The sequence below is a fragment of the Thermobia domestica genome, chromosome 13, assembly GCF_964235325.1.
Source record: "Thermobia domestica chromosome 13, izTheDome1.hap1.1, whole genome shotgun sequence".
NCBI classification, from domain to species: domain Eukaryota; kingdom Metazoa; phylum Arthropoda; class Insecta; order Zygentoma; family Lepismatidae; genus Thermobia; species Thermobia domestica.
In genome coordinates this window covers 152,749,827-153,903,259 of record NC_137466.1, presented here as the reverse complement: position 1 = coordinate 153,903,259, position 1,153,433 = coordinate 152,749,827, and the positions used below count along the sequence as shown (strand labels likewise).

General features: G+C 35.5%; 6 protein-coding genes across 19 annotated transcripts; 3 read left to right on the top strand and 3 right to left on the bottom strand.

The window, feature by feature from the left end:
* Window positions 1–42,167: 42,167 nt before the first annotated feature.
* Hacl (2-hydroxyacyl-CoA lyase) lies at window positions 42,168–86,468 on the bottom strand. 2 transcript variants are annotated; one of them, XM_081736701.1, is made up of 13 exons: window positions 86,314–86,468; window positions 82,201–82,274; window positions 80,568–80,794; window positions 77,108–77,289; window positions 76,405–76,581; window positions 72,349–72,590; window positions 66,546–66,731; window positions 63,335–63,410; window positions 59,198–59,287; window positions 57,316–57,463; window positions 52,836–52,943; window positions 45,006–45,129; window positions 42,168–42,533 (listed from the first exon to the last, which is right to left on the bottom strand). In XM_081736701.1, the coding sequence occupies exons 2-13, from the start codon at window positions 82,255–82,257 to the stop codon at window positions 42,438–42,440; spliced, it is 1,713 nt and encodes a 570-aa protein (XP_081592827.1). In that variant the 5' UTR covers window positions 82,258–82,274; window positions 86,314–86,468; the 3' UTR covers window positions 42,168–42,437. The 2 variants fall into 2 exon arrangements, with proteins under 2 accessions (XP_081592827.1, XP_081592826.1); XM_081736700.1 differs by lacking the exon at window positions 86,314–86,468 and adding an exon at window positions 86,071–86,307.
* Window positions 86,469–86,504: 36 nt separating this feature from the next.
* On the top strand, window positions 86,505–152,170 carry LOC145668645 (uncharacterized). 5 transcript variants are annotated; one of them, XM_081736699.1, is made up of 14 exons: window positions 86,505–86,523; window positions 103,191–103,322; window positions 107,512–107,638; window positions 115,383–115,527; window positions 118,818–118,959; window positions 121,548–121,644; window positions 128,996–129,090; window positions 130,104–130,183; window positions 134,609–134,713; window positions 137,484–137,817; window positions 141,366–141,535; window positions 145,920–146,220; window positions 147,440–147,592; window positions 150,959–152,170. In XM_081736699.1, the coding sequence occupies exons 2-14, from the start codon at window positions 103,220–103,222 to the stop codon at window positions 151,153–151,155; spliced, it is 2,049 nt and encodes a 682-aa protein (XP_081592825.1). In that variant the 5' UTR covers window positions 86,505–86,523; window positions 103,191–103,219; the 3' UTR covers window positions 151,156–152,170. The 5 variants fall into 5 exon arrangements, with proteins under 5 accessions (XP_081592825.1, XP_081592822.1, XP_081592824.1 ...); XM_081736696.1 differs by lacking the exon at window positions 86,505–86,523 and adding an exon at window positions 86,682–86,790; XM_081736698.1 differs by lacking the exon at window positions 86,505–86,523 and adding an exon at window positions 86,736–86,804.
* Window positions 152,171–156,172: 4,002 nt separating this feature from the next.
* CROT (Carnitine O-octanoyltransferase) lies at window positions 156,173–228,308 on the bottom strand. Its single transcript, XM_081736693.1, has 12 exons — window positions 227,795–228,308; window positions 198,260–198,520; window positions 195,938–196,066; window positions 192,007–192,190; window positions 186,486–186,691; window positions 183,551–183,766; window positions 177,793–177,984; window positions 174,942–175,072; window positions 167,475–167,598; window positions 164,596–164,768; window positions 162,416–162,535; window positions 156,173–159,460 (listed from the first exon to the last, which is right to left on the bottom strand). Exons 2-12 carry the CDS (start codon window positions 198,518–198,520, stop codon window positions 159,331–159,333), a joined length of 1,866 nt encoding a protein of 621 aa, XP_081592819.1. The 5' UTR covers window positions 227,795–228,308; the 3' UTR covers window positions 156,173–159,330.
* Window positions 228,309–283,408: 55,100 nt separating this feature from the next.
* Window positions 283,409–327,602, top strand: LOC145668641 (uncharacterized). 5 transcript variants are annotated; one of them, XM_081736690.1, is made up of 9 exons: window positions 283,413–283,523; window positions 284,264–284,357; window positions 302,695–302,805; window positions 303,504–306,095; window positions 308,054–308,170; window positions 310,441–310,657; window positions 315,166–315,307; window positions 322,215–322,391; window positions 327,212–327,602. In XM_081736690.1, exons 4-9 carry the CDS (start codon window positions 303,539–303,541, stop codon window positions 327,356–327,358), a joined length of 3,357 nt encoding a protein of 1,118 aa, XP_081592816.1. In that variant the 5' UTR covers window positions 283,413–283,523; window positions 284,264–284,357; window positions 302,695–302,805; window positions 303,504–303,538; the 3' UTR covers window positions 327,359–327,602. The 5 variants fall into 5 exon arrangements, with proteins under 5 accessions (XP_081592815.1, XP_081592816.1, XP_081592814.1 ...); XM_081736688.1 differs by lacking the exon at window positions 302,695–302,805; XM_081736691.1 differs by lacking the exon at window positions 284,264–284,357 and having other exon boundaries at window positions 283,419–283,523.
* A 5,220-nt stretch (window positions 327,603–332,822) lies between these two features.
* LOC145668640 (uncharacterized) lies at window positions 332,823–1,078,178 on the bottom strand. Of its 5 annotated transcripts, XM_081736683.1 has the most exons (19): window positions 1,077,668–1,078,178; window positions 989,686–989,721; window positions 821,521–821,577; window positions 486,111–486,284; window positions 480,253–480,374; window positions 433,642–433,760; window positions 408,701–408,827; window positions 390,004–390,191; window positions 368,202–368,411; window positions 366,565–366,755; window positions 361,638–362,257; window positions 358,163–359,308; window positions 355,042–355,193; window positions 352,468–352,608; window positions 350,407–351,490; window positions 345,452–345,597; window positions 343,147–343,268; window positions 338,278–339,844; window positions 332,823–333,894 (listed from the first exon to the last, which is right to left on the bottom strand). In XM_081736683.1, the coding sequence occupies exons 1-19, from the start codon at window positions 1,077,886–1,077,888 to the stop codon at window positions 333,874–333,876; spliced, it is 6,444 nt and encodes a 2,147-aa protein (XP_081592809.1). In that variant the 5' UTR covers window positions 1,077,889–1,078,178; the 3' UTR covers window positions 332,823–333,873. The 5 variants fall into 5 exon arrangements, with proteins under 5 accessions (XP_081592809.1, XP_081592810.1, XP_081592813.1 ...); XM_081736684.1 differs by lacking the exon at window positions 989,686–989,721; XM_081736687.1 differs by lacking the exon at window positions 358,163–359,308 and having other exon boundaries at window positions 1,077,668–1,078,171.
* A 37,908-nt stretch (window positions 1,078,179–1,116,086) lies between these two features.
* Window positions 1,116,087–1,122,430, top strand: LOC145668644 (uncharacterized). The gene is made up of 3 exons (XM_081736694.1): window positions 1,116,087–1,116,653; window positions 1,119,888–1,119,998; window positions 1,121,876–1,122,430. The coding sequence occupies exons 1-3, from the start codon at window positions 1,116,244–1,116,246 to the stop codon at window positions 1,122,294–1,122,296; spliced, it is 942 nt and encodes a 313-aa protein (XP_081592820.1). The 5' UTR covers window positions 1,116,087–1,116,243; the 3' UTR covers window positions 1,122,297–1,122,430.
* Window positions 1,122,431–1,153,433: the final 31,003 nt, after the last annotated feature.

Here is a 1,153,433-nt window from a genome sequence, read left to right as displayed (position 1 = left end):
AAGAATTTTTAGTCTTCTTTCTCTAAATGGCTTAATACTGGTGATGGATGTTTAGGTCATAGGAGATGTTAAGTTTACTTGTTTACTTGACTTATTTATTTTTCATGAATAATTAACTTGTTCGTTAATTCATTTTACATTAGGCCTATATTTTGGGAAATAGAAGTAAAGTTTATTTTTTTTAAAAAAAAAAAGTTAATTCTAATAGCTTTCTCATTTTCCTTTAGTTTAGATCAGTTATTCTCAACATAATTTCTATCACGATCCCCCATTTCATCACATCCTTTTGACAGCGACCCCCGTTATAATTTCTGGTTTGTAATAAGCTTGTGTGGGATTTTTAATATACCTATTGCGGAAATCTCACGATATCCATCTATTTCTATAATAGTAGAATCAATTTTTTGTATAGAGTGGATACAGTAACTTACCTAAAAGCGAATGGATTAAAACCAAATTTGGTCAGTTCATTCATATTACAAATATCGAATCCGATCCGTCACACTGTTTCAAAATGGAGGCCGTATGAAAATTTTAAAACTTCGTAACTCCCTTAATTTTGGGTCATATGATAAAAGAATAAAGTGATTTCTAATTTTGGTCAAAAAAACTTAGATAGTTGTTAAAAAAGTTATTGAACATTTTAAATGACTTGATAATGTGCATCACGAAGATTGAACAGATATTGCCGCACTAGTGAAATCACACCATGCTTAGGTATCTCATTAGGTTTCAATTTTAATTGTATTTCAATATGCAGGTTTTGTTACATTTGTATTTTCGTGGTATTTCAATATGCAGTTCTCATTAGTTTCGTATCGTACCTTTTTCATTTAAATTGATTTTTAAGCAACTCTGCACTTGTTGAAAATGTTTAGTAGACTTTTTTTGTTGCTCTTAAGAGTATGTATAAAAATAAAAATATCTCTTCCACTTATCTTCACGACCCCCGGTTTGAGAAACCCTGGTACAGATTATAAAAATTGAATTTTCCACAAAATCAAAAAATATTTACTAGGGTTCTTTTTGTTTAAAATGGTAAGCACAAATCTTATCATTCATCTTTCATAATTATATGAGATAATTGAGTAGGAAAATTATGGATTAGGCTAAACGATGCAAGGTTCTTAACAAATATCTCAGCCCCTTTTTCCATTCTACTTTCACTAGACTGCAGAAGGATAGCAGTATTAATGACAAAAAACAGACCACAGCACAGCACTTAGTCTTGTTCCAATCAGAGACGGATCTAGAAGGAGAAAACTGGGAGGCCAGTCAGAGCCCAGAGTATGATAGGTATATCATGTTTACATTAAACTTTCAAAGATATATAAATAATAGCTTAAAATATTTTTGTCACTCAGAAAACTAGAGGCCTAGGCCCTCCCTTCCCGGACTAGATCTGTCACTGGTTCCAATTCACTAATATCTTCCAATCAAGAAACATCCAAGTAAACGATTGTCATAAGTACGGAAAGAACTACTACTTTACTAGCTTCGAAAAATTTACTTCAAAATAAGGCATTTTTTTAAAACAAAAATTAATTAAAAAGGGAAATGTTTGTATTGTTGGTGAGAGATTTATTCAAGAAAATCTACGAACACTGTTGTTACTTCCTTTTTAATGGAGCTTTGTAAGTGCATGCACATAACACGCACTCCTTTGTCGGGGAGAGGATAGATAGGACAGGTAAATAAATAATTATTGATATCCTTGACGAATAAGCACCAAATATATTTCCTTATCAAAGATGACAAATAAGAAATGAGAAAGACAAAACAAATAAGAAAATTATATCATGGAAAGACATAAAACTGACATTTTAGTTAATAACTATTCTACTTGGTCAACGTAACCACTTCATTCGTTCCTCACAAATTCTTATCAGTCAAACAACAAAGAACTGATATTAATCAAAGAATACTAACGAGCTTCTAAAGCAAATATTATTTCTTCAGCTTTGCCTTTCGGTACTACTTGTAGTTACGATTTCAGCACAAGTTCAGCTGTGTTCGCTCGCTTGTTGTTCTCCATATTTATACTACATAATGTTACATTTCTACAAGACATTTTCGATCAGTAAACAACTCGAACAGTTAACTTTGCATCGCAAAATAACTGTACCAGTTGTTAAAGCTTCAAATTCAAAGGGTAGTTCTGTCAGAAGAATTTTGAAAGAATATCTAACAAACAGCACACTACATGGATTTAAATATATTGGTGAAGACGGACGGTCTTGGGTTGAAAGGTATGGAATGTTCCTCTATTCTTGCGAAAGTTTGAAATAGCATGCTTAATAAGAACCTAAGAACGTAACTCATGTTTATTTATTTGAGTTGAAAAGGTCGTTGTTCGATTTTCAAAATCGATGTAAGATTTCCTAGTAGGACACAGTTCTACTCTTTAGTAAAGCGGGACCATTTAATAAGTAGAGGGAGGTTTCAAGTATATTCGAGAAGTATACTGAAATTTTAGAAAGGCTATGAAGATTCGACTCAAATTCCTAGCATTCAATAGCGCCGAAACTAAACAAATCTTCCAAAATTGGACTTCGCTTATCAAAAAGTTTCTAAATCTGCCTTACTGCCCCCAAAATCTGAAATTCAGAGTGGGAATGGGCGCGGCTGCCCTCCTGCCCCCACTGACGCCCCTGTCTAGCGGCTGTCATATGAAACTAGCACACGCCCTTTCACGTAGTTTTAGTTTCATTTATTTCGTACTCTGAACTGCGAAGATATTACGTTTTAAAATAGAATTCATTTGCTGAGCATAACGGAACATTATTGAAAATGTACTTGGATCCATTGTGCTCTGAATATCCCAAATATTGTTTTTTCTTCAATACAATTATTGAGTTAAACAACAACCAATACACAGGCTTGCAGAAAATATTCTAAAGTTAGCACATCATGAAATGTGCTTGAAACATCACTTTTGGAAAATGTATTATTTTAAAATAATTTTATTAGCATCAGTATTCCGAAATAGCAATTAAATTTTTGCAACTAAAATTTCACCCACCTCCAGGTGATCAATTGAGTAAAAATTATGTACATGTGTGTACAATTCCAATAATATTACAATTATTTGAGCTAAATACCATAAAAATGTCATATTAAATCCCATAGTCATTCGAAGTCATTTTGCAAACCACTGGTGTTACACAAATTAAATTAGGTAAAAAAAGAAGAGAAAAGAAAAAAGAAAAAAGGCGCGTTATCAGTGATACTCAAAAGTCATTTCCAAAACCGTTGGTGCTACAAAAACGAAATTTGATATATTAAGGTGCATTATCACCAGTGTACTACGAAAATATTCAATCTTTTTTTCGAAAATCACCTTGAACAACAAGTGGTTAATAAAAATTCATTTAAAAATATATAAAAGTCATTTTTAGTCAAACGATTTTATTTCTGTTATCAATGTTGTACTAATCAGTATATACAGGATGAAGCTGTAATACTGGTTGCAAGTAAAGAGTAAAAAGTCTTAACAAATAAGTTATTACACAATTTTGAAATATGTTTTAAACTGTTCAAAATGTTTAAAACATGTTTTTTGTCATTCGTGTTTTAAAACATGTTTAAAACATTTTGAACATCTTTTTCATGTTTTAAACACATGTTTTGTTCCTTTTCAAAAAAAAAACTGTATTTTTTCCAACCCTGCCAGAAACACGCAAATTTGTATTGTAAGACTTAGTGATTTCCATGTTCACTAGTACGTATCAATGGGAACAATTTTACTCACTTATGAAAAGGAACAGGTTCCCTATGAAAATAGCTTTTTTTTTTTGTTTGTTTTTGTTTTCGCGTCCAGCATTATTGTACTCTGGTGAATATTTGGTCCATTCAGATACAGAGTTCGACGTATCTGATATATAGCAATTCGAAGAAAGAAGGACATAGAAACGTTATAAATTCATACTTTCCGCTTAGCCTCTTAACTACCAATGACAACTCGTCATGAGAATTTCGCTCGTATTTGCAGTCTGACGACTATGTTCAGCATAATAAGATTCGTATTGGGCGTGACGAATTAATACGTATTTTACGTGGAACGTAAAACTCAAAGATTTCGTTTCATTTCATAATACGTATATTTAACAAATTTATTCCCCATTCAGATGCAACTTTCTGATTCGGAAACTTCCCAATTAACAGGGTGCACTTAAAAATTTCATGAAGAATGTTCTGGAATACAGAAGTGTTTACCACTTCAGTAATGATATAAGCTGGATATAGTACATACAAACAATTAGTTAGGCTCTCTCCCCATTTTTTTGACTCAACGCAGTCCCTAGCCATTACTCTACTTTTGTCAGACTAGTGCCGTCGCCATCAAATACCAACTCTTTTATGTAGTTAGCACTAACAGGAAGGACCATCATTTAGACTTGTGTTATAAAACTGTATACTTATAATACAACAAATGTATTTTTATTATTTGCGTTTTTCGACTTTAAATTGAAAGAAGTTTGTTCTTGTGTAAGATGTGAATCAGATGAATCCACACACTTTCGACACAAGCGGTCAGTAGTAAATCTCAAGTTCTCGTAAAATCTTCTCTGCTATGGAAACTTCAGTACAAAACGAAATAGGCACTACCAATTCTATTTATTTTCGGAACAGTAAGTCTAAATCTGCTTTGTATTAACGATAATATCTATTTGGAAGAGGTAACGTAATATGACGGAATTCTCTGATCATTTTTACCGTATTCAGCTTTACAAAACTGATAGAAAACGATACAAACATTTTATATATTAGATACTATTTTGGTTAGAGACCTGTGTAATAATCCGCTGGAACGTACTAGAGTTCCTGGTTTATATTTTATGACTTGTAAAGAAAATAATACGTGTAAATGTTATAATTTTTATTAAACGAGAATCTCAACTAAGATCATTTTCATCAAGCTGCAGCCTCTTTCACATTTCTGGTTTGCTGCACAATTATTCAATCATATGATAAGGTACGAAGCCGGATAATTCGACAATGAATCTTCTATCTCCCTTTTCCCCTCGCTCGAGTTCAGTAAAACTTTTACACCGTGAACAGTACTTATATAGTAGTCACCTCTAATGATCTTGTGTCACTTGCTGTGCATTTATGATCACTACGAAGAAACTTTCTAATACGAGCAATCTGTAATGCTATTATACAATTTGATTAATTGTATATATACAGAGATTCACTTTAATATTCGGCCACCACATTGCATTGGCGTTTAATCTTATTTTATGAACTACAATAATGTAGAGTGATAACATTGTTTATCTTATGTAAAACCTCTACATTTTCCACATTTCTTTTACAAAAACTAAACCATAAATATTTAATACAAACGTAGAAAAATCAGAGCTCTTCTTCACAAATACAAAAATTATACTCAATTTAATTTCGGCCACCACATGATGCTGAAACTTTCCTGTCACGTTGTCGATGCAAGAAAAAGATCCTAATACCTAGTGTTCCGATACTACTTCACTGTCGGGATAGAAATGAGAGGCACCTAAGAGGTGCGGGATAACAATACCAAATTTATAGCAATAAAGCACATACTAAATGGGGGCGATTCCACCACTAGTCTTAGGCGACTAGAACCATGAGCAAAATTAGACAAGAGAATGAATGTGAATTTAGTGTTAAAATAATTTGAAAATAACCAATGCATTTTCATTGAAAATTGGTAGCAATAAGGGCGTTAAGGAATAGATGGTAGAGCAAGGGAATAGCAACTAATTTTGAACAGTCTCACCCTAATTCGAAGTAGTTCCAATCTTCTCCCTCTTACTCATAGGTGATGTTTAGGCGCTGTCCTCGAAGTTCCAGTGGCTTGCAGGTTGGGTTGTCCTGATGAAGTCCATGTTGAATACTTGTCCGACAATCAACCATGGCATTGAATGCCGGACCCCAAAGGCAGGGAGACTCCGATGTGTCTCGCGTCATGGTTGAGATCCAAAGACCAAGATCGTGCTCTCTCAATTGCTTTTGACCTGACTGTCCCTCTGACGTCAGAATAAGATGATGGTGACACCACAGAGTTTCCTGAGCGTAGTCGATTACCCAAAACTGACATTGACCAAGTCCATGTTTCTACATGTCGTCGACTCAACACAAAGTTCTCAAACTTGCTTCTGAGACTGCTAACGTTGACAGGTAAACGAACCTAAAAGAGACTCACCCTGTAACATCGTGTCGTGGGTAAACGAACGAAACGGACAATGTCTTGTAGTAACCTGACTATGAGGAGCCAATGAGGTCGAACCAATTGAGAGAAGCAATTGATCTAACAAAGCAAATTAAAAGCGTCGCGTGTGAGACTGTTTGGTAGACAAAAGGTAATAGGAAGTTGCTACCAGTGTTTATTACAAATTACAAGTACAAAGACTTCCTCAATAACAGCAAAGTAATAGTTCATTAATCTTTCAATGTAAAGTCAGATTGCGAAGTACAACAGAATATTGGTGTTAATAACATCAGGCAGTGAACTCTTGAAGGTTGCTTGGCTTCCATTGATGGCTGGTTGAATTTCCACATGAAATAAAGATGTCCTAGCTTGTCCTTACTTCATATCCCGTAACACTAGTTAGATATCCTGTAATACATATTGCCTCCTTCAAGCGATTTTGTATATTTCTAGTTATTCTTGCGGTATATTCAGGTGTAATACTGGCCCATTCTTCTGTTAACCTACTCTTCAGTTCCTCCTTTGATATAACCGACACTCTCCGCAATGTAGAGTTAAGTTCATCCCACAAATTTTCAATGGGATTGAGATCCAGTCTTTGTGACGGGGGTTTCGATAACTTTGAGGCAGTTGTACAGGAGCCACTTATTCGTAACACACGCCTTATGTTTGGAATCGTTATCTTGATAAAATTTGAAAGTCTCGCGGATTCCAAGTTTGTCGGCATTCTTATGTAAAGTGTCTTTTAGAATGCTCAATTAATGTTCTTTTGTCATTGTATCATTCGTAAAATTGAGTTCGTCCACACCGCCTGCAGATATGCATCCCCAAACCATTATGTTACCTCCACCAAGTTTCACTGTTTCTTATAAATTCACTTTCCTTAGTTCTTCATTTGTCTTGCGACCTACTAGAACACTGTCACTTGGCTTTAAAACGTTGAATTTGATCTTGTCAGCAAAAATAACGCCTTTCCACCATTCTGCTTTCTTTTGCACATAGATTTTATGCGAACTGAAGTCGTTTCTTTTTATTCACTTTGTTGACAAATGGTTTTTCTCTAGGTACCCTTCCTTTCTCAGTACCCGAACAGTCTTCTGAGTATACATTCTTTCCATACTTTTGCAGCATTCTGCTGCAATCTTTGATGAATTTAATTTTGGTTTTTCTTCACTTTTCTCACAATCACTCGTCAGTCTCGTTCATTTAGGTTGCTAGGCCGACCTCTCTGCTTCACTGATTCCATCCTATCTTCGTTCTTGTAACGTCACACGATGTCATCAACTGTACTTTGTTGTATATCCAAGAGACGGGCAATATACCTATTGGAATTCACTTTTTTCATAACGAAAGATGACTAGCTGGCGCTGGTCAAACGTTGTGTTACAACTTTTTCGCCCCCATTGGAAGTGCTACACTGCAAAGCCTATGCTCATTCACACTCTTTAATACAAAGACGAGAAATGAACTGTATATACAATGTTCTTTCCCCCAACCCTATTGTACCCTAAACAGGAGATACAGAAATAAGTCCGTCATATCACTTCTGTGGGCGAATATTAAAGTGACATGATATGAAGGTAATTTGTAGAAAAATACAGCAGTTAGTTAGGCATGTACAACTTTTACGCATTATGGAATTTTACACTAGACACAATAGTTGTTTTATGTCCTTGCTTACTGTTCTCTATGTATTTGCATTAATGTATCCTTCGACACATATAACAAAAATATGGGGTGGCCGAATATTAAAGTGAGTGTCTGTGCAGAGGCGGATCCAGGGGGGCGATCGGGGCGATCGCCCCCCCAGAACAGGAAACTTTCTTATTTTATATATATAAATACAATCCATCCCAAGCTTTGGAGCCCTTAAAAGTAGCAGTATGATAACCCACCGCCCCCCCCCCAGAAGTCGGTCCTGGATCCGCCCCTGGTGTCTGTGTATATATAAGAATCCGAGTTCAAAGCAGTTCTATAGAACTGAATAAATCATATATATATATATATATATATATATATATATATATATATATATATATATATATATATATATATATATATATGTGTGTGTGTGTGTGTGTGTGTGTGTGTGTGTGTGTTTTATTCGGATCTATAGAACTGTTTTGAACTCGGATTCTTTAAATTTTCTGTAATATACTTTTATTCAAGCTTGATATCGCTTCAGAACTTCACTTTCACTTGCAGACTTTCTATCCCAGTGTAGAAATAACTAAGGTCTGTTCTACTTTTTAACAAAGTTTGGTGAGCTAATTAATTTATTACGTTATACTAAATAAGTAGTAAAACGTTACATTTCATTAAAATGTGTACTAATTACATCATGAAATAGATCTACTATTGTATTTACTCCATTTTATTTCTTTCATTCTGCAGATTTATATGGATTGTAGCCTGTTTAGGTAACCTTAGTGGTATAGTATACATCATTTATTCAATATGGATAAAATATTACACGGATCCAACCATCACCGTTGTAGAAACATTAAGTTATCCCAGTCAGAAAGTTGATTTTCCATCTATTACAATTTGTGATGTAAACAATTATGACGTAGACCAACTGGATAATGTTGTTCACAGGTACTGTATTCATGCTATAATAAGATTGGTAGAGGAAGTTCGGGTATTATGGAATAGTCGGATAATATGGAATATCTCATTATCTCGCCTGTGATGTGTTGCTTACAAGCTGTGAGGAAAGAAACTACTACCTCACGTTCCCATGATGCTCTACAGTCAGTCTACTTGTGATTGTGACATTCGTTGTGTTGATAGGCATGAAAATCTGATTTCTTATTCGTGAATACTTTTTCAGGTAAGTGTTTTACAACGTGAATTTTCCTATTGAAATATAATAGAACAACAATTCTTTGTTTCCTATGACGTTGTATATAAAGAGTGATAGTTTGATATGCGCCATTATCCTATACGCCTTCGAATGCGTTTAACAGCTCTTTCGTTTCCAAGATGCGTGGAGGGCAATATGGAATACCCGCAAGAAAAGCATGGTATTCCGTATTCCGTATGGTATTCCGATTACAAAAATATCTATCGGTATTGGGCAATTAAACATACATTTATGATGACAACAGTGCTAAGCGTATTTTTTTATTACAGCAAATTTTCTGATGATACAAGGGGTGAGCTTGGGTCCAGCGTTCATCATGTTTAATATGAGCACACAATGACTGTGTCGATCCTGAAGCAGACTATTATATTTGTGACTTTTGCAAGTAATCACATTCAGTTATGGCTTGGAATTCAGAATTTTCATATACTGTCACTGTATTCATTGTATGTTCAACAGAAAACTAATTTCTTTTCTATATAGCATTTGTATTCCATATTACCCGACTATTTCATATTACCCTCCAATGTAGTTTCTATACAAATTATAAGTTTTGCCCACCCCTGTACCGAAACCTCTTAATCAAGATAAGCATAAATAAAGCCAAATATGTAAGGCTTATACTTGTGTTCCTTTTTGTTTCAATATGCAATTATTAGCTGAGTTACAAACGAAACAAGAATGGTATTCCATAATACCCGAACTTCCTCTATATTAGATTATAATTATAGTAAATTGGTCTTTCACATTGGAAGTAAATTTAACAGCCTTGCTTTATTCATTATTTCATCTCTTCCAAAACTATACCCGTATCCAGGACAAAGTTAGAGTTCCTTGCAAAGTACTCACATAAATGATATTGCAATTTTGAAGGGTAAAAGAAGGCAAAATTCAGATTCATTACCAATTTTTGTCCGAATATTTTGAAGACCTTAGGAAAAATAAGTGTCATTAATATATGACAGAGTTGCAGCTATCAAAATAGCACTTCTAGTAACGAAACAATTTCTGTACCATAGTGCACAGTTATTATTTTCAAAACTTTCATTCACAGGAACACGTGCACATATCCTGGAGATTCAAGATTTACATACCTTGTTAACCACAAACAATAGAAATAATTTAAGATTCAAGGACATCACAAACAGTTTTTTTTCTTTTTTCAGAAATAGTGTCCTGGGGTGGCACACTTAGTATTCCAGGGGGCACTGTTGGCACTATTATATTTATTATTATATTACAGACGTATTATTTTGGTCTCCTCTGGGGGGCAGGACCCCCCAAAAAACATGTCTGGAAGAAACACTGATCACAAACGTAGGTATAGAGCACAACTTGTGGAACCAGTATTTTGCAATCCCTTCAACTGTATTTCAACTGTATTAGCCCCTGATACACTGCAACCCCTTTGCTACAACCCTTCCTATTTTAGTACTATTGCAATTTATTCTTAAAATGTTTTCTTTCTACACTATTAGGGCTCCCAGATATTTAGATTTTAAAAACCCTATTAACATTTACAGTATATTCATAGTTATATATTCGCGTTTTGCTGAAATACAAGAATTACCTATTAAAATATAAGTCAACAGTAACCAAACATGAGTGGCAGTGACTGGATTACTCCTATCATTTGAGTACGGACGACTAATGAAGGCAACTTTAAAATTAATATCGCACGAATGATTAACTTGTGTTTTGGACAAAAATAGAGGCAGTATTTTGAACCTTTGTAGTTTTGAACCTTTTTTTTAAATTATTTATTTATTTATTTATTTATTTATTTATTATTTTATTTTTTATTTATTTTTTATTTTTATTTATTTATTTATTTATTTATTTTTGATTGGGGGGTTCAGGAAAATGATGTAAATTCGTGCCTGTCTCGGATAAACCGAGACAACTGGATAACCTATTCGTAAGTTTGTCAAAAACTGTAACTGTACTATCGTTGTAGATATGCCGAAAACAAAGCAGAAAATATCCAAAAGTCATTCAAAAACTTACTGAAAATCCTAACGTATCTACCATATGGAAGTTATTCTGAGTATATAAACGAGTTTCAAACAGTCCAAGGAGTAAGAGAAATAGCCAATGCAAGTGTTCACGAGATCATTTTCAAGGTAAGATATTATGTATTATAAATCTGATGAGTTACTGCATTTGTTTTCTAGCGCCGCTGCTTGTGTTTAGATGTTATTTTGGGTAGAGTTGTTGGGAGAAAACACATGAGTCAGTAAATATAGAACTTTTTTTATTTGGTTTTGTTAGTACTGTATACGAATATTGAAGTACCATTATTATTTAAGCATCTGTTTTTTTTATACAACGACAAAACGTTTTTCTGGGTCATTTGCGGTACTGTTCAAAACTTTCTCAGAAGTCATTAGCAATACATAGCAAGGCGTTTATTGTTTTCTTGAAAATTTTATGCATATGCAAGCTGACGTTACTTGTAAACAACGAAACTAGATCGCAACTATTGCCATCTGCACAAATATTAAAGACGCGTAATGCATACGTACCTGGAAGTACAGGCATGTACAAATTGTTAAACTAAGAGTCATTTTCGTAGGACTTTTCATGAATTTCTTTTGTTTTATCCATTTATATTGTTTACAGCTTGTTTCTTTTTCCACTGTTCAATATTGTAAATCTTGGTACATTGACAGAAAGTAATGCATTTTGTTATTACCTTTTGGCAACAGTAGTAAACAACTCTCTCTTCCTGTATAACTGCTTATTCGTTTGTTAGCACTCGACCTTGAGTTGCCTCTCTACATACACCTAGTACATCGTCTTAGTTTGTCTTGTGTATTATTGTGTTGTTTAGCTTGCGAATAATATTTTCATTTGTATTTAGTACACAACAAATAGATTTTTGCCGTTTCAAATACTATTTTTAGTTGAAAGTTTTCGCAAAGGGAATACTAAAATTTATTTTATGTACTCGCAGTTTTAGTGTAAGTGGCAATTATAAGAAAACCGAAAGACTTATCACCACCTAAAATTGCCTTAATTGAGTGTCTTGGGAAAGAAAAACATTACACACAGGAGGAAATAATTAGAAAACTATTTCTTTAAAAAAAATCAGTCGAATAAGCCGAGCCTTGAAGCTTAGTGAGTCATACACACATAATCGATCAGGTTAAGGTGACTGCAAAAAACAAGCAGCTCTGGTGTTCAAAGGAAACCAGTACAGATAGCTAAATACAATAAAAAAGCTACCAGCAAAGATGTGTCAAATTAGTTGAAGGCGTACGAAACTGACATACACTATGTGATCAAAAGTATCCGGACACCTAGCTGAAAATGACTTACAAGTTCGTGGTGCCCTCCATCGGTACTGCTGGAATTCAATACGGTGTTGGGCCACCCTTAACCTTGATGACAGCTTCCACTCTAGCAGGCATACTTTCAATCAGGTGCTGGAAGGTTTCTTGGGGAATGGCAACCCTTTCTTCACGGAGTGCTGAACTGAGGAGAGGTATCGATGTAGGTCGGTGAGGCCTGGCACGAGGTCGGCGTTCCAAAACATCCCAAAGGTATTCTATAGGATTCAAGTCAGGACTCTGTGCAGGCCAGTCCATTATAGGGATGTTATGGTCGTGTAACCACTCCGCCACAAGCCGTGCAGTATGAACAGGTGCTCGATCGTGTTGAAAGATGCAATCGCCATCCCCGAATTGCTCTTCAATAGTGGGAAGCAAGAAAGTGCTTAAAACCTCAATGTAGGCCTGCGCTGTGAGAGTGCCACGCAAAACTACAAGGGGTGCAAGCCTCCTCCAAGAAAAACACGACCATACCATAACACCACTACCTCCGAATTTTACTGTTGGCATTAAACACGCTGACAGATGACGTTCACCGGGTATTCGCCATACCCACACCCTGCCATCGGATCGCTGCATTATGTACCGTGATTCGTCACTCCACACAACGTTTTCCCACTGATCAATCGTCCAATATTTACGCTCCTTACTCCAAGCGAGGCGTCATTTGGCATTTACCTGCGTGATGTGTGGCTTATGAGCAGCCGCTTGACCATGAAATCCAAGTTTTCTCACCTCACGCCTCACTGTCATAGTACTTGGAGTGGATCCTGATGCAGTTTGGAATTCCTGTGTGATGGTGTGGATAGATGTCTGCCTATTACACTTTACTACCCTCTTCAACTGTCGGCAGTCTCTGTCAGTCAACAGACGAGGTCGGCCTGTACGCTTTTGTGCTGTACGTGTCCCTTCACGTTTCCACTTCACTATCACATCAGACACAGTGGACCTAGGGATGTTTAAGAGTGTGGAAATCTCGCGTACAGACTTCTGACACAAGTGACACCCAATCACCTGACCACGTTCGAAGTCCGAAGTCCGTGAGTTCCGCGGAGCGCCCCATTTTGTTTTCTCGCGATGTCTAATGACTACTGAGGTCGCTGATAATGAGTACTTGGTAGTAGGTGGCAGCACAATGCACCTAATATGAAAAACGTATGTTTTGGGGATGTCCGGATACTTTTGATCACATAGTGTATCTCTGTCTACAATAAAAAGAAGATTATGTGAAGCGGGCTTGTCAGCACGAAGATCCGTAAAAAAGTGAGATTAACTCGACAATGACAAAGAGTTCGGAATGGGCAAATGAAATGAGAAATAGATTCAAGGATGACTGAAGCAACATAAGGCACAGATATTTCCTATTTATTCTACGAATTTTGTCAATTAGGACATACATAAAGTATGGTGTTGCGATTGAATCAGTATTGTACTGTACTGTACAACAAATTACAGAAGCAGCACCTTTATGTATAAGATATTGCGTCTAAAGTTGAAGCACTGAGTCACATTATATTATTTGGAATGTTTCTCAGATGAATCAATATTTTTCCGTAGAACCTAAGTGGAGAAAGCAGCCAGCATGTTGCAGAATGTCAGATGAAAGATTCTCTCCAAACTGTGTTTCCCAAACAGTGAAGTATCAAATGTCAGTGATGGACTGGAGCTGTATATCTGTATATGATCCTGGTAAATTGAGTCTCGTGAAAGGGATGATGAATGAAAAACAATATCAAATGTTAGAAACTAGACATCCTACAAATGAAAGAATGATTTCCTAATGAGAAATTCGTTTTTATACATCATGGGGCCTCATGAGATTAAGAAATAATTGCAACAAACTTTCTGAGAGAAAATGTGTTTCAGATATTGCCATGGAGAGGAAATAGACAGTAATTGAAACCTATAGACAATTTGTGGGCTATTTTTAGAAAGAAAGTGAAAACAGGAAGAATAACCATAAGAATGATCTCACTGCATCGCTCATACGAATATGACTGTCATGAGGAGGTGAAGAGAATTGTGTGAAGTTAATGAAATGCATGCCCAAGCGTGTAGAAATGGTAATAAAATGCAAAGGGATACATAGTACGAAATACTAACTCGTTGTAATATGTTGAAATACATGATTTGTTGATGTAACATGAAATACATGATATAAATGAAATACACGATTGATGAAAGCTGCACTTTGTGGTCATTGTCCAGGTTGTTAGGAATGCGTTTTTAACTCAGATATCCAATTGACAACGACTGAAAAACACGCAGCTGAGAACTCGAGGAAAATTTTATTATCCCCACCTGTCACGCGGTAGACCTGGGTTCGATTCCCGTCGGGGAGTCATCTTTCGTAACTTTATAATTTGAGAGTATGTTATGTTTTGTGAATTTACATTTGTCATATTTAGAAACATAAATTAATACCAAAATAATTAAAGTCGTGAAGACAGATAATTGTCATTAATTTAAATAGCTTCGATCTTTCGGTAGTAATAAAAGAAAAAAGTGAGATGCATTTTCTTTTTACTTTTTACAGACTTAAAAGAAATATTAGTAAAAATTTCATATTGATTATGGATAAATAACCTGCATGGGGGGAGACCTCCTAGCATATGAACTCCTTGTCTAATTGTTTCCTTTTCTATAACAAAGGTTTTAACTTAAGGAACAAATTCACAAGGTAAAGCAGCCTTTTCCATCATCGTTCTTGAATAGTGATATTACTATGATTATGAGTACTGAGAAACAATCCAATCTGAACAAACCTCTATCAGTTATTCCTCTTGTTTATCTACCTACCCTGTAGTATTTATTCGTTTGTTCGATCTTTCACCTGTAGTATTTATTCTTCAATTTGTTTTTGTTTTTCACTTTCAATAATCTTTGCTTCCTGGAAAGTGAAAATTTCTTATTTTTCAGGAAGTATTACTTATACTTATTTTTATAATAGTATACTAATTTTTTTCATACACACCCACTAGTCCAAAATCATATCTTAATATCATTGTATATATATCTGTTGTTTACAAACCTTTCTTTATTAAATATTTAATAACTGTTCGATATTCAAAATTTACCATTAGAAAAAACAAAAACAAATAAACACGTGCACTGCAATTGATTCAGAAGTGGTGCAAAATTTTCACAATGGAACATGGCTCTCAATAGTAATAATATACTCGATTTGGAACCAAGTGTGCCATCTATGGGTCATTTCGAAAACCTTATATACAGTCCTCGATTTTTCATTTCTTTAACAATTCAAACATATTTGTTCTTTTCTTTAAAAGATCTTAAGGAAGTGTGAAAACATCATATTTAAATGCACATGGAATGGTGATGACATACCTAATTGCTGCAATGAGTTCCAAAGAATGTCAACTGAGTTTGGAACATGTTTTTCATTCAATTCCCTAACTGCAGATAGCTTTGCATTAAGGTAAGTCTTCTATCATTGACATGTTTATGTCTATATATACGAGAAATGCTGGAAAAGTTTCTGCTACTAATGTTCCGATATTATAACATTCTGGAGAATAAACCTTTCTATAGCAGTTTCAAAAATTACCTCAGAGACTCTTGTTTGGAATGCATCAACAAGTTCAGACGACACGAATCGAATGTGGGAAAGTCATTAGGTGCCAAATGAGGTAAGCATGGACAATGAGTCATCAATTCGGCATTTTTACTGTAAAGCAACCAAGAGTTTGGTGTGCTTACATGAAACTAGTATTGTGGTGGTGAAGAATGATGCGAAAATTTGGGTTTGTTTTGCGCAATTCATTGATGACCTTTGGGAAACAAATTGTTGTCTATCACTCAATATTTACAGTCTTTTGATCTTGTAAAGTTATGGTTGTCAGATGTCCAGTATAACTGAAGATACAAGCAATCATTTGCTTCGCAACTCTCGTGCAACAAATAACTTAATTGGTTTCTGCTCACTTTGAAACACCCAGCTGTTTAGTTTCGTATTCGTATAAATAAATTCAAGTTTCGTTCCCTATAACGATGGTAGTGCAATAAATTTGACTTATCTCGGTTGATTTTTTTTATAATTTCTTTACATCAATTAACACCAACCTGTTCGGTCAAGTTGTGTGGGATCCAACAGCTTGAAAGTTTCATTCAGAAACCATGCAAAATTGTATGTTTAGCTTTTTTGTCAATGTGCAAGCATGCTTGAATATCACAGTATGTGACATGCCGATTTATTTTAATCATTTCACGCACAGCATCTACATTACTGGGCAACAACATTGTGGACAAATTACCTACACGAAATTCATCAACGAAGAATGTATAACTACGCTGGAACTCGAAAAACCAATTGTGCATAGTCCCATTGGAATAATGAAGTCGCTTAATGCATGTTTCTGTGTTAAATTACATATGATTGTTTTTGATCATTGCCCAAAAGTGTTTTCGAGAAATTTTGATTTCTGATACAAAACTGTCTTGAAATTACTGTTTAAAAAAACGAATCCTCATAAACAAACAAAGGTAATTTAAATAGAAATGTCTATTCTTCCGAATTTTATAATAGCGAAACGTTAGCGCCACTGTAAATAGTAGTTTTGGAGAAACTTTTCCAGCAGTTCTCGTACAATAAATGAAATGTAAAAATGTTTAGTGATTAACTTTTTCTTCACCGCTGGACCGATTTTGATGAGTTTTATTACGTGAGTGAACCTAGCATAACTAAGGTTTTTATGACATTAATTTTACTGAAAGGTTTATCCTAAGGAGAGATAGAGGGGTTAAAAATTATGCCAAAAATATAGTATCTTATGACTCCGTTAAGTTAGAAAGATGAAACTTGGTATATAAACTCCTCATTAAAAACAAACGCAAATATGTCCCAGTGTTTTTGAAAATTTCCGTTTTAAGGGACCTAGCGGGGCATTTTCTACATAAATAAAAATGAATGTAACGATGTTTGCCGGCCAACTCCTTTTAGACTGTTGCACCGAATTTGATTATTTTTGTTTTCATTATTGGATGATAGCCTAACTTAGGCTTTTATATTATTGGCATAGCGGGTAAGGAGTAAGAGGTGAGGTAGGAATAAGTGACATGTAAAAACAATCGAAAACGACCGATATTAATGTCTAATCCACAGTTTTCCGAGTAATTGTGATGAATAGTGGCACTCTCGATGTCGCTTAAGTCCAAATTATATCATATTACCTATAAAGCCCCAATTTTAATAGGCGTACAGGACGTCATTTATAGAATATAAGTTCCAGTTACGAGAGAAGAGCGAAATTTGAAAGCAAATAGATGAGTACTCACATCAATATTAATTACGATTTTTAGAAAACAGAATATGTACAAACATATAAACTTCGATATTTATTTCAACATACAGGGTGTGATTGAAAAGTACCGGAACTTTTCCCGCCGCGCGGCTCCCTGGCGTTCGAAAAATGTGAGGGGTGGGGGGAAATGTGCGCGGGACCTTCCTCTTTCAAGCGGAACTTGGCCCAGTGCGCTGCGAGCAGCGGTTGGGAAAGCATCGCTGTCCGCGTGAACGTCGTTTTGGTCGTCGGTCACGTTTTTTGAGCTCCGAAAATGGAGTCAAAGATTGGATAAAAAATGGATAAAAAAGACGTTCACCGAGACCCAGGACCTGCTCAAGGAAGCCTTTGGGGAAGATGTGATGTCCCGTACTCAGATCTTTGAGTGACACAAGGCCTTCAGGGAAGGCTGGGAGGACGCCGATGACGAACCACGCTCTGGGAGGCCATCGACGTCGAAAACCGATGAAAACGTCGACCGAGTTCGCGAATACCTGAACCTGGACCGTCGGACATCAGCGAAGAACTTAATTTGACATACTATGCAGTGCAAAAATTCCGCTTTCATTCCGCGGGACATCACATCTTCCCCAAAGGCTTCCTTGAGCAGGTCCTGGGTCTCGGTGAACGTCTTTTTTATCCATTTTTTATCCAATCTTTGACTCCATTTTCGGCGCTCAAAAAACATGACCGACGACCAAAACGACGTTCACGCGGACAGCGATGCTTTCTCAACCGCTGCTCGCAGCGCACTGGGCCAAGTTTCGCTTGAAAGAGGAAGGTCCCGCGCACATTTTCCCCCACTCCTCACATTTTTCGAACGCCAGGGAGCCGCGCGGCGGGAAAAGTTCCGGTACTTTTCAATCACACCCTGTATTCCCACAAATATGAAAAGTAAAACATAATAGTGAGTCTCGTCACTCAATATAAACTATTAAACTTGTTTATCTTTATAATACACAGTACATTTATGGACACATAAAGCTGTATCTATGTTATGGGATAATGGGAATAATGGGGTATAAAATTTATAATACTATCAAGTATTAATTTGGATTAAAATTACCTTAATTCTCATTATGTTTTAAACTGCACGGAGATATCTATATCCGGCTTGCGTTGTATCAATTCGTTATGCTTTTTGTTAAGTCTTATGAAAGATGAGTTTTGATGCAAAATAGTGCGTGATTTACCATAATAAAAGAGCAACCTAATGCGCAAAGAATCTTTTCTAACATTAAAGAAAAGTGGACCTAAAATGTCAGTATTACCTATAACAACATTAACAGCTTTATAGAGAAATGCATGTGCTATTTCTCTTCTAGTATATAATAAACTATCCCCAAAGTCATAAAGTAAAGACTCACGGGAAACCCTTTCCCGGTAAAAAGAAATATTATACTTCTTATAGTAAAGATAACGGAAAAAAATATTTTGTACTCGTTCAATCTTATCAACTTATTATCTTACTATTTGAAAACCGTATGAAGGTAGCATATTCTAACTTGCTTCTAATAAGACTGTTGAAGGATTAACAAAAGCTTATGTGTATTTGTATTTGAATATCCCTTGTATTTCTGAATGAAAATCCAAGTAATTTGAAAACCTCGTTATACATTTTGTCTATACTGTATTGAAAAGTTATATTACTGACCAACATCACTCTGAGATCTTTTGCAATTTCACATCTTTTTAAACTATGTCCGCTTAATTGCTAATTATAACAAAGTGCATTATTTTTTCTTGAAAAATGTACATTGCATAGTAAATTATTGTTTAAACTCCATTAGTATACCCTTGATAGATCCGAATTTAACCGTTACAGTCAGTAATAATTGTTTTTATCTCCTTACATAGTTTAGTGTCATCTGCAAACATTAAACACAAATGTTTCATAACAGCTGGCAAATCGTTAATGAATAATAAAAAACATAGGCCCAAGATTGGAACCTTGTGGTACCCCTGAATTTACTCTACACAAATATAAATTTAAATATCTGTATATTACAAACTGTTGTCAATTACTCTAATTCATCCCCTGTCGGCATGAGGGTAGAGTGGGAAGGGATGTTATGTCAAAATTATTGAAAACGACCGATATTAGTGTCCAATCCATAGTTTCCGGCGTTGCTGAGATGAATACTAACACTTTCGATGACGTCTAAGTCCAAGTTCGACAATAGACATGGGGTGAGAAGAGGTGAGGGATGGAGGTGGTAATGGGTGACATTCTGGATTTTTATCATTGCCCTTTCATTAAAACGCGTATTCTGGAAAATGGGAATCAAATACCTTCAATAAACCTATTTCCCCGTTTGACGAATGGGTATGACAGTTTTACATGATCTGCCAGATCTCCTGACCAAATCCTATAGAGCACATTTGAGGCGCGATGGGACGACGCCTGATTGCCAGTCAAACATGGCAACGACCATGTCCAAATATGTATGCTAAAAATTTACAGCGAGCATGGTATACGATATTCCGGATATTCAACTTCTGCAATAGGTTACCTGTTCCAACATCTGCTTGTATGTGTGATCGGGATCTCATGGTATGGGACCTCATGATATTAAAGTGAGAATTGTGTTTCTGAACATCCTGTGTAACATGTACAGGATATCCGATGTACCCCATGTTGGATTACCTTTGGTGTACTAACTTTGGGCCAGGTTCGTGTATTCGTTTCCACCAATATAATTTTACATACGTACTACCTATATTCTTCTGTTTGTCTATCATATGCATATTTCTTCCCTTAGGGGTACAGGAAAGAAATTTTCCAGCAAGAAAATCAGAAAAGCTATGAAGACTGGTCTCTCTGTGATAGCTACTCCACAAAAGCGAGAACCTGTTAGAACTCCTGGTGTCAAGGTGAGTACTATTTCTCTTAACCATTTTACAAAAGTACTTAAATATTTGTTCTGATCTCTCAACTACAAGAACAAAAGGGGAAATGTAAACGGAGAATGTCTCATCCATCATCATTTCGCTGATGACATTGTTCTCTTTTCATAAATAATAACACAGAATCAAATTTGTACAACATATAATTAGAAGTGTAAGAAAGTTGAGTTGCAAATGAATAGAAGAAAGACGAAAGTGATGTTCAAAACTTCTTTGAAAAGAAATCAAGAATTGAAGTTTAAAATGTGGAATTAGAAGAAGTAAAATCCTACTTCTACCTGGAGCTGAATATGTCATGGAAAGCAATGTTGAAGAAGAAATAACGAAGTGTTTAATCTACGTATTCTGAATGCATTCAAAAGGAACATATTCATATTGAAAAGTAACGTTCTCATGTGTCTAAAAGCGTAAGAACTTCAATGAATGCATTCTAACTAATTGTACATATGTATCTCTGATAATTAAAATGTGTTTCTGATAAGAGTTACATTTTTCTTTCATTATAGTTTTTTATTCATGATAATGACGATTTTCCCGAAGAAAACGGAGGTATTCTTATTGAAGTTGGTATGTCCACCGCAATTCCCATCTCCGCCACTCAAATCTTTGGGGATGAAAACCTCCAGCAACTGCCCGTTACACAAAGAAGATGTCTGTTTCCTGACGAAGGAAGTTTAAAAGTCAGCAGCCTCTACAGCTATGAAGCCTGCATGATGCAGTGTAAAATGGATAATATCATTCAGCTTTGCAACTGTACACCTTACTTCTACCCACAACAAAGTAAGTACAACAAACAACATACGTATTCAACTTAATACTTAAAATCGAATATTGCCTTTGTTTCGCTATTTCAGAAGATGCACCAGAAGATTGTTTTTGGGCCAAAGCTATGAAATAACAAGCAAATGTATCATTTATGAACTTCTTACCCCAGAGCTTGAAACAATAAAAGAACAGAAAATCCAAACACATCAAATGGTTGTACAAATCGTGTGCAGTTCTTTGGTGTATTCTCAATAGGTGGATAATTGCATGATTTTTTAAAAATTGAAATATTTCATTGAAATTTCAGAAAAATATTCTTTTCGTTTTTATGATTTTTAATACAGATATGACAGTGTTTTTTTGTGGAAATAGAGATCGCAGCTATTACAGTGCATACTGTCTCCTTTTTTTTTTTTTTTTTTTTAACTATTATTAAAGTAGACTAAGTTACCAAGCAAGAAGTATAATGTAAGACATGTAAGACTTTTTTATATGCGAGTATACGACAGTTCCCATGTTTAGCCAACTTTAATGTGTTACTGTACCAGAAACATCAGAATGAGCACTCTCACTGTTCTCAGAGATATGAGATTCACCAGTTCTCTGCATATGGCACATCGACATCAGTGTCACCATAATCAGATTCTGTAGATACAGAAGTGTCTATTTCCTCTTCACATATTGGGTTCATAGTCCTTGAATTTGCTTGTTCTTTTTCTTCGCTGAATAGACACTTGTTCCTGCTGTAGGCTCATTTTGGTTACGACTCGGACTCGGTTCGACTCCTCTTAGAAAGGGAAGATAGCTTTTAATCTCCAACAGATCTCTCTTTAAATACTGATGTGTACTTCAGGTCATGTTTTACAAAAGTCAGTTTAGCAGCACGTTTATTTGTTAAAAGGTTGCGTTTCTTCGTATGGATGTTTCCATATGTGCTAAAGATACTTTCACAAGGAGCAGATGTGGCAGGAAGGCCAAGGGGTTTACTTGCAACTTTTGTGAGCTCACAAGAAGGGCATAGTTCATTCCAACAAATTAGAGGAGACACCTTTGACGCAGTAGACCATAGATATTCTTTGGACCAGACATTTTCTTTCATTCTGCATTGTGCAAATTGGGCCAGAACTTCCGTCTCATCAACATCTGAATAAAGCCTTGAAATCTGACTCAGATATTCTAGAACGCCCGATTGCTCTTCGGTGGTCAAGTTCTTGCCTCTGTAACTTGGATCTAGAACATTTGTTAACAAATGTACAGGACGCAGAAAGGTTTGTTTACGGTCCTCGAAGAACTGCATTATGTTTTGCTCTTCCCTTTTAAGAACAGAAGCGTTTAAAACTGTGTTCTGGATTTTCTCCATCAGGTCGGAAAATATTTCATTTATTTTGCTTATCTGAGGTTTGTCACTTTCGATTTTAGTGATCCAGTCTGCTATTGGAACAGTTAAACTATGAAAATTATTTATTTTGGCCCAGAAGACATCTTGGAGAATGACGACCTTGGTTGCTTTCGATAGTAGTTTTTTTTTTTTTCCTGCCTTTTCATCAATACACAGACTTCTTAGTGCTGATTTATTTTGCAGCAGACTACCCAAAGAAATTTCCCGTTTGTTTCTCTCTAAACATTGCATTCACTACTGCACTACCGTTGATTTCGTTTATCAGACTTTTTGTTTGGCCAGTAAGGTGATTCAGGCTGTCTATTTTCACTATGTCTTGGACAAGCAAGTTCAGACCATGTGCCATACAACTATAAGTTGTGACATGTGGATACTTTTCTTCCACTTTTCTTCATGCTGCTTTCATATTTGCTGCGTTATCAGCTACTATGCTAATGAACTTTCCTGACTCGATTTGTTCCATCATATCAGTTATGGTTTTAGCAACGTATGGAGTATCATGTTTCGCAGTCTTAGTTGGAAGGGACTTATAAAAAAAATGGCTCGGGTGTGGTTATAACGAAGTTAATGATACCTCTTCTTCTGTTTATCCACCCATCACACATTAATCAAGGTGATGAAGCACTTACTATCTTGGAATCACACTGTGACTTTATTCAATTATGCTCTATGTCTAGGAATGAATTTGACTGAACATTTTCCATGTTGGTCGCAATTTTTGAAATATTTCATTTTGAAATATTTCAAAGCCCTGAAATACTTCATTTGAAATATTTGAAATTGAAATATTTTAATTGAAATGCTCACAACTCTAATTCTCAATCATTACGTCTTTTCCATCTGTCATCCAACTTGCAATGGACAATTTGTCTTGAATGGACCTCAGTGATCAAGCAGTAGCAAGTTCAAACCATCAGGCTTCGCCATGGGAGAGAATACTTCGAAAAGTTCTCAACCGTACAGGAATTTTATTAACTTGTTGTAATCAGAATGAATTGGTCTTTCAAATGGCATGCTTAATTTCTCTGCGGCTAGTGCTTTCTCCCGAACTTCCTTGTTAGTAATGAAACATCACAAGTGATCGTGTTGTGCGATTGGAGACAGCTTTAAATGTGTGTTGACCAGCAAGCAATGGAATACAAAAAGAAGTACTCTGTTATATCATTTTTAAAAACACTTTGCAACTTGAATCAGATAGTTGTTTGGTTGCCAGTTTCTCGCTAGCCTCCAGAACGAGAACTCTTTACTTTTCTTTTTATTTCGGCTACATAATTTCTACAAAATCGATCTAGATATAACAATAAATTATTGTGTTTTCATTTTCTATATGAGTTTTTAGAAACTTCAAAAATGTACTTTGATAAGTTCTTGTTCTCTTCAGTAAACATAATTTTTGAAACGTCAAAAAATGTATGTAGAAATAATAATGTGCTCGTCTTTTTTCAATATTGTTAGATCTCCAAATTGTTGAATTGAAAATACACTTTCAATTCATTCAATGGAATAAGATGCTTTAACCAGGGGCGGATCCAGGACGAACTTCTGAAGGGGCGGTGGGTTGTAATACTGCTACTTAGAGCTACTTTTAAGAACTCCGCACTCGGGATGGGTTTTATTTATATAAAAAATAAGAAAGTTCCCTCTTCTGAAGGGGGTGATCGCTCCGATCGCCCCCCCCCTTCTGGATCCCTCCTGGCTTTAACTATTTTCTATCTTCATGATTTAGATTTAAATTGTCTGAATTTCTCATTGTTTCATATCTTCCTAGCCCCTGTCATATTTTGAAGTTTCTGTTATATTTTAGGCAATATTCGAAGCTGCACCTTTAGTGACATGCTGTGTGTTGGAAACATCGAAAGTAAGTTCCATGTTTCCTATTTTTGACATAATTGTGTAGGCTATATTTAATCAATATATTTGTATATGTATATTAAATTGAGTACCATAAACAAAGTTTGGTGGCTTTCATTGTTCACAGCAAACTGTTGTTAGGTAAGAGTCACCACCAATCAATATTAGCCAAAAGACAACTGAATGGTAATAGTTCTCGATTTGTTGGGGATGAGGTGGGACGAAAGAAATTAGTTCTGCATAGAAGAACTACAAGTAATACAAGATCGGTCAAAAGGTAACGTACCACCCATTGTGGCTTGGGTAATTGAGACAGTAATTGAGAAATGAAATTTTGTAGGTAGATTCTTTATCAACTAACCTATAATTACCTACTTTTTATTTCCTATTGCTGCAAGCAAATCACTGTAGTTGATCAACGTGACACCTACTACTCCAACGTGCAGTGATCAAATTCCTCTACAAATCTGGAGATGATTCAGTAACATCGATTCACAGTAAAATGTTGCCAATCTACGGGGACAAAATAGTGAATCAAAGTAATGTATGTCGATGGCTTCAGAGGTTTCGCAGCGTCCAGGACTAGCCAGGGTCAGGTAGACCGTCAACTATCACAACCCATGAAACCACATGTAATTATAAGGAACTCATAAAAGAAGGCAGATACATAACCAGAAGATAGGCCTAAATAATGGAGCACACAGGTATGGCAAAAGAATCTGTGTTAATGCTAATTCAAGGATGGGATACAGAAAATTTCGTGCTCACTGGTCCCCACGATTCTCGACGAGGAGGGAGGAAGAAGAACCATGCCCGTGATGATTCTGCAAAGATTCTCTGGGGATTATCCAGAATGTCTTCATGGCATCATCTCGTGTGATGAAACCTGACTGTTTCATACCTCGACACTTAAAGGCAGTCGATGGAATAAAGACATTCAGGATATCCGAGTCGAAAGAAACCGTAACTTGGCAGGTCACACAACAAACTGATGGTGGCATTCTTCTGGGAGCACAGAGTTGGATTTTCATTGACTTTCTTTAATATGGAACAACCATTACCAAGGAACGATATTGTTTGTTCTTAGACAAGCTGCAGCGTATCTCACGAACAAAGAAGACAGAGTTATCTGCAAGAAACATCAAGTTGTATAACGATTAAGCAAGGTTACATGCTGCGCACATGACAGTTCAGAAGATTTGCTAACTGGAATAGACAGTAGTCTCACAACTACGACACAGTCCCGACCTAGTGCAATCGGATTTCTATCTTTTTGGGAGGCGGAAGACTCCAGCTCATTGAGTGTTTGGAAAGTGGTGTAAAGGTCAACCTCAAAAGTTTTATGAACCTAAGTTTGTGTCATAGAAACAAAGATAGCTGCAATGCAGTGAAACAAATGAATCATATATTGCGTGATATTTCAAAGGAACAATGCTTCTACCTACAAATGTTAACTTCTCAAGTGCTTATAGACGGAGTTACAACGAATTGTGTTACTTTTTGACCGATCTTTGCACAATATTAGAGAAGCAACTCTTATCGGTGTTGCAAAGTCAAGAGCATTAATTTTACTCAAATATATTTTTTTCTTTCATCAAAAGCACTTCATATTCTTACTCAATATAAACTATAATGGACACTGAACATTTAAACCAAACCTACAAAACTGCAACCAGTGTACATTTATCCACGCGGTTACTGGATTTCGTTCCTAGTAAGTTGGGAATAATCTTGATTATAATGCAAATATCAGGTAGTTTAAAATATATTGAGGCATTTGCGCACAAGATGGCGTTAGTATACCAAATCTCAGGGTATATGAGTCACAGAAGGTCAGGTCTAACCATCAGACATTCAACAGCTGACAGTTGAAGATACTCGGTATGTAAAACGTATTCGAATTCTCAGAATCAGGCGTAAGGTATTGAACCATGAATATGAGTGAACTTTTCGCAAAACTGTACTACATTTCACAATTTTATTTCGATAAAAGTGCAAATGCTCCGCAGGTCCGTGAAGAAGTTTGTGTTTTTTATAGACAATATATTGTACGCAGTGTTGAATTCAGACATTTTCACCCGGGGGAGAATGTCAACTCCTCGGGGGGAGCGTTGTTTTTCTGTATTTTTGCAAGAAAGCAGCATATTTAAAAATTCCATTCACATACACATCTTACCTAATATTGAGACAAATTGCTGATAAATATTTAATGTGAGATTATATATTTTTTTTTTAAAAAAATAATCGTTTAATTTTATCAAGGATCTTATAAAATAGAGGATCTGCCCTTACAACAAAATCTTGAACCCATACGTCACAGTTTCGTCACCCCTACTCTACCCACTCCGCCCAATAAGCTCGCAATGTTTTTGAGCCAACAATCATGGCGGAAACGAAAGTAGCCAATCAGACGATGGCAAAAACGAGAGTAGCCAATCAGACGTGCCGATGCTCGGTTGTTTTTTGGCTTCATCGATTTAATAGGATGAAGATACTATTTATAACATCCTTGAATTTTATCTAAAACATTACTGGCAAAAATATTTTAGACTAAACTTTAACTGCTATTTACAGTAGCTATTTTTGTTATTATTTCCTATATTCAGTAGTTACTGTTTGTTACTAATGTACAAGTTCTTAAAAAGATTTAAATTAACTCAAATATTTTTTGTCCTAAAACAAACATACATAGCAATATCTTAACAAAAAGTTATCATTCTTTCTCACACTTCTGATTCTAAATCAAGAAATACAAGTTTTATTGACTATTTGGTATTCTATCTTAGATGTTACATGTTTAATATTTATATAGATTGGGTCTGCGTCATTTATATGTATATTGAGGGATCGGATTTCGTCTGCACGTGCACGAAAAAAAGCAAATAATTGGGTGAAGTAATTTCTAAATCATTTTGTGTCTGAAATTTTGAGAGTTTCTCCGGGAGGGGGGGGGATGAATTTTCTTCGGGGGGATATTCCCCCAGGCTACCCCCTAAATTCATCAATGATTGTACGTTATCAAAAGCAACAGACAAAAGACAATTCAGTCCCTTTGTTCCAGAAATTTCGATTTTCAAGATGCTTCTCTTAGTGCGTGACCATTCACAGCAAAAGTGGGTGATGTTCTGGTAAAAGTTGAGCAAGAATATAATTTACCTCAAATATAATTTTACTCAAAATATCAAAAAAATCGAAAAATATTTTATAAATATTTTAAAAATATTTAAAAATAAATGCCCGTCATAATCTGACTACTAACCTCCACGTGGTGATGAATGGTAACGGAAAATAAGAATTCCAAAAATAGTAGCTGTGTGTTCTTAAATTGCTTTCGAAAGCTGATCTCGATGAATTTCACTTGCTCCGGGCTCCAGTTAGGCTTACGCCGTCTCTGTGTAAATGTATGATTTAGACAAGATTGATTGTACCTATAGCCCAGTCAATGAAGGTCAAAAAACATCAAAGTTCGGAAAAAATTTGGGTAAAGCTGATTTTCTCTCAAGTGATAGACCACTATGAGAGGAACATTTTCCCAAAAGTCCCCGCCCCTCCCCCTGGAGCTTTCCCCACCACGCCCCCTCAAAGTTAAAAAATGGGCGTTTTAGAAAAAAGGCCATATCTTCAAGACTAATGGACATATTGACATGCATCTTTCTTTCTCGTAATCTGTGAAATGTGCTCTACAATTTTGTATTCCTTAACGTTTTTCATAAACCTAATGGTTTCTTGGCAATTTTAACCTAAAGAGTAAAAAATGAAAAAAATTCCCCGCGCCATTTTGTTTTTCCTCTTATATTTCCTTAGTGAGTTGTGATATGGAAAAATGTTTCAAATAAATCTTAAAGAGCATAAAATTATCTTTCCAACGGTGTATATATTGTGAGGATTACTCTTAAAATTAGCCATGTAGCGAGGTAAGTTTGAAGACGAGCGGCTCAAATTTTCGCCTCAAATATCATGGAGGGATAAAATGCATAACACTAATTAAATGTGTTAAAACAGAAGTGGAGGTGAAGCGAACTCCGTTGGGAACATTTAATCCTGAAACTATTCGTATTCTTTCGTATGCCAAAAAAAGTCACCATAGTGGGCTCTCCAATATTTTTGTGGAAGATTTTAATGACTTGAAAGTTACCAGAGGAATTGAATGTCGAACGGTACACCCCATATTTCCAATGAATGTTTTGTGGATTGCAGGCGCAGATATGCAGCCTGGGTGGAATGGATTCATGACCTCCGTAATGAGTAGAAGAGAAGATTGTGAGGATACATATATATTAGGAATTTCCTTTATAAACATGGATCCTAGCAATCCATCAACAATTTTCTCTGCTCTCAGTTATGCTGGAGAACAATGTCAGAAGCAACACCGTGGCCGTATTGTTACGTTCGATCAACCATTGTTTTTAAAGGCGGCTGAAATTGTAGCGTCAGCAAATCCCAACAGTGAAGTGTCAAAAATTATTCTGAGGCTAGGAGGATTCCATCTATTAATGTCTTTTATGGGTGTTATTGGAAAGATAATGGAGGGGAGTGGTTTGGAAGACCTATGGGCTACAGTTTACGGTAAACTGACTGTGAACCACATTTGAATGGTCACGCATACGCAAGAGCTGTCCGTGCATATAGCCTTTCTGCTTGTGCGATTGTTAAAGTGATGAAGAGCAGTTTTCCTGAAATAAATGGCTATCTTGCATATTTGGAAAATATTTCTAAAGATCTTCTTGAAAAGAGTTTTAATGAAGATGTTCTAGAAGAACCAGCTGTTAAAGAAGCTTTGAGCAAATTTAACGATTTCTTGCAGGAGATTAGAACTTCAAGCAGAACAATTAAGCTGTGGGTTAATCTCCTTAGGTGAATTGAGCTTATAATGCTGTTTATCTTTGCAGAAAGATCAGAAACTGGGATTTACATATGAATACAACAATTCAAATTCTCCCATATTTTCATGCTGCCGGATATCTCCCCTATGCTAAATCCGCCCACTTGTATGCACAAGAGATGTGCAAACTTGAATCAAAACTCACAAATCAAGAACTAGTCCTTTTTAAGGAGAAAGGATTCTTCACTATTAGGCGGAAAGGCAAGTACTGGTCAGGAACGTGGTCTGATATGTGCATAGAACAAGATTTGATGCGACCCATGAAATCTGTTGGAGGACTGACACATGGCCGTGGCATTACTGACAATACTCTTTCAAAATGGGTAATTGGAACACCATTCTTTCTCAAAGTCCATGAGGCTGTAGAAGATTTTTTCGGAACAGCAATGCAGTTTAGCGAACAGCACGTGTAACTACGAGAATCCAGAAAGAAGAAAGACTTGTCAGACTTACAGAAGTTTACAGCTTTGTTACAAGAACACAATCCTTTTACAAAGTTGTCTGGTGAACTGGTCTCTTTGGCCACTGGGTTTGTTTGTGATGATTCAATAAACTGTGATCAAGCATACGATGTCGGTTTGTCTACCATGAACAAAATTAAATGTAAAAATTTCCAAGAACTCAAACTGCACAGAAAAGGTGAAGACACAGGCAGCACAGAAGTCAGCAAGAGTAAGATCAAAAGAAGTCAATATCAATTCTCAACAGCTTTTTAATCGGATATTGTGTGCCTGTGCGCCAGCAAATTAAAGACATATTTCGAATATGAATTGGCAGTACGCCCACCAGCTCTGTTTGACGAAGTTTCTCTTCGAAAAGATACAAAATCATCCTTGATGAAAGTTTTTGAAGAAGGAATCATCGAAGAACTAGATGTAAAGGATGCAACATATATTGTAGACGGAGGGTTCCTTCTTCACCATCTGCCATGGCCAAAAATTGAACCTCTGGAGCTGTCTTAGAGAACTATTGTACACATGTTCTTAATAAATGTGGTCAAAAATCTATCGTTGTTTTTGATGGTTTCCCTAGTGAGCCTACCACAAAAAATGAAGAACAAAACAGGAGAGCGGCGAAAAAATCTTCACAAGACATAATTTTTTGTCAAAACACAGTCTGTGCCACGGGAAAAGACGAGTTCTTAGGTAATAGAAACAATAAGAAGAGATTATCTTGGCTCTGGGGTCTGAACTCGTGAAACGGGGATTGACTGTAATTACAGCAGAGGAAGACGCAGATGTTGACATTGTAATGACGGCCATTCAACAGTTGAAAGCTGCTTCAAAAGTTATTGTTGTAGGATCTGATAGTGACCTGGTAGTCTTACTTACTGCTTTGTCTCCTGAGAAAGAAAGTGCTTCTGTTTACTTCTGTAAAGAGAAAGGTGGTGTGACTCCGAACACACGGTACTTCATGATCGAAACATTGATTGAAAAGTTTGGAGATTGCCGGCAACTACTTTTGTTCTGTGATGCGTTTACAGGATGTGACACGACATCGTGTTTTTATGGTATGGGCAAATTAAAAGTAATAGATATGCTCAAATCACCGGAATTTCAAAACTGGGCCAGAGTGTTTTTGGATATTTCAAAATCTAAAGGGGAAATATTATCTACAGGTGAAAAATTAGTTTTGGCTTTGTGTGATTTGGGAAAATACTCAAATTTGAATGAAGCCCGATACCACAGAATGTTGTCTTCCACAAAGAAAAGTTCACTAAGATCTAACTTTGACCTGGCCAAATTACCTCCAACTTCTGAAGTGTGTAATGAACATTCCCTCAGAGTATTTTTGCAAGTACAGAAATGGTTAGGAAATAAACTTCCTGACACAGAATGGGGTTGGAGGATAGAATTAATTAAAGAAAACGGACGCTCCAAAAAGACATTGAAACCTATTCCCACATCCAAGCCATTTGCACCAGACGAGCTTCTGTACATAATATCATGTTCGTGTAAGCAAGGATGTAGGCAATACTGTAAATGAAAAAAAAAAACTAAAATAGATTGCTCTGCAATGTGTGAGCACAGTATGGGCTGTCTTGCCTAAACTCACATTTCTATTCCGAGGAAGAACTTGTAGAATCATCATCCGAAAATTAAATAGTATACTGTATAGCTACGGAAGATTAAGTTGAAAATACTGCAGTAAGCATAGCGGACACGTTCAAAATTAAGATGTAAACATAATAAAAAATGTTATAATTTCATACGCTAATTGACTGAGGAGATCCAAGGCAAAAAATAGGGAAAGGAAGAGCAAACAAAAATATTTCAAATTTTTATAGTTTATTTGTTTATCTAGAAATTTTTAGATTTATAAAAAATAGAAAATAAAATAAAATAATTTTATCACTTTTTAAGAATAAAACAGAATCTGAAAATTATCACTGTGTTGAATAGTTTGGAGATAATACCTTTTGTCAGAAACGCTTATTTTTAAATTTGGAATGGTAATGGGGATAGAGTAAGGGTTAAAGCTTCACAGGGGAGGCAGGACTAAACAAAAATTCTTTTCTAACATGCAGTGGTTTATTATTTGAAAAAAAAGCTTTGTTATTTTTTTTCTTTCGAAATGAAACATAGTGACTGATATTTGAGGCGAAAATTTGAGCCCACTCGTCTTCAAACTTACCTCGCTACATGGCTAATTTTAAGAGTAACCCTCACAATATATACACCGTTGGAAAGATAATTTTATGCTCTTTAAGATTTATTTGAAACATTTTTCCATATCACAACTCACTAAGGAAATATAAGAGGAAAAACAAAATGGCGCGGGGAATTTTTTTCATTTTTTACTCTTTAGGTTAAAATTGCCAAGAAACCATTAGGTTTATGAAAAACTTTAAGGAATACAAAATTGTAGAGCACATTTCACAGATTACGAGAAAGAAAGATGCATGTCAATATGTCCATTAGTCTTGAAGATATGGCCTTTTTTCTAAAACGCCCATTTTTTAACTTTGAGGGGGCGTGGTGGGGAAAGCTCCAGGGGGAGGGGCGGGGACTTTTGGGAAAATGTTCCCCTCATAGTGGTCTATCACTTGGGAGAAAATCAGCTTTACCCAAATTTTTTCCTTGCAAAAACCTTTATTTACTGGGCTACTAGGTAAAATCAGGTTGAAAAGTGCAAACTTTTAGAAAGTTATTTTCTCAATAACTTCTGATTGAATCGATTGATTCAAGTTTCTGTTGCAGTAAATTAAATATATGGTAACTAATTTTGTTTTAAAATTGAAAAAAAGCTATAGTTCGATTGACCGATTAATTCAGAAGTTACGAAGGAAATACATTTCACGACAGGAAAAAGACTTACATACCATAAGGTCAACAGAACGCAACAAAACGCATTATACATGTACTGAATTCTAGATAGATATAATTGATATAATTTTCCTGATATAGCCTACGTATTTTCAGTGACACTGATTCAACTGAAGCCTCCAGATGGTCATCCACATTTCAATGCGGAAGAAACAGGCCTTGCCTGTAAATGTTTACCGAGTTGTACACAAACATTGTACCAAAGTATGGATACCGAAATTAAGCTTAAAGAGTAAGTACTTTTTTTTCAATACCATAAGAAACAGCAACGAAGTATTTTTAATGTAAGAAATAATAATAATAATAACAATAATAATAACCTTATTAACATTTAACGGATTTTTTTTTCATAGATAAGACATATACCAGTCGGTAGATGTGATTGGTCTGAACAAAATGATGTATAAGAGGTAAAAATTCATGCGTAGTTTTCGAGAAAAATGGAGAAAAAAATTGTAAACGTAAAAATTAATGCTGTGCAAGGATCACGCTACTTGTTAAGGTATTATTGATACTGAAATATACCCCCTTCCTTAAGTTCTTCATTATGATACTAGCAAGACGACAGTACATAATATGGCTAATGAGATATAACCTTAAAAGTATATTTGATTCTTTAAAAAAAAATAACTTCTGTTTAACTAAAATATTATCCAAATATACTGAAAGTCACATATCAGTTGATAGATCACATCGAATTGATCGATAACATACGTGAGGGAAAATTTTCATGTGTGGTTTTCGAGAAAATAATTTTTGTTGCTCTTGAAAGTATATGTCATTCGTTGCTAATAATAATTGACAATTTTTATTTTGCTGGAAGAAATTGCTGTGTACTGTGTAGATGTGTAGCAAACTTTTTACACAATTGCTACTTGTAACTTATACGTTTGCCGAAAACGACAAGCCTTGTTGTTAATATGACACAATGTATGATCTGTTCTGGAAAAGTCAATGGTAAGTCTCCTATTCTTTCGAGAAAACTGGAAAGAAAGTTCAACATTCCCATGCAGTACAATGTAATGACACATATCAAACAAGCTTCCCCCGCCATTTACAGATGCATTTCCGAACTTAAACTACCTACACACTTTTCTGTGGTTCGATCCCAACCCATTCCATCTAATAACTCAATTCCACCGGAAGTGACGCTTACCATGGTCTTCCCTAGAGCCTCTCATACCCTCACTGCTTGCCAAGCACACACCACCATCTGACTAGTAACAAGCAGCAATTGACAAAGGTGTATTTCTCACTGCTCTTCTCTGATTAGTCCCTCACTTTTTTTTTTTTTTTTTTTATTTCCTCGTTGCTTTCTACTACTTCTGTTACCCCAATTTGTATTCCCTGTGATCAAAGCCAGTGATGCTAGGTCCTCAAGTTAAAATTTTTCTCAGGAGTGCTGAAAAATTCCCTTTTAAAAATAAAATTTCCTTAATTTTCGTTTACTACATATTGGTAGTTTAAATTCATCTCAAAATATTACGGTAAATATGACAATTAATCTGGGCATTATAACACCAAATATTGACTTGCTTATATCTTTCCTAACCTAGATCTCCAAATCTATATCCAGACCGCACTCAAATGGATTTACAGTTCAGGACGCCATCTATCGTCAGATATAAGAGAGAGATTGTATTCACCTTAGTGGATCTCCTTGGTAAGTAGTAATAATACTAATAATAAGTTCGCATTTTATGAAAGCAGAATTCTACGAGTATTTTGATCCCCACTATCCGTACAAACCCAAGAGCAGCCGAAATCAAATAAGCTGTACAGCATTATTTCAGGATTTTATAAGTAATTGATGATGACCACTATCTGTACAAGCGCAGCCGAAATCATATAAGCTCTACAACTAGTGCCGTGCCGTGGAAAATCAGCGCCCGAGGCAAGAGTATACGACTGCGTCCCCATACATACATTCCAAGTAATTATTCCTCTTTTTTTTCTCTCCCGAATTTTGGGTCCCCTTACTTTGGCGCCCAGAGCCGTTGCCTCGCTCGCCAACCCCCACACGGCACGGTACTCTCTACAACATTATTGCAGAATTTTATAACTGATTAATGAAGCCGGTTTCCATATAGACCGAGGAACATTAGATGGAAGTGATCTACTGTTACATTTCATCCGCCACTTGAGACGAGCTGCGGCCGTTTTGCCTAGGACCGGCCCCGCTAGATGCATACGCGCCATAGTTCCTCAATGTGAACGATTAGTCCTCGTGCCACGCAGTGCACCGTTAAGGTGTGTCCCTCGACCTTAATTCGCAATTGCAATGTAACCCTTATTTTCTAAGGGAGTGCCATACGCCCACTGCGCGGCCAGACCGAAGTCCTGAGTGCCTACCAGTTAACCTACCTACCTAGCGAGTTAAGGCCTTCCATGCTCTACAGGTATGGTGCCAGAGCGTTGCAAGGCAAGCTCACCTTCTGCCCATGCTCGCCGTTTCCCAGAGTCCTGGGATATGCTTACATAGGCTACCGAATCCCACACTGCTCAGCAGAGTCCAACCCAATTCCTAGAGCCCCAGACATGCCAGAGGGGGCTTGTTCATTCCAGGCCCTGCCTATCTCTATCGTTCAATAGCCACTGCTTTCCGCTTAGAGGTACCGCGAATAGCAGAGACACTCCCATATCTCATCCCGGATCCAATGACACGTGTTAAGTCACCATTTGGAGTTTGATACCAACCCCTTATCCTGTAGAGCTTCCTTCCTTTTACTGGAATCGGAAACCTTTACCCAGATATCTGAGATCGGTACCTTTCCCCATTCACCATTCGGTCCCCGTCCAGGCAGTAAACCGGCATTCCCCTCCCGGTAGAATCGTCCAAGCAATACGGGACTTACTCTAATTACGATAAAGGTACACCGTACATTACCGGAGCTAATGACTGATGTAGACTGTCTATCTTTCAAGACCTGACCAATTGGGATGGATACTTCTCCTGGTAAGCTCATCCAAGCAATACGAAACTACTTCTGTTTTACATGTTGAAGTACCACGAACAAGTTGAGATACTCTGTATCTCCTCCCGGATTCAAAATACATATAAGTCACCACTTGGAAGAAGGACCATGGCCAACGCTCTTCCCCGGTAGGGCCGTCAGGTTGGACTCCCTCTCTTTCTACCATGTTGAGGTACTACGTACACTACCAGACCTAATGGCAAAGTTATTCGCCCATTTGGGAATTGTTTCCCTCATCCCGTTGAAGAGTTTTGGGGTTGAAGTCAATTGATAATGCCTTCCCCACTCTGCAGAGTGCAAGCACTTCCTGTGAGTAGAAGTTCGTCCAGTTTTAGCTCTATTTGACCAGTCATCGGCTCGATAGGACTTGGATCCATCCGGGTTGGAGTTCCTTTAATATACGCTATTTACTCATATGTACAAGTGTTTTCACTCTTACCGCAGACGTCGTCAATTCTTAGTATACCTCGTCTTTGCGGCAATAATTCGCAGTATCTCCCTTTATAAAAGTTCGACACTGCATCAACAAGCTTTCCCATGTCACTGATAGTGCTTCGGCTCACAGAACTTCCCTCGGCGATTCATACAATACTCTTGCTCGTTCAGCAAGGTATACCTGTTGCACAAGCGAGACTAGCACTCGAGGGCCAGCCGAAATCATATAAGCTGTACAGTATTATTGCACAATTTTATAAGTGATTAATGATGCCTACTGTCCGAATAGATCGAGGAGCAGCCAAAATCATATAACAGAGAAGAAAATAGAAAAAAGGAGAAAATCAGGCTGATTAGAATTAGTTAGCAGATTCGAGACTTTTCCTGTGTATGACGAAGTGTAGTAGTTGAACTTTATGATCCGTTCTACCAGTGGTAATTTGCCAGATCTGCTAAAGTAATAAAACAGATTTCGGAGGGCGGAATTGCTTCCTTTCGTGTGTAGATTAAAACTATATATTGAAAATTCCAGATTATTAGCATTTTACGGGGTGTTCAAATGTGAAACATACATCAATCGATAACTTCATCGAGCTAAACAAAATGATGGTTGAATGTAAAAGCTCATCCGTGGTTTTCGAGAGACGATTTTTTTTTTTTTTTTTTTTTTTTTTGTAATACTCAAAATTGATGCTGCAGGGCAATACTCCATTTACAGCATAAAGATTAAACTTATAGTAAAATGTACATGTACTACTATCGAACTCTTCAATATGTAACTAAGATGACAGTGAATATCATGGTTAATGAAATAGATCCAAATTGCGAATGATCATAAAGCTTTTAATTTTTGTTTAACTTCTACATTGTCTAAATATAACACAGAGACGCGTTCGGAAAGTAATCTCCGATTGGCCACTATGCGTGAAATAATGGGGACATCGCTACCATCTCTGCATAAGACTTGCGAGGTAGATCAGTTTGCATCCAGCCGTGGCAGACTGAAGGTTGTCTGATCATTAGTTCCACTTCTGCAGCGTCTCAAAATGTGTCTGCAATAGAAAACCCCGCCAAGTCCAAACTGTTCTACGTTTTCTTACGGCAAAACAATATTTCGCAGCGGTTATTCATCGGGAACTTTGTGCCGTGTATGAACCAATTGTAATGAGTGAAGGAGTTGTTTGTGAATGTGTTCGTTCATTTAAAAGTGGACGAACGAACATTCATGACCTCACCCTGCTCAGGTAACCAAGGGTCTTCTGGGCCAGTTCAAATAGGACGTTTTCAATCATCCGCCTTACAGCCCAGATTTGGCACCCAGCGATTATTATATCTTCATACATATGAAGTACTGGATTGGTCTCAGCACTTTGGTGATGATGAGGAGCTGAAAGATGCGGTCACAGGCTGACTCAAGGCACAGGCGGGAGATTTTTATGCTGATGGAATTTCCAAGCTAGTGCAGAGATGTGATAATTGCTTGAATGTTTACGGAAACTGCTGAAAAATAGAGCAAAGAAGTAGTTTTCAGATGTATATAATAAATTCTTTTTATTAACTCGGGTTTTTTTTTTTTTTAACCAATCGGAGGTTACTTTCCGAATGGCCCTCGTATATCAATTGATAAACCATATCAAGCTAAAAAAAAATGCCATACTTGAGGGTAAATTCACATGCGTCATTTTTGAGGAAATCAAGAGAAACAAATTCTTATGGCACTAAAAAAATGTCCTTCGTTATCAATAAATAATTGACAGTTTTTATTCTGTTAGAGCAAATTATATATACTGTTGTTTGCATTCTAATGATGTCCTAATGACGTGATATACGACTCTTAAAATTTCTCGTTAATTTTCTTCCTTCTAATGATATATTTAAAAAAAATACTTTTTTACAATTTCCATGCTTGGATCTTGATCTTTAGGAATAAATGAAAAGCATGGTTTATCATGGATTCTAAAAGTGAATCTATTTTCTGAAGATGCGTTCCTTCTATGTTGCATTTCGGTTCCGATCACGTGGGCTTGTTTTCACTGGAATTACTCTTATAACGATCACAGTATAGATGAATATGTTTATTTCTCTAGGATATTTCATGTTAATACGTTTCTAGCATATTTATTTACTTTGATCGTTATGGTTCTGTTTGAGAATATATTTTTTTTCTTGAAACAGTTTCTGCACTGAGGTGTATTTACACAACACTCAGTAAGCAAAGTAACTATTTTAACTTCAGCAAAAGGTTAAATCTAAGGTAACTTTTAAAAGAAAGCTTGTGTAAAAGCCACGTGATTAAAGGATTTTTTTTTTTCTTTCCAGTATCCTTCGGAGGAATTGCTGGCTTATTTCTGGGATGCAGTGTCCTGAGTGGTGCTGAGATTTTATATTTTTTGGTATTTCGTTCCTGTTACACTCCAAAAGAAAATCCCACACCAGTGCAGGAGGAACAGATGAAGAAAAAACCTTACCGCAGAAAAGTGAAGGTTCACCCATACAGAGAGTGTGATTCATTCGAAATGTACCACTGACTTCCAAAAGAAGCTTCATCTTCTGTTTGTCACATTCGGTACTTTTTGAGATAATGCCTACTCTAAAGGTACCAGACTCTTCGTTCTCTTGGAAAAGTCGTCTTCTTATTCTATTTTTGTTACCACAAAAGCTTTTTCACGTCCCGCCCCCAAATCTTTCTATATATCAAAAACTTTATGTGACGTACAATTTGACGAATTTTTTCGAGTTTTTATAAAAACTTTATCCAATTGTTGAACACTACTAATGCACCATTTTATTTAAGATGTTCAACCTTCGACGGTAAGAAAATTCTACAATATTGTTAGTGTTTAACGTAAATAAATAAATAAGAAAAAATCTGAAGATGAGATACATACACGGTGACCCAATATGAGCTCACACATTTTAAAGGCAAATAAAACAAAAGACAGAAATGTATTTATTCAAAAATATAAAAGGGTATTGAAAACAGTTCGTAATCGCTTTGTTCTGATTTGAAATGAAACAACTGACCATACAATTTGAAGATGATTTCTGATGGCTACAGTTGGTAATTGCTCAATATTCTCCGACATACGAGCACTTTTAGGTCAGCTAGATTCTTTTTTTCAACGCTGAACCCGTTGTTCGGAAATTCTCGATCCAGTGCAAGTTAGCCTTACGTGGAATAGCCTTTGCACAGTAATCACAGAACAGCTGCTTTTGAAACAATTAAGACTGAACACGCGCGATGAGCTCCAGACCCAAACCATACTGACGACAGAGAACAACAGGAAAGTGGTGAGTGGAAGGGATGACCACTCTTCTCGCTTTTCAACTGACAGCGCTACAGCAGATAAAGAAGTTGGGTGGGGAGGTTATTGGGTATTATTAACAATAACTGTAGTGTCAATTGATGTGTCATTTCAATACATATGATAACAGAGTAATTCAAATGAGAACAAATTACAAACTGTTATCAATATCATTTTATATTTTCGAATAAATAAGTTTCTACCTGCAATACTTTTTGTTCTATTAGCCATTAAAATGTGGGAGGTTTTATTGAATCACCCTGTACAATCGTTAAACTTCATTCAGTACGACAAAATTATATGAGTCAGCGTAAAAGCTGATCTTTTTTTTTTTTTTTTTTTTTTTTAAAGAAAAAGCTATTCTGTAAACATAAAAATTTATCTGAACGAGAACCACGATACCTATTAACGCAAGACTGATACCCTTACGAAGCTCTTCTCTATGACACTGTCAAAAGGACAATCCGTAATTTTTTTGTTTTGTTTATCTATAATATTGTTATTGTTCAAACATAAGCCATATATCAAATGCTGGATCGAGTTTCCGAGAAAATCGACAAAAATAAACTTCTTTAGCGAAAAAAAAAAAAAGTCCGTTACCGAAAATAAGTAAAAGTTCTGCTGGAACCAATTGTTTATATACAGGGTGTTACAAAAATGTATCAATATTTTGGCAACAGATTCCTCACATCAAAATAAGAAAAAAAGTTCATATGGACCTGTGGTCAAAAGTGGATAGTTTTAGAGTTATAGGGTGTCGAAAACCCGAAACAAGTGAACTTTAAAAAGTTCTAGCTTCAATACTATGGGACCTACCGTAGTTGGGTCAAGACATCACTGAGGAACTGGTATGTGAACTATCCAAATATCCATGTTCAAGAATGCTCCAGTACTTGCATACCAATTTTTAGAGAGGCACGTGGAGAGTGATCAAATACTCCTAAACAGCCTCTCTAAAAATGATTGTGCAAGTATCGAAGGTTCTGAAAGATGAATATTTGGATAGTTCACATACTAGTTTCTCAGTGATGTCTTGACTCGACTACGATCGGTCCTATAGTAGTGAAACTATGGACTTTTAAAGTTCATTTTTTTCACATTTTCACCATCTTATAACTACGAAACGATGCACTTCCGACCACAGATCCACATGAACTTTCTTCTTATTTTGATGAGAGGAATCTATTCCCAAAATATTGTGGCAAATTTTTTGTAACTCCCTGTATTTATGTACTGTATATGAAAAAAAAAAAAAAAAATAGGCTATTATCTTTCAGATCATGTCTTCTAGCAATGACGCACATAAATTTATCGCACATAATGTCTTCTAGCACTAACAGTTACGAACATAAATTATATAAATGAAATGAAATCTTTGAGTTTTACGTCCCACGGTTATGCCGGTTAGGCTAAATGAGACTGTGATGATGAGTAATGAATGAAATGGTGGAATGAAGAAAGTGGGAGGAAACGGGAGAACCCCGAGAAAACCCACGCACACGGTGTTTGTCCACCACAAAGTTCACTTGGCGGGGGCTGGGATCGAAAGCATCAGAAGTGAACGCTCTACCACTGAGCTACCGCGGCCCCGAACATAAATTAGTACTTGTACAATGACGCATTAGTGTTTGAAAATACTGTTAGGATTGCATTTAGACAACTAATTTTTACAAAATTTTCCCCTCTTTTGTAAAACGAACTAAACGCATTAAGTGCAATCTTTCGCTAAGTAGTCTGAAATAGCTTTCGCTGAAGTATTTGCTTTTCGCTTTCGTGAAGCGTCCGGAAATGACTGTTACGTTAGATTGGTTCTCAAACGAAATGCACCAGATTTGCTTGAGTTATTGTTATTTCTTGCTATCTGATAAATGTTTTCAACTAGCCTGGTACTTACAACCAAGATGATTTCATGAATATTACCTTAATTTTACGATATTAGAAATCAAAGCAAACGTTTTGAACAAGTGAAGTGTGATTTGGTTCGACCACGCATAAGAAATGAAAGCAAAATTATAAATTTATCGGAAAATATCCCAGAATTTGTTTAACGATGTTTACCATATACCTCATGAGACAAACCTATTAATAAGTATTTATGTACAACATAGTTTAAAAGCAGGAGAAGTTTTTAATTATTGATATTAAAAAGTAATTATTGATATTAGTTACAAATTAATAATTCGTATTAGCAAGTGACAATTTCAGGAAATTAAATGTAAAGTAGAACTATATCGAGCACAAAAATTTTAACATTATCCATGTAAGTAATGAAATCGGCTTCATATGTCAAAAATGTTACGAAATGCATGTTGAGTAGTAATTCACAATAAAAAAAAAAAAAGTCCCATTAAATAAATTAATGTACTTTAATAAAGGTGTTTCCAGTAATAGACATATGCAACTGATAATTTTAAACCATTAAGTTAAATATAGTAATACTAAGAGAATTGTATCGGCACACCAGCAATTCATCTATATTTCAATTTTCCTTTCTCGCTATTTGACAAATTTTGTTGTTAAATAACATTTTCCATGTCCTATTCAGTTTACTCCTTTTAGAAACAAACGATAATTATGAGTCAAACCTTATCTTCATTAAGAACCATGTAAAAACTGAATAAAACAATGTAGTTGTATCAAGGAACCAGTTTGATTTATTTCTATATTCATCCTTTATTAGTATGTACAAAATTTGTAAAATCATATAAAAACTTTGCTTTCAACATTCTATTTACACTTCAATATAATTGCATCTAATGGCACGCTGTATGATTCAATTGACAATTAACAAGTAATAGTATCAACAAGTTACAAAAATACCAACGTGTAAAAATATATAATGAATACAAAAATATATATTCTTCTCCCAATATCAACAATAAAGTCCTTTAGAAAAGTATCTTACAGTTTTGATTCAGTCAGCCACGCGAAATCTTGAGGCTTCCTATCTGCTGTTGGACTAATCATAACATTTATTACAACAGGATGATCTGTAACCTGAAAGAGAGATCAAATTACATATCAGTATGCTTTATACTATCTTCTGAATACAACTGGACTTCTAAATAAAACTGGAACATTTAATATTCGTACCAATTGCTGCTCTTAGGTGAGATGGTAAAAACAAATTTAGCAACTTCTGTGAAGATTAATATAGGCTTAGAAAGCTTTCTTTATTAGTTACAAACAGGGGCAGCGATTAGGGGAGCAAGAGGGGGTAGTTGCTCTCCCACGTTTTTGAAGTGACCCCTCAATGTATATAGTTTCATTTGTAAATGTAAAGTTTTGTATATGTATTACTAGTTCATAGAGAAAAATGGTGTCATATAATGTTTGTTGTTGCGTGAGTGCGTATTGGTAATTTGTCTTCCGTGGAGTTAAGAAATCTACATGAATTGCGTTTTAATTGCAATTCAAAGCAATTGATATTGCAATTGCGTATTTCTTTAAATGTAGCATATGCTTGTATTATTTACTGTCTTCCATTTTCTAAGAGTAATAACATACATTTAACGGCATGTGTGGAATTAAAAATATAAATAGTTCATTAATCCCCAGTTTCAATATAACTTCTACAAAACAAGCCTCATTATTCATTATTATGATTAATATTATTCTTTCTATTTATTTGTTTTGCAAATTTGTTATTAAATAATCTGATCACATAATATTCCAGGCATAATTTTAAGATGTCCATGAGCAAGGAATCAAATCTCTTCTTACACTTTCGTTGTTTAAGAGTACAAAAGAGCTAGTATCTACTTGCGTTGCTCTTGTCAATTTACTTAATAAAATATGAAATACGATATACAGTATTTTAACTGAAAGGGATATACAAACTTTCGTCAAACAAAGTGTTAGAAACAACCACCAAAAGTAACACTCATATACAAATATTCAGATCATGTCTTGCTTCCCCCCTTTTAAAGTCCAATCGCCGCCATTGGTTACAAATAACTGTCATGGAATGGAAGAAGAGAAAAATCTTAATTACGATTTTGGAGAATGTGAGGGATGTTTTTTCTCTTTCTCAGGGAGAAATATGGGAAGTTTCAAAACCATTTTTTTTTTTTTTTTTTTAGTTTGTTTTGTCCTATTAGTCGATAGACTCAAATTTAGATGTTGATTCTTTTAACCATAGCAGTATAAAGTTTCGTAAAAGTGATTATGTTCTGTTTTATATCCTTGTTACACCTAGGCAAAGTACAATCCGAAATACTTCTCGAATTTGTATCTCATACATTGTACTCAGAGCAGAGTAGAATACGTGAACGTAGAAGCAACACTGGCCAGAAGTATACAAAAGGAATCTTGCAAATATTCTGACTCTGGCTAACTCGTAATAACACTTAGAAGCATTTTAATACTACGTGCCAAGATGACTATGTACGGTATACACAACAATTATATTTTCTAAACAGTGGCCAATGAGGAAACTGACGCCAGGCACGTAGCCAGGATTTCGCAATAGGGGGGGTCCGTGACGAAATACTGTGGTTATCACATCAGGGGCTCAATCGTTCTAAACTATTTTAATGGCAACATATATTCGTTCGTTTAGCCAGGATTTAGTAATGCGGGGGGGGGGGGGGCGTGACATGAAATCCTGTGGTCACACACCAGGGGATCACTCAATCTTAACTATTTTACTGGCAACATTCCCATATTGGTTTGTTAGGACAATAAAATGAGGATATGTGTGTAAGTATTTTAATAATAATAATAATAATAAAAAACAGTATGAAGAAATCTTGAGTAAAAGGATATAAAAAAAATGAAAAGAATATAGTCTTCCAGGGTCATTCGAACTCGGTAATGGTTGTCTTCTTTCTTCTTCTTTTTCTTATCTTCGTTTAATGCCGTCATAGATAGCAACGAGATCTCTTTCGGGAGTAAACACATTCTATAAAATGGAATAGTGTTGCCGCGAAATTCAAAATGGCTCATATTATTGGTGATTCTGGGCATTTCTTAAGTTCTACCTGAGAGTCTATCTGATCGAACCGGTTTATCTATCGTCATTTGTAGTCCATAGGATTAGCATGAAGCTAGATGGAATTTGGAATGCTTCGTTACAATAATAGCCATTTTCAACTCCCCTCCCCGTTTCCTCCACACAAAACTCCTCATAAGAAACGTTTGCTGTAGCTTTACATTTTTGACGCTGATTCATCTTTTCCTCGTTTCTTTTGTTTCATCTTTCCTTAATATTTTTCATTTCTGGATCCGAAGGGGGGGGGGGGGTCCGGACCCACCCCTTGGCTACGTGCCTGCTGACGCTATAGTGAAATTGATTTTTTTTAACTGATCAGAACATAGACTTAAACTGTAAAAGAAGGTGTTTCAAAAAGAAAGAAAATTTTTTAAAAAGATGGAAAAGACTGAATTGAAGTTCACGTCTTTCTTCTAAAACTACGATTTAATCTCCTTCAGTTATACGAAAATTAATAAAAGATATCTTGCTCGTACCTTTAGAGCTTCACGTAAAGCATTCTGCAGCTCTGGAATAGTAGTACAGAAATAGCCTGTCTTGTTACCAAGTCCCATTATGTTTTCATAATGCACATTTACAGTTAATGATGTTGGTGGGTTTCTGTAACAGAAACAAATATGAATAAAGAAACAAATTATACAACAAGTATAATATGTGTTAAATATATAATATGCAACAGAAATCGACCCATTAATATGAAGTTTTAGAGATTTATGTAAACACATGGTACGAACTACTACACAGATAGCCTCAACAGGTTCAGAAAATGATATTGAAGGGCAATATCTTCGACTATTACTGCTTTCAAGATTTGAATGTATTATTAATTTTTACATTTGCTAACTAAAACATAGATCAAATTATTTACCTAGTGTAAGGACAGCTATACGGATATACATTATTGTACATATACGCAAAAACTAAAAAAAAAAAAGAAATATCGAAGAGACATTACCAATTAATAAAGTAAAAAAGAAAAAAAATCAATTATCTTTGTGAAATATAGAAATAAAAAGAAACAGAATATATATAAAGATTCGTAACGGCTCTAGGGTTGTTAATTATACTAAAAATTTTCTTCAACAAACACAGCCTTCTTTTATACCACTTATTCTTTTTTCTTTATATATATATATTTGTATATCTGTGCCACACTGTACATTATTTATATTGCTTTAAGTCCTATCCTTAATATTTGGAAAATATCTACCCAAGTTAGACGAATTGGCATGAAAGAAACAAGCTTTCAGAACACATGCTTCCTATTTTGTTACCTGATACTCCCCTTTGTAAACTCAGCAATATTCTATCCCTAATGCTGATCTCATTCACCTAGTACCAATTGCATTAAATCATTACTGTGCTACTTATCCGTGTCTCCATTGCTGACTTTTCTTGAACTCCCTCCCCACTCACTCCCCTTCAAAAGGTACTCAAAGCTAAAATCACTTTTTAAAAGAATAGTAATGTAACATCATTTGATATTTGTATTACAGCCTGCGCTATCATAATATAATTTACAAATCAACTTAAAAGTAAAAATTCTCTAATTGTAATAGTGAACGATTTCTCTTACATATGCAACTTTTATATTATTTTAATTAATGACGTATACGGATGGCTCATGCCACATAATTTGATATTTGGTTGAGAAGAAAAAATAAGACAGAGCTACTTCAGTTCTGAGATGTTGCACATGTAAACAAACCTTTCAGACAAAAATTAAGGTTAATAAAACTACCTGCAGAAATGTATTAGGGCAACTCAACACTCTGTCCAGTTATACTTTCTGATTTATAGATACTATACAGTTCCAGAGTCAATACCGTTTGCTTCTGCAGTACGTTCAACCGACACTTGTAACGTGGTACTGTAATCAGTTTGTCTTAGAGGCAAAATAGTGTAATGCCCGAATGACCAGCTCTATGCAAAATATTGTGCGATATCTATGAACTCGTATGCAGCACTGGATTTAAATATTGACGCGATTGGGAACCTACACAAATAGTAGGTCCTGATCCTCCGTATTGCATATAAATGCAAAGCAGAAACCAATCATGACATCACACTTTAGCTGTACAATATTTATAAATCATGAAAACGCATTATTTTTCATTACTAATTAAAAGTGCCCATTCATATCGGATAACAGCACACACTTAAATTGGCGACCACGTTGTTAGTATATGTCTGTCTGCCATCGTGATTTGTACTCGAATAACCTCGGGCACGCCGGTCTGCTGCTACTTTTTCTTCGGTACTTTGAGCATGCGTCATTCCACTTCCGCTGAAGCTACTTCTGTTGTTCAACCAGCAGCGGGTGTTGTGGTTTCTTATGGCTATTGTTTGTTTCAGCTGGTGTACCATCTTCTAGTTCAAAACAATTGACGAAATTTACTTTCGGAACGTCCCTCGTAGATATCTACCTATTTCAATTTTGATAATGAGTTAAGGATGGAGACGAAATATATTCGTGGGACGCTTACTGGAATACAAAAACCGCTTCTTGCTACAAATGACCGTTTATACTCTATAGTGATCAATGTTAAAACCGGAAATAGTTCATTTCTACCACTTTTGGTTTGAATATCACCTCTACCAATGTACTAGATTTCGAACTTTGGACCCACTACATTCTAATCAAAACTGATAGTGATAAATGAAGTTGTTATTGAGAGTGAGTTTTTCTCTCTTGGACGGACACACGGACAAACAGGGTAAATATATAAAGGCAGGTTTGGTTCGTACATGAAACTCCTTAAAAAGAAATACGAACTGTAAATTTGTTCGTAAAAATATAATTTTCTTGAAATTCCTATAAATGTATGGATCAAATAACTAGTCACTTCTAAATGTTTGTAAGTACTTACCACTGTACTGTATTTATTAGTATTATTATTATTTCCTGTAGTATTTTCAACATACATTAGGCCAACCTTTTTACTAAACAAAAGCGATTTTATAGAATTTTTTGATCTCACAAAGTAATTTTTTTAAACAACTGCCCCAATTATCCAGATTACGTCCAGAACTAGGTCCAGATAACTAGAGTTCACTGTAACTCAAAATCAGGGTGGAAAAAAATCATGATTTTTTTCAAAAAAATCATTTTTGTTGATTTTTTGATTTAAATCGATTTTTTTGATTTAAATCAATCTTTTTCTTCATATAATACAAGTCGCGAACTGAAGAAAAAACAATAGGAATTAGTATTAAATGTTAATTATGTCATTTAAGTGAAAGTATTGGGTTTTAATTTTGAATTAATTCCCAATCGTTAACCTATTTTAATCCCAAACAATGTTTCTTAAACATTAAGGAAAAAGTACAGCAATGTATATCAACATGACACTTTTCTTTTCACGAAAGTTACTGATATTTGGCAGGGGCAAATTTTTAAACAATTGGAACTAGCTAGCGGCACGAAATACATACAAAGTACGTAAATTTCGCCAAAAATTAACTAACTTACTCTATGACTTATGGAACTTGGAGGTTCAATGCCATGTTCACAAAAGCTCTCCACTAATTTCTATCCTTAGTCAACTGGATCCAGTTTTTACTTTGTATTCCTATTTGTGCGAGATGCAACTTAATATTGTCCTCATATATGCGCTTAGGCCTTCCTAACGGTCGTTTTCCGATTGGACTTCCCGTTAAAACTTTGAAAGCGTTCATACTTTCTTCCATTCTCGCTACATGTCCTGCCCACCTGAGCCTCCAAGATTTGATGACCCTAACAATATTTGATGAATGGTATAAATTATGCAGTTCCTCATCATGAAGTTTTCGCCATTCCTCATTTCTGTTACTTTTGGTTCCGAATATTCGTTTCAGGATTTTATTCTCAATTACTTTCAGTCTGCGTACTTCCCTCAGCGTAAGCGACCATGTTTCACAACTATACAGCACAACAGGCGTAATTATCGTTTTATATATTTTAACGCTTCAAATTCCTCGACACAATTCGCGACGATAAGAGATTTTGAACTGAATAATAACACGAATTCCCTGCAGCAATTCCAAAATAAAAAAAATCAAGATGATCAGTTCCAGAAGAAGAAACACTTGTGATTGTTAAAAATATGCTTTATGTGATGTGAAAAACAGTTCAAATGCGAGTTGTCCGTGCATTTAAGACATCTATACATAGCAGGCACGTTTTTATACTTTTCTGTTGGCTATTTTATTTCCTCTGAAAATTTTTCCTGCACAGGCGCGGCAAATTTTCTGCGATCACATCGCAGATCGCAGCATGTTCTGCAATGGGGTCAAGTATCCACTTTATCAAAAGTATTATTCGATATTTTAACGCATCCAAAATTTGTCGTATTACGATCCCGAGGAACTTCTATGTATTTAGTACTTAAATTTCGCCCAAAATTTTAAAATCTTTTTTTTTTTGTTTTTTTTGTTTTTTTTTTTTTGTTTTGTTTTGTTTCGCAGAGAGGATCGGACCCCTCTAAATACGCTGCTATTATCTGGAAACAAACAATAGACGTGGACACAAAAGAGTTTTCATCTTAAATGTCCATGGTGATTTCCCCGTTGGAATAGAAATTTTAAAACCCTGTGTTACAAAGACAAGAAAGCAGGGTTCACCCGTTACCCGTTCAAACGAAATTTTCCCTGATCATTCAATACATGATACTCGTTTTCATACTGTGCTTACATACATTTGAGTCTCATTGTATTATGATTATTATCTTCCATGATCGAAATGACAGAAGAGAAACGGGATTTTACTTACTTTCACTTTAAATGAATTCATTTCGGAATTTGATTTAAATCAACGATTTTTATTTAAAAAATCAAGTGATTTAAATCTTGATTAAAATCGTGATTTAAATCAGACTGATTTAAATCAATCCACCCTGCTCAAAATCTTCCATTAATCCACGTGAGTTCCGTTCAGATCGATTCAGGCATATACGAGGACAGAAATCTGTCTACTGTAGATACAGAACCTCTCAAGAAGAAGCTATTTCTTTTGTCGTCTTTTAAACAAATGTGACTACTGAAGAGCATGAAACTCGTCGACTATACTCGTTAATTCGAAATTTTTCGAAAAGAGTTACCATAAACTGCGAGTTTTCATGACTGAAATAAGTAATGAAACAATAAAATACAAGGATAAGACATAAGTCTTGCAATATTTCCACAATCCAAACAACAAGTGCGTGCACCCCGTGATCGACCATAAGCATGGCCTAAGAGGTACTCTGGCAAGCGGACTATTTAACACCGAGGCTCACTCCATCAGTATCTCCAGTCAAGTTTTTGGTGGCAGTGACAACGAATGCTCAACAACGTCTGATACGTGAACTGTTGCTGTATGAGTTCGAACTCTGCAAACTTCGGCATAACGCTGCGGTAGCAATACGAACATCTGGCATGCGAAAGGGAAAGGTGCAGTGAACTACAGCACCGAAAGTCGTTGGTTTCAGAAAATCCATATAGGTGGTAAAAATGCCGATGAACAGCCAACGTTCAACCGCCCCAGGATAACAGATTCTGAGGTCATACGACACACCATTGAGGAAAATTCATGCATAACCATACGACGACTGTCAAAGCAACTCGGCACGTCCCGGTTCACTACATTGCGCCATCTTCACGAATTCAAGAAAAACATTAGGGCTGCCACAATTGGACTACATAAGTTGTCATCCGCTCAGGTCAAGAGGAGAGTGGATGTATGCCGACAACTTCTGCAAAATTCGCTTGATTGAGTTTCCTGAAAGGGATTGTCACATGTGACTAAAAGTGGGTGTTCTTCCAAAATCCAAATATGTACAAAAAGAGTTGAGCAACGATCAACTTCCCGAAAAGGGCCGTTTCGAACATAAAATCATGTTCTGCGTATGGTGAAACTATGAGGGAGTAACTTACTTCAAATTCGTTCCTAACGGTCGTATCATCAATGTTGCCCTTCATTTCGAGCAGCTGGAAGCACTACGCCAAAAATATGCTACATAGTGAACCGAAAACGCACTCCGCTGTAACAGTATAACGCAGACCCACACTCGTCTCGAAAAAAAAAAAAAAAAAAAAAAAAAAAAAAAACGACAAAAATGCACGAACTTGATGATATGAAACTAACTGGTGCCACACCTGATAAATAGTCTTGACGTTGCCCTTTCGGATTACTACCTGTTTCCGCCCATAGCACATTTCCTGAAATCACGATGTTCCATCAACTTGCAGGAGATGGAATCAGTGACTAAGTTCTTTGCCTCTAAGGACAAGACGCGTTATCAACGTGAAATTGAGAAATTGGCAGAGAGATGGCTGTAGACAATCCAATACGAGAGGCTATACTATAAATGTTAACCTGCTTTCATTGTTCTGGAAAAAATAAAGGTATGTTTTGTACCAGAATACTGCAAGACATTACTCACCCTTTCTAAAACTATATCAAAAATACAATAATAAAGCAAAATACAGTAGCCGTTGTTTCAATCTGAACGGACCTTGCTTGGAAAATTATCTCAATGAATAGAGGAAGCACGTGGTTCTTTGCCATTGCGCATTTTGTCAGTCCACAAAATTATGCGGCGGCAATAATGCATATTCATATCCAAGACATGAGTTCGCTACATAACGCAACAATTATTTATTAATTGTTATATGCTTGCGTGCACGAAATCCATATATATCCCAGAGATTTTTAACCATCTCCTCATACGATAAGCGGCATTATATAATGAAATTAATTCGTTTTCAAGATCACGGCTCGATACTTCGCACCTGCCACCTCTTGTTTCAACACATACAAATTCTGCAATCATTGACTGTTAAAATCATTTTAAAGGCAGAATATATAAAGTGGAATTTATAAAGTTTATAATATATAAGCAATTTCATTTAATATTATTTATTTATTATCATGCTTCCCGCAACGCACAGATCACACGATAATTGAGGAGTTCTTTGTAATAAGGGTCCATAACGGGAAACCATGTTTTGAGAAAATTGCGTGTAAATATTTCTAACATAGATATATTTTTTATTTAGCGTTTGTACATGTGCACCCTAAAAGAGAAACATGGATTTATTCTTTTTATTCTACAAAATACAAAGAAACTAACAGTTAGTTTGACTATAACATAAATATGAATGTTTTTAAAAAGGTTTGTTTACATTGGCCCTTATTAGAGAGAACGATTTTGCAGGGTTCTCGCGTGTATGTATCGCAGCAGTTGTGTGATACGCTTTGTAAAAATGAATTAATAAACGTAATTGCAAAGTAAGGAATACAGATAAAGTAACCAAAACAATATATGTGCAACAATAATACATTAAAGTAGTCCATGTATTATGTAGAAAATGGGCATGTAACAGTCTTAGGCACTGGAAACAGTCTATGCATTATGTAGGGCTGGTAAAACATACTCATGAAAATCATCTTCTACATTCCCGCTGTGTGGTTCTTAGTTTACTGTTTGGGCTTGACGGAACACTTCCTCGTACCCAGCAACAGCATCTGGGTCCAGAAAACGGAACAAACTCCGTACGTCTCGTTCTTTGGCTGAGTACGTCTGCTCTGTAGTAGGCCTAACAGCAGGGCATCTTCTTGTTCCTTTGAGCCGCTTCCGTAAAATGGAGCAAACAACTCTTGTTGTTCCTCAGCATTCAAGTGCTTTTACAGCATCTGTCCACAAATGCAAATTACTTTTTGGGAATATCTTTGCCACTGCTTGTTATTTAGCTCTAACCTGAGTTCCTTTGCTTTTTCTTTGCATTACGATCCCTTTTCGACTGTCTGTTCTGCTTCTTTGGACTATATCCAAACTCGTGCTGGCACTTTGCGACGTATTCAACGCTGTTCAAGAAACTACCGCACCAACATAACTGCAGTAGATACTCGCTTTTGCCTCACAACGACCTCCATTCCTTCATTGAAGCAGCATCGAGACTTGTGATGTCGCAATGAAATTTTGAAGGTTTATAGAATTAACACCAAAGAATTTGAAAATGCAATCTCCCTAAAAAGGGCCTATGCTGGTATGAACCCCTATTACATAGAACTCTTCAATTATAACTAAATTATTAATAAAGATACATCAGTATATTATAAACCATGCTCTTATGAAGATACTTTTTTACAAACTGTAAGTAAATTAGTGTGGGAATTCGGTAGCATGTTTTTAAAAGCAAGTCCATAACGGACAACTTGTATTTTGTTATTACGGGTCATCAAGGCTGTGCCTCACGAATAATTCAGTTATCCATAAAAAATAAAGAAACTAATGAGGAATAGAAAAAAGGAATAAATGTTTTATTAATTTATAGCCGTTACTTACATAAGTGCTACATCATCAGTCTCCTGTATATATTTCCACGATTCCTCTGTCAAACCAGTGTAAATACCATTGTTATTTACCACTATAATAATAACGGGTAATTTGAATCTGAAATATTAAAACAATATATTCATAAATATTATATCAATGAAGTAGTTTTTTTAAAAAAATAAAAACAATTAAAAGAGAAAGAAGAAAGAGTGCATTAATACGTGAAAACTCGATTTATGAAGAACGATTTGTGAAATTACAAATAACTTAGAGAGAAAGTCACAGTGGATCATTTGTCATTTTTTAGTTTACAAAATAGTGGAGAACCAAAGAATACAACCTCTATAATGGTATAGTAATGTTAACGATCTATGAAACATGGTAGTCACTGTATTTGAGATATGATTTACAGCTGCATCATTGCACACCTACCCGATCAAATTGCGCAGCCATAAATAATGCTTCAAAGCAGTGGCGGCTCTTGATGGAAGTCACATCAGTAAAAATTACTACTTTCTTGTATATGTATTACAAATTACAAATTGTATGCAAGAATTTCTGCATTACATAAGATTTTTTCCCTTAGCTTATGCCGACAGAATTGTAATTTCTACTTATATGGCTTCCCTCAAGAGCCGCAACTGCTTCAAAGGCACGAATCACTTTGATTCATACTTTCTAAATACTACATCGCTTTTAAAAAAAGTAATAGATATCTCAGGAAGTTTGTTAAAAATTAATTTTTTTTTACCGTATTAACTTCGAAGGAATTGAAGAATTTTAATTGATACGTGCAAACTTTTATCTGCATAATAAAGCTATTATGACTCACTTCTTGTACATGTCACCTATATCCTAATCCTAATATTCAATCCTTCTACTCCAGTTCAATAATAATAAGTTTTCTACATGCTCTTATGAATGAGAGCGAAATTAACTGGCTACCTTACGCCTGCTGTACTGGCTTTGTGGCCCCACTACCTACATTAGGCAACTGTACCTTCGAGAGATTACTCACAAAAGGTATTCCCTTTCTAAAGTTTAGTCCATCACTTATATACTTTTTGAAGTACCACCAAAAGAAAATTAAAAATAGTAGGGTCACAAAATAAAATACAAGACAAGAAAAAGCTCATCTAACTTGCTTGTCGAATACTGAGTTAAGAGTCCAATCTCCAAGTCAACGTGAAACAAGAAGCAAGTAAACCATAAAAGCAGGTTTCTGTTTTTAGTTTCCGAAATGTCAGATCGTTTTGTTATGCTTGTACTCATTAACTGCGTTACGAAACTGTATATCAATGTATGCCATATTTGCTCCAAAATGTTCTGGTTAAAATTAAATTTTGGATTTTTAACTTTAATAAAACACATTTTTTAAAAAAAATCCAATACACTTCTTTCTATTTTCATTTTTGATCTATGAAAAACATTGTTATTAGTATTGTATTTGCATAATCTGGATGATGGTTCGTGCTTTAAAATTAAATGTTCATAAAAGATAAGAATTGTATACATACAAACAAGTACAAATTGTTTAGCCATATATATGTACAACTAGTAATATTCGCATATGATCTCGGGGCCGCGGTGGCTCAGTGGTAGAGCGTTCACCTCTGGTGCTTGGGGTCCCGGGTTCGATCCCAGCCCCCGCCAAGTGAACTTTGTGGTGGACAAACACCGTGTGCGTGGGTTTTCTCGGGGTTCTCCCGTTTCCTCCCACTGTCTTCATTCCACCATTTCATTCATTACTCATCATCACCGTCTCCTTTAGCCTAACCGGCATACCCGTGGGACGTAAAACTCAAAGATTTCATTTCATTTTTTTTCGCATATGATCTCATAACATCCGAAAAGGTCGAGTTGAGTTGATTTTGAATTTAACGTCCCGTTCAGCAGCGAGGCTATATGAGATGTGGACCTGCTGATTAACGTGGAATCTAAACCACATGAGCTCCCACCGGGAATCGAACCCGGGTCTCCCATGCCAAAGAACATCGGAAGATGTGTTAGTACAAATCTTAATATCCAGTTAGCACTTTTCCTACGTTTCTCGAAGAACTCTTTTTTGATCTAGTGGCTGCGTGTGTACCTTTGTTGGGCGTGCTCCCGGGTTCGATTCCCAGTGGAGAGCACAAAAAAAATTAATTTTACAATCATTCATTTTCATCATTCAACCTCACATTCATTTAACCTCGATATTATTCATCTCCTTTAGCCTAAAGGTTATAAACTGGAACGTTAAACTAAATATATATATATTATTTCAAAGGAGTCTCAGCTAGCTTTAATGGAACATTTAGACAATTTTATTTATTTATTTGTTTTAACATTTCGCCTTGACGGTACAGAAAGAATTTTGAAGCATCACAAGGGTGTAGTTACAAGGAAATCTCGAAAAGAATACAGAAAACAAATAAGAACGTAGACAAATACACTATCACAAAATACAAATGAAAGAAAAATGCGTTGTGAATCTTTTCGTTGGTGTTTCATCAGAGGGAAACAAAGTACAAACAGGACAGAAAACAAAAGAACATAACCAAACAAGTGAGTTTCGTTTCACATTGTGGAATTACGGTAGACTTCCCAAACTATGTGAACACAATATTCAAACTTAAAGTAATACATCTCTACCTACTGGTTGCAATAGAGAAATAAGATCAAAGATACTGTTCCTCGGACGCTGAATCCATATCAAAAAGCCATTACTCGCTATCTATTACTGGTTATATGAAGATTAACATTAAAACCGGAGGTGATAACTGCTGTCAATCACTTCTGGTTGCAATAAAAATAATAAAATTAGATTAAACATATTCTTGGTACTGAGTCTACATAAAGAAGTCAGCCTGTCGTTATTTTCGTTCTATCTATTATGTGATCAGTGTTGTAATCGAATAACGTAATTATCACCACTTCCAGTTTTAACAAATAATAGAAGTCACGACAAAACTCATTCTTTGGGTACTGAATCTATCAGTTTTCTCATATCCCTTTGTTTTATCGAAATAAATATTGAAGGCGGAAGTACTTGTAAATTTCAATCACTTCCGGGTTTGATAATGTTGCAGATGGTGTTGGTATATTCTCTTGAGACGCTGATCCGATTGAAAGAAACGCTTGTCCCTATTTATTACCGTTTCTGTTCTATAGCGATGAACGTTGAAGCTCGGAAATGGTTGATTTCTACCATTTCCGGTTTGAATAGAGGGTCAAGGAGGGGATGGAACCTATTCTTGGGACGCTGAATCGATTGCAAGAAACAATTTCTCGATATCATTTACCGATTTTGGTCTATGGAGATCAGTATCGAAACTAGAAATATTAGTAAATTGCAACATTTCTGATTTTAGTGGAATGATGCAGGTTGCGACGATACGTTCTCTTGAGGTACTGGACCAATTAAAAAAAAGAAAAAAACTGCTTGTCGCTATGTGTTACCGTTTTCATTCTATCGCAATAAACACTGAAACCGAAAATGAAGGGTAAGGGAAAAAAAAAGAAGCAATGTCACAAAACTGAATTTTCGAGACAACGGCGTTTTAATATTGAAACCGCATACAAAAAGAATAGCGTTAGTCAAATCTTTTGCTCCTTTTTACATGGACATTTCTACATCTACGCATGCATGTCTTATACAGTCCAACAGTACCAAGAGTCACCAAGAGATAGGACAAAGCACCCGTTAAAGCACACACATGGACACTCCTTGTTTTTTCCCCTTACCCTTCAAATGATTGATTTCTACCACTTCCGATTTAAATAGAGGGTTAGCCTAGAATATAGAATATATTCCTGAGACGCTGAATTAATTGCAAAAAACAGCTTCTCAATATATTTTACCGTTTATGTTCTATGGAAATCAGTATTCGAACCGAAAGTAGTAGTAAATTCACCCACTTCCGCTTTTGGTATAGTGTTGCTGATGGTGACTATACGTTTCCTTAAGGTGCTGAACAAACTGGGAAAACATCTTGTCACTATATATTACCGCTTTAGTTCAGCGGAGAGAAACGTTAAAACCAGAAATGAATAATTTCAACCACTTCAGGTTTGAATAACAGGTTAACGGGAGAGATGGAACCTATTCTTGAGACTGAATCGATTGCAGGAAACCGCTTTTTGATATCTTTTACCGATTTTGTTCTGATAACCTGTTGACACAAATAAACGAACATAGTTGTTCTATGTCTTTCGACACTTACACATAGCAGCATACTTTGGAAGTTTAGAAAGTCAGATGTTTGCCGCATTTTTTTAAGGATATAAAAGGTTAAATATATGCAATTTTAGATACCATCCCCACATGTTGTGAAATTATGAGTAAGTTTAGTGTTTGTTTTGTTAACCCACTATTATGCCCTGAAGGTAAATGGAAACTGATGATCTATTGGAAATTGAAACCAGAGTTCAACGCAAACCAAAGTTGTCTTAAAAATAAATTTAAAAAACAATAAATAACCCCCCCCCCCAAAAAAAAAAAACGTACCTGAACATTGTTTCGATTTCCATTCCAGAAAATCCAAATGCAGAATCACCCTCAACGCATATTACTCTCTTTGCCGGTGCATGTTCTTTGCACCAAAATGCTGCTGCTATTGCAAATCCTAAGCCAACCCCCATGGTGCCGAAGGTACCTGGAATAAAGATTCTATATAAGTTTACATATTAAAACTATTCAAGACTAAATAACTGAAAATATACAATTGAAAACTTGTACACATTATGCTGGCGCTTACTTTAAATTCTAAGTCTTGAATAATCTTTGCATGTTTAAGCTTTTGGTTGTCTCTTGGGGCTTTCTTCACAAGAGGATAAAAATAGAATAAATAAATAGTAATAAAAACACCAAGAAGATATAATTAAATGGACTAACTGAGGAAAACAGTGGAGATACAGCTTATCTAATCTAATGTTGTGATTACTCGTCAATACTCGTCAAGTGGCAGTATTGTTAGCGGCTCTCTCTTTAAAAACAAAGAAATACAAAATTTGATCTCGCCATTTCAAAGTAAGCCGCACCGCTACTTACGAATTATCACAGCACCAGATTGAATAAGTGTTATATTTACTACTCTTTCCCGTTTCCTCTTATGATGTTTCTATTTCTTTTGCTATTTTTATCCTCTGCAACAAAGATTCATGGAAAAAACCCGAAAGTTTGAAAGTGCAAGAGTAACTTGTTTAAAATAAAATCTATACTACATACTAATGAGTTCACTGTAAACTTTGTGTGTTATTCTTATAATGTTTTGTATTTTGAAGTAAAAAATTGCACTCCTTCATTCGAGAAATAGAAATATGATAACACCACTGATTTATACTTGATAAACGATATTAAAATTAATAGGCCCAACATCTGCACATGCTTGCTCTGTTATATTTTATTTCTTCAATATCCTTGTAATAAAAGAATATGATAAGGATATAATATTCCAAATAGGTGTAACATTACATGTCTATAGCCACATATACATAATAAGCATATGGCACATCTCGATATTATTAATATATCCATTTCAGAGTATCTTGTTTGGAAAGCTAGTTATATTATATAGTTTAAATGATACTGGAAGTGATAGTACAATTAATTCAATTTTTTTCTTTTGTAAACCGAAGACAGATTTATGCAAAAAATCCCATACTTTGCCATACTTGACATACTTTGTTAATAGCTATGTCTGTATCACCTAGATATATGTTGGCAGAGATACCTACTAGAGATATAACCAAATACATTACGACGTTGCAAGTATCGTGTATCTGTCTCGAAGTACAAAAAACAAAATACCTTACTCAACACTTCACAGGATGTACAAAATTGTACGAAATATACCTGAAATATATAGACAACGCTCTGACTTTGGAATACTCATTCGCATGTGTTCTAATTATAAGAATTTTCTATCATGTCCTCTCCTTCGAAATCACCCCTAAATGATTCTTCTGGAAGCCTACATATATTGCTTTTCCGCATCAAAAATGGTAAATTCATTCCATTTCATCAAATAATTTAGCAAACTGTTAAGAAAACTGTCAGACATTCCCTTAACTTACCCCTTCATAACTTTTTCCAAAGTCGACACCTTTTATCAAATAGTCAGTTCACTGAAATCTAAGAGTGATATTAGATAGCTTATAATTGCCCTGAGTTTACAATGAAAATCGTCAAAGATTTCATTGAAATCAATCCATTAGTCTTTGGGTCATTTGATTCAAATCAGTCTAATAGTCTTTGATTTGTTTTACTGAATTCAATCCAATAGTCCTTGAGTTGTTTGACTGAAATCAGTCCAACTGTCTCTGAGTTGGCCCAACTTGTTACATAAAAGAAAACTACATTAATACCAAAGCACTTCCACAAACCTCACCAGCATCTAGTCGATGTCGAGGCAGGCTATTTAAAAGCATCGTGCGTCCAATATCCATTGTATTTGCACCTTCGCTGACAATGATACTGTCTGCAAAAGAATGAACAATTTAACAATTTTACCACTATACTTGCATTAGTAATTAAAGAAAATACAATTTAAAAAGAAAAAAGAAAATTAATAACGAACTTTACCAAGTAATACAATGAGCAAGTGTCTGCATTCTATATACCAATTACTAAATTGATAACTAAAGGAAAGAAAATTATAAAATTTAACATTTTGAGTCTGGTCTGATCTCTAACATGTGTAGTAGATAACATTCTATCTGTGGGTTTTCCCTAAAATTACGTACTACTACCTTTACCAGTGATAAATCTGGGGTGCAGCCCGTGGAAAATCTTACACACTCGGAAATTCAAAATTTACCTATGAAGATTATATAGCCTTCTTATATTCCACAGATCTAATTGTTATTACATTACACTAAGATAAGTAAAAAAAAAAAATTCGATTTTCTGTGTGACTACAGAGGTTGTTCAGCCTACGTTTGGCCGATTTCGTTCCTTCCCCCTCCCGGGCAGAATGGACTCACCCGATCTGGCTCGTGCCGTCCTGCAGTACCCAACCTGGCTCGTGCCGTCCTGCAGTACCCGACCTGGCTCGTGCCGTCCTGCAGTGTTGTGCAGTGGCTTCCTGGGAACGGAGTTGTTTTTCCGCGCGGACGACAATAACGCACAAAACAGGATCATTGTTGAGAGTGTTGTATTAAATTTGTTTCCAAGTGTGTGGGTTTCCGCCCCGTGACCAAAATGCCGCCCAAACTAAGCCGGTTTTGGGAAGGTTATGTTGAGGCTCTTTATGACGCCCACTTTAGGATTTCTGTCATTAGAAAACAGTGCAAGAAGAATGGTTGCAACATCAGTTTAAGTGGAATAAAAAATATTAAAAAATACAAGGGCAACGAAGCTCCACCATTTGGATCACCAACGAAGTTGCCTAGGAAGAGGGAATGCACCAAGACCACCTCCATCGTGCAGAGGAAACTTCACAAAATGGCAATGCAAGAAAATCCGCCAACACAAAGGTGTATGGCTAATCGTCTTGACGTGTCTTTGGGAACTGTGAGCCGGACGTTACACCATCAACTCAAGCTGGAAAAAGTCATGAAAACTCGCGGCCACCTTCTCACGGATGCCCACCAAAAGCAACGAAAGTGTATCGCCCGGAAGCTGTACGAACGGCATCTGGCAAAACAAAGGTGGATGTACGTCGTAACGCTCGATGAAACATGAATTTACCTTTCCGACTGCGGCAAACCGAGAACCATCATATACCGAAAGGCGCCAAGAACTTCAGAAGGTGGGTCCGTGTCTGTAAAGAATCCGTCCCAAAAGCGTTCATGGTAGTTACTGGCTACTGTTACCGAGGTAAACTGAAGATTCGTAGGGTGGCGAAGAACTGCAAAATAAATTCGCAGTATTTTCAGGAGCAGATCACGAGCATGAGATTCCAACGATGTAGGAAATGACGCCAATCTGGTGCGCATTCACATAGACAAGGCCTCATCACATACCTCACGATCGTCCCTCGCATTCTACAGAGATATGGAGGAGGCAAGTGGTATACAGGTGATACCTTTCAATGAGGCACCTGTTAAATCTCCAGATGTAAGTCCTATGGACTATTGTGGATTTGGATTGCTGAAGCGGGCTTTGGGAAAACGGCGTATGACAACTGTAGAAGGACTTGGGAAAGCTGTGCAAAGGGAATGGGACAAGATTTCCCTCCCAGTTCTTCAGAGAAGCCTATTACAGTGGAAATTATTACGCTGTCGGGCTATTGTTAGGAACCAAGGGAAACACATCGAGCACTTACGGACCTGGCGCCATGGATTCTTCTAAATTTTTAGGTAAGTCGAAATTGGCCAAATGTAGACTGAACAACCTCTGTATTTACTAAGAGTCTATAATGAAAAAAAATATAAGAATCAAGCGTGGATCCTCTCTCGATGTCTTGGGATCTCGTTCTTATGAAACTACTACGACTTCATTCAATACAGTTATATAGGGGAAGGAAGAGCGAGCTTTGAGAGTGCACACCTGAAACTTTTTAACAATAGCTACTGAAAGGGGATTGTTTATTATCAAATTATTTACGGAAAAATGCTTTTGAAATCTAATAAACGTAAAGCGTAGTATTTCAAAGATTCAGGAAATACATTGTACAATACAGAAAGGAAATGCTCAGCAAGTCTGAATGATACCTTTATAATTAAATTTGTATAATTACTTATTTAGGAAAGAAGACGACAAAATATTAGATTGATTAAATAAGCTTGCAGAAAATCCTGCGACTTCCTATTATCTCCCAACACCAGTATATGTTGGGAGTCCCGTCAAATTTTAGAAATACTTTGGGACCGGGACATAAAACGAAAATGAGGGTGGTCCCGGTAAAATCAACTCGTCTGGGAACCTCCTAATGGCATTAGAACTTGAATTTCCCTTTTGTGTTTGCGTATTCTTACTTTTCTGTACTATAATTTTTATTGTATTTTTTAATGAGTTCGTGTAAGTTTTGTGACTTTTTCTAATGGGTGACCCCTAGGCGCATGACTTCGAGGCGGATTTTAATAGAGTTGATTAGAATTACAATTCACATGTAACATGTGTGCTTCATAATATACTGTATAGTACAAAAAGATGTTGAATTTAATTGTTTCCCTAAGCAAATCCATTTTTTAAAAAAATATTTAAATAAATAAACGAACACAATACGTATAATTTCTTGTTTACTAAGAATGAAAAATTTCCATGTATCACATAGGCATTTTTTCTTTCTTTTTCAATTAAATACCATTTTAAATCTCTTTATAAGAAACTTTATTCACTTTATTAATACTTTTTTCAATAAAAATACTTTTTTATGGTCTCTACAAGGAACTTTATTCGCTTCTTAATGCAAAGGACTTAAACAGAGGGCAGAAAACCTATAATTCATAATTACGTTATGAGAAGTAATTCCTTTGAGAATTAAGGTTTATTTTCTTCAAAAAAGATTTCTGGTAACTCCGTTCCCTGCTCCTTTTTTCCAAGTGAAAATATCTGAATTCAACACCGATTTTAATTCTTCCACCAGAATTACTTGCATTTGGCATCTGTTTCTCTTAGCCTAAAAGGCATAGCCATGGGTTCTCTTTCTGAAACTTTATTTCATTTTAGTCTAATCAACTTTACGTCTAATAAGTCAACATGAGTTATCTCCTTAAAAACAAACAAACAAACAAAAAAAAAAAAAAACAAAAAAAAACTGATTCTAGCTGTATATTATATCAACGAATCAGCTTTGAATAACGTATCATATTATATGAATGATAATAAGGAAGTGGAAAGAAGCGGATTGGATAAAGAAGGTAGGAAGAGAGAAACTGATGAACTGGACAGGGGCTTACCAATTAATGAATTATGGCAAGGAAGTTTGAATAGCATAGAGAAAAAGAAAATTAAAAAAAAAAAGGCCCTTATAAGAACCAAAAATGAAGGAACGTGATTAATTGGAAAGTGAACACGAAGACTTATAGGATTGATTGAAGGCCTCAGTAAATAAGAAAAAAAAAAGAAATAAAAATAAAAAAGTACAACAATGACTATATATATATATGTCTGTTAAAAGAATTTAAACTTTTTTATAACAATGACTATATATATGACGGTTAAAGAATGTAAACTTTGTTATAACAACATTTATATATATGTCTGTATTTTCATTAATTTCGATAGTGTCTGAAGAAGGATATGCTAGATATCCAAAACAGTTACAAATTATAATTTAAAATAAAGTAAAGGGTTTTAAGCTTTGGTCAGTGTCTCTTCTGTTAGTACAGTTAACTGGAAAAACCTATTATAGACTAATCATAGGAAAAAGAAAAGAATACGATTACAGACGGAATAAAATTGACGAAGAACATGAATCTACTCGAAATACTTCAATTTAAAAAACACTGAAAACAGTGCTAAGCCTATTTGAAATAGTTTTAATTCTATCATCTTGCATCTTTATAGACTGAAAATGGATACGTATACATTAGCAATGTCCATACAATTCGTTTCAACTAAAATAAAGAATCAACAATACCTTTGGGAATTATTTCCTGGATATGATGGAACACTGCATAATAATTCAATGGTGGTGTAGTATTTGCAGCCATTTTCTGAAAATACAAAACTTAATGGTTAATAAAGAAAACAAAACGAAAGAGTAATTAAAGGTTAAAGGTTAATTAACAATGATTACAAAGTGAATCAACATCATATACAGTTGAAACAGGGGACTAATTTTGAGTATTCATAATAAACAAAATTAGATCGTAAGAAAAATGTGTTTTCTCTATATAACAAGCTATCTAATAAAACTACAAAAAACTTACCAAGTAGGGAGAAAGCGAAAGCGAAAGAGAAAGAGAGAGAGAGAGAAACTATGTATGGACTTTTCTAGAAAAAAAATCAACATTAATCTTTTCCGTTTCTCACGATTAAATTGAAGGTAGACTATTCTTTATATACCGGGCAGGGATTTGAACGAAATTGTACACTCTCACGTTGGGGATACTGGTGAACCCCCCCCCCCCTCCCAATTATCCCGTGGTAATGACTGATATCTCGCTGGAAAGCTTATGGAACACTGATTCCAACGAGATAACACTTGTGCAATTTCCACCCTATTCGTAGAAAAAAAAAACTTTAAAAATATGAAAAAGGGAATTTGGAGTACCCTAGCAACCCTTACAGTCAGTATACGTCATATCATTCTCCTTATCTCTTTCGTCCATGATTATGATCTAAAAGAAATAACGCGTCAACCATCGAAACAAGGTCATAAACTACCCATTTGTGCTTCTCTAAAAATAGTTAAATTAGTGATGTAAAACAACCATGAATTTCTGTTTCTCCTGACAGATATTATCTCAGATCTGTCATTTTACTAATGCATACTTTCAATTTCTTGTTTTGTGAGTGGGAATGCTATCAGGACTGCGCATTTTAGACATACAACCTAAATTATTATAAGATCACAAGTAACCTCATAAATAAATATTTATGTAGACACAAACACATATGTTATATTTTTGAATTACTCCTAACTCCGTGAGTGCTGCCATCTGTGGAGTATATTTTAACTTATAAAGAATTGTTACATAGCAACAAGTTTCAAACATTACGAAATCAAACCTCAATCAGTGATGATTTCTGGGGGACGGTAATTCCTGCGGGAATCATATTTCTGATTGTGTGCAGTATGGATTACCATATTTTTGCAGCACTACTTTTCATCTTTTGTGTATTGAACGTTTCCCCTCCCTGAGAGAAATCTCAAATCACCACTGCCGACAAATCACTCAAAAGAAATGAAATGAAATGAAATCTGCAAGTTTTACGTCCCACGGTTATGCCGGTTAGGCTAAAGGAGACTGTGATGATGAGATATGAATGAAATGGTGGAATGAAGAAAGTGGGAGGAAACGGGAGAACCCCGATAAAACCCACGAGCACGGTGTTTGTCCACCACAAAGTCCACACGGTGCGAGCTGGGATCGAACCAGAGACCCCAAGCACCGGAGGTAAACGCTCTACCACGAGCCACCGCGCGTCCATCACTCAAAAGATAAATATTTATTGATGTTATTTTGAAGGTGAAGAATATGTAGATTTCTTGTTTCTTTTTTAACAATAGAGTAGCAGACAAAAATACATTGCTACTGAAAATTAAACTTCTGGCCTCTATATTAATAATTTATCTGCTAATTTGAGAATTAAATAATTCTCACAGATAATGTAAGCTACGCTTCAATATGTCATAACTAATTGTAACTCATTTGGTAAGTTTTTATTATGGTTTTAGGGGACCAGAAAATTATTATTCCATACGAGCATATTGTATAGTTATAGTCACGCCATTAACGTGGACCTACGATTAACGTGGCTCGGAACCATAAGCTCCTACCGGGTCCATGAGCTCCATGAAATCGAACCGGGTTTCCAGTATCGAAGGAGCCGCACGCTAACTATCCATACTCACGAGCGAACTCAGACGTATTTAAACTAAGACGGAGACTTCCTTCAGTTCACAAAGAACTGGGCCGGCAGTGGACGCATGGTCAGCGCATCGATTCCCAACATCTTTATTCTTGGTTTCTGATCAACAATGTACTACTTCATAAGTTAGGTATATCAGGAATGCCTCATGATGTTGACTGATCGCCGAGAATTATGTTGTTCAATTGGGAATCGAAGGCACCAAACTTTATCTCATTCTTTCAAACCTTATCATGCTGATCTAACTCTCAGGCGATTATTAAAATTTAGAACTGCCGTAGATTTAAAAGAGTAACATTAATATCAAACTGCAATCATAACATTAAGTACGGAATTCATTAACATTTGTAGAATTGTATGACGTTCTCTCTCAAATCACAGAATATTGTACAAGAAATATTCTTACGGTAAGTTATAAACAGATTGATTAATTCACTGCGTCGAAAGTGAAACCGGTTTACCACAGATCTTAAAGAATGAAGTGTCGAACTGAAATAATAAAATAAGACACAGAATTCCTTAAAATATGTAACATTCTGTTTCAAATCTCATGAAACTGTAAACGTGGAACACTTTTACTGTATACTAATAGTTGTATCTGATGTATTAACAAAGCTACTAGGGTTACAGAATACACTAAATCTTGCACTGATCACATTAAAAAAAAAAAAAAGTCACAAAAACGCATATCAACTACACTCCAAATACCAATCACAAACCAGTATAAATGTACCAATAACACTACCAAAACAAGATTAATATATTGTTCAACTAGTATCGATTATTCATTTTTAAATAAAAAGTTAGAAAAAATGTGACTGGAGAAAGGTATTTCAATGTATTTGTGTAAATATTAGAACTAAAAATGATATTCATAATATTTTAAATTCTGTATAAAGGTACACTGAAAATCCCAGATTTGAGTCAAAATCCAGTGATGCACGTGTTCACTCTTTGTGTATTATTTTCGTATTATTATACTAATATTTTATAATTTAGTTACGCTCTCTAAATTTCTACACACACACACTCCTGTAGGCCTGGAATTTTCAATGTATTACTGCAATTTGTACCATGTTTATTCTAATTTTTTTCTTTTTTTTTCTTTTCCTTCTTATTTTCTTTAATAAACTTTCAAACTTTTATGAAAGGTTGAAGAAAGAAAGTTTTATTTCTCCCCAACTAATTGTAGAAAGATAAAATAAATTAAAAAAAAAAAAAAAAAACTTTTTCAGTTTTACTCATCAACTTACAGAAACTACATTCTTATTGGCTTCAGATTTTTGCCGAACTGCTGACCACCATGGACCGTCGGAAGGTAGCTGCCAATTATTCTTAGAAAATTTACCTGCTAGCTGTTCAGCAGTAATTCTGATATCTCCTTGAATAGCAACCGCTGAAGGTACGCTATTGTGCAGTTCTTCCTGCATAATATCCACCTGTCAAGAGAATACACAAATAATCATCATACAGCATTATCCTGTAAAAACATACATACATATATATCGATCCTATTTCACAAAATGCTATACGTTGAAGGAAAATTTCAATATTTTGTAATTCTGAGCAAAGGATACAATATTACATTATTTTATTTACCTTTTCATTTCTATGTTCCAACTTTCTTGGAGACCTCATTTCCGCTATACTGCATTAGTTTCTTCTGAATCTACAGCTGGATGAATAGTTTTCGTTTGTTTATTGATGTTTAGCGATTTTTCTTCACCGAGGCTATACGAGACGTGGACCTAAAGTTTAAGATTAAATCCGAACCACTATGATGAGTTCAAATTTCAAGTCTCTCCCACCGGGAATCAAATACGGGACAATGTCTACCAAAGGCGCGTGTCCTTGGCACTAGCTAGATGGGAGGGCTAAACTTAGCTACGATGGGCTAATTGCTAGTGAGTCCGTCCATGTCAAGTGTACCAGATAAAAAATATTTGGTTTCTTGACCATTTTATAATGAAATGATTTTTTCCTTGTAGATTCCTACATGATTGCAGAGTCCAAAAATAATAATTTAATTGTTGTTTTCTCAATTTTGATGGCAGCCATTTTTATTTGACAAGTGTGGATTCTCGCATTTGTATAGGGTTTTGCGCTAACTTTATATTATTAAGACGTGGTGAACCCTAAATTGATGAGGAAAACCATTTTATTCTGGGAAAAAAGAAAAGGTTACCTTACGTCAAGTACATATTTAATAAAATTTTGTAAAGTAGTCCAAATCCACCTAAACAGCTCGATTTGATATCGAAATTGACTAATTTTCAACGTTCTAAGGCATGTCACCCCCAAGAAGGAATACAATCTCAAGCATAATCGTTTGGAAGTATAGTAGCTACCTAAATGCATTATATGAAAAACACAAAATAATCACTGAGAGTTGCTCCCTTTATAAGTTATAATGTTTTAAAAACGGATTTTTTAAAATAGAAATTTGGATACCTTGTATCTTTGAGAGAACAAAGTTTAAAAATCTAAAAAAAAAAAAATTTACAGATAAACCCACTACTGTATATTATACTTTTGTACAAATATCATGTTTGAGATCATTTATCCACATACTACGTTACAGACTTTAAAAATTACACACAAAAGCATATTGTTAGCTGAGGGCAGCTCGATGGAAGATGGATATGCAAGTGCCAGAGTTAGACTGGGTTCATAATTTAATTATCGATTGCTGTTTCTAAGTTTAAAATGAGTTCGTTGTTGAAAATATATACGATAATGCCCAATGTTTCAACTATGATAGTATTTTTAATGTTGCGACCAATATAAATAGAATAATAATGTCTTGTTTATTTCTAAGCGCCTATTAAGAGTAGCTGAATTAGTTTCAGCCGTATTAAGTGATATCTTTCATTACTCAACAGGGATCACCAGCTGTTAGGATTTGCCTATTAATTATGCCATACAACATTGGCTAGATTGATCTACAAAGATACAACTCTAGAATAGAATATCGAACCCATAATGAGCATCTAATATCCGTATTTAAAAGCACTAACAATGCGAGGTCAGTCAATTGACAACATTGTAGTACACTCTATAAGAATGTCTGATTCCTTCCCTTGTCTTAAAAGCCACATTGTTTTGAAACAATAAATAATAATCAATTTCCTAACACACGTAATAAAATTTAAAAGGAATCGTTTTCACTTATATAAAACATCAAGAAATAATTCACCATCAAACAGCAAAGTCCTTGACTGATTTGCAAGCTGTGTGACAATTACTAGCACAAGGAGTTTTTATTGTTTTGTCTCTGTGTCAGAGAGGAACCTTAAATGCTTCATTATTTAGCAAAGTCAAGAATACAAAATTCAGTCCACTATAAAACCTGTACAAATTACACTTCACAGAAGAGATTTAATCGCATGTGTATATAATGATCAGTGGTGGCTGGCAGAAGTGAATGACATTAGTGACGGACGTAAAGATGTGCATGTAACATTTTAACCATCTCGCAGGACTAAAGACTCCTTTTACGAAAAATGAGAAAGACCAGACTTGGATGCCCATGAACAATGTTCTAAAGAAATTTTATGCCTTAGAACTTACAACAGCCACTGGCAGGACATGTAACATTACTCCGAAATTAAGCGAAGAAATATCAAAATTTCTTAATGAATACAAATCAAAGAAGAACCTCGAACAGGATCCATGAGTGACAAATAAGTTGTAAACCATACAGTGTCAATTTCGTCTGAACCAAAGTGCGTTATTATTAATTGTATTCTTTATAAAAAGTGTACTATAAAATAGTGATTACATAGACTTGATTTGTTTATATAGTAGAACTACTTTTAATTCGAACCTAAGGATCATGAACAATCTTGTAATTATCCACACTTTCCAGTTATTCCCGTTCCTTTAACATTTATATCATTCCGCTACTTCATCTACGAGGAGATATCAAAAAGTTTGTGCAATCACCTAGAAGGCGACGAACTACGAACCCCCTTGGACATGCATTTTATAGTTAGGTTCTTGTATGTTAACCATGCAAATTCGGAACTCGTTATTTTTTTAGGGGGGGGGGGGGATGATTGACAAACTTGAGGCACGTAGTATATTAAGTTCCTCCGTCTTTAAAGGAAATCAGCAAACTAGAATCACGAAGAGACGAAAGAAGTCTATGGAGATGAAAGCCCATTCTATGAGATATTATCCAAGTGGAAACGGCAATTTCCAACTAGACCTATGACCACCGCGGACGCCTCTACATCTGGAAGACCATCTTTCACTGATGATGCCGCTTTGAGGAACAAAGTTGAGAATATTATAATGGAAGAGAGAAGAATAACTATTGAAAGTGTTATGTGTGCAATAGGTATGAGTTATAGACCTCCTTGGAATATCATTCACAATCAGCTGCATCTTCAGAAAGTCTCAGCACGACGAGTGCCACGACTACTCACACTTTTCCAGAAGAGAAAGCGCGAGGATGCTGCAAAAGAAATGTTGCATCGCTGTGAGGTGGATGAAGAGGACTTTTTTTGGCAGACTAGTGACAATGGATGAAATTTGGGTTTGTCTTTATAATCCAGAAACAAAGGAAAATGAGCGAACAATGGAAACACTCTCCTCTCCACCTAAAATGGCATGAGTGCAAAAATCTGCCGCTAAAGTGATGCTTTCCGTTTTCTGGACTTTGAGGGGGTCATCATTTCATATTACCTACCACAGGGGAAAGCTATCATTCATACCTATTATTCCCATCTCCTGACTAAATTACAAGAAGAACTGAAGAAGAAACGTCGTGGATTGATCGAAAAAGGGATGCTGTTTATTGGCAGACAATGCACCGCCCACGCATCCATGATGAAGGCAGTGGAATTGGAATATGAAATACTGCTCCACCCCCACACTCACCGCACCAAGTGACTTGTTTCTCTTCCCAAAAATGAAGAGTCTCAGAGGACGCCATTTTGACAGTAGGAGTGATGTCATTTCCAAGCTTGAACTGTGGTTTCACAGACAAACTGCAGACTTTTACAAAACAAGTTTAAGGAAAGTGAAGAATCGCTGTCAAAAATGTGTAGCTAGGCACAGTGACTACGTAGAGAAGGACTAGTACCATCATGGTGTCAGAGTTCTCCAGAGTGGATTTCTTCTAAGTGATTGCACGAACCTTTTGATCTCCTTGTAACACAGGTACGTTTAAATGTATTTATAGTACGACATATTAGCTGAGATATTATTATTTATTGTTGAGTGGTTAAATCTCAAATATGATATCGATGCAACTCTCAGTCATTTCCTTTCTGGTTTTCATGTAACATTATATCGAAACACTACAATAGTTGTGTAACGTTTTTCATAAAACATACATATAGGTAGCTACACATCTCGAAACACTACAATAGTTGTGTAACGTTTTTCATAAAACATACATATAGGTAGCTACACATCTCGAAACACTACAATAGTTGTGTAACGTTTTTCATAAAACATACATATAGGTAGCTACACATCTCGAAACACTACAATAGTTGTGTAACGTTTTTCATAAAACATACATATAGGTAGCTACACATCTCGAAACACTACAATAGTTGTGTAACGTTTTTCATAAAACATACATATAGGTAGCTACACATCTCGAAACACTACAATAGTTGTATAACGTTTTTCATAAAACATACATATAGGTAGCTACACATCTCGAAACACTACAATAGTTGTGTAACGTTTTTCATAAAACATACATATAGGTAGCTACACATCTCGAAACACTACAATAGTTGTGTAACGTTTTTCATAAAACATACATATAGGTAGCTACACATCTCGAAACACTACAATAGTTGTGTAACGTTTTTCATAAAACATTCATATAGGTAGCTACACATTTCCAAACAACTTAAGCCTGATATTAAATTCCAACTTTGAGTGATATGCATTTTGAACATTGAAAATTTGTAAATTCCGATATAAATTGTTTAAGTGGATTTAAATTATTTTGCAAACAAATTTTATTAAATATGTACTGGACATAAGTTACGCTATTCTTTTCTGAATAAAATGGTTTTTCTTGCATCAACCTAGAGTTCACAAGGTCTAGTAATGTAAGTTAACGTAAACCCTTACAAACGCAAGAATTCGCGCTTGTCAACGTCGGAGTTGAGAAAACGATAAAAATAAATAAATAAATAAATAAAATAAATAAATAAAATAATTATTTTTGAATTTTGCAATCAAATAGTAATTCAGAATCAAAAATCATTTGATTATCAAGCAACCCTCACTGACTCACTTCATATGGACTGTCTCTCTCTTATCATGAGAAAAGACTCACCAGCTAAGCCACACCTTAAGAAATATGGCTGAATATGAACTACTTAATTTCCAAAAAACAAATATCCACACAAAATAAAATTTCAAAATATTTATACTTCAACATTACTTTGTTCTTAAAACCTTAACCTGTTTTTATCTAAAAGACATAAAAAAAAAAAAAAAAAAAAAAAAACGCTTAAGAAAGAACCCTAACTTCTAATTACCATTCTGATAATTATACCGATATATTTCTGAAAATCCTCAATACTACTTCAACCCACTAATTATCACATTGCTTAAATCTCCATATAAGCAATCAATTACTTCTCAGTATACAAGGCGTTGTTTGTTGAACTTTAGTGTCCCCTTTCAAGCTTCGAGACTATATGGGACGTGGAGCTACAGTTTATGGTGAAATTCGAACCATTGTAAAGTGTCCAATGCTCTCCCACCAAGAACAGAACCCGAACTACGTTCGATTCCCGGTGGGGAGCATTAAAAACTTTGAGTGCATTACAATTGTTTAAATTTCACTTAAAATTGTAGATCCACGTCTTATATAGTATCATTGCTGAAAAGTCACGGTACACTTCAACGAATAACCCTCCCCCAACTAGTCTAGTGGCTAGCGTATGTGCCTTTGATGCACGTGGTCCTGGATTTGATTCCCAGAGGAAGAGCACAATCATTTTCATCAATCATCCGTCTCTTTTAGCCCAAGGGCATACACGTGAGACGTATGTACCAATCAATACTTTAGCTTACCTGTATTACTTGTACATTTGGATTATACCGTGGGGGACGACCAAAATGAAGAATCCAATTTAACCTTGCTCCCAACAATAGAATAACATCAGCTTCTTGCAATACTTTAGTGCGAGCTGGAGCAACAGAATGTTGGTCATCATCTGGAACGACGCCTTTCCCCATAGGAGTTGCTAACACAGGAAGATTGGTTATATTTACCAAACGTCTTATGGCTTCTTCAGCTTTCGCATAGGCCGCACCTGGATAAAGTATGAGAAAATATATTTTGGAATACTTGGACGCTAAATTCAATAAACAGCACAAAAATCAAACAATAGGAATATGTTTTTTTATGTATATCCAATAAAGATTACTAATAAGGGCGAAAAAACTTTTGAGGAGCGTTAAAAATAAATAGTCGGTCGCGGGTCCTTCTAAACATTTAGAAACTTTCCCCACAGAGATCATGGACGTAAAAGTTTCACATGCAAGAGTCATAAGTTTGGCAATATTCGCATACATATGCCGTTGCGGTGTGTCATGTGACCGAAGCAGTTCAATTCGTAGCGTTCTGAGTTTCATATATAATTTGAGAGCCGCGAAGATGAAGATGCAATAAGACTAAGTTTACTAGTTCCAACTGGGCCATAACGCCGGGAAAGCAATTCGAAACATTTGTTGTGCGGAAGGTGAACGGGTAGTTGATCACAGAATAATAACCAGGATGGTTCCAGAAATTTCAGTCCCTATCAGTCAAAGTCAGGTAGGTCCAAAATCGTGGACTCCGAAATCAAGAGCCACGCCACAGAGACAAATCCTAAGGCTAGCATTCGGAGATTATTGGCTGAGCTCGGTATCTCTCGGTCCAGTTTAGTTCGTCATGTTTAAGACTTTCGCAAAAACATCCGGAGCTGTCAAATTGTGCCTCATGAATTGATCTAAGCTCAAGTGCAGACGCGAGTAGATGTTTGCAAGAAATTTCTGCAAACTCCACGTGATCTAAGTTTCCTGAAGAGAATAATAACATTTGACGAAAAAGGTTATTATAAAGGTAACCAAGAAAGTTCTATCGCTTTTTCACTCACCACCTTCGAACATCTATGTCACCTAAGACGTACCTGGAAAATAAAAAACAGTCCCCCTCAAGATCGACGACCTTCTGCCAACGTTCTGGAAGGCCTAGGATTCCATCGCGGTAGAACTTGGTGGGCCGTGAAGCGAAGAAGGTATCAAGTGAATTTTGCACCTCTACTATGGATAGTTCACGGAATGGAACATGCGATAATCGGATGGCGCAATGTCCGGGGAGTATGGTGGATGCAATAGTGTTTCCCATCCAAGGCGTGGAATGGTGCCCCGGCTCATCCTAGCCACATGGAGCTTAGCGTTGTTCTATAACAGGAGGATCCCTTTGCGATTCAGAAGTGATGGCTCTAGAGTTTTGAGTTTTTCTTGAACACGGCTCAACTGCTGACAGTACACAGTTGCATTGACGCTCTGACCAACTGGTAGCAGCTCCCAATGCACGATTCCGCGAGCAGTCCACCAAACACAAAGGATGATCTTCCCCTGGTGAAGTGCTGGTTTCGGCTGTTTTGGAACCGGTTCATGCTAACCAAGGATGGCGCCGTGGAACTTCGTACAGGACCCACTTCTCACCACATGTCAACAACCTGTCCAGAAATGGCTCCTTCCTCAGACGAGACACGTCGATGCTAGTGGTCTACTAATCCACCCTTAATTGCATGCATGGAGAACATGCCCGCGACCGTTCGGTCTATTTGATGGACAGGTACCGCCAAACAAGGCACCCCGCTAGTAGTTGCTCAAGATTGGACTTAGGTTCTCGTGCACGATGTGCACCGCCAAGATTTGTCCCTTAATCTTGACACCTAAGTGTGTAACCCCCCACTGAGGGAGTGGGATACGCCCACTGCGCGGCCAGACCGAAGTCTTAAGTGCCTACCAGGTACCTACTGGTGGTGGCAGTCCTGCTAGCGAGTCAGGCCCTACCATACTCTGCAGGCATGGTGCCCGAGCCTTATAAGGCAAGCTTACCTCCCGCACATGTTCACCGTTACCCAGGTTCCTGGGATTAGTTCCCATATGCTACCGAATCCCACGGCATGACCACAACCCGGCAGAATCCAACCCAATCCGGGAACCCCAGGCATTGCCCGAGGGGGCTTGCGTCCCGGCCCTGCCTCCCGGAGTCAAATCATGTGGGACCCATCGACCCAACTTGTAGTGCTTCCCAAGTTGATGGAGGTGCTGCCGAGTAGCTTCTCTACTCACACAAAATTGTAGTCCCAGTTACTCACATGTTTGGCCACTGTTTGCCTTAATTGCTGCCTGAAGATCTTCATTTTTGTACATGTGTTGGTCTTCCGGCTCGTGGTGCGTCTTCGAGTGTTTCATCATCGTCCTTAAACATGTTAAACCACCGCTGCTCTGTCCGCGTAGTCATGACACTCCTACCAAAAACCTGGCATATCTTCCATCCCACTGCAGCGGCGTTTGATAACAGTTTGAACTCGTACAGCATATACGCCCTTATTACGCTCCGTGGAGGTCCCATGTCCTTACGCAAGTTCACGGTGTAACTGAACTGCCACAACCAGGTATTATGTTGGATATATCCACACCAACAACTAACCTTCGTCTTATCTTCATTCGCATTCAACTCACGGTGTAAGGACTTATTGAACACAGACCTCCACAAAAAGTGTCAGAACTTTCTTGGTTACCTTTATATTTCGAAATCCTACAACGTGCACACGCGGTCGTCATAAAAGAGCCAGGTGTCGGTACCTCTCGCTCAACATGGGCGTATCGAACACAAGGTGATGATCTGTGTCTTACAATGAGGTGATAATTCATTACAAAATTCATTCCAGACGGTCGAATCATTATACCAACCTGTACCCTAACAGCTGGAGCGAAAGTATGATACCGTATGTCTGTTACAAAATACCCTGCATTGATGAACAGTAAGCCAGCCCTTCTGCAGCAAGCAAACGTAAAATCTCATGACTCTTGCACGACCCCAAATAAACTTCAGAGAATTAAATTGTCACATTCAGCACATAGTTCGGAGCTAGCATCCTACAATCATCACATGCTCCGATCCATTGTCCAGTTCCTGCCCTCGAGATGTTTCAAATGCCAAACGATGGTGGCACCAGCTGTGTAATACTTCTTCGCCACGAAGGACAAGAACTAGCCGAAAGGTGGACAAGAGACAGCACATTGGCCTCTACTTTGAGTGCTAAGCAGCTTTTGTTGCAACTTGGCTTACAAAGTAAGTGAATGCACAACTTTTTATTCATGTTTATAATTTAGAAATATGAATAAAGGAAGCGCATATATTATTGTAGAAACCTTAAGCCACATTCTAATTTGGATGCCGGACGGACGGAAGATGGGAGCAAGTTATTTCTCGACAAGAAATCACAAAATTTACGAACTGACATTGATGATAAAAACAACTGTCACTTTATCACACTTTTACTTCTCTGCACAGCAAATACTAGGAAGGGCCATATGTTCGTAAGTTGATACCTTCCTGTAATACAATTCTTTGTTTCTTTCTCCTTCTTTTTTTTTTATTATTTTATTTTATTTTATTTAGTTTTATCTCAACCCTTTCTTTCCCATTGCTAAGAGTTGTGCATCATCTCGATGTAAGGAAAATCTAAAATTTAATATAGAACAGTGAGCACTTAAAAAAGTTCCAGTGCAAAAATGTTACTACACAGTAGGTAGTTATACAAACTAAACTAACAAAATTAGTTTATTTAAATATTCATTATTATAAGTGAGCAGGATTTTCTTTTAAATATTGCTACCAGATGATTCTACATTATAATTAAAATTCTCAAAATTGTAATAATGAAGTAATAATATCTAATTAGTCTGCTGTTATGGAAATATGTTATTAAAAATACACAATAAAATTGTGCATTTACATACCATCGCACTCTTCCGTATTATCTAATCCTTTAAATATTTCCCAAAACTCCTCTTCTGGATTTCTTGTAGTGTAAACAGAGAAAGAAAACGATTGATTCTTACCTTTGCCAACGATGACTAACGGTTTCTTGGCATTTCTTAATAATTGTACAGCTCTATCGACTAAAGCTGGATCTGGCCATGATAACGGAGGGTCCGGACATTTGTCGTACTGGAATACTTTACTTGCGTCTACTTTTTGTTGTAATATATTCGCTGGGAAATCCAAATACGATACACCTGCAAAAAAAAACAAAACAAACAATTTTAAGTGTTAACCAAGTTATATCTCTAAACAAATATATAGCAGCAAAGATCAAAAAAAGCGCACTCAATTAGTCTCGAAAAACCGTCGATAATAAAGTTAAAATTTGTGACACAGTTATTTCAACGCATGCAGTCAAATAAACTAAAATTAAACTTCCTAGTGTTTCAGTAGACGTGAAGGCTGTTACATGGCCAGTCAGATATCTATTAGTTCGATGATGTGTGTTTAGCATATCATATTATGTCATCGTTATCTCTAGTCTGAGACTAAAGTTTGGTACATCTCAATATATAGTGCTCTCCAATTGCCTCATGATTGTTAGGTAAAACATGTTCTCCCCAAAAATCAATCATGGGACATGTGAGCAATGAAAGCCACTTATTTTCTAATCATTAACTATGAACTTTCTACGCATTTGTGATTTATGCAGAAAATTTTAAAGACACAATCAAGTTTAGGACTAAGATACTGAGCTGATCGATCTGCCGTAGAACTTACCAGGTCTTCCGTACTTTGCAAGTCGTACTGCCTTTTCAACATGCTGAGGTATAAGCAAAGCATTGGCTGGGCGAGCAGTGTATTTGCTGTATAATCTACAGGCTTCTACTTGAGGAAATTCTTGAAAACCACCGATACCTTCATGATCTTCTGCACATGAACCTCCTATTACAAGCAGTGGCCTAAAACAGAAAATTCGTTACATTTTCTTTAAATGTATTTATTAATATATAGTTAAAATAATACCTCAGGTCACACACACACACACACATACACACAGAAATGTTGCTGCTTGGATCTCGTAACTTCCTTCCAAACTATACCAAATTTCTACTGATATCTATTGATAGAAGCTACAGAACACATTCATAAGAAAAGTTACTTATCTTGTGCCTCCGTGCTAGTTATTTTAATTGTATAGCGAGGAAAGAAATATTTAATTAAAGTAGCAAACATGATGACACAAAGCAAGCCACTTTTCTTAAGACCAAATTTCTTGAGATGCTCATTTGGCAACAAGTGCTAACATGGTATGTCAATTCACAGTTATTTTGGATACACCCGATTATCAATCTACGGAGTGAAATTTAGAATAAAATTCAACAACTTGCTTGATTTCCGTTCATTTGGATAGACGAAGTTTCTTCTTACAAAACGTCATAAACGCAGTAAAAACTTATACGAAATTTATAAGAATATTAGTTCTACGTGAAACCACACTTGCAGTTCGTATGAGTTCAACATTCCATGACGACAGGGTTGGATTTTTACTGGTCTTTTGTAAAATGAACTTTTATTAATTATTCTGGGACACGGTAAAGTGTACACATCACGAATAAATTTGACGAACATTGCGGTGCTAAACAAATAATGGACTAAGTATGGTAAATACAAACTCGCAAACATAGCACAACACTATTAAAACAAGTCTTTACTGCTGGCCTAGTGGCTAGCACGCGCGCCTTTGATGCACGGGATCTCGGGTTCGATTCCCGCTGGGAGAGTCTCGAAAAATTTGACGCTAAACTCCAACATATCCAAGTTTTAAAAAATACATTAATACAAATTGTCAGTTATTTAATGTTGCCTGAATCATTAAATTTTCTTTTTCTCAGTCGTGACTAAACCTATAGACTGAGAACTATAGACTATCGACTGGAGCATTTTTTAAAATTGTTCTGTAAATCTTTTATATTTTTCTATTGTTTTTGCTGCAGAAATTTAATGACTGATAATATAAAGAAGAAATAATATACGCTAATTGTTTAGAATGAAATTTGCAAGAATAAAAATCCATTCCTTGTCCAAGTATCCTTTTCCTGTATTTAATGACTGATTCATACACAGTTTTCTTCTTCTTCTTCTTTTTTTTTTTCCTATCTGGGACAAGGTCTTGTGTAAAATTGTGTAAAATTAAATGTCTCACCTACTCCTGGTAGGAATATATATGTATTATATGTACCAACAGTTACACATGTATTAGTACACCCTGGAGAAGTAATTGTATATTGTTCGCAGTTATTGGAAGATATAGTTATTATTCACGTTAATTGGGCAATAAATACTATAAAGTCATGTGAATTGCAATTTCTAAAGAAGCTTGGAGGTAAATATTTGTCAAGTAAGTCCAACATTTAGGTCTTATATGCGTGAGCTCGTCAAAATGTCAGAGGAAACAATCCCAAGTATGAAGGATTGGCTACTGGCGTCTCCCAACAAATCACTGCCGCCTTTCACACGAATTCGTCTGTCGAGATACTTAATTCTTAAAATCCTTGTGTTTGGGCGAAGATAAATCCCAACGCTAACAATGAACACCTTCATTTTGAGAAGATTATTGTTGTTTGGTGTAGAATGTTTCAATGGCGTATAATTTGTCTGATCTTCTTTGACACAACTATCATAAAAGCAAGACATAACGATATCTTCAATATCTTTGTAAATGAACTGGACAAGAGAACTCTCCTTTCGATATAGTAGGAGAATGGAGCAACAACACACACCAACATGTCTGCAATTCCGTTTTTTCTTTCGGTTTTTTTTTTTTTTTCTGCGAGAGCGTCATTGCAAATGGACTTTGGCCAGAGCACTAGTCCGATCTGACACTTTATTCATGTATTTATTATTATTATTATTATTTATGGGGATACCTAAAAGACAGAGTTTACACAAACACCACAAACTCTGGATCCCTTGAAATCAAACATCAGTAAAGCAATTCTGGTACTGAACTGACATAGTGGCAAGGACATTTCAAAATACAGGGTGAGGCAAAAAGATGTTAACATTAAATAGGTGTTCTTTTTGTTTTTGTTTTGCAGATTAAACTATGGAGTACCGATATTCCACTGAGGAACGAAGGAAAATAATTCAATTGGATGGAAGTTTTTCAGTCCCCAAGCACCGTACAAGAAAAATTCACGGCCTGGACCGCACGTGATGCACCTTTGCGCCTGACAGTTGGTAGGACCTACGAGAAGTTTGTACAGACGGGGTCCGTTCAAGACGATTGCAAGGGAAACAGTAGTAGGAAGAGATCTGTACGAACTGAAGAGAATATCATCCTCATCCAGCCAACTAAACTAAATCCTCATGCAGATTTTCTTTAAAGACTAACACTTCTTTTAGCAAGACAGCGCCCCTGCCCATTAGTCAGATGGTTCAGGAGTACCTGAACGACACGTTCAGTAAAAGTTAGATTGGTAAAGGTGGTCCTCTCCTATAGCCAGCACGTTCCTTTGATCTGATGCCATGTGATTTTTGGTAGTGGGACATGGTCAAGGATCGTGTGTATGCCACCAATCCTGCCAACTTGGACGACCTGAAGCACCGCATCACTCAGATCATCGCTGTTATCTCTGCCCAAATGGCTCAGAGAGCCATACAATCAACAATGAACACACTTTACAAGTGCATTGAGAGGGATGGGTATCAAATTGAAACCTTGTAACCGAATCCTTGTCTTGTAATTTCACGTATACTTACTTTCATATCATAACAAGTATTACAAAATAAGATTAGCTCGCTTCAAATTTCGTTCCAACATTAATATAATTATTATTTAAAGAGTGCCAGATCTAGTAAGAAATGTGACACCCAATTGTTCACAATTACAAATTTTCGGATAACCTTGAAGTCAAACAGCGTCACTAAGTACTTGAAGAACATATTTATCGAGAATAATTATTTAATTACTTTTATTTACGTAGTAAGTTATTTACATTCTTTGTTCAGATGTCATTTTAATCAATTCTGCTTAACAATAAATTTGATATTAGATGTTAACTCGTCTTCACGGTTACAATTACTCTTACCTCACTAGTGGTGAATCTTGAGGGAAGATACATCACTAAAATATAAAAGTTTTACCGTTACAAATTAAGGGAAGAAACCTTATCCAATGCTCTCTAATTCTTGTATAATATATTGTAATGTAGACGATAATCCGGTAAATACTTACCAGCAATTAACTTGAGCATTAGCCATTCCGCCAATAACATGTAACAATCCAGGTCCAGAAACTACCAAACACACAGCCGGCTGCTGGGTCAGATATCCCATTGCTTGGGCCGCATAACAGGCTGCTTGTTCATTTCGCATTCCTATGTAATTGATTCCCAATTGCTGCATCACCATGCTTAATTCTATCACAGGAATCCCCACGATTCCAAACACATACTTAACCCCCTGAGAATTACAGAAAGAAAGAATATATGTAGAAAGAAATATAAAAGCAGGAATTGTATTTGTATAATGAAATAAAATATATTGGGGGGCGCGTGGCTCAGTGGTAGAGCGTTCACCTCTGGTGCTTGGGGTCCCGGGTTCGATCCCAGCCCCCGCCAAGTGAACTTTGTGGTGGACAAACACCGTGCTCGTGTGTTTTCTCGGTGTTCTCCCGTTTCCTCCCATTTTCTTCATTCCACCATTTCACTCATCTCTCATCATCACCGTCTCCTTTAGTCTAACCGGCATAACCGTAGGACGTAAAACTCAAAGATTTCATTTCATTTTTTAAAAACATCATATTAAATAATATGAAATGAAACTGTTGTACTTCACGAACACAGTAGGAATTAAAGCTGTTCTTTCAAGCACTAGGAACGGATTTGAGTAACGAGGATGGATTTCTAACGAGAAAGCAATACGATGGTTCTGTTTGAGGCAATATACGATACAACAGGAAGAAAATATTGGAGGAAAGTTAAATAAACAGTTCTATTTTAAAGAATCTCATTTACTGTTTTCTTTTTTTTTTTTCTTTTTTTTTTTTCAGAAAGACTGTTGTAAGATCTTTAATTCTCAGCACTAATGATAAAAATGGCACACTGTTTCTAAAAGAGATAGGAAACACTGAGAAATATTTAATGTATATATATATATATATATATCAAGGTACGACAAATGTAAATACTATTACTATTAATAACTAATAATGTATCTAGCTTATTATTTAATTCTGAGTGATTTATATTAAATCATTTTCAAAGAGCACTTTAGTTATTGGCACTTCAAATATTATCACAACATCAGTGCATGTAATGTCAAAAAGTAATATTTTGGAATCTCTTACTGTCATATGTTCCTTTTCTCTGATAATGTTAAGCTCTCCTTTAAAAATCACAATTTGTTTATATAATATAGCGTTTGATTGCAATATAATCAATATAAGTAAAGCCTACACCAAACACAAAGTGAGACGAGCAGTTGCTCATTGGTAGAGCGCTCACCTCTGATGCAGGGGTGCCAGATTCGATTCCAGGCCATGTGAGTTTATGGTGGACTACATCATGTCTGTGGGTGTTTTGGAGATTCTCTTGTTTCCTTACATTTCATCCAACAAATGATTTTATAATCATTCTCTTTCTTTATTATCTGTCTCCTCTAATCTCTAGTCCATAATCGTTACGGAAAATCACAAAAATCAATGTTATATTTCATTCAACTGAAAATTACCCTTAATTTCAAAAATAATGACTTGTTATTACGTAAAAGCTATTCTTCCATTTATCAGTAGAAAATTAGATAATTCAGTCATACATACTATTAACTACATTATAATACCTTTGTAGTGCAAGCTAAAATATACTAACTTGAGCTTTAAGCGCTTCTGCTAGAATTCTGTTACCATCTATCTCTTCTGACGCCATTGTTGTTAGTCTTCTTCCTGCAAATAATAATAATAATAATATCATAATAATAGTGATATTTCACTTATTTTCATTAGAATCACACACTACTTTATTCTATCATCTCATAGTAACTTTCTTTGAATACTGAACTGAGAATAGCATCGAAGAAAAATTGAGAAGTAGTGAAGGCATAGGTATCTCTATGAACGGTTCAATGGAGCAAGGACTGGAAAATATATGTCGCATTAATGATCTCGAAAAATCTTTTAGATTTAGATTTTTCAGTTTAGTATTCCTTTCAGCAGCGAGGCTATAGGAGATGTGAACCTGCACCTTAACATGAGGTCCGAACAACATGCGCTCCCGCCGGTAATCAAACTAGTGTCTCCCACGCCAAAGGTACTTACCCTATCTATATAGTAACGAGGAGCTCTCGAAAAACCTTTGGAGCAAGTAAATTGAGAAATGATGATGAGTGTGCTAAAGGGAGTTGAAATTAAATGGAAGATTCGGCTCTGTTTATTTATTTATACATTATTTCTACGCGCTACCGGCATCTATGACTTTAAAACCATTATGTATGAATAATGACGTCCCTCAGCAATTACACTATCCGGGAAAAAAATGAGAACGCGGCCTAGGACTTGTATGTTAGGCGCCATGCTGGCATTTGTCTGGTATAAATGAGGAAAACCAAGTAAAAGCCTCACCAAGGAAAAACTGAAAAATGTGTTATGAAAACAACGTAAGACATTGTATGTGCTGCGTCCTTGGGAACGAGTGTCTCACTCGAAACACTGGAGGAATGATTGACGAGAAATGTTACTAGGTGAGTAATCTGTTCGTGTGTAATTATGGGTTTATAAATATAGAAGTAACATTTTCGTAGGAAACTGTACAACTGCTGTGCATACAGAAGGATTAATATAATAATTTGGGTGTAGACAGAGAATATGGAAATTTAATGTGTAAAACTGAAATATTAAAAAAAAAAAAAAAAAATCGTAAGCACTTAAGACGGTAATTTTTACTAGAATATTAGTAGATCATACACACAAAAATGTATATAAAAATTAAAAAAAGAACACTTAACCGTATTATGAATATTACGAAAGGGGAATTAGCGGGAGGTCGTTGGTTCCATGGTACTCGCCAAGTAGACTTTACCATGGACACAAACATCGTGTGCATGGGTTCTCTCATGTCTTCATTCCATCATTCCTTTCATTACCATCACTGTTACCTTGAACCTCGAAGTAAAAATGCGTGACGTTAAACTAAAGAAAGAAAAAAAGAAAGGGGAATTAGAATCTAAACCGTCATAACCGAACAATGCATACATAGCCCGTAATTTTTGCCAAAAATACTATAAATGCTAGTGACTGCAAACAGAACCCGGTCCTGCACTTTTGGCGACCCAACTCGCTGCAATATTCGCCTGCCTCTCAAGTTCTCTAATGGACATACGGTTTGGTGCTCGGATCCTACGTTACTACTGCAGATCCACGTCTAATATAGCCTGGATCATAAAAAGGGATTAAACTCCAAACCAAACAACCAATCTTTCGTTATAAATACTTTAGGATCCCTCACTGCATCAGATTTTTTTTTTTTTTTTCGAGTTGACCTAGTAAAAGTATAATGTGCCAAAAGAATGTATGTTCTTAAGCAGTGAATTAAGAAGTTAATTATGTTCTTAAGCAGTGAATTAGGAAGTTAATTTTGGAAAGATAATAATAATAATAATGTCAACTAGGTTCTCCGTGCCTATATGTACCGTAAACGACGAGAAATGTGTAAAGATGTTCAAAGGATATAAGTTTGAAAAACCAAACGCCGATTTGGATTAACTTCACAATGCCCGCTTCAGTTGGTATTCTTACGCAGACGCGAGAAATTACTACCGATCAATTTTAACAAAATGGGTCCAAACCAGGGTTGGTTTAAATGATTTGCTCTATGTATTTATATTACATATGGACAGAAATAAATTTGTTTTGCCTTGGTGTTACTATGTAACAACGTGTTTATGCTGGAAGGAGTCACATAAGCTTAAAGTGGTATCCAAACTGCTTCTCGGCTTACATTCGAGAGAAATTGTCATCCATTTGGACTCGACACCGGGACTAATTGGCCACAAAAACGATGAGTCTGCCGACTTACTCACGAAGCACTCCTGATAAAAAAATACGTTGTACTTATCTTTTCATACTTGTAATATAATCATCAAGAGTCATTTCAGAAGGACAAAAAGATAAACAGTTGCACAAGTGAAACCATTATATATAAATTGGGAAGTTCCCGCCTTAGCCATTGGGAAAATCCCATTATTGCTTGGTTTGTAAAATTTTAAGGTAAACATATCATAAACAGTACGTTAAAACTGAGGGATTAAATTACAAATTTTGAATGTAGGTATCATTCAATAAAATTAAAACTCAAAGTCCAATCCAAGCTAATGTTGGAAGCTATGTAGGCAGTCGATAAATTTTGACAATTTCTATTAATATAGCTATTTAAGCAATCTTGGTTTCTTTATAAAACAGGCATACAGGCAAGCAGAAATATCAAATTAGGTGTCGCTTGTCGTTTCGTCTGTTTAGGCTTAACATCCTTATGTAATGCAGAGGTTATCAAGGAGAAGACTTTCGCTTAAGGTAACACCCGAGCGGCTAGTTGGTTAACAGTTTAAAGGAAGGTTGTGGTTCGACCGAGAATTGAAAATGGAACGCCTTGATTAAAAGGTGAAAAGAAGATAAAACTAATGCAGATGATCTGATATGTGGAAACGTCACCATGAAGTTCACAGGATTTAAAACATTTTTCGTCTTTTTATTATTATTATTATTATTTTAACTGGTTAAACCAGCCAACCCTGGTTCAAACTTCCCTACACCTAAGCTAACCCGACTCACCCTATACTACTATAAAAGGTGCAGATTAAGAATAGTATGTCAAATTAAAAAAATACGTTTCCTATAACTTTTCTAGCTTTAAATGATTCTCTAAGGCGCTCTAGACTATTATTATCCTGGCAGATACCCAAGTAATTATGTATTGACTAATAATAGAGTAAAATATAGCTGAGCTAGCAAAGGAGGTTAGAAGCCCCGCAGAGCTCGTTGTTTTTTTCCCTTATCATAATTTAGACAGCTGTATTAATTTCTATTTGATTCTGCCGCCTGCAGAAATTTTTCTGCACAAGTTTACTGTTGGCGCACCACTAAAAAGAGCTGCTGGTAATAAATCTTTCATTAATTCTTTTCATAGTCCCCTAAAAAGGTTTGCACTGGGCGACATGAAAATATCTCACTTGGCGTACATAAAATTCAAGGAAGCCACCACAAGTAATTGTTGCAAAATTACAATTATTTTACGATTTGCGTATACCTAGCACAGTTTTCGAGTTTGTAGCATAAAACTACAGTGCAAAAACACAAACCAACATGTGCTAGGTGACCTCTAAGCAGCATGAATTATATCAAACCGAGGCAGGGCAGGGCTCAGCTGGTGGGCACGCGGGCAATCGAGGGTAGTGGAAAGAGGTGGGTTTTGGCAATGATTTGTCGTAAAGAACTTGTAATGATTTTAGAATAGAAATCCTACCGTTGTAAACTTAGAACACAGCTGTGTTACTTTGCATTTAATTTCGTAGCCTGCAGACATTTGGTCCTTACAAACATGTCTTTCATGTAAAGTATTGAATTTTACCTGTAAATCCTCCAAAATGTGGTGCGCCAAAACTTGATCAACACCAAAAAAACTGTATTTCTAGCCGTAATATGTTGGCCTAAATATTTTCAATCTATTCTTATGTATTGTACCCCTTACCTATCAAATAAGAATTTCCATTACTCCTTACCGGGAGAATCCCGGAATATAATCCATGATCCTGAATGTGTTTCACTTTAAGTGCTTTTAAAATGTTATGTAAACCTCTGGAATAACGCAAAGACAACATGGCACGATCACAAAAATGTTTGGATAAATTTTCTTGGTTTGAAATGACACGTATAATTAACAAGGTACCTTACTTCCACAATTGTACATCAGAAATAGCACATTCATCCTTACCTTCAGAACTGAAGACTCATACAGCAATACACATTTTATCTCCTCTTATCTAGTGAAGGTCATATGTCTTATGTGACAAATTTTTGCGCTCTCATCACTAGCAGACGACTAAAGTAATCAAAACATATGATTTTAACTACTTGCACTCACTTAGTGTTGCCAGAATGTTATTAGTTTAGCAGTGAATCATTCAACTTCGTTACAACATCGGTAATTCGCTTACAATCTCAACAGAAACCCTTCCCATATAGTTTCTGAACCTTTCAGGATCATTTGTTTTCAACTTTTTTTGTTGTTTTACAAAATTTACATTTTTATCGTTAAGTTATATTTGACTTCTAGTAACATAATAAAATCATAAATAGTTGTATCTACCACACATATTTTGAACCTTTTCTCTGACAGTACCTGGTAACAATAGTACAAGATAAAATATCGCGGATCGCTGTGTTGAAAACTGCTGCACGTATTATAAATGTAATGGATGAAATGTATAGTAATTAAATAATTAGTTTCCAGTTACATAGTCTTGTCATCTTATGTAATGATATTTTAACGTTGCTATTTAGAAAGTTGAAAAATAGAAGTAATTAAAATTATGTTTTATATTATATAATTATTGTATATTATATAAATCATATATGTATTGATATGTGTATGAACTTATTGTCACAGCTGATTAACTTTTAATATAGGCTTGTATTTTTAAAAAAAATCAGGTGATACTGTAACTCATTAAGTTCTCGTTATAATCTGTCTTACATTTTAAGGTGTGATTACTTTTAAGAATTAACTCTAGTTTAAGATTATCTGGTTAAAGTTAATTGCTATTGAAACCAAAACTCCATTTTCAAAGAACATATTGTTATTGTTAAAATTACTATTTTATTATTCGAGCGAATGTGGATGTAATTACATTTTCAAATTAGAATTTTCTCAATTGTATACAGGGTGGATTCAGGGGAGTGATGGTCTCCCCAGAAAAGGAAACTTTCTTATATATAAATAAAACTCATCGAAGAGTTTGGAGCTCTTAAAAGTAGCTCTAAGTACGGTAGTACTATTACAACCCACCGGTCCCCGGAAGTTCGTCCTGGATCCGCCCCTGATTGTATATGAATTGTCACCGTCCGATTTATGAAATAGGCGATGCTTTATTCAACAAAATTCGATGGGTCTCATAAATGGACAAATGGGACACGTACAGGGGTGCATCTTGTCTACAAGAAAAAAAAAAAAATAGATAAAACGAGGGGAAAACATTAATCTAGAAAGAATCGGGTTAAACATAATAAATAATAAAGGTTCGAGACTCGTGAATTGTTTTTATTATTATTATTATTGAAATTTCTAGTTGAACATTTCACTATTATGCCGTTTAAGGTAAAGAAGATGGATGGTTAAGGAAACTAATTGATTGTGAAATAATTGGTGAAACATTCTTGGGCAAGAATTCATATGATCTGGGATCTAATCAGTGATTGCACCAGCTTTAATCCTTTAATTGACAAGCATTCAGATATTCCTGTAAAAATATGTTAGTTTGCTATGGTTGAAACACGTCTTCCTGACCATGATTTCGTATTTTTAAAGTATTCTTTTGTATTTTGAATACAAAATACGGGATGTTGGTTTCCAAGCAACATTGCCCGAAAATAAGCCCTAGTTAATCATATGTTGCTAGTTAGCAACATTGCCCTGATGTAGTCAATTATAAATAAAACTATTTCTCAGAAGGGGTAATAGCAATAGTTCCAGTGACCTATCTTCCTACATACCAAGAAAACACAAATAAACTTTGACGAAACTTGGGAAACAAAACTTCTGAAGTACTGAATTTGACTGTACTCTGTTGATAAAGATTACAACTATCTAAACATGTGATCCGCAAATCACGTATATGAATATTGCATGAAAGCAATAATGCCGATTAAATTATCACTGAAGTTATTATTCGTACGTATAATGCAATAGAAAAACATGATGAGTGTAACAGGGCTAAACAAAGGGTTAATTTCTTGGGGGAAGGGGGGAAAGAGAGCCCGCTACTTTCTTTGTACACCGAAAAGGATTGTTTTATATTACAATACAACTGTCTGGGAGGCAGAAATAGCCTGTTGGGAGCGCTCATCCTCTTTCTTTTCTCTGGAATCGAATCAGGGACTCCTCACATCAGAAGTGATAGCCGTAACACTGAGTCTCCGTGTTCTGCCCTCTCCTTTCGGTAGTAATCTCTTACACAAACAATTAAAGAATTCCTTACCTGTGGTATTTTATCAGCAGCGAGAGTGATGGTTTGTGGTCTTGGATCTGTGCGTAGTCAGGGTGCGGTCAGTTTGAACGAATGATGAATATATGATGCATACTGTAATTGTAAGATACGCTAAGCTTGCTGCTCGCCTCCGCTGCCCTTCCTATAACCACATATTGCTCTGGTGCGGAAGACTCAGGTTCGATTCCCCTGGAAGCTCATGTGATTTGAATACCATGTTAAACTGTAAGTTCACGTCTCATATAGTATTAGTGCTGAAAAGAGGCGCTAAACTCCAAATTAATCAGTTAATGTTACTTCCTGGGAGGGAAGTGATATCTTGGAAGGTTAAACGTGTAGCCCTATATTCTCGCGAGTACTACGTGATTTTTTTTTTTTTTTTCTTAACGGTTGTCTGTTGCCAATTCGGGACACGGATGGTCCATATGTGATTGATAGCGTAAAACCATTCCGAAACAGGATTATGGGGCAAACTCCCTCCAAGCCATAGTTGGCATGATTGTTGTTATTCACTGAATTGTAAGCAAATATAGCATTCGTTGGCTATGATCTACATCAGTTCAAAAATCTCAAAAGTTTTATTTATAATGAATGTTCATGTCAGACGTATATGCAGCCTCATGACTAAATGTGTTTTGTAGTCAAATTCAAGCTCTCCATAAGTAAATAGTGTTGCCCACGAGCGGAGATTTAAGCCTGATTCGTTTCGAAAAGTATCATGAAAGCTCGACCTCATCTTTTAGAGTACATCTGCTTTTAAAGAGCTGTTTCGTCTCGTCGGCAACATTAAAAGTGAGATGAATTCGTTAACCGGTTCCTTCAGCCACTCTGCCTCTTAATGGTTATCAATCTTTGCTTAATTGGGCTTAACTTTCCTTCTTTAAACCAACCTACGTGCTTAATAAGAATTCGAACCATATTAAGTCCCACAAAAAGGAACTCTGGTCCACTGCACAAAACAAGTGAAGGTTAATCATTTATCCACGCTTGAACCAAAATCAGTCGTAATAATACCTATTATTTTCAGTCATGTTTCTCAAGTATTTAAAGTTGTTTCACTTGTCTTGATATTAGCAATAATGCAAAATTAAGGATCGCGGTACAAAGTGCTAAATTACTCTTTACTGACCATTGAGCATTTAGTCCGTTTGCTCCTAGGAATTTAATCGTTAACAAAAAACTGAATCCATAAGTTTCCGACTTTCCTGAATTAATCGGAAAGGGCTTCATGAAAAAGACCTCATCTTCCTTGCGAAGATTTCTTGGTTCGATCCCAGACTATGTATGTTTGTCCAGATCATTATGTTTGTAGTTTGCTTCGGGATCTTTCATTTCTTTCTATATTCTTCATTCCACCAAATATTTCATGATCATTTATTTTCATCTAAGAGAAGCGTATCACATTGAATCACACTCTAGTTTTTAACACACAAAATATGAGTTACAAATCCCCAGATACGCTCTCACTCTCAACACGTAGTTAGCATTTTAGTAGAATTACCTTTGAGCTATTGATATAGCAGTTTATGCAGATCCTCTTCAACGAATAGTTTGGAGTGTGAAGTACCTACTCTTGGAGAATGCTTTTAAATCTTTAAAGACCGCGAAATGACGGCTGCGTAGGAGTCTTTTCAAGGTTTTGCATGTGTAAAAATCTGACGGGGGTAAGTCGGAAAATTTGATGGATGTGGAAGCACCTGAAACTACTCTTGACAATGAAGACCTTTGCTTATCAACTGGTATGGAGATGCGTGTTGTCGTGTTGTAAAACTAGTGTCTACTTTTCTGGACACTTCTTGGCCTAATGCAATCTAACAAGAACCATAAAATATGATGGATGCACTGGTAATGGAGGTTTCTGGTTCAAGCTAGTTGATTAGGGTGATGCTCCATTTTTCCAAAAGAGAGTTGTCATGTGCTAAGGATGTTGGTCCTGGATTTTCTTTTTTCGGCATTGGACAACCGAAGTGCTTTCGTCGTATGGAATCATTCCATCTCTGGCCCATGGCAATGAAGCCATTTCTTGTTGCCAGTCACAAGTCTTGGTATAAAGCCTATGGGATCCTAATCATGGAGTTGCAGGAGATCGCTGATAACATCCACATGCTGTTGTGTTCGTGGTGCGTTAGACATCTAAAAACCTAACTTCAAAGTTACATTCTTCAGCTTCAGGTGCTCGTAGACGATGCCCTGAGGGTTTTTCCGGATGAGTTCCATTGTCGTCTTCATTTCTGTGAACGCGATAAACCTGTATACCTGTATCAACCTCATTACTCAGATTACGTTGGCTGCAGTTGCCATCACTTTCTTTCCAAACCTAGATTTCCTTTCTCTTTATCCATCCTTCAGGTGAGTTGTACACAATTTTCCGTGCCAATGAATGCTCTCTACACACTACCACTAACCGTCTGTGAATTTCTGCAATAGTGAGACCCGCAATCCAAAGGAACCAACTCATCCAGCGCTGATCTTGATGTATGCTTTTCGTGTTATCTCGTGACATTGACAGCGACATAGAAAATGCGCTGTAGAGAGCGTGGATCAGACCACTTTTTCCACTGCTACCATAACACGAGAGATCAAGTTACTAATTATTGATAAGTAATCAATGATGCATCGTGGTGTGTGGGACATGAAACTGCGTAAATCAATAGGATACTCCCCTCGTATCATCCTTATTACAGGGCTTATTACAGGGCTTATTAGTGCCCGAGAAGTCCCTAACCATTTCTGGGAAGAAGCACTTGAATTCCGATGAAGTGTTTATAGTATCAAAGAAATCACAATTCGACATGACCGGCCTCCATATTTAAGCAGAGTTGTCGTGTCTTAGCGGTGCATGCTGCAACAATGTTGGGGTAATTGCACACACTGATGTCGAAATCCGTTCACGCAGGTGTTCCAAATCCCTAATCTTCACCTGGTACACCGGACTCTATGTGACCTGATACAAAGAAGTCCAAGAGCATTAGATCATGCGAGCGTGCTGCCAGAACCGTGGTGAGCCTCGTCCAATCCAGTATCCTAGGAACGTCTCGTTAAGGTAATCACGCATAATGTGCGCAAAGTACAGTGGGGTGCTATCTTGTTAAAACACTACCGAATTCACAATGTTATCAGCAAACAATTGGGGCTACAGGAATTGCTGAAGCATGTCCAGGTATGATGTTGTCGTGATTGTTGTTTCAGCAAAAAAGAATGGACCGTAAATGCGCTGTTGGGTGATGCCTAACCAGACGTTCACCTTGGTAGTGTTACGTTCGAATTCCATGACCATGTTTGATTGTTCTTCAGCCCATACCCTGATGTGGCAATTGATGAGGTCACAGGTGTGTGAAATATAGTCTCATCACGGAACAGAACGTGTGGTAACAAATTTTCATTCTTGACTGCCTCAATTAAGTCGTTACACATAGCCATGCGTGCCGCATAGTCCTCAGATTCTTGATGATAGTGCATCTGGATGTAATAAGCCTTTGCCTTCAGTATGAAACGTAAGTTATGCCACACAGTTCTTTGCGATGGAGTGTTCCCGACTGAGACGACGTGTCGACGCTTTTGAACCCTGTTCGATTGCCTGTCATGTTGTCTCTACTGTTCGCTGTGGCGTCGATGGCCACTCAGAACGTTTCTCGTCATGAACTTGTTAACCAAACCTCTAATGATTGTTCGTATTGGAACTTCTCTATGGTAACGTCGATGAAACCGTTCTTGGACCTCAGCAAAGGACAGTCCATTGAGTCTCCACCTTACGACGTATATTCGTTGTTGTTGAGTCCACGCTGTTCTCTGATTAATCTTAGATTACCTGTAATAAAAGATAAAATAAAATAAAAATTAGCATATTCCCAGAAATGGTTGGAGACTTCTCTGGCACCCTGTATATGAACTTACCAAAGTTCTGTTCTGTTTTCAGTTCTTGAGGTTCCGTCAGCTTCATCAGAGTACTTCTGTAATATTTAAAGATGCTATAAGATACATAACGGATGATGAAAAGAATATCTCATTTGCATCGACTTAAGATTTATATCATTTCCAGAATTCACACTGACCTGAAAAATCAGAGAAAGTCAGAGAATCTAAGATTAATCAGAGAACAGCTTCAAAAAAAAGTCAGGGAATTTTGAAGAAGACAAAAAGACACTTTTTATACTTTCTGCAATAAGTAATAATGAAATGGACTAATACATTATTACTACCATTATTTTTTGCAGTCGTACTTTTATTCTATATTCACAGTTTTGATACAAATAAGTTATTCAATTCACTTCTAGTTAATTACTGCCAAGAGACTGGTTACTCTGGAGTCAGGTCCTCTTATTGCTTGTTGGCTTTAAAAAAATAGTTTAATTAAATTTTATTGTTATTGACGTCAACATTTAAAAAAATAGTTTAATTATATTTTATTGTTATTGACGTCAACATTTTTTATTGTAATTTTATTATTTTAAATCTGGCGAATTCTAATTCTACAGTGTAATTAATATTATGTGTTTAATTCTGTTGTTTTGGTTCCAGCGTTGATTATACATTAAAAGTAGTATTTTAAAAAATAAAGTTCAGTGATCAATGGTTGGGCTCCAAACTGAACCCTCAATTCGGTGGCTGGATAAGTAAAAAATAACTGACAATTCAAAAAGTTATTGCAAAATATAAAAAGGAAAAAACTAATATGGATCGTCGAACTTGATATAGGGACTTTCTGAATACTTTCGTGAACTCTGATTGCATTTTTCACTGTTATCTGAACAGCTAGGCTATGTTCATGTAAATTTTCTACATGTAAGCTTTTATTTATAGAAAAACCACTCTTCACTGCAGCGTTTTCATGCGAAAGTATCAAGTTTCATTTAATAATCTGCCACAATTCAAAATGTTATCGTGCACCCTCAACTACCGCTCGTGTGTAGGACATCATTCTACACGATATTTCAGTTCTCTTTGGAATCATTATTAAGCACAGGTGTGACGTATGTTGGAATTTATTTATGATTAAGTCGCGTGTGGTAACCATATAGCGAAGAGGGATATAAGACATGAAAAGGATACTAAATAAACCCATAAAGGGTTTCAACACCCCCTTGAAAAGAGATTATGAAAAGTAAATCATTTACATATTAAGATAAGTATACAAAAATCCTGAAACAACACGATTATAACTTTAACCCTCCTTTGATGAAATTCTACATGCGCTACTGCGGTGATAACGTCTGATGAAAAAACAGTAATGATCTCAAATTGCTGTAAACCTTTAAATTTTATATTCTAGTAACTACCTTATGCAAAATGTCTTCAGAGATTAACAATTACAGTATTTTGAATTTCAGTCTATGAAATATAACCATTATCCAAGTACGATAAGAAGGAAATGCAATTTTTAATCTAATGTCCGACGGTTATACTCTTTCGGCTAAAGGGGCGGGTGCTTATTGAAAGTGAATGATTATGAAACAGCTGGGAGGGGAGGGAATGTGGGAAAAAATGGGAAAACACTGAGAAAATCTGTTGCGCACAAACACACATGACCTGAAATTGAACCAGGTATCTCTCGCACCAATGGTGTGCGCTAACTTATAAATATCTCTTCTATTCTAATTGTTACACAAGAACAAAATATAGTATTATGCTTATTTAAATTTTGCATAAGACACGTAAGGTTCCACCAACTTGAATTGATATAGAACAATAGCTCTGAATTTCAAGTTTTATATTTGCTTTAGGACAATGGTTGTTATTTCGATTAAATCATTTTGAACATTCAGAGGTGTTCCTTTATATTCAGAGAAAGGAGTTTTCCTAAATAAGTGAGAGATTCACATGTAAAAAAAAATGTTTCGATTATTCATGCTTTAGAGCTTCCTTTCAAAAATTAACCAAATCAAAATCACTAGTCTAATTCCTTTGCCTCAAGCATAACACAGATGAAACTGAACATTTTATTTCTTACAGAGCACTCAGAAATAAAAAAAAAAAAAAAGTGTATCATACCAAGAAGACTTAAATGTTTGTGAATGATTGAATGATTACTAGTTATTGTTTTTACGGAAAGCATCGGGTTCGTTTCTCTTTCAGAGTATAGCAATGCTCGTAAGTCAATCGAGTATGAGAGTTGTTAATAATAATTTCGTCAATTTGTGTGTAACACTATTTGCGCTGTCATCGTCTTTTTCGAAGCTTTTTTTCCTGTTAGCTATGGTCGCCTTTTCGGATCGCTGTCATTTTACCTAGCGATCTTGTGTCTATCTACTGAGACACCACACTGCCCTATGTCGTTCTTAAAACAATCTCCCCACTTCATTGGTTGACCTCGCGCTTGTTTCTCATTCAGTTCTGTAGCATCCATTCGGTGAATTACATATTCCAAAGGTCTTCTTACATACCCAAACCATCTCAGTCTACTTTCTTGCACTTTTTCTACCATTGGTCTCACATTTACTATTGGTTCACCGGATTACTTCATTCTTAATTATATTTTCCCGCACTCCACATATCCACTGCAGCATCTTTATTTCCACAACATAAAACTTCTGTTCCTCTTTCGTTTCCATTGTCCGACATTCCGCTTCGTATAACATGGCAGGTCCCACCATTGTTTTGTAATCTTTCCCTTTAAAGCGCATCGGTCACACAATAGTCCTGTCCCCTTCTCTCCATTTTGTCCAACCACTGCTAATTCTGTTGCTTACATATTCTATTCCTCCATTTTCTTGCCGTATTGATCCCAAGTACTTGAATTTCTTTTGTCATTACCATCTCTTCTTCGTCCAGTCATATTCTTGTACTCTCGATCATATTTTTTTCCTGAAAGAACAATGTAAATATTCTGTTTTGGTTTTATTAATTCTAAGCCCTTCGTCCTCTAATGCTCCTCTCCAAGTATCTAATTTCTCTTCCTGTGCTGCCTTAGTCTCACTCACTAGCACGATGTCGTTTGTAAATAGCATATTCCAAGGTTCTAACTCCTGGAAATCCTTTGTTAAGTTCATCCATCACAATTACAAAAAAAGATGAACTAATACTAGATTCCTGATGAAGTCCCACGTTAGTTGTGAACTTTTCTGTTGTTCCACGCGCGTTCTTCAGTTCTGTTTTACATTCATCGTATATATTTTGAATTATAGAGATGTATGTGTTCGGAACATACTTCTTCTTTAGTGTCTACCAAACAAGGTCCCGCCGCACTCTATCATACGCTTTCTCTAGATCTAGGTTTTTCTGGTATTCCCTATATTTTTCCATTAGCATCCTAAGTGCAAATATCGTATCCGTTATCCACCGTCCTGGTATGAAACCAAGTTGATTCTCTGTTATTTCGTCTCTTTCCTCAGTCGGACTTCTATCACTCTCTCCCAGAACTTCATTGCATGGTTCTAAGTTTAATTTCCTATTTCTGTTTGCATGAATTTTCGGTACGTTTTATTTAGTGTAGTTCATTTACAGAAAGAAGCGATAGTATTGTATGTTTAAGTTGAATTATATGGATGTTATTTTAACAAAAGAGACACTGACCAAAGCTTAAAACCCACTTTATTTTAAATTATAATTTGTTATATAAACAAATTATAATTTAAAATAAAATGGGTTTTAAGCTTTGGTCAGTGTCTCTTTTGTTAAAATAATCAATCCAAAGCCATGAATAGTCTTACTATGGATGTTATATCATACGAAACTATAAAGGAGTTATTTACAAGTTTTATTATAGGAAGAGGAACTATTTTTTAAATTGTAAATGTCATAGAACGATCAGGTTTTGTGTATTTGTTATTCTCATTATTTGCTTATGCGGGTGAGGATAAGATATTGCGAATGTGGAACGGATGCGGATACACTTTTTATATCCGCGAAGACCTTTAGTTAAGAGGATGGTGAAGGCCGATAAAAAAACGGATTTTTTAGTCTAACCATAAACGTTAGTTTCGCAACTCAGGGAAAATTTACTTCCTCAGTCTGGAAAATCATGGAAGTTCAGAATTTGAGTGTGAACCATGAATTCAATACTCGTTGAATAGTAATCCGTACCTCGTTATATCCAGACTCCCAAAATTATCAATTATCCTCTGTGTCCTGAAGGAGTTAAGGAGACGTGAATCATCAAAAAACAAATGTACAAAGTGAACAGAAAATACTATGAACAATTTCTGCACTTAAGACACTTATTGAAAATAGTCTGTACTTGGCCTCATTCACGCAGAAGAATGTGGAGGGTTTTTTTAATATATAACGAATAAACTAAAGGTTTTCTGTACTTGACCACTTTTTATAGAAAATTGTGTTAACAAGGACGTCACAAATGTATAAGACTTGTAAAATATCCCTTTGTGATGATAATGTAGTTGGAAATTAATTATCTGTGAAAACTAGACTATTCAATTACCTTTTGTAGTTGGAAAATTTTCATCAAAATTGTATTCACCAGATTGAAAAATTTCAATTAAAATTTTACCCTGTTAGCAACACCATCTCGTTGTTTTATTGCAATATTTTGTACAGTGTTGTAAAACAGTTGACAAACAAGTGCTGCTTAAAAAGTTAGTCTTTATGTCGTTATTGTAATTGAATGAAATCGGGGAAAATTTAATTTAATTTTAAAACTGTATAAAAAATATATCAAAATATATAAAAAAATTGTTGTAAAGCTTATTTATGCCAATAAAGAGAAAAAAAATATTTTTTGCTGGTTTGTTGATTCTATAATTACAAATAATGTCATTCCATCTGTGATGCAAATTTCCCAGGAAAAATTATTCAGTCCTAATGAAAAAAACATGCAAATATATTTCTTTCTATGTCGGAAGAACAAGCATGAAGTAGTTTTATGTGAACTATCTAATCCCGACACTTGTAAATGCTTGAAGAGGTGCGACATGGAAAGAGAAGTGGGGAGAGGGTCATCGTCTTTAAGATCCTTCATATATTATTTTATCTGAAAGAAATGTCCCTACATAAGAATGAACAGGAGCAAAAAATGATAAACTTCTGAAGAAGTAAAATGAATCTTCTTACCACTTTGGAATGGAATTTCCAAAACTTCATAGCATAGGAATTAGATTTCGTGATGATTTTGTTGTAAAATCAGGTACCAGCTGTGAAAATCCATGGTCTAACATCAAAAATCATTATAAGGACATAGAGGATCCTTTTGGGAGTTGAGTTGAGTTGATTTTAGTTTAGCGTCCCTTTCAGCAGCGAGGCTATATGAGATGTGGACCTACTGATTAACGTGGAATCCGAACCACATGAGCTCCCGCCGGGAATCGAACCCGGGTCTCCCACGCCAAAGGCGCGTACGCTAACCGCTTAGCCACGAGGGAGCTCCAGGATCCTTTTGGGAGTCTAGTATGTAACGAAGTATGGTAAGTGAAGACGACACCTTCGAGTGTTGAAATTATATATCTTAAGTGGATATAAAGATAAGATATTCTTTTCATTACTGCTCTAATGCCTCAAATTTCCTAACCCATTCTTCTAAATGCTCTGACAATGACGACAAAGTTAAAAACGAAAATAGTTACTGTCGAAATTGTTCGAAAATTGAAAACAGAACATAACTTTGGTAATGTCTTCATTTAGATGATTTGTTCTTTTTGTATATAACTTCTTAGACACTAAGACGTTAAACCAAAGATTTTATTTTGTACTTTATCATTCCAATAACTATTTAAACAATCAGATATTGTTGTCTTCAATATTTTTTTCTTAAATAATATATTATTGAAGATGTTTGGAGTTCGATAGATGAAAATGTGCTGTCGTTTTAAATAGCAAAATGCTTTTGTATTGAGGATTATTAAGTTGTTTCCTTTTACTACACTGCGTTTTTCTCAGCTGGAAGCCGAGAGCGCGGCGTAATGAGTATCGACAAATGATGTAGTATTTGGCGGATAGAACAACGCGCTAGGGGCGGTAACATTGACATCTGCAAATAGCACTCTGAAATCTATCTTCTTGGGATTACAATGGCCGAGACAATTCTCCAGTCAACATCGGTAGGCGCTAATTTATGACACCATAGGCCTATTGCATAAACGCACAAAACAATGAAACATCAAATGAATCACATCTAATCATTGTGATTAGTAATAGCATTCACACAATTAATTGTTATTTCAGTATGAGTACTAATCTTTGTTTTAGGAGTTGTTCAAAATAATGACCATCAACATTCATACATTCATGACATCATCTTAGAAAATTTCCATTAACACGCAAAAGTTCTGAGATTTCCTGAAACTTCAGACCTAATGTTATCTTTAAGTTCGTCTGTGATGTGAGAATCATTCTCATATACAATTTCTTAAGGATTTTCCACAAATAAAAATCGCATAGTTAAATCTAGAGAACATGCTGGCCTTTAAAAATGATCCTGTCATTGAAAATATTTCTAATGGCATTCAAAAAATTCATGGCAGTGTGTACTGTGGCAGGATCTTGTTGCAAATATCCATATTGTCTCTCGTTCTCAATAACAACTGGAAATAATTAGTATTTTCGTATGCTATCTCTCCGAATTTCTTTTGTCTTCGAAAAATATGGTCTCTATTATTCATCTTGCTGTTACAGCACACCACATATCAACTTCTTTATCGTATAAAGGAACCCTGTGTATTATTCGATGATTTCCAGTACTCCAAAATCTATAGCTTTGTGAATTAACATGGCCACGTACATAAAACCATATTTCATCTGAGAAAAAAATATTAATTGATCGGCAATACCATCAACAATATTTTGTAAAATCCAGTTACAGAAATTCGCTTGACTTAAATTATCCCTGTGGCCGTAATCAGGGAGTAATCTATACCCCTCAACCCCCCTCCCCCAATTTCTTTACACACACCCCTGGATGGAAAAGGAATACTCCCCCAAATCCAATTGTATCAATCATATCATATAGGTTATTTATTACATCAAGTTAAAAAAAGTTTAGCGTTTAGGAAAGAAGGCAATATTCTTATTTATTTATTTCACTTCAAAATACGAAGCGACCTCGTTCTCATGTACGGATTCGAGAAAGACATGACATGAGATTGTTTCGGGCAATGTTTCGATCAAAACAATTGACAAAACAGACCCGCTCATACCTACCCTCCTGGGCTCCGCGGTCGTTTCCGAGAAAAGAGATTGATGGATAGAAGCAGATGACTGAAATTGGCAACATCTTGAGCGGTCATTGACCTACCTCCTCCTCAATAAGGAAAAATGTGACCATATAGTAATAAGCCTATACCAGATTCAGTTGGTAAGTGCTACTCCGCAAGTGATGTACCAACGGACGGAAGTTAGAAGGGTGTAGATCGAGGTAGGAATTATAAATATTTTAGACTGTCTAGTGTTATGCAGAAACGCATTTGTCGCTAGCTTAATTTTTGAAAAGTATATTTTTATTCACGTAAATTGAACGGATTATTAAAATTACATTTAAAAAGACAAAACAGAAAAATACAAAATATTTGTAAATTTAAAAACTGAATTTTTGTGAAACAATAAAAACAATGAATAATTTTCTTATGAGAGATATTCAGAGCCAATGACATAGCCAGGAAGAGGTAAGAGCGGAGATTAAGAGATCAAATAATATTACAACAATTAACTTCAACAACAGGGTTAGAATATTAAAATAATGAAATTGCAACTATTTACAGTATTCATTACTAAACGAATGTGGTTTCAGCATGGGACAAGGGAATACTTTCCTAATAAATATTTTGGAAAAAAATCACCCACTGAAACTTGCTGGGGGTGAATAAATTGAAATAATGGCAGAATTTTCCAAAATAATTACAATAATTCGTATGTAATCAATTCATATGTAATTACTGGATAAAATAGTGGTTGGTTAATTCCTAATACAGTGAACGGGCATCTCTCAGTAGTGGATACCTTCATAAGAGGATAAATTTTCTTATTCTTCCATGCCATAAATATGTATGGTGTGGTGTTATGAGAGAGAACCCTTTCTTTTACGGACACCTCTTATTTACGGACAAATAATGGTGTTCCACCGATGTCCGTTTTGAGAGGTTTCACTGTATTACTTAGTTTAATAATAATAATAAATGCTCAAATGTGTGAACTTCCTATATTGAACCTACCACTGCGAAGAGCTGATATTATTATTATTATTATTATTATTATTATTATTATTATTATTATTATTATTATTATTATTATTATTATTATTTGCTCTTCTTTCTCCCCCCACTTCCTTGTCATTATTTCGCACCCTAGAAGCACTTTCTCACAAAGTATTTTGAATTACAGTATTATTTAGTATTTTAATTCCGAATCAATTCTTTACTAACGCCATTCTCCTCAGAATAATATACAGCACAACTTATAATAATTATATTTAGTTGGTACATACTATTCAGGCTGTACAATAAGGTCTATTGATAAAACTTTTTTTTTCGAAATCACGGATTTGAACTTGGTTTTCTCTTTGTATTAATATGAACTCTTTGAACCTAGTTTCCTATTCGTGTTAATATAAAATTTGATTTTAATGATCCAATGTACAGAAATTAATCTATTACAAAGTTTTTTTTTTTTTTTTTTTTTTTTTTTTTTTTTTTTTTTTTTTTTTTTAGCAGTTTGAGCTCTATAAATGAAAGCTGCGAGGGATGGGGGAACATGGAACCAGTTACTCTTGCTAATAGTTGCGTAACAAAATATACTGTTTTTTTTTTTTTTTTTTTTTTTTTTTTTTTTTTTTTTTTTAGTTTGTTTAGAAATGTATATCACTATTCTGTGAGCAACCCCCTTTTATTTTAAACATCCCCTCAAGTAAAAATTTCTGGCGTACTTACTGGCCGTAATTCTTGAACTACAATTACCCTGTAAGGTTTTAAGTTTCGAAAGTTTAGTAGTTTTGTAAGCTGAAAATTTTGAAATGTCTGCTTCTTGAGAAACGCGACGCAGAGATTTCGTTGAAGAACATTTATAAGATGCGACAATCGCATCCGTTTATGTTTCCTACAAAACTCTTCCCTTTTGGATACGAATTTTAGCTTTCAATGATCCTGTTTTTTGTAATCTAAGAACGAGTCTTGTAACTGTATCTCTACCTGGAACTGTAGAGTCCAGATTTTTTTCTAAAATTTACCTACATACTTTTCGGCACGAATTTATTTTCACATATGTGTCGTATATGAAAATTCTTTGTTCTAGTGTGAGCTTTTCAAGTGGCATGTCAATGATACAATAATCAGTTTTAATACTGATTTAATTTATTGTAACACATATACATACAAACATAAATTGAACGCTCTGAAATAACTAACAATAACGACACAGTCCATATACACACTGTACAATGTTCGCACTGGAAGTGGATTCGAAGTTAAAACATCATATAACGCAATTGTGTTCCGAAGAACATCTGCGCTCAAACAATTCAGGAGCACACCTCATACTGTGTACTTTGATCAGAAGGGTGCCTACGTCGTGATAGTTGAAATTAACTCGCACTGATCAACAGCGAAAAAAGAGAAAAAAACTAAATGTTAATTTTTATTGTTAAAAATTTCTATTATTATTATTATTATTATTATTATTATTATTATTATTATTATTATTATTATTATTATTATTATTATTATTATTATTATTCATTCCGATTCCAGAGCTCCCTCTTGGCTTTGTGGTTAGCATGAGTGTCTTTAGCGCAGGAGACCCGAGTTCGATTTCCGGCGGGACCTCATGGGTTCGGATCCCACATTAAACTATAGGTCCACGTCTCATGTAGCGTCGCTGCCGAACGTGTCGCTAAACCCCAAACCAACACCACTGCTTTCCAGTTCCAAGGAGGAATATCGTTTAAAAATATTATTAGATTAAGGAAAACTGGACTGTCCAATCCAATACTGAGGTTATATTCGAAACCAGCGACAGCGACAACTTGAGAAGGGGAGGAGGAGGGGGATGTTCAAGTGAAGTATATGTGTTTCGTTGTCAGATACCTGTGGCCAAGATAATTTTGAGGGTTTGGGGCTTCCTTGAACCCCAGGATCGGCGTTTGTGCGCACATTGCAACTGCATTCGGAAGAACACCAACGATATTAAGTTACTGAGAAACGTGTGTTACATTGCACTCCCACACGTTACGTGGAGGAGTTATTCATATTAGCTGGGTGGCTCTCTCAGCTAAGAACGGAAGAAAGTAAGAATTTTATTTTTAATTAAATATTAATTATCAATAATTTAAATTACCTATCATATTTATTACTAGAGTTATTTATGTATTCTAGTTCCAAAAAGAGAGATTATTTAATAACCGTTCATAGATTAAATTAAATAGGATCGCTAATCGCTGTTTACCTTCAGCTGTGCTACTTACGGACCCTAGCTGGGCTGATATTCGGTCAACTGCTGTATCATTTGCCGACGCTTACTCACCTCACTCTCGGCCTTGAGCGGAAAGAAATGCGTAATATATAAACATACATTCATTAATGTTGGTAAAATATTAACAGAACACTGCTTTTGGGATTAGCCTTTATCTTAAGTTATGAAAATTAATAGAGAAATATCCATTATAAACTCCTTTTTGTAGCGATTTTTTATTCATTATGTTTGCTAATTTTTATTTTATTTATTTATTTTTTAGTATCAACAGCACTCTTGGTTGAATAAAGTATGGCGGCGTCATTTGGAGAAGGATTTGATGCTTTAGATGCATTAACACGTGAAGCTGTACGTGCGCAACGATTAATTGAAAGCGAGAAACTGCTCATTGAAAGTAAGTGCTTATTTGTTGTATTTCAAGTTCTCAATTGACCCTGAAAATTGATATTATTTCTTTGAATATTCATATAATTCCTGTATCAGGTTAAATTAAAATGTGAATATCAAAAATAAAATGTGAATACCAAAAATATAAAATCAAATTATATTCAGCCTTTTTGTGAAGGGAGGTAAACAAGGTAATTACAACATGGAGACAATGTGCTTCCGTCTTTGTTTCTTTGTATGGTCTCTAAACATTTCGGTTTTATTTCTCAAAAAATACAATTTTTAGTACATCGTTTTTGATAATTAGTCTCTAGTTTCTAATTTATTCACTTCAAAATCTCTTGTCGTAGCGAATTCTGTCGAGGTATTTGAAGCTTAAAATATATAAAACGATAATCATGCCTGTTGCTCTGTATGGTTGTGAAACACAGTCGCTTACTCTGAGGAAAGAACATAAACTGAAAGTATTTGAGAACAAGATCCTGAGACGAATATTCGTACCCAAGAAGAACGGGAATGTTGAATGGCGGAAACCTCATAACGAGTAACTACATAATTTATACCGTTTACCGAATATTGTTAGGGTCATCAAATCTAGGAGGCTTAGGTAGGTAGGCCATGCAGCCAGAATGGAAGAAAATAGGAACGTTTCCAAAGTTTTAACTGGAAGACCAATTGGAAAACGACCATTAGGAATACCTAGGCGCAGATGGGAGTACACTATTAAGACGGATCTCGTAGAAATAGGAATACAAAGTAGAAACTGGATCTAGTTGGCTAAGGATAGAAGTCAATGGAGAGCTCTTGTGAACGCGGCATTGAACCTCCAGTTTCCATAGGCTATAGAGTTAGTTAGTCTCTTCTTCATTGTCCTATTTGATGATTTCCTCGATGAATACTATTTTCTTGACATGATTGCAAAACAAATAATTCACATTAATTTTGGCGTGGTTCATCAGTTCATACTAGAATGTCAAATCAATTTTATCCGTTTTCCTAAAAATTTGGCTCAAATTGTGGATCTAAGGGAACTTATACAACCTCTATATTTTGTTTCATCTCTTTCTGTGAGGCATTTATGTGATGATGGTAAAGTTCCCCCAAGAACATGTACTTGCTTCTGAATAAACTTGTTCTATTTCATTATGAATCCATTTTAGATTATGTTATTTGGTCTAGGAATTAATTCGTGCGGGTGGACAAGAGATGGCGCAACGAACGGAGCGTCCCACAGTTCCGTGTATCCACACATGTGTTGCAAACCCCTGTCATCGCGTATCGTTCGTAGTATAGGGCAGTGGATTAAAGCGTCAACAACACCAATTTGTAGTTAAGTGAACATGGCGCAATTTTTGCCTGATAAAGTGTTTTTGCGGGGTGTCCTGCTGCATTATTTTAACATGCAGAAAAGTGCGACTGAAAGTCATCGTATTTTGGTGGAAGTGTATGGTGACCATGCTCTAGCTGAGCGAACGTGTCAGAAGTGGTTTGCACGGTTTAGAAGTGGTGATTTCGGCTTGGCAGACCAAGAGCGAGCTGGACAGCCAAAAAAATTTCAAGACGAAGAATTGACAGCATTGCTCGAGCAGGATTCGTGTCAAACGCAGGAACAACTTGCAGCAGCATTAGGCGTTGATCAAACAACAGTCTCCAAACGCTTGAAAGCCATGGGAATGATTCAAAAGATGTCACATTGGGTTCCACATGAATTGAAAGACAGAGACGTTGAAAGACGAAAAACCATTTGCGAATTGCTGCTTCAACGACAGAGCAGAAAGGGGTTTCTGCATCGAATTATTACGGGTGATGAGAAGTGGATCCATTACGAGAACCCTAAACGAAAAAAGGCCTGGGTGAAACCAGGTGAACCAGGTCCATCACAACCAAAACGAGATATTCACTGTGCAAAGGTTATGCTGTGCATATGGTGGGATATGAAAGGTGTGGTGTACTATGAGCTGCTGCAACCGGGTGAAACTATGAATGGAGAACGTTATCGACGACAATTAATGCGTTTGAAGCAAGCTCTGGCCAGAACACGACCAGAATGGGAGAACAGACATGATAAACTTATTGTTCAACATGATAACGCTCGCCCACATGTCGCAAAACCGGTCAAAACCTATTTAGAAAATGTCGGATGGGAAGTTTTACCCCACCCGCCGTATTCACCAGACGTTGCTCCTTCGGACTACTACTTGTTCGATTGCATGAACAACGATTTGATTGGACAGCGGTTTACTTCTTCAGAAGATATCGAAACATGGGTCTCTGACTGGATCGCTTCCAAGGATGAGGACTTCTTTCGCCACGGAATCCGTACATTGCCTGACAGATGGGCGAAAGTGGTGGCTAGCGATGGACAATATTTTTCTTAAGGTATTTATGTATTTTGTGTTTGTACTACAGCTTCAATGTGTGCGTACCAACCGCACGAATTAATTCCTAGACCAAATACTTTCTCAATCATTTTAGAACCTAGCACGGTCTATTGATAGGATTTTTTTTTTTACATTTATACCACTTTTACAACAGTTACAGATGAAAATGTAGGTACATTTTAAATGTCGTATACCAATGTACAATATTTTGTTGTAAACACAATACTTGTGATCTCCAGACACAATATTCTATTCATCAAATCAGTATTAATATAATAATAATAATGTCATCATTATATTTTGTCTTTGAGTGAATTGCTAAGGCGAGTATTTCATTTGTAAAAATGTGTTCTGTGAGGTCTATGTCAAATAACAATTTGATTTTATCTATTGTCATTAAAATAATCCTTATAGTACCATCTATATACTACTCTTCGAACTGTATCAAAAGCATTTATTGCATTTAAAAAAAAGGCGGAATGCCAAGTCATTTTTTTACATACAAAAATTTTCTTATTATTGTCAATTTATTGAATTATCCAATTTTGCAATTTCCGTTCGTGTGTGTCTCAGGAAACAAATACTGTACCTGTTGAATATATTCTGGACTTAAAAGAAATTTATAGTTTATTTACAATTGTCTTTTTCAATATTTTTCCAAATGTGCAACTAGATTTATAACTTTATAGTAAGATTACAACTATATAACTCTTTACGAACGTACATATACGTATCTTGTACATATATATATTATATTATATTCCAATATAAATGTACTAGGTATTGCAAAGGTAAACAGGAACTAATTTACGCACAGACCTAGTTCTCATGATTTTTAAAAAACTGGAACCTCTCGTTTTCAGATAAAAATGTTATGGTCATCCTAATTAAAGGACGTATCCTTAGGAGTTAGAGGGGGTTCAAAATTTATGCCAAATACAGTATTTTAAGAGCCCATCTCCTCCTAGACCTTCTATAAATACTTTCCATAAACCTAACCTGTCCGTGCGAGGATCGACATTTCAGCTAGTTTTTTAATATATATATATATATATATATATATATATATATATATATATATATATATATATATATATATATATATAAACAGGTGTCCGACTTAGAGCTTTAATATTACAGAACAATATAACTTCAGTTGCAATCAAGCCATGTGTCGGTGCGCGGGAAGTACGCGAAGCGGAAGGTGTCAGTGAAAATGGTTGAAGTGATTCGTACTATCTTCATAAGAAGTCCAAGAAAATCAATTAAACGTGCAAGTTTAGAGCTCAACATTCCTCAGTCTATTGTCTGTAACGTTGTACACAAGAAGTTGCGTGTATGGGCATACGAGATTCAGCTACGTCAACAAATATATTCTGATAATAAACCTAAAAGACACACCTTTATTTTGACTTGTAGAATAGTGCTTTGTAGTATGTAGGAGACATTTTTTCAGAACACCCACTATATAAGGACATTTCCATGGTATTTGATCCGTTTTATAACCTTGAACTGTCACCTTGCAGTGTCTTTCTGTATTCGACAACCTGGAGGATCTTAAAAGTCACAATGGAATCCAAACAGTGAAAGATTTAGAAGCGATTCAGAAACTTATTAAAAGATAGCAATGGCGATAGAACAAGTTCATCATGTCGGCTGGAAATTATTTTGAACAGGGATCGAGTTTGAAATTACTGACAATAGTAGTGCCTGCCGTATACTCAAACTATTGAGATATTAGTCTAGAGTATGTTATAGTTTCTAACGTTCTTAGGAGATCGATCATAAAATTAATAAGCTATCAATATTTCCTAGCTTTACAGGAACGTATAAAAAAGTTGCAGGATGATTCCACTAAAAAGGACCAAGAAATAAATGAATTAAAGAACAGATTACAGGAGTTGCAACGAAAACATGAATCACTGCATACCACTTTGAAGAGGTAGGTAGCTGCTCTTAAATGCTTCTCTACATCACTAAATTTTTCTAATAATACGGAAAGTACTTGGTAAAAAGATACACAGGTAGCATCATAATGCTCAGTAACTTGAACTAATATACGAATGTCACAGCTTGTTCTCTAACTGCAGATGAAATAAATTCCTGCGAAATGAAAAATAGTGGAAGCGATTTATAAAAGATGCTATTCCTATTCTGTGAAGTAACAATATTCTTATTATAAACGTTTTGAAATACTAAGCATAGGTCATATTGTAATCAAAAATTAAAGTTCTATGTCATTTTTTTTGACTTGTAAATGTTTTCGAAGCCAGTTGGTTGGGAAAAGAGACCAAGTAAATTTATTGATAATTAACTGAATAAAATTGTTCTATACTACTATGCTTGTACAAACGAAGTTGTGCTTAATTTGAATGAATTGCGTGTGTGGAATTAAAACCTTCAAACACCATACTCATGAACATTTTGTTACATCGAAGTTTTCTTCACAAAATGAAGAACTCTTTCTTTATCAGTTCATTATAATTTTGATTGATCAGATGTTAGTTTATAATTACTGTAATATTCAATTAGTTTTTATAATAATTTACATATACTTCTTCTTATGTAAGATATGATCTGTAATAATAATAATAATAATAATAATAATAATAATAATAATAATAATAATAATAATAATAATAATAATAATAATAATAATAATAATAATAATAATAATAAAACTACGATCAAATACACTTTAATTCCACTAAAATGTTTCAGCAATCTTTGATGTCTTTGTCAGTAACTTTGGGAAACACTTATGAATGCTTTCTACACTTCTCAGAATTACATTTTGCAGTTTTTACGTGTTCTAGTTGAAACATTGATCAGGGTTAAACTCTTGTTAATGTGCCCGAACAGATCTTCGGAACGATTTGCTATTGCTATTACTTTTTCACTAGAACTTCGTTAGTAACGGCTGTGTAATGTGAACTAGTTTTGTAGAATTACGTTCACTACTGAAAAGCGTTTGTAAAGCTACTGTCGTGATTAAAAATGTGTATCGTTACATGCTTTTCCAGCTTAGCAGAATTACTTAAAATTTCCTATTAAATAATAGCTACGTACAGAAATATTTTCTTAGTATTTTTTTTTTTTTTTTTTTTTAATTTCAAACTGTGAATCTTCAATAACTCTTATCTGCACCAGCAATAACCAATGTAGAAACCTAAAATCACCTGCTTTCTTCTTCTTCTTCTTCTTCTTCTTCTTCTTCTTATTATTATTATTATTATTATTATTATTATTATTATTATTATTATTATTATTTCAAATTATATTTCTTCTATTACAGCGTGTATAACAGAGTTGTTCATCCGGAATACTTCTGGAAACGTTTGTTAATTCTAATGCGTATTAATAGCTTTTATGCTCTTTAATCAGCTTCATGTGCGATGGAACTTTATTGTTATTATTTTTAGCCACTTTTGCTCATAGTCACTTCTTAAGTAAAATAGTTGCCCAATTGGGCCAGGTGCTAAATCATAGTCTGTCTTCGCCGAGAATCCAACCTATGACTACGCACTCCGCCTATTCTGCTGCATAGAAGTTGAGTTTTAAGAAAGAATCTAATAATCCACACTAAATTCGTAGATAAAATTCGTATTTCGTATAAAATTCGTATAATCCACACTAAATTCGTATTTTTTGTATTATTTTAATATATAAAGTAACTGGCTTTTCGGTAGCCAAATTCCATGGAACAATGTGAAACTGGGTGTCCCTGCAGCTCATGGCAAGCGAAGTTGGACACATTCAACTAGATGATATATGGTCTACACGTCCACTTCCATAGCTATAGATTTTTTTTCACTCACAATCTGTTAACCTTTCAAGCCAGGAGTCCGAGTACGCACTCACCATTTAAATGCCCCCTATGAACGAAGGTCCTGAACGCACACTCGCGAAAAGCAAAGTAATAAAAAATTCAGCATTCCTCTGCCATCGATGGAGATCTCTTTGTGCTTTAAATTTAAGCTAAAGTCTTATTAGCAGGGCATTATTTAAATATCGCCAGTAGAGTAGGGAAATAGAGATGTTAATGCCGGCCTGAGGGGTTAATTTATTTGTTGAAGTAGCCGCCTATTTGTACACGTAATTATGCTTGCTAATTGTCAAATCTAATATCATGTATATGAGCCAAGGAGGCAGTAAATTGAATTGAATTGAATTGGGTTCAAGGCTACTCAAACAACAGCTTAAAATATCGCATTATTAAATCAACGCTGAAAAATCTTGAGTAGTCACCGGAAATCTAACCATGGATGTTATTACAAATTAAATATCAAATATTAAAGGTTCTTCAATGTTGGAAACAAACTTGAAGTTCTCCTAACGCATTTGGTTGAGTTTCCTATCTAGTATAGGACAATGATGTTTACTTATTATTTCAATGAATAATCAAGATATTTGACCAATTAAGGAGAGTTTTTTTTTTTTTTTTCTATTCTAATCTATTGTTATGTGTAATATTTTTCACGTTTTTTGATTCTTCATAATATATTAGAGAACAAAAGAGTCGTAAACCTTATTGAAATACAAAAAGCATACATTTAAGACAATATTATCTCAGCTTTATTGTGTTCTACATCAATATTTTGTTGTTATAATTTCGGTGATTAATTTTTCCACCTTCCTAGCACATTTAGAACTTTTAGGTATTATGGAAGGTAAATTCTATATAAAATTTTGAGTGTTAGGTAAATTCATATGAAAGGAAAAATGTTCCTATATAGTAAGTTCATAATCTTTTGTTATATAGAAGACGGAAATCACGTTGTACTTATATATGAATTATTTGCCTCAGAATTGCGTTAATCCTAGCAGATATTTCGTCCGCTTAATATTCTGCGGACATCGTCGGAGCTTACAGCTTCTTATACCACATAAATACGACTTTCCTACGTCTTGTATTTTGTTCCTTTTTTTAAAGTTAACATTTACAAAAAAAAAAAAAAATGTTAATAAACAATTTAATTGTTTGTTCATCTCCACTACTAGAATGTGTCTACTGTCCGTTACAGTTTACTGTTGCCAGGTATCGACTTGCAATAATGTGTAAGCTTATTGACATATTCACTAAACTTTTGTATAGTAATAGACTTCAAAATATCGGTTTTAAAATAACTCGTATTATATTAAACGCAATTCTGAGGCAAATAGTTTTGTTTCGTTCACTACTAGTATAAATTGAGTAAAATATAAGAATAAAAATAAATATATAAAACCAGTAATATTTTTAAAATGTGTCAAATTATATCCCATTCTTTATTTAAATTTCTTTTGTCTCTATTAAGATCTATTGTCATGGTTCAAATAAAGATTTAATATACTGTACGATAATTCTTGTTTCTTTTCATTTCTTTAATAATAATAATAATAATAATAATAATAATAATAATAATTATTATTATTATTATTATTATTATTATTATTATTATTATTATTATTATTATTATTATTATTATTATTATTATTAATAATAATAATAATAATAATAATAATAATAATAATAATATTAATATTAATATTAGGCTTCCTGCGTGCTTCTTTCCCTTTCCGTATGGTTTACTAAGAAAAGGAGCGGCTAACTGTGACATCGCAGAGCATTTAATTGGAAATGACTAGTTCACAAGTGCCAGGTCAATTGGTTTCAGCCATATAACATGCCCCATACCATGAGCGTGGCGCCGTTAGTCTATACTGTTGACACCATTCATCTAATCTCATGGGGTTTCTGTCAAACACGCACATCCATATCACAGAATGGATTTTAAAATCGTGACTCATCTGGCCATCAAGTCTTCTACCGTCCAGTTCGTATGTTAGTTGCCTTACTGAACCCAGGTTGAGAGCAAATAACGCTCGAAGCATGTCCCGGAATAGTCCATACATGCGAGCGTGTACTAGCGTGGAGCGTTTTGCACTTTTGTTGGAAATTCGATGACGGCTAGTGCGGAAAAGGTGCCATTAGTGGCACCGACCTTACTGATTTTTTTTAAATTTCTTTGGACAATCCGTTACCCTGCCCCAACGGACTTAAAGTTTTTTAAGTGTCTGGTTAGGCAACACGCACAATACCAATGACAGAAAAGCTACTTGTTAGAGTTACCTGATGGCTATAATACAATTATTTTATTAAAAAAAAAAAAATGTAGCAATGCCAGTGAATAATTTTAAAAAAATTATGAGTCAAAGTACACCCATATTAATTCAGTTGTTGGAATTAATGTCCAGATTTTGTTTGGAATGCATAGTCCTTGATATAACACGATTTTCTTTGTGCAACTCTTCGCGTATTTTGCTCTGTACGCAAAATAACCCAGAACTCACCACGGGGAGGTGGTTGCACATCGAGTTCCGCCCACCCACCCACCCAATAGGCATACGTTGACATTTCACCTTAGGTCACGTAGTTCTTCTTGGTCTCGAAGCGGGGTATTCTTGTTCTAGACTTAAGTTTAGCTCTAATGTAGATATCTCTTGCGTTCTGGCCCATTTTTTCGACGCTGCCTCGGACACCAGTTTCACTGTGTGTTCCACAGCTTGACTATGGCAAGGAAATGGTGTTGTTAGAGTAGCTGAAGTTCGGATGTTTTCTTCAAGCTGCTGATCCCTTATGTTTCATGTGATTGGCGGCTCTGTTAGACATTTAGGCCAATTAGTCATGTCATAGTAATTTTCAGCTGTAAAGTTTAATTTCGGAACAATGAAGTCACGTGGGCGGCTTGATCTCGGAGTCTTCTGGCTGCGGCACTTTTTTATCCTTCTCCAGCCTAACGTTCAAATATGCGGATTTTCATCTGCTGTCATCGCTATCAGCAGGTTTTCATGATGAGCGTAGTATCCGTTTGTTTGTAGAACAGAATGAACTATGTGTTGTAGATTTTCTGGCAGAAAACGTGATAGCTTAACTATGCTAAACAGATGCATGGCGCCCATCTCGCACGAAGGATTTCGCCGTATTGAAAACCAGACGGGAGCGTATACTTTAACAATGTACTGGCAAAGTAGACACAAACTTGAACTAGGTTTATCAGTACTGATGTAGTGGCGAAGCATCCTACAGGCCAATGTAAGCCATCGTGAATGAGATAATGGTCCTGGTTTTCTGTTTGCTAGATCGGTAGTACACATTCCTGTAGGAATAGCATTACAAATTTCAAAGAGATTATTCTGGTTGCTGCTTAAACCGTCTGGTTTTTCCATTTCAGACACCAATTCAACGGGAATGGGTGTAAAGGGGACGATCGGTGAACGTTCACAATCCTTTAATTTCTTTCCGATGGGGCCGGAAAAAGCGTTGGGTCCGGTCGTCCCACCATCCAATTTGGTAACCAGGTGTCGAAATGGCAACTCGTTGGTATGAAGAAGGCAAATGAGACGCTGCAGTTCCTTTCCTAGGGATCTTTGTATCTGACTTATCATGCCGTTATCCCATCCTGTGTTCGTGGCTTCACCATTGCTACCGACTGCATCAAGACTTGACATGTCGTACTGGTTCTTCTCTAAAAGCTCCAATATAGAGTAGGCAATATCCTTGCCAGTGCCTGACTTAGGTGTGGCATGACCCAAGTATTCTGAACCGGGCTCCGATAGAACTGTGATATGCTTTTCTGTAACCTCTCGTCTTCGTAGTTTGCCGTGAATTTTTTCTTGCACAAGAATTGCATCATTTTTTTTCCGTCGAAGTAGATACTTGTAATCGCTAGGCCTAGGTGAGCCTTTTCTTTCTGGATCTTCTCACCCAGTTTATCCTTGTCTCTTCGTACCTTAGATCTGTCAACAACAAGATTTTTGTCCTCTGGCGTTATGAGTCTCGCGTCCTGAAGTACGGCAGAAGCGACCAAAGCAACCTGTCTGTCTGAAGCTCCAGTTCAAAACGCTGCTTCCGTTGTATTTTGAAGACAGATGCGCTTTAGGCTGTTTCCTTCTTGGTCGCGCTTCGAAGTCAGATCCCGACGTGCTTCCCGATTAAACAGCTTCGCTGGATTCCCCTGACGATGCCAGTATCTTTGACCTGTGCCTATGCCTAATCTCACTAGTTGATGGACTTGCTCCAACACTTCCAGCATCTTTCTTGGTTGTCTGTCCCTTAAATCTGCTCATTTTACTGGAAAACATCTTTGACAGAGATTTGCTTGTTCGGACTCAATGTTACCAATGCTCATTTTCCGTGATGTTCTCTGGTCCAAAAGAAACTTGAATTCCCGTTTTGGAATCTTGCGTGTCCTCTCATAGTTGCAATCTTCGGCGGTTTTACATTTGCAAGACGCAATATCAAAAAGAGACTTTTCCGCGTGTGCAACAAAACCACGAAGTGTTGCTTCTTGTCCTTGTCGACTGAAATGTTTTTCCTTGGTGCGACACTTATTATAAAATATTTTCAGCATGTCAAAAACTCTCTACTGAAACCACAGGAATGCTTGCTTTACGCCAAATATGTACAACTCTTTGTCCAGCTAGTTTACAAATGTCAGTCACTGGTAATTTAGTTACACTTTCGACACCACTTAAACCACTTCGAAACAAATGATAATGTCGCATAACGTCAGCGTACGTGGCTAACTGCACTTCACTCATTTCACTTGGAGTGCTAAATAAGCCTCGTTTCACACTTTCCTGCGTTGGTCTGCTATGAGGCTTTTTCTTCATCTTGCTTTACATTGCTTCCGAACTTGGAAACCAAAGTATACAAAATGTCTCTGAATCGTATCTCACTAAGAAGACTGTAACTTTAGGTACAATGTACAAACTCTCTGTCTTAACAGAAACAGTAACGAACTAAAACCGTTAAAGCTTAAGCTGCAATAAACTGGCCTGTTGGATTGGTTGGCCGAAGTACGCAATATTTATACCATCGCCGAACTTCGAGCGAGAATATTCTAGAAACGTCGGTGTAGGTTCTGAAGCCAACGAGGCGAGCGGGAGGTGCACGAATATTCTGGACGGAGCCCTACGTTGCGACGACGCTCGAAGAGCGTGGCCAAAGTAAGCAACCACGAAGTTGTGTAGCCTGCCGATAGACGGCACTTGCTGTCTGTGTACATAACAAGCGAAGAGTTGCCAAAAACAAATCGTGTTATAATCATCGTTAACGTGGCATTCCAAACAAAATCTGGACATTAATTCCAACAACTGAGCTAATATGGCTGTACTTTGACTCCATATTATAATAACTTTTTAAAATTATTTACTGGCATTGCTACAAGTTTCTTTTAATAAAATAATTGTATTATAACCATCAGGTAACTCTAAAAACGACGACAAGTAGCTTTTCTGTCATTGGTGTTGTGCGTGTTCCCTAACCAAACACTTAAAAATGTTAAGTCCACTAAAAAAGGGAGAAGTCTTCGTTGCGGTAGACCCGTAGGGTTCGTAGGAACGGAAGACCGGGGGTCGACTCCTGGTAGGAGCTCATGAGTTTTGGATCCCACATTAAACTGTAGGTCCACGTCATAGTCTCGGTGCTGAACAGGACCTAAACTCGAAATTAACTAACCATCTATTCTGAGGGGTAGTCATAATTCAGCCGTTGGGGATTGATGGGGATTGATGTATGTAATTTATATTGGGTTTATGCTGAAATAAATGCTTAGTTAAGCCTGAGATGGTTGATCCCATCTTATTAGAATCATTATGTTTCTTAACATTGAAAGATATGTAACATTATATTTTTATTTCAGTGCAAAGAGTTCTACAAAAATGGCAGAACAGTTAAAAATGGAAGTACAGAAGAAGTTAGAAGCTGAGAAAATGAAAACAGCTGAGCGTTTAGAATACTACACGTCCACTGTATTGAAATATGAAAAAATATGGGAAAATTATAAGGTAAATATACTAGACATAACGATACTCAGAGGCGGATCTAGAAGGTAATAACTGGGGAAGCCAGCTGGAACCCAGACTGTGATATGTGTGCCACAAGTTTACTATAAACTTTGAAAAATATTTACAATACCTTAAATTACATTAATTACTCAAAAACGAGGGGGGAGGCTAGGCCCCCCGGCCCCGGACTAGATCCGCCACTGATGACACTGTTTCAGGTGGTTGATTAAATTATAGTATCAAGCTCAGTTCTGTTTGTCTGTAAAATAACCTCATTCTCTTTATGTTACAAGAATTTAATTTTCTTTCAATTACGGTAAACTACAATGAATATACCAATCATTACTAAAATCATTCACAGGACAAATTATACTGGAATATGTGCACTATTTAAATCTTGTATGTATGCAGATTATTTATTTATGACAAGAATTTGACATTTCTCCAACCATTTGAACTTTAAGCAATATTGAAATTAATTATAAATATTGTGAGTTTAATCTAGTGATCTCATTTAGTTGTTTTATAGTAGAATATTTTTCACCTAGAAAAAAATGTTCGATCCATTTTTCACTTAAAAATGTTGTTTTGTTTATTTATACATGTTAAGAATCAAATTAATATTACAGTAAGAGCACATGAACATATAGAATCCATTTAGAATTTTAAAATTTGAAATTAATAGGGAACATTTTCAGAATTTGAATTTCAGATTTAAACTTTCGACTAACCATTATTTTTTCTGTAATCTAAATAGTTCTTTTAATATTTTTTTTTCATGTCTTTGTGTTTACTACGTTGTTTTGAAGATTCAAAAATGTAAATTAGACTCAACCAAAGGGCAATACAAACAAGTTGGACGTTCACTACATTGTTAAAATACTGATATTAATGCTAATCTTTGATTTATTGTATGCACGTACATAGAAAGAAAGGAGAGAAAATCTATATATATAAAAGAGAACGTACAATTTTTTGTCCGCTCATCACGCTAATACGGCTGAACCAATTTCTTTCATTTTTGGGGGGTTATTAGGATTTGGACCCTAGATGGTTTTTATCATATCACTTTAATTTTTAATTACCAGTGTCTTGAGATAATTGACCATTCAGGTGTCCATAACGTACAAATCCTTTGTTATTAGTTCATCATAGGTAAAAATAAACGTATTTATATGCAACCCGCATGACCGTGTCACTCGGCGGGTTAACATAAATGACAGGCGATATACAGCGGAAAATAGCTTGAATCTTCTGTTTAAAATTTTTTAATTGATTTGCTTATTTTTACAGACACTTTTACAATATGCCAGCACCGGGATGACCGCAGAGAAGCGGGGCGGGTTAACATAAATGACAGGCGATATAATGTTAAGATTTACTGCAATCTTCTATGGTTTTTATCATATCACTTGAAAGCGAAAAAGTAAAAATTATCTAAGTAACAAAGTTTATTGCGTTCCGGGGTGACCGCAGCGAAGCGGGGTGAACGCTGCTAGTGGATAAATAAATAACAAAATATGTATTTTGTCATTTGGGTTAGAAATTCATACATTGTGTGAAATCATATATAGTTATACCATAGCAAATGATTATCTTTTATTTCTCAAATATGGACATTTCTTAAAGAAAATTTGCAGCGTGATAAATTTTATTTTCAACATGAGTCTGAACTATTTCAATTCAAAACGAGTGATTAAATAATGGGGAAATATTTAAGCAATATGAGAACCCTTTTATTTTAAAACTCATTTTTACAATACAATATTTTATGAAAATTTAGGGAGTTTTCATACATTTTTTTTTAACAAAAGAGATACTGACCAAAGCTTAAAACCCACTTTATTTTAAATTATAATTTGTAACTGTTCGGATATCTAGCATATCTTTCTTCAGACACTATCGAAAATAAATAATTTTCATTTATTTTCATCATTTCATTCATTCATTTATTTTTCATTTCTGTATTTTCATTTATTTTCAATAGTGTCTGAAGAGGGATATGCTAGATATCCGAACAGTTACAAATTATAATTTAAAATAAAGTGGGTTTTAAGCTTTGGTCAGTGTCTCTTTTGTTAAAATAATCAATCCAAAGCCATGAATAGTCTTACTATTTTTTTAAGTGAGAAAATACAATAAAATCTAAGTTAGGACCAAGTAAGCAACGATAACGTTTATGCATATTTAGTTTTAGGGCAACCAGGATAATAGTCCGGTACCTTATGATGACAAATGTTGTGGTCAGACTTGTTTAAATTTGTTTTCTTTATGCTGTTAAAGATATAATAAGTGAGGAAGCCATAGTTGATGGAAGTGTATTTTTAATTTCTGCGAAATGAATGATAAGTATTAAGGAAATACAAAGTTTAAAAGCAACAAAAATAGTTTAATTTATGCAAATAATTATCGTAGTAAGTTTTGGTGGTTATTAAAGTAGGTTTAATCGAACTGGGAGCGCAATATTTAATTGTGTGTTGCAAGTAATATTCATTAAACAAACTAATTTTGCCATGCTGTACAAATATAGCATAATTTTAAGACTTCCTAAGGATATTCTTTCTTTGAATTTTTATTATGAATTAAACATAGTTGAGCTTGAGTTACAGTAAAATTTATTTATTTATTTATAATAGGTTTCAGATACAGCACTAGGCCATTTTACACTGAAACATTTTATCATTTTGAAAACATAATAATTGAATAACAATTTGAGCTCAAGATAGTACAGCACAACAGAAACATTACAAAAGTAGCTTATTTATAGATGACCTGAAAGTATACTTATTTGAGAAAACGTCTACAGTTTCTGGTAACTGATTGTAAGTACTGACAATTCGGTTTAGAAGGGACCTTTGGACAATATTTCCTCTCGCCGCTCGAGTGTAAAAGAGATAACTAGACCGTGTTGTTCTAGCGGGTACGCGAAAATTGATCTGACTTAATAACAGTTCACAAGATATATGGCCACTTACATTTTTTTTTTTTTTAATTTTAGGTCAGAAATTTTGTTTCTCACTAGGGGGGGGGGGTTGATGTTGAGGGAAGGATCGTATACAAGGAGGGAAGGACAAAAATATACGTTTTGTCGATAATGTCCGTTTTTGTGTCTTCTAACAAAGTCAGTTTTAGTGTAGTATTTATAAGGCGTAGATATTAGATATTAGATATTTTGCTCAAACGCATGTAGTTACTTCTGTAGAATACGAAAGAGAATTATATAGTTGGCATTCGTATATAAATGTTATTGATAGTAATTTACTAATCTATGTTCCCTCTGTCATTTACAGGAAATTTATCTTCGTTTCCCTCTTGCAATAGAGCGTCGTGACTTGCGAGCTGAAGTTGAAAAAATCAAACAAAATCATGATGACAAATTACAGCTAATTGAAAATCTGCGCCGAACTTATGAGAGAAAGTTACGTGAGCGAGGTAGAACTTTCTTTTTTCATTAAAAGTATTAAGGTTTCAATGAATTTTAGGTAAAGAGAACTGTTTAAATGTATACTTGGTAACTTACATATGTTATTTTGATGACTCTATAGGTGATAAAGTTCGGCAAATGATTTGCTACATTAAATACTAGCATTTGATACTACAATCAACGACCACGTAATTTACTACTGGCAGTGACTTGCACCCTGTTAATTTTTTGCCAATAGGATCGCTGAACCCTCCAGAACCAGATGTTAGTCCATCTGAGTACTTCATTAAATAGGGAAGTGCCAATTCGCTTCCATGAAGTTGAGATATTAACCGTTGTAATGGTTTATTGAGGAAAGTTTCAAGACGCAAAATTACACTATTGATTTACTGAAGTACCGTCCCATCCGATAGCGTATAGCTCACTTGTATGGATTGTATGTGTGACAAAGAATTCAAGTATGCCGTTTGCAATTCCTTCCGAGTTCGATCGTTTTGGCGAAATATGTCCAAAATATGTATTATCAGATAGCATAAACAGTGAAATGTGCTCTTCAGTTATTATTTTCTGATGATAACCATCAGTCATCGATTGTTCCAGGAACAATGGGCTATCTTTCCGTCCACCAAAATAGAGGACGGAATAGCTTCATATCTCGTATAGCTTCATATTTTGGGTCATGGTGTTGCTGAATTTCCAGATGCTCTCTAGTTTTGTAGCGTTACTTCGTTTGGATCAACGATATTTGATATTGTTCCAGAGAAAATGAAGCCGACATCTTACAATACTGCTTATGCTAAGGCCGCCGTTGCTCTGTTTGACACACCGTAGCGATCACACATCTTTGAAAAGTTAATTAGACTGCCCTTGTTTGCGAAGTGCTTGGTTTAATCTGATACAACTAAATTCTGGATCAGTTTCGCCAGTATCTTCCGTTAAATTTCGTTATCGCTGTTTCCTCACTACCTTCTTTATCGGCATTAATTTTGACTTTCCTCTTCGCCCTTAATTCTTCCTTTTCTTTTCGTTCTTCCTTCCGTTTTAGCTTCCTCGTGGTTTCAACATTAACATTTCCAATAAACCTTTTTCTCTCTCCACGATGAAAGGAAAAGTTGCTCTTCTTCAGGGACTTTGTGAGATTGGTCACAATTACATATACTTAAATCGCATTACCAGTGATATTGAAAAATTGTTCACGAGCTTTGGCTAAAAATAACTGTAGCTTGTTATTAAAAGTATCGGATTTAGCACCTTGCTTGTTAATCGTTCTCTTCAGGTTTTTATATTTGTCATGATAACTTCGAATCAGTTGAAGAATTCGTTTGTGAGAAACTCTAGGAATGAAGGATGGATGCATATCTCTTCCAACTTCATGGCTACATCATCTGAAATATGAGGGACGGTGGGCTGTTTGCAAGTATCAAACGTTTTTTTTTTTTTTTTTTTTTTATGCAAAAGAAACAGATAATATTTGAACACTTCTTCGTAAGTTGGTAACACCGAATCAGATAAATTTTGGGGTGCGTTTCCCTTGTTTTTACTTTCAATCCAATATAGGAATTATCCTTCTTCATAGTCCTGTTGCTCATAATGTCAGAAACACTGCTTTGGTCACCTGTATTGATCTAACTAAAACTTTGATAAACTAAAAACATTCGACGTTACACAAATGCGTCGCACCACGCTTCCTCAAAGTTCAAGATTGTCTGAAATATCTACACGATCCGTGGAGCGCAGCGTTATATTGATGACGAAGGCATCACATGGACGAGAAGCAAGAGATGGTTCGCACGCAAGACACTACCCTCCTTTGAAACCAAAAAGGACTACAAACCATCTGTATTAAAGCTACAACTGTAATATTTTAAATTTATATAATGTTTAAATTCTATGCATGTACATTTGTAAGTATAATATCAGAATTTTTAAATTAATTTTTGTGTAATTTCATTTATTTTATGTAAAATGTTAGCAGTTTCACATTTTTATGTTAGATTTATTCATGTTAAGCGTTCACTTGAAATAAAACCGTTTTGAATTTCATAGTTTTTTTTTCAAAAAGATGCAGTACCCCCTCAAAATGCTAACGTATATTGCGCAAATTTTGGCTGGAAATATTTAATATATTTTTAATACATAAATGTCTCTTACCCGTAAAATACAAGGAATAGAATTAATTGAAAACACTGTTTACAAAACATAACTATACAATTAAGATGAAAAATAATAAGAAAACATTACGACAGCAGCGCCCCCTCACGATATTAGTGTCAAATTTTGCACATTAACTATTACCAAAGGTAATTTTTGGTAGATATTACAAGTCGATGTAAAATATTTTTACCCCCCCCCCCCTCATCCACCCTAGTGTGAGTAGCAAACATCCTCCTTGATCTCTCCTAGATTTAAGTGTATTGTTTCTACGTATATATGAAAAAAGGACTGAATATAATTAACTTTACCTTAGATATAAGTAAAAAGTGTTTTGAGTTTAAAACATTTTTAAAATTGTATGGTTTAAGGCAAATTTTTTTTGTTCGTTTTTTGTTCAATATATAAATGTTTCATGGTTCTTTCCTTTTCTTTTTATTTTCAGAAAGAAACCGTCAAGTATTTATTGTTAATTTTGCTACTGTTATGAATCACATGAAAAGACTGGAAATAGCAAAGTCTCAAGATGATAAGAATATAAAGTAAGTTTTCTTTGCTGTGATAATTTTTCGTGTAATGTATTGTAGTAAATAAAAATTATTTAAGAAGTATTTAACAGTGGTATCTCGAACAATAAGAATTGTATTGGCAAGAAAAAATCTTTACCAAATATGTAACTGGATATGGGGGAAGTTACCATATATTCCATATATGGTTACCATATATGGGGGGTATATATCTATAATTTCTTACGCTTAAAAGTACATGGTTGAACATATAGTACCTTTGTTTTGTACTGTTTTACAGTACATTGTTTCCATATCATGATGAATTTGAGCTGCTTATTTTCGTTTAATGATTTTCAGAAACGATAAAAAAAAATGGATCTTAATATACTATCTTAATCTTAATAAGACTTAAATATTCGCAAAACTTTTAATTCAATAATTCATATTAATCTGGAATACTCGGATCTCTGTAAGAAGTATGACTTTATTATTATTATAATTTCTTGAATTGGTAAATTGAGTAAAAGACGTAATATGTTGTTTTGTAGGTATAAAGACCAGATCTACAAGGTTAAATTAATTAAAAGTTGTTGCATGGGTTTTTGATGCTGTATGAGTTCGATGTATTGTATTATTTTTCCTTAAATAATGTTACAGAAATAAATTTATATCAGTTTAAAATTCAGTTTTTATTTTTTCTTTATGATGTTTGAGGAAAATAATACATAAATTCAGCTTACACTTACTAATAGTGAGACAATCGTACCAATATATCATTTGCTTAGATTGGTTTATCTTCTGTTATTTGTCTATCGCTTCGGTAGAATATTATTTTTTGACTACAATTTGAATATGAGTATTCTTTTTCAAACTTTATGTTGTTGATAAATCTTATACAGCTCTAGAGAGACATATTTAAAAATTGGAAATAGGACACACTCTTTGACATTCATAACAACAAAATTAAGGAATACTACTAATATTTTCTAGAAACGTAAAGTTATTTACAACAAATTATTTTATTATCATGTTTATAATCTGAAAAATTGATAAAGTAAGATCGAACATAATTATTTATCAAAATTATGTAGGCGCATAAGAGAATGATTCAAATTAACAAGAAATTGGTTACTTACCAATATATTCCCCATGGGAAGACTAAGTAGTCTCCAAATTTCTTTATACAAATATCTTACGTTATATTTATTTGGTGGTATGTATTCCTTTTCCCATATCATATGTCTCTTATCCATTTTTATCCTTGTTACCTTACCACTGAAGATGAAACTAGCTTGTCCGGATACGTTTGGAGAATATTTAGTTTTCCAACGGGAGGATATATCGATAAGTAACCAATTTTTTGTAAATAATTATTTAACATTTATTATAGAAATACCTATTTTACAATGCAACCAATTCCAATTCGTATTCATTGTACAGATAAGGTGCTTAAAATATAATGAAAAAAAATATATACTTAATGTAAGCTCATTTTTTATGAATCTTAACTCAATTTTCTGTGTTAGCTACGACTTTCAATATTTTTAATTTTATAGAAAGACTGAAAAAATGGATGTTTGCCTCTGTATAAGAAATGATAGAAAACTGATCTTAGAAAACTAATCTTTTCAAATGTGGAAACTTCTATATTCGCTATCGGATTCGTACGTTCTGCACCATCACCTTAATTGATGTCAGTGTTGTTAGATCAAAAACTGAACTTGCATTTTTTTTAAATTTTTAAAAATTATATTATTATTATTATTATTATTATTATTATTATTATTATTATTATTATTATTATTATTATTATTATTATTATTATTATTATTATTATTGTACTATATCTTGCTTAAGTTACTTGTATCCAAATTTAATGTTGGTACTTCAGTTAACAAAATGTTCGTAACCGAACAAACACCCTTTGGTACACGCAACGCTTTTAGTACTAAGTAGTGTTTGATTGGTAATTTATTTATTTTTAAATCGGGTATGTGAGAAGATGAGACAACAAATGTATACGTCTTCTCAAATTAAATTTTAAAAAGAGGCATCTATGATGGGATATCTATATTGTACATATATATATATATATATATATATATATATATATATATATATATATATATATATATATACATCAGTGCCGTGCCGAGGGGGATGAGCAAGGCGACGGCCCCTTGCGCCGAAGTAAGGGGGTGCCAAACTTCGTGTGCAAAAAGAAAAGATATGTATAAAATGGAAGGGAAAAGTAATAAAAAGTGCTCAAAATCAAGGAAAAGATGGTTTATTTTTGAAAATTTTATTACGTTTCGCGCCAACCATGGTGACGCTTCGCGGCTGGTCTATACTCATATGTACTGGGACGCAGTCATAATCTCGCCCCGAGTGCTCATCTTCCATGGTAACCTTTTCCTAGTTACATGTTCCGAGAACAGTAGCAACAGGATATGTTTGTCAAGTATATATATATTTTTAATTTCTTATCGAATTAAATCAAATTACTCCAGTTATAATTGAAAATCATGATGTAAGTTCAAAAGTTATTTAACGGACTAAGAAATGGCTGGATTGGTTCATGCGAATGCCTGGAATGCCTGCAGATGTCATAAAAAATTTTTGGGAGTGAATAAAAAGAACGTGTGTGTATATACGATAAGAATAAGCGAACAAAATATTTTTTGTGTAAATGAATGTAGTGCTATAAGGAGAAACTAGTCTTGTTTATATATTTAGACTAGCTAAAATGCAGGTTCTTCTCACGGGGAGAAGGATTTATGGAAAATATTTAAACCCCATTCGTTCCTTAATATATACATTTCAATAAAAGTATAATGATAAAAACCCATAAGTTATTCAATATTTGTCATGAATGTTGAACCCCTATCACCTTAGGTTACGCCCTTTAATCAAATGAACTTTTTATCTTCTTCATTCTAATTAACAACTTCATAGGATTTCTTAATATATGTACTAGTTCTAGACAATTAACATTTACTCTCATCCTAGCTGTTCCACTTTGATTAAGATTCATAATCTATGGATGGATGAACAATACCCAATACATGTTTATTGCTAACAAGAACCTAGAAGCTACCTGAAATATACTTTATATTAAACATTATGAGAGATAATTATACTTTGACATACCATCTCGCCAAACATATGGCTTTTTATCTTTTGTAGACGTATTTTCTTCAGTCAATATTGTATTTGTAGTAATATTGTATGATTTAATATAATCAGTCAATATTTTTTTTTTTTTTTTTTTTTTTTTTTTTATTTTTGAATATTTTATGAATTAATTACATAATTAGTTAAGTCGAAGAATAACAGAACATTGAAACTTTAAAAATCGAACTTATGTACACAAAAATTTGACACATAATTATTTTGTTTTCTCGGATTAAAATACTGCATATTATAACACTTAAATTCCATACAATTGACGAGTTTTTATATGCTGCACCTATAGTAATAATATTGTTATTTAGACTACAGACAGATAGGTAAATTAACCATACAGTAAAAGAATGGTTGTCCGTAATTTCTTATATAATATGCAACATAATCAGCAGAAATTCCGTGAGTTTGGTGTGAGAAGGGTGGTTACAGAAGGAAGATTTCTTCCAGTGCCTTTCCCGGTGGAAGCGTTCCTAGCATCGCTGCTACGTTCCCTCTTTGCACAGCCATACTTAATCTCTGTATAAGAAAGACTGAAGCTCGAGTGTCGCCTGTGTTGAGAGTTATTCGGCGTCCAACTTCTTTAATAAAGTTTAGTCCTTCATGACCCCAGGACCCACAAGTTTCGATGGCGATGGTGACGAAGTGGTATTTGTCCAAGAGGTTCTTATATTTTCGTCTCTTTTCAGATTCTCTACGAGTTGCGACCATCCCAGCTTTTGTGGAAGAAGTAGGAAGATTAGAGGGGGCTAGAGTATCGGCACAAGTGAAATCCCATATTAAAGCCTTCCCTCGTTTCCATGGCACCAATGACATTCCATCAGGTCTCTTGCCGTCAGAACGACTACACCCCATTGGCTCTCTCACGGAAGGCGTTCCAGAAGAGATGAGGGCTCTCATGATGAGGTCATTAACATCGGAGTGGCGAGAGTATCTGCCAGCACTGTGGAGACATGATAGGCCATGTATACCTTTCTTATCCACTAAACTTCCGCAAGCAAGGCACCGGTGTTGTTCGCAGACATCTGCTCCCAAACGTAACGCACAAGCGATTCTAAAACTTTCGTCGGGAAGATGCAGCCCTAGGGATGGAGATGGAATAGCCTGTACCCAGGCCCCTGCTTCAGGGGATGAAGTAGCTAGAAGACGTGCCTTATCCTCAGGATTGGTGGAGGACTGAAGAAGAGAAGAAAATCTGGAGTTTATAAGAGAAGCGTCCCATGAAGATTGTAAACTTCTCTTATCAAGCTCAGGTAGAGCAAGTCCGCCGCACGATGTCCACTGGGAGATACAATCAATAATCTCAGCTTCAGAATCTTGATGAATATCCTGGCGAAGAAGAGAAGAGATCAATGGCATAGAGCTATGAATGGAAGAAAGGAAAGCTGGAGTGGCCAAATCAAGGGCTCGACGAATACCTAAACCTCCGTGATCCACTGGGAGAGATGCCTGTAGCCATGACCTATCCGTAAGAGAGCAGTTGAGAAGAGATTCTAGGCCAAGTTGGATGGTATTATCGTATTCATTTAGAAGATCTGTCTCGCGCCAGGATGGAGAACTACGAAGGAAATATAACAGTCTAGGTATTGCTAATGAGGCCCGCAAGAGATAGACAGCTGAGTGTGCAGAAATCTTAGATAGGCGAGTGAAAAAGAAATCTAATTTGGATATTTTGTCCAGTAACATGATGCGTCGAGTGTCAGTGTTTAGTGCTGCACCTAAAAGGAAGGCTCTGTCTGGTGATATAAGTTGAATTCCAGGTGCGACTTCGTTGAGGAGGGTATGCAGGGCGTTAGCCTGTTCGTTTGAGACTCCCAGGAAACCAACTTCACACTTACTGAAATTGAGATTTAATCCAATCTCGCGAGATTGATTATGAACCTTTGTCAAAGCTTCCAGGACATCTTCCTTGTCTCCAGCTATAGTTCCATCGTCGAGATACCAAATGTTTAACTCAGTATTGATGTTGCTGACAATAGATTGAAGTGTCAACGCAAATAAAGCAGGTCCTAGGGGGTCGCCTTGTTGAACACCTCGCTGGGAGAGGATAATGTCTTCACCAAAAAATAGGTAACTAGGCTTTGAATAGCACTGATGGATGAAAGCGTATATATAAGGGAAGTGCGTTTTTACGGCAGTAAGCATAGAGTCTCTGTTGATTTCGTTGAATGCATTCCGGAAATCAAGTTTCAAGAAAATTTTTTCTTGGTTGTGGGGATGAGAATAATATAGTCGGGCTACATGGGCTGCAACTTCTGAGCCATGTGGAATGCACACTCCCAACTGATGTGGTGACAAAAAGCTAGATAACGGTTCCCTAATTCTTTGACATATTATTTTAGCTGATAACCGTCTCCAAACGTTACCGACAGCGATGGGGCGTATATCGCCACATTTCTTCCTCAATGCTATAAGCGACGCTCCGAAAAAAATTGGCCTGATTTCTTTAGGTACGTTTCCGGTGAGGATTATTTGAAGAAAATCACTGATAGTGTTCAACAGACGGTCTCTAGAGTCAATGTTCTGGTATAGTAGAAGATCCTTGAGGATGGAAGGCCGTAAACTGTCTATACCTCCTGCGGAGCCGGAAGGAAAGGATCGAAGAGCTCTCTGGACTTCCATGACAGAAACACTAGGGAGAGCTGGAGCGTTTTCGATGAGTGCAGGAGGTGTGAAGGTGTGACTGTGTGTAGGATGTTTATTCCGTAAAGCTTCTAGCACTGTAGCATTTGGAAGCGCCAAAGTGTCATCAGATATGAGGAGTCTGACTGCTCCATGGACATCGCCGTCGGAAAGTTTGTTCTCTATACTCTTCGTATTGAAGGTTATTGCATCTGTTGATAGGCGAGGTTTGGAGGGTCGTTGGTGGCGATAAAGAAGAGCATCGCAGCGAGAATTAGTCCAACTAGTGATTCTTTGTTTCACCCATGTAGTGATATTGGACACTTTGTTAGTTCTTGTTGGTGAACAAAGAGTTACGTAGGGGAAGAAGAAGAGCTCCTTCCACGATTGCAGGCTATTAGAAGATACAATATTTTGTAGAACTTGACAGAGGGATTCAGCCATTGCTGGTCTAGCTCCTCGAGGTACTCTACGTAGAATAGGAGTAATGGCTTTGAGTTTTCCGAGGAGCGTGTTGCATTCTTCGATTGACATCTCGTTGGGACTATCAATGCAGTTGCGCAAGACAGAACTATGTGAAGAAGATGAGGAAATGGAAGTGAGAGTGGACGATGTAGGTTTGTCTTTAGTACTAGTTCGATGGCACTTACTGTTGTGGATTGCTAGACCTCTTGCATTAAGTAACTGTTTGTTGCAATGGGAACACACGGAATCATGATAAATAGATGCATCGGCAGTATTTAAAATGTTAATGCTCGGGTCATCACTATCGTTCAGCAACACAGAGTGGTCCACATTTGTGGACGTTGCACTAGTATCGTGTCCGGTCGACATATTTAGCAAATAAGTTGGTAAAGTCAATATTGTATGATTTAATTTGACATATACAACATAGTGAAGGTATATTTTAAATATATGTTTGCAGTTTTCTTTCAGTATCAAATTGATACTTAATAAAGAAAACTGCAATCACTATGTTATCTCACAATTTACTAATATTTCGGAAACATCACGTAGACAATGATCTAAATAGTGTAGGTGATCAGGTAATTATAAAACAAGCAATAAAACAACTCTTTTATAAAACTAAACATGTCTTATATAAACAAGTTGCAAATGCAAATACACCGCTATTGCTTCTTATGATAAACTTTAACCATAAACTTTCTCATTATTATGTTAACTCTGTTAAAGAAACTGAATACTATTTTTTACACCATTTTTTTTTACACCATTACTTTTATTCAGAAATAGACTACACATATACTTAATTATTTCTGTATCTATTGTAATTTAACGTATGGAAACAGACTCAAGAAGTCCCTTGTCGAGCATAGTAACTTTGGAAATGCATTAAATTGTAAAATTTGTTAGTAGTAAGTACTGCTATTTACTGTTCTGTGGTGTTCAAATGTAAAGTATCCGCACGTTATGTGCTGCTTTTAGTGTATCATATGCGAAAAAATGAAAAATTAATAATATAAAGATCATATTATAATATAGATCACTTCGAGTGATGATACATACTGGAGAAACGAATGCTACTTATTGCGTAACTTAATAGACAATTTTCTTTCAGAAATTTAAAAATGAAGATAGAAAATCTCCAAAACAGAAAGAACCGTCTCCTTAATGAGAAGCAGTTGAAAGAAAGGGAGCAATCTCTATCTCAAGGTAAAGAATGAATAAAATAGTGTACGCATCTTAGTTACTAATTTCTAGTTTAGCAAATAGCACATCCAAGCACAAGGAGATATTTATGTTGAACGAAAGATTAATAATAATGCAATTGCTACTGTTTGTCACATTAAAATTACTCTTTTTACAGGTATGCACTTGAATACATGTTAAGAAATTTCTGATTTTAGTGCAGTAATATTTAGATATGTTTACTGATAACTTTTTATTGATAACACATAACTAAGTGACTCATCACATTGTAGTTAACTGATGTTAGTATGACAGTCAGTTGCATAGAAACAGTTTATCGACATAAGTCGAAGCAAATAAGTAACAGAATGGCGAAAACGGGCTGTTTTATTTGGGTATGCCCATGGTCACACAGTAAATGAAGTTATCCGATTAGTTGGTATATCAGAGTAGACAGTCCAATGCATCTACAAGGAATACCATGTGAACGCGAAACGGCGTCAGAACTGTGATCTCGGAAAGATCTTAACTTAAAGGGACCGCCAACAACTTTAACCCCTGATCAAGGAAAACCTTTTCCAAACCCGCCAAGAATTACTGCAGTCTTTAACTGAATCGTTGAGTTCAAAAACCGGCCATCTCCATTGAAGCCGACCAGCTTCCATGTTCATAGGGTTCAACGAGTTTGTATATGGTCTGAGTAACATTCAAGCACCCTGTCGCATTTGATCTGGCCTCCAGATGAAAATCCGTGGTGTTATTTGAAGTAGCAGATGAAACACAGAAATAGCAATCCCCATACTTTCTTGGAACTACAATTTGTACTAATGAACGAGTAGATTCACATCAATGGGATATGTCTGTAACACTCATGGACTCATTTACAAAGAGAATTCAAACGTTTATTCAGGCAAGAGGCATAAGGTAATTCTACGAGAGGCTGACTAATTTTTTGTCAATGTGCTTATCATCATACGTAGCTAATTTACTTTGATAATTTTCTTCAATCTAAAATTAATTAAATACAATTTTCACAGGTTCTTCTATTACTTCAGAAGATTACTTGGAAGACTACCAATTAAGAACTGTGACACCAAATCCTGATCAAATGGTGCCGGTAAGAAATCAGTAATAGGATTTTACTTCTTAACGTGCTTTTATGTTTATGCTTTTAAGTTTTATTATTATAAAATCCCTTGCAAATAGAATTGTAAGTGTAAACTTTTTCCTTTACAAACTTTTGTAATAATGTTATCAATGTTATTATCCGAAACAATTTATCTAGTAAACTAAAAAGAATAATTTAGAAATTATACTAAGAACTTCGGCAACCAAAGTTTCAAAACTAAAGGTACATTCAATCAAATCTAAATATTTTGAATTCCAAAAATATAGTGAAACTTCTCTGAATGATCACTTCTTTAATCTATCACTCTTCATCACGACCAGTTTTCAATGGTATGAAATTATAGTTCCATAACAGCAATGTATCAAACTCACGTGTTTTCGCAGGCCATCTGGTAAAGATAGTTGAAATATTGTTTTATTATTGCATATTTCAATTATTTGCTTACGATTCTTGAGAGACGACTTGAACCAACTATATACCTTCTTGAGTAATATACTTGCTACATCGAGAACTAACATAGAAGAGCGGCTCTTTACGCTTTTTGTTCTTTCAAAGAATTAATTGTAGTTCGGAATCCTAGGTAACACGACGTGATGACTTCAGGGCGTGGTAGCTAGCGCCTACGCTGAGCCCAGGTAGGGTTGAGTGAGACATGATTACGTTCAGTATCGAACTATGAGATGGGTGATGGAAAGGATCGGCGAATCTATGTTAAATTTTATTTTGAACTTGGAAAAACGGCTGCAAAGAGAATGTTGCAACTGCAAGGAGCATTCGGTGATGCTGCAGTGAGTCGCAAAATAACCTTTCATTTGTTTGCACATTTTCAAGCTAGAAAAATAGTGAAGGATGATCACCATCAGTGGGTCGAAATGAAGAGAAAGTTGTCCAGGTCAATACATTATGAGATCCGATCGTTGACTTACTGTCCGTGAAATTGCAGAAGAGTTAAACATTTTCATCGGCTCACATTGTCAAATCTTACACGATGACGTAGGAATGCGGCATGTGAAATCCATCTGAATCCATGTGAAACCCTCCCTACACTGAAATCCATCTTGAAAGAGAAATCATTTGACACATCCAGGACATCCAGGGTAACACGACAAGGAAATTCAGACGTAATTTACAATAGGCGTTCCAGGATTGCTTCCAGCAATGGCGACAACGTTGGAATCAGTGTCAAAATGCAGCAGAAAAGTATTTTGAAGGACACAAGCACGAATAAATGTTGTCCCTATGACTTTTTACAGACTCATTCTGAAAATAGGCACTCCTTGTGTCTAGACTTATAAATCGTTCTTCTTTTTTGAAAAAAAAAAAAAACTAAATTATATTATTTTCATTAAAGCTAGACATTGCTTTCTTTTTTATAATTTTAGATCTTTTTAGAACCTATGATGAATTTCTTGAAGTTTCTGAAAAGGGAAAAGCTCTAGTATACATTAATGTTCCAATTCCAAATAGAAGCAATATTGCCTGTAACTACTAACACAATTGTAATTTCTATTTTTACGTACACACATTCATTTTTAACATATTGAAAAACACGCTTATTAGGGCTAATTTCATCACAAAGAATTCACTGTAAAATTATAAGTTATTTGTTTTTCGAGGATTTTATTTAATTTAAAATTTTAATTTTTATTATATGCTTATTTTAATTTTAAATGTTTAATTTGATTTTTCATTCTTAATTCAAGAATTTAGCTTTTTAACATTCCCTAATGTGTAATTTCTTGTTAGTAGGTACCCAAAAAGTCTTATCGGATTTTGACTCTACAATAAGAAAGGCGATAACATGAAGTAAGAGTACAATCCTGTTCAAAAAATCCTGGCTACTACCGTTCTTTGGAAATTCGTGCACTCTTATGTACAACCGAAATTAAATCAAATAAATGTGAACGTCCTACAACCAATTGAGATCTTTATTAGGGCCAAAGTATTAGAATTCTCTATGTATGGTTGCCAGAATATCGCCTTCTAAAGCAAGGTGGATGGCCGAGAATTTTTGGACAAGATTGTAACTGGAAAATCATAGATATCTCCATCAGCATATACCTGTCCCTAACTCTCAACCAGACTTTGAATCCCACGGTGGTAGAACTCAAAGAAACGTAAGCCAAAGAAGACATTCGATGCATAGGTTACCTTCGAAATCGTTGTCTCTACAGATGGTCGTCAAACGAATGGAACAAATGGTAATCCGATGATGAAATATCCGGGAAATATGGAAATATATTAGCATTTCCCAACCAAGTTGGTTTATTTGTCGCGAAAAGCCTTAGCAGCAAGTAACTTCATGTTATCCTGGCACCACGGTTCCCAACTTTCCATACACGCGTTCCAATTGTTGCTAGTATGCAGTTCCATTGTTCACTTGTCGAGGTGGCAGCAGTTCGCGACGCACAATGCTCCCTCAAGCAGTCAATCAAACACAGAGCATAACATTGATACAATAGTGGTTATGGGTGTTTGACTGTAGGTTGATGTGATAACGGCATCGTGAAGTATTGTAAAAAAATATATTTTTCATCTTACGAGAATAGAACTTGGTTTGATATGAAAGAAAATAATTTGAGTTTTTTTTAACGTACTTTATTTTTCGACATAAACCCCTCACAATTCAAGGCACTTGCCCCACTTTTTTTTTCAAAAGTTTCAAAAATCTCGTCCACTGTCTGTATAACACATTCATTTGACTCAAATTTTCGTTCTCTAAGAAAGTTTTGAGTTTCAGGAATAAATTGTGGTCTGATGGAGCTAAATATAATGAATAGGAAGGATAGGAAAGCAATTCAAATCATGGCTCAGCCAAATATTTGCTCAACGACACGGGTTTCTTTCTGTTCTGGAGTGAGTAAACGCACACCCATCTTGCACAGTTTTTTTTATGGGATTTCAGTATGCAAAATGAAGTAAACCCGCTCAGTTGAGGTGTTTGTGTCTTCCGCATTTCTACTCGTATGTCGGGTAAAACCAATCATGGACTTTATCGTTGATTTTGGGTTCCCAGGACATGGTGTATCTTCAATACTTGTTTTGCCACGCTTAAATTAATTTGCCCAAAGCTGAACATTTTCATAGGAAGGACATGAGTCACCCAATATATATTGTCAGAATGACTTCAGACTACAAATTTATTTATTCATAGAAAGAAGTATTTATTTATTCATTTATTCGTGTATTTATATTCATTTATTTCAGACTACATATACAGATGACAACACAGCCTATTATTATGCGAACCAAATGACTTATTAAACTGACCTCATATGTCATGTTCGGATCTTAACGCATGAAATCTCTTTTGGTTGAATTAGTTAAAAATAACTGGTTAGATGACAGTAGAGCAGACGGAGTTCTGAGGCAGTTCAAAGAGTTTTGTTCAAATTCAAATTATAAAACAATAATGAGTCAGGATTTCGAACTGGTCAGTGTTTGGATGACTCTTGACTAAATAATTTGGAAATTTCATAATGAAATGATTTAAAGATACTGTTAAAAAAAGATTCCATTTTCTCTTATGAGAATTCAAATCTAGAAAGAATACTTTTAACCAATCCGAAATGTGTAGCAGAGAATTTAAAAGAGCAAACTTTAGTAACACTTAGATTTGTATACGATTCAGTAGCTTCTTCGGTTCACCCTGAGAAATTATTCATAAGAAAATTCATTATGCATGAAATGCTCGTACTTGTATTGCAGAAGTAACAAATCAACGACGTGAGAAAGAGGAAAAGAAACATATAGAAGGTGAAGACAGAAAAATAAAGATCATTCTAAACGAAGTTCAAGCTAAGGAGATTAAAACAATGAAAAATAAGCGTAATATTGATGAGCAAATAAAGCATTTGGAAAAGTGAAATTAATTACATAATATATTAATTTTTTCCAAAGATATGTTGTCAATATTCTACAGTTAGTTTTTATGTATAAACATCCACCTTTTTTCGGTGAGTGTTTCACTGCGACTTTCCGTTTCTTATGTGACGAAACTTTCATCATATGACTAAAGTTACAGATTCAAATTTCAGGAAAGATGTACAGGGATTTCTTGTTTTGTACAGGAATTTTTATTAGTCAACTGTTTTGTAATTTCATAATAAAATGGGTTTCTTGCTTTTATATTATTCATTTTACTAGTTGATTAGGGAAAAATATATTACTCATGTATCATCGGTCTTTTTTTTTTTTAATTCTTGTTTTTCCATCAACATGAGAAAGTCTGTATGAGCAATTAAATATCAGAAAAAAAATTTTAGAAAATGTTCTTGAAAACCAGAAGAAGTCAGTGAATTCTTTTCCGTAATTTTTGTCGCCACCTTGTAAACAAAACTCGCGAAATATTTGTTAAATGATTCTGTTCTTTTGATATCATTTCAGCAATTCATGGATTAATTTTTCTTACAGGTAACACCTACTCGACCAGAAAGAGTAACTGTTCACATTCCGACTCCATATGCGAAATTTCACTCAGTACTCCGTAGGAGCGTCATTTCAGTTCCTGAGCTAAACGTAAGAACAGGATTATAGATAATATAATTCAAGTTGGAATATTTAAAGGAAACTAGGTTTCATTAAATCTTTTCCATTTTTTTCTTTGAGTATACTCAAATAGTTAATAATTTAGTCTACAGGGACTGTAAAAAGAAATTTTAAGTGCACCTAATGCAAAATCAAAGAAAACAGTGACACATTTAGAAAGATAGTTATTTATATATGTAAACTCAATGTAATATACATGCAATTTTTTGCTTGAGTGGATATGTAAGAATGGTATATGGTTTCTGTTCGTGTAAAACGAACAATTATCAAGAAAGATAATTTTTCCTGTTTCGTCACTTTTAATTTATACCTAGCTGAAAGAGATATTGAACACGAACTGAAAAAAATATATTAATAGTGCAAGCATTACTTACATGATGTTAAATTGAATATATATATAATCATAATGATATCTTTATGTGAGTCTTATGTTTATTTGCTCAAGTTTGACATGTTCTACACAATTTGTATATCCTTATATACTATATACAATGTAATGTAACCCTATTCATCACGACTCTGGAACTCAGTAAAGGAATAATTAACTTTCTGACCAGAGTATATACACTTATTTATAAAAACTAAAATATAGTGTAACGCTTTCGACAACTTAACGTTTTCTTCATCAGACACTAACTCAGTTTCTGATGAAGATAACATTAAGTTGTCGAAACCGTTACATTGTGTATATACTCTGGTCAGAAGTTTTAATTATTCCTACAATGTAATGGTTTTATAAACTAAATAAATCTATCTGTCTACCTATTTTCCCTATTATACTTATAGTTTAACTCGGAAAGATGTGTGTTTTTATGAATAGAAAAGAACCTTACAGGTGCGTTACACAGAGTGTATGAAAAGTCCGGGAAACTCCGGTATGAGTAAAAATAGGAATATGTAAAAAGCGACAAAAGTTGTTGCAAATAGATAGTTTTCAATGTAAAATGTGAACCTTTTCCAATCGCACTAGCATTTGAGCACACTGGTAAGGAGTTGTTAAATGAAAAAAGCAACGTTGCTAGCTCGTAGGCTCTTCGTTTCGACCATCACCATACCAACAAATAACTTTGTTAGGAAAATGAAATGAAATCTTTGAATTCTACATCCCACGGTTATGCCGCCTAGGCTAAAGGAGATGGTGATAATGAGAAATGAATGAAATGGTGGAATGAAGGAAGTGGAAGGAAACGGAAGAACGCAGAGAAAACCAACGCACACGGTGCGTGTCCACTACAAAGTCCATTTGGCTTGAACGGGGATCGAACCAGGGACCCCACGCATCAGAAGTGAACACTCTACCATTGAGCCACCGCGGCTCCTGTTGGAAAAAGAATTTTAGGTATTCTAGATTTCCTCACATAATGTGCACGTTCCTTGTGTGATTTTTGCATGCCCTTACGTCCCGTTCGAACAGTATGCTGTATTTGAAACGTTGCTGTTTCATTTAAAATAAGACATCTTACCAGTAGGATGGTACTACTGATAAAATTTCCCCATTTTAGACTAAAAAAAAATACCTATTTCCAACAACCTGTCCTCTCTTCCTATTTTGTCATATTTTTACCCGTAACGGAGTTGATTTATGGGCCCGGACTTCTAATATACCCCTATTTCAGTTTAATAATACTTAATAATATTTCAATTTTAAGTGTACTCGTCAGTCCCATCGAGCTCATTCGTGGCTAAACGGTTAGCGTACGTCGTAGGAGCCCCGAGTTCGATTCCCGGCGGGAGCTCAAGTGGTTCGGATTTCACGTTAATAAATAGGTCCCGTCTCACATAACCTCGTTGCTGAAAGGAACGTTAAACTCAAAATCAACTCAATTCGTCAGTCCCGTCTTTACTTTTTCACATTTTCCAACTACTGCGAAACTCAACATATAATATTAAATGTTCCTTATTACGTAATTATTTAGCACTTAAAAACTATTACTTACTAAAATAGTTTCTGTCGTCGATATATTTCATAATCTGAATTACTTGAGTAAATTATGACGTCATATCATACGCTTAAACGACGATCGGCAAAAATAGAAGCCCACTTCAAAAATTATTTACTTTACTAAGTAATATTTTGTATTTTTTGTATAAAAGTTATTATATATATTGATGTCTCCAATATTAAAAAAAAAAAGAGAGAGAAATTAGGAATGAGTGTGATGAGCACCTCTAACTTTTGTACGCAATTAGGACGGAAATGTAAGAATTTTGTCAAATAAAATACTTGCTTTCTAGGTCAGACAAGAAAGGGATTTGGTAAAATCACAACTCCCCTAAATTTTCTCTGCTCTTATTCATGATAAATTAAAAAAAGCTATGTACCACTTTATGTTGTCTTCCTCCTAAAATTTACTCCCGTAGATCATGTTGCCACTTTTAGCTGTAATTAATGCTGTTTTGCCGCCAGAGCAGACTGTACAAATTTTGGGCCCTCAACAAATAAACCTTAAAAGCCTTTACAACTTATTTAAAAAGAAAGATAGCTATATTAATTAGACATGCCACTAAAGCTAATATTTCCATGGAGCTGCTGATTGTCCAGTCTTCGACATTTGGTGTCTCGAAGTAATCATTCGCTGGTATATTTACGTAGAAAAATAATTTTCATCATCTAACGGTTTATACTTATGATTTATTTATGATATTCGTGATTGATTGATTTTATGTGAACTAAATTGATTACAAAGATAAATCAAGCATTTTATTACTATATTATTCATATTTTCTGGTTTCATTTTAGTTACCTTTAATGGATTATTCGCCTCCCGCGCTGTTGGACGAAGTTGATTCTCAACAGTCTACAAAGACACGGCCTTCATATTTGCGTGAAGAAACCAGGAAAACTATTAGTTCACGTGAAATGGAACCAAGAGAAAATATGTTAATAAGCAAAACGAAATCACAAATTCCTGTACCTTCTGCCCCACCACCAACACCAGAGCCTGAACGTATATCTAATACTAACAGTCAATTACAAGACGAAAGTGAGATTAATGAATTAGTTGAACTGGAAGCTGAAAATGAAGCATCAGATAAGGCAGAAGAAGACAGTGGTATTGAGACCCAGCAATTCGGTACGTTATTATTATTATTATTATTATTATTATTATTATTATTATTATTATTATTATTATATTATTATTCAGTTATTTACATATGATTACATTATTTTGGATAATGAAGCCACGGACTCATGTAGTAAAGCGCTCACTTGAGGTGCATGGGGTCCCTTGTTCGATCCTAGCTGTCGCCAAGTAGCTTTTGTGATGATTCTATGCATGGGAATTCTCAGAATTCTCCCACTTTCTTCATTCCACATTTTGTTCATTACCATCATCATCATCTCCCGTAGCTCTGGAGCATAATCGTGGGACGTTAAACTAAAAAAAAAAGAAAAAAGAGAAAGAGAGAGAATAAATAAAAATAATCTAGATGTATTTATACGTACAGTTTTGGTCATGCAAATATTCTAGTTTATTTTAATCATTTCTGAAAACAAATTTATATGGCGGCTGGTGGGAATTAATATTAATTTCTTTATAATTGTATGAATTTGTTCCAAAATTAGTATTGATTTCTTTATAACGTTCTTTGACTTTACGCCTTCACTATTCGTGAAGAAGTGAACAAACGAAAGGTTGAATGATTCTTTTTCTTACAGGAACGTACTAATTAAAATTGAATATATTGTTTAGACAGCAATTATGAATTTAGGTTATATCTTGTTTAATATCCTAAATGGAATTTGTAAAACAAGAAAAGTCAAGTGCATCTGAATTTAAAATGCACGTACATAGCGATGTGAATGATTTCGACGTGAACAAAGAAATTGTAGACCAGGTACTGGACTAGGTTTAGAGACCTTTTGCAGAGAGAAAGGAGAGACTAATCATTGTTGCCATAAAATATGTCCTTGTCCTTTCTATTAATCGTTAGCTACACAACATTAGTAGTTAATATCAGCTCATCCCATAAGTAATGTCGTTTTCTCGATGATCGCTGCAATGACGCCATCTAACGAGCGAATAGTGAAGTAGATGGCGTGAGATGTGAGATAGCTGTGTCATATAAAGTACTTCATTGTGGCAGTATGTAGAAGGAGAACAGTCTACTCCACGTTTTTAATTGTGGCTTGTGTTTGATCACAGCGGTATCGGAGAACCACATATGGCATATCATGCGTATGACTTCAGCAGAGACATTCAGCTAGCGCAGCGACATGAAAATCAAGACTGTATATGGTCAGGGTGCTGTGGAAGTGTGGAAGTTCCGGAACCCAATGCAAACTATCGAAGAACTGTTAAAAGAACTCCATGTCACCCATTTGATCATTCATCTTCATCTACAGGACCTTGGTCACGTGTCGAAACTCGGTAAATGGGTACCCCATGCGTTAACGTCTCAACAGAAACAGCAACGAGTGAACATCTGAAGTTCCCTGCTCACCCGTCACAGGCGTGAGCGATTTATGGACACAGTGTTCACAAGGGATAAAAAGTGGGTCCTTCTCTATTATAAATATTACACAAAGATGTTAGTGGGCACCTAAAGAGGGAACGCAGGAACTGTCAAAACAGGACTTCCATCCCTGCAAAGTAATGTTGAGTGTTTGGTAGGATATCCGTGCAATGGTCCATTTTGAGCTTTTGCTACGGAACTAGACAATCAAAATGCAAATGTATACTATCAATAGCTTGAACACCTACGGACAACATTGTTCAAGAAATGTCCTGCTCTGGTTCATCGCAAGCGTGTATGCTCATAACCCACGCCCACATTCATCAAGAAACTCTGTAATAAGATTAAGGAATATGGCTGGGAGAAAATTCCCTACCCGGCATTTTCATCAGATCTTGCAACAACTAACTGCTGTCTCTTTTGCATCCTGCAAAACCACCTATTCGGGAAAACAATGCAAGATGATGTCATGCGATGAATAGTGATCTTGTTCTTCACCTCCAAAACCGGTGACTTATTTCAGCAATTGACTCATTAACTGGTTGACAAATTGCATTAACTGGTTATAGTCTGGTGGAAACTATTTTCCTGATAACGGTAGTGTTCGAGGTAAATTATCGTTCTTTTCCTCACGGTGCAAAAATATGACTATATGGGATAATCTTGTAAATGGAAAAAAAAATTAAAACACCAAATGTCAATTTCTCGTGCATTGTTCTGACCTAGAATTTTCAGACACGGAATTCTTTTATTTAAGATGGAAGAGTTTTACAGTTAGTTATTTGTATATCATCTCCATCAACCCTTTTCACTACTATTTTAACTAAGAGCTGTGGTGGCACAGCCGGTAAGGCATTTGACTTCAACTGGCGTGGGTTCAATCCTCGGTAGGGGTAGAAATGTTCTTTCATTCCACCATCGATTCAATGCGATTCAGTGGAATGGAAACCTCGGATTTAAAAACGACCTGAGTGTGATGCTGATTACATCACTTCCGTGTGTCGGAGTCTAGAAAGTGTAAAGCCAAGGTTCTTGGGCTTCATTTGGTTTGTCTTGAATGGCGAACATTTTTTATTTACTTATTTAGTATTTTAACTATAATTGAAGAATTTGATGGATGAAAAGTTGTTTAGTAGATTAAATTCTAAATGAAGTATCATTTTTTTCTGCATAGCTTCCACCATGTATATAATTCATTGTGTGTTGTGAAATCAAATGAAATTGCGTATCATTTGACAGAGAGACACTTGTATTCACTGTAAAAGATTAATTGCGTATCATTTGACAGAGAGACACTTGTATTCACTGTAAAAGATTAATTTTCGAAAAAAAGTTACTTAGGTCCTTCATCCACCAAATCCGATTTCATATGGACTAAATACTAGGTGATATAGAATAAACATTGGATAACAGAAAAACCTGGCCGCTAAACTGGCAAGGACTCAAATCTCGATTCTGCGTTTGCCAGTCTATTGAATTGGTGGAAGTTCAAATAGTCGCTAGTACAGCGACCAAATTTTTCTGATATTCCATCTTTATTTTAGCTTTAGATTTTTTTCGGTTAACCCGTCGGCACTGCCGCGTGTTAATGTGACTTGAACACTGGCGCATAGTCTCACAGACTCATTAGTTAAATTTTAAATCTTTATGTAATATTTTTTGTTTAAAATATTTTGTTGATAATTTTATTTTGTATTACGCATATTAAACAGGTATATTGCAAATTTCAATACAAATGTTACATTTTTTTTTAATTGAAGAGTTATGAAAAATATAGTAGAATTACAATTATTATTTAGTAAAAAGTTCAAAAGTTTCAATATGTTATCACAATGTAATAAATCATGTTCAGAAGTGTCCATTGAAAAATAAAATTTTCAATTTGAACCCCAATCAGAACCAATGGGCAGCTACTACTAACAGGCTACAAAAACAGGTAGCATGGGCCTGTGAGACTTGGCGCCAATGTTGCCGGGTTAAATTTGGAACAAAGGGCTAAACTAATACTACTATAAATTACATTAAAATTCACTCATATACTGTATAACTATAGCAAACTTTCAAAATACAAAAAGTACTGAAGCAAAATAAATGTTTCTTTATAGAATATCTGCTGAATTGTTCCCTTTATTAGATAAATGTAAATAATTTTACTTTACTATAGGTGAAAATGGCGATCAAAGTGATCCACAGTTATTGCCAACTACACCTAATTTACGGAGAGCACATGACGATTCTTCTTCCGAAGATGAAAAATGTCTTCCACAGAAACCTCCTTTTGTGTCTCCTGATTTTCAGTATACTGCTAGACAAAATATTAAACGGAAGCGTACAGTAAGTACAAGAAATTTCACATTATGTGATTGTTCTTTATAAATTCATTTGTGATAAATAGTTTAGTATACCTCATGCTCGGAAATGTTTTGAGTAACTTCGAATCTTTCTGAATTCATTTAAAAGATACATGCATCACAGTGTTTGGAAGTAAAAAGTCGCTTTCAGTAGTACGCAAATTAATGTAAACAGATTTGGAAAAATAAAACTTCGTTGTTATACTGTAACTAACTTACAAAACTCAGTCTAGTACGGAATGTGACCACTTTCTACTGCATTAAGAGTTTTTAATCTGTTTTTCATGTAATGCACTAATTTTGTACAAATATATTCTACTAGAGTGTTTGAACTAGAGTTGTACCAAATAAAAAAAAAAAATGCTTTCTTTTGAACTACGGTCCTATTTCATCCTTCCTTTCAGTATTAACCACAGGTTCTCACTCAGATGTTTGCCTTATAAATTATCTGACCAATTTAAGCACTGTACTTAATGCTTGTTCAATACCACAGTAACTTACTTATTTATTGTGAAAGATGCTAGGTTTTGTTGAAAAATTCTACTTTTAGGACAAATACATTAAAGAGTTGGTACTATTTTCTATGTGTGATATCTGTATGTTAATTGGAGTTTATTATCCTATCATAAGCACAAGAGGCCATGATCTGCAGATCGAGAAGCAATCCTAACACATTTTCGTTCGTGAGTGTTTCACGCACTGTTCAACATGATTTCATAAAATCTTTTTGTTTATTGATTTACGAGCATACCGGTATATTTGACTTTGCATTACAATATGAGTTTCTCATACAAGAGAAGCTCTTTCGACTGTTCCTTGGCCCAATTATATTTCTTTCCCCAAATAAACCTTTCCTTCTTCATTTTAGCAGTTAGAAGAAATATTTTACAATATCTGCGTTCCTTTCTCTGTTGAATCAAATGTTGACAGAACTTTCTTTCCATATAAATTTTTGTTTTTATTATTCCGTCAACTACTGTCTGTTCCAATGACAGATTGAAAGAGCAGTAGAAAATTTGTTTGTGAAATAACATGTTTGATACTGCAAGGATGCGATGACGAAAATTTATGATCAAAAATGTCCACGTTGTTACACAACGGTACTATACTTTCGGAAGCTTGAAATCTCTCTTGAAATCCCCCTGATTAGTAGCAGAAATTCTGAGAATTCCGTAATTCTGAGTACATTATTGAGTATGTACTTTTTATAATAGTTGGGGTCATAATGAAAGGAAAATTGTTATCTATATATATAAAAGAGAACGTACAATTTTTTGTCCGCTCATCACGCTAATACGGCTGAACCAATTTCTTTCATTTTTGGGGGGTTATTAGGATTTGGACCCTAGATGGTTTTTATCATATCACTTTAATTTTTAATTACCAGTGTCTTGAGATAATTGACCATTCAGGTGTCCATAACGTACAAATCCTTTGTTATTAGTTCATCATAGGTAAAAATAAACGTATTTATATGCAACCCGCATGACCGTGTCACTCGGCGGGTTAACATAAATGACAGGCGATATACAGCGGAAAATAGCTTGAATCTTCTGTTTAAAATTTTTTAATTGATTTGCTTATTTTTACAGACACTTTTACAATATGCCAGCACCGGGATGACCGCAGCGAAGCGGGGCGGGTTAACATAAATGACAGGCGATATAATGTTAAGATTTACTGCAATCTTCTATGGTTTTTATCATATCACTTGAAAGCGAAAAAGTAAAAATTATCTAAGTAACAAAGTTTATTGCGTTCCGGGGTGACCGCAGCGAAGCGGGGTGAACGCTGCTAGTATTTGAATAAGAGAGGAAGGATGTAAATATTGTCAGCACGTTTATTATTATTATTATTATTATTATTATTATTATTATTATTATTATTATTATTATTATTATTTTACTCGAGATTTCTCATATTTTGTTATTAAAATACTTACCAACATATCCTAATTTTATTGTCCTAACAAACTAATATATGTTGATAGTAAAGTAGTTTAGATTGATCGAGCTCCTTTGCATTCAGAAATTCATACCACGCTTCCCCCCCCCCCCTTCCCCATTACGAAATCCTGGCTGAACGAACGAATATATGTTCCAGTAAAATAGTTTAGAATGATCGAGCCCCTGTTGTGATGACCACAGTATTTCATGTCACGGACCCCTCCGCTTCACGAAATCCTGGCTACGTGTCTGCCTTTATCCATGTAGACTTGCTTATATTCACAGTAAATAATTTAACATTAGCAAGCACATTAATTTGTCTTTGTGTCATAGAAATGATCCTATTGAATGTTATGATTCTTATTCTCTCCCTAAGTGAAATTCATTTGCATCCAAGCACACAGCAGACTTTACACACAAAAATATGATTTTACAAATACGTCAGCAAACTTACGTATATAATCTTCTAAATGACGTAATTAACACAGGACCAATACAAAGCACATTATTCCTCCTGCCACTAATGGAAAAATATATATGCGACAAGCATAAAACATATATAAATGATTGGGTAGAAAAATAAATATAATTCAAACTGTTCTTATCTTACAGAAGTAAAAATACTGGGAATGTAAAATGTGTTCATATTAATTTGCACTCTACTGTATGTTATTTATATACACATAAGTTAGACATTCTTTGTGCCTATCCCTATCTGATTTATTATGTACACATTAACTTTTTCGACTCTTACCTGCTGTCTTCATCCGTAATTTTGAGAGACTAAAGATTTTACTTTAAAAAGTGGCTACTATCTAAGGAAACTTTACAAGAAAATAAATATAGGAAAAGGAAATGAAAGTCATTTACAAAACAAATATAACGATGTTTTAGAACGTGCTCCAAAATCTTGATTATACTCAAACAATGTATTGACTCTTGTGAGGAATTGAGTCTTATTGATTTACGTAGAATATTCAGGAGAAAGGCTCAATGACTGCTATTCAGCTTTTATTCTAGTTATATTTAATTCCTATTTAAGTCCTAGTTATATTTAATTATCCTAATCAATATTTAATTTATTCTCGTCATATCAACATTATATCAACAACTCATTAATCTTATCATATCAACATGACTATATTCCACATAAATCAACAATAACAAATCTTGTAATTATCACAGACTTTATAGCAAATTCATTAGATGTTGGATGTCAGGTGGATGTAATATATAATATATATATTATATAATCCCTTACATATATATATCCCTTGTAATATATATATCCCTTGATAAAATTCCTCTCACTATATTTAAGCAATCGTAAACAAAATGTTATTTGTAAAGAATTTAAATCAACTGAATATATTGCATACTCTGGAATTCCACAGGACTCCAACCTAGGTTCATTATTGTTCCTATTGTTCATTAATGATCTCCCTAACCACATATCTTTAAGTGGCAAATTGCTCTTTGCGGATAACCTCAAAATATATGCTAGGATATGCCTTAATTTACAATTTAGAAAATATTACTAACTGGTGTTCTCTTAATAAACTTACTATAACTTAAATAAATGTAGCATTTTATCTTGCTAGAAGCAAAAACCAAATAGAGTTTAATTATTTAATAAACTAGATCTTATTAAATGGATTAAATTCAGTCAAAAATTTTGGAGTTACATTTGATACGAAACTAACACGAAAACTATCTTACATCAATAGACAACTTCTGTATCCACACACATGAATAAAAGCGAAATGTGATACATCTGATTTTTCTCCATAAAATTATGAAAAAAGAGTTGAACTGTATGGATCTCGCCAATCGACACTAAATTTTCGTGTCCAAACACTTAGAACTCGTGTTGACAACTGCAGCCTGTTCTATTGTAAAAAAAAAAAAAAAAAAAAAAAAAAAAAAAAAAAAAAAAAAAAAAAAAAAAAAAAGAGCAAGGATCAATGTATTATTGAAGTCACTAATCTGGAGAATATGCTCTTCTTAAACAAAATATGTAGCAAACACAAAGAAATTGACATCTGTAATATGAACTGCAATATGTTTAAGAAAACTATTGTAAATTTATTTTGTAATACATCAACACTGTAATTGGGCTTATGACTGCTGTGTTGTTCACAAATAAATAAATAAATAAATAAATAAAAGTTTCAAACAGCCTATTTCTTTTAAAAAGATGGATTATATCTATCTATCTATCCATATAAAAGGTGGATCTGAAAACGTTTGCGTGATTCGTAAGTTTACACATGTATTACAAAAACTTCATACTCTGTGTATATATAGTCTTCATGTGTTTCTTAAATACAGAAATAATTACTATGATCATTCTATAATATATGTAATACGTGGTAATGTTTGTGTAGTACTTTTATAATAAAGAATTTTTAATAATTTTAGGAAGATGAAACTAAGAATTATCAACCACCAAATTCGCCATATTTCTTGACTTCATATTTAAAAGTTTTAGACACATCCAAAACTACCAACAATTCTGCAGAGGACGCTGGTGACGAGAACGTAGCAACTAGGAGTGAAGTGTCACCTGCAGCTACAGATACCGAAGAGGACATATCAGTTGTTGAAGCAGGTCCCATGGTATTAAATGATAGTTACGGCTTCGAAGCTCAAAGTGGGAATTTTGCTGACGAACAATTTGAGAAGCAAATGGAAGATCAAGTAGAATATAACCAACCAGACAGTAAGTTATTTTAATGTGGTTTTTGTACTAGAGATTGTAGAATATATTCAGATCTGTATACTGCCTATAAATTATTAAAATAATCTATAGTAACAAAATATTTACATCTGCCCCAAGCGAAAGTTCGAAATTCAAATATCTACAAGTCCAGCTCTATAATTTTTACATATTTTTCCAACATATTTAAGATCTTAAAAGGGTAAGTGAAAACATCTATTCCATTATTTGCGTCTGTAAGTTTTCCTGAAAGTTTTCGGCCACTTATGCTGTAGCCTTGTTCACCACGTTAAATCACTCAGATGAAGATCGAATCGCTTTATAAACACAATTTGCACTTTTGGTGCAAAGGTTCAAAGTTGGAATGAGACCTCTTATTGACTGGTTGTTTATGTACATTTCTTTTTTCAGTGATTTCTCTAGTTACTTAACCTGGTTAACAAGGCCACCGCATAAGGGGCAGTTAAGAAAAACTCTTACAGACACAGTCAACATAGCTAGTGTTTTCACATATCTTTTTAGTAACTCGATTAAAAATGCGTATTTTCTGTCTTTACGGAAATATTTAAGTCCTATTGTTAACTAAATGTATTCCACTGTTTAAAAAAAGAAACCTTCATGTCCCACAGTTATGCCATGTAGGCTGAAGGAGACGGTGATGAGCGAGTGAATGAAATGGTAGAATGAAGATGGTGGGAAGAAACGGGAGAACCTCGAGAAACCCACGCTCACAGTATTTGTCCACCACACAGCCCACTTGGCGCAAGCTGGGATCCATTATCATCTGAAAGCAACCAAGGATTCCACACACCTGTATCATTGAGCCACCGCTGCCCCCTATTTCAAGGTTAATAATTGTGAATAGATGCCATAGGATACAGAATTCAGATATAAACAGTCTAGATAAGTCTTCATATTTGTGTCCCAGGGTTGTGTAAAACTGCTGTGTACGTCTTCTCAGATGCAGATGTGTTTGCAACGCGTGCATTGCAAGGCAGCCTATTTTGAAAAGTAGTTATTCAGACACATAAGAAAACAGAAGAAGAAAAAAAATGCTTCTAACCTAAATTTGAATTTGGTCGCACCAAACTTACCAGAGTCTGTGTTAAACATAAACAGAAATAACTTAACTGAATATTAAATCCGTCTGTTCGTACACATTTAACAGCACTTTGTATAGCGCAATAATTAAACTCACATCTACTTTTATTTCTTCCTTTAGATTATCAATATAACTACGGTGACATGGAATATTCAAACGTTGGTGCTTATGGGAGAGAAACATCTGAGCCTTCGGAACAAGGAGCAAATTTTCTTGAGCCAGAAACTCCTGCAGAGCCACCCTTTCAGGGTTCTCGACCAGAGAGTAATACAGGTATGTCTGTAATAAACCCAAATTTTGCTGTAAAAGCTTTAACAAATTTAATCACTGATGGTGTGATATGTCTTCTGAATATTGTGAGACATGCTAAGCATGGTTTGAAACATGTGAATGTTGTGTTAGGGACTTCATTTATGAAATATAGTTTTCCAAGTAACATGCGACCAGGGATGGCTCTGTGATGTAGTTACAGTCACACGCCTTCCCAATTAATACAAAAAAATAAAAAAAATAATCACGGATATTTATTCCTGTCTAGGAATGAGGTGTGACCGAAAAATCTTTTAGTTATTTTAGTGTGGAGTTTCCAACCCTGATTCAAGGTTGATAATATAAAGACCATGACTACGATGTGTTCTAACTTGGCTCTTTCTTGCGTTAGCCTGCCTCAGAGGATTGCCCTTTAAATGTCTGCCCTTACGCGCAAGCTTAATCACACTTTTAACATGAAGGAAAAAAAGAAAAAAAGGCTATGTATGTATTTCCGTGTGGCCAGCGGCCGGAGAGAGGAGGAAGAGGTGGTTGGAAGGATTCTGCCCGTGAGCTCTGCACTGGTTTTGCGCATTCCACAATTCACATAATGAAGTTGGGCGTAGGAGAAAAGAAAGACCTTGTAGTCGCAGGAGAAAGAATGACTCATATAGTTTCAAGGAAGACAGTTTTTCAGTAGGTTTTCGACAAAGGATTGTTTGTTTACGACGCTCATATGAATTATTATGAAAAAAAAAAATACTTTCTTAATGCACTTTAGGATTTCAGAATTTAATAGCACGTGTGATGTATATTAACATTTTTTATGCACTTAGAGAACGAATGAATAATCGTGAATTACATTTTAAATTGATTTACCTCTGAAATCATATCTGAAACCAAGTATGCGAAGTCAATATCAAATCATGTGGGATAAGTTTAACCCTTTAGGTGATAGCGGTTATATTTCTAACCACCCACTCTCGCTGCATATCTGAATGGATACTGGTTACTTAAATAACCACCCGATTTTTTCTACAGCGTACATAATACTTATTACCCAGGCAAAGTAGCACGTTATAAAATCATGGTATGACACTAAGAAACTAAATACAACGAGATATTTGTGTTGGAACTTACAAGGAATTTTGCCACTTAAAGGTTAAGGTGGAGAACACTGAAGTCAGTCCTGCTAGACTTGAAGAATTTAACGCATATTTTGGAGCTTTCTCGTGGATAAAGAGTTACCAAGTACATCTTGTGCTTGGGATAGGATTTGATTCTCGGCAGGAGCACGTGTGATTCTGATTCGACGTTAAACAGTAGGTCAGGCCTACAAGTTGATGTTGAATATAAATGATCAAATGGATACTTGAATTTCAATGCATCATTAAACTATTATCATGTCCCTATTTTACAAAGTAATAAATATTATAAATATACTGTAAATAAAACTAGTTAACTTTCATCATTACTTAGTTTCTTTTATTAATTTCAAAGTGCATTTTTAATAATTATGTATGTTAATGGTTATGTAACCAATTTATATTTGCAGAATCAATTGCAATCAACTGGAGCCGCTACTGCATGCGTCAGATGTTGCTGTTTTGTATTTACAAAATCTTATAGGGATTTTAATATTAGTGTATAATTCTACGTTAAATATTATGAAAGATAATATTTGCATCATAAATAAGGCCACATTTTTTAAATACTATGTAGGGATATAGCAGTCTTTCCACTCTTTCGCAAATACGTTTTACTGGCTTTCAGTGGATTTGAGTTGTGACACAGTAGGCGTGTTGGTTTTGCTTTGAAACTACCGTGTAGCTTGCTTGGCATAATGGACAACTGCTAAATCAGACCAGAGAATAGTGCTCTCTTTATGGTTTGATATGAAGAGAGGGGGGGTATTTTTACACACGTCTATATAGAAGTGTTGATAGTATCTTCAGTGTAAAACGCTTATGCCATCATTTCTGATGTAGTGTTCGGCGCGCCTGGTTTGATGCATGATGTTTCGGGTTCGATTCTCGCTGGGAACGCACTACGGTGGTTCGGATCCCACTTTAACTATAAGTCTCCTGCTATATAGCCTCGCACAGTGTGTGAATTAAGTTATTGATATTGAGGAAGGGGAGGTAAAATGAGATCCAACACGATACAGCAGTCTGAAGCTGCAATAATTCAAAATGATAGTTATTCCGTACCCCTATCCTACCGCCCCAACACATACACACACAAATATTAATATTTGGCAACAGTAAGAGACAAGAAATTTATTAAATTTATCCACTTAATATCAATTACATTAACTATGTATATATGTATTGCTTTAGAAACCCGCACCTAACCTTTTCGAATGTGTTTGAGCATAAAATTGAAAGTATTTTACATTGTATATGCCGTACTGGTCGTCTCTTCTTGTTCCGAAGCGAACTAATGCTGAGTTCACAAATACAAGTAAGCCCAAACATGAGTGGAGTTGCCACATATTTAATATTTTGCGCTTCATCGTACCTTAAGAAATTAAGCCAGGACCGCTACTGTAGTCTTATGATTCAACTGTCTTGAAGGCGAGATAGTGTGGTGGGAAACGGCCTATACTCCGAGGGTTGATCTTCCATGATGACCACCAATTGCACCGGATATATGGAACCCACGTTAATAGGTCCTGACCTTTATAAGCTCGGTGTTGCATAAGGATATAAAACACAGAAGGTCAATTTTCTGATAAAGTCACGAATCTTTTCTGATTGCTTCTTCTTTAACTATGCGTACTGGGGTCTGTTTCTCAAAGCAACAAACCTTGTCTACAGGTCATAAAATACATCGTATCTTGAAGTAGAAATAGTAGAATACAGTAAAGTCCTAAAACTCGGCACTCCTGATAACTCGACGACACCCTGGCAGGGCGAAAAAACCCCGCGCGCAGACCCGTTCAAGTATTTTCTGAGGTCTGTCGTATCAGGTAAATTACTGTACAGTGCGTATTCATTAATTTTCATTTTCATGTATAGTAAAGCCGCCTCTATGCTTTCATAAAGTACGTACTTTTCCTTTGTTTGAGTGTAATTCGGCAGTTTATTTTCTGTTGTATTCTCAAGCAGTCAATACATACAAGTATAGTACTGTATTTTCTGAAGAAATACTCGTACTTTTTCTTTTTTAACCCCATTCCTGATAACCTGGCATTTTTACAAACTCGGCCACCCTTCGGTCTACATTAGGCCGAGTTTTCGGAACTATACTGTAATAGTAAAAGTTATTTTTAAATATTAATGCTGTAGAAAATCATGTTCTGCTGATTGTGGTTTATTCAAGTTCAAACAAGACGTAGGGATTGTTGCAACAGCGTCCATTTTAAAGCTTAATGCAATGTATTTTTAGGTTTCGCAGACAACTTTAGTTTCTCAGGATTTCCACAATCCTTCAGCGGAGGCTCAAATCAATTATGCATGAGCTCATTTTTCGGTGATGAAGATTCTGCAAGTCCAAATAACAACAATGACAGGAATAATGACGATGGCTTTGCTTTCCAATTTGGTTCCTCTACTGGTGGTGGTGGAGTTTTCAAGTTTTTTTGAGTATTTGTCAAGTACTACATCATAATTCTTTTTTGTATATTATTAATTGTTACATTACTTTCGATTTAAGAAGTTATACTGTTACTGCTTATGAGAAATGCAGTTCTTAACTGTTTTGAATACAATTAAACACTCGGAGCAAGACTTTTACCAGTGTCTGTTTCGTCAGTTAGTTAAGGAAATACATTTTGTTTAAACACTCAAAGCAAGACTTTTACCAGTGTCTGTTTCGTCAGTTAGTTAAGGAAATACATTTTGTTTAAACACTCAAGAGCAAGACTTTTACCAGTATCTGTCTCGTTTGTTAGTTAAGGAAATACATTTTGTTTAAACACTCAGAGCAAGACTTTTACCAGTGTCTGTCTCATTTGTTAATTAAAGAAATACATTTTATTAATATTGTATAAAGTAAACCTGTTTTTAAGGTCTTAAATGTTGTAACTCTTATTTAAAGAGATGTTTGAATTCCTCTTCGCACTTCGTCTATTTTTAGCTTTTCAAGAAATTAATTTAATTTTATTATATCGAAATATATTATTATTTCTAATTAGACTTAATACATTTTTTTATTTCTACCATTACCCTGTAATTGGGAAAATAATTAAATGTAAGTTTCTGTTATTCTACATAGATACCTGTTACAATTAATAATTTTTAATTTTATTAAAACAAAGATACACTCTTTTTAACAATTGTTAATTCTAGCAAGGTCAATTCTAATTTTCCTTATCGAGCTGCTAAGTTCAATTTCCTTGCTTATAACACTCAACTTACAGAAGAACATTTTCTCTGTGTTATAATTTTGTGTCATCAGTTTCGTATAAACATTATTACAAATCGTACTTTTTTATTTATGTATTTATTTTATGCGTATGTGTTGGAAATTTGAGAATTATTCATGTATATCAGCTTAAATCTAAGTTAAGTTGTATTCCGGCTGTGAATGTATGAACATTATTAAAAATACTTATTTTTAAATGTAGTAGTAAGAGTAATAAATTTAAAATTAAATCCAGTAAGTGTTTTTCATTTATTCATTTTTTTATTTGTGTAATATTGTTAAGATAGAACTGTCTTACAACGGATCTGATTTGCTTTGTATGTATACAGAGGTTGATTCATTGAAATTGAGAAACTCTATTGCGCATACGTAACCCATCGTCGTGAGATCGATACAAGGCAAGCAACAGTGTCTCGTTAGTTACGCAGTGGAGCACTGTAGTCAAGCGTAGTTTAATGACACTGAATTGAACAAATTCTGGAAGAGGTTCATTCTGGCCCTTTCCGATGCTAAATTTACGGCGATGCGCATCGTAGGTGACAACCAATCGCACCATTCACAGAGATTTACGCCTCACGGTTGTTCGCAAGAGCAGTGTGTACGCCGTGAAGCCATGTCATGTGGCTGAGCGAAAAGGAACTGCAGGAGGCTATACGAACATCATCTCGGGTGATCGGTGGAAGTTTCTTGTTACCCTTCATGAGATGTTGATTTACCTCGCAGAGTGTAGTAAAAAAAATCTAAATCTTAAGTTTTACGTCCCACAGTTATGCCGGCTAGGCTAAAGGAAATGGTGGTGATGAGAAATGAATGAAATAGTTGAATGAAGAAAGTGGGAAGAAACGAGAGAACCCCAATAAAACCCCCATACACGGTGTTTGTTCACCACAAAGCTTACTTGGCGCGATCTGGGATCGAACCAAGAACCCCATGCACCAAACGTGAATGCTCTACCACTGAGCCACCGCAGCTACAGACTGTAGTAAAGTTCGTGCCGTTACATAGAGACTTGTTGACGCCAAAAGCCGAAGCCCGTTCTTCCACCAGTCGTAGAGAGTTTCCCAAAAAAGTTCATGATTGTGGCCAATTTCTCGTGCAGGGGATAACTGCGTCTCCGAAAGGTGGGGCGAAACGTCAGAATCAATGCTACGTACTTCCAGAGTCATATCCTGATTGAAATTGTATAGCATGAAATCTCAGTAACAAGACGTGAACCAGGTTGAACTGAAACAAGACAAAGCATTCAGCCACACGGCAAAGACATCGCTTGAATTCTATCGCAGTAAGAAACAGAAAACTGGAATTAAGAAAATTCCCTTCTCTGACATCCTGTCAAGTCCAGATGCCAATTCCGATGTACCATTGTGCTTTCGGAGTTTTCAAACGGCTCCTGTTTCATCGTCGAATACGCAGTCTCCAACCTGTGGAAATCCTGTAAAGAGGAGTGGGATGCAATATTCATAGTCCAGCTGCAGCGCAGTCTCCTGCAATGGAAACTCCGATGCCGAGCAAAAGTCAGTAGACGTGGTCTGTAGATTGAACATAACCGGTGGTGGAAACACAGCATTTTCTAGGTAAGTGGCACATTCAAATTTGGCTCAATAGAAATGAATCAACCTTTGCATTATTATTAGACTTATGCATAAGTGTCAGAGGTCTTATAGAACGACTTTTTCCGTTCGTCTGTCTGTTGAAGTATCAGAACAAAATCAGTAAGAGATATCGAAAAACGTTTCTTTTACGAATGAATGAATTGAGCGTCCAAAGAATGGGTTTCATCGTTTCTGTCAACCCTTTATTGGAATTGGAAGTGGTTCAAATTAGCCATTTTCGATTTCAACAATTATCGCCAAAGAACGAAAATGGGAATAGATAGCGTTAAAAAAAAAAAAAAAAAAAAAAAAAAAAAAAAAAAAAATCAGCGTCTCAAAAGATACCATGACTATCCACAACACTTTACCAAAACTGAAAGTGATTCAAATGTCTACTACTTCGGGTTTCAATACTGATTTCCGTAGACCAAAAACTGTAATAGATATCAAAGGCAGATTCTTGCAACCGTTTCAGCGTCCCAAGAATAGGTTCTGTCTCCTCCATTGAAGCTCAATTCAAACTGTAAGTGGTTCAAATTATCCATTTCTGATTTCAACGTTTATCGCTATAGAACAAAACTGTAACTGGTGGTGAGAAGCTATTTTTTTGCCGACGATTAAGCGTCTCAAGATAACGTATCATATTATCCACAACACTATACTAAAATCGGAAGTGATTCAAACTTACTATTACTTCCGGTTATAATACTGATTTCCGTAGAGCAAATACAATAAATGCTATCAAGATGCTTTTTTGCATTCGATTCAGGGTACCAAGAATAGGTTTTATTTCCTTCGTTGAAGCCAGAAGTGGATCAAATTAGCAAAATCCGGTTTCAGCGTTTATTTCGACATAACAAAAATAGTAATAGATAGGAGAAGCAGTTTTGTTGCAAACGATTATAAGTCACAAGATTTTATTTCCTCCGTTGAAGCTCTATTCAAATCGGAAGTGGTTAAAATTAGTAATTTCCGATTTCAACGTTTATCACCACAGAAAAAAAAAAAAAATGTAACAGACAGCGAGAAGCGGTTTTGTTGCAAACGATTCGTCTTAAGACAACATATCATGACTATACACCCCACTCGACCAAAACCGGAAGCGGTCAAAATTTACTATTACTTCCAGTTTCAATACTGATCTCCGTAGATCTTTCTTCCTTTTCTCAATAATATCTAAAACTGTTGTTTTCTCCCTCGCCATTTCTAAGATCTTCTCATTCTTATTTCGCACGACCCAATTAATTCTTCTCCACAGCCACGCTTCAAAAGCTTCCAATCGTTTTTCATCATTTTTGCGCAACGTCCATGCTGCCCTATACAGCACAATATTCCACACGAAGCATTTTATGAGTTTTTTTTTTTTTTCAACTCTTTATCCAAGGTCCACAAAACAGGCTTTTCTTCCTCCTACAGGCTTCTTTCGCTATTTCTATCCTTGATTTTATTTCACATTCGTACTTCATATCATCTCTAATAATGCCACCCAGGTGTCAAAAACTAGTTACCTATTTTATTTTCTCCCTCCTATTTCTATATTTGACACCGACCTCTTCGTTTCAATCACCATAGTTTTCGTCTTTCTAACATTTATTCTTATTCCATATTCTTCACAGCCCTTCCTCAAGTTTCCTAACATCTTGTTGAATTTATTTTCAGATTCTGCCACAAGTGCCATATCATCTCCAAACCGTATACATCTAATCATTCTTCCTCCTACCGAAATGCCGTCCTGATTATGTCCGAAACGCTCCTTTTCACTATCTTTTCTATTGATAGATTAAATGATGTTGGCGAGAGACACCATCTCTTCAAACTCCTCTTCCATTTGCAATCTTTGTTTAAGCGTGCAATCTCAAAATCAAAATCAAATCTGAACCAGCCAAGTGGCCCCGCGTAGTTTAATCACTAACTCTCTTGCCGTTGGGGAGAACGGTCTCGGGTTCGATTCCCGGTGGACACACTCGGTCGAAGAAAGTAGAAGCTTTTTTCAGGCCAGCTATCCTACGTAAGCTTTTTCCTGGGTTTTCCACATTCCCACCAGGCAGATGCTGGGATAATACCTAACGTAATGGTCCCAGGCCGCTTCCCTAATTCGCCGAATAGTCTGATTTCCCCATGCCTGACGGGCTAAAATGACAGTAGATGCCGAAAACTCAGAAATATAATACTTAATCCTAATCTAGACCAACCACACATTCCCAGTCTTACGTCGAGGATCCTTTCTTAGGTTAACTACTAACTACAGACGCGCTTAATAAAAAAAAAATATTTATTTGCCCTCGTGGAGTCCGTCGGGAGAAGCAATTTGTTGGGTCTGTCTGTGTTTGCATAGTTCTGTCATCTAGCGCAATTTATTTTTCTCTTTGTTCAAAGCGGCAGAGGTACGCCCCATAAAAGGAGTTAACCTACTTCCCTCTAACAAAAGTAACGGTAACTATCCAAGATATGGATTAAAACTGAGTTTCCCTTTAATTTGTAGAAACAATGTATTGAAACCGACACAACTACGTAAATTATCAGAAAACAAGAGAAAGAAAATACATTTTTGAGTGATTATACATACAAACTTCCCATTAACTTATTTCACGACTGGAAGACCTTTGGGTGAAAAACTTAAAAACAGAAAAGAATAATAGCTTCATACGATGTTATTGGACAATGTATTATAGTACAAATATATACAAACACCAAGAACTACAAATATTCAAATTACATAAACAATGAAGTTGTAAGAAATAACATTTAACAAGAATAATAATACCATAATGATTTATCACATAGTAGCTAGATTTGAATTGATTAAGTATTAGATGTATGTTTAGGCCATTTTCGATTATATAAATACAAGTTATATTTACTATGTTCATTTGTTACCGCAACTGTGTCTTGTGCCATATTAATTACATAAACTACATCAAATATATACAGCGATGAGCCTTTGGGTTTCGAAAGTCATGCAATGAATAAGTTAAGTATATGAATACAATCACTATCAATATTATTGCTTCTTTAACATGCAGGATGTTTAAAACGGAAAAGCACAATATGGCAGCCGTAATAAGCATCCTATTTTATGTAGTCTTATAACAACAGAGTCCATAATTGAATCGCTCATTGTTAATAAGTGTATGCTACATTGATTTAAATGACACATATCCCCTTTCAATAATAACCGATTCAATTAGTATATAGTATCTATATTACGAACAAAAATGGCGAAGAATGAACATTATTTAGTGAATTACAACGAAACTTAATATGAGCTATGATTTTGCCTTTGTAATATAAAATGGCTACAATATGCTCAATAGAATTTAATGAAAAGATGCGTTGCGAAGCACTTACAGCACTCGTAAGTGGAATGATAATACATAAGATATTGATAGATACATAGAGAATATTAAAATGTACTGAATATTAAAATGTTACGCCAAAGTTTAATTTGCTAAAATACTTTACAATCTACTCTAGATTTTCAAGAGTGGTCCTTTACTTACGTGTTACTTTACTTATATATAATTGTACTTCTACAAAGAAGTGACGAATGTAGTTATATTAATTTTATTAACTCGTCGACGGACGCAGTGGTTGTCCGAAAATTAAGTGAAGCAAATTACCAACAACGAACTTATGTAAATACATAAAATCTCAGTATTTTAGTCCACCTAACTTCATTATTTCATTACTGCTATATTGAAAAGACACGCAAACCAGAGATGTAAAAACTACATAATTTATTTAACTTGAACGGTCAGCTAACGATTACGTTCTTAAGCTCGTGGAGACAAGCAAGTAAAATCTAAGCTGATCTATCTGCACAGCACCTCAGTGAAAATTGATGGCATCACATTGAAGAATAAGCTTAAGTTAACAGTAGAAGAGCTTAAAATAAAATATATAACTTGAAACATTAAGAAACAACACAGATTTACAAGAAAAAAATATGAACGTATCCTTTTGTTCACAGTGTCCTCCTTGGAAAGAAAAAGTTTAATAAATATAGCGTTCCTTGCGCTATTTACATAAAAAAAAAAAAAAACTTTATAAAAAGTGCTTCTTCAAGGTAAACCGTATTTTTTTTAAATGTATCTGTCCATACAAAACCAAAATATGCACTACTCGTTTTTATCTACTTACACAAATAAGCTAAAAGATTCAGCAATCCAATCATTAACTACTATGTACTTCACTTCGACAGAAATTATTACATAAATATTTTTAGTTTTGCAGTATATTTGAGAAGCAACGTAACAAAAAAAGAATTAGACATACGTAACTATTCCGAATCAAAACAATGCTTACCTACAAAAATTCGAGTCATAGTTTGTGAGAGAGCTACGACTATCTTATTACCTAAAGCCATTTTTTTTTAATATGCTAAAAACGAGGACCATTAATGTCAATGTAGTTCTAAAAATAAACAATATATATAATTCAACAAAAATAAACCTCTATAATACTATACAATAACGAAATTATAACATGTAAATAAAGCATATTTTGTTTAGAAGTACTACCTTCTTTGTCAACAGAAGAATAGTATATGGCTACAAAAACTATGTCAACAGGATTGTAATTTCTTTGGCTAATAAAACACAAACTACTGGAAATACAAGTGTCAAAAACTATATATTTTATTACCCTTTACATGATGTGCTTTCACTCATTTCATATTATTTAAAAAAAAAATTGAACACTGATTCTCGACGTTCACAGCTTCACGGTCTCTAAGGGCAGATACTTCGTTAATTATCATTTACAATATATTTCATAGACAAACCCATCTTCTGGCAGCGAAGAATTGCGAATTTTGCATGTTCCTATTAATTCTTACATTTTTGATACTCTGAAAAATCTTTTAAAAGTGTGTTTCGTCTGTTCAACGTCAAATCTTCAAGATGATGGTACTTCATGCAATTACCGTGCAATGAACGCTTTCATTTTATTTTACTTTATGAATGCAGCCTGTATGGAGAAGTCGGTTGTTAACCAAAGAAAGTGTGTAATCTTAATGTTTACATCTGATAATACCTGTTCAACATTAAATCTTAATACGTAACTTATATTCGTTTCCCTTCACAAATATCAAATTCAGGAACAAAATATATTCCAGAAATCGTCGGCTCTATGCTATAACCACGAATCTAGAGAATAGTAACCACGTTTCAAGTTTCACAACTCACTGAAAAAATAGCCAATTAGTCCTGTGCATTCACCGTTTGTTTAAGAGGCCTTACACAGACTATGTAAAAATTTACAATCCCAGTTGTCCAGACTAAGGATATTAAAACGTCTTTAAAATATGTGCAAATTTAGACTACTGTTAAATAAACTTTACCATGTTGTCACCAGATATTATGTTTATAGAGATACTTATGCTATAAAGAGTAAGTTACCATCATTGATTTTGGACAATATTCCGATAAACCTTTAACAATATTAATGTTCCTTTAATTCTACTTAATATCACTCATATTATAAAAAAATATACATATTACTTGGGATGGATTAAAATTCATGTTAAACCACTATAATTATCATACTAAACTTCTGAGGCATATAACCAATAATGTGAAACTAAGTTCTAATATTGAAAAGTTCCTTAAGCAATTTTTGACAAATACACAGATTTAGAATGATAAAATCACGATCCATGTATAGAAAAACCAAGATGTGTGTATACTCAGCCTGATGTGATGCATACACTGTATATGAAATACCTACAAACTCGACAAAGCATTCACATTAACACACATGGCATATGTGATGATTGAGTAGTATTAACTAAGCTATTTTATGTTACAACTTCGACTTATTTGCCTCCTCTAGCACTTCCTGCATCTCTAGAAATGATTGTTCCAACGCATTAAAAAACTTAGCTGCACTCGTCTCCACACTCTGCCTCCATACGAAAATGTAGAACTGAATTCTGTAACATAGAAGATATATTGATAAGCTACCAATTCACAGAAGAGATGAAAATAACTGATTCGTTAATGACACTTGCATATTCTCCAAGTATGATTGTATAGCTTTCATATCAATCAATTCGTTCAACCATTTTATTTTCTTTATTGTCAAACAAGATTATCCATTCCATTTGAATTACACGACTGTTTACATGTATAAATACAGATTTAGTGTCTTTAGAATGTGTTAATGTGTGAAAGTTTTTATTTACTGTTAATGTATAACTGCATTTTATCTCAGCTTTTATTTTATTACACAAATAGAAAAAAAATTAAATCCATAAACGCAGACTGAGATCAGTCGTGATAGCGATAACGGGGGAATTCTGATAACAGACTCTTTACAGTGGTATCAAATGGATGTGTTAAGCAGCATGATAACGAATTTTGGAACACATTTCACTGAAGCAAAAATGGCAAGCAATTATAAATATTGTTTAAAACCTGTCTCAAGATTTAGTGCTGGTTTTCTTGAATTGGTAAAAACATTTACGTTTTGTTATAGTTTTCTTTTAATATTTCAACAATTTTCATTTAGTGTAAGTCAGCGGTATTTTTACTTTTAGTACTTCTATCCTGTTTCTTTATCCATATGCCTGTATTTCTTTTGGTCATTCAATATACGATAAATTACGATCACACAGGCCACATAGATTTAGAATTGATATATTTGTGTAAACATGCTCACAACAATAAATTACTGCATTATAGAGATAATAAAAGTAAAAATGTCATTATTTTAGATTTATCAGAACATCTTACAGATGTATACCTACCTTACAGACAACTGACTTTACGATAATCTTCATTACATTTCAAAATACAATAATTAACTAAACATATTTTCTGCTTCTGTAGTAATTTCAGAAGATGAATGTTACGAAATCTTATGAACATACAATGTTTTTAAGTACCAAGTTGGAAGCTGGTAAGAAACTAGTTGAAAGTTCACTTGGACAATAGCTGGATCATGCCACAAAAATATCTCGTGATTTTGAGGTGCACTCGTGTCGTCTATGTGTCGGTGTCGTCTATGAGGTACACTCATGTCCAAAATGATTGTCGCATATCTATAACTGTCTTCTTGTAGGAATATAATTTGATAATGATTTTGCAGGGTACTTTTGATACTGGTATTATGTGTATAATCGTGAAATGTATATTTGTGGTAAATTTCACAGAAAAAGAATTATACATATGGATATTAGAATGAGTAAAACAAAATGTTGCTAAATGGACAAAAAAAAGTTTTATTTACTGCTTTACAAAAAGTTTTATTGTTCTTATTTACTGCTCTTTTGACATGAAATTTGCCACATACATGTCTTCGCCGATTATACACATATTAACATTATAAGAAATACCGGGCGAATTCGTTATCAAATTATATTCCTACAACAAAAATTTATAGACATGCGACAATAATTTTGGACATGAGTGTACACTCAGATTTTTATTGGCTAAGCCGAAAACTCCATACTAAAACTCAGAAACAACAGAAATGTTTGAACCACATCGCCAGGTGGAAAAAGTTCTTTGAAGGTCGAGTAAACATAATGATTTGCCTCTTTCCAGTCGACCTATAAGCACTGAAAGATCAACCACTACTAGAAACCTAGAAAGCGATTTGAAATGACCGACGGAGCCGATCCATCTGAAAACAATAGCACACAAGCCAAGCAATTCATACCACACAGCACATTTCGATAAATAAATGTAATGAGTGCTCTAGAAGCAGACGATCAGAAGGGCTAGGGAATGCTGTTACGCACACTAAGGACATGGCTTTCTGGAGTATATGATAGAAGATGAGTCCTACGTATTCCTATACACTTCTGAAACGAAGAAGTCCAATATGGCAAGTTCACTGCATTGTTATAAAAATGCGTTTTTCCCTTCGTGAAAAACCTCTGACAAACATGTTTCACATATTCAACTGCTTCACAAGAAACACTCACCTCCTTATTACGCAATACATTTGTCCCGAAATTGTTCAATTTGTCTGGGCAGTGCACAGCATCGCCCAGACTCCTGGTGGTTGGATTCTTCAGATTTATAACTCTTTGTTCTCCTGAAACGATTCATGAGCGGTAACCATTTGATTCTTCTGAAGCAGCTCAGTACATCGTCTGAAGGTGGTTACCGTCATAAAACGGTTTTTATAGACAAAGTGCAGTAAAACTAGAACCACACTGAACGAAATGTCTCGAGAATGTCAGTTCTTACTTTGAAAACTAAATAAGACATATAGTTACATTGTATGCGTGTGTTGGTTTTATTATTTTTAAAATTTATGGCAAGAAAAAATTGCGTTTCTTTCCGACTTCTATACGAGTTCTTTTGATTCTCAGCTTAGCGATAGTAAACTATCTATTTTAGAGTTTACACGAGATCAAGAATGTTATAGTGCATAGTATTTAGGAAAACTAATAAAACAAATACTGTTTTCGAAACTTTTCTTACCAAAATAAGAAAATCAGTATTAAATCCTGATACAGACCTTTTAGACAATGTTGTTGCTTGACAATTTTATAAGGGTGTTTAGTGTTGGTTCCAAAAAATGATATCTGTACAAGCACACTGATTTGATATATTACTATTAACAGCCGATTAGCGATATGTAAAACTATTACAATTCTATCACAGTTTAACTTTCTTTTCAGAGGTTAGTGTAGAATTTTTCTTCATTTTACTACACGTTTTAACCTAAAATCAATAGCCATCCTTCAATACAGTTATTGAAAAATAGTAGACTATCATAACTAACAAGCCGAGATAGAAATATTGGAACATTTACGAATACTTTTCATAGTTTATGGTATAATTTTCCTATCTTATTGTCAAGTATTAACTTAATACTAAAAATGACTATATTCTACACAAGCGAAACTGGTAGCGATAAATAAATAACTTACGCGTCTTCAATGATGTTGTAGAATACTCCATATCCGTTCAGACACATTGGAGCAACACCACCACCTCGTTTAGTATACCCGCTTAAACTTGTAGACAGAATGAAATTACCATTCCCACCACTGAAAAATTAAATAAATACACCACTTAACACACACATTATATTTTCACCAAATACAACACACAATTTGGATTTGCTGTCGAATTTCTTTATGCAAATAATTTCACTTTCGTTTTTTCTTAAGTAAGAAATTCTTCAATATTCGTTCGATTGCATCTACCAAACATACTATTTGTTACAATGGACTGTATGTAGGGATCTTTAGAAAAAGTGCTGCTTCAACGTTTTTAGGTTACAGAATTCAACTTGAAAATATGCAAAAATTCGTTACAAAATATCACACTCATGTTATATTGGCAAAATATATTAAATAAACGTGTATACATTGTATCTGAAACTGTTAATTTCTGGAAACCCAGGGTTCAGATTTTTAAGTTTTATTTCTAGCGAAAATTAAACGTTCAGTAATTATAATTAATTAAACAGTTAGTGAAGCACTTGTAACAAATGAAACGAAATGCAATCACATCAGTCCAAACTCGATGATCTTTCCATAAAATTATTTCAATCATTGACAAAAGACTGAAAAAGTGCGACTGGGTATGAATTGAACCCGGGTTTTCGGATTTAGGATATTCATTAGTCCCCCGCTCCTTCCTCAAAATGTTGCAGAAATTAAAATAATTTCTCTGTATAATTACTTAGTATAGTAAAATTACAAATTAAACCAACTAGTAGTAAAACTGCTTCAAGGACATAAGCCACCACTTACAAATTGTTAATAAGTCAAATGTCATAGTTATAAAATGTTTAGCCACCCACTTGTCACTGTCTTCAAGAGATATAAGATCACCGACCAGCCCTTTTCTTGTGTAATGTCATCCGTAGGTTTTAATTATTGAGGCAAATATTTTGTTTTGTCTGTGTGTGAACTATATTTAGAAAATATTCCTTAGTAAAATTATTTGAGTTTTTGATATGCTCCTCATTGTTAAAGAATATGCCTTCAAACCACGAACTTTGTCAAGGGTGAAGGCCATCTCAGAAACATGAATTAGTTTTGTATTTAGTAGAAAATTATATAGAGAAATATTTAATTTTGTTCTTTGATTTCTGTAATATGTAGAAAAAAGGGTTTGTGTGTGTGTGTCGGGGGGGGGGGGGGTTGATAACCAATTGTAATATGCCGCTACCTAACCACTACATACACAGTCCGTTCGCAAGCCCAAACATACGTATTTTCACTGTTGCGGTGGATCTTACGCTGTTCTGACTACATGTACTGAGCCACGAGTTTGAGTAATCACACTGTATGCATTGCAGGAAACAACAATCGAGTTTATCTAACACTACTACATTCTCCAGCTCGAAGATATTGAATACGAAAAAATCAGTTGTTTTCTTGATTTCTAATCACTGTTTCAATCAGAAGCGAAGTTTCAGGTAAAGTTGAAACGCGGAATTTCAGAGAAAAGCCGACAAGATCTCATATTTCAAGGTGTCATGCCAGTATTCGCCTCGCAAAACAGAAAAAAAGAAAAAGAAGCCAGGTACGCTGTCACGGCATTCGACTTCTTCGTATCGCTTAATTATAGGGCAAAACTGCCAATTTTACAGAGAACAAGGTGGTTCAGTGGTAATCACCTCAGGTGCGAGAGATCGCTGGTTAGATCCCAAACCATGCGAGTTTGTAGTGAGCAACATAGTATTTGTGGGTTTTCTCTCAGCTATCCCGTTTCCTTCCACATGCTCATTACAATTATTCACCACCATTCTTATAATCATTCATATTCATCTGTCTCCTTTAGCCTAAATGACATAGTCCTGGAATGTTAAAAAGATTGCATTTCATTTCAATTTTGTAAATGTTACAACGTTCGCTCATTATAAATGAAGTTGAAATGAATATAAGTTGCAGTTCACTGCTTAATACGGAAAATTTCCAACCCACTTTTTTTTTCTTTTTTTTTTTTTCATAGACATTGGAGATCATGTTTTAAAAATGAAGTAGTACTCGTATTACATAAATCAATTCTTTTAGACGTTTCCGCATTTTTAAATATAAATTTGGAAAAAGATTGACTAAAACTCATTATCGCGAATAATTAGGAAAAAAAATACCTCTTCTCCCACGCTGCATCTGTATACAATTCAGGCAACTGAAGACCGCTTTCCATGGCTAGACACTGCAGTCCAAATAAATGTCGATCACAGCCTGCATTCTTTTTCGATTCTTTCATTAGTGTGTTGTGTTTCTCAATTGCTGCAACTAGCAGTTCTTTTCGTTTGGATTTCTGTTACAAAAAGAAGAATAAATTAATAGAAATACAGCAGCTAATATAATGAAAATTGTATAATATAAATAAATGCAAAATAATAGCACAAATAGCGGTATTTTATTTATAATTTAACTCTCGGCAATCTGCACAGTTTATTTTAAGGTTTGTGGCTTACATCACTTAGCAATTCTGTGAAATTTGATGCAGAGAAAAGCGCAAGGATACAGTAACTTGGTATATTAAAATAAGGTAGCAGCAGCTCATATGATTAGCAGGTTTGCGTTACCGCCATTGAAAATAATGTTTATTTTCTTATGATTTGCTTCTAAGTGTCATTTTTATTTCTCTAAATATAATTCATAATTCAAATTTGCTTTTTTTTAAATTCATTCACTTTCGAAAAAGAGGACAGGAAATTAAAAGTATTTTCTGCTTGGGTTGCTTGAACAAAACACGAAGTATGGGTTTTAATAACGAGAGAGGAAGTTAGCAGATAGGGTGATTTTTTTTTTTTTAAAGTTCAGTAACGTTGTCAATATGAGAAAAAATCTAATGCTATGTAACTGTCACTTGTTTCTAAAACTATATAATTGTAAAAAGTTATCTTTATCTTCAGTGCGTTTATATTTCCCTCCTCCTCGATTAACTTCGACTTCTAAAATTCCTGAATTCATCTTCGACTTGCTGGTTTAAAAGAAGTTAGAAACTCTTATCTTGAAGTTAGCATACCTTGAATTGCCTTCTATGTCTTCGATATAACCCTTAATGTTTAAAACAGAAACTGATAAAACCTACTTATTTTTTCTTGAAGTGTTCTTAATATTAATTTGATTTTAGCAGTGAGGCTATAGACCTACACGTCCGATCCACATGACCACCATGGAATCCGAACCACACGACCACCCGCCAAGAATCGAAACCGGGTCTCCCACGCCAAAGATGCGTACGCTAACCGCATAGCCACGAGGGAGCTCTGGAATGATACATGATTAAAGCTTTAAACACATAGAAGGTAAAAACATCTTCTTACTATTATATACATCTAGATATAAATGCATTAAGCCCATGAAAACTTTAAATTTTTATGTCACATGTTTCTCCTCCCCTGCAATGAGTGTTGATAGTTCCAACTTTAGAGCCAAAAATTTCTAGTATGTTGTATTCTTGTTTCCTATTTAATATGCTACATTTCTGCAGCAGTTTCTTTCCTTTTAATTCCTGACTGGTTGGTTAGGTTACGTAGTTAATCGAAACTTGAATATAGCTTTTAGGGTGCGATCTTGTTCGTTTTGTATCTGTAATGTTGGCAGCACTCACTGGTTGTTTTACCGCTATGGCAAAATGCAGTACAGTAGTTACTCTGGAATAGTACATATAACTTTAGTGCACGTGTAGATTACTCGTTCGTTAATTTTTATTTGTTCTGATGTTAATTTTATTGGAATTATATTAGCGTTAAATGTAATATTAACATAAGAATGCTTCAAATAAGCACTATTAATTTTCAACCCACGGGCTCTCATAAATAAGGTCAATCTTCCGGCTACATTTACTACCAAATTTGTTCATCGTTAGGAAATACACTCCATTCAGTTCCAAGCGTTCTCGGGATCATTTAAGATGTGGAATTTCGAATAATTCTCTCTTTTTTTTTTTTTTTTTTTTTTCATTGACAGATTTTGACAGACAGAAGAAAATGCTTTGCCAGAAAGTTAATCCTTGGGAGAACTCAGAAAGTGAATTATAGCGTCTGTAGGCAATCAAGGAAGAAGAAAAAAGTGACAGTTATTCGAAATTCCACTCTAAGACTAGAAATCTGATAAACATCATGGAGCGCTCTCTCTCTCTCTCTCTCTCTCTCTCTCTCTCTCTATATATATATATATATATATATATATATATATATATATATAGAGAGAGAGAGAGAGAGAGAGAGAGAGAGAGAGCGCTTTCAGTAGGTTTTCCATGATGTTTATATATACAATAACAAAATCGTACGATTTCAACGAACACTATTCTTTGTATAACACGTCCTCGTTAATAGTTCTGGAACAGTGTAACTGTTAATATTTATTAATTTGACGGCACCGTTCATTTTTGCACATAGATTAATTATTTCATTGTTTTTATGTAACAAATAAAAACGAAACATTACCAGTTTCAGTATAAAAGTAGCATTTGAAGGGAGAAAATCCTCAAACACTACTGGCAACTGATCAACTGAATCAATGTATACCGTTATTATTTTCCTCCCACATCCGCGTGTTGTAATTATTAAAATAACGAAAATTATACAAAAAAAAAAAAAAAAAAACTTTCTAGCGCCCAATTTCTGTTAGGAGATTAAAACATTTAACTCATTAAATATATTTAACACAATACTAGATATTTAACTTTAAAGACTAACTTTCCTTCTAAGGAAATATTTTACTATTAAGAGCTAAATTCCATTGACAGATTTTATCTACCACCTTTTCTGTTAATCAGAACATACTTTTATGAATCATTCAAATTATGAAATTAACATTTTATAAAGTCCTTAACTATACATTATGAAATTATCAATCGAAAAAGACAAAAACATTCTTCATTTTAATATCTTTATCAACGATAACTATTAGGCAAAAAAAAAATAAAAAATAAAAAAAAAATAAAAACTCTCAGCAATCATTTAAAATACACGAAAACACTGTAATAGTAGTAGCCCAATGTAAAACGTACACTGCTGCTTCCATCCAGCATAGCGTGAACCCATTCCATGGCTTCCAGAGTACAAGATCTCACTGTTTCTGTCCTTCCGTTGTAAAATTCCCGAGTTGTTGCAGTTTCGTAAGTTGGCGCTGGTCTGAAAAATCATTGAAAGACTTCAGAAAAACTTACACTTTTTGGTACTATTCTGCTTCTTATGTCAAAACTACAGCTCAACTACTTCCCTGGTTTTACAATCCACGAACTGCAATAGTTGGTCAGGTAGCTTTTTCTTTTTTTCTTCGTTATGTTAAGCCAACATATTCGCTCCTATCCTTGTTACTTCTAGTTTTCTATAATCTCAATTAGCCAATTGAAGTAATTCCCAATTGAGTGAAGATGCTGGTTTTGAACCTCTGGGAAGGCACCAAAAATTAACCTTGGAACCATGCGCGATATTTAATTTCGCGGGAGGTCTTTTATATCAAAATTATTAATGTTATTAAATGAATTTCTTAATAAGCGATTTCCCGAAATTAATTCAACAACGGTTTGTTCATTGTAATGTACAACGCTTGGAAAGCAATCTTATCAGTAACACCAAAAGACACTTCTTTTGTTCCTTCAAATTATTATAGATTGTTTTAAAAATTATATTAACATTTAATTTTCATACACTCTATCCCTACTAAATATTATGCCTTAAGTCTTGACAATGCTAACAGCAAAAATTCAGTGCTCAATATAGTTTTTTTACAACAATCTACAATATTTCAGAGGAGCAAAAGAGGGAGTACCTTTTGAATTTATTGAATAGTGTGTTCCTTTGATTTATTTTCATTATATTCAATTCAGACACTTTTCATTATATTCAATTCAGACACTTTTCATTATATTCAATTCAGACACTTTTAACTTCACAAGAAAAAGTTTCGGTACGTCATAACAAGAATATTAGCAATGGCCTGATCTATCACATATATTTGTGCAGAAAGAAACCAAGATTATTAACACGAAATGAGAGAAATTCACTAGAATTTCAAATACAATGGAAATTTTTTGTAACGCAAAGACGAACTGGATTTTATTTGGTCTGTGATGTTATAAATGTCAGAGGAAAGAAAGAAAAAACTGTAACACGTGAATTTCACAGTATAAAACTACGGTAGACTTCCAAACTATGGGAATTCAGCCCTGAAACTTGAAATAATACATCTATAACTTCTGTTTGCAATAGATTAATAAAATTGAAGATAGAACTTGTTCCTTGGACGCTGAATCCATATCGAAAAAAACATTATTCGCTACGCCTTACTGTTTTCGTATGGCTATAAAGGTTGAAACCGGAAATCCTTAATCTGAGCCAATTCCGGATTGAATATATAGTTAAGGGAGAACCTACTCTTGGGAAGCTGAATCGATTACAAAAAACTGCATCTCAATTTCTGCTTCCGTTTTTGCTCTACGGAAATCAGTATTGAAGCCGGTAATAGTAGTAAATTTTAACCACCTTCACTTTTAGTAGAATATTGCAGGTTGTGATGGTATGTTCTATTGACATCCTGAATCGACTGTAGAAAACTGCTTGTCGCTATATATTACGATTTCTGTTCTATGCCGATCAAAGTTCAAACCGGAAATCGTTAATTCGAAACACTTGGGGTTTGAATAGAAGATTAATGGAAAAGGCGGAACCTATTCTTGGAACAACGAAAAAACCGCATCTCGATTTGTCTTACTGTTTTGCTCTGTGAAAATCAGTATTAAACGGGAAGTAATATTAAATTTGAACCATTTCCGGTTCTGGTAGTATGTTCGGGATGGTAGTATGTTATAGTCCGTTTCCTTGACACGCTAAATCGTTTGCAAAAAGCGCTTCTAGCTATTTGTTACGCTTTTCGTTCTATGGTGATGAACGTTGGAACCGGAAATCGTTAATGTGAACAACTTCCGGTTTGATTATAGGATTAATGGATAAGCGGAATCTATTCTTGGGACACTGAATCGATTCCAAAAAACTGCATCTCGATATCTCTTACCGTTTTTGTTTTGATACCTGTCAAAAGAGGACAAACCCGTTCTATAAGCCCTCCGACACTTATGCATAGCATAGTTTGGAAGTCTAAAAGAAGGTTCAAATTAGAGTATATAAAACTATACTGTGCAGAGGTTTATTTAAACAATTTTCTCTGTAAATAATCTAGTTTCTTGACATTACAAGGACGAAGAACCATATATCAGAAAAACCTTAGTCAATGCCTTAAAGAAAACCTCAGGAACTATAAATTACTCAATATTCCTTATCCAAATTTTCTATCTGTTATTCCTTTACTCAGTTTGTATCTGGATTTTCTATATATTCTTTTGAACCACAAAGGAAAACTGGCCATCTCTTCCTGCTTTACTGATACAGTAGCTGCGCTTATTTAAGTTGGATAAATAAAACAGAATCTCCCATCCTACCATAAACTAACAAAAAAGCTAATCCTTTGGTAAATAAATACCACTGCTACTAATTCTTCAACATTATTAGCATTTAACGGGAAAAAATGTTTAAAGACGAAACGTATGTCAATGGATGGATCTCATTACGTTGTAATAAAAATATGGGTGATTGGAAATCCTCATGAGTAGCTTTTCATACAAATACCATGCCGCCTATTAAGACAGAACTTATACTGATGTATACACAGTGTTCGAAGTGGAAAGAAAGAAAAGCAAAGGCAGTATGTTTTATTACGATTTTCACTCGATGTTTAAAGAGGCTATCCAGCGATCTTCAACTATTACGATTTTCCAGCTATCTAAATGTTGAAATATAGTGAGGGTAAGTTGACTAAAAAATTGCATTTCTATTTACATAATGATTAAAACCTAACCTTGCTTAAAACCATGGGAGAGCTTCTCCCTAGTTACGGGGGGAGGGACATGGGGAAGTTCCCTCCGTCCCAACGTTCTCAGAAAAAAAAAATGTCCTCTTATGTTATATTATAGAGAATTATACACGAAAATGTTCAAAAACCGAGTTTTTTACTAACAGTTTTTAAACAATTTCTCGACGGAAACCTACTCGTCTGAGAAGTATTCTAGACCCAAGAAGATCCACCTCACTCCATAGGAGATAACCTCTAAATCTGCCCATACTCAAATTTTCAGATTTGAATGTCCTCAAAATTCCCTTCGCACTTTACACAGAACATCCAAATTCACGAGAATTGTATGTGACAAAAATACAACAATAGGAATAGGAAAATATAACACTATAGCAATAACATAATACATACGAAAAAATATAACAAAAATGAAGATGTTGGCGACTTAGAAATTATTATAAAATCCTTGACGTACAAAGCTATTCGACAATTACTGTGTATAAAAATAAATTTATTAACGATATATTAGCATTCACTTTCCAGTAGCAGTATATCTCGATCACTAAAAACCAGAGGCGGTATGGCACCACCGCATACCGTCTCACTTCGACTACTGTGTATACAGTAATCAAACTTCTCATTATGACAATAGAAAGATGACAATCCACAGTAAAATTATTGAGAATAGCCCAAAATTATGATTAACTATTATTCCGTCCAAGGACCAGTCAATAGATCATATCAAGCTGAACAAAATGAAATATATGAAGATAAATTCTTACGCATAGTTGTTTGAAAATTGATAGTTTTTGTTCTCTTTGAACATATTGTTTACTTTTTTTAGTACTGACAAAACACACTGTTATAACAGACTGAATCTATTATTCTTTGTCTTCTTCTTGTAACACACTTACTTACTAACAGTGATACACACAATTTTAACAGTGATGGACATACTATTGTCAATAAAAATAAACTCTGGCAGACAATAAAAAGGATCATGCACTAGAATTTTCAATTTCGTCCAGCAGATGTCAACTGATCGAGGACTGTTTTGCCTCTAACGGCGAGACATGCAACTTCCACTATCTTTGCAAAAAAAAATCCACTATCTTTACAAAAAAAAAAAAAAAAAAAAAAATCGCTTTCGTCCAATAGTTATGCTGTGAAGTAACGGACGTACATAGCATACCATTACCCGATAAGATGTTAGCGGATTGATTTCGTTAACGAACCTGACTCAGATAATTGATCTATCTGTTGGAAAAAAAAAAATTACCTAAGTCGCCGTGACTAACTCCATTAGCGAACTAGACAGAGATACTTGCTCTAGTTTTCTATTACCAAGGAAGAATTTACCAGTTGAGAATGCTCCAAGGGCATTGTCAGAACGAACTTACAAAAAGAATTAATTTTTCTTATTAACTTCTACAGGCTTTATACCAATTATTCTATATACTTCCTCGAGTACTATATTTTTTCCACATGTTTTATTTAAGATTTCTGTTAAAACGTTCTACGATATGTTGTTTTACGAAGACACATGCTCAAAGTGGAGAGCTCACAATTGAAAAAATTGCAAAATATCACCTCTCTATGACTTACGGTTCCCTAGATATAACTCTTTAAATCTCCCGAAATCGGAATTTTTTGGCCAATATCTCGGGAACGGTAAGATTGATGCGAAAAATTCCATCACCTCTTTCAAACAGTGTTTGATGTTCTATCGAATGGAGGCCTCAAAACTGACAAATTAGCAAATAACAGGCGCACACACACACACACACACACACACACACACACAGACAGAATTCAGTAACGAAATTTTAAGTCCGTTGAAAATTCGCATTCGTTCAAGTGTTTCGTGAGAAGAAAGGTATGTATACACGGACCTATGCGTGGTCCTAATAAAGAATACTTGAGTTTTATGACTGTTTTCAGTTTTAACTAATTTCCAAACAGTCTGTACCGTCACCCTTGCAACGATTTAGATTAACTTCAATATTCTTAAATAGTACTTTCTAAACGAAAATGGAGTGAGTATCTAGTTTAGGAAAGCTAGTTAGTGTTAGAAACAATACATTTAAAAGATAAATGAGTTTACCAAAACCGTACTAAACATAAAATAGAATTTAAGACATTCTGAAGTATATAGGCATTCATATGAGACATTTCTGGATGATCTCAACATCGGGCATTCTTTTATTCTTTAGTTTATTTATTTATTTATTTACACAAAGTGATATATGGTAGCAAATCACAATCAATATATTAATATGAGAAAGACGAGCGAACTTCACACAATTTACCTACGTACAAGAGTGATTGTAGCCACATATTGTTACGTTGGGTAAATAATAATAAAAAAAAAGATCTGATGATAAGTTTTCATTTCCTACCTGGAACGCTTCACATCTATATGTAGCACAAAAGTGGAAGTGTGAAAAACAAAGAAAAAGATAAAATACGAAGCAACGAACAACGCGTGCTGCGATGTATTGTTTCACTCCTATACGTGTACAAATTGCGAAAGGTACCTGAAACAATAAATCACGCACCAGCATACATTATTCCGAACACGAAGAACTATGAAGCTGGCAGTCCTTAATACTTCTGACTTTCCGCCGATGCATTACTTGTTCGTTGATGTCAACGTTACCTTTTGTTTACTTGGACCCACCTTTAAGTCACACACTATATCTGAGAATTATGTTAGGAGCATATCTGGGAAACCATGCACTTTTGGATGGCGTATTGTGGCTTCTTTCACGCTGATATGAACCGCCACTTCACCATTTGTCGTTTTCAAAATGTGTGTTGCTATATAGTATTTTCACTCTTTTAGACGACCCTAGCTCTGAAACTATGCACTTTTCGCCACAGGCTCATACGATTACTTTTTCTTATTTTAATGTAAGGAAGCACTTCTTACAGTTTGTCGGTATAGTTCACGACCATCCTATCTATCTACAGGGTGGGCACAAAGTTTCGTCGCCCTTCTTAAGTACTTATTTAGTACTTCAAAGGAGGGAGAGTGACGAGGCTTTGTACCTACCCTGTATATACCAGGTTGTCTACAAAGTCTTGAGCCTTTGGAGACACATTAAAATTGAAAAATATATTTACTGTAGTTTGTGATAACATTATGAAAGTACATATATACTATTTTGTTCGATAACGTTTTGCCATTTTTCCGGCAAGACCATAATCCCACCGCTGAAAATTTCCGTAGTTTCTAGTCAATAAATTGTGATAGGTGATTTTCATAGGTCTCTTTTGAAACTAACTTAACACCATTCAAAGAGCTGCACAGAGACCGAAACCAACTGTACTTTGAAGGTACCAAGTCCGGGGTATACGTTAGATGCATTACAGCCTCCCAGCCAAGTTCTCTCAATTTTTGACGAGCTGTAAAGATGTACATGCAGTCTGGAGTTGTCAGCCAGTATACAACATCCTTTGTGTTTCGGCCGTTCCTTTAGAACTGCTAGTTGCACTAGCGCTAATTTTCGATGTACAGGTCCAAGTCTATCGTTCTGCCCGGCAGCAGCAGCTCGTGATGTATGGTGCCTTTCCAAACACACAGCATAATTTGACTGGGCATCAGTGTGGGCTTTGCCACAGATCGTGGAGATTCGTCTCGCTTCGACCACGATCCTTTTCGCACATCGTTGTTATAGGTATCCACTTTCAATTGAACGGTGTTATGCATCAATTGACCAAGCGCCAAAACATGGTTCTGAGATATTGAAGGAAACACAAACATGTTACCATTAAGATCCAGTTCTTGGCGCTTGGTCGAATAGCTTTCCCTGAACGTTTAAGCAATAATAGGGTTTCAAACATTTTTCTTTTACATTATTTACATTGTCTCCTACTCACTGATGTAAAAATCTCGAAAATCGCAAAATGGCGCTTGGTCAATTGATACATAACACCGTCCAATTACTCGTGATCAACTGCTTCAGAAATGGCTCGAGTTCATTACGCTTTAGCACAGATTCGCAGATAGAAATTCGTTCGACTAAATGTTTTAGTTAGATCATGTGACATCCAAACATCGAGCTTCTCTAAGTTATGAGCTTTTTCTAAATGTTTTATAACACTCTTTGATGATGGACGTTTAGGACATTGGCAATGACATGACTACTTACATGTTGGTTTTGCTGGACTTTTATGAGAAGCATCTTGGACAGCAAAATTTCCAGAACGAAAGCGACTGTACTTTATTTTGTCTGATTCTTTTCATAACGTATTGTCTATAAACAGCACAATTTTCTTCATGGCCTTGGGCAGCATTTGCGCCTTTATCGAAATGAAATTGTAAACTGTAGAACAGTTTTGCGGAAAGTTCACTCATATTCATGACGTAACATCTTACATTTGATTGTAAGAATTCTAACCATTTTCATATCTACTAGTGTCAGCTATCAAATGACGTTAGGCCCAACCTGCTGTAGCTCATATTGTAATACTAACGCCACTTTGTGCACAAAAGGATCAATACGTTTTAGACTACCTGATATGTATATGTATCTTTACATTAAACTTCGTAAAAGAAGTACTCGTACACAAAGAACATACAAAAACCTCCAAAAGTAATTGCTCTTAATATTGTCAATCTTACCTTTTATGAAGTCTATAATACGCTAACTGCAAAGCCATTTGTACATAGGAATCTGGATGGAGTTTGTGTTTCCGAATAAAAGTTTTTCCATATTTACTAAACAATTCCCTGATTAGAACTAAATTAGGTTTCTGAAAAAAAAAAAAAAAAAAAAAACAGTATCATAGTATTAAATTACATTATATCATAATTATTAGAAAAGAAGAAAATTACAATAATTGATTCACGAATAGCAATTTTATAAAAAAAAACTATTCTTATATGAAAATTGAGTGATTCTTTTGTGAAAGGATAAACTGCCTCATAGTAAAAAAAAACTTTCCAGCAATGACACAAAGACTAAGCAATCCATATAATAAACAGGAACTTAAAAACAAAATAAGAAACAACTTATCAATCCTGATATCAGGGATCTGTAACACTAAAATGGGTGATAACAGTTTCTTTCTTTCAATATGTAATTTTTACAGTGCATGTTACTTCGTACACTCCACTGTTCTGTGTAGCAGCTGTAAAGTATTTTTTCTGCAACCTGTTAAAGAAAACAGCTCCTCGATATACTTTGGGCTAGAAGCTTAACTAATGCAATGCATGGTAAATCTTTTCTTCTTCTTCTTCTTTTCATTATTCACTCATTCATTCACCATGTTGTGATGCAAAAAGGAAATATTTACCTTAAAAAAGGTTAGTTCTAGATAGTCGTTTAACAAATTCAGATGGACAGCTTCTTAATTTTAACCCTTGTTCTGCTTTACTTTCAATTCAACAATTTACCGGTTTTGTCCTTTTGAAAAAGAACCGCTTCTAGGTCCAAAGTATCACGAAAACTTTTATGCAACTTCTGAAGCAGTGAGAAACGTTTCAAATACCTGAAAATTTATTTACCAAAACAATCTTAGAAATAATCTTGATAACATGACACTGACAATATGTATTTCAATTATTCTAAATGGTCCTGTAATGCTACCATACTCCAGACTCCAGTAAATTACTCTAAGTAATCTACTTTTATTATTATTATTATTATTATTATTATTATTATTATTATTATTATTGTTGTTGTTGTAAAGTGTCTGTGTTTTAAAATCTGCAAGCGCAACGAAATTTGTTTCCTCAAATACGAAGGCCACTGTTTATATTTTGAGCCTTGGCAACACTGAATGTAGTTAGGCGCTGTTTTGTTTGCATAGAAACGTTTGACACTGTTGACCAGAACACACTTCCAATGTTTTGTCAATAGCTTTATTTGTGTTGTTTACATTGACTGGAAGATTGCGTGACAACAGAAAAATGGAATTAAATCGTGAAAATTTTCGTGCAAAGATTTATTACGATTTTAGACGTGGATTATCAAGACAAGAGAGCATTGATCAACTTACTTCCACATTTGGCGATGAAGCCCCATCCTTTGCCACTGTGAAACGCTGGTATAACGATTTTACTCGTGGCCGTCATTCGCTCACTGACGAAATTCACGAAGGTCGTCCAAAATCAGTTGTTATTCACGAAAACATTGATGCTGTGCAAAACTTAATACTGCAAGATCATCATGTGACATACTGTGAGATTGAGGCAACCCTAGGCATTAGTTCCACCAGCATATATAAAATATTACATGATAATTTAGCTGTGAGAAAGGTTTGTTCTCGTTGAATCCTACACAATTTGACAAGAACTCAAAAAGAAGCTCGCGTCGATTGGTGCACACAAATGCTCAATAAATACAATGGCGGTGCTTCAAAAGACGTATATAAGATTGAAACAGGTGAGGAATCATGGATATATGCATATGAGCCGGAATGTAAACAGCAGTCGACATTATGGGTGTTTCAAAATGAACCAAATCCAACAAAAGTTGTTCGCGCTAGAAGCATATCGAAACAAATGGTCGCCTGTTTTTTCGGGAAAACTGGTCATGTGGCAGCTGTGCCTTTAGAGGAACGTAGGACGGTCAACTCTGAATGGTATATAACAATTTGTTTGCCAGAGGTCTTCAGTCAAATACGGAAAACAAACAAGCGCCGTCGGATCATTTTTCATCAAGACAATGAGAGCTCTCACACATCTCGTCTAACAACCGACTATTTGAACACTCAAAATATCGAATTGATGGGTCATAAACCGTACAGTTCTGATTTGGCACCCAATGACTTCATCTTGTTCCCGAATGTCAAGAATCAATTGCGTGGACAACGATTTTCGTCGGCGGAAGAAGCCGTTGATGCGTTCAAAAACCATTTTATGGAGGTGTCTTAAGAAGATTAGAAAAAATGCTTTGACAGGGGGGTTGGAACGAATGCAAAAGTGTGTTAATCATAAATGAGAATATTTCAAAAAACAACAATTCAATTTTCAATGACAAATTACTGTTTTTTCATTGTTAGGCTCAAAATATAAATAGTGGCCCTCGTAAGTGCTTCTGAATCACTATTTTAATAAAAAAATATTGACATTTCTGATTAATAATGAACAACTACTTGAGCATATAGAATAGGACAACTTCTTTGTAAGGGCAAAGCGAAAAGACGCACCAGTATAGTTAACCTGAAAGTAAATATTGTACAATAGGATATACATATATTCTATGACAACATATTGAAGACACAGCTGACAGAAAGTATTATTTTGATAGCCTCTACAGTGTTCGCATTGAAGATGACAACTTGTTTTCTTTACTCATAGTATCAATCTTTTAAATAAGTATAAATATAAAAATCGGTAGCTCTCCTCCTACAAGTTTTCTTTTCCTGGGCGAAGCATATTTCTAGACAGAACTGAGTAAGGTAATTTAAGTATGACGTTAGCGACAACGTCCATTAAAAACAACGAAATGAGTAAGAACACAACTTACATTCTTTTCAGCTTCATCACTAACACGAACTATTTCCTTCCAGAGGGTAGGATCCAAATCAAAGTTTAATAGCTTCGGTGGAGGTAGCTCTCTTATGTACTTCGTTCCAACCCATCGGTCTCTCGTTTCTTCCAATGCCATCTCCACATAATGTGTCGCGGATACACTTACAATTCCATCGAACGCAGCATGCTGAAAAGGGAATGGAAACAAATCAATCTACCTACCTAACTAAAGACATAAATAAATAAATAAATAAATAAACAAATAACGAAGAATTTTATCACTGCAACTCAATAATATCTGATGATCGAAAATGCCTATATATGACAAAACTGTAGTCACAAGTTATATTATCCGTATGAGGTAGAATGTGGAACTATGACAGTGAATCCACAAATACATTTCGTGGTGATCGGAAAGTTTTAAGACAGTTGGCAACACTGCTCAGGAAGAGTAGATATAATCGCCCGTTAGCATGGAAGCGGCGGCTTCGTGTGTCCTTGAGATATGTTGAAACATGCACCGAGATATCTTTGTTCAGTGCAGCGTAGCAACCAGTTGAATGCGGGCGTGTGTGTGTGTGTCTTGGTGGATTTTTAAGTGCGCAAAATGGATAAAAAATTGGAATAATGCGTTTGTGTGAAATTTTGTTTTAAAACTGGGAAATCTGCTTCGGAGACTTACGAACTCTTAAAAACAGCTTTTGGAGACAAAGGTCTGAGCCGGTCAAACGTGTTTATCTGGTTTCACAGATTCAAAGATGACCGCGAGTCAGTAGAGGATGGCTCCCGGTCTGGCCGGCCTTCAACATCGAAAACTAACGAAAACATTGCGAAAGTTGGCGATTTAGTGCGCTCGAACCGTAGACTTACAATTAGGGAGATGGCTGAAGACCTGAATTTAAGTTTCCATGCGGTTCAGTCAATTTTACTGATGATTTGAACATGTGTCGAGTGTCCGCGAAATTCATTCCAAAAGTATTGTCACACGAGCAGAAACAACACAGACTTGAAGTGTCCCAAGAATTGTTTAATCGAGCCGAAATGGACTCAGATTTCTTGAATAGGGTAATAACAGATGATGAATCATGGGTTTATGGGTATGGCCCAGAAACAAAGGCCCAATCTTCTCAGTGGAAGAGCCCAGATTCACCAAGACCAAAGAAAGCGCGACAAAGTCGGTCGAATGTGAAGACAATGTTGGTGAGGGCAGTCAACCAGGAATACAACAAAGGTGTCCTTCAGCATCTGCGCGAAAATGTGCGGCGGAAAAGGCCTGCCCTCTGAAAAAAAAAAAAAATAATAATAATAATAATAATTGGATTCTCCATCACGACAATGCACCAGCGCATTGTGCGTTCTAGATCCAGGAATTTTTGGCCAAATTCAACATTCCTGTGCTTTGGCAACCCCCGTATTCCCCAAATTTTGCCCGGCCGACTTCTATCTCTTTCCTAAATTAAAACTGTCATTGAAAGGGAAGAGATTTGACTCAATCACATTCACGCAAATACGGAGAGAGTGCTTCACACCATCACGGAAAATAATTTTCAGGAATGCTTCCAGAAGTGGAAACACCGTTGGAATCGGTGTGTTCATTCAGAGGGGACTACTTTGTAGGAGATCCATCACAATAGCCTGTAAGTACTGCCATTTTTAAATTACAAGCCCAGTCTTAAAACTTTCCAATCACACCTCGTACAGTTTAATTAATAAATTTGTTTCATACATAGAAGTTACAAAGAAAGCATCATCTTTTTGTCAATTTCCTTTGACTCAATCGTCAACGCTCTTTTATTCAATACGTGAAGTGGATTAGAATTTCGATAGACGTATTCATTGTTTCGATAGACGATAGACGGAGTTCCACGTTGAACTGTTATGTTCGTGTTTCATATAGCCTCACTGACTGTGACCAAAAAAATAAAAAATAAAATAAAAACCCTCCGAACAACGACAAAAAAAGTCATGATGAAAATAATTTGCTTTAGAAAGAACAAATTACTGTAGTGTATTGCGACAAACGTTGAATTTCATCAAGGTAAATGTCTCCTTGTAAGTGACTGAAGAATATATCTCAGACAACTGCACTTTTCGTCACGCAGTATCAGACCCTGCCATTCGAATCAACTTCCAACTATGTGAGGTGTTTTTCAGAACCCAGTATGAAGCATTGAGGCAGTTAATAATGCTTTTACATACATCTACACTTTCACTGTGAATCACTGACAAACTGTGTAAATTAAAAACTACTGCATGTGCTCTATCACCATGTTGTTTACTGTCAGCAGCCCCTCAACTCCACAGGAAAGAATATGAAAATAATGGGATGAAATCTAGTGGTCAAAGCGTAATTCCACAAACAGTCTTCGCCAAAGCGAAACTATTATCTCAACAAACAAGGAAATGTTCTAAAAGTAAGCACTCCCTTTAAATGAAATGAAATCTTTCAGTTTAACGTTCCACGATTATGGCTATTAGCTAAGAGATGACGATGATTAATAGGTGGATGATGCTGGAAGAATTGGTGGAATAAGAAAGTGGGAGGAAACGTACCCATAGACACGATGTTGTCCACTACGAAATTACTTGGCCGGGGATCGAACCAGGGACCCCACGCACTAAAGGTAAGCGCTCTTCCACTGGGCCATATCGTGCCCCCTCCCTTTAAAGTTAACCTGAATGCTACTCTGATAGGTAAACCGGAAACAATAGTTTATATCGTAGGTGATAACTCACAATGCATCCCATGCCAATTTTTATGCTGTATAAAACCCTGAATATGCTACAAAAGAAAATTTTTTATCATAGTTTCCTTTATTTTTACTCGTCTCCGTCCGTTCAGCGGCTTTGCACGCGCCTCTGAAGGACTGGTACCAGTAATTAACTTTACCTTAGGCCCCCCTTTACAACTTCCATTTATGAATACAAGAATCTTATAACAACTGGTTGATATTGAGATATTTACTAACAATCTAATTTTACTTGAATTAATACAAAATCAGCATTCTGAGAAGTACACGATAGAAGGAAAAAATATATACATATACTGAGCAGCAAAAATATGCTTTTTCTCTTACAATTAACCCTTTTAAATTATGATGGCATAACACCTGTACCATGGCGTCGACCTTCGGACTTTGCTCTATAAGTCTCTAGGAAAGCTTTTTAGACCGGTTTTTTTTGCATTCATTCAAATATGGAAGCATCATAGAACATATTTTATGGGCATTTTGCAGCCTCACGTGCTCTGTCTGGGGGTTGTGACGTCACAAACATGGACGATGGATTTTAAAAAAGGGTATATTTGAGAAGTTTTTTTCAAAAATCACTCATACATTACTATTTACCCTAGAATCATGGTTTGTACCTCGTTGGTTTCGTTATGAGACAGGCTTTTGAAATGTATCACTCAAATTTCCCTATCGTGTACCAGAAGCGGGAAAATCTCGTCCAAAATTGAAAAAAGGGGATTTTTAAAGGGAAAATCCCCTTTTCCTCATTTTTCTCTTTACATGTACACGATAGCGAAATTTGAGTGGTACCATTTGAAAGGCTGCCTTACGCTGAAGAAAATGAGGTATGACTCATGTTGCTAGAGTCAACACACGTGTGTCAAAAACTTCGATTTCTTTATTTTTTCATTTTTACACATTTTTAGTCAATTACTTTAGTAAAGTATTTACAGTATTATCACTTTTTATTCTAAAGTCATGATACGTACCTCATTTTCTTTGGCATGAACCAGTCTTTCGAACGGAACCACTTGCATGTCTCTAGCATGTACCATAGTGGAGGGGCCCAAAATCGGGGGAAAAGGAATTTTTTTGACAAAAAATTTCCTTTTTCGCGAATTTTCTCCCCTATGGCACATGCTAGAGACATTCGAGTGGTACCGTTTGAAAGACTGGTTTTGGCCAAACAAAACGGTGTACAATGATGTCTCTACGATAATTAGGGATGAGTCAGGAAATTTTTATATAAAAATGGGTTATCCATTGCTCACGTAAGGGAAAGCTGATACTGTTTGCACATGGGGCAATATTTTTTTCCTCTCTTATTTTTCAAGATATAACATTGAAACTTCGTACAGTTATTACACGTAGTATGTAGTATTTTTGGGGCTCTGTGGGTTGACACAGGGGCCGGCCAGAGGGGCCCAAAATCGGGGAAAAAGGGATTTTTTGACAAAATTTACCTTTTTCGCAAATTTTCTCCACTATGGTACATGCTAGAGACATGCAAGTGGTACCGTTTGAAAGACTGGTTCATGGCAAAGAAAACGAGTACAATTCATGTTCCCACAATGAACAGTCTTGATGATGATAGTATAGAAATTCACTAAAAAGGTATTATCAAAGGAAAATATGTAAATCGGCTGTAGCATAAAAACTATTCATCCCAGAGCCACTCTTTGTATCTCATTCTCTTCACCATAAAGCAAAGTTTTTTATCCTATACCAAAGCGGAGATATTCGCGATAAAAAAGGGAATTCCTTTTTCCCACTTTGAGCGGAAATTTTCCGTATTTGGTACACTTTAGGAAAATTTTATGGACGCAGTTGAAAACACTGCTTTACTAAAAACAAAACGGGGTATGAACCATGTTCCTACGAGAAATAGTCTTGACGCAATAGATGATTGAGTGAAAGTCTACAAAATACCTCAAAAAAGCCATAATTTGAAAGGGTTAAGATTGAAAATCGATTAGGGACATTAAATGCTCTTGGAGACTTGCTTCTAAGAAAACTGAAACGACAATATGCCCAGCAAATCATTCAGTGTGAATCTTGATAATCACTTATTTATCTAGAGATCTTCTATAGAAATACACTTCTGCATAGATTTTTTACGTGGAAGTTAGGTTTGAATAATGGTGCATGATGGCATAGATTCAATTTTTAACCAAGCAATATCGATATTCAATATCATGGAATTTTCAAATGATATATTATATTTTGAAAATCGATTAGGGACATTAAATGCTCTTGGAGACTTGCTTCTAAGAAAACTGAAACGACAATATGCCCAGCAAATCATTCAGTGTGAATCTTGATAATCACTTATTTATCTAGAGATCTTCTATAGAAATACACTTCTGCATAGATTTTTTACGTGGAAGTTAGGTTTGAATAATGGTGCATGATGGCATAAATTCAATTTTTAACCAAGCAATATCGATATTCAATATCATGGAATTTTCAAATGATATATTATATTTTATAACTGGTAAAACATACATATACAGTGAAATAGTTGATTCTTGATGCCTGATGGATTATTTGATGTTAGAATCCAAATGTAATTATGTAGTTATTTGAACTGCCTTAAATTATTATGTAGCCGCCTTAAATTGTTTTCAACATGGCCACAGACAGGGCCGAAACATAGTGAAAAGTGAAATTCTAAGTGGTGACATCGGTTCGGGTACAAGGTGAGATTTTAATTTTAATGAAGTAGCAGTTTGTGGATACTTATTACAAGGCAAAAATAGTAGAATATCTCGTTACTCATAAGGAGATTTTCATTGCTTATAGTCTCGTTGAGGAAACCACGTACATCGTAGTTTCCATTGAAAAATCGGTAATTATTAAATGTTAGACGCATACCAAGGTTAGTCCAAGTTAACATTTGCAACAACTCATCGAGTTAGTTCCTTAATAGTCCAATTTAATTTAACCTTTACTTAAACCTAAATGCAACTGACAATGCAACTATAGTACTCTAACTAATTAACTTAAAACAAATTAACTTACATCCGCTATGATTGCGGAAACTCCATTCTTGAAGAAAACGATTCCTATACTTTTATCCGCCCATCTATTCCAATAGTTTCCACATGAAGTCTTCAACAACGCCTCTGTATGACTGTAAGCACATTCATCTTCGAGCGTTACAGCAAGCACTGCGGAATCAATTGTTCTGAGATTCTCTTGATTTTGTGCCGAAAGTTTGCTCAGCCACTCCCTATTCTGTAAGAAAGTGCTATTTAAAAACTGCTAAATCCAAAGTAAAGTCAATATACTGCAATGAATGAAAAAAAGTATATTTATGCGATGATTGTAACACAAGAGAATCAATGACTTGCATAAATTTATACACAACCAAAAGTACCTGTGGATTATTAATTGTGTGTTTATAGACGTCAGGACGAGATTATTATGTGAGTACCAAATTCAAGATTAAAGGAATAAATGGGCAGCAAAGGGAGAAAAGGATAGAAAAAGCTGTTTAAGTACAAACACACTAAATGCATTAAATAACAATTTGGTGGTTTATTATTCAATATATTTAAAACATTCAAAATGGCTGGAAGTAATACGACCAAACCTCTCTCTAAAGTATTCCTTTTTCTTTCCTCCATATTTCGTCAAAGAGTCTTTCGTGGTTTGGAAGCTAAAAATGTCTAATTAGCACCCTCAATGTCTTTGTCTTGTCATCAGAGAAGAAAAGAACGTAAAAAGTTTGAGTAGTTCGTTTTATCTGCTCTATTGACACAAGAATGACTACTCAAAAGAGGTAACCCAAATTTCTCTGATCGTTTGTTTGTCATGTCATTAAATATGGCGAACCAGATTAAGAGACTATTTAACTTTATTTGATTTTCTACACTTTTTTTTTTTTTTTAATGATTGTGATACGTTATATTTGACCGTGATATATTTTACATGTGCAAACAATAGTTTATCAATAACAGAATGTAAGTTGAAATGCTATTCTTCGCACAGTAACAATAGGTTTAAGGAAAAATTAGGACGGTATATTTGAAACGTTTCTCCACTTTAGCCATTCTGTGAATACAAAATGAGAACTTAATATATTTCAGAAACTGCCCCTCTGATCCTCTTTATAGAAGTGGAATTTCCGAGAACGCTGGAACTGTGATGCTTACTCCATAGGATAGTAATCCAAGTAGAGCAAACATTACAATGAATAGTCATTAATTCAATTTTTCTCCCGAGCGTTAACGACTTAACAAAGAAATAGCTTCTTTCACTGCTAACTACACACAGGCGAAAATTCAAGTAACACTAACCTTACAACTATGATAAAACTTCAGCATCATTTAACATGAAAATTAAATAAACACTCCAAAATTCAATTATATCAATATATTGCACCATGCATGACAAGGCGAAGAACATGAGCCAGCACTTCTCGAACACAAATAACATAAACGATACACACAAAACGGAGTTTATCTTTAATAAAAATACTATATTTACATATTCTTAGAATAGAAAGGCAATATTATAGCAATAACAGGTATCGATGTTCTACACATACGTATACATAAACGGATGCAGTGATTTTTATGTTTCTTGTTACATTTTTGTTGCAGCGATATTATAAAGGTTCCTAGCGGGTTATCGTTTTGGCGCCGAATGGAAGCTACCTCACGTAGTTTCTCTCTTATTCTCGCGGCTTGCGCGAGTTCCACCCACCAAGATGACGTAATCACAGGTAAGGCTGTGATTGGCTACCGTTGGTTGCCGAGGCTACGGGCTGCTTCGTCTGCTGGATGTTGCTATCCGTACGAGAATGCGCAAGCTTAGCTATACTGTTTGTTTAAATATAGCAGCCTTTTAGAATAAAAGGAAATTAAGTTGTCTGAACTGGATACACCAAAAATAATGCACAAATAAGTTTATTACAGGACTCATGTCAATTCATAATTAATACGAGTTTATATACCCAGTTTCATGTTCCTAACATGAGATGCTCGTTAAATACTCTATTTTTGGCATATATTTTAAATTCTTCTACCCTTAGGATGGGTATTTTTAATGAAAGTAACATGATGAAAACCCAGTCCAACCCTATTGCTTAACTGTGTTCAAAGATTCATTTCAAGTGGTTTAGATGTTTTCCCATGATGACGAGACAGGCTACATCGAAGTCATTTTCATATATTGAGAAAAAATACAGGATTAGTTCCTCTTCTTCTCCTCCTTTGAAGTGAAACTTCCAAAAATGCTGGGGTAATTTAAATAGGGGTAATTAGAAATTTAAATATCAAGTTTCATCTCCCTAACAATAAAATCTTTCAGTTTAATACAGTCTAACGATTGTGTCCTTCAGACTAAGGGAGACGGATGTTAAAGACAAGTGAATGACGATAGAAGAACTGGTGGAATGAGAATATAGGAGGAAAATTAGTACCCCTAGAAAACACACTGACACGATGTCTACCACAACATCTCCCTAAATTCTATACACTCTATTTTTAGCGTATATTTTAAACCCCTTTCCGCCTTAGGATACATATTTTAAATGGGACATGATAAAATTCGCCCGAAGACAGTACTGTTCAAAAACTCATTTCAAACAGTTCAGCCGTTTTCCCATGATGATGGGACAGACAACATAGATTTATCTGGAGGAAAACCAAAGAACTTGACTCCCTTTAAACGGAGTTTTCGAAAAGGTTAGAATACGTATCCGGTTCTTTTTAATAAGTAGTTTATATACCAATACTCATCTCCCTAACATGAAATATTCTATTTTGGCACCAATTTAGGACACGCATTTTATTCAAAGTATCTTGATACAAACCTAGTTCGAGGTAGATATTAATCATGTTCTAAAATTTATGTCATGCGATTCAGCCATTTCTCCGTGACGATAAGACAGAGAACGTTGACTTAATTTTTATAATATAGATATAGATAATCAAAATTCTTCACCTACTGTTGCCCACGAAGTCCTATTATCACATGTTAGACACCCAACGCCTGGTCCTACTGGCATTTCATTAGCTATTGTTTGAATGTGGCGAAACTGACTTTCCAACTCAAGAGGAGTGATTAGCATTCCATTCTCATCTAGCGTTTGGAGTTCAAAAATGTGGCCGTTGTACTGAATAATAATATGAGACGGGCAATCACCTTGATCATCTGCAATGCATATCGTTAAAGCAGCTAATTAATAACACGTAATACTTATATATACATATACGCATTAGAATTTGTTAACTGTTTCTATAATTCGGCTATATAATTCAAAAATTATAAAATATGAAGACCATAGGGAAGAAAGGCGACAGGTCAACTTTTCTTCATTCTGAGAAAATTTAATTTTAAACACTAAAACCATAGCGTAGCGTACTAAGTACCTGTATAACAGGAACAAAAAAACTATTGACTGTAAATAACGTATGCACTATTTGTCTATATTAGGATCGGAGATCCTACTTCTCACGTTGCATACGCTGACATCTGTAACTTACATTCGACCACAAAGTGACTTTTCGTTTTCTTCCCTGTGGTCTTTATATCAAAATTTTGTAACTATATATAAAACTACATGAACTGACATAAAATAAATGAGTACTTCCGGTTGACGTGGAAAGTTCAAATTTGGCATGAGTGTAGCTTTCCGGGACTAACCCACAGAAAAATTGCCAAAAGTTAATACAGTGAGTCCATAAAGTATTCGTACACCTCGTAATTTTGTAAAGATCGCGCCAGTGAAGCGCTATTTCATATGAAACGCCAGCAGAAAATAACACTGTTGCTGCAGTATGGCCCAGACAATTTATTCCATACAAAAAATCCATAACAAAAATAAAATTTCTGGTAGAAAAAATTACAAAACAAAAATAAGTAATTTTTAAGATCACAAACAAGTATTCGTACAGTCAGGTTTTTTTCCACATATCATCACTATCACAGCCGTTTTCACTATTCTAATATTTGGTGGGATAACCGTTGGCCTTGATAATTGCTTGCAGCCTCTTGGGGACGTTTTTAACACACTTAGCAGTCACTGAGGATGGAATTTTATCCCATCCTCTGCCAAAGCATTTTTCAGGTCACACGCATTAGAAATCACTCTTTTTCTAATCTGCTTCTCAAGATAACTCCACAAATGTTCAATTGGGTTCATGTCAGGAGATTGGGGAGGTGTATGTAGTTGTTTAGGGCAATTGTACAGAAGCCACAGCTTAGTAGTTTGAGCTGTGTGCTTGGGATCATTGTCCTGTTGAAATACATAATTTTTGCCTAGTCCTAGTTTTGCAACACTAGCATCCAAATTTTGTTTCAATATGTCTATATACATTTTGTGGTCCATGATTCCATCAATGAAGTGTAGGTTTCCAACCCCAGCGGCACTCATGCACCCCCACACAAGCACACTACCACCACCATACTTCACTGTTGGCAACAGATTGCGAGGTTCAACTTCTGCATTTTTTTGCCGCCACACTTTCTGGCTACCGTCTGATCCAAAAATGTTAAATTTACTTTCATCCGAGAAGATAACGCGCTCCCACTGCTTTGGGGTGTCTGCCAAGTGTTCCTTCGCGAAAGCGAGGCGTTTCTTCCGGTTCTTCTCGTTCACCCAAAACTTCCTACGGGGAGTCCGTCCATTGTACCCCGCGGCCCGTAGCTGTTTGCGGACTGTTTCGTTGCACACCTTGGTACCGAGTCGCTCTAGCTCTGCAGCAACTTTAGGGGCACTAGTTCGGGGGTTTTCCTTGATCGTGCGGACTATGACACGCTTGTCTTGCTCGCTGAGAGATGGGGTCGTCCAGTCCTCCTCCTATTGCGCACAGATTTTGTCACACAGAAACGGTCTATCACACTTTGTACTGTTGACCGTGGCCTATCGACTAGCTCCGATATCTCCCGCAGCGATTTGCACTTGTTGTGGAGGCGTAGAATTAGTCTCCGCTCCTCCAGTGACGTTTCCTTTCCTTTGCGGCCCATGTTGACAGGGTTGACTGTAGTACTCGCTCAGCAGTTCAGTGAGTGCACCAAGACCGTTGTGGCCGAAGTGACGAGACATCTATCGTCATTCACATCTACCCTTTCCTTCCCCGCGTAGCCAGCGAACCGAGATTCGTCCAAAAACAAGCACACTTCCAAGGAAATGCTGGGTGTACGAATACTTGTTTGTGATCTTAAAAATTATTTATTTTTGTTTTGTAATTTTTTCTACCAGAAATTTTATTTTTGTTGTGGATTTTTTGTATGGAATAAATTGTCTGGGCCATACTGTAGCAACAGTGTTATTTTCTGCAGGCATTTCATATGAAATAGCGCTTCACTGGCGCGATTTTTACAAAATTACGAGGTGTACGAATACTTTATGGACTCACTGTATTTATAACTTTTAGGGGGTCTAAAGAGGGGATGAAGAAATTCCCCACGTTATTTAAACGCTCTTTTTTTTCCCTATAATCTTATATTTTACGTACTTGGAATTGGAATTAAAACTTGAAATTCGGTGTGCTTGATCGTTTTCGTTAGCGTTACCTAAGTTAAAAATTTCCAACTGTAGTGTGTTTTTATAGGGAACTGAAAAATCTTTCCCATGTTATTTATATGGAATATCTACACCCCAAAATGTTTAGGCACTTCCGGCAGGATTAGAATGATGGCATTTGGCATGATTATAGCCTTCCAGGACTAATCCACAGGAAAATTACCAAAAGTGAATCTTTTAGTTTTTACGGGGTCTAAAAGAGGGATGAAGAAATTTCCATTTTATTTAAATGGCATTTTAGGATACAAAATCTTATTTTTTAGATAGTTGAAATGTGGGTTTAAGAGGTGCGAGGCCTTAGGCCGAGTAAACGCGGAGGTCAGGAGATGAAGCCCCCAGCTGGGCCAAATTAAGGAAATGTTAAGAAAAAATGCACGAAATTTACTCTTGATGAGAAGGCTGATATATACGAGACGCGAGACCGCAGGCCGAATAAACGCGGAGGTCTGGGGGCGGAGTCTGTGTGCGAAGTAAGTTCTTTTATTTTAGCACAAATATTTTCATCAGTTTAACTGTGGCGTCAGAAGAGAAATTATTTAATGTGAAACTAGTAATGAGTTCCCCGAATATATATAAATCGTGTTTTCATTAATTTTATCAGTTTTTTATTATAATTACACACTTCATGTTCTTAACGTTTAACCTCAAACTAACATTCAACAGGTTAATTCCGTTAGATCAAACCTCAATTTTAATGGCCAAGGTCAAACCTCAATTTTCTCGGGAGTCAAAGATCTGCAGAAGAAAATACTTCATATGCATACTAAGAAATCAACGTCTACTTCAGGACTGCATGAGTTCGATAGATCCCATACGCTATAGACTGTTCTAGCGTTTTGCTTATACAATAAATAAATAAGTGAATAAATAAAAACATGAAGGACGAAAAGATGAATATAATAGGAGCAATATAAAAAGGTCAATAGAAATTAACAAATAAAAATAAGTAAATAACAAAGTAAATTTCGATTCACACTGTGAAACTAGGGCAGACTTCCAAACTATGCGGAAGCAATTTTCAAACTTCAAGTAGTACATCACTACTTATTGGCTACAATAAAGTAATAAGATCTAAGACAGAACCTGATCCTCGGATGATGAATTCGTATCAAAAAGCCATTACTCATTATCCCTTACTGTTTTTGCTCTATGTTGATAAACGTTGAAACAAAAAATCGTTAATTTCAGCCACTTCTGGTTTGAATAGACGGTTAACCGAAAAAGATGGAACCTATTCTCAGAAAACTGAATGGATTGCAACAAACTGCACTTCGTTAGCTTTGACCATTTTCCTTCAATAGAAATCAGTACTGAAACCGAAATAGGAAATTCGAGCCACTTCCGGTTTTGGTAGTGTGTTGTGGATACACATGTTATGTTGTCTTGTAGGAATCTCATTTGTAGGAGTCTCTTGTTGGAATCTCTTCTATAAATTGACAAGTTTCTAATAAGTCAGATTTGAGCTGCGAATGAATAATACATATAAAGTTGTGAATAACCAATTAATGAAAAGATGAATAATTAAAATGAGTAATGAAAACATATTTTACGCATGTATTAATTTAATTAGAAATTTAACGTTAGGCAAATAGTATTTTATTTTATTCAACCCAATATCCTCATTTTCTATAATTAATTCTATATATGTACTAGTTATCCAATAGGATGTAAGATTAATGATTGTTGATCAGGCCATGCCTGTCAACCATTCTAGGATGTCATGCTTATTTGTATAGATGATGTCTTTGCCAGTTGTTTGTTTATATATATATGATTTTGAGAAATATTCAGTTATAAAATAAAATGGATACAAGGTATTGTTTTACTGCTACATTTTAATTTCTAGCACTACAAAAAATTGCCATAGACAATTTTCAGCTATTTGGAATCTGCTAATGTAAAATGGACCATTTCTGTTAGTTTAGAGAAGCGACTTTGATCTGCCATCAGCTATGCAAAAGATACAAGCGGTTCACTGACGACTTTGTCAGTTGCTTCATTGATTACACGCAAGTCTCGAGTGACGATCTCTACTATTAAGTCTACCTTCACATTTTACGATATGCTTGGTTATATCCGACCGTGTTACAGCAATGAGATTATGTACTGAAATAACTGATATCTCTATTGTAATGGAATTTTATGGAAATACAATAATCTTTGACAACGAATTCCGGCATTTATTAGATTGTTCTATTTTCACTGTAATTACCCTCACTTTAGAATTATAGCTTTTTATTACTAAAGTCAGAAAAGTATAATGTAACAGAGACACCGGAAAAAATAACATTAAGTGCATGGATTTTGTGGTAACTGCGAATAATTATAGGAAAGAATGGATTTTGTGGTAACTGAAAATTATTATAGTAAAGAATTTATTATTAAAAGCCACAGTTCGTTTACCTGTTGTGTGTGTTGTGGCGTGTGAAACAGCGAAGATATTTCGTTGAATTTATTCCTGTCAACACTGTCGGACACGTTATTATTCTGAGATTATTTCTTGAACTGCTACCTATTCCATATTCGTTTTTCTTCTGTTGTGTAAAAACAAATGTTCATTCCATAATATTTATCTGAGAATAACCGACGTCGAAGTTAAAACTACTGTAGTGATAATAATGAAATAAAAAACTCTCTTAGACAAACTAATACTGGAGAAAAAAATCAGTAACAGAAAAATCTTCAATAAACATCAGTCTCTAACAAAATTAATGCTAAGTATATCATACTAAAAATACTCAGAGGCGATTAAAATATACAGACCACAAGAGATAAGAAATAAAAGTTACAAGATAAATAGTTTGGCTGAGAATAAGTAAGATTGGAAAGATGCGCCAAACCAATCAAGAAATAACTAGAACAAGCTTCATCAATTAGTGTACTATAATTATGTTCATATTACTAAAAGCGTGATTCCATTTTAATCGAGGAAATACGCTACCTGTTTTGAAGTATGAATGAATAGAATCGCATGTCGTTCCTGGAATCCTCGTTGTGTTGAACAAACGTCGATACTGTGACATACTAAAACGAGTTTTATTATCTACAGCTTTCACAGGTGCTATTTTTTCCTTCCTTAAGAGAATCCAAAATTCAAGGAGGTAGTAAATGTATAATGCAGCTTCCTATAAGAAGACAAAAGTCAAACTTACCGATTATGATTCCATGTAAATGTTTCTACAGTTCAGTTAATTTTAACGCTTTATTTTTTCAATTATCCTTCTTGCACAAAAAAAAAAAGTATTTAGTATAACATTTTGCGCTTAGGTCCTTGTAATTTAAAGGAAGTCATAATATATGAAAATTATGATAATTGTTTAGGGGGAAGATACAGTGATATGAAAAAGAAAAAGGACAATTCGGGACTCGGAACTTCAAATGCGGCCGTTCTACTAGAGCCACAGTGACCTTATCTTTGAAAATGCTGAATTTGTTTAAAAGTAAACAATGGATATATCATGTACTTCTATTAGTTGTCTTTGAAAGGTCATCGTAGGCTAAAGGTTAGAAGTTTTGCTTTGCAACTGCGAAAATCTGTGGCCAACCATTCTGGTTGTGGTCTATCCAGGGTTCTTCAGGCGAATATCGAGACGGAATCTTCAAACACAGGTAAGTCCAGGACCAAGTTTTTCACTAGGATCATACAGAGAGCAGATATGATAGCTTGTCAGTAATGTTTCCCTGCTTATACAGCGTGTCTACTAAAATTCCAAAATGATATTTCGTGACTTTTTCGTGACCTTCTCTTCACCAAATCATAAAATTTCCTAACATTTTCAAGAGCAAATTTGGGTGCGAATTAGGCCGAATTTTCATCCATGCGATAGAAACGTACTTTGCTTGCGATTTGGTAACGTATAAAGCCGACCACAGACATTTTTGGTGGTGAATTTTGACGTTTTATAGAACGAAATTTTCCAATCTGTACTTACATTTGTACAGTTAAAAAAAAAATCGTGACCTAAAAGCTAAATTTAGTGACTTTCTCGTGACTTTCATTACCGTTTTCTGATTTCGTGACTTTTTCGTGACATTCGTGACTTTTGTGACCGATAGACACCCTGTTATAGTAAAGTCTGCATGCAACAAAAACCTTTCGATATAATTTGTTCTCGCAAATGAAAATGGACGTTTTCATTTTTGGTACAGCCATAGTAACTTCAGAATATACAGAACATTTTATTTATTCATTTATTTATTACATCTATTAACTTCGTTATATGTGTCAAGTCAAATCTTGGAATCAATTCTTTTACTCTTTTCCCATTGTTAAATCAACGTCGATGGGACGCCTTCAAATCCATTGTAGGAGGACCAAGGATTTTGAATAACGTGAATTATTGTACTCGGGTGCCCAATATAGTTACCGAACAGCTCCAACATTGACAGGGTTTACAACGTTTCACAAAATCCAAGGGCGTACTATAAAATATAGTACTGCCCTAGGAACGAACTATATATATAGGGTGAACCTTTTACCTTGATACGCCTTTGCAACTTTTAATAATAAACAAAATATGCTGAAATTTTGTACCATGCAAATATCGGCAGGGGACATCGTTTGGTACATTCTGTGATATTACAAGGTTAACTGTGTTGCCAACCCAACATAAAGTTGTATTACTTTTTTTAAATAGCACGTGCGGTTATTAAATATTTCAAATTTTCATGTAAAAGAAAAACATACAATACTCTTGTTACGCAGTGTTGCAAACTAAGGACGCTACAGTATCATAAATATATAAATTTTGGTGGTCTCTATAGCAGTAATAACGCAAATGAGACAGACACACACTGGTTGATAAAGTTATAAACTTCGTTAACCCGTTCCAAAGGTTTTGAAATGTAAAGAGTACCCTCAGGACAAAGCACATATAAACAAGTGTTCAGTGAAAATACAGAGGATGCGCTACAGGATGATGGAGGTTACAAGAGCGTATCAAGATAAATGGTCTACTTTGTATATTGGAAGAGGGTGGAACATAAGAACATACCTCTGTTATCAGAATAGTATCTCTAGATGGTCTATAAATTTAACAATTATAGTGTTCGAAGCAGGTAGGAAAGAAGTTATGCAACAACAAAGATTATCAAGAAGTGCAGTAAGACCAGTAACAGATGTATTATAATATATATTAGTTTACTATGATTCTGTTGCGTGTAGCATCATGTGGTATAAAATAAACAAATAATAAAACTACTGATATAAAACTTATTATCATAAATCAAGAAGATTTTAAAGACTAAAAAGTATTAAATAATAATTTAAAATAAAATCTTTTAAACCTCAGACTTTTACATCATATGCACTAAAAACTACAAAATAACTTTTCTTTCGAATAAAAATAAAACTATGAGTCAATTACAGAAAATGATGTTCAAGTTAATATTATGTAGTAATGAATGAATAATTGATTTGCGTTTTAAGTTATTATGCATCGGATATTATAAAAGGTGTAGTTTGTTATCTTATTACGCCGCGACTTGAATGTGGAGCGGCTGGAGGATGTACAGACTATTGCGCAAGATAATTTCGCATGGAACAGATTCTTTACCACATTTTCTCTTTCCAAAGAAAGCGGATTATAAGATCATAGCATCAGTTCCATCTGGTTATTACGTAATAAGACAAGTAAACTGATTGTGTTATTCGTACTATCGTATTTTACGGACCATAAGACGCACTGTTTTCTTCGAAAAATTGCCTCCAAAATTGAGGTGCGTCTTATGCTTGAAATTAGTATAAAAATGTACAGTGTTTGATTTAAAATTTAAAATTTGATGGTCATATATAAACACCATCTTATATATGAAGAGGAAGAAGAAGGAAGTTCAGATGACGATTTTCAGGGATTTTAAAGGTCAGTTCGGTTTTATAAACTAATATATATATATATATATTTAGTCTGGCTTTGCAATCCAATAATAACAATGGTAAAAATGTTACGGTATTTATTTTCTTTAAATAAAAATTAAACGAAACTCTCTTGCACAAAGCCGCCGGCTTAACCCTCTCAGTTCGCTTTTCTTTAAATTGTATAATTCTTAAAAGTAATAAATAGTAAAAAAGAAATATATTTTTTAAAAATTTTGAGCACATTTTAGAAGTTTTTTTTCAACTATAAACTTTTTTTATTTATGTTCACGTGAATGTTTACAAATTTCTTTCTACATTGTGTTATCTCTTAACTTAAATCAATACTACTACAAAGTCAGTCAACATTGAGTTGAGTTGAGTTGATTTTGAGTTTAACGTCCCTTTCAGCAGCGAGGCTATTTGAGACGGGACCTACTGATTAACGTGGAATCCCAACCACATGAGCTCCCGTCGGGAATCGAACCCGGGTCTCTCACGCCAAGTCGCGTACGCTAACCGCTTAGCCACGAAGGAGCTCGAGTCAACCTTGAAATCGCAGATCACTCGCAATGAATGAAACGCGCAGTAGTTAAAATTCGCAAGCCTAAAAAAGCTCTGTTAGTATATATATATATATATCACTAAAAAAGAGGATGTCTACCTATATAATCACACTAGATGCTCAAATGTTGTCTTAATTTCCAAATTATTTAGAAAAGGAATTGTACAGATAAGTATATAACTTTGGCTTGCGACGGAACAACGATTTTAAATGGTAAATAAGTGTACGTGTCTTTATTCATTTTTGAGAATTTTTCTTTCTTCATACATTGTGCAACATCTAAACCAGATATAGTTGTTCGGGCCGTACAAGAAAGGTTATTTGGTCAAAAAGAAACTATCCTATTTAATGTAAAATAAACTTAGTCCCACAACAAGTACGGTAAGATCCCATACTAAAATGTCCAAAGTTAACAGTTCTTCAAAAATTACCACTGAAGATTACGATACTTACTCCGAGGCCACGACGTTCATTCAACGATCGTATATCTTCCTTAGGACTTCTTGCTCCAACCATACTGACATATGGGAGCAAAGGGACACGACTCCTGAAATATGCATATTCTTCCCACCATTTCTCTATCTGAAAATTAGGAACAACCATTCAAGAAAAGGTTCAAATTTAATACATAATGTATGTCTCAGATAATGCTCTTACTATCTCCTGGTAAATATTTTTTACTGTATATAAACACTTAAACATGTTGGGGGAGATAGAGACGAAAACCTAAGTGAAATGAAATTTATCGTTCCACGCTTATGCCCTTTACGTTAAAGGAGATGGATAATTATGAAATAATTGGTGGGTTGATAATACAGGGTTCCTACTGATCTGGAGAAATCTATTTCCCTGACTTTCTCACGAAATTCCTTGATTTTCATTATAGGTGTTGGATGACGTTGACATACAAATAAGGAATAAATAGTTGTGAATATTTATATATGAGAACATTTAATCTATAGAGACAAGTAGTAATCAATTGCTAATACGTACATTCCACTTATCTCCCATAAAAATGTGAGCAACATCCTATACTGTGATTATTAATATCTACCCACAAACGTCTGACAATCAATTACTCTGAAGATACGATACTTCTTATACATTCATTTAGCTGAAATTGGCGTACAATTAATGCTAGAAAGAATATATTTTATAATTTCCGTGACTTTCCCTGAATTTTTCCTGACTTCCCTGACCAAGAAAAGCCCTGTAATATGGGAGGAAACCAAGTGAATGCTGAGAAAATCCACACGGACATGATGTTATCCGCCACAACCTCAAATAGTCCGCAATCGAACAAGAGATCCCCATCACCAGAGGTGAATGCTCTATCACTGAGCCACCGTGTTCCCCTTCCCCTTAAGGAAACGTGAAGAACAGTGAAAGTAAACGTGAACACTTCAGTTGACAGCCATATCGTAATACGTTATTGTTGTCACGTTAAAAGCAAAGATTGTTCAATAAAAGAAAATAAAACTCACATGACTAGAAAAAAGAACTCTGAAGGTCAACATGCAAAAAAATAATTACAAAGAAAAAACAAAACACACAAACATTGCTTTATCAGATAGGAAAAGAAAGAAGTAGGAAAGATGTTAAATTACAAAAAGTTCCTTCATCTTAACCATAATTTGCACGGTCAACTGACTTTTAAACAATAAAATAGGCTTTACAAGATAAATTTAGAAACTAAGCATGTGAATAGGTTTTTATACAATATGATTAAAGCCTGTATTTCAACCCGATGACGGATACTCGACTAATATATCCGGAATATAGATATTGAAAAAGACATTGTTTACACAGGAACATTGAGAAGGTTAGTAATTTTAAATATATTGCTATGTGTTCCTTATATTCTATTGGTAATCTTAGAAATATTTTAAAATATATTAGGATATTATGTATCAAGATGTCTTTAAAGTTACACAGCAAAAAATGAAGTTAAAAACACAAAATGACTACTACATAAGGGTGTTATTTGTGTGTTAATTTTAACACCAAGGACATCGCCTTCCGAGCATATCAAAAATAACAAGTAATTGTCAGTGAAAATTTGCATTGGATTTTATTGTGTCCTATAAGCAAACCTTTACGCAATATATTTGGCATTTATGTCAAGTAGCGGGTAACATACTATGTTTTCGGTAATCAATGACGTAAATAGTTTTGTAAGCCTATGAACTGTCTGAAAGCAGTTACATGAGTAGCAGTTCTGCCATCTGTTGTTCTTATATCCTAGCATATAAAAAAAGCGGGTAAGAACAACAGACGGCAGAGTTGTTACTCATGTAACTGTTGTCAGACAATTCATAAGCACGTGTTGTTTTAACACCTCAATTTTTGCTGTGTATATTGAGCTTTTTAAAAAAAAGAGTGTAGTCTGGAGCAATTTTAACTATAGAGAATGTTGATAACTGTACTGACGATTTATATACTTGCGCCGAAATTCCTATGAACATGTGAATTCCAGTTACCATAATCTGACGACCTTCTAAGGTGATCTCTCTCTGATTTGCACACTGAACCATATCATCATTACTTTGCTTTTCCAATTTAGAATTTGCTGCTTGTTTCCTTTTAATTTTGATATAGCACAATAACATCGACAAGCACTAACATTATACCCTTCAGACTACACATATTGAAGTGAAATATACAAAACCCCGACTATTTCATTAAAACAATAAAAAAAAAGTACGTATCGTTAATAATACTGTATCATTTATAATTGTTGATCTATTATTTACTATTTAGAATAATATATCTTACCCAATTTCTTTCAGTCTTTGCCTTCTGGACAAGTTTCGCGTGGAGATCCTTCCCCACGCCTTTCTCGAACTTCATGGCAATTTCTTTGGTTCTAGCATACTCCTGATCAGTTAAATGTGGTTTCACCGATTGCAGGTATTTCTCGATGGTCTTCTCTAAAGCTGGCAAGGGCAAACTGGGAAGGCTATCGTCATATTGAAATGTCTTTTCAGTCTGTGATACAAATGTATCAAATCTATTGGGCTTCGCTGATGACGTCATCTGAAAGACAGACAGACACATTGTTACAGTTAAATCTGACTACTATCCATTTCATAAAGATAGGCCCCTGACTTGGCGGTGCTGCCGTGACGTCCAGTCAAAACTTATATTACATTGTCGTACCTCGTTGGAATTGTTGGAATGTTGTCTTTTCAATACTTAAGACATACAAATTTTCTTTGTACTGTGTAGTGAGAAAAAAATAGAAATTAATGAAAAAGTGCGTATTTTTTCGTACTTTTTTGGTAAATCAATGTTTATAGGACTATATCTCGGAAAGGAGATAACATGAAATAATTTCCTGTGCACCATATGTAGATGCATATGTTACCTGTAAGTTCTGAAAATTTCATCACTCAACACGTAGTAATTTTCTTGTTATTCAGTAAAAAGTGAGACATCATTATCTCTGAATTGCTGCGGTGTATTAACAATCTTAAAAAACTTTTAGAAAGATCTTAAAGTAGCTTTTTCAACCAAACTGTTTTGACTTGTTTTAAAAGATAAATAATCACAAATATGACATTATAATTTTCTCAGCTTTGCGCCCTTCGCTATCGCAGTTTATACGGAGTGCTACGTTGCCACATTTTCCTGGCGCGTATACACTCTCAGACGGACGGGTATTTAAACTTGTCACGCACACTGTCCGGCACTTTTTAGAGATATTTTTAAAATTTTATCTCCACAGATTTTAAACCAATTTCTTAGAAATTAACAGGATATACAGAAAATGTGCCAAATGTTCAAAATTAGAAAAGCGAACTCTTATTTTGTTTGGATTTGCATGTGATGGTCTTCGAAAATTTGTTGCTTTTTATCAGTTTTTCACTTACTGCACGCAGTACAAAATACACTTGCACAGAAACAAATACAAGCATAAACTTTATTATATGATACAACCTTAGTTGATATGTAATGTTGAGTTTACACTTCACAGAAAATCTGTTCCACCACTTGACAGACATACTAATAGCTCTTGCGTAGTTGATTTGTAAAACCGCGTAAAGCTGGCTTCCGTACAAGGCTTATGTGAATAATTAGTGTAAAAATTTCCTTGTTTTTAATTAAAGTAACACGCTTTCATTTAGAAAACAAAGATTTTTGTTTTAGTATTTTTTTCTTTTTCTCAATCTGCTGTTTTGCGTATTGATTCATAACTTTTACTACTATTCCTGGGAGAAGCTCATGTAGTTTGGATTCCACGTTAATCAGTAGGTCGACGTCTCATATAGCCTTACTGCTGAACAAGACGTTCAACTCAAAATCAATTCAACTTTTTTTTTTTACTATAAAACTTCATCGGTAAAAACAGCTGAAACACTTTATATGCGGAATACTCTGTAGATAGCCCAGCATTTTGATCAATTTCCGGGATACCACTAAACAGGGGTATGCATTTACTTGAATTTTATCGCTCCAAGCTACATCAGAATCTGTCTTTGAATAGGAACGACACTTTTTTTCTCTCTTTCCCGGCGCAGCCTCAGGTTAACTTGAAACAGAGTTACTATCTTGTTCACTCCCGAATACGCCACTGAGCACAGAATAATCAATGTCATTACTATTCATTACTAACTCATAACCGTCTGAGTCGGAGTCATTCATCAGTTCTGCAATTTCATTATCCCTAAAAATTTTGTCTCTTTTTTTTTTGTAATACCACCGCTCGTAAAGGAATATCCATATATATATATATATATATATATATATATATATATATATATATATATATATATATATATATAATCAAAAGCCACGACATATACTAAGGAAAATATAAATGCCCATTCGTCCGTCTCATTGCAATGAACCCATATGGTGTGAGTGCATGTCTAAGTTTTTGACGCCTACGAACCGAAGGGAAGTGTTGAAGACGTAATCAGTGCAACGTGATTAGACCCAAATACAGCCCTCGTCACCTACTCATTGCTTTGTTTTTTTTTTTTTTTTTTTTTCGTTGAAAGAAAACAAAGGACCCATTCTGTGTTATTGTACATTCGGCAGGGGAATTGATCGCAGAACTTAGGTGAACACGTGATTGCCAAGGATACATTTCTTTTTAACCTTTAACATGTTCGTAACCTGGAAAGTGTGTATACTGATACAGGATCTTGAGGTAGAAATGGAGCCATTGTTAATAAGTATACAGGAAGATAACAGGAGCAGCGATGAGTCAACAAACCCATTACGAAAGTGAATGAAGTAAATAGATGAGTTTTCGGATGTTTTACTTCAACGTTTTATTTCGATTAAATTGAGATGTGTAATGCATTATTATTATTTTTATGATGTTGTGAAAGGTTATAATAAATACTTTTTCCTATTACATTCTTATGAAGTAAGCTTCGCGCTACAAACTTCCTGAACGCGACAACACTGCACGACAGCGTTGCCGCACTTCCACTTACTGTATGCTGTTTCTTCATATAAGCGCGGGGAATTTAAAGATTGGGCTGCAACATGGCTCACCGCTTAACGCAGAGAACATGTTGAAGTAAAAAAATTTTTTTAAAAAGTAAATACTCTACCAACTAAACCTTTTTATGTTAATAGTTTCAAATATTTGGAACACTAGACTTCCAAATTTTCGAACAGTGTTTTGTACGTTTCTCTAACTACCATGGTAAAGGAGATCAGAGCGTCGTACATTTGTTTTAATTACACAAAAAGTATCAAGTGATGAAAATTGAACTTTTCTCAACTTACAGTTAATGGATGCATCTACATATTGTGCACAGGAAATTATTTCACGTGATCTCTTTTCTGAGATATAGTCCTCTAAACATTGATCTACCAAAAAAGTATGAAAAAATACGCACTTTTTCATTAATTTTTATTTTTTTCTCACTACATAGTACAGAGAAAATTTTTATGTCTTAAGTATTGAAAAGACAACATTTCAGCAATTCCAACGAGGTACGACAATGCAATATAAGTTTTGACTGAACGTCACGGCAGCACCACGAAGTCAGGGGCCTATCTTTATGAAATGGATAGTAAGTTACCCATCGTTGAAAACTGTAAGCCAAGATGCGAACTGAACAACTTACAGAATATAGGTGTTCCTTACAACAAAAACTAATGTATGATTATAATTATACACTGTGTTATAATGTAGTAAGTAAGAGCTACTTATTATCACCAAATGACCCAAACGCACTAAAGTAATTACAGAGAAACAACGTATGACATGTCTTTCATTTTAAAGGTGACAATGCAGAATCTTTATTTTGTTCTTTGAATTAGGTCGATTCATTTTAAATTCATTAATGATGTATTTTGAATTACGAATCCAACTTTTGGGTACTGGATATTCCAATGTATCCAAGTTATACGATTGGGAGAGGGGACGGTTGCTCAGTGGTGCAGCGCTCATCTCTAACGCGAGAGGTCCCTGATTCGATCCCAGGTAATGTGAGTTTGTGGTAGATAATATCGTGTCCGTGGGTAAACTCAAGAGTTTTTCAGTTTCCTCTTGTATTCTCATTTCAGCCATTTTCATTAATCACCCGTCTCCTTCAGCCTACAGCACATAATTATAGGACATATTTTGTATCACATCCTACATTTATGACCCAAGGCTACGAGAAACAGTAATAATGAGATGGAAGATAATGTTGCAATGAAGAAAATAGGAAGAAACGGAAGAACCCCGAGAAAACCCATGCATACGATGCTTGTTCACCACAAAGATCTGGGATCGAACCAGCGATACCACGCACAGAGCTGTGCGTTCTACTTCCGAGCCACCGCGGTCCATTCGTGGAACGAAAATCAAGAATTTTTTTTTTTTTAATTATATGATTGAGTAAATAGTAGCAATCAATATATTTGTTTTATCTGCGTTTGTTTTCTATTTTTTTTTTATTTCTTCCTACTTTCGATTCTTTCGTGCTTGCTTAATTTCTTTACTTCTCACTTCGTTAACTAAAATTTTATACACCTAAATTTCATAGACTCCAGATTAATCAAAGCGCTATTCAAAAAGGAAGTGTATGTACGTCATATCTCAATTATCCTTCAGTTAATATCTACAAGAAATAAAACTACTTAAGATAACAAAATGAACTTTGTAACATCGTGATTAAAGCTTACGTGTTTGCAGAATAATTTCAAAAATATACAGAATTTGTAACGGAATTTTACTAACTTATATCTGAAGTGACAACATAAAATAAATAAGTACATATTCATTAGCTATAATCTGAAATCATTACCTGCAGAACGATGAAAGGCTAGATAGACGGCTAATATATCGCTATATACATAATGTATTAGTAACTGTATTTGCAATGTAGGCAGAAGATTTGCAAAAATTTATGTGATGCTGAATTCAATTCTCTTCGTACAACGTAACACTATCTCACGGTACTAGATTGCGAGACACGTACTGCATGACATTTCATGGAATAATGTAGACACAAATCACTGTTTTCAATTATTCACTCTCATTACTGGATATTTGTGGAATGTATATGCGTTGGCCGTGGTAGAAAAATCAAACAAAGAATGCATATCGTACACCAATTAGCGCGTTGAGTTATAAAAAGACCATGATATAGCAAGAATACAGCAAGAATGACAAAGATATGTAGATAACGATATTATCATTTAATTTTAAAAGATATTTTTTTAAATACACAATTTTCCCTTACTTGTCATTTTCTATTATATGTCATTAAGATTGTATTATCTTACAACATTCTATCAGTCTTTATTATGACATCATACAGTAGAATAATTGAACATCAGAATGATAGCAAAGAAGATTATTACCTTCGAACTGGTCTATTATTAACAATAATAAATTAAAAATATCCCTTAATTAATACTATTTTAACCTATACTAAATCACAGCTTAACAACCAGTTTCATCAATCAGGAAAATAACGGCATGGTGGTATAGCTGTAATCTCTGTTGAGAGAAGTGTCTGGCTCGATTCAATTTATATATTTATTTATATACAGGGTGTTTCAAAACAACACCGACAACGTTTGGGAGGTGATTCCAGACATCAAAATAAGACAAAAAATAAAGATCAACCTGGATGCATAAATGCTTCCTTTCGGAGTCATAGGCTGTCGAAAACATGAAAAAATGAACTTTAAAGGTCCAAAGCTTCAAAACTATGGGACCTACCGTAATCAGATCAAGATTTTACTTAGGAACTAATGAGTGCGCTATCTAAAAATACAGGTTTCAGAATCCTACGGTACTTCCGTAACAATTTTTATAGAGGCAGTTTGGCTACGGGCATATACGGGCATCAACTACCTCAATAAAAATTGTGAAAGTACCACAGGATTCTGAAACAAGGATATTTGGATAGGGCACATACTAGTTCCAAAGTGAAGTCTTGACCCGCCTAAGGTAGGTCCCATAGTATTGGAGCTATGAACCTTTATTTTTTTTCTTTTTCATGTTTTCGGCAGCCTATAACTCCGAAAGGAAGCTTTTGTGCACCCAGGTTGGTCTATACTTTTTGTCTTATCTTGGTGTCAGGAATCACCTCCCAAACGTTGTCGGTGTTGTTTTAAAATACCCTGTATTTTTGGTATTATTGATATCTTGGGTCTTAGGCCATCACGTAAGGGGGGTGATATCCTTCGACAAGCCCACTATCTGGGAAATGGGGAAGGACGAAAGGACGTGGCCTAGGACCTGTATGTTAGATGCCATTTCACCATTTGCCTGGTATTAATGAGAAAAACACAGGAAAAACTTCATTCAGAACGGCTGGTTTGTAAAGGTTGTTACACCTATTCGACCAAGTGTCCTCACCGGGAATCGAACGCGGGACCGCTAGGACCAAAGATGAGAGCGTTAGCGACTACGCTACGAGATGCCACTGATTTGATTCAAGCCATATGAATTTGCAGTGAAGAACATTATGTCCCTGGGCTTTATTATCTCTTCCTCCTCTTTTTACTTCAACAATTATTCTTTTTTTTTCTTATTTTTTTCATTCATTTAGAGACCCACGACTATGCAGCGAGGCTAAAGAAAATGGTGATGAGATGGATAAGAATGGCTCAATGACGAAAGTGGGAGGAAACAAGAGAACCTCGAGGAAACTCACATATACACGGTGTATGTCTGCTTGGCGGGAGCTAGGATTGAACCAGGAACACTACACGCCACACGTGAGTGCTCTACCACTGAGCTATCGTGGCCCCTAACAATTTTTCTTACATCATTCACTTGCGCATTTCGTCCTTCCGTAGCCTACTTCCCACAGCTGAGGGAGTTTACAAAAAAAAAAAAAAAAAAATCTATTGTAACGATATAAAACGCACATTGATATGGCTACGCTACTATAATTTAATTAACATCCGTTACAAAAGAATCTTAACTCAATATACGGCTCAACATGACATGGACTCGTTGTTAGTTTAATTGGAGTGTAAATTTTCTTATCAGCACTGAGTCAGTGTACGGTAAAAACTGCAGTTTAAAGTGAACCCGAATATTTGCAATAGTATTTTATATGGAAATGCATAAATTAATAAGACTTATTTTTCTCAAAATAGAACACTATTACGTCTTTATTTTGATATATATTTTTATATAATTTTCAAAGCATGTTATGTATAAAGATAGGAAGTCTTACAGAATGATTCGTCAACATCCGCCCATCCGTCAACAATACCAGTGCAAAACTGTGTAAGAGAATAAAGAATGCATTTTGATACGGATTTAGCGACTCAAGAATAGGTCGCACCCAAGGAGTATTTAGGAAAAATAAAAGTCGATCTTGTGGGGTCCTTGAACAAAGAATTAAGAAAAAGAATTATAAAATGTTTTGTGTGGTGTATTGTATTCTACGGAACAGAAACATGAACTTTACTCAAGAACGATGAAAAAAAAAAAACTGCTGGCTTTCGAAATATGGGTGTAGAGAAGAATGGAGGGAATTAGCTGGGCCTTTATAAGAAACTCACATATGAACCAACAAGGGGAAGAAATGAACAGCGGAGAGTGCAACTGAAAAGGAAATTCGGCAGGAATGTTACTTCTCGCCAATTATTAATATATATAAATAGTGAAGAAGGGCCTGCATAATGAAGATAATATTTTGGTAGCAGGAAGAATGATTAAGTGCATACGGTTTGCAGATGATATGGTGCTTCTTGCGTAATCTGAAAATAAAATTAGGAAGATGTTTTAGACAACTTGAGGAAAACATGCGAATATGAGATGAAACTAAACGTTAGACAAAAGTAATAATGACTGGAACGAAGCGGTCTTTATTAAATATAGAAGCAAGAGGGGAGAAAGTAGAATAGGTGACAAGTTTTCGACACCTGGGTAGTATTATTAGTGATATTAAGTGCCAACGTAAAATAAACGCAAGAATAGATATGGCGAAAAACCATTTAGAAAAAAAATTTAGATTGTGGGCCCTTGAATACAGAGTTAAGATAGACTCAAAATATTTTGTGTAAAATATTGTACTTTGCAGAAACATGTAAGATTATGTCAGAAAGATGAAAAATGGCTTTTCAAATGTGGATGTGAAGAAGAATGAAAGAAATTAGCTTGGCCGCACGAAACGAATGAGGGAGAGTTAAAAATAGAAGAAAAATAACAATTTTAGATGTAATTAAAAAGAAGAAAAGAAACTGATTGGAATATTGGCTGAAAACGAGCTGTCCATAAGGGGAGTGCTAGAAGGTTATGTGGCAGGAAAAAGAGGAAGGGGAAAAAGAAGCTACAATTGATAGATGGCATTAAAACAGAATTCCTATAAGAAGGCGAAGAGGTTAGCAGAAGACAGTGATGCATGGGAGTTTTCAGTTTGCAGTAAGTGACCTGTCAATAATGACAGAATACCTATGGTCATAATGATAATTCCTCTGTTGAGACTCAAAGAACTAAATTTACCACTTCTTGTTTCAATATTGAATCTCCATAGCTTGGAAGTTAATCGTAGGTCACGATGTGAAACAAATATGTTTTGTTTATTTTACGTTATATACGCTCGACAATATACAGATCTCTGATATCTCAGGATTCTCAATTATGGTAAATGTAACTCAGATCTACTTTATAAATTATAGAGCTATCTTACAATGGATCCGGCACTGCAAAGAAACCCTAAACTTTAAATGACTATGCGAACAATGCATAGTCATATAAGCCATACGTTTAATTAAGACTCAATACGAAAATAATAATAGCCTCTGTAAAGAATATATTTTTTTTTTTAACACTATACGAGTCAAGAATGCGTTATATTCGAATACTGTTAATTGATGTGTGACATTAAATATCTGTGTAATGAAGTAATAATTAATCAGTTCGTTCCTATCTCTAACTCTTAATCTATCTTTTCATTTTAGCTATTCGATTTCTAGTTTCCCATACATCCTTATGAAGCATATAAGAAAAGAACTGGAAAACTTAACACTGATCTATTGTTTCAGAGGATCCACTTAGCTACGTTAGGAAACTGAGTTAGACATGATGTTCTAGAGTAGTGATAAACAAGAGCAATACAGTGGACGGTTCGTACTTTTAGGTTTTGAAGTAATCTCCATCAGCATTCAACACTTTTTCCCAACATGTTCCTGCAGCCGCACAATACCTTGGTGATAAAAAACGGCAGTCGTGGATGCAAACAAGTCCGTGAGTGCATTCCGCAAAGGATCCCCCACGGAGGTGGTTGTCGAGGGAACAAAGAGGTGGTAATACGTTAGTGCAAGGTCTGGTGAATATGGTGCATGACAGTGTCTCCCAGCCAAGTTGCTGAAAGGTCTCCCGGTCTCTTTGCCACATGTGGCTTAGAATTGTCATGCAGGAACAGCACACCCTTGAGATTCACCAATGCCAGTTCCTTCTGTCGCAACGCACGGGTACCCTCTGCAACTGCTAAAAGTAGATATCAACAATGATAATCTGACAAGGTGGAAAGAGCTCGTAATGCACCACTTGACGAGGGAGTATAACCTTTCGTGGGTGCAGAGGTAGTCTTGAGGTGTGAGGAACAGGATACGTGGCGACAACCAATATATAGTGCGCTTGGGAGTGTCACAGAGAAGGTGTGTTGGGTGCCAAGTGAGCAGGAACAAACAGGATGTCACTCACTGTTCTTTGTTGGCTACCGACAATATATGGGGTACCCACTTGTTTAACTTGACGACTTCCCTATCCCGTGCGGTCTGACTGTTTCAGCGGAAACATGGACCCTTTCTGCAAGATCATCACACATTAGACCACTGTCCTCCTCTATGGCTGCTTTCAAGGTCTCGACATCCAACACATTTGATCGTCCACTGCGAGGTTCATCCGAAAAGCTCGCATCTCCAGAACGGAATTTCTGGAACCAACAACGTCTGGGGACGCGTTCGTTCACGGCATTCTCCCCAAATGTCTGGCATATGCGGTGACTTGATGCAGCAGCAGGCAGGCCCACTTTAAAGTAAGTATAAAGAACACAGGTGAACATGCTATTTCAATATCTACATGTCTCTTCGTCACTCGGTGCTGTATGTGAGCAGTGTGCCTGTATTACTGAAGGTCGACTAATTCCCAATCACTTGGCAGGCACGTACGCCATTTCATTTCTTCTCTAGGAGCGCATGAATAATAGAATGTCAAAAACGGCAAGAACTTTTTTTCTCTTGGTTACCTTGTACTTTGAAGCAAAATATTCGCACAGACAGTTTTAAAAGTTTCCCTGGCTCTACAATCAACGAAAGGTCATGGCTGACTAACGGTTTTAGTTGGTGATACTCCCATCGCCATTACTTCTGGCTCTCTAGATCGAAATTTGCTACCTCATAATTCAAGTAGCTTTACAATTGCCTTACGGTATTGGGTCAACATCAAAAAATCTACGTCCCACCAGAAAGTGAACCTGGGACAAGGCAGACGAATCAAAAAAATTAAATGAAATCTTTCAGTTTTACGTCCGTTATGCAGGCCAGGCTAAAGGAGACGGCAATGATAAGAAATGAATGAAATGGTGGAATGGATAAAGTGGGATGAAACAGGAAAACCCCGTGAAACCCCACGCACACGGTGTTTATCTACTAGAAAGTCCAATTGGCGCGAGCTAGGATCGAACCAAGGACACCACTACGAGGTGAACGCTCTACCACTGGACCATCGCGGCCCCGGCAGTCTAATCATTATGTTACTCGAGAGCAATTCTATATATACCACATTGCCCCCCCCCCCTTCACAGGCACATATAAATTTTCGGAAAGCTATACACTAAGGGTTAAAATCGCCCTTAAATGAAAGTCGTAACTGTTTAGGATTAAGTTGTTTTTTTTTTTTTTTTTTTTTTTTTTTAGTTTGCCCACCAACAAACTCAAGAGTACACAAATATTAATGCTTCAATTTAATTATGGTTATGGCCCTTGGGCCTCATTCCGTATCAGCCTTCGCTAAAATTGCAAAACCTGCCCAAATAACTATTACATCTGCTACGCGATGAAAAACTAATACGCACATTTTGCGTTGCGTTGACGCGAACTGTTACAAAATGAAGCCTCTTCTCCTAATAATAAAATGCAAAGCACGTTCATGTTCAGCATTATCATTCTTCATTTTCAAAGACTAATTGGACGATTGATTACGAATATACACTAAATTAATCCTTACACGTGTATAAGTAATACTACACTCCTTATCCATGGGAAAGTCCTCTTAATACTGTTATTTTCTTAGCACCAGAGGAAAATAACTTAGTGAGAGAACGACCAAATAATGTCGTGCATCTTAATTAGTAACTATTTGCTGTTAAGGCAACCATGTCATTTTACCTTACTAAGGTCACTCTCTTATTAGGAAAGGGTTAACATTATTTTCGTCAACGTGAAATGTGCTTGACAACAATAACGTGCAAAGATACACGAAATTCTTAATTTAAAACAACACAAAATGGATGTTGTTCTTATATTCAACTCACCCTAATTCTCGGAAATTAGTTCAAGTTCTTAGAACGAAACTGAACTTACACTATTGTCGATTTCCTTTTTATAGCAAACAGCGTTATGCTAGAAGACCATGAGAGTAATGAAGTGAGGAATAAAAACCAAAAGCCTCTAATCTATTGAACACACTAAGATCACACAGTGAAATCAGGCGGTCTATTATATTTACCTTTCACCACATTTCAACAAACCTGAGAATAGAACGATTATGCCTTTTGTTCAAAATACAAACTAAACAATTGAATATCACAATGACACTCCGGAAATCTTCGCACGCATATACTACTAACCATTCTGTAGTGTCATTGCCTACTGTTATTCATTCCATTCAATTCAAATGAGAGCAAGATATCTTATCTATAAACTTGTTCCAACCCATAAACCTCAAAGGAAATGAGAATTACATGAATGTGTACGACAGGTCTCTGAAGATCCTTTAATTATTTTTGTCTTCAGACTTAAGTTACATGATTATTCTATTTTTAATACCATATAATTCATTGAAACGTTTCAAAATGTAGTGTAGCAAGCAGTGGCGGATAGTGCTTTGAATTTTAGGTGGTGCACAATAGATGACCTCTCCTTTTCCATTATTATTATTATTATAAATAGTATAATAATAGTATAATAATAATAATAATAATAATAATAATAATAATAATAATAATAATAATAGCAGTGGCGTATTCACGATTTTGTTTCGGAGGGGCTTTGCTAATTCTTGGGGGGCTTTGCCTGAAAATGTAAAAATTCTGCAAGATATTTCATATACTTTACTATAGCAAGTAAGATTTCGGGTTAAGCCCCCCTAAATACGCCACTGATAGTTATAAATGATAGCGATTTCTTTATGGCATGCTTCGAGCATGCAATGAAGAAGCTCATTTTGTATGATTTTTGATGTACTCTTGAAAATTATTGCGCTTTGTGAATGACTGTCAAGTTCTGCACTGAAATTAATTAATCTACGAAAAACGCCTCGATTTGAAGACGAGTCTGTTTTTCATCATGTCCTCTTAAAGTCAATTCAAAGGTGCCACGAAACCAAAAGCAATTCATGATTATATTGAGCACGTACCTGTTTTGCGTCACCTTTTGATTGTGATTCTCAATGGACCGCCTATAATCAGCATTTAGTTGCGCAGCAATATTCACGTTTCGCAATACAGTGAGATTAGAACGTGTCTTATATGTCCTGATGATTTTTTTTTTTTTTTTTTTTGTCGTGCAGATGCTGGATATGCGCACTTTTTTTTTTTTTTTTTTTTTTTTTTTTTACTCCATGCATCTTCCTCCGCCCCGAACAACAAACAAGGAAAACAAAACAAAGCATTTTTAATTTCACATTCACATAACCACTTATGCTATTCGTACAAGTTGAGATTAAACTTCCTTGTAAATGTTCGTTTCTGACTCTTACTTGCGTTGTATTGAGAGTCAGAATCGGTCTTCCGATGTCTTTCACAAGTAGGTTTGCTTCTGAAGTTCTTTTCGAAAACGGCTAATTCAACAGAGAAGTTGCAGAATTCACTGCTACTGCATTGCTAGTTCACGTATATCAGGGACAGACACGTAATTATGCAATTACAGCAACAATATTCCAATGAACAACAAAGGCCGGCGCGCACACACACACACACAACAAAGTTCGCTACCCGCTTTAAAATCTCACCCCTTCTCCAGTTAACGCCCTTTTTCTAAAAACTGCCCTCCAATTTTCTCATTCACCCATGCACACATGAAAAGGAAAACATTGTATCTATGCTCCCAAATTTCTACTTATTCAGATACGAGTCTATTAAATATCGACACCCTCAATTTGTCTTCACTCTTCACGGGGTCGCATTTACTGTCTTCATAGCTGCCTTGACGTTACTTGGTTGACAGAACCAATAGTTATGACCACTTGGCAATCTCGCTTTTAGGCAAGGCGCAAGTTTCTCTCTCTCTCTCTCTCTGTAGCAACTTGGTTACGGTACGCAACATTGTCACAAAGGAACAGACTATTCCCCTTCAGGCGAGAACCGTGTCAACCAATACTGCAGGGGGAGGGATGGTGGTGAAATTCCAGTTCCAAAGCGTTATGGTTTGGAATGGCTATTTTTGTTTGGTAGATTTGTTTGCAAAAGATGTGCAAGCATAAGGATCCTTATGAGGCAGTGCATGGCGTGATAACCTCCTCTTACTGCGCAACCCCCGCAATCGCCCAGAAGCTGTTAAAGCTGGGGAGTTTGGCAAACTATCAAGCAGAAAGCAACTAGCCAGCCCCGTTTCAAACGCACTTGTTTAAGAAAAGATGATGTTGACAATAAAATGAAAAGTGATTTAGCACAAATAAAAAATGAAAATATTGGAAGGAGGTACATGCAAACATTAAGAGAAACCGCCACTGGTAGCAAGTGAGTGAGTAAAAGTACCTAGGTATATCATAGGCCCTCTCCGCCGATCTACTGAATTGCGAGCATGCCTTTGATGCACGGGGTTCCGGGTTCGATTTCCAGTAGGAGAGACTTAAAATCTGAAAGCATCATCGTGGTTTTGTCTCCACCTTAAACTGTAGGACTACGTCTTATATACCCACGATGCTGAAAAGGAGACACTTAACTTCTAATAAACAAACAAAATCCATCATAGGCTTGACGTCAGGAGTCTCTGTGTCGGTTAGAAATCAAACTACATCGGAGGGCAGGTGGCTCAGTGGTAGAGTGCTTGTGCGTGAGGTCTCTGGTTCGATTCCCTGCCGAGTAAGTTTGTGAAGAAACAACATCGTGCTCGTGGGTTTCCTCGCGGTATTCCCGTTTCCCTCCACTTTATCATTCCACCAATTCTTCCATTATCATTCACTTGCTTTAATCATCATCTCCCTTCGCCTCACAAGCATAATCATGGAAGGTTAAACTCAAAGATTTCATTTCATTTTCATTTTCTCACACTACATCGTTCCAAGTCAAAACAGGGTTCCTACTGATCTGGAGAAATCTGTTTTCCTGACCTTTGGCAGGAAATTCCCTGGCTTTCATGACAGGTGTCAGATGATGTTGACATATAAATAAGTTGAGCTAGAAAAACAAATGACTGAATAAAGTAACGTTTATTTTAAAATAATACTCGTGTGACAGTTTCGCCAACTAACTGAACATACTGGCTTCATCAGATACTGTCACACAGTTATTATTTTAAAATAAACGTTGCTTTGTTTTTCTAGTTTAAGTTATCTTGATAGCAAAGCTAAAATTAACCAGTTAGTTATATTAATAACGAATATATAACAGTGAATGTTTATATATGAGAATATTTACTTTACAGAGACAAATAATAATCAATTGCTCATACGTACATTTCATAAAAATCTGAACGTCCCATACTACGTTGGCTAAGCTGCAATTGGTATACAAGTAATGTTAGAAAAAATATATATTTTTATAAAATTTCCCTGACTTTCCCTGATTTCCAGCCTTTCTTCCTGAGCTTCCCTGACCTGCGCCATTTTCCCTAAGGAACGATAGAAACTCTCAGAAGCGACATTTTAAGCTTAAGATTATGAACTGCTCCTCATTAAAATTACACAAACCAGAATGGCTTGCCTACTACGTAAGAAGAACTAGGGGCTTGAGGGAAGATAATGATAATCGACATTTTTCAACTGTTAAGTAAATTGGAAAAGAAAACCCGATCCATTGTTGCCACATACCAAGCAAGCTTCTCCCGTCATATGGAGGTACATTTTTGAACAATCTACATACTGTTCTGTGATCCGATCCCAACCCATTCCACTTAATAATTCGATTTCGATGGAGGTAGGGCTTACCAGTACTACTTATCCGAGCCGCTCAATTAATTAAAGCCTTAAGGTTGGTTTAAAGGGACAAGTTTTGCCGATAGATGGTACTACAGTCTTCGTATCTCTCCCATGTATTTTTTACCTTTCAGGAAAATTGACTATCTCTCATACAAATTTCAACCTACAGACTTCAAATGTTTAGAAAAGGAACTTCATAATCTATCGAAGGCAATAATCCGTGCCGATTTTTTATTTAGAATTTTCTTCATTGTTGAAATAATTTGATTGTTGAAAAAGATATCCAAACTTTTAACAGTGGAACTATTTCAACAATGAAGAAAATTCTAAATAAAAAATCGACACGGATTGTTCCCTTTAATAGGTTATGAAGTTCCTTCTCTAAAAAAAAATTAAGTCTCTAGGTTGAAATTTATGAGAGAAATTGTAAATCTTCGTGAATGCTAAAATATACATGGGAGAGATACGAAGACCGTAGTGACATCTATCGGAAAAACTTGTTCCTTTACACTAACCTTAAGTTACAAGTAGTACATCTATCACTAGCATCTCAGTCAGAAGATTAAAAAAAGAAAAAAAGAAAAAAATACAACCGTTCCAGAAAAATAAAGAAACTACCAATTGTTACTGACAACGAACTACATAATCTTAGTGCCACAAAAATTACTTTCTAGCAGGGTGGAAAAAAATCATGATTTTTTTTTAAAAAAAATCATTTTTGTTGATTTTTTTATTTAAATCGATTTTTTTGATTTAAATCAAATCTTTCTCCTCGTATAGTACAAGTCGCGAACTGAAGAAAAAGCATTAGGAATTAGTATTAAATGCTAATTATGCCATTTAAGTGAAAATATTGGGGTTCAATTTTGAATTATCGCCAATCGTTAACCTACATCAATCCCAAGCAATATTTCTTAACCCTTTTAAATTATGGATCTTTTTAAAGGTAAATTATAGACTTTCAGTCAAGCAGCTACAGCATCATCCCTATTTATCCTAGGATCATGGTACATACATCATTCTCTTGAGAATAGAACAGCTTTTGAAGCGGTAACATTCACATTTCCCTATCATGTCCCTGAAGCGGGAAATTTTAAGAGTAATCGGCATTTCTTTTACTTTTTGAATTCTGATCCCCTCCGGATTCCCCTGTGTTGACGCACAGATCTCAAAATCAACTGGGAAATACTAAGGGGGTGTACTAAATGTGTGTACAAAATTTCAAGCTTCTATCTGGAGTAATAAGGGAGAGAAAATTATTTAACAGTAAGCTAAGAACATTCCCACAATGCCCCAGATGACCCGGATGTAATATAAAAATTTTCTCAGACATCCTTATTTATCCTAGGATCATGATTTGTACATTATTCTCTTCAGAATAAAACAAATTTTCAACGGTACCCTTCAAATGTTTCCATCACGTATTTGGGGCGGGTAAATCACGAAAAAAGGAATTTTCTGTTAAAAATATCTTTTTTATTTTATTTATTTATTTATTATTATTTTGTTACCTCTGTGGACTCCTTCGTCTGTTTTAAGGCAGAGATCTGAAACAAATCTGAAAAATACTGACGGGTACACTGAGTAAATGTGCAAAATTTCAATTTTGTAGGTGCAAAAGTATTCTAAGCCCGTGAAAAATAATATTCCCCAAATACCCCAGATTCCTGTATAAAACAGAATCTCAGGTAACAGTTTCCCGAGACATCCCTATTTATCCTAGGAGCATAGTACGTACATCATTTTCTTCAGAATAGAACAGCCTTCGGTACAGAACCGGTACCATTCAAATGTCTCCATCTGAGGCGGGAAAATCACGAAAAAAGCTATTTTTGTTAAAAACATCCTTTTTAAAAACATGTTTGCCCCTCTGGACCCCGCTGTTTCCACGCAGAGATCTGAAAACATCTTAAAATTATTAAGGAATGCACTGAACGAGTGTGCAAAATTTCAGTCTTCTGAATGCAAAATGTAACCTGCCAAAAAATAATAATAATATGCATAACAAATTTATGACATCATCACACACTATGCCTCCACGTAGAAAGGCGTGAAAGCATATGTAACGTGTTCTAAAATGCTTCTAGTCTTGAAGAAAACGAAGTAAAAAACCTTATTGGTACTTTTTTAATCGAATAATGAAGATTCTACCTTATCACCTAAAAATTAGGGATGGCCACAAAGTTCCGGTTCCGGACCTGGATCCGAAAACCCGGTTCCAGAACCGGATCTTAGGAACCGGTTCCAGATCTGGATCTGAAAACCCGGTTCCAGAACCGGATCTTAGGAACCGGTTCCAGATCTGGATCTGAAAACTCGGTTCCAGAACCGGATCTTAAGAACCGGTTCCAGACCTGGATCCGAAAGCCCCCAAAGATCCGTAAATGAGGCATAAAGATCACCTTCAAAAATAATGCAAAGAGGACCATGCGCTTGTGCCTTCCTCGCCCAGACACGCTTGTGCCCCCAGAAAAAAAAAAATTGGTCCACCAGTGGGTGTTTAGCCAAATGAGTTGGCCAGTTTGCCTGTTTAACCAATGAGTTTGCCAGTTACCCAGTTTATTTAGCCAAATGAGACAAGCTGCCGCCGCCTGGGCGCCTGCCTGTCGCTTCTACCATTTCATCTAGCATACTGTTCACAGCTTGCCAGCAGCTCGGGTTTAGCGTAGGGATGGTCACAAAGTTTCGGTTCCAGCGGAACCGGTTCTATTTCAGAACCGGTTCTAGACCTGGATCCGAAGAACCGGTTCTAGACCTGGATCCGAAAAACCGGATCTTCTAGAACCGGATCCGTTCAGACCCGAAAACCGGTTCCACTAGGAACCGGTTCTGGCCATCCCTACTAAAAATAGGTGATATCATTTAAAAGGCTAAGCATTAAGGAAAAAGTACAGCAACGTTTATCAAAATGACACTTTTTTTTCTCAAAAGTTACTGATATTTGGCAGGGGCCTATTTTTGAAAACTCAGAACTAGCTTGCGGCATGAAATACAATAATTTCGCCTAAAATAATAAAATTAACATTTTTTTGTTTTGAGAGGGGTGGGACCCTTCTAAATACACCCTATTATCTGGGAACAAACAAACAGACACGCACAAAAAAGAATTTTCGTCTTAAGTGTCGATGGTGATTTCCCCGTTGAAATAGTTAACGATTTTAAAACCCAAACCCAATGTTTCGAAAAGAAGAAAGCAGGATTGCTCCCTTACCTGTTCCAAACGGGATTTCCCCTAATCATCCTTTGCATGACACTTGTTTTCATACTATACTGTACATTTGAGTCTCAATGTATTATGATTATTAACTTCCATAATCGAAATAACAGAACAGAAACGGGATTTTACTTATTTTCACTTTAAATTAATTTATCTCGGAATTTGATTTAAATCAACGATTTTTCTTTAAAAAAAAAAATCAAGTGATTAAATCAATCCACCCTGCTTTCTAGAAAACTACGTATGAAAATTTGTTCATCTGGATGCGATCTATGGACTAATGCATGTCCTACCTTTGGACAATGTACTGGTTAACAGAAATTGAATTGTTTATTTATTCATTCATTTATTTAACAATCACCAGACACAGCTCAGAGGCCATTTTATACTGGATATCTAACAACAATAACAATTGAAAGGATTTGGGAAAGTAATTAAGAGGTAATTACAATTTTGGGCTACATCTCGTTAAGTTATTATGTATATTTGTCTTGCTGATGTTATGATAAAAAGCTTGATGATACTTCAGTATCAGGTTCCCCTGGCATATTTACCGTACAACATTAATTTTTAGGTTTACAAATAAATAAAATATCTCAATTTTCCCTAAACTACTCAGCCATATCATTCTGTTAAGCTCAATGAGGTCCATGAACTGGTATATGTTTCTTCTCCGAACATTTTACTTAAATGCTAATAGCACTGTAGAATTTTTGTGGATGGTATATACAGAAAACTTTTCAAATAGTATTTATATAAAACATTCATTTCACATGGTCGTATCAGAGTATCAATTGAAATAACTCACATCTCACTGCGAGTACTTCTTTTTCGCTATTTGTCACAAATAGTTAAGTTTAAAATTTTCGCAGTAAGGTTTCCGGATCTATATTGTGCACAATTCATTATCTTAGATCTTCGCCTCATTCCTGAAATTTCTCAAAATAGTCTAGAAACACTTTGTACAAATTGGTTGGTTGATTAAGAGTTTAGTATATCAAACGGAGTAATGTAAAAGTACAACTTTTAGTAATGTAAAAGTTGTCTTTAGATATGTGCTCCATACACTTACACTTGTTACATTAGCTGCAAACGGAAGGTATTTTTCTGTAAAATATAGCTTTCGTTCTATCGACTAACGAAAGGAAGTTCATTCTAATAATTTCGACAACAGTACATGACCGTCATTACCAAAGGTATGAGTACAGTTAATCTAGTTAAAAGTAGCAAGTTGGAATTTCACGAAAATTCATGAAGAAGCGGACCCATATTCATCAAATCTGATGTGGCTATCCGTAATTATTACACAACGCTCCTCTAAGAATGAAGTTTTGTTCCTACCAAAGAATACATTGGTGGGTGGATATTAGAAGTCTACGTTTATACTTGCTAACAATAATCCCGCTAAGTTCTAGCAATGTCATATCAAAACAAACTGATTTATTTGCAAGAGCAATCTATGAAAAGAACATTACGAAGTAATTTATGCTAAGAGCCACATAAACCTACATGCGTCATCTTCATGCTCTTTTCATAACGTTTTCAAATTTTTGCCGCCCTATTCCTGCAAACGTGGATCACTTACCTTGAACTGCTCTTCTAACTTTTAAAGGTAAAAATTGTTGAAATTCTATACGATGCAAATTTCAACAGGAGGAAAAATCGTCCAACATATTCTGCAGTCTGCAATACCACTAATTAATAGTATATCAAGCCCACAAAAAGCTGTCTTTTTTTTTTCAACTAGCACTACGGCCGGAAGGTTATTACATATTTCAATTGCATGTTAACGAGAGCTTACAATACCTATTTATTGCTCAGTGTTACAAGCTCAGAATGCTACAGTATCGCAAAATACCAAACTTTAGAGGCCCCTACAACAGTAGTAACGCAAATGAGATGGACAATGCAATGCACACTTCCCCTATACATAATTGCGTGCGTGAATTTTTCTTAATTCTTAAAATTGTCAGTTTGGCAAGAACACATTCGAAGCAGGAGGGGAAGTAGTAGGAGAATAAAATAACGAGAATTCCGAACACAGGTCATAGTTCACTATTTGAAATACTCAGCTCTTCTTTTGTTACTTAATGTAATCATACTTTTAGAACAAAAGAGTACCTTGGCAAATGCAGAAAACTTTATTGTAGTTAAAGGAATGCTTCTCGACCAAAAATGTCATCAAAGAAACAAGGATGGTTGTTTCGATAGCCATGCATGTCAAGTTGTTTCTTTCTGTGAGGATTCAAAACTTTTGAACATGGTTCGAATCACAATGGATGATATATTATTTTAATTTTTTTTTTAACTTTCTGCTAATTTTGCCGTAGTTTTTTTTTTCTTTCTTTTTCGCACGAGGATGAGTGACATCTTTATAACCTAACCAAAAATAGAAGTAGCACAGGCGTTTAAGTTTTTCTATATTTCCCAATGAAGTACATCTTTAGTGCAAGTTACTTCTTACATCGGTTCATAAGATTTTCGAATACCTGAAAAAAATATCCTGAGCCCTTGCGTTCAGGAAATAACTATCAACCATAATAACTCCATCACTACTAGAACGTGGTCATTATTATTATTATTTAGCTAGGGAACATAAAGCTTTGAGAATACTAGATTTGCTAAAACGACATTTTATTTCTTCGCAGTTACATCTATAAACTTTATGTCGTCTTGGTGCTATAGAACGATTTCAGATTTTTTTTCTGCGACCTCACTTTTTTTTCACTTAAACATCTTAATAGTTCAAAATAGTATACTCCAGTCACCATATCACTGTTTGGTAGTAAGTCCATCATAAAAGTGCATTCAGAGTTTCATGAAACACCGGCCATCACCTTACACCGAGAGGTCTCACGTGAAATACTTTCGGAGTGGCGACGAAGTGTGTTTTCCCTGCTTTCGGAATTGTCTTGTATCAAGTTCAAAGTGGTGGATGTAATTATGCCCTGAATTACGAATCTTCACGAAATCTGCTTGTATCCTCTTTATAAAGATAAATTATGTATTAAGCGAACACTTGCTCACGTTTTCTTCCAAAACGGTTTATAAATCAAAATGAGTTGGGGCTGCATTGGGATACCACTTGATATATCTTAGCTCCACCGGAGGATAATGGTTCAACTTCGAGGGTGTGGCAGAGAGAAGTATACCTGGAAAGAACACTGAACTTGCCGTCGACTGTGTTCAGCATTCAGATCTTGGGAATGTTTTTATACAAAAACTGGAAGCTGTTTCTAGAACTTTCGTTTTCCATGTTGATTCTCTTAGATTAAAAACTACAATACATAGAGAGAATGCTTTCATTATGGATTCAGCGTCTGAAAAACAGATTCCATCTTCGACCTTATCGTCTATTGCAACCGGAAGTCATGGATCTACTACTTTCAGTTTTAATATTAAAAACTCATGGTTTCGAAATTTACCCTTGTTTCACAATACGCCACGCATCTAATTTGTTCAATGAAAGAAAGAAAAAATAAAGTTGAACTGAACTATTTTTCAATAATTTAATTTTTCAATTAATAGCAATGATTCAACTAAAAAGTATATAAGTCTACATGTATAACGGATTTCTAAGAAACCAGTTAACTATTACCATTACCCCTCTTACTGTTTTATAATCGTCCCGTACTGTTTATTTGACCCAGAGGGCTTAGCCTCAAAAAATGGAAACTTTTCGTCGTGGTCGTTGTCATCATCTCTTTAAATAAATTCATCTTTATAAAGTGCTTAGTTACTTCACTTTGAATAGAGATCAGTCAGTCCATTCAAGAGTTTTTGCTTTATTAATGTATTTAGGTATTATTATTATTGGCTCTGAAAACTATACTATTTCCAGCCTTAGAAAAAAGTAAATATAAACAAACCAGTGATTGGTTGTTGGTCTCACTGCACTAGTATCCTACCGCAATATAATCCCTACTAAAATAATAATTTCAAATAGAGATATCTGAATTTATCTTGCATATTGTGATAATAAATGCAATATATATAATATTTAACAACAGATGTAGCTTTATTTCAAGCTCACCTCTATTTGGACATATAGTACTTACTGCGAATGAGTATACGTTTCCGTACCTACCCCACTCATTTAAAATTATTGTAGAATGCATGGCGACGATGTGTGACAATAAGATATTTTCGTCTCGTGTTATAAACACAAAAGAGGACAACAGCAACAGAGACAATCTCGTTTATATAAGGATTTAAGAAAATACATATTTCCAACCTAGCAGTAGTCAGTGTCAGTGCGTTAATTATTTACCAACCAACTGTAGCCTTACACTTTCGAAATTATGCGACGACAGTAAGTAAGCAGACGATCTTGCTGTACACGTCACTCGCTGTCGTAGCACGTGTGAGCCACGGAGTAATACATTTCACTTTGTTTACGTCTACTTTGTTCTAAGGCTGGAAAGACTTTACTTTACAGATGTAGGTGTTCTAAAAACAGGGAGGAGAATACGATAGGCTCCTGTTAAATGGTATTACGATAAGAGTCATGTAAGGTCAGTAACCAGCTCAGTAGCATTCGGATCGATCAGACCGATCGCTCCAATCTTAAGTTATCGACAAATTCACTTACGAAAACTCTCTGATGCGCAGTGTTCTACTTTATTGAATATAAAACAGCAGCTTTAGAGCTTAATAATCTACAAGTTTTTGTCTTGTCCGAATGAATTTTTTAAGCCTACAGTTTACAGTTATGTTTAACGTAGATAATGTTAACATTATGAATACATTTCGCGACATTAGTACAATACAGTTGTAAAAATGGTTTACAAAATTATAGTTCATCATCTCTAAATATTGTAATATTTGACAGTATTGCAATATTTTTATTTCCAAGAATGACTCACAAAGAGTTACTTTTCTTAAACAGCCTATCTCTTCCTATAGTTCGGATCCATATAACTGTTTACTGATGCCGAAAAGAAAACAAAATCTTTAACAGTAACGTTAATTATGAAAAATAGCCTTTTTTGCTGTTTTTCTCAAAAGAAGCAAAATGTTGATACTTCCTTTAACCTTTGGACGGTCGCATGAGATCTGAGGGTAATTACCCCACTTGTTCTACCCACGGGACAGCTCTGCCTATTCGAATAACAATCCTTCAGGACCTTTAAAACACTATCCTTAGATGCAATTAATTCAAATGATCCGTCAAGGACCGCTTTTTTTTTTTTTTTTTTTTTTTTTTTTTTTTTTTTTTTTTTATGGTGACTTAGAAATCAAGTAGGTTCGTTGTTAGTATATTAGATCATTCTGTGGAGATCCTAGTCAGTGCATGACGAATACAGGCGTTCTTGGCAAACGCACTAATATTTTGCCACTGTGTGAATGTCAGAGCATACGTCTACCTAGTGTGCGGTATGGGTTGGTTTCGATTAAATTTTAAAAATGAACTCTACTTAATTAGAATTCACAAATACTTTGTGTCAAAATTATAAGCTTGTAATTACATCATTAAACAATGTGTGGTGTCTACTAAACTTCTCAAGCAGCACCAGAGAATAGCGACACGAAGTTCACAATCTACTAAAATGAACTATGGAAGCAGCAATGACTGTGAGACTTAAACGCGGAAAATGGACAAGAGAAAGATGAAGCACTCACTGAAAGTTCAACAGTTTGACACAACTACTTAGAAAAAAGGAAGCGCCACTGTGCTAATTGAACATTTTTCCCACGAGGTATGAATTCACCCATATACGTATCCAGCCAACAACCTCCACTTTCGGTTGTCGTAGAAAGATTAGAGAGAAGACGGAATATATTCTAAGGACGCTTAATTATTATTATTAAAAAAAAATCCTGGGAAGTATTACTGGTTTTACTCTATAGCGATTACCGTTAACACTGGTACTGGCTGATTTTCTACCACAGGAAACTACTTTTCTCTATTACTTTTTTTTTTTTTAATGGAGATTAACGTTAAACTTTGAAGTGATTTATATTTGAAATTATCAGTTTGAATAAGGGTTTAAGAGAAAAGATGGTACCTATTCTTAGAATGCTAAACCGATTAAAAAAAAAAAAAAAAACTTTCGCTACCTCTTATCATAGAGTTAAGGATAAAGATGAAATTTATTCTTGGAACGTTTCATCGATTGCAGAAAGCCACTTTTCGATACTACAGTTTTGGCCCTATAGTGATCAACGTAAAACCGATAACTTTATTTCTATCATTTTCGGTTTGAATATCACCTCCATATGAGAACTCGATTCCTTTTGACCTTCCATATCTTCACCAAATTTGGTGGTGATCCATCAAGTAGTCCTTGAGACTTTTCTGTCTCGTGGCCGAGAACGGACACACTGACAGCTTAAATAATGGTAAACTAGTATTCTTTTTTTAAAAAATGCTCCTAATTGTACTACTTATATCAACAAAAAAGTGGGGGAACAAGATGAAAGTTTTCTTCTTCAAGAGAGCATTAATTTTTGAGGGGGAGGAAATCCCTGGCACCCCTCCGTCAATTCGCACACTGGGAAGAATAAGCGCTTTAACCCATTTTAGTAACAAATTAGTAACATGTATCATTTAAAAAAAAAAATGGAAAATGTTCACATTATTAGTTTCCTTGGTATTTGACAATCAGTTGGATACAAACGGTGAGCATCTAGCGACTTTCTAAACCGTGCCTTCTCCTGAAGAAAAATAAATAAATCATAAAATCAGAAACTGTAAACCAAATAAAAGAAACCACTGGCATTCAAACCAGGTTCAAGGTTTAAGAATTTAACACGCACGGTTAGCGGAACAAATGTAGCAACTCCTTGAAATCTTTCTTGATTTTGATTTTTTTATTTTTTCGAGCGTGTGTGTGTTTCTTTTTAACTACAACAAAATTTTCGGCATTTACCTAGGTATCTTGATCTTGTTCTGAAACTAACATTGTATAAACTAGGAGCTGAATATTTCAAACAGCAAGCAACAAAATGCGTTGGGAATCCTTCACTAACTACTCCAAGTTTTTCCCCTTCGAGTATGTTGTTGCCAGATTGAAAATTTTAAGGAGCTTAGAAAAATTATACTCTAGAGTAGTGTAGTGTCAAATATTATTCTCGCTCTTTATTGTCTCCGTCTTTTTCCATGTTTATATGGATCGGTGTTCTCGTTTTTTCCTTTTTCCCACTCTCTTCCATCTCCTTTACCTCAAAACTTTATCTTATCTTGAGTCTTACTCTTTTGCTTCTTTTTGTTTCTTTCATCTTTCCAATTCTCTTTCCCATATTGTCGTAGTTTCTTCGTTCTGTGTCTTCTAGCCATCTCCACTCCCATTCTTGAATCTTTTTACTCAAGGTACTCATCTTAACAGTGCCCACTGTATAATTGTTTCTTATCCTATCCTTAAAAAGCTCATCTCCACCATTTTCATTTTTAGATGGGTTTGCAGCACTGTTAACCATGTGTATTGTAGGGTATGCCAAATAATGTTCCGCTGCCGATATCTGCATGGTACTTTTTTTTTTTTTTTTTTTTTTTTTAATACCCCAAACTCTCAAAATCATATGCAGCAAAAGATGTTTTATACAATCACCACGAAATATAACACTCTTTATTTTCTTTCTTTTTATTACCAACAACATCTAAAGTTACAGAAAGATTCGAAGAATATGCCCTTCAGGATCTTGACAAAATTTCCCAAGGATTTTCAATGATCTCGGAAAACTTAAGACCAACACATTACACAATAACATGTATGCTTGTTTGTGTCATATCATTTACATTCTTATTCAAACCTATATCACTAAACTTATTCTTTGGCATAATACGAACAACACGTGGTATGAAATTTAGATGGGTTTCGATCATTAGTCTGCTCCTACAATAAAAACATAAGCTTAAGTAATAGGATATGCCATATATTTCGCTCTGGTCTATCGTTATTCCGGTTCATAAACATACGGTCACATTGCTGAACACATACTAGTTAGTTGGGCTAATAGATTTTGTTTGACTAGCTGTTTCGTTTAGTAGTAAAGCATGGAATAAATGTGGAATGCACTACTTTGCATAATTAAAAAAGGTATTTAGCAGGTAAGTGCAATTTTCGCTAAGACTTTACTTCAGGCAATTCATTCTATATTGGTCGTTTCATTCCATATAGGCAATTCATTCTATTACTTTGTATATTGGCCGTTTTGAATATTTTATATGGTACAGCTCACAGATGACGAGAACCCTAGCAGAAGTAGTGTGACGTAGGTATGGGCTCGCCTACTTTTCGCACGGGGGTTACAAACGACACCACGGAATAGCACACAGATAACTACCCGGAGTAGCAGACGACATCTAAGTATAGACCACACCTCAAAAACCGAAAATGGACTTGACCGTGTCGTTGACCTTTCCCCGCTTCCCCTGTTTTAGAGTTCTTCTCGTCATCTGTGACCTGTACACGTGCAGAATAATCCATCATAAAATGGTAATTGTACGATTAAAAAGAAAGAGTATATGAAAGAGAATTCGTCACCGACATTAATTTTTGCTGTCGGGGCATTTCTGCACAATGTAGGAAATCTATATTTTATGTTTACAAATGGAATGTTATCATTACATAGGCTATACTAGGGTTAAAATAAGTGAATGCATATCAAAGACGACTATATAACATACTAATCTCCACCGGGAGAGTGTTTCTACACGATGCAGGAAACCTGTATATTATGTTTACAAGTACCGGTATAGACTTATTAGTGTGTAACAATTACAAGTGCTCTAACGTATGTAACTTTATGAGTTATTAAGTGATTCTTGCGCTGCGATAGATTATATGCACATATCCCTCTCTGATGTGCCTACTTCCTTTGGACGTACCCCTGCGTGGGTCCCTTTGCTGCGCTACTGCTCTGATTCGGTTAGATAGCATTTCGCTTTTAGTAGCCGCCTAGTACAAGCTGATTTGTGTGTCTTGCTCTATCTTCGTTAATACAAATATGCTTTGTCACTGGTGTGCCTGCTCCCTATGAACGTAACTTGGATTGCCCTCTTGTGGCGCTCCTACTAAGACTCGGTCACATAGCATTGTTGCTTTTAGTGTTAACAAGTGAGCGATCCTAGTGTCAAACATTTACAAGTGCTACAGGAACTCGTATCACTGCGTGAGGGCATTGTGGCTCAGTGGTAAAGCGCTTACCTATAGTGTGTGAGGTCCCTGGTTCGACGCTCGGGCAAGTAAGTCTTTGGTGGACATCATGTCCGTGGGTTTTCTCAGGGTATTCCTGTTTTCTTCCACTTTCTCTTTCAACCATTCTTCCATCATCACTCACTTGCTTTAATCATCGTCTCCTTTAGCCTAGAGGACATAACCATGGGAAGTTAAACTCAAAAATTTCATCTCATTTCATATCACTACGAAAATCCACGTGTAGTCACAACTTTTGTTTTCTAGAATAACAACCATCGTTAGCGCGCCTGATAACTTCGGACGCACCCCCTCGTTACCATACAGGTCCACCAGCTTCGCTCTGAGCTAAATTAGTTAGATAGCATTAGTACTTTCATGCCCACCTAACACAAGTTGGTTAGTGCTTCTACTGTTGTATACATGGCGTACGTCAAGACGCATATTTATCCCCGTAACGAGAAACACATCAGTCTGTATTCATACTACCAGTCTGCACGCAATGCTTTGGCCCTACGCTAGGGAAATAACAGTCTAGAACGTCTTAGGAATCACTCGAAACACGACAAACTATTAGGTGTTGTCTAAGTTTAGGCACACATTTTGTAAACTTTACAGGTAAAATTCAACATTCTCAATGGAAAAATATGTTTATACGAAATAAAATTCTGCAGAAAGCAGAGTCAAACAGTACGTACTGTAGCTGTATCTTGTTTACAAGTGTAAGGTTACTAGTAAAAAAAATAATTTCAAATGCTTTACGACTGTTAAAATAAGCGCAATTGAAAAATAACAATTTTAGATAATAATTTATTCAGATAGAGTGTAACTGCACAATATGCAAAAGCTGTATTTTAAAAAATGAAATGAAATCTTTGAGTTTTCCGTCCCACGGTTATGCCGGTCAGGCTAAAGGAGACGGTGATGATGAGTGATGAATGAAATGGTGGAATGAAGAAAGTGGGAGGAAACGGGAGAACCCCGAGAAAACCCACGCACACGGTGTTTGTCCACCACAAAGTTCACTTGGCGGGGGCAAAGCTGTATTTTATCTTTACAAGTATAGCGTTAACGGTGTGAAACAATTACAAGCGCTATAGGAACTCGTATCTTACAAAAATTCACGTCTTTTTACTACTTTTGAATACGCATATACATTTATCGCTCATGTGCCTGCCTTCCCCGCGCGGCTCCTAGTTTCGCTGTATTTATTAGCAAAGACCCGCAATTACTTTTTTCTAGCCCAGTCAAACTTCATCTACGCTAAGCAGGGCATTATCATGTCACACAGAGTAAACCTACTGGAAGACAATAAAAAGGAAATCTGTGAAAGAATTATAATTTTTTAGCAATTATTTTCATACTATTCAGCAGACGGTTCTACCGAATTTTTACGGTGTTCTTACATTTTTAGGTTAGGTTAGAGCTTCTGAAATACTGGTAATAATTCTTACGTTTAAAATGGTTTTATTGCTTTCCCGGGTACAAACGGCCTACTGCGAGGAGAAATTCGTGGACACTTTCACTCCGATTCAAAGTTCATTTCAATATGCTGTGCACTGACAGAAGTAACTTCTATTCATACTTATCCTTTCACGAAAAATGTTTCACATAGTATTTTACCTGTAAACTTTCTATTTGGTAGAACAGTCTGCTCAAGTGAACCAATTATTTTGAGTGGTGTGCCTAAACTTGACCTGCACGAACTATAATATAGCATTCTACTGAAAAGTGTCTGTAGAATTTGCTACTTTTGGTATGATCATACTTTGCTCGTAAAATTAACATTCCTACAAAGCTATACCTTTAGAGGATTATTAAAATCCTTCCGGTATAATTTCAAACTTTCACTAAATACAGTACTTGAAAGCTGAAACGAATGCAAAAGATTCGCCCTAAATTTTTACTTTCTATGCAAAATTCGCATAGAAGCTATTCACTGAATCTATTTTTATACATATTAGGAAAGTTTATATACTAACTAAAAATCTGTTAATTAATTGACGCTTTCTCATTTTGTTTGGTAGCAGATAATTCATTTTATTAAAGAAACTTTAATAATCAGTGTTACAATAAGCACGTTTCTTTCATTATTTTTTAAATTCATATGACAAAAGTGAATACATAACTACTATTTTCGAATGCTATATACTACAAATAAAGTAATTACTTACATCACAAGTATCAACGGACACTAATCACTAATAGTCAGCAGAAACCATTTTAAGATTGCCGGTGATTCTGCAAATTTGAAAACATTTACACCGGAAGGAGATAACTACATTTTTGTTGACAAACTTTTAATTCTGTCCAGTCCAAAGTCACGCTCTCAAGAGCGAAAGCTGTAAGCTGAAACAGATTGTTTTTATGACAAATGTACGTGCACGTACTGTTAAAGTAAACCACTTGAAATGTCTAACATAGTACGAGAAAAAAGATAAGTAGCCTTGAAAAGAAGTTTTTCTTTTAATTTTTAATCTTGATTTATAATCAAGCAATTAAACAATAGTATCAATTAGTATGACATGTATTAGTACGTATACAGATAAAGACTGAAGGATGTTTGTAGACCTGAAGAACAACCTTATTATAAAATGTAAAATGTAATTCCATAATAACTCATAATAGATTAAATTTCGGTAATAGTATACATGAGAACGTCGTGATCTGCGTTTCTTCTGTGTTCTATTACCACTTCTATATGAAATACCATAAATTTTCTACGTAGTGCAATAGTTAGAAGTATCCATGTGCACAAGACATGCGATATGCGTTAAATCCCCCCCCCCTTTAAACACACATAGTCATAGATAAAGTACAAGGGCACTACACATGCAGATATGAAGTACAGGTACGTTCTGTTTTATTTTCGTATCAGTCGATAAGTAAATCAAAGTAGCTTTGTTACCCCCTTGGTAAGTTCGTAGATACTCAATGAATAATCCCTGAAACTATGAGCGTCCAGCTCCTTCGGAAAGTGACGCGGCTTTACATATACTATATCCTAAATTTCATATAATCGTTCCATAAATACGCTTCCGAAATGCAGGTTAAGTTTAGACATACTGGCCTTATGCAGAGTCATTCTGCGCGTGATTACTGCCATACTAAAGAGTTTGACTAACGTTTGTTTCCTGCAGTAGACAGGCCTTTAGTATGACGCTAATAATTCGTCAAAACAATTCTGCATAAGGCCCACTATCTGCAAAATTATTTAAAAAGTAGATTATTTTCACCAATTCGAGCTAATCCATTTTATAGGGGCGTTCCAGCCAGAATAGGAGTTTGGGAAGGCCAATAGGGCAACCACCCAAGGCACCGCGCTTAGGGGACCCCTTCATCTGAGCAGGGCCGACCTTAAGCAGATTGGAGCGATTTCTCCCGATCGGGCCCCGTGCTAGTGCCGTCATCTCTACTGTCCAGTCTAATCTACTCCCCAGTGCTATTTTAACAGCATATTAGGCCCCAGAGTAAACAAGTCTGTTGTGGTGCCTATGAATAAATTTTGTTTCTAAGCAGGCCCGTATCCACAAGGGTCTAAGGGGCCGCCTCCCCTAAATTTTTGCTGCTCTCCTTAAAATGTTTACGGTAGGTTTGCAAATAAACTATAATATGGTGATGAACTATAATATGATTGGATTGGCCCACCCCTAACTTCAGCCGGGTCCTCCCTATATCTATTTTAGTGTTCATAAATGTCGACAGAAGTTCCCTTATGAATTTGGATAAAGGTAAAGTTATCAGTGAAATTGCACTGACAAGTGAAGTGAAATGAAATGAAAGTTTTACGTCCCATGGTTATGACGCTAAAGGAGACGATGAAGAGGAATGAATGAAATGGTCGAATGAAGAAAGTAGGAGGAAACGGGAGAACTCCGAGAAAACCCACGCACATTGTGTTTTTTCCACCACAAAGTTCACTTCGCGCGGGCTGGGATTGAACCAAGGACCCCATGCACCAAAGATGAACGCTCTACCAGTGAGCCACCGCGCTGACAAGTGAAGTGTTGAAACAAAAGTTAATGTGTTGATATGTTCCTGACTTTGTGTCTGCGTCATCTTATATTTTACAATTATATGTTTTATGATACTGTCATCATTTGTTAGTAATAATTGATAATTTATTTGTATTAATATAAATCTAAAATAGGCATCACTTTGCTAATTATATCATTATTTTCGTTTTATTACAGTTATGTGGTTAGATAAATTTTGTAATACACTGTAAATATTAGTCATTAGTGCTCATAATGCAAAATACATTGCATACAACAGAATAGGTTTCGCCTAATTTTAACATTGTACTATGTGGCGATGTGATGAAGTTATGCAAAACATTTCTCTTTATTTCACTCATGCCTTTATCGCATCTTAGAGAACAGTGCTGAATTGACTTACGCCGAAACTTATCTTATGGTTTATATCTATGTTATATTGTGCAAATACTTCTTATCTTGCTATTTAAAATAATTCATGAAGATTATCGGGGGACCCAGAATCAACTGTATCCAAAGGCCAGTCATGGCGCCAGGCCCAGGCTCGGATAATATATATATATATATATATATATATATATATATATATATATATATATATATATATATATATATATATATATATATATATATATATATATATATATATATATATATATATAGTGTTTTGTTTCTGGCGGTACGCAACGGTACGACATATTTGCACCTTTTTAATGAGAGTGGAATATTTCCTCTTCTGTCTTAAAAAAGGGGTTGATCAGAAACTTCGAAAATACCTAATTAATAGTTAATATATAGTTCTGTTGAAAATCAGAATTTTTATTCTTTTCCTTTTCCTTTTTCTTTTTCCGGAGAAAGAGTAGCGAATCATTCTTGAAGTCAGTTAATTGTATTCAAAGACTACAAATATTTGTGCCCTTCTGTTTTTCGCTCGCTGGCACGTCGTCGTACTTCGCACGATATTATGAACCATAAAGTCTCTGAACCCACCAGACTTTTTTTCCTGAAAACATTTACCTCCCAAAACGAAATAATCCCAACAAATTTGTCTGTCGCTGAAGTTCGACTAAACTGAAAGCCAGTACAAAAATTCTGTTGGGACTCTTTCTATTTTAGTGTATCCAATTTTTATTCATTATTAGGAAGAGAATTAAGTGAAAAAACCCTTAGATTTTTTTTCGAAAAGTTTAACCATTAATTTAGTAGAGATTTGTAAAGCATTTTGGTAGCATGATTAATATTCTGAAGAGCATTATGTGAACAATGTACTGTATGTGTGTTGTAATTGAAATTTCGTATTTGTCGAACTCTTGATGCCTTTTGAAAACAAACAAACAGCAGCTTACTTTCGCCCGTTCACAGAACAGAACAAGCAGGAAACAAATCACTAAGAAATATTGATTATCATTACGTATATTGTATTATAGAATAATATGTAATTATCATTACGTATATTGGTTATCATTACGTATATTGTATATACTGGCGCAAATCCCGGGGGGATGAGGGGGACATGTCCCCCCAATAATCTGACTTAGAAAGTGCTTTTTATGATAAGTGTGACGATTTGTGTCTGACTGCCACAAAGAAATGTGAGATGAAATTGATTCTATTAAAAAAAAAAGAATCGTATTCTGTAGTATTTCAAACTGAACTTCGTGCTAGAGTGCGTTTAGTAGTCTCATCAATATGTATTAATTCCACTTCCGCTACTTGGGCACAAATTGAAATAAATGCCAGAGGAGGATATGACCCTCTCCTCATGCTGGAAAGTTGTCTCAGCTGTAGGTACGGGCACAAATTCCGGGGAAATGGGGAGACATGTCCCCCCCCCCAACATTGGAACTGGAAGCTCTCCCAATAATCCTATTTGAAAAGTGCTTTTTGCAGATAAGTGTGATGATTTGTGTCCTACTGCCACAAAGGAAAGTGAGATGAAATTGGTCTTTCTTGGCTTTTCCATTTTTAATGAAAATGAAGGCGTGCAACTGTGCGTGACATAACCTGATGTGAAATCTTATCTCCTCCTCTCCCCTAGGGCCTGGCACACGAAGAGTATATAAACTATCCAATGTCAGTAGAACCCATCTTTTCAGTAAATGCGCATTTCATCTATTTGTAGTATCAGCCTAGGCATCTACTCATGATCGTAAGCTAACTAACTCTTTAGCATATGGAACCCTGAGGTTCAATGCCGCGTCCTTAGCCAACTGGATCCAGTTTCTACTTTATATTCTTATTTTTGCAAGATCCATCTTAACATTGTCGTCTCATCTGCGCCTAGGTCTTCCTAAGGGTCATTTTCCGATTGGTCTTACCGCTAACACTTTGAAAGCGTTCCTAATTTCTTCCATCCTGGCTATATGTCCTGCCCACCTAAGCCTCCTAGACTTGATGACCCTAACAATGTTTGGTAAGCCGTATAATTTATGTAGTTCCTCGTTATGAAGTTTCCGCCATTCCCCATTCCCGTTCCTCTTGGGTCCGAATATTCGTCTTAAGATCTTGTTCTCAAATACTTTCAGTTTATGTTCTTCCCTCAGAATAAGCGACCATGTTTCGAAACTATACAGAACAACGGGCATGATTATCGTTTTATATATCTTAAGCTTCAAATTCGACAGAATTCGCGACGACAAGAGATTTTGAACTGAATAATAACACGAATTCCTTGTTTTTAGTCGACATTTAATTTCTTCGTGAATATGATTTTCGTCTGTTAATATTGATCTTAAATATTTGAAAGTATCCACTTTATCAAAAGTATTATATAATATTTTAGTATAATTTGCCGTATTACGGTCCCGACACACTTCCACGCATTTAGTTTTCTCTGCATTTACTTCTAAACTCTTGTCCCTGCAAGCGTTTAATAAGACCTCTGCATTTCTTTCTATTGTTCTCCTATTATCCCCTATAAAATTTACATCATCAGCGTATGCATAACCTGGTGAACACCGTTCAACTCTAGGCCCTGATTGCTATCTTTGTTTTTCCTTATAGCGTATTCCAGGACAAAGTTGAATAATAATAATGGCGACAACGCACCTCCTTGTTTCAGGCCATTCTCAACGTGAAAGTTCGTGACCAAAAATTTTCCTAACCGGACTTTATTTTGGGATTCATTTAAACATGCCTTAATTAATCTAATTAGCTTTTTCGGTATTCCAAATTCTGTAACAACGTTGTACAATGTTTCTCTCCTAACCGAGTCGTAAGCGTTTCCAAAATCAATAAGTATTTGATGTACCGAGCTACTGTATTCCCACTTCTTTTCGAGTAGTTGGCGAATGGTAAATATTTGGTCGATAGTTGATAGATTTCGTCTAAATCCGCACTGATAATCGCCAATAATTTCATCTGCGTATGGGGTCAATCTTGCTAATATAATATTTGAAAAGGATTTTATAGGATGTTCACAGAAGAGAGATGCCTTAATAATTATTACAGTCAGTTTTGTCGCCTCTCTTGTGGATTGGAACAATGATTGATTCTTTCCACTCTTGTGGCAATTCTTCCTTGTTGTAGATAAGGAGAATGAGTTTGTGTATCTTGTTCCACAATTTTTCACCTCCAGCTAAAATTAAGTCAGCCGGAATTTCGTTTACACCCGGATATTTGTGTTTCTTTAATTTCTTTATAGCGATTTCTACTTCTATTCGGTTGTGTTCTGGAATATACGGTTCTGTGGTGTGTATCTCCCTTTCTTCACGCACATTAGTTTTTGGCTGCGCGTTAAGGAAATCGTCAAAAAATCTTTCCATCTATTTAAAATGCTATCTGTATCAGGGAGAACTGTTTCGTCAGCTTTCTTTAATATAAGCACGAGATTGATAGCCTTTCTTAAATTCGTTGATCCCCTTATACATGTCCCGAATGTTTTCATTTTTACTATTATTTTCAAGTTCCTTAATTTTAGCTTTCAAAAGATCGTGTTTCTTTGTTCTAAAAGTTTTGGAAGTTTCCTGTCTGCTGTCTACGAAATTTTGTGTAGTTATTTCATTCGGATTTTGTAGCCAACGTAATTTTGCCTGTTTTCTTTTCTCTCCTGGTTCGAACCATGGTTTGTTCCTACGTATTTTCGCGTGTTCCTATTTTTCTTTTGAGAAAGAATGCTTCGTAAGCAAAGAAAAGAATTCAATTCCTGGAATATTTTTCTCCATAATCTTAAGGTTACATCTGTTAACTAAAGAGTATATGACATGCGCCAGATTTCTGTAACGATTCCTGTAATGTTATTGTGATTATCATCATTTTGCTCAAAGAGTATTGTTGCGTCATACATAATTGATATTCTTTCTTCATAGTTTTGGGGAAGTCATTATTTATGTTATTATATTATTATAAAACAATTTTCACGTTGATCTTTTTGGATGCTTAATTAGAAACATACCAATTATAAATATGCATGTATTCAGATTTCAGAATGTGTTCACGACAGTGATTTGTAATACTGATATGTACTACTACTTCATCTACATCGCCTAATATATAATATACTCTACAACAGGTTCACCTTAGAAATCAGATTTATCTACCGTAAGATGAGTTTCATCTCTCTTCTCTAGAATAAGACTCAAATCTGCCCACCTCGAAATGTTGAAGACAACCAATGGCGTATTTAGGATTTTGTTTAGAGGGGCTATGCTCAACACAAGGAAGGAAGTGGGCAGTTGTCCACCTGAGTTTGAGAATTAAATATATTTTAATTTATGCATAAATTGAAGTTATAATGGCAAGAATTGCAGACCGATAAATCCTATATGACATACAAAAATTTAGGGGTGAATCTAACCCTTTATTCTATTCATGCAAGAAAAAGGAAGCATCATCTTGGCCTTCCTAATTTCCCGGTCTAATTATTCCCCCGTTTTGATTTTCTTTAATTCAAACATTTCCTTCTTTTAAAAATAACTAAACGATATAAATTTTCCTTTGTTATAATAACTAGTCCTGTCATGTTGATATCCGCGCAATTGGTGAGAAACACAGTTTCGCTTATCAACTCCTCTTGGTTTTGGTGTTACTGATGACGGCCGATTTGAATCACAACTGACAATGGTCGATAAAGTATTTCTATAAAAGGCGAAATGAAAGAAGGTAGCATCAAGAAAAAGAAACAGAGAAGTAGAAAGGACGATAGAAAGAACAAAAGGACGCAGTTCTTACATGGAATGAAATTTAACAAATACAGTATTATTTCTGAACAAAGAGCATAAGAAAATGGAAAGTCAATGACATTCTTAGAAATGGTAAGAAGGATTATTGTTGTGCGTGGAATGAAATAAACTAACAAATATATTTCGGGGGGAGCTTGAGCCCGATAGCCCCATAGATAGACCACTGAAGACAATTCTGCTCCCCTGATCCTTCACAGCATTGTTTTTCAACTTGATAAATATTTTGAACATCGCTTATATATATATACACTGGCGGATCCAAAGGAGGGGCTATAGGGCCTATAGCCCCCTTGACGCTCAGAGCTATACACTGGATAAAATGTGCTTCAATCCTGCTTTACACTTGATAATACGGCAAAATATGGTTTAGCCCCTCCCTTGATCATATCCTGGATCCCCCCCTATATATATATATATATATATATATATATATATATATATATATATATATATATATATATATATATATATATATATATATATATATATGTGTGTGTGTGTGTGTGTGTATAATATGCGAACGGTCTTACCCGTCCCCCCTCCAATGTTGAAGACAAATTTGCGCCGATGATTGTATTATAGAATAATGTGTAAGAATCAAACATTTTTACAGCATATTTATATATATGTACGTAAGAATTTTTAGTTACAAGATTGCAGTGATATACTACTGGTATTAATAATAATAATAATAATAATAATAATAATAATAATAATAATAATAATAATAATAATAATACCCTGAAAGATGTGCAACATTTTAACCATTATGAACCTACAGTATAGCGTACCGGCACCTTTATTTTTGAAAAAAAAAAACACTAGTTCTGTTTGTGGCCCTTTGTGGCCTAGTAAGAATATATTTCAAGTATATGAACAATGGGACCTTCCGAGTGAAGCTCCTGCCAAGGCCCTATAGCCCCCAATCTGAGACTGGGCAAACCGACACTGGTTTTATCATACCAACTAACTATTCGTTAAAAATTACAACTATATGTTGTGTAGGCCTAGTACAAACCTCACTGTACACTGTGTTGCTGGTTCCATATGCTGCTGATGGCCCCTTTGTATATTCACAACATTGCGAAGTTTAAAAAAATAAATGTATAAATTACATTATTATAACCATGAGTCATAACAGAGGTTCTAAGACTGTGAGATACGGACTCGTTGGTATCCGCAAAGTATTATGTGATACCATTATATATTTTACATTAAGACTTTTTAATATATTTTTTTGTATTTTTGAAATAGCATTTTAATTGTTGATTTTTAATTTAAACCCACCTAACCGTATTAGGTATACACTATAACTATTACGGCCGTGGTGGCTCAGTGGTAGAGGCCAGAGATAGAGTGGGTCAGTGGGTCGTGGGTCAACAGCATGTGACCCACTGTGACCCACCACCCACCATGACCCACTGCGACCCACTACCCACCGTGACCCACTGCGAACCACCTGTAACCCACAGTGACCCACCACCCACCGTGACCCACTGCGACCCACCGACTCAGTCTGACCTACCGACTCACTCTGCTTACTGCGTTGTAGACTGTATCTTCTGAAGACTGGTAAATTTGTCTTAGTTTTACTTTCAAGACCTTCATTTCACTTCCTTTTCCATTTGTTTCCGTCTACTTACCTGAAGTGAGTAGGCTATATCTAAGTGAGAAAAGAACTTCAGGCACTTTTGGATTTGATATTTGTAATTGTAATAATAGCAATAGGACTTATACTATTACTTGGTTTTCGAGGACTGTCAGTTTTTAGAGAAGCTAATACATACTGGAAAAATACATTTTTGAATCACAGTAATGTATAAATTATTATTTAAAAAATTGAATGTAACTATGTGTGCCTGATCATAACGGCCAAATTACAAAATCAAATGAAATGACTTTTGGTATATAGTTAGGCCTTAATCCAAACTGGGATGTTGTATTGCTTTCATTATAATACATATCCCAAAGAGGTAGCGAGGATCCGAATATTTGCGGGAAAAAAATGAGTATCTCACAACCGTTAAACTTACGAAGCTGAAGTTCAGTGTATTAACTCTTTATTAAAAAAATAAACAGAATCTGTCGTAGCATTTTTTTAAATTCTCCTTTATGGGGGGGGGACACTTTCTATATTTGGAAAATTGGAAGTGAGTTGGTTTGTAAAAATAATCAAAAACGATCGATATTAGTTAAGAAAAAATTCAGAAACAAAAAATACAGTGCTTCGCTTCATATACCCATTGCTTTCTACTATAATAATTACTGAAGCTTATGTTTATTATATGGAACGCTTATAGCACAGAACAATCAATCCATAAAGTTGTGAGAAAAATAGACATACAATTTGTAGTGTAAGCTTAAATACATGGAAATTGTAGTTTGGATTGTATGCATAATTATATTATAAAAAGAAATTTTACACTTTTTTTCTTTACGTTGGTCTACTTACCTTGATTTGGAACTTTCAAATTTCATCCCTTTTTCCACTCAAAAGTATCTATAACTCAACAACGAAATAATTATACTATGATAATTTAATTGAAATGCATCGTAATTTGGTCCATAACAAACAGCAGTGTGGTAATTGAAGGGAAGAAGGGGGAAATTCCCAGACACCTCTGAACACTTCTTTCAAACCTCGTTTCCTTTTGCCTTCTAGGGGAGAGGGAACTTGGTAATGACATCAAACTTTCATGTGTAATTACAAAAACTAAATTTATAAACGAATAAGATATCATCAGTTTATCAGGTTTTAATTGATAATTTATGCACAAGATTTCCTATCGAAGATGTGGTAGATGAAGTTTCTGTTCTCCATGAGTCGACATTGCCAACTGACATGGTCGATATGGAAAAGATGTTGTATGGTGATAGGTGATACTTCTTGCGGAGTATTTCAAAACTGACCGAGAAAAATCGTTTTCAGATTTAAGTCTAACAAGCAGATTGTCGAGTATTACCAATTTCCACGGCTGAGTGCGGACGGGGATTTCCCCTTATGAATTATTTACAGATGACTGACATTAGAAATAGACTAAGTGCTCAATCATTGTCTAACTTGTTGTTCATCAATGTTAATGGCCCACCGCTAGACAAGTTCAAAGTAGACGAGCTAGTTATTTCCTGGCTGAAGGATAGACATCATTCCACTGCGGATGATTTACCACGAAAAAGTCCTGGAAGCCAACAGGAAATGAACCCGATTTCAGATTTGTTTTAAGCTGGCAAATTACGAGTTATGGAAAATGTATACTTGTATTACTAATGGCTTATTTGTGTTTTTTAGGGATGGACACGAGTCGAGATAAAACACGACTCGTGCCCATCCCTACTCGAGTACGAATTCGAGCCGAGTTACGAGTCGAGTCAAAGGTAATTTTCTCGAGTCGAGTTCCGAGTCGAGTCACTGTTTTCAGGTCGAGTTTCGAGTCGAGTCGAGTTTGATACATGGCTCGCTTGTTCAGCTCGTTTTAGCTCGTTTTGAAATCATGACCTGACTAGACTGGAAAGCGAAAGCTATGAGAAATATAAGTAGTAAAGTGGATTACTTTTAATGTTGCTCACGAGAGGGGGTATTGTTCAGGTCTCGTCTCGTCTCGATAACGAGACAATAGATTTTTATAACGAGATAGTTTCAAATGTTGTGAGCACCAATAAAGTATGTATACTGTGTAGATCTTACTATTAAGGCTGAGAATTGTACGTCGAATTTTTGAGCCCAAGCAAAAGCCCAACCCAGGCAGTGATGTCAACAGGCTCAGCTCGGTTCAACTGTGAGAACAGCTCGATCCGGCTCGGTTGGGATGATCCATCGGCACGGCTCAATTGAACCGATACACAGTGGTCCGAAACGCCGCAAAACCTGCGCAAAAATCCAAAATGTCAACTACTGGAGTATGGAGTATGAGTAGCATACACGTTTAGTCCATACAATAGTGCATTCAAAAACAGCATTAAGTATTTTTTTTTTTAAATACGAATAGAACGAACATGTAGAGAAGTAAAGTTTGTGTAATGTGTAATTGGAAGTTTGCTGTACAGGAACTGGAAGCAATACTACAGCACCACTCAGCGTCTCCGTTTGATTACACAAGTGAACGAAAAGGAAAACCCCATGAAACAGAAACTGTAGGGAAGTAGGAATGAGAGGAAGTATATAACTGCTCTCCAGAAACGAACCTGGAGGAATAATGTCATATAAAATCTTAGCATATAAGTAGTAGGAGAAATGCACTGTAGTGGTGAAAAATCATTGAGTTATAAAAAAACTACCAAGAGGTACCAGTAAAATTCCTGCATGGGTGTGAAGGACAACATGTATAGGTAACGTACATAACAAAAATTGTTGCACATGTTTGCACATTTTCAGACTAGTCACCTGTTAACATGGGTCAGTACATATAACAATGCATAATTTGACCCATACTATATCCGCATTACGTACTGTCTTGACACGTTTCGCTTTTCATTTGGTCTTTATCAGAAGGAATATAGGTGAATTACTAAACCGCACGTCGTTCGATTTCTTTCGAGGGAGAATGGTTTGAGAACAGGATGTATATGACGTGCAACAGTGGAAATCGCAATCTAACGTAATTTTCTTTTCAGGATTAATTGCTTTGATATTGTATATATTAGTGTTTGTGATTATACCCAATGTGCTTGTTAAATTCAGAAAGTGATGTTTATTATCTGTTTTTTTTTTTTTTTCAGGAATAATGACGTTTAGGCCTACCAGAAGAGACCTTTTTAACGTAATGCGGAAAAAGGCTGGAAAACATCATTCTGAACAAAAAGGACACTTGGAAGAGTACATTATAGGAAAGCTGCGAATTCAAGATAATGAAGAAAAGTGCAAGGAGATAAAGACAGCTATCAAATTGTTCTGCACCAAGATTTTCCAGCGACTAGATAGTTGTTCCAGAATGGTTGATAGGTTTCTTGAACGATATTCTGATTGGCTTAATGCACCTGCAAAGTTACCATTTCTGGAGCTGGCAACTGAAACTGAAGAAAGTGCAACTACGTCTGACAGGGGGAGACCTGTTAAATGTTTTCAAGAAAGTAGTGAATGTGTTAAGAGGAGGAAAACCGTTGAACTTCGTGAGTCATATGGTTCTGACGTTCTGTCTTATGCAACACAAATGAAACTCCGTAAAGAAGGAAAGGTCACAGCATCAAACCTGGTGAAAGAAATAACACTATCATCGCCAACAAGACCGAAGAAAATAAAAGAGGCTTGGAAGACTGCTACGGTTGATCAGCGAATGGTATCGTATACCCCAGATGAAGCCTTGTCACTAATAGTAGAAGCAAAGCTCACCAAACACCAATACAATTTACTTCGGACACAAGCTAAGGCGAAAGCTGCTGACCTGTATCCATCCTATCACCAAGTTCTCGAAGCAAAAAAAGAATGCTATCCTCCGTCTGTCTCTGCAACTGACACTGCAATTGAAGTCAGTCTACAAGATCTTTTGGATCACACAGCTAATCGACTTTTGCAAGTTCAGATGGCTGTTATCACTCAGATGGAAGAGAGTGAAGTAAGAAATCTCACTCTTTTCTGTAAATGGGGCTTCGATGGTAGTAGTGGACAGTCTGCGTACAAGCAGAAAGGTGTTGAAGGGACTATAATTGACAGTGATATATTTGTTACATCTCTTGTTCCGTTGCAGTTATATGCTACGTCATCAAACGCAAAGCAGAAAACAATCATTTGGCAAAATCCCAGTCCATCATCTGTACGCTTCTGCAGACCTCTGCGGCTTCAGTTTCTTAAAGAAACTCCTCAAATATGCAACAAAGAAAAGGAGTACATCGAATAGCAAATTTCATCCCTCAAATCAACGAATGTGACGTGTGCAGATAGACATATTTCTGTCACTCATCATTTGGTATTAACAATGGTTGATGGCAAGGTATGTAACGCTTTAACGGACACATCATCATCTCTGAGATGTTACATTTGTGGTGCTCTCCCGAAGGAGATAAATGACATGACTAAGGTACGGAAGAGACATGCTAATCCATTGCACTTCCAATTTGGGCTATCAACACTTCATGCATGGATTCGGTTCTTTGAATGTCTTCTTCATGTCAGTTATCGTCTTGACATAAAGAAATGGCAGATCCGTGGTCAGGAAAATATCAACAAGGTTGCACAAAGAAAGAAGGACATCCAAGAGCGGTTTAAACAACAAACAGGCTTATTGGTAGATATACCTAAACCTGGCGGAAGTGGGACCACTAACGACGGAAACACAGCACGTAGATTCTTTGCTGATCCAAAACTGTCTGCAGAAATAACAGGCATAGATGAAGTTCTAATTCATCGCTTTTCTTCCATCCTGCTCGCCATGTCTAGTGGTTTTGACATAAACGTGTCATCATTTCAGAAATATGCACAAGAAACTGCAGAAAGATTTGTCAATCTTTATCCATGGTACTATATGCCAATATCTGTTCACAAGATTCTTATCCATGGCCCCGATATTATTACATCTGCTCTACTGCCAATTGGGCAGTTATCAGAGGACGCTCAGGAAGCGCGACACAAAGATGTCAAAAGCTTCAGAGAACACCATACCAGAAAGACATCAAGAACTGAAGGAAATGCGGACCTCTTTCATCGGTTGCTTTTAACATCAGATCCTGTTATTTCCACTCTTCGGAAGCTACCCCATAAGAAGCTTGCTACACTTTCTTCTGATGTTCTTCAGCTACTAATTTCACCTACACAGCAGAAAAGTGCAGATGCATGTAGTTCCAGTTCTGTGGACGTAATGGATACACACCTCTCTGCAGACAGTTCTCACAGTAGTGAGAGTGATTAAGGTAAAGTAAGTAGGTCCAAACTTCTTAGATACATATATATCTATTTCTGTTTATTTCTATTCATTTCGCCTATATGGGGCCACGTGCCCCGTACCTTCCCCATGGCTACGGACCTCGTTCTCGGACATAATTTACGATTTTTTTGTTGGGTTTATGTTATAGTACCATGTTTTCCACATAGGAACAACATACACCATGATTTGAATTTCGATCACACAATCATGCCTTTCGGACCACTGTGCGATAGCTTAAGCCGGTTTGGTAGGGATAAGCCATCGACTCGGCTCAATTGAGCGAAGGCTCGAGCCGACTTGGTTGGGGTGAGCCACCAACTTGGCTCAAGTGAGCCGATGGCTCGAGCCGGCTCGGTTGGGATGAGCCATAAGCTCGAGCCGGCTCGCTTGAGGTAAGCCATCGGCTCAGTAGACATGACATGCAAACGATTTTCTCAGATCAGCTCTGTGGTGAACGAGTCGTGAGCCGACCCATTTCAAAAAATTGCACCATTAGAGTCGGCACAGATGATTCAACATGATCAAATGGATCGAGTTTGTTTGTTCACTAAAAGTCAGATATCGCCTTTATTGAAGTGACTGTATATCTGGATCAATGGATCTTGTATCTGGGTTCTAGTTTAAAGAAATTCTTGGTTCGGATATGAGGAAGACTATGGCAAAACTAAGTTCTTGTACAATCAGGTGTAAATTTCCAACTCGATAAATTTATTGTGAACTACACTAAGAAAAAAATGTAGGAAGCGCACTTAAACAGGTAGGTTACATGCGTAATTCCTGTAGTTTTTGAACTTAACTTACACCAGACTTATAACTGAAAACGGATGTTTTATAATACTTTCCGTATAAGTGTTCCATCTATACGTACTTTTCGCATGAAACAATATAGGCGGTTAGGATCTCACATACAAATGGATGTATATAACATATAGCTGAGGAATGTAACATAAATATATGCATGTGATATACGGAAAAACTGTTAGATGTCAAACATCCTGCAACGGCATGATGTAACATCTAAGGACAGTGCGTATGTAGCATATGGATAACGTATGCTCCATACTGATTTCTGTAGTAAGCAAGAGAATTCCGTGTATTTGTACAATATACCGCTGTCCGGATAACGGATTTGTCTCAGTGTATCTTGAAGAATTAATGGATAGAAGCAGTGATCAGTAGTTTTCGTTGGTTTAAGTTAGTGAGGCCATGGCAGAGGCGGATCTAGGAGGTGAAAACCAAGATTATGATAAGTATACCTTGCTTATTATAAACTTTCGAAGATATATAAATAACAGTTTAAATTATTTTTGTCACTCAAAAAACTGGGGGCTTAGGCGCCCCTGACCCCTGCCTAGATCAGCAACTGGGCCATGGGTCCCTAGCCCTCCCTTTCTGTATGACTCTGGTATTTTAAATCGTCTCCTTAAATTTGAGAGCTTTTTGTTCATACAGAATATCAACCGGAAAAGAATAATAAACTTGCTTCTACCGCCTGTTCAAACCGAAGCAAGCAAACTGTTGAGAATAGAGCCGGGACCGCACACATAGAGGGCAAGCATATACGCCATTTAGCAGGAAAGAGGTAGCAAAAATGACCACTGTTCCCAGTTAAAGTTTCCTTAACGTAACAATTAATTTTCACTTTAGACCTATATACAATACTCAATAATAGATACAAACGCATACATAGGTAGCAAATGCATTCATCAAGAAATTACGTGAATGCAATAATAATAGAGAAACCTATAGGACTAAACTCGATATATATCTTAGGTTTAGCTATTTATCACCCATCTGCTAACAACAATGCTTCGTGCAGCAATGTGATAGTATTAGAATAGCGGCAAGTTTAACAGTTGATATCTACATAAGGTGAAACAAAGGTCGAGTTTGTTTGTTCTATGGTCATTATTTTCTATTGATGACAGACCTCTTGTAGGATAGAGGAAACCTAAAACGGAAGGGGGAAAAGGAAGGTGAAGACAGCGAAAATTATTTTGACAATTATCAGTCCTCGCATTTTCTCCCTAGTAAGATACCTTCAAGGAGTAAAATATAGGCTTTGCATAGTTCATTGACCTCATTAAAAAATACTATGTGCCACACAATACTTTTGAGTATATTCTCCTACACTACAGAAAATCTACAGACCACACTTTTAAAAAAATGTGGTTTTCCGTATTGCGGCGAAAAACCCCTAGATCTAAAAATAAATGTGTAGATCTGGCAATCTGTTATATCCGCATCTGCAAATAGGGGTTATACTTTATCTGTGTTCCTGAGTCTTTTACAGTTGGGAGGGAAAAAATACTTTTTCTCTGGAGACCGACTGGTTATGATTTACAACATGCTGTTTGGAACAATGTATTTACTCATATGTTTCGTATTTTGTGAATATACCGTTGGCAAATCGGACAAAATGTTCTTTCTTTTTTGTGTCCTGTACGTTTGTTTGAAGCGGTAAAACCTCCAAACTTCTAGATAGTGAGAGGATTGGGCCACAAGAAGTCAACAGAAAGATGCGGAAAGAAAATACTTATAAGCTTGACTAAGTAGCGGCCTAGCTGATTTGAAAGAAAATGAAATTAAATATTATGTTTTACGTTCCTCGATAATGTCAACTAGGCTAAAGAAGACGGTGTTGATGAGAAGTGAAAGAAACCGTGTAATGAAGAAAGCGAGAGGAAACGGGAGAACACCGAAAAAACTCATGCACACATTGTTTGTCCACCACAAAGTTCACTTAGCACAAGCTGGGATCGATCCAAGGACCCCATGCTTCAGAGGTGAACGCTCTACCACTGAGTCACTGCGGTCCACCTACGTGATTTGTCCAAAGGACATCCCTATAATATTTTTGTGGTAATAATACGTAGCGTTTGTCTCGAACATGAAAAAATATTGAATATTTCAATAGATCCTGGGGAATGAGTGAGCTAATCTTTTTCAGGACTAAGGATGTAAGAATATCTAGAATAATATTGGAAATAATTATTGTTTATGACAGAAAAGGACACTAGAAATATATTTCATTTAAGTTTCCCAAATTTTACCCCGAAATAATGGTTGCCCTGAGTGACTCTTCGCATCCCCAGTTTTTTCGAGGGAGATACCATTGAAGTTATAAATTAAGTGAAGATCAAAAGCATCACAAATTATAGTTCTGAAATTAGAAGGTAACTTCCACTTGTCTTACGCAAATAAATCTCGTCTAATAGATTTGTCATGATCTATACCTATCAGCCTTTTGAATGCTTCTAGATGAAATTTCAATCAGTGCGTGTTGTGGAAATAAGGAGGGGAGCGCAGAACAACAGTCCACATGACATTAGGTCTCTTTAAACAATAAAACGTTCTTTTTATTTTAAGTGTGTTCTGCTATCTAAGCTATTAGGATAAGGGAGAGTGAACAGTTAGGAACAGAAAAGGTGCTATAATTTTCATTGTGGATGGATATTAAATTTCTGGGCTTTCGCCATCTATGGCCATTTAGACCGTCACGTTTGAGGGATGACATACCTTGGCGAGCAAAGTCTCCGGCTAAATTGAAGGAAAAAAGGATTGGGGAAGGAAGGAAGCGGCCTGGGATCTATATATTAGGTACCACACCGGCATTGGGCTGGTGTAAATGAGAAAAACCTAATTCAGAATGATTGGCCTAAAAAAAGCTTTTTACACATTTTCGACCGAGTGCCCCCAGCGGGAAGTAAACCCGGAACCACTAGCACGAAAAAGAATTTTCATTGTGTAATACTATACTGTTTTCAATCATTAGGCAGGAAATTAAGCTGATCCGAGGTCTTCCAGCTTCTGGTAGAGAAGGGAAGGAATGCACTTTCCCCGGGAATGTAGGGCCTACTTGATGTCTTAGAGCAATTAATTTGCTGAGTCCTATAAACGTATGACCCCATGAATATCATCACCCTCCTCCGAAATATAAACCCGGAACCTTGTGAACGAAGTACTTGCCTCTTAGACTTCACGACTACCGAGATTGGCAGTCAACTAGTTTTTAGTATAATAATAATAATGCATTGTAGTAGTATCATTGATAATAATTATATTGTCTATGTAGGATACTTGAAGAGAGTATTTAGAACTACACACAGGATTTGGATCGTTTTGGCTCGACTCGACTCGAAACAAATTCGAGTTGAGTTGGAGGAAAGTTTTCGATTCGACTTCTTGAGTCGAGCTGAAAGATGTACGTTTCGAGTCGAGTCGAGTTTCAAAGAAAACCCATCGCCCATCCCTAGTGTTTTTTCAACTTTGTACCTAATTTTTAATAAGTCTTTTCTTTCCTTTTCATAAACTAGAAGGTAAACTACTTTGAATAAATATTCATAATAATTGCAATTTATGCATACTTGCAACTTAAATTTAACGTGGTGTTTTAGTGATTACACAAATTACAATTATGAGCATACTTTATGGAGATGCTCTTACAGACAGTACCCGAGCACCTTTATACGCTATGGAAAACTGATTTTTCAAGTCTTTTGGAGAAAAATACTGTGAACTGAGAAATTATAGCCTTTTCCATATTGTACAGGGGTATTTTCCTGCGAATAGAAGTTTCTTTTGGAATGCGTTGAGAAATTAACACTCGCAAGAATACTCTCTTAGTACAAGTATATTTTAGGCACACACTAATTTCCCCCCACCTCGAAGTGCTTCAATTTCCTCACTGACAAACATTTCACCATATTATATCGTAAAGGTCAGATCCACCTTTATTGTAATAGAGTGGTGCTTGAGCGATTGACCGCAGAAATTCAAACTCCGATTAGTGACAATTTCACAGTCTTCTTTTATTACAAGAGTAAACTCTTTAGTCAGTAGAAGAGGCCGTGGATCATGTGTAAGAGTTGATGACGAGATTTTGGTGAGTCAGAGTAGGTCACAGTGGATGAGAGTGGTTGATGGTGGGTGGTGGGTCATGGTGGGTCACAGTGGGTCAGAGTGGGCCACAGTGGGTGGTGGGTCAGAGTGGGTCATGGTGGGTGGTGTGTCAGAGTGGGTAACGGTGGGTGGTGGGTCATGGTGGGTCGTGGGTTAGAGTGGGTCATGGTAGGTGGTGGGTCAGTGGGTCGTGGGTCACGATGGCTGGTGGGTCAGTGGGTCGTGGGTCAAGTTTTCATTGACCCACGCCAACTCTGGTAGAGGCATTCTCTTCTGTGCATGAGGTCTCTGGTTCAATCCCAGTTCACTCCAATTTAAATCTGTTCTGGATAAACACCGCGTGTATGAGTTCTCCCGTTTTCCACCAGTTTCCTCAGTCAACCATTATCATTCATCTGATAATCACCGTGTCTTTTAGCCTCGGTGCATAATCATGGGACGTTAAACAAACAAACAAAAAATGCTGTAACTGTTAGATTGGATAATATTTTTAGTGTTATAATTTTGATTTAATTTTGAGTTTAGCATTCCTTTCGGCAGCTAGGCTATACAGAGGTTGTTCAGTCTACATTTGGCCAATTTCGACTTACCTAAAAATTTAGAAGAATCCATGACGCCAGATCCGTAAGTGCTCGATGTGTTTCTCTTGGTTCCTAACAATAGCCCGACAGCGTAATTTCCACTGTAATAGGCTTCTCTGAAGAACTGGGAGGGGAATCTTGTCACATTCCCTTTGCACAGCTTTCCAAAGTCCTTCCACAGTTGTCACACGCCGTTTTCCCAAAGCCCGCTTCAGCAATCCAAATCCACAATGGTCCATAGGACTTACATCTGGAGATTTAACAGGTACCTCATTGAAAGGTATCACCTGTATACCACTTGCCTCCTCCATCTCCCTGTAGAATGCAAGGGACGATCGTGAGGTATGTGATGAGGCCTTGTCCATGTGAATGCGCACCAGATTGGCGTCATTTCCGTACATTGTTGGAATCTCATCCTTGTAGATCGGCTGCATGATCTGCTCCTGAAAATACTGCGAATTTATTTTGCAGTTCTTCGCCACCCTACGAATCTTTAGTTTACCTCGGTAACAGTAGCCAGTAACGACCATGAACCCTTTTGATAAGGATTATTTACAGACACGGACCCACCTTCTGAAGTTCTTGGCGCTTTTCTCTCTGTACATAATGGCTCTCGGTTTGCCGCAGTCGGAAAGCTAAACCCATGCTTCATCGAGCGTTACGACGTACATCCACCTTTGTTTTGCCAGATGCCGTTCGTACAACTTCCGGGTTACACTTTCGTTCCTTTTGGTGGGCATCCATGAGAAGATGGCCGCGAGCTTTTACAGCTTGAGTTGATGGTGTAACGTCCGGCTCACAGTCCCCAAAGACACGTCAAGACGATTAGCCACACACCTTTGTGTTGGCGGATTTTCTTGCATTGCCATTTTGCGAAGTTTCCTCTGCATGTTGGAGATGGCTTGGGTGCATTCCCGCTTCCTAGGCAACTTCGTTGGTGATCCAAATGGTGGAGCTTCGTTGCCCTTGTACTTTTTAATAACATTTTTTATTCCACTTAAACTGATGTTGCAACCATTCTTCTTGTACTGTTTTCTAATGACAGAAACACTAAAGTGGGCGTCATAAAGAGCCGCAACATAGCCTTCCCAAAACCGGCTTAGTTTGGGCGGCATTTTGGTCACAGAGCGGAAACCCACACATTTGGAAACAAATTTAACACAACACTCACTACAATGGTCCTATTTTGTGCGTTATTGTCGTCCGCGCAGAAAAACAACTGCATTCCCAGGAAGCCACTGCACAACACTGCAGGACGCCACTTGCTAGGTCGGGTGAGTCCATTCTGCCCGGGAGGGGAAAGGAATGAAATCGGCCAAACGTAGGCTAAACAACCTCTGTATGAGACATGGGGATCCAATCCAAACTAGCTCCTTCCGGAAATCGAACCCCAAACCAAACGAGCTCCTTGGTTAGTGGCTACTTTCAGATAAGATTGTGATAGTTTTCTCCAATCTCGTCGATTAAATGTCAAGATAGATTTTTACTTAAGACCACAACCAAATCCTTTACATTTCTTTGACTTACTTAAAGGGAACTAGATTATCCAAGCTCCATCTCCTTTGTTTCATAACGTATTTTTTTTTAAAAAAAGAAAAAACTTAATCCAATAGTGACTAATACATATAAGACACTATGGTTGTTGTAAATATTATTTAACATTTGTTGACGGTTGTTTTAAATATTGTGAGACTAATACATGTAATTGATTTCCGCTCTTGTCAAGTGGTGCTTTAAACCATCAATATAATTATTGATTGATGAACCAACTCAATTTTGTACATATTTGTTCGTTTGTTTGTTGAAGTTTGGCGTCCCTTTTCAGGGCCGAAGCTATATGAGATGTGAGCCTACAGTTTAAGGTGGAATTCGAACAAAGTTTTAATGCTTTCCCGCAAAGAATCGAACTCAGGACCAAGTGCACCAAAGCTAGTCATTAGACCAACGTGCAGAGTGGGCATTTCTAAAATTTAACGCCTCTAGATTGTGCATCAAGACTAAGGGAGATGTTGAAAATGAGATGCATAATAATGGTGGAATTACGAAAGTGAAAGGAAACGGGAGAACCCCGAGAAAACCAAGGCATACCACACATTGAGCCACCGCAGCTCTTACATTTATTTTTGTTCACTGAATTATGAACGTATATCAATATTTGTTATACAGCACTCAGTTCGATAGTCTCGAGTAGTTACGCTTGAAGTGAAAAATCCCTGACGCTAATGTTCACTGTTGGTGGTAGAAATATCCCTTAAGCGCTACCACTAATATTCACTTTGTTACTGGCGTGCGTGGAGCAGAAATTGATGCCCTACAATATTACGTAATTTGGGAAGTTGTTGGAATTTGGTCTGTTGGAGTGGATTCTTTAAGGCACGTCAAGGAATTCCAGGAAGAAAACTTCGAGAAGAGAATAGCACGGAACATGGGAGCTTTTCAATTTTTATTAACCTGCGGAACAGTAGCTCTGAAGAAGAGAGAAAATCTGAAGGAGTGTTCGATCAACCTGATGTTGTAAATACAACAAAGAAACACTAGCATACAGTATGTATGTATATTTATATAGAGTGTCCACAAATTTACTGTGCCCTATAAATTCATGGTCCTATCAGGATGTAGCCACGGGGTTAAATGGGGACTTGCCCCCAAATGACTTCCTGGTCACCCCAAATAAGGTTTGCCAATTATGGAGTGGAGTGGATTTTAGTTTAGCGTCCCTTTCAGCAGCGAGGCTATATGAGACGTGGATCTACTGATTAACGTGGAATCCGAACCACATGAGCTCCCGCCGGGTCCTCCCACGCCGGGAACCCGGGTCTCCCATACGTCAAAGGCGCGTACGCTAACCGCTTAGCCACGAGGGAGCTCTGCCAATTACGGATTTGTTAAGCCTGCTTTTAATAGATAAAAAAATCTGTTCCACTGAAAGTCAAGAATCCCGCCTAAATAACATGCTGGCTACATCACTGGCATATGTAAATGTATGTATGTAAACCAAATTAGATCTTTATATACTTTAAGAAAAATTTTCGCTATACTAACGTGCAGAAGTGTATGCAGACACGTGTCTATTTCCGAAGAAATTCAGTTTTACATTTATTTTTAGTTTATTAGTCTATTTTTAGTTTTTTTTTTTCTATTTTTAGTTTATCCCAAAGTTATGCCCTGTAGGCTAATTGAGACAAATAATAGACGCAAAGTAACAGCGATGAAAGAGTTAGCGGAAGAAAATAATAGGAGGAAACGGAAAACTAAAAAAAAATCCCATGAACACTTTTCCACCACAAACTCATAGGGATTGGGCTCGAATCAGGAACCCTTAGCACTAGAGCAGAGCGCTCTACCAATGACTCATCGAATCCTCAGTATTTATATTTCGTGAATTGGTTCCATAACACGTAACGATTTCTAGAGCATTGGCGTTTGGTTTGAAGAGTCTTAAGTTCGATTCTGTAAGGAATCGGAAAGGGTTCAAAATGACACACACGAACCAACCTACCATACCTCTATATTGGTTCTCTTGTCATGTGAACATTCGAATCAAACGAAATATAGGCCTATTATTCATATCACGTTTATTACAACACTGATGTTATTTGTATAACGCATTCTTGTATTTTATGAAGATCTATATCTTTATTACATTGTTACGATAGTATTTGAAAGTTAAAGAACATATTAATGTCGATTCATGGTCGGAAACAAGAAATATTAAATCAGAAATAATTATGTAATTATAACGTCAAAAGAAAAACTATTGTCCAGGAACTGTTATATATAAAACAATTCTTCTCAGAGTATAAACACCGCATCCAGTTCCTTGCCAGGTGGTAAAGTGCCAAGGACCGACGAGACGTTACTACGTTGGATAGAAACGAATATGCGCTGTATTAGATAAGGTGTAGAGCGAACTTCGCCGGAAACACAAGCAATGCGTCTTCCTACCTCCCTAATGAATTCATGACTTCTTGCACCCCAAGCACCACTGGTTTCAATAGCGATTGGAAAAATGAAATGAAATCTCTGAGTTTTACGTCCCACAGTTATGCCGGTTATGCTAAAGGAGACGATGATGATGAGAGATGAGTGAAATGGTGGAATGAAGAAAGTGGGAGGAAACGGGAGAACCCCGAGAAAACCCACGAGCACGGTGTTTGTCCACCACAAAGTTCACTTGGCGGGGGCTGGGATCGAACCCAGGACCCCAAGCACCAGAGGTGAACGCTCTACCACTGAGGCACCGCGCCCCCCAATAGCGATTGGAGTGAAAACAAACTTTTCGAGAAGGTTGTTGTATTTTCTTTGCTTTTCAGCTTCTCTGCGATTGGCAACAGCTCCAGCGTTCATTACTGACAGAGGGAGACTTGAATGAGCGTATGTATCAGCGCATGTGAAGTCCCACAATAAACATTTACCTCTCATCCATGGAACCAGTGTCATCCCATCCGGTCGCTTTCCATCCGAACGACAGCAACCAGAAGGTTCCCGTATTGAAGGAAATCCAGCTGTGTTGAGGGCTCGTAGAATTATATCATTTACAGAGGAATGTCGGACGAATCTACCAGCGCTCTTCATGCATGAAAGGCCATACAGGTCACGTTGGTTAACCTCATCCCTACAAGCTGGACAGCGATGAGGCTCACAAACTGCTAAGCCTAAACGTAAGGCTGCAGCAATTCGAAAGCTTTCATTTGACAAATGAAGACCTAAGGGCGGAGAAGGTATCGCCATCAACCATGCACCCGCTTCGGGAGACGAGGCAGCAAGAAGCATGGCTTTATCTTCCGGAACAACAACAGATTGTAACAAATGATTAGGCCTATGTAATTGACATGCAATTGGTGTATACCAAGATGACTGATAACACTTTTTGTTAATCTCCGGAAGGCTTGTATCTGCTAAGTTCGCCCACTTATTAGAGCCTTCTTAAACTGAACCATCTGGGTCCAAACAATAACCCTGTGGAAGAAGAGCTTCGATTAAACGCAGAGATCCGTGGTATGACGCTAAGAATGTAGGAATCGCCATATCCACAGCTCGTCGAATACCAAGACCGCCCAAAACAACAGGTAAACATGCTTGTGTCCAAGAGTCGTCATTTAAGGAGCAGTTCAGAATTGATTCAAGGCCAGTTTTCAGGAGAGTATCATATTTTTCCAGCAAAGAACTCTCATGCCAAGATAAAAAGCATCGTAAAAAATAGGTTAAGCGAGGGATTGATAAAGATGCTCGTAGAGGAAAAAGGCTTAATGGGCTGAAATTGAGGGAAGTCGAGACAAGGACAATTCTAAAGTAGATATTTTATTCGATAGTGAGTGCTTCCGACGTGAGAGCAGCACCTAGAAGACAAGCATTCTGAATTGTTAGAGGGTGTATGCCTGGTGCAGCCTCATTAAATCTTCTAAAGATTTCGTCGAATGCGGTTTCATCCGTTCCAAGACAACCCACCTCGCATTTAGAAAAGTTAAGACACAAGCCAAGAAGTGATGCCTTCTTATTTATTTCTATTAAAGATGAAAGAACTATCTCGGGTTCACCACCAATTGTTCCATCGTCTAAGTACCAAATCTTTAATTCGGTATCCAGTGATTTAACTAAAGAGTGAATGGTTATAGCGAAAAGTGCTGGGCCCAGGGGATCACCTTGTTGTACACCTCTCTGAGAAGAAATAGTGTTTCCGTTGAAAAACAGATCACTTGATTGAGCATAACATTGATAAACATATGGATAAATTGAAGGAAAATTATTCATCACTGCGGCAAGCATAGTATCCCGGCGAAGCTCATTAAATGCGTTACGAAAATCCAATTTTACAATCGCCTTAGTAGCACTGTGAGTAGAAGAGAAATAAACTCGGGCTGCGTGAACAGCTGCCTCGGCACCATTAGGAACACAAATACCAAGCTCATGGGGGGATAAAAAGTTCTTAACTGGCTCACGTATTCTAAAGCATACATTTTTGTCGATATTCTGCGCCAAACATTCCCAACCGCTATGGGCCGAATACTACCATCCTTTTTTCTTAGCGCTGTAAGTTTGGCACCGAAGAACAGTGGGCGAACATCCGTTGGTACTTTTCCAGAAATGATTAAATGAAATAGATCACATAAGGATTTTAGGAGTTTTTCCTTCGATTCCAGTATTTGGCAAGAAAGAAGGTCTTTAAGAATTGAAGGACGAAGCCCATCTAGACCTCCCGCGCTGCCTGACAGAAAGGAGTTAATTGCTTTTCGAACCTCCATAGTCGAAACTCCTTGAAAAGTGTGTTGACCATCAGGAAGGTCCGACGCAATGAAATTGCCTGGGTGGGCAGGATGTTTTTCCAACAGGGTCTCCAATACAGAGGTATCCGGAGCCGCAACCGTATCATAAGAAATTAAAAGACGTGCTGCTCCACGGATGTCACCATCGGCAAGTTTATTCTCTACAACCTTCAATTTAGAAAATTTGTGGTTTAATCGAGATTTGTTCATCTTCGTTGAAGGCCAGGTTAAGGCGTCATGGCCAATATTACACAGGCGAACTCACTGCTTCACCCAAGTAGTTAGATTCTTAACTTTATCTGATTGTTTGGGAGCACTTAAAGCAACAAATGGAAATAGGCAAAGGTTGATCCAGTCTTTTGCATCATTTGAAATTTATATGGCACCTCTACGAGTGCGTCAGCCACCGTTGAACGAGCACCTCTTGGAACACGTCTTAATATATGTGTCGAGCACCTTAGTGACAGTAATATCTTGCCCAGGTTAGAAATCGTCAAATCTTTCGTGTTGTTACTGCTGTTAGTGTCGGTAGCATTTGTAGTTTTACTCTGAAGGCAGGCATTAAAGGTGACATCAGAGCAAACATCATCATCACACGCAACCCGATGTTTCTTACCAATATGTATAGCTAAACCTCTGGCACTCACATAATGCTTTCCGCAATGAGGACAAGGCAATACATTAGCACTTTTAGAAGCATCAAAGAAACGGCTACCATTGCTAGCACTTGACACTGAATCACTGTTTGTAAAAGCTGGCATCTTTCCAGCTTGCGAAGCACATCCGTCACTTGATGATTCCATTAATTTAGTTTGTTACATAAATTTGTTTCAATTATATACGTTTTAATTAACTTATGATGGCAATGTTTCAAAAAATCAACCGTTAATTTAGTATTCATTGTTGAACGCTGTATATGTTTGCTTCTGTTCTTAAAACCAAATCAGTTTTTTTGGTAATTTTAGCACTATTTCCGAACCGATTGAAAACGGATTTCACCGCTTTCTTCTCCCAAGCTTCACGTTCACATTGCACACAGATATCTTTCACAAGTTTATCTATTGCTCCACACCGTAAAATCCTCAGAGCTCGTCAACGGCTTAATGAACGATTTCAACAATCAACAATAGAATTCTTGTATTATTTAAAATATCGTACAATATTGTGAGACGAGCACCTTGTTAATACACAATATTTGCTCGCTTAAAAGCTTATTTTTTTCACCAAATGTTCAGAAATAATGTGCTGTACTCTTATTGGTTCAGGACAATCAATTTGGCTCCTATGTAGTATAATATGTATTTCAATATCTTGGTCACTTGAAATTTGTCGTAACTAGGGTATCAAAACGTTCAGAATACTTTTTTTTCATACACTTTTCGTATACTTTCAATATGGTTTTCTCTTGAATTTTCTTTTAGTTGCACAACAGTCATCACTTGGATAATTCTGTCAGTGGTTGTGAACGTGAAAGTGAAAATTCAACCTTACTTTCATCCGAAAGCAATACTGATAAAATTTGTGTCGCGTACAGAGGAATTTTAATTTTATTATTTTTATCTTTTATTTTACTTTATTTTTATTTTTTAGTTGTAGAAACAGTTTAAAGATAAATGGAAAAGAAGATTAAAACAGATGTTTAGGAGCCCAAAATTATATACAACTCAGTAGTAGAACATGTTCAGTCTTTTGTTTGATGACAGGAATCTTTCATACAATGCATGATGGAAAATATGATCATGTATAAACAGCTTAAGAGGAGTTATTGCATTCTGTTCAAGTTCGCTATTGCCATTTAAATCCATGGTAATCTATTTTCGCTCTAATTCTCTTATCATGTGAGATATCGTTGTGTTCTTTTTTTTGTTAGATAGATTAAATTGTATGTAAGAGTTGTCTGTAGTTATTTCCTCCAATAAGCATGGTAAAATAACTTTAATTAATAAAAGTATTAATAAAATATCGAATTGACAGGTTGTCTATCAATTACTCTTCAACAGAGAAACAAATTGTTGCGTAAAAGAAAAAGTAAAAACAGGGATTTGTAGATTGTACCTTTTGCTAAACATTCCTGAAATCAAAATCTATTTTGAATGCATATTAGCAAAACTATTACGTAAAAAAGAAAATGGTACGTTAAAAAAAAATCTAGCCAGCATAGGCGGCGTTTGCTGCAAGCATAGACCCACCCACTTTCTGACGTCAGCGCGGAGTGATACTATTCCTTGCAGTCTGCCTCACTCAACTTCTTGGAGGCGCGAAATACGAGTTCAGTTCGTTCGAAATCGGCTGCTTATGTCACGTTCGGGAATCCTTTCCTCTGTTGGTAGGTTTGTAATCCCCGAATTCCAGGGCGAACGCATAGTGTGTTTTTGTTTTGCTTCCGCAGTGTGTTTGTGCAGCTTTGAAGAAAGTAATCGTTAGGAAAATGCCATCTCAGAAAAGGAAGAAGAGCGGCCTTTATCTTTTTGCAAGAAGGAAGAAAAATCGAGGCGAAAATTTAGCTGCCTGGAGGGAACGGACAAAGTTAAATATCATTTGTAAATTTTGAAACTATTGACAAAATTTTCTTCTTAATTTTTCATTCATTACTTGGGTAGATTTTTAATTAAATTTTTAGATAAGTTGTTAGTTTAAGATTTTGATTTGTAATTTAGTGCACCGAATACCCTAAATGTTGATGGCTTTTCTATCAACTGGACGTCTTCAGCATAAAAATTCTGTCTTTCTTTTATCAAGTATATCACTGTTATGTTTATCACTCATCAGTAAAGACTATAAGTATTTTGATAATTTGCCTATGCGAAAGAAGAAGTAAAGAGCTTGAAAGCAAATTGTAAAGTAGGCGGGGGTGGTCGCATAATTTACAATCAGTAGCGTACGGTACGTAGGAATTTATTTCGGGGGGGTCCAAACTCAAAATGAGGGTATTTTATATCAAAATTCCTAAAATTGCCCATAAACTTAGGCTAAATTTATACAAAAGTCGAAATTTCGGGGGGATCCGGACCCCCAGGACCCACCCCCTGCGTACGTCCCTGTTCATAATTCTTATCAGAAGGGCATTCTTGTTTTATAAATATTCTCGGTTCTGTGGCAAAGTAGCGACCGAAATCACTGAGGGAAAATCAAAGGAAAAACACTTTACTGACTAGAAAATCAGGTGGTCTAAAAAGGTTACGAGAAATTCAGAAAGCTGGAGTCATTATCCTTTGTAGGACCTCACAAATAGGCTATAATTTTGAGTACATTTTGTTGGTGTGCTGCAAATACATTCTTGGTATTGTCTCACCTATTACTGCTATTTGACTTCGGTTTCTCTTCCCGAACATTTCAGAAACCGGGCTAGTATTTAGTCTACGGACACTGCTAATATTAAATGATAAGTTACGGTACCATGCCAGTGATAATAGAGTTACCCTGGCAACAAATACTAAAAACTTTTTTTTTTCGAATACCACGCATCTAACATTACACGTGCCTGCAGCTATTTCTTTCTTTTCTCTTCTTTCTTTCTTTCTTTTCTTTCTTTTTTTTTTTTTTTTGTTTGTTTTTGGTGAATGTCTCACTTGTACGTATCGTAAGGTGAGGTTACTAGCGCAAAAAAAAAAAAAAAAAAGCCTTGCACTTGAAGTGATGTAGAAATAAAACGGAACTTAAAAAATGAAGACAACTAACGATGTACAGTACATTATATGATGATGAGTGTTCTGCCCGAAAGTAGGTCTTTAACCCGAATATCTCTTGGCAAGGTAAGCCCATGGTGGTTTGCCATTATCTTCTATGGGATTATGATGACGTCCAAAGGACAGGATCTATAGTTTAACGTGAGACACGAGCCACTTGTGTCCCACAGGGAATTGAATCCAAGCACTGATTAGAATGCGACGAGCGTAACCACTCATTCCACCAGGCTCACTGTATAGTATGTAATTGACTTGTATTTTGCATATTTTTAGTGTTATATATTTTACTATGAAACATGCTAATAAAAGGCAGAGGTAATATTATCAATGATTATAATTCTGCTAGAGTAAAGCAGAAATATCAGGGCAGCAACAGTCCCTATTGGCAAAACTTTCCATTTCTCTCTGAAAAACCATATTTGCCCATCTCCTGTTAATGATGATAAGTAATCATATTCCATATAATACAATTTTCACAAATGAGAATGAAAGTTCAATTAGCTTCAAATCATAATAGGCCAAAATTGTGATAATGGGTATAATGATAAATAACAACGTATGGAGATTAGAAGTTTGCCCCAGAAACTCCCTGATTTGACATCCGTTTCACCGTTCCAGGTTTCTAGGGGTGGCCACTGATTTATCAATGAAGACTGTAATACTTAGAGATGGGCACGAGCGAGTTTTCTTTGAAACTCGACTCAACTTGAAACATATATCTTTGAGCTCAACTCGAAAACTCGGCTCGAAAAATTTCTTCCAACTCGACTCGAATTTGGATCAAGTTTCGAGTCGAGTCGAGCCAAAACGAGCCAATTTGAGCTAAACCCTGTGTAGTTCCAAGTACTCTCTTCAAATATCCTACATAGACAGTATAATTATCAATGATGATGATGATGATTATACTACTACTACTACTACTACTAATTATTATTATTATTATTATTATTATTATTATTATTATTATTATTATTATTATTATTATTATTATTATTATTATTATTATTATTATTATTATTATTATTATAACACTGTATAACCATGAAAGGTCGGCGGTTTGGATTGAAATACTTAAAACTAGTTGACTGTCGATCTCGGTCTTCGAGGAGTCTTCAGAAGACAAGGACATCGGTCACGAGGTTCTGGGTTTGAGTTCCGGAGGAACAAGTATTCGGGCTTGAGCCAAAAATTGTTAAAACTCATAGAGCGTCAGCCAAACATGTTCATAGCTGCTCGGCCCGAGTTTAGGGTTGTCAACTGCTCGATGATTAGCATTAGATTTTTTGAAAAAGAAATCATGCAATTTGGGTGGACTTTAGCCTGAAAGTCTCAAACTCCGTAAATTTTCCACTAAGTACGGTTGGGATGATATTCTTGGGTATAAGGAATGACCCAGGCAAATCAGTTCACGGGGATTTTTTTCTGTTTCTGAGTTGGCATTTATGTGGGACATATGCTGAACTATTAGAATGTAGTCCCTGTGCCGGTACCAGAAAATACATAATTTTCTTCACAAATATTGGTAATTCATACTTAGTATCGATACCAGTACCCTCGTTCTAATATCAATATTTGTAAACTGTATGCACTTTTGTGTAGAAAGTAAAATGTATAAATTCTGAAGGGAAAACATTGCACAGAAACATTCGTATGTTAACATACTTTTTTGTATGTTGTCAGGGGCGTCATTTAGGGGAGGCAGGAGGGGGCAATTGCCCCCCCCAAGAGTTTGAAGAATATATATACTTATTTCGATTGTCTACTAATACTAGTACAAAACGTAAAAGTCATATGTCGATGGTACTCTTGCCCCCCCTCAAGCGAAGGCTGAAATGACGCCCCTGTATGTTGTGCAAAGTGACCCCAACTATGGGGTTACTTTTCACCAAAGTTTATACTTCAGTAACTATGGTCATACTGAATGTTTACTAATGAACTTATACGAATATTTTCCTTACATATCTAGCTATAATATGTTCAAAATACAGTGTTCTAAATCATTACGTTTCTAAGTTACATGCGATTTTCTTTAAAATTCCTTAAATCGTGTGCAAAGTAACCGTGTCTTGCGGTACCTGCAAAAGAGAGAGAGGGGATGGGAAAAGAAACAGAATCGAATCGTAAGTTATTCAGTGTATGGATAATACGTAAATATAACCAATTTGAGCATGTGTCTTTTTTTTTTTTTTTTTTCATCTTATTGTTTACTAAATATAGTTACAAGGTTCCTTCATCTCAAAATTGGCAATAGTTTTCCCTGCCATCTAGGAGACACCTATACGTATTAACTCTGGCTTAATATCATATACTGGCAGTTATATGGAATTGAGTAACCCCAGGGCCGGCGCGAGGGGGGGTCGAGCCGTGCCACCGCCCAGGGCGGCAAGTCTAATGGGCGGCAAAATTTGAAAAAGGAAAGAATACTATCAAAATGTAATGCTTTGTAATAGGCCCACATGGAAAAATAAAATTGTGTTCACCTGAGAATGTAATTGAACTTGCTTCATTTACATTCAGGAAAATACTCATTCGGGAAATTCAGAGTATCCCCCCCTCTATTTTTAATTATCAAACTACTAGTCACATGTATCTCGTTCAATGTTTCCCTTGCAGTGGTGTAGATACAATTTTCAGCTAGGGTGGGTAAGATTATTAAGGTGTCTTTTGTATTTTTTCTCTTCATTCCAGAGACAATTTAAGCCGTCAATTCACAGGTAACTCTTACAAGTACACATTATATAATGGTGAAACTGTGTTCAGAAAGTGGTTAGTTTATTTCGAAAGTATGAATACAGTTTTCTGTTTTTGTTACAAATTATTTTCCACAAGTATAATATCTTTCACAGTTGATGGCTGTAACAATTGGCGCCACACCTCTGAAGCTTTGGCTAGTCATGATAGGTATCCTATTCACTTTGAGTTGCAAAGAAGGTGGATGGAGTTTTCGATAAGACTGAAGAGGGTCTTTCAATTGACGGAAAACACTAGAAAATGTTAACTGCCGAAACACAACATTGGAAGAACGTAATAGAACGACTAGTTGCAATAATACAGTTTTTAGGTGAACAATGTCTATTGTTACGCAGAACATCAGATAAACTTTACACAAGTAATAATGGTAATTTTCTAAATTGGTAGAATTCTCTGCAAAGTTTGATAGTGTCAACACATTAAAAGAACCAATGCAGGACAAAATAAATACCAAATTTACTTAGGAAAAATGTCCAAAATGAAATTATTCAAATTCTTAGTGAACAAATGAGAAGTCTTGTTTTTCTTGAGAGCTGCAAAATATTATAATATAATACTACACTGTACGCCAGATATTTCTGGTACAGAACAAATGGCAATAACAGTTCGTTTTGTACAAATTACAAACAGTAATAGAGAATGCCTTGTAAAATTTGCGAACATTTCCTTGATTTCGTACCGGTAACAGACACCACTGGTCTAGGACTGACAAATAATAATTAAACAGCTAAAGGAAATGAACATTCCTATCAAAGACATGAGGAATTTAGGATATGACAATGGTACCAATATGAAACGCAAACATTCCGGTATTCAGAAGAGAATTATAGAAATGTTCTCTTCTTAGCCTTCTATGTTTCTTGCAGTAGTCATTCACTAAACCTTGTTGTTAACGATGCAGCCGCATCATCTCAGTACGCCATTTTTTTTTTTTTTTTTTGTATACTTAAAAAGTTTATGACTTTTTCTGCGTCAGTTCAACGTTGGGCTATACTAAAGAAACAAATTAGCAGTCTCACTTTAAGCACCACAATGTGGGAGAGCCGAATTGATGCTCTGACTCCACTTAGATATCAAGTAGGAGAGATTTATGATGCCTTACTTCAAATAAGTAACGATAACAGAATACCTAGGTAGATAGAATGGTTACCCATGATGTTATATGTATAGCAAACCAGCTGCGTGACTTTACTTTCCTTTGCTCGACTCCTTATTTGGTATGATTTTTTACTCCACATAAACATAGTGAGCAAAAGTCTCCAAAGCATTGATTCTCATGTGTTGGATGCAGTGGGGTTTCTTGAAAATGTATTTGAGTTTTTAGAGAGGAGCAGAAATGATGCAAACTTTCAATATTACTTAGTTGATGCAATGGAATTGACATCAGGACTAGATACAGATAATCCACGGATAGGTAATACAGTGCAAGCTCGAAGTCGAATGAAGAAGAGAAAGTTTCAGTACGAGGCAGAGGATGAAACTATTGAAGATCCACAAATAAGATACAAGATCGATTTATATTATCAAGTTCTAGACGTGATTGTGTTAGCTTTAAGAGAAAGGTTTAAGCAACTTATACATCACAGCTAGTATTTCGATTTTCTTTACGATATAAGTAGTCTTCAAGATATACCACTTGAACTTCTGTCTGAAAAGTGTACTAAACTTGCCATCATTTTAACAAACGAAGAATGGAAAGATGAAAACATGATTTGATTTGAAAGACTAACTGAAAGTTTATCCGCTATAATTAAGCCTAAAAGTTCACCAAAACGGGCTTTAAAATATTAATAAACATATTAATTAAGAAACATAATTAATTAAGAAACATAACTTTGCTCCCAATGTCAGTGTTGCACTAAGGATTTTGTTAATCTTATCGGTAACAGTAGCAAGTGGAGAAAGAAGTTTTTCGATACTTAAGCTTATTAAAAAACATCTATGTTCTTCCATGCCTGAAACACACTTGAGTGGTCTAGCCATGGCTAAATCATTGGACTACGCGAATGTGATAAAGGAATTTGCTCACATCAAGGCAAGAAAAGTTTCTTCCAATTATCTTCTGTTATGTTAAATTTATGTATCTCCATTGTGTTTTGATATAAAATAAGCTTAAAAATTAAAATTCTTAGTCTTGACTAAATAATTTTCTTTTTAAATTTTATTTTCTGTATGCGCTGCTGCACATCACAGATATACAACGAAATTGTGCATACTGAATATTGTGTCATATACGGATGGAGTCGTTTAAATATTACGTAAGCATTCGAGTGAGGTAGTTCAATTTTTTGTTTACTTTTCCATTTCATACATCTTTTTAAATCTGGTATTTTACTTTTTCGTGAAACTTGAACGTCTTCTGTCAAAATAAGGTTTGCGGATTAAAGGGGCGGCATGTGAAAGTACCGCCCAGGGCGGCAAAACTGCTAGCGCCGGCCCTGAGTAACCCATTGCATAATGAATGTATTGAATCAGTAAGACTTAGTTTGACAGACTAAACGCGTTTAAATGCATAATCTGAGAAAAGTAAGGTACTCACATTAATGCCACTCCACACTTTAAGAATTATAGTTCCACACTCCTTTGCTACAGTTCCACAAAGTGTGGAGTACTCCACTCAATTTTAGGCCCTGATTCAAGCATCGCGGAAGTATTGCAGTAAACTGTCCCAGAAGTATAGGATTCATCGTTTATGCTGAGATTAGTGTCTGTAGGAATGTCAGGAAGGTTCACTATGATGTTTTCAAGCAGTGAAAAGTTTTAAAGAAAACTTATAACCGTAAAGAAAACTTATAACCGAAATTTACACGTTTTATTGGTGAGAACTATTTTGGGCGGAATTTCAAGGTTACCATATCTGTTATGAAAGAATTGTCTAAAGGAAAAAAATAATTCGACAAGAATGTTAACGTTCTGTACGAAATCTGCAAGAAGAACAGTAAGAAATTTGTAGTATCTTTTGTGTGAATACGTCACCTATGAGAATGTGGTAGAATTTTCCTAACAAATGACAAAACAAGAGGAAAATGTGTAAGTACCGATAACGATATTTAATGCAAAGTGGAAACACTACAGGACGAGTTCGACTGACAGACGAATGGCCACACCTACACTACCCTTCTCCCCGCTCCCAGAACACTGAAATCTGACATGCTCGAGAAGTAGTGAGGGCTCTTAAAGGCATTGTAAAATGAAATGAATTGAAATGTTTCAGTTTAACGTCCCACGGTTATGACCTTGATTGATGATAGAAGAATTGGTGGAATAAGAATGTGGGAGGAATCGGAAGTACTCCAAGAAAATCCGCAAATCCCGGAGGGGTTGAGAGCATGGTCGGAGATAGGAATTGTCTGCTGGGGGACAGACCTTTTGTCTGTTGTCGGGCACGGTAAACAAATGAGAATTGAAGGATCTTATAAGTGGCATTTTTATTTTTTGTCAAAAAGTTGGGGGGCAATACCCCCCATGGTTGAGAGGGACATGCACCTTCCAATCTTGGAACTGGGGGAACAGTCCCCCCCATAATCTGATTGGAAATGTGTTTTTGGGGAGAAATGTAATGATTTGTGTCCGATTGCCACAAAGGAAAGTGGGATGAAATTGATGTCACTCCAGAATAACCCTCAAATCTGCCCGCCTCCCAATGTTGAAAACAACTCTGCACCCTTGATCCTCCACTGCATTGTTTTCCAACTTTATAAATATTTTGAACATCGCTTAAAAAGGGGGGGGGGAAGATTATGGGAACGGTCTTACCCTTCCCCTCAATGTTGAAGACATATTTGCGCCGCTGACCACGGATACGATGTTATTCACCATAAACTTAGTCTACTTGTGCGGGAATCGAATCAGGGATCAATGTATCAAAGGTAAGCGCTCTACTACTGAGTCACCGTGCCCCAATTACGGGCATTGTAACTAAATTGTTAAATGTAAAATTAGCTCGACAGATGATAGGTTAAGCACCAAGTCTCCAGAGTAAACGGATGTTCTACCTATTTACTCTGCAAGTCCCTAACATTCCATAACGAAGAAAACACCAGGATTGAAAACGAAAACTTTTTTTTTATTTAAAAAAAACAAAAAGAACGTTTTTGTATTTAAAACATGTTTTTTTGTTTTAAACGTTTAAAACACAGTACTTTGTTTTAAACAAAAAAAACATGTTTAAAATGTTTATTTTGTTTAAAACAATAATCTAAATACGCATATATATTACATTTTTACACTCTTAGGTATTGCTTGCCCTCTATATTCAACCGCTAGATCAAATTTCGGGAACTTCCCTAATCTCGATCCGCCCAAATGTTCAATTCCGGAGAAAGAAATCGGGATTTTCCCGATCTCCGTTCACGGATTTGTAGTTTAGTTTCTTTGTGTTACGTTCTACTGGTCGTCTGCATTCTTAATCTTTAAACGCCCATTGACGCAACTGCTGTGTCAGGGCTTTAAACCTCAATGGCTCAGTCTTAAACTTCAAATTAAGGCTGGAAGATGGTTTTGGTACCAATTTATTCCTGAAAGATGCAGCTTTGCGGCACTGGCGGATCCAAGGGGGGGGGGCGAAGGGGGCGACCGTCCCCCCCCCCAAAGGTCTGGTTTTTATTCCAGCATTTATCGTTATAAAATACAAATATGGTCTTTTCCCGACAGATTCAATCTGTGTGACAAGCCTAGCAGAGTCTAATCAAAATGTGTGGTATTTGAAGTGTGAATAATTCTGTCCCTAGTTCTTTGAGGTGGTCACTATAAGCCCCAAAGGAGCGAGAATATGATTCATTCATTGGACGAACAGCTTTAGGAAAGACGGTGACGGCTCACTCTTTGAACTAAATAGCTATATTTTAAAATTGTGTCCTAGAAAAAGGATATGTAAGTGGAATTCGGACCCTGAAACTTCAAGTATCTTTACCTTGAATAAAGAGAAATATAGAATCTTCAGCGCTCCTTACCGAAAAGCTCTCTGAATCTGAGACTTTTCGGTTGGTTGATTTATTGATATGTATTTACGTTGTTTGTCAAATGCGATGCTTTACAGAACGAGAACTAGAGTTTAAAGTTGGATCTTAACCACTGTAGTACGTTCGATGCTTACTCACCGGGAATCAAACCACACAACCTCATGCATCAAAGATACGTTCGCTAGCTACTAGATCAACAAAGAGAGCCGTGACTTTTGAGGTTCAACACGAAAACATTCGGAAGGAACCAGGGATTCATTGTGACTTTTAATGGCATTTCTTCTTTCCTTGGGAAATAACACAAACTGTTATATAAAAGACGAAGTCCTGAATGAATAACTGATCGCACAAGCCAAACCGCTCAAGCTAGAAACTTGGAATTCGGACAGTAGATAAGATTTGTGATGTAGAGTATTACTAAAGAAGGATTTCTTGGAAATTCGAAGAAAGGAAGGGAGTGGCCATTTCTCCGAATCCCTTAAGGATGGAGACTTGAAATTTGGTGTTTGGATTTCATAATTTAAATAATTCGACACCCGTTTCAACGTTTTTTTAATACTTTAGTAAAATTGGAGAAAAAGTGGGGAAAAGAAAAGGTTACGGGGATTGCAATTATTATAATAATATATCAATATCTAAGAATCTTTAAAAGCTAGAAACATGAAATTAGGTGTATAGACTTCTCACTCAAAATAATCCAATACGTATTTCAGCGTTTTTGATATTTTACCTAGAAGGAAAGAAAAGGGATGAAAATTATTATTATTATTATTATTATTATTATTATTATTATTATTATTATTATTATTATTATTATTATTATTATTATTATTATTATTATTATTATTATTATTATTATTATTAAATGCCCATATCTCGTGATCCCTTACAGTTAGAGACATGAAAGTAGGTAGTTTAATTTTTCATTTAAAATAATTAAACATGTACTGTATTTGAGCATTTTTGCCACTTAACGCAGAAAGGAAGAAAAAGAGGTGCGGGTAATTCACTAAAATGCCTTTCGAGGTGTTTGGATTTCGTAATAGAGTTTTAGCTCAATCCAATTCTACATTATTGAAATGATAGCTGAATTCTATATTCTATATGATAGTTCAATTCTATATTTTAAATGAGACGAAAGGAACAACGCAATATTGTCACAATAGCACGCAGGGGCATTTGCTATACATATCGTGCGAGGCCGTATGTAGAGCAAATTATCTGTGAGCGAAGCTCTACCTAGGCGAAGGTTAGTATAATATAATTTTATTGTTGTTGTAAGCATAGATTATATTATACTATGTTTCTAAGAACTGCATTTAAGAAATTACCGAATAGAGCAAATTTCCTAGTCCTAGCCTGGTCTAATGCTTTTTTTCTTTACATACTCAATTATACTACTGCAATAGTGGTGTATTCGGACAAAATACCGTATACAGAGCATCATCCGAAAGAACATTTTCAACACTAAAAAGGCTAAAGACATGGCTACGATCCCGGATGGATGCAGATCGACTTAGCGGCCTGGCACTACTACATATATACGCACCGAGACAAACGTAGATTACGTTCGTGTCATCGACAGATTTGCCAGGAACAAGAAAGGACGTAGATTTGAGTTTGTGTTGTAACTTTCACAGAGATGGACTGCAAGGTGACTAAGGCCGTGGTTTTGGCCCGTAATTATTTTCAATTCGTGGGTATTCCCCAAAAATCATGAGTATGAATCTATAACGTCGAACTCCTTCTATGTATCTGAATCGCAAACAAAAGCAAGAAAGATGAACGAACTCGAAAAAGTTTTTGAAATTGTATTTTTTAAAATATTTAACTGAAACAAAAGGGCACAACAACAATCGTAAAAAATGTGTACCAGTATATAGACTATATTATATTTTTAATAAACAATACATATGATATTTGTTTGTTTAACGTCCCACGGTTGTGCCAGGACGGCTAAAGGAGACGTGGACCTACTGATTATAGTGGAATCCGAACCACTTTTTTCGTTCAACTGTAAACTCACCGGGAATCGAACCCGGGATCACTCGCACCAAAGGCAAGCAAGTTAGCCATTAGATTAAAGAAAAACGACAAGTTTGTTTTTGTACTTTATTCTCCATTAATGATTTCGTTTAAAGGTGAGAATTTTTCAAAATTAAATTTGAATTTGAATTTTTTCAAATATCTGATATTGTCAAATAATATCGCCAGTCGGAATGTTAAAGGAAATATAGTTTGTGTGCAGTAATGAAAGAAAACATCACTTTGGTTTTACATTTCAGATCTTGTTTCGTTCATTTTGTTGTTTACTATTTATCATTATAATGGCTTATATTGTGATTCTATATAATTGTAATTCATATTTTAATTCATGTAAAATTTATACACATTTCGTGCTAGATGATCTGACAAAATTTCTGTTGAGTTTTGGGTAAGAGAAAGTTTAGTATTAATATTTTAGTTATTACATTATTTGCAATATTTTATTGAATAAATTGTGCATTTGCCATCGTAGTGATTTATATGGTTAAGGAGTACATGCAATATATTATATTTATATAGGATTATATCCAAAATTCATTTCTTTATATGTTACTGCTGTAGTTTAACTTCAAACCGTCGCTCTGGGTTACTGTTAGTAGTACAGTACAAGGTTTAAATGCATTGAGGATTAGTATTATGTATTAGGAAGTGTATCCATTTCATTTTCCTGTATTCGATTTGTGCCCTTAAGTATGCAGGCTAGTTCTTTTAAGGCAAAACCCATAACATTCTTATTTCCGGAGAAAGCCACGAAATTCAGGTTTCGGCAATCACTACCATGGGTAATAATCACGGAACCACTAAGCATCCTTGGAGTTCAGTTTGATTTTTTTTTTTTCAATTTTTAATTTGCTGAATTATATCTGACATAAACATAAATGAAAGTAATATGTAAAGATTGCTCCCCTATATTTTGGCCCAGTTGGAACGATGTGTGCCATATACTTTTAAACATCACTTTATAATTAATTATTGTAGTATTTTATACCAAGAAATTTACATAGAAATATCATCATGTCTTTTGTTATTTGTTGACATTTTGTATTACTCTTTATTCATGTATATTTTTGTTATCTATATTTGCGCAGACCGAGTCTGTTTTTTTTTTTTTTTTTTTTTTTTTTTCATCTGTTGTCCCACAATTGTTATTCAAAATATAAATGATTAGAGCAAATTGTACACTCTTTCGTTAAAATGAATGCCATCGTCAATACAGTATTTTCTTTTGTGCAAGTACTGTGCAAGACAGCGCATTGATACAGTTCGGTGACTAGTGAATCATGACACCGCCATGCCTCCGAAACGAAAGTGCGTATTTAATTTAAATCTAGAGACAGAATATACTTTCATTTAAGAAAACTTACAAATTCGGGTACCAAAATGGAAACTGGGAATCAGGTTTGCACCTCACCCCTCCAGTCCCGCATTCATAAGCATCCGATTCTTGCAAAAGAAAAATTCTGATCACCATGAGGATACGATCATCTTTCAGGAAGCAAACCGCCCCCACCAAACGATCCTTCTGGATCCGCTAGTACTTTGCGGTGTGCATTTTATGTAGACCTATATGGGAGGAGGGTAAATATCGTGTTTTTTGTTGTTTTTTTTCAACAGTTTTTTTTGGGGGACCATTCCCCCTCTTGGGGGATAGATTCATAAAAATTGTTACGTGAAGCAATGAAGTAGGCCACTACATGGTAATATCGTGTATTTGTACTTCTTGCTTATATGGGGGAGAAGGGAGGGGGCAAAGTTAGCCATTTTTTGGACTTCAGTTTTTTGACGTAAATTACATTTATTTTTACAACAAACATCAATAGTTCGGCCTCTAATTAAGCTAGAAAGATGATTTGGTACCAAAGTATTTTTGAGGGATGAAGCTTTCCGTCAGTTGCATTTTATGTATATAGGGGTACGTATGTACGGCCGAGAAAGGGAGGATGAAGTTCGTTTTTTAATTTTTCATCATTTTTTTTCATCAGGTTTTGGCGGGAATTCCTCCCCCCTTTGTGGTACATCCATAAAAATTGGTATGTGAAACAATGAGGTAGTCCCCTACATGATAGTAACCTGTATGTGTACTTGTTGTTTATAGAGGAAGAGAGGGTCAAATTTGGTTAATTTACATTTATTTTCGGGACGGTCCCATATAACACAAGATATATTTCACTGAAGTGGTCTAGAAGCATAATTCTTGTTCGTATACATGATGTGTGCTGCAAAAATGATTTGCATATGGACGTGGTACTAGTGGGGGAGGGGAGAGAATGTCTAATTCAATGAATGTTTTCTGCGCATATTTTTTTTTTCTTTTTTTGAAAATATTTCCTACATGAAACGAATTCATTACGCAATGGCAGCAATGGCTACCATTTCTTACATTATTGTCACAAGTATGTGGCCTACACATTCATCATTTTGTCAGCGTAGGGTGCTGCAAGTGTTGCCAGGGCCCCGCAAAGTCAATATTTTCATATTTTTAATTATTTTTTATGTCTGTTCTTTTTCTACGAATATGGCGGGAATTTCACGAATGTTACCTCATTGGAATTTGTGGTCTATAAGCTTTCCAATGGTGTATAACTCATAACTCTGTGATAATTAGAGAGGTCACCAGAGCCCTGAACGTGAGAGTCTACCATTTTGTTAAAATCCCTGGTGGGCGTCTAGAGTTAATTGTGTTGTTATGCCGTAGACATTAATCATTATTAGCTACCCATGTTGCAGATAGAGATGTATCTTGAAAACTGTTTAGTTAAAATATGTCATTTGCTCCTTGTAGGCTAGTCACTGCTCTTTTCTATGAGTTGTATTGTATTTGTCAGAGCATTTCTTCTAGCTTATGATATGAGAACTGTTCATTATTATGGAAATGATAGTGATCAAAAAATACCCAAGTTTTGAATTTGTGAATTTGGATCTTAGAATAGTGTATAGTGTGTTTAACCTCCGTTATTTTTGGAAATTAAGAAATGTTGAAATACTTCATTTGAATTTCTGTTGGTTTAGTTATACGCACATTGATGTGCAGAATTTCGCTCAGTAATTGCTGTTATAATAAGAATATAACTCTGCTTGTAATTTACTCCATGCACAAATCCTGCGGAGGATGGGTTGTTTGTTAGAAAATTAAATTAACTTGCTCAATCTGATATTTTAGTTGTTTTAAACATGTTCAACCACCATCGAAAAAAAAAAAAAAAAAAAACACGTTTAAAACATTTTGTTTAAAACGTTTAAAACAAACTGAATAAAACAACAGCCCTCGTTTTAAACATGTTTTAAACACTTGTTTTAAACATTCTGTTTTAAACATATCAACCCTGGAAAGCACAAAAATGTCTCCAAATTGAATTCTCCTACTTTGAGGGTAACAACAGAATTGCCAACTAACATGCTAGTAATTATGACATTATGGCTACTAATTTCTTAATAATAATAATAATAATAATAATAATAATAATAATAATAATAATAATAATAATAATAATAATAATAATAATAATAATAATAAAGGAAAGTTACCAATACCGGCCCTCTATCTCTAATCCGACACCTCTGTCTCTAGCATGTCTATGAAGCGTAAATAGCCAAGTTTTGAGCTGGCTGCATTGCTTACTAGGTTTAAGAGGGGGCGCTGACATTTGAATGTAACCTTTTACAGTGTAGGGGGTAGAGACCTGCACGGGCCGAATTTTTCGGCCCGAGCCCAATCCAGCCCGAACGTGCCTAGGCCCGGCCCAGCCCGGGCCCGAACAGTTTTGGAGATTTTCGGCCCGAGCCCGGCCCGGCCCGATAAGTTTTTCAAAATTCTTGGCCCAAGCCCGGCCCGGGCCCGATACATTTTAAAAGTTTTTGGCCCGACCCCGGCCCGATAAATTAACAAAAAAATTAGCTCGAGGCCGAATCTTTCTCAAAATTTAGTACTAAATTTGACCTAACCCTCAGAAACATTTTCTAAACTCTGGTTCACAACCTGACGCTTGCCTCCCGAATGGTACCATTGCCTCCTAGAACTTTGCCTGTCATCGAGAGAACAAAAACTCCATTCCCTGTAACAAAAATCTAACTTAATTGATTTATAGCATAAAGTGAAGATGGCAATATTGTTTAGAGCAGCCATGGCTGAACCTCGCCCGCTTCAATAAAGACATTTTCATTCATTCATTCAAAACATTCCCGCCCCTTCTTTTTACATTTTGAGTTCAGTGAAGGTCAAGGTCAGAGCTCAATTTACCACATAATGCCTGCAATCCTCTATAGTGAAAGTGGAGCCGCTAAGCGACACAAACTGTAAATAGCTATTGCATTCTTTGTAACATTTTTCACGGACACACTTCTTCAACGTTTGGCTTTATTCCAATTATCATTTAACGAAAGTCAATAATTATTAAAGAATTGCAATTGATCGGCCCCAGTCTTGCCCGACCTGAAGAGAAATCAGTGTCGGCCAGCCCAAGCCCGGCCCGGCCCAAAGAAATTACAGTGTCGGCCCACCCAAGCCCGGCCCGCGGGCCGGGCCGGGCTTCGGGCCTTGGGCCGGCCCGGCCCCGTGCAGGTCTCTAGTAGGGGGAGAATCAGTAGTCATTGTGACTTGAGTGACTTGACAGTTTTGTTAGTATCACAAATTTGAAGTTTAACGATAAAGGAGTATCATAGGTAAAATTTTCATTATAGTAGCTAATTAAGGATCTACAAAGTAAGTAATTACGTGTTTAGTAATGCATTGTAAGCTTTAATTGCGAAACTGTTATGTACGTTTCCGCTCAGGCCCGTATCCAGAGTGGGTCTAGGGGACCCGGGCCCAACCTAAATTTTTGCTGTCCGTCCTAAAATTTTCACGATAGGCTTGCAAATGAACTATAATATGGTGATGGACTATAATAAGGTTGGATCGGCCCCCCCTAACTTCAGCCGAGCCTCCCTACATTTTTGGGCTGGCTACGGGCCTGTTTCCGCTATGTGCTGAAATCCTAATCCGGCACCCCCTTCGGAGTCCTAAACCGACATCCTCTTTTAATGGCATATATGTCATTATTAGATCTTATAGTTTCTAATTTTAATAGGATATAATCTTACATAAAATGAAATAGAGTTGCTCGAGTTCTGGTGAGAGGTTTTCATTGTTGCAGTGCCGAAAAGAAGCCACCTTAAGGAAGGAGAAGGAAAGAAAAATTAAATCTTTGAGTTTTACGTCCCGCGGTTATGCCGGCTAGGCTAAAGGAGACGGTGATGATGAGAAATGAATGAAATGGTGGAATGAAGAAAGAGGGAGGAAACGGGAGAAGAGAAGGAAAGAAAACCACACACTGTAGTCGGAATTGGTCAAAAGAGAATACGGCTGAAGGTATGACTGCTGAGATATCTAAAATGGAAATGGCATGGAAGAAAGCGTGTAATATGTATAATGTACAGGAGCCTACTCTTAGGTCATGTAAAGAAAAGTATGGTGATCCAATGATAGAGGCTGAGACGTAAAAGGGCCGTCCTGAAGTTTTAATGAAGTGCTTGAGAAGGAACTGGTGCGATACTCTTTAATAATGGAAGCTAGTTTTGAAGGTTAACTAGAGCATATTTAAGAAGAATTGCCTCCCAGTTAGCTAGGAGAAACAATCTAGAATATCCTTTCCTTAAAGAAATGGCGGGGGAAAGTGGCTTAAGTTGTTTCTTAAACAACATGGACCAACAGGCCCATTATTTGTAAAGGCGGTAGGTTTTACACGTGAAAATGTTGCCAAATTCTTCAATATTTTGGAAGAGAAATTTCGGAAGCATAATTACCCGCCTAATCGAGTTAATACCGTCGATGAGAGTAGGTTGACCATCGTCCAATGTAAAATCCCTCATGTAAGCGGAAGATTGCAACATTGACATCCGCTGAGCGTGGTCCATTAATTGCCATAGTTGTTTGCATGAATGCTGCTGCTGGATTCGTTCCGCCTATGGTAATTTTTCCACGTAGTAACAAATCTGCCCAATTACAGCGTGGTACTCTGCTTGGAACAATTGAAGTTCATCCTTCGGGTTGGATACCAATGAACCTCTTCACGAAATAGTTCTAACATTTCATCAATGTCATGTATATCCTGACCAGCGAACGAGTGCGGGCGGCCGGTTTTGGAACTAAAATGCAAACAACAGTGTTTCTAACCGGATTACTTGTAATTAATCTATCACAGTTGTTTTTGCCCTGTTCATAATAAACCACTTCACGCATATCTTCAAGTTAAGACAAACACAATTTCAAAAGATATGTAAGTTATTTTCAGAACATTTTAAGGGACTGCAAAAAAAAAAAAAAAAAAAAAATTACATACACCCTCCATATTAATTTGGCAATAACTTGCGAATAAACAACCTCAGTGATGTGCAAAGGAACACTGAGAACTTCGTAGCATTAGAGTGTAAGGAATTCCTACTTCATTTGTTAACAAAACCTCGAAGTTCATCTTTGTGAATCATAGTTATACTTTGGCAACTGCGCTTTCATTGTTTAAAGCAAGTTTTATTGTGTAGTTTTGAGATAAGGCGTCTTCGAAATTGCTACCAATTTGGACCATGTGATCGATCGATTGACAGTACCTTCGGTAACAAATTTGCATTGAGATCATTTTCGGATGTGCTGCAAAAGACTGGTGACAGAGAAACTGATAATCTAACCGCCTCCGAAGGAGATTTGGATCCGCCCCTAATTAAGATGGTAGATAAAGATAACTTCCTCTGATATCTAACCTGTCATTATTTAGCATGGTTTGGTAATTTAAAAATCCAGTATTTCTACCATATTTTGAAAAATTTATTTAAAAGAAATAAACCCAATGTTACATTGGGGGTGGTAGGGGAGCGATTAAAATTTAAAATGGGGAGCCTGACAATTGATTTCTTATAGCTCCAGTGAAATTCAGAAAAAATGAATTTCATATTTAACAAAAATACAAAATACATTTTCATGGTAACTCTTACATTCATTATGTTATTATAAAGTTAATGGTACTTTTGAAATTGATTACGGTGAATAGATATATATTTAAGTAACAAAACCACTTGCGTAAGTTTTTCAAAATATCAAGTTAGAAGAACGAACATTGTCTTCCACTGCCATCTCATTGCTCAAATATACCGGCGATGAAACAATTGGCCGGAAATCGTGCGGCCGCTTCTTACATCAAATCATGAAGAAGAAGATGAGTGCCAATGTTAGGTACGTAAGTTCAGTTTCTTTTTTTTCTTTTTTCTTTTTTTTTTAAGGATCCCTCTTGGAACTATACGTAGCACATTTTAGTACTTACACTTGAAATAAAAATACAGCTGTTTAAAGACGATTGATTGCCTTTGTCTTTGAATTTATATGTGCACACAGGATTTGTTAAACAAGACCGCACATCTGATATGTTTGAACTATATGCAACTTACGCTCACGGGCTAAACTCAGTCTTCTAAAGTCAATCGACAAATGATTATGTATTATAGACACAAAGACAACACTAGGCTCCCAAGTTTCAAAATTATATTGTGTATGAAAACAGATAGTAGAATTAATTCTTTGTCACAAGAGACCTAGGGTCTGAAAGAAATTCCGAGGGAATTCAAAGGGAATTTCTATACGCATAAATAAAAGTTGTGAATTTATTGTGTATTGAACCAATGATATTTATGTTTACATTACCCATACACTGATGTTTTATCGATATTTTTATTGCACATTTACCAAAAGGCTGGATTACGATAATAATCCTAAAAGAAAGATGCATTGTAATCAGATTTTACAAGGCAATTCCGAAAGACAAGCTATCCAATCCCGTAACCCTTTAAAAAATTAAGGAAAATTTCTTCTTCACTTCCTTTTACCCCAAACGGTTCACATTCATCGAAAAAATGAAATGAAATTTCTTTAGTTTAACGCCCGATGATTATGCTCTTTATGCTAGAGGAGAAAGATGACTAATGAAAGTGGAAGATTGTAAAATTAATTGTTGGGCTCTCACAGAACCACGTACAACAAAGACATATGCGCTAGTCAGTAGACCAACGAAGAGAACTTCCACAGTTCTCGAGTGGAAACGTATCGGAATTCTTTCTTGGCTACAACTCAAGAAAATAATTTTGTTGTCAATCAATAGACCTACATTAAAACAAATACAAGCATCGCGAGCCTTAACTTGATTTAAACTTACAGTTACAAGATATTGCGCAAGTATCTAAGCTACCAACCCATAATTAATCTTTTAGTCATTAACATCTTATTACTGACTTTTACAGGTTTCTACTGTTTTATAATGAAATCAAATAAAACGTAATCATTTTTTATATATAATCTGCTTAATACACGGTAGAAATTCACTTGTGTGCTATCTTGTTCTTAAATAGTTAATTTCCATGCATATGCCATTATCCAAAATACATCTGCATTACTGCAGGAATAACCATTACTGCATTCAATAACAACTATATAATTTATGGAGTTCTTTATTAAGCGAAACAGATTAGGCTACTTATAACATGTAAACTGCAACTTTTGAAAATCGTTGGATACACTGCAGAGTGACGCTCTCCGTTCCCCTGTCCCACCGCGCTTACCTAGAAACTGATGTAAACACAACACTAGCGCCCTCCACAAAAACCGCACTAATATCCTGGTCAGGTAATAGCACACAGAAGAGTCTCCAATGTTATTCAAGGAACGTTCAGTACCTTATGTAAACAAATACACGTGGTGATTGTTTCATCGTATTGGTTAAAGAGCCTTGGAACATCCATGCGGCAGTAGAAAATAGTCCATTATGAAATAAACTGTTTGTCAATGTTTTTGTTGCTTAAAAGGCTCATTACCAAAAATACAATTTTCTTACAAACTAAATAACACAAACAACACTGTACCTAAGAACTAAATTGAATTAATGCAGTAAAAGAGAATACGCATGCGTAGAAAGTGGCTTTGACCCACTTTACGCGCGAATCACAGTTTACAATATGGCCGCGGGCGGGGATTATGTAAAACACGGAACAGGGTACAAGCACGTGCTTCTCGAAAGAAGCGCTAACCGATAGCCAATCATCCAATGACTGGCGGAGCAATATCATTCTACAATGTGTACATCGGGATTAGAAGGTTCGTTGAATTACAAGAAATATAGACGGTATCAGTTTGGCTAGAGAAAATCATGTTACAATCGTCTCTCTTCCTACGTATTCCACACAAGATTCAGTCTTTGGATAGAAGTTTCATGTCACGGTTAAAAGCTTATTAGAACGAAGAAGTGTGAAAGTGGTAGCCGACTAATGACCCTCTCAGCGCGTATTATGTTATGGAGCTTTTCGACAGAGCATATAAAGTGTCAGACGGCAGAAATTGCAATATAACGGATTTCATGCGACTGGACTTTACCCTATGAATAGAAACGTATTTGATGAGTCGGTTTTCATTCTTGCAGCAAGAAAGGAAAGGTCTCCAATCTACGACTCCGATGAGGATGAAATTTGTATGACACCGCCAAAAGAAGGAAACAAGCCAATGAAAACTGGAGAACAAAGTTCTACAGGAACAACAACAGCTAGAACTTCTTGCCTTTGAGAGTACAGTAGAGCGTCGATTATCCGAAGTAATTGGGGGACATGAGTGTTCGGAAAACTGGTTTGTTCGGATAATCGAACTGTACATGTTTATTTGCCAAAAAGAAGTACTGTACAGTAAATTTATTCATAAAAACAGGCATTTCTTTAAGTATTACAAAGTAACGTACAAAGGCAACTTTAGTAGGAATATATAGTATGTGGTACAGTTTATTAAACAAAAATATGTACATATTACATACGCATTTTGCACGAACAATACACACAGTACACAAAATTAACGTTTAAAAAATCCTTTAAGCGAGCGAGTACACAGTTCGGTTAAGCGGTCGTTCGGTTGACCGACGTTCGGATAATCGACGCTCTACTGTATCAGCAACCAGATAGATCTCCTTTGTCGAACTGTGATCCATCTACTTCACATACTACATCTTCTCTCGTAAGTTGTCAACCATCTACCTCTGAAAATGGTTCTACAGCTCCTGCAACTTCTACACTTTTCTAGACAAGTTCTTTTTCTATTTTCCTGTGCCTCAACGAAGAAACCCATATCTCTAAGAGGTCGCAAACCGAGCTGTACTAGTGTCATTACTTCGTCCCCATACAACTTCAGGATTCAATCGACAAAATAATAACTCCACATGTACGTGGAAGAGATCGTGGTAAAAGGCAGTCTCACCAAACACAATCGCGTAAAGGCTTACAGAAACAAATTAGATCAAAACGTTCAATTAGGTTTGAGGAATCCAGTGGTTCTGAAATATTTAGGATGTCAGAATTCATCTCTCTCTTTTCCAGGGTTACCAATCCCCCCGAAAAGATGTTATGCCAATCCCCCTCAAATTAGGAAAATATCCACCTCATATTTAATTTTATACCTCTTCCTATCACAACACATTAGATCATTGGTTGAAAAAAAGATTCAAGACTCGCATTGCAATCTCACAAACTTCTAATCTAAAATTTAAATTATAGTTTATTTCATCGTAAAATTGATAATTAATCTTTGTATACTTTAGGATGTTTCATTTTGTAAGGCAAAAAATAAAGTGTGAAATTTTTGCAGACTTTACTTGTGCCCAGTCTCCAAATTTTAAGAAAACTGAATAATATTTAGAGGTTGCATATTTTGATCAGTTTTGTAAAAGTGGTCAAAAATACGATTTTTCAATGTTAATTACCTTTATTTTTAAAACTAGACAACACAAACTTAAAATAATACTAAAACTAGACACTAAGAATAATAGGTAGTATGATAGGCAAAACATGTTCTCCATTAATTAACTTTGAGTTATGCAATCCCTTCTTTAGTTCGCTTGATGATGACTTTACTGTGATGCTCGACTATCCTCAACAAGAATTTTCGTTGTTCGTCCTTGACTTTAAACTTTTATTTATTTATTTTTATCAGAGCAATTCCTCTTTCTCCGGTACACTTAATTAAAAAAATATTTTTATTTAACTTTCTAACTGACCTAAAATTCCCTATACACTTCGATATTCACTTATAATTAGTATTTTACTAATTTATTTTTTACACATATGTTTATGTTAAAATTAGCCTATATTTAGGCATATTGTATTATTTATTTTGACAATCATTAACCAAAAGCAAGGCTACATGATAAAAAAAAAAGCAAGACATATTTTCTTAAAGATGCAGAAAAATATGCTTAATTCCAGAAATTGTAAGGTATAAAAATTGCATCGTCACGCTAGTAAAAGTGAATACCAAAAATATTGAACTTAATAGGCATCATGCAGAATCGTTCTTACGTATGATTAGTAACATACTAAAGAGTTCGACTATGTTTCCTTCAGTAGCGAGGCTTTTAGTATGACGCTAATCATACGCCAAAACGATTCTGCGTAAGGCTCAATGAAAGTAACGTTTTAACAACCACCTTTGTCTTTGTTTACTGGTTAAGGAAAATTGATTAATAATGTCCTCATAAGATAATTCGTTTAAAATGTCCGTCTCGCTACTTACAATTACTAACTTATTTAACCAAGTGTCCGCAGTGACGAAGGGTGCTAGTTTCAAGAGGATAGGCCCAATGTTATAATAATAATAATAATAATAATAATAATAATAATAATAATAATAATAATAATAATAATAATAATAATAATAATAATAATAATAATAATAATAATATTTGGTCTAGGAATTAATTCGTGCGGGTGGACAAGAGATGGCGCAACGAACGGAGCGTCCCACAGTTCCGTGTATCAACACATGTGTTGCAAACCCCTGTCATCGCGTATCGTTCGTAGTATAGGGCAGTGGATTAAAGCGTCAACAACACCAGTTTGTAGTTAAGTGAACATGTCGCAATTTGTGCCTGATAAAGTGTTTTTGCGGGGTGTCCTGCTGCATTACTTTAACATGCAGAAAAGTGCGACTGAAAGTCATCGTATTTTGATGGAAGTGTATGGTGACCATGCTCTAGCCGAGCGAACGTGTCAGAAGTGGTTTGCACGGTTAAGAAGTGGTGATTTCGGCTTGGCAGACCAAGAGCGAGCGGACAGCCAAAAAAATTTCAAGACGAAGAATTGACAGCATTGCTCGAGCAGGATTCGTGTCAAACGCAGGAACAACTTGCAGCAGCATTAGGCGTTGATCAAACAACAGTCTCCAAACGCTTGAAAGCCATGGGAATGATTCAAAAGATGTCACATTGGGTTCCACATGAATTGAAAGACAGAGACGTTGAAAGACGAAAAACCATTTGCGAATTGCTGCTTCAACGACAGAGCAGAAAGGGGTTTCTGCATCGAATTATTACGGGTGATGAGAAGTGGATCTATTACGAGAACCCTAAACGAAAAAAGACCTGGGTGAAACCAGGTGAACCAGGTCCATCACAACCAAAACGAGATATTCACTGTGCAAAGGTTATGCTGTGCATATGGTGGGATATAAAAGGTGTGGTGTACTATGAGCTGCTGCAACCGGGTGAAACTATGAATGGAGAACGTTATCGACGACAATTAATGCGTTTGAAGCAAGCTCTGGCCAGAACACGACCAGAATGGGAGAACAGACATGATAAACTTATTGTTCAACATGATAACGCTCGCCCACATGTCGCAAAACCGGTCAAAACCTATTTAGAAAATGTCGGATGGGAAGTTTTACCCCACCCGCCGTATTCACCAGACGTTGCTCCTTCGGACTACTACTTGTTCGATTGCATGAACAACGATTTGATTGGACAGCGGTTTACTTCTTCAGAAGATATCGAAACATGGGTCTCTGACTGGATCGCTTCCAAGGATGAGGACTTCTTTCGCCACGGAATCCGTACATTGCCTGACAGATGGGCGAAAGTGGTGGCTAGCGATGGACAATATTTTTCTTAAGGTATTTATGTATTTTGTGTTTCTACTACAGCTTCAATGTGTGCGTACCAACCGCACGAATTAATTCCTAGACCAAATAATAATAATAATAATAATAATAATAAATGCATTGCCTATATCATCTTGTATATCATTCAGATCTTCCCGTTTTTCTTTTCATCAAATATGTCTATTACTTTCTTCTTGCCTAATATCCCTCAGAGTTCATTTCTGTAGTGATTGAAGCGCACGCACTAAGTCTGTACTTACTGATTATACTCCTCCGGAATTTTTAATTTTTCTTCAGGGCATCCATATTCTTGTTTCACATGTTGTTGTAGTAACTGAAATACTTAATATCACATGTGACAAGCGAAGACATTCTAGGTACACATCTTGCAGACCATTTCATAAGATGGGGGGTGCGGTGGCTCAGTGGTAGAGCGTTCACCTCTAGTGCCCGGGTTCGATCCTAGCCCCCGCCAAGTGAACTTTGTGGTGGACAAACACCGTGTGCGTGAGTTTTCTCGGGGTTCTCCCGTTTCCTCCCACTTTCTTCATTCCACCATTTTATTCATTACTCATCATCACTGTCTCCTATAGCCTAACCGTGGGACGTAAAACTCAAAGATTTAATTTCATTTCATAAGATGTGTTGAAGTAAATTAATAAGTCTAAGATATTGATTTTCGTCGGAAAAGATGATTGTCAGTTCATTCCGCAGCTGATTACCGTCGAAAGTGGGATACAGTTTAAGAAGATTCTCCAATTTCTTCCTAAGAAAATCACTATTGTAATATTGAAACTGTTCACAGTCAAGTAGTTCTACCGATTCTAAAGGGAATAAATCATGAAAATTTGTTTCCATCAGAACTTCAAGTATATCCAAAATTTCGTAGGAGTGGGGCTTTTAAGCTTTGTTTTTCCTTACCATCCAACTGTAACGAACTAATATTTGCAAATCATGCACAGTTTTTTCTGAATGCAGTCAATGTTAGCATGACTCCTTTGTAGCTAAGCGTGACATATCGGAAGTATATATTCTTTTACAAAATATGAAACAGTTTATCGATAGATATTAAGGGGATTATGCAGAGTCGTTCTGACGCGTGATTAGTGCCATACTAAAGAGTTCGACTAACATGTGTTTCCCGCAGTAGTCAGGCCTTTAGTATGACGCTCATCATATCAAAACGACTCGGCATAAGGCCTAAATATTTTACTACAGAAACACAAGATGACAAATTCACATGAATTTAACGTGATTGTAGACCATCGACAGCACTTATTCGATCCAGATCTCAGTTTTATAATGAAATTCACGAATGTGACTCATAGCTGATCTTAATGCACTGTAATGCAATTTAATTGTTTCAATTGAGTGTGATCGGGTGGGGAAGATGGACTCACATTATCTGCGCTTCGCAAGAAACATATGCTGTTTCGTCTATTTACTGAAACAAACTCTGCTTGTAAAATTTCGTTTTTAATTATATTATTCAAAACACATGACAGGCTTTCATTTGTCATTTTGTATGTCACTTCTAATATTCCATGTTCCAAATCTCATGTCCATTTTCTTTTGCTGAGGTCGTGCCAAGTTATCAGTCCTTGTCCGAGGCTTTTGTGAATATTTCTGAACAAGTGCTTTTTTTTATTTATTTTTTTATTTTTTTTTACAGGATGAGGTTGTTAGCCTTACCAAAACCCCCAAGCTGGAGGACCACTCCTAGTCGGCTGTCCGCGACTGCTTATTCAGTATATTCGCAGCTAACCTCTATATCTAGAGGCCTTCTTCTCGAACCGTAACCTGAGGACGCGCCATGCCGTGGTGACAGGAACCCACGTTAAAATTGTAACATCTCTTTCAACAACTTTTAAATATGATTTGGATGGCGCTGTAAACACTAAGTATTGAGGAGCTTTGCTCTAATTTTTTATTCAATTTTTACTATTTACAATTCATTACTTTGGACAATTTTATTATTTGTTACAATCTTCATATGCTATTTTTCATTTTCAATATGTTCATACGCCACTTATCCTTTTTTTTATTACATTAATAGTGTAATAAACAATTATATTTAAAACAGGCAAATTCGGCCATCTTGGCTCATGCCATTTTAGTACATATTCTTATTTCAAACAATTTATAATTAAAACAAATATAGTGACGTAGTCCACAAGACTCTAAGGCCGGGACTTCCTTTATAAATCTCCCATAAGGGAGGTAACTGAAAACTGAAAAATATAATTTCTTTCATAATCTCGAAGTTTTACATCTTTAGATGCAGATCTGGGTCCCAGTCACTCACATCATTGAAATTTGTTATTATTTATTTATAGTAAAGTAAGCTTAAAAGTTGATGAAAATGTATGGTAATTATGCAAGATGGTGAATGTCCACGCAATCTCCTCAATGTGCAAAAAAAAAAAAAGTCAAGAAAAAGGAAATGACACTACTCATTTTAAAAAAAATAGCGAGTGATGGACTTCACATGCACATCCAGGCTAATAAAAAGTCATATTAGTGTGCATGAAAATTATTCTTAGGTTTTCAGCGCATAATTACATTAATTTCGAAATATGTATACGCACTAATGTAATCTGTATATATGCTAGGCTTCGACAGCATTGTTCTATCAGGTTGAAATTAAAAAGAGGGAAAGAAGAAAGAGGGGTACAGCCATATTTAATCTTCACCATCATTTTAATGATAATTTAATAACATTTTACATTGATTCTACTATTATATAACAAACATTAATTATATTACTTGGTGGTTTATAGGTGTATGTAGCCTAGGTCTGCATCTAAAAATAAAAATCTCTATTGAGGTTATGAATGAAGCTGAGGACCTCTTTTCCAATCATGATTTCAAGTACTGGCAACACTGGGTCCTTCTATTTGACAATAATACCAGTATGGTTATCCAACCAGTGATGCCAATCCGTGGGGAAAATCCCATATTGTGGGATTTTTGACAAGAATTTCTCGAAATGGGATAAAGGGAATTTTCGTAAAAATTGGCAGGATTTATGGGATTGTCCATATATCTATTCCATTGACACCAAGAAAATTGTCCATGAGCGAGGAGTAGACAAATGAGTCTTCAAAAACTTAAAATTAATGATAATTGTCAGATTTTGTTACTATAAAATGGCATGTTAATGTTAAAGTGATTTATTCAGCGTCTTGTGAATAAAAGAAAAAAAGTGCCAAGGATAGTTAATTGTACTCTGCTATTTTAAAAAAGAGAGAAATGAAAGAAAGAACAGAATTAACGGAAGAAAGAAAACGAGAAACTTTCATATCATACCATATGAAATAACTGAAGAATGAAGATTATCTAATTTTATTACGTTCAGTAGAAGATTATGACACAAAAGTGTGATGGAAATACTAAACTTAGAGCAAAATGTACTTATTTTCATCAGCATTTTCAACTGTCTCTTTCAATTGAAAAATCCTTGTTTATAAATTGTTTGATAGTCGTAGACGATCGGAATTTTCGAATAATTCACTTATATGTGGAATAAAATGACTGATATACACTAATTTCACTGTTCGTGTTTTCTAAGTTTAAAAAATTTTATTAGTATAGCGTGGGAAATTCAAGTGCAAAATGGGAATTTCTGCCTCTCAAGATGGGATTTTATAACGTTCCAGGCTGGCATCACTGTACCCAACTTAATCAATTCATCTTGTTTGCAACTTACCATAAGCTTTATTAAGGAAACAAGTCTGCAAATTACAATAATACTTACAGGTAAATTTGCTTTTTGGTAGCTTCTCTTTTTGTACATAAAATATTGAAACAATTTCAGTATATAAGGGAATTGTTCCACATTGTAATAATAAGGGGTTTTGTAATACACAAAACACATAATAATTCAATACAAATATCTATAGACTCTTAGTATTAGTTACTGATCCTTCTTAATTCACGATTGTAGGAAAGGTAGTACTAAGTATAAGATCAAGTAATTATCTTTTCAGCCATATGCAGTGATTATTATAGTAATGGTGATAGCGTTCTAACTAGAAGATGCATTTAACAAAAACATGGTATTAGAGATCGAATTAGAGATAAGTTTCTATCGGAATGCTCGTATACATGAGGATATCTTAGGTGTACACTCCATTGTAGTAGAGCTTTTGTAAATTTTCACTGCTGGTATGATTTTTGGCATTTTATTTACTACTGGTGTCACACCATATCAATTCGATCAAGCTAAATTAGTAATTTAGGAAAATAGGAAAACCTGATTAAAATAATGCCAACTTACTGAAAACGACGACTATTCCAAAAATGCCAACTTCAGCGAAAACGACTTTTCCAGTTATTTCATGAAATTTTTATCTATCTAATTCTTTGTTATCGGAGTAGGTGCATTAACTATTTTCTAATGAATAAGAATATTTTAACAAAACCGAAAATATCGGTAAAGAACGAATGGAAATAGATTAAGACAGCTTAACTAAAGATTGTGTTGTATGTTGGGATAGGCTGATGTCATAGAAGGGGAGAGGAAGATCATCAAATATTACCTTGACACAAGAGGCAATCTTAATTCGTGCATATGGACATGGAGAAACAGAAGTAAGTAACCAACTAAAAGGCGCACAACCGTATCGTGCAGTTGTTTTACTATAGTTGGGAAAATAATAAAAGTAGGTTTAGATAATTATACCTAAATTAACTTCAGATTTTAAGGCTTAACTGCTAAATTTCAAGTTTCTATGTTCGTTTTTAATACATTCACATGTGAGAAAAGCATTTTTAATGCTGACCTGGAATGACGAATTCTATCCTACAAAGTCCCTAATAAAGATTTCACATCATATGAAAAGGTGTCGATAATTATCGCCGGTTGAAGGAAGTTTGTGGGGCGAGACACTGCCCTTACTGACTATATTGTGTGGAAGTGGGCGGGAGGGGGGCGGGAGCTCAAGTAAAAAGATCCTGGCAAAGATTCGGGTGCTTGAAATGTGCATCTAGGTACACTTATGTCCAAAATTATTGTCGCATGTCAATAAATATTTTATTGTAGAAATATAATTTGATAACGAATTCGCCCGTTATTTCTCATAATGTTAGTACATGTATAATCGGCAAAGACATATATGTGGCAAATTTCAGGTCAAAAGAGCAGTAAATAAGAACGATGAAAAGAAAAGAAAACTTTCTTGTCCATTTAGCAACATTTAGTTTTACTCACTCTAATTTTTGTATTTATAATTCTTTTCCTATGAAATTTACAACAAATATACATTTTCCGATTATACACATAGTATCAGTATTATAAGTACCCTGTAAGATCACTATCAACTTATATTCTTACAAGAAGACAGTTATAGATATGCGACAATCATTTTGGACATGAGTGTACCTGAGAAAATATTGTTCTTGTTGAGACTGGACGTTGGGGACAGGAGCCTAACCGTTGAAGATATTTGTAATCTTACAGAATTCTCTCATTGCATCATAGTTGGATGAAGGGAAGATCTACCGAGTAAGAAAAAGCTTTTTATAGGATAAGACCATCTAAGTGATCCCTTATCCATTCTATCCATCCCTATCTCCTAGCGACCTCTATCCGTTTTCTAAACTGAAAGAATCATTGCAAGGCAGATGTTTTCAATCCAGAAGTGCCCTAGGAAGTGACATTATCCAGCGTCTAAAACATACCCCACAAAAACTTCTCAAACGGTTTTGATATTGAGATACAAAGATTGCAATGGGGTATTGAGATGGGCTGAGATTAGTTGAAAATTGACGCAAAGATGTCACCCAAATATTGAACATGATTGAAATTTAACGTAAACGGCACTACTTTTGATGTTCACCTCGTAAATATTTGAGACTGAGGCGTTTAGTTTCAACTAAACAATTTGGTAAGGGGTGCACACTGTTCACATCGTTCCAGTTTGCAACATTGGGATGATTGAAAGTTTCTAGCATGTGCACATTTCTCCACATTTATTGTTTCACGAAGGATATACAGACCAGGAAGAGTATAATCATGAATAGGCTATATTATATTTTCCTGGACCCACAACATAAGTGAATGAAGTTACTGTTCGAAATGGGGGCTGGCCATCGACATGTTAGCGTAAAAGACAGTAACTTTATACACTCATGTTGGCAACGTTCAGGTCCAGGTCCAAGTAAATGGCAACGTAGCATTTTCATTTAACACCTAGCGCATAAAGAGTGTACATGTACAGCCTAAACGGCTCATCCGATTTAAAAAAAAAATCCTTCACTTTAGATTGAAAACATCATATTTGGAGACGGTTTCTTCTCTTATATTTTGTTGAACTGATAATAATAGGGTTACCCTATGTCAGGGGACTTTTGAGACACCGGGTGAAGGAGATGCTCATATTCTTTTTCGACTCAAAGACATTATCCACAAAGGACAGACAGTGAACGTTAGATGAAGTTATCTACTCCCAAACTTCCCACGCCTCGTGACACGTGCTGTGGCCGTTCGACCTAAGTTTTGGACCGACTCCGGTGGATGCATCCGGCCCGTAGTTCCTTCTTGTGTACGATGTGCATCTTCAAGATGTGTCCCTTTACCTTGATTTGCAATTTGCAATGGAACCTTTATTCTCTAAGGGAGTAGGATACGCCCATTGCGCGGCAAGACCGAAGTCGTGAGTGCCTTCCAGTTAACATATTGGTCGAGGTGGTTGTGCTAGCGATTCAGGTCCTCTCATACTCTCCGAGCGTTAAGGCAAGTTCACATCCGCCCATGGTCACCGTTAGCCATATTCGTGGGATAAACTCACATGAGCTGCCGAATCCCACGGTATGACCACAGCCCGGCAGAGTCCAACTCAATCCGGGAGCCTCAGATATGTTCGAGGGGGCTTGTTTAATCCAGAGCCTGCCTACCTCTATCGTTATCCTGCTACTACCGTTCGCGTATAGGTAGCACGCACATGTCGAGATACCCCTGTATCTCATCCCGAATCCAATGTTCGTCTTGAGTGACCATTTAAGTTTGATGCCAGCCTCTTACCCTGCAGTCTTCCTCCGTTCTACTGGGATCAGAAACCGTTACACAGATACCTGGGATAGGCCAGTTACCACTAGTTACCGTTCACTTCCCTGCCGTTCATCATTCAGTCCCCCTGCAGGCAGTAAGCTGACATTTCCCTCGCATTAGGACCGTCCAAGCAATACGAGACCCTCTAATTATGGTAAAGATACACCGTACATTACAAGAGCCAATGACTGATGTAGACCGTCTGCTGCCAGAACGCGGAAGTCCTCAAAAGCCTGCAGAAAAAAGGCAACGCGTCAGGAAAGAGGCTGCACCACAGCAACGCGCCCTCCCACATCCTTCCTAGTGACCGAGTACCTGGCTAATCACAAGATGTTAACACTGCCTCAGCTACCCTATAGCCCCGATTTGATATCGCCGGACTCCTTTTTTGTTTCCAAGAATAAAAAGAAGCTTGAAAGGCAACCAGTTTGGAACGCTGGATAATGTAGAAGAGGTCGTGACGAGGTGCCTGAACGAGATTCCCGTCGATGCCTTTCATTAAGCGTACGGTGACTGGTAGAGGTGCTGGCAACGGTGTATCGATGCACAAAGGAGTTGTTTTGAAGATTTTTAGTAATTTGTACTTTGATCTGCAATAAATTTTTCCCGGATTTGTTGCACTTATTTTTAGGACACCCTATATTTAGCATAATAATAGTATAGAGTAGGGATGGCCGGAACAGGTTCCTGGTGGAACCGGTTTTCGGTACCGAACAGATCCTGTTCCGGAACCGGGTTTTCGGATCCAGGCCTGGAACCGGTTCCTGAGATCATGTATAATGCTGTCTTGTAAGGAGTAACATGTGAAAGTAATCGAATAGGATTTTTTTTTGTGTGTGTGTAAGCTACAACTGATTTTATTTTTCGCAAACGAGTTCCGAAACAAATGGTGTAATACAAAATCACTACTGAACATAAATAGCTCGGATTCATTCCAGCATTCAAGTAACTTTTACTTTTTCTGTGCATATTTAAGTATTTCCAATGAAAATTTACCACAGTAATGTATCTGACAATTCCCTGCAAATTCTAAATACATTGCAATGCAGAGGTAAAATTACAGCTACAGACAGGACCGTCGCGTGGGTTGTAAGCGTCCGGGGCGAGAATTCCCAGGCTGCTTCTTCCCACAGTGTGTTATGAAAAACAACCAGAGTTTATTTTGTACTCCTAGATTTAAATATGGAATGTAAGATCATAATGTAAGACAAAAGAAGTTGGTATTATATTAGTTTTTTTTTTTAATTGAATGGCTTTTGTAGTTAAAACATAAAAGTTAATAAAAACATGGTTTTTGAATTATTGAAATGGAGTGCTATTCTTGCTTATTTTGAACTTGATACACATCAACATAGTACTAGTGTAGACCAGTGCATTTTTTAAGAAATCGCTACTGGGTATCCAGGTACAAAAGGGGGCTTTGACACACACATAGCAAAATTCAAACACACAGAGATGTTTTAAAGTGTATTTTTGGATAATGTACACTTTTGAAATAATGACATACAAAATGAGGTATTCGTCACACTTCTGCTAAACCGTTTCATTTCCGATTCAACACATCGCCACCAATACAGGAGCGAGCATATGTTTTTTTACATTTTGGCTCAGATCCTCCTTCAGGCCGGTACTTAAACATAAAACCATAATTGGATATTTTCCTTTATTTATTTATTTTAGAGATGCAAAAAAGCCGGCTTTTTTGAATCGATGGTTTTTTTCACATAAAAAGCCGGCTTTTTTTGGGAAAAAAACGAGAATTTTGGAAATTTTGGCTTTTTTCAACTTCATGATTTTTCTATCTAAATAGCTTTCTTATAGTATATTCTATAGTTAGATAAGAATTCCATGACCTGAATGTGATATTTCGCTCTGAAATTCACCATCAAGATGGATGGAGCACATGTTTTACGAATTAAAGCTAACATGAAGAATGTAGTATTTGAGGGTAATTTTAGAGGCTATTTAACTTTATTTTAACTTTTGAGTTATCGACATCTTTTTTCTTCTCTAGTTTGTCATCCGTGTTTCATTTCTAAGAGCTTTTAGTACTCTAGCTTCTAGCGCAAAAGTTAAACTTGCCCGTTTTTCAATATATCCGTCAAACCGTACTTCCACATTTATGTTATACTGTAGCTGTGAAGTGATTTAGCAATAATTTTCCGGACACAACCTTGAATACCACTTTATACAAATAATCAGTAGCGGATTTCGAAAAGCTAGCAAATAATCAGTAGCGGTAGCTTTAGGAGGGGTTTTTCTGATTGTTTCGTTTCCTAAAAAGTCATAATTTTATTTGGGAGGTGCTTGAAGTTTATGAGTACAGGCATAACTAATATTTCGTTTCGTTTATATGTTTAGCAATAATCTTCCGGATACAACTTTAAAAATCATTTTATACTGAGAATCAGTGGCGGATTTAGAAAAGTATTTTGGGAAGGGTTTTTCTTACTAATGTTTAGTTTTTTTAAACATTCGTAATTTTTATTTGACGGGAGCTTAAAGTTTATGAGTAAAGGCATAAATAATAGATATTTCGTTTGTTGCAGACATTCCGTAACTTTGGGGAACGGGCTTCAGTCCGAAAGACCGTCTTCTAACCTTCGCAAAACCGTCACTGCTGGTAATTAGTAATACCGGTAATCAGTGGCGGCGATTGGACGTTAAAAGTGGGGGGGCAAGACATGATCTGAATATTTGTATATCAATGTTAATATACAAATTTCAATGGTTGAGACTATATACATTAATAGGCCATTTCAGAAAAGTGGGGGGGCAACTGCCCCACTTTGCCCCCCTAATCGCCGCCCATGCCGGTAATAACGATTTAAAAACAATAAGAAAGGAAGTCGCCCAACTCACAGTATACGCACTATTTCTACATTCACAGACGGAATGAAGAAAAGCTTTGTCAGAATGGTCGAATGCTGGTTGAATCCCGGACTTCCCGATAGAAGCGCAAAAGCTAATCACTCAGTCATGTTCGTTGTGCAGTTGTATTTAGCTTAACTTAAATATATTCCGTAGTCCTTTTTTTGGGGGAGGGGGAGTTCCGTAATGATATGTTGAATCCCTCTTGTTAAAAATTCAGAAAACTTGAGGATTGAGTAAACTGTGATGGTGGTTCTATAAAACTTAACTGTAGAATTTCAAGAATATACAGAACCAAAAGCTCTAGATGTGCAGCCTTTAAGTGTATCATATAAATCTAAGTATTTCTCTTATGTTTTATTTTAATTTTATTTTGTTTCAAAAAGAGGGCATGGAATATTTTGAAGTAAAAATACTACATACTATTTTGCTAGTTATTTGTGTATTCTTTTAAAAGAAGTGTTTACCCTTAGGGTTGGCTGGTTTACACCAACTTTTTTTTAATAACTGGTTTAAACCACAAAAATAAAAAGAATGAAAAATGCGATTCGTGTGAACTTCATGGTGACGTTTCCAAATATCAAACCACCTGCAATAGTTTTATTTCCCTTTCACCTTTTAATCAAGGTGTCCCATGTTCAATTCTCGGTCGAACCACAAACCTTCTTTCATGCGTAACCCAAGTAGCTGTTCGGATGTCAGTTTAAGCGAAAGTCTTCTCCTGGATAACCTCGGTGTTTCGTAAGGATGTTAAGCCTAAATATGCGAAACAAACCAAATTGTATATTTCTGCATGCCTAAATGCGTGTTGTTTTATAAAGAAGACAAGATTGCTTAAATATATTGATAGAAATTGGCAAAATTTATCGATTGCCTATGTAGCTTCCAACATTAGCTTGGATTGGACTTTCAATGATATCTACGTACTAAATTTGTAATTTAATACCTTAGTTTTAGCGTACTGATTATGGTACGTTGACCTTTAAATTTTACATGCAAAGCAATAACAGGATTTTCCCGTTATTGTCTTACATTCCAAGTAATGACGGGATTTTCCCAATGGCTAGGGCGGGAGATTCTCAATTTAAGAAATTTACTGACCAGACTTCTTTAAGCTTATGGGAGTTCTTCCGGCATAACCCCGCTGTTGCATAATAACACCAAGGCGAAACAAACTTATTTCTGTGAATATGTAATATAAATACATAAAGCAAAAAATCTAAATCAAAAAAGCCTGGTTTAAACCAAAAAAGCCTGGTTTAAACATCCCCCAAAAAACGGGTTTTTGGCATTTTCAAAAACAACCACGGTTCTTGCCAACTCTGCTTACTTTTGTATATAGGAGGTTAAAAAATTCTTATTATATACATTGGTTAATCCTGTGGAATTTATAATGTAAATATGTTGAAGAAAAATTGTTTGAAATATCTTTTCGAAATTCATAGTTTATTTTCGATGTTTTATATTATTATCAGCATCAACCACTAATTAAATGATTTTTTGTGTTATAGAGAAGCGATACAGTCTGTTTTATCAATTTAAAGCAGTATTTTGAAAAAAGCCCAAAATTTCCCAAGCAAAAAAGCGAAGCAGAAAAAACCGAGTTTTTTTCCAAAAAAGCCGGTTTTTTTCCGAGCCCTTGCATCTCTAATTTATTTATTTATTTATTTTTATAATCATATCTTTAAATTCGACATAGACAGGACAATGCCGAAGAAACGCGACTGATAACAGATGGAGAGGATACAAAGCACACAATACGAGACACAAACTGCTTAACAAGGAAATAATACGTAAACTTGACTAAACATTTCCCTAACGAAATCATTTTATGTATATATGCATGTATTCAATACTAAATATTATTACTAATTTATTTTTTAAAGAAACAATGTAATAAAAAATTTATCTTTATAGATTAAATATTATCAATGGTTTAAATCATAGTATGTAAGCCTTTTTGTTAGTGGTTCCACTTCTGCTATTACTTTTACACTTTAAATATCAATCTGTTTCACATTGTTTGGTTTTTCGCCTGTTTTAAAGCGTGTTATTCCACTTGTAACTGGTTAATTTCTAGAATTATTTTCACACTTCAAATTTTAAAATGTCCCATATTATTTGGTTTCTTATCTGTATTAAAGCATTTTAGGCTAATGATTATACTTTTGTATTGTTAATGATTATACTTTTGCTATTATTTTCACACTTTAAAGCTGAAGTTGTTTCACATTGTTTGGTTCCACAAGTACTTTAAAGCCGTGTTATCCCAATTGTTATTAGTTATACTCCTGCTATTATTTTTACACGCTGCATCTGAATGTGTTCTGCATTATTTGTTTTCTTATATGTTTAGAATATAATTGAGTAAGTTTCTCATCTAGTTACCATAGGTTTGATGGAGCCGTTAATATCACTAGCAGTCTTAACACCTGTGTTACTGTCACAGCAATTGATACCTGATCTACTATCATCGAATAAAGGGCAATGACTGATAACACATTGCATAGGTCTATGTGATATAAATATGTTGATTTTGAATGTAACAGATTATTCAACTCTGAAAAACATTTTCACAAAGTCCCTCCTTTTATAGATACCACTATCAGGCCTGCTCTCCCGTCTGTCCTTTTTGCTTCAAGAACTCCGCTACAGCCAGCCTTGGGTTATAGTTTGCAGTACCCGTTCAATTTAGCGCATGTCTTGTTTTCTCGTCGACAAATGATGAATACTCCGAGGTTGGTTATAGTGTGAAACAATTCGTTCAACTGGCATGCTGTGAGGCGACATTGCGAGTAAGGCAGCAAGAAGTTTCTGCAGCATTCCAGAGGAGACTGGTAATAGTCTTCTCAGTCTCACAGAATATTTCATTTCTGCATCAGCATTATCCACCAGTAATGGTACTTCTTTAATTCCTGGCCAGCTGTCGCATACATTTGAGGCAAAAGTCTGTACTTCTTTTCCAAAAATTTCTTGTACTAATGGACGAGCAGCATTTATAATCGACTGTGCTGTAGATGCGGACTACGTAGTCTGAATGGAGTTGAGAATGCCGTCATCTTCTATGTTCAGTCGAACAGCTTCCCAGTTTCTGTTCCGACGAGTCGCATGCACATTATGATTTGTACGACACTGTAGCCTCTGTTCATCGTCCCTCACGTTGTCGCTAGCTACGCAGTCCTCCTTTCCACCGGAAAAGGGATTCTCCAACATTAAGGTCAGTTTCCTTAATGCTACATCTCTCCTATAAGAACATCAATCAGTAGAAAACCAGACCGTTAAAGAATATTCTGCATCTTCTGGAAGATACTGGTGATGTCATGCATGAGAACTGTTAGCTTAAACTGTATGGAATTTTCGGCCTACGCGTCTAACATTCCGTTGGCAGCAGCTCGATCCTTCTTCTCCCCTTCCATGACAATTACCTCCCAAACCATCTTGCATCGAGGAAAGTTGTGGAGTACGGCGACAATGAATGTATGCAAGTGTTCACCAAACCGTAACCTTGAAGTAGGCAAGAAAAGTATGGAAATTAGCCATTGTTTTGTGCAGCATTTTTGCTTTTAGTTTCGATGTTCTGAAATACATTGTAACATTTTTCAAACTTGACAGTCAATATGTCATTTCAGGAACAAAGTCCAACATGTCCTCCATTCCAAGATCAGATCTGTGGTAAACACACCAAACAGTAAGGATGTCGGCATCGATACTCTGAATCAGCAGCTCCTTGCTCTAAATCTTGCCGTTTTCTACCTAAACTTGCTAGGTCAGAACTGGCTATCGTCGCAACGCAAGGTGTTCCCCTAAAGTGTAAAAGTCCTTTTTACAATTTTTTATCAGAAATAATGAGTTTTAATTGTAACGAACCAAAACAGTGTTGTAAGCTAAAAATAAGTAAAAAAATTCACTTCATAAAAATTAAATATCCAAATAGCAAGTTGTTTTCTGTTATTTTTCTCAGACTATTCAAAAGATATAAAGCCAAACGTCATTTGGACTGTTATATGTGAGAGTTTTGCTTCAACCTTTCTATCTATTTAGTCGGTCTATTAATTTTCTCTGTATTAGAGTAGAATGAAAGTGTTAGCATCTCGAATAGATAAATGAGTACACGAAATGAAGGAAAGAGGATTTGAAATTTCAAGAATGAAGCTCTCCAATTTTATACCTACCCACAGAATACATATAGACACAAAACCAAAGTATATTGAAGTGATTTTAAACTTATAGTAATTCAAGTAATTTATTGTTCAAGTGCTCTTCCAGTAATTTAAAGATGTATTAAGTGCACTGGGTATCCAAACTGCTGGGCCTGGGTATCCAAGTGCTGGGCCTGGGTATCCATTTGGATACAAAAAGGTAGCTTAAAAAATGCCCTGGTGTAGACTATACAAATAACGATAAAAATATTAAATTTCAAGATTTAAAAGAAAACCTTCTCAACTGGAGAGAAAACCTTCAGGGCTGGAGAGAGTTCCAATTCAATAATCCTAGACGATGTTTTACTTTACCGGTAATTTTCATGTCAATGCTCCATCGGGAGTTCCTCAAGGATGTGATCTAGGTCCCCCGTTCTTTCTTCTTATAATTAATGATTAGAGCCCGGAAGTTTAGGCATTTATTTTGTGTAAAATAGGCAGGCGAATGGCATTTAAAATTTGACAAATAGGCACTAAAAGGCAAAAACAAAAGTTGTTACTTTCTAATACTCAAACATTACATTATATTTTTCTTTTTATATGAATATGTGTACAAAATGTTACTTACAGTGTATGCTGGTTGCACATGACTACAAGATGCTTCTTTAAGTTATCAACAGTCATACTTAATCGCCTGTCAGAAAGAACGGTTTTTACAATATAAAATGATCTTTCCAGTTCAACTCGGGCGTACATAAATGAAGCTATTGTAGATGGACTCATTTCAAGATCACACTTTTCACCGTTAAAAACATCACGAATTTTCAACATTTTTTGAAAGTCCTCGTTAGCTGCCACAACACGTTTGCACTTTTTATAAACAGCCAGTCCCTTTTCCTCCGGCACTTTTCCTAGCTGATCAACTGTTTCCTGAAAGATCTGTAAGGATGTTGGAAGGGTTTCACCTCTTTTCTTAGTTTCGTAATAGTCTCTGGCAACTTACCATAATGCACTGAAATGAATGCAAGATCACTGCTGAGATCTAAACAGCACAAAAGTTTTTTTACTTCGGAAATTGATGCAGCATCCTCTTCTGATAATTGTTCCATCACAGTACGGATCGTTTCCAGGTTGTTTGCATAGTACACTGCAGCTGAAATCCAGGTCCCCCGTCTCGTGATAATCGGCTGTGGAGGAAGAGGAAGCTCGGGCTCTATTTCCTTAAAAATCCGACATCGGGAAGGAGATTTCAGAAATATTTTTTGGGTGTTTGAAATTAGTTGTCTACTTTAGGGTACAACATTCTTATCTCTTCAGCGATTCTATGTATGCTGTGAACTAAACATGTGATATGAATCATGTTGGGGAACAGCACTTTCAATGCCTGCGCAGCTTTCTTCATGTACGGAGCAGCATCTGTAATGAAAAGAAGGACATCATTGTGTTGTGTTCCTTCTGGCCAGATCAGAACAAGCGAATTTGTGAATAACAGCTATTGATGAGCCATAAGCCTTTTCGAGCTCTTCTACAGTCAGAAGAAATGACAAGGATGAGGATGTTCCCATGGGTCCAATGATGACGTTGGCTAGGAATCTTCCTGTAGCCTCTGTCGTCTCATCTATCGAAATCCAAATCTTTTTCCCACAAACTTCGTCACGAATCTTTTGCAGAGTCTGTTCATAGCAAGCATTTAAATATGTTTTCCTTAGAGTAGATTCTGACGGTACAACTTCCTTCGTGTATTTTTCCAGGAAATTCTTTAGTGTCTTGTTTTCCAGCTTCCAGAAAGGTATTCCCAGTGCCATGAAAGCTTTGCATAGGTCAAAAGAAAATTGTGATTGTCTATTGTATGAACAAACAGCTGTTGTAATCAAGGACAATTTCTTCTGTCCCGTCATTTTCAAAGCAGCATCTTTATATTTAGCAGTATTCAGATGCTGATATACAAAGTATTTCTTGTCGTGATTAATTGCTTTGCCACATACTTTGCATAACAAAACTGCGCCATCGGTAGTAAACGTATCTGCATCAAATTCACGGACGTATCCTTGTAACTTACTGCTCAACGGTATGCTAAATTTTGGCATGATGCGGCCTTTTGTGCGTTCAAATCTGGAGTAAAGAATATTGCTCCGAATGCTTCGTTGATTGAACTTAGATATATAGACATAAAAAATAAACTATAAAATACAACAATATATAAAACTCTGTATAAGTATAAATATATACAATATTAAACTATATATAATATTAAATATATGAATATAAATTACATATAAATATGTTCACTCTTGTTCTTTTACTTCAATTTGTTCCAATAATTTATCCCATAGCTCATGTATTAACAGTCCACTTGTCCAGCTCATTAATTTGTCACTTTTTTCTTTTTTATCCTTTGTGTTTCCTTCCATTTCCTTATCATTGGTCTATCCTCCTATTCTAGCCCCTGTACACCTTCCCAATTTATATCATGCTCCGTTTCTTTAACATGTCTATATATGGCATTATTTTTTCTCTTAAGTCTCACATCATCCCTATGTTGTTTAATTCTCTCCTTAAGTTTTTCCCTATGTATATCATATCACAATCCTTACAAGTCACTTTATACACTACACCTTCATCTTTCTAACATATTTCCTTCGTTCTGTTTTTCACTTTCTTAATCACTTTCAGAATTCTTCTTCCTCCTTTTCTGTAGTTTTTACACCATCTCTTATAAGTAAGTTCTTTAGTACTTTGTCTTCTCCCCAATGCTCTCTATCCCGTGCCATTTGTTATCTTTCTCTTCCTTTCTCTCCCTTCTCCTTCCTTTCCTTCTTTCCTCTTCAAATCTATTCTTCCTTAACTTCTCTTTGTTGTACCGTTCTGCTCTAGTAGGTTGTGGAACTTCTCTATGTCCTCCTTCTTTTTCTCTTCTTCAGTATCTATTTCTTGTATTCTTCTCTCCATATTCCTTATGAAGTTTCTTTTGGTGCTGTAATCTTCATCACTCCTTTCGTGACAGTGAACTCCTGCCGCACATTCTTTCCTATACCACCTTGTTGTAAATCATCCATCTCTTCTCTCTATAGTCATGTCCAGGAAGTTTATAATGTTGTTCTTCTCCAATTCCATTTCCAGTCTTATTCCTTTCTCTTCATCTTCAATCTCTTTACGAATTTTTCATGTTGTCTCTTTGTTCCTCTCCATACTCCCAAACAGTCATCCACGTATCTGTAAAACAATATTAGGTTGTTTCCACCTTTTTCTATCACTTTCTGCTCCCATCTGTTCATCGCTATATGTTTAGTATTGACGTTAAGGCAATGTTTCCGAGTATAAAGAGGGATTACGTAGTGAAAGTCATAGAAGAAGAGTTAAAAGGGAAAGAAACAAAAGACTGGAAGAAAGAGAAAATAGTGAAAGCCTTGAGAGTAATATGGGAAGTATAGCTTTTGTACAATAGGAAACCAAGTATAAACACCAGTTTTGACAACACTGGACTTAATCTTGAACCTATATTTAATAGCGTGGAGTGCTTTGCACTTTTGTTCGAAATTCGATGACGGCTAGTGCGGAAAAGGTGCCATTGGTGCTATTTACTAATTTTTTAAATTATTATTATTGTTTTGGACAACCCCTTACCCGCCCCAACGGACTTAAAGTTTTAAAGTGTTTGGTTAGGCAACACGCACAACACCAATGGCAGAAAAGCTACTTGTGGTCGTTTTTACAGTTACCTAATGGCTATAATACAATTATTTTATTAAAAGAAACTTTTAGCAATGCCAGTAAATAATTTTAAAATGTTTATGAGTCAAGGTACAGTCATATTAGCTCAGTTGTTGGAATTAATGTCCAGATTTTGTTTGGAATGCCACCTTAACGATGATTATAGGCATAGCTCTTGATATAACACGATTTGTTTTTGGCAACCCTTCGCTTGTTATGTACACCGACAGCAAATGCCATCTAGCGGCAGGCTACACAACTTCGTGGTTGCTTACTTTGGCCACACTCTTCGAGCGTAGTCGCAACGTCCGGCTCTGTCCAGAAGATTCGCGCGCCTCCAGCTCGCCTCGTTGGCTCCAGAACCTACGCCGATGTTTCTAGAATATTCTCGCTCGAAGTTCGGCGGTGGTATAAATATTGCATACTTTGGCCAACCAATCCAACAGGCCAGTTTATTGCAGCTTAAGCTTTAACGGTTTTAGTTCGCTACTGTTTCTGCGAAGACAGAGAGTTTGTGCATTGTACCTAAAGTTATAGTCTTCTTAGTACGATACGATTCAGAGACATTTTGTATACTTTGGTTTCCAAGTTACGAAGCAATGGAAAGCAAGATGAAGAAAAAGCCTCATAGCAGTCCAATGGGAAAGTGTGAAACGAGGCTTATTTGGCACTCCAAGTGAAATATGTGAAGTGCAGTTACCCACGCACGCAGACGTTATGCGACATTATCATTGGTTTCGAGGTGGTGTAAGTGGTGACGAAAGTGTAACTAAATTACCAGTGACTGACATCTGTAAACTAGTTGGATAGAGAGTTGTACATATTTGGCGTAAAGCAAGCATTCCTGTGGTTTCAGAAAAGAGAGTTTTTGACATACTGAAAACATTTTATAATAAGTGTCGCACCAAGGAAAAACATTTCAGTCGACAACGACAAGAAGCAACACTTCGTGGTTTTGTTGCACACGCGGAAAAGTCTCTTTTTGATATTGCGTCTTGCAAATGTAAAACCGCCGAAGATTGCAACTGTGAGAGGACACGCAAGATTCCAAAACGAAAATTCAAGTTTCTTTTGGACCAGAGATCACGGAAAATGAGCATTGGTAACATTGATGTCCGAACAAGCAAATCTCTGCTAAAGAGGTTTTCCCGTAAAGTGAGCAGATTTAAAGAGCATACAACCAAGAAAGACGCTGGAAGTGTTGAAGCAAGTCCATCAGCTAGTGGGATTAGGCATAGGCACAGGTCAAAGATACTGGCGTCGTCAGGGGAATCCAGCGAAGCTGTTGAATCGGGAAGCACGTCGGGATCTGACTTCGAGCCGCGACCAAGAAGGAAACATAGCCTAAAGCGCATCTGTCTTCCAAATACAGCGGAGGCAGCGTTTAGAACTGGAGCTTCAGACAGACAGGTTGCTTTGATCGCTTCTGCCGTACTTCAGGACGCGAGACTCATAACGCCAGGGGACAAAAATCTTGTTGTTGACAGATCTAAGGTACGAAGAGGAAAAGATAAACTGGGTAAGAAGATCCAAAAAGGAAAGGCTCACCTAGGCCGGGCGATTACAAGTATCTACTTCGACGGAAAAAATTATGCAACTCTTGTGCTAGAAAAAATTAACGGCAAACTACGAAGACGAGAGGTTACAGAAAAGCATATCATAGTTCTATCGGAGCCCGTTTCAGAATACTTGGGTCATGCCACACCTAAGTCAGGCACTGGCAAGGATATTGCCGACTCAATATTGGAGCTTTTAGAGAAGAACCAGTACGACGTGTCAAGTCTTGAGGCAGTCGGCAGCGATGGTGAAGCCACGAACACAGGATGGGATAACGGCGTGATAAGTCACATACAAAGATCCCTAGGAAAGGAACTGCAGCATCTCATTTGCCTTCTTCATACCAACGAGTTGCCAATTCGACCCCTGCTTACCGAATTGGATGGTGGGACGACCGGACCTATTCTTTTTCCGGCCCCATCGGAAAGAAATTAAAGGATTGTGAACGTTCACCGATTGTCTCCTTTACATCCATTCTCGTTGAATGGGTGTCTGAAATAGAAACATCAGATGGTTTAAGCAGCGACCAGAATTATCTCTTTGAAATTTGTAAGGTTGTTGCTACAGGAATGTGTACTACCAATCTAGCAAACAGAAAACCAGAACCATTTTCATATTCACGATGGCTTACATTGGCCAGTAGATGCTTTGCCACTACATCAGTACTGATAAACCTAGTTCAAGTTTGTGTCTGCTTTGCCAGTACATTGTTAAAGTATATGCTCCCGTCTGGTTTTCAATACGGCGAAATCCTTCGTGCGAAATGGGCACCATGCATCTGTTTAGCATAGTTAAGGTATCACGTTTTCTGCCAGAAAATCTACAACACATAGTTCATTCTGTTCTACAATCAAACGGATACTACGCTCATCATGAAAACCTGCTGATAGCGATGACAGCAGATGAAAATCCGCATATTCGAACTAGGCTGGAGAATGATAAAAAAAAGTGCCGCAGCCAGAAGACTCTGAGATCAAGCTACCCACGTGACTTCATTATTCCGAAATTAAACTTTACAGCTGAAAATTACTACGACATGATTAATTGGCCTAAATGTCTAACAGAGCCGCCAATCACACGAAACATAACGGATCAGCAGCTTGAAGAAAACATCCGAACTTCAGCTACTCTAACAACAACATTCTCTTCCTATAGTCAAGCTGTGGAACGGACAGTGAAGCTGGTGTTCGAGGCAGCGTCGAAAAAGTGCGGCCAGAACGGAAGAGATATCTACGTTAGAGCCAAACTGAAGTCTAGAACAAGAATGCCCCGCTTCGAGACCAAGAAGAACTAAGTGACCTAAGGTCAAATGTCAACGTATGCCTACTGGGTGGTTGGGTGGGCAGAACTCGATGTGCAACCACCTCCCCGTGGTGAGTTCTGGGTTATTTTGCGGACAGAGCAAAATAAGCGAAGAGTTGCACAAAGAAAATCGTGTTATATCAAGGGCTATGCATATAATCGTCGTTAAGGTGGCATTCCAAACAAAATCTGAACATTAATTCCAAAACTGAGCTAATATAGCTGTACTTTGACTCATAAACATTTAAAAATTATTTACTGGCATTGCTGCAAGTTTCTTTTAATAGAATAATTGTATTATAACCATCAGGTAACGCTAAAAACGACCACAAGTAGCTTTTCTGTCATTGGTGTTGTGCGTGTTGCCAAACACTTAAAACACTATCCAAACACTTAAAACTTTAAGTCCGTTATAGTTTTTACACATTCAACGAACTCTTCAATCGAATAGAATGGATTTGCTATTAACCAATCATATAAGTTTCTTTTATAAACCTTGAACGGCAGCTGCTGTATAGAGACTGTTAGAGGTTGGGGCAGGGTAAGGGGCTGTCCAAAAAAATAAATAAAAAAAAAAATCAGTAAGGTCGATGCCACTAATGGCACCTTTTCCGCACTAGCCGTAATCGAATTTCCAACAAAAGTGCAAAACACTCCACCCTAATAGAATAGAATAGAATAGAATATTGTCATTGAGCTTTACAAGCAACAGACAACGTCCAAATGAGATATACATATAGGTATACAGGTCTGTATAAAAAAAGAGAAGAAAAAATAATCATAACATACGAATAATCAGTTGCTTGTTACTAGTATAATAAATAGCCTAATAATATTTGTAAATAGAATGACTCTGTAAATAACGATACAGTTTTTACACATTCAATGAACACTTCAATCGAATAGAATGGATTTGCTATTAACCAATCATATAACTTTCTTTTATAAACCTTGAACGGCAGCTGCTGTATAGAGGCTGTTAGCTTATTAAACAGCTTTGGTCTAAAACTAAGTAGCTATTTCTGATCTTCGATAATCTAGTAAAGACATCAATTTTCTTACCCCATCTAGTATTATATGTATGTACTTCGTCCCTCAGTGTCATACTAGCAAGGTTTTGCTTAGTGTAAAGTAGCACTTGATAAATATATAGATTAACTACCATCATTATCTTAAGCCTGATAAATAATGGTTTACAGTGTTCTTTATCATGCGTTCCAACAATAATCCTGATAGCTTTCTTTTGCAAAACTAGGACATCATGTGCTTGACTACCGTTACCCTATAGCAAAATACCATATCCAGTTATATTATGAAAAAATGCAAAATATGAATTTCTTAAATACTCATGGGGAATTGTATCTTTTAGTTTACTTAACAGAAAGAGCACTCGGGAGAGCTTGATACATACATATTTTACATGCTTTCCCCAGGTTAGTTGGCTGTCTATACATATACCAAGAAATTTAACCTCAGTTTCATCGTAGTTTTCTTTATCATTGCAGTGATTGAGACTAAAGGTTACTTTTTTTGTTTTGTCTCGATTAAGGACAAACCATTACTTTTAAACCATGTCGCTGCTTTTGATGGTGTGCCTTGAGCTTCCATATATACTTCTTCAAACCTTGTATTTATATTAAGTAGGGTAGTATCATCCGCGTATAGAATTGGTGTGGTATTAGTATTTAAAGGTAAATCATTTATCATTATTAAAAATAGTACCGGACCCAAAACTGAACCCTGCGGTACCCCGTATTTAACTTCTAATATGTTTGAATGCACATTGTTAACACTAACTATCTGTTTACGTTCATTTAAATAGGATACTTAGTCCTTCCTTAATTTTGACTAGTTTGTTCCCTATTGTACAAAACATATACTTGTATAAAGCAAACAGCCGTAATAAAGGGGAGACTGAATGAAAATTTTGAAATAAAGGATGAATTATCCTTATGGATTTTGTGGGACCCCACAGGTCTGACATTTTGAAACGGTTGTACCGAGAAAAATATTTGAAGTGCAAGTTGTTGGAATATTGTTAAGTGCTACTGACGTTTGTCAGTTTTCATTTGATTCTCCTTTCCATTTGAAATTTCTGAGTCCTCCACCCCTCTTTTCGAAAGATGGAGATCCTGCAAAAATTTAAACATTGTCAATATCTTTTCCCATGGCTATTTGTTATGTTCAATTATTCGTAAGGCTGCATGAATGGATTTTCCAGTCGGCTATTTCAGATGTAATGTAATGTAAACATTTTCTTGCAACGCCCTGTATTACAAATTTGTCGTTATTTTCTCAGGTGCAACGGTTAAACCCGAGCTGCTGACAGGCTGTGAACAGTGTGCTAGATGAAGTGATGGAAGCGACAGACAGGCGGCAGCCGTTTGTCTAATTTGGCTAAACAAACTAGGTAACTGGCAAACTCATTGGCACAACAGGCAAACTGGCAAACTCATTTAGCTAAACACCCACTGGTGGACCAAAAATTTTTTTTCTTGGGGCACAAGCGAGTCCAGGCGGGGAGGGCACAAGCGCGTGGTCCTCTTTGCACTGTTTTGAAGTTTAACTTTGTGCCTCCTTTACGAGTCTTTCGGGAGGGGTGTTCGGATCCAGGTCTGGAACCGGTTCCTAAGATCGGTTTCCGGATCCAGATCTGAAACCGGTTTCGGAACCAGGTTTCCGGATCCAGGTCTAGAACCGGTTCTGAAAACTGGTTCTCCCAGAACCGGTTCCGCCGGAACCGGAACTTTGTGGCCGTTCTTAGTGTAGAGAAGTTGGTTACAAATAATTTTGTTTAATGCAAATAAGGAGTTCAGGATTGAATTTAGATTGAGGTTAGCTGGACGAGAGCTGGACCAAAATTCTAGATGTTTTCAGTATGTAGGAGGTATCCTACCAACTCTGAATCTTAAACACTAGAAGCAGATGACATGTCGATACTATGACATTTAGACGAAGCAGATATTCCTTTTAATTTAAATTTCTTTTTCTCTCTGATTCCTTCAAAAACCTAAAGACAAAACCCGTCGTTGCTGTTTGCAGAGATAGACGATTTTATACTATATTATTTATAACAAGATAAATTAATTTCTTTATTTTAACTTGCAGGTTGCTACTAAAGGTGAATTGTTAGAATAAACACAATGCATACACATGGATTGCATAGGAATCATACACATACAGTGCATAAACATGTGTCAAATGATCAGGTTGATCAAATTCAGAACAACAAAGAATTACTGTCAAGCAACCAAAAGGAAGAATATTCAGATGGTGTATCTAAAATTGACTGTGTAACTGAGAAATCAAATCATGTCGCACAAAAGCATGTATCTGCATGTTTATTCGAGGAAAAAGTCATGCTAAATCAACCTTCCAAGACACCATCAACCACAAACGAGAAAAGATCTGTAGATTCTGAAGTCAAAAAGTTAGCTAAAACGCTTACCGTTTGCAATCGATCATCTGAAATTAACCCAGAACAATTAAATTCTGATAGACAAGTTGAAATAATAGAGAATTTAACCTCTAAATGGAAAGACACAGAAAGAGAAATAGAGATCTTTAAATCTCAACTAGAGAGCTTGAGTGAGATCGAACAATATAAAGAGCAATGTGAATTTAAGATTCAGAATATAAAAGGTAAATGTAAAGAACCAAATGTCAATCAGAAACATCCGGAAAGTGAGCTGGGGTTAACAGAAAAGAAAATTAAAGAAAGAGCAATTGACACTCACAAATGCGTACAAAATTCGAAAGATGAATTTCAAATTCAGTGTGAAATGTACACCGACCAGCACAGTATAAACGAACTGTGGGAAAAGTACTTTCGGGATATAGGGAGGAAACAGATGGAAGAAAGTGTTAAAATTCGGGATGAAACAGCTCAACTTCAAACAAAGGAAATACAAGAGAAAAAGGAGATTGATAAGTTAAAAACAGAATTAGCAGCCAGATGTGGGAAACAGATGTACGACAAGTACAGTTACGACGAACAGTGGAAAAAATATTTTCAGGCTATACAGAAGAAACAGATGGAAGAAAGTGTTAAGATTCGGGATGAAACAGCTCAACTTCAAACAAAGGAAATACAAGAGAAAGAGGAGAGTGATAAGTTAAAAACAGAATTAGCAGCCAGATGTGGGAAACAGATGTACGACAAGTACAGTTACGACGAACAGTGGGAAAAGTACTTTCAGGCTATACGGAAGAAACAGACGGAAGAAAGTGTTAAGATTCGGGATGAAACAACTCAACTTCAAACAAAAGAAATACAAGAGAAAGAAGAGAGTAATAAGTTAAAAACAGAATTAGCAACCAGATGTGGGAAACAGGAACTAAAAAAGGATAGAATGAGAAAAGAAATAAATAAGTTATTAGGGAAAAGAGCATTAGAAATGAATGACTCACAAAATAAGTTCCCAAAACATTTTAGAACAGTGTCTCTAAGACAGGAAGAGAAACACTTCCTTTTATCACAAGGAATGAACATCGATGCCCAAACGAAACAAAAGAAAAAGAATTCTCATAATTCAGGTGCAAAAGTGATGTTAGCAACTCCAGAGGAAGAGGTATTAAGAACTAAAATAATGAAACAATTATACAAAATATTTGAAAATTTTCAAGCCCAAACAGGAGCAATAGGAACTAAATTGCCTCAGTTACTACGAAACAAACTGAAAGAAAAACTAGATGAGTACGAAGCTCAATTTGATCTCAACCGAGCAGAAATGTTAAAAGTGTTAATAGAGAAATTACAATGCCCTTCTTTTCATTCACTCGAGTTTATGAAACTTGATTCACCAGAACAAACGGAAAAAGACGATAAATCAAACATAGAACGGACATCAGAACCTGTACAGGATGAAACACGAACCGTGCAACAAATACAAATATTAAATAAAATATTATTCATCATAGGAGAGGAAGGAAGCCAAGTTGAAAATGAAATATATATGTTACTAAATACCAAGAAAGATAGTACGGCTAGAAAAAAATTAGAAAAGAAACTTAAAAAATTAGGTAAAAAGCGACTGAAGCAGGTTCTTACATTTGTCAATGAATTGCAAACTAAACTTATCTTTTTATTCCAAGAAATTAAAATTGACTTGGCAAAACAGGATCGAGGTGAAGGGGGTTTTCAATCAATACTAGAAACATTAGAAAAGTCATCATTAAGAAGAGATGAATCTAACAACTTGTCTGTGTTACCAGATTCATTGGAGAATGGAAGAAAAACATTGAAAAATAAATCAGGAAAAAGTCGTAAAAGCGAATCTGGATTTCCAAATATGTCAGCAGAAAATTTGGAACACGAGTTTTCCCTTTTAACTCTAGAAAATCAAGTAGTAGTTAACAGCTTAGAAGCAGCATCGGAACAGCACCAACGAGCAGAAGAGGATATTATGGCACTAGATGCAGCACAAAACAATCCTACAAAAACTCTAGTTCCAAACACCAACCACCTTGAAGATTTAAAAGTGTTGGCGTTAAAACAAAAGGATTTAGATAAAAGTTTCCAATTTTCATCGTCATTACAAAGAGATACTTGTGATCTAAAGTATAAAATGATGATACTAACCAACTTATATCATATGGCCAAAGAAAAAAATGCGATTTTGGAAGCTGAAGTGAAGAGGTTGAAGCGTGAAAATGACACATATAAGAAGAGGTTGCACAATAAAGATGTGGAACTAGCAGGTATGAATTTAATCACCCATAGCAGGCATGTACAATAAAATAGCAATATCAAAATTAAAACGTTATTAATAACTTATTATATTTTACATAGTTTGCGTTTTCAGTCTGTAGGAAATTAAAAATAATGCGATATGTAAGTGAATGATGTTGATGTTGTTCTTTATATTTAAAAAAATAATAAGGAAGTCCTAGAAAAAAAAAGTTAAATATATTTGGCGTTGTTCACCTCTATCAAACTCTCATTGGCGTTGTTCACCTCTATCAAACTCTCATTGGCGTTGTTCACCTCTATCAAACTCTCATAGAACGATCCGAGATCGAACTCAAAACCATTTGGAGATGATTGCTGAGTGCATCTATCTACATATACACGTTGATTACTTTTAAAGATGTGTATATTACGTAGCAGCAAATAGATTTTTAATAACCAATGGTTGCATTCGTTACAAATACTTACTTACTTAGTTATTCTTTGGTGCTAGAGCCCGATGTGGACCCTGGCCTCAATGATTTCATCTAGTCTTTTCTATTACTATTTTTCTCGCTCCATCCTCTCACTTTCATGATCTTCAAGTCCTCCATCACATCGTCAAGTCATCTCAGTTTACGTCTTCCTTTTTCCCTTTATATATTCTTTTTGGCATCGACGTGTCCTTTATGCCTTGATATATCTTACAATATTATTTCTTCCTATTAATATGTCTAACTCCTCATTGTATCTTATGCGCCAGTTTTCATGTTGCTTACTGGTCCATAGATTTTCCTTAGCGCCTTTCTCTCGAATGTTTTCAAGCTCACTTAGTCTTTCCTCGTCAAAACCCATACATCTCCACAGGCCTCACGAGTGTTTTGTACATCAGTATTTTGACCGTTCTGCAAATTAATTTACTTCGTAAGAGATTGAGATTCGCTTGACAAGCTTTGTTTCTGAGTTGTATCCTATCCTGTGTGCAAATCTCAAATCTATTGTTTTTATCTTTTTTTAATCTATAATCTTTTCCAAGTGGCGAAAGCATTATACCCCTTCAAATCTTTACATTCGTGACAAATAGTAAGCGGAAAACGCAATAAAGATCTTTAATACATGCAAAAAGATAAAAGTAGAGAAAAATAATCAGTATAGACATTAGACATTATAGACCAAACACGGCGACATTTTTCTTATGGGAGAACGAGAAGGGGCGATAAGTTATTTGAAAACAACTAGGACAAGCAAATACTAATATTAAAAGGTAAACTAGCTTAGTTATTTGAGATGGTACGAAAGAATTAGGAACATAATTACTTCATTATTAATATAGAATTCTAGCTGATATTTCCTATATGGTGAAAGATTCTATTGTTCAGTTAATATTAATTCCGGGAAAACAAGCCGAGGGTCTGAGAAAGTAATTTTAAAGGAAAGAACTCCAACCTTGCTATTACTTATTTTACTGTTAATTATTTAAATATATTTACAACAGTAAATAAGGGTCTCCTAATTAATAATGTATTATATATGTAAATGTATCGTTTTTGGATAGCGTTTTTCTATCCCTTTCAATATGGCGACAGTCATGGTTTCGTTGAGAACACTACTTTTCTTTCTTGTACGCGCCAAAAAATGGCCTATCACAAACCAAAACAACTGCAAATCGTTGAACGAAACTTACATAATCACTGCACGCCGTTTCGAAGCATAAAATTAATAGGGGGCACTTCTACATCGATTTTGATCAACCCGCACAATTGTGTTTCCCCGTGTTAAAAGGGTTATAGTATTCAATCAATTGCAACTTTTTTTTTTTTTTTTAAATGAAAAATGAAAACAAAATCTTAGTTCTTCACAACAGGTTTAAGAAATGAAATGAAATCTTTGAATTTTAACGTCCAACAGGTTTAAGAGTTTAATTATAAAATTAACCTTTCAAAAATTGCCAAAACTCAAGAACTAATAATATATTATTAATTTGATACAGGTAATCAAAAATGCACTCAAAATAGTATCAATTATTTAGAGAAGCAAGATCTGAGGGACAAAACTAGTGAACTGGAAGAAGAATTCTCTAAAAAGAAATTAGGCGTAGAAAAGTTGGGTAAGAATATCTCAGAAGTGATATATGTTCTGTCTTGATTATATTTTGTTATGCGTTTTTTTATTGCTGACACATAATAGGATATTCCAGAAAAATGATTTCAAATGCAGTATGTTGAAAATCGAATTTATAAGCTTTAGGAAATCAAATTTATAAGTTTTGTTTATAGAATCAAACATCTTTTTTCAATTAACTAATTTCAGAAGTACTATTAATAATTTGGCATCAGTATTATGCAGACACAAGGTGCACCCACATATAGAGCAGTGTCGGCAATTCAGAAAGATAAGACCTTCACTGCACATTGTACAAATTTAGGAACATACACAGTCGTTTTAACTTAAATGGGTAAAATTTGCTACGATCATTTATATGTTAAATAATACTTTACTATGCGTTTAAGCTGTTGCCAATCCTTACATATCTCGCTGAAATATCTGCTGTAAATGTTAAAGATATGCTCCTTCTACTTCAGTTAACACTCACTTCTTGATGAACAACAGGTGTAATTGGGGAGCAACATTACATTTTTTTTTTTTTTTTAAGTGGAAATCTTCCCCTTGTAATTACCACCACGTGTTTATAATTAGTCGCTGCCTTTGCAATAAATGCATGACTTTGACTATCTTCTCTAAAAATTTTACGATGTGTTTATCGAGCAAAAAATGCGTAATAAAATGATACGAGCTGTTAAAGAGATGTAGAAGAGAAGAACAAATATCAGAACAATAGATAGTTTAAAATTATGTACTGTTATTAAAAATTGTATGGTATAAAACGTTATGAACAATTGAGGTAATGTTTGTTTAGAAAGTGATTAGTAATAATAACTGTCTTGGTGTAATACAGGGTATCCACAAAATCCTGGAAACGTTAGAATGAAACATAGCTGGTAAACTGTAGCAGATAAAGACATGCGGTTTTTGGCAACGTATTCTACAACTCTCCAAGTTTTATTCATAATTACAACACTTCTACTCGCGCCCCGTAAGTTGCCCTCAGGACGTCGAGACGATATTCAATCTCCACCCATACACGCTGCAGCGTATCAGCATCAATCTGTTGGATGACGTTGATAAGTCGAGTATAAGTGCTGCAGAGTTTTTAGAGACAGGTAGCATAATGGACTTGCTGCGGAGTGGACAACCAGTGTGGCTCAAGAAGTGATAGACAACGTGCAAGCGGTATTTCAGCGCAGCCCTCAGAAATCGGTCCGTCGTGCTTCACGCGAATTGTATGTCCCGAGATCAACAATTCATAAGGTCCTCTACAAGAGGTTACAGCTGCATTCCTACAAAGTGCAAATTACGCAAGCTTTAGAGCCAATTGACCTTCCTCAGAGGGCTGACTTTGCTGCTCGCATTTTCGTATGGGGAACTAACAGGATGCAAGTGGAAGTGTTGTAATTGTGAATAAAACTTGGAGAGTTGTAGAACACGTTGCGAAAAAACGTATGTCTTTATCTGCTATAGTTTACGAGCTATGTTCCATTCTAACGGTTCCAGGACTTTGTAGACACCATGTATGATCTTTTTATATAAAATATAATAGACTTCATTTTACTCAAATTATACTATACAAATGAAAATAGTTAATATTAATTTGATTTATATTGCCTTTATAGCTAGAAGAAGTGACAAATAATCTCCAGTGTTCTTGAACTCTTATATAGTCTATCGTCTTTAATTTCGTATAGAACATACTAATAGAATTAGTGAACTAAAAGACAAGCCATAGAAAGGGAAAGAAGGATATGAAATAGTTCGGTAAAGATTGAAGGCAAAATAAAATTACATTGTATTACGCAACTGTATTTTTATACAAGATTTCTGAGTTTCCAAGTACTTATTACCTCATTTTAACTCGTTTCTCTTTGTAGAACCGAAATTCATCAATTAAGGAGGAGGGGGGGACACCTAATATCAGACAATACATTCATTACTTATCAATTCTTCGAAGTGAATGAACAGTATGAGATTTTTGAACATATCTAACTAAGAAAATATTCATATATATATATATATATATATATCAATCGTTGTGAGTATAGGAATATGTTTACAATATTTATCATATTTCAAATGTTTCTTTTAATTGAAACTAAATCAAGTTCTTTATTAATAAAACATAAGAAATATTTTATACTCTATACAATAATATGAAATCTTTTGTAAATGTTAGTGTATTGTTTTGCCATTTAATTACGAATTTGTTATTTCCTAAATGAAATCAAACATTATTTTGTGAAGTAAACTTTTGTTATTTTCTAGTTGATCTTATACAGCGTGTGGTGAAGCAAGACAAATCAATGTTAGATAAGTTAAAAGGCATATTTAACTTGGAGCAGAAACGCGATCTGGAGCAAAAGAATCGATCAAATCAAAATATAATGCAAGGTGTACAAGATGCAAACCTTGACAATACACAACTTCATCTATATGCAACAGAAAATATTAGTACTCCAATTCAAGAACAATCAAATTTTCTGTAAGTATTATTTATTTTCATTCTTTTAAAGTACAGTATTCTGTACAGTGTGTTCATTTATTCGATTTAGAACCAAAACTGTTAAAAAAAACTGAGAGACAAAGTTATCCCATACTAATATACGCGTAGATTGTGAGCACTGATAATAGTCATAATAGCAAATAAATGATAACGCTTCATAATACTCATAAATGATAAATCATAAACAGTAGCACTTTCGACGGACACAACTCTCACTGGAGTTTGAAAAAAGGTTGAAAAGGTAAAAACATAATTTCGCCGTTTGTAGACATGAAGTGGTTTGTTTACTTCCAATAACAATTTTCATCCTTTCACTTTTCCACAGGTTTTTGTCTTTTTAACCTTTTTCTCAAACTGAAGTCAGCCAAAGATGAGAGCTGTATCCCTCGAAAGTGCTGCTGTTCTGTGATTTATAGCGGAGAGTATGAAGCGTTATCTTTTACTTGCTCTGGTTTTTTATTGCTGTATTCGTCGTAAGAGAATCATTCTGTTTATTAATTTAAACTATTGTAATTAAATAACAACCTGGAACCTGCGATGTTCTTTTGAACAATTTATTGCTTCATTACCGAAGATCCACACTGGTTTGTTATGAAGATGGATATCACAACAACTGAACGAATATACTTTTTTTTCTTCTTTTTTTTTAAAAAAAAAAAAAAAACTTTTGAATGATCTTTAAATGTTTTGGAAAATTGCAAGCCTAAAGTTTCAATAATCCACTGTCATTATCCTCGGTGTGGTATGAAAAAAGCTACGCTGTTTTAACTAATTACATTATTAAGTAGCTTCTGACTACAAAGGGGATAACTATGCAATGTTTCTATATTTAGAAGAACGCTTAAACATGAATTTTTTTTGTTATCTAATATGCATTTAATATTATCATTAAACAATTTTACTGACTCAATATTTTTACTTGGTAACCGTCTCTTTTTCTATAATGACATTATATTGAAATTTTTTCTTCTTTTTTTCATCGACTAGTGCACAATTTAAATCACTTGTGCCAACTAAACTTATATGTATCGTTATATAAACTGGTCAGGAATATATGGGAATTGACAGATGGTAAATAATAATAATAATAATAATAATAATAATAATAATAATAATAATAATAATAATAATAATAATTTGTAAGGAATCCTGCACTGTACTTGAAATATATTATACATTATACATGTTCTGATATCTTGATAAAACTCTTGCATATCCTAACTAATGACACTTAGCTGCAAAAAAATAACAAATGCATTTATATATAATGTTTGCCCTGATGACATTCAAAGAATTCTTTGTAATAAATATTTCTAATATAATTGTTTACATTAAAACGGTTCTTATAAATTACTGAGCCATTAAAAAGCCAACTCCGTTGAATAAATCCGTTTATTTATATCTATCTGTTGTCCTGACAACGACATTCCAAAATCCTATTATTTAAAAACATATAAAACATATGAAAATCTTTTTATATCGATATTATAATTAATATATTTCTTTTTCTTTTTCTTCTTCGAATCACATAATCAGCCTAGTACATATTTTAAAATATCTTACGCCCTAATAAAATAAGATATAACGTACTGTTGTAACATATACTTTATCTTTTTATTCAATATATATTAACTCAGGCAATCATGGAATCTTAAAATTTCATATATTCATTTTAAATCAGTTTTTTTTTTTCTCAAAAAGAAAAATATTGGCTTAGTTACACGCATACATTGTATAAATTTTACTTATATATCGGGTGTTCTAAAAATGGCGCCCACGAACCACAGAGCACTATTCTACAGGCCAAACTAAGGCGAAAATATTATATGATGGTATGTCCTTTGGCCCCCTTTACTAGGTATGGAGAATCAAAATTTCAATGTGGCAACGTCGCAGATTAACTTCGAGCCACTAGCATTAGTGTACGAATACAAAAAATCAATCAATATCGACTTTAGCTGCCATCTGGAAAGAATCAATATAACTATTTGATAGATTGGTAGATCTAATCTATGGTTCTTTATTTGCGACATTGCCACATAGTGCAATTTGTGTCTCCAGACGAGGACTCGAATGGTATACAAATATATATATAATGTGATCAAAAGTATCCAGACACCTGGCTGAAAATGACTTACAAGTTCGTGGCGCCTCCATCGGTACTGCTGGAATTCAATATGGTGTTGGCCCATCCTTAGTCTTGATGACAGCTTCCACTCTCGCAGGCATACTTTCAATCAGGTGTTGGAAGGTTTTTTTTGGGGAATGGCAACCCATTCTTCACGGAGTGCTGAACTGAGGAGAGGTATCGATGTAGGTGGGTGAGGCCTGGCACGAAGTCGGCGATCCAAAACATCCCAAAGGTGCCCTATAGGATTCAAGTCAGGACTCTATGCAGGCCAGTCCATTACAGGGGTGTTATGGTCGTGTAACCACTCCGCCATAGGCCGTGCAGTATGAACAGGTGCTCGATCGTGTTGACAGATAAAATCACCATCCCCGCATTGCTCTTCAACAGTGGGAATCAAGAAGGTGCTTAAAACATCAATGTAGGCCTATGCTGTAAGAGTGTCACGCAAAACAAGGGGTGCATGCCCCCTCCAAGAAAAACACGACCACACCATAACACCTCCGAATTTTACTGTTGGCACTACACACGCTGACAGATGAGGTTCACCGGGCATTCGTCATACCCACACCCTGCCATCGGATCGCCACATTGTGTACCGTGATTCGTCACTCCGCACAACATTTTTCCCTGTTCAATCGTTCACTGTTTACGCTCCTTATACCAAGCGAGACATCGTCTGGCATTTACCTGCGTGATGTGTGGCTTATGACCAGCCGCTCAACCATGAAATCCAAGTTTTCTCACCTCACGCCTAACTATCATATTTGGAGTGGATCCTGATGCAATTTGGAATTCCTGTGTGGTGGTCTGGATAGATGTCTGCCTATTACACTTTACGACCCTCTTCAACTGTCGGCGGTCTCTTTCAGTCAATAGACGAGGTTGGCCTGTACGCTTTTGTGCTGTACGTGTCTCTTCACTATCACATCAGACACAGTGGACCTAGGGATGTTTAGGAGTGTGGAAATCTCGGTACAGACTTCTGACACAAGTGACCTGACCACGTTTGAAGTCAACGAGTTCCGCGGAGCGCCCCATTCTGCTTTCTCACGATGTCTAATGACTACTGAGGTCTCTGATAATGGGTATCTGGCATTAGGTGGCAGCACAATGCACCTTTTATGAAAAATGTATGTTTTGGGGGGTATCCGGATACTTCTGATCACATAGTATATATATATAGTGGCGGATCCAAGGAGGGCTATAGGGGCTATAGCCCCCCCTTGACGCTCAGGTATACACAGGATAAAATGGACTTCAATCCTGCTTTACACTGGATAAAACGGCAAAATATGGTTTAGCCCCTCCTTTGATCATATCCTGGATCCGCTCCTATATATATATATATATATATATATATATATATATATATATATATATACAAATAAATGTTGGAAATCAGTAATTGTCAAAAAGTACACAAAGTAACCTAAAGAATACAAATAAAATACAAAATTTACTATAAATAGTTGACGTTAACACAACCAGTAACTACTCAATCAAGGTACGGTAGATTAAGTTCATAGTTCGGGTAATTTCAAAAGATGTGCATTGAGTTGTACATTGTCAGGTAAAATCTACGGTTAGATTAGGCCCATTACTTATTCGAGACCTATCATTACATCGGAGGTCATCTTGTGAGAACATTCGGTCATGATTTTTTCGACGATGCTACCTGTTTGTTCTATTATTTCTATGGCGGATGAAGTTGGCATGATTAATGTTTGAGTTACAAATTGTTCAGTGTATTGTTTCTAAAATCATTGTCATAAGTGTCCCTACTTTATTCTACATTACTTGTAGATGAAAAATTAATGTTATTATTGTTATCTTGAAATTATTCCTAAACCTGAAAATACTTCCCACATTGTTTCTAAATTTAAAATTATTCCTAGCATTAGAGCATAAAGGTTCGATAATCCATCGCCGACAATGGGCGCTCTGGACGGAGACATAGCGTGTTAGCAAAAACATCAAACCATTGATAGCATTACTAACAGTACTCAATTATTGGTGACTATCTGCTAACACATTTTAACTGAAGGTCTTAATGTGCAGCGAGTATGTGAGGACATTGTCCCTCGATACTAAAGCTATGAACAAACGAGGAATGGATAAGGACGTTTGGCAATCTACTCAAGCAAGTTTTCTTCTTTTTCTTTTTTAAGAGGTTATAAGCAAAATGATAAAACTTGTGTTACTTGTTTGGCATTCGTCAACATGGACTTCAGCGAAATCCGACAGGATCACAGTAAAAGGAAAATCATTAGTTTTGTTTGATTCTCAAGGAGTTGTTCTTTTCATAACGTTGAATTCAAGCTAACTTGTTATTATACTCTTTGTTTCAATATTCCAGAAATGACTTAGAAAGTGAGAAGAATCAACTGGTTAAAATTCAACAAGAACTCCGGACTTTGAGATCAAACTTTGAAGATCTTAAGAAAGCTGTTGATATAGAAAGAGGAAAGTTTCAAGAAATGGTGACCAGTAAAATGGAGGTACGTTGAGTTTTGTTCTAAATCAAATTAAGTTGGTTCAAAACAATTAAAGAAATAGAGTAACCTAGTGCATTAAAACTATGTTTATAGCAACAAAACACGTTTATTAAGGCGCATTTAAAGAAAATAGGGCTAAATACGTATACTACTATACAGTAAAATAAATTTAAAACAGTATAGTGCGTACATACATTATACCCCTATATATTCCGATGGACCTGGTACAACGACTCACCAAAGGTAGTCGTTAACCCTGGTTCAGTTATATCTTCAGTGGCAATAATCGTTTTCACTTTAAAATATCTTCTGAAGTTATATTCACTAATACGCTCACCTTTTCTACTGAAATTACAAGTCTATGATGTATGTTAAATAATTTATTCTTTGACTCCTTTTTAATGTATATTCACACAAACCGACTTGCAATCCAACATGTTAACTGAGTATCTATAAACAACGACGTAGCAACCAACCAGACAATAATGTATATTTCTTATATATTAAAACATTCTTCTTTTATTATTTTTGATTAACATTATAACAGGTATAGTGCTGGTGTAAAAGCACTTTCTGCCCGAGATATATGTAATTATGAGCCGATACAAAGTATCTCGTTATATAAAATGTCGCCCGATAAAGGGACTACATATAAAAGTTACAATGGAGCTTGACTTTTATATTTAAGAACCACTGGTCCGTTTATAATAATGACATAAGAATAGTGCTATTCTTTACATTTTGATCGCCCTTCATATATAACTTCATTAAGTTTCCTTCATATAAATACATTTATAATAAAACTTTTATTCCATTATTATTATTTTTTTTTATCATAAAAAAATGTCGTCGCTTACTAATACAATCAACGAAGGATGCGAAATCAAAAGTGTAAGAGATAATTATATTTTAAAACACAAATTACAATGATCAACGATTTCATTCATCATTAAAAACGGTCATGGGAAAAAAGATGTTTGCTCTTTCCAGGGCGCATTATATAACAATTACGTAAGATGGTATTTTAAGGTATACATCATCTCAACAAGGCGTCATGATACAAAAGAATCTTATCCAAATATCATATAAGGTTACACATGAGTACAGTCGTCGGATAATTAGCTTAACAGAATGAACCTTCTACTGAATATAATCTTTGACAATAAAGTTTCAACATAAATCAATATAATATAAATAACCTTTGTTTTTAATCAATAACAACATTAACATCTTCCCGTATGGTAGATATAATAATCTATGTTCAAGTGAACGAAAAGAAGAAATTAAATTTATTTTCACACATAAATATTCATAAGAATCAATAGCTGATATGGGTTTAACCCCTACCACATCAACTGCAATCAGTTTAGATTCGTACTTGTATATGATTCTAATAAAGTACATTGTACCGCACAATCATGATTATGTCTCACATCATTATTCTGTACAGGAATTGTGTCATTGTTTTGATTTTGATACGAAGTGCCATCTCTTGAACTACGGTTACGTCTATCAATGTAGTTTTCAGTATTTCTAGAATTTCGCCATGTATTTCGTCTATTTTTGAATCTACTTTGGTTAAATGGTCTGACATAATTATAGTCACGATTAGTTAGGTTAGGTGTGTTCCCATCATATCTTTGCCTACTCTGATTGTTCTGATTGTTTAAATTTACTCGATTTAGGTTATGTTCCGTATCGTCTACATTACGGATATTTAGATTCCGGACTGGTACTGATCTAAAGTTATCTGAATTGTTTTTAATTTTGCCTACTCCCGCTTGATGATTCTGTGCCTGGTATTGAGTTTCATAACATTGAACAAGCATCAATAGATGATTAAAAGTCATGCATTGCGTAGAAAACAGGATTTGTTGTAATTTAAACGGTAGTAGATTTCGAATAGATGCGATCACTCTAGATTCAGATTGTAGCGGATTTACGGTTTTTAATTCATTATACGTATTCACAACAAAATCAACAACAGATTTATGCAAGCGAGGATTAAAAGGTTGATTTCTAATCGTAGCGTCTCTGTTTGCAAGTAGAAAGTCATTCTCATAATTTGCAATCAGCGCTGCCTTGAATTCCTCATATGTGTTGACGTGTTCACGTACTGCCTTAAACCATAAAGAACACGGTGGAAGTAATAAATGAGGGATTAATTTCATATATTGAGATTTATCTATACACATTATACTGCATTCGTCCTGAAATTTTTCTAGAAAAGAAGTAGCATTTTCATTACATCTACCACTAAATTTACTCATAGCACGTATTTCGCTCATTTTTACACTTAACTTTACATTTCTTTCACCGTTTCGTGTTCGTGTTGAGTGAAAATTTCTACCTACTGCGTTATGTGTGGTTCCACCATCTCTTTTCCGCCCATCTGTATTTCTTGGTTGAATTCTTTCCAAAATAATATCCTCATCGGATGAATTACTTGAAGAAGAGATAGCGCAAGGTCCTTGTCGATATGCTTCGGGTGAATGCGAGGTCATCTCTTGTGAATGAGAGAACCCCAAACGATCATTAACCATGTTGTTGTCATATGCATTATCTTTAATCTGTAACGTCCTAATTTCTTCCTGTAAGGTAGATATCAATTGTGCATTTGCACGTATTTGGTTAGAATTATCTGTCACCTGAATCTTTTGTTGACGAACAGAAGATTCTATTACTTCAAGATCTTTTTTTACAATATTAACTTCTTGGATTACATGATTGTAATTATCCTTGCAATCTTCAGATAATCTTTTTAACTTCTCGTCGAATTGTAACGTAATATCTGTCACAGCTTGTATTATAGATTGTTTCGCTTCTTCGGACTTTTATCTATTTGTTCTAACTGCCTACCCAATTCCTCATACTGTGTTTCTAATCGTCCATTCAACTCTTCGGATTTTTGCTGTACCAATTGTTTTAACTCTTTGGACATCTGAGTTAAATTTTGTTCTAGTCGTTGTTCCTGTCGCTGTAATGCTAGTAGAATTCGGTCTTCTAATGTCAACATTCCGGGTGCAATAGGAGCTATATTCTGCCCGTTGTTAGCATCATCAACAGTTTCATTCTCTACTGTCTCACCAATCATGATTTTTCTTGTAATTACTCTACCACTTCTAAGAATAGTTGAGTTCGTATTCATGAACCTTCTTACTAAGGTAAATTCACCCTTACTTATACTTCGGGATATGAATTTACAAGAATCCCGGGTGAGGTAAACCAAAAATTTTACAACGACTCACCAAAGGTAGTCGTTAACCCTGGTTCAGTTATATCTTCAGTGGCAATAATCGTTTTCACTTTAAAATATCTTCTGAAGCTATATTCACTAATATGCTCACCTTTTCTACTGAAATTACAAGTCTATGATGAATGTTAAATAATTTATTCTTTGACTCCTTTTTAATGTATATTCACACAAACCGACTTGCAATCCAACATGTTAACTGAGTATCTATAAACAACGACGTAGCAACCAACCAGACAATAATGTATATTTCTTATATATTAAAACATTCTTCTTTTATTATTTTTGATTAACATTATAACAGGTATAGTGCTGGTGTAAAAGCACTTTCTGCCCGAGATATATGTAATTATGAGCCGATACAAAGTATCTCGTTATACTGGATCTGCATCACTTGAAATTCTTTCTACAGAAGTTGGTTTGAATTACATGTCTGTTGGAACAGTTTGAAATGTAGTATCCACAACAATGGGCAAATACAGTATAATATTCTTAACCGTAACGAATGCATTTATTGACTTCTAGCTACATACAAAACCTTAATTTGTTTTTGCAGTCCGGATTAAGCGAAGCCTGGCTTATTGGGGTCCAATTAACGAGGTTTTACCGTACTGTGTAATTTGTTTGTTACTGATAAACAAACACGTAAGAAACCAGTCGCAGTGTTCTACTTTTAAAAAATCTATTTTGTTAGCCCTTATAAGAAACACTGCACTGGTGTCTTAACATTGTGGTTCCCAACCTTTTTGACTGACGACACACTTTTCTGAACTGCCGCGACACATTTGTTTAATTTTTAAAATTAATAATAATATAAGTTTCTGTAAAGTAATGACTGTATGTAGTATTGAGCATTGTTATTACTGCTGGAATCGTTGACTGATTCACTCTATATCTTGTAATTGATTTTAACTTTATTGAATGCTTCATGGTTTTTAAATTCTAAACTTTCGCAACACACTTTATAGGGCTGTGCGACATACCAGTTGGGAACCACTTACTTAACAGATGTTCTGATTGGGCTTTCTCACAGGAATTTTCAAAATTATGTGTATGTAAGACTGTTAGGGTCATAGCCAAAACTAATCCGGACTCATTCCCACTTCCTTTTTATACATAAATAAAAGTATAGCCTGTACACATATTTCCTTGCGTGATATTTCCCACAATGAAGTTCAAACCATATGTTAATTTCAAAGTAGTATGAACAAATAAGAACTGAGAAAAGCATTTTATAGAAAATACTTGAAAAAAGTTACAAATCGGCCACTAAATTCATTAATGATTACAAGACACCACCGTATGCGAATCGGAAGAGGATAAATCATATATACGAGGGTCATCTAGAAAATAAATTTAATTATGCAAAATGAAAAAAAAAACAATATTTATTTAAAAAAAAAACAATTCTGTTACATACTTGAAGCTTCCTCTTCTCCACATAATATCACTTTGATTTAATCATTTGTTGTATCTGTTTACGAGCTTCAGAATTCCCATGTTATACTCTTCTTCCGCCAGTTTTTTAAGCCAGATGGACACTGCATTCAAGCATTGATATTCTTGACACGATATCACACAGATGGAGACGCCTTTCTTGATCGGATTGTGACAGGATGAGACCTGGATGTCTCACACCACCCCAGAGAGCAAGTGCCAATCACTTGAGTGGCATCATTCCTCATCACCCAGAAAATCGAGAAAGTTCAAATGGACTCTCTCAACACGAAAGGTCATGGCAACCGTCTTTTGGGATCGTAAAAATGTTCTATTGTTGGATTTTTTCCTAGTAATTTCCACCTTTTCCCTAAACTGAAACAGTTCCTGGGCGGTAAACGTTTTGGAAGTGATAAAGACTTGGAGCGTGCAGCGACCAACTGGCGGCAGAAGAGTACAACATGGGAATTCTGAAACTTGTGATCAGATACGACAAATATTTAAATGTAGGAGTGATCATGTAGAGAAGTGAAAGAAGCTTCAGGTATGTAACAGAATTGTTTTTTCCGATAATATTGTTTTTCATTTTGTATAACTAAACGGTCTTTGTTTTCTGGATGACCCTCGTACATAACTTGCAATATACGAAGATGATGTTAATTATTATGTAATTGTAGCAATATTATATATTTATACAAGGTTGCAAAACTGATCATGTGTGTAGTACATATTCTTGTGCTCACAGGATGAAAAAGGAAATACAAATATAAATACAGATGCGTGCAAATCTTAAATATTAATTAACTACAAATACAGGCAGGAATCATTACTTGTCACAACAAAGAACTTGCCCTTCCAAAATGTATAGATGATAAGACGAAAAGAAATTCTCCCCAATTCAATATTCAGTATTGGATGAATATTCTGGTAGGTATTTATATTGAAACAAAACAATCAACGCGATAAAAATTTCAAAATATTCAGTAGAAATCATTCACAACATTGTATTTGGAAAGAAACGTTAGTACTAAATTATGATACGCAACACCACACTACACCAGTTCTGTCAAAGAAATGCTTACGACATATTTTGTTTCAAGATATTCGCTTGACTTGGGTGATGCTACATTCTTCATTAGGAGTCTGCAAGAAACACTGATTCTGACTAGAATGTATAAATGAAATAATTAAATTCTCACGTACTCATACAACGAATAACATATTATATTTTAAAACACTAAGAAATCGTACCTCTGAAGTATGGTTGAATGTGTCGACTTAATTTTCGACAGTTGAGACTGCTATTTTCATCTTAGCTACATGCTAGTATCGGTATAGATTTCAAATGCTGAAAAAGTTAGAATCAGAAAGAAAAATTGTTTAGTTTTTTACCTGGACATAAAATTTTGAAAATGTACAAACTTATAACGAACTTCTTGGTTCTAGATATGCACTAGCAGCAAGTCGGTACAGATGTAAATTTTTATATCTAGGCAAAAACTAAGCGAGGTTTCTTTCTGTAAGTATTTTAGCCCTTTCATTATTTAAGTTTCATACCCGATTTCAGCATATAGCTTGGATGAGGATGGCAGACGCAACTTCCGAAAATTAGACGGTAGCTGACTGTCTAAGCAAGAAGATCTTTGATACGACGTCTTAGTACTTTACTTTTGCTTAACCTAAAAGAGATAAGAAGAAATACAAATTAAGAAATGGTAAGATTTCAAACAAGAAACACAAGCGCCACAAGAAAACATTCGCAAATGAGATCGTCCTTCGCAAAATATGTTGTCTGACCAGGTCTTTTTTCATGTATTTCAACTAAACTTCCTGGCACTACAACCTATTAAGGACTATGTCCAGCCGCTATGCACATTCAAGTGGATGAAACGTGGTACTTCTAAATATTTCTAATTTTCAAGACAGAAATTCGCTTCCCATTTGCCTTACAAAGCTAAGTCAATACCAAAAGGAATTGAACACAACACCATGCGTGCCACCGTTCTGTTATACGTGAGCTTTTCTCATGCATTACTCCAATAGAAAATATATAATAATTTTTAATAAAATATTATACAACTATTAATAGGTTTATGTAGATTTAAACTTGAAAGTACTGAGAGACTGTGCACAATCAAATGAATAAATCTCTGAGTTATTCTTCTGTTTCTTTTAACCAGTATTATATGTAACTATACTACTGAAAATTTTACATTTCAGAATTTTCTAGAGAGATTGGGACAAAACTTGGGCAAAGAAGCTGGATTGACAAAGCCTGACCAACCAATGGAATCCCAAGGTGAACTCTCAGTTCAGCTGGGCAAGGATATTGAAGAAAACAGAATTCAAGATTCTTATGAAGAGTGTAGTAATAAATCTTCACTTGTACTTAAGTTGGTAAGTTTAGTCAGAATCTTTTACAACAAAGAAAATTCTTGTATTGATATAATGTATGTCACCCAGTATTCTGATTTAACTCTTTACACCATGTTTTAATAAATACCATGTATAAGTGTAATTTAGCACAACAACAATTGGTCAAAGGTACTCTTAAATGTACTTCCAAAATCTTCAATTCATATTCTTCAAAATAATGAGAATAATCACTAGTAAAACAGCATTACATCACAATGCGTGCCCCTTTATATATATATATGCTTAGCAAACTCTCAAGACTTTTCCTTATTCTAGTAAGCTTTATCGAACACTAAAGAAAATGATTTCGAATATAATGAAATAAAAAGGAAAGCTTTTATTATTTCCAATTTGAGAAACCTTGGAGAAAAGCAAACAAATTTGTCTCATCTACATTCCTATTGTATCCTCAATATCAACCACTGGTTCCAAGCATTCTTTTAATGTGAATATTTGCAATACAAATTTGGCCTGAAGGACACCATTTCATGGAAGTACTGAGTATTTTGTCTATAAATAAATGAAAAATTCAACGAGTATCTATAGAGTATGTTCCATTATACATCAAATAGTCAATAAAGCTGTGCGCGAAAACATTCTTACAGAACAAAGCCATCGAAAGCTGTCATTTCTATAGAATACAATCGATTTCAAAAACAGAGAGTAAACTCCCATGCGTGCCTGCAGAGTTCATGAACTTCCATGTGTGCCTGCAGAGAGTTATGAAGTATCTATATTTCGAGATCTGGGCTGATCCATTTTTCGTGATGATAAAGTAGAAAGAAAGAAGAAGAAAAAAAGAATGTCATATTCAAACCGTTTACACCACCACCAGAATATACATCTTAGAAAGAAATACAATAAACCTGTCTTTCACTACAGTACGAAATTCGGTCTGCCGAGATAAATTATGATGTCAAGTCTACTATGAACTTATCTAAAATCATTTAAATACAAAACCTCAAAACTAGAGCGTACAGTAATACAAACGATCATTTCAAATTTTTGGTAACGAATTTGGCAAGTTTATCAGATTAAAAAAATACCACGACTCCACACAGATGATTGTGCTCGTTGTACCAACCCTGTCTGTTAGCTATCTCTCTGCACCTCACTTTCTGCTGAAAGAGACTGCATTGGAGCATAGGTTGATTAAATCTGTTCCATTCCTCTTGAGAAACTTACCAAAGACTGTCGAGTGTGCGTGGCTGTCGATAACCCAACCCTCGTTTCGACAACGGAAATCTACAAAAATTCATGAGGGATTCGATTAAGCCTATTCACTGAGCAAAACCATACGTTTATTGTAAAAATTAATAACGTGTAACAGTTTCGTCAACTATCCACTTGGCTTCATCAGTTAGTGTCTGATGAAACCAAGTAGATAGTTGGCGAAACTGTTACACGTTATTAATTTTTACAATAAACGTATGGTTTTGCTCAGCTAGTAGTTTTAATTGGATTTAAGTGTACTAAAGCAAAGCTTGCACATGGAAAATATTCATGAGGGATATATTAAAATATTTCACAGGAATATCTGTAAAAGAGATTGCTTGCATTCTCGTTTCACATACTATTCGTTCCATGTACGTCACCGTTTACTTCACCGTATGACTGGACGTTTTGTCCTGGTGAATGACGATGCGAGATATGTCACAGAGACGCTAGAAGATGGCTCTCTTTTTGCCAAATTCCGACAGATACAGCCATACTTCGTCCAAAGTCACTGTAAACTACCTGTCTCCTGAAAGATGGCATTCGTACAGCTTTCGACTGGATGTTATGTGAGGGACGGAGTAGATGAACTTGCTTCTTTATCAAATGTAAATCTTGGGCAATGTACAGCAGCGGAGGAATGTTGTACAGTCCTTGCTATTGTTCTTTGAGACGGAATATTCTCACGAACACCAAGAAAAACACTTTTTGCACCACATCGGAGATCCACCCGAGCTTTCGATATCTACGATGCTCAGTATTGGAGGGTCCAGAAACAGCAGGGGTGCCAGTGTTGTTATGATTCACTACAGCGTTGATCCCTTGCTTTGAGATACGGAAACCTTTTGTCATACACTGTTTACTTATATAGCCATAATTGTAACCAATGGCGGAAAGGATACAAATGCAGCCCTCCCAAAATGCCGTATTTTTTGGAGCTAAATGACCACTCATACATACAACAGATATGCTCAACACACAGCATTTTCGAACTGTTCGTAATAACTTCTTGGACGTGATCTGCTTCCTAGCTATCGAATTCATTACCATAAACCTCAAAAGTTATTTTGTAGAGTTCTTAAATTAAAACTTATAAAACCTGATAATACATTGTATAAATATTTTTAAAAATGCTGTGTCGTCAGAATCATGTTTAACAGAACCTAACCGTAACTTTTTTTTTATAATTTCGCAAGTGCAGATAACAGGTTTAAGAAATCGACCAATTTACTCAACAGAATTATGGAGATATTTAATGTATTCTTGAATTATTAATATTACGCAAAACATCCAATAAAGTATTTAAATTTTGTAACCTTTGTTTAAAATATAATTCTTCTGTTTCAACTTTACATTAACTCCAAACCCCAAGTATAATATAAAGGAACAGTTCCACTTGAGATATTCAACATTTTCTCCCGTTTCCCAACTTTTTCATGAGACTCTGTAAGATATCTATTTCTTCTTTACCCAGGCTTCTCCAAACCTCTACGGAGATTTGATCAGTATCCATTGCGTATCCATTGCTTTCCCTCTTTTCATTTTCCTCATTGCGTTTTCCACTTTTATCCTACTTATCTCTTCCACTTTTTTTCTGTTACCACTTCACCCTCATATACAGTATTTCTTTCTGGTTCTCCTCGTTTGGTAGTTTCGTAAAATAGCCTCTTCACGTGATTTCTGATAGTCATATAATATATGCTGTTGTTTAATTGATATTTGTACGATTCCACGTTTATAAGAAGGGCAGTCATTATGGCGTTGGAGTAATTCCCAGCAAATGTCTCAAAGAGAAAGCAGTGAAAGTAGAATTTGTTGATGTTAGGGTTACGATAGGGTTAAAGACTTAACGGAAGTGAGGATGATTACAGATGCAGATTTACAAGAGAACAAATTACAAAGTTTTAAATTAAGTTTAAAATATTTTCAATTCATTAGTGGGCATTGCTATTTTTTTTTAATTAAGTTATTACCATCTGCTTTCAGCATATAGATCTCAGTGTGACTAACTTCCGGGGCGAAAAATAAATAAATAAAAAAACGTTATATTTTGCCATCCTTGTATAGATTTAATTCATAAGGTTGAAATTTGCTTCCCTGTAAAAGTGGTTGCGAAGAATCTGAGTGAACGCCTGCATACGTCGCTCCATTACGTTATTAGAACAGTCTAAGTTTAGAAACAATTCATTGGATGGCGGATTGTTTATCCAACTTCATAGTGAAAACGATGAATTTTTCATCCGCTTGCTGCTTCACACAGAAGTTCCTTGGGTCTCAAAAAATAATTATCTGAATCGATTTTACAGTCTCTTTGACTTATTACTAGAATTTTTAGAAAACAGAGACGACGGATTGTATAAAATATTTAGTGAAGTCAATCTACAATTGCAAAGTGATGAGTTGAATTTCATTAAAACAAAAAAATGTCATTGCCGTCTGTGGGGAAACTTCTTTTGTTCAAGTGGAATCAAGCCAGAGGTGAATTTGCCATTTCCCAAATTTATCAGCAGTGTGTGTCAAAAAGGAAAAGTTACATACTGCCAACATTTGGAGGTTCTTCATATCTATTTCAGTGAGTGATTCAAGGATATTTTAAACATGACTATCCCTAATTGTATTTTAGATCCCTTATCGCATTTAAATATTGAGGATCATTTTTGGAAGGGAAATAAATGGAATTCACAAGTGAACTCAAAACAAAAAGTGAATACCAAAAGTGCTGCCCTCACAAAGAATCCTCTACCCTGGATTATGGAAAACAGTGCAGAAATTTCTAGTTGCATTTCCATCTTCCCATTTAGTTGAGTGTGAGTTGAATGGTTTCGCGAATTTGCTTTCAAAGAAAAAAGTACCGATTGCATATAATAGCGCGGCGATTAAAATTTGAACCCGAGATTAACAAAGCAACAAAAATGTTCCAGGTTCATCCTTCACATTTATTTACCATTTTTATTTTGTATTTTTATTTTGTAAATTCTATAGTGTTTTATTACAGTAAGATCATTATTAAGATAATAAATCTCTTAATAAGTAATGCCAATTTTCATACGTATACAATCGTACATTGCTATATGAAATTGAATGAAACAGTGCATAATGTTATTCGAGCATACACTTGAAAATCTTTTCATCAAAGTTAGTATAGTAATACCAGTTTCTAAGATGAAGCATATTGGTCACTACATTTTTAGTAATTTAATGTCATAAGCAGTAATGCATTATTAGTTACTATTTATGTCGAAAACATCAAACGGTAAGAAAGAAGAAAAATGTTATAATGGGGGACGTTAAAAAAAAAATTGTTTTGCAAAGTGGACAGTGGTCCCAAGAGGTTTTTAAGATACAAACATATAATGTTCTAATGCGCAGGTTTTCTTAAGCTGTTGTTACCTCATCGTTTAAAGAGGATTACCGGTGCAGAAATTCGGATAATTGCAAAGAATCGACACCGTTATGTTTTTTTGTTTTTTTTTTTTCTTCGTTCTGTTATATATTACAATTGAGCTCTAGTTATTTCAGTACTTTCTCAGAAGCAAATTACAATGAAATTAATTCATATTGTATTAATTGTTATGTTTCCTTTACAGACACTTCATTTTAAATCAGAAAATAGTTCAGATAGTGAATCCGAATTGATGATACTTGACCAGGATCGAAGGATCAAGAATCAGTTGAAAGTTCAGCTTAAAGGGTTAAAGAGAAAATTATCATACAGAAATATACACAAGAATTAGTGCGCAGTCTGAGTAAATTTGTTTTGTACAACAAAACAGCGATCCATACATTTGAATTAGCTACAAATATATATATATATTTTTTTTTTTCACTATATTCCTGATATTTTGTATGATTGGACTTGAACTAACACTAAAAAGAGGGAACAAAATTTGTTACATTGTACTTCTAGAATTTTGAAGTAGAGTATTGCATTTTGTTAATATAATTGAATTAAATATTTCTTTTCTTTAGATGAAATAATGTTTATTATGTAGTTAGAACGAAGGAATCTCAATGCGTATTGAAAAGCCGGACAAGTACTATTGTGTACGATCAGACAGTTTGTCATTCATCCCTACTATTCTTCTACCTTCTCTACACTCGAATGAGAGTCATTTGAGACTGAAAAGATCGCAACTTCTATTTAGTGCTTTCAACATGTGTTATAAATAATCATTTAAGTATTATATGTAATCCAAATATACAGGGTGCGAATTATCTGAGAGGATTTTGCTCCTCAATCACATTTTAGTTTCTGTCAAAAAGTCAACTGAAGCATCCTCCTAGCCCCCGTGTTTAGTGGTAAAGAGATTCGAATATATTTTAAAATTCCAGTCATTTATATCACTTTAGTCTGCTGGCTGAATGCAGAAATGAAAGATTCAAAATACTCAATTTTGGCCTCTTCCTATTTTACGATCACAGCTACCACAATGTACGCATTCTTTTTCGGTTTCCACTATCGTCCAGTGTGCCTATAGTAGTCACTTGCAATCATATCCTAATACCCCTCAATTTGTTTTCGGAGATGTACTAACTACTATAACGAAGTTTATCTATGGATTGACAAATGTTTTTAACTGTTAAAAGTGGGTGTAAACAAGTGGTGTGTACCTTGACAAGTGAGAAGATAAAGAAGTGATAGAAGAAGTATTTCCAGAAACTCCTCAATGAAGAAAACTTAAGTGAAACTGCAAAACTTTATTCATGAATCAAAGACTTATTCGGCCTGTGACTATGCAGGTGGAAAATGCCATGAAAAAAAGATGAAAACTGGTGAAACCCCAGAATCGGATAATATCCGTATTGAAGCATGGAAAAGTTTAGGTAAAGAAGGATTGCAGTGGTTTACTCGACTTTTTAATAGAATATTAGGAACAGAAATATACCAAAAGAATGAGGAAGCAGGTACGTTGTGCCAGTTTATAAAAACAAATGAGATATACAACAATGTGGCAACTACAGGGGAATTAAACTTACAAGGAACAGACATGAACATGTCAACTGGAAAGTCATGGTTTATAGTTCATTCTCTTCAGCATGAAACAAGCTTTCCAGAGGTGCTATGTATTGGGATCCATAACATACTTGAACAGGGAAAATTGGGAAAATGTCGGGAAATTTCCCCCCAGAAATTCCTCCCATCAACTTTGGACCCCTCTGGAGTGGCCTCGGGTAAAAACACACAATGCAAATGTATCTCGAAAAATACTATAAGAGATAAGAAATGTGTATACCAAGTTTTGTGTTGATAGTAGGGATGGGCAAAACCGGTTTTTATAAAAACCGAAACCCGAAAAACCGACATTTCAGTTTTCTCCAAAACCGGTTCGGTTTTCACCGAAACTGGTTTCGGTGAAAACTTTTCGAAAACACATAAGACTATTTCTGTGGAAATGGATTCGGTTTCCGGAGAACAACGAAACACCATTCTGGTCAGAAGTAGAACAAATTTTGAAAAAAAAAAAAAAAAAAAACGGAATCGGTTTTGAAGAAAACCGAAACCGAATGAGGAAAAACCGAACCGGTTTTGGAGAAAACCGATAACCGGTTTCGGAGAAAACCGAACCGGTTTTGAAGAAAACCGAAACCGGATGAGGTGAAAAACCGAACCGGTTTTGAAGAAAACCGAAACCGGATGAGGTGAAAAACCGAACCGGTTCTGAAGAAAACCGAAAAACCGGTTTTTGTGCCCACCACTAGTTGATAGAGAATAGGCATGAGGGAAAAGCTTGTATACCAATACAGACTTTCCCCTCACATCTATTCTGTCTATCAAAACAAAACTTGGTATACACATTTCTTATCCTTTATAGTATTTTTCGAGATACATTTGGATTGTGTGCTTTCATCCGGGGCCACTCCAGAGGGGTCCAAAATTGATGGGAGGTATTTCTGAAGGGAACTTTCCCAACATTCTTCCAATTTTCCCTGTTCAAGTACGTTATGGGTCCAATACATAGCACCCCTGGAAAGCTTGTTTCATGCTGAAGAGGATGAACTATAAACCATGACTTTCCAATGAACAGTGTTGATGCAATAGCTATTTCACTGCGAATCTACGATTTTCTTTATACTAACGCGGTTAAATGGACCTCTGAGACTTACTCCGTTGTCCATGGCACCTATTTTTTTGTGTATGAACATATCTTTGTAATGTTTATCGAATGGACTAGGTTTGATTCGGATGTCTGGTTGATACGTTCATGTCCGTTCCTTGTTAGAACCATGCAATGAAGTTTGGGAGAGAGTGGTAGAGAGGGAAGAGACTGAAATGACAAAACTAATTTGGTTTTATACCACGACAATCGACAACGGATGCAGTATTTGTACTTTTCCATTAGCACCCTAAGTGCAGAGAATACCAGAGTTTTATCAAACGATATATAGCAAAATATTACAGCTTTTGTAGAATGTAAACATGATTTGAACGGATAGCTGTAGCTTGGGTGGATTCCTCTGTATCTTAATGTGCTTTTGTATAGGAAAACTGTAGTATACAAGTAGCTTTCAGAGCAAAATTTTGTACTCTTCCTGTACCTATATTGGATATTTCCGCCAACGTTACGTTTTACAAATCTCTCTCTACTTTGCAATAAACTGAATATGCTGACAAGCAGTATGACACATGTTAAGTCTACTTGTAATGAGAATTAATATTGATTTGTTCATAAATACTGCACAATTTATGATTGCTATAGTATATTTCAAATTTCAAACTTGTTAGTCAAATTTAAAGTAGTAATACAATGTCTAATTCAGCTGCTGAAAAGAGATAGACCCGATAAGCATTGTCCAGAAAGCTAAATATATCAGATTGGTGCAAATGAAATGTCAACTTTGAAGTCTGGTGGAAACTCACCTCAGCAACACAACACAGGGATGATATAAGGTCGCGCGTCTAATGTGGCAATCTGTACACATACCGCAGCCAGGCTGGGGTATCCAGTCAGAAGGCAGCGTCTGTTGAACAGTATCGTATGGAAGTGCACCATAGAGAAAACACAATTGCGAATTATTTTTCTTTACGAACATTGCACAGAAAGCCGAAAAAAGTTAACAGTACATTTGGGACAGGAAGGGCTAATGAACACACCATTCGCCGACGGTTTGTTTTGGTGACAGTGTTGCAAAATAAGCTCCATAGGCACCGACCAACATCAAGTTTGGGTAAACTAATCAGAACACCGTGGAAGCAGATCCTAGGAAAATGTTCGTGCCATTGAAGACGAGTTAGTTATACACCATATGATTGTCGTTTCGCACCTCCGTGCACCTGTAAGGTGAAAAAGTAACTCACGACGGCTACATGAACTAACACCAGCCAATAAGAATCGACACCTCGAGATGTGTAATTCCCAGAATGTTAAGCAACAACTGGGAAAGTTTCCTGCATCTGATTGTCATGCTATGACAATTCAAAACGGTCAGGATAACGGTTGGATCGTGATCAACTCCAGGATAATTTCCTAAACCACTACTTCACCCCAAAAAAATGTGTTGTTGCTAGTGTGGTGGTCCATGGTGGAGTAATCCATCATATCATTTTCAGGCGAGATCAGACCGTTACAATCTTGAATTTGACATGCATCAAGTTGTCCGCAAGCATCCAGCAATGATCAGTTGACATGGTTCTCATATTACATGATATTGCTTGCCCACATGTCGCGCAAAGCACAGTGAGACGATCTATGAAAAGTGTGAAACTCTTCCTCATCTAGCGTATTCCCCTGATTCTCTGACTACCACTTCCTCCGGAATCTCTTATCAGTTCTTGGCAGGGAAGACCATGATGATCGGGCGGTGCAACATGCGGTTGAGTACTACTTCGCATCGGAGATTCCAGACTTCCTTCGTCACAGAGTCGAATAGTTAACTAAAGTATGTGATTGCAGACGGTGGCTACTATTTTGATTAATTAGGCATTGCACTTTTCACCTTTTTGGCCTTTGGAAACGACTCGCCAAGGTCAGACATTTCATTAGCACCAACTTAATATTTTAAGGTATTTTATTTTAAAATTTGATTTTCATGTATATTTTAATTTCAAGTAACGTTAGACAGATTCTTTCGCATTCTCCACGCCAATGCCATCAACTAGAATAGCAGGGTTGGTTATCCCAAAATTTGTAGATGTTATTTATTTATGTATTTATTAAGTATACCAAATGCATGGATAAAATAATTAATTATTCAACTTAAAATAGAAGGACTATCTTTTTTGTGTTTAGCGACAAATAGTTTAGATTCTTTTTCTCCTGCGTTCATCTCTGCAAATTATAGGCTTTCAATAACACACTTTCACCTCAGTGTTATGACCTAAAAATGGAAGATAAGTATAAGTATCCTCAAAATTTAGACTAAAAGTGCAGAAACTTTAATACTATTTTCAAGTATTTGGAAAGCGAAGGAGCATGTTACACCTCTGATGATTGGAGACAGTTTTATTCAATTTCACGTTAGTTGAACACTACAGAAATCTTTCGAACTGTTGGACTACGATATCACAAATTACATTATATGAGATTTTGAGTTTAATGACCTGGCTTTTCCGTTCGTTCTTTTTCAGTCAATAACTTGCCTTATAGTAGCAGATGTTTGAACGTTTAATTACCTAATTACAGAGAAAAGTAGTATAAACGTTTGTTGAGCAGTAAATGTTAAGGTGGTGATACTAGCCGGACGTTATTAGTTTATAACAATTTTGGGTAGAAGACCAAACAAGATATACTAAAATTATTACCCCGTGTTTTAAAATCTGTCACTATTTCAATTTACACAATATTTTCTTTTATAAATACAGCAAGACATTTGTTATATAGTGTATTTTTGTAGGAGTATGAACTAAGAATTAAAGTGATCTCAACTACAGCTTTAGAACTGCAGGGAAAATCCATTGTCACGGAAAGGGAAATAAATTCTACAATTTCAATACACATTTTCTTCAGTTTCACTTACATTGATACTGTAAATTGTACAAATCAATGAAAAATACATACCACGAAAATACTGGAATATTACGTCTATGCTTACGCAAAGTTATCAGAAAATTGTCCGAGGTATGTAGTAGGAGGTCTACAGAACGATGCAACAACCTGAGCTAAGCAACAAATAATTCCACTAGAATAGTGTTTATCTTCAAAACAGCTTACATGATTCAATGAGTTTAGGTTACAAGTAACAGAAAATTAACAAACAAGATGATTTTGTAAAGAAACAATTTATTGCAGTATTTATATAAAGTATGATACATTTCTTTACTATACATTACAACTTTACCGGACTTAATACAACACAAGGGATCTAAAAATTTCAACAAAAATTCAATCTGATTTTTTTTTTTTTTTTTCTAAATGGTAATTTCACAAATAAATGTTAACTAAATTACGAACTACTCAATACTTTACCCTTGCCTTGTGTTTTCAATTGGGACCATACATACAATTTTTAAGTAACATGAGTAGCTATACTACCACAGTTGTATGAGCATTCATATATAGGATAACCCTTCATTCTAAGGGTGATTGCACTGTATAATACGATATTACACGATTATTACACGGTTACATACAGAAATACTACAAACATAGTTTACATATGTGGCTATTAAGTTTCAGCAAGTAGCTGTCTATGAAAAATATAGAGAGTAATTTATATTATATAAAAATATTCCACTGAAAATTTCAATGGTTGGAATGACAGGAAAGATTTGTCAGAAGATAATACACAAAATCCAATAAAATTTTCCTTCTTTCATATACATATATAACCTAAACATTGCTTCGTAGTTAGTATGATTTATAACAATTATAAAAGAAAAAATTTAGTTGTATAGTTCAAATCTCAAAAATTATAGTTTAGTTTTTTTTATACATATGTGTAAATATATGCATGTAGGAATACATGTACTTTATACTTCAACTTTAATATTTATATGAATATATATATTTCCTTTGTAATATATTAGAATCCTCAATATTATTAGATAAGCTTTTACACATTTGAATACAATGTCATTCGGTTTCGCACATTTAAACATTCATTCAAATGCATGCAATTCTCTCTCTCTCTCTCTCTCTCTCTCTCTCTCTCTCTTTCGCTCGCTCGCTCATACGAACACCTTTTACTCAAGTTTATACAAGTCGTTGTCCATTTGACAATAGTACAGCACCAATCCTTTTTCCCCACTTAGCCTTTTGAAAGAACCTCTAAGGCTAATATGTAGTTTATAAGTAAACCCTAACATTCCCCTTCACTTGAAAGTTAAACCAGTCTGTAAAAAAGAAAGAAAAAATATATTAAAAGGAAATAATTACTTCAATACTAGGACATATTAGTAATATCTTATTTCATTTAAAAATCGATAAATAACCAGCACAAAAAAAATAAAACACAGAAATAAGCAAGGAAATTTTCAACGGAAAAACAAGTCATTACTTCAAATGGCTGTTTAGTTTGCAAATATTTAATTTTTTAAAAATAAATTCGTAATAAAAAACCAGTTAGTGTAATATTTTATAATATTACACTAACTGGTTTCTTATTACGAATTTATTTTTAAAAAATTACATATTTGAAAACTAAACAACAACAATAAAAAAAACAAACTAAAGTGTAGTATTTCACAATACAATAGGGTTACATTTAACCTTAAGAATGACCTTATTTTGGACGGTAATAATTATGCACATGGAACGTGCCGGCAAGGACATGGGTTGTTTGAATGGGCGTGACCTAGTTTCAGAAAACTGCCGTTAGATGTCAATCAATGCGTCTTCTCAGTTTGCAGTCAGAAGTAAGATGGCGTCCGCTCAACAGAAGGAGTTTTGTATGTTGTAGTTTGCAAAGACTGAGTCAGTGATTTCGGTCCAGCGTACTTTTCGTCGGCGTTTTGGCATTGATCTGCCTGCACCCTAAAACTTTCGTCGTTGGTATCGCCAATTTGAAGAGACAGGAAGCTCGTGCAAAGGTTCCGATGAAATGGTGGGAACAATTCGCCAAACGTTTGAGCGGAGTGCTGCTGCTGATTGATGCATAGAGCATTTGTAATAGCATAGCTAAAACTTGAAAATTTTATGGGTATTTTACAATTTATATCATTTTTGTAGTATGTTTTTATCAGTACATATGGACTTTTAAAAATCAGGTCATTCTTTCTGAAACACACTGTATTTACTTTTATATTATTATTACGATATTTACTACATCTTCTCGGGTTCGGTTTTCGTTTACTCCAAGTAACTTTTCTTACACTGATTTGACAAGTTCTCCCAGACAGATGATTTGAGTTGCTTCGAGCATTAAATGGAAATAGTGTCTAGAATTTTTTTTTATTTCTCTCTTGTATGGTAAAAATTAAGAACTAGGAAAGTCCTACGAGAACAGAAGTTTTTAACAATCATTTTGAATCATATGACGAAACGAAAGTTAGCAGATAACTGAGTAAAAATATTTCGAGTGAAAAGAAACAAAACTGACAGGGGAAAAAAGAAAATAGAATAAATTTCTAATAAGCTTTCTGTAGAATTATAAAATATAAATAATAATAATAATAAACTGCATATGCATTATGCATATAATTAAAGAAACAAACTAACCAACCACAAGGTCCAATTTGAATGTAATAATAGGAATCAGTGTATAGAATTTTTATCAAAAATTTGGAAATGATATTCAGTTATATCTTTACATTTTTTTTACATTTTTTTAAAGAAAATGCCATACAGATGATGATGAACATAGATATCTTTTGGAAGTCAAGTTAGGGGGAAAGAGATACTTTTATCATTATTATTATTATTATTATTATTATTATTATTATTATTATTATTATTACATAATTTCCTTGCCTTCTTTCATACCACACACTTTCCAGGTTCCGAACTTATTTCTAAATTTTCCCCTAATTCTTTAAGTCACTAAGAACAAATTACTACGATAACTCACCCCAACTTTTGCTCTTTCCGCTAAATAGTGTGCAGCATACACTTTAGAGTATTCCATGCTTTGTGGATACACGAATACAAACGACAATTTCTAGTTATATGACTCAACTAACATACAGTGAACTATAGATTATCCACAATCTTCCTTCCCTTTCTTGTTTCTTTTGTTTGATAAAACGTAATAATAATAATAATACATAAATAAATAAATTAAATAAATAAATAAATAAATAAAATAAAAACTTCAATCACAAAGAAAAGTGTTTTAACTTGAAACAGCAAAAGCAGTTTATGATCTTTATTTATTGTTTTTAAAGAAACCAACGAACTTGTTAAATCATGGTTGTATATGTAGGTCCCCCTACTGAAAAAAACATTTTCGTATTGGCGTGTCCTTTTACGGAAATTTTGCGGAATATCCGCCTAATCTGCTTCACTGTTGTCACGCTACGCAACTGTATTACATAATTCACAAACCATATTCACTAAGAAATTACCGCCAGATACTAAAAAACTTTGAAAAGACTATTAGTTTCATGAAAGGTTCTAATGACTCAGTAGTATAGTTGACAGAAGAAGGAACAGTAGCAGGAAAAAAGCAGAGATTTCACAACACTAGTCGTGTTCCTATACCTATAATAGTTTTGTCTTACAAGCAAGGATAGAGAAAAGTGGCTACCCTCAATTTCACTCTGAAATTACATCAGATCTTCTGGTTTGCTTCATTTTCCATATTTCCTCCAAACTATCAGTGTAATATGAGACGCCATCGACAGAAAAATAAGTAAACAATAAAATCTTTGAATTAACGTCCCACGATTATGCCCGTTAGGCTAAGGAAGATCATGATTAAAGCAAGAAAATGATAATGGAAGAATTGGTGGAATGACAAAGTGGAAAGAAAAGGGAGTACCCGAGAAAACCTACGAGCATGATGATATCCACCACAAACTTACTTGGCCGGGGATCGAACCAGGGACCCCATGTATGAGAGGCAAGCGCTCTACCACTGAGCCAACGTGCCCCCGAGACGCCATGGAAGTAAGCTGTGTAAGTTGCTTTGTTTAACTTTAAATAGTGAAATTTGAAAGTGAAAGCTCAACGTGAAGGAAGTTCTTAATTTGGTCACCGAGCTTGTAAAAGATTTCATCCATTAGAATAGAATCAAAGCAAACGAAAGGATGACTGCGAGCCAAGATTCGCACGAAACATTATCGATATACTAATCAAAGACTGCATAATAGGTGATGTAACTGTACAGTGAGCTTAATGTAGAAAGCTTACAGTCGTCAAGGAAAAGCTCTGCAGAATCGGATTACAACCAATTGGAAGACAAGCCCAGGTTTAGAAGAACAAACGATTCCTCAAAGATTTCCGAAAAGAATAGGAAAGAAAGCCACCGTCTGGTCCCGTAACATTGACATTGATGAAAAACAAGCAAATCATGAAGTAATTTACTTGGTCACCCTTAAAGAACATGTTAAAGATATTATTTTATACTTTGAGCTGTGTAAACAAACTTATTTCAAACTGCTCTTGTTTGCCTAGTACACAATAACCAATTGCGCTTTCCTTGCGACACATTATCGAATAAATAGCGTTGCAAAATACGAGGGGGGACCCAAAAAAAACGGGAATTGTGTTGCAGTGGGGAGGGAGAGTGGGGGAACCCATTGTTGTACCGATTGTTCGTTACGATCGCGTCACCTGCGTCAGTGTGCGAAGTTGTGTCGCTGTGAGTGCATCGGTTCGCTCTTGAGAGTTTGTTTAGTAAACCAACTTTTTCCAGTTCGGCGAAAACGTGATGGCAGATTATCGAGGCGGCTGTGAAATTTGGTTTCCTGTTGGGGAAATCGGCAGCGGAAACTACTGTAATGCTGAAGACTGCTTATGGGGATGCTGCCCTAAGTAAAACCAGAGTATACGAGTGGTTTGCACGTTTTAAAAATGGAGAACTGTCAATAGAAGACCAACCCCGTTCAGAACGCCTCTCAACGGCAAGAACTGACGAAAACGTCGAAAAAATCAATGCCCTCGCTCGCGAAGACCGTCGCCGAACCATTAATCAACTCTGTGAGATGTCTGAAATATCGTGGAGTTCAATTCAGAGGATTTTATCAGAAGATTTGCACATGAGAAGGGTTGCAGCCAAATTTGTCCCTCGCCTTCTCACAGACGAGCAAAAGGAGCGTCGACTTGAGGCATGTGTTGAACTTCAAAATCAGCTCAAAGAGGACCCTGACTTTTTTGCCAAGGTGATTACTAATGATGAATCGTGGTGCTATGGCTATGACCCCGAATCAAAGCAGCAATCAAGCCAGTGGAGGAGGTTTTGCCACTATGGAGGAGGTAAAACAAAAATCGCTGGAGGTCATAAAGAAGATCCCGATAAGTGATTTTCAAAACTGTTTTGAACAATGAAAGGATCGTTTGCAGAAATGCGTTGAGGTCCATGGACAATACTTTGAAGGTGATGAAAATTTGGTGTAAAAATATTGAGAAATAAAGAAGTTACGACGAAATTCCCGTTTTTTTTGGGTCCCCCCTCGTACTTGGTTTGGAAGATACATGGAAAATAAGGCAAATCATAAAATACTATATAGCGAATGGAACAGGGTGAAATGGAAAGCAGTTCTGAGTAGGTCATAAAGAGCCATCCACAGTCCGTTATAAGTCAACTTTTAGTAAAAGTATAATAGCAAACATCTTACCTTTCTTAGGTTCCCTCGGCCTCCAAAACTCCTGATAGCAGACATTAGCTGATCTCTTGGGTTCGCTGCTAGCGCTGGCGCTGACTGAACCGGTGATGGCTTTTTTAACGTGACTTGGCGAACAGTTGGTAGAGTTGATGATGATGATGATGACTGTGGCACCACTGTTAACGTTGGTGCAACAGGTGCTGGCGGCGGAGGCGGAATTGGAGCAGTCATAGACATATTCGTTTTATTTGCAGCTGCAGGTGGTGGTGGTGGAGGAGGAGGTGGTAAGGTTGAATTAGTTTCGACAGGCCTAACAGATGTCGTCGTTGATGTTTCGTTTGAAGAAGCTTTGAATCCTTTAACAACAGGGACTACAGGAATTTCCTTCCTCACCTCCTTCGAAGGCTGCGGTTGTTTTTCAACGTATCCGTTGATTCTCACGGTAGTGGAACCAGGACGATTTTTATTCTCCTGAGACTCGGAAGACCCGTTTAAGCCAATCACTGATGTATAACGTTTCGGCTGCTGCTGTTGTGATTGATGCGAAAATCTGTTTGGCACGCTTTCGTAACTACTTAATGTGAAATAAGCACCAGTTGATTTACTACCACTAAAGTTACTATTACTACTAACAATATCGCTAACAGGCCGTGTTTTAGGAGCAGTCTTTGGTCGCAGCTTAACTTGGTCGGTTGTCTCTGTTGGGACACTAGGTTTGTTTTCAATATGTACATCTTTATTCGTAAATATATAGGTTTTAGAGTTATTACTTTGAGCCTGAGAACTAATCGTTATACTGGGCTGACGCTCGACTGTTTTACGTCCGTCACTTGCCTTTTCCATAAACTTCTTCGCTAGTGTTCCTACGCCAACTATATTGTCCTTCGATACATTTCCGTTCACTAACGTTGAAGATATATTCGATTGTTTAGAAGCAACGATTGCAATGTCTGTTTCATCAGTCGCTGACGGTCTCCTAGCATTGGCTACAAGTTCTTCCCGCGTAATACGTACATTGTCCTTTTTAGCACTCTCACTCTTTTCTTTATTCACTATTTGTACCGCATTATTGAGTTCACTATGCAGGTCAGGCGGAAATCTTGGTCTGTTGCGCGACAGAGTAGAAGTAGCAGCAGCAGCAGTAGTGGTGGTAGTGGTTGTGTTGCTGCTCTGAGGTTGTATAGCAGCCTTTCGTGCTTCAACTACTACTTTATTAACTGATGGTCCTGTTCTAGGTATTGTCTCCGTTTGAACAGAAGAACCTGATGATGATTGCACTGTTTGAGCATTAGTACTAACCCTAGCACCCAACGGAACATGACCAACTGGCCCCCTCACATTCATTCCTTGGCCTACTCCTATCCTATAATCGTTGTCTAGCTTAATACTGACTTCGCTTTTTGGTCTTTCATTCCATGTGCCAAAGTTGATGGACGGAGGTCCGCTATATGTGTATCGAGGGCTCGATGTATATCTATCCAGTGTAGCTGATACGTTCGTTGGGCGTGTCTGAGGTTCTGGGTCGATTCTTATATCATCAGTTGAGGACAAATGTTGGCATCTTGGTAATGTACTCGACCTGAAAATAGACAAATATTAACTAAATATAGAGCAAATATTCACACAACGTCAAACTATACTAATTTCAGTGTATATTTCATTGGATAAAATACCACATATTATATAACTACTTTGAATATTAAAAGAGCTAGGTTTCCTTAAAGTGATGCTTACAAGTTATGTAAGCATCACTGTATGTCCAAGTTATGTTTCGCAGCTTAAATTCAAATAAATTACATAATTTGTAAAATGACCAAGTGGAGAAAATGTGAGTACTTCGAAAAAAATTGCGGACATTCATCAGAGTCCACACAACCTAGACAAAACTACGCACCATTCTTTACATCTGCTTCTGTGAGTATACGTGTTTTATTATTGAAAAAAGAAAGGAAGGAAGGAAATACGAACATTTATCAACAGCTAATTTTAACTTGTTACTTATCAAAGTTAAGTGCGTATGTATCAAGTGCCAATTTTGACATGACTGACAAAGGATAATATCCAAATTTATTGATGAAAAGTTGTTAATTGGGAAATAAATGAATGATTGTTTTAGAAATTTATTCGAGGTTCGAAGCTTCCAAGACTGCGTAAAGAGTTGTGTAGATTTTTAGTGTAGCGCGAATCTTAGTTGTTGTACATTGTTTTTTGATTATTTATTCATCTGATTCTTTATAATTTATCATATAGATAATCACATCTCTAACATAAAAATCATCATCATATATAATCACAACTCATAATATTATAATCAAACCTAACCCTATAAAACAAGGAAGAAAAAAATCTACAGGAACTGGAAATTGTTTGCAAATAGTGGTTAGATTCTACTATAATCTTATGCATTTAAAACATTTCTCAAACAACAATTAATCACATTTTACTAATAACATAATGATAATCGGTGAACGGTGTGTTTATTAAGAACACATCTATTGCCATAAGAAGATAACAAATATCGTAATTTGTCACTTTTATAGTTGGAATGGATTATATATGCTATTTTAATATAACATCCTATAGGTATTAAATGAAATTAAACTGATTCGTATACTGGATTTAGAACACAGATAATTGTTGAACAGAAATATTGGTCAAGAGAATCGGAAAATGAAATCTTAGTTGTAACTCACTTGCAGACAAGTTCGTTGTAGTGAAGATAACGAAAAATTAAGGGAATAAAATGGTATATGAAAATTTGATTTATGAATTATACAAGCAAGTTACCTGTACTCATTGTTATAAGTAGGTGCAATAATGTGAAAAGCTTAAATTGTGATCTCGATCATTCTATAAGGTATGAAAGCAAGATAAAGCTATGCAATTTGTCACAGGCGGTGTTGTTTTAGATTTTGACGGATTAAAGCTTCACGATCCTCTACAAATATCCCTGTATCGGCAAATATGACCTGAATCCCTGGATAAGGACACCTTTCTTTCAAACTTTTTAAATTAAACTAATTTACCTATATGTTCCTGATAGTCATGAATTTCAGTTTCTGAATGTATCAAAAAATTTAACGGTTTCCGGTTTCCTTTATTCATTAAAGCAAGGCTTCTACGTTATCTTGTATTTTTTTAAAAACATATTTAAAGAAGTATTTAACATCTAAATGGAATCAATGTCGTCAGAGACAATCGGTTACATGAAGTATTTTATTATCGCTAAATAATGCGTTTCTTGAAAAATAATCTTTCGTAGTAATTAATATAAACTTTTCATAGTAATATAAATTAGCTAGTATGTATTATCAGAATTCTTTACTCATGAACAATTTAGGTCTTGCAGGCTTTTTTTTTTTTTTTTTTTTTTAATCAACTGTTTAAACAACAATTTTGTTTAAATGAAATACAAACACTTCCATTTAAACCCCAAGTTAAGCGATATTTCTTATTTATGTACGACTCAATGTTATAACCTCCATTTGTTGATGTTAATGTTCAGGTGAAATTATTTTTGGAGATTTTTTTTTTTGTGGCATAAAAATTTGAAAATTCAATAAATTTTTGTCAAAAAGAAAATAAATTTTATTGAAACCCAAAAACTACCAAAACACATTTTAGGAATAATAATAATAATATTATTATTATTATTATTATTATTATTATTATTAATAATAATAATAATAATAATAATAATAATAAATTAATCAAAAGTTTGCGATCTTAGCCAAGAATTTTAGGAGTGATAAAAAAAATGAAATTTCGGCCAATAATTAGTTTCTGATCAGGGACCACAAGATTTTTGAGCGGCCCCTAAATCGAGTTTACGTATTTTCTACGGAATAAGCATATCATACTGAGTTAATTGATAGGTTGAGTTTGGCTACCTATATGTAGTTCTCCAGATACAAGGCCTACAAAGAAAATTTTTGATTGAAATATGTTGGATCTTTTGATCCAGGATCCACCAGAAATGTAAAAACAAATGTGAGGTTGCAACATTGAACCATATATAAACAGGAAATATGGCTTAACTTGTATTTTAAGTATCCCTCCCCGCTGGTCTAGTGGCTAGGGCGTGTGCATTTTGTACATGTGGTCCCGGGATCGATTTCCGTTGAAAGAACATAAAAAAGTTTCACAATCATTCAAATTTCATTAATTATCCATCTTTTAGCCTTAAGGGCATAATCGTGGGACGTTAGAGTAAAATTTCATTTTTTGAATTTTAAGTGGAAGTGTTCGTATTTCATTCAAATAAAACACAGTTGTTTCAACACTTAAAAATACTAAATAAGGTTACTTGAATGGCCTAAAAATAAATTTGATTTGATTTGGGGTTTAGCGTCGCTTTCAGCAGCAAGGCTATATGAGATATAGACCTACAGTTTAACGTGGAATTGAATCACAGGAGCTCCCGCCGGGAACCAAACCCGGGTTTCCCACGCCAAAGGCGCGTATGCTAACCGTTTAGTCACAAGGGAGTTCCCTAAAAGTAAATTGTTCGAGAGTACATAGAAATACACAGGTGTACCTATGTAATAGAAAAAGTTTTGATAATATAAACTAGCTAGTTACATTACTAAATGATTATTTCCTAAAAGAATCCATGATATAGGAATCATAAAATATTTCATTTAACAAATTCTCTCGGACTACATTTATTTCACAAGATGTTACACGCATCTTGAAAGATGTAAAATATTTCAAACACAAGATAAAGTAGAAATATTATTCTGTTGAATAAAGGGAACTGTTTAGTTTTCCGCAATATTCAGAAACAAATCCGAACTACTGGATTATCAGAAACACGTAAGTTAGTTGAATTTAAATAAACGTTCTTTACGTTGTTTAAGTAATTATCAACATACTACATACCTGAAGGATGGTGTCTGGTCTATGTTGCGTTTTGATGTGACTGTTGATGTGTTTTCATTTGAGGCTGGTGCAGAGGTTCCAAGTGACTGGTTTATCATTTGTGGAAGAATATCTTTTAGTACCTGCAAAAGAAAGAAAAATAATAATTTATTTTTTGAATTGCGAGCGTTTCAGGTTCATAAAAATAAGTACAAGACTTTCCAACATGGCGCCCATCTAGTCGCTTGATATAATATAGGAAGAAAATAAACAATCTATGTTCATTAATTTTTCTTTTTTCCTTCTTTCTCTCCCTATATTGTAAAGCGGTTTTAGTGAATGGGCTTATAATTTCTCTTTTAGCGTATATGATTATTTTCTGGTAAGAAATTTTATATTATACATCCGTGTAGTAAACTGCTTAATATTAAAATTAAATCTGCTAAGACCTAAAATCCAATATACAAATCAAAAAAAACTCTTAATGTGTTTTAAAGTTAGTAATTAATAAAACTGTTTAAAGAATGACATAAACAAATCTTTTTGTCATCATTGCATTGACATACTAAGCAAGTTCTCACCCTATTTTACCATCGTACGGAAAATTGCTTCGATTCATCACCAATCAACGAAAATAATAAAAATAATACAGGGTGTCTGAGTTTCATTTTCAAATTTCCAGTATATTCAGTATAACTATCAGCGAAATTTCTGTACTTAATACAATGATTTTTTAAAGTTCTTTAGGAATAACTACTCTCTTGATTATTTCACGTTTGTAATTGCTTTACCATCAAAAGAATATTTTATTTAATAAATTTAGTTAGCCTTGACTTTTTTTTTTTTTTTTTTTTAAATAAAAATTTACAATCTCAATGGATACAAAATTGTTTCTAACACTATCAAAACAAAAAAGTATTTTAACAAAAGAAACACTGACCAAAGCTTAAAACACACTTTGTTTCAAATTATAATAACGGTTTCGGATATCTAACATATCCTTCTTCAGACAATATCGAAAATAAATCGGATTTATTTTCGATATTGTGTGAAGAAGGATATGTTAGATATCCGAAACCGTTATTATAATTTGAAACAAAGTGTGTTTTAAGTTTTGGTCAGTGTTTCTTTTGTTAAAATAATCAATAGTCTTATTAAAAAAATATTATTGACAAATTATCAGTTTCATGATATTTCCAGTATGTGGATCAAAATTCCAGTATTTCCAGTATCAAAATTTAATTCCAGTATAATTCAAGTATTTCCAGTATCAGTAGACACCCTGTAATAGCTTTCTGTCCTAAGGTACTATCAATTATAGTACGATGTTTTCATTAATGCAACTCAACAACATTTATTCATTTATTTATGGTCTGAATTAAAGATTCTGAAAAGGGGATGGAAAGGAAAAATACGATTGAAGATTTCAGGATATTCCAGAATTCCTACGCATAAGGATACATCAGAGAAACAACTATCAGTGAAGCCAGACACAGGGCAGTACCAGAATACCAATATAACTTTTCTAAAGCCTGATTTTGCGTTTAACTTATTTGTTACTGCAGCCCAGTAGTTCCCAATCTTTTTTTGACGACTACACACTTTACAGAACGTCCAGGGTATTGCATCACACTTTTTAATTTTTTTTTTCACTAACAATAATATAAATTATTATATCGTGAGTCTATAAGTTTCTGTAAATTAGTAACAATGTAGTACTGAGTATTGTTGTTATCGCTTTGTCTCTCAAAATTAATTTTATTTTGAAATTCTAAAATTTCGCGACACCAGTTGTAAACGACTGTTGTAGCCTATACTTATTACAGTTCATATACTGAATGACAATATTGTTCTTTTACATTAATATAATTTGCACGTAATAATCATATCTTTTTTTTTTTTTTTTTTTTTTTTTTTTGAGTTTTCTGTGCATGTCAAGTAATTGTAGATTTATAGAAAATTAACGTTTTATGTTAATTTTATTTATTTTTTTTTAAATCACAAACTTACTACTTTTCTGTTAATAAATAAAGGAACAAAACTATAAATTTAATCTCACGAAGTACATAAGTATAAATACCACTAAGTTTCAAGTGTGAAAATTGGTTACATCAGGAATCGAACCATGATTTGCATATAGTGTCGCTCCACTAATCATTATACTAACTAATCCCTCACCAGAACTGATTTTCAACAAATTCAAACAAACTTACAATGTGACTGTACCATATATTACCTAGGTTTAGACAACCCAGTGACTATTACGAAAACACCTCTATATATCACATCTAAATCTACAGTCAGTATTATAGATTTTATTGTTCACCTGTAACGACTCAAGGTTGACTCCAACTTGACCCTGGAGAACGCTTTGGTTTTGAAGCAACTGTTCGTGCCATTGCAATAGTTGTTTCTGCAACTTCACATATTCCTCTTGTAGTCTAGCCTGTTCATCACTTGTGCTATCATTTCCTGAATGCAAAAAGAAACATAGTTAAGACAAATACACTTCAGCAACGTGCTGTCGTAAGTAGGTAACTAGTATTAAGTGTTCCTTAATACACATGCATGCAGGGTGCCTGGGGAAGAAACGTCAATGCTAAAACAGATATTATTATTATTATTATTATTATTATCATCATCATCGGTGGTGGTGGTGGTGTAGTAAAACACTAGAATTCAATTGGCAAAAGGCGACGTCCGAGATTTTTTAAACTCTGTACTATTAAAGAAATAAACAGAACGTGATTTTGAAAAAAACGTTAGACAAACAATGGAGTATCTTTCCAAATGATTTCGTTTATCTCAGCGACTTTTTTTTTTTTTTTTTTTTTTTTTTTTTTTTTTTTTTTTTTTTTAAACACGAGAACTAAACAAGGTTAAAAAGGGGAAGTTTTGGGGACAAATTTTTAGAATCCCCCTTTCCCTCTAATTTACTGCATACTCACAGAATGCCCATTTCGTCACCATTGTAATAAAACTTTTTTCACTACCAAACACAGGGTATTCTAAAAGAAGATAAACAGGCAAAATGTCCTCTCCCTCATCTCCAAGCTCGATACTATTAGGTATAGACAATGTGGACTTTCTACTACCTGTAGTGTTGACATTTTCTCGCCGGATACGTTGATATTCCTATAAACACATGTTTTATTAGATACGTATTCACAATTGGTCTAGAAACACTTCAAACCTAATCTTTGTGATTCTTCCCTTCAAGTAGCCATATCAGAACATGCATTAACAAAAAATCCTCTAACTAACTAGGAGAATTATGTGGACAGTAGAAATCTCGTTTATAGAGTGCTTACTCTCTGGTAAACATTTTGAGACCTGGTGCAGAAACAAAATGTTGCTAAATGGGCAAGAAAGTTTTATTTTCGTTTTATTGTTCTTATTTACTGCTCTTTTGACATGAAATTTGCCACATAAATATGTCTTTGCCGATTATACAGATACTAACATTATAAGAAATACCGGACGAATTCGTTATCAAATTATATTCCTACAACAACATATTTATAGACATGCGACAATAATTTTGGACATGAGTGTACATGAAAGTATATACGTCAAAGTACTTTTTTTGCCTATTTTCTATATGTAACAAAATAAATAAAACCATTTTAGGGGACAAAAATTATTTAGTTTTCCGGATTCATTAATCCATTAGTTTAAGTTTAGTCAAACACACCGAGATGAACTTTCTTGCAAAAGAAGAAAAAAAAAAGAGAAAAATTAGCATTTGATATAGTTAGTTACACGAACCAGATAGTTATCTAGGGTAACCATATGAATGTAAGATTCACGGGCTAACTACGTTTAGTGACTGAAATTAATTTAATTTATGAAAAAATAAGTAAGGATAAGGCACAAAAACCGAGATCCTGAAATTTTAATTCTCTCACTGATAGAATTCTTCATTGATATGAAAATTTTAAGGGCTCATTCTTATTTCGAATCAAAATTCTAACAAGCAACGTACAGAACAAGGCAGGATCAGATCCAACTCAAACTTCGCCCAGGGAACACATAATAGAAAAGAATTAAAAATGCCAAATTAGAGCTGCCCCCATCCAGAAACACCGGAGATATACTCCGCAACATAACGCACCACGCGACAATATGATATAAGGTAAACATCGTTAGATACCCATTTATGTCGAAAACAGAAAGGATGGGCAGCACCAGGATGATATCAAGATATTTGATATGCTATAACACTGACTTGGTGGCCATCTTGAAAGCCGCGATCTTGAATTTAGCGTAAGATATTGAAATGAGAAGCGGGGTGTATGATATATCAATGTAAGGTAAGATGCAAAAGGAAAACCAATGATGTAACCGCGAAAAACATGTGTGTAATGGTGTGGACGGGACGAAGTGTGAAAGACTCGGGCAAAACAAACGTGTATTCGAAGGACAGGATAATACTGCAAGATCCTACGACAATGGTACGCGACAAGTAATTGCAACAGTGTCTGTGCATGAAAGTGCATCCGCCTTGACAGATTAGGTCTTTCGAAGATATTAGAATTCCGCCTGGAATCCGTTTTCATCACAGTTGCAACCCACGATATGAGCGCTCGTTTGGAGACTACAAAAACTACAAAGGACTATCTCTAATGGAACAGCAATTCGGCAGGTCGCTCCGGAGTGTAGAAGATATTATCTTGGATTGGTGATCAAAAGTACAACCTAACTGGGATTGAAGACCACTCCTGGACAACGTTTTGTACTTTTCTTGTTCAAGTTTCTTGCGGTTTCGTGTTCTTAATAAATTTAAAAAAAAAAAAAAAAAAAAAAAAAAAAAAAAAAAAAAAAAAAAAAAAAGTTTGTTTAAACAATACTATCTGAAACAGTGTGTACGGATGAGGAAGCCCAGCCTTGTTCTAGCTTACATTTCTTTACGAATGTTTCTTTTACTTTGCGCGGTTTGCTACACTGTGTTGTGACGGTCTCAAACAGTCACAATATCAGGGAAAGGCAGTATTCTGCATTGACTCGTTGAATTGCATGAGTTGTTGCAGTCTCTCACTAGAAGGCTCGTTTACCACACAATGAGACGACTCGAATTGTGTTTACTGGTTTCACTGGCATATACGGAACAAAGTGAAAGTGACAACAGGGGCTGGCCAGTGAGAAATGATAGTGTGTTTATGGCATACGCAAGCCAAAACGCGCAATATTCTGTGTAGTGAATGTGTCTGCAGTATCGTTTATCTACAAACACCAATCTAGAGCTGCCTGCATTGACTCTATGAATTCCATGGCGAACCCTTTCAATGTGGTGTTACTGGTGCAAAGTGTACTTCCAAAACAAGTGTACGTCCAATCGACAGAACTGACAGTGGACGAACGACAAGCAACTGAACACATGCTGGAAATTTTGAACAACCATGATGTTTCAAAATTGAAAGTGGATGAGACTCTCGAAACCAGTAAACAATTCGAGTCGTCTCATTGTGTGGTAAACGAGCCTTCTAGTGGGAAACTGCAACAACTCATGGAATTCATCGAGTCAATGCAGAACGCTGCCTTTCCCTGATATCGTGACTGGGACCGTCGTGAAACAGTGTAGCAAACCGCGCAAAGAAAAAGAAACATTCGTAAAGAAATGTACGCTAGAACATGGCTAGCTTTCTCATCCGTACACACTTTGTTTCAGATAGTGTTGTTTAAACAAACGGGGGCCAAAATGTCCCTTGTTCACACGAAACAGCAAGAAACTTGAACAAGAAATGTACAAAACGTTGTCCAGAAGTGGGCTTCAATCCCAGTTAGGTTGTGCTTTTGATCACCAATCCAAGATAACATCTTCTACACTCCGGAGCGACCTGCCGAATTGCTGTTCCATTAGAGATAGTCCTTTATAGTTTGTGTAGTCTCCAAATGAGCGCTCATACCGCGGGTTGCAACCGTGGTGAAAACGGATTCCAAGCGGAATCCTAATATCCTCGAAAGACCTAATCTGTCAAGGCGGATGCACTTTCATGCACAGACACTGTTGCAATTACTTGTCGCGTACCATAGTCGTGGGATCTTGCAGTATTATTCTTTCTGTCTTTCGAATACACGTTTGTTTTGCCCGAGTCTTCACACTTCGTCCCGTCCACACCATTACACATATGTTTTTCGCGGTTACATCATTGGTTTTTCTTTTACATTTTGTCTTACATTGATATATCATACACCCCGCTTCTCATTTCAATACCTTACGCTACATTCAAATTCGCGGCTTTCAAGATGGCAGCCAAGTCAGTGTTATAGCATATCAAATATCTTGATATCATCCTGGTGCTGCCCATCCTTTCCGTTTTCGACATAAATGGGTATCTAGCGATGTTTACCTTATATCATATTGTCGCGTGGTGCATTATGTTGCGGAGCATATCTCTGGTGTTTCTCGATGGAAGCAGCTCCAATTTGGTATTTTTTCTTCTTTTCCATTATTTGTCCTGTGGGCGAAGTTTGAGTTGGATCTGATCCTGTCTTGTTCTGTACGTTGCTTGTAAGTTGTTAGGGCCCTTCGCTAAATAATTCTCCACTTTTTTGAATAACTTATACACATTGATAACGAAGAACATTAAAAAGGTAGAAAGTGAGGCAGATATATATGCTTCGGTATCTTTAAGGTACTCACTAAAATTCAAAAACATGAGAGGGAGTAAGAGTAACGAAGAGCATTAATGTAAATATTAATTCTTCAGAGCATACATACACATACACGCACACACACACACACAAAATTCCCTACTACTCTTCTGTGTTCGTAATACAGGGTTCCTACTCAATAATCGAACTTACGCTCGGAAAGTTTGTAAAAGTAATCTTCACTGATCGCACAACAACAATAAAAAAACACCCGGCAGTCGGTATGTTGCAGTGGAATGACTAAATTTGCCCTTGTTCAATCTTAAAATGTCAATTGTATATACAAGAAACGGGAAAACACATAAATCAATAAATAAATAAATAAATAAACATATAAACAAAATTTCTTTCGACTTTTTCTTGTAATTGATTTGAAACTTTTCTAGGTTTTTAAGATTTGATAACGAAATTCACGGCTTAATTCAGATTTTGCTATGATATACAAAATCCACGACTTATTCACGATGGAGCGGGCACCATGTAATATTGTAAGTGCAACATCAATATCTAAACCTCTATAATACATTTGATTTATGCACACAATTTCGACATTCTGTCTATAATATAGTATCTATATTTTACAGATAGTTAATAATAATTACTATTCGTACGGTTCTATATACTTACCTACATTGATATTAGCTTCACTATTAGTTTTCCTAAGTCTTTCGGAGTGTCCGTTGACCCTGTTGTAACTACGTTCGTCTCTCCTATCTTCACAAATCTGATTTTCATGGCTGTGTCCTGACAAATTATGCAATGACACCGTTCTTGTACCACTGAAATGTCCCTTCTGTTTCGGAAGTGAATGGACATTCGCCATACTGGAATCATCTTGACTATTTGTCCTAGTCAGGGAGGAAACGGACGCTGTTCTTTTCACAATCCATGGCCTTTCGCTAAAAGAGCTTACACGACCTAACGTAGACGAACCTCGCTTCACTATAGTTGCTGGTCCCCGGTCAGCAGGTTTCTTGAACTCTACACTAGAAGAATCTTCTTCCGTCATTCTAGGCTGATGTATGGCATTTTGATGGCTAAAAGATTCAGATTTCGACAGTCTTCGCTCAACAGTGTCGCTTTTAGTATAAGTAGTTAATGTGAAATTTTGAAGCTGAGTTTCGTTGTTTTTAATTACAGTGAATGTTGTGACAGGTTGTGAATGAACCGGCGTTGGCGGCTCCTTGTCTTCAATGGAAAGCCTAGCTTCCGTTCGGAATGTCTCTCTCTTCTCAGAGCCTTTCGTACTTCCAGTATCCGTTGCAGCTGAAGACATTGACGACAATGATGATGGAGGACGGATAGTTTGCTGGGTTTCAATATCGTTTTGGTATGATGGGGAAGCGCTTACTGACGACCGTGTCGAAGAGACTTTCTCATTGCTTGATTCGTGTTCAGAACCTGTGTACGAAAGTCTTCTACTAACAGGTTCTTTGAATCCTGGAGGAGCTTCTATTTGTTTCAGATCGTCATCATCAACCGGTTCTTCATTGCTAGCATCCGATTCATTCGGAGGTTGGTAGTCTTGGAAAGGTGTTGGAGGCGCTGGTAATTGATATTCCCATTCGATGTCGGCGTCGCCGTCTACTAATCCCTCTCCAGCTTCCAAGGATGGCGGTGGGGATGGGAGTGAAGGAGGCGGAGGAACTATCTCACTCTCAAGTTCTTGAAAAGTGCTCTGGATCGTTGCTTCAATTTCTCGTTTAGCAGCCTGTTAAAAGAAATAAACGAAGATTGTAAGAAAATATTTTTTTTTTTAAAAATGTGCTGAGAATATTAAATCTACGAATTTAAAAAGTAAATAAGTGTCAAATAATTAGATTTAGTAGTCTTGTCTTTTGTCAATAACCAGCATTGCAATTTCTCCCCGATAATCGAGTAGTAAGTTTGCTTAATTTCTCTGCCTATAATTGCGCACTGGGTAAATGTGATTCTTATACCGTAATAAATTTTAGATCTTGTCTCGTCTACACTCAGAGCTGAAAGATGGTTAACCTTCAAACAAGCTATCCCTGAACATTTAGCAGAATTCTAATCATGATATAATCGTCAACTTCAACGAGGTCTATTATTCAAGATGCATCTACCATTCAATCGACATGCATTTGTGAGACACTCCACTTTCAAAAGATTTTGATGAAATTAGTCTATTTTCTTTTAAACTTTCCAATAAGTCTGGTTAAGCTGACGAAATTCAAATGGATAAATTTAATACTCCAATTTGTAAGTGCGAATATATATATTCTTAAGATTAAAAAAATAAACTTCAGACAGAGATGTTCAAGTCTAGAATTACGGAGTAAATTTAACGCCACTCCTTCCTTTCATCTTTTTCTCCGGTAACTTAAAAAAGTGGTATTTAGGGGTGAAAATTGATCCGTATAATTTGGAGCTGAATTCAATTCAGGATGTGGAGGTGCATTCATTCTGCAACGTACAAAACCTCAGTTTCTCTCTATTATGTATTACATTATTAATTGATTAAAAATTTGGAATTAAGGTCAAAACAGGAAATTCAAAAATTCATTTTGACATACAGGAACTAAAGTGAGTTTGCATATTTAAATTATTTTCGTATTACAAAATCTTACGTTCATTGTAGTTCAGCCTTAGTTCATGTTTGCCTTACGGAAAAAAATAAATAAATAAAAATTTACCAACAGCTAAACATAAACTTTGTCAACTTACCTCTTGATTCATCTTCGCCTTCAAAACTACTTCCTCTGATTTCTTAATTCGTGGCGGAAGTTGCTCACTACCCTCAGTTTCTGATGAGGTTTCCTCAGTTGCTAACTTCTGCTTCGAGTTCATACTGTAATCAATTGGTTCCTGTTCAAAGCAAGTAGAACGTTAATATGAAACCGTATGTCAGTGTGTCGTAAACTACAAAACGCAATAGGAGTACAAAACTGAAGACTCGCTGTAGAAAACAATATAAGTGCCAAACCCAGTAGTTACTGTAATAGTAGAGACAAAAGATAGTAAATTGTGCCCGATCGATAAATAAAAAAAAATAAAATAAAATAAAAAATAAAATAAAATAAAATAAAAAAATAAAAAAAATAAATAAAAAATAAAATAATAAAATAAAAAATAAAATAAAAAAATTAAAAAAATAAAATAAAAAAATAAAAAATAAAATAAAATAAATAAAATAAAATAAAAAAATAAAATAAAATAAAATAAAATAAAATAAAATAAAATAAAAAAATAAACATAGCCAACCAAGTATGTAAATCTAACTAAGGCATAAACGTATTAAAAAAATAAAGTACGTACGTATTAAAAAAATAAAGTAAGTGAAACATTTCAAGGTGGCACTTACATTGTTTTCTGCAGCAAGTCTTAAATTATTTATGTTTCACTTACATTATACAGAGATTCATTATAAATTAAATATTTTGCAGACGTAATACACACGCTTCAGTTCAAGATTTACTTACAAGTTTTTACAATTCAACCTGTATTTCTAATTTGTACCTTACGCGGACACTGTACAAGTAAACATCAGACTCATAGGAACTTTTGATGAAAGCATTACAGAAAAACAACTATCTTGCAGACCGTATCTTAAGATTCCGATTGATAGAACATAATAAAATACAAAAGACATTTACCAGGAAAGAAAAAGTTTCTACAGTTATTAGTGTTTTATACAAAGATTACTAGAAGTCCTCATTTCCCGGGAACAGTTCCTCGATTTACAGATCCTAGGATAAAGTCAAACTTTCTATTGAACTACCATTTCGATTGAGTTGAGAAAATCTGGTAATCTTATTATATATTGCATTGAAAAGTGGAATACACATTAGGAGGATATTTTTCACAATGAAATTTATATCATATTTAAAAAACTTAACGTTTCTAAAGTTTCCAACTTCTTTTGATTTTGATGGTATCACAAAAGTACAAATCCCATCATTCAAAACAAACCTGGAAGTTTTTAAATAATAACCTATCCATGAATTTTAAACTGAATTCCTTCATAAATCTAGTTTTCATGATATATATAATAATAATAAAAAAAAAAAAAAAACCGTTAAACTGGGGTGAATTTGTAATAGAAGTAATAGTCTTTCTTAAGTTTACGTCCCACGATTATGCCTTATAGGGTAAAGGAGACTGTGATGAGAAATAAACGAAATGATGGAATGAAGGAAGAGGGAGGAAACGGGAGAACCACGAAGGAACTTACGCATACGGCGTTTGCCCACCACAATCCGCATTTGGCGAAAACCTAATGGATTTTGATGACGAAATCATTATTAAAATCTCCTACGAAATTCGGTGAAATAATCGTGTGTTTATGCTCACACACCAATATTAAGTGCTTCATACTTACGTATTTCCTTCTGTGTAAAGGAACATACCACCCACGAAAATAGTTCTTTTGATTCTACGTAACTGTCAATACAGTAATCTTCATCATCATTAACATGATATAATTTTAGGTTTATTTTTTATGAATGACAATTTATATTAATTTATACCCTTAGGGAACTAAGTTAATTTGCATATAAGTAGGTTTCAGTTTAGATCAAGGGACATGCTTTACGTCTAAACCTTAAGAAATTGTTTTCAAGTATTGATCCTAGAAAGGATTAACAGATTGAATTAGGTTTACCATTTACTTGGAAATACAGAAATACTTCTGCTGTTGGTGTGTACAGTATGCCCCGTGTTCGCAAAAATTCCTCTTAGTTCGTTTTATTATATATAATAAAACAACTTTAAAACAAACAAACAAACAAAAAAAAAAAAAAAAGTTAAAGATTAGATATGTTGCACTTGCACTGTTGTCTTGCAAGTAAATCATATATGTAGTAACGTTTGTATTAAAATCTGTGAGTGAGAACCATTTACGACAATCCCGAACACAGGTTCTGTGGTTCATTAAAAAACAACAATCATAATATCGTTTATACTACAAAACACATCGATCAATTTGCTCTTCAAGCCGTAATTCAAAACTTTTCACTGTAATAACTTAACAAGCAATATATTATTTATTTCGGGCAAGAAATAAAAGAATTCGACACTGAATATCTTGCCAAAACACTATCCAGCATGACTCATAAAAGGAATTACAACTAACGTAGCATTAAATGATCCGATTAATTAATATTAGAGTTACAAGCAGAGCACGTTAATACTTTTTTTTTTTTTTATCTGATGAATTTTATATCAAATATCGCTTTATAGTAAAACACAGATGTTCTAAAATACCATAATTGATAAAAACATTAAAAAAAGTTTTCTTACCTCATTTTGCAATTTTACTTCTGTATCCTGTATAATTTCCTCATCATCCAGAGCAGCGTCGAGTTCGGCTGTTGCACACTGAAACGCTCGCTCAATTTCATCAGCGTCAGCGCCATATTGAAACAACGGGTTTTCCTTCACACTACCCTCTTCTGCAATAGGTAGTACAAATTAATAAGCGTTTGAAAACACTTAAACCCAATGTAATACTGTTTGAAAATAAATAAATATGGGTGCATACTCTTTTTGAAGCTCCGTATCAACTTTGTGCTAGAATCGTTACTTTTTTTATCTGTGAATCCATATTACTAACCTGAAAATAGTCTAACTGTAGCTAATTATTCTTGTACTGAGTTCTGATGTAATATTTTGTTTACGTTGAAAACTAATGTAAAATCACTACTCGAATCACGAAGTAACTTCCTTAGTAAATGTGGAAAAACTACTTGATATAAAGCTCAAACTAAACATTACTATCGATTTTAGAAGTATAGATTGAGGTTAATTTTCAAAATGAAATGTAACATCCACTAATGGGTGTAATTCATTCTTATAATCTTGAAACAATTACAAACTATAGTTGTGTTGTGGAACGAAACATTTTAGTAACACAAATGAATGAGTTACACATATTATTAAAATAAACAGAAAGTAATTATACAATTGAATGTTCCACTATTAAAACTTTTCAAGCTAAAGAAGAAGGATGACAAATGAAAATAAGTGATGACTACTGATAAAGCAAAAGAAATCTAAACGTTTCAAAGAAAGAATAGATTTACACTGTTCACTTAAAGCTGTTTCTCTACCTAAAGTAAGACGGCGTAACAAGAGAACTTGCGCTCAAGGCTTTCCAACTTTACCACTAACCTTCGTAACCTAGCAGTACTACGAGCACAATTCCCTATTTTAGTCTCAATGGAAAATATATTGACAAACTTTAAGCGTGCATCAAGTTTTAAATCTTGACAGAAACTTAATTTTTACCTAAATAATTTGAAAACAACAAATATTTTGCATCTAATAGTAATTACTATCCAAACCGTTTCCTGTATGCATCAATATTTCGTAAATATGAAGAAAAATTGAAAAGGACAACTGATCTGTGTATAATATATGCAACATATAAGAACTATTTAATGAAGTAATGTGGAGTTTCAAAAGCATATGTTACATCGTATATACACGTCAACTGACTAAATTTATTAATCAAAAAGTGCTTTTCACTTGGGTTTTCCTGAGAAAGTTGAATATACAGTAAGTAACATTAAAATAACGTTACAAAGATTATACTAATTCAATAACGATATGAAATTTAAAAATGCAACAAAACCTCTACTCTGTTCCTGATTCTTTATGTCTATTTAAGACGAAAACGCCTGACCGCATATAAAAATGGGAAAAAAAGTGAAGACAAAGACCACTATTATTTATAGATTAAACTCACAAGCTAAAGGAACTATACTTTAAGTTTTCATTGCCAAGTTTCAAAGGTAAACCCTTTCTGTCTTAAGGTACTTTTGAGAATATGGAATGCATTTCTACAATATACAATTTCTTTAGTCTTTGAACACACTTGTCCACATAAATTCAGAAGCGAATACTACTCGTTCCAATTGGGAATAGACATCCAGTAAACACGAACTGTAGTTTATTTGTGAACGTGTTTCCTGTACACTAACACACCATAAGTATTAAGACTCTTTACAAACATCTTAGACATTCCTTTTTTGGAGGAGGAAGAGTGGGATTAAGTAAGCTACATGAATTTGTAGACAACTAACTTTGAAATGCACTTGCATAATTAAATTTTTGAAGTTCTAATAATTCTTAATTTTGAGTTCTAATGAACGTGTTCAAAGTACTTTTTCATAAATCCAGAGACAGAATACGTTACAAACTTGAAAAACAAATAGTGATTCAGAATACAGTACGGACCTAATACCATCAATTATTTAAGTTCACTTCCAAAGTATTCTAATAACGCAGACAGTCTTGAAAATGCTATCTCAATAGTTAATTTTCAAAGCAGTTATGATTCATGACTTTGCACATGTACTTTATTTGAACATACAGTACATACCTGTATTATTTTAATCATACATTCACTACCCTGTTGCGTCAAGAAGTTTCATATCGCGAAATTGTACGAAAACTGAAATTTTACAAAATTCTGTTAATAAACCCTGCTTCGTAGTAAATAAGCAAAAAAGCCAAGAAGACCTGTCACATGCAGGCAGCTAATCCTATCATGCGAAAGATTAGGATTTTCAAATACCAGAAATGTCAGTTAAAAGAAAGAAAGAAAGAAAGAAAGAAAGAAAGAAGACAAACGGTAGGTATACTGTAATATTTAAATGATTCTATAGAAAGACAATAAATGAAGTATTGTGTGTGTACGATATTGTTTTTTAAGTTAGCAGAAACCTCTCCTATCCATTAATATAAATACTGAATTTGTTCCTGATATATTTAATCTTTCAAGCTGATTTATAGTGTGCATAAAGAATGTTGAAATAAATGTTGTCGAGAGGTAGTTTGTGCATAGAAGTACCTGAGAGACGCTGATAGCTTTGTACCTGCAAGGTTAGTTTGAAGCAGAGTTCGATTCTGTTTTTACTCGAAAATCTGTACTCCTCAAAAAAGGGGAGAATCCTCTTGATTTTCTTTTCTTAAAAATCTTCTTGCACAATCTAAGAACAAAACTATTCTCATTTGTACCATAATTTTATGTAGAAAAAAGGACTCCCTATTAAGATTACAGATTCCCAAGTAATTAAATACTTAAGGATCTTATGTAGAAAAAAGGACCGTCCCTATTAAGATTACAGATTCCCAAGTAATTAAATACTTAAGGAACTATCTTCATTATGCATAAAAATTATCTTTGATGACAACTTTCGAGGATTAAAACATACGAAGACATGCTAGAACTAAGTACACTATCTCTACCATATTCATATCCTACAAGCACACACGAGCCTTGTGTGCAATTCATTTTTTTTTTTTTTTTTTTTTTTAAATCACATGCAAAGAAACATAGCTTTAAGAAAAAGTATCAGAAAAATAGAGAAATATATTTAATAAAAGACATAGTAAATAAAAAGGAAAACGCATGCACCTGAGCTTGAATAAAGACCCCACTGTGGTTTAGCTCCAGTCGGTTCATCATCCTCCACAACCAAAGATTCCATATTCTGCCATCGGTTCATGTTAGAACCACCAAGAAAGGACAAATCAGCATTTCGGAGGCTGCTTGTACTGGGTTTCTTGGATAGGGACCCTAAATTAGGATGATCAAAACTTCCACGCACTCTCGAGCGTCGAAATGGTTCTCCTTGCGCAGTAGATGGCGGTAGTCTTGGTGTACTGTTCCCACTAACAGAACTAAAATCAGTTTCCGAGTCGTAGTACGAAACAACGTCCGAATAGGTATCAATATCTGATTGTTCAGAATTCAGCTCAATATTTGTTGTCGCGTTTGACTTTCTCGACATGTTCCAATTAACATCCGCAAGATGAGGTCTTGATCGGCGACCAATACCGCTATTATCAGGTACAGGAGGAGCTTTCCGTTTTTTGTTAGTAGACGAATTTTTCGTTTGTATTGTGTTCTCAGGTAAGACAAACACATCATCACTTGCAGGACTAATATGGTTGCTTTCGAACATCGCTAAATTTTCTTCCACATCCAAATCACTATCATCAAGATCCGGCCCACTGTAATTACTTGTTTTGCTGCTAGCTGTTTCAAATGGATTTATTTGTTTCTGTTGTGGTTGCACTGAGAGTATCGAGATCCCTGCATTGAACAAACCTTTTACACTGCCTATGCTAGATTTGCTGCTTCCCGTAGACGATCCTAACGATGACATTGAACTTCCTCGAGATTTATGAAACTGCTTTTGACTAGGAACGCTATCAGTACTTGGGTGCTTCTCTTTATACAGGGTAGAATTTGCTATTTTTTCATCATTTCCGTTACTAACATCACGAGATGATTTACTACTCCTTCTACTGCTAGGAGAATTCATTTCATAGGCACTGTCACCAGGTACGTTTGACTTTCTGGGTTTTGGAACAGGAATTTGTTTCTGCGGTAGTGGAGATTTTGAAGGTTTGTTATGGGTACTATTGTTACTACTGTTACTACTACTACAGTCCCTACTAGCCACACCAATACCAACACCAGGTGATAGAGGTTCTGCAACTACTGAAGATAGGTTAGTGCGTATTCTCGGAGCAGGCTTTGGTTTGTTGGAAGTATCTGTACACAAGAAAAACAACATTATTTCAGGAGAAATACCAAGATGCATGCACGAAAAAATTAATGTTATTAGTGTTAAAATAGATTTTGATAAGTTTCAAAATAAGATATTGTCGTAAATATGTTTCGAAATAAAAATATATCAGTATAATACTATATTTTTTTAATGTAAATATTTGAATTTATTAGGTATATGATACAAACGGCAGAGATAAATCCACAGGCTCCTAACGCTAGCGCTAGGATAGGAAAGCGGTAGGAAAGCGCTAAGATATTAAGGTATCAAATAGGAAAGTTTGAGGATATAGTAGGATTGTGAAAAATTAGGAACTATGAAGGACACAAGAATACCAAACTCCGCCACTGTTTGATATCTTTGGGAGAAATTTATCGAAATGTCGAGAGTAAATCATTAGATTTTACTATAAAAATTGTATGAGAAAAAGTGAGAGAGAGCATTTATATTTACAGAATAGTGAACTACTAGGAAGCTGTAACATTTTCTTTTATTGCGTAACTTCTACTTTACATTTAGTTATTATTATTATTTAATATGATATAATTATATATAAAACTTTGCATTTAAGATTTATTTCAACATAAATTATAAGCTAAATTTATTTTTTTCAGTATTCACACGTGTTAGAACTAATCAACTTTTTTAGTAGTCATAGTGATTCCTTCAAACAAGCTACTTTCCTTCAAACAAATTATTTTCTATATTAGGAAGAGGAGCAAAAATAACAAATTTGAGAACATAAATGAAAATGAAAATGTGCTCTTTCTTACGGGTTTTAAAGCTTTTTTTTTTTTTTTTTTTTTTTTGTTGTTTTTGTTTATGTCAAAAAAGTTGACAAAGTATGCTAGAAAATTTAAAACTCCCAGGACGCTACTACCAAATATATTTAATTAGTTTTTTTTTTTTTTTTTTAATTGTAAGACAAAAAAGAAAAGTGCGTGATAACTATTGAATTATATCTAGAGTATGATTAGAACGAAACAGACAATATACAGATATGTGTAAGTGTATGTAGAACTTACGTTTAGTATGGATAGTGTGTTAATATTTACGGCTCTTATATAGCGAACTGAGTGTGTAAAATTTAAACTTGTACAAAGCACACACACACACACTTTTACTTTTACATGTGAAATTACTCGTATTAACTTTCATTAATTAGCGGTTGGTTCACAAAAAGGAAATTGGTCACAAAATAATTTTGAAGATTAAGTGTACAGTACTAAAGAGGAAATATCGAATAAGATTAGAAGCGCACTTCTTTTAAACATTACTTAATTTCTAAGGACGGTTACGCATAAGTATTCAGATTAAATCAAAATGGCAACACTGGGAATCGAATTCAGCAATTATCTAGGTTATATTTGTTACTTTTTGCAAGAATCTTATTTGCCTCACTCAGTAAAATTCTTCTATGAACCAATGTATATATTAGTTCATAGCTTTTCCAAGTACACGTGATAGGCAAACTATGGGATTTAGAATTGCGAATGTTTTTGCATATGAATACCGAAGATTGCTTCAATTTCACAAGTACTTTCTACAAAATATCAACTACGAAAACAGCACATTAAAGCAATGATGCTACAAGAAGTACGGTAAAATAACGTAGAAAGAAGTGTCACTTGGAATAGAAAAAAAAAAAAAAATGAAAAGAAAGAAAGAAAGAAAGAAAGAAAGAAAGAAAGAAGAAAAGAGAGCGTAAACTGGGTATCGATAACTCCACTATCCAACTAGTAATGTGCATATTAGAAATTATGGTTCTTCTAGCGTAAATAGGTGCAGTGTATTCACCACCGTATAAAGAAAATATATAAATGCAATATGAAATATTTCCCCAAACTGTTTATATTGATTCACTGGTTTCTTACTAGTGTACTTTGAAACAAACTTTCTTTGATCAAAAAATAAAAAGTAAAAATTAAAAAAAAAAAAAAAAAATAATAATAATTCACAAGTTACAATACAAAAAGAAACTAAATTTTCGGAGTATATTTTCCTTATATCACAGTGGAGAGTTTTATATATATACACACACATTAACACAAATTATTACATACACAATAAAATACTTTTATACATGAATAGATGTAGATTACTTTGTGTAAGGGTAAATTTACTAATATACACATTGCATTTAAAATTTTTTAAAAAATGTATAGAAACCTAGGTGAAAGAATATGATGAGCATACTTCAAATACCAAAAAGTTAATGAGGTCTGCTCTCTAATACTTGACCCAACTCTTTAAGAAAATTATTCCACTTTTCAGTAGATCCAGCAAAGGATGGAGGGATACAGCGATTCTTACCTGTGATCAGGGACTGGCCTACACAATTACTACTGTGATTGGGAATGTTGTTAACGTTAGGAATTTCAGGAGAAGTACTACTAGAACTACTGAGCTCAATCGATTTTAGGTCAGGAGATGGGGACGACTTGTCTGCACCAAGTTCAACGTCTTCCAACTGTTCTTCAAGTTCTTCGTGAATATCGAGTTTCTTTGAGATGGCGATGTCTTCCTCGGGGTCGCCTCCTGAAGAAGTCACAGTGCTCGATGAATCGTCGCCGCCATTTTTGACAACTTCTGGTGAATTACCCACATGAGTTATGGTTTCGATTGGTGGACTCTTTGGCTTTTGTTCAACATGTGTTACAGCGATAGTTTTGTTGGTAACATCGATTGAAATCTCTTCTTGGGACTTGGAAACCTCCTGAATCTTTGGCACCGGTGGTGGGGGAGCCTTCTTTTTCTTCTGGACAGAAGAGAGTGACGTTGTGGATATACTATGAACACTGGTCAAATTACTGTTACCATTTACAGCGCCATTCCCTACGTTAGTAAGGTTGGAAAGTGACCTCGAGAAGTGATGAGGTTCTTTCTTGTTGTTGTTGGTTGACCTTTTACTTCGTGGCAATGTATCGGGCGGGCTGAAAATAAAGTAAAGAATTGTAGTTTCCGTAATGGATTATTAAAATGCACAAAAATATACACAGTAAACTTCGGCACAAATACAATTTGCCACACTTTGTTAAGATTTAAAACCACTAACCTAGAAATCCTTAATGGGATGATTATTTTCCTGGCATGATTTTAGTAATGAAGACAACAAGATTGGCAGGCCGAAATCATACCAAAAAAAATAATAATAATTCGATTTCCAAGGCATGTAAAAGGTTAATAGTTACGTTACAATTTTAATAATAATAATAATAATAATAATAATAATAATAATAATAATAATAATAATAATAATAATAATAATAATAATAATAATAATAATAATAATAATATTTGGTCTAGGAATTAATTCGTGCGGTTGGACAAGAGATGGCGCAACGAACGGAGCGTCCCACAGTTCCGTGTATCCACACATGTGTTGCAAACCCCTGTCATCGCGTATCGTTCGTAGTATAGGGCAGTGGATTAAAGCGTCAACAACACCAGTTTGTAGTTAAGTGAACATGGCGCAATTTGTGCCTGATAAAGTGTTTTTGCGGGGTGTCCTGCTGCATTACTTTAACATGCAGAAAAGTGCGACTGAAAGTCATCGTATTTTGGTGGAAGTGTATGGTGACCATGCTCTAGCTGAGCGAACGTGTCAGAAGTGGTTTGCACGGTTTAGAAGTGGTGATTTCGGCTTGGCAGACCAAGAGCGAGCTGGACAGACAAAAAAATTTCAAGACGAAGAATTGACAGCATTGCTCGAGCAGGATTCGTGTCAAACGCAGGAACAACTTGCAGCAGAATTAGGCGTTGATCAAACAACAGTCTCCAAACGCTTGAAAGTCATGGGAATGATTCAAAAGATGTCACATTGGGTTCCACATGAATTGAAAGACAGAGACGTTGAAAGACGAAAAACCATTTGCGAATTGCTGCTTCAACGACAGAGCAGAAAGGGGTTTCTGCATCGAATTATTACGGGTGATGAGAAGTGGATCCATTACGAGAACCCTAAACGAAAAAAGGCCTAGGTGAAACCAGGTGAACCAGGTCCATCACAACCAAAACGAGATATTCACTGTGCAAAGGTTATGCTGTGCATATGGTGGGATATGAAAGGTGTGGTGTACTATGAGCTGCTGCAACCGGGTGAAACTATGAATGGAGAACGTTATCGACGACAATTAATGCGTTTGAAGCAAGCTCTGGCCAGAACACGACCAGAATGGGAGAACAGACATGATAAACTTATTGTTCAACATGATAACGCTCGCCCACATGTCGCAAAACCGGTCAAAACCTATTTAGAAAATGTCGGATGGGAAGTTTTACCCCACCCGCCGTATTCACCAGACGTTGCTCCTTCGGACTACTACTTGTTCGATTGCATGAACAACGATTTGATTGGACAGCGGTTTACTTCTTCAGAAGATATCGAAACATGGGTCTCTGACTGGATCGCTTCCAAGGATGAGGACTTCTTTCGCCACGGAATCCGTACATTACCTGACAGATGGGCGAAAGTGGTGGCTAGCGATGGACAATATTTTTCTTAAGGTATTTATGTATTTTGTGTTTGTACTACAGCTTCAATGTGTGCGTACCAACCGCACGAATTAATTCCTAGACCAAATAATAATAATAATAATAATAATAATAATAACACTACTCGGAAAATGTTAATCTCGCTCGGAAAGTAGTTCAGTAGGATAACAGAAATAGAATTACACTATACGTACAAGGTACTATGTACACCGTATATATTTATAGTTTTAGCTACAACTGTCTTGTGCTCATTACATTTTCCTCTCTAAAAATTTTTCTATAAATGAAAAGTTAACTCCATATTTTTCGAGGGAACGAGTCGAGACGAAACATTTTTATTGCGCAAATGAATAACGTCTAATATTTTTATAGAAAATTTCTGCCGGATGGAGGATCCAAACTTCTACGGGGCGGTTCAATGTCTCCAGAGTTACCAGATGCCATAAAAGGTCTTAAAGAAACCACGATTTCACCCTATATTATTTGATACTGAAGTAAGTATAAAAGTACTACAAGACAAAATAAGTGTACCGAGTGTTCACGACACATCTATAAAGAATTACAATTCACTACATTTTCTAAAGAGATTTTATAATTACCCTTAAGTACATTAAACGACAACAGGAAGTCGGAAATTATATACTCATTCGCACACATGAAAACTGAATGAAGTCAAGGGAAAGACATAGTTGAGTGAAAAATTTTGAACAATACACTGGTCTATCGTTTATTATTGTTTTTTATCTTAATGCCATTGCTCATATTGGATACAGCTATCAAGAATTTTTTTTTATTACTACCCTTATATTACTCATTGGAGAATATTTGAAATTATTTAATAAGTAATTCATCATTATATAGATAGAAAAAAAAAAAAAAAAAAAAACACCCTGCTTCCCCGGCTATTGTATCTGTTAAAACCTCACACTATTTTTCGATATATCGGCCTGCGCTAGGGCCATGGACCGAATACTCTTACCGCAACCTGGAAGAAATTACTGAAACATTATGTAGTTTTTGATCTTATGATAAGGACACATCCCCTAATCCAGTTTTGTTTGTTTCCATACGTGCAAAATTTGTTTATAGGTATTAAAATGATATTCGTGTATTACCGTTAAAAGTGACAAAACACTGGCTTTTATTTCTAAAAGAAAAAGTGTATATAGTTAAAGATGTTAGTGACAGGTGAAAATTCAACTTCTACGGTCCAGTTAAAAAAGTAAGACAGAGGAAGAAAAGAAAAATGCCTAAGAAAAGTTATTTTTACATCTTAGAAGTGATTAGAAATAGCTCAAACTATCAAGTGCTAAAATATTTTTAGTGTTTTTATTATACGTAGTGTTTCCTTATTACAGGACCTAAAGCTACATAATGTCTCAATAATTTCTTCTAGTATGAGGGAGAAGTATTCGTGTCCATAGCTCCAGCGCAAGTCGAGATATTGAAGAATAATATGAACTTCTAACCGAAATATAAAAAGTACTGGAAGCAAGGCGAGTCTTTTCAAATGTTAAATATGAATCCTAGAGAAACTACATACATAATATTAATTTATTATTACATATGATTTTATTTTTTTTTTGTTTATTTTAAGGTTTAATGTCATACAAAAACTACAAATTTCAAACTATCATCGTTAACTCCTTCCACTACGATTTATTTTCTGATTTCTGATAATTAAAGTATAAGTTATAAAAGTATATTATAGATGGTTTATCATTATATAACTTTCAAAAACATCAATATAGTAACCCTACGTAATGCTACAGTAATTTAAATTTTATGACGGATGCAGCTCGTCATTGTGCGATTTGCCACCGGGAAGGCATGACGAGCTAGACTCGTCATTTCAGTGCAAGGAGTTAACTGGAAAATTATCCTAAAAGACAATCTGTATTATATTTAAGAGTCAACCATGACACCTAAGAACAAGTGAACTTGAAAACTTTATTAAGCGACAAATACATTTTGTTTCATAAATTATTCTAATACGAACAAAATTCATCCGAAACAAAAGATCATTTAATGAACGTTGTTACGGATTATTCATTTATCGAAAAACTGTTCAATTTATACAATGAAGCGAATTTACGAAGAAAAAAAAAAAAAAAAAAAAAAAAGCTGACAATATACAGAGTGACCCGAAGTCAGTTTCCTCGGTGGGAGAATAAAATTATGATACTTATAGTAAGGAAATTGCTGAAGGAAGAAAGAGAACCACGATTTATTGTACATGCTCAGTATGTTCCCTATCATATGAAATACATTCTAAGCAGCGACAATACATATACTTTTGATAAACCTTTATTTGCATTTAGATCATCAAAAGTATTTTCAATGTCTTGTAAATCATTCCCAATTTTGTGGTTTTTGCAGCGTACACGGCATTCTTAATTATACCCCATAAGGTAAAATGACAAGGTGTCCATGTTGTGTGGTGAGGCACCGTTTTGTTTCCAGATAATGGGCAGGAAGTTGTGATACATAGGATTGTTTCTGACATTATACTATCCTGTAGTATTTCATAGGATTGTTTCTGACATTACACTATCCTGTAGTATTTCAAGATAATTACTCTTCTGTTACAGTTCCTAAAATTTAAAGTCTTCCAATTACAAATGCATTTTTTTCTTAGGAAACTTTTGGGCCATCCTGTTTGTACATAGTTCCACAACCATGAGACTGAACTTGACAGTGAATACTTATTACGTTTCATTCTATAAATCTATATTCTATTACTGACCTTTCAAGAGAAGAGACTCCGTTGCTCTCTGGACTTTCGCTTAGTACAGAAGCTTCATGGTAACCGCTGCTGTCAGAGCTATTCCTCGAGTGAGAAATCAATGTGTGTCTTTCGTTGTTGGGGACAGTCAGTTCGGTCTGAGTGGTCTGCGGAGAAGTTGGTTTGTCTTCTGATGAACCAGCAGAAACAACCTACAACAACAACGAAATATTACAATACATCTAGCAAGAGAGGAAAATCATGAAGTAGAAACTGATACTTCATTATGTTATAACGTCATCAGTAACATCTTATTTCAACTTGAAAAAGCCGCACATATCTGTATTTTCCTATGTTCAAAGTTTACGCAACTTATATACATTCGCATTCCTTGCTAATCAAATAAAAACAGGATGTATATTACAACCATTTTTGTTTTAATATATTGATCTATTTTAAGAATTTACCAAGCCCTAAAATGTAATGCATAGATAATTTACAGAGTTTGCATTAGACAAGTTCAAATACATTTATTCAACGCTAGTTTCATTCTATCTTACTCTCCAGACTTCTTATTACAAGACACCAGGTGATATGGTGCTGCAAAGTAGGATAATACATACAAGAAAAACATACACACAGTACAATCTTTGTAAAATGAAACAATTTGTGATTTATTAACAGGATATGTGCAAAATACACATTAAGTTCTGTACAGTCTGTATTTCGAGAAGATGAAAATAAATTACAAAATACAATTGGTACCAAATTTCAGTATTTGATTACAAACGGGTTTCTTTTATTATTATTTTTTTTAATCCTCATTATTTACTAGTTAATAACATTTTACCACAATTTAACACAAAATCTTATCTTTCCAATTCGGTTCGTAAATGCAACTATAAAACATCAGCCAGCAAGACGTTACAAAACAGCTTTACATGTAAACAAACAGAACAAGAGGAACTGCCTCGGCATTAATGTAATGCATTTTTGGATGTCGTCAGTGTTCATAATGTAGTTGCATATGTATAGTTTTCCTCCGAAGTGAAAAATTCCTGAGCGCGATATTTTTGCAATGGTAAAATTTTCTTGATGGAATAAAGCATACCGAAATCTAGCACTTTTTGATCTGAACTCTTGTTTGACTAGAGACTTAACAACGTTAACTAGTCATATTTCTTTGTTCGCATTACTATGGTAAAATTCTGACACTGGAATCAAAAGCAAAATTGTTAAATTTATGCAAAAATTAAGGAACATTTTTCTTAAATAAATAAGTAAGTAAATTACTTATTACCACCATTACTTATCACCATTACTTTCTTTCTGAAGACCCTGTTATCTTTAAAAAGGGACGTAAATATATTTTAATATGTATTTTTCTGCAAATGAATTCCAGAAATATTGTATTTCCAGGAGGAATTTAATTCTTTTTTCTCGCTCAGCACATGCTGAACATCAGCTTCCAATAGATTCGTAGAACACAGGAACGAAAATTCCTTGATTTCCTTTATTGGTATCATTTGCCATGTTTCTATACAGTAGCCCCCCCCCCCCCTCACCTTTCCGCCCGAAAAAGAAAAGTTAACTCCATGTTTCTCTTCTTGGGTCTAAATTATAGACCAATAAAAATGTAGTTAGGATTGAATACTTACAATCTCCTGGCCGTTCAATGGAGGAGGTTTAGGAGCTCTTCTCTTTCTATGTCTGGGAGGCGGTTGTTGTTGTTGCATGACAACAGGGGTAGGCGCTGGCAGAGGCGGTGACACAGATCGTCCTAGACTCTCATCGGAGCGAGCGGGTGAGATGCCTCTGCTGCTGCGACCGCCTAAGCTATCACTACTGATGCTACCCTCACCCATGCTCTGTGGAAGAACAAGAGACATTGTGCCAGAATGTACAAAGAAATTTGCGATTGGAACATGCTCACCTAACATCAAGACATGTTTAAATCCACTAAAACAGGGAGAATAAGAAAGAAGAATAAATAGCAATTCACCAGTAAGTAGTGCTAAGTATTGTATTATGTACAATGAAATTCAATGGTGTTACACTTGTCTCCAAATTTTCCCCAAGTTTTGAAAGTGCATGAGTTAGTGTGTTTATTAATTTGCACCTCATTCATAATGAAATCTTTATATATATTAGTCATTGTTAAAATCAAGTGAACATTTTCTTAACTTACAAAAGTGATCAAGTTACCGAAAATAATACGAAGTGCTCTCTTTGACAGCAAATTTCAGTAATACAAAAATTAAAATGCAGAACTTTAATTCTCACAGGTACAGAAACTTATACCCTAAAATATTCTAAAGTATTCCTGATTATGTAAGAAACAATGCTATAGGTGAAATTCAGTGCATTGTTTCTATCGGAAAACAATCTCGTAGAGTACCTAGTAGCCAAGATAGATCCATCTTGAGTAAAAGTTCACTAAAATTCTCTTGTCTATGTATATGTATTTGATAATCTTGGTCAAATTTCTTTCGCTAATATCCTCTAAGCGAGTTAGAGCAATGAATAAATACTAGAAAACAACTCTTATCACTCTCAAAATATTTCAAACTTAAATTCGAGGGAGAAAACAAAAAATAACCGAAATCAATATTTTATTATATATATGTATATATTAGAAAAAAGTAGACATGAAACAATGGAAAACAGATTCCACTCTTATCAACACGTTATCCTAATAGTTTGTGCATCTAATTAATAATAAAAAGGCACGCTAGCCTACCTGCGATAACGTTTGCTACGCAACACAATGCTATGTATGACAGTGTCTTTGAATAATTGCGTATGGTAGTGAGACTTCGATATCTCGAAGCTGAAGGAAATATATAAAAATTCGAGTTATCAAATTTTTCGAGTTATCAAAGTGTCTTCAACAAAAATTCGAGATACTGGGGTTTCGCGTTCCTCATTAAAAGTGACTATATAATCTCTATAAAACGAAGTTTTATTCATTTAACTTCTATAATTCGAGGTTGTGAAAGTTCCAAAGAAGAAGGATTATTGACCTAGAAACAGGTTAAGGGCTTTTATGTCTAAACATGAGTAAAACAATTACAGTACCCATTAGTAACAATGACAATTACGTTACGATATAATAGTTATAGCTTCGAGTTATCGAGGTTACATCAAGAGATATTCGATTTATGGAGGTAAACTTCGACTTATAGAGGTTCGCAGATACGAAAGTTTTTAAGTATGATTATGGAACCCTTAAAATTCGACTTATCGACTTTGTAATTTTTAAAACATTCGATTTACATAGATTATTTTAGCGTTATGGAGAGTTCAAGGAAATGTGAAAAAAGTTAACTTATCAAGGAATTCGAGTTATCGAGTTCCAACTGTATTAGAGTTTTTAAATAGTACGATTTTAACCTACTCGTATAGTGTAGAGTGGGACGAAAAGTCTTGAACAACTAGTCATTTATAAAACACCATCTTTCATCTAGAGCCATTAGAATCATTAGGTATAGAGACAGATTAACCTACAGAATTAAACAGCCCTTACATGTAATAATTATATGAATTCCTTTGTGTTAAGGTTTATAAATATAATGAAAACATGTTAACAAGTGTTTGCACAGCATTTATATCGACTCGCATAAGTCTTTTACTTAGTGAAATTAAGAAAGACACGATATTATTATATTTTCGTAACTTGCTAAATTTACCATATGATGTTAGCGTTTTCATAATATTGTCACCTTACGCTCTCTCTCTTTTTTTTTTTTTTTTTTTTCTAGTGTAAGATCCAACTATAAGCATTGTGTACGTAAATCATGGTTTTCATCTATATTCTAGACACGTAGGGCAACTTGATCAGGTGGAAGATTACTGAAGAGTAAAGAAAAGTGTCCCAATACTATTGGTCAGAGGGTTTGAAGTAAATCTTATTGATAGTTATCTGCAAGCTTGTTGACTTGATAACTGGAGCCAAAGCAACACTAAGATGATGTCTCAGTTTAAAATATGGAAGACAACTGTACAGTATATTAACCTATAGAGTCAATCTAGAAAAAAAATAACATATTTCAAGCAAAATTAGGTTAATAGCAAAAAGAGCCAAAATATAACTTAATCCACTGCAAATAAAAATATTTAAGTAATAATTAAAATTATAAATTAAACGTAAAGGTTCATAAACCTAGATTTTATTTTTGAAAAGAAAAATACACATTTTTGAATTGAATTTATATAATCAATGAACTTTTTTTTTTCAAAGTAAAATCAATCTATCTTCTTATCTACTAACACTAATCTATATAAATAAAAATGAAAGGGATTATATGTTTGTGGCTTAATAACTCTTGAACTACCCGATCAAATGTTCAATATAGATGAGGTTCGGGCCTGGGATGGTTTTTCTCATTTTACTTTGACGGTGCAACTTAGCGGAGGAGGGAGGAGATATATAAAAATGATCGAAAATGACTGATATTAGTGTCGAATTCATAGTTTTCAGTGTCGCTGAGATGAACAGTGACACTTTCAATGCCGTTCAAAACCAAATTCAGCCCACAATAGTAATATTTAATCTCAATTTTTATTTATACACATTACTTATTATTTTCTGATTTTTTTTATTACATTTTCTTTGTTTCTATAGGTTTAAATTCTTCTTTTAACGCAGCGAAGCGGGTAATTGACGTTAGTCTTTTATAACTCCGAGAAATCTCAATTTGCATTAATCGAGCCCTGTGTTTAAAAGACTGGCCTTTTTCTGTTGTAACTAGTCGAACAGTACTATCAATAAAAAAAATGAATGAGTTATCGCTAACTCTTCAAAAACATGCAGACATTGTTCAAGGACCATAACATGTTCATTTGAAGCAGGCATGCGAACGACGAAACGGAAACATTTAAAGAAAGGAAAAAGTATATATATATATTTCTGGTTAAACAAGAAACTACAGAGTAACGAAAATTAAGATATAGATCGACCGTATACAAATTCAGTAATGGCAAGATGACCTGATTCTTCTTTGTATGACCTGTCCATTATAAAAAAAAGCAGGACATCATTCACTAATTTGGAATGTCCAGTGCTTAACGGGACAGTAAATTATGATTACACACATTTCGCTTTTCATACGTTATTATTATTATGGTTTCCTTCCAGCACTGCACCGACCAAGTTTACTGGAGTCGGCCGTTAAAATTTTATATACATATATGGATCAGTATAATTGTTAAATGGTAATTTACGAACAAGGAAGTTCCGCAAAGAGAAAGTAAACCGCCGGAACGGAATAGTTACTCCTTCCACATCTAGCGGTGCTTCCAGGAATATATTGCCTTTCCTCCATATTTCTCAGGTCTTCCGTGAATTAGGTAAAGAAATAATGAACACTAACAAATAGTTTTATTTCTTAAAGAAGCTAACATATATTTTACAGCTACAACACTACATAATTAAGCTTTCTAATGCGAAATCTTGTTTTCCTCTACCATCAGAATGGTAGCAACTCTCTCAGTGTGTTTCTTTTTCTGAAGTTTCGCGTAGCGCAGTCGCTAACACTCGCGGCTTTAGTGCAAGTGGTCCCGGTTTCGATTCCCGGTACGGACATTCGGTCGAAAAGCTGTAAGAACTTTTTCTGATCAATTATCCAGAGTGAGTTTTTCCTGAGTTTTCCTCATTTACACCAGTCAAATCCCGGTCCCAGGCCCTTCCATGCTTTCCCATTCTCTGGATAGTGTGCTCGCCAAGGAATACCATCCCTCATACGTGACTGTAATACCCAGAACTCTGTATAAATAAACAAATAAATCTTTTACTGAAGTTTCGATAAACCTCTACGAAAATCTTATAAAAATTTCTTCTGCATACAAAGCTATTAACAGTGGCGGATCTAGCCCGGGACTGGGGGACCTAAGCCCCCTCCCCAGTTTTTTGGATGACAAATAATTTAAGCTATATATATTTGGAAGTTTACTATATACTTATGATATACCTATCATAGTCTGGGTTCTAGCTGCCCTCCCCAGTTTTTACCTTCAAGATCCACCTCTGGCTATTAAGTTTTAATTTGAAACTAGTTGACGTATCCGTTCTTCGAGTGGTTACAAAGATAAAGGAGAAACATGTTCAAGATATTCTAATATCTAGTATCTCAAAATCCTATTAAATGAACAAATAAGTAATTTCAAATCTTCTCTTATAGCTGAGAAATGCCTATGATGTCATAATTATGGATACAATAACAAGTGCGAACAAGATGTAAGAGCCAGGATAGCTCAGGCGAAGAAAGTATTTTAAGAAAAACAGAATCTTCTAACCCGAAGCACTGACATAGAACTCTAACTGCTGGCCAAGAAAACGCTGATGAAAGCATGTGTGTGTGGTGTGTGTGGCATTGTATGGATGTGAGACGAAGACTAGACGACGATGGAAAACTGAGAATGGAAGCCTTTGAAATGTGGTGCTATAGAGGGATGATGAAAATTAGGTAGGCGGACAAGGTATGAAATGAGAGAGAATTGGAAACTGTAGGAGAAGAAAGACGTATATTGAAGAATATTTGAAAAGAAGAGATAGGATAATTGGGCATATGAGGAATCTCGTCAGTAGCTATGAAGGGAATTGCAAAAGGGAAAATACTTGGAGGAAGACCGCTATTGAAATATACAACCAAATAATACAAGATGTAGGGCTACAAAGAAATGTCTGGCTCAAGATAGGGGAAGGGTATACGATATATTCATTTTAAGCGTCTCTCCAACTATGTGCCCGGAGCACGTGTCCAGCTTGTTCCCTCTATTTGGGTCCTGAGTTTAATGTGGGAACCGAAACACTATAGCGCTTAAATTTAACGGAAATCGAACCCCAGGACCTCGTGCACCAAAGCTATGCGCCCTAGCCACTAGACCGGAGAAAAGAGTTAAAACTTTTAATATTATTATTATTATTATTATTATTATTATTATTATTATTATTATTATTATTATTATTATTATTATTATTATTATTATTATTTGTAAGTTCACGTATTAAAACATACAATTGTAAGTAAAGATCATTTATCATTCAGATATCCAAGGTGTTAATTATTATTTAATTTTCTATTTGTATTTGCATTTGATAACCTAGGTATTATTTCAGATAACCTGTGATACTATGATTCGGTATACTTAATATTTTCTTATGTTAATATACATATTCAAGGTGTTGCAAAAATTTGTCAATACTTTGGGAATATATAGATCCCTCACATCAAAATAAGAAAAAAAAAATGTTTATGTGGACTTGTGGTTGGAAGTGCTCAGTTTCGTAAAGAGTGCCGAAAACGTAAAAAGAATTAACTTTAAAAAATGTCCATAGTTCACTGCTATAGGACCAATCGTAGTCGGGTCAAGATATCACTGAGGAACTAGTATGTGAACTATCCAAATAGTCATCTTTCAGAACTCCCGGTACTTGCACTATCATTTTTAGACGCTGTTTGGGAGTACTTGATTACTCTCCACCTACCTCTCTAAAACTTGATGTGCAAGTACTGGAGCATCCTAAAACATGGATATCTGGATAGTTCACATATCAGTTCCTCAGTGATGTCTTGAGCTATGATAGGTCGCATAGTTGTGGAGCTATGAACTTTTAAAGTTGGCTTATTTCACGTTTGCGACACCATGTAAATCTGACACTATCCACTTTGTTATTTCGATGTGAGAAATCTGTTCAAGATAGTAAAATGAAATCTTTGAGTTTTACGTCCCACGGTTATGCCTGTTAGGCTAAAGGAGACGGTGATGATGAGTAATGAATGAAAATGGTGGAATGAAGAAAGTGGGAGGAAACGGGAGAACCCCGAGAAAACCCACGCACACGGTGTTTGTCCACCACAAAGTTCACTTGGCGGGGGCTGGGATCGAACCCGGGACCCCTAGCACCAGAGGTGAACACACTACCACTGAGCCACCGCGGCCCCCTGTTCAAGATAGTGTGACACACTTTTGTAACACCCAGTATATAGAGTTAACTCCGTCAAACTTACAGCGTCATTTTATCAACAAAAGTTTGAAGTCTTTATATTATTATATTTTACCCACTTCGCAGTACTTAATACAGCTGTCATGCTAACACTAATACTGTTCGTAGTCCTACTTCTAAAAATGTTAGTACTAATAGTGATGAGTATAGAACAAAGAAGTGGCGTGCGAAATTCCGTGAAATTAAAATTGGCCCGATTAGCAACGCACAATTAAATCCACAAATGCGGTTTTAATTACTTACGTGACAACACAAAATTCTCCACATCTTTAACTGACACGGGCGAAGAACTTAAAAAGTGAAAAATGTGAGAGAAAATCTTGAAGTTCAAACAATTCGATGACTTCGCAAGGCCATTACTAAAAGGGAAGGAATGCTGCGTTGAGCTACAGCGACTTCTTTTTTCCCTTAAAGTAATATCGCTGGCTAAGCAACATTTACACTGTACTATAAAACAAGATAAATTACGACCATCTAACATTCTGCAAACACTGCGTCAAAGCTTATTTCTACAGTTAATAAATAGTGCGCAGCATCTCCCTTTAACTAAATTACGATATTTGTATCAAGGAGTTAACTATTGAAGTTGGCATAAAACTACTGTTTGCAGAGCAAACTTGGTTTACTGAGTATCGTAACAGAAGAGGAGTTTTACTTTTAATTATTAACGAGTTCTGTTAAAACGTTCTACGATATATTGTTTTACGAAGAAACATGCTCAAAATGGAGGGACCAAAATTGAAAAAAAAATCGCAAAATAATATATTTCTATGACTTACGGCTTCCGAGATATGGCTCTTTAAATCTCACGAAATCCGAACTTTTTGGACCTATATCTGGGGAACGGTCGCCAGTTGGCCGTGGCCACCGGTTACTATTGGTACCAAAATGTTTACCACCCTCTTAGGTATTGATCAACACCAATATGATCTCTCTATGACTTATCGTTCCGAGTAGCCAAAAAAAGTTCCGATTTCGGGAGATTCAAGGAACCATATCTCGGGAATCGTAAGTCAGAAAAATTAAATTTTGCGAATTTTTCGATTTTCAGAAACAACATATTGTAGAACGTTTAAACAGAACTCTTAAACGAAAAATGTGGAAAAAATTTAGTACTCAAGAAAATTATAAATGGATAGATATATCACAAGAATTTTTCATTGAGTATAACAATAAAGTACATAGAACAATTGGTATAAAGCCTGTACAAGCTAATAAGAAAAATTAATTCTTTTAAAGTTCGTTCTGGCAATGCTCTTAGGCATTCTCAGCTCATTTTCTTCTGTTTCCTGTATATTCGACGAGCTTCGAAATACAAAGTAGTATTTTCGGTTATATCTAGTCTACAAAGCCATTTTGATAATTTATTTATTTATTTATTTTCGAAATTGAGATATTTCTTGTCTCGCCTCGTGGGAATACAAGTACGATTCCCATTTCAAAATGGAAAAATACTTTACAAGAATATCTATTCAGATCAAGAAATAACCTAAGCTATGCTATGCTCCTCAGCACACCATGACTCATGTTTCTAGTCATGAAAAGATATTCACAGTCATTAAGAAAAGATGTCGGGTCTGCAATACACTTTATGTGGAAGAGTTGTTCCAGATAATAATTCCACTGGTTATATGCACTTAAAAGAAACCTTGCATTACAGTTTGGTGTTCATAATAACTGCGCATAAAGCATTTAAGAATAGCGTGTTCTTATATACAGTATACTCGTTTCCTTACAGATCTTCAAGTATTTAAGATAGGTGACATCTACAACATTGAACATGCTTTTGATCCAGTAACATGTTACTCGTTATGCAGACACGCACACATATACGAAATCAAAATAACTGACAAACGAAACCTAGCTCAAACTGAAGTGAGAAACACTAAACTCCAAATCAATCAGTCAACCAAAGAAGACCTTTATTTCCAGAGTTATTGGTTTTGATCATCATCCATCCATCAAAGTTAGGTTTTGGAATGACTAAAATTTTCACAAAAATTTTTTTTTTACTAATTGCTATTTAGAACAAGAATTAAGGGGAAAACCCTCTTAACCAGTGTAATGCCGTGATTCTGGGTTCGATTACGGGTGAGATAGAGGGCATATCAAATTTCTCATTAATTCACTTTCACTAATCATCCGTCTATTTTAGCATGAATTGCAATAACGGTGGAACGTTAAAAATAAATCCGTTAGGGACAAAAATACATGAAGCCCTCTCACATTTTGACCTACCTCCCTTCTGGGCAAAATTTTTCGGAAAAGGAACTGCATGGTACGAATCTGTTGAAGTAAATAATGTATTTATATAAATAAAAATGAAAGCGACTATGTTTGAGACTTAACTCTTAAACCACCTGACCGATCTCGATCAAATTTTCAACATAGATGAAAGTTCGGCCTGGAAAGTATTTTATCATTTCACTTTGACGGTGCAACTCAGAGGAGAGGATATTATATAGAAGGGGGAGATATATAAAAATGACCGAAAATGGCCGATATTAATGTCGAATCCGTAGTTTTCGGGGTTGCTGAGATGAACAGTGACACTTCCGATGCCGTTTAAATGGAAGATATTACTATTATTTTCTTATTTAACCCAGTGGAGCAGGTAATTGACGCTAGTCAATAATAGAGATTTGTTAAAATTAAGGAAGAATTCATTGCTAAAATAATTGAAGAAAAATCGATGATGAAGGAATTTATCTGCTTGTCATTAAAAATGTCTATCTTACAGATTGACAGTTGTTCTTTCTTGTTATAATCGAAGTGATTCTATCAGTCACAGAAATTCTTCATGGCCTGTACGCACTACATATTAGTTAGTACATTGGGTTTCTGTGTATCAACTGCATTTATTTTTAACTGACTAGTGAGTGTCCCTCACTAACTAACTACTCTTTAGAAGTAATATGTTAGAAGTACGTTCATGCCACAGTAAGAAGACAACAGACACGATCTGCTAATTAACAGTTCGTTGTTTTTACATATACAGTGCGAAAGTAAGTAATCTGTTCCAGCAGAAACCATCAATTATATTATAATCTTGCAACAAACTACATACGTTTTATCGCCATAAAATTAACTTTACTGATTTTCTCGAAAATTATGCATGGCAACTTATAGTCAAACATGTCATTTTGTTCACCTCAAAATGAGAGCTATTGAATGGTGTGTGTGTCATCCACACACATTATCTGGGACGTCATTCCTCCCCGCTCCTCCCGTTACATTAATAATATAGGGAGGGGGGGAATTTTAAGATTTAGATTTCTGGGCTTTTAGCATCTATGGTCATGTTAACCCGTCATGTTTTGAGGGATGACATCCCTCGGCGAGCACACTAGCCGGGGAAAGGGAAGAAAGAAGGAATTGGGGAAGGAAGCGGTCTGGGACCTATAGGTTACGTACCAACCCGGCATTTGCCTGGTGTGAATGAGAAAAACCCACGAAAACTGCATTCAGGATGGCTGGCCTGAAAAAAGCTCTTTATACTTTTTCTACCGAGTGCCCCCACCGGGAATCGAACCCGGGACCGCTCACTTAATAACAAATAATATCTGTAAATCTAGTACAAACGCAACGCCCAAAAGGCTATAAATAGTTTCCGGTCAGGTGATAACACTTTTCTTACAAAACAAGGAAATACTTTTAGATCATCATCTACTCTAGTCCTTTAACTAAGAATAGGCATTAGTAATACAATTTACGATCCAGAATGGCGTAAATGATTGTATGTATTGCCAAGTGAAGATAAAAAGCTTTGCCTTTCTAGATAATATTTTAAGTATGGCAGAAATATTGATCAATGTATAAATACTAATCACGTAAAGAATACGAATAATCCTTCATAGGGTTTGCTTTATGATATATTGTAAATGCATTTATTGCATGTACTTGCAAATTATTAAAATCTATACAATCTAATAAGTGAAATCAACGAGGGAAGTAATAAATATAATACTCCATACTCATCCAACTCTTTTGTTTACATTCACGTACAATATCCGGTATAAAAGCTGAATATGCAGAAGAAAATGTTGGAATTTCTTTCTGGTTGGCCTTTTACTTCCCTAAAGATTTGAAGAATGTGCGAGTTGTGATCTAATTTGAATATTTCTAGTAATGCGTATAACAACTCTCTCACTTAATTGACTCAAGAAGGTTACGGCCAAGCAGAATGCTTTACATACATTGTTAGCACATAAAGCTCCCTTTGTAGCTATTTCTGACTTTCTAATTCGAAATTTGATAAATCTTAATTTAAGAAATATTTAACTGATTCATTAAGGCCCCACAAAAGAAAAGGCAAACCCCGGACTACGTGTGCTAATTATTCGGCTACATAAGAGCTTAGTTTTTTTTTTCTATTACAAGCTACAGTAGTATTTTATGTAACTAACTAACTAACTCTATGGCCTATGGAACGCGGAGGGTCAATGCCGCATTCACAAAAGCTCTCCACTGACTTCTACCCTTAGCCAACTGGATCCAGTTTCTACTTCGTATTCCTATCTCTGCGAGATCCATCTTAATATTGTCCTCCCATCTGCGCCTAGGTCTTCCTAATGGTCGTTTTCCGATTAGTCTTCCAGTCAAGATTTTGAAAGAGTTTCTACTTTCCTTCATCCTACCTACATGACCCGCCCATCTAAGCCTCCTAGACTTGAAGACCCTAACAATGTTTGGTAAACCGTATGTAGTTCCTCGTTACGAAGTTTCCGCCATTCCCCATTCTCGTTCCTCTTGGGTTCGAATATTCGTCTTAGGATCTTGTTTTCAAATACTTTCAGTCTATGTTTTTCCCTCAGCGTAAGCGACCATGTTTCGCAACCATACAGAACAACAGGCATGGTTATCGTTTTATATATTTTAAGCTTTAAATTCCTCGACAGAATTCGCGACGACAAGGGATTTTGAACTGAATAATAACACGAATTCCCTGCTTTTAGTCGATATTTAATTTCTTCGTGAATATGATTTTAGTCTGTTAATATTGATCCTAGATATTTGAAAGTATCCACTTTATCAAAAGTATTATTTAATATTTTAACGCATCCATAATTTATTTATGTATACGTAATTATACTATTATATACACAGTGTAAAAAAAGTCAAAGTGAGGGTAAAATCCTAAGTGGAAGTCCGGGGAGAAATAGAGATAGATAAATAAATAAAACCTCTTCGCACTGGAATGTTTCAACAAAGAGATTATTCATTTGAACAATCATAAATTCTTAAACTATATAAGATTAGGAACATCGTTAACCACTAATTCACTTATTAATTACATGTTAATTACCGAGCGAAGTAACTCAAGTGGTAAAGCGTTGACTTCGCATTCGAGAGGTTGTAGGCTCGATTCTCGATGCCGACCATCCTGACTGGAGTTTTTCCAGGGTTTTTCTCAGTTCTACCAGGCAATAACGGGATGGTACCTACTAAACAGGCCCTGGTCGATACCTCTGAGCTGTATTTGGTGATTGTTAAATAAATAAATAAATAAATAAAATAAAGAATATGAATTACTGCAATTACTTTCAAACTTCTAATAATAGTGTCATTTTATTCACCACCAGTATGATTTTAGTGGAGGAGAACTTCCTTTAATTTCCTCCCATCCTTCCACGATTTCGCACTTGGTGAATCAGAGAATACTACTTTTGCCAGAAAGCAAGGAATAAGAAAGGATTTTTTTTAAATGCTTTCCTGAGGGGAGTAAAAAGCTTCAAGAATAGAGTATCTTATGAATTCCTGAAGTTAGGAAAATAGATCGTAATTTCATCACCAAAAATAAGTGAACACTTTCTTCAGGTTTTTAAAAATTTCCCCTCCTAATTGGGAAAAGGGAATAACATCTGTAACACTCAAAGTTTCGATTCTTTATTTAAAAAAAAGCCCAATGTGGACGATTTATTGAAGTTGGAGATGTGAAATTCGGTATATAAAGACTTCATTACAAATCAGCAGACACGTATTGTCGAATTTTCTACAATTCCATAACTAAAGGAGCAAAGGGGACAATTTATACAGTATTCAAGTCTTCGGTTTTATATTCACTAAAACGTATTCTTCCCGTACGAAGTACGAGCACATCAACTAGTCTATTATAAACCTTGAGATTATTACTATTATTTTAAGACTTTTTTCACGTATCATGGAAGCAACTTCTGACATCCGACGCGACATGCATTTTTATGTGCATCTGCTAGTTTGCCCGTTTACTTTTGTACATCTACTACTGGTTGTACTTGAAATCGGTTAAATGAGGTAAAGAGAAATGGAAATGAGATAAAGGGATAAATTCTAAATTTAAACATTCCTCGCTCGCTTCGATTAAGCATAGTACCATTAGTTATATAGGTAATCTATATATATAAAAGAGAACGTACAATTCTTTGTCCGCTCATCACGCTAATACGGCTGAACCAATTTCTTTCATTTTTGGGGGGTTATTAGGATTTGGACCCTAGATGGTTTTTATCATATCACTTTAATTTTTAATTACCAGTGTCTTGAGATAATTGACCATTCAAGTGTCCATAACGTACAAATCCTTTGTTATTAGTTCATCATAGGTAAAAATAAACGTATTTATATGCAACCCGCATGACCGTGTCACTCGGCGGGTTAACATAAATGACAGGCGATATACAGCGGAAAATAGCTTGAATCTTCTGTTTAAAATTTTTTAATTGATTTGCTTATTTTTACAGACACTTTTACAATATGCCAGCACCGGGATGACCGCAGCGAAGCGGGGCGGGTTAACATAAATGACAGGCGATATAATGTTAAGATTTACTGCAATCTTCTATGGTTTTTATCATATCACTTGAAAGCGAAAAAGTAAAAATTATCTAAGTAACAAAGTTTATTGCGTTCCGGGGTGACCGCAGCGAAGCGGGGTGAACGCTGTCATATCACTTGAAAGCGAAAAAGTAAAAATTATCTAAGTAACAAAGTTTATTGCGTTCCGGGGTGACCGCAGCGAAGCGGGGTGAACGCTGCTAGTTTAATAATATGACAGCATAATTACGGAAAATTTTTGCACTACAACGACCAGAGTGTGTTATTTTCCCAGCCTTTTTTCTTTCAAATAGTTATTCAAATAGAGTAGTTATTCCTAACTTTCCTCAACTTTGATTCCTTGAGATGAATATCAGGAGATTAACAACAATGATCTTATTTCACCCAAAACATTACTGAAATTGAATCTATACGGTGATAGCATTCGCTATCAAGAAGCAGTCAAGAAAAGTATTCTCTCTGGCTTGATTCTTACTGTAGCGATCACGAACTACATTTAAAAAATAAATACTACTTTGACACACAGTTTATACTTAGAAAATTTTCTTTAATATCATGCTTGTAAATGATAATACAACAACATGCTAAGAATTTTACCAAGTGCTATGAATATTGTTCACCTAAAAGTTACTAGATAAATTACAATGCTTTGTAACAGATCATAAAAATGCCTTTGGCTATGCGTCACGCCGTTTATTGCCATTGTGAAAAAACTTACGTACGTTCCACGCTTATTTGCCATGTATACAAAAGGAAAGACTGTTTTCATGTTCTTTTGTTATCAGATAGCTGGAAATGTTTGCACAAATTGATTAGTATTCTTTACTCATAACTTGAAAAAAAAAAAACTCTTTATACTAATCAATTCAGTTTTGTGATAAATCACTTTAAAAATAATTTTGAATAGCGTAAAAAGGTTCAAAATAGTTTTCCCAACTATCAAAAAATCATAATTCACTGAGTTCACATTTCTACAGTATACACAGAGATAACAATTATCTATTTCATTACAAGAGATCAGGTCGAAGTAATTTATTTATTTATTTATTTATTACAGTAGTTACTTCTTTTCAAGTACAAAGTGTCGGCAATTGCAAAATATCAAACTGAGATATCGATTTAGTTGTTCTAATATTTTTCTTGTTTTCGTACCAGTAACGACGCTGGAGGGGGCAAAGGGCCTGGAGCACCCGGTAGCTTTACTTGTCCTCAAGACTTAATGTAGGTCGATTAACATAAAACTATTTTCTGTACAAAAGAAATAGTAGCCCCCCCTCCCAATTTCTCTGCCCTCCGCTTACTATCCTTAAATTGAAACTGGCGTCACTGATCTGATAATAAGTAAAGGTCACCCTTTTCTCCATTCCGGACATGCCAAAGATATCCCATGGGCTGGGGATGGAGGTAAAGCTTCACATTTCCGAAACTTCAATACCACGCCAGATTGCCCCACTAGAATGAGAATAGAACGAGAAAAGTTTCTGACCACACTAGAAATCAAAACAGTCTCTCCAAGTTGGTACTAAAATTCCAAAACAAAATTTCATGAGTTTTTCTTGACCTTTTCTTTACCCAAACATAAAATTTAGTAAAATTCAAGAGTGAATTTGGATACGAATTAGGCCGAATTTTCATGGATGCGATAGAAGCCTGCTTGCGGCTTGGTAGCCTATAAAGCCGACCATACACATTTTTGGTAGTGAATTTTGACGTTTTATAGAATAAAAGTTTCCAGTTTGTACTTGTATTTGTACAGATTAAAAACAAAAAACCTTGACCCAAAAGTTAAAATTCGTTTCTTTTTCTTGACTTTCATGACCGTTTTCTGATTTCGTGACCGATAGTCAGCCCGTAGTAGGATTGCCCACGAGATAAGATACGATACGATACGATACGAGGCAACCCTTCCAATGGAGAAACATTCACTTTACGACACCTTTTTCCACACGAGACAGCTTCAACTAGACAATCGTTGGTACGTAGACGCTTTACCATTTTTTTCTTTTTTCCTTTCTTTGAAACTTCCCACTAAGGCTTATTGTTTAGGATTGAAATTATCAAAGACAAGGTAGAGATTTTTTAAAACTTCGCTTGCATCTGCGAGGAATTCATGGAAATTAACCCTTTGTGTTCCAAGTGTCATTTTCGTATGTGCGTACTGTAATACTAGTTTCATTTACTGTTAAAATACAGTCTAGATCGTTATATAGGGCATAATTTTTGTGCGCGCGTGAGGAGAGCATTCATACTACTGATAAAAACAACTATTAGGATTGTGGAACATTTGGACTGAAAAAGGGAAATTCTGAAGTGATTTTATGCTACTTCAGATTGGCAACACTAACCGGAAATCAAAGGCAAAGTTTTTCCTTTTCCGATCTCGAAATAAATCTCGACGTTACTAATCGTTTATCGTCAAAACAAACATGCGTGTAGTAATTGAATGCTCCTTTGGGTTTGCCATCCATTGAGAACACATTTCTTTTTGTCTTTTGTTAGTAAGGTGCTGTCACCTAAGGAGAAATAGTAGAACTAAATCTTCCCTTACATCCACTAACAAATTTCATCTCCTCCAGGATTCACACGGTCCTTAATAAGGGATACGTTTTCATGACATCCACATGGATGTCATTGGTACGCAAGGAGTTAATATACTAAACGATAAAGTGGGAGAGAAGGACACTGCTTACAGAAACCCCACGAAAATCAACCATAGCATTAATCTGCAATGAATTCTCTCGATGCACATTTAACGGAGTGATGTGTAGTCTGAATATCCTGTGTACTTTCAACGCACTGTTTCTAGCTTTCACGATGCTACGTCGATCGAACAATTTCTTTCCACAAAATCAAAGCCGGGAAAATGCGTAGCAAAAGACATATTTCATAATTTATTCTCTTCGAAATAAAGCAATCTTTCACATATGCCCATATCATACACCAGAAACAGGAGATTAGGGAAAATCCGGGAAATTTTCCGAATTTTTTTCTTTTTTTTTAATTTTTGGGCCCCCGAGCTAAATATATAACAGTTAGAGGTGTACACAATGCGTATGGAAAATTTCAACATATCTTGAAAGCTGTTTTTTTTTTTTTTTAATTTGACTCAAGAAAAAAAACTGTGATGTCACGGCCCACGTACACTAATTATTCGGCCACACGTGAGTCACTATTGTAAACATTACTATCAATAATGTTTACAATATAAAAGAAATATTTTTCTCAGGCTTCTAAAAGCTTTAAAACAGTACAATTAAATTATCTGAAGCAATGTTAATTTTTATTGCACTTAATTACTGCGTCATTGGTTTGTCACAATAGAGAAAGCATGAACAATTTCAAGACTCAACGAAGCAGGAATGTTGATGGCCTCCACAGCAGCGCGAAAAGCAATACAAACAATCGCTTTTCCATGTGATGTCACTCCTTCATTTTCTGTTAATTTTTTTGCAGAACATTATATGAATCACCTACGCATTGTGCTGTATGAAGAAGACGGAATGGGCCAGAAATATTTTTTAAATCATGTTTGAATTAATAAATCGATTTGACTTTGTGTGCGTTTTTATACCATTCCAATAGCTCTCATATGATCCTCGCTTTTTGAGGTAAATTGTATACTTTCAGTCAAGCAGGTTGAAATGGTGCTCATTGCTGTTTACCGTAGGATCACTGTTCAAATTATTGCTTTTTTTTTTTCCACAACAGAGAAACCTTTCCAACGGTACCACTCGCTTGTCCGTATCATACACCTGAAACGAGAAAATCGGGGAAAACAGTTTTTTTTTTTTTGAAATAACTTTTTCAAAAATTCTGTCCGGGTTGACGTAGACTTTTTCAAAAAATTCTGCCCCTTTGGCCCGGGTTGACGTAGAGATCTCAAAATCACTGAAAAAAAAATACATAGTTACGTACACAATGCATGTGCAAAATTTCAATGTGATATCTTGAAAAGTAAGGGCGGAATGTTTTTTTCTTTAAATCTCAAGCTGACCTATCTTTTAATATTATACACGACGTGATGTAAAAATATCCTAAAACAAGACTGTTTGTCCCTGGATCATGGTTCATACTTTTATTCTCTTCAGAATACAACAATCTTTCTATTGGTACCACTCACATACCCATATCATACACCAGAAACAGGAGATAAGGGAAAATCCGGGAAATTTTCCGAATTTTTTTTTTTTTTTTACTTTTGGAGCCCCGGTCCAAAAAAAAAATAATAATAAATACTTAAGAGGTGTACATAATGCGTATGTAAAATTTCAACATGATATCTTGAAAGCTACGGGTGGGATTATTTATTTTATTATTTTGAAAATTGCCTCAAGGAAAAAAAAAAAAATGTGATGTCACGTCCTACGCCCCCACCAAATTGACCATTTGGTTCCAAAGCGCATCTGGGGTGTTCTTTAGTCCATGTCTGACTTGACCAATAATAATAATAATAATAATAATAATAATAATAATAATAATAATAATAATAATAAGCCTTAAATGCCTGTTATAGGACCTGAATAAGCAGCACGTTTCGTACCTAAATAACAACTATGGTACGAAAACGTAGCATGGATTGTAAAAGGGATATTCTTTGAATTCAATCTTATTCACGATAAAACAAAAATAGGAAGAAATGAAGCTTCAAACGCTTCCATTTTCTTCGAGAATATAGCCCGGAAGGTCGACTGTTAATGGCGGTTATGCCCTTTGAATTGAAGGAGACGGATGACTAATGAAAGTGAAAGATTATAAAAGAATTGTTAGTACGAAAAATTGGGAGAATCCTGCGTGGAAACCTATCGGACACACACAGCTTGAGATCGAACCAGACTCTTCGCACAAATCAAGGTATGACAGATCTCTTGATTCAACCGAATACGTGTTTGATTTGTAGAAAACATATGAAAGCTTGACAGAACAAGGAATACGGAATAGTCATTAATGGGTTTCGAAATTCAAGATTAGCAAGAGAAAATTATAACTTCGCAACTCGCATTGCTTATAAAAAATTAAATAAATAAATAAATAAATAAATAGACAGACACATTACGATAGTTAATTTACCATCAGCGAGTTTTCATCTCCCGCAAATGTACGAGAAGGTGACAATTAGCCCATAAATGGAATCAAGAACAGAAGCAGAATGCTTCACTGTTCCACAACTATTATTCCGAAAATATGAAGAGAATTCTTGGAACAAATCGTAACCCATCCCAAAAATTGGTAACATTCAAGAATCCTAAAGTAAAAAGTTGTGAGTTGGCCTGTACAAACCTGGACAGCACATCTACAACCACCGAGAAGGATAATTGGTTCCCCTATATATTTTTAAAGGAGTCGAAATTGTCCAATAATCACCCCCTACTATCTTTTATAATAGATATGGACTAAGCCTACACTGAACCTTACAAGATACTTTAGTAGCACAATTGACTAGCAGAAAAATTAGGCTGGACCACATTCAAGAAAATTTCAATAAGACCCTTGATCTCATTTTGCTTATATCTCATCCTGTGTTTGAATAATACTTTGCCAAAGTTTGACAATATACGATAATTTCTTTCGCTGTATTATTCCAAGCCTCCGAGTCTTCCAAAGCTGCCGATGTTTGATAATCTTGCTGCTCGAAGACAACCTGTTAATGATTAGTATAGAAATTACCTTTTTTTTTTAAGGTAAGAAATATGTTTTCTTATTATTATTTTAGTAGTGGTGCTGTTCATTGTTGAAGCGAGCGATCCTCCCTCTCACTAGGTTCTCACCCCCAATCTATAGGAGTAAAACACACCATCTTCTATAAAGTTCAAAAATTGTTTAGTAAATATTCAGTAAAATATATCAAATTGGGGAGACCGTGTTCCTTTATTATTGGCCCATTTCAACTCCAAGCAATTGAGACAGTGGCGTAGGGAAGGGGGGGGGGGCGGAGGGGCCGCCCCCCCCAAAGAGGTCCGACAATGTACTTTGGTACATTGATGTTTGTAACTTTTTATATATTTTTATGTTTATATATTTTCTTGTTTGTAATTTTTCTATATATACCTATAACAGCACTTGGGCCCCCCCAAACACACATCCTGGCTACGCTACTGAATTGAGACAACTGGAAATCCTCAGGGGAGGGGGGGAAATCAGACCATAGACGATAAGATCATATTTATTTTACGAAATTTATAGAATTTTTATTTAAATCTTAAAATCCTGATTACGAAGGGAGATTAAATGAATCTTTATATTTGATTGGCAAACTACAAGAGTAGAAATTATGTGAAAATTTCAATTTAAGTGTACATCATGAATCAAATTAAGATTTACGAAAGATATCAAATAACTCACTTTTTTTTTTTTTTTTTAAATCTGAGGATGAGGACGTTCATTCTCGTTTTCCATTGATTTTAAAATCAAGTAGTGAAAATGATTGTCTCCCAAAAAGTATACGCCATATTCCATGAAAATGTAATATTTTTTACGAAATATACTTTACCGTTGGATTTGTCTTTGAACGAGGATGCCACACGACCATATTGATATTTAAAATAAACAAGTTGATTCCAATATGGCGGCTACCAAGATGGTGGACGACAATCTTAACTAGGGATGGGCAAAACCGGGTTTTATGAAAACCGGTTTCTAAAAACCGAAATCCGAAGAACCGACATTTCGGTTTTCTCCAAAAACCGGTTCGGTTTTCTCACCGAAACTGGTTTCGGTAAAAACTTTTGGAAAAAAAAAAACTATTTCTGTGGAAACGGAATCGGTTTTTGGAGAACAACGAAACACTCTTCTGGTCAGAAATAAAACCAATTTTGAAAACCCGGAACCGGTTTTGAAGAAAATTGAAAACCAGTTTCAGTGAAATCCATTTTTAAAACTTCTCAAAAACCGGTTTAGGTTTTCCTAGAAACCGAAAAACCGTTTTTTCTACCCACCACTAATCTTAACCACGTCAATGTTTTCCCCCCCTCTCAATTGACTTCGGATCGACTGCTTTTATAGTTTCTTAAATATTTAACCCGGTCCAGACTTTTGGCCACACCTGCATATTAATCGGAGTGGAGGTGACTAATTCATACTCTCCTCGGAGGGGAGGAGCGGGCTAAACTGACCGCTAGATCTTGACTGACTTACTTCTGAGTACAAAAGACTACGGAAAAAAAAAGAGTCAAAGAAAATATATACTATTGCATCGAAACAGAATGAGTTGTATATAAGTTATCGTGAAACTCTAAAAATCGACAGTGGAGGTTGATAACCATTATTCTATTCTTTATTGATTTCAGTTTCATGCAGAGCGAATGATTGTTAAGCCTTAAAGAAAATGTACGACATATTACCACAATCGAACGGTTGTAACGAAAATTATCGTCAAACATATTCATTTATGTTGAGGATGGGAAGCGGGGTGGATTCACACGAATGGATTCACTGAATTCACTGCTCACTTATTTTCATCCCAAGCATTGAGAGTTTACGGAAACGAGTCAAAGAAAATGCACATTAAATTGTATCAAAATCGAATGAATTTTAGAAAATTTATTATGGAACTCTGACAAAGAAATCGGGTGTGGGAGACGAGGAGGGTAAATCCACTACTTGATTCTTTACCGATTTTAACTACCTGCAGAGGATGACTGGGAAGCCTCAAAGAAAGTGTATTACGCCATATTACGCCAAAACCAAAGATTTTTTTAAAAAAGAAAATTATTGTGAAACATTTGAAGTTGAGGAGGGGAGGGTGAATTCATACTTTCATTCTTGCCAGATTTTAGCCCTAAGCTGTGGTGATATTCCCAATGCCATAAAGAAAATATACATTGTCATAATTGAAAAATTTTCACGCAGTTTATACTGGAAAATTGTCTTGCACATACATGTGTAAACTTGCTACATGGGGGTAGATTATATCTCCTTTTAACCTTCCCCTTTGGATTGCAACCCCACACAATAAGGTTATTTCCGTAAGTGGGGGGAAGGCACATACCAAGTTTCATCAAAATCGGACAAGTTTTACGAGAGTTATCGTGGTACAGACGGACGGACAGACACAGCAATATCAATCGAGTTGATTTTGAGTTTAACGTCCCGTTCAGCAGCGAGGCTATATGAGACGTGGACCTACTGATTAACGTGGAATCCGAACCACATGAGCTCCCGCCGGGAATCAGCAATATCAATCGAGTCGAACAACAGCTTCGCTAACGCTCGCTTCAATAAAATACTATACAAATATACATTTTCAACTTTTAAGTATTTTGATAACTTGAAACCAAATATATACATTGCAAGAATAGACAATAGACTTTCGATTTAAAAAGAAGTTCCCTATTGTCTGTTCCATCTTTAATGCATTACTTGGAGCATGGCTACTGGGCATGTGCCTTGTCTATCCCCTCTCCTTAATTGTAGTCTGAAGATGCCTTTTCCACAATGTTTGTTTTCACTTTTCCCTCTCAATTATTACAACCAATCAAGGCTAAATACTTCAAAACACCTCTGTGCGAGCAGGTATCGTTTAACTCTAAATTATATTAATAACTCAAAGCACTAAAGATAGTCTACGTACTAACGTGCGACAAACACAGATAACAAAATATTTTTCTCGCTAAAATGTTGGGAAGTATGCAGTACAAAACACTTACCGAACGACTTCTCTTGAGGAATCCAAACACGCCTCGCCGTCGCTTTTCTTCTTCCTTTTGCAATGCCATGATATCCGACGAAGACAGTCCAGTGGACAGAGGTCGCCCGTTCTTCGGTACCACTGTCACTTCCTGTAACTTGTAGTCTGCCAAGCAGCACGCTAGCCGCAAACACTCGTCGAGGTTCACTGAAAAACAACAAAAAAACATACACATCAAGTTAGAAGCGAAACAACACACATTGAATAACAACTAGGAGAATCCTAATGTATGGTTAAGTTCACCATATACAGGAAAAAAAGGGAAGGAAAAAAAGCAGAACTGGTTTATAGCTTGAAAAAAAAAAAAAAAAAAAAAAACCCTCAGGAATGAGCTGAAGATTACATAAGTGATGCAAGATATCGCTCCAGTGGCGCAGCGTCATTATTTCAGATGGATATTATAACATGTGAGGTCAAACTTTACTGTTCATATTCGAATAAATCTCTCTCTATCGAAACTTGGGTGAATAATATTGACTGTGATTCAGGGAAAGAAAGTCTTATCAGCACAAACGTTGACTTGTCTTTGATTAAATCTTAGAACTTAGTTATGAAACCATTTGCGTTTTAGCTGTCTAGCATTATATAATAATGTTTAGCAAAATATTACCCGTCTGCTATCAGTTTAAGAACCCCAATGTTTAAACGTTAAAATGCACTTAATTACTTTAGGATATTTGAAAAAGTACAACTACTTTAACAAATTCTCAATTTATTCGCTTGTTTTTAAGCATAGTCTAGCTTACATAACATGTCGTGCTCTTGCACCGGGAATCAACCCCGGGATCACGTGCTCCTTCGGCGCACGCGTTAACCACTACACCAACGAAAAGGGCCTGTTTTTTCATGATCGATCTTTATAGTAATGGAAAGGTAATTAACTTTCAATTGTCAATTTGAGTATTATATACCAGTGTTTGCGTCAAACTTCTAGTATGGATTAATGCTGTTAAAATTCGAATAACTTATTATTGGAATTATCATTCTGATAATGAATAATTGTTCGAACAACCATTCGGATAATGAATAATTGTTTGAACAACCATTCGGATAATTAACAATTGTTCGAACAACTATTCGGATGATGAATAATTGTTTGAACAACCATTCGGATAATGAATAATTATTCGAACAACCATTCGGATAATGAATAATTATTCGAACAACCATTCGGATAATGAATAATTATTCGAACAACCATTCGGATAATGAATAATTATTCGAACAACCATTCGGATAATGAATAATTATTCGAACAACCATTCGGATAATGAATAATTATTCGAACAACCATTCGGATAATGAATAATTATTCGAACAACCATTCGGATAATGAATAATTATTCGAACAACCATTCGGATAATGAATAATTATTCGAACAACCATTCGGATAATGAATAATTGTTCGAACCATTCGGATAATGAATAATTATTCGAATAACCATTCGGATGAATAATTATTCGAACAACCATTCGGATAATGAATAATTATTCGAACAACCATTCGGATAATGAATAATTATTCGAACAACCATTCGGATAATGAATAATTATTCGAATATTGGAAACTAATATTCCAACACTTTTAACAGCGCTACTATAGATTACACTTCGGGAAATATAGTGCTCTGGAATCTCTGGACACCCTGAGCCCTAAATCAGCGACTATTTCGTAAGATTTGCTCCTGGAAGAACTTTGGTGTTTTATCTACAAGTCTGACATGTTTTATACAAGGTGTCCTCAACCTTTTCTACTAGCGTACCACAAAAGCATATAATTATTAATAGCACAATAAGTAGTCTTGCAGCACCAAAAAGGCTCGCGTTCCACAGGTTGAGAAACGCTGTTCTATACCATTCGTATATTTCTACAAGGTCTGTATGATAAGTAATGAGACTCGCCGCGCCGCGGCGCGCGTGTCGCTGGAGCGGGTTTGTCGGTGATGGAGGATGTAGGGGGGGGTCCGAGCAAAGCAACGCACCGCGCGTCAGTTGGCTCCGAGCCTTAGTGGAGCGCGGACAAGCCTTGGACAAAGCCCTTGTGAACATTCTTGTCACGGCGGAAAATCAACAAACATGGAGGGTTCCATCGAACAGCGTTATGCGATCAAATTTTGCGTTCGCCTGGGGAAAACGGCTACTCAGACGCTTTCTCTCATCACGGAGGCCTACAAAGAGGAAGCCCTATCCAAAGCCCAGGTGTTTCGTTGGCACAGTGCGTTCCGGAACGGCCGGGAAAGCGTTGAGGATCTGGAGAGGGCTGGACGCCCGACAACAGTGACTACGGACGAAACTGTGGCAAAAGTGAGGGATCTCCTGAACTCAGACCGTCGATTATCGTTGAGATTGATTGCTGATGAACTCGATATGAACCACACAACAGTGCACAAGATTGTGACGGAACAATTGGGAATGAGAAAAATCTGTGCGAAACTGGTGCCGCGAGTGTTGACTGACGAACAAAAGCAACGACGTGTTGATTGTTGTCAGGAACTGTTGAACCTCATGAACAGTGACCCTAACTTTGAAGATGACGTCATAACAGGTGACGAGTCGTGGGTGTTCCAGTACGACCCTGAAACGAAACGTCAAAGCGCGGAGTGGCACACTCCTGCGTCCCCGCGCCCCAAGAAGGCCAGAATGTCGAAGTCAAAGGTGAAAACAATGTTGATTGTTTTTTTTGACAATGTGGGGGTGGTCCACAAGGAGTTTGTACCCCAAGGACAAGCCGTCAACGCCGCCTTCTACAAACAAGTCCTTGAGAGACTGCACAGGAGCGTCAAGCGGAAAAGACCGGCGATCGCTAGCCGGTGGAAGTTGCATCACGACAATGCCCCTGCCCACACCGCCTTCTTAGTGACCTCCTTTTTGACCCGGATTGGGGTGGAAGTCCTTCCACAACCACCCTACAGCCCAGATGTGAGCCCGGCCGACTTCTTCCTCTTCCCGAAGCTGAAGCCACGCTTGAAAGGAACCCGTTTTGCAGACGTCACAGCCATCCAAGCAGCCGTGACCACATTTCTAAAGGACATGCCGGCTGCTGACTTCCAGGGGGCGTTTGCAGCGTGGAAACATCGATTGCAGAAGTGCATCGACGCAAGAGGAGAGTACTTCGAAAGCTTTTAAGTCCCTGTACAGATCAGATCAATAAAACAATGTTTCCAGACCTGGTCTCATTACTTATCATACAAACCCTGTATATACGATGTAATGGTTCTATGAATGGATCACTGAGTAGGACTCCCAGACGTCTAGAGTTCACGTCATCTGTTCTCCCGAAAATTGTTCCAAACTCCGAATGCCTCGGTTTTTCTCCAAAATATAAGTAAATATCATTCGTGTGGTACCGCTTTCATTTCGTTATCGATACTCAATTAATAGCAATGATATACTCTATCGCTCTCTCTTAGCAAGTGATGACCTATTTATTGATATTTCAGCAAAAAGCAAGTGTCTTGACTGCAGTATATACGACTAGTATTTTCATAGGATGTTCCGAGTTTTAGCTTGTAAATCTGGAAGCCCTACTCATAAGGAGCGCTTGAAATGTAAACTATTATTTCTATGGCGTACACTAGGCTGATACCAGATTAACGCCCTCCTGCAGTTTTTAAATATATATATATATATATATATATATATATATATATATATATATATATATATATATATATATATATATATATATATATTTTAATCATTAAGGTATGAATCTAAAAATTGGGTATGTTCTGGAGTACGAATATTCTGGAAGTCTTCAGTACTGAAAATAACGTATGGGAGCACTATGTTTTTAAAAGAAATAAGATGTTATATGTTTGCATGTTAATTATGTTAAAATGATAAAGAACGGATATATATTAGTTAAAAACTGAAATCGCAGCGCAGGCCCGTATCCAGGGGGAGTCTAGGGGGCCGGGCCCCCCTAAATTTTTGCTGCCCCCCTAAAAGTTTTACAGTAGGCTTGCAAAAGAACTATAATATGGTGATGAACTATCATATGGTTGGATCGCGCCCCCCCTTAATTTTTTGGGCTGGCTACCGACCTGTCGCAGCGTACCTACTTGCTTTTAGAAAAGAAAAAAAAAGCTGTCGACATCCCTCAAAGGAGCATAAAAATACACATTTCAATCATCATTATTTCAAAATATAGGTAACATGGACTTGAGTGCTTCAACACCACCACCCCTTGATGAAGTTTTGTGTACGCTACTGATTTAAATCACAATCGTTATTTTACAGTACGTAATAATGGACGACACCGCCTTCAATGAAAATTTGAAGCACCAAGAAAAATATTTAGCTCCTCAAAGGCGTTACTTGACAAAGCAGTAATTGCTTTAGTTACGAAACTGTGCTCTTAGGTGCAAAATTTAAAACTCAAAATCTTACCTTGGACCCTTGATTTCCGTTCGTGTTTAAGTCCAAGGATGTTATAAATAGAGGATCTGCCCATATGTATCTTCATCCTATTAAACCGATGAAGCCAAAAAAAACAACCGAGCATCGGCACGTCTGATTGGCTACTTTCGTTTCCGCCATGATTGTTGGCTCAAAACATTACGATCCTATTGGGCGGAGTAGGCAGAGTAGGGGTGGCGAAACTGTGACGTATGGCTTCAAGATTTTGTTGTAAGGGCAGATCCTTGTTTAAGTCATTATCCTCACAATATTTCGATCCTCTCTGATATTATTCTCAAGCGAACAATGCGCTTGACGAATATTCCAGAGAGGATCGAAATACTGTGTGGATAATTTAACCACCAATGGAAGTTAGGGGTACAAGGTAAGATTTTGAGTAATGATTTCTTCAGTGTTACGTACCTGATACATACATACATACAAAAGCCTAGTTATAAAACAAAAATGGATCAAAAGCTTGCGATCGTGGCCTATAATTAGTTTTTGGATCAAAGGCCACAAAATTTTTGAATGGCCTCTGAGTTTTCGTATTTTCTACGGAATAAGCACATTATGCTGAGTTAACAGATAGTTTGGATTCGCCTACGCTATATATAATTCTTCAAATATAAGGTCTACAAGAAAATTTTGTGATTGAAATATATTGGAACTTTTGATCCAAAAAACAAAACATAAAATGAAGAGCCTACATTCTATTATGTAGACTAAAGAAGATAGATGATAATTAATGCAAATGAATAATGAAAGCTGACAAAATGAAAATGGAAAAAGAACAATTCTGAGAAAGCACATATTCACAATGTCCTAAAGTACGTTACATAACTGATATCGAATCGATTCTTTACACCAGAGGCGAAAGCTATACAATGCTCCTGTAGGGACTAAGAGGAAGGTGAGTCACGACCTACATTTTATTTTTCATTCAACATCTAATTGTTAAAACTACTTCATATGTAAGTAAATAAAGACAATTACCTAGCAACTGAGTCTAAATAAGTATTTTTTACGACTGATGTTTCACGGTCAGGGTTTCATTGCAGAAATGATAACCTACTAGTTTTAATAAAAGGTTAATGAGCGAAGGTTTTCTTTTTTCAAATGTTATTTTAAGAGAAGTGTTATAAAAAGATATCTGTAGTATATATACTTTAAGAAATTAGTAACCTTCCAATTTATTCTAGTTTCTACAGGGTGACCCAATAAAACCTCTCACATTTTAAAGCCTAATGAAACAAGATGTATTGCAGATACAAAGTTGTTGATTCAAAAATTATGGTATTGAAAACCTGTAATTACGTAAAATTCTTCTCGAACTTTCCTTAGGAAGGCCAACAGCTGCAGCTGGGGACTGGTAGACTCTCAGCCTCGATATTTTCAGCACTTTTGAGTCTGCCAGATTGTTTTCTTTCCTTTTTCTTCCGATGCTGAATCTGTTGTTCGGAAATTTTCGGTTCACTGCAAGATAGTCTTCTGACCGAAAACACTTTCATTACGTTGAAGAGCAAACTTGAAGCGAAAATCTCTTTGCACTGCAATCATAGAACTGCTGGTTTTGACAAAACATTTCGACGACTGCGTACGCGTGATGAGGTCGTAACCAAACCATAATCACGACTAAAAATGGGAAGAGAAATGAAATTTTCCAGCCAGTGGTCGAAGTGGGACGGTATGCCATACCGCATCTGGTTTTTCAATGATGAAGGTATAACGTCTCTGGTTTAGCAATGATTAAAACATACCGTCACCGGAAAGTAGATGCTAAATACCTTTAACAAATTCATTTCTATATACACTAATTGACAAATAACTTTGCACGTAAAAATATTTTATTTATGTAGAAATAATTTCTAAGTTGACAATACCGTCATTTTTATTATTTTTTCCCTACCATTTGTTTTTAAAATGAGTTGTCCTCAAATACGTTCACCTAGTTTATATTTTGATGTGACATATTGAATTGCTTCTTTGTTATGTATGTGCGTCTTCTTGCCTTAATGTATGTAAATGCAGTGTTTTGAGCATGGGCGGATTTAGGGATTGTCTGCTGTGGGGACGGACCTTCCGGGGGTTTGGAACGCCATACACAATAGAATCGGGGGAACCTGGAGTTTTCCCGCAGGAAACTTAATATTCTCATTCGGTTTTTGAGCATTTTCGTGTATAATTCTCTATAATACAACATAAGGAGATATTTTATTTTTTCAGAGAGTTGTTGGCGGGGTCAAGTCTCTCCAATTCCCCCCGTTACTACAGAGAAGCTCTTCAATGGTTTTCAGTCATTACGTAAACAGAAATGCAACCTTTTAGGCAACATACCCTCACTGCATTTTATAATTTAGATGCCAGTATGTCAAATCAAAATCGTAACATACCACCTCTGCTTTTTTTTTCTACTTCGAACACTGCTCCCACGATTAAGCCCTTTAGGCTAAAGGAGACGGATGTTAAAGCAAGTGAATGACGGAAGAATTGGTGGAATGAGAAAGTGGGATGAAACAGGAGTACCCCCAAAATCTTCGGACACGATGTTGTCCACCACAAATTATTTGGTCGGGGATCGAACCAGGGTCCCCTGCACCAGAAGCAAGCACTATCACCGTGTCCCCCAAAATGCCAGGGAAGTGGTGAGCGGAGGCAATGACCTCTACTCCTTTCGCCCCTCCGCTGATAGCGCTACAGCCGATCAAAAAGTACAAGGTTTTATCGGATTTAATAATAATTTGTATTATCACTTGTTGTGTAATTTTCAACATACAACAGAACAAAGTAATTACAAATTGTTTTTGATACCATTTTGTATCTAGATTGTATTTTCTGAGAATAGATAATATGGAAGACTTCTAGTAAAACTACAGTGAATAGATGTTACTTCCGACTATTTGTATTAAGCAAACTACAATTTCAAAACTGTAATATTCATATTAAAACTCAGAGTACAGCAAAAGAATGTAAAAAGACAATATTACAGGTTTCGCATTGTAGCGATTCAGCAGTTACAAAACTGGGGCAGTCAGAAAGTTCCCGGAATTTTTTCGTGGCTCTCTTGCCACAACATAAGCACACATTTACTAAATCGCCTTCAAAGTAGGCATTATCGGAACAAACAAACAAACAAACACACACACACACACACACACTTGCTCCACTACTCCGTTGCCTGAAACACCGACGAAATGCTTCTTTTTGGTATCTTCCGAAAATCACCCGTCGCGTTAGTGAGGATCTCTTTCACGTTGCCGAAACGGAAAAGGCCCATTTTTAGCTTTGGAAAGAGCTAAACACCCGATGGTGCTAAACTGTTTTTAAGCCTATCAAACTCTCTAAATCAGATTTTCCCCAATTTGCACATGAATCTGATGTTTGCGCGTTGCTCGATCTGTGAAATAGCGCCAACTGATCACTACACACTCCTATGTTCAGCTACACTATTCGTACATTGCCTGTTAAGATGTGTTGACACTTGTCAAATTCATCATTAGGCAACATAAGGACTGTATTGCCTAAGGTTTACTGTGGTTGCATCACAAATGCCGAAACTACAACATTCCGGGAACTTTCTGACTGCTCCTCGAATGAATATCGTGTGAATTTTTATAACGCTAATGCTGTAAATAACTAACTAACTCACTCTATGGCCTATGGAACCCGGAGGTTCAATGCCGCGTTCACAAAAGCTCTCCACTGACTCCTATCCTTAGCTAACTGCATCCAGTTTCTAATTTGTATTCCAATCTCTGCGAGATCCATCTTAATATTGTCCTCCCATCTGCGCCTAGGTATTCCTGATGGTCGTTTTCCAATTGGTCTTCCTGTCAAGACTTTGAAAGCGTTTCTACTTTCTTCCATTCTACCTACATGACCCGCCCACCTAAGCCTCCTAGACTTCACGACCCTAACCATGTTGGGTAAACCATACAAATTATGTAGTTACAATGCTGTAAATAACGAGGCCCTAATCACCACGAGTTTATGCATTTTCTGAACCACTACAAATAATAATGATTAGTGTGAAATTTTCATAATTTAAAATGGCTAGTATTGTCAAGCAGATCTTTATTGTTGAGTAATATGTCCACTGTAGCCTCATACGGCTTGGTGGGGATTTGGTGATAAGTTCAATAACCTACCCTGGCCTTTTATCCTTCCCATTTGAGTTTCTTCTCGAAAACAATAGATATTTAAATAACAATATTTTGTAATCGCCTAATTCAAGTTCTTCTTCTTCTTATTATTATTATTATTATTTTGCAATACACGTAATTCAACTAACAGCTTTACACCTACGGTGTTAAACTCCAGCTTTTATCCTATGCCCACGCACTACTCTAAAAGTGAACGCATTAGAGACTATAACAGGCATAGATTCACGGGCGGCAGAAAAATTGGGCACTCCAGAGCGCTGCTATGAATAACATACAGCTCACGAAAAATTAAAATAATCCGAACAAAAAGTACCAAACAATATTAGTTTCAGATTTGACTACACACATAATCCATAAACTAATGTCAATATGCATTTAAAATTATTATCTTCCCGCCATTTCCCTGTTACTACAATGTGTGAACTCCAAGAAATAACGGAGTTTTATTTATTTTTGAGTTTTGTATCTTACGTGTTTGCCTTCTATGCTAAAGAAGATAATAAGGTAATGTTTTAATATGCCAGCCTAATGTTTTCGACTGCTCAAGCACGCCAACCGAAAAAATGAAGAAAAGTTCTCTACAAATATACTCCCAAATTCCTATCTGGATTCTCAACATTGAAGTTTTTGTTATTATTATTATTATTATTATTATTATTATTATTATTATTATTATTATTATTATTATTATTATTATTAATAATATATTTATTTAATTTATTTTACTTAAAATTGTAAATAGTATTAAGAACTGCATCTATTAATATTAACTGGTTTGCTTCAAAGTACTGACTAAATAATATTAGATCTTAAAAAGCCAAACCTTTTTGGATGAAGGGAAAATATGAAATTAGGTTAGTAACTTAGACCTACATTTTTTCTAAAGCCATCCGGACAAATATATATTTATAAAAAAAAAGGTAAAACTAATATTTGATTTTCAATTTCATTCCAAGTATTTATTTCAGTATGTGGCACAGTGTTTATTTACGGACTACGATCCAATCTTCTTTCTCTGCTTAATTTTGGCTAACGTAAATTCAGACTTGACATTTTAATGCTATTTTACATTACTCTCATTGAAACAAAAGTTCATTTTTTGAAAGTTAGCGAATAATCGAAATGAAGTTCATGTCCAGTAAGAAAGCACGTCTGCAGTAAGTAAGTCTGCTCTTAATTTTTCTTGATAGACTTAACGTTAGAAATCCTCTCTGTATATGGCTTTGCTAAGCGTAAAATTCAAGTCATGCTTGGAGTCCAAATAGTTTGGACGTATAAACTATCTGTGTATGCTTAGACCAGATGTACGAATGAAGGCTGCGCAAGAATGCTTATGTGTTAGACTTTGCCTGAGAGGTTTTTTCTGTGTATGGATTTTCCAAGTGTAAATTTTAAGTCGCACTTTACAGGTGTCAATTCAAAGGAATTTTAAAGTTTGCCTTATATTTTATGTATTGTTGTTAAGTCTGAAACAAGCGTGCAATTGGGGAACTGGCAAGTTTGCTATAGCCCTGGTTAGGTCTCCAGCCAATGTAAATGCAAACTTATGCAAGCTTGTGTAAATGCAGACTTCGTCTTGAAGGTTTGAGTAAGACTATTGAAAGTCTAGAATGTTATTAGAGATGGGACATGGTATTCAGATTATCTTAAGTGAACATTTGCTTCGAGCTTTTCCCAAGATTTCCTATAGAATATAAAGCTGTTTTGTTTCGGAGGAAAATAAAATTACGTGCACCGTTTTACCGAGATTTTCGAGGCAATGAATTGAAACTGATTTGATGAAAAATATTTCAAAGATTTATTTGAACACTTTCCTCTCCCCCTTAATATGCATATTTAAAAGGAAATGACATTATAAAACCTCAGTTTGACCCAGTGCTAACTATTCAAGAAATCATTGTAAACGGTGCACTCGTTTTTCCTTGCGAAAACTTTATTCCTGTCTTGAGCTTAGGATACGAATTAGGTCATTAAGTGGTTACTATATTTAAAAATTCACTTCAAACGGTTGTCGTTTTTCCCTGATGCAATCACAAATAGATCACTTGCGTTTTTATTTATATGCAAAAGATTTCTTGCTACTAGTTTACCAATGGAAGAGGAAATTGCACCTTATAATGACGAACAGCCAGATCCTTGTCGTATATGGTCCTATGTAAGTATTGGACTTTCTTGTAACATTTTCCATGAAGTAAGTAAACAAAAAGTCTGGTTTCATGGAGAAAATCCACCCATATAATCACAATTTCAGAAACATTTTTTTTTTATAGACACCCATTTTTCTCTGTCTGTTAATGTTCTTTTTTAATGTTTCTACAATTAATTATATATCATCATAAAAATCATAAAAATCCATATTCATTCAATACAAAAGGGAAAAAAAAAGGAGAAATGAATTTGCGTTGAAAATTTTAGTGATCTATTTGTGTATGATACACAAACACCATATCCATGAGAATCGCACTTCGGCACACTTAAAAAAAAAAAAAAAAAAAAAAAAAAAAAAAAAAAAAAAAAACGAGTCGTATTAGCCATTGAAATTCTTTCTTCTCATATGCCATAGGCAATATTGAATCCCAATCTTACTTTTAAATATAAATTTAAACGAAATTAAATTACTATGATAAATTTATTACTTACAAACACCTCGCTATTATAGAAAAAAAAAGCGTACTCCTTTGTAACGGCGAAAAAATTTCACAAGCAACCATGCACAAAATAATATCACAGCCTACAGACCATTATCACACTGTTATCAAAGTTCTGAGACCACACTACGTGTGCCAGATAGTAGCTCCCATTGTTTGCATGTTCATTTCTACATTCCATCTGAGAGATAAGTTTGTATGAACTTTTTTTATTATTATTATGATTATTCTTCAAATCAACGATAACATCTAAAGTTTCACAGTTTGCGATGATGAAACTTCTGATAAGAACCATATTAACAAATCCATAGGAAACTGTTCAGCATATTTGCTTTCTTTGTAACAATGGCTACTGTATGTAATATCCAATGTCATCAATGGTCAAAGTTGTATTGACAGAGAAAATATTGCGTCTCGGTACAACAAACAAACAAAAAATCTTCCTGAACTATCATATCAATATTATTCTGAAATTATGTATACGGTTGTAACATATGGAGTTGACAAAACATTGTGTGCTTAAGAGAAAAAGTTATGTTTACGTGAGTGCTGATGTCGCAGAGTATTTCAATATACGTTGTCTATGATACATCGTTAGTGGTAGAATGTCGAATGGATGTGGGTGAATCATTAATGTGAACTTCTTGCCTGGTTATCCTTAGTGTTACCACACTCCTGAGTTCTTGATGAACTTATTTCTTATTTTAGCACTCAATAGAACTGCAAGGTGTCAAACTCTATCTATGATTATTTTTTCATTCTCTGAATAGCGGCTCATAAGGGAAGTCACACCAGTAAAAGTTATGTCGCTTTACAATAAAGGAAGAAAAGTTACATATATACTTAACATAAGTACGTTACGTAAGTTTCGTTAATTAGTTTGATGCGATAAACTGAGCCGCATTTTACTAATATGACTTGCACTATGAGCTGCCTCTCTAAGTATTATCGGATTTGATACCGAACTTTTCCATAACTTCATATCACACTTTTAGCGTGTTGTTATTCTAGATTTAGTGTTGTTTAGTGAATTTGATTATTTACTTATTTTAAAACAAGCCTTCGTTATAGAATTCATAAGTTTTGGTAATATCTTCCAAATATATAAAACAGACATAGGTAAGCCACGTGAAATAATTTGCAGCTTCAAATCATGTCGCGAAATCCAATTGTGGAATTGTACCAGACTTTTCAAGAAGTTTAGAGGGAGAAGTCGCCCGTCAACAAATGTATATAGAAAAATTCTCCTACCTATTGCAGGAAAACCCTATCAAATTCCATAACTAAATTGCTATGGAATAATTATTATCTGGGCGTACGAGATGCTATCCACACTCGGATTTAGTAGAATCAAATTCGGTGTTGATGGTGTATACACACATACTCTGAGGGGGCACACACTTAAGAGAATTTGGATTCATATTGAACGTCAAGTCTTAAACGAAACAATAATTTATCAATTAGCATATAGTGAATTTGCAAACCTGAAGTTTTTAAATACAAAGTGGTACTTTCTTATTGGATCAGAAGATCCAATATATTTCAATCAAAAATTTCCTGTAGGCCTTATATCTGGAGAACTAAATATAGTGTAGCCAAACCCAAACTACCAGTCAACTCAGTATGATGTGTGCTTATTCCGTAGAAAATACGAAAACTGATTTAGGGGTCGTTCAAAAATTTTGTGGCCCCTGATCCAAAAACTAATTATTGGTTAAGATCGTAATCTTTTGATGCATTTTTGGAACATTTTTTTTTTTTAAATATCACATACGAAAGGACCGCGAGAAAAGAAAGAAATTTGTGTTTCAAATATGTTATTTCCTGTGCCCGTAAAATTACAGTGAAAGAGAATGCTTCATTTAAAGGCTCTTTCTGTCATATTTTCAACGTCATTTCAAGGCAAAGTGAGTAATAGCAGAGAGGGAGAGAGGTGCAAACCATAAGTTTCTTATTTTCTTACGTAATTTCCGAATCTGAATTTCATACTACCAATACGATTTAGAAAATAAAAAAACTTTAGAACTATTTCCTGCCGTCAATGAAAGAAAAGAAAAAGGCTCAATGTCTGGAAAATACTGTTTTCAGTATTAAAAAAAAAAAAAGTGAAAGGAATTTCAGGCACTTTACAAGTAGAAAAATAAAATTTATAGTTGACATAGCTTCTCTGTTCATAGTTCATACAGTTAACTACATTATGAAACAAAGAAAAAACAGAAGTATGTATATTCGTAATTTTAAGAGAAGATTGGTTCCGTTGGTGCCACAGTCTTCACTGCATGACTGAATTAATCCAAAGATTTCATGCGAATCTTATGTGTTGACGGTGGCATGAGCCTTACGAAGCATGAATATCCAAAAACACTAGTCCTTAATACATTAATAGCATAGTGTAGTACCCAATCGCAAGAACAAACTTTTAGAGATACAGTCTTTTATTCATTATTAAGAAAACTAAAGATGAAATTTTCTAACTGATATTAATTTACTATATCAGAAAAAAAAAATACGTAAATGTCAGCTACTAATTAATTCTCACGTCAATTGCTCACAATTCTTGCATTCTCAATTGGGACAATGGTTCTTACATTCCATTTCTACGCTATGTAAAGTAAAATACAACCAGCGTCTTGAAGCGCTTCAAGAACAATAATGACAAGTTTTTCATGGTTTATCTTTCACTTTTTCTAGATTATGATCTAATTACTTTTACACGCATACTGGACCTTTGCTATGCACTTTCTCTGTCAAATTTACAATGAACGAACTTGTAAATTATGTAATTACCTGTATCAAGTATCTGTATCAAATGTCTATTATATCTTGTGAATTCTACTGAGTTTTCGGTAACTTTGGTTGTCATTTTCGTCCGAGCTATTTAGCTGAGAGTGGATAAAGTTGTAGGTTAGTAGTAAAAAAAAAAAAAAAAAAAAAAAGATGGAACTCGAAAATATATAAATGCTTGAATTAGACGATAAATTTCCAAATTCATTACCTTCTACACTTCTGAATCTTTAAGAATTGTTTGGTGTGACAAAAATCAATCTTCTTGGATTAAAAGATCCAATATATTTCAATCAAATATTTTCTTGTAAGTCTTTTATATCTGGAGAACTTTATAGTGTCGCCAAACCCAAACTACCACTTAACTCAGTATGATGTGCTTATTCCGTAGAAAATACGAAAACTCGATTTAGGGGCCGTTCAAAACTTTTGTGGCCCCTGATCCAAAAACTAATTATTGGCCAAGATCCATTTTTTTGATCATTGCTAAAATTCTTGGCCAAGATCGCAATCTTTTGATCCATTTTTTTTAATCATTCCTAAAATTCTTGTTGTAAATTGATTTTAATCGCATAGAACAAAAATTAATTGTAAATAATTTCCAATTATCTAAACTCTCAGTACTTTTAAGAGAGGGTGAAATCCACTTCTTAAAGTACAGACATATTTTTTTCGGAAATACTCTTATCAGGCCACATGACCACGATTCCAATCTACGTCCGAGGAATTTCCAGTTTTGGTCGTTGCAGTTGAGCGCACAATTTGATTATATTATTTTCCTGAGTTCTGTGGAAGGCTCAAGTAATTTTACCTGAAGGCTATACTACGGTACTTCCCGCCGTCGTTTTTTTTTTCTTCCTCATTTCATACGCGGTTGACAGCTAAGGAAATAACTCCAGACTCATTGACCCCATGAAGTATGTGCCGTAAAAAAAGCACAAAGACAGGAAGCATGGAAGTCGCTCATAACTATCTAAACAAACACTATGTCTATTGCAAAGCCACTAATTTTTGTGTGGACAAGTCAGAATTATACTCTGCTTCCTATTATATGGAGCTGGTAATATATGACATTATAACTAACTAATCAAACATAATCTGGGATTCACTATGTGAAAAACTAAATCAAAATATATATATGGTCATTTTCACAGATTGCAAGAGGGAAGGTCTATTTAGGTGCTCTTACGGAACTTTTCATGTAAGAATAAAATAATTACATTCGTACTCTGCCATTACTGGCAGGTCACTTCCACAAACTGAGAAACTCCATGCAGCACGGTCTTTAAGCACGTGTGCACCTCTGTCTTTACGTACGAATTTTCTGTTTTGATATAATCCATTAACTATAGCATTCCCCCTTCCCTTCTTTTCCTGCTACTACCGTACATTCTCGTACTTCCCTCATAATACAATTGTTTCTCAGTCACCACCCCAAGTACTTTGTAAATACAGCAGCTCAATTATCATTTAAAGAATGTTTAAAGAATTCGGAATCTCAATATTTCAGAGTTCAACTCAGTCTAATCAATAATAATATCTCAGAATTATGAAATATAATAATAATAATAATAATAATAATAATAATAATAATAATAATTTTTTATTATTAATAATTATTATTATTATTTCGAAACATGTTACTAAATCATTAATACTCTTGGCAAGGAATGTTCAAAAGTTCAGAAATTAATCATCTTAGTAGGTTTCTAGCGGGAGATGATTACCGACAATATTGAAACTCCATTTTTTAACTATGATTGTTAACCAACTGTGCTAGGTAACTGCCAATGAGAATTTGATGGATGATACAATATATATATCATCTCACCAACAGCATGTAAAACAAAAAGTATGTAGAAAATACTGAAGTACTGTGTATAATGATAAATCTTTATTGTCGAAGACTTTGAAACTGAAAATCCATGAAAGGATATTATGGGATATTAATTGAAAATTCTATAGGAAAACTGCCATTGGGTAGACTAAGATGTATAAGAGAATATTAAAGCAAGCATCGCCAACTAAGAATTATTCTGTTTCGGACAACACTGGTGATCTCGCAGCAAGTAGGTGTCACTTACTTCACATCACAATACATGACAGTTAAGAACTAGAGGGAATGAACACTCACAGCACCTCTTAAACATTTTGTGTATCACCAAAAAGCATGGTATGAAGTGTACAATGGTGCTGCAGAATGGCACTCACTTTTGCAATGAATGAAAAGAGAATTTGTTTCTCTGAATACAAAGGCAACCCCATCAAAAACAATTAATTGAGAACATTTCATTATTATGTAGTTCTCAATTGAATTTTGGCTTTGTTTTTCTATTCGTAAATTATACGTATCACTACGTCCATTATTTGCAACTGTTTAAAATAAAATTCGATTATATGTATAGATGACGAAGTACAGGTTATATCTGTCCCTATCTCCATTCTTGGTAGCCTAGCACACTGTCGAACTGGTTATCTTCCTCGCAGGCTTACTCGGTGCGAGTTTTCGAATTGCGAGCTATAATGTGTTTGCTTTCAGAGTCCTGAGTCTGACATCTCAAATATGGCAAACAGTCAGAAAGGTACGTAGTATCAGTACTTAATGGGCTAGACTGGCACAGAATAGGATCGAAAGGTGGAATTTTTGTTTCTGTGGCGTTGAGCTTGCGCATGTCTCAAGCATAAAAGTACGTAAACTAATAAGTTCAGTTATCCCAATATTTACAAAATACAATAAAATGAAACAAGTGTTTCGGAAATATCTGATAAATGCCTCGATTAATCAGGACTTCATGGAAGGAATAAGAAATGGACGCCAATGATTTTACTAGCAAAACTTTCAAAGAATACGAAAAATCAATACAAGATCGCTTACGAAAGCTAATTTAAAACCTACGGAAATTATACAAGAATAGAAATATTTGAGATTATCTTAACAAAAATAAGAATTAGAGTGTACTTTGAAAGAGTCTCAATTATCTAAACGTAATAAATTTAGAAAACCGAATTTGGAAAAGCACGGTTGCAGCGAGAAGCTGGCGAACTGAACGATCGCCACAGGCATAAATATGTTGAGTGTTACAGATCTACATCAGCGTCGTCTCTATTTCTACGAAGGTGACTCACTAGTCTTTAAATCAAGTTATTCTACAGTTTACGGCGATGAATATATATTTATCTTTTTATTATGTTGTACCTCGATGAGAAAAGAAGTAGGTAATCGTTGTGCTTTGAAAGTAAGTAGATACTGAGATGTAGAGATAGTTTGTTTCCCCCTTGCTATGGTTCTGCCGAAAAGAATCCGTTAGAATGGAATGTTCTTATCTCTACCACACTGACACGTTATATTACGTTAGCTATCATCCTATAATCATATGAAACCTAAATGAATTTAGAAGAGATTGACGTAAGCATTTTAAGATACTAATATAGACATTAATTTTACACGTACAATTGCAAAAGCTAAAACGGATTAAGAAAAGAATTCAATAGATCCTGTTATGAAAAGCCACAATGGAATATTAATTCTAAAGTAAAGTCCTTTGGAATTATCATCATCTGATACTAAATGACCTTTACTCATTATTACAAATAAAAGAAAACCGTCAGATTTACAAGTGAAGAACAAAAGATATTGATATAAAAGGTTATGATTTTGATTACGCACTGATTTCAGGAATCCGTCACACAACTCCCACTTATATAGTAAAGTTTACACTGCACGGCACACGTGTATCTAATATATGCTTTTCTCATTCCTTCACATTTTGATGTTCTATCCTAGAATGGCAACTTTAGGAGTTATCTAGAGATCTACAGTGCATCGAAACGTATTAAAAGAATGCTGTTCGTAAAAATATAGAGGGTGTAACAAAAAAGTACGGCAAAATTTCAGGGGTGGATTCTTTATGGGTAGATAAGTAAAAAAAAAAAAAAAAAAGTCCGGAAATGGATCGTTACAGAGTTGCGACTATTGAGCCGCCTGACGGTATGAAATAGTCATAAACTCGACGCCCCTCAATGTGACCCAATTTAAACCTCAGTAGCTCAGCTCCTAATTAAGCTTGGAAGATAATTTCAGGCGGCTTAATGGCCGTAACTATGTAAAAATCCATTTCCCAACATATGGTCATATGAACTTTTCTACTTATCTACCCCTGAAATTTTGTCGTACCTTTTCCTTACATCCTGTAAGTATATTCTTGGTGCTAGTTCAATTGGAGGGGAAAAGTCCCGCAAGCGAGAAATCGGGTTGAATTCTCCACTAGTCCATCAGCGATAAAAAAAAAAAAAAGTAATACCATCGTAACCTAATGATGATTATAGATGTTTACACAGAAATTTTATCTATACTTAATCAAGAAAATCTTGACACTATTTACCCTACATTCGACAATTAAAAGTATTAAAATTTAGCAGCAGAAACTAGTGAAATATTTTGAAAGCAAATGAGTCATATTTTCATCAAAACACGCCAAGCTGTTTCGGGAGGTGGAACATTCACTCTACAAATCATCATCACTGAATTAATAATCTGCTGCAAGGAATGAAGTACGTATTTCAAAAGAAAAACAAATGAGCTGCTTACGTAATTTGAAATAAAATCTTTCAAATGGAAATTAAAAAGGAAAGAAAATTAAAAAAAAAAAAAAAACTTACTTGGATGGCGTAGTTCGTACTTGGATGGATCCAGATTCTTTTCGGTACACACTTGATTTAGGATATCGGCCAACGGTGTCCTAGGGCTCACCCGCGTTACGAACAGCTGGTTTCGCGGTAGGTGAACCTGAAAGAGAAATGAACAAGAAAAAAATTAACTATTATAGTGTAAATAACGAATCATCTGCTCGTTCTCAGAATTAAAGCATGAAGTTAGTTTTCTGTCATTCGGAGAGGAGAGAAGAGAAGAGATGAGGTTATACAACAACTGGAAATCAAGATATGAAAAAAAAAAAAAAAAAAAAGGTACGTGCACGAGTTTGAATTATTGACTGAAATATATTTACAAATAATAAGCAAAAACACGAGAGTATAGAAGAGCGCACTGCTTCACATATGCAAGCAATGTTAATGCATATCACCTACGAATATGAAAATTTTAATGATCTGTACAATAATTTCCTTTGTAACATTGCACAGTAAACTTGGAATGTTAAGAATTCATCGCATGTTCATCATTCACAGCATGTATACTTAGTAGATAAACTATTTTTAGTAATTTTGTACAATTGTTACAGAAATAATTACGGATTTTTTTAAAATTATGGTTGTCAGAAAAAATCTTTAAATTTCTTTTTAAAACAAAATTGTAATAAAAATATTGAAGACCAGCTGAAATGTTCGTTCTTCCCACGGGAAAAATAGGTTTATGGAGAAATAATCTCTCCTTACAATACGCATTTCAAAAATCAATAAGATACCTTGTTCTTCGCTAACCCCCTACGATACGTTCTCTAATTAATGTGACACACTTGAGGTAGGCATTAACTATGTTAAAGAAGAAAAAAATCGAACGGGTAAGCCGCTTCCGTGGTGCAACCACGAACAACAGACAACTTCGATTCCAACCCTGGCGGGAAAATAATAGAAATTGCCCTTTGCCTTCGTTAATACAGTAATTTTGGAAAATGCTGGGTCACGCATCCGATTCTTTGTAATGAGGACTATATACGAAGTTTCATTTTATTAACTTGAGATTTCAAGTAAGTTTGTGATGGACATCGTGTCCATGGGATTTTCTCGGGTCCTCTCGTTTCCTCCCACTTCATCATTCCACAGATTCTTGCGTTATCATTTGCTTTAATCATAGTCTCCCTCAGCCTAAACGACATAAACGTGGGACGTTAAACTGAAATATTTCATTTTATTTTCATTACATTGATATTTGAGCCCTCTACTCCCTCCCCTTAGGATTACCATTAATCCAAGTAACGACTGGAACCTAGCTACTATATGTATTATGTTCGAAAATACATTATAAAGTTGGCAACAGTTTTCCCATGGTACGATCACAACAGACGTACCTTTCAATGTGGAGAAGGAAAAAAAAAAAAAGAGGAAGATATAGAAAATTCCCCTTTCCCATTGAAACAAATTTTTAAAAAATTCTGCTTATTTTTAATGAAAAGTTTAGATGTCGAGTTTTATGCCTAACTTAGGAATTCATGTGGCATTCTATTCTGGGCAAAACATTTGAATCCCTTTGACCTCTTTCAACATACTTAAAAAAAAAAAATCCTTTCCCATTCATTACTCTCGTAACGAAAGTAGTTATCTGTTCAAATTTCACGTTCTTAGATGAGTTAGCGTGGTCTGGGTGACCCATTATCCCTATCAGAAACGGAATTTTCGCAAACTCTGAATACCTGTCCCCTTTACTTTAATTATATAACGAATTTTACACATCAACTTGAGTGAATTCGTACATTACGCACTTTCTGAACAAGTAGTAGGAAATATTAAAGAAATTGCACTCATTTTCCTTTTAAAAAGTGGAGGTTTTGCAACGCTGAAATATCCGTTTCTTTAAGAAATGGATATGGATATTTTCTTAATAAAGAGTAAATAATGGCATAATTTGGTATTACAGAAATTACCTCTTTCCCCACAGAAGCAATGTTCGAAAACGCTGAAACACGCTGTCCATTGTTTTTATTTAAGAATTTATATACCGAATTTCGCATCTTCAACTTAACCGAATACCCACACTCGACACTGTGTGTAAATGAAGGGAAATTTCAAAACTATTACAACTGCTCGTTCTCGTTCTCTCTCTCTCTCTCTTTTCCCTAAGGAACGAAATTTTCAAAAATGCTAAAATACGAATTACATTATTTTTAAAGTCTACATGCTGAATTTCAGATCTCCAAGTAAGCAAATCCTCACATTCGGCACTTTCTGATTAAACGAAAGCAAATTAAGTATTTTAGAAAATGTTCCCCCTTTGTCCCATCCCCCTCCTTAGGAGCAGATTTTTCTAAAACTCTTAAACACGTGTTTTGTTTAATATTTTTAATGAAGAGTTTATATGCCTAGTTACATCTTTCTAACTTGTGATTCGTGAAATACACTATTCTTAGCAAAAATTTGAATCTCATTACCCCCTCCCTTAGCATACATATTTGCAGAATTCTTCCTTATCTTTTGCTTTCGTCACAGAGTATCCTGTTGAAATTTTACGTTTCTATTTGTACTAGTGTGCCCTGGGCTATGATCAATCAGTCACTTTTACTCTGTTATATAATAGTATAGACTAAAGTCAAATATTTTGGAGAAAACTCGGACAGTCGCATTCTACCAATTCTTTCATTCAAAATCATTCACTTTCATTAATCATCTGTCTTATTTAGTCTAAAGAGCATAATCATGGGACGTTAAATAAAATTTCATTACTTCGGGAATTTACTAATTGGTTAGTGTACGCGCCTTTGGCGTGGGAGACCTGGGTTCGATTCCCGGCGGGAGCTTATGTGGTTCGGATTCCACGTTAATCAGTAGGTCCACGTCTCATATAGCCTCTCTGCTGAACGGGACGTTAAACTCAAAATCAACTCAACAACTCGGAATTTCATTATAAACTTAAATACTTCGGAAAGAAATGAAATCGAAAAGTGTCCGTCTTTAACATGCAGTTCAACGTTTTAATTTATAGCAATGAAACAATGGTTATTTTGCACAAAATATTCCATTAAAGATATGAAAAGTGAATCATCAAAAGATGGCAGCATATGCCTCCTATGAAGGAGTCACATGTAAACCAAAATTTAAGGAAAATTAGTATAATTAATTATAATTGTTAAGTGGACTGGATTGGCGCAGAATAGGCGTCAATGGTGGTTTAACTATTAATCTCACAGATGGCATTGCCAATTGCATGCTCTGTGACATCAAAGTCTACTGCTCCCTTTCTCATGAAGTACACAGACAGAACAAGGAACATGCAGGAAATCTGTTGAGAAAGAGCAATGGTGGAAGGGAAACAGGAACATCGATAGTTTTGCAGACATACTACCATGACCACATGTACAATTCACACTTTTTTTTTTTTTTTGTGGTATTATACCATTCTTGTGGCATTATACCTCGATCCTTCTCCTACTTTGCAATAGTGTATCTCTGTCATTCCACTAACTAAAATCGTGATACTACTTCATACAGCAGAAAGCTGATAATTACAATCTTAAGGTAAGTTTATCAAATAGATGGCAGCACTTCTAAATCTTTCCAATGTATTTTGTGAGAAGCGACAATATCAACAAATAATTCAGTCAATATTAACTGATGGATTTCGAAACTTCGCCCCTCCCCCTAAAAACAATCAACTAAGCACTTTTTTTAAAAAATAAAAAAAGTTTTGTTCTTTCATTGTTGAGAGCATGTTTCATAAAGTAAAATTAAGGATTTTCAACAGTAAGTAAAATAAAATAATCACAAAGTACACGAATCATCCTCTAATACAACTTGGCTCTAGACAAAGTTTGAACATCCATCTCTTGAATTTGAATTAACTATTGTTAATACTGTCGTTCTTTATATATATATATATATATATATATATATATATATATATATATATATATATATATATATATATATATATAAAGGAAGAACAAACATGCTGCAATCTATTGGCGATAATCCGAGTTTTTATACTCACCTTAAGCCATGAAAGTCCGTGAATTAGTTCGATAATTTCGAACAGAAAAAAAAAGCATTAATGAAACCAATGGCTTCACACGATCTCCAAATCACGAGTATTCAAGATAGTAACATTGCAAGGCACAATATTCTTTGGTACGCGCAGTCAAGCTTTGGACACGCGCAAAAAATAATAGTACTTTAAATCACTATCTTGCTATGAGATTAAATTCCTTGAGAAAAAACTGTACCACGGCTATAAAATTTTAAGAACCACATCTATAACAGCAGTTAATTTGTAATCAAATTGTCGAATTCTCCGCAAAGCTAAGATGATCAAAATTTTAATGCCAAGTATTTTAATTTTTCTAACACGCAGGATCTTGATCAGTTGAATAAGTGAGGTACAGCACCAGTTGCGGATAACAATACAATACTTAAATTTGTTTCTAGAAATAACTGTCGTTGCATTAATATTGATGTCAGAACTTTTATTTCCGATACGTTTTACACTATCAAGGAAATAAAAACGGTTTGGCTGATGGAAAAGTGTGACTTACGGGATTTTTTTTTTTTTTCTATACAAGTAACTAATATGGAATTTTCTCTTTTTACGATTCTTCATTCATTCTATCCAACAAAACATGTGCTCACGTTCAGTAAAATTCTGATACTGAGTACGAAACGAAATGTCGAACATGATTGCTTTTTCCAGTAAGTTATCGAGATCAAGTCTACCCCTTTCCCCCCTCCCTTTTGCACTACTTCAAACATACAAACGCACTTACAAGTAGTGACCAAAGCATGTAAAGGATTGTTCTTGTAAAGCTTTTTTTTTTTTTTTTTTAACTTCCATTTTACTCAAGAGTACAAATTTCAATTAGTAGGGAAACGGGAGGAGCATAAACTTGTTTAAACACGTGGTTCGATTTGCGAATTACACAACACTGACAGCTGTCTTGATAATGGACTGACAACATAAACGAAAGTTGCATCTTCAAGTGCATGTGGAATTTCTCTCGACACAGATACCGAACACCGAATTAGGTCACACATCTATCACACATATATACAAACACACACATGCTTGACAGTATGTGATTCACGTTAAGTTGATTTTTTTAAAAACTGCTTGGATGTAAAATTCTATCTGATTGACTATCCCGTGTGCGAATTACTTTTTCGTATACAGACAAGTATGGCAATATCAAATTCATACAATAGCTTAACAACTACAACAGTTACTTCATGCGACTTAAAATAAGCTTAGAAAAAAAAAAAAAAAAACACCAGATGGAATTAATATACCCAGACTTTTAATACAAAATTGATGTCGTTCACTCTCAGAAGATGCCAGTACTATATCATTATATAAAATTTTCTATTCATTTATGTATAAACATTTGTTTTTCGTAAAATCAGAAAAAAAAAATAGTATTACTGAAAATTTACATTGTATTTTCTTAACTTATATCTAAAGAATTACATTTATTTGTTAAAATTTGAATTGAACAAGTTAGTAGTTTTCTTTTGGTATCTCCACCAGCGGTGCACTACAGTCTTGTATTGTGTCAATCCAGCCCGTGAACTTTTGTTTCTCAAAGACTAGACCGGTTTAAGGAGAGGGGGAGGGAATATGATGTACTTAAAATGCTTGTAGAATTTGATTGATATTTCTTAAGGCCAAAAGACTAGAATCAACAAACGTTTCAAAATAACAGGCCAAAATAACAGGCAAAAAAAAAAAAAAAAAAAAACTATCATCGTTGGACAATTGTTTCATTACTATAAGAGCGCAAGCCATATCATAAGTAGTGAGTGATCAATGTTATCTTAGTCATTATATTATATATGCTTATTACGAATTCACGGCTATTATATACAGGGTCTTTATGAGCTATACCAAAATAAGAGAAAAAAGTTCATATGGACCTATGGCGGAAAGTGCATAGTTTCAGAGCTAGGGCTGTCCAAAGTCGCGAAAATGCCAAATTTCAACAGGCCCTATTTCGAATTTGAGAGACTGGATGGTGGTCCTTCTCAGCGTAAAGAAATTCACGCATACGCAATCCAAAAATGCATATTTCATTAATGTTCAATGGGTGTACGGATTATTCCTTGCAGGGTGAAATTCCTAGACATGCCATCAACCGAATTTTGAGATATGCTCTGACTATGATTCGTCCAAAATAGGCAAACGATAAGCTTTGACAGCAATGAACACGGAATCCTTTAGCACGATGTCGGAAGTATTAAGGATCTTCAGCAGCACGGTCTCTCGTACTCGGGAGAATGCATGGTGCGATGTTTTCTTTCACGCTTATAGTGAAGAAAACGTGAAATATACAGTGACGAAATACATATCATCACATGTTATTGCGAACACAAAGAAACAAGGAACTGCCGGTTCCTAGCACTTCCACCTTCCTTCCGAAGCATTGGATGTCCATTGTTGTCAATTTTTACCTCCTGCCTACTTTTGACCCTTCTTGAAATCAGGGTATATCTGAAAACTCTATTGAAAACATATCTGATAATTATTACACCCTGTAGTTAATGATCTTTTCACCTATTGACAATTGATGAAATATGCACTTTTCGATTGTGTATGCCTGGCTTCCTTTACGCTGATAAGGACCACCATCCACAGTCTCTCGAATTCGAAACAGGGCCTGTTGAAATTGGGCTTTTTCGCGATTTTGGACAACCCTAGCTCTGAAACTATGCACTTTTAGCCATAGGTCCATATGAACTTTTTCTCTTATTTTGATGTGAGGAATCACCTCTTAAAGTTTGTCGGTATAGTTCATTAACACCATATTATATATATATATCCAAGATTTAAAACATTCTATTACACAGATCAGCTATAAAATGATTGCAGAATACAGAAGTTCTAAGTAAAGCTGTATTTATTTACATCTTTGACAGCAGCCTGAACTTTCCTTTACAGAATCTATAAATTGTCTCTATGTTTAGTCCAAGTTTCCTAATGATCTGCAGTTCAGGTTGTGTTAAATCTTAATTACACCGGTTCCTGCCGTCCCATCATTTGTTACTTATGTAAGAAAAAATACCTTCTGGGTATAAAGAAAAGAAAAGAAAGACGTAAGCTCTAGGATTAAATCAAATCGGGAAACAGAAAAAAAAAAAAGTTCAAAAAAATTGTCCCAAATACGGGAGAGTTTTCAGCAAAGTGAATTTATTAGTCTCTGAATTTACCAGAAGAAAGTATCAATATGCAAGTTTTATCAGTAAATGGATCCAATATCAATAGTCTAATAAAGAATCATTATAAGGGAGTTCTCAACTGTAATGTTACAATAGATAATATTTTGCTGCTTTTCTAATGTAAAACTAGTAACTTAGGGGCTACTGACATTAAGTTAATATACTTAATTATGTATTATTTTAAGTTAAAAATAAAGATTATTTCTTATTCACTAACGAAGAAACAAGACTGAAGTACCGTAACTGATAATTTGTTATTAACACCCGATCAAAGGTTTGAACTACAAACCTTTATCAGTGAACTATTTACTAATAGTTAAATTGTGAAATAGTACGTGAAGTTTATTTCTGTGCATATAACGACTTCAACTTGTTATTTGTCGAGAACAAATTCGTTTATATTTAACATAATACGTAATATTGTTGCATCAAGTTGCACGTGTAAATTAAAATTGCAAATAAGTCTTTAAAAGCACGTACGTACGTAATAAAATTATTCAATAATCTTGAGTTACTTTATTTACATACCAAATGTACTCACGAACTGGATATTAACACAATTACATATAAATTAGTGTGTTTTATATACCAAATGTGTTTTAACAATATTTACATGAAAAACTGGGTTCTGATAAACATTCTCGGCTACTGAAATATATTATTTCAGTGTAATGTTTTATAATATATAACTTCACAGCTCTTAGAATTTACCATACTTTATATAATAATAATAATAATAATAATAATAATAATAATAAGTCGCACTAAGAGAAGTACGCTGTAATCTAATGAATTAAACTATTACTAAAGATTTCATTCATAGGAAATAGTTTTCCTCGATAGAAGAAACTTTTCAAGTCGTCTCGAAAGAACACTTGTATCTAATTCTAAAAGAAATTTGATTCCATCCTTGGCCATATGCATTTGCGTTAGACATGTCTGCGCGTCTTCATTTGGATTTTCGGTTTTATCTGTCGTCTCCCCTCCTACTCAATGCCGCCAATTTTCCCACCATTCAGTTGTACTTATGATCCAATCGTTATATGCTAACATAAAGGTTTTATTTAACTCTTAGACTTCCATGTAATGACAATCGTAACTTATATATACACATTCCCACCATATTATACTATAAATTTGTCAATGATTTTTAAACGAATTAATAAATTTCAATGTTCAATTTTTCAGAAACTTTCAGATTTACGAGTTCTCTAATTTCAATCAGTATACTACCAATTCGTCCTTAAGTCTCTGCACTTTATGGCACGAATATCCCAAAACTTTATTCTCAATTTATGCTTACAGTAAAGCTGTGCGATGCATCTCTCCATATTTAAAAATATAGATTCAAAAAACATTACTAATCGGTATTTCGGAATGAGATATTCAAAATTTGTTGATATTTTTCAATATTTTGATATACTCAATATTTCGACATATCGATCAAGTTTTGATATTCAATTCGGATATCGCAAAGCCCTACCTTACACTCCAGCTCCCTAATTTCCAATTTTCCATATACATCTTGTGTATTGAGAAAAAAAAATCGCTAAGCGTGGTCAACTTAGTGGCCCTACTAATTACGATAAAAAAAATGGGCTCCAATTCACTTTGCCGTAGAGTACTTATATAAGTACATGCAATATTAATAGAGGCGAGTACTTCTGGTGATAATAAATAAATAAATAAATCTGAAGTACTGAAAGAAATGCGTACTGGAGCTCTTAAGTGTAGAAAGTCTTGAAGTAAATTTTTCAGTATTTTCAAACAAATATCAAAATATCCAATTGCATTGAAATCCGTTATTGGAAGTTTAACATAGATACCACCTGGGATATTATGTTAAGAGTAACACACTTTGTGTGAAAAAGACTAAGTTGGATAAAATATAAATAATAATAATAATAATAATAATAATAATAATAATAATAATAATAATAATAATAATAATAATAAAGAAGAAGAAGTTAGTCCAAAGCTCTTCATTACTGTCTAGCCGTCGAAGACAAGATTGGTTGTCGAAATTATACTAGGGACATAAAAATAAGGATTCTCAGGGTACATTATAGTACAAGTTAATCTATAATGGAAGATTGTGCCTCCGTGAACAAACTAATGCCTCTTATATTAGCAACATGGAACATATTCTTTCTTTAGATAGCAATGCAATGTCACAATTAATTGTCGATTTTTACTTTATGATCAGACGGTAGTCTTTTTTCTTTTTTTAAAATCCTCTCTCAGGACTAAGTCCTCTAGATCAATTTTAGTTTATCTATAGCTTTTACAGCACCAGAGTATGTGAGTTCCTTTACATACGTACCCACACTGGAACTGAATCGGCACTACAGCAATATTCGCAGAAACTGTGTGTGTTGCCCACATAACAGTCCATTTCAAAAAACCACTGCACAATGATTTTTTTCAATCTTTTTACACTTAGAACCGTCTTAGCTGAAGCCCTTCCATAGATGAATTCTTGGAGACAAAAGTCGACAATGAATACCCGGATTAGGAACCTTAGAAGATACAAACAAGTCCCTAGCATGCGTATAACTTTGGTTGCCTACACTAGCATGTATTCAGCATTGTAGCTACTAGCTATGTTTTTATTATTATTATTATTATTATTATTATTATTATTATTATTATTATTATTATTAAGATATAAATAGCCATAGACGGAAAGTTAATTGAAAAATTTAACGGTTTAAAATTAAGGCAAAATAATTGATTAAAATATAAAGTAATATCAGAAAAAATAATTTTCATTATTATGAAATTAGAATAGTCTTGAGTTGTGAAAGTTTGTTGTGTTGTTGTTGTGTGTGGAATTTAATGGATAAAATTTCGGGCATGGGAAAATACAATGGATTATTATAGAGTTACTGTTTCCAAACAAAACTGATAAATAATAAATCACGAAACCGACGAAAAATCAATGAAATTGTGTATTTTTTTTTTAAACCTAACTTTTGTGTATGTTAGTTTTATGAGAAACAATTTTTAGATATTCAAAATCACGTCAAATGCAGGTACATACAGTATAATAATCTTCAATAATTATGATTTTATCGTTACATGGTCCAGACTTCAAGGCAAGTTGGGGTCAATTTGGGAAAAAGGGCCTGCATTAATCCACTTCTCCAGTGAAACTGGCCATAAAGTATTTGAAATAAGCCGAAAATAAAAAAATAAAAAAATAAATAAATAAATAAAAAATAATAATAAATCTTGCAGAATATGGTTCACATGGTTTTCGATTTTTTTAAATTGAATGATTGCAAAAATTATTAATTAAAAATTGAATCCCGTAAAATTTAATTGACGAAATTTATAATTAATAAAATCCTTTAACTATTTAATTTAATCATTAGTTTTTTAACGGTGTAACTACAAGTCTTTAAATAGCAATACCCATTAACATTGCTGTATACAGCAGAGATGGTTCATTCGGTCCATTACAACTTTTTCATATTTTTCCAAGTATTACGAAAGTAAAAAACACTATGATTGGTTAAAAAAAAAACATTTAACTAACAAATATTGTATAAGACTCACTAATTACAAATCCACTTTTTCTAATACTCTTGCGTTTTTTGGTACCATTTGCCGAGTTACCTAATGAAACACATTTACACAACACGCAAAATTTACCTTTTGATGCTCACTATGTGACATCAGTTCCGATTTGCGACTACGAAGTTTATGACGTACACAAATTTTTGTTTAAAGTTTTAAAAAATACTTTTAAATCACCATTTGATAAATGAAAAAAATCAGTAAGTTACAGTTTAACACCAGATTCGAACTAAATATGCCAACAACAGGAATCGACCACGTACAACACGCACTGGAAACATCTCGTTATACGACTACGTAAAATCTCTCGTCACGTAAACTGATCATAAGAAAGACTAACTTACTAACAGTAGCTACTATCCTAAGAACAGTAAGAGATTTAACGGTACTAAATTCAGTTCACTGCAAGGTACATTGTTGATTATTTAGAAATCAATCATGTAAACATTTTCAGTTTTTAAAGTGCTTTAATAATTGAAAACAGTCCACACAAACTGGTGAAACTTTTTTTTTTCTTGTACAGTTGAGTTAAAAAAAAAAGATTTACGTTTCATTGCATTTACGTGTGATGCTTTAACAAATGGAAGGTGGTTATGTTTACACTTTACTCACCAGTCTCTAGCCGCTATTTCGGTTTCAGTTTCAAGCAAGTGAAGATGCTAACACTAGTAGTAGACATGCTTACTGTGGCATGGACAACCAGCAAAAGCGCTGAAGAAGACATTGCGCGGAAACACGACAGCTAGTCGCTTCAGCGGAACCAGAGTGGAAATTTAAAAAGAGAGAGGGAACGAGCGCAAAATAACTGCACCTAACAGCACTACCACCTACTACTGCTGCTACACTTTCTCGCTCGCGCAACTCTAACAAAAGGAACGTCTTCCAGTATGAGAGAAAAAGGTAAATTAAAAAAAAAAAAAAAAAAAAAAAAAACTCAGCTGGAAAATATTTAAGAAGACTGTTTTTCAAATACCAGAATTTAAAATTCTTCCGGGTACTGGTATTCTCACAGGTAACCGAGGGATTTACTAGTGGATAAAAAACTTTCATTATTATAAATTTTTTGCTTGACAAGGACGTGGCTTCTTAGCTATGAGTTTTACATCGGAAGAAGAATTAACTGATGCATACAAGTGAATATGTAAGTGATGAAGTCAATAATTACTTCTTTACGTGATACTCTTAATCTCTGTCTTCACAGAAGCTCTCCAACTTCCAGTTTACAAGATACAGTTTTGGTTCACAAGGAAAAGAACTGCTATAAAAGGAAACAGTTCTCTACATCTGTTTTACTGGCTTAGTGTTCTTGCTATATGTTAGAAACATGTACTAGTCCAGGGACGGGTTCTTTTGTTTTAAAGGCCGCATCGCCAATGGCTATCTTCCACCAAGAATGGCCGCATATGATACTTTTCAATAGATTTAGTTTTTTGTGGATATTTTACATTTATTTTACAGTTACATTAACAATGTACACTTATGTCCAAAATGATTGTCGCATATCTATAACTGTCTTCTTGTAAGAATATAATTTGATAATGATTTTGCAGGGTACTTTTAATATTGATACTATGTGTATAATCAGGAAATGTATAATTGTGGTAAATTTCAAAGTAAAAGTATTATAAATACGAAAATTAGAATGAGTAAAACAAAATGTCGCTAAATAGACAAGAAAGTTTTATTTTCGTTTTATTGTTCTTATTTACTGCTTTTTTGACATGAAATTTTCCACATACATGTCTTTGCCACTTATACACATATTAACATTATAAGAAATACCGGGAGAATTAGTTATCAAATTATATTCCTACAACAACATATTTATAGACATGCGACAATAATTTTGGACATGAGTGTACATGAAAAATATACAAAGCTCAGTGGCGTGCCGTGACTTTTCTCACAGGGGACTAGGTTCGAAGAGAATGTGTGCTGTAGAGTGGAGGTCCTGAGTAGTATTGTTGACACCAAATAACACAATTTATATGTTTCTGTAAACGCTTCTTCAACCAAGCCTCTTTCTTTCAAGAAGTGGATAATTTCAGTCACAGTTTTATTTGAAAAATCTAAGAGTCTGTAAACCTATATTAATTCACTCCGCAAATTGTTAAAATTAAAAAAAAAAAAAAAAAACTCCCGTAAATTGATTTAAGGGTCAAAAACAAGCAATCAGGAAATCGAGATTTCAAGCACTGAAAATTTTTAAATCTAACAGCTCAAGAAATTGTAAATCACTGAGATCTTGAAATCACAGTATCAATAATGTCATTGAAGAGACGCACGTATTTAATTTCTGAATCTGTTAAGTCATCTACTTTACGTCTTTTATTAGAAGGTTTCCGTTGTCATCCAATTCTACTTTTCTATAAGTCTTCAAAATCGTTTCTTGTATTTCTAAGTTGAGATATCATCTTTTGTACTTTTTGGATGCAATATTTCACATCCAAGGTTTTACTTTAAAGAATGTTGAATAGTATATCCGTGCGCGAAAAGAAAAAAATGACTGAAAACTTTTAGTAGAAATGCAAAATTGAAATCCTTCAATGATAACACACATTTTTTCTTTTTTGTAGTCATGAAAGCTTCGGTGTCGCAATTATCTGGATCTTCTACAATGTTCTCAGAACACCGTAAGAGTTCTATTTGATTTTCATTTACTGCATTCACAATTTTGGAATTGTAATTCCATCTTATAGTGGCAACCGTTGGAAATCGCTTAGTTACTTCTGATTCAGCAAGCGCGTTACAGCGTTTCGATGAATATGAAAAGAAATTTGGAATGCCACTTATTCTAAAAAAAATATTTTACATTTCTTGATGTGATTAACAGACTGTGGAACAACGAGATTGAGTCTGTGATGATAGCAGTGTATGGTGAGTGCACTCAAACACCTCTTCACAAAAGATCGTAAACCGTTCAAATGTCCAGAAAATGTGGAAGCTCCATCCATAGCCTAGTGCTACAAGCTTTTGCTTACAATTAAAATGAGAGAGAATTTGGAAAGCATGCTCACTTAAAGCAGTCGCAGTGCAATCACTAGTAACATCTGCAAAACAAATAAATATTTCATGAATTGCCGTCTTTCACGTATCGATTGAATGTTGAGAGATCTTTGGGATGTCCGTAGTTTTGTCCAACATTATTGCTGTAAGAAGTGTATTGTTTATTTCTGACTTAATTTTATCCAGAATTACTCACCAACACATTTAATAATATAATTCTGAATTCTGTTTGATGTTCCTTTAAACACTCCCATGCTGTGAATATGACAAGTCAACATGGGCGCCCGAATGAGAGGGCAGGGTGGGGCCCGGACCTTCCTCTGGCTCACGAAAATGTATACGTAATATAGCAAACCACGTATATTAAATACCAGAAATACCAGACGCAACATAGCAACCATGGAGATGGGCCCCTCCCTAGAAAATTTTCTTCAGGCGCCCCTGCAAGTCTGTTTAATGTCATACTTAGAAAGTAACTGAATTACTTCAATATAATTTCCCTAATTGACAGAATCTTCCTGGTTGTTATGACTTCTAAATGATAGCTCTTGTTAGCCATAAAACAAGAGGAATAAATCAATCGGTTCATTAGTTCTCGGTTTGAATCAACTTCTGCATTGCTTGCTCAATTGAAAATCAATTCTGGTTTCCCGAAAGTTTTCAATTTAGTTATTGTGGACAGGTGTGAATAACATTTTTCTTGGGAGCAACTTGGGTTTGTGAAAATTGTTTATGTCACAAAAGCCATCATTATTCCACACGTCCTTTTCTATGTGGAACAGAATACAAGGCCAGCAATACAGTTTGTTTCTCGTCTTACATGCAGTTAACTATTTCGAAAAAGCAAAATAACCCGTTTTGATATTATGTATATAATCTTTCATTTTTGTCTAAATGAAAATGCTTGGAGTTGTTCTACCACTGGTTATTATTTGTTGCTTTTCTTGAAAATTAAGGAATCCAAATGATACCATGAATAATTGGTCCAGAATACAACACTGAAACGGCCGATCCCCACCCCTACTGTCTCCTGTACCAATTGAAGTAATATCACTGCTTGCGCCATCGCTTTGCTGCAAGGGACTCGGTTTCTCAAACGAGTCCCCTTCCATACTTTATTCTTTGAGTCATTTTCAAAATATATTGACAATCTAAAAAGTTCACACTTCACTAGATCTCTTAAAGTGTCAAGATTAATACTGTAAATTTAATAGCGTTAAAACTATTAACTGTAAAAAGCAAACGAGCATTAAATTCGCTTACGACAGAACGCCCGTGCTTAGAGCTTAGACAACATAATATGAGGACTAGCTGGCTGAACCCTCTTCCCTTCCCCGAGAAAAGCCGATTAAAACCCGAACGTTTCCGATCTCCACTTTGTCGCACCCAGCACACGAGCGCTGACTAAAGTTGTGTCAGAACAATTGAAATAGTGTTATTTTACGAAAATAGAGAAATACAAACAATGTTTTCGTTTTCTTTGGTATATATTTATCACAAAATACTTTAATTAAAATGCCAGGGGACTAGTCTAGTCCCCTAGTCCCCTTGACGGCACGCCGCTGACAAAGCTATATTATCTGATATATGCAATTTAGTATTTTTCACAACAGGCACACAAGATTGCACTTTATCACTGAAGGCCGCAAATTCCAATCCCTGAACTATTCTCTTGGACGTAAACTACAATAGCATTACACAAAAATGTCAAACACTGATCTGCCACTCTAATAGCGAATGAAATATTTTATTTTAAAACTTCGATTGTGGTAAAATTTCGTATGATAATCCTACTTATAAATAGTATTATATCGACATTTTTAATTTTCTGTATTATTTCATCTTCAGTCTACCTTGCTTCAAGATTCTGGATATATATAGGCATTACAATTTATCAAGAAGTACTTTCCACCAATTCTATCATGGTTAGAGTGCGAGCCTTTGCTACGCGGAGTCCCGAGTGTGATTTCAGGTGGCAAAGCCCTGAAATTTGAATACAGGATTCCACCTTAAGTTGTGGGTCCACGTCTCATACAGCCTAAATGCTGAAAGGGACGCTTAACTACAATCCAACCATCACTGTGTCTTGATCGCCAATGTTGAACTACTTACCTCTCGTTCTTCGCTTCTTCAAATTCTTTGAAACTAGTTCCCACCCTAAGGTAAATATATAATTAAGCGTCAATCAGCATCCAAGCTTTCGACGAACCCAGAAATTGTTTAATTTTTTATTTGTAGCTATTACCCGAGTTCAGTGCATTGCAAAAGAATTAGTGGCTCGACTAAATTATTATTATTATTATTATTTTAGCTAGGACACGTAGTGGAAATAGAACAAGAAACAAAAAGTAAGAACAATTCAATATTTCCATGGATTTATGCTTTTCAGTACCCCTAAGGACAGAAAGTGAATTGGATGGAATTTTAAGAGGAAGAAAAAAAATGGGGTTGAGTTGATTTTGAGTTTAACGTCCCGTTCAGCAGCGAGGCTATATGAGGCGTGGGCCTACTGATTAACGTGGAATCCGAACCACATGAGCTCCCGCATAATTATTTTGAATTTTAAATGTAATTTCATTTAAACCTGATAAATGTTTTTAAAATGTTGGTTGTAAAAGCTAATATGAAAAGAGGGAAAATACACGACTGGTAAAATAGTTGAGTTTATTTTAACGTCCCGTTCAGCAGCGAGACTATGAGACGTGGACCTACTGATTAACGTAGATAACGAACCACATGAGCTCCCGCCGGGACGACTGGTAAAAAAAAAAAAGTAAACCGAGAAATTAGTACAATCAGAAACAAAAAGTATAGGTTGGAGCTATCATTTCTTATACCTCCAATCTATACTTAATATTGTTTCTGACTACCAATCTCAAAGAGAGAAAAATGTAGAAGATGTTCAAAAGAATTAATGCACCAGCACACAAAAATTTAAGATTTATGAAACAATGATAAGGCCTGTAATAACAAATGAGAACATGCTCCGAATATTTGAAAGAAAAATCGTAAGAAAAATCTACGGACCTGAGAAACATGGTGAATGAAGAAGAATAGATTGTATACTGGGGATTAAGATGGTTCGGCCATGTCGAGAGTGACGGATGACAAACTGCAGAAGAAAGTCTTGTACGAAACAATATATGGAGGTAGAGGAAGACCCAAGTTGCGATAGATAAACGATGTAGGGAGAGATCTGGAGTAGATAAAGATAAAAGGATAGGCTAACAAATTTAAGAACCGAGACGAATGGAGGGTAATTATTGAGGAGGCTAAAACCCATATAGAGCAGTAGGGCCGTGTGGTAACGTAAGATAACACACTAACACGCTAAGTCGAAGACCAGTTATCAATTCCCGTCCAGTCGTATATTTCCAATCTTTGAAGTTCAAGAATGAATGGAAGTTAATTTTTTTGAGAATAAATAAAATGAAAAAAAAAAAAAATCTATGACAATAAAATCAGCATACTCATCGTATGTATGGTTTCATTGGCCATTTTTAAATAAACTTTCTTAAGCATTAAACAGTTGCACAAACCTGTTTGTGCGTGTGGTTGATTATTGATAACTATCATCGTATCGTTAAGGATCACAATGTGTTCGTATTCGAAATAAATCCTACGGTTTAGATTTATTAAAGATAAAATGACGTGACTCAAAGTCTTAAGAATTATTATACTTTTCTTGGAAGTCATTCAATTTATACAAAACAGAACATTAAAATTAACCAGTGCGAGGTAAATTGCTTTTCTTTCTCTTCTGCGCTTTATTTTTAAATATTTAAAGAATACAGTATCATCATCTTCCCATTGTGAGTACTTGCATTCTTAAAAGATTTCTCCCTTTTCACGCAGATCTACACATAGTATAGGTATACTGTTAAAAACAGACTGATTTAGCAGTTTTGAAATGAAATGAAATCTGAGTTTTACGTCCCACGGTTATGCCGGTTAGACTAAAGGAGACGGTGATTATGATTAATGAATGAAATGGTGGAATGAAGAAAGTGGGAGGAAACGGGAAAACCCACGTGCACGGTGTTTGTCCACCACAAAGTTCACTTGGTGGGGGCTAGGATCGAACCCGGGACCCCAAGCACCAGAGGTGAACGCTCTACCACTGAGCCACCGCGGCCCCTTTAGCAGTTTTGACATATACAAAATTTTGACACCTATCTTTCACGTAAAAGTGATTGAAAAGAAAACTTAAAAATGTCACTTGACCTCACAATCACAACTCTGATCTGAAGTAGCGAATTCGCTAAAAATGTATTCTTTTAGACTTGGTATCGCACAAAATAATTTTTAATTTAGGCGATAAAGAGATTAAGCCCAAGATCCTAATCAGAATAGCCACTCCTGTTCCAGGAAATACTATCTATGTACACAACCAATCAGAGAAACATTAGTTTTAAACTTACAAATGCTTTAATTAGATGTTGCTATGCCTGTAGCGAGCAATTTTTTTTTCTTTTCTTTTAAGGGAGTCACATTGCGTCTCTCGTACAAGAGTGGCATATCATTCGCTAGGAGTGATCGCTCAAGATTCACTTCGAAAATACTACAGAAGTCAATACTATCGATTTTGAATAATAAATAAAACTATATCACTTTATTCTTTGCATATGAGTAAACGTGCAACATTACGCCTGAAAGTCGCCAGTCAACCTTATCATGAAAGTAGGTGAGGTTATTTTAATCCGTCTTGGCATAAGAGCATTATACTCAAACTCAATATAAATGTACTTATTAATTAGGATTTGTCTTTACTTTAATGCTTTAGAAATCGAATTTGAACTTCCCTTAAGAAACAAGTAAATTAAATCGCTAAGAGAAATTTCATTCCTATGATGGTTCATTAAAAATATAACTTTTAGGTGCAGTTTCTTGGAAGCAATCGACACAGACGAGCTGAAAAAACAAGTAATTCGTAAATTACGATATTTAAGTCTTGTGTATTACGATTATGCTTCCAGGCTAAAGAAGACTGTTATAATGATGGAATGAAGAAAGTGGAAGTCGTCCATGAAAATCCAGGCACACGATGTCTGTCCACCACAACAATACAATAGTAAAGTAAAAGTACTTGCGTGAAGTTTGAGCCTGCTCCTCCATCATCTATTAATAATAATAATAATAATAATAATAATAATAATAATAATAATAATAATAATAATAATAATAATAATAAATAAGTAAATAATGTAGAAAGGGTGTTCTGCAGGATTACGAAAATATGTCAAAATTGAGATTTACCAGCAAAAGCATTAAGGACAAATTAGTAGAAATAAAACAGTCACAGTGTACACCACGCAAAGGAGTTTGGTATCACAGTGTACATAACGTAAAAAAATAATTGAAGCATTCTCCCTCCCCCTCAGTCTCCATTCCGTACTCGAAAATTTAGTAAGTTAAATAATTTTTCTGTTTTCAAATAATCATTCAACTGTTTCGAGTTGTCAAGTAGAAAATAATTTAGCTAGGTACGGTAGTTTCATTCAAGCATTGAGTTCCACGGACAGATTAGTACTTTTCTATCCTGAGCGTACATACTAACACGCTAATCTCATCAGCAAGGCGGGTTAGTCCATCACGCAGAATAAATATACATAAAATAAAAAGAATAAAAGTCAGAACCATTAAGGTGTTTAATCGTATTTACCAATTTTTGTGATTCGAACTGTGGGCTATAAATGTAACAAGCTGAAATATAAAATATAACGTTACAGATGACACCATCAAAAGAAATGAAATGTTTGTCATCTTAGGTCATCAAAATATTCCCTCTTTCAGAGCTATAACAAGCTGCACAAAAACGAGCGTTTGTGGGATATCCTTCTTCCGTTCTGTAGATGGAACACAAAAGGGTTCGCGAACAAATATTTACATAAAACTACAACTAATTTGTCTGTAACTTCTCGAAATACCTAGATTTTGGTCTTATAATTTAAATCTGGGTGCTGCACAGGCGGTAAATTTTTGTTGGAGGGTCCAACACTACAAGCAACTACATCTATGTAGTATTGAACGGGTATTATTCTGCATCCGAAAAGACTGTAAGTAATTGTAAAATATTTCCACCTATATTTTCAGGGGCGGGGGAATGATAGAACTAGATTTTTTTTTTTTTTTTAATACGAAAGACAGTACAATTAAAGTGTAATATCAAATTTTCACGCTACATCAACCATTTCTCTGTTAAATAACTAGTTTTATTGAGAAAGTGTATAAATGTATATTGAGTTTGGAAGTTCGGGAGGTCCGGACCCGGTAGACCCTCGTGGATGTGCCTACGGGCGTCTCTGACAGGAGGGGAACACGTCCCCCCAATATTTTGAAGTAGTTATATTCTAACTTAATTTATTTACTAACAACAGAATAACATATAAATAATAATTACATTTATTTGGAATATAATATTCAGGCTGTGAAACAATTATAACAGGCTAGGTAGTACCATTTAAATCACTTTCTTTGATGTCCCTTCCCCCCCCCCCCCAAAGTTTACATGCCAGAGACGCCAGTGGATGTGCCTTGGAGCTGCAAAACTGATTTTTGAAAGCTTCGAGAGCTTATAGATTAACGTTTCTTAGGGAAGAAAAAAAAAACTAAAAAAACATTTCAATTGGTGTCATGAATCACCTCTGCAGTTGTATAAACAATGATATAAACAGTTTTAAGAAAATACAAACCGACATGATCACAACCAACACTTTTATTTATTTCAAGAAAATAATATTGCAAAATTTATTGCAGGATTGTGGTTGAATGCAATATCTAAACCTATGATAATGGTTTGCATAGTACGTAACTTTGTATTGAGGGTATATTATTTGATTACGTCATGGTATAACAAACAAATAAAAAGTTAAAATTTTGAAGTATTAATTTTACCATTCAGCAAACATTGTATCATAGTGTATGCTTTTTTTTTTTTTTTTTTAATCGTTTCAGTACAAAATATCTACACACGCAATTATCTTGTGCGCAGTCCTACAATGACAACCACATGACATCATGTAAAGGACAACTCTATAGAATAGGATAGGTGTGTAAATTTTTGCTGCCATTGAAAGACAAACTGAAATCATTTTTCCTTTCGTAATGCCCTCCCACTCTCAAACCACTAATTCAAGACAACAAAATGACATGAAACGCATACTAATATTTAAAGGGACAAAAGAATATGTCACCTTGAACTCACAAAATTAGGTTGGCATATAAAAGAATGCAAGAATTTTTAAAGAAAAGAAAATGCATTTGCATTTCTGTAGATTAATTTGGCATGGCAAATTTAATTACGATGCACCAGTAAATTCAATTACCTTCAGATGGTCCAACAGGCTTATATTATATATATACACAAAAACTTTCGCGCTTTTTGTGCTCTTGGCAAAGTTATTATATGAAAATCTACAATGTATTATGACAGCTGTCGATAAATACATAAACTGCTGCAAGAAACCTGTCACTAACAGGAAATTTCAAAATACTGAAAAGCATATTGAGGTTCGCGTAATGGTTCAGAAAAGGATTTGTTAAAAGTTTCCCGACAAAGAATATAAATTTGGCTCTGTTGTTGCTGAATGGATAGTTCGCGTGCCTTTGATGTACATTGATTAGAGTTCGATTCCCGGCGAAGTACAGAGTATTCAGTATTGACCCTCCCCCGCCAAGTGAACTTTGTGGTGGACAAACACCGTGTGCGTGGGTTTTCTCGGGGTTCTCCCGTTTCCTCCCACTTTCTTCATTCCACCATTTCATTCATTACTCTTCATCACCGTCTCCTTTAGCCTACCCGGCATAACCGTGGGACGTAAAACTCACAGATTTCATTTCATTTCAGTATTGACCCAACACAGAGACAAGGAATGCGCTATTTCAATTTACGTAGGATTAGAACGTCATGAAGAAAGTCAGATGTAATGATGGTTTGTAATGTCAATAAGACTACTACGTCACCGTCGAAGCAATCTGTATTGCAACCTGAAGGACAATTGATAACGAGTGAAGGTTTATGTGAGTAATCAGATAAGAAGAGAGATTTTAACAAGTCTTTTTAGTAGTGTTTCCTTTATCAATGAGGAGGCATACTATCGAAAAGAATCATAACAGTTTCCGTAGTTCTTTGGAAAACAAACTCACATAAGGATGAGCTTCTAAAAGAAAGAAGTGAAGAATGATATGACTTCCTTCAATGTTGGGAAGTTTTATATTATTATTATTATTATTATTATTATTATTATTATTATTATTATTATTATTATTATTATTATTATTCATGGATTAAACAACTGAAGTATTGTTCGTAGTTAGTAATACTTAGTAACGTTATATTATGGCCTACAATAAACTAAAATGGCTAGATCTGTTTTAACCAATTTCGAGTTATTCCCAAATAGCGAAACTAAACTTTTGAAACTGATTTTACAAGATTTTTTAAAAATACATTTGTATACTTATTCATCAAATTATTAGATACAAGGAATCGTCAGACTGCTCATAACGATATTAGCAAACCAAAAACTGGCCACTTCGTTATACACTATCGACTAAGGCAGTGGTGCCCACCCACCCCTTATGTCTATGACGCACCCCCCCCCCCCAATTGTCTATCCGTAGGTGTTCTTCCATGAAAAAAATCTTCTTTTCGATTAATGTTACTCCCCCTTAACCAAACATATTTATATAGATTTTAACCCCCCAAATATTTCAATGACGCAGTTTGCGTCATAGCCCCCCCTTGTGGGCACCCCTGACTAAGGGACCGTGTATACATGGAAAACAATTTATGTTCTGCTCTATATTCCAACTTGTTACTTTTTCTTGTCTGAAATATTGAGGTCTTAAATAACATTTGTTACATAATTTGCTGTTGTAAAGGTTAGAATTGTAATTGTTTACAATAATAATAATAATAATTAATAATAATAATAATAATAATAATAATAATAATAATAATAATAATAATAATAATAATAATAATAATAATAAATAGTGTAAAAAGCTTCATACACAAAGAGTTGCTCTGAAAAGAAAGTAATGCACGATGAAAACACAAACGCAAGGAAAATTCTTACAAAGTGTTATTAAAAAAAAAAAAAAAAAAAACAAGTAATTATGATTATGAACTCTGTATGAAGTACGATTTTACAGGTGGTTTCCTGATGCATTTACAACATAAAACAGATCTGACAATGTGTATTTTTTCTGATGAACCGTGGTTTGATCTGTCTGGGTGAACAGCCAGACCTGTAGAATATGGGCAACTGAAACCTACATATTTTGCATGAAAGTCAGTGGAAGTACGTGTACGTCACCAACGTTGTTAAGGCGGCGCAATATTAGACTTTTTTTTTTCTTCCATGAAATTGTGACCAGTATTGTTGCCATAAACAATGAATAGACACGAACTCAATTTTTTGTTTTGAGATTAGAAACGAAATGAAATGAAATCTTTCAGTTTAACGGCCCGTTAGATTACGGGAGACGAATGATTAAGAGGCCTCATCCCGGCGAAATTAATATACCGCTAATTTTACAATAATTATGTGATATCTTCAAATAGATAACAGATAATTGAAATGTGGAACAAGAGCGCCCTATTTTGCGTGAGGTACAGTTATCACAAGTCACCTAGTGGCTTTCCGTTTTCAGTCGTTTAAAAACGCGGAAATAAATGCCTATTTTCAAAATGGCTCGAAATCGAAAGCAGATAAGTGAGTTGTGATAACGGTATCTTATGTAAAATGATATTGTCTAGAGCGCTCCTGTTCCACATTTCGATTATCTTTTATCTATTTGAAGATATCACATAATTACTGTAAAATTAGCGGTATTTTAATTTCGCCGAGATGAGGCCTCTTAATGTAAATAATGATTGAAGAATTGGTGGAATGAAAATATGAAAGGAAACTGGAGTACTTCGAGAAAAAACACAGATACGATGTTATCCACCACTAATTTACTTTGGTTGAAATCGAAAGATTGGAGGTAGTCCAGACCGAGTGGACCCTGTAAATGCGCCCCTGGTATGTTACGAAATTCCGTGGGTGTCCCTCATTATGTAGACCTTCCTTTTCATGTTGGAGGATGGCGAATAGGATTCATTTATTTGTTTGGTGGAGTTCACGTTCCTTTTCAGCACCGGGGCTATATGAGAAATGGACCTACTGTTTAAGGTGGAATCCGAACCACTGTAAGGCTTTCAATGCTCTCTTATTAGGAATCGAACCCGGCACCCCGTACACTAAGGCGTGTAAGTTATCCACTAGACCAGCGGGGAATGCAAAAGGGTTATTGTATCAACATAATACACCACAACCAGTGTTTCTTCCAGACGTTTTTTTGGGGTGGGCACTGCTCCCCGGAGCTCTAAGAGTGCCCTCCGGACGAAACAATACGTCTATAATATAATAAAATAAATAAAATAGTACCAGCAGTGTCCCTTCCCCGAAAATATTTTCTGAAAGAACGACTGCACAAATCATCACACGGAACATGTGTGTAGTGTTAGAGTGTAACGTAGGTAATTCAGAGTATCTGGTGAAAACACATGCTAACAACGTTAAAGTGTAACTAGGTTTTACCAATTTCCCGAAAATAAAAATGTATTCTACGATTTTGCTATAATGTATACACATGCATCACATATCGTCTGGTGCTGTTTGGTGCTCACAGAATTGCTAGCAGTCAAGAAATTTTCAGATAACTAGATTAGCTGGCATTATAAAATGATATTCAATTTCTACATTGTAATCACATCACGTCGATTTGTTTCGATATTTTAGCACGTGTCATGTCTAAAACTACAGAAGTTCTTGTAGTATTGGATTTTGGAAGCACGTCAATCTTCAATACATTTTCGGCAAAGAAATATTTTTCATCATTTTTACTTTTACTTGTAACGCCATTCTTATCTTTTTCAGGTGTGACCTTACATATGTAGCGTATTTCACTTCGCCAGAATAATATGGCAAAGAAACAAACTTTTTTTCTTGTGCAATCTGCATTAATGTCAAACTTTTAATTTCCGAGCTATGGTAGCTCAAAGTTCACGGGACAAGACTATAGTAAGAAAACTTCGTCACTACTTACTTTTAAAATTTCAATAATACCAACACCACTGGCTGTAATAAACTTACCTGTAATCGGAACGTCTGTTCAAAAGGTTGATTCGCTGGCTTGAGAGGAGCTTTCTTGGTAACCGCATTATTAAGTTTACTCTTGGGAACCACCTGGATCGTCCACGTATCCAGTGCCCCTAGAATGAAAAGATATTAAAAATTAATAGTTGAAGGATAAATACAATAAAATGAAACAGTACTTTCAGATAGTCTATGAGTATGTATGAATTTTCATATCAGCATTGCACTTCCGAAGCTAAAGTTGTAAAACTATTTTTTCTCAGATATTGAAGAGAATCAAGGATTTTGATTTTAAAATATAAAGTTCTAGAACAAATCTTTACGTAGATAAACTGTCGAAGTTTTTGCATCCCCCCTTTCCTTCAGTTAAACTGACCAATGTAGGGTAAATGCTTTCACCAAAGAAAAAAAAATCATGATTATTTATTTCCTTTTTGTTTAATTCAATAAAATCTAATCAAGCGACTAAGTAAAATTATCTGAAAGCTTAGGCAGATATAACGTGAACACCAGGATAAATGTTTACTTTAGAATCACAACTACATTTTCATGATGCAGGTATTTTTGCAAGTAATAAAAATACGAAAATGCAGTTGCTATGTCAAGAATGTATTTTTGTTTGGCTTCGACCTGCTTTTCATCGCTAGAAGTTTCACTACTTACGGAAAGATGGCAGCACCATATAGTTGAGTAATGTTCTGTTCTCAACAGTAGCCTTATTCGTGTAATAGTTTTCTTTTAATGGTGTAATATCATGCATTGTATACAATATAAATAGATATTTGAGAGAATTCTAATTTGATATGTTGTTTATTTTTCTGGAAGTTGGAATCATCAGCGTGACAAATGTAGTTTCTTCCTAATATGATATTTATAGTAAAAGCACCAAATCAGCGTACATAGTGCACACATCGCATACACATTTTAAGAGAGAGAGAGAGAGAGAGAGAGAGAGCGTACATAAGTGATAGCAAATATGAGTTCTGTGGAGGTAATTATTCTCTTAAGCGACTCTCCCATTAATAGCTTTGAATATAATAATTATGAAGGGCCTATGTTTAGCAGAAGGGGTCCAGTTCTTTTCTCTAAAAAATGTTACAATTTTGGTAATTTCTGTTCACATTCGGTTAGTTTAGGGTAGGGTTGGTTAGTTTAAGTTAGGTTATGCTAGTTTAGTTACGTTAGGTTAGTTTAGTTTATGTTATATTAGTGTAGGAGTTCCGCATAATTTTCCAAAAAAATGATAGAATTTCGCTTATTTCTACTAATATTACGTTAGTTTAGGTTAGTTCAGGTTAGCTTACGTTAGTTTATGTTAGGTTAGGTTAGATTTGGTTACGTTATGTTATGTCTAAATACTTGCATCACTCATTTCTCCTGTAAATTTTGTGTTTTTTACGTGATTCTGGACCCCTTGTACTAAACATACCCCTTATGAAGTTATTTGAGGTACTTTCCAATCGCAGTACATCTTTAATTTCAATAATGGATAATATGATTAAGTATAGACATAGGCGCCGGAAGCTGAAGGTTCAGATCACTTGAGCCCCTCAATAATGTCGCTGAGGGGGTTGAGGGGCCATACAAAGTTATTTAGATAGTGTTAAGCCCAGTGGCGTAGCACACTTTAGCGGGCCCCCCGGCAAAGTATAGAGAAGGGGTCCTAGTTGTAAAGCCGATAGAAGTAAGATTGAAGTTCTACTTCTTTAAATCTTTATTCATCCCAAGACTTCCGGGCCCCATATACGTCGCCCCCCCCCCGCACTGCGGGGGTTGCGGGGGCAGCTGCTACGCCACTGCTTAAGCCACATTGTTACGTTAAATGAATCTTGTAGCTGTCATAAAAAAAAAAAAACTATCAACCCGATCTTTCTATTTACTCTTTACATGTCACAACTTCTTGAAGGCAAGAAAGGTTTCTCCACACATGCAGCACTGCACTCTAGTGGACAAACAGTGAGCCTCCTCATTAAAAACGTGTCTTTTGGCGCACTTCCCCTCCCTGTCCAAAAGAATCCGTTGTTTCGGAAGCGGCGAAACTGGTTTTTCTTTTATGTCAGCGGGAGGGCGATAGCAGGTAGCAAGCAAGACGTCCCAGAAAGTTGCGCATCGTTCAACTCCTTGCAAGATGGAAAAAGTGTTTTATGACTCTTGCAAGACTATGTGTACACGGCGAAATATGGTAGGGTTTCAAGATATTTTATTTTATATTATATTATATTTTATATTATATTATATTTTATATTATATTTTATATTATATAATGACAGCTGTAAGTTCTAACATGACAATGTGGTTTTAGTGACACAAAACAACTCTTTCCTTTGTCAGAAAGACAGATAGATACTCCTTCTTTTTCCGTGCTCCCAGTTTACTGGTGAGAATTTTTGTAGATTTATTAATCCCTAGAGGTCAATCCATACGAAGTGGTCCAGAGATGGTTGCTCGAACATCTTCGAAAATTATAAAAATTTGAGTGTGACGAACCTTGTGTATGTGAAGGTCAATAATATCATTCACGTTATTGTATGTAAGAGTGTTTCTGAATGGCGGTCATCTTTGTTGTCGGTGGAGTGTCAATTTTTGTATTTGCAAGCGTTTACGAAAACTACAGTTGCTCAGGATGTACGAATCAAACAAACACCAAACAAAAACGAATGTTTACAGGAGAGACTGAGGTACATAGAGAAAAACTTTTGCGTCTAAATAAATATGCAGGGTTGCAAACAATATATGAAATCACCAGAAAAACTAGCGAAAATAATACTTTTAAACGGGCTGTATTTTGGAATGGCATAAAGTGGGGGGTTCATAAGTTTTGTGCTGAATGCTATTGCATGTAAAGATTCTGTAGAAATATCCACAGCTATGATATTACTGACACCGTAGATTTATGGGCGGTCCGGAAGTTGAAGTTCGTGATTTTGATGCCATTTTTGGGGCCTAATATCTCAGGAGGGCAAAGTACTAAAAATTGCTGCTTATGCTACAAAGTAATTCTGTATGTGAATAAACTATAGTAACTTTATAATTTTCGGAGATGGTCGAGCAACCATTTTCAGAATTTCTGGACCACTTCAGATGGATTGACCCCTAGGTTATACGACTTGCTTGTTTCTCGCTCCGAAAAACTAGTCGCTCCGGCGTTTTGGTTATCAACAGAATTCAAAAAGGAATATTGTTGTGATAATTTGTTAATGTTTCCATTTTCTGAAAGAAAGTTGTAAATTTTAAGAATTTTATTTTTAATTATTTAAGGGTGACCAGTGGTATACACCGTAAACTTGAAAATCATTTGTAGTAATAACTAATCTTTTTAGTCACTTTTTAGTCTACTGAACGAATCTTTCAGTTACTTAACTGCATTGTGAGGAGCTGTCAATCGTTTATTGTTAAACGCACAAGAACAGGGAACGGAAATATTTGATAAGCTGGGAGAACGAGTGTGAGAGCAATTAGGGAATGGAAGCAGGGTATTATTGTTTCCAGGAGGGAAGCTCATGCTATGAATTGCACAAGGCCGCAATATTTCCGCCGCTTCCCGCTGATCAATATAAATTGGTTTTCAATCAACCAATCTGGCATGGAACAATTCACTTATTTCGATATATAGGAACAGGGCTTCCTAAGGTTGTCCATTGTTATTTGTGAGGAACGGGTTTATGCTAGTTACGAATTGATTCACTTTACTTAACTCTAATCAGAGGTAATCTTATAAGAACTCAATAACGTATCACTTATGGAATCCTCTTTGCTCTAAATCTTTATACACAACTTCAATTTTTTAAAATCAACAAACGTAAACAGGTAACTCTTAGTTATAACTGCATGGTGCAATTAAAATAATAATAATAATAATAATAATAATAATAATAATAATAATAATAATAATAATAATAATAATAATAATTCCATCTGCATTCTCCACGGTCTATGTCAAAATTAAGAAAAGTCATTTCTTTGTTTACTCCCAAACGAACTTCGGCATTTTGTAGTGATCCATAAGTATAATAAGTAATAATAGTCAAGCCTGTAGGCAAAACATTAACACAGGGGAAGGCGATATCATTTTTGAAGAAGCTAACTTGAATTCACTTCAGTCTCATGGGCTGAATGTGGTCGTAGGGTGTGTGTGTATCAACTGGTTCATTCCTTCATCTCTTTATTGCTTCTGTTAGTTTCTACCTTCTTCCACATTTCTTAGTTTCTGTTCTTGTCTTCTGAGTTTCCCGCTTCCGATTTCGTCTGTCTTCTTTCAACTTCAGCTCTCCTCTTACTCACGTTCTTTTCTCTTCTACTTTTGGTTGACTGTCTTTTTATCCTCTGTTGCGGCCTGTTCTTCATCAGCTGTATAGAAACCATCAACAGTCGAAACTACATTGTAACTCTTCCTATGAAGATACCGTTTTCCATTGTTGCTCAAAATTTTCAAACAGCACTAATTACAGCAACTGGATCGCGCAATTACAAAAACACTTTGGTAGATTATTTTACTCCCTCAACACCTACTAGACAAGAGTTGAGGCTATCTCGTCTCGAAAATGTTTCATGAAAGTAGCTTATTATCTCAGAATGTGGATCTGCTTCTACTAGAAGAGTTTTGTCTCATCTCGTTTCTTAGGCAGCCCTGATCCCCCCCCCCTATTTTTTTCTTCGTGTCGACACCACGTGTATGAATAATGGAGGATAAGGGATATTTCGATAATGCATCATTGTTAAGCTAAAATAGGCCTAGATAATTACAATTATAAGAGCACGTCGTAACTGAGTTTTTAATTTTGATGTGTCTTAATTGTTCTAGTTTAACTATGAATGACTTTAATGGAAGACAGCAGCGCATTTGATTTTCCAGTCACTTCAACAGGACTAAGATGATGATGAAGATTATACGGAAGCCGGAGGTTCAATGCAGCGTTCAAAAAATCTTTCCATTGACTTCTGTTCTTAGTCAACTAGATTTCGTTTCTACTTTGCATTCCTGTTTCTGCGAGATCCATCTTAATATTGTCCTCCTATCTGCGCCTAGATCGTCCTAATGGTCGTTTTCCGGTTGGTCTTCCAGTTAAAACTTTGAAACAGTTCCTACTTTCTTCCATTCTGGCTACATGACTTGCCCACCAGAGCCTCCTAGATTTGACGACCTTAACAATGTTTGGTAAACTTTATAAATTATGTAGTTCTTCGTTACGAAGTTTCCGCCATTCCCCATTCCAGTTTCTCTTGGGTTCGAATATTCGTCTTAGAATCTTATTCTCAAATATTTTCAGTATGTTCTTCCCTCAAAGTAAGCGACCATATTTAGCAACCATACAGGACAAGAGAGGCATGATTATCGTTTTACAGATTTTAAGTTTAAAATTCCTCAATAGAATTCAAGACAAAAGACAGAATAATAACACGAATAAATATATGTTATTCTAAAGCATCATTACCTTTGAATTATACTGTTAATTTGCTCTTATTTTTTCCTATCTTCTTAATGAAGCATGTTTTATGAAGTCCTTATCTTATAAGGCTATGTTTAGCATAACAAGATCATGTACAGCATAGCCAGTAAGTAAAATTGCATATATTTTACATAGACATTTTTTTCTATTAAAACAAGAAAATAAATTTAATATATAACATTAGTCCTAATTCTACTTTAATAACATCAACTTATGCCTTACCTATACATACATATTTCATTATATAAGTGATTCTCATCTCGTGTGCCACAAGATTCGGTGTGTGAGCCGTAAAACTTTCGAGGTAATATGACCATGAAGACATAAAAACAATATAATTCAATGTTTAAAAAAAGTTGTTTTGAAGGCCTAAAATATTTATATTCCAGAAATGTTAAAGTAATTAATCAGAATCTGTCACAGTGTTGTCAACATGTACACCTTGTCTCAAAAAGGTTGAGCGCATTCTTTATTGGTGTTTTGAGGCAAAAATTTTCAAAGTCCAACTTCGGGTATCTTCGGGAAATAGTAAACCAGGTTCGAACCTCCAAGCCAGCCTTTGTAATCGGGAAAAAGTTTGCAGATGTGTTTTTCTTCTTTTAAATATAATAAGACTTGTTATCAAGTGTTGAAAAAAGCAACATTGATTGAAATACTTAATGACACAATATTTCGAAACTTTGTATTAATGTCACCACATGCTTGTTTGTCATTTAGCTCTCCTCTCCATACGTAATGGAACATTTAGATATGCGGAACAGCGTTTTTAGTGGGTTTTACCAGAAGTCCTTGTTAGCTCACTGGTAAGTTGTCGGACCTTAAATCATAAGGTTATGAGTTCGAATCTTCTCTGGGTCAATGCCTTTTTTTAAAATTATATTTTCCGCAATGCATGAAAAATTATATAAAATAATTACATTAAAATATATCAGTTGTATATATATAACATAATCATTGCAGAATGTAGTAATTATTATGTTTAAAATATAAAATCTGAGATAATTTTCACAGTAGGTCGGTATTATATATGAGAATGTTAAATGCAAGTTAGGAAAACCGTTTAATAGCAATAAATAAGTTATGTAGTGTATTTATTTGCAGCTATTTGTCATACAGATGTAACTTCTCAATATTCTCAATACAGCATGTCATTTACATTCGTGAAATACAGTATATTCCTACGAATATAGAAAGTGTGTAAACAGAGTATCCAAAGTCGGATCCTGCTTCAAGACACATAACTTTTCCCGATCCCCTTAACGTCACGGGAAGAAACACAAATTCTCTTTAGAACGGAATATCGTTACTTAGAGTCTCATTCGAATACGTTGAATATGCTTTTGTATATTCATTTTTTTCTCTCTCTCTCTCTCTCTCTCTCTCGCTTTGTTTATGTGTTGCGGAATATCCCAAGTTGAATACAACATTTGCAAAGTATATGACCATCAGTGTAATGGAATACCGGAAATTGAAAGTCGTGTTTCTTCAGGTTGGATTTGCGTGTTCATGTTAGCTCACTCTACGTACGGGCTTGTTAATGAGGTCGTCTTGAGTTCAAAGCCTGCAGAGAATTATTATTTTTTTTTTTTTTTTTTTTTTTTTTTTTTTTTTTTTTTGTTAGTAGAATTGCACAGAAATCGGATTCAAGGAGTGGTTTACTTCTAGAAATATTTTCAGAAGCGTTTAGGTAGCCCTGAAAAGGACTGTTTTCGGGAGTTAAGGCGGGGACATTGTGTCCAATACTTATTTTATTTATTTAAATCCGCTGACTCCAACAAGAGAATCCCAATTACAGGAGTCTTACATAAAATATTACATCTATGTTATCAATTTAAAACAAACACTAGAATAAAAAAAAATTCACCTTTCTGAATTTATTACACGCCCTATTCTTCTGGGCATGGAATCTATTAAATGGAGGACAAATTTATCTCCTTCCCCTACCTCCAGCTATGCTTCGGAGAAAAGATGCCACAGGTCATCTTGGGTTCTGGTGGATCTGCCTCAGGCCAACTACCCCTTAGAGTACTCTTCACTTCTGCCCACATATTTTCCATGAGATTGAGGTCTGCTCCACGAGGCGGCCAGTCAATTAAATCAATCTCAGGCTGCCCTGCGAACCATTCCTAAACCACACGGGAAGTATGTATTGGCGACTGGTCTTGCTGGAACTGAATTACACCATCAGGCTGAAATACTCGTACAGATGGCACCATGATATTACTCATAATATCTAAGTACTGAGCACTGTCCAGGTGTCCTTCAATTCTGTGAAGCTGTTCTGCTCCGCGCCTGAAAATCCAACCCCAACATGAAATAGATACATGGCCACTGCGATTTCAAGCAGCAACACATCCAGGGTCATATCGGGTGCCTCTCGGGCGATACACAAAACGGCGTCCCTCATTTAATGTTGTGAATATGGATTCATCTGAGAAAACCACGTTTTCCCAATTGCGACCCACATTCGCCTGTGCAAACGCGAGACGGCAAATTTTGTGGTCGTCTGAGAGTTTTTCCTTCACGGCAGCAACACAGCCACGTAACCCGGCATGACGAATCCTTCGCAGAGCTGTATGCTTACTACCAGGAAAAAGAGAAGCTTCCCTTAGCTGTCTAGACGTCCTTAGTGGGTCTAGCCGGGCTTCGTTTACTAATCTCGCATCTTCGGCTTCGGTGACCATATTTCCGAATCCATCGCTTTCCTGTAGAGGCCGGGACACCTACTCGCCTGCTAGCTGCAGTTGCAGAATAGCCTTCCAACTCCCATAAAGTAATTACTGCTGTACGTCTATCCATAGTTACCAATATTCTGAGCTGTGAGCAGGAAGCAATAGGTAAAAGCTAGTACCTGATGCGTGGTTGGTTAATTGCACGACACGCCTATTGTGGGGAACGACTTGGTCAACGACTCGCGAAAGAAATCTGAAAATGGTGCGCCGTAATAATAATATTAAAAACAGTTTTTATAAAGGAATATTAATACATACGAAAAGCTGTTTAAAGAATGAATTGTTATACTGACTTTACACGTATAAAAACACATACCATATACCATACCATATACCAGCGAATTTGATCGCTGGACCATTAATTTTCGTCAAATTAATAGCATAATTTACAGCAAAACCGGCATAAATTGTTGCTGAATCCAACATTGTTTTCCAGCTTAGAGGTCTCCAGCAATATTTGCCTCTTCTAAAATATCGTCGCCACTTTCAACATTTACACGTTTTGGTCGTTTCCTTGAAGGGTGATTTTCCAGTATAAAGATATTTTTATACCACCAAAAGCGCTTGTACACAACAGAAGAACTCCTCACAACACAATACGACCCAATTCTTTTGGTTCGTTCGGGCTTGTAACAATGTTGGATTATCGCATTTTATCAACTTTCGCTTTCAACTTATACTGCCAGATCTAGAAAATAAAATTACTGACAGATATAGGGCCATTCCTACCATCTCCCACGAAACCTATAGGGACATCCTGCCAAACCAGTATTTGAATTAAACTTCCGAACTAGAGGGGGATGTTTTTGATAAATAAATAGAAAGAAAATACTTATTCCATGTAAAAAATATCATGTTATTTCTGCGAGCCGGGCCGGGGATAAACTTTGACGAGAGGGGATTTCCCCGCCATTCCCCAACATTAATCGCTAGTAGTAATGTGAAAAAGACAGAAACAACAGAAATATCATATTTCGCAGCAATAGGGAGTCTTATTCGCTTTTCAGACCAAAAATAGAAGTTCATGTATTCGTGCGCGCCCGCGTGTGTGTGTTTGTGTCGCAAAATAAAGTCCTAAATCGATGCTGTAATAAATTTCCAATCTACAAAGCTTTTCTTTTTTTAATGATGTTTAGAAACTAAACAAGGCTTTAATTCTGAAAATTAACCTTGATTAATAATAAATCTCATAAAATGTCTATTGCCCCAATCACGTTTTTGTTCCTGGAGGCATTAACGCTCAACTTAGAAAACTCAATAAATGTAAAATTACTAAATATACAATTAAATGTAATTCATAACTGTTGCGAGACTGCGAGAAGTCTCGCGAGACTTCTCGTGCGAGACTTAACCGAGTCTCGTCTAGCGTCTCGTCTCGCGTCTCGATTAAAATTTTCACTCTCGTCTCGTGTCTCGTATCGCAAATGCGAGACGAGACGAGACTTCTCGCGTCTCGCGTGCATCCCTATAGGAAAGTGCATGTGCACATGTATAGAATAGAAGGAAAAACGTAATAAAATGTGCTCAAAATCTAGAAAAGGCAGAGTTTACTTTTGAAAATTTTATTGAGCTTCGTGCCAACCATGGTGGCGCTTCGCAGCTAGTCTGTCGACCTCACTCATATGTACGGAGACATCGTCGTATACTCTCGCCCCGAGCGCTGATTTTCCATGCCACGGCACTGTTCACTATAAACAAGAAATGGATTCTATAAATACTATTATAGAAATAGGTATGTTAAAAATCCCACACAAGCTTATTATAAAACACAAATTATAAAAGGGTCGCTGGCAAGAGGATGTGATAAAAGGGGATCGTGATAGGAATTAGATTGAGAACCACTGGCCTAGAGTAATTTTAACCAAATTTCTTATAGTCTGAAAAAGAGTGCTGTCGGGTTACCTATGGTGAATGGGAGGGGGATACATATAAAAGATTGCTAGAAAATGATCGGTATTAGTGTCGAATTCATAGTTTTCGGGGTCGCTTAGATAAATAGTGTGACTTTCGATTTCGCTTAACTCCGATTAAGCTCTCATTAGTAGGGATGGGCACGAGCGACTTTTCTTTGAAACTCGACTCGACTCGAAACAGACATCTTTGAGGTCTACTCTAGGACTCGGCGCGAAAAATATCCTCCAACTCGACTCGGATTAGAGTCGAGTCAAACTAAAACGAGCCAAATCCTGTGTGTAGTCCTACCTAGACAATACATAGACAATATAATTATTCTATTATCAATTATACTACTATTACTACAAATAATAATAATAATTATTAGTAGTAGTAGTAGTAGTAGTAGTAGTAGTAGTAGTAGTAGTAGTAGTAGTAGTAGTAGTAGTAGTAGTAGTAGTAGTAGTAGTAGTAGTAGTAGTAGTAGTAGTAGTAGTAGTAGTAGTAGTAGTAGTAGTAGTAGTAGTAGTAGTAGTAGTAGTAGTAGTAGTAGTAGTAGTAGTAGTAGTAGTAGTAGTAGTAGTAGTAGTAGTAGTAGTAGTAGTAGTAGTAGTAGTAGTAGTAGTAGTAGTAGTACAACACCGTGTATAAACATGAACGATAGATGGTTAGTAAAGGAATACTAAAAGCTAGTTGACTGCCGACGTCGGTAGTCATGACGTCTACAAGGCAAAGACATCGTTCATTACCCTAAGCTGTTAGCGTCGGTGGACTACAGATGGTCAACTATTGACCTCTCGCCAAAAATTGGTGGCCCCGCAGCGACAATCCGCGGTGGCCCCAGTTCCATTTTGAAAACTTTACTACCAGCGGCAGAGACGCGATGAAACGACAACGAACCACAAAATTACTCTCCCAAAATATGTTAAAATGCCTATATGTGTGATTTGTTTATATTTAGGTGAAACAAAAAAACACAAAACAAATACCCCGGGGTGGACGCGAACTATCAATATTACTATTACTAGGCACGTGTTCTTCTGATTTCCCTACGGAAACGATCATAAAAAGCTTGCTTGTTGATGGATAAATCATTGACGTCTTAATTTAGCCAATCAGACAAACCCCTACATCTCGAGTTCTAGGAGGTGATACCGTGAACCGTTTCAGATTTATTGCTTTCTGGTGGGGTACTATCTATGTGCAAACTTTGAGCATAATAGCCGACATGCATCTTCGGTGCCTCTTATCTTTAGTACAATTTTAACCAGAGATGGTGTGGGTCAATGAAAATTTGATTCACGACCCACCATGATCCAGTATCACCCACCACCCAAATGACCCATTGGCCCACTCTGACCCATCATCCATCGTGATCTACTCTGACCCACCACCAACTATGAACCACTCTGAACCATTGCGACCAACTCCGACCCATCGACATCAACTCTGACCCATGATCCACGTCCTCTTCTCCGTTGACTAAAGAGGCTACACTTGTAATAAAACAAGACTGTGAAATTATCACTTACCGGAGTTTGAATTTCTACCGTCAATGGCTCAAGCACCTCTCTGTTACTATGCTGGTGGATCTGACCTTTACGATATATAATGGCAAAGTGTTTCTCAACTTCCGAATTAAAATGAATTTAAATTTATCATATATAATCATTTCTTTGTTGCCTTACAGACACATTTCAGTAGAAAATAGGATGAAATTTGAAAGTCTCAAATCAAGGAAAAGTAGACCAACGTAAAAAAAAAAAAAAAAAGAGAAAAAGAAAAAGAAAAACTAATTTTCTATATCATTAAGCACCTGGAGTGCCACTCTTTATCTAATCCACCTCGAAAATTATGGATTCGACTCTAATGTCGGTCTTTGATGTCAGCCCCTTTCATTTCTCCTAGGAGAGCAAACGGATACTGCCACCGTTAGGACTAAATTTGGTCTTAAATGACATTAAAATTTCTACCAATTAATTTAGCGACCAGTGTTGCATTTAAAAGCTCGGCGCCTCTACGCACTTTTGCTCTCGGCGCCCCAATAACTACATATTTCTCCGCCCCTTCATCCCTAACTTAAAAATAAAACTTAATTCGAATATGCTTAATTAGTGAATTTATTACATTTAAATACCACTCACTACATGCTACAGCTAGAACTACGTAACAAAAAATAACAAATGTGAAACGTGTTCTGAATTATTTTTAGATTTCTTACGCTATTATTATACATATTAGAACAGTAAAAGAGGATTGTTCATGAAATAGTATATTTGCTCTTGATTTTTAACTTTTTCATACGGAAAAAATTAAAATATTATTCAAGTTTTAAACTTTGCACTCTGCAAATATATTGCCTTCTAGGCAATGGGACTAATGTGAAATGTGGACTAATGGGAAATGCGGCAGTTAGCGGCGCTGAAAATTTACGATTCGATTCTAATATCGGTTGATTTCGATATTTTTATGTCGCTACGTAACCACCCTGGGCGCTAATGGGAACTTAATTGGACTTGAATTGAAAGTAGAACTATTCACCTCAGCGACCACGAAGCTATGGATTCGATACTAATATCGACCAGTTTCTAGCATTTTTGATATGTATCCCGACAATACTCTTTTCCAGACTGTAAGAAATATAGTTATAATTGCGCTAGATATATCAGAATTATGTTGAAACACACACATCCATCCACTTTTATATTCTGTATAAATAGAGAGTGAGCGAGCGAGCGAGAGAGAGCGACTAAAGGCATCACCACTTCCACATTGCAAAAGCATATATCAGGATTTGAATTGAAACTCTATGTAAAGACTTTCTGCTGTGGCGTGCTTCATAAGGACAATTCCAGTCTGCTCACGTGACCTTTGGGGTTCATGAATTTCTTGCGAGCGTTGCGACTTTGGATTCTCTGTTTAAACCTTCGGTTTATGCATCGAATAAGTTTTCAAGAACATAAATGACATGCTGTATTATGAATGTTGAGAATTACCCTCTATATGACAAATAGCTGCAAATAAATACACTACATGATTTATTTACTGCTAGTGAACGAGCTTCTTAACTTGTATTTAACATTCTCATATATATAATACAGACCTACTGTGGACACCTCCTATTTCAGATGTATATAACATAATAATTACTACATTCTGCAATGATTATGTTATATATATACAACTGATGTATTTAATGTAATTATTTTATATAATTTTTCATGCATTGCGGAAAATATAATTTTTCAAAAAGGCATTGACCCAGAGAAGATTCGAACTCACAACCTTATGATTTGAAATCCAACAGCTTACCAGTGAGCTAACACAAGGACGGTTCTCAAGAAAATTATGACATTCATACCCACTAGAAACGCTGTTTTTGTTCTACTTTGACTATTATTTTAGTACTTAGGCGATAATTATGTTCTATGTCTTAACTTTGAGCATTCTTTTACATATGGAAAGATTCGTTTACATATCTAAATGTTCCATTACGTATGGAGAGCTAAATGACAAACAAGCATGTGGTGACATTAATACAAAGTTTCGAAATATTGTGTCATTAAGTATTTCAATCAATGTTGCTTTTTTTTCAACACTTGATAACAAGTCTTATTATATTTAAAAGAAGAAAAACACATCTGCAAACTTTTTCCCGATTACAAAGGCTGGCTTGGAGGTTCGAACCTGGTTTACTATTTCCCGAAGATACCCGAAGTTGGACTTTGAAAATTTTTGCCTCAAAACACCAATAAAGAATGCGCTCAACCTTTTTGAGACAAGGTGTACGTTAATGTCCCGCGGGTTCACAACAAAGAAGGCTGTGTCAAGTCGAGGGAAGAAAATCGAAAACTACTGGTACTAAAATAAGGAAGTAAATTAATCCATTTTGTTTCGAAACCGGGAGATAACACACTTAAATCTCATCCTGACCGGTCTTGTCTTATTTTCAGTCTCATCAGGTAAAATAAGGGGATAAAGAAAAATGAAATCTTAAGTTTTACATCCCAGGGTTATGTCGGCTAAGCTAAAGGAGACGGTGATGAGAAATGAATGAAATAATGGAATGAAGAAAGTCGGAGGAAATGTGAGAATACCTCGCATACGGGATGGTCCACCACAAAGCTCACTAGGCGTGAGCTGGGACCGAACCAAGGATCCCATGTACCGCATGTGAACACTACCACTGAGAAATAAGGGGGTAGTATCTTTAAATGTGTATGCTGTAGCCGATCTTTCTCTATATTCCATTAATAATGTTGTGTAAAATGGTATCATCTACTATATTTATTAATATATCATAAATATTCGTATTTGTAAAAAAAAAATAAAAAAAAGTACTTGTACTTTTCGGCAAGTAATTGGTGTTAGTTTCATGGAAATGGTAAACTGTAATATCAGGAAGAATTTTGTTTTATCAACATCAAATAATTACAACTCCTAATTTTAGTTTTAAAATACTACATAGTTACGTTACATATGAGGGGGCAATGAAACACACTTATTCAGAATCATTCAAACGTTCTGCCCTGTTACGCTAAATGGGGCACGCAATTGTAAATGGCATGCACGGATAAAGTCACACACGCAAGAAGAATTGGTCGACTTTCTCTACGGTAAGCCATATATAGTGTTATTTAGATGTCTTAATGCGATACAGAATTCCACTTTCACGATTAAAACAATATTGCATTTTTAGAAAGAAGAAAAAAGTATATAATGTCATTATTTAATAAATTTTTACAACTGGTGGAATTGAGCAAGTTTTGCCCCGGAATATATGTAACTCATTATGTAATTACTGCAAGAAAATGCTCAAGGGATATTCAAGTTATTTCCGAAGTCAAATTAGCCCTGTAAAACAATAAAATACAAGAACAAGAATCTTTTTACCTGCAACATTCATAATACATAGTACTGTGTGTAACACAGTGAAATTTATATATCGCTTCAAAATGTTGCTAGTTGTTCATTAATCGTACGACAGTTGGAAAAATTATATTGCATTAGCTCTATATTATATATATACAGGTATATATATCGGGTGTTCGAAAAAAAAATAGCGCCCACAGACAAGAGCACTATTTTTTTAGATCCAAATAAAGTGACAATTCTATATGATGGTATACCCTCCGGGGCCGCCTCCAGTTGCTATAGAGAATCAAAATTTCACTATGTGGCAACATAGCAGATTAACTTGGAACCAATAGCGATGCTCTGCGAATCCATTAAGCAGTTAAATCGATTGTAACGTTAACAAGTGGTGATAGTGTCAACGTCTATCGACTTTAAGTGCTATCTGAAAAGAATCAATGAAACTATTTGATGGATTGGCATATCTTCTGTGTGGTTCTTTATCTGCGACGTTGTCACATAGTGCGATTCGCGTCTCCAGACGAGGACTCGTAAGTTATACAATTATATATTTTTCGCTTTATTTTGACTTGTTGAATAATTCTCTGTAGTTCGTGGGCGCTATTTTTTTTTTTAGAACATCCGATTTAATGGGAGGATGTCACAGAGATTATTTGTCCCCATCACGATGTCGTCGCTGGCCAACACATGCAGCAAAAATTCAGAATAAAACTCCTAAAAAAAGATACACTCCAAGCGAGGCTCGACAAAATGAAACTTTTAAAAATAGCATACAAAAGTTAACAGAGATATCACGAAAAAAAGTCAAAATATAAAATAAATGACAAGAAAATAAGTTAAGAAAAAGCAATAACAACAACAATAACAGAAAAGGTTTCAACGGAAAAATCTCGTTAACTATTCCAATCTCGAGAATAAAAGAATACACATATGGTCGTCCAAGACTGCCTTATTCTCCAAAAACTATGATTTTTAGGCAGTTCTAAAGTGTCTGAGTTTTCTGGACATTCTACAAGTCATCATAATATGGAAGCATACTCCCATACACATTATATTATGAACTAAGGAGTTCTTAGTTATTCGTTCTAAAATGTGTGTCTAAGTAAGTGAATGTATAATCCTATGTGGTTTTGGTTTCAAAGCCTGTCTCAGGCTTTTATTTGTTAAGCCAATGTTCACTGGGAACGGTATTTTATCATACTTTGATTTAATAAAAGGAAAGAATTGATAATGAGAACAAATAAGAGTTCTTACGACTAATTTCAATATTGCCACAGGATTTAGCGATATAAATAAAAATTTGTCTTCACGATTCACCATCAGCACATAGCTTACACGTTCATTCATCTCTCAATGTCACGCCTCCTAATTTCACTTTATGGAGTCACGCCACTGACTGTGTCATACGCATGACGTTCTTTTCAGTATCGAGACTACATATAGTTGACCTACGCATCACATTCTTTATTGAAAACATAAAAGAAACTGTAAAATTTATTTGGACCGCTTGGATATCAAATGTCCTTACTTCAAAGCTCCAGGAGTGAAATTTCAAGTTCAATATCTCTCATGAACAATTCATATTTTTGTTATGTTGGCTAGAGAACCCACAACTTTGCAATTTACACGCATAATTTTATAATTTACGGTTTACAAAAGTCTTTTAAGAAAAAAGGTATCCATCTATAGACGTGAATATTTTTTTTAATTTATATTTTTTTACTTTATTTTATTTTGGGTTAGGCCACTTGGCATCCAGATGGTCCACTTGAATTGTTTACACTGTAAATAATTACGGTCACATTTACTGACCGATTGCCGCTGCAATTGATTACTCAAGTTTACGGTTTTACTGTAAAATTTATGGTTATAGGCCATAAAAGGGCTGTATTTATGCCCTATTATCATTAACTTTAATACCGTAAATATTAAGGTAATAGGTTGACAACCAGAATTTTAGGGAAATCATTCAGTAAATGTGATCGTAATTGTTTATAATGTAGTTAGTTGAAGTTTCGCCAGCTATCCATATGGTTCAGTTGGTTAGTTAATTTCGAGTTTAAACCTTCCTTTTCAATATCACTTCTACACGAAATTTGGATCTAGAGCTTAACGTGGGATTCGAATCACACGAGCTTTCACTGGAAATTGAAACAGTCTCCTGCGCCAATGCGCGTACACTATATCGTCATGGAGAGATTCATCTTCCATCTGAGAGCAAATTTTATGGTCGATTTCCAGTAAAAATTACAGATTATGATTAAATAAAATTCTCCAATTTATGAAGGATGATGACAAACTTCTCTCCTCTAAAATCTGATTTCCAGCAGTTATCTGATTATCTACTTAAGCCAAATATACCTCAGTATGAGATGAACATTTCAGTTAGACGTGAGATTCAAGCACATGCTTCAAATCAAGCAATGAACGCGAAACCACGTGCTTATTAATCGTTCAGCTCCTTTAGAAACCTAAGTATCATCACAGAACCCCACCTTCAAGGAAACAGCTTCGATGATTTTATGGGTTAATCTAATTATATATATTATACATACAGTAGAACCCCTCTAATCCGTCACTTTTGGGACTGGGATTTGGTTAGAACGCAAAAAAAAGGTCCAATTATGAGAAAAAAGAAAAATACGGATTTACAGTAAACTAAACAATTTTCGAACTCAAAAATGACTGTTGTTCTCTACAGTAACAAGAATTTTAGGAATAATAATAATAATCATAAAATGGATCCAAAGATTGAGATCTTAGTAAAGAATTTTAGGAATATATAAAAAGCATCAAAAGATGGCGATCTTGGCCAATAATTACTTTTTGGATCAAAAGCTACACAATTTTTGAACGGCCCCTAAATCGAGTTTTCGTTTTTTTTTTTTTTTACGGAATAAGCACATCATACTGAGTTAACTGATAGTTTAAGTTTGGCTACACTATATGCAGTTCTTCAGATATAAGGCCTACAAGAAAATTGATTGAAATCTTTTGATCGACACTAAAACAAACGAACAGTAAGCACTAAAAAGTACAGTACAGTGCAGAAAACCCGCACAACGAAAGAAACGATACACTAGATAACGGAGCACTAAAGCAGATATGCGGTAACAGCAATAAACAACAATGCTGCGACGGCAGTAAACGACAATGGGCCTCGTTAGTCACCGACGAGTCGGGACAAGTTCGATTCGAGGACGGTCGGATCAACCGGAGTGGTGGCCTAGCCGAGGGCGGACGAGAGGGGTTTTACTGTATATCCAACTTATTACAGTTATCATTACAATAAGAAAGACATACTAAATTAGATACTACTAAAGGATATAGTTTGCTAATCCTCATTTGGTGCATTAGATGTTCACATTTCTAATTTTTGCACCTCGTACAGTCTGTTAGACGCAAAAATAGCAGCCATTTTTGGAAGAGGGGTGGAGATTGTACGAATAAGAAGATGCTTTTAAAAACTGAGAACTGATTTTGGAAGTTTTTATGATTTTCTTAAGTACTTTTTTTTTTTTTTTTTAATACCCTGTACTGGATTTCATAAATAAGAAATTGCGTTTACAACATTCAAAACTTGTGAGTCCTATGTTGAGTCTGGGACTATCTCGATTGTTTTTCAAACTGACATTACAAGATGTAACCCACCAGATCACAGGTGTAGTTTGGGTTCCCTGACCATCTTATTCACTGGTGCCTATGGGGTGCCTGGAAGATGTTTCATTCGTATTTCACTGGTTGCCTATATTCAAATTGGCAGTCAAGGAAAAAGTACCATAAACTAAATACAAAATCTATTTTGTTTTGGTATGTAAATACGCACACATTTCTAGTTTTCCGTTTGGAAAACACTGTATTCTGAGTTTCGGATGTTCTATTAGAACTTACGAGTAGGCCTAGTTCAGTTTACAATTTAAAGCCATACACTGCTACCAGTATTTTGGATATGTCAGTTTAACTTCATTATTCTCAGAATTCCTTCTTTACCATTATATAAATGATAAAATGTTAGAAATAAGAGACTCGTAGATAACGTTAACTTTCTTCCTCTCGAATTTTAACAGTAATAAAACTAAATTACAACTAACTGAACCTGCGCTGTCTACTAAACGCATCGTTCTGTTATGACAATGAATCTCCTCTCACTGTGCATGCATGTCTCCTTACTCACACATGTAAAGGATAGGAGATTCACAAAGGAAGTGAATTGCTATGTATAGATGTTGGAGTGAGTTTGTAGCAAATTTGTAGAAGTAACACAATATCACGTGGAAATATCTTTTTCTAATAAATCCATATCTATCCGAGTACGCCTCATTGTGTCTCTTCAGGCCTTCGAAGTTGCCAGCATTCAATAAGTTTTGCCATTCAGATTTAAGCACAGCGCCTGCAATGTCCAACCTGCCATTTGTAACTTCTCTACTGGTTGCCTAACACCGTAGTTTCGGCCTGCAACAATGTTAGTCTTATGCACTCAAAACGGGCCCTAAATTGTTGAATAGAACAATAAAAAATGAAAAAAATGAATGAAAACTGGACAATCTACACAAAATTTGGAATCGACGAGTGGAAACGGCACGTTTGTAGCACTTGCGGCTTCCGAGATTTCATTGTCGAAAGGATTGGGGACAAACATTATAAACTTAGCATTTTAATGTACAGAGTGGCCCAAAAGTAGATATACAGTCCCGCACTGATCGGTCATGACATTTTATACCATTTACTTATTGTTATCCATACAGATATTGACTTGTTTCTTCCTTATCTGTTCTTAATTTATTTTCACTTATACCCTAAGCTCGGAACAAACCAAAGCAAATAAGTTCATTATCTTAATAAATTAAAATGTCATACTTGATAGATGCTGGTCTGTATACCTACTTTTCGGCCACTCTGTATAGGTGTTCTCCCACGAAATTCACATTATTCGTGGCATTTTCAGAACAGTTATAGCTAATAATGTTAAACATTTTACTAAAACAACTTTGTTGTTGAACATGACTCTAATACAAACAATTTGTTGGAAGGAGGAAACTCACTGCATTCACCGATTTCCCTTTTAACTTTCCTACCGAATAAGATTTTTAATGCTTTTAATGATTTTAATAATTTCGTGTTGGAACGTACGGTTCTCTCTCAACGAAAATTTGATTTTAGGAAAGCCCAAAATATATCAAGCCAAGAAAGCACTGAAAAAATGAAACTTCGTTTTACTTGGACTTTTCTTTCTTTCTTCGTCTCCTAGCATCTCTAATCCAATTTAAGTATTACAATTTAATTGCCCCAAACTATTTAAAAGTACGTAGTAGATTTCCGTAATGGAACCAAAATCCTGAAGGCATTTTATGTTAAGTTATAACAAACGTGAGCGTGAAAACGGTCGTAAAGCCAGAACGCATTTATTTCTTGACCCTGAAAGTATACATATGTTCGCGTTGTCAATGTCCTCATATTTTAAAGACAATACATCCAATTCAACCGTGAATTATAAGTGCATATACTTTGTTTATCATGAAAAAATGTAACATTTCCAATGCAAATTCTGTACAATGCTTGATAAAAGTTAAAAACTCCTTTCTCGGTGAAATCCGTGCAATTCACTATTTTAATCAGTTGTTATAATGCCATGCACTAAGAATTAGTTTGCTACGTCACTATTCAATATTTTTATTGCACTTCGTAACCTTGTTTTTATATAATACCTTCTGCATGACAAAGTCATTTGCAAATGATCTCAAAATTAGCATCCATAGTTAGTGAAATGAACACAAGACGCCCTTCACTTTGTATTTACATGATAACTGGAATAAATTAATTTTTATCTGTTAAAAGGTTCATAAATTAGATACAAGTAATTATTTTAAAATACTGTGTGAAAATACATATTTTTAAGATTGTGTACTTTATATGCTGTGTTCAGTCGAAAAAAAATACCTATTAGTAGGCAACATTCAAAATTATACAGATTCGAAGATTTAGAAAAAATATAACATGCGTTTTATGCAATATTTATAATGATCTCAAAATACATATTTGGTAGGAAAAATAGCATGCAGGAATTGTTGAAAGAGGCAGTGACGTAACTACGGAAAAAACGGGGTTTGTGCCCCAGGCGTCGGATTGGGAGGGCGCAAAATTGGGCAAATATTTGGGGGAGCGTTTTGATTTGGTTGGTCAGAGGGTCACTAAGGCGAGTTCTTGCTCCGGGACGCTGGGAAGAACAAGCTACTGTATATTCAAGATTTACCAATAAAAAGCAATGAAAGATTGTACGTTAAGGATTCCATGTTTCACGCTGTTTTACATTTAATTAAATAAAGATTTCATCTTGTGAAGGTTATTTGGTTTCCTTCCTTTCCAATACTTGTCCAAGGTCTCAGTAGAAAACAAGAGCGAAATACTGGGGTAAAAGAGGAAAGAATGCGTACAATAGCAGATTAGTTTGATAGAAATTTTAACATTCCTTTTTCCACCTACACACTAAAACTTCTTGAGAAATGCTACGAACCTACACTGAGAAAAAAAGGACTAGGATTTCCGTGTGGCTACATCGTATTTACGCGGGTGCGCTCCGTAAGTAATGTAATTTCATGTATAAGAGTACAGCAGGTGGGAACACCATACCAAGTCTAGAGTTCGGCGTCGAACTATACTCGTTGTGACTAGATAATTTTATTCACATGATTGATTTCGTGTTAAAAACTATTACTCTCGCAAGGTAGGGAGTCACAGATTTAGAAAGAACCAAGAGGGGATACTCGTAGGAAGGTAGTAACATTATATACCTAAGTTACCACCGTCGGAATGGGTATGGCGTTAATTCTAGATTTGAAATGGTGGTCCCACAATACAAAATTTTCGCTGGGCGGTGTGTAGATCGTACTACTAATGAAACAACATTACTTAATGTGGTGACGCGCGTAACCTGGTAAAAACAGCATTTACATGCCGACTGGATTTTGCATTTTTCTCCGTGTACAATATAAGGTAGGAACTAAACTATTGTATGTTCCCACTATGGAATTTACGACGTAAGATTCACATCCGATTCAAAAGATAATAGTATAATGGTATTTCGAGTGAAATTTAATTTTTACAACACATTTTTTTCCTTCAAAATCTTAAATTCTTATGCACTTGTCCGAATTACCAGTTTTAATGGTTTTGTATGTAACCATATGCACAATTAAAACATGAAATTATCTTTGTTAAAAAGTATTGAACACACAAAATGTGTATTGTGTTTCTTCGAGTTCTCTCTTTTTCCTATTTATTTCTTTACACATGTCATTAATGTGCCTTAATGTTAGTCTAACGAGTAAAATCCCAGAACTTGGAAACAAAAGAACTTTAAATTTATCAAACATAAAATATATGTGTATTACGCTCAAAAAAAAAATTAACTTACGGTGCTAGAATAACATTACAAAACAACAACAATAATAATTGGTTCAAATTTTTAACTGAATCCTACGTTACATCACATTAGTAAAACCTTAGCCATCTCTTCATTAGGCAGATCGCTACGAATCTCAGCTATAGACTTGTAAGTAATTAACAATTTATATATGGAGTACTTCTTACAATAAACAAGAATTTAATACGGAACTGAAGTTAGTTTTCTACGTAGAATACAATAATCATTATATAAAATTAACATTAAAAAAATAATCTATACCTCTACAATCACACGGTTTTTAATACATGTTATAGTTTGATATCAGTTACATTCGATCATTATTTTAGGAGTAATGACAATGCTATAGAAAATATATTTGGCGTAAACTGATAGACAGTCACATTTCTGAATTAATTTATTGCGTTTAATTTAAAAGAAATTAAACTTAAATCATTGATTTAAAAAAAAATACTTTTAATAATTTTATTTAAAGCACACATTTCTACGAAAATCGAATTCTCATTTAAACAATGGAAAACAGAATTTTCAGCATTAGAAATAGGGCGAAGCCCTTCTTGTTTTGCTCTGTGAACACAATTTTTCAAAGCTATTATGCTTTTCGCTGATATGCCAAATTCAACTATTTACTAGGGATGGCCAGAACCGGTTCCTGGTGGAACCGGTTTTCGGGTCTGAACGGATCCGGTTCTTGAAGATCCGGTTCCAGAACAGTTTTTTCGGATCCAGGTCTGGAGCCGGTTCCCAAGATCCGGTTCTGGAAACGGGTTTTCGGATCAAGGTCTAGAACCGGAACTTTGTGTCAATCCCTACTATTTACGAATACATGTCGTGTTCGTTCACGAAAACAATTGATGCACTAAATCAATCGCTTCGCTCCAAATTTGCAATTAATGCATACCTAGGGTTTTAGATTTAGTACCAGTTTCTGATTCACTTCCAAGTGCAAATGCCAAAGACCAAGTAAAATCCAGTCCGGTCTAATTTAGTAAAGAATACCTTTAACACAACTTTCTTTTTAAAGATTTGATTCAAAATAATTGTTTATAAGCTCACAGAACTCTGGTAGAGTAAGTGGTTACAATCAAGAGAAAGTATATAAATAACAGCATAAAATTGCCACTTCAAAAAGCAATATTCAAATAAACCCACCCACTATAGGTTATAGTAGTTCAAATGGAACACCCAGGAAAATATATTATGTATTGTCCACTATGATTAGCATCACGTACGACTCTCTTTAGAAAGTTATAAATGTACCGTTATTTGGACAAGCACGTAGCTTCTGTGATGAGAAGGTGAATTACGTTTTCAAAATTATGACATTTTTAATCTCTGTATAAATCTCATCGTTAATAAACAATTACTAGCTGGCTACTTAACGAGTGAATCGTAATTTATTTTTAAAGCACAGATTGTTAACGAGCAAAAAAAGAAAAACTGCAGACGCCAATTAAAGTTATCATGACGTATGTGGTTTAGCGGAAGAAATCAAAAACTTTCTATTGCGTATTTAACTGTTTATAATCCTTTTGGTTATATCAGCCAATGTCAAGAACGACCGGAAGTTTATGTAACGCATGTCATGCAAACTAACTGACCACTGAATACGTTTAAATTTGGATTTATATATAATGTAATAAAACGAACTGTATCATCACCTTGTACTATCACTCTGTTATACAATATAAAAGAAGTATCATAAATGAACTCACTCGCCATGTATTACACATAAAACGCACTATAAACAGGGATAATATTACAAAACGGTATTTAGAAAAAAAGTTTATTTTTTCACGCATTCAGAAGATAATGGCTTCCCAACCTGGGTTAGGCGCTTATCGTTCAGGGGGTACTTGGAAAATAACTGACGGAGAGGATATCTTACAATGTAAACAATACATAATCACTGTAACTAGTAAATCGATTAAACAGCAAATAAGTTTGATGAAACTAAAATGGAAGCAACTGCAAGTGGTATTAGAGCTCCTTCGTGTCTAAGCAGTTAGTGTACGCGCCTTTGGCGTGGGAGACCCGGGTTCGATCCCCGGCGGGAGCTCATGTGGTTCGGACTTCACGTTAATCAGTAGGTCCTGTCTCATATAGCCTCGCTGCTGAAACGGATGTTAAAATCAACTCCAACTGGTATTAGCTCCACGCCCATCAACCATCATACACCAACTGTGTCCAATGTTTTTACATTATTTAAGTGAAATTGTAAGTAACAAATAGTATCTTTAGTATTTGGGGGCGCGGTGGCTCAGTGGTAGAGCGTTCACCTCTGGTGCTTGGGGTCCCGGGTTCGATCCCAGCCCCCGCCAAGTGAACTTTGTGGTGGACAAACACCGTGCTCGTGGGTTTTCTCGGGGTACTCCCGTTTCCTCCCACTTTCTTCATTCCACCATTTCACTCATCTCTCATTATCACCGTCTCCTTTAGCCTAACCGGCATAACCGTGGGACGTAAAACTCAAAGATTTCATTTCATTTCATCTTTAGTATTTGTGAAGAAGTTTAGTAAGTATTACGAAAGACAGAAATAAGTTTAGGAACCGCTGGCCTAGACAACATTTTAAGAAAAATTTTACAGGCAACAAGAAAAGCCGATCATTGTTAACCCGTAACGGCACACACATTTTTTTTTTTGTTACACTAAAGGAATAAATGGGTCCCTGGGTCCTAGTTTAAACCGAGCGAAGTAGCTCAAGTGGTAGAGCGTTGGCTTCGCATTCGGGAGGTCGTGGATTCGAATCCCGCTACCGACGACCCTGACTGAGGTTTTCCAGGGTTTCCCTCAGTCCCACCAGGCAAATGCCGGGATGGTACCTACTAAACAGGCCCTGGCCGATACCTTCCCAAATCCTTTCCATTGTTATTGTTGTTGTTGGATATCCAGTGTAAAATGGCTTCTGAGCTGTATCTGGTGATTGTTAAATAAATAAATAAATAAATATTTATGTTTAACATAATACATATACATTCAAAAATGATTATAATACTTGTGCATGCACATGTAACTTTTTTGAAGATATTGACACTCTTGTTTTCTGGGTTTTTAATGAAATAGAAAATTTACAGATAAAGGCTCTGTAACTTATTTATTAGTACTCGAAGTGAGATTCTGGCACCATAATATTACATTAGGATTTATAAAATTATTATTATTTTGAATTCGACAGTCCATTATCTCATCTTACTGCAACAATTGAGTTCTTAATACAAAAAAAAAAAAAAAAAACTGCAATGCGTTCTGTAAGCAAATTAAAATGTAGCATTTGTAAAAGGATGATATTCTGATTTTGATATTTGCAGTCCTTTTCCTATTAGGCCAGGTAAATAGCATTTCATTATATTATTTTGTGGTGTTCTACTGCGGATTGAAGACTTATTTGTCGATTCTTTCCATTAAAAAAAAAAAAAAAAAATGCGAGTCAGTAACCACTTGACCGTCACTTTCGTCTGCACTTGTTTCAGACTCAGTTTAATGTTTACTGCACCCAAACTCAGTCTGAGATCCACTAACGTCTTCATCGCCACTTGACACTTCACAAAGTACACGTTCTATTTCTTCGTCTACAATAATCTTAGCACAAGCCATTCCTCTGAACTTCTGAAGCACTTGAAAAAAAAAAAATGTTACACAAAAGGAACATTTGGGTCCCCAGGACCCGAACAAGGCCAGTTCACAGAAACTGTAGACACAAATGCCTATCTTATACTGTCTGGACGAGAAATGCGATAATCATTGCAGTGCTCCCAATTCAAGCGGAAAGACAGGCTAGATAAAATTTGCTTGAGTCCCCAGGACCCATATATTCCGGTTACGGGTTAAACAAAAAGCACTTACTACCACCTTCAACTTGTCTGTTACTATAAATATTATCAAAAATAAATAATAAAATTAATAGAATAGCACAACTTTATGTAGTTTTTTTTTTTTTGACAAGTATTTTCACGACTATGAAAAAGATTTATGAATGAATAAGTTAGCTTTGAATGTAAATTACTCAAAGACCAACAAATTTCACATTTGGCACGGGGAACTGTTTCTAGTTCTCATTTTAGTAGGCTTCTGTGACTCATTTAACTTTGTAATAATTCAAATAATATTTAATATAAATTATATGTATTTCAAAATATATCCAGCCAGCGGAAGATCAAATCACGTATGCTTCTGCTCCTGCTGCACAAATCATGATCTACAAAACACATGACAGATTTTTTTTTCTTTTGTAATATTTACTCCTTTTAGATAAGTGTGGACAGAGTAAACACTCCATTTCATTACAACAGAAGTGTGGCTCAATCTCCTCGAAGTAAGATACTTCCGATGTTTGGCAAGGCTTGTTCTCTCGTCAGAAGGAGTTTAGTTTACATTCTCTGAAATCGAACCAGACACACTTCAGGATAGAGGACAGCAATTTACCAACGGATCACCGTATTAGTCTTAATATAATCACGATTATGCATATTTAATGTAATCATTTTTAAAAAGTATTATAATTATTACCTATCATTACAACACAACAAAAGTTAGTGGGTAGGTAACTACTGATATGTTTATTTCTTATTTACTGAGATTATGATATAAGAGCTCTATTGAGTCTAGTAGTCTGTAAATCTTTATCTGATGAAAATGTTCATGATTCGTTGGTTACCTCCCTAATTCCCTTATATAGCATTTCCATCAATCTGAATTGGGCACTTAATATTGGTTAGTTTTTAATAGTTTCAAATCACTTCCCCTACAGCAGATAATTTGTGCTATACAATCTTGTAAGGTTCATTATCTCACTCTGCAAGTAGTGGTTCACTATTTCGACTTCTTTTTACATTTAGTCTTTCGTGTACAGAACGACATTTCAGGAGTTAACAGAAATTCTAAAAAGATATACAGAAATGGAACTGAGGTGCGTAAGTGTGTTTGCTTCTTTCAAGCCTTGATTATGAAATGAAATGAGATTAAATCTAAGTTTTACGTCCCATGTTTATGCTGGCTAGGCTAAAGGAGACTGTGATTAAGAGAAATGAATGAAATAGTGAAGAAAGTGGGAGGAAACGGGAGAACTCCGAGAAAACCCACGCACACGGTGTTTGTCCACCACAAAGCAAGCCTTGATTATAAACCAAATCCTTAGAATATCCTACCTTCGTTTATTTATATCGAATGTTATATATGGCCCTGATATGAAACAATATGATCAATTTTCATGTTTATCTAAAGATGACAAGTTGATTTATTTACTAAAAGTTTTTTATGCAATTGTAATTGTCATGTAATCTACGTAAATCTATTAATTAAAGTTGAAATGCACATCATCATATACGAGAAAATCAGTAAACAAGCGCAATGAAAACCGTTACATTGATTATTACAAATGTCGTACTTTATATATACTATATTACTATACATTATATTATCGAAAACTTAAATACAATTGAATATTATAGATGAGAAAGTACTTCAACGCCAGCTCAGTGTGAAACTATGTAATTGTTTCTTTATACAATAAATAAATTATATGTGGGTCAAGTTTTTTTATATATAAATATTAATCATAAGAAAAAGACAGGTTATGTGAACTATTTTTAAGTAGTTAGTTTTGCATATTCAAAGTAAAATGCACTTTCTCTTATACTAGGATTTTTTTTTAAAAAAAGTATATTTTATGCAGAAATTATCTACACTAGAACTAAACTTGTGCGATCTTATGGTTAACAACAACAGCTATTAAGTCTAACAATGAAAAGATCATATGATTAAAAAATTATCATAAAATGTCCATTTATTACTCCCAATGGAATGAAATTACGCCTTCGCCTTGAGACTATTTTGTTCAGTATAGTTACCGTAAATTTGTTTGTATAGCTTAAGAAATTCAAACTACGAACTTGAATGGCTCAAAATTTCTTGATACGTTTCGATGTACAGCTCACAGACGACGAGAAGAACCCTAAAACAGGGGAAGCGGGGAAAGGTCAACGACACGGTCAAGTCCATTTTTGGTTTTTGAGGTGTGGTCTATACTTAGATGTCGTCTGCTACTCCGAATAGTTATCTGTGTGCTACTCCGTGGTGTCATTTGAAACCCCCGTGCGAAAAGTGGGCGAGCCCATACCTACGTCACACTACTTTTGCTAGGGTTCTTCTCGTCATTTGAGAGCTGTACTGACTTCTCTTTTTCTAATGATTCTTCTTGCTCATCATCGATTGACGAAATTATTCTTTGTTCTCTCGTTTTGTAGCTTGTTCTTTGCAGTGTGTTATCCAATTGTTAGAACAGTAATATTTAGAATATACTTGACGCTTTGTCCCACTCATTTATCCGTTCTGCTAATACTTAAAAAAAAAAAAAATTCCTATATTTAGCAATGTCTTCACAAGTAAGTGTTATTTTTTAAAAAAAATATTGTTCGTTAAAGCATATATTAGTATTACTTCGAAATTTTACATTATCATCATTTTGTAAGTAGTTAGTACTTCATAGCTATTCAAATATGAAATCCGATCAATTCCAGTGAAGGGTAAAAGTAGGAGAGCTTTGGTTACACTGTGTGTCAAGTGTTTATTTGTAATTTGAAATTTGAATTCTCGTGTATTTTAAGTAGTTGGTGAGCAGAGAACAAAAACTGATGGTTCCTTAACGAATCTACGTAGGAAACATGTCACCACTGCTTTTATAACCATCGAAGTGTCTACTGTGCACTGTTCGTAGATTTCAGACAATTTTTCTCTACCGACGACATGAACATTTCCCTTTTTTACGTTAAATTTTCCCTAGTTTGTAAATAGTAGTCTTTCTGGTTTTACGACAATAGCTTACGCTCACAAGTGAGCAAGAAAACAACGACTTATGTCTCCTTTTTAAGCGAAAAGGATTCAGAAAGGAGCCACGGGGACAGGAGTCGCTTGCCGAAATAAATAAATAAATAAATACAATCGAAGGGAACAACAGACTTATTGATTCTTCTCAAGAAAGCAGAAGAAAAATTTGACCATAAAATTCCCTTTCTCTCTACGTATTTGCTCAAGTTCGGTACCAAACTTCCCTACACAAAGGAAATTTCCTTCAATCTACGAGAACTGCATATCTAGTGAGTTAAAGGCGCACCCAATTGCCAATGGAGGGCAGATTTTTGTCTATTTTTGAAAGTAAAAAGTTCAAATGTGCACAATAATTTAGTCTAAGAAGTTACGTAGAACTTGGTTCAAAGAAAAATTAAATTAATAATCAAAATTTATTAGATCAATGGACTTCAATATTTTGCTTCTTTCAGTACAGAGAGAGTATAATTATTGAAAGCATGTTTCAATTATGTAAAATAAACCACATTTAACAATGAATGGGGGGGGGGGGAAATCGAAAAGTGCACTGATTATTCTTGTGCAAAATTTTACAGATAGTACGCAGCCTAGTGATTAGTGTTCTTGTTTCTGTAAAAGAAGGGTTTTGATTCGAATCCTGATTGACTTTCCTCAAGAACTGGTTCTCAGTTTCAGCAGATAAATGTTGGGATGGTATCCTTGACTATAGGACCTGACCGCCATCCTCCATTCTTTTTCCCCACTGTTTGTTGCTGTTAATTATTCTAGTATAATTGATCTCGAAGGCTGTATTTGAAGGTTTCTTTAATGAATAGACACACTCAATTATTGCTGTATGTATTAATTATGAACTTGAGTATGATCACGTTTACAAAACTATGAAATTACGGAGTCAAAACAAACTCGAAAAAAAAAAAAATCTTCCACATTTCTGTTAAATCTGTAACAATCATGTTACAAAAAAATACTTTAATACAACGCTGAATGGTCAAACAATCTAGTCAAAAAATAATCTTGTTCATGTTGGTCCGCTGGATCAAAAAATGACAGAATACGCTTGGAAGACAATGTTAAATTTATAATTCTTTAATTATTAAGTATGTCATCATTTTTATCTATTGAATAGATTAATTTATTCTTTTTAACGTTAGGACATCACTGCAGTAAAGTTAGTTTTTTAACGAATAAAAGTACCAACTACAATATTATATACAGGGTACTTCAAAACAACACCGACGTTTGGGAGATGATTCCTGACATCAAGATAAAACAAAAAGTATAGACCAACCTGGGTGCACAAACGCTTCCTTTCGGAGTTATAGGCTGCCGAAATCATTAAAAAATAAACTTTAAAGGTACATAGCTCCAAAACTATGGGACCTATCGTAGTCGGATCAGGACTTCACTTAACAACTAACGTGCGCTGTCCAAAATTCCATGTTTCAAAATCCTGCGGTATCCACACAATTTTTATAGAGGGAGTTTGGCTACGAATTTGAAGTACTCTCCAACTACCTCTATACAAATATTTGTGGAAGTACCACAGGATTCTGAAACTTGGATATTTGCATAGGACACATAGTAGTTCCTAGGTGTAGTCTTGACCCAACTATGGTAGGTCTCATAGTATTGGAGCTATGGACCCTTAAAGTTCTTTTTTTTTTTTTTTCATGATTTCTGGCAGCTTATACCTCCGAAAGGAAGCATTTCTGCACCCAGGTTGATTTATACTTTTTGTCTTATCTTGGTGTCAGGAATCACCTCCCAAACGTTGTCGGTGTTGTTTTGAAACACCCTGTATATTGTAATATATATTATGCATATATTGCATGTATTATATCTTGATAAAGAATTCATTTCATAAGGAAACTGATAGTTTATGACAGCTTATGCGAGATACTTCTCCTATTATGATGTTTATAAAATATTGTATTTACAGATACAAATCGTGTGAATCCTTAATTTTTTTTTACTCCACTTCTTTTTTTTAAAAATTTATTTCAGCAGTTACTTTCTTTCGAATGTATAGTTTTCAAATTCTAAACTGTTACTTTTTCTCTTCCATCAACTTATTAATTTTCCGAATATGTAAATGTATTGGCCAAATATGCTCTCTTGTTAACGACTTTACATACATACTTAGTTGCGAACAATTTTACATTCTTCATGCGCAACAAATTCAGTACTTGAGTTTGTTATATTCAAACCAATAAAAATGCATGATTGAATAATAATAATAATAATAATAATAATAAAGTAACAAAATTTCACAATTAGTTAACACTAAAATACTATTTCCGGCACTTGAAGATAGCTTTCTTCCTTCGCATGAGCTTTGAAGTCTTACAATCATCGAAATTTTGTTGTGTGTTATGTTCATGACTCGTGTCGCTGTTGCTTCCTTCGATTGATCGCCCAGGTAGGACATAACGCGAAGGAATGTGGAAAAGTCATGTGTTTTTCATTTTTTATTATATATATATATATATATATATATATATATATATATATATATATATATATATATATATATATAAACCTCGCATAAACTGTCATAAAATATCAATTTCCTTATTAAAGGAATTCTTTATCAAGATATAATACATGCAATATATGTAAGGAAACTTGCATAATCAAATTTTCCAATTGTTTTAATAGATCTTGAAGTTAATTCGGAGTTACGAAAGCTAAAAGGTTAAATTACAGAGAAAGCTATTCCAGTATTTAAAAAACACGGTTTACTTCCGCTAAGGTATTGGATCATAAAATTTGTTCATGTTATTAATTTAATAAAGAAAGAAAAACCGTAAGAGAGATAATAAAAATTCTGATTTAAGATATTACTCATTTATTTAATATAATTGTCAATATAGTTTTATATTTTCAACTTCCACTATTTGGTAGATATTTATTTACATTCTAGCCACGATATTTAATAATAAATGTTTGTTCGCATCGAAGTGTTAGAAATAAAACCTTGAATTCAACTTCCCTACTGCATAATACTCTCTTTTTTTCTTTATCTCACAATATTTGTGTTTGCACTTAAACACGTACTCCTAACATTCATTGATAAATTAATAAATTAATATTGTATATTATTAATATTGCGTAAATACAGTATATTCATCACTATGAAACCAAGTATTAGGCACACTATAGCAGGGCCAAAATAACCTGGTATGTGAAGTTTCTTGCACATATGCGAAGGGAAAATGAAGCTCCTACTTTGATGCTACTGTTATCGGCCACGGTCACTGTCTTACACCATTAATTAAATTGCCACTATAGATGCACCGAAAAAAAAAAAAGCCTTGACAGTGGGTTGTAGCAACGCCGCTGCGAGCTATCAGAGATGATCTCTTGCTGGCTCCTCTATAGTCCAGATCTCTTGCAATTTTGGATTTATTTTCGGTTACTATGTTCAGGAAATAAAGTAACCATATTAATAGTTCTCTGCGATAGAGTATCACGGCAATTATTTTTATGCTTTACCGCAATGTTTATCATCATCTGTAAATCTTCAACTGAGATTGATGGAATAAACGATGGAACAATATCTATTAGAGAATTAGTATTTAAAGTTTATGCTTAAATCTGTGCTCATATGTATATTGGATAAAAAAAAAAACATCCTATACACCTAAGTAAGTCCGCATCCTTATTGCGATTTACATCCGCAATTAATTTTATAATTTTATGTAGTGTAACTTTTCAATTAAGTTTTTTTTTTAATGCGTAAATTATCAAACTAGAGCAAGTTAGTACGACGTTAAATAACTTTTTTAAATAAATATTATATATATATATATATATATATATATATATATATATATATATATATATATATATATATATATATATATATAGAGAGAGAGAGAGAGAGAGAGAGAGAGAGAGAGAGAGAGAGAGAGAATAAAATTAGTCCCGAAGTAGTTCCTTTAAGTTAACTTATTCCTATAAATAATAATTTTCCTTCCAAACTTTTTCTTTTTTCAGAAATGCTAACTAAAATGTTATTAGCAAACTATTACCGATTTCTAGACTATTATTAAAGATTCCACGTACATTAAACAGATTTCAGGGTGAAACTGCATCCTGTTGAGACTAGCATTATGTGTCAATTCTTTTTCAATATATTCAATTTGATTACTTCAGGTTATGAACATATTTGATCGATATAACAACGTAAGAATTTTGTTTCGTATCACACTTTAGTTCTTAATACTATTATTATTATTATTATTATTATTATTATTATTATTATTATAGTGAAATTACAAACCATTCTTCTAATTACTCTAAAATAGTGAAAACTTTTGATGTAACAAATCCGAAATAATAACCGAACTAATTGTAAACAACAATCATGTTTTAACGCATTAACATTTAAAGATTTTTATGAATAAGAAATGTGTCAATCGGAGATTCTTTTTTAAAAAAAATAAAAGAAAAGAAAATTTGCTCTATGAAATTTTTTCCAACTTACCACATTCTGGCTCACATTCCGGACTAGGTTGTTGCCTCCTACCACAATAAAACAAGCAATACACCATACTCGGTGGCGAACACTGTAAAGAACATGTCACACAGTATGTTGCAGCATTCTCACACACTCCACTGCAAATCCCACCACGTGCAGAGGAAGACGAAGATGATGCCGACGGTTCTTTGTCTTCCAGCGGGTCCTGATCCGGATACTCTCGCATGCACTCATTAACATCAACAGTACTGTTAGTATCACTACTAACAGGTGATGTTGTTTCACGAGAACGACGAACATTATTAAAATCCAAAACATATTGTTTCGTAAATAATTTAGTAGTCCTCGAAATGGTGGGGCTGTGGACCGGAGTCAACATTGATGCTAACTAAATGTTTTCCAGGCAACAGCCGATAGGCACACACGCACGGTAGAAAGATGTGTGTGTGTGTTCGTTATTGGAACGTGCGCTCAAAAATGATACTGAAAGAACTTTCTCCACCGCGTACCGAAGTCGAAGGAGAGTGTTTGTGACGGCTATGGTCCGCAAAGTGCACGTTTCTTAAGTGTAACGACCCTACACTACTAGCTAGCGTGTCGAAGAAGCTGCTTCAACCAGTTATCATACTGATCTAACAAACCATATAATACCGTTGTGCAGTTCCTACAGTAATGAGCCTGCTTCACACCTTCTGGTTCATTTTCTCCCTCCAAGAACCAAACGTATGGAGGTTCACATGCAGGGGAAAAAGCTTATAACACTGCGGCTACGATCTACACCCATGTGTCGAAATCCACGGAAGACACGAAACTGCTCCTATACGGTAGTTGTGCATACGGTTCTGTTGAGTGGGAAAAATATTCGCGCCATTGTTGTGGATTAAGTCATATTATTACATATCGACACGCGTTTGGAGAATTCCAACACTTCCGTGTTAATTGAAGAGAAATCAATACACAATATATGTAACACAGAATGGTACAATGTTCCTTTATCTTTATATACTGCATATTTTCTACATATTCGTACTAATTAAAAGAATGTGAATGAATTATTGCTGTTCGTATCAAGATAGTAATGAGATAAAGAACATGTCTGGACTACCTCCATTTTGTGCATCTTCACCCTTTGTTTATTTCATGTACTTCGAGTAGACATTAACATAATGTTAAGACTAATAATGAGTTCATTGTGAAACAGTCATTTATTGATTTTAACAAAAAATATATACACTGTGCATTTACTTAACATTTAAACAGGTTTAATCTACGCACCCTTAATTCTTGTTCTAAACAGCAATTCTTTTTTCCGTTTTCTTCCAAACTTTAACTAAGACCAAACTCTAATTTCATGGTCAATAACTCGCGAGCCAAAGGTCTGCCTAGGAAAATATTTCACAAGCACACCAAAACAAGTTAAAGTCTACCCTCATGCCAAGTTCCGTCGCGATTGAATCGGTTCTGTAGATCGTGTACGATATACATTGTTTTGTGATTGATTTTTGTTTTTAGAAAAAATCAAATGGAGAAAAAAAAACAAGTACAGAGTACCAAATGTAATTCTGCAATATTAAAACGAATTATAAACGTACTTCGCATCGTATTACGAATCAAATAAAATTTGTCTGTTTCGGTTATGACATATTTCCAAGTCGAAGACATCCTGAAATTAGCACCTTGTCTATTGGACTTCAATTTGGTATCTTGCATATGCAATCAGGAAAGCCAATATTGTATTGAGAATCCTCTACCAGCCTGAAACCTTTCCAAATACGACATACAGACTAGGTTATCAACCGCATTTTAGGATGTGAAGAGATTTCACCCAAATGGAGTTTGAGGAGAGTTTGGTAAGTGTGATTTTTCACGATATGCACTGTAATCGGAAGCTTATTTATTGAAAATGATTTAATTCAACTTCGAAATTAAACTCTGCGAAGTTTTTGTTTGTTGTACTGTTGACAGTATTCTAAACGGGAAAATTGAGTGTTTATTAGATATTTGAAATGGGAGAGAGGAAGTGAATTTGTGTACCCATAAAGCATTATTTTTTACGAGGTAGAACTATTAAGGAGATTACTTCAGGAGAAAAATGTTTCAGTGAGCTTTAGGTTCAGGTAGTGTTTAAGGGGACCCAATTTTTAAAGAGAATATTTTTCCTCTCTCAATCCAGTTGATCCTCACACATTCTAAAGATTATGGGCTTATTTACCAATGAGACCAGTTACTTAACCATCCATTGTTTTTTTTTTCTTCCCAATATTCCAATTTATTTTGTTATAACTCAGGTTTATTACAAATCTAGTTCTTAAAACTAGATCTGGAAAAATAGTTTTAAAATTTGAAATGGCATCTACGGCGAGATTTTCTTTCCGATTTGGACTCACTGCTGGTAAGTTTCCATTCAAAAAGTGCGAAGCGTACAAGTGCTCCGTCTGGTTGTACTCATAGTACAGCTTCAACAGGAGGTCTTACGAATACATCAGTCAAGTATCCAATAATTCTAAACAAGATATGACGTTCAAGACACAAAAGGCGAAGTTGTGTTAATGCAGCATTGACTTGAGCATTTTACTATGATCAAAGTTCTCACATACCTTGCACAAATTTTATTTACTGTTTAGAAACATAAAAGCTGCTTCTTACTCGCTAAACTATTCCCCATTCCCATCAGAGAGGCATGTTGAACTGTGTGTATGTGTGTTCCTAACAATGTTGCAAAATTTAGACACTTTTATCTTCTACACAAGCATCAGTAAGAGTCCAGCTTCAACAAGAGAACACATGGAGATTAGTTAGATCTTGAGTTTAGAGTCCTGTTCAGCAGCGAGGCTGTATAAGACGTGGATAGCTCCACGTGGAACCAGAAACACACGAGCTCCAACCAGGAAAAGAATACACGCAGATACGCTTTTCTTTCGTAAGGCTACAACTACAGATTTACAGAACTAGCAGGCCTTTCTTTATATCTAGAACTCTCGGACAGATTTCTCGAACTTTATTTCAAGAGGGGATAACTTTTACAAACCAGCCGTGTCTTGCTCCTCTTCGGTGAGAATTTCAACTTAAGTGGAACATATTTATCGTTTTGAACATACATTAACATTTTTTTTTTCAAATGTGGACAGATTTTTGATCATAAATGAGTTATCTATGGAGCCAATTAATTTTGTACACAGATTTTCAGATCTAATCCTGTACAAAGTTCTATTTTCGAATTTCAGCTTGGTGTGGAAGAAGGAGCGCGAAAACTTGTGAGTTTCTTGCAGTTTCTAAGAAACACCTTGCCTATATGCAACCTGCACTGACATGGTTATGCGGGCTTACATAACCTCATAAGATAAATACTAAGGAATGGAATCAGGACATAGTTTTCCTCTCGTTTAATCTTAGTTCTGAATTAAGACCGGACAACGACAGGTCCTTCTTACAGCTAGTAGTAATCATAATTACCTTATTTTCATTTTGATATTAATAGAATAAAATAATTTATTAGTAGTAATTGAAAGCTTAAAGGGAAAGGAAAAAAAAAAGCTTGCATATATGATTTCCAAACTTTGAAATTCTCAACTGTAATATGTGATTCGCAATTCACTTGCATTTCATTTTTCTGCCTCTTTTGGAATAATGTTCAATCTAAGAGGACCACAATGGCAGACCCCAGTCTAAGCTGCTGCTAAAGGAAATACAGCAATGGTGTTTCTCGATGACAGTCGCATGAAACTACGGTACTGTGAATTTAAGAAAAGTACTCGTAAGCAAGAAAAAGTAATTAATAATGTCAAGTTTAGAAATTAGATAATAAAAAGCAGTTGGTTTTATTGTTAACAATACTTTTTTCCATTTTACGTATTCAAAAATCCTGTTCGCGTATAAAAGATTCCTTTATAAGAGCATGCTCCAATGTTCAATTTCCGGTGAGATCACAGCATTTTCGGTTTTAGTCATGCATCGTGAGACAAGTGCTGAGATACTCTGAAATAAGAAGTAACGAATTTCAGTTCAGAGCATGGGCACCAGAATCTGGGAACTCAGACTTCTTGATCCCCTTCCCTTCCCTCAATGTTTCAGTGTCATTTTCATGTTCTTATTTTTACATAACAATCTTCTCCGCTATTTTTTAAAACTACTTCTCGGATGCATTTCTATTTTGGGAACAGTATTTTCTTCTCTTTAATTAGGTATTGTATGTTATTTAAATAGTATTAATGTCCAGGGCGCGAAATCACAGCAGGCGAAGTGAGAGGCAGACAGGAATATAAAACAATACCGTCTTCACACTAGAATATTTCGAGATAGAGAGTCGCACATATTTGAACATTCACAATTGTTGAACTATATAATTTTAGGGATACTATACTATGATTAATTTGCAAACTTCTAACAAGTTTCATTTTGCTCATCTCCCAGTAAGTTACTGGTGAAGAGAATTTTCTTCCAATAATATTCCCCAAACTTTTACTTCCTGTTTGTGTCTCCAAAGGGGGGAGGGGCATCTTCCAGAATTTTTGTTGACAGATTTTGCAGCTCTTATTGCCTGTTCTCTGTTTCAATTGTCTACTGGTAAGCATTGTTGTCGATTTATTAATCCCTAAACAATAAGGACTCCTCCTTTCTTCTTCCACAAAACTATATTCAAAATTTCTTCTAGTTCTGGCGTTTTTAGTTCTCAGTTATCATCATCATCATAAACATTCTGCCATTACTGGCAGGTTACTTGCCGCAACTGAGAAACTCTCATGTTCCAAGGTCTTCCGCAAACCTCTTCATCTTCACGTACGATTTTTCTGTTTTGATATCATCCATTAATTGTAGTCTAGTTTTCTTTCTTCTTTTATTTCCTGTCACTATACATTCTAAAACGTTCCTCATCCTACAGTTTCATCTTAGCTAATGTCCCAACCAATTTCCTCTTCCTCTAATTAATAATATTAATATTGTTCTTTTTTCCCTCCCAATATTTCTAACATCCCCTCATTAGTTTTTCGATCGACCCAGTTAATTATCTTCATTCTTCTCCACACCCACATTAATCTTGATAAAATAACTGCTCTAATATTATATCATTTTAACAATTCCTTTAGTTCGATTTACGGGTAAATGAGCCGTCTAGGATTGCCTACAAGATGAGAATTGAGGCCGTCTCGTCTCGAAAGCTGTCGAGAAAGTGATGTCTCGTCTCGGAAGATATATCCGTTTCTATTGCAATTGCAAGAGCTCTTTCTCATCTTGTAGTCGTAAAAAAATTTTTCATCTCTTCTAAAGGGCAACTCTCGAGTCCCACTCCCCTGCTTCTTACTGCCTGTGCTTTTGGTCCAGAAAGCTAGAAATAACAGATAAAAATGCACTTTTCAGTCATCGCTTCATTAAACGTACACTATGTAGCTGTGCGTAAGCAGTGCAGTTTGTCGCAGTGTAATTCGTCGGTCGCAGTGCCAGTTTAGGACCAACGGCTCAAGGCTGAGCCAGCAGTTTAAACCTCCGTAGCTCGGGTACTAATTAACCTAGAGAGATTATTTAGGTGTATCTCTTGGGAAAAGATAAAAGTTTCCAACAGTGTGAATTTCATTCACATCGAGGGCTCGCGGCGGAAGGGTAGGGGAAAGTTGCCCCCCCCCCCCCAGCATTTTGGGGAAAACTCTCCCCCAAAGGATCTACAAGCGGGCCACAAAAGTTACCTTGGTGAAAATTGTGTCCCATAAACTATCCAAAGAGGTATGGCTTACATTTCTCTGACAATTAGGAGCGTCGTTAGGTCAGACAACGTCAGGGTAGACAAATTATATTATTTATTTATATATATATATATATATATATATATATATATATATATTTCCCCACTTCGTATTATTATTATTATTATTAATAATAATAATATTATTATTATTATTTACACGATTGCACCCGATATCTGGCGTACACGTGAAAATATTTTTTTTCCAGCGTGCCACCCTCTCACTATTTTTTTTTTTTTTTTAAATCATCTTCAACAGGTTTGGCACGGGAATACAAAACGTCGATCCAATGCCAAAACCGCAAATGTGCTAAATTTGACTGAGTTATAAGCATTTTAATATTAAACTTACGAACATGTTTTACGAATTGACGATAACTTCTAACATACTCATATTTCACAAATTGGTCCGGACCCCCCCCCCCTTCCCTTCGAGACCAGAAATGAAAAAAATTAAGGAAGGATGAAACAAAATGAAATGAGAAAAAGAAGGATCAGCGTTAAAAATTAAAAAAAAAAAACTACAGGAAGCTTTTGGTTACTCTTTCTTATGAGGAGATTTGTATTACTCCTGGCGAGGTGATACATGGTGGCGAGGTGAGCGAGATATCCTGGAAGAGTTAGAGAATTTAAAATTTCTAGAAAAGTACAGAATTATCAGAATTTCTACTACTATTCAGGGAGATTTCAAGCTTCCGAAAGCATAGTGCCGTTGAGTAACAGCGTGAACATTTTTTATCATAATATTTCGTCATCGCATCCTTGCAGAATCAAACATGTTATTTCAAAAATAATTTTCTACTGCTCCTTTAACCTGTCATTTGGAACAGACAGAGTAGTTGACGGAATAATAAAAACAAAAATTTATATGGAAAAGAATTAGCATTTGATTCAACAGAAAAAGGAACGCAGATATTGTAAAATGTTTTACAATACATTATTGAGTATGTACTTTTTATAATAGTGAATATGTACTTTTCATAATAGTTGAGATCATGATGAAAGGAAAATTATTATATGAATAAAGAAAGGAACGTAAATACTGTAAAATCTTTTTCAATACTTTTTTATTCTTTTATCGCTCGAGATTTCTTCATAGTTTATTAAAATACTTACCAACATATCCTAACAAACCAATATATGTTGATAGTAAAGTAGTTTACATTGATCAAGCTCCTGAGCCTTCAGAATTTCATAACTCGCCCCCCCCCCTGGTGTGATGATCACAGTATTTCATGCCACGGACTCTCCCCCCTTCACGAAATCCTGGCTACGTACCTGGTGTGTCCCAAGTAACATGAAACTGCACTTAGGTGAAAATAACAAAATTTGCACATTTAAAGTTAGTTCTTTGGAATCTGTGTTCCGTAAGCTTTACAACCAGGTATCATTCATGTCCCTATGACAATTAGAAGGGCTACTAGGGTCAACTTAAAGGTCTACGATTTTCTTGAAATCCCTGTCGGTCCTGAAAAGGTTGAGAAGTTCCAAGAGTTACAATTGGATCTGGAGAATTACATTAATATTTATTTATTTCTCTCTGTGCACTAGTTCCCTCTAACACATCTCTTTTCCTTTGATTATATCTAACAAGTTAATTACAAAACTTAATAAGTAGATACAGTCTCTATACCTTTGCGGACTGCTATGGACTATCAAAGAAAGAAAAAAAAAAAACTATAATATAAGTAACAAGACTAGCGCATATGCTAATTTTAACGTAGATACTAAGTTATCAAGAACGTGAAGCCAGAAACTACTAACCTTTCATTTAAAAGTGCCATCATGTTTACGAGAGTTTTACGAGAAGATAAAAATTATGCACATTTGTCTTAGGAGCATGAATAATACAGTCGTGACCTGTATTTGAAGAAAATGACACTTCTATTAGAAACGTTTGATTACCCTCATTTACTAATCAAATTTATATTATTACTGCGGGTATACAAAAGAGTTCTCAATTTCTTTAATATTAATGATGTAAGTGACATGAATAAATTGTAGGGTAAGGGAGGAAACTTCGAATGTATCTTTAACGTGTGTTCGCAAGTTTTTCTCTTTAACTTATAAAACTGAATGAAATCTTAAAAATATCAAACTTTCTGTTCGATAAAATAGTTTATATAATTATCAGTCATGCGATATAATAATAATAATAATAATAATAATAATAATAATAATAATAATAATAATAATAATAATAATAATAATAACAGAAAACATATCTTCCTTTAAAAAATCTTTGAACTAGAAATTACAACTTGGACTCTTTATAGAATACGAGTATTTCCGTGTTCTGATTTTCACTAATACACGGTGTATCTCATATTATTGCAGGCTGATTTAAATGCATTTTGTTTGGAATACATAAACTTCTTTGTTATAACTTCAATGGAAGAGGAATAACCAAAATATTTCACCAACAAGCAAAAAAAAAAAAAAAAAAAAAGGTTTTAAGATTCATGAACTCGAAATTGGTTTATTTCAGATACCTGAAATACTAGGGAAAACTAAATGGCAAAATAAGACACAATAGCACTATTACACAAAGCAGTATGGCCATATCTACTGTACTTTGCGAGACATAACCAAATCTAATCAACATTCAAAATGTTAGAGCACAGTACTGTTTAACGCACAGCGTAACAGCGTTAATGAGTCAGACTTGTCAGAATTCTGCCAAATGAAAGCCAAGTTTTTTACTATACTTATATAGCATACATATGGCAATCTGTGACTGCAACTGTGTGTATATGGCAACCAAATGTGGCAACTTAGTTCCCACCACACAGCAATGGCTTAATTTTATTCATTCGGCTGTCCACTGATGTTAGTTGAAATAATGCAGTCTTCTTTGATAGATCTCTCAAGTTTCGTGCAAAGTATTCCTGGTTCAATTCCAGCTATGAGTTTGTGGTGGAGAACATTGCATATCAACATGATTTCTTCACCCACTTGAGTTTACAATGCGTCTCACTTGGTCTAACGAGTACAACTGCAAAACTTTAATAAAGATTTCACTTCATTTTTTAAAATGTTGTTATCTGTCAAGCAATTACCTAGTAAGTCAAAGTATAAAGGGTATGCATGCTTCATATTCTAATCTATATAGTTTATGCTGACAAATCAATATAATTTAGGGCGTCTAGAAGAAAGAAATCTGCATTTCACTAAGGCAAAAAAGATTGTGAACAAGAACAATATTTATTAAAACTGATGAAAACAAAAGTTATGGATGTAAATGATTCGATAATTGCCAGCACAGTCTTTTCTTTATGTACTATTGAAACTAACAAGAGTCACTGTTATGAATTATTCTTTATTCATTGAACCGTATCATTAAGGAAATAAGAAACAACTTTCATTCATCAACCATTCAATGGAAAGTCGTGAAACCACAGAGGGAAAGAACGATCCAATTGATCTCTTGTCTTCACTTTCGTTCCGTTAACAGTAAAGATCACTGTGGCCAGATATAGAAAAAATACAGTTATAAAAAGTTTTATCGTTTATCTTATGGTCTTTATTGTTAAGATAATCACAAATACGAATTTTTCCTCTTGTTATCAATGATACAAAAGCGCATAAAGTGCAAGTGAAAAATTGGACAAGTAATGAGTTTATCAATGAAGACTGAATAAATGGATGACCACAAACAGTTATGTAAGACTCGCTGCAAATTATTATTATTTTCTTAATATTCTTTAATGTTACAGTTTGTGCGCACGGTTAGCTAAACGACGCTGGGAAACGATCAGGATCACAAAGCAGAATTCAAAAACCTTTTCAACGTAACTTTAGTCTAAACTGCAATTCAAACCAATTCCATTAACACTATTTTAACAACATCCGTAGTGTGTTCAATGTACTGACAATGGACGCCTAGTAACTGTCATTTATTGTTTCAGGATAAAACCAGTTGGTATACTAACTTATTCGATGAAATTATGCGACTAGCTAATACGTTCGCAGTGCGCTGTTACTAAACCTTCAGGAAGGAATCTAATCATTCACAATTGTCCACAAATACGAACAAAATCAATTATGAATGATTAGATTCCTCCCTGAAGTTTTAGTAAAAGAGCACTGCGAGCTTTCCCCATGGGTGGGCCCCTGCTACATACGAAGTAAGAACTACTTTCAAATTTATCATCATGCCTCCGAATATTAATCGGATCTTAGTCTAGTGTAATAGACTGACACACGTTAAAAACATTCTAGTTCCTATTTGTAATATATCTAGTCTCATATTGTGTTGATTATAAAATTTTGCACGAGTTTCTAGTTTCTAAAAATCTTTTGCAATGCTAAAAGTTAAGCAGCACATATATTCGTCAACTGAAATATCAAAATTCCAAGCTGTATGCGTAGTAGCTTTTTTTTTTTTTTTTTTAATGGAATTAACGAACATCCAGTCACGATTTTATTTTCATTACTGAGAGACAGTGATTTAACAACCTTTTGTCATGCGACAACAAACTAGGAAGAGAAACTTTCATTTGAGGCCATGCTCAATGGCAATTTTTGACTAAAATCATGAATGTTCCATTCATTTCCTTTTTATGCTGCTGCACTGGATATTAAACGTGATCATTTAGTTTTGAAGACTGTTCATTTATTATTAATAGTTTCAAGTCATTCGAGTATCAATCAAAGCCACAAACTTCCGTTGTAGTGGATTTATTATTATTATTATTATTATTATTATTATTATTATTATTATTATTATTATTATTATTATTATTAAAGGGGTACATGTAATTCGTGGAAGTAGACATAACTTATCGCATGATTGCATATGTGCATGTTTTATTACATCAACTCGTGGCCTACCAGGATATGAATCTTTACCAGGAAAATAATATGAAATGAAATCTAAGTTTTACGTTCCACCGGTTTTTATGCCGGCTACGCTAAAGGGGACGGTTATGGTGAGAAATGAAGGAAATGGGAGAACACCGAGAAAACCCACGCACACGATGTTTGTCCACCACAAAGCTTACTTGGCGCGAGCTGGGATCGAATCAAAGACCTCAAGCACCAGAGATGAACATCTACCACTTAACCACCGCGGCCCCAGAATTCTTAACAGGAAACACCATTATCTGCAATGCAATATTAACAACAACTACTTACGGATTGTAGCTATTATATTTGAAGATTTCTTCCAATTTCTAAACTTGCTTCAATCTAACTGTGAACTTAATTGTCTATAGGGTTAGCAATAAAATTATCTTCACTTCATGAATATTTGTTTGGATTTAACGTCTCTTCTCAAAACAAAACTGCGTACTTTGTGTTTATTTGTATGTGGTCTTTAATGTCAGTATTCTTCATCATCAGGGTTATTTGAGACGTGGACTAACAGTTGGATGTGATTAAGGGTGCTGGTATTTTACCGGCTGACCCGTTTTGTCACGCTCAACTACAAGTTGGCGTAGATAAAAATAGCCCGTGTAAGAATAAAGGAAATACAGTGAAATTACAGAAACTAAGAGCTGAAATGGACTTCCCATTAATTTACAATGAAAAATAGAGATAAAAATACAGTGAAAAATATATTTATAAAAGATGTTGAAAGTGACTCCCTGCGACATCAATGCACAGCTCCGCACGTGTAAGCATATTCAGATATACCCGGCGTAAAGTTCGGATATCGATGGCGGCAACTTCATGGCTAATATCTTTCAGTTAATGTATTGTGTGTGGGTTAGTTTTGTAGACCTTGCTCTTCACGTGTCCCCATAGCAAGAAATCATATGTTGTTAGATCCGGCGAACGTAGTGGCCACAAACCTTTGCTGACAGTTCGTTTCTCAGAGAAAACATCATGGATTCGTTCCAGGGATACCTTAGAAGTGTGATATGTTGCCCCATCTTGCTGGAAGAAGCAATATTGTCTTTCATATTCGGAGAGTTGATCACAAAATGCATAAAAAATTTTCATGCAAAAACTAATTATTGGCCAAGATCTCAGTCTTTTGTTCCATTTTTCCCTTAATTTTTTTGTTTTAACATTATTTAAATAGTTTTTTTTTAAATGAAAATATGTATCAGCCATTGGCCTTTTCGTGACCTCGTCGCTGACGTAACTATTACATCGCATAATCATCCAATCAATTTATAACCTTACAAAAAAGAAAAAAAAAGGATATATATATATATATATATATATATATATATATATATATATATATATATATATATATATATATATTCAGCCAATCATTCAACCTGACGAATCATAACAAATGTTGGAAATGCGCCCCAGATACAACTTCACCGATATGTGCATGTGTTAAGTTATATTGCAAATCAGCTCAAACGTACAGTATCTCTGCGAAATCGTTTTTTCATACTAAGTTAAATTTTTCCTATAGTTCCGCTAATATGTGAGAATTAGTTAACAGATGTCTCCAGTAAAGATCAGGGGAGAGAGAGAGAGAGAGAGAGAGGACGTTATAGGACATTCGAGGATATTATAGAATTCAATATGAAGGCCATATGACGGCAGTGTAAGGCGCTAATCGTTCACTTGCTTGAGCATGAGTTGCCTGATTTCCTGATCATTCTGTAGTAATGCAGTCAACCTCTGAAGTTATTCGTGGACATAGTTTACTTACACCACGGACTTCGGGGTGTGAGTATTGTGTGAGTTGTGTAATTCGAATCAGTATACTACGAATCCTTCCTGTATCATACATAATATCTAATATGCATAATTTACGAGACCATTTAACACTGGAGAAGTAGAATGAACCTTTGGCAAGGAAATGATTAAAACATTTAATTGTTCCATTTCTAAATTCACAAGAAACGGTGATCAATACATGGAAAATCCCAATCGCTTCAGAATAGCTTGCAGCAGGATCAGAGCTTGAATCTCTTGTTACGAAACGATAACATTCACAGTTCATCACGAAGGGTTAAAAAAAATGACTAACGGATTTTTGGAACGAGATACCAGCGATTTTTAGCTTTTTATCATCCTAAAACCTGTATTTTATTAAAATTAAAAACAATGATTTTTAAAAGGTCACTAAGGTAAGTTATGCAAATTACGAACGCTCATAATTTTGTTACTTCATAATGCACGAAAAAAAAAAAAAAAAAAAAAGGTCTATAAAATATGGGAATCCAAATAGCACTTTTTCCCAATTTTAAATTGTTAGTTCATAGTATGTAGAAAAATACACTTACCTATAGGTGTGCTTGGTTTATATGGCAACACTCCTCTTTCGCCGACCGCTTGAATGATATGACCTCCAGGAGGAATTTTGTTTGCTGTTGTTACATGAACCAGTAAGTCCATCATTGGAGTACTGAAAAAAAGAGAAAAATTCACTTAAAAATAATTCAGTAGATTCGAACAAAAAATTTTCATTATACTATAGTAAGAATACCTGTCAGATGTGCTATGGCTAACCTTCTAATACACCAATTAATATAATTGGAGGCATCGGTGGTAGTGTGTTTACCCCTGATGCACGGAGTTCCTGGTTCGACCCCCGAACAAGTTAAGTTTGTGGTGGACATCATGCCCGTGGGATTGCTAGGGGGACTAGCTTTTCCTCCCAGATTCTCATTTCACCAATTCTTCCATAATCATTCACTTGTAAAAATGAAATCTTTGAGTTTTACGTCCAACGATTATGCCGGTTAGGCTAAAGGAGACGGTGATGATGAGAGATGAATGAAATGGTGGAATGAAGAAAGTGGGAGGAAACGGGAGAACCCGAGAAAACCCACGCACACGGTGTTTGTCCACCACAAAGTTCACTTGGCGGGAGCAGGGTTTGAACCCAGGACCCCAAGCACTAGAGGTGAACGCTCTACCACTGAACCACCGCGGCCCCAATCATTCACTTGCTTTAATTATCATCTCCCTTAGCCAAATGGGCATACTCGTGGTACGTTAAACTGAAAAAAAAAATCACTTCATTTTACCAATAATATAATTCAGAGGAAGCAGTGGCTCAGTGGTAGAGCGTTCACTTCTAATGTGTGGAGTCCCTGGCTTGTTCACCAAGTGGGTTTTCTACTGAACAAACACAGTGTATTTGGGTTTTGGGGGGTTATTTCGTTTCCTTCCATCCTCTTCATCCTATGATTTCATTCATTCTCATCACAGTCTCCATTAGCCTACACGCTATGGCTGTGGGACACGAAACTGAAAGATTTCATTTAAATTTTCAATTATTAATATACCGTTATCAGAAATATTTCTTCAGTTTTGTTTCGATTAAGAAAAATAAGAACTTATTTCACATTTAGAACAGTACTCGTAAATATGAAATTCATATAATTTTGAGTATCATTTGAGTAATATTATATATATATATATATATATATATATATATATATATATATATATATATATATATATATATATATATATATATATATATATATATATATATATATATATATATATATATACTGTATATATAACCATTTTTTTAAATAATTTTTTAAAAAAACATTACTATTGGAGACTAATATTTGCTCATACTTTAGTTCAATTTAGTCAGAATTTGGATTTCATTTAAGAAAATGTCTAATTTCTTATTAGGTCTCGAACTTAACATCCGCTTTACGCTCTTCTCATGGGAAATTATTTTATTAACTCTGCTCATTTTGAATTTAAGCAAATTTTAAACATATCAAATCCAATATTTGTGTAATATATGGGCTACTGTGAAGTACGTCAATTTATTTCCAATTAAAGAAATATATTATTTTACTTCTGAGGTTGAAGTATATTTTCCTGTTCTACATAACCTTTTAAGATAAATACACAGTACATTTGAAAATTTAAAGAATTTTTTAATATTTATAATATAATTCTATTACCTGTCCCGATATAAGTCCATTGCCTATACTCTAGTTTATACTATGAGTAACACATTGTCAACGGTGAATGAATGTTTATATTTTTGTTAATGAATCTACCAGAAAACTGTATGTTAGAGTGAACGTCTCGTTTTAAATGGGATTGCCTCTTTCTTCAGAACATCGTCTGGTATTTAAAAAAAAGGCAAACGGGTTATAGCATTAGAGAGTTATTTATAGTACACATCACGAATATGTAAGAGCAGTGACTACGCTAGATTTACTTTTGGGGGGCACGCGGGGGGAAGGGCTATTTTTGTGTGTACCGAAAAGGATAGGATAGTACTTGACTTGTAATTAACACGTAATTTCTGGAGGGAGGTTAGTCTCTGTGGGGGGTTGCCCTATTGACCCATTCTGGTGTCGTCCAGAGTTGGCGTGAGTCAATGAAAACTTGACCCACGACCCACTGACCCACTGACCCACCACCCACCGTGACCCACTGACCCACCATGACCCACCACCCACGGTGACCCACTGTGACCCACCATGACCCACCATGAACCACTCTAATCCACTTTGACCTACTCAGACTCACCAAAATCCATCGTCATTAACTCTGAACACGATCCTCGGCCTCTTCTGTACTGACTAAAGAGTTTACGCTTGTAATAAAACAATACTGTGAAATTGTCACTAATCGGAGTTTGAATTTCTAGTCAATCGCTCAATAACGGTGGATCTGACCTTTACGATATAAAATGGTAAAGTGTTTGTCAGTGAGGAAATTGAAACAGTTCGAGGTGGGGGGAAATTAGTGTGTGCCTAAAATATACTTGTACTAAGAGAGTATTCTTGCAAGTGTTAATTTCTGAACGCATTCCACAAGAAACTTCTATTCGTAGGGAAATACCCCTGTACAATACGGAAAAGGTTATGGTTTCTCAGTTCATAGTATTTTTCTCACAAAGACCTGAAAAACCAGTTGTTCATAGGGTATAAAGGTGGTCGGGTACCCTATGTGAGAGCATTTCCATAAAGTATGCTCATAATTGTAATTTGTGTAATCACTAAAACACCAAGTTAAATTTAAGATACAAATATGCATAATTGCAATTATTATGAACATTTATTCAAAGTAGTTTACCTAAAGCAAAGAAGAGACTTACTAAAAATTAGGTACAAAGTTGAATAACACAAATAAGCCATTAGTAATACAAGTATACATTTTCCGTAACTCGTAATTTTTCACCTTAAAACAAATCTGAAATCGGATTTATTTCCTGTTGGTAACTTTTTGGTGGTAAATCATCCGCAGTGAAATGATGTCCATCCTTCAGCCAAGAAATAACTAGCTCGTCTACTTTGAGCATGTCTAGCGGTGGGCCATTAACAATGATGAGCAACAAGTTAGACAATGTTTGAGCACTTAGTCTATTTCTAATATCAGTCATCTGTAAAGTCATAAGGGGAAATCCCCGTTCGCACTCTGTCGTGGAAATTGATAATACTTCTACCCGATTTCTGCAACTTCTCATCGACAATCTAGTTGTTAGACTTAAGTCTGATAACGATTTTTCTCGGTCAGTTTTGAAATACTCAGCAAGAAGTATCATCTCTCTATCACCATACAAAATCTTTTCCATATCGACCATGTCAGTTGGCAATGTCAACTCATGGAGAACAGAAACTTCATCTACCACACCTTCGATAGGGAATCTTGTGCATAAATGATCAATTATAGCTTGATGATTTATTATTTGTTTATAAATTTAATTTTTGTAATTACACATGAAGGTTTGTTGCCATTACTAAGTTTCCTCTCCTTTCTAGAAAGCGAAAGGGAACGAGGGTCCTGAAAAGTGTTCAGAGGTGAATGGGAATTTCCCTCCTTCTTCCCCTTCAATTACCACACTGCTGTTTGCCATGGGCCAAATTACGATGAATTTCAATTAAATTTTCATAATATAATTATTTCTTTGTTGAATTATCAATACTTTTCAGTGGAAAAAAGGATGAAATTTCAAAGTTCCAAATCAAAGTAAGTAGACCAACGTAAAGGGGAAAAAGTGTAAAATTTTTCATACAATTATGCGTACAATCCAAACCTCAAATTTCCGTGTAATTAAGCTTACAGTACAAATTTTATGCCTATTTTTCTCACAACTTTATGGGTTGATTGCCCTGTGCTGTAAGTGCTCCATATAATAAAAATAAGCTTCAGCAATTATTATAGCAGAAAACAATGGATATATGAAGCCAAGCACTGTATTTTTTGTTTCTGATTTTTTTCTTAAATAACATCGATCGTTGTCGATCATTTTTACAAACCAACTCACTACAAATTTTCCATATATAGAAAGTCCCCCCCCCTCATATAAAGGAGAATTTTTAAAAAATGCTAGAACACATTCTGTTTATTTTCAATAAAGAATTAATACACTGAATTTCAGCTCCATAAGTTTAACGGTTTGCGAGATACTAATTTTTTTTTTCGCAAAAATTCGGATCCTCACTACCTCCTTAGGATATTATGCATTATAATAAAAGCAATATAAAATATCCCAATTTGGATTAAGGCCTAACTATATACCAAAAGTAATTTCATTTGACTTTGCAATTTGACCGTGATGATCCGGCACACGTAGTTACATTCAATCTTTTATATAATAATTTATATATTACAGTGATTCAAAAATGTATTTTTTTCAGTAGTTAGCTCTAAAAACTCACAGGTCTCGAAAGCTAAGTTGTAGTGTAAGTCCTATTGCTATTATTACTATTAAAAATATCAATATCCAAAAGTGCCCGAAGTTCTTTTTTCACTTGGTTAGATATACTCACCTCAGGTAAGCAAACAGAAACAAGTGGAAAAGGAAGGGAAATTAAGGTCTTGAAAGTAAAACGGAGACAAATTTACCAGTCTTCAGAAGATACTGTCTACAATGCAGTGAGCAGAGAGGGTCGGTAGATCATACCGAGTCGGTGGGTCGCAGTGGGTCACGGTGGGTGGTGGGTCACCGTGGGTGGTGGGTCACAGTGGATCACATGCTGTTGACCCACGACCCACTGACCCACTCAGAAAACTTGACCCACTGACCCACCGACCCACTCCATCTCTGGTGTCGTCATTGTGTGAGAATATTCCAGAAACAAAAGAAATAGATACAAGAACCTTAAAATTAAAAAAAAAAAAAAAAAATGAAAAAAAGTCATCTCCGTCTATCAAATAAGTTTGGAATGTTTTCTTGGTATGAAGTGAGTAACTGTGTGGAATATATCATTTCTAATGTTTAAACCTGGACAAATTCCATCTGACCATCGGTCATGCTATTATCATGATCCTAGGAAATAAAACAGATTTCGATAATACCTATCATCATTCAGTACTTTCAACAGACAAAATCAGGGAAGAGATCGGAAAGATCATCGATGTAGTCACTCGGATTTGATCATAAATCTTGACAGATGACAAAAAAGCTTTCTAATGTTGATAATGGTCGAATCGATTACACAAATATTACCTTTTATAATAAATAATAACAATCAGATATAGTGTATGTAGTTACGAAATAATTTCAGCTCCGTAGTGTATGTAGTTACGAAATAAAGTGTTTGTAGTACAGTTACCCACAAAATATTCCGAAAAATTCAAACTGTAGATGCTCGCAGCTTCAATTACTATTTTTGCTTCACTATACAGTTAGTCGTCGATTTGCGAATGACTTCAGTCCCGACTGTCCAGTCGTATGTTGATTTGGTCTAAGTCGGCCAGGTGGAGCCTACCATATAGACTACAGTATAAAATATGATTTTGATCAATGGCCTGGCGACGATTTAAGGTCATGATTATACTATATCAAATTTACTGTTTTCATATGCAAAATAGTTTCACTAGATTTTCTATATTAGTGACACCAGGTCGTTGAAGATAACTACTTAATCTACCTAATTTGTACAACCGGTCGTAAGTACGTGATCATAAGTCGAAAACTTAATTGTATTAAGACGTCTTTGGTGTGTGTGATCTTGCATTCGATTTCCCGAAAGAGCACAACAATTTTGGTGTGAATCAACATAAATTGGCAACTAGTGGATTAAGAAGTACCAAGTGCCCGTATAAATAATTAGGAAACAAAAGCAATGTTTAAGCACTGAGCAGTCATCGCCCAGTTGAATGTGGGCACTTTAAAAAGAAAAAAAAAGTGCAGGTTTCAGTGTCTTACCTTCTTTCTACACTCATTTTCACTGTTCTGTTGTTGGGTAGAATGACGTTAAGGTCCATGGAACCTGCCAACATATCCACTGGCGTGTCTTCCGTGACTTCACGCAGAGGGAGGCCTCCATTCGATATGGCCCTCTGCACTGTGGGCGGCGGCGGTGCCATTTTTGCATCAGAACTGCAAGAAAGGAAAAAAAAAAAATGCATCAATTAGAATTTTCAAATGTAACGTTTAACAATTTATATATGCTTCGTAGGAAGAATAACACTATTGTCTGTTAATAATATTTGAAAGATGAAGCTGGCCAAACACACAGCAGAAAAAGCTTTAAAGAAAAACACGATAAGGTTCACTGAAAGTTCTTTAGTTTTTGAAAACAAGAAATATTAAGAGAAATATCGCACATTTATTTATTTATTGTTGTTTGAATGCATCTATAGTATGTCACATGTGGCATTATTACAACGATTGTCATTTCTTTATTGGGCAAAAGTAATAGAGTTTCATTTAAAAAAAAAAAAAAAATGGTCATGCTACTTCGAGTGCAAAATTGCCAATCATCTTTTGAAGCACTCTTCAGCATAGTTATTTTGGGATCAACGAGGGACCCTGAGAGAGTATTTTCAATTTTTGTACTGCTGAGAATAATTCGAGAAGACGCTTTTGTAACTTCCTAATAATTGACTAAACAAAAGATCTACCGTTTAGCGACGTTGTACAGACCAACCTTTTGAAATCTACATACATTAGCAGTAATTCAAATGTTATTACAGTCCGCGGGAAAGTATCCAACTTCCGTCTGGAGGAATTATAAACATGAACTGGTATGTTGGACTGTTAATGTCACTTTTCGGTTGTTTTTTTCAATATATTTTTTTTTTTCGAAAAACAGTCTTTATGACAGCTTTTTTTAATATCTGTAGCTCTTAGTCTCATAGTTTGATTTAAGGAGGACTACAAATCACTGCTAATAATATATATGCGAGACATTAAAAAAATATCTACGTTTAGTGAGAAACTTTCGTAACTGTAAAACCTAGGAAGTGACAATAGGACTTACAAGTTACTGATTTATATTTATTACCTTATTTATTTAGATCCGATCCAGAGTTGGGATGCTATTGCAATTAAGCTGGTGACCAGGCCAGCAACCAACCACAGAGGGTTGGAGGGGGGGGGGCATGAATTAGAGGGGCCACGTTATTAAACATTCTCTTACAAATGGCTAAATTGTGTTTTTGTATTAATAATAGCATTTTCTGTTAAGGTCTGGAGGGGCCACGAATGGTTGTAGGCCTGCTGGTGACCAAGCACAAGATACATACAGTCTTGTTATATTATTATGATGTGCGTATGTATATATGTAAAAAAAACTGGCGTTCTTTTGCAGGACTTGCATTCTTACATATAGGATGATAAATGCGAATCCTCTTTGGGTGTTTGATATCTTTATTTTCAACAAAAATACTATCGTAATATGTCATTTATAGTTGTAGGGTGTGGATGGCCGTGTTTTCTTTAACAAGACCGTACATGTAGTATGGAATGAAAGCTCCACAGTAGGATATTTGTTTTGTGAATTTGGAGATTAACGGTAAAACGGGGAACTACAATGTGAGATCCGAAACACATGAACTCTCACGAGGAATTTAACCTGGGACTCCAGCGTCAAAGTCATGTGTACTAACCTCAGTAACACAGGCATAATTTCATCAAGGACGGGGGTGATCAAACTCCCAAGTTCATATAGTTTCTGTATACGTATTTTTTTTTTTTCATAATATCTTGTTCAAGGGGGATATAAAACCAAAGAACCCTCCTTTGTGTATACCACTTAACCATATAGCCATAGTTTGTTCATAACCACCCGAGGTATATTATGTAACTACTTGTTATGGGTATTTCTACTTTCTTCTACTTTGTTTTGCTAATTATCGAATCAGCGTTCACTTCCAATCTACTGTGTTTGTACAGAACATTAACAAGACGGAAGGCACGGTGGCTTAACAATAGAGCACTCATTTTGGGTGTGAATGAATCTCTTGTTCGGTCCTAGACCTCATGAGATTCATTTTAAAGCTTTTAATGTGTTTTTACCTACATCTTAAGCTAGGAAGAGCTCAAACAAAGAAACCCATAAACTAGAATGTTATCTTTGATCAATGCAGGGGTGTATACCTACTTTTGGGCCACCCTATATTATATAGGTAAATAGAAAATAAAAGAATGGCAATAACATCTTGAAATGATCAATTTTTTCGACATAGTTATTCTACATGGAAAGATATTGTGTACCGACTGCAATATACACAAATATTGTTAGAAATAGTTATCTTCTATTCTAATATTGTGTAACAATTCAATTTCCTATGTTTTAATTGCTGCTATCCGCATAAATAGAAATACAAAAATCATGGTGATTGGAACAAAGCTGTTGATGTCAAATATAGAGGTAGAGTGAAAGAAAGAAGAACAGGTGACTAGTTTCGATATCAATGATTATTATGGTGATTCGCATAAATGATACAAGCAACAGTGACATTTACAATGAAAATTATAATTAATAATGACAAATATAAGTAATTGAAATAATGCCGTTGACAATCTGACGAAGTATTAAATTTGAGTAATATTAATAGCTGAGAAAACTTTTCAAGGTTCGTGAAATACAAAACGAAACAAGTGAGCATTGAAAAAGACACGTCAAATAAAAGAATTGGATAGGTGAATATTATTGCTCCTTGACACTATGGGAAGTCAGAGTGTTTTATAGTGGAGGAACCTTTTTTTTTTTTTTTTTTTTAACTGACGTGGAAGAGCGATTTTCTGTGTACGGTGGCACATTACCAAATAGGCCCGCTAGACACAGCCTAGGGACAGTTGGCGAAACCCCTTTTGCGGAATATCATAAATGACAGCCAGAAATTGGGTCTTTTTTCTAAAACTTTAATGTGAAGGAATAGTGTTGTTGGAAATTTTCATAGTTTAAACCTATTTTATTATTATTATTATTATTATTATTATTATTATTATTGTAAAAGACAGTTGTCTAAAGATCTCCAAACCTTGCTTACTAAACTTTTCAGAAGGGACTTCCTGTTTTGAAAGAATGAAGCAGAATCAATTTTACGAAAGACAAACTCCAAGAATGTCATTTGAAAATTTTTACAATGTGTTGTTGATATTGAATTCTCGTGTGGTTGTTAAAATGTCAAACTTAAAAAATTAAGACAGAACTAAAGAAAATACTAATACAAAGTATGACAAAGAAGTGCAGCTTTTGGTACTCGTTGTGCACCACTGAACAGGTTTAACGATTATTTCAGTATTCTTGTGTTCCTATTCATATCTGAAAGCGCGTTTGTTAGAGTTCTGTCCTAACCCAACAAGAAGGCACAGAATTAAGTGGGGCGGCTTGTAGTCTTGCAAAAGAAAAGCTAGAAAGAGTAACAACTTACAGAAAGCTTGGCATAATGGATACTTTTAAAACAAAAAGAACAAGAAAGTAACAGACTACATTGAGTGAGCTATGTGATACGCAAAATGCTCAGTGTTCTCATTTTGGTGAAGGAAGATAGTGGTCCTGCCTGAGGTAATGCTTCCCCAGTTTCTTGGAATCCTTGCTTGCGATAGTAGTGGTGTCAATTTTGTTAGTATTGATCCCGCAGACTGGTGTATGAATAAGTACTCTACAGGTGACATTCTCGTACGATGCTGCATTACTCGATACGCAGAAAATAATTTTTCTAAACTACAAAGACTCAAAGTAGGCAAAACTAAAATTTTAAAATATCAAATTAGAAAATCAAGTTAGAAATATGTTAGGGGTTTGGATAATATTTTCAAATGGCTCGATCAATGTAAGAATTTCCTTTATGCGTTCAGGAAAAGATTATTGTCTGCACAATGAGCAATTTGATTTTTTTTTTTTTTTCGGTGTACTGAATGATATGGAAATCCAGGGAAGGCTCATACGAGAATTCTACAATTTGTGATGAAGGTATTAAAAAGGTGCTGATAGAGAAAAATAAAAGGCGCTCATTAAGTTTGTGCTTAGAGACGCCGAGGAAGCTTAATCCGCCACTAATTGTGTAGTGGATCCATAATACGAAAGTGCTTGCATACATTGTATCCCTAAGTCCAAATCTATTCCTATAATTCAGCTCTTGATTAATTTTGCATATTCCTTTTTGAATCACTCTGGAAAAGAACTTTTCTCCCTATTCCTGCCTAACTGGCTTAGTGGTCCTACCTAGCTACGTTGGGGTAACTGGGCTAGAACCTGTCTTTTGAACAGAATACTCCGACAATACGATATCTAAGGCGCTGATATTTATATCCTAAAGTAGAAGATAGACAATGCTGGATACCTAAAGTTATATAGAAATTTCTGGTTAATGTTCATCGAAATTTAAAATATTTAGCTCAGCATATGAGGTTATAGTGTATATATAGGTTGGAGTGAAAGGAAATGAATAAATGAACTCTGCTAAAGACAATGAAGAGGTTCGGGCGATGAAATATACATTTATGAATGAATAAGTTTCCACTTATAATCAGGATTAAGAATAGGTAAATAGTTTTGCCCACATATTTATGCAACCTGCAACTCTTACATGTTTTGCTGTTTGTATGTTAGCGATACGCGCAACTGTTTTAAATTCGTAGTAAGATGGCTGAGGGTATCGTGTCACGTGGTGTTCGCGTGACACGGTTGAGTATGAAGATAAATGCATAGTTATGCTTGCATAACTCTTTCCTTGTCAACCTTACACATTCGAAGCTTATCTCGAAAAGGAAACAGAGAGAGTAAGTTTACAGAGGTTATCCTTCTCGAGAACTGAACATAGAATTTTAGTTGATTTTTTTAAATGATAGTTTTCTTGTTTTGAAGTTCGGATGTGTAAGGATTTGCATGAATTATTTTTTGAAGCATTTGAATAAGAAGAAAATTCTTGTGTTATTTTGACAATATCATTTACTTTGGTACCATATCCTCTGGCAATCCCTAAACTATGTTTAACTGTTGGGTTGGTGACATAATACTATTATGTTACTTGTAAGAATAGTGAGTACTAATTGTTCCAATCCAATACTTTTAAATTTTTTAGCTACAACAGGAGTTAATAAGGCTGTGTGTGGAATTGTCTAACATGTTTAATATAATGGAAAAATTAAATATCACAAGTATAGCATTACTCACTTGCAAAGTAGTGCTTTCAAAGTAATATGATCAATACCTCGGAGATGATAAAGCATCATTAGTATGTAATGAGTCTACCAATGTACTTAATACCAAAATTGGAAGCGATATTAGGACGCTCTCTGAAGTTCATCGATCGTTCATACTTACGTAATGTACATTGTTACCTGAAATCGAATTCGTGCCTTACTGACAACATGAAATCCAGTAAGTCTTACAGTTTTACTGCCACTATGGATGGGGTTCATCAACTAAATTTTTACCAAGCTTCTCCGATCAATGAACTGCCACTGACAGCGAGTAAAATTAGTAACTTCAAGCTTTGATGCCTAATTTTTATCTACATTTGAAAAATAGCACCACTTTATCAAATGAAACATCAAAACACAAATCATAAGAAGGTACACTTGCATCTCCAAAAAACACAAAATTCACTTCACCACAGAGTAAACAGGAGGAACCAACCTATGTTTGTGGACCATTAGTTTTGAACCGATCCTCACTAATCAACAGATATATTGCAACTGAAACGGGCAAGGTCATTCCAGTAGTGAAGATGCATCATGTTTACATCAATTACCTGAAAGAAAAGTGCCTCTTTTTTCTTTTTTCACAGTGAGCCATCTTCTCCCATGGTTAATTACGAAATCTACCTCATTCCAAGTGCTGAGAACAATAAAATCCTGGGAAGGGTCGAAAAGTTCAGGGTCTAAAGGAATGTCCCAACGTACTTACACACATACTTAAAGCATCACCGAACATACATGTAACTTTTCTTCATGTCAACTATATGGTACTTCGAACACGACATTACTTCAACAATTGTAGTTTTGAAACGAAAATCTCTCTTGTAAGTTGTCGACCACAATAGGTCTACTTCTATATTGCAGATCACAATCATGATATTTACTTACAACACATCCTGGAAGTTATTTTTAGACTAGCTACTTTAACCTTTCCGTGTTTGCTTTAACGAATAGCCGAAGCTATTATTCCAGAATATTACGTAGCACAGTTTTAATTTCAGCTTTTAAAAATAACTTACTAGATTACACGTAACGTGTTAAGTTCAATATTTCACATTTAGCGCTCTACTACTTAGCACGGTAGAGCGCTCACCTCTGATACAAAGGGCCTGTGGTTCGATCCCAGGCCACGTGAGTTTGTGGTGGACAACGTCATATCCGTTGAGTTTTCTCTCGGAGTTATTAGATTCCTTTCCACTTTCTCACTTCATTAATTCTTTCATAACCCTCCACTGTCTTCAGTCTAAAGGGTATAACAGTGAGACATACATACATACATACATATTATATTATCCTAACCAACAAGGAAAGTTTAAGAAAATTATATACAATCTAGAGTACGAAAAGTTGAGTTGATTGTGAGTATAACGTCCTTTTCAGTAGTGAGGCTATATGAGACGGGACCTGCTGATTAACGTGGAATTCGAACCACATGAGCTCCTGTTGGGAATCATACGTGGGTCTCCCACGTCGAAGGGGCGTACGATAACCGCTTAGCCACGAAGGAGCTCAGAAAAACGAAAGGTATTACATTACATAAAAGAAAAGGGATCAGGTACTACATAAAATCTGTTAAGGTAGCTAGTTAACTTACAGCCGCATATCCTTATCTTCCTATAAATGTATGCTTAGTTATTGGGTTCAATGGCGGAACTACAAACTATAAACTGGGGGGACAGTCAGACCCCAGACTATAATGAGTTTACTATAAACTTTCAAAAATATATAAATAACAGCTTCAATTATTTTTGTCACTCAAAAAAAAAAAAAAACTGGGGAGCCTAGGCCCGCCCCGGACCAGAACCGCCACTGGTTGAGTCTTATATGGAGGAAGTGGAGGAACAGACAGTAAAAGTAGTAGTTATGTTCTAGCCAAGGGGTAAAAATGACCGGGAACGCCGTTACTCCACTCCCAAAAATATGTGGCATTCCCTCCACTTCCTAAAAAATTACAATGAGCAAAGATAGACACGGGAGACGGCGTAACGTCATGCGTCTCCCTACCTTTTCAGATACACTTTTACTCCTGGTTCTAGCACAGATAACCTAGACACAAAATTCTTTGGACAATGGTGTATAGTATATTCAAGTACTGTGCTTAATAATAAGAATTACACGACAGATAGCACTAAATAAGAAAGAACCTCTGAAATGGTATTATTCTAGAAGGTGTTATAACAAATTTTATTCTGCAATTATTTATGGGGGGAAAAAAGTCAAAACAAGGAGAGAGAGAGAGAGAGAGAGAATTATGGACATGAACAGAACTTCATGCGTAGTTCCCAAGCGAATAACAATAATAATATTTCCACGTAACCCTAAAAATTCATGCAATATGAAAACCATGCCATTTATAAAAGTGAAACAGATCCTAACGTCTACCCTCACTAAACTGTTTATTATGACAACAACATGACATCAGTACGTACGTAGTATGGTTAATGAGAAACGAATTTCAAGCTTTTATTCCAAGTACCTAAAATATCAGATTATAATTTTTTTTAAGGACCATTTAAATAACATGAGGAATTTCGTCATTCCCCCTTTAGTCTCTAAATATTAAAAATATTCACTTCTGGCCTAAAGGTCTTGTCCCGAAAAGCTATAATCAAGCAAATTTGAACTTTCCACGTCAACTGGAAGTGCCAGTGCCCGTTATTTTACGTCAGTGAGTGAGTTCATGTAGTATAGTTAGGATTAGGATAATGTTCACGCATAACTTCAATATAGGTTCACCGCTTTTATTTATTTATTTTAGTTTGTTTGAAAGAGTATATTTTCGCGGTAGTCCCATATAAATTTCTTTAGAATCTCAGTAATCTTTGGAGCTAGACCAGCACCTCAACGGATGCTATGTTGAATTTTAGTAAAACTTTTGTTGGAAAATTTTCTGTAATTATCGAATCCTCTTCCATCTTGTCGTATAACCGTAATTATTTAATTATAAAGAAACATTCTGTCAGAGAAAAAAGAAGATACCCTTTCTGCAGAAAGTTGTAAATACTTCGTTAACAAGATAAGTAGTTATTTTAGACCGTCTGCACATGAAACTGACAGCTATTTATTTTAACATAGTATTTATTTTCGTATTACTAACACAACTACTTTCATAACATCTCAAAACGTAACAACACATATACTGTATGTGTATGTGGGTATACTTTCTCATTTACCAAGGCAAGCAGGTAGATAACTGAAGTAGTCTAATTATAACCATAGCTCTTAACGTGTATAAACTGCAGCATAAATTCACAGAGTGGCAATGCTTATATTTTCACTTTCTGAAACACTTTTACTGCTTCTAGCTAATGAATACAATAGCATGTCATTTTCTTCGGTCTTAAGAGTAAAACCGACTTTTGCTCTTTTCGTTTTACAACATTTACTAATCTTAATTTGTTTTAACACATTACAGTGTATATTATTTTAAATCTCTTTTCTGTAGTATTTTATTTCTTCAAATTAAAATAAAAGTCTTGAGTGCTTTGTTTAGCCGAATAGTTTCATATGCATGGTTTTGGGTTAGAGTTAGATGCACAAGATGCCTGATGCATAATTAGCATAACGATCAATTTCTTGAATTAAGAAGTAGCAAACTTAGATATATATATATATATGTGTGATGCGATTGATTAAAAAGGAAAAAGGCAGTAGAACCGGATATCACACATCATTTAATTAGAAACTGTCTTGCTATTACAACTCTCAGTGATCTAATAACGTCATGGTTTTTAATTTTAAAGAAAACAACTATCACTTTAACCGAAACATGAGTTTCAGAAACGTTATGACAAAAACAATCTCAGAGACCTATAAGTAAATTTCGGGATTATATTTACTTTGAAATATATTTAAGTTTTTTACATTTACATGACATATGAAAGTATAAAATAAAAGAGCCAAATAAACTTGACGTTTCGCTAACAACCAAGGGTGCTACCGTTGTGTTTTAGAATTTACCACTGAGTCTCAGAGACCTATGTTTCGGTTAAAGTGATATAGAAGCAATGTAGTCTAATTGTGTGAAATAACGTATATTATCTTAGGTAACATTTATTAGTGAAAATCTGAAAGTGCCAACGGAAAATAAAAGGAAGTATATCAATGACAAACGTTTAGCGAGAATACAAACGTATTTTGTGGGTATTAAGGTGAAGAGACGGAAAAGAAAGATTCAAGCATTTCGTGAAGAGTGTTGTAGTGTACAAGGTAGAAAAGTAGAGATTACGAGGGGAATATTGTAGTGTACAATGTAGAAACGTAGGCATTACCAGAAAAGTGCCAGAGTCCAGAGAAGTCATTCCTATGTGAATATGAAGAAGAATTTAAAAAATAAGCTGGGTAAGAAAATATACCAATGACGAAAAAAGATAGCAAAACTTGGGAGGAAGAAAAGCAATACTGGATATAGTTCTAAACAAAAGAAAGGAACATAGGAAACTAACTAGGTGTTACTTAAAAGAAAAAAAATATTACTAGGAATGTGTTCAAAAATGTGACAGAAGAAAACAGAAGAAGACTATACTGCTGTATGATATGCAGATAGTGTTGATCAGGAGACGAGACGATGAGATATCAGGATTTCTTGCCTCATCTCGTAAATTTTGTAGAAAATCTCGTCTCGATTTAAAATTTTTTATCGTCTAGTTTTTTTTTTTCTGAATTTTGTCTAGAAATTATCAGAATCTTTTCGTGTTGCGAAAGGCTCACGAAGGGGGGTGATATTAACATTTGAACTATATTTATTATTGGAGTATATTTGCGTAATGACTTGCGTATCTTCAAAGCTGACAAATGGTCTTCATTGTATTCGTAAAATCACTATCAACGTATAGTTTTTTAAATACCATGTGTCTGTAACATTAAAACATTGTTTCAGATCTGCGACTTGGGTCAACCTAGTGTTGCCCCTGAAACACGAGAAATTTCTCGTCTCGTTTCAATATGTCTCGAAAACGAGATAGAGAATTGTCACATTTCTTTTGTCGTCTAGAATATAAAAATACCTCTCGTCTCATCGACAATGCTAACCACAAGGAAAAATTCTTAACGTGGCACGGAAAATAAAGATAAGAGAAGGATGGCTCCAAACATGTCACAGGTGACCTGTCATATAATATCCATCATGATTCCGTGCAGTAAAACCATAATTACTCAGCACTCCCTTCACTTGTCTTATTAATTTACAATTTTTGTATACGTATTTTCAGAACTACAAAGAAAAGGAACCAAGGACTACACAGATGAGCCGGCTCCATAAAAAGGGAGCTGCTTGGTATAGATATTGGGAGGGTATATTTCAAGTGGACGGAGAGAGTAGGGGTATTGTGCCATTTATAGATATTTGATGCTATAGACATGTCATATTAAGTCTATAAGAAAATATGATTTTAATTTCTGTACTTCAAACAAAGTGCCGCGTAATTTGATGTTTGATTTTAATAATAAACACCCCCGCCAATTTATCTACAACTTGACGTTAACGAACCTTACAAGAGATTTGAAGTTATCAACAAAGATTCGCAAGATACGCGAATTATTCTGTATATCATTCCAGAAAAAAAAAAAAGAAACGTAGCTGACCCGTCACTGTCACTATACACTTCATCATTCTAATAGGAGTACGAACCTCCCTAATAGGAGTACGAACCTCCTTCCTATTTCCTCTCATGTAAATCCATATCCGAGTACACCTCATTACAGTTCTACAGGCATTTTAAGTTGCTACCATGCAATAGGTTTTGCCATTCAAATTATGGCAGAACGCCTGCAATGTCCGTCAACCTGCTACACGTAGTTCTTCTACTGGTTGCATAATACAAGGCTATCAACCTTAGCAACACTCTACAACAAAATCTTATGGGCTCGAAACGAATCTTAAAGGTTGAACATAACGAAACTTAAAAAAGAATGAATGAATGAGAACTGGCACCTAACAACGAGTACTAGAACAGGATAGGAACAACGGACAGACTATAGCGAGACATTGGGAATAATTATTTAAGGTTTGGTATATGGAACATTAGGACACTGCTAGAAGCTGGAAAAAAAAAATATATGGAAATAGCTGATGAAAATACTTGGGTGATATTATGCTAATCATCGGAGTTTTAGTGTTAAAAGAAATTAGATGGAAGTGGATAGTAAAGATAGACAAAAAAAAAGTTACACTGGTCTATAGCGGAGAAGACAGCATGGAACAGAGGAACAGGATTCATAAGTACGCCACACAGGAAATCAATGATTGACTTCACACCTATTAAAAATAGCTATGTAAAGTCCGACTGAAAGGTAAATTTCAATGTATTACCGTAACATCAGCAAATATCTCGACGAAAGAAGCAGATGATAACGAAAAAGACAGCTTTCATGATAACCTAGGAAGAATAATAGAGGAAATCAGCAAGCTTGATGTAATTATATTAAGATATTTCAATGCAAAAGTGGACAAAGAAGAGGTGATAAGAATCTCTGAAAATAGCTTTCTATACACAGAAAGAAGGGCAACTGGCTGGAGGCTACTAGACGTATGCACACAAACATACACGAGTATATACGAAGCACTTCCCTCGAAAAGACATCCACAAGAATACATGGAAAATACTTGGGATAACATAGACAACAAAATCGAGCATGTTGCAATCGAATATCCTCATGTGTCAAGTATCAACGTTAAAACATACAAAGAGATGGCTATCATTTTATGGTTAGAGTTACTGTACAACGAAGAATTACAAAGGCTAGACAATCGGAAGGACAAAGAGGAATAAGGTGGAACGTAGAGAAACTTCAGGATAAAGATGCTAACTAACAATATGAGCAAGCAATAAGCAAGCAAGATCAAGCAGGCACAGGATCTGACGGTATAAATCAAGCGTGGAACAACCTTCAGAAGATCAATAAAGTTGCTGAAATAATAGGCAAAAGAGAATGAAGTACGAAAGTAGGAGGCGTATCAGCAGAAAGAACTTAGATGATACAGCATGAAACCAGAGAATACTACTTGGACTATATGGAAAAATAAAAAGAAGACAAATATGCAAGAGGAAGAAAAAGAATGGATGGAAATAATCTAGCACATCGAACAATAAAACGTTACAGGAAATGCTAAAGCCAATACAATGAGGATCACTAAAGAATAGACGCATGCAGAGATAAAAATGAGAGGATTATTACAGACGAAAGCAAATGTCTCGAAAAGACGGGCCGAGAAATTTAAAAAAATTACTTAACAACGATTAAGCGGAGACAGTGGTGCCCTAGATATCGACATAAACATAGATGAATCAATGCTAGAAGAAAAAAAGCAATCCAAATGCTCCAGATCGAAAGCTAGAACAACACTCCAAGCTCTTGTAATTAACGGACATTAGAGTTACAGATTTTACATATCTAACTATGGTCTATGGAACCCGGAAGTTCAATGCCACATTCAGATTGCATTGTGGCATTGGGATAGAAGGATAGAAGTTGTGCACTGACTTCTATCCTTATCCGATTGGATCCAGTTTCTACTTTGTATTCCTATTTCGGCGAGATCCATCTTAATATTATTCTCTCATCTACGCCTAGGTCTTCTTAATGCTCATTTCCCGGTAAAACTTTGAAAGCGTTCCTATTTACATATCTATGTATAAATATTAAAAATAGGTCAGACACAAAACAAACCAATAAAACACGATTCTAGCAGGGAACAGGTGTTTCTACACAAATAGAAAACTATTCAAATTGAAACTAATAACGTGTCAAACGAAAGTAAAGCTCTACAAAACTCGAATAAGGCCACTTGTGATACATGGCGGCAAAACGCGGAGACTAATTAAGGATTACCAGGAAAGTCTTCCTAGAGAAAAACAACATTTCGGAAAATATATGACCTACTTAGACATTTAGAACTAATCGGTAATGAGAAAATTATCGGGTTTATCAAATCACAGCGAATAAGATGGTTAGGACATATAAAGAGAATAGACCGAGCAAGAAAATCTAAAGCAACACTAACACAGAATATGATAGGGAAGAAAGCTCGAGGAAGACTGGAAAGAAGACGGCTCCAAGCAGTGGAAGAAAATTTGCAAAAGATGAGGGTTATGGGATGGAGACGACATGTCCAAAACAGACAGGAATGGAGAAAGATATTGTCAAACAGACAGGAATGGAGAAGAGATTGATGTTGTCAAAGAGGACAGGGCTCATGACGGGCTGTAGTGGCAAAGAAGAGAAAGAAGAATGAGAACTAGTAAACCTACACAAAATTTGGAATCGGCCAGAGAAAATGGCATGGATCTCATTTTTAATAGGAATTGGCTACAAACTAACGTAACGTTTTAATATAGATATTTCGGGAAATGTTTTCATTTTACTTTTATTATAAACAATATTTCGGGGAATGAGATGCCATATAAGAGAGAGTGCACTAGGTATTTCTCCTGCTGCCTGGCAGGTCAATACACCCCTGACTCGACCCTTGCTCAAACTTAGTAAATGCCTAACCTAGTGGACTTCAGAATGTCTCCAGGAAGAATACTCAGAAAAGACATTTATTTAACATCTTTTGTCAACATGAAATATTTAACCAAGAGAGAAAAGAGGGTGTGCGTATATGTATACACACTTTCTCCTACAATTAATACAACTTTATTACGCCAACACTCACTTAATTACACTTTTATTTTCTTTATCATATTCTTGAGATGTCGCCCAAGGCCAATTTACATGTCCTTATAATTGAACTAGTTTCTTTTGAAATCTCTGCGTGGATTTTAATTATTAATTCGGACGTTAATGTGCATAATTATAATTAATCATAATACAATTTAGGAACTTCTTATGACAAAGGGAATAAACAAAGTTCAAGGAATTAAAACTTATACACAGTACGTAAATAGGTTGCAGAAATTACTACATTCTATTAGAAGCGGGATTACTTACATATTTTAATTCATTCCTTTTTAAATGTGTAGAAAGGAAAAGGTTGCAAGTTTTACAGCGAATCATTACATAAAAATTTCATCCATCCAAACCCTACCTCCCATTCATTTGATTTAGTAAATTTTCATAACCTAAGACGGCATAGCTATGTGCTAGGGCGCTTATCTTTATAGTGAAATATTATTGGTTCGATCTTAAACAACGTCCTCTCCCTTAGTCTAATAGCTAAAGAACTTGCTTTAGTTACATGGGGTCCCGAGTTCGATTCCCGATGGGAGCTCATGTGGCTGGTATCTCATATTAAACTGTGTCCCCTATAGCCCCGGTACTGAAATTAATGTTAAACTCCAAGTTAACCAACTAAAGACGTCTAAATGTACGATGCGTGTACATTTCTTTAAAATAGCCACGCATTTTAACATTTGTATTTTGCCAAGTAATATCACTTATTTGTATATCACGAGTATATACATAACACAAAAGAAGATGATATACATGGAAATCACCAACAGACGGTGGAAGATACCAAATAGACTATGTTATGATTCAGGACATACCGGAATAGCTTAAAGAACGCGAAGACCCTTCCCGGGGCAGATATTTTCTCTGATCATAAGCTTGTGCTAGCCGAAGTAGATATTCAACTGAAAAATGCAAACAGAAGAAAAACAGGTAACAAAGTGTTGAATACTGAAAAGTTTATAAACGAGGAAATATTTTCGTTGAAAAATTCGAAGAAAAACATTCAAACGAGGAAAGAATAGGTGCAGTTAGTAAGGCACGGTGGGAACACGTTAAACTTTGCTTACAGCAGGCTGCAGAGGAAGTAGTAGGTTACCGCGAACACAAAACGGCTAAGAAACTATGGGTTACAGAGCAGATGTTGCAGAAAATGAGGGAGAGGAAGGCGTGGAAACAGGCTGATACAGAAGAGGACAGAAAGATTTACAGAAAGTTAATGAGTTACGAAGAGAAACAAACAGAGCGAGGGAAGAGTTTTACAAAAGAAAATGCGAGGACATAGAAGAATTAGAAAGAGTTGGGAAATATGAGGAAATTCATAAGAAGGTGAAATCTATGGAATTTCGGAGGAAACAAGGGGACATTACGATGGCAGTAGAAAATAAGAATGGGAAGGTAGTGAGCGAGAGAAATGAGGTCATAGGAAGATGGAAAGAATACGTTGAAGACTTATGCGGTTGCCAGTTGAACGATAGAGGTAGGCAGGGCCGGGATTGAACAAGCCCCATCGGACATTGCCTGGGGCCCCGGATTTGGATTGGGCTCTGCCGGGCTGTGGTCATACGGTGGGATTCGGTAGCTTCTGGGAACCAATCCCAGGAATCTGGGTAACGGTGAACACGGGCGGGAGGTGAGCTTGCCTTATAACGCTCGGGTGCCATGCCTGCAGAGCATGGTAGGACTGATTCGCTAGCAGTCTGCCTCAACCACTAAGTCAACTGGTAGGCACTCAGGACTTCGATCTGGCCGCGCAGTGGGCGTATCCCACTCACTCAGAGAATAAGGGTTACATCGCTTAGGCGAGTCAGAATTAAGGGACAAATTCTGACGGTGCACCATGTGCACGAGCACATACAATAGCGTATAGAGGAACTTCGGGCGGGGTGCGTTACATTCTCGCGGAATCCGTCCATCAAATAGACCGAACGGTTGGGGCATGCTCCCCATGCATGCGACTAAGCGTAGACCAGTAGACCACTAGCATCAAAGCAGGGATAGACCGTGTAGCCTAAATGTTGAAGAAGAAAATGAAGTAGGCGAGGATGATAAAGGATTTAGTATTCTTAGGGATGAGTTTGAAAAGGCTATATTCGAGATTAGGAATGGAAAGGCAACCGGGAGAGATAATATACCAATCGAATTCATTAAAAATATAGGAGACAACGGAAAGAAAGAATTGTTCCGACTATGCAATGAAATACATGAAACAGAGGAGTGGCCAAAAGACTTCCTGAAGACGAGCATAATACCGATGGCTAAGAAATCAAACTCAAAGACATGTGAGGATTATAGAACTATTAGTCTTATATCTCATGAAGCCAAAATTTTGCTCCGAATACTGAACAGAAGGTTATATGGAAGAACAAATGAAGAAGTTGAGGAGAAGCAGTTCGGGTTCAGAAGAGGTAAGGGCACAAGAGATGCTATTGGATTATTAAGGGCGATCGGTGAAATATTTATAGAAAAAGGGAAAGAGGTGTATGCTGTATTTATTGATCTAGAAAAGGCTTTTGGCCGCGTGAATTGGGAATTGTTGCTGGGAGTTCTAAAGAAGATAGGGTTGGAATGGAAAGATCGAGGACTCATAAGAAACTTATACATGAACCAACAAGTAAGTGTTAGGATAGGGGAAGAACTGACGGAAGAGAGTGCAATTAGAAGAGGAGTTCGACAAGGATGCTGCCTCTCACCAACACTGTTTAATGTCTATCTAGAAGAGATAGTGAAAAAGAATTTACATGATGACGACGGCATTTCGGTAGGAGATAGAATGATTAGATACATAAGATTTGCAGACGATATGCCGCTTGTTGCAGAATCTGAAAAGGAAATCAATAAAATGTTAGAAAACCTTAGGATGGGCTTTGAAGAGTATGGGATGAAAATAATTGTTAGAAAGACAAAAGCCATGGTGATTGGAACGAAGAGGTCTGTGTCAAATATAAAAGTGGGAGGGGAGCAAATAGAACAAGTGAATAGTTTTCTATATCTGGGTAGTATTCTTAGTAATGACATGAAGTGTGGACGTAAAATAAAAGCAAGGATAGGAATGACGAAAGAAGTCTTCAGGAGGAAGAAAAGTCTGTTTTGTGGGACCTTGAATAGAGAGTTGAGAAAAAGACGCATAAAATGCTTCGTATGGAGTGTTGTACTGAATGGGACGGAAACGTGGACATTACGTAAAACGACTGAAAGCGTTCGAAATGTGGGTGTGAAGAAGAATGGAAAGAATTAGTTGGGTCGAGAGGAAAACGAATGAGAGGGTGTTAGAAATAGTGGGGGAGAAAAGAATACTTTTAGATATTGTTAAGAGAAAGAGAAATTGGTTGGGACATTGCCTAAGAAGAAATTGTATAATGAGGGACGTCCTAGAGGGTATGTTGGCGGGAAAGAGAGGGAGGGGCGAAGGAGACTACAATTAATGGATGATATAAAAACAAGATCATACGTGAAGACGAAGAGGTTAGCGGAGGACCGTGGAGCATGGAAGCTTCTTAGCTGCTGCAAGTGACCTGCCACTAAGGGTAGAATACTTATGATGATAATATGGGTATATACATATACTGTATTTCACTTTTTCATTGATTTTGAGGTGAAGACTAACTGAAACGGCCGTTCTTCGCACGGCAAAATTGGTTTATGAAAAATATTTGAGCTCCCATCAGATGAGTATTCGAATCGAAATTAAAATAAAAAGTTAGTTGGATTTAAATGCTGGCTGTTTTTTTTTTTTTTTTTTTTTAATCATTTTAAATAGTTCGACCGATTCTTTACTTTAACGATTTTATGAATACAAAATGGGAAACTAGAAGAATATAGAGATTACCTCTCTCCCTTTAGAAGCAACATTTTCGGAAGGGATTCGTGAGACACTTTACTTTTTGCCCATGCTTCCATTTTAGTACGTCACTGCTTACGAATAAATTTACATTTTTACTTCAATTAGAAACAACAGTCAAAGCTTGTAAAAAAAATGGCGGGTGTTTAATTCTATGATCATTACCTGCACAGACCTGATCAAGAAAAGACTCACTCTCTTTAAACAGAAGTTTCCTATTTACAATTGTAGTCAATATTTTATTAATGACATATACAACAGTTTGTGAAGGTAAGAAATAAAGGAAATAACCTTATGTTGCAATCCTTTTCTGTGAACGTGAGTTGAATGAACATTTTTTAAAAATATTTTATTCATTTATTTATTTATTTTTAGATAAGATTGTACAGTCATTTAAGAAACTAAGATTTTTTTTTTATTATTGTTAATGATATTCAGCACCCGTCGGTTGTATTTGAATCTACACACTTCTAGTTTAGTTTTCTAAGCAACTAAGCCGCTGCTTGTTGCAATCTTGTTCGCTTAGAGATGAGGACGTAGAACTTGTGCAATATATTTTTTTAACGTGACTATCCATATTACAAATGTAAGCATCGTTTCTCATTCAACAGAACCAAGTTCACATTTGAAACCACTTCAGAAAAAAAAAAAAAGTCCATCTAACACCAATGGAACAAGATAGAGTTGCTTAATCATGCTCAGCTCTTCAGTGACCATGACATTACATAATAATGATTACAAACACAAAAAGAAAACTTCCAAGGTTTCGAATTCTGCTTGCTGTTTCTATCTCCAGTGATGTAACCACGGTTAACACAAGAACAATGAGCCATATTGGTTACCGAATGAATCGAATTCGCTATAGTAGACAAGGAAGAACAGGATTATTTTTCTAACGCAAACAGAATAAAATAACTCTCTAATGTTCCAGGATATTGTTTGTGGTTTTTTATACAACATACACCAACCGTGAAATTCTGTGAAGAATTTTAATACGTAGTAATATTCTCTTTTAGCCAAAACAACTTCAACACTTGTACTGATACATTTTAATCACATTACAGTCATCTTTACACATAGAGTAACAAACTCTGCTGATTAATAACAAAAAAAAAAAAAAAAAAAATATTAATCCACTAAACATTATACAACCATGTTCGAAAGTGTTTGTTGTAGTTTTACCTCATAACCACTTACAAATTACCTTTGCAAATTCGTATTTCTAAAAAAACTGTTGTTGGTATTTTATAAATCAGCTGACAGGTTAAACAAGAATGCCTACTCATATCAAGAACGGATAGTTTATGTCAACGCCCCTAAAAATGTGATATGCATATCAAGTTAACAAGCATGTAGTATATTTTAAGAGAACTGTAGCAAGAAAAACGCTAACTTCCAAAGTGAAGCTGAACTTTATTTACGTAGGTGTTTATTTATTATTGATGATTAAAAAAAAAGAACATTAGTACAAAACGTTATATTAGGAGACATTTATAAACAAAGTAAGTTTTTTTTTTTAAAAAAAAAAAAGCGAAACTATGGTTTCTTTATATAGGTCACTTTGTGAACATTAATAGACAAAGATTTGCTGATTCGAAACATTGATGCTTGGATAATTTCTCCGCACTCGCATGGAACTTCTATTAGATACCAACGTATAATACTGTGTTCGGCCAACTGTACCCACGTGAAACATGTCTAGGTGATACCACTTTCTGATTATATCACCTTCGAGAAAAAGTATATACACCATATACTTCTGTATATGAATAGAAGACATCCGTGGTAGATTCTCCCCTATATATTCTTCGAAGCCTTCATTCCTACGTTGATCTTGTCTTCACGTTGATTTGGCGCCTTTTTTCTTCATTTTCCACTAAACTCTATGGAAGAAGAAACTTTTCGATATTTGATCGGTCCCTATCAGCGTGTAAAATTTGATCAAGACTGATTAAGCAGTTTGAATCCTATGGGAGAAATGAGTATTCCTGTCGGGTGAATGCGATTCAATTCAGAGTTGTTAGCGGTAACTGAACCGACATACGTAAATTGGTTCTATAAATTTCTTTTTATATTCCGGAACTGGAACGGATTTACCCGAAAAAATAATCCGGGTCCCGAGCTGAAAGAGATTTTATGCTTTTAAAAAAAAGGAAATTGTTACGGACTGTGTCAAAACAAACTTTCCAAGAAAATCTGTTCCGAGCGGAACCAAATTTAATTTTCTAAGAAAATCTGTTTTGGTCCTAGAGAGTGAAATTACAGAGAAAAGAGGAATAGGTTTTGTTAGGAACACACTGATGTATGACTTGCAACGAATTTACGCTAACAGTGTTCGCAAATATCAAAGTATACAATTTAGATTCTCTTCTCGAAGCACACTCAGTTAAAACGTTTACATAGGTTCCGGGACCGTAACCCAAAACATTTTGTATTCCGCTACGATCAACAACCATGTATATTAAAAATTCACTCCATCTCTTAACAAAAGGTTATCTACGAATTTAAAAGAAGCCGTATAAATGATGATCTACAGTATATAAGGAACATCTTGACGTGTAGAAGACAATTTAGCAAAATGATTTGAGTTGAACGACACTTAAACTGCTGTTAGTATGAAGTACATTCATTGCATTGCATGCCTTTCACTCAAAACGTATAATGTTTAATTTGCAGTTGGCGATAAGCTTGCTGGTACAGTACATAAAAGTATCCCAGAAACGTCCTTGAGTGCGTGCAAACATCAGCACAAGAGTTTTGCATGTTTGACCTTCAAAGCCCTTGGGAGGTAAGTTTCTTGGCTTAGACGTTTACGTAACTCTCACGAAAAAGAAAATAAATAATAAAAATTAAAAGATCATCACAAATAATTGTAAATCTCAAAGATACTTTGCTTTAACAACGAACACAATAAAATAGAGAAAATAAATTTACTTCCGTTGTAATGTGATTACAGATAAAAATGATAGCTCTTCTTTCTTGTTTTTGGAAACTACTTTTTTTTTCGTCATTAAATAGCTTCCTGTAAATACTACTCAAGTAACAAGGAAAGCAGTAGCTGAATTATGGGTAGAAATTAGATTTACCAACTTCAGTTTAGACAGACGAGTTTACCATTACAATAGTTTTTATACTGTAGTACTCATGTAATACTAAAACAGTGTTTGAGACGCATGATTTGGGTGAACTAGTATCGTCTTTGTCCACAAGACTCATGAAATTTCTCTAGTATCGTCTTTGTCCACAAGACTCATGAAATTTCTCTAGTATCGTCTTTGTCCACAAGATTCATGAAATTTCTCTAGTATCGTCTTTGTCCACGAGACTCATGAAATTTCTCTAGTATCGTCTTTGTCCACGAGACTCATGAAATTTCTCTAGTATCGTCTTTGTCCACAAGACTCAAGAAATTTCTCAAAAACGAGACGAAAATTATCCACGTTCCTCGTCTCGAATTTAGAAAAGATACTTCTAGTCTCGTAGGGAATGCTATCTACATCCATCATAATACTGTTTCTTCTTAAGGTCTTACCCAGTTTATTCTCCTCTTTTCCAAAAAACTTGTTTATAATTTTAGTAAATAATTTTTAAAAACAGTGAAAAGTAGCAGAAATTTCGAAAGTAACTCACATAGATTGTTAAATAGTGTTTAACAAATTATATCGGTTTCAAAACATTTTCTCTTAGGTCAGAAATCTTGAGTACACAGTTAATGGTGTCTTAGTTGTAGGGTACTCAGATTTCTGTACTATGCAAGAAGTCTTGAAAACAACTGTTAGCTCATTTTAATAGTACTTTTGCACACACTATTCGGTTCATTTTCTAAAATTTTGATGTTTACAGTAAGTTTAAACCAACTTCGACTAACTTTATAATTTTGTTACAAACTATTTTCGTGGATAAAAATATTTTTTAAAAGCGTTGAAGAATTTCTGAAACAACACTGTATATAGAATATGAATCAGATTTGAGACCAAGATGATCTCAGAAGAGTGAAACAAAACTCCACCCTATGTTACATCTCCAAGTTGTAGTAATTATTACCATCAATATCAGAAATCCATGTTTTCATTCTCTTGCAACCTATATCATCCAATAGCTATTGTCACTGAATTTGATGTAAGGCCTCTTGGTCAACTTGGATGATGGTCAACTTCATGACTTCTTCCCATCTCTGGCTAAAATTGGACTTGGATTTTACAATATCAACAATAACAGAACTGAGAAACAATTACGTGAAATGCGTTGATTTGCTAAGTCTATCATATGGTTGATTTACTCTTGTATATGCGGCCGATCAACTTTCGAACTTAATGTGTCTTTTGAGAACCGAGGGTAAACTAAAAAAGGCATGACTTAAAGTAGGATAGGTGGATCGTAGTGGCACAGCACTCGCCTCTGGTGAGGAATTTCTGGTTCGATCCCAGGCCAAGTAAATTTGTGGTTAGCAACATCCGTGTTTTTTTTTTTCTTTCTTCAAGTTCTCCCTTATCCCCATCATAATTCCAAAAATTATTTTAAAACCATTTACTTTCATCAATCATCCGTCTACTTTACCCCAAAAAGACAATCGTGGGACGTAAAACAAGAAATTTCATTCTATTTAAAGTAGGATCCTAACAATTAAAATTTTTTATCCGAGAGTTTGCCTCTTCACCAGGGATTAAAACCAGAACCACGCGCCTAGATTAAAACACGGATGGTAAATACTTGGTTACTAAGACACACGATTTTCTTTTCTCAAAATAAAGAACTTTACAAACAGTAACAGATTCTTCGTCATGTATTCAAGAAAAATAATGCAAAAAAGAGTTGTCACGCTACGCCACTGGTTATACATATAATGTTTATATTTCGAAGGCATAGTTTGGTAGAAAACCGAGACCATATTAAATATAACACTTCGGATGTCGCACATTTTTCAGTTTGAAGTTAACAAATCTTCATAAATTTCAACAATGCATAACTGAGAATCACTACTGCTGTAAGAAATGACTTAACAAAGGCAAAAGTAGACAAAACATATTAATTAATCTTGTCTTTCTTCTCTAGCCTGATGTCCCAACAACATTAAAAAGGCTTTAAAATAAGAAAAAAAAAATATCGAATTCAAAAGGGGGAAAAGAAATTAAGTAACGGAAGACGGAAGTTTATTGTGAATGCGATTCAGGCAGCCGTAGTCGTGAAATGGTGCTCTTCCAAAAAAAACATGTATATGTACGTCATTGCTTGGCAGTTTGTTACCATCATTTTATTTTTTCAAGAAAGACAAGAACTCTTTTAGTGAAAGTAAACAAACGTAACTTTCTCCATGTTGTAACCCTTTGAAAAAACAAACGAACAATAGGATATTTTGTTTTTGCTTCCGTGCAACATTTATAAGAAGCTACAAATATTTTCGTGCTCTTTCTTGAATTCCAATGATTTCATTGATAGAAAAAAAAAAAAAAGCATACACTGATCACGACCTTAGGATTACATCAACCTTAACGTTACGTGTACAGTAGTGTGTTTTCAAAACTTTTTACACTATAGTCTTAACGAAAGTAAAAAAGGTCCACTTTAATAGGAAAAATTATAGATGAGCTCTTACTTGTTAGTTCCTGAAGTTGTATGGTTAAACGCATGTGGTTCCAGGTTCAATTTCCGGTCTTTACCCCTCATTGTGAGATAAATGGAATAATATTTGAATTTAGCCGAAATTAATTACGATCTAGAGTATCGAATACCTTTGTTTTTATAGTACAATGATTTATATTGTTTTCTCACTGAAATGTACAGGGATTTGAACAGCAGTGTCATTTCGGATTTTGCTTCGGAGGAGGGGGGAAACCTTTAGATATCAGTAAATTTTCAAGTTTTTTCATTGGTATTTTATCATCTTATGGATTAAAATGTATACAAATGTCAAACTCAGGGGGTAGGAGCAATTGACTCCCTGCAGGACCGGATTAACCCATCTGGAGGGCCGGAGCTAGGAAAAATATGTGGCCCCTACTGACTTCGCCTAAAGTACAGTAGGAAAGTTAAGGGAATATGCTTCGTATTTTATTTTATGATGATTGTATCTTTATGACTTTTTAGATAGCCAGTTGAGATTTTGATCAGAATCGAGAGGTCCCTATTCACTTCGAGGCCCGGGGCTACAGCCTCTCAAATGACCCCCTTTAATCCGGCCCTGAATCCCTGAAGCCCCAAATGACGGTCTTGGATTTCAATATTTTTATTTAACTGGTGTGGTAGCTCAGTGGTACAGAGTTTACCTCTGACGCAAGGGATCCCTGGTTCGATCCCACCTCGCGCCAAGTGGATTTTGTGGTGGTGGACAAACACAGTGTGCGTAGGTTTTCTCGGAGTTCTCCCATTTCCTCCCACTTTATTCATTCCAGTATTGCATTCATTTCTCATCATTACCGTCTCCTTTAGCTTAGCCAGGATAATCGTGGAACGTAAAACAAAGATTTCATTTTACTGCTTTCTTAAATGTCCCAAGGTGTGTTAAATGTGAAAATTAAATTCAGTAATAAATAATTTTAATATTTTTAAAATCAAATAAAATGCAATTAATTCTATTTATAATATAAAAACAATGTCAGTTTGTGAATTACGCTAATTCCCTAATAATACACATTCAAGCTAATATAAGTGTTGCTGATTGCCTGACTTCAATAGATGGAGATTTAAAACCTATCGCCATGATTTAATTATAACTTAAATAAACCACTGTTTCGATTGAATTACTTCAAAATAGTACAAGGAAGATTTAGATTTGAGCATGAATTCTTTGCGCGAAGAGTGTTACAATTTTCCATCGTTTTGCACTCTGTCCGGTGTCGGCTGACTTGTTTATATATAATGCAAACGCATTTTGACAAGGAAACACGCATTTAACTAGAGTTGAAGAAGAACTCAGTAAGAATCAAACCTTGATTCCCTATTCATTTCAAAGAAACGATAGAACGAATATTTTCCATAGAAATCAATGGGCTAAGAAAAGATATGGCTCCGACACCAAATATCTTCCAACAGGATTTGGCAAAGAACAATTTGTTAAAATGCTGAATAACAAATTAGGTAATATACAGATATTATAAATATACTTTGGATCAATGTATTGGGTAAAGCAAGTTGATCAATTTTTCTAAGTTATTTTTTGATGCATTAATGGTAATTTAATATCAGTATTAAATGTGGAAATACTTGGCAGGAACTTCGTTAACCCTTTATATTCCTATGGGGTCGTTTTCGACCCACCTCTACATATCTTCCCACTGGGTCAAAAACGACACAGAGTATTAACCACGATATTCCCAGGGGACGATTTCGACCCACCCCCACACAGATGCACTCATTAGAAATATCAAACTATTTTCAACATTTTAGCAATTATTGACACTAACTAATTAATATTTATAACTATCATCGAAATCCGTGACGAAAAATAATTCGGGAATATGTGGGTTTTAATATTTAGTGGAGTAGTAATTAAATAATTGGTTGGTGTTAGACCTGACATTTATAACGAGCATTGATAGATAGGCCAACGAATGCGTATTGAGCAATTAAGAAAAAAACGAATGAAAGAAAACGAACGAACGAGAAAGAAAAAGTAGACCCACAGTTTACGAACTCATAGTTTTGCGAAAAAGTTTTGTGAACAATTTTCCCCCTCGGCTTACAGACAATATTTCGAGTTACGAACGCACTCACGCGCTTGTACTGAGAATTCGACGCTCATAGTACTGCTTTTGCCCGTATACCGAGAACATTATCTCTCGAAGTTTTGTGCTCAGAAACTACATTGTACTTTTGTTTGTTTAGCTCTGATATTCATTTGCTTAATTTAGTGCTATCTGTGTGTCTTTAAAAAAGATAATGTTACTAACATTCTATATTCTTCAACATAGAAAAAAAAATACATATAGTATCATATTTCTATGGCTAGAACGGATAATTTTATTTATGCTAATTTTAATTGGAAAAATAATTTAAATTTACGAATTGCGGGTCGAAAGTAAGTTCGAAACTTGTGGATCCATTCTATTGGTTTGGATTTTAATGCGAAAAATAATACTTCGCAAATTTCAAGTTACCATGAAATCACGCAGAAAAAAAAAATCTCGTTTGGATTGGGAATAAAGTGTGTAGCAAACGGTCATATTTAGTTAGTGTCGTTTATACTTTAAGTACGTTTCATGAAAGCGACCTTAGCATTCCACTCCTTACGAGTCTTCATCCCGGCGAAATTAAAATATCGCTAATTTTACAGTATTTATGTGATATCTTCAAATAGATAAAAGATAATTGAAATGTGAAACAAGAGCGCCCTAGACAATATTATTTTCCGTGAGGTACCGTTATCACAAGTCACCTAGTGGCTTTATGTTTTCAGCTGTTTAGAAACGCGAAAATAAATGCCGATATTCAAAATGGCTCGAAATCGAAAGCAGATAAGTGAGTCGTGATAACGGTACCTCATGCAAAATAATATTGTCTAGGGCGCTCTTGTTCCACATTTCGATTATCTTTTATCTATTTGAAGATATCACATAATTAATGTAAAATTAGCGATATTTTAATTTCGCCGGGATGAAGACTCTTAAGAAATTTCACACATCATATTGTTTAAAATTTAAGAAATGTAGCTTTATATTTTAAAAGTTTTTTTTTCTTTCATTAAGAAAATCGCTTTTCTTCTCCGCGATATACCCTTTGTATCCAGTTTTTGCTGAAACAATTTTCAATTTCCATAAATATGTAAAGTGCTATAAAAGCTTACATCACGCCACTCAAACCACAGTTGCCAGTATGTTCAACGATGTGTGTACGGTGTATTCTTTGCACCGAACTCCAACCAGCACAATCTTCGTATTGATCTGTATTGTTACAAACTGTCAATATAAATGAAAGTAATATCGTTGTTCTGCACATATCTATGTAACATGCAATACGGGTAAATAAAACGTCAGATACTGCAAAATTATTTGCTAATACCGGTGAAAACGTATGAATACGAAGAAATTACATAATACGCATCTACTTCCGATTTGATTCTTCCTGTTACTTTTTTTAATGCTCATGTACGAACATTGAAACTGGCTACAGGATGGTGCTTGTGAAGATTGCTTCTTACAAGAATTTGTACTTTAAAAAGTCGAAGTCCTAAATCAGATTATAGAGTCACCAATGAAAGTGCATCCTAGAAATTACCAAAATTGTTTGGATTCGCATCCAGAAGGTATACAGATATCGAAATTCGAGTCTACAAAAAGGTAGGATCTGGATCGAAAAAAGCTAATCTGGAATAAAATCTAGAACTTCTAGAATAACGTGAGACTCTCATCCGAATCTAGAATTAATTTTGGGATTTATAGTTTATCATGGGGTCCGAAGCAGTCTTGCATTTTAGCATATTTCGTAGGAAGAAGAATTACCGACTGGATGTTACAGGCAATGTTGACAGTTCGGTCACTGGCATGGTCCTGAATCCAGTTTTTCTGGACGGCCTGCACTGTGAGGGTCTAATCATCCGTGAAGGTTTGTAAACTTACCAACTGCACCAAATTCAACCCCTAGTCGTAGTTGGTATCTGGGCCGGCTCTACCATATGCGCAACATGTATTTGCACGGGACGGCAAAAACTGTCATAACAATATTATTTAAAATAAATATTTCTCTCGGAAACTGACTTCATGATGATGGTAGTTAAATTTACTAAGCTGACTTTCTATTTGAATACTACTACATTCATAAATTATGTAGATCGCATTAGTTTAAGGTAACATGGGCAGTGCTAAAGCAAATGGTCAAACAAATCTCAGCATGAATTGCTTGATTGTTATTAAATACTCGATTCTCGAACAATAGCGAACACCTGTTTCATTTAGTTAGTTATCACAGTTTTGATATGGAAACCCGTCTTGTCTTTGTTACAAACCAGTTCCTTATCACTGAAGGTGGAAACAAGTTTTTTTTTTTTTTTTTTTAGAGGAAAATCAAAAAATAAAGATAAAAGAGCTAATTGCACTGGAATTGCAAACTGATATATTGGGATTGAAGCTCGATTGAATTCTATAAAAAGTATTACCATCCTTCCTTTGTAGGTGTGTGTGCTTTATCTAACATAACAGATTATTACTTAAAGAAAAAAAGACAATGAGATCGTATTTGTATTGTTAAGGCCTTTCTGAGTGCAAGTGCACTTTCCTTCCCTTTATTGTTCATGATGTGGTAGCATACTTAAAATCGTGGCTTTTTAAGATGTGTTCTTTCTGGAGAAACGGGGCGGCAAATTATGCCATTGCACGGAGCTGGAAATTGCCTAGGGCCGGCCCTGATTGGGAGCAAATTTTAGCAGTTAGTCCATCCTTCATAACCCCAGCATTCAATAAGGACGCAGAACACTCAAAAACATGCCGCATATCTACAAAATTATTAGGCTAACCAAACAAAATGAAGACGACACGGTGAATCAGTGATAAGAGCGCTCAATGCTTTTATTTTTAGATGCACAAAAATTGGCAGATTACTTGGTTGATTTGGAATTTAGCACCCCATTCAGTATCAAGGCTATATGAGACGCAGATCTACAGCACAGGAATCAAATCCGGTATCTTGCCCTCAAGGTATTTAGTTAATAATATAGATACGAGTACAAAAAAAAAGTTATTCAGTACTTCATTAAACTAGTGGATATACATAGAGTGTGGATTACACAAGTCTTTAGATTTCTCGTTAGTCATGAATTATTGTCATAAAAATGAACAATCAATCAATCCTGAGAAAAATCGGGAGGATTGGTGTCCCGAATCCAAACCCTTCTGAGGTTTGAAATGTCATCTCCAAATTCTCAAACCATTAGTTGATGAAAATTCAACAACTAAAAACGTGTGTTCTAATGGACGCACACAATGTCATTTTACAGAAATTGGTATTCAAGTCTATACATTCAAATTTCCAAATTTCGAACAACAAATTTTTTAAATTGATCATAGTCACAACAGAAGATTTCGAAGTAATAAAAGTGAACAAGGACTGGAGTATGAAGTTTTCCGAGAAAACTAAAACAAGTTACATGTTTGATTTCTTTTATCCGTAAGAGAAAGGAAAGCTCCACAGGTTCGCAAATCTCGATTTAAAATTATTGCATGTTAGTATTGACATCGGTAATCCATAGCTGCTTGTGTGAACTGTCTCACGAATATGCATATTCATTGAAAATACGTATCATTGCAATAGTAATAAAAAATGAATCAAACTGGTATTGGTTTAAAACAAAAAAAGCAAAATAAAAATGTTCAAATACTATGAAGAAACACACACATGACTGATATTCCGTGACCGTGAAAATAAAACTTACCATACGTCTTCGTAGTTCCCACTCGTGCCACAAGAGGGCAGCAACACGCAATGCGAAAAGAACTACTGACATCTGTCGTGCATTTCTCTACTTACAAGAAATTTATATTTGATACAGTACAGGAATCTAATCTAATAAATGTGCAACCTTTGATTTTTATTTTCCAACTCCTGAGAGCTGATGATGATTCACATACTATGATTTGCAGACGAGGGAGGTTGGGGGGGGTCACCAATAGAATCTTATGGATCGAATTATGAATGATTATAATGTACTAAATTAGAATATCTATATTAAAACCGTACTGATAATTGGAGCTTGTATGACGACTTGGGTATCTTTAACCCTTTTAAATTCTCGCCTTTTTAGGATTTTTTCTTGAGTCTCAGATAATCAGCAACAGCGTTATCCCTATTTATCCTAGGATCATGGTTTATACCTTGTTTTTCTCAGAATGGAACAGCCTTTCAAACGGTATCACTTAGTTGTCCCTATAATATGCCAGAAGAGAATTATTTGAGGGAAAATCGGGATTTTTTTTTACCAAAAAAAAAACTTCTTCAAAGTTTGAGGCCCCCTGAGGCTCTACCGGGTCTGCGCACAAACCTCCAAAAATTTGGGAAAATACTAGGTAGTGTACTAATTACTTGTGACAAATTCGAATTTCCTGTCTTGAATAGTAAGAGCGGGAAAATTTTTTACCCATGTTGAGAGAGCATCAAAAAAACGCCCAAAATTTCCCTAACATGCACACTACCAATTTTTAAAAATTTCTGACACGCCCCTAATAATCGTAAAATTATGGTTCATACGTCGTTTTGTTCAGAATGGAGTAGCCTTTCAGATGGTATCACCCGCATGTCCCTCGGATATCCCTGAGGGAAAAATTTAGGAAAATAGGGATTATTGCTGAAAAAATCCCTTTTTTTCCGGTTTGGAACCCTCTGACGCGGCCCTGGGCAAACATGGAGATCCAGAAATCACTTTCAAAACTACTACGTAGTGTACTAATTGCTTGTGCCAAATACCAATCTCGTATCTTCAACACTAAGGACGGAAAAAATATTTTCCTCTTCTGGGAATATTCCCAGAATGTCCCAGAAGACCCTATATAAATTTCAAAAATTTCCTGACACGTCCCTAATTATCGTAGGATGGTGATTCATACGTCGTTCTCTTCAGAATCGAGTAGGCTTTCAGAAAGTATTACTGAAATGTCCCTATCATGTAGCCGAGCGGAGCAAGAATCACGAAAGTGGGATTTTTGGTTAAAAAAATATCCCCTTTTTTTTACCCTTTTGTCCCTCTGAATCCCCCTTCTATGTTGACGAAGAGATCTGAAAAAATTTTCATAAAAACTAATTGGTCCACTGATTGTTTAGGGAAAATGTTAGGATTCTAGGATTAAAGAGAAGCTCACCAAAAAATGTTGAAGTTAGACGTCAGTAAAAAAAAGGGAATTTGTAAAATGATGACGTCATACCCCCTATGTTCTGACGCTCGGAAGCGTATAGACCCTTCCAAAACTTTCTTGAATGCCTCCCCTCTTGGAAAAAAGAAGGAACTAAATAGCATTCTTAGTTCTCTTTTAATCGAATCTTTAAGACACTACAATATCGGTCGAAAACGACCGAAAAAACTTAAAAGGGTTAAACGCTGAAAAATATTTTTGTTGTATTTACCAATTTGTAGTTTTCATACACTAAAACAGAGTATGAGATTTAAGACTTGCGATGAACTAGTGTTGCCTACGAAACGCACGAGATTTCTAGTCATTCCGAAAGCGAGACGAAAACTTTTGTTCCTAGTTTCGTTTCGCATTTAAAAAATGTCCTTTTCGTCTAGTTTTCGAGACCAGACAAGCAATTTCTCGTCTCGGGGACAAGATTATTTTCACACAATTCCATTACGTGGAAATGAAATAGTTATTTTAAGCCAACGTTTATGCTAAAAATGAGAATGAATGAAATGGTGAAATGAAGAAAGTAGAAGGAAACGGGTAAACTCCGGGAAAACGAACGCACACGATGTCCACTACAAATCAAACTTGGTAAGAGCTAAGTTCTCTCGAATTATACAGGGTGTCTCAAAAGTCCCCTGACATAGGGTAACTATTATCAGAGCTACTACAAAATGTAAGAGGGAAAAAACCTTCTCTAAATACGTTGTTTTCAATCTAAAGTGAAGGAATATTTTAAATCGGATGAGCGTTTGGGCTGTATACTCTTGATGCGCCCAATATTAAATGAAAATGCAACATCGCTCTCCCAGCCCCTTTATTAATGGCAATGTTGCATTTTCATTTGACATTGGGCGCATAGAGTGTACAGGCCAAACGACTCATCCGATTAATATTATATTATATATATATATATATATATATATATATATATATATATATATATATATATATATATATATATATTACATCAGCTAATGCTTCTGGCAACAAATACTATTCGAAGCTTTCTTGCACCCACTGGAAAACGTGAAGTATATTAATATTTATTTGCATATATTGTTATTGTAGACTGTTCCCATAATGCCCACCGACTTCGATTTTACAAAATTTGAGAAATAAATTTCACTTTTTATTTAGTGGTCAATTTGAAGGCATTTTGTTATACTACCATTAAGAAACCCATATACATCATATTACGAATCAATCATTATGGAACAATCTCATGTGTGACACGCAGCAGTGCTACCAATCTTTGAAAGTTTCATTTACAACTTTTTTCTTTTTTCTTTTTTAACTGATTTTGTGAGTAATTGTGCATTCAGTATAAAGGTACAACAAGATATTCTCTTTCTCTCTCTCTCTCACTGTGTGTGTGTGTGTGTTTGTTTGTTTCTAGTTACCGGCGTAAGCATGTGGATACTACTAGGTATACTTTCGTGTGTACAAATGCTAGTGTGTGTGTGTGTGGCGCGGGTATATGCACTATTAATTGGGATCGCGTAGTGGAACTTATCAATATTAGTACGTACATACAAACGGCTGTTACTTCACACGATAACTTTGGACGAATGCGAATTTTTAAATTCTGCTTTTTGCAATAAATAAGTAGAGTGATTCCTCTCGAGGGAGTTCCCCTAAATGGTAGCCCCTACCATGTCCAATTAAATCACAAATTGCCGCAATCGTTTGTACATTGTTTGTACAGAAATGTACAGGCCAAATTTTCGTTTGTACACTATTAGGGGCGCCGCCAGAACGAAAACAAATTGGGGCTGTTTAACTGGTACCCCCCCCACCAACATGTCCTATTCAATCACAGATTATAGCAATCATTTGTACTTCGTTTGTATAGAAATGTGCAGGCGAAATTTTCGTTTGTACACAATTAGGGGCGCCGCCAGAACAGAAAAAAATGGTGGCTGTCTAAGTGGTAGCCCCCCACCATGTCCAATTGAATCACAAATTACCGCAATTGTTTGTACTTCGTTTGTACAGAAATGTGCAGGCGAAATGTATGTTCGCACGCAATTAGGGGCGCCGCCAGAACGAAAAAAATTGGGGGCTGTCTAAGTGGTAGCCCCCGACCATGTCCTATTCAATCACAAATTGTCGCAATCGTTTGTACTTCTTTTGTACAGAAATGTGCACCCGAAATTTTCGTTTGAACATAATTAAGGGCGCCACCAGAACAGAAAAAAATGGGGGCTGTCTATGTTGTAGCCCCCCCCCCCACCATGTCCAATTCAATCACAAGTTGTCGCATTCGTTTGTGCATCGTTTGTACAGAAATGTGCAGGCGAAATGTTTGTTTGAACAAACTTAGGGGCGCCGCCAGAACGAAAACAAAGTGGGGAGCTGTCTGAGTGGTAGCTCCCCCCACGATGTCCAATTGAATCACAAAGTATCGCAATCGTTTGTACATTGTTTGTACAGAAATGTGCATGCCAAATTTTCGTTTGTACACTATTAAGGGCGACGCCAGAACGAAAACAAATTGGGGGCTGTCTAGCTGGTAGCCCCCCCCCCACCATGTCCAATTGAATCACAAATTGTCGCAATTGTTTGTACTTCATTTGTACAGAAATGTGCAGGCGAAATGTATGTTCGCACGCAATTAGGGGCGCCGCCAGAACGAAAAAAATTGGGGGCTGTCTAAGTGGTAGCCCCCGACCATGTCCTATTCAATCACAAATTGTCGCAATCGTTTGTACTTCGTTTGTACAGAAATGTGCACGCGAAATTTTCGTTTGTACATAATTAAGGGCGCCGCCAGAACAGAAAGAAATGGAGGCTCTCTAAGTGGTAGCCCCCCCACCATGTCCAATTCAATCACAAGTTGTCGCATTCGTTTGTGCATCGTTTGTACAGAAATGTGCAGGCGAAATGTTTGTTTGAACAAACTTAGGGGCGCCGCCAGAACGAAAACAAAGTGGGGGGCTGTCTAACTGGTAGCCCCCCACCAACAAGTTCTATTCTATCACAAATTATCGCAATCGTTTCTACTTCGTGTGTACAGAAATGTGCAGGCAAAAGTTTCGTTTGTACACAATTAGGGGCGCCGCCAGAACAGAAAAAAGGGGGCTGTCTAAGTGGTACGCCCCCACCATGTCCAATTCAATCACAAATTATCGCAATCGTTTGTACAGAAACGGGCAGGCGAAATGTTTGTTTGTACACAATTAGGGACGCCGCCAGAACGAAAACAAAGTAGGGTGCTTTCTAAGTAATACCTCCCCACCATGTCCAATTGAATCAAAAATTGTCGCAATCGTTTGTACTTCGTTTGTACAGAAACGAGCAGGCGAAATGTTTGTTTGTACACAATTAGGGGCGCCGCCAGAACGAAAACTAAGTGGGGCTGTCTAAGTGGTAGCCCCCGACCATGTCCAATTCAATCACAAATTGTCGCAATCGTTTGTACGTCGTTTTTACAGAAATGTTCAGGCAAAATTTTCGTTTGTACACAATTAGGGACGCCGCCAGAACGAAAACAAACTGGGGGCTCTCTAAGTGGTAGCTTCCCACCAACATGTCCAATTGAATCACAAATTTTTGTAATCGTTTGTACATCGTTTGTACAGAAATATGCATGCGTAATTTTAGTTTGTACACAATTAATGGCGCCGCCAGAACGAAAACAAAGTGGGGCTGTCTAAATGGTAGCCCCCACCATATCCAATTCAATCACAAATTATATCAATCGCTTGTACATCATTTGCACAGAAATGTGCAGGTGAAATTTTCGTTTGTACTCTATTAGGGGCGCCGCCAGAACGAAAACAATGTGAGGGATTGTATAAATGGTAGAAGCATTAAAAAAATGTGTCACATTTATGGAGTATTTTTCTAACAGGACTTTGTTCACACTATTGTGTGGTTTGGTTTGTTCACACTATCGTGTGATTCACTATATTGATCTTATCCTAACGATGATGGAATTAAATGTTTTTTTTTGTTTTTTTATATTTATATTTATACTTACAATCATTATTGCTGAGTTAGTTTTTCACTCCTCGGCTCTTATTATTAAACTTATTCATTATTTCTTACGTGAACTGAATCCTTATGAGAAAAATGTATTTTTTTCTTTCTATCTTGCGCAGAAACCGTTATTCTCATCTCGTACAGGAAATTGATAAGTGGAAGATATAACAAATTCACAAAGTAGACTGTTAAAGGGAAAATTATAACACAGTATTTTGTTTTATTTGATCATCTTCATTAAACTCATTTTGCAGAAACTATAGAATGCATGGTGAAGTATTTTGGTGCATTCAGCATTCTGATTTATGAGTAGAGTTGCTAACTGGCCGGTATTTGCTGTAATTTTGATTAAGGCCGGTGACCGGTACAAACTTCTTATTAGACCCCTTATGACCGGTATTTTGGAATCTGCAATCCAGAATATAACATTGAACATCGAAATTTTTCAACAGTGCCTTTACAAACACAAATTTCCGTTGTATTATACATTATCGATATTTTTTTAACGTATGGCAGTTTTTTTTATTTATTTAACGTAACAAATTTGATAACACTTATATTTTATTGTAAAAGAATTTTATTCATTTATTGAGAGTAGAAAATGACTTTTTAAAGCAATTTCCTTTGTTTGAAGTGAAGTTTATGGAATAAATTTCATTTTACGAATCAACTATTGTTACATAAAGATTAATATCCAGTATTATTCATCTGTTTCGATAATTTTAAACAAGTGACAATTGCTGGTAAATACAATAACGATCAATACAGTCTTCAGTTTCTCATTTGTACAGAGAATTTTGAGGGTGTGCCGGTAATTTTGTTTTCCTGAGTTGGCAACCTATTTACGAGGTTTTGTTTCAACTCTGCTACGTAGTGGCTCCGTACTGACACTCCGCATGCAAATAAGTATGTAAGGCTACCATACGCCCCGGTTTCTTAAAATTTGTCCCGGTGTGCAGAAATTTTCCTTCTTGTCCTGTTTTTTTTTCTTTATTATTATTATTAATTACATATCAAAATTTCTGAAAAGATAATAAAATCGACTTATTCCTTTTGCTTTCAATTCCGACAATACTATAGGAACAATTTCATTCTAATCTTTATTATTATTGCAATCGCTGCTTTCCCGGATATAACATGCAATGTTTAAATCCTCCTAAGTATAACTCTTATCACTAAAAGTAAGAATGTATACCCCGAGGTGGCAACAAATTCATGTGACGTTGCAGACCAGCCCCGAAAACACATTTTTTTTCTGCTTCAGAAAAACAATTATGCAAATTGCTTTCTTTTAGTTCGCATTTTAGGTTAACAAAAATAAATCAGCCTATTGAAATTTTGAAACAACTTCATAAATCTGGATATTTTTCTTTATAGACATGTAGAGCATGTAAAGGTGGTATGCGTAATAATATTGAAAATATAATTTTTGCCTAAATATTGTATGTTCACTGATTGCGTTTATATTGTATAACAGCTTCTAGCTTCTATAATAATTTTTAGCACTGTTGATTAAGTATGGACAGTGGCGTATTTACGATTTTGTTTCGGGAGGGACTTTGCTAACTTCCGGGGGTGCTTTGCCTGAAAATATGAAAATTCTGCAAGATATTTCATATACTTTACTATAGTAAGTAAGATTTCGGTGGGGGGCTTAAGCCCGGAAGCCCTCCCCCTAAATACGCCACTGAGTATGGACTATATTAATACATTATTTTAAGTTGTATAACTAGTGCGATACTGTAGTAAAATTCGAAAGATAAAATTAATACAAAATGCAATATTTACTACTAATTTGTAAGATGTCCCGTTTTTTCTGTTTTCAAAAAGTATGGTAGCCTTAAAGTATTCTAAACCATACAAAATAAATTGTACTGTAAATAGTACCCCTCTGATAGTGCTCTCAAACGGGTCGGGTTACGGGTCGGGTTGTCGGGTCGGGTCAGTCGGGTTAGCTCGTGTCGGGTCACTCGGGTCGGGTCGTCACATTCTTCACTTATTTTCTATACGGAATACTATAAAGAGCTTTGTTGTGGAATTCAATTCGAAGTTGGTGAATGAATGATAAATGTGACTAATTGAAGGTGAAATAGTAATAAAATTTTAATTTTACCCTATATTAACTAATTGGTATTGTAATTGTAATTAATATTACTACTGACTTTTTTCCTTTCTGCGTTTCTATGTCAAGTTAAATGTCACATTAAGTGAAATTGAAAGGAAATATCTAGTTAACGTCCCACGTTATGCACCAACGCTAAGAGAGACAGTGATGATGAGAAATAATTGAAGTGGTTGAATGAAGAAAGTGGGAGGAAATGGGAGAACACCGAGAAAACCCATGCACATAGGGTTTGTCCACCAGAAAACTTACTTGGTACGAGCTGGAATCAATACCCATGGACCTTCGGGTCAAACATCTGCCTTTGGGCAGGACACATTATTATTATTATTATTATTATTATTATTATTATTATTATTATTATTATTATTATTATTATTATTATTATTATTATTATTATTATTATTATAACTTTAAGAGTGCCCAAGAAAGTTCCGCCGCCTTTTCACCAACACCTTCGAACATTGGTATGTAACCTAAGACGTACCTGGAATATCAAAAATCGTCTCCATCAGCCTCGACGACCTTCTGAAAACGTTCTGGAAGGCCATGGATTCCATCGCAGTCGAACTTGGTGGGACGTGAAGTGAAGAAGGTATCAAGTGCATATTGAACCTCTTCTAGCTGTTTGAATTGGCGTTCTCTAAGGTGATTGTCCAAGGAATGGAACAGGTGATAATCGGACGGTACAATGTCCGTGGAGTATGGCGGATCCAATAGTGTTTTCCATCCAAGGCGTAGAATGATGTACTGGGTCATTTTAGCCACGTGGGGATTAGCGTTGCCTTGTAACAAGAGGACCCCTTTGCGATTCAGAACTGCTGGATCCAGACAGTACACAGTGACAGTACACAGTTGCATTGATGATCTGACCAGCTGGTAGTAGTTCCCGATGGACGATGCCTCGAGCAGTCCACAAAATGCACAGGAGAACCTTATTCTGGCGTAGTGCTGGCTTGGGCTGTTTTTGAACCGGTTCATGGGATGCTAACCAACAATGACGGCGCCGTGGAGCTTCGTACAGGACCCACTTCCCATCACATGTCAACACCCTGTCCAGAAATTGCTCCTTCCTCAGACGAGACACAAAAGAAACACAGGTGTCTGCTCGCGTTGCTTTCTGGCTCCAAGTCAAATCATGTAGGACCTATCAACCCAACTTGCAGTGCTTCCCAAGTTGATGGTGGTGGTGCCGAATGGTTTCTCCACTTACACTGAAAGGTAGTACCAGTTCCTCACATGTCTGTCTTCGCCTCAATTGCTGCCTGAAGATCTTTATTTTGAACATCTGTTTGTCTTCCGGCACGTGGTGCGTCTTCGAGTGTTTCGTCACCGTCCTTAAACCGTCATACCACTGCACTCTCCGCGTAGTCACGACACCCTCACCAAAGGCCTGTCATATCTTCCGCCCCGCGGTGCAGCAATTTGAACTCGTACAGCAAACAAGCCCTTATGACGCTCTGTGAAGGCCCCATGTTCACTCAGTCCTTACGCACGTTCACGGTGTATCTGAACAGCCACAACCAAGTAGTATGTTGGATATACTTACTAGTGTTGCTCACGAGACCTGGTTTGGGGCATTCTCGTTTCGAAAATGTGTCGTGAAGGTAGTCTCGTCTGGAAAAGTGCATATGTTTCTATTGAAAGAGCTCTGTCTCATCTCGTACCCTTTCATGAAAATTCTGTCTCGTCTCGTCTCGTCCAACAACTGACCTTCACCTTATATCCATTCGCATTCAACTCACGGTGTGAGGGCCAATTGAACACAGACCTCCACAAAGAGACAGAACTTTCTTGGTCACCTTCAGATTATTATTATTATTATTATTATTATTATTATTATTATTATTATTATTATTATTATTATTATTATTATTGCGGTAGTGATTTGACTTTCTCCGCAATAAAATACTTGCTAATTTTATATAACGTTGCAAATATCTTCTAGATAATTTAATCAAGAAAAAATAAAAGGTAATTCCCTACAGAATGATATTTCAGTGCAATTAGTTCCTTATGATTCTATCAGACAGCAACGCTGTTTTTAAATAGAAAAATCGGAATGTTAACGTGATGAAATTGTTGTTTGTTACACAGCAAAAAATATTAAAAGAAGTTGTATATACATTCCTTACTAGAAAATAATGTTGTCTTCAGAACTTTTATTATTTTAGCCTTCAGAACTTGTCTTCAGAACTCAGTCAAATTTTATTTTGACTTTCGAACTTGATTGCCTAAATTTTAACCTTGGAAATTTGGATGTGGAGTAAAATAAAGAAGGTTAGCAGGGTAGAGAGGAAAACGAATTAGGAAATGCTGAAAAAATGCAAGAGACGAGAGCAATATTAGACGATATAAGGAAGCGAAAAATGGACGGATCACAAGTTTTGATCTTGCTAAGGGATTGCATTCTGAGGGATGTAGTAAAGGGGGTGATATCAGGAGAGCGAGAGTGTGTAAGAAGGTTGGAATTGATAGATTGCAATAAGGTGGGTGGTACTTTATGTTGGGTTGCGAGGCAGATATTAGCGGGAAATCGCAAAAATGGAAGCTTCTTACCTAGTTCACGGAAACTGGCCTGTTTATTAATGGGAGAACACTGAGGAGGAGGAGGAGGATAATTATACTACAAGTAAAAAAAGCCGAAACAATGGTTTATGCATAAGAATTGGTCAGCATTTTTTTTTCTGGTGGCAGTTTTGTAAAGTTCTAGCTCTCTCAAACTGGTTAGATTGTAAGGTCAAGTCACTCGGATCGGTTGTCGGGTTAAGTCACCTCGGGTTGGTTCACTCGGGTCACTTTGGGTCGGGCCAATCGGGTCAGCTCGGGTCGGGTTGTCGGGTCGGGTCAGTCAATTTGGGTCACGGGTGGGGTCGGGTCGGTCTTCAACACATATAATTTCCACGAAAATTACAATATACCACGGTTTATACCTCATTGGACTTCCAATAAAACGTTTTCAATGATGTGTACACCATGTCACCATTTTTGTATGAGGGAATGTCTAGAGGGATTTTGTGGGAATTTGATGGAGTATAGATTCCTGTGTGTGTGTGTGTGTGTGTGTGTGTGTGTGTGTGTGTGTGTGTGTGTGTGTGTGTGTGTGTGTGTGTGTGTATGTGTGTGATACCTTACAGGATACAAGATGTCGAGGAAGTGTGTAAATAAACCGGACAATTTCTGTTATGTATGTGGGGAGCTGATATTTAAATCACAACGTCGATGTTTTACTCCACTTGTGAGGAAGTGTTATCAGTTATATTTTGGTTGCTGTGTAGGAGACCAGGATAAGAACTGGGTTCCTCACTACATTTGTTGTACTTGCGTGAAACGTCTGACTGGGTGGGCAAATGGTGGACGAAACATGAACTTCGCAGTACCGATGATCTGGAGGGAACCAAAAGATCATTCTTCAGACTGCTACTTTTGCATGACACAGATAAAAGAAATAAGCAGTAAATCTAACCACACAGTACAGTACCCTAATTTGCATCAGCAATTAGGCCAGTTCCACACAGTGCAGAATTACCTGTACCGGTACCTCCTTCTCATCTTACGGTAAATGAGGATTACGTACTTAAAGCAACTATTGAAGTTCCAAATGAAAATGATGATCCTACTTATGTAGGAAGCATATCTACATTGGATTCCCATCTGATAACTCCGGGTGAACTAAATGACCTCATACGGGATTTAAAACTCTCCAATACACACACAGAACTTCTTGATTCTAAACTTAAGGCTGGAATCTGCTCCATCGTGACACTAAAGTGTGTATTTTTCGAAACCTTCATACAGAGTTTCAGAACTACTATTCTCAAGAAAATGATTTAGTGTATTGTAATAATGTCTGTGCTGTGATGGATAGACTTGGACATGCACATATAAGTACAGAGTGGAGATTGCTTATTGACTTTTTGAAAACTAGTTTTAAGGCTGTCCTTTTGCACAATAGCAACAAATTTCCTTCAGTGCCTTTGGCTTATGCAACTAATATGAAAGAAACCTATGAAAACATCGAAATAGTGTTAGAAAAAATTCAGTATGAGAAATACAAGTGGACCGTTTGCTGTGATTTACAAGTCATTTCTTTGTTAATGGGTTTGCAGCTTGGTTATACGAAATATTGTTGTTTCCTCTGCGAATGGGACAGCAGGAACAAAGCGGAACATTACATCAAGAAGGAATGGCCAACGCATGTATTAACTCCTGGACAGAAGAATGCTGTTTATTCCTCACTGGTGAGCCCTGATTAGATAATTCTACCTCCTCTTCACATAAAGTTGGGGCTCTTCAAAAACTTTGTTAGGACAATGGACAAAAGTAATGCAGGATCTTGTTACCTCAAGGAAAAAATTCCTCGGGTTAGTGACGCTAGGGATTTTTGTAGACCCCCAAATAAGATGTTTGATTCGTGACCAAAAATTTGAGGATCTCTTAACTCTGGTTGAGAAAGCAGCTTGGTGTCCATTTAAATGTTTAACAGAGAAATTTTTAGGAAACAAGAAAGCCCCAAATTACCGTGAAATTGTGAGTGATTTCCGGCAATCATTCAATGAAATGGGTTGCAACATGTCCCTTAAAGTTCACTTTCTAGACTCCCACCTGCATTTCTATCCTGAAAAGCTTGGTGCTGTTAGTGATGAGTATGGGGAACATTTTCATCAGGACATTTCCTCCATGGAGAAGAGGTACCAGTGACAGTGTAGTTCAAAAATGCTAGCTGATTACTGTTGGACACTTAAAAGAGATGTTCCAGAAACCAAACACAGAAGAAAGTCGACAACTAAAACATATTAGTTGAGGTAAGTAAGTGCACATTTATTAAGAAGATACCACTCACTTCTTTTGTATTATTTATTAAGTACATATAAAATGGTGACACGGTGTATACATCATTGAAAATATGTTTTATTTCAAATCCAATAAGATATAAACCGTGCTTATATTGTAATTTTCGTGGAAGTTATATGTGATTTTATCTGCACTAATGAATATTGTAAAATGAACATTACACATAGCATATTTTTTATATAAATATGTTTATTTCTCTAGATAGAATAATGCTATTCTTATGAAACTTAGAGGGCTTACTAAGTATAAATCAGGCTAATATACAATATAATTTGTGCGTTTGTATACCTAAGGTACCCAAGCTACAAGTATGAAAATGGTTTAAAAAAAAGAAAAAAAGAAAAAGAACAGAAATTTGAGGGGAAATTTTCCGAAAACGCCTCTGTCACGGGAAAACTGAGGGTGATGGAGAAAAACTGATTGCAGATTCGAATTCTACGTGAAAAGTTCTATTAGAATCAGGCATTTTCTTCCGTGTGCCCTGGCGGCGCCCCTAATTATGCACAAACAAAAATTTTGCATGCACATTTCTGTACAAACGATGTACAAACGATTGCGACAATTTGTGATTGAATTGGACATGGTGGGGGGCTATCACTTAAACAGCCCCCCACTTTGTTTTCGTTCTGGCGGCGCCCTTAATTATGTACAAACAATAATTTAGCCTGCACATTTCTGTACAAACGATATAGAAACGATTGTGACAATTTGTGATTGAATTGGAAATGGGAGGGGCTACCATTGAGACAGTCCTCACATTTTTTTTCGTTCTGGCGGCGCCCCTAATAGTGTACAAAGGAAAATTTGGCCTGCACATTTCTGTACAAACAATGTACAAACGATTGCATTACTTTGTGATTCAATTGGACATCGTGGGGGGAGCTACCACTCAGACAGCTCCCCACTTTGTTTTCGTTCTGGCGGCGCCCCTAAGTTTGTTCAAACAAACATTTCGCCTGCACATTTCTGTACAAACGATGCACAAACGAATGCGACAACTTGTGATTGAATTGGACATGGTGGGGGGGCTACAACTTAGACAGCCCCCATTTTTTTCTGTTCTGGCGGCGCCCTTAATTATGTACAAACGAAAATTTCGCGTGCACATTTCTGTACAAACGAAGTACAAACGATTGCGACAATTTGTGATTGCATAGGACATGGTCGGGGGCTACCACTTAGACAGCCCCCAATTTTTTTCGTTCTGGCGGCGCCCCTAATTGCGTGCGAACATACATTTCGCCTGCACATTTCTGCACAAACGAAGTACAAACAATTGCAACAATTTGATTCAATTGGACATGGTAGGGGGCTACCACTTAGACAGCCCCCATTTTTTCTGTTCTGGCGGCGCCCCTAATTGTGTAGAACAAAAATTTCGCCTGCACATTTCTGTACAAACGATGTACAAAACGATTGCGACAATTTGTGATTGAAGTGGACATGGTGGGGGGGGCTACCATTTGGACAGCCCCCACTTTGGTTTCGTTCTGACGGCGCCCCTAATTGTGTACAAACGAAAATTTCGCCTTCACATTTCTGTAGAAACGATGTACAAATGATTGCGACAATTTGTGCTTGAATAGGACTTGTTGGTGGGGGGCTACCATTTAGACAGCCCCCACTTTGTTTTCGTTCTGACGGCGCCCCTAATTGTGTACAAACGAAAATTTCGCCTTCACATTTCTGTAGAAACGATGTACAAATGATTGCGACAATTTGTGCTTGAATAGGACATGTTGTTGGGGGGCTACCATTTAGACAGCCCCCACTTTGTTTTCGTTCTGACGGCGCCCCTAATTGTGTACAAACGAAAATTTCGCCTGAACATTTGTGTACAAACGATTGAGACCATTTCCGATTGAGTCTGATAATGGGGGGGGGGGCTGTCTAAATGGACGTCTCCTTTTCACCTCTACTGTAATTAAATTCTTCCTCGAGAAAATCTGTAATCAACACTGTCAGTAGCTACGTCCTCGACTAATATACCTTAACAAGTACAGCTTTATTTTCGTATATTTTTCAACAGTTAACCAATTTAAAACTATCGCAAACAAGAATATGTAGTCAACTTCTTAAATACTTCGCTCCCCGAAACACGTTCAGCGCGTGCAACAAGCAAAAACAACATGTTTGACGTCTCACAAATGGAAAAGGGGGAAAAAAGAGAAGGAAAAGCAGCACAGCAGTGCCTTATCGCAGTCAGAGCTGACAACATAGTTTCGGTCGTCACTAACGCGAATAGACCTACTAGCGGTGTACAAGAGTTATACAGTTACAATATACGTCGTGCCACAGTAGCGCTACAGGCGGAATGTGCACGAACTACAAATGAATATGTTCCCTTACAAGCAACAGTCACTGTTGCACCCTCTTTACATTCTACACATACTTTTTTCTCCCACTTTTTGACCTTGACAAGCAGAAGTACCAGGCTTTCCGAGTTCACAACCATAAACTGTTTGTGTACAGAGTACGTTTTCAGTTCTTCGAATGACTGTGCGCGCGAAGAACAAGGGTGATGATCGGGCTACCGTATACGGAAGTCAGTAACACCCGGTTGCAATAATAAATGTAAAATACAAATATAGAGCCTTGACAATGCCGTGAGGATGAATATATATATATATATATATATATATATATATATATATATATATATAAAATTTCAGTTTAGATTGAAAACATCACATTTGGAGACAGTTTCCCCTTTTACATTTTATTGTAACTCGGATAATGAGTTACCGTATGTTAGGGGACTTTTGAAACACCCTGTATACGCGTATAACATTTTCACTGAATATTTATTTAAAAACAGATTTTTTATAGAAAATTGTGAGTGTTTTGTTGGAGATTATCAAATTACTCCCATAGTTCGGGATTGAAATTAGCGAGAAGAAGGATTGCTCGTTTCAACAACATACGGCATCACTAAGTTTGCTTTTGACCTAAACTGTACAATGGGCCGAAAGCTTGCGGGGAGAAGAGGGGAACCACTAGGACTCAACGCTGAAAATTTAAAAACACCTCTAAGACCATTATAAAGTTTGTAAATAAAAAGTCAGATGTTCTTCTATGGGAATTGGACATTTTGTTGTTTTTAAAGCTGTATGTTTAACTTTTGCAGGCAAAATATTTAAAGATCTTCAACAAGAAATTGGACACCAGATCAAAATTATGAATAGATTAGTAATCCACTGATTAAATGTCCGAATACTTTTGATTCACCACAAGAATGTTACATAGAAAGAAATAATTTTAATGCTAGAAGGATAAATGAGATGGCAAATAGCGACTTTTTTTCTTTTCTTTTTTTTTTTTTTTTTTATTTTACACAAGGAAAGGTTAACTCGAATGCATATGCCTACATCAACAACTTCTTTCAATGACAGAATCTAATAACGTGACCTTGAATCAAGTCATGGGAAATCATGTTCGCCTACTACATATTATAACGCAGGATTGCCAGTTTGTAAACTACACTTTATCTCTAAACCATTAACAAATGTTAAGTCACATTTGTGTGGTGTCTTCTGATATATGTGACTTGAGTTACGAACTATGTTCGATGAATATATAACGTATGTTCACAATTTGTTGACACATTTATTAGCGAAGAATACATCTTAATATTAGTGATCTGCACGAAACGCGTAAAATCTACTGCAAGATAAAACGCAAGTGGTTTTCCCTTTTCTTTCTTTAACTTTCCGACATAGCATTCGGAAATTAGGAGAAAATCAACAAAATCAGTTAATAATTTGACGTAACACAAAATGTAACTCATAAAGTCTGTTAAACTCCATGCACTTAAGAGAGTGTCACTGTAAAATTGTCCTTTTTGGATCAAAGGATCCAACATCTTTCAATCAAAAATTTCCTTGTAATGGAGAACTACATATAATGTAGCCAAACCCAAACTATCACTTAACTCAGTATGATGTGCTTATTCCGTAGAAAATACGAAAACTCGATTTAGGGGTCGTTCAAAAATCTTATGGTCCCTGACCCGGAAACTAATTATTGGCAAAGATAGCAATCTTTTGATGTATTTTTTTGATCACTTCTAAAATTCTTGTTTTCACGTTTTGACTACCAAAATATGTTCCCATATGAAATCGTTGTGTTTTACAGCTAAGTTTCTTTCCTTGGCATTCTGGGAGGAGACCATATTCTTGTAGAATGAAAGATATGAACACCATCTAAACACACACACACACAAACAAAAAAAAAAAAAAAAAAAAAAAAACGGAAGGTGGTAAAAGCTTGAGATTTCCCAATGGTGGAAGCCACAGCTGAGACAGATCAATCTGAGAACTTCCGATATACTTCGTGGAACGCAACCAGCGGAAAATAGGTGGCTTCTGAGTTTCTTTTGTTCGCTTTGCTTTCTTTTGTAAGTGCAGAGACCACGACAAGCTTCCAAACATCCGTGATTCCTCAAGAACGTGCTGCAGACAATAGTCTTTCTAACCAGTGTGACCACCGCTAGTACTTTCGTACTAGATCTAGTACCTTTTATAATATTTTAGTGTTCTAGTACGTTCACCAACAAATCTAGTACTTTTTTCCTCCTCTTTTTTTCTTATAAATATATTTGGGAGAGAAAAAGGAATCTCATCAAAATTTGACAATGTACGAAAAGTTCACTGTTCCTGGTAACTTTTTTCTGTCCTTTTTTTTTTTCAATAATAGTATTTACAAGAGCGAAAGTGGGACATAGGAGCCGTCCGGTCCCCTCCTCCAACGAGAAGGAATTCTGGCAGTGGTTAGTTGTTCTTCGCTTGAGGGCTCGGGAAACGGGAACCTACTGCTTCATTATGAATTGCGGCAAATGCTTTTGGGGCAAGCGTTAGGGTGGGGGGAACAAAATGAACCATGTAGCACTATTTACAATCTTAAAAGGCGAGATGTCGCCGGCAACAACAATACGAAGAAACGGCACAGCAGATACCATCTGTAGATGGTCCTTGAGCCGGAAAGAGAAGGGAAAGTACCATATAGTTATAAAACTCTATGGGTAGTACGGAAATATCTGAAAATAAGATGTCTTATTTGTTTTCCTCCCTCGCACAACTTCTCTGTCATCAAATAGGCCTATGTGCCAACAACTTTAAGGTTAGGAAAAAAATAGTCGTACATAGACTTGTTCGTGAACTCTGAATGTCATGTTGTATAATTTGGGAAATGATGCGATATTTGTAGATTATACAAGAGCTATTTCAAACAAAATTAATCAACACATTTGTCGTTTGTTTTTCGCCCCCGTTCTCACTTAATTCAATGATTTCGGAGAAAGAGGAAATTTATCTTCCTGACGTGAAAGTATTAGCTGCATTTAAAATTTCGAAAATGTTGTGATCTTTTTAAACATAATTATCTACCAACATTTGATAATTCTGATAGCCTGAATATTTTGTTTCACCGTCCAGTTTCATCAGTTTTTTAGAGTACTCGTTTATTGTTACTCTTCGAAGAAGGGATATTTTTCACATCTTGGGTGGTATATATACAGTGGTATATATATATATATATATATATATATATATATATATATATATATATATATATATATATATTACATCAGCTAATGCTTCTGGCAACAAATACTATTCGAAGCTTTCTTGCACCCACTGGAAAACGTGAAGTATATTAATATTTATTTGCATATATTGTTATTGTAGACTGTTCCCATAATGCCCACCGACTTCGATTTTACAAAATTTGAGAAATAAATTTCACTTTTTATTTAGTGGTCAATTTGAAGGCATTTTGTTATACTACCATTAAGAAACCCATATACATCATATTACGAATCAATCATTATGGAACAATCTCATTTGTGACACGCTGCAGTGGTACCAATCTTTGAAAGTTTCATTTACAACTTTTTTCTTTTTTCTTTTTTAACTGATTTTGTGAGTAATGGTGCATTCAGTATAAAGGTACAACAAGATATTCTCTTTCTCTCTCTCTGTCCCTGTGCGTGTGTGTGTGTGTGTTTGTTTCTTTCTAGTTTCCGGCGTAAGCGTGTGGATACTACCAGGTATACTTTCGTGTGTACAAATGCTAGTTTGTGTGTGTGTGGCGCGTATATATGAACTATTAATTGGGATCGCGTAGTGGAATTTATCAATATTAGTACGTACATACAAACGGCTGTTACTTCACACGATAACTTTGGACGAATGCGAATTTTTAAATTCTGCTTTTTGCAATAAATAAGTAGAGTGATTCCTCTCGAGGGAGTTCCCCTAAATGGTAGCCCCTACCATGTCCAATTAAATCACAAATTGCCGCAATCGTTTGTACATTCTTTGTACAGAAATGTACAGGCCAAACTTTCGTTTGTACACTATTAGGGGCGCCGCCAGAACGAAAACAAATTGGGGCTGTTTAACTGATACCCCCCCCCACCAACATGTTCTATTCAATCACTAATTATCGCAATCGTTTGTACTTCGTTTGTACAGAAATGTGCAGGCGAAATTTTCGTTTGTACACAATTAGGGGCGCCGCCAGAACAGAAAAAAATGGGGGCTGTCTAAGTGGTAGCCCCCCACCATGTCCAATTGAATCACAAATTGCCGCAATTGTTTGTACTTCGTTTGTACAGAAATGTGCAGGCGAAATGTATGTTCGCACGCAATTAGGGGCGCCGCCAGAACGAAAAAAATTGGGGGCTGTCTAAGTGGTAGCCCCCGACCATGTCCTATTCAATCACAAATTGTCGCAATCGTTTGTACTTCGCTTGTACAGAAATGTGCACCCGAAATTTTCGTTTGTACATAATTAAGGGCGCCGCCAGAACAGAAAAAATGGGGGCTGTGTAAGTTGTAGCCCCCCCCCAAAAAAAAACAATTCAATCACAAGTTGTCGCATTCGTTTGTGCATCGTTTGTACAGAAATGTGCAGGCGAAATGTTTGTTTGAACAAACTTAGGGGCGCCGCCAGAACGAAAACAAAGTGGGGAGCTGTCTGAGTGGTAGCTCCCCCCACGATGTCCAATTGAATCACAAAGTATCGCAATCGTTTGTACATTGTTTGTACAGAAATGTGCAGGCCAAATTTTCGTTTGTACACTGTTAGGGGCGACGCCAGAACGAAAACAAATTGGGGGCTGTCTAGCTGGTAGCCTCCCACCAACATGTCCTATTCAATCACAAATTATAGCAATCGTTTGTACTTCGTTTGTACAGAAACGTGCAGGCGAAATTTTTGTTTGTACACAATTAGGGGCGCCGCCAGAACAGAAAAAAATGGGGGCTGTCTAAGTGGTAGCCCCCCCACCATGTCCAATTGAATCACAAATTGTCACAATCGTTTGTACTTCGTTTGTACAGAAATGTGCAGGCAAAATGTATGTTCGTACAAAATTAGGGGCGCCGCTGGAACGAAAACAAAGTGGGGGACTGTCTAACTGGTAGCCCCGCACCAACATGTTCTATTCTATCACAAATTATCGCAATCGTTTCTACTTCGTGTGTACTGAAATGTGCAGGCAAAAGTTTCGTTTGTACACAATTAGGGGCGCCGCCAGAACGGAAGAAAGGGGGCTGTCTAAGTGGTAGCCACCCCACCATGTCCAATTCAATCACAAATTATCGCAATCGTTTGTACTTCGTTTGTACAGAAACGGGCAGGCGAAATGTTTGTTTGTTCACAATTAGGGGCGCCGCCAGAACGAAAACAAAGTGGTGGCTGTCTAAGTGGTAGCCCCCGACCATGTCCAATTCAATCAGAAATAGTCGCATTCGTTTGTACATCGTTTGTACATAAATGTGCAGGCGAAATGTTTGTTTGTACACAATTAGGGACGCCGCCAGAACGAAAACAAAGTAGGGTGCTTTCTAAGTAATACCTCCGCACCATGTCCAATTGAATCACAAATTGTCGGAATCGTTTGTACTTCGTTTGTACAGAAACGAGCAGCCGAAATGTTTGTTTGTACACAATTAGGGGCGCCGCCAGAACGAAAACTAAGTGGGGCTGTCTAAGTGGTAGCCCCCGACCATGTCCAATTCAATCACAAATTGTCGCAATCGTTTGTACGTCGTTTTTACAGAAATGTTCAGGCAAAATTTTCGTTTGTACACAATTAGGGGCGCCGCCAGAACGAAAACAAACTGGGGGCTCTCTAAGTGGTAGCTTCCCACCAACATGTCCAATTGAATCACAAATTTTCGTAATCGTTTGTACATCGTTTGTACAGAAATATGCATGCGTAATTTTCGTTTGTACACAATTAATGGCGCCGCCAGAACGAAAACAAAGTGGGGCTGTCTAATTGGTAGCCCCCACCATATCCAATTTAATAACAAAATATATCAATCGCTTGTACATCATTTGCACAGAAATGTGCAGGCGAAATTTTTGTTTGTACTCTATTAGGGGCGCCGCCAGAACGAAAACAATGTGAGGGTTTGTATAAATGGTAGAAGCATTAAAAAAATGTGTCACATTTATGGAGTATTTTTCTAACAGGACTTAGTTCACACTATTGTGTGGTTTGGTTTGTTCACACTATCGTGTGATTCACTATATTGATCTTATCCTAACGATGATGGAATTAATTTTTTTTTTGTTTTTTTATATTTATATTTATACTTACAATGATTATTGCTGAGTTAGTTTTTCACTCCTCGGCTCTTATTATTAAACTTATTCATTATTTCTTACGTGAACTGAATCCTTATGAGAAAAATGTATTTTTTTCTCTCTATCTTGCGCAGAAACCGTTATTCTCATCTCGTACAGGAAATTGATAAGTGGAAGATATAACAAATTCACAAAGTAGACTGTTAAAGGGAAAATTAGAACACAGTATTTTGTTTTATTTGATCATCTTCATTAAACTCATTTTGCAGAAACTATAGAATGCATGGTGAAGTATTTTGGTGCATTCAGCATTCTGATTTACGAGTAGAGTTGCTAACTGGCTGGTATTTGCTGTAATTTTGATTAAGGCCGGTGACCGGTACAAACTTCTTATTAGCCCCCTTCTGACGGGCATTTTGCAATCTGCAATCCAGAATATAACATTGAACATCGAAATTTTTCAACAGTGCCTTTACAAACACAAATTTCCGTTGTATTATACATTATCGATATTTTTTTAACGTAAGGCAGTTTTTTTATTTATTTAACATAACAAATTTGATAACACTTATATTTTATTGTAAAAGAATTTTATTCATTTATTGAGAGTAGAAAATGACTTTTTAAAGCAATTTCCTTTGTTTGAAGTGAAGTTTATAGAATAAATTTCATTTTATGAATCAACTATTGTTACATAAAGATAAATATCCAGTATTATTCATCTGTTTCGATAATTTTAAACAAGTGGCAATTGCTGGTAAATACAATAACGATCAATACAGTCTTCAGTTTCTCATTTGTACAGAGAATTTTGAGGGTGTGCCGGTAATTTTGTTTTCCTGAGTTGGCAACCTATTTACGAGGTTTTGTTTCAACTCTGCTACGTAGTGGCTCCGTACTGACACTCCGCATGCAAATAAGTATGTAAGGCTACCATACGCCCCGGTTTCTTAAAATTTGTCCCGGTGTGCAGAAATTTTCCTTCTTGTCCTGTTTTTTCTTTATTATTATTATTATTAATTACATATCAAAATTTCTGAAAAGATAATAAAATCGACTTATTCCTTTTGCTTTCAATTCCGACAATACTATAGCAACAATTGCATTCTAATCTTTATTATTATTGCAATCGTTGCTTCCCCGGATATAACATGCAATGTTTAAATCCTCCTAAGTAGCACTCTTATCACTAAAAGTAAGAATGTATACCCCGAGGTGGCAACAAATTCTTGTGACGTTGCAGACCAGCCCCGAAAACACATTTTTTTTTCTGCTTCAGAAAAACAATTATGCAAATTGCTTTCTTTTAGTTCGCATTTTAGGTTAACAAAAATAAATCAGCCTATTGAAATTTTGAAACAACTTCATAAATCTGGATATTTTTCTTTATAGACATGTAGAGCATGTAAAGGTGGTATGCGTAATAATATTGAAAATGTAATTTTTGCCTAAATATTGTATGTTCACTGATTGCGTTTATATTGTATAACAGCTTCTAGCTTCTATAATAATTTTTAGCACTGTTGATTAAGTATGGACAGTGGCGTATTTACGATTTTGTTTCGGGAGGGGCTTTGCTAACTTCCGGGGGTGCTTTGCCTGAAAATATGAAAATTCTGCAAGATACTTCATATACTTTACTATAGTAAGTAAGATTTCGGTGGGGGGCTTGAGCCCGGAAGCCCTCCCCCTAAATACGCCACTGAGTATGGACTATATTAATACATTATTTTAAGTTGTATAACTAGTGCGATACTGTAGTAAAATTCGAAAGATAAAATTAATACAAAATGCAATATTTACTACTAATTTGTAAGATGTCCCGTTTTTTCTGTTTTCAAAAAGTATGGTAGCCTTAAAGTACGCTAAACCATACAAAATAAATTGTACTGTAAATAGTACCCCTCTGATAGTGCTCTCAAACGGGTCGGGTTACGGGTCGGGTTGTCGGGTCGGGTCAGTCGGGTTAGCTCGTGTCGGGTCACTCGGGTCGGGTCGTCACATTCTTCACTTATTTTCTATACGGAATACTATAAAGAGCTTTGTTGTGGAATTCAATTCGAAGTTGGTGAATGAATGATAAATGTGACTAATTGAAGGTGAAATAGTAATAAAATTTTAATTTTACCCTATATTAACTAATTGGTATTGTAATTGTAATTAATATTACTACTGACTTTTTTCCTTTCTGCGTTTCTATGTCAAGTTAAATGTCACATTAAGTGAAATTGAAAGGAAATATCTAGTTAACGTCCCACGTTATGCACCAACGCTAAGAGAGACAGTGATGATGAGAAATAATTGAAGTGGTTGAATGAAGAAAGTGGGAGGAAATGGGAGAACACCGAGAAAACCCATGCACATGGGGTTTGTCCACCAGAAAACTTACTTGGTACGAGCTGGAATCAATACCCATGGACCTTCGGGTCAAACATCTGCCTTTGGGCAGGACACATTATTATTATTATTATTATTATTATTATTATTATTATTATTATTATTATTATTATTATTATTATTATTATTATTATTATTATTATAACTTTAAGAGTGCCCAAGAAAGTTCCGCTGCCTTTTCACCAACACCTTCGAACATTGGTATGTAACCTAAGACGTACCTGGAATATCAAAAATCGTCTCCATCAGCCTCGACGACCTTCTGAAAACGTTCTGGAAGGCCATGGATTCCATCGCAGTCCAACTTGGTGGGACGTGAAGTGAAGAAGGTATCAAGTGCATATTGAACCTCTACTAGCTGTTTGAATTGGCGTTCTCTAAGGTGATTGTCCAAGGAATGGAACAGGTGATAATCGGACGGTACAACGTGGAGTATGGCGGATCCAATAGTGTTTTCCATCCAAGGCGTAGAATGATGTACTGGGTCATTTTAGCCACGTGGGGCTTAGCGTTGCCTTGTAACAAGAGGACCCCTTTGCGATTCAGAACTGCTGGATCCAGACAGTACACAGTTGCATTGATGATCTGACCAGCTGGTAGCAGTTCCCGATGGACGATACCTCGAACAGTCCACAAAATGCACAGGAGAACCTTATTCTGGCGTAGTGCTGGCTTGGGCTGTTTTTGAACCGATTCATGGGATGCTAACCAACAATGACGGCGCCGTGGAGCTTCGTACAGGACCCACTTCCCATCACATGTCAACACCCTGTTCAGAAATTGCTCCTTCCTCAGAAGAGACACCAAAGAAACACAGGTGTCTGCTCGCGTTGCTTTCTGGCTCCAAGTCAAATCATGTAGGACCTATCAACCCAGCTTGCAGTGCTTCCCAAGTTGATGGTGGTGGTGCCGAATGGTTTCTCCACTTACACTGAAAGGTAGTACCAGTTCCTCACATGTCTGTCTTCGCCTCAATTGCTGCCCGAAGATCTTTATCTTGAACATCTGTTTGTCTTCCGGCACGTGGTGCGTCTTCGAGTGTTTCGTCACCGTCCTTAAACCGTCATACCACTGCACTCTCCGCGTAGTCACGACACCCTCACCAAAGGCCTGTCATATCTTCCGCTCCGCGGAGCAGCAATTTGAACTCGTACAGCAAACAAGCCCTTATGACGCTCTGTGAAGGCCCCATGTTCACTCAGTCCTTACGCACGTTCACGGTGTATCTGAACAGCCACAACCAAGTAGTATGTTGGATATACTTACTAGTGTTGCTCACGAGACCTGGTTTGGGGCATTCTCGTTTCGAAAATGTGTCGTGAAGGTAGTCTCGTCTGGAAAACTGCATATGTTTCTATTGAAAGAGCTCTGTATCATCTCGTACCCTTTCATGAAAATTCTGTCTCGTCTCGTCTCGTCCAACAACTGACCTTCACCTTATATCCATTCGCATTCAACTCACGGTGTGAGGGCCAATTGAACACAGACCTCTACAAAGAGACAGACCTTTCTTGGTCACTTTCAGATTATTATTATTATTATTATTATTATTATTATTATTATTATTATTATTATTATTATTATTATTATTATTATTATTGCTGGGGTAGTGATTTGACTTTCTCTGCAATAAAATACTTGCTAATTTTATATAACGTTGCAAATATCTCCTAGATAAATTAATCAAGAAAAAATAAAAGGTAATTCCCTACAGAATGATATTTCAGTGCAATTAGTTCCTTATGATTCTATCAGACAGCAACGCTGTTTTTAAATAGAAAAATCGGAATGTTAACGTGATGAAATTGTTGTTTGTTACACAGCAAACAATATTAAAAGAAGTTCTATATACATTCCTTACTAGAAAATAATGTTGTCTTCAGAACTTTTATTCTTTTAGCCTTCAGAACTTGTCTTCAGAACTCAGTCAAATTTTATTTTGATTTTCGAAGTTGAATGCCTAAATTTTAACATTGGAAATTTGGGTGTGGAGTAAAATAAAGAAGGTTAGCAGGGTAGAGAGGAAAACGAATTAGGAAATGCTGAAAAAATGCAAGAGACGAGAGCAATATTAGACGATATAAGGAAGCGAAAAAATGGACGGATCACAAGTTTCGATCTTGCTAAGGGATTGCATTCTGAGAGATGTAGTAAAGGGGGTGATATCAGGAGAGCGAGAGTGTGTAAGAAGGTAGCAATTGATAGATTGTAATAAGGAGGGTGGTACTTTATGTTGGGTTGCGAGGCAGATATTAGCGGGAAATCGCAAAAATGGAAGCTTCTTACCTAGTTCACAGAAACTGGCCTGTCATTAATGGCAGAACACTGAGGAGGAGGAGGAGGATAATTATACTACAAATAAAAAAGCCGAAACAATGGTTTATGCATAAGAATTGGTCAGCATTTTTTTTTCTGGTGGCAGTTTTGTAAGGTTCTAGCTCTCTCAAACTGATTAGATTGTAAGGTCAGGTCACTCGGGTCGGTTGTCGGGTTAGGTCACTTCGGGTTGGTTCACTCGGGTCACTTTGGGTCGGGCCAATCGGGTCAGCTCTGGTCGGGTTGTCGGTCGGGTCAGTCAATTCGGGTCACGGGTGGGGTCGGGTCGATCTTCAACACATATAATTTCCACGAAAATTACAATATACCACGGTTTATACCTCACTGGACTTCCAATAAAACATTTTCAATGATGTGTTCACCATGTCACCATTTTTGTATGAGGAAATTTCTAGAGGGATTTTGTGGGAATTTGATGGAGTGTAGATTCCTGTGTGTGTGTGTGTGTGTGTGTGTGTGTGTGTGTGTGTGTGTGTGTGTGATACGTTACAGGATACAAGATGTCGAGGAAGTGTGTAATAAACCGGACAATTTCTGTTATGTATGTGGGGAGCTGATATTTAAATCACAACGTCGATGTTTTACTCCACTTGTGAGGAAGTGTTATCAGTTATATTTTGGTTGCTGTGTAGGAGACCAAGATAAGAACTGGGTTCCTCACTGCATTTGTTGTACTTGCGTGAAACGTCTGACTGGGTGGGCAAATGGTGGACGAAACATGAACTTCGCAGTAGCGATGATCTGGAGGGAACGAAAAGATCATTCTTCAGACTGCTACTTTTGTATGACACAGATAAAAGAAATAAGCAGTAAATCTAACCACACAGTACAGTACCCTAATTTGCCATAAGCAATTAGGCCAGTTCCACACAGTGCAGAATTACCTGTACCAGTACCTCTTCCTCATCTTACGGTAAATGAGGATTACGTACTTGAGGCAACTATTGAAGTTCCAAATGAAGATGATGATCCTACTTATGTAGGAAGCACATCTACATTGGATCCCCATCTGATAACTCCGGGTGAACTAAATGACCTCGTACGGGATTTAAAACTCTCCAAGACACAGACAGAACTTCTTGATACTAAACTTAAGGCTGGAATCTGCTCCATCGTGACACTAAAGTATGTATTTTTCGAAACCTTCATACAGAGTTTCAAAACTATTATTCTCAAGAAAATGATTTAGTGTATTGTAATAATGTCTGTGCTGTGATGGATACACTTGGACATGCACACAAGTACAGAGTGGAGATTGCTTATTGACTCTTCGAAAACTAGTTTTAAGGCTGTCCTTTTGCACAATGGCAACAAATTTCCTTCAGTGCCTTTGGCTTATGCAACTAATATGAAGGAAACCTATGAAAACATCGAAATAGTGTTAGAAAACATTCAGTATGAGAAATACAAGTGGACCGTTTGCTGTGATTTACGCCATTTCTTTGTTAATGGGTTTGCAGCTTGGTTATAGGAAATGTTGTTTCCTCTGCGAATGGGACAGCAGGAACAAAGCGGAACATTACATCAAGAAGGAATGGCCAACGCATGTATTAACTCCTGGACAGAAGAATGCTGTTTATTCCTCACTGGTGAGCCCTGATTAGATAATTCTACCTCCTCTTCACATAAAGTTGGGGCTCTTCAAAAACTTTGTTAGGGCAATGGACAAAAGTAATGCAGGATCTTGTTACCTCAAGGAAAAAATTCCTCGGGTTAGTGAAGCTAGGGAGTTTTGCAGACACCCAAATAAGTTGTTTGATTCGTGACCAAAAATTTGAGGATCTCTTAACTCTGGTTGAGAAAGTAGCTTGGTGTCCATTTAAATGTTTAACAGAGATTTTTTAGGAAACAAGAAAGCCCCAAATTACCGTGAAATTGTGAGTGATTTCCGGCAATCATTCAATGAAATGGGTTGCAACATGTCACTTAAAGTTCACTTTCTAGACTCCCACCTGCATTTCTTTCCTGAAAACTTTGGTGCTGTTAGTGATGAGTATGGGGAACATTTTCATCAGGACAATTCCTCCATGGAGAAGAGATACCAGTGACGGTGAAGTTCAAAAATGCTAGCTGATTACTGTTGGACACTTAAAAGAGATGTTCTAGAAACCAAACACAGAAGAAAGTAAACAACTAAAACATATTAGTTGAGGTAAGTAAGTGTCCATTTATTAAGAAGATACCACTCACTTCTATTGTATTATTTATTAAGTAGATATAAAATGCTGACACGGTGTATACATCATTGAAAATATGTTTTATTTCAAATCCAATAAGATATAAACCGTGCTTATATTGTAATGGAAGTTATATGTAATTTTATCTGCAATAATGAATATTGTAAAATGAACAGTACACATGGGTAGCATATTTTTATATAAATATGTTTATTTCTCTAGATAGAATAATGCTACTTAGAGGGCTTACTAAGTACAAATCAAGCTAACATACAATATAATTTGTGTGTTTATATACCTAACGTACCCAAGGTACAAGTGTGAAAATGGTTTTTAAAAAAAGAAAAAAGAAAAAGAAAAGAAATTTGAGGGGAAATTTTCCTAAAACACCTCTGTCACGGAAAAACTGAGGGTGATAGAGAAAAACTGATTGCAGATTCGAATTCTACGTGAAAAGGTCTATTAGAATCAGGTATTTTCTTCCGTGTGCCAGAGAAAAAGATTTTCTTTCGACTAGTGTAATAGGTACCATTTTCAAACTCAGCAACCGTTATTCAAACCGGTTAACGTTGATCGCAGATATTAAAAATACTCACATCCGTATATTATTTAATACAAACGAAAATTTTACTTGCACATTTCTGCACAAACGATGTATAAACGATCGCGACAATTTGTGGTTCAATCGAACATGGTGGGGCTAGCACTTAGACAACTCCCCTTTTTTTCGTTCTGTCCACGCACCTGATAGCGTAGAAAAAAAAACTTTCGCCTGCGTATTACTGCTCAAACGATGTACAAACAATTAAGATAATTTTCTTTTGAATCGGAGTAGGGAGGTGCTACCAATTAGGCAGCCTATACTTTGTTATCGTTTTGGCGCGCTCGCAATTGTGTACAAACGAAAATTTCGCCTGCAAATTTCTGTACAAAACCGTAATAAACAAGAGCGACAGTTTGTGGTTGAATTCGACATGGTGGGAGGGCTATCAATTAGAGAGCCCATAGTTTGTTATCGTTTTCGCGGGGCCACATTTATGTGCAAATGAAAATTTCAGCTGCACATTTATGTACAAAGGCGTACAAACAAGTGCGACAGTTTGTGGTTGAATTGAACATGGTGGGAGGGCTACCATTTAGACAGCCCCACTTTGTTTTCGTTCTGGCGGTGCCTCTAATTGTGTACAAACCAGGGCCGGAGCGCGGGGGGGTCGAGCCGTGCCACCACCCGGGGCGGCAAGTCTGATGGGCGGCAAAATTTGAAAAAGAAAAGAATACAGGGGCGGCAAAATTTGAGAAAGAAAACAATAAAAGGGCGGCATGTGAAAGAACCACCCAGGGCGGCAAAACTTCTAGCGCCGGCCCTGGTACAAACGAAAATCTCGCCTGCACATTTCTCTATAACTATATTCAAACGATTGCGACAATTTGTGGTTCAATTGCACATGGTGGGGGGCTACCATTTAGACAGCCCCCCACTTTGTTTTCGTTCTGCCGTCGCCCCCTAATTACGTACAAATGAAAATTTCGCCTGCATATTTCTGTACAAACGATGCACAAACGATTGCGACAATTTGTGATTGAATTGAACATGGTGATTGGGCTATCACTTAGAAAGTCCCCCACTTTGTTTTCGCCCTGGCGGCGCCCCTAATTATGTACAAACGAAAATTTAGCCTTCACATTTCTGTAGAAACGATGTGGAAACGATTGCGACAATTTGTGATTGAATTGGACATTTGGGGGGGGGGGCTATCACTTAGACAGTCCCCAATTTGTTTCAGTTTTTACGGCGCTCCCATTTATGTACAAGCAAAAATTTCGCCTGCACATTCTTGTACAAATGATGTAGAAACGATTGCGACAATTTTTGCTTGAATTTGACATGGTGAAGTGCTACCACTTAAACAGCCCCCACTTTGTTTTCGTTCTGGCGGCGCCCCTAATTGTGTACAAACGAAAATTTGGCCTGCACATTTCTGTACAAACGATGTAGAAACGAATGCGACAAATTGTGATTGAATTGGATATGGTGGGGTGCTACCACTTAGACAGCCCCCACATTTTTTTCGTTCTGGCGACGCCATTAATTTTGTACAAACGAAAATCTAGCCTGCACAGTTCTGTACAAACCATGTAGGAATGCTTGCGACAATTTGTAATTAAATTGGACATGGTGGAAGAGAATACCATTTAGATAGACCCCACTTTGATTTCGTTCTGGCGGCGCCCCTAATTGTGTACAAACAAAAATTTCGCCTGCACATTTCTGTACAAACGATGTAGGAACGATTGCGACAATTTGTGATTGAATTGGACATGGTGGGGGGGGGCTACCATTTAGACAGCCCGCACTTTGTTTTCGTTCTGGCGGCGCCCCTAATTGTGTACAAACAAAACTTTTGCCTGCACATTTCTGTACAAAAGGTGTAGAAACGATTGCGATAATTTGTGATTGAATTGGACATTTTGGGGGGGCTAACATTTAGACAGTCCCCCACTTTTTTCGTTCTGGCGACGCCCCTAATTGTCTAAAAACGAAAATTTTGCTTGCAGATTTCTGTACGAACGATGTACAAACGATTGCGACAATTTCTGATTCAATTGTACATAGTGGGGGACTACCATTTAGACAGCCCCCACTTTGTTTTCGTTCTGACGGCGCCCCTAAGTGTGTACAAACGAAAAATTCGCCTGCACATTGAGACCATTTCCGATTGAGTCTGATAAGGGGGGGGCTGTCTAAATGGACGTCTCCTTTTCACCTCTACTGTAATTAAATTCTTCCTCGAGAAAATCTGTAATCAACACTGTCAGTAGCTACGTCGTCGACTAATATACCTTAACAAGTACAGCTTTATTTTCGTATATTTTACAACAGTTAACCAATTTAAAACTATCGCAAACAAGAATATGTAGTCAACTTCTTAAATACTTCGCTCGCAGGAACCCGTTCAGCGCGTGCAACAAGCAAAAACAACATGTTTGGCGTCTCACAAATGAAAAAGGGGAAAAAAGAAAAGCAAAAGCAGCACGACAGTGCCTTATCGCAGTCAGAGCTGACAACATAGTTTCGGTCGTTACTAACGCGAATAGACCTACTAGCGATGTACAAGAGTTATACAGTTACAATATACGTTGTGCCACAGTAGCGCTACAGGCGGAATGTGCACGAACTACAAATGAATATGTTCCCTTACAAGCATCAGACACTGTTGCACCCTCTTTACATTCTACACATCATTTTTTCTCCCACTTTTTGACCTTGACAAGCAGAAGTACCAGGCTTTCCGAGATCACAACCATAAACTCTTTGTGTACAGAGTACGTTTTCAGTTCTTCCAATGACTCTGCGCGCGAAGAACAGGGGTGATGATCAGGCTACCGAATACGGAAGTCAGAGACACCCGGTTGCAACTTTAAATGTAAAATACAAATATAGAGCCTTGACAATGCCGTGAGGATGAATATATATATATATATATATATATATATATATATATATATATATATATATGTGTGTGTGTGTGTGTGTGTGTGTGTATGTATGTATGTATGTATGTATGTATATATAGGTGCGGATCCAAGGGGGGAGCTATAGGTTCCCCCTCGATGCTCAGGTATACAATGGATAAAATGGGCTTCAATCCTTCTTTACACTAAATAAAGTGGCAAATTATGGTTTAGCCCCCCCCCCTTGATCATATCCTGGATCCGCCAAAAATATATTCACAACAACGCAAGCCAACTCTGGTTAGTGATTTGAATTTTTTTTATTGCCTTTGGACATAAATAAATATAGGGAAGGATGTGAAAAGACATTCGGTCAAAACCTAGTTTGAAGATATCATACTGACATTAGCCTAGTTGTTTGACTGAGGAAAAACTAGGGGGAAAGGCTCAGTATTCCTGAAAATGATGTTAGTCCATTCAAAATCGCATTTCAAACGACTCAAAATTATGTACCTATACAGTATGAAGGTGGTACGATCAAATGAGCCGATTGAAATCAAAACTCTGTTGTGTAATAAAACTAATAAAACATTAATTTAAACGTTTCTCTCTTTCGCGATGTTCAAATCGTTATTTTCAGAACTACTTTAAATTAAAAAAAAAATCGTTGGGAAAGTAAATAGCATTGATCTTAGCTCTTGTCGATATGAGAGGAAATTATTTTTAAAACTGCTCATATTCAGTTGTGCAAACTGAGCAAATGTTCTAGTGTGGTAACTAGACTCTTCTTCTAATAGATAATTTGCACGATGATGTATTTTCTTGCGGAGAAATATATTCTTTACGTCCACTGAAAAATTTACCTCACTGTACATATTTCTTTTGAAAAGAAGCTCCTCATTAGTTGTTTCCTGAATCCTTTCTTTCCCAAGTATAAAGAAAGAGGCATCTTTAATTACTGCAAAACTGTATGGTGCTTTGTCCATTATCTTTTTATGAAGTCGATACCTTACGGAAAATAAGACATCACTTTACAAGATATTAAAACAGCTGCAGGAAAGCTGTTGGGTGGAACGTGGAATTAAATAAACGTAAATGAAACGAAAAGGGTGGCAAATGGATCAAAACCAGCTTTAAGTATTTGGGAAGTATTATAGCAGATGATATAAAATGCGAAAAAGACATAAAGGCGAGAGTAACAATGGCGAGACAAATCTCATTTCCGGGTCGTTGAACAAAGAGTTCAGAGGGATATGAATTAAATGCTTTGTTCTTGAATTTGAATGTTATTTGTGACCTTTTTGCATATAAGGTTTAGGTCGATATAGGTCTGGGGAAAGAAAATGGAAAGCTGTCGGTCAGGTCTTAAGTTGAAGGTAGCATCCTAACATTTACCTGTTGTAACTGAGGAAAACTCCTGGATCATCGACCGCTAGAATTGAACCCATAACCTCCCGAATCCTAAGCCAACGCTCGACCACTGAGCCACGGCTGCTTGGTTTAAATGCTTTGCATGAGGTATTGTATAGAGCGGAAATATGAACTCTACGAATGAGAATCGAAAGAAAATTTAAAGACTGAAATATGGATTTGGAGACGAATGGACAAGATCATCTGGATACAGACGAATTATACTGGGAACAATAAAGAAGTAAACAAACTAGTGCGAATATTGGCTACGTACAGATTTATGTTGAACGATGCAATTGGAGGTATTATTGAGAGAAAGAGGAAGAAGACGAATCCTAGTCCTTTACAGTACTAACGAAGATTTCAAAAAAAAAAAAAGTTAAGGTAAAAGGCAGAGCGTAGAATCGCAATAAATGAAGTGTGTTTAGCTTATCTTGAAGGACCTGCGACTTTCATTCCATTAATTATTCTCTAATCATTCATTAGATCTGTTACAAGTTGCATAAATGCTTTAAACAAAATTCGAACTTAAGACTGGTGATGATAATATGGAAGTAGAGAAAAAACGTTGATTCTCATTTTTAGGCCTACGAAGAATTTTCTTCACATTTGATCATAGATTGATTGGATTCATTTCTAAATAGGATGCCAGTAAGACAATTCAAATTTCTGATTAACCTGCTGCTTATAATGCATATCTGGAAATACCTTGGAAATTAACTCCCGAAAACGCCAAATGTTTTTGGTAAGAAGAAAGAGTGTGGCTAAGCGGTTAGCGTACGCTCCTTTGGCGTGGGAGACCGGGTTCGATTCCCGGCGGGAGGTCATGTGATTCGGATTCCACATTAATCGGTAGGTCCACGTCTCATATAGCCTCGCTGCTGAAGGGGACGTTAAACTCAAATTCGACTCAAAAGTTACTGTATCCTTATTTTAGATATCCATCATTACCATGATGTGAATTGAAAGGAAGGTCCAGATAGGCTTCTCCGGGTTTGGAACACATATAGTTAATTTATCTTTAAACGAAATTTTAATTCTGTGTTACTCCAAATAAATACGTGTAATTGTTTGGTTGCTTGGGAAGGAGAAATTGATGTCGCAGTACTGCTATACAACAATCACAATACACGACATTTTTGTCTACCGAATGATACATTTTTATTTTTATTTTTATCAACTTTAAAACAAACATAAGGAACAGTCGCAGAAGAGAGGGAAAAACTACAAGAAAACGTGTTTTTATCCTCCAAAAGAAACCACTTGTCGGCTATAAGACTTTTCAACCTTACAAAATTCGCAGGGTCGAGTGAAAACCATAAAACTTTATTTTTGTCATAGTGTGGAGTTACAGAGGGACACAGGGTTCTCTTGTTTTAGTCGAGCCATTCTTCACTTGTGTGATTGACTCTGCGTAATGCTGTGGCAAGAAAAATCTGTCGATGCTTTCAGTTGTTTGTAATTGGAATATCAAAAACATTCTTCTTTCGTGAATGTACCGTATATTTTATACAATTTTTACGGTCACTTTCGAAAAGTTACTTTGTGTGTGTGTGTGAGTGTGTGTATGTTTCTGTGCGAAACGAACAGCAAACTTCGTAAAGAAAGAATAATTAGTGGTTGTGTCATATGTGGAGACAAGTACGTGTTTGTGTGTATGCATCCCCATCGTGGTTTTGAAGATATTTGATTTTATTTTGTTCAGTTCTTCATAGAAAATATTAAGTTTATATTATAAACATGAACAAGTGGCAAGAAAAACTTTCTAAATTTAAATTTGATCCTAAATCACAACGTAAAAACTGTAGTGTATCAGTTCATCCAGTCCATAAAAGAGCCATTGAAAGTGAAGATCCCAGCCCTTCCCACTCACAGCAAGGCACTTCTGATACAGGTAAGCCAGAAAAACGACAAAGTGATGCAAGTTATGATTCAGATTCAGGGTTGCAATGTTCTTTTAAAAGACCGAAAAAGTCATATAAGCAGAAATTTAAAGAAGAATGGTTGGAGGATCCCATTCTTAAGTCCTGGATTAGTTCAGGTAGAAATAAAGGATTCACTGCTTATTGTAAATTTTGCGAAATAAGCATTAATGGTAGTAAGAGCCTAATGATCCGTCATGCAAGCACCCCGAAACACAAGCAGAACGTTGAATGTAAAACAAGCACACCAGCTATAATATCATTATTTAAATCAAGTACTAAGGATCATTCTGAAAAGCAAATAAAGGAGGCAGAATTAAGATTGTGTGCATATGTTGCAGAACATAATCTGCCTTTAAGGCTTATGGATACACTTCCAAGTCTATTGAAGGTAATTGCCCCAGATAGTGAAATTGTGAAGAAAATACAGTGTGGACGCACGAAGTGCAATTATCTCATAAAAAATGTTTTGGCCACAGACTCACTAAACAAAATCTCAGAAAAACTTCGAAATACTTATTTTTCTTTAATAATTGACGAGTCAACTGACATAACAGCAAATAAATCACTGGCAGTTGTCGTTCGTTACTACGATGATTCTACAAAATCAGTAGAAGATTCGTTTTTAAGCATCATTGATGTTAGTGACGGAACAAGTTCAGCTTTGTTTGAAGCTCTTACAAGCTTGTTATGCAAGCTGAAAGTGCCTCTTACTAACTTATTAGGCTTTGCTGCTGATAATGCTTCAGTTATGATGGGGCAACATTCTGGCATTCAAGCTCGTCTTAAATCAGTGAATGAACATTTATATGTCGCTAGATGCATATGTCACAGCTTTAACTTATGTGCAGCTGAGGCATGTAAGAAACTGCCGAATTCATTAGAAGAACTATGCGCCGATATTTACAATTTTATACAGAAGAAACCGAAAAGATTAGTAGAATTTAAACAAATTCAAGAACTCTTAAACTTAAAACCACACAATTTGCTTAGGTTGGGTAAAACTCGTTGGCTTTCAATGCATGATGTTGTGAAAAGAATAGTAGAACTATGGAGTGCTTTAGTTTCATATTTCAGTTTGAGTGCAGTAGAAGATTGTATTGAACAAGCTAAATCAATTTTAACAGCACTACAAAATCCCTTAATTAAGGCGTATTTTTTGTTTTTAGCATTCATTCTACCAACAGTAGTTAATCTAAATTTAGATTATCAAGGCACTGACTATCGTCTCCATATTCTAACTGCATCAGTAGGAGATAAAATGAAAATGATCATGAAATATTTTATGAAAGCACATTACATTACAAGTACCCCAATTGAAAACATAAATCCTGCTAACAACGAACACTATTTAGATGTAGAAAATGTATACCTAGGTGCAAGAGTTGAAGCCCTTCTAATTAGTTTAAATGGAAGTGGAGTGTCAGAAAGAGAAATAAGACAGTTTAAGGTGAAATGTTTATCCTTTTATGTTGAATTTTGTTGTCAAGTTTTCAAGCGCATAAATTTCCAAGATCCCGTATTAAAAGGTTTGGCGCTGTTGAATCCGGAAGTATGCAAATCAGACTCAGTTTACAGTATCATGCCACTCGCTGTTAACTTTCCTTGTGTTGTTGAAGAAAATAATTATGAAGATCTTGATCGAGAATGGCAACTATTGAAGAATGTACAAGCACTGAAAGCTGACCAGGAATTCATGTGTTTTTGGAATAAAGTTTTTGACATGAAAAATGCCATAGGAGAACCAATGTTCCCTTATTTAGGAACATTAGTTAAAGCTGTATTGTGCCTCCCCCATTCATCAGCTGCAACTGAAAGGATATTTTCGGCGGTGTCAATGAATAAGAACAAATTGAGAAATCAATTGCAAACTCCGTTAATGAATGGGCTCCTACTGACAAAGGAAAAGTTGAAACATTCTTCAGCCACAGATTTTGCTATTTCTGATCGGTTAATCGATTTAGCGAAATCTGCTAAACATGCATAAAAATTTCCAGTGCTTTTTTGTGAGTGGGACCCCCCTGTAAATATGTGAATAGCATATTAAATAACTAAAAACTGAATGCTATATTATTTTAAACACTGAAGTGAGATACTAAGTTAAGTGATAAATTAACACAAATCTTAAATAATTCTGGGATTTACGTGAAAAACTTGGACTTCTGTTATACTGGTGGATAACTACAGTTGTGGGATTCGTAGAAGACTACATACAGTGAGGTGAGTTTTGACTTTTTGATTTTCATATTAAGGATGTCGAGAGAAAACAAATCCATTTCTATCGATTTTGTGCTGTAACTTATAGTTCATTCTATTGGGGAAAATAGGAAGTACAAAAGTGTCAAGGAACGAAATTTTGAAAGTAATAAATGACCACGGTAAACAATATTACATATTTGGTGATCCGTTTAAACAGTAGGCTATTAAGGAATTAAAACTCGATTTTCTCAATAAGCTCATTTTATGATATTTCTTGCTTTCTCCCGACATCCTCTATATTTGTCATACTTGTGTTATTGTAGTAGTTTTACAGTGGGTTCTGATACGACAATTAAGCAGGGATTCTGCCAGGATTTTTAGTTGAGATCAGGAGCGTCATTTTAGACTTCGCTTGGGGGAGGCAAGAGCACCACCGACATAACATTTTCACGTTTTGTACTAGTATATTAGTAGACAATCTATTAAAGTATATGCATTCCTCACACTGTTGGGGGAGGGAGGAATTGCCCCTCCTGCCCCCTAAATGACGCCGCTGGTTTATATGTAAAGTCAAAATTGGGAGGGTGTAAGGGGTTTGCACGGTTTTTATCGAAATTTGACTGTAAAAAAATTAAAGTTGAGATTTTTAAAAAATGTGGGGTAAGCCCCCACCCACAGGGGAGGGGGAGCTGTCGGAAACCTTCTCATAAGATATTAATATCGTTAAATGTCATAAATAGGGTGAAACAGGAGCAGATAAAATTCTAGTACTTTTTCCCCAGATCTAGTACTTTTTTTCTGCATAAGTTAGTACGAAATATTTTTGCTGGGTGGTCACACTGTTTCTAACAACACTGGTTACAATATTTCGATAGTGTATATAACTACTACGAAAAACAGACACCAGTTTAAAAAACTGCCACGAATAATTTTGTTTGTTCCTAACTATACACATTATAAAGTGACAAAGAGTTGTACCTTATTTCACTTGATAAATATTAAATAACTGATACAGCAAGTTATATCTATAATTTCTGGAATGTTCTGGTCCATCTCCAGTAAATCCATAAACTAAATATCATTTCACTCTGTGCTTCATAGGTTGCTTACACCATTATGCTATACAGTATGCATTTTACTTGTTCTTTATAGGCTAGTGTAATGAATAAGGAAAACACCATATAAGCACAGAAACCCAATTGATCATAGATTAACCCTTTGGGGATCCTATGGTACAATTTGTACCATATGCACTTTTCATGGTACATTGCGTTATTTCTCTTCTATTTGAGCTTTTTCGTCCGGTTTTTTTTTTTTTTTTTTGTTTTCCAAGTCCAGAGGCCTTGTAGAAGACATTACGTATGGTTCCAGACCGTCCTGCGTCCAGACATAGGAGGTGACGACGTCATAAGTCAAAGTTTATTTTCTCATTTTCTAAGCCTATGTTCAATATTTTTTGGCGGGCTTATTTTTCTACGTAGAAGATTGAAATTTTGCACAAACATTCAGTCCACCGAGTAGTATATACCAGATTTTTGTTCCGATGTCAGTGCCAAAACAAGGGGGGAACCAGAGGGGAAAAGGGGTAAAAATAGGGATTTTTTAACCCCCAAAATCCCGTTTCTCGTCATTTTCCCGCCTCACATACAAGATAGGACCACGTGAGTCATACCGTCTGAAAGGCCGTTCTATTCTGAAGAGAATGACGGTCGAATTATTATTGTAGGGTAATTAGGGACGTCTCAGGGATTTTTTTGAAAAATTTACTTCTATATAGGGAAATATAGGGCACTGTCGGTATATATATTTTTTGGCGGGCTTATTTTTGAACGTAGAAGACTGAAATTTTGCACAAACATTCAGTCCACCGAGTACTATTTACCAGATTTTTTGTTCCGATGTCAGTACTAAAACAGGGGGGAACCAGAGGGGCAAAGTGGTAAAAATAGGGATTTTTTACCCCAAAAATCCCGTTTTTCGTCATTTTCCCGCCAAAAAAACATGATAGGACCACGTGAGTCATACCGTCTGAAAGGCCGTTCCATTCTGAAGAGAACGACGGTCGAATTATTATTCTAGGGTAATTAGGGCCGTCTCAGTGAATTTTTATCCAAATATACTTCTGTATAGGGTAAAAGTAGGGCAAAGTAGGGAAATTTTCTCTGGCAGGCCTATTTTTTCACGTAGAAGATTGAAATTTTGCACAAACATTCAGTCCACCGAGTAGTATTTACCAGAAGTTTTTTTCCGATTTCTGCGTAAAAACAGGAGGGTCCAGAGGGGCAAAAGTTGAAAAAAGGGAAATTTTGCCCCCAAAAATCCCTTTTGTCAGGAATTTCCCGCCTTAAATACATGATGGAGACATATGAATGGTACCGCCTGAAAGACAGTTCTATTCTGAAGAGAATAATTGGCGGATTATAGTCCTAGGGTAATTAGGGATGTCTCAGGAATTTTTTTCCCTGAGATCATAGTGTTTTATGGTACTTTGGGGCACTGTGGGAATTTTTGATAAAAATTCTCCCGCCCTTACTATTCAAGATAGAAACTTGAAATTTGGCCCACATATTCAGTATACTAAGTACTATTTCTCAGATTTTTTTTAGATGGCTACGATCACACAGGGGGGTCCAGGGGGGGCCAAAGTTCGAGAAAAAAATTTTTCCCTCCGAAATTTTCACTTTGACATTTTCTTTCCCGCTTCTGGTATATGGTATGAGCACGCAAGTGATATCATTTGAAAGCCAGCTCTATTCTGAAGAGAATGAGGTATGAACGATGATCCTAGGATAAATAGTGACGATACAGTAGCTGCTTGACTGAAAGTCTAAAAAATAGCCCAAAAAGCCAGGATCCCCAAAGGGTTAAACAATATTTTCCTCCTTTCTGTTTATCACAGACTGTTACGCAGTTTATTCGATACTGAAAATCCTATTTACAGACTTCAAGTACTTTATAGAAGTGTCACTGAGATGTCACTACTGTAGAAGCAAATCAACACCGGTTTGAATTGTGGTATTGAAGCGATAGATCCTGATTTTTTTTGTTCTAGAAAGCTTAATTGCTGCTATATTTTTAAAAGCAACTTTTCAAAATGTCAAGTTATAACAGCCCAGTCTTTCACCTAGTAAAGTTCCGTCTTCCATATACATACTTTCAGTAAGGAACTTTTCACAACTACAGGTTGATATCTAGAAATTCAGTCATTGATAATTCGGTTCTCTCCTATTTCCGGCAGGGATTTCGGAGCGTATTTTCAAATTTATCGCGTTGTCGCTCCATTATTATCTAGAGGCGTATTTTGTGTTTTGATTGTGCTGTAGTTCTGAAGAACTATTTTATTCAGTTGAACTAAAATTTTGGAGAACCGTTTTATTTAGTTGATGAAAAATAAAATTTCATTTTGCTTTTCATTCTTTAAAAGGATTCTACAGGTGTTCATTTTCTGGTAAATATATACAGAAAATACATCTGACGCCTCAGATGCAGAGTGTACAGAATATACAGTATAACCAAGCAAAATTTTATATTTTCGAAAATCTGACACGCTTCAGATCCAGAGATTGTCGGAATTTTGAATGTCAACCTATAGTGATCAATTTGCTTTTTAAAAGCTCCTTCAATTCCACTAGCAGGAAAAAAGAGAGAGAGAGAGAGAGAGAGACTTCTCACGCGTAACACAACATGCAGTATTCGTTCAATGCTGCTTTCAATTATTTAAACAGAAATTTTAACTCTGGTTTGTCCACTGCTATTTAGACGCTTTATTAAAAGTTAACAACTGTTTTTAGCAAGACTGTTGAATGCTTCCGTAATGCATTACGTCATCCAAGATTTTGTCATGTACCAGTCCTTCACAAAAGCGAAAAAACTTGTACTTTTGGGTGCGCATTCCGATGACTTCATTCTCAAACATAGATCTCTCAGGAAATTTTGTCTTCATACACACACGCATCCTGCATATGCAGTCACTAAGAGTAAAGGTATTGATGATGTAATTCCTTATAGGCAATCATTTTAAAAAGATGACACTGGACTGCAAGTAAAAAATAATAATCCTTTGAACTAAGGTAGCAATTATCTTCATGGTTCACTTGAGTATATATTATATTATAGGCCTATATACCAAGTTTTGCACGGTATTAAGAGGTCACCAAAAGTAAGATTCTTACGACCAGAATTTATGGATGAACTGCAACGTTAAGTATATGGACAAGTTTTTTGGCCGCTGTTCCTCAACATTGGAATGACGTCTTGTAATTTATGACATTGCACCTATCAACTCTACATACTTTGTAATCAGGGACGTACGCAGCGGGGGTGGGTCCTGGGAGTCAATGAAATCATTCCGATTCTGTAAATTTAGTCTGGGTAATCTATACATTGAACACAGACGAAACTGACAATCATGCTTAGTGCACGCGGTAAATCTTTCAGGTAAACTTCCGGAGAGTTTTTGTTCCCTCCCCCGGAACTAAAATAAAATTAATTGCAATTATAGGCAATCTTGTGCTGAGTACATTCTTTAGCAAATACTGTTCTAGTAAATAAATAAATAAATAAATAAAAATCCTCTGTTATTTTAGTATCACGTCTCTCTCCACCCAGACAAAATTTGCTGCAAGAAAGCCTGAGTCAGGGGCGGATCCAGGGGGGCAATAGCCCCCCTTCCCAGAAGAGGAATCTTTCTTATTTTATATATAAACAAGCCCATCCATAAAATGTTTGGAGCTCTTAAAAGTAGCTCTAAGTAGCAGTATTACTACCGACCGCCTCCCCCTCCCCAGAAGTCCGTCCTGGATCCGCCCCTGGCCTGAGTGCAAGACATAAAATGCTGAAAACTCAGTCCAATACCACACCGTGTGAGCTTGGTACATCATCATGACCTCAAGTCATCTAAGTGCCCATGTACCTTCCACCTCCTTTCCACACGATCTTTAACATATCAATTCATCATAAGCATTCATCGCTTTAAAAAAAAAAAAAAATACTAATTAGTCTCCGTTTATAAAGACATAATCACGAGACTTCGAAAATTTCGTATTCATTGACTTTAAAAGTTAATATTATAGAAAAGACAATGAACAAAACTAGATTTGTGTTCTACCTTTTAGAAAAGTATGAATCAGCAGTCGAAGTGAGATGGTATGCGGTGGTATGTCATACCGCCTCTGGTTTTTCTGTGATGAAAGCATACCGTCTCTTGCTTTTCAGTGATCAAGACATACCGTCACTGGAGAGTAGATGCTAAAATCTTTAATAAATCCATTTATATATATAGTAATTATTAAAAATCTTTTTATGTCCAAAGCTATTTTATTTCTTATGTAGAAATAATTCTAAAGTTGACAACATTGACATTTTCGTTATTTTCCTATCTTTTGTTTTTAAAAGGTGTCTAAAAACACACGGGTTCATCTAGTTTATATTTTGATGTGCCATATTGAATTGTTTCTTATGTATGGGTGTGTCTTCTTGCCTTAAAGCATATACATGTTCTGTTTTAAGCATGGGCGAATTTAGGGTTATTTGCTGTGAGGCGCGGATCTTCCGGGGGTTTGTAATACCTCTCAATCGAGTGGGGGGACCGGAGTTCTCCCGCAGCAAATTGTTAATACAAAAACTTGGTTTTTGAGAATTTTCATTTATAATTCTCTATAATACAATACAAAGGGGTATTTTACATTTTTTAAAAGAAAGTTCTTGGAGGGGATCAAAGTCCCTCCATGTCCCCTCCGGTAACTGCAAAAAAACTCCCCAATGGTTTTCAGTTATTATGTAAATAGAAATGCAATCTTTTAGGCAACATATCATCATTGTATTTCAACATTTAGATAGCCGGTATGTCGAGTCAAATTCGTAATAAAACATACCGCCTCTGCTTTTTTTTTTTTTTTTTTTTTTTTTTCCTACTTCGAATATTGTCCATAACTAAACAACTGGCTTCCAAGAAGTGCAGATGCTGAATCTAAGAAAGAAAATATTCAGTTCAAGAAAGAAAACATCACAAAAGTTATTCGGTTCGCACACCATTATACTATAGTTCAAATATCTGTATACTTTTCTTTCTATAGTGTGAAATTTCCTTCAAAAATTTACACTATAGAAACTTCCCCTATGACAAAATTTGTATTAATTCCCCTTTCTTGAATCTGGGAGCAAGAAAACATGTCAGTCAAGGAATAGTATGTGAAGACAACAGAAAGAAATCCAAGGACGTAGATACAAGTTGCTAAATAGCTTGTATTCTCTCTTGTACGAACCTAGAAACATAGGAAAATTACGAAGAAAAAAAAAAACTTTCTAAAACAAAGAGAAAAAGGTAAAAACAATGTCCTTGAACTATGCTCAAATGTTCAGCACGATATTTGTTGTTTGAAGAAACAAAAAAAAATCTATGAAGAATACAAAGGGGCTTAGATGAACATTCTTGACACCATCTTCAGCATAAAAAACACATCTATTAATTTATAAAGTTGTATGTAACGCTACGAGGAAAATACTTCAAACATATGTGTGTGTGTTCATCTTCGACTATGTTGCGAAGCGTATGTGCGTGTACTTGACTTTATACCTGTTACGTAATCTTTTTTATTCTTTCGCTACAAGACCAATTTATGGCGCAAGTTAAGAAGAAGGTTCAAAAGTAAACAGCGTAGTAATCATACACAAATTTACTTTTTTTTTTTGTTAACGTCAGTATCATTAAACACATCTTCGCAACTGTGAAATGTCCTTGTTGACCTCTAACACATAGGTACACTGTATACAAGGTATATTCCACGCAAGAAAAACTTTGCTTTTAAAACGAAATAATAATAATAATAATAATAATAATAATCTTTAACCATAGAATAGTTAGCCATTGACAAAATTTAATTTCACTGGTTTAATCTATTTATACATTATCAGTAGATAACTAACTTCCATATAGCATTCAAATATGCGAAATGAATAAATTACGAATTTACCTAAAGAGATCTTCCTGATTGCTACAAGCGCCTGCAGGTTCTCCCCCACCTCCTCAAGGGAAGAATAACTAGTCATTAAACCCCTGCAATTACAGTAATAATTTCTATGTCCTGATTCAAAATAATAATTGCATATTTCTTAAAAGGCAGTTCAGGCGAAGAGCACGTCTACGTATTCCCCCCTCTTGCTACTTTCCTGGTCCTCCTGCTCTTTGAGAAGTTGTATTATTATATTATTATTATTATTATTATTATTATTATTATTAAGGAGACACGAGCTCAGTGGTAGAGAGCTTACCTCTGATGTGTGGGGACCCTGACTCGATCCCCGGCTAAGTAAGTTTGTAGTAGACAACATCGTGCCTGTGGGTTTTCTTTCTCATCCCACTAATTCTTCCATTATCATTCACTTACTTTAATCATTGCCGCCCTTAGCCTAAAGGGCATAAACGTGGGACGTTAAACTGAAAGATTTCATTATTATTATTATTATTATTATTATTATTATTATTATTATTGTAGATCTTAACAGTTTGAGAACGTTATACATACGTTATTTAAGACTTAGAAAAGTAAATCAATGATATTAGATCCAAAATTGTTATATCCTAATTTCTGAAATATTTCAAATCATTCAATAAATAGTTACAAAGGAAAAAATCGTCAAATATTTCGTGTTTACTTCTGTAGTGTACGAAGCAGAAATGAAAACATTACAAGAAAGAGATGCGAGAGAAACGACTGGCAGCATTTGAAATGTAAATATGAATTTTAAAAAAAAATCTAAAAATGGATCAAAAGATTGCGATCTTGGCCAATATTTTTTTTTTTGGATCAGGGGCCACAAAATTTTTGAACAGCCCATAAACAGAGTTTTCGTATATTCTACAGAATAAGCACATCATACTGATTTAACTGATAGTTTGGGTTTGGTTACACTGTATGTAGTTCTCAGATATAAGTCGTACAAGGAAATTTTTGATTGAAATATATTGGATCCTTTGAAGACAGAAGTGCACTGAAACTTCTAAATTTGTGGTAAGCTGCCAATAACTTCGAAGTACTTACAGCAGATGATGATGATGATGATGATGATGATGATGATGATGGTGGTGGTAGATTAATATATTTTGTAGAAATATATCAGAAATTTGTTTGTACGTTGCAGACTTGAGTAGAAGAAAGATTTATAGAAAGTGTTTAGTTCAAAATTAATTCGAAACAGGTTCTTTCTGCCCAGATGACCAACTGGTTTTACCGTAAGTTTTTATTTTATTTATTTATTTTTAATGTCAATAAGACAACTAAGAAACGCAAGTACCGTACTCAGCGGTCAGTGTTGACTTGGGTAAGTGAAGTGAATTCTAAATAATGTTTTCAGTTTTATCCAACAGAAAGAGAAGCGCAAAAGAAAAAAAAAAACTATATAGGTCGATACACTAAATTTAGTAGAGTAAACTTGTTTCCGTACCCTTGGCCTCCAAAATAATTTCGATTCAACAGATAATGATGACCGGAAAGAAGTGAAAACGCAACATTGTTTCCGGTTCTACAACTTTTTCTTTTTTTAGATTAGTTCTTTTTGCAAACATGGAAGCGTTGCGCATCTCCGAGTTTTCTGCAAAAAACTATTTTAGTTTTTATAAAAGCAAAAACTTGTTAATTAAGCATAAACATACTAGTGCGCATTATAAAATGTTAAGAAATTAGTGACATGTAACAAAGACGTGCGTGCTCTGTTTTGGATAACTTTTAAACGAAAAAGATTTAATTCGTATAGACCTACATATATACATAAACATATATAGATTGAACATACAAATATACATAAATTTTATGTTCCATGAAAATTATAATAAGTGTCCGAAAACTAGAGTAATAACAACTTTATTATATTATTATTTTTATTATTATTATTATTATTATTATTATTATTATTATTATTATTATTATTATTATTATTATTATTATTATTATCAACAACAACAACAACAACAATAATAATAATAATAATAATAATAATAATAATATAGTGCCGCGGAAAACCTGTAAACAAGAATATAACACACAACATCGTATTGATATGCAAGATATACAGTAGCTTCAATAAAAACAAGACAGTAAGGATGAAGGTGAAGTAAAAAAAAAAAAAAGTCTGAAACATTAAATTTCTAGTCAGAAAAAATATATCCAAATTGGACTTCTGTTTTTACAAAAAATAATAATAATAATAATAATAATAATAATACAATTAAAAATGGTTGCTTAAAGTATCACTGAATTCACTGGAAATAAAGTTATTTCTTAAACGAATAATTTGTATTTTATAAATTTTTAAATTTTCATTACATAGTGGATCCAAAGCTGTTGAACACTGTCCAGTTAGCTATGAACATACTTAAATGGCCAATGCCGGTGGAACATAGAGACCAATTAATTCACTATACAGATTAATAGTTACCGTAAGTTTCATAATGTAAGTTAACTTTGTGAACAATTTGTATTGCCTCTCTACAGGAGTGCTTATCCTTCACAGGGGCTTGAGCAGGACCCCCTCCCCAATTTTAAATCTCCCCATCATTCTTCCTCATTTATCATTATGCTCCTCAAGTTGATCATTCTGTAGTTTGTACCATTTTTAATTAAAATTGTTCCTCCATATATTATCATGGACGCAAACTGCACTTAAAACTCGCTTGGAGCACTCCTTGCTTCTTTAAAACGAACTACGATGATTGAGATTATTGATTTTTTTTTTTTTTTTTTTAATCAGCACACAACCGTAACTTCACTCTGTAAAAGTGCGTATAGCTACTTAAGTACGTAAATAAGTCAATCTGTGTTATGAAGTGGTTAAGAATCATTTTTTAAAAAATAAATTATACCTACATGTAAACTTTCAGAGTTCTCCAAATGCAAAAGCAATGGTGTCACGAAGTTCAGTGGTAGAGCGCTCACGTTTGGTGCGAAGGTTCCCTGGTTCAATCCCTGGCCATGTGGATAATATGCCAGTGTGTTTTGATGAGTTGTCCCGTTCCCTCCCACATTGCCATTCCAGTTTTATTATTATTATTATTATTATTAACCATCTGTATTAAACCTACAAGCAAGGGCACCGATCCTGGGGGAGCGGGCCCTTAATGCTCATGTGGGCCCCATGTATTTTTATGAATATTAATTTTTCTACGTGTTTTTTGAGTGGGCCCCCCTAAAGTTAGAGAAATCGGCGCCCTTGCCTAGTATCAATCAATCAATCAATAATAAAGTATCAATCAGAATATGCAATTTTCATCATAGTTTTAAAATAGGAGGAAGAAGACACTTTCAGCCTCGAAGACCTTCCGCTATTTATAATCACGTATGGGATTGGGCATGCGACATGTAGAAACTTCCCCAAAATAGTATTGCTGTACGTAAAAACATGAGAATCAATTCCTCCTTCCTCCGTACTTTCCGTCTTCGTTCTCCGGGTCGCTTGCCTACATGAAAAGAAGATTGAAAGTAGCTAGCCACACCCCTCTTAACAAGCTAAACAAGATGTCTATTTAGCATTTGAGGAATTGAAAGAAAGTCCGAACCAGCAACAACTCACACGTGGACAAGTTGGACTTCTGCAACGAAGTACACCGGATACGACGACGACTGCCACAGCAAATAAACAACTTTTAATGTGAAAATTGTACTTCAAGCAGTAAACACTTTGGTTCGCTTTCACCGTTCCGGAATATTTACATGCACACTAGTTGAACTACAAGAACATAGAAAAAAAAAAAAAAACAGCTGAACGTCGTACACACAGCCGTTAGGTATGCAACACTTTCAGGGGAAAAAAAGTTCAACATTCTGTTCTGTTTTTTCCAAATTGAAAATAACAGTGACAGGCACGAGACTAGTGTATTAATGACTTTTTTTCTGCTGTAAATGTAAATCTTCAACAGTACTTGAAGTTACTTTCAAGTAATGCATCCCAATTAGACCACCACAACACAGAAATGTTATTTTCAATTGTTTGTAGTACGGAAGGCCCTAAAGCTTTTTCATCGTTCTAATACTAAAACAAAATTTTGAAAGTTTATTTTTTTTTTTTATTTATTTTTTGGTAAGCATTCTTCAGTTAGATATGCCTTTAGATGCCTGGCATATCATGGCCTGAATGAAAACTAATCTCGAAAAGCAAAGTACCTGTTAGTAAGCTAGTAATTAACGGGCGTACGTTCTGTTTGCTTGGTTCTGAGTTTGATCCCTACGGAGATACAAGATCCAGATACAAATCAAATAGTGCTTCTGATCCCACCACAAGCAATATGGCTCCTTTTTATATTAGCTCTATTGCTTAAAATAACATTCAACATTAATAAAATAAATTAAATGAAATAGCTATTAAAAAATTGAAATGGGACTACATAATAAAAATCTGCATTGTATATAGTGCATGTTTCGTCATAGTCCCTTTACAACACTTAGTTTAAACAAGATGATAGGGTCAAAGCAGTTTTAAACTAATGCTGAACATGGGCACTAACGTGAGCAGCAATAACACTTGAACGACATTAATAATTCGAATAAATTAACGATTTTTAAAAACGCAACAAACCTAACGCCAGAAAATTTTTTCTGTCTAAACCGGCATATCTCGTAGTTTGGAAGACTCTGTATAAACTAAATATACGAGGTTTGATTTTTTAAAAAATGCTGAATTACTGTAAAGAAAAATGTATTATCACAGATACAATTTATTCAAGTTTGTCGCCTTCAAAGTAGTTTTTGACTAGCAACTCACCGAACCCAATATTTGTTCCAGTCCTGGAATGCTTCATTAGGAATGGCGCGCACTTCTCAAATGTGTCGAAACTACGTCCGAGGAAAGGTAAAGGTTTCTTGAAAACTAATCAGAGGATGGGGTGACAACCTGTTTTAGTTGATTCCCAGAAATCTGCGCACAAGGAGAAATAAATGAGCTGGTGCATCGTCGTGAGGCAACACCCAACTTTGGTTCAACCACAGGTTAGGCCTATTCCGGTTCACGGATTCCCGTAAACGTTTCATAACTTCTACGTAATAATGCTGGTTCATCGTTTAGCTACGTGAAGCGAGCTTATAATGGAATATATTTCTGACAGTTCGCTTTAAACCTGATCGGTTCATGTGCGATATCTTCGGCTAAGAAAAACCTTTTCCCATCCACCTGTGATGACTGAGCCTTAGTTTTAACGCAGTAATCATGAACCCAGGTCTCATCTCATGCTACAACTGTTTAAGAAGTTTAAAATTATCATCATTCTGAAGCAGTTAGTTCCTCACTGATTTCCACGCTGTACTTTTAGTGCTCTTCAAATAACTCACGTGGACCAAACTTCACTGCAATGCGCCCCCCCTTTTTTTCCCCTGTCAAAATTACTTGGCACGATCCAAAGCTGATGCCAACATCTTACGCAATTTTTCTAATAGTCAAACTATAATTTTCACCAACAGCATTCATCAACATAATCCACTGTGTCTAAATGTAAGACCGTCCGTTTCGGAGATTTTCGTCAGTTGACTTCTTCCCGTCTGGAACAGACTATCATTCAACACACTGAGAATGACTCATGATGAAACCTTGAATGTTACCCACTGAACAGTGTCACACAGAAGATGTAACAGGGTGTCTACTAAAATTCCAAAATGAAATTTCGTGACCTTTTCTTTCCCAAACCACAAAATTTAGTAACATTCTCAGGAGCGATTTGGGTGCGAATTGGGCCAAATTTTCATGCATGCGATAGAAGCGTGCTTTGCTTGTGATTTGGTACCGTCTAAAGCAGACCATAGACATTTTTGGTGATAAATTTTGACCTTTTATAGAACAATATTTTCCAGTCTATACTTATATTTGTACAGATAAAAAAAAATTGTGACCCAAAAGCTAAATTTCTTGACTTTCATGACCGTTTTCTGATTTCATGACCGATAGACACCCTGTGTAACTAATATAAAAGTTATACAAAAAGGGAATTTAATATATTCTGAGGGGGAAACTATGAATCGGCGGGACACACTCCTGGATCATCATATTGCCCTTATTTTTTAGATTAGAGTTCAATACCTCTTATCTCAGATAGTTTCCCAGTTTTTCATTGCCAACCCATGACTATGGCTTGTACACTAAAGGAAAGATGGATGATTAATGAATGCTTATGAAAGTATCAGTGGAATGAGAATGCGAAAGGAAACTGGAGAATCGTGAGAAATTCCACGGACAAAATGTTATCCTCCACAAATTAACACAGCCTTGGATTGAACCAGGGCCCCTCTGCCACTGAGCCGTCGGGTCCCCTATGTATCCACATGAAATCAAAAGAGATAACCATCGCCAATAATTACGTTAAATTTTGTAAAAGATAATTCGAAAATGTTAAAAGCTGCTCTTCTTATATTCGCAAAAATTATTATCACAGCTTCAACTTAACTCTCTTACATGGGTCAATACTTCTTTTTTTTTTTTTTTTTTCTTCATATTTTTAAACCAACGACTGTTCACTTACTAGACATACATAAAGAAAATTTAATACTACTTACTATTTATATTTCCAAATTCCAGACATTACTTCATAGATTGCACTTAAGGAATAGTTTCAATTATGTATAAAGTATTACATAGTTCATTACACTTTTTTTTAAAAAAAAATCAAGCACTTCTCTAAAGAATTTTACTAGAAACCGGCGCCCTTGTGTTTTGCCGATGTTCCACGTTCTGCATCCAACACTTGAAAAAGCAATACATCTAGACGAAACGCCGTCGTCACTGATAACTAACTCCTACAAGGCTGTTCCCAAGTCAGGTTACGTCATTGGGATACACAAGGCTGTGCTACTACCGCTATGGTCCTACATGCAAAGCCCAAAGGAAAAGAAGACATCATTTTGTGAATATATTAAAAAACAGGAGCTTACGAAAGTATTAACCATTTAATAATGTCCACGCATCGGATACCATTTGGAATACAATATTAGAGAATTAATTGTGTAATATTTAGCGTTTCCTTTCTTCCTTCTTTTTCGTTTACGTATGTGCAATTCCCAGTTGTTAGCACACGTTTTGATTCGATAGAATACGAACGAACGTGTATAAAGTTTAAGAAGCACGACTGTACCTCGTGAGAAATATTTTAAGGATAATCACATAGGAAAATACTTAATAATTTGAAGGTAAATAATCAACTTTCAACTGTTAGGTAACAGAGGGGTTAAGTGTTGCCAAGTAAATAAAAAAAATCGTGACTGATTACTTGGAGTTTAACGTCTCTTAAGTACCAAGATTATATGAGGCATGGACTTCATCTTAATGTGATATGTAAAGCTCCTAACGTGAACCGAGCTTGGATGTATGGTTTGTTTCCCCTTCCGCTTCTCCCCTCACCTCCGCTGGAGTTAGCTGGAAAGGAGAGAGAGATTTCGTGAACATAAATTAAGATTTCGTCACTTTTGTGTAGAGCATTTTTTTTTTTTTACCAGTGACTCAGAGGCGGATCTAAAAGGTGGAAACTGGGGGGAGGGGGATGCCAGAATCCAGACTATGGCAGGTATATCATGAGACTACTATAAGCTTAATATATATATATATATAATAGCTTAAATTACTTGTTCACTAAAAAAATTGGGGGGTAGTCCCCCAGGCCCCGGGCTTGATCCGCCACTGCAGTGGCTCAACGCAGCTCTTTCACACTTTGTCGCCCCATCCCTACCTCCACTTCTACCCACAACAAAATTTTCTAGAAGAAAGTCTCAATATCTCCCACGAAGAAGTATATATTTAACTAACTGTATGACCTATGGAACCTGGAGGTTCAATGCCGTGTTCATAAATACTCTTCAATGACTTCTATCCTTACCCAACTGGATCCAGTTTCTGGATTTAGGATTTAGATTTCTGGGCTTTAAACATCTAAGCCCATTTAGCCCATCACGTATGAGGGATGACGTCCCTCGGCGAGCAAACTATCCGGGGAAGGGAAGGAAGAAAGGATTGGGAAGGGAAGGAAGCGGCCTGGGACCTGTAAGTTAGGTACCACCCCGGCATTTGCCTGGTATGAATGAGGAAAACCTCATTCAGAATGTTGGCCAGAAAAGTTTTTTACACTTTTTCCACCGAGTGCCCCTACCGGAAATTGAACCCGGGACTGCTCGCATCGAAGGCGAGAGTTAAGCGATTTTATTCAATTTAGGCCTCTAGTGGCCGTTACGTATGCCAATAGTGCTGATGCTGTAAATAGGACCTGTCTATTAATCCCGAGTTCCAACACATGTTCTATCATAATAGTTTATAGTTATTTAGCGTTAGTCTTATTACTTTCCCCTATGTTTGCTCGAATATCAGATTCTTTTCTTTTCTTTTTTTTAAACGTTTTTGGCACAAGTTTTGACCGCTTATAGCTTTTTGGTATGTGATATATTTTGGATTAAGTTCATAGGACAATATATTATGCTATAAACAATAACCAGAAGGCTTGGAAAGGCATTCAAATATCTTTCAAATTTTGAAATAAATTACTCCTTATTTTGCGTAAACAAAGGTATATTTTTTCTAGACCACGTAAAACTATTAGTTTTTAAGTGTAATACAAGTTATTTACACCAAATGAAAGCTTGAGTTTTCTTCATTTATACCCAGTCACTCCCACGGGTTTATGTGCACAGGCAGTGGCTTTAAACATTCTGCACCCAATTGGGTAATTGGATGGAAATCAGACCATAAAGATAAAAATGTTGCAGCATCAAAAGTAAAAATGCCGAAAGCTTATCACTACCACAGTAGGTGCAGAAGAACTACGACATACGACCTATAACCTGTGAGGAAAAATATGTTGACAAAAATACCTCCCAATTCTCCCCTTCTATCCTACCTAAAAACATATAATTTCAGCAGTATTTACCTTCCGTGGAGTTAGAGACCACGAAAGGCTATGGCGGTCCAGATGGTGCACTTCATGCCATGTATAGAGATTGGAGTCAATGTTCTGATCACCAGTTAATACAGATAGTTCGCTCCTCCATTTTATAGACATCTTTAAATGAAATCTGAATGCATGTGGTAAAAATATTATATTTCTGTATTTTCTTTCTTTCTTTCCGAAATAAGAATAACTAGATTTGTAAAGATAATTTGCATGAAATCAACACCTACCAATAAAGGATTGCTTTCAAGCAGTAACACGAAAACAAGAAAAAAAAAAAAAAAAAAAAGTGGAAAGGCAATGAAGGCGTATAAGATGGAAGGGAAAAAGAAAAGTATTAAGTAGCGGTATTATCCAGAGTTTCTTGTCCAGTCCACGACTGGCTATTTAAACCACTGTTGCCATATTTAACGGCGGTTCCATATGATAATGTTTCAAACTAAGTGCGTATTTAAAAAAAAATCTGAATCTCATGAATGTTATGAGAGTTAGTACTGAATCAAAGTATGTTCACTTATAAAACTAAACTCCTTGGCAATATATCCCATGAAGAGTAATGACTGATAAAACATTTCTTAATTGATCTGAAATCAACAAATGAGCTCACACTAGTTACTTTTTGACTTTTTAGATCCGACTTCGCCATATTCTACTTAAAAGTTAATTTCTCAGTTGCCATTCGATTCTTGAGATTAACACAGCATATTACCTATTTGAGGTAGTACACGTCTGGGAGACTAAGATGAGCCAGAATTTTCGGTCAGAAGATTAAAACCCACTGTTAAAATTATATGGATATTTGAAAAGCTACCCTATTTAATCTATCGAATAAATTCGGGTCGTAATTTGTACAATTAATGTGCTTCAATATGCGAAGAGGAATATATTGTTTCGACATTTTAATACTTAAGCTATATCAAATTTAACATCAGTAATACAAGTTTCTATTAGTGATGGGCACAAAAACCGGTTTCGGTTTTCTCCAAAACCGGTTATCGGTTTTTCACTTGATCCAGTTTCGGTTTTCTTCAGAACCGATTTCGGTTTTTTTTTTCCAAAATCTGTTCTATTTCTGACCAGAATGGTGTTTCGTTGTTCTCCGGAAATCGAATCCATTTCCACAGAAATAGTTGTGTGTGTTTTCGAAAAGTTTTCACCGAAACCAGTTTCGGTGAAAACCGAACCGGTTTTGGAGAAAACCGAAATGTCGGTTTTTCGGGTTTCGGTTTTTATAGAAACCGGTTTTCGGTTTTTATAAAAACCGGTTTTGCCCATCCCTAGTTTCTATACGGAGATGTTAGTTCCCGAATTTGTCTTTCTTTCTTGTTTTTCATCACAATACACTTCTTTAAAATGATTGCTGGTAGAGGTATTGTGTCACAGTCTTCTGTTTTAAGATAAATCAAAACAAAAGATAAAATACGCTATTTAATAGTGCATGCATGGTACATATAAATAAATAAATTATTCTAGCACAGTGAATTGTATCAAAGTGGGAACGAACGTCATAGTTTATAACATCACTCAAAAACAGCTTTCTAAATTTCCTCGAAAAGTACGCATGATAATTTACCTTCAAACATGTGTTTTTGTTCAGCTCTATGTGATGGATCAGTATGTCTTATCTTTGGACAATAATTATAGTTAGGCAAAAAGTATTGCTTAAAATCATAATGTTGGGGTTGTATATTATAGACCAGGCCGTATAGTAGTCTTGCTTATAACGAGATGTTTGATTAGCCTACACTTCAAACTGTCGTAACATGCGATCTGATCAGTTTCTAAGCACTGCTTGTAATAATAATATTTTTTTTTTAAGTGTACTTAATCCCTCAGCAAGTTTATGTCTTTTGTTCACCCTGTTTTATTTATACTATACTGCAAGGCCTTCAACTTGATACCTATTATGTTTCAGTGTTAACTAATGACAATAACGATATTGCATAATCCTGTCAATATTTTCCGATTCACAGAACCACAGGAAAAGCCAAAGTACACACAAGCGACTCAGTATCAACATAATGCGACACTGAACATACCACAAAAGATGAGCCTACAGTAACTGTCAACAATGACTACATGGAATCTATTGTCTTATTTAGATGATTCATTAGAATCGTTTTGCGTTGTTCAATCAATCACATGTACATTTTGTTCTCAACTTAAATACACAACAAAAACAGTAAATAAACATAGTTTATGATTGACTCCACCAATATTATAGAAATCCTAAAACAGAGTTTTACTGATGTCGAAGAATTAATTGCATGAGTTCACGAGTTCCTCAAGATTTTTCAAGTAGGGACCACTTATGTTCTGCAGACTACCCTCCCTACTCCCCCTGTCTCCTTCGAGAACAAATTTGTGTTTTAAGCATACATATGTTAATACTAGTATACTTATATATTTTTTTAAAACAGTACTAGTAAAATTTACTTTATTTTATATCATCATCATCATCATAATCATAGGTATTTTGTCATTATTGGCAGGTCACTTGCTGCAGCTGAGAAGCTTGGTTTTGATCAAGAAAATACATTAATACTTCATAGAATTTGATAATTTTATTTGTTCTGACTTATGCAGTAATGTTCAGTCTAAAAGGGGCGATAAAGAGTAAACATCGAGGACCACTTTAGATCTGCGGACCATAATTTGAGAAACGCTAAATTAAGGCATTTGAAGGCCTATCACCGTAGAAACAGTAGTTAGCCAGTGTATTACATGAGTTAAACCAATTTAATTACATCATTAATATTCACTTCTCTAAAAATCCACGTTCATATTACCTTCCCATATTTCTCTCTTCAATATCACCCCCATGGGTATACAACTTAGGTTAGAATCCACGTGGAGATAAAACTTTTTGATTCAGCGTCGTAGGACAAATGACTAGCTACTTGAATTAAGAAATATCAAATTTTGGTATATAAAACCAAAAAATGAGTGATATGAGTAGCTTATTTGTTAACTACTCTTACCCCCCACCCCACCCCACGAGAGGGCATTAACACTTTGTAAGGCATATTTCCAATGAATGAGTTACATAATACAATTACATTAAGCATAATTATTTTTTATTCATACTGCTATTGGATGTAATTGATGAAATCCTGTTATTGGAAACATGGCAACATTGGATGCACTTAACTTTCCGCTGCCTCCTTTCCTCTCTTTTTAAACTCTGGTATAGTGTAGGCGGAAAACATGACCGACGTGGTCCAACCGAGATGACTATCAGAGAGGAATGTTACACGGGAAATTCAAGCTTTAGAGAACTTTTAAAACAGAAAACAAGTCGCTTATTTGGGAGAGAAGCTACTAAGTCAAATTTATTAAGATGGTAAGTGACTGTTTTTTTAGTAATAGATGACGATGTGCCTTTTCAACAAGTTTCGTTGTTCGCTTCTAAAAATGGTTCAGTCACTTCTGGAGCGGTGTCACCTTCACAAGGCCGCTCAGACAGGTGGAGTACAAAGAAACTTTTTTTTTGTCTTTCTTTCTTTCTTTTTTTTAACGTCATTTCCATAAGCCCTTCACCATAAACTTCTCATCTTTGGGAGGGTTAGCTCGTGTAATTCACCAGAATATGTCACTGCCGAAGTTGTCGGTATCACATATAGGAGGGACAAAAAACAGGTGACTAAACTTTGAAAACCTGGGTATTGCTATTCGTGAAGACAGGAAGAAGCGCGTACGGGATATAGGAATGGCGCAAGAAGCATCTAGAAGAAAGGAAAATATATTTTGCAGGTCCTGGAATCAAGAGTTATGAAACACACTCATAAAATGTTTCGTGTTGAATATTCTTTTTTGAGGCATATTCATGGACATATACAAAAGCGATGTGAAAACACAGGAGACTTTCGTGATGTGGGTGTGGAGAAGAATGGAATGAATAAGCTGGGTCCAACAAAGCCCTTGGCTTTGATTGCAGTTGCCTTGATTGAACCAGTTGCTTACATCTAGAAGGCGTAATCAGTTCCCTTCTCTCAGAGTAACGTTTCTACGATAATCTTTACACGTTACATGCACTTTGGGGACTTTTTTTTTTTTTATATGTTTCCAGAAGTTCTCAATAGGATTAAGATCTGAGGACTGAGGAGGCGTTTTCAGTTGTTGAGAAAACATTCAAACTGTTGTTGAGAAATGGCCAGTTTTCGTTAACGTACGTCATACGCTTACTATCGTTGTCCTGTTGAAAGAATTAGCTGATATCCGTATCTTTTCAGCACTTCGATTCACATTACATTTCAAAATTTTGCTATAACCCCATTCATCCATAATACAATCTTTGACATGCATATTCCCAATTTCTCTAACACACATACACCTGTGTTATGAGACATCTCACCATATTTTGACAGTTAAAAAGTTGATCGGACCATCGTTTCTATTTTTTTTTCCTCCACACTTATGTGATGCCATCTGAGCCATATAAATTTATTGTCTCATACGACCAGGTGACATGATTTCAAAATTCTTGACTATTATCTAGATGCCCCTTAGCAAACAAACACAAGTCTACCAGCACGATTTTTCTTGCTGATATATGACCTTTTCCTTAATCATATACAACGTTATTCATTTTTCCACAAATTTATACGGATTTTCTGGCTGGACATTACTTTCCCCACTTATTTCTCCTGCTGGATAGGGTTTAGTTACATTTTTTTTTTTCATGTTATTCGCAATTCTTCGTTCATCTCTCATTTGGTTTGTGTCCCGCGTGCTAAATTCCTGGTTGAGCTGTTGTATTTAATTTATTAATTATGTTCTGAATAGCTAAAGATTTGTTTACGATTTTTCCTGTCTCTTAAGTGATCTAGCTTTCATACACAATCACTTTCTTTTCAAATCACTAAACTCCTTTCGACGTCCCATTTTGTTCAAAGCAGAATAAACTACTACATGTGCTATCACCTTCTGTAATGCACCATATGCCTGTAGGGGCCAAGCAAGTAAGCTCAGAACATGAAAAAAAAAAAAAAAAATGCTCTTCTCGTTCTGGAAGTTTAGTTGATGTACGAACAAGTATGTTGCAAGAAAGTAATATACTTTTGTTGAAATAACTATTGTTAATGCCTTTGGCTCGTAATTTTGATATATTTTTGTTGGCGATATTACCAAACTAAAATAAAAGCTCACGAATTAATTTCACTTTCTGGCCTTTACACAGCATTTTCTCTAATAAATTCAAACTGTACGTAGTTTGTTACATACTGTACAGTCCGCAGCAGAAAATCTGCAACATGAGCATGTAAGTTTATTGTGAAACTACGAAATCTTTTGCTCCAAAATACATGTGCAAGGAAGGACGCCAAGGTTTCTCCTGGCGTGATTTGTGCCACTTGAGACATTATGTTGATTCCCTGTGCTGTTAGGCGTAGTTTTACAATAAACTTACATGCTCACAGGGGCAGATCCAAGGGGAGGCGATCGGGTCGATGGTCCCCCCCCCCAGAAGAGGAAACTTTCTTATTTTATATATATAAATAAAACCAATCCCAAAGTTTGGAGCCCTTAAAAGTAGTAGTATGACAACCCACCACCCTCCTCCAGAAGTCTGTCCTGGATCCGCCCCTGCATGCTCATGTTGCAGGTTTTCTGCTGCAGACTGTACAAGGAAAGAAAAGAATAATTTTACACGTAATTAGAAAGAAAATCTAGTTGGAACATTGGCTGAGAACTCTATCATGATACGTGCTCGAAGTAGTGTTGCCCGTACGAGATGATTCGGGGAAATAAGTTTCTTCGTCTCGTTTTTAATTTTTTCAAATTCTTGAATCTTTTCGATTCTCGGAAAACTTTACTCGTCTGGTTTTGTAAATTTATGTAGAAAATTTACGCCCTAATTTTCTTCTTAATTTTATCTAGAAGTTATCAGAATTCCTCCGGGTAGCAAGAGATTAACGAAGGGTGTGATATAACATATTTATTATTGGAGTACATTGTGTAATGATTTGCTTACCTTTAATCATTGATAGATTTTTTTTTCATATTCGCACAATCATTTATCAATTTATAGTTTTTATACTATGAAAAACTATTACAGTACGAGATTAAGTCTTGAGTGAACTAGTTTTGCCCACGAGTCTCGAGAAATCGAATTTGAAAATACACTTCTAATCTCGTTTTTAAGGCGAATGTGGGCAACATTAGCTAGAAGGTACGGTGGAAGGTTGGTTTGAGTTTTAACGTCCCACGATTATGTCTGGGCGGCTAAGGGATACGTGGACCTACTGATTATAGTGGAATTTGAACCATGTTTTTCGTTCAACTGTACCTCCACGGGGAATTGAACCCGGGACCACGTACACGAAAGGCAAGCGTGCTAGCCACTAGGGGTACGGTGGAAGGATAAAAGGAAGGCAAAAAGAAGCTGCAGTTAATAGTTTTAACACGAAATTCCTATATGAAGACTAGAAAATAAGCTGAAGACTGTGGCGCATGGAACCTTCTCAATTATCTCTCAATAAGGGCAGAATAGTTAAGAATTATGCCATCCTAATAGGTTACTCCACAAACAAATTTTCGTATAGGGCCTACTACGATTTTTTTCTATCTCTTAATTTTGGCGTAAAAATTATCCTTACTAGTATCATCACTTAACTACAAATCATAATCATTGTCATCTTTGCTCTTTACTTTGCATCTAGTATTACAGGGATGCAAATAACCACTTGCGCGGGACGAATGGTACATCGGTGCGGGCGAGTATTTAATATCATATCGAAGGTAAGTAAATGATTTCTATTGTGGGATGTGGGCTAATAGCTTTTTCCATGGGCTTGTAAAATTTTGTTGCTTATTTGCATCCCTGTACTATTACATCCTCGATAAGGTATTTCCCGATGTCCCTCCTAACCAGAGAAGAAATTTCATTTTGCAATCGAAGTCCAGACTTATTAACGTCAATGAGGCTCATGTTATCTCAGGCACGCATTTCTCGAGATTGATTCGATCTTGTGCTCACTACCTTCATTGGGCTCACTCAGAATGAGCTAAGGGCTCGGGCTCGCACTTGGTCATGATTCTGGACACTTCTAATCATAACTAGTATATGTTTTTATCTTCTTTTTTTTTTTTAATATTACTACTTCTATTTAATTTTCTCTATTCTTCTCCATATCTACGTTTAGAAAGATTTAGTTTTTCATTGTTTCTCCATAATATGCATGTATCTGCTCCGTATACTATACAAGAATCACTTGGTAAGTTCTTTATTTCACTCTTCATTCTGAGATTTACAAAATACAGTACTTTTTCTTATTAAAGACAACTTTTTTAAGCAAGTATTAATATACAGAGTTCGTACTTCCAATTTCGATCAAGACTATTTAACATTACAATAGAAATGTAAATGTATACTTATATCAAATTAATGATTTAGACAGACTGATATCTCATGCCAAAAACATAATTCTGGTTGTTTGTTCTGGATGTATCTTTTAGTGTAGAACGTTTACCTCTAGTACAAATGGTTCCTGGTTCCGGCCAAGGCCACGTGAGTTTGTGGTGAACGACATGAAATGTCTGTGGGGTTTCTCAAAGTTCACAATTTATCCTTCACTCGTATTCCACCAGTCTACAAAATCATTCAGTTTCATTAATCATCCATCTCTTAGCCTAAAGACCATAACCATGGATAAGAACGTATAACTATAAATTTCGTATCATGCAAATTAAAAAAAAAAAAAAAAATCCGCTGTATGTCTACTTTTTAAGGTGTAAACTCTTGATTTAAATTTTGATAATTTATTGACACGATGAAAAGTACAATTTCCAAAATAATTATATACGTATATTTATCAATACATTCTACAACAACATCAAAACCCAAAACCTGAAAAAAAAAAAAATCCTCTGGAACTTTGGTCAATGAGAGTTTCGGCGATATATGGTACCGAATGTGTGGAGAAATGAACTTTCAGAGGACTGTAATTCAAAAACAACGAAACGTAGAGAGTGCAGTTTAAAACGTTGCGCTATTTTTGAATTACAGTCCTCTGAAGTTCATTTTCACACGCTTTCGGCACCTTATATCGCCGGAACTATCCCTCACCGACCAAAGTTACAGATTTTTTTTTTTTTTTCTGGTTTTAGTGTTGGGAATCAGATCCCGAAGTTTGTTCAAATAGTTTCTTACCATCCTGTATATATTTTAAAGATGCCAATCCCAATTTACTCGCGTGACTGAGTCCTAGAAAATATCAGTGAGGATAGATGGCAGCGTGATTCGAACCGTACACCTCCCTTCCACCTGTATAACGAAGGTTACACGGGTAAAAGTGGACCTGAAAAGGTAGGGGGACGAATGACGTCATGCCGTCACCCAGGGTTGGCAAAAACCATGGTTTTTATTTAAAAAACCAAAAAAAAGTTTTTTTTGTTTAAACCAGGTTTTTTTGGTTTAAACCAGGTTTATTTGGTTTAAATAATTTGCTCGATATATTCATATCATATATGGACAAAAATAAGTTTGTTTCGCCTTGATGTTATTATGCAACAGCCGGGTTATGCTGGAAGGGGTCATATAAGCTTAAAGCGGAATAAAAACTGCTTCTCGAGTTACATCCGAGAGAAATTGTCCTCCATTTGAACTCGGAACCAGGACTAATTGGCCACAAATGCGATACGTCTGCCGACTCACTCACGAAGGAATCCTGATAAAAATACGTTGTACTGATCTTTACATGCTTCTTAATATAACTGTCAAGAGTCATTTCAATAGGACAAAAAGATAAACAGTTGCACAAGTGAAACAATTACAGAATTACATATGGACAATTTCAAAGTACTACGGAGTACAGAAGAACTAATTTAGTTCAAGTTAGTTAACAACGACTTTTATTGGTCCAAATTAAAGAAATACAACGACTTAATTTGCATATCAGCAAGAAAAATGAATAAAGATACGAATTATTTGAGTCCACTTTGGCTCAGACTCATTTATACATAAATAGATACCAAAGATACTTCTCATTTCACTAAATGCCTCTCATGGGGTCTGTATGACCCCCCCCACCACACACAAAAAGTACGGCATTTCGATGTATTTTATCAATAGTAAACATTGAAATGAAACAATATTTAGAATTTTTCTTGATTGTAATTACATAACAATAATAACAACTACAAAAATATCACAAAACAAACATTTATAAACTTATATATATATAAAAAAAGTTGCTTTTGTAGTATAATCTTTTTGAGTAATGAATGGGGAATTTAGGTCTGAATATAATACGAATAATATACGGGAGTGAAACGTGATAATCCATAAATGTGTGTTCATCAAGATTTTACGAACACTTACACTTTTACGAACATTTTTCGTTTTTTTGGTTTAAACCAGTTTTTTTTTTTTTTTTTTTTTTTTTTTTTTTTTTTTTTTTGAAAAACCAGCTGGTTTAAACCATGGTTTAAACCAGCCAACCCTGCCGTCACCTGTGCCCAATGTATTTTTTTAGGAAGTTGAGGGGCGCCATAGATATTTTTGGAAGTGGGGGAATGGCGTCCTCCCGCATTCCCCCTTTCTTTTACCCCCTACATCTGAATAAAAATAAAATCTGAGCAAAGTACACACACACTATTACTAATCTGTGTTACATTTTCGGCAACAGATCACTTCCTTCATCAGACACGTTATATATTATTCTTTGTGTGTGTATGTATATTCATACTTTGCAGTACAACTTCTTCAGAGTACAAAAAATAATAATAAACAACATTCCATTCTGTGCAGTATAAAGCTCCTTTCAAAGAGTCAATGTACTGTATATGAGCCCTGCTAAAACGAGGATTCTTCTCAGCAACGTAACCTCAATTCAATTCATAAAGCTCTTTTGGCACGAGGACCTCGCCCAGTTAAACATCCGACTGAAGGAGTTGAATGAGCCGTTGACACTGTCATGCTTTAAGGTCTCAGGAATACCCTTCCCCTCCCCTATTGTCGTCTTCCATCCTCTGCAGTGACATAACGGTTGCTAGAGTTCCCTTTTACATAAAACAAAAAGAATTAAAGAAAGAAAAACACGAAGAGGTTATGATCTTCCTCTAGAAAAATGTCACTGAGATGATGTCTTGATTCGTAAGAAAGACGTCATTTATTATGTATAAAATAGTTTTGCAGACAATAAATATCATTTCAAGAAGTATTACGTGTCTTTACTACAAAAAAATGTTATCATCAGAGAGAATCATCCTGAAGAATCCTACAGTTCACAGTAAATTTACTGTACTGTGGGAGAACCACAATTTAATGTAACAGCCAGTAGTATATGAGGAAATGTTCAGTGAACCCACATTCGATGAATGCTGACATGTTTTGCACATTAAGTACAGTCATCTTTACAAATTTTTGAATTTCTTTTTCCAAAAATTCTCATTTCCAAGGATAAAAGTGGATCTAAAAAGGTAGGGGGACGGATGACGTCATGCCGTCACCCGTGACCATTGTAAGTTTTTTTACAAAGTGGAGGGACGCCACAGATATTTTCTGGAAGTGTGGGAACTGCGTTCTCCCGCGTTGCCCCTTAATTTGACCCCTGCTTATTTCCACATGAAAAGTTTTTTCAGAGAACAAAGAATGTGTGCTTCTATGGTTGCTGCAGTCTTATTTAGTAATAAGAATTCACAATTTCAGGAAGATAAATTATTGTTCAAATGTAAATGGTGTTCAACTGTAGAAATGTTCAAATGTTATCTGACAAGTATTACGTAAATGGTGCGATAATTCTTTGAATGGATAAGAAATTCTGTTATTTCAGTCAAAGTTAGATCTTTAAGAATTTGAAACTTTCCATGTTAATAGTAAAACTTTCGTTCTTATCAGCAACTTTATTGAGCTGAGTTAATGTTTTGGACTCTCGAAAACCGAAAAACTAATAAAGTCTATTTTTCACAGTGATACTGCACATCGAAAATGTTTATGAGGAAATGCATATTAGAATAACTTCAGTGAGAAATACCGACCCACACGCTTCTTTTTGTATTGCAATCTATTGGAATTTCCATTACTATGTGTATAGGCAACCCCATAATACATGAATGCATGTTGGGTTGCCAAACTTATCCATTTGTTCAAATCGGGATGGAATTTCCAAAACTTCAGATCGTAACAAATTGATCCAAATTATGATTCTATTATCGATTCAAAAATAGCTTTTGCATAATTACCAAGCTTTTTTTAAATTTAAAAATGTTATAGACTAAAAAAAAAAGCATATACCTATGAATGCTGTACGACTTCCAACTATTAGCAGAAGCACATTGACATTTACGAATTTTTAATGTTAACAGAATCCAGATAAAGCTAAGCACATACTATGTCTAGTTTCGAAAAAGATTGCACGTACATCCTATTATGCCTAAGGATCTGTGATTTATTCTCAAGGTTTGTTAATGGTAACGGAACCGACAGATCTTCCATTACAAATGGTTTCGGACCCTGTCTCGAAACCAATTTTCCAACAAAATCAGATATGGTTTCGGAATCGTAACTCAACATCATTTGTAACTTGTAATGATCTTGAGCTGATGACGTTTGTAAATTAAGGACAAAAAAAAAAGTATTTTTTTTTTCTCAAAACGCCGAATTATGGTTTTTGATTTTGTAAATAGAACTGATCTGTTGAAATGGTTCGGTTCAGTTCTCTTTCCTAAACACGCCCGATTTAAAAATTTAGGCTCCGGAATTGGAATCCAAAAAATTCAGTTCCGTTACTATTAACCCTGATTACTTATGTAAAGTTTCACGAAAATCGTGCATACTTCGCGTAATATACATACCATTCAGACAATATATTTAAAAGCCATTTGTTTTGTTACAACCTTGGGATAGGATCACATTCAAGTGAAAAATCCTGCTTTATTGATCTTTATAAATAGAAACAGAGGTCTCTGTAAAAAATTCTTTACTTTACAAGTAACCGAAATGACTGTTAGGTAATCTCATTGGACGAAACAGAACTAAAATTGTCACAGTATGTAATTCACTGTCACTGAAATTCTTTCGTTGGTGGCCTTTCGAATGCTGAGTAACGCACAACAATGATGCGGGACATCCACAACGAAGTGATTTGAAACGCGCGATTAGTTCGTAATGCTATTGATAAAACATAATTAGAGCTCATTCACGCCTGTTACTTCGTTTGTCCTTGCTAACATTTAAATTTGGCCTTTTGTTTTCATTATCAAACACTAAAAGCACTTGCGGCAAAGATTTCTGGTAAATACACCGTAAATAGTGAGCAAGCTTATATATATATATATATATATATATATATATATATATATATATATATATATATATATATATATATATATATATATATATATATATATATATATATATATATATCATGGTAGCAAAGATATTTACATCCATTGTCTACAACTAAGGACATGAAGTAGAGATTTCAGCTTGCTTCATAAAAGTATTTGCAATTTTCTTTTTAATACATTGCAACCTTGTGTGTTCAAAAATATTTCGGACACACTTGGAAATATTTTAGGACACTGCAACACTCATGAAACATAACATTCTTAATATTTCTTGCAAGTTGCAACCTTTAGAAAAAGAAATGTACTGAACATGAAGCATAGAGAGTATCTCGGATATATATTTTGGAATTTGTACGTGAAGACACGGTCAGCAAATTTTGGATTCTTGGTAGTAACTTTATATCAAGTGAACCGAAATACAGCGTTGAACAGGAAAGGTTTTGCTATAGTTGATTATAGTAAAAGTTTTTATTTTTGTAATGTCGATCTCATGAATGTTTTATCAACTGTTAGTCATGCAGGACTTTAGAACTTCGACTGAATTACATTACTGAATGGCGAAAAACCATGGAAACACACACACTCCAATTACGCTATTGGAATATCATATATTTCAAGGATTTCCAACTGGGTGCTCTCTAGGGGCCCGCAATGGCTCAGTGGTAGAGCGTTCACCTCTGGTGCATGGGGTCTTTGGTTCGATCCCAGCTCGTGCCAAGTGAACTGGGATCGAATAAACACCGTGTCTGGGTTTTCTACGGGTTCTCCCATTTTCTTCATTTCTCATCATCACTGTTTCTTTTATCCTAGCTGGCATAACATGGGACATAAAACTTAAAGATTTAGTATGGATACTGTGTAACATTTTTCTCGGTAAATGACACAAAGAAAACAAGCAGGAAGGAAAGCCTAGCGTTGATTAAAGACAGTCGTGACTGGTGAATACGAACATCGATGCTGTAGTCAATAGCTTTGCACATGTACACTCATGTCCAAAATGATTGTGTTTTCTTGTAAGAATATAATTTAATAATGATTTTGCAGGGTACTTTTAATACTATGTGTATAATCGGGAAATGTATATTTGTGGTAAATTTCATGGAAAAAGAATTATAAACACGAAAATTAGAATGAGTAAAACGAAGTGTTGCTAAATGGATAAGAAAGTTTTGTTTTCGTTTTGTTACTGCTCTTTTGACATGAAATTTTCCACATGCATGTCTTTGCCGATTACACATATACTAACATTATAAGAAACACCGGGCAAATTCGTTATCAAATTATATTCCCACAAAAACATATTTATAGATATGCGACAATAATTTTGGACATGAGTGTACCTCTCGTGGAACATGATTATTAATATACCACAAACACTTATTTCATTTCCTTATCTCAATCACTACTTCCTTTGGTCCCTCTATTTCACGAAATCCTTAGTCCGACACACATCGGTCAGCCCTAAAACTAGAGTGTCAATATCATGCGGAACACACACTATCTGGAACTACCGATGCTACTTAAGACGTGACTTTTAAGTATTATCTGCAATGGATGAGCCCTGCCGGTAATAGAATCTGGTTCTTCTCCAGAGGCAAATGAGAACGCTCGCTATCTAGCATCCTCCCCACTGGTTTAGTGGATAGCGCGCGCACACATTTGGTGCACGAGGTCTTGAGTTGAATTCCCGATGGAAGAGCCTTAACATTTGGACGCTTTAGGGTGATTTAGATTAAACTATGCGCCCACGTCTCATATAGTCCCAGTGCTGGACGAACACATGGGCAGACAGTAAATGTATAAAGTTCCTAGTAAGTTACATTCTTTAAAAAAAAAAAAAAGGAAAGAAAGAAAGAAAAGAAAGAAAAAGTTAGAATTGAATGGTTTAGTGAGGAAGGTCTTCCGAAGACCAAGCAGTTGACAAGAACACGTTGTTGCAATGATTACAGCATTTCCGTCATGACGCCATAAGGGCCAAGGACAGCTGTGTTCACAACATTCCACAACTTTATTTTTACTATATTATGCAACACAAGACACCTCGTCCCCTTTTGCATTTACCTACAAAAACATGAATATTGGCACGTAATTTTTGTTTCCTTTCTTCTCAGATAAGTAATTTCCTATTTCTTAAGTATGGTGTTCGAATGACAAAATGTAGCAAAAACATACAAGAGTGTCAAAGGATACAGTGGCGGATCCAGGATAACACCAAGGGAGGGGCTAAACCATAGTTTGCCGCTTTATCCAGTGTAAAGCAAGATTGAAGACAATTTTATCCAGTGTATACCTGAGCGTCAACGGGGGGTTATAGCCCGTATATCCCCCCTTGGATCCGCGCCTGTAATAGAGTCAATCCATTCTAAGTGATCAAGCATGTGCCGCTCGACCATCTCCAAAAAATCTGACGTCATTACTTAATACTTTGACCCCATTCTGCTCAGAAACACAAAACGTGCTTTGTTGTGTGTTATGGTATACTAAAGGACTAGCTATTCCCAAAATTTCAGATTTTTTAAATTCAGGCCCATTGGATATACTGGACAGTGAAATATGCCAAATTGGCATAATTCCCACAATTTTTCCCCAGGCCTTTGGGAGCAGCTACAGGTCTGTAAATCTTTGTGTATTAACTTATAACCCCGGACTACATGCACAAATAAATTCAGACCTCTACGCCAGTTGTTTTCTCTTCCCAAACATGTCTTCAATGTCCAAAAATGTTGCTACTGTATGCCCTGATTTCACCCTCTTCAAGTGGTTTTAGGCAAAAATGTTAAGAGATCAAAGTTTTAGATCTGCATGAGTTGGAGACGTCCAGCAATTTTCAATTTGGTAGGACAAATACGTGCTGAGATATTCAAAACAACATAAACGCCTAAAATCGAAAAAGTGCAAAATGGCGGTAGCCGCTGCGTCGCCATGGGATGTTATAAAAAAAATAATTGTGGTTTTGAAGTACCCTGGTATAGGATAAACATTCATGAAAATATATATTTGAAAACGTCGAGCGGTTTTTCTTTTTTCTCTATCATTTAGCATGGATTGACCATATTTATTTATATATTAAAATGCTACAATAGCAACTAAAAGCGCCTGAGCTCCAACCTATAACTTTAGCTTTCAAATCTTTCATTTACGGTTATGTGTGATTTCACGTTTAACAGAGACAAACATTTTAAGTATTTGTACTTTAAATAGTCTAAATTAGTTAACTATATCTTTTTCACAAAGTTTATGATATAAAATTATTGTTCAAAGCCTTTGTATTTTAATAAGCCTTCTCTAAAATAAATGCATGTGAATTGTGCTTCCATCGTCCGAGTTGTTATGTTTATATGTTTGTGGCCTTTCGACAATGAGATCTCGGAAACTACAGGCTCTAGAAAGATGACGTTTTCACTGATCGATTGGAAATTTTGCATAGATTGTCCAGTTCTAATTGAATATTTAAAAAAAACATAGCCATTATTTCTTTATTACATATTTTTAGGGTACACTGGAAGCGTTGAAAAAAAAACTAAAACATCATATCCTATGCGTTATACATTCCAACAGCACATTGTTGTATATTGGGGTTGTATGTGTCTCAGGCGTTTGTTACATGGCCAAATAATGAAAAAGGAAGGATAACCATTCCTCGAGTCTAAGATAAATCTTTATTTTTTGTGTTTTGCCCAATGGTACTGACATTATAATTAATTGTATATGTTATGTATTTGCTTATTACATACTGCATTCAAGAAGAAAGAAAACACTGGTTATACATGAATTAGAAACTCCAACCGGAAGTAGACTCAAATCTTGCAAACGGTGCGAGATATTGAGAAAAAAATAATCAAAAAATCTCCCCTTTATGATACCCCTTGCCGATTTTTTTTTTTTTTTTTTTTTTATCAAGACGTCTTTCACTTGTCTGTAAAGGGACATGTACGTATGTTGTGAGGAATGAGAAGGAGATTTATGCTCATATGCGAATGATGCGCTGTGTAGAGAGCGCAGGTTCAGCTAGTGTATATATATACCAACAACAGCAAGAAGGCTTCAATAGAATTACAATTGATAGGTTCAGATGAGTTGATTTTGAGTTTAACGTTCCCTTCAGCAGCGAAGCTACACGAGATTTAAACCTACGTGGAGTCCGAACCATATGAGCTCCCACCGGGAATCAAACCCGAGTCTTCCGCGCCAAAGGCGCGTACGCTAACCACTTAGCCACGAGGAGCTCAATTTGATAGGTTGAAAAATACATGTATGAGTATTAACGATTGACTTTTTTTGATGTTCAAAGTGTCTCAGTAGTTCTTGCCCTCTGCACACTGGGCATTTGTAATAATTGAACTTCGGCTGGTATCGAACATATTTTTAACTCCGTAAACGTAAGACCAGAAGTATACATTTTTTAAAATTCAGAGTAGGAATGTTAGGACGAAAAGAAACTCATTCACTGACACACACACATACACACACACACGCACGCACACACACACACACACACACACACACACACACACACACACACACACATACACACATACACACACACACACACACACACACACACACACACTCACTCTCTCTCTCTCTCTCTCTCTCTCTCTCTCTCTCTCTCTCTCAAGTGAGCTATTTCAAAGTGAAATGCCGTCTGAAGCTTGGTCAAAATAGCTTCCTTCCTGTTTGTTTGTTTGTTTCCTTCCTCACGATCACGATTATGCTGCGAGACTAAGGAGACTGTGATCAGTAATGATTCCTGATGTCGTCTAGGGGTGGAATTTTCTGTATACAAGGGAGAATTTTCAATACACATAATGATGAAAGAAAAGGTGGGATGAAGAACGTGGGGAAAAAACTGAAAAACCGAGAAAACTGATTACATTTGTTTGTACACCACAAAATCGACTTGGTGCGAGCTGGTATCTAAGCAGAGACCCCATGTACCAAAGACGAGCGTTCTAAAACATCTACTAAAATTTTCCCATTCATTTTAAAACTACGTACAGAAAACTTAAGAAAATTCTGTTCGCATACGTATACTCCAAAATTGGAACAGAAATTATCAAATTATTATTATTATTATTTGAAAATTATCAAATTATTATTATGTGGAAATAACCCACCTGTTGCAGATGAAAATTTCACCATATATTACAACTTTCAGAATTCAGTTATACGACGTAGTTAATATTTGTTAAAAAATTCCCTTTCGTCTATTTGACAGCTCGAAATTATTGATATTAAATAACATTTGCGTCGCTAAGAGAAAATAACTAATTACACAGTCAATTAGCCTTTTGTTTTAAAAAAATGTTTACGGAAGTAGGAAGTCATATAAACAACCTTGCTCTATGTGATTATGAAGGAACACCATACAGCAAGTAATCTACTTCTGGAAAGATAAAATAATAAGGTCTTTCCACATTAACATAGTAGTTCTGAAGAAAGAAAAAAAAACACAAAAGCTTCCTCATTGAAGCATTGTCATTCCTCCAGTTTTATGTAATATCTTCACGTGAAGGACTTGGTCGTATAAACGCAAAATGTGGGAGAGTTGGGTGATGACAATTAGCAATTCTATAGAGTTCAGCATTATACTATGTTGCAGAATGAGTACACATGCTACAATTTTCCGTAGGTACATACGCATTATACTCGTAGCCAGTGGCGGCTCTAAAGGGAAATCACAAGGTAGAAATTAATATTTTAGTGGTACAAACTAAAGAAAAAACAAACTATGTACTAATTCTTGTATACAGCTGTAGCGATGTGTAGGAATTCCTTTATGTAGGGGGGTGCGGTGGCTCATGGTACAGCATTCACCTCCGGTGCTGGAGGTCCCTGGTTCGATTCCAGCTAGCGCCGTGTGGACTTTGTGGTGGACAAACACCGTGCTCGTGGGTTTTCTCGGGGTTCTCCCGTTTCCTCCCACTTTCTTCATTCCGCCATTTCATTCATTCCTCATCTTCACCGTCTCCTTTAGCCTAACAGGCATAATCGTGGACGTAAAACTTAGATTTCATTTCATTTTTTCCTTTATGTAGGGATAAAATGTTAATTTTCAGCGATTTAATTTCCCTCAGGAGGCGCCATTACTTGTAGCTACGCTATTAACGTAAGCATATTCGTCTACTAGGGAAAGGTAAACTTATATTTCTGGCTTCGCAATCAGGAGATCCCGGACTCAAGTTTCCAATCATTAAAAGAAATATCTAGGGGGAAAAAAATGTTTAGCTCTTGAACTGGCGTTTGTCTTTAGTCCTTATATTCAATTTGCAATTGGAGAAAAATCCACTTTGGGAAAGTTTGAGCTTTCTATTCTGACCAGGTTTTCGCTGTTAGATAGGTCATTTTCACACATGTAGTGAATGGAAATCTTGAAACAAAAATATATACAATAAAGAAAAAGTTAATTTGTATCACAAAATCATAGATAACAAAACACATACACGACTATTTTATTTTTTGACCAACCAAAAATATTCGTTATTATTTATAGCGCTTATTCTCTAGCTAATATGTTGTTTCTATTGTGAATCAGAAAGCCTTCATCCAGTAAAAATAACAATAAATTAGACTGAAGCAATTGGCCCTGGCGTTTTATTAGATACAAAAAGATAAGCTTTCACGAATGAAATCAAATTGCTTCTCACATTTACAGTACATGCCAGTATATACGGTATAACAATAGTGGCCAAACAACTGCAATAGTTTAAGCATTTGGAGTACTCTGTCAGCGAATCACTTTAAATCTTACTTAATCTAAAGAGTTCAATTAGGTTAACCTTGAGTATGGTTTGCACTCTTTATTGCAGAGTCAACGATGCAATCAACATTAGCAACATAAAAAAACAAGTACAAACAAATTCTTTTGTTGTTAGCAACATTTAATGTTTTACAACTATTATATGCTTTAAACAAAATTGGGGTTAAGTGCTTGAACATCTTTACGGGCAGAAATTAAGTAAAGTTCCAATTCTCTACATGACGTGTTAAAATATATGAGAAGGATTGCTGAATGATGGATGCGGGGGGAAAGAACAAGTTGTTAAATAGACAGATTCGTCGGCCGGCAAGATGAATGAATGAATGAAATTATATATAAGTTGCATTAACATCCACTTGGGAGAATTTCTCTTCAAAAGCTCTTTAATAGTAATCTAATCAGATATTAACAGACTGAGATACTACTTTCCTACCATACAATCAGGGAGACCAAGTTGGAAAAAAAAAATCTAAAAGTAAACGTAATTCAAAATTACACAGTAAGACTTTGAATGAATTAAATACAATATTACTAGCTCCAAAAATAAAAAAAAAATAAAAAAGTTACTTATCACTTAGCTTTCTTGTGATGCTGTTTTTTCAAGATGATAACCATGAACAATCTCTAAACTAATCAACATTCCAAACTCAATATTACTACTTCTATTTCTTCCTGAAGAAAGAACGAACATGTGTTAAGTGCTTTCACTTAATCACTTCAAAAAAGAAATAAACTAATATTCCAACAAGCCATTAAATGATTCTTGCTTTCTGTGGTAGGAAAGAAAGTACGTTGTGCTGTAATTCTCCTCATGAGTCGTAGTTTCAGGGAAGAAATACTGAACTATTTATTTAAATTAAGAAAATACTGTCCCTTATATGTAAAAATCCGGGTCATACCTCCAAAATGCTACTCAATAAACTAGTGTATATTACAAAACAACGCAGCTAAGAACGTCATAATTCTTGACTGAAATTTATACACTATACAGAAGTCTTTAAAAACAATTATTAGTTCATATACGAGGAAGATTCAGAAAGTGATGCCTCCAAGCCCACTATTTGGCCAATAATACTGCAAACATTCTGAACTGTTTACCATCAATGCACTGATGTCTAAGCTATAGAATATCATTTGTTACACCTTCCTATCTCTTTTCGTTCCAAAGTAATGGAGCAATCCATGGCATCCAGTGGTGACGTCCGGTTGAAACAGCGGGCTACCATAGAATTTCTGACTGCGGTAGCTTGTGCGCCCAGGAATATTCATCGCCGGCGACGAGTCGTGGATACACTATTACGACCCAGAAACGAACTGTTAGTCGATGGAGTACCGCCACACGTCCACTCCTCCGCCAAAATAATTCAAAGTTGTCCCATCTGCTTCATCCTGCCTATAGTTCAAATCTTGCGCCTTGTCACTTTTAGCTCTACTCCAAACCTAAGGATCACCTTAAGGTTAGTGTAAAGGGACAAGTTTTGCCGATAGATGTCACTACAGTCTTCGTATCTCTCCCATGTATTTTTTTCCTTTCATGAAAATTTACAATTTCTTTTACAAATTTCAACGTAGAGACTTCAAATTTTTAGAGAAGAAACTTCATAACGTATTAAAGGGAACAATCCGTGCCGATTTTTTATTTAGAATTTTCTTCATTGTTGAAACATTTCCATTGTTAAAGGTTTGGATATCCATTTCAACAATCAAGCCATTTCAACAATGAAGAAAATTCTAAATGAAATATCGGCACGGATTGTTCCCTTTAATACGTTATGAAGTTCATTTTCTAAAAATTTGAAGTCTAAGTCGAAATTTGTAAAAGAAATTGAAAAATTTTCGTGAAAGGAAAAAATACATGGGAGAGATGCGAAGACTGTAGTGACATCTATCGGCAAAACTTGTCCCTTTAAACCAACCTTAAGGGCCAACGCTACACTTGTCACGCGGAGGTGGAAGCAGTTCAGCAATGTCGTCACCAGCAGTCAGCACATTTCTTCAGCGACGGCATTAAAAACAATGTTTTGCGTTAGCGCAAGTGTGTTGCCCGTAACGGAAACTATATTGAAAAATGATGCCACCATTTGTAGCTGACATTGTAAGCTTTCCACTGATATCTGTATCGGTGCTATTTGTCAAACCTAAATAAAGGTATCACCTTGGTGGCATTACTTTATGAATCACCTTCATAGTAGCATTGTGCAGTAAGTTATGCACTAAAAATTCGGGAAAAAAGGAAGAAAAAGTGGGGGGATCAGCTTCATGAAAAGCCGCGTCTAGATTCCTCTTGATGTGTTTCACTAAATTTTCTAAATCTGAAATAATATGTTATCAAAATTAGTTTCTAGCATTGAAGATGAACACGGACAGATAAACTCCATTGATCTGTAGGTGACACAGATCTCCAACATTGGTGTGCTGCTTTGGAATTTAACCCGTAAATACACCTTTTAAGAGCACAAGATTGAAAGAAGAGAAACTGTTATTTTTTTAATGAACTTATTAAAAAAAATATAGATAGATTTGGTAACACAGTGAAACCTGTCTATGTTGGCCACCATCCATTTCATTGAAAAGTGGCCAATTTAGACAGGTTTCACTGTATTTCCAAATTTAGGGTAAACAAATACATACAACCATTTCCTGAATTCCTGTACGTGCTTTTTCTTATTCGCATCTTCCTTCAACACCCCTTTGTCAGGGCAGTATTCTGGCCATTGACCTCCAAGAACAAATCGTGGGAATCTATGCTTCCCTGTCTCCAGTAACAAATACAGAACATTTGGCTCTCATACGGGAATACGAAAGAGGTTTTTTTTTTTTTTTAACGTATTCGCGTGGCCAAGATACGCAGGTAAATTTATCATTATCAACATAGGATAAATATTGCTTTAATGCGGCCAACTTCCAAGACAGACAGGTGACCAACTTACAGAGTAATAAGTAACGAATGTCTTATGGGAAAATGCAGGTTCAAGACAAACCAGGCCAAGATAAGCAGGTGGCCAACTTAGAGAGGTGGCCAAGTTGGCAGGTTTTACTGTATTATTATTGGAAATCTTCTTTCACATTGAAAAAGGAAAATGCGCTCGCAGCTAATATCGTTTCACGAACCATCACCGCGTACGAATGTAATCGGCTGTACTTTTAATGCCAACCACAGATTTAAAATTCAGAAGTACAGTATATGAAATTCAAGTTAGTTAATTCCGCATCCAAAAGAAGTCTTAGAAAAGCATCAAGAACGTAAAAATTCACTTTGTCTATTGACAAATTACGGAGAAAGCTTTGCCAAGACCTTTCCATTAACCTATGTATGTCATAGAGAGAGTGATTTATTTGTCAGTTTATTTTTTAAGTTAAGCAAATAGGATTTGCACACAGTGCCTTTGTATATTCGATGTGTATGTATGTGTTCTCAGTGGGGTCTATATTAGCATATACGAGTAATTCCCTTTACTTCTAAATGACAGGAACATACACAGAAAGTGGTAAGACTTAACTAGGTATTTCGGTAACTTTCAACTAAACATCATCACACTACAAACTGAATACAAATTACACACCAAGAAGTTTTGTCACTTTTATTTTTGTTTTGTTTGCAAACAAACTTACTGTAAATGAAATACGCTTTCTATTTTCAGCGTCTCCGTAGCGAAAAGACAACTTTTACTTGTCTTTATCAGTTGATTTGAAGTTGAGAGCCCCTTTCAAATATGAGGCTATATGAGACGTGGTCCTACAGCTTAACGTGGGATTCGAACCACACGAGTTCCCATCGGGAATCGAACCTGGGTCTCCAATGCCGAAGAATCGTACAATAAACATAACCACAAGGGGTTATCTGACCCTTATAACCTTCTATAAATTGAGAATGGAGAACTAAGATAAACCAAATTGACACTAGATAGGAATCAAATGATGTATTCGATGTCAGTAGTAGTCTGTCAGTGGATTTTTCTTTGTTTTCCAGAGGAAAATCTACGACTAGTAGCGATCTAGCTAAATAAATGCCGAAACATTATATACTCTTTACACGGATGCTGTTCAACATTCTTCCATGATGCGTGACACTTGGTTGATATGGCAGTTCAAGACCACAATAATAGCAACTACAATTATTATTATTATTATTATTATTATTATTATTATTATTATTATTATTATTATTATTATTATTAATAATAATAATAATAATAATAATAATAATAATAATAATAATAATAATAATAATGTAATCAACTTATTCGCTCAACTTCTGATATTATCTTTATAAAGGAAAAAAGTGAGAATCTGCGTATACATAAATCAGTATTTCATTAGTTTTCATATAAAACAAAAATTAATGAGGGCCTAAGATTTTTATTTTACTATACAAAAACATATTGATTGACCAGCTGCTTTAAGAGATGTAAAAATATCGGTAAAATTTGACCTAAGGAATGACTGCAAAAACAATTTTGCTTAGATATTCAAAAATATGTTTGTGCTGAAATATGAACAATGTAAGTTAAATTTGATTTCGAAGGCTGCCAGGAGACAAATGACACGGGCTTCGCGTTGGACAGTACGGACGTCAAAAGCGAAGGTTCCAAGTTTACCTACCAACTTCTATTTTAAGTACTAATACGAAAAATGGATTATCAATTTCATAATACTATTTTCAGTTTTCTCATTCTTTATACCAAGCACTCAGTCCCGTAATATCCCAGTCCTTGCTGTCAGAACCTACAACACTCCATGACGTTTAAATTATATAGGCCTATATACTGTATACATTACCACCGAATTGGTCATATGATTAATTTTCTGAGTTATCTACTGTGCTTCTCGGATCAATCTGACGCATTTGTCGGCCAGTGTACTTATCAACGAGACAAGGGCGTCCATGTTGTGGTTTCCAAGGGCGGGGGGGAGGGGCAAGTATAAGCGACATTTCAAATGTAGTCTGAAATTTTGCTGTAATTATTCTAAAAAATCTATTAGGTTTTCGAGCTTCCGAAGTACAATTTCCTCTAGAGTGGGGGCGAGCGCCCTTGCAACGAGATGTGTAGGATACAGAGGAAGATGGGTAGGAGAATCGTAGGGCTATCTGAGTGAGTATCCCCTAAATAGTTCTTCCCTGGATCTTGTAAAAGTTAATACGGTGTTGAGCCCATTGTAATTTTCTCCGTCTTGGTCTGAGATTTTCCAATTTTTAATTTTTAAAATTTGAAGATCGAAATGTGCCTCTGTGCCTCTAGCTCCCTTGCTGCTGCGTGCTCCCTGATGCGCCCAAATGAAAGTATGCATTCACAGCTTACAAATATGTCTGTCGTTACTGCTCACAAATATGTATCAAATTTAATTGTTCTCGTTCTACCACATGTTCTATTCATTTACGATATCCTATCACTCAAATTCTACGAATACCCAGTAATAACGTTATATTTAATTTTATTCGTATGTATCGATTTAGAAAATCAATACAACTGCAAACTGAACTGATTTACGACCAACTGCGCAAAAACAAAACGTGTGTAAGCTTAACTACTTCTATCTCTTACGTTAAACAGACAGACGGTTCAATTCACACAGCAAGATTATATTTGCAATAATTTCTTATCCATATCCCGATAATTGACATAGCAACGAGTCAACAGATCTGAACACACATTGTTTGAAATATTCATTGTTTATTTAGAAACCAAACTTCCATATTCATACGAAATCAAGAAGATACCACTAAAAATGGATTACAAAGTTTTCAGTCAGGTTACAACGATTAACTGGCAAACAAATATACATGACTGACAAATTATAGTAAAGGGCAGTGTAGAAATTGAATCACTTTCAGGTAGGAGGGAGGGAATTTAGTGTATGTCTAAAATATACTTGTACTAGGAGAGTACTCTTGTAAACTGAGTGTTATTTTCTCAACGCATTCCAAAAGAAACTTTTACTGTCAGGAAAATACCCTGTACAATATGGCAAATATTATTTTTCAGTTCACAGTATTTTTCTCACAAAAGACTTGAAAAATCAGTTTTTCTAATGTGCATAGTGTATAAAGGTGCTTGGGTACCCTCTGTGAGAGTAGCTCCAAAAAATATGAAGTTTTGATGTCATTACCAAGTTTCCCCCTACAAAGCACAAACGATGTTCCAGGGGAATGTTCAGAGGTGCCTGGGAATTTTCCCCTTTCCCACCCTTCAATTACAACACTGGTAAACGGTAACATAAAAATACAGAATTTTTCATTATTATTATTATTATTATTATTATTATTATTATTATTTAAAGTAATTCTTTACAAAGGAAAGAGCACAAGCTGAGAAAACAGTCGCCAACTATGACTAAAAGAAAACACGAACAGGAATCCTATACAATCAGACACTGTCAAAAAGGTTGTGATAATATCACTGTTAAATGACAGTGTGACATAAGGAATACGGTTGACGTTATGGTAAAATAACTATCGAGCCATTCTTTTCGTTTTTGTTTAACATCCCACGATTATGCACCGAGGCTAAGAGATATGTGATTATGATAATGAATGAAAGAGTAGAATGAAGAATGTGCAACCAAACGAAGAGTCCCGAAACCCCTCTCCTTTATTTACAGTATATTAGGGCGCCCAAATGTGAGCGCCCTACCATTGAGCCATCGCAGCTTCCTTATTCAATTTATCATCACTCGTATTCGGGTCAATCCAAATTAAATCGACCAATGATGGTTGCTGACAAAATTTAGTATTTTATTATTTTTTTTACCTAAGTTTGTACATTTAGGGAGTTGAAAACAGGTATTCATTTATTTTTTAGTCCTGAAGGTTTTGTCGTAGCGGTCATTTTGTATAGACGCCTGAGCGTTTTTTTGAACTTTTCAGTGCATTCCGTTAAACGCTGTAACTTCTTAGGTATTAAAGATAATGAGTTCAAACCAAAACCATATGAAAGATAATGAAATGGGCAATATTCTAGGTTCTGTGCACATTGGGACGTGCTTCAGAACGTCGAGAAAAAGCTCTGAACATTGAGGTTGGAAACCTAGAAATGGCCATTTCGGAATGTACATTTTGATACGAAATAAATAAGACTCACCTTCAATTCTTTGTCTACATAGAGACTAGATAATAGATGAAGTCCTAAACAAGTTTCAGATCTGAGAGCTATATACTTGATTTTTTGGAAATTTTTAAACATTGCGAATTTTCGAAAATCGTGTATTTTCATCATTAAATATCTCAGGAAGGGCAGATGTAAAAAAATCCCAAATTTGCACAAAATAGACGATAGTTGTGCAGTAGCAAGTGGGTAAAATTGCAACACCGAGACTCTACTAGTTTCTGAGTTACATGTTTTTTTCTTTACTGGGACTTAATATCAGACCTGAAACTTGTTTCAGACGTTGTGTACTATGTGTGTGTTCTACGTGCATTCGTGTACTATGTGTTGACAAAGTATTGAAGGTAAGTCATTTATTTCGTTTCAAAATGTGCATTCGAAAATGGCCATTTCTAGATTTCCATCCTCAATGTTCAGAGGTTTTTTTTTTTTTTTCCCTACATTCTAAAGTACGTCTCAATGTGCACAGGACACATAATACTGTCCATTCCATTATCTTTCATATGGTTTTCGTTTGAACTCATTATCTTTAAAACCTAAAAAGGTACAGCGTTTAACGGAATCCTCTGAAAAGTGCAGAATACGCTCAGGTGCCTATACAAAATGGCCGCCACAAACAAACCTGTGCGTCTAAAAAACAAATGAATACCCGTTTTCAACTCCCTGAATGTGGTACAATCTTAGATAAAAAAAATTCAAAAATAAATAAATGTCAGAAACCTTTGACCTGGCAATTGATCGATTTCATTTGTATTGCCCCATTCCTAATGTTTCATAGCAATTAATTCAAGAACGGTGTTATAGAAGCATGTTTGCTAGCAGAGATGAACTGCCATCAAGATAAGGCGTGCGGTACAGTTATTGGGAAGACGACATACCAATTAGTCGGAAAGGGAGGGCATTATGTCTAACCACACATGATTTTTAGCTATAGCATAATTTTGAAATAAAAACACTTTAAAAAAGTGCTGCCTTACTTCGGTTCGATACCAGGAGATAACCGCGACTACCGGGGAATATCACTGTAATTTCAGGTTAGTCAACCTTACATAGATACTAGGTATGCGAATTATCAAGTGTATTATTCCAAAATAATAATAATAACGTATAATAATGTAAATGTCTCACGAAAATTTATTCATTTTATTTTCGTTATTAAATATATTTTGGAGAAGAGACACCATAAAGGGCAAACCGAGCATTTGACCGGTTGACGACAGGTTAAATTCACCCTTGTTTACTACTGATTCGTTATAATCTTTAAAAAGAAACTTACTACCCAGCCATTTGCTATTGTACTATACACAATCTAAAGAGAAACATTACATTCCAACATAGGGTCAGGGCCACGGTGGCTCAGTGATAGAGCGTTCACCTCTTGTGCATGAGGTCCTTGGTTCGATCTCAACTCATGCCAATTGAGCTTTGTGATGGACAAACATCGTGTGTACATGTTTTCTCGGAGTTTTTCAGTTTCCTCCCACTTTCTTCATTCTCCCATTTCATTCCTCATCATCACCATCTCTTTCGCCTAGCCGGCATAACCTTGGGACGAAAATTTAAAAGATTTCATTTTTTTTTTTGAACATAGGCTCAATGGCAATATTGTTAAAATAATAGTTATACAGTGGTGGTAATGCAGGCAAGATACGGAAGTTTGAAATTAGAATTAAATTATAACCAACTACTATATATACACAATTTTAATTGGGAATTTCCACAGCCTCTGCCTTTATATCAATTTACGAAGGGCCTGTAATAGTAGTAGTTTCTTTAAAAGTGTAAGTTAATATATCACATTACGAAAGAGACCAATAACTGAAATGTGAACACAACACGCAAAAACCTGTTTCTTTAGGATTGTTATAACAACGAATTATTACGGTGGCCAAACAGTGTTATGAAACTGTCCTGGTTAACACTTATTTGAATTTTAAAATACCCAGAAATACGCATTTTTTTTAAAAAATTATTACTGAAAACTCTAGTGTAATAAGAAGTCTTTAAATGAAAAGACGTCGTTGTCGATTTCACTTAATTTAATAAAATCAGTGAAAGTTCAATAATAAATCCTATTTCAACATAACAGCCAGCTGGAAATTAGCCTCCTTAAAGAGTTGATCAAGGTGAAACATTTAAGACAAAGGAACAGGTTATACAACTTGTTAACTGAATATTAAAAAAAATAAAAATAAAAAAAAAACACGATTATAAGATCGATCTTAAGAGGATATGAATAGTGTCGATTGATTGCATTCAAGTCTGTCCTTATCTCAGGCAATGTTCATATTAAGAATGGCACTCTACAAATATCTATTTATTTTAGTTTTGTAAAAATCTGACAACTTGCTTATTTACAGTATCTCTCAACAAACCATTAATTGCGATTAAGTGATAGCTGACGAAGTAAAGAATTTATTGTTATTAGATTCTAAACTTCCTTGCTTTTGCTATTATCGATTATATATATATATATTACTTGTGTTCACATGTTTTTGGTATTTTCGATTACCATAAATTTGATCAACTTACGGACTGGATGACTTCACGAAACTTACCTGGAAGAGAAAAGAAAAAAGAATGAAAATACAAACAGAAAATTACAAAATTCGCTGGTAACACACTATTCTTAAAATATGCTACAAAGAAAATAACTCGTACAGAACATTATAAATCTTATAATTCTACGAAACATGGCTATCAGGAGAAATACAGGAAAGGAAACTGAAATATTAGAGTGGCCATTAAAAAAAAAAAAGAAAAAAAAAAGAAAAAAAACTTCAAACTAGCTAATCTTACTACATTATTGGTTTTTAATAAATTTGTAAGCTCTATAAATTTAACAGAACTGATTGGCACAAGGTGTACCTAACAGGAAGTTCGGTATCCTGAGCATCATATAAAGAAATGATAAAAATGTATTTCCGTTCACACGTATAGTCAACTTAGTTTTTGTCTGTCTGGGAGTTTAATGTACCTTTTGAGCAATGAGATTCCATGAAAGGACTTTCTTTTATTTTGTTTTAATTTATCGTTCTTTTTCAACATTAAGTTTATATGAAACGTGGTTCACCAATTTAATGTACTATCCTAATCAGACACACATGAGCTCTCCTTCGGTAATCGAACTCCCGCGACGAAGACTACATCCGTTTGAATCCCCACTACCATCACCTCTTTCGAATTTCACCAAAATAATCCGAAACGTTTGTGTAGAACCAAAAGTGTGAGATATGGTGTACCTACCTAGTTTAGGCGCCAGCCCCCACCCAACGCAGATCGGCGCCAAAATGGTTTCAATCGTTAGTGTATCGTTTGTGCATGTTTCAGCACGTAAAATGTTAGTTTGTGTACAATCGGAAGTGTGAGATATTGGCGTATCTGATTTGAACCCAAGTACCCCACTAACGTCGATTGGTGTTAAGATGATGTCAATCCTTAGTATATAGTCTGTGCACGTTTGTACGCTCAAACTGTTCCTTTGTGTCAGAAAGGAAGTGTGAATTTTTGGCGTATCTCTACTTGGGCACCAGTTTCCCCCAATCCTACAGATTGAAATCAAAATACTTTCGGTTAGGTTTCCGGCTTTTGGGTCTAGCCTACAAGAAGTGACTGGAATAATTAGAGCCAAACTTGTAGTATCTATAGCTTATCTATTTACATATACAAGGGGGAAATAATCCATAAAATTTATTCGAACAATCATGGCACTACATGAGGCGTTCCCCGTGCTTCCGCCAAATAAAAGAAAAATACACTAGTCGTATAAATTATCTACATTGGATTTCCAATGTATGTAGCATTATTAAATATTAACAAATCAAAAATTTAAAAATACATGCGAATATAGAGAAATAATATACTGTACAAGATCAAAATTTAAAATTATAAATTTTAATTGTTAAGCATAAATTCTAAAATTACTTCTGCAAATTCTGTCCCATTTGGACAAATGTTATGGGGTATGCCCATCTGTATCTTTATATATGTAAAAAGATAAATGTGTTATTATTGTTTAAAGTTTAGCCGAGGAGCTATTGATCTTACAACTTTGATTTGAAACTTCCAAATTCTGCTATGCTTGAACAAAAAGCCGAATCATGACATTAATTACATGGAGGAATATCTTTGCTTTGCTCTTGCCAAGTAGGAAAACAAAAATTGAAAAAATATGTTCTTTTTAGAGCTTCATGGATTTTCTGAGACACGAAATCATTTTAACAAGTACGTTTAATCTGTTGTGAATTCAGTTATTCACAACAAAACATGTTGGTACTTGTTAAAAATGATTTAGTTTCCCAGAAAAAGCATGTTTGAAATTATAATATCCTCTCATAGCATCACGGCGGCTATATGAGACAAGATCGAAACCGCATTTACTCCCACCAGGAATTGAACACTCGTAAGTATTGCTCTCGAGCAATGAAAGAATATGTAACTTCAACAGTGAAGTGTGACAATCACTCTCCCAATAATTCATTGAGTTTTGACGACATGAATTACCCATCCAAAGCCAATATTTTGAGCGTACTGGGGACCACGGTGGCTCAGTGCTAGAATGATCACCTCTGGTGCCTGGGGTCCCTGGTTCGCACCCCGTCCAAATTAATTTTGGTGGACAGCATCGTGTCCGTGGGTTTTTCGGGGTACTCTCGTTTCCTCCCACACACTCATTCCATCATTCACTTGCCTTAATCATCCATCTCCCTTAGCCTGAAGGGCAGAATCGTGGAACATTAAACTGAAAGATTATTTCATTTTTTGAGCGTTTAGCTATTGTAATCAGTGGCGTTACTGGACATTTGACAATACCTCCTCCCTTATTTTAAGATATATATACATTTTAAATCAATAATATAGTAACGTAAAATTTGAGAAATCTTAAATGACGCTATTGATTGTAATGAAGAAACCAGAGTCCAACATTTTCCCCAACGATTAAAAGCAAAATTTACCGAAGGAGAGTTTTTGCCTATAAGACTTCTGGTTTTTACGAAGGCGAAACAGAAGAAAAAGTAATTGCACACACGGAAGTAACAACTTGAACTTTGTAATCGATTATCTTGCGTCTTCCGTAATTTACAAACACAAATCGTATTACAACGTCCTCTTATTGGGATAAATTACCACTACTAAGTAACTGATACTTTGCAATAACAACCTTGAGATGTTTTTTCCAAGTCATAGATTGGCATCAACAACAAGGGCAACGACCTTTTCTATAGCTTCAACCTGAAATCATGCCACTTCAGCATGATTCACCATATTCAACAATAATGATTATTGATATTTCATCACGTACTGATACTCTTTCAAATGAAAGTTTCATTTCTTGCACAGAACAAATACATGAACTTGAAAAAAAAAGTCATCCAAATTATTCAAGTTTGATTTCAATTCCATCTAAAAAGAGCCATAGCTTCCATTCACATCAGAAACGTACGTAAGGGGTGGGTCCTGGGGAGATTCGGATCCCTCCCTGTGAAATCCTGACTTTTCTGTAAAATTTAGTCGAAGTTCATGGATAATTTTACAAACTGAATTTGGACCACCACCTAAAATACTTCGGATCCCTCCCGATGTAAATTCTATACTATTTTGTATTCAAAAGTGGGTCTGAGCTCGTTCGATTTCCGGTAAGAGTTTGGAAGATTCGGATTTCACGTTAATCAACAGATCCACGTTTCATATAGTCTCGCTGCTGAAATGGACGCTAAACTAAAAATCAACAACTCATTCACTTTCCAACACTGAAAAAAATAATTAAGCGGTGTTAAATTAAACCTAGATCATACAAAACGGTTCAAACGAAACACTATTTGGCCTCAGCGACATCTCATACCTACACAATATTCTATGTAAGACTTATAAACTAGTTCGATTTAATTCAAGTTTCTTCACAAGATGATGATTATATGATTTGTAATTCTCACATGTTTGTACTTCGACACAACTTTCAGTTAGCTTTCCGTGAAATGACTGACACACACATGCATATAACAAGAGAAAGAAAATTATAAATTTAGTGGGAAGAGAAAGGAAAAGAAAGAAAAAAGAAAAGAAAAGAAAGAGAAAGAAAGAAAGGTAGACAATAGTTTCTAGAATTGAAGCCTCATACATACTCTCCAGTGTATATGACTTTCGTCGTCTCGGGGCCATACTGGGTCACAAGTCATGAAATTCGAATGACCACTGGGATCTAGAGCTGAACGTAGGATCCGAACTACAAGATCCTACCGAGAATCGAACTCTGGTATTGTGCACAAAGGATGTGCACGCTAACCATATTACCAAGACGAAACTTTTAAAATTGTTTTATCTGTGCGTACATTGAGTATCCAGCAACAAAAGAAGATTAAGCAATAATATATAATTTTAAAAGACAATTATGTTTAATTTTAAAGTGCTTTTACCATTACAACAGAATTAAGATGAATCCGTAACAGAAACAAGGAAAATTGCGGTAAATCTTGGTTTTCATTAATTTTCTGGTCCACTTATATTTCAGGCTTTCGAAATGATGAAATTTTCCAGCATTTTGTGTCTTACGAAGACAAAAAAGACTTGCCTATTTTGTCATCATCATTCTAATGGCCCAAAAAAGTACTTTGAAAAAAAAAAAAAAAAGAGAGAGAGAGAGAAGTCGTCAGGAATACAATATACGAATTGCATATCCAGGTCAAGATCGAAACCTGTATGCAAAAAGCTATTATTAGCAGAGATTTAATTCTATATAGCGATATCGTCTCACAGTGAGAAAGTTATTCCATAAATCACAGCAAGAAAAAGTCATTAGCTTTGCAATTACTATGTAGTGGAAATAATTGCTCATGTCTGGCGGCGTACTAAGATTAATTGCACCATAAAATTATCAAAATTGTCTAAATTGTTCATTGAATGTTCTTTGACCCTTCTTAATAGCTAGAAAGCGAATTATCAATTTTATTTAACCTGGAATACGAATATTATCTACTGGAGAAAAGTTGCATTTTTAAGCCTTACAAATCCTAGATTTAAAAATTCTTTTACCATTCATGCCAATGATGAATTATAGTCATTAATAAAAGTAAATATCATGGTTTACACAAAAATTACATCCAAATATGCTATTAAATTTTGTCGTCAGCAAAAGTGGGTATTTACCATCGGAGTAATATTTAACGTTTTTGCCGCGCTAGGCTATTAACAAAATGTCACCTCGTCGATATCAATCAATACTGGTGTAGGAAATTTGAAACAGTTTAAGTGAATAATATTAAGTGAACAATATGTTCTCATTTTATGTATTTTATATTATATATATATATATATATATATATATATATATATATATATATATATATATATACATAAAATATAATACATAAAATGAGAACATCCCGCGTCTTGTCCATATGCGGAGGCAAAATTTTTTCCAAGTTCACAGTATCGGAGTATGAAAAGAAGAAAAGTATGAAAATTTGCCAGCCCGGGCTACGCCCATGTTGACCCCGAGCGCAAATGCGGTCCTGCTTACCATTAGGTGCTGAACCTCGCAAGCTTCAATAAAGACATTTTTATTTCATTTTAATAATACACCGTATTTCGTATAAATTTGACAGCAGTTTCTGATCATTTCCAAAGTTTTTCTCCATCAAAGAAAATACCCAATTCGCATTAGCACAGAACAGGGTATAGAATTAATATAATTTAAAATAGCAACGCAAACTGCTATGCTTCTATTTAGAGCAGTATTTTAAACTTCGTAAGCTATTCCCTAATAGGTTATAAGAGCCAGCAAAACGAGATTGCAGAATATTATGTAATTATTGGCTAAGATTCTAATTTGTTCCATTATCTTAGTTTCATAAAATTTTCACTCACTGACATCCATAGGGACATGGTGGCTCAGTGATCGAAAGCTCACCTCTGGTGTGAAGGGTTCCTAGTTGGATCCCAGGCCATGTAAGATTATGGTGGACACCGATCGTTCCTTTATAATCACTTATTTTCATTAAACATCCGTCTACTTTAGCCCAAAGGCCACTGATCTAAATTGGGTACATTTATGTGCTTGTAATTCATAATATTTCAACCAAAATTAGTTATCTTAAAACATTTAATGTAACCCAACTTTTATTATTAGTATGCTATATAGAATATATACTGTAAATGTATGTATATGATCATACATGTATAGTAGTTCATTTTTTTTTTTTTTATGGTTGACAGTAAGAAGGATCTCACATTATAAAAGTTTCAACTTTGTCCGGTAGATGTCAATCCTTGGAGAATACTTGCTGCCATCTGACGGAGAGATGACCAACTTATACTACCTTCTTTTCAAGGAATGGGATATGGATAGCCACCATTAATGTCCCCCTATTACCCATGAAGATGTTAATGGATTAACTCCATTAACGAACTCAAGCGAGATAAACGCTCTAGTTATCTATTGAGTTAAAAAAAAACTCAAAAAATCGCTTTCGTTCAGGAGTTCCCGTGCGGATTATAGTGAGGAGCACAAAAGTCACATGGTCTTGCGTACCGGAAAACTCGCGCAAGACCAATCCCAACCTGTAATCACAAGTACTACTTAAATATTTTTGTTGAAGGAATGATCTTTTGTTATGTCTATTTCTTGTCATTAATGGTTTGCATTTAACTCGCTTCAGAAAATCCATAAGAAATACAAATTTAAAATTTACATACTATATCAATTGATTCCTTTCTGTTGTGCCTAATGACCCTACAACATTTTGTAGCCCATTTTGGTCTTATTAGGCAGAACAGAAAATCTTTTCAAATTTACATTCTCGACAATTGTAGTTCCTTTCAAGTGCCCTTTGATTTTCGTATATCAGACAACTTTTAATTGCATTTTAAATTGAAAGTCATAGAAATTTCACTTTTTTCCATGCGCTCCTTTAAACTCATCTTAAAACCATTAGCCTCAAATATTAAATCTCCTCAGTTGTGTGCTTTAGCTTGTTTTACGTTTATTTATTTATTTATTTATTTATAAACAGGCAATAAGAACGAAAGCAAGAAACCTGTTAGTACCTACCGCAAAACAACAAAAGCAAAAACACCGGTACATACAGATGACCGTGACAATTGTACTGGAACGTGTCCACGTTTTTTTCTTCTTCTGAGATCAGCTTTAATAAAAATACTTCTAGTTCTACAGGGACATTATTTACAAGATTCACCGTTTCTCAACCAGGGCTTACTGTGCGTCTCAGAATTATAAAAATTAAAATCACGTGTACGCAGTTGGTTTTATAGTCTAATTTAGTTTACGAAAAAAAAAAAAAAAAAAAAAAACTTCTTGCATGACTTAACCAAAGTAATGGATATTAATAGTTAAAAAAAAAAAAAAAAAGAATTTTACAACTTCCTAGCAGTAATGTTCACCGAAAAAATCTTACATTACCATTACTAAAGCAATTCTTTAGAAACTGGTTTAATCGTTGTTTCCAAAGTAATTTATACATATGGTTGTTGCATAGCGAAGGAATCCGGAACTCTTTAAGAAGGAGTGAGGTTCCACTTCATCTACGACAAACCCTTTTATCATCCGTCCGCCAACCTCTACGGCCACGTCTTTTGTACATGACGTCAGGTCACGATTCATTTTTTAGAAGATGAAATGATAAGCGATGGATATATAGGTTTATAATTTAATAAAAAGGTTCATTTCCTTATGAACATTTCTGAATTTTCTCCATTAGCAAGGTCAAAAAGGAAGATATTTATTTTTATTTCTTATTTATTTATTTATTTATTTATTTATTTATTGGATATGGAACTTCCTGGTTTAGTGTTTGGCAAAATTATTGTGTGGCTGACCAGATACCACACGTTCAACTTGGTGATGTACTGTACAGTCGGCGTATCAGCTCTAAGCCAATCTTTCGGAATTTCCTAATTATTTTCGGTGCGTACTTTAAAATTTACTGTTTAACATTTCTCCTCAACACCAAGGGTGATTGATATATATATATATATATATATATATATATATATATATATATATATATATATATATATATATATATATATATATATATATATATATATATATATATATATATATATATATATATATATATATATACCTACAATTTAACGTAAATTCCTAACCACATGTGCCCCCAATGGAAATCGAACCAATTTCCCGCCCTAGATGAAGGTAACTTACCCAACGAAGAACAGCATATCAACGCAACTTTCTTCAGAACTATACGCAATGATGTGTATGGGAACTTACAAACTCCTCTCCTTTCGAGTTTTGCAAGTTAAAAAAAAAAATCTTAATTGTGAAATTAAACTCGCTTGAAAACTGCTTGCTTTACATATAGGAAAAAAATAGTTACTGCTTCCCATTCCTCTCCCCAGCTACCCCTGTATATATCGCTATTGTCAATTCCTTGTTGCTCCCATTTTTTAAAAATGGGAACTTTACCAAATAAAATCTTCTCTTGGGTTGTAAAAGAGTTAATTCTTTTTTTTTCTACCTAAGTAGAACACCTTTTGCTTGAAATTTTCTGCACACTAATGAATATTGGGTTCAGACTCTTTCTGCAAAAATATTTTCATTAAGCAATAAATGAAACATGATTATGAGAACTATGATTCTTCTTTTTTCTTTTCTTTTCTCTCTCTCTCTCTCTTTCTCTCCAAAACTTTTCTGTACTCCTGATCCAAGTTCAGTTCTTTTCGAGGAGTTGCAATTCTATTTCTGTCGACAGAATAAACTATTGTCATTGAGGTTAAGAGAAATAAAGTACATGTAAGATGGATAGTGTTAAAAGTGATTCTACTGTTTTTATATACAACAAAAGAAAAAATAAATCCGGTAAAGAGAAATGAAAAATTACGTCAGTTTAAGCGAGTGACAACGGATTCAAAGCAAGCTGGTATATTTGCTCAAGCAGGGCTAGCAATATATGAAAATTATTGTAAGGCGAAACGGGAATTCCCGTTTTACCTTACGATAACAAATCATAAAGAACCAATTTTTGATGGACGTTTCCTGAGATAAGGATCGTAAGGCAAAACGGGAAAAGGCGAACAGTGAGGACACGTCCTGCTACAGTTTCAAAAAGAAAGAAAAATGTTCGAAGACTCGCCCTCACCAGGAAACCACCCCTTTTCAGTTTTTTTTTTTTCAAAGAGAAAGTACTCACATTATAGTTACGCGGTTATCAAGAGGAGTTAGTATTTTCTTATCAATAGTGTTGCTCATGAGAGAAGAAATTTGGCTAGATTCTCTTCTCTTCGTTTTCGAGACGAGACGAACTATTTCTTTCGTCTCGAGGACAACACTAATTCGTCCAAGTCTTAGCTCTCAAACATTGATTAATTTTACATTATTCATAGTAAAGAAAAAACTATAGATTGAGATGATTGTATGAACATAATAAGTCATTAACATTTACAGATACGCAAGTCATTACACAATATACTTCAATAATAGTTATGCTCTTTTTTAAAAAAGTTTTATGTGCTAATTTAACTCAGAGTTGCCCATGAGACGAAATGGGACAGGATTTTCTTGAGATACAAGACGAGAAAGAAAAACTTTGAGTTTTACGTCCCACGCTTATGCCGGTTAGGCTAAAGGAGACGGTGATGATGAGTAATGAATTAAATGGTGGAATGAAGAAAGTGGGAGGAAACGGAAGAACCCCGAGAAAAACCCACGCACATGGCGTTTGTCCACCACAAAGTTCACTTGGCGGGGGCTGAGATCGAACCCGGGACCCCTAGCACCAGAGGTGAACGCTCTACCACTGAGCCACCGCGGCCCCAAGACGAAAAAGAGGTCTTCCAATAGAGAAAGATATAGGTTTCGAGACGAGAAAGTACTTTAATGACAATTTGTCGAGAAGAGATTGCTCCAACACTAGTGTGAGTGTTGAGTAATTCATTCCTACGTATAACGTACGTCATCGTAATCATTATAGAATAACTCTTTCCTGTTATAATTCACATTGATACATTACAAGTAATACTTCTGTAAGATATATATATATATAAGTATATATATGTAATGGGGTTGTGTGTGACGTGTCATCAAAATCCTTTATATTGTATCGAATCTTTTAAAGTAAGCACACTAATCATTTACACGAAAATTTAACCACACTAACAGTTAAAAGGTACATCACAACAGAACAATCAAACGATCTCATTAAATCCTTTCACGGAGAGGTACAAACAGACGGCGTGTCATTTAAATGTTTGCATACTAACTACACGAAACATTATTCCACTATCACGCTTTGTGTATCAAGCACGTTCTAATATTATCGGATTTATAAATTCAATGACACGGATAGCTAGACACGCACGCAAAATATATAGATAATGTAACATGTCCAATGGTGTGTAAATCCTTTTAAATAGCTTGTTGCGTGTACTGGAAATTACGAGTATAATATTATCCGTGTGTTCTTAAGTAGATCTTGTGCAAGTACGTATACGTCAAAATAAATTAATGTAAATACTTCATTATGTTGTATTGTGTAACAATGAAGGGTTTACATGAATGTGAAGTTTTAGCCGGTTATAAAGCTTTGGTTTAGTGACCTAATATATGAAAATATCCCTTGTTTATATGAATAAAGTCTTCAAACAATGACAAACTGTTCAAACACTCTCTCCAAAACGAACAATAATTTGAAGGTTTTATTCAAACAATTGTTTGAACATTTGTTATTTAAATCACAGACACTTGTAAAACAATAGCCTATATTCGATTTACAAAAGAGTTGTCAACACAATTTATTCGATTCGCAAATAAGTGGTTAACACTATTTATTCGGTACACGAATAGATGCTCAACTCAATTTATTCGTACACTTTATGTAGTTCTCCAGATATAAGGCCTACAAGAAAATTTTAGCCTGAAATATAATAGATCTTTTGATCCAATAATAATAATAATAATAATAATAATAATAATAATAATAATAATAATAATAATAATAATAATAAGACTACCAACATCTTTAAATCACCGAGATCCTGTAAAAAAATAGTTGTAAAATGCATTAGATACTCAAATTTATACGGTCCATCTGAAAGAAACGTAATATGGTACTAATTCAAAGTACCAAATTTTGTATCATACGTAAAAATACGAAAAATTTCGGAAAATTCCTTTGAAATCTAGATTAATTCTTAGTTTTTCAAACCAGTAAATACAATATTCAATCGAAGGGTCCAGTGAAGGATTGACTTTACATCTAATTAGCACTTCCATGCCATTTTGTTGGTCTCTATCGATTTAACTAGGGAGGGGGAGGGGAATAGAAATTACCATGATCGCATCAATGTAAATATCTCCGTCAATGTGATCCAGCCGTAAGATCCAGTGCTACTTCCCATAGACATAAGTCACAAAAAGCTTATGTATACGACAGATAAAATGGATATTACATCATTTTAAAGTCTCTAACAAGTTTCTTCCTACTTTGTTTTACAGCAAAAGACTTGATATGTAAAATACTAAGACAATCTTCCTGGGACTTTCAGAGGACTACTATCATTACTACTACTATGAATAATAATAATAATAATAATAATAATAATAATAATAATAATAATAATAATAATAATAATAATAAATCATGGAAAACTAAAATAAAGAAACCAGAGGAAGAGGCTAAGAACTTAGTTTGCGTCCTCTACCGTCAGTTTCTTGCTTACTTCTTAAATTGGATTGAGTTGTTAAGCTTTTATCATTAAAAAAAGTATTACCAAACCAATACGAACAAGATCCAGAAAAAGTGGTAATAGTCTCCGATGCAGTAGCTCTGAAAACCCCACTGAGGCATGTCTCCTATTTTACCCGAAATTGTTTCACAAATCTCTGCGTGGAGAATAAAGATATTTCCGGCAAACTTAATTAAACGTGAAATTGTATTTTGAAATTCTTCTTCTCTTGTCCTCCTCACCTAACAAATCTGACGAAAAAAAAAAAAAAAGTTTTTATGCAATTCTCCGAAAAAGATATTTTACGTTTCAACAGCTATTGAGGTCATTTCTTGTATATGCAGATTTTTTTATGAGCACCAAAAAGGAAGTAGACTCCCACAGTATGATATTTTAACTGTGCTTCCAACTGAAATTTTTATGCTTATTTCAAGGAAGAATTCCTTTTAGTTTCACCTCAACGATTGACGAAGAATTATTCGACATTTGCGACCTTTCTTTATATCTTAGATTACGTAACCAGCAGCGTGAAACGTAAACGACTGTGGTGTGTGTGTATATGTGGGAGTGATTTTTTTTTTTTTTTTAAATCGAAGGTCACTACTTCGTGAGAGGCAATTAAAACGATATCCGCGACAACTTCCACAGCACTACGTACAAAGAAGGAACGTAATTGGCAAAAGAAGAAAATCCAAGTGTGGTACAGCTCAATAAAAGCTAATTTAAATGAGGTAAATAAATTAAGAATGTTTTTTTCATTCCTATATTACCTATGTGGCTAATGCTACTATTGGTAGGGAAATTATACAGACTCCCCAGAACTATATCAGAATTGCTATTCTGTCATAGGAAACTAAAGGTTCCAAAATTCTACAATAGTTTTATTATTATTATTATTATTATTATTATTATTAGCGTTTAACAGGGGGAAAAGTGTGCCGATAGATCTTAATAAGCTGATCAATATGACATATATGAGAGAGTAAAACTTCATGCGTAGTTTTCGAGTTTGCAGATCTAAAAATTAATACTGCAAGAGAACCATGCCATTTACTGAGGTGAAAGAAATATACTACCATTAAGCTCCTCATTGTGATATTAGCAAGATCAGTGGTTCTCGACTTTTTTTTTTTTTAACTGATGACACTTAATCATACGCCTACGATATTGCGACACACTTCTTTGATTTTTTAATTAAAATCGTACATAGTCAGTGGCATAAGCAGAGTTTCATAAATGGGGGGTTCAAGCATTATCTCATATCCTGTCAAAACGTGCATGATTTTTGTATATTCTCTCTATTATATATATATATATATATATATATATATATATATATATATATATATATATATATATATATATATATATATATATATATATATATATATAATCTTAACGTATGTTGCTCAAGAGGGTTAAAACCTCCAACCCCCTCTACTTACTCCACTTATAATAGTGTTAAGATTACAGATTTCTATAAAATGGTGACTCTAGGTAATACTTGGCATTGTTGCTGCCGTTGGAGGCGTTGACTGGAACAGTCTACCTCAAAATTGATTCAGCTTATGAGATTACGCGATACACCAGTATGTCGTGACACATCGGTTGAGAACCACTGAGGAAACTGACAGTACATAACGTGGGTTAATAAGAGAGAGAGAGAGAGAGAGCAGAAGATTTATCATAATTAACACTTAAATTTTAATTTCTGTTTAACGAAGGTATTTCCTAAACATAAAGACAATATCAGCCGATATATCACATCCAGCTGATCAGAATGTAACGTGCTAAAGATAAAATTCTAATTTTGCTGTTTTCGAGGGGTTGACAAAAAAAAAAAACTTTGTGGCGCTAAAAATGATCGATCGTTGCCAATAATAGACAGTATTTTATTGGAAGAAATTATTTATTTACGGATTGCATATGTAGAAAAACACGAGTTGAGTTGATTTTAACGCCCCGTTCAGCAGCGAAGCTACATGAGACATGGACCTACTGATTAACGTAGAATCCGAACCACATGAGCTCCCACCGGGAATCGAACCCGGGTCTCTCACTCCAAAGGCGCGTACGCTAACCGCTTAGCCACGAAGGAGCTCTAGAGATAATGTTAACTAACAGGCTGTCTGTATTTTCCTAACGTTGACACCAATACTCTTTACATATATAGTAACACCCTACATCAGAATACTCATAAAAGGGGAAGGAAAGAATGACGGAAACTGTCACGAATGATTGAAACATTTCATTTATGTTAGGAACTAAAAATTGTATAAAAACTTAAATTGATTGGAAGAAAAACCATTTAACGAAGTCTGTACTGAGGGGATGCATTGGGAGTCCGAACTATTTAGTAAATTTAAAATTTAGTAGTGATTTTTTTTGGGGGGGGGAGGCATCTCAGATGGAAAATTTGGGGGATGAATCATTATTTGGGGACCGGGTGAGTGAGCACTCCAACATACACAAAGTGTGCTCTACTGGATAAGTCCATGTTTAAGTAATTAGTGCAACCACATTGATGGATACCTTTGCAATACTCTGTGTGTGTGGGGGGGGGTCCAAGTTTAAAATCTCGAACACGATTTTAGTGTTACATGAGTCATAGTATAAAATTTATAAATTGGTAGACTAATTCCACAAACACAATGAAGAGCATTTATCAATTTTAAAGATACGCAAGTCATTACACAATATGCTTAAATATGTTTTAAATGTTATATCACACACACCCTTCGCGAGAGGATTCTAATAACTTCTAGATGAAATTTAGAAAACAATTAGGGCATAAATTTTCTACATTAATTAACAAAACGAGATGAGAATCCCCTATACCTAGCCTAGTCTCGTGGAAAACTATCCAAGATAGATGCTATGAAGACGTGCTGGAGAGACTATGATGGATATTGGCTGAGATCAGTGGCGTAGCACACTTTTGCGGCCCCCCCCCCGCAAAGTATAGAGAAGGGGCCCCACTTGTAAAGCCGACACAAGTAAGGTGGAAGTTCTACTTCTTTAAAATTTTATTCCTCGCAAGACTTCGGGGCCCCTATACATCGGGGCCCCCCCGCACTGCGGGGGTTGCGGGGGCAGCTGCTACGCCACTGGCTGAGATGATATATTATGTTAACTGTATTTATTGCCAGATTGTATCGAATTAAGAATACTAGAAATTAATCTCGAAAATAGACAATCAAGTTCTATCACTTCTTGTTACACATAACATCAATATTTAATATTGGAAAAAGAAGGGCTTGATGTGTACATTTATTTTTGCATATTGTAAAACATTTCTCGGATGCGATTTCTGCTTATGCAAATTGAAAAACATTTTGCACACATTTGCTGACAAAAGATGTCATTCACCTGGCCTTTTACGATTTTAACACCAGTTTGAGCATAAAATGATTACCAAACAGTTTGAATGACGCAAGTTGTTTCTAGATTACATCATGAATGTTCGCTATTTTTTAAAAGAGAAACTTGTGACAATTCTTACATTTTGTCCGGGACAACAGTAAGTTTTCCTCTTTGGATAAGATTAGTACGTGAACCAGATAGACCGATTTCAATTAAAAATAATCCAGTAGATATTATTGAAGTTATTGTTACTTTCTAACTTTTTTATTTGTGCGTACCAATATACCACTTTTTCTGATCTTTTAACAGAAAGAGAATGCCTGTATAAGAAAATATTACTTTGGGCTATTTATTATAGGTGTTCCGATTTTTAAAAACATATTTTGCACTATTCGCATATATATATATATATAAACTAGGCATTCTACATATACATTATATATATTATATAGTACGTATGTTTTAACAAGTCTCTCGTTCGTTGCTCTGAAACTTATTTTTTAGATGCGGACTTTTGTGCCGACCAAACTTAATTCGAGTCTCCCTTCAACGGACTGGTAAAACTGACAGTGCTGGATTTAGAAGGTAAAAACGAGGGGGGGGGGGGCAGCCAGAAAACAGATTATGAGGGGTATGTCATGTCATGAGTTTGCTATAAACTTTCACAAATACATAAATAGCTTAAATTATTTTTCTAACTCAAAAAAACTGGGGAGCCTTAACGCTCCGGCCCCGAGCTAGATCCGTCTCTGAAAACTGAGTTAATAAATAAAATAGATACACTGGTCAAAAATCGAACCTGAAGCCATCTGGATTAAGTCATACATTTAACTACAGAAACAAAACCATGGACACACCAGATAGAAATATGAGGTACATAGCATAGTTATCTCCTCCGAAGTTACACATACATAGAAGCATACGTATTTTCTTGTTCCTTTGTTCCCAAGCTAAACTGCCAACTAACTTTTGCCTTCATGATGATCACCAATACGACATGATTGCGAAGTTACCATGCAAACTTATGGATTCTCCTGGTGCTGACGCAACAAAGCTTGATTACTAAATATTAACTTGTCACCCACATCGAGTTTGGCGCACATACACTATATCCTTACTTTACCATGCACAAACGTCCTTCACTTAACCTTCCGAAGAAGAAAAAAAAAATTGAGAATTCTTCGCACAACAGGACGCAAAACTAGAAACAAAATGTCCTTTAAAGTGTCACGGGAAAACATTTGTTTCTTTTCTCCTACACATTGAATCTTCTAGGTCATTTCATTTTAAGCAATTCGCTAGTTATATCAACAAACACAGATCTATCTTCTTTAAGACTTTTTTTTTTTCTCGGAAAGAAAATGCTAAACACTTTTCAAAAGAGAATTATTAGGAACTGCGCAATTGGCTCAGTTTGTAGACTTATGTGGGATGCGGAAAGAAGAAAGAAAGATGGGATAAGCCGTGACGAGCTTTGGTAATTGCAATCCAGTGTCTTCTGTTGTCACGTTTTACAAGACATAGTCTGCATCTAATAATAATTGCCTGCACAACCTTCACCTTCAGTGCCCTTCTGTCATTTTGGCTAGTGGTGTACCATTACGATGGAGTCACAGTTATTCCTGACGCCCAATTCTCAAGAATGTGATTTTTTTTTTTTTTTTCACCAAAGATCAGGTCAGACAAGTTCTTCCAGGAATCTTGCGTCAGTATTTAGTTTTTCCGCTTGGAATTAGTAAAACGACAATTCATGGATGTAAATTATTCAAGATGATTAATGATGGAATAGTACAGTAAATTAATCATCTATATTACCTAATCATCTTTCCGATGCCTTCTTAAATGTTGATAAATACCTCTTCCCAAATACTGGACATTTTCAACATAAAGTGGTGGTCATATTGAAGAAAAGTGATAATTTTAATATGACTGCATTTGCTAGAATGCAGTATCTCTGTTAGACAAGTACTACCAGTTGTACAAGACTTGCTTCTGTTAATCTGTTAGCACTGATTTGAGTGACAATTTCTCTCATATTTGCTTCTAAATATAAACGCTAAATATATATTTCAATGCGCCGCAGGAAGTACTTTCGAAGCAAATATTTTCTACAATTGTCTGCAATGTATTTGATTTCTTCAGAATTACCCTCACAATCTCTTATCAATGCATATATACAGGGCCGGATTTAGAGGGGTGCACCGATGCACGTGCACAGACTCCAAAAGGGGGCCTTGGAACTGGGGGGACTGTCCCCCAATAATCGGACTTGAAATGTGTTTTTTGGGGGGAGAAATGTGATTTGTGTCCGATTGCCACAAAGGAAAATGAGATGAAATTGATATATCCCAGAATAAGCCTCAAATCTGCCCGCCTCCCAACGTTGAAGACAACTCTGCTCCCCTGATCCTCCACAGCATTGTTTTTCACCTTCATAAATATTTAGAACATCGTTTGAAAAAGAATGGAACGGTCTTACCCCCCCACCCCCACAATGTTTAAGACAGATTTGCGCCGCTAGTTGATATCACAAATTCCATGTTGGTGTTATCCCAAGTATCATGGAAAAGTGTGATACCACCATTCACTACCTGAAAAACGCTATGTTCCCAATTGGACCACACTAATTAACATACATTAGAAATAAATATTACAATAACGTTGCATAAATCTCGTAATTATATACCTAGGAGGCTGATTTGATAGTCTAGTTTTAAGTTGGAAAGCAATTAGGCGGCTAAACGATTATTAATCATCGGACTTGTTGAATATTGGGAATCAAACTGCCAACCACTGAACACAATGAAAGATACTATCAATGCACTGTTCGCCGAGAAGAAAAAAAAATCCACGAAATGTCCTGTTTGCTGGAGCGTGACTTCACTCAGAAGTGGCTTCAACAAATGTCTTGCAATTTTTTTTTTTCGACTCAATTAGTCCTACTTGGCTGACTAAATGCAGAAAAGACAAATATCAAAGCAATACTGCTGACGCCAAAGTAAATATCATTGTTGTTGACAAGAGATTAAATATACATTTCTTGCTTCACTATGTAAGTAAATACACAATTCCGTGTACAGTAAACTCCTTTGCTCTACATTACCTACCATCTCTTTTGTTCCTTCTTTATAGCACTAATTAATCATCTGAAGTAGTTACACCATTAGATTTCCAGAATTTCCTACAGTGTTGCCTATCCAGGTCTCTTTCCTATGAATACAAATGGTTAACATTGGTCGAGTCTCTGCTCCCTTAGTACATTTATGTTGAAAATTTATTCTTCTTACATATCGTAATATTGGTATTAAAAATATTGTAAGTCATAGAGTCTATTCGAACAAAATAAATAAACTTGTTTCCCAGAAGCCCTGTCTTAATCATATACAAGATTTCAGCAAATTAGCTCATACTGTATTCATCTTTTTGAGCTATTTCTCCTTAGTGTGTGGATCAAAATTTACCATCTGCGTGTGTAAATAATTGTGAAAAATTGTGAATGCTACTTTTTAAAAAATATTACTGAACTTTTGCTTAGCCAAATTATTACCAAGACCAACTTTGCTTCCAGTTTTACTTCCGGTGTTGACCCAGTATCATGAGACAACTGGGGAGCTACCTGAATTAAAGAGGTGTCGAACTCCCATTCATAAAGCCAAAAGCAAACAAATGAATAAATAATGCAGTCTGAGACCAGATGCATTGACCACACATGACCGACTTGAACGAGTGATATCTGGCAGCCCACAGCTCTTCATTGGGTATAGCGAAATAGAGTTTGGTTGAGTACTTCCTTCTAGCTGTTAGCAAATTTCGTAAGCATTGCACTACCGTATAACTTAAGACAAACAAAAAGATTGTGACTCTGGTTGGCCAAATCTCTCTCATTTCAGCCGATGACTTGTGGCTGTTTAGGATATATTTCTAGGTATTCGACATCTATGGCCTTTCAAGACCGTCACGTATAAGGGTTGACGTTCCTAGACCATCACACTACTCTGAGAAGTGAGGAAGAAAAAAAGGCAGCTGGGCTCTATTTTAGGTACTATCCCGTCATTTGCTTGGTGTATGAGAAAAAAATCAGAAAAAACTCACTCAGGATGACTGTCCTAGAAGGGCTTTCCGATCGAATGTTCCTCGGGAGTCGAACCTGGGACTTCTTGCACCAAAGGAGCACTCGGGACCGCACGCGGAGCCACACATGTGGTTGTGCATAGGCTTCCAAACCCCATATTCTTCACTCAATTCGATAAAAATATGGTTGTGCCTTCACAAAAAGCTTCGGATATAGTGTCAAATATCTGAGTTTCATACGAGACTCAAAGGTTATTATACGGCAACGGAAATTCATTCCTTCAAGATAAATTGATTGATTTCAAGGTTGTATGTGTGACTAACATTAAAGAAAATGTTTAAAACTGCAAAGCATAATAAAGTTTATTCAATTATTGTTCTTGTATTATTTTCTCTAAGCTAACTCACTTCTTTATTTTAGTGAATAACTTAGAGACAATGTAAAAATAAATAGATAAATAAATAAATAAATAAATAAATAAGAAAATGAATCAGACAGCAACTGCAAATTGTATTAAACGAACTAATAATTGCTTTCAAGACCTTTCACATATACTGTATAAATTTGGGTAGCGGGCTCCCTCATGGCTGTGTGATTAGTGTATGCGCTTTTGAGGCGGAAGATCCAGGTTCGATTTCTGGAGGGATTTCATGTAATTCGGATCCCACGTTAAGCTCTAGGTCCACGTCTCTCACAGTCTCGCTACGGAAGGGAACGTCAAATTAAAATTCAATCAACTAACTAGGGATACGCATGAGACGAGACGAGACAGAATTTTCCTGATAAAATTCCAGTCGAGACATAACTCTTCCAATAGAGAAATATACATTTTTCGAGTCGAGATACCACTTCTACAGCACATTTTCGAGATGAGACAAACTCAAATCTTGTCTCGTGCGCATCCCTACAACTAACCTATTCAAATTTGGGTATCCAACAATCATAACTTCATAAACTACGCAGCCAAAATTCCTCGTCTCAGGAAAAGATTTGTAAACTGCTATTACCCAGTATTTCGCACGCAATATCTGGTTCACTTGCTATATTTTTATATCCTTCATTGTCCACTAAAGATTCAAACAAGTTGGGAGTAAGTTTAGCGAAGAATCATGTTCTTCAATGTTTGAAGTGGGACCGCGACGGCTTAGTCGTAGACAGAATGTCTACTAAAATTCCAAAATGAAATTTCGTGAGATTTTCTTTACTAAATCATAAATTTCCTAACATTTTCAAGAACGAATTTGAGTGCGAATTAGGCCGAAATTTCATCCATGCGATAGAAACTTACTTTGCTTGCGATTTGCTAGCGTCTAAAACCGGCCATAGACATTTTTGATGGTGAATTTTGACGTTTCATAGAACAAAATTTTCGAATCTGTACTTACATTTGTACAGTTAAAAAAAAATCGTGACCCAAAAGCTAAAATTCGTGACTTTTTCGTGACTTTCATGACCGATAGACACCCTGGTAGAGCTATCATCTCTGGTGCATGGGGTCTCTGGTTCAATCCCAGTTCGCGTTAAGTGGGCTCTATGGTGGACAAACCGTGTTCGTGGGTTCTCCCGTTTCTTCCCACTTTCTTTATACCACCCTTTCATTTAGCCTACACGGCAGGACTGTGGGACGTAAAACTGAAAGATTTAATTTCATTTCCAATACTGAAAACAGAATAAGTAAACAAAAGTTCTGTATGAAGCTCGCGAACCATTCTAATTAGTCGTTTTAAAAAAACAAACGTTTTACCTTCACGTTCATTCAATTCCCTTCAACCACTAAAAATATACATATAGCTCGAAAATTCACATACATTCGCAAAACAATTTCTTTTAAGTAAACAGACCTAAATTTGGAACAGTCTGCAAGTATTTCAAGTATGCATATATCACATCTACTTGTTGATAATTTAAGTTAACGGTTTAGGTAATACACAGGTCTTTGTGTTCTTACTGTTTTAGTTCCGTATGGAACAATAAGCCAACAACATCCTGGCTGTTTTGCTCTCTCTGTCTCAATAACCAAGCCATAATGTCGTTCATTACAAGTCAATGACAAACATTTGGAAAAAATTATTGCTCCCAACATATTTACGTAACGGTAGTCTAAGTGCGCGCAATATAAGCACGTAACTTTTTTTTTTTTTTTAAATGGGAAAATTAACTAAAAATGCAGCTTGTGGAATAATCATTCTATAAAGTCTGCTATTATAGTCTTGTTTCCTCCTTTTTCCATCCATCTTTTGCCTACAATCTGCACAATTTGCTTCTCCTCAATCCCACGGTAGTGCACTGTGCCGTGGGTTTATTGTGACCTCAAATTCTTCATCTCATATTATTGCTGTTCCATTCTTTCTCCTTAATAGGAGAAAATGTGCATCGCCATTTCATCAGACAAACTTTTTAATGTATGTTATTGAATTCACGTCAACGAAACTTGCTGGGATCTTCAGAAGTGCCCACAAGGAAACATGATGTAAAAGTCAGTCACTGAAATTTTAAGGTGATCGCGAGAAAATGAGTGAAAATACTTTAATTGTTTTTTTAAAAAAATAAATAAAACTGTGGATAGAAATAGTGCATTTCTACAAAAACAGTGCTTTTTGAAAGTCTTAACTACGATTTGTCCTTTTTATTCGACTTCCAAACTATGATATGCATAAGTGTCGGAAGTCTTACAGAACGGCTATGTCTGTCCATCTGTCGAAAAGTATCAGACCAAATACAGTAAGAAATGTCCAGAAGTGGATTTTTACATTCGATTGGGCGTCCCAAAAATACGTTTCTTCTCCTTCATTAACACTCTATTCAGACCAGAAATGATTAAAATTAGTCATTTCCAGTTTAAACTTTTTTCGCCGCGAACGAAAACGATACCAAAAAGCAAGAAACTGTTTCTTGCAAACTAATTAGTGTCTCAAGACAACACGACTATCTGCAATAATACCAAAAACCGGAAGTGGTTCAAATTTACGATTTCTTCCGGTTTCAATACTCATTCCCATAGAGTAAAAACTGTAGATGTCAAGAAACGGGATTTTGCAATCAATTCAGCTACCCAAGACTAGATTTCACACTCCTCCGTTAACCCTCTATTCAAACCAGAAATGGTTAAAAATTAGGCATTTCCGGTTTCAACATTTTTTGCTTTGGTACGAAACCGGTAATACATAGCGACAAGCTATTTTTAGTAATACCCATATCACTCTACCTAAAATAAAAGGGATTCAAATTTACCATAGGGGCCGCAGTGATTCAGTGGTAGAGCGTTCATCTCTGGTGCATGGGGTTCCTGGTTCGATTCCCTTTATAGTGAACAAACACTGTGTGCGTGGGTTTCCTCGGGATTCTCTCGTTTCCTTCCACTTTCTTCATTCTACCATTTCATTCATTTCTCATCATCATCGTCTCCTTTAGCCTAGCCGATACACTCGTGGAACGTAAAACTCAAAGATTTCACTTTCATTTAATTTTTTTCAAATTTACAATTACTTCCCGTTTCAATACTTATTTTTGTAGATCAAAAACTATAAGGAGATATCGAAAAGATGTTTTCCTGACAGATTCTGCGTCCCAAGAAGTTTTGTCTCTTAATTGTATCTATCTGTTCAAACCGAAAGTGGTGAAAATTTGCTATTTCTGGTTACAACACTGATCACAATAATATGAAAGGGAAACAGATATCGACAAGTAGTTCTTGATACAGATTCAACCGCAAGAATATGTCTCCCCCCTGAATTTATCCCTCTACTGCAACCGGAAGTGAGTAGCACCAATTAGCACTTCCGGTTTCAATATTTATCTCCATAAAGCAAAAACAATAGGAGATAGTGAATTATGGCTTTTTTAAAATATTGATTTAATGCCCGAGGAGCAGGTTTATCTTTGGTCTTACTTCTATACGAGTACTTATAGATATAGACCTCTAATATTTCAACTCTGCGTATTGGGTGGGCATTGTTTGGAAGTCTACCGTAGTTTTACATTGTGAAACTAAACTTTTATTATTATTATTATTATTATTATTATTATTATTATTATTATTATTATTATTATTATTATTATTAACTTTCGAACTGAAATAGAAGAACGTGTCGTGATTGTGAAGGAAAAAGTGAATTAGTAAGGTCGATGAATTTGTTTCATTCCCCTACATGTCGATTTAAGGAAAGAAAGAAAAAAAAAGTGGTTTTGGAGTGTTTGTTCGTCCGAACGTTTGTTGCAATGTATACTCGCCTGGAGGCAATATTGTTCAACGTATTCGAACCAAATATCAAACTTAAAAGGGGACACAGTGCCTCAGTGGTTGAGCATTTACCTCTGATGCGTGAGGGGTTCCTGGTTCGATCCTCATCCAATTAAGTTTGTGGTGGACAACATTGTGTTTCGTGGGTTTTCTAGGGGTACGCCCACTTCCTTCTGTTTCCTCATTTCACCAATTCTCTTATTATTCACTTGCTTTAATCATAGTCTTTCTTAGCCTAAAGCAGGGCACAAAATTTGAAAAATCAGACGCACTCGCCAATCCAAACCTGATGGTCGCCAGTAACTCTCACGTACACTTTATGAAAGGTCCCCCGCCCCTTCCACACACGATCTTTGGTTTGACAAAGAAAAAGATTACATCAGGGCATAAAATTTCAAAACCAGACAATTAGATTCAGGACAATCGATTAAGAAGGGTGGGAAAGGAGGGGCGAGTTTTCTTTCCATGTCTGTTGTGAAGACTTCCCACGAAACAGAAACTGTGCAGCCCTGTGAGTTTAGGCAGAAATCATTCCTACTGAACACTGCTCACCAGCTCTAAATTTCTAGTCGCCAGTGACGATCTGACGACCGGAAATTTTGCGCCCTCGCCTAAAGGGCATAATCGTATTTTTTTAAATATAAGATTGTACCATTATTTTCTTCTTATCCCCCGAAGTAATAATAGTTTACAGGAGGATGAAATCAGAAACTGCTCCAACAATTTCCTTTGTACCGTATTTTCTAGAAGGCCAGTAGGAGCAGTCATGTGTCGTGTCAATAAGTGCATTTTCAATAATTTACTATATTTTACAGTTGTGTAAATACATGTCACTAACATGTAAAATGGCATGAGATTCAGTGAAAGCGCGCTAATTTCTAAACCGAGTACTAGAAGAAAAATATAATCTGACCTAGGCGCAAGTCTTTAGAATGATGCGTCATAATAAAGCATATATAATTTGATACATAGGTCTATACTTTGTTCTTAATTACCTAACACCACACTTCAATTTCCTGTCATCACGCAACCTGGTGTCCGGGATTTTTCGAGTCCTGACTAGCCTAAAGCTGTATCCAAAACTATTACGCTATTATTTACCATTCTTCTTTGACTTGCGCAAGGGTTTTTCCATCTATACTTAAAAAAAAAAAAAAAAAAAAAAAGTACAACATATGTCTACCCTAAAATTTTCAATACCCCCTCCTTTTACTCTTCAAAATTTTTGCATTCAACATTCAACACCCGTACATTTTAAATATTAGGGGAATAAAAAGTTATCGTAAGTTAAAAAAAAAAAAAAAAAGAAACACCTCGCTACCGTCTTGAATGCAAAAAACGACACTTGGTTGCATTTATCTGTTACATAATAGCAATCTCACGAATGCTACAGAATAGAAGCCGACTGTGTAGAGACTGTGTAGAAAGGAAACCTACAGTGAATGTATTTCTGATTGTAATGCGTGATTGTTCTGATGTAACAATGAAAAATGAAGATTGATTATAGGTGAAGATTAACAGCCATTTCTCAACAAGTAAAAGAATATGAATTGTTTATGGGCAGCTTGAAAAAATCTATAGGGTGATATTGAGCAATGGACGATAAAAGCGAGAGATTACTGAGGTACGAATTAAAAGAAAAAAAGTATTAATTCTTATCAGGTGACCAAAGAACAAGCCTCCAATAACCCTCATTGTCAATCAATATGGCAGCTATGATGTCTACGTATTTAAGTCTTGGAATGTTAAATACCATGCAATTAGTTGTATTAGATTCAACTTTCAGTGGCAAGAAAACTAAAAAACAAAAAATATTTTCATTAAGTACTTATTCGTATGAAAAGATAGACAAAGGAAACAAGTGCTTGAATCTTACTACACAGTGTTAAATTCAGGTCTTCCTAGGAAAAGATTTGAAACCTCAAAATGTGGTTTCAAAACCTGATGATGATGCCAGAATATCAATAGTAGAAACCAATATAATTATAGACTAGAAAGATACAACAGTGCCCCCATTCGAACACAACGAAATGATCTGTAAGCGCTGTGGAGTTTCAAGGCTCGACACTGTTGACTTTGGCCCTCTTTACTTCAAGTTTACCCAGATACCTATTTGAAAGATGTTGGGTGAACCCCTAGGCTGGTTTGGAATAAAAGAACGGGAAGGAATTTCCGCCTGACCAGGAATCAAACGCAGACCATACACAGATACCCATTTTGTAATCGGGACTCGTGCGAGCTCAAGATTGCAATCCTTATTTACGCTTGCGTTCAGTAATATCAATGGAGCTTGCGCAGTGTTGCCAACAGCTGTCTGAAATTAGCTAAATGATTCGTAGAATAAACCTAAAAATATCTCAACTCGTCTAAAATTATGACTAAACTTTTAGCTAACTGAATTTCAAGCAAGAACATTTTCATAATTTTACTATACATACGTAATGCATACCGTAACATTTTCCAATCAAACACTTTCATCTTTTAACTACCCTTTGTGTGTGTCTGTGTCAGTGAGGAATGTTTTATATCTATATGATTCCCTTGATGTGCAAAATTCCTGCATCTCCACACAGTTTCCGAAACTAATCAGTCTGCTAGTTAAAATAGACAACAGCGTTTATTTTTAGAATTAAAATTCCCAATGGTGTTTGAACTATTCTCATTGGAAAAATGTATCCCATTGGCAGTCAAAGGGTTTAATTTGTATTTGAAGTATTTACAGGACGCTTTCCTCGCATCATTAATAGACATACTAAAAATCACTCAAGTTCTTTCCCATTCTCATTTTTTGCTGTGTAATGTTGGTTACATATCAGTGCACTATTGATCCTAAAAACTCAAAACACTAACATGGAATTAGCTATTGGAGGACAAAATATCCGAAATCACGAAGTAAATTACATTATGGAGTAGAAATACAAGTAATTAGTCTATTGCAAGGAGGAGGAGTCACATTTATTTAATTTTTATTCATAGTTTTAATATAGTTCTGGTTGAAAAAAAAAGTTTAATCATCACTAAAGGCAAATGGCTAGAAATATTCAATTTTTGAACGTAGAATTGGCCAAAATTATAGCAAATATCTAAAACTACATTTTTATTGACCAAACACTACATAAAAATTGCTAAATTGGCTACACTGGGCTTGGAATATCTCCGACTCGCCCTTGCTTAACCTCGGACGTCGTGAGGAGACTCGCGCTCAACATCCTTATTGGGTTCGTGCTCACTATACAGTATTCAATGAGGCTTGCCGTAGCTACAATGGGACTCGTACTCACACGCATACAGGCTCATTTACTAAGCTCAAACCCGATATTAAAACAGAACTGAGCTCGCGACATCGGACGCTACTGTCCTAAACTGTCCGAAAAAAAAAAAATGAAATTAAATATTTGAGTTTTACGTCCCGCGATTATGCCGGTTAGGCTAAAGGAGAAGGTGATGATGGGAAATGAACGAAATAGTGGAATGAAGAAAGTGGGACGAAACAGGAGAACCCCGAGACTAAACTGTCCGATTTGTAGCTGGTTGCCTTACCAACTACGCGCTCTTACAGTCTAATGCAATTAAAAAAAAAAAAAAAAAGTTCGAATACGGAAATACATGACTTACTACAGCGCTAATGTAGAACTCAGGACAATGCTCTTAGGACAATCACAGCTAGATGCTCTTAGGACAATCACAGCATCAACTTAAGTAAGTTTTAGGCTTAACTGTGTACAGGGTGGATCACACAATAAGGTTATAAACTTATAGCTCGGTACAGGAAACACCCACAGCAACGATACATGACTCGAATTCAGCAACTTAAAAAATGTATTTACGAAAAACATGCTCAAAATAGGCACGTAGTCTCTGCACACACACTCGCATCATGAGGGAGCCGTACAAGTTTCGATAGTAATCTACTAGTAGTTCAGTGGTTTCCAATCTTTTCCGACTGACAACAGTTATCTAAACATTATGACACCGCAACACACTTTTTTCATTTTTTATTATAAGCGTTTCTACGTAGTACTTGGTACTGTTACTGTCACTGGACAATTAGAGATTGTATCGAGACGAGACTTTGTACAGTCTCGGTCTCGAGGACCAAATCTCGGTCTCGTCTCGAAAGTCTCGGAAAAAAAATAGTGTGAAATTAAAATTGTGAAAATATTATTATCGTACAGTCTGTCGTTTCCGCTTCTTATTTTTTGCTTTCATTTTTGACTTGGTGTACCTCTTCATAGCTAATTTGCTAGTGCTAATGCTTTAAATGCGTATGTTCCAGATTCAATTATCAGTGAGTATATCATATCTGGGATAAAACCCTAATAATAACTCATACTTCACTTTCAGCTATAGACTGACTCATATAGCCTCAGTACTGCCTATACAATTAAACTATTAGTTAACTTCAGTACTATACAGTAGTTTTATTTCCTTCCTTTGAATCAGAATTGTTCAATACCTCCTAACGGATAACACACAGCAGCACAAATGTATTTAATCGTACCGAAATTGAAATTTTACAATTTTTCATTTGTTATCCAATACAATCTGCTTTGACTGTAATTTTAAAAACAGAATATAACGTTCAAATAGGGTAAATTATTATTACAATATATTTTGTTTCAAATTGATCAAATGCTTTATTGCCGTTTCACATCTTCGTGCTTAATTGACGCTTTATAACACGAACTTCATGAACCTTGTGGTGGGAGCTACAACACTCATCTTTGCTATGTGTGGTCTCGTGTTGGATTACCAAAGAAGTTAGATTCAAAGTCCGATGTTTCCATAGTTCGCGTCTCACTGTTTCTTATACAAGTTCGTAAAGTCGTAATGCATTACATAAGTATATAACCAGTGCCGTAACATAGATTAAGCTTATTCCTGAGCTCTCTGCGGTGCATGTGATCTTTATTCGAGAAAACTAATCGTGCATTCATTACGGTGAAATTTTATATTGATTGAAAATTACTTGCGAAACATAGACATACATATTATTTAAGTACCGGTATATAGGTAATTCCAGCTATCTGTATCTATTTTCTCTCTCTCGCTAAAACAAGTAATTCTTAACTTTCTAGTTTTCTTTAGTATTAATTTTCGTACGTTTTGCTGCAACATGAAGTATTGGATAGGAAAAAATATTTTTTTTTTTTCGCTGTACGACTTTCGTTAAATTTTGGATCCATTTTTAGAGGCAGACTATGCTAAGTCACTTTTTCGTCGAAATGCAGTTAAGAATACTTTTTTAAATATACTATGTTCTTTCTAGTGGTATTAGTTTGTAACTACTTAGTACAGTTTTAAAAACAATACTACAGGTCTTAGTTAAGGAACCGGCTTTCACTTCTGTAAAATTACGAAATAATGACTTGGTTTAGTTTACCTCTGTGATCCAGATATACTAAAATCATCAACGTCATAATCAGCCACTATCAATCCACTGCTGAATGAAGGTCTTTCCAAGTCTTCTCTACAACTATCTATCTTCGGCAATTCTTTTCCAGGTTACTCCCCAGTGGTTCTTGATTTCGTCATGCCTTCCTGTATGCGGACGTTTCCTACGCTGTTTTTTCTCATGGTATCCAGTTTAGAATTAATTTCGTTCATCGATCATAATTTCTTCTTGCAATACGTCCAGCACATTTTCCAGCTCATGTTAAAATTAGTACCAGTCATTAGTTGCCAAGTAATTCATTTCTATATATTTGGGCTATAAATAGTTCAAATCCGCTGCTTTCGGAGCACTCTACATTTTGATATTCTGATCTTGCTACACTGACTGAATTATTTAAATCAGCACAATGTGAGGACCCCCATTTAGTCTAGCGGCTAGCACACTTGACTTCGGTTCGCGTGGTCCCGAGTTCGATTCCCGGTGGGATACAGTTGAACGACCGACGTGGTTCGGATTTCACTATAATCAGTAGCTCCACGTCTCCTTTAGCCGCCCTAGCATAACCATGGAACGTTAAACTAAAATAAACCAAACCAAAAATGAAAATGTATTACTAAGTTCTTGAATAATTGCATATACTATACCTAGATGGTAGGGAGGGTCCTTGAACAATGGCACAGATCTATATGGATCGAGTTTGAGGTGGTCGGTGGTCAAACTAAACCAAGTAAAATGAAATTCAGGTGAAATTAGCACTTTAATTAAGCACGGTTTTAATCTAAAGTGTGCACCAGGTCTAAGGCTTAGGGGGAACAACTAGTGTTACTGAAAATTTATCAGTTACATTTAATTTCAGTTACAATTTGCATTTACATGTACTGCTGGAACGAAAACTTTGACATTAACATTATAAGTAGCCCAAAGGCTATGATAAACGTCATCTTTTGAAAACTTTCTTGCATCATAAAACAAATTAAGAGTAATTCTAAAATATTTTGCAGTTTAGCTACGCTATTTGCACTATATTTAGAATAATATTTAGCAATTTATTTAAATGGGCAACACTGGTTAAAATAATGTAACTGAGACTTCTTGTAATTAAAAATACCAAAAACTATCGTTGTTATAGAAGCAAAGGAAAGCAACATATTATATATGTTACAAGTCATTTTAAGCAGTATAACAATCACTACCAATGTATTTCGTATCTCTAAAACTGTTTGAAATAAACGTTGTTGTAAATGGCATTATGATCATTTAGACTGTCTTTTTGAAGCATCTACATGACAAGATGTGATAGGTCAGCACGTTTCCGAAGTAAAGTCTTTAGCAAAATTTAATTTTCCATATCATTCGAAATACATTATACCATGATCATAGTATCTGATGCTAAGATACAATTGATGCGCATTGCACCGTCCATGCCATTTGAATTATAAGACATCTCCAAAATGTTGATGTTAGTGATACTGTATTGTCCTTTGTTACACTGAATAATCTATGTGGTATTGTAGTTTTATTTAATACCTAAATTAGAAATATATAATAAATTACCTAGTGCAATTTGAGAAAAATATAATTTTATGTTGCGTTAGCTACACCGCTTGTTTATCTAGTGGTATTGCAGAGTATATAGAAGAATTTCCGCTTTAATATTTCATACTACTTGGTACAAAATTTCAGCATTTTTAATTAATTAATTAATTTATTTATTTATTTATTTATTAGGGAGGGAGAGAGAGGCGGCTTTATACATCAGCAGTGGATTTTGTTTCGGGAGAGGCTTGAACGAGTAAGAAACAATTGTGTTGTACGTGCAATGCAAAAAGAAAAAAAAGAAAAAAGAAAGAAAAAGAAAAAGAAAAAAAGAAAGAAAAAGAAAAAAGCAAAAAAAAAAGAAAAATCAAATTTATTTCGGAAGGAACTTGAGACTGATAACCATCCCCTAAATACGCCACTGTACATCAACGTTGCCATATTATGTCTCACAGTAACGAAACAAATTTTGAGTAAAGGCAATTTTAATAGTTATCACTATGAGATTCGAGACGAAACCGAGACTTTCGAGACTGGCATGTCTCGTCTCGATTTATCGACGTTAGTCTCGGTCTCGTTTCTATACATAGAAGTCCGTCTCGGTCTCGTCTCAATATATAAAAGTCCGTCTCGGTCTCGGTACCATCCCTACTGCACATGTTGCCTCGTATAGTCTGTCACAAATTGATTGTAACTAATTATTAAATTGTGACTTCTAAATTTCGCGACACATCGGTTGAGAACCACTGATCTAGTTAATCATATCGGTTATCAATGTCTTGAGTTCTTCGAAAGATGATGGTTGATCCTACATTACTTTGCCTAAAAAAATCGATGGGCGTAAGGTCAGACGACCTTGGTTACATGAGATATAGTTTTCACATAGACCTACTCATTCACAATGAAAAATCGCTGTTCTATTATTGTACGAGGTTGCTATCTTGTGTGATGTTACGTATATGTTCCAGATATATAATAAAAAAGAAATGAATTCTATGGGCTATGTATCGTTACTGTGGATGTTTTCTGTATGGAGTTATAAACGTTTATAATGGTAAACCTTATGCGGTCCGTCCTGTAATATTTCTTTACCTATATACTATAGTACTTAAAGTCACCGCTAACAAAACAAGAAAATAATTTTCAACCGTCATACCCATCTAAGAAGTGTTTCTTGTGACTTTCAGATATAATTTGCAGCAATACAAATTACTGATTTCCGCAAAATAATCCTGTCACTGTGGGTTATAAATCATATAGTATTTAATCACCTCAGAGTCAACGAGGAAAAAAAGCAAAGCAATGCTGCTGTACTAATTACGTTAAATGCGGCATGGAAATAAGATGGGTACATTAAGTCATATGAACAGCGTATGTTTAATCTGAAGCTGTAGTCTAACATTTTTGCGGAAATAATAATAATAAGAAGAAGAAGAAGAAGAAGAAAAAAAGAAGAATGTTGAGCTGATTTTGAGTTTAACGTCCCTTTCAGCAGCGAGGCCATATGAGACGGGATCTTCGGATTAACGTGGAATCCGAACCGCCTAATTTTCCGCCGGAAATCGAACCAGGGTCTCCCACGCCAAAAACGTGTACGTTAACTGCTTAGCCACGAAGGAGCTCCGAAATTGGATAAAGAGTTTCACTTATAAGATATTTTTTCCCCATTGTCCACGATATATTGCAACTGAAATTAAAAAAAAAAAAAAAAAAAAAAAAATTTCGGTATAGGAGTCACTACTACTTGGAGGAAATCAGTAGTGAAATACGAACATTTACTTGAGAAAATAAAATAGGAGAGGATAAAGCATAAAATGGCTCTTTCATTCCTTTATGCTAAAACCTCTTCGCATACCATCAAGAAAACCTTTTCTATAAGTTTGATAATTTACGCAAAGAGGCACCGCGAAATGTGTGAAATGCATGAAGTGTTAACTGGTCCCAGCCGACGGGCAATTAGCAGGCAGGAAGTGTACCTCAACATCTGCGTTGCATTACAGGAAGACACAAAGAGATACCTCAGAGCACTTATATCTTCCTTTCTTCACTTTCACTCTCATCATCACGTGCTATAATTTGAAAATTACTGGTGGAAATAAAATACGTGGGACTTACTAGTGATTAAATACTTATGTTAGAACATGTTAAAATCAATAAACAAATGTACCTAAATGGCGTGACAAACATCTTGGCATTTGAAGGCAGCACTCCAAGTTCCCTTCTAAACGCTGCTAGCAAATGAGAGGCCAGCGGTATTGCCACGTTTATTTTACACACATCCACGTCTATCTTTTGTCACCTGATCGCGCTGTAGTTTGTCTGCTTAGCCATAACCATACCCCTTAGCATTCGGCAACATCGCGTCAGAGCTTGCGTTTTGTTCGTTTAGCTGAAATGCAAAGATGATTGTCACACGCTTTAGGTATGCTAGTACAAGTATGATGAAAAAAAATCGCAAAACGCAATGCTTTTTTTTTTTTTTGGTTGTTTGCTTTGAAGGTTAGCGTCACTTTGCAGCATCCAGGCTATAAGCGACGTGGTGTTACAGTTTAAAGTAGACTCCGAAATTTTAAGGCTTTCTAACCGAGAACTGAACCCGAAACTACGTGCATCAAAGATGTGCGCGCAATAGCCACTAAAACGAGAGGGAAGCACAAAATGCTATGTATTTATGATCATAATTTATTAACCGAAGTGGGCTAATTTTGCAACGAAAGGCAGTATATGATTCTTTATAACAGAACAGTTATCTTTCGATGTTTCAGCTCAGTGATACATGCCCCCTCGAAGACTCTACATTCCCTTTACATGCCTTTTAGGTTATCAATAACACAAATCAATTTACTACGGACCATCCACCATATTATTGGAGATTGGCCATAGAATTGACACCAGGGATACCTTGTGCAGTGTGGCATATTACATTTCGAAATAAACACCTCCACTGATCTGAAATAGAACCGCTGTTGGTACAGATATTATTATTATTATTATTATTATTATTATTATTATTATTATTATTATTATTATTATTATATGCCTTTTGGCAGGACCTGGAACTAATGAGTTTGTCTTTTTTTCTTAAGGGACCCATATACGTAGATACATGCATGAAGAAACAGTCCAACTTGCATGCAAAAATTATAAAACCACGGGCAAGTTGATCGTGTATGGCCTCGTTCATGCATGTTGAAAGTTTTCAAAATCTTCTGTAAACATGTATGATGGTTTTGCTGTTCTTCATACATGTTTACCGTGTAGGTGTTCGTTTATGCAAGTTGGTTGTTTTATATTTATTTCCGCCAATCACGACAGCGGAAGAAATCACGTGACTCTTTCCTCCGTAATACCAAGATCGTTAACGATGGATGATCTCCTAGTAAGTTTGGACAGCAAGTTGTTACGTGTGTGGGCAAAACATTTTTCCAACATGCATGATGAAACATATCTTTCACGCAAGTTGGTCATGCAAGTGTGTGCGTCTATGGTTCCCTTTAATTTTCAGCTTGGGCCTGGAGATGTTCCTCGATTTTCAGCTTCAGATGTTCCCAATATTTTCTTCTATTTTTGAAATCATCGATCACTTGTGTTCTTCTTCTTCCTATTCCTTGCTTTTCTTCCATCTTTCCTTCTATGGCGGTATGAAGACAATAATAGTAACTAATAATACGAAATAAAAAAGAAAGTGGAGGCCGTATATACAGGAATCCGAATGTTTAACACACACATGTTCATGGATGTTGCGCACGAGACAAGGTTTTCTCGTCTGTTAAGTTTAGACCGGAATGTTTAGGTGTTTGAAACAGTTTGGACTAATGTAACAAAATTTTCCGAAAGTTTCGTCCCTACTAGACCTTATGCGAGGAAATTTTCATTAAAACTAAATCACGCGCAACGGAATTGACATATGGTCGTAAGGTTGTCTTTGGTGTAAATCAACCAAAAAAATAGCAAAACGTCACGTTATAAAGCGACTCAAATCTAAAACGAAATTTAAAAAATTATATGCTGACAAGAAATGAATGGTTGTCTCGATCACTTGGTGAATCTTCAACGTTGAATACTACATTCTTAACAGATACGGAATGGCCGAGGGCGGTACAGGATATTACACATTTAAAAAAAGTGGTACGGAACGGAACGTACATTCAAAGTAAATTTGCAGCCACGCACTCAAGACGCTTTAACCTACATTTATCATATAGGCCCATCATGCTCAGTTTATCATGTTATAATTATGGAACGTATTTGAAGGAAAATTACTATTACTGGGCGGGAAGCATTTAGACGTTGACGTACGAGATAGCACTACACCCATGTCTCAACTAGTAATCTTACTTCTTCAGGAAAGATCTGCACACACCAGTCACTTCCGGCAACTGGCAATAAACCAACTTTTTGTTTTTATTTACGTACGGCTTGCTGTTCTTGTTTATCTTCTGTGATAATTTCACTTCAGATAGACTGTTAAAAGCTTGAAGTGCTCTTGCAAGATGTAAATTGAAAATGTTTCTCACAAGTAGGCATGTGTATATCTAAAGTAATTTTTCCTTCCTTTTTTTCGTAAATTATTTAAATTATGAACGCCAGTAAGCACTTAACGTTTGTAGACCAGCATTAGTTTTTATTCCAGGATAGGGGTAAGGTAAATATTTTATGATGTAGGTATTTCTTAGCAGGCACATACGTAGGAATTTATTTCGGGATGGATCCAAATTCAATGAGGATAAATTATATTAAAATTTGAAAAACCATCCCTAAATTTAGACTAGATTTACAGAAAATTCAGGGGGAATCCAGACCCCCCCCCCCAGGAGCCATCCGCTGCGTACGTCACTGTTTCTTAGTAACGTTCCCGTGCGTATTCGAATGGTTAACACGCATAATTATGCCTAATGTTACCCATGAGACAATAGATAAGGCTTTTTTCTCGTCTCGTAAAATGTGGAAGAAATCTCATCTCGAAGAATCCCTTCGCGTCTCATCTTGCATCTTTGGCGTAAGAAATTCGCTGCTGAAAGGGACGCTAAACTGAAAATCATATCAATCGAAATAAGTTTTTCTTGTTCTGTTTAGTTCTGTAAATTTATGGGGGGAAACTGTGCTCTGATTTTCTTCCCCTTAATTCCATTTAAAAGTTATCAGAATTCTGCATCATGAAGTCCACGAAGGGCGAGTTATATTTAAATTATACTTATTATTGGAGTATATTATGTAATCATTTGTGTAATTTTATATGCTGATAAATGCTCTTAATTGTATTTATATAGTACGCAATTAAGTGATTATTGTAAAGTGTAATACCTATCCACAGGTTTATATTTAATGTAAATTACACTCTAAAATTTTACGGCATCATAAAAAAATGCAAATTTATTAAATTCTAGATTGTATTTAAACACTTTTTTTTCTGGTACTTCTGAAGTACAGAATTAATGGATGGCTGGTCTACAGTTAACGTGGCGTTTTATGTTTCTCAGAACATAAAGAAAGAAAATAATTCAACGGATTACTGTACGATATTTTAAATAATTTATCGTAATTTGACTATAGAAGTGAAGTTATTCCAAACATATAGTCGTGAGAGAGAGAGTGAGAGAGAGAGAGAGAGAGAGAGAGAGAGAGAGGGAGAGAAAGAGACGGAGAGAGAAAGAGACGGAGAGAGAGATTACTCTTCTCAGGGAGTGACCACCCGACCTTAATCGATGACTCAGCACCTTACAAGTAAACCTTACGTTTGGGTGAATCGAGTTGCTGACTGAGACACATATGAGAAAGTAGTACTAATTGTGGTCAGTAATTCAGTGAAGTTATAGGTGCGAAGCTCCAGGGGTTTAGGAGATATAGCTACCAGAACATCACATGGAAGTACAGAATAGTCTTCATACAGTTGGAGGTGAAAGCTCTGTAAGACCTCTTGTAACGACAAAAGGTGAATAAAATATATATGGGTACATATTAGGACTAGGGGGAAGTCATATAGTAAGGGTATACCTGACGGCGGCCATCTTGAAATCCGCCATTTTGAATTAAGGTTAAGTTTTTAAAATAGGAATAGGGCCATGTGATACATGATTTAAGGCGCAAATTTAATCAGAAGAACAATGGTGACGTTAATTTCGATTTACGCGCAATTGGTAAAGAGTTACAGGGAAATTAAATATTGTTGCAGCATATGTATTAGTCCTTTACCCCACCTTGTAAATTTTTGTGTTAATGATAATAATTAAATAAAAAGCAGGTGGATAAATATTAAGTCTATGGTAAGAGTTGCCTTGATGGCGGACATGTTCAAATTCGCCATTTTGAATCAGACAAAAGTTTTAAACAAAACGCATAACATTGACACCTTATTAATAGCAAATTTTATCATAAATCCAACGGTATAACGATTGTTGCTTTATCATTAACCAGCATTTGTTATCGCATAAACAAGTTGCTAATTTAAGGAAAAATGACCAAAGTGGAATTGAGTCATAATTGAACTTGGGTCTTTCTTCCAGAAAAATCCTCAATTAGTACAATCAATATGTAGTTCAGAAAAGAGTGCATGACTTGCACAAATGCTCTGCTCACAGTGAGCACACCTGACAAAGCCAATCGAATTACACTTGAAACATTTGTCGTTAACATTTCTGTCAAAGCAGTAGTCGTAAGGACCGATCCATTTAATTTTGTGCTGGTTAATGATAAAGCAAAATTATGGTAAAAATTGCTATTAATAAGGTGTCACTGTTATGCGTTTTGTTTAAAACTTTTGTCTGATTCAAAATGGCGAATTTGAACATGGCCGCCATCAAGGCAACTCTTACCATAGACCTAATATTTATCCACCTGCTTTTTATTTAATTATTATCATTAACACAAAATTTACAAGGTGGGGTAAAGGTCTAATACATATGCTGCAACAATATTTAATTTCCCTGTAACCTTTTACCAATTGCGGGTAAATCAAAATTAACGTCACCATTGTTCTTCTGATTAAATTTGCGTCTTAAATCATGTATCGCATGACCCTATTCCTATTTTAAAAACTTAACCTTAATTCAAAATGGCGGATTTCAAGATGGCCGCCGTCAAGGATACCCTTACTTTATGACTTCCACTTAGTCCTAATATGTACACATATATTTTTTATTCACCTTTTGTCGTTACAAGAGGTCTTACAGAGCTTTTACCTCCAACTGTATGAAGACTATTCTGTACTTCAATGTGATGTTCTGGTAGCTGTATCTCCTAAACCCCTGGAGCTTCGCACCTACAACTTCACTGAAATACTGACCACAATTAGTACTACTTTCTCATATGTGTCTCAGTCAGCAACTCGATTCACCCAAACGTAAGGTTTACTTGTTAGAATCACCTGCCATACTCTCTCAAAATGCAATACTTCCTTTTGAAATTTCTCAATAATTTAGACCTCAACTTCTCAGTTCCCTCCCTGCCACAGCTGAGTACACCCTTGATTAAAAATTGTTCTTGTATAAAACAAATTTTCATACTTAAAAAAAAAAAAAAGAAAAAAAAACTCCTACCGGCTTCAACAAGTTTTCTGTCCGTCTCTCTCAAATTTCAATATTCCATTTGTCATGTAAACACTCCATTATTATTATTGTTATTTCTTCAGGAATAATTATTTTTGGAAAAGCCTGACTAGATAATTCCTACTGTTATCGTACGTATTTATACATAACATACTCTCCCTGCTTGTCTCGTGCCTAGCGCACGCAAGGAGTTACGGGTTAGATTCCCGATGGGAGAACCTTAAAATCTGAATGCATCACAGCAGTTCGGCGATTCCACCTTAAACTATAGGTCCACATCTCGTATAGCTCCGGTGTCGAAAAAAAGAACGCAAAATTCCACTCAACTACACTATCGTGTAACTGGCTTTGTACTGTTAATCCATCCATACTCACACGAATTTCATTTCTCACGCAAATTATATGTAAAGCATTGTTGATGGGTGATATTCTTGCAGTGCAATGAGTAATCTAACGTGAGACGCTTTTTTTTAACCTACACCTGGGAGGAATGAAGGGATATTCTCCCATCCCATCTGTTCCATCCATCACTCATTCACTCGCATTTTAATGAGAGAGAGAGAATAATAATGAAAATGAGTACATCACACTTCTTGTCTCGGTGTAATAGAAAATGTTAATGCATGAGCATGCAAGAGGTAAAAGGAAGTGTCAAATATATATTCCGATGGAAGCGATAGAAGCCACGAAAGACAGCACAGAAACCTACATTAGAACCGCCTGAAACCATGCATATATATACACACACATGTGTGGGTATATCGTGTGGATGATGATGATGAAAACAGTTCTTCGAAACGTTAAAAATTTCTCTCTCATTCCTCAAGTGCATTTCATTCTTTCACACATACATACATACATTCGTGTGTCCAGTCCGTGAAAGGAAGGAGAGAGACCACGTGCGAGGATCATTTGCCTCTCGTAAAACGTACATACGTCATTTTCTTCCTCATACCATTGTAATCAACTTTTAAAGAAAGTTTTGAAGGAATCTGTAAAATCGTGAAAGGACCAGACGACATGCAAAGTTTGGCTGGAAGATATTTGTACCGGTTTTTATTCTTTTTATACCCTCCCCCATCTGTATACTATGAATGGAAGACCTGCAATTTTTGTCAGAGATTTTTTTTTTTTTTTTTTTGTAATGTAGTTTTGTTCTTTACAAAAGGGGAATAATGTGAAAGGAGGTGATAAGGGAAAATTTGTCCAAAAACCTAAATTACAGTTCTTGTTTTTTCACAACTCAAAAAAAAGTAGTCTATTTTAAATAATAGTAAACCCCTCAAGCAAGTCACGCGAGACAGTGAAATTTTGGCAGTTTCAAATTACGATAATCTAAAAACATTTGCTGCGTGAGAGTATCGCGATGGAGTTCGTAGAACACACTTCACTCAAAAATTTATTATTATTATTATTATTATTATTATTATAAGCATATCACTATCAATTATTTTATTAGTTTTATTAGTATCCGTGTTCACATGCAGTCTGATGGTTAGCGGCGCGTGCTCGGGTTCGATTCCCGAGAAGATAATCTTTGGTGTTGACCCAGCAGCATGAGGCAACTGAGAGAGCTAGCTGCATTAGCAGACAATCTAAAAGGATAGAAGTAATGGCGTTAAGAGATCACGTCTTACCAGGCCTGTATCTACGTGGGGGCAAAGGAGCCGGCCCCCCCCTAAACTTTGGCTGGCCCCTATAAAATTTCACGGAGGGCTTGCAAATGAACTATTATATGGTGATGAAGTCTAATATGATTGGGTCGGGCCCCCCTAACTTCTACCGCCCCCTCCCTAAATTTTTGGGCTGGCTACGGGCCTGCGTCTTACTCAAATGAAGGTGCACCATCAACCCTATCCTGGGTTGTGTCAGTCACGGTTAAGTTCTGTTTTTATTGGTATTCAAGAAACTGCTCCTGTTCCTCCATTTTGTGACTTAGCGTGGCACAGTAGCATAGTAATAGAGCGCTCACCTATGATGCGTAGGGTTCCTGATTCGATTGCAGCCAAGTAAGCCTGTGGTGGACAACATCGTGTCCGTGTGTTTATTCGGGGTATTCTAGTTTCCTGCACTTCTTCATTCCACCGATTCTCGTCAACTCCTTTAGACTGAAGGGCATAACCGTGGGGCAATAAACTGAAATATTTTACGAGTATTTTCATTTTGTGACTCATATAGCCCATCAGATGACAATCCTTTATGATAGTTAATCACTCACTAATGGTTAACAGTTGACTATCAATCGTTATCAACATAGCCTGAAGTATACTCGGGGGCAATTCTTTACGGAACAAACTAAGGCAATGCTATGTAAATACAGTATATAAAAGAAAGGTGGTATATAGCCAGGGGTGCCCACAAGGGGGGGCTATGACGCAAACTGCGTCATTGAAATATTTGGGGGGGTTAAAATCTATATAAATATATATGATGAGGGGGGGGGTAAAATTAATCGAAAAGAAGATTTTTTTCATGGAAGAACACCTACGGATAGACAATTGGGGGGGGTGCGTCATAGACATAAGGGGGGGGTGGGCACCACTGATATAGCTGCTGTATCTTTTCAGTGCTCATAGACAGATGTGCACCCATGTCCAAAATTATTTTCGCATGTCTATAAATATGATGTTATAGGAATATAATTTGATAACGAATTCTCCCGGTATTTCTTATAATGTTAGTATGTGTATAATCAGCAAAGACATGTATGTGGCAAATTTCATGTCAAAAGAGCAGTAAATAAGAACAATAAAACGAAAATAAAACTTTCTTGTCCATTTAGCAACATTTTGTTTTACTCATTCTAATTTTCGTATTTATAATTCTATTTCTATAAAATTTACCACAAATACACATTTCCTGATTATACACATAGTATCAGTGTTAAAAGTACCCTGCAAAACCATTATCAAATTATACTCTTACAAGAAGACAGTTATAGATATGCGACAATCATTTTGGATTTGAGTGTACCTCTTTACAGGTGGCCGAAAACTATCTTCTAAATGCGATTGTGTTATACTTCACATATTCTTATCGAGCATTTGTGGGCGCTATATATCGAGTGTTCATAGGCCAAACATATATATATATTATACAAAAATGGAACGAGAAGAAAGTTGTTGGAAAAAGTTTTCATTTTAAAATAGCTGAATTTTTTAAATCGCACCAGACATTTGAGCTCCCCACTGGTAAGGCGTTCTACGTTAAATGAAAAAGTAACATGAAAGCTCAGCACGCTGTTCAAATGGAAAGGAAAGGTATGCAAAAACTGACACGGTGAACGTACACAATGTTGTGTGAGAAAACTTCGACCACCTGAAATCTATTTCTTAACAATGCTATATTCTTGGTATGGTGAGGGGCAAAGGGAACACCCTGATGAGCTGGCAACGCTGTTTTTCATCTAACATAGGGAATTTTATCAGCATAAATCCCAACGGCTGGTGTGATTTGAAAAATCCCTTATTTTAGATTTTCTAACACCTTTCTTTTCATTTCTACGTACCCTTATTCAAAACAGAATTAGCCTATGGCTTTGGAGTTACGATATACTCGGTCTAATGCAAGTATCTCCCCTGAGTCGACCATAATTTCCCAAATTAGCTGTCATTTACAGCACTTTTGACCCGTAATTTTCACAGTGGAACGTAGTTATTAACTTTTTAGGGAGAGAATTCGAGAATATAAATACATTAAACAATCTATAGAATTTTAAAAAAATCTAAAGAACCATGAAAAAACTTTTTAAAACTTTATTTTATATAAATAGATTTATACAAACAGAAGAAATGGTGAAGAACACTAGTTTATGGTTTTACTTGAAATAGTTCTTACCATTAAAATAATACAAATTTTAAGAATGATTATAAAAAGTATGCAAAATAAATGATTTCGAAGAATAAAAAGAAAATAATTCGGTTGTAAGATCATAAATTAAAGGGGTCCGTATCACCCCTTCCGTAGATAATTAATGACCAACCTATAATAATAATAATAATAATAATTTTTTTATTTTTTATTTTATTAAGAAAAATTGCGACCACAGCCGAAGCCATAATGGTCATATATACATATATATACAATGGAGTATTACAGAAAGAAATACATCAAAACAAAAGAAAAAATTAAAATACATAAATTCATGACAATCAAGAAAAGCAAAAGAAAAAACATTAACACATATTTAATTCAAACTAAATTACAAGATAAAGTTACAAACATATCCTCATTTCAATAAAAATTCAATCAAGTAGGATGTATACTTAAAAATTAACATAAGTAGATTATAAAAAGAACAGATTAAAAAAAATAAAACACATGAACAAATATACACCATATGGGTAAAAAAAAAAAAAAGAAAAGAAAATTCAATAGACAATATACAAAAAAAAAGGGTTAAATTAGATATTTTAATTAAATATAGCAATCCAAGAACTGTTTACTAAGCGCCAAAAAATTCGAATCAAAAAAATCAATTTTGAGTGACATTTTGTTTATGTTGTCAACACAAATAAATAATGGCGAACCAACTAAATTACTATTACACAATATAGGACGATAAAGCCTAGATTTATACAAGGGAACCTTAATAAACAAATATTCTATTAAATTCAGTTTCGCATGAATTATATCATGCACAAATTTAATTTGCCTTAAATTACGACGGACTTCGAGAGCAAGTAAATCCAATCTAGCGAGAATCACCCTATTGGGCAGATCATATAGTTTAAATTTAAATCTTAACCAGGCCAGGAAGGAAATCTGGACTGACTCCAAAACTTGAGTAGTACTAATGAGATTACGGTTCCAAATCAAGCTAGCAAATTCCAAGTGGGAACGTACATATGCACAATATAAAATTTTGCAAGTTATAATATCCTTAAAATCTCTAGCAGCCCATTTGATGAGTCCCAGATTCCTTCTAGCCTTGGAGACCATGGTTGAAACATGATGGTCAAAAAGTAATTTAGAATCAATCATAACACCTAAATCTTTGTTAATTGAAACAGGTTGTATTCTATACTGATTTATTGAATAAGAAAAATACGATATATTCGTTTTCCTGGAGAAAGCTATACTTTTTGTTTTATTCATGTTTAATGGAAGTAAATTTTGTACAGACCATTGGTAAACAGAGGTGATATCAGCCTGTAATTTAAGGTGATCCTGATTACAAGTTATTTCAGAAAATATCTTGAGATCATCAGCGTACAGTAAAAAAGGACATTTCAAATAATTACCAATATCATTCACATATATTAAAAATAATAATGGACCCAAATTGGATCCTTGAGGAACACCCGAAGAAATCTTGAAAACAGATGACTTAGAACCCATATATCTAACTACGAATTTACGATCGAAAAGATAAGAAGCGAACCAGTAAATCAAGGATTTAGAGATTTCAAAGAAATGAAGTTTATTAAGAAGCTTATGATGGGATATTTTATCGAAGGCTTTAGCAAAATCAAAATAAATAGTATCAACTTGACCACGTTTATATACAACAGGAGAAACGAAGGTCAGAAATTTATTCAAATTAAGTTCAGTTGATTTACCCTTTAAGAAGCCAAACTGTTCAGGTATAATAGAATGTTCAACAGTACTATAAAGATAATTGTAAATAAGCTGATCAAAAATTTTTGGTATTACATCAAGAATAGAAATAGGTCTATAATCAGTTACAGATCTACCATCAGTTTTTGGGATTGGAGTAACAACAACAGTTTTCCATACACTAGGATAGAAGCAAGATGCTAAACTCCAATTAAACACCGATGTCAAAATTGGTGCAATTATATCGGAAATACCTTTTATTATAAAAATCGGTATTAGATCAAGACCAACAGACGCTTTGACATTTAAAGATTTAATAACATCTATTACCTGTTTCGTAGAAAAAAATATTTGATTATAACAAAATTGACTGGCCTTAAAAGTAACATTATTATCATTCACATTAATATCATCTTTATGAAAAACAGCTGCAAAATGTTTAGCCATGGCTTCAGATATCAATTGAGGGTCAGAAAGAAATTCGTCATCGACTAATATTGCCTTATGTCCATCTTTACCATTTATTTTATTACTTGTATACTTCCAAAATCTTTTGGGATTATTTTTTAAACTATTCTCAATCTTATTATAAAATTTCGTTTTATCAATAATAAGTTGTTTCTTAAAATCAGAACGAAGTTTAGAGAAAATATTATAATCTTGAAGAGATTGGGTTCTTTTGTACTTTTTATGAGCATTATTCTTTTTTTTAAGCAAATGAATTAAATTACGAGAGTACCATCTCGGATACTTAGAAATTGATTTGGTTACTAGAGGAACATTGTTTCTGATTGCATTCAATATAACATCATTAATATTTTGAGCAACAAAATCAATATCTGTATTCAACAACAAATTGGCCCAGGGAAATCCTTCAATTTCTTTATATAAAGAAAGATAATCACCCTTTTGATATAACAAAAAGCTATCTCTAGGTATCTCACGTATAAGAGATAATAGTTTAACAGTAATCTCCATCGGATCATGATACTGGTCGGGCGGAACCAGAGATACATCTGAATTATTGGATTGAACATAAGTGTTATACAAAATTAAATCAAGACATGATGTCCCTGAAACAACGTTCAAATTCATATCATCTAAAAAATTAAATAGGATTTTCGCCTTGGTTTTAGAATAGTAGTTTATATCGTTTAATAGATTTCTATTCATCCAGTCCACTTTAGATATATTAAAGTCACCAATAATCACTACTTCATAGTTCAAAAAGTTCACTTTGGAGACAATATAATTAAGATAATTCATAAAACTTATAACAGGATAAGTTGGATGAAAATAACAACATGCAACTAATAATTTTTTCCCATTGGACGTATCAATCTCAATCCAAACACACTCAATTTCAGATTCCAAATCAAATCTCCTTTGACAATTTATATTTGTTTTAACAGCTAGCAAAACACCACCACCTCTACTACACTGATCGATAGTATAATTCCTATCAGAGCGAAAACATTTATAAGTTTCAGGGAAATAATCATCAGTATGTTGTTTATAATTAAACCATGACTCAGTAACAGCAATAATATCAAAAGAACAATCAGCAACAGAAGAAAAAAATATATTACTTTTGGTTCTAAGCCCTCGAACATTTTGATACAAAATATGGACTTCCATATTGAATTAGTTATTGTTATTAACATTATTAATTGGATTTTCAGAATTAGTTGTTAAAAGTTTGCCATAAAATGGACCAATTAATATGCCACTGGGCCAAATCATGGGATCATTAATAATCCCAAAATCAGATTCAAACACTTCAACATGAAAAGAAGCATAAGTATCGTACTTAGTTTTCAATCTAGTACATTTGACATAGGTTACATTTCTATCACTCACAATAGACTCAACATCACTTTCATTAACCGATGGATCAAATCTAGTAACAAACAATGCCCTCTTTCTACTTTTAGCAACCAAATCAATTTTATCAGTACCACTACCAGAAGTCAACTTACGTTGATTTTTATGTAAGCCAGTACTCAAATTCCCTCTATTATCTGTCTCTCTTGGTCTTTTATTCTCTAATCTCCTTTTATTACGTGAAATAACTTGAACCCATTGATCTTTGTTCGCATCGAACTCAACTTCTTCCTGATTAGAATCTACAAATTGTATATTCTCATTTCTAGTTAATTCAGGAAAATGATCAGGATCACTTATGTCTACAACCTTAGGATTCTTTCGAGAAGGTTCAACTGATACCTTCCTCAAACAATTACAGGATTTGTTCACAAGTAATTCGTTAAGTTTTTCATTTTGAGACCTTAATTGCTCTATTTCCTCTTTCAAACTTTCAAATTCCCTTAAAAATATTTTCTTCAAGTCATTCAATTTGTTTTCAAGAATTTTCACCAAAGAATCTTCCAACTTTGACTTTCCAGAATCTCCAGAATTACCCTCATTATGAGATAATTCAGATACACTTTCGCCCTGTATACAATTATTACACAAAAATTCAGACAGCTGAATGGAACTACTGTCCATTTTCGAGTAAGATTCAACACATGCAAAATGACACTTTATTAAACAGGTGTTACATTTGATGGACTTTTGTCTACCATAGATGGGCTGACTACAAAAAGGACAATTCTCGCCAGTAGGAGCCATAATATATTGTCTATTGAATAGATTAAATAGTTACAAACAATTGAACAAGACAATTCTACACATTCCTGGCCCAAATGTGAGAACTAAAATTAAACAAATCAAACAAAATGAACAAATTTGCACAACGTTACACAATATTCACAAAAAATCGCTTCTCAACCTGCATTAGGATCTAAAAAGAAGACCACACGACCCAGCCTACCAAGTGAGGTAAATATAGAGAATAATAATAATAATAATAATAATAATAATAATAATAATAATAATAATAATAATAATAATAATAATAATAATAATAATAATAATAATAATAATAATAATAATAATAATAATAGTAGTAGTAGTAGTAGTAGTAGTAGTAGTAGTAGCAGTAGTAGTAGTAGTAGTAGTAATGTGTGTCATTTCATATTTTCGCATTGAAAGAATCACTAATAGCCGCCAAAGTTTGTACACACATAATCTTCAGACCTAATCGCATATCAAGTAGTATTTTTTTTTTCTTTCGGTTATCGATTCGAGGTGGACTGGCAAGAGGTAAAAATTTATTCATTTTTCTGGCTGTTCTTAAGAACGCCTAAACCTTATGCAACCAACATGTGTTGTGCGGGCTTATATAACAGGACAGGATACATATGTTGCTTGTATTGATTTCACTAATTTCTTTAAGTACTTCCAAAGTATTTTGCATAAACCTTGTCCTCCCACGCAAAGAACGGGCGTTTCAGATAGTGTACTAATATTTCACTTGTCCTGAAAATACACCTTGTTAGAAACTAGCCATATTTAAAAAAAAAAAAAAAATCTGAAATTTTCTTTTTAATAAATCTAGTTATTGGTTTTCGTATTGTTACTATTTCCTTTCTTTTTATGTATTAAATTTTTCTTATATTTATTTCTTTCAACCAGAAACCCTTTGAATAAAATGGAGAGTGCACGAAAAAAGTTGATAGGGGGAGGGGACATCATACGTTATAGTATGTAATTTTACAGAGATTAAGGTGAGGCATAACAAAAAAAAAAAAAAGTTAACAGCCACTGCACTTGATCCACGTGAAAAACACCGAAAGACCACTGGCGGATCTACCCGAAGGCTGAGGGTGGCCTAAATCCCCTAGTTTTCTGAGTGACAAAATTAATTGGGGCTATTTATTTATTTATTTATTTATTGGAAATTTCATAGTAAATGTTGCCCTTTATTCTTTATTGGAAAAGTTTTGAAATATTAGAGTTTTTTTTTTGTTGTTGTTGTGCAATATGTAAAACAATACTTGAGGTCCACAATGCCAACGTCCAACCTAACCACAATATCCATCAGGAGCATTAAGTTGGAAACTTTTGCAAGACCCATGAAAAATTGTAAATTCATGATATACTTATAGTCTGGGTTCTGACTACCCCCCCCCCCCAAGTTTTTACCTGCTAGATTCGCCACTACAAATGACAAAAGCTGAACAGTAATCTGACTGCACAGAAAGGCGAAAAAGACAGGACGCTTTAAAAACTGTTTTTATTATTATTATTATTATTCTAATGATGAACTGATGGGAGGAGTAACGAAGGAATGAGAAAAAAGTGGGTCTCGGTTACACTGATCCCGAAACAATAACAATGCATGATGATAATCGCTTTCTCTTTCGATCCACATGGAAAGTGTCAAAACAGACAACTACACGGTTTACAGCTCAAAACCACTGAAAACAACAGTCATTTCTCGCACCGGTGTACCATTAATTACTCCTGCAGCTTCCATGCATTTAGTGCGTGATTTCTTTTTACATGGGCTTTATTTATTTATTGTTTAAATATGAAGATAATGTTGATAGTTTAAAAATTACCTAATACTTTTCAATTAATCCAGCAGGGCTGAGGGAGTTCGTGTACGAAGCTTTTTTTAAACCATAAGCTATAGCATTATACAATTTGTATTTACAAGTACATTATACTCCGCGTCACCCGAATTAGCGTATGGCGTCAAGTCAATAAGCTCGCAGTACGCTGATACCAAACCTTCAGCGATGAATCTAATTCGTTCATAATTGTCCAGAAATTCGAAAATGAAATGAAAAATGAAATTTTGAGTTTTACGTCCCACGGTTATGCCGGTTAGGCTAAAGGAGACGGTGATAATGAGTAATGAATGAAATGGTGGAATGAAGAAAGTGGGAGGAAACGGGAGAACCCCGAGAAAACCCACGCACACGGTGTTTGTCCACCACAAAGTTCACTTGGCGGGAGCAGGGTTTGAACCCGAGACCCCTAGCACCTCCAGAAATTCGAATAAAATCAATTATGAATGATTAGATTCCTCCTTGAAGGTTTAGTAACAACGCACTACGAGCTTATTGACTGACGCCACATGCCAATTCGGATGACGCGGGGTATAATTTTCTGTACCAAAGTGAATATATATTCGATCGGCGTGTGTGAATAGTTAAGTCTTCCTTCGCAATCTTGAGGTTCCGAGTTTGGATCCCGCTGTTGTTCCCTAGTTATCTTGGGACTACCAGGCGAATGTTGAGTTCACTCCTTTATATGTAGCCTTTGACAGATTTCTTTCTAAACCAACCTCAGTTTTGTTGTCATCTTTAGTGAAATCTTGAACTTTTACATTTTAGTTATGCCCTTAGTCTAAACGAGGACGATTGTGAAATAATTAGTAGGATAAGAATGTGGAAGAAAACGGGAGAATCCCGAGTAAACTCACAGACACCATATTTGTCCACAACACATTTACTGATTTGGGTCGAATAAGGGACTCCTCGCACTAAATTTGAGCACTCAACCACTATCACTTACGCGCTGGTAGGGGCCCAAGTGTGACAGATAAGGAAATCATGCCAGCAGCGGAATCCTGATTTCCAATTTATGATTCTGGAGATCACATGTTCCATGATAATGCCTCGCTTGGTGAATGTAATATGGAGTAGTGGGCCAACAACACAGTATTCTCATTTCATATAGATATTAGATAGCTTACTGTCTTAATTTTGTATATATAATACAGAGGCTGATCCAAGGGGAGGGCTATAGGGGCTATAGCCCCCACCTTGATATTCAAGTATACAGTGGATAAAATGGACTTCAATCCAGCTTTACACTGGATAACACTGCAAACTATGGTTTAGTCCCTTCCTTGATCATATCCTGGATCCGCCAGTATATAGCCCCTATAGCCCTCCCCTTGGATCAGCCTCTGTATTATATATACAAAATTAAGACAGTAAGCTATCTAATATCTATATGAAATGAGAATACTGTGTTGTTGGCCCACTACTCCATATTACATTCACCAAGCGAGGCATTATCATGGAACATGTGATCTCCAGAATCATGAATTGGAAATCAGGATTCCGCTGCTGGCATGATTTCCTTATCTGTCACACTTGGGCCCCTACCAGCTCTTAAGTGGTAGTGGTTGAGTGCTCAAATTTGGTGCGAGGAGTCCCTTATTCGACCCAAATCAGTAAGTGTGTTGTGTAGAAATATGGTGTCCGTGAGTTTGCTCGGGATTCTCCCGTTTTCTCCCACATTCTTATCCTACTAATTATTTCACAATCGTCCTCTTTTAGACTAAGGTTCTTAACTAAAACGTAAAAGTTCAAGATTTCACTAAAGATGACAACAAAACTGAGGTTGGTTTAGAAAGAAATCTGTCAAAGGCTACATATAAAGGAGTGAACTCAACATTCGCCTGGTAGTCCCAAGATAACTAGGGAACAACAGCGGGATCCAAACTCGGAACCTCAAGATTGCGAAGGAAGACTTAACTATTCACACACGCCGATCGATCAACAGACTATCACATATTTGTAATTAGATTTTCTAACCTTCAAGGATTACCAGACTAAGAGATCAAGCCTGTAAAACAGTTTATCATTAATGACTAATAATTTGTTGTCAGGCAGGAATTCCACACATGTACTGCTGACACCTTGTTGAAATCACGTATGAGCATTAGTTACTACGAACATGAGTGAAAGCCAACATACTAAACTGTTATTTTATTGAAATGATTATTAAAAAATATTCATGTGAGCCTCCAACGTATTTATAGGACTATCAAAATAATGAAGCTTCAATTAGTTCACAGCAGCTAAGTTTATTTAAGAGTTCAACTACAGTAAACATAGAAGCAGACAAGAGTAGCTTCCTTCCATGACAAGCTGTTCTGGAAGAAGGAGCAAGCACATTCCACACTGGAGGGTTTTCATGCCGAGTCACCATGTTTTACACATTCTCCAACAAGGCCATTTGGAAGTCGAGCTCTAGAAAAAAACTAAGATAACAAGGTGACTCGACAATGTATAGGATGAGTGATTGCGAAGGAGAGAGTATCTTTTACTAAAGGTTTTCTGGAAAATGCTTTTCTTGTGCTATTGTGCAAAGTTGCCACATGGAAGAAGAAAAAGGAAATAAAAAAAATGAAACTACTGCGACATTGAAAGAAAGTGTTGGGAGTGAAAGTAAGTGTTGTAGGTATGGCTTTAAAAAAAAAAATCAATTGCTCGTATACTTTGTACACGGGAAAATTTCTTACCTTTGTTAACGAAAGTAACTATGCTTTAACGACCAAAAAACAGAATTAGATGGGGAGGGGGCATAGTAATTACAAGAACCGAAACAAAAGCATTATATTAGATACTCCCGCCACTTGAATTACTGCAGCGAGAAAGTAAAGTGCTGGTGTAAAAATAATGAGAAAAACTGCAAGTAATGCATGTTGTTATGACCAACAGATTATACGTACATGTAATCTAATAATGAGATACTCCCTACTGAAACTCCACACTCTAGAGAAGGTCCACATTAATAAAGGATAAACTCCCAGTAAAACAGCTCTTATGGGTCAGGGCTGGCTCTTTCAACCGGAGTTCGGATCTTCCTTTACGTAGCTCCCCAATTGTCCTCACTATGCTAGGTAGACATCTCAATGACGTCAGTACCATATGGCGAGTACGAACTGTCATCCAAACCGCCACTTTCCTCTGATAAAAACACGGCAGTGCTTTGCTTAACTTCACTGATCTCATATGAAGTGGTATTTCAGTGCGGATAACGCGTGTCCAATCTGTAACATACTTCTTCAGTTATCATTACTGCTCGCTCTTTTTATCTCTAGATTCACTTTCAAAAACCAACTTATGTTAAAAATTTTAAGTTTTAAATGCCTCTTAGTTATACCTTTAGGATAAAGTTGGTGGATGCAACTGAGTGATCAAAGAATTAGTGAAAGAAAGGAGAAATTCTTAAAAGAAGAAAGGCACACGGCAAGATCACATCGCCTGAAATCGAAACTGCTTTTTTTCAAAGTAGAACTGAGCCTTTTAGTTCTACCATGGAGAAGTACGATATCACTAAAAACTGTGCCACCTTTAGCTTTAAATAAATAAATAAAAATTATTTTGTTTTTCATTTTTCTATTTATTTGTTTCTTTGGAGAAATTTGAATAAAAATTTGTTCACAAGCAAAAGGGATTTTATTTTTTTATCACTGACATATTTTACCATATAACAATATTTTTCATTTATCAGAATGTACAGTAGCAATAGTAATATTTTCTTATTTAATTATGCATGTTTGCAATTGTCAGAGTAGACCATCTTTTTCCACAAATCTGTCACTTCCTGAACTCTGCTTCTTTAGCTTAAATTACACAAATTTTTAAAGAAGTCGTAAGAGTTGTAAGTAGTTGGTACAACTACTTGAGTATTTAAATAGCAGATTATTTTCAAATTTTCTTAAAAGCTTCATTAGACATCTCTCTCACACACAATTACTAATCGCCATAAGAATAAGACTCAAAATGTTTTCTGTGGAGTATGGTATTTTATGGTACAGAACTGACACTACACAAAAGCGAAGGGGAAAAGACTGCGGGCTTTCGAAATGTTGGTGTCAAGAAGAATGGAGAAAAATTGCTAGCTTGAGGGGAAAACTAATGAGAAGAGGTTAAAAATAGTGGGGAAGAAGAAAATTTTATACACAGAGTGGCCCAAAAGTAGGTATACAGTACCGAACTGATCAGCTCATTGCATTTTATATCATTTCTTATTGTTATCCATCCGGCAGACTTAGTTTCTTTATTATTTGTTCTTATTGCGTTTTTACTTACATCTTAAGCTCGGATGAGCCGAAGCAAATAAACCCATAAACTAGAATGTTGTACTTGACTGAGAAGGAACTACATCATGAGGAACGTACTACAAGGCACATAAGAAAAAACCTGAGAGGCAAAAGATGCTACAATTAATGGACTATGGACTATATTAAAACAAAGTTCCTACGTTGAGACTACGAGGTTAGTTGAAAGCCACGCTACATGAGGTTTTTTTTTTTTTTTTTTTTTTTTTTTTTTTTTTTTTAAGTTTGGGGCAAGTTGTCAATGATCGCAGAATACCTAAAATTACATAAATAAAAATATAGGGCTTACCAAAATTAAGTGAGTATCCATTTTAAAAAAATGCACATTTACGTTTTCACAGGCCTAGTACTAGAAGTAAATTTCCTTTGATACTAACATGTAAGATTATGTGAAGCATTTTTTTTTTTACTTAATTTGTACTTCAGAATTGCTTCATATACTGACATTTAAGAACGTATATTAAAACTATGTAGTACTTACTGTATCAAATGAGTTAGAAACTGATGCATAACGAAAACTTACCTAAAAGAAAAAGAAATAGAAAAATTAGGATATGGCTCTAATTTATAACAAAATTATTATGCTGGTAAGCTAAATTATTACATGGTATGCTTAAAATTAACTTGACAAAGTATTTAGTAACACAATAATTCAGTGGTAGAAAACTCACCGCTGACATGAGGAGTCGCTAGATCGATCTCGGGTGAGGTGATTGTGTCGAACATCTTGTGCGTTTTCTCTTCGTGTTAGTTTGCTCCTACATTTTGATTTCTCCTATTTTTTTTCCAAGTACATAATTCACAACTCATCTACTTTTTTTTAAAAAAAGGCAGAACAGCGGATCAGTAATCAAGTGCTCAACTCTGGTACTAAGGGTTCCTTGGTTCGACCCCAAGCCGAAAGAGTATGGTCAACAACATCGTTTCCGTGTGTTTTCAGTTTCCTCCCGTATCCACAATCCACTAATTATTTCATTATCATTCACCTTAACTGAACAAAAGGACATAATTCATGTGTCTTAAACCAAAGATTTCATTTATTTTTATCTGTTCTTTAGCCTACAAAACTTCTGTAGAATGCATAACTGTAAGAAACTATTTTATATAATATCCAACTCCTGTAGATTTTCGTACTAACATTGAAATATCTATATAAAATTAATTTATAAGGTCTTCAACTTTTTTAAAAAAATAAATAAAAACAGATAAATGCGACTAATACAGTTCTTGGGGAAAATACAAACTTACATTATTTAGAAAACATGCATTTTTAAAAACCGTTAATTCGATGGCAATTCGCATAATTATGCTACGAAGGAAAACCGCTTTCTGCATTACTAACATTGGCACTGATCATGTTCTCAAATTATACGTATCATCATCGAGTACATTTCTATGACTTTCTTGCGGAGGGCGGAGAACGTCAGTTGTTGCACGATCACTTACGGTGCAAACAGTCTTGGTTTTCATTTCAAACCATATAAGGCTGCAATGGACAATAACATATCCGTGGCTGTGTTCTTAAGAATCTTCCCGCTAGCCCCTTCTAACTTCATTCCACCAATTATTCCCTTATTCACCCCGTTAGAACAGTTTTATATGAAGTACTGTTAACTCTTAATGGCTAAATTTTAATGAATAGAATAAATTGTGAAACCATACTTACTAGGGCCCGCGGTGGCTCAGTGATAGATCGCTCATCTCTTGTGCACGGGGGTCCCTCGTTCGATCCCAGCTCGCGCCAAGTGAACTTTGTGGTGGACAAACATAGTTTGCGTTGGTTTTCTCGAGGCTCTCCCGTTTCCTCCCACCTTATTCATTTCACCATTCTATTCATTTCTTATCACAGTCTTCTTTAGCCTTGTCGGCATAACCGTGTGACGTAAAACTAAAAGATTTTATTTTTTCATATTTACTAGAAGTTCGTAAAAATCTGTTGTAATAGTACTTCTCTGAGAACTCTTTCATTACAGGTAAAGTGAAATAACAAATTACGACTTAAAAGCTGAACAGATTACGAATCCACTTAAGTAATGTATTAGCCTTTTTCCGTTAAAATAAATAAACTTTTGAATCTTCAAGTATGCATGAGGAAAACTATGTGAAGTAATGTATGGGTTATTACGGAAATGGTATAAACGCATTGGAGTTTGTACTTCAACATATTATAGAGAACCTTCATATATTACTGTGTTCCATAACTGTTTCTTTGTTCTATTTGACTAATGTATATAGAAACAAACATATTTGGTTATTTTTGTTCACTACAGTATTTGCAATTCAATTAGTAAGCGTGAAAATAAACACGTCCTAGACCTCCTTTACGGTTTTGCACTATGTAAAGAATTTGTACCAAGTACTTAAAGCGTAGGGGACAAACTAATGAACCATTTTATCATATTCAGCTCATCTCCAATGTTTATTCATTGATTTATGCTAACAATTTGTCATTTATCTAAAGGTACTTGCACAGTTTGCTGTAGATTTTTTCTCTTTCTTTTCCATTACAACTTAATAAAGTTCGGTATATTCCTATATTATGTTCAATTACGTAAAGTACCGGTAATGTATGGATTATCTGTCGAAAACTGAACTAGGGTAACCTACTGGCCGGTATTTTACGTGTAGAGCAGGAAATGATATTCTGAATGAAGACCAGTATAGAGTCCTTACCGGCTGTACGTATTTAATTTTAATTTGATATTTTATTCGTGATAATATATGACATGATATATGATGATACTGGATATTTTAATTTTTGTTTGATATTATTGATAGACTATCAAGAGGGAAATTTAATACAGCTTAAGATATAAAAGTTCTATTTGTAATGTGATTGTCGGCAACTCTTGTTAATGCATCGCACGTTTAGTGTTGGAAATTGTACGGAATACCGCATTCATACGGTGAATTCGTTGCTTATATGACGTAGGTCAAAACATAGCATATGAGAGAATAGAGTGATTTGTTTTTAAGTAAACGTGAAATGGAAGTAATTTTAAATACCGATTAGGAGTTCTAAGTTCTTTCGCTTTGTACTTACCCTTATCAGTGAATTTGCATTTTTTTTTTCTTTTAATTTCGTGTAGTTATAGGACCGAACTGAAGACTTAATTTGAGTACGTATTAGTAATTTTCTTTTTCAGAGTTGGCAACACTAAACTGAACGCAAGGAAGCTTATACCGCTTAATTACACATACCCTTCTTCCCCTTCCAAGCCAGAACAAAAGAACTTCAGCAGCAAAATTAAGAATATAAACTAGAAATAGTCAGGATCGGATATGTGATTCCGTACTCGTGCATAATGGTCTTTAACAGGGCCCATACACGATCCACGGTTTGTGCAAACAAGGCTGTTTGTGCAAACCTTTTCCATATCGAACTCGTTCAAAAATTGTTTACACGAACATGATGTTTGCGCAAACACGTGGACCGTGTATGGGCATGTTTGTGCAAACACGAGCTTTATTTCCGAGTAAGAGGCCTAGTGTACAGACGCTTATTTCTTGCGCTATGGCGTCAATGAATAGGAATCAAGGATTCTGGAGAGAATTTATTGAACTTTATCGAAATTTACCTGAACTGTGGAAGGTAAAGAGTGAAGATTATAAAAACAGGAATCTGAAAAATGCGGCATATGAGAAATTGATGGATAAAATGAAGAAAATAGATTAGAAGACGGATAGAGAGTCAGTGAGGAATAAAATCAATTTTCCAGTATTTCACCACATGTAGTTGGATCCATTCGTAAATAATTTTTATAGTCCACAGTCGGACTTCTCAAGTTCGGATATTACCTAGGTAAATTTTGATGACTAAACTTAGACCGTTTCTTGAACCACTCTTTCATCCACACCCTCTTCTTCCGTTTTGGTTTCGCAGGTCTTTCCGTTTCCAAAGCACAAGCAATTACTATTGCTAAACGAGCTGCTTCAGTGGACATGTTTACGCGATCAAACTCAAAATTGAACTAAAGTTTGTGCAAACAGTTGAACCGTGTATGCCGAATGTTTGCGCAAACACAGTGTTTGCACAAACCGTGGATTGTCTATGGGCCCCTTAAGTACCTGTCAATTACATGGGGGCTCAAGTTATATATGACAGTTTTAAGAGTGGTTCAATATTTATTCAACAATCACAAGAGCGCTCATTTCTAGTGCAAGGGGTCTCTAGTTCGATCCACGACCACGCGAGTTTGAGGTAGACATCAAGTCCATAGGTTTTCTCGGGATTCTCTTCCGTTTCCTTCCACAGATTTTAATTCTACCAATTTTATTCACTTTCATAAATCATCCGTCTCTTAGTCTAAAGATCATAATCGTGGAACGTAAAATTAGAATTTCTTTCATTTTTGCTCAGTTCATTATGTGAGTATGACATTTCCTTGAATATCTGTTCTTTGACAATTGAAGAAAATGAAATGAAATTTTTGAGTTTTACGTCCCACGTTTATGCCGGCTAGGCTAAAGGATGCGGTGATGATGAGAAATGAATGAAATAGTGGAATGAAGAAAGTGGGAGGAAACTGAAGAACCCCGAAGAAACCCACGCACATGGTGTTTGTCCACCACAAAGTTCACTTGGCGGGAACAGGGTTTGAAGCCGGAACCCCATGCACCACGTACCTATAACACATTTCTCTAAGCAGTATTTTATGTCTGCTGAATAATTTCAGAGAAATTTTAATATGATTAATTAATTCTTGCAATATTTTCAAAAAAGAGAAAAATTAAGGGTGGGGACAGGTAACACGTTCGCTAACAAACCTGTTTTTGTGTTCTTCCCGTAGATACCAGGTATGTACTTTTCCAGTAGTCAACTCTATCCTGATTTTCTCAATCAAATTTATGTCATCAAACTAGGTAGTATTTACAAAAGGTATCACCGGTGAACCCTACAGCATATACACCTGTAAATTGAATAAGGGAATATGGGACACACTGCTGAATATCATAGCAGCCTCAGTAGGTTGACTGATCGTACAATACGAAGCCAGTACTTTTCGATTGCGAAAAACGAGAACACTTACTGTTACTTCCAGATAAATAGAGAACATCCTAGTCCCAATCTTTACTTTAGTGCATTGATTTGCAGAAATGAGTCCACAAGGCAGAAAGTAAGTTACAAAAGGCATCTTAAACTCCAAACGAAATAAGCAATATTAATTCAATTAATTCAATGAGCATGTGAAGCAAAGCTTTTTTTAAATACAGTGTCAGATCTCTTCCAGTCAGCTTGAGGTATCATTTTTTAAAAATAGTAGAATGTGTGAATAATTCCCACCATTTGGGTAATTTTCTCGTAGTTAAATATTGAGTAACAAACACATTTTCTCGTCATATAACTTTGGATTGCTCCACTTGTTATGAACAATGGTTGATTTTCAATGCAAAATTCACTTCATAACTCACTAAAATGGGTATAAACAAAAAAGAGTTATGTACACATTCTTTGTCGTGCAACAGTTTTATGTTTTTAACAGCATGTATGATGTTTTACATCCTTGTTCCCTGCTTTTATTATTCCGTCAATAATATATAAAAGTTTTTACAAGTATATATGTTCTCGAATTCGAGATGAATGCCACGCACACAAGTTTTCTTATTCGACAAAATGCTAACATAAAAGTTATGAAAGTTTAGAACTCTCCTTCAAAAATAAACTCACTTCTGTTTAGATATGGAATAACAGTGTTTCATAATTTTAACGACTTTTTTTTCTACAGTAGTGTCGTTGTTTCCCTTAGAACTTGTCTTGAGATAATATGCAGTGGAACTTGTGTATAATTCTCATTTGTCTAATGCACACATCTACCACCAATTTATACGAGATATTACCTTCATTTCAGACAAAACGGGAATTTTAGTATGGACTATTCCAATCTAGCTCTATTGTTATTTTCTGGATAACACAGGGGTAAAAGTGGATCTGAAAAGGTAAGGGGACGGCTGACGTCACGCCGTTCCCCGTGCCTGTCTTTGCCCATTGTATATTTTTTTAGGAAGTCGGGGTGCCATAGTTATTTTTGGTAGGGATGCGCACGAGACGAGTCGAGACACGATTTTCCTGACAATATTCGAGTCGAGACACGGCTCTTCTAATAGAGAAATATACATTTTTCGAGTCGAGACATCACTTTTACAGCACATTTTCGAGACGAGACAGCCACAAATCTTGTCTCGTGAGCAGCCCTAATTTTTGGAAGCGGGATAACGGCGTCCTCCCGCGTTCCCTTTCACTTTTACTCCTGATAATATGCAAATAACGATAACGTTTGCTCATGGGTTGATTACGCAAAAGAAGCGGATTACGGATAGGCACAGTTTTAGCAGATATGCCTGAGCTTATCTTAAAATCAAAACTGTTTTCCAGTTCCAAAACTCATTATGTTGGAAAGTCCTATAAATAACCGAAACAGATTTTATTTTAAAACAAAATAGTTTTTTTAACGTAAATTTACGCCTGGGAATATTTATGTTGTTTTACTTCGGTTGTACTGTCATAATAGGCGATGAGGACTGAGCGACCACTAAGTTTCCATTGAACTAGAAACGGAAATATTTCTAACCATGAAAGTTTCAATAGATTTCGCCAAGCGAGGTTGGCAACAATGAAAATTTCTCTTACGTAATGAGAATTCCCCACTGCGACATTTGCAGGAACTTTTGGAAATTCCATCCTATAGATAGGAAGGCAGAGGAAAATTAGTATTTAACAATTATTACACGATTGTCTTTAATTGTATGTAAATGCTTCTGGATATAAGAGTGCTTATTTGTTTCAGAGAATATTAATTAGGAAATCTGTAATAATTTAACATGGGAGACGCAAAAAGGAACGAAGCGTAGAGAAAGAAGAGGAGAAAAATATTGTACCTAGTTGCATAGGAGAGGAATTTCTTAGTTTTATTTAAATTGGTTGGGTTGCTGTACTGTATAGTTTTGGATTCTCTAACATTATAATTCTAAAAGGTTTTGGGTCCGTGTAACTTTACAATATTTAAGTTACTGGCTGCATACACATCCAGGCAAAAATATTTATAGATATATTTACTTATAAACGCAAGACCCCTCACAGTCTGCCAGTCATGCAAATTCGTAATAGTATACAGTCAGCTTAATAGATGTCGCTAGTTGAACTGCCAAGATACGTATGTCGCCAGTATGCAAATAATTTAGCCAAGTAGAAGACTTGTGAGGAACAACCAAAGAAAAGCATTTTTTTGTCCTTGAGTGATAACATTACATTTATTATAAAGTTTTCCTTTCTTTAACGAAAACAAAGGAAAAAATATTCAAGGACATACACAGTGATAACCCAAAACAAGTTATTGGAAACTATATAGCTTTCTATCTCCAATCAAGAAGGACATTGTGGACGTCCTGCAGAGAAGAAAAAAGTGTGCGTTAATAACCCAGATTACCCTTTTAATACCACTGTGTCGTAATCGCAAGCAGCAATAACTAGTTTGAAACACTGCAGAAACATTTTACAAGAGTCATTACTGACAAGATAAAATGAAGACGAGATTATGTCTTAGTTTTAGAAAATATTACTTCTGCACAATGAGTCGCTTATTTTAAACTTTCAAGGTAACTAATTAATGCCTCACTTTAAATCTGCTATATTCACATTACTAATAAAATTTTGTTATTGAAACAACCAGTATACTACTGCAAAAGTGCATACATACTTCCAAAGACACACAGTTGCCGACGGAATGGATCCAGTCCGCGATTAATTATATATAAAGTATAAACACTCCTTACGTAACAAAAAGAGTGTATCTCCTCTTCATCACATACTCAAATTGAGACTTTCCTATTAAATGAAAATAATTTCTTTAACCCCTTTTACAAGATAAGGAGTGAATACCAAACAGATTTTTTTTTTTTTTAACGCAGACGTTCAAATCATTATAGCTCAGGCCTAATTAGCCTATCCTAGATACATGAAACAAGAACAGAATACTGATTTACAAAATAGAATCGAATATATGTTCTTTAAATGTTATCGTTGTATGTTCATTTACTTTTTTTTTTAATTTGTCTCGTCCTCACTCAGGTATTTCTTGGCCACAGCACACTAATAAACTATTTCATCAATTTTTTCTCGCATTTTTCATCAAGATAAATACTCCGCCAAACACAAAACATACTCGCTTTATACGAACACTACTTCACAAAATTTGGAACAAATATGTTAGTTTTTCAGCTGAAAATTGAAATAAGTAGCCTAAAAGCAGAAGCTTCCTTATGTTCATATAATTTCTTGTTATGCCCTTCCTTCATTGAAAATTAGGGTAAAGAAAAATTTTACATATTTAGAGAAAACTAAATGCTACGTGGTAAAAATAAATAAATAAATAAATCAACAATATGGCTTTGTTCACATGTGGAATGATGTGGGAAAAAAAATATGGAATGATGATAACCTCAAAAAGTCTTAAAATTATGAGAATATTCCGTGGAAACGCCCTTAAGAATCCTAGTAGAATGGAGCTTGAGCAGGTCGATCATTTCAAATATCTGGAAAGTATTTTGACGAGAAACGCTTAATACACCAAAGAGATCAGGTCAAAAGAAGTGCCGTAGCCAAAGCAGCATGCAGAAAAGATTCTTACATAGCAAGCTTAACTTTCGACTAAGGAAGGAGCTGGTCAAGCGTTATAAAGGGTGTTTCAAAACAACACCGACAACGTTTGGGAGGTGATTTCTGACACCAAGATAAGACAAAAAGTATAGACCTACCTGGGTGCACAAATGCTTCCTTTCGGAGTTATAGGTTACCAAAAAACGTAAAAAAAGGAACTTTAAAAGGTCCATAGCTGCAGCACTATGGGACTTACCGTAGCCGTTGCCTCTATGGTACTTCAGCAACCATTTTTATAGAGGTAGTTGGTGAGTACTTCACTTCTATGCCAGTAGTCAAACTCCCTCTATAAAAATTGCTACGTGAGTACCGCAGGATTCTGAAACATGGACTTCTGGATAGAGTACATATTAGTTCCTCAGTGGAGCTATGGATATTTAAAGTTCATTTTTCCATGTTTTCGACAGCCTGAGACTTCGAAAGGAAGCATTTGTGAACCCAGGTTGGTCTATACTTTTTGTCTTATCTTGGTGTCAGGTATCACCTCCCAAACGCTGTCTGTGTTTTGAAACACCCTGTATATGGAGCATGAGATTGTATGGCACACAAAGTCGAACTATATTGAAGTTTAAAAAATACTTAGAAACCTTTGAAATGTGCTGTTGGAAAAAGATGAAGATAAAATGGACAGAGAGAGTAACAAACTAAGATATAAAATGGGTACGAAAGAAGAGGACACTTCTAGCCAACATCTTCTGTAGGAAGGCCCACTGAATTAGACACCTCTTGCGAAGAAATTGTCTTCATATTGCCATGGAAGGTAAGATGTAAGCAAACAGAGTAATAGGAATATCACAACGTAATCAGCGATTTCAAAAATTTAAGAAAATATTGAGAGTTAAAAGAGGAAACTGAAGGTCAAGAAACGTGGAAGAAACATTTCTAGACCCTAACATAAGGGGAGGAATCTCTTATTAGCTCCAGAACCTGTCACAGGCAAAATAGTAACTTATAAAGAGTAGTTTTTAAGTCAGTAACAAAAAAACGTTATAACAGAATGTTTACGATTATTGTGCAGGTAGATGTTAGTTATGTCCACACACACAAATTTTATTCACTTTCAGAATCATTAACCAAGGAAACAACCACGTTATATCCCATTTAATTACAGTCTTATATAATTAAAAAGGTACGTGACAGTAGGTGTTAAATATTACTTTCGAAACAGGATTGTTCAAGTTTGCGTAACAATCTGACTTAATCACAAATGAGAAAATAATCTTGTTATTTTATCCCTTGTTTTATGAATGTCCCTTTAACTGTTGGTTATGTAATTAATATTTATGGTTCCGCACCATATGACCTACTGTTAAGTTATCGTATGTATTGGTCATCTTTTCCTTTACAAAAAGTTTTCGTAACTACGTATTATTCCACGAGGCAGAACTTGTGGTTGATGGCGTATAATATTACGTTATCATATCTGGATGGGTAAGCGGACATGAAACACTAGATGCAAGTACGTGCTCTTCTGCTTGCAGACGAGGTCGTCCGGGCTTTAGGTTGAGGCCAAACAAGTGCTCTTCCTGATTCTAAGCAGCATCAAGTAGGTTTCTTCTTCTGTAAGGTGTCTGGGAGAACTGCCAACTGGTCCCTCCAGCTACATATCAGCAGCACCTTTCCAACCGAACACCAGTTATGTTGTTGACGATTTCTTAAGGCACTATTTTTTTCTCTTTCGTTCATTTCATGAACTTTAGCATACGATCTAGCTTGAATTATTGATGTAACAAAATATAGATGGCTTGCATTATTGTGTATTTTATATATTATATATATATATATATATATATATATATATATATATATATATATATATATATATATATATATATATATATATATATATATATATATATGTGTGTGTGTGTGTGTGTGTGTGTGTGCAGGCACGGATCCAAAGGGGGCTATAGCCCCCTGACGCTGAAGTATACACTGGATAAAATGAGCTTCAATCCTGCTTTACACTGGATAAAGCTGCAAACTGTGGTTTAGCCCCTCCCTTGATTATATCTTGGATCCGCCACTGTATATAAACATCACACCTTCCAGCTATGAATCTCACTCATAAGTTGTACGTACAACCTAGGGTCTATGTAAAAATTCTATTATGTATTATGAATCTGGGAATTTACTTAAAAAAAAAATCCTCACGTATATGAACGATTTTTTAAATATACAAAAAAAAAAAACTGCCCTTAACAGAAACACAAGATACCACGTTCTATTCCCATTGTATTGTACTCTCAAGTCCAAAATTATTGTCGCATATCTATAACTGTCCTCCTGTAAGAATGTAGTTTGACAATGATTTTACAGGGTACTTTTAATACTGATACTATGTGTATGATCGGGAAATGTATATTTGTGGTAAATTTCAAAGGAAAAGAATTATAAATACGAAAATTAGAATGAGTAAAACAAAATGTTGCTAAATGGACAAGAAAGTTTTTTTTATTTTCGTTTTATTGTTCTTATTTACTGGTCTTTTGACTTGCCGATTATACACATACTATAATCGCACGGCCAACAAGAGATGGTCTCTGACGTTTCTTACCACATGCGGTGGGATATTGCAGCCCTTACTTTGATACCAGTGTTAGCAACCACGATCTCTCTGTCGTATACCATTAATTAAATTGCCACTACAGTTGCACCGAAAAAAAACCTTGACACGCGCGTAGTGGCAATGTCACTGCGAGCTGTCAGAGACGTTCTCTTACTGGACGCACTATAACATTATAAGAAATACCGGGCGAATTTGTTATCAAATTATATTCCTACAACAACGTATAGACACGCGACAATTTTGGACATGAGTGTACATAAATTTACACTTATTCCAAGCTTATTTTTAATATGGCTCTGTAAATGGATACGCCGAAGGGAAACTAAAGACTGATTACAGTTTTCGTTAAATGAATGTTTTACAGTATATTTCTCTTTCCTTCATCATCACAAGAGGCGTTAAATACATACTTCACAACAAAAACTTAATTATATTGATAAGATGTGTTTCTGCTCACAAATACGATTCCATGACATCCACTGACACAGTAATCTTTCCAATGTGCTCGTGAAGCTGTTTACACTTTTTTTTTCTTTTAAGAAATCAGTTATTTTTCATCTAAACATTTTCTACCATGCAAAGGCACGCGGGATTGGGATTGTTTTGCTATGAAAATTTTGACTAATATGGACAAAAAGTACAAGAGAATAGACGTGAGCTTTGTCTCTCTTAAAATTACAATATTACCTCTAAAAACAAAAACACGTTTTCAGAAGTTAAAGCAAGGTGCTCAACAAGAATTTCTGCTGCCAGTATAGACAACTGGGTAGCGAGTACGTTCAGTTAGGGTTCTTCACGAGAAGGGACAGAATCTTTGTGATATGATTACAGAACTCTTCTAATAGAAACATATTTGCCCTTCAGAGACGAACCACCACTTTTGCGTCAACTTTTCAACACGATGAGGCAGCCTTAATTTGTCTCCATAGGCAACCGCATCTTATGTGCACGCACGAATTTGACTGCTCGAGTAGAGAATTTTCAATATTTGTTGCACATCGTGAACCAACTGGAGCGCTGCTAAACGTGCCTACTGCTCCATAGGGTTGTGTCGTAAAAGATTTTTTTTTTTTTTTTTTTTTTTTGACAAATAACAGTCCATCGAATGCAAAAGCCGCCTTACTCATGACTTGATGGGAAACAGAAAAAAAAAAAAAAAAAACTTGTGCAAACAGTACGTTTGGAGCGTGATGCGTTTCACAGTTGTCCTTTTTTGAACCATCTGAGAACAGAATAACATAAGTCTTATTAACTCAAAACATTTCTAGCACATACAGAAGGAAAAGACAACTGAATCCGACTCATATTTTTAATTTCGGATAATATGAGATTTGATCTGTTTAATTTCGGTACTCCATAAAGGAAATATCACCTATCTCCATCTCATTAATTGAAAATTTTCTAAATACTATATAGACTTAAGTAGCTGGACCCGTTTTATTATTGCAACTCAGATGCAAAACTATTTTTAAGAAGTTTAAGAATTTTATTTACTTTAATTTTGATCCGGTGAACAAGATGATACCAGATGCCATGAGAATAAAATAGCCGTAACACGAAAGAAATGAGTGATCTTGTGTAGCCATACTAACACACGAAAGCTGTAGAATGAGAATTATCATGTTCCGTATATTTAAAAAAAGGTAGTATTTGTTTTAAGAGTTTACCTGTCATTTAAACACCTTTTGTAAGTGCGTGTGATCATTGATTATATGGAATGAATCCGAGCCAATGAGAAATGTACAGATATATCGCACAGATGTTGGTATAATTATTTGCTTTTATGTATTTTGAAGCTTCTGCATATAAATTGAGTAAAAAATGACTTAACTCATTCACAGTCACTGCTGAATGTAAATGAAACATGTCAACTAAACAACATAATGCATTAGATTCGACCTCCACAACATGCCGAAGGTCAGCCATGTCCATGCAACTCTAAAAAGCAAACATTATGTAGAAGCAACCACAAAGGCTCATCATAGTCTTCAGATGCTTATTTTACGAGACAACAGTGACTAGTTTTCAATGCACTTACTGTAAGTCAACATCACTCAAACTAGAGGATGACAACATATACTTCACAGTTCTTTTATGTACACACTTACAATTCTGTCTTTTGACAACGCAAATAGAAACAGCCGTGGTGGTTCATCATCAATAGGAATAATGACGCATTTTCGAAGTTGTTCCAAGGTTGAACGTAACGTGACTTACACATTCAGCATCTGTTTGGATTTTTAAGCTTTTTCAATATCTTTTAAATTCCTTACAACACTAAGGCTATACCATAAATTTATACTTGAAGCAATACACAACTTGGAATATAAAAATGTGTTAAAATTATGACTTGATTCTATATTACAAATGTCCTAAAACTGGAAAAGTTCAAGATTAACCAGCTCAATTTTTTCCCCTACTATTTCTTCAGTACAGAGGACAAAATTTTGAGGGAAATTTGATTTACTGCAGACAGGTATAACATTACAGCAGGACAACAATTATTATTAAAAAAAAAAAAAATCAGACCAGAAGTCTTTAACACGTCGCACAGTGTGGGACACTAACAATTTTAATGACACTCTCGGGACACTAAATTATACTGCTGTGTTGAGAACTTAATTTTTGGAAAGCACATGGGCCAGTGAGCCATGGCAAAGAGCTCTGCGGGTCACAAGTAGCCCGCGAATCATGTGTTGAAGGCACCTGAATAGATCGATCATCTAAATATATAAAATAAGACATTTTCTCTATGGAAGAAAAAGAGAAACTGTCTGGTTCTCATTCCTTGGTCCTGGTGATTCCCGAAGAGGGCTTCTTAAATTCAGATATTTGTGACCGAAGTTCGTTTTATCCAATCGCAAGGTTAATACTGTATGTTTTTCCAGATCTGTGTTTGTGAACAAGTTTGTAATAGTTTTTATTATTATTATTATTATTATTATTATTATTATTATTTAATTTCCACACTGAACCTAAACTGCTTGATACAACAATAAAGGATTAGCCAATGGCGCCGTCACTATCTCAAATATGACACTGAGAATTTATATAACTAGGTAGCATTAAGCAAACTTTAGTATGGAGGACGCTATGGACCATCTTGTTAAAGCACAGAAGCCACATGTTGAAGGCTCCATATTTCTAGACTAAAAAGGACGATCACCGTATGAAAATTTAAGGTATAGAAAAAAATATTCATAATCGCGCACTTGCTCCTTGCTGAAATCAGAATTAATTAATGTTAACATTCACCAAAACTGACCGTGAGTGCCAGAGAATGGATTATTCCTATCAGTTAAGTATCAATGGCTAATAAAAGCGAGATTATCATTTGGGCGTAATTTTAAAAATAAATATGTTTTAAGGTGGATCACCAAAGTGTTCTGGGTGGTATGCTAAATGATGTTTGTATAGTGTGGCGTTGCCAGATAGTGTCCAGTGTTTACTTATGCCAGATCATAAAGGAAGGTATCATGGACTTGACTTTTAGTTTAGCGTCCCTTTCAGCAGCGAGGCTATATGAGACGTGGACCTACTGATTAACGTGGAATCCGAACCACATGAGCTCCCGCCGGGAATCGAACCCGGGTCTCCCACGCCAAAGGCGCGTACGCTAACCGCTTAGCCACGGAGGAGCTCAAGGTATCATGGAATTCTGCTTGGATACTTACTGGAGAAATTAATTTAAGACCCTAACTGGAATTCACAGCTAAGTTTCGCTTCTCGAACTGGAACGCTAGCATCCAGGAATTAAACGTACAAATTTGGCAACAACGCATTATGGCGTTCTGCGCAAGTTACTTCTCAAAATCTATTTCCTTAAATGTAAATTAATATTTAAAAAAAAATGTGAAACATAACTCGAGAAAAGGTCAAACAATATATCTATTTCATAATAAGATTGTTACTTTAACGTACTTTACATATACAAATACTTAAACATTTCATAAAAATGAGCACTTCTAGTAAGATCTAACAGCAATGCCATCTTGTGTGCTCATTGTAAAACGAAACTGATATTTTCTTTAATTTGTTACCTTTTTCGATATCAGAAGACACAATCAAATAAATCAGTGTCCTATGTTGTAGCTGAAATATAACTATCTTATAGTACAATATTTATAATATGTAACGTTCCATTGCGCAGTAGTTAAGGAAATAAACTAAAATATGTACTGACTTCCGGGTGGTGATTCACGTTAAGAGGAAATCGGGACATTTAGAGCCCTGAACGATTCCTACGAGAACGGGGAAACGATGGAGAAAATTCGAGTTTATCCTCTGTAAAGCGGGACATGTCACGAAACCATTTTGTGGGGGCTATACAATTAAAAGGTTCAGAGAATTCCAGATTTATATGCTATCGATATGAGTTAGTATAACAATAATGAACAAATTAATCTATTACAATAAACCGCAATTTTTGTTCAATACGCTTGAGGGAACAAAAGGCATATACTGTAGTTTAAACGCAACTGACTTGTCTGAAACATCTACTTATTGGAATGACTATTGTGTTTGAAATGTGTGTGTCAGTTAGGAAAACAAAAGAACAAACCAGTTCGATTCAATATATATATTCAATATATTCTGCTATTTAAATGTTTTTTTTTTTTTTTAATTTACAGCACAAAAGTAATCAATTGCAAAAGAATAAAACAAATCACTATTGGCAACAAAACAGATTTTAAGCGCCTTATTTTTTTATGGATTTACTCGAAAATTTCGCATGAGAATTTACCCTCACTCATATAATTTTGTTCAGTTAGATTCAGATGTGTTTCATCTCTGTCGAGTTAAACTCATTTTGGTTAATAGCTCATGAACCATACTGTGCACTGTCGTCTTGCTATTTTTCATAGTGAAAAGTCTGATTAGGTTAGTTCATGGTAAGTTTTATCCAAAACTTAAGTAGGGACCGCGGTAGCTCAGTGGTAGATTCCTCACCTCTGATGCATAGATTCCCGGGTTCGACCCTACCTCGTGCCAAGTGCGCTTTGCGATTGACGAACACCGTGTGAGTAGGTTTTCTTTATGTTCTCCTACTTTCTTGAGATTCCTTCATTATTATCACCATTAGCCTTGGAACGTAAACGAGTTGATTTTGAGTTTAACGTCCCTTTTCAGCAGCGAGGCTAAATGAGACGTGAACCTACAGATTAACGTGAAATCCAAACCACATGAGCTCCCGCCAGGAATCGAACCCGGGCCTCCCACGCCAAGGAACGTAAACGAGGAACGTTAAACTAGAAGGGAGAATATCTAAGTGGCGTGATTGTTGTAGGTTTTTTTTTTTTTTTTTTTTTTTTTTTTTTTTTTTTTTTTTTTTTTTTTTTTTTTAAGTCTCTCGGAAACTATACATAAGGATTTACACTTACCCATATCATACTACTCTGTTCAGTTCCATCGGTTGGTGTATGTCTCTATGCTTAAACTTTTCATATTCTAATAATTTTGTAGAAATAATATTCGTATACCTAGCATAAAGAAAAACATGAACCACCACAGTATTTTGACAATAAGGAAAATATAAGAATGAATATCTTTTAATTGGAGACTGAGACTGATGACCAGATGACCCATCTTTAGTGCCTGAAGAGCTTATGATTGGAGGAAGAAATATTCCTCTTTATGAAGACAGGAAAAAAACATGTAGTACTGCAAGACTTTCTAAATCCCTGCTTCGTTGCAAATCTACAGCAAATCCGACATACTAAATACATTGAAGACCTCATCACAAACGCCCCTAGTCTTGTTACTTGATGACCAGAATACTGTATATACAGATGACCTTTACTGTTGATAAATTAATATAGTAGCCTGACTACTTTCAGATACACTGCGTATGTATAGAGGCACTATTGGTTTTTATTGTGTATCTTTTTCTTTTTTAAGTTCTTGCTCACAGATAGTATGCCAAGTGAACGAACAAGCTTGCAATAATGCAACGAATGGCCCACTTTCTCAAATATACACCGGCAAAACTTCTTTCTCACAACGGCCTTGGGTGTGTCAAACCACATTTGGTTTACTTCTCATTCAGCGCACTTCAGAGAAGAAGAAAAAATCTATAATAAGTTGTTAACCACGATGGCAACTAGAGTCTTACATGTTAATAACTGATCATAATCGAATGATAAGTTTCACACAAAAGGTAACAGCTTTATTATTACTCTAGGTATCAACTTCATTTTACTTAGGCAAGATTTCGAATGAATTAGCAACAGTCTGGTGTACATATTTTATCAAGATATTAGAAATAAAAGTAAAACATTCCATGTAATTGAAAACATTTCAACAAAGTTAAGGCATTAGTCACTAGTACTACGGAACCAGTGTTTCTTCCAGACGTGATTTTGGGGGGTGCTGCTCAGAGTGGCCCCCTGGAGAAGACCAAACTAATGCGTCTATAATATAATAATTAATAGGAAAGTGTCAGCAGTGCTCCCCCCCCCGCCCGAACATTGTTTCTGAAAGAAACACTGTACGGAATTAGTATCAGCAACTTTAAAACATCTTAAATCTAACTGTAGAGTGTCCACACGAATGAGTTCTACATTTTTTTCCTGTTTGATTCATAGTTATTTGATATGTTTGTCTGTTGTCAAGGAAGAACCATTACTATAAACTGATTTTTTTTTGTAAGAAAAATCTCTCATATGGAAATCTTAATTTGGTACCCGGCGCCTCCACCTTGTAAAACTCTGTCCCATATAGGTTGTAGGTAGAGCGTTAATAAAAAGCGTCCGGAAACTACTCCCACTACCGGCATTTATTATAAAACAGTCTTTTACAAAAATGCTATACAGATAATTTCTCTAAGTTTGCAGGTTAGTTACAGGTAGTCTTTGACCGTAAGGTCGCCGACAGGATCTCTACAGAGCCCCGTAGCAGACTAGAGGCCTGGGGTTAGGTTACTCCTAATGTTCCGTGGCAAACCGTAAGAGGGACACCAGAAAACTTGTACCTATTTGCTGTCGTCCACCAAATTTATAGGGGTCCTCGGATGGCGGTGGCGCTGCTGCTCCGCTGTCATCGTCTGCTCCGTGGGACAAGCCAGTAGTCCGTCGTCTGTAGGTGACAGTGGATCTATCTGGTGTGTAGAATCCTCCTGCTAAACCATGTGGTGGTGTTTGTAAACATTAGCGTGAAGAGCTGTTTATACACAGCACCACGTGCGACATTACAATATACATAAAAATAATTTTCTTTTTTAATCAACCTATCAGTGATATGGTGTCTACTCATTATTCAATACTAGCAGAATTATCCATTCTTTGCAAGAACAGTAGGCAACTTGTAAGCAGAGTAGTGTGGGTTGCCTAATTTGAGGGCTTTGAGCTATACATATACATGCACGTTTATATATATATATATATATATATATATATATATATATATATATCGATGGTTGAGCGCCAAAAAGGCGTAACTGTCGAATTTTAAAATTTGGAGGTAATGCTATGAGGACATGTATAATGGATTCAATGTTCTTGTGCCAAGACGCCTTAATGAAAATCTCTATCCTTGGAACGTTATTCGAAAATGATATAAAGGTATAACTGAGTTATTAGCCTAAAGGTATATAAAGGAGATATAAAGGTATAACTTAGTTATTTGGTTCTGTGCCAGAGAGGCACATATCACTTAAGCCTCTAAACTAATAAAATTGCAGTTACGCCTTTTTGGCGCTCAACCATCGATATATATATATATATATATATATATATATATATATATATATATATATATATATAATCTACTCATTCAGATGATTTATTCAAACGAAGTCAAACCTCACATGAGGTTTCTTGAATAGCAACGTTGTATATATCAATTGTCTATTTTCCCATACGAAGACTTGATGAGTACATAATTCCCACTATCGCTTTACTATAAACAAATTTCACTCGTATCCGCAATATTCGCATTGACTATAGAAAGAGAGTATGCTGACAAAGAAATAAAAATGGAAATGGTGCATACGGCGTAGTTATTCTAGAGGTATCATATCTACCAGTATCTACTTAAATGAAGCAAACACTGAAAACAGTGAAACATGATGAAAAGAACTTGGTGAAAATAGAGTTTAACATATGAAAATAGCGTCTCAGTATTCAGGAGACAGGGAAAAAAATGGAAAATTTAAGTTAGGGCAACCAGTCTCGTGATTCGAACTTACGACATCACGTTTAGGCGTTTACAAACCATGAGTGCCAACTGCTAATAGAATTGTTTCATAGCATTGATTAGATTGATTTTATTATTAATGACTGTCATATCATTATTACTAGAGAAATACTTCAACGTTTTATTAATATAGTGTGTAACAACGATTACTGATGTGACAGATTTTGTGACCAGCTGTTTTCAAATGAAAATCCCAAAACAGCACGCAAATTTTGTTTTTTAAACATTTTAGTGGTTTCGTCATTCCTTGATCTGATACCTAAATTCAATTTAGTTCAAATATCTTTTCCAGATGTTTAGAGAACTACACTGAGAAGAAAGAATGCTTCCACTCGAAGATCAGGTTTAAAACAGACTATTTCTAGAGTAACGACTTGTCAACTTTAATTGAACTAAACATTAAGCAAATGGTGTTACAATTTATTACCGTGCAAGAACTACGTTCTCAGCCAAATATACTTTACTCGTTGTGTCGTTCTTAGTACATTAAATATTTTCCTTGTATTTCTTTCATCATGACAGTACCTTTTATAGTATTTATCAAAAGTGACATTCCATCTTAGAGAGAAAAAATAAAAATGACCTGTTTCCATTCTTTTTCGCAAACTGTTAAAACATGCCATTTAGAACAGTTTCCCCTTCGCTAAGTTTTGAAGATTTCGTTAATGCTTAGCATACAAACAGTTGTTACTGTATATTTCTTTTATTTTCTCCCAGTAACAAAAGAAAAGTGACTTCGTGATTGTCCAAGAAGATGACTAACTGCATATTATATATCGTCCACCGAATTTCCAGTTACTGTTGAGAACGAAGACCTCTCACTGAAACCAGTCATCTGTAAGTAACAATATTTCCCACCTTTCGTTTTTAGTGATTTTTTTTTTTTAACCAAATGGGTCAATGTACTTAGCTGTTCATTTTTTTTTTTTTTTTAAGATATGCATTCACTTAAAAGATGTCAAAGAATTCTCTTCAATCCATAACACACTTCATCAAGACAGATTTTTCCTTCTTTTTTAAATATAAAAATTCGATGCTATTTAGCCATCGCAGAAAAAGAAAGAAAAAAAAAAGATCTGGTAACATTTATTATGGTACCTTTTCCTAAGAGAAAGACCGAACTATCATTTTAGGAGCTAGCAAAGTCATTCACAAAGGCAATATACTGAGTGACTTTCCCCTGATAGTGAGTCTTGTCAACGCTTGAAGAATATTCCTCATGACGCGGCTGGTTTCTTCTTCAAAGACAAGCATTGCAATGGATGGATTTCATGAAGGAGCAATGACCCGCCACAGCTTCACTTTACAAGCTTTAACATCGTTTTAAACCATTTTATCTGGGTCAAATGAGCATGTACGGCACACTAATGCAATTGAATTTTTTTTTCCTTCTCACTGAGATGGTCTGACATTCACTACTTCTGATTTCGAAGTTTCGTGTCAACAATAGCTCCACAACTAATGTCTTCCTTTATAAAGGTTCCTTAATGTATGTTGTGTTGTTTTTATGCAATTATATATATTATTCGTGCTGTGCGCAGAACACCATATATTTCTAAGAAAGAACGAAAGAAAAAAAACTTACGAATAAGATATCACTATACTAGAAACGTATGGCATACAATATGAACAATCACTGTAGTCAGAACTCGAATATTTTTAGTTACGTAGACATAATTGTGAGCAAGGTGTATATACTTAAACAAAAAATACTGTAACGTTACTCGATATACTAGCATCTTCATCAGACGCAAGAGTACCTTTCTTGTGTATGGAGACGCATACTTATCTCTGATGAAGATACTGCTATAATATCGAAATGTTACACTGCCAGTCACTTATATTCAATTGGATTTCTATATACTATAGTACTCTGGTAATCTTAATTCTATATTTTCAAGTAGATTATGTATTTTAATAGTCTCATAAATTGCAATTATTTTTCCTTTTTAGCTTCCCCCTTCCACCATAAACCTTCTATCATGTTTTACAGTTACGAATACAGCTTATTAGTGTTGGGTCCAAATTCATTATTCCGGTTATTTCTATTCAGGATTTTAAAAAATGAATTCAGATCTTGAAAAAATATAACAAACAGACAGTGATGAGAGAAATTGCTGTAAAATGAAGGGAAATATCAAGAGTCTATTCTAACACTTTGATCTAAAGCCTACGACAATGATTTGTATGTATGTATGTATGTTTTTTTGAAATTAAGGACTGTGGTTCTGCATTTCACAAGAGCCTAACAGCCTAACTTTGCTGCACATTAAGATGATTTCCTTAATTTTGTGCCAGCACCCAAATTTTCTTCATAGAAATGACTTGACTGCAAAGACAGGAGATGAAAAGTCCCATTAATTTTCTTGCTCTACGAGGAAGCACGATGGTGTTATTAGTAGAGTGTTCATCTACGATCCCACGTCAATGCGAGTTTGTAGATGGCAACATCGTGTCCGAGGAGTTTTCTAGTTTTTTTCGTCACATTTTCATCGCATCAATTTCTTTCATAATTGTTTACTTTCATTAATAATCAGTCTCTTTAGCCTGAATAACAACCATGGGACGTAGAAGTTAAATATTTCGGTTTTTTCTTTTTCTTCCTTGTTCTACGAAAGTAGACTTGTGTCATTTGATGAAAAAAAATACATATACATCATGCTGAAAATTTATTATTTTTCATTCGTGTATCAACGTCGGTGAAGCCTCTGCAGTAGTCGATGTATTTCCTTTCATCTTTATATCACTGATTTGCCATTGCCATTCAATGAACTGATGCTATAAGGGAAGTTCATACTAGCGCCAATAGTTCGTGCGTGGATTTCACTTGTTGATTGCATATCATCTTTTAGGGCATAATGCAGTGCTGTAGCACGCCCTTTGAAAAACAGATGATATGTTGTACGCTACACCTATATATAATAAATCTTCTACAAACACATTTCCTTGTTAGGTACGATATATATTTTCGTGAAGTAGAAAATGGATAAACGAAAGCCTAATTCCCAACATAATAAACACGAAACAGCTTCTATACAACGACCATCAATGTAGGTTTATCATATGTCCATTTTCTTCAAAAGGAATGATCAATGGAATAAAAACAGACTTTAAAAAAAACCCATTTGAGAGAAATCTTGCTTTTCCCACTCCTCCGCAAGCAAAAGACAGACGACCATCAACACGAAGTTGATTTTCCAATCTTTAAAATTTCACCTGCACAATTCTAGTCACGCTTCTCACTGCTGGAGGCTGAGAATGCAGGCCTGAATGGTGAAGTAGCACCAAATGACCCCCATCACAGATGTATGTTCGTGACGTAGAAATTGGTTTCGCCAAAACAATAAACCTTCAGAAAAGATGCATACTGGATAATCTGCGCCCATTTCTTCCTAAAGCGCTTATTGAAAAGGAAGGAGAAGGAAAAGTTAGTTAAGTGTTTGACAAGGCGGGCGACTTAATGAATGGATGCCATATCTTGTTAATAGATCACGAACTACCCAATTATTACTCGTGTAATATACGTTCCTAATGAAGTGATTATTGCAAATATGTTGCAAAATCTTTTTTGAGCCATGAGAGATTTAAACAGGACATCACGATCATAAGGTTAATCTTAATGTGTATGAAAAACAGGAAATGGTTTTTAGTATATTTTTCGTAAGTGCACGAACCTATAGCGCTTCCTATAATAGTATAATTCGTACGTTAAATTTGGCCTTAGTTTTCCTGTTGAATATATGGCAGCCAGCAGTTTTCCCTTTCAAAAGAAATACTGGCAGAAATTAAAAGAAAGTAAACCGAAAGCTCCTAGTTCAACTAAAAGTTCTAATATTGCTTTCCAAAGTGGGACTTGGGTAAACCGTATTTTCACAAGAAAGCTAAGTTGTAAAATTATACTGTGAGTTGAGTTGATTTTAAGTTTAACGTCCCTTTCAGCAATGAGGCTGTATGAAACGTGGACCTACTGATTAACGTGGAATCCAAAACATGTGAGCTCCCACTAGGAGTGAACCCGGGTCTTCCACGCCAAAGGCGTGTACGCTAACCGCTTAGCCACGAAGAAACTCAAAATTATACTGTGGTTACTTAACGAACTGATAGAATCCAAATTTATAATAAAAATACAAACACTGAACTCACTTTAGCTCCCCTATTTTTAACTTATTCCCATACCTTTCAACGATTGCTGCCATCTTCATCCGTTAATTAGAGAATTTCACATAAATAGGTGGACTAGAAAAAAACATTACAAAACTCTGTTGAAAGAAACAGCACTAAAGTTACTTCAAAGGCCACCTGAAGGTTTGGTGAACTTAAATATCACACAATGTGTAGTCTCTTCTTACATCTTTGGTTACAAAAATCGGGGATAAGGACGAACTTAACTGTGCGTATAATCTAAATACTTACCTGGGCTAGCATTTCCGAAATGACAGAATATTAAAAATTATTCCCTGTTGTATACTCTCTTGATTGCCAAACGTAAAAGTAAATAATAAGGAGTGCTTACGTAAGTTCAAGGTTATTGTTTAATCATCATACTGCGGTTGTTTCCATAATTTTGAAATAGTAGTTTTAATATCTCTGTGTCCTAAGTCATTGTACAGTCCGCAGCAAAAAAGAAAAAAGAAAAAAACTGCAACATGAGCATGTACGTTTATTGTGAAACGACGAAGTCTTTTGCTCCAAAATAAGTGTACAGGGAAGGACGACGAGGTTTCTCCTGGCGTGATTCGTGCCATTTAGAAGTTATGTTGATTCCACAAACTTAAAAGCTCATGTTGCAGGTTTTTTGCTGCGGACTGTACAACACAGGCTGAACTAAAAAAAAAAAAAAGTTTAATTCCGATCTTTAGTTTGTGGGTTATCTTTGTAAAATCGAGAAAATTACAAGGAAACGTCCAGTGTTGACATTTTATTCTCATTGTATCCTTACACAGAAAATCCTATAAAATAAAATAAAAAAAATAATAGAAGGACACTGAGGTCGTCACCCTGCATACCGGACGAGTTACTTTCGACCAGCACTTAAGCACTACACAAATAATTGTCACCAAGTCCAAGAATACATTTTATTCCATGTTCAAATCTTATTTGGCCTTGACCAAAGAGTTTTCAACTTTCCTCTTTAGCTCTTTTCGAAAAGAAAAATGTTGAAAACTAGGCCAGACCATAGTCACCTCCTACCATTAAAAAAAAAAAAAAGTTGCAACATAATATTCTATGTTCTGTCGTCTTAAAAAGAGGTCAACATTATCAACCTTCATAGGATGCTCCTCACGTAGCGTTATTAAGGTAAAAGAAATCCTTTAAATACACGAGTAGGTGATAGGTGCCCTTGAACACACATGCATTTATGTCTCAAGTATAATACAATACAGGAAAAGCTATGTAGACAAACATTCAACTTTATTTTAAAGAAAGAATATTCTGGAAGTTTTTCTTGTGCAGGAAAAAAATTAAATTACGACTCTCCTGTTTTCTCCCACTCACAAGAAACAAGCTAAGATAAACGTGAGAATCAATGAAAATTAGTCTACGAGAAACTGTATTTTCTTCCCTTTTCACACTTTTGTAGTGACTGACATAATTTGAGATCAGCTAAATATACTTCAAATTATTGGAAAGAAAATGCATACAAAACATTAGCTGTTGATTTTATTTAACTAAGTAAAATATATGATAGTCGTTTCTATGTTGCTTGGCAATGACTAACACTTTCTGCGAATGGCAATGAGCATCACTCCAAAATTATTCTTGTAGATTTTGAAAACAGAATTCTTGCTCGTTACTTCTGCGTGTGTGGATTGTAATGAAAAAGAAAGCATTTTAGAAGATTGCAACACGCAGGAGGGGAAAACCATATGTGAAAGTGAAGCCTTCAGTCGTTTACTTTTTTTAAAGTAATTAAGATGATACCAGTAAGCAGCAAGGACAACAACGATATAGAAAAAAAAAGAACATATGTCAGGTTATTTAGTTACAATAAGTACCGCTTGTCATGGTGGTCTTCATTATCTGCTTATTACTGGTTTTTAGATCATCATACGACCTACTTCTGTGCCAGATTAAGTAACTAACAAATACGTCAAAATTGCTGCAAGAACTTTATTCTCTCCACGTAAATTTTGGGAGCAAGCTACCTTTGTATTGAACCGTTCATCTCTACTACAACGGACCCCTAGCTCGATCCCAGTTCATGAGAAATTATTGTAGTCAATACAGCCCACATGTTTCATTAAGGATATCTCCTTACTGTTTCATTTCATCATCTATTGCACTGCCATTTACTTGGAATTATAATACTTCTCCGGTAAGTTTAAGACATTGAGGGACGGTAAATGAAGAATTAAATCTCTTCATGTTCCAGTTATTACTTAATAAACTTCAGATAAAATCTTGACCTTATAAGATTTGGCAGGAGATAGATTATCGACTCGATGTGTGTCGTGTTACGCGAGGTGCTCTCCTACAACACTTGTGATATGTTTGACAATTTATATCTTTCTTACCACATGTTTCACAATAACATGTTGATTAGATTTCACAGAATACATTTCTGAAATCGGGTCCATCATTTTGACTTGCCCTGTATTGTATAGACCTACATGAATGTAAAAATACTAAAGGTAAAAACGCACGATGTTTTTCCATGCCCTGGGATTAAGATGGTCCAAATCAATGCAGATTTTATATATAAAGAGATATAACCCTTAATTATTATACTTTTTCATTTTTCTGCTTTGTAGTGAAAGGGGGAGCGAGTGCTCCTCTCCCATTTGGACATAAATGCTTGCACAGTGCGCATGTCATTGATTTATCTTACTGTATCCTACCCTAAAGTAATTTTAATTATCTTACCTATCCTAATTTAAAGTAATTACTTCCCTACTTTGTCTAAGTACGTACTTTTATTAACAATGCTTGATTTTCCTACTTTACCATAGCAAATCGAGATTAATATCTTCTTTCAATTTAAAACATTTAAAGCAGATGGACAATATGCAATAAAATTACGTATTGTCTTCGCTTCATTCAAAATGACTTTCGAAAAAAAGAAAGAAAACTAAAATGCATAAGCTTTCGATTCGCCCTCCCTCACTAGCTTTTCCTTGTACATCGAAGGATGCCAAGTCATGAATGGCCAATTCAGCAAGTGAAAGGTTGGATGACTTGTATCGTTCGGTTCGGAACGAAATGAGAGTTAACGTTATTTTTCCCGGGGACGTGAAAGCCTCTCCCTGATGGGTCGTGCCAATGATGAGTTCCAATTGTTAATGCCAGACCCTGAATAATGTTGAAACGTAATCCCAATGTTAAAAGCGCCTTATTTCGATGTTCCTTGAACTTTACCGTGAAAAATCTCGCTCATGAACTTGGAGGAAACATTCCTTGAATATCGACATGACGGCATGCGATTCAAATAATAATCTAATTGCAAGTACAGTACTCGTACAAACTGGAATTCTCATAGCTGGCCGTTTACACTGCAACCAGTAGCGTACTGGAATAGCAACTGACTTTTTATATTAATTTGTTGTTAGCCATATACTGTAGTCAACTCAAGTAAGTTACTCAACATCTTGGAATGCAAGACAAGTAGTAGATTGATCCGTGTAACAATCATCAGAAGTCAACGGGAAACCTTAGGAGAAAAAAGGAGTAGTTGAACCAATGTTCTTTAAAAACCACAAAATATTACGTAATACGTAACAGTAATAACAATACAGGTTACTAAGATTTGTGGCTCTGCACCATTCCAACCTATTCTTGCAAAATTATGACTTGTACTCAATGTTATGTGAAAAACTGGTAGTGAAAGTTTGAGCTGGATAACTGCGATGTATACCCGCTACCGAAATGTGTGCTCGTGAAAAATAACTACAACTGCTGAATGTTAATTTTATTATTTCACTAGTACGTTAAAGAAGCCAGCACAGACTACTGAACGACTTTCAATTATTTCACAGGTCGTAGATTTTCTTCGAAAAATTGAGAAACAAAATTGTGATAGCTCTCTTTTGTGGAATATACATATTACAAACTCTAATTATGGAATTACATCACGCAAAATAAATGAATGTGTATTATACATTCAATTTAAAGCAATGCGGGTAAGCTTATGGAAAAAAACCAAACTACCCTGAGAAAATGCATCTGTATCGTGCATTATATTTGTCCTTAGTACGTCTTACACCATTGCGATCTGAAAGTTTGAACACGCGAACCTGTCCTCCGAAATAAATGCTGAAAATATGAGACATTGGACTGCACTAATAATACAGCTTAGTAGCATTTTGAACCCAAAAGTTAATTGAATGAAAAGTAATGCATTCAACTAGAATAAGTTACTTTTTGATTCCTTATAATTAAATTCTACACCTTTTTTTTTTTTTTCCAGATATTTCAATTCCGGTATGTGAACTCGCCCAAGCAAGTAAGTAAATCCCATGATAGAATGATATATAGAAGTAATAATAGAATGAAATTTAATTGTCAGCCTTAGTATGTTCACTTAGTAACTCCGCACTGGTGAAACCTTTACGATAAGGTTATCGTGGAATTAATATTCAACTCTGAATTAATCTTCCTTTTTCAGTTAGTGTAACTTTTTCTGCAACACCGAGGGTATATAACATTTGAACCTACAGTTTAACATGTAATCTGAACCAGATGTACTTTCGTCGAAACTACCCAAGACAAGAACTAACAATTTAGCCTTGGGGAAACCATTTGAATGCTTTTGCTCAATTACTTTAAGCACGCTTTACTATTTTATTTCAATATATAAGCACTCTTTATTAATTATACGATTTTGTAATTTACTATTAGATCACATAAGTATGCAATAAACAAAAAAGGTACGAACTTCAAAAATTCCCTACGATACATATTTTGTACTAAAACACAATAATACACTGAGCAAGGCTATGTGATAATATGTAACAAAACACACACAATCACGTAACAGTTTCGACACAATAACTATGTCTTCATCAGACATCCACTCCTCCTGGCTGTTTGGGAGTTGGTCACCTCTTATATACTCCGTTTTGTACTCAGTTTTAGTACAAAATGGAAACAAGGCCTGATAGAATAGTTATAGATAAATATTTAACTATATATATATTAATGTTCCAGGGCCGGAATATTTACTCTGATTAGATAAACAAGCACATGAATTATTATAATCTGTATTATTAATACTACATCTAAAGTCTTTCTTTATCATATGTATCACCGAAAACTTAACAAGGTAAAGATATTAACAGCTAACAAAATTTGCATAACTAAATTGGAAATAAATTAAGTGTTTCTGATATCTGTTTGAAAAAGCTTTCACAAGTATTAATTAAATTAGAAAACTTTCTCTTTGAACATAAAGATTCTTTCTTTCTTTCTTATATAAACCACTTAGAAGATCATCCATGATTAAGTAATTATTTTACCATGCAAAACTCAAGAGTATTTTCGTGACTGTATTATGGATGGAATACTTCCTGGCTGGCTGTGCTTGAATGTTTTGTATAACAATCAAAACTTGATTAAGTCCTTCCGCACAGGTATTAATATTTATTTCACGTACAGAAATGCAAGAAAGAAATTTGTTACGAGTCTCTTTCAAATCAATTAACTGCCTCGTATTGTAAACTTTGGTTAGAGTGGAGATATCAGATATCTACATCTATTCAAAAGCTTTAAAATGATTGTGAGAGATCAATAATAGCTCATCATGATCCTTGTTACAGATCCGTGATGTATAGTGGGTTGACCGAGGCTATATGATTCCAGTAGTTTAAGGCTAGCGATAACAAGACCTATATCACAGGTACGAATATCTAAGAATATGACTGTTTTTGTTTTATCAGCCTCGTTTCCTCTATTTTTCCACTGACGCTAGTGTCTTCATTAACCTTCCCCCCTCCATTTTTTTCTGCAATAATATTTCGAACACGTTCAGTATGATTTCACTTCTTTCGCAACATCTAAGATTCTACCGTCCTGCCAACCAAAATTATTGTGAATGCTGAAAGTTAAAAACAGTGTACAATCCCGAAGTTACGTTAAGTAACTTTTACCTGGTTTTCCCCCTTAATAGCGGTAAACATGATATGCCTTGAAGGTCAGCAGCAGGTTATTTCCAAGTTGCAAGTTTGTTAAACATACAACAACGTATGTGTGGGTGTGCTGTTATTAGTTACTTGTATCTTAGCAAGCATATCATCTACTTACTTATTTCTATTGAGAAGTTCGGACTCACGCTTCATAGGAGAAAGGCGAGAGCAAAAGTGACCGAACAGTTTTTTCTTGTATCTAGCCATATTTTGTTACTGTTTGTCAAAATTAAACGAAATCTACAGTTTATTAAGCTATGTTTGTCTTAGACGCTACAAAAGATGGATGATGAATACAAATGTAAATTTTTAGGCATTAAAATGTAAACTACTTGTTTATATCTTATTTAATACAGTGTCGCCTTAACTAGAGTTCATATAGTCCTGTATTTTACGGAATTGCTCCTAATTACGAGATAATGTCCAGGCATCCCCTTCCCAAAAAAAAATCTTGTCCTGTAATTTGTCAATCCGTTTAGTGTTCTCATTCTTAAATTTAAAACATGTAATCGACAAGAAATCGATAACTATCATCATAAAAATATCTTACTAACTGGTAATACGGTTTGTTGCGAAAATAGTGCCACGAACGACACGAGAATAACTAAGAAAGATTTATTTGGTACGACACTGATCTGCTATGAATGTAAATTATTCGTTTTCTGTCTTTCTTTTTCTTTTCTTTTTTCTTTTCATATGGCTTCAAAACGTCGAAGAGACTTTGTTCTCAGAAAATCTAAGGATTAAATACTCCTTTATTATGCCATGTAATTGTGATGGAAAAATATTTCGTATTATTTAAACAGAAAGCGCGATGCATGTTTTCAAATATATGAACCCTAGTTTTAACAGTATTATGGATCCTTAGCAAACCATGTGTTGGAATCTCTACGACTAAATTCTACACGTAATTTTGCTCGTAGGAAAGAGACGGTCGGACCTTGAGTTAAGACTAGTATATCAACATTTTGAATTTGCTGGTAATTGTTGCAACAGCTACAACGATATTATGTACCTGTTTTGCGAATTACTTCCATTTTTATATCTTGATTTTGAGCAACGGTGCTTAGAAGCACACAAATTGTTAAGAAGGAGAATGTAGTATAGCTATTGGAAAGAAGATAGATATTTGTCAGTAGTTGCTATGGTAACAAAAATAATATAGACATTGAGTTTAAAAAGGGAATAAAAAGTTAATTATGGTATATTTGATGTGTGTGTCTGACTTCCAAGAGACACAATTATTTAATATTGCAATTGCAGGTAAAATTTAAGGTACTCAATTGTATTTATTTCAGTGATTCGAACTGTGGGTTAAATATATGTAACCGAAAGAATATAAATAACAACGTTATACAGCCATTATGAATTAAGTAAACCAAACAAATAGAATTTAGTGACAAGACTCTTGAAACCTTCTTCCAGATTAATTGCTATGAAGAACAAAGCATATTTCTAATTGTTAGTCGCAAATTTATGTCGCGACTGAATGATGATGTTATTCTTTTCAATAGCTGGATAACTAATTCTTCACTTTGTCCAATTCCAAACTACACACGAAGGCTCCATCGTTGCTTCCATAATGGCCACGTACTCTTAATTTCATTCCCTTGTCATATTAGATCTATTTCCAAACTATTTCGCGATTCACCTTAGGGACTGTTTGTGTTACTAGTGTGTCGCGCCAGAGCGGTTTGGACCACTGCTTTACATTGTCAAAAACAGGTACGATTTACTTTTATATTTTTTTTATTAATAATACTTCTTTCTTTTTTTTTAAAAAAAAAATCAAAATTACAAATTCTGCTGTAACTTGTAAGAAATACTAACGCATTGCTACCAAATAGTAAAGGTATTCGCAATTTCATTCGAACTTTTTCCAATTTAGTCAACGTAAGTCACAAGTCGACTGTGCACCTTTCACGTTCACACCTAACGTGCGTGCAATGTGTTTGTCGTTTTATTTACGGTGTTTACTGAGAGAAAAAAACATTTTAAACTCTGAACATACCATACACTCAAGTCAGTCTATCTCTCAGTAGAAATTTTCCACGCATACAATCAAACTTTCTCTCGTCTGGACAAACTGTAGGCAGTAAACGGTTCTGTATCTGTATCTCTGTAGTGTGTATTTCTGTTTTTATGATCCTTGGAGTTGCACACACAATGTCCATGAAGCTGTAAAAAGAATTCCCAATTTGCCATACTTTCTTCATTTTTCCTTTTCTTATTCTTTCTTTCCTCCTAATTCTGCGTGAAAAGTACAAACATCACAGAACATGCATTAAGAAAGAAAGAGAAGCCATATTATAGTACCGTCACTTCCTTAATCCATTTCACATACCTTTGAAGGTTGATGACCAGAAGAAGCATCAGGTTATACCATTCTTCAAATGGCAAAACTATACCAGCTTCAATCAAACGCTTTTATTGAGAAAAGAAGAATGTATACACTAAATCACATTGACTGCATGCTATAGCGAACTTCGCTACCAAAGAAAACCATTCATGCGTCGCAAATTTCTCGATTGATACCTATGAAAAAAAAAAAAATCTGGAATACGGTTGCTAAGGAAAATCGTGCAGAAGTAGAAACTCACAAGAAACATTAAAATTCTGCACAGAGATATAAAAAGTAGAAGCCAATGCTATACCAGAAGATGGTTATGTTTAGAAATGTCTGTCCATTTTTTCCCCCCCTTATATTCACGATCGTCGCATGCCTCAGTTACGTTTCAGAAGCAGTAACACCTATACTCTGAGAAAACTGTTATAGTCACGATTAAAAACCTGACGAAAATAAAAGTAAAATATCTATAAGCAACATTACTACCTTGCACACTACCCCCACTTCAAAGTAAATTTCCCACATTATTTTATTTCATCACTCACGACTTTCTAACAAGAATATTTATAAACAGGATAGTTTGAAAAATCACTGAATTACTTGACATAATTCTGAGTATATCCAATGAAAACAAATTCGCATTTAGCTCACATTATGTACTCTCAGCACATAATCATATTATATAAAATTTAAAAAATAATTAAATGCATTAATTATATACATATACACACACTACTAACAGCAGCACTGAATGATTTTAAGTAGAAATGTAATCATTAGTCGATTATGGTGAACTAACCTCTGACTGATTTTCTTTTTTCCTTAACTATTATTAACAATGCACGACTAATTTCTAACTTTCGTATTCTTCTGAGGAAAAATAATATAATTAACGATGAAAACTGGTTTCACAAACATCTTCGGACACATTAATAGGTTTCTTGAGTTTCTCCATAACAGAAACTTCCAGGAAAAATTAGAAATAGAAGATTTCAAGAAACTGTGCTAGTTACTTCAGAATTCTGCTAGAAACTCTGCTAGTTACTTCAGAATTCTGCTAGATAGTTCGATGCTAGTTAATGGAACGCTGGCATAATTATACACATTTCATAGCAGCACACTAGGCTTTAGAAATGTCAAAAAGAAAAAAAAAAAGAAAAAGAAAAAAGAAAAAACACTCTTTTGGGATAAAAGTTTAAGAAAACAATTAAATTTTAGCTTTTAATTTTTAAAATTATTTTCTTAACTAAACAAGTGCCTTTTAATTGGCTATCCTTACTAGTTTCCGAACTGGCATTTCACCAGTGCCACAAGTTACGCAACCCAACATACCACAACAGTCATGATGGTTGCCTAACCACCATATCATGTACACTCCTGTCCAAAATGATTGTCGCATATCTCTGTCGTCTTGTAAGAATATAATTTGATGATTTTGCAGGGTACTTTTAATACTGATACTATGTGTATAATCGGGAAATGTATATTTGTGGTAAATTTCATAGGAACATAATTATAAATCCGAAAATTAGAATGAGTTAAACTAAATGCTGCTAAATGGACACAAAAGTTTTATTTTCATTTTATTGTTCTTAGTTACTGCTCTTTTGACATGAAATTTGAGACATACAGAGCTTTGCCGATTGTACACATGCTAACATTATAAGAAATATCGGGCGAATTCGTTATCAAATTATATTCAAACAACAACATATTTATAGACATGCAACAATAATTTTGGACATAAGTGTACCTGAGACACGTATTTTGTCATGTGTTGTACAGGTTGCCTCAATTCAAGTGGCAGAGAAGAAAAAGTATCATAAACCAAGAAACAGATATAAACCCAGTTTTGCCTTGGTATAAAATTTCGCTTACATCTAGTTTTCCTTTCGGGAAATCACTTTGTTGTGAGCTTCAGCTATTCTATTAAAATCTAATATAAATTCAGTTTACAAAATGAAAGACATAAACGGTCATTTGGGGTATGATAGTTTAACGGTTGTAAAAGTTTATTATTGATAGTGTTTATTATTATTATTATTATTATTATTATTATTATTATTATTATTATTATTATTATTTTCTTTGTATCGTGCCAATATATTTCTAATAGAAAACTTCGGTACAGTGCTTTTAACAGTGCCATAACTTGTGAGAGGGCAGATTCCTGTCCACCTAAACTTTCCTTCGTTCGTGGGGACCCATTTAAAGATCCCCCCCCCCAAAAAAAGAACTTTCTTACTTTACAAGATACGATACGAACATGACTGTAGGTGTATGTGAAAATATGATCTCGGTATATGTGAAAATATGAAACTGATATGCTTCCATGCACCACGGTCTTTATATATAACACCTTCGTCTTATCGTAGGAATTATCAGAATATCTGACCCAAGCAAATACTTAATATTAGACTTCTTAATCTAGGTTACAGTTTCGGCAACATGTAATTACCTTCGTCAAACAAGTTATTATTACGAGATTAGTAATAACAGTTTGCTTTGGTCAGGCTTTATTAAAATATTGTGTAGTTCCGCAGACAGAATGAACAGCATTCAGGAGTTTTCTGTTCTAATAACGTCCATCAACTTTTATAACAGCCTCTTTTGCCCCATCGTTCTTTTACCTTCCGCCGTACCTTTAAACACATCTCTTGTGTTACAGTTCCTTCTCAGCCTATGGCCCAACCTGTTTCTCTTCTTTTTGAGTTACATCTTTTTTTTTTCTTTTCTCCCCTACTATCTCTAACTCACTCGTTCTCAGCTTGACCCAGCTAATTTTCTCTTCTTCTTGACACCCTCATTTCGAAGTTCTCTTGATAGTTTTGAGCCCACAGAATACAATAGTCTACATATTGAGGTGGTTTATTTATTTATTTATTTATTTTATTTATTTTTTAATATCAACGCAAGTTTGACAGAAAAACTGAGACAAAACTTAACATCCTCGGATTTCATATGTTCAGTATTAATGTAAGATGTTACTTATTAAAAATTAGTATCGTATACTTGTCAGTTCAAGAAATTTCTCTTTACTGTTTAATTAAGACAGTAATGAGTGTCAATATTTACGTGGAAAACTTAGTTCTCGAGTAATGTTGAACATCCGGAAAACTAACAATTGCCACTGTCACTCGATGATGTTCTAAGCAGTCAGGACAGCGAAATCAGATCGTATCACCACAGCAGGGGCGCACCTACGGGAGAGACAGGGTCCGGACTTCCCCTCCCCCCCAAAAAAAATTCCTAATATACACTTGTACACTTTCTCAATAAAACTGTATTTGTCTAACAGGGAAATGATTCATGTAGTATGAAAATTTCATCTTATATTTGTTTTCCTTCTCTTATAAAAACAATCTACTTCTATCATTTTTTCTGAAAATATAGTGGAAACATTTTACAATTATTTATCGTCTTTTCGGGTGCAGAATAACAAACGTTCAATACTACATAGACGTAGTAACTTATGGTATTACCCCCCCCCCCAAGCTTCGACCCCTCCCAACAAAACTTTCAGGGAGTGCATTTGCACTAGAGCACCTCCTTCTCGTAGAGCTAAAAGCAAACTCTACGCAAGTAAAGTTTTATTACATGAGGTATCTATAACTTTGCCCTTTCTCCCCCCAACACACACCGCGGGACAGTAATCACTGCCACTGTATATTATTGGACCTCGAAGCATAACCGTAACATATGAAAAAAAAAAGAAAAGAAAAGAAAAGAAAAAGCAAAAAGACAGCTGAAATAGCACTTCAAGCAGAATAGACTACTTCGATTGAGTATTTCAATAAAGAGATATATGATAGAAGGTAGAAGGGTAAAAGAGCGGTAATTACAACTAAGAAATTATTTTAAAGAATACTATATCATTCTTCCGGCAAATTTATTACATTTATCACTACAGTAACAACCGAGATTCACTTACAAGCAATTCGTAAACCAATTGTATAGTTTCGCAGTATCAGAATGTGTACGGCGAAATATTGCTATGCCCACCTCGTTTTAATACAGTTGGGGATTTCTAACACCTGAAATATCTTTCGTTCAGCTACATCTCAGCATAATTACAAAAGGAAACTGACCTCCATGAATAAGATTAATTTTAGTAAAAATAAGTATCTGCTAATACTTCGGTCACTCAACTTAAATGACGTCACACAGACACTGGTAGCGCCATTCTAAGACCGGAACTGACGTCATTAATGCGTGAAGTGCCGTCACGGATGTGCATGTACAGATAGATGCATGCTAAGAAGAAAAAGGAGAGAAAAAATCTAATTCACAGCACACGTTCAAGTGAAGAACATTAACCGCTGCTGGTAACATCGACTTCGAATCAGTAACGCCAGTATTTTTCTACTTATGATCTTTCTTTCCATCTTTTGTGTGTGTGTGTGTGTGTGTGTGTGTGTGTGTAGTACAAAGAAGAACCATTGTAAGAAGAAAGAGCATATATTTGAAAAGACTGGAATTCTTGCTACGAAATGATATATCACGGTTCAATTCTTTTTTTTTTTTTTTTTATTAAGAAAAAGGGGAGATGAACAAAGCAATAGTATTATTTCTAGCTAAAATACGAAATCATTTTACATTAATATAGTTCAGTCTTAAAAAGCAGAACGGGTCGCCAATCCATTAAAATATCGTCCGTCTTGCTGTTACAATGGTTAGGTATGAAACAGTCGTGGTTGTGTAATGAATTTTCTGTCTTTCGTTTGGAGCACACCTAGATTTTGAAAAAGTTGCCCACCCACCCAGCCCAGTTCACACACAAGGTATGTTCTAGGGTTTGCCAATTCCGGAACTTTTACTTTCCGGAATCCGGAAAGTAAAATCGAAAAAATTCGGATTTTGGAAAAGTTCCAGTTTTCCAAATTCTGGATTTCTTTCGAATTCCTAAATTTTCCAAAATCCGGAAAGTGAAATTTCCGACACGGATAATTTTGGTCATCCCTAGTATGCCTATTTTCGTATCAGATTTAAGTTCGTCTCCACACTTTACCACATTTATCAATAACTGTTTCCCGATGAGTATGTCTTATATGTACAGTACAGTATATAGATGGAATATAATTCGGCGTGAGCAAAAGAATACCTGTGCAATGAAGTCAACCTAATTCACCATCTACCCTATCTACACCTTCACTCCAGCTCCAACTTTCACATATCTTTTGCCCACTCTATCGCTGATTTTTTTGCTGACTGGCCCTACTTAGTTAAGTAAATGAACTATATCTTTGGGCACAATACTTAGAAATAGATCAAGCTTGTTCGATGAGAAAGACTGAAGATAGCGATTTGGGTTGTAATTATCTCAATCGACAAGAAAAAACTGAAGAAAAATTAAGAGAATTAACAATAGAAGAAGGGCTCAACACGTGACTGTCCTGAACCTGATCTTCGGCCCTATTAGTAGTATCCAGCAGGGTTGAATTCAGGGGGTTGCCCGGGGGGAATGTCCCCCCCCCGAAGAAAATTCATTGCCCCCCGGAGAAACAAAAAATTTCAGTCACAAAATGTGGAAATTACTTCAACCAATTATTTGCTTTTCTTTCCGTGCACGTGCAGACGAAATCCGATCTCTCAATATACATATAAATGACGCAGACCCATTCTATATAAATATTAAACATGTAACATCTAAGATAGAATACCAAATAGTCAATAAAACTTGTATTTCTTAACGATATGACCGAGTTTGGCAGAACATGAAATTGTTAACTGTTAAAGAAACGTTTGTATTTTAGTAGGTAGTATACTCTCGCCCTATATTATATATTAGTAGGTAGCACTAGCACAGGTTGAGATAGGAAAGGAAAGATAAAGAAGATCTTTCGATCATTCCATATGATCTCTGATGTCAGCAGACTTCAATTCTTGAAAATGTACAGTTCTTGCATTATTTGAAATAGAACACATAAACTCTATTTCTCGCATCGGAAGTAACAGACGTAAATGTGATTTACGATTGCTAAAGTAAACACACCTGTCTTTAATTAAAAATAAGTCAGTTAAAGGGTGAGATTCAGACAGGGGTGGACTGGCTATGTAAAAAGGGCGCGGTCACATACTCTGGGAGGGCGCCGTCCATCTGAGGCTTTCGCTTGTATGGAATACCCCCTCCTAATAAAAGAAAGTGCCGGGGGGCTTCCCTCGGAAAATTAGTACACAAAAAACAACAAAAGATTAAGTAGCTATTGCAGTTAATCACGATAGAATTATACAAATTCAATATTTTCATAAACAAACAAAGAGACTTTGAGTACTAAATACAAGGCGTATTTTTAAAGTAAGGTCCGTTTTGTTGTAGACACTAGTAGTTCGCGCGCATACCGCAACTAGCGTGTGCGTCGTGTACCGGCATGCCTCGGGAACAACTGTGCTCAGTTTCAACTCTGTAGCTGACCTGTACGGTTGTGTTCTGTGCTTTCATGTTTAAGACTATCAAGTTGCCCGCCGCGTGTGAGGTTCGCTCAGTGATACGGTTTTTGTCAGCAAGTAACCTGTTTGCTGCAGAAATTCATCGACAGATTTGCGAAGTGTACGGTGATACTGTTATGAGCGCAAGCAAACTGCGTAAGTACGTACGAGAATTCAAAAATGGCAGTGACAACGTCCATGATGAGGACCGCTCCGGTCGCCCTTCTTCCATTACAGACGATTTGGTGGCTTCAGTTGAAGCGAAGGTTCGTGAGAACAGGCACTTCACAATAACAGGTCTCTCAAACGAATTTCCTGACGTGTCGAGATCAGTGCTTTACAAAATTGTTTCTGAACACCTAAAGTTTAGGAAACTGTGCTCCCGTTGGGTCCCGAAACTCCTAAAGAGGACCACAAAAACCAAAGATTTGAGTGTGCCATAAAGTTCTTGACTCGTTATCACGAAGAAGGTGACGGCTTCTTGAGTCAGATCGTAACTGGAGACGAAACATGGGTTTCGCATATCACGCCCGAATCGAAGCAACAGAGCATGGAATGGAGACACACACACTCGCCTGTAAAGGTGAAGGCCAAACAGACTTTGTCTCAGCGCAAAATTATGGCGTCGGCGTTTTGGAATAGGCATGGTGTTTTGTTGGTCGAATTCATGCAACGAGGAACCACTATCAATGCAGAAGCACACTGCCAAACCCTGTGAAAGCAACGCAGAGCGATTCAAAACAAACGACGCGGCATGCTGACAAAGGACATTGTTCTTCTCCATGACAATGCAAGACCTCACGCTGCAGGTCAGACCCGCGATTTGTTGGACAGTTTTGGCTGGGAAGTTTTAGACCACCCACCCTACGGTCCTGATCTTGCGCCGAGCGACTACCATCTGTTTCTCCACCTCAAACAACACCTCAGGGGCAACCATTACAATGATGACGACGATGTGAAAACGGCAGTGAACTCTTGGTTATCAGAGCAGGCGGCAAGTTTTTATGAAGAGGGTATTTTGAAATTGGTCGAGAGGTATGATAAGTATTTGAACAAACTTGGCAACTATATCGAAAAAATAGAGTAAAGTATGTACTTTCTGAAAATACATTTACTTTTTTGAAATAACCTTTCGTTGTGTACTTATGTTCAAACGGCCTTACTTAAAAAACACGCCTCGTATAAATCTGCACACTTTAACTGAGACTACTAAAATCACACCAGTTGTTTAAATTCTTCGGCTACATTTGTTTACAGCCTAATTATAACTGAAGATTTGAGTTAAGTTTGGGGCTTATGCTATTTTTCATACTTCTGTTCTTTTAAAGCTACGTTCATCATAACATTAACTTATTTTTCATCTATTTTTAAAACCGTTAATAAAAAGTATACACGAAACATTTACTACAAATTAACAAAAGTAAATTTAGAATTATATACCTACCTAGCGAAAAAAGAAATTCAAAAACAAAACTGGAAAATGAAAGTAAAGTCACTGCTTCATGCTTGAAGGAGCCTTCGCATCTCCTTGCTTTTCTCACACATTTTGTCAATAATAAGATTGTTGTCTATTTTGGTCAGAATGTCTCTTTCTGAGTTTATCAAGAACAATGATTCCAGATGTTCATCTGTAAGTCTTAAACGGAGTCTTGTTTTTATGTAACGCCACTAGCACCTCTAACGGCGGGAGTGGGAGTGAGAGACGTAACAATGATACAAAATGACCGAGATTAGAGTCTCATCCAAAATTTCCGATATTAGAGTCAAATTATAAATTTCAGGGTCCCTAAGATCATTATAATTACATTCCCAAAGCCAAAAACAGAAAGAGCGAGGCCGCAGGCCGAGCAAATACTGGGATTTGGGGCGGAGCGTGGGGTTGGTAAGGGTGTTATGTAAAAATCGTCCAAAATGACCGATATTAGAGTCAAATCTATATATTTAGGGGTAAATCTAATGTCATTAATAGCATTCCCACGCCGAAAACAGAAAGAGCGAGGCCGCAGCAAATACCGGAGTCTGGGGTTGAGCCCAAGCTGGCCAAAGGCTAGCGAATTTAAAAAATAATTATGTAGCTTTGTTTTTTTTTTTTTTTAATGTATTCAGAGGGGAAACTGTGCGCCTTCCCGAGGCTAAGACGGGTGTTAGCCCCTCCCGAGAAGGGCGCAAAGGCATTGATGTGAGGAGGGCGCAGCGGCCATCGGGCCGGTACTTGATTATGACCAGTCCACCCCTGGATTCAGAGGGCCTCATTTAGAGGGATCAGGGAGGAACAGTTATTCCTTCTGGGTTAGATATTTATATAGAATTTATCAATATGATAATAGTATATAGGTGAAAGATTGCTATTGAAGGTGATGAAGATCCTGCTCAGTGCCGTGCTATGGGGGAGGGGCAAGCGGGGCGACGGCTCCGGGCGCCGAAGTAAGGGGCGAAAAATTCGGGAGGGAAAAAGAAAAGAAGGAAAGAAAAACAGAGGAATGAAACACATGTGCACATATATAAAATGAAAGGAAAAAAGTAATGAAAAGTGCTCAAAATCAAGGAAAAGCAGGGTTTACTTTTTAAAATTTTCCCATCTTTCGCGGCTGGTCTATCTCACATATTATAATCTCACATTGAATATTTATCAGCAATTAGTCTTAATATTAGGTAACGTGTGCATGTGAATGGAAATATTAAATATGCGGCTTTCTTGCAAAAATACAGAAAAACAACTCTCCCCCCCGAGGAGTTGACATTCCCCCCCGGGTGAAAATGTCTGAATTCAACACTGGTATCCAGTACTCGAGTTACAATTTCCGCATGAATGGAAGACCGTAAATTTGGTGCTTAGTTGGGGTATGACCAATTTCCAACTTGTCCGTAAATAGAGGCCCATCACATTTGCTTCAGTAAAGGAAGATGTCCCATGCACTTTCTCGCGAGATATTATACAGAAAACATTAATTGTTGGAATCACAAAGGAAGGATTTTCGGAATTTAATTCCCCTAAACATATGTATACAAAAATTTCATGACCTGAAATGATGAGCTTAAATGCTTGAACCTTCCCTTGATGAAATTCTGTGTACGTCACTGGCTCGAAGGGAACGAAATCAGGTAATACTCTTACAAGTACTTTCATCTTGAAAAAGGCATGAAACCTAAGTCTAGTGTTCTGCCATGAAGATAAGTTCTGTAAAATTTAATATTAAAATAATCATTAAGACGGCCCAGCAGGAACGTTGTTTTTGACATATTAGCTACGGGAAAATGTTCATCATTGCTCTGCTAACTCAAAAGCTACACATTTCTTGTATTTTCAAAACGCTGGAAATGAAGACAATTGTTTCGGTGCAATTTCTGTGAAGAGAAGAAGTTTTTTTTAGAAGCACAGCAAACCGTGTTCAAATCATGACAGGGGCACAGGACGGCGGCTCAATGGTACAGCGCTCACCTCTGTTCGGAGGGGTTCAAAGCAAGATGAAGGGTTAATTGATTTTTGAGTTTAACGTCCCGTCAGTAGCAAGGCTGAGACGTGGACCTACTGATTAACGTACAATCAGAACCACATGAGCTCCCACCGGGAATCGAACCCGTCTTCCACGCCACAGGCGCGTACGCTAACCACTTAGCCACGAAGAAGCTCTAGGCAAGAGAAAGGGAATCGGTCCCTGGTTCGAACCTAGACCAAGTGAGTTTGTGGTGGACAAACATCGTGTCCGTAGGTTTTCTCGGAGTTCTCTAGTTTTCTTCCACGTTTTTTCTCCACTAAGTGTTTGATAATCATTTTCATGAATCAATCCATTTTCTTTAGCCTAACAGATATTATCATGGAACGTAAAGGAAGAAATTTTATTTTTCAAACGATGACTCAGTCTAGATTTGTTGAAGCTTTTTCTATTAACTGTACCTTAAAAGATCTGTGACAGAAATGAACAGAGAGAACGTCCAACCAATATTGATAAACCTTCCATTCTCACACCTCAGTATAACTGTATCGGCAAAAGAGGATCTTTTATTTCGAAAACGGAACCAAGGTACCACGAGACAACATTTAGAAGGTCAATCACCTGTCCGGCCTTGAAAAAGTCACCCTTTTTGAAAGTAGATGCATTCCAGGCCCATAAAAATACTAACGGTTCTTGTTTTTGGAAACAAGTCTTCCCTTCCTTGTTCCTAATTCCTAACGATAGACCTTCATATTTTTGTATCTGAAAGAAAACTAATGGACACCAAGAATCTTTACGGCTGTATTCCGCCAGTCTCGTTCACTACTTATATATATATTTGAAAATAATTTTTAAATCTAATATTACTCGTAAATTCCTCAGCGAACCATATTCATCACTTAGAAAATTGTATTTCATGTAATACGTAGTTTGTGTTGTCAATATGTTTCCTATTGTCAAAGAATAAGTCTTCAAATCAATTATGGCGCCGAACTGAGCAACAATAAAGAACGTGTCAAAACTTTATTTTTATTTTTTATTTTTTTTTTTTTTTTTAACCACGCCGGATTTTGTACCTTCCACAAATTACACAGAAAAATAATCACACTGAGCTCTACAATATTTGAACGAAGTGAAAAAGTAGAGGATGTTAAATTTCTTACATTTCACAACACGAAATACTACTCACAGGATATGCGGAATACCATAAAATAAGAAATGTGCAGAACATATAGCCTACTGCTCTATTACACACAAAAACTTCCTTTTGTATTTACATATATTTACATACAAATATTTTACAGGATTGTCCCGTATTTCACAATGCATTTCCCTATCTTGTATGAAGTTGTGGCTGTTGAGTTTAGCGCCCCTTTAAGCCAATAAGCAACAAGGTTACATGAGACTCGAGACGTCGATCTATAGCTTAACCTGAGATTCGAACAATAACATGAGCTCCCGCCGGAAATCGAATCTGCGTCTCCCGCTCCTCTTGTATGGAAGTTATATAAGACGCTCATGTGTCTTTTTTTTTTTTTTTTTTTTTTGCATTAATACACTAATGAAGACTTTCGTTAAATATAAAATGGTATTAGAAAGCGCCTTATTCTAATCATGAAGTACATATAATCAGAATGTTCAAGTAATTAATTGTACTGCTTAAAAAATATAATATATTTTAAATGCCAAAATAACTTATCGTATTGATTGTACTACCTTTAGAAATCTGCTTTCAGTGTTATTTTATTTGTTATTACTATTTTTAGAATGCGCGTCCTGTATTTACAGTGCAGGAATATAACAATCCAGCAAGAAGAGTCAATCAGTTACCACTCAAACCCGATAAATGGCAATATTGGCAGTGGTATGTTACAATTATAGAAAACAAAATTCAAGGTTTGGAATATTTCCCAGCCACGTTGCTGTACACGGGAATTATATAAAATTTTAGATCACATTTTACTACAAGGGCCAGTCAAAATTATTAGGTAATACTGTAGAAAATCTATGGACTGTGTATCAGTGATATCTCTCCGCTATGATCCATACGCCACTGTCTGCTTCCATCACAACTCATCTATCTGCTTTCGATTTGAAACTGTAAATAAATTTAGCATTTTTTGCGGATTCTGTAAATAGCGGCATACCAAAAGCAGATAGATGAATTGTGGTAAAGGTATTACATGCAAAATCGTATTGTCTAGTTCGCTACATTTCTACTTTTCGAATATTTTTATTTGTTTTGAAGATATTACAGAAAAACTCTAAAATAAGCGGTAGTTTAATTTCGCTGTAGTGAAGACCCGTAAGTTTTCGAACAACTTATTACTCTTGTCATTGTCACCCTCTCAAGAAAAAACAATACCTTTTTTTCTTTGTTTACTGAAGATGGATTCCTTTTTAGAACCAAGGCTAAATGAGACATGAACCTACAATCGAAAGAACTTGCGCTATTGTAATGCATTCAATGGGCCCCCACCAACAGTGGCGCAACTGAGGGGTGCGACGGGTTTGGGGGTCCACCGCGAAGCAAATGCCAAGAACTATAGGCTGCAAAAAGTGAGCTGAATACGGAATATCCATATCCCTGAACAACATTATTTACTTTAGAAAAGAAAAATATGCTCTGGGTGAAAATTCATCAATGCTAGAAACACCAGTTTAAAAAATCACCTTACCACTAAGTGAAAATAATTTTTGCCTTTTTCGATGGGTATTAATTTTAATTGTAATTTTATTATATTTCATGGATTTATTAACCAATGTCTTCTACAGGGACATAATATAGTAGGAAGTTAATAGGCATGGGAAGGGGGGCCCAAAAATACTCCTGCGGGTGGGCCCGACGTTTTTGCGTTACGCTACTGCCCAGGAAGAATCATATCCAGGATCACACACACCAAACCGGAGCGCTAATCAATAGACAAGCAGGGAGAATCAATACATATTTTTGTGTCTGAATTACACAATTTTGTACGTTTTTCTAGTTGATTTAAATAATTCAACTCTTTCTCTTGTCCTCCATAAAAATTAATGACTGAATCCACCTTATGAATATCCCTCCTGAGTACAGCAAAAAGAAATATACAAACTCAAATAATGGGTTACAGTAGCGTTATTAAGACCCACGTCTTCAATTTGAAGCGCTTTAGTTCCAGTAAACCAAGGTTAAATCAACATAATCCCTGAAAATCTGTCTAACGTTCTTCGCATCTTGAAGTAGCGGTTACCTAAGGGAAAGAGTCCCAAAAGAAAAGTTGAAGCCTGGTTCCGGATTCGAACTGTCCTAGTACTGAATAGCACAGAAAATGGTTCATCGCCTACTGATGTATTGACATTCGTTTTAAGTAATCTATTCATCTTTTGATGCTAACAAGTCAGTAATATACATTAAAAAAACTGTCAAACTAAAAAAAAATATATCAAACTAAATACATTGCAGTATTATTTTTTAAAAAAAGAATTGTTACTCCAAACAAACAAACAAAAAAAAAACTTTCTCAAGTCTTCAATAGCCTACATACTGTATATAAAATTGGTAACTTCAACAATGATTAATGATGAAATGTTTTCTGGAATTGTATTTGAAATAGAGATCCTTCAAGTAAAATATCTCCGTAGCAGACTGCTGAAGACAAATTTAGTGGTTTATCTTCATCGAATTGGACCTCTGCATACCATTTTGTCCTGTGTCATCAGACTGTATTCTTTCGAATTCAACGAAGTAGAAAACAATCCAACCTGAGAAGAATTTTATCCCACAGACCGCAGTACAGAATGAATACCTGCCACGAACAGTAGAATAACCTCTCGTACTGTGAATGCAATGTGAGAAGTGTAAAGCGAAGAGAAGCAAAACCGCTAACAAATACGTTTTCAGCTGTTCGTTACGGTCAATGTCTCTTCAATTGTTGATGGGAAGAAAAGTCTGTTTGCAATAGGGGTGGAGCGACCTTGTTCCCTCTCTTACTCGTCCGGCCTCAATCGACAATGACGTCACACAAGGTTACAGATATTATACTATACCGTGCTGGATTTTAATTTAAATCTAAACGTAAAAGAAAGAGAAAAATATTTATGTCAATTTCAATGTACTCCGTCCGTTACCTTCTAGTTCTAAATTCTTTCATAAATAGCAAATGACACGCTAGTTAGATATGGCTGCTGCATATTAAACCATGACGTTCTAGCAATATTGTCCATTAGAAAATTTCTGAGAACGGCCATCCAAACAAAAGCAGCACTCGTCGAGTTCTCACTTGAGTAACTTCTACTCCGGCCTTTGTTCATAACCTGAAAAGCGTACGTAACTCAAAAAAAAAAGCTCATGCCATATTTAAATATTTATACATTAACTTTTCAACAATGTCAAAATAAACACACATTGCGAACAAGAATATAGCAGCCAGAACTTAAATATACTGAATTCGCTTATTCTGGATACTTTGAATGACTCACATGCAAGTATTTTACGTAATTTATATGTAAACAAGTGCACAGTACTCACTGCACTGCCTTTATTCTAATAGTTTGTGTTTCTAGTACAGAAAATACAGTATGCTGCTGTTAACCATATCAATTCGGGACGAACTAATTGATGTTCATATTGGTTTTAATTTCAGTCAAGTGAAACACACTACGTTTTGTTTAGAAAAATTATTAGCGTACTCATACACGCTACCTAACACATGTGCAGGTTAAAAATCAAATACGTTGTTAAAATAAAGGGAATGGAATAAACAGCAATAACACGTTCACTCCCAGGGTGAAATTTAGATTATATAAAACCATAGACACTAAAAACTATCAGGTACCCAAAAAGTAAAAAAGTTGTTGAATCTTAACCTTACAAAGAGAAAGGTGAACCTGAAAACAGAAATAATCCCCAACAACACTAATAATATTTCTCTAATCTTCGGACAGAATATAAAATCGACAGTAGCAAAACAGCCGGACGTAAACACCAGTCGTTCAGTACGTGGGTCACCACCTCGAGGGCTAGGAACCGTTGTAAGGAACAAACGATACGAGGTGCAATGCCCGACATATATGAGGGATGTTACAGTTTGCCAAGTCGGATAATAGTGTTAGGTGTGATCTTACCGAATACTTGTGGCTTCACAGTTTTCAAGGTTTCATGCACACGTACACAGCTCAATTTATGGTCTGACCGAGTACAGCAGTTCCATACGTACGATTCTACAAGCAATCTATTAACACAGTGGTTCTCAAAGTTTCCAATAACGCGGACCCCCTGTTCATTCAGGAAGCGATCTGCGGACCCTCTTGCAATACTATCTGAAATTTCGCATGGTATTAAAAAATATACTAATTAGAATTATGACTGACAAGTTTGTAACCATCAATCTTAGATCCGATTTCACATTAAGACTATTTCGCTTTAAGGCTTGAATACACTGCTACGAGCAGAATAAGTCAGCTCACATAAGTAAGTGGTAAAGAAAGGCATCAAATGTTGCAATGCCTTTCTAGACTACTCTTCGTACTCACAGTGCACACGGAAACCAATTTGAGTCACGAGTTACTCGCAGCGGCGGATCTAGAAACATATTTTGGGAGGGGTTTCTCGTCGTTATTTTTTTAGAAATCCCAGAATTGGGGGAGTCTTGATGTTTATAAGCACAGGAATGACTAACATTAACTTTAAAAATATATATATACCTGAAATTGGTGGAAGTGGTGGAAACTTTCCGACACTTGAAGATGAAATCCACGATATTCCGAGTCGTCGTACGGTTATACAACTGTTATTGAAAAAGTGTTCTAACAAAGAAGAAATTTCTCGTACTTGAAGTAGTCCTATATAACGGTTGACCAACTTCAGGGCAGAAACTTAGTAAAGTAGGAAACATTTAAATTTACAAACGTACGTATAATTTCTAATTGCTTTCTTTTTAGTAACTAAAAAAAAAAATACTTCTTGCGTAACAGCTGAGAGTTCCATTTTATTACAATACATTTCAATTTTTCGGCATCGCGGACCCCCAGGGGTCCGCGAACTCCACCTTGAGAACTACTGTATTAACACTTTCTTGTGTGTTTGGAAGTGGATTCGTGTGATTTTAACCAGTGCGTAAAGAACTGCCTTCTTGAAGCACGTCAACACTGTCCAGAAACAGACCCTTCTCCTGATGAGACAACGAAGATAGAGGAAATTTAGCTTGCATTGTTTACTTATCCTACCTTATACATTTTCTTAAGCTGGTGGAGGTATTGAACGAATAGTTTCCCGCAAAAAGAGTTGAATATTCCGCTTAATACCCTACATGTTGGTCCCATTATCAATCTCAATAAGTGGCCACAGTTCCTAGATATCTACGGCTTATCTACGTTTCGTACTCTCGTACGTGGTGTCCTGGAGGATTCAACACGTTCTTATATCTGTTAAACCACACTAGGGTACAACGATAACGTTGTATAATATTAGCAATCTGTGCCAATTTATAAAAAGGGATCAGAGGCGAATTATTTGAGCAATATTATGTATAAAGAAAAGAAAGACACAGAGATTTCGAGACACTATTTTGTAATCGTTAACTAAAAAAAAGAGAGTTGTTGCTATAGCAACATCGTAAATAAATATACATGTACGTAGACATCTTGTTGAGAAAATAAATGTGTGTATAAAGGTGTAGACATCTTGTTGTATATGCAGAAAGTTGATTATGTACGCTTCTCATGGTTAAGTATTAAAAACCAGCTAAGAAAGTGTTAAAACGTTTGAATTATTTTGAGGATTACTAAATACGAACCAGGAGACACCCCTTACAAGGGACTCGAATATCTTCTATAAATCAATTCTCTCTGCGCGAAGAACCGGCATTTCAGCTTGTAATAATAATAATAATAATTTCAAAAATGGTTCATACAATCAATAGTGAGTCATATCTTGTTTACAAACCAACATTAATCGTCGACCATTATAGCTTGTATTTTTAATATGACACGAAGAAATTCCTTCAGCATAATCTAGTTCTGAACTGAAATGTTTTCGTCTGTTATCAAGCTATAAATGATTTAATGTTCACATTTGATGGATTTACATCTGCATGGGTCTCATTGTCTTCGATACGCCAGTAAAAAAAATCTAATCTCAAATTATCTGCAGTAAAAGTGGAATGTCATCTGAATTGACTTCAAGGGCAAAGTTAAAAAAAAGAAAAGAGAAAAGAAACTGACAAGAAAAAATATGCTATTTACCTACGTAAAATGCTAAGAAAAATTTTGTTCTTTCAACCAGCAGCACTTTCAACAAAATTTAAAGGTATATATTCTTATATTATATTTTACAGGTAATACAAAGAAATCAATAGAAGTTTGGAATGAACTTAGGAATGAAACTATTGTTCTCGTGGAAAACACCACATTTACACATGTCTGCTACTATTTTCATTACACTTCCTTAAACGCTCTTAACGCGTTTCTTTGAATTCTCGTTAACATCTAAGGATCCTCAGCAGCCGTTATAGTAGTTCTCTCTTCAGGTGTGACCCATAGTTCCACCATTCACATTCACACTTCGTCAAACACCTCAATATGTTTATTTGAATTCTCTACCAGCGCACAGTGGTTCAGAATGAACAAAAAGCTGGCCAAAACCCAATTTTTGAAAACTGCGTTAGAAGGATACTGGTTTAGTGTATGGGTTAAGAAATATTCAAAGTTTGCTATATACAAACAATGAACACGAGTAACATACATGTAATGGGTGAGTTACAAAGGGTGGAAGTTAACCATTGTAAAAATGTCTCTGAAATAGTTGCCAATAGAGTATTTGACATTCAAGTTCATGTCGTGATACATATGAATATGTGGTTAGAAGAAACATTTGTTATATATGGCACGAATATACCTCTCAAGCACTGCAACTATCCAAAGTGGCTATGCAGTATCTGAGATATGTACAGTGGCTCACAAAATTGATCGTACACCCTACTAATTTCTAAAAATGAACGCGTAAATTAATTACTTGTCATAAAGTCTACATGATTGCAGTTACTGAGATGGAACTGGTGTTTATAAGACCCATTTGTATGAGTATTGTACCTTCTTGTCCTCCGTGTCTACAGTTGTAGGTGGATTATCCAGATTCATGTACAAAAGACAGTCACAAAATTGATCGTACACTTTACATTTAGCTCGTGTTGAAGGGGAAGGGGTGGAAACAAACAAAGCTGAAGGAGTGAGTCACTGTACTAGTAGGTTATCCACGTCCTTCTACACATTTGAGGTGAGTGCAACACGAAGGAAGTGTAGTACAATGGCACCAAAAAGTGAAACTACACATTCTAAACGTAAATTAATTATTAAACTAGCCATGGAGGGCAAATCTTTAAGAACTATAGCAAAAGTAACGGGAAGAACACATTCAACCATCCAGGCAGTTGTCAACAGATTCAAGTACGAGGGCAGGATAAGAAATAAAGTTGGTTGAGGAAGAAAATCTATACTGAGTGAAAGAGACGAAGAATCATTTTAAAAATGAAAAGAATCCTCGTAAAGGTGTACCCAAACTGACAACAGAAGTGGTATTGTCCATTGGGAGACCCCTTTCCATAGAAACAGTAAGAAGAAGTTTAAGAAAAGCTGGGTTCAATGGCCAAGTTGCTAGGAAGAAGCCTTATATTAACAAGACGAATAAACGCAAAAGGCTTCAATTTGCTCTGGAACATAAGCAATGCTCCGAATACTTTTGGAATAGCTTAATATTTAGTGATGAGAGCAAATTTAACCTATATGGATCCGATGGACACAAAATTATTTGACGAAACCTAATACAGAATTTAAGAAGGAACACACTAGACCAACAGTAAAACATGGAGGAGGATTAGTCATGGTTTGGTGTTGCATGGCAGCTTCTGGCGTAGGAAATCTACACTTTATTGATGGAACAATGGATAAATTTGCATATCTCAACATATTGAAGACGAACTTGAAGTCTAGTGTAGAAAACTTAGGACTTGGACAGTTCTACAGATTTCAGCAGAACAACGACCCCAAGTATACCACTCATATTGTGCGCTCATGGCTATTGTACAACACATCAAAGACTCTTGCAACCCCTCCTCAATCACCAGATCTCAATCTCATAGAAAATCTATAGTGGGAATTACAGAAGAATGTGCAGCAGCGCCGACCAAATAACGTGACAGAAGTGAAGACGTTCCTGAAAGACGAGTGGCTCAAGATTATACCTAGTATCACAAAGAAGTTGGTACAATCAATGCCAAACAGACTAACCGAGGTAATAAGAAGAAATGGGCTCGCAGCTCGCTACTGAACGTTCCAAATTTGTAAATGGACAAGGTGTACGAATAATTTTGTGACTCTTAAGTTTGTATATGAAAGTGTTTTGTTTCTACGTTCAAGGTCTGATTTTGTGTAAAGGAATGAAATAAATATATATTTGTTTATAAGATCCTTTCACATAATATATTTCAGTTTCTTGTAATATAAACTATGTAAAAGAGGTTATTTCTATTCATTTGTCTCAAAGCGCCAAGTGTACGATCAATTTTGTGAGTCACTGTACGTTTTCTCGAACAAAATATGTTAATGTGACAAAATATTACTTGTGATAACTGATGGTCTAGAAAACTACAGGGATTTAGTTTAGTGCCCAGCGTTCCCCAGCGGAGTTGTTGAAATGGTCCGAAAGAATAATCCATGATGAATTGTTTTTCATGGAGTTTAGGTGCGAATATGTGCGAGTTGGTGAAATATACGTTTCTTTGTGATTGTGTGTGGTGGCAGTACAACGAAATTAATAATTCTTAGTTTTTACTTGCAGAACGTCTGTATTTTATCATAAAGCTGAGATACATCCAGCTCTATGAGAAAATGAAAGAAATGAAAGGACATTGTCAGAGGGAGCAAACACGGCATGTCCAGACCTGGGTTTTGACGCAATTTGACCTTGGTGATCGCCCAGCTCACGTTAGTGAAGACATTCGAAGAATGTTTCCAGGTTTTGCAGCAAGTGTACCAAAAACTGTATAAGAGTGGCAGAAATCATGACAGACACATACAGGATGGCTTGAAGGAGGAGAACTGTCGTTTACAGTCCAGAGACAGATGGAACTTCGATCAAATCCTGGAGGTCGTCCATCGAAGGATTTCAGAGAATCTAGTGACAGAACAAAACGGAGGAAAACGGAAGACTTACGCGCATCTGCAAGTACATCGGAACTGGCACTTATTGCCAAAATGAGTCGTCGGGCATCAGGACAAAAGGATGCAGCAAAAATACTTTGTAAAGTGACAGAAACGATTCCGTCTAGAGCTTGTAAGATGAGGCAAGCATTTGTGAGAGCAAAGGACCAAAGCATTTCATCCAAACCGTACACCAAAGGAGAGGTGCTTGCATTATTTCTCTATGCTAAGTTAACCAAAAGTCAATACAACTGTATATGTGTTGGTGCCAAAGCATGCTACTCAGATATTTATCCAAGTTATCACCAATTACTCGCGGATACATGAGATTGAGAAGCAGTTTAGAGAAAAAGGAGGCCTTACCGTCGATAGACACAAAGCAGGAGGCAGTGGAAGAAGCAATGATGGGAACATTACTAGTTCTTTGCGGACCCATACCAATCTGCGCAAATAACGGGATTTCTGAACACTTCATTACACATTTATCGGTTATACTATCTGTAATCACTCTGGACTTGATATTGATCCCAAAACTTTTGACAGTTATACACTTGAGACAGCCAAACTCTTTGTTCACCTTTACAGTTAGTTCTATATGCTTGCTAGTGTCCACAAAATACTTGTTCATGGATTGGCTGTGATAAAGAATGTAATTTTACTAATAAAGACTTACAAACATTTCGTGAAGATCACTCACGCAAATTCTCTCGCACTATTACGAATCAGGATATGTTGCATATGCTTCTGATTACTTCTGATCCCTTTCTTTCGAGTGTTAGGCACGTGGTTACCGGGAAGAAAAGACATTGTTTGACATACAAAGGACGACTACTGTTGAAGATGTGGGAGCGTGGAGGAGAAAGAGCCAACGCCGCGTCCAACAGCCAAAATAATAAAGACATCAGATTTGCATTCAATGATATTGACAGTGACAGTGATGATTGACGTACAGATGTGGTTGACAAAATCAATTCTGGGTTTTCATTTGTGTGTGTGAGTGTAATGAAGACTTGTATGTATGAATGTAGTGCAGATTAGTATGTGTGAGTGTACTCACGTATTGCATACGAATACGCAGTACTCTATTAGTGTTTACAAACATTTCCTACTAATTTTTCCTGCAGATAAGACTAGTGCAACTGAACGATGAACGTATTCGTTACTTCGTAGTACTATAAATATACAATTCTCACATATTTGGAACTTTGGAAGCATTTTGCAAATTTTTATAACCAATTATAGGTTTTGACCAGGTTTTTGCTCATCCTGAACCACTGTGCAGCGGCCCAGATCTGTCTTCAACATTGGGGAGAACGGGTAAGATCGTTCCATTTTTTTTTTTTTTTTTTTTTTAAAGTGAAGTTACGAAGTTATGCTGTGGAGGAGAGGAGCTGAGTTGTCTTCAACATTGGAATCCGGGCAGATCTCAGGCTTATTCTGGGGGAATATCAATTTCATCTAACTTTACTTTGTGGCAATCGGACAAATCACATTTCTACCAAAAAAAATTTCAAATCGGATTATCCCTCATTTCCAAGATTGGAGGGGACATGTCCCCTTCATCCCCCCAGATTTGCGCCAATGTTCTCTACAACTGAGAATCTAGAACAGCCATTCCAGCTGTTATCCATTTCTATAGATGACTAGATCCCAATATTCACAACATACCTAAGGTTTCAAAACTTACCAAGATTTTAAAACTTATCAAAAAATTGAGTGAAGTCAGGGATGCATGACGCAAATTCGACAGACTTATTTCTCCTTTTCTCTAAAAGTAACCTTAGATCTGTGTGGAAGGTGTACACCTTATCCCAATCAAATATACCTACAGATTTCTTTTCCCATCCTAGTCTGACCTTGTTCAAACTCCGTATAAAACAAGAATTTCTACGAACTTTGTCCGGTCATTATTTGGGCCTCAACCAATCACATATCGTAATTTACAAGACAAACTTATGGAACAGATGAGATTTTTCCATTTGGAGAGCAGGATTCTCTTGCAAATCTGCGAGAATGCAAAATACATAAAATTACCAGGTTGTCTTCTGTTATTGCTATGAGTATCTAGTCACCATAAACGGGGTCCTTGGTTCGATCCCACCTCATGCCAAGTGGACTTTGTGATGGACAAACACAGTGTTCGTGGGTTTTCTCGCGGTTCTCCAGTTTCCTCCCACTTTCTTCATTCCACCATTTCATTCATTTCTCATCATCATTGTCTTCTAGCCTAGCCGGCATAATCGTGAGACGTAAAACAACGATTTTTCTAGTCCCCGTAAGTTCACAGTGCATATTGTAGGACTTATACGTCACTATAAAAAGCAAACAACATAAATTTCTTGAGTAATGTGTTAACTTGTATTGTCACACTCGATTGTACTTACTACAGTTCCCAACTACAGTTATTTGGCAACAGGAAAGCTAATTCAATTAAGTGTACGCCGCTTAAGTCTAAGTTCACATTCCTGCAACATGCTTGGAGGGAAGACATCCAAAATATTCGAAAAAAAGATAATGTCGAATCAATCGTTTCCGGGAGTTGGTTTCCCCGATACAGTTCAAGTTTAGTTGCCAGTGTGGATAAGACACTTCAGCGTCCTCCAGGGTGTATGGGACGGGCGAGCATGAAGAAATAACCAAAAACGGCCGATATTAGTGTCAAATCAAGGTATGGCCAATTCCGGAATTTTTAGTACCCGGAAAGTAAAATCGGAAAAATTCCGAATTTACAAAATTCCAATTTCGGAAAAAATCCGGATTCTTTTTTCCGAAATACAGAAAGTGAAATTTCAGATTCCGGAAAATTTTGGCCATCCTTAGTCAAATTCATAGTTTTCCGGGTCGCCGAGATGAATACCCGCATTTCCAATACCGTTAACCACCAAATTCACTCGCAATCTATAGGGAGGGTTGAAAATAAAATGTCTAAAATGACCAGATTGCTGGCGATTTTATCAACAACCATCGTCAATTACTGTGTTTTGGGGGTTGCTTAGCTGTTGGGCACCAACGTAAGCTAGTTCGGAAATTTACAGCAGTAACGCCCAAGGCGTTATATGTAGTTATTTATTCTATTTGGCATTTCATTTGGTGATAGGAGCAACGCCAAAGGCGTTGTTTCTTGTTTTATATTCTCAGTTCCTTATTTTGTGACAAGGATTGCTCATGCCCATACATTTGTGTATGAATAAAGATGTACAGTCATGTCCAAAATGATTGTCGCATATCTATAACTCTTGTTGTAGGAATATAATTTGATAATGATTCTGCACGGTACCGGTACTCTATGTGTATAATGAGGAAATGTAGATTTGTGGTAAATTCCATAGGAAAAGAATTATAGATACGAAAATTAGAATGAGTAAAACAAAATGTTGCTAAATGGACAAGAAACTTTTTTTCGTTATATTGTTCTTATTTACTGCTCTTTTGACATGAAATTTACCATATACATGTCTGCCGATTATATACATACTAACATTATAAAGAATACCGAGCGAAATAGTTATCAAATTATATTCCTACAACAATATATTTATAGATATGCGACAATAATTTTGGACATGACTACGTATATTATATATATATATATATATATATATATATATATATATATATATATATATATATATATATATATATATATATATATATATATATATTTTGTATGTGTGTGTGTGTCTACGTATGTTCCAACGTAATTCAAACACATGTAGTTTCTCCAACCCAATGTGGTTCATGATTTACAATGAGAAAAATTGCTGTGGATTAAAAAGACATTAATAATCCTACAAGGAGTGGGCGTAGATAGGGTGACGTAAAAGTATTCGAAAACAACAGATAATGTCGAATAATCCCAACGCCGTTAAGTCCAAGTTCAGCTCCCAGCGAGGGTAAGATCCCTAGCATCCCAGGATGTATAGGCGGAGCTAGGAATTGTCTCTGCTGGGCGGCAGAACTTTTGGTCGGTCTCGGAGGTCTTGGTAGGTGGCATTTTTATTTTTTGTCAAAAAGTCGGGGGCAATGCCCCCCCAATAACTCCGCCCATGCCAGGATGGGATCGGAATCGTTACGATAAACACTGACACTATCGATACTGTTTACGTTCAGGTCCATCGATATGGTAGATGAGAAGGGGTGAAGAAAAACTACCCAAAATGGTTAAGAAGCGTCGAATCCTTAGATTTACATCGTATACTGTATATATAAACGCCTAAAAATAAGACCCCGGCAGTTTTTTTTTTTTCCTCCATGATTTAAAAGTGTATTACTTGTGAGAATTGAATTCACTACAACTTTGGGGTCAAACCAGGGAAATCAACTGGGGGAGGACAGAGAGCAATTGTCCACTGAGTTTGATAGGTACATTCACTCAATCAACGGTATAATAATATATTAACGAAAACCGCAAAATTATACTTATGTCGGTAAACTTCTTCCACAAGCAAATTGTGAAATGAAGCTGCGGGGCAAACTCTTGAAGAAAGAAAAAAAAAATGATGAAGTGAGAGAGAACAGAAGTAGAAAAACGAGTATACAAAAAAAAATATTTAACAACTTATACTTCCAATTAGCCATTACCTCACTACATCATACTACGCACCTTTGGCGTGGGAGACCTGGGTTCGATTCCCGGCGGGAGCTCATGTGGTTCGGATTCCATGTTAATCAGTAGGTCCACGTCTCACATAGTCTCGCTGCTGAAAGGGACGCTAAACTCAACTCAACTCAACTCACTACATCATACGTACATTTGATACAATAATTTCTCTTCCAGCCCATGGTTGTTTGTTACCGAACAGCATTAATAATAATAATAATAATAATAATAATAATAATAATAATAATAATAATAATAATAATAATAATAATAATAATAATAATAATAATAATAATAATAATAATCGCAAGAGTCCGTCTTCAATAATGCTTAAACTTCCTGTTTAATTTCATGCAAAGACATTGCGAAATAATTATTTTTAAAAAAGCACGGAAACGGAAATACGTTAACTGTCAGAAAAAAAAGGAAAATAATAAAAAGTATTGTCATCCATTAATTAAAATATAAAACAAACATTTTCATTTCATTTGCTTGAGTTTTCTTTTTTCCTTTCCTTACGTTTGTCTGCAACTGGTCTTTTTTTCTTAAATGCATGCGGTCATGTTTGTTAGGCCACATGCCGTAACTATTTTAAATGAAACAAAAATGTTTTGCGAGGAGGGGGGAATTATTATATATATATATATATATATATATATATATATATATAACATGCAATGAATTCAAATCCCCCATTCGTGCTCAAGTCCACATCGTCGTGACATCACAATTCCACCAACAGATCACGAGATCTTAGAAAGTAATCTCTTGCTTGAAAGAAAAGAAAAAAAGAGTGAAGGATGAAGACGAAAACCGTTGAAGCGAACGAAATAAAAGAGAAAAAAAAAACACCTGTATCTCTAAAACGAATTGCGTGCTCCTTACACATGCCAACCAACTAACAGTTTCCATACCTTCGGGCGAGAACTACAAATGCACCCACCAAGTCTTGGCCAATGACTCAAAACAACAATATGGCCAACGAACGAATTCTTAGGTTAGTGACAGGCCCAAGCAAATAATATATATACTTTTCTCTCTACAGTTCATTAGTTTCTTACTGTTCAAAGGCTAGCCATACCCAATTGCATTTAATACAGAAGTGTCTCCCTGGAGCTATGCTATCCATTCCTGGAGTTAAATCTATGCTGAGAGGTAACAAGCTGATTTATATTATATATATAAAATGGATGCGTAAAACACAATGTTCCCCACAGCCTTCAAGAAAATTTCGGTTCTTTTCTTACATCAATAATAATAATAATAATAATAATAATAATAATAATAATAATAATATAATAATAATAATAATAATACTTTTCGTACCCCATACAAAATACCGCACTTATGTTTTTCTTTTGAAGAATGTTTTCCAATATTAAAGATAACCGTGCATAAAGTTCAACCACTACATTATTATTATTATTATTATTATTATTATTATTATTATTATTATTATTATTGCTACATTCAGCATATGTCATTATCATGAAACTTCGAAACAATAAAATCAGCCCTTCAAGAATTTTAATATGTATTTTACTGAAAATAAAATGTGCTCTGAACACATGCATCTGTTCAAGTTAAGTTGAAGTGGGACTTCCAGTCTGAGCCTATACTTTTTTTTTCAGTAGTGATGAATGACTTTACAAAGAATGTCCAAAAGTTAGCACCTTGGAACAGCCTATGTTATTTGTGGACGATATCGTACACCAAGGCAGTACTGCAAAAGAAATTAGATACCTGGAGAAAAGCATTGGAGAGCAAAAGGCTTAGAATAAGTAAAACTAAGACAAAATCTGTACAATGGCATTTAGCAAAAGATGAAATCGGAAATAAAGAATACGACAATACGAAGAAATTCAAGTATTTGGGATCAACATTACAGGAAAAGCAAGCTAATAGAGGAAGATGCAAACGATAGAGTTAACAACGTTTGGTCAAAATGAAGAGAAGTAGCAGGGGACTTATGTGCCCGTGGGGTACCAATATTTAAAAAAATGTGAAACAGTAGACCGACCTGCGAAATTACACGGAGCGGATTATTGGACGACGAGGAGAAATAAACAGAAGTTACATGTCACTGAGATGCAGATGCTGTCATGGATGTGTCGAGTGACGCGGGAAAACAAAATTAGGAACGAAATTATCCTAGGAAAAGTAAAGGCAAGACCAGTAGTGGAAAAAACTGCAAGAAAGCAGACTTCGATGGTTTAGGCATGCAAGAAGACCATCTTCGGAGTATGAAGTTCATGGAATGATTGTGTGAAGGAAAATGTTGCGCAGCGTGGTGTCTCAGTGGATATGACAAGATGGAGGTCAGCTATCCCGTAAACTAGACCCCAGACAACTGGAAAAAGATTTCAGAAGATTATATCACTTGGTGTTAGTTGTTCAAAATAAACGTTAGACGTTGAAAAACATTCTGAAATATTAGCATGTACAGTGCGCAGCAAAAAACCTGCAACATCAGAATGTAAGTTTATTGTGAAACGACAAAGTATTTTGCTCCAAAATACGTGTGCAGGGGAGAACGCCGATGTTTTCCCTGGCGTGATTCGTGCCACTGAGACGTTATGTTGATTCTCTGGGCTGTTAGGCGCAGTTTTACAATAAATTTACATGCTCATGTTGCAGTTTTTTTTTTTTTTTTTTTTTTTTGCTGCAGACCGTACATAAGTTTAGACCACACGTATATATCTTCCATTGCATTAATTTCCTCCCCCCTAAAAAAAACTTCACAAACGTTATCAGTGTGATTTTTCTATACCATTATAAGAAATCAATGTTAAAAATATATGTCTCGAATGTACGAACAGCCATCCCAAAAATCGAATAGCTCCTCATCAGGTCCATATCCAAGGGGGTCTAGGGGGCCGGACCCACGAAAATTTTCACGGTAGGCTTGCAAATAAACTGTAATACGGTTGGATCAGGCCCCCATAACTTCTACCCTTCCCCCGTACATTTTTAGGCTGGCTACCGGTCTGCTCCTTATTGGGAAACTAACAAAGGAATTCAATATGAAAAACATATATAGTAGTGGTATTTGCTAGTGGCAATTACCATTACTATCTTCGACACCAAGTTTCGTTAAACAATTTCTCTGGAGTCGAGATGGGAAAAGCTTTTGCTGATAAACAGATAATCGTAACTAATCTGTGACCCATCATGCATCCTAGGATAAAAACTATCGGATTTATAACTGTTCAAGAAAAATTCTCATAACACGGTAACGTAAGATTCAAAATATCTCGTGTCTACCATGAATTCACTGTAAACTGACCGCACGTCTATCTACGAAATCTTATACAAATGGCATCTCAATTATCTACAAGAAAAACTGAGACACATGCCACAGAGTAAATTCAATAATCCAGATAACTCCCAAACTAAAACTTGAAAAGTCTTCCAAAGAGAGGTACGGTATCAAAATTTCCTTCAACCCAAGGTACATCACATCCTCTACGTGCCTACACCTATAATAGGAGCATTTAAGCAATTTTTTTAAAGCCTTATAGTCATCTTTCGGATCTTGCTTATGCCACTGAAATATATGAGTAAATAAATCAATAAAGAAACGAAATTAACTTCCCTAAAATCCATGCCTTCGAAGACAAGAGCCTAAGGTCTTGGGAAGTACCAACTACCTCGAACAGAATTGAGGATGTAGCTAATTAAGACACCAAGACTCAAAGCTTTGCTCTACGAAACCCAACCTTTAGCATTAGAGTTTACCAATAAAATACACAGTAGAGATGACGTGCACCTATGTTTACGTATTTCCTCTTAACAATTTTTGGTCATCACATCACTTACATCAAATCCGGCTCCCATAACAGAAGGAAGGTATTTCCGCTCTCCAAAAAGCGCCGCAGGCAAGAAGATCGTCTATCCTTTAACCGCAATTGGAGAATCTTGGAACCGGTTCTTTGCCTTTTGAACAATCGCCGCTGAACAAAATTGCTGAGGTGTATGGATCCACCGCACCGCGTTCAAGGCTGCATTTTTGCTAAAGGTCACCGCAGCGATTATAATAGTCTTGACTTGACTTGATCTACAACTCAGAAACGCGAATCTCCCAAGGATCATTGCGAACATCTGCACAACACAGACAATATATTACGTTTCTTCTACGAACCGGAAAAACGTGGGAAAAAGAATACAGATACCAAAAGCCAAATACAACTAACAACTTACAGTACGTGCTTCTGTCTGACTTACCATGGTTATTTATTTATCATTACGAAATATATAAACCCGAATTAAGGAGTGGATACAAGCTTCGAGTTAACAAGGCTTAACTTTTCTCTATACTGTATGCTTGCTTTACTTATTTATTTATTTATTTATTATAAAAGGCACAACTGAAAAATACAAACGACAGGAACGTTAAGTTAGCTGTACGAACGGAAGTTTCAGAGGCATATTAACTTTATAATTTATTACACTAACTAGCTGAAATGCCCGTTCTTTGCACGGAGAGAATAGATTTATGGAAACCATTTGAACCCCTCCCCCTCTCCCTTAGGATACACATGGAGGACGCATTTATACTTAAAACGGCACTGGAAGTGTCACTATTCATGTCAGCAACCTTTTACCCTCTTTTTACCTCCATCCTCTCATTCCAATGACGATGGGAGTATGAACCTGAATTTAAAGGACATCAGGACTGTCACTATTGAATGTAGCGACCCCAAAAGGCACTACCAGTCGTTTATTAATTTTCACATACCACACCTCTCACCCCCTTGTCGAAAATACGCTATAAACCTAAGTTAAATACCAAAAATCCTCAAAGTCTGTGCAGTAGTCTAGGAGTTAACCAGCAAACACTGTTACAGTTACTTTTATTTACAGTAGAGCGTCGATTATCCGAAGTAATTGGGGGACATGGGTGTTCGGAAAACTGGTTTGTTCGGATAATCGAACTGTACATGTTTATTTGCCAAAAAGAAGTACTGTACAGTAAATTTATTCATAAAAAGAAGTGTGCTGATTGTTGAAACACAGCGACTGGCGGCTTGGCCGGTCAGCAGCGCCTTATGAAGGCCCCATTAGAAGCAATGTTCCGCCAGCGGTGGCTCAGTGCGACGACTACTGTGGGAAACTTGGTTTGGGAGGGAGGGGGATGATGGACGGTAGGGTGGGAGAGTAGCAGGTGCGAGCGAGTACACAGTTCGGTTAAGCGGTCGTTCGGTTGACCGACGTTCGGATAATCGACGCTCTACTGTACTTCCTTACGAAAATTTCGATTACTAACAAGTGTTATAAATTACAAATTTAATGTGCCCATGAAGCTACTATTGGTAAAGCCCAATTGACATATTTGTTTTTCATGTTTAACTGCTGTGCCCTTCCCCCCAATAAGAAACTAATGGACTAGATGTATGTGGAATTACATCTTACTCTTGGGATTAAAAAACAGGCTATATGCCAACTACGAACTAATTCGGAAAATCTGCCCCTGAGAAACAAAAGTTACATCGGTTTCAGACCTCGAATAAATATAGCCCAACCCAAAGCGACAGGCCACTTAAGCAATCACCATCACGCGAAATGTATTCCTAATCGATCAAGGTATCCCTGAGAAATTAAAACTTATGAATGACCGAACGACTGATGTAGAAATACGGTAAATCGCAGTAGGAACTACAAAAAGCTAACACCATAAACCGAAGTCTGCCTGTACAGACAGCTACGCAGGTCCGTAGCCAGCCCAAAAATGTAGGGGGGGGGGAGCGGTGGAAGTTAGGGGAGTCCGATCCAAAAATATTAGTTCATCCCATATTATAGTTCATTTGCAAGCCTACCGTGAAAATTTTAGAGGGGGCCAGTAAAAATTTAGGAGGCGTCCCCCCTAAACCCCCTAGACCTACGAACCTGCAGCTACGTCAGACAAACTACAAGTGTCTTGGTAAGCTAAGATAGAAATTGCCCCAGAAATTCGTGTAAAAACCAAAAGAAATCCTACCAAATCCACACCGATAATACAGCTTGCATTGAAGTAAAGGATAATATACTCGGTCTCTACTCATTTTTCGCAATGACGGCAGCATTACTATTATGGAACGCTAACCAAAGAATTACAATACTACCATGGAACGCTAGTACCACAATGTCATTTCGACATGATTCATAGTTGCAAATACATAATAAAACACGGAATTAAAAAGCACAATGACCCAGAAAAAAATGCTTTCATCATTACGCAAGCTACCTTTTGTGAAGCAGCAAATTAATTTATGTCAGTGCATTAGGTCAGTCTGAGAAATGCTCTCTTTAAACAAAATGCCACCTAAAATCTCCAACTAAGAACATAAATACAATTATAAAATGCATCGTGCAAGATTAAATTGCAGTCACGTTAAAAAAAAAAAAAAAAAAAATCTAAATCTCTACTAGAGGTCAAGAGAAGTCTAATGTCGAATATCGGAAATTAGTTAATTCTCGAAATGCAACCCCCCTCCGATCCGATTAATTTTAAATTGGAAAGGTAGCTGACACTTAGAATGGGACTCAGATTTTAAGCTTCGAGATGCCTCAGCATAGGTTGTGTAAATAGACAGTTTTAAACCTCAATAGCGCTCCTAGCTAAAAGAGCTTTTTGCTTAGTTATAACTTCTCTTTGTCATTGTTGAAGATACTCCGCGTTCTTAGGTGTCTATCCATTTGAATACCGAATTAAATGCCACCGTACAATATCTCCTTTGCTCCATCGTGGTCAAAATGAATCAACCTCATAAAAGGGAACAAAAAGAATTTTCCTCGGGAAACAAATTCTGAAGGAAGAAAAACTTCAAAATATTTCAAAGCTTCCATCCAGTTTCTAATCATCCACAAACTTCTACTTTTCATTGTTACAAGACAATGAATTTATGTATCATTACTTCTTAGCAAGGATGAAATGCCATAGCAACCCACACAATCAGTTCTCTTCGCCTTTTTCTTACGCCACTGCAACGAACATTTAATAAAATGTTAAAAGGGAAAAATCGGAGAAAAACAGGCGCAGCAGAACAACTTGAGAAAAAAAAAATTGCCAATTATGAAGTCTTAAACAAAATGAAAGGTAATAACTAACCCTTTTAGAGAAAGAAGGGGTCAATTCTCTTAACAAATCTTGACAGCCATGTACTAATGAATAACAAACATTTTTTCATAGTTTTACACAGACTTGTGGCCTCCTTTACGTGCATGCCGACAACATAGCTATACAGAGAAGGACAATATTGATGCATATAACTGCTAAGAATCTCTCAGGTCACAACACTTCCCATCCCAGTCACTCTATACGACCTCAATCATATAATTCAAGAGAATTTACACATGTTGCATGCCCTTCTTATGTTGACGTAAATTACATAAAAATGGGTGACAAGGATAAAGATATCCATTGTGTATAACACACGTTGTCTGACATGAGCAAGAAATAACACATTTTCACAAAGTAAGCAAAACATCAAAGTTGTTATTAACATGTGCGTGTATTTTCTATGTATGAAGGATAAATCGTGCAATATTAGCAAGACTGGAACAAACTTCACTCTTATTTTCAGTGGCGGATCCAGAAGGTAAAAACTGCGGTGGGGGGGTATCCAGACTATGATAGGTACATCATAAGTTTACTAAAAACTTCCGAAAATATATAAATAATAACTTAAATTATTTTTCTCACTGAAAAAACTGGAGGACTAGGCCCCCGGCCACTGCTTATTTCTGGTTTCCGATATAGAAATCAACTGCCATAAACAATTCTCAGAAATGTCCTCGTTACACTGAAAATAAATAGTATTTGCGATCACTTCTAATTTTACATGTAAAATATACTTCACCTTACATGCAGGGCTACTCACAGAGTGAGACTTTAAAAAAAAAAAAAATCAACTGGAAACAGCATATGCTAATCGCTGCTAGGACGAACAAGACGTAGACGTTAATTTAAATTCAAACAAGTGCCCCATGACTCATACATTGATGAACAGTCAACTGGGGTCAATTTCCCCCTCAGTAAGCGCAACCAACGACCACTCCATCAAATCACAATTATTACTTTTAACATATGCAAGCACTTTGGGGAATTTAGGTCATAGGAACTCCCTCCCATTTTTGGCTTACTCGTAGACATCCAACTAAAGACTAAAAACGTTTGAATGAGCATCACGCAACAATTGAGAAATTCAAAATTCCTTCTTTCCCGGTTGCCTTCCAAGATACGGTTTCCGTAGGTTCCATCTATCTACACGTCACGAAATAAATTATCCAATGCTTCACACAAACAAACAAAGTACAAAAGCCCATTTGTTCAAATACAAAAGTATGGAAAAAATATGTACACAGCAGACCTAGCTTACTCAATTCCAGACAGTGTTGCGAACATTTCAGAGTAAACAGTCGGGGCACGATACGTGAATTAAAAAAAGAAAAAAAGAAGGAAAGAAAGAAACATATGCATACAGTACAAAAAATGCCATTGTATCTTATTTACCCAATTACTTTAGATTTAAATTATACTGCTTTCACTCCTTACTGATGCAACATTCTTATCGATGTCACACAAAACATAAAATTCTCAAACCAACTTAATCTGAAAGATGTTTTCAAAATCTGTTTTGCTTCCAACGAAGTCGTATCAAGTCTGTTTCTTTCACCCAACCACTTTGTTGTCAACTATAATGATGCTAATCAAAAACGACAATATAAATTCCACCATTTTAAACAGATTCGACATCAAAAGAGATTTCTAAAAGAAATCCTACTATCTGCTTGTTCACTCCAGGGAGATCAGAAATAGAACATACATTAGTTACACAGTTTGTTTCCACCTATAGATATACTACGGGAAAAAAATGGCAACTCCACGAGTTCGTTAATACAAATATCCTTTCTTTTACTTGATTTTTAGTTAGTCTCCCGCTCAGCAGTGGGGTTATATGAGACGTGGACCTACAACGTAGTAACGTAGGATTCGAACCACATGAGCTCCCGCCGGGAATTGAATACGGGTCTCCCACGCTAAATGAGCGTACGTTAACCGCTTAGACACGAGGAAGCTCCAATATCACTTTTCAAGGCTAACTGAAAAAATAATAATAATAACAATAAAGCTTTAAACAGCAAAGGATAGGAATCCAGATGCTGAAGACATCAGCCACGCCCCCGATTAATGTATTTCTTCTATGTATCGACAAAAGACGGGTAGGCTAAATCTTAGATTAAATTCACAAAATCGGGACATGGGCAAACCCAATACACATGATTAACTTCCAAATTATCAAAAACTAGCAATGCTTCCACGTGTTACGTAGTATAAGTAATATTTTGCGTATTTCCTTTTACACATTTTATACAGAATTCGTCTGCATTTACGGTCTCGCAAAATTATTTATTGTCGCATCGCACATCTTCTTACCTGTGTGATATCCATATATATATAGTCTCGCATAGATACTTTAAGGAAGCACCTCCACGTTAATTATTTTAGATTACAAGTGCAATACACTAATTTTCCACATCTTCTCTTTCCTTGAAATGTCAAATATGAAGAAAAAAATATTTTGAATGACGCCCATATTCCAAATTTCGTGTGAAATTTTCAGATATTCACATTTTAACATTGTAACTGCCACCTCTATCCTCCTCTTGCGTGTCGAATTTCCAAAAATTCTCGTTTTAGTGGTACCTTACATCACAAAGCCTAACACAGCCCTATCGAAATTCCTGGCTTCAGCGTCTGGCATGGGCATTGAGCAATCAGTCAGGACTTCTTTAATCCTGCCTCTAGAGAGATTCCTTCACGCAAAGCTATCCCTATATGAACCCATATGGAAGGATATCCAAGATTCCATGCACACTCCGCATACAATGTATTATCAAGCGTGAACAGTAGGACTATCGCCTCTGCGTAGTTGACTATACATATGACAGAGAGAACACCTTGTAAATAATAATAATACAGCATTTACCACGTCGGTTAATTGAAGAGTGAAGCATGCACATTGAATTAGTATCTGAATTTTGGTCGGCTAACCCATCAGTCGATAGCTAACTTCTAGTGCAAAGAGTCTCTGGTTCAATCGCAAGTCATGAAGGAAAATATTGACTATTGGTTCTTATCGGTGTCCTTCTATCACCAAGCACTGTCTTCATGTCACCAGACGTATCATCAATCACTCAACTTATTTTTAAATTAGCTTCTAACTGCAAGATACACCTTAGAGAAGGGAAAATGCCCTTAAAGTCATTCAACCTCCGTAAACATAAGGAATTCCTTACGTAGTTCGCTCTCCGCTTTCAACGGAGTAGTTTGTTACCTCGTCGTCTATTTAAGAGCTCAGACTCCCAAAAATGATACAAAAGTTAACCATTTTTCTTTTACTCGCTTTTCGTAAGGGAAAGGAGATAATGAAATGTAACAGAACACAATAATAGATGTTATTCTACACCCGAAAATACGAATTGGAAGAATTTTCAGCTTTGCCATCCACAGAAATTACAGTGTGACCAGAATAACAACTACCCAAAAATCTGGATTAAGGTAGCGACCAGACAAATGAATTCAACGGTAATTGATGATTTATTATGTTGTCTTGGTTCCTTGTTAACTACTTTTTAAATAATATTTATATTTATTTTGTATAAACAGAACAAATTAAATAAGTTTGTAATAAACAGTACAAAATAAATACAAATATTATTTAAAAAGTAGTTAACAAGGAACCAAGACAACATACATAATAATAATAATAAGTCATCAATTACCGTTGAATTCATTTCTCTAGCCACTGACAATCTAGATCTTGGGGCAATTCACATTCTGGCCACAATGCAACTTCTATGGATGACAACACTGAAAAAAATTTATTCGTATCTTTGGGTGTAGAACATTATCTATTTCTGTGGTAAGTTACATTTCATTATCTCTCTTCACTTACGAAAAACAGGTAAAAGAAAAATGATCAGCTTTTGTAACATTTTTAGTAGTCTGCCCACTTAAGATGTCATTTCATCTAAATATTAAATTTTGTTCCAGTCAATACGAATCAATGTCATTATTTACTCATCTTATTATCCTTAAGGTATGTTCAGTAGTCTTAACCAGTTATATTCAAACACTCTGTTTAATAATTCTAAGTCTTGTTCATTCAAATTTTGGATAATAAACATCACAGACTGAAAACTTACTGCAACAATGTTTTCATTAGAATAATTTTAGCGATTGTGTGTGTGAAATTAGATATGTAAGCATTACGTTTAATTACAGCGCACCTTGCTAATTATCGTTCTGCCTCGTTAAGCCGGTACTGTTTACGTTGCTGTTGGCAGAAAATGTAACAAAAGTTTGCACATGCCGATGTGCCTAAGGTTAATGTCAAATAGTCGAAAGTTGTTAAGATAAACAAGATGAGCAAGAAACAAGATGTATGAAGATATATGTAGTAAGGACATAGAGTATAAAGATTATATAAGTATTGGAATCAGTTGGATTCAAAAGATATTCATGTGAAAAGATTTAATAGCAAGGTTACGATTAAAAGGTACAATAAAGAGTTCTGGTTATACATAAGAGTGAACACATTAGTTTGATGTATAGTACAATTCCAGATAGTTTAAGATAATTATTATTTTATGTACCAACACTAGCCCAATATCCTTAAAGAAAGTAGTATCATTTTATTTTATAAAGTAACAAATGGCGCAGTCGAATCCTAAGAATTCTATGCTCTCAAGTTGGTGGGAACAGATACAGAAGATGGTTGACATAAAAGTTAAAAGATGGATTGCACAGGAATTACAACGCCGAGATCAGGAGATAACTTTCTTAAAAGAAGAAATAAGTTTGTTGAAACGTGAACTGAAGTTCAAGCAGGGAAATACGATTGAACACAAACACAATGACCATCTAACTACATTGTCAAGCACTAGTGAAGTGTGTAAGTCGTGCTCAAGATGTAATCGAATGCACAAAAATAAGTATTGTCCAGCTAAATCTAAACGATGTTTTAGATGTCTTTTTGTTGGTCACTACGCAAGGGCATGTTACGCAAAGAGATTGAACCCTAAGTTTGAGAGGAAACATACAAACAAAAACACAGAAGTTGCCCAGGAAAAACCTCATGTTAATGTAATCGAGTTACCGGCAAAAATTACAAGGTTAGATCAAATCAGCTATCAGGTGGTGCAGCCAGAAGCCAAAGTACACTTTAGACAAAAATCTTCGAATGTCAATGGTATGTTGCCATCCGTAAATTTTGGAAACGACAAAATGGCAGAAACGGAGAAGAAAATGGAGGAGAAACCACAGGAAGTTGAGCAGAGGTGTGAAAAACTTGAAGCGAAGATTGCTAGGGGGAAGATTAGATTAGGCAAGTCAAGTGCGGATAATAACTTTAACTGGACAAGAGTACAGGAGAAGGAGAATATGGAAGGCATAGTTTCCAGGGTTGCCAGTGAAGGCGGAGTTTCCAGTGTTGCAAGTAGAAGAACTACGAAAAACAATATCGAGGAGAATGATGAATGCGTAGTTTCCAGGATTGCCAGTGATACACATACCAGGCTTGCCAGTGGTAAACCTTCGAAGAACAAGATTTCATTAATGCTTAAAGTGAGGAAATGTTTGGGAAAGTGGTGCTCAGAAGATAGACCTAAGAGAAAGGATTAGAATCAAAGGGATTCTTATCTAAATGTTGAACTTTAAAAAAAATGTAAAGGGGGGAGAGTGTTGGCAGAAAATGTAACAAAAGTTTGCACATGCCGATGTGCCTAAGGTTAATGTCAAATAGTCGAAAGTTGTTAAGATAAACAAGATGAGCAAGAAACAAGATGTATGAAGATATATGTAGTAAGGACATAGAGTATAAAGATTATATAAGTATTGGAATCAGTTGGATTCAAAAGATATTCATGTGAAAAGATTTAATAGCAAGGTTACGATTAAAAGGTACAATAAAGAGTTCTGGTTATACATAAGAGTGAACACATTAGTTTGATGTATAGTACAATTCCAGATAGTTTAAGATAATTATTATTTTATGTACCAACACTAGCCCAATATCCTTAAAGAAAGTAGTATCATTTTATTTTATAAAGTAACAGTTGCCACCATGTGCACTTACATTACTTTAATCAAAACCTAATACCGAAAACTTTATTCTCCACACAATATGATCAAGACGACGTGCGGTCTAAGCATGAAACCAGCAACAGCGAACCCAACTTCTAATCCCTGATAATCTTATGATAAGCTTACTATACTATAGATACATATACTACCAATAACCACAAAAAGTATTGGACTACTGACAGAGTAGAGTGACTATCAATGGCATGTAATGTTGAGCCCCATGCAAGATAACAATAGTAATGTTACAACTGAGAAGGCGAAAGATGCACCAAAACTAATGCAACACACAAGCATGTCGATTTATTCTTCGAGAAAGAAAGGACGTCTAGCCGGTATAGGCCACTTCACACATAGTGTAGTAGTTTTATTTTTAGTCCAAGTCCTTAAGAGAACTGGAAGGATAGATTAATACTGACTTATGTAAGTATTCTGTATGTGAACAAAGATTAGAAGTCCGCAATTCATGTTATACTTATTTCAATTAATAATTCTAACTTTTCCTCATCCAAGAAAACAAGTTACTTGTTTTTGGGGGAATATACCTGCGGTGATCATACGAAGCCACTGTTCTTAGAATGCACTTTTAAAAATAAAATAATGTTACACTTTTATTATTATTACTAATATTATTAATTATTATTATTATTATTTATTAATTAATGATTACTTTTTTATTTTTTGAAGTATACATCAAATGTGTCTTCTTAATTACAATGTTTCTGATAGAATGTTCATGACACTGAATAGCTGCAAATTTCTTATGTTTCAAATAAATTCCATCATAGTGATCACTTAGTTTTGCTAGCACACGTTTAATAGTATTAATAGTATTTCTTCAGTTTGTAATCCTAAACCCATAGTTAGTGTGTTTTATTTTTTTCTCATTTGTTCGATAGTTTTAAGACTAAATATTATTATTATTAATAAATAATAATAATAATGATTTATATGTAAGACTGATTCATTTTCTAAATATCATTTTTTATGTCATCTTTGGGAAGTGAATTTCCCATTGTCTTAGCTAGTAGTTGAATTGGGAAAGAGGGCTGCTAACATCAAGAAATGTGTTGTTAGACTTTCGAAAGCTATTCATTAAGACCCTTTACAGATGTGACACGTGGACATCGAGAAAAGCATAAATATCCAAGCTGGATGCAGTTGAAATGTAGTGTTGGCGCAGAATGCTGCACATATCATGGACTGAAAGCAAAAGGAATAAAGATGTACTAAAGGAAGCTAATGAAGATAATAGGGAAAAGAAGAAACAGCATGCTTGGTCGTCTTGCTGAGAGGCAGAAGGAAAACCAGGAAGAGGAAGACCAAGGATAGAGCATCTACATGCAGTTACGAAGAAGAGACCTTATCAAAACAAACAGCTCTCCCAAGGGAGAGAAAAAGTTTCAAAATTTCCATGTCGCCTACCAACCTATGGTTGAGGTGAACAAGAAGTAGTAGTTGAATAATTCTAAAGAATTTCTATTTGACATACTTAATGTAGTTGCTCAAGTTTAATCTATCATCAATGATAATGCCTAGGGTTGCCAACTCGGGGAAAAAAACTACACCCCTCAAAATTCCCTATCATATAGGTCTAAGTTTGTAGTATCTCTTTTCGGACCCATTCATAGGAAGGAAATGTACTATTGTCAACAAAAGTGCATTAGCACATGTATTCTGCGTATCTTTAGTAAAGTTACTAATAAGCTTAATAGATACATTGAGAAACTGAAATCGACATGGATTATCTTATTGTATTCACCAGTAACTGTCAATCCTTTGAAATTGTCGAAACAGATTTATAAAAATAAATAAATAAAAAGTACATTAATTCTTACGTGACAATTTTGGATTTGGAAAATGAGATGTATTCTTTAAAGTTATACTTCAACAACAGGAAAATGCTAAGTCCTTTTTCACTTTCAATAAATGTGTAAAATTCCTTACAAGTAAATTTTAAAATTTCCCTGATACATTCCCTGTCATCTCTTTTATCCAACCAGATGAACAAAATATATTAATCTTTGATAGAGTGTGAAAGGTGATAGTTTTGGATTTACAGAGTGAAAGTTAAATTTTAAATCTATACTCCGAACTAGATACAAATTTGAAAAAAAAAAAAAATCGTAAAGGGGCTGGTAAGAAGTTTGTACCGGTTACCGGGTTGAATCAGAACAACAGCAATATTTCCGGCCAGGCCGGTGAAAAACCGGCCAGTTGGCAACCCTAATAATGCTGAGGCAAGTTTAACGTTCCACGATTATACCTGTTGGGCTACGGGAAACGAATGAATACGGTAAGTGAATGATGGAGGAACTGGTGGAGTGAGAATGTGGAAGGAAACCCACGGACACGATATTGGCGGGGCTCGAACCAGGGACCCCACGCACCAGAAGTAAGGCTCTACCACTGAGCCATCATGGCCTGTAAAACTTGATAAAGCTAACAAAAATTCTCCGGAAAACAGTTCGTCTCAGAACACTCTCTGATAGGATCATCATAGTTAATTCACCGCTATCGACAGACAGGCCATCAGTTGCGAATGCAATCCATCAACAGTAAGTTCCCCTTCTCCATTTACTTTTTCACATACCTTTTCTCAAATAATGCCCTTCTTATTGTCAATCCTCCCCCTATTCCTTTCCAATTTTCGATCCTCACTGGAGTTCTCCAGCATGCACCCTTAGAGCGTATTTCAAACGCTTCTAGCATAAAATAAGGAACTAAGTGTCTTTAATAGCTCATCCATAATATGCACGCGACTCTGGCCTAGATATATTTGGCAATTCCCCCATTTGTTTTGCAAGTCTTTATTCTATTATTGAGGTAATTTTTAATTTTTAGTTAATTTTGTATCTTTTTGTAACTTTTAAGAAGGGCAAAGATTCGTGAGCATACAATCCCGAAAAAAAACTATATTAATAATAAAAAATACCTTTGTGCTACTAACTAGCCGGTAAATATACCTATCTGCCCTTGACACATGTGCTTTCATTTACTTATTTTGATTAAGTTTTAAGTAAGATCAAAAGGACATTTCACAATCGAAACTTTAGTAGGACGGCAAGATTCTAGAACATAGGTCCCCCTTCCTATTTAGCTGTAATCAAGACAGAGAACAACTTGCCCTGTGGGGTTCTTTCCCGCCTTCACTCGCTCGGCAATACTGTATGAATTAAATATTGAACTTTGGTACAGAAACGAACCAGCCCAGCTACTAACCTATATGGGGGGGGGGGACCTGTGTTCTAGGACCTTCCCTAGTAGGACGTGAAGAAAGATTCATAATGGGAACCAACCAGACTAGTGTTAATCTATTTAATAATATGACACCATCCCGACATTTGCATGGTGGAAGCAAATACAAATTTAGGTAAGAGTGCACTCTCGTAAGGTAAGGTAGGATAAGTAGGCTAGGTTCAGGTTAGCTTAGGGTTAGGAAGGTCAGACCCATTTTTGTTGAAAGTGTGATTACCGGTATTTCTATTTATTGTGAATCGGTTCCTATAGATGTTCTACTCAAAGTACACTTTTGCCAAAATTGAATCAAAAGAGTATTAGGTGCCACGTGTCTCCTACCTTTAAAACAGAAATACATATATCAAACGGAACAGTTACTGGCACAGTCAAAATTAGTATTGCCCGCGAGACAAAATTGAATCGTCCCGTCTCGAAAAGGTGTGCAAACTCCTTTCTCTTCTCGAAAAGTGTGCGTCTTCTATTGAAAAAGCTGCCTCGGGGTCTCATGGACAACACCTGTCAAAATTAATAACATCCGTACTGTAAACATTTCAACACACTTCACGAATACTATAACGCACAGCTGCACGAGTAACACATTTTCAGTGTTTCTAATTTTCAGCCTGATATTTTTAATTTCGTGATGAACTTTTGCTATGAATAATATGCTGGCATCCATCGGTAAGCAGCAGTCTCACATTGGCCCTCCTATCAGGACATTCCTAAACATGAACCAAGCGTGGGACACCAACCAGGTACCCTCGACTGAGTTTTGGTAATGAGTTGCCAAGGTAGGAGCGTCATTTCAGATTTTGCTTTGGAGGGGGGGGCAGACCCCTTGCTATAAGTAAATTTTCGCGTTTTTCACTGATTTACTACCATTCTATTGATAAAATCTATATAAATCAAACTCAGTGATCAATTGCTCTCCCTGCCCCCCTAATTGACGCACCTGTGTCAAGGAATCGGAACCGTGGATCCCACTCACCAGAGGTAAGTGCTCTACAACTGCGTCACAGTGCAAACTATGGGGTAGAAATCAGGCGCTGCTTATAGAAATCTTCTGCAGATCATTGTTCAGAACAGCACACACAACAGTGGCATTACCACTTCACCCCTATTAATAATCAAAGTAGTTCGATTTCCGAAATAGCCACCCATTTTTCGTCGATTTTCCTATTTCATGTACGCCTAAAATATTATGGAAAAGTAAAAAGCCATTAATGCAGCATACACTCGAAATTTCACATTATGAAAGGTATTAAAAGATACATAATTAATTATTAGCATCTGTTAACTCTGAAAATGTGCCATTAAACTAATCCAAGTATGATTGTAAAGTTACTTGCGCAATGCAACACTGTGACAAGTGCCCAAGGTTCCTATTTGAATGTAACCTAACGGATATTGCTTACTTCACCTGCCAAAAAGGAAGGAAAAAAGTCACGAATGCTAAACTTGCATATAAAACAGGGTTATTTAAAAAAAAATAATCAAGGTAAGTTCTTGTAATTGTAGATAACCAATGAACTCGAGAAAATCCTTGTATGTCAAGAAAAATAAACAGGAAACATGCATCTTGCACTTCACTTTCCCTAAAGATAACTGTCTAATATTATACACGAAGGAAGGAAATACGGTTGGGAAAATGACTTACCTCAAAGGAACGTCCTTAAATCCTTTTTTCAGTAATTCTTCTTTGCTATCTTTTTCCACTCTTGCTAATAAAAACAAGACGGATAAGTTATTTGAAGAATCAACGAAAGAAACCTTTCACTGCAAAATGCAATTTTTTTTTTTTTCTTGTACGTACAAAGCACACAAAACTCACATGTTATGTTCACCGAAAACAAAACTGGAAGCACCTTTCTGAATAACGAACTTAGGAACGTTAAATTTAATCCTTTATATCTCTCGCACCAAAACAAAATATAGAACAAAAAAAGTTCGTTGTATATGCTATCACACTCCCCGCTGAACTAACACCAAGAAGACAATAATATACAGAAAAAGATTATTTACAAATATAACCTTCTATCACATATTGAATAATGGTCAATCCTTTCTGTTTTTTTCAAAAATAAACAAAACAGAAAAACCTTGCGCGCACTATGAATACATTGCCACAGTCAACGGTCGCCACACAACACAAAACGACCCAGCCAACCAAAACTATCGCGCCATGAGACAGACAACACACTCTCTCGCATGCAACAGGCTACAGCTGTGGTACTGTGGATGCGCAGAGAACGCGTGCGCAAACGTCAACCAGGTGAGACGACTTTTTTGCCTGCGTTGCCAGCTTTTCTACATTCACGATCCATCACACTCGTGTATATACGAATACAGTAGATACATGAAATACGTACTTATCAGCCAAAAACATAAGTATTTTTTTTTTATGTGGTTATAGTAAGAAGGAAAAGAAAATACTCTTTCGCGACATTGTTGGTTTTAAGACAACGTAAAACAAGATTTTATTATACCGTATGGTTGAAAAATGAAATTTATAAACGATATCTGTTTAGTACAAATGTAAGTACGGTTTGATCTTGATTTATATCATACATAAATGTTCTTCACTGTTATTTTTTTTAATACCTCGTGGCTAAGCGGTTAGTGTTCACGTCTTTGGCGTAGGATACCCGGGTTCGATTTCCCGGTAGGAGCTCATGTGGTTCGGATTCCACGTTAATTAGTAGGTCCACGTCCCATGTAGCCTAGCTGCTGAAAGGGACGCTAAATTCAAAATCAACTCAATTTTTTTCTTAAACTTATATTGAGTTAATAGATTTAAGAAAAAAACACTGACTCTTCTATGTAGCAATGCCTTGCTTTTTAAATAATGTTTTGAGAGCACGGTGGCTCAGTGATAGAGCGCTTACTTCTGGTGCATAGGGTCCCTGGTTCGATCTCCGGCGAAGTAAGTTTGTGGTGGACAACGTGAATTTTCTCGGTACACTCTCGTTTCCTCCCACTTTATCATTCCGCCAATTCTTCACTGTCATTCACTTTTATCATTATCTCTCTCAGCCTAAAGGGCATAATCGTGCGACATTAAACTGAAATGATTTCATTTCATTTCTATTTAATTATTGTTTTTCCATTATCAAAGCTACTAAAAACAAAGCCCTACGGCCAATCGAGTTTCATAACTTAAGGGATGCTCTAAAGTTCGGCGATGGTTTCACAGTACGGAGTCATTATAGCCGCCACTGGGTATGATATTGAGCTGAGTGGAGCCAATTTTTTACGCATCCACATGTTTTTTCCTTAGCAATTTTCTCCAAGACTGTTAGAGATACAAATACTAAACGTGCAGAACTCCCTTGTGGTTGTATGGTTAGCTAGCATAAGCACCTTTAGCACAGGAGGCTGAGGTGCGATTCTCGGTGGGAGTATATGTGATTCGGATCTCACGTTAAGATGTAGACTTACGTCTCATATTTGCCTCGGAGCTCCTCCGTGGCTAAGCGGATAGCGTACGCGCCTTTGGCGTGGGAAGCCCGGGTTCGATTCCTGACGGGATCTCATGTGGTTCGGATTCCAAGTTAATCAGTAGGTCCACGTCTCATATAGCCTCGCTGCTGAACGGGACGTTAAACTCAAAATCAAGTCAAGTCATATTAGCCTCGGTGCTGAAGAGAGTGCTAACCTTCAATCCAACCAACGAAATTTGGTACGGTAATAAGTATTCACGGTTTCGAAGCGAAATGGTTATTGTTGTGCGCCCTTAAAAAATAAAATAAGGTAGACGAAAAATAAATCAGCATTAGGAGAACTAAGATATTCCTCGTGTTAAAACTAGTGCCGAAACTTAGAAATCTGTTTTTTTTTCTTTTTTTTTTTTTTTAGGTTGGCTTTGGAAATCAATCTTGGGCTTAGTTGAATCACCATAATTGCAGTATCTCACCGATTCTTTTATGGTGAATCGGTGACACAGCGAAGGGAAAAAATGTTTTACATCCCACGATAATGACGGCTAGGCTAAAGGAGACGGTGATGATGAAAAATGAAGGAAATGGTGGAAGGAAGAAAGTGGGAGGAAATGGTAGAACGCCTAGAAAACCCACGCAAACGATGTTTGTCCACCACAAAGTTCACTTGGCGTGAGCTGGGATCGAACCAAGGGCCCCACTCACCAGAAGTGAACACTACCACTGAGCCATCGCGGCCCGATACCGCGAAAAATAGAGAAAATTAGCTAGATGGAGGGGAAAAAAAAAAGAAAGAAAAAAGTGTTAGCAAACGTTTGGGGAATAAGAGCAATCGTCAAAATAGTTTTAAAAAATTAAGTTAAACGGTTTAGGAGAGTATTTGAGACAGCATTGTGTTATAATGAATATAAGATAAGATATGATAAAAGCTAAAGGGAAAAGAAGGAGACTGTAGTGCCTGGTCAGTGATGGGAGAACGCGTTATTGGTTGACTTGGAGCTTAATATTACCTTTCAGCACCGAGGCTATATGAAATATGGACTCAACAAATCCAAATCACATACTGTATTCACATAAGAAATCCGAATCAAGTTCTCAAAGTGGATTGAACCGGATCTGTTGTGTCAAAAGCGCGTATGCTGGCCATATAACTACAAGAAAGTTCTAGAATACATTACCGTTACTATTATTATTATGGTAGTGGGAGGGGTTGTAGAAGCAAAAGTAAGGCTAGCATACATGACATTTAAACATACGACGTCCTCTGATATTCGAACAGTCAGCATCGATTTCGAAGTAAAAAAATAGGCTTCAAGCCTGATAGGATTTGTATTATTATTATTATTATTGAGTTGAGTTGATTTTGAGTTTAACGTCCCGTTCAGCAGCGAGGCTATATGAGACGTGGACCTACTGATTAACGTGGAATCCGAACCACATGAGCTCCCGCCGGGAATCGAACCCGGGATTCCCGCGCCAAAGGCGCGTACGCTAACCGCTTAGCCACGGAGGGGCTCTATATTATTATTATTATTATTATTATTATTATTATTATTATTATTATTATTATTATTATTATTATTATTATTATTATTATTATTATTATTATTATTCAGACTTGTTTTCAGCAAGAAAGCCAAGCTATATGCGGATAAGGGATGTGGACCTCCAGTATAGTCATAGACTAAGGAATTAGTATCTTAATCTAGGGCACAAGCTGAGACCCACTTGTCGTATCAAAGGAAAAACCCGACCCGTTCATCCACAAGGACACACTAGCATCTCTTTCATCTTCCTAGGAAAGCCAGCTATATCGTTGATTGTTGGCATTTTTTTTTCTGGTGCGTATAAATAACGTTTTTTTTTTTTGTTTTGTTTTGTTTTGTTTTGTTTTGTTTTAGATTTACGTATCACGGTTATGTTCTTTAGGTTAAAGGAAACGGATGATTAATGAAAGCGAATGGTGGTGAAACGGTTGGTGGAATGAGAATGCGGGAGAAATATATGTCACAGAAAACTCATGGACGTGATGTTGTCTAGCACAAACTAACAGGACACCGTGTGCGTGGGTTTTCTCGGGGTTCTCCCGTTTCCTCCCATTTTCTTCATTTCACCACTTCATTCAATACTCATCATCACCGTCTCCTTTAACCTAACCGGCATAACAGTGGGACGTAAAACTAAAGATTTCATTTCATTTTCATTTCACAAACTAACAGGACCTGGAATCTGCGACCACTCGCTCTAAAGATAAGCTACCGCCCCCTCCCCCCATACTAGTTTTCTCAGCGTTCTTATGATTATTGTTTTGCCTCTGTTCAACAATCTTGTGTGAAGAAAAAAAAATCAATCAATCGGAGCAAAATTCGAACTGATTTCATCTCCCTGTCAATAGACAGTCAACAACAAAATGCCAGTGTAAAGTCACTTTTCTCTTTTCTCAAGGTGAAAACGATACTTGAAACTAAAAGTGGACTATACTTAGAATTTCGCGTATTAACAAGTAAATAATTTAAGCTAGGAGTCTTGCCAGGGATAGTAAACACAAACCAATGACAATTGTAGCTCACTTAGAAAGCCATTCAATAACTTACTTCTTTCTGGTTGATCAAAGCCAATGGACTTTGCACTTTCAACTAGTACGTAGTATATTGGTGACTCATAGTTTACGTAATAGTATTAGCCATTTATCTAGACCAAATCATACAACATCAAGGCCAATATATAGAGTGTTTTGTATCAGATTTGAAAGCATGAAAATTCGGATAAAAATACATGGATAGTGGCAGATCTGTCCATATGTATCTTTATCCTATGAACTTAGTGAAGCCAAAAAACAACCGGCACCATCGTCTCAACCAGCACGTCTGATTGGCTATTCTCGCTTCCGCCATGATTGTTGGCTCGAAACATTGCGATCTTAGTGGCGCGGAGTGGGCAGAGTAGGTGTGGCGAAGCTGTGACGTATGGCTTCAGGATTTTGTTGTATGGACAGATCCTCTATTTTATAACATCCTTGACTGTAAGTATCAAGCCTAGCAAAGGAGATGGAATTAGAAGGCCAAGCTTCCGTAAAGTTTAGTAACTCCTCTTAACGTTTCAGTATATTGTTACGTCCCACATTGTAACTTGTAAGATAAAGGAGACAGATAACTAATGAGTATGAAAGAATTAGTGGAATGAGAATGGAAACGGAAGAACACATGGACACCCTGTTATCCACTACAAACTCTCATGACCTGAGATGGAAACAGGGACCCCTCGTCCTAGAGGTGGACACTGTACAATTGAGCCACCATGCTCTTCCCCAGCATCATTTTGTACTCAACCCGGCGTCAGTTTGTAATATGAAATGCTATATTGATTTGTTGGACTGTAGTTTAGCGCCCGTTTCAGCACCGAGGCTATACAAGACGTGAATCTACAGTTTAACGTGGGATCCGAACCATTGAGCTCCTACCAGGAATCGAACTCGGACCTCCTGTGCCGAAGATGCAGACGTCAACTAATAAAACTTCTATGTTACTTGTTTTGGTCCCCCTTAGTTCCGTCATTCCTCTATATTTTGAAACTTAGCTTTCAATCTGTGTAAATATTTGGATGCATGTATGATTAGGACGCCTCAAACACATAACTACCAAATTACAAAGAAAATGAAATGAAATTAAATCTTTAAGCTTTATGTCCCACGATTATGCCGGCTAGGCTAAAATGGACGGTGATGATGAGAAATGGATCAAATGGCGGAATAAAGAAAGCGGGAGGAAACGAGAAAACCCTCACACACGGTGTTTGCCGACCACAAAATTCACTTGGTGCGAGCTGGAATCCAACAGAGGACCCCATGTATCAGAGGTGAACGCCCTACGAATAAGCAAACGCGGCCCCCATATTACAAAGATTTACCTTACTGGAAAGCATTTAAGTGGTATATGTTCGCAGATAGAATTGAAATATCTAAATACTATCAACATAAATGATGGAAAGAACTGTATTTTTATAATTTCTTTGATCTACGTTATAATTAAATTAACAACCATTTGAATCCGGAACTAACTCGATCGTCTTCCTTGACGTCAAAGATTGACTAGTATAAATGACAAGTTTTTTTTCTATATTTTTTCTATATATTTTACACTAAAAAAGAATAAATGAAATAGTATACGTCTTCTTTCCAAGGTTTTGCATGGCATCCGGTTTATTTACCAATATGTATTTACATCTAGAGAAGGGAAATTGACACGCCACACATGGATACCAATTACCATTAACAGCAAAACACGATTCCTGTTTCGCATTGCGTGTTGTTAAGAGATGTAAATCTTCTTCCTTTTAAGAATAACTTCAACACGTAATTAATCTTCGTTCGTGAGAAAATGAACATTCTAACTGCTATGACGTATGAATCAAAAAGAGTTGAGGACGTTTTTCCGTTTGCTGTAGGTACAGCAAGCACTAGGTCACATCACTAATACAACCTCTTTCAAAGTAACGTAGAGTAACTAGATTCTGGAAGTCTGCAAGTTTACTGAAGGTTTTGTAGTATATTTAAAGTATCCTATGGTATAAGGCATTTTATTGGGGGCACGGTGGCTTAGTGGTAGAGCACTCACCTCTGGTGTGTGTGTGGGAGGGGGGCTGGCTCGATATCAAGCCAAGGGAGTTTATGAAAGACAACATGTTCGTGGGTTCCCCTTAACTCTCGCTCTCTGTATTTCAACAATTCTTCTAATATAGTTTACTTCTAATCAGGGCCGGATCCAGGATTTTCTGAGGGGGTGCACCAAATAACTGGCAGTACATTTTAATTAATTTGCGTTTTTTAAGTGCCTTTAGACATCTGTGGTGTGAATGAGGAACTGCCCTGGAAACACTAAATATCTGCTCTCGATGAATCCTTTTCCATCAACCTTCAGAAAACTGACTGAAACTATTGATTTTTGCAAAATTCACTGCCAGCTTCTCACTTTAGGTAGTGTATATTTACAACGAAGGGGGATGCACGTGTGTACCTTTGCACCCCCCCCCCTAAGTCCGGCCCTTCTTCTAATTATCATCCATTTTGTTCTAGATTTACGGGGAACTCTGGGACAATATATTTGCGGTAGGAACACCCTGCCAAAACTGGATTCGGCGTTCTCGTACAATGGTGTAGACAGGGATGCAAATAAGCAAAAAATTTTACTAGCCCACATGCCACAATAGCAATCATTCACTTACCTTTTAAATAAATAATAGTGATATTAAAAACTCGCCCACGTCGATGAACCACTCCTATTTTTATCCCTGGCGTAGATCGTACTTTGTGCGAAACATCCGTATGTAATAAAGTAACGCATCACTTTTAACGTGGTAGAAGTGAACGTAACAATTACCTGTCTAATAATAATAATAATAATAATAATAATAATAATAATAATAATAATAATAATAATAATAATAATAATAATAATAATAATAATAATAATAATAATAATTGTTGCTGACATTTATCAGCATATTAAAGTAGGGTGTTTCACCCGCAGTATGATCGACATCACCATCCGAGAACGCCGAAACCGCCAGTCTTGGCATTTTGTTCCCCTACAAAGCATGTTATCGCAGAATTCTTCGTAATTCTGGAATGATTTATCTCCACAGTAATGATTTTATTTTTTGTTGGTGGTAATGTTTCAATTACAATTAGACTTCATATCTATTGATGTACAGAGCAGGATTTAGAATAAAGATAATGGGTTCCTTTATGTGTCCAGACGAACGTAAGCACCCTACATAGAGAAATGAAGAAACTAGTGATGTTTTAGGAAGCAGGTTAGGAGAAAGGGTCCCATTACTTACACCATAGGAACCAACACAACACGAAGCGCTGTTGTGGGGGCCGCGGTGGCTCAGTGGTAAAGCGTTCACCTCTATGCATGGGGTCCCGGGTTCAAACAATGCTCCCGCCAAGTGAACTTTGTGGTGGACAAACATCGTGTGCGTGGGTTTCCTCGGGGTTCTCCCGTTTCCTCCCACTTTCTTCATTCCACCATTTCATTCATTGCTCATCATCACCTTCTCGTTTAGCCTAGCCGGCATAACTGTGGGACATAAAACTAAAAAAATTCATTTTGTTTCATGAAGCGCTGTTGCTATACGTATATTTCATTTTATTTATTGTTTTTCTTATATTTTGGAAATATACATTAAGTTTTTTCTTTAACTTTTGGGTTTCCCAAGAGAGTGCAGCTCTAAGCTATAGCTTGTTTAGCTTATACGTAAATCCGGCACTGTTGATGTACCAGTGCTATCAATTGCAATTTCAACATTTGGTATTCACTTTTACAGCATTCAATATATTCTCATTAGCTTAAAGAAATAAACTTGATGTATGAATTTAGAATTGGATTTCATTAGAACTAGATCTAATTCATAAACATTAAATGTGATGATCAGGTGCATAGGAATAAAGGATTTGAATATGTGGGGAAGGGGAACGAGAGAACAAAGTTGGTTCATGATATGTATTTAATTTTACATAGACTACCAGTTTGATTTTGTCTTCTGAATAAGAAATTCACAGACATAGTCCCACGCAGAACTTACGTAGGGGGTGGGTCCTGGGGCATCTGTATCCTACCCCGAAATCCCTACTTTTCTGTAAATTTATTCTAATTTTCGGGGTAATTTTATAAATTTTAATAATTTTTGTCTCATATTGAATTTGGACCTCTCCGAAATGCTTTGAAGTCCCTCCCCGAAATAAATCTCTGGTTCCAAGTTCAAAACAATGAAGAGGGCAAACAACCCTCGAAGATTCTCGAATAAAGATTAGCGTGCTTGTTGATAACCTGTTGCCTGAAACCTGCCTTGTCTACCAAAAGTCAATGTTCATATGTCAATTTGCTTACTGTATATATATATATATATATATATATATATATATATATATATATATATATATATATATATATATATATATATAATTTAAAAACTTAAAAGTCTGTTTGTCGACGACAGAAAAAATGCCAATGTTCCAATTTACATGACAGTTTTGTAGACATCTGAATATTGAATAAAGCTGCATAAAAGGATTTACTAGGAATTCTTGCAGGACAAGAACATGCACAATATAATATGTATATAGATGTATTATAAGATCTTTTCACAGGTTTCAGCATTCTTTGGTATGGTTTCTAAAGGCAAATTAGTACCATAAGCCTGAAGCCATTGGAATCACATGTAGCTCACGGGTGCACTGAACTGAATTCCATACACACAAGCGAAAAAAGTTATTAAGTCTGTTAAAGAGCCATGGTTGTGTTGCATCTAGCCACTAACGTAGGAGAGGCGTTGCTAAAACGTTTAAAAGTGGATATAGGCAGGCAGGGCCGGATTAAGGGGGGGGGCTATAGCCCCGGGCCTCCAGGTAGACAGGGTCTTCCACTCTGATCAAAATCTCAACTAGCTATCTAAAAAAAGAATCGTGAAGATACAATCATCATCATAAAATAAAATATGACCAATAATATGAAACATTTTCCTTACTTTCCTACCGTACTTTCACAGAAAGTATTAGGTGAAGTCAACAGGGGCCATATATACAGTGGCGTATTTACGATTTTGTTTCGGGAGGGGCTTTGCTAACTTTCGAGGGGGGGGCTTTGCCTGAAAATGTAAAAATTCTGCAAGATATTTCATATACTTTACTATAGTAAGTAAGATTTCGGGGGGCTTAAGCCCGGAATCCCCCCCTAAATACGCCACTGCATATATATATTCAGCTCCGGGTCTCCTGATAGATTAAAGATAAATTGATCCAGCCCTGGGCATAGGTCATAACTTCATTCTTGCATGATAGGAAGAGCCTTCTTCTCTCAAAAAACTAAAATAACAATAAGTGTTTACAACACCTGGATTGTTTTATGATCCAGAGATTGGCCACCTATTCTAATAGATGCTTAGTATAAGTTTCCATACTATGTTAATGCATATGAATAGTTAACGCGTTTCTCGGTGAAAGTAGAACTTCCGGTGGTACAGAACTATATGAAATAAAACGCAAACTCATCTCTAGAAGGCTAAGTAATAATCTTCACAATCAATATGTTGACTACACAATGTACAGTTAAGCAAGCGCAATCTAGCCCTACAAGGCGCCTAATGGGTTTTTAGTCTTAGGTAGTATTAGTCTAGTAATGAAATGAAATGAAATATTTTAGTTTAATGTCCCACGATTATGACCTGTAGATTAAGGGAGACGATGATTAGCGCAAGTTAATGATGATGAAATAATTCGTTGAATAATAATGTGGGAGGAAACGGGAGATGCACGGACCCCATGCATGTGGTAAACGCTATACGATTGTGCCACCGTGTTCCACTGATTCAGATTAATATCTCAAGAACAGCAGTAAAAAACTGGCAGACGATATGAGTAGAACTCTTATTTATACTGAACTAATATATCCTACCTTTCATAACTTTAAAATATGCTCTTTAAGTTGAATAACACATTAATACAGTTGATATAATTTCCCTTAGGACCTTCAAGGTTGACGCCAATGTTTATTATTATAAATAAATGAGCAGTGCACCATTTCCGTTCTACAAGGTGCATATCAAAAAATTGAAGTTGATACCACTCGTTGGTAGGCGTTCACAAATAGAACTAAAGAGCTTTCGAAACATGCAAAATCTTGTTGCATACAATTTCCGTTCTTAGTGATTACTTCTGCATAACCGAGACGGGGCGTTTCAATCAGACACCGGCTCGAACATTGCAACATCATGTAACTTTTAGTCACAAGTAGAAGTTAAGAAAGAAGAAAAAATAATAAGATGAAACTAAACCAACGAGTTTTAATTCGAAAAAAAAAGTCTAAAATTTAAATACAGTTAAACAATACGTATTACACCTTAAGAAGACATTAGGGTTCCCAACTATTAGTTGGCCAATTCCGGGACAAACATTTGAGTTTGTACACGATCATTTATGTTTAAAACTGAAGAACATAGCCTCGGTTCTTAACAAATAAATCTGTTACGAGAAAGATTTGTCAAAAAGAACTTTATACCACGTATTACAACCTAAATTAGACTTCTAAACATTATTAATTACACTAGTTTTATTATTATTATTATTATTATTATTATTATTATTATTATTATTATTATTATTATTATTATTATAACTACATGAGACACATTATTGCATGAAAAATTAAATTTCATAGAAGTATCATCATCATTATCACAAACACTCTTACATACATATAGCGGGTTTACTCAACAGAAGTGCAGTTTAGTAAATGTCTTTCAAGTTCCCATGCTGATTTTTACAATAGCACCTCTTCTTCCCTCCACTCTTATTTTGACCGCACTTGCTGTGTTGCAACCTCTTAATACCAATGTAAGAACAAGGAAGCTGATCTTGGGAACAGGGAATCGAGCACTAACTTAAAGAACAGCATTTGGAACTGTGATAACTAGACTCTACGTGGAGTTGACAAGCGGATGTCAATTGTTTGAAATGGGGGCTCTGGTTGGCCATTTAGTTTTCCGCAAGATCCCTCGGACGATGACTTATTTATCGCAGGAACCACCGCACTTAGAAGGCGGCATTCTTTATATACGAACTGCACTTGGGTTGAACAAACGAACTAAATATATTGGCATGTTTCACTTTTAAAAAATTAGGGTCGTACCTAGTGGGTTAGAGACTAAAAAAAAAATTAGTCCTGCTAAAAGTATTATATATAAAAGAATGTCTTGTTTCATATATATAAAAGAATGTCTTGTTTCTAAAGGATTCTCACTGCAAAAAAGACGAGAAACTCTATGGGCACACACGGAAAAGATAAAAACACCAATTGTTTTTCTTATTACCGCTGTTCCTGGAGGCTGACCAGTCGTTGTTATCTCAGCTGAATTTTTACATCGGTATGTTTCTTGGAAGATTTTGCGATTGTGAAAGTTGCATTTTATTTATTTATTTTTGTAACCAATGCAGCGTATATTCATTATGCGATTGTGAAAGTTGCATTTTATTTATTTATTTTTGTAACCAATGCAGCGTATATTCATTATGCAAGATATGGAAGACTGAAGTCCGGAATTTTAACTGAAACAAAAGTCCTCCAGGACAAGACGTAAAATTCCTGGTTAAGCCTGCCCGACCCGGGACAATTGGAAACCCAAGTTATTATTTATTATTTACTTCTTTATTTACATAGTTATTTTCATAATGGATATATTGTCTTGGTACTAATTCTTTCTTTAGACTGTAATTTTTCGAACAAAACTTAGGAAGATGAGTGTCTAATGCTACAATCAGTGCTGATTTCAGATTTCCTATGGGGGATGGGAGGACTTGCTCAACATAATTATGGTTCCGGAAAAAAAATTCCTCTCTCGGATCACCCTCTAAATTCATCATTGGCTTTAGTATTAGCGTAAAAGTTGGTGTTGATTAGTTTTGAGACGGATTTCTGACGATTAGTTTAAATTTTATTTATTCTCTTTTCTTTATTTTTCATCGGGAATTTTCTTGCAGGATGACAAAATCATCTTACAGTTATATTTATAAAAAGATGGAACTTTGGAATAACATAGACTGTTAAGATCAGTATACATCTAAACTAATCCATCTTGTGCTACACCTTTGACCAGGTACTACTAATTTTATCTGGCAATATGAGTTTAGCGTATCAACTCCTAGTGCCATTTTATCTGGCATTTTGGATTGGAGCTTACTCTTAATTCCAATTGCGAAATGGAGCTGGAAGAAGACAAGAAATGTTATGACGAACCTCACCAAGTTTTGAACTAAATTTCACTCGGATGAAAGGCAAGCATACTAACTATTTGGGTATCTGTTTGACATTTTATGAGACATGAAGGTATCATAAAATGCAGGAAATGACAGAAGGAACAGTAAATCTTATGTATAGTCGTAAAGAGAAGCTCTTCATTTGATTTTAATTTTGTACATATCTTAGTAATCAAATGTGCATACCATAATACTTCGCTAGATTATTTATACTAGATTAATGCATTTATCCGACGACCCCCAAACTGGATCCGGTGATAAACAGACTCTATAGGCTTCTATTGGCTCTATAGGCTTTGAAGAGGCTTCTCGAGATTTCTTTTCTATATTTTTGTTTTTAACCGTTTATTTGACAGTGTTGCTTACAAGCAACATCGCATTCTATCGCGTTATCCGCACGAATTATAACTTTAGTGATAATTTAATTTGCTTTATTGCTTTCAAATACAATATTCATATACATGGTTTACGAGTCACTTGTTTAGATACTTCTAATCTTCGTCAACAGAGGACAGTCAAATTTAGTATTGTAGAAGCTTTATCTCCTACATTATGCGAAAGTTCTTCTTCTTCTTTTTTAATATTATTATTTCTAGTTTCTTGCTCTGTAGGAAGATATTTCAACGAAACTGTTGCTAATTACTGAAAATATTCTTTTGATATTTGACCATAATAGGGCAATTCTGCTCAGTAGCAACACATAAGACTTTATTTTATGACAATGTTGCTTTGAAATAAACATCCTGTATTTTGTAGCCAAAGTACAAAAATACTTTAAAAATTACGAAATTATGATCAGAAAGACATGGTTCAACCATAAGAACAAACTAAATATTTTAATAGTAATGTTATCAATACTTGCCAGTTAAAGGGTTAATAAATTCTGCATAATCAAAGTTACAAATTGTTGTATGGATATAAAAATATCTTAAGATAGCTACATACAAAAATGTTAACATTACCTATTATAAACAGATGACAATTATTGATTGCCTCAATTATAGACTCTAATGATAAAAGAACAAATACCGGTAAAATATGATATTGTAAATTGAAACAAATACGGTAGTTTACGATATATGGCAATTTTACTTTCGCAGTTTATTTTATTTTATTTATTTATTTTTTTAAGTGTACTTAACACCTAAGGTATTACACAATGTAAAAACCTTGACCTCAACAACTAAACCTTAATCTGCGAATGTAAGACGACCTCATAGTTTTCGAATGACGAATTAGGGGGAAAAAGCCTCGTCTCATACTCAGATATATAAGGTATTCACAAGATTATTGAAATGAAATGTAACCTGCGGCGAGTTGAGGTTGAACCAGAGACCTCACACACCAGAGACAAGCGCTCTACCATTAACTACTGCATCTCCTCGAGAAATTATAGATCCAAGAGAAAGATATGGTTAAATTGATTGAATAACATCTTAAAAGGTGGATTAATTAACATTAATTTAATTTTTGGAAAAAATAATATGAACAAAATCGTTAACATTTTTGTTAAAAAAAAAAAGATCAACTGTCGAGATCCATTTTTGTGTAAATTAATCATTATTTAAATAAAAAAAAATGAAAGAAATTTGTTTGGATCCGTAGGATAGCTACAATTTACAACCAACTTTTTTTTTTTTTTTTTTTGCACAGACTGTGAGAGATACCACCAGTTTTTTCTGCATGTAATATAGGTATAAGAAGGAAATAAAAAATGAAATAAGGAATATGATATAAGATGTTCTTTGAAAACATGCTAGGCTACCTACATGTTGTTAAAATTAAACAGGAAATGAGTGTACGTTCATTAAAGAACACTTTTTGTTACAAGCATTGCTGTATTTTATGTGTTGTTTATGTATTTATGAAATACTATCCTTCTGAATTCAAAATAACTAAGAGCATAGAACAACGAGTTTCATTCATGTCGAGTATCCATAGGAAGGTCATGACTGTTTATTGTGGTGATAAACAAGTGAAAGACGGGTGGTATTGCAACAACAGATCATGTTATTGAACAGAAAAAAAAAAAACCGTTGGCGACATGTTTATAAAACCCAAAGTCATCGTTCACTGCAACTTCATTATTCATATTTAACCTACTTGATAATCTTCCAACCGTCGCTTTTTTTTCTCTCTCTCAATCAAATATTTTGTGAAGATAAGATACTTGGTATTTATAGCACGTATATACTACAGTATAATACTGAAGCTGCCAAAGAAGAGAGTGCGATAAGAAAATACCAAACTGTCATAAAAGTGAATGACACGTAAGATAAAGAAACAAAATATTCAAATGAACATCCGAGAATTATACATATCTCCGATACCACGTAGAGTGATGGGAGATAGCATAGATTATAATTAATAGTTTGCTCAACACTTTCCTTTTTGCAGTATTAATTATCAAGAATGTGCCAACATTGAGGTATTTATTTGTTGCAAATAGGGAAGTTTCGAAGCAATTTGGTTCCCTCTAATCTCTTGTCTGCAAACAAGAATCACCTTCTTTCATACCATACATGAATTACATTCTTGTATCTCTCCAACAACATTTTGTATCAAATCCCTAAGAATACATTTTTTTTATTTTCTTAAGCTGTTTCAAATAGTTTTTTTTTTTAAAAACCAGTTATTGTAGTTGCAGCACTGCTATTCTCTTTGTCACCTTCCCCCCTCTTACAACCAGGTTATCCTCCTCCATATAACCCACCCGGCGTGAGCTGATGTGGTTTGGATTCCATGTTAATCAGTAGGTCCACGTCTCATATAGCCTCGCTGCTGAACGGGACGTTAAACTCAAAATCAACTCAACTCCATATAACTCACATTTTGAGGTTTCTCGTTGTCTTTCGAAGTTTCAATTTTTTCTGTCTCGCTCAATACAATACTTAGCACTTGGACTTCAATGATGTTTCCTTAACTCCTTGTTCAAAGACTCACGAAATTTGCCTTTTATCTTCCAGAATGTTTCTTCCATCATTCGTACCACTGCTTCCACTTTTCTCGTTCACACTTTGTAACTTAAGTGACAGTACTTTCTTTGAGGTGTTACTGTTGCAGATAATGATCTGACATCTTTTAATTATTTAATATATAGACAGACGTCGAGTCACATTACTATTATTTCTGGCCTTCTACCTTTTTATTAATGCTGGTAGCTTCCCAATTGCCTCCACCAGAAATCGAAGGAAACTACAAGCTCTGAAGAAATGCGTATTAATCATTTAGCTGGACGGAACTGATAGCAGTGTCAAGTAATATTCCTTTTTAAAAAAGCAAAAATAGCTTAATCTCCCTTTCCACAATGTTCGGACTTCGTAACAATCCATATTCTTTGCTACATTTCAAGATTTTTAACAAGTCAGTGTAATTGAGACTTCTCAACAACATTTGCAAAATATGAGTATTTTGCACTTCTGTTCTTGCTAAAACGCTATGTACACCTTCTTCATAGATCAGGAATCTTTCGATTGCTTAGACGCAACTTTCCACTCTTTCATATCCTGAGCCCGATTTTTTTCACTTTCATGTACTTTTTCTTTCCTAAATCTTGTATTATTTGGTTCATATATTTCAATTGTGGTCTTCCTCTAGGTATCTTTCTTTTTCTGTCACTTCATCCAGAGCTAATAGCGTGATTCCTCTGTTTCCACAATGTATCCAACCACCTTATATATTCTTTTCGAGATAATCTCCAGTATACTGCTTTTTCTCTTATTATTTCCAATACTTCCATCTGGTACCTTTGCATCCATCTAATTTTTAACATCCTTCTACAACACCACATTTCGAAGGTTTCCATTCTCTATTTTTCCTCTTTTATGAAGTCCATTCTTGTCATTCATACAAGAGAACACTCCATATCATATAATATATAATTCCTCCATCTCTTCCATCAAATGATTTTCATTTTTATCCCTTTTGTTTTGCTCTTGTTGATATACAAATTTAATTTACTGCTAGCACTTCTTGTATTCCGTTTAGACTCAACCTTTACTATTTTCCTCTAAATTGATATTATACATAAATAAAATTCGTAATTGAGAGGACGCCTATTGAACACTTCAATTATTTTTTCTTCTTTCAGTTCCTTTAACTCATTGTCCTCCTATAGTAACTGAATGGAACAATGCTCATACATCATTCATTATTAGCCTAGTAATATATATTTTGAGTTGAAAGGTATAGGTACGCCCCCTTTTCCTTTCGGGACACCTCAGGGATACCCATGAGCGACATGAAGGCAGAGCCGAGCCGTCCGTAGATTTCATGAGGCCCCAGACAAATTTTCTGTTAGGGCTCACAAACTTTATCAAATCACAATTAAATGAAGGAATAGTTTTAAAAAGTTTTTATGATGCCCTCCCCCCGCACCGAAATTTGTCGGGGTCGTCTCCTTATGGTGGTCCTGTGTGGAGGTAAGTAAAATTCCACACTTTCTTGCCTTCTGCAAGTGCAGGAGGTGACATATAGTCAGGACCACCGTCCGATCTCATTTATCTTCCAAGTTTCCCAGGTACCCATTTTACAGAGGGTGGGTGGCGAGAAATAAATCCCATCTCTACCGGTGATGGACCTCGAGCCGTCTAATTTATACATAGATGCCTTGCAGACTATGTCACTACAGCTCTCAGAGTATAGTGTTTCCCGCAAGACGAGAAGTAATCTTTTTAAAATCGTGACGATATGAGAAATTTCTCGAATCTCGTGAGCAATACTAGTCCACCCAAGTCTTATAATATCAAACACTATTTTAATGTTACATGATTTACATACGTATAAAAAACTACAAGTTGATAAAGTGACAATGATGTTGTAAGGAGTCAGAGTGCTTTATATCAGAAAAATATTAATTGACACAATTATACAAGTAGTTACCTACGTAGCTAAGCCATAATTACACATTTTTTTTTTTTGCATTCGTGGATCCTAGTTCTAAGTCGCAATATTCCCTCTACTCTGGCTCGTAATTATCAGTTTTCCATTTCCCTTTTAGCAGTGGTGGATCGAGCCCGAAGCCAAGGGACATAGCCCACAGTTTTTTGAGTGGCAAAAAAATAATTAAAGCTGTTATTTATATATTTTTGAAAGTTAATAATAAACTCATAATGTATCTCTCATAGTTTGGATTCTGGGTGCCCTCCCCCACAGTTTCTACTTTCTAGATCCGCCACTGCCTTTTAGGACCGCGGGGAAAGAATTTGGCCACCCTACACCTCAGTGGCGGCCGGTGGATTGCGGTTTCGGGTGTTGCAGTACGAACGATAAGAGACAGAAGATATAAAGTTGACTCATTGACTAATCAGCATAACTTTATATGCAAATGCTATGTGACATGTGAAATTAAATAAAATTCTGTTTTTAAAAAAATAAAAAAATGCAGAACACTTTATCCGATTAATCACTTTATTTAATTAGTAAGTTCATTCTCCACTCTTTGATTGGAGCAAATCTGTCTAATACATGCTGGTTGAACTTTGGTATTCTTATTGTCAGGTCTTTTTAGATGGAAAGCATAACCAATGGCGATAACCTTTCTTGGGACATTCAATTCCTTGAAAGTGTCAATTTTTTCTCATGTGGAAAAAAACTTTTCCTCTTTTCCTGACGCCATAGGTACAGTTAATATTAATTTCAGAAGCTTTGTAGATTCACTAAATATTTTTTCTAGATTATTGAGAACGATTCATTCTAGAAACTCAGTCCTTGACAGTGATCCGAATTCCTCTTCAGCGTTGACTGAAGAGAATTCGTAGCAGAGATTAGTGTTATAAAAATGTACATTGAACACACTTTATTCACAGTTTATCCAGGAAAATTTAAAATAGATTGAGGAAATGTATCTAGTGCAAACAACATTACTGCCATAAGATATCCTGTAAATTTAAACTGGATTTTTTTTCGAACACTGTCCTGAATTGCCCTTTGCTTGTTTTGTCTAAGCCTTAATTGCAAATTTTTCCTCAGTTGAAGGCTGGATAATGTTTTTTGTAAGTTATTTACAGAAATCATGGTATACAATTAATTCAGAATTTGAGGGTTATTTACAGAATAAAAGCACATACAATAAAATTAAACCTAATAATTAAAAACCAAACCAGCTGATACAAAAGAGGTACTGGTATATGAATTCCGAATGTCACATATTCATACATCAACACACACACATGTGCGTAAAAAAAAACTACATTCCAAATCATCCGTCTTGGTTGTTACGCAATGCACGATGAACACAATATACTTCCACATGAGGCGAAACAATGCTTACCAATGTGATATGTTCTGGAAAGGAAACCTTGAAACCCGGCAGATGAAGGATCAGCATGTAACAGAAGCTAAAAATCAAGGAACTTCAAAACAAACAGCACTGTCAGTTCTACACCCAGAAATGTTAACTGAGAGGGGTCCAAAGTATTTGAGGGAGGTCCAATATATCTACATAATATGGAACTTGTCTTATACTGCACCCGAAAAGACGATAAGTAATTCTTACTTACTATCACCTATATTTTTACAAAAAATTATAGAACGATTATTTTTATAAGAAAAGAAGAGTACATGATGAGGCGTAAAATAAAACATTTAGCCTACATCAATCGTTTCTCTGTTAAACAAGTATAGTTCGTTAAGAAAGTCTACAAATGTTAGTAAAGTTTCGAAATTTTTGGGAGGTCCGGACCCGGTGGACCCCCCTCGTGGCTACGCCCCTGAGCATTGCTAACTAGTCCCAAATTCAATGTGTCGTTCCCCATCATACAGTTTTATGTGGAAATTATCAAGATAATAAAACATACTTGTTTTATAAAAGAAATATGTTTATACTAAAATACTATCCACAGAGGGGGAGGGGAGCGATTCTACATACCGACATATTAATATTTGATTCACAAATTACTGTAGAAGAAGCCTTCATTATCAATATAAGCTAAGAATTAACTTGTAAATGCGGGTCTACTTTCATTTGTTTTCTCCTCTACTAGATATTTTCTTTCTTATTTTGTAATTCTGCAATCACTTTTTTAATTGTCATTATATTGATTTGCTTCAGTGCGGCCCCGTAATTTAAAAACATGAATGCATAAAAACAAGTTCCAATTGCTAATTGCTAGTGAAATAAAATTTAGCAAACTTATTTAGCTCGAAAAACCTTCTCGTTCACTGGAAACCGTGCTGTGTTGCAGAAGCACTGCAACGACCAGTCCCTTTAACTTCTGAGATAGGGGAAAGGAGACTTAACATTTGCTCCTATTGCCGCGCTGAAGGAATCTGGTCGTTGTATGCTCCCTGCAACACAATATAAATTAGAGACTCTGTGACCGGTTATTTTTCGCTTTTTAAAACGGATTGACGGAACGGACAGTTACAAAAGTAAAAAAAAAATGTTATTTAAAGTGTATATATGCGAATATTAAAAAGTATTTTTTCAGTTCTTTACTACTATTGATAATATTTTTTTCTTGAAATACTTTGGTTGTTGCGCAACGCTGCAACACTAACATTAGCCGCCACTGCTACACCTGCCTAACTGGCTGAGTGGTCCTGTCTAGCTACGTTAGGGGAGGTGAGAGTACTTGGCCTTTAGGTAAAACACTCAGACAAATAAAGCTATGTTGAGGATAACTGTTGGAATACATTTTGTTTGATATTCATACATTTTTAATATCTTTCAAATACTATAGCTTGTATACGTTCACTTTATATTTAAATTTTAAATAATAAAGATATAAACTATCACGTTGATACATTTTATATAGCCACCGTTTTCTACCAACTATTTAACCTCCCTATTCCTTTGAAATGTCAGGAAAGCTTAGCTTTATTAAATTTCAACCTCTGTTTACGTGATTTTTGCCCAGTGTTTTCTTTGGAAGTTAAATAAGACATATGATAGCAAGTTCCACACGCAATATTGATGCAATATCCTTGGAACAACATCCTGTAAACAGAGAATATACACATCGTTGTACATGCAGTCCCTGACGCAACAGCGCAAGATTCTTCTGAGTGCAGTGGTTTGAGAAGAACGAAAAGTCAAGTATCCTTGCACGGCTGACTGAATGCTCTTTCAAGTATAGAGAGAGAGAGACAGGAGGAGTTCCAAAATGGAGAAACACTTTCCAACTCTTAAAACATGGCACATTGTTTGGCTTTTGAAGTGGCAGTAGATGGAATCCTGCTTTGATATTCCCTCCTATCCATCACTATTGTAACAGGATCTGCCATGCAAGAAATCACTTCCTGGTGGAATTAAATACTCTGTATACCCACTACAAACGCCTAAGTTCAGTAGGACAAAAGCGATACAATGAATAGAAAGAGAGGGCCTTTCTGCTAAAGTATTCTGAAAGAATAGGAAGATTAATTATCAGCATCATTATCATTGGAAAATCATCAATATTATCGCTTTGATTTGCCTTCCGGTAATTTTTCTTGCTATTTTCTTATGCTGATTTCCAACTGAGTTTGAGATGACTATCAAATCAAGATATGTATTCAGTTTCTCCTTACATTGTTAGATTCGCTCTATTTCTTATATCTGGCATAAGTCTATCTGCACTTTTAAATTTCCAATATGAAATTGCTTTTATTAAAAAAAAAAAGTAAAAATACTTCACTCAACTTGTATAAGCATAATTTGTATGTAAATGGGAGTATGTAAGTTGCACTCCCGATAGTGAGAATACCCGTAACTGAACAAAAAACTAGAAGTGGAAGGAATATGGATCCTTACTATTTTTTTCTGTTTCTCTCAATAGAAAGAAGTTAATTCATTTATAACTAGGATGTCAAATAATGATAATCATTCACCAATATTTGTGCAGTGGCAGAGATAAGAGCCCTTCAGACCCCGCGGTTCTGAGGGAAAACGAATTTTAAGGCTTCCCTTAAGTTATAAAACTCTGTTAGCATAGGGATTATTATTATTATTATTATTATTATTATTATTATTATTATTATTATTATTATTATTATTATTATTATTATTATTATTATTATTATTATTATTATTTCTGCTGAAGGGGCGACAGAGCCGGTTTCGCCGCCACTATATATATATGAAGCATTTAATATGCAACAGTTAACGAATTAATATCGTTAACTGCATAGTATCAACATTCTGTGTGTGTAAAGTACGGTTGCTATCTTTTGGTAAGCCCAAATTGGGACATACTTATTGAACATGTGCAGTTTGCTGGTTCCTTCTATCCAGTAAAACAATTTATTTAAATTTATTAAGAATACAAAGAATACACGGAACAGAAAACTCATAGCTTCAGCTAAATTAGTGGTTAGGTGAAAAGAGGTTACGAATCATTGAACTGGTCAAAGAATAGAATTACTGACAGTGATTTTCACACTGTCAATACGAAAAGTTTTTGCAACAGAATCATGTTCGTAGTCACAGATACAAATCATGGGTCGAAATTTACAAATGTTGTTCAAAATTTCTGACGTATTGTGTGTTTTTATTATTTTTTAAAAGATAATTTGGCATCTCGCTATATAATGCGTCCCTTTTGAAACGTAATTCGGGACGTTGATTTTTTAAAAAATCGGTATGTTTCATCTAATTCGGTACAGGTGGCAACCGTAGTTCCTACGCCATCTTCAATTTTCAACCCATTGATAAAAGTTATATGCTATTTTTTTTTTCAAATGAGCTGGCATTTTCATTGTTTGATTTTATTCATTTTCTCTTTAATTCCTGAAAATTATATATATTTAATATATTTAATAACCAAACTTTAGTAATATAAAATATATATACGAGTATAATGCAGATGCATTTTGATAAATGGCTAAGCGGTTAGCGTACGCGCCTTTGGCGTGGGAGACCCGGGTTCGATTCCCGGCGGGAGCTCATGTGGTTCGGATTCCACGTTAATCAGTAGGTCCACGTCTCATATAGCCTCGCTGCTGAACGGGACGCTAAACTAAAATCAACTCAACGCATTTTGATAAAGCAAGGCCTACAGAAGAAATCAGTAAAATCTAACCATTACAATCCCTATTCATTTCAAAGAAAACAAACTAAAATTTCTCCATAAAAATCAATGGGCTAAAAAGCAAGATGGCTCAGATACTCTTGATCGCTATTTTTTTTAAAGCTTTTGCACTATTATAATCATTTTCTCATATATGAAGGACTCGGACGAAAACAATAGTAAGCGCCACTTCTAGTTAAATTGAGTTATTAAGTGGAATGGGTTGGGATTGGAGCACAGAACAGTATGCAGGTAATTTAATTTCAGATGGCCGGAGAAGCTTGTTTGGTTATGTGCCATTGCAATGCATTCCATGGGAATATTTAACAACTTTTCCAGTTTATTCGAAAGTTAAAAAAAAAAAAAAAAGTGACTTACTGCTGTCTTTGCCATTACATGGCACGGGAATATTGAACGATCTTTTCCAGTTTACTCGAAAGTCACTTACTATTCCCTGAGTTACCCATATGCAAACTAATGAAAATCCTTTCACTGACTTTATCTGTGACCACTATTATCAAAATAAAGAAATCATTCTCTCAAATACCGAACAAGGAAATGTAAACAATATTTCGGTCTGTTAAGGTCTATCAAATATAACATAGCAATGAAATCTTCTGAAATTTTTTTTATCAAACTTGTTTACTTTTAGATTTTTGGAAAGGAGGACACGAAAAAAAAAAACACCGTATGAGGATCAAACTTTCAGTGCCGGATATTGTCCGTTATTAGAACGTTCGTTTCCACATGGAAAATACTCATCAATCATCCACTAACAATTTAGGGTTTCGAAAGGATGCACAGATTTCATTTTCTTACGAAATTTGATCATCACAAAAAGAATAAAAACCAAGCAGGAAAAAAAAATGCTTCGTTATTTAAAGTTGTTTTTCTTATATGATCCGCACCGCTAGTCTTGCTGGGTTGAACCTAAGATTGAATAACGGACTAATGATTATTTCCAACTTCTTTCAAGTGCTGGAGATGGTTTCGCAATAAAAATCTGTGCCGACATCCAAAAGTGAATTGATCAAATAAAAAAATAAATTAAAATAACAATTACTTAATAGAACTTTCAAAAGGACATCACCGTCAATAAGAGATTTTGAGATCAGTGACTACTTCTTTAATTCTTTTTTTTTCTTCAGGGGAGCACTTTTTTTTTTGGGGGGAAGGGCTTCAATAAGACAGGATACTACGCCTATCTAGTATTGAACTAATGTTATTCTACAGCCGAGAAAACTCTAAGTAATTTTTAAGTACTTCCACTTATTAACTCAGAAAAATGGCAGATCTATTTTTTTTAATATAAAAAAGAAAGAATACAAATGTAGTGTAAGATTAAACATTTAGGCCAAATCAATCATTTCTCTGCTAAAGCAGTGTATATACAAATAAATGCCTGTCAAGTTAAACTATGATTAAACGGGTACTTGGCCAAGTGGACTCTCGTAGGTGCGCCTCTCGTGAAGACAAAGCATAAGCATTAAAAGAAGTTACCAAGGTTTGAAGAGTACGGACCCGGTGGACACTCCTGTAAGTGTGCTCCCTGATTTCCATAACTAAGGGTGTAAAATATTAAGAAGGCTGTTTACTTGATGTTTCGTACTGCACTGTATTTATCACGTACCAAAAAGTTGACAGTACAACATAAAAGATTAGTGTAAAGTAATTTTAGCACACACTAGCGTATAATGCCAAGCATACTATTAACAATTGTATCAAATTAATGACTAACCAGGGACAGTGGCGGATCTAGCCTGGAGCTGGGGGTGCTAGTCCCCCCAGTTTTTTGAGTGACATGAATAATTTAAGCAATTATTTATATATTTTTGAAAGTTTATAGTAAACTCATGATATACCTATCATAGCAGGGGTTCTGGCTGCCCCCCCCCCCCAGTTTTTCCCTTCTAGATCTTCCTCTGAGCAGGGGGGGGGAGCTGAAAGAGTTTGTAATTATTTTATGTTGGTAGAATCTCACTCAAAGATTAGTCCTTAAGTTTATACTTTGTACGTTTGTTGTTCATAAAACTTTCGTTATAATAGGCCTAATAATAAATGGAATTTTGATCAAGTATGGCGTATATTCCTTTCGAATTTGGCCAATCATTTCCACTGATAGGGGTTCCAATTAATCAGCAATAACCTCACCTCAATATTAATCTAGAATTTTGCGCATACTGAAATTTTATAACTTTTTTTTTTTTTTTTAACTTAGGACTACTAATTTCTTAAATTTCTAACTCGTAAAACTGATACGTCAAAACTGCTCACAACTTTAAAAATAAATAAATAATCGCTTACTTCTATGTTCACGATACTACACATGGTGATGTAACTATTGGTGAAAGAAGTATTAATGAAGATTTAAATATTGTCATCAAGGGCGCCGATTTCTCTGTAACTTTGGGGGGATCACTCAGATGTGTGTTTGGTTGCAGACAAGGGTCTAAGAAGACATATTTGAGGATTTTAAGACAAATTGACTTCGATTATGGTAAATATTGTATATTCATAAAAATTCATACAGATAACAATAAAAATAAATATTCATAAAAATACATGGAAGCCCGGGCACCCCGGCTCCCCAGAATCGGCGCCCTTGTTTGTCATATATTACTTTGTATTACAAGTGCTTTATTATTATTATTATTATTATTATTATTATTATTATTATTATTATTATTATTATTATTATTATTATTATTATTATTATTATTATTATTATTATTATTGAGTTTAACGTCCCACGATTATGCACCGAGACTAAGGGAGACAGTAATGATATGGATGACAAATGGTGTAGTAAGGAAAGTGGAAAAAAGAGAGAGCCTCACGAAATCCTACACACATGGTGCTTGTCCACCACAGATTCCACTTGGTGTGAGCTGGGATTGAAACCAGGGACCCCAAGCTCCAGAGAATTTAAGTAGTATTTTATAGTACTAGTTAGGGTATAATTTACGATTGACACTCTCTGTATGTTCAAAGAGAAATATCGAAACGTACATAGGGTCTATTAGAATTTATCGCAATTATCCCCCCCACCCCTCCCTCTCTGGATTTTCGAATTTGGTTACAGTTCTATGACGGTCACTTATATAGAAATATTAAACATTTTTTTTCTGAAAGTTTACTGACAGTGCTCTTACATGGCAACTCTTTACTAGGAGCCAAAAGGATCATCAAAATTTTTAAAGTAACAAGTCATTTATTATTATTATTATTATTATTATTATTATTATTATTATTATTATTATTATTATTATTATTATTATTATTATTATTATTATTATACTTAGAATTAATTGTAGAATTAGCTATCAGCAATTAGAAAATTCGCATCTGGTGCTAAGAATCTCTGGTTCGATCCCAGATCAAATAAGTTTGTGGTGGACGACATTGTGTCTGTGGCTTGTCTTGAAGTTCCCTGTCTTCTTCCATAAATTCCTTTCATAATCATTCACTTTCATTAATTATCGCCACCTTTAGCCTAAAGGGCATAAATGTGAGACACTAAGTTAAAGGTTTCATTTCCAAAATTTCCTTCCTATTGATTGAAAATCATATGCACATGTATCCGATGGAACGCTATTTTGACTACGTGCAATTTTTGTAAGAGTTACTGAGTTAATAGTTAAAACAAAATGTTATTTATATATCTATCTATTCTATCTATGTATTAAAATGCCAGGTTTATATGTTTGTGTTCAAGAAAAGTTTATATGTTTGTGGCCAATCCTTTCGACAGTGAGATCTCGAAAACCCAAACTAGAAACAAGCCGTTTTCGCTGGTGGATTCCAAACTTTGTGTAGATTTGCCAGTTGTCATCAAATTTTCAAAACACGTGTCTTTATTTTTAAATTCCACATTTTAGGCATGGTTTTGACCCTATTAGTTTAATATTGCCACTAGGACGTTAAGATTGATATCGTTGTGAAAGGCAATCAGTAGAGCAGCCATATATATAGCGGCTTGATGCGATGGACATTTCAAACGCTTGGCTTTAATCTGAATTACAAAACCTATTGCAAGCTGGCAACTTCGAAGGCTTGTAGGCCCAGAATGAGGCGTATTCGGGTACTCGGCTTTATGGTGGACAAACACCGTGCTCATGGGTTTTCTCGGGGTTCTCCTATTTCCTCTCGCTTTCTTCATTCCACCATTTCATTCATTTCTCATCACGGTCTCCTTTAGCCTAACCGGCATAACCGTGGGACGTAAATCTTAAGATTTCATTTCATTTTTTCGGGTACTCGGGTGTGGATGGAATTATAAGAAAAACATATTTGCATTTGGTATCATCTATCACTTATCCAAGTTTGCCACAAACTCCCCCCAACTTCTATATATTAAAACACAACATATATATGCTTGTCTATAGCAATTCACTCCCTTTGGGAGTCTTCATGTCTTTTACTTGTGTTCGTAAAGGAACTTGCACAGATATAGTGAGAAGTGGGAAGGAGATTCACGGTCATGTTAGAACTGTGCTCTATGTAAATAGCGTAGGTTCAGCTAGTACATATACAAAAAGTTGCATCATTGTCGCCAACTCATTCATATCAAAAAATGAGAACAATATAATGAGCTTCTTTTAACATAAAAACTATATTTTAAAAGAAGAGGAGAATATTGGTCAACCACAGAGCACAGTGAACCGAACACATCTTTTTTTCTTGTTTGTTCATTTTTCAACTTTTTTTTTTTGTGTCATTCCCTTTTCCCCGGAAGCAAAAGAAACCCATTACTACTAGAGTAAATAAACGACCTGAGGACAAATCGTTGTATCTTAATATATAAACACCTTTATTTACGTACGAGAAATTATACGGTCGTTAAGAGACAACATAATAATTATTTAAATAAAAATAGTTTAAAAAGTTCAAAATTTGGTTGAGTTTTTTAAAAAAGGTATATTTCCGGTGCACAAAGTTTTACAACCTGGCAATCTTGTTTATCTTATTGAGAACATTTTTTAAACATATTACTACTACTAGTGTATTCTGAAAAAATCGTCATCAATTTTTAGTAAAGCTAACGGAACAGTATGAAGATAAACATAGGCTTATGTCGCATTGTGCCCTACATTACACATAAATCACGTAGTTTATTTTCTAGTTGTACACATTTTCTTCTTTAACATGCACAATTTGCTGCTTATAAAAATTACATGTGAAATGACATTATTAGAGTACTGTGCTGACAATTGTAGATTTTAATATTTTTTTTTCAAAAACCCACCAAAATAAGACTAACATTTAAAAAAAAAGTAGATTACGAATAGCAACGTGAGAAATGTTAATTATATACATAGTACACAAGTAAAAATTGAAAAATTTTTCAAATAGTAATTCAAGGTTTAATAATTTGCCAGACATGCACACAGTGGTTAACAAGATGTTTCACTCGTATGTGATATTACGTACAATACAAAAAAATGTAGGACAAGATGTTCAAGATGGTAGTATTCTTCCGTACAAAATACTTCGGCATGGTAATAACCACTGTTGTTGATCAAAGGAATATTACAATAGGCAAAAAACCTGTTTTAACATTAAGAACGTTAGGTACCGTGTTTCTTTTATTTTGTCTTTATATGTACAGTATATATATTAAATCTGTTTACCAAACTGATAACGTTGTACACAACAGCAATTTCCTAAGATGTTTCTTCTTCTTCTTCTTCTTCTTTTTTTCTTAAGGAGGAAGGGATGTTTTTCTCTCTATGTGTGAGTTTTCTGAACCATACAAATAAAGCTTGTTAATAGTTTTCTCTCACTTGGAAGGCAAACGAAGAGGAAAGAATTTATTCTTGGACTTATTGAGAAGTAGCATCTGTAAGATGACACAATATTCGATTTTTTTTTAAAAAAGAAAAAGAAAAGGCAAAAAAAAATTACCTTATTTGCAATTTATTTCTAGTTAAAAGAAAACGTGTCAGAGTCTTATCATCAAGCAGTGGCGTAACTAGTTTAACTGCGCCCTGGATCGTTCGATCATTGATTTACTCATACTTGCCCCCTGCCCCACGCGTTTCAACTGCTGCGTTATATATATATATATATATATATATATATATATATATATATATATATATATATATATATATATATATATATACTAACAGTATACAAAGTTATTTTTATTAAGAAACCTAAAGTTCTTACTTACCTTTTTCCTAAGTTATCGCTATGTACTTAATATGAATTATTTCATAGGAAATTAAAAATGGTTTACTGTATTAATCCAATTGAATAAAAAAAAATAACGATAATAATAAAATAAAATAATACAATAATAAAAGAGATGGTAATAAAAACTTTTTTTTCATGGCAATCCTGAATTCTCTCGTGTTGAACAACATGGGTTTCCTCAATGCCACCCCCAGAAGGGCGGAGAAAAAATACGTATTATGAAGCACTGCAGTTCACATATTTAATTAGCGAACCAAATATCGAAAAATGTCTCAAGTTTATTTTTCAGACCTGCGCCCCCCTCAAAAATTCCTGGATCTGCCCTCAGTATCGACTGTTGCCAATTAAGTGCTAATAGTCATAGTTGACCTTTTGAAATGTTTTCAAACGTTCTTTGCGCAAGGAACAGTTATCTGTATTCTTTTTCTTCGCCCTAGCACCCTTTTACTGTGTGCCCTGGAACAACTGCTCCACTCGCTCCAGTGTAGTTACGCCACTGTCATCAAGGACTCCCGAAATTGCTAAAAAGTCTAGTATAGAGGTTTTAATATTCAGAAATATGTCTGGGTTGTTCGCAAGCAGGTGAAGAACTCACACAAATTGCGTGTCTAAAATTTTAGAGGATCGAAAAGGAATTAAGGGGCAGGTGGAAGACGTGCCGAAATTGTTAAACTATATCGACCCTCACATCCTGTACTGCTCAAGTCTTATTTTGCAAAGTATTATTTAAAAAATAACAATAATAATAATAATAACATCCAGAAATCCTCAAATTCATTCTGTGTCACTGGTGCTGAAGTGCAGAAACCTGAAAGTCAACTCTTGAGAATATGCACAGATTCTAAATTCAGGTAAAATTATCTAACTTTATAGAGTACAGTAGACTAAATTTTTTAGACATCTGCATTCTAGTACTTACATGAAAGGTATCAGTAATCATAATGAGTCATTTAAATCATTAAAGAACTAAATATGTGTGTAATATGTGTAATCTGTACAAGATAAACACATTTGTATTAGTGTGTTTACATAGGCAAGGAAATATTAGAAGTCAGAGCAGTGGATGTTCTCAAGAGAAGCCATACCAGTAAAAATTAACTTTTTTTATCGCTCGAAACCATGAGAAGAAATCTTAACTAATGAACTAATTCTTATACACAAAAATAAGAACATTTAGATCAGTTTTCTCTCTTTAGTTTGAAGCAATGAAAGCGTAAGTTTTACCCATATAAGTTCCGTCATGAGCCGCCACTGAGTAAGAGCTATAGCACGGCCAACAAGAGATGGTCTCTGACGTTTCTTACCACATGCGGTGGGACATTGCAGCCCCTACTTTGATACCAGTGTTACCAACCACGATCACTCTGTCTTATACCATTAATTAAATTGCCACTACAGTTGCACCGAAAAAAACCTTGACACGCGAGTAGTGGCAATGTCACTGCGAGTTGTGATAGACAGTGTTGTAGCTTGAGAGAAATTTCCTTAATCTAGGGAAATTTCATAGGTAAATTTCCCTAATCTAGTGAAATTTCATCGGTAAATTTAACAAAAAGGGAAAAAGGGAATTTTTCGATAAAACGTGAAAATTCCGGGGAAATTCTCAAGCCAAGTTATTGACTAATATCAATGCTTAAATTTTTCTTTGTTCTTCAGAAATAAACCAATATAATAGCAATAGTTTGTGTATGTTTGTGTGTGTTCAAAGTACCATTGTTGGCTGGATGGGAGACACGGTGGCTCAGTGGTAGAGCGCTTACCTCTGGTGCATGGGATCCCTGGTTCGATCCCCAGCCAATAACTGATAAACAATATTGTGTCCCATTTCCTCCCGTTTCCCACCATTTCTCATTCTTCTATCATCATTCACTTGCTTTAATCATCGTCTCCCTTAGCCTAAAAATATAATCGTGGCACAATAAGAGCCTGCCTTACTAAAAATAATACAAAATTTATCATTTTTCTTTTGCTTGTTTGTTCATAAGTGAAAGGAGATAATGAAGTGCAACTTACCACAATCATAAATAATGTTATTCTACAACAGAAAATATGAACCTGAAGAATTTCAATGTTGCCATCCATAGAAATTACAGTGTTGCCAAAATAACAAACGCCCCTAAAATTTAAGTTAAGGCAGCGACTAGAGGAACGAATTCAACTGCTTTTGGTTACGTATCATATTGTTTTGGTTTCTTGTGAACTACTTTTTAAATAACGTTATTATTTAGTTTTAATAACTGTATGTTAAAACTATTTTGTATATTACAAACTAAATACAAATATTATTTAAAAAGTAGTTCAAAGGAAACCAAAACAACATGATATGTAATCAAATGCAGTTGAGATCGTTCTTCTAGTCGCTGTCTTAACTTAGATTTTAGGGGCGTTGTTATTCTGACAACACTATAATTTCTATGGATAGCAACACTGAAAATTCTTCGCGTTCATATTTTCTATTGTAGAATAACGTTATCTATGATTGTGGTAAGTTCCGTTTCATTATCTCTATTCATTTATACCGTGTGCGTGGGTTTTCTCGGGATTCTCCCGTTTCCTCCCACTTTCTTCATTCCACCATTTCACTCATCTCTCATCATCACCGTCTCCTTTAGCTTAACCGGCATAACCGTGGGACGTAAAACTCAAAATTTCATTTGATTTCATTTCTATTCATTTATGAAAAACAAGCAAAAGAAAAATGGTAAGTTTTGTATTATTTTGGGTAAGGCAGTCTCTTAAACTGAAAAATTTCATTCCATTTTATTTTGTTCGCTGGGTGTTTTTGTGTGTATACTTTTGTTTTAAAAAAGTGAATGAAAAGTAAACGAAAATAATAGAAACAAAAAGCAAATGAGTAAAACAAATGTGGTTGGTAGTTCCTTTAATATAGCTAAATTAATCTTATCACGTTAAACTTCTGTCATAGGTATTGGACACTCAACAAACTAGGGAAATTTTGATAAGAAAAGGGAAAATTTTGTGTCAGTCGAGCGAAATTTTCTTAAAGAAATCTACAAACACTGGTGAGGGATAGAAATTGTCTGTGTAAGTATACACACACGAATTTTCTGGTTAACAAAATTCTCAATGAGCATATTCAATTTTGGTCTGTTCCTCCTCAACTGTACACTTATTGTCAGAGCAACATGAAGATAAACACAAAAAACAAAGGACAAGCAAACCGACAAAAGAAGACGAAGGTATTTCTTAAGATTCCGAAAGGTTTGGAATCAGAAAAAAAAAAAAAAAAATGCAAACGCACTTCCTCATTATACCACTAACTCTTACTTTCTCTTTCATAATTCTAACCACATATACACAAAGGGAGAGAGAGAGAGAGAGAGAGAGAGAGAGAAAGAATGGAAATCGTAGGAGTGAATGTCTCTCAAGAACTCCTATTTACCTGAAGGGAGGAAGGAAAGTCCTCCTCCCCCCCCCCCATATTAATAAAGACTACCAACAAATGGTTCTTACAGTCAGCCATCAAGCAAAATACATCTGATATATCGCTTACACATGAAATGGCCAACTTCCGCCTTTACATTCCAATTTCCTTCCTTAGTACGTAGCTTGCGCATATAAGCAGCGATTTGAGCTAGGTTAAGTAATGATCAATTTCCTGTCTCAAGGAGGTCTATTATTACACTGTGAATATGGATTTTTAATTGTTTTGCCTCGTACTTACAAGCATGAGAGTAACGATCAATTTATCACTTTAAATAGCGAGTCACGTAAACGTTATTACAGAGTACAACACAAGGGATTGGGAGATATTTTTAATGTGTAAAGAATTACGATTTGGAAAGTCATTCTACATGCACAGTATTTAAACTTCAAGTTTTCAAATTGGATCAAAACTAACTCAAACTCAGTTTTGGGTTCCTTTGCTAATCATAACAATTCTCTTCCTTAAGTTGCAAAGATCTAACAACATATTCCAATTTTTAATAAGTTTATCAGAACAAGTAAAAAACTTTAGGCATACACACAACTTTCCGATGATAATACTCTGGAAACAACCTTTAACTCTCTCTCTCTCTCTCTCTCTTAATCAGAAGTGGATGATCAACATTGACAGTTTCACTTTTTCTTTCTTTCTTTTGCTTTCTCAGCATTCTTCTCCAGCACTACATCTTCAACATTCTTGTTTTTGAAGTGTCCACATTTCTGACTCCACACAGCAGTGTAACATTAGGACCAACAAGGTTTGCAATGAACGCGGGCCCCTGGTTGCTTGGGGGACTCACTCAGACTCACCTTTTCTGAATTGTGTATAACGGCATTTTTCTAGGATAATCCTGTGTTCAGTATGAGTAGAGTACAGGAACTATCAAAATATCAAATAATTCCATATTTTAATTTTGTGCTTAGGAGAATGCAGTGGTTAAGAATATTCTCAAAAACTGACCAATATTGCCGATAGCGGTTCTCTCGCACGTATACCGCTTTTCTTTCTCCCAGTATTGGTATACACACCAGCTGTGAAATCAGATTTCAACATGAAAAGACTATTCGACAGTATGAAAAGACAAATTTAAATGTAGTTAATGACACACACAACTAAAATAGAATTAACTTTTATGACATTTTTCCATCCTACTCAGTTAAGAAATTTAGGTTCAATCTCTCGTGTATATTGTTCATTCTCGTGCAAGTAACATTTAATCTACTTTAGAAAATAATTTGTGACAGTGAAGGATGTCTCTGGAATTTTAATAACAATTTCATCGTGTACAGAAGTGAACAAAAATACATATATTATTTTTTAACAGTCGATATTATATATTTAATTTTAGGCTTCTAATGATGATTAAATGAAACTATTTTGTGTATCACCACTAATGAGCAAGTTTCACGCTTTTCAGAGATTGGGTAGCCATTTAAAAGAAAAACATATGACCACATGAATACACAAAACAGTACTCACTGGTATTTCAGAGACACACCTTCTTGCAAAAAGAACTAGCCTATTTTTTTTTCTTTTCTCTGAAAAGAAGAATGAAATTTCTATTTCGTTCTATCACAAAGGAACGTGTTCCTTTGGTTTCGTTTCCTTATAGTGAACGATCTATAAGAATTAGTTCCTTGGAATGCGTTTCTTCTGAATACTGATGGTTACAGTAACTACTTTTCCAAAAACCTGTGTGTAAACATATGAGTTTACGTTGAAAACAAAAACAACATTGTTATACTGACCTCTCAGCTACACTTATTCAGTAATAAAGATGTGAAAAATTTTATGACTTCAATAAAAAACATTTTATCTTGTATTACATTCATATTATAGTGTTATTATAGATTCTACATTTTTACTTATTTTATCCTTCCACGTGAGTGATATCATATGTAAACAAGCTTAATCGAAGCAGAACAATACGTAATTCAATGAAGAAGACATAGGATGAGTGATGTAAGGAAAGAGTTAAAAAAAATTGAAAGTTATGAAAATTGGGCAATGAACATAATGCACAACGTTCCATACTGTTGCGTTTTACACATGAGTTGGTTACTTATAACTTTAACAAACATACAAAGACAACTAATTCAACTGAAGGGGAGAAAACGTGTGATTGCTCGTTGGAGCACTCAGATTCCTTGTCTTTATGACTCGGTCTTCTGAATTTACTTCACTTTTGATATTTACGATCTTGTAATTTGAAAGATATTAATGATAATTTGTAATCCTGTGAATTTAAAATGATTGTAGATTTGATCTTCAGTTTAGCGTCCCTTTCAGCAGCGAGGCTATATTAGACGTGGACTTACAGCTTAACATGGAATCCGAACATGAACTCCCGTCGGGAATAGAACACGGGTCTCTTACGCCAAAGGCGCGGCGCGTACGCTAACCGATTAGCTACGAGAGAGTTCTAAGGTGATGGTAGAGTAGAAACGAAACGAAAAGTATGAATATACACCTTCCACTCAGGGAGAGAAATATACGTATAATATGCAGTGGAACCCACGGGTTACGAACATAATCCGTTCCGTAACGTTGTTCGTCAAACGCAATTGTTTTTCCGATTTAAATTAATGTAAAAGACTACCATTAATTTATTCTAGACACAGAAACATTGTACTGTATGTACTTTTTAAAAACATTTTTTAGTGTTTTTTTTTTTGTGATGAAGAACACAAAGAATTAAAAAAAACAGTATGAGACTAAAAGCATGAAGCATAGAAAAGTGCAGTAAAAAAATAAAATAAGGGAATAAAAGCTAGTTTTTGAATACGGAATTCTGAGAGATGACGTCTACGGCAAAAGCCGGAAAGTACTTCTATAGTGACTGTGAGGACTCGTGAAGCTCATAGAACTGCTTTATTCCACGTATGATGCATCGTAAGAATTCGGCACGATTCATGAAGCTGCCTTCCGAATAGACACTTGAGAAAACGTGAAACAATAGGAAGTTTCCAAACTTAGAATACATGGTGAGTGAGCGACAAAAGACAGCACTTAAAGAATTATAATACAAACTCTAACAATTCGCATTACACGGTAACAATAATAATAGGAAAAATGTAAATCTACAACAACAACTATAACAACAAAATGAAACTTAGCGGCAATCCGATAACACTGTACCCTCAGGAGATGTTCTCCGTATAGCGCAATAGAGGACACAGTGAAAATTTCATGGATGGGGGTAGACGACCGGGACACACTTTCTCGTTCTATTGAGTGCTAAAATTGATAGATCTAGGTCAAGCTTCACGACTCCATGCGATTATTATAGGAGTGTGGAGATGTCGGAACCCGACGTGTGTGTGTTCGTATTCCGAAATATTGCTCATAAATTCTTGTCGAAATACGAGACGAGACAGAACTCGTCCAATATAGAAACATATACACTTTTCGAGACGAGGTAGCAGCTCTTTTACGATATATTTTCGAGACAAAACAGTACCAACAATGTTGTTCGTTCATTCCCCAAAACCTTTAGCTTATTAAATATTTCGTTAACCATTTAGCTAATTAAGAGTTTCCGAAAATGGTTAGATAATTAATATTTCATAAAATATATAGTTAATTAAAGGTTACTTAAAACGTTTAGCTAATTAAATGATCCCCAAACGTTTAGTTAATTAAATGTTCTCTAAAATGATCATCTAATTAAATGTTCCATAAAAATTTATGTAATTAAAGGGTTACCCAAAACATTTAACTAATTAAATATTCCATGAAATTGTTATCTAATTAAATGTTACAGAAAACGGTTTTTAAGTAAAAAATGTTGATAATTTTAGCTATTAAACACTTAATACAGACTCAACATCATTTCCCCCCAAATCTCCACCCCTCACAATCAGTATATCACAATATGACACCAAACTTCAAAATGAAGTTTCAAATTGAACTTAGGAGTTATATTAAGACAATCAACAATAAAAAATTAGGAAGAAATTTTAGGATGAAGTTGGCCATGGCTTATATTTAGAGGCACTGTCCATGCATTAGCCTGATGTAACGTGAAATCTCAGGCAGGATATCTTATCATCATCATCATAGGTATTCTGCCATTATTGGTAGATCACTTCCTGCAGCTAAGAAACTCCATGCTCCACTGTTTTCCGCTAACCTCTACGACTTTTCTGTTTTGATACCTTTCATTAATTGTAATTTCCTTCGCCCCCTCCTTCTCTTTCCTGCCACCATACCCTCTAGCACGTCCTTCATGATACAATTTCTTCTTACCCAATGCCTCAACCAGTCTCTTTCCTGGGAGTGAGATTTGTGTTTGAAACCTCAACCTCAAATGAAAAGCTAGAATAGCAATTGCTCTTTATGCCTACGACTGTGATGTTAAAATCCAAAGTATTACTAGAAATGGTCACAACGTCTGAACATCATACATTAGACTCCATATCTTGAGCAGAATGACACTCAATACGTTGCTATGTTACTGCAAATGTACTATCGCGACGACCACAACATGAGAAAGTAATTTCAGCTACAAGATGGTAAAAAACAACACAGATTGCTTTATGTATTGTATATATGTGAATATTACCTCGATGACCGCTGGACGAAAAAAAAAATTGTCGGTAACTGGACACCAAAATGCAACGAAGCTTAACTGTAGGGCGTTCAGATTTCAGGTTACGGAGAAACTTAAGATTTGAGGGAGAAAAAAAATAAAAAGAATGCACAGCTTTAAACAAAATATAGATAACAATAGTAATAATAAAAGAGATGTTGAAAAAAAATCTTGAATTTCTCCTCTTCTCCTAGATTCCCTCCACAAACAGCATACTTCCTGTGAGAACTCGAGAGATGGTAGTTGGAGATTTTTGAAACGGATCACTGCGAATCCTTGATATACCACAAACAAAAAGAAAGAAAAAAAAATACACCACAGTTGGTCACGCTGTTTGATTTGAATTAATTCTTTTTACCGTTCTTTTTCTCTCTTTGACTCCGAGTGCTGTGAGTAGAATACATACAGAAAGCCGAACATACTCAGTAAACGGGACACACCATACACTAACGAAAAATCGTAAATGGACCCATCCCATACGGAAACAGTTAACTACGTCATTGAAAAGAATTGATTTTATTCTTTTTTGTTTTTAACAAACAAGATTTGATTATAAATGGTAAAGGTGATTGATCGGTTTCTTGCTGAAACAACCCGGTTGCCAGTCATTGTAATTAAGAATAACGTTAGGTTCACGATTGCTCTGATCACAGTTATAATGATACTATGCGTTCATACAATAATTCGGGTTAATTCATTTCTTCTTTCCTTGAGTTTCCTCTCTCTCACACAATTCAGCTTTAAATTAAAATGGATACATAACAAAGGAAGAAAAACCTGAACATTTAATTTTGACGTAACGTGACGTGTAAAGCGTGCATAGGAAATTTTGAGTTGCTTTTGTATTTTAAAACAACACCGATAACGTTTAACACCAAGATAAGACAAACATATACATCAACCTGGGTGCAGAAATCCGTCATTTCGGACTTATATGCTGCCGAAAATATCAAAAAATGAACTTTGGAGGTCCATAGCTCCACTTCTACAGGGTACATTGGACAAGTGCCGGGTACAATCCTTTCAGGTACTTGAGGTACATAAGGTACATGCCCGGTACATGGATATGATGTACTAAACAGCCCAAACAATGCTTTACACGGGACTGGAATGTACCTAAATTGCTGTGGACGCTATTCGCTTCTGCCAAGGACATACCTAGAACATAATAGACACATTCCAAGGTACATGTCAAGCATGTGCCTAGGGGCGGATATAGACTGTGACTATCACTTGCCATCCATTGATTTCTCTCTCATAGGTACATAAGGCACACATTAGGCACATTGAGGGAACATGATAGGCATAAGCCTGCTATGTAATTGTGCTGTTAGGGTATGGGACCTACCATAGTCGGATCAAGACTTCACTTAGAAACTAACATGTGCCCTATTCAAAAATACAAGTTTCAGAATCTTGCGGTACTCACAACAATTTTTATAGAGAGAGTTTGTATACGGGCATATATGTACTCAGCAACTACTTCTATAAAAATTGTTTCAGAAGTGCAGCAGGATTCTGAGACATGGATATTTAGATAGGGCATATACTAGTTTGTCAGTGAAGTCTTGACCCGATTTAGGATTTAGATTTGTGGGCTTTCAGCATCTAAGGCCATTTAGCCCGTCACGATTTGAGGGATGACGTCCCTCGGCGAGCACACAATCCGGGGAAAGGGAAGGAAGGAAGCGGTCTGGGACCTATAAGTTAGGTACCACCTCGGTATTTGCCTGGTGCGAATGAGGAAAATCCAGGAAAACCTCATTCAGGATGGCTGGCCTGAAAAAGCGTGTTACACTTCTTCGACCGAGTGACCACAAGTCTTGACCCGACTACGGTAGGTCCTATAGTAGTGGAATTATGGATTTTTAAAGTTCATTTGTTCATGTTTCGGCAACCTATAACTCCAAAATGACAGATTTCTGCACCCAGGTTGGTCTATACTATTTAGCTATCTTATCTTTATGTCAGAAATCACCTCCGAAATGTTGTCGGTGTTGTTTTGAAACACCCTATATATATTAGGGTGTTCATATTATTCTAAGTAGGAAATTAAAGGTAAATGTCTATCAAAGCATATTTTTTATCACTACAATCTACGTACGAATGTTAAATGTTTGTTTATTCTTCGAAGTTTAGCGTCTCTTTTCAATACTGAGCCTATATCAGGCGTGGATCTACAATTTAACGTGGAATCCGAACCAATATAATGGGTTCAGTTTTTCAAATGCTCTCTTACCGGGAATTGAACGCGGGACCTTGTTCAAACGCAACTAGATTAGCGGGTAGGGTATTTAATTCTAGCTCTTAGAAAGAAATAATGTTTTGGATCAGATGGAAGGATATGATGAGAAATGAATGATGAAACAACAATACATACTGTAAGCAAGAGCCGAACGCTTATCAATTTTTAAAATCTTAAATGAATAACTTATAGACAATAAAGAATACTGATAAGTTTCTCTAATGCGGAAAACATTATCTATTCATTGATTCTAACAAATCCTTATCATAATTGTATACTGCACTTATAACCATCTCATTATTTATTCTTTCCGGATCAAATTAAGGTTTAACAGATTTGTTACATTTATTTTTGTTAGTGTTGACCACGAGATGGAATGGATGCAAAACTCAAACCAAATCTAAAATCAAACCAAAGAACTTCATACCGGTAATATCAAAAGAAGATAGTACGATAAACGTATACGTGTAATTGTCGACGGATGTTGCTTATAGTCTGACTAAATTATTAATAACTGGAATAATTAATTTACCGATAACAATGACTAACAAGAAATGATTAGTAACAGAGGATAAGTTTATAATAGGTTGATCCAGAAAGGTGGGTTTTCATGCATCTTAAAGCGACGGATAACGTCATTTCACAAAATTCTTTTGTTTATGGGAAACGGACTGAATTAATTTACTGCAGATTAACCTAGTTGTAAGCAGTTTTTTTTTAAAGGTACGCAACGATACGTAACACGTTTTTTCTCTGATTTTTTTTTTGTATCAAAAGATCCAATATATTGCAATCAAAAATTTTCATGTAGGTCTTATTACTGGATAACTACATACAGTGCAGCCAATCCCAAACTATCACTTAACTCAGTATAATGTGTAATGTGCTAATTCCGAAAAAAAAAAAAAAAAAAAAACGATTTAGGGGTCGTTTAAAAATTTTGTGGCCCCTGATCCAAAAACTAATTATTGGCCAAGATCGCTATCTTTTGATTCATTTTTTTTATCATTCCTAAAATTCTTGTTTTTAAATGGAATTTCTCTAACCTTTTATTATTATTGCATTTAGGAAATAAACATTTCAATTTATATCGATTTGAGGATTACACTGCGCGTAGTAACAATAGTATATTTATATGCAGGTGCGGATCCAATGGGGGCTATAGGGGCTAGAGCCCCTCCTTAACGCTCAGGTATACACCGGATAAAATGGGTTTTAATCCTGCTTTACACTGGACAAAGCTCCAAAGTATGGTTTAGCCCCTCCCTTGATCATATCCTGGATCCATCACTGTTTATATGCGACTAAAAAGTAACATTATCAATATATAGCAGTAGTACTAATTTCTCCCACCTATCTGATTTCGACGCTTTTCTTTGCAAATTATTACGTTCTCATAGTGAGTACCGGCACTTTAAAAAAAAAAAAAAAAGAGTATTGATTATAGGCGATAGATTATGAAAAGTATTTTTATCTATATATATAAAAGAGAACGTACAAATCCTTTGTCCGCTCATCACGCTAATACGGCTGAACCAATTTCTTTTATTTTTGGGGGGTTATTAGGATTTGGACCCTAGATGGTTTTTATCATATCACTTTAATTTTCAATTACCAGTGTCTTGAGATAATTGACCATTCAGGTGTCCATTACGTACAAATCCTTTGTTATTATTCATCATAGGTATAAAAATAAACGTATGTATATGCAACCCGCATGACCGTGTCACTCGGCGGGTTAACATAAATGACAGGCGTTATAATGGTTTTTATCATATCACTTGAAAGCGAAAAAGTAAAAATTATCTAAGTAACAAAGTTTATTGCGTTCGGGGGTGACCGCAGCGAAGCGGGGCGGGTTAACATAAATGACAGGCGATATAATGTTAACATTTACTGCAATCTTCTATGGTTTTTATCATATCACTTGAAAGCGAAAAAGTAAAAATTATCTAAGTAACAAAGTTTATTGCGTTCCGGGGTGACCGCAGCGAAGCGGGGTGAACGCTGCTAGTATATAATGAGATAACAGCGACAGCGAATATGAGAATTACTTTTCTTTCTTTCTTTTTCTTATACAGGAATACCATGTTCCTTTGTAAATTTACTAGATTCTTCGAGTAACTTACAGCATTCTTCATTGGCGTTTCCTAGCTGTTAAAAGACTATGAAGACAGAAATATCATGGAATTTTAACAATATTCTTGAAGAGGGAGAGGGAGGGAAAGAATTGACCCTTCTCTATCAACAAGTGACACCGCTAGATACGTCCTTGAAGGTTGCAGACCCAGTCTCATTAACATTAAACGAGTTACATAAACCCTGCTTACGATTCTTACTTAGAATCTTTTTTTTTTCTTTCAAAAAACGGGCTTCCCCGCCCATTTTATGAGGAAATAAAAAACATGGAGACAAAAACCTTTGAAGGGCGGGTTACCTGTAGAATATGAAGGTTTCAATAACAAAACATTGCCTAAGAATATATACATTCGCACCTGTGGCTTTCCCAGAGGCGGAGATAGTTCACAAAATCGTGACGTCATCATTTTGGAGGCTGCTTGCAGGTCAGTGACTCTCCCAGGAAGATAGGCGAAGTTGCAGAAGCCGTGGAACACAAGATGATGATCAGGTTTTTTAGCCAGGGTTGCAAGCAGAGTTAAATTAATCGCTCTAGTCCTACTTGTTCTAAATTATTAAACATTGACACGTGTACGAGGTGTGGCAATTAAATAACGAGACTGGTGTCATAAATGTGATGTATTGCAAAGAAAGTTACGATTGACTGTTATCCCCTTCAATATACTCTCCTCCCCTGTCTATACACCGCTGTATACGTGCCTTCCATTGTTCAAAGTAATGCTGTAGGTCATCAGATGTCACCCTGTTCAACAACTCTGCCATTTTTCGTTTCACCTCTTCCACAGATTGAAAATGTGTTCCCTTCAATGCTCTTTTCACTTTTGGGAATAGATAAAAGTCACAGGGAGCCAGGTCTGGGAAATACGGAAGATGGTCGAGCACAGGAATGCGTTTGGCTGCTAAAAACTGCTTCACAGAAAGGGCATTATGTGCAGACGCATTGTCTTGGTGGAGGATCCATGCATCGTTCTTCCACAAATCCCGTCTCTTCTTCCTTATTCTTTCCCTAAGTTTGATTAGGACTTCTTTGTAGTAGGTCTGATTCACCGTTTGACCCTGAGGCACCCATTCAGTCATGATGATGCCCCTGATATCGAAAAAGATGATGAGCGTTGCCTTCACTTTCGACTTGCTCATTCGTGTTTTTTTCATTCTTGGCGATGTGGGATTCTTACAGTACATGGATTGACGCTTAGTCTCGGGGTCATACTGGAAAATCCATGTTTCATCACATGTGATGACACGTGTTAGCAAGTCTGGTTCTTCTTTGAGTCGTTCCATGACATCACAGCAAATGGTCTTTTGAATGTCTTTTTGTTCCTGAGAGAGGTTTTTCGGGACAATTTTTGCACAAACTTTTGTCATGTTTAAATTGTCACGCAAAATTTGTCTTACTGTCTCTTTGTTAATGTTCGTCATGTCTGCGATCATCCGAATGCTCAGACGTTTGTCTTTCCTCACAAGTTAATTCATTTTTTGAACATTTTCGTCCGTTGTTGAACTCAAAGGGCGGCCGGGTCGTTCATCATCTTCAATCTCCTCCCTACCTTCTGAAAATCGTTTGTTCCATTCGAAAACTCGCGCACGTGACATAGCATTATCACCATACACCTCTTTTAACATTGCACAACATTTCGCCGGTGTTTTGTTTAATTTCACCAGAAATTTAATGTTAATGCGCTGCTCAACTTTACTGTTCACCATGATTCCGGCACTACTACAGAACACTGTTCTCTTCATGCAAGTCTGCAAAGAAAAGAAAAGCTTTCAGAATCATCAAACAAACAGTGGCTGCTCATGAAGGTTCAAGATATCACAACACATCATTAGCTACCTTCCCCCACGATCCTGCGCGACAGGAGGTGGACAATCTCGTTATTTAATTGCCACACCTCGTATTATTTCCAGTAGGTTTGAACACGGTTTTCGACGACAGACTGTGACTTACTGGATTGTATTTTATCTATTACATTTGTCCAAGTTTTAAAGTTTGTCCTTTCTCGAATTTCCAACGAGGCTTTGCAATCGCTGATGATTTTAGACGGTGATCTGGGGATGCAGGAACATAGTCAAGGGGGAACGAAGGAAATGCCCCCCCCCCGAAATTTTGGTCAAGGACAAAAGTGGAAAGAAATTAAAAGAAAAGCTGAAAGAAGAGAAAAGAAGGGGAATATAATACAAAGTAATAATTCTTCTAAAATCTACTCCAAGATTTAATATTACAATAGTAGAGTGAAATTTAATACCCATAGGACGAATTTCTTCAAACTAGATTAAGCTGTTACTCTGGAGTAAACAGCTACTTAATCAGGGATAGGACTCAGCTGTAGACTGAATATAAGTGCCAAAACGAAAATATTGAGTAAACAGCCGAGATGTTATTTCAAAACTGATGGAACATATAGGCACGCGCGTTCTTCTGGGGATTATTTGAACTACTTCCACAGTGAATACTAGATAGCCAATACTTTAGTGAGTAGTGTTAGGCACATAGGCCACATTTTTACATTAAACCGAACTTTTCTATTTTTGGCACTTAGCACGGATTTTATATTCAATTTACAGTTGTGTTTCTTGGTGCTATTAGCCTATTCCCAGTAAATCGACTAGATAACATTTACTCCGCCAAATTTAGGCGATTAAATTCAAAATCCGCGAATAAAATGTGAATTCCTGCAAGACATAACTATGAAATGAAACGAAATATTTCAGTTTTACGTCCCACGATTATGCCGGCTACGTTAAAGGAGACGGTAGACATAAGGAGGTTGAGACAGTTAGTGTTTGCTAATGATTCGATGAAGATGTTTATGATGGAATTCGACGTACAATATGAATCAGAGAAAGAGCAAATTTCTTTGAGGATTAAGATAATGCAGAATTTGCAGTATTTTCGATTGAAAAAAAAATATAGTAAATGGTACCTACTCAGCATCATTAAGCATGAATTAGAATTTATTTCTTGTTTTCTTTACTATTATTTCGGTATGATAACAGAAAGTCTATAGTTCAACATTTTTTTTATTAACTCTATACGTATATTTAAGTTTGAATTTTGAGTGTCAAATGTGAGTGCTTGATCTTTGCTTTTTATTAGGCCTAGTTATTGAGTTATTCACTTAAAAAGGGGGAGGGGAGATTAATATATAAAAATAAATATAACTTAACTCGAACCACTCAACCGATCTCGATCAAATTTCCTACATACATGACATTCGGGCCTGGGATAATTTTTATCCCACCGTGCCCCGCAACATGGGGAGGGGAGGGGGATATACAAAAATCATCGAAAATGACCAATAACAAAGAACGCTTTAGTAATAGTAAAAACATAACATATTACTATTTTTTCTTAATTTAACCCAGCGAAATCGGGGTGCGTCTTACACTTAGATTCGAGGACGTCTTAAATACGAGTAATTTTCGAGAAATTCTTAATTAAAGATATTATTATTGTGTTATTAAAACTACTTTGCTAGCCATAAATATTTTAAATTTTGTATCATATTCAATCATTCAGACAACAATAGTGTCTTACGCTTGCGCAGGACGTGGGGGTTTGCTAGTTTTCATTATTCATCTGTCTTCTTTAGCCTGAAGGGCATAGATGGGACGTTAAAGTGAAAATATGAAAATAAGCATTGCACTGTGTAAAGCAGATAGGTGAACATTATCAAAGAGCGATGAAGGGTGCCTAGAAGCGTTCGAAATGAGCTATTGAGTATGGAGAAGAATAGAGAAACCGAGAAGCCATGTATTTGCAGGTAATAAAATATTACAAGGTATGTATTAGCAAAGGCTGAGAAGAAACGAACAACACTGGAAATTGTTACATGGAAAGAAAGTAAAGAAATGAAATGTAATATTCAAGTTTTACGTCCCATGGTTATGAAATGAATGAAATTGTGGAATGAAAAGCATGTGAGGAAACGGGATAACTTCTAGGAAACCCACGCACATGGTGTTTGTCCACCACAAAACTCACTTGGCGCCAGCTGGGACCGAACGAAGGACACCACGCACCAGAGGTGAACGCTCTACCACTGAGCCACCGCGGCTCTGAAAAGAAAGAAACTAGCTAGGACATTGAGAAAAAAAAAAACATCTTTTTAGAGTTATGCTAGAAGATTTAGTGAAAATGGAAGAAGAAGAAATTTATAGATGACAGACATCATAAAAAAGAAAATGTTTTGGTCAAAACGAAGAAGTCAACAGAGAATACATCGCTGTATGTAATTTTTCCAATGTGCAAAAAGTTATCTTACAGTTATTCCAAAATGCTTACGATGAAAAGATAAAACAAAAGAAACACCGGTATTTCTTAGCATTTGAAAATTTGAAACGTATCGATACATTCAACAGCCCATGAACATTTTTTAAAACTATAGTTTCATTCCTTCTCGTTTCGATGACCCTTATTGCTTCAGAGAATCCTAGCTTTTATAACATTTTTGCACGTTCTCAACCACTCAATATAAAACTAACAAATGTTGACATACAAATCACCTTGCTAAATTTCCTTTCAAAACAGAATACCTATGCGTTTCTAATAAATATATTTATTGAACAAATCTCCTGATTGAACAAGGATTGAACAGCTTCCTTGTAACTTTATATTTAAAATATGATACCGTGATATGAGAAGCAATAACATAAAAGGAAAACAAATAATAACGTGATCAAGCTAAAAATAACTATAGGTTAACGTTTTAATCCTATCCAAGCATGGCAAAACATAATCTGTATAGGCAAGCAAATTTTGACCTTGTAAATTAAAATTAAAATACTTTCAATTCAATTTACAGCATATAAATCGCAGTGTGACAAACAACCAGAACGAAATACATAAAGTGGCCAGAAAGTGATATAGTAAGCATATTTTACCATCCTCATATACAATCGATAGATGTAGTTTTATTATTATTATTACTATTATTATTATTATTATTATTATTATTATTATTATTATTATTATTATTATTATTATTATTATTATTATTATTATTATTATTATTGCTGAAAAGTCTATAACATAAATATTTGAAATTAAATTTGAGCGGGGAGGCGGTCACGGTGGTTCAGTGGTACAGCTCTCACCTCTGGCGTATGGAGTCTCAAGTTCGATCCTAGCTCCTGCGAAGAGGGCTTTATGGTGGGCAAACACAGTGTGGGTGGGTTTTCAATGCATTCTGCCACTTCCTCCCACTTTCTTCATTTCATTACTATCATCCTTCTCCGCATCACCGTCTCCCTTAGCCTCGGTACATAATCGTGGGACGTCAAACTAGTAATAATACAGGGTGTCTACTAAAATCTCAAAATTAATTTTCGTGACCTTTCCTTTTTTTTTAAAAAAAAAAAAAAAATTGTAACATTCTCAAGAGCTAATTTGGGTGCAAATTAGGCCGAATTTTCATGAATGCTATAGAAGCATGCTTTGCTTGCGATTTGGTAGCGTCTACAGTTGCACTTCTGGCGGAAAATTTGGACGTTTTATATAACAAAATTTTCCAGTCTGTACTTATATTTATACAGATAAAAAAAATCGTGACCCAAAAGCTAAATTGCGTGACTATTTCTTGACTTTCATTACCGTTTTCTGATTTCGTGACTTTCTCGTGACTTTCGTGACTTTCGTGACTAATAGACACCCTGTAATAATTATTATTATAATCAAATGGACGAATGATCCGGATTTTAATGACAGAATTCAGATTGAAACACCTAAAACCTGCAACAGAGCGAGTGAAACTCTATATAGAAGCAGACATTGCTATTCCAGATATACCAAAATTCCATCAAGAATAGATTGAAGACCTTCGTCAATGTTCCAACAACAGAAATGAAACCAACCATCTATTTCATGTAATATGGGATGCATTCACAAAAGGCTACACTACTTTATCTAGCTATGACAGAGAGTTCACCACAAACTATGGATAAAAAAACATAGCAAATGAGAGCAAAAGGACTTCACGGAACCTTTTAGAATCACCTGGAGGAGAGTAATACAGATAAACACGAATCAAATGTCTGGCTCAAGAAAACAATTTGTTCTCTTTCTTCTTTTTTCCGTAACAGTAAGATTTATGATGAGTATCCAGGACCGAGTGATACCAAGCTAACCGAAAACTACTGTAAATACATATTGAAGCAAAAAGCCATTGAGACAACATATGTACAACGTTTAATACGAATTGATCAATCTTATCTCAGCTACAGCTATTGTCCCTAAAAGTACTGTGACGCAACTGAAACAGATAAACGCAAAACATCTTCAAATATACATTAAAAAATCAGTAATTCTAAACACCTGTCATATGGTCAGAAAGCTCTTTGGAGAACTCTTCCTGCACTTGCCAGAAACAGCTGTTAGATTAAGCTATAACCGGTTTTAACAGAGATACACCAGTGACAATAATAATATGAACCATTTCCCCCGCAAAAGACAGAGCTGTTTGCTCCATTCTAAAACACACTATTGTTGTCGGAAGCCTCAGCACAACCACCAAAGTCTACTTTACGAACAGGTAGACTGGGGACAATGTCTTGAGGTGTCAGATTTTAGTGAGACTATGATTGTTGTCACAAACGGTACGAATTTCAGATCAATAGGGTCAGGGAAAAACAGGGACATAATTTAGGGGGGGTGGGGAAAGGGTCTCTGAGTTTGAGATACGTATATATTCTCATCAGTAGTAGAGTAAGATGCTAATGTCGATGGAGGGTCTTGAATCCCACCAAAACCTGAAGTAACGCTACTGGACAAGTTATATGGTTAGGGCACTTCAGTCTAGCCTAGAACGATTGGCAGGATTGGAACAAAATTTTCATGAAACATACTTCGTGGAATTCGACAATTATGTTGACCTATAGGGGAGATCGGGGCTATTCGAGCCAAGAGGTTATTTGAGTCAAAATTAAAAAAAAAATCACTGCGCATTTACTGTAAACATCAGAGTCATAAACCTCTGCTCAGTTATGAGTTTGTTATTTATGTAAAAGGTTGATGTTTTGTAATTTTTAGTTTATTCAGTAGTTGCAGTGATTGCATATTTTTACTGAAGCCTTCATATGTGTGTGTAAAGACATAATGTCTGCATATTGAAGACGCCATTTTGGCGTTTGTTTCCGTCACGACTGCAAGTACCACTTACTTATTAGCAAAATGGGCCTAAATAAGTAAAAAGACCAAGGCTATTTGGTTTCTGGGTCAAATTTAGACCCCCTTTCAAGACTAATGCAATTTCTTAAGATAAAAATTTTTCCCACCATTGTATTGACAAAGCTGGTATAGGCAAAGTAAGGACAGCTCATTTTATACGTACAAGTCCGTCTTTCAAGCAGAAGTAACACCTACATTTCAACTTACTTGGTACCTTGAAAGAGTTTTTACCGCCCGCTTAAAGAGGTGTTTATTTTCAAACCTTTTTCTAAAACATTTGGTTTCATTAAGTTTTTATTCAATAAGTTACTATGCCGCTTAAAATTCGTCTTCTTCTTCTTCTTATTATAATTATTAACAAAAGCACAGTAACGACTCAAACAGTCCCTTCGGAGTCCCAAATAACCCTGTTATATATATATATATATATATATATATATATATATATATATATATATATATATATATATATATATATATATATATATATATATATACATATACACATATATATAAACATACCCCCCGTAAGATTCATTTTCTGTAATTTTTAGCTTAATATCTCTTTCCTACTTATGATTTTACAGTAGAACTTTAGTTCTTTGATATATTGTACTATAATAATTTGATAATATTTCGAAGCTTCGTCTGTTTCCTTAGTTTTCCGAAAATTCGATATTTATTTTTCTTACTCTACTCAAATAGCTCCAGTCTCCCCTAGTTATACGAAATGGTTCCTACAAACTGTAAAACAAAAAATGTTCTTTCAGATCAAGTATTCTTCGTAGCTTACGTATTAGAGTTTAGTGTTCCTTTTCAGTACCGCTGAGGCTATATGAGACATGGACCTATAGTTTAAAATGAAATATGAAGCACTATAATACATTCAATGCTCTCCCATCGGAAGTCGAATTAGGGACCCCGTACAACAAAGGTGCGCATACTATTCGCTAGATAAACCGCGAGGACGATAAGAACTTATTAAAATATGATGTGGAATCAAATGGTTAGAATAAGTGCTTTTGGTGTTCGTGGTCCTGGATCCGATTTCCAGTGAGGACATAAATATTTTTATGGTATTTTGACAGTCGTGAGGCAACTAGCGATTTACTTGAATTAAGAAGTAGCTAACCATGGCCCAGAAGGCCAGAAATAATGGTAGCGGTAGACGATGTGCCTACAACACACCAACTACAAGCCCTTTCGTGCACTAAAACATTTGAGAGTGGTTTAACATGACCAAGCCCCTCTCGCTGGTCTAGTGGCTAGTGTGTGTGTGTGTGTGTGTGTCAAGGTGACCAGACGTCCCGTTTTAGCCGGGACAGTCCCTTTTTTCCAACCGTTGTCCCGTTTTTTTTCTGATTCTCGAACGGGACGGCTAAATGTCCCGTTTTTAAGTAAAAATGACCTAGTTATCCTGTAATTATTATTCAAAATATAAATCGTCATTGCAAATTCTACTCTCTTCCGTACCAACACTCGTTGCCAAGGTTCAGCCGTGTCTAGTACTTCTGAATTTTTAAATGGAAATTGAGTGCTCGTGGTTCAAGTGGGAATTGAGTGGGAATTCTGAGTGTTCAACTTGTTAAAAGAATTGGTGGGCAGAACTTGCAATCGGGAACCATTATTTGTTGTGTGGTATACGTAAAGTTAGAAACGATGTGTTATCACTTTTACTTGTGTATTTTGTAAATTGAGAACACTGCTGAGTCCCAACTCAGATATCCCCCCCGTAGCCGATTCGTATGCGTCCCGTTTTCGCAAGTGAAAATTCTGGTCACCTTGGTGTGTGTACCTTTGGTGCACGTGGTTCCGGATTGGGTTCCAGTGGCGGATCTAGCCCGGGGCCGGGGGGACTAGTCCTCCAATTTTTAGAGTGGCAAAAATAAATCTCTATTTTTGAAAGCTTATACTAAACTCATGATACATCTAGTCATAGTCTGGGTTCTGGTTGGCCTTCCCAGTTTTTACCCTCTAGATCCATCATTCCCGGTTGGAGAGTTAAAATTTGAAGTCGGTGGGATGGCAATACTGGTGAATGAATCGTATCATCTTTCGGGAGAAGTAAAAAGCTCAGAAGAACCAGTCAATTGAAAGAGATAGTGTAACAGTATACTATGGAGCAGTACAGTCTAGGGTACTCACTAAATGATGAAAAAGAAAGAAGATAAAAACGATATATACTTCTTTAGAACACGTAGATAGATACATGCCCTCTTCTTCCTTGCCCCTTTTCTTCTCTTTTCTTTTCTTTCTCTGGAGTTGGCTTTCAAAGTCAATTGTAGACTGATGATGATAGCCAAACCATGCAAGAAGGGTTTGGAGAGACGGGAGAGAGGCATTTATCTTGTGCAACCTTATATGAGGCCATTGGCCCGGTCCTCAATCGTCTTTAGTCTTGCAACATGAGTCTGCTGCTGAGACATTGTTTTTAATTGTCGACATGAGTAACGGAAAAGATATATATATATATATATATATATATATATATATATATATATATATATATATATATATATATATATATATATATATATATATATATGAGAATTTTTCAATCAATATTAATTTTTGAAAAGAAGAAGAAAAAATAATAAAATGCAAGAGCTTAAATTTACAAGTAACAAGTATTATAAACAACACTAGATATAATCTTCTACTTAACAATTAGTTTTTGTTTACTTATATAAATACAGTACATGAATAAGTAAACAAATTGTTATGGACAGAATAAAGAAAACTATCCATTATTATTGGCCACGAACGACATACTTTTTAACGTCATAAAAATAATTGTTTTTGGTTTTCTCGAAAACTACGCATAAGAATCTACCCTCAAACGCGTCACTTGGTTTAGCTCGATTTAATCTATCGATTAATATATATCATAGGCTTATATGTGTCATCTGAGTAAAACATTATAGTTATAAAAAAAATTCAGAGTTAATCATAATTTTGGGCTATATCTCATTAACCATATAAAAATTAAAATTTAAGAGTTAACCATAATTTTGGGCTATATCTTAATTAACCATATAAAAACCTAAAATGTAAGAGTTAATCGTAATTTTGGTCTATATCTCATTAGCCATATGAAAACTTAAAATTTAAGACTTTATCACAATTTTGGGCTATATCTAATCAGCCATATAGCAAATTAAAATTTAAGAGTTTATAATAAGTTTGGGCTATATCTAATTAACCATACAGCAAATTAAAATTTAAGAGTTTATCATAATTTTGGGCTATATTTAATCAACCATATAACAAATTAAAATTTAAGAGTTCATCATATTTTGAACTATATCTCATCACTAGACTTCGGATTTTTGCATATTTGCATGTTTTTTTCCTGATGTGATATTGATATGCTCTTTAAACAGAAATTCGTTTCAGGTGTTTTGGGGTAAAATAGTAGAGTTTTATAGTGCATATATTTGCATATTTCGGAGGCTAGTGCATGTTTATCTCGTTACTGCATGTAAATGCATATCTAAAGGAACGACCAAATTGATAGTTTTTAATGTCCAACAACTTTCCTCATAAATGGAATTTCAAGTTTCTAATATAAATTAGACTCAAGATCTTAAAATGCTTGATTGTTGTCGGTTTACAATATCTTCCAAGGTCATGTGAAAGGAGAATAACAAAAGGGTGAGTGATTCATCCTCCCGACAATGATGCGTCACTATCATTTTTTTGGAAGAAGATATAAATAACGGTGTCAAATCACCCACAACAAAATTTCCACGTCATCCATCTCAGAAGTTAAAGTTGCTACTGTTGTGTGTGTGTGTGGATTTGAAATTGTGTGGTCTTGTGGCAGTATAAGAATGCCAAAAGAAAAATCTGGGTCCATTTAGTTGTAGTGAGACATCTTCAAGCTCGAATTTTAACTAGCTCAGAATTTTGTCCAATTTTTGTCCACCCAAGAAAGAAATTTGTACCATTCAAATAAACGAGGGAGGGCCATTTCAAAATTTGTTCTCATCGATCACCTGTAGTGCGGCGTCTTAAAACTTGAATTTTAACTACCTCAGAATTTTGTTCAATTTTTTTTTGTCCTTTTCTGTCCACCCAAGAAAAAAAATTGTACCATTCAAATAAACGAGGGAAGACCATTTCAAAATTTCGGCCACTTCAATAACCTGTAGTGCGACATCTTAAAATTTGAATTTTAATTAGCTCAGAATTGTGTCGAATTTTTAAACATTTTTGTACCACCAAGAATAAATTCTGTACCATTGAAATAAACCAGGGATGGTCATTTAAAATTTGGCCACTGAAATTACCTGTACTGAGACATTTTCAAATTCGAATTTTAGCTATCTTGATGGTACAAAAATCTCCAAAAAATAGGGACAATTCTAAACTAGTTAGAATTCGGATTTAAAGATGTCACACTACTGGTGATTGAAGTGGCCAAAGTTTTGAAATGGCCCTCTTTTGTTAATTTGAATGGTACATTTTTTTATGGGACAAAAATGTAAGGAAATTGGGCAAAATTCTGAGCTAATTAAAATTAAAATTTGAAAATGTCGCACTACAGGTGATCGAAGTGGCCGAAAATTTAAATGGCCCTCCCTCGATTATATGAATGGTATATTTTTTTCTTGGGTGGACAAAAATGGACAAAATTCTGAGCCAGGTAAATTCAAATTTCAAAATGTCGCACTACATGTGATCGAAGTAATAAAAGTATACAGGTATAACAATACACAATTCTCCTTCATACCTATTCTGTCTATCAATACAAAACTTGGTACAAACATTTCTTATCCCCTATACTATTTTTCGAGATACATTTAGATTGTCTACTTCTACCCGAGGCCACTCCAGATGGATCCAAAGTTGATGGGAGGGATTTTTGGAAGGAATTTACCAATTCTTTCACCTGTTCAAATGCATTATGGGCCCCAATACATAGCACCTCTGGAAAGCTTGTTTCATGCTGAAGAGAATGAACTATAAATTATGGTTTTCCAATGAACAGTGTTGATGCGATAGCTATATCACTGCGATTTTCTTTATACCAACAGAGTTAATGGACCACAGGGACTTACTCCGTTTCCATGGCACCTAATGTTTTGTGCATGAACATATCTTTATGTTTATCGAATAGACTAAGTTTGACTCGGATGTCCGGATGACACGTTCATGTCCCTTCCTTGCTAGCTAGTTAAAATTCAATTCTGAAAATGTCTCACTACAGGTGATCGAAGTGGTCGAAACTTTTAAATGGCCTTCTTTTGTTAATTTAAATGGTACAATTGTTTTCTTCGGTGGACAAAATTCCTGAGCTAGTTAAAATTTAAATTTGATGATGTCGGAGTACAAGTGATCGAAGTGGTTGAAATTTGTAAATGGCCCTATTTAATAATTTGAATGGTATAATTTTTTCCTTGGGTGGACAAAAATTGAACATAGGTGTCGCACTACAACTAAATGGGCCCGAAAAATCTTCTAGAAGTTACCTTCTGAAGCAATAGATTGAAGTTGAGAGACGTTAAAAATTCAAGATGAAAATATATTTTGCAAAGTGTATGCTAAACAAGTAATACTTTCAAAGTAAGTAAGTTTGTTTTCAGAAAAGGACATTTCTATTTTGTTCGACAGCAAAAGCTCAAACTTCCGCAACGCTTTTTTTTTTTTTTTTTTTTTGCCTTCTTATATTTTCATAGCAGTTTCAAGTCTGATAAGAAGTTTATGCAACTATGAAACAGCCTGGATGTAGCTTTCTTTTTGCATACTTGACAGAGTTCATTCCAAAGAAACCGTTGAAAAATGTATTTCGGGAAGAAATGAACAACCTTTTTAAAAATGAGCTCTAAATATGAGAGTATTTAAATATAAGCTTGTGTTGCTTTCATACACCCTGTCTCGAAACGTAAATTCCCTACTAACGAGGGAACCTATCCAAGTGTAACTCTGATCAGGGGCGGATCCAGGATGGACTTCTGGGGGGGGGGGCGGTCGGCGGTAATACTGCTACTTTTAAGAGCTCCAAACTTGTTATGGATGGGTTTATTTATATATAAAATAAGAAAGTTTCCTCTTGTGGGGGGGGGGGGCGATCGCCCCGATCGCCCCCCTCTGGATCCGCCCCTGACTCTGATCGAGTCGAGACTATGGCCGTTGGATACCTTGTCCCAAAAGAACATAACACAAAAAGGGATACAGACTCGATCGCAACCGTTGCGAAGATATTGTCACAACTTAACGGATTTAAAAGCGTGGCCATAGATATTCTGATGTAGATTGTATTGACATTTTGACCAGTTGCCCGTTTGCACAGGGTTATCGTAGAGAGTTGAGATTTGTTCTATCTTCTATAACAATAGCTTTCATACAGTATGCTACTTGACCCCAGGTTCCATTTGCAAATTTTGAGTTGGACCCCGCCTGGGACCCTGCGAGTGCCCCGGGGACACAAATTTTTCATTCAAAAGATGCTGGGCTTCCCACACTAATTTGATATGTATTCGCTGAGTTTCCTTATCCGACCGATTCCGAAAAGTCTGGCCCGGAATCTGACTTTGTAATGTATAGTATGGAGCTCAATTTCAAACTTTTCACGCTTATAACTCCGCAACGGTTGCAATCGAGGATGTATCCGTTTTCGTGATATGTTCTTTTGGGACAAGGTATCTAACGGCTATAGTCTCGACTCGAAGTCAGAGTTAAACTTGGATAGGTTCCCTCGTAAGTCTTCAGTTATGTTTTCGATAACTTTCCCTTCTTCCCATTTATTTCTTGTTCAAATAACTTTATTCCATTTAAAGTATCAATATTATAGTCTACATTGTAAATTATTGCCGTTTAAGAGGACAATGTTACGGTAGAAGAAAATTGGATACAAAAAATAATTTCAAGTGGATTTATTTTCTTTTAGACAATAATATAAGGGTTTTTAATATAGACTTTTAATACAGTAAAAATTGCCTTCAACAAACCCCTTATTAAACGAAAATTTATTTTAAACGGAAATATTTCACGATCCAATGAATTTAAAGGTAAAATGTGTTAAATTCTTTTGATTATGCGGAACCTGTGTTGCGAACAACGGATATTAAAATACACTTTTTAACAGAAATTTTCAAGTTCCGTAATTCAGTGTTTAAAAATTTTTTAGACATTCTGTGAGAGGATAGGTATATGAACTACGTTCTCTGTAAAGGTCTTCGTTTACTTGTTACCCTACACATTTACGCTTTAGTCCACCACAATGTAAGGCCCTAGATACCGTGTGGATTTTTGAACGAAGTGCAATTTACATAGTTATCTGCAAATACCAATAACGCGTTCTCTAGAGACAGGCACAAGAGCATAATATACACAATAGATCAAAAGGGAGCCAAAAGTAGAGGGAGGAGCGCTGAAAAAGGCATAGCATCTACTTCTTGTCTTGGCATTTGAAACCGTATGTAGTTTTTTGTTTGTTTGTTTGTTTACTGTAAGTTTTATGTGTATTAATTCGTAGCATAAACAAATAATATATTTGAGTATGTTAGGCCTATATACAACATTTTATTTTATCTTACTATGTCCATTATATGTATGTACCTTATTTATTTTTGTAAGCATAGAGCTATCTTGGCTAACTTTGAAACCTTTAACGGAAATATTTGCGAGTCCTGTTCAATTTCTCTAGGCAGGTTTTATTATGTGCTTATGCCAGAAAGGTTTATTTACTTTTCTTAGTATATTTATTCTTTATTCACAGATACTTGGCGCATTATTTGTAAAACAATGGCGGATCCGGGATATGATCAAGGGAGGGGCTAAACCATAGTTTGCAGCTTTATCCAGTGTAAAGCAGGATTGAAATACATTTATCCCGTTTATACCTGAGCGTCAAGGAGGGCCCGCCTATATATATATATATATATATATATATAAGTAGATGTATTTTAATTTCACATACTGACTGTGAACTGTTTGGACCCGAAGAAACCAAACTTATTTAAGAAGCCTTGGACGCTTGCGGAGCTGAAAACATTAAAAGCTACCTTGCGTTTATCAATACTCATTTCAGTTCATAACGAGATTAGGAGAGCGATGATTAGGACTCTTTGCAGTGCATTTGAACTGTTTGATTCAATAACGAAGCAGAAGCCCTAAGACCAATCGGACAAGCATTTCTTCGAAACGCACATTCAATAGACGCGAAAAATCCTGGCATTAAATTCTTGTCTAATGTGAATAAAGTGTTCCTGAGAACAATGCCGCACGAACTTCAGATTTCACAGCAAGTAACATTCCTTCTTTGAAATACTATCCCTTAACAACCCGTGATACGGAAGGAACATTTTCGAAGTACAGTAATATTTAAACTGATAAATGCAAGTTTTCAGCAGAAAACACCGAAAACTACATAGTCGTATATTGTAGCATGAATGCATCATAGTTATACACAAATATATGTAGTTCAAGTAATATAGGTTTTTCTTTTATCTAAAGATAAAATTCCTCATTTAACTTTAGCTTTTGATTGGTGCATATTTACAATTTTTAGTGCATATTTGCATATTTTCAGTGCATATTTTCGTGATTTTTAGCGCATATTTGCATGCATATTTTGCCGTTTTTTAGTGCATATCTATCCGAAGTCTACTCATCACCCATATAACAAATTAAAATTTAAGACAATCATGATTTTGGGCTATACTCATTAGCTATGATTAAAATTTAAGAATTAATCATAATATTGAGCTATATTTTATTAACCCTATAAAATTAAATTTAAGAGTTAATCATAATTTTGGGCTATATTTCCTTAACCGTATAAAAATGAAAATTTAAGAGTTAATCATAATTTTGGGCTATATTTCCTTAACCGTATAAAAATGAAAATTTAAGAGTTAATCATAATTTTGGGCTATACTTCATTAACCATTCAGTGTGTACCTGTTGTCTTTGCTGATGTCATAATGAGAAGTTTGGTAAAGGGTACACCAGTATGAGTTCCATCTTAATGGTTGAATGATTGTCTTACAGGATTAATTTTTAAGAGGTTTGGTTTATATATATATATATATATATATATATATATATTTACCTTGTCTCTGTCTGTCTGTCCGTTCGGGAGACAAAAGATCACAAGACCAACTTTATGGATTACCATCAATTTTGACTAGGATGTAAAGGGTCAAGAGTTATGAATTGAGTTTACTGATGCAGGTTTTATTATAAACCGGAAGTGATTGAAATAACAATTTCCACCTTTTAAGTTGATTACTATAGAAACAAAATTGTAATGTATAGGGAGAAGCAGTCTCTTGTAATCGATTAATCGTTTCAAAAATATATTTCAATTCTATCTTAACTCTCTACTAAAGCTGGAAGTGATCAGAAATTCACTACAGCTTCCGGTTTTAATAATATTCAACAATATAAACGACAAACAATAAGAGATAGACAGAAGAGTTTTTTCTTTAGAATCGATTTATCGTTTCTAACAATAGGTAGATCTTCTTTCTTAAACCTCTATTCAAACCGGAAATGGACTAAATAAATCACTTCCGGTTTTAACCTTGATTCATATAGAGTAAAAAAAGGTTAATACCTGCAGAAAATGAGAAGTGTGTTTTTTATAAACAATTAAGAGTCCCACGAATAATTTTTGTCTACACTCTAATTTCTCTAGCAAAACCGGAAGAGGTAAAAATCTACTATCATTTTCGGTTTTAATATTAATTGAGAAACTATCACGCTATACAAACCAAACTCCTTTAAATGGTGTGCACGCGACAGTGCTACTTGTTTGCTTCTATATGTACATAGGCGTAGATCCAACATTTGGTCCAGGGGAGGAAGTAAGATATGTTTATGCCATTTTATCCATTGCAAAAATACAAAAAGTGGAAACAAGTGACATCTTATCCAGTGGGTGTTCAGAGCAACAGGAATATACCATATAATAATAATAGTAATAATAATAATAATTTATTATTATTATTATTATTATTATGTACAAAAGATTCAGAACCAATTACCAATTATAGAGAAACGACGAGACTATCTTCCCCATCAGGAAGTCGCGGGCGGAAAGAGGATTGCCGCCGTCGACGGTAGGGGGCCGCCGAAGAGAGCCGGCACCCCTCCGCGGTGGCACGACGATCTACTTGTTCAAAGTTGCCGATCTTTTGCCGAGGCGGCAAGCGGTCGAAAATCGTAAAATAAAATGCCCTTTGCAGACTCTTTGCCGACTCAGAGTCGGCAAAACAGTCGGAAAGGCTACTTTCCGACCCTCTGCCGACTCCTTATGCCGGCCTATTTTCGACCTCGGCAGCGGCGCATTTACTGCACCTTTACGGCTGTTTGCCAACTGCTCGGCAAGACAACTTTTCGACGGCGGCGCCGGCGCATTTAATGTTCATTTCCGGCTGTTTGCCGACTGCTCGGCAAGGCATTATTCGTCGCGGTAGAAAATCCCGCTGAAAGACGCCGGCGCCCGGCAATTCGACCGCGGCATCTGGTCGGCATGGACAAATTGTCCGACTGTAGGCGGCAGAATCCTGATGGGGTTGTTTCCCTAACATGCACGTATTATTCAATAATATGGCTCCAAGAGAATGAACGCTTCTTAAATGATTAAATAAGCCATTTTAAAGCATGGACAGTAACATTTTAACATCGCCTGCCTGTTTGATATACAATAGGTATGACAGGAATCTGATGACTGTATGCTTTTTAAATATATATATATATATATATATATATATATATATATATATATTACAACGGTTTATCGTTGTACTGTCATTGTCTGTACGCCCCTGTCATTGTCAATCTGTACCTGTTTTCATGAAAACAGGTACAGATTGACAATGACAGGGGCGTACAGACAATGACAGTACAACGATAAACCGTTGTATATGTCGCCATGGACGGGAATTCCGCAGTAGCTTTACTACGAAGGAAAGAACCCTGGATTAATCATTACAGAACATTCACTTTTGGAATAGACCTCGTATTAAATAACGTTACATTGACACGTATATTTACTTCTCCATTTCTATATATATATACCATATTACATTATTATATTCTTTTATATTTACAATTATTCATATATCCATATATTAAAAAGTCGATGGATCTATTCAATAGGGTTCTGCAAATTTACTAGTTAACTATTCCTTCCTGCAATATGCGAAAACATCCATGTACAATCGATATTGTTTACAAATAAAGATCATTATCATATTAAAGGTTAACAAAATCAGAAGGCAATATAGCATGCAAACATACTAGCGATCACCATTTAGCGCATTAGTAATTGAGGTTAGGAAAATAGAATTAAATTATCTAAAGTTTGCAAATAACGCAGTAAATTAAAGGAACTTCAATTCACGATCGATATCAGGAATTTTAACGGAATACAATCTGCCCTCTCTTGAGCATATAAAATAAATGAAGATAAACATAACATTGAAAGTTATTACAATGGGAAAATAAATTAACAACAAAAAAATAATTAAGACAACATATATACTATACAATCATTTCATACGGTATTAAGTTCAAGCATTGCTTTAAACGCGTACATATAAAGATGGATTAAGGAACATAATTTAAATTCAAATTAGCAAGAATTTCAGGAGTAATTAGGGATTTTACAAGACTTAACCATTTGTACTTAGTGATTTCAGAAGGATGCCATACTTTCAATTCATCAATATTGCGTAGGTGTATGTTCTACACTATCACCACCCCAATCATTTCTATTCTCTCTGGCACCAAAGCTATTTCTATTACAAAAGAAATTAGATCTATTGCCTACATTACTATTATTATTTGCACTATTCCAACGATTTTGCCTGGCCATAAAATTTCGTCTATTATTATAAAATCGAGTACCACTGTTTCTAGACTGAGTTTGAGTTCCATTGATGCTATTAGATCTCCTGTTAAATCGAGCACCATCTGTCTTTTCATTTCTCATATTTACATTTCTGATTGTTAGCTGATTTGGATTACTTTGGTTACGATTGTAGTTTCCTGGTCCACGATTGTTATTATTATTACTATTACAATTCAGTACCTGAAATTGGTTCTCAAAATGTTGGACTAGCATGATCAAATGGTTGAAACTAACGCATTGAGTTGATAATAAAACCTGCTGTAACTTGAACGGTAGTAAAATACGTATAGAAGCTATAATTCTGGATTCTGGCTGTAACGGATTTATATTTTTCAACTCGTTATATGTATTCACTACAAAGTCTGTTACGGATCTATCAATTCGGGAGTTATAAGGTCGATTTCTAATCACCGCGTCTCTATTTGCGAGCATAAAATCATTCTCATAATTTGCGAGTAAAGCTCTTTTGAAATCTGCATAATTACTTATTCTATTACGTACGGCTTCGTACCAAGTGTAACACGGTGGAAGTAGAACATGGGGCAATAATTTCAGGTACTTAGATTGATCGATTCCCATTAGATTACACTCATCTTCAAAACGTTTTAAGAAAGAGCTGGCCGTCATTTCATTACATTTCCCACTGAATTTGGTCATCGCCTTGATTTCACTTACTTTAAAACAAACCTTAGACTCTCCAATATCCCGTTTCCGTTGCCGTTTAACATACCGTACTGCTGGCATTCGTGGATCCTGTCTCCTTTCATCTGCTGGCATTCGTGATCTTACTCCGGCCGTTTCATTAGCATCTTGTACTATGTTATCTTCAGACGAATAAACTGAAGGAGATGTAGAATCACACTCAATAATTGGGATTTCTCGTTGATGAAGCGTCTCCTCATTATTAGAAGGAACTGAGGCATTACTCCTGTTACTTAGCCTTTGTTGCATCGATCTGATTTCCTCCTGCATATCCTGTATCAAACAACTATGGTTGTGAATTTTAGATATATTATCCTTTATTTGAGTCGCTTGTTGTGTAGTAACAGACTCCAAAACTTCTATTTGTAGACTATGATTATTAATTTTAGAAGTCGTGTCTTTCATTTGTGATGCTTGTTGAGTTATAGCGGATTCCAAAACTTCTATAGATCTTTTCAAAGTATTGATATCTTGTGACGATTTATCAGCAAACTGTTGAAATTTTTCATCTAATTTCTCATCAATTTCCTGAGAAATTTGCTGTATTTGTTGATTTGTATTTTGTTTAATTTCATCAACTTTCAATGCAATATCGTTAGATATTTGTTGTCTCAAGTTATCATCCCTCGATTGCATGGATTGACTTAATTGTTGAATCATATCTAAGATCTGCTTAGTATTTATTATTTCAGACATAGATTCTTCTGAGTTACAAATTACGGACATATCTTCACTGCGTATACTAGTCATAGTTGACTGACGTATAATTTTTCTCCCACTACGCAAAAAGGTACATTCAATATTCATACGTCCCTTTTTATAAAAAAATAAGACCCTATCTTTACTCTACTTCAAGATTTGTACAGGGTCCCGGGTTTCGTTGCACCAAAAAGATATAAGTTCATTATACTTATAAACATAATACGACAAGTCAACACGTATGAATAACTAGTAATCAGCAGAATTATTATATTAGCAGATTAATAAATCCTTTTCGAGAGTAACTATATTTTTACCTTCACTACCACTTTAGCTTTGATATTATTTTATTGTTTTCTTCTATTGAAATGGGTTAGAATACCATCCATCTTCTGTACCAGGATATCAAGGTTACTTGTAAAATTATTTATTTTTTCTAATTTGGACTGCCACACATTATCCTTGATTGGTAAAATATGCAGTAAAAATTTTGATGAGCTGGTTGATTTGGAGTTCGTCCCATTCAGCACCGAGGCCAACATGAACCTGCAGCTTAATGTGGAATCTGAATAACATAAGCTCTCACCGGGAATCAAAGCCTGGTTTCCCGTGCCGTAGATGCGTATGTGAACCATATAGCCACAATTAGTATTATTTACGGGGCGAGAAAATTCTCATCTTATCTCGAACTGATGTTTTCCCAGGATTTCCAAGTAAGGTAGTGACATGATTCTATATTCAAATTTCACATTTTACAAATTTCAATTTAAATGTACACTCATGTCCAAAATTATTGTCGCATGTCTATAAATATATTTTTCTAGGAATATAATTTGATAACGAATTCGCCGGGTATTTCTTATAATGTTAGTATGTGTATGATCGGCAAAGACAGGTATATGGCAAATTTCATGTCAAAAGAGCAGTAAATAAGAACAATAAAACAAAAATAAAATTTTCTTGTCCATTTAGCAACATTTTATTTTACTCATTGTAATTTTCGTATTTATAATTCTTTTGCTATGAAATTTAACACAAATATACATTTCCCGATTATACACATAGTATCAGTATTAAAAGTACCCTGCAAAATCATTATCAAATTATATTCTTACAAGAAGACAATTATAGATATGCGACAATAATTTTGGACATAACTGTACATATATTTAAACAGAATGTTCGATAACACAAAATATTTATCGACCAGTATTATATGCCTTTCAATATTTCAGATAGTAGCAACAAGACAACTACTGATAAAGGGGGCCACTGGGGGGCTATGTCCTCGCATATAGGCCCTCCTATAGCTTCGCTAGTGCAGCACATTAGAACGACAAGACAGAGAAAATAAATAATAAAAACCCGATTTTCCGGAGCGTATGTTACCGTGAAAAAAAATTATCAATACACATCGGAAAAAGATTGAGGTAATCGTTATGAAACCCACTGATTCTCCCTACACAGTATACATTTTTTTTTTTTTTTTTGTTTTCTCCTTTTTTGGAATGAAGCACATATGGGAATATTACTCGCTACTTATCAAGTGTTGAATGATGATGGAATGTGAAGAAGTGTTCTATTGGAATGCGAGATAGCAAGAAGTAGCGGAGATGAAGGTGACGTCATGTAGCCTGAGACCTGTTCGTCCGGGTCGAAATTGTACGGCAATAGCAGCAGCCTTTCTTGCAGGTCGAAAAGCGCTGTTGCAACAACCTTCCATACATTTCTTCTGAAGTCAATGTTGTCACTTCTTTGGATACAGAGGTCTACAACCCGATAATGTTATATTAGAAAGAACTCATAGTTATTTCTCTAATTCTTTATTCATTAGATCCTTGATGAATTTTTACCACATATTTGTCCTTATCTTACCAAAGTAAGCATTTAATGAACCAATAGAACGAATTCACATTGCGTGCTTTTTGCCCTTCATGAAGTTTCCCCTAGTGGCTTTTGCTATTAATGACGTGTCTGTTTCCCCAAAGTAAGAATAAAAATATAACGGTAAACTTCTTAGTTACATTTAAAACCATAAAAAATAATAAACTAAATTTTAAGAAAATGTAGCTACTATTTCTTAATCTTCGAATGAAACGAAGCAACACTCAATGGTCGATAAAAATAATGATTTAGATTTAAGAAAAAGTTATATGTTTTAGATATTATATTTGAGATGAACGAAAAATAACAATTTTTGTTGCTGTTGTTCATGGGCGCCCGAAGGGGGGCGCAGGGCCTCCCTGGTTCACGAAATGTATACGTAATATAGCAACCATGGAGATGCCCAATAGAAAATTTTCTTCGGGCGCCACTGCTGTTCTTGGTTATTATCGTTTATTAGTTTATTCTGCGTTGGTTGGATTCTATGGCATCCTTATTCACTCCCTTTGAAGGTGACCATTAATATATATATATATATATATATATATATATATATATATATATATATATATATATATATATATATATAAATATATTCCAAATATCTAAACATCAGTGATACGCAAGGGCGGGGTTTTTTGGTTGTAACTCCCCCACCCCCTTAAAATATTCAAAAATAAACGTTCACCATATTAAGATATGTGTACAAACACCAATGAACTTGATAACTTGAACCTCCTTGACGAACTTCTGTGTGCGCCACTGCTGAATATTGTGAAATAATACTGCTGGTCGGTACATTACTGGCTAGAGAAAAGAAATAACCACATGCGAGTGAAGAAGTGAAGGGAAGGTGTACCCCAAATTTTGCCCGATTTTTTAATGAATGAAATTCATTCAAAAAATTATACAACTTGAATGCTACAAAATAATACAAGCAAGGATAAAAGTGTATCTGAAAAGTTAGGGGGACGCATGACGTTAAGCCGTCCCCCGTACCTTTGTTTGTCCATTGTAACTTTTTTAAAAAGCGGGGGGACGCCACATATATGTTTTGGAAGTGGGGGACGACGTCCCCCTGCGTTCCCCCGCACTGTTATCTCTCGATACAAGAAAAACGTCAAATTTAAGCGTTGAAAGAGCCATTTGAGAGTCGAGGGATGAGATGAGATCAAGTAAAGAAATTTGGCAGTGACAGAAGCGCAAAAAAAAAAAAAAAAAAATCTTTAGTTTAACTGAACACGATTATGCCTTTTCGGTTAAGGGAGAGGATGATTAAAGCAAGTGAATGAAGATGGAAGAATTGGTAGATTGAGAAAGCGGGAGAAAACGGGAGTATCCCGAGGAAACCCATGGACACGATGTTGCTCATCACAAATTTACTTTGGCCGGGGATCGAATCAGGGATCACGCACACCAGAGGTAAGCATTCTACCACTGAGCCACCGTGCCCAGAAGGTAGAAGAGAACGAGACGGGTCTACGTATGCAAGATACAAAGAACAAATGACAAACCAAGAGTTCACTTTTGGTTCACGTGGTATCAGGTTCGATTCCCGTTGGAAAAGCATTGAAATTTGAATGCTTTACAGTAACCCAGATTTTACTTTAAATTGTAGATCCTCGTCTCAAAACCTCGGTACTGAAAAAGAGTCGTTAATAACAAAACACCAGATTACGGTAGGAAAACTAGTCATCTTTAAAACAAGAGAAACATTGGGAATGGCGCAAATAAAAAGTAATTTGAAGAGCAAATGTTTGTAAGTTAGTCTGAAAGGAATGTTTTAAACGTGTTTATACTTTTGGAGAGAAAGCACAAGGATATTCCTAGAATACACCTCAGGAAACTCTCTCATTTTTACAAGGTACGCACGTCATATCTAAAACAGCATTGAGGATTTAAAAAGGAGGAAAGAAAAATGGTTTGTGTTCCTTGCATACACTGACGTGTACAAAAGGACATCAGACAACTAAACATTTCCAGCCCGAATACTCACTCAAATTTCTCTTCATTTCTTGAAAGCACCTTCCTTTCTTGAAGACTGGGTGCATCTTTCACTTTCTAAGCACCTTAAGCGCGTATCATTTCGTCTTCGGAAGATAATAAAACAGCGAGAAGGACACATCCTTGTTTATTTCTTAACTCATTTCTTTTAAGGATTTCCACTAGGTAAAGATTAAAAAAAAAAAAAAAAGTCTCTCGCTTGATGCATGCACTGTCAACAAGGAGGCTGCATTTACATACAATGAAACTGCAGTTTTCCGCCTGTGATGTGCAGCCAGATTTTTTCAACCAGTAAATTAACTATACTTAAATAAAAAAAAAAAGAAAGAAAGAAACAGCGCGTCCTTTCGTTTCTATAAATAGTTCCTGGAAAACAAATTGTGTTAATTTACATTTAAACTCATATACTAGACTTATTCACATTATTTTAGGACAAGTTACTACAAAAAGCCGTTCTATAAGACTCCCGACACTTATGCATAGTTTGAAATAATAATAATAATAATAATAATAATAATAATAATAATAATAATAATAATAATAATAATAATAATAATAATAATAATAATAATAATAAACTAATTGTGTTGGTTTTCGTCCTATTACTTGTTGCTTCGAACCTGATTAGAATTTGATTAGTACAGGGTAGGAATAACCGTCTCGGTCGGAACATCAAATTGCCGTTATGTGTTCTTTCGTGTCCAAATGGCAAATACGTGTTCCTTCTCTAGATGAGACCGGGGCTTGTTGTGACAAAAATCAGTTTTTATTTTTTCTAGGATCTTATTTTTGTTAAATGTCAGAAAATTTTGTCTTATAATAAAGTTTGGACATTAGACCACTTCCATATTTTTTTCTGCATCTGTATTTTTCATTACAAGAACAATACAATAGAAAAAACAAACACAAATGTTTTGTCATAACATGCCCCTTGCTGGGGTAGGTTGTGACTTTGATCGGGTAAGTTGTGACAGAAAGAAATGTGCCCGATTTCGCTAATGTAATTTTAATATAAATTGTTCTAAACATAACATAAAGGTAATGTTTCTTAAGAAAAATATTTTGCATACATAAAGAAACTACTTTCAATTTTTCATTTGAATACTCTTTCTAAATTATCGTTATCGTACACAGTTAAATGCGCCAACAATACTTCCTTCATAATAGTTTTATAATAGAATCACAATTCCTTTCAGAAATGACTTATGATGCAAACCTAGACTACGTAGACCCCTATCATCGTCTGAGTTGCAGTTGTGACATACATAAATAGGATTACCTTCTGTGCACGCTTCGTGTGACCACTGGTTACAGTGAACACATTGAACCCACGATTCTCTGGGTTTGAAATTAGAACATGGTTCTAGACACACAAGACAAAAACAATCATCTTCACTATCATTTTTATGTTTTGAAATTTTCACTTCCTTTTTTCATAGAGCTGTTCAGAATATTACGGCTTATACTCTTCTTCAGAGATTTTTTATGTCTTGCTCCTGCTTCTGCTTCTAATGTTTCTTTAACTGGAGTATCAGTGAGTACAGCGCATACTCGCTTCTTTCTTCCTCCTTTAGTTTCTCTGAGTCTAGCTTTTGGTAACGGACGAAGGGCGCTAGGACTAACATGATGAGGATTACTGTTATTTCTAGACATTTCGTCTTGAGGCATATTTTGCATAGACGACAGTTGGGGTTTTTATTTACCTGTAGAAGGTCTATTGTCAACAGTCGATAAGGTTTCAGATTCTTTACGGTTTGTTGCTGGATAAGGCTGGCTTGTTTCCTTCACAGGTAAATCTGGGAGTTCTGAATTCACTTCTTGTGTAATGTTATAAATAGTTGGTCCTTGTTCTTCATTATAATCTGTAAAGTTCGTTGAGGATGAGGATGCTGTTAAAGTTGAGTGATGTGTTAGCGAAGTACGTCCTAGTGCTAACTTTATAGTGTGGTCATCATCTTCAATGTAACGATCAGTTACCTGCGATGGCAAAAATTCGTCATCTGTAAAAACGTCTCTATTAAAGGGATATATACCAGTTATTATGAATGCATTAGGAATATAAGATGGATTTACACTAAGAGGAAATGCCGTTTTCACAATAGTCGGAATGTCATGGATACTAAATGCAGACCCAGGATGTTTTCCATCCATGCATCCATTCCATTTGCAACTAACTTTTTAAATGAAGAATATATTCCTCTGTCCAGGGATTGCAGCTTATGGCACGTGTGAGGTGGGAATGACAGGAGAATAACACCGTTTTTCTTGGCATCATTGATTACCTGCACGGAGATATGAGATTCATGGTTATCAAGCAACAAAAGAACACACCGTTGAAGAGAACTGCCTGAATGTTTGACAAAATGCTCCATGAATTGCACAAACAGGTCTCCTGTCATCCAACCTGATGGATTACTTCCTGCAATACTTCCAGTAGGACCTTTATCATGAAATCGACGTCGGTCGAATCTCTTCTCCATGCAAATTGAGCTGAATCCTAGGTTCTAATTACCTGCAACAAACTGCTTCTTGTAGAATCTGTACAGTGACTGTATATTAACCTCATATTGTGCTGCAACTTGTCTTAAAGATCCCTTGTTTTCGTGGTATGCTCGTGCTACATCTATGTGCACTTTAATTGGTATCTGGCCTTTCTCTTTCTCTTATATGTTCGTACCATCTGAAACGAGAAAGATTGAAGCAAACATTAAAATACAAATTCAAATTGCTGCAAACTACATGCAAAAGGATGTTGTTGTTATTGTTGTTAATGATGATGTGGTGTTCTGTCGAAAGGCCAGTCTTTGATTCAAAGTCTCTGTTCAATGTTAACCCATGGCAGTTTGTCTTTCTTTGCCATGGGATGGTGATGACGTCCAAAGGGGGGACCTACAACTAAGGTGGGATCCGAACCATTTGTGTCTCCACCGAGAATCGAACCCGGGATCCCTTAAGTACACTCATCCACAAGAGACATATGCAAAAGAAACCAGTCTAAATCTGCAAACATTGATGCATATACAATCAATAGCGTGCTAATGATTTTATGCGTTAGAAATCGGAAATTTCTTCCCAATACTATTAACGTGTCCACTTCCTAACAAAACATTAATAATATCGCTTATGTAAAATTAATAAAATTAATTAGACAATAAACTTCCATTATCTGGTTTCCTACGGGGTCAGTTGTGACATTTGTCACAATTTACCCCTATCAGTTTGTCACAACTAGCCCCAATGGGTATTTTTTGCTTTTATTGGCAATTCAGTATTTCAGTTTTACTTTACCAAGAAACAAAACCGTTTACATGCGTATTATAGTTGCTTTAGTTTTTAGAAAATACCATTAATATTTCCAACTATTTTATATTGAAGAAAACAGAAATCAAATTTACCTTGAAAAATAGATCAAGACCTCACAAAACCAACTTTCTTCTTTGCTCTGGCTTGGCGCTACTCACACTGATGGGAAACAATAGCCTGTGAACTCGTGACTGTAGTCATCAATCAGCATCACCAGATCATGTGTATTGTTTGTACTTTTCCTAGAAACATAACTGTCACAACCTACCCCTGTCACAACCAGCCCCGGTCTCCTCTACGTATGGTCTCGGGTTCGATTCCTGGCAAGGGTGCTTGCTCTGAATATAAGCCATAGTCATGGTTCCATAGTCCCAGCGCTGAAAAGGGACGCTTAACTTCAATTAAACAATCAACGAACTACTGTTGGCCTTTATCGTCCTTCTGATTTTTTTCTTTTTAAATATCAATGATAAGGATACTATTGCTATATCATACAAGCTCAACCGAATTAATCCGTTCGGGATCTAAACTGTTATGACGGTAAGCATTGACATGCTGTACAAGCTTGTGATATATTATGATGTGTAGCAATTTGATTTCTAAGTCATGCACAAAGGTCTACGAGGGTAATTCGAAAAATAATAGTCCTTGTGGAGTGGCGCTAGTAGTACTGAGCAGAGTGGCGCAATCTATGATTCACTAAGTTTCCAGCTGTGCTAGTGAGAACAGCGTACTGTCACGCATGTGCTGGTTATAATGTCACAAAATGTGTGCTGTCTACAAAATCCCACAAAATACGAGGTACGCGGAGTAAGAGGATTTATTTTTAAAAAAAATGTCAGCTGCAGATATTCATCGTAAATTGTATGCTGTATACGAGTCAAAAAAATATGAGTGAAGGTGTTGTGCATCAGTGGATCAGATCTTTCAAAAAACGAATAATAATAATAATAATAATAATAATAATAATAATAATAATAATAATAATAATAATAATAATAATAATAATAATAATAATAATAATAATAAACATTTGTGATGAACTAAGCAGTGGTAGACTTTCTTGTTCTCGGCGAAAACAAGAGCTTTTGCGCCAATTCAAATGGGACGTGTTCGATTATCCCTCGTACAGCCTGGATTTGGCTCCTTCTGATTCCATTTGCTCACTAATATTAAGAAATGGCTTGGACACAACCTTCACTAACGACAAGGATCTTCAAAATGCTGTGACAGGTTGGTTGAATTCCCAGGCGGCGGAAGGGATTTATAAATTGATGAAACCTTACGACAAGTCATTGAATTTACATGGTAGACTATATTCAAAAATAGATAACAGCTGTACTTTCCATACTACTAAAAATATTTTGTATCTATGCGGGTTTCCTATTTACATTCAACTGGATGTTACTTTTCGCACTACCCTCGTAAATCAATTCCATTGAATATGCACAACAATAGCCTTGGTTGCATTAGCTTCAGCCTTCGTCAGGCCACCCTTAATTTGGACTCATGGCCTTGTTTTACAGATTATTATTATTCCATCATACATCCATTATTACATCAAGAAATAATGCGACGAGACCCAGAGGAAACTGAATTTTTGTTATTGCATGAAGAGATAAAGCTTCAATCACTGTGTGCCTTCAACATAAATTTAGGGGCCGACATCTCTCTTTCAAGAGGCAAAAATTGCAGACAAAATTTATACTGATCTATGGTAATTCAAGACCTAAACTCAAAAGGCCATTTCATCAAATGGGACAGTGGTACATCACCTCCAAACCAGATTGCTGATCAACAAATCACGAATGATTTATACAATGATTACCTAATTTGTCAAAAACGGAGGATTTGCTACAATCATACGGTGCTGCCGTAATTCAAAATGAGACACTGAAGCCCTCATTCTCCCCTCCCCCTCCACCAACTCACATTCACATATGATTATCTGACAACAGTAATTAAAAAATATATATATTGAATCAATAAACTTAGCAACAATAACTGCGAGTACTTGTCTGAGATGACCGTACTTAACCTCTCTGAATGTGTTTGAGTATGGGTCTTGGGGATCAAAACCTCCCGAAATCCAGACTTTTCTCTAAAATTAATTTAATTTTAGTCTGGTTTTATAAATTTCAGTATAATTTATCCTCATATTGAACTTAAACCTCCCAAAAAAAAGCTTTAGACTCCTCCCGACATAAATTCCTGCATAGGGCTACTTTTCTGCTAGGCCCATAATTAAACTGTGCTCTTAAACTGTGTAATTAAACTGTGAAATAATTAAATTGTGCTCTTTTTAATGTACATACAAATTTCATTCCTAACCGAAGATGAGCGGACCATAGGCCTCGTCTTCTAAACTGTGCGATGATGAAAGTCAGGTTAAATAATTTTTATATAATGGAAGGTATGAGCATCGAATTAGAAAAAAGTTAAAATTGAGTAGTTTACCTTAGATGCGCACAAGGAAATGCTTGCTGGGATTGTAAGATAAGGGGGACTAATACGTCTGTGTGCTATTGAACCTGTCTTATTCTGCACCCGAAATATGATAAATAATTGTTAATTACTGCCTGTTATATTATTTTTTAAAATGATAAAACTTGACTATTATCATAACAAAAGAAAGTGGCGTAAAATCAAAACTTATGCCTACATCAATCATTCCTCTGTTCTGTTAAGAAAGTCTACAATAAGTTAGTAGTTAGGAAATTTGCAGGAACCTGGACCCAGGTCTCCTGGTTTATATCTTTCATTTCGGAATACAGTTAACAGATTAAAATTATATTAAAGAACTAAAATAAGTAAAATTTAACAGCATACTCAAACATATATCATGCAACATGGTTTGGCTTAGGTGGTGGGAACCGAGCATCTCCGGCAGGGATGCTTCAGTTTGTTTATTTGAGAGGAATCAAAATGTGATTGAGGAATGAAATTCCCCTCAATTCCCCCAGTAATTTGCACCCTGGTCAACAGCCGATCGAGAAATCAATTTGTTGACATGCTATCTCGAAATGCCGGTGAAGACTCTTATGACGAAGAGACTTGCTGTATAGAATTTAACTTTCAATTCGTTGTGAATATCATTCTTCACAATTTTATTGCAGGTGAAAGGGTCATTTTCACATCAATGAAAATTATGTACTATTACTAACTTTGTGATTATGTAAAATAAAACTCAAAGGACGACTATGCAGAAGTTATTAGTTAACAGAGCGGGTAAAGTTGAACTACTGAGTTCTTGTTTCGTAATCGAGAGATCTCGGGGTTGAATCTAGCGGCTCCCTGATTTAACTTTCCAAAAATATTAATTCCAACAAACAAATGTTGGAATGGTAGAGCCTTTAAATCATTATTATTACTGGTCGACTTTCTTGCAATTTTTTTTTTTCTGTTTCATTCTCAATTTCATGCAATATACCGTACTTAGGTAGTAAGTTGTTAAAGGCATTCTGCTTCTTCTTCAAAAAAGCCGAATGTTCTACGAAGCTTCGTCCGCAAATTCCCTGCGATGTCTCTTGGCGTCAGGTAGGGAGCAGCGCAACTAGTGACAATTATTAACCTGACTGAACTATTAGGAGCGTGACTGTCAGACGAAGATGTTTTGTGTTTATAATAAAGATACTACCTAGAAAGACAGGTTAAAAATGAAATCTGGGTTTTAAGTCCCACGGATATCCCGGGTAGGCTAAAGGGGACAGTGATAATGAGAAATGAATGAAAATGGTGAAATTATGAAAATGGGAAGAAACCCCGAGGAAACCCATGCACATGATGTTTGTCCACCACAAAGTTCACTTGGCGCAAGCTGAGATCGAATTAGGACTCCCATGCATAAGATGAAAAGCCAGATTAAGCAAGTCAGACGGTTTTCATTAGTAGAGACAGAATTAGAAAATAAATCGAATGAAAACTGTACAAAGAAGAGATGAATAACTTGGATGTGCCAATTAAAGGGATGCCAAACTCTACACAGTACAAACTTCGTGGGTTTGTGGTTCTTTTCATATATTTTTCATGTATGCACGTGTAATACTTTTGAAACTATAGCCTTTTCAAAAAAATGAATAATATATACCAACCACGTATATGTACCAGAAAGCAAAATCCAATATTGCAAAAAATTAAATCTCTGAAGTCACAAGTCTCAAACGTATTTTTAAACCAAGTATTGCAAATATTCCACACAAAATGAGTATTTTAGGGCTAGATTTTGTTCGATTATTTACAGTTGTTACCTGGTTTATTCTAAAAGTAGTTCTTTTTAACATAATTGCAACTGTGTTGGTAGTTATGTATATCATATTTTGAGTATAAGTGCTATTGGTTGTCATGAATAAATGAAACGATAACTCTGGTATCTAATGAGCAATTCTGACAAAAAATTGACCTGAGAAATAAAATGGCAGCAAATATTTTTAAAATCTGAGCGCACCAGAATTTTCACAACTAAAGATGATTTATGTGCTGACTGGAGTTTGTCCCACATACAATGATTACATTTTTTTTTTTTTTTACATTAGTTAAATTTAAATTAGCTTTCGATTTAGTACGCCCATAGGTTATGAAGGACAAAACCTATTATTATTGTGGGTTCTGAACCAAGAGTGCAGCTTGAACCTGATACAGTTCGCGGACCATCATCCAAGATAAATCTGCAGAATATGGGCCGTTTCCTAAAACTATATATCGCCTCCAAGATGACTGGATTGTAGGATCAGGTCACCAGTCCCGGTTAGCATAAACGATTTTTTAAACATTATCCTAGTGTAGCTTCGATTAGCTTAGTTTAGGTTATCTTAGCTCAGGCGTGATAAGATTAGCACTGCTAAGTGTAATAACTTAGTTTAGCTAAGCAGCAAAGCAAAGATAATTACGTTTTTCTACATTAAAGAAAACCAAATTAAAGTTGATCGACTCCTTCCGACTTTATTGACTAAACAAAGTAGAATTTATGTAACTTATTTCGTTGATAACTGTAAAAGGATAAAGAAAGAAGGGAATCCAACTAATAGTGATGTTGTAGCCGAAAATTCTTACGTCAAAACGAAGTTAGTAATGATTTCTTGCAAATGAACCCCACTAAACTTTACTTACTGAAAGAAAAATTAACATATGACACTTACTACAACTTTAGAAGTTTAACTTTTCGCAAATAAACCACCATATACCAAACTTTATTATGATAACATTGTAAAATTGAAGGAAATCAACATAGGTTTTGGAAAAATATGAACCGAAATTAAATCAAATCCTACGAGTTATCACATTGTGAAAAATAATTAGCAGTGTCACTTGTACAACACGTGGCGGAATGGTTTGTATGGCGTGATATTTTCTCAATTAATATTGAAACCGGAAGCGGCGGAAGATTTCTAACACTTCCGGTTTTAGTAGACAGATTAGACTGAAGACGGGGAACATATTGTTGGGACGCTTAATTAGATTGTTAGAAAACAGCTTCTCTCTGTCTACGTATACTATATTACCGAATTTACTCTATGGCAATCATCGTTAAAACCGGAAGTGATTGATTTCTGCCACTTCCAGTTTGGATAAAGGGTTAAAAGAGGAGATGGTACCTATTCTTAGAACGCTTAATCGCTTAAAAAATCTCTTCTTGCTCTCTCTTATCGTTTTTGTTCAATGAAGACAATAATAAAATTGAAAAAAAAAATGAAATAAAATCTTCAAGTTTTACGTTCCACGATTATGCCGGCTAAGCTAAAAAGGAGGGTGATGATGAGAAACGAATTAAATGGTGGAATGAAGAAAGCGGGAGAACCCCGAGAAAACCCACGCACACGGTGTTTGTCCATCACAAAGTTCACTTGGCGCGAGCTGGGATCGAACCAAAAATCCCATGATGCAACAGAGGTGAACACTCTACCACTGAGCCACCGCGGCCCCAAGGAAATTGGAAGTTGTGGTAGATTTCTATCACTTCTTATTTTTAGTAAAAAGTTACGGATGTAGATGACATGTGTTCTCAGGATGCATACTCGATTGAAGAAAATCGTTTATATTTTCTCTTTCTGTTCTATAATGGTTAACGTTAAAGCTGGAAATGGTAGATTTCCACTGTTTCCAGAATCACCTCTATCAACGAACTTGATTCATAAGTTTTGATCTTTTACATCCTGTTTAGTAAAAAGTTACGGATGTAGATGACATGTGTTCTCGAGATGCATAATCTATTTTCCCTTTCTGTTCTATAATGGTTAACGTTAAAGCTGGAAATGGTAGATTTCCACCGTTTCCAGAATCACCTCTATCAACGAACTTGATTCGTAAGTTTTGATCTTTTACATCCTGTTTAGTAAAAAGTTACGGATGTAGATGACATGTGTTCTCGGGATGCATAATCGATTGAAGAAAATCGCTTCTATTTTTCCCTTTCTGTTCTATAATGGTCAACGTTAAAGCTGGAAATGGTAGATTTTCACTGCTTCCAGAATCACCTCTATCAACGAACTTGATTCATAAGTTTTGATCTTTTACATCCTGTTTACTAAAAAGTTACGGATGTAGATGACATGTGTTCTCGAGATGCATAATCTATTTTCCCTTTCTGTTCTATAATGGTTAACGTTAAAGCTGGAAATGGTAGATTTTCACTGTTTCCAGAATCACCTCTATCAACGAACGTGATTCATAAGTTTTGATCTTTTACATCCTGGTCAAAACTGATGGTGATCCATCAAATAGTTCGTGAGATATTTTGTATCCCAAACAGACGGACACACGGACAAGCAGGACAGATACATATTGAAGTTTTGATTTTATAGAAAAGACAAACTTGAATGAAGTGACAGCAACATAGTAGAATAGAGATGGAGAAAGAATTAGATATTATTATTAAAAAAAAAAAAAAAAACTGAATGTGAAGGATTTGTTTTTGAGACATTGGATAAAATAAAGAGAACCAGACCTAATTTTTTTGGTGAGAAACTAAGTCAAGGGCGATTACCAATCACTGGGAAAAGTAATATTGATTGAAAAGTTATTTTTCTTTTTTTTTCTTCCTTGGTAATAAACGAATCAACCAATTTTTTTGAATCTTATTATGCTTCCTTTTTTCCAATTTCACTGTGACCTTCAAGTGAATTAAGACAGGATTTATGCTAAGATGGAGATAGAATAAGGGAGAGAAAGAATAAGTAGCTAAGAAAAAAGAAAATAAAAGAATAACGTTATTATGGAAAACGGATGATCAACTTCCCTTCAAAATAGCCTATACAGGATGTTTCAAAGCAAACACCGACAAAGTTTGGAAGGTGATTCCTGACACGAAGATAAGACAAAAAGTATAGACAAACCTGGGCGCACAAATGCTTCCTTTCGGAGTTATAGGCTGCCGAAAACATAAAAAAAAGAAAGAAATTTAAAAGTTCATAGCTCCAAAACTATGGGCCGTACCGCAGTCGGATCAAGAGTTTACTTAGGAAGTAGTATGTGTCCTAACCAAATATCCAAGTTTCAGAATCCTACGGTGGTACTTCTGCACCAATATTTATGAAGGTAGTTGGTGAGTACTTCAAATTATATGCCCGTAGCCAAATTACCTCTATAAAAATTACCTTAGGATTCTGAAAGATTTATTTTTGGATAGCTCACATATTGGATCCTAAGTGAAGTCTTGACCCGACTACGGTAAGTCCCATATTTTTGGAGCTATGGACCTTTAAAGTTCATTATTTTCATGTTTTCGGCAGCCTATAACTTCGAAAGGAAGCATTTGTGCAGCCAGGTTGACCTATACTTTTTGTCTTGTCTTGGTTTCAGGAATCACCTCCCAAACGTTGTCGGTGTTGTTTTGAAACACCCTGTATATTTATAATTTGTCTGTGTCTAAAAGTAAAAGGAATACAAATTTGCCTGTCTTCCTGATTTACTCCTGATAGAAAATAATTTTAAAAAGATGTACATGGTATTTTTTAAAGTAAATATGTAGTACCCAAGTAACTACTGGGAGGCTCGATGGATCAATGAGGTCCCTAGTTCGATCTCATTGTTTGTGAGTTTGTGGGACAACATCATTTATCGGTAGATTTTCTCGAGTTTCTCCTATTCTCTTCCGTATTCTCATTCAAACAATTCTTTCACAATCTTTCACTTTAATTAACCATTCACATCTTTCGCCCCCTAAAAGAAAAGAAAAGAAAAGAAAGAAAGAAATGAAAGTTTTGAGTTTACGCCGGCTGGGCTAAAGGTGACGGTGATGAGAATTTAATGGAATAGTAAGATAAATAGTGGGAGGAAACGGAAGTACCCTGAGAAAACCCACACGCATGGTGTTTGTCCACCACAAAGTTCACTTGGCGCGAGCTGGGATCGAACCCAATACCCCACACTCATTTTTATTTCTAAGTAACTATGGTATCAGGAACGAACTAGGTAGGTTAATAATTAAATGTTCGTTGATATTCAATTACGAGTATCTGAATTCATTTGCAACAATTCTTTTAAGAGATGGGAACAATCTGCCCTGTTCATATTTTATTTATTAACCTGTTGTTGTTTTTCTTAGTTATTTCTCTAGAAATGTTAAAGGTATTACCTTAATGCATTAGTCTCGCAAAATATACGTAAACACACCAATGAGTTTTTTTTTTTTTTTTTTTTTTTTTTTTTTAAAGAAAGTCAGTATACGTATATACTCATGTATTAAGGTTAATGAAACAAACATATATACATATGTGATTATAAATACAAAAAAATAAATTCTCCAAAAATGGAACATTTACTTTTTAAATTAACACACAATCCTGGTTTGTAATCTAGATTTAAGATATTGTATTATTTCCTTTCAATGTATCAGATTTATGTAACGTATTAATCACAATTACTTCGATTTCTATATCCAGATTGATTCTTGATTCTTACCTTATAACTAGGTGTTTGACTGCCTGTAAAGACATCTTTCATCATTTTCATAAATTTTTACTTTAAAATTATTGTATTTCGAAACAATTACTAATAACATAGCTCAGTGATATAGGCGACTAACTGGACCTAGGTCTGCACCTAAAGGATATTCCATTTAAGTTAATAAAGAAAGGTTCCTGTATCCTCGATCATCTGAAAACAGTACATTTTCTTCTCTTCTTCTTCTTTTTGCATGACAACACCTCTTCTATTATTATAATCACGCTAAATGGGATTTTAGGATTGTAATGTTAGTTAGTACGTCCGTCCGTTAATCGGCACGATAGCTCGAACGAAAACTCATTCCTAGTTGTACGTTTATCATAATACACTTTCATACCACTTTGTTCAACAATGCACTGTCTTCTGACTGTCTAAGTGTTTGCTGGACGTGTACAGAGTTTGAGACATAAGACGCATTGCGCACCCAGAAATTTTTGTTTGAGGGGCCCAAGTTTTAGGGGGTAGGGCTCCGATTCGACAAGCCCCTACATCTATGTACTATTGAACGGGTATTATTGTCCACCTGTAAAGACGATAAGTAATTATAAAATACTTTCACCGATATTTTCAGAAAAAAGTGATAGAACTATTGAGGAGCCAGCAAGAGGACGTCTCTGACAGCTCGCAACAGCGTTGCCACCACTCACGTGTCAAGTCTTTTTCGGTGCAGCTGTAATGACAATTTTCTTAATGATGTAAAACAGAATAACCATGGTTGGTAACACTAGCACCAAAGTACGGTCCTCTTATATATATATATATATATATATATATATATATATATATATATATATATATATATATATATATATATATATATATATATATATATATATATATATAATGTTTTTATAAAAGAGAGAGTACAGATGAAGTGTAATATCAACTTTTCATGTTGCATTAATCATTTCCCTGTTAAACAGGTATAGGTTTATTAAGAAAGTATACGAATGTATGTTGAATTATGAAGTTTAGGGAGTTGAGGGCCCGGACCCGATGAACCCTCCGTGAGTGCGACCCTACCTTAGTCCATCCCTATGTTGTATTGCTAAGATGAGTTTCCCAAGTCGATTGAGCACTTCATTCTCACCAACTTAATAAAAAAAAGGCAATATTCCAAATTTGGAGATACTACCCAATAATTACAACACTATTCCTAAAATATGTAAAGTAGATTTTGTTACATTACATTTACAGCTGAGAAATCCGTACTCATTACTGGCAGCTAGAAATGTTGTCCAAAAATTTGACTACCCTAATTCTAACTTATACGTTTTGTAAATTCTGAGGGCACTATTTACTAAATTTTTACATTTTCTTTCTTTGTTAACGGTGTTGAATACCTGCACTGTCTTTGTTGTTTTTAGAACATTGATTTATGTGGGGATTTTTTTAGCCCATTGATTTATATGGGAAGTTTTAGCCAATTGATTTATATGGGAATTTTTAGCCCATTGATTCATGTGAGAAGTTTTAGCTAATTGATTTATATAGGGATTTTTAGCCTATTGATTTATATGGGGATTTTTTAGCCTATTGATTTATATGGGGATTTTTTAAAAATAAAACGAAATATTGATTTCTTCTAAAAATCTATTGAAATGTCCCTTACTCCATGGAAATTAAATTGTGTGATATATTATTGTAATATTTAAGAAAATAAATTTATTAAATTTATGTTTAGTGTTGCTTACGGGACGAGAATTGGGACGAGAAGTACATTTTCAGATTCGGGACAAGACGAGAAATTTCTCAATTCTCTTGGACAATAGTACTAGTTCACTCAAATATTGGATCACAAACACTGTTTTTAGTGTTATATGATTCATGGTATAAACTTTAAATTGATAAAGTGATTATAGGAACAAATTGAAGAGCATTCATGAACGTTTAGAGATACGCAAGTTATTACATAATATACTCTAATAATAAATAGGAGTTTAAATGTTGTTATATCATATTCCTTTGTGGACCTATTGTAAAGCGGAGGAGTTAATGATCAGTTTTAGATGAAATAAAGATAACAATCAAGGTATAAATTTTGTATATAATCTTAGAAAGCCAGGTGAGACTAGAGAAAACTTTCGGAGAATCGATACGAGAAAGTATCCTTCGAGGATCGACACAAGACAAGACTGTTACAAAAATTTAAGAGACAAGACGAGAAAACATTACTTCTCCTTTCGTGGAAAACGTGAATTTACTAGTATTTGTAATATTTCAAGTGTTGCTGTATAGAAGCAATATTCTTTGCTTTTGTTTGTAAACACCACCACGTGGATTTACAACAGTGTACTACGTACCATGTGCATTTACTATAAGCAGCAAACAAGGAATCACTGGCTTTTCCCATGAAGTACATGGTAACATTGGAGCAGCAGTGGCACTGCCGCCAGAATGCCTATATAATGAAACATAGCTGGTAAATCTTTACAATTTTTGAGGCGGGGAAGGGGGGGGGGATTCTCCTCTATAACCTTCCAGTCGAGTCTAAGAAGTACCTACCCTTCCCGAGCCTTAGCTTGCAGCGAAGCTAACAGTTTCTAGCTTCTGCTTTGTTTGCTGCTTGCAGTAGAGCAGTGGGAAAATCTTACCACAAGCCGGCCCTAGCTTGCAGTAGAGGTCTGCACGTGCTTGGGCCGAGCCCGACCCGGCCCGCGGGCCGGACTCGGGCCTACAAAGCATATATATCTCTTCGGGCCTGCGCCGGGCTCCGGCCGTAATTTTTTAAATATGCAACCATATTTCTCGGGCCTTTTCGGACCTAACTTTGTAAAAATATTGTACAACGATATTTATTGGACTGTTCCTTCTGGAGAACTTTTAAAACACAACTTCAAAATTAAACCTCAAATTGCCGTAAATAAAAAATACAATACGTTAATTATAAAATTTCTATAATTCGGACTTATTACAGGCTCATTTGATTATCACAAAAGCTCGGGCCCAACTGCTAAAACGTATTTCGGACTCGGGTCTCACATTATAAGTTCACGGACCGGGCCGGGTTAAAAATTCCTGTCCGTGCTGACCTCTAGCTTGCAGCGGAGTCTAACGGAATTCTTAACCCCTCTCTACATGCAATGGAGTAGAGGGGTCCTCACAGCCCCTCACGTAGCATGCTACTAAGAATTCCTTCCCGAAGCTGTTAAGTTGAAAAACAAACGTATTCACCCAAAATCTTATATTAAAAAAAAAAAAAGTATTTGTAAATACTATTGTAAAATATTAATAGATTTCTAATAAAATCAGTACCGGTAGTGGAAGTCAATTCGAAACGCTTATTTATTGAACCCAGCTTTACCTACAAACTGTATAGAGCAAAATTTTACAATATGATCAGCCCAGCAAACCCTATCAGACTGGCGTTAGCATGGCTCGAACCCAGAGCTTTCTGATTGAGAAGCGAGAAAGTTTAAACACTTACTCCAACCTTTTGATATATGGAATACACAATGAAACATACATTTTAAGTAAATATTTTATGACCTATTGAATTTTTAATAATAATGTTAAAGTAATCGACATTTTAATCGGAGATTTTTGTACAGTCCGCAGCAAAAAACCTGCAACATGAGCATGTAAGTTTATTGTGAAACGACGAAGTCTTTTGCTCCAAAATAAGTGTGCAGGGGAGGACGCCCAAGTTTCTCATGATGTGATTTGTGCCAATTAGACGTTATGTTGATTCCCTGCGCTGTTAAGCGTAGTTTCACAATAAACTTACATGCTCATGTTGCCGGTTTTTTGCTGCGGACTGTACCATACAACGAAAACGAAATGTATTATATGGTTCTGTTAAGGATGGAATACACTATAGGTATGTGGACTTCCATCAATAATAATAATTAAGTTGTGCACTAAAGTTTTAAAGTATATGTGTCGATTTTGAAGTTTTTTTCTAAATATAATGTAGAAAATCGATATATTAGAAAAACCTTGTTAGTCATTTGATGCATTCCTGTCCTCAACATTGGATTCTACGGTACAGAACCTTCTGAACACGCTGGATTTTTTTAAGTTTAAAAAAAACGTTTGGATAACAATTTGTTTTAACAGGTTAAACACGATTTACTCTGCATGAATATTTTACGAAAATGAAAAAAAAAAGTAGTAAAAAGTCAAGATGTTTGCATACTAAACTGCTTCGTGTGTTAACGTTGGAACACATGAAAGAAAGAAAAAAAAAAATAGAAATAAAATATACTTCTATATTATTTCTTGCCTAAGTCACACGCAGAAGTGTTCTACATTCCAAAATAAAATCTTTGGAATTTAAAGTAAAAGTTTGAAGAAAGAAACATCATTTTCTAGAACTCACGCAGCTTTTTGGCTTTCTCTCATTTTCTATTTCTCGTTCTTTCATTTTCTTTTCTTTTTCTTCTTAAAAAGAAGTTATTCGTCATGTTTCTGTTTGTAGGTTATTGGTTTTCCTGAAATTTCAATTGGTTAACACCAAGTCTAAAAAGAATAACTTGCGGTTTGATGAGATAGTTTTTTTCGTTTTTTTTTTTTTTTTTTTTTTTTTTTTTTTTTTTTTTTTGTGGTGCGTTATAAGTTGTGAAATGCCACTTCTCGGCACTACCTATACCAGAAGAACATCTCCGATTCAACGATTGCAATACTTTTGGAGTTGTACGTGTTCAAATGGTTATCGTTCAAGGATTTCCTATTTTTTTATTTCTTAAAGAAGGAAAAAAAAAAAGACCTCGACCACGTTTCAGATGTATAGCTCTACTTACCCACCAGACATTTTAGATCTAGAGTAACTTAAATTTTCATCTGCTAGTAGTAATGGGGTCACTTTGCCTCACTTTTTGGCCCCTGGGTCCCTGCCTCAGGACCCATGGTCCCTGGCTGGGGTCAATGACCTAGGGTACATAGGACCACCCCCTCTAGGGTCAATGACCTAGGGGTACCTAGGACCACCCCCTCTAAATTTTGGCAGGGGTACCTTGGCCCACCCCCTAAATTTTGGCAGGGGTACATAGGACCACCTCCCTTAAATTTTGGAAATTGCCAAATCTAAAAATTTGGTATGGTAGCCTAGGACCATAGTATGTACCTCTATTAGTATTGAGTGTCTATGTTGTTCCCTTTCATGGGTAAAAAATTGCCAAAAATTCAAATTTCGGAGGTTTTTGACCTAATTTATCCCCTTTGGATGAGGTGTTATTACCCTATATAGTTATATGGGCGTATACAGGGGTCCATTCCCTTTCATAAGACATGGGTATATTAATGCACCCCTTTAAAAATTTGGGAGGGGTACCTTGGCCCACCCCTTAAATTTTGGAAATTGTCCAATTTCAACATTGGGTATTATAGTATAGGACCCTAATATGTATTATGATAAATTTGGATGGTCCACCTCGTTTCCTTTTAGGGGTACCAAATTGCCAAAATATATACGTAAGCAATACGTAGTACCACGTGTTTGGTTTTGACCTAATTTATCCCCTTTGATGAGGTGTTATTATCCTATATAGTTATATGGTCATGTATAGGGGTCCATTACCTTTCATAAGATATGGGTATATTTGTGCACTCCTTTAAAAATTTGGGAGGGGTACTTTGGCCCACCCCTTAAATTTTGGAAATTGACCAATTTAAACATTGGGTATTATAGCACAGGACCCTAATATGTATCTTGATAAATTTGGGCGGTCCACCTCGTTTCCTTCCAGGGCTACAAAATTGCCAAAATATAAACGTAAGCAAAACGTTATACCGTGTGTTTGGTTTTTGGTCGATTTTATCCCCTTTGATGAGGTGTTATTATCCTATATAGTTATATGGTCATGTATAGGGGTCCATTACCTTTCATAAGATATGGGTATATTTGTGCACTCATTTAAAAATTTGGGAGGGGTACTTTGGCCCACCCCTTAAATTTTGGAAATTGCTCATTTTATATATTTGGTATTATAGTATTGGACCCTAACATGTATTATAATAAATTTGGGTGGTCCACCTCGTTCCCTTCTAGGGCTACAAAATTGCCAAAATATAAACGTAAGCAAAACGTTATACCGTGTGTTTGGTTTTTGGTCGATTTTATCCCCTTTGATGAGGTGTTATTATCCTATTTAGTTATATGGTCATGTATAGGGGTCCATTACCTTTCATAAGATATGGGTATATTTGTGCACTCCTTTAAAAATTTGGGAAGGGTACTTGCCAAAAATTCAAATTTCGGAGGTTTTTGATCTAATTTATCCCCTTTGATGAGGTGTTATTACCCTATATAGTTATATGGGCGTATACAGGGGTCCATTCCCTTTCATAAGACATGGGTATATTAATGCAACCCTTTAAATTTTTGGGAGGGGTACCTTGGCCCACCCCTTCAATTTGGAAATTGCCCAATTTCAACATTGGGTATTATAGTATAGGACCCTAATATGTACTATGATAAATTTGGGTGGTCCACCTTATTCCCTTTTAGGGGTACATAGGACCACCACCCTTAAATTTTGGAAATTGCCAAATCTAAAAATTTGGTGTGGTAGCCTAGGACCATAGTATGTACCTCTATCAGTATTGGGTGTCTATGTCGTTCCCTTTCATGGGTAAAAAATTGCCAAAAATTTAAATTTCGGGGTTTTTTGACCTAATTTATCCCCTTTGATGAGGTATTATTACCCTATATAGTTATATGGACGTATACAGGGGTCCATTACTTTTCATAACATATGGGTATATTAATGCACCCCTTGAAAAATTTGGGAGGGGTACCTTGGCCCACCCCTTAAATTTTGGAAATTGACCAATTTAAACATTGGGTATTATAGTACAGGACCCTAATATGTATCATGATAAATTTGGGCGGTCCACCTCGTTTCCTTCCAGGGGCACAAAATTGCCAAAATATAAACGTAAGCAATACGTTATACCACGTGTTTGATTTTTGGTCGATTTTATCCCCTTTGATGAGATGTTATTACCTTATATGGTTATATGGTCATGTATAGGGGTCCATTCCCTTTCATAAGATATCGGTATATTTGTACACTCCTTTAAAAATTTGGGAGGGGTACTTTGGCCCACCCCTTAAATTTTGGAAATTGCCCAATTTAAACATTTGGTATTATAGTACTGGACCTTAACATGTATTATGATAAATTTGGGTGTTCCACCTCGTTCCCTTTTAGGGGTACAAAATTGTCAAAATATAAACGTAAGCAATACGTTGTACCACGTGTTTGGTCTTTTGGCCCAATTTATCCTCTTGGATGAGGTTCTATTACCTTATATGGTTATATGGTTATGTATAGGGGTCTATTCCCTATCATAAGACATAGGTACATTTGTGCACTTCTTTAAAATTTGGGAGGGGTACTTTGGCCCACCCCTTAAATTTTGGAAATTGCCCAATTTAAACATTTGGTATTATAGTACCGGACCTTAACATGTATTATTATGATAAATTTGGGTGTTCCACCTCGTTCCCTTTTAGGGGTACAAAATTGTCAAAATATAAACGTAAGCAATACGTTGTACCACGTGTTTGGTCTTTTGGCCCAATTTATCCTCTTGCATGATGTTCTATTACCTTATATGGTTATATGGTTATGTATAGGGGTCTATTCCCTATCATAAGACATAGGTACATTTGTGCACCCCGGGAGGGGTACTTTGGCCCACCCCTTAAATTTTAGAAATTGCTCATTTTATATATTTGGTATTATAGTACCGGACCTTAACATGTATTATTATGATAAATTTGGGTGTTCCACCTCGTTCCCTTTTAGGGGTACGAAATTGCCAAATTTTAGTACAACCACTTGTTTGGTCTTTTGGCCCAATTTATCCTCTTGGATGAGGTCCTATTACCTTATATGGTTATATGGTCATGTATAGGGGTCCATTACCTATCATAAGACATAGGTACATTTGTGCACTCTTTAAATTTTTTTGGGAGGGGTACTTTGGCCCACCCTTAAATTTTGGAAATTGCTCATTTTATATATTTGGTATTATAGTACTGGACCCTAACATGTATTATGATAAATTTGGGTAGTTCACCTTGTTCTCTTTCATGCGTAAAAAAAATTGCCAAATTTTACTACAACCACGTGTTTGGTATTTTGGTTCACCCCTTGGATGAGGTCCTATTACCTTATATGATTATATGGTTATGTATATTGGTCCATTCCCTATTATAAGACATGGGTATATTGATGCACCCTTTAAAAAATTTGGGAGGGGTATCTTGACTCATCCACTCAGTTTTAGAAATTGATTAATATAAGCATTTGGTATCTTCGTACAGGTCTTCAATATGTACAACTATAAATTTGGATGGTCCACATCGTTCCCTTTCATGGGTAAAGAACTACCAAAAATCAAATTTCGGATGTTATTGACCCCTATTTAATACGTTATATGGTTTATTACCTCTATATGTTTATGTTCTCTTTTAAATTTGGGAATTATCAAATAACAAAATTCGGTAAACGTTTTCTAGGACCCATTGGTATTCCTCTTATGGCCAAATATTCAAAATTTAAAGGTTATTGACCGGCTTTATTATTGAATAAGTACAGGATTTATTACTTTTTCATAAGACACAGGTGTATTTGTGTACCAATCTTAAATTTCGGGAGGGGTACATTTCTTATTGTCATATCAATAATTGGTAATTGTTCTTTGGGTAAATCATTGTGATCTCGTGATCAGTTATTGACCTATGATGGGATTAGGAGTCCAGGACATTGGTACATTGAAACTTTGTAGGATAATTTGAGAATGCGTCATTGGTATTGATTATTACAGCCAAATATAAACGTAAGCAAGACGTTGTACCACGTGATTGACCTTGATGAGGTAGTGTACAGGGATACATAGCTAACCTTATTGAATCTTATGACTCATAGTCTTAAGGGAATACATGCTACAACACTGGCAAAGTTATTGTTAATGCAATTTCATTGGCTGATCACTATCTTTCGTGCAATCTGATTGGTTGATCACTATCTTTCGTGCAATCTGATTGGTTGATGAGTTTTAAATCTTTGCTGTATTCAGTTTTTAAGTTTTGTTTTACATTTAAAAATCTTGTTTTCGTTCAACATTTTGCACTCAATGATAAATATGATCAAAACCGTTTATTTGTTAATCGAATAGTTAAAAACCGGATAAAGTTTGACGGTTAACCGTGAAACGTAAAAATTTTTTAGTTTGAAAATTTTTTGTTTGAAAGTTTTTGTTTGAAAATTCTTGCTTTCAAATTTTTTGTTTGAATTTTTTGTTTGAGAATTTTGTTTGAAATTTTTTGTTTCAAAATTTTTGTTTGAAATTTTTTTCGCTTTAAAATTTTGTTTGAATTTTTTTTTGGTTTGAAATTGTTTGTTTGAATTTTTTTTTTCAAAATAGTACTTTTTCAGGAATATACTAGTTTTGTTGCACACTTCCACTGCATGTTTAACACACTGAAATACGCTGATGAATTTGTTCCATTCTGTTTGTGTTAGATACACCATGTTGCGAGGGACATGGAATGTACTCTTTTTACGTAACATCACCATCTTCTCTTCGAGGACTGTACGCATCACCACTTCATGATTTGAGCCTAATGATTTGACTATGGTCACATTTAGCTCATCATGAAAATAATCGTTCATTTGGTCGATTCGTGCCATTCTTCACAGGTCAGTTGTACACCAAATTGTTCTGCTTTGCCCAATCGAATCACAGGTTCAAATGTTCTAGCACTGATACCAATCATCACATGTTTTGTTTGAAATATATTTATTGGATAATAGCTTGCGAAGATGAACTCTTTATCGTTAGAAGTACACATCTTTCCTCCTGAAAAGCACTTGCTCAAATGATTTCGTGGGATGACACTGTATTTGCTGGTTTATAATTATTGCTGACGTCATTGGTAAGGAATGTGCTGACGTTTGAATTCATGATTTCATCACAGTTGCTGACGTCATGCCGACCAACCACATTCATACAACTACAGCTGACGTCATTGGAAAGAAATGTGCTGACGTTTGAATTCATGATTTCATCACAATGGCTGACGAATCTGGCTGTGTACTAAATTCAAGTTGATGACTTCGACCCAAGAATCCTTTGTAACATAAAGATACAGATCCAGTATTTAAGAAACGCAGCAGTTCTTCTTGTTTTGATGGTTCCATGGGTAAATATCTTGCTGGTAAAATTATATTCTTATCATTTTCAAGCTTCACTACGATTCTTAATCCAAACTTTGTAGGGATCATTTGGCTAGCTAAGATTCTATAAGGTACATTCTGTTGTAAATCAGTAACCTTGGTAAATGATTTCATCACATCACGTGTGTTTAGAAACTGCAGACAAGTAGCCATGATGACGTTATCATGAATACTAACTCGAACGATACTTATATATGATGCAAAACTGATGACGTTGCATTATTATGTTCTGACGTGTACTATTGCACCATGATAAACAACGTTGCCAGATGTTTTTGTTCTAAACAGTTCCGGCTAGTGCATACCTGTATTGATAAACAGTTTATTTGTGATCAAATGGACATTGAGTTTCCACCAATTGATATTGCATTAGACCTTAAAAGACTTCAACTGGAATTAAAATTATATGCTAAAGACAAACTAGTGCAAGAAGTTCAAAATACATTGTATCGACAATATCCAGAACCACTATCTGGTATGGATGTATGTGGAGTGTAATAAAATGATCCATTTCAATGAATTGTGTTTTTTCATTTCAAGTACAACCCCAGGTTCTGACGTGTACTATTGCACCACAATGTTGTCAAAGGTTTTTGTTCTAAACAGTTCCGGTTCTTTACTAATAGATGCACAAACTTTTAAAAATGTCAACTCAAACTTTGAAACAAAAATTTCAAACAAAAATCTTTGAAACAAAATTTTGAAACGAAAAAAAAATTCAAACAAAAAATTTCAAACCAAAAAAAATTTAAACAAATTTTTGAAGCGAAAAAAATTTCAAACAAAATTTTGAAACAAAAAATTTCAAACAAAAAATTTGGAAACGAAAAATTTTAAACAAAATTTTAAACAAAATTTTCGAACAAAAATTTTCAAACAAAATTTTCAAACGAAAAAATTTTCAAACAAAAAATTTCAAACGAAAAAATCTCAAACAAAATTTTGAAACAAAAAAATTTGGAAACGAAAAAATTTTCAAACAAAAAAAATTTCAAGCAAAAAAATTTTACGTTTCACGGTTAACCGTCAAACTTTATCCGGTTTTTAACTATTCGATTAACAAATAAACGGTTTTGATCATATTTATCAGTGAGTGCAAAATGTTGAACGAAACCAAGATTTTTAAATGTTAAACAAAACTTAAAACTGAATACAGCAAAGATTTGAAAATCATCAGCCAATCAGATTGCACGAAAGATAGTGATCAACCAATCAGATTGCAGGAAAGATAGTGATCAACCAATCAAATTGCATTAACAATAACTTTGCCAGTGTTGTAGCATGTATTGCCTTTCGTCTATGAGTCATAAGATTCAATAAGGATAGCTATCAGATTTCAAATCAATCACCACCAATGATCTTAGACTATGAGCTGTGACTAAAGTTCAATGTATTGTTTCTAATTTCGCGCCTTATGTTAAAATTTAAAGAATACTTCTCCTGATATACCTAAGTTTTAGAGTTAATCATATTATTATATGTTCAATAAGGTCAATAATGTCCGTCAATTGTTTACCTGAGTAGAACCAACTGTTTTCTAGAAGTGTGTGTACTCAAACTTAAGAAGTACCACAACAAAGGAAATGAATCCCTGTACACTACCTCATCAAGGACAATCACGTGATACAACGTCTTGCTTACGTTTATATTTGGCGTGAATAATCAAAACCAATGACGTAATTTCATTTGACAATTCTTAAATTATACTACAAAGTTTTAATGTACCAATGTCCTGGACTCCTAATCCCATCATAGGTTAATAACTGATCACGTGATCATACTCATATTTGACAATGATTTACCCAATGAATGATATACTATCCAATTACCAATTATTGATACGACAATAAGAAATGTACCCCCTCCCAAAATTTAAGATTGGTACACAAATACACCTGTGTCTTATGAAAAAAAAAGTAATAAATCCTGTACTTATTCAATAATAAAACCGGTCAATAACATTTAAATTTTGAATATTTGGCCATAAGAGGAACACCAATGGGTCCTAGAAAACGTTTACCGAATTTTGTTATTTGATAATTCCCAAATTTAAAAGGGAACATAAACATATAAAGGTAATAAACCATATAACGTGCTAAATAGGTGTCAATAACCTCCGAAATTCGATTTTTGGTAGTTCTTTACCCATGAAAGGGAACGATGTGGACCATCCAAATTTATAGTGGTACATATTGAAGTCCTGTACTATGATACCAAATGCTTATATTAAAACAATTTCTAAAACCGACTGGATGAGCCAAAATACCCCTCCCAAATTTTCAAGGGGTGCGTCAAGGGAACGAGGTGGAACACCCAAATTTATCATAATAATACATGTTAAGGTCCGGTACTATAATACCAAATGTTTAAATTGGGCAATTTCCAAAATTTAAGGGGTGGGCCAAAGTACCCCTCCCAAATTTTTAAAGAAGTGCACAAATGTACCTATGTCTTATGATAGGGAATAGACCCCTATACATAACCATATAACCATATAAGGTAATAGAACCTCATCCAAGAGGATAAATTGGGCCAAAAGACCAAACACGTGGTACAACGTATTGCTTACGTTTATATTTTGACAATTTTGTACCCCTAAAAGGGAACGAGGTGGAACACCCAAATTTATCATAATACATGTTAAGGTCCAGTACTATAATACCAAATGTTTAAATTGGGCAATTTCCAAAATTTAAGGGGTGGGCCAAAGTACCCCTCCCAAATTTTTAAAGGAGTGTACAAATATACCGATATCTTATGAAAGGGAATGGACCCCTATACATGACCATATAACCATATAAGGTAATAACATCTCATCAAAGGGGATAAAATCGACCAAAAATCAAACACGTGGTATAACGTATTGCTTACGTTTATATTTTGGCAATTTTGTGCCCCTGGAAGGAAACGAGGTGGACCGCCCAAATTTATCATGATACATATTAGGGTCCTGTACTATAATACCCAATGTTTAAATTGGTCAATTTCCAAAATTTAAGGGGTGGGCCAAGGTACCCCTCCCAAATTTTTCAAGGGGTGCATTAATATACCCATATGTTATGAAAAGTAATGGACCCCTGTATACGTCCATATAACTATATAGGGTAATAATACCTCATCAAAGGGGATAAATTAGGTCAAAAAACCCCGAAATTTAAATTTTTGGCAATTTTTTACCCATGAAAGGGAACGACATAGACACCCAATACTGATAGAGGTACATACTATGGTCCTAGGCTACCACACCAAATTTTTAGATTTGGCAATTTCCAAAATTTAAGGGTGGTGGTCCTATGTACCCCTAAAAGGGAATAAGGTGGACCACCCAAATTTATCATAGTACATATTAGGGTCCTATACTATAATACCCAATGTTGAAATTGGGCAATTTCCAAATTGAAGGGGTGGGCCAAGGTACCCCTCCCAAATTTTTCAAGGGGTGCATTAATATACCCATGTCTTATGAAAGGGAATGGACCCCTGTATACGCCCATATAACTATATAGGGTAATAACACCTCATCAAAGGGGATAAATTAGATCAAAAACCTCCGAAATTTGAATTTTTGGCAAGTACCCTTCCCAAATTTTTAAAGGAGTGCACAAATATACCCATATCTTATGAAAGGTAATGGACCCCTATACATGACCATATAACTAAATAGGATAATAACACCTCATCAAAGGGGATAAAATCGACCAAAAACCAAACACACGGTATAACGTTTTGCTTACGTTTATATTTTGGCAATTTTGTAGCCCTAGAAGGGAACGAGGTGGACCACCCAAATTTATTATAATACATGTTAGGGTCCAATACTATAATACCAAATATATAAAATGAGCAATTTCCAAAATTTAAGGGGTGGGCCAAAGTACCCCTCCCAAATTTTTAAAGGAGTGCACAAATATACCCATATCTTATGAAAGGTAATGGACCCCTATACATGACCATATAACTATATAGGATAATAACACCTCATCAAAGGGGATAAAATCGACCAAAAACCAAACACACGGTATAACGTTTTGCTTACGTTTATATTTTGGCAATTTTGTAGCCCTGGAAGGAAACGAGGTGGACCGCCCAAATTTATCAAGATACATATTAGGGTCCTGTGCTATAATACCCAATGTTTAAATTGGTCAATTTCCAAAATTTAAGGGGTGGGCCAAAGTACCCCTCCCAAATTTTTAAAGGAGTGCACAAATATACCCATATCTTATGAAAGGTAATGGACCCCTATACATGACCATATAACTATATAGGATAATAACACCTCATCAAAGGGGATAAATTAGGTCAAAACCAAACACGTGGTACTACGTATTGCTTACGTATATATTTTGGCAATTTGGTACCCCTAAAAGGAAACGAGGTGGACCATCCAAATTTATCATAATACATATTAGGGTCCTATACTATAATACCCAATGTTGAAATTGGACAATTTCCAAAATTTAAGGGGTGGGCCAAGGTACCCCTCCCAAATTTTTAAAGGGGTGCATTAATATACCCATGTCTTATGAAAGGGAATGGACCCCTGTATACGCCCATATAACTATATAGGGTAATAACACCTCATCCAAAGGGGATAAATTAGGTCAAAAACCTCCGAAATTTGAATTTTTGGCAATTTTTTACCCATGAAAGGGAACAACATAGACACTCAATACTAATAGAGGTACATACTATGGTCCTAGGCTACCATACCAAATTTTTAGATTTGGCAATTTCCAAAATTTAAGGGAGGTGGTCCTATGTACCCCTGCCAAAATTTAGGGGGTGGGCCAAGGTACCCCTGCCAAAATTTAGAGGGGGTGGTCCTAGGTACCCCTAGGTCATTGACCCTAGAGGGGGTGGTCCTATGTACCCTAGGTCATTGACCCCAGCCAGGGACCATGGGTCCTGAGGCAGGGACCCAGGGGCCAAAAAGTGAGGCAAAGTGACCCCATTACTACTGTGCTAATATTTTTTTTCCTTCTTTCTCTTTCTTCAAGTTGCAGGTTAAGTTTCTTTTGATTATTTCATGTTGATTTTGATTTTTTTTTTTGTTATACGTATATTGAGTTTGGTCCAGAAAAGTGTTAACTGAAAGCATTCTTATTCACATTTTATTTAAATGAATAACGGTAAAACAGAGAATAGCTTTATTTGTTTAGAAGTATGGGGGAGGGGGTGCTCGGGAGGAGATAAATAAAATCTCTTTCTCTATTCATGTATGAATACAAGTAAGAATACAGAAAATTGAGAACTTAAAATACGCCTAAAATAAATGTAGTTTCCACATGAGACACATCAAATTCCATGCCGCTACGGTTCTCAAACGGTTATGGTTCAACAGATTGAATGTATGGTCAGCGCAACGAACCAAATGTTCTTAATTCTGGCTTTGTAGCAGTGTTGTGAAGTAACGTAACGCAAGTAACGCGTTACTTGTAACGCGTTACTTTTTCAGTAACGTTTGCTAGTTACGCGTTACATTTTTTCCAAAGTAACTGTAACGGTAACGCGTTACAAATTTTTAAGTAACGTACCTAGTTTGCGTTACTTTTTTCGCGTTACATTTCGGATGAGTAACTACAATATATGTATATTATTTTTCGGAAACAAACGTTTATTTCCTGTAAGTGAATTTCTCGGAATGGAGGAATGGAGCATGAACGATGTCATTGACGACAGTGAGTCACCGGCACTCAAAGAATCAGATAAGATCATAGCACCACTTGCTGTTTTTGGAAGATGAGGACAGGCTCAGGGAAATCACTTGTACTGATTGCAAGCACCTGGAAAGTTTTGTCATAGATTTTGACAGCTCCAATCCATTCACTGAGTGAACTACGAGTGCAATTGTACCGGTAGTCTATTTTACTTTGATTGGTGTTGTTTCTATAAAGATGGAGAACGAAAATATTTTACCGTTCGGACATTTGAAAGATACTTCTTAAAAGCTGAAGATGATGGTGGATAGAATTTAAAGCTAGTTGTTCCAAACTCTATAATCCACGGGACTCTAGGATCCGCAAACTGATCTGAAAGAACTCTAATATTACAAACCATCAACAAACTATTTTCTAGTAATAAAGTAGGCTTGCTCATCAGAACAGAGTTTATTTACATTAACCCCTTACTCTATATCGTTAATATGGTACCCTAGTTGTTGACAAAATTTCCCGCCGGGGCATCACTTTACTTTTAAAAAGCATATATCGATTTTAGTACTGGCAAGTTTTGATTCACCTTCAGTTAATGTGTTCTCATTTTATTAGTTGTATTGTAATGTTTCTCAATATTCTGTATTTTCAATATTACCTAACAACATTGTTATTATTATATACAGGTAATTAGTTTAGCAAAAGAATATTAAGCAATCATTTTTTCTATCGCATATTGATGGGCAAGAGTCGAGCTAAAACTCGACTCAGATTCAAGTCGAGTTTTGAGTTGAGTCGAAGGTAATATTGTCGAGTCTAGTTCCGAGCCGAACCACTATTTTTGGCGTCTAGTTTCGTGTTGAGTTGAGTTTGATAAATGGTTCACTCGTTTTAACTCGTTTTGAAATCATGGCCTGAGTACAGTGGAAAGCGAAAGCCATGAGAAATGTAATCTAAGAAGTAATATGGCATACTTTTAGTGTTGCTCACGAGAGGGGACACTGCTCGCATCTCTTCTCGTCTCAATATCGAGACCGGCTCGGCTCAACTGAGCCGATAGCTCGAGCCGGCTCTCTTGGGGTGAACCATCGTCTCGAGCTGGCTTGGTTGGAATGAGCCATTTGCTCGATTCGGCTCATCTGGGTCGAAGGCTCTAGCCGACTCGGTTGAGCGAGCTGTTGACTCGGCTCACTTCTCGGTTCGGGTCGATAGTGAATGAGCTGTGAGCCGGGCTGCTCAAGTCGTTGACAATTCTAAACCTGGGCCGAGCAGTTTTGAAGATATTTGGCCAGTGCCCTATAACTTTTAACAATGTTTGACTCGAGGCCGAATACTCAACCTAGACCCTCAACCCAAATTCAGAAGCTCGTGAACAATGTTCTTGACTCCTAGACTTCACGACTACCGAGGTTGGCAATCAACTAGCTTTTTAGTATTCAACTACTAACCGCCTATCTTTCATGTTTAAACGCAGTATTGTTATAATTAATAATAATAATAATAATAATAATAGTAGTAGTAGTAGTAGTAGTAGTTGTTGTTGTTGTTGTATCATTAATAACATAGATTGTCTATGCAAGATACTTGAAGAGAGTACTCGAAACTACACACCAGATTTGGCTCGATTCCACTTGAAACTCGACCCGAATTTGAGTCGAGCTGGAGGAAATTTCTCGAGCCGAGTTCTCGAGTCGAGCTCAAAGATGTCTGTTTCTAGTCGAATCGAGTTTAAAAAAAACTCGCCCATCCTAGAGTGACCAGATTCTAACAAACGAAAAGTAGGACACAGGTATACTAGTATATGGTAGTTTACTGCGTCGGCAATACGCATATCCTTATTTCATTTAATGTTAACCTTAAGTTAATCAACGTTTTTTTTAAAAAAAGAAGCACTGAACTAAAGTATTCCAGGAATTCAACAGCTTTGATGAATGACAAAATGGTTTATTTCTATGAACATACAGTGAAACTTCGTGTAGGGCTTAAAAAAAAAAATAAAATAAAAAGATTTTCGAAGCGTGGTATTATTTTAAGAAATGAGAGAAACTTTAGACCGGCACAAAGAAACTTCTACAGGTACTTAACTTGATCATCATTAACATAAGTTGAAAAATAAACTTTTCCTACCTTACCGATATCTCAACAAGCCCTTCTCAGTAAACGCAATGAATGTATTGTAAAAAAAATGGTTTGTTGATTATTCTCCATCCCTAGTCTTTTGAGGAGTGTTAAAAAACACAGCGGTTCATCATTCAGGGAAAGAGTGCATTTGATTCAAAATGTGAAATAAGAATGAAAGATTAAGATATTGCAAATAAATTAACTCTGGACATTTCGCAGAACATTTAAAAGAAGGATATTTCTCGACTTTCTCTGCGTCTTCGCATCACGCAGGACAGCTCTTTTAAAAACAGTACTCTACTGCGAAAATCAGTACGTCTCATCACCGTAGCCCATCCCTATGAGTAACGCAGTATGGCATTTTAGTCAATGTTACATTATAAGAAAACATTCATATAGCTGTCAAGTAAAAATTTGTCCTTGCATTTACATAAAGCAATTCAGAACGTGCAATAATACTCATAATACTAATACTAATACTAATACTACTACTACTACTACTACTGATAATAATAATAAAATAGCGGTAGTAATAGTAGTACGGAAAATTGAAGTAATAATATTTTTTCACATATTCAAAGTTTCCGACCTAAAAGTAACGCGTTAGTAACGCGTTACTTTCGAAGTAAAGTAACAGTTACTTTTTTGGGGCAAGTAACGCGTTAGTAACGCGTTACATTTTAAGAGAAAGTAAAGTAACTTGTAACGCGTTACATTTTTACAAGTAACTTACCCAACACTGCTTTGTAGACCTTAGTTCACTACCTACTAATTCAGATAGCTTTTCAAGCTTCCCAGTTGTCCTACGATGCTGAATAAACATCTAAAAATTTTACAACCACACTAGTACTTGAACTAGGAAGAATACATACAATGACAGAATCAAAGTAGTGTGTGTGTGTGTCACTGTCATGGACAATATACATAGCAAGAGAGAGAGAGAGAGAGAGAGAGAGAGAGAAAGACCACGGTGGCTCAGTGGTAGATTGTTCACCTCTCTTCCATCAGGTTCTTGGTTCGATCCCAGCTCGCGCCAAGTGAGATTTGTGGTGAACAAACACCGAATGCGTGGGTTTCCTTGGGGGTTCTCCCTTTTCCTCCCACTTTTCCCTTCCCCCATTTCATTAATTTCTCATCATCCGCATCTCTTTTAGCCTAGCTAGCATAACTGTGGGACGTAAAACTTAAAGGATATATATATATGTATATATATATATATATATATATATATATATATATATATATATATATATATATATATATATATATATATATATATATATATATATATATATATATATAATTTAACGGGAAAAATGTCCAAAGATGAGGCATGTATGTACCAATAGATATATCTCATTGACCTGAACAGAATGATTTGCGTGAGTATAAATCCTCATGAGTATAGTTTTTGCGATATGGAGAAAAACAAATTCCTTTGTACACCATAACCCAAAAAATGAAGCTGTACGGTAACCATACCACTTATTAAAGTGAAACCGATACTGAAAACATACACTCGTTAAACTCTTAGTTATGACAGCAGCAAGACTAAATAACTTACATACTATGGTTTCAAAGGATGTACCGAATGGGATGATGGGAGTTCTAGGATCCAGAACCCCTGAAATTTTGTTATGATATTGTTTTTGTCATAATACTGAAAATTTGAGTTGAGTTGATTTTAAGTTTAATGTGCATTTCAGTAACGAAGCTATATGAGACGGAACCTACTGATTAACATGGAATCCGAACCACATGAGCTCTCGCCTGGAATCGAACGCAGGTCTCCCTCGCCAAAGGCGCGTACGCTAACTGCTTAGCCACGAAGGAGCTCCTACTGAAAATTTATTCCTTCCCACTTCCACGTATAAGTGAACGTCTGGCTCAAGTATTTTATTTCTCGGCTCCACCGAATCCCGATCCTTCTCCCAAAATTTATATATATATATGCAGATAAATGATTGATATATCGTAAAGATTTTATTTTCACTTCATCTATACTATTTTCTTTTCTTATAAAAACAATCTAGTTCTATATTTTTTCTGTGGACATAGGTGGCAGAACTTAACAATTATTTTCGTAGTTCGGTTGTCGAATAACATCAGTTCAATATTATTCAGATATAACAATGTCTTTGTAGTATTGCACTCCTCCCAACAAAAAGCGTACGCGCCTTTGGCGTGGGAGACCCGGGTTCGATTCCCGGCGGGAGCTCATGTGGTTCGGATTCCACGTTAATCAGTAGGTCCATGTCTCATATAGCCTCGCTGCTGAACGGGACGTTAAACTCAAAATCAACTCAATCAACCCCCTTCCACTTGTAGAAATAACCCTGTTGTTTGGGATTGCAACCTGTGAAGAATAACGGTAGAGTAAAATCCTTCCCCCAAGATGCAAGTTTGGTCATATAGACACTGTTAGGTTGATAACTTGGCAAAGGTTTATACCATAAAAAAATTGAAATATAGTGAAGATGTTACGGTTGATCTATGACTAATTGATTCTGGGAATTTATTTATAAATGTTTGTAGCCGCGAAGTGTCTGGAGTGAGGTGTGCAATAGTAAAGTATAGTATGGCACAAAAAAGATAGTTTACCAGCATCTAGAGGGCTTTCAGACAGGACCACTTCCTTTTCTTTATTGTATTCAATTATATATATATTACACAGGTTAAGGATCACATTACCGCTTTCTGACGTCAGGGCATGGAAGTACTAATTATTTTTTTAAGAAAGGTTTTCTTTCTTTCTTTTTCTTTTTTTTCTTTGCGAAGTAGCAAACACGTGTAGTAGAAGTTGACTGAGAAAATAAAATGTTACATAGGAATACTTTTATTTAGTTTGTATATACAAAACACCAAATTATACAGTATAGAAATATATAAGTACTTACTCGTTTTTGATGTATTCGTGTCCATCTGGTGTTATTGACGCCCAACGATTAGAAACTCTGGAAGGAAAAGAAAGTAATAATAATTGAAACAACGCGTCACAGACTGACACAGGAAATAAATAAATTATAAACTATTACTAGTTTTTAATGAATAAAAGAAGTTGCTGTGGTTCAGTGTTAGAGCGCTCACTTCTGCTGCGTGGGGTCCATGGTTCGATCTCAGCTTCCGCCAAATAGGCTTTGTGGTGGACAAATACCGTGTGCGTGCGTTTTCTCGGAGTTGTCCCATTTCCTATCGTCTATATCATCATCGTCTCTCTTAGCCTCGATGCGTAATAGCCTCGTGGGACACTAAACTTTTTTAAAAAAAAGTCCGAAGATGAGACACATATCAATGAATATATCTCAATGGTACAACAAAATTGTCAATTTGACGGTATACGAGTACCCTCATGCATAGTGAATCCTCCGGTTTTTTTTAAAGTGTGTTGTACGTAAATTACGTCATGTATTAAGATGCAACTGATCCTAAAGTATTATTCCCTAATCAAGACACTAGGAAGATGACATTTGACAGTGTGTATAAGGTGACCAGACTTAATTTGCAAAAACGAGATATGATTGCTAGATCGAATTTCGGGCGCCAGCCGTGTTTTCAAGTTACAAAATGGTAATAGAAAGAAAGAAGTTGTTTCCTGAATTAATTTAATCTGCATCCTTACCCCATCTCTACTAAAACCAGAAGTGATAGAAATCCGTTACAACTTCCCGTTTCATTATCTGCACAAAACAAAAAACTGATAACGAGAACCGATTTTTTTAAAATTTAATTTAGTGTTCATACAGAATAGATAACATTTTCTCTTTTTAACCCTGTATTCAAACCGGAAGTTGCATGAATCAATCACTTCCGGTTTTAACGTTGACCGATAGAGCGTAAATACGGTAATAGATAGTGAGGTTTCCTGCACTGAACTCAGTGTCCAAGAATAGTTATATATTCTGTCTTCACTCTAATCACTTTACTGAAATCGGAAGTGGCATAAATCTAGAAATAGACATTAATTGTGAAAATATAACGGCTTACAAACGAAACTTCTTTACGTGCTGTACACGTGACACTGCAACTTGTTTTTGTTAATAGAATGTACTATTTGAGAAATTTCAGATAATAATACTACCTACACAGCATTCCTGTAACATGCTTGAAAATTGCATATGATTCTTTAACTAGGCATTACGGATCTGTCTGAGGCTAAACTATACAATAATTTCTCAAAGAAACATCAAATTAAGCAACACGACACATACTACAAGATAAAGAAGTCCTAATTCATTAAGCAAACAACGGTCAAGAATCACAGAAGAGAAACTGGCGGAAGTATCGCACAGGAAAAAGCTTGTAGTTAAAGCTAATGTGATCTTCATTTGTAAAGAAAAGAGTTCGTTCAGTTAACATGTTTCCTTTTGTTCCCAATATGTAGTGAATCACGCAGTGAAAAAAGGATTGCGTCAGAGAGGTGGTAGGTAGGTAGGTGACACACCTTTTCAAAAAGAGATGCTTTTGCATGATTACCTAGACGGCTTTTTTGGATGAGTCCACTAAATAGCTGCTGGGAACGATGATGTCAGGCAAAGCTAACTTCTTGCACTGATGCTAAGTGGCTTTGAATGTTATAGGATGTAGCGAACTCTACCTACGAAGGATATGCAATATATATATCTAGGCCACTGGTATTAAGAACAGAAGGACGAAAAAATGGAAAGTTCATTCTTACAGGTACATGCCAACTTATTATTATTATTATTATTATTATTATTATTATTATTATTATTATTATTATTATTATTATTATTATTATTATTATTATTATTATTATTATTATTATTGGTTCAGTATGGGAAGATGGCTCAGTGATAGACCTCCAATAGAAGCTTACTGTAGACAACATAATGTTCGTAGATCTTTTTCGGGAGATCTCCACTTTGCTTACACTTTCTCCCATTAATTCTTCAAACTTCAATACTCATTCAGCATCCACCTCCTGATGCATATCGGATATAAATTCAGAATGTTACCTGATATCACGTATGGTGATAAGATGTTATAATACATCGTAAGAAGGAATACTTCGAATTTCTAAGAGTTTCGGTACTTCTGGATCAAATGATCTATTATATTTCGATCAAAAATTTTCTTGTACACCTTATATATGGAGAATCACATATAGTGTAGTCAAACCCAAACTATTATTTAACTCAGTATGATGTGCTTATTCCGTAAAAGAATACGAAAACTTTATTTAGGAACCGTTCAAAAATTTTGTGGCCCCTGATCCAAAACTAATTATTGACCAAGATCTTTTGATCCATTTTTTGTATAATTCCTAAAATTCTTGTTTAAAAACTGTATCTGTTTGGATGACCGCTTATGGACTAAGATTGTCCTATTGTAATCAAAGAAGATAATAATTATAGAATAACTTGCTGATATTTCACCTACGCCATATTACCTGTATTTTTTATGGTAAAGTGTTAAATTAGTCCCCTTCTACACGTAAAATTTGAATCAAACAGGAAGTTTCCAACCAGCTGCTATCACATTAATACCAATTCATAATGGTGTTGGTTAAGGTCAGTAATTAATTACAGCATAAGAGATATGGAATAATATATTGCCATCCACAGATGATATAGTAAGAGTCATTGTTCCTCTAAGATTTCTAATGTATTTTATTTTTTTAATATATACTTGTAGAAGTACTGACATTTTCAGTGCATTATAATTTTTGTATCTTGCAAATAGCTTCATTATAGCAAATTGAAAGAGAGAGATGAGACTCATATTACGGTAGATGAATCTGATTTCTGAGGTGAACTTGTATATTATATATCAGGCGATGTAGATGAAGTAATGGCACATATCAATATTACAAATCTGGGCCGTGAACACATTCTGAAATCTGAATACATGCACATTTATAATTGGTATGTTTCTACTCAGGAAAAAAAAATCGGATTATTCTGGGAGAGTCCCCTAGTTCCAAAATTGGAGTACACATCCCCCTCATCCCCCTCTCACCCGGCATTTGCACCAGTGGTTAGGAGATTATACAAATAATGGAACGTGTGCGAATAAAAGAGAATTTGGAACATTTTTTTAAATCTACGAGAGCCTATACATAAATAATTGTAGCAATAAACAATATATCAGATACTACGATAGATATCACACGCAAAACAACTTATCACAACGTAATAAGCAACATTGCGCACACACACAGTAATTGAGAAAGTAGCTTCCTATATAAGTATAATCCAGAGACGACGAGGCTGCCCTCATTTTTACACAGTTAACTTACACGAGACGCAGTCACGATTCGTACCTCAAGGACATTACACAAGAATCCATGTGTTTCCGGCCGTTTACGATTTTTTCTTGCTTTCTTTATAATACGAGTATTCTTGTTATAATACATATACAAAGACGATGGTTTTTGTTTTCAATGCTGATTCCAATAGATAAGACACGTAACGAGGGCAGTGAAGTTCAGACGCCTCGCAATGTTTTCAACATGTATTATGTGACTTAGAAATTGGAAACGGGTCGGCTATCTTTATATTATTTATATTGCGAGAAATCTTGAGAAAGGAAGGAACAAAAAAAGCTTTATAGTAAATTACAAAATTAATTTAATAACTGTTTTCTTCGGAAACGTTGTGTTTCTTTTTCTACCAGTCAGAAAAAGCGATTCACTTTATTCAGCACGCCAGATAAAATAGATTTAGAAAAAAGTTTTAAATGATTGAATTTATTCAAAATTCCACTAGAAAGTAAAAGTAAAGGTGGTGAAAAATTTATAATTTTACGGTTGAAATGTGTTAATGCAAATTAATAACCAACGACACTAGAAACAAAATCCTACTTACTACTCTCTTCGCAGAAGTTTACTTTATGCGTTCACAATTGTAATAACTAGAGGCCTCATTTCACATTAGTCATTGCAAAATTTGCAGATTGCAGCAACGCATAAAAAACACAGCAAGGAATTGCAAGTACAATACCAATTATCGCAAACTAAAACGCAAGGTATGAGTTGCGTTGACGAAAACCTCTACGGAAAGAGAACCAAATAACTTTTTTTTTTTTTTTTTTTTAATAAATAAATATTACTACTGTCTTAAAACGTCGTATCCAAATAGTGACTTTATATTCCTTAGCTTAGTTTTAGGTGGAGATTATGTTTTGACATATATGAAGAATTAATATATATTTCTTTTTAAAAAGTTAATCCTATTTAAACTTACTTAATCGAAGCCTAAATAATTAAACAGAAACTAAGCCAAGCAAATCTCTCATTTAAGGTAAATTACCGATGCTAACATAATAAAAGTTAACCTTTAAGCTAACCGAATTTATGCCAATTTTACCTAATATAAGCTAATCTAATCTAAGCTACGTTTATCAAAGCTGAGCTAGAATAGATAAAGCAAACTTAAATTATGAATTAGATTATTTTTCTTGAAATTATTTTCCTTATGCATCCTTAAAGTAGGCTTCCATGAATTATCAAATGTACTTCTTAAAGCATGTTGAATACACAGTGTTTATCACCAGAAACGCCACATTTATAGTGATTTTTCTTGTGGCAGATCTAAAGTAAATCTACACGTAAGTAGAAGTAAATTTTATCTCCGTTTAGTAATATAGAGGAAAGAAAGAAACTTCCCGAAGTAAAAGTTATTAAATTAAGTTAACAATTTAGCATAAAATTTACTTTTTCTTCTCAAGAATTCCGCAAACCTTCATCAGTCTTGTTAAAAAAAAGTATTCACCTCTGACTTAAAAAAAAAAAAAAAACATATTCTTGTAACGATATATAATAAATAAATGTTTTGGAATAAAAATCTGAAATGGCCAAGGAAAGAAGTTTGATCTTGTTCCAATTCCATTAAGCTTTTCAAGGAAATATGAGGACATTTTCTTTTCGAACAAGGATGTATATAGAAATATTCGATACACTATAAAAATATAAGAAAACAAAATTATATATATATATATATATATATATATATATATATATATATATATATATATATATATATATATATATACACACTTCCGGAAAGGGATAAGGAATTCCTACTAGACCACTCCCTTTAGGGAATATACTCGACGTCTGCATGAAGTGTAACTTGGAAAGCTGTTAGGAAAAAGTCCTTTGGGTAGGTCAAACAGAGAAGAAGATAAGGTCTGTGGATAACAATCCTGGCAGGGTCTTCTGTTTCTGCGGAGTTGAACCTTTTATTTCTTAATCCATAAAGTTAATAAATGATATTATTACTGACAAAATTGTCAGATTTCCTTCAATGCTCAACAACATATGCCAGTACAGAGCACAAGCTGTCCTGTAAGTGGTGAAGGAAATCTACTAATTATAAGCTGTTATAAAATTTAGCAAGAAACAAAATTTACAAGGACTTTAGTATACTTGTAATTTTGACAACAGTCATATACTGGCAATGCTGTTAACTATCATATTAAAAGAATTGTAATCCATACACATTATATATTTCTTGTGTAAAACCTTCTGTAACATGAGTAAATGTGCGAATTCTGATTCTCACACTACAAGAAGTGTAAAACCCCCTTCACTTGACTAAAACAACAGTAAAAATTATTTTAAAAAAGAAAAGAAAAAGGACTCAACATATTTCACCCGTCACAAGGAAGTAGCTGTTATCTTCGTTATCATCAGATAATTTTCTTGTGAGTTTTAATGGTGTCTGTGAACAACCAAGTACTAATTTCACATACAACCGGAGGCTTCCGGTGTCCTAAAGGAAGATTTCTTGAAAGCGAGTAATACAATCAGGCCTCTACATGACATGCATGGAAGTCAAGACAAGTCCTTATACGTATTTCGGTGACTGAGCCCTACATGAGACTCACGCAAAGGAAAGATAGAGTAATTATAATAAAGATTTTCTTTCTTTCTTTTCATTGAGAAGTAAAGTATAAAAGTGCGTTTGGAATGTGGGGTGGGACTAATAATAAATCTGGCAGCCTTCTTCTCTCATTGAAAGGGTGGAAGGATAAAGTAGCACCAATTTCTGTATAACTTTGAGGGGCCCATCCAAGTATGTGTGCTTATTATCATATATTCAAGCAAAGATACAAACAAATGCATGCAGATTCAGGGGGCACATGCAAACTTCGGAAATGCCGTACCACTCAGCCTTACAGGATCGGCGCTCATAGGACTCATAAATCCAATAAACATGCTCCCTGGCACAAGAGGATTGCGTACAAAATTTTGTTTTCTTTTTTAAATATATATAAGATGTATAACAAATAATCATTTGAACGCAACTGTGCATAGATGGAAATTAACGTTACTATATGCGTATGTCAGGGATGGATTTACCACTATACCCACTAGACCTGCGTTTAGGAACGCAACGCTCTTAGACGTGCATAGTGAACGAAAATTTAACAATAAACTTAATAAGCAAAACGAAAATAATTGTCAAAGGTGAATAATAATAATTTGAATTTATTGATAGCAGTGACTACAGCCTAAGCCATAAATGGTCACAGATATACAAATAATATACTATGAAGGGTTATATCATAGTAAATACAAAATAAAACAGAATAAACAAATTAAAAGGAAATGGTACACCAAAATATTTCAATCAGGTACAACATTATATGTCATACATGAACTTAATTAAGGCTTTGATTACAAAGTAAAATTTCAACAAAGTAAAATATAATGAACACTAATAAAATTAACAAAATTTCATAAGAATATATATAACAAAGAATATGATCAGATAAAAATAAAGGCACATCAAACGAAAGACAAGTGGAATTTCACAGACAATATATCAGACGGAACAACGGCGAGTTTATATATTTTACTTGATAATACATTCTAAATATTGCTTTTTAAGTAGAGCAAAATTTACATTAAATAGATCGATTCTTAGATATTTTTTGTTTATATTCTCTACACTAATAAATAGAGGAGTACCAATAATAATAATAATAATAATAATAATAATAATAATAATAATAATAATAATAATAATAATAATAATAATAATAATAATAATAATAATAATAATACACGTTTAAAATGAGAGTGAACGTCTTGCAAGTAATAAGTCACGTAGCGAGTATATTGACTCCAATCATTTGTGGTTGAAGCTGGGTAAAATTTTAACAATGTAGTTGAAATAGAGAGTTAGGGTGGGCACGTATGCTGTTGTACTGGTAAGCGACGCTCCTCGCGCAGCGCTCCATAGCTACTTTATTTCCCCTTTTTGAGTTATCCCACCACATAAACGCGTCTTGAAAAATCAGACTTCATGTAGCCTCGACTGAGTGATTAAACCGATAACAACTTGGTCATGTAGCTTGTACCGGTAACAGATTAAAAACTAGATCAAAAATGTGAAATTTTCTTCACGTATTTAAACAGAATGGGTAACAACAAAGAAATATGTTTGAAATTTCATTACATATTTTCTTTTTTTTTTAGGGGGGAAAGGGGAATATGATACAGGCACGCACACAGAAATTTTTGTTGGGAAGGTTCCACACTTTAGGGAGGGGAGTCCAGTACTATAAGCCACTACATCTATGTAGTACTGAACGAGTATTATTCTACAATCGAAAAGACAATAAGTAAATGTAAAGTACTTCAACCTCTATTTTCAGAAATATATATAGACCCTATATAGAACTAGATTGTTTAAAGAATACAGATATAAGATCCAATTTTTCATACTACATCAATCATTTCCCTGTTAAATAAGTACCGGTATAGTTTTATTGAGAAAGTGTACAAATATAATATGTTGAGTTGGGAAGTTTTGGGGGTTCCATACCTGATAGATCGTCGTGGGTGCATCCCTATGCAGGTGCCAATCCTGTAGGAGCCGTCTCCTCAAGATCTATATATCTTTGCTTTTGGTATCTGACAACGGAACACAAATACCTAACCCCCCCAAGCATGGGCGTCTCTGGCGGGGGGCGAGGGGGACGCGTCCCCTCCAATATTTTGAAGTACAAAATATTCCATATTTTATTCTAATTTAATTTATTTACTAACGACCGTATTTGGAATATAATATTCAGCCTGTGAAACGATTATAACGGAGTTCGGAGGTCTCAGGGGGTCCGTGAAAGTAACAAATTGAATCAAAGATAATACGGGGGGCGCGGTGGCTCAGTGGTAGAGCGTTCATCTCTGGTGCTTGGGGTCCCGGGTTCGATCCCAGCCCCCGCCAAGTGAACTTTGTGGTCTACAAACACCGTGCTCGTGGGTTTTCTCGGGGTTCTCCCGTTTCCTCCCACTTTCTTCATTCCACCATTTTCATTCATCTCTCATTATCACCGTCTCCTTTAGCCTCACCGGCATAACCGTGGGACGTAAAACTTAAAGATTTCATTTCAAAGATAATACATAGCTTGGGTTAGGTAGTACCATTTAAATAGCTTTTTTTTATGACATGCCAGAGACGCGGCTGCCCCCAAGCTACAGAAATCGGCACCACTGCAGATGTCGGAGTCGGTTCCGGAAATAGTTACAGTATAGTCTCGGTGCTGAAACGATTGTGTAAAAAGTGTGTAATTTTTTTTACAATTGCGCTTTTCTTTTTTAGTTTACCGTCCCTTTTTAGCACCGAGACTATCTGAGACTTGACTTACAATATGTACTACATTACCGTATTATACCATACATGCACCATACTATATCCCATAATACAGAGTCCGCCAGAAAACGAAGGATACTTGCGTTTCCAGGATCAGGATACTGGCATTGACAATATTATTCTGAAATTTAAAAATGTTGTAGTATGTTTCTTCATCCAACAGATGTCTGCATTATCAATTGTTTTCAGTTAAAATCATGCTGTAGTAGGTTTTTCGTTCAACCTATGTTGGTACTGTCAGCACGGTTCGTGAGATAAGAAAATGGCAGGAGTACATTTGATTGGACGAAGAGGGCCCATTGAGTTCCCTTTCCGTTCGCCAGATCTTACCCCCATGTACTTCTTGTGGGGAACTGTGAAAGATGAAGTGTATCGAAGTAAGCCACGCACAATCGAGAACCTTCGCCAGAAGATGACAGAGGCATGTACATCGGTCTCCATTGATACATTGACTGCTGTAGCTTCAGTGACTGCTCGTCGTTCTGTTGTGTTTGGCCGCGTACGGCCAACATTTACATCTAATGTAAACATATGCTTACTTGAAGATTTGTAACACACGTTTGAACAATTAAATGTAATTAAGAAATATGATATATAGTTTGTTTTCTTAAACAGTGTATACATTTTTCTGGCGGACTCTGAATATACCATAGGGTGAAATCCAAATCACCACAATTTATTCAAATTTTTAGGGACTCCTACCGGGGATCGAACCTCGGAGGCACACGCACTAGCTATTAGACTAGCGGGGAGGGTAATAACACTTACCTAGAAGTGGCGATGGATTGAAAGATAGAATCATTGAGTAAGTTTAAAAGCAGGTAACGAATACATTTTTGGGGGAACATGTCAGGCGAATTTTGAGTGTGCGTCATCAACCTAAGAAGCAATGGATACCATTTTGTATGTTTATAAATACAAGAAGAAAAGTAATTCTTTAAATGCAGTAAGAGTTCCAGGCATGTGTGTTTTTCTAGTACCTTCTCACATATAATATTCACATAAAACACAAGTTTCAAATAACAACATTAAAAACATGAAGCATATGCACTCTCAGTGAATGGCATGTACGGTTCACTAGATTTAGTTTGATAGTTTTCACTATGAAAATTTCGTCGATGTTCGTATACCCTATATTTCAATTTCATTGTGCTACAACATGTAAAATTTTATTTAACACGTCAGCTCAGTGGCAGAGCGTTCATCTTTAGTGCGTGAGGTCCCTGGTTCGATCCTAGCTCGCGCCAAGTGAGCTTTCTGGTGGGCAAACACCGTGTGTATGGATTTTCTCGTGGTTCTCCCGTTTCCTCCCACTTTCATCATTACACAATTTCATTTACTCTCATCATCATTGTCTTCTTTAGACTATGGACGTAAAACAATGGGACGTAAAACTTAAAGATTTAATTTAATTTAATTTAATTAACACGCTTCTAGATACAGCTCGTAAGGGCAATTGCACTGGAATCATTTAGAATGAAAACCAGTAAATATTGAAGAGAAAGGAAAAGTTCCCACTCTTAAAAGTGGAAATCTGGCGTTCGTCTGACGGAACTGATGGAAGAAACCTGAAACAATCTCAATTAGTATTATATATTGAAATTAGCGTTCCGGTTTAGCATCAAGACTATAGTAACGCTGAGCAACAGTTTGAGGTGAAATCCGAGCCAACTTAATGCGTTTACACTTGAAGGTTTTTCTACTAGGAATCGAACCCGGGATTCTGTGCACTAAATGCGTGTACGCGCTAGCGAGTAGACCAACAAGAAGAGCTTAGTCAATATTGTGAGCCACGGAGTTTGAACACGGAACCTCTCAACTGCGAAATGAGAATGATAACCGTTAGCCTACGCTCGTGTAATATCAATTGATCACTTCATTGTGTAGCCGGAGTCAATGGCGTGATTCTATAATTAATCTCTATTAAAGGCGAGATATGTGGTGGCGAACGTCCTATGCTGTGACGGATAATCTTAATGATGGTCTATACGACACTCTTCAATTGTAGCAGATTCAAGCCCCGGGCCTATTTTTAGAGCTCATATTTAGAACAGATTCCGTCCTGCATAATCTGAGTGTTGCATGAAGACGCAACAAAAACGTGATTGTATACTCTGATCCGTCTTACTGACATTTATGCATCAGTATTATATACTCAGATCCATGTCATATAATATTACGACTCCAATCAATTGAAAATTTTGCTATTTTGGCTTTGCAAATATACGATCCGTACGGTCCTAGAATTCATGCACACAAAGCATTTCATTCTCATCCATAGATGCTATATGTTTTAATTTAGAACTGGAACCTCTTTTCAAGAATATAGTTGCGAACGCTTAGCCAGCTATACTGTAACTGATTATTAAAAGACAAAAAAATTGTCAGTGCAACCTAATACAAAATTTTGTTCCGAACTTAAAATCAAATATTTGTACAACGTCATGTAAGTTTGTGACAATATATCTGTTGGATACGCAGACTCCTGTTTGCCACTCCCATCTGGTGACCATCTGACCCGATAAACCCAACAGCAAATCATCCTACATACTTCACCCAACCAGCGCACCAAGGCCGTTCTCATACGAAATTTTCAGTGCATATCTGCAATTGCAGCAACCTGCCTACGTGCTTGGCATAGGCTTCCATACACCCAATGAATGATTTATGGATAACACATATTTTTACTTGGTTCCAGTACTTGTTGCGCCTACGAAAATTCCAGATGCATCAAGAAACCAAGTCTCGCAAACCACAGCTAAAACCGCTATAAAGCACTCGTACATTAGAGACCGATTGATCTCGATTTTATTTTCTCAATGTCCCAATAAATGGTCTGAAGAAGATATTCTAGTTTATATATATATTTAAAAAAAAATAATATTTACTACAGTTTTAAAATTCTTTTGCAATTATGATTCGAATAGAATTTTATTATTTATCAAGTATTCAAATGATGAGCATCTTTCGTTTAGTGTAATAGTACTGGGTTCGATTTCTGGAAGGTTCACCTATTTTAGTTGGTTCATTTGAAATGTAATACCTCCTTTGTTAGCACCAATGGTATATGAGACGTGGATCTTACTTGGAATCCAAACCACATGATTTCCTACTAGGAATCGAACGAGAGTCTCCCGCGTCCAAGGCGGTATACTAACCGTATAGCCAAGAGGGAGCTCTACTCATTTTAGTTTTGGCGATTTGGTGGTGATGAATAACATCAATTATATCAATTGGAAGGGAACACTAATGGTTAGTCTAGTGGTTAGAGCGTTGGAGTCATTTCCACGTGGTCCCGGGTTCGATTCCTGGCCGGTGCTTTGGTGTCCACCCAGGGTCGTGAGGCAAACTGGGAAGTCTCGTGAAAACAATCGATCGCCTCTCCAGAAGGAGAATTTTCTTGTTCTAGATATAAATAAAACCCACCCCAGAGTTTGGAGCTCTTAAAAGTAGCTCTAAGTAGCAGTATACCCCCCCAGAAGCCCGCCCTTGATCCGCTCCTGTACGTCTATATGTTTGTCTATAGCGATTTTCTCCTTTTGTGGGTCCTACGTTCTTCACTTGTGTCTGTAAAGGAAGATTTACATAGATAGTGAAAAAGTGGAAAGGAGATTCATAGTCATATTAGAATGATGCACTGCATAGGGTCTAGGTAGTGTAGGTTGAGCTACTATATATATTAATGTGATCCCAAGGGTATTTTAATAATAATAATAATAATAATAATAATAATAATAATAATAATAATAATAATAATAATAATAATAATAATAATAATAATAATAATAATAATAATAATATCCCCACTTGCTGTTTTCCAAACTCACGAAGTTCAAGGAAGTATATATCAAATATTGCCCTAACACAATAAAAATGATTATACGTATACATAGGTTCAGAGCTGGATTTAGGTTTGTTGGGGCCCTAAGCTACTGAAGATAATGGGGCCCTTTATGTGTCCAGATGAACGTAGGATCCTATATACAGAAATGAAGAAACCAATGATATTTTAGGAAGCAGACTAGCAGAAGGGGCCCCATTACTTACATTATTGGGGCCTATACAAACGAAGCAATGTTACTATATGAAGATGTTATTTTACTTATTTTTCTTATATTTTGGAAATGTACACTCATGTCCAAAATTATTGTCGCATATCTATAAATGTCTTCTTGTAAGAATATAATTTGATAATTATTTTGCAGGGTACTTTTAATACTGTTACTATGTGTATAATCGGGAAATGTATATTTGTGGTAAATTTCATAGGAAAAGAATTATAAATACGAAAATTATAATGACTAAAATAAAATGTTGTTAAATGGACAATAAAATTTTATTTTCGTTTTATTGTTCTTATTTACTGCTCTTTTGACATGAAATTTGCCACATACATGTCTTTGCCGATTATACACATACTAACATTATAAGAAATACCGGGCGAATTAGTTATCAAATTATATTCCTAGAACAACATATTTATAGACATGCGACAATAATTTTGGACTTGAGCGTACATCCAATTTTTTCCTTGAATTTTTGGGGCCCCCTAAGGGTACGGGGCCCTAAGCTATAGCTTGTTTAGCTTATACGTAAATCCGACACTGCATAGGTTGATCCAAGGGAAATGTAGTGGCCCACGTAGCGATCTTTGGTGCGAGCGGTTTTGGGTTAGATTCCCGGTGGGAACACTCGATCGAAAAACTGTAAAAACATTTTCAGGCCAGACATCCCGACTAAGGTTTTTCTTATTCACACCAGGCAAATGCCTAGATGGTACTTAACATAGAGGTCCAGAGCGCTTTCTTCCTTCCCCATTTCTTTCTTCCTCACCAATTCCCCGGATAGTGTGATGGCCGAGGGACGTCATCCCTCATACGTGAAGGAATAACACGGCCATAGATGCCGAAAGCCCAGGAATCTAATTCCTAATGCTAATCCAATTGGAATCCAGGGACTTCAGGTCTCCTTTAGTTCCAAATTTACAAGGATAAAATAGTACTTTTAACAATCAACCACTGTCATATATCATATATTCGAGTATAATGAACCATTGTCAAGTATGAACTCAGAAACTCAAATACGGCTTTTTTCATGTATTGTATGTGCGTTTTTTAAAATTCTTAATTCTCTTTAAAAGCAAAATGCTTTCCCAAACGCCGTTAATAGAACTCCTGATAGGCCATATAAATGGGAATATTGCTAAAGCTGTGGCCTTATTCATAATGAAAGTGAATTATTATGAAAAAATGGAGAAATGAGGATGTGGGAGGAAACTAGAACCCCGAGAAAATCCACGGACACATTGTTTTACACACAAACTCATATGGGCTGGGTTCGAACCAGGGACCCCATGCATCAGAGTTGAGAACTCTATTAGTACCTAGTACCTATTAAGTAGGAGTTAAAAATGGCTCAAAGGAGTATAAATAATACTTCTGTAATTGCAATATCCTCTCAGCCCCTGCCTATGACAAGCAGGGCCGGATTTAGCATTTTGGCGCCCCTAGGCCCAATAAATTTTTCCGCCCCCTAGTCTGGTTAAAGTTACTTTTCTAAAAACCTTTATTAAAAAATTATATCAGACCTATATGTTAATTGCTCAAACACCACTCCACGATGCAATTTTATCATTGCAAGTTTTTTGAGGAATTTACTTAACAAAATACCGTTAATGTATTTACAAAAGATTGGTGAACTTTACCAACAATTATTTGTTCCAATGAACTTCAAAATCAGAATGCTTTATTAGCCTGATATTTTAAATCAATTCAAAAAATATGTTAAGTTATGGCTATTTATTTTTAATTTTTTCTCTCGGCCGTGCGCCCCTGGGAGCTTGCGCCCATAGGCCCGGGCCTACCGGGCCTATTGGGAAATCCGGACCTGATGACAAGACTGGAATTTCTATTGGAATTTCAAATAGAAGTGAAGTTTAAAATGTACCAGACCTATATGTAATAATGACAATTCCATAACAATGAAAAGTGAAAGTTTTGTTTGCAATACAAACTCGTTTTTTTTTCCTCTTCCAAACGAATTATAAGGATTGAACATTTCTTGTAGTGTACTTATAACATAAACAAAACCTATTATTACTATTGTTCTACCAAAGAACGCATGTCTGTTGATACTTGTTGAAAAACCACAGTTTTCGATTGAACTAATCCAAAAGAATGAAAAAAGGTTTGGCGGATATTACAAGGAAGTTATTTGAGAGATACATCTCTTTACTTTTTGTTTGAAAAAGAGGTGACATGACTTCAGAAATTATATACATTCTTTCCTCGGGGTCGGTGGTCGCTGCAGAAAACAATAAAGAATGGCGAACGGTATTATGGGAATACACGCCTTCGTATGTTATTTCAACACAACATTTGTGTCATTTTGTTACATACAGTCAGTAATTAAGTGTGTAAAAGCATCGTGACAAGTGTTGCAAATTCATTGTTAAAATATCTAAATAATGTACCAATTTTTGAGGTGGAGACGACACCAATTTGGTTAAGTATACACACTTGAGATATAATTTTCGGCAGGTCAAAGTTTCCCGAGTACCAGAACTGTTCATTCTTTCAAGGGCGTAAGCAGCAGCAAAAGCGAGATAATAAATAAATAAATAAGTAAATAAATAATAAATAAATAAATAAATAAAAATAATAAATAAATAAATAAAAATAATAAATAAATAAAAATAAATAAAATAAAAAATAAAGGTTTCTTGAAAAATAATAAACAAAATTAAACAAATCGTACCGGTACTAAAAAGTAAAATATAATTCTGTTTTGAAGAAAAATTCTTATTACTTTTAAGAATAATTTGTTTATGCATGACTAAATAAAAAATCATGGTGAGCGCTCTCATACACTGTATACAATCACCCGATAAATTCTCCAAATATGATATACTATTATAATGTTACTATTAGAATATAATATTATTTTTTATTATTGATATAAATTAAAGTAAATTCACAAATAAAATTACGCGGGAATTGATGAATTTATAGATTGATTGTAAATGAGAGCACTCCCCATGCTTTTGTTTTTTAGTCATGCATAAATAGAAATCTTTTTCAAGGTATTTACTTGAGAACAAAATTATGTCTAATTTTTTTTTAAAAAAATCGATTTGTCTTCTTCACTAATTTTTTTAAAGAAGTCATGTATTTGTTTGCATTTTATTTTATTTTATTTTCTATGTTTCTATATTCACAATTACATTTCCTATCGTTATAGAATTTTGTTTGTTTCCTTTACCATGATCACAGGCACACACGCGAGGGATCCATCGGGTTCGAACCCCTTCTCAAACCTTCCTAACTCAACATACATTTGGGGGCAGGGTGGCTCAGTGGTAGAGTGTTCACCTCCGGTGCTTGGGGTCCCTGGTTCGATCCCGCCTCGCGCCGTGTGGACTTTGTGGTGGACAAACATCGTGCTCGTGGGTTTTCTCGGGGTTCTCCCGTTTCGTCCTACTTTCTTCATTTCATTCAATTCTCATCTTCACCGTCTCCTTTAGCCTAACCGGCATAATCGTGGGACGTAAAACTCAAAGATTTCATTTTTTTCAACATACATTTGTATATTCAACATGCTTAACACACTTTCTCAATAAAACTCCTACTTGATTAATAGGGAAATGATTGATGTAGCATGAAAATTTGATCTTACACTTCAACTGCACTCTTTCACTTATAACAACAATCTACTTCTATCATTTTCCCCCTGAAAATACACGTGGGAATATTTTGCAATTTACTTATCGTCTTTTCAGGTGCAGAAGAATAATACCCGTTCAATACTACATAGATGTAGTAATTTGTAATATTGGACCCTTCCCCGTCAAAGTTTGGACCCCGTCCCAACAAAAATTTCTGGGTGCGCACCTGGCTACGATACATTATACTTATTCACGCTCAAAAAACCGTGTTTTTCCCTGGGAAATTTTGGTCATTTTTGAACATCGAATTTTAATGAATAAACAATAATATTTTCCACCGTTCTTTTTACATTATAACACGAAAAAAGCATTTAGTTGCTGCATTGTGAAGAAAAAAATGTGAAAAGTTCAACTATCTAATATAATAATCGATCACTCGACAGAAAATAAAAACAGCAAACTGGTGGACGCAAAGGGTTTGTTAGTTCAACGAATTGTTTGTAGATCATTAATGATCTACGATTAAAAAAAAAAAAAAAAAGTTGTAGTGACAATTTAATAATGTTAGCAATAATTAACTGTTATGCAACTGTAGAAGTTATTCTCAAGTAGAACAAAAAAAGCATTTAGAACGTAAGTAAACTAATATTTCTGTTTTTTTTTCTTAAGTTAATGACACTTTTTCTGCTGGAGTTTACGCGAAACAAATATATATATATATCTATATACATTACATACTATTTATTGAGGCCTGTTAATTCGAGCTAGAGAAGGTTAAAAACGCTATACCCAATTCATATAAGTTTTGTATTAAGTTGTTGGAAGTAGGTGGTTTCCAAACTAAAATGGTGCATTTTTTCAATTGTACCAGCCGTTTGGGTTTTACATTGACAAGGCGCTCTATGTTAAATGAAAAGGTAATACATTTCCAGTTCAAAACTCTGTCCGAATGGAACAGTAAAGGCACGTAAAAGTGATATGAGGAACGTGATATATTTGTAATGTAAGGGAACCTAGGTTACCTCTACTCTGTTACCTAGCAATTTTGTATTGTTGGTATGTTGAGGGTTCAAAGGAACAGCTGTTGAACTGGCAATGCTGCTTTTTTAATATAGGGCTCCTTACCAGTGTGGATTCCCAACAACTGGTGCGATCAGGGGTAAAAGTAAGAGGGAACGCGGGAGGATGTCATTCCCCCACTTCCAAAAATATATATATGGCGTCCATCCACCTCCTTAAAATTACAATAGGCAAAGATAGGCACAAGGGACGTCATGCGTCCCCCTACCTTTTCAGATCCATTTTTACCCCTGGGTGATTAAAAAAATCCTTCATTTTAGATTGAAAAGAACCTATTTCCAACAACTTTTCTCGCTTTCCATTTTTTCGTTTTTTACTCATAACGGAGTTTAACTATGGCTCCGGACTTCTGATACACCCTGTATATCAACACGAATATATATATGTCTTGTTCTTGGTTTATTATACTTTCTTCTCATGAACTCGATATGGTTGTTAGGTAACCAACATGACCGCTCTGATATGTTGGTTGCATAACTTACACTTGCTAGCCACCTATGAAATGCCAGTTCGAAAACAATAAAGATAGCCATCTCCGGTCTGAACATAAGGCTAATAAGTAGTGAATGCTGTAAATGCATTTTTTTAAATTGTAAAATTCACTACAGGAAAATGAAGATACTTCAATAAGAAAGCCATAAAAAAAAAAGGGAAAATTTCTGTTTTCCTCCTAAAAGCCGGCTTCTTATATATAAAGGTTATCAAGAAATTTCTGTCGCTTTTTGTGGAGGTCTGCGTTCCATTGGTCCTCAAACCGCGAGTTGAATGTGAATGGAGATAAGGCGAAGATTAGTTGTTGGTGTGGGTATATCCAACATACTACCTGGTTGTGGCAGTTCAGTTGCACCGTGAACTTGCGTAAGAACAGAGTGAACATGGGACCTCCACAGAGCGTCATAAGGGCGTGTATGCAGTACGAATTCAAACTGGGGTCAAACACCGCTGCAGCGGGGCAGAAGATATGACAGACCTTTGGTAAATCTGTCGTGACTAGCGGTGGTTTAACAAGTTTCAGGACCTTGACGAAACACTCGAAGACGCACCACGTGCCGGAAAACCAACATATGTACAAAATGAAGATCTTCAGGCAGCAATTGTGGCGAACAGTGGCCAGATATGTGAGGACCTGGGGCTACAATTCACTGTGAGTGAAGAAATCATTCGGCAGCATCTCCATCAACTTGGAAAGCATTACAAGTTAAGTCGATGGGTACCCTATGATTTGACTCCGGGCTAGATGGCAACTCGAGCAGACACCCGTGTTTCTTTGCTGTCTTGTCTGAGGAAGGAGCCATTTCTGGACAGGGTGTTGATGTAATGAGAAGTGGGTCCTATACGAAGCTCCACGGCGCCGTCAACATTGGTTAGCATCCCATGAACCGATTCAAAACACCTGAAACCAGCACTGCAGCAAGAAGGTCCTCCTGTGTGTCTGGTGGACTGTTCGCAGCATCATGCATCGGGAACTGCTACAAGCTGGTCAGAGTATCAATGCAAGGTGTACTGTCAACAGTTGAGCTGTGTTCAAGAAAAGCTCAAAACTCTGGAGCCATCACTTCTGAATCGCAAAAGGGTCCTCCTGTTACAGTACAATGCTAAGCCCCACGTGCCTAGGATGTCCCGGGACACCATTCCACGCCCTGGATGGGAAACGCTATTGCATCCGCCATACTCCTCGGACATTGCACCGTCCGGTTATCACCTGTTCAATTCCTTGGACAATCAACTTAGATGACACCAGTTCAAATCACTAGTAGAGGTCGAAAAGGCACTTGATAGCTTCTTCGCTTCACGGCCCACCAAATTCTACCGCGACAGAATCCATGGGCTTCCAGAACGTTGGCAGAAGGTCGTTTATTTTGATGAGAGTATTTTTGGTCTTCCAGGTACTACTATGAGCAAAATAAATGACGCGTCTCTTTATTTTGAAGTTTTTTTGAAAATATCTCCGTTTTCTTTATATGTTCGAAATTTCGGAAGGTTTCCCCAGCAGGACAGGTTAATAACAAACCCGTTTTTAATATTTGTGTTAGATATTAGCTTAAAATAAAGAAATTAGAAGCAAAAAACATTAAATCGACAGAAATCTCGAGAATTACCAACTCTGCTAAAGTGGGAAATTTTCAAGAACGCGAGGGAATTCTGCAGTTCAACACGAAGCAGCGACATCTATGTCATTGAGAGAAGCGTGGATTAGATCTACAAACGAAAATTTTAACGAAATATTTCTAGTATGTCTTATTATATGCATTATCAGCGAACTCCAAATATATGAATCTATGCTAAGTATTAACGTATAGATAGTGCAAATAGTGGAAATTACCTATGGAAAAAGACGAATTGTTAGCCCAATCGTAATGAAAAATCGTCTTTACTGTAGAACAGGTTCCGCTTACGTAAGAAAGCAAATAGCTCAGTTAGATAAAGCAACGAGTTTGTATACCGAAGGTAGACGGTTCGAATCCCGTGGAAGTACTGTTGTCATTTTTATCACTAAGGTTATTTTATTATTTTTTATTTGGGAAAGAATCAAAATGTAACATATGTGTAAAACTCATGACGATACCAAAAAAAAAAAAAAAAAAAAAAGTTTGGATATTTTGATAACAGATTTCCCTATTAAATGTTTAATTTTCTCTATAAATATTTATCTTAAATTGAAATTGTTTTGAATTTACTACATAAGCAAAGTTGCCCGAAGGAGGAGAGCTCAAGTAATAGATATTCTACGTAAAAGCAACCTATTGTAGAATGATGATGCTTCTTACCTTCAGCACATAATCTTAACGTTAGAGAGTCAGAGAGAGAAAAATCCTGTTTTTCCTCCCCTATGACCACTCATCTTAAAGCTCTATCTATAATGATTCGTGTCACATGATTTCGGCTCTCCAAAGACATTCATATTTATTATTATTATTATTATTATTATTATTATTATTATTATTATTATTATTATTATTATTATTATTATTATTATTATTATTATTATTATTATTATTATTATTATTATTATTATTATTATTATTCCTGAATATGAGCCAGAGCCCACTCTGAAAAATTGCATCTGGCGTTCTGAGTGAAAGTTCTATGGGACTATTAGAAAAATATATTCCCGTTTCCACGCTGATGGTAGAATTTCTTAAACAGTTATTGAATTACGTTCGAAAGGTAGGCGTAAATAGCGCCCCCGCAACAATGAGGCGTGGGGACCGCACAAGCTGCAAGGCCAAAAAATATACAGTAAGTACGCCGGGGCGGAGCAGGCCAAATTTTCACACGGGCAAAGTGACTTTTTGGCGCCCCTTCCCCTAGTAGTAGCCTATATTTTACATTTTATCATAGTGTTTTTAATAGTTTAAACCAGGAGCGTCATTTCAGATTTTGCTTTGGGAAGGGGGGCAAGACCTCTTGATATAAGTAAAATTTCGCGTTTTTCACTGATTTACTACTATTCTAATGATAAAATCTATATACATCTCAAACTCAGGGGGGGGGGCAAATGCCCCTCCCTGCCCTCCCTAAATGACGCCCCTGTTTTAAACCCATTTTCAAAAAGAAATCCATTATCTACGAAAACTTCACAAAGAATATGGCTCGCTATAAACAATACCAACTCCACCCCCTCTGGTCTAGTGGCTAGCACGCCTGCCCTCTGTGGTACCGGGTCCAATTCCCGGTGGATTACTGTTGAACGATAAAAGTGGTTCGGATTCCACTATAATTAGTATCCACATCTCCCTTGCCCATTAAGGCATAACCGTGGAACGCTAAACTCAAGCAAACAAACAAACAACACTTAATTCCCGGCACTCTTTATTCTACATGCCATCTCTCAATTTTTCGATACAGCCCCCTTAGTACTATGAAACTCTCTTCTTCCATAGTGAAATGTAAAAAGATCATATAATTGCCACTACTTTACAAGAATATAAACCACAAACGTCAGTAGAAAGCACATTGTAAAATTTACTTTTTGAGGCTCGTTTTGGTGCCCCTCTTTCTCTGGCACCCCGGGCAGTCGCCCGGCCCTTAGTCCGCCCTTGAAAGAACGGACGCATAACTAAGGACTGCGGAGGAGAGGTTAACCTTCATGTTATGCCACTGGTTTCACGTGTTTGAAATGTTCAGTAAGTGATCGGTTAGTGAAATAATTTCGACAGTTACTGATGTTTAAAGTTTAGGTAAGACAAAGCTACCTAATCAAATACATTTGATATCGCGATGTCACAATTTGATTTTTCCTCACATAAAAAAGATAAAAACAATAGTAATAAAAACCCTTACTCGTACTGGGCTCCTAACTAACTAACAACCTAATTCTTACAGACTAGTTGCTCTGACCAACTGAGTTTCGATTTCTTACGCGAAAGAAGTCTGTTATATTAAGAGGCATGCTTTTCATTATCAAAACTGTTCGAAGTAATACGAACATGGCTTAAGAACAGAGACGGAACTGAATTACCACTCGATTGACCTTGAGGGCAAATCACCAAAGCGTAGCTATAAACGTAAGTTCCAGCATGCATTTCTCTGGAGTTGTGTTCAGTATTCCTATCTGCCAGTCATGCTTGTTCGTAGGAGTAATATGTTACAAACCTAACCTTTCGATAGAGCACAATGACAGAGAATCAGAGGAAAGAAACTCTTGCCATTGTGAACGTGGGATACCACACTGTGCAATAAAACTGACGCGTCTCCTTGAAGTGATATTTCATCGAAAATAACTCGTTTTCCTTTATATAGTCTATCCGAAGTTTTTGAGGGTTTCAAAATGAGGAAATGTTACTGACAAACAAGAACGCATTTATGGGTGGGTCTAGGGGGTCCGGACCCCCTCTGAAACCCCAACTTTTCTGTAAATTTAGCCTAATTTTGGGGATTATCTTTTAAAATTTTATTATAATTTATCCTAATATTGAAGTCGGACCCCTCCCGAAATAAATTACTGCATACGTGTCTCTGACAATTTTCAATATATTCGTTAAATAATAAAGTAAAATAACTAAATTAGGAGCAAAAAGCTTTAACACGGGCTAACTTTTGTCTACTGCCAATATTGCTAGAAGGGATATTAATAGCAAAATCTGCTAGTCAATGCTAAACCTTGGAACGTCATCCCGAACAACAAGTCTATTATTGAGAACTACATATGAAACATGTTATTAAAACTTATCCAGCTTTTATCTGGCATGAAATTATTATATACTCCAAAATTCACTCTCCTAAAATGTGTATCTAAACAATGTACGAAGCAATGAAAATTTTTTATTGAAATATTTGGGCAGGAAACTCTAACAGCCAGCCATTTTATTTAAATCGTAATAAACCCTGTAACCGTACGTTAACGTGAGGACAAAGCTTGGTCCATTGGTAAATTGTTTGAAGAATAAAAACTCAATGTTCGTAGGTTCGAATCTATCCAGTCACCACAACATTTTATTCTTATGTGTAACGATGAAATAAGAAAAAAATGTATAACCGTTAAGACAAAACTTCAACCAAGTCTGAAGAGAACAATACTAAAATAGTAACACAATGACGTCAACCAAAAATTATTTCATGTAGCGTTTGGACGAATTTACAGCTGTTAACAATTGCAGAAATAAAAACAGGCTGATAGCTGTAATGCAATCTAGACTTCTGAATGCATTTACTTCCTGAAAACTTCCGTCTCGTCATTGGTATGCCGTTAATCATTGTAAAACCTTTCAATTGGAAGTGAAATGACACAAACTAAAACAGTTTTAAATCAATAAATAATGTCTATGTGTAAAAGTAGGTGTCTTTTATCTATAGTTCTGAGTTCCTTTTAATTTGAAGTGACAAATGAGAGAAGAAAGTATGGTGTTCGAAAAAAAAAAATCAAATTTGACATTTCAACGAATTTATACGTATTATAGCCCCTAACACCGAAAAAGTTATTTTTCGATACATGTCTATCTGTTCGTCCGTCCGTTCGCTACACTTTTCTGTGCACTCGCCTAGAGGCCATACCGTTCAACTTATCTGCACCAAATTTTAGTTTAAGATTTTCATAGTATTTCCTATAGTTTTTTTATTTCCCTCCTACTCCCAAAACAAGGGTAGTTTCCTGTACGATGAAAATAGAAAAAAGATATTTTCTCATAACTGGCTCTAACGATCTTGTTTTCTTTCTTTTTTTATAAATCAATATTTAATTAGCAACCCTATTTTGTGGTATAAGGCATTTATCTGAGAAAAATCTACAAGGGGTAGTTTATACTAAGGGGGTGAGTTTTTTCTCAGTGATTTTCTCAAAATGGACTCAAATGTTTTCGTTCATATTTCATAAATAAAGATTTCATTAATAACTTATCAATATGGCATAACTCGTTTGTCCTAAAAAAATGCGAGGGGTAGTTTATTCTTGGTGGAGTGTTGTCTGGGCGATTTTCTCAAAAACGACTCAAAAGAGTTTATTCATATTTCAAAAATAAATATTTCGTTAATAACCGAACAATATGGCAAAACTCGTTTGTCCTGAAAAAATATGCGAGGGGTAGTTTACTCTTGGGGATGTTTTTCCTCCACGGTTTTCTCAAAAATGAGTCAAGCAATTTTGTTCGTACTCAGAAATAAATATTTCATTAAAAACCTAGTAATATGGAATAGCTCGCTTACCCTGAAAGAATCCTCAAGAGATAGTTTATTCGGGGAGTTATTTTTCCCTCACGATTTTCTCAAAAATTACTCGGACAATTTTATTGAAAATTCATAAATAAGTATTTCATTAATAACCCTATATTTTAGTATAAGTCATTTCTATGAAAAACAATTACAACGGATAGTTTATTTTTGGGGTCAAGGTTATTTCCCCGACAATTTTCTCGAACGACAGGCGATTTTGTTCAAATTTCGCAAATAAATATTTCATTAATAACCAAAAGTATATCTTAACTCATTGTTCGAAACAATTCACAAGAGGTAGGTTACTCTTGACGTGTTCTTTTTGAACGACTTTCCCAAAGTGACTCATTTGATTTTTTTCATATTTCATAAACAATGATTGCATTAATTGGTCTATTATATGTCTAATGAAAATGTGCTCAAAGTGTGAGTTAGTTTTGTAGTGTGGATTTTCTTCAATCGAAGTTTTTTATTCGATAATCTGACATTCGATGTATTTGAATAATACGATAATTTTATTCGTATTATCCAAATACACACTTCAGTAACAACTGCGGCCTAACACAGTTAAGAAATTGAATTGAAAAAGTTTAGTGCGGTGGCCCTGTAATTGAATATTTTTTGAGAAACTCCCTAGCTTTTTGTGGTAAACTTAGGCTTTTCTTTTTCGAGCGACAAAAGAGAGAAGAAAATATAGTGATTGTGAAAATAATATCAAATTCAGATTTCAACGGATTTACGTTTCATGGCGTCTACATACCGAAAATGTGACTTTTCGACACCCGTCCTTCCGGTCCGTCCGTTCGGCACACTTTTATATGCACTCGCCTAGAGGCCATACCGTTCAACTTATCTACACCAAATTTTAAACTTAGGGTTTACTTAGTATTCTTACAGGAGCTTTTCCATTTTTTCCTACCACCTAAAATAAGTGTGGTTTACAAACAGCCGAAAATCGAAAAACGCTATTTTCTCAAAAATGGTTTTAACAATTTTGTTTATTTTTCATTAATCAATATTTAATTAACAACCCTATATTGCAGTATCAGATATTTCTCTTAGAAAAATTTACAAGGGGTAGTTTATTCTTGGAGGTGACTTTTTCTCGACGATTTTCTCAGAAAAGACCCTGGCGAATTTTGTACACACTTCATAAATAAATATTTGACCTTACAACATGGTATAAGTCAATTGACCTGAAAAATATATGAGTAGTAGTTTATTCTTGGACTTGAATTTATTCTCAGTGAGTTTCTCAAACACGACCAGTTGGCAACCCTGTATCTCGACAACGAAGCTGAATTCGAAAACTGCAAGAGGACCATTTGTCTCCTTTTGATGTCACGAATCACCTCCCGAAGTTTGTGGACATCTTTCAGGTTCACCCTTAATGAAGCTTCTTTTCGAAAAGTTAACTATTAACTTTAGACATTGTTTATCTTTTTTTAAATCACAAATGTCATTATTAATTTTAAGGCAGAGAACTACTTCTGAGAGAATAGATCTTGAAAGATAATATTAAAACTTAGACTTTTGTTTTCGAGACATTCCAGACAAGACGAGACATTTTACAAGCTATCTCGTGTCCAAAACATTTGCCTCGTATTATCTTGGATGTCACAAAGCGCGTCTTGTCTCTTTCTCGAGACATGTCTTATCTCGTGCGCATTCGTTAACACTTGGAAAGGATTATCTTTCTACTCAAAGCATTGTTTTTATAATGGTTGCATATTTATGATAATTGCTGTCCACATAAATTACAGTCCTTTCAGTTGAATTAATTTTTATTATTATTATTATTGAAATTGCAATATCTAGTTTAACGTTGGTCGATTATGCACCTACGCTAAGGGAGAATGATGATGAATGAAATGGTGAAATGAAGAAAGTGGGAGGAAAATGGAAAATCTCAAGAAAACACATACCCATGCACACGGTATTTGTCCACCTCAAATTTCACTTGGCGCGAAGTGGAATCGAGCCACGGACCCCATGCACCAAAGGTGAATGCTCTATTATTATTATTATTATTATTATTATTATTAATAATAATAATAATAATAATAATAATAATAATTGTAGCGAGCTCAACGGGTTTCAACCGTTCGACTTAACCAACGTTTGGGTGCCTATTCGTTCGTCGGCTCCATGAGAACTTCTCATAAAAGACATTTCATTTTAATGAAACTAGTAAGTGCCTTCTTTTAGCTCTGCGAAGTAACTATTGCTTGGAATATGAATCTGCAAAACATACGAGGTAAAATTAACCAAATGGTGCAAGTTTCCACTTATATATACAAAACAATTTTGCAATATCAACTACGTGAATCTTGTCCCATAAAGAAGCCGAAACCCCTACACCGAAGAGCCCTCCGAGATTTGATCATTGTCCACACGGACTGAAATTGTCATTTGAAGCCAAGGCTTTAATATGAAGCCAATAATTTCTTTAAAATAGACGGAAAATTCGGAAGTTATAAGCATTTTCATATTTTTGCCTTTTCTTATAAGGGAGCCGTAGCCCCCTATACTGAAAAGCCCCCCCCCCGGAGATTTGATCATTGTCCACTCGGACTGAATTTGTCATTTGGAACCAACACTTTAATACGAAGCAAAATATTTCTTTAAAATAGACGAAAAATTCGAAAGTTATAAACATGTTAATAATTTTGCCTTTTCTCATAAGGGGGCCGTATTAGCCTACACTGAAGAGCCCCACGAGATTTGATGATTGACCACTTGGACTGAAATTCTCATTTGAAACCACAACTTTTAATATGAACCCAAAAATTAAACTTTTACATCAATTTAAACTGACTGGGTTCCGGTTCCCCCCACTATTGTTTAGTTTAGTTAAGTGGTAATTTGTGACAGCTTCACATCATCAAAAGAATGTTTCACTTCAACTCCCCTCCCCCAGGAGTTCGTGCTGGATCCACCACTGGAATCAATAGACACTCTTCCTATTCTTTTTGTCACCCTTGATTGTGTAGGGGCTCCCTCGTACAAATAAAGAAGCGGTAATATTACAATCAAGGGGCGCTATATATTAGGTATTTTTTAGTTACCTACCCCTAACCGCACAGGGCCATCTTTCGTAGAATAAAAAATATTACGTGATATTCCAATCATGAAAGGGGAGAGGATGCTGTAAATATATTTCTTATTCATTTTGTCTGTCCTGCTTATCAAAAATTACTTTCTGTTGGAAGGGTACTGAAATGAGAGGGGCAAAATAAAAAGTCGTACCCCCTCCTACATGGTTGCTCAAATAAGTACTAAAGAAAGCATTTTAAACTAAGATATTTAAGATTTAAACTAGGAAACTAAGATATCCTTACATTATGTAAGGATGGCATATTCAGGATTATTATTATTATTATTATTATTATTATTATTATTATTATTATTATTATTATTATTATTATTATTATTATTATTATTATTATTATTTGAATGTTTTTGGAGCACCGAAATTTTGTGAGACGAACAATGATATGTAGAGGTTTAAGATGGGTGGTCACAGAGGAGGAAAAACCAGGATTTTTCTCTGTCTGACTCTCTAACGTAAAGATTATGTGCTGAAGGTAAGAAGCATCATCATTCTACAATAGGTTGCTTTTACGTAGAATATCAATTACTTGAGTTCTCCTCCTTCGGTCTACTTACCTTATGTAGTAAATTCAAAACAATTTCAATTCAATACAAATACATTGTAAAACTTTTCCGTAATTAAACATCTAGGGAAAATTAAACATTTAATAGGGACATCTGTTATCAAAATATCCAAACACGTAGATAGAAGAGTATCTAGTGAGAAATATTGTGAAACTTTATAAAATTCTCCAAATTAGAATTAACATTTACTGGGAAACATTCGTTATGCGCCAGCGAGCATATGGTGAGCAGTGAGCACAGGGGAAATAATTACGAAACTGTTTGCAAACAAACTTAGGGACGCTAATGCAAGTGCGACAACGGCATTTTTTCTTTTTTTGGTATCGTCATGAGTTTTACACATACGTTACAATTTAATTCTTTCCCACATAAAAAAATAAATAAAATAACCGTAGTGAAGAGATAAAAATGACAACGGCATTTCCATGGGATCGAACCCGCTACCTTCAGCATACAGACTCATTGCTTTAACCAACTGAGCTATTTGTTTTTTTACGTGAACTGAGTCTGTTCCGGTAAAGACGATATTTCATTACGATCGTCCTACCAATTCGTCCTTTTCCATAGATAATTTCCACTATTTGCTCTATGTTTATGTTAATACTTAGCATATATTCATATATTTGGAGTTTGCAGATAATGCATATAATAAGACATACTAGAAATATTCGTTAAAAGTTTAGTTTGTAGATTTAATCCACATTTCTCTCAATGACATAGATGTCGCTGCTTCGTGTTGAAATGCAGAATTCCCTCGTGTTCTTGAAAATTTCCCACTTTAGCAGAGTTGGTAATTCTCGAGATTTCTGTCGATTTAATGTTTTTTGTTTCTAATTTCTTTATTTTAAGCTAACATCTAACACAAATATTAAAAACGGGTTTGTTATTAACCTGTCCTGCTGGGGAAACCTTCCGAAATTTCGAACATATAAAGAAAACGGAGATATTTTCAAAAAACTTCAAAATAAAGAGACGCGTCATTTATTTTGCTCATGGTAGTACGTCTTAGGTGACATATCGATGTTCAAAAGTGGTGGGTGAAAAAACAACAGAACTTTCTTGGTTACGTTTATCTATCTATATATCTATATCTATATCTATATCTATATCTATATCTATATCTATATCTATATCTATCTATCTATCTATCTATCTATCTATCTATCTATCTATCTATCTATCTATCTATATATATATATATATATATATATATATATATATATATATATATATATATATATATATATATATATATATATATATATATATATATATATAAATCTACGTCTCACAAAAATCTGGCCCTTTTGGATCTCTATTTACACATATCGGTATTTCTTTATTTTACTCACAAAAGAATACATTTATTGTACATTTTTATAAAAGCATTAATTTTATTACTTTTTACGCTTTTTAAATATCTTTTTGTTAGAGAATATTTTCACATTCAGTCAGTTCTCGAAGTCTATCATACTTTCATAAGCTGAAACGAAAATCCCCTTGTCGTTATGCTGTGCATGCAATTTCCAAAGTATTTTTGATTGTATAAAGGAATAGGATATATAGTTAGTAGTGAGCAATATTAATATCGTAATAAAATAAATATGTAAAAAAATATTAAAAGTAACCATGTAATATTGTACTATCACCCAGTGTACGAAATTTCACCATTGTATGACGTCGGAAAATGAACTAAATTAAGGTTGAAGATTTGAGGACAAAGGAAAGCATGTAAAAAGGGCGACGTCGAAAAATATTTGTTTTTCTAAGAATATATTATAAACTATGGTCTGAATGCTATGTTCAGAAACAAATTCTAGTTTATTTACCCACTGTAACATAATAGGTCCGCTAACTGAATGGAGCAGGGATAGGTAGATAGTGCCTTATTCCTTCATTCAAAGGGTATATATGAAATATAAAACGTTGGAAATTGGAGGTTGAGGAGTAATGAGGGTATATATAAGCGTTTCTCAATGTTCTTTAGCGTAATTGTATAATTTAAAATCCTACAACGCTAGGATTACCAGGTTGTAGTAAGTAAATGTTTTGAGTTGCTGAACTATACGTATTTACAATGTTCACAAATACAAAGTAAACGTAAAATATTGTTTTCATTCTAGTGAAATTTAGCCTGTGTAAAATCAAAAACATTCTTCGTAAGGCACACTTAGTGACTTCAATGGCAACTGGGAAGTGTAAGAGGGAAGATTTTATCATGTGTTTTTAGTTGTTTGACTTCATTATTTCCAACAAACTTCAAGTGTCGGGAATGAGGAATCCTTGTAACTGGTATTAGAATTAGATCGAGAAGTTAAGTAGATGTGATTTTCGTAGAGGTACGCTATTGTAGAAATTGCGGCTGTTTTCCGTATATGCAGCTGTTGATACTTTTGTCCACGAACCGAGACAAGAGAAGGAAATAAGGTTTTGTCGTTTCGTGTAAATTTTTGTAGAACTCTCGTCTAGTTTCGATTCTCGAAGAATTCTTTCTCGTCTCCTGTAAATTTATCTACACAATTTTTATGCCTTGATTTTGTTTCTTAAATTTATCTGAAAGTTATCAGAATCCTTTCGCGTCACGAAGAAAAAACGAAGGATGCCATATAACAATATTTAAACCATAGACTATTTACTATCAGAGTATATTGTATACACTGTAAAAAAAGAGGTGTTGAAACAACACAAAGTGACTGCCACTTTTGCGTGTTACTTGTTTGTTAATTCAGCACAAAGACATCGCCTTCCGAGCATATCAAAAATAACTAGTCACTACCGGAGAGAATTTGCATTGGTATTTATCGTCTAATATGAGCAAAGCTTTGCGAAATATCTTTGGCACTTCTGCCAAGTAACGAATAATGTTCTATGTTTTCAGTAATCGGTCACAATAATATTGTTGTAAACCTGTGAATCATCTGACAACAATAACACAAATAGCTGTGCTTCCATCTGTTTTCTTTATCTGTTATTTTTGTATCTTAGCACATATGAATATAAGATGGAAGCACAGCTATCTGTGTTATTGTTGTCAGATGATTCACAGGTTTACAACAATATTATTGTGACCGATTACTGAAAACATAGAACATTATTCGTTACTTGGCAGAAGTGCCAAAGATATTTCGCAAACCTTTGCTCATATTAAACGATAAATACCAATGCAAATTCTCTCAAGTAGTGACTAGTTATTTCTGATATGCTCGGAAGGCGATGTCTTTGTGCTGAATTGACACACAAGTAACACGCTAAGTGGTAGTCATTTTGTGTTGTTTCAACACAGTTTTTGCTGTGTAATGATTTGCGAATTTTTAAATGTTGATCTTCATTTTGTTCGTATAATTTATTTTATCAATTTATAGTTGTTAACAATGAGTTATATAACACTAAAATAGTTAATGAGATCTAAGATTTGGTTGAATTAATGTTGGTTCGTGAGACTTGTAAAATTTCTCGGCTCGAAAACGAGACGAAAATTATATTTCTTGTCTTTCTCGAATTTAAACGATACTGCTCGTCTCGTGACCAATATTATTAATGTACGTTCAACTACGCATCCAATTGATCTCCATTAACATTCAGAGGAGATAATACGAAATACTTTCAGTGTACATTTATTGTATGTCAAAAGACTTCGCGTAGCACAGTCGTTAACGCTTTCGCCTTTGGTGCGAGCGGTCCCGTGTTCAGTTCTCGGTGGAGTTCTCGGTCGAAAAAGTGTAAAAGCTCTTTCAGTCCAGTCATCTTGAGTGAGGTTTTCCTGTTTTTCTCATTCACGGCAGGCAAATGGATAGTATCTAACATAAATGGATAGTACCAAGGCCGCTTCCTTCCCTTTCCAATTTCCCAGATAGTGTGATCACCAGGGACGTCATTCCTCATATGTGATAGGTTAACATGGTCATAGCTGCTTAGAGCCTAGAAGTCTATTGTATGTTAGCATATTACCTTTGGATCGATATCCGACGAGAGTTCGTGGAGGTTGTAACATACGTTAAATGGCGAATCCACGTATCATTTATAACTTCGATGCGGAAAAGAGTATTTAAAAACTCAAAATCAGCCAACTAACCATCGATGGATGTCCATCGGATATCCATTAGTACAGTTTCCTGTAAACATTGTGTGTTCACGTTCCGAAAAGAAGTACTCAAATAGAAATCACAATTTTGAAATTATTTGTAATATATATATATTTGAACCCACTTTGTTCTCTTCTGGTCCATATTGAAATCGAAACGAATCTTTTTTTTTAAGAAAGAAAAAAAAAACTACATTCGTCTCCCAAATATGTTCTAAAGTTCATTTCAAACGATGCAGCCAAGTAGACGCAAGTGCCAAATATTTTAAAAATGAATCATTTCAAAAGGTTCAACCATTTCCTTATTTTTTTCCCGATTTATGAATACAAAGTAGGAAATCAAAAAGTTATAGATATTGGACGCGGAATTTTCGAAAAAGCTAAAGCACAGGATCACTAATTTTTAACGAAAAGTTCATACACCAAGTTTCATCTCCTTTACTTGAGGGGTTCCTGAGAAACTACTTTTTACATAAATTTTGGACTACATTTATCTCCCTGAACTATATTTTTCTCCCTTAGAATACCTATTTCAATCAAACTGACATGATTAGAATCCAGTTCGAAGTACATACTAACTATGTCCCAAAATGCAATTCAAACGGATCAAGGGCCGCGGTAGCTCAGTGGTAGAGCGTTCACCTCTGATGCGTGGGGTTATTGGTTCGATCCCAGCTCAGACCAAGTGAATTTTGTGGTGGACAAACACTGTGTGCGTAGGTTTTCTCGAGGTTCTCCCGTTTCTTCCTACTTTATTCATTTCATTCATTTATCATCATTATCGTCTCCTTTAGCCCAGCTGGCATAACCTGGAACGTAAAACTTAAAGATTCCAAAGATTAAACGATTTAATTTTTTCTTGATTTGTATCACAAAACAAAACAAAAAAAAAAAAAAATCAGCTTTATATAGCTATAAAGCTTATTTAAAACAATATGGTTTGCAACACTAACTAAGCATGGGCGAGGGAAACAAAGAATTTTTCACTTGTTGAAAACAACGATTTGGGAATAGCGTAAGAAGGGGGAGGGGGAAGGAGAGAATGTTATGTACAGAAAATAACAACAAACAGTAAACTGGGAAATAATTATGAAGGGAATAAATATAGTGAAAGTTTTTTTTTTCTTTCTTGATTTGCTTGTGCTTGTACAATAATAATAAACGTCATGTTCTGACAAACAATTTAGACACTTTAAGATCATATATGGTTGTCTTGCTTTTAAAAGAGGTGGTGGCAAATACGTTGTTCAAAATAAACAATAGCTTTCTACCTCGCCCTTCCCCAGCGCTTGAAGTCACCGCTTGCCATATATAGTGCTAATGACTAAATACGAATATTAATTGTAGAGAAATTTCCACAGACAATTAGCGAGAAAGTGCATTATCAATGGAGATTGTCGTTTTCCTCCTTTGGAGATAAGAAAGAAAAAAAAAACTTATTAATAATACAACTAATCTCTTGACGCTATAAACATACAAAAGGTTGTTGTCTACCAGATGACATGTTCACCAAGTTGATGCGTGGTTAGAATGTTATCATTTCTGGCTTCCTATTTTGGTCTTTGATGGCTCTCCCTGGGATTAAGTAACTACGTAAATTTCAGTTTCCTAATAGTTTAGAGCTTTTTTGTTTAAATATCAGGTATTAAAAAAAAAGTTAGACAAACGGAATTCATGGCAAATAAATCTTTAAATATTCGATTTGAAGATGAGTACCACATTTACTGGGCTTGTTGGGTAGAATTGCCACCAGTGGCGTATTTACGATTTTGTTTCGGGAGGGGCTTTTCTAACTTTCGGGGGGAGCTTTGTCTAAAAATGTGAAAATTCTGCAAGATATCGGGTGTGTGTGTGTGTGCTTAAGCCCGGAAGTCCCCCCTAAATACGTCACTGATTGCCACAATATTGCTTCGAAGAAATTCGTTTGGCGAAATGTGTTACTAAAAAAATGAAATGAAATCTTTCAGTTTAACGTCCCACGATTATGCCCTTTGGGCTAAGGGAGCCGATGATTAAAGCAAGTGAATGATAATAGAAGAAATGGTGAAATAGGAAAAGGGGAGGAAACGGGAGTACCTCGAGAAAACCCACGGACACGATGTTGTCCACCACAAACTTACAGTACTTGCCGGGTATCGAACCAGGAACTCCACGCACCAGAGGTAAGCCCTCTACCCACTGAGCTACCGTATCCCCCTAAGTGTTACCAAAATCACTGCATGCCACTCATTGGATGTTGCTAGGCTAGAGTCTCTGGAAATGGAATAAACTGAAAGAACATTACGTATAAAGGGTGTTCATAAAGTCCTTTGCCACCCCTAAAACTCGGGAACGGTGAAATATATGTCAAAACGAGAAAACACGTATTTCATCATTTCAAAAGTACCACGTATAGAGGGAAACAAAGTTGCTCCAGGGTCCCTCGGAGGGTCCCACACGGGGTCCAACTCAAAATTTTCAAATAGCAAGTAGGGTCAAGTAGTATATGGTTTGAAAGCTATTTTCAAAAGAAAGACGATGGAATAAGTTTTGATGCTCTATAGTAAACCTGTACAAAATGGCGGCAGGTCAAAATATTAATACAGTTTGCATTGAAGTCTTTGGCCACCCTATGAAATTTGAAATGGCTCAACAGATATCAAAACTGAAAAACACATATTTCATCATATCAAAAGTACCACGTATAGAGGGAAACAAAGTTGCTCCACGGTCCCTCAGAGGGTCCCAGACGGGGTCCAACTCAAAATTTTAGAATAGCAAGGGGGGATCAAGTAGTATATCGTTTGAAAGCTATTGTTAAAAAAAGGAAGATGGAACAGAAATATTAGTACTTGTAATAGGAATATTAGTAATAGCGTCAGAAGTAGTAGTAGGCACACTTCTACTTGAAATAGTATTGTCTCAATTAGTAATGCAGACATGGCACCCAGTTAATTAAACCTTTCAATAGATATGACTGTTTACATATCTCTCAGTTCACCCAATCCCTGTTCTTTCGGACACGGTTTGCATAGCCGTTGCGAACTTGTATTGTCTTCATTCTTTTACGAATAACTTTCAAACAATATGCTACTTGAGCTTTTCCTATTCGCAAATTTAAGTTGGACCCCACTTGGGAACCTGCAAAGATTCTGAGACAAACATTTGCACATCGAAAAGCTGTACTTTACAAATAAGGAAAAACTCCTTTTAGCGTTTTGATATCTTATGTTTTACAGTTTCGGATCAGTGGAAGTGACATGGACTTTTCGATGAAGGCCGTGTTAACATTTTAATCCCCCCACCATTTCACGCAGGGTTGGTATTGAAACATAAGACCTGTTCCATTTTCCTTCTTTTAACAATAGTACGATATACTACTTGACCCCCCTTGTCTTTTGAAAATTTTAAGTTGGACCCTGTCTGGGACCCTCCGAAGGACCCTGGCGCAACTTTGTTTCCCTCTATACGTGGTACTTTGGAAATGATGAAATAGTGTTTTCTCGTTTTGACACATATTTCACCGTTTCCGAGTTTTAGGGGTGGCAAAGGGCTTTATGGACACCCTATATATAACTCTAGTTTGGAATTTCACATTCAAAAACTATTTGGAGACACAATATTAATATTAAAGGATGCCTACAAGACCCCAGATCAAAATGTTGGGGCTGCTGTATTTATTTCTTCAAATAACATTATCCTGAATTACAACAAATTACCATCATTCAATGACAATTTGCCAAGGGAATCATTTTCCATAGGAGAGTTCCTACTTTATATATATATATATATATATATATATATATAACTGAAATCATCGTGTATCTGCAGAGATATACTGAGTGTATTCAATTCAATGGCAAAACTTATTGGAATATTCAAGAAACATGGCTCATTCTCAATATTAAATATTTATAGCAAATTTTTAACAAAGATAATTCTATGGTAGGCATTGCTGCAAAAAAAAAAAAAAAAAGTCTGTAAAGAAGAACAACCTTGTCCACACTAATTATAAATACATTGTATTCGACCAATATAAACAAGATAATAATGAAGTGGAAAAAACACAATTAAATTCAAGCAGGAAAACATTATTGGAAAACAACTGCGAAACAAAATAAAACCTTGAGAAACAGATAAGTCTTAGCTGAGATAAAAAGCTATATACTATATTACAGAATTTTATTTGGAACAGCATTAACTCCTTGTATATATATCAGATTAAAAAAAAAGACCTATTACTATGGTGCGACAAAGGTCTAAGAGTGTTAGAACATATATGCAATATTCGAATGTAATTTATTTGACAATAAACGTCAAAATCTCCTATCTGAACTTCACAAACATTTTGGTTATGGGTTTTCTCAAGCAGGCAAATTATAGCAGAATACAATTGGAATGTAATTAAAATAACCATTCATTTTTTTTTGTTTGTTTTTACAATCAATAGACATCAATCTTTAAATCTAATTTCAAAACTATACTGTAATTGATACTACTTGTCCCTTCTGACAGCCCGCTTCGCACACGTGGTGCTCAATGCTGTATTGCCAGCTTTTGCGTCTGATGTTAAAACACGAAATTTTTCATTGCCAGTAAATCTGTTTTATAAAATTAAATGAAATAAAAGATAACTAAAAAGAATTATCTCAATAACGAGGAGGTCCGCTAGTCAAGTTGACATTCAACTGAAACAATGTGCATTTGTTTATATTTAAATTGGCAACGTGCGGAAAGGGTAGAATGTTTATCATTGCAGAATGAGAGAAATGGACTACAATTGGCTTAACGTGCTGTTGCCCTAGAAACAGTTATTCTTGCCTGATTGTTGTGACCACGTGCAGGAAGGAAAAAACAGAGGAAAACAACTGTCAGAAGGGACAAGTTGTATGAAATGGACTTTAACAACTTCAATCTTCAATATTCTACTAAAACATATCTGAAGGTCACAAGATTGAAAGAAAGTAAATAACTTATATCATGACAGATTTCGTCTGAAGAGGGTAACATATTAATCGAGATATCCATCCCTTAGGATAGGAAATCCAAATTAATTAACCAACTTAAAACAACCTTTCCATTGTAGATCACAAGGATGTTAGATCTGAATCGAAAGTGGACGTGCAAGTGAAAGAAGAACATTATGATTGAACCCAAGATTATATCGATGTGAATTAGATTATAAGAAGAAATAGGATTAAGTTAATTGTAGAAAGATACATAAATTCATGTCCAGGAGGAGAAGTTATTTAATAATTCATTCAAGCAGTGTTTCTTCCAGGCATAATTAGCAAACTGCTCATCAGAAGCTAAGAAAAATTAAGCCGTAATTGACAATATATCAAAATAGTGTCCAAGTACAGCCTCGTCTAATTTTGATTTTGTTCCCTTTGACAAAATTTTCTGGAAGAAAGCTCCGCATCCAAGAAAGACTAATAAAACGAAATTAAAGATAATCGTGAGTGTACTTGCGATTGAGTGTACTTGCGTGAGTGTGTTCAGTGTATATGTTTGTCGTCTTAGTTACTGTTCTATTTTAGGATATAGAATTCGTATACTATTCTCCTTCAAATAAGAGAACTGAAATATAGAAAATAACAGATAATAACCACTGGCGTGACTGCCCTTTTTGGGACTGAGCAGCTCCAACAACATCCAGCCTGGTGACAAATACACAAAGGACAACTGTCTATCTCTAACAGGCGTAAAAGGAGCTTTCTGGACTTTGGGGTCTTTACGTCTTTTGTTTATGTGACTCCCCAGTTCGCTTCACGACTCTGGGTGAACGCTGAAAATTTGGATGCGTCGCCCGGTAATCGAACTTGGAATCACGTGGACAAAAGTCCAATGCTTTAACCACTAAATTACGTAGCCCCATAGAAATAAGATATACGAATGATAATTGATTTTTTTATGGAAGAAATGGTGGAATGAGAATGTGGTGGGAAACGGGAAAGCTGTGGGAAAATTCATAGACACAAATATTATTTACAACACATTTACATGGCCTCGAACCGAACACAGACCTATCGCTAGAAATAAGCGCTGTACCCTTTTAGAAGGCAAAATGTTCATTTAACCAGGTGGAATATTTGCCTTTCTAACTAAAAAGTAAACAAATAAATAAAAACAAGTAAAAAGATATAGGGCTGATAAAAACAGAGAATTGTAATAGTTCGGATATTCAAATTTTTCGTATTCTCTCCCGCAAAATGTTTATCAATGTTTCTTTACATGTATTCTTACGAATCTTCGAGGCATACAAATCGCTGACTGGAGACACGACATAACCTTCATGAGTTTACTTTTAAAAAAAAGTGTATTAAAATCACGTTAAAAAATAACATTTTGTAACAATTTTACAGGTTAGTTTTAAGTTAGATCCGAAGTTGTCTCAAAAGCAAGACCACTGGCGTCTCTGGTATATAAAATTTGGGGGGGGGGGCATCAAAGAAAGTGATTTAAATGGTACTACCTAGCCCAACTTGTTTATTACCTTCGATTCCATTTGTTATTTCTGCTTATCTTCACAGATTCCTTGAGATATATAAAGAACTCTGTATAATCGTTTCACAGCCTGAATATTAAATTTCAAATAAATATAATAATAATAATAATTATTATTATTTATATGTTATTCTGTCGTTAGTAAAAAAAAATAAATTAGAATAAAGTATTGAATATTTTGTACTTCAAAATATACACGTCCCCCTCGTCCCCCCCCGCCAGAGACGCCCGTGAGCAAGACAGATATTAATAAGAAGCTCCTAATTGTTTTCTATCTTCGTAATTTCCTGCAACATGTTTCAAAGAATTTTGATGCTTCTGCGTATTATATAAAATAAAGAAGTTTACCTAGTTACTGAACTATGTAATTTACAGCACATCTTCGTAGAAAGTGTTACTATAACATCTTCGCCCCAGTATTTCAGCATACCATCACTTTTTTTGCAGTGCGGTTTAAGCCTAAAGCAATTCCCCATACGCCTAAGGCACAAGTCTTTCGGCGTCAATCAGTTGCATCATTCTTTAGGCGGAAATTCCAACCTTCTTTGTTAAGTATTGCTTCACCAGTATTCTAATTCTACATTTAAGTAAGTTGTACTCATTTATTTAATTTGTTTGTAAGATCTTTTATAAAAAAAATTCTTTTTCAGTTATTGTAAATATACAATACAAATCTTAAACCAGTTGAGAATGCTCCAAGAGCATTGTCAAAACGAATTTCAAAAGAATTAATTTTTCTTATTAACTTCTACAGGCTTTATACCAATTGTTCTATGTACTTTATTATTATACTCATTAAACAATTCTTGTAATATATCTATCCATTTATAATTTCCTTGGGTACTAAATTTTTTCCACATGTTTTGTTTAAGAGTTCTGTTAAAACGTTATATCATATGTTGTTTTATGAAGACATACGCTCAAAATGGAAGGCTCAAAATTGAAAAATTCGCAAAATATCACCCCTCTATGAGTTATGGTTCCTGAGATATGGCTCCTTAAATCTCCCGAAATCCGAACTGTTTTGGCCAATATCTGGGGAACGGTTTGCCAATTGTCCAGTGGCCACTGGTTACTATTTGGTATTAAAATGTTCACCATCCTCTTAGGTATTGATCAACATCAATATGATCTCTCTATGACTTACAGTTCCCCAGATATGACTCCTTAAATCTCCCGAAATCATAATTTTTGGGCAAATATTTCGGGAACGGTAAGAGTGAGGCGACAAATTCCATCACTCCTTTTCGATCCCAGCCCCCGCCAAGTTAACTTTGTGGTGGACAAACACCGTGTGTGTGGGTTTTCTCGGGGTTCTCCCGTTTCCTCCCACTTTCTTCATTCCACCATTTCATTCATTACTCATCATCACCGTCTCCTTTAGCATAACCGTGGGACGTAAAACTCAAAGATTTCATGTTCAGTACTCTGTACTCTATACAATATTTATCCACAAATATATTAATCATTTCGTATTTCCTCAAACATTAACCAATATCTTCATAATCTTGTCTTAATCTACATCTTGTTTAGTTTTGCACATGCTATAACTTACTCTCTCAAATAAACATATCAGTAATATGTGCCTCATTTACAAGTAACTCTGGTTAATGACATGTTCATCATCTTTTATCACTTAAATGATGTTGCATAAATACTACAATCGAAATAATTTGGTGTTTTAGAAAATAAACAAGTACCAGGACGTATCAGTAAGAAGATATGAATAAGATTTTTTTTAAAAAATACAGAGCAAAATCTTTTGTGATAGATTTCAATAACAAACACGACTTAATTTAGTGACTTTTAAATTAAGATTATCTGATAACATAATTAATTTATCCCTAAGTAAGTACATTTAATGCGTCATAAGCCATCAACAAATATTATCAAAAAGCAAAAAGAAAATAAGATTGTTATCATTGAAATGGATACGTGTATATCAATAACATTCTTGAAATAGTTTACTTCATAAACAGCTTATCACGGTTTAGTCTAGCAAATAACTTTTACTTTCACGTCTATGAGCATTAATTTGCTAAAAATAATTAAAAAAAAGTCATGAAAGTGTTAAATGATTGTATTTCAGCACTTAAAAAAAAAGCTAATAATGAATAAAAAGAATTCACTTACGTCATATGTTAACAAATTTTCTTTAACGTGATAGAAACAAATCTTTAAACAAAGTTGTAAAGAACAATTTATTATTTCACAGTGTGATGGCAATGATAAAAGAAAACCGCCGATGAAGATAATAATCTCTTTTCAGGGATTAGCGCTGTTAATTTAACTTGTCATATACACACTTGTATTTTATGAAGTACTGTCAACAGAAACGTACTACATCGTTCTGGAAAATGCGATAATATATATATATATATATATATATATATATATATATATATATATATATATATATATATATATATATATATATATATATATATATATATATATATATAATTTAGACTGTTCCCTCCTTTTGGTTATATAGTAGCTAGCACTCTTGTCTTTAGTTGCAAGAAATCTGGGTCCGACGTACATGTCGAAGAACAAACTATATTTGGTTGCATGGGCGGCGATTAGGGGGGGCAAGAGGGGGCAGTTGCCCCCCACTTTTTTGAAGAGCCCTAATTTATATAATTTCATTTGGAAATGTAAACAGAGTGTCCATACAATTTGGAGAAAAGATCTCTGACTTTTCCCTGGCTTTCCATGACAAAAGTTGCAGATTTCCCTGACCCCTGAATAACTTAAAAATATAGAAAAAAGAAAGAAACCCCAGCCTCCACATTCCCATAGTTGGCCTTGTTCTGTTCCACTTCTGTTTCTTTCTTTTTCAATTTTCTTTTCAAAGGGATGTAAATTTACAAATATGTGCATTAGGCCATTATTGATTAGGCCTACATATTACACAAAATGTAAAGTTACAAACGAAAGTGTGCAGTATACAGAGTACTTAAGATATGAAAAAAATTACACATTATAATACCAATTACACAGCGTTATAATATTGCCTATAGCAATAAACAGTTTATACATGATTTTACTGATTATTTAAAAAAAAGAACACACACACATTATGTAACACATACTTTTGCTGGTGCTGTTGTTAAATGCAACAAATTTAGAAATTTGTTTTCATATTTTCTCGCATAGTTTTCTTCTCATTGATCTGAATATGAATATCCTTGTCTTCGCAGGTTAATTTTCTTTTCTTCCTCCAGCTCCTTTAGTTGTTGCTGAATCTTTCGTTTCTCTCTGTCCTCTTCTCGTCCCCAGCATTTATTTCTCTTTTCTTTTCCAAATACACCTGATATTGTATCATTGAACATCTCACTGAATTTATCATACCTCTTGTAATTATTAATCCTGATGATCCACCTATTCTCATCACAGAATCATATATGATCCGTGTTGAGCCACCAGAGATTCTTCTTGTAAGTTGTCAATGAGAATTTTATTTATTGTGAAACCACTTTCAAAAAATGCGTTTCCGTGAAAGAAGATAAAACACATTTCATAACTGACCATAAGTCAACGAAATTCTTCCCATTTCCTAAGACTAAGCAAAAAACTCATCAAGTCCAATACCATCTCTATCATTGGCTATGATTTCATTCGAGTGTCCGTTAAATTCTTCAGTCTGACCTTTCACTGTGAGCTGGAGATAATATTTCTTTGTGTTCTCAGCCACTTGTCCTCTTGGCACCATGCGATTCTTCTAGAACAGCGTCTATCCTTTTGAGCAAATATGCCAGGATGTAGTTAGATGTGTTTTTCGCAGAAAATTAGTTTCAACGACTACATCAGAGAACACTGACTCCCTCAATATCATCATTGAGAACACCACATTTTGCATCCAGTAACAGTAAAGAAATCAACCCTATTTCATAAATTCAATAATTGAAGAATGGACCTAAATCGATTTTCTCCTGACTTTCCCTGACCAATCTGCCATTTCCCTGACTTGCACTTATTTTCCAGAATGTGGACACCCTGGTAAAGGTTTTGTATGTATTACTGTTTTTATAAAAAATGGTGCCATATGATATTTGCAGTTGCGTGAGTACATATTGATTATTTGTCTTCCCATAGAGTTAAGAAAGCTACAGGAATTGCGTTTTAATTCCAATTCAAAGCAATTAATATTGCAATTGCATATTTCTTTAAATGTCATAGCATATGCTTGCAGTACTTACTGTATTTCATTTTCTAAGACTAAAAACATTCATTTAATGATGGCATGGGTAGAATTAAAAGTATAAATTGTTCATTAATTCCCAGTTTCAATATAACTTGTGCTAAACAAGCGTCATTATTCATTACTATTATGATTAATATTATTCCTTCTATTTATTTATTTTGCAAATTTATCAAATAATCTGATCACACAGTTTTCCAGACAGAATTTTAAGATGTTCGTGAGCAAGAACTCAAATCTCTTCGTACACTTTCGTTGTAAGAGTATAAAGGGCTAGTACCTACCTGTATTGCTCTTATGAATTTATTTAATAAAATAGAAATACGATATACGGCATTTTAAGTGAAAAAAGAAGTATCCTATTAGTTATACAACTTTTCATCAAACAGTGTTAGAAACAATCAGGAAATCTAACATTGATATACAATTGTTCAGATCATGTCTTGCCCCCCCACTTCTAACGTCCAACCGCCGCCACTGTTTGGTTGGATGTTCATGTTCAACTGGAATACGTTATATTGATACAGTTCTTCTCAAACGCGCTTTATATTACTATATATATTTAGGAGTTGGCACTCGGATTGTCAATTCATTTTTTAAATAATTAAATAGAAACAGAAATGGTACATATGGATATACAGAGTGGCCCAAAAGTAGGTATACACACCTGCATTGATCAAGTATAACATTCTAGTGTGTGGGTTTGTTTGCTTCGGCTGAGCTGAGCTTAAGGTATAAGTAAATGTAAAAATACATTAAGAACAAATAATAATGAAAATAAGTCTACCTGATGGATAACAATAAGAAATAATATAAAATGCAATGAGCTGATCAGTACGGTACTGTATATCTACTTTTGGGCCACCCTGTAAAAGTCGGGTCGACTATTGGCTTATAATATGACTATTAACTAATTGGCCAACTGAAAATTTCGACAATTTGCGTCATTGGTATTGTGCTCACCTCTGGCATAAAATGTCTGTGGTTCGATCCAGGACATGTGAGTTTGTAGTGGAGCAGCATTTTATCTATGGGTTTTCTTGGGGTTCTCTTAATTCCTGCCACAATCTCATACCACCAACTCTCCTTCCAAATCATTCACCTTCATTAGTCAATGGTTTGCTTTAGCTTACAGGCCATAAGGATTGAACGCAAACTGAAATGAAATATTTCTTTTTCAGTCTTGCCTTATTTTCGGAAAGTTTTTCTCGTCTTACGTCGAAGTTTTTCTAGTCTTGATTTGTAAATTTATGAACAAATTTTATGCCCTGATTTTCTCTTAACCCCTTACCGCATACCGTGTATATATGGCACATACCTTTTTTTTTTCACTTTAGCTTTTTTGCGATTTATCAAAGCCACCAAATGACTGTTTTGTCTGCTGTGTGAGATATTGACGTGCATGAATAAGAGATTTTGGTGTCATCTGGCATGTTCTTTGTGAGTTGTAAGTGTGTCATATATGACACTTACTTATTTCTCGTCGAAATTAAGTGAAAAATCCAAAATTCAAGTTTTAATTGATTTTTCAAGTTCCCATATGAGGATTTCCAATACTGATTATTTTTTTTTCGCTAAAAGGAAAAAAAATCATGCAGAAAGGGGTTAATTTAATGTAGAAATTATCAGAATCCTTCCCGTCACAAGAGGCTCACAAAGGGTGTGACATAACAACGTTTAAACTATATTTATTACTGAAGTGTATTACGTAATGCCTTGCGAATCTTTAAACGTTGGTAAATCCTTTTCATTACGTTCGTACAATCACTTTTTCTATTTATGGTTTTTATACTGTGAATCATGTAGCACTGAAACAGACTTTGAGATCTAATACTTGGGTAGGTGAACTAGTATTGCCAACGAGATTCGAAAAATGTATCGTCTTGTCTCGACTTTCATCTCGAAAACGAGACAAACATTATCAAGTTTCTTGTCTCGTCTCGAATTTAAAAGGGCACTTCTCGTTTCGACTCTTGTCTGATTTTCAAGACGAGAAGATAAATTTATCGTCCTGTGGACAATATTATCAAATACATGTATGATACTAAACCCAAAGAAAGGGATCCAGATTGAAGGTGCATAAGGATTTCCAGACTAAAAAGGTTGGAAACCAAAACATTAGAACAATATTCTCATTCAATACATTCTACGGCTCGTTCAAGTCACAACTATGAAGACTGTTGTTTACCTGTTACACATGTTTCATGTGTAGAATACTTGTTCGCCTATATTTTTGTTGTTTTCCAATTTCTCAAGTTGGCGTGTGTGTGACCACGCCATTACATAACAGATATTGCACCAAGATAAAAAGAAACATGGTCTGTGTCATATATTATCTTCTTAACTGGAACTTATTTATGTGAAGGCACACATACACTTCCCACAGAAGGCAATAAATAATACATGATTTATGTGTTTGTGCATTCCCAGTTATGTTCGCAGCATAAGTATTCGTGTTCCAAAATAACGTTGCTTACTTGACACACTTGTTGCATTACAGTAAATGGTTTTCAGTTGCTGAAATTTCACTATAGAATATGTAACCTTAACAGAGATGTAGTCAAGAGCTTAGGGGAAGACGCAGTGCCGGATTAAGGGGGGCTTAGGGAGGCCTCCAGGTGCACCGGGGCTTCTACTCTGATCAAAATCTGAAGGTTGCGGTAGCTCAGTGGTAGAGCATTCACCTCTGGTGCATGGGTCCTTGGTTCGATCCCAGCTTGCGCCAAATGAACTTTGTGGAGGATAAACACTGTGTGCGTGGGTTTCCTCGTGGTTCTCCCGTTTCCTCCCACTTTCTTCATTCCAAAATTTCATTCATTTCTCATTATCACCGTCTTCTTTAGCCTAGCCGGCATAACTCAAACACTTCATTTCATTTCTGATCAAAATTTCAACTAGCTATCTAAAAAGAATCAGTATAAAACATATTCCCTTAACTTTCCTACTGTACTATCACAGAAATGTATTAGGTGAAGTCAGCAGGGGCTACTTATTTTTTTTTTTTTTTTTTAGCTCGGGCCTCCAGATAGGTTAATCCTGCCTTGGGGAGACGGGACCAGGGACCATCCTTTTCCTACTGTAGTCCCTAAATTTTATCAAATTTTACTGAGTATTCTTTCCAAAAGGCAGGCTTTTCTTTTTTCTTTTCTTTTCTTTTCTTTTCTTTTCTTTTCTTTTCTTTTTCTTCCTTTTTTTTTGCGAAACGCATGCAGATGAAACCACTAACAAGTGAAGTTATGCTGGCCAGTCTCTTTGTTGTGTAGTTCAAAATGTAAAAGCACACAAGACTTAATCAGATAGCCGCACAGTCCAATATTTTTTTTCCCACTCCAATATCTAATAATCTGGAACTATGTACAATGTAACATGGGATCTGAAACACATGAGTTCCTACCATGAATCGAACTAAGGTCTATTGTGACGTAGAAGCATAAGTTAATTATATAGCCACGAGCAGTTTTGGGAGGCGATGTACTGACCAGATATCACCTAGATAAAAATTCGCTATTTGGCTGGTAGATTCCTTTTATGAACTGAAAACACTAGGATATATTTTTGTACTGCAAGAGTCTTGCAGGAGTTGATGCTTCAAGGAAATTCTCTCTCCTGAATAAGGACATAGAATTGAATGAGAAGATCCAAATATCGAAAACAAAATAGTTTCGAAACTGTTTTCCTGATAATGAAACCCATAAGTTTAGCCATCATTTTAGGTTTTGTCTATATGGGGATGAGGCAAGATTGTTCACCGAGACAAGAGTATCACGCTTCTTAGTATTTTAGTACATTTACATTTTATTAGAAATCATGTGTGTATCAAATTAAGTGGGGCAATTGTCTCCATGCCCTCCCCTGGTGACGCCCCTGATCTGTAGTGTATACTCCTTTGTAGTCCAGATTCATCTGTTAGGACGTCGGTGGTGTCCAACGGACTCTGTTCAAAAATAAATAAATAAGAAATTATACGTTTCAATTGTACATGGACACTAGTAGCTCAAGTGGTAGAGTGTTGGCTTCACATTCGGGAGGTCGTGGGTTCGATTTCTACTGACGACCGTCCTGACGGGTTTTCCTCAGTCCTATCAGGCAAATGCAGGGATTTTACCTACTAAATAGGCCATGAACAATATTTTTCCAAATGCATTCCATTGATATCGTTGTTAGATAACCAGTATAAAATGACCTCTGAGCTGTATCTGGTGATAGTTAAATAAATAAAAAAGTAAATAAATTTAGATACTTAAAGACATGTTTGCGAATGAACGTTGTTAAGAATATACGAAGGGGAGTCCGAATATAAGTTTTCCCAGGCAACTGTGGACAGAGGTGGGGGATGCAAGACCAAAATATAGCATGTGACATTAAAGATCGGACGTACCTTTATTTTCTCCACATAAGTACCAGGTACATTGAGACATTCGTCATACCGGTCTATAAAGTTCAAAAACTCTGCCAGGAAAAGTTCAGGGCTCTGCATACCGAAGAAGCGTAAAACAGCTTCTGTGACCTTAGCATTGCTTCCAAACTGCCTGCCGCCGAGAGGTCGCTTTAATCATGTCATCCACCATCCTGACATTTTCTTCTGTAGTGGCCGTGCATGTCCTTCCAGGTCTCGGTGTATCCAGCACTTGCTGTCACCCTTCCCTGAATTGGCGACACCATATCCGCACTATTTTTTCCTAATATATCACATCAGGCCCCATAGACTTCCACGAAGCGATTATAGATTTCTTCTCCCGGTACGCCACGTGCCCATTCATAGCGGACAACCGCTGACCCTTCCTCTTTGACCACGACGTTAAAACGCGTCTTCTCTCCATAGCTACCAGCACTAATCAATCTTCTTTGGCTGAGACGGCACCATCTGCACGATCGTGGGCGAACCACTTGTGTTTGGGTATGTTGCGCGTGCAACCACTGTCTTGTTTCCCCCATTGCCAAGGGCGCCCATGTTGTAGTTTCCAAAGGGGGGCAAGTATAAGCGACGTTTCAAATATAGTTTCAAATTTTGCTGTAACTAATGTAAAAATTCTATTGGGTTTTCGATATTATGAAGTACAATTTCTTCTAGGGGGGGGGGCGAGCGCCCCACCTTGCCCCCCTTGATGGGCGCCCTTACCCATTGCTGTTGGCTTTTCTGAGGAAAACGAGAGGGGAAACTTATTTTCGGACTTCTCCTCGTACTATATCGTATTAATCAGTTTGGAATTACAAGAACATTAGAATATACCAGTTAATGTACAAAAATAATGCGGAACACAAAAACTGTTTTAATTTTTTTCTTTTTTTTTTGCCATGCCAACGACAATGAAATAAAAAATGAGAATAACAGTTATATTTTTCACTATATTCTTAAATTTAAATTGAAGTGGGTCTAATGGTCGAAATGACAAAATGTAAACGGGTTGAATAGATTTGTTCTGGGCTTTAAGAAAGGATATAATTTTAGTTTTATTTCTGTTCTCTGTATCTTGTCTTACTTTCTTCCTCCCTCTCTCTCTTTTTATGTATGCATATAACAACATAAAGCCGTTGCAAAGAAGCGGAGCGTCAACAAATTATTTACGCCTTTGTTTGTTATTAGCCAGAATCTTCTTTCCAGTACTTTTCTTATCCTTTTTGGAAAAAAAATCAATATAAAATAAACAGAACCTTGAAAACCCTCCAAATTATAGTGATTCTTCCTGTTCAAAGGAAAACCACAATTCATCACTTGGAAGAAAAAAAGAAGTACGAAGGCTTAGTTCTAAATGCGTGAAGTACCTGAACTCTTTTTCCTATCTTTCGGATGACTTTTTCTGATTACGCCTGTCCAATTAGAATTCTATAAGGGTAAGAGAAGAAGGAGAGGAGAAATGTAGGGCACGGAAAGGCTGCGGAAGTGGTTATACCTTCATTACCAAGTACTGGTAAAATAATTTTAAAAGTAACCGAAACATCTTAATACTTTCTTTTTCTTGGTCAATGCCATGCCATAGTATTGTATCGATATTTACACTAAGTCGTACCTATGAATCTATATTGATGTAATATACAAAAAGGAATAAAGTTTTGAAAATGATAAAACTGGGTGCAGAAGAAGCAAACGTTATAGTAAAAAAAAAAAAAAAAAAAAAAAAAAAAAAAAAAATCAAAAGAACGGTTGATTGTGCATTCTTATAATATACAGTCAGTTACTAATGGGCTCACTACAAGTAAAAATTGTTTATATTAGATATTAATATTTTCGCTTTAAAAACATTTTAAAAAATGCTTTTATAAAATGCCCAAAAGAGGAGATATTTTTGGAGAGGCGTGAGATAAAATGGAGAATTGGGAGTAAGACTAAAAGCAATTGATTATAATGGATTATCTCGAACCATGATTGAATTGGGTGCAATTGATTATAATGGATTATCTCGAACCACTTACAGCGTCCAATGTTTTCACAGTCTTAGTTACATTTCTTCATTTTACTCTACCAAAAGGATAATTTTCTTTTTGTGCATTTTACAAAAGCGTTGTTTTAATATTTTTTGCGGTTATTTTTTTTAAATGAAACTTGTATTGGTAAAAAAAAAAAAAAGGAACTCTTTTAATTATGAGATGTTCTTCAGATCAAAATAGAGTGATCAGTTCTTGAAATCTGTCGTAGTTTCACAACGAAGATATCCTGGATCTTATACTGCACATGTCAACTCCAGAGTAATGGCTGGTTGCGTAACTAAATAGGATACGTAGTTAGGAGCGGGAGTAATCAAAGCGTGGGACATAATCAAAGGCATGTATGCTAGGCGACTGAAACGAACGCTGATGTAACGTGACGGGACCCGGACAAATCCGCCAAATGACAAATCCGCCAATTACCAAATCTGCCAATTACCAAATGCGCCAAACGCGAAAATGACCAAATGCGCCAATTGTGAAAATGGACAAATCAGCCAATGGACAAATCTGCCAATTACCAAATCTGCCAATGACCAAATCTGCCAATTACCAAATCTGCCAATTACCAAATCTGCCAATTACCAAATCTGCCAAACGCGAAAATGACTAAATGCGCCAATGACGAGAATGGACAAATCTGCCAATTGACAAATCCGCCAATTACCAAATCTGCCAATTACCAAATCTGCCAAACGCGAAAATGACCAAACGCGCCAATCGCGAAAATGGACAAATCAGCCAATTGACAAATCTGCCAATTACCAAATCTGCCAATGACCAAATCTGCCAATGACCAAATCCGCCAATTACCAAATCTGCCAATTACCAAATCTGCCAATTGACAAATCTGCCAAACGGAAAACACCGAACTATGTTTGTATTACCATCAAATAACTGGATAGTCTAGTAAAAAGCATACAGAAAGAAAGTATTTATGAATATCAAGCAAGAAACTAAAAGTAATTAATAGAAAGCAATCAAATCAAATATTTGAGGATTTGAACGAAGTAACCATTTAAAATATCATTAACGTTTACTCAATATATGTAAAAAAAAAAAAAAAAGAAGAAGAAGAAGAAGAAGAAGAAGAAGTTGGTTATTTTATGAAGACCGGAGAGACATGATGTAAAAGTTCAATAAATCGTACATGCTCTAACGCAATGAGATAATTTGTTTGTTCTTATATTTTAATTTTGATGAATTTATAACTGTAAAAATGAATGTTTTTGTTATTTGCTGGAGTGATTGCCCCCTTTCTGCATTGAGGTTATATTTTTGGGTGCCCGACCTCTTGGACATTATACTATACTTGCTACAGTTGGCAATACTTCTTAAAATGACGTAGTTGCGAGAAATTTTTAAAACGATCGTTGTTTGTTTTCGTACTTTTGACACTTGACCAACAGTTTTTGGGAGTCGCGATTACTACATATTCTCCTAATTTCACGACTTTTAGCAGTATTGCCAACATTAACATTCATTATCACATCTCCTAAACCATGTAAAATATCAAATTGCTATTACGTGTTGTTTGCCATGACTCCATTTTGGTGTTGTTTGCCACGGTATTGTTCTCTCTAGCTTATCTTATACCACAATCGTGAAGACTTATACAAAATCGACTTATAAGCTAAGGGTTGCCAGATGAGCATATTATAATGATCAAATCTATTATATTATAAACAGAATGCATACAATACGAATTGTCCCAAGCACGTTATTGGGTTACTACGCTATCGGCTGTTAACGCCACAGTTAACTTATTCAAGGTGAGTTCAAGCACTCAATATAATACTTTGTTTGCTTAGAAACTCTCCAAGTGCATTTTCAAAATTGATATTGCCTACAATTTGTTTGTGTTCGACTATGTAGCCAATGTTAAATCTAGGCATATCATCAGGACTAACAATAAGGGGGTATAGGAATCCCGATAAATGGGGACCCAAACCTTCCAGAGGGGGCGCGATACGCGATATATATATATATATATATATATATATATATATATATATATATATATATATATATATATATATATATATATATACGTATATATTTCATATCCTTTCTAGAGATCAAATTAAAATTAGATTTAAAAATCTGGATTTAGCGATCTTTTAAACACCTTTGGTGAAAGGAGAAAAATTTAGTCTATTGGTAATACAAAAATTTAGTGACTTATGTATAGTTACTGGGGTATTTTCAAGTCCACACAAAGAGCTCCCTAGTGGATGAGCGGTTAGCGTAGGGACCCAGGTTCTATTCTTGGCGGGAGCTTATTTGGTTCGAATTCCACGTTAAATTGTAGGTCCACGTCTCATATAGCCTCGATGCTGAACGGGACGATAAGACTGAAAATCAAATCTGTCCCACAGAGATTATTAAAATACAAGGGTCGGCAATCCCTCCATAGCATTTCTGAAACAAGATGGAATGTACACGAATTGGAGTGGATTTGAGTTAAGCATCCCATTCAGCAGAAGACTATGAGCCTTGGGCTTACAACTTAACATAGTTTCCGATACACATGAGTTTTTGCCGATAATCGAACCCGGGTCTCCCATACCAAAGGCGCGTACGCTGTTCACATAGCCACAAGGGAGCCCTGTGTACGATTTAAGACTATAAAACCTATGGCAGAAGAAACGGGTAGGTTACATTTCTCTAAGTTACAACCATTAATTCTTCCGGACGTTTGAAGATAAAATCTAGATCATATCAATGTAAGAAATTGAATCCCGCATTTGATACTGAACCACTCCGAGAAGAAATCAGAGAAGAACAATTTAAAATATTGGCTTTTTGATGTAATCGTACACAAGATCGTATCTCAGGTGGATTCTCGGTGTACAGAAATGAGATATATTTACTTGACTTTTCAAGCAATTCTCAGAGTAAACACTTTGGATGACAGTGTCACAGTCAAGAAATTAATTACAATCTACTCTGATGACTTCAGTTGTAATTTTGTTAAAGAGAAACAAGTATATAAGTCAGTCTCTGTGCAGCTACTTTCTCGGATCTTCACAATAAAAATTATAAATTGATGTTATATTTGTGTTTCCTGAACTTCAGAATTTCCTCGCGCGAAGTGGATTTTGTGGTGGACAAACACAGTGTGTCTGAGGTTTCTCGGGGTTCTTCTTCCTCCCATTTTCTTCATTACACTATTTTTCATTCATTCTTATCATTACCATATCCTTTAGCTTACACGGCATAAGGGTAGGACGCATCGGCGCAAATCTGTCTTCAACATTGGGGGGGGGGGGACGAGTAAGACCGTTCTCATATATATATATATATATATATATATATATATATATATATATATATATATATATATATATATATATATATATATATATATATAAGCGATGTTCAAAATATTTATGAAGTTGTAAAACAATGCTGTGAAGGATCAGAGGAGCACAATTGTCTTCAGTGGCGTATTTAGGAGGCTATCGGGCTCAAGCCCCCCCCCCCGAAATAAATTTGTTAGTTTTTCGCATTCCACGTACAACAATAATCCTTCTTACCATTTCTAAGAATGTAATTGACTTTCCATTTTCTTATGCTCTTTGTTCACAAATAATACTGTATTTGTGAAATTTCATTCCATGTAAGAACTGCGTCCTTTTGTTTTTTTCTTTCGTCCTTTCTACTTTTCTGTTTCTTTTTCTGGACGTTACTTTCTTTCATTTCGCCTATCATACTTTATCGACCGTTGTCAGTTGTGATTCAAGTGGGCCGTTGTCAGTAGCACCAAAACTAAGAGGAGTTGATAAAAGAAACTGGTGTTCCACACCAACATGCGCGAATATCAACATGACAGGACTTTAGTTATTATAATAAAGGAAAATATATATCGTTTAGTTATTTTTAAAAGAAGGAAATATTTGAATTAAAGAAAATCAAAACGGGGGAATAATTAGTCAAGGAAGTTAGGAAGGCCAAGAGGATGCTTCCTTTTTCTTGTATGAATAGAATAAAGGGTTAGATTCACTCATAAATTTTTGTATCATATCATATATAGGATTTATCGGTCTGCAATTCTTGCCACTATAACTTCAATTTATGCATAAATTAAAATATATTTAATTCTCAAACTCAGATGGGCAATTGCACTCCCACTTCCTTCCTTGTGTTGGGCATAGCCCCTCGAAACAAAATACTAAGTACGCCTTATTCTAGATAAGGGAGATGAAACTCATATTACGGTAGATGAATCTGATCAACTGTTGTGGAGTATATTATATATTAGGCGATGTAGGTGAAGTAGTTGTACATATCAGTATTACAAATCACTGCCGTGAACACATTCTGAAATCTGAATACACGCATATTTATAATTGGTATATTTCTAATTAGGCATCCACAAAGATCAACGTTAAAATTGTTTTATAATAATATAATAATATAAATGACTTCCCCAAAACTATGAAGAAAGAATATCAATTATGTATGACGCAACAATACTGTTTGAGCAAAATGATGATAATCTCAATAACACTACATGAATCGTTATAGAAATCTAACGCATGTCATATACTCTTTAGTTAACAGATGTAACCTTAAGATTATGGAGAAAAATATTCCAGCAATTGAATTTTTTTCTTTGCTTACGAAGCATCCTCTCTCAAAAGTAAAACTGGTACACGGAAATACGTAGGAACAAACCATGGTTCAATCTAGCAGAGAAAAGAAAACAGGCAAAATTATGTTGGCTAAAAAATCCGAATGAAATAACTACACAAAATTTCGTCGATATCAGGCGGGAAACTTCCAAACAAAGAAACGCGATTTTTTGAAAGCTAAAATTTAAGAACTTGAAAATAATAGTAAAAATAAAAACATTCGAGACATGCATAAAGGGATCAACGATTTAAGGAAGGCTATCAACCTCGTGCTTATATATTAAAGAAAGCTGATGGAACAGTTTTCACTGATACAGATAGCATTTTAAATAGATGGAAAGATTTCTTTGACGATTTGCTTAACACCCAGTCAAAAACAAATGTGCGTGGAGAAAGGGAGATACTCACAGCAGAACCGTATATTCCAGAACCCAACCGAATAGAAGTAGAAATCGCTATAAAGAAATTAAAGAAACACAAATCTCCGGGTGTAAACGAAATTCCGGCTGAGTTAATTTTAGCTGGAGGCGAAAACTTGTGGAACAAGATACACAAACTCATTCTCCTTATCTACAACAAGGAAGAATTGCCACAAGAGTGGAAAGAATCAATCATTGTTCCAATTCATAGGAAAGGCGACAAAACTGACTGTAATAATTATCGAGGCATCTCTCTTCTGTCAACATCCTATAAAATCCTTTCGAACCTGCTATTAGCAAGATTGACCCCATACGCAGATGAAATTATTGGAGATTATCAGTGTGGATTTAGAAGAAATCGATCAACTATCGACCAAATATTTACCATTCGCCAAATACTCGAAAAGAAGTGGGAATACAGTAGCCCGGTACATCAACTATTTATTGATTTTAGAAAGGCTTACGACTCGGTTAGGAGAGAAACATTGTACAACGTTCTTACAGAATTTGGAATGCCGGAAAAGCTAATTAGATCAATTAAAGCATGTTTAAATAAATCCCAAAATAAAGTCCGGGTAGGAAAATTTTTGGCCACGAGCTTTCACGTCGAGAATGGCCTGAAACAAGGAGATGCGTTGTCGCCATTATTATTCAACTTTGTCCTGGAATACGCTACAAGGAAAATCAAAGATAGCAACCAGGGCCTAGAGCTGAACGGTGTTCACCAGGTTATGCGTACGCTTATGATGTAAATTTAATAGATGGTAGGAGAACAATAGAAAGAAATGCAGAGATCTTATTAAACGCTTGCAGGGACAAGGGTTTAGAAGTAAATGCAGAGAAAACTAAATACATGAAAGTGCGTCGGGACCGTAATACGGGAAATTATGAATGCGTTAAAATATTAAATAATACTTTTGATAGAGTGGATACTTTAAAATATCTAGGATCAATATTAACAGACGAAAATCCTATTCACGAAGAAATTAAATGTCGACTAAAAACAGGAAATTCGTGTTATTATTCAGTTCAAAATCTCTTGTCGTCGCGAATTCTGTTGAGGAATGGTCGCTTATTCTCAGGGAAGAACATAGACGTAAAGTATCTGAGAACAAAATGCTCAGACGAATATTCGGACCCAAGAGGAATGGGAATGGGAAATGGCGGAAACTTCACAACGAGGAACTACGTAAATTATACTGCTTATCAAACATAGTTAGGGTCATCAAGTCTAAGAGGCTTAAGTGGGCAGGACATATAGCCAGGATGGAAGAAAGTAGGAACGCTTTCAAAGTGTTAGCGGTAAGACAAATCGGAAAACGACTATTAGGAAGACCTAGGCGCAGATGGGAAGACAATATTAAGATGGATCTTGTAAAAATAGGAATACAAAGTAGAAACTGGATCCAGTTGGTTAAGGATAGAAGTCAGTGGAGAGCTTTTGTGAACGCGGCATTGAACCTCCGGGTTCCATAGGCTACAAATGTAGTTAGCTTACGAAGCATGAGCAGATGCCTAGGCTGATACTACAAATAGATTAAATACGCATTTACTGAAAAGATGAGTTCTACTGACATTGGATAGTCTATACTCTTCCCGTGCTAGGGCCTAGGGGAGAGGAGGAGATAAGATTTCATATCAGGTTACGTCACACACAGTTGCACGCCTTCATTTTCATTAAAAATGGAAAAGCCAAGAGAAACAAACTTCATTTCACTTTCCTTTGTGGCAGTCGGACACAAATCATCACACTTATCTGCAAAAAACACTTTTCAAATCGGATTATTGGGAGAGTCTCTAGTTCATATGTTGGGGGGACATGTCTCCCCATTTCCCCGGAATTTGTGCCCGTGCCTACAGCTGAGACAACTTTCCAGCATGAGGAGAGAGGCATATCCTCCTCTGGCATTTATTGCAATTTGTGCCCAAGTAGCGAAAGTGGAATTAATACATATTGATGAGACTATTAAACGCACTACAGCACGAAGTTCAGTATGAAATACTACAGAATACGATTCTTTTTTAAAAAATGGAAAAGCCAAGAGAAATCAATTTCATCTTACATTCCTTTGTGGAAGTCAGACACAAATCATCACACTTTCCCAAAAAGCACTTTTTGTCAGATTATTGGGGGGGACAGTCCCCCTCAGTTCCAAGATTGGAGGGGACATGTCCCCCCTCATCCCCCCTGGGATTTGCGCCAGTGGTAGGGCGTAATTGAAATTGAAAACAGAAAATTATACAACAGGAGATAATATTAAAACTCCGTTAGAAGAGAAAATGCAATTATATCAATTTATTAAGTTATTGTGATATTAATGATGTTCTGTGTTCATTTGTTTTGAGTTTAATGTCTCTTGTTTTGTTTAATGTCTCTTGTTTGATGTTTGTTTTGAGTCTCTTTCAACAGCGACTCTAATGAGACCTCTCTCGTCCCAAAGGCGAGAACATTTACCACTTGTTCCAGAGGATCAAAAACAGAGGTGCCTGGCAACCCTTCCTCTTACTCTTAGATGTGTGTAAATTTTCACGATAATAAGATATGATAAGATCGGAATGCAAATGCTTCGTGGCAAACAACTCGAAAATCGAATCGTGGCAAACAACACCGTTGCAAACAACACGCCACCCAAATTGCTGTAAACGGCATTATGATCATTACATCTTTTGAAAATAATCTACGTAATTAGATGTGATACTTATCTCAGCTCTTTTTCGAAACAAAGCCCTTTGCAAGAAGTCAAGTTTTGAATTCCTTGTGAATTAGTCCCAGAAGCGACAGTCCTATTAGCGACAGGAACTGTTATCTATCCTATGAGCGACCGATTCATTTATATTGAGATCATGGAAGATGATATGATTCCCTCTTGTAAAATATGTTTGCTTCTGACGTTATTAGCGACCGAACAACCTTGGTATGAAATATGTACGTGCCAGTGATACTGTTCGTCAAATATATTTTTCCTTTACTGTGAGTGCAAATAAACCTTATTTTAATTTTGAGTTAGATTTGATATGAAACATATCAAATAACTTAACGAGACAACAGGAATATTTTCATTAAAAGTATATTCCTATGTAATTATTGAAAATCCAGTTGTAATATCCCCTTTCTTCAAAAGCTCTGTTTGCTGTACTTAATTTGATTCAAATCTAATTACTCACTAAGCACAGTAATAAAGAAAAATGTAAACAAACTTGTATGTTATACGAAACTGAAAACAATTAAATATCAATTAATTTCGAAGCTCTAGTAGTTAAAATACCACTAAAATAACACACTATTAAGTAGGAAGTTGCGTCAATTATTATATCAATTCTCCTGACAGTGATGGACATGCTACTTACAAACATAGTAAAACGATATAACTTGAGTTGATTTTGAGTTTAACGTCCCTTTCAACAGCGAGGCTATATGATATGAGACCTACTGATTAACGTGGAATCCGAACCACATGACTCACATCGGGAAGCGAATCCGGATCTTCCACGCCAAAGACACGTACGCTAACCGTTTAGTGACGTAGGAGCTCAGTAAAACGATTGAGTTCTTCAGGAAAGAAATTATTTAAGTGTCAGGTATTCATTGTTATTTAATATTTTGTGGTAATATACCTTAAGTTAATGTTTATCTGGGAAAGATTGATAGTAACCATACCGCAAAGATTGAGAAATGCTTTAATGGAATACTACAAGTTAACATGAACTATTATGAGTGTATTCCTATTTCCTGCAAACGCATAGTACTCATGTTAATATCACCTTCCAGTACAAATACAAACTGATATTTGAGCAGGTATATAGTCTTAAAGTAGCTAGGCGGTGATCGTAGGAAATGCTGTCATAATCATGTGTCTGTCAGAATCGCATGCTAGGGCTATGTTTGATGAACCAAGGGTAGGTTATCAAACGAGAGTAGAAGGTGTATAAAGTGACTAGAATACACCTGATTCATGTTATGAAAGTGTGTTATCCTCCTCGAAGATGAAATCGCAAAAAGTTGTTCAAATATTTATAGAGATGACAATTGAGGATGAAAGCACCCATAGCGGAACAACAGATGTGTGAGATATGTAGCTTAATGCCCTATAGTAAAATTTTGGTATTCATCCTATATGCGAAATTCATACATACTCAATAGTCGCCATTGTGTTAAAGGGTAAAACGACAATATTATCGAAATATCAGCGTCCTCCATGTGCCTAGTCAATGACGAAGATCCTGTAAGCGATGAACAGATGGAGAAAAATCGTAGGAAAAGAACATAAACGTGCGATTCAATAGTAGATTGGTTACTGTTCGTGCGTTCACGTGGGCCCACACATGTTCCAATGAAGTTGGTAGTGATCGTCCTATCAGTTATGGTTATCCGCACGTGCCTTACTTACGACTTACAGCGAATAACTATATACATCATTACCCACGAGAATGGTCTATAAATAAATACGTAAAATAGTGGTAAAATTCAGAGCAATATTTTAGTTTATCTTTAATAATTCAAGTAATAAATTACTTTCTGTAGAAAGGAAATAAATATATCTGGAAAAATTATCTGTTTTTGCTTTAGAGATGAAAAGAGTTGAAAATTAAGTATATGTAAACAGTTACTGTAAGCAATAATGAAAGTGATGTTTAATTTTGTATAGGTGAAAATTCTTTGCATCTCCTTAACATGCACAACGATATGTTCAAAGAATATTTCTAACGTTAAATAAACCACCTGTAGACGTTGTAAACAAATTTTATATGACAAGGTACAGCACTTTTTAGTAAAAACACTGTATAAACTGTAAAGTTTCAATACTATAATAGTATCTTCACCAGACTTAACACACTTATCTAGAATGTTGTTTCTACTCTTTCTACATCTCGTGATGTAGCTCAAGGTTGTGGTTGCAATGAGGTACCTAAAAGAACGCCAAAAGCGATTCAACTAATGTAATGTCGTATAATGCATTGCCCTTCTTCCTAAGATGCCACTATTGATACATAATGGGTTGTAATAACTTTATCAAAAACTTGGTATGTATAAGCTTTAATGTATGTCATTTTAACGAACATTCCTAAGACATTATAATATTTATATGCCATTAAATTGTATCATTGTGACTCTATATTACGTTTGCAATTGTAAAAAAGACACAGTACATTTTTTTCTAAAAGAAAGTGACTGAATGAGAAATGGAAGAAAAAAACATGTTGATTTCGAAGTTATGACTACTTACTTTATAAATTTATAGTTTACAACTATTCTCAGGTTATCGAAATGAATAATGAAAAATATATAACTAGTTAGTAAATCAAAGAAATATGAGTCGAAATGTTAAGTTTTGTATAAATAAATTTATAAGTACAGAAAAGGGAACATGTCATACACATCGTTATTTTAGAGAACCTAACCTATTCATTGAAAAACCATAAAGTAAAAATTGTATGTAAGAGAATAACACTTACACAAATAATAAGAGAATATATATACTTTATATATGCTGTATTATAAGTAGGCAATTTGTGATACTTTTATTGAAGTTATAGCATTTGTTCCAAAGGATCAATCTATATATGCCCATGAATATATTATAATGAAAGAAATACAAGAGAATACGAAGATAAATATGTGAGTAATGTATTGGCTTATTGTATATTATTTAATTTTAAAAAGACTGTAAATGTATGTAGAGGAAATATTATCTTGTAAAGGACAAACTGCGTTTCTTTACTAATATGACCGCAAAGGGGGTAACCGTGGCTAATATTGTGGAAAAGCGGGTCTTTGGGGAAGTTTATTTCTTTTCTTTGTTTATTTTGTTTATTCCGTTATGAGAGCTCCTCCGTGGCTACGCGGTTAGCGTACGCGCCTTTGGCGTGGGAGACCCGAGTTCGATTCCCGGCGGGAGATCATGTGGTTCGGATTCCGCGTTAATCAGTAGGTCCACGTCTCATATAGCCTCGCTGCTGAAAGGGACGCTAAACTAAAATCAACTCAACTCAATTTATTCCGTTATGAGTATTTCAAGTTTGAAGTTACCGACGAAGTGCCTGTGGTGCATCATCATGTAAGTAGCCCACTATGAGAGGGATACACTTTACACAAAAGCTCTTTCAATTTTCAAATTTAAAAGTAGTAGAAGAAATAATACAAAAGGACTTGAACCATATAAATATTGTTACTTGACTATTTCAACAAAAACGAAGTTGCAACTGTGCTGACGACCTTTACGGGGATGGAGATTTCACAAGTTTGGTTGGACCTCGCATAGAATTTGTGTGAAAGACCATGAAATATACGAGCAGCTCTGTCTATGGCTGACCTAATTCATTAAGCGGATGTCTGCTTCTTTTTTACATTTTCGAAATAAACCAATATATGTATTCCTTATTATAAAAAAAATGAAATGAAATGAAATGAAATATTTGAGTTTTACGTCCCACGGTTATGCCGGTTAAGCTAAAGGAGACGGTGATAATGAGAGATGAGTGAAATGGTGGAATGAAGAAAGTGGGAGGAAACGGGAGAACCCCGAGAAAACCCACGAGCACGGTGTTTGTCCACCACAAAGTTCACTTGGCGGGGGCTGGGATTGAACCCGGGACCCCAAGCACCAGAGGTGAACGCTCTACCACTGAGCCACCGCGCCCCCTTTTTCTTATTATAAGTAGAAAAATACAGTCGGTAAAAGTTAATAATAAAAAGTCTTGAACAAGAATCCATAATCTTTAACAGAAAATGGATAAGGAAAGTAAGAAGAAACGCAATTATTTTAGCAATAATAACATTGTTAATAAGTAGGCAGTAGTTAGTATAATCATGACTTGTTTGCAAACACGTATCTTGAGATCTTTTTTGAGTACTCTATTTAGAACGTTTAGAATATATAGTTTTTTTTTCTATATAATTTATTAAGAGTCAGGTTTGCGGGGTTCTAAATTGTAGGAACTTTGCCCATATTACAAGTAACTTTTGTCCTCTTGACCTGATTTACAGTCGTGAAATTTAAAATCGAAAGTAATAACAGAAAAAAATTCTTTTACAACTATAAATTTTGGTATTTATTTTTTATACGATCTTGTACTTGGTGAGAAATTCTAGTTTGTAATTGTGAAAGTTGTGAATATTTGAAAGAATGTGAAGAAATATTTTCATAGCCTTGTAAAATATAAAGTAAATATTTTAAGTAAACACTTTTGTAATTTTCTTTAAAAAGATTCTAAAGTGACGGCTTATATTTTGGTGTCCCTATTCAATTTACCCGTTCCGAAAACAGGTTCGTATTCATTTTAACCAATTTGAAAATACTTATTACCAAGACGTTTTAATTAACTTGATTGTTATTACCTACGATTACAACTATCATGTTCGAAAAAGTGTATGTGTCACCTTACGAAAAGACAAGGAAACTCTGCTAGTTCACTACTGCCAGGACAATGAATGAAAGCTGTCACTGATTATTGGCAACAAAAGATACAGTTGTTAGTGCAGCATATATATATATATTTTTTTAATAAACTAAACTTGTATTCGAGCATCTCATTTTATTTGGTTCGATGTGATTTATCGATTTATACATATATAATGTGTTTGACAATGTTATTTTTAAAGGAAGAAAATCAATCAACAGTGTGGACTATATCTCATTAACTGAGTAATGTAGTCTTAGAATTGGTGTAATAAAGATCTTAATGACAGCGACGACGACTTCTGTATAATTTTGGGGAGGTATTGAAATATGTGTATATCCTTGTCACAAATTCGAATAAAGATATCTACATCCAGGGAGGCCAATTCCAAGATCAGTGTGCATGGTTAATGACGATATAATTCAATTTCACTTTTATATCAGTAAGTAGCTGTAACAGAGCATCAATGTTCATATCTACGAATACGATATTTTACTACATGTTCGAGAAAAGTTTACATGGGTTTTTACACGCATGTATAACATTTTGTTTACCTCAATATTATCAATGGAATGATATATGTCTCGTCATTGGAAGACTGTTAGAACTACGCGTTTCATTCTTGGAAATATGTGTGTCAGTGTTAAGAGAAATCAAGTAACAAAAGGTACAATCCGATTGTTAACAGTTAATATTTTTCACTTTAGAAATCTGTAATCAGGATCACAAAATTATTACAAAATCACTAAGCGTACAAGTTACAAAACACCAGTTACTAATGTGTATTTACTAATAGATGCGAAGTGAACTCAATTATACTAATTTTCCTTTTATATGAACTAATCTTGGATCATATTCAATCCACTTTAAACGTATTAACTACATAAAGAGAAACTTACTCTGAAAATTATTTGTTGGCTATCGAATAATTACAACAAACATTAGTCTTTTCGGGTTCGATTCCCAGTAAGAGGGCATTAAAATTCAATCGCGTTACGTCACGCCTCATATAACCTATGTACACTGTACATTGTACAGCAATGGGATACTAAACTCCAACAACCAACATCAGTAAACATTCATTTTGAAACATAACTGCGAATTAATTAAAGTAAAACACATCAAAATTAAAATACCCTTTTCCGCTTTCTTTCATAAATAATTCTTCTTCTTTTTCGTAATATTGTAGGATGATGATTGAAGAATACATCTAAAATAAAATGATAGTTCGGTGACTTATTTGTTGGCAGATTTGTCCATTGGCAGATTTGGTAATTGGCAGATTTGGTAATTGGCGGATTTGGTAATTGGCGGATTTGTCAATTGGCAGATTTGTCCATTGGCAGATTTGTCCATTGGCAGATCTGTCCATTCTCACGATTGGCGCATTTGGTCATTTTCGCGATTGGCGCATTTGGTAATTGGCAGATTTGGTAATTGGCAGATTTGGTAATTGGCTGATTTGTCCATTTTCACAATTGGCGCATTTGGTCATTTTTGCGTTTGGCGCATTTGGTAATTGGCAGATTTGGTAATTGGCAGATTTGTCCATTTTCACAATTGGCGCATTTGGTCATTTTTGCGTTTGGCACATTTGGTAATTGGCAGATTTGGTAATTGGCAGATTTGTCAATTGGCAGATTTGTCCATTGGCGGATTTGTCCATTGGCAGATTTGTCCATTTTCACGATTGGCGCATTTGGTAATTGGCAGATTTGTCCTAGGCCCAACGTGACATTTGCAATGTGGTAAAAAAAAAAAAAAAAAAAAAATGGTTGAGCAGACTCGAAATGATGAATGGTGAATCGCTTCTTTCGTGAATAAGCTGAAGTGAATGTTAAGAAAGACATGACAACACCGCAGCTTTCTCATTTGGTAACAGCATTTAAAGGGAACTCAGAACGCTGCTTTCAGGGGCCATAAATGCTATTCCTTAGCATAATGATTTAATTACAACACAACAAAACGCTATAGCGAAAATTATATGAAAATATTATATTGTTATTGGGTTTTCAAATCGGTACAAAGTTTCAGGCCTCCAGTTAGTATGGAAGCGCGTGATTTGAATAATAATAATAATAATAATAATAATAATAATAATAATAATAATAATAATAATAATAATAATAATAATAATAATAATAATAATAATAATAATAAAGGATAGTAATTAACAAAAGCACTGTACAATAGAACCCTCTATTATGCTTGAAATATAACAGTGCAGTGATATCAAATAAGTCATTATTCCTAAATTGCAAAGTTTCCGTTTCCGCGCCTTTGAAACTTAGGTACAAAATAAGTTTCTTAGGATTCCGTAAACTACATTAATGTTTCTCAGAACTGCAATAACCATGGTTGTACGCAATAGAGTGGTTCTTGGAATTAAATCCTCTCTTAAGTTAATAACGTAACTAATTCTATAATCTATGAAACTCAGAGATTCAATGCCGCATTCACAAAAGTTCTCCACTGATTTCTGTCCTTTAGCCACCTGGACACCGATTTCTGCAAGAAACATCTTAGTATTGTTCTACCATCTTCACCTAGGTCTTTCTAACGGTCCCTTTCCGATTGGGTTTTCCAGTTAGTATTTTGAAAGCGTTCCAATTTTCCTCCACCTTGCCTACATGACTTGCCTACTTCAGCCTCCTAGACTTAGTGACTAATAATGTTTTATAAATGGTATAAATTATGCAGTTTCACGTTATGAAGTTTCCACGATTCCCCATTCTCATTCATCTTGGATTCGAATATTCGTCTTAGGGTTTTATTCTATAATACCCTTCAGTCTGCGTCTTTCCCTCAAAACAAGCGACCATGTTTCCAGTGGCGAAGCGTAATCCCACAAGTAGGGTAAGCCCAATAAACTAATAACACAAATAACTTTTAATGTATCATAAAACCTTTAAAATTATGGTCAGAATTCTATTTTCCTTATTGAGTTAAACAAAATAAACTACCAAATCTATTAATTTTAATGAACTTTGTTAGTTGTGTTTCTAACACTGTTTAGAATATTATGTGCATGTACACATAGTAGTTTCTGTTGATGTTAATTAATTTCACAAGAAAGAATGAATATTCATATAAGCAAAAGTAGAAGGAAAGTAGTCTATTATTATTATTATTATTATTATTATTATTATTATTATTATTATTATTATTATTATTCAACGCTTAGATGGAGGAAACACGCAATGTATATTTGTGGAATATTCTCAGTTAGCTCCACTACAAATATTTTGAAGTGCAGTTTATATTTTCTTCTGTCTGGGATTGGCCATGAGAATTTCCTCCTCAGTTGGTGTTTTCATTTTCTACATATTTGAAAATGGAGGGAGAGAGAAAGAAAGTACATTCTTACAGTTAACTGTCAAATTTCTTGGATAAGCGCTTGTTACTTGCATCTCTCACTTTAAAGTAAGTACAACACTGCAATTAATTAATACATCACGTGATAATGACTTCACTAGAAATGTTAATGCTCAGAAGGAATTTTATTTGAATCAGCGCAAGATATTTATTATTGTGTTCTATGGAGTGACTTATTTAAGGAGATGGCTTCTGAACTGAAGTACTCACCGAAATTTTATCGCAGCGTTTTATTGTTTTGTATATATTACAGAATTTTCATATTTCCAGGAGTAAAATTAGCAAAGCCCCTCGCGAAACAATCAAAACCTCACGAAATAAAATCGTAAATATCCCACTAATTCTATGAAATGGAAAACTCAAGTAAAATTACACACAAATATTATTATTGTATCCTGTACGATAGCGTTTGGTTAATTTATATAAATATATTTAATGTATCTGACATATTCTACAAGCTATGTGGTCCAGGCCCCATGTAGGTAAAAAAAAAAAAAAAAAAAAAAAAAATAATAATAATAATAATAATAATAATAATAAAATTAAAATAAAACAGCTACTCTGAATAACTGCTGAGAGTATATACCTAAATTAAACAAATTATCATTAATAAAAACACATAATTGTATACATTAACTTCTTACTTTGTGTTAAGGAAACCATTTTGTAATATATTAGCATTGAAAGATGCCTTCAAAGTTAAAACTAAACTCATAGAGGCGAGTCTTCGAACCTTCCCAACAATGCGTGCAATCCCCAGCGATAATAGTTTCGCTCCCTGAGCAGCATAACCCGTAAGCATGTCTAGCGAACTGGTGAGGCTCAGATGGAAGGGTCTCCCAGTGTTTCCAACCTACTATTTTGTTACAGAAAAAAAAACAAAATGTTCAAGTATTGACTTCATTTTATAAGAAACCAAGATAAAGAAAATATACGGTAGAAAACAGGGTAGGCCCGGCATCAGAGCCTCATAGTACGCTTCGCCACCGCACGTTTCGCAACTATAAGTACAACAGGCATAATTATCTCTCTAAGAAATCATGACTGACTGATTTATTTTATCAACGCCCAGGCCAAACCGCTTAAGTTAGAAATTTGAAATTTCGACAGGGCATAATATTTGCGACGGAAAGTCATACTAACAAAAGATTTTTGGAAATTGATGGGAAAGAGAGAAAGAAAGGAGCACCCAAGATCGAATACTGCTCTCCCATATGGGCCATGGCCGCACCTACACATCTCTCTAGACTTGAGTCTGTTCTCAATTTCTTTATTGCAATAGTACGTTTTCGTGTTCCCGCACTTCGAATATTACCTAAGGAGGAAATTTTGCGATATCTTAATATCCAGACGCCGGAAGTACGCAGAAAGAACTCTGATTTGAAGTTTCTTCATAAGATTGTAAATGGGAACCTAAGATCAGAAACCCTAATTCAACAACTATCCTTACATGTCTCTTCCCGCAAAACCCGGAATACCCACCTATTCCATCTTGCACGCCCTAGGTTGACAATTATACAGAGGTCTCTTTTTCACCGAGTACCCAACTATTATAATAATCTAACAAGTGAGGTGGACATTTTTTCGAGCTACCCGGTGTTTGAAAGAGCAATAAAACGCGTGCTGGCTAAATAATATTACTTGTGCACTCTTTGTTAATACTATTGATGTTATTGTTGTTGTTTATTTTTTTTAATTCTTTTTCTTTTTTCTTTTTTTCCGCTTGTTGACATTTCCGTGTGTAAAATGGCACAATTATGCTGTATCTGGGAATTTGTTCAATAAATAAATAAATAAATAAATAAATAAATCTTAAAATCTTCATATCTCGGAATCTTTTAAATATTACAGACATGAAATTTGATTTATGGGGTTCTCATTTGAAATACGCGTAATTAAACACTTTTTTCGTGTTTTAATATTTGACTTAGAAGGGAAGAAAAGGAAATGAAAAGAAAAATGGGATGTGAGTTACAATTATTATAATAATATGTTATATTTCGGAATCTATTAAGGTCAGAGAAATAAAATGCGTTATTTGGAATTTCCATTTAAAACAGTTAGACGCGTGTTTCACCGTTTTCTTTATAGTATTTGTCCTAAAAGGGAAGAAAAAAAGGATGGGTTACAATTGTTGTGATTGGATGGTCATGTCTCGAAATTCTTTAAGATTTAGAGACATGACATTTGATATACTAAAAATATGTTAAATTGATTTTCTAATGATATTTCCTCCAATAGGAAAGAAAAAGGCAGGTAGAAAAAATGGAATGAGAGTTGCAATCGTTAAAATAAGACGGCCATATCTCGAAATCCTTTAATTAATTTGATGCAAATATATCTGCTCCTCAATATTTTCTATGTTTGGATCGCTAATTTTAGTGAACCATCATTTTTAAACTCTATTGATGTACTAGTAAAAAATAAATAAATAAATAAATCCAGAAAGTGGCTGCATTTGCTGAATTCTACTGTAGACAATGTTTATTCCAAAGGCTTGTGTGGTGCATTAGGATTTCCAAATATTCACAATATTATATTGCTTGCCCAGATGAAATTTATCTATATTGCCGTTTTTGGAAAGTTTTTGAAAGAAATAGTTTTGATGTATAAACTAAATAAAATAAAATTGAAAATTGTTAAAATTCATTATTATTTTCCAATTCTGAAGAAAGACTGACTTCAAAATAACCATCTTAAAAAGGATTAATTTATACAATTATTCCTTATCATTAACCGCAGTAACTTGCTCATATTTCTCGGGATAGCATAGGTTCCATGTATCAGGCTAGATAGGGGTGCGCACGAGACAAGATTTGTGGCTGTCTCGAAAATCCGGCTCTGTATATATATATATATATATATATATATATATATATATGCTCAAATTGAGACAAAGAGCCCCCAAATTAACTTCGGCGAGCTCTTTTTTTTTTAATCATGTCACTGATATTAAGAAATATTCATTTAGCCTAAGTCCACTCTCTAAATAGAACGGAAAAGATTTGGATCCTGTGTCAGTAGCGTCATTTCAGATTTGGCTTGGGGGGGGGGCAAGACCCCTTGATATAAGTAAAATTTCGCGTTTTTCACTGACTTACTACTATTCTATTGATAAAATTTATATAAATCTCAAACTCAGGGGGGGGGGCAAATGCCCCTCCCTGCCCCCCTAAATGACGCCCCTGTCCTGTGTGCTCACGTATCAATTCTTGTTTTCACTTAAGATGAAAGTTCGAGCTCCTCCGTGACTAAGCAGTTAACGCATGTGTATTTAGCATGGAAATCCGGGTTCGATTGCCCGCAGGATCTCATGTGGTTCGGATTCCACGTTAATCAGTAGGTTCCGTCTTATATAGAATCGCAGCTGAAAGGAACATTAAACTCAAAATCAAACGAAAGTTCGTTACATTACGATTCAAGTAAATTTTCCTTTTTCTTTACATTACACAGTCAAATACTAAAACTAGGAACAGTGTCATAGTGTACACCACGCCAAGGAGTTTGGTTTAGCTTTTGATAAAACAAACTCCTTAACAAGTTAAATTTTACCAAGACCTAAACCAATTTACCTTGTATATAGCCTTTTACCTCAAATTAAATGAAGTATACTTTAAAATGAATAAACATTTGAAAATAGAAAATATTTAAGTGTTTATATTTGTCCAGTAGAAATTCATTTAGTTTCATTTCAGTGTTGTATTCCACAAATAGATTAGTATTTTTCCTTCCGAGTATTATACTAACCCGCTCATCTCAACAGCATTGCGGGTAGTCTATCACCAAGGATTACATTCATAATGATTCCAATAGGAATACATGGGGAACTATTTTTGATTGTTCTATATCTTGGGATCAATGGGATGGATCATCTCCATCAACCACCTCAATTCCTACCTTTTGACCCCTCTACATTCTAGCAAAAATGTTGATGATTATCCAGCCAGTAGGTTACTTCAGGTTTTGCCAAGAGGGGGAGGGAAGATTATCCACTGACGTAAGTCTTCCACATTTTTATTAATATACAATTTATTTAAAAAACACATGAGTCTCCAACTCAGGGGGATGGGGGCAATTTCCTCTGCTCTTCCCTGGATCCATGACGTAGGTCTTGAGATTTTGTCTCTCTTTGACACACGGGAGAGACACAGTAAATACAAAAGTTAGCTTTTGACAGGGGCGCACCCACGTGGGGGTCCACTGGGTCCGAAACCCCCCAAAACAAATTTCATAACTTGATTCACATTTGTACACTTTCTTATCAAAATTATACTTGTTTAACAGAGAAATGACTAATCTAGCTTAAAGATTTGATTTTCACCTCATTTATACTCTTTCTTTCATTATAGAAGTAATATAGTTCTATAATTTTTTGTCTGAAAATATAGTTGCAGTAATTAACAATTGAAGGGTTGGATGCAAGAACCAGATATGTCCAGTTTTTAGAAATTTTTCCGGAGCTGTCTGCTTCTTGCTCTAACTTCACGATGAACACTGTATGTAGGTACATTACAGTACATGTCTAATTTATAACATTGAATATAATAATCGGATCCATATGATTCTTGCACACAATGTAGAGTGACTTTTTCCTACTGGAACATGTGAAAATCTCAAATTCGCTAAAAAAAACGGACCTACCTGGTTCTTGCATCCAACCCTCCAATTGCTTATTACATAGACGTATTGCCCCCCCCCCAAAAAAAAAACTTTGGGCTCCTCCCATTAAAAAAAATTTAGGTGCACCTCTGGTTTTTGATAAACTCCTTAAAAGTTAAAGTATTAGAAAGGCGCTCTACTAAAAACAAAAACACGATTGAAAACCATGGGCTTGGGGTACGGAAGACATTGTCACTTCCAAGTTATTCAAGTTGGTGAATTCATGTAATTAACATTCTTCTTAACTTTTTTGAAATATTACGTATCGAGTTACTTCGAAACCATTGGAGAAAACACAAAATGAAATAAATATATTTGAAAGAAAGAAAAAAATGCAGTCATGTAATTTCTCTTTTTTTTCTTTCTTTTTTAATAGTCATTGACGCTGTTCGCTATTCTTTTGTTTGACTTTAAACGTGCTTAACTTTACAACATGTGTTAAGTGAAAGTGTTTGAGGAGGCCACCTCTTGTATAGGATTCATGCCAATTACACTGCCTAACAACAGATGGAACTCACAGTAACTTTCAAATATAATACCACCATTTTCCACATTCTTCTTTCAGGGACGGTAGTGATACTTTTCCATAGTACTCTAATGTAGACACGATGTAAGAAATCAAGAATTATTAACTCTTTAAGATGAGAATTCCAAAGAATGAGACATGAATTTTCCAAGGAAAAGAAAGCACTGTGTCGATATTCATCAACGGACTAAAATTATTAAGTTCTGTATACTGTTTGTTTTCTGAGCAAAATTGATTCATTATTACGATTTGCGTAGACAAATGCACTATACTTTGGTACACTGTAAAAAATCGTTGTGTTATTTCAACGACATGCCTATGTGTTAACACAATTATGTAAAAATATAACACAAAAAGGTGGTTAGAACAACTCACTCTCCATTTGGAGTTGTGTGTCAAATGCTTGAAATGACACAAGCCTGCGTGTTAAATTAACACAAGTGTAAAATCTTCGGCGTTGTTTTCTGCGTGATTGCCAAATATGTTGGGCATCTAATTATAAAGTTTTATGTACTGAAGCTACAGTCAAACACAGTAGAAAAAATATTTAAAAAATCCAGGTATTCGCAAAATTTCAACGAAAAAACCGCGCGATGTGTCCTCAATTGTTTTACATAATGTTTTCTGAAGAAATATGTCAACAGCGAGAAACAACACCGTATTACTGTGTCACTTCTACACTGCACTAAAGTCACTAGTCAACACCGAGAACTATGTTTCAAAAATGGCGGAAAACCAGTAGAAACACGATAAAGAGGTAAACATACTATAAGAATATAAAGAGTTTCCAATCATTCTTGAACAAGTTATTAGTAAGGTTGTGTTTCGAACCATCAAAGCATACTTCAAAATAAGTGTTGGGGAGGACGACAAAAAGGTTTATGAAGATTTTCTAAACAAAGTGTTCTGTAGTTTACTATTCTTATTTTAAAAGTAGAATCTTCGGTAATCGTAAGCATGCACACCACAAGCTTTTCCAACACAGAAAAATGGTTCCATCAACACCGCATACAGAGTTATTTCAACACCGAAATAGGTGCCGTAATAACAAAGAACTGGAGTCGAACTAACACCAAGAACGGTGTTAATTGGTAGTCGGTGTTAATTGAATTTTAACACAAGGAGTGTTGAATTAACACCAAAACGGTGTTACTTATACGGCTTTGACCTTGAATTATGACACAGATTGTGTGTTGAGATAAGAAAATGATGTTAAAATAATACAGGGACTGTGTTATATTAATACTTGACATGGTGTAATATTAACACACTACACACTGTGTAACTTTCTTCGTATTGGTGCAACACCGCCACAAGTAACACTTAACACTTTTTCCCACACTATCGACCCTGGCATGGTGTCAAATCAACACCAAAAATACTAACACAGATCCTAATTTAACACCGCTCAAAACGATTGTGTGTTAAAATATAACACAAACAGGACTTAAAATATAACACACCACCTGTGTTAAACGCCAACACCGTGGGGTCTGTGTTGAATTAACACCGCATAGTGGTAGTCATGCTGGAACCACTGCCTTGTGTTAAATTTGAGTTGAATTAACACAATCATTTTTACTGTGTAGGAAAGGAACTGGGGATTTATGTAATATACAGGCACGGACGCAGAAATTTATTTCGGGGGGTCCAAATTCAATATAAGGATAAATTATATCATCCCCAAAATTAGATTAAATTCACAGAAAAGCTTAGAATTAATCTTTCGTTAATATATACAGGGTGTCTCAAAAGTTGCCTGACAAGGGGGCAACTCTTTTATTATCAGAGGTACAACAAAATGTAAGAGGGGAAACCGTATCGAAATATGATGTTTTCAATATAAAGTGAAAGATTTTTTAAATCGGACCAGCCGTTTGGGCTGTACACTCTTTATGCGCCCAATGTTAAATGAAAATGCAACGTTGCCATTTACTTCGATCTACAACATAAGTGAATGAAGTTATTGTCTTTTACGCTAACGTGCCAATGGCCAACCCCCATTTCAAACATGGCCCTATTCACATTATATTGTGGGTCCAGGTAAATGGCAACGTTGCATTTCCATTTAACATTGGGTGCATAAAGAGTGTACAGCCCAAACGGTTCGTCCGATTTAAAAAAAAAAAAAAATCACTTTATACTGAAAACACCGTATTTGGATACGGTTTCCCCTCTCACATTTTGTTGTAACTCTGATAATAGCAGAGTTGCCCTATGTCAGGGAACTCTTGAGACACTAATATATGTATATATATATATTACTGTTGTACTGTACATGTAATTTTACTCTACTTTCGGAACCAATTTGACAACGAATCAGTGTCACTGAAATTTTAATAACAATCTTAACGTGTACAGCAGTTTACGCATTATTTAAAAGCTTATTCGGTTCTTTAATTTTCTTTTCATCAAATTTCCTCATTTAAGAAAATCACTAGTGTACGTTTGTAATAAAGAAGACTCAACAGGCATAAAATAAGCGTAAATAATATCTAATACTTGAAATCGTGGTACGTGTTTTCTCTTCTATCTGGAAATATGTTTTTAACAAGTACAAAAGAGAAATTCATATATTCTGAGTAATTTCCCAATTCACGGCAAATTTTCGTTGATTGAAAACCAATACACTACTCTAAATGTTAATATTTATTAAATTGTATATTTATTAATACCTTGAAGGGGGGGGGGGATGTTTTTTTAATTTCATATGCATTTTTTCTTTTAAAAAAATCATATACATATTTTTTTTACAGTGGAGCAGCACATAAAAATACATGATAAAGTAAAATTGAATTGTTGTCCTCTATATTAGTAATTTATCTGCTAAATAATTGAATAACTCCCACAGATAATGAAACTTAGTAATGATAAACAGTGTGATAACTTGTCATTTATTTCCCGTAAGTTCTTCTTACATTTTCACGGGGCCCCAAAATTTATTTTTGCAGGCATGCCCGCATTGTTATTGTTACGCTAGTGGTTTGTAATTAATTTCTTCTTCTGCTTTATCTGTCTGCAGTATTGTTTTCTTCAACTTCTGCAAATACTAGGCCTACATAATTATTTCTTTGATTCCATGCAGCTAATCCTCTCAACTGCTGGATTTAGTATAGGATCACAATGTGCCTTATTAAATCGTAGTGTTACATAGAAGATGCCAGTTTATCCCCCACGATCAACACACTAGAACAGTACCGGTACTTCACATGATAACTGTTGAATGGAATCGAATTTTTGATTTCTGTTTTCTCTTTCAATTAGACACTTAGAGCGACTTTTTTTCGGCCGTGTTTGTTAATGAAGTCAATCACCTAACATCTTTACGGGAAACGGTGATTGTCCATATTCCATATATGAAAGTATGTCTAAGTTTATAATTTCTTTTAGGTTAAAAGATTTTGCGAGTTAAACCTAAAGAAATTTTAGTGAGGTTAAAACCTCATATAGTTGGGATGTGAGAAAGTACATAAAGCGTAGAATATTGCTGTTTATAGAATTCCTCATTCCATGTATCACTAAACAATTCACGAACAAACATAATTCACTTAAAAAATTGACCTAATGTGGATCTGAGAAGGTATGTCTTAATCTATTGGCGAATTTTTCATTTATATTTATTTATTCCTAGCATTTTCTTTACCACATCTTAGGTTAGGAAATTTTAAGTCTGTATGATTTTTTTATGTTACTTAGCAGTTTCATGAATTTGAATGTAAAGGATACATATTTTTTACAGTTTGCTTTTAAAGTAGTATAACAGGTGAAAACCTCACAATGTTTTTACTGGTTGCTAAGCTGAAAACACTAAAATTTTGACATCTATCGTACATTAAATAAAATTGATTTATATACACAAAAAATCATTACTAATGTTATTATTATTTTCGAGTCTGGTATAGGTTTGGCACAAATTCTGCATAGGGTTTGCCATCTTTCCCGAACTAGGTGAGACCTAAGAGGGATACATTACATGGCGGTACACCAGACTATGCTAAAGATCGACAGAAATACTTAGGGCTGTATTCATAGATCGTGCCTTGAGTGAAACATGTGTCTTGAATAAAACTTAATATCTGAGAAAATTTCAGTTTTGAGACAACTCTGATCCATAAATATGTTTTTGAATTTCTTAGCGAAAACGCATCTTGGTCAAGACTGCTATTTTTGTCTTGTAGAAAATATGGAAGGACAATTCCTGCTTGAAATTTTGTTTGACCATGAATTAGCGAGATCGAAAGCTTCTTTTCAGAAATGTTTATGAATAAGGTGAAAATGTAATTTCATCAATACCTTCTTACGGACAACCTACATCTCAAAATCTTGTCTGAGAAGGATTATGAAACAGCAATCCACTTCTGAAGACCAGTGTTTCTACCAGACATGTTTTTAGGGGAATACTATGCCCTCCCCGGAGGATACCAAAATAATACGTCTATAAAATAATAATAAATAGAATAGTATCAGCAGTCCCCCCCGGAATACGAAGTGTGCCCCCCGGAACATAATTTCTGAAAGAAAGACTGCTTAAGACAGATCTTGGGAAAAATTTTCATTAGGAAAATTTTTAAGGCCCTTAGTGTGTCATTTGTAATTTCGACTCACAATGTGTACCTACGACGATCGAGAATCTGAACATCCCTAAACATGCCTTCCTAAATCCCCAGTTCTTAGAGGCTTATAGCATACAAAAGGGTATAGCCTGCCAAATTGATGTTGCACAATGTGTGGTCAGAACATCGGCCCCTATACAGGCTTCCTCCAGAAAATTTTGTCCAGGGAGAGGTTGCATTGGGACCAGTAGTGGATCTACAAAGTAAAAATTGGGAGCAGTCAAAGAACCCAGACATTTATAAGTACATAATGAGTTTACAATTTTTATGGGTCCTGCAGAAGGTATCAATTTAACTCTTTTTCGATGGATATTATAGTTAAGTTGGGCGTTGACACTGTGGACATCAAGTATTGTTTTACACATTGCATAAGAAAAAAACTGCAACTGAAACTATCTTTAATGTTTCAAAAATTTTCCAATAAAGAACAAAGGACAACGCTTATTATAAACTTTCAAAAATATTAATATTTCTATATAAAATGTTTTGTCACTAAAAAAACTGGGGGAATAGGCCCTCCAGCCCCGGGTGGATCCGCCACTAATTGGGACACTTAGCAAACTGAGATGTCATGCATTAAGAAAAATGTAATCGTAATTAAATTTATCTTAGCTCCGAAAGGGGAGGGGCGGTTGGCCAACTTGGAACATTGAATCTATATACAAGAAAATGTCCTTCTCTCTCTTGCTTTGATATCTATCGACATACACACGGACGGCCATTCTTCAAGACTTCCTATATGTATGCAAAGCATAATTTTGAAGTCTATATAGCCGAAACCGTACCGAAAGATTGAGATGATTAACTTCTATTACGGGTCTGACTCTAGACGATGATAAAACATCTATACTATACTATGCTATTTCTACTATACTGTGCTATACTATACTAGATCTTACCTGAGCACTGATGGATGAATAACATGACGAGAATCGACGAAAGCGATAAATATGGAAATTTAAAGTAATTGGCGTGATCAGGGGCTTCTAATTGTGTTCAATGTAATGTAGGTACAGCTTTAGACTTCGTAGATGCATTGTATCCAGCAACATGGTATGTTGAGCTAACGAGATGTAAGTTTATGTACTTTTTCTGTGTATCTACCCAATGATACAATATATGAGGAAATATTCGATCATATAGGAGGCGTATAGGACTGGCTAAATACTGAATGTGCTAACAACTATAAAACTGTCTTTGAAGCACGGTGGTAGCTATTCTAACAATTAATAAAGCTGTTTCTGAAGCATGCCGGTTAGCTGTGCTAACAATTATTAAACTGTCTTCGAAGCACGATCGCTAGCTGTGCTAGCAACTATAAAACTGCCTTGCCTTTGAAGCACGCCGGTTAACTGTGCTAACACCTATAAAACAGTTTTTGAAGCTATGCTAACAACTATAAAATAGTCTTTGAAGCAGAGATTAGCTGTGCTAACAACTATAAAACTGTCTATGAAGCACGACGGTTAGCTGCGCTAAGAGCTGTGATGAGTGATGAGTTCTCGTGGTCGATAAATGGCAAAAAATTCGGGATCCTAAGGTCATGCTTTAACTGTAAATGATGCAATGTCATATAATGTTGAAGAGGAGTATCAATGTATTTTCGTGGTGCGTCGTTATCACAGTCGTAGCTCAATATACTATCCAGTAGCATGTGATGAGGTTGAGCCAAACTTGTCGATTTGGTTTGACTTGTAGTTTTAGCGCCCCTTTCAGCAGCGAGATTATATGAGACTTGGACCTACGGCTTAACGTGAAATCCGAACAAATTGAGCTCCTATCGGGAATCGAACCCTGGTAACCGCTTAGCTACGAGGGAGAGTTGTCGCGATATAACACGTTCGAAGCTGTTCAATACGCTTGGAAAGTTAATAAGATCGTATAAAGAAGCTGTGTTGGGTGCGGTGAGTGTGGCTGTCAGGATATGCGATATGCTACAAGCAAAGCGTGTAAATGTAAAGCATGGTTGTCAGGATAGCTCAGGGTGACCGTAAATTAACGTGGTCTTTGGAAAGGCTTTTTAAGAACCCAAGTACAATCTCGGACTGGGGAGTATGGGGCCCCGGCAGGAGCCTCACTTGGAGGGCCACATCTTCCCTTCCAAGTAGCTTGTACGAGCCTCACAAAGTATACCAAGTTTCATTTTCTTATTTTTTAAAATTCTAGTTATTGTATAGTGACACTTCCAATTGAGTTTGATAAAATGCTAACTGAAACATTATCAATATAACCTGAAATTAGAATTAATACTCACAGATCGAGTATTATGAATAGTTATAACAAAGATGAAGTGGTTGCTTCACGAATGTTGTTTAAATGGACTGAAAAGACCTCCAATTATATGTTGAAACATTTCGAGATTTATCTTATGTTTCCTAATGTATAGGCTATGTCTACATGTCATGCCATATGTTATTTATAGTCTATATAGGCTATGTCTAAGAAACCAAAAGCTGTTATAAACACAGAAAATGGGAAACTGTTCTGTTCTTTTATGGTGTTGCAATAACTTGTTAAACGATTAACGGAGGGCCCCAGCAAGACTTTGTAAAAGTCAGTATCATTTCAGCATTCATGGGGGCCCCAATACACAGGGTTGCCATATGTCCGTATTTTGTACGGACTGTTTGTATTTTTGGGGCCGTGTCCGTGTCCTTATCGTACAAAACATGAAATAGGAAAATGTCCGTATTTGACAGTTTTTGGAGCTGCCCGAAAATTTCCGACTCCGAAATCGTTAAAAAGTTTATCATTTTTCCATTCCAGGGTTGTTTTGGTTAAATTTGATATACGCAATTTAATGACATGATTTATTAGATTTGTGTTAATGAAAAAAATATATAAAACATGTTAGTTTCCAATAGTGTTTTAAGTATTACAGTATTACAAACCACCGATTGGGTTTTGGTAGAGTTAATACCAAATCTCATACATGACACCAATGTGTACGTGCTTGTGTAGTATCTCAATTGTTTATAGACTAACTCATTATTTTAGATGTTTGAGAAATTAAAAAAAATATATATACAAAATTTTCTCCCCTTGCTTACTTTTATATTTTTTATTGTAAATGTTCACTTATTTTTATATTCTTTTAGATTAGTAGGGAAAGAACCAGCAAAGTGGCTGTAGACTGCTGAACTGAAAGTATACAACTGCTGCCATCTATTTAGCTTCGAACAAACTTAATTCACTCTTGCTCTTCCCTGCAACATATGGCTGCCATCTAGTGAGTATTATTGAAACTAATGCTGTAGCATGAGTACTAAAACTACAGAGAACTTTGTTCCAAGTCAACTTTGTGATCACGAATGCAAATGGTGTTTTTGATCTCAATTATAGTAAAGATTGTGAGGGTCTTTTATTCTTTCCCTGCGACATTTCTCATACCCTTTCCCTGCTTGCCCATAAGCATCACATGAGCAAGCCGAAAAAGAAAAAGAAGTAACAGTAAGTTTATATTTTTTTCATTATCGTTTTCATTTTACTCGGATATGATTGTTACCAAGCAAATGCTTGTATCATAATATCGAATATCAGTTAATGTCGAAATAGATGTTCAGAGGCGGCTCATGAGGAAAGACACATTGGAGAAATTTTGTTTTTTGTCACTTCAAACCAAGTTTTGTTACTTCAAACTAGAGGAGAAAAACCAACTTGATTACCGATTGTTATATACGAGAAGTATAGTGCGATAATTTTCTTGTCTTAGACGTGTTACTTTGAAGTGATAAAAATTTAGTGTTTAACAATGTGACTTCCCTCACGAACCGCCTATGTATTATTATTATTATTATTATTATTATTATTATTATTATTATTATTATTATTATTATTATTATTATTAGTAGTAGTAGTAGTAGTAGTAGTAGTAGTAGTAGTAGTTGTAGTAATAAAACGAACAAATAAAAGATTCGGAAAACTTGTAATTTTACGTCTAGTGCAGTCTTTCCGAATTGGTGGTCCGCCGACCCTTAGGGGTCCCGTGAGTTTATTTACATCTCATAATTTATAAAAGACGTAAATAATGCAATATACTTCTTATATGTATTGTAGTATGTTGTATGGTTATAACATAAACAAAGATTTGGAGGCACGGTGGCTCAGTAGTAGAGCGCTGGGGGTGCGTGGGGTCCCTGGTTCGATCCCCGTTCAAGTAAGTTTGTGGTGGATAACATCGTGTTCGTGGGTTTTCTGGGGGTACATCCTTTCCTTTTATATTCTCATTTCACCGATTATTTCTTCATCATTCACTTGCCTTAATCATCGTCTCCCTTAGCCTAACGTCTTGATCGTGGGACGTTAAACTCAAAGATTTCATTTGAAAGATAAACAAAGGTTTGTAATTTAATTGTTTTTAATATTGTTTCGTACTTCTCATCTACCATAACTACTGCAGAGATACCAACATTTAAAAGTGTGTGAGTCCTTGCCTTAAAAATAAAAGAGTAATCTGAAGTAATTAGGAACCACTGTTGTAGTGATTCGAAGGTCCTACAGAACGAAAAAAATGAAATGAAATCTTTGAGTTTTACGTCCCACGGTTATGCCAAAGGAGACAGTGATGATGAATAATGAATGCAATGGTCGAATGAAGAAAGTTGGAGGAAACGGGAGAACCCACGCACACGGTGTTTGCCCACCACAAAGTTCACTTGGCGGGGGCTGGGAAAGAACCCGGGACCCCAAACACCAGAGGCGAACGCTCTACCACTGAGCAACCGCGGCCCTCCTACAGAACGAATTGGGACGTTCCATTTATAACGTTTTTTTTTTAAATGTTCTAGTGTCTTAGTTTAAGTGATGGTTTTATCTTGCAGCTTGGTTCAAATTTAAAGACCCTTTTCAACACTGAGGCCACATGAAAAGTGAACCTAAAGTTTAAGATGGAATCCGAATCACTGACATTATTCACAATGTGTGTGTCTCTTGGACGTCTTCACGGTTGCTTTGCGTGTAAATATTGTTGTTCCGTCTGATTCCCTTCCATTTCCCTTTATTTTTATAACTACTGTTGCTAACTAACTGTGAATACATTTTTTTTTTTTTAATTTCTAGTTAAGAAGAGAGTGAGAGTGTCTGTCCTTAGGGTTAGGGTTTGACGGAAAACAATCAACAAGGGAAAAAGAATATACCGTCAGATTTAAAGAAAGAAAAAAAAAACTTCCATCGAAAATAACGGGCCTGAGGAATGCTCCCAGACTGATTTGACCCTCAGAAACGTGACCAGCACTCTTGATGAAAAAAAAAAAAAAAAAAAGAGAGAGAGAGAGAAATACATACTATTTTGAAACTAGACAGAAATATTGTGGAAGAGGAAAAATGAAACAATAAAGATACAACAAAGGCAGACACCCAGAAGGGGTATTTGATGCAAGAATACCTTTTCAAGGACCTTTGTATGCAGTGTTGCTGACCATAGCAAGAAAAGGCAACAGTTCCTCCAGATACAGACTTACCGTATCTACTGTTTTATTTGTGTACTAGCTGAAATACCCATTCTTCGCGTGGGTCAGATAAATATCATAAAATAGTAGCAGAATTTGAAAGTCATCGCTAATGAAATAGTCACCATTGATCTTAGCGACCGCGAAAACTATGCATTTGATATTAATATCGGTCATTTTGGATTATGTTTTACATGTCTCGGTATCTCCCACTCCCCGCGGTGACCCCCAGCCCGCAGCCGAATGGGGTGAATTTGGAACTTAATGCGATCGAAGTTTCACCATCGATCTCAGCGACCGCGAAAACTATGAACTCGACATAAAATAGGTCATTTTCTCTACTTTTACATGTCCCAGTAACCCCCCCCCCCTGGCTCGAATTAAAAAAAGAACGCTTCGCCTTGGTTTGGGACGTGGACCAAGGTACCCGTGACCAAAATTTGGTAACTTTTGTTCCACTCGTCTGGACGCCAGGCCGCACACAGACAGACAGACAGGCAGATACACAAACAAACTCTTTATTTTATTTATATTCGATTTTGGAGTTCAATAATCAATGTCTGCTTTCAGCATGAAAACTGGAAATATAAAATAAACATTTCTCACTTGCCATATCAAAAAAATAACAATCAATTAAAACATTGAGATGGAAGTTAAAATATCTAACCTCTAAAACATAATTATTTTTTCAAATGTGTTTCTGCAAAGGCCTGTCTCCTTTTTCTTGGCTGTCTCTGGCCTAGCCAAAGGCAGTCCCAACCAGAAAAGATACAACTAATTGTATATTGTGAAGACTTTAAGTAAAAGGAAATCAATCGAACAATATCAAGACTCCCCTGAAAACATGTAATAAATCCCGCCATTGATATGCACCCACATACATTTTTGGAAAGTCGGCGCCGTTGACCACTGTAATGTGTTCAATGTTCTTCCACTGTAAATCGAACTCAGGATCATGAAGCTTAAAGCAATAGGCGCGATCTTGTATAGCTTCGATACTTAAAAGAGCATAGAAATAGAATCATTGCATTCATTCCCTCTACTGGGAACTATTCCCTGTTCGGCCTAAGCTCTAAACTGCGATAAACAAAACCACGTGAAACTAAATCTAACTGATTTGCTGTTGGCCTACCGACGCTTGTACTCCTCCGCAAAATAGTTCATATGATTTGATTATTCCTTTCACTATAAAGCTCCACATAAAACTACTACATTATTACAAATGACAAAAATATAATGCAGATTATCTAATAATACTGCAATCGAGTGTAGTTAATGAAACAATACACAGAGAAAAATCCGTTCTCCGGACAGCGGTATATTGTACAAATATACGTTATCCTCTTGCTTACTACAGAAATCAGTACGGAGCACACGTTATCCATATGCTACATAGGCACTGCCCTTCGATGTTACATGATGCGGTTGCAGGATGTCTGACATGTAACAGTTTTCCGTAGTTCACATGCATATACTTATGTTACATTCCTCAGCTGTATGTTATATACGTATATTTGTATGTGAGATGCTGACCGTCTATATTGTTTCATACGGAAAGTACGTATTGATGGAACACTTATACAGAAAGTATTATAAAACATGCGTTTTCAGTTATACGTCTGCTGTACGTTAAGTCCAAAAACTACAGAAATTATGCATGTAACCTATCTTTTTAAGTATGTCACCTACAATTTTTTTTCTCAGTGTAGAAATAAACACTAAGCATGCACAGTAATTATGGCGCCAATTCAACTGTGAAGGCGTGTTCTGCTTTTAAAGTCTGAAAGATGGCTGGCATGAATCCCGGTTCCGCGAGTGTTGTGCTGAAATATCAACAAGGTAAACCTTTACTCACTAACAAGTAAGCAACAATTGTTTACCAGCGAAATTCAATTTTTTTAATCTTTCGAGCTTTTTCTTTCTTTTCTGCTGCTGCTGTAAGTATCTGGACAACACGAGACAATATTGTCAAAATGCACGTGTATAATTTGCTCCTCCCCGTGGGGAGTGGGAGTGATACATTACTAGCCAATCGTAATTGTGACAAGCGGAAGGATACAAATATTTTGTTTATCGGAGTTTAGAGCTTACGCTGAACAGGGAATAGAGTACATAATGAACCAATGTAGACGAACAATTGCTGTGTTCTAGCAATCGGTAAGTCCTGGATTGGAATCTCACGGCCGACCATCCTCAGCCAAATTTTTCCAGCGTTTTTTTTTTTTTTTTTTGTCCCACTACGTGAATAACAGGATGTATCTGTTGTATATATATAAAATAAAATTGAAAGTATCTATGTTTGTTGAACCGACAGATATATAAAAATAAATAAAACTTAATAACTCTTGAACCACATGACCGATCTCAATCAACTTTTCAACCTAGATGAAGTTCGAACATGAGATAATTTTTGTCATATCACTTTGACGATGTATCTTAAAGAAGGGGAAAGACATTTACAAATGATCGAAAATGACCGATATTAGTGCCAAATCTATAGTTTTTGAGGTCACTGAGATGAACAGTGACACTTCTCATGCCTTTTAAATCGAAATTCAGCCCCGCAAATTTTGGGAGAGGAGGGGGGGAGATATATAAAAATCATCGAAAATGACCAATATCTAGGAGCGCTTAGTAATAGTAAAAAGTGATTAACTAACGAAACATATTACTATGTTTTCTTAATTATAACGTGTCCAAAAAAATGAATCGGCGAGTGGAAAAACAGTACTAGTCCAAAAAAACACATTTTGAGATATTTGCAAAAATAAATTTTGTTTGCAAATGTCATACATATAGTCGATATTATGATAAGGGAAACTTTTTAAAACTGTTATCCTAACCCATGAGAATGACCGTTCCGTCTAATTGTTTCTTTAACATGTGCCAAAATTTTTTAAAATAAAATATTACTTATTGCGGGACATGTACTGTTTTTCCACTCAACTTCACTTAATGAACTTTTCACTGTTAATAATACAACTACAATATAGAAACAATATTTAGTAAATAAATCAATATCGGTTCAGTTAAACATTTGAAAAATGTGGGACATTCAATAAAAACAAAATGTTACAAAATTAAACGTCTTCATCTTCCTCGGTGGTTTTCTAAGTAGATATTCCATTGTAGAATGATAATGCTTCGTTAGGCACATACTTCTTCGACTTCTCTTGACGACTCACTGCTGCTATCGCTCGTTGTTCATAACTTTTAACTCAAACTATCAATGTAATAACCTCTTATAAAATAGAGGATCTACTCTCACAACAAAATCTTGAAGCCATACGTCACAGTTTCGCCATCCCTACTCTGCCCACTCCGCCCAATAGGATCGCAATGTTTTGAGCCAACAATCATGGCGGAAACGAAAGTAGCCAATCAGACGATGGTAGAAACGAGAGTAGCCAATCAGACGTGCCGATGCTCGGTTGCTTTCTGGCTTCACCGATTTAATAGGATGAAGATACATATGGGCAGATCCTCTATTTATAACATCCTTGGTAATAACACACCCCATACACAAGAGAAACGATAACAGATTGCGCAAGTGACAGAATAAGCGTCAACACATACAAAGGTTTAGTTTTCTTTTCAACTAGAAGCGCTGCGCTCCCAGCGCCATTTGAAAGCCGGATTATACGTGAGAAGAACAACACAGTACTTGCCCAGGACAGATACTACTTTTCCACTCATTTAGCACCATGGCTATTTTTATAGCCGCTATAACATGCGAGGACTTGCAAATTGTACTGTTCTTCATTGCAACGTTTGCAGTTATCTCAAAATCTTTGATTTTGGACTAGTACTGTTTTTCCACTCATCGATTCAATTCTATCACACTTTTAAAGTGGTATTACATCCCTTTGAATAATTGTATTTAAATGAAATCGGTTACATTCGAAAGAAAAACACAAATATTTTTTACTATACCTCATAGACATTAAATGTGGGCCCCAAGGAAACACAACCTAATCTTGGGGCCGCGGTGGCTCAGTGGTAGAGCGTTCACCTCTGGTGCTTGGGGTTCCGGGTTCAAACCCTGCTCCCGCCAAGTGAACTTTGTGGTGGACATGGTGGACAAACACCATGTGCGTGTGTTTCCTCGGGGTTATCCCGTTTCCTCCCACTTTCTTCATTCTACCGTTTCATTCATTCCTCACCATCACCGTCTCCTTTAGCCTATCCAGCACAATCATGGGACGTAAAACTCAAAAATTTCATTTCATTTCATTTCAAAACCTATTCTTGGAGAGCTGGATTTCTTAAAACGAAATGAATTAATTGTGTTTAATGTTCAACGCTTATGCCATTTAGGTTCAAGGAAACGAAAGTGAATAATTGTTAAATTAAATTTGTGTTCTCCTACCGGGAATCGAACTCGGGATTATGTGCATCAAAAATACACACGCTAGCCACTAGATCAACAAGGAAGGGTGGATTGTTAATTGTAAGCTAATATAAACAATATCGTCTGTGACTTCAACCACTGCATAACAGTACTATTGCTGTGTTTACGGAAGCTAGACTGAATATTAAGGAATTATATTGTTATTACTAACATATTTAGACAATTGCTGTATTTTCTAATAAGGAGAGTTGCTCATTAGGAGATCGCTTACCTTTCGCGCGAGAAGTTCCTAATTCAATCACAGCCCATATGGGTTTGTAGTTGACAATTTCGTTTTCTCGTGGGATTTCTTAGGGGGGTTACACATTTCCTCCCACATTCGCATTCCATAAATTATTTCATAATAATTCACTAATTATCCGCCTCCTTACCTAAGGGGCAAAGCGTGGGACGTAAAATTAGTTAGTGCAGCTATTTTTTTCTAAGACCTTTGACGTTACCGTTAAAATATTTATTAAACAAAGGTCATTTGTAGATTTTATATTCAGAGACCTCTTTGGCAGCGGTAAGCCTTCTGACGTTTCCAAGCACAGGGGAAGCAGTCATTAACCAGATAAAAGTTTACAAAATGAGTTTAAGGAAGGTAATAAAGATGGCAGTTCAATTCGAAGATTTTTTTTGCAGTTTTTTTAAAAATATAAAAACCAGCTGTAGGCCTATTAGATTTTAGTATGATATAGAGTATAAATATGAGGTATAATACGACTTATGAATGCTTTTCGAAATCTAACATATGTAATGAAACCATGAACTAAGAGTTAAAAGAATCATCATTTTCATTCATTAAAAATCATAATGGCAATTTGGTAGGTGAAAATGAAACGATTTTTTTTTTGTTTTTTTCTAATATCTTAACTTTTGGATACATGCATAACAAAATTTTTAAAAATCACAAGAACAATGACCAAGTTTGCAACCAAAAAAATCATTTTGCATTCTGGATCATGCATCAAGAATCGAAATGGAAAATTCTTTAATAAACTACACATATAGAAAGAGACCACTGTTTGGTCAAACCTAAGCAGGATCTGCAATAAGGTAAAGTATGACTACAGAGAACTTTAACTATTTGCATGTGACATGATATTAGGAGGTCTCTGAAAGTGACAAGCAAAAATTTGAATGTGTAAGTATTCAGCTTATTTCTGTTATAATTAGCTTAGCATTGAGTGAGTTTAAAAATTATCTGTTGTACAGTTAAACTAACACTGGTCTGTCTGGTTTTGAACTCAATACTCTTGGATGTTCACAGTTAAATAATTATATTTTTACAAAAAAAGTATCCACTATACTATCATTATAAGCTAATTGGGTCATCAATAAAATATTGTAATTTGTGACAATAAGAGATCGAAACCACTCGTTCAAATTGACTCTTTAATTTGAGTTACTCGTTTGACTCTAAATTGATTTATGAATTCACTATTCCTTTTAGCTATTAATATAATTGGAGCGTATATTTTCATATTTTCTACACACGTTATACTCTTTGCAAGGAGTTTTTTTTGGGGGGGAGATTTACTCCCCTTAAGCAAGATGTTATGTAAAAATAAACACTTACTATGGTAAGATATATACACAAATACCTGAAAAAAATATGAATTTGGGAGGTTGAACCTTCCCCCTTGATAAACTTCCGCATACACTACTGTCCTTACGTAACAATATTTTCAGGATTTAAAATGTTTTGTAATTGGAAACCCTGTAGGTGGATCGAATGACAGATTAGCCGACGACGGTAGTTTGGAAGAAACAATAGGAGTTAAAAATGTGAAATGTTTCCAGCCTCCGGCGCCCATCAGCTAATATGTTTTGTACCTATCCTTTCAGCTTTTTCTTCCTTTTTAGCCTTTAAAAAAAAGTTATCATTGTGTGAGAACAACATAGTGTATTATTTTTCTTCTACACTGCAAATACTATCTGAACTTTTATCAAGCACATCCTTTTTAATGTATTTTCAATTTGCCTCATAAAATAAAATTTATTAGATAGATTATCTTGGTATAAAGAAATAAATCAAGCGTGTTTTGTCTCACTATTAGAATAAATTATTCCATATCCGTATTTAAGTAACATAATAATAATAATAATAATAATAATAATAATAATAATAATAATAATAATAATAATAATAATAATAATAATAATAATAATAATATATGGCCATAGAGAACCAAAACGCTGGAAATCATACGGTTCCCATTTTGTGCAGATTAAACTTTAAAACACAAACAATTTACAAAATTTAGAGATAAAGCTGAGTACTCGTATCGAAATACTTACTTATAAGGACAGAAATAAACATTATACGTCATATAATAAAGGAGAAAATGAGATGTAAATGTATGTAGCATCTCGCAGAACAACAGGCAGCGTATGTTTAAAAATAAGAATTATTTTATTAAATGCCTCTATATATTTGGTCTAGGAATTAATTCGTGCGGTTGGTACGCACACATTGAAGCTGTAGTACAAACACAAAATACATAAATATCTTAAGAAAAATATTGTCCATCGCTAGCCACCACTTTCGCCCATCTGTCAGGCAATGTACGGATTCCGTGGCGAAAGAAGTCCTCATCCTTGGAAGCGATCCAGTCAGAGACCCATGTTTCGATATCTTCTGAAGAAGTAAACCGCTGTCCAATCAAATCGTTGTTCATGCAATCGAACAAGTAGTAGTCCGAAGGAGCAACGTCTGGTGAATACGGCGGGTGGGGTAAAACTTCCCATCCGATATTTTCTAAATAGGTTTTGACCGGTTTTGCGACATGTGGGCGAGCGTTATTATGTTGAACAATAAGTTTATCATGTCTGTTCTCCCATTCTGGTCGTGTTCTGGCCAGAGCTTGCTTCAAACGCATTAATTGTCGTCAATAACGTTCTCCATTCATAGTTTCACCCGGTTGCAGCAGCTCATAGTACACCACACCTTTCATATCCCACCATATGCACAGCATAACCTTTGCACAGTGAATATCTCGTTTTGGTTGTGATGGACCTGGTTCACCTGGTTTCACCCAGGCCTTTTTTCGTTTAGGGTTCTCGTAATGGATCCACTTCTCATCACCCGTAATAATTCGATGCAGAAACCCCTTTCTGCTCTGTCGTTGAAGCAGCAATTCGCAAATGGTTTTTCGTCTTTCAACGTCTCTGTCTTTCAATTCATGTGGAACCCAATGTGACATCTTTTGAATCATTCCCATGGCTTTCAAGCGTTTGGAGACTGTTGTCTGATCAACGCCTAATGCTGCTGCAAGTTGTTCCTGCGTTTGACACGAATCCTGCTCGAGCAATGCTGTCAATTCTTCGTCTTGAAATTTTTTTGGCTGTCCAGCTCGCTCTTGGTCTGCCAAGCCGAAATCACCACTTCTAAACCGTGCAAACCACTTCTGACACGTTCGCTCAGCTAGAGCATGGTCACCATACACTTCCACCAAAATACAATGACTTTCAGTCGCACTTTTCTGCATGTTAAAGTAATGCAGCAGGACACCCCGCAAAAACACTTTATCAGGCACAAATTGCGCCATGTTCACTTAACTACAAACTGGTGTTGTTGACGCTTTAATCCACTGCCCTATACTACGAACGATACGCGATGACAGGGGTTTGCAACACATGTGTGGATACACGGAACTGTGGGACGCTCCGTTCGTTGCGCCATCTCTTGTCCACCCGCACGAATTAATTCCTAGACCAAATATTTTGGAAAAAGACTTGTACAGTCCGCAGCAAGAAAACTGCAACATGAGCATGTAAGTTTATTGTGAAACGACGAAGTCTTTTGCTCCAAAATAAGTGTGCAGTTGAGGACGCCGAGGTTTCTCCTGGCGTGATTCGTGCCACTTAGCGTTATGTTGATTCCTTGCGCTATTAGACTTAGTTTCACAATAAACTTACATGCTCATATTGAAGGTTTTTTTTTGCTGCAGACTGTACTGGTTGACATGACTGGTACATTAATTTAGTATGGTACAGTGAAGCTCAAGAAATCACAATAAAAATATCTGTAAATCTACATTTTTTTTTTTTGTTTATTTATGTGCAAAACTCATCCCCTAATGCCTTACAAAGTCCTCTTGTATTGTATTAGCAAGTTTTCAATTTTAAAAAGGGAGGTAAAGTAGAAAGGGTCCACTGTTTGCTTCAATATATAATCATCATCATCATCACAAAAGGTATTCTGACATTACTGGCAGGTCGCTTGCTGCGACTAAGAAGCTTCAATGTTCCACGTTCTTCTGCTAACCACTTCGTCTTCACTACGATTTTTTCGTTTTGACATAGTCCATCAATTGTTGTCTCCTTCGCCCCCTCCTTCTTTTTCCCATCACCATACTCTCTAGCACGACCGTCATAATACAGTTCCTTCTTAGCCAATGTCCCAATCATTTTCTCTTCTTCTTCTTAATTATATCTAAAACTGTTCTTTCCCCCCACCTTTTCTAAAACCATCTCATTTGTTCTCCACTAGACCCAGCTAATACTCTCCATTCTTCTTTACATCCACATTTCGAAAGCTTTTAGTCGTTTTTCATCATTTTTCGTAATTGCATGTTTCTGATTCATACAGTACAATACTTTATACAAAGCATTTTATGAGTCTTTTTCTCAACTCTTTATTCAAGGTCCCACAATAGCATTTTCTTTCTCCTAAAGGCTTCTATCGCAATTCATATCCTTGCTTTTATTTCACGTTCACATTTCATATTACTAATAATACTACCCAAGTATCGAAAACAAATCACCTGTTCTATTTTCTCCCCTCCTACTTCTACTGTATATTTGACACCGACCCTTTTGTTCCAGTCACCATGGCTTTTGTCTTTCTAGCATTTATTTTCATTTCATATTCTTCACAGTTCTTTCTCAAGTTTTCTAACATCTTATTGATTTTTTCTTCAGATTCTGCAACAGGCGCCATATCATCTGCAAACCGTATACACCTAATTATTCTACCTCCTACTGAAATTCGTCTTCATTTTGTAGCCTTCTTCACTATCTCTCCTAGATAGATATTAAATAATGTAGGCGAAAGATAGGGGCTGTCGAACTCCCATTCCAATTACACTCTCTATTCTAACACTCACTTGTTGGCTCATATATAAGTTCCTTACGAGTCTTCGATTTTTCCATTTCAACTCAACTTTCTTTAGAACTTCCAACAAGAATTTCCAATTTACGTGGTTAAAGGCCTTTTTTAGATCAATAAATACCACATATACTTCTTTCCCTTTTTCTATAAACCTTCCCTCTATCACTCTTATACCCTTCCTTACCTCTCCTGAAACTGTTCCTCCTCAAGTTTTTCACTTGTTCTTCCATATAACCTTCTGTTCAGAGTTCGAAGTAAAATTTTTGCTGCAAGGGATATGAGACTAACAGTACAAATTATATATACATTTGAATGAAATTGTACGTGATTTTAAAAGTGTACATTTTTCTTCTACGAAGTAACAACCAAGAATTCAAATTGTGACCACCTTAGCGCCTTCAGAGCATTGGCTGTGATTCTAAACACTCAACATGCACAGGAAACAATGCTGTGAGGTGTGAGTAATACCAAACTCCTGCGACACACTGACCACACTTGGCCTGTCTTCAAGTTTTCCGATGGTTCTTCCCCGTGTGAAGTAATTCAAATATCTCTGGGCAACGTTATAACACCTGACAATGCTCCTTAACAGCTCTCTGACTGATACACACTGTCTCGTACCTTTCATTCAACGGTATCGTGCAGGGAGAGCAGATCCATTCGGTGCTACGGTCACGCTGAGTTTCGCCATGCTACTTCTCGCTCCGTGTGCACGTGTAGCAGATCTCTGGTAACATCATACTACTAGGGTTTAATTAATTTCCATCGAGTACGTTATATTTTATGTTACTTTATCTATCTTTTCCTTAAGTTTTGCACACTAGTATATATATATATATATATATATATATATATATATATATATATATATATATATATATATATATATATATATATATATATATACAGGGTGGCTCAAAAGTAAGTATAGTCCCATACTCACCATCTCATAATATTTTATATGATTTACTTACTGTTATCCATACAAGCACTAACTCACCGTTTCTTTATTATTTGCTTTTAATCTATTTTCACTCATACCCTAAGCTTGGAACAGATAGAAGCAAATAAACTAATTATCTTAATAAACTAAAATGTCATACTTTGTAGGACTGTATACCTACTTCTGGGCCACCTTGTATAGGCCTATATAATACGATACGACAAAATGCAGAAAGTGATACATATACAGCATAGAAAACTGAAAGTTGTACCACTGAGATAACAGTACGTGATTGCCTGCTAGCAAAGAATCGTTTTGTTCGCAGCAGTCTAATCGTATGTAAAGTGGCTCCATTCTGAGAGAACTAAACTCTAGCACTTCCTGACGCACATTTCAGTTATCTCAGCATAGTTAACAGTATCAGGACACAATGGATTTGTTGATGGACGCTCCATTGTGTTACGATGCAGATCGCGTCCATCCCTGAACTATGTGTCAGTGATAGCCACATCCAAAACAGACCTTTGTGAAGCTGATAGCACCAGGTTGTTCGGGAGAATCCGCCGTTACAGCCTACTATGACTACACGGTTCCGTGTATCCCAACCAACCATCCACTATGCCATTCATAAAATGTTACGTCTCAAGATGGTCCATAAGGCCAATGTTCATGTGCTGAAAGGCAGATATGTTGTAGAACGGGAAACCAACTGCAGAAAGCTGTAGAAAGCCATCGAGACCGATTGTTAATGTTTACCAAAACGGACGAAGCAATTTCATTCTCAGTGCACTCAAATTCTTCCACATAGTTTCATGATTGAGCTGCATTTTTGTTACAGGAAAACAATTAAAGGTACGATGCATTGTCTACAACAGTGGTTCTCAAACTTTCCGATAACGCGGACCCCTCTGTTCATTCGGAAAGTGATCTGCTGACCACCTTGCAATGCTATCTGAAATTTCGCATGGTATTAAAAAATTATACTAATTAGAATTACCACTGACAGGAAAAAGATCAAGAGAAATAATGCAATAAGTAATTTGTTTTAAAGATGCATTATTGTTTCCTAATGAACGAAATTTCAATTGAAAATACAGTAACTTTCAAGGCTGGTCTATTTTAAAAAAGGAAATCCATTTGATAAACAATGTTCTCAAATGTGGGTCACTAATGTGAGGAATGAAATTCTTTTGTTCCTCCATAATTGCATTGCAATTTGGAATAAGTTTTTTCACCATCAATTTTAGGTCCGATTCCACATTAAGATGATTTCGATTTAGGGTTTTAATACTGCAAAGAGCAGAAAAGGTCTGCTCACAAAAGTAAGTGGTAGGGAAATCCATCAAATGTTGCAATGCCTTTTTAGACAACTCTTCATACTCACAGCACACACGCAACCAAAAGCTACAAAGTTCATTTTCTTTGAAAACGTTTTACCATGAAGTATCACAGGATAGTTCCAATAGCTGTTCTTGTTCTGGACAATTTATTCTGTTTTGGACAATTTTCAAGAACCGGTTTCTGTTTCCTAAAAAACCGAAAACCGAAAAACCGGTTTTTGTGGCCACCACTAGAATAAACCCGCATGCGCTCAGGCACAGAAGTGTTCTCCAGTGGAAAATGAACTGTCGGCAATTGTAAAACGGCTGGTGGTTACATGGAACACAACTGATGGTAGAAGGACTTCACAGTTGTCTATACGGAAAACTATTACTCTGTACTATTGACTAGACCCTAAACATGTAGATGAAATACAGAAATCTTTATATTTGAATAACTGTAGAACAAAGTTTTTTTTTTTTTTTTTTAGTATTCTAACTTTTTAGGATTGTCAAACATATAACTTATGTAAAATTGATAAAAATAATAAATAAATACAACATATAAATAATTAAAAATATAAGTACTCACGATACCCCATTTTGAACCAAGAATCGATTAGCAAATGTGGTGAAATTCGTGTTATTCTAAGCACCGACTTACCTAAAATAAAATAAAATAAAATAAATCGTTCATAAAATATATATATAAAAAAACTGACATTTATTTTTAATTGAGCCGTTCAGATGCCAAACCGATTAACTGCAGCAAACGAGATTTTTCAGTAGTGAGCATTTCAGTAACTTAGATGCAATGTATTTAAATGAGAATGATCTGAACGTTCACGCGTTCTAGTGGCAAATTGTTAAACTATGGAGTTAATCGGTTTTGCCTCTGAAAACAAAGTAGCCTATCTTTTCCAAGTCAAAAATGTGTAGAAGTAAAAAAACAACAAAAAATGGAGTTAATCGGTTTGGCTTCTGAATGCCTTAATTAATAGCATACTAAACAAAACTTATTAAATAATAATAATAATAATAATAATAATAATAATAATAATAATAATAATAATAATAATAATAATAATAATAATAATAATAATAATAATAATAAGCTAATGAAATGAAAAAGAAGTGTATTAAAAACAATCTTAAATTTAAGATACGTAAATTAAACGTGTATTTGTTATATGTGTATCTAAGTTGTCGAAGGTCTTGGTGAATGATAAAGTACAATGTCTTGGGTATGGTTAACAATAATTTGTGTACGCTTATTATAAATGAGAATTAAATAATTTGGTTTGTTTAAATTGGCATTTAGCTTAATTTTTATACGTATTAGTAGTTCGATAGTTTATAATAAGTATCGTGTAGTCAAAGGCGGCTTTAGGATTTTAATTTTGGGTAGGTCCTCTCGCTTGCTTATGGACACATATACACAGTGGCGTATTTAGGGGGGCTTCCCGGCTTAAGCCCCCCGAAATCTTACTTACTATAGTAAAGTATATGGAATATCTTGCAGAATTTTCACATTTTCAGCCCCCCCGAAAGTTGGCAAAGCCCCTCCCGAAACAAAATCGTAAACACGCCACTGCATATACACATTTGATTGATTAATGACAGTAGGAAATTACAATAACTATGCCCTATATAACGGTCTAAACAGTATTTTAACAGTAAATGAGACTAGTATCACAGCACGCACATAGGAAAATGATACCTGGAACACAAGGGGTTGAGTAGATCATAATTTTGGGCTATATCTCAGTCAACATATGGTGTACTGTCGTCTTGTTGGTGGCATTATGAAAGGATTGATTAACATATACTTCATTTTCAGTTTCATGTTAACAGGTTGTATTGTTATTATCAAGTTATCATCAAATATCAGTTTTTAGTTTTACAAAAATATGTTTTGTGGGATTTTCTCGAAAACTACGCACAAGGATTCACACTTACCCAGGCTCGTACACAGGAATTTATTTCGGGAGTTCAAATTCAAAATGGGAATGACTGTTATGAGGTTTTGACGATGTGACAGACTGACGAATTATCCGTTCCCTATGTTTTGACGAACTGTCCGTATCTGTTTGACGAAGTGACCGGCTTCTTTTGAGAAAGTGACCGTTATGGGGTTTTGACGATGTGATAAGTTGACGAGGATGACCGACTAGTTTAAAATTTGTAAAATAACCCTTAAAACTCCCAGGAGTCATCCCCTTCTTTTTGACGAAGTGATCATTATGAAGTTTTGTCGATGTGAGAGGTTGACGAATTCTCCGTTTGTTTTTGACGAAGTGACAGTTGTTTCTTTTTGAAGATGTGACCGTTTTGAGTTTTTAACAATGCGACAGATTTACGAATTGGCCGTTTCCTATATTTTGATGAACTGTCCGTATCTTTTTGACGAAGTGACCGCTTCTTTCGAGAAAGTGACCGTTATGAGGTTTTGACGATGTGATAGGTTGACGTGGATGACTGATTAGTTTAAAATTTGTAAAATAACCCTTAAAATTATACTAATTTTACAGAAAAGTCGGGGATTCAGGATGCCCGGACTCCCAGGAGCCATTCCCTGTATACGTCTCTGCACTTATCCATATTATTTGGTTTAGCTCAATGAAATCTATTTATATGGACGTTCTCTTCGTTAGACACCAATAATGTTGTGCAGTATCATTGTCTTGTATGTTAAATGTGGATTAAATAAAAATAAATGAATCTTATAGCCTATTAAAAGTTGATTATTTTATGGGGGGAGGTGACTCAGAGCTCACCTCTAGTGGGAAGGGTCTCTGATTCGATCTTAGGTCATTTTTAACATCATGTTTGTAGTTGTCTCGTAGTTGCTGCGTTTCTTTCCACATTTTCATTCTATTAATCGCCCGTCTCTTTTAGCCTACAAAGCCTCATAAGCGTCGGACATAAATTTTTATTTTAAAAAATCACGTTGACTCTCTCTTTTTCTGTTTCAATTTTGCGCTAACAAGTATTGCTGGTTAAAATAATATCAAGTTTAGGACAGAAAAAAAAAGTTCAACGAAGGTGCAAAAAATTAAGATCTAAACATTAAAAGGGTGTCTGAACTCAATAAAGTAGACATTGCATCACCATCAGCATCATCATTCACAGAAAATGACAAGGTGAAAATCCTCATCAATAATAATAATTACCTTCTTCTCAGAGCTGCAAATGACACCTGATGGTCATGAAGGAAAATGGAGAAAGGAAGAGCTTTAAAAAAAAAGGTAAAAAAAAAAAAAAAAAATGGAACAGTGTACTTTGTCACTCCTTGTTGACTATGGACGAAATCTTTCAGAAGCGAGTGAGACATGCTCGAATTCATACAGGGGCCACTGTCCTCTTATGTTGTACAAATGATTGAATTTTTTTTTCTACCGTTGAACATATACAAAAAAATAAGAAAGAAAACTAAACAGCATTTCCTCACGTTTCATTCGTAGCCAATCAAAACGTCATCAGGAAAGTGTGTGTAGAGAAAAAGAATATAATCATATATATATATATATAGTTTAAAAAAATTGTCGGGAGAAAGGAAACAAGGAATGTGATGGCCACTGTAGCACGTGATTTCGCTGGTAATAGAAGAAGAAGTAGTAACGATCCCTAGCAAAAACACTGAACGTATCACTGGTGTTTCAACCTATATGAGATTGGTAATCCAAGTATAACGCAACATTTTTTTGGTATGCATGTGTTTGAATGTGTACAATTATATGAGGTAGAGGCGATAACTCCTCAAGAACATTAGGTGTATCCAAAGCAGAGATATCCACATTTGCGAGGGTTTAAATTGACCTCGAACTCAACAACTGAGATCGAAATTATATGAGCACGAGCACTACAAGTCGAAACCAGGTTAAAGCCGAAGTTCGAGTGAACGAAAGCCCTAATATGAGGATGGCGAGTACGAGTCCTTGGCCAACGCGAGCCTACTGTGAGATAAATGGGTGCAATATCGGGCTAAAATAAGTGAATGGAACGAACATAAGTTCTAAACGTTATAAATACTAAATGTCTGAAGTCCGAAACTGCAGAAGACCAAAAATTTAGGACTTGTGTCCATATTTTTTTAAAGGACTTATGCGGTTTAGGACTTCGAACGTTATCCTTTATAAATTGGCGGTCTATGAGCGAAATTATACTATTTCGCAAACACACACGTGAGACGTCCGTTGGTCTAATGGCTAGGGCGCGTGCCTTTGATATACGAGGTTCCTGGATTCTCAGTGGGAGAACATCGAAATTTGACCTCATTACGGTGGTATGAATTACTCTAAGCTGTAGGTCCACGTCACGTCTTAGCCTTGGTGCCGAAAGAGACGCTAAACTTCAACAAAGCGTGACAAGATGATTGGAAATATCCAATTTCTTTGAATTCTCCTCACTGCTCTAGTGGCTGTCGGTGAGAATAGCCGAGTAGCTTCGGATAACGAGACGCAATCCATTGTCCTTCTGAAGAACATAAGCGCTTTACACTATCCTCGATGTTTCTGTTTCTGTGTTCCTGAAGAGTTCGGTCGTCCTGAAAGTGGAAAAAGAGAAAATCGGGAAGTTCATTTTTTAAAAGAGAAAGAAGTTAGTGTGTGTGCCTGTGGCGCACGGGGTACTAGGTTCGATTTCGGGTGGGACATTTTGAACGCATTAGGTTCGAATTCCACCTTAAACTATGTAGGAAGGTTCCATATATCCCCGATGCTGAAAACGAACGCTAAATTTGAATTAACCAATCAATGAAGTTCATTGACGTAGTGTGCATAACAAGAATTTTAGGAATTATCCAAAAAATGGATCAAAAGATTGCGATTTTGGCCAATAGGCTAATTAGTTTTTGGATCAGGGGCCACAAAATATTTGAACGGTCCTAAAATCGAGTTTTCGTATTTTCTACGGAATAAGCACATCATTTTGACAAGTAACACTTCCCAAGTGTAGCGCTCCGATTTTGATAAAATTTGGTAGGTAGATAGTACACATGAAATAAACAAATACGGGTTTTTTATTTTCTGTGGAAAAACGGTTTTAGGGGCAAAAGCCCACACACAAAATTTTGAAAGTTGACACCCGAAAGGCAAAAACAAGTGGACCGAAGTGAACGAAATTGTGCGCAGATATTGTAGACGTAAAATGAGGGAATACGTGTTTCGTATTTTCCTGAAGAAGAAGAAGAAAAAAAACGGTTAGATGGGGCACGGACCCCTCCAAAACTTTGATCACGAAATATCAAAAGTGCTAATAACAGTATGTCAGATATATGTAAAGAACATGAAGAATTACAACGAAACTTTGTGTAGGGACAATACGCCAAAAATAAACGAATACGTTTTTCTTTATTTTCTGCGGAAAAACAGTTTCAGGGGGAAAAAGCCCCTATTCAAAATTTAAGAATTTGACTAGAGATGCAAAAAAGCCGGCTTTTTTGAATTGATGTTTTTTTTCACATAAAAAGCCGGCTTTTTTGAAAAAAAAACGAGAATTTTGGAAATTTTGGCTTTTTTCAACTTCATGATTTTTCTATCTAAATAGCTTTCTTATAGTATATTCTATAGTTAGATAAGAATTCCATGACCTGAATGTGATATTTCGCTCTGAAATCCATCATCAAGATGGATGGAGCACATGTTTTACGAATTAAAGCTAACATGAAGAATGTAGTATTTGAGGGTAATTTTAGAGGCTATTTAACTTTATTTTAACTTTTGAGTTATCGACATCTTTTTTCTTCTCTAGTTTGTCATCCGTGTTTCATTTCTAAGAGCTTTTAGTACTCTAGCTTCTAGCGCAAAAGTTAAACTTGCCCGTTTTTCTATTTTTCGGTCAAAGCGTACGTTTTTCACTATATCCGTCAAACCGTACTTCCACATTTCTATTATACTGTAGCTGTGAAGTGATTTAGCAATAATTTTCCGGACACAACCTTGAATACCACTTTATACAAATAATCAGTAGCGGATTTAGAAAAGTACTTTAGGAGGGGTTTTTCTGATTGTTTCGTTTCCTAAAAAGTCCTAATTTTATTTGGGAGGTGCTTGAAGTTTATGAGTACAGGCATAACTAATATTTCGTTTCGTTTATATGTTTAGCAATAATCTTCCGGATACAATTTTAAAAATCATTTTATACTGAGAATCAGTGGCGGGTTTAGAAAAGTATTTTGGGAAGGGTTTTTCTTACTAATGTTTAGTTTTTTTTTAAACATTCGTAATTTTTATTCGACGGGAGCTTAAAGTTTATGAGTAAAGGCATAAATAATAGATATTTCGTTTGTTGCAGACATTCCGTAACTTTGGGGAACGGGCTTCAGTCCGAAAGACCGCCCCCCTAACCTTCGCAAAACCGTCACTGCTGGTAATTAGTAATAATAACGATTTAAAAACAATAAGAAAGGAAGTCGCCCAACTCACAGTATACGCACTATTTCTACATTCACAGATGGAATGAAGAAAAGCTTTGTCAGAATGGTCGAATGCTGGTTGAATCCCGGACTTCCCGATAGAAGCGCAAAAGCTAATCACTCAGTCATGTTTGTTGTGCAGTTGTATTTAGCTGAACTTAAATATATTCCGTAGTCCCTTTTTTTTGGGGGGGGGGGGTCCGTAATGATATGTTGAATCCCTCTTGTTAAAAATTCAGAAAACTTGAGGATTGGGTAAACTGTGATGGTGGTTCTATAAAACTTAACTGTAGAATTTCAAGAATATACAGAACCAAAAGCTCTAGATGTGCAGCCTTTAAGTGTATCATATAAATCTAAGTATTTCTCTTATGTTTTATTTTAATTTTATTTTGTTTCAAAAAGAGGGTATGGAATATTTTGAAGTAAAAATACTACATACTATTTTGCTAGTTATTTGTGTATTCTTTTAAAAGAAGTGTTTACTTTTAGGGTTGGCTGGTTTACACCAACTTTTATTTTTTAATAACTGGTTTAAACCACAAAAATAAAAAGAATGAAAAATGTGAATCGTGTGAACTTCATGGTGACGTTTCCAAATATCAAACCACCTGCAATAGTTTTATTTCCCTTTCACATTTTAATCAAGGTGTCCCATGTTCAATTCTCGGTCGAACCACAAACCTTCTTTCATGCGTAACCCAAGTAGCGGTTCGGATGTCAGTTTAAGCGAAAGTCTTCTCCTTGATAACCTCGGTATTTCGTAAGGATGTTAAGCCTAAATATGCGAAACAAACCAAATTGTTTATTTCTGCATACCTAAATGCATGTTGTTTTATAAAGAAGCCAAGATTGCTTAAATATATTGATAGAAATTGGCATAATTTATCGATTGCCTACGTAGCTTCCAACATTAGCTTGGATTGGACTTTCAATGATATCTACGTACTAAATTTGTAATTTAATACCTCAGTTTTAGCGTACTGATTATGGTACGTTGACCTTTAAATTTTACATGCAAAGCAATAACAGGATTTTCCCGTTATTGTCTTACATTTCAAGTAATGACGGGATTTTCCCAATGGCTAGGGCGGGAGATTCTCAATTTAAGAAATTTACTGACCGGACTTATTTAAGCTTATGAGAGTTCTTCCGGCATAACCCCGCTGTTGCATAATAACACCAAGGCGAAACAAACTTATTTCTGTGAATATTTAATATAAATACAAAAAGCAAAAAATCTTAATCAAAAAAGCCTGGTTTAAACCAAAAAAAGCCTGGTTTAAACATCCCCCAAAAAACGGGTTTTTGGCATTTTCAAAAACAACCACGGTTCTTGCCAACTCTGCTTACTTTTGTATATAGGAGGTTAAAAAATTCTTATTATATACATTGGTTAATCCTGTGGAATTCATAATGTAAATATGTTGAAGAAAAAATGTTTGAAATATCTTTTCGAAATTCATGGTTTATTTTCGAGGTTTTATATTATTATCAGCATCAACCACTAATTAAATGATTTTTTGTGTTATAGAGAAGCGATACAAAGTCTGTTTTATCAATTTAAAGCTGTATTTTGAAAAAAGCCCAAAATTTCCTAAGCAAAAAAGCGAAGCAGAAAAAACCGAGTTTTTTCCCCAAAAAAGCCGGTTTTTTTCCGAGCCCTTGCATCTCTAAATTTGACGCCCGAAAGGCAAGAGGAAGTGGACCAAAGTGAACGAAATTGTGCACAGATATTGTAGGCACAAAATGAGGGAATACGGGTTTCGTATTTTCCTCAAAAAAAAAAAAAAGTTTGCGTGGGGCACAGACCCCTCCAAAACTTGATCATGAAATATCAAAAGTGCTAATAACAGTATGTCAGAAGTGCTTAAAGGACATGAAGAATTGGAACGAAACTTTGGGGAGTGATAATAGTCAAAAAATAAACGAGTACGGTATTTTTATTTTCTGCGGAAAAACGGTTTCAGGGGCAAAAACCCCCATCCAAAATTTTGGAATTTGACGCCCGAAAGGCAAGAAGAAGTGGACCGAAGTGAACGAAATTGTGCACAAATATTGTAGACACAAAATGAGGTATTATGGGTTTCGTATTTTCCTGGAAAAAAGGGGTTGGGTGGGGCACGGACCTTCTAAACCATTGATTACAAAATATCAAAAGTACAAATAAGTATACGTGAGAAGTTCCTAAAGAATATGGAGAATTGCAACGAAACTTCGTATAGGGACAATTTGCAAAACAATAAACGAAACGTGTTTTAATTTGTGCGGGAAAACAGTGTTGGGGTCTAGGCCCCTTCCGAAAAAAAGTAAATATTACCGTAATAGCGCAGGAAGGAGTGGACCGAAGCAAATGGAAGTAAGTGTAGATATTGTATATGTAAAATAAGGCCTTTCGTGTTTATTTTACATATCCAATATCTACACACAATTTCATTCGCTACGGTCCACTCCTTCCGCCATCCAATGCCTCGGTCCACCCAACTTTTTTTTTTTAGGAACATACGAAACACGTATTCCCTCATCTTACCTCTACAATATTTGTGCACAATTTCATTCACTTCGGTCCACTTCTTCTTGCCTTTCGGACGACAACTATCAAAATTTGGGTGGGGCTTTTGCCCCTAAAACCGTTTCTCCGCAGAAAATAAAAAATCCGTATTCGTTTGTTTCTTGTGTATTGTCACTCCCCAAAGTTTCGTTCCAATTCTTTATGTCCTTTAAGCACTTCTGACATAGTGTTATTAGCACTTTTGAATTTTCATGATCAAAGTTTTGGAGGGGACCGTGCCCCACCTAACCGTTTTTTCCAGGAAAATACGAAACACGTATTCCCTCATCTTACCTCTACAATATCTGTGCACAATTTCGTTCACTTTGGTCCACTTGTTTTTGCCTTTCGGGCGTCAATTTTCAAAATTTTGTGTGGAGGATTTTGTCCCCTAAAACCATTTTTCAGCAGAAAATAAAAAAACACGTATTCGTTTTTTTTATGAGCAGTATCTACCTGCCAAATTTTATCAAAACCGGAGTGTTATACTTGGAAAGTGTTACTTGTGAGTAAATTGATAGTTTGGGTTTGGCTACACTATATGTAGTTCTCCAAATATAAGGCGTACAAGAAAATTTTGGATTGAAATATATTGGATCTCTTGATCCAAAAATTTAAACCTTAGTACCTATATAACACAGAAATGTAATATTTAAAATCCCTCCTGTTCACCCGCTGGATGTAGTATCACTGTATTGATTAATTAGTTTTTTCTTCCCGATATTTCAGCGAAGAGGACTCCTGTATATTGTTCTCTTCTGGCTAGGGAAAATCTTATGATATTTCTCTGTACGTAGAGAGTTGCTTTTTTATGTAGTGTTACGATAATGATTACTCTTCTTGCGTCTTTTAGTATACGAATTTCAATTCAACATTCTTCTTTCGTGCAGCTAATGAGTTTTGAAATATAACTGCCTTTCCTGCATGTTAACAGGAAACTGCAACAAAGCGTAAACCGGTCTATTTTTTAAATAATAATATTTTATGTATAAAATGAAAGTGCTAACATGCATTTTAACGGAACATTCAAAATTACGTGATTTTCTTTGTTTTTTCCGTACTATATTTTCTAGTTCTATCCACATATATATGTATGGTATTTAAAAGCACCTTTTCACGTGATATTTCTTCTCTCGTACAGACATTAAGAACAGCAGCTTGTTTTATTGTTATACCTAAAATCAAAGAGCATCATCTCTTAAAAAAATCCGCCTACTTCTCATGTTTATGATGGTAATAAGCGTATACAAGACAATGTCTTCGTAATATCTCTTTGTATGAAATAAATACGCTTTCTTCTTCTTCTTCCTTTTTTGAGAATTTTTCTTGTTTCGTTAAGGATTTAAAAGGAGAAAAATGAGCAAAGCCGGAAGTGGTGTTACAGTATTCATTCACGAAACAACTAAAAACAAAATCCTTCATTTTATTTGCTTTTTACGGATTCCCATACAAAACTTCTTGCTATGGTATTGTAACTACACGAAATGCTGATAGTATATGTATGACAATGACAAGACAGGACAATTTCTCATAAGATTGTTTTTTAAAGAGTTTCATTTATAACTGCTTCTTGTGTTAACAGATGCAGCAGCAAAATGACACAAGCAATAGTGCTGCAGCAAAATTTTAGAGAAACATGCACACGAATAAAAATGTGAAATATTTTCCTTTAATTAATAATATTAACAATAATAGTTTCTAAAAGTTATCACTTTCGCCTTCCGTAAGAAGATCCTCTTTGACTCCCACCTTGATTTCACGTTAATCTCCCCCTCGTGCGAGGGGATATATGTTCCGATCTCCGGCCAGATTGGATTTCTCGGGATTTTCCCATTTCCTCACACATTCTCATTCTACCAATTAAGTCAAAATCATTCACTTCCATTAATCTTCCTGGTGGGATCTCATATAGTTCGGATCCCACTTTAACCCCTATAACACATGGAAGTCCACAGGACGTCCGAGATTGATCCACAATGGCCAAGGGATATCCCGGGATAATCCAAATTTGCTCCCGAGACATTTATAGGACCTCCGCGGGATATCCAGATGTCCGCTAATATTCCGGAAAACAGGATATTAAACGGGACTTCAAAGTGACGTCCACTGATAAATCGTGGGATAATATTGTCCTAGGTATGGCCGGTGTGGGATTTCCCTGGGATCTTCCGTCTCATCCGGAACGTCACGTGGACATCCTATGTAGAAATCCTTTAGGACGTCCCATGCAGGACCTCCATTGGATGTCTATTTATTGTCCCGATAATCCCAGGAACTATATGGGATAATTGGGATCAAAATGGGACGTCCTAGGGACGCTGTGTGCTATGTGGGAAGCTATGTGTTCAGGTCTTCACAGGCGTCGCTTCTGACCGGGACGTAAAACTCCAAATCAAACAACTTACGTTAATCACCCATCTCCTTTAGCCCGAAGGGCATAACGTGAGTCGTAGAACTAAAATTTCATTTTTTTTAATGCTTATTTGTCAGGTCTCCTGCGTCTAAGTAATTCTAATAAACAAATCTTGTAACAATTTTTGTTTATTTCAAGGGTCGTCGATGAGACTTGTGGAAGTGCCATTTCCTCAGAGTAAACAGAATAATGCATGAATATAAATAATGCATTATCATAAATAATGCATTAATATAAATAATGCAATACTTACTTAAGAATAATGCAGGATATTAGGAATGGTGGCTCTATAGTGTAGTGGTTAGAACTTTGGGCATGCGCATGGTCCAGGTTCAATCCCCAGCCGGTCGTGAGGTCAACTAGAGAATTACATTAACAAAAACATTACAGATATTAAACTGCGTGACAAACATCTTGGCATTTGAAGACGGCGCTCCAAGTTCCCTTTAAATGCTGCTAGCAGCGGTATTGCCATGTTTATTTTGTACACATCCATGTCTATCCCCTGTCACCTGATTAAGCTGTAGTTTGTTTGCTTAGCCATAGCCACATCCCTTTACCACTTGGCAACGTCGTGCCAGAGCTTGCGTTTTATTCGTTTAGCTGAAATGCCAAGATATTTGTCACAGGCTTTAGATCCAGAAAGCTACTGATATGCTTGTTAGTAGCAGGGCATCATTACACGTTGATCATGCGTTATTCGCTAGGCTGGATGTAGAACAGATGGCGTAGGAACGGCTCACGCTCGCGAAGTATCCCTAGTAAGTTATCTTATTAGGAATAATGTGTTAAAAGTAACAACTTTCCTTAAGCAGATTACCATGCTCTATATATCTGGTTTATTTTAATGTCAACCTCAGTTCGAAAATTTGAAAATAACGAACAACAACTACTAGCTCATTCTGCAATAACGGATGTAACATTCAAGGGGATTAAGGCTGTGTCCAACACCCGGAATGTGACAGAATTTCCCTATATAATAACATGGCATACTTACGACCATTGCATTGTTCACATAGAACAATATCATGGTGATGGAGCAAACGTTTCAGTGCTGTTGAGTTACAAGTTATCCGTCTACATAAATAAATTCTTAGTTTGTGAGTTAACAGGTTTTACACGTAAATTTTCCAAAAAAAGAAAAAAAGGGGCACCCCATTTTTGTTCTGCATCTCTACTTAATTAAATTATATGGTGAGCGTTAACTGCGAAGATCTCTTTTCGATGCAAGTGTTATATTAATAAGCCAGGAACTAACTGCTTACCTATCTTTCTTTTCCTCTTTTAAAAATTAATAAAATCAATTATTATGTTCTGTCTTGTTTATTTATAATAATAATTATTATTTTACAAGTGTACAGTGAATATTTTAAATATACATTTTAAACATTCTATACAGAAGAAATCGCTACTGCAAGGTTTGGTCCCGCGAGATTTTAGATGACAAGTTTTATCGTGCGAGGCTCTGGCCAGGACGCGAGTTTTGAAAACGCAGTAGACTTTCCTTATGAGGACTGAGTTTAACCAATCAGGAGTTGGAATGGAAATATCATCAAGCTAGTATGAGAAATTTGTGTATCAAAAATTCTCATTTACTCTAGACCGTAAATGAAAGTTTGGAGTTGGAATTCGTTCACAAAACAATGAAGTTCAGCTTCGAGAATGATGAAACAATTAAAATATGCTTTTGGTACACATTGTTTTGAGACAGAATTAAGTGTTGCATAATTTAGAATGATATGGTAATCATTGAGTAATGTTGATCAAAATGAAATGAAATGAAATGAAATCTTTGAGTTTTACGTCCCTCGATTATGCCGGTTAGGCTAAAGGAGATGGTGATAATGAGTAATGAATGAAATGGTGGAATGAAGAAAGTGGAAGGAAACGGGAGAACCCCGAGAAAACCCACGCACACGGTGTTTGTCCACCACAAAGTTCACTTGGCGGGGCTGGGATCGAACCCGGGACCCCAAGCACCAGAGGTGAACGCTCTACCATTGAGCCACCGCGGCCCCATTGATCAAAATGAACTACTAGTTCTACGCAAAAATGTAAACATGCATTATGATCTAAATGTGAGTGAAAAACATCTATATATAGTAAAAGAGTGAATAATAATCGGAACTGTTCTGTTAATACTCCCTTGGGCATTACTACTGCCCAAGCTATTGCCGAAGCACAAGAAAATAATAATAATAATAAAAAAGGGAATATTATCTAGTTTCTCCCCAAAACACTAGGTTGTAACCCTGGTTCACTTGATAATGATTATTGTTCGAAATACAATTTGGACGTATGGCATAAAAACTAGTGCGTAAAACACAAACCAACTTGTACTAGGTGGCCACTAAAACCACGAATGCTATCTAACCTATTGAGGGTAGAAGCGCAGCAGGGGCCCCGAGCGGAAGCGAGGGGGTGCGTCCGTAAGGAACAGGCGCGTCAGCGGCGGTGGGTGTACACATAAACCAGGATAGTTGAAAACACTATATATGTCACAAAATACACGGCTTATGTGTTGCACAGCTTTGAGGGAGATACTTAATGCCATCTACAAAAATGCCAAAATGTACTAAATTAGGTTAAATTAGATTAGGTTTGGTTAGATGTTCCTCATCTTTTCTGTAGTTTCAATTCGTTTCCACACTTACGATTAACTGTTCGCCTATTTAGTAGTCTATGCCTTTCACACAATTGCTACAACTGACACTCCTTATTTTTGTATAACTCAATAAAACTCAATCACGATATGTCACAATCTGGTCATTTATGCACCATTTCCACCCTGCCTTTCCCATAAATCATAACGAGTGTACCTCTCCGTCAAATAGTCCCTTCCGCTATCATATATAGTGCCGTTTACATAAAAAACAACTAAAGAGAACAAGTATTTTCTTAAATTCAACTATTATCTTCATTTGACTTTCACTCACTTTTCCTAACAAACCAAAATAATTTCTCCAATTCATCTGGTAAATTTTCTAAAATTGGTCCTGGCATACAGTAGGTAATCCCTCTCTTGTACTTTGTGCGCTAATTACAGTATTTCCTTGTCAATATGTGTAGATAATTTGTTCACCGGGTAAATAATACAAGTGGATTTGTGACTTCTATGTCTTGGGGATTTTCGCCCTAAAATCTTAATTTATGGCTTGAACATTACTTAAATGTGTTGCCACTTTGTAAGCAAATAAACCTGTCTGTTTTACTTGTACAAATTACGAGATTTCTGTTGAAACAATATGGAAGTACAAGAGTTGGCAAGAGCCTTAAATTTTCCTCTGTACCTTAAATTTTCCTCTGTAGAACTGGATTCCTCCCATAAGTTTCCCCGTGTTAATTTTCTCGGATGTACATTTTATCTTCCCTATAAATTGTCCTTTAATTTACATACTGGTTTAGGATAGAGAAAACTTTTGAGCATACAGCGTGAGCAAACAAATGATCAGAGTAGGTTGCCGTACTGCCCGATTTTAGCGGATACCACCCGCATTTCAGATTCTATAACCGTCCCCCACTTAACAATGTTTTTACTACAAAAATTCACCAGGTTTTTTGGACTCTAGAGAAAGCCTTTTTACCGCTAGTAGGCTAAGCAACAAGTCAACTGTTGCTATTTTACTTTTTTCTTCCAATTTGATCACTTAGCAAAATTAATTATTTAAAAAAGAACAGTCACTAGGGTCACCTAATTTTTATACATTCAGAAATAGTTATAAATTGAATTACGGTTATCTTCAGCATTAAGATTATGTTCACTTTTTTAAATGTGTATAGTAATTTTTTAAAGGTGGTTTGAAATATTAAACCATGTAGACCAATTTCTGGAAGGCTCATAAATATATTTTACCATAATATATAATAAACACATTGTAATTATTTTGTATGTTTCTTTTTTTTAACTTTAGTAAAGATATCCTTACAATTTGAGATTCACGTTTGATGAACTTAATAAAACAGTAGACAAGAGCTAATAACGTATTTTATTGGGAGATGGTCATTACTGCAATATACACTAAACATTTTTACTGTAACTAATGAGTCCAGGCTTCGATTCCCAGTGTGGGCAGAAGTGGTTCGGATCCCACATTAATTGTAGGTCCCGTCCTTAGGACGTCATCATCCCTTGGTAGGCAATCGAAAACCATCATGCCAATAGTAGCCGGGATGAAATGAAGTAAAGTAAAATCTAGACGTAATGTGGTAGACAATAGAGTGAGTGTCCCAAATATTGCCTCAGGAATAATACTACCTCAAGAATAATTACCGCTTGTAAATTTTTTCGAGACAAATGGATTATGCCATATTGTCATGCTATTAATGAAATATTTATTTACGAAATAGGAACAAAATCACCTATGTCGCTTTTGAGAAGATAATGCGGAAAACTTACTCCTACAAATAAATGAGTTCTTCTTGATATTTTCTAGAAAACAACTGGAACATTGGAGAGCGTCAGTGGGTCGTGGGTCAAGTTTTCGTTGGAACACATCCAATCCATATGAGTTTGTGGTGAATAACAACGTGTTCGTAGTTTTTCTCTGAGTTTGAACAATTTCTTCCACATTTTCATTCCATAAATATCTTTCATTATCATATACTTCATTAATAATCCATTTCCTTTAACTTACAGAGTATATAATTGTGGGACTGAAATTGAAAGATTTAATTTATAATTGGAGAAATATTTTTCTTGTTTTTACAACTTGCTTAAAGAAGATTTCTGTATTATTGATGTTTACCATTTCCTTTTAATTGTTAAATTATCCTAAATTTTTGAGATGAACAAACCTACATAAGTATTGTTGAACCTAAACTACGCCTATCAATTTTAGACCGAAACAAACAGTGTTTTGATTAAAAACTACAGTAAGACTATATAAAAATTGGCTTGTTTCAGTAATGAGATAAATAATTCAAGGTGAAATAGCGAGTACTGTTACCTGTTTAATGTTAATTAATGATGAAGGAATTATCAATTGTTTATAATGTTAAAAACTCATAAAATCAAATTCTTGGAAAATGATAGGCGAGTTAAATGAGAGAAGTCTGGTTATTTTCTGAAATAACTTCTGTGGATATACAACAGTTCTGAAACTGCCATCTACACTTTCATTTTATATACATTCACTGTTATTAGCCGTGAGATTTCTAGATGCATTAATTTCTCATACTATCTTGATGATATTTCCATTCCAACTCCTGATTGGCTAAAGCCAGTCTTTATAAGGAAAGACTACGTTTTCAAAACTCGCGGCCAGGACAGATTTCGTCCTGCAAGATTTTGACTGTGTGGGATTTTGGCCCGCGAGGTTTTCGCCAGGCGAGATTGTAGGTCGCGCGATTTTGGTTGCGATGTTTCACCCGCAAATCATGAACAGATCAAGTATTTACTCTGTTGTGATGAATGGTCAACTACAAAATAGAAGTATGAACAAATGTGGATATATGGACAAATATAACTTTCTGTGGATATATTTTTATTGATATCCGTGCGATTTGTGATTGATCATTTCGATTTGCGACAAGGTCATTACTGTTTATCAGCCAAATTTGATTGAGAGTTTGATAATATTCTTCAGCCGAAAATAATAATTCCAGTTTGCGACCAACCATTGATTGGTTCTTTAAATGAATCGGGAATGTTGGAGTTATGAACTACGTAGTGGAAACAAGGATAATCGTCTGTTTGTTCAAAAGTGACACAAACAGATTTCTAAGATGTAAAGTAACGTTGGTCAGGAAACTGAGTCAAAATCAGTGACGACGCCAAAGGGGGGGGCAAGGGGGGCGAGCGTCCCCCTAGTAGCTACTTCTGCCCCCCTGACTGCTACCTAGACTGCCCCAGGCCCGTATCCAGGGGGGTCTAGGGGGAACCGGGCCCCCCCTAAATTTTCGCTGGCCCCCTAAAAGTTTTACAGTAGACTTGCAAAAGAACTATAATATGGTGATGAACTATCATATGGTTAGATCGGGCCCCCCCTAACTTCAGCTGGGCCCCCCCTACATTTTTGGGCTGGCTACGGGCCTGGACTGCCCCCCCCAGACTCCTACAATCTATGTAGTATTTTATATCAGTATCATAACCAAGCTCATTGTAAAATTGTAGTCTACTTTCCATGCATTTACTATGTGGCAGATAAGTCCTCAAGCTTTCTTCTTTGAGCGCCTGAGTATTTCTGTTTTCTAATCTAGCGCCTTTTGAGGTAAATTTTAGTTATACTCCTTATGATTTTTAATTATTGTGCCTAGCGAACAATAGTAGATTTGATCGACTTGTTTTCTTCTCATTGGATCAACTTCGATTGGAAACAAAAGAAGGGTAAAACCAGTTATGTAACTTGTTTGTATTTATCCAGGTTTGAAGTTTTCAGTTTCATATTTTGTTTTATTTAAAGGTTCTATACTTCTTTTTTCTGAAACATTATTCTCGGCTTTCAATATTCAGAGGATGTGTTTATAACAGCTTAATTTGCAACTACCAGGGCTTAATTTTTAAGAGGGGGTTCCCTATTTAATCCCTATGGAATTAAATTGATTCCCAATAAAACGTATTGTCACAGTGCTGATCTTTCGTTAGTAATTGGTATATACTAGTGCTCCCTTATTATTTTGTTTCAAAGTACTGACGTGACGTCTACCATATTGACTAGGAACTGCTTAAAAATTCGTAGCCCAACCCAGAAGGAGTGCACGTGGAATGGTGAAGTTTTACTTCTTCTACACTTCCCCCGAGAGTCAATATACTACCTTGTACAGTGCTCCAGTTTTTGCAATAAAGTTAAAAAATCTGAAGATTTCCTCGCACAACTGTTCGTAGCACTATCCCTATCAGATCTAAAATGGCGTCCTTTCAAGTGTTATTTAAGTTTGGGAAATAAGTATACGTAATAGTTAGACGGAGCTAAATCTGAGGAATAAGAATGGTTATCTAGACACTGAAATCCTAGATTATGTAATGTCAGTTGTGTTCGCAGGGACTTGATTCTCCTGAAGGAACAGAATTCCTTTCTTTTCATTTTCCGTGGCGTTGAACTTTGCATTTTTCTTTCAGTTTTGTAAGTAATTTAGAGATTCTGGATTAAATATCTGACCGTACCGGAGGTAGTCTATGAGTACGTCTGCATACTTATCCCAAAAGAATGTTGCAAACAGTTTCTCAGCCTACTTCTGTGTCTTGAACTTCTTGGGGCGATGAAGAAATGAGTGCTACTACTCCATTGACTATTGTTTCGATTCAGGATCATAGTGGTACAACCATATTTCATCTATTTTTACTATTCGTGAGCGAAATTGATCAGCATTACGGTCAAATTGGAAGAAGACTTCTTTTAATGCTGTCACTCTTTTATTTTCCTGACAGATATTTTGGGAACCCATTGTGTCGAGAACTTAAGCATACCCAAGCCATTCTGAATTATGCTACCAACGAGTTCCAAAGAAATGCCCAGAATCTCTGACACAAGTTTTCTGAGAAGGTAAAAACTGAGAAAGCGGGGTGGAGCCAGACCTCAGACTATAATATGTATATCGTGAGTTTACTATACACTTTAAACACTATAGAGATTCTGGATTAAATATCTGACCGTACCGGAGGTAGTCTATGAGTACGTCTGCATACTTATCCCAAAAGAATGTTGCAAACAGTTTCTCAGCCTACTTCTGTGTCTTGAACTTCTTGGGGCGATGAAGAAATGAGTGCTACTACTCCATTGACTATTGTTTCGATTCAGGATCATAGTGGTACAACCATATTTCATCTATTTTTACTATTCGTGAGCGAAATTGATCAGCATTACGGTCAAATTGGAAGAAGACTTCTTTTAATGCTGTCACTCTTTTATTTTCCTGACAGATATTTTGGGAACCCATTGTGTCGAGAACTTAAGCATACCCAAACCATTCTGAATTATGCTACCAACGAGTTCCAAAGAAATGCCCAGAATCTCTGACACAAGTTTTCTGAGAAGGTAAAAACTGAGAAAGCGGGGTGGAGCCAGACCTCATCGTGAGTTTACTATACACTTTAAACACTATATAAATAATAGCTTAAATTATTTTTGTCCCTCAAAAACTGGGGTAGCCTAGGCCCTCCAGCCCCGGGCTATATCCACCACTAGCTGAAATGCTACAATTTTCAAGAATAATGTCACAAATTGCATACATGATTTCGGGAAGATTCATTGCTTTTAATCATCCTGGATGTAAAGCATAATTTGTTGAGAAATCGACACCTTTATACTAAGCTACTTACTTCTTCACCACTGTATATAACGGGGGAGAGTCCCGTGGTGTTTCACCGATTTCCTAATTAATTTACTTCGGTGACTTTCCTTGGTGGAACAAAAATGTTATAACAGTTAGGATCTGGATGTTCGTGAAATTATCTGTTTGGGCACACATAATCACTTCAGAGGCCTGAGAAACAATAAGAATTTCATTATTAATATGAAAATTTGTATTTGTACATACAGAGATATGTTTTTCTAAACTACGGTTTCATTTTTCTACCTAGTACCTACATTCCTTCTGCATTGGACTAGGACAGTTTCAGCAACTCCTAGTAAATTCTCTCTCTCTCTCTCTCTCTCTCTCTCTCTCTCTCTCTCTCTATATATATATATATATATATATATATATATATATATATATATATATATATAGCGAGAAAGAGAGAGAGATACGTAGCATATAGTACTAGATGAATGTGTTACTCGTAGCATACGCGAAAGTAATTCAATTTATGTTTAGGCTTCAAAAGTTTCATTGAAAAATATTTCATGTGCAGACGTTACTTACTTGTTAGTTACAAATTTTACCTAAAATAAGTTTAATTTATAATCATATAGGTCTAATATATACAAACAGCAACGAAATTACACAATGTAATGTAAAATAAGTCAAACATAATAAATATGTCATATTTGGTATGGCAAATAGCCGCCCCCCTGAAAATGTATCTGCCCCTCCTTTGCCTCCCTAAGAACTTAAAGTTGGCGTCGTCATATATATGTTTCATATATATATATATATATATATATATATATATATATATATATATATATATATATATATATATATATATATATATATATATATATATATATATATATATATATATATGTTTCAGTTTAAAAGAAGTGAAAAAATATTTCACTAGCTTACTTTTGGAATAGCAATGTCGGGTCCAAATGATCTAGACCCTCAGAAATATTGTAATATTTATTTATTTATTTATTTTGTATATTACTGTTGCGCATATTTTGTATATTACTGTTCTTTCATCTTCCGAAATATTTCTTTTAAATTTATAAGTTTTATTTTTTAAAGTTACATTCCTTATTTTGGAAAGCAAAAAATGATGATAATGCTTTTAGTTTTGCGTTCTCTCTGTCGTGTCTCCTTCCTTCACCGCGCAAGAATCAAGATTTAGGATCAAATATGGTTTAAAAAATGAAAATAAGGAAAGTGCACAATGTTTGACATGGCTTGCTATAAAATACAAGTAAAAAGATGTGTAAGATAGATAAGGTTGTCTCATTTTTGACAGCAGTCAGTCTTGTCTTCCGCAGCCCTTTTTCCTTCCGAACCATATGACCAGATTGTTTACTAACTCGAAGATATACATTCTTCACATTATTATAGCTTATCCAGAGTTAAGAGTGGACTGTTGGTCTTATGGGAACAGCGATGCCAAGTTGAGATTTAAAAACAAATGCAGAACAGATCGCGCTTCTATTATACTGCCGGCTGATGTTGCCAACTCACGTAGTAAAATATCCACCACCACGACGATTAATAAATAAATAAATAAATAAATAATAATAATAAACAACTTATCACATTGAATCAATTGCACTCCAAAGGATCAATTCCTTCGATATGTTTTATCTTTCCACTCTTTATCCACGGCTATCCGAATATTTACCCACGATTTGCCCATGTATACTATGTTTCTATTTTGGTTTCGAAATTTTCTTATTTGCCGTAGATATTTGTGACGCAACGACACAATATTCTCTCTGCATGGTCTTACTTTGTCTTTTCTCATGAACAAATTCAAGCTCTTTTAAACGTACGTGGAACGTGGATCTTTTAAAGTTCAGATAATCGGGATCTGAATCAGGGGCCGATCCAGGGGGGGGGCAATCGGAGCGATTGTCCCTTCCCCCAGAAGAGGAAACTTTCTTATTTTTTATATATAAATAAAACCCATCCCAAAGTTTGGAGCCCTTAAAAGTAGCAGTATGACAACCCACCGCCCCCCAGAAGTCGGTTCTGGATCCGCCCCTGATTTGAATTCACCTGTTTGAGAACGGAATTGAGTGTTGGTGGCAAATTTCTAAAGAATAACTTACGGACTTTTTGTCTGATCACACTGTTAACAAATTCCTTATATTTTACAAATCGACTGTTCTTTGCAATTTTCTTTCTTAATCGCTTCTTGTTCGGTGTTACTAAAGGTCCACGTTATAACTCGCTTCGAAGTTTGAAAACTGTTGTCCTGGAAGTTTTCGTGGCTTCAGCTGTTTCACTCGCGAACCAGCTTATACTTTTACCCGGGTTTTTCTGCTTTAAGTAATTAAACACGTTCATAACAATAGCCTTTTCTTTGCTCCACTGTTACGCTTAAAAGAGGTGATGGCTGTAACTTCTTCCATTTTGATATATTAACACACACTCACACACCTATACACACACAGACACACCCGATTTTGTTCCCAGAACAGCACAGTACGTATATAAACACAATCAACAAAATGCCGAATGCTCAGAGACCACACTCCGCCACACACTGCACAATAGCAGACACAACAGAGAAGAATTTTGTCTGGAGTCTGAGATGAGTCATCTAACGCGACAATAGATGATACAGTAGGTAAGCAATTAGTCCTACCCATCGCAACAAACCGTCTCCCTATTTCCTGGTGTAGTTTCTGAAACCTATACTATTTATAAAACCCAACAAAAATCGGTCAGTTTCGAACTCCCAAAGAAATTTAAATACAAGAAAGATGAAAGAAGAAATATGAAATGTGTCCTACAGTAATTCTCGCTAAAAATTTCCTTCCCGACGAGGAATATATCTAAATAATCGAACTCAGATGTATCGAGAAAAATTTCATGGATCAGTGCTAGGCCTAAGAAGTTTTATACTTACCGTTTATTTTTAATACAAAGCAAGTTAATAGTTTTGGAAAAAAAATATGGATTATGGCTGTAGCTTTGCTAAATAATAATAATAATAATAATAATAATAATAATAATAATAATAATAATAATAATAATAATAATGACCTAATAAAACTGAACTACCTGAGATGGTAATTTCGTACATGAAAAATCATCCTGCAGATCATCCCCTGAAATTATTACTGCCTTTTTATTCAGTGTCCCCCGTGGATGAGTGGTTACGCTCGTCGCCTTGTAAGCAAAGGGTCACGGGTTCGATTCCAAGTGCGAACACAAGTTGTTCGAATATCACATTAAGCTACAACTCCTTTTCTGCTCTCTTTCCTTTTTGATTAAAATATTTCTCTTTGGTTGAGATAGAAAAAAAGAAAGAAAAGGAGATGGAAAGAAATTTTACTTTTTTCCAAAAATCAGAAAGATTTCATTCAATTCTTTCTGGCCGTACTTTTATTTCTTTTTAGCTAGGTGAAATCAGTGGAAGAGACAATACTAATGAGCTCACGAATGTAGGTTGACACTACGGTGAAATTTTTCGGCAGTTGGAAACGCTATCTTTGAGCAGACAGTTTTAGTCACGTATAAATGGAATGGCAACGTTCTAGCAGCTATTACGCTTATCGTGTCTTCCCCCTTCAAGTTTAAAAAACAAAAACTAGCTATTAAAAGCTAATTACATACTTTATAAGGAAAAGAGAAGTTATGAAAATTATTTTTGTATCGTCGGTAAATATTTAACATTTTTAAAGATAAACTACAGTGGTGAAATCTGTTCTCTTTAAGGGGGTAAGTACGCAGAAGTAAAAGCCCATAAGCAGCCACAGTACAGACCAAACGCTGGACGAGCTATAGATGAATGATCTTTTCTCATTTCATAACTTGTTTTCATCCCTACCAACATTTTGAATATCAGTAAGGAACAGTGGTGTGAATGGATCAGGAAAGATAGTATCTGCACCCCCATGAGCAGGAAAAGAAACCCTGCTAATTCTCCAATACCTGAATTTGTGTATATATTTACAGCGCTGTCTTGTAAAAAGTAATATTAATGAACTATAAAAGCTAGTTTAAAAATAAAAAAAGCTAATATGTAGTATTCGGGTGGGCTAACATCTGGAGAAAATTTGAACTGCATAAGACAAATAGTTTTCATAATACTATGGAAAGAAGTTGACCATGTTATTATATAGGGATTGATGATTGCAGCTGAAAACGTTAGACACGGCCTTAACTTGGAATTAAACGACATCGGATTTCACTATTCACCTTAGCAATCCCAAAAACTATGGATTGGACACCAACATTGGTTATTTTCAATTATTTTTGTGTCACTCCATCCCAATTCCATGCCGATGACGAATGAATTTGGACATAAACGGGATCAGGAGGTATACTATTCATCTCAGCGACCAAAAACTATATATTAGATACTAATATCGGTCGTTCTCAATTATTTTTATGTGTCATCCTCTCACCCCGCACCGATAAAAGCCTAAGTTGGGTTGTGGTTCACTCATGCACCAAAAATCAATAAAATTGGTCCACCGGTGTAGAAGGAGTTAATCGTCAAACATTTTTACATTTCCTATATATATATATATATATATATATATATATATATATATATATATATATATATATATATATATATATATATATATATATATATATATATATATATATATATATATATATATATATATAACACTGATTCTGCGGTTGATCATGGAACAGCACATTAGAATAAACAAACCAGTTGTGATAGCATTTAATTTGTAGATATAGAGAAAGCGTTTGACAACGTAGATTGGAATATTATGTTCAGAGCACTGAAGAATCTGAAAGTGGATTACAGAGACGAAAGAAAAATATAGCAACTTTATAGGAACCAGACAGCTGTTACAGGAAGAGATCAGAAGGAAGCAAGAATAAGTAAAGGAGTAAGGCAAGGATGTGGACTTTCACCTCTCCTGTTCAACGTCTATATAGAAGAGGCTATGAAAGAGTTCTTTGACAAAAACGAGAAAGGCGTAAAAGTAAAGGGTCAGGTTTTCAGCACAATAAGGTTTGCTGATGACATAGCATTGATAGCGGAGAACGCAAAGGATTTGAAGGAAGCACTTTCAAACTTGAACGACCAACTGGAAAAAACATGGAAAATGAAGATAAATAAGAAGAAAACCAAAGTAATAAAGTGCGCAAGAGCAGGGCAGGAAAAGGCAAACGGATGGCTAGATGGAGAGAAAATCGAAGACGTTAAGACGTTCCCTTATTTAGGAAGTCAAATATCATCGGACGGAATAAGTGAAAAAGACGTAAGTTTCAGAATAGCCTAGGCTAAACAAGCATTCAATAGGAAAAGAAGACTACTGACATCAAGAAATGTGTCGTTGGACGTTCGTAAACGATTTATTAAGACACGGGTATGGAGCGTGGCACTTTACGGATAAGAGACGCGAACATTGAGAAAAGCTGGAAGCATTTGAAATGTGGTGTTGGCGCAGAATGCTGCGCATATCATGGACCAAAAGGAAAAGAAATGAAGACGTACTAAGGGAAGCTAAAGAAGGACGACAGATCATGAAGATATTAGGAAAAAGAAGAAACAGCATGCTTGGCCATCTTATTCGGCACTTCGATCCAGACAAGCTACATAACAGGACTTTGCCACAAGTTTGGAATGTTGAAAAAATATCCAGTTGAATTCATTTACATTCTAGAAAGAAATTAAACCAAGATCAACCACGGATTCTGAAGCAATGATCTTCTTAATTAACGAAAGACAAGTCATGCCGTTGCGTTTTACTTCGAATTTCAATATTCGTTATAATTTCCCCCTCCCCAATCAACTACATATAAATTTCACATAAAACTTTTGGAAGAGCAAAGAAGTTTAGTTTTAATTAGCGAAGATCAGTGTATTGCCTCACAGAATTCTCAAGCAGTTCCTACTTCACACATAACTCTTTGCTTTCAGAAAAGATCCAAGAGATCTATCTTGTTCTCAAGTTTCACACCCTTGACAATATTCTTTTCAGGGCGGATGTTTCATTAAAAGTTTTCCTCTGTCGTTCCCACGCCTATAGTTCACTTTGTACATGCTCACATAAAAGGTAATTAGAAAGCCTTAGACTTAATTATGAACTCAGTTATAAGTGGTAATTATTGGTTATTTTCCTTCCACAAACATCACATGTTGTACAATTATAAGAGTTACTCAATAGACAAAGATCTTGAATTCTCTGAATACAATATCGACCAATAAACATAACTTTTTGGATCAAAAGATCCAATATATTTCAATAAAAAAATTCTTATACGCCTTATATCTGGAGAACAACATATAGTGTAGCCAAACCCAAACTATCACTTAACTTAATATGATGTGCTTCTTCCGTAAAAAATACGAAAACACGATTTAGGGACCATTCAAAAATGTTGGGGCAATTGACCCACAAAATAATTATTGGCCAAGATCGTAATATTTTGATCCATTTTTGGTTTTCCTAATTCCTTGTTAAAGTAATTTAACATTTTTTTTCTTAATTTCGAACATGTATAAAAAATGGAGCAAAAACTAAACAACTAAAAATACAAATTTACCATAAGAGAGGATATGATTAAGGTTACTATATTTTGAGGACGTAAAATCGAGATGCTTTTCTTAAACTTTCCAGCTGAATGATAGGAAAAGTTAAGAACACATGACAATTTTGAGACTTTAGTTTAGCATGAAACTTGGGCTACAAGAGCAAGGTTTAAAGTGGGCCCGGACACACGAGAACTTCGTTCTGTTACATCAGTCTTCTGTAGTGGCGGCGATTGGACGTTAAAAGTGGGGGGTACAAGACATGATCTGAATATTTGTGTATCAATGTTGGTTTTCCTGGTTGTTTCTAACACTTTGACGAAAGGTTGTATAACTAATAGGGTAGGCCTATTATCTTTTTCAGTTAATGTACCGTATATCATGTTTCATATTTTATCTTAAGTAAATTGACAAGAGCAACGCAAATAGGTACTAACCCTTTGTACTCTTAAACAACGAAAGTGTAAGAAGAGATTTGATTCCTTGCTCATGAACATCTTAAAATTCTGTCTGGAAAATTGTGTGATCAGATTATTTAATAACAAATTTGTAAAACAAATAAATAGAAAGGATAATATTAATCATAGTAATGAATAATGAGGCTTGTTTTGTAGAAGTTACATTGAAACTGGGGAATAATGAACAGCTTATATTATTTACTCCACACATGCCACCACTAAATGTATGTTATTACTGTTAGAAAATGAAAGACAGTAAGTACTACAAGTATATGTTCCGACATTTAAAGAAATACGCAACTGTAATTAAAACTCAATTTCTGTAGCTTTCTTAACTCCACGAGAAGACAAATAACCAATATACTCTCGCAACGGCAAACATTATATGGCACCATTTTTTTTCTATGAATTACTAATACATACAAAAACTTTATATTTTCAAGTGAAACTATATACATTAAGGGGTCACTCCAAAAATTGGGGGGAGGGATTGCTCCCTCTTGCTCCCCTAATCGCAGCCCTAGTCTTTTGTTGGAATTCAGTTCCTTTGCAATATTGCTCTCAAACCACTATTAATATGTGATATTAAAATAAATGTCTGCTCTTTGTTCACTCCCATCATTGACTGCGTTCCGAAAAAATTCTATAGTAGATGATCCAGATATTTTCTGAAGTCATTTTAAACACTGTAAGTATAAGAAGGAATTGTATTTTCAGGCTGTTAGAATTTAAGATGGTAGCTGCCACGTCACAACGTTCAGCTTTGTGATATCTTAAATTCTAGTACTCAACTGCCGCTTCCAATCCTGCCACGCAAGTCTCATGGTAGCTCATCAGCGCTGGGTATAAGCTTTTCACCTGTTACAGTTTTTATTCAAGTCTCAGATGTACTTTTGTGGTACAAAAATATAACAAAGAATGGTTTTTCTTCAACTTTCTTTACGATCACTACAGGATAATTATTCTATTTCCGTTTGAAAAATTGCTTTCGAACAGAATATGCATATGCGAAGATTTAAAAATTATACGGATTAGCAATCAACCTTATAAATTTTATAAAGAAAAAATAATAATGACTGTTAAAATAACTGACTATTTAAGAAAAATTAGGTACATTTTTCGCGTTCCGAGTTTTTTTTTTTTTTTAATCGAAATTGGAACCGAAAATATAGTATTGTTGCGACTAAATCGGGAAGTCTGGTGGCCTTATACATGATGCTTGATGACTTCACTTAGGGATGTATTAAAGGGGGAGAACGTGAGGTAGCTGTAGCAGTAATACCTGACTTCCGTTTGTGACGTTTAACGTCCCCCTATTTTCCTTTCAAAACTCTAATAAACTTTCTCACTTAAAAACATCTTTACAAAATCAAAGTTAGGTAAAAGGCGATTATTTTGAGCCTAGATTTCGTTAATGTACCAGTGTGCCAGTTTTCACTTCCTGATCTATCAATATACCTTTCTAGCAGACCTCATGAATTTCCTTCTATGCTTCGAGACTAACCCTGTATAATCACTACTGTTCCACATCTACTGGTGCATTACTGTAATTTAGGCTCCGTTCTTGAATTATGACCCTTCATTTTACAGTCCCTTACAAATTTCGGCGGGCTATAGCTCCGAAGTATCTCATTTGAGCACCCACGCTGGTCTATGATTTTTTTTCATGTTTTGGTATGGGGATTCATCTATCAAAGTTTTTTTGTGACTGTTTCTGAACACTCTGTATATACCCTATATAAGCATCGATCCTCGTATAGAAATATGGTAGCTAATTGGATGAAAGTTATGTGCGAAATGGTCCAATGTCTCATGAGACTAATTATGAATTTTCATACCGGTAATTCTAGGTTCAAAAAACTGTTGAAGATGTGGCGTCTGGAAGTAGTTTAAGTGTCGAACTGTCCGAAGTGGAATACTCAGGAGTCAGTAAGTTCCTACATCTTAAGGAGATTAAAGCCAAGAAGCTCTATGAAGAGACGTAAATTGTTTATCGTGATATATGCTCATCCTTAAGCACTATTAAAACACGGGAAAGACAGCTGAAATGTGTACTCTTGAGTTTGGAGGACGAACCGAGAGATGGCAGATCTTGTTCAGCGATTTCTGGGATCGCAAAGGCGTTATTCTTATGGATTACCTAACCTGTGGATATAGTGTGACTGGTACATATTACAGGGGTCTGCCTAAAAAAAAAAAAAAAAAAAAAAAAAAAAAAAAAAAAAAAAAGCCTTACTATTGGTCAACCCTCGTACCTAAAAGATAAACCCCGGAACGTCTCCTTTCCCTCTCTTCAAGCAGTACGGCTACATTAAACTGTAAACTGTTACTGTGTCAGCGATTCCATTATTTCACCACCAGAAACTTACTTACGTATGATTACAACTGGCAAACAAAATTTCATACATGAACAAGGAAAAATTTACGAATGCTCCAATAACCTACAGTACGAATTTTATTTTTTACGTACGACGTAAAACATTTTTCCTAAATTAGACTAAGAGCACACAACGAAATAACTGTTTCTTAAAAATCTAATGCGGTAAAAATTATTTGTGTACTCCTCTAACACCCTTGTAATTAACACCTTAGTTGTTTTAACAATAGCACCATCTGTACAGCACTTTTCTCACAAGAATAAGAAAAGGATAAATGAATGAATTTCCTGTTTGTTTTTGTATAAGTAATTGAGCAGGTTTAATAAGTCTCATAACGAAGTCAATTACGTATGGTCTTACTTTTAACATTGTTTTCACAAAAAGCATGAACTCTTTAACATTAAGTACGGAGTATATTAAACACGAAGTTAAGCATTTGCAGTTATGAATAATGGAGCAATAATCACATGCTTTTTTCAATTATTTTTCTTGGGCTTTGTGTTGCTGTGGTTTCTCTATATGTTGTACATGTAAATGAACTTGGAAAGATGTGTTCTTTTGTATTCATAAAACCAAGACCTATAGACCTGTTTTCTTCCTTCATTTTTCATAATGTATTTGAACCTGTACATACGTAACTACGTTATTTTCATGAATTACTTGGGTAATACCACTCCGGCCAAGTGTGAACCGTTTCTTCCAGGTTAATATACAAAAGCACTGGATTTTGTTTTGTAGTGTGAAACTTCGGACTACTTCTAAACTCTATGGAGATTTACTGTTAAAAGAATGGAAGTTCTACAAGTATCATTCTGTTAGAATTGAGGCATAAGGTTGAAGATGGAATTTATTCTTGGGATGTCGAGTCCATAAGATGTAAAATCATTTGGCGCTCTATCTATAACCGTTCTTGCTCTACGGTGGTCAATATTGAAACCGGAAGTGGTACTTATCAGGCATTTTTCGGTTTGCAAAACACTTGCAAAACCGAGATTGTATCTATTCCTGGGATACTAAGTTCTTATCAAAAATTCGTTTCGTGCTACCTGCAATGTCGTAAGCCCAATCTCGTGAGGAACGTTAGGCAGAGGATGGTTTCAAGTTCCCAATTTCATATCATTTCAGGTATTTGTATACATGCTTTTAATATGGTAAATATTTATTTTTGCATATCATCTAGCTCAAGGGGAGGTCTAAACTCGGAACACCTTGAAATTGGCTATCTATGACAATTTCTGCTCTATAGCAATGAATTATTGAAACTGAAAATGATATTAGTGAGTATTTTCTAGTACAGGGCGCGGCACGTAAAACCGGCCCGTAAAGTGAACACATAAAATGAAATGTAATGTATTGAATATGATTAACTACAACACATAAATGAAATGTAATGTATTGAATATGACTACTCACCTTCACAGCAGCCTTCACAGCAGGTGCTGAAAGTGTCCTCCGCCCACTTCAACACTCATGTGAGCACGATAGAGGAGATTCATATATACCCTTGTCAGTTCTTGTGTTGTAATGCTATTGGTGACATCTTGGATCCTGGTCTTGAGTTCTTCAATTGTGTGTGGATTTGTTTCGTATACTCTTCCCTTTAACAGTTCCCATAAGTAAAAGCCACACGTGGACAAGTCTGGTGACCGAGGAGGCCACAAGCTTTGCTGATTGTCCTCTCTGGTGTAAACATCTCATGCACAAGGGACAATGATGCAGCTGATGTGTGGCATGTTGCACCGTCCTGCTGAAAGTAACATAACTGACGCTCCTCTTCGGTCAAGTGCTGCAGGTTACGTAAGTCGACCCGACATCGACACGCCATCTCTTGGTAGGAAGGTAGATTATTTAAGTGTTGCCAAAAACACAATATACCAGAATATTACGACGGGCCGGTTTTACGTGCCGCACCCTGTATTTCCGGTTTTCACAAAGCGATTAGGCCTGAGATAGAATGTATTATTTTTGTATCATTAAATGTAGAATACATCAAGAATCCATTTCTTTCTATCTACAAAAGACTTTGCTCTTTCAGTATCAACATTGAGACCGGAAATTGCAGAAAATTCCTACCACTTCCGGACAGGCACGTAGCCAAGGGGGGTCCGGACCCCCCCCCTTCGAGACCAGAAATGAAAAAAAAAATTAGAAAAGGATGAAACAAAATGAAATGAGAAAAAGAAGGATCAGCGTTAAAAATAAACTACAGGAAGCTTTTGGTTTTTCTTTCTTATGAGGAGATTTGTATTACTTGCAATACATGGTTGCGAGGTGAGCGAGATAACTTGTAAAAGTCAGGGAATTTGAAATTTCTAGAAAAGTTGAGGAATTCTCAGAATTTCTCCTACTAGTCAGGCAGATTTCAAGCTTCCGAAAGCATAGTGCCGTTGAGTAACAGCGTGAACATTTTTTATCAAAATTTTTCGTCATCGCGTCATTGCAGAATCAAACATGTTATTTCAAAAAATAATTTTCTACTGCTCCTTTAACCTGTCATTTGAAACACACAGTAGTTGACAGAATAGTAAAAACAAAATTATATGTGGAAAGAAAGTTCTGTTAACATTTGATTCAACAGAAAAAGGAACGCAGATATTGCAAAATATTTTACAAGACATTATTGAGTATGTACTTTTTATAATAATGAATATGTACTTTTTATAATAGTTGAGGTCATAATGAAAGGAAAATTGTTATATTTGAATAAACAGAGGAAGGATGTAAATATTGTATAATCTTTTTCAATACGTTTTTTTTTTACTCGAGATTTCTTCGTAGTTTATTAAAATACTTACCAACATATCCTCACAAACCAATATATGTTGATAGTAAAGTAGTTTAGATTGATCGAGCTCCTGGGCCCTCAGAATTTCTGTCACCCCACCTCCCCCGTTATAAAATTCTGGCTAAACGAACCAATATATGTTCCAGTAAAATTGTTTAGAATGATCGAACCCTGGTGTGATGACCACAGTATTTCATGTCATGGACCCCCTTCACGAAATCCTGGCTACGTGCCTGTTCCGGAGCCAGTAGAGGAGCTAAGGTCGGAGTTAATAGACTACATTTTGTAAAGCTGGTTTATGGTTTTAAAAAAGGTTCTCACTGTCTTGCAGTTTGTGCTATGAGACGATAGAAATTATATATATCTCTGTCACTTATGGTTATATTAGAGGTATAGGAGCCAGAATACCGTTTTTCGCTATATATGATCGTGTTTACCCTCTTGAGATTAATACCGAAAACTTTATATTGATAGAAGTTGATTTCAACACTTCCGGTTTCAGTAGAATGATAATGGTGACGATAGGGTATATTCTAGGGGCACTGAATCCACATAAAAAGAATCGTTTTTCTCTATCTATTACCGCTTATGCTCTATTCTTGAGGCGCTTCATCTATATTACATGTAGAAAACGTATCTCGCTATATCTTACCGTTCTTGTTCTGATGTCTGTCGACGAACAGACAGACAGACAGACACGTACCTAGCTGACCAATAAATCTTTCCATACTAGTTTGCAAAAATGAAATCTTTCAAATTAATGTTCCACGATTATAGCCAATAGGCTAAGTGAGTTGGATGATTAAGACATGTGAATGATGATGCAAGAATTGGTGGAATGAGAAAGTGGGAGGAAAGGGGAGTACCATGAGAAAACCTACGGAGACGATGTTATCCACCACAAACTTGCTTGACCGTGGATCGAAGCAGGGACCCACGCACCAGAGATACACGCTCTACCACTGAGTCTTCGTGTCCCTGCTTAGTTTGAAAAAAAAAGTTATACAGGGTGTCCGAGAAGTCCTTCCCTGATTACAGAAATTGATAACTCAGGCTAGAAATAAGATAGAAATATGAAACTGGTGTTGAATTGTTTACAAACTATAAAAGTTTTTGTCTGTGTTAGGTTTGTTCTGTTTTACCAAGTCTCAATTTTGTTTGTTTTTAGGTTTGTAGTACGTAAGTAAGAAGCCCAAGAAGCCATGCCAACCAACCAGGAGAAGGCACAGCGTGTCCTGTGGTACCATGAGCCACAATCACCAACCACGGTGCAGAGACAGTTCCAGACAACATTTGGGAGGACTCCACCTGATGTCAAGAGCATTAAAGCTTGGTATGAGAAGTTCAAGAACACAGGGTCGGCGAATAACCACAGTCGTTGCATCGATCCCTCCAGTGATGTTGGCTAATGTGTGGATGGAAATTGAATATCGTCTAGATGTGCTACGTGCTACCAAGGGTGCTCATGTGAAAGTGTACTGATGTGACCAAAACTTTTATAGTTTGTAAACAATTCAACACCAGCTTCATATTTCTATCGTATTTCTAGCCTGAGTTATCAATTTCTGTAATCAGGGAAGGACTTCTCGGACACCCTGTATTTCATATTTTAACCTAAATGCTACATTTCAGATATTTGCAAGACGCAAGAGAGATGATATCAAGATTGCCTATCGAGATAAGACTTCCATGTTTTTTTATTAATTATATATTAGTATACAATTCATTAAAAACTATGCATTTCTCAAATTCAATAGTGGCAATTGTCCCTTGCCCTTCCAAAATGATGCCCCTGACCGCAAGTGTAGATTTCTTTCACTTTCAATTTCATATTAATCCTTGGGAGACATGGTGGCTCAGTAAGCAGAGCACTTACCTCTTGTGTGCGGGGTCCCTGGTTCAATCGCCGGCCAAATAAGTTTGTAGTGGACAACATCGTCTTTAGTGTTTTTTCTCGGGGTCATTCCCGTTTCCTCCTACAATCTCATTCCACCAATTATTTCATCATCATTCACTTGCCTTAATCATTCGTCCCCTTTAGCCCAAAGCGCATAATCGTGGGACGTTAAACAGAAATATTTAATTTTCATTTCAATATTGATCCTCATAAAGCAAAAATCGTAAGAGAGAGAGAGAGAGAGAGAGAGAGAGAGAGAGAGAGAGAGAGAGAGGATTTGTTTCAGACATGTAGGTTGAGCGTCTGAAAAATAGACTATATCTCCTCCGTTTTTATCCCTCTACTGAAAAAGGAAATTGGGTCTATCACTCCCTTCTTTCATCGTTAGATCCCTATAGTTTGGGAGTGTACTATAGTTAGATAATTTGAAACGAAACTCACTTGTTTTAAATGTGCTTCAATAAGAACATACAATGTTAAGGGATCCACCCCATCTTAACTGAAATGTTACGTTTTTGGATGCTGATACCGCTCAAGTACGGCTACTAAATCTGGGTTGTCATTTTACAGGAATCTTGTAGCTGTCATTAAAAAATCTTGTAACCCGAGCTTTCTATTTACTGTTTACACATTACAACTTTCTGAAAGCAAGAAAGATATCTCCACTCATGCAACACTGCACTCTAGTGGACAAATAGTGAACTTCCTCATTAAAAACTTGTATTTTGGTGCGCTTCCCCTCTCCATCCAAAAGAATCCATCGTTTCGAAAACTGCGAAACTTTTTCTTTATGTCAACGGGAGGATGATAGTAGGTAGCAAGCAAGACGATCCAGAAAGTTGCACATGGTTTGACTCCTTGCAAGATGCAAAAAAAAAAAAAAAAAAAAAAATGTATGTCCTTTTCAAGACTGTTTACATAGAGAAATATTGTACAGTTGCAAGATTTTTTTATGACAGCTACAAGATTCTTGTAAAGTGGCAACCTGCCTTAAGCCAATCTAGCAACAACATTTAAATCCAGGTAGAGTAGTCTCCCTCATAATGTATTCCGCGTTTCTCTCCTCAAAACTTTTCTTCTGGTTTAACATGTGATTTCACTAATACGCGGACTTGTATGCCTTCGTCTTATTCATTTACATTTAGATTCAAAACTAGAGATTGTAGGTTTGAAAGAAAGTGTAACAACTTTTTATTTATGTTAAGATAAAACATGAAGTAAACACATTTGAATATGACACATGAACGAATAACTTTTTACTTTTCTGGAAAAACCTTATTTCCTTAAAACATTCGCTAATTTTTCATGTCTTTACTTAACTGTACATGTTACCAATTTATTCTGCCATTTGGGTTTTGCACTCTACAAACTCAAAATGTCTTCGTCCCTCCTTTCCAGTCTCCTCAGAAAGAATATGTGCATTTAACAAACAATATTAACACACTTTTGTGAATCTGAAAGCAAACAATTCAGTGTTAGACGCAGCATTTACGTGTATAGTTTGAAAACCCGCAATTGATTCAGGTTCTACCATCAACGTCTGCCAATTCATCTGTCTTAAATATCGAGCCTATAATCGAATGAGTCAATGCTGAGATGGACAACGGAAGCAACAGCCACTCCGTGCAACGAGTGATGTTAAAGAATATTAAACAGAGGTTTTATTATTTTAAAAGGCTTCCTTCAACAACGCCTATTGTCCCCACAAAAGGAAACAATTGTACTATTTGGCAACTGAAGAACAAATCTTTACAGCGGATGTTTTCTTTTTAAACAAAAGGATGAGTAGGAAAGACTTCTGTTGGTTTTTTTGTTTCAGAGAAAACGTGAACAGAATGTTTAATGATTTAATAAGCATAAAGAGGAATCTGTAAGAAAGACACAGGTTTCAAATAATCATATAGTACTAAAGCTTTCTGGCCTTCCTCCCGAGTTTAGTGGCTAGCTAGTGTATGTATCTTCTGTACAAGAGGTCCCGGGTTCGATTTCCAACAGGAGAGCTTCGATTCCAAGTCGCGCCAAGTGAGTTTTGTGGTGGACAAACACTAGGTCCGTGGGTTTTCTCGGGGTTCCCCTGTTTCCTCCCACTTTGTTCCTTCCACCATTTCATTCATTTCTCATCATCACTGTCTCCTTTAGCCTAGCCGGCATAACCTTGGAACGCAAAACTTAAATATTTCATTTCACTTTTTCGACGGGAGAGCATGTTCAGATGTAGTTCTCGTTCTACGGAGCCTCGCTGCTGACTAGTATTGCCAATGAGTCGAGAATTTAGATGAGAAGTGCAATTCTTGTCTCGTTTTTGAGACGAGACACGAAATCACCCACGTCCTAGAAATGAAAATGAAATGAAATCTTTCAGTTTACGTCCCACGTGTAGGCTATGCCGTATAAGCTAAAAGATGACGAGAATGAATGAAATTTTGAAATGAAGAGAATGGGAGAAAACTGGAAAACCATTAGAAAGCCCAGGCATACCACCACAAAGCCCACTTGCCGTGTAACTGGGATTGAAAACCCAAGTCTTAGATCTTTAACACAGTTAGCTATGATTCATACTATAAAACTATAAATTGGTAAAGTGATCGTACGAGAACAGTAAAGAGCACTTATCTCCCTTCAAAGATGCGCATACAATATACTCCAAAAATGAATATGCTTTAAATGTTATTATATTATACCTTTCGGGGACTTCTAGTGACGCGGAAGGATTCTGATAAATTCTGGATGAAATTATTAAAAAAAAAAAAAAAAAAAAAAATCAGGGCACACATTTTGTACTGTACATACATTTACGAGACGAGAAAAAAAAAACATTTCTACAATCGGGACGAGACAAAGAAGTCTTCAAGAATCGAGACAAGACGAAACTTTCGAAACGAGGTGAGAAAATATTATTTCTCGTCTCGTGTCGTCTACGGCCGTGCGTACTTTCCTTTGTTCAAATCCTGAATTTCAGAATATATGTGTGTGTGGGGGGGTGGGGTGGGGGGTATGTAGAGTTCGAGTTCTACGATATGCAATTACCCTTGTTGCACACAAGAATGAAGATGGGAAAGACCAAATGACAAACTAAATATTTTCGGAAGAACCAATTAGCCTCTTTAGAAATTCGAATTTGTATATACATGTAGGGTATATACAGTACTGTACATATACTTATGTAATTTTGATCCGTATATTCCAAGAGGGAACATTTGTAAGGATGTACGATAAAATTAATGGAATTTCGGTAATCACAACCAGATTTTTGTAGTCGGGGGAAGCGGTGATATTAATTTTGCCAAGTGTAAAGTTCACACATTTCCAGCAGAATACACTTTTTTCCGGATATAGAAGTGCTTTCGATGAATAATTGGGAAAAGCATGCTTCAAAGTGTTGAGAAGATGTTAAGAAAGAGTGTTTATTAATTCCTTATATCAATTTCTACGGATTCTCACTTCACTGTTCAGTAATTTATTGATGCATGCAAATGATACATTTCAGAAATTCACTTAATAAAGATCAGAATAGAAATTTTAGCACAGCCACGGTAATTATTTGAAAAGATTTTTTTTTTTTTTTTTAACAAGTGAAGTTTCATTTCATATACAGTGGCAGTTCTTAAGAGAAGTCACATCCGTAAAAATTAAACTCCTATTGCTTCAAACTAAAGGGAAGAAAACTTATGTGCTGTTCTGATTCTTGTATGCCATGCTTAGTATTTTGGTAATTTACTTTGAAGCGATAGAAGTTTTAAGTTCTACCGATTTGACTGCCCTCAAAAGCCGCCACTAGATGCTGTAAAACTAAGATTTCCAAACTACAATAATCCAATATTCAAACGGGAAGCAACGTATCTACCACTTTCGATTTCGAAAGGAAGATAGGAGTCAGTGGTGGATCCATATGATGCGTAGGGTGCAACCCACCATAGGGTTAGGAAACACAAAAACGGATTTTTTTCGGCATTGCAGTCTGTGTGACACAGGTTTAGTAGGGTCTAGCCAAAATACAGGGCACTTATGCAGGCATATCATTTGAACTATCTGTAGTTTCTGTTTCATCATTCTTTAGCATTCTGCTTTGATGTAAAACAAGTAATTCATAAATGAGATGTGGGTATGCAATTTAAAATGGAATCCGAATCAGCATAGGCTAATACGTTCAACGTCTATCGAGAATCGTGCCCTGAACCGTGTTACCTAAAGTCGCACACTTTAGCCATTTAGACCAGCTGGGATGGCTTCTAAGAGTAAGACCTCCCTTATACTAATGCAGAGTATAATTAAGAAGTCTTAAAAAGAACACTTCTCTTCTTTAGTATCGGTCAAAAGGTTTACAACTGTAAAGTAAACATTACGTTTTTGTAGAAAGAAAAACGTAGAAAGTTGAGGTGTTACTACTTATTTACTTCCATGTAAGACGCACGGAAATCGAATACAATAGCTTTGTTAATAATAAAGAAGGAACTAAAACTGGGGCATATGAAGAATTTAAAAATATATAGATGAACCCTGTGGTACTGTGCTAAGCAAAACGAAAACAAAAAGGAGTCAAACGAAAAGAAAATCAGGAAAAAAAGAAAAACGAAGATAAACAAAAGGACCAAGAAGTAAGAGGAAGGAAGACATTGAAAGCATCAAACACTTTCCTTAGAAACACATTGCCCTACTTCTGCCAATAAAAAATACATAAGAAAAATAGGGCAAACACATATAACTCACAAACAAGGCAGCTTAAAAGAAGAGGAAATAGTGTGCATTCTTGTATTTAGTTTATTATATTTAATAGAGTAAGATTAGCAGACTGACCTTAAAGGGCAAAATAAATGAGTCTATAACCTAGAGTGATCGTATTAACAGGAAATACCACTACTACTACCAATAATAATTACAAAAAACGATAGAGTTTTCTACAAAATAGAGGTCGTCTGTAATGTTTCATCTCGGCTTTTGTGTCAAAAAGATATCCGCTAGTAAAGTGGTAATATTAGTCTATATACTAGTTTAATACGAAACGGTTCTGCAATTCTGCATATGTATAAAGGTAACCAAGAAAGTTCTATCGCTTTTTGTGAAGGTATGTGTTCAATTCCCCCTCACACCGTGAGTTGAATGCGAATGGAGATAAGGCGAAGGTCAGTTGTTGGTGTGGGTATATCCAACATACTACCTAGTTATGGCAGTTCAGTTACACCGTGAACTTGTGTAAGGACAGAGTGAACATGGGACCTCCACACTTCGTCATAAGGGCGTATATATAGTACGAGTTCAAACTGAGGTCAAACGCCTCTGCAGCGGGGCGAAAGATATGCGTCCTTTAGTAAGGGTGTTGTGACTATGCGGACAGTGCAACGGTGGTTTAACAAGTTTAAGGACGGTGACGAAACACTCGAAGACTCACCACGTGCCGGAAGACGAACACACGTACGTAAAAAACTGGGACTTCAACTCAGTGTGAGTGAAGAAACCATTCGGAAGCACCTCCTTCAACTTGGGAAACACTACAAGTTGGGTCGATGGGTCCCACATGATTTGACTCCGGATCAGAAGGCAACGCGAGCAGACACCTGTGTTTCTTTGCTTTCTCGTCTGAGGAAGGAGCCATTTCTGGACAGGATGTTGACATATGATGAAAAGTGGGTCCTGTACGAAGCTCCACGGCGCCGTTGTCATTGGTTAGCAATCCCTTAACCGGTTTCAAAACAGCCGAAACCAGAAGACGGTCCTCCTGTGTGTTTGGTGGACTATTCCCGGCATCGTGTATCGGGAACTGCTACCAGCTGATCAGAGTATTAATACAGCAGTTGAGCTGTGTTCCAGAAAAAACTCAAAACTCTGGAGCCAACACTTCTGAATCGCAACGAGGTCTTCGTGTTATAGGACAACGCTCACCCTCATGTGGCTAGGATGATCCGGGACACCATTCTACGCATTGGATGGGAAACACTATTGCATCCATCACACTCCCCGGACATTGCACCGTCCTATTATCACCTGTTTCAGTCCTTGGACAATCACCTTAGGGGGACGCCAGTTCAGATCCCTAGTAGAGGTGCAAAATGCACCTGATACCTTCTTAGCTTTACGGCCCACCAAGTTTTACCGCAATGGAATCCATGGCCTTCCACAATGTTGGTTGAAGGTCATCGATGCTGATGGAGGCTATTTTTGTTTTTTCAGGTACGTTTTAGGTGAAATATCGATGTTCGAAGGTGGTGGGTGAAAAAACGACAGAACTTTCTTGGTTACCTTTATGACTTGTCATACGATCCATTAACAAACATATGCATGGATCATTTCATTGAGGAGTTTGGTTTACTAAAACTTCCTTTGGCATTAATATACTTGCACTGTCCATTCGGCATAAAAAAAAACTCAAGATCAGTGGCGGATCTAGCCATGGCCGGAAGTCTTAAGCTCCTCTAGTTTTTTGAGTAACAAAAATAATTGAAGCTATTATTTATATATTTTTGAAAGTTTATAGCAAACTCACTATCATAGTCGGGGTTCTGGCTGCAACCCCTACAATCTTTTGCTTTTAGATACGCCACTACTCAAGAACTATTTGATGAATCACTATCAATGACTAACAATAAACAAACTAATGGTAACAATAAACCATTTCCGGTTTTAACGTTGATCATTATAGAGCAAAAATACTAATAAATAGTGAGAAGCGGTTTTTTGTAATCGATTACGCGTCTTAAGAATATATTTCAACTCCGTTCTTAACTCGCTACTAAAACTGGAAGATATACAAATCCACTACTACTTTCAGTTTCAATGTTCATCTATATAGAGCAAAAATGATGTAATAACGAGAAGCGTCTTTTAAAAAAATAGATTTAGCATTCTAAGAATAGGCACCGGTTTATTAATTGGCTTATTTGAATTTTAACGTCTTTTTCAGCATTGAAGTAACATGAGGCGTGGACCTATAACTTAATGTGTAATCAGAGCCGCATAAGTTTTCACCGGCAATCGAATCCAGGTCTCCTCCTGCGTTACTACTTATCCGTAAGTTTACCTCGACTAGTTCCGCCAGGCACTCATTTGACAGACAGTGGTCTCACAATTTGTAGTCGCCATTGAAGAAGGGTAGACCGGTAGAATGTTGCCTCATAGAGGATTGAATAAGGGGTGTCAAGTAGGTAAACAAATGGTTTAGCGACTGCACCATCGTTACTCTAGGGTACTTCACAGAACAGTATAATTATGAAAACCTTGTTCTGGTTACGAGCTTCCTCCCTACCGATAATCGAACCCGGAACTATGCGCAGGGGGACACACTTAGTAGTCCTAGGCATGGGCGGCGATTAGGGGGGCAAGAGGGGGCAGTTGCCCCCCCACTTTTTGAAGTGACCTTTTAATATTTATAGTTCCATTTGGAAATGTAAAGTTTTTCTATGTATTACCGGTTCATAGAAAAAAATGATGCCATATAATATTTGCTATTATGTGAGTACGTATTGGTTATTTGTTTTCCCGTGGAGTTAAGATAACTACAAGAATTGCGTTTTAATTGCAATTGAAATCAATTAATATTGCAATTATGTATTTCTTTAAATGTCGTAACATATGCTTGTAGTATTTACTGTCTCATTTTCAAAGTAATAACATACATTTAATAGCATGTGTGGAATTATAAATATAACGTGTTCATTGATCCTCAGTTTCAATATAGCTTCTACAAAACAAGCCTCATTCATTACTATGATTAATATTATCCTTTTTATTTATTGTTTTACAAATTTGATATTAAATAACCTATCACACAATTCTCCATACTGAATTTTAAGATGTTCATGAGCAAGGAATCAAATCTCTTCTTACACTTCTGTTCTTTAAGAGTACACAGGGCTAGTACCTACTTGCATTGCTCTTGTCAATTTACTTAATATAATATGAAATACGATATACGATATTTTAACTGGAAAAGATAGTATCCTATTAGTTATACAACCTTTCGTCGAATATCCAGATCATGTCTTGCCCTCCCACTTTCAACGTCCAATCGCCGCCACTGGTCCTAGGGACACTGCAGGTACTATTCTATTTGTTATTATACTATAGACGTATTATTTTGTCTTCTCCGGAGTGCATTTTCAGTGCTCCGAGGAGGCAGTGTCCCTCCCTCCCCCCCCCAAAAAAAATCGGGAAGAAACACTTCTGCGCACAAAGGCACGTGAGCTGACAATTGGGATACTCGGGATTATTGAATATAATTGAAAGTTTTAAAACCTGAAACTGAATAAAACGAATGTTCTTTCTTTGAACGTCGCACTTTCCACAGTCCTAGATAATATTGTAGACTGAAAAATGCATACCTAGAAGAATAGTTGTGTATCTAGGCCTATTATATTACCTAAAGGAAAAAAAAAACTAGTAGAGCAAACAACTTGTGGATATAATGGAGACAGGAAATGACGTTTACTGACAGAACAATTTATATTATGTTGTTTCGCTGTCGCACTTGCATTATAGGAGCTATGCATCATCATTTTTTCTTGTATCTTGTATCTTTCTGCTGTGCTGTCTCTCTCTTCCTGTCCTTCCTCGGTAGTTCAAGGTCTTGACCTTGAATCAAAATGTAAATAAAATAAAACAAACAAACAAAAACAAACAAAAAAAAGTATCCGGAAACGCTTATTTTCCGCTACTTGATCCCTTTTAAGAATTTCAAAACCTTGTGGCACTACTTGCGCAATGGACATTGTCACTTCAATGTGTGATGCGGTAACCAATATTATTTCTCTTCCTAAACCTATTGTTGTTTTAACATTAGAGAAGGACGTAACCAATCAAATTGTCAGAGAACTTTACTTTGTACTTTGTAAAGACTGTCATTTAAAACTTTCAATGCAAATAAGATGGAAAATAAACTTGCAAGATTCTGTTTATGACTACCTAAACAACACAGTCAAAGATACGATATTCATGAAAATTGCAGCTAAGGGAGGAGACAGATAGGACCAGTGTTTCTTCCACGTATTCTTTCGATGGAGCTTATCCTCCCGGCGAAGCTGACTAACGCCTCTCCCTCTGGAACGAGATAAATTAAATTTCGTTTACAAATTATTCTTGTACGTACAGGGAACGTAGCAAATAGTGTCCTCCTTCAGATTTTGATTTTGCCTCTGCGGAGCAAATTTTCTGGGCGAAAGCCTGAACTGAGGACTATTTGGACAGATGCACTGAAAGAAGGCCATACAGAGTGGATCATAATTCCCAGCTGGTTTTTCCGGATCCAATTAAAAACAACGAAGATAATTACAAATAAAGCACCTTAGGTGCAAGTGCTGACCAACTTTCTATAATATATATATCCTTCTTTACAGGTACAACAGATATGAATCCTGCACTTATCTATCTCCTATCTCTTTCCCACTTTTCCATACATTTTGTAACTTCTGTTCATAACAGTAGTGATTGCAGCCATGATCTTTTGTCGACTCTTTCATGTATCACATATCGTAGGTGTTTTGTCTGTAGCTTAAAGTTAGCATATTTTTTCCCCAATGAATCCGGAAGTTTCAACTCCAGTCACTATGCATATGGATTTTGCTTTAAAATCCGAAGACTGTCACGGGGAACGGGGAGTGAGAGTCTGATAACCTTATCGTAAGTGCTTCCATTCTGTTCTAGTTTGTTCTGAAATTTTGTTGCACCATCACTATAAACAGACATTTGTCAAAAACAAGCACACAAAACACTTTCTTTTCAGTTGTATACACCATTTTAGTGACACTTCTATTCCTAGCTTCCAACGGAGAAAGTAAGGAATTGCGGTCTGCTCCTGTTCTACAAATACTTACGGATTCCCCACTTTCATAATATACTTCCTTTTGGAGTATCTATATTAGCTGTATGTTATGGTCCGACGGAATTTTGATACACACTGTGTAATGTATTAAAAGGTGGAACATTCACTATTGTAATAATAAAGAAGGACGATTTGGCCCTTAGTTTGCACTGGGTACCCAAGATTTCCTAATTGGTGCCTTGATGACTATTATTTGAGTAAGTCAAAGTTTGAACTTATATGTTGCAAAACTCCTGATTTAGACATGTAAAACGATAATAATCTAAATAATAAGAGTTTAGAGTCCCATTATTTCGAATGAAAAAGTCCAGTGTATTATAATAAAAGAAGTATTAGTAGGATGTTGGAAAGGAAATAACAAGACTAAAATAAGGAACAATTTGATCCATCCTACACTGAGAAGGAAAATGTATATGGCGTACGTAAAATCGTATGTTACATTTGTAAATCCTTTAGTTTTTGGACTTAACGTCCAGCAAACGTATAACTGGAAACGAATGTTTTACAATACTTTCTGTATAAGTGTTCGATCTGTACGTACTTTCTGTATGAAACAATATAGGCGGTCAGGAATCTCACATACAAATAGACGTATGTGCTGACGAAGGTTACATACATATATTTATGTAATATAAGGAAAACTGTTAGATATCAGATATCCTGCAACGGCATGATGTAACATTTAAGGGCAGTGCCTATGTAGCATATGGATAACGTATGCTCCGTACTGATTTCTGTAGTAAGCAAAAGAATTCCGTATATTTGTACAATATACCGCTGTGCGGAGAACGGATTTTTCTCAGTGTATTTGAGTCTGATGGGCTGTGGTTCAAGTTAATATGTATATAAGGATAGGTCATGTAAGTTATACATTAAATTATGTTAAGATACAAATTTCTTCATGCTACTCACGAAATTGGATGCATGGTATGCATATTATATCAACTTCTTTATATTGTTGGAAAAGACGAATTGATGCATCTCGTACCATGAAGCCCTTCCTGCTGGTCTAGTGGCTAGCACCCGCACTTCTTATGCACGACATACTGGATTTGATTCCCAGGTGGGAGATCATTGCTCGCATTACGGTGGTTCAGATTCTACTTTAAGTTGTAGGTCCATGTTCCATGGAACCTCGGTGCTGAAAAAGGTGCTACACTTCGGTAAACACACACTACAAATAACTACAACAAATTTGGGAGCTGGAATTTCTCAGTGGTATAGTGTTCACCTGTGGTGTGTGAGGTTTCTAGTTCGATCTCATCTCCTGCCAAGTAGGCTTTATGGTGGATATGGATGGATTTTCTCGGGGTTTCCTTCCGTTTCCTCCCACTTTTATCATTGCACCATTATTATTCCATCATCACTACCGTCCCCGCTTAGCCTCGGTGCAAACTAAAAACAAAGTTCAATGTGATTTTACCTCAAACGAAATTTTACTTAATGTAGAACAAAATTTTGATCCCATCACACTCTGACTTGAACAAGTTTCCTTGTATCTGAAGAGTACCAAAGGGAAATGAAACATATGCCAAATAGTAGAAATACAAAAACACAATTTATTCCATAAAAAAAAATAATAAATGAAAATAATGTCGCGACATAGTGAACATAATAACCTAGTCCTTTCCGCAAAAATCTTGACCCAATTCACATCTGGAGATGCTTTAGTTTCGTGACCACGACTAAACCATACGAAGAAGAGGAAATATTCGTATACGTTGTTTTATTAACAATTATGTTGTATTCTTGTATTTAATATCTTTATAGCGTTTAATTACCGCACGCAACACAGGTAAATTTTCTTATTTCTCCTAAAAGAAGAAAGAAAGAAAGAAAGAAAGAAAGAAAAAAAATCTTGTAGCAGTTTGACCAAATAATCTGTTATATATAAAATATGCTAGGTCATCTAATATTTTAAAAAGTTAACCTTAAAGTTGTTGGACAATTCAATTGACCTTTACCTTATTTTTACGTAAGCAGAAGAACTCAGCTTGAAGGCCTTTTAGCAATTATGTCGTTTAGATAACAGGCAACAATCATTCTTAGCAGAACAAGAGAACCGTAAAAGGAATATTACGCCATTTCCGTTTCAACCTTTTCTTGTCTGGCGTTACACTAAACGTAAACTTTTTAAAGTATAGCATTACAGTAGGTAAATTTCCTTTCAACGCCCTGTCTATCTCAGGTAATAAAAGAACGATTGTGTTGTAACGCCTATTACGTCATACTACAATCTCATTCTATTATTTAAATACTCTTATTGACAGATCTTTGATTGATATTCATTAATAATTCGTGTTATTACTTTCGTGGAAGCGGAACAGAACTTTCTTAAAAATTGTTACCTTTGGTAAGCCTTAGGGAATTTTTGTAGGATGTTTTACAGCGTCGGCATATGCAAACTTTTAACCCTTACGCATCTACGTGAAATATGGAAGAGGTAAATTTTCTTTCATTCCTTTAATATGGAATATGCTATAATTGAAGAATTTCTAATACTAACGCTAAAACTTGAAATTTGAAGCTTTATTGTAATACTAGCTGAACGTGCGCTATTTACACAGCGCACAGTTCTAATATGAGCGTAAATCTCCTTCCCACTTCTCACTATATCTGTGCAAGTCCCTTTACTGACACAAGTAAAGGACTGGAAGACTCTCAAAGGGAGTAAATTGTTTTAGACCAGCCTTTCCCAACCTTTTTCAACTTGCGGCACACTAGGGGTGTTACTTGGATTCTCGCGGCACACTTATAGATATTGGGCCTTATGTAGAATCGTTTTGACGTATGATTAGCATCATACTAAAGACCTGACTACTGCACGAATATATGTTAGTCGAACTCTTTAGTATGGCACTAATCATGCGTCAGAACGTCTCTGCATACGGGCCATTATTATTTGTAAATATGAAACACAGTGGTATTTTTTCTGTGACTATTGATCTTCTTACAGAGAAGAAAGCTCTATCACTGGTTTCTCCCCGTGGTAAATCATTGTGCTTATTTTTCATTCTAATTTAAAAAGAGAAAGCAATTGCAATGAAATATTGGACTCTTTTTAAAAACTGTATCCAACCTTTTACTAAGAAGGAAGATCACTAAATAACGAACGAACAAACAAATATCTTTTACTTTTAAAACACAAATGTAGGTAATTTGTCGAAAGGATTGAATGATAGTTTAAATTTTCAAGTTACGAAATAGTCTGCAACAATAAAGAAGCAATAATGGTCATAACAATGATACATACTTTTTTCAACATTAGAAATGTACAGAACAGTAACTCTGTATGAATCTTAAAATTGTAGATTCAAAGTAAAGGTTCATAGTAATGTGAAATATAAATATACATTTTTCCCTAAGTTTTGCAATTTGATTGCTATAAAATTAATAATTTTATTTCGATTCCTCGCAGCACACCAGCTGCCCATTCACGGCACACCGGTTGGGAAACGCTGTTTTAGACAAACGTATAAATGTAATATTTTAATATATAGAATGTTGGGGAAATTTGTGGCAAACTTGGATAAGTAATAGGACCAAATACAAATATTTTTTTTCTTATAATTCCATATCCGAGTACGCCCCATTATGGGTCAACAAGCCTTCGAAGTTGCCAGCTTGCAATAGGTTTTGTCATTCAGATTAAAGCAAAGCGCCTGAAATGTCCATCAACCCGCTATACATAGCTCCTTTACTGGTTGCCTTTCACAAGAGTATCAACCTAGTTGCAATATTAAACTAATAGGCCAAAATGAAGCCTAAAATGTGGAATAGAAAAATAAGGAAAGTTTTTTGAAAATTTGAAGAAGAACTGACAAATCTACACAAAATTTGGAATCGACCAGTGAAAACGGCATCTTTCTAGCAGTTGTGGTTTCGAGATCTCATTTGCAAAAAGATGACAGCAAACACATGAACTTTTCTAATATTTTAATATATAGACTAACTGAACCTGCGCTCTCTACACAGTGCATCATTCATATATGAGCGCGAATCTCCTCGTTAATCCTCACAGCATCTGTACATGTCCCTTTACAGACACAAGTGAAAGACATCTTGATAAAAATCGCCAAGGGACACCATAAAGGGGAGTTTTTTTTTTCGATATCTCGCACCGTTTGCAAGATTTGAGCCTACTTCCGATTGGAGTTTTTAATTCATGTCATCAAGAAGGTTATTTTTGTCACCTCTTCAGTTAAGCCTTTCAGTACACTTATTACATTCTAAGTGTGGCTCAAGACATCTCACTGACCTACCACATTCAATGTCCCTGTGTGGTGCCTACAATGAGCCGGTATCGTACTTAAATGCAACTGAAGACTACGTGCAACCAGAAACAACTGGTGATGCCCTCATAGCACACAAATTGTTTTTGACAATGCGGACCTGAATACTCGAACAATAATGAGCACGGAACAATCCGTATTGTAGTTTTCTATCTTTTAGGGTAGAGCTAAAAAAAGGTACACGGGAGTGCGGACTTTCCCATTACCTTTTATTATGAAAGTTTCCTCGTGAATACAAAACATTACAAATAGGTACAAGTTCCTCTAATTATTTGGAGGTTTGTTAGTGAAGTTAAAAGAGCCCAATGACCGTGCTTCTTAGATAGGAGAGTTGGAATTCTTAATCACCGATAGTGATGAACGCAAGAGTCTTGGTCTTGCAGTTTTTGCAAGAGTCTTGCATGCAAGACTAAGACTGAGACCAAAACCAGGAATCCCGATGCAAGACCAAGACCAAGACCAAGACCAAGACCAAGACCAAGACCATACCTGCAAGACCAAGACCAAGACCCAACTATCACTTGAGTTACTGGCGCTAATAGATGTCTCTACTTGCGGTACTGTTGTGTATAACGAAGTAATTGAATAAATCGCATACAAAATTAACTTTGGAGTGGTTGGTGGGCAAATTTGAATCAATGAATAAATTTTGTTAAATGTAAAGAATTAGAGATTTTAATTAAGCATGATTTTAACCTACAGTATACAGCGATGATACGAAGCTTGGAGTAGTTGATGGGCAAATAAATAAATAAATTTTGTTAAATGTAAAGAATTAGAGATTTTAATTAAGCATGATTTTAACCTATAGTGTACAGCGATGATACGAAGCTTGGAGTAGTTGATGGGCAAATAAATAAATAAATTTTGTTAAATGTAAAGAATTAGAGATTTTAATTAAGCATGATTTTAACCTACAGTATACAGCGATGATACAAAGCTTGGAGTAGTTGATGGGCAAATAAATAAATAAATTTTGTTAAATGTAAAGAATTAGAGATTTTAATTAAGCATGATTTTAACCTATAGTATACAGCGATGATACGAAGCTTGGAGTAGTTGATGGGCAAATAAATAAATAAATTTTGTTAAATGTAAAGAATTAGAGATTTTAATTAAGCATGATTTTAACCTATAGTATACAGCGATGATACAAAGCTTGGAGTAGTTGATGGGCAAATAAATAAATAAATTTTGTTAAATGTAAAGAATTAGAGATTTTAATTAAGCATGATTTTAACCTATAGTATACAGCGATGATACGAAGCTTGGAGTAGTTGATGGGCAAATAAATAAATAAATTTTGTTAAATGTAAAGAATTAGAGATTTTAATTAAGCATGATTTTAACCTATAGTATACAGCGATGATACGAAGCTTGGAGTAGTTGATGGGAAAATAAATAAATAAATTTTGTTAAATGTAAAGAATTAGAGATTTTAATTAAGCATGATTTTAACCTACAGTATACAGCGATGATACGAAGCTTGGAGTAGTTGACGAACAAATAAATAAATAAATTTTGTTAAATGTAAAGAAATAGAGATTTTAATTAAGCATGATTTTAACCTATAGTATACAGCGATGATGCGAAGCTTGTAGTAGTTGATGGTCAAATAAATAAATAAATTTTGTTAAATGTAAAGAATTAGAGATTTTAATTAAGCATGATTTTAACCTACAGTATACAGCGATGATACAAAGCTTGGAGTAGTTGATGGGCAAATAAATAAATAAATTTTGTTAAATGTAAAGAAATAGAGATTTTAATTAAGCATGATTTTAACCTACAGTATACAGCGATGATACGAAGCTTGGAGTAGTTGATGGTCAAATAAATAAATAAATTTTGTTAAATGTAAAGAATTAGAGATTTTAATTAAGCACGATTTTAACCTATAGTATACAGCGATGATACAAAGCTTGGAGTAGTTGATGGGCAAATAAATAAATAAATTTTGTTAAATGTAAAGAATTAGAGATTTTAATTAAGCATGATTTTAACCTATAGTATACAGCGATGATACGAAGCTTGGAGTAGTTGATGGGCAAATAAATAAATAAATTTTGTTAAATGTAAAGAATTAGAGATTTTAATTAAGCATGATTTTAACCTATAGTATACAGCGATGATACGAAGCTTAGAGTAGTTGATGGGCAAATAAATAAATAAATTTTGTTAAATGTAAAGAATTAGAGATTTTAATTAAGTATGATTTTAACCTATAGTATACAGCGATGATACGAAGCTTGGAGTAGTTGATGGTCAAATAAATAAATAAATTTTGTTAAATGTAAAGAATTAGAGATTTTAATTAAGCAGGATTTTAACCTATATATACAGCGATGATACGAAGCTTAGAGTAGTTGATGGGCAAATAAATAAATAAATTTTGTTAAATGTAAAGAATTAGAGATTTTAATTAAGCAGGATTTTAACCTATGTATACAGCGATGATACGAAGCTTAGAGTAGTTGATGGGCAAATAAATAAATAAATTTTGTTAAATGTAAAGAATTAGAGATTTTAATTAAGCATGATTTTAACCTACAGTATACAGCGATGATACGAAGCTTGGAGTAGTTGATGGGCAAATAAATAAATAAATTTTGTTAAATGTAAAGAATTAGAGATTTTAATTAAGCATGATTTTAACCTACAGTATACAGCGATGATACGAAGCTTGGAGTAGTTGATGGGCAAATAAATAAATAAATTTTGTTAAATGTAAAGAATTAGAGATTTCAATTAAGCATGATTTTAACCTATAGTATACAGCGATGATACGAAGCTTAGAGTAGTTGATGGGCAAATAAATAAATAAATTTTGTTAAATGTAAAGAATTAGAGATTTTAATTAAGCATGATTTTAACCTATAGTATACAGCGATGATACGAAGCTTGGAGTAGTTGATGGTCAAATAAATAAATAAATTTTGTTAAATGTAAAGAATTAGAGATTTTAATTAAGCATGATTTTAACCTATATATACAGCGATGATACGAAGCTTAGAGTAGTTGATGGGCAAATAAATAAATAAATTTTGTTAAATGTAAAGAATTAGAGATTTTAATTAAGCAGGATTTTAACCTATATGTACAGCGATGATACGAAGCTTAGAGTAGTTGATGGGCAAATAAATAAATAAATTTTGTTAAATGTAAAGAATTAGAGATTTTAATTAAGCATGATTTTAACCTACAGTATACAGCGATGATACGAAGCTTGGAGTAGTTGATGGGCAAATAAATAAATAAATTTTGTTAAATGTAAAGAATTAGAGATTTTAATTAAGCATGATTTTAACCTATAGTATACAGCGATGATACGAAGCTTGGAGTAGTTGATGGGCAAATAAATAAATAAATTTTGTTAAATGTAAAGAATTAGAGATTTTAATTAAGCATGATTTTAACCTACAGTGTAAAGCGGCCCGAAGGGTTATGTGTAACAATTAGTTTAAAAAAAAGAGAAAAAAAGAAAAGATGTTCTCGGGTTTGAATCAGATTGTAATGTTACATTCAAGCAGAAAGTGTTATAGCTATTGACGTTAGGAAAAACCTTGAATAATCTCCTGTAATTAATCATTTGTAAGTAAAAGAACTTAGTGAAAACCAGCAACAGGAAGTAAAGCCCACTTTTAGCGTGTAATATACATGCAACTTTTATCGAATGTTGGAATCAGAGGAATTTGCGTTATATCAACTCTTATTTTATTACATCCGGAAGTTTTGTTTTGTTTCTTAGTCAGTGTATTATTATTTTAATCAGTGATCTTAGTATTGCACCAACATAAAAAGTCAGTTGTTTGTTCGATTTATGAAGTTACAAAATTAGGCCATATCGGTGAATGTTTATTTTTCTCCTTGCCAAACAAAAGGTAAGCTTACTTACGCAAAATATGAGCTAAGATAGAATAATTGTCAAAAATATACAAAGTAGTAACAATTTCATTTAAATTAAGAGCGTAAACTCGTGTTGGTGGGTTCTCCAACATTTCATTGCATGAATTCCATTATAATTCACTTAATTATCCATCTCCTGTTATTCTACAAACCATAATTGTGAGAAATAAACCGAATATAGATATACAGGGTGGGACATTTTAATTAATCCACGGAAATATCTGAAAAATGATAAAACATAGAAGAAATTTTTGAAGTACACGTTATATATTGCTAAGGGGGAAAACCAATTCCGCCAAAAGTACCCCTCCCCGCCCCCCGTAAATGGGGGTAACGGGGGGTAACTTTGAAATGTCAAATGGGAACATGGGTCGAGTAATACCTCGTTCGAAAGGTCTTGGAAAACTAAGTAACGCTGTACCAAAAGGTGTTCCATATTGTGCACCGGTTTCAAAATGGCCGCCATAATATGGTTCGGAAACTCCAGTACCCGTAGTGTGAAAACCATGGAAGGTAAATGAATGGAACAAAATTGAAATACGTAAATATCATAGGGCATATCGAACGGTGTGGTCCCTGTGATCCCAGTGGCCTCCCTAAAGGGGTCTTGGGGGCTAACTTCAAAATTTCAAATAGTAACATGAGTCGAGTGGTACCTCGTTCGATAAATCTTGCAAAATCTAACATATTGCAGGAGAAAACGATTGATGTGAAATGGCAGTGTTCTCAAAAGGCCGCCGAAACATAGTATCCGTGTCAGAGAAAAGGTTTAGTACCCGTAGTATGAAAGCGATTGGAGATAAATCAACAAAAGAAAAACTGGAGTAGCTAACTGACGTAAGGCACATCGAGAGGTGTTGTCGGGGTGACTCCAAGGGCCAACTGAAAGGTATCCGGGGCCAACTTGAAAATTTCAAATAGCAGCTTGAAGCGAGTAACATCACGTTACATAGACAAATTAATATCAAACAGCTTCTGTAAGAAAATTTTCGACATGAGACACCGTTTTCAAAATGATCGCAAAGACATGTTGACTGTGTCTAAGAAAACGTCTAGTGCCCATAGTATGAATACGGTTAGACATAAATGAAAATAACGAAAATTAAATAGGAAAACCACGGAGGCGTTTCAAGGCTCGAGAATAATACAACAGAGATAAAAATATTAGAGTAAAATTGCCATAATGTATAGAGAGAAATCCAAGTCCTGCAAAACAATCTCTCCCTGCGCTCTGTATGTGAGTGGGGTGGAAAGTAAAGTGAAAGTTCAAACGAGAACTCTACTTTAATTCGTAAATTAAGGCTAACCTTACAAATAGGTATGGTGTGGTTGAAACATTTGTTTGTAAGGATAACGCTGTAGTGACTAAAAAAAGAGAAACTTTTATGCAAAGCGTGCTGGTTATTCAGAAAGCATTTCGGGGATATACGTACACACCGTTTCGTCCCTCAAGCTCACAATATGACATGAATGCTAATAGTTAATCAAAATGTAACTGTGGCCATCCGCGTTAACTTAGTGCACCAATTCTCTATGCATGAAGTCTGCCTTCCAAACAGCATTGGGTAGGTCAAGCGTACGCCCGAACCGTTGTCCGGTCGGACATTGAAATTTTGAAGTTAGCCCACAAGACCCCTTTAGGGAGGCCACTGGGATCACAGGGATTACATCATTCGATATGCCTTATGATATTTAATTATTTCAATTTTGTTCCATTCATTTACCTTCCATGGTTTTCATACTACGGGTACTGGAGTTTCCGAACCATATCATGGCGGCCATTTTGAAACTGGTGCACAATATGAGACATCTTTTGGTACAGCGTTACTTAGTTTTTCAAGACCTTTCGAACGAGGTATTACTCGACCCATGTTCCCATTTGACATTTCAAAGTTACCCCCCGTTACCCCCATTTAGGGGGGGCGGGGAGGGGTACTTTGGGCGGAATTGGTTTTCCCCCTTAGCAATATATAACGTGTACTTCAAAAATTTCTTCTATGTTTTATCATTTTTCAGATATTTCCGTGGATTAATTAAAATGGCCCACCCTGTTTATTATAAGTCTGTCTTCATCTTTTATGCTAAGTGTTTATTTCTGAAATTGACTTAACACAATGAAAGTATTCCATTCATAGAAATATAACGTATTTTTTTCTTTTCTTAAAAACAAAAACAATAATATTCGTATAAATAGGCAAAAGTATCTATCTATCTATCTATCTATCTATCTATCTATCTATCTATCTATCTATCTATCTATCTATCTATCTATCTCTCTCTCTCTCTATATATATATATATATATTCTATCTATATCTATCTATATATATTCATATTCATTTCAGAAGCTCTATGTAATAAAATATTAATAGCAGGAAAATAATTAATTATTTAATGGTTGATTGATACTTTTAAAGTGATTATTTAATTGAAATAAATTTAATTTTTTTTTCTCCAATAAATTTCGAATGAATTAAAATAAATACTATTATTGTATTAGTTGTTTGCATACTTGTCTTGATTGTGCATAAAACAATCTCGAATGTTAAACAGAAACTTAAATACCTAATAACGTACTTCGTTCATAAAATTATTAAATATATTAAAATAATAATAAACAATCAAGTATAAGAGTTTTCCCCCCCAAAAAAGCTAATTGAGTCTTTTTATTCTTTCTTTCCTTCTTTTTCTTTTACTGTCACGACTGTTAATTTGTTCTATTATTAAATAATAATAATTCCATTAACTTTTATAGGCTAGATCCGTTACAAATATTAATTTTTCGTGTGAAAATAAACGGAAATGATAATAATAGAAAAGAAAAGGCTGAGATATTTTTCTCATATTGAATTGAATCAAGTGTGAGAAATAACAAGGAAATTCCATTATTACTTATTCAAGTTGTCATAAAAAGAAAACGAGATTAATTGTTTTTTTTTAAGCAAATTCATTTTATCCTCTGGTAATTATTACCAAAAGATTTTTTAAATAAATTTTCATCAAATAAAAGCAAAATTGCCTTTATATGCGTAGTATCATAGATATGTATGAGTATACAATAAGTAAGACAAGTAAGACAGAGCAGTGTTGCCACAGTCCTAGCTCTGGAGTGGGTTGAAAAATAGTACCAAATTGAAACAAAAAGGGCTGAATTCATTATTTTATACCAGTGTAATACATGACTGTATAACACGAAACTTAAAAACGTAAAGTTCTAGAACCCCCCCCCCTTCTTCCAAGAGTCCAAATCAAGAAAGTGCTCTTTTTTAAAACATCCAAATAGGAGAACCCTGAATAACCGTGGAAGTAGATGAAACTTCTCGCACGTAGGAAGTATAAAAGAGGCCGCAAAATTAAATGAAAAAATAATTATCATCTTCGGTATGTATTGTAAGGAAACCAAACGCGCTTCTATTTCAAAGTGACCAATAAACCAAAACGGTATTATGGCCATATATGACAAAATATATACACAACGGGGAACAAATCGATCATCTCCTAGTTCGTATATGAACAGTACGTTAAAATATAATATTAAAATATAAATTATTGCACATTATTCTCGCTTATTTCATGACCGATGGATGATAATAAACTGTAAGAAGAATATAAAGTAAGTAAACCGACATTCGTAAAAAATGTAAAACCGGTAGAGGGTCCTAGCAGGGTCGTTTCTAGACATTTCTTAAGTGTAAGCAAACAATATTTAGGCACCCCCACCTAAATGATAATAGAAGAGTAGAAAATTTTATTGGATAAGATTTCTTCAAATAATTGTCACAGTTGAATATTTCTTCAATATATGTAGTCTACCTCAGGCCCGTATCCAGAAGAGTTCTAGGGGGACCGGCCTCCCTAAATGTTTCACAGTAAGCTTGCAAATGAACTACAATATGGTTGGATCGGGCCACCTAACTTCAGCCGGGCTCCCTCTACATTTTTAGGCTGGCTACCGGCCTGGACTACCTCTGAATACACTAGTTAACAAAGGTTTTGTTACATAAAAGGAAATACCTGTTCTTAAAGGAACTTTTTGCGCTGAATTCGAATATGCACTCGGTTTTTCTCCATCACGTACGATTTTCCCTAACAGAGGGATTTTCGGGAAAATCCCTCAAAAATTTCCCTTTTCGTTTATTTTACACCCCAAGATCTTGTCCCCTTGCATATACTAACATAGAAATTATACCTAAGTATACTTTGATTCATATTTAACAAACCCTCCAAGTTTCGTAATAATCGCTTTATTCTTTCTAGAGAAATAAATGTGTTTGTATGTATACTGTGTGTACTGTTTATTGCACCTTATAGTAATGCTTTCAGATCTCTTAAGTTGAGGTAAAACGTTTGGCTTTATTACCACAAACACATATATAAAATGTAATACAATATAATTTACAAGTGTGACAATTTACAATAAACAATAATACAAATGTACCAAAAGGTCATGAAAAGACAAAACTATCACAATATATGAAATTCCATTGGGTTACAAAAACGTACACTACTTCCTTCTTTTGTAAGAAATGTTGCATTCTCTAACAAGACTCCAACAATAGTCCCCCATCATTGAAGGATCCCATCGTCCCTGGTACCTTTTCTCCATTGCCATTATATCTTGGTGGAATCTTTCCCCCTGTTCGTCGCTGAGAGCACCTAGGTTAGCAGGAAAGAAGCTGAGGTGGGAGTGCAAAAAGTGGATTTTTAAAGACATCCTACAACCCAACTCTTTGTATTTCTGTATCATGTCCTGTACGATTTCTGTGTAACTCTCAGCTTTGTTATTGCCCAGAAAGTTGCGCACAACACACTTAAATGCTGTCCAGGCAGCTAGCTCAGCACTGTTTAACTTGCTGTCAAAGCTATCATCAAGCATTAATTTCCTAATTTGGGGACCAATAAACACTCCCGCTGAAATCTTAGCATTAGGGAACTTATGTCGCAAATACTTGAAACCTTCACCAGATGTGTCCATGGCTTTGACAAAGTTTTCCATAAGTCCTAACTTGATATGAAGTGGCGGTAGTAATATCTTATTAGGATCTACCAAAGGAGCGTATTTGACGTTGCATTCTCCAGGTACGTAATTCACTCTAGGTTCCCATTCCTTCACTTCATAATGTTTGTCATCAGCTAGGCTATCCCATAAACATAAAAAACATTGGTACTTCGTGTAACCGCACTGCAGTCCTAATAAAATACCAACTACCTTGAGATCACAACATATTTGCCAACAAAGGTCCTTGTAATTTATAAGATTTAGCAAAGTTGACATGGTGTCATAGGATTCCTTAATCTTCACTGAGTGCGCAAGTGGCATAGAAGGTTTTTTATTTCCATTATGTAAAAGGACAGCTTTAAGGCTGACCTTTGACGCGTCGATAAATAACCTCCATTCTTCTGGAACGTAAGGAATTCCTAGCTCCGCCATCAACCCATTTATATCCGTACATACGCACACATTATCTTGCATTGAGAAATAGCTTGAAAATTGAACATGCCTTTTCCTGTACACTGATATGTTCGTTTCTGCATCCAGTAAGTTCCACTGCTGGAGCCTTGATCCCAGAAGTTCCGCCTCTTGTTTTGTCAGGTGCAAATCACGGACTAGGTCATTAAGTTCACATTGCCGGATGAAATGTGGCTCGCGAACACAGTCAGGGATGAACGTTGGATCCTTGGATGTACATGTTGATGTCGATGGTTCATCAAGGTCATGATCATCATCAGAGTCTTTTGGCCATATCTCTTCCCAGTTGGTAGGGGCCTCGGGAAGTGGAAGTTCATCCCCGTGCGGAATAGGTCTAATTGCGGATTTAACGTTGGGATAACTTATTGTGTATTTGCTTTTTTTAGAATGTCCCTTAACTACTGTGAGACAAAAATAACAATCATCCAGATGGTTGGTGGGTTCTCTCCACACCATTGGTACAGCAAATTTCATGAACCTCTGTTTCCCTTTGGCCCATGCAAGTAAAGTGACGTAGCACGACGCACAAATTATGTTTGATAACATAACATTTGATAACAAATATTGATAACCATTTCATGAACAAAACGAAAAAAATTTGGAGAATTGTATATATATATATATGTATTAAGATATACATATACTGTACGTTTAAAAAAATATACGTTGGAAGTACATTCTATTTTTATACACGTTTCTAATTTACAGAGAGCAATACAAGTGTGTTGTTGACTATTGTAAATATTCATTTTTATGTCTGTGTTTGTAGTAATAAAGCAAATCGTTTTTACCCCAACTCAGGAGATCTGAAAGCATTACTATCAGGTGCAATAAACAGTGCACACAGTATACATACAAATATATTTATTTCTCTAGAAAGAACAAAGCGATTTTTACGAAACTGTTAGGGTTTATTAAATATAAATCAAGGTATACTTAGGTATAATTTCTATGTTACTATATGTAAGGGGACAGGAGCTAGGGGAACAAAATATCTGAAAAAGGGAAATTTTTGAGGGAATTTCCCGAAAATCCCTCTGTTACGGGAAAACTGTACGTGATGGAGAGAAACTGAGTGCATATTCGAATTCAGCGCAAAAAGTTCCTTTAAGATCAGGTGATTTTTCTCATGTAACAAACAAAAAGTTTAAATTTGTTAACTAGTGATATTAACGAAAAATGGTGAATTTATAACTAATTAACTGAGGATGAATACTGAACAATTTCCAATTTTAATAATTAATAGCATTTCTATTAAATAAGAACAAGACACAACTAAGATGTATACTAAAGATGTATTTTGACAAGTACGATTGAAACATTAAAGTTGAAACAGAATAAAACTCATGATATTCAAGTTTAACATTAACACAGGTTCGATTTTGACAAAGAGGTATGTTTCTTATGCTTCATTAAAAGCACATTTACTTAGTATTTTCTAGTGATACGACTATGGTAATTAGCTTAATTTCTAGTTTTCATCGTTACTGAAAAGTTCATGTTATAAAGACACTGTTCTGGCTTTAAATTTGGCAGAATCTCTTATTATTACATCCATTTCATGAGTATGTTATTTTCAATGGCCATTGAAGCTAGTCTACTTAATCGTTCTTGAGATATAGTTGATCTCAAATAATTCTTTATTAATTTTAGCTGAACTTGTTTAAACGTTGACCGCCACTATATATTTTGACCTTTCTCATCTGTGCGCCACGGGCAACAATCCGCCACTAATGCTTTGTTTTCGCCTTTGTTTTAACCCCATAAATGTATAATTTTCTTTGTGTATGGTTTTGCATACACGCGGCATGCGTATTAAATTTTTACGTCTACGTCATATGTATGTAATAGCATACACACCTATAGAGCAAACGTGAAAAGTGTAATATATATTTGTATGTATGGAAAACCATACACGAGGCGCTGCATGAAGGACTGTGTGTATGGAAATCCATACACATGGCAGCCAACGTGTTAATACACAACAAATGACAAGAGTGTGTGCCTTAATCGATATTTAATTTGTCTTCGATCCAATAGCGGAACTTCGAAATCAGGTTCCCCCACTCTTTTCAGGGTCATTTAGGCTTATAAAACAATTCAGCCTTTCATGTCAATTTCCAACATTGACGTTTGAAATCAGGCAATGAGTAACACAATGTAAACACAAGCAGAGCCGCGCCAAAGATTTATCTTTTGGGTCCGAAGATTTTTCGGAGTAGTATACAAAATGCAAATAATTTTGCGTATTTTCCCTATGAAATTGTGCTAATTTTCTTAAAAATTAAAAGTTCTGGTGGATCCAGACTCTCGGACCACCTACGTCGATGCATCGCTGAACACAAGTAACTAATAATCAAAACTCTACTTTTTAGTAGGACAATTACCAAATGTTTAAAAATATCGCCCTATCTAAATTTCATACGAGAAAATGGATTGATAATGATTGTTATACTGTTATAATACAACGAGCATATGTATGCACTGCTCTGATTGCCTTTCGAGTTACCCTTTCGAATTTGACTGTATACACATACTCCATGATTAGCAATTGTATTAGAACAAATTTGAAATACAATAAATTTAACTCAGACCAGTAACGGAAGAGGTCGTATTCATTCCATTTTAATTTAACAATTAAATTACTGCAATCAAGTAAAATAAACTTATAGTTTCAAAAGTTTGTCGACTTGCAAATGCTTCGTTAACAGTATCTGGTATTGACAACTCCCTCACGTCAACTTTTGTGTGATTATCACTTTCGAAATTTTGTCCAGAAATAGAAAGAAACTTTTTTAGAGCTTTCGTTTGCCTCTCATCTTCTTTCAAGTTTCGTAGCTTTCTTTTTCGATAAAATGCTTCACCTGTTTTTTTTTTTTTTATATTGTTGGCCACTATTATTACATGAATAACGAAGTACTATTGTAAAGTGAAAACACACATCATTCTAAATAATAATAAAAAGGAACAAAACGACTCAGGATATAAACGAAAATGTTGACGAATGACAAATGGACTAATAGACATTGACAAAATGGGCATTAAGCTGTGGGCAGCGATTGTGAGCCATTGATAAGGTACTTGTGGTAAATAAGGCCCGGAGGGAAATAAGGCCCAGTGCAAAATTTCCTATGTTAGAAGCACTGTAGGGGAAATCTGGCAATGTCACAAGTAGCGATTACTCACACAATGCTGCTTGAGAGTGTTCGTATTCCTGTCCATGTTTAGACGGAACGCTGGCAGTATTGAATCATCGAGAAGTCAGTTTCCATGAGTTGACATAATTTTGCGGAGGCAAGATAAATTCATCTTTTGTGTGTAGAATAAAGCTAACGCGAAATATCTTGTATGTTTGTGATGATCATAGTGTTTAGTATTTGGGATAGTAGTTACTTCATTTTAGTCTGAATCATATTTGTAAATAATGATTTATAAAATGACGAGTACATGGTCGGTAAATACGACCCACCAAAAATCTACTGGCCCTCATTACTCTACAAAACATGTATACGGGAAACTGGCAACTTGAATGTGTGTTGTTTTGTTGTTCTTACTTGGCCAATGCCAGCCTCTGTAGTAGGGCGGTCTATCATGTTGACTATGGGGGTTCGCAGGTTTGAATTCTATATTGGTGTCTTTCATAATGTAAATTTCTAATTATAATGCATGCGAATGGCTCATATCACTGTATTTGGGTATATTATAAGCACATTTTCGTGCGGTTCTGAGCGTTCGAGGTATCGTTATATCGTCCACTATACGCCAAAGAGTGGATCGGAAACACGCGAAGCTGTAAAGGGTGTGAATGCATTGTTTTGATCGACGCCGATGATGATGAATTCATTTGCTACAAGTATTATGAAGTGTAAACATTGTTGAAAGTTAGTGTGAAATCTGTTTCCAATGGTGACTTGTTTAATATATGTCCAAGCTTATTCTTTAAAATTCAGTTAGTTGCCACGACTTAACTAACGACTGCATAAGATATGGGAGATTCCTATATCCTTATTATTTCATATCCATATTGTTACTAAATATCGCTTTATTATTAGTATTTGAAGTGATGTAAAAATATTAGGTGTTAATTAAGTTGCAGTGGTCTCTCAGGTCGTACGATTTTACTTTTCAAATAGTGGGCCATATTTACCTATCATGTGGGTATTAAGGCCATTTTGTATGTTTCTCTTTCAATACGTTTCTCATACAGTTAGCTCAATGTTTAAGTTAAAGTAAATATGCCATAAGATAGATAAAACGTTGGCAAATAAAATGCATATCAATTTATGTGTATTACACTATAAGTATTTACGTAATAAAGCAATTATTCTTAGGCGGATCTTATTTGCCGCAAGTACCTTACAGGAACCTAAAAATTCCCTCAAAAATCATTAAAAAAATCTGTACCGCCCGTCCTTTTTTTTTTTTTTTTTTTTTTTTTTTTTAGTATACGCCCCTCCCTGGACCAATGGACAAAAGCCTAGTCGCTTGTATTTTGATAATGACATTTCATTTACGTTGATCTTTCTGAACTCTTAACTGTGGTTATTGAACTGATGCACTACGCGGGGACACTGTTTATGACAAAGAGGAACACCCTAAAAGGCATATATTTCTACTGTGATAATTCCACCCAATCCGTAAGCACCACGTGCAGTTAACTTCCGTTTGTTTATTGATCTATTTCATTATCTGGCAATGATATATCTGGCAATGATATTTTCTAGCAAGATCGCGGAAGGGTTGTTGGCAGAGGAAGGAAGGATCTGTTATATTGGCATTTTGTGCAAATAGTGGGATTGTGGAAAGAATGCTGCTGTCTTTAGTCGTACAGCCGTAGTGTTTAATATAACATCTATTGAAAGGTTAAATTTTCGTACATTTTATTTCATATTCGTAAAAATCTCCCTTTAAAATATATTTCGTAAATCTCCTAGCGCCGCGGGAAATTTTCCTCAAACAAGCATCGCTTGTGGGTGTAGCATTGATGTGAGTTCATTTTAATTATAAAGGGGTGTTTTGCAGCCAATTACGTAAATATTCGACTTTATTGTTCTTTTGATGTATTTTATCTGTATCTCAGTCCGTACAATATTTATTTGAAGCAATTTGAATTTTTTTTCATCATAACATTTTCTCTAATAAATATCCACATTTAAAGCACAAAATTCATTTTCCAATTTGAAGCTCTCTTCACCTGGCGTCTCCTGCGAACGCGTAGTTCGCAGGATTCATGATCCGGCCCTGGGTCATAGAACCTTCCCTAAAAGATACCAAAACACATTATTAATAAATAGTGCTGAATTAGGTAGAATTGTACCAACTTTTTCAGAAAAGGGACTGAAAATGTCAGCGCGGTACCAACGGGTCGATGAACGACAAAAAGGGCTGAATTTGGTACAATTGTATCAAGTGTGGGAACACAGACAGAGCCGTGTATTTTATTATATATGACAACATAAGGTAGCGCAGAATTCATAATTTAAAGTGAATCATATTTTGATAACAAGTATTTACGGTAATTGCTAATAAAAAAGTATTCATAACCTTTTGTCTGCAATTTTAACCAATTTCCACACTAGCTCTTAATAAATAGATATAAAACATTTTGGCAAACCTACACGTTAATGGCAGGAACATCTGGTTTATTTATTGTATTAACGGTGTTGAGAATTAGTGCCATCTTTACTTCTTTTTAATTCATTGATTTATATAGGGAATTATTCTTTTGTTTTTCTCTGAAATAAATCGCAAATTTAATTTTATGTAATTTTACTTATTTCTTTTTCAAGTTCATTTACATGTTCCTTGTTTTTAAAGAAAATAAATTTGAGTTATATTATAAATTTGATTATCCAATATTAATGTCATATACCCAGGGGTAAAAGTGGATCTGAATAGGTAGGGGGACGGTAGGTAACGCATGAAGTCACACCGCCCCTTGCCTATCTTTGCCCATTGTAATTTTTCAGGAACTAGGGGGACGCCATACATATTTTTTGGAGATGGAGAGACGGCGCCTCCCGCGTTCCTCCCACTTTTACCCCTACATATACCACAATATTTAAGTGTTAGAGACACTCGGTCCAAAAAGTATAAGAGTTTTTTCAGGCCAGAAATCCTGACTGAGGCTTTCCTCATTCACACCAAGCAAATGTCGGGATGGTGCCCAACATAAAGGTCCCTGCCGCTTCCTTTCTTCCCTTCCCTCAAAGAGTGTGATCGGCTAACATGGGCATAGATGTCGAAAGGCCAAAAATCTAAAACCTAATCCTAATATATTTAGCAAAAGATATTGAAATAGATTCGAAGAAAAAAATAGTAGGATCAAGTTATTATTAAAGTTCCATTTCGTTTTACTGAAATCCGGAAAATAATTCCCCTATATCAGGGTTTCTCAATCTGGGGGTCGCGACATATAGGTGGGTCGCGAGAGAGTTTCATGGGAATCGCGAAGATAAGCGGAAGAGACAAATATAATTAGAATCTAATACCGGAAAATATTTTTGAATATTATTTTGAATTTTGTTCTGATACGCATATTTTTATTTTTAGACATACTGTTAAAAACAACAAAAATGGGTCTACTAAACATTTTCAACATTTTTTTATCATATGACCCAGTGGTAAAATTGAGAGGGAACGCGGGCTGAGGCCGTTGTCTCACTTCCAAAAAATATCTTATGGCGTCCCTCATTCCTAAACTATTACAATAGGCCAAGATAGGCACAGGAGACGGTGTGACGTCATGCATCCCCCTACCTTTTTAGATCCAATTTTACCCCTGATATGGCCCAAAATTAAGGGAGTTATGAAGTTTCAAAATTTTCAAACGGCCTCCATTTTGAAACAGTATCTTGAATCGGATTCGATATTTGTAACATGAATGAATTGACCAAATTTGGTTCTCATTCATTCGCTTTTATAGAAGTTTCTGTATCCACTATGCACAAGAAATGGGTTCTACTATTATAGAAATAGATGGATATCGTGAGATCCCCGCAATATTTATATTAAAAATCCCACACAAGCTTATTACAAACCTGAAATTATAAGTGAGTCTCTGGCAAGAGGAGGTGATAAAATGGGGGGTTATGATAGGAATAAGGTTGAGAACCACTGCTGTAAGGAATTTGCATTGCCCCTTGTCTTTCTGCAACAGCATTACACATCTCTTAAGCAGGGTTGTATAACATTCGAGGATATTAGTGTTACAGTCACATATTTCTCTATCATAAATAGGATAATATTTAAGATAAAGTGATACGTAATATAACATCTTAAGTTTGTACCCTATGCTGAAGAGAATAAATGCTTATAGAAGAATTAGTGAAACAAGATACTGAGAAAATTCTCACATAAGATGTCTATTGTAAACTCATATGAGTAGCGTTCGTACATGCTTACATGTTTTTATCTAACTAAAGATATTTATGATCGAACAATGACTAATTTAGAGCCTTTGTATTTCAATACTCTTTCATAGGGAAGCGAACTTGGAATCCTATACACCGAAGTCGTAAGCGCTAACCCCTAGTCCAGCGCGAAAAGCTACCAGGGCCATTGTTAGTCTATTAGCAGACCAGACCCAGGACCGAATTAACCAATTTGGAAAGCCCGGGGCTAGAAAAAGTATGTGGCCCCTGCTGACTTTGACTAATATTTTTTTGTGAAAGTAGGTCTACAGTAGGAATGTTAAGGGAATATGTTTCATATTTTTGGTCATATTTTATTGTATGATGGTGATTGTATCTTTATGTTTCTTTCACTTCATTTCATTTCATTTCACTTTTAGATAGCCAGTTGAGATTTTGATCAGAGTAGACACCCCTATCCAGCTGGAGGCCCGGGGCTATAGCCCCCCTAAGCCCCCCTTTAATTCGGCCCTATTACTTCTATCAATTGACTCTATACTCAACATAATTTTGTTTGGTTCGTCGATTCACATTAATTATATGTAGTCTCACCAGCAATTAGTATTCTAGTACTGATGTACAACGAGTATATTCTGACGGGCTATTAAATGAATAGTCGTACAGCTCGGTTATCGGTGACTACAGAGTCCATAACACATCTTGCAATTATTATGCACTTGGTTTAACATTAGAGGAATCTATTTATATTATTATTAAGAGTTGTTCCCTAGAAGCCTTCGGCCCGCTGTATACTACAATCATTCCATACCATATTTATGTGATTATTCAAGGGCTTAGTTATAAAGCCAAGCGATAGAGCAGATACGACATCTATCAGCGTCAGGCAGATAAACAGTGGTTTAGCTAACGACATATATTAGCATTACTCTGTAGTATTACGATTAGTGTGACTTACAGACTGAAATGTTTGCCTGGGGACAAAGTGGCTCAGTGGTAGAACGCTTATCTCAAATACGTGGGGTCCCTGGTTTGATTCCCAGTCAAGTAAGTTTGTAGCAGACAACATCGTATCCGCGTGTTTTCTCGGAGTGTTCCCGTTTCCTCCCATACTTTCATTCCACTAATTCTTCCACTATCATTCACTTTCCTCAATCACATGTCCCCCTTAGCCTAACGGGCATAATGGTGGAATGTTAAACTAAAATAATTTATTTCATTTCACTTTGAGACGTTTGTCATTTAGTATTAAGATTCTCATTGAATACCTTGTATTTCTACAACTAACTCTTAAGCAATTTGCATAACTTTCTAGGATAGCGTGATATACAGACTGACATGTTTTCCTTTTAAAATTATTATTATTATTATTATTATTATTATTATTATTATTATTATTATTATTATTATTATTATTATTATTATTAGTAGTAGTAGTAGTAGTAGTAGTAGTAGTAGTAGTAGTAGTAGTAGTATTATTGTATTAAGCACAACGTATTGCATACATAAAAATAGTATGCACAATCTATTTTTCGTTTATACGTATAATCCATTGTAGGAAATGGAGATGATATATTGAGCTATTAAATCGTTCATAATGTAAGAAATCAAATATTCAACTTTAAAATATATGCTCCTTATTATACTTTATATGGACGACTTTTTTCTCTCAAAATTCGTCTCAGCGGGGGAGATATTGTAGCTTCAGGTCGAGTAATATTCCCATAATCAAGAATATAAGCGCCTATGCTTCCGCACATAAATTGAAACAGCACCATAAAAGATTGTGGGTTCAAAGACGTGTTGAATTGCCAAGGTAGAAGGAGTCATTAACTTACAAAAGAAAGAGAAAAAAAATGATAAGAATAAAACAAAAGGATAAATTGCTGCTCATCTTCCCATTGACTTCCTGAAGAGAGGAGAGAAAAAATAAAAAATAATTCTTGAGTCTTACACCTCCCACACCAGTCTCCCTTTATAACAGCTCCTCGAACTGAGTAGTTATTATATTAGAAAACATTTTCATCAGTGTTGCCAAATATGGAAGAATAACGTTATAATCATATGTGTAATAAAGGATGATAACAGGGAGATAGAGAGGAAGAAGCTAATGTTATTCATTTTCAAAAGCATTTTTAAGATTTGCGAAGAGAAGTGATACTATGTAAGTGAGCACAGTAAGAGGCATAATCAACAGAGCATTTATTTCAGCAACCTTAAAAATACTGTACATATCTTGAGAGCATTATCTAAGTCATCTTCCTTCCTTCCTTGGTGTTTGTTTGGGATTTAGTGTCGCTTTTCAGCGCTAAGGCAATATGGAACATGTCTCTAAAAACTAAGGTGGAATCCGAACCACCATAATGCGTTCAAATTACCGGGAATCGAAACCGAGACGCTCCCGCGCGCGCTAACCACTAGGCTAGTGGGCACAACAAAACTCCTTTGTGGTTAACTACTGTAATAAGCGCTCTTGGCTTCGGCCGGTAGACTGAGATTCGATCCTAAGTGGTAATTTGAATCCCGCGTTAAACTATCAAAACTAGCTCATGTGGTCTTATAGAACCTTAACGCTACAAAAGGATGTTACACTTCATAGTACCTATATCAGAATATGAAGTTCTGCAAGTTTTAAGTTAAAGGATACGTACATTCCTTTGCTATATCAACACATAATCAAGCCGTCGAAAGAATATCTTTTGTATGAATGAATAAAAACACACACGTAGCACATAATTACTAAACTATGTGCTAAAAAAACTGAAGAAAATTGGAGGAAGCGAAAAATATATAAATTTCTAACTTTATTTGTTCTGAATTTACTATCACTATTTTTTCGTCTTAATGTTCAACTGCACACTGTACTGTCTCATAAGGATGGAAATGCATTTGAAATTATTAAGTTTTATTACGAAGACTATAGCAACATAGAGTACAGAACACAGATCCGAATCTGTGTTCATAATATCCATTAAAATATCTTATCTTGGTACATCTTTGCAAACGTGATTACCAGATTAACTTTTTTTTTCTTTTTTGGGATGTCACCGTATTACCTAAAAGAAACAAAAATGTTACTTTTCAGGCGAGAATATTGTTTAAATCAACAAGACTGTTATTAAACCTGAAGACTGTCATGACTATAACATGCTGTTCTTGTATAACATATATTTTCTTACGTTTTTTTTCTTTTTACAAATTTTATGTCGCTGATTCACTTGAATGTTTCACAACTACTATTTCACATGCTAAACTTTTCTTTTTACAAATTTTATGTTGCTGATTCACTTGAATGTTTCAATTACTATTTCACATGTTAAACTTTTGTTTTTACGAATTTTATGTTGCTGATTCATTTGAATGTTTCAATTACTATTTCACATGCTAAACTTTTCTCTTTACAAATTTTATGTTGCTGATTTATTTGAATGTTTCAATTACTATTTCACATGCTAAACTTTTCTTTTTACAAATTTTATGTTGCTGATTTATTTGAATGTTTCAATTACTATTTCACATGCTAAACTTTTCTTTTTACAAATTTTATGTTGCTGATTTATTTGAATGTTTCATTTACTATTTCACATGCTTTATAGCACGACATTGGGCACTATTGGTGCAGCTGAAGAATCAAAAGAAGAACATTTGGAAGCTTTTTGCGAGAGTTATATATATTTTTAAATCAATCATCCATTATATATATTTTTATATCGATCTTCCAATGGTGGCTCTTTAGAGAAGTCATATCAGTAAAATCTCAAATTGTATTGTTACAGAAATCTTAGCTAATGTACTAATTGTTGTATCTCCTGAAGCTGTATGGAGCTTTCTTTCCTTAGCTTGTAATGGTAAAATTAAAATTTTTACCGAGTCGAGTTCCCTCAACAGACGCCATTGCAATTACCATAATCATTTTCTAAGAGTTGGTGGCACTGTTTCCCACGTTGGCCTCGGCAAGTGTGTTTTTTTCTTCTTTCTTTTAAGAAGTTGTTCTAAACAATCACGCATCATATGTTCTCGCCCCTTAATTAAATGTTGATGCTGCAACAGGTAGACATATGAATTATCGGACAGTTCTTAAGGCTGCACAAAGCACGACACTTAACAACAGGTTTAGACTCTCAACGGCTACCAACACTTTCAACAACACATTATTATTATTATTATTATTATTATTATTATTATTATTATTATTATTATTATTATTATTATTATTATTATTATTATTATTATTATTGGAATAACATAGATTGGAATAAATCTGATCACATTAAAGGGAACTCCTATGTCAGGAGGGTGTTTTGAAAGTTATTTTTATCAGCATCTTCTTAGAATCATTAGGGGTCCATGTGCAAACCAGTGTGCTGGGAGCCACTATGATAACCACTCACAAAAGTAAACTGTAAATTGGTCTAGAGGCATGTGAGGTGGCACTATGATAAAGGTGACTGCAATACAAACCCAGCGATATTACGTAAATCAGAGACAAATCACAATATCCATTACTAACATAACAACATTACAACAAATATAATTTTATAGTTTACTATAGACAGACTACTGTGTAGTAAGACAATATTTATTTATGGCAAAGCACATGACGTTCACAGATTAGCATACGGCCTCTATGGTCTGGGGTTCCAGGTCAAGTGCTCATCGGATCCAAACGTTAAGGCAATCATGATTTCTGTTGTCTAGTTTTAGTTTCGAATATCAATAGAACTCTAAACTGAACTCATAATATTTCGTGGCTAGTTATCTGGGTAGGTAAATAAAAATGGATATTTATCCCTTACCAGGATAAATACTCAAATAGTAGGAAGAACTTCTAACCATTACATACGACTTATCAATCCCTCTAGTTTCACATCCCACACTTATGGTATATACGCTAAAGGAAACGAGTGATTGGAGCAAACTAACGATTATGAAATAATTGCTGAACAGAGGATGTAGGAGGAAAAGGAAGAATCTCGAGAAAATTCTACGGAGACGATGCTGCCTACCATCAATTCCACAATCTGTGACTGAACCTGCGATCTCTCACACCAGAGTTGATTGAATGATATTTTAGTTTAACGTCCCTTTCAGCAGTGAGACTATATGAGACGGGGTCTACTGATTAACGTGGAATCCGAACCACATGAGATCCTGATTGGAACCGAAAACGGGTCTCCCGTGCGAAAGGCGCACATGCTAACCGCTTAGCCACGAAGGAGCTCACACACCAGAGTTGAGTACTCTACCATGGAGATATCATGTGCCTAGCCAATTTGAATCAGAAATATCGAAAGGTTTCAGAATTTAACACACTAAATACAAGTAAGAATAAGAAACCGTCGGTTATAGCTAGTTCCTTCTCATTTCCATTCTTTTCAACTGAAATATTCAACAACAATTTCGGATAATTATGTACTAAAACATTGTATACTAGTATATACATACACACACACACACCACACACACACACACACACATATATATATATATATATATATATATATATATATATATATATATATATATATATATATATATATATATATATATATATATATATATATATATATAGAGAGAGAGAGAGAGAGAGAGGGAGATTCTGTTTTACTACATTTGATCATTTGATTGCCTAATATGGTTTAAAATTATTAAATCTTTATGTATGTGAATCTTCAATTTATTTCGTTTAGTTAGCGTTTTTTTAAAGAAAAAAAAAATCTGATGATTCTTACAGAGAATGACGTTTCGTATGTTCTTATTTAAATACGAATATTATTTTTTAAACTTAATTTCTTAGAACTACTAGAATTTTTCATTAAAAAAGTACTAATTTATAAAAGCCTGTTTTAAGGTTGCCAATAGATTCAATTAAATATAAATGCACTTAAAAATTATATAGGTCTATTATATATACTTCATCTTTTGTGTACGGTCTATGATACCTTCACCGAAAAATATTATTCCTTAGAAAACTGGGGCCGCGATGGCTCAGTAGTAAAGCGTTCAATTCTGGTGTTTGGAGTCCCTGGTTCAATCCCAGCTCGCGCCAAGTGAACTTTGTAGTGGACAAACACCGTGTGCGTGGGTTTCCTCGGGGTTCTTCCGTTTCCTCCCACTTTCTTCATTCCACCATTTCATTCATTTCTCATCAACACCGTCTTCTTTAGCCTAATCGGCATAACCGTGGGACATAAAACTCAAAGATTTCATTTCCTTAGAAAACTCTCAGAAAACAAAATTTCAGGAGTTTAAATTCAAATCCTATAGTTATGATTTGTTTGATTCGTTTAGAAAGAAGAGAAGAAAAACACATGGAAATTTACACAGTATCTTTATTGGATCTCCAACGTAGGATGCTATTAGATGCAATGAAACCGTATAGTTATGTCAGGTATTCCAATGTAATAGGGTCACACTGATATTATAATTAATATATTTTAAAATATTATTAATAGATAACTCTATATATTGAGATAAAGGAAAAATACATGTAATATAGAAAAATAATATTAGGCCTATATACATTAGGAACACACTCCGTGCACTTCCACGACGTTTCAGGTCACCATGCACCCTCTAATAGATATTATGAACTGTGTTCAATATTGAAGATAAAGGAAAGGAAAGACCTTCTAAGAAAAAAACTCAAAAGGAATACTTAAGAGAAAAAAACAAAACAGGGAGAATACAGGAGAAGGGGAATTTAGCTTTCTGGACTTTCGACATTTATGGCTATGTTAGCCCGTCGTGTATGAGTGATGACGTCCCTCGGCGATCACACTATTGGAGGAAAGGGAAGGAAGCAAGGCTTGGTGAAGGAAGGAAGTGCTAGGTACCACCCTGGCATTTGCCTGGTGTAAATGAGAAAAACCCAGAAAAACCTCACTCAGGATGACTGGACTGAAAAAGCTTTTACACTTTTTCGGCCGGGTGTCCTCACCGGGAATCGAACCCTGGACCAAAGGAGAATCCAAACAGTAGGATATACATTCCCGTGATGATGCCATTCGGCTCAACAGAAAATACATTGTTCTGGCAATTCAAAATGTTATTCTTTGTCATTGACAATTAAAAAAAAAATATCTTTATAATTTCAAAGAGGAGATGGAAAGAGTATTTATCTGATAGATATTCACTGATTGTCATGCGGGTTTTACAAGTAAGAGTTATATTGCAATGAAAAAAAATCATATTCATAATTGGAATCATAAATATTAAATACCAATTAAAATACAAACGTGGGGAAGACAGCTGGAAATCGGAATATTTACCTATATACCTGAGTATATAGGTAAATATTCTGGGTATTTTCAATAACTGTAACACTATCATGAACGACATTTTTTTTTTTTTAAACCAAGACCTCCATTCCCATCAGACATTGACAGGTCGTGGAAGGTGTTACCCATTTTATAGCCAGTGATGTAGCTATGAGAAGATTAATTAGGATCAGTAGAAGATTAAAGTGGACGCCCATTTCAGTACATCTTGAAGGTGACAAGACGGAAGCAAATATTTTGATATGTTTACAACTTTATAAGATTGATGTGGAATATAAACTTAACTGTATTATTAAGTTTTCTCAAATAATGCTCTCTTCTGCTACAGTTACGCTTGTTAAAGAGTTAAAAATTTAATTATTAAAATGCGACATAACTCATGCACTGTACACAATACAAATTAAGAAGTATGTTGTGTTACTATCTGTGGGAACCGCACATGAACTATATGACGATCCATCCTGCTTCGTGCTTGATAAGATCGCGTGCAACAGCAAAAAGTCAGAGAAAACCCACTTCCTGTGGAGAAAGCCCCTGTTTCTACAGGAATTCGTGTTTTCCGTAATGCTTGCTTGTATGATGTTCCGTTTGACATCCCGGATTCAACACTTCGCTTATATTCTTCTTCTGTATGTTCGTGATCCCAATATTCGCAACATATACATATGATATACAACATAATATGAAGTTTAGCTTTACCGTTTTTCCACGTGTTATGGGAACTGCCGGAGGATTATATGTTTGTTTTGTTGTGATCAGCAGAATCATGTAATTTAAGATATATTTATACAGTAGATGTGTATTTATTTTAACTGAAAACTTGATTTTCAAAGGCTTTTTTTTTTTTTTTTTTTGCTGAGAATTTCACATTTATAGTTTATATACTGCATACTATTTTATCCTGACTTCAATTTGTTTACTGTTTTAAAATCATGTGTAAGATCACTGGTTTCCAATCTTCGGCACACATAGGACCAAATCATCGATGGGCTCTTGCAAAATAATTAAGAAAGGGCAAATAAGATAAGTTAACGATTATTATTATTATTATTATTATTGGTAATATAAGCAATATATAATTAGGCCTGAAGTTATAATGGCAATCGAGGGAGTGAATTACAATACCTATTGAACTGGCTGGGATACTATCTATGAGACTATGCAAAAGACAGAAAGGGTTACGAACTGATGTTTTAGTTTCTTAGAATAGATCTACCGATGCTAAAAGTAGTTAGAAATTACACAAGTACGAACCTTTATACTAGTGATTTTGATGAAACTGGCAGCGAATCTTACGGCTTTTTATCACATAGCAACTAAAGGATACAGTCAAAGAAATGTTATGTAATGCGGTGATAAAGTGGTTAGGCTCAGTGGTAGAGCGTTTACCTCCAGTGCTTGGGGTCCCTGGTTCGATCCCAGCTCGCGCCGTGTGGACTTTGTGGTGGACAAACACCGTGCTTGTGGGTTTCCTCGGGGTTCTCCCGTTTCCTCCCACTTTCTTCATTCCACCATTTTCATTCATTTCTCATAATCATCGTCTCCTTTAGCCTAACCGGCATAACCGTGGGTCGTAAAACTCAAAGCTTTTCATATTTATTGATATCAAAAGATTACATAGACGATCGGGCTCTCTAGTATTAGCAAACTTTTTAAAAACTTACATAATTATTATTTTGTTTTTATATTAATATACTGTATGTACTTCTATTTATAGGTTGGAACATAAACTGATGTTTGATAAAGCATATAACATTGTCACATACAGTTTTAAAAGTATTAATGCAGTAGACCCTTATTTTAAGTTACTAGGGTGAACTCTTATTTTAAGCTTTCACGGTAATTCGTATAGTTGCACGACCCTCGTAAGAGAGAACGCCGTGATACAGTTGCCAGCCCGTCCCTGACCAGGAGTGTAGTCACGGCGAAGTGGACAGAGGAAGGGGGGCTCGGCCTCACAATTGAATTTCTGACATCACTAAGTAGATTTCGTCTGTAAATGTGGTTTAATACTTTCAGCAAATGGAGAATGATTCTACTTTATAATACAATATGCAAGAAAAAATAAAATAAATAAATAAAATAAACCACGTGAACACATTTAATTATATTCCGCTTTGTTACTCTTATTTACTTAACTGGATGCATGTAGTTGCGAATTTGTTACTGTACAATGCATAAGAGTATCCGAGTTTTTTTCTGTTCCTTTTTTCTTACCATTGATACCAATATAAGCGCAAAGTTAAATAATTGGATTTCAGTAAACAATAATGCTTCCTTATGGATAGTTTCTTGGTTCATTTCTTAGACTGTATCATGTGATTCTAGCTTCACTCACTGTCAAAATTCATGTTTTAATAAAATAATGTACGTCTACTGCAAATATAATAACAGTAATATGTACGTATATATACAGGGTGACTGGTAATTCGATGCTTTCCTTGCAAGGGGATATTCTACAAGTACTTTGGAACATTTTCAAATATATGAACCGGAGTCGCAAATCAATAGTTTCTGAGTAATTTGCACATGTGAGTTTTCTTTAAAATTTGCCGCCTAACGAGAGATGGGCGAGAAACTTTCATCCTAACCCACTTCCACAGATCGTAGAGCGATGAAATTTTATGTGTGCAATCCTGCATACCTATGTAATTCATGGGGTAACGTACAACTTGTAACTCTGCACCGTTGCTGTGTTATAGGTCCGAACGTGAAGTAAGGTATAGTAATCCAAAATCCATGACTACATCTCAGAAAGCAGAGTGGCAACATTGCAGAAGTACTTGCTCCTAGGAAATGACTGCATGGTTGGGAAGAAGTGGAATGAAAAAGATGTGCGGTCAAGGAGAAACGCGGACTATATCGGATTTCATACCCAGGGCCGTGCATCTGTCTGACCAACATTCGAGCGGTGAACGGGTGCGTTGTTTTCCAGGAGGCTGTCAGCATGCCACGCTCTATTTTTATTTTTCACAAGCTTTTGTTAGTGCTACAGTGCTAAATGTATTATTTTGCTATGACTTTCCAAGATTTACATTTTTACCTTTGTAGAAAGCTTGTAACGTTAGGTTCTCATTGTAGCAATTGCTACGGCAATGATCGTAATTTTGATTTGAGTTGTTAAAGAGATTTATTCCATTGCTATTTCTTTCTTTCTTTATTTATGTATTTATGCAAGGGAATGACTCAAGGAAGGCTTCGGACCTCCAACTCCGGGTTCATATCAGTCTTTTACGTGGGTCTAGGATTTGGGCAGGAACTGCCCTTGGCTTTATAGTAGATATAATCCCTGCCTTCCCTTAGTGGGAGTAAAGAAAACAAGGGAAAACCTAGTCAAATCAATGACAGAGTGCCGACGTATCACCACCAAAGGAAGTTCGTGTTCAACTCTGAGCGACTAAAGTGATGATCATTTTATTTGGGATCAGCATGGGGTATTACTACTTGCTTTCCAGACAAAGGGTACTACAACTACCAGGATATACTATGCCTCACTGCTGCGTGCGTTGCGGGATTCTGTGAAATCCTAGAGGGTGACACGCTGAGAAACGGTGTCCGCCTCCTGGAAAACAACGCACCCGTTCAATGTTCGAATGTTGGCCAGAGAGATGCACGACTCTGGGTATGAAATCAAATATAGTTCGCTTTTCTTCTTGACCGCACACCTTCTTCATTCCACCTGTTTCCAACCATGCAGTCATTTCCTAGGAACAAGTACTTCTGCAATGTTGCCACGCTGCTTTCTGAGATGTAGTAATGGATTTTGGACTACTATACCTTACTTAACGTTCGGACCTATAACACAGCAACGGTGCAGAGTTACGAGCTGTACGTTACCACATGAACTACGTAGATATGCAGGATTACATACGTAAAATTTAAATCGCTTTACGATATGCGGAAGTGAATCAGGGTGAAAGTTTTTTGGCGCATCTCTCGTTAATCGGCAAATTTCAAAGAAATCACACTTGTACAAATTACTCAGAAACTATTGATTTGCGATTCCCAGTTCGTGTGAGTGAAAATTTTCCAAAGTACTTGCAGAATATCCTCTTGCAAGGAATGCATCGAATTACCAGTCACCCTGTATATATATATATATATATATATATATATATATATATATATATATATATATATATATATATATATATATATATATATATCTGGAATATGTATATTTGTACGGTGAGATATTTATGTTCTCATATTGGTTTGCTGTAGCATGTAAAAAGCCTGGCTGCCCTGAAAAAGCCATTCCCTCCCCCTGTCTAAAACATTTTGCTAGCTACATTGCTAGGTATCACCCAATGATCAAATAAAATCGCCACCTCCCCCTAAAATTTCTAACGAACAAAACGACCACTTGTCCGTCAATTGAATATTGGCCATCTGGCCGGCCACAACCTTTAGTTTGCTAAATAATTATGAAGCTTTTGTTTTACATTTCCTTTCCCTTCTTTGTATCTTGTCAAATATCGAAAGAGAGGTGGCAGTCAAATTTGTAAAAAGAAGAAGAAGCCTACCTTGTTAGTTTTGTGCAATCTAACTGTCGAATAACGCTGAAAATAAAAAAAAAAATGAAATAAATTAGGAAATAAGATATTAAAGAGAAAAAGTAAAGGAGTAAGTGAAATTTTATTTTTGAAAAAGGCACATGAGGTAGATAGTTCTGTTAATTTTCTAATAATAAAGCAATCTTGTACCTAGTCGTGGTAGTTCTCCAAATTCTCGATATTTCAATTTTACTAACTGGATATTTAAAAGATACGCATAAAGGCACCTTTTTCTTCTGAAATAATTCAGAAAATGTATCATAAATCCACACGTTTTTTAGTTCTGATATTTACAATTGTCTCTCATTCAAACTAACTTTAATATATTTAGTTGTTTACTTCTTTGATAATAATAATAATAATAATAATAATTTTAAAATGACAATACAAGTAAATATCAGCACATAGTAGATGACCGAATTTAATGACACAAATAATAGAACTATTAATATTATAATATCTAAAAGATTAAAAAATGCTATCCTTTATTTCACATCTAGCAGTTATGTCCTGAGGACTAAAGAGACATGTAGTAAGATAACACTGGGGAACAAAATTTTTGTTGCATTGATACACACACCTCGTTTACCGTAATTTGAGTATGCTGATTTCAGATATGAACTTCATTTTTGTGTGTAAGCTCTATTTTTTTTTTTCAGTTCAATGTTTTCGGTTTTTGGCTATAATGTCAATTTATGAAATTTATACTTTTTACAATTGGAGCTTGTTGCATTGTGGAGCAATGCACTTTAAGAAATCTTCTAATATAGTCTCTATACAGGGCTAGAACAAACACATTAGCAAGAAAATTAATCTATGTATTCCGAAAAAGTGTGTAAATGCATTGTAATATGCAAAATATATATTGAAAATATGCAAAATAAACGCATTCGTTTCCAGGCATTACATATGCACCCACTATGGATACGAATATAAGTCATTTACGCAGAAATTAACATATATGTCTGAATTCAAACCACGTCTATTACATAAAGGTGATATTAAGCTCTGCAAAATTAAACCTTAAAAATTGGAACTATGCCACATTTCAGTGTATACAAATGTAAATGTAAGGCATTTACATGAGAATGACACATTTGTCTACATAAGCACGACATGTATTAGAAAAATGATTATATTGGTAATTTAAAGTTCATAAATATGTCTTACAGACGAGATATATTCCAATACGAAAGTATTTGTCTGTGATAATTACAGATACTCTTACATCTAATATAGAAATATATTTAAGACCTTTTCCTTGAGGATAACATGTGTATCTAGGCACAAAACACAGTTTTATATATATATATATATATATATATATATATATATATATATATATATATATATATATATATATATATATATATATATATAAAGCGCATATGAAATAATAGAAAGTTTAAACACTTTTTATTGAGGCAAAAATTTGCGCTTATAGCTCTTCTGCTTATGGAGAACCACAGGGCACTCTCGTTTGATAATCTAACAACAATCTGCCAAAATATTTTTGTCACAACGCCCTTGATAACACTTGGGTAACATTCATAAGTCTTAAACGGCACAAGACCTAGACGGCATAAGTCCTAAAAATATAGGCACTGGACCTAAATTTTAGGTCTTGTGCCGTTTAGGACTAGTACCGCGAAATGATTTTCTAGGTCTTATGCCGTTTAGGTCTTATGCCCTTTAGAACTTGTACCGTTTAGGTCTTGTGCCTTTTTCATTCACCTGCTTTAGTTCTGAAATTCGCTACCATCACACGAAATTGCGACGATGTAGTAACTAGTTGGCAATAATGTTACAAACGTAGTTAATTCCAACCGTAACAGCTATATTTGTACTATTAAAATTATTATTATCATTATCTGTTCTGCAGTTATACATGAATTACATTATATAAGCTATTTCATTTTAAGAATTAATTATATAATTGATTAAGAAATTCGTTTCTTTCAAATGGAGAGACGAGAATCCCATGACAAATTCCTAAAAAAAAAAAAAAATAAAAATAAAAAAAAAAATAAAAATGTTCAAAAAGTATATTTTACCAGAATTTCTGAGGCCAAGCAAGCATTCAGAATTGCAATATAGATATATACTCTGTGGAGTGTATTTTATTAAGAGTAGGACAAAAGCCCATTAGGCATTTCACAAGCAAACACCAAATACCGACTATATATATTAAGAACGCATATTTCACAGTGTGTTTTGATAGAATTGATATGCATAAGTCAGAAAAAAATCAACAAATAGTGCTAAATTACTAATGTAATATGCAACACAATACGTTTGAAGAAACCAATACATAGTCATTTAGTGGTGTAGCTTGCAAACTTTTCTAGGGAAGTACGCTTTTTAACATATTAAAAGCAAACCAAAGGTATATTTCCAAATTACAAAAGCTTCAATAAGACAATAAATATATACATATTACACACGTACATAAATACATATATTATTATTATTATATTTTCAGTTTGTTACCTTTTTGAAACCTGGGTCTAGACAGTGCGTGAATTTAAAACTACAGCTTGTGGGAAATGTACGAATAAGTTAAGTCAAAAGAAATCGGAAACTGTTCATGAAAGTCAATGAGTTTGACTGTGTATATCTTCATTACTCTTATATAAAAGAGTTGAGATAAGTGACTTTCTGGGCATACTACTACGAGTAGTCGTTAAATTTTAATTAAAAAAAAATCTTACAAAAGCAGGATATAAGAAAGAATTTTTGGAAATACGTATCCAAAAAAGGGAGGAGCAAGATTTTTTTATAAGAGTAGTGTATCTCGTAAATCTCTGAAGCTAGTAAAATGAAACTTGGCATATAAACTTTTCACTGTAAAACAAACAAACAAACAAAAAAAAAAAAAAAAAACACATAAAAGGGAAAGAACAAAGGGTGAACTTTCTTTAATGTTCGAATTCCCCATTACTTATTCAGAAAATATAAAGCAAAGAATGATTTACTTAAACTGGATGCGTGAAACTCGGTATTTCAACTTTTAACTAAAAGTAATAAAATATATGTTTCAGCGTCTTGAAAATTACATTTTTAAGAGGGAAGGAGGGTCAATTTCTATAGTATTAAAATTTCCCAATGCTTATGAGATTTGGACAGAAAACTTTTTTTATAGGTCTGGGTACGTCCAGTTAAGCAACTGGGAGTACAAAGTTAATGATTAATTAGGTTCTTTTAATTATTTTAACATGTTGATATACTTTAATTTTTTAAAAAGTGTTTCTTTCACATTCTATTATAAACATTAATCTGCTGTAATTATTATGCACAGACTAACCACCACTTGGAGGGCCAAGAGTTTGTTTTGGGTGTTAAGCCATCATTTGCTGTCTGTGACATAACCTTTGATTTTAACTTCACGTACAATAAAGGCTCAGTTCTCAAAAATGTAGCATATCTGAAACATATTATTATTATTATTATTATTATTATTATTATTATTATTATTATTATTATTATTAGTAATAATAATAATAATAATAATAATAATAATGATAATAATAATAATAATAATAATAATAATAATAATAATAATAATAATAATAATAATAATAATAATAATAGTTAATTCCCACGGTAACAGCTATGTTAGTAATACTAAAACTATTGTTAATAATGGTAACGAGTAAAGAGCAGTTAATTACGAGTATGACAACTATTTGCTACGGGAAGAGTTGAATATGATAAATATATGTGTACAAATAATTAACTTCAAATCAGCACAAAGAAAGCAAAATTTATGACGTATATAACTAAAATACAACATTATTTTACTAATCCTAGGTCAATGGTGTGGGAATAGAAAAAAAACACATTATGAAAGATATGGGAATCACATTTGATAGGTTGTTAATATTTTGTCACCACACAAATGCTGTCATGCAAACAGCATTATTTATTTATTTATTATTTCAGAACGATATAATATGTATTTATACAAATTACTTGTAAAAAAAAAAAGGTAGAATCTGGTTCTGTAATATGAAATAGTATATCTAAAACTTTGACAGTATTCTTGGCACGGATGCGATGGTAGCGCCACAAGGGATTTTTAAGTCCAATGCCGTTTAGAACTTGTGCCGCGAAATTTTTTTTTAGGTCTTGTGTCCTTTAGGACTTGTGCCACTTAGGACTAATGCCGCGTCCCCTAACGCTCTTCTATCGTCTTCAGGTCTTGATGGAAACGCTCTCCCTCTTCATTGCTATAATCTTCAAGGTTCTTAGGAAATTGATCAAAGTGACTGTATAGGAAATGAATCTTCACACTCATGTTGCACCCAAGATCGCGAAAGCCCGATAATAGTCTCTTAAGTAGCACTTCATAGTTATCCGACTTTTTCTTGCCTAGAAAGTTTTTTTTAATAACTTCCACGAAACACAGCTATACTACCTTGTAGTTCATCTTGGAAAATTCCTCATCAAGCAAAAGAACTCGAATTTAAGGTCCATCGAGCACCTTGCTTTGATCTTTAAATAAGACAAAGCAACAAATTTAGAAATTAAATACTGAAAGTAGTCACTATCAGTATTTAGTGACTTCACGAACTGTTTCATCAAGCCAAGCATGATGTTAAATTGGGGGGGAGAGGAGGAGGATTGATCCTATCTCGGCTGACAATTGATTCATTCACAATATTTGGCATTCCTACTTTCAGACTGTCATGGATAGGCTATTCCTTTTATGTCCAATGCTGCTCTCGAGCTCGGCTGTCTCACATACGTAGATAGCATGGAGTATTTTTATTGTCCAAGCAGAAAGTTGATCATTTTGAGATCAACACAAATAATCCAGTTATGTTTTTCGTACTTGAGTAATTCAATCAAGATTAACATTATTATGTTGTTCTCGCAAATGCACCAAATTGACCAATTGGATCCGATCCGTAAGCATTGCCGTTGTGCAAAAGATCACACTTGAGACTGTTTAGAACTGTCGATGAATAACCTAAATTCTGTTGGACTATGAGGCAACGTCTGATTCAATTAGAAGACTGGGGATATCATGGCAGTACACAAAGTTGTTGTTTTCTGCTTTCGGAAATATGACACTCGTGCCGAATGATGCAACAGTTTTTTCTCGCAGTCTGGAAGCTAATAGCTCAGCTTTCTTGGAGAGACCCAAATCGCGCACTAAGTCATTCAATTAAGGCTGGATGAATTGCTGAGGTGTGCACGACTCTTTAGTGTCAGATCAGTCTTCGGGTTCCATAGTCGTTTCTTCACACATCAGAAGCCCTGCGATCCCCTCCCTTTCTTCATTTTCGGAAGAGCCAAAATCATTAAAAACTGGAACCGGGAGTTCATACAAGTGCGGGATCGGTCGAATTCCTGAGGGAATTACTCGGATACAAAATAGAATGTCAGTCTTTCGTGCAAACACCCTTCGTATTGACCAGGCAAAAATAATAGTCACTTAAATGGTCCTTCGTTTCTAGCCAAACCATAGGAACTCCGAAAAGCGTACTCTTTCGCTTTCCTTTTGTCCAATCACGCAGCATATCCTCATAGTTATGACACACGGTATGAAGAGCCTATTTGTTTTCTTGATCGCCAAGGGAAACTTGAAAATACTATTGTAGGGACGCCTAAAAATGATGTTATTTTGCGTCTTTGGCGGGGAAGTGTGTAGCATCCACATACATAACAAAAGGCGTCAGGTTTATTTATTCAATTCTATCTACTTGAAGAAGCCATGATGGAATTTGAAACATCAATATTGTGAATATAGGCTCTGTTGTTAGAGTAGGTTTAAGTGAAAACAAATGCAAAATAAAATGGATGATGGCCTTCTCTATAAAATACAAAAGTTTCAAATTGCATGCACAGGGAAACTGATTTCATTTCGAATCAATACTCAAAAGACATTTAGAAACAGCTGGAAAATCTGATACAATAGGAAATTTTTAAAAGTTGTTACCCAGTGTAATGAAGGGATTAATGAATTGAAGAAAGTGGAAAGGGACAGAAAAACCCCTGAGAAACCTTGGGAAAATGATGGTCTATCAAACCTAGTAAAATCAGTTTGTTTCCTATGAATGTTCGTATTGTATCTGGTGGATATTTTTTAGCGATACGGTGGTTCTTCTTATATTATTTCCTGTTTCATTCCTATTTCTAGATATATGATTTTTGCCACTTTGTCGTGTTTTTCCTTGTATTCAATTTGTGTTAGCATTGAGCATTCACCTGTGATATATTCTTTTTGGTTATTATTATTGTCTGTGTTCCAAAACTTAAGAGCAGAGCGGGAGTATTTATTTAAAAAAAATATACGATTATGTTGTTTTGACGTTTTCCTCCACACATTAGCAGCAATTGAATCTCGAATTCCTCGAAAACTACTGTAACTTCTATCATAGTTATAGCATTATACAGACAACAAAGTTGCACACGTTTTATGACGTTTTATAATGGTTCTAAAGAAAAATGAAGGTTTTTGCCTAACTCCAGCAATGAACTAAATCCCCTTATAGATTATTTGAATGTTTATGTTCCAGATTATGTTTTGACTCGTTTACCTTAACGTATTTAGATAAGGTCAGTGCAGTAGGAGTAAAGTGTGCTAGTTCATTTCCCATGCTGCTCAGAAAAGTATATAGAAAAGAAGAAATTAAGGAGGTAGGGAGAGTTAGATTGAGCATTAAAATTAGAGATATTGGTACTATTTCTGCCAGAACTAGGGATGCGCACGAGACAAGATTTGTGGCTGTCTCGTCTCGAAAATGTGCCGTAAAAGTGATGTCTCGACTCGAAAAATGTATATTTCTCTATTGGAAGAGCCGTGTCTCGACTCGAATTTTGTCAGGAAAATCCTGTCTCGACTTGTCTCGTGCGCATCCCTGGCCAGAACCGAATAATTACTGATTCACTATACTAACGGCGTACATATAATTTCATCAAGTACCCAAGTGGCGTACATACAATCGTTTCAGAACACGCGCGATTTTTTTTTGTATGCTATACATATCTCAATGGTTGAGTGGTAGAGCGCTCACCTCTAGCGCGTTTGGTCCTTAGTTCGATTCCAGCTCCCGGCCCTTTGTTGTGGGGACGTAGTATGGGCATTTGTTTTCTCAGGATTCTCTCGTTTCCTCCCACTTTCATAATCATCCATCTAATCATCACCGTCTCCGTTAGCCTTGATGCATATTCGTGGGACGTTTAACTAAAAAAAATTCTGAAAGGGTGGATGGGTGAAGTAAAACTCTGATTTTTTTTTTTTAACCTACGCTATTGTATTATACACATATTCCATTTACGAACGTCAAGTAATATTGCTTCGACATAAAGATACTCTGCTTGAATGGTATCTGAAAGTTATATCCTTGAAGGGGAGACCCTTAAATAAATTACTAATCTGGAGAACAAATCTACAATTTTTATAATATATAAATGAGTGATATATCTCATTTATGTATTTACGAGTCAATAATGGAAAGAAATTAACCAAAACTGGTTAAGTGATGTCTTTATCTCTTTTGCTCTTATAAATTGACAGAGCTTATACCGATTAGACAGAGTTGCAGACAGATAAAGGATATTATCATATGAAAAAAAAATGAATGATATATATAATATGTGAGTGATAATGAGTGATTTATATATATTTTCTAATATATATAAAACAAAAAAGAAGATGGCAAAACTGATGTACAAATTCCATCTACAGAAAAATATTATTAGAACATGCTTGAACCAGAACCAGAAATGAAAAAAAAAAAAAAAAAAAGAAAAAGAAAACAGAATTGAAACATTTCAGAACGTGAGAGATGAAACGCAAAGACGTAAATTAAAAGATTCAATTTTCCAATTTGCACAATCTTTTTTTTTTTTTTTTTTTTCAGCAAAAGAAATCCCATGTTGAATGAGATGAAGTGGCTGGGCTGATGAAGGCTAATTGAAAAAGCTGACCCCGTTTCTGCAGCAATTGCAACCGAACACTTAATTGTGTCGTGTGAATATCAAAGGGAAGAAGAAGAAGAAAAGACGCTGATTCAGATCTACTAGAGAGAAGAAAATTAAAGGTGTAACAGGGGATTAAAAGTGATTTTATTTTACCTTTTGCAGATCCAGATTTTTCCCTTTTAATTTTATTTTGAGTACTTAAGCCAGATTTTTTTACCTTATAAAAGTGATTATTTATAATCAAATTTTCTTTCTTTTTTCTTTTTCTTTTCTTTTCTTTCTTTTTTTTCTTTTACTTTGAGAATTCATGGGGTGTGATGAGTAGCGTATCTAAAATTGAGCAAGGAAGGGAAGAATCATAAATTTGTCTCTTTTTCAACCCATTGACTGTGATTCTAGAGAAAAAAAATATTTTCCCCTGGCTAATGGTGTTTTATTACCAAGAATTTCGAGAACAAAACGATATTTATTTCTACTTCAAGGACTTTTTTTCTTTTTTACTGTATGTCTATGAATTATCGAATATCGGGATTTTTCCCACGCGTCCACCTATCAGAGTATATAAATTTTACAACATAGTAGCGTAAGTCATCTGGGCACCGACTCTCAAGGTAAAAACGTAACTCAGACTCTAGAGTTATTACCAGCGTGAGTTACATTCAACTCATATAGTATATAGAAAATTAAGTACGAGTGTTGCTCACGAGACGAGATGAGACGAAAAATAAGTTGCCTCGTCTCGTCTTGTAAATTTTGTACAAGTCTCGTTTCATCTTGATTTTGAAAAAAAGAAAAACTTTTGTCGTCTTGTATTGTAAATTTATGTACAAAATTTATGCTCTGATTTTTAAAAAATTTCATCTAGAAGTTATCAGAATCCTCTCGTGTCACAAGAGATCCACGAAAATTGTGATAAACCATTTTTTTAAATTTGAGTTTACTGTGAGATAACTTGCGTATCTTTAAACGTCAGTAAATACTCTTCTTTGTGTTCACACAATCACTTTATGAACTTATAGTTTTATATGAATCAAATAACAATTAAATAGTTTTTAAAACCTAAGACTTGGGTGAACTATTGTTACTCACGAGGCGAGACGAGACAAGACATGTCATGTTTGACGTCTTGTCTTGACTTTAGAAAGAAGGTACTTCTGGTCTCGAATCTTCTTTCGTCACGAGAATCGAGAAGATGAGAACATTCACTGATAATTTCTCTTTGATACCCAATAAGTAGCGATGTATTGCAGTTTTCTAACTAGGGGAAAGCTCCAATTTTTAATACATTATTCCTGATAGTCAGCATTAAATCGTTATTAATGCATTATTGTATTAACTCAAGGGAAGCAGCAGCGTTTCTGTAAGTTCCATGGATGCTACGATCTGGCTAACAAGATAACATCATTTTCAGAAGAGAGATTAAAAAATCGCGTAAATGTAATTGACGTTATTCCAAAAAAACACACAAACCACTTGGCGTGACAGTCCTTTGCGGGCTTGAGTTGCTCCAACATCATCTGTTAGCGACGGGCCAAACTATGTCTAGCGTAGCGTCGAACACGTAGTTAGTGCGCTGCGTCGCCTTGTCCCTAACGGACGTATCACGGGCTTTCTAGACCTGGTAGCCGCCAGGTCTTTTATTCACGTTATTCCCCAGTTTGCCTCACGACGCTGGGTGGAATCGAAAATTGGGAAGCACCGGCCGGGAATCGAACTGGGATCACACGGACGTGAGTTTAACGCTCTAACCGCAAGACTATGGAGTCCCCAATTGACATTATGCGGTTGTCATAAACAAATAACTAGAGCTTTAAAGAAATATGAAATTCAATCCTTTGTAAAAATAACTAAATTACGGTATTACGAAAACCACTAATGCGAATTATCCACCGCGCCTAGATACTAGATTTTAAAGATCCATTTTCAGCACCAAAGCTATATGAGACAGAACTTATTATTTAAAGAGGGATGTCTATTACTGCTACTCAGGTCAGTATTCGTGACAAGTCCCGTCTCGCCCCAGCCATGGATCAAACCCAGGACATAAGCGATGAAAGCATACGTATTAGCCGCAAGAACGATAACATGTTAAACATTTTTTGGAATTTTGGTGGGGAGAAACTTCCTATTTTCCTACATTAATGATGGCTCTGAGCTAATCTTCAGAATATAGCGTTGACATCATTTAGATGTTAATCTGGACAAATTTACGCTAAAATACAAATACGTTATTTTCTGTCTCCGTAAAAATGTTCTAAATGAGTTTATACTGTATGTCATTCACAAATAAGAAATTTGAGGATATTTGTGTCATTTAATGATTTACTAATATTTGGTGACTTATTACCCAATATACTGGCAACATTTAATCAGAAATTTAGTGATTTCCTAATTGTTTTACTTTCTGAAGTATTGGATTATTGTGATTGGAAAACTCGATTTTACGGCTGATGGAATATCACCTTCTGTAACGCAATTAGTGGATAGATCGCGCGTATGACGTTACACACTTAGTGCGTGATTAGAAAACAGGCTGGGATGCCATGTCAGACGGAAAAAAAGTGTATTATTAAACAAAGTCTGTCTTATCAAGCACCATGGAAAACGGAGAATTGAGTTAATTTTCCTTTCGTGTTCAAACTGAGACATTCTGCAAACCTAGCAAATAAATAATAAATAATAAAAAAACAAGAAATCAGTGCATTTGGGCCCGGATTGGTGAATGAACGCACTATACGTCATTATTTATTAAGATTTCGCATTCGTAGCAGTGACACAAAATAGCACAGCGGCCAAAGACTAATAGCATGTTCTCAGAAATACCATGAAAGCAGGCTCTCTGATAAATGTTCGTGGGACTACAGATGGGTTAGGCATACATCATACCAATGTCGTTCGGCCTATCCTTGCAATGGGTAAGGTGAAAAGTTGTACTCATTAATAACAAGGAACGCCATCTGGAGCTATGCAATTCTCTTAGTGTATAAAAAACCGAGAAAGTTTCCTAAGCCGAATTGTTATTTCTGATGAACAATACGCTTGCTATCACAAGCGTAAACAATCAGGAAGTAGTTGGATTGTGATCTACATCCAGGACAGTTTACAAAACCGTCCATTCGGTGGCGGAAGGTGTTGTTACTAGTATAATGGTATATGGTGGGTGTTATCCATCATGTTTTTTTTTTTTTTTTTCTGTCGAGGCGAAACCATCACTGCGGAGCGAAGCTAGTACTGAATTCCATAAACTGTACCGCAATCATTTTGTCTGCAAGCACTTGGCAACACTCAACACACATAGTGCCCTCACGTTGCACGACAATGCACATCCACATGTAATTCAAAGGACAATGCCAACTTCCCATGAGTTACAATATGAAACCCTATCTCATCCACAGAATTCTTCTTTTGTCTCTCCCATCAACTACTAGTTCTTTCCGACTTCTCGATCACTTCTTGGCAAGGCACAACGAAAAACATCTCTGATGACCGGGCAGTGCAATGAGCAGTTGTGGATTTCTTTGCATCCGTTGTAGACCCCAGACTTCTTTCCTCATATAGTCCAATCGTTGGCTAAACGATGACAAAGGTATTGGGCCTTTGAAACTGACACATGTCAAACAAAATTTCAATCACACCAGTTCAATATACTATTGATTCTCATGAAACCTAATGATGTCCCAATAGATAGACTTTCAGAACACCTGAGAGACTCAAAGCATAACATAAAAAAAATCTACATCGTTCGTAGAAAGACAGGCATCATAAGGCTTTTTACATTCGAACGAGGACACCAAAATTAATTTTGGATATAGGTACTCTGGACAAAGGTTGAAATAACACGATTGACACCTTCACTGTCGTCAACAGTCTTTGAAGAAGAAGAAGAAAATAAAAAAAAGGCTTTTAAGATGTGTATGAAGTGGAGCAAAGAGATGTTTTTATTTAGGAATATAAACATTTAATTTCCAAATTCTTATCCATACCCAAATACTGTCCACTACTTTGGTGTGGATAATGCTGAAAGCTGTCGGCGAAGATTCGATGCACAATATTTTTTAAACAAGCTTTAACAATTTAGAAGACAAAAAATGAGTACTTTTTAGTTTATTGAAGTTAAAACCGGTTTAAACTCAAATATCTATAAAAGAGTTAAGAATAATGCTCGGATAATTTATTTCGAATATAACGTCTTTTCTCAGCACCAAGTCTATGAAAGAATGAACCTACAAGTTTAATGTGAGACCGAATTACATCTGAGATTGAATCGTTGGGTATTATTATTATATATGCTACTGTAACTTCATCCTATAAAAGATCCTGGAGATGGAATACTCATTTTAATATGTACAATATATAAACTTGCTTAACAATGAGTTTAATAATGGGAGGACAATAGCATTTGCATATTAGAAGATAATACATGTATAATGAAAATGAGCAAATTATGAGAATGGTTAGGAAGTGAATGCACACATTCGTCAATGTCTATGAAGGGCGTCGCCGTGTGAAAATTTGATAAGACAGGAAGATAACACCAAAAGGAGGAAGTTAACGGAATGGAAAACCTTAAAAAAGGTATATATATATATATATATATATATATATATATATATATATATATATATATATATATATATATATATATATATATATATATATAAATTAAAAATAAAACACGCTATATAGACATAGTTATCTTCATCAAAAATACATTTTTTAATCTTCCAGAAAAACCTCTTAAACCGTAAATTCAATTAATTTGATAAGGTCAATGGCACCTTAGTTGTAAGTAATATTTCACCTTTTTTTGGTTTCTTAAAAATGGCTGATCTTTATTGCTTGACGACATTAAATGTGAAACAAAAGAAAAGAAAGGTTCCGAAGATCCATTACAGAAAATGGCGGTATGGCTTGTTAACACAAGTTGAAAGTTCCTTATATTGGAGGAATATAACTTAGTATGTGTAAATAAACATAAGTATAATGGAGACAAAATTGATCAGTACTTGTAAAATGAAATGAAATGAAATATTTCAGTTTTACGTCCCACGATTATGCGGCTAGGCCAAAGAAGACGGTAATAATGAGAAATGAATGCAATGGCAGAGTGAATAGAGTGAGAGAACCCCGAGAAAACTCCCGCACACGGTATTTATCCACCATAAACTTCACTTGGCTGGAACTGGGATCAAACTAGGAACCACACGCACCAGAGATGAACGCTCCACCAATGAGCCACCGCGGCCCATCTAAGTACTTGCGGAGCTGGATTAGCTGCTAGATCGCGTACTTTTGGTATATGGTGTCATGGGTTTGACTCCCGGGGTTGACACCCTACAGAGGTTCAGATTCTACTTTTTTAAAACTGTAGACGTCATTCTATATAAATTTCATGTTGACTAGAGACGTAAACAATGATAAGAAGTTCCTATACTCTTGGAGTATTTCTAGTTAATTCTGTCAATTCATCCTATTCAATTCTTTAATTTGGAGTTATTGATGGATAATTATCATTGAGGTAAAAACAACTGTTTACTCTAACCGTCTCTAGTGGCTCAGTGACTTCGCATGATCACGTAAGGTAAATGGGATAGAACTGCTTGTGGTCAAAACTCTAAGGTAAAACAAGCACCGTGAATTTGTAAAAGGTTAGATATATTAGTATTCTTACATTAGTAGCCTATATATAACCTAAAGATAACGTAGTACATATGACGTCATCTAAGAATGTGACGTCCTAATTGACCTGAAAGTGAAATCTTTGACGATGAATAGTACATCAGTAACAAAGTATTGTATTAAGTAGTATTATAGAGAAACCCTCTGTGGTAGTATCTTCTAATGTTTTATGCAAGTATCTTCTAAATGATAAATAAAATAAGTGGCAATGTCACGTGTACACCACATGAAGGAGGGACCGAGGTGGCTCCGTGGTAGAGCGTTCACCTCTGGTGGTTGGGGTTCCTGGTTCGATCCCAGCTCGCGCCAAGTGAACTTTGTGGTGGACAAACACCGTGCGCGTGTATTTCCTTGGGTCCTCCCGTTTCCTCCCACTTTCTTCATTCCTTCATTTTATTCATTTCTCATCATCACTCTCTTCTTCAGCCTAACCGGCATAACCATGGGACGTAAAACTCAAAGATTTCATTTCATTTTTTCATTCAGGTAAAAGCAACTGGCTACTCTAACCGTCTCTAATGGCCCAGTGGCTTCGCATGATTACGCGAGGGAAATGGGCTAGAACTGCTTTTAGTCAGAACTCTAAGATAAAACAAGCACCGGGAATTTGAGAAAGGTTACATACATTAGTATTCTTACATTAGTACCTACAACTCAATTAAAGCTTGACTTCAAGATCTACCTAAAATGGTTAAAAAAAAAAATCTAGATGTTACAATGGTTGTATTACCTAAGAAAAACCAGGCAAAGAAATGCATTATCACAGATACATTTACCTTATTTTCCACACTGGAAAGATTATTGTGTGCATACTGAATAGACGACTGGAAGGTAAGATAGAAGAGATGTTGGACGAAAATCAGTTTGGATTGCAGAAAAGAAAAGGCACTAGAGATGCTATTGGGTTGGTGAGAATTACATCAGAAGGAATTTTTGACAAAAAAAAAAAAAAAAAAAAAAAAGTTGTGTTTGTGCTTCTTCGGGTGGCAAAAAGCTTTCGACCGGTTTAATTGGACCAAACTTCTGAAAATACTTAAAGAGATTGAGATCAACTGGAGGGATCGCTGACTCATTCGAGACCTATACACAGGACAAAGAGTGCAGTTGTGCTTGAATCAAGCGGAAACCAACAGTGTAGAGATTAGAAGAGGAATCAGACACACATGTACTATATTATCCCAATTATTCAACATTTATAGTGAATGCTCAATGAAGAAAGCAGTGATGGAAATTGATGATTTCAAAATTGGAGGGTAGATCATTAAAAGGTCATACTGGAAAACAATATGGAATGGAAATCAACATCGAAAGTCGAAAGTCATGAGAATATTCCATGGAAACACATACTTACGGATCAGAGTAGAACAAAGAGAGCTAGAAGAAGTCGATCATTTCTAATATTTGGGAAGCATTTTGACGAGAGACGCTTACTGAACCAAAGAGATCAGATCAAGAACTCCTGTAGCCAAAGAGATATTAAACAAGAAAAATATATCGTAACTATTAGCCTTAATACTGGACTAAGAAAAAAGTTGGTCAAGTGCAATATGGACTATTGCATTGTATGGTTCGGAAACTTCAACATTATGGAAGTTCAAGAAGAAATATTTAGAAAGCTTCGAAACGAGGTGTTGGAGGAAGATGGAGAAGATAAAATGGACAGAGGGAAAAAGCGAGAGAGAGTAACAAACGAAGATGTTTTAAAAACGAATAGGAGAGAAGAGGACGTTTTTAACCAGCATCCTTCGTAGGAAGGCCAATTGAATTGGACACATCTTGCAAAAAATTGTTTTCTTCATAACACCATAGAGCGAAAGATGATCGGTAAACGAAGTGTAGGAAGGTAACTGTTCGATAACTTGAAACGTTGAAAGTATTGGGAGTTAAAAGAGGAAGTTAAAGATCGAGAAACGTGGAAGAAACAGTTCCAAACCTGAACCCAAGAAAGAAAAATAACAAAATCGTCACTAATCTCAGGACCTGCCGACAGGCAGAATACTTAACAACCCGAGCTGAACCGAATTCAGAAGCTCCCGCCATGCAAAGTTGTGGAACAATTTCTGTTGGCGAGCCCGGCCTGTCCCTGGTTGAACTAGGCCACAAAATATAGTTACCTTTATTTCTTAGACGATGGTTACTTGCCCACCAAATTTGGTTCAAATCCGACCTAAGCATCCCATATACATACTTACACACATACACCTGAAATGAAACTATAAGCTCCCGTATATTTACACCGGGAAATAATAATAATACATTAATATATAGATCGTTCAACCTGATTTGCTGTGAGTATTTAAAGGATATTCTACCTAAGATATTTTTTATTATATTTTAAAGAACAAACATAAAAGAGAGATAAAGAAGATAAATAATAGGACAAGTGAGTTTCGTTACACCGTGTGAAACTAACTAGGAATGATTCCATACCAGGACCAAGTACCTGAGGAAAGCCTATATATCGTCTGAAAGCCCTTGCCTTGAGAAGTACGAAGCCGTTTTCAAATCACGGGCAAACCCGCAAACTGACCCTATAAGGAGCGTGTTTGTTGATGATCGTGACCCTATGTATGGCATATACGACAGAAGTAAAAATGAATGTTACTATGCATCACGCATAAGCGTCTGAACTCTTCACGTTCCTTTTTAGCTCATTCCTAGAACGTGAATCGGGCAAGGGTTTGATAATATCACTTTGAACCCAGACGTACCCATTTGGTCAGTGTTGCCAACGAATTGTAAATACAATGTGACAGATGATTTCTGTACAACTGCATGTATATCCATGAAATGCGGCATAAACATCATTCATCACTAGAGAAATTATACTGTAGGTGTATTCCTCTCCCAAGGATCCCAGTTTGTCAGTGTTGCCAACAAGTGCAAAAATGAGAAGTTGTAAAACAGGTTCCGTACCATGAGACGTTTATACACCAAGCTTGGCAGAAACATCACATGATACTATAGCGAAAAGATCTTCATTGTGACCGTCTTCCAACCAGTCTAGGTTGTCAATGTTGCCAACCTATTTTAAACATCACAATGTTGTGAATGGCGTGCGTGCCATTGAACGAATATATAACAAATGTGACAGAAACAGCATTGGAGAATGGAAAACATAGTGTGAATGTCCCTGTCTCCCAAGCACACCAGTTTGACAGTGCTGCCAACCAACGCGAACATTCAAGATTTTCGCATGAAGTATAGTATTGGCGGGCATAATTAGACTGTGACCCATACTAGGTTTCTAGTATGCTATTGTAAACACTCAGGCATCCATACTGTCAGTGTTTCCAAAAATTCTAAAATACGTTTTCTCGAAAGGTTGCCTGATCATTACATGCATAAAGACAAGACTTGGTATAAACATCATTCGACACAACAACAAACTTACTGTGGTTGGTACCAAGTTTTGTTTCTTGTGTTAGTGTTCTTGTGTATATAGTGTTAGCTTGGCAACACTAACAAATTGGGATCCTTGGGAGAGGAATACGCCCACGGTATAATTTCTCTAGTGACGAATGATGTTTATACCACGTTTCATGGATATGCACCCAGTGGTACAGAAATCATCTGTCACATTGTATTTACAATTCGTTGGCAACACTGACCAAAAGGTATGTCTGGGTGCAAAGTGATATCAATGCTTTGCCCGATTCACGTTCTAGGAATGAGCTAAAAAGGAACGTGAAGAGTTCAGGCGCTTATGCGTGATGCATAGTAACATTCATTTTTACTTCTGTCGTATATGCCATACATAGGGTCACGATCACCAACAAACATGTCCCTTATAGGGTCAGTTTGCGGGTTTGCCCGTGATTTGAAAACGGTTTCGTACATCTCATGGCAAGGGCTTTCAGATCATATATAGGTTTTCCCCAGATACTTGGTCCCGATATGGAATCATCCCTAGTAAGACTTCCAAATTATACGAATTCAATGCTCAAACTTGAAGTAGTAGAATCTATAACTACTGGTTGCAATTGAGAAATACGATCAAAGATAGAACCTGCTTCTTGGATTTGATTTCACTTGATTTTGAGTTCGGCATTCCTTTTAGCAGCGATGCCATATGTGACGTGGATTTAGAACTAAACATAGGATCCGAACCACACGAGCTACCGTCGGGAATCGAACCCGGGTCACCTGTTCCTTGGAGACTGAATCTATCTCAAATATGTATTATGCGCTATGTCTTATCGTGTCTGATCTAAAGACATCAACACCGATACCGGAATCAATATCAAATCTATACCACTTCCGGTTTTAGTACAGACATACTAATTAAATTGGTATCTATTTTTCAGATGCTTAATCGATTAAAAGCAAAACCTTGTCGATATGTGTTACCATTTATGTTTTATGGCGATAAACGTTGAAACTGGAAATGGTTGATTTCTACCACTTCTGGCTTGAAGAGAAAGTTAGCGGCCTATTCTAAGGACACGTTGAAAGGATTCCAAGAAATCGCTTCTCTACGAGTACATCTCTTACCGTTTCCTTTCTGATACTTCTCGACAGACGAGCCTCACTTCCGATACTTAAACTTAGCATAGGTTGGGTGTATAATATGGAGTCAAGAGACATATATTTTCCTTGCTTCCTACTAGGCACTGCACTTCTTTTGTATGGAATACACACAGTATTTCTTTCAGAAATAATGTTTAGGGGAGGCACACTTAATATTCCTGGGAAGTGCTGATACTATTCTATTTATTATTATGTTATAAACGTATTATTTTGGCTGCTCTGGGGGCACTCACAGATGTCCAGGGGGCACTGCCCCCCCAAAAAAAAAGGTATGGAAGAAACACTGAATACACAGAGCGTGACTTAAGCATTTGTTGGTTAGCTATTGGGGAAGACTGAGAAGAAAATAACAAAATCAGAAGGAAATGAATAATAATAACTGTAAGTGAATTGGATTTGGATGTGAGAGAACAGAGTGGGACTTTTGTTTCTGTGGCGTTAAACTTTCATGTTTTTCGAATTATAAAGTTAGATGTCTTTCCGCTCTGCCTAATCTTTTGAGACAGAGAATTCCGGTTCTGCCTAAAGATAAGATCGTTGTAAATATTTTCTACAAAGTGCTGGACGGCCTTTAGGCAGAACAGGCAGAAATCATAAAGCTAGTTCGTATGTTTCCTGTTCAGAGAACTGGCTAAAAATCCTGTTTTTGCAGTTTGCCTTTCTATTTCTTACAAGTTAGCATCAAAGAGGAAGATGAGTAAGATTACCGATATATTTTAGTTTTACAAGTTGAATGTCGTGAAGTCATGTTTAACTTTTAGTTAAAAGCACATTTAATATAAATATGTAATTTACAAGTAAACCGAATTAAAGGAAATGATACCATGTTGTAATGTGCTTCGATAGTCAAAGCTCTTCTGCAGAAAATTTAGCGTCAGTTCAGAATAAATATGTAAAAAGTACAATTAACTGATTTAGTGTTATAATGCACTTCTACATTTCTGAAACTTTTCGAGCAGAAAAGAGAGTTTTTGAAGTTAGCTCTTGATTCCAAAAGATTGCAAGAATAATACTTTGTTACAATCTGTTGTAAGTATTCTCTAAAATTGGGAAGAGGAAAACAAAAAGTTAAAATACCGTTAGGAATGTTATCCCAACTTTTGAGTTCATTTCAGTTAGGAGTTTACAGAAGTGATCATTAACGTAACTTTCATTACAAAACGCATTTGGTCATAGTTGGCAAATCATATCCCGCACAGGCCAATAAAAGGTAGGTAATAAAACAACATTAAAATTTTTAGAAGTTCGTATTAGAGTTTAAGAAATGAGTAACGTAATTGTTTGGATAGAAATGGTTGCTGGTGTTGTATGATCTAGTTCTTATTATCTGAAACGATTGATTCTTCGTAAATTAGAAAACGAAAGACCTAATTTTATATGTGAAAATAGGATGAACCATTAATTCTGAATATGATAGCAGCAGCATCATCATCATAGGTATTCTGCTATTATTGGCACTTACTGCAACTGAGAAGCTTCCATGTTCCACGGGCTTCCGCTAACCTCTTCGTCTTCACGTACGATTTTTTCTATTTTGATATCGTCCATTAATTATAGTCTCCTTCGTCCTCTCCCTCTATCCTGACACCATACCCTCTAGTATTTTCCTCATGATACAGTTCCTTCTTAGCCAATGTCCCAACCAGTTTCTCTTCCTCTTCTTAATAATATCTAAAATTGTTCTTTTCTCCCCCATAATTTCTAACACCATCTCATTTGTTTCCCGCTCGACCCAACTCTTTCAATTCTTCCCCACACCCACATTTCGAAAGCTGCCAGTCGTTTTTCATTTTTGCGTAATATCCATGTTTCCACTCCATACAACACAATACTCCACACGAAGCATTTTATGAATCTTTTTTCTCAACTCAGGGTCACACAAAACAGACTTTTCTTCTTCCTAAAGGCTTCTTTCGCTATTCCTATCCTTCCTTTTATTTCAGGCTCGTACTTCATATCATTACTAATAATACTAGTCACGTATCGAAAACTAGTCACCTGTTTTACTTTCTCCCCTCCTACTTCTATATTTGACATCAACCCTCTCACATTGATTTTCATCCCATATTTTTCACAGTTCTTCCTCAAGTTTCCTAACACCTTATTCACTTTCTTTTCAGGTTGTGCCACAAATGCTATATCATCTGCAAACCGTATACATCTAATTATTCTATCTCCTACCGAAATCCCGTCTCAGCAACTTGGGACATTAATCCCAGACGTGGTCAGAGTGACTTTAACGGCTGGGATACTGCGGGGTGGAAGGCAACGGGAATCTACCATTTTATTTTTCCCTAGTTTGCTGACAAAAAAAAATGGTAGTGGTATAAATAATACTACAGTAGAGCGTCGATTATCCGAAGTAATTGGGGGACATGGGTGTTTGGAAAACTGGTTTGTTCGGATAATCGAACTGTACATGTTTATTTGCCAAAAAGAAGTACTGTACAGTAAATTTATTCATAAAAACAGGCATCTCTTTAAGTATTACAAAGTAACGTACAAAGGCAACGCCTTATGAAGGCCCCATTAGAAGCAATGTTCCGCCAGCGGTGGCTCAGTGCGGCGACTACTGTGGGAAACTTGGTTTAGGAATGAGGGGGATGATGGACGGTAGGGTGGGAGAGTAACAGGTGCGAGCGAGTACACAGTTCGGTTAAGCGGTCGTTCGGTTGACCGACGTTCGGATAATCGACGCTCTACTGTATTAAGTTTTCCATGTTTGAACTTAAACACAAGTTATCTTCGTTTTAAGTTGTGAAATATGGTAGAGTTTCGAACTATACAAACTCAATCCTGACACTAATCGTAGTAGATTTACAGTTTCCAGTTGTATAGGAATAAGGTCAGAGATGGAACTTTTTTCTTGCTAGGCTGAAGTCATATCAAAAAGCCTTTTTCTTGCTACCCATTACCAATTTTGCAATATAAAAATTAATGTTCAAATCAGAAGCCATAGCAAAATTTCTATAACTTCCGGTTGCACTAAGGACTACAGTCGCTGATGAAACACACTCTTCCCGCACTGAATCCACGTCAAGAAACACGTTCTCGCTATCAGAGTTTTTCACCATAACGTTTGATGTTAAAATCGGAAACTTACTTCTAGTTTGAATAGGGGAATAAAAGCAGTTTTTCACCATAACGTTTGATGTTAAAATCGGAAACTTACTTCTAGTTTGAATAGGGGAATAAAAGCAGTTTTTCACCATAACGTTTGATGTTAAAATCGGAAACTTACTTCTAGTTTGAATAGGGGAATAAAAGCAGTTTTTCACCATAACGTTTGATGTTAAAATCGGAAACTTACTTCTAGTTTGAATAGGGGAATAAAAGCAGTTTTTCACCATAACGTTTGATGTTAAAATCGGAAACTTACTTCTAGTTTGAATAGGGGAAGAAAAGCCACGATCAAACTTTCTTAGCACGCTGAATCGATTCAAAGAAAAAAAAAAATACTTCTCATTGTCATTAAGATTTTTGTTGAAGCAGAAGTAAAATTAGATTTATATCACTCCTGATTTCAGTAGAGAGATTAAGTTCGATGTGGAAGGCATTTAATCGGTTGCAGAAAAACCGCTCCCTGCTGCTGTCTATTATTATTTCAGCTGTATGAAAATTAATGTTGAAATTAGAAGTGGTAGTAGATTTCTACCACTTCTACACTGTAAAAAAAAAAAAAAAAGGTAAATTTACAAAAATCGGTGACAATTTGCTTGCCAAACCTCTATGTAAATCAATTTACACCTATAAAGTAAAATTACTATTATGAAATGGTGTAAAATTGCATTTTTATCAATAAAAATGGGTCTAGGTCAAAATCCCCACAGCCAAAACCCCCACACTCAAGAAATGTCAAAACGCCCACACGATCGGTCATAACTCCCACACAAATGGACAAAACAGCTACACATAGCAACGGTCATAATCCCCACATAAATGGAAAAAACTCCCACACAAATGGTCAAAACTCCCACATGCAGAAATTGTCACAACTGCCACACAAATGGACAAAACTCCCACACAATCGGACAAATCCCCCACACTCTGAAATGATCGTGATTGCACGTCTTTGTTGCGGCTCTTTATGACGCCCACTTTAGTGTTTCTGTCATTAGAAAACAGTGCAAGAAGAATAGTTGCAACATTAGTTTAAGTGGAATAAAAAATGTTATTAAAAAGTACAAGGGCAAGACATGCAATCAGGATCATTTCAGAGTGTGGGAGATTTGTGCGATTGTGTGGGGGTTTTGTCCATTTGTGTGACAGTTGTGACAATTTCTGCATGTGTTAGTTTTGTCCATTTGTGTGGTGGGTTTTTTTCCATTTATGTGGGGATTGTGACCGTTGCTCTGTGTGGGAGTTTTGTCCACTTGTGTGGGAGTTATGACCGTTGGAGGTTATGACCGATTATCAGTGTGGGGGGTTTGGCTGTGGGAGTTTTGACCGTTCGTGCATTTGGGAGATTTTGTCCGTTTGTGTGGGAGTTATGACCGATTGTGTGGGCGTTTTGACATATCTTGAGTGTGGGAGTTTTGGCTGTGGGGATTATGACCGTTTGTGTATTTGAGAGATTTGTCCATTTGTGTGGGGGTTATGACCGTTTGTGTGGGCGTTTTGACATTTCTTGAGTGTGGGGGTTTTGGCTGTGGGAGTTTTGACCTGTTTCCATAAAAATATCATATTTTCTTATAAATTTACTGTAAATTTGTAAAAAAAAAAAAAACCAGCAAATTTTGTAATTTAATCTAAGGAAATGTATATCAATTTACAAAATAAAGGGTAAATAATTTTACATTGATATTTGGTAATTTAAATTCAGTTTTTTTTTTCAGTGTATTTGTAGTAGATAGGCTAGGGTGGACACGGAATATATTTCTGGGGCGTTTAATCAATTGCAGAAAACCTTTTCTCGTTATCGTTTACCGTCTTTACTTTATGGTGATACTTTTCGAATAGAGGTTAAGAAAGGTGACAGAACATATTCTTGGAACACATTCCAAAAATCCGCTTTTTCTTGTTTTATACCGTTTTTCTTCTATGTTGATACTTGCTGTAACCGGAAGTTGTAGTGAATTTCCACTACTTTTGCTTTCCGTAAAGAGATTAGGTGTGAACGGAATATATTCTTAGAACCTATAATCGATTGCAGAAATTTGTTTCTCGCTATCTATTACCGTTCTTGTTCTATGGCGATCAATAATGAAACCGGAAAAACTTAATTTAAATAAGGGGATGAGGGAGGAGAACATATCTTTAATTGGGACGCTGAATCGATTACAAAACCACTCCTATGGCAATCTCGTACTACTTTGGCTCTAATGAAGCCAATACTAAAACCCGAAGTAGTAGTGAATTTATACCGCTTCCAGTTTAAGAGGGAGAGAGAGAGAGAGATGCAGTTGAGATGACATTTTTTTTTTTTTTTTTTTTTTTTGAGAAGCATAATCGATTTAAAATAAAAACGCTTTTCGCTATATGTTAAGGTTTTCTTTTATGGGATCAACATATGAACAGAAAACGGTTAATTTCTGCCACCTTCGATTTAAATTGACGATTAACCGATGAGATGGAAGTTATTTTGGGGAAACTGAATCGATCCCAACAAATTTTGTTTTTCGATATCTGTTACTGCTTTTGCTCTGATACCTATTAACAGATAAATAGCAGTTCTATAAGACCCATACTTTGCACACCATTGTTTCGAAGTTTTTTAAAAAAAGGTAGGCTGCATACGAAGAGAATATGTCACGGAGTGTGCAAGGATTTATTACAACTATGATTATGTGGATTACCTATCATTATAGCGGTTTATACTCGTATATTTTATCATTCTAAAGTATTTCAAGGAACGCTTCCATGATAAATTATCTTAACTTCTGGTTGGTTGATTACCTAAGTAAAATTATTTTAAAAAAAACAATCTCAAGTGGTAACTATTTAGTTATGTTCAAAAATTCATTTTAAATGGTTCAGCGTTTCCTCCTGAAAAGGCGATATGCGAAACGTTGATTTTATTTCTAAGAATTTCAGGTCTCATATCGAATTTAAAGTGTACTTCTCGCCTCATTTTCGAGACTAGTAGGGATGCCCACGAGACGAGTCGAGACAGGATTTTCCTGACAAAATTCGAGTCGAGACACGGCTCTTCCAATAGTAAAATATACATCTTTCGAGTCGAGACATCACTTTTACAGCACATTTTCGAGACGAGACAGCCGCAAATCTTGTCTCGTGCGCATTCCTAGAGACTAGACGAAAACTTTTTCGTTTCGTGGCCAACAATACATGCTACTCTCCTTTTTTAGTAAACTACACGAAAATAACATGGAACAGGCACAAACTTGGCATCGAGAAAGAGTTATTAATAGTGGACAATCAAAAACCTCGGCAGTGTAGTCGACGATGACTTTGAGCAAACTACTCGTTCATTCATGACTACTTACATAGACTGCATGAATAGTTACACACACACATACACTGCCAACATTTGTTTATTCCGTTCTTCTACTTCATCTCACACTCTTCTTTGCTCAACATTTTTCTCTCTGTCTTTTCTCTGACTCTAGAAAAGCACGCTCGTATGTTGTACATCGGTTAATTGGAGACGACTGACTTAAAAGTGCAAATCAGAAAGTCTGTTTATGCTCCACTAAAACAAAAACGCATGAAAATAGATTTACTTGAAAAATTTATGAAGTATCACTCTTTCTTAATATTACACACACAAACTCACAGAAAAAATACCCTTCCACTTCTGTAGGTTTTAAGAAAACAATTTTAAGATAAAAATAATAATAACAGAGTCACGATATAATCTTTACACTTTTCCTGCCTAATATAATGATAAATGAAGTATGCCCTGGAGCCTACATGTCATCTATAGAAATAGCTAGAAGAGAAGAAGGAGGACGGAATGGTTTTAATGTGACATATAACGGTATAACATTTGCATTCATTTTATGGCCACAAGTGAAAGCATGACGTGAGGAAATGTGTAAAAATTGACCGTCACGCTATTTGAACTCACAGAAGGTAAGAGTTTAATAAGAAAATGCCATATGGGGCAGAGATAGCGGATATATTCTTCTTACTTGACGGGAAATGGTACTAGAGAAAAAAAAATGTACTCGAATTCAGAGGACGAAGCAGAAAAAAGGAGGTGATAATTGGCCCAATCACCTTTTCGTACTTTTCAAAATAACGGGTAGAGCCACTTTTTTATTATTTTTTTTTTTTTTAGCGCCATTACAGTGGTACACAGTAGAATATGAGACTTCTGCTTCTAGGGGAACGCTTTTATAGCAAAGCTAACATCTAAAAGAAAGAACAATGGTATAGTTGGGCGTCCACCTACCCACCAGAGGGCCCGGGTTCGATTTCCGTATTGTTTTAAAAATTGTTTACAGTAAATCTGTACCACAGCTCTTCATAACGTCCTATTCATTCTACTCAGAAATTTGGTTAACATAAACTTCGACCATCTATCTTAGCCTTGTGAAATATAATTTGAAACAGTAATGGTCAAATGGCGGACCGAGAGTATGTTTCATTCGGGTCGCGAATAAAAATGAAAAACGGTAATATAGTGAATGTTTAAGATAAAAACGTCCACTGCGAGCTTCTTGGTGGCTATATGGTCAGCATACGCTCCTCTGGTGGAGAAGCAACAGGATCGGTTCCAAGTGGGAGTTCATATGGTCCTGATCCCACGTTAAGTTGTAGGTCCACGCTTAACATAGCCTTGCTGCTGACAGAAACGTTAAACTCATATTCAATCCAATTCAAAACGTTCAGTGCTTATAAATCCCAAACGGTTGAAGATTAAACAATAGCCAAAAATAATATAAGAAAATGTAGAGAGAGCATCGAATGAGCCCCACTGCTTGCCCAGCAGAACCCTTGTCATGGGACCAAGACGGCTCACACTAAAATTTTAAATAGCAAGATATACAATCTTTTATATCATTGAAGAGAACATGAGAAAACGAACAATTTTTGTAAGAAAAAAAGCTTTTCGTATGGGACATCGTTTATAAAATTACCACGATTTAATTGTGAGTTCTTACACATTGAATTAACACGTCTAATGCTAGAAGGATAGAAGATAAAAGAAGATAGAAGGATAGAAAGGATAGAAGATAAAAGGATTAAACAAAAAGGGAGATACGAAAATGTCAGTCGATACACCGAATGAAGCGCTCTGTCGGCCCCATACCATTGAGTCCTGGGGGGCTATCCGAAAATTTTAAATGGTAAAGTATGTAACCTGAAACACTCGTTAGAACCGGACCAATTTTTACAAAAATATAATTTCATAGAACACAGTAGAATGAAGTACAATGTAAAGAAATCACCGCAATGTTACTAAATGCTGAGTTTGTGGCTTCTTGAATAAAGAATTAAGAAAAAGACTCATAAAATGCTTCGTGTAGAGTATTGTATGGCGCAGAAACATGAACGTTACTCAAAGCCATGAAAAAAAAAAAAAAAAACTGGAAGCCTTTCAAAATATGGATGTAGAGAATTGGCTCGGTCGAGCGGAAAACTAATGAGAGAGTGTTAGAAATTGGGGGGGGGGGAGAAGGAACAATTTTAGATGTACTTGAAAAGAGGAAGAGAAACTGATTAGGGGCATTGGCTGAGAAGGAACTGTATCCTGAGAGACGTGCTAGAGGGTATGGTGGCAGGAAAGATAGGGAGGGGTCGAAAGAGGCTTCAGTTGACTATAGGGACTAAGGAAAGAGGAGGAGTATGTGGGAAGGAGCATGGAAGCTTCTCAGTTGCAGCAAGTGACCTGCCAATATTGACAGAATACCTATGATGAAAATGACCATTAAATATTGAGAACGCTTGGGAGAAATGTGACCGAAAACCAATGATTACCCTTACATTACATTGTAGAACACTTGTCATATGTAAGTTGTAATCACAACCAACTGTACTAAGGATTCACTCAGAATCACTTAGACGTCTATTCATCTAATATCTTAATATCTTAGCTGCTCAGTTGGTTATGGTCCAGCTAACATTTTTTATGTGATATGTGGCAGGCAGGAAATGTAACAATCATCATAAAGAAATGAAATCTTTAAGTTTTACGTCCCACGGTTATGCCGGTTAGGCTGATGGTTAGGTGAGACGGTGTCGGTTAGGTGAGACGGTGGTGATGAGGAATGAATGAAATGGTGGAATGAAGAAAGTGGGAGGAAAAGGGAGAACCCCGAGAAAACCCACGAGCACGGTGTTTGTCCACCACAAAGTCCACACGGCACGAGCTGGGATCGAACCAGGGACCCCAAGCACCGGAGGTAAACGCTGTACCACTGAGCCACCGCGCCCCCCAATCATCATAAAGAATCTTGAATATTTGGAAGGGAGTTTCTTTCAAGACCCCATGAGTTCATCATTGATTTCTGTTCGACATTGCCTTACTGATTCATACTCGATTACTCTCTGCTGAAAAGAAACCAACTTTTGAGGAGTGTATGGCTAGACGAAAGTTCACTCCCTTATTTTAATTGTCAGTATATAGTTTTATTTTAGATACATTTTCCTAAACCTTTAATGTTTCATGTTCCTCTTGGAAAAATGCATGTAACTGACGAATCCATTGTATGGATAACTGTTATTACAATATGTAAGGTTGGTTGGTTCTTGATTGATTTATTGATTGGAAGTTCAACATATCTATTGAAACCCGGATATTCCGTGCGAAAGATTGCGTGCTAGCTATAAGGTCATGGGGAAGTCCTATCAGTACAACTATCATCTTCAGCTTCCAGGCTTTCGTCTCCAAATTTCTACCGCGTGCACTTACGCTCAACGTTTAACTAAATGTCAGGATATTATCATAGTATTTAGTCTCTCAAAGGGAAAGAAAAAGAGGGATATTTTCCACTTTGCTCCCAGGCCCCATCGCCATGTACAGTTCTACAAATACAGATGAGCTATTCTTTATTTACGCATGTAGTGTTGCAATATTGTCTATCTTTCTTAAGTCAGACCCGGATTCGATTCAAGGTTGGAGTATATGGAAGCTTCGACCCATTCTGTAAATTAGGAGCAGCGGTGGCTCAGGGGTAGAGCGGTCACTTCCGGTGCTTGGGGTCCCGGGTTCGATCCCAGCCCCCGCCAAGTGAACTTTGTGGTGGACAAACACCTTGTGCGTGGGCTTTCTCGGGGTTCTCCCGTTTCCTTTTACTTTCTTCATCCCACCATTTCATTCATTTCTCATAATCACCTTCTCCTTTAGCCTAACCGGCATAACCGTGGGACGTAAAACTCAAATATTTCATTTCATTTTTTTTTCCATTCTGTAAATTAATGTTTTACACAGCCTCGCTGCTAGTAAGGTACGGTACGTTAAACTGTAAACAAGAATTAAGATAATAAATGTCCGTGCTAGAAGACAGAGAAATTGTATACAGTAGAACATATTCGTTGTTTGATTGTTGTGTTACAGAGAGATTCAAGTACAGGCTACACATAGGTGCTCCTACAATCTATATACTGATGAGCTACGGCAGCAACTCAATCAAGAAATAACAAAAAAAGAGTGTAAATGCCATGAAATGCTAAGATGACATTACTTCATTAATAAAGAGTCTTCACACAGTCCTTGACCCAAGAAAGAAGAAAAGGAGGCATTATACTAGAGACTTTCTATTTCAAGTGTGCCCTCGGAAAATATGTAAAACATACTTCGGCCCCACTCCTGGCGCCCTCTTACGGAGGAAACCTTCCCTTTGCTTTGGGGAAAGAAGTGAATAACCTCGGCTGTGTTGCCAATTTGTCATTAAATCGTATGGCCCTGGCGAGTGAAGATCGTAGGCTACGTAGAATGGCTAACAAGACAGTGCTCAGCAAATCCCATCAAATAATTCAATGTGACAATCCTGTCTGTGTACCGGCGGAGGTGAGGCTTCGGCTATCCTCCGAAATGGGCGACTAACTCGTGCCATTGGATCCGGGAGAGTACGTATGACCTCATCACGTCCTCAGTGAGGTAGTTACTCTGACTGCGGCACCTACCGGCGGGGGTGAGGCTTTGGCTATCCCCCGAAATGGGCTACTAGACCGTGCCCTTGGGTCCGGGAGATAAGGATACGTCGTACCCCAAGACGTATGAAAGAGTGGGTAGCTGGTGTGTCCAATGTGTGGGCGGATCCAGCGCCCTATCGGAAGGATGATATAGGTACTGTCCTCAAAGAGCATGTAGTGCATGTTCTTGGGTCCGGGATGGGATACCTAGTATCCTAACGCACACTTGTACCTCAGCAGCGCTGAGGAAGTGTCACTCCTTCGTCCCTGGCTTCCCTCTGCTTCACTGGGTGCAGGAGTCGCGACCCTACCAGGGGAGCCGCCGCTTCCAAATGGCCATTGTCTTTAAAGGTAGACAGTCTACATCAGCCATTGGGTCTGGTAATGTACGTATACCTCTACCGTAATTAGAGGAAGTTCCGTATTGTTCGAACTGCCCTACCGAGAAAGGGTGTGGGCGGCCCTTCTAATGGTGGTTTACACGTACCATTGGGTTTCGGACAAGTAGCATTGCTACAACGTATACATGGTACCTAAACACGTTAAAGATAGGTAGCCCCATATTGTTTGGGCGGGCCTATCAGGGAAGACATGGCTTCCAGGGCTCGGGCAGACACGGCTCCCAAATGACAATGTCTGCCTTGAGCAGACGGCCTACGTCAGTCATTGGCTCTGGTAATATACAGTGCCCCTCTACCGTAATTAAAGGAAGTTCCGTATTGCTTGGACGACCCTACCGGGAGAGAAGTGTCGGATTCCTGCCTGCCGGGGACTGAACGAATGGGGGAGGGGCCAATCTTAGGAATCTGGGTAACAGATCTGATCCTGCAGAAGGGAGGAAACTCTGTAGGATATGGGCCGGCACCAAACTCAAATGATGACTTAACACGTACCATTGGGTCCGGGATGAGATACGGGATATCTCAATGTGTGCATGGTACCTCTACACAACAAGGCGGTTGCCAGTTGAACGATAAAGGTAGGCAGGGTCGGGATTGAACAAGCTCTCTTTAGCGTTGCCTGGGGTCCCGGATTGGGTTGGACTCTGCCAGGCTGTAGTCATACCGTGGGATTCGATAGCTCAATCCCAGGAATCTGGGCAACGGTGAGCATGGGCGGGAGGTGAGCTTGCCTTATAATGCTCGGGCGCCATACCTGCAGAGCATGCTAGGACTGGGTCGCTAGTAGTCTGCCTCCACCAGTAGGTTAACTGGTAGACATTCAGGACTTCGGTCTGGCCGCGCAGTGGGCGTATCCCACTCCCTCAGAGATGGGGATTACATTCGCTTAGGCGAGTCAGGATTAGGGGACAAATCCTGACCGTGCACTTCGTGCACGAGGACTCAGGTCCAGTATTAAGCAACTACGGGCGAGATGAAATATCGGTGTCCGTCCATTAAAGAGACCAAACGGTAGCGGGCCTGCTCTCCATGCATGCAATTAAGCGTGGAAATAGTAGACCACTAGCATCAACGTGTATCCAACTATTGAAGGATCTCTACCAGAGCAGCTTGTCCCTCGTGTTCCAAGGGAGGTAGGAAAAACACACATCGACAGCAGAGCCAGCAGGCTCACACTTGAAATAGTAAGGCCTTTGCTCCTTACGCTAGTCTAGTGCTTAGTCCGAGCGCCTTTGCTGTAAAGAGTCTCGGGTTCGAGTCCCTATGAGGGAGCCTTGAAAATTTTGAACTCATTACTATAGCTCAGATTCCATCTTAATCTGTAACTCCATGTCTCGTATAGCTTCAGTGCTGTAAAGGAACCAACTCATCCAATGCAATTAAACTGAAACGAGTGTATGAGATGAAGTTGCTTTCCATTCGCTCTAACGTAAGTTTTGAAAATGAACTGCAAGATATGCATTTCTAATGTTGGTCTTACTAAAACCTTGTAAATGAATTATTATTATTATTATTACTTGAAGATACTCTGATAATGATTTTGAAAAAGGAAACATTTGACTTATGATTTAAAGGAAGTTACTTTATTCCAGGGTCATATTTTAAATTATGATGATAAAGAAATTAAGCATTGTAGTGTCAAGGATTTTTTCCACGTAAAATACAAATTAAATGATCATGACTAGGCTTACAATTAATTTATTACAAGAAAGTAAAGAAGCCCTTGAGAGTTTGTATTTTAAAATTACACAATAATTTTTATTTTTTCGACTAGAGAATATTCTTTCTTTGTTTTTAAAGTAATGACTCCGAAATACAAGTGATGTAATTAAATTGAAATATTTACCAAATAAATGTCTCGTTAACTGTAGTACAGAAGTATACGTATTATGACTACGAAAAATGTGGTTTATGCAATTTTATTTTAATGCAATGCTTTGAGTTTAAAAATACCATGTGTGTTGGTTAAATTTAGTAATCACTAATTTCTCTGTTTTGTATTTAGAATGTGGAAATAACATATAAATAATTCAGTATTTTTCTTTCTTTTTTTTTAACATTATTATTGTTATTTTTCTCGTTCATAGTTTCACCTATTATGACTTTGAAATACTTTCTGGTGAAACATCAAATTAATAAATAAAAGGAATTTTCATTTATTTGTTTCTCTATATTTATTTACTTGTGTTTTTGAAGAGAGAATTAAATTACACTTAATGGAGCATATTCTTCAGGACGATTACAACACGTGGATGTAGAAATATTAATAATGAGTTAAGAGATCAAGCATTTTGTAGTTTTAGTAATATACCATTCTATGATAAAATATGAAGCGTGTCTAATATTTTCCACTTTAATTACACTGTTAATATCTATTACTTGACTCATTAGTATAGTTTTTTTCAGTGGTGTACGTAGAATTTAGTTAAAGCGGCGGTTTAAGCACTCGATTTTATTTCCTTTTAGAACAAACGTGATTGTTGTATATATATTTTCTAGTGTCAATTATCAGCTTCCCGGGGTTGAAATAAGAAAAATTACTAATATGATTCGTTAGTCAATATTTTTTCCTATTATTCAAGCGCTCTCTGATATCAGTTATTTTCGATCATTTTTATATATCTCCCTCTTCCCCTCCCTCAAGCTGCTTGGATGAATTTGGATTTAAATGGCATCGGAAGTGTCACTGTTCATCTCAGCGATCCCGAAAACTACGGATTGGGTGCTAATATCAGTCATTTTCGATCATTTTTATATATCTCCCCCTCCTCAAGTTGCGGAGCTGAATTTCGATTTAAACAGCATCGGAAGTTTCACTGTTCATCTCAGCGATTTCGAAATATATATATATATATATATATATATATATATATATATATATATATATATATATATATATAGAGAGAGAGAGAGAGAGAGAGAGAGAGAGAGAGAGAGAGAAAGAAATTTTTGCATATCTTGCACAAGGGGAGGATTGAAACTAGTGGTAGTCAGAAAGATGGTTGTTTTTGAAAACTTAAAAAAAATTTTAAAAAAGTTCCGTTTTCTATCAAACCAGTTCAGTTTTCTATAAAACCAATTTCAGTTTTCTATCAAAGAACAGGCTTCAGTTTTAAGAACGGTTCAGTTTACTTTCAAAAACTTTTTTGCTCCTTCGTTTACTTGTTCAGAAACGAGCATTACAAGAACAAAAAACAAATACCGGCTTCAACAAAAATTACACTGGCTTCAGTAAAATCTCAAAACCGTTGGAGAAAACCGAAACTGGGATCGGTGGAAAATGGACCCGTTTTTAGAGGAAACTAAAATGTCGGTCGGAGTACATTTGCATCAACTATTGAAGAACAGTTCTGACAACAGAAGCGGGTTCTGCGTCAATCAACGAAAAATAACTCGGACAGAAAGGGGAAGATACTCTATTGATCAACGAAGAAAAACCCTGACATGTACTGTATTAGCTAGCAAAGAACAACCCTGACAGCAAGAGCAGATGTTATATCAACTAACGAACAATCTTGACTGCAGGAGAGCAGATACTGGACCAGCTAACGAAGAACAATCCTTAAACGCAAAGTTTAAACAAATATAAGAATGGTATTCACTTTTTGTTGGAAAGGGGATTAGGAATCCAGGGTTTGGCTCATTTTCAAGAGAAAATAATCACTCCAAACACTGATCTGATTCCTCACACGTTAAACAGAGTTCAAAGAAACGTGAAAGAACGTTTAAGGAAATAATATATTGAGAATATGGTGGAAGGCATGCATTACGTTAAAGTAATAAGCTCTTCAATATGTTTAAGATTTTATAAACATTCTGGGCCCTATGCAGAGTCGTTTCGACGTCTGGTTAATGCCCTACTACGAGTTTGACTAAAGGATGGTTATCAAAAGTGTATTCAGAGACTCTGATTAGAACATAGTAGTTGATGAAGTTAATCACATGTGACTAATTAATCTAGAGCAGAGCGTTCCCTTTTAGTCACGGTTTAGCTTGAGCGACACAACATTTCGGATTTCATATATTTTCATGTTTACAGACTACGCATGCGCACATCTACTTTTCCGTAGTTGCCACATTTATTTTTCTCACCCGATGCATTGGGTTTATATGAGTTAATCATACCCAAATCATCTTTTTAGTTATACTCAAAGTAGACTCTGAATACCAAAAAGTACACCTTCCTTAATAAAGAGTTAGTATGCTACTAACTAGTCTGTGACTAACACTTGATTAACGAATTCTCTCTGAATACCGCCCTCTATATTTTACTTTTCAGTTTGATAAACTATGGATTTACTGTATCTTCATTATTTCGTTGAACTTGATTCTGGGTAAAGTACAACGAATGACTTCCCTCACACATGCCAGAGGAGGGAATGATACTGCAGACAGGCTATTTATTATTGTGATGGCTAAAATTAAGGAACTTGAAGATAATAGTAAAAATAAAAATATTCGGGACATGTATAAGGGGATCAGCGAATTTAAGAAAGGCTATCAACCTCGTGCTTATATATTAAAGAAATCTGACGGAACAGTTCTCACTGATACGGATAGCCTCTTAAATAGATGGAAAGATTTCTTTGACGATTTGCTGAACACGCAGCCAAAAACTAATGTGCGTGGAGAAAAGGAGATACACACCGCAGAACCCTATATTCCAGAACCCAATCGAATAGAAGTGGAAGCCGCTATAAAGAAATTAAAGAAACACAAATCTCCGGGTGTAGATGAAATTCCGGCTGAGTTAATTTTAGCTGGAGGCGAAAAATTGTGGAACAAGATACACAAACTCATTCTCCTTATCTGGAACAAGGAAGAATTGCCACAAGAGTGGAAAGAGTCAATCATTGTTCCAATTCACAAGAAAGGCGACAAAACTGACTGTAATAATTATCGAGGCATTTCTCTTCTGTCAACATCCTATAAAATCCTTTCAAATATTCTGTTAGCAAGATTGACCCCATACGCAGATGAAATTATTGGAGATTATCAGTGCGGATTTAGACGAAATCGATCAACTATCGACCAAATATTTACCATTCGCCAAATACTCGAAAAGAAGTGGGAATACAATACCCCGGTACATCAACTATTTATTGATTTTAGAAAGGCTTACGACTCGGTTAGGAGGGAAACATTATACAACGTTCTTACAGAGCTTGGAATACCGAGAAAGCTAATTAGATTAATTAAGATATGTTTAAGTGAATCCCAAAGTAAAGTCCGGGTAGGAAAATTTTTGTCCACGAGCTTCCACGTCGAAAATGGCCTGAAACAAGGAGATGCGTTGTCTCCATTATTATTTAACTTTGTGCTGGAATACGCGATAAGGAAAATCAAAGATAGCAACCAGGGCCTAGAGTTGAACGGCATTCACCAGGTTATGGCATATGCTGATGATGTAAATTTAATAGGGGATGATAGGAGAACAGTAGAAATAAATGCAGAGATATTATTAAACGCTTGCAGGGACATGGGTTTAGAAGTAAATGCAGAGAAAACTAAATACATGGAAGTGCGCCGGGACCGTAATTCGGCAAATTGTGGAGGCGTTAAAATATTAAATAATACTTTTGATAAAGTGGATACTTTCAAATATTTAGGATCAATATTAACAGACGAAAATCATATTCACGAAGAAATTAAATGTCGACTAAAAGCAGGGAATTCGTGTTATTATTCGGTTCAAAATCTCTTGTCGTCGCGAATTCTGTCGAGGAATTTGAAGCTTAAAATATATAAAACGATAATCATGCCTGTTGTTCTGTATGGTTGCGAAACATGGTCGCTTACTCTGAGGGAAGAACATAGACTGAAAGTATTTGAGAACAGGATCCTGAGAAGAATATTCGGACCCAAGAGGAACGAGAATGGGGAATGGCGGAAGCTTCATAACGAGGAACTACATAGTTTATACGGTTTACCCAACATTGTTAGGGTCGTCAAGTCTAGGAGGCTTAGGTGGGCAGGTCATGTAGCTAGAATGGAAGAAAGTAGAAACGCTTTCAAAGTCTTGACTGGTAGACCCATAGGAAAACGACCATTAGGAAGACCTAGGCGCAGATGGGAGGATAATATTAAGATGGATCTCGCAGAGATAGGAATACAAAGTAGAAACTGGATCCAATTAGCTAAGGATAGAAGTCAGTGGAGAGCTTTTGTGAACGCGGCACTGAACCTCCGGGTTCCATAGGCCATAGAGTTAGTTAGTTAGTTAGTTAGATGGAAAAGTTCACATGGAGTACTTCTTTTTCCACCTCTCCCTACATGCAATTTCCCTCCTCACAACCAGTCATTCTTAAAGACAATAAAATCATCTCTACTTAGTAATAATAATATTTCGTTTCTTTCTTCTTTCACTTCCGCCATTGTTCAACTCAGTTGCTTCTATAGTTTTTCGCCGCTGTTTCCAGTTAATGCCTTTGGAAGCACCCAAGAAAGACGACAAGGTGCAGACACAACCATTGTCCGAAAGAAAAGGACGGTTTTAACAATGTTAGCTGTATGTTTCTTTAGCCACATAGAATTATATGTGTGTACTTTTTTTGTTCTTCTCTAATACATAATAGTATAGAGCGTAAAGAACAATACTAGTGAGTTGTTTTACAGAAGTGAAAAAAAATCTATTTACCAAAGTTTTAACATGATTTCTCCTTTAAGCAAGATGATCTAGAGTACAATTTTATGGTTCGAATCATAAACTGAATTGAGTCCCAGTCTCTCTTGCTTTTGATTCACCGGTGAATGATTCTCTCTCTCTCACTCTGTTCAGAGAAGCTATGAAACTATGTATAACAAAAGAAACAATAATATACGAACACTGTTAAAAAAAATCAGTAAACTTACAGCGAGTCAGTGTCAAATTGCTTCTTTTATTTTATATGACAACTTTAAAGTTAACTTGAAAAGCAGTAGTGATCTATTTCTCTTTTAATTTTTCTGTATATATATATACTAATGAAGAACGTGATCTCGCCTTATATAAAAGAGTCCCCCCAAATAAATCCTGAGAGATGTTATTGCTTTAAAAAACAGCTATGAATTCAAACGTGAAATAGGGATGCGGTGGCTTAGTGTTAGAGCGTTCACCTCCGGTGCTTGGGTCCCTGGTTGGTCCCAGCTCGCGCCGTGTGGCCTTCGTGGTGTACAAACACCGTGCTCGTGGGTTTTCTCGAGATTCTCCCGTTTCCTTTCACTTTCTTCATTTCATTCATCTCTCATCATCACCGTCTCCTTTAGCCTAACCGGCATAATCGTGGGACGTAAAACTTAAAGATTTCATTTCATTTCAAACGTGGGTGAAATAAATCAACTTAACGAATCTATCGACTTTTTTTCGTAGCCCAGTTGATACCAAATCTTTGAAATCTTTCTGTTTAATGTCCCACGATTATGTCCTTCAGGCTGGGAGAGACAGATGACTAAGAAAAGTGGATGATGATGGAAGAATTGATGGAATTTAAATGTGAGAGGAGAAACGGAAGTACCCTGAGAAAACCCACGGGCAAGATGTTGTCTACCACAAACTTACTTGGTCGGGGATCGACCTACGAACCACCTCACGCCAGAGGTAAACGCTCTACCATTAAGCCACCGCACTCTCTCCCGTTGATAGCGTATCACTGAGATGACACGTGTTCTATCTCTGATTCCATCACTTTTCCTTTCTTCACAATGGTACCAGAACATTTATTAATGAAATCTAAATTGTTAAATGTGATAATGAGAAGATAAAAAAATTATATATTAATTAGAGCATGTTATCCAGTTAGTAATGTTAGAAGTAATAAAGGTTTTGGAATATCACTTTTAATTTCAAGGTCGTGTGAAGTTTAGAATGCTTCGACAGGGAGCCTGATCTTAACAACATTAAGGACCTCTGATTTAAAGATTAAAATACATTAGGTAAAGAAATATACATGTGAGGAACAGAGAACCGATAAAAGATTTGGGACAAGGACATGAGAGCGCTTAATTAAGAATTCCAGGTGGCTTGTTGAGTATGGAAACGAAAGAGACATTTTCTCCGTATTATAATTTGTAAGAATTTCCTACCTCTCTTAAAATCGAGGTTGGGAAGAGTTACAATGTATTCTCTAACAACTTAACTAGGTGTCAAATTCAGGGGCGTCATTTAGGGAGGGCAGGAGGGGGCAATTGCCCCCCCCCAAGACTTTGAGGAATACATATACTTTAATAGATTGTCTACTAATATACTAGTACAAAATGTGAAAGTCTTATGTCGTTGGTGATCTTGCCCCCCCTCAAGCGAAGTCTGAAATGACGCCCCTGGTCAAATTTTCGGAACAGTTATATATATCTTAGGCACATTTTCGACTCCAGCTATACGTTATTTCTAAAGGAAAAAGCAATTATTTTTGAAGATATAATACACACTGCTTTAAAAAAAAATGGTGACTATTGAAAAAGTGTCAAAAGATCTTTGTGCTGCAATTTTTCCCGTAATGTTTTCTTTTTTTTTTTCTACAGAGTTAGTGTTAATATCTATTTTTAACCAACTTTCAAAAGATCAGCCTACCAAACTTATTTTTCGTAAAAAAAAAGAAAAAAACTTCATTTTTAAAACTCAATATACAGGGTTTTTTACCCGACTACGGTAGGTCCTATAGTTTTGGAATTATGAACCTTTAAAGTTCATTTCTTCATGTTTTTGGCAGCCTATAACTCCGAAATGAAGGATTTCTACACCAAGGTTGGTCTATACTTTATGCCTTATCTTGGTGTCAGGAATCACCTCTCAAACATTGTCGGTGGTGTTTTGAAACACCCTGTATATTATAATATGTACACTAAAATCATCGGCCTTGAAACAAAATTTTATAATATTATATTATAATATCTGTTTTTCTATAAAGAACAAAGTGAAAAGATTTAAAGCAACCCAATTTGTGAATGGATTTTAAAAATTAATGAAATTCGATGTCGTTGAAATATGATAGGGAGCTAAGTAGAGATCGAACTTAGAAAATATCTGTATTTCATAGAGTTACGTCATTATTCAATTTATCTCGCCCTGTCTGCTGATGTAGTGTAGTGGTTAGCATATTGGGTACACAGGATCCAGGGTTTTGATTCTCCCTTCGAAAGTCTTGAAACTTGAAAGCATTACGGTGTTTGTATTCCACGTTAAACTGTCAGCCCAAGTCTCATGTAGTCTCTGAGGGACGTTAAACTCCAACTATCTAACTAACCAATCAATTTGGCTCGGTAAAAAGCGGAAAGGATGATTTACCGATGAACGAAAATCGAAAAAACTGTGGTTCAATAAGAAAGTTGAGCGTAACTTGTGAAAAATATTTAAGTTGTACACCCTCGGTTTCACAAAATACGAGGGTGTACTACGAGGTATATTTACCGAGGTGTACTACGAGGGTAAATACGAGGCTCGTACTATTAACTGGGCGTATATCAAGGGACCAACTTATGTAGCTTTAAAACATATACTATCACTTAATTTCTGAGCTGGAGGCCGCAGTGGCTCAGTGGTAGAGCGTTCACCTCTGGTGCTTGGGGTCCCGGGTTCGATCCCAGCCCCCGCCAAGTGAACTTTGTGGTGGACAAACACCGTGTGCGTGGGTTTTCTCGGGGTTCTCCCGTTTCCTCCCACTTTCTTCAGTCCACCATTTCATTCATTACTCATCATCACCGTCTCCTTTAGCCTCACCGGCATAACCGTGGGACGTAAAACTCAAAGATTTCATTTTTAATTTCTGAACTGTATATATTTCAATAGATGAGTGCTTATAAATTATATTGTGTTCAACTTAGAGGGATGTTTGTAGGCGGTTATCTGTATTTCACTTCATTCAAGATCGTACGCGAAGAAAAGAAATTTGGAAGCAATTATTGTCTAAGATACAAAACAGCATAGTTATTAGCGACAGTGAAAAATAAAATGTTATTCAATAAAACATAAACTTGAGAATTTCGCACAGATTCTGATTTTCATATCCTCATTATCAATTTACTTATGTGTTGAGTATACGGTTGACATGACCACTTGAATTTTTACAAATAGGCTTGGCTTCGATTCCGGGTGGGAATAGACATGACTCGCATCTCATTTTAAGTTGAAAGTTTCGTAATCTTGGTGCTAAAACGTGGTGTAATCCAGGTTGCAAATAAACAAATAGATATCTTATATCTCGTATTCATTTTTGATTGTTTGTTTGCTGAAGATTAGCATTCTTTTTCCAGCAGCCACGCTATATGAGATGCATACCTACAGTTTAAGGTTGAATTCGAATCACCGTAAATACGTTTACTGCTCTTCCAGTGAAATCCGGGGGTACGAGCAACAAAGGTGTGCAAGCTAGCCACTAGACATCTAGTCAGGCCAATTCTGAAATTGGATACGTCGCGAGGATATTTCACGGCGCCAATGGAAAGTTGAAGGGGTTTATTTATTGATGAGCTTCTAGAGGAATTGTGTGCAGTTTTATCTTAATTTTGCCCTATTTAATAGGTATTTTTATCTTATGACATCATTTAAAATTATCAGACAAACTTTCCACAGTGACAAGCACTCTAATACTTTTGTTAGGCAACAGTTTCATGAAAAAACTGTAGTTGTCTGCTTTTAACAACACAAAATACTAGCAAATATGTTATTTTGAAGCCTGTTCCTAGGATTGGCCTCCGAACTAATCTGGGACGCGTCTCGTACTCAGAACTTTCAGTTCTCGTCCCTAAAGTGGGACATCCGACTTCGATTCTGGATGGGAATTCATGTGATAATACTTTACGTTAAGTTTCGGGGTTCACAAGGGCGTTAAACTCCAAATAAGCAAAGAAGGACAAACCCATCTTCTAGTCTATTTTTTTCTGACAGTGCGAAGAGAAAACCAAGGAATTCTTTTTCAATTTTCCATATTTCGTAACATTTTTTCTTTCCTTTTCTGTTTTTGTAATAGGCTATTAGAGGTAAAAACCAAGAGGTTGAAGTTAATTAAACGGAAACACCCTTCCTTTTTACATTTAAAACGAGAAAAAAAAACTGTTATGAAACGTTTCCACGTAATTACTTTTACCTTTAATAGACTCACAGCCTGGTTCATTGGACAAACAACCGTTTTGTTTATATGATCACTTACGTACGGGAAGGAGATTGGGATATAAATATAAATTTCTCTTGTATTCTTACTTTTTTGGTCCCTTTATTTATTTCTGTACTTGCAATATGTAAGACTACTTATAGAATAACTTAAAGAAAAAGAAAAAAGTCCTAATACAAACTCGTGTTCCTTCACAGTTTTTGCAGCTATGTGATACCATGCGTAGATCCTGATTCCTGCTATCTTAACTGCCACCTTCTTACCAATTTTGATTGCGTGTTGTTTGCTGCTTCAGGGAGACCAAACGTTAGTTAAATCACGTTATTTCAACAAAGATCCCTTTGACGCGTCATTTTTAACTTTTTTTCCTTTCCATCTTCATTTTAGACGGAACATTATTTTTTTTTCTTTCTTACGTGAAAACCAGAAGTATAACAAACTTTGTCACACGATATAATATGCAGTACTTGTTGATTTTTCACGTCAGAAGACAGTTTGATGTAAGTTTCTAATAAGCTTTATACATTTTCGTTGTTTTTTTAAACTTGAAACTTTTATTTTTGGATCAAAATATCAATATATTTCAATAAAAAAAAATTTTTTGTACGGCTTATATCTGGAGAACTACATGTAGTGTAATCAAACCCAAACTATCACTTAACTCACTATGATGTGCTTATTCTGTAGAAAATACGAAAACTCGAGTTAGGGGCCGTTCATAAATCTTGTCGTCCCTGCTCCAAAAACTAAATATTGGCCAAGATCGCAATCTTTTGATCCATTTTTTTGATCATTATTAAAATTCCTATTTTACAGGAAGTTGATACGCTCATCAATATAAACTTATAATACGAGCTACTTATTTACGGTTCCAATTAAGGGAAAGGTTTGGATACATTTCGACTGTAATTGTAATACCAATAGCAGTAAAATTTGGTGAATTATAGGACAAGTTATTGTTTTTTTTTTTTTTTTTTTTTTTTTTTTTTTTTTTTAATGTTGTTGACTAGTTGGTACAAAGTGGAATCTGTTGTAGAGTAGAATTTAAATGAGAGGAGTTTCTTGGAAGATTAAATAGTGATCTAAAATAATGTGTAATCACTCGACATAATGATTTATGCAGGTGAATCTGTGTGTGATAATAAAAAAAAAAACATGATAGGATTTAGCTGTATGCTATCAGTATATTGCATTTTGGCTTTGAATGAGTCTTAGCAAGTATTACCAATATGTTTAGATGTGGCAATACTTTGCTGACCAAGAAAACTTTGGAGACTTACTTATAATGATTTACATTATATCCCCGATTTAACGACTTGTTTGGGGAGGGGATTTTCGCTAAATATGGTTTGGTATAAAAGAACTGCATATCATAAAGAAGACATGTGTTTTGGTAACACATATGGCATTTTAATATTTTAACACTTTTCTAGTTTTAAAACAGTAGACCTGAATGATTTTGATTTACATTTTTACGGATTGTTCATATAAGAAGGTTACAAAATTAACATATTTAAATAAACATAGGAAACATTTTGCTTCAAACAAGTTGTTACATGACAAACCATTAAATCAAACCTACTATTTAAAAGTATGCTTTCAGTGTTTTCACCTTCTAGAGACTGAAAAATATCATACTGAAATCAGGAGCAAAACATGTTTGAATTCAAAAGAATGAATAATATTGATTCTAGTTTTAGTTGATAGCTATGAAAATATTGACCTCATTTTTATAGACATATCGAAACACTCATATACAAGTGAACCACGACTAGATAGTTATCGATTCAAGTAGATATCGCGCTCCGTGAGTCATGTCTATCAATTGAATTCTCTGTTTAGTTTAAAGATGTTTCTTTCGCATTTTTCTTTCGTTAAATGTGGAAAATATGATTTTCTCTAAATGTGGATTTAAATGAAGTACATATATAGTGTTTTTTTCTTGACCAAATTAATCTTTTATTAAATGTGTTAACGTAAAATCGGGGTTGTACTGTGTGTATACTTTTCAACTATCAATAAAAGAGTTAGGCATTCTTGCTCACACAGTTTCTAATATTTCGACTCCAATTTTCCTTCACAGAACTCAGTAGGGTAGTAGTCCCCTAAACTTATCCACGTGATGCCCTAAGACTAGGGTTGCCATATGCCCGTATTTTGTACGGACTGTTTGTATATTTGGGCCCGTGTCCGTGTCCGTATCGTACAAAGCATCAAATAGAAAAATGTCCGTACTTGACAATTTTAGAGCTGCCCGAAGATTTTCGAGTTGGGAATTGCTAAAATCTTGGGCGAAAAGAGCTGTGTTTTCATCATATAACTTATATTTTTTAGTTACTATTAATAAAGTAGGTTATGCTTTTAAAAAGTGTCTCATTTTTCCATTCCAGGGGTCTTTTGGTTAGATTTAATATACGTAATTTTATTGCAAGATTTATTATATTTGTGTTAATGAACAAACGAAACATGTTAGTTTCCAATAATGTTTTAAGTATTACAGTAAACAATTGTGTGATAATCTAAAAAAGTGATTTTTAGGTAATACATTTCAAAATATTTATTCTGTGTTTGGGTACCGTACCTTTGATGGGTCGTCATTTTAAGACTTGTCCGTATTTTGGATCGAAAAAATTATGGCAACCCTACCTAAGACCCAGGTGATCTTTTCCATTGCAGTTAAGACGTCTGTGAATGTTCACGAACAGTGAAAGGACAAACTTGCATCCAGGAGAGTCCATATTTTAGCATTTCAATATCTTCTATCTCTTTAAACATTGTATATGTACGTGTTAATATCTTCCAGCGTATTAGACGGTTTTGTGTGTTGAAGCATAAAAAGATTACAGTAGATTAAAGAGAAATACATAACGTTCACTGATTCTAACAATCAGTGACGTCTATATCTAATACAGCTTTTAAATTCAAGATTTCAAGGATATATTAGGTGTAATAACCAGTTAATTAGATATCAATTGCATGCATGTTGTCTTAAATAGCTATCACAGGCATGTTTGGAAGAGTATTATGAACATGTACCTTCATTAATACACTAAAACGTACTTATGAGTACAAAGTTGTCTGTTGATCAGCCAAACTTTTAAAATATTTTCAGAATCTCGGGTATCCAGAGTTTATACTGTATATTTTCTATTAGTTTATATATTTTCTACGTATAAAAAAATGCATGGAATGATCACTTGATAAAAAATCGACAAGTGACAAATACAAATCCTGGAATAACTACTATTGAAAGCATCCCTCACTTGAAATTTCTATACATCACACTAAAACTTAGGTCTGTAGGGAAAGTATATATATCTTCGTGGTCTCTTATTCTCCTGTCAATCAGCAAAACGGACTCCAATCTACACGAATTTTGAGTTTTCCTTTATTTTATATACATACGGGTTATGTTTCTTTTCTGTGTAACATTTGGTTCATTTTCTCGATTATAATATTTGCGGAATTTTATTGTATTCCAGGAAAGTAATATTTCAAACACGCATCACTAGTTTCATGACGAAATGCTGACCTTATGCAATGAACTGCATTTCTTTGAGTTTTCTTTGAAAGAGACCTAATTTCAATCACATTTGTTTCCAGTTAACACATTCGTGTTTGAGCTTGGCCTATAGCAACCAGAACGAACCAGGAAACACTCACATATTATATATATACATGAAGCGGACATTCTTCTAGTGTAGTAATTAGTTCCACCACTTGTGGCATCGGGAATAATTGTATTTATGAAGAAATTACTTGTGAAAGAAAATGTAAACAAGTATGCTATGTTCTAAGAGGCCGAAGTTACACATAACACCAACCCATTAATAATTGTTGATTTATTATTTTCGTGTTCAAATTTCATGGTAGTTATATCATATACTATTCATCAAATTATTTAGTGTTCACATGTTTATAATTATCATAATAATTGTAATTATAAACACGTGTCGATATTATAAATACTGCAGCCACTAGAAATAATAAATTACTTGATACAAGTTTCGTTTCAACATTCGTCAAGGAAATCTGGAACTAATCAGCATTTTAATGAATTAAAATTTTTATTTCCGTTGCCAAAGAACAGTAACCTGGTAGAAATATAGTGAATTCACTCAAATAAATTTCTGAAAGATTTTATTATCGTTTGGTTAATTGGTTCCTAGTTTAGCATCCAGTTTAGCACCAAAGCTATGGGAGAACTACAGCGTAACATGAGGTCCGAACTACATGAGCTCCAATCAAGAATCAAACTCGGGTCTCCCGCACCCAAAAGTGCGCATGCTAACCAAATAGCCACACGAATGAGTTCGAGTAGAAATGTCATGAACTCACGAAAAATTAATTTTTGAAAGGTTTCATTTTAGTCTACAAATACCAGTGATATCATGAAGCCACTAAAACCTACCGTATGTTTTGAACGGTTTTATTTCATTATCAAATATCAGTATGCAGGTAGAAATACTGTGAATTTATTAAAGTTTAGTTTTAACAAGGTTTTGTTTCACATGATAAACATCAATATACTGCTAGAAATATTGTGCATTTACTAAGACTCAATTTTTGAGAGATTTCGTATCACTTGACAAATACTAGTTGACTGGTCGATGAATTTGCTATGCACTGCGTAGGAGGCTTCATAGAACTTTTCTATCCATCCATCTATCAGAAAAAAATGAAATTAGTAAAAAAAAAAAAAAAGAGAGAGGAAGCGGGAGAACACCGAGAAAACCCCCATACACGGTGTTTATCCACCACAAAGCTCACTTAGCACTACCTGGGATCGAACCAGGGACTCCAAGCACGAAAGGTGAACTTTAGATACCAGAACAAAGATAAGCTCCTTTGTGGCTAAGTGGTTAGCGCACGCGCCTTTGGCGTGGTAGACCCGGGTTCGATTCCCAGCGGGAGCTCATGTGGTTTGGATTCCATGTTAATCAGTAAGTCCTCAAACTCAAAATCAACTCAATCAGAGCAAAGACCGTAAGCGTTAGCGAGAATTATTTTTTGATATGATTTCCGTGTCCCAACAATAGATTTGGTCTTCAGACTTATCCCTGTATTTTAACAAGACGTAGTAACTTTTTCAATTTCAATATTGGACCCTATAACTTTGAGAACCAAGCGTAGTTTTAGAACGTGAAACAAAAGCAACATGTTTTGGAATGTCAAGTTGAATCTATTTCCCGCAGCAGATTTCTTTGAAAATCCACTCCAGTATAAACATATATACTGAAGAGATTATTATTGTGGTAAACCATTTCGTGCATCTCAAAGACAGAAAGTAGGTTAATTCATTTTTTTTTTTTTTTTGAAAAGTGAAACAGTTACATGTTTTATGAATAATAACAATAAATAAATAAAATATATATATTTCCATTTTTATTAACATTTCATTTGACAACTTTGCAAAAAATAAGAAACATTTTTATGGTGAATAACCGCAATAAATATTTTTCCTCTTTTTAAAAAAAAATGCAAATTAGCTTTGAAAAATTGTCATTGCTAGCAGCTACTTCAAGGTCATTGGCAAGTGCTTTCAACTGTAGTTCATGTACTTTTTAAACTGTCACGAAATTCATTTTCCTCTTCTTCTTCTTCTTCTTATTTTTATTATTATTGTTTTACTGTAATACTCTTACTGCAAATTGATTTCCTTGATGATAGCAGCAGGCACGGAAAATGTTACAAATGATCTACGATCATATGGCTTTTTCAAGATTAACCATGTAATATATTATTACTGCTCTACTGGAAACACATTTTTACCTATAGATATGATGTAATGACAGGAACAGGAGTACTTTTCAAGAAGGAATTCAAGTAAGCCATTTTCCTTTAAGAGCCCTCACTACTTCTCGAGCATGTCAGATTTCAGTGTTCTGGGAGCGGGGAGAAGGGTAGTGTAGGTGTGGCCATTCGTCTGTCAGTCGAACTCGTCCTGTAGTGTTTCCACTTTGCATTAAATATCGTTATCGGTACTTACACATTTTCCTCTTGTTTTGTCATTTGTTAGGAAAATTCTACCACATTCTCATAGGTGACGTATTCACACAAAAGATACTACAAATTTCTTACTGTTCTTCTTGCAGATTTCGTACAGAACGTTAACATTCTTGTCGAATTATTTTTTTCCTTTAGACAATTCTTTCATATCAGATATGGTAACCTTGAAATTCCGCCCAAAATAGTTCTCATCAATAAAACGTGTAAATTTCGGTTATAAGTTTTCTTTACGGTTATAAGTTTTCTTTAAAACTTTTCACTGCTTGAAAACATCATAGTGAACCTTCCTGACATTCCTAAAGACATTAATCTCAGCATAAACGATGAATCCTATACTTCTGGGACAGTTTACTGCAATACTTCCGCGATGCTTGAATGGCAATGAAGTTGCATTGTAGTCGACTTCGAAACTGCCCTGTGCTCTGCAACAGCGCTAGAGATATGAATAAGCGACATACCACACACACACAAATACACACACACACAAATACACACACACACTCACAACTTGTAAACACAGGTTCTTAGAAACGCGCGCGCAGACTTTTGATACCTGCCGGACAGATAGTAAAATTATTCCCGCACTCCACAGTCCATTGACACGGTTTCCAGCTGTGGAGGAGACCTTTCAGTTTGTCAAAAATATGAAGGGACTTCGTAATGAGAACTGCTGTGTTGCGTTTCCTGAAGATTTGTTTTTTAGTCTCCCATTGTAAGAAAGCATATGCCCTATGCAATTTCAGAAACGTATATCACAATACTTCACACGCAAAAAAAAAAAAAAAAAAAAAAGCTAATACATTGGCGTCACTAAAATATTTTGTTTGGGGGGCATACTCCCCAACAACCCAAAAACTCCGTTTAGTATTTTAGAATCATCTTCAATTAAGGACACAATGAAATTCGCTTTTGGGCGAGGGAAGGGGGGGGGGAGAGAATATTGTTGCTGCTCTACGCTTTCATATTTTTGTTATAGTCATGTTTATTTGTTTCACTTTTATCGTCGCGGAAATGCACATTCTTGTACTTCATCGATTCAATCACGCATTTTTTTTTCTTTTTTCATTTCCTTGTTTCCTTGATAGTTATTTTTCTTAAAAATACTTCATGAAAAACTTCTTTCTCAGCAATCTTATTTTTATATTCGACTTCTGACCTGCCTGAAATAGGAATACAATAAGATAAAAATAGTCAATAATAAATAACATATAAAATTTCTTAAAAGTTATCCATCTAAAATTTGCCACATGAGATAGTTTATAGTTGAGCCCTCACCTTGCGGAAACTAAGAAGTAATCATAATCATAATCATCATAGTCATAATCATAATAACTATCGCTTTTCTCAGCTAAATCTAACACATCAACAAGTATCTGTAGTCGCTCGCCGAAGACTGAACTTCACATTGAGAACTCTATACAGAACGCGTTGCTGTTTGTTGAAGCAAAAAGAAGACAACCCAATATATCATGAGTCTACTGATGGCGTGTTAGAATCTTACTTTTGAAATAAATTTCTCAGTATATAAAGTATTTTCAGTGTGAGATTTGGGAGGGGAGCTTGGAAGAAATTTCCCGGCTTTAACCCCCCAAATAAGGCCTAGTGACGCCACTGTACATATAGTCGTCTTCTGAAAGTCAAAACGAAATTAGGTAAGTAAATATGTATATTTTTAAATAAAGTGCTTACATACTGAACTTGCATACAATAAAAAGTATCATATCACAGAAACAGACACTGTATTGGGGCCATTATTTCCCTTAAATGACTACATAGTAAACAACAAGATGAAAAAAAAAAAGACACATGCTCAAATTGGTTATATTTACGTATTATCCATACACTGAATAACTTACGATTCGATTCTGTTTCTTTTCCCATCCCCTCTCTCTCTTTTGCAGGTACCGCAAGACACGGTTACTTTGCACACGATTTAAGGAATTTTAAAGAAAATCGCATGTAACTTAGGAACGTAATGATTTAGAACACTGTATTTTGAACATATTATAGCTAGATATGTGTGGAAAATATTCGTATAAGTTCATTAGTAAACATTCAGTATGACCATAGTTACTGAAGTATAAACTTTGGTGAAAAGTAACCCCATAGTTGGGGTCACTTTGCACAACATACAGGGGCATCATTTCAGCCTTCGCTTGAGGGGGGGGGGGGCAAGAGTACCACCGACATATGACTTTTACGTTTTGTACTAGTATATTAGTAGACAATCGAAATAAGTATATATATTCTTCAAACTCTTGGGGGGGGGGCAATTGCCCCCTCCTGCCTCCCCTAAATGACGCCCCTGACAACATACAAAAAAGTATGTTAACATACGAATATAACGTTTCTGTGCAATGTTTTCCCTTCAGAATTTATACATTTTACTTTCTACACAAAAGTGCATACAGTTTACAAATATTGATATTAGAACGAGGGTACTGGTATCGATACTAAGTATGAATTACCAATATTTGTGAAGAAAATTATGTATTTTCTGGTACCGGCACAGGGACTACATTCTAATAGTTCAGCATATGTCCCACATAAATGCCAACTCAGGAACAGAAAAAAATCCCCGTGAACTGATTTGCCTGGGTCATTCCTTATACCCAAGAATATCATCCCAACCGTAATTAGTGGAAAATTTACGGAGTTTGAGACTTTCAGGCTAAAGTCCACCCAAATTGCATGATTTCTTTTTCAAAAAATCTAATGCTAATCATCGAGCAGTTGACAACCCTAAACTCGGGCCGAGCAGCTATGAATATGTTTGGCTGACGCTCTATGAGTTTTAACAATTTTTGGCTCAAGCCCGAATACTTGTTCCTCCGGAACTCAAACCCAGAACCTCGTGACCGATGTCCTTGTCTTCTGAAGACTCCTCGAAGACCGAGATCGACAGTCAACTAGTTTTAAGTATTTCAATCCAAACCGCCGACCTTTCATAGTTATACACAGTGTTATAATAATAATAATAATAATAATAATAATAATAATAATAATAATAATAATAATAATAATAATAATAATAATAATAATTAGTAGTAGTAGTAGTAGTAGTAGTTAAATCATCATCATCATCATTGATAATTATACTGTCTATGTAGGATATTTGAAGAGAGTACTTGGAACTACACAGGGTTTAGCTCAAATTGGCTCGTTTTGGATCGACTCGACTCGAAACTTGATCCAAATTCGAGTCGAGTTGGAAGAAATTTTTCGAGCCGAGTTTTCGAGTTGAGCTCAAAGATATATGTTTCAAGTTGAGTCGAGTTTCAAAGAAAACTCGCTCGTGCCCATCCCTAAGTATTACAGTCTTCATTGATAAATCAGTGGCCACCCCTAGAAACCTGGAACGGTGAAACGGATGTCAAATCAGGGAGTTTCTGGGGCAAACTTCTAATCTCCATACGTTGTTATTTATCATTATACCCATTATCACAATTTTGGCCTATTATGATTTGAAGCTAATTGAACTTTCATTCTCATTTGTGAAAATTGTATTATCTATATATATAAAAGAGAACGTACAATTCTTTGTCCGCCCATCACGCTAATACGGCTGAACCAATTTCTTTCATTTTTGGGGGGTTATTAGGATTTGGACCCTAGATGGTTTTTATCATATCACTTTAATTTTTAATTACCAGTGTCTTGAGATACTTGACCATTCAAGTGTCCATAACGTACAAATCCTTTGTTATTAGTTCATCATAGGTAAAAATAAACGTATTTATATGCAACCCGCATGACCGTGTCACTCGGCGGGTTAACATAAATGACAGGCGATATACAGCGGAAAATAGCTTGAATCTTCTGTTTAAAATTTTTTAATTGATTTGCTTATTTTTACAGACACTTTTACAATATGCCAGCACCGGGATGACCGCAGCGAAGCGGGGCGGGTTAACATAAATGACAGGCGATATAATGTTAAGATTTACTGCAATCTTCTATGGTTTTTATCATATCACTTGAAAGCGAAAAAGTAAAAATTATCTAAGTAACAAAGTTTATTGCGTTCCGGGGTGACCGCAGCGAAGCGGGGTGAACGCTGCTAGTATGGAATATGATTACTTATCATCATTAACAGGAGATGGGCAAATATGGTTTTTCAGAGAGAAATGGAAAGTTTCGCCAATAGGGACTGTTGCTGCCCTGATATTTCTGCTTTACTCTAGCAGAATTATAATCATTGATAATATTACCTCTGCCTTTTATTAGCATGTTTCATAGTAAAATATATAACACTAAAAATATGCAAAATACAAGTCAATTACATACTATACAGCGAGCCTGGTGGAATGAGTGGTTACGCTCGTCGCATTCTAATCAGTGCTTGGGTTCAATTTCCTGTGGGACACAAGTGGCTCGTGTCTCACGTTAAACTATAGATCCTGTCCTTTGGACGTCATCATAATCCCATAGAAGATAATGGCAAACCACCATGGGCTTACCTTGCCAAGAGATATTCGGGTTAAAGACCTACTTTCGGGCAGAACACTCATCATCATATAATGTACTGTACATCGTTAGTTGTCTTCATTTTTTAAGTTCCGTTTTATTTCTACATCACTTCAAGTGCAAGACTTTTTTTTTTTTTTGCGCTAGTAACCTCACCTTACGATACGTACAAGTGAGACATTCACCAAAAACAAACAAAAAAAAAAAAAAAGAAAAAAAAGAAAGAAAAGAAAGAAAGAAAGAAGAGAAAAGAAAGAAATAGCTGCAGGCACGTGTAATGTTAGATGCGTGGTATTCGAAAAAAAAAAGTTTTTAGTATTTGTTGCCAGGGTAACTCTATTATCACTGGCATGGTACCGTAACTTATCATTTAATATTAGCAGTGTCCGTAGACTAAATACTAGCCCGGTTTCTGAAATGTTCGGGAAGAGAAACCGAAGTCAAATAGCAGTAATAGGTGAGACAATACCAAGAATGTATCTGCAGCACACCAACAAAATGTACTCAAAATTATAGCCTATTTGTGAGGTCCTACAAAGGATAATGACTCCAGCTTTCTGAATTTCTCGTAACCTTTTTAGACCACCTGATTTTCTAGTCAGTAAAGTGTTTTTCCTTTGATTTTCCCTCAGTGATTTCGGTCGCTACTTTGCCACAGAACCGAGAATATTTATAAAACAAGAATGCCCTTCTGATAAGGATTATGAACAGGGACGTACGCAGGGGGTGGGTCCTGGGGGTCCGGATCCCCCCGAAATTTCGACTTTTGTATAAATTTAGCCTAAGTTTATGGGCAATTTTAGGAATTTTGATATAAAATACCCTCATTTTGAGTTTGGACCCCCCCCCGAAATAAATTCCTACGTACGGTACGCTACTGATTGTGAATTATGCGACCACCCCCGCCTACTTTACAATTTGCTTTCAAGCTCTTTACTTCTTCTTTCGCATAGGCAAATTATCAAAATACTTATAGTCTTTACTGATGAGTGATAAACATAACAGTGATATACTTGATAAAAGAAAGACAGAATTTTTATGCTGAAGACGTCCAGTTGATAGAAAAGCCATCAACATTTAGGGTATTCGGTGCACTAAATTACAAATCAAAATCTTAAACTAACAACTTATCTAAAAATTTAATTAAAAATCTACCCAAGTAATGAATGAAAAATTAAGAAGAAAATTTTGTCAATAGTTTCAAAATTTACAAATGACATTTAACTTTGTCCGTTCCCTTCAGGCAGCTAAATTTTCGCCTCGATTTTTCTTCCTTCTTGCTGAAAGATAAAGGCCGCTCTTCTTCCTTTTCTGAGATGGCATTTTCCTAACGATTACTTTCTTCAAAGCTGCACAAACACAGTGCGGAAGCAAAACAAAAACACACTATGCGTTCGCCCTGGAATTCGGAGATTACAAACCTACCAACAGAGGAAAGGATTCCCGAACGTGACATAAGCAGCCGATTTCGAACGAACTGAAGTCGTATTTCGCGCCTCCAAGAAGTTGAGTGAGGCAGACTGCAAGGAATAGTATCACTCCGCGCTGACGTCAGAAAGTGGGTGGGTCTATGCTTGCAGCAAACGCCGCCTATGCTGGCTAGATTTTTTTTAACGTACCATTTTCTTTTTTACGTAATAGTTTTGCTAATATGCATTCAAAATAGATTTTGATTTCAGAAATGTTTAGCAAAAGGTACAATCTACAAATCCCTGTTTTTACTTTTTCTTTTACGCAACAATTTGTTTCTCTGTTGAAGAGTAATTGATAGACAAGCTGTCAATTCGATATTTTATTAATACTTTTATTAATTAAAGTTATTTTACCATGCTTATTGGAGGAAAGAACTACAGACAACTCTTACATACAATTTAATCTATCTAACAAAAAAAAAGAACACAACGATATCTCACATGATAAGAGAATTAGAGCGAAAATAGATTACCATGGATTTAAATGGCAATAGCGAACTTGAACAGAATGCAATAACTCCTCTTAAGATTACGCTTTTTCAGGCTTTAACACGTTAACTGTCATGTGCTTCCAATCGGACCCACTGGAGAGATCTAAGACAATGTCCTCGTAGGTCTGATCGGACCCAGGCCGGTAACCAGCCCCAAAATGTAGGGGGGCTCGGTAGAAGTTAGGGGGGGGGCGATCCAACCATATTATGGTTCATCACCATATTATAGTTCATTTGCAAGCTTACTGTGAAAATTTTAGAGGGGGGCAGCAACAGGATCTCACATACAAATGGACGTATATAACATATAGCTGACGAAGGTAACATAAATATATGCATGTGATATACGGAAAACTGTTAGATGTCAGACATCCTGCAACGGCATGATGTAACATCTAAGGGCAGTGTCTATGTAGCATACGGATATCGTATGCTCCGTACTGATTTCTATAGTAAGCAAGAGGATACCGTATATTTGTACAATATACCGCTGTCCGGAGAACGGATTTTTCTCTGTGCAGTTCAATTGCCATCTATCCCCTTGCCCATAAACAAAAAATACACGAGTAGGTCCAATTGGACCCTAAAACTTTCATGTGCGCGAATTCAATACATCGTCTTACATTATGTTTCAGCATTAACATTATGTTAAAAAAAATATGAACAAAACAAAAATAATGTAAGTAAGTACTTTTGGCACTCTAACGGTGAAGAACAAAATTCATCCTTGGCAGCTAACGTGTTAAGGGGGAGGTTACTTTCAGATTTGAAATTTGTTATCAGTGTTTTGTGTATTTAAAAATTAAAAAAAAAAAAAAACAACTGTACTAGAAAACGGGAATTTCGAACTGTGTCGAACATACTAGAAAAGGGGAATTTTGAAATAACTAGAAACTTAAATTAATCTCTAAAGTTGAAACCCCTGTAAAAAGGTTTAGAGAGTTTTAACACATGCACAAAGTGTCACTTACTTTTTGACTTTTGACTGAGAAAGAAAATACCTTCGTAACTCAATGAAAAAAAGAAAGGAAAGAAGAAGAAAAAGAAAGAACATATATTAGGCTACATATTTAACGTTCAAAATGATCGTCAAAATAAACTATCTTTGTATTACGTGGAAACAAACAGTTAAAAATTGAAAAGCGCTTAGCTGTTTCTTCAATTTATTCTCCCTTTCTCTTTGCTTCCTTTGGCTCTTCAATCTTTTACTTAGAGTTCGATTCTTCTTTATATATATATATATATATATATATATATATATATATATATATATATATATATATATATATATATATATATATATATATAGATAGATAGATAGATAGATATAGATATATATATAATCATCATAGTTATTCTGCCTTTATTGGCAGGTCACTTGATTCCTTCCGTTTCCCCATTTTCCACTTTTATTAACTATAATAGTTTTATCACAATTTACAGGTTTCGCCTCTGGACTTCAAACGCTAACAAGGAATTGCCCTACTACTGTGACTGCAACAGTACACATGTAAGTTTGGCAACGAAGCATTATGGCGTCCTGCGTAAGCATGAGATTCAGCCGCTAAAACTATTTCCGTAAACATAGAATAATATTTGGTTAAAATGTAAAACATAACACGAAAAATGGTAATATAATATCCATATTCCGTAATGAGACAACTACTTGTAAAATAATTTATGCTTGTAAGTAAAAATTTCATAAAACTGAGCACAGGAGTAGTAAAATCTAACAGCAAGCGCCATCTTGCGTACTCATCTTAAAACTGATCAAGTTTTCCTCTTATATGTTACTTTTTTAGCTAACAGAATACATAAGCACAGAAAATAGTATCTCATGTTGTAACTGACGCATAACTCTATTTTATAGTGTAATACTTATAATATGTCCCGTTTCTTTACGTGTTGGTTAAGGCAAATAACTAATGCTTATACTGACTTCCGGGTAGTGATCCACCTTAAAGACGTTTGAAAATACCGTATGAGATGCCAAACATTTCTATCCTTACCCAATTTCCAGACAAAAAAGAATGGATTTTCGATTATTGGAGGAAAAAGAGAATTCGAAACTAAGAAAAATTTGGGACTTTAGATTACTTGGGGAAGTAGATAATTTTTTAAAACTTGAGTATTTCTTCAGAACTAAGTTCAAAAGTTGAAAAAAATGAAATCTTTAAGTTTTACGTCCTACGATTATGCTGGCTTGGCTAAAGGAGACGGTAATGATGAGAAAAGAATGAAATAATGGAAGGAAGAAAGTGGGAAGAAACGGGAGAACCCCCCAGAAAACCCATACACACGGTGTTTGTCCACCACAAAGCTCACTCGGCGCGAACTGGGATTGAAACAAGGATCCCATGCACCAGAGGTGAACGCTCTACCACTGACCCACCGCGGTCCCCAGTTTAAAAGTTGTATCCATCAAGACTTTGTATATGTAATATTTACAAACTTTCAAAGAAGAATATTCTGTGCATTTGTAGTTTCTTACACAGCAACAACAAGAATAAATATCGAAATTGAAAATTCCAAACGGTTTGGTGTAGAAAACATTATTAAAAAAAAAAAAAAAATAGTATCTTTGAAATATTCATGGACACGTGATCCTCAAAGGGGCCATATACTGTACTTGTAAATTTATTCAGACGTCTGGCTACCAATATCTTTCCTCCCCTGGATAAACCTATGATTTAAATTCGTTGTATTTAATACATTTCGTACTTTAAAAATCTTCAATTTGAATAATTCAGGGTTACCTATCTCCTCATGGTTCATGATCCCTAGAAAAGCAATATCATCCTATAAATTTACTCAAATATCTGATCTTCAATACTTCTGCCTCTATGGATATTGGCTTGATTAGAACGTGTTGCCCATATAAACATCTTGCATTTCAGCTAAACGAATAAAACGCAAACTCTGACGCGACGTTGCCAAGTGGTAAAGAGGTGCGGCTATGACTTGGCTAAGCAGACGAAATATAGCGCGATCAGGTGGCAGGGAATAGACTGAAGTGAATGTGTACAAAATAAACGTGGCAATACCGTTGGCCTCTCATTTGCTAGCAGCATTTAAAGGGAACTTGGAACGCCGCCTTCAAATGCCAAGATGTTTGTCACGCCGTTTACATTCTTTTCTAAAATTCAAATTCTTAGTTTGTAGGATGAAGTGTTTAGGAATATCCATCACTCCATAATTCATGATATACAAATAACAATATTTCATTTTTAAAGTTACTCAAGACTTCTGAACTTTCAATACTTCACTCCCTCTTGAGTGCGGGCTTGATGTAAAACACGTTGTCCGTGTATAAATTACACACTTTTTAAAACAGATATTCTTACTTCTAAGCTATTTAAATACGTATTTCAATTAATTCTTTTCTTCATCCCTCTTCAAACAAATTTCGCGGACGTACTTTGGATTATAACTCTAGTGGGCACCTCTGCGTATTTTGACTGCCCATCAAGTATGACGTCACGTGTTATGTGGGAGAATGAATAATACCTTAAAAAATGGCCATTATACTTGATACTAGGTTAAACTTTCAGGAAACTTATTTTTTTAATATTTTTAATAAGTTCTTAAAAACTGCACTGAGGAAAAAAACGTATGTGGTGTACGTAAAACGTAGATTATATGCGTAAATCCTGTAGTTTTTGGATTTAACGTATAACCCTATGTAACAATGTCCTGCAGCAAGTTTATAACTGAAAACATATGCTTTATACGTACTTTCCGTATTAGTGTTCCGAATAAACATGTTTTCCATACGAAAAAAGCACCTGTATGTAGAAAATCAAGATTTCACATACAGATGGACGTATATAACATACAGCTGACGTATGTAACATATTTATACGTATGTAAAATATGGGAGACTGTTAGGTGTCAGACATCTTGCAGAGACATGATGTAACATCCAAGCAGGGAAAGGGTAGTACATGTATAGCGAACGGGTAACGTATGCTCCGTACAGATTTCAGTAGTAAACATAAGGATTCAGTATATTTGTGCAATATACCGCTGTCCGGATAACGGATTTTTCTCAGTGTGGGAAAGAAAGTTGAATAGATACAGAACCCCTGTAATTTGAAAACTACAGCCATAATTAAAATAACTCAAGATTAATTCTTCAATAATACAATATCAGTCACGAGACAAAATAGTATAGTGAAATTGGATGATGCGTATCAACTTCCACTGCCGATACATCTGTCTTTCTAGATTCGATTTCGCAACTTCTTAATGCAAGTAACATCTCAATTTCTTCACGATACAAAACACTAAAGATTTTGTATTTCCCATTGAGAACTGAACCCGTGGTTGGACGAATTAAGCAAGAAGTCTGGAAAGATTTGTGAAAGGAAACAAATTTCCTCCGGATAAATATGAGATGTAGATCTATTAAAAACATTGAATAATGAACGTTTACAGGAAATAGATATACCCAGGGCCGGATTTAAAGGGAGTGCACAGGGGCAAATGCACCCCCTCTTCGTTGTAACACTATCTAAAATGAAAAGTTAGCAGTGAAAGTAGCAATACTTTCCGAAACTTTCTGTCGTAATGTTTCCTTTTCATGTTTGGGGCTTAAAAGAACGTGGACTTTGCAAAAGCAATAGTTTAAGTCAATTGTCTGGAGGTTGAAGGAAAAGAATTTACCAAGCAAAACAATATTCCTGATTCACACCACAGATGTCTAAAAGCATTTTTAAAGCATTCAAATTTAATTCAAATGTATGTAGTAGTTATTGGTGCACCCCCGTCAGAAAATCCTGGATTCGACCTTGGATATACATATCCTTCCTCTGAAGAATTTGAATTGTCCATTAACTAGGGGTATACAATACACTACAGGCATGTTCAATTATTGTTCTGGTACGTACAACAAAATGAAAGAGTAATGCAATCAGAAATTTTAATATTTCCATTTTATAAAATTCTAATACAAGCGAAAACCAGAACTTTTTCTTTTTATATATCCTCGATTTATCATTTTCGTATCTTGCATAGTGCAAAAATATTGTTAAATATCTGTTGGATGTTAACTCACATAGCTCGAAGATTTAATGCTTAATATAATGGTAAAACAATGAGTTGATTTTTTCCATCTCCAAAATACATTTCTGCATTTTTTTTTTTAAAAAAAAGATCACCAAGTATGCAGTCTATGTATGAGTTCATATGACAAAAAGATAAATTGTCCTGAAGTAACACACATACTTTCACGTTAAATAACAATAAAAACTGTTTACATACCAGCACGTTGCACGTTTGGTATGTTTGTCATTGACCAGCGCTCATCCGTGAATGGGGAGTTATGTTTAAACACCATGAAACTTATTTTTTTTTTCTTGAAGTTTAAACTTTTAAAAAAAAAGTATTTTTCTTACATCAGTCTATTACAGAATATTATGTATGACGAAAACTTAGCATACTTGAAATCTTGACAATGCTTTTAAAAATGCTTCCAGAATTTTCGCGGAAGGGAAAATTTATCCCTTAGGGGATTTTAAACCTTAAAAACTGTAATTGACTACTGGAAGAGCTTCTGCCATACGCATGTCAACATTAAGTTGACAATTTTGTTTTTAAGCACGACATAATTACACTTTAATACACACTTTTTCTTCATTGACTCAACGGAAACACGCACCAGTGAGGTTGCTAATAATATATTCTAGCATAAAAGAACTGCAAAGACCGAAAAGGACGTTACTTTAGGTCAAAAATTTAGTAAGTTTGGTAACAAAAAAAAAAAAAAAAATTAAAACATTAAGACAGATCATAGTAGTTTAGTCGGAAGATGCTCACCTCTGGATATGCAAGCAACTACGAACTCAACTTCAAGTCACACTACATATAGCAGTGATAGCACATATCTAATATAATAATCTGAGTAACGGATATACCTTATCTTATACATCTGGAGATCCAAACACACTAGAGATTCGGATATATGTGTTGATCCCTCTGAGGATCCGAAGAACAGTAAAACAGGAAGATTCATTCAGATCAAAGCAACCCGTGCTAATTCAGTTTACATTCTAATTTAGACTGCATCAGTGAAATAAAACTTCTAAAAATAATGACCTGGATTGAGTGTTACTGGTGAGTGATATGTTTGATTCGGATTTGACGTCTATTCCCAGCACCGAGGCTATATGACGTTAAATCTACTGATTAAAGTAACATTCGAATCACTTCTCAGGTTTGTATCCCCGGTGAGTACTTCTACAAAAGACCAAAAATGGTACCACACGCGTTTGCCCCTTGACAAGAAAAAAGACCGGGACATTTTTTTACTATTGCGTTATAATAATTTGTAAAAATAATTCGACACACATATACGTAATAAGCGAAAGAGATTTTGATTTAATTTGATTTTAGCGTCCGTCAGCAGAAAGACTGTATGAGACGTGAACCTTCAGCTTAACGTGGAATCCGAATCACATGAGCTTCCGCCGGGAATCACCGAGACAGAAGGCAAGTAGTAGATAAAAAATATACATATTGGAAGACAATGAGGTTTTGGCTATATACTGTCTCGGCATTTACCTCACGAGATTATCGGGAAACAGAACAGCATCTTCTGATCAGAATTCAACTATTCATTCCTGTAGCTGTTCTTTTCTCCCTTCTGGGAGTAAAATTTTTCTTCCAAAGACATGGAAATGTCTCTGTTGTCAGACATAGAAGCCGTTTTTTTTTTTTTTTTTTTTCAAATTCCGTGCGAGACACTGTCATCAGCATTATGGTTGATATCTACTATCATGGTGAATAAATAAAATAAAATTAAATAAATACGATAAAAATCATGAAATACGTATATATATTTCAGTAATAGTGAACAAAGTTGTCACAAACGAGATTATATCACCACTTATAATAAGCACTTTTCAGGTAAAATAGACTCTGAACAATTTAGAATTCAAGGGCAGCGGTCACTCAGTGGTAGAGCGTTTACCTCTGGTGCATGGGGTTCTTGGTTCGATCCCAGCTCGCACCAACTAAAGGACAAACACCGTGTTCGTGGGTTTTCTCGGGGTTCTCCCGTTTCCTCCTACTTTCTTCATTCCACCATTTCCTTTATTTCTTATCCCCGTCTCCTTTAGCCTAGCCGGCGTAACCGTCGGACGTAAAAGTTAGATTTCATTTCAGTTTTTCATTTATAATTTACGAGCAATTTTCCTCGGTGATGAGTTTCCCAGCTCGAGTATAACGCATCCTAGTGGAGTGACGGCTAATAGGTGTGTCGTGTAGTATATTCAAGGGAACAACAGCGAAATAATTAGTGTACTAAGAATTTAAGAAGAAACAGAATAATTTGAACAGGATAAAATTGAACCTGCGATCTTTTGCACCAGAGCCAAAGGCCTATCACTAGCTTAAAGTACTCTGTTACATACAGTGAAAGAGTATGTTTTAACAACTACGGAAACCAATTTTGTTTAAAGACTCGCCTATAAGAACTCAGTATACAGAGTTTCTCTGCTAGGTCTAACGTATAAGGAGGAGACGTAAGAAGTTGATTTATACTGATGGAGTTTTGAAGAACCTTCTTCATAAAGAATCTAACCGTAAACCTCGAGAGCTCGCGACTCTGCGAAAGTGGATCTGTTTCTTATTCCAGCGGACCAGTTTTTTTTTTTTTTTTTTCGTTCAGTGACTGCATTATTTCTCAGCTTTTAGAGATACACCTAAATCATCCCTTCAAGAGAGAGAGAGAGAGAGATTTCCAAAAGCCTTCATTGTAGTTATCATCATTTAAAAAAATGGGAGGAAAGAAAGAAAGACTAAAAAGTAACGTTGAAAAGAAACCCAGAACAGAAAACTTGCAGAGTGTCTGGAGCCAGGCACCAGAACATCCTTAACTAACATGATTTAGTCAGACTTGTACTACGTGAAGCTGGCCTGAGTCTAATCATTGGTTTACAACTGGAAAGAAACGAAGAGAAATTGTTAAAGTATCGATATGAGTCAATTCATACTACACTTTTCTGTAAAAAAAAAAAAAAAAAAAAAACGTATTTTACAGCAGTTCTGTATCTAATGGTACGGTTGACTTTGGATAAAACCTAGATCGGAAATGTTTATAAGTGTATTAGTCGATATATGAATCAACGAAATGAAGCACTTCTATATGCATCACATCCCTCGCAAAACAATTTCCTCTCAAATGATGTCGTAGTAATTTTCTTCTTCTTTGAATCAAGCGTAAAGTGCGATTACCATTCGTGTCGATTGGCATTAACTTGTGACCATCAGTTCGTCTGTGTTTCACGATAACTAGTAAAATACGTCCGATTGAAACGAGATTCGATGTGTAGGCCGATCTACCTCCAACTTCGCGAAATAAGCCCATTGTTTGGGATTGTAATCAATGGAGAGAAAGAATGTAAAAGGGGATGAAATTCACACGCAAACATACAAAACAATTTTGCAGTATAAACTACATAAAAATTATTCGATTTTGACATTTATTTTTGTAATGCAGTTGCATTTCCATCAGTAGAGGGGCGGGCCAGAGAAGGTAACGCTTTCTCTTTTGCCAGCGACATCAATTTAAGTGTGGTAAGAAGCATCGGCGCAAATCTGTCTTCAACTTTGGGGGGGGGGGGGGAGGACAGGTAAGACCGTTCCAATATTTTTTTTTTTTTTAAAGTGATGTTCAAAATATTTATGAAGTTGAAAAACAATGCTGAGTGGAGGATCAGGGAAGCAAAGTTGGCTTCAGTCTAATCATTAACGCACAACTCCACATGATAACTTGAACAAAAGCGAATTTTTAAATTCTGATTATATTGCAATAGATAACTACAGCGATTATTTCGGCTACGTTCATTAATGGCGTCAGTTCGTTAACAGTTAACGAAACTTTAAAACTCTTTGATTGCACTTGATAGCTATGACCATCTTCGTTAATGGTGTCAATTTGTGAACAGTTAACGGTGACTTTAACTCTTAATTTGCACTAGATAACTATGACCAACTTTGTTAATGGTGTCAATTTGTTAACAGTTAACGGTGACTTTAACTCTTTATTTGCACTAGATAGCTATGACCAACTTCGTTAATGGTGTCAATTTGTTAACAGTTAATGGTGACTTTAACTCTTTATTTGCACTAAATAACTATGACCAACTTCGTTAATGGTGTGAATTTGTTAACAATTAACGATGACTTTAACTCTTCATTTGCACTAGATAGTTAGGACCAAGTTCGTTAATGGCGTTACTTCGTTAACATAGCTTCAATTCCAGGACATTTCCTAGCTTCTATGCAACCTGCACAACAGCAAAGCATTGCTGGTTGCCTGTAGTTAAAAAGATATACTATATATATATAATTTTTTCCTGCAAGTTCTTTAGCCTTTAGTTTTGCGTGAATCGCTTTCTGCTTTTACCAGAATTTATTTGGAGTTTAATTTCCTATGTCATCATATGATTTACGTGACGGATCTACGGGTGAAGGTGGGATGCCAAACTTATTTGCTCCTTTTAACAATTGAATGTTTAGTAATTCTTCCACATTAAGGATGAAAATGCTGGTCTTTTACTGATGCAGGGGCTCAGTGTTTTTGGTTCTTTAACATTAAATACAGAAGTATTCATCTTCCCTCCTGGTCGATGACGCACCGGCAACATTTACCTGATATCTTAATCGAAAGCATTAATTACTTTTGTACTTTTGATCTCCAACTCTGGGTACGGCTTTGTTTAAAAAGTATTGTTCTTATATAAAATAAAAAAAGTGCTCATTTTTAAGTTACTAACCAATATTAACCATTGTTTTTTTTTTAAAAAAAGAAAAGATGCTGGTACTTACGATAGATAGGCTATTTTACAGAAACTTCCTTTATTTATTATTATTATTATTATTATTATTATTATTATTATTATTATTATTTTACATGTCGTCCGACATAGTTCCGTCGTCGCTCAGCACTCCTTGCTTTTGGTTTCAAGTACAGAATTACATAGGAACAGCCATGCGTCCACATGTTTGCTAGGATTAAACTGTATGTGACGGTGCAAAATTTCCTCATACAAGCAAATGTGATGTGACCTAGACATAGTTACTGTAAGTTTCATTTCAGAAAATCCCTTTTACATTCGATGGAAAATAGCAGTTGTGGCCAAAGTGTGATTCAGTGGTTGTCTCCCGGAATGTATCTTAAATGTCCGGAGCTTAATTTTCCTGAACATATTCATGAAAACCACGAACCACTTCTCCTTCACTTAAGCGAGATTTTCGCGGCTGTCAAAGTAAGCGTCAAAATCTGAACAAGTGGAAGAAATTATCAGCAGCTGCAAACCGTATTACCTTTTAAACATATAATATATTGTTATTCCAGCCTTCAAATCGGCTTAAATTGAAAAATTCATTCCATAAAAGAGTAAAGAAAAAACAGAAGGGTAGAGAGTTTGCATTTTCTTACAACTCAGAAAAAATTGGTACAGGCCACTACATACCAATACGTACCATCAGGAAAAAAAACTTGTTTTAATTAATTTTTAAATAAAACTAATACCTGACTAAAGTAAACACCTATTACTAATCTGTGTATCATTGTCCAAACTGTGCTTTTGTCTTTGGTGCGAGCGGTCCTAGGTTCGATTCCCGGTGAGAACATTCGGTCGAAAAATGTGTAAAATCTTTTCCAGGCTAGCCATCCTGTGTGACGTTTCTCTGGGTGTTACTCATTCACACTTGGTAAATACCGAGATGGTACCTAACATAGGTCTTAGGTCGCTTCCTTCTTTCCCCAATCCTTTCTTCTTTCCCCAATCCTTTCTTTCTTTCCCCAATCCTTTCTTCTTTCCCCAATCATTTCTTCTTTCTCCAATCCTTTCTTCTTTCTCCAATCCTTTCTTCTTTCCCCAATCCTTTCTTTCCCCAATCCTTTCTTCTTTCCCCAATCCTTTCTTTCTTTCCCCAATCCTTTCTTCTTTCCCCAATCCTTTCTTTCTTTCCCCAATCCTTTCTTTCTTTCCCCAATCCTTTCTTCTTTCCCAATCCTTTCTTCTTTCTCCAATCCTTTCTTCCTTTCCCCAATCCTTTCTTCTTTCCCCAATCCTTTCTTCTTTCTCCAATCCTTTCTTCTTTCCCCAATCCTTTCTTCTTTCTCCAATCCTTTCTTCCTTTCCCCAATCCTTTCTTCTTTCCCCAATCCTTTTTTCCTTTCCTTTCCTCGGATACTGTGATCTCCGAGGGACGTCACGCCTCACACTTGACGGACTACTATGAACATAGATGACAAAATCCCAAAAATCTAATTCCTAATCCTATGACGCAGATTAGTAATAACAAATGTTTGCACTGATTAGCTGGTAGTTTCAAAGCTAGTATGAGCAGTGACTAATTTTCTCTGGACTTCACCTTCCAAAATTTATTAGCGACGTAATTTGCGTATTGCTCCTTCTCTTGTAGATATCCTGAGTTCCCAAGTTAAGCACATTTAAAAAAAAAAAGTTGTAAAAATATATTTGTTGTAAAAATACACGAACAAACGCATGTATGGTGAATTTAAGGAAGTCATATTTCTAAATTATTGTATTGTATTACGAACTTCACAATATTGTGTGAGACTACATTAGAGATTATAATGAACTTCACAATACAAGGAACATGAAGACGAATCCTTTTAAATTTTGATGAAAAAACACTGCCTGTATGTATTTTTCATGTATGTAATGGGCCCTGCCAGTCTTTAGGTTAAGACATTTTCATGTTATCATCCCTTCGAATATTCATGTATCGTGAAGTTCATGATAAACTCCAATATAGTCTCACACAGTACTGGGAAGTTCATAATATAATACAATAGTCTAGGAATATGACTTGCTCATATTCATCATTTGTATCCTATTACTGTCTTGTAGTTGTCGTTGTTTCCTTTCCTTAAATTTGAAGAGTGTCTGTGTCCGTTACGATTGAAGTATAACAGCATAGAGCAGTGTTTTCGAACCTCAGATTAAGCTTACCATGTCTCTATTTCTCCCAATTGTTCAGAAGCCCGGTATCTTGTGTTCAAAATCTGAAATTGCTTTTTCTCCAAGCCTAGTTTTGTATTTTTTTAAAATCCGAGTTCAATATGATTATCATTCTGTTTCCGACAAACATATAGTAAAGGTTGGATATAAGTTAGTTAATGGTCTTGTCCAAAATTTCAGAAAACCGTTAAAAGCTTGAACCTGATACAAGAACTTACCAACTCATCAAACACTTTCTCAGAAGCCATCGTCACTGATTTAGTGGTTAACGTGCAAGCCTTTGATATACACGTGTTCACATGTTCGATTTCCAGTAGAAGAGTATTGGAAGGATTACGATGATGTAAAATACACCATAAACTGCAGGGTCACGTCTCATACAACTTTGTTGCTGAAAAGGGATACCCGAAACTTCAACTAACAAATATAAGGACTCATTAGGAGTCGCGACTCATAACTTGAAAATCGCTGGTGTTGAGTTGTAGTTATTTCGGTTAGGTCAATATGGAGGGGAAACGGTAATATAAAGATTGATTTTGAAGGAATAGTGATAATTAATCCTTAGCGGGTAGGATTGACACAGGAGAGGTTTCACTAACGAGTGTGTGTTGCTGTAGCTTGACCCGCTGGATTTAATAACCCACACATAAAGTAAGCTAATTCTTACTAATCTATAAAGCCGAGGCTACTATAACTTTTGTCTTGCACTAAGGACAACTGCAAGTATGTTTCAATGATACCTTCAAGTCGTTCAATTACTGTTTAGTCTACACAACAGATCTTTTGAGGAAATTATTGCAGAGTCTTCTTCTTAGCTCCAGGTAGTCATCATGAATCAGCTTAAAGAGAAAATAAACCAAGAAATTGCATCTTACAGCGTATGCATGTTGTAGGTCTATGTAGTGACCAAGACGGCAAAGCATGTTAAAAAGCACTCATAAAACAATAGTTAATGATGCGCAGAAGAAGTTATGTACAAAAGAGATTGGATACACAAGAGCCAAGTACTGCAACTGCAAGAACTGTATCATGGATTTTCCACGGGACAACGAACACTTCCTATACAAGGAGATGAGATGGGAGGCTTTCTTACATTCCAGAAGCTATAATAATGGGTTTCAAGAAGGAAGTTAAGTGATCCTTACATCTGCACTTAAAATCAGTCAATGATGCTTGTGGATCATTTACTGAGTTGTACTAACTGCAATTTCAAGAGGAAAGAAAACTGAAATTTCTCTTCACATTTCACGGCTAAATGATTACAAAAGTAATTATAGATGTGTGGTGTGCTGGCTGTATGGCCATCTAACATCTTCCTTTATCGCAAAAGTAATATCACAGAATCAGGAATTAATTCTTTGAAGTACTTTAATGTTAATCGTATGATAATCGTATTCCAGAGCAAAATCGTATACTCTTCTTTTATTTACTTAATAAATAAATAAATAAATAAATAACACCTTGTAGCGGCCGACCTGAGGCGCCTTCGGGCCGACCTAATTTTTTGCTTTTCTTACTGTTATTAAATTCATAATTACTATTTAAAAACCTTTTAATTGCTTTATTGCCATGTAATTATTGCAGGTATTAGTCAATGTTAAATTGCTCTCTTTATATTTTGTTCTTTCTGTGGAATGACTAAGCCAGACGAATACTTAAAGTTAGCTGTTTTCTCGTAAGAGGAAACTCATATCTTTTTCTCCCCTCTTTGCATCTTGAGAAACAGATCTGAATTGGTAACCTATAACCTTCGATTCGCTGCACGTGCAAGGGAATATCTAACCCTTGTGTCTTATCTGAGAGTCTCATGTTATTTTCTGAATACTCTCATTGTCCTCTGTTTAAGCCCAGATGTTCTCGAAAACATGGTAGACGTATAATTAACATTTTGGCGCCGAAGTTGACACTTCGAAAATACTAAATATGTCTATTTTGACACCGTATAAAATAAGTGTCTTGGGAACACTTGTATTTTTGGTATCATTGTGAAACGATTAAGAAACCTGTAAAATCTGGATAAAGCTTGATTTTCTTTGTAATATCAAATTAACCTTTGACTTTTAATTTGGATATTATGTACTAGATGACGCTAAAGCCTTATACTGTTTGTAATAACGCGCATGCGTGACTATTCTAGTTAACACCCTAAATAGTCGTTTAGATTATCAGTACCCAATCTAAACGTAAAGACTAATTTCATTGCACACGAGTATCCGCCCTTTTGGGAAGATACCACCCTACTATACTCCCACGTACGTAACGTGTGAATAAACTCCCTGAATACAAAATAGCTGTACAAGCTGTTCTCGGGGGAAAATCATTGTGTGTCTACGAGGCACGAGCTTCGTGCTCGTCGCCGGGGGCTCCGGCCCACTCTTCGGGCTCAGGCTTCTGTCCTTCGCCCGCCGGACTTGCGTTTCTTCTCTGACTTTGTTAGAGTCATAGGGAGAAGAACTTAGTGCATTCTCAGAGTGTGTTATTACACTGTGTTAGTGGAGAACTCCGTCATCTCCGTTCTCCTACCAAGGACCATCTCTGTTTTCATTTCGTGTGTGCAATACAGCAAGAACTTTGTTACTGTGCTGAACGTTGTTTCTAGTAAGTTTACTAGTGCATTCTCAGAGTGTGTTATTACACTGTGTTAGTGGAGAACTCCGTCATCTCCGTTCTCCTACCAAGGACCATCTCTGTTTTCATTTCGTGTGTGCAATACAGCAAGAACTTTGTTACTGTGCTGAACGTTGTTTCTAGTAAGTTTACTACTACTACATGCAGGCAGTCGTAGTTCAATCTCTTCATTGAACTGCCCTTGTTTCTCTTTTATCATTGGTCATATTCTGACCCCTCTCAAGTTTCACGCATACGCCACTAGACTTGTGCGTCATCTAAAGTTACCTCTGATGTATAACAACTTATTGCTTATCAACTCTTCTGCGCTGTACAAAAGCAACTTACAATAAAACTCATACTACTTCTAACTCGGCGTCCCAGTCATTTAAAACGCCTATCTAACGTTTTCAAAGTACGACCTCACCTACTTATATTTTCTCAGAAAGTACCTCCGAAGAAGCCGTTCGTCGAAGTCATTATTATCATATCTCTTTCGTTCTCTGGTTCCTACGTGAACCACTACACCAGTCACGCCTGTTGAGGACCGAACTCTTTATCTTCTGTAGTTGAGTGAACCATCACCCTTCTGTGTGTGTTCTGCGACTCCAGTACTATTCCTGCATTCGCCGTGAGAATTCCGATTGGAGAAAGAACTTCACTCTCCGTAGGAAGTGGAAGCATCTTGTTGGTTTACCGCTCGAACCAATACAGACATCTTCTGGGAATTCTTGGTTGCAACGAACATCTTGTTACCACGCTAAGCTCAACTGGACTTATACAGTACTCGACGATATCTCCAGAGGCCACTTGGAACTCTTTCATCTATGTAGGTGTTCAATTGCGAGGTGAGTGATTTAAATTGTTTTAGTGATTTTAATTGTGCATCTTGATTCCTCGCATCGACTCAGAATCACGTCTACTTCTGTGCACCCAATATTCGATTTCAACGTTTGTGTTTTTATAAAGTGATTCTACAACTAAGGTTGTTAGCGATAACTATCTCTTCCATTTTTATTGTTTTATCGATTAAATTGTTATTAGGCTGAATTATTTAAGTATAGCCAAGCCTGACCTTGTCTTGTGAAGTTTATGTATTTGAGGTCCATTAAGTGTGTTAATAATCCTGTCTCCATTGCATTAGCTTTAATTTTAATTCATTGTTGTATAATACGTGCCTAATTATTAAGTTGTCGTCCCGCTACAAATATTTATTTCTTTGCACGAGTCCTAGTTGTCTAATATTTTGGTGTGCTAATTAATCTCGTTGTTGTGTGGGCTTCACGTTAACTAGTGACCCCCCCTTGGAGCCGCCATTGCCCTAAAGTGCTGGCAATTACCTGCGGGACATTCACGGATCAAGGCTCCCTTATAATCTCGTAAACTCGTGCTTGAACTTTGTAATTAATTATTGTCATACATAGGCACTCATCCTGTTCTCTCTCTCCCTATCAAATCACCTTGCCGACAGCCTTGTTAGTCGGACATTGTTTGAACAGGACGGACCTCCTCCTTACCGTACTAATAAATTGCCGAGCCCCATAGACTGCTCAGCTCCATTACATTTTTAATGTCAGGCAACTCTCTAAGTCAGTGATATTGTTGAGACCTTTCGTGGTCCTTTATTAATTATTCTGTTAGTTGGATTTCGGCTACCTTTGGTAGAGATATTGTCGCTAATAATCTCTTTTTATGTTCGTGACCTGTGGTGGGACTCCCTCACCAGTGGCCGCAAAAGTTCTGATCGCCTCCTGCCACCGGCCCCGACATAAATTTGGTGTTCAACAGTGGGATTCGATCATTAGCTCGTCATCCAATAATGTGTTAATTGATATTGATTATAGAATCCTATGTTGCTTTTGTAAATGACAAAGCAGGAGTTATTTATATTATTACTTTCATTGTGTTATATTGTTTGCTTAGGGTCACATCCATATTCTAAATGAGTTTCGTATAATTTAATGTTTAAATTGTGTTAATTGAAAGGACAGGTTTCCTATTAATTTGCTTGAAAGTAAACATTTTGTGTTGATATGTTGCACTGGGCAAATGCCCCCTTCTACCCTGAAAGTTTAGCTATCATTTTGCTTGTTCTAGAGAAGTCAATGAGGGAAGGAAAAAGAAACAGTCCATATATCAAAAGAATAGTTCGTTCCTTTTTCTTCAACACAGAGAGAAAACATCTGTTCTCTGTTAGTTTCCCCAGCTGGGCAAAAAAAAAAAAAAAAAATATATATATATCTATATATTTTGTGAAAAGAAAAAGCGAGAAAAAGGAAATGTGTTGGTTAGCATTCCTCGGTTGTGTACTGCCTTAGTATTCTAAAAACTGTAGGGAAAAATATCAACACAATACCTTGAGAAGGTTTAGGGCGCCAAATACGGAACAGATACTTCCTTCTCCACCTATCGAGATGAAAGCTATTCCGTTCTGTATTCAAAGCTTCTCAACGTATTCTGAGTTCGATTCTTGCAATGGATTTTCGCGAGGTTCATTTCAAGAATCATCAGTCGTAAGGTTGGTGTAGGAACTCCAAGTATTCAAATTCTGCTTGTGTGATTAATGAACAAGTCAGTCAAAACAAACATCATTGAAATTTTGAAATTTATTTTGAAATTTTCATTCTGTGAGTCCTTATACTCACGCGTTGTTAGTTCTTTGATTGTGGGTAAATTCTTGATCTTTCCCCGACTGGCTTCTCAGCGTTAGTGGTAAATTAAATATTATGTTAGGTGCTAAAGAGATTCCTTACACGAACTATACGAACTAAAGCCTTAATATGTTTCGTTTCTCAGTAAAAGTTCATAATGAGATTCATTATTGTGATTTTGAAGTTTTCAAATTATTTTAAATTCTCTTGGAGGCCAATTTAATTTTATTGTTTATGAATGGACGCGCTTTTTGTTAATTATGAGAGGATTAAGTACACCAAGATTGAAAGTTTAAAAGGGCAATAAATTCAGTTAGTAATTTGTTTTAAGTAGAGACCATTCTTAATAAGTTGTTGTAATATTAATCCTAACTCGTTATTTTATTATTTTAAGTCGTGTTTGAATAAAGACAACACTAATGTGGGACACCCCTGAAGTATAGTACCCTGTATTCAAAAACCGCGAGATCCCTTGTATTTTGATTAAATGATAAGAGCGTAAAGTATTAGGATATGCGTTATTGCTTTTGAAGTCCCTGGCATCAAAGTTTTGTAATTTGAATAAAGCTCTTGTAAATTTTAATTGCCAGTGTAAGGCTGTTTTATTAAGGAAGAAATATGTGAACTTAATGTAGTAGAAAGATTAATCCTAATAATTCCGTTTGTGCTTAGCTATTGTTATTAATTAAGGAGACGTTTAAATAATTTACTAGTAGACATTATTAATCAATGAATCTTTTCTTATTCATTATGTTAGAAGTTGAATTATCTATAAATTTATCACTTTCCGGTCACGATAAATTCGACCGTAGTCATTGTGTTAATAATTTCATTTGTTCAGGACGTAAAACCGTGCTCTGTAGTATTGTTATTAATTTTGCTATTCCTTGCCGAGCGCTAATGCCTCGAGTTGTGTAATTATTTTGTAAATTTTAGCGAGCTATCTAATTTTGGAACGTGTCGTTGGGAGACACCCTGTCGGAAAATATTGAGACAGTGATCATACCTCTCCCTTGTTCCAGTAATAATTCATGGAGTATAGATTAGGTTAGGATGTGTCAATTCCCTTTCCTAAAAGGAGTACCAATTCCATCAAACGTGATAATTAACTATAATTATCAGCCCCAAAGCGTACATTGGTCGTTTCAGAAAATTGCCGCTTGTTTCTATCGCTTGTATTAGCTGAGAACCGCGCAATCTCTGATGATTATACTCCGTTGAATCGATCTTATTGTACCAATTCCATCAAACGTGATAATTAACTATAATTATCAGCCCCAAAGCGTAAATTGGTCGTTTCAGAAAATTGCCGCTTGTTTCTATCGCTTGTATTAGCTGAGAATCGCGCAATCTCTGATGTGGATCCTCTGTTATATCGACCTTATTGTATAAGGGTGCGTCCGCGTAATTGTAAGGATGTTAAGCCGGATCTTTGAGAAGGCTTACCCCCTTAAAGGTACGGGACCCTCCTATTACATCCCAGGTCGCTATGGACCCCCTAGGTCCCGCAGCTGTTTATTATCGTTCTGTTTACTAACGAACGACCAGAGAATGTTTGGTTCTTTCGGAAGGAAGCCCAGTGTTTCGTTCGAAAGACACCCTATGGTGTTAAAGTTTTAATTATGTGCTTTTCGAGATGGTAATGATATGTATGGAAGCTAATGTTGTATTTAACTGGTCATAAATGTTCTTGCTCGCGAGTGCCTAATCTAATCAAAGGTGCGTTTGTGTAGACCTAATCCTTTTGAGCACTCTTGCTCCCTAATGAGTCCAAGCACGAGTCCTTAAGAAAATCTAAGGTTGTCCGAAGAGATAATTAAATTCACTTGTCCAATGTATCAAGTATTGTTATGTTTTCTAGCTTCCGCGTAAATTAGTGATGTTATAATATCATGAGTAAAAGAAATGCTTTTGCAAGTCCAGGAATCGAGTTATTTTCTAGAATAAAATTCTTATCGGGCCTAAATGTCAAATACAGCCGCCCTGTTTAGTAAATAAGTGCATTATTGATCATTTTGTAATTGCATATAAACTCTTTCTTGTCTCCTATTTGAAATGATAAATCGTTCTTTTGTGCGTATAGATATCCCAAAAGGTCTCTAAAATGTAAATACGCGGTTAAATTCCTCAAAGTTAAAATTATGAATAAATGCGAAGTAAATGTAAGTCCCAGGGTCATATGAGTTAATGTTAGAAGATAGGCTAAAAGTAATCCTTATTATACCTCTCTTGCCTCCTGCCGTCCGAGTGCCAACTTAATTTGTATCTAAGAGTCGACATCATGTCTCCTGTAAGGAATTCTCGTTGAATTGTATTAATTGTTCTTAAATGTATTTACGTAATTATAGTCTATTCCCGTTCGATTGTATTTCTATAAAGTTGTGGCACATTCTATTTTTATCATTTGGATATATTGATTATTGTATTTACTAGGAATAGATATTTTAAGCTGTAATTCTAATAATATTCTAACGTGAATATACATTATAATAAATATGATAATGGCATTTGATATATTATGCGTTATAATGCATATGATAATTGTATTTTGATATCTACTATATGTGATAATTAATATGAATTTTGGTGAATATCCAGGTTGAAATTAAGACCTACCAATTGAATGATATCAATATTTTACTGTAAAAGGTAGTTGTTATCATAGTAAGGCAACAAGATAATTGCCTGAAGTTATATTTAAATTCATTGTTAATTTCTAAACGTCAGTACTTCAGTTATAATTGGTTCCTTTGTTAATAAAATGACGTAAAAGTGAAGTACCTCTGTGCGAATAGTACAATTAAATATATGTTGATTTGAAATTTTATATTGTAACTCTACCTCTCTTATCGATTAATTATTTGTAGCAGTTCATTCTATAAATTGAGATGATTTATTTGATTGATTTTGTTAAGCGTCTGTTCAACTGCGTGACAATAGTCACTAAACAATAATATTGAACCACGCGTTAATTGGCATATTGTTAAATGTAAAAGTTGAAAGTTTAGACCATAATTGATCTTGTATATTGGTCGTTTGCGTCATATTGTAATTCAGGTATTTTAGACGTAACTATAAACTTGCCATTTAGTTTATGAACACCCTGTATTGAGCCGTGTTCCATATAAATGCTATTTAAAAGGGGTTCATTTCGAAACATTCATACGCTGTTCCGTACTGAATTCAAATTGTTTAAAAGGATGAATGTTATAAAGTGTTTAAAAAAAAATATATATATATATGTTCTAGTTATCCCTTTCGCGCTAAAAGAAATCAGCCTTCATTTCATTCGAAAGCTTGTATGCAAACATAGAAATTCTTCTTTTAGCCGTTCTCTGTTTAAAAGAAAAACCAGACCCTTACCAGACAGGGCTGTAGTATAATTTCTTTTTCTTCACACCACCCTGACCTCAGCGTGGAGTGTAGTAGCAAAAAAAAAAAAAAAAGAGAAAACATCTGAGTGTCAATTCCCAACTACCCTCCGGTAGTGGATAACCTTCGACCTCAGGGAGTCCCAGTAACCCAATTTTGGTAAAGACTAGAAGAACATAAAAACAAACTGGCTCCCTTTCTTATCGTATATTTAATGGTTTGTTTTGACAATTTTGGAGTAAGTGATAAAGTGTAAATTTTTAATTAATGTATCCAAAAACAAAACGTAGAGAAAAAGAAAATTTACATATAGTAATAATAATAATAATAATAAAAAAATCATGAATTAAATCCTTCAGTAACTAATGTAGTTATATTCTGTATACGGTAGTCTTGCGATTCTGTGTAGTGTTTATAATCTCTAGAATTTTTAGGTAGTTGATTCTTGTACTTTTAATAATATAGAAGTCATTCAAATCTTTTGTTAAATTTAGTAATTCTATATATATATACCTAGTGGAAATTTCGTTTAGGAAATGTGCAGTTCCTTGAATGTCTAGAGAGGTCAAGAATACAACTATCGTTAATGATTGCAATTTAGTAAAAAAAAAAATATATGCGTGTAAATATTTATTATCTATATATACTTCCTTTGTAGTTATAATTGATTTGTAAAGCATAATTGCATGTTACTTGGGTTTAATATCTAACTATATTATTTTAGTATGGGTCATCCATCTCCTTTACATATAGGTATATCCTTTGTATATATAGGAACTCGTATAATAATAATAATAACTATAAAAACTGAGTAAAAAAAATATATTTTAAATGTGTACTGTACATAATTGAAGTCATTTGTGTTATCCCTCGCTATAGTGTTTTAATAGGTATAGTGTATTTATACGAAATCAGGTTGTATTGGCCTTGTTAGTCTTTGTATCTTTTTATACACAAAGCTTAGTTTTGTAAATATGTAGGAACAAATCGTACCAACTAGGGAACTCTTTGTATTATACGTATATAACCATTGGTAGAGCTATGTAGTAATTTCTTAAATTTGTGATTCACTCACAATCGAGATTTTATATCTAAATAATTGGTAGTCTAATGATAACTTTGTTTATTAACGTAGTTTAATAATAATTTTGGGTTCTCATATTTAATTCTAGTTATAGGTGTATATATATAAACATTTCTTTAACTTTTTAATTGTTTGGGTATGACCTAGGTATTAGACCTTTAGATAATCGTATATCTTCTTATATACACAAAAATATATATTTAAGCTATTTTGGGATTTTAACGAGTACTTCTGTACTACTGATATAACTACTTTTGTGTCATTATTTAATTATGGTGTTACCTAATACTATATAATTATTTCAATGGGTTTTTACTTTATGGATTTAAGTACTTCGATTATTTAGCTATAATTGTGTATAAAATAATATTCGCTGGTATAAAAAAAAAAGTTTTACCTTTATGAACTTTACTTAAAGAATTAGTAAGTGTTGCCAACTAGGACTAAGAAATTTTAATTGAATATATCTATGTATGAGTATTAAGCAGTGTTGCCAATCCTAAAGATTAAAAAGTGTTGCCAACTCTAAAGTTTAAAAACAATATTGCCACTTAATTTTTCTTAAAAGAAAAAAAAATTTTAAGCCCAAGTAGTAAAAAAAAAATATTCCTCAGTTCCCTCGTCTATTTTTTTTTATTTTACGCGGGAGGACTGTAGCGGCCGACCTGAGGCGCCTTCGGGCCGACCTAATTTTTTGCTTTTCTTACTGTTATTAAATTCATAATTACTATTTAAAAACCTTTTAATTGCTTTATTGCCATGTAATTATTGCAGGTATTAGTCAATGTTAAATTGCTCTCTTTATATTTTGTTCTTTCTGTGGAATGACTAAGCCAGACGAATACTTAAAGTTAGCTGTTTTCTCGTAAGAGGAAACTCATATCTTTTTCTCCCCTCTTTGCATCTTGAGAAACAGATCTGAATTGGTAACCTATAACCTTCGATTCGCTGCACGTGCAAGGGAATATCTAACCCTTGTGTCTTATCTGAGAGTCTCATGTTATTTTCTGAATACTCTCATTGTCCTCTGTTTAAGCCCAGATGTTCTCGAAAACATGGTAGACGTATAATTAACATTTTGGCGCCGAAGTTGACACTTCGAAAATACTAAATATGTCTATTTTGACACCGTATAAAATAAGTGTCTTGGGAACACTTGTATTTTTGGTATCATTGTGAAACGATTAAGAAACCTGTAAAATCTGGATAAAGCTTGATTTTCTTTGTAATATCAAATTAACCTTTGACTTTTAATTTGGATATTATGTACTAGATGACGCTAAAGCCTTATACTGTTTGTAATAACGCGCATGCGTGACTATTCTAGTTAACACCCTAAATAGTCGTTTAGATTATCAGTACCCAATCTAAACGTAAAGACTAATTTCATTGCACACGAGTATCCGCCCTTTTGGGAAGATACCACCCTACTATACTCCCACGTACGTAACGTGTGAATAAACTCCCTGAATACAAAATAGCTGTACAAGCTGTTCTCGGGGGAAAATCATTGTGTGTCTACGAGGCACGAGCTTCGTGCTCGTCGCCGGGGGCTCCGGCCCACTCTTCGGGCTCAGGCTTCTGTCCTTCGCCCGCCGGACTTGCGTTTCTTCTCTGACTTTGTTAGAGTCATAGGGAGAAGAACTTAGTGCATTCTCAGAGTGTGTTATTACACTGTGTTAGTGGAGAACTCCGTCATCTCCGTTCTCCTACCAAGGACCATCTCTGTTTTCATTTCGTGTGTGCAATACAGCAAGAACTTTGTTACTGTGCTGAACGTTGTTTCTAGTAAGTTTACTAGTGCATTCTCAGAGTGTGTTATTACACTGTGTTAGTGGAGAACTCCGTCATCTCCGTTCTCCTACCAAGGACCATCTCTGTTTTCATTTCGTGTGTGCAATACAGCAAGAACTTTGTTACTGTGCTGAACGTTGTTTCTAGTAAGTTTACTACTACTACATGCAGGCAGTCGTAGTTCAATCTCTTCATTGAACTGCCCTTGTTTCTCTTTTATCATTGGTCATATTCTGACCCCTCTCAAGTTTCACGCATACGCCACTAGACTTGTGCGTCATCTAAAGTTACCTCTGATGTATAACAACTTATTGCTTATCAACTCTTCTGCGCTGTACAAAAGCAACTTACAATAAAACTCATACTACTTCTAACTCGGCGTCCCAGTCATTTAAAACGCCTATCTAACGTTTTCAAAGTACGACCTCACCTATTTATATTTTCTCAGAAAGTACCTCCGAAGAAGCCGTTCGTCGAAGTCATTATTATCATATCTCTTTCGTTCTCTGGTTCCTACGTGAACCACTACACCAGTCACGCCTGTTTAGGACCGAACTCTTTATCTTCTGTAGTTGAGTGAACCATCACCCTTCTGTGTGTGTTCTGCGACTCCAGTACTATTCCTGCATTCGCCGTGAGAATTCCGATTGGAGAAAGAACTTCACTCTCCGTAGGAAGTGGAAGCATCTTGTTGGTTTACCGCTCGAACCAATACAGACATCTTCTGGGAATTCTTGGTTGCAACGAACATCTTGTTACCACGCTAAGCTCAACTGGACTTATACAGTACTCGACGATATCTCCAGAGGCCACTTGGAACTCTTTCATCTATGTAGGTGTTCAATTGCGAGGTGAGTGATTTAAATTGTTTTAGTGATTTTAATTGTGCATCTTGATTCCTCGCATCGACTCAGAATCACGTCTACTTCTGTGCACCCAATATTCGATTTCAACGTTTGTGTTTTTATAAAGTGATTCTACAACTAAGGTTGTTAGCGATAACTATCTCTTCCATTTTTATTGTTTTATCGATTAAATTGTTATTAGGCTGAATTATTTAAGTATAGCCAAGCCTGACCTTGTCTTGTGAAGTTTATGTATTTGAGGTCCATTAAGTGTGTTAATAATCCTGTCTCCATTGCATTAGCTTTAATTTTAATTCATTGTTGTATAATACGTGCCTAATTATTAAGTTGTCGTCCCGCTACAAATATTTATTTCTTTGCACGAGTCCTAGTTGTCTAATATTTTGGTGTGCTAATTAATCTCGTTGTTGTGTGGGCTTCACGTTAACTAGTGACCCCCCCTTGGAGCCGCCATTGCCCTAAAGTGCTGGCAATTACCTGCGGGACATTCACGGATCAAGGCTCCCTTATAATCTCGTAAACTCGTGCTTGAACTTTGTAATTAATTATTGTCATACATAGGCACTCATCCTGTTCTCTCTCTCCCTATCAAATCACCTTGCCGACAGCCTTGTTAGTCGGACATTGTTTGAACAGGACGGACCTCCTCCTTACCGTACTAATAAATTGCCGAGTCCCATAGACTGCTCAGCTCCATTACATTTTTAATGTCAGGCAACTCTCTAAGTCAGTGATATTGTTGAGACCTTTCGTGGTCCTTTATTAATTATTCTGTTAGTTGGATTTCGGCTACCTTTGGTAGAGATATTGTCGCTAATAATCTCTTTTTATGTTCGTGACCTGTGGTGGGACTCCCTCACCAGTGGCCGCAAAAGTTCTGATCGCCTCCTGCCACCGGCCCCGACAACCTTTATTAAAAGATTTTTTTCTTAGAAAAAAGAAAATACATCCTTTTGTCTCGAAATCTGATTTAATTGATCCACTGTCCTCAGATAAATGCAATGAAGGACATTTTTGTGACGCCATAATATGATCTCTTACGAAACGACAAATACAGTTACGACCCTGTAACTTCTATGTATTACACACAAGGAAAGGACATGAACCTGTCAACAGGACTTCCTAATCAAACCTAGTCCATTCAATAAACATAACAAAGATATGTTCATGTACAAAAAAATAGGTGCCATGGACAAAGGACTAAGTCTATGGGGCTCATTTACCCTGTTAGTATAAAGAAAATCGTAGACTCGCAGTGAAATAGTATTGCATCAACACTGTTCGTTGGAAAGTCATGGTTTATAGTTCATTCTCTTCAGCATGAAACAAGTTTCCCAGAGGTGCTATGTATTGGGGCCCCTAACATACTTGAACAGGGAAAATTGTGAGAATGTCGGGAAAATTCCCTCCAGAAATCACTCCCATCAAATTTGGACCCCTTTGAAGTGGCCCCGGGTAAAAGCACACAATTCAAATATATGTAAAAAAAAAAAAAATAGTATAAGGGATAAGAAATGTGTATACCAAGTTTTGTATTGATAGACGGAATGGGTATGAGGGGGAAATCGTGTATTGGTATACAACCTTTTACTCTAAGAGACTTGTCAAATGCCAAAGATGAACTTTATGAAAGTGCTGTGAAAAACGGCTGGAACTGTAGAAAATGAACATATAAAGAAGGAGAACAAACAATGAATAAAATGTTACCTAGAAATGAAAAATGAAAACGATAAAAATATTTAATAAGCACTAAAAATCGTTTAAAAATAATGCTTTTATAAACTCTACTAAAAAGGAGAATATATGTTCTTGTAGTAATATAAAGATAGAAGACTAAGACTAAAATCTTTCTGCGTTCTTTCTAAGTTTGAAGGATATATTTTTTAAAAATATATAAAACATTATCAACATATTTCTAAAAATTTCCAGCCCAACACTTAAATATTGTGACATTACTAGTATAGTGCCATCTAGGGAAGAAATAATATATCAGTTACAACTGTCTAGTAGTGATACCAATCCGTGGAAAAAAAATACAATTTTGTGGTATTTTTTACATTAATTTTTCGAATAGCAATTTAAATTTGGGGAATTTTGGTCAAATTTAGCACCATATATATGTAAGATTTTTTAAATACATTTTTTAAATTGACACCAACAAAATTCTCTATGAGCGGGAGTATGCTAATGACGCTTGAATCAATATGAAATCACTGAATCATTATGAAATTGTCAAATGTTGTTATTGGAAAGTGTGTGTTAGTGTGAAAGTGATTTATACACTAACTTGTGAATCTGAAAAACAAGCTTCAATTAACGTAAATTGTACTCTGGAGTTATTTTTTATTTTTTTAAAATCATGAACGGAAGAAGGTAAATCACCAAACGAGAAACGGTGAATTCCTAAAACGTCCAAACTGGAGAATGAAGTTTGTTTAGTTTCATTACGTTCAGTAAAACATGATGGCACAAAAAACGTCATGGAAATACTAAATTCTGACAACAAAATGTGTTTGTTTTCGTTAACAATTTTAATAGTCTCTTTTAATTAAGGAAAATAATTATTAGGAATTTAGAAAATCGGAATTTACAAATAATTTACTCAAATATTTAAAAAAAAATGAGTGATATACAGTAATTTCAATTTTCATATTTTATAAATTTTGAAAAGTTTGTGTAGTCTATTTGATACAATTGGTTCTTTCTGACAGATGCTTTCCTCTGTCTTTTCCTTTCTGCACGTGGTCATAATAATCAGCCAAGAATGACTGTTTCTATGGCAACAGTACGTTCAGCCAATTATAGTGGATCATTTCTCTTGCTCTGCAATGGTAAACATTCCACCATTTTCACACGTTGCCAATTTGAACATAAACAAATGCACATTGTTTTGTTTGATTGTCGACTTGAGTAGTGGACCTACTGGTTATTGAGAGCATTCTTTTTAGTTCTCTTCTGTTCATTTAATTTTATAAAACTGTGATTTACTTGCAGTGAATAATCTAGTGTTTCAATACCCGACGCAAAACTGGCAACACAGCATTGAGCAACACGTGCGCATAACGAGCTGTCAGAAAGGACAAGTAGTATCAATTGCAGTATAAGTAGTGTAGCGTGTGGGGAATTTTAGAGCAAAATGGGAATTTCTGCCTTTCAAGATGGTATTTTATAGTTCCAGGTTGGCATCAGTGATTGAAGACCGTCATTTGAATAGATTGTTGTACGTTGAGCTTGTATACTGCATGATGATGCTCCAGTTCACACCAGTGTGGTTGCTAACGCTACAGTGAAAGACTGTGTGGCTTCGAAGAGATTCAGCACCTTCTATTCTACGGTCCAGTTTCAGCACTGCAGCAATGTCATGCAGAATGCGAGTTCAACGCACAGCAATTGATTCAAATGACGGCTTTCAATCAACTGATGACTGTGTTCGTAAGTTTCCTTAAGAAAATTTCCCTCGACTGGCACAAAATTTTCCCTTTTCTTATCAAAATTTCCCTAGTTTGTTGAGTATCCAATTCCTATCACTGAAATTATGTGATAAGATTAATTTAACTATATTAAAGAAAATGTCAGCCTTGTTTATTTTTTGTTTCATTTTTTAAAGTTTTTCCTTCACTTTCTTTTTTACAAAAAGTACACAAATACACCCAGACAACAAAAGGTACCAATTATGCTATTTTGAACATACACACACACTATTGTACTGGTTTATTTCTGAAAAATGAACAAAAATTTAAGTATTTATATTGACGTATCAGTCAGTGCAAGAATTTCCCTGGATTTTCACGTTTTATAGAAAAAAATCCCCTTTTCCTTTTTTGCTAAATTTAATTTAGATTAAGGAAATTTACCTTAAACTACGAACACTGACTGATGCAGCTAGACAGTTGAAACCAATACATTATTTTTTCCAGTGGTGGCAGTTATATGCTATGAACGGCTTCCAGTGACGTGATATTTCAGAATCAGGAAGAAAGCTTTTGGAAATTCCGTCGTATATCGCGCTCAACGCTTTTAGGCTAAGTCTAAAATAAACTCTGGTAAGGACAGTAAAGAGGATCACACAAAAGACACATATTTCCTTGTATGAAGTATGTAGAAACACCGTTAATACTACCATTACTCGTGCAGATAACTGATTGGCTTCATTAACTATAGTGCTTCCAAAATGTCCTGATCCGTGGCAAAAAATGCGAACTAAATCCACACTCTTAACACACCCACGCATTCAGCTAATAAAGGTTCAGATGTTGCTAAGCGAGAGAGCCTTGCAGCCGTGGGAGTGGAATTCTTTCAGCGTATAGCAGCGCTTGGAACGGAAGACTAAGTGTCAAGTCAATGTGGTATATGTATAACTCGGCCCAAATAATAGTCTCTTTCAAGGAACAAAATAATGCCCAAATAAAAGCTCTAACTCTCTCTTTCAAGGAACAAAATAATGAAAAAAAGTTTTCGTTCAAAAGTTATCGTCTGAAGTATCGGACGAACAGGCGGACGTACTAAAGGCCCACTAACGTGCTCGTAATAAATACGAAGATGCAGCTACAAATAGACTCCAAATTAAGAAAAAAACTATCAAAAAGACACGTTCGAAGCCTCAGCAAAGAATGACTGAAATCTGATTTAAAATAAAGCTTTTGTTTGCATTAGGAACTCCTCATAAAATTATTTAAAAATATATGTAACATTCAGAAAACTTTTCCCAAAACGTAGGCTTCGTAAGAGAGAAATATGTTTATGTTAGTACTAAGGTAATATACACAATGTAGGATTTGAATAAATACAATTTTCTAGTAATAAAACTCATAGTACTTTCCTGTAAATTTGTAGTACTTTTTTCTGAAAAGCACAATGTACGTAAAACAAAATGTAATATATTAGCACAAATATAACTCTAAAGTGCTTTCGTGACAGTATCTCATTATCTTTAAATGAATATCTAAACAATTTTAATTATATTAATAAATCTTATAGTTGTAATTGAATAAGCACGCACAGTAACTCTGTTTATCTTTATTGCAATCACTTTATATAGATTCTAACATAAGATTTTCTTTTCCTTATGGTGATTATGCAAGCAGAGAAATATTATCTGTATGTAAATTCCACGTTATGTATTATTAAACTTTTCAATACACACTATTACGTTTCTCTATTTTTTAATAAAGTGTAAACATATATATTTAGCAACACAATAAGTATATGCACAATTACAGTGTTGAAATATATCCTTTAGAAAACGGCTACATTTTTGTGATTTCTCTAGCAAATTCACTTAAGCAGTCGTACAATGCAAAAAATACAGAAACTACTTTTAGACACAGTATAACACTGTACACATTACACAACACAGTATCTCTTTGAACACCTCCAGATGATACATATTCATCTCTTGTACAGTAGATACTGTGTTGTCCAAGGATGTCCCAGAAGTAAGTGCAAATTGCGCAAAATATATGTCATCACTTTGTTTTCGAAGTGTTTGTCGAGAAGTGCTTTAAATATGTCATACTGCGTAGATAATGTTTTTAGAGAACACTTTTGGACACGCGAAGCACACTTTATAAACACTACTTCATCAATTTTCCCCTCAACATCTGTACTAAAAGTGTTTCAATGGTGTTTTATTTTTTTAAAGCGTAGCTCTCAGTGTGGGGTACAATTGATAGATAGTTTTATTTGTAACTGAATAGGTTGAACATATTTAAACACTATACTTGTTTGCCGGGACCTACCTATTGGGTATAACAAGTGCAGCTCAATAATACATGATCACAAGAGACGCAGTCATATTTCACGAAAGAGAGGAGACAGTTCGGAGCATAAGCTTCTTTGGGCGTCCGCCAGACATAAACTCGGCCTATTGTGGGAAATGAAATGAAACAGAACTTATAGCGTACTATGGGTTTCCAATTATAGGCGGTTCACTTAGCATGTTCTCTTATTTTCTTAACACACACACAATAATTAACCATCAAAGGACTTAGTCAAATTTCTGTCAGCCTATACCAAGAATTAGGGGGAAAGTACATGGAACAATCGTGTCAAAGTTAACTAAATACAGCATGTACTTATAATAAAGATCTGCTCAAACAAAGAAGGACGAATTTATCAGCAATTGGGAAATCCATAACTAGTTAAAAAAGAAGGATATGATTGTATTATTTGAAATTTTGTGTTCACTTTCAACAGTATACAAATGAGTTTATTTCCATTTCAACGTCTCCTTCAGCAGCGAGGCTATATGAGACATGGACCTACTGATTAATGTGGAATCCGAACCACATGAGCTTCCGCCGGGAATCGAACCCGGATTTCCCAAGTCTAAGGCGTTTACACTAACCGCTTAGCCACGAAGGAAACACTATACAAATGTACCAATTTTTAGCAGAGTCGTTTAGCCTGAATGTTTACATACAGTAAGTGATTAAAGTGCTCATATTTGATGTAGAAAATCGCAGGTTCGATCCCAGCCTCCAGAACCGGAGTAACACATTCTGGTGCCCTAGGCTATACTTCGCGAAATGCGCTAACACTCTCGTCTTCGGTGCTAGCAGTCCCGGGTTCGATTTCCGGTGAGGGTACTCGGTCGAAAAAGTGTAAAAGCATTTCAGGCCAACCATCTTAAATAAGGTTTTCCTGGGGTTTACTCATTCACATTAGACAAATGCAGGGGTGGTACCTAACTTATAGGTCCAAGGACACTTCCTTTCTTCCCTTTCCCCGGATAGTGTATTCGTCGAGGGACGTCATTTTATATGCGTGACGGGCTAAATGACCATAGATGCCGAAACCCAGAAATATAAAACCTAAATCCACGATTTGCTCTACTTCCAATAAAAATAGCAAACAATGTATTGTAATTTCAAATATATTTCTACTTACTGAATTTGAAAGTGTATTTTGTCCAACCTGTTTTAAAACATTTTTTTTTTTTTTTTTAATATTTGGATCTCGATTATATGTAATCTATAATGCAGAAACGCCAATATGGCGAATTTCTAATAGAAATTCAATAAATTAATTTATTCTCCAATGTAGATCTATATAAGACGGGAGGTATAAACATTATATAAAGTTGTTAAAGCATTACCGACAAGCTTACCGTTTCATTTATCTGAAGCAATGAAACGTAATTTTTACGGTAAACATTCGACCAAGTGCAACATACCGTTAAGTAGTAGTCTATGTGAAAACTCATCCTAAACAAAAGGCAACATGTTCGTATTTCGCTGGCAATTATTAACACATGAGTCTAAAGTGCTGAATAACAACTGCATTCAATTTTACGGTATTTTTGAATTAATAAGCTACTAGCCGCATTGATCGTCAAATATAACATAAGATTTGCTGTTTTAGAAGTGCCTCTTTTACCAATAACGTTCTATCAGTAACGACAATAATTTATTAACACGCTTAGCTCAACAAATCATTCGTTAACGGATCCTTAGTTATAGGGCTACACAATTTTTAACGAACATTGATAAAATTGGTGATTTAGCAGATTAATAGATATTGAATTTTACTGAAGTGAACTTTTTAAAATCATAATATTCTATGACGTGTGGTCTCAAGGCGTGTATCATTATTGTAAAAGCTTTCTTGAAATTTGTCAAAGGAATACGTTAAATACAAATTATAGCCCTTTATGGTAACTAGTACAACACGCATCACTAATATTTTCGAATCCCGTCTAGAACAACAGTATTTGTAACCATTCCATATATTTACAATTCACTGTATGGTGGTTAAGGTTGGTTTAAAGGGACAAGTTTTGCCGATAGATAGCACTACAGTCTTCGTATGTCTCCCATGTATTTTTTACCTTTCATTAAAATTTACAATTTCTCTTACAAATTTCAAAGAAAAGGAACTTCATAACCTATTAAAGAGAACAATCCGTGCCGATTTTTTATTTAGAATTTTGTTCATTGTTGAAATGGCTTGATTGTTGAAATGGATACAGGCCCGTCGCCAGCCCAAAAATTTAGGGGGGGGGGCCGACCCAATCATATTATACTTCATCACCATATTATAGTTCATTTGCAAGCCTACCGTGAAATTTTATGGGGGCCAGCCAAAGTTTAGGGGGTCCGGGCCCCCTCTTGCCCCCCCGTGGATAGGGCTTGAATGGATACCCAAACCTTTAACAATGGAACTGTTTCAACAGTGAAGAAAATTCTAAATAAAGAAACGGTACGGATTGTTCCCTTTAATAGGTTATGAAGTTCCTTCTCTAAAAATATGAAGTCTCTAGGTTGAAATTTATGAGAAATTGTAAATTTTCGTGAAAGGTAAAAAATACATGGAAGCGATACGAAGACTGTAGTGACATCTATTGGCAAAACTTGTCCCTTTACACTAACCTTAAGTGGAAGGGCGTTTACCTATGGAGCGTATGGGTTCCCTGAATCGATTCCCATCGTGTCCGTGGGTTTTCTCGGGGTACTTCTGTTTTTTTTCCCACATTTCATTCCACCAATTCTTCTATCATCATTCACTTGGCTTAATCATCCGTCTCCCTTAACTTTACATCATGACACATTAAACTGAAATATTTCATTTCATTTCATACAATTCATTCCTCCTTGTTTCTGTTAGTCCATAGCAAGTCTTTTAAAACATTAAAGAAATGATTCTCGCACCGATCTTCGATCATGATTATACCACACCAAAAAATAGAATGGAAAGGATTAGTAACTTGCAAATATTTGTAACGATACTTTTTTATAACTCAGAAAATAATGCACTTTTAATTATGATAATTACGGATAATAGACAGTGTATGTGTTCTCCTGAAAATAAAATATACTGTGCTCCGTCGTGGCTATATGGTTAGTGCACGGGTCTTTGGCATGGAAGTCCTGGGTTCAATTCCCGTGGGAGCTCATGTGGTTCAGATCCTACGTTAAGCTGTAGATCTACGTTCATCCTCGCTGCTGAAAACGACGCTAAACTTCAAATCAATCACTGAACCAAAATATACTAATAAGGGAGAGACGAATTGATAAACCTGTGGTGAGTTATCATGGGTAACACCATAAGATATACTATGAAAAAATCTAGCAAGCAACACTAAAATTTGAAAAAAAAAAAATGAAATGAAATCTTTAAGTTTTATGTCCCACGGTTATGCCGGTGAGGCTAAAGGAGACGGTGATTATGAGAGATGAGTGAAATGGTGGAATGAAGAAAGTGGGAGGAAACGGGAGAACCCCGAGAAAACCCACGAGCACGGTGTTTGTCCACCACAAAGTTCACACGGCGCGAGCTGGGATCGAACCAGGAACCCCAAGCACCGGAGGTGAACGCTCTACCACTTAGCCACCGCGCCCCCCCTACACTAAAATTTGAGTATAACCCTAAATGTGCTCAGTACTGCTTCAAGTACATTGGATACTCTTCTATAATATGCGAACTACTAATGCCACTTAATAACATGTATTTTAACAAAAATTGAACGTAACTTTTAATTTGAATTGATTTGATTTTCAGTTTAGCGCCCCCTTCTGGAGTAAGGCCATGAGACGTGGACCTACAGCTTAATGTTGGATCAACCACACGAGCTCCTGCCGGGAATCGAATCTTGATCTCTCATGCCAAAAGCGCGTAGACTAACCGCTTAGGCACGATTGAGCTCATGCACCTTTTAAAAGTGGTATTTGCAAGTAAGGTAGGTTTTTCGGCACGTGAGCAATTATTATAGCACTTGCAGGTCATGACATCTTTCGATTGATATTTCTCATACATTACGTAATTAACAACAACAAAAAGTTAGTTGAAGAATTAATGATAATTTTATGTTATATCTCACTAATGATAGTGTCCATGGGCCCCGATTCTGAGGGACCGAAGAAGACTCCTGCTCCAAAGTTTGCTTGGGTCCCTCTGGAATGGGAAATCTTTACTTGATCTTTGCTTGGATATCTGACAAGGGAACATATCCGTACTTGAACCAGAGGTTTCATTTAGGGAGGGTAGGAGCGATTGCACCCCTACACACTCGTTATTTTTTAAAAAATGTCTTGCTATGTTCCTACTTTATCCGTAATTTTGTTGTGAGAGGATGTAATGGGAATTTGCAAACTACAAATCACGTGTAGAATATAATTTCCTCCAAAGGAAGGGTGTTCCAATATATAACTGGAAAAATTTTCGGAACATTTAGGGGTGAATAATTTATTTTTTTGAGTTTTATCTTCCATAATTGTGCTGTTTATATATATAAATGAGAAATGAATTACAAAAATGACAGTCCACAACACGACCTGAGCGAGACTTGAACAAGCATAGCCCAGTCCTTACGACCATGCCAGCCGGCTAGGGTGTGGATAAACAACTGCTACATCCCTCATATTTCGGACACGAACAGTTGCCGACACTACCAGTTGCTAGATCATAGCACCGCAGCTATTTACGAAATCATAATCACAATATTATATAATAATGATAATAATAACACTGTACTTACATTGATGAAAAGACACCTTTCAGTCTTGGAGGTCTATGCTGATCATTATCCTTCTGTATTTCGGTATGAGCCACATTTTCATGGTTAGGGCTCCAATACCGTTTCCTCTTTAGGCACAGAATCTTGACGGCTTTCTTGATACGCACACCAAAGAAATACAATACAGATGATATTATAGTTGTATTACTACGATAAAACACAGCACAAAATTTTAGTAACATAAATGTATGCGATCACATGTGTTGAATTACATTCACACGCAAAAACAAATGAAAATTATCAGGAGAATTATGTTTAAAAAAAAGAAGAAGAAGAACCGACAATTACTAATTTATCACACGCGCGAAGTAAATCATAACTGACACTTTGTACACATCCACTACATTGGATTCAAGTAGTATTTCCACATTGCTATGTAAACACTTCCTTAAGTTATGTTTTTTATTGTGTGCAAGTTACCGCGCAAGCGATGTTTACTTTTTTAGTCTCTTGCAATGAAAGGTATGTTTCTTGCTGGAAAAAACACACAGAACACACTACAACGCGTTCAGACTCAGCTGATAGGTCTTCACACACCAGCAGACGATGAAGTAGTCTTGTCCCCAGCTTCGCACCGCAAGAAACCGCCACGGCAAGTGGGTTTTTTAAGATTTAAAAAGATTTAATAATACACAAAACTATTTACAAAGTAATACTTTCAAATTGTATACTTCTATTTTGCTTACTATAACGCTTCGTTGTATGAAATGGGAAACAACAATGTAATACACAATTGAGTGGATTAGGCACGGTAACTTGTTTATATTAACAAATGTTAGTAATGGTTAAAATAGCAGACGATTTATACCGGCAAATGTTCTCCGGTTGGCTCGTCCCATTCTTCTTTAAAAAATGCTTTTATGTTTGGTTCCTGCTTCGTAATATCGATGTGTATATACAGTATATATACAATTATAAGCACCGTTATATCCTGCCGGCAATTTTGAGATGGTCAATTTTTCTTTTAAAAGATCGTTCGTCTTCGTTTTTATGTGATTTCACAGATTGAAATTTGCCTACACAAATAATGTTCATTTATTTATTGCAGTAGTAGATTAATGTGGGACTAAAATTCACCTATGACTGTAGATATTTTAAATCAAAATAAACTATAGACAGTAAAAAGGATGACACGCGAAACTTACATTTATGAATGAATCTATGCTGCTGGTGGAAGCGGTCAATGTTATATACCCTCTGATACCCAAATTATATGAGGTTTTAACTTCCTTAATATTTTTTGAAGATTTAACCAAAAAATTTTATAAAGGGTGGCCCAAAAGTAGATATATACAGTTCCGTACGATCAACTTATTGCTTTTTATACCATTTCTTATTGTTATCCATCAGGTAGACTTAGTTTCTTTATTATTTGTTCTTAATGTCTTTTTACTTATATCTTAAGCTCGGAACAGCCGAAGCAAATTAACCTATAAGCTAGAATATTATACTTGATCAATGCAGGGGTGCATACCTACTTTTGGGCCACCCTGTATTTAAAATTGAGCTACGTCAAAGAATAACAATACTCTACACAAGCGTTTGATATCGAGGACCCTTTGTAACGACTGTTAATTCTCTGTGGCTTTCATTGAAATCACAAATGATTTTTTTACGTATTTCACTACAATTTTACTACACTAAATGTGTCATTTATGGCAAACCAATAAGTGGAGATATTCGAAAAAAAAAATATATGAGTATATCAGTTAAGCATTGTTATAAATTCAATATTCACCTAAAGTGATGGATGATGCATCTTTTACAGCCTAGGTTTGTAATTTTGTTATTTCTTGTTATCTATTGGTATTCTGTTCCTCTCAATAGGTTTAAACCTAAGTAATGTATATATTACAAATATTCTAGGTGTGAGCAACATGCTAAGATAAAGTGTAATAAAAATAAAATGTCTCACGGAACCCTTTTTACTCTCTTGCGGCACCCGGGAGTCTGTGGATCATAGATTGGGGAACATTGCTCTAGGTTTTTTTACATTGCTAGAGAAAGGCTAGCTACCTCTGAGAGGGTTACGCCCTCTTTTTAGGGAAGTGATGTTACGAGACAGAGGAGTATAAGGTTTGTGGTTGGTCTAAGCGGTTTGAGAGACTTTATTCATAGTAGTAAAGGATTTAAGGAACTTTTCGCTCCTTAACATTAGGTTTAAAGGTATACATAAATATATAGACACAAGAGAACATATATAGCTGTTATGAACATCAAAGTAGAAATATGAAAAGAATAATAATAACAATAAATGAGAAACATTATATAAACAAGATTGGGTATATAAATGTGAGGAAAACATAAGGTGATTGTTCGTGGTATTATAGCATAATGTTTAATGGTGGTGAATGATGAGATGTTGCTCTAGGCTTTATATACCCTCTTATATACAGTATATACTCTCATCGTCAAGTATGTGAGGTTTTTATCCTCACCGATATTTTTGTGGTTTAATAACAAAAAAAACTGACCTCATAAACACTTTTAATCTAAGAAAACTTTTAATCTAAAAAATATTTTACCTTGTAATCTAAAAAGTTTAACCACAGTGCATATTTCCAGTATGAGAGAAGAATAGCCACAGTTATCCGTGAAGATAACATATTTACTGACTCCATTAACGAACTTGGTCGATACAAAATATAGAATTAAAAAAAAATATTCAACAGTTATTGTGTGGTGTAACGGACGTAGGTACATACTAATATTAAAATCTTATAAGGTCTATTAGCTTGATCTAATTAGGAGTATTCAGTGTAAAATTTGTGTCTGAATAGTATACTTAATGAAATAGGTAGCTGGATTTAAGAGTCAATATTAAACTGAGCGAACTTAACACCTATCAGCTGCCAATTTATATATAAAAAAATATTCGGTAAACAACGGTGGATATTTTCAGCTGAAGAACTTTAGCTCGGTTTTCGCCAAAATCTCACCTAAACATTTTTCTGGATGATGTGACGTCCTCTTTTGGGAATAAATACTTAAAAGGAAAATTTTCTGTATGCACAAAAAATACCGCTCCTAAATATGTCATTTTTCTTCAAAATTTTCGAGCGAGTTTAAGCTAAATTGCTTTCTAACACCCGAAAATTAAAATACGAATATACTTAATTTATAGATGGTCACCGTTTCTCTCAAATTTTGTCAATGTTCTGACGTGAATAAATTCTTGTCTCATTTTCGGCTAACAATGGGTTAAAATCAGATATATTCGGAATCATAGGCGAATTTCGTTGTTGGTAAACATGTGGAAAAATAAGAGAGGAAGATTGTGAATGTGTTTCCCCGTGAATCAGAACGTCTCTTGTCCATTTTACAAACCTTTCGAAAAATCTTGTGTTTCTGTTTTATCATCTTAATTACTACATTTGAGAACGAGTAAAATAAGCGCTGTAAACTCTAAAATAAATACCTGAACCATTAATCAGCTGAAATTAGGTATTAGCAAAGCTAAAATCACGAAAAAATACATTTCAGAACAGTGGACAAGATACATTTTGGAATTGAACGACTCATATGTGGTCGATATAATAAACTACGGGTCTATTTATTTTCTCTCTAGTGTCTATTGTATAGGTATCATTCAAATCGGAGATGTATTTTAGCTGTCACACACACACAAAAAAGCTGCAATATTGAAGAGGAAATTTGTCCTCTTAAACCCCACGGTTGCCGATACAACAAAATATAAGTATGTTTATTTTGTCCCTAGTGTCCACTGTATAAGTTTCATTACAATCGGCGTGTATCACCTAGGTATCTTCCCTTGTTAGTTCCTATTCTTTTACTGAAATAGAAGGAGTAAAAGTTAGTACGAGTTCTTGTTTCAACATTGATCCTTATATATCATAATAATAATAATAATAATAATAATAATAATAATAATAATAATAATAATAATAATAATAATAATAATAATAATAATAATAATAATAATTGTAAGAGTTGGCGAGAAACTGGTTGTGTCTGAAGAACAGGTTTCTTCTCTGACCTTATCCACCTTCGGTTTCAGTATTGTTTTCGTAAAGTTTGCAAGTGTGAAACGAAACTCACTAGTTTCTTAATCTTGATGAAGATTTATATTCTTCTTTCTTAGTGATTAAATGTTAACACTGTAAGTCTTAGCTGAAAATTAAATTATAAAGAAATTATTTCTCATAATATTAAAATACGTCATTCACACAGTAAACACATCTCTTTCCTGGAAAGATAACATTTTTTCAGCTCACCTTTTCCGTCCATTACTCAACAATCAATTCAAACAAGGCAACGATACATCTCATATTAATATATATATATATATATATATATATATATATATATATATATATATATATATATATATATATATATATATATATATATGGATGACAGAATATTGTATGTACACCCATGTCCAAAATTATTGTCGCATGTCTATAAATATGTTGTTGTAGGAATATAATTTGATAACGAGTTTGCCCGGTATTTCTTATAATGTTACCATGTGTATAATCGGCAAAGACATGTATGTGGCAAATTTCATGTCAAAAGAGCAGTGAAGTAAAATAAAATGAAAATAAAATTTTCTTGTCAATTTAGCAACATTTTATTTTACTCATTCTAATTTTCGTATTTTATAATTCTTTTCCTATGAAATTTACCACAAATATACATTTCCCGATTATACACATAGTATCAGTATTAAAGGTACCCTGCAAACTCATTATCAAATTATATTCTTACAAGAAAACAATTATAGATATGCGACAATAATTTTGGACATGAGTGTATATTTGCACAGCTAAGCAATGAATCAAATCAATACGAGAATGGTAAAACATATGTCACATTTGGGGGGCCACTTTCTGCTCTCCGCTCCGGCAATTGGTCGCACTGAGATCTATGTGCCGGAAAAAGTTGATAATGGAGTATATTTAAAAATTCCGTATTTAGCCTATATCTATATCTATATCTATATCTATATCTATATCTATATCTATATCTATATCTATATCTATATCTATATCTATATCTATATCTATATATCTATATCTATCTATCTATATCGTTTTCACCAGTGAACTGAAATCTAATTCGTAACATTGAAATTTACTTTGGCTGTACAAATATACATATCATGCTTTGCCATCCTTAGATAGATTTCTTACTATATTACTGTTAAGCCTGTTGCCAAGTTTTCAAGCATTTCTCTTCCTGATTTATTACTTTAGAACTCAACACAAACAAAAACTGGGAATTTTAGAAGCTGCACATTTATTATTAGGCATATACCGGACACACTGTTAGATTTTTAAAGCGATTAAAGTCCCTCCTTCCTATTTCATGACCAGGACCCCTTTTTCTCACTTGCCGCTTCTGGAATGTAGCTTCATTAGTCATTAAGAATAAAGATTACAGCCCTATCTTGCCATTCAAATGAGATCCGTACTTCTACTTACCCCAGATCCAAGAGTTTGAAATCTTAGTGAGGTAGAGATTTGCAAACAAGTATATCGAAAACGAGTGCTTTAGCACTAGAGAGTATTGACAAGTTTGGAAAGCAGAGCATCAAGTACTGGAGAACACTAACAATGACTTTGCTGTGTTTGTAATATCCTCACTGAAGGCGTAATATCCTCGGTTAATGCATACGACCTTGATGGTAATAGACAAAAAAGTTTCGTTGTCATTATTTCTTGAAATTTAGCGTCCCTTTGCTGCACTAAGGCTGTATGAGACGTGGGAATATAGTTTAAAGAGGAACTCGAACTACTGTAGTAAGTTCAAAGCTATCTCAACGGTAATCGAATTCGGGACCACGCGCACTAAAGGTGCGCGCGCTAGAACCTTTCTATTTGAAGTGTCCCCTCGGAAAATATGTGAAACATACTTCGGTCCCACCCCTGCCGCTTTCTTACGGAAGAAATAATCCCATTGCTTTGTAGAAAGAACTTAATGACCCTGGCTGTATTACCAATTTGTCATTCAGGCGTTTGGTCTTGGCGAGTGAAGATCGTACGCTACGTAGAATGACTAACATGACACTACACAGCGAAGCCCGCCAAATAATTCTATGTGGCAACCTTGTCTCCATCAAACTATTGAAGAATCTCGGCCACAGCAACTTCTCCCTCTTCTTTTGAGGGCGGTACAGGAAATCACACAACGACAACAGCACCAGCAGGGGCACACTTGAAATAGGCTCTTGCCACTTGACCAGCAGGAAGGGCTGATACTGTCAAAACTTCATCTTAAGGACATCAAATATTAAGTAAAGCATTTCTTGAAAAAAATGAAATGAAATCTTTAAGTTTTACGTCCCACGGTTATGCCGGTGAGGCTAAAGGAGACGGTGATAATGAGAGATGAATGAAAATGGTGGAATGAAGAAAATGGGAGGAAACGGGAGAACCCCGAGAAAACCCACGAGCACGGTGTTTGTCCACCACAAAGTTCACTTGGCGGGGGCTGGGATCCAACCCGGGACCCCAAGCACCAGAGGTGAACGCTCTACCACTGAGCCACCGCGCCCCCCGCATTTCTTGAAGTTTTGCTAGTATCCTCAATTACAACAATTATAAATAAGAAGAATGGATAGCACTACTTAAACAGAAAAATTGCGCAGGAGAAAAATGTGAAACGATTTGTAATGTTCTAGTAGCACTGTTTAAATGGCAAGTCAAGTTTGCGTCCACGAGCGTTGCTGTGTTCCAGGACATCGTAAATATAAACCATAACCATTACTACTAAACTGCGTCGTTTGAGTTTGATTAGGCATTCACGACTAAGAAATAAAATGGAACCGGTTTTGTCAACTGTTTTCCCTCAAACTTTATTTACGTAATACTAATAGTTTTCGTTGTAAAAATCAGACCCTCGGAGAACAAGATTTTAGCACATAGCATATAGAAAATGATGATTTTACGAAATGTATTAAACCATAGTAGCCTATATTCCTCGAGGAATTTGTTTTAAGAACTAATTTACATAGTGGGTTCAGAAATGAAGAAGCTGCAGCAAACTTTACCTATTTGTTAATTTAATCGTCAACGATAACCAATGGATGTTATTGTACGACTTCGTAGACTCTAACAATCCTGCATTTTAAGCATGGCAATTATTTGTATCTAATAAATCGTTAATCTGTAACTAACATTAAATTAAGCGATTCGGTTCCTTGTAAGTTGAATTCTAAACAAATACCAATGACTGATACGTGTTTTGCTTCTGTGTAGCCTAATATGCATGGTTACGGGTTCTGTTCCGTTTCGAGCGTTGACAGAGCATTGTAAGTAATATTGTAAAAAGTTGACAGAAATTATGAGGAAAATCCTTTTTTCTTCTTTCTTTCTTTCTTTAGTTTTTTCCTAGGGATGACCAAAATTTTCCAAAATCGAAAATTTTACTTTTTGGATTTCGGAAAAATTCCGTATTTTTTCGATTTTTCCGAAATCTGAAATTTTCCGAATTCCGGAATTTTTCCGATTTTAGTTTCCGGATTCCGAAAGTAAACATTTCGGAATTGGCCATTCCTAGCTTTTTCCAATGCCCTGGAAGAACGGAAAATTAAGAAAACTAAAAGAAAAATAGTTTTAGCAGTTTTTTTAATGCACAGTCGTTGCAAAATTAAATTTATGTAGCAAAGTTTATATAATATCCTGTTTCTTTTCTACACAGTTGCGTAACCACACTTATTGTTGCTATAGAAACGGAATTCATTATCAGCCGCCAGTCCCCATTGAAAATGCACACAAGCAAACATACTTAAAGAGAAAAAAAATTTTTTGGAGGTAATGATATACAGGAAATAGTTCACCTGACGAAGGTTCAACTTCGAATAATAAGGCCTAACCATAATTTAGGGTTACAATACATCAGTATTTATGCAGACATATCTGCATTCTGTGAATAAAAATTTCTGTTCGCATCCATTTTCCGAAATTGCTCGATTTGTCCACACTTTTGAAGCTCAAGTATATCTGTCAGTTCAATTTCCTGAATTTCAGACACTTTTCGTGTAAAGATATGTTTGATTAGTTGTATTGGGATTTAGCGTCCCTTTCAGCACCGAATCTGTATGAAACATGGACCTACAGTTTAACATGGAATCCGAACAACATGGACTCCCCCAAGGAATTGCGAACGAGTTCTTTGGTAATTTATGTTCAAAGAAGAATTTATTAAAAATGACCAGATGTTCTAATACAATATGAATGGGGAAAGTCAACATAACGCAGTTTGAATACGCTTGTATGTATCATTTTGCATACATTTCAGTACATTTTCCATGTTTTAAAAGATAAATTGAAAGTAAAGGATAGCACTTATAATTCTTGTGAAAATGAAATCTTTCAATTTAACGTTCTACGATTATGCCCTTAAGTTAAGGGAGACAGATGATTAAGGGAAGTAAATGATGATGAAATAATTGATGGAATGAGAATGTGGAAGGGCAAGGGAAAAACACAATGTTGTCCACCACAAACTTACTTGAACCGGGATCAAACCAAGGGCATTCCGCATCAGAAGTAAGTACTCTACCGTGCCCCCTTATCATTCTTGTGTCGAAAGATCGTGTTTATAATGAGTTAGGCCGATGGAAGTTTGTCCACGTATTGACTTAGAATATGGAAAACCATACAATTAAGTTGACTACTTTCTGGATGCCACAGACGCAAACAAACTACGTCTGAAACTCTCGAGGTGGAGAAGCTATACGCGTATATTTACCACCGTATCGCTATTCAACAAGAGAGTAGCCTAAGCAATTAGTTTGTGTGCAGTACACAGATGTTTCTCTTAGTTTTCTGTTTGTCATTCTTTGTCATAAGTACACACTGGATTTTTATTTAATATTTAACAGGTTTGTTCCATTATTTTCTCCTAATTGTTGTTTTCAATAGCAATTAGTGAAATTTTTTGCGAAAATTTATCTACGTTCAAATCCCCAATTTTGATGGTCAATAACACAAGAAGCAAAGGTTTGTACATCAAAAAAATTCAATATGCTTTTTAGTCCAAATTGAACGACCTCTGCAGATCGTGTTTGCTATATAGGGAGATTTGGACTGATATCAAAGATGCAAAAAAGTCGGCTTCTTAAGATAGAGATTTTTACCGTACACACACACACACACACACACACACACACACACACACACACACACACACACACACACACACACACACACACACACACACACACACACACACACACACACACACACACACACACACACACACACAAACACACACACACACACACACACAAAACAGCTTTTTTGTTGGAAAAAACGAAAAATTTCGCTCTTTTGACTTTTTGTGATTTTCTTACTCAAGTGCCACGTTTGTTTTTCCTGTAGTGAATTCTGCAATTAAGAAAATTCTTTTACAATATTAAACACTTATGAGTCCTATATTTAGTCCAGAAGTTGGGGACCTTGAGTGGTTTTCAAATTAGGAAACCTACTGTGTCGAAACCCATTTTGCCCTTTTTCTTTCCTACCGAATTAACTACTTTTCTTTTGACTTTTTTCATGATTTTTTTTTCAGAATACAATAATTAAATGTCTTTATCATGTTATAATGCAAAAAGGAAGATGGCACGTAATGTGATTTCTTCGTAAAAAATGAAATATTTTTAAAAGACCAAACTTTCCCAGACAAAAGTCGTGCAAGAAACTTCTTTCTTGAAAGAAAAAAGTGTTTTCTTCGAGTCTTTGCATACCTACTTAAGACTGTTTTGTTGTAATTATAGTTCAGAAAGTGCTAAAATACTGTACGTCATATTCGTCATATAGATTTACATAAATTATGAAAATATTTTGATATAAAATGATGATCTATTTGTTCCACATTTATCTTCACCTCTAGTGCAAGTTATAAAATAACTAGTAGAATGCTCGTTCTTTGCACGGGAAGAATAAAGTTTATCTAAAATATTGTAGAGCTATATACAATTATTTGTACTTTTCATAATAGTTGTTGATACAAATTCTATTGTACAGGAATTACATATTCTCTCACCCTTGTTTTCTTCCTTAGGGGGGTCATATTTCATAAAACTCCATCTTTTCATTAACTTGGAGTTTCCATATTTCTAGATTAAGATATCGCAAAACTCTTTAATCTGCTGTAGCTTCACAATGGGTAACGAAATTCCCTTGCGTCAAATTTCCTATAGTCTTTATCCAACGTGGAGGTTTTCTTTTCTAAGACTGTACAGGAAAAAAAATGTGGGACACATCTTTTTAAGAAATAATTATAGGAAAAATATTAACTCTAATAAGACCTTTGCAACATATTCTCACGAACAGTTCTCACAGAGATACAAAGAATTTGCTTCTTCCCAATTCTTTTCAACGACGCTAGGTAAGGACACGAAAAGTATTTCTTTCGAGTTTATCTTTATTGTGGCTGGTCATGTATTGTTACAAAACATATCACGTCTGGGAAATACTCCGCCTACTCAGCTATTTATATAGCCTACCACCATTAATTGTATGTCCAGCTGAAGACAGTAGATATTGTTGTTGAAGAGATGACACCATTATGTAACAAGGATAATGAGACGTTACTTTTCTTCTAACGTAAATATATATTTATCATACATTTTTCATGTACGTATTTTAATACTTAAGATTTAGTATGAATACTTCTGTCCTCGTAACTATAACAATGAGATATCCAATGCTATTCGTCAACTGTGTTGTTAAGAATGTAGACCAAAAATGACACATTGAGTATCTACTCCATAGTTCAACAAGAGTCTCATTAAATAACTTGTTTATGCAAATCTGCAATTACAACTCAACACAAAATACTGAATGTGAAAAGAAGTTACATTTGGATTCTGCCGGTTATCGCGAACTAAAATGCAAATATTATGTTGCTTTGATGCTCTAGAAATCGCATGACCGAACAGGATTTTTTCATATGCAACATGTTCTGGTAAACCGCAGAACACATCAGAGGAATTGAAGAACTGCATTTCAAAGTTGCCATCCGAAAATTTCTCCGATGTGCATCAGCAAATCAAAGCAGACTTTTTCAATAGACGCTCTGAACAGCAATTTGTACTTTGCTAAGATCGCAAGGTAAACAGGAAAGATAACTCTAACTCTATGGCCTATGGAACCCGGAGGTTTAACGCTCTCCACTGACATAAAAGCTCTCCACTGACTTCTATCCTTATCTCACTGCATCCAGTTTCTACTTTGTATTCCTATCTCTGTAAGATCCATCTTAATATTGTCCTCCCATCTGCGCCTATATCTTCCTAATGGTCGTTTTCAGATTGGTCTTCCAGTTAAGACATTGAAAACGTTTCTACTTTCTTCCATTCTAGCTACATGACCTGCCCACCTAAGCCTCCTAGACTTGACGACCCTAGCAATGTTTTGTAAACCGTATAAATTATGTAGTTCCTCGTTATGAAGTTTCCGCCATTCCCCATTCCCGTTCCTCTTGGGTCCGAATATTCGTCTCAGGATTTTGTTCTCAAATACTTTCAGTCTATGTTCTTTCCTCAGAGTAAGCGATCATGTTTCGCATCCATATAGAACAACAGCATGATTATCGATTTATATATTTTAAGCTTCAAGTTCCTCGACAGAATCCACGACGACAGGAAAGATACTAACTTTAATTTCTTGGGAGCGGGGAGGAAAGAGAAACAAAGGGGCAGTGATTTTTGCAGGGGAGTTATTCTTTTGTATAACGAAAAGGATAGTTTTGTAGGATTACAATACAATGTGTCTGAAGCAGAGCTGGATTAAGGGGAGACTTAGGAGTGCTATAGTCCCCGGGTCTCCAGGTGGACAGGGACCTCCACTCTGATCTAAATCCTACGTAAAAAGAATCATAAAGATACAATCATTATCATAAAATAAAATGTGACAAAAAATGTGAAACATGTTCACTTAACTTTTCTATTGCACTTTCACAGAAATGTATTAGGTGAAATCACCAGGGGCCACATATTTTTTCTAGCCCTGGGTCACCAGATGGGTTAATCCAGCCCTGGTCTAAAGGCAGTCAGTAGGAGAGAGGTAAAGGCATAGACATCGAAGGGTAGTCCCTCTAACGTCGTCACTGAAGATAAGAATTCAGTATTAAGACAATGGTAGTAAAATACATAGGAATATGTGGGAAGCATAGGCGCCGGGGCTCAAGCACCCATTGGAGATTTTTAACGGGTACTTAGCAGCCATTGGAGTTTTTTCTCTTTCTTTGGCCAATATCGTTAAATACATTTGTAATAGAAAAACATTTTTTCATTGTTAACCAGGGGTGCGAACAAAGGGGGGCTATGACGCAAACTGCGTCATTGAAATATTTGGGGGAGGGTTAAAAATCTATATAAATATGTTTGAGGGGGTGTAAAAATTAATCGAAAAGATTTTTTTTTCATGTAAGAACACCTACGGATAGACAATTGAGGGGGGTGCGTCATGGACATAAGGGGTGGGTGGGCACCACTGTGTTAACAGTTTAATGTTCAAACAGTTTAGGTGATCGTGGTATGAATAAATACACAAATAAATAAGTAAAATAAAATAAGATAAAATTCCGCCTTTCATTTCGTTAAACTAGCCTGTACTCCCCTGATGGTTGTTCATGGCTATCAGAACATTTCTCCCCCTTAGTTTGAAAATCACTGGTCTACTCGATCTGTCAAAAAAAAAAAAAAAAAAAAAAAAGTATGCGAGAGACTAATATGATTTATCTTAGAATTACCGAAACGTAGACACTCATTGAAAAAAATTAAAAAATAAAAGTAGGTTGCTACGTTGCGGAGAAAGAATTTTCGTTAACAACTTTGACAACATTCATATCAAAATAATACGTTTTGTGCCTTCTATAAGATTTTCTTTTGTGATTTTTATGTATATACAATGAATATGAAAGTATTGTAAAAAAAAAAAAAAAAAAATAGTGATAATAATCCATATTTTCTGTGCTTCGGTTACAGATTAGGAAAGATTCATTACCATGTGGGGTGAATGTTGATTCCTGGATAGAGAAACTGTATAATGTTCACATGAGATAACCTATATCTATATAAACGAGTAAATCCACTGAATCACTCATCAAGAGATCTCCGCAACTACTGTGTAGAATCTTGAAATTTTGTATAATTGTTTTCCTTAAGCCCTAGGTCGTAGATAAAAAAGACTGCATTTTGCATAATGTATTTCCTAATGATTTTTTTTACCGTTCCCAGATTTCCGAAACCATTAGGTGAAACTAATGTTCAGTATTTGACTGTACCTAGTAATACTTATCAAAACTTCATATGTGATATGCCTGTATCTTCGTTGAAGTCGAAAGATCGAGTAGGCTGATTTGTTTTGTTTTGTGTTACCCATTTATGGCCCCCAGAAGGAGAGGGCCAGTTGTTAATGCAACAAGAGGCCCTGTGGTACCAACCGGGAAACTATAAATCAATTGAAAGGAGCCGTTGTTATGGTTATTACAGTAATAGCTACAGCTTCAAAATAAGTAGCTGAATGGGGAACCCACGCAAAATATCTCCCTTATCGAGGCCAACTCTCTGATTGGAGGGCATCCGACAGACGCACACCCTGAAATTTATGTTGGGCGGTTTCGAAGGTTTGGGGGTGCCCAATATTTCAGGCTACTATATCTATGCAGCATTGGACGGGTATTGTACTGCACTCGAAAACGCAGTAAGTAGCTGTAAAATAAATTCCTCCTATATTTTCAGGAAAAAATGATAGAAATAGATTATTTTATGAGATTAAGAATACTGATGAAAAATAATATCAAACTTTCATACTACATCAATCATTTACCTCAATAAAAGAAGTAATATAGTTTTATTGAGAAAGTGTACAAATGTATGGTAAGTTACGAAGTTATGGGCAGGGCTCCGGACCCGGTAGAACTACCATGGGTGAGTCCCTGACCTTCGTTTGGACCCTGTAGACCCCCCCCCCCGTGGATGAGTTCCTGGTATCAGAATATTCTCCTGCACCGGGGCCCCGCAGGGATTTGTTATAGCAATGTACAGACTTCTGACCAGATTTTTTTTTTTAACAAAAAACAAAGCTAAACGAAGAACATTTTAAATTTCAGAATAATTTTCAGAACATCTTTAAGAAATACTCTCATAAGTACGCTTTATTTAACTACTAGGAAAGTATATATATTTTAGTTTCATTTTTTTTTTAGTTTATCCTCATTACGCATTACATTACGTTCAAATAAAGAAACAAGGAAAGAAAGAAAATAAATAAGTTTGGATTATATTTCTAACGTCTCGTTGATTTAACCGTAGCTTCCGGAATCAACTTTCCTGTTGCTGGTTGTAATAACTGATGATCGAGTTTCCTGCCAATTAAACACGTTCTTTGTTACAATTTTTTCCCCCTTTGATTTTTCTCAAAGTATACACAGAAAAAAAAATCCCCTCAAGAATCATTATTCTTTTCCTGTACATGTCATTTCTTATAATGGAAAGACATCTCTCAATATCATTTGTAATTAGCTGCTAACAAGGCAACTGCACAGTTGTAAGGTTGGATTAATTTAACCTTGTTAGACTTGTTCTTTTTTATGACTATTATTTAGAAACTTAAAAAAATCTCATATTGAAAAAAACACCAATATGTAACTTTTTTCGTTTACTATAGGAAACAATGAAGAAAAGAAATAAATTTGAAAAAGTAAAGTAACATATGATTCCATCTTGAACCAAAATAAAGCTTGTTTATGTGGCTTAATGCCTAGCACAAAGGTACCTGAACTCATGAGATAAAGAGCGCTTGATGGGCACGGTGGTTCAGTGGTAGAGCACTCAACTCGTGAGGTCCCTCGTTCGATCCCCGGCCCAGTAGGTTTGTGGTGGACACCATCGTATCCGCGAGTTTTCTCTGGATACTTCAATTTCCTCCCAGTTTCTCATTCCACCAATTCTTCCATAATCATTCACTTGTTTTAAGCATAGTATCCGTTCGCTACCGAGCGGAGTAGCTCAAGTGGTAGAGCATTGGCTTCACATTCATGAGGTCGTGCGTTCGATTCCCGCTGCCGACCATCCTCACTGGGGTTTTCCAGCATTTTCCTCAGTCCTACTACGCAAGTATCGGGATACTACCTACTAAACAGGCCCTGGAAGATACTTTCCCAAATCCTTTCCACTGTTATTGTTGTTGTTAGATATCCAGTGTAAAATAGACTCTGAGCTGTATCTAGTGATTGTTAAATAAATGAATAAAGGGCATAATCGTAGGACATTAAACAGAAAGATTTCATATCGTTTCATGAACAGCGCTCATGAGCTCCTAAGTCACACTTACTTCACCCTATGAAATTGAGTGTGCGCCAAAATTGAAGTTATGATGAAAGTTAAGAGTTAGTTCTACGAATGGGCTCAAGAATTAATTTTCATGTTTTTTTTTTTTTAAATATAGGTTTTTCTAAGCTGATCTTGAAATAAAACCAGCCAAAATTCTAATTCATGATCTACGGCTATGATTAGTAGTAGACTAAAATAGTTCGATGATTAATGGAAGTGAATGGAAAGTTGTTGGAATGAGAATGTCGAAGGAAAAGAGAGAAAACTGAGAGAACTCACTCACAGTATGTTGTCCACTAGACACTCATATGACCTCCACACAGAAAAAATCCGTTATCTGGACAGCTGTATATTGTACAAATATACGGAATCCATAAGTTTACTACGGAAAATTGGACGGCGTATACGTTATCAATATGCTACAAACGTACTGCCTTTTTTCCAGCTTAGATGTTACATCATGTCGATGCAGGATGTCTGACATTTAATAGTCTTCCGTACATTACATACGTATACTTATGTTACATAATTTAGCTATATGCAATATATATGTCCATCTCATACGGAAAGTACGTATAGGTCTAGATGGAACACTTATACGGGAAGTGTTATAAAACCTACGTTTTCAGTTATACGTTTGTTGTAGTATGCTACCTGTAGTCGTACGTTAAGTCCAAAAACTACAGAATTTACGTATGTAACCTACGTTTTTACGTACATCACATACTTTTTCTAACCTCTGTGTGAGATCGAACCAGAGAATCTTTGTACCAGAGATGGGAGCTCTACTACTGAGCCACCTTCTTCCCTCAGTTGGTTTTCTGGCCCGGAGATATCTCATTAACAATACCGCGTACTGTAGTCTTGGCAAAGTCTTAATGTAGATAAAACTTGATTAGTGTATGTGGTTATGGTACGAGATCAAAATTTTAGGTTTGCAAAAAGAGTTTGTTTTTCTCGAAAACTACGCATGTGGATTTACATTTATCAATATAATTTTGTTTACCTCAATCGATTAGATCAATCGATTAGAAATTGCCTCATCTCTGGACAACTTTTCCTTTACATGCTAATAATATATATTGCAAAATTTTTATATAGTTAAATGAGAGGCTTAAATATGATGTGCTAATTTAGGATATCCCACTTTAATTACTTAAAACATATAATTATTTAGTCAAATAACTAAAAGTAAATTAATTAATTAAAAAAAGGATGAACTGGAAGGTACATCATATTTAAATTATTTCAGAAGCCATTATCTAGGCTTGAAAATAGAGTAATTATAGAATAAAACAGCCCTTCCTTAAAGCCAAAGCTCCTAGGTTATGAGTAAGAAGAGCTAACATTTCATTCTGCTATTCTCTTGTACTGACAGTGTTTTTTTTTTTTTTTTTTTTTTAAGTTTTAAAGGGACGCAAACGTTCTAATTACAAACGTAATTACATACTAGGCCAATTTTCTCAAGTGACACGTGAGAAAATTACTTAATCTTCGTCTGAATTTTAAGCATGGGAGTTTAAGTGGATCTTCTGACGTTATGTTTAAGACATCCTCTAGCATCTACAAATACAGACGTTCTTCAGTTAATTGCAAAGTTAGGAGATTGGTTTTTACAATGAACAGTCTCATATATACATCATTTGAGACGGCGGAATTACTGCCAAGTTGACTAAAGAAAACCAAAGAGTTTTATTAAGGAGCTTTGCTTTACCTGGAGTCTTATTTATATATATCTATATATCTATATCTATATCTATATCTATATCTATATCTATATCTATATCTATATCTATATCTATATCTATATCTATATCTATATCTATATCTATATTTATATGTATATCTATATTTATATTTATATCTATATCTATATTTATATCTATCTCTATATCTATCTATATCTATATATCTATATCTATCTACCTACCTACCTATCTATCTATCTATCTATCTATCTATCTATCTATCTATCTATCTATCTATCTATCTATCTATCTATCTATCTATCTATATGCCCTGTCTTTTTCTGTCTGTGTGTCCGTGTGTTCGTCCGGGAGACAAAAGTTTGTGTACGTCTGTGTGAGAGACACACAATTTCAAGTAATACTTAATATGGATTACCATTAGTTTTGGGCCAGGATGTAGGTCAAAAATTAGTAACAGAATTCTTTCATGGAGGTGGTATCTAAAAATGAAACGAAATGAAATCTTTCAGTTTATCGCCCTACGATTATGCTCTTTATGCTAAGGGAGACGATGATTAAGGCAAGTAAATGATGATGGAAGACTTGGTGTAATGAGATTGTAGGAGGAAACAGGTGTACTCCCAAGACAAACCACTTACAGGATGTTGTCCATCACGAACCAGGGAGCCCACGGGGATCGAACCAGGGAGCCCACGCACCAGAAGTAAGTGCTCCACCACTGAGCCACCATGACCCGCGAGGTGATATTCAGACCGAAAATGGTAAAAAAAAAAAAAAACATTTCAGGTTTTTAACATTGATAAGTTTAGAGCGAAACTGGTAAAAGAAAGGAAGTTGTAGTGGTTTCCTCCAATCGATTAAATGTTTTTAACTGTAAGTATACATTTCATCTCAATCCTTAAGTCTGTACTAAAACTTGAAGTGATTGAAATTCACTACAACTTTCTGTTTTAATTATCTGCAAAGAGTAAAAAACGGCAAGAGAAAGCAAGAAACGAAATTCTGTGGATTTGATTTTGTGTTCCAAGAATACGTACCATTTTCTCTATTCAAACGAATGGCAGAAATCAACCACTTCTAGTTTAATGTTGATCACTAGCGAGCAAAAACAGTAGTCGACAGCTGTAAGTTGCTTTCTTTAATATATAAGCACGTGATTTGATAGCCTTTCTTAAATTCGTTGATGCCCCTAAAGGTCTGTAGCCAACCCAAAAATGTAGGGGGGCGGCTGAAGTTAGGGGAAGGGGCCGATGCAACCATATTATAGTTCATCACATTATAGTTCATTTGCCAGTCTACTTTGAAAATTTGGGGGGCCAGCCAAAATTTCGGGGGCCCGGCCTCCCTAGACTCCCCCTGGATACGGGCTTGTGCCCCTATACATGCTCTGAATGTTTTGCTGTTACTATTAAGTTAATAAATTTAAGTTTCTTTGCTCAAAAACTTTTGGAAACTTTCCGCCTGATGTCAACAAAATTTTGTGTAGTTATTTCGTTTGAATTTTGCAGGCATAGCAGTTTTACACGTTTCCTCTTCTCTGCTAGTTTAGTGTATCCTTGGACGAACCATGGTTTGTTCCTACGTATTTCCGCGTGCCATAATTTTTCTTTTGCTGAAATTTTAATGCCATCTCTAATTTCAATCCAAGTATTCTCAACACTAGTGCACTCCGAATCTTCTAAAGCAAAGAATCTATTCGAAACTTCAATCTGGTATTCCTCTCTTCCCTACACCGTGTGCGTGGGTTTTCTCGGGGTTCTCCCGTTTCCTCCCACTTTCTTCATTCCACCATTTCATTCATTACTCATCATCACGGTCTCCTTTAGCCTAACCGGCATAACTGTGGGACGTAAAACTCAAAGATTTTCTCTCTTACCTGGCTCTCATCTAATTTCTTTAAATTAAATCTCTCCGTTTTCGGACATTGAATATTTCCTTTATTCAACGATAATCTCTCTCTTATTATCGCTGCTACCAGATAGTGATCAGTGTCACAATCAGCCCCTCTAAACGACCGGACATCAATTATGCTAGATTGCCTTCTTCTCTCTACTAAAATGTGATCAATTTGATTATGTTTTTCCGTCTGGAAAAGTCCAAGTGTATTTATGAACGTTGCGATGTGGGAATTTTGTATTCTTCATGATAGGGTTTGCAAAGTTTACGAATCTAGCACAATTGTCATTACTTTTCTTATGCAGACTTTCATTTCCTATAATCGCTTTGAAAATATCCTTTCTTCCTCCTACCTTCGCATTGTAATCCCCTAATAGAATTTTCATGTGATATCGCGGAAATTGGTCAAATACCCGTTTTACTTCTTCGTAAAAACTGTCTTTCATACCGTAATCCTTATTTTCTGCTGGAGCATATACCTTTAGAATAATATCACACCACTGCACTGACCCTTAAGATTAATAAAAGAAAGTCTGTCAGTAACAAATGCTGATACTCATTTGTAAACGGAAAACCCTGTTCCTAATTGGTTATTATTTTTTTTTTCCTTCTTCGTAAGAGAACAAAATTTCCGGACTTTACTGCTCCCTTTCCTTCCCATCTATCTTCCTGAACTCATACTAGGTCCCTCCTATATTTTCTAACTCATTCGTTACAGATTTTAACGCGCCTGCCCTATAAACACTTCTTATATTCCATGTTTCAAGTTTCATGTTCATTTTACTTAGCTGAGTTCGTGCCAAGTTATCAGTCCTTGTCCCAGGCTTCTGTTAATTTTACTGAACGAATACTTTTTAGTGTTCTTTACAGGGTAAGGTTGTTACCCTCACGCCAAACTTCCAAGCTGGAGGACCACCCCTTACCGTCTGTTGGCGACTGCTTATTCACTAGGCTATATTCACAAGTAATGCCTATATCTAGAGGTCTTCTCCTCGATCCGTAATATGGTGGCGCATGACATAGTAAAATAAAGAAAATGGGAGAAACTCGACAAACCGACACATATAATAATTTACCAACTACAAAGCTCACTTGGCGTGAGCTGGAGTCGAACCCCATGTACGAGAAGTGAACACTCTAGCACTGAGCCACCTCAAATTTCTTTGTTCCGATGACAACTGGATTCCACGAAGCCGATTACAACGTATCAAGGTACTGTACTTGAGGGTTTCTTCTAATCCCCATTCTTATCTTCTCACTACTTTACCCTCCCCTTTTCTCTAAGTCCGTCACTTACGTTGAAGAAGTATCCCGTTTCATTTCTCACGCTAGGTCTATATCTGATACATTTGCGTAATGTTAATCTTTTGCTTTAAGGAAATGTCAGCTCTTATCGAAATAACGTCCTCTTGTTCTAAGTTATGCACATTCAAATTCAGTGCCTATATTAAAGGGACAAGGCTCAGCCAAGGCTATCCTAACACCTAACCAGAATCAAAACATTCTCGGTTTGTGTGCTAGAGAAAATGCTCTTTTAGTATATGGTCCATAACACAAGACGAAATTTAGCATTACAGTACTTGTTCATGTATGTCAAAGCTAGAACAGCCACTTTTAAAAGTTCAGAAATATTATTTTCCCTGCTGCTGAATCATTTGTCCAGAAAAACCTACAACACTGCCATCTATACTTAAAACGAAACTGAGCATCAAGTTTGCTTTCACCTGCATAGATGGCAGCAAAATACAGGGAGCAAAGGTCTATTGTGTTGGTTTCAACGTGAAGTCGAGTTTCATTCATTTGTTTCACACCAAAAATATTCTTATTTTATACAAGAGCGAATATAACCTTTGTAAATAGTACTTTCTGTAATAATTGCAATGAGCAGAATAGGAATGGTTCTCAAAATATCATCAGTTTATGTACATCAATTTGTCGTAAGATCCACTTCGTAGCAAAAATAATTCTGTTACTTAAACATCCCACTTGTTAAGAATGTTGAGCTGTTTAACATCGAATTAAATGAAATATAACATTATACCACATCTTCACGATTAACCTAAGTAAAACAATAAAATAATAATAATAATAATAATAATAATAATAATAATAATAATAATAATAATAATAATAATAATAATAATAATAATAATAATAATATATGTCTGTCTATCATCAGCTTTACGCATAGGAAAATGTGATCTACAGCCATCGAATTTGGTAGACGGATAGATTTTGCCCAGATTTATTCGCCTACGAAGCCCTGTTTTCAATCATCAGGTCGGGGGGATTTTCCAGGGAGGCGAAAATGTATTAACATTTTTAGGTGCTTTCTAATAACGCCCGGCATGTATGCAACCGGTAATACGTTTTGGTGTTCTGGGTTTACATAACAGCAAAGGATAAACAGCTGAGTAATGGAATGGTTGTGGAAACCTTCTTCCTTCTCATATTTCTCCAGATTCTGAATTAAAATGGGGTAAAGATGGTGGCTTGCTTACCCCGAGCGCACCCAAAAATTTTGTTGGGAGGGCTCCGAAGTTGTTAAGGGGCCAATACTACAGAACACTACATTTATGCTATTGTATAGAATAAATGCTATTGTACACTGTATAAGTAATTGGAAAGCATTACCATCTATATTCATAGAAAAACTAAATTGTTTTTATAAGAAAAGAAATACAGCAGTACAGATGAAGTGTAAGAGTAACCTTTTAGGCTACATTAATCATTTCTCTGCTAAACAAGTATAGTTTTATTAAGAAAGTGAACAAATATATGTAGAATATATTGGGAAGAGGCAGACCAGGTGGACCTCCCCACTTGGGTGAGTCTCTGGTGCTTACTCTTATTACACAAGTTCTGAATTAAGACCTGGGAACGACGTATTCCAGCTAGCAGAAAATAAAATGTATAAACATTAAAGAAAATATTTTTTTTTAAAAGTTAAATATATACTAATCTCTACGTTTTACGCGTTTATCCATTATAGCTTACATTTATTATTTCCCAGTTTTACTTGAAAAACTTAATAAATAGGTAAATAAACAACTATTTAAAAAACTATTAATATTTGAAACTACAGAAAGCATGTAAAGTGACTGAGTCGGTAGTGGACACCCTTAACTAAATTTTGAAAAAAAAAATGAAATTTTTAAGTTTTACGTCCCACGGTTATGCCGGTTAGGATAATGGAGACGGTGATGATGAGAGATGAGTGAAATGGTGGAATTAAGAAAGCGGGAGGAAACGGGGGAACCCCGAGAAAACCCACGAGCACAGTGTTTCTCCACCACAAAGTCCACACGGCGCGAGCTGGGATCGAACCATTAACCCCAACCACCGGAGGTGAACGCTCTACTACTGAGCCACCGCGCCCCCCAGGAAATTTTGATTCTGATATTTTTTGTAACTTGTGTTTTAATGTTACAACTAGCAGCGTTCACCCCGCTTCGCTGCGGTCACCCCGGAACGCAATAAACTTTGTTACTTAGATAATTTTTACTTTTTCGCTTTCAAGTGATATGATAAAAACCATAGAAGATTGCAGTAAATCTTAACATTATATCGCCTGTCATTTATGTTAACCCGCCCCGCTTCGCTGCGGTCATCCCGGTGCTGGCATATTGTAAAAGTGTCTGTAAAAATAAGCAAATCAATTAAAAAATTTTAAACAGAAGATTCAAGCTATTTTCCGCTGTATATCGCCTGTCATTTATGTTAACCCGCCGAGTGACACGGTCATGTGGGTTGCATATAAATACGTTTATTTTTACCTATGATGAACTAACAAAGGATTTGTGGACACCTGAATGGTCAATTATCTCAAGACACTGGTAATTAAAAATTAAAGTGATATGATAAAAACCATCTAGGGTCCAAATCCTAATAACCCCCCAAAAATGAAAGAAATTGGTTCAGCCGTATTAGCGTGATGAGCGGACAAAGAATTGTACGTTCTCTTTTATATATATAGATAGTGGTTTTTGTTCAGCTAAAGGAAAATTTTGTTCTCTTTCAATGCAACCATAGCTTTTTTTCATTAGGGGAAGCAGTAAGAACATATGCCAATTTTTCATTGGTAAGAGCAGTTTTGCTAGTACTGGCCACTTTTTTCTAGTTGTGGGCACTTTTATATTCAGTAGTGGTCATACATTTTAAGTGACACTTATTATAGGCTACTGTGTTTATTCGTATTACATTTTCGTGTTTTTCTCCAAAACCGCTTCGTTTTTCTCCGAAACCGGTTTCGGTTTCCTCCAAAAAACGGTTCGGTTTTTCATCAAAACTGTTTCAGTTTTTCGCCGAAACCGGTTTCGGTTTTCTCCAAAACTGGTTTTGGTTTTCTCAAACCGGTTTTGGGTTTCTGTGGTTTTCTTCAAAAACCTGTTTCATTTTTCCAAAAACCGGTTCGATTTTTTACCGAAACCGGTCTTGGTGTTGTCCAAAAGCCGGTTCGGTTTTTCGACGAAACTGGTTTCGGTTTTTTCCAAAACTGGTTTTGGTTTTCACAAACCGATTTTGGATTTCTGTGGTTTTCTTCAAAAACCAGTTTCGTTTTCCAAAAACCGGTTCGATTTTTCCACCGAAACCGGTTTTGGTTTTCTTCAAAAAACGGTTTTTTTTTTTTTTTTTTTACCGAAACCAGTTTCTCTTTTCACCGTAAGTAGTTTCGGTGAACACATAAAGGTATTTCTGTGGAAACGGAATCGGTTTCCGGAGAACAACGAAACAATATTCTGGTCAGAAATTGAACCAATTTTGAAAAAAACCGGAACCTGTTTTCAAGGAAACCGAAACCAGACCCGGTGAAGAAACGTTTGTTTGAAAATTTTCGACCACCAAAATCCGAAAAACATGTTTCTGTGCTCACCACTATTTTTTATTCTGGTTATTTCTATGCCCACTACTGAAATTGTGCTTTCAATTATGGTCACCTAGTGTGATCGTTACTTAAAAAAAATGTCATTTTTATACTTTCGTAGTGGTCACCCCTTCAACTCACGTCTGCAACAATGTAAGCGTAAAAAGTAAATACATTTTTGAAATAACTGACTATTATTGAATTCTTACATATTAAAAAGATTCACAATACTTATAAAATAAACTAGACATAGTTGAATAAATCGAACGGTTTGCTTACCTTCAAAATTTCGAAATTGCAAAAATTCTCCACATACACATAAAAAACCTCTTCTAGACTCTTACTCCAACTAAAAAAGCTATCCGTTAGGAGTGCAGTATACAGAATGGGTAATAGGCATTACAGTGATAATGAAAAACTAAAGCTTTTTGGCTAATACGAGTCTACACTCCAAATTTGTTGTTCTAGGTGACCACTACTGAAAGGGTGATCACTATCGGTACTATTCGTCTTTGATAACTTATATATTGCATCTACCAATTATCGGTAACATGTATCTAATTCTTTCCCTTTTCACATAGACTTGAGGAGTGTAGTCACGGGGGACAAATAAGGGCTCGGCTTTTTAAACGATTTCCTGTCCCCTTTCGAATGAAATTCGCCTGTTAAGTATTTATTAAACTTGGTACTTAATAGGAAGTGAAAAATGTTTATAATAGAATAGTAAATAAGAATATTTTTTAAAAAGGAAGTTGCATTACCATATGTACACCACGTGAAGGAGTTTGGTTTATATGGCGTGATATCTCAATGTTGAAACCGAAAGTGTAGTTGATTTCTTCCATTTTTGGTTTTAGTACAGAGACTGAAGTAGAGACAATATTAGAGTACGCTTGAGACGCTAAGTTAATTAAGAAAAACACCTTTTCTCTATTTTCGTTTTCGCTCTTTAGTGATCAATATTCAAATCGGAAATGATTGATTTCTACCACTTATGATTGATTTCTACCACTAATGATTGATTTCTACCACTTATGATTGATTTCTACCACTTCTGGTTTAGAGCACCTCCATCAAGGATTTCGCTTCATAACTTTTGACCCTCATCCTAGCCATCGCTCTTTAGTGATTAATATTCAAATCGGAAATGATTGATTTCTACCACTTATGATTGATTTCTACCACTTATGATTGATTTCTACCTCTTATGATTGATTTCTACCACTTATGATTGATTTCTACCACTTCTGGTTTAGACCACCTCCATCAATGATTTCGCTTCATAACTTTTGACCCTCATCCTAGCCATCGCTCTTTAGTGATTAATATTCAAATCGGAAATGATTGATTTCTACCACTTATGATTGATTTCTACCACTTCTGGTTTAGACCACCTCCATCAATGATTTCGCTTCATAACTTTTGACCCTCATCCTAGCCATCGCTCTTTAGTGATTAATATTCAAATCGGAAATGATTGATTTCTACCACTTATGATTGATTTCTACCACTTATGATTGATTTCTACCACTTCTGGTTTAGACCACCTCCATCAATGATTTCGCTTCATAACTTTTGACCCTCATCCTAGCCATCGCTCTTTAGTGATCAATATTCAAATCGGAAATGATTTATTTCTACCACTTATGATTGATTTCTACCACTTATGATTGATTTCTACCACTTATGATTGATTTCTACCACTTCTGGTTTAGACTACCTCCATCAATGATTTCGCTTCATAACTTTTGACCCTCATCCTAGCCATCGCTCTTTAGTGATTAATATTCAAATCGGAAATGATTGATTTCTACCACTTATGATTGATTTCTACCACTTATGATTGATTTCTACCACTTATGATTGATTTCTACCACTTCTGGTTTAGACCACCTCCATCAATGATTTCGCTTCATAACTTTTGACCCTCATCCTAGCCATCGCTCTTTAGTGATTAATATTCAAATCGGAAATGATTGATTTCTACCACTTATGATTGATTTCTACCACTTCTGGTTTAGACCACCTCCATCAATGATTTCGCTTCATAACTTTTGACCCTCATCCTAGCCATCGCTCTTTAGTGATCAATATTCAAATCGGAAATGATTGATTTCTACCACTTATGATTGATTTCTACCACTTATGATTGATTTCTACCACTTCTGGTTTAGACCACCTCCATCAATGATTTCGCTTCATAACTTTTGACCCTCATCCTAGCCATCGCTCTTTGTGATTAATATTCAAATCGGAAATGATTGATTTCTACCACTTATGATTGATTTCTACCACTTATGATTGATTTCTACCACTTCTGGTTTAGACCACCTCCATCAATGATTTCGCTTCATAACTTTTGACCCTCATCCTAGCCATCGCTCTTTAGTGATTAATATTCAAATCGGAAATGATTGATTTCTACCACTTATGATTGATTTCTACCACTTATGATTGATTTCTACCACTTCTGGTTTAGACCACCTCCATCAATGAATTCGCTTCATAACTTTTGACCCTCATCCTAGCCATAACTGACGGTGATCCATCAAGTTGTTAATGAGAATTACTTTCTCCCAGACGAGAAGACACACCAGATTTAGGAAGTTTTAGTATGATTTTAGTTTCAGACGACAAACCTTTAGTTCTCACCGGTGTGATTTTTCTCGTGAGTCGCCCCCCTAAAACAAGATTGGGAAACTTCCTAAAAATTTACGTCATTATTCTATCAAAATCGAATGATTTTATTTTTACGAAACCTATTGTGAATCCTGTTTCTGAAAATCATACTGTGTGTTGGGGAGGGAGTAGAGTAAATTGATTCCTCATGAAGGGTAAGGAGAAAAAACAAGGAATGTCCATGTATGTGCTTTTTCGGGTGCTTTGTCCTATCTGTTGGTGACTCTTGGTACTATTTGATTGTATATGCCACGCATACGTAGATGTAAAAATGTCCATCTAAAAAGGAGCAAAAGATGTAACTAAGTCTATTCTTCTTACGCGGTTTTCAATATTAAATCGCAGTTTTCTCGAAAACGCAATTATGTGACATTCCTTCTTTTTCCCCTTACCGGTACCCTTCATGACCGACTTTAACTCCAAGCATTGCAGATCTATGAGCGTTTCAATAAAAATACACATCATATTGCGCCAAAATTGATTATCTCTTACGTACGTAATCGTGAAACTTTTTCACCAGGGACAGGGGAGAGTGCCTGAGAGCATGAAGTGCGTAAGTCCAATTTTGGTGAAAATGAGTTAAAACTAGTTTTGTATATCTTTCGGAGGTCTGCAATGAACATATTTTGTTCTATACGGGTTGATGATATAATTAACAAAGTATATAATGTAGTATGTCCAATATGTATTTAGTGCTTAAGTAAGTTTTTTTTGCTGTTTTCTGGAAAACATGGATTTGTAACTTACACCCTTCATGCTCTCAGGTACAGCATTGTCAACTGATTTTAAATCCAAGTACTGGAGATAACTGAAACCTCAAAAAATGTATACCATATTGAATCAAAATCTGATTTTTTTTTTTTTTTTTTTTTTTTACCAAGGCTATCGTGGAACATATTTTCTAACGCATTTACCTAACATAGGACTAAAGTCTGTGCTTATTTCTCTTCTTTTAATCCCATATACTGAGAATTGTGCGAAAGCCTCAGATAAAAAAATATTCAACAAAATCGAATACGTTTTGTACAAGTTATCTGGGAACTTTCTTTTTTCTTAAAAAAAAGAGGGGCGGGCGCAATCTACTCATTGCTCTTTAGTGATCCTACCTCCAGTAAGAGGGGAAATTCTCAATGAAAATATTCATTACATTGTATCAAAATCAAACATTTTAAAATAAAATTATCATGGAACATATTTCTTAATTTGAATTGGGAGGAAAAGCAAATTCACAATTTCATTACTGGAAGGTTTTAACCTGAAGGTGAAAGAATAATCGAAATTCTCTTTCCAGAACTGTACACGATGTATACTCGTAATTGAACAAATTTCATGTAGATTAGAGTAATTCGGGGGGAAGTGAACATACTAAGCGTGAAAGTAAAAAAAAATCTTACAATGAAGGGGTAGCACGGCTGATTGACAATTATATATGAATAGGACAGACTAGGGATGCGAACGAGGCGAGATTTAAGCCTGTCTTGACTCGTCTCGAGAAAATGTTATCTCGACTCGTGTCTGGACTCGAAAATATGTTTCTGTCTCGAATCGACTCGAATTTGGGACGAGACGTCTCGAAATTCGAGTCGAGACAAATATACGAGTTAAAATATACACACATATCAGCCAGAACATTATGACTACCTATCTAATTGTCAGTATGTCCACCTTTGGCACGGATAACAACGGCGACGGGTTTTGGCATGGACGCAATGATCCTTGGTATGTCGCTGGAGAGAGTTGCACACACAGGTCACCTAATTAACGTAAATTCCGGGGAGGGGGCGATGCACTCTGACGTCACGTTCAATCACATCCCAAATGTGTTCGAATGGGTTCAGTTGGCGGGCGAGTTGCGGGGCCAGCACATCACTTGAAACTCGCCCCTGTATTTCTCGAACCACTCCATCAACTCCTGGCCTTGTGACATGGTGCACTATCTAGTCGGAAACTGCCACTACCATTGGGAAACATGGTCGTCATGAAGAGATGTACGTAGTCTGTAAGCAGTGTGTGATATGCCTCGGCCGTCATGATGCCTTTCTCGAGCCACTAGACAAATGGACACTCACGCGTATATTCCACAGAGCATAATTAAGCCGCCGCCAGCTTGTCTCCGTCCCACAGTACAGTGTCAAAGAGCTGTTCCCTTGGAACACGAGGGATTGGCGCTCTCCCACCATCATGATGAAGAAGGTATCGGGATTCATCAGACAATACAATACTGTGCCAATGCACCAAGGTCCAGTGGCGATGGTCACGTGTTCATTTTAGTCGTAGTTGCCGATGTCGTGGTGTTAACATTCGCACATGGATGGGTCGTCGGCTGCAGAAGCCCATCGTTAAAAGTTTTCGGTGCACTGTGTGTTCAGACACACTTGCACTTTGCCAAGCAATAAAGTCTGATGTTAGTTCCGGCACAGTTTACTGCCTATACTGATTTACCAGTCTGCCAAGCCTACGACGTCCGACATTTTTAATGAGGTGGGGGGCGTCCAACCCCTCGACGTTTGGACGTCGTCTCCCCTTGGTTTCGCCACTTGTTGAAGACACTCAACACAGCACTCCTCGAACACTCGACAAGTCCTGCAGTTTCCGAAATTCTCGTGCCGAGTCTCCGGGCCATTACAACTCGGTCAAACTCAAATAGATCGCGCGCCTTCACCATTCTACACACAGCCAGCGCTTTACTAATTAACTGAATTGAGCTGAAAATTAAATCTTGATCTCGAAAGATTAACTATTAAGTTTAAGCGTCCTGTACCTTTCTAAAGTAATAAGTGCTAGAATTGGTTTTAAGGCGTTTCTAAGTGAACACTTTCTTCAAAATAATATTAAAAATTATAGAAATATTTTCGAGACATTCGAGTCGAGTCGAGATTTCTACGAGCAGTCTCGACACGAAAATTCGAGTCGAGAAATACATTTGTCTCGATTCGTCTCGAATTTTACAAAGTGTGTCTCGATTCGAGGTTCGAGACATGTCTCGACTCGTGCGCATCCCTAGGACAGACCTTCTGCATTCTCAGAAACAAGTGTGCTTCATATCGTGTCTGAAGTAACGTATACAGAAAAAAATGAATTATACAAGGTAATTTATTCATTTCACTTCACACGTGGGGGTGAACTGAAGATACATTATGGGGTGAAGTGGTGAGAAGTGTCTTTGACATGATGTAAATAACAAAATATAGACTGCTATATAATGAGTATACAGCCAACGAAGAACACCGACATGATGTTAAAGTACATAAATTATTGCTTTGGAAATGCTTAAGAAGCAAATAGACATATTAACCCGGGATTGTATCGAAAGTACTATCTCGGGGGCATTGAGTTGTCTGAGCTTACAGTGAAGAGTACAATATTTGAGTTCCCAATATGTCTTGAATCCAGGTTGCTCCTAAATGAGACGATGGTTTGGAGCAGTGTTTCTTTCAGAAAAAGTGTTCCGGATGGCAGTGTTCGGTATGTGTTAATATTTGGAGAGGCACAATATGGAATGATTAATAAGACTATTCATATCACTCCAAAATATCTTAGTCACTTCACCTCGTCGTCTTCTTTCAAAACATGTTTCATAGCTTTATGTTCGCAATATATATATTGAGGCAAATATTTGTATACATACGTACCTAATAGTCACTTCATGCTGCTGTGGAAGTATTGTGTACAACACGATTACTTCAGGAAAGAATTGTCCTAGTTTCTTACTGTTCCATATTACAATAGGAATACAAAAGGCTACAAATCTACTCATCTTTCCAGTTGTCTGTGGTCGCTGCATTCAATAGTTGGCTTCTATCCTCTAAACACTACCTTCTTCGTCAGCCCCAAACTCAAAATTGCACACACAGGGTTTTCCAAGGTCAGCACCGATCATGCTTTATTGCCACATATCATTAACCTTAACTCTATTCATTTTACTCGTATAGTCTGTTCCCCCCGTATTACTCTATTCTGAAAAATTATTTGGGTTCATATGTTCAAGCTTGCAACATGAGGTTCATTTCCCTCCCCTTAAGATGATTCTTTTTCGTGGATTGCAACCCCAAACAAATGCGGTTATATCGGAAGAATGGAGAAATCTACATACCGAATTTTATTAAAATCGAATAAGTTTAACGAGAGTTATTATGGAACACTCATACAGAGAGATGAACAGACAGCGACAAATGCTAAGTCGAATGATTGAAGCTTTCTAACATTCGTTTCAATTAAATTAAAACAATACAGCTTTTAAGTTGCAATTAACTCGGCAAATTGCCTGTACACTAGCAACATCTATTTGCTTTAGGCTGCGCATTTAGCAACCACTATTAGCGTGCATATTTGCTGTTAAGTAATTAGAGTGACTCACAGAATAAAGGACTGAGAATTTTCCGTTTTATACTGTGTAACTAGTATTAAAACAGTTGAAAACAATAATCCTTTTTGTTATTCTAAAATGCCATTGCACAATAACATGATCTTGAGTATTCTTCGTGTTTTTCTAAATGTCGTTTATATCCATATAAGGGCAAAGTCAAACAAATAAACATTCATAAAGAGAAGTTTCGTTATGAATAGTGTAACAATTTTTTTAGGGTAACGGTATATAGGGTTTTCCCCCTCACCTATTATTATAAAAAGATATTTATACAGTTCGTACAAAAGATTACAAGTAAGTCATTTTCTAAAAGTTCTTTCCTGTAGGATAAGTACAATTGGACCGTCTGCCAGTTGCAGCTCGAAGGTTTAAAGTTTGCTGGATAAGAATGATCCTACCAGTTCTAGCTGGGTCTAAAGGAAACTCATGCTCGTTGCAGCACAGAGGTTGGATTAAGATCTCCTGCACGTTGCAATTCGGAGATAGGTAAGGATATCTCTTGCCCGTTGCCGCTCGAAGATAGGTGAGGATACATTTTACCCATTGCAACTTGGAGAATTGGCGAGTACTTCAAATTATATGCCCGTAGCCAAACTTCCGCTATAAAAGTTGTTGCGTGAGTGCCTTAGGAGTCTGAAATATGCATATTTGGATAGGACACATAGTAGTTCCTAAGTGAAGTCTTAACCCGACTACGGTAGGTCCCATAGTTTTGGAGTTATGGACCTTTAAAGTTATTTTTTATGTTTTCGGCAGCCTATAACTCCAAAAGAAAGCGTTTGTGCACCCAGATTGGTCTATACTTTTTGTTTTACCTTGGTGTCAGGAATCACCTCCCAAACATTGTCGGTGTTGTTTTGAAACACCCTGTATATAAAATATTACACTACTTTATTCGGATTTGATCTAAAACTCTGTACTTCAAACTTACATTAATCGTTCAGAAGACAATTTGTTTCCCTCCAAATTATTCTTTTAAATCCTCAAGTGCTCATCCTCCTTTCATTGTTATCGAATGACAAAATATTAATCTTGTAACTCCCAAAGATAATTTAAATTGTAATAGGTAATAACGAACTCTACTACTATGCCTAAGAAACATCACATTCACAAAATCTTTCCATTTCCCTCTGTCCTTAACCGACCGCATCCAGTTTCTACTTCCCATTGCTATTTCTGTTAGATCCATCTTATTATTGTCCTATCATCATCGCCTAGGTTTTCCTAATAGTCTTTTTCCAATTGGGTATCGTAAAATTTTTGGAAGCGTTCCTATTTTCTTCCATTCTGACCTCTGGCCTGAGCATTCATGACTTAACGACTATAACAATGTTAGGTAAATAATTTGCGTATTAAAATTGTAATAAAATTCACAATATCAAAATTCACTACCAGTACCAAAGAGATGACGAAACGTTTAGCGAAAAAACAAATCCTGCCGACTCAATGCTTTTCTCACGTATGTATTCTAACGACTGTCTCTGTAACCCAAAGCATGTTAATTTTTATTCCAACTATTGGAGCAAAAGTTCATATTGCCAATCATAATGACGGTTTTGCAGTTACTATATAAAGATCAGAGATTCCTTAATCGAGACTGATTGTTAAGGCTTACGCCAAGAGAGGCAGGTCAATTGGATTAGTCGGCTTAGCTTAAATGTTGATTGAGAATAAGTAAGAAATTCCCATAGTTAGGAAGAAGGTTTCTCAGGATTTTTATATTTTACTTTGCTTGATTGATTTTGCAGCACTTCTTCTTCTGCACTTACTTCTTTTTCGGATAGTGAATGTTATGTCTCCCCTTTTTATTTAGATTTTTTTAAAAGAGATATATGGTCTGTAGAAATCAGTTTTGAGCTCTTCACGGGATTCATGTGTCCCTATATGACGATTAGCTATATAAGGTCTGTCTTTGGTGTCACTCTCTGGAAGAAGAGAAAGGACGAGTTGAGAATTTATCCTTTAACCCGATGTAAAGTAATAAATAGGAAGCCTCATATGGAGATTTGTTCCTACAGCTTGATTTACCTTACCCTTATTAGACGATAAAGTAAATCAATCTTAGCTGAATAATTCTTCAGTTCTGTTTATGGACGGATTCACGATTATTTAATACCGGTATAGACCAAGTATCTTAGGAGTGCGGACGGTACCTTTATAAAATTAAGGACAATTAAATTTGCTTAAAAACGAAACCTCTATCTATTGTCCGTGACCCTAACATTTAAGATCTTTACTAAATTTGAGAGAGAAATAATATTTAAAGAATTTTACGATAGAACAAATTCTTTTAGAGAAATTGTGATTAAAGTCATCTCTACTGAATCAGGTGTCTTGCCTGGAAGTTGGAAAGTATAAGTAGCAAAACTTCTACATGTAGTTTTATCAAAGTTAACTCTTTGCAGCACGGTGTTTCCTAAACGTTATCTAAAAGGTGGTATAATGTAAGTACCACCGTGCTTCAAAGAGTTTAAACTGCAATAAAGATTTATAAAGATGAACTTTGGTTTGTACTTAAAATGCATAAAACTTGGTCTTGAGAATAAAATCAGATTCTCCTAAATTATAATATTTTTTTTTTCGCAACGAACTTTACTCTAAAGAGCACTGAATGTTTGCTCTGAGAGCTCTGGTATGGGTAATTTCAGAGAGGGTAAGTTTTGATCCAGCAGCGAAGTTTAGGGAATAAAGGTAACTCTCAACTATCCTCTTTAGTTGTTGATATAATCATCTGGAGTATCTGGATCGTTGATAGTTGCGGTATAATTGATGAGAGCTAGATATAAACGTGAGTATTGTGAAGGTAATATAGCTCGATATGGTGTGAATGGAGTGACTCGCATGAAGAGGGTACTAGATTCTTAGATTGTTTCAACTTAGAGCGCATAATAATAGTACCAATGTGATGATAGACTTCATTGGTTAATATGGAATTATATAAAACACCAATGTTCTATGAGACATGAACCTGCAGATTAACGTGAGATCGGAATCACATCAGCTCCTACTGGAAATCGAACCAGATTCAGTCATGCCAAAGGCCCGATGCTAACCATATAGATAGTTATGAGGAAGTTCATGATAGAGTTCGTATTCCGAAATATAATGTTATTTTAAGGGCTCTATTGCTGTCGTGAGGTATGTTTGATACTGGTTCCTGTTTGATGCTGGCTTAGTCAAATCTGAAACTAGTTTGTTGAAAATGAATAGCATTAGTAGTGAAACGTAGTTTAATTGGAAATGTTCGCATGTAATTTTGGATAAAGAACATTAATTAACATAAACTTACGAAATGAGATTAGTGAAAGTAATGGCAAAGCGTGATATCGGATATACGACAAATTGGTTTAAGCAAATTATGAATGATGAAGGTTTGTAAGTTTGTTCCATCTTGTTTTGGCCATCTACTCGGCCTGGTAATAAAACATTTATATTTTGTAAGAAATGTGTTGAACAAGTGCTCGCATAAAGGATATCCGAATCTGATACAAATAGTAGCAGCTGTAGTTGCTACGTTACGGGAATGTAATGTGATGATCAAACATTAGGAAGTGGGTGGATCAGACTCGTTTGCTATGAAGGGTGTTATTCTTTATTATAACTGTGTATCCAAGAAGACGACGAATGATGAATGAAGTGAAGAAGATATAATTAAGGATGAAAACTGCGGCTTTTCTTGTAGCAAAATAATTTTAAAAACTTTTGGTTTTGAGGGCTGATCAGAGTTTGAAAGAAATATAAATACTAATTCATAATGAAATTCTTAAGTTAGACGACAATTACCAATCTAGATATATAGAATTAGCCACATATCGTCCGGAATAAATGAAGAAGTTCTTTCACTGTGTGAAGAATTTATTGTAAGAGATGCAAAAGATGAAACGACTATATATGACAAAGAATAAGTAGGCCTACTTGCAAGGCATGAATACTTCGCAGTGTTGAAGGAGGCATTACTTTTAAATCACTGTATAAAGACAAGACTGCCTCACCTATTGTCTTTGTATTGGTTACATGCCTGAAAGTTTACGCATAGGAGTGGTAGACATGCTGACGAACAAGATAAGACTACAGTTGTATACATATTTTATTAGTTAGGACAGTGTGGGACAAAGGGTTTGAAACAGCATTAAGAACCGTGCCATATACATTGAGCCAGAACCTTACGAATTATGATATCTTGTGTTCTTCATGTGATCAATCTCGTGGGATGAACATCCCAAGTTATCACCGAGAGTTAAATTATAGCGGTGGTGGAGGCATTTGCTTGCGCTTAGGTGTACCGAAGTTGCTAATTTGAGCAGTTTTACCAAACATATCGATAGGCACTTGTTCTTAATGGCTCTGATAAGTGTGGATTATCCATTTTGAAGATCAATCACAATTTACACATTTTTTTTTTTATTTTAAGCAATAGGAGGAATTTACGTAGCTACAGAGAAACGTGTATCGAAATTTGTGATCAAGAGTGAGTATGTTGTTTGTGATGAAGAAATGGACAATGTAGAAGCTACTATTGAGTCCTTATCCATGTCCACAGGGCCATGATCTGTATCTGGAATAATATGTTGCTTTTTCGTAGGCAGTGAAAGTAGCTCTTTTGGTGTGTCGAAGAGCGGGAATCCAATAGGTACATTAAAAAATAGCGTTCTTGCAATTTCGAACTTCATGGAGTAACCGGGAGAATCAGCAATAAGACTTGATAACTTACGTTTGTCGTGTGTGGATAAACCACATTCTAAGCCAGAGTGCACTCGTAAAGACAGCTTGATGGGCTGTGTCCGTATAATATAATGTATGTAGTAGGTAAAACGAACTATTTAAATAACCGACAAGATTAAAGCGCTTAGTCTAAAAAAATCGTAGTAACGTACACCTTTCATTAGATCAGTCTGCAGTACTTTGTTCAGAACATTAACAGAAAAAGACACCCTAGATTGGAAGAGGAAAGGTAGGTGTAGTAAACTAGTTGACAGCCTTTGAAAGGAATCGGTTAATTGAAAGATTCGCAATCGATCGATCGGAAGCACTGCACCTTCAGATATTAGCAAAATAAGTTAGCATACATGTGGGAAATATTTCGGACAGTGCTTGTCAAACACTATCTGGCTTTATAAATATTAGTAAAAAATGGTAATGAAGAAATTATTTTCATACGTAAAGTTTAACCTACCAAATGTTGAACTTCGAATAACGCATATATTATCTAAGTTGCTGAAAATAGGGAAAACCGTAATTTTCATGAAGAAACGTATGGAGTAAATTCTTAAATTCTCAAAACGGGACAGTACCATTTCAGCTAGATATGTAACCTCTCAATGCGAAGATTTCACAAAAACGTAAGTCACATGAAATTCTGATAATTCAACAATGGTATCATATTAACCATATGTATTGCAACCTGGAAAGGCACTGTATTAGGATTAGGATCAGAAATTAGATTTCTGGGCTTTCGGCAACTATGGGCATATTAGCCGGGCACGTACAAGGGATGACGTCCTTCGGCGATCAGATTATCTTGGAAATTGGAGAGGAAGAAGGAAGCGACATGGGATCATTATGTTAGTTACGTCCCAGCATTTGCCTGGTGTAAGTGAAGAAAATCCTACTCAGGATGGTTGGCATGAACAATCTTTTAACACTTTTCTTGACCAATTGTCCTTACGGGAAATAAAACAAAGGACCGCTCGTACCAAAGGCGAAGACGTTAGCGACTACACTACGCGGGGCTACTGGAAAGGCACTGAATGAACAGAAGGTTTTATGCGTTTCATTTAAAACATTTTAACGTGCATTGGTTTCATTAATGAAGAAATAATTACAATTTAAGCAGTTTTACCCCTTTTAAGATCTTTCGTAGTTATAACTACGATAGGGTATTGTCCTCATTATCCGATTAAAAAGTACTCATAAAGCTTTTTAAATCGGGTTTCTTGTGTTTCTGCAAGCATGGAGACATTGTAGAACTTGATACGTATGGTTTCACACCTCACTATGTCGACACATAGGCAATGATGACGTCACAATTTAATTTTTTTCGTTAGGCCTACTTTTATTATTTTTGGCCGTCTTACTTTTGCATCTAGAAGATTGAAATTTTGCACACACATTCGTGTACCCTCTAGTATTCTTCAGATTCTGTTTTACTTGAGATCCTGTTTATGCAGTCATCTGCAATATCCTTAGCACATTGGTAAATAATTTCCCGCCCTTACTTTTCAAGATAGAAGCCTGAAATTTTGTACACATATTCAGTATGCCCCTATATATTTTTCAGTTGAGATCTGTGTTAACACAGGGGGTCCGTCCGCCTCAGGGACATGATAGGCTCATCTGAGTGTTACCGTTTGAAAGACTATTCTATTCTGAAGAGAATGAGGTACAAAACATAACCCAAGGATACATAGGGATGTCTTACATTTTTTTTTACTCTGGGTCTTTTTGGGTCATTTCGGTCATTGTGGGGATGCTCTTAGCTGAGCTGTATTTTCCCCCGCTCTTATATTCAAGATAGAAGCTTGAAATTTTGTACACATATTCAGTATACCAGTGGTTTTCAAATTTGTTGTTACCGTGACCCACATTAAATATTAAAACTATTTTGTGTCCCACCTACTTTTAGTCAAATACACATCGTGGTGCATTCCAAAGCAATTAAATTTTGTAAATCATATTTCTAATTTTTCATAGAAAGTTAACTCAGAGCTAAGAATATTCCCAACGCAATGCCCTACCCCGTGACAGATTTTGACTCACACATTCGCTTTCCATCCTAATCCAGGATCTCTACTGATTGTACAATCACGAAAGAAAGTATTCTTCCGTTGACAAAATTTCTTTTCCTAATAACTCAACAAAAAATAACCTATTAGAGTACTCCTTTTGGCAAGTTATTAAGTTATAACTAATCTAAGGATAGCAACAAAAAATCCAAATTAATTCATTTGTTCCCGAGTTATTGACAAAAGAAAATTTGTCAACTGTCAAATACTTTCTTTCCCATGTGTACAACAAGATAGGGCTCTGAGCAATCACTTACTCTTCACCTCATTAACAAACGCTTCGAATTTTCGTTTCCTGAATGGTACTTACTTTATAACATATGTTTCTGTATCAAAATAAAATTTTCATACTTAATTTCTCGCGACCCACAAAAGCATGGCCCGCGACCCACACTTTGAGAAACACTGCAGTATAAAACTTAGTATTTCTGGGTTGATTTTGAGATCTGTGCGTTAAGCCAGGTGTGTGTATGTGTGAGGAGGCTTAAAATTGTAAAAATAAATAAATAAATAAAAACGAGGTATCAACCATAATCCAACTATAAATAGCAATGAAGCAATATCTGCTTAACTGAAAGTCTCTAATTTACCTAAAAAAGGTAGTATTTTGAAAGGATTACAACGTTAAACATACTAGTATCTATGTTCTTAACAAATTGTTAGAAATTTAAATTTAAACATTTTTTTTTTACCAGTTGACGTATTTACTTACACAACAATGGTAAGTTTTATTTAAAAAAGAGAATTTCTTCCTGGGAAATGCTTGCATTGTTGCTAGTACAAGAATGTGATTGAAGTGCGGATATCATCTAGAAAAGAACAAATCTACTAAGTGAATTAATCGACTTCTGTGACCGGCTCATTTTCGCAAGTGATTGATCTATATAATCTTCGAAGCCCGTATTATTGTGTTTAGCGCTATAAAAGAAAAATGCCACCGAAGAAGGATAAGAAAATCCGAGAGCCTCCTCCGATTGATCCGGAGAAGAAGGAAAGGTTAGAGCAAGAGATAGAAGTGGCAGCAGAAGCCCTCGGCCAGATGAGAAAAGATGCCAGAGAACTTCGCGAGCGGACCAAAGATCTCGAGGATGAAACGGCAGAATACCTAGAAGACAGCCAATATCACCTGAAACTGTTGCAAGAGAAATTGGATCAAATACAGAGGGAACTAAATGTTGCGCGAGAGGAAACGCGGGCGGAAATGCAGGAGGCAGAAACCAAAGCAACAGAAAAGGTAAAAGAGCTGAAGGCCAAAAAAGAAGGTTTGGAAAGAGAAGCTGTTAATTTGGAATCTCAAATGGATAGAACTAGGCTCAAATTACTTGATCTTGATCCATTCAGGTAAGAATAACAAAGAGGAGCAAGGGCGCCCATAGTGTGGTTTCCAAGGGGGGGGGGGCAAGTATAAGCGACGTTTCAAATATAGTTTCAAATTTTGCTGTAACTAATATAAAAAATTCTATTGGGTTTTCAATATTCCCAAGTACAATTTACTCTTAGGAAGGGGGGGGCTCCCCACCTTGCCCCCCTGATGGGCGCCCTTGAAGAAGAGGGAAATGAAATCTTCAGTTCCACTGAGGAAAAGTAAAATTACTTTAACCATAATTACTTCCGATTTTACTTACCAACATAAAATAATATTAATTAACAAACGCAAGCAAATATTTGTGTAATGATCCATAGTTACTCAGGTTCAATGTACATAATATCCCTAATTCTTAATCCAGCCCTTTATTGCATATCACTAATTGACAGTTTTATCTTTGATGTCGGGGAAGGTGTTTGCCAACGTCAGCAGTTTCCAACTAAATCTTAGAGTTTAGAATGAAGTCTAGTAATATAATTTGGCCGCCAGTGGTTTGATGGTAAACGACATTAAACAAATAAAATATTCGCAAAGCAAATTTTATTTCTATAGCAGATGCTTAGTGCACCTTTACATCCATCTTTAGTGCTAAGATGAGTGTATTACAGATGGTCTCGAACTGCATTAATAGAAATGACAAACAAAAATAACTTAAGTATAACACAAGTAATAACTATCAGTGTCTCGCCTTGTTTATATCCTTTCATTATATATTGCCACTGCTTACTTGATTAGCAAGATAGCCCTGTCTAAGTACTTTAAATAAGAAGGCTCAGTGTATATTTTGGAGGAAGAATGGTAAAACACGAAAGATTTCGATAATGAATTAATCACAGTCCTTAATACATATATAAACACTTACAGCTCATAAGAAAATTGAATAATAGCTAATTACATATGTGGTTGGCATTTCAATATTTTGTACCAATACTGTGAGGTCTCTACAGTTAGTGTTGCGAGTACATACGTAATGACGATTCATCATGCTACGGTTTCTTAAATATATGTTCCATCTGATTGACAATTAGAATGACCCATTGGTATAAGTGGATCTAAAAAAGGTAGGGACAAGCATGATGTCACGCCGTCCCCCATGTATATCTTTGTATTGTAATTTTTTAGGAAGTGGAGGGACGCCATAGATTTTTTTTGGAAGTGGAGTAACGGCGTCTTCCCTCATTCCCCCTCACTTTTACCCCCTAGAATAACCCTGAGTGTTGTAATATTGATACAACCGTTGTCATTTTTGTTTTAAAATGTTCGTTCCCTCCAGCATTACTTGTGCCTTTTCGTTTTAAGCTGTCTAATTAGTGTTTACCACCAAATTCTCCTTCTTTCATCGAACTACTAACTGATTATGTATGTGTTTTCTGACTGTCTTGTAATAAGTTTCATGCTGCCTGTGGAGTTGCACACTTTTCATACGTTATGTCCGTAATTACTTGTCGTAGGTAATTATTTCAGTTTCACACATTAGGGAATTACAAGCTGCAATCATCAACAACTTCGAGAATGCAGGGTGAAAGAAGGACAATAATGGGCTTCTGTTTTCTACTGCTTTAATTTCGAGAGTGCACTGTTATTTGCATTACTGACCATTTGCAACGATTGCTACTATTAAAGGAGGAAAATCATATATCAAGTTCTATTAGAGAAATGATAGTAGTTAGATTCTTAATGGGGGGAAATATCAGGTGGTTTTGTGTCTGTGAAAAAAATACAACAGATATATATTGATCAGTTGATTTGCTTGTTTTTTGTTGGTTGGGTGGTTGATTCGGAGTTAAAGGCCACTTTTCATCACCGGGACTATATGAGAAATTTGAGATCCAAAACCCCTAAAATTCCCACTGGAAACTGATCCAGTGTCTCCCGAGCCAAATATTCCGAATTTCATATATATCCACGGGGAAGTTCTAATTTTTTTTGTATAATATATACAGCCTTATCTAAAAAAAAAATTATACCTCCCTTCTCTTTTTTAAAGGTAATGTTCTTGTAACCGTACTCAGGACATTGGTTTGGAGTGAATGATATCAGCTGAGAAAACAAGATTCATATATCTTTGATTCAGTTGCATTTGAGAATAACAATACGTAGATGAGAGGAAAAAGACCAGGTTCCTTCTGACAAGATTGTACAGTGACTCGTTAATGGAGAACTAAATTTTATGCTCAAGAGCTATACTGCAATTGATACTACTTGTTTTTTGTGGCAGCTCGTTGCAAGCACGTGGTGCTCAATGCTGTGTTGCCAGCTTTTGCGTCCGGGCATTAAAACATGAAATTATTCACAGCGAGTAAATATGTTTTATAAAATTAAATGACACAAAAGAGAACTACAAAGAATGCTCTCAATACCCAGCAGGTCCACTACTCAAGTTGACATTCGACTAAAACAATGTGCATTTGTTTATATTCAAATTAGTAACGTGCGGAAAGGGTGGAATGTTTACCATTGCAGAGCGAGAGAAATGAGCCACTGTAATTGGCTGAACGTGCTGTTGCCATAGAAACAATTCTTGCCTGATTGTTATGAACACGTGTAGGAAGGAAGAAAAAAAAAACAACAAAAAACAGAGGAAAGCAACTGTTAGAAAGGACAAGTGCTAATGTGACTATCAAATAAAATGTAAATGTGACAATAGAAAATTGTTTGTACTGTTAAGCTATGAAAATATATTGGATGTAGTTTGTTTTACGGCTTAACATTGAACATACCATACCCGTCTAACTCAAGGACCATAATTGATCATACCCATAAAGAAGGAGAAGTACAACCATATCATAGGGGAATCTTCCATTGAATGGGAGGAGTGAAAAGTACCACGGAAATACTTCTAACGCATATTGAACATGAACAGAAAGATGTATAACTGCGGGGAGACTCCACATTCCTCGTGCTCACCATAAAATCATCACTGAGCCAACACTCATACTCATTTCGCAAGAACAAAAATATTTAATTTCAACCTCTGGTTACAGGAACTTTCGTCTCTACAGTAGTGTAACACACATATTTTCTTTCCACTTAATGGATTTCGTGAAGTTTAGCATCCTTCGAGGAGAGTTTTAGACTTCAAAAAGTTGAGAAACAACGCCCAGGAGGATCTCTGCTTTTGTCAAGTATCGAAACACCAATTGATAGACATACATATAATAAATTAAATATTAGTATATCCTTTATGATATTATTTTTCTTCTTTGTAGGAGGCTAGAAATTGAACAGACAGAGAAAATACAGAAATTGGAGTCAGAAATTGCTAGGTTAAGCGAAGAACATGAAAGAGAAATTCTAGCTCGTCGGAAGGAATTTGTAAGGTAAGAAATTTATTTGTTTAAATACTCTTTGGTACTTAAAAATGAAAAATGAATTTCTAATCCACACTAATTAGTTTAATATAATTAAATGTAGTGGTGACTCGTAGGTGACTCGTAGGTAGTTATGTAGATGGGAGTGATATAAAGTGTTGTTAGAATATAAAAGGTAGTTTCAGGTTGATCACTAGCAGCACGTGTGAACACATCTGAGAAGTTTTGGGGGGTAGTTAGAAAGCGGCGTGTGTTCACTTGTAGGGGGACTACTGTGAGTGTTCACATGGCTTCGAAAATTACGTCCGATTTTGAGAGGGCTACATTTGTATCCCTTCCCACATTGGTTATAGGGAAATAACTCAACAATGTATGACAAAAGGTTTACGTGTGTCAAAGAAAGGGAGCAACGCTCTATTGAATTGCAATGAAACTGTCATCCATCATGTTGCTGGTCCCTTCAGTATTGAGCATCATATATATCCGAGGCCCGAGCATACCTCCTATGTGTTGTAAAAAGTGAGTTTCTTGGTGCGACGTGAGATTTCTTAAAGAACATGTACGTTCCACTATGACCATTAGTCGCATCTACATCTGATATGAGATCCGGGGGCCCGTAGTTGGTCATCCCAGGGGGTAGATGTTCTATTTCGAAAATAAGCACCTCATTTTTTTAAAAAAATGTTAAAATCCGAATTGCAATACAAGTAAACATTGTTCAAAACAACTCTTATTTTTTGACTTATTTTGGCTTACAAGTTTACATTTTTTCTATGGTGGTTTGTACATTTAACGTAACGAACCACGAGTTTTTGGATACCCGTCTCATAGAATTCTGGCCTGTGATGATAGCCAGTTCTTCACGGTCGATTTTATTGCACCTCATCATTAGTGTGTAAACGATAAGACGTTAGGCTAAAGGTCTGGACTGTAAGGCGTATGATCAAATTCCTCCCTCAGAATCCGAGCGCGAATCGTTATGGACTTATTCATGAACTTCTTTGAACAATCTGACTCATTTTCGCACTTTAGTGTCACTCATTATATTGTCATATACATCAGTATCTGGCGAAGATGATTTGCAGATGTCATATGTTTCCAGCTGTAAGGAATCGGATGACTGACGGTATTCCACAGTCAGTGAGTCGTTCGATTTTCTTAAACATTTTAACCCCACAGTACAAAACGTATAGACAGACACCAATTCAAATGGCGTCTGATTGTACACACAAGATGTCTGCGCGAGCACTCACCCGTAAGGCATGAGCAATTTTAAATTGAATTCACAGACTGTCCTTACTTTAAAATCAAAACTATTATTATTATTATTATTATTATTATTATTATTATTATTATTATTATTATTATTATTATTATTATTATTATTATTAAAACTTTTCTCAAATTTGAGGAGAGTACTTTTCAGAATTGTTTGTGAAAGTACAACGAATCATTAGAAAATGTACTGTCATCCACTTGATCTTATATAGCGACCAATAATAACAATTTATCATTGTTTGTCTGAATTTCAACCACCTGTTAAACCGACTTGTGAATTTTAATTTTACAATGATGGCATGGCAGCATATTTACCAGGCGGTTACAGTAATTTCTACCGAAAAATATTAGTAATAGTAACAATATATAATTGTTTATCTTAATTTCGACCATATATAAACTTTAAGCTGAATTGTAACTTTAAAATGTTGCCCTGGCTGTATATTTGCCAGTCAGTCACAAGAATCTCAATAATAATAATAATAATAATAATAATAATAATAATAATAATAATAATAATAATAATAATAATAATAATAATAATAATAATAAAAATAAAAAAAAACTGGCAATATAATCCTTTTAGTTAAAATTTTGTTTCTTTACAGAGAAAGAAAAGAGCTGGAAGATAAGTTCAGAATTGAAGTTGACAGAATGCGATATATGGCCACTAAGCAGATTGGTCCATTCCTGATTGAACGTTTAGCCAAAGTACGCAGAGACAACAAGAAAATGCAACGGGACTTGGCTCATATCTCGGAACGGCAATTGAAATTGATGGATCAGAGGGACAGACTGTTAAGGGAGAGAAATATTCTGAAGTGGACCAAAGAATTTTGGGATGATGTGATTTGTATGAAAACGCAGTATATTCCTTGTAAATCGTCTGGTCAGGTACCGGAAGAATTTATTGAGAAAATGAAATTGCTCGAACAAAGTTCAACGTGTAAATGGCTTGAGAATACAGCTAATTTCACTTCGTTTACTGATTTAGAAGAGAAAATTTCCAAACCCGGTACTACGACATGACAAAAAAAAAAAAAAAAAAAAAGTTATATAGTGTAATTATGATTGATAGGTTTGAACAATCACAAAACTATACACCTATATACTAGTTTATATAAGTATTTATCAATGCCACCTCTGTATTGTTTTAAAATAAAATTGTTTATGAAGAACTGGTACTACATGTATCTCCTAAAAGTTAGTTATCGCTATACAGGTTTAAATTCATACTGGATTGTTACTGATTCATTGTCAATAGCCACAACGACGTTTATTCACACATAAAAGGATTTTGTGCAAACTAGACTAATTCTGAATTTTCTTGAAATGGATCGCAACTAGAAGTAAGCTGCTATTTCACGTGAGCCTTGTCTTCAAACGGCTGTTTGTCTGGAAAATGTTTCATGAAAGTATGTCCCGTGCTCAACCATAGTTTTGGTTGTATGGCTTTGTGTAATGCCCCTTTTAGCACTAGTGTTACCCACTAGTCGAGAAATTTCTCATGCCACCCCGATTCTCGTCTCAAAGGAAATGTGTAAATTCGAGACGAGGCGTTAAAGATGGGAATTCTCGTCTCGTTTTCCAGAGGAGAATCGAAATGAGGTCAGAAATTTCATGAGTCTCGTTTTTAACACTACTTCACCCACCGTATCTTAAACGGCGTGACAAACATCTTGGCATTTGAAGGCGGTGCTCCAAGTTCCCTTTAAATGCTGCTAGCAAATGAGAGGCCAACGGTATTGCCACGTTTATTTTGTACACATCCACATCCATCCTCTGCCACCTGATCGCGCTATAGTTCGTCTGCTTAGCCATAGCCACACCCCTTTACCACTTGGCAACGCCGCGCCAGAGCTTGAGTTTTATTCGTTTAGCTGAAATGCCAAGATATTTGTCACAGGCTTTAAATAACACTGTTTCAATGTTGCATAATTCATAACAAAAAGCTGTAAGTTCAAACAGGAAAGCTGCGGTAGCTCAAAGGTAGAGAGTTCACTTCTGGTGCGTGGGATACCTGGTTCGACCCAAGCTCGCGTCAAGTGGGCTTTGTGGTAGAGCAACACCGTATTCGTGGGTTTTCTCGAAGATTTTCCCACTTTTCTTATTCTACCATTTCATTCATTCTCATCATCATCGCCTCCTTTAGCCTACAGGGCATAGTCTTGTGACGTAATTCTGGAAGATTTTCAGATCACTTTATAAGCTGATAAAGGTATTGTACAGTCGTTTGATAAAATTTATTTTGGGAATAACGGTGGTATAGCTGGAACGTACAGAAAGTTACATTCTTTTTAATTTACTGAAAACCGTACTCAAATTGTCCTTTCATTCGGAAATTATTTACGAAAGTATTTCATGAAACGCAAAGAACTTTTGTCGCTGACTGTATGAACGCAAGAGCATTTATCAACATTTAAAGATACGCAGGTTATTACACAGTATGCTCCAATGTTAAATATGGATTAAATGTTGTTATATCACACTTTTAGTGAATCTCTTTTGATGTGGAAGGATTCTGATACATTCTAGATGAAATTGAGAAAAATAAATAAATAAAGTTTGTACAGAAATTTACAAAACGAGACGATAAAAGTTATTTAAAAGTCGAGACGAGACAAAACTTAAATAAAATTTATGGGATTTACGGAAAACGTAAATCAGCGAGGATATAATATAAGACGTAAATTTGCAGCGTAACGTGAAATTGAAATCACATGAGCTCCCACCTAGAATTAAACTTGGGTCTCTGTCGCGCTAATGGGGGATATGATACAGTAACATGGCAATCCTATAGCCACGAGAGAACTCCAGAACCTTTTGGGTTTACGACCTGGGCGGTATTCCGGTGTTTCACTAAGTTGTTTTTCCAAAAATTATCTTTAACTGGAAGATTGTCAATGATTGACACCTATTTCTCTTCACAAAATTGCTATAACTAGTTCCACGTCTCATCTTAAAGCCAAACATGGTAGTAGAGATCAGACATTATGGCAAATTTTGACCTTTGACCCTTAGGGATGGCCTAAGGCAGTGTGTTACTAAGTGGTAGGACACCTATAACTCCTTAGCAAAAAATCAGTTTCACGTGGGATCCCAAGGCTAAATTCGACGGAGTCTCACACACCTCTTCTATATAGTCATCACACATTATGATACCTATTACGTGGGAACCCAAGGCCAAATTCGAAGGCCTTTGTCAACTGCAAGGGACCCCTTCTGGGCCACTTGCTAGTTTTATATATTTCTATTATTATACTTATTACTATTCATATAAATTTTAAGGTAAATATATATAATAATAATAATATATATATAATAATAATAATATGTGATATATATATATTATTATTATAGTAATAATAATAATAATATATATATCACATAACTTTTTACCTTTGGAAACCAGCGCTGGTTTATCTTATACCTATATTGTAATTACAAATATACAAGAATATATATATATGTATATATATGTATATATATATGACATATTATTGAAAATGTTAACAATGATGTGTTTTCTATATAGTTTAGGATACATAATTTTTTTTATCTCATTAACTTTCAATTTTAATTGCACATGCTCCATATATTATAAATTGTTAATCACAAATATATATTCTTGTATATTTGTAATTACAATATAGGTATAAGATAAACCAGCGCTGGTTTCCAAAGGTAAAAAGTTATGTGATATATATATTATTATTATTATTACTATTTCATGTAAAATATCTTGTATCTACTATGTGTAATCCATATATTAATCTAGCATATTCCTTTTGCAGCTTTTTAAAAAAAATCTTCCTCTTTTATAGATAACGAATGTTAGTTGGAAACATTGTCCGTTGCCTGAAATGTTTAGGACACAAACAGAGGGGAGCGGGGACCTTACTTTACTTTCGTTTTCTTTTATTCCGCCTATGCCATCTATATGGGTCAATAGGTAGTTTTGCTAGAAAACAGTTGGACATCTTTCCGAACCTCACATACATATAGAAGGCATTCTCTTGAGGCGGGGAACCATTTTAATGCTTCGAATAGCGGGAGAGGCAGTTTTGTCCTTCTCTGGTTCCATTTCAGGGGATGGGAGTTCCTGGTTAGAACAGTCTAAATGATGACTTTCGTTAGAGTATCTTCGAAATAAGCTGAAAACTTCATGTATAGTATAGCGAGTGGGCAAGTGAGTCCACGGGGTAGCTTAGAGCTTTATTTGTTTTAATGCCAAATCTATGAAAATAAATAAACATATATTTTATTTTGGATAATGTTTAGCTCGCGATTTCTCCTTAAGCATTTTAATTAGGATATTTAGTGTTTTTAGTTTACATTATAGTTTGCCTGGGCTCCTTGATTGGGTCCAGTGGATAGGCTTAGATTCTGAATTGGAGGGCTCCAGGTTCGAGTCTGGCCGACGTCTGGCTATATAAGGCCAGGCCGATTGATTGGTTTTTAAAAACACATTTTGTTCCGCTCTAAAATGCTAGGGGACTGGAACGGGTTAAACTTAACCTATACCTATAGATCTGAGTGCTGATCTAGAAAGGTCTCTTATTGGGGTCTATTCCTTTATCCTCACTGAACCTAATCCTAGTAAAATTTTGTTAGATAGAATCCTTCTTGAGGAGGTCTGGTTCCGGACTTTTCCTCGCTTAGGTTTAGGCCAGGAGCTGGATAAGTGGTGAAGGCACCTTTAGAACAGTAAATTGGTTCACTTCATCAGCTTGTAAGAGAACGCTTCCTGAGTGAACCCTGGTGATTTAGAGTACTAGTTTATGTACTCTTGTATTAATGACTGAAATAGGAATCTTAGATTCATTATAGTAGGGACTAGTCTCCTATTCTTTAGGGATTAGGATAAAGATATACTTAAGTCCCTCTCTGTCTCCGGGAGGGCAAATAGAGAGAGATAAATATTTTATCTAGAGATCGTAAACTATTTTTCAACTATCGTTCGTACTTTATTAAAATAAAGATATCTAAAAGAGGAAATTTGATGAGTTTTCATTATAATTTGAGTCTGTATGCTAGTTGTAGTAAGAACTCCCCTAGATTCTTGCAAACAGGGTGAATAAATTGGTTGATTTAGAATTGGTCGACAGAAAAGGTTGTACGAGGGTATTTAAAGGATTAAGAGATATTTAACTCATTTTCTCTATCTGCCTCCCTTGAGTAAGCTAAAGGAAATAAGGGAGAGAGGAGAATCTGAAACCGATCTGGCCTTAAACAACCTTTGGTGAAGTTAATTACTTGTAATTAGTGGTTCGATCAATCCTCCGGAGGAATATTCTTTTGGAAAGATAGCTGTCAACGGTGGGTAAGGTAATAACCTTAGATTCAGGGAGTCTGGTAATAGCACTCGCACGCAGAGAGGTACGTCCGTAACCGTTACAGCTGAAGGGCACGCAGAGAGCTACTTACACAACAAACATGTTTTCATGGGAACTTCCGGTCTTAGACAATTACAGGCTTCTCTAAGAGTATGTACGGATCTTACCACTTAGCAACACACTGCTTTAGGCCAGCCCTAAGGGTCAAAGGTCAAAATATGTCATAATGCCTGATCTCTACTATGGTTTTCACTTGGTATTTGTCAACGAGATCCAATTAAGTTTATCATACTTTCTTATACTCACATTACTGGCAGGATGATTATAAGGGTAACTTACGACAAAGTTACTTCGCAGAAAGTAGAAATATTTGATACGACATGCATCTAACCTTGCAATGCTCTAAACAAGGAAATGCTTAGTTGGAATCAGGGAACACAGGAACGAGTGAGATCAGAACAATTGAATCAACATGTTTCGAACCATTATCTGTGATTGGTAGGTCGCATTGGAGTAGCGTTCCTTCCTATATCTGTCCTAAATCTTTTGATTTTCGACAGTTTTCAAATACTCATAAATAATAATACTTTTAAAAATTTTACAATAAATCTTTGACAAATGGGACATAACTCACCGAGTTCCTTCAATATTTCACTTGTTTCTTCACTTCAATAACAATTTCGAAATAAATGATTTATTCTTACATATTTTTATTCTTTTTCTCTTGAAAGTTATGAACATTTTGAAGAAAATTCAGTTTATTTTAAATAGTGAATCATTTATATTTTTAATTTAGTGATAAAGAAAAAGGGATAGATAGAATTTAGGTATTAAACATTAATTGGGAAATTCCTTTTTGAAATTAGAAAATTCACTTTTTTATTATTATTGCGTAGACCTGTTTCCTTTCATTTTTCCTGCTTTCCTTTGTGCACTTCGGTAAACTTATCTTCTCTATAATATAAAGATTTAATTATTTAAATGATTCGTTGAAATTTCACTGTGAAATTCATTGTGTATGCATATAATTGAACCTTCACATAAGATTTGAACCAAGACACTGTGAAGAATAGGAAATGGGTGTTCCAGTTAAAGTTAAAGTTCTTCTAAACTTTAATTTTGCTCAAGACAAATTTATATAAGAACAGTGTGTGGTCTTTGAAGGTTACAACAGCAAAATGAAATCTACCACGGAAACAAAAGAATTATCACACAAGTTTTATGACACAAATTGCTTCCTTACAACGAACAGCAAATTGCAAAAACTTAAAAGAAGGGGGGCAAAGATAGACTGTACTGATGCTTGGGACACAGCTGTGAACGAGTTTACGATCAACACACTTGCTGCCATTGCGTACCCAGTTGTAACACACTTGCCATCGGGTAACTGTTCATTACAATACAATGTGGATTCTATGCTAGCAACCACATATTACCAGGATTCTTTTCCAGTATTTAGCAAAGAAACAACGAAATACGGATGTGTACATATTAGAATTTATCTAGACATGTCAGCTTACGTAATTATTTCGCATAAAGACTGTAGCAGTTAGAGATCATAAAATTGACAAGGAATGTTTCCAAACTGTCAAACGAATTTTTAAAATAGCAGAATTTCTAAAATAGTAGATTTAGTAGATCACATAAAGTCATGACTTGTCTCAGAGTTGTAGCTGGTAATAATGACCACAAACTTTGCTTTTCAGAAAACAAAGGGCTGTCAAATTCGTAACACTACGTTACTTATAACGTTGATGTTAATACTTGAGAAATTTAATATAATGTAAATGTAAAATGAAATAAAAATAGAAATACGCACACGAAATTGAAATAAAAGGTACGGATCAAAACACTAAACTTTCTTACTCTCATTTATTAAATTAAATCGTTATGCTACAACTATTGCTAAAATATTTATTTCTAAAATATTAGGTTGATGCTCATGAAATGTCCGCCCCAGAGCTGTCTCATGGCTATATGGTTATAGTACTCGTCTTCGGCGTGGGACATCAGGGTTCAATTTCCAGTGGACGCTCATGTGATTTGGATCCGATTGAAATCACATATAGCCTATGTGACATATAGCCTCGGTATTGAAAGAGACGCTAAACTCAAGTCCAATCCAAATGTCCGCCCCAGACACTTCTTTTCGAAAGGCCAAAATTAGAAGACTACAATACCTGGTTAATCAAAATAGTCGTCATCTGCAATCGCACGCTTTTAACATTGCTCAGTCAACAACTGAATTCCGAAAGAATTCTGGAATCTGGGAGGATGTTATGAAGTTCTCAACCGTACGTTGGACTATCCAATAATCAAGGAAGGTCTTTCTTCCCAAGAAGGATCGAGATGCGGGAAGAGATGATAGTCAGTGGGAGAGATATTGAGGGAATACGGTGGGTGAGGAAAGTGTTCCTACTGCAACTCATTGAGAGAATGCACCATTCTTTGATAGACAAGTGAATGTATATTTTTGTGCATTACGAGGATACTAGGTCTGTTGACCATTACCGGATGATTGAGAACAAATTTGTGATGCATTCCGCAGATGCGCAGTGGTAGTTTCATTTTCCTGAGAAAAACATGATGGGTCATTCCCACCTTAGACCAGCATACAAGGACCAATCATTTTGTAGATTTTAAAAACCATTCTGGACTTTGATCACGATCTAACCACTGTCTTGACAGTCTACGATTCTCATAGCACATCCATTTTTCATCTGAAGTGACAATCCGATGCAGAAAACTTTTGACATTACTCCACACAATCAGAGAATTGTCATCTATCCAAACTGCCATTTTTGTTGTCTGGTATGGGGCACCCATGAGTACAACATGCTCACCTTAGGAATTGACAGAACTGCATCCACAGTGATTTCGAAGAGCTTATTTTAACATGATGTTAGTCTGTGCTCACGGGGATAATTTTGCAATGCTGTGTCACCGGAACAAAACTGCCAAACGAATGGTTTGTCTGTTCTCGTTAATTGCGGGCCAGGATCAATCGATTGGACTGTGCTTTACCTTTGAATATTAATTGTATTCTACTCTAATATAATAAAACTATAGAACATTTGGGTACTAGAATCTACAATGTTACAACCACGAAGGAAGTACTAAAATATTTTATAAAATGTTTTACACTACATTCATATGTTGACTAGCTGGGGGCTTGTCCCCCAGAATCCCTATTTGCTCAGAACATACGGCCTCACATCTCCTTATGTATTAGTCTCTGCATCAACAGTGAATTTCGTGCATTTTTTCTTAATATTTTCTGAGTTTGGAAAACTGGGGGCTTTGTCCTCAAACCCCTGCTTTTGCTCGGCCTACGGCCTCGTACTTCTTAAACTCACAATTGTACCGATTTTTAAGTATCTTTTTATATTTTAACTATCTAAAAGATAAGATTTCGTATCCAAAGAAAACTCCCGTTTAAATAACATGAGAATTTCTTCATCCCCCTTTTATACCCCTTAAAAACAAAACATATTCACTTTTGACAATTTTCCTGTGAATTACTCCCAGAAGGTTACGATTATGCCAAATTTCATCATTCTAACCTTCCCAAAAGTGCCTAAATATTTCGGGGTGTAGAATATGTCCCATAAAAATAACATGGGAAAGATTTTTCAATTCCCCGTAAGACCACTACAGTTTGAAATTTTTAATTTTTGGTGATTCACTTAGGTAATGATAACAAAAACGCAGAAGCATACCGAATTTCAAGTTGTTATTCCAGTTCCAAGTACCTAAAATATGAGTTTATAGGTTCAATAAACGCCCATTTAAATAACTTGCGGAAGTTCTTCATCCGCCTTTAGACCCCCTAAAATTTTAAAAAATATTCACTTTTGGCATTTTTTCCTATTGGTAGTCCCGAAAAGATACAATCATGCCGAATTTCAACTTTGCACGTCAACCAGAAATACCCCTTTATGCTAGTCAGTTCATGTAATTATATATATATATATATATATATATATATATATATATATATATATATATATATATATATATATATATATATATATATATATATATATATATATATAGTTAAGAATGTTAGCGAAAGGAAAATCAAGAGGGAAACCGTCCCAAGTATAGAAAGTCTGGTTATCAGAACCCATGTCTGATCCGAAGAGGGCTTTACTATTGGGACTGCAACTGCGTAAGTTATATTCTGACGTATATTTACCATTTCTTATTCTTTACATTGTTCACAAAGAAGAAAAGAAGCGTATTATAGTTCAATCCCAAGTTTTAAGTAAGCATTAAAGAAGAGAAACAATGGTTGTATTTTCTTGCATTAACATATCTTGATGTTAATCAACACTGAAAATAAGTGCATTATTTCTAATTAGTTTATGGGAAATTACAGACGCTTGCAGACGAGGCTTTTCTTTGGATTCAATAGACGTGTATTCTATCTCAATTTCAACTTTTTTTTTCTTTTATCATGTTTCAAGTCCTCTCCATGTATGTAAATTGAAAATGTGCGCGGCGTGAGAATGTGCAGATGTGTCTTCAAAGTATTTTTCCTCTTGGGAAACGAATGAAAGAAAAACAAATTTGATTTACATACTATGCACTTTTGAGCTTTGACGTCATGCAAAATCGAACAAAACCATCAGATGTATTTTCTTTTTGTTAGCGATCTACATAATATATAAAAGGTTAACACAAAATGACACGCTCTGAATATATGTACCTGGTGACCCATAATATTACATACAAAAATAAATAAATAAATAAAAAATGAAGTATCAATCATCTCGTTTATTTCAAAACATATTTTACTATTTACATAGTAAGTCAATCTATTAATTTCAAGTGATCTTGAGTTATGCTGTAGAATATATTTTCCAACTAACAAAATAAACTATCGAAAATAAATACCTTCCGTTCACAAAATGAATATAAAGTGTTCATTGCATGGCTACCTCCAGTTTAGGGTCCACTTCCAGCGCCGAGGCGGATGAAGAAGGAAGGAAGAATACTCTTTTCATAAAAAGCTTACTTTTTTTTGGGAGGGAACGGTAATTTTCGCTTTCAGACTTTTTATGACTTTCTTGCTCAACTACCAATTTTGTCTTCCTGTAGTGGATTCTATAATTAAGAAAGTGCTTTTAAAACATCTAGTACTTGTGGATCCTATGTTCAGTCCGTTGCTGGCTGTCTTGATTGCTATTCAAACTGGCACTGCAGTTGTTTCCAGCAAGTGTACGTTATGCAACTACCATATCCTAAATGTAGTACTGGTTGCCTAACCAACCTATCAAGTTGCTGGAAATTACACATCTTTATACGAGTTTTACTGTTGACTAAATTCAATCTGGGAGGCAAGGAAAAGATACCATAAATGAAGAAGCACGTTCAAAGCTAATTTTATTTTGCTGTAAAATCTTGCTTATATATTGTTCTCCGTTTCGGAAATATTTTATATATTCTCCGTTCGGAAAATTAAAACCATCAACATGATGTTAGTTTAACATGAATATTTAACATGAATCTCTATTTACTTTACTGTTATATTGTGTCAAGATTTTTGAAATAAGAAACGTATGGATAGCATTTTAAACGTTCGTTGAAAACATATACAACTAGTTGAAACTAGAAAACATATGTACTTTTTCTGTACTTTCTAGTAACCTATTTCCTTTTGTTCTCGAATTTATTTCAGGTTATTGTCTTCAGAATGCAGTACTTAGATGATATTTTTCGTACTATAATCTGCCAATCTGTCTATGTAAATAAATAAAAATGAAAGTGGCTATGTTTTTGACTTCACAACTCTTAAATCACCCGACCGATCTTGATCAAATTTTCAACATAAATCAGGTTCGAGTCCGGGATGGGTTTTATCATTTCACTTTGACGGTAGTACTTAGGGGAGGGTGAAGATATATAAAAATAAAAGAAAATGACCGATATTAGTGACGAAACCATAGTTTTCGGGGTCGCTGAGATGAACAGTGATACTTCCGATGTTGTTTAAATCCAAATTCAGCCACGCAACATGAGGGAACAGGAGGGAGAGAAATATAAAAATGATCGATATTAAAGAGCGCTTCAGTAATAAAAACTGACTGACTAACGGAACATAAGGTAGGTGCAGGTAAATACGCCATGTTAAGGGTTTTGGATTTTTTAAATCCTTAATTTTCATGAAATGCAAAGAACAAGACATGTGCGTTGCAGAGTAGCCTTTCCCTCTTTTAGAAAAAAATGTGCCAATGATGCGACTCACTCATGGTAAATGAAAAAAGTGTTACAAATTGGCGTATTTACCAACACGTGCAGGTAATTACGCTAAGTCTAGGATACTAGTAGAAACCTGTAATAAGTCTTGCAATTGCTTACATAATCTGTATTATAGATCTCAAATATTACTACACAACATGGCTGAAGCAAAAATAGAATAACCAAAGTGCAAGATGAAGACAAAAAGATAAAATATAAAAGCGATAGACCTAATCTCCAAAGTTGAAATGAAGTTACAAATTGAAAAGTTTGTCCATAAGGAGATAAACAATCAATGTCACTGTACTGTGACGTAGAAAAAACTACACCGATATTACATGGAACATGTGGGACAAATGAAAACATCGTTGTCTTATGCAGTCAGTCCTGCACAAGCCCTGGCGTGTTTCGCTGCACCATACTCGGTATTGATTTAATAGCCATGGAATTACAAATACTGAAATTACACTTACAAAACAAAGTGTTCCTAGACGGACACTAAATAAGGCGTACATTGGTGTAAACAATAGGCAATTTTCTGAGTTAGCACGGTATTAATAACGGATTCTTACCTCTATTGAAATAATAACGTCTTTCCACGGAACCTTCCTGAAGCAAACAACACTGCATGGGATGGTTGTCTCAGTGCTATCTTCTGAAGTATTCGTCAAACTGGACTTGTCCAAGTCCGTAGCAGGCGGATTCTAGCGGGTTTCGTCGGAAACGTCCCAGTACTGAACACTTGGTATATTTAGCTGCACTGGCTTATATATATCTGCAGTTACCTTACCAATCAAATAAATCTCACTGAGCTCAACAAGATGATAGGAAATCAGCATGCGTAGTTTTCGAGAAAAATGAATCTTCTTGTCTTCTTGCTCACCTCAACCATAGGTTGGTGGGCAGCATGGAAATTTTAAAACTTTTCTCTACCTTGGGAGAGCTGTTTTATAATTTGATGACATCTCTTCTTCGTAATTACATCTAGATATTGTATCCTTGGTCTTCCTCTTCCTGGTTTTCTTTCTGCCTTTCCCTCTATCTGCACGATGATCCAATCAAAGTGCCGTTAAGATGGCCAAGCATGCTGTTTCTTCTTTTTCCTATTATCTTCATGATCTGTCGTCCTTCATTAGCTTCCTTTAGTACGTATTCGTTCCTTTTCCCTTCGGTCTATGGTATGCGCAGCATTCTGCGCCAACACCACATTTCAAATGCTTCTAGCTTGGATATTTCAGCTTTTCTCAATGTCCACGTCTCTGATCCGTAAAGCGCCACGCTCCATACCAGTGTCTTAATAAATAGTTTTCGAACGTCCAACGACACATTTCTGGATGTTAGCAGTCCTCTTTTCATGTTGAATGGTTGTTTGACCTGCGCTATTCTGGAACGTACGTCTTTTTCACTTTTTCCGTCCGAGGATATTAGACTTCCTAAATAGGGAAATGTCTTAACGTTTTCGATTTTCTCTCCCTCTAGCCATACGTTTGCCCCTTCCTGTCTTGCTCTTGTGCACTTTACCACTTTTGTTTTCTTCTTATTTATCTTCATTTTGCATGTTTTCTTCCCCAGTTGGTCGTTCAAGTTTGAAGGTGCTTCCTGCAAGTCCTTTTCGTACTCCGCTATCAGTACTATGTATACTGTCTTAAAACTTAATCCTTTTGTAAACTTAAAAATTTATAATGGACGATAACCACACTATCAATGAAGATAGAACATGCTTGGTTAGGTCCCGTTTAGCACAGAGTTTTTGTTTTTGTTTTTAATGAGTTGTGGACCTGGGACGTACACCTTAAAATGAGATTCGAATCGCATGAGCTCCCGCCTGGAATCAAACCCGTATCTCTCAGGCTGTTAGATGAACACTACTAATTAAAATTTTTGATTATGTGACACTAGTAAGAGACGGTATGATTAATAAGATATCATTCCAAAAATACGTTCAACTGTTAAATTTCAAATTCTGTTTAACTGCAATAGTAATTATGGAAAAGTGAGACATACGATATACTGTACAAATCGATATATCACATCTAGCTGAATAAAATACTTAATACTTGAAGGTAATTCTCATGCTGGTATTCAAGAAAAATTAATTTTTATGGCATTGAGAAGTTATGAAGTTGATTGCCAATAACAATTGGGAGTTTTATTCTACAGGAACAGATGATTTATTTAGTTATAGCAGAAGTGATCATAAACCAAGGTAACAAAGCCTGCAGTGAAACGTGTGTATATTAGTTCATACAACTAATACAGCCAAAAGATAATACAAATATTAGGTTATTTTTCGACATATCGGTTGAGGCACTTGTATCGTGGGATGAGTGAAGATTCCCTCCCTGATAAAAAAAATCCTGTCCTTGTGTGTTCATGGCCACGGAGTGTTTCACCTCCTCCTCTTAAGCGAAGCAACAGCCTCAGAGGTGCCCCTTCAATTATGGAAATTGGTAAAAATCGCTTGGAGTAAGGTCCGGGCTGTAGAGAGGGTGGTCGATGATGACCCAGCGTAACTGCTTCAGCTGCGTAATGGTCTTCTAGGCTGTATGCGGGTGCGCGTTGTTGTGCAGGCAGATAACGCCTGTACATTACAGTCTCTCCGTAAACCTCTACTAGCTGTTGGTGAATTTTCGCCGTGGTTACATGTTTCGCTCACAGAAATCAATAACTGAGCGGACTTCTTCGCGAGACCAGTTTTCCAAACGAATCACCATTTGTGTTTACCTACAACTAGCGCCGTAGGTGGTGGGTGGCTGAAACTGCACTGTTGCCAACTCTAGGTATTAAAACATTCCTCTATAACAGATGAAACTTCAGAAATATCAGCCTTGTAGCCTTAGTTTCCGATCCTCCCTCGTGTGCAGTGCAAATATAAAACATATATTGTTGACTAGTAAATTGTTTCCATTCTTGTTTTATCTTCATATTTAACAGTGACACACACACACACACTGTGTATAATTTTAGCTTTCCACTGGACTGTACAAGGTAAAAAAAAAAAAAAAAAAAAAAGGAAAAAACTAGTTTAATTTCAATTTTGTGAAAGTATCGTAGATTTCTAAACCTCAGAAATCTAGTATTGAAACAGAAAAGTAATGGATACACTTTCGATTCCAACACAAGGACAAGGAAGAAAGGAGGCAGAACCCATTCTTAGAATGATAAGTTACTTAGATCTATATTAGAAACCATTTTTTCGCAATGCCTTACCATTTTAGCATTATTGGGATCCAATACGTAAACTGAATATGGTAGATTCCTATTACTTACGGCTTAGTTAAGAAACTAACGAGGAGATGAATCTGTTCTTCGATATCAATAAACGTTTCTTACTGTCTTACCGTTTTACTCTCTAAATAAAAGGATGGAATGACGCACGGTGGCTCAGTGGTAGAGCGTTCACCTCCTGTGCTTGGAGTCCGTGGTTCGATCCCAGCTTGTGCCGTGTGGACTTTGTGGTGGACAAATACTGTGCTTGTGGGTTTTCTCGCGGTTCACCCGTTTCCTCCCACTTTCTTCATTCCACCATTTCATTCATTTCTCATCATCACCATCTCCTTTAGCCTAAGCGTGGGACGTAAAACTTACAAAGATTTCACTTCATTTAAGTCAGAAGTGGGATATTCCATTTCCAACTTCGATAGAGGACGTTGCTGTGATAGCTGATTTCAACAGCTTTCTACAGTTCTACGTATAGCGTAGATCGGAAATCCAAGATATAAATCTATGAATAATCAACAACACGTGTTATATAAGGGACAAGACGTACAATGATCTACGATGCATTCGATTATTTCTCCACCAATATTAACAATCTCAGTAAAAAGTTATTCGTGATTAGTATGGAAGTATACTTATAATAAGTTGGAAACGCTTTTTTATAATGTATTTGGTTAATTTTCGTAAAATAGATTCTACATGGAATATTAAATGTTTATCTGAACAATACTTTATGGAGTTAAAAATATACAAAACGGTATTACCGAAGTTGGTGGTTTCTTAGAGACATCTAAAGTGCGTTTTAAATTATATATTTGTTATACACTATTAAAGTGATACCGTAGCTTTCAAGATCTTGGAAACAACAGACGTTACTTTTTTTTAAGAGAAACAATAAAGCACAATTTTTATATATTGTTATTTTAGTGACATTCATATTCATATGTTTTATCAGATAATGACATTGTATGGTTATTGTTTACTTTAGTAAAATGAAGTACTTTTTCTATTTGCTTTGCACACGGGAGGTGTCCATTTCGAATCCCATGAAACTTTCCAGAGTTTTTCCTCCGTTTCACTATTCGAGTTATTGTTAAATATTTAAATTTTCATCTCTTTCTTTCCATTGTTTATAATCCTAGTATAAAATGACTAAGTAGACTCTGTCTAGATTGTTTTGAAGTAAGTAAATTAACTTCAAAAGTCTTTGCAAGTTACCGATAAGAATCTGGATCAGTAGCGTTATTTGGGACTTCGTGATGGGATGGAGGAGGGGAGATTGTCCATTGAGGTAAGACTGTCACCTTTTTGTTTGTATATTAATGCATTAGTGCATGAAGTTTCTTAGAGGTAACATTATATTTGCGTACAACTGGTTATTTTGGGGTATGTTTAGAGCACTTTAAACGATTGTAGCGGATTCTATCTAAAATTTTCGATTGTAATGGCGGCAAGCGCCGTAAAAATATCACTTTACGGGAAATACTTGACTAATAGGCCGATATTTCGCCAATGTTTTTATAATAAATAATATTTTATTCTTCATACAAAATGAATACTTGGTCACTTTGGTTAACGATTTTAGTTATTGACGACGAATTCACATTTCTTTAACAGTCATGCACTTGAAACATTATTGATATTTCAATAACAATGTCCGCCATTGAAGAATTTGCCCTGTAAAACCAAAGTGCAAGCTTTTCGAGAACAATAACAGCCTCTCACGACTGTTAAAGGATCGGGCAACATTGTTCTATTCGTAAAAGTTATGAAAGTGGGGTTATAATGAATTAAAACGTAATTAACACAATATCTGATTTTTCGGATCATATGCACTAATGGGTTAATACACAATTTATTAAAGAGAATGTGATTTATGGTGGACAAACACCGTGTGTGTGGATTTTCTCTAGATTCTCCCGTTTATTCCCACTTTCTTCATTCCACCATTTCCTTCTTTTCTCATCATCACGGTCTCCTTTAGCCTGGCCAGCAAAATCGTGGGAATTAAAACTTAAAGCTTTCATTTCATTTTTTAAAGGGCATGCGTTTTTCAAACTCGCGAAGGTAGGACAGTTTCCCCGCTGCCTTCCCCAAGTGATGCCCCTGATCTGAAGTGTGGATGACAGTGGCACTCCTATGGAAACTTTGGCTCTTTTCGACGTGATCTCCTTCTTCTTACGGATCAGTAATTGAGGGATAAACTTGACAGCGACAAGTCGCATGTTTATTTCTGATGTTAGGATTATCTGCACTAACTCGTACCAACAAACTTTTTACGAAAATTAACTTTCAAAAGTGGTTGATTTCTACCTTTTCTAGTTTTAGTAGAAATATTAATAGAATAGAATATATTCTTGGGATGTTTAATTGATTATAGAAAGCAGCTTCTCACTATTTATTATGGTTTTTCATTCTATGGGAATCAATATTACAACCATTGATTGATCGTTTGAGTGGTTAATTTTTTCCACTTTCGGTTTGAATAGAAGGTTAAAGAGATAAGGTGCTACCTATTCTTAGAAAGCTAAATCGGTTCAAAATAAAGAGATAAGGTGCTACCTATTCTTAGAAAGCTAAATCGGTTCAAAATAACTGATTCTTGCTATCTATTATTACTTTTCCTCCGTGTAGATATATATTGAAACCGAAAATTTATAAATGGCAGCTCCGTAACCTAGATTTTTTCTGGGGGGGGAAACATTAATACGCGTATTTGGGCACCCTAGAAAAGTTATTTTTCTAATTCTTGGGCTCCCTCTTTCCACTTTTCTCTTACTCTTTATAAGCCCTGGGAGACTGTGGGCCCTCTTGCACGGCCAGGTCTACGGGAACATTAGTTACGTCTCTGGGCCCGTTCCTTACATAACAAATTAATTAAGGGGACAACTTGACAAATTTCTGAGCCATACCAATAAATATTTCTAGGGCCTCTAATAGTAGACGTTTTTTTACTGAAATGGGCCAAGAGTCATTTTTGTTTTATTGATCTTTTGTGTGCTATTTTGTTGATGTAATGTAGTGAACTTGTTGGTGCTTCATTTATAATTTCACGTTCGTATCGTATATGGAGTAAGAAAATTTTGTTTTAAAATGGGCCCAACTCGAACGGCAGTGAGCTTCCCTGGAGGGGCAGTTGCCCACCTACCCCCCACAAGTTACGGCCCTGATAAGCGGATTTCAACCACTTTCGGGGTGGAAGGAGTTCAGAAGGATGCCAACATAAAATTTTCTTGGAACAGTTAATTGATTGCAGAAAACTGCGTCTCTCTTTCTATATAACCGTTTTCACTAACGATCAACGTTAAAACAGGAAATGGTTAATTTATATAAATACAATAATTTATACAATTTATTTATCGGATCCAAAAACGAATTTGATTCTTTTGACCCTGACCAAATTTGGTGAAGATGGATCACAAGTAGTTCTCGACATATATATATATATATATATATATATATATATATATATATATATATATATATATATATATATATATATATATATATATATATATATATTATCAAAGCGGATGTGATAATACAGGGTGTTTCAAAACAACACCGACAATGTTTGGGAGATGATTCCTGACATCAAGACAAGACGAAAAGTATAGACCAACTAGGGTGCACAAATGCTTCCTTTCGGTGTTATAGGCTGCCGAAAACATGAAAAAATGAACTTTAAAGACCCATATCTCCGAAATTATGAAACCTAATGTAGTCGGGTCAATACTTCACTTAGCAACTAATATGTGGGCTATCCAAAAATACATGTTTCAGAATCCTAAGGTACTTACACAAGTATTGGAGAGGAAATTTGGCTACGGTCTTATAATTTGAAGTACTCACAAATCACCTCTATAAAAATTGTTAAGAAAGTACTGCAGGATTCTGAAACATGGATCTTTAGATAGGGCACATACTAGTTCCTACATAAAGTCTTGACCCGACTACTGTAGGTCCCATAGTTTCGTAGCTATGGACGTTTAAAATTCATTTTTTCATGTTTTCGGCAACCTATAACTCCGAAAGGAAGCATTTGTGCACCCAGGTAGGTCTATACTTTTCGTCTTAACTTGGTGTCAGGAATCACCTCTCAAACGTTGTCGGTGTTGTTTTGAAACACCCTGTATATACAGTAAAGGATATTTAGTAACCCAAAGTCCTTAATAAATTAGTTTTTAGTAAACCTAACTCGTTTAGAGGTGGCACTATCAGAAGATTACAAAGAATGCTCAAGAGTATTATTAAATTCTGAAAGATATCTTTTTCTCTTGAAGCATTATTCTCCTTTAACATTCTTCTTTTCATCTGAGAAATAATTTTACTTTTTAACACTAAACTGTAGAAATTAATCATAAAACAAGTAGCAGTGTCACGTGTACACCACGTAAAGGAGTTTGGTTTGTATAGTGTGATATTGTCTCAACTATTATTTAAACTGCAAGTGGTAGCAAATTTCTACCACCTATGATTTTAGTACAGAGATTTATACTGAAGATGGAATATGTTCTTGGGCCGCATAATCGTTTGCACGAGAAAAAAAAAGCTTCTAATCATCTGTTACCGTCTTCACTCTATAGCAATCAAAGTTAAAACCGGAAGTGATTGATTCCTGCCACTTCCGGTTTTCGTAGAGAGATTAGAGTTTACATGGAATATATTTTTGAGAGGATTAATTGATTAGAAAAAAATAAAATGAAATATTTGAGTTTTACATCCCACGCTTATGCCGGACGCTAGGCTAAAGAAAACGGTAATGGTGAGAAATGAATGAAATGGTGGAATGAAGCAATTTTGAGGAAACGGGAGAACCCCTAGGAAACCCACGCACACGGTGTTTATCCACCACAAAGTTCACTTGGCACGAGCTGGGATCGAACCAGGGAATCCATGCACCAGAGGTGAACGCTGAGCCACCGCGGCCCCTTGATAACAAAAAAATTCTCGCTATCTATTATGTTTTATATTTTATGGCGATCAACATTGAAACCGCAAATACCTATAGCTGATTTCTGTCATTTCCGGTGTAAATGAAGAATTAGGGCAGAAGACAGTACCTTAGAACGCTACATCAATTTCGAAGGACAGAATCTCGCTATCTCTTTGGACACGAACATTGAAATTGAAAGTAATTGATTTCTACCACTTCCGGTGTAAATAAAGAATTAAGAGAGAAGTTAGTACCTTAGAATGCTAAATCAATTCCGAAGAACAGCATCTGGCTATTTGTTATAGTTTTTGCTCTTTGGAGATCAACATTGAAACCGGAAGTAGTTGATATCTGCCTCTACCGATTATAGTAGGGAACATTCTTGAGACGCATAAACGAATGCTAGAAACCGCTTTCCTCTATTTTTTTTCTTGCTCTATAGCGGTCAACATTAAAAGGAAAAGCGGCTAATTTCAACTAATTTCGATTTGAGTATTGGGCTCCAGAAACGAACTCGGTTTTTAACTTTCGATCCTCTACGTTCTTACCTAATTTGGTGATCATTTGTGAAGTATTTCTTGAGCTTGCTTGTCTCCCAAATGGACGGAATAGAAATGAGTGAGAAACACTTTTAATTGAGAATACTAGCATGCACGTTAAATGCTACTCTACATGTTATCAAATATTAGAATATGTTATCCGTATTTTTAAGTAAATATCATATCATTTATGAACTTTGAAATTCGAACTTAGACTAATATATATTGATTTTTTTTTTAAAGTCTTGTGTCATCCATTTCCATACGAAGATGGACGAGCCGCAGAAGGTAACACCTTCTCTGGAACCGTGAGCATGAATTTACTTCCAGGTCTATTTGGAGATGGGTATCAGAATTTTATGTATTTATTTATTGTTCCAAGAAAGAAAGAAAGAAAGAAAGAAAGAAAGAAAGAAAGAAAGAAAGAAAGAAAGAGAGATAGATAGAGAGAGAGAGAGAGAGAATAAGGTACTTCATGCTATTTTATATTGGTAATGGCGAACCTAGTAATGTAAGATGCAAACGGTCCGGATTTCGTGCTAAGCAGTACTTGTTTCTTTTAAGTCCAAATAACATCATTTGAGTTTTCGATGGATTTAATTCAAGTTTCCATTTTATACACCAACTAACGAGTTGTAATGGTTGTAATACTGCGTTTATTTAATCCACTGAAGAATATAAAACGAGATATGCCCTATCATCATAAAATGGTGGTTCTGGTATTGGTATATCAGCAATACAAGGTCTGTCCAGAAAATAATGCGGCCATTTTTATTTTAAGAAATTTATTGAACCGATTCGTACAATTACTCAATATTCTTCGAAATACATCCCTCTTGCTTCAACACACTTGTTCCAACGCGATTTCCATGCTTTATTTGCGTCATGGAAGCCCGTCACAGGGATGTCCTTTAGTAACCTCGTCGTAGCCGCCTTTCTCCAGGGTCCTCAAATGCTGTCCTTTGAGGGATTTTTTAATCTTCGGGAACAAAGAGAAGACGGGCGGGGACAAATCAGGACTGTAAGGCGGATGGGAGACCGATTAGATGCCCGCCTTGGTCAGGTAGTCGGTCGTCATAAAGGCGGTGTGGCTGGGAGCATTGTCATGGTGCAGCTTCCAGGAATTCTTGATCTTGCGCCTGACGGGTTGACCCATTGCTTTAGCGTTTTCAGTACTTCGACATAGAATTTGGCGTTGACTTGTTGACCAGGTGGAACAAATTCAAAATAGACCACTCTTTTGGAATCAAAAAAATAATGACCATCGCTTTGATCTTAAATTTGCTCATTCTTGCCTTTTTTGGGCATGGGAGCGACGTCGTGTGCCATTCTACTCTCTGCCTTTTTGTTTCTGGGTCGTATTCGAAGATCCAAGATTCGTCACCACTTACCACATTGTCCAAAAAGTCTGATCGTCCTCATAACCCTGCAACAATTCTTGACACACTTCCACTCGATTGTTTTTTTGACAATCGGTGAGCACTCTCGGGACAAGTTTGGCACGACTTTCCGTATTTGTACTTTGTGGTGGACAAACACCGTGTTCGTTGGTTTTCTGGTCCCATTTCCTCCCACTTCGTTCAGTCCACCATTTTATTCATTTCTCATCATCACCGTCTCCTCTAGCCTACCCAGTATAATCGTGGGACGTAAAACTCAAAGATTTCATTTCATTTTCATTTTTCCTTCCGCATTTGTAAGTTTTCCGTCATAATCTTGTGCACAATGGTCTTCGGAATGTCAAACATTTCTGATATTAGGCAAACACTCATTCTTCGATCAGAGTTCAACAATTCGCGCACTGTTTCAACCGGACTTTCATCTCGCGACGTTGAGGGGCGACCTGATCGTTGTTCGTCAGCGACCTCCTCACGACCCTCCTTGATGCTACCTCTTGCACTGTGATTATAACATGCACTCCGCACCAAACGCCTTCTGAAGCAACTCAAAAGTCTCCGACGCCGTTTTCTCAAGTTTGAAACAAAACTTTATCGCGTATCGTTGCTCGAGAGTTTTTTCCATCTTGATTTCGACCGGTGACTCACACAAGGGTTCACTGAAATAGGCACTGTAATTCTCCAGGAGCTCGGAGCCGACTGACGCTGGTCGCGCTGTGTTCCCAAGACTCCACTCACCCTTCTGTGCAAGCGCCAACGCTGTGCGACTGATAGTCGCGGCAGAAGAAAATGGGGCACATTAATTTCGAGACAGACCTTGTATATAGGACGTATAATAGTGGTGACAAAACACAAACTTGAGGAGCTCTGGCCTGTAGGATGAAATGATGCGATTGTGCCTGATTTATTTGTATGAAAGCTGAGCGATTACGAAGTAAATTGGTTCTAAGCCTAACGTATGATAATGGAAGAATCCGGAGTAATTTGAAGAGAAGTCCTTTGTGCCAGACTGTGTCAAAGGAGCGCTCAATATCTAAGGAAAGAAGGACAGGTAGCTGTTTATTGAAATGGTCAACAAGATAGCTCGACAATTTTAACTAGTGCTAAATAACGGTTAAGCCTTCTTGTGATGAAGGTAGAGTAGAGTTAGCAAGGAGGTAAGAATGAAGTTGCTTTATCAAAATTTGTTCCAATGTTTTGCAGAATTCATTAGTAAGACTGATTGACGAATAGGAGCCAATGTTAGTACGGTCTTTATTGGGTTTTCAAGAAATCGACGATTTTGGCAAGCGTCCAGTAGTTAGGAATAATGGTTCGTCCACATGTTATGTAACGCGCAAACGGGGGGAGGGGTTTCGACCTTGCGTTACGAATTGTGACAAAGTGGGAGGGTTTACGTCTTCGTCTTCGTTACGTAACGCATGTTTTTTCTGTCATTTTTATTTTTATTCTCAAATTTATATGTAACCTTTTAACAAATCATTTTATTCAGTTCTTTTCTTTCTTATAAACAAACAAATAAATAACTATTTCTATTGTTTTGTGAAAATTGTGAGCATATAGCCTATATAAATTGAATCATGCAGATGTAATTCGAAGACGCTACTAGACACCAGCATGACTAGTGACGAAGCCAGTATGCACAATAAAACTCCATTTTGTTGCTATCGCAGCACTGCATTTACGGCATATGCTTTCCTGGAGTTCGTTGTTAGTGATCGTGACCACCACTTGAAAATGGCCTCACGTTCCCACTCGTATCGCTATTTCTTAGAATATTATTTAAAACTTTTGATTTGAATCATTACCCACTCTATTCTTCTAAGGTGTTTCATATGTGAAACAGAAGGAACTCTTTTTCGTGAAATAATATTTTCAGCGATGGAACGATCCACGATTTGCAGAGCAAAATAAAATATTAAAAACTAATTCGTCGGATACTCATCTCTTACTGATATTTTCATTTTTGGATTTGAATATTTCTGGAGAAATCGAGTTTGTTCGCATTCTGGCACTGATTTAGGACAAGAATAATTTAGAAAGGGATAAGCTGAAGTCCAAAAAAGATACTTGAAAGCTTGTTCACAAACGATGATGTGTCCCTGTTCTTTCATATGTGCAATTACTTCGAATTTGGGGTCGAGAAGGAGAAGAACTTCTTTGCATAGTCGACGAACTTCAAATACACGAAGCATCCTGTATCCCGGAAATAGAAGTCTACGTCAGTTCTTTAGATCCTGGGTCACCTGCATCTTCCGGCAGTATTTCCTCCTTGCCAATGATCGGTGACCTAAATGGATGGGTGCGATTTCCTTGGGAAAAAGACAGTATGTAGTTTCGAAGAATTTAGACTGGTTAATTAAACAACCTTATGGGGTTAAAATATTATTGCGGTACTACCATTTTCTAATACTTTATTTGTTTGGGGGGAACACTAGAAATATATACAAGCATTGTGTAATAAGATGTACTACCATTAAATGTAGTTTTTTTTATTGTAATAGTCCCCCAAAAAAAGCAAAATGGGTGAGAAAAGAAAAATCAAAAAGTGTTACGTAACAAAGGGGGAGCGGTTCAGCTTTGCGTTACAAAGTGTGACAAGGGGGAGGGAGGGGGTAAAAATTAGTCAAAAATACTGTTATGTAATATGTGGACGGCCCTAAAGCCGATAATGAGTATAGTCGTATATAACAGCAAGGATAACATGAAAACCTGTCGGTGCCTAGCGAAGTTGATTATGACTGATAGAATCAGTCCCAGGAGTTGTATTTCGGTGATTATGTAGAGCTTCAACAATATCAGCACTGATGATTGGAGCAGTGGTGAGTTGGGTGTGATCCAAGTGATGATCTATGGATGATGTGAATAATAGTCGTTTCGGATTGCTAATTCTGCTAGTAGATGAGATGGATAAGTAAATAGCGGAGTAGAATGAAGGGTGAAAATGAATTGCTATTGTTTTGGTCTGTATCGTGGTAGGTACAGTGCCGTCAACATGAATTTGATAGTATGAGTCGCACTTCTGATGAGTAAGACATTTGAACAAATTTCAGAATTTAGTAGAGTTTGTTCCATTGCGTGTCTGGCTGCAAGAAGTTCTCCAATTCAAACGTTTCCATGCAATGACGTAATGCTTGATCGTGCATTGGAATTGACGATGAAGTATTAGGAATGGTGATCGTGTGTTTTTCTATACTCTTCTAGATAGTTGTGAGAGCGTTGAAGAAGTGTGTGGGTATGGGGAGGTCAATTAGGTGGGGTAAACTATTCAGTTGCGCCGATGATGATGTTACTTAAAGATGTAGATACACTGTCTATGTCATCTAAGGATGTGATAGTAGTGTTACTAGATTGAAGCTGCTCGCAGATGTAGAGACGATATTTGTTCCACTCAGTTTTAGCGAAATTATACTTTACGCTAGGAACTTGTGATTCTGTGTGTATGAGTACCAGACGGAATGATTGTAAGAACAATGGGCAAGTGATAGCTGTCCACAGAGCCGAGTATCTCTACGTTAGTTTTAGTTAGTAGCTTATTACTGACTATGACAACACCAGGTATGGTGTCACTCTCAAAGTGTGATTTGGAACAGGTATACAAGTACTACAAGTGGTTTGCAGAAAGTCCTGGAAACATTGTTGCTGTGCCGCTGTTCTATAATGGTAGTTTATGTTGGATAGAATAATGTAAGTTTTAAAATTGATTTCGAGGTACGTAAGAAAACGATATGGTAAAGGTTGAGTGGATCGAACATAAATAGTTACCAAAGTGAAATTAAGTGCTGGAAACTAAGCTGTTGTGATCACGTGTTTATAGTCTAATATTGATCAGGATACGATGGTATGATGTGACGACAAGGTAATAAGTGTTTGATAGCAATAGCCGCTCCGCCACGAGCACTAGTTTGAAGAAGATCAGTACGAAATAGATAATAATGTGGAAAGTAAAAGCGATGTGATGCTTTTAAGAACGTTTCATTGAGCGCAATATGATCGACTTCATATAATGATGGTGTAATGAGTTTTGAGCAAAACTCTATTAGTTTTAAGTGATCTAATATTAGTAAATAGTAGATTGACGGTTCTTTTATTCTTGTTCCTGTCCATTCTGTCCATGATTGTTAGATTATGAATGGACATGGGAATGTGAGTTAAGGCCTGAATATGTGGCTATCATGTGAACGTGGAAAATATATGTATGCTGCGAGTACTAATGTGATAGATTCTAAGACGTTTTCTATAGTTGGAGGAGGTAGAAGAGAGGTTTGAGTTTCTGTTAAGACATTGGTTGAAGTGGAAGACGCGTGGAGGCGGAGTGGAACAGTCTCTGGCTTCTCAGGCTGAGATTTAGGCTTATTTTTACATTGGTAAGAGTAAGTAGGATGATTGCCATCGCAAGTGTTGCAGACAGAAGGTTGATTAAGTTATGTGCATTTTTTTTGACTTTCTGCGGTCCTTTGCAATGCGAACAGTTGGGCGGTAGAATACACTTATTGGTTGGATGAGAGTTATAACTGAGACAATTTTCCCAACGTAAAGGGAGGGGTGATGGTGTTCGAGATGGCTCCACTCTGTGGTAACAGTGATATATGAAAACCCCTTTTGAAGTAGGTCGTCGATGAGAGTCTTGTCGTCAGTAAATAGTAAGCGAATCATGTATGTTGGCTGTATAGCATTTTTAATGCGAATTGCATGTGAAGGATAAATGCCATCGGCCTTAAGTTCTTCCAGAACTTCTTGCTCTGTGATCGCGGGATCGACACCGCGGATCACAACTGAAAGCAGCGGTGTACGTTAAGGTGTAGGTGGTATTTTGTGACTCGAAGGTTTCCGTAATTGGATCTTTGCATTGGTGCTAAACATTGCTGGACCTACTTTATAGATGAGATGCTGATATAGATTCGGATTAGTGGTCTTAAGAATGATGGCGTTGTAAGTTTTGATTTGTTGTTGTAAATCTAAACTAGTGCAATAACCCAACAGCTTGATATAGAATGATTTAACGTTATGTAGAGTAGGCTCTAGTTGTTTGAAAAGTGTGGAGATGATTCCGGAATTGGAAGTGATTTCTTCCATTGGTATTACAGTAGAGGTGTCAACTGCTGAGTGAGAGTCTGAAGTTTTTTTTGAGCTTTCAGTGGATGTTGAAGAGCTTCAGTGTAGGTAGGCCGATCAGGGGACATTGAACAATCTCGATCTCTAAAAGGTGAAACGCCAGGAGTTTTAGAATAATTGGTTTGTAGATTGCGAGGATGACTTGTCTTTCGTCGAAACTTTAGGTGGTGCTTTAATAGTTGTTGGCAATCCTAAATGTTCTCCTATATAGAATGTATTTATTATTTTCTCAGAACTTAACCGTTTCTTAACGATCTTTTTAAAATTCTTCGATTCCAGTATTAACCGTTATTTTCTTAACTATTTTGCAACCAGAAATAAATTAAGTAAAAATTCTTAAATATGCTACTATTTCTAGTGGTGTTGTATTATTTCTACCTCTAATTATGATTTACTACATGAATTAAGATTTATGTAGTCTTAGAAGTTATTGACCAACAATTAAGCCTGCCATGCGTTTCGTAAAAATGGGACAGTCCCGATTTTGAGCCCAATGTCCCGCTTCCCCATAAATTTAGTCGGGACAGGTAAATGTCCCGTATTTTACTCCCTTTCCGTTTCTGCTCTTAATATTAGCTTATCGAAAAAAAATGACATTAACTGGGAACCCTGTTATAGTGAATGAAGAGTAAGTTGTGGCATGTAACAGCTTGGAAGAAGTTTTCACACCACTCTCTCCGATTTCATAGCTAACAAGCCAATAGTGTCTAACGCAGAGTTGTAGTTCTCCGTCATTAGTCAAGGGGATATGCATTCTTTGATGAGTGCACGAGCTGAGCTGTTGTTGAAAATACATTATAAGTGAAGTGTTCCAATTTTGTTTTCAACGAAAATGCCTAAATCGAAGTGCACGTTTCCTTCTAATTTGAAGGAGAAATAGGCTACCTTTTTCTGAAAGCAACGAAGGTGAACTATGATGTTGACTGCAAAATTTGCCATACCACTTTTTCCATTGCACATAGTGGAAATTCGGACACACTGCAAAGTTAAAAAGTAAGTAAACATAAGATGGCTTCGAGACAAGCACAGGGAAAATGAATGACTTTTTCTCCAGCAAGACATTAGTTAACAGAAATTATAAATAATAATCTATTTGAGGGGCTAGGGACGGGGGCAGAATTGTGTTTTGACCTAGGGCTTAGAAATATGTAAATCCGGCCCTGACGATCACACACGACGCAAGGAGAAAAATCAGCTAAGTTTGATCAGAATAACTTAATTGTAATTTTGTCAAATACAGCAATGTACATAAATACTGCTAAAAGCGCGAAGAATATTGAAGGTAGATTGTATCACTAATTTATATAAAATGAGATTGTTTGCATATTATTTTCCCTTAAAGCATTTTTATAAGACGTCATCTTGAGGTTTTAAGGCGATTCTTTTGTAGTTGCATTGTAAATATCTCAATTGTACAATTAATTGTAGGGAACGAAGAGAACAGTAGCTGCAGCTGAGAGAACTTTCCCACATCAGTAGCTACAATTCATTGGATTGTGTAGGAAAGTTTGGAGGGGGGCATTGACGGTGTCCCGTATTCTCATGGTCAGTAAAAAATACTATTTGCAATATGCTAGAAATCTGTTATTATAATCATTTAATTACTTTTGGTTAAATGATTTCACTTAGGTAAAATAATTAATATTTCTCTAATCAAATTTGTACAACTACAAGTTTACACAATAACATGGTTAAAACTTGTTGATTTTTAGAGACATCTGGAATTAGTTTGAAATAGTTTCAGGCCAGTATTTTCCATAATTTTTCGGTCTATATTTTTCTTCGTAAATAACGATTTTTCGACAATGTCCCAGTTCAAAACATAGACATACTTAACACATATACATAGCTAAATAATATAAATATATAATTAACGTTTCAATAAAATATATTACATTCTTAAAATGAAAAGCCTTTGATGATTTTTGACGTATGGTCACAAAAGCTCTCCGTTGACTTCTATTTGTAGCCAACTGGATCCAGTTTCAACTTTGCATTCCCATTTCTGAGAGATACATCTTAATGTTGTCCTCCCATCTGCGCGTAGGTCTTCCTAATGGTCGTTTTCCGATTTGATTTCCAGTTAAAACTTTGAAAGCATCCTTGCTTTCTTTCATTCTGTCTAATGACCTGCCACCTGAACCTCCTGGACATGATGACCCCAACAATTTTTGGTAAACGGTATAAATTATGTAGTTACACGTTATGATGTTTCCGCCATTCCCCATTCCCATTGCCCATGGATATGAATATTCGTCTCAAGATTTTATTCTCAAATGTTTTCAGTTTGCTTTCTTTACTCAAGGTAAGCGACCATGTTTTGCAACCATACACCACAACAGGCATGATTATCGTTTTATATATTTTAAGCTTCACATTCCTCGACAATATTAGCGATGATAAAAGACAGGACTGAATAGTAATATGAGTTCCCTGCTTTCTGTCGACATTTAATTTCTTAATGAGTATGATTTTAGTCTGTTAATATTGATCCTAGATATTTGAAAGTATCGACTCTGTCGAAAATACATATTTATTCATTATTTCATATTAATATTATTTCATTAATATTATTTCATAATATGCAGTATTTAGACCCTGGCAAATTTCCATGTATTTAGTTTTCCATGTATTTACTTCTAAATCCACGTCCATGCAAGCGTCTAATAAGACCTATGCATTCCTTTCTAATGTTCTTATCAATCTCTATCAGATTTATATAATCAACATACGCCATAACCTGGTGAATACTATATCCTATTCAGCTCGGCCCTAGCTGCTGTCTTTGTTTTACCATATAGTGTAAAGCCAGAACAAAGTTAAATAATAACACCGACAACGTATCTCCTTGTTTCAGACCATTCTCGAAGAGAAAGCTCCTGGACAGGAATTTTGCTACTCGGATTTTATTTTGAGATTCATTTGAACATGTCTTAATTAAACTAACTAGCTTATTAGGTGTTCCAAATTCGGTAAGAATGTTATAAAATGTTTCTTTTCTAACGGAGTCGCAGGCCTTTCTGAAATTAATAAATAATAGATGTACCATATTCCCATTTCTTTTCGAGGATTTGTCGTAAGGCAAATACCTGATTCATAGTTGATGGATTTTGCCTAGATGGGGTTAATCTTGTTAACAGAATGTCTGAAGAGTTTTAATAGGATGTTAAAAGAAAAGAGAGAGAATTATTACAATCAGTTTTGTCGCCTTTGTTGTGAACTGTAACAATGATTGATTCTTTCCACTCTTGTGGCAATTCCTCTTTGTTCCAGATAAGGAGAATGAGTTTGTGTATCATGTTCATATTTTTTTCCTCAAGCTAAAATTAACTCTTCAGTAATTTCGTCTGCACTTGCAGACTTGTGTTTCTTTAACTTCTTTATAGCAATTTGTGGTTCTCTTTGGTTACGCTTTAGAATATATAATTCAGCTGTGTGTGTTTTACTTTCTCCGCAAACATTAATTTTTGGCTGCGTGTTAAGTAATTCGTCAAAGACACATTTCTGTCTATTCAGAATGCTATCTGTATCCGTGATAATTGTTTCGTCGACTGTTTTTAAAGTATGATCGCGAAGTTGATAAGCTCTCTTAAATTCTTTGATGCCCTTATACTACAGGTCGCAAGTGCTTTGTTTTTACTACAGTATTATACTCAAATTTACAAAATCGGGTTTCTTTGTTCTATTTCTATTAGTTTAGGAAGTTTTCTGCTTGATGTCAAAGAAATTTTGTAGCAAACGCACTTTTGCCTCTTTTCTCTTCTGCGCTAGTTTAGTCTCTTCTCTGCTTCCGCGTGCTTCAATTTTTTGTTGTTGAAATTTTAGCTATCCCTAATTTCAAGCGAAGTATTCTCAACACTAGTCCACTCCAAACCTAAAACCGAGAGCCTATTCGACACTTCAATCTGGTATTCTCCCTCAGATGCTCCCATCTGTTTTTTTTAAAAAGATTAAATCTCTCGGTTTTCAGATTTTGAATATTTCCTTTATTCAACAACAATTATTTCTCTCTTGTTATCTCGACTACCAAATAGTGACCAATGTCACATTCAGCTTCTCTGAATGACCGAACATCAATTATGCTAAACTGTCTTCTTCTATCTATTAAAATATGGTAAATTTCATTATGTGTTTCTCCATCTGATGAGGTCCAATTTATGAATGTAGTAATGTGAACATTTTTTACTCTTCACGATAATGTTTTTGGATGTTTCAAAGTTCTTGACTCTAACATCGTTGTCTTTACTTTCCTTATACAAACGTTCGTTCTCTATAATTGGTGTGAAGATATACTCTTGTCCTACCTTCGCATTGAAATCCCCTAATAGGATTTTCATATGGTATCGCGGAGTTAGTCAAATATCTGGTCTACTTCTTTGCAAAGTTGTCTTTTATTTCGTTATCCTTATATTCTGTTGGGGCATGTACATTTAAATCAGTAAGATCACACCATCGACCCTTAAAAGAAAGAAAGTATATCATTAACGAATTTAACCCGTTTAAGGTGGATCACTAGGTGTTCTCCGTGCTATGCTAAACGCTGCTTGTATCGTGTGGCGTTGCCAGTGTTTACTTATGCCAGATGTTATCACGGAGTTCTGCTTGGATACTTACTGGAGAAATTAATTTTCAACCCTTACCGGAATTCACAGCTAAGTTTCGCTTCTCGAACTGCAGCGCTACAATCTAGGAATTTCCTTATTATGACTACCAAAGTAAACGTACAAATTTGGCAACAACGCATTATGGCCTTCTGAGCAATTTTTTTCTCAAAATCTATTTCCTTAAATGTAAATTAATATTTAAACAAAATGTGAAACCTAAGACGAGAAACGGTCAAACAATATATCTATTTCATAATAAGATTGTTACTTTAGTATACTTTACACATACAAATAAACATTTCATAAAAATGAGCACTTCTAGTAAGATCTAACGGTAAGCGCCATCTTGTGTGCTCATTGTAAAACGAATCAAATATATTTTCTTTTATTTGTTACCTTTTTCGATATCAGAAGACACAACCAAATGAATCAGTGTCCTGTGTTGTAGCTGAAACATAACTCTGTCTTATAATACAATATATATAATATGTAACGTTTCATTGCGAAGTAAATAAGGCAATGAGCTAAAATATGTAATGACTTCCGGGTGGGGATCCACCTTAATTTATGGTATTATTGGATATGTGAACGAAAACTCCTGTTCCTAGTTGATAACTTTTATTTCCTTCCCAGTAAAAGAACTTCAGTTTTCTGGATTCCACTGTTACTTTTGCTTTCCATCTAACTTAATGAACTCCAATTAAGTCCATCCTATATTTCTTTAACTCACTTGTTACGGATTTTAATGCGCTTGCCCTATAAAAATTTCTTATATTC

Bases quoted from the DNA above. Each gene is read 5' to 3' on its own strand.
- CROT (XM_081736693.1), bottom strand. From the start codon at position 198,520: ATGACGTCATCAGCGAAGCCCAATAGATTTGATACATTTGTATCACAG. The intron at 177,985-183,550 runs GTAAGTTAATTT...TTCCCTTTTCAG, and splicing joins TTTCCGCAATCATAGCGGAT to CATGCTGCGTTCGATGGAAT. The intron at 162,536-164,595 runs GTATTTTTTTTC...TTAATTTTTCAG, and splicing joins GATGCAGCGTGGGAGAAGAG to TGGTGGGAATGGTAATTTCA.
- LOC145668645 (XM_081736699.1), top strand. From the start codon at position 103,220: ATGGCGGCGTCATTTGGAGAAGGATTTGATGCTTTAGATGCATTAACA. The intron at 107,639-115,382 runs GTAGGTAGCTGC...TTTTTATTTCAG, and splicing joins CTGCATACCACTTTGAAGAG to TGCAAAGAGTTCTACAAAAA. The intron at 141,536-145,919 runs GTAAGTACAAGA...TAATAATTTTAG, and splicing joins ATATTAAACGGAAGCGTACA to GAAGATGAAACTAAGAATTA.
- LOC145668644 (XM_081736694.1), top strand. From the start codon at position 1,116,244: ATGCCACCGAAGAAGGATAAGAAAATCCGAGAGCCTCCTCCGATTGAT. The intron at 1,116,654-1,119,887 runs GTAAGAATAACA...TCTTCTTTGTAG, and splicing joins CTTGATCTTGATCCATTCAG to GAGGCTAGAAATTGAACAGA. The intron at 1,119,999-1,121,875 runs GTAAGAAATTTA...GTTTCTTTACAG, and splicing joins CGTCGGAAGGAATTTGTAAG to AGAAAGAAAAGAGCTGGAAG.
- LOC145668641 (XM_081736689.1), top strand. From the start codon at position 303,539: ATGCATACACATGGATTGCATAGGAATCATACACATACAGTGCATAAA. The intron at 308,171-310,440 runs GTAAGAATATCT...GTTATTTTCTAG, and splicing joins ATTAGGCGTAGAAAAGTTGG to TTGATCTTATACAGCGTGTG. The intron at 322,392-327,211 runs GTAAGTTTAGTC...TTTCCTTTACAG, and splicing joins CTTCACTTGTACTTAAGTTG to ACACTTCATTTTAAATCAGA.
- Hacl (XM_081736700.1), bottom strand. From the start codon at position 86,200: ATGTTGTCTTTGCGTTATTCCAGAGGTTTACATAACATTTTAAAAGCA. The intron at 82,275-86,070 runs GTAAGGGGTACA...TATTATTTGCAG, and splicing joins TGGAAATTCTTATTTGATAG to GAAGAAGACTAACAACAATG. The intron at 76,582-77,107 runs GTAAGTTCTACG...TTTTTTTTGCAG, and splicing joins TGCAAAGTACGGAAGACCTG to GTGTATCGTATTTGGATTTC.
- LOC145668640 (XM_081736683.1), bottom strand. From the start codon at position 1,077,888: ATGTTACTAAAATTTTGTGCTGTGTTTTATCGTAGTAATACAACTATA. The intron at 486,285-821,520 runs GTAAGTACTTAT...CCTTTCTTGCAG, and splicing joins CACGAATACATCAAAAACGA to TTCTGATGCAAAAATGGCAC. The intron at 355,194-358,162 runs GTGCATGCGTTT...TACCTATTGCAG, and splicing joins GGGTCTTTATTCAAGCTCAG to AAGAGGGTAGTGTGAAGGAA.